The sequence below is a fragment of the Tiliqua scincoides genome, chromosome 8 (genome assembly GCF_035046505.1).
Source record: "Tiliqua scincoides isolate rTilSci1 chromosome 8, rTilSci1.hap2, whole genome shotgun sequence".
Lineage (NCBI taxonomy): Eukaryota > Metazoa > Chordata > Lepidosauria > Squamata > Scincidae > Tiliqua > Tiliqua scincoides.
In genome coordinates, this window is record NC_089828.1 from 25102656 (window position 1) to 26126908 (window position 1024253).

General features: G+C 45.3%; 4 protein-coding genes and 14 pseudogenes across 6 annotated transcripts; 10 read left to right on the forward strand and 8 right to left on the reverse strand.

Moving 5' to 3' along the window:
* Window positions 1-4225: 4225 nt before the first annotated feature.
* Window positions 4226-4340, reverse strand: LOC136659517 (5S ribosomal RNA; annotated as a pseudogene).
* A 26319-nt stretch (window positions 4341-30659) lies between these two features.
* Window positions 30660-30777, forward strand: LOC136659507 (5S ribosomal RNA; annotated as a pseudogene).
* Window positions 30778-84622: 53845 nt separating this feature from the next.
* Window positions 84623-84742, forward strand: LOC136659483 (5S ribosomal RNA; annotated as a pseudogene).
* A 3261-nt stretch (window positions 84743-88003) lies between these two features.
* Window positions 88004-88123, forward strand: LOC136659865 (5S ribosomal RNA; annotated as a pseudogene).
* A 19011-nt stretch (window positions 88124-107134) lies between these two features.
* Window positions 107135-107249, forward strand: LOC136659768 (5S ribosomal RNA; annotated as a pseudogene).
* Window positions 107250-149529: 42280 nt separating this feature from the next.
* Window positions 149530-150405, reverse strand: FOXB1 (forkhead box B1). The gene has a single exon (XM_066636219.1). The coding sequence runs from the start codon at window positions 150403-150405 to the stop codon at window positions 149530-149532; it is 876 nt and encodes a 291-aa protein (XP_066492316.1).
* A 43485-nt stretch (window positions 150406-193890) lies between these two features.
* LOC136659873 (5S ribosomal RNA) lies at window positions 193891-194006 on the forward strand (annotated as a pseudogene).
* A 96528-nt stretch (window positions 194007-290534) lies between these two features.
* Window positions 290535-290652, reverse strand: LOC136659750 (5S ribosomal RNA; annotated as a pseudogene).
* Window positions 290653-319412: 28760 nt separating this feature from the next.
* Window positions 319413-363679, reverse strand: ANXA2 (annexin A2). Its single transcript, XM_066635090.1, has 13 exons — window positions 363593-363679; window positions 354102-354162; window positions 351081-351180; window positions 340193-340287; window positions 334381-334494; window positions 330863-330953; window positions 329673-329752; window positions 328690-328749; window positions 326564-326657; window positions 325102-325197; window positions 323061-323119; window positions 321211-321333; window positions 319413-319822 (listed from the first exon to the last, which is right to left on the reverse strand). The coding sequence occupies exons 2-13, from the start codon at window positions 354147-354149 to the stop codon at window positions 319763-319765; spliced, it is 1020 nt and encodes a 339-aa protein (XP_066491187.1). The 5' UTR covers window positions 354150-354162; window positions 363593-363679; the 3' UTR covers window positions 319413-319762.
* Window positions 363680-390265: 26586 nt separating this feature from the next.
* On the reverse strand, window positions 390266-426186 carry ICE2 (interactor of little elongation complex ELL subunit 2). The gene is made up of 15 exons (XM_066636528.1): window positions 426120-426186; window positions 423163-423267; window positions 417681-417921; window positions 414881-415000; window positions 414562-414696; window positions 413209-413331; window positions 411938-412097; window positions 410146-410315; window positions 407925-408903; window positions 407515-407678; window positions 403115-403244; window positions 399930-400014; window positions 399035-399085; window positions 398168-398423; window positions 390266-392793 (listed from the first exon to the last, which is right to left on the reverse strand). The coding sequence occupies exons 1-15, from the start codon at window positions 426149-426151 to the stop codon at window positions 392578-392580; spliced, it is 2967 nt and encodes a 988-aa protein (XP_066492625.1). The 5' UTR covers window positions 426152-426186; the 3' UTR covers window positions 390266-392577.
* Window positions 426187-442576: 16390 nt separating this feature from the next.
* RORA (RAR related orphan receptor A) lies at window positions 442577-884691 on the reverse strand. Of its 3 annotated transcripts, none has more exons than XM_066635377.1 (11): window positions 884517-884691; window positions 571671-571700; window positions 471291-471376; window positions 461719-461860; window positions 460208-460603; window positions 457065-457186; window positions 454172-454304; window positions 452537-452644; window positions 446873-446983; window positions 444222-444334; window positions 442577-442749 (listed from the first exon to the last, which is right to left on the reverse strand). In XM_066635377.1, the coding sequence occupies exons 1-11, from the start codon at window positions 884689-884691 to the stop codon at window positions 442585-442587; spliced, it is 1581 nt and encodes a 526-aa protein (XP_066491474.1). In that variant the 3' UTR covers window positions 442577-442584. The 3 variants fall into 3 exon arrangements, with proteins under 3 accessions (XP_066491474.1, XP_066491472.1, XP_066491471.1); XM_066635375.1 differs by having other exon boundaries at window positions 884514-884691; XM_066635374.1 differs by having other exon boundaries at window positions 884490-884691.
* Window positions 509948-510067, reverse strand: LOC136659633 (5S ribosomal RNA; annotated as a pseudogene).
* On the forward strand, window positions 563351-563470 carry LOC136659762 (5S ribosomal RNA; annotated as a pseudogene).
* On the forward strand, window positions 640029-640148 carry LOC136659656 (5S ribosomal RNA; annotated as a pseudogene).
* Window positions 652799-652918, forward strand: LOC136659583 (5S ribosomal RNA; annotated as a pseudogene).
* On the forward strand, window positions 804116-804232 carry LOC136659841 (5S ribosomal RNA; annotated as a pseudogene).
* A 45680-nt stretch (window positions 884692-930371) lies between the features above and the next one.
* Window positions 930372-930488, reverse strand: LOC136659663 (5S ribosomal RNA; annotated as a pseudogene).
* A 22137-nt stretch (window positions 930489-952625) lies between these two features.
* On the forward strand, window positions 952626-952745 carry LOC136659564 (5S ribosomal RNA; annotated as a pseudogene).
* The last annotated feature ends 71508 nt before the right edge of the window (window positions 952746-1024253 follow it).

A 1024253-nucleotide genomic window follows, 5' to 3' on the forward strand; every position in this document is an offset into this window, starting at 1 on the left:
TATTCATAAAGGTTCCTCCTGCCTGATGCTTCCCTTAGGCGAACTGTTGAAGTACCTGATTCCCAATTCTCAAACACAAAAGCGACGAGAGCATGAAAGCTGCGCTGACTAATAAAGTTTGCATATCCCTAAGAACAAGAGCACACAATGAAGAAGAAAAGGAATGGCAAGATTAAACAAAAGCAGTCAGCTTGGATGGGAAATAATAAAAATTTCAAGAGGCAAGAACTTAGTGGGTTTCTCTCTCTCTCTCTCTCTCTCTCTCTCTCTCTCTCTCTCTCTCTCTCTCTCTCTCTCTCTGGCACAAGTTCATTTGCATTCCAGGGTGTCTGAAAGCAACATCTGTCCATTTTTATCTCTTGACGTCAACATCAAAGGTGATTAAACTTCCAGGCACTTAAATTCAGTTTTTGGAAACAGGTGTGGGTGAAAGAAGGGGTCCCATGTGTCTCCAGAAGACCTTCAATTCACCACGTGACGGGAACAGAGAGAGAAAAGAACACACTGGCCCAGGGAGAGGTAGGATACAGGTCACTTCTTGGTTCCATATTTATTTTTCCAAGTGTACACAATGTGCTAGGATATTGGTTCAGCACATAGCAAGATACTGTTGATGGTGTACAGTTGCTGCATGCAGTGCTTGGGTTGGTTGAACATAGGCACTTGCCTTATAGTGAGTTACAGCCCAATCCTGAGCTGCCCGGAGCTGCGGGACCTGGTGGCTCCACAAAGGGCTCCCGCCAGATCTAGAACCTCCCGCACTACCGCGTTCATCCCCTTCCCCTGAGTAAGGGAAGCAGTCCTGCAATGGGACTACTCACTTTAGCGACTGTTTGGTTGCTGCTAAAGTGAAGGCGCTCGTGTAGGGCATGCCACCCTGCCCGAGTGCCCTGGATCCTGTGGAGCTCAGCTCCGTGGATCCGCCTCTCCCCTGCCTCCAACACACCTCCCCCACGCCCCCAGCCACGCCTCCCCCCTCCTGGGACGCCTCCCCCACGCCCCCGATTACGACCCCATTTCCTGTTCCGCAGCCCGGCGGTCACAGATACCACCAAGCCACGGAACACGGGTGCCCGCCACGTGCTGGCTCAGTGCTGGCCGGAGCTGAGCCAGCTTCAGTGGGAGCCTGGCGGCAAGCCTTGCGGCACGTTTGCAACTGTGGTCCGCGCCACAGGATTGGGCTCTTAGAGCACTGGTCCTTCCTTCCAACTTAATTTATACTGTCAGCACCAATGGGTAGGAGTTCTTCAGAGCAGAGGCATAATAAGGGTGGAGCCTGAGGGGCACATGCCCCAGGCGCTACGACTGCTTTGTGCTGCTTATGGTTCTCCTGGAGGAGGGAGCACTCGCTGTAGCAGCTTCATGCCTTCAAAGGGGAGCCTCCATGGTAGAAGGAAGGGGGTGTGAAGCTTCCAGCACCTCCTCCTCCAGGGAGAACCTAGAAGTGTTGTCACAATATCATGCGATTTTGTGACATCACTGCACCGGGCGCCAGGGCTTCTAGGTAGGCCTCTGCTTCAGGGTTTCTTTTCCAGTCCTTCCTGGAGATACCAAAGCTTGGATCTGGAACTTCTGCAAGCAGTGCAGGGTGTTAACCATTGAACTATGGTCTTTCCCCACATCTAGTGGTAGCCTGGATATCTCCTCCACACTTGCTCTTCTGCTCTGTCCCATCTAGGGACTAAGAAGAGCAGCAGCATAGGAGGTGGTTGGTCTTTGGTGCAGTAAAGTGCAGAGCAGGGCCGGCTCATCATGAGGCCAACTGAAGCAGTTGCCTCAGGCTTCATATTGGTAGAGGGGTGCCTATCTCTGTCCACCTACTTGCCTCCACTCATCTTCCTTTCACTCCCTGGAAGGCACTGGGATGTTTGGGGCCAACTCTGCATTCAGTTGAGAAAAAGCACCACAGTGCAGCCCGCAAATGAAAATAATGACGTTTTGGGTGTGTGCATGAGGGGGTGAGTTAGGAGGGGTTGTGATCCAAAATGCTGCTTCTTCTCATTGACTTGGTCAAAGCGTTTGCAGGCTCCTCGTCATTCCTCTAAAGAAGGAGCTGTGCTGAAAGACTGGCTGGAACACTGCTTGATCAACCTTCGTGGAGTGATGTGCTGTTGCGAGTAATGGCTTCCATTCATTACCAGCCCAGTTGATTTTCATTTAGACTTGGCTCTAACAATTAGCTTGAGCAGGTGTGAAGGTGATGGAGGGGCTGGGACGCACAGAGGTCAGCCACAGCTCCCTGTGATAAATTAACCGTTATGATCCGCCACAGAAGTGGCTCTTTATAGCTTGTCAGCAGCCAGCAAAGGAACAACATGCCTCACACTGAACCCCAGTCAGAGCCAGGGTACAACCCAATGTATCGTTTTGTTTGGTCTGGAACATAAAAGACAACACTGTCTCTTGAGAGGCCTCACCTGGGCATCGATGCAGTTTAAAAAAAAAAATGGAGGAAGGAGGCGTTTAGAAGTTAATCTGGGGTTGATCTGAGGTGTCTTCTCTTCAGGCATGGAATGGCTCATGAAGGTCATGAGCATGTACATATATCTCATAGGAGTGAGTATCATTTTTTGGCCAGTACAGCGGACCCTTGTTATCCATAGGGGATTCATTCCCGGACCCCCCGCAGATACCAAACTTTGCAGATGCCTGAGTTCCGGGTGGGGTCAAGGTCTCAGGACAGCAATCACTAACTTTGATGCTGTGCCAGGCCTTATGGAGGTTGTGCTGGCACATGGCCCACTCTTTGGGCCTCTCCCCTTCTTCTGAAGGCTTCCTGGATGCAACCAAAAGCCACATTTGAGGGTACTGGGCCGTGAGTCCCCCACACCTCAGAGCACATTTCCAGATGTGACTGGAAATGGCAGGCATGAATCGGAAGTGGCTTCCCGTGATGTCCTGGAGGCCTTCTGAGGCACGGGGAGGCATCTGCAGAGGTTGGAATCCACAGATGCAGAGCCTGTGAATAAGGAGGTTCCACTGCACAGTTTTCCCAAGTACCATATTTCTTTACACAGCGTGTGGTTGGTCTGTGGAACTCCTTGCCACAGGATGTGGTGACGGCATCTGGCCTGGACGCCTTTAAAAAGGGATTGGACAAGTTTCTGGAGGAAAAATCCATTACGGGTTACAAGCCATGATGTGTATGTGCAACCTCCTGATTTTAGAAATGGGTTATGTCAGAATGCCAGATGCAGGGGAGGGCACCAGGATGCAGATCTCTTGTTATCTGGTGTGCTCCCTGGGGCATTTGGTGGGCCGCTGTGAGATACAGGAAGCCGGACTAGATGGGCCTATGGCCTGATCCAGTGGGGCTGTTCTTATGTTCTTATGTTCAACTTTTGTGAGTGCCACCGCTGACACCACAGCAGCTGTGCAGAGGTGTGAGTAGCTTGCTGCACAGTTGGGGTTTCACTCTGCATCCCCATCATGCCTCTTTTGAAAGCATGTCACACAGCCACGTTTTGTGCACAGGTACTCCACTGCTCCAGCCATTGCCATTTCCAGTGAAGTTGGACCAGGTGGGGCAGTGCCATGTGGGTCACCACGGCAGTGGAATCCAACTACCACCTGCCACGGTGTGGAGTGCCATTAGTGCCACTGGTTGAAAGGCACCGCACTAGAGGAACATACAGAGTTTATAAAGGATGGCATAGAGGACATGGATAGAGAGGCAGTCTTCTTCTCGTCACAACACTAGAACTTGTGGTCATCCAATGACACATCTGGCTGTAGATTCAGGACAGAGAAAAGAAGATAATACATATAATACAATATGATAGAAAATAATATAATTATATAATAATTATTATAATAATAATACAATGTTATATAATGATGTATAATCATCTAGTTCAACATTAATTTTTGGAATCCAGTGCCCCAGGATGTGATGGTGGCCACTAGCACAGGTGGTTTCAAAAGGGTCATTAAAAATACCTGTTTACACAAATGTAAGTCCCAGTATGTTCAGTGGAGCTTCCTCCCAGGTACTTGTGTGTAGGATTGCAGACTTAGAGCCAATCCTACTCCACTCCCCCCCCCCTATATTATTTGTAACTGTGCTGAAAAGAAGCATGCTGTACCCATTGGTGGGGCGCATGGATCAGGAGGCTTTGGAGAGGGAAGGAGATTTAAATCCTTTACCCCTCTGTAAACTTCCAGCTCGTCAATGGGTCTCCTCAGACTTGGCTGGCAACCTTTAGTCTGGAAAGACTCTGGTAGAAGCCTACAGCACCCGGTATTCCCAGGCGGTCTCCCATCCAAGTACTAACCAGGCCTGACCCTGCTTAGCTTCCGAGATCAGACGAGATTGGGCATGTACAAGGTAAACACTAGGCTGCCTCAGACTTGCACCAGTTCTTTAGCTGGCACAAGTTCAAGGAGAGAAAGGGGGTAGGGAGGCTGCTGACAGAGGGGGTAGAATCCACAGGACCCAGTCTGCTCCACCCCTTCCTGCAGCCTTCCCACCCACTGTTTCTCCCCCTTCCTCACCCAAGCTCTTGCTCCATTTTGTACACTCCCCACCCCTCCCGCAGTTGCCTTACTTACTCCGGTGGCCACGGCACAGTCTGATGACGGATGCCATCTCTTGTGGCAGTGCTTTCAAAATGGCTGCTGACAGAGCACTCCCCAGGCTGTCAGTGACCATTTTGCAACAGCGGCACTCTGTTCCACTGTTCCGAACTCTCCGACTGGCAGCCAATCCTGTATAAGATTGGGATGCAGTTGAGATCCTGGTAACTGTGCCACCTGGGGCCAGGACCACAAAGTGCCACCTCCCATGCCATCCCACTCCCACCAGGCACATCAGGGGGTCTTCTGAGGCCTCTGGAAGGTCTAAGAATGTCACTTCCAATTTTCAGCAAAAACCAGAAGTGACCTTAGGTCTTCTTGAGGCCTCAGAAGGCCTTCTGGGGGCTGGGGATGCCATGGGTAGTCTCCCTGGCTCTCAAAAAGCATCAGAAAGGCCTGTTAAAAAAAAGGTGATGTGGGAGGGGGTCATGGTGGCAGTGTCTGGGGTGGCTCCCTGGGACATTTGCCCCCCATGACGCCCCCCAGGTATGCCAGTATTGGGCTGTCAGTCTAGAATTCATGATAGTCATATGCTACTTACAAGTTCCAAGGCACCACAGTCATTCTCTCTCTCTCTCTCTCTCTCTCTCTCACACACACACACACACACACACACACACACACACACCCCATTACCAGAATACTGATTTCATAACAGGAAAAAAAGAGCCTGAACATTTAGACTGTCATTGTTTTTTATCGCGGGGAGAAGCTTGGATGCCCTCCATAGCGAGTCTTTTGTTTTGCCTAGCTGGTATAGATTACTAAAAGCAAAGTATCTCTCAGTAGTCTTTTGATCTGTCAAATGAAAGGCCTGGTCACATGAGAATGCATTTAATACACTGGGGCTTAATTACTACGAATATGTTGGCAAACAAACTACACAATGTGTTGACACTCTGTGTGCCTGTATGTGTATTTATATATACACATTGGAGTACACACTGGAGTGTTGTGTTTGGACAGTGAATAAGGGGGAAAATGCAACAAAACAGCTATTAGAGATTCAAGCATGGGGGAAAAAACACATTCGGTTGCGAGTTAATTTTAATTAGTCCTCCATAGTTGCTGGAGGTATGACATGTTAGACTTCCCAGGGACAATGTTCTAATCCTGTTTAAAATGTTATTTTAATTAAAGTGACTCAGGACCTCCTTTGAGTAAACTCTACATGCTTTAGGGTGGAGGAGTGAGTAGCAGGCTCACAGCAAGTATAACATCAGCATCTTCTCCTTGCGTGAAGTTCCCCAATCATTAAAGTCAGTGCAGTAGGCCTTAATTAGGTACCCCACCTATGGGAAGTCCACTTTGCAGTTACATGGTACAGGACCTTTTCAGTGTTGTCATGGAGATGATGGTACTCTGCCATACTTTGTGTACACCTGGATAAGCCTCCAAGCCTCCTCTTTCAACCCCAAATAAGGCTCCTCCCATCTATTCATCAATCTTCCAATCATCCTTCCCCCCCCCTTTCCTCCCACTGTACTTAGTACCAGAGTCTATACTTAGACTATACTCTGGCATGGGAAATGTTAAACAGAGTGCTGCATATCCCACAGACTACGTGTCTGAGGCACCATGAGGGAAAGACAACCTCCTTTCTTCTTTCCCTTTACTACTTCTGGAGTACCACAGGGAGTGGGTATGTGGGATGAGAACAGAGAGAAAGCCAGCAAGAAGGGAGACACACATGCTAGAGGGCAGGAAATTCCACATTTGGGGGGCTGCCACTGAGAAGGCCCTTTTGCTCCTCACCAACTACCAAACCTCAAGGGGACGTTGGACACTCAAGAGTGCTGCCCTTCCTGATCTTAATGGATGGGTAGATGGATAGCCCAATCCTATCTAGGCTACTGGCGCCATGGTATAGCGGTGCTGAAACATCTGCCGCTGTATCCCACAGGGCCAAGGAGGAAGCTGGAGGTCTCCTTGGGGTAAGGGAATATTGGTTCCCTTACTGCGTGTTGGGAATGGGCAGCCCCTATGGCGCTAGTCGGATCTGCACCAGCTGTATTGTACAGCTTTGGGGTTCGGGAAGCGGGATAAGATATTGTGTATGTCTCTGGTGTCACCCCCCTCCTGGGCCTGACCTGTCCCCAGGATGCCCTCTCCCCACCCAGAGACACCGCCTCCCTGCTGCTGTTCTGCCCTCCCCACACCTCCCCGCTGCCCAGTGGTGCCCTTACCCACAGTCAGTGGACAATGCTCCTGACCTCCAGTGGTCACAATGTGCTTTATGGCACATTTGAGACTGCACACATTCCCATTCCACCAGTGGTAGCTGGCATCGGATTGGCCCTAATTTTCACTGCGCATTTGGTGAATGGGAGTCCCATATTTCCGAGGCTGGAAATGAGTCTTGGTGACATCTCTATTAAAGATTGACCTTTCTGGCCTGTGTAGGCAGCAGAAGAGCAGTGTTAGCAGATACGAGAATATATCACATTGGAGAATATGAAGTATATGAATCTTTGCTAATATAGCTAGTATAATGACCCCTCTTAAGTACCAGCATAGCCTTCCCCCCCCCCAGACTAACTTCCTCTATTTTCCTAACCTTGATCTAGTTTCATTGGGTTTGATCTATCTTTGAAGTATGTATGGGGAAAGATCTGTCAGTGGAGAGCACCTATTGGCTAGTAGTGCCCACTGATGCCATGGAAGCATTTCTTTCTTTCATCAATCCCCAAACATGTTTTGCAACAGCATTTAAATTTTTTCCATTTTCAAAACAATTTTTTTTTTTGGGGGGGGGGGGAGAATGAATATATATGTCAGTATACATAAGACACTTTAAATGAATGTTTAAAAAGAAGAGCGGCTAGTCTAAAATATTGGAGGCAGGGGGAGAAAAATGGCTGAACTAACTTTTCAGATTTTTTTTGGTATATGTATTTATCCTGCAAACTGTGAAGTTGTGAACAGATTGGATTCATACTTCGGATCAAAACCTGTTGAGACTTCTCCTTTTATAGGCATTGGCTTGCACCATTTCATCTTCCATTGTGCTCATCCTTCCTTCTGAACTTCTGCTAAAGGATACTTCGGTTACGTCCTACTGTAGTGGTACCCAGACTGTGAGCTGTGAACACGCCAAGGAGACATGGAAACCAACCAGGGGAGCTGCTGAATCCTCAAAAAACCTGCTGCCCTAATGGGATTATTACACAATGTATAGGACTGTGGCCCTAATAGGGAGCCATGGCCAATGGCCCAGTAGGTCAAGGGAGCTGCCAGTCGAAAAAGTTTGGGAACCACTGTCCTAAAATGTGGACTGGAAGTACTTTTTAAAAAAACAGTTTGGCATTTCTGAGTATAAATTTTTCTTTAATTGGGGCAAACAATATAATTTAGAGAGAAGAGAGAAACTGGTTTGGACACACAGCCAAAGTGAGCTTGTTTTGGATATGCATGTTGGCTGTATATGCATGTTGGCATGTTGTTTTGGATATGCATGTTGGATATGCATGTTGGTTTTGGATATGCATGTTGGATATGCATGTTGGCTGTTTTGGATATGCATGTTGGGACATGTCTTGGCACATGTCCCAAAATATAGTAGGTTTACTTTGACGGCAGATTCTGAATTCATGGCCAACTGTGTTTTACCTGAGTTGAGAAAAGGTAACTACAAAAAAGATGGTGTTTTAAGCAAGGCATAAGGCTATGTTTGTTCTTGAAAGTGGAATTCTGATCAGATCATTTTTTGAAGGAATCATTCAGGCTCAGTCAAGACAATTAAAACTGCCTCTTAATGGATTATTATCAGAGGCAAGCATTTGTGGAAAATATTACTTGCCTATATAAGATCTAGACTGCAAGGTGCTAACAGAACAATCCTACCTGTGTTTACTCCAAAGAATGTCCCATTGTGTTCAGTGGGCGTTATTCCCAGGCGAGTGTATGCAGGATTTCAGCCTTCAAAAAGTGCAAGGAAAGTGAGAAAACAAATACAGGTAAAACACAATTCGAAAAAGCAATTGGGAACCTAACGCAAAAAATAAATTTAATTAATTAAATAAATAAATAAAAAGCAGGAATGTACCAATTCAACATGAAAGCACAGGAACATAAGAAGAGCCCTATTGGATGATGCCAAGGGCCCATCTAGTTCAGCTTCCTGTATCTCACAATGGCCCACCAGATGTCTTGTTGACATTCCCCTGTACCTGGCTGGCAATCCGAGATACGCTACCTCTGAAACCTGGAGGTCGCATACAACCATCATGACTTGTGATGGATCTTCCTTCCATAAATCTGTCCAATTCCCTTTTAAAGGCACCTAGCCCAGTTGCTATCACAACATCCAGTGGTAAGGAGATCCACAGATTAACTACGCACTGGGTAATGAAAGATTTCCTTCTGTCTATTCTGACACTCCCGACAGTCAATTTTAGTAGACATCCCATGGTTCTGGTCTTGGATGAGAGCTTGCCAGATCCCTGATACAACCCCTGCCTTTTTGAACCCCTACTCAGGCAACAGATATAAAAAATACGAATCCCCTCGTGATCACCATTCATGCTTGGCAGGCTGTGTTTACCTTGATGGGTCATGCATGGTCCAGACTGGATGTATGTAAATAGTCTCTGGTTTTGGAAGGGCACAAGGCCGCAGAGGCTCCCTTGTATCCTTTTAATGTGTGAGTGACTTGACCAGGGTTTCCAGCTTCCTCCAAAATGACACTGTTTTTCCAAGTTTTAATGTTTTCCTCAGGTGGATGAGTGACAAAAGTTAAGTGTGGAACATTTTAGCTGTTGCTAGATCCCTTTATCCAGGGGACTCTCCCAGTACCAGCCTCCCTCCCCATTTTTCATGTTAGCCATCTTGTGATGTCACCTTGTGACATCATCAACCCCCCTCCCACTTCACTAATCTGAGTTTTTTGGATGCGTCTGACTTTGCAACCCTAGGGTTGACTTTTTTCCCCCTTGGCTGATTTATTTGGTATTTTTGCCGTTTCAGACCTTTTTCTTCTCCACCTCCCACCCCAAATCCCTGCTGAATTCCTGCTCAGTGGCTGCCAGGGTTATTTAAAGTGACTTTTTCATTTTTCTCACTTAGGCCAGAATCTATGGCTGGAGATATAATTGTATGAGCGAATGTTTCCGTGTGAGGGAGCAGTTTATGGTTCCGGTATGAAAGTTGAACGTTTCAACTTGGCTAACACAACCACTGAATAAACACATATTGATATTATAGAACAAAATAATATATTAACGCATTGCTCATTTGTGCTCTGATAGTCACCCCCGCTACTATTAGTCACGCGGCGAGTGACAAACACAATTACACTCAAGTGCTAATAGAGTGGAAGGGCAAATCGGCCCGACCTCAGCATCCCAGGTCGATTTAAATGTTTGATGTCTCATTGAATTAGTATCACAGTGTGAAAGACAAAGCTCAAGTTAATGCAAATGAGGCTGGACATGCAATACTGCTGATTGGGCTGACATAATTAGAATAATATTCTCCACACAGCTAATAACAAGCCGAAGAAATAAATAACCAAGAGATAACTTAATGGCTGCGTGAGCAAATGCTCCTCGGAATATGCTAAGGTTAGCGTTTTTCTGTTTACTCACCGAGTGGCAGTGAGGGTCTCCCCAGTCTCTTCTCTCCCTACCTGCCCCACTTCCTTATAATGGGATCATTACATGATCTATACATTGGACTAGACAACTATATATTGATTTCCACTGATCTCACTGATTGATTTCCTTAATAGTCTAGGGATCCAATCCTATCCAAATTCCCAGCATTGATGCAGCCACAGTACAGTCGCAAGGTAAGGGAATTAATGTTCCTCTACCTTGAGGAGACCTCTGTGACTGCCCCCCCCAATCACAGATTGTAGTACTTGCCCTGTTGGTATGGCTGCATCAGCACTAAAAAGTTGGATATGATTGGGCCCTAATTCCCCTCCCCTCTTTACTAAATCTAGGGGCACAATCATTATTTCCTAGCATAATGCCAGCTTCAATATGAGAGGTTGTAAAGGGAGAGACTGCAAGAATCCCAGGTAGGGGTGCCTGTATCAGTGGAGGCTGGACCACCTAGTGTTGGGGTTGGAAGGCAAATGTTGTCTCCACTGCAAAAATGCAACACTTTTCTCACTGATGTAACCACACAGAAATCCATAGAAAACGTTCATTTTTATAGGAAAAAAGTGAAACGTTGTACCTTGGAACATCTCTGGGATATTGGGGGGGGGGGAAGGGGTTGGGGTTGACTCAATGCCCCTTGTGTCTCCTTCCTTTTAGAATCAAGCCCGCTCTGATCTTCAGAGCCTTGCTTTGTGGCTTGGTCACGCCAAGCGTGTGACGGAATGTTGGGAACTGGCTTACACACTCGACTATTTATGTAGCACTTTTTGAATACAAAGATGTCTCCCAGAGTAGTGCAAGCACAAGATAGATCCCCGCTGAGAGGCACTTAAAATCTAAATTTAGATGTGAGAGGACAGGGATGAAGGTAATTAGGGGAAGGAGAGGCTGAAGCAAGAGAAACGAGATATGCATACAAGGAAGTGCAGTTTCTCAGTCCTATCCCTACCCAATCCTATCCCTGCCAGGCTATATCATGCAGCTCTGCTGATGGAGCATGTGCTGTGTGCTATGGGGTGGGCAACAAGGTGGTCCAGGAGAAGTAAGTAAAACTTTTTTCTTACCTCCTAGTAGGCCACCTGGCTTCCAATGAGTCTCCATGGACTTACTCCAGCTATTCTGCTGGACCCAATCCAATGGGCCTTCAGCACTAGCATGGAACTCCGGTGTCGGCACTAGGTGTTGTGAATGTGCTGTAAGGCACATTTATGGCACAGGGAAGGAAGGAGTGCCGGCACTGCCCCTCAGTGTTGCATAGACGGCCAGCCAGTGGTCTTCCAGCACTGGCTGGCAGTGAGTATTTTTGGGGTGAGATGGAGATGGGGAGTGGATGGAGGGAGAACAGAGGGAGGGGAAGATCAGGCCTGGGAGCGGCAGGCTCTGCTGCCATATCCTATCCTCCCTCTGAGCCCAGGCAGCCCAACACAGGTCTCCTCAGCTCTGCCCACTCATGGACACAGAGCCAAGGAGACCCATTGCTACCAGCAGCTGTCTACCCTGAGTAAGGCAGCAAACACCTGAGGAGACCTCCAGCAATATCCTGGCACGCCCAGCATCAGGTGGTTGCCATTTTGGCAGTGCTGGAGCCGAGAGCACTGGGAACCATAGGACTGGGCTGCCCAGGGGCAGTTCAGGGCAGGACAAAGGGGATAGGATTTTGATGTGAGCAGCCCCCATCAAGATCTTCCCCCTCCTGCCCCCTCCCTGCGCTGCCTGGCCTGCTCCACATCCTGATCCACCCACGATCCTCCCTGAAATCACTCTGAAACCAGGAACATATGGAAAGAGAGGTTAGTGGGATTGTGCCCAGCATCCTGTGCCCATCTGTGCATTAGTCCAAAGCTGGAAATGGCAGTGTGCCCCAAGGATCTGTCCTGGGACCAGTGCTTTTCAACCTCTTCATAAATGACCTGGGGACAGGGGTGAGCAGCAAGGTGGCAAAGTTTGCAGACGACACCAAACTTTTCCGAGTGGTGAAGACCAGAAGTGATTGTGAGGAGCTCCAGAAGGATCTCTCAAGACTGGCAGAATGGGCAGCAAAATGGCAGATGCGTTTCAATGTAAGTAAGTGTAAAGTCATGCACATTGGGACAAAAAAATCAAAACTTTACATATAGGCTGATGGGTTCTGAGCTGTCTGTGACAGATCAGGAGAGAGATCTTGGGCTGGTGGTGGACCGGTCAATGAAAGTGTCAACCCAATGTGCGGCAGCAGTGAAGAAGGCCAATTCTATGCTTGGGATCATTAGGAAAGGTATTGAGAACAAAACGGCTAATATTATAATGCCGTTGTACAAATCGATGGTAAGGCCACACCTGGAGTATTGTGTCCAATTCTGGTCGCCGCATCTCAAAAAAGACATAGTGGAAATGGAAAAGGTGCAAAAGAGAGCGACTAAGATGATTACGGGGCTGGGGCACCTTCCTTATGAGGAAAGGCTACGGCATTTGGGCCTCTTCAGCCTAGAAAAGAGACGCTTGAGGGGGGACATGATTGAGACATACAAAATTATGCAGGGGATGGACAGAGTGGATAGGGAGATGCTCTTTACCAGTGCTTTTTTTGTAAAAAAATAGGTGCAGGAACTCACAACTTTTTATTTATTTATTTATTTTTAAACCATTTTTAATACATGCGCGCGCGCGCACACACACACACACACACGTCCATCCCGTGTGAGCTCCCTGGTAGCAAAAGCACTCCTGCCACAGCTGGAGTGAATCACCCCATTTTTTTTTAGGTGGGGAGGTGCTCCATTGGGCTATAGGAAATTCTCTCCATTGGGCTATAGGAAAGCCTATACAGTAGTTAAAGTGTTCAGAACAAATGTATAAGGTCTTCAGCCCAGCTGGTGGCCATCAGTGCCTCAAGTGTTAGTTCCAAACACTTTGAACCTAAGACCTCTGGTGGCTCAGTGGTTAAATTATAGATCTGTGGGGCCGGAAGCCTGGGGTTCAAATCCCACTAAGGAATAATTTTTTTTTTTTTTAAGGTGGGAAGGTGCTCCATGGCTGCAAAATATAAAGGTTGGTTGCTAGTTGCCAAAAGCGGGGCCAGTTGAGGCTGCAAAACTCCTCAAAGTTCAGTCCCAGGCAGGCTCTTTTTTTAACTTTTTTTTTTTTAAGTCCCAGGTAGGACTTAACCCACAGCCTCCAGCAGGGGGCTCACTCCAGGAGCTTAACTGTGGGTTAAGTCCTAACTGGAACTTAAAAAAAAAAAAAGGTCAAAAAAGAGCCTGCCTGGGACTGAACTTTGAGGAGTTTTGCAGCCTCAACTGGCCCCGCTTTTGGCAACTAGCAACCAACCTTTATATTTTGCAGCCATGGAGCACCTTCCCACCTTAAAAAAAAAAAAAATTATTCCTTAGTGGGATTTGAACCCCAAGCCTCTGGCTCCACAGACCTATAATTTAACCACTGAGCCACCAGAGGTCTTAGGCTCAAAGTGTTTGGAACTAATACTTGAGGCACTGATAGCCACCAGCTGGGCTGAAGACCTTATATATTAGTTCTGAACACTTTGACAACAGGCTTTCCTATAGCCTAACGGAGAAAGTGCTGGGCTGTGGAGCACAAGGTTGGAGGTTCGAATTCCTCCCTAGCCAGCAGTGCAGAGCGGGGTGGTGCAGGCAGGGGAAAAAAGGTGGGGGCAAGGAGGAGGGAAAAAAAGGGGGCGGGGTGGTTCAGGCAGGGGGGGGAAAAAGGTGGGGGCAGAGAGGAGGGAAAAAAAGGTGCCGGAACGGTGCGTTCCATTACAAAAAAAGCCCTGCTCTTTACACTCTCACATAACACCAGAACCAGGGGACATCCACTAAAATTGAGTGTTGGGAGAGTTAGAACAGACAAAAGAAAATATTTCTTTACTCAGCGTGTGGTTGGTCTGTGGAACTCCTTGCCACAGGATGTGGTGACGGCGTCTGGCCTGGATGCCTTTAAAAGGGGATTGGACAAGTTTCTGGCGGAAAAATCCATTACGGGTTACAAGCCATGATGTGTATGTGCAACCTCCTGATTTTAGAAATGGGCTATGTCAGAATGCCAGGTGCAAGGAAGGGCACCAGGATGAGGTCTCTTGTTATCTGGTGCGCTCCCTGAGGCATTTGGTGGGCCGCTGTGAAATACAGGAAGCTGGACTAGATGGGCCTATGGCCTGATCCAGTGGGGCTGTTCTTATGTTCTTATGTTCTTATACATACACCCAAGTGATATCCCAAAGTGTTGCTTCTATGGTTGCAGACTGCCTGCTTCTGTTTAGTTCCTAAAAATAATAATAATAATAGCAAAAAGTCAGCCATTTTCTGCAAATCACATTATTTCACTTCATTAAGGGTTAAGCATTTGATTTCAGTTTATTGCTGGTTTACACCAAGTTAACAGTGCTGAGGCAGCAGATGCTACTAGATCAATGGCTGTGATACACCAGGATCGCTGCTCTGCTCTCAACTTTACAGCAATTTATGCTGTGGTTCAAAGATTGGGAGTTGGAAAAAGATGGAGGAACAAACTCTTCCCTGTCCTTCGGTGAGGAGCACTAAAGGGATTCACCTATGGGGAGGGGCAATTTTAAATTTCATAAATTTCGTGTCCCAAGTTTCATCTTAAAAACTGAACAAGTTTCTAGCCCATATGGTTACAAAAAAAAACCTGGAAAACCCTTGGGAAAATTTCTTCTTTGGATGTAGACATAGGAGAGGAAATCTTTGAATGACCCTGGCTTAGGAAATGTTTACTCAGCACAGCTTTCAGTTAACCTCTTCTAGTTCCCACAGTTCCCAGAGCCAATCCTTAAAACAATGTTCCTAAACATACTCGAGTATTGTTCTTTGGTCCCGTGTGTCACTATCTGACAAGAAGTCCTGGTTTCGAAGAAAAACTCAGCCTGTACAAACAGAATGTGGAAGATAAGTGCATTGCTCGTGTATCCCCCAATAAGACATGATACAAAGTTTGAATTAAAACTGGGCCACATTTATTGAACTCACTGTCAGTTGACAGGCTGTATAAACCCTGCACTGGGTCCTTTCTACAGACACTCCTCCCAATTTTAATGCAGGCACCCACCCTGGAGGTTATGGCACACTATTCCTCCTTTGAGCATTATTTCCTGCTCAAACTATAGATTAGCTACTGCAAAGGGGAAGCCAAAAAAGTTGAATGGCACCACCTCTCCCAAGTTGGATAGCCTTTGAGACTGACTTTGCAATCCAAGCCTGGGGTACACCAGCCAGCGTCCCAGAGCTGGCCACTTCTTGAAATTGGACCCACATCACTTTTGCTTACCTCAGAGTACATACCAAATCCTTATTCCTACGCCCTGTCCTGCATTATACCTGCTACTTGTGACTGACCAGACTAGTAACACTATACCCTTTAAAGTGTTTGGAGGAAGCAAAAGCTCCTCGCCAAAAGCTAATCAGGAAGGGAACAAACATTGCATTGTTACAGAATGCAGTGAAACAAACCACACTGAAATATCTGTATTCTATCCAAAGATAACCTGAAAACTCAACTGCCTTATGTAACAAAAAGTGGACTTCTTTAACTTAAAACTGACCAAAAAGACTGATTATTCTGAGAGCCAGTGAGGAGTTATCATGACACAGCAGGGAACCAATAAGTTGTTAGTTTGAGTCAGCTCTCATTTCCATGCATCAGAGCTAATTCTTGAACTCTTACTCAGTTGTGTGGGTGTCTTCTAACACTCCTTCTCCTTCTTGGACTTGAAAAGAAAGAGAGGGATGGAGTGGAAGTGTAGAGGACAGGAGAGAAGTGGCACAGGGCAGAAGCATCATGAGGGCTTGTGTCACCCAATGCAATAGGCCATTGCGTCACCCCCGTGATGGACCACCTCCCAAAACAGACTTTACAGAGTACATACAATAGCACACATACAGCCTAAATGCAGTGGTGCCACTAGGGTTGGTGCAACACCCATTCACTTTATTTATTTTATTTTAATATATAACAGTACAAGTCACCCAACAAGAAACCAACAAAAGCCAGTGGCCAACTTGAACAGGAGGAACTGTCAAACCACCAGATATGGGAGGGGAAACATTTGATGCACCACTTCAAGTTCTGGAAGCTTTTTGACCAGTTGTGGCTGAGGTTTTGTTCGAAATCCAGGCTGTTATGAAATAGTTCAGTCAAACTATTTTGCAACCCAACACTTCAAACAAAACACTTGGGGTATTAACGGGACTGAATAGTAATAACAGCAAAGTCTCCGATCCTGAAAATGATTGTGATTCAGTTCTTGACTATTTCCATCATTTTTGCAGGATGTGTTTTGACAACGCGAAAACAAGAGGAATTCTTCTTTCTCAACCCCAGAAATAATGACTGGTAGTTGACTTGGCATGGATTCCATCTAAGGGTCTGATAATTTATTATGTTTCACATTTGCAAAAGGGGCATTTTGCAAAACCACAGAAAAATACACTCTCTTTTCTAATCTGCAGTGCTACTTGTTAATTTTGCTAACTGCCAAGCCTGTTTCCCATCCCTGCCTGCTTTGTTTAAAGTCGGTTGTTGACAACTCTTGAACGTGTCAAGAACCCAGCGCTAATAATTGCTTAAGGAGCCCCCAACTTCTACAAATGAAACACGTCGTTGGACTCCTTCCAGCTCAAAAACCCCATGCCGGAATCCAGCTTGCAAGGGCGGGGGGGGGGAGGGATAACACTCAGAAATGAAAAGGGGGTGAGTGGCTTGAAAAAGAAGATGGGGGCACACACACACACACACCAAAAAAAAAAAAAAAAAAAACCTGAGCATTTCCTTCTGATGAATTTTTGATTTTCCTTCTTAACAAAGAAATGTCTGAGATTCAAAGCAATAGCTTTAAGTGATATTATAAAATAGAATACGGAGTGCATGGTTCAGAATGACTCTTTGCTTTGAATAGGAAGCTGAAAAAAATGGTCTGTGCCTTTTTTGATTAGATACAGGAGGGATTCTTTTTTTTTTCTTTTTTGTTCTTGATCTAAGAATCGGAGAGAAAAACATGCGACTTGTATTTGAATATGGCATGAGCTCACACGCTGTAATGTGCTGGAGATAAAGCAGTACCCGTGTTGCCTCCAGGCAGCACCTGTTTCTCTGTGGGTCAATGCCATTCTTTCTTAGATCGCTGCGGCTCCACTCGTATGGCTGCGGCTTTATTAGGCCTAATTAGGCAGGCTGTCACTTTTATTGGTGATGGGAGAGGGAGATAAGTAGATTACTTGTGTCATCCATCTCTATCCTGATGTGTCTTTTAAAAAAAAAGTCAAAAGCACTTGCTGTGGGCCACAAAAATGCATTCTGAGAGAGAGAGAGAGAGGGGCGGGGAGAGGGGGGAAAGGGTAGGATGAAAAAAAGCAACCCGAAGTGTCTAAACCCCAAGAAAAGACTTACCTTTGGCCCGACTCGTGTGTAATTTCCAACCCCACGGAGAGAAGAGTTGCAGCGCAGAACATCAAATCCTTTTTGTTCAGAGGGGAGAAGGTTGTCCCTAATAGGCCTGCAATGTCCAGGAGACATCAATCAGAAGCCATAATAGCTCGAGCTATAAATATGAAGAGTGCCCATTCGCAGGTGGGGGTGGTAGTGAGGCTCTTTCGGGATGCAAGTTCTGTTGACATCACTTTAGTGGCGAGCCAAGATGCCAGCTTTAGATAAACAGAGAGTGGTCAATTAAATGGCATCTGTACCACCAGAGTTCAGATCCAGGTTGATCCTGATTCCTACTGTCTGGATGCATTAAAAAAAAATAAATACACGCAGTAATGAAGGTTGGCTCAAAATAATCACCAATGCTTTAATGGTAGACCCCAATAAACATAGATTATTCCAAGTCTTAAATATTATTCGACGTCTGAAATAATTCCTTCCACGTCTTAACCTGCTACCCGCATGGGATGCTGGGTATGTGGCTGCTGCTGCTACCAAAAATCATATGTGCTGAGCCAAGGAATGCACACATGACACTCCTTAACACAGAGTCAAATCTGGGAGGAAACTGGCTTGCTGCAGTAGCTCTTTGGCATGTAGATCCACTTGCCATGAAGGAGTGTATAGGAGCTGAGGGACTACAGCTGCTGCAGAAGTATGTTTTCGTGCAAACAAGACACTTTCCATTCTTGTGTGAGCCTAAATACAATGATACTATTTTTCTGCAATGATTTTCTATATTTAAAAGATTTTAGAGAGACTTAGGAGTGCATTTAGTTTCCCATATTACTATATCTAGCTGCCAACGCTGCATGGGGAGTAGACCTGGGCTCTGTATTGGGAAGCCCAGTAGATGTGGGCTCCAAAGATGTTTCCAGCTGTTGCCACCCTCCCCCTGCCCTCTTTTGCTTCCTCCCCACCCCTGTCCTGCCCACCCTTGTCACCACTCTCCCCCACTCTATTTCATCCCCTCCCCTTTCGGGAAGGGGCCCAAAAGGAACTTTGGGAACCCAGATGAAATTCATCTTGGAGGTCCTAACTGCTCTGCCCCAGACTGCAGGTTCACCTGAGGACACTATGGGCTCCAGTGCCCTGCTCAAGCCCTGAAAGAGCCACTAGGAGCTCCTGAGAGCAGCCACAGGAAGTTTGTCAATTCGGCAATGATGTCATTGCCCAGTGATTGGAAATGAGGATAGGCTACCAGCCCAGCAGCTGACATTGTGGCTGATACCTGCTGGGCAGGGCTAAACCAGACACAGCAGCCCTTTAAGAGGGCTATGAAGGGGAGGAGAAAGGCCGGGAGAAGGAGATAGCACAGAGGGGGCAGAAGGAGAGAGAAGGGAAGCTGGCAGCAACAGTCAGAATGAATGACTGTTCTGAGTCCTGGAAGGGAAGGAGCCTAGGAGGAAGGGTAGACTGGAGAAGGACCGGAAGAGATTAGAAGCCCTCTGTTCTGAGAGTCGAAAACCCTTCTTCAGGCAGGGAAAATGTAGCTCCCAGCAGGAAGAGGAGCCCATATTGCTCAGAAGACTTCCTACCCTCTGAGAGATGGCAGAGGTGGAGGGCTTTTCTGCAGAGGCAAGCAAGGCAGCCAGGCCAGAAGGCCCTTTTGGCTGGACATACCTTCATGTTCCAGCCCCTCCTTGCTTTGGCTTTGTGTGAAGGGATTGTGAGGAGCTCCAGAATGATCACTCCAAACTGGGAGAACAAAATTAAAGGACAGATGTGTTTCAATGTAAGTAGGTGTAAAGTGATGCACATTGGGGCAAAAAAATCAAAACTTGACATATAGGCTAATGGGTTCTGAGTTGTCTGTGACAGATCAGGAGAGACACCTTGGGGTGCTGATGGACAGCTCGATGAAAGTGTTGATCCAATGTGCAGCGGTGGTGAAGAAGGCTAATTCCATGCTTGGGATCATTAGAAAAGGTATTGAGAATAAAATGAATAATATTATAATGCCTTTGTACAAATCGATGGTAAGGCCACACCTGGAGTATTGCATCCAGTTCTGGTTGCCACATCTCAAAAAAGGATACAGTGGAAATGGAAAAGGTGCAGAAGAGAACAACTAAAATGATTACTGGGATGGGGCACCTCCCTTCTGAAAGAAAAGCTACAGCATTTGGGGCTCTTTAGTCATGTTCTGAGGGGAGATGTACAAAATTTTGCAAGGGATGGATAGAGTGGATGAAGGGAGCGTCTTTTCCTTCTCACACAACACCAGAACTGGGAGACAACCATTAAAATTGAGTGTTGGGGGAGAATCGGAACAGACAAAAGAAAATATATCTTCACCCAGCGTGTAATTAGTCTGTGGAACTCTTTACTACTCATGGATGGTGCAACCTTGCACCTGCAGAAAAACACAGACATTAGAGTTACCAACCTTCCAGGACTGACTGGAGCCTCCAGGAACTAGCCTTGATCTCCAGAAGGTGACTGAAAGCAATTCTGTAGATTTTAACAGGGCCTCCAGGAGTTTCCAACATGAAACACTGTGCTTAGGGAAGATATTACCCACGAGTACAGTGGGACCTCATTATCTCTGGGGGTTTGGTTCCAGCCCCTCCATAAGGAATTCCGCAGATGCTGGCATCCGCTCCCAAAGCTTGCACGATTACTTACCTGGAGCCTCTACGGGCCTCTTCCAGGTTGCTCCAGACTGGCGACCCACTCTATTGACCTCTGTGGGCCTCAGAATGGCCCTTTGGAAGCTACTTCCGGACAAATCAAAACTTCCAGCAGCTTCTACAGACCATTTGGAGGCCTGCAGAGGCCAACGGCATGAGTCACAGGACTGGCATGACCCAGGAGAGGCCTCCGGGGTCTCCAGATAAGTAATTGCAAAGAGCCTCTGGCGGTACCCATGTGGACCCCCTGTATCGTTGGATGGTTAAACCCACGTATATGGGACCCGCAGATGTGGAGAGTCCACCCTAACACACACACACACAGATGTGAATCATAAACGATTAGAGTTAGAAGCAACCTTGGAGATCATCTAGCTCAGCCCTCTGTTCAGTGTGTGGATGTGCACAAGAGCAAAAGGGGAATTAACAAAGATAAGGTATATCATAAATACACCATGCTAACACTGAGCAGAGAAGACAGGAACACACTTGCAACACTCCTATTTTCATAACAGATATCAATGCCTGAGTGGTGCTGGTCCCTTATTATTACACATTGCAGACAGCTCTTATCTTGCTGGCTACATTCATTTCCCAGGTAACAGCTTGCCCTCCAGTGAAGGGGGTGCTTGTTCATTTGGCCAAAGATAGGCTGGGAAAAATGTAATTGTTCTGCAATGTGTTACCAGTGGTTCATTGCCATTGCCAGTGCAAAAGTGTGAAATGGCTGTATACTGCAGAGTACCTTATGTACATGTGTGTGAATGCATTTATATATGTGCAACTATGTATTCACCCTCCCTCCACGTTTTCACTTCTACAGACCCTGGAGGGGGGCTGAACTTTGAATAATGCCATTTTTGGCACCTCCTGGACCATACAAAAGGCCAACTGAGGCAGATGCCACAGGCAGTGAATTGGCAGGGGTGTTCACCTCTAACCACCTGCCTTCCCCGCTCCTCCTTTTCCCCCTGCATGGATTCAAAAAGGAAGAGGAAAATTAAAAAAAAGAAGAAGAAGTGGAAGAGGAAGTGTGAACAAGAGAAGAATGGTGGGCTAGAGTGTCTCCCCTCTCCTTTACTGCTCACCTATCCTCCGCACTTCCTCTTCCACTCTCTTCTCCTTTTCTTTTTCAAATCCAAGGAGCAGGAGGAAGAGGAGGAATAGCCATGGTAGGTAATGGGAGGCAGGATTTGACATGCTGCCTCAGGCACCAGGATGTCTTGAGCAACCATGGATAATATTAAAATCAAAGGCATCTCCCAAAGGCAAAACTGGGGCCAGTGTTTTACTAGGGACAAGTACTAAAAAACAAGAGTTGTCCTGGGTGAATGGGGGCAGTTGGTGTCCCAACATTGTTCTGCATTTGTGCTTTCTATATCCAATTTGTGAGCATCATTACTGCAGTAGATTAGAACTCTCAGAAAACAGGGGATGTAAGGAATTGAACTCCCAGGAAGCCACATTACAAAGAACTTCTCTGCTCTCTCTTTGGAGAGACACTAGCCTGTGCATTATCCAGCTGCCTGTTGTCGTCAACAATAAGTGTCATTCCACCAACATTGAGTCAGAGAGTGTTTGCGCCACAATACTTTGCAACGAATTGCTGAGCACATGTGAACATCCCCTTCATCCTCAGCTTTTTTTGGGGGGGGGGGGATCACATTCTACTGCAAGGTAATGTTACCGGTTTGTTAAGCACATTTAAAAGAGACATTCCCTATCTTGATGGCCATTTAGTAGCGTTGGCTATCAACAGTCTGTGCTCCCCAGCCTGTAGGGCCTGCTTGCGAGGCGTATTAAATATTTAAAAGCTGTTCATTACGCGGTGGAGCTGTGACAACAGAACATCTGCATATTTAAGAAAGCGCAACTTTAAAAATTCTTTTCTTTTTCTTTTTAAAAGGAAGCTGCTGCAGTAAATGTGACAGTCTGATGTTTGTCTGGCTAAAGATGCATAAAAGAGAGACTTTTTTTGTAAGTTTTGCTTTTTTGCGGTCTTGGTGACGTGGAAATGGGCAAAGCCAATGGAACATTTGTCTTGTGCAGAGTGTTAATTTCAACAACATGCTTTCATGCCTTTAAAGGTCTCTAAATCTAACAACATGCAATGTATCCAAATTTGCAAAGAACATTTTCCTTTGCAGAGGCCTGGATTCTGTGAAGTAGTTATAAAAAGAGTGCCTCTGAGCACGTGTAGTTCTTTGCTCCCTACTGGTTAACTACAGTGACAGTTGAGAGCTACCACTTACATGAGATTTCATACTCATCCCTTGGTAACCCTACCGCCACCCTCCTTCCTTCTCTTCCTTGTATCTGTTGCTAGACTGTGAACTCCTTGGGGCAGGGACCTGTCTGCTCATCTACTGCAAAGCACCACATATAGTGATGGTGTAATAACAATCCATAATCACTACAGTGAAGGACAGACACTCATATTTAAATTGTGCTCAGCTACAATGAGGTGACCTTGGGCCAGTCGCTATGTCTCAGTGTCACTTATTGCACAGAATTGGTGGGAAGACAAAGGCAGGAGGAATACACTGAGCTGTTTGCAGGAAGGATTGGATAAAAATGTAACTGTCAATCAAAATTCTAGCCAGCTCTCACACCTTTTTAGGCACAATGTGTGCCTTCCCAATAGGCTTGTACTCCAGTGCTTTTTTATTATTAGAAACTTGGAGTAAAAACTCCAGGCAAGCCTCCTAAGCCGATCCAATCATTGCAACTCTTTTCAAGCAAGCTCCCTGGCTATGCAACAGGATGATCTCTCTAGGCCTGTGCGTAGCTTAAGAGCTAGAAGCATGGTGATATCTCCCATAGCATGGGAATATTATACAGTACCTTGAAGAAATTGGGGACTACATGAAACAATGCTGTACAGCAGTGTTTTCTCAATGTTTGTCTTCTACCATACCACTTCACATGGCCCACCTACTCAAAGTATCACCGGAAGTAACTGGAGATGACATCATCACCAGTTACTTCTGGGTTGGGAGGCCAGATGCGATGTAACAAGCATACCAGTAAGAGGCTTAGTGTGGACAGGAGGGCTTTTTTGAGTGTGGAAAAACATGCTTTGGAGCTCTTCCCACCAAGCCAAGCCTCCTACTGTTATTGCCTGTGTCGCGTTCTTGGTCTCGCTGCTGGATGGCAGGTGTCCAGGGGTCTCGCAAGTACCACCAGACGTCACCTCAAGTACCATTGGTGGTACCTGTACCACTGGTTGAGAAACACTGCTGAACAAGACATTTAAGGATAAAGTAGGAAATTGACACTGGTTGGCCCTGTGCTTCCCAGAATGCCCTGCTCCTGTTGTTTACAATAGTTATCAATCAGCAAAATAGGAAGCAGCATTGTGGAGCAGGGGAATAACCTTTGAGGGCTGGTGGCTACTTAAGGCACTGCTTTAGATGCAAACTAATAAGGCTGAATCATGGAAGGACCATGTCTGGAAAAAGCTGCTAGTGCTCCCACATTTGTGGGTGCTTAAGAACTCTCATCATGCTGTGGTTCAAACAGTCCATAGCAATTCCCTTGTTTCTGCTTGTGCAAGAGATGGCACAATTTCTTGCACAAGAAAAAAAAGATGTTGAGGTTTAATTTCAGTTTTCCACATGGTATCTTCCTATAAGTGTAAAAGAGCCTTTCTGGAAGTGGAAGGGCTCTTTTTGATCAAACCCACTCACACCCCATCTGCCTGGATAGGGCTCACGTGTGTTCTGCCTATGTAAAGGTAGGCTAGGATTGAGCATTAAATAAACACAGAGATATCACAAAAACACTGTTGTCCTGATTCAGTTCTAATCACATGTCATTACCTGACCAGTTGTGCCAGAATGTGGTTGGAGAAACACCTTCTCATACGCATCCAGTTAGCAGCAGTGTGGTACAAAAAGTTGGTACCTGGATATATGCCTGAATGAGTATTTGATACACATGGAATATAAATGTCCGTGCATGGATCTCCTTATCCAGATCAGGGTCCATAAGTCTCAGTTGTACTGTCCTCAACAAAAAAAAAAACCGAACCTGGTCAGGTCAGTTGGAATTATGGAATATTCTGACTGCAACTGCTGCTGAGACTCTCTATGCAGAGTAGATGGGCCCAAATGAGAGGCTGGCCTGGGAGATGGTTGGAGGCTTGCAGAAGAAGAAAGAGGTAGAAAGCACCTCTTCTCTCATACAAACACAATTCAGGACCATTTGGTGAAAATGAATGGCAGTTGATCCAACGAAAACAAAAGACTTCTTCACACAAGTGGTGGTTCACTTGTAGAACTGACAGCCAAAAGGTATGCTCAATAGCTCCAATGACTTTTAAGAAGTAGGTAGATTCCTGGGGGACAGATCTACAAACAGCTATGATAGCTAAATGGACTCCCCCCCCCCCCCATTAAGAGATGATCAACCCAACCATATTCAATTTTCCAGTGCCAGTGCAGATATGCCATTGGGAGCGTGCACTGCATCCTGTAGTGGGGACGCAGTCACAGAGGCCTCCTCAAGGTAAGGGAACACTTGTAACTTTGGGGTTTCATTGTGATTGCACCAGTGCTGGCAAGTTGAATAGGATTGGGCCCTATATGTCGTGTAACTGCTGAGGGGTAACAGTAGGGAGGGCTGTTGAATTCATGCCCTGCTTGTGAGCCTCTTGGAAGCCTCCGATTAGTCACTGCAGGAGACAGGATGCTGGACGCCTTTAAAAGGGAATTTGACAAGTTTCTGGAGGAAAAATCCATTATGGGTTACAAGCCATGATGTGTATGTGCAACCTCCTGATTTTAGAAATGGGCTATGTCAGAATGCCAGGTGCAAGGGAGGGCACCAGGATGCAGGTCTCTTGTTATCTGGTGTGCTCCTTGGGGCATTTGGTGGGCCACTGTGAGATACAGGAAGCTGGACTAGATGGGTCTATGGCCTGATTCAGTGGGGCTGTTCTTATGTTCTTATGGATCAGATAGAGCTTTGGCCTGATCCTGCAGGGCTCTGCTTAGATTTGGATGATAGCTAAATAAAACCTCCATATACAGAGGCAGTATACCTTACCAGCAGGACAGAGTGCTGTTACTTTCCTGGCCTGCTTGTAGACTTCCTAAAATCACCCGCATTATGGTATATACACAATGTTGCATATGTGCCCAAACCTTTGGTCTGTTCCAGAAGGTTTCTTATGTAATATGTATCATTTCCCAGATAGTCTGTGGTGGTGGAGCAGATCTCCATTTTTATTTAAAATGCCTCTGTGCTGCCTTACATTAAATCAAATAAAAACTAAAACAGGAAAAAGGCAACTTGAAGTCAAACCCCTGTAGTATCACATAACTTTGGTAAAAACGAGATACGATTCATCAGAATGAAACCAAAAATGCCATTTCTCCAGCAAGACAGAGGACCAACACAAACTATGGAGGACAGGCTCGGAGAGGGCTTTTTTGTTTTGTTTTTCTGAGTGAAGCGTCAAAGAAAGGAATGCTAAACCAACTGGGGCCTGGACCAGGAGGAGAGCCTTGCTGTCTTAAGCAGCTGCTTTTCTCCCTCCTGCTTTCCCGCTTCTGAACTCGGTTCTCTCTTCTTTGAACAGAGCTTCTTCACGGTTTCTCTTCCAGCTGCCTGACAGCTTGAGCGGGTACCTTTTCAGCTCTGTTGCACGTCCCGCTGCCCCCCTAGCAAATGTTTTTCTCCTTTCCCCAGAATTCCACCTCAGCTGCATCACTCTGTTCTTTCCCGCTGTGCTCCTAGCTTTGCTGCCTGCCCTCCTTCTTTCCCAGAGAACTTCTTCTGTCATCTCTCCTTGTCATCTCCCCGGCTTTCTCCATCAGCCTAGGAGCTCCTCAGAGCCATGCAGTTCCCCAAGTTTTTCCTTGTGTCCCAGAGTCTTTCATTTCTTCATCTGACTTGCATATTCCCATTTCTGAGTCTCGGAGCTCCCTTGCTCTGCATGTCTGTGTCTTCTGGCCATGTAGCATTGCTTCCTCCACTCTCAGGAGCTTTCCGAGAATTCAGAAACTTTGCTTGCATCAGATGAAGGGGAGGATGAAACTGTGGTCCTGACAGCAGCAACATGAGCCCAGTACTTCATGTGGGTACCGGAGGCAACTCTTGCATGGTGGAGTGATGGATAGTAGCCCCACTCATTCACCACAGGCTCCAAAATACATGTGAGCCAAGGCCTCCCTGCCAGTGATTATATGTCATGAACTCAGACCCTGAGGACCTGGAGGATGAGGAAGCCTGGGGGCAGGAATGAGGCCCAAAGACTTCCACAGTAAACTTCCACTTGCCAGAGATGTTTACTAGGAGCCAGCATTGCTAGCATTTGTGTTGCCCAAGGAAGTAGTTCTTTCCTCCTCCTAGGAGCCCGCTGAGGACACCCCACCACTACCATTCGGCAGCTAGGGACAGCAACAGGCTTCCCAGTCTCACCAGACATGGCCCTTTAAGTCACAACAACTTTCTTCAGAAGGAGGAGCTAAAAAACAAAGTCCCAAACTATAAAGACTGTCAAGGTGGATCTAGACAACTGCTGCAGGGATGTTTAACTGTCCCTTTAATCCTTAATTTCTTGCATTGTATTGGAAATTAGAGCCAGTCTTCCAAAGGCAGAATGGTGAATGAAGATCCTGGAGGTAGTCCACAGAGGCAAGTTTTCTGACATAGTTGGAAGGGGAAAAGAATAATTGTGGACTCCCCCCCCCCCCCAGAAATTGACTCCTTGTATTTATTTAATGGAACCTAAATGATAATAATGGAAGAATAGACCAATTAGTTGTTTTATAAACTTACAATGCGAGTGAATGAGAAAGAAGGACTGGCAGGTGTGTCTCTGGCTCCAGGGAGAGAGAATCTTGACAATATTTCCAAGATGTGTTCATGAGGCTTAAACTGTTCAGGCAGCACATCGCACACTCTTTCATTTTGGCTTTTTTCGCCCTCCAGTTAGGAAATTTGCTTCCCCTATTGACAGCTTATTTAAAGGCCAACCATACATTCCTCAATGCTACCAAGGGGCTGGGTATTTCATGCCTCCGTCTTGATGATGAGATGATCGGTGGGATGAGAGAGAGAGAGAGAGAGAGAGAGAGAGAGAGAGAGAGAGAGAGAGAGCATCTCTACAAAAAACTAGATTTTGTGTGGTGTACATCAACATCAATAAAAAAAGAAAAGCCTTTTAAAACAGAAAGACCTACATCGGTACAAACTGCAACTATTTCAAGTCTCCTTGAACTCAGGAGTTTTTTTATCATCTGTGACTGAAGTAAAGTTTAGAGAAGATATATATATATTTCTTCCTGGTCCTGCTTTCTAAATTATCACAACTCCAAGTGTTGTTCTTTTCCACAATTTTTTTTCCCCTTGGTAGCAGATATCCCCTGAGAGGTCTTGCCACCCCCCAACCTTCTTCTACCCACCTCATACCCATATGAAAAGAGTTCTTTGGTGGAAAAACAGGGGAAAAAACAATTTGGAGTTTGTGTTTTTGGTGTCCAAGACTGACAAACGGGTTTTAGGCCTAGGCTGAGCCTTCAATTATTAATGAAAAATATTGTTTTACCGGCGGCGAATCCAACACCGAATACCTCTTGCGAGCCTCTGGCAACCAACAGTTTCACTGTTGTCTGCAAAGCTCAGAAGAAAAATCTACTTTTTTTCCCCCTTTCGTCTCAGTTTTCTCCTCTCTCTCTCTCTCTCTCTCTCTCTCTCTCTCTCTCTCTCTCTCTCTCTCTCTCTCTCTCTCTCTCTTGCAAAAAACTAAAAAAAAATTAAATTAAAAAACACTTCAGCGAGAGGAGTTTGCAGGGCAGCTCCAAATGGCATCTCGCGCAAGGTGCTGGCAATTTATAAAAAATGAACACAACATGCTGTCGCGTTTGCCTCTCTTTTCCAGGGATTAAAGTATCCTTTCTTGACTATTGCAGCAATTTAGACATGGGTTAATTAAACATTTACATACATGTGCTCAACAATATATCGTATGGTACGATAATATGCACTTTAATCAGAATCTGTGGGTGTTGTGTGTTTGCTTGTTCCATGTTAATTGGCTTCATGCTGGCTCCTAGCTTAGGTATTTGGCTAGATGGAAACAGAAGAGATGTGGTGTTTTAAATATTTTAATTAGGACCAGAAGTTCCCGGCTCGCTCATTTCTCATTGGGTTGTTTTTCATGCATGAATAAATTAGCTAGCATGGAGGCACTTTGCAGAAAATAGTTACCCTCCAGCCATAAAATGAGTCCTGTTCATTAATACTTTAATGAAATTAGCTGTGAGCAAAATATTACTCCTTTTAACTGTGTTCTAATTTCTTAATTTTAATTAGGCACATAATTGTAGTGTGCAGAAATGATCTTAAATGTGCACTAAGAAAAGTTCCATCACTGTGGGCCTTCTCAGCGTGGAAATTTGGAACACACTCATGGGATGTGATGCTTCTTCACCTGCCGGTTTCTCGTCCTTGGTCCTTGCTTGTTTTCATCAGGTGAAAGGAGAGAGGCTGGCCGCTGTTATCAGTGCTCTCTGGTAACACCCTGGCTGAATGTCTGCAATGCTTAGTGCATGGGCTGCCCCTGAAGACTATACAGAAACTCCCTTAGTTCAAAATATGGGCAGCCAGGTTCCTAACTGTCATGTGCAGTGAATTGTTGCCAGTCATAAAACGTCTGAATGGGCTCCTTGGTCTTGGTCCAATTTTGGGCCCAGTGCAAATAGCTGATTTTAATCCTTAAAGCTCTACAGTCAAGTTTACATTAACCACCAGTGTTCCAGCATGACTCTGCCTAGTATCAGCAATATAGCACTGGTCCACGGCACATAAGAAACAAAAAATTGCCAATAGCAGACACTTTGGGAAGCGCCTCAATATGTAGCATAACAGAGTTTTGTTAGGAGCTTTGTTAGAACAAAGACAGAACTGCAGCCATTGTCACATGGGCAGAAAACGTGACAGGAGGTCAAACAGAAGGTAGATCGGTTGTAGGGGAAAGAAGCAACAAGCAAGCTCTAACCAAGTAACAAGATAGGTCACAGCTTTCCCTGTGGGTGGAAGCCAATGTTTACACTTTTTCAGATTATATGCAGGGTGGCTCTGGTCACATGCTATGGCTCTTACAACGCTTCAGAGGTGAGGTAGGTGATGACCCACAAAAGGGCCCTATTGGTTGTGGCACCCCACTTTGTGGCACTTGCTTCCAGGGGGTCTTTCCTGCTGCTGATTCTGATGACTTTTCAGCACCATACAAAGTCCTTTTTATTTGCCTGGGCTGCTTATCTCTGGGTGATGGCTATACGAGTAGCTATATTCTCTAGCTATACTATATAATCATTAAGGTTATGTATATACCACCCTTTGTGAAAAAGTAGTTCACAAATAGGTTTACATAGCAAAATAAATCACTAGTAGTCCAATCCCATGCATGTCTACTCAGAACTAAGTCCCATTAGAGTCAATGGGGCTTATTCCCAGGAAAGTGTGGATAGGATTGGGCTGTAAATGGTTCCCTGTCCCCAAAGGGCTCACAATCTAGAAAAAAGATACAGAAGAGTTACCAGCAACAGCCACTGGAAAAGATGCCATGCTGGGCTGAAGACGGACAATTGCTCTCCTCCTGCTAAATATAAGAGGATACCACTTAAAAGATGCCTTTCTGCCCAATTAGCAGAGGACAATAACTTCCTGTGCTGCTTCTCCTGTCTTTACATGAATTGAATTAGGGCCCCCAATTGTATTCACAAAATATGTTGGCAGACCATGAGGACTGCCAGCATATCCTGTGGTGTGGCACCGCATCCACCTCTCCAATGGTCTGTGGAGTGCGGCAGCTGGTGCACAGGCTGGGAGATGGTACACCACCACCAGCACCCCACAGGATGTGGGGCAGATCAGGGCAGATCAGGACGAAGGGCAGGCGGGAGCAGGACAGGGTGGATCTCAGTGACAGAGATGTCTGCTAGATTGCATGCTCCTGTTTCCGGTCCAACATTCGCCTTTGGCCCGAATAGATCGACACCAACAAAATAGCTGGCATAGATCTGGGTGTCAGCAGGGGTTAGGATTGGGTTCCTAATTCTATTGATATATGTGTTTTTTTAAAAATTTGTGTTAATTGGTCTGGGAGGAAACCTCCTGTAGAAGGGGGATATAAATAAATATATAAATAAAAGGAATGTTTTATGCTGAGTTGGGTTGGTTCTAAATGTTCTCCGTGTGGGTGGGTGGGTGGGTATGTGTGTGTGTGTGTGTGTGTGTGTGTGTGTGAGAGAGAGAGAGAGAGAGAGAGAGAGAGAGATTCTTTATAGGAGATGATAAGTAGTCTGGTGGTGCCTGGAAGATTAATGAATTGCAGCAAAAACTTACTTCATGGAATGTAGGCTCATACTGAAATAAATTAGTTAAGTCTTGAAGGCACCAGGCATAGCAACTATTACCCTGCACATGCCCGATCTTGTCTGATCTCGGAAGCTAAGCAGGGTCAGGCCTGGTTAGTACTTGGATGGGAGACCGCCTGGGAATACCAGGTGCTGTAGGCTGATAACATAGTCTTTCGAGACTGAAGGTTGCCAACCAATAGTGGTTAAAAAATGGAGCCGCAAATCAGGACTTCCAATCGGGTTTAACTCTCACCTCTCCTATGAACTCACTAGGTAATCTTAGCCAAGACCCTCTCTCTCAGTCTTCACTAGCTGCAATATGGGAATAATAATTTCTTACCTTATAGGGTTGGTATGAGGACAACATCAAGATAAAAAAAAATAAGCACTTTGCACACTCAGAAAGTGCTATACAAATGTTAGGTATTACTGTATATAGTTTTGAATGTTGGTGCAGTAGACTTATGATTATGACTCATACCTTATAGTTATATATCCATATACAATGCAGGACAAATTAAGCATGATTACTGGAGGTGTTTGAAAATGGTGTTATTTACTTTATTCAGAAGGAAGCCCTTTGTGTTCAGTAAGAGGTTGTAATATAAAGTGCAGTGGGCCCACTGTATTCTCGGATATGGGAACTACAGATTTCACTACCAATGGATCCTGAACCTGTGGGATTGGCACTACATGAACCTTCCAAAGATGACAAGTCACCTCAGAAGACCTTCTAAGGTCTTCAGGATGGCTTTGAAGATCACTTCCAGTTTTGGGGGAAAACTGGAAGGGTGCAATCTAAGCACCATTGGGCCAGACTTGTGCCAGTCTGGGACTGTCACAAATGTGCTCTAAGACACTGACTTGGGAAGGTCAGCGCAAGGATGTGTGCTGGCCTCCCCATGCTGACGTGGGCCCTGGACCTGGTATGTTTGCGCCAGCCTTTCCAGGCCAGCGGAAGGGGTCTGGGAGGATGTGTGGAGAGGGCGGGAGGAAGGTGTTTTGGGGCAGGGGGAGGTTGGCAGGTAATCCCATGGGTGTGGGGAGCAGATGGGTAGTCCCAGATGGGGTAGGGGAGCAGGAGATGGAGCCAGGATCCAGCACTTATGCAATCCCCATTCCCAGGCAGCCCAGGGCAGCTCCAGGGGTTTGGGCAGCTCCAAATTTGTGCCGATTTAGGTAGCACAGATCCAAGTAGACCCATTGAGGCTGCTGCAGCATGACACAGGGTAATGGTAAGTATTTTCCTTGCCTCTGGCTGAGCCACAGCCAGCCCCAAACTTGCACTGGATGCAGCACAGGCCTGCTTGTTCCAGCACAAGTTAGGATTGTGCTGGAAGTGACATTTAAAGGCCTTAAAAGGCCTTTGGAGGGCTGGGAAGGCCTTCCCCGAAAACTGGAAGTGACCTTCTAAGGTCGCTTGAAGGGAGGGGAGGCTGGGTATACATTCTATAAACAAACAATCCTATTTTACTCACTGGAAACAAACCCATAGTGATGACATGTTCTCAAAATACAGCAAAATACTGATAATAAATTCTGAACTATATAACTGAAATATCCCATTTCCTATTTCCTGATTTGAATAATAGCAAAGCTATGGTAATAATTCACCTCTGGATGATACATTGTTTTCATAATTTATTTACTAATTCTTTTTTATTTAATTCACTAAACTTCTACTTTGTTTTATCTCCCCGAAAGGCATTCAAAGCGGCCGAATCAATAAAATGAATCAAACAGAATTGTCTGTTATCCAATCCAAAAGTAAAGGTCCTCAAGTAAATTTATTTATTTTTTCACATGTTTCATCTTTCAGGTCTAAGTCCAACTCCTGAACTACAACGCCATCCTGATTGGGAATGGTTGGCAACCTTCAGTCTCGAAAGACTATGGTATAAGCCTACAGCACCCAGTATTCCCATGAGGTCTCCCATCCAAGTACCAACCAGGCCTGATCCTGCTTAGCTCCCAAGATCAGTCAAGATCAGGCATGTGCAGGGTAATAGGCTGCAAGGTTATGCCAACTCTTCTGGAGCACAGATTTTCCCTGCCACCCCCTTGTGGCTGAGCATTACATTAGTCATAACATTAGCTATAGTTAGCTAGCTACCTCAGAATGCCAGATGCACCAGGATGCAGGTCCCTTGTTGTCTGCTGTGCTCCCTGGGGCATCTGGTGGGCCACTGTGAGGTACAGGAAGCTGGACTAGATGGGCCTTTGGTCTAATCCAATGGGGCTTTTCTTATGTTCTTATATTCTTATGGTTTCTCCACTCTGTTTTTGATAAATCCTTTTCAGCAGTGTTAGATGACATCTCCATTTGTTGACAAGTGGTTTGTTTTTTTTCTAGGACTCCATATGGAAAAATGTTTCTCTTTTCATTTATCTCACCTTCTATTAGTTTTCCTTTCAATTAACTTCACTTGGCCTCCATGACCATTGTATAGTCAAAGCTGGTCAACTACATAGCACTGTAACTGCATCTGTTCTTTGTGAGATTCCTAGTTCGGTGAGATAGCGACTAATCAGGGACACATTGATTGCAATCACATCACATACCCAACGCTGATGAACTCTCATAGAGTTGTGATGTCATCCTCTTCAATATGTGATCCTTGATCATCTGCACTCAGCCATATGATTAGTTCAGGAAGACGGGGGTGGGGGGAGAAAACTAGCAGCGGCCAAGGGCTTCAGTGGCACTGAAAAGGATCAAAATGAGATGAATCTTTGCACAATCCTACACATGGTTACTCAGAAGTAAGTCCCACTTATTTCAGTGGAATGTACTCCCACGTAAGTGTGCACAGCACTGCGACCCTAAACATTCCCCCCCCCCCAGGAAATATCCTGCTCTATTTGCTGAGTTCTGATTCCCTTCTAGATACTTCTATTTCAGTGGTTCTCAAACTTACTGTGGTCACGGCACCCTTCTTTCACGGTGGCCTCATCTTCCCAGCTCTCCCAGGCACTGACATCTTGGATCGTGCAAGATATCATGTGATTCTTATGAGAATCGCACGAGATCGAGCTCAATCCAAGACGGTAGCACCCAGGACAGCCAAGAAGAAAAGACCACTTGGGACACCCCGCAGTGCCCATTTGAGTTTGATGTGGCACACAGTTTGGGGACCCCTGCTCTGTATGGCTGTTGGGTTGCTTAGGTTTGGTGGGTCAGTAAATTTCTAAGCCTATTCAATTCTCCCACCTTGTAAGGGAAAAACAAAGATACTGTATGTAATTTCAGAACAAAAGAAAGAAGACTCACTTGCTTATTTCTATGTGTTCCAAAATTAGAATGCAGAATATTTAAACCGCTCGTTTGTGGTTTTCTTCCTTGTAGATTTGTTAGATTTCATACCAAACAGGTCTTTAAGAGTTTGTTCCCCTCTTTCATTCATCTCAGTGAAACAATGGCTCTCTGGTCTCTATTTAACACAGACAAACACTTGGGCAAGAGAAAATCAGCACCATTAAACACTTGCTGAAATGAGCTGCCTAATTGAGATGCTTCCCCCCCCTTTTGTATCACCAAGGCTTGCCATAACTGGCACCTGCTCTAAATAATATTGATATTTCTGAGCTAAATAATATATAATGGCTAATTGTAATACTTCATTATACACACAATTAAGTGAGCGGAGGGTTAGTTTACAATTAATACTAATATTGGTTGATATGTAATTTGAATGTAATTTGCTGCTGTTAGCAGATTGCCACCGGAAACAAGAAAGCTGAGGGATTTCCCATCTCCCTTGGCAATCTTGTTTTTCAAGATAAACAATTTTAAATAAATAGTGTGTTACGCTCAGATAATTAATGCAGATAATTAATACAGTCATTAGATTAAGCACCCTGTTTCACTTTTGACCACTTCATTGTCACAGTCTGGGTTTTTTTAATGTACACACACACACACACACACACACACACACACACTCAGAGAGACAGACAGACAGAGAATTGTAGATGCAAGAGTGAAATATATTCCATTTAGTAAAATGAACCGATTGTAGATCTTTTGTTTGAACGATGTAAAGGCAACTCCCAATAGTTAAGCAGCAGAGATTTTTTTTAATTAAAAAAAACAAAACATTTTCATAATCCATTCTGTCAACATCAGGCCTGCAAATCTTGCCCCAGTGTTGCTTCACCTGTGTGACTGGGTGGATAATCGAAATCCATTGGTCTTTCCAAGACGATCCATTAACAGAGCTTGCTGGATGTTTCTTTTCATTGGTTTGGAATATTTAGAACTCACTTCTCAACAACAGAAATTCTCAAAGTGGTCTGCATAGGAAAGGGAATGAGAAAATGTCCCCTAACAGCTCACAGTCGTAAGAAACACAAGGGAAATACCAGCAAGCAGCCATGAAGAGAGACACTGGTTGGCAACCTTCAGTCTCGAAAGACTATGGTATAAGCCTACAGCACCCGGTATTCCCAGGCGGTCTCCCATCCAAGTACTAACCAGGCCTGACCCTGCTTAGCTTCCGACACTATGCTGGGATGAACAGAGCTAGGTGATTCCCCCCCCCCTTCCAAAAATATAAGAGAACCATTACTGTCTTTGGCTAAATAACAGAGACAGCCTTGGCAAGTCATGATTTCTTTTATATTCAGCAGTGGGAGTACAGTTGTCCAACCCATATGCCGTGGCATCTTTTCCAGTGACTCTTTTACATGGTCGCCCTGAGTGCATCCATCCCAGCATTAGAAACTCGGGAGTGTGCTGTGTATGGAGTAGCAAAGAAATCAAGCAAACCATACACTGCTATGATGCTTTCTTTGTTACTATTTAAATGTTTTTTTTGAAAATATATGGCGACTTTGTGAGTGCCACTCGGAAAGTATCTGTGTGCAACCAGTGGCACGAGTGCCATGGGTGGGTCACCCCTGATCTAGCCTAACCCTTCATCAAGTTATGATATATAAGAAGAGTAGAAAGCCTTGTCTAAGTGTTAAAGTGGTACACAAAGTCATGACGTATGTACATAAGCGCAGTGCTTTTTTTGTAAATAAAAAGGTGCAGGAACTCACAACTTGTTAATCTTTTATTTATTTATTTATTTATTTATTTATTTATTTATTTATTTATTTATAAACCATTTTTTATTGGAGAAATAAAATATTTTTTATGTGCTTCCCCCCTAAAGATGAACTTACTTCTGAGTAGACATGCATAGGATTGGGCTGTCAATCTCCACATCCCCTTCCTCCTAGCTATTTTTTCTACACATGGGGAAAAATACTGTACAGGTGCACTTGCAGAGTGTAGTATGTCGTGTGGCACTACTTTGAGGAGAGGAAGCAGTGAATGGATTCCAAAAAATGGCTTACATGAGTTCCATGTAGTAAAATTACTCTAAGCAACTGTGGGAGTAAGAACAAAAAAGGAATTCTTACACAAGAGGGGTCCTTAGGTGCACATAGAAACAGCTACGTTTGCAAACAAACAATTAAATATGGTTTAATTCAGGTATCAGAATACTCTGTGTCTTTGGGAAGGCACTTGGCATGCAATTGCATGTTCTCTGCTGCCCTGAGCAGCTGCTGTGCATTGCTGGAGAGGAGCTGCAAATGCTGGCTGGTGGAGGGCATGCTTGTGGGGGAAGGATGAGGAGGATCTCTGGCAAGGCTGGACAGCACATTGTACACACGGAGAATCCCTTTTCACCTGCCCTTAGCATGTGAAAACGGGTGCAGATATATATCTCTGCCAGGATTAAGAGCCCAATCCTAGGTATGTCTACTCTGAAATAAGTCTTGTTCTAGTCAATGGAGCTTACTCCCAGGAAAGTGCCTAGGATTGCAGCCTAAGAGCCCAATCCTATGCATGTCTACTCCACTTTAGTGAATGGGGCTTACTGTGGATAGAATGGCAGCATCAGGGCCCAATCCTGTGTCTACTCAGAAGTCAGTCCCATTAGAGGCAGTGGGGCTTCCTCCCAGGAAATTGTGGACAGGACTGCAGCCTCAGAGCCCCTCCTGTGCCTGTCTACTCAGAAGTCAGTCCCACTAGAGGCAGTGGGGCTTCCTCCCAGGAAAGTGTAGAAAGGACTGCAGCCACAGAGCCCCTCCTCTGCCTGTCTACTCAGGCTGCAAGGCTATGACACTTTTCCAGGAGTAAGCCCCATTGAACACAGTGGAACTTATTTCTGAGTAGACATGCTTGGGCTCTCAAGGCTGCAAGGCTATGCACCCTTTCCCAGGAGCAAGCCCCATTGAGCACAATGAGACATACTTCTGAGTAGACACGCCTAGGCTCGTGCTGCAGATTGGCATGGGGGCTGCACCAGCAAGCTTCCTTCCCCTCCTCCTCCGCCAAGCCAGTACCTGGGTGTTCCGTGGGTGCCGCAGCCCTTCTCCCTGGCTGGCTGTCCATCCTCCTCGGCGTCGGCGCGTGTCCCCCGCGCCCTCCACCGGCTTGGAAGCTGAGCAGGGAAGCAGAGCACAGGGGGAGGGGAGGGGAGGCGGGCTGGGCTCAGGCGAGAGCTTGGGGATGGGCGCAGGAGGGGGTCGTTGTGCGGTCAGGCAGGGGCCAGGCGCCCGACCACCCTGTACCCCCCAGCACCCACCCAGCGATTGCCTCTGTTTTGCTCCCCCCCTCCTGGAATGCCTCCAAAGGGGAGGGGCCCCTGCAAAAAGGTGCCGGAACTCCGTCCCCCCACGTTCCATTAGAAAAAAAGCCCTGCATAAGCGTAGCATTGTTGTATTCTAGTGTAGCCAGGAGAGAAGTCGAGTTCTGCAAAAAGGGTCGACTTGTGGATGGGGCAGAAGCAGGCAGTGCACAAAGGCCACAGATGTCTACTTCCTTCTCTCAGCAAGTGCTTCCCTTTCAATGGTTCTTGCAAATTGTTGACCACTTCCTGTCCACCACCAGACATAACATTAATTTTAAGTGGCATTCTGGATTTTCTAATGCTATTTCTAACTGTTGCAACCCAACCATTTGAGAGATAAGAATCTTTTAACCCTTCCTTAGAGTCCCCCCCCCCCCGCTTCAGTTGTGGCTATGAAGCAAGTCTAGCTTAAGACCTCCCAGAGCCTGAGGTCATCTCTTATCTGGTGGTGAACCCATTTTCTACTCCTTCTCCTTACTGGAACCAAAAAAAGAAGACAAGAGAAGAAGGAACATGATGAGAGGAGAACCCACATTTCCTCTTCTCTTCTCTTTTGCTGCTCCTGGTTGAATTCAGGGAGTAGGAACAGAAGAAGTTGGTGCAGAGGAAATACCCTCACCAATCCACAGCCTAGCATCTTGGTGAGCCTCATGGACAGGCTAGCCCTGCAACGAGGTGTCAGAATTCTGGAAACTTTGTCCACAGGGTTGGGAGCTCCAACAAACTGGTTGACCTACTGAGGCCTTACTCCCACTGTGTTTCCATCCCTCCTCTCTTTCTTCCTTGAGTTGAATAAGTACAATCCAATTTGCAAGAGTAAACCAAGCAGGAGCCCAGTTTTCTCTTAGACCTCAGTCTCTCCAAACAACATCCCTAATATAACTATCTAGTTAGAGGCTGTTTTTATAGACCGGGATGCCCTTTCCATTGAACAAGGCTCCAATGAGTAAGTTGTATTGAATTGTAACACTGGCGCAGAGGAAAAACCAACACTGCGTTGATCACTTCATTCTGATTGTGCCCTTCTTCAACTAGTAGAGCATCCAATTGCACCATAATTATGCGATCATTTAGATTAATCAGTATTCCGCAGCATCCGATGATTACAAAATTGCTAATTGAAGGCAACATTCAGTTAAAACATTTACTCCTACATCACAGCTGTAGCACAGCCAAGCATCTAAGTATCCACTTGAATTCTAGAGCTTGTGGCCCAACCCAGGCCACTGTGGTGCCCAAGGTACACCTTGGCATCCAGTAGCATCCCAATTTTGGTACATGAGCTGAAATATACATGCCACTCTTCAGAAAGGGCAGTTTTCCTACATGACTATCTGTATATTGGAAGCAGCCTGTGGTTCCCAAACTGTAAGCTGGCTCTCCAGGGTACTGTGAAAACCAGTCAGGGGAGCCACAGAATCCTCACAAAAACCCCACCGACCTATACAATGTATAGGATTGTAGGATGTATAGGATGGGGAGCCATGGTCAATGGCCAGGTAGGTCAAGGGAGCCCACCAGTCAAAAACCTGGTGATTTCAGAACCACTTCTGTAGTAGAGAAAGAAAAACATAAAAGGAACTTCCGACACTGAAGAGAGATTGTCCTCGGCTAGACTTGAAATGAGCTGCATGAAAACTCTGCCCCAAAATCTTCTCTGAATATTGATGTCATTAATGTTCTCTACCTGACTAAATATTTGTGAAGGCATCTCTGACTAACTATTTTCTGGTTATTTTTGGGGCTTTCCCTTCTTTTACTTCAACATCAGCCATTTGCTGTGCATGAGACAGAGGGAGAAAGTTATCCACTTGGCTTTTTCTGACAGCAGTTCACTCTGGGATGCTTCCAAAATTGTCCTCAGCTGAATTTCCTTTGGAATTTTGGAATTCCCGAGGACCCGGTCTTAGTAGAAGTGATGCATTCAGGATTTGCCATTGTTCCGTTTTTGAAATTTTGGTACAGCCGTATTTGTGTCCAAAGGATGATAGAGTTCTGACATCATTGGCTTTGTTTAAAACACAGATGAAGCAAGATGGGAGGAGGGTGCAAATGGCGCCGGATGAGGAAGGATGGCTTCATCAAGGGTAGCACTGCAACCAACACTCACAAATAGTCAACATTTGTTGAATGTTCTGGTCACACCATTCATGTTTCTGATGCAAAATCGAGCATTTGAATTCATGTACTGAACACAAAACTTGATTGCAGGATATGAAACAGCAAGTTTTTTAGGTCTGGGGGCATCAGATATGACATCCTGCCAAATATTGTTCCATGGAATGCCAATAGGTAAGATTGTCAAAGGTCAAGTATTGAGATCAAGTATCATGGGATGATGGTGATGATGATGGTACTAGAATAATTTTGTGCTGCACAAAAATTAGAAGTAACAGAGGCCCTTCCCTATCTTATAATGTAAAAGTAAAGACAAGACACATTAGGTAAGAAAGAAGATCAGGACGATGCTGAGATTGTGGGCATTTATACCTAAATCCAGATCAAGAGGGTGTATTATCCTGCCCAGGGCCCCTAAAATAGGAGGCAGCTTTGGATAGGTGTCTAGTATTCATACCCATGCAACGGCAATCCCAGAGCTTCATACTGCCAGTATATTGTAGGTCCTGGTGTTGCGGACCAATGTGTCTGAAGAGGGCTCCATGGCCCAACTATGTATATAATTCCAGGAAACTCACCAAGTTAGCATATTGCCTTAAACCAGTGGTTCTCAAACTCTCTGGGAGAGTTTGAGAGCCAGTAAGTCCTTGCAGGGGCGGGGGTAGAAGGCAGCAGGGGTGGGGGGAAGGAAGCGGTGCGATCCCCAGAATCGTGCTGCTCAGGGGGCTTCAGGGGCTTGGGTGCAGTTACCCAAGCCTCCTGCAGCCTCCCTGGGGTGTGGGGAAACCTGACGCGACTTCTGGCAGGGCTCCCCACAGCAGGGAAAGTGGATGCAGAGCAATTGCGCCTCGCCCCTGCTACAGCGGAAGTGGAGTGCAATCGCTTCGCATCCACTTTCCCTGCCATGGGGACCCCTGACAGAAGTCGTGCCAGGCTCCCCGCACCCCAGGGAGGCTGCAGGAGGCTTGGGGAAGTGCACCCAAGCCCCTGCAGCCCCCTGAGCGGCGCAATCCGGGGGATCGCGCCACTGCCTTCCCCCCACCTCTAGGCTGCCCCCGCCCCTTAAGGGGGCAGAGATCAGGGCCCTCAGGCTGGGGCATCGTGACACCCCAGTTTGAATAGCACTGCCTTAAACAATGAGCTTCTCTGTTCAAGGCCTGGAGTCCTTAAAGCTTTGCTCCATGTATCTTTTCTTCTTTTTAATACAATCTACATGAAGTTCCAGCTTGACTGTGTCAATGGAGTTGCATTGTCTGACCCCTGCATACAGACTGGGATGCATTTCCAGGCTATGAGGTTCCTAAAGGTCTGGCATTGGATACTGGCATTGCGGAGGACATCTGTGCCTGTAGCCTTGGGTGGCCCACTCATGTGGCCAAATGAGATGGTTGCCACAGTTGGCTGATTAGTAGGGGTGCAAACTTCTGCACATCCATCTCCACCAGTCATCCTCGTCCTCCTACTCTCCAGATTCAAGAAGGAAGAGAAGAATAGAACAGAAGAAGAAGTGTGAAGGAGAAGAAAGCAGTGGGATAGAGAGGCACAGAACCACCACTCTCCTCTCTTCCACATGTCTTCTTCCTCTGTATCCCACCACTTCTTTTTCAAATCAAGTCAGCAGGAGGAAATGATGACAGACATATTGCCAGGTAAGGGGGGGGGGGGTCAGCACTCATGCTGCAGGCACCTGGCCCTGCAGGCACCAGGAAGTATTCAGGTAAGAATGTGTTGGGAGGGGGGATGAAGCAGAGTAATAATCAACAGAGGACCCCCCCCCTCCCAGTGGTAAAAGGAGATTCCAGCCACTCAGGCTAGCTGCTATTAATCAGGCACACACATAAAAGAGTGTAGGCTTGGCTACGGTTTCAAAAGAAAATGCTTTACTTTTAGATCATAGTAGATTACATGCTACTTCCCGTTAGGAAGAGAGGCTCTGTTAAATCTGGAGAACAGGGAACTCTAAGTGTTCCCTTTGTGTGCAAATATGAGGGAGGGGCCTGCGAGCTGAGAGTCTTTTGAAATCTTGAGAGGAAGCGAGAACATGTGGGTAAAGGGCAGGAAGGAAACTGCATTAAAGGGCACAACATCTGCAAGAACTACAGAGAGGGCAGGTCGATGATCTCAGGTGACCAGACAGTACACTGTCCTCCAGAGTCCTGCAGGTAGGGTTGCACCTCAATTTCCAACAGTATGGTAGACTGAGAGTCCAATCCTATGCATGTTTACTGAGAAGGCAGTCCTATTATAGTCAATAGGTCTTGGTCCTAGGTTCAATGTGAAAAGGATTTCAGCCTGAGTCTTTTGGGATCCAGCCAGGTCATAGGAGGACCCATGAAGTGCATTTGTCATCTAGAACCTGGAACCAGCTTTGGGTTCCTGGTTCAAGCCCCAGAGGCCCCCCCCCCCAACAAAGCTGCTGAAAAGGGTCCTATATTTCCATACCTGTCTGCTCATTCACAAACGAAGCTCGAGTTCAACTCTGCATGAACACGTTTTAGGTTAAAAATGTCCTCCACCAACATTGCTTGTGCTCAGAGTCGGCTGATTCTCCTAATAAGAATCAATTACCTGTTCCTGTATTTCCCCCCTTCTTCCTTTTTACTGTCTAGTTGCATGGAACAAGTCCCGAGGGAGGGATGAGATTATGTTTTTAAACCATTAATTTCTTCTGATTAGCATACTGCTTTCCTCCTGCTAATTGCTAAAACCCAATGGGAGCTCACTAACATGAGGTACAGCCAGGGAGAAACAGCAAAACCAGAAGTCAGCAAAGGTGGAGATTTTAACATGTCTCACCGGTTTAATAGTCAGAAGAAAATGTAAAAGGACTCTTTCTAGTGGATGATTCAGATCCTACAGTATCATGTTCATTCATGTCCTCTTGATTTTTTTTTTTAAGATAGCTTTTCACTATATGAAAAACCAGGAGTTTTGGTACTCTATGATCATGAATATCCCAACTCCCTAGATTAATTATTATTTGCTATTATTTGTATAGCACCATTTTATATAGAGTGAAAAGCTGGAGTCCGGCCCCAAGGAGCTTACAATCTGGATCAGTGGTTTCCAAACTTTTTAGCACATGGACCCACATTTTTAAACTACACTCTCTCGGGACCCACCTAGGTTTACCAGACTTTAAAAAAGGAGATCTAGAAAGAAATATTTTAATTAATGTATAAGTAGTAATAACCAGAAAAAAATATATCTCCTTATATTTACACATGCTTCCATGCTGCAGGAGCTGAGCTCTTTGCAGGGTAATCACCAGCTACAGTATCTGATTTTTAATAGCCTCAGGGCCTGAGTCAATTAGTTATCTGATCTTTCCATCACCCACCAAAATCAGGTTGCAACCCACCAACGGGTCCCGTCCCACAATTTGGGAACTACTGATCTAGATATTGATGCAAGGGAGACAGAAGCAGAGGGGAATGGGATACAAGGAGAAATAAACGGGAGAAATAAATGTGATTCTTTGAGATTCATATATATAAACTTATATATATATTCATATATATAAACTTCATATATATAGTTGCAGTATGGAACAGGGACCCTACACAAGAGCCTATTCTTATTCTGTGGATGAAAAAAAGAAAAAAAAAAGAATAACTGGGGTACTCATCTGGAGAAAAAAAAAAGTATTAGTCCATTTCAGTTGAAGTCAATGAATTACCATATTTTTCGCTCCATAAGACGCACTTTTCCCCCCCCAAAAAGTGGGGGGGGGGAAAGTGTGTGCGTCTTATGGAGCGAATACTGCAAAAAAGAGTGCACGTTGGGGACCTTAATGAAGGGGGGATCTTCATGCCAGTTTATGATCCCATTCACCCTAATAAAGGGAGGGATCTTCATGCCAGTTTACGATCCCATTCACCCTAAGAAGGGGGGGATGGTTCAAATGTTATTCTGTTATAGTTTATTAAATATTTTATTACACTATTTGGTTCAGAATATATATTTTTTTCCCGTTTTCCTCCTCTAAAAAATAGATGCGTCTTATGGTCAGGTGCGTCTTATGGAGCGAAAAATACGGTAATTGATAGGCAACCCACCAATCCTATGACCGAATCCTAAGTGCATCATGCCAGCTGGCAAGCTTCCATCTTCAATAGCTTCAATAACAAACTTTGCAGCTGTTGCAAATTCCACAACTCCAGAATGTGTGTCCTGGGTCCATGTGATTCATGATGCCTGTTGGTGCAGATAAGGTTACACAGCGAGGGCAAAGGGAGTTGGGGAGGGGTGGGGCTCTGCACAGGCAGAATGAGGAGATGGGATGGGAAGGAGAGTGGATTGGGCACAGGAAGGATGCAGGTTCAGTGGTGGCAGCAGTACCCATTGAATCCTAATCCCTTTCCCAGGCCTGATCTGCCTTCACCTGTCAACACGGACGTGCACCAGCGATTTCTCTGGCGCAGGTCTGGGTTGCCCCATGGCAGCTATGCAGACTTACCTTGGGAGAAGGGAAAAAATGTTCTCTTCCCCCAAGGAGGCTTCAGCATGCCAAAATTCTTCCATGGGATACAGTGGAGGCCATGTTGGTGCGGTTCATCGCTGCGTAGAACTGCGGTGGATTAAGCTGCTAGCCATGTTCATCCAGAAGTGAATAGGGGAAGTGCCCTGTTCAGGTTGTCAGCCTGGAGCATCCAGAAGTCAATATCAACCTCCAGGGAACTACTGACAGTAATCTCGAAGACTTTATCAGGGCCTCCAGGAATGGCTTCAGTCAGAGTTGGCAGTATGCCCTGATAATATTGATTACATTGACACACACACGCACACACACCAATAGAGCTTGCATTTCTGCAAACATAGAAGTGTTCCTAGCTGCCACTGATGACCCTTCTATCCCCATTCTGAGGTGCGCAAAGGTGTGTCAATGAAATACAACCAGTGAGCAACTGAAACCAATGCTGCAATATCCTTAAAACCTCCCTTTATATCCTCTCCTCCCCCCCCCCATGCCCTCATTAACTCTCTTGGCTGCTTTGTGATCTCTCATCAATTAATCCATGTCTTTCTGCTAATATGTCACCTAGATTAGAATTTAATAATCCTGTTATGCTTACAGAAGGGCGGAATATGGACTATACCTGCCTTGAAGGTAGTGTTCATGCTCACCACAGTAAGGGCTGCCCAGTAGTGTGTGTGTGTGGGGGGGGGGTGGCGGCGTGGTAAGTCCAGCAGGTGCCACAACGCATCATGTAAGTGGCCCCTCCCACTTGCCGTCAAAGCCATTGGGGCAACAACTGCAACTGAGGATAGGGAAAGAGAGAGGAAGAGAAGAGAGCCAGGATAAGGAGGCGGAAGCTGATGCCAAGAGCTGAGGAGGAGAGGATTGCAGCTGACAAAGGAGAAAGCTGGGCTAAGCTGGCCCTTTCCCCTTTTTGGTAGGAGTGATTCAAGAGAAGCCTCACTGGGAAGCATTTCCAGAAAACACGTCCCTTTTCAGGGGCCCAGGAAGAGTTCCTTGAGGGAGCCATCCCAGTAAGCCCAGAGCTTCCCACTGGGAAGCTGGCTAATCACCCCAGGACCACCCTGAAAAGAAAGACAAGACAAGCCCAATCATTCAGGCAAAACCCTTTCCTTCTCAAGGTTGCGTGCCTCCTCCCTAGAGCTGGGGAGAGACTATAATGTGTGTAGGCATGCCACAATCAGTGGGGTGCCAAGCTCATGTGGTACCTGGGGTCCATACATTTTTGGCACCCCCATGACAAAATGATTTTCAGTAACAGTCAGGACATGAAATAAACGGGATAATAATAATGGCCAAAGAAGTTTGCATATACCTGTACAATCATACCAATAAACTACTGGTACTCAAACTTCTTGAGAGTAAATTTCCAGAGATGAGTCTTTGTGGGGGAGGGAGAAAGGTAGCAACACGATTCGCAGGATCTTGCCTCTGTGGGGGAAGGGGGGGCTATTTTTAAACTTGCCCTACTGGCTTCTGGGGTCCGAGGGGGGTGCGGGAGGGGGGGCGCAAAATAAATTTGCAAGCTAAATAAAGCTATGCTTTCACATTCATCCATTTTTGACTTCCACTCATGCGCTGGTCCCCAACCAGATGAAAATGCAAGGTACTGCCAGAGGTGTAATTAGGGCAGAACCTGAGGGCACCTGCCCTGGGCGCTACACCAAGGGGGGGAACGCATGACTTCCTTTTAGACTGCGCCCTAGTTATGGAGGAGGCACAAGTGGCTTTGCACTCACCGTTCTTTCTCCTTCAAAGGGGAGCCCCCAGAGGAGAAGGAATGGGGGGTGTGAAGCCACCATTGCCCCCTCCTCCAGGGATGATGATGATGATGATAATAATAATAATAATAATAATAATAATAATAATAATAATAATAATAATAATACAGGTATTTATATACCGCCTTTCATGGTCTTCAGATTTCTCCTCAGACTTTATTTCAAGGCAGTTTACACAGGCAGGCTATACTAAATCCCTATAGGGATTTGTACAATTGAAGAAGGTTCTGTCTTTCAAGAACTACAACATTTCTGATGGATCTTTTTATGATCTGGTATTGCATTCTGGCCTCCACGCAAGCTGACAATCCTTCATATCTCACTGGAAGGGCGGCCAAAGAGCAGATGGAAAAACTCGGCTCGGCTTGTCAGTTGCTTCAAGGTCTCGCCGTTCACGGTGCCGGTGGCCTCGAACTGGCGACCTTCGGATATTATATTCAGGTAAACGGAGGCTCTACCCTCTAGACCAGACCTCCTGCCCAGAAGTGATGTCACAATAACACATGGTGTCATGATGTCACTGGCCCGGGCACCAGGGCAGTGTGTTATGCTTCTGGGTATTGCTGTACTAAGCCAGATGGACCAAGACAGCGCATGGCAGCTTCTGTTTTACACAAATGGTTCCCTGTATGAAAAATAAAATGCATGCAGTGATGAAGACGCTTGAGTGGGGCTCTACCATCTCCGAAGGAAACATGTCTGCCAGCCTTGAAACTTCTTGCCTGCTCTGTTCTTGGTATGTAAGACTTGCGGGACAGTGATTTGCAACTGCCAGCCTATCTGTGCCCTGCAAATACTTTTTTCCCTGCCTGGACAGGATGAGGCACCAGAGACTCCATTTTTCAATTAAAAACTCCAGCAGCAGATGCGACTAAGGTAATATTTAGCAATGACACCGACAAAATTCTTCCCAGGTATGCAAGTGTGTGTGTGTCTGTGGTTAATCATAATTAAAGGAGGCTGACAGTTCCTTGGCAACACACAATGAACTCCCTTCCCTGAACATGTTAAAATCAACTGGGAATACTGTTGATGTCATTATCAAATCCTGCCATCCCTTATGCTAATGCTGTCCACTTGGAACAGAGAAGGCTTTGGAAACTTTCAAATTGCCAGTTGCTTTTCCAATTTGCTACGTCATGGTCGATTTTGTGCATTTGAATTTGTCGCTGATCATGATCGACAGGCCCCTGGACAACCCAATCACTAAAAAAAATGTCTAACTAAAAATGCATTACAGTACTCACAGCATTGTCCTTTCCAGAAATCCTCAACTGGGATCAACTTATCATTGGTAGTCCTGGGGTTTCTGCTGCCCCAGGGCCACCCCCCATAAATGCCACCCCCTCCCAACCAGAAGTAATTGCTGTGATGTGATGATGTCACCACAATTACAGCCCTGTCTCAGTATCCACAGAGCATCCTACATTCCCTCGGTGACTTCGAGGGGCCACTTACATGGTGTGTTGTGGCACCTGCAGTCATGGTGTGTTGTGGCACCTTACTGTTTTGCCCCCTTCTAGCTACGCTACTGAGGCACACCGCTTGCATGTAGCCCTCGGTTCAGGCTACAGAGAGCTGCTTTCCAGCCACAGTCTTTCACTGTGGTCTAAATTACAAGAGCTTTCTCCCTTCTCCACTAGTCTCCTCAATCTCCCCTTCTTTCCACTGCCCCAGAACCCCAAAACCTTCATTTCCTTTTCCTGGGTTTCTCTGGGAAACCTCCCTCCCTGTGTCTATTATCTCCCCTCATTCCTCCCTTCTCACTCTGTCCTCGTTTTCTCTTCTCCTTCTAACATCCTTCCCCTTAGGATTCAGTAGAGAGTGAATTTTAGCCACGGAAGTCCCCTGCCTAGTTTAAAACTGTGAATGAGATCGGTTAGCTAGCAGCAGCATCGCTAGGGGCTCATGAGGGGGTGTGGGCCACACCGGATGATGTGTGGTGGGGGGGTTGACACCACTACTTCACAAAATGTTTAAAATTTGGTACATCACCATGCACACTACCCAGGGCATTATCCTGCCCACTGCATGGGAGGAGATCCATCTTAGGAGTGACGCGCTGGCCTCCCTCACCAGGTGATGCAAACCCTAGTGACTCCACTGCTGAGCTATGCTATTGGTCACTAGTACACAGGATCCCTGCACGTGATTGGTTCTTGTCCATGTGCATGCATGTTACCTCTCTCTCTCTCTCTCTCTCTCTCTCTCTCTCTCTCTGTGTGTGTGTGTGTGTGTGTGTGTGTGTGTGTGTGTGTTAAAGACATTACTGGTTGCACAGCTCTGAACTGGTCATACTCTGAACTGAACTCCTAAACAAACTGGGAGTCATTGACATTTGAGTCAAATAGCAATTCTCTTTGAGAATCAGCTCTTTAAAAAATAAAAAAAAAAAATCAGATGAGACCCCTCTGAGCATTGTACAGATTCTTTGCTTTTCATTCTACACCTGGAAAAATATTTGGTTTGTATTACAAGGGTCATCGAACCTGAGCATGCCCGCCAAGCTTTTGAAACAAATCTCTCCTTTTTTCCTGTGTCTGCTATGAGAAACCTAGTGACCTATTTTGTACTTGTACATGTACCTATTTTGTATGCACTGCCGTCTGGGCACAGAGGCACTTTTTCAAGTGCTGCTCCCCTGATATGGTGCAGGGGGAGCGTAACTGGTTTATTCACCTCCACACCGAGTCATTTCTAGTGGCTGTCAGCTGGTATTTCTTCTGCATCTTTTAAAACTGGGAGTCCTTTAGGGGCAGAAAGCCATTTCATTATTTGATTTTCCCTGCAAACCACTTTGTGAGCATTTTGCTGAAAATCGGTGTGCAAATATTCTTAATAATAATATTTTAAAATGTGATTGCAAAGCGTAAACACACACACTGCAGTTGTCCTTTGGTAAGGCAGCTACCCAAGAATGAACAGGAGCCCGCTGATTAGATCAATTGCTTCCACAATTCCCCATGAGCCAGCCTTACAAACCCTCACTGACTGATTGATTTAACAGTAGCTAATTAAGGACTTAAGTGTCTAATTAACAAGAAATAGATAAAAGGGCTCCTCTGTTGACTCTGGAAGTGTATCATTAATCGACCGTTAACTCTTGCGCCACAGAGGGGTTAAAAAAACAGAGAGTAGTCCTTCACTGTGCACAGCGATTCAAAGAATTGTGTGTGTGTGTGAGGGGGGAAGGTCATAGTACCTGCAATTCCAAAAAACAGCTAAGAAATTCGGGAGAGCTTTGCTACTCTACACACAGTTTAATGGAACTATTTGGAAATTATGTGCTTTGATTTCAATTTCTAACCCACCAGGCAGACAAATCCTCTCTTGTTGTTGCTTCCCCCCCAAACGGTATGCTGAGGTGTCCGAACATGGAAATTCCACATGGTGACCAGGATTTAATAGACCTCTGTGAATTTGGCAGATTCCCAAGTGAGAACATGGAATTAGGGTGCAATCCTTTGCCCGCTTTCCTGGGAGTAAACCCCATTGAGAGCCAGGGTGGTGTAGTGGTTTGGGAGGTGGACTCAGACCTGGAATACCCAGGTTCACATCCCCCCTCAGCCATGAAGCTTCCTGGGTGACCTTGGGCCAGTCACTTTCTCTCAGCCTCACCTACCTCACAGGGTTGTTGTGAGGACAAAAAGAGGGGAGCAGCTGTGTACACCACCCTGAGCTCTTTGGAGGAAGGGTGGTATAAAAATGTAATAAATTGAACGCAGAAGGGCTTACACCTGAGTAAACATGCCCAGAATTGTACTGTTAGCCTCTGAGAAAATTGTTCAGATATCCTCTGAACACACCACACACACACAGCTTTTTGCTGGATAACCACCTTTGCATTTGACATGATATTTAGTTTCAATATTCAAGATTTGATGCTGATGTGTGACAGTCTTTGGTAGTTTCAGTGCAATGAGTTACAGCCTCATCCTCCATAACTCCCATAACAGCAATGCGGCGGCACCAACACAAGTGCCTGCTGCATCCCACGGGGGAGTTTTGGGCATGGTGAGGCCTCGTCAGGGTAAGAGAACATTTGCCTCTTCCCCCCGGGAAAGACCCTGATGACCTGCTTGATCTACTTGGACCTATGCCAGCAATATCACTGAAGGCGATCCGTGATGGTGGATCTAGGATGGGAAGGGGGTTCAGTTCTGGTATGCACCACTGCCCCCAAAACCACCTCCTTTCCAGTTCCTCCTTTTTGTTCCATGGCGGCCCCATTCTGGATGCCCTGGCTAATGACCACTAAAATTGAGTGCTGGGCAGGTTAGGACAGACAAAAGAAAATATTTCTTTACTCAGCGTGTGGTTGGTCTGTGGAACTCCTTGCCACAGGATGTGGTGCTGGCGTCTAGCCTGGACGCCTTTAAAAGGGGATTGGACAAGTTTCTGGAGGAAAAATTCATTACGGGGTACAAGCCATGATGTGTATATGCAACCTCCTGATTTTAGAAATGGGCTATGTCAGATGCAAGGGAGGGCACCAGGATGAGGTCTCTTGTTATCTGGTGTGCTCCCTGGGGCATTTGGTGGGCCGCTGTGAGATACAGGAAGCTGGACTAGATGGGCCTATGGCCTGATCCAGTGAGGCTGTTCTTATGTTCTTATGTTCTTATATTCACTGCACACCTGATAACCACCAAATAATATTAGTGGTGACTGAAAAATCTTTGGATGCCAAATACTGCTGGTACAGGTGCGCGCCACTTAACGATGGGGATACATTCTCCGATCCCCGCGGTTATGCGATTCGGTAATTAAGCGAATAGTGTCTTTGATGTGTAAGCAGACACTCCCTGCCAGAGACTCACTGGTTGCACAGGCTACTGGTTGCACAGGCTACTGGAGATAGACTGCCTCTTCTTTGCATTAGGAGCCTCTCTGTTGTGTAAACAGACACTCTGCTGCAGGCAATGGGAGATGCAATTGCCTCATTAAGAGCATCTTTACTGTGCTTTGACCACGTCACACATGTGGTCTGTCGTTATGCGGTCGGTTGTTAAGCGGCTCATGCCTGTATTCACCCAGCCATATATTTGACAGCAGTATTTGCCAAAAAGAATTTTGAATGGGTGGAGAGGGAGAATTCCTTTCACAGCCCAATCCTATTTGGGATTCCTCAGAGGATTCCTAGCCCACTCCTCTCACAGCCCAATCCACTTTGTCGTGCATAGCCATTTATGACAGTGGAACAAGGTTCCGCTGTCATAAAATGGCTGCTGACAGAGCCTGCAATGCTCTGTTTGTAGCCATTTTGGGAGCACTGTCACAAGAGGTGGGAGGGCTCCCCATTTGTTGGTGAACCTCCCTGGATTCCCTGGAGTGGGTAAGGCAGCAGCAAGAATGGAGAGGGGGCACAACTGGGTGGGGAGGGAGGAGGAATGGGGTGCACAAAATGCAAGAGGTGGTGAATCTGTTGGTGAGGTGCCCACCAGATTCTATACACATTTTTTTTCTCCTCTCCCCCCCCCCCCGCATTTCTCTCCTTGGACTTGCACCAGCTACAGAGCTGGCACGGGTTCAAGAAGACCCATTGCAGAGCAGAAGGCTTATGGAAGGGGAAGGGGATTTAAATCTCCTTTCCTTATGAAGCCTCCCAATCCACCCTCAGTAGAGTACACCCATTTTTGGCATGACCGCATCCACAGGGGAGGAAGAATAGGATTGGGCCATCAGTGGTTTGCCTCTAGACAGTATGCTTGTGAGCAGGTATTGATCATTTGATTTACTTGAATTTCACATTGATTGATCTAAGAACATAACACTTCTCAACTAAAAAAGAAAAACAATCAAAGCAGCTCTCACAGCAAAAGGAATAAGGAAGTGGTTCTTTGTCCCAAAGGGACTCACGGTCTCAAAAAGGACACAAGTGAGACAACGGCAACAGCAGCTAAGAGGGGTGCTACACCAGTATGAAATTTATGAGATCCTGCCATAATGTTTATATTCTATCCAGGCTGTTGGGAAACTGCAAACTACTCAATGAAAAGCAGTGATTGAGGAGAGAGAGAGAGAGAGAGAGAGAGAGAGAGAGAGAGAGAGAGAGAGAGAGAGATGCTGTAGCCCACCACTCTTCTCTCCTCCACCCATCCTGTCCTGATCCACTCCCCCTTCTTTTCCTAATCCATGGAGTGAGAGGAACAGAGGCTGGAGTACCATTGGGCTCCAGCAATTTGTTCCTTTGCCTCCAACACTTGGAAGGTCTTGGGTGGGACCAAGAGAATGTTAAACAGATCATGTTAAAGATAAATGCAGTGCATACCCTTCTCTTTTAACTTCTTTTTATTCCTTTTCTGACTGATCTGGCAATAAGGGGACTGCTGGTCTCCTTGAGTGTGGCCACTGTCTTATTCTTACAACTGATAGCTTAACTCTGTTCCAATACCAGGCTTGGGTCCATATCTGGATGGGTTCATGCTCTTGGTGGCCACAATTCTTATGGCATCTTTAGTGATAGAATTCAAGGTGAGAGTGGGTAGGTCCAACTTACCAGGTTATTTTAAAGGGTTGGCCCAGCCTACCTAGTTATTCTTATCTTGGGTTCTCAGTGTTTCTTCATACATATATTACATTCAAAGAAAACCACAGAAATATTTAGAAAATTGAATTCATTTTAACTCACTCAGGGTGCAATGCAAACTGTGCCCTATGCAGGCCCAAGTCCCTTGGGCTGGCCTAGGAGGGTTGCAAATGTGCCGTAAAGCACGTTTGGGCCTCCTCAAGGGGAAGCCAGGCTGGCACTGCAAGAAGTGCAGGCCTGCGGAGGCTGACATAAGCCTCGGTTCCGGTTTCCCCTCAGCCGCTTGTGTCAGCCCACCTGCGCCACCACCTGCGCCACCACAAGCGGAAAAGGTAGGCGTTGAGGAGGGCAGGGAGGAGGAGGGAGGGAGGCATTCCTGGGCAGGGGGAGGGCAGGCGATGAATGACCCTGGGGGCAGGCAGGCGGGAAGCGGTAGGTGGGGCTGGGATCTGGCAGTTATGCTGGATTCCAACCCCTGTTCCCAGGGAGAACAGAGTGGCTTCAAGCCGCTCTGCTCTCCTCAGACTTGTGTCACCTCCAGAGGAGACTCATTGTGGTCAGCAGCCCTTACCCAGGGGTAAGGGGAAAAGTTTCCCATTACTACTGGCTGAGCCGCTTCTGACCAAAATCCTGTGCTGGATACAGCGCAGCACTGTAGTATCTTATGTCCTCTTTGATGGTCTGCAAGGAGGACACTGTAGTATCTTATGCCCTTTAAGCACACCTGTACCTACAAATGTCTTTCCACTTCAGGAGGCCAATATTAAATATCTTTGAATTATGTACAGGAATTCTCAAGCAGTTTTGCATGAGAATTTTCATGCACATATGCTGGGGTCTGTATGTACTACACACTCCTTAGCTCCAGATGGATCATAGGCAGGGCTAGCTTTAGAAGCTATGGGGCTCCATTGGGCCTCAGGTTCACAGCCAAGGTCTGTAGAATCTTCGAGATATAAACAAAATTTATTATAGACTTTGATAGAACACAATCCTAACCAACCTTCCAGCACAGAGGTAAGGGCAATGCTAGTCCGAGGTAAGGGAACAAACATTGCCTTTCCTTGAGGAGGCCTCCATGACTACCCCCCAACTGCAGGATGCAGCACATGCCCCACTGGTACAGCTATGCCAGTGCTTGAAAGTTGGTTAGGATTGCACCCCAAATGGATCTAAGCTCCCTTCAGTATAAAATTGCTTAAAAGACTTGAGTAGATTACCCTAGCTCAGTGCCCCCTTAGGCATGGAGCCCAATTGGCTTAAAGCTGTCCCTGATCACAGGGCTTAACTCCTTCTTAAGTTAGAATTCTGCCTCTGGGCATCTCAGCAGATACCTGCTCTGATCTCAGATTCTGCCACTGCAACATAGTTTTTGATGAGGGGTCCCTCTCCCACTTCACACATATTCTATACTTTACTGGGAGCTCACCAGTGGCCCATGTGAGTCCCCACATCCCTAACCCAATCCCTTTCCAGAAACTCATCTTCACAGTCTCCCATGCTACATTTCACTTTGGTGTGCCTTGTGCGGGCCTGGAGCCGAATCAGACAGCGCCAATCTGAATATTCCCTGCATGCTAAGCAGACCGTTGTAAGCTTCTCTCTTCCTCCCACCTCAGGCTAGATTGTTATGGATGCTGTTTATGATCCTGCTATGACAACTGTGAAGGACACGGCAAAGAATTTATCACAGGATTACTCATCCACCATCAGAATACCTAATAAGATTCTAAATGACCCAAGATGATAATAAGATCTAGCTTGTAGCAATAAGGTATTAATAAACTGGTTTTTTTCCAATAAGGGAGAGGCCTAGCATCATTACCCTGACATATTTGTTTTCCTTTTAGCTGGCAAAGGAGATCTGGCATTTTAGAGAGCAAATTTATTTTAAAAAGTATGATGTATGAAAAATACACCAGACATGAAGTGGAACCCATAGTTTAAAGCCAAGGTGGAGAGCATTATGTTTGCCTAGGCTGGGAGTGCGTTCGACTTTTCAACTATACATTCTAATTGTTCCATGCTAGTTGTCTTTTTCTCCCCTCCCCCCTTCTTAAAAAAATATTATATTGAGAATAATACATGGCCCACTGAAGAGCGCAAGGCCATCATTCAAATGAAGAGGTTTTGTCAAAATCCGGATCTCGGTGGCATGGAGCTTGAGTGATTAATGACTGACAAGGGGACCCTGAAGTCATGTGAAGGCTGGAGTTTCAGTTGTGTGGTTCCAAGGAACACAGCTGAAGAGTCAAGGGGGGAAAAATGTAAGCCTCAGAAATGGCTAACCTTAGTTCGAATCTGTATAACTTGCAGCATATCAAGATGAACAAAGTCATCCTCCAGGTATGACTTTTCAATCTGTACCTCCCCCCGCCCCATTTCTCCTGGAGTTTCAGTAAGCTTCTGTGGCTTGCCCCTCAGGTTGGTAAGTGCATGGCTAGCCAAAATATATTGGGGGGAGGGGGAGGAATTTGCCTTGTAGCACCATCCCAACCTGTGCTGGTACAGCCAGGCCTTAGTGGCCTTTTCTGTATCCAGTACAGGTTGGGAGGCTACTGGAGGTTACCTGACTCCCCCTTACCCCATGTAAAAATATCCCCTTAACCCATCTCAAACCCCAGCCTGCCCTATGGGGCTACTCAGATCTGCACCAGCTATTTAGCTGGTGCAAACCTGAGCTGCCCGTGTAAGGCTGGCTGGACCGGGGCTAGGGGTTAGGATACAGCGTGTGCTGCTGGCACCTATCCCGCCCCCTCCTGGGCCTGATCCTCTCCCTGTTCCACCCTCCACCACCCAGAAATCCCCTCCCCACCCCTCCTCCTGCCACCCTCTCCCACCCCCTGCACTGCCCAGCTCAAACCTAACTTGCTCAGCTGGCGCAGGGACAATATCTAGTAGTGGCAGGTTGGCACACATCCTTGTGCTGGTGCTGGTCTGCTCCCAAGTTGGTGCGGACATGCTTTATGGCACGTTTAAGAACATAAGATCATAAGAACAGCCCCACTGGATCAGGCCATAGGCCCATCTAGTCCAGCTTCCTGTATCTCACAGTGGCCCACCAAATGCCCCAGGGAGCACACCAGATAACAAGAGACCTCATCCTGGTGCCCTCCCTTGCATCTGGCATTCTGACATAGCCCATTTCTAAAATCAGGAGGTTGCGCATACACATCATGGCTTGTACCCCCCTAATGGATTTTTCCTCCAGAAAACTTGTCCAATCCCCTTTTAAAGGCATCCAGGCCAGATGCCGTCACCACATCCTGTGGCAAGGAGTTCCACAGACCAATCACACGCTGAGTAAAGAAACAAGTTTCTGAGTAAAGTTTGCGACAAGCGGGAGCTGGTGGGGCCTGCACTGGCACAAGTCAAGGTTTGAATTGGTCCCAAAAAGTTCAGCAAGCCTATCCATATTTCCACAGTAATGGTGACTCAGTAGCAAAGGAATGAGAAATCCATTGTAATTTGCATTTTAAAACTCAGAAGTTCAGTGACACCCCTATGCACTTCTGTGGGCACATCCAGGGCCACCCCAAGACCTCCTGATGCCTGCCAGCATGCCAAATGCTGCTCCACTTACCAGCCTTACCCGACGATACGCCAGCCTCTACTCTTCCCACTCTCCAATGCACTCAGCACTCTCCTCCCCTCCACATTTCCTCTTCTGTCCCCCTCTTTCTACTCTAACCCAGGGAGTGAAGGAAAAGGAGTAGTGGAGGCAAGTAGGCAGACAGAGATGGGCACCTCCCCACCCATCTGTGCCTGAGGTGACAGCTTCAGCGGGCCTCATGGATGGCTGTGGGCACATCAGAGGTTAAGGGTCGTCAAGGTTGAATCACTGTCATGTACTCTTCACGGGACCAGCTTTGTAAAGTGTTTGGGAACTTCAACTGATGGAAAACTTGGAAACCAGCATTTTGATTGGAGTTGGCTCTGTGAAGCACTTGATTCTGTGATTGTATATACATCATTTCTGGTCTGTTTCCAGGGCCTAAGCACTGGTCATTGTCTTTGCAGATTTGGGATTAGATTGCCAGGTGAATGTATCTAAAAATGTGAGGTTTGTAAAGTGCAACCAGCCAGTGGCATAACTATTGATCGTGTAGCCCGGTGCCAAGCTCAAAATGTTGCCCCGGAAGTGATGTCACAACTGGAAGTGACGTCATGCCCAGGCTTTTTAAAAAGTGAAAACTGGAACCCGCCTGCTCCCCCCAGAAGCTCACCACCCACTTGCTCTGCTGCCTCTCCCCTGTCAGTTGCATAGCTAGGGCATCTATCTGCTGCCTGGGGTCCAAGAAGATTTTGTAGCTCGCCCTCCATGACAAAATCAAATTTAATTAATTAAGTAAATAAATAAAAGGTTATTTGCTCCATGCTGTATCATAATAACATATCATTGGCACTCAGAACAGTCTCATAGGTCAGTTTTGAGTTAAGCAAATCCACTTTTTGTTCCATAAGGCAGTTGTGTTTTCATTTTCTGGTTAATTGGCCATAACTTTTAATAGAATACAAATATTCCAATGCAGTTTGTTTCATTGCATTCTGCATTAAATTACATTTCCAATGATATATAACATGATGGTATTATTCATACATACCAAGATTTTCACAATTCTGGTCACTAGTGTCAAGCTCAGCTTGTTGCCCCCTGAAGCTTGATGCTCAGTGCAACTGCTACCACCTGCACCCCCTTAGCTACGCCACTGCAACCAGATCCTCCTTTTTGATCTGGCCTTTCCACTCACGTCTTCCAGGGAGGCCCTGCTCTGTGTCATGAATTATAGGAGACATTCTGAGCTATAAAAGACCCTTTGACAAATGAAGATCCTTGACCTGGAACATCTCAGAAAGTAGGTCCTCAAAGCACAAAGCATGGCTGGCCTATCCATGAGGCTGACTGAAGCAGTTACCTTAGGCCAGGGTGGTCCAACTTTGGGCAGCCAGGGTGAGGGGTTTCGCATGACCCTTGTGTGACTGATGGCAGTGATGACCAGAAATAGTTGGCCGTGATGTGATAACATCACCCCAAATTGCTTCTGTGTTCTGAGCTGCCGATATCATTCGGCAGGCTCAGGACACAAGCGGAGGAGGCAGAGGAGTGTATGGCGGTACTTTTCTATCTCCTTGCTGCACTGTTCCAACTTCTCCTTCTCCAAAGGAGAAGCTGGAACAGCATGGCAGGGAGACTGAAAAGACGCTGAAGCAGGAAGAGGTTTGGGCAGACTTTCAGGGGCCACCAAAAATGGCCTCACAGGTCGTGTGTTGGACCACCATGCCTTAGGCACTACCATAGGCAGTTACCTTTGGCATTGACTGGCATTTCCTCCGCTATCTGCTCACAAGCCTTCACTATTCCTTCTCCTAGTCCCTGGGTTGCATTTAGCATGGTAACTGTAAAATATGCTTGAGCTCTATAGCAGCCTCTTACCGCAGCCACTGAGAGATTATGCTCTGTGAGTCCAGGGGCACACTCTAGGCTGCAGTACTGGGCTAACATTGTCAACTGACCTCAGCTAGTATCTGATCAGTTGACTTCACAGGCCAATGATGATGAACCAGGCCCTATACATCCCCACCTCTAGAATAGCTCCCCGAGTCTGAGTCACTTGTCATTTGAGTAGCTAGGCCAGTGGTTCTCAAACTTTTTAGCACTGGGACCTACTTTTCAGAACGACAATCAGTCGGGACTCACCGGAAGTGATGTCATTGGCCTGGAAGTGATGTCAGGGCCAAAAGTGACATAATCAAGCAAGAAAATGTTTAACACCCCCATACAACAAATTCAAATCAATTAAAAGTTTACAACAAGTTTAAAAATATATTTAAAATAAAGAAAAACCCTACTAACCATTCCAAGCAGTGGCTGATCTGTTTAAATAACATTCTCCAAACATCCCAAAGGCTTCAATTCTATTTACACTTACCTGGGAGTAAACCCCATTGACTATCATTATTGAAAGGATTTACACAGTAGCCTGTTAAAAGTACAAAGCTGTAACATTTCCCCAAATGCAGTCACATACCATGGTAGCATCATAAGAACATAAGAACAGCCCCACTGGATCAGGCCATAGGCCCATCTAGTGCAGCTTCCTGTATCTCACAGCGGCCCACCAAATGCCCCAGGGAGCACACCTGATAACAAGAGACCTCATCCTGGTGCCCTCCCTTGCATCTGGCATTCTGACATAGCCCATTTCTAAAATCAGGAGGTTGTACATACACATCATGGCGTGTAACCCTTAATGGATAGGCATCAAGTCTATTAAAAATAAAATACATATTGAAATGAATGGGGACCCACCTGAAACTGGCTTGTGACTCACCTAGTGGGTCCCGACTCACAGTTCGAGGAACATTGAACTAGGCAAAAACTAGTATCCAATCAGATTATGACAGTGCCAGGCCCTTGTGCAGGCCAAAGATGCTCAGTGCTTGACATACAGAACCCCTGGTTCGAATCCCACCTTGCTTGTCAGTGTCCAAAGAAGCAATGTTATTTTTTTTTTTTCCTGATTGTGCTTAAGCTCAACTGTCCTTTGAGGTCTTCTCAGTAATGTCTTGGACACAAACTACATCTCAGGCATATTGAGGGCAGACAGTAGGCACAAATCTGACAAAAAGCTAATGAGCTCTCCTGTGATTATCAGTGAGTACTATGACTCATTAAATCTCATATCCTGGAAAAGTCCACACAGGGAGAAGAAATTATCCCGCATAAAGGCCTAAAAACCTAATTCAGCCAGATTTATAGACATCCATTAAGCTGCTATATAATAATCGGTACAAACAGGGAAAAACCTTCTAATTAGATCTTTTAAAATGGTTACTCTCTCTCTCTCTCTCTCTCTCTCTCTCTCTCTCTCTCTCTCTCTCTCTGGGTAGGTTGATCTATCACTCTTATTGGCATCCTGGGTGTCAGAAGTACTTTTCTGTATGGATGTAGACCCTGAACAGGTGGAAGGGAAATAGGTTTGTGCTGTCCCCAGCCCCAACCTTCACACGTTACTGGGGTCTGTGTGTATATAGGTACAGAGTTTTGTGGTAAAATCTTACTGAATTCCTGCCTCACACCCCCCCAAGTTTATTTTATTTATTTTTCACATTTTTATGCCGCCCTTCCTCCAAGGAGCTTAGGGCAGTGGACACAGTTCCTTCCCTCCTTTTGTCCTCACAACAACCCTATGAGGTTGGTGAGACTGAGAGAGAGAGAGAGACTCGCCCATGGTCACTCAGGGAGCTTCATGACTAAGCAGGGATTTGAACGTGGATCTTCCAGGGCTCAATCCAATTCCCACTTCCCACTACACCATCCTGGCTCACAGGTTGCCAGTGTAAACTCTGCTGCAGGGACCGTTGAAGTACCCTTGTGGATACTGTGAGACAGGTCCTGACACTATCTCATAGAAATACTGTACTGATGTGCTGGGTTGCTCCATTTGCTGTAGTTCCATGTCCCTAACAGCAGCTAGTTGAAGGATGTCCCAAGAGTTTCTGACACTTGAGGTGGTGTGCCAAATACAACCCCCCCCCCATTCCAAGCACTGCACTAACTACTGCCTCAACCACTCCTTCTCTGGCTCAATGGATTTAAAAAAGAAGATAGGAATGAAGAAGAAGTCAAAGACATTCTATCCTACTACCACTCTCCTCTCCTCCATCCATCCTCTCCTGCTCTGTTCCCAGGGCCAGCTTTAAGCTAATTGGACCAATTGCTCCCAGTTGCCCCCCCCCCACCTAAAGGGGCCCTGTGCTAGGATAATCTACTCGAATTGTATCAAATACACACAACACATTGCGATGAGCTCCTAACACCACATTGCAGGTTTTATAGAGAACATCAACTATTTTAATTTTCTCCTGAATTTTTATAATAATAATAATAATAATAATAATAATAATAATAATAATAATAATAATAATAATAATAATAATAATAATAATACAGGTATTTATATACCGCCTTTCTTGGTCGTCAGATTTCTCCTCAGACTTTAATTCAAGGCGGTTTACATAGGCAAGCTGTTTAAATCCCCGTAGGGATTTTTACAATTAAAGAAAGGCTCTATCTTTCAAGAACCACACAACATTTCAGATGGAACTTTTGCGGTCTGTATCACTTTCTGGCCTCCTCCCACACAGGCTGACAAGCAGCTCCTTCCGAAGAGCAGGTGGAATAACTCGGCTCAGCTTGTCAGCTGCTTCAAGGTCTCGCCATTCATGGTGCCGGTGGCCTTGAACTGGCAACCTTCCAATGTTATTTTCAGGCAGTTGGAGGCTCAACCCTCTAGACCAGACCTCCTGCCCTCCTAAAAAAGTAAGTGGTGTTGGTTTATACTGTTCATATTTTGGAACTTGCTGTGAACCTGGAACCCCACAAAAAATGTTTCCAGTTGGGCCCCACAGCACAGATGGCTGGCCCTATCAGTTCCAATCTTCCTTTCAGAATGCAGGGAGTGGGAAAAGGAGAAGTAGTAGGACGTAGGCAAATAGGGGTCAAAGCCCCCCAATCCACCATCCAAGGTGACCTCATGGGTGAAGTAGCCCTGAATAAAAATCCAAAAGAGAGCTGTAACATTAAAAGTGCTGATTGTCTCTCTTACAACTTAGAGGCATTCTTCTCATTCTTACGCTTGAAAGTGCAAACAGGTTTTACTTTTTTTGCACTGTACCATGATCAACATTTGCTAGGGAGTCACATAAATTGCTCAAGGGATCCCACCCAGTCTGCAGACCAACCTTGCTCTAAGAGAAGAGAAAGAAACCTACTTTTTGTCTGTCTGTCCTTTTTTCTTTCACCCTATGGTGCCTTTGGAGGGGGGGGTTGCCTTCTGGCAAAGGGCTAATGCAATTAACAAGGTCCAATTTTTCAAATCAAAAGAGAGCTAGAACTCTGCTCTGGGGCTCCATTTCCTCTCCCAGCCTCTTAACGAGGAGGGACAGGCAATTATTATTATTTATTTCGCTAATTAGCAGCCTGATCATTCATGGCGAATCTCTTTGGTCTTAGAAATATGTTCCTTGTACCCTTTGTTTAACATCAAGCTTCCTTTTATCAAACAGACCTGATCTTCCATGTTCTTTCTTAGGAGAATGGGAGAGGCAGATATATTTATTAAAAAAAGGGGGAAGACATGACAATTTTGAAAGCCACAAAGATAAGGCAGCAAGGGGCAAGTGTTCATAAAAACATCACCTTTCTGAAAACATAATGCTTTATGATAACCATAAAACATTTTAGTGCAAAATGAATTGCTGTCCTATTCAGATCCTTAAATGTAGTACAGGGGGTGTCAACGGAAGACATACAGCTATTTTTTTCCCAGCCTGAGATATATTTTATCATAATTTGTAGGGTAGGTGACATCCTTGTACACATGATTGCCTTTTCTTGCTTAGTTAACTCACCAAGGTCAGAGTTCTTTGGCCTTTTATGGATGTGGGACTATTAGGAAATAAGTACAACTGAATTCTGTCAGAGGGTAACTTTGTTTTCATAAACCTGGAACTACATACCTGTGCATCTGTGTAGCATATACCTGCATAGGTATATAGGATTTGGTGAGGAAACACTATTTTTCTCTCCCTTCAGCTCAGACTTTTCAATACTCTTGCTTCTATGTTACTCATTTAATTTGTTTTATTTTTCACATTTTTATACCGCATCCTTCCTCCAAGAAGCTAATGGGGGTATACAGATAGTGATCTGTTGTTATTAATAGTTACTTATACAGAAGCTTCAGTGTGCAAGTTTCTTTACAGGAAAAAAGTTGACAGATCCCATCTGGAAAGAGCACACAATTTAAAAGAGACAATGTTGAAAACAAGAGAAGGAGGGAGGGATGAATATTACGGATGTGGTTGCATGATTGAGGGCACAATCCTACCCAACTTTCCTGCACTGGCATAGCTGTGCCAGTGGGGCATTTGCTGCATCCTGCAGTTAGGGGGCAGTCATGGAGGCCTCCTCAAGGTAGGGCAATGCTTGTTCTCTTACCTCGAAGTTGCATTGCTCTTATATCGGTGCTGGAAAATCGGTTAGGATTGCAGCCTGAAATTTGGTAACAGTTGGGAATGGGTTAAGCCATTAAACCCATTTGGCTTAAAAGGTTAAGCCAAAGGCACAGAAAAAGGTGAGTTTGAGGAAAGATTCTTACCCAGTGAGCTTCTTACCCAGTGAGCTTCATGAACCAAGGGGCCAATCCTGTCCAATGTTCCAAAGCTGATGCAGCCACAACCACAGCCTCAAGGTAAGGGAACAAATGTTCCTTTACATTCAGAAATGTAATTTCTGTCCCTGTCCTACAGGATGCAATGCATACTTCACTGAGACAGCTGCATCAGCATTGGAAAGTTGGATAGGATTGGACTACGAGCGGGAGGTTGGTACCCAGACCAACTTGGTCTGAAAACATGCAATTAAATATTTAGCTGCTACCAAAAACAGCCACTGCATCTTTAGTTCTCTCTCTTCCTACTACACAATATATAGTAGAACTGACTTTATGTTGTGGCATCACAATATCCTACATCCCCTCCGCCCCCCTTCCCAATATTGGCAGCCAATGATGTGGAAACAAGGGTAGGGAGAAACAGGACATCATGACATCACTTGCAGATCAGTGGGCGGGTTGGAGGCAAGAAAATGATTGAGTGGTGGGAGGTGGGAAGCACATGGATACATAAATTGCTTCGCAAAATTTGTCACTGGCACAGATTAAGACAGAGATTAAACTCAAGAGATTCATCTCAAAGTCGAATTAAACCAGTTGAGTTTATCTCTGGTTAAAGTCAGGTTCAAGTTCAAAGTGGAGAAGAACTCGGGGTGTTGAAATGCTCACCTTCTGTTGTGGCAAGCCCAGCCTTGTATGGTGCGCCAAGGAATTATGAGGTTTACTGCCCAATCTCAACTGGTGCAGTCAGGATGCACAGCCTGCACTGCATCCTGTTTAGGAGGTCTCCTTGGGGTAAGGGGATATATTTCCCCTTACTCCAAGCAAAAGCCCCAACCATTCCTATGGGGCTTCTTGGATCTGCGCCAGCTATGTAGCCGGTGCAGATCCAGGAAGCCCGTGCAGGGCTGCTGGGTCCAGGAGCGGGGCTTAATATCCCACACCATTCCTGGGCCTGATCCTCCCCCTGTTTCACTCTCCCAACCCAAAGAGGCCCCAACTCCAAACTGCCCTCCCATCACCCTTTCCCACCCCCTCTGTAGCGCAGTGCACACTCACCTGTGCAGGTGCAGGGTCAAGATCTGGTCCAGTTGAACCAGTGCCTTACAGCAAATTTGTGACACTCAGAGCTGGTGCAGGGAGGCCTGCGCCTGCCCAACATAACTTCAGGATTGTACTGTTAGTGACATCTCAGGGTATATTTATATAACAGACTTGGGGCACAAACCTAACCCCTTATGTCAGTGCTTTCCAGCACTGGCATAGCAGTGGTGCCAATGGGACGTGTGCTGCATCCTGCAGTTGGGTGTCACTCACAGAGGCCTCCTCAAAGTCAGGGAATATTCGTTCCCTTACCTCAGAGCTGCATTGCCCTTATGTCAGTGCTGGAAAGCACTGACATAAGGAGTTAGGATTGCGCCTTTGGTTATATATTTAGAGAAAACTGAGCTGTGAAACTGATGTAAGGGCATCACCTGATTTAAGAATGATTACCTAGATTAAGATATAGGGCAGACCTTGTTCTAGCACATTGTCCTAGCTGCTAGCACATTCAATATGTGAGATGAAATGGAATTTATAGGCACTCTTGCTGCTTATGAATGAAGGCAGGTTGGCACATTCAGGGCACAATCCTAACCCCTTATGTCAGTGCTTTCCAGCACTGGCATAAGGGCAATGCAGCTCTGAGGCAAGGGAACAAACATTCCCTTACTTTGAGGAGGCCTCCGTGAGTGACACCCAGCTGCAGGATGCAGCACATGTCCCATTGGCACTGCTATGCCAGTGCTGGAAATCACTGACATAAGGGGTTAGGACTGCGCCCTAAGTTACAGATTTACAGAAATGATACATGATTTAGCATATTTTATTACTACAGTGACAATTATGCAATAATGCTTGACATTTATATAGCACGTTCTGAGTTTGCAGACAATACCTCCTGTAATACTTTGATATTGTTCTCATAACTGCCCTGGAAAGGTGAATATTACAGCAGGTGAGGTCAAGACGGAGTGGCTTGCCTCAGGCACTTAAAGCCCAATCATATGGGCTTGAGCACTGGCAGTATGAGCATATCTCGTAAAGCATGTTTGCAGCACTCGGTGAGGAAGGAGCTGGGCCTCAGTGCCAGGAGGAGGCTGGTGGAGAGCTGCCAATGGTACGTAGCACCGTTGGGTGGTGGTGTGGCTTTTTGGGGTGGCGGGGAAGTGTTCTGGGGTAGGGAAGAGCTGGGGAGGGAGGAACCAGGGAGGGACCAGCCTGGGACGGGGTGGGAACAGCAGAGGCCTCTTCTGCTGGATCCTATGCCCTGTGTTGGGTTGCCAAGCTGCCCAGAAGCCAGAGTGAAGATGCAGTACATTTGGAGTACAGTGTGACTATCAAAGGAGCCAAAGTCAACATGAGATGGACCCAGAAAGTTGCATCACAGGTCACTGTGGGTTATATAGATCAGGGGTGCCCAAACCCCGGCCCTGAGGCCACTTGCGGCCCTCGAGGACTCCCAATGCGGCCCTCAGAGAGCCCCCAGTCTCCAATGAACCTCTGGCCCTCCAGAAATTTGTTGGAGCCCACACTGGCCCAATGCAATTGCTCTCAACATGAGGGCAACTGTTTTATCTCTCCTGTGAGCTGTGGGATGAGGACTCCCTCCACCGCTTGCTGTTTCACATCTGTGATGCAGTAGTGGCAGCAAAGGAAAGGCCAGCCTTTGTTTGTTCATGAACTTTTATAGGCCTTGAGCTATTGGAAGACCTTCATCCATTCATATAAGTTCATCTTTAACATATTCATTTATGTAAACTTATGTAAATTTATTCAAATTTTAAATGTAAATTAATTCTTTTTTTTCCCTGGCCTCCGACACAGTGTCAGAGGGATGATGTGGCCCTCCTGCCAAAAACTTTGGACACCCCTGATATAGACCAATAAGCGTAGAGTGGCACTATATAGAAGAGAGCCAGGGTGGTGTAATGGTTTGGGAGGTGCACTTAGATCCAGGTTCAAAGATCCAGGTACAAATCCCACCTCAAATCCCACCTCAGCCACGAAGCTTCCTGGGTGACCTTGGGCCAGTCACTTTCCCTCAGCCTCACCTACTTCACACAGTTGTTGTGAGGACAAAAGGAGGGGAGCAGCTGTGTACACTGCCCTGAGCTCTTTGGAGGAAGGGCCGTATAAAAATGTGAAAAATAAATAAATAGAACCACATTAGGAAACACAATTACGCTGACTGTGGCTTTTGTTTCTATGTATTTCATTCCGTCCCTGTTTTACGTGGTTGCCCATTTCTTCCTGGCTGTTCATTCTAAACATTTATAGAGAGAAACAAGAAGTACATTAAGCATCTCTGTGTGTTTGACTTTTTGATTTGGCAGCTGCATCCATTTCAATCTATAAATGATAATAGTTAGTGGCAAAACTGCTTTTGCTTTTAACTTCATTGCGCTTTTTCGTGTGGAGGGTCTATAATTTAAAAATAACGGGTGCAAGAGGATGAATATATGACTCCCATTAATCCCAAATGCTGCTTATTTTCAGCATTTTTTAATCATTGAACTGTTACCCGATATATTCAACTGGAGTGGAAAAGTCATTCAAATTTCACACCATTTGTGACTATCCATTTATCTGCAGCCTTCCATCCAAGCTCCCAAACTTCAAAAGAATATTTATTTCAGCAGTTTCTCCCCCCCCCCTTAATTGACAGAAAGCTCTATGGTGCTCTTGTGCCGTCCCTGTTCATTTTCAGTGAGCCTTGATCAGGAAGCCTCCCCAATGGATCGTACCCCAAGTCAGCATTGCAGAAGAGGGATGGTATTGTAAACTATGGTACTGAATGATTAAAGCGCAAAGGTTGCCTTCGGTGGCATTGTGTTTACATGGTAGTTCATCTCCCATTTCTTACGTCAGGCCATAGGGAGGTGGATGAAACTCTGAAACCTGGTATTGGAGGTAATTTGGGGCTGGATGAGGTTCAACTCCTGAGGTTTAATCCAGACAAAATGAACATTCTGTTACATTGGAGTTCTTCTGATCTGCGAATGTCCAGGGATGCCAATGACCATGCATTTGACTAGGAACCAGGACGCAAATACCCTAGTACCAGCTACCCCACTCTGCCACTCTGTGTTTTAAAAAAGCAAAGAAGAGGGAAAACGGGAGAGCCCACAGCAACACTAGAGCAACCTGGCTCACATCGACCACCTTAAAGACGCTGAGACCAGTTCCCCTAAGTCTTGCTGGCAGCAGCTGACCTGTCCTATTTCCCCCTCCCCTCAAAGCAAACTAGACTTGTACAAAAGCAAACACAGTTGTTCGTGGTGGACCATACCCCAGAAGATTAATGTACTTGCAGTGGAGAAACCGATAAGCTAAAAAAAAAAAATCCTTGCGATTTACAGCATAATGTCAGTTGATATGAAAATAAACACTGAATTCTCTCCCTTCCTGTAAATCTTGGCTCCAATGGAATAGCTACTGCGGGTGACATTTTTCACATTTTAATTGGGCTTTTGCTGATTTTCTCAGAATTTCTGCTGATCGAAGCACATTGGCTTATTTATTTATTTTTCTCCTCCTTTGCAACAAAGCTCCCTGTTCCACTCACGTTTAATGTGCTGTAATGAATTTTAAATATTCTTCTGGTCAGGCTGTAGAGTACGTGAATCAAGCCTCTTTCCCCCACCCCACTCCATTTTGTATCACTTTAAATAATGACTTCTCACCCCTTCCTCCCCGTCAAGTGCTTAACATTTAACAAGATATTCTTTCGAAACTCATTTATGAAAATCTTTGTTCTTAATACATTCAGCTTAGGGATGAGCTGGGTGGAAGGCAGACCCCAGTCTGGGAATGTGGATTGTCACTGAACAGTTGTAAAGTGGCAGGAGAGGATGTAAGGGAAGTGAAAAAGTGGCAGGTGGGGAATTAACCCTTCCCTGTCTAGTTACTTTGTGACTCCCACTCTTGCAGCCCAATCCTAATTAAATTCTCCCCTCCCCGATGATGCAGTGGTGCTGGCACCAGCTATACTGCATCCCTTTGCATGCTGGGGGTCTCCTTGGGGTAAGGGGACATTTATCCATTTGCCCCGGTGTAAGCTCCAGGGGGTACAATGGGTCAACTCATACCTGCACCAGCTATATATCTGGTGCAAGTTCACATTGAACCATGTAGGTGGATCAGACCCGGAAAGGGGGAAGAATACGACATGCAATTGTGCTGCCGATCCTACCCCCTCCCTGGCCCGATCTGCCCAGCACCGCCCCCTTTGCTGCCCTCCCCCTGTCCCTTTCCACCCCCACCCTCCCCCCACCCTACCTGCTCCAGAAGGCATCGTTCTGGTCCACGGGTGCTAGCAGGAAGGCTCTGAACTTTCCACCAGAACTCCTAAAAGGCACGCCTTTGCAAAGTGCTTCATGGCACTTTTGTGATGGTGTGTGCTCCACCGTCATGAGTAACAGAGAGGATTGGGCCACTGGTCTCTTCTTTGCCAAGCAGTGTTCCAAGCATCACATAGGAAAAGAGTTGGAGGGGTGGTGGAAGAAAGGAAGCAAGGCAGGGGGAAAGGTCGCCAAACAGCTACCTCCCCTTGCCACGTCTTCAGTTCATATTATTCCCTCCCCTGCCACTTTGCAGCGCTTTGGCTGTGACCTGGGCTCCCAAATGGCCTTGTCAGCCCTTAGGTGATGCTCACCTCTATATCTATCCCTGTCCCATATTTGGGAAAGGGCTGTAGCTCAATGGTAAAGCACCTACTTGCATGCAGGAAGTCTCAGGTTCAGTCCTTGGTATTTCCAGGTAGGGCTGGGAAATACTCGGCAGAAAGCCGAGCGCAGTGGTTCTCACACCTTTAGCACTGGGACCTACTATTTAGAGTGAGAATCTATCAGGACCCACCAGAAGTGATGTCATGACTGGAAGTGGCATCATCAAGCAGGAAAATTTTGAACAATCCTAGGCTGCAATCCTACCCACACTTACACAGGAGTAAGTCCCATTTACTATCATTGTTTATACATAGTAGCTTGTTAAAAGTATGGGCCTGAAACATTTCCCCAAATGCAGTCACATACTATGGTAGCATCAAGTCTAATATATGAAAAATAAAATATTGAAATGAATGGGGACCCACATGAAATTGGCTCACGAATCACCTAGTGGGTTCCACAGTTTGAGAAACACTGGCCTAGAGAGTTACTGCCAGTCAGTACTGCCAATCAGCGCAGGCAGAACTTAGATGAACTTTGTACTGCCTGCACTCTATATTCTGATTCAATATAAAGCAGCTACCTAAGTTCTTTCCTACCTACACAGACTATATAGGTGGGTGTCACTATAGCAGGTTATGGCTGCCTTGCTTTTTGCTTATGATAAATACCTTAATGATGAGTTTATTACTGTCGCTTACAAATTGCAAAGGTTTTTTAAAAAGTTGTTTACACTTGAGTGGCTTTTGTTTAATTGGCTTCTTTATGTTATTTATCTATATACACACATATATAAATCATATAGTTTTCTTGGATATTAATGGTGCACTTTATGCTATTATAGTGTTTTTTTTTTATAATCCTTGCCAGTTTTGCTGGTCCATAAATCCACAGTGCCAATGCAAAAACAACAACAACAATTGAAGTACACAGTAGAAAAGTTCTGCTTAAGGAAGAGGGGAAATGAAAGTCATTGATCAATATTTTGCTATGATTTAATCTTGATTCCCTAAGGCTGCAACCTTAAGCTTGTTTACCTGGAAGTAAGTCCCATAGAACAGGACTAAGGAATAGAACAAAAATGTTGGATGCTGCCCTCCTTTTTAACATAATTCTCAGAATGGCTCATAACAAGAATATCAAGAAAATACAATATAAAACTTAGCAGAATAGTAAAAGCTAAACAGAGGAACTCAGTTGGACTTACATCTGTTACTTAGTTTTGCATGCAGAAGGTCCCAGGTTCAACCCCTGGCCAAGCAGAGCGAAGGACAAAATCCTGACTGAACCTCTGGAGATCAGAGTTGATAATACTAAGCTAGATGTGTTGATGGTCTGACTAAAGCATCTTCTGTGTTTCTGTCTCTGAGTGATTAGACACAGTGGAAGTTGCGTCCCAGTAAATATGAATACGGTTGCATTGTATGGTGAGGGCATGATCCCAGCACTTGGAAGACCCAGTATATTTAGGAAAGGGCAATGGCCATCATGAGTTCACATAGGATGCTACCAGCACTGTGGTCAGGAACAATTATCAGCACTGGCCAAATCTGTATACACTTAGGGCCCAATCCGAATGGGCCATAGCACTGGTGCTCTGTTCAGGGTGTTGTAAATGTGCTATAAGGCATGTTTATAGCACCCTTGGAGGAAGGAGTATTAGTGCTGCACCCAGCACTGGAAGGATGCCACTTGGAGGAAGGTAAGAGCTCTGGGTAGCTATGTGGGTTTTTGGAGTGGGGGGAGGGATTCCGGGACAGGGGTAGAGCAGGGCAGGGGGAGAAATCAGCCCAGGAAAGGGGTGGCACCCGCAGAGCCCTGTTGTACTAGATTCTATCTCCATATTCAACTGGAAAGCCTCACACGGAGGTTCTCTTGTCTGTGCTGGCAAAATAGCCAGCACACGCTTGAGAAGCCCCATTGTGGGGCCTGGGTTTTCTTCAGGGATGAACATCCCCTTCCCCCAAGGAGACTGCCAGTGGTTTCCTGATGCCCTCAGGATACAGTGGTTGCCATTTTGGTGCCACTGTTCCTCTGAGCACCAAGGAGCTTGGGTCTGGGCTGTCCCCTGGAAATAAGTTCCATTGAACTCAATGGAAGATACTTCTGAATAGAAAGGCATAGGTTTGTGTTGGTTGAAGTCTTTGCAGTAGGAATGCTGGTGAGACTATGCCTAGAAAAATGCATGATATCACTGTTGACCTTTATGTTTATGAGAAGATGGAAGGTTTTGTCTGCCTGCTGCTGTGACATGCCTGAGTTTTATTCTGAGTCTCAGCTGAAAGATATTCTGATTTTTTTTTAACTTGTCTTCGGGACATACTGAAATTTGATCTTTATGGTTGCAGTTGAGTGTTGCTCCACTGTTCCCCTGGAAGGATACCAATCAAAAATCCTTCCTGCAGGGATTATGTAAGAAAAAACTACCTTTGGATGAAAAAAAAAATAATAAGCTCTCCAGGTTTCTCTGTTCTGTGAGCCTGCTGTATATTTGCCACTCATTTAATCACCCCGCAAAATATATGTCTGTGTGATTTGTGGGAGAAATTGAGTTTCATACCAAACATTTTCCAGACTGAGCTCTGTGGGTCTGCTGGGGTTTGGTAGCTTTAGGAAACCTATGAATATTCATTCCTTTTTTTTTCCCTGAGTGCAAAGTAAAATAACCAGTAATTAGTATAATATTTAATACTCCTGTTCAAAATAAATAAATCTTTTGTGTTTAAAAAAAAATCTAATTATTGTAATGTAACAACTTCAGCATGTATCACTAAAATTGAATGTGCTGTTTTGAAAATGCTTTTAAGCCCTCATTTACATGTTTCCAGTTCAGTTAATTATGGCCGTTCTATGCATAAAGCAGAACTCTCGATTGCGCTTGCATATATTATTCATTTTGCCACCTATCCTCTAAATGGAGCAGAATCAAATACTTTAATTTTGCATTATTATTGGACTAGTGAGTAATTAGTACTAGACTGTTAGCTAGTTTTATTGCGTGGCTATTACTAAAAAGTATTGCACATATTTTTCCCTTAGATCCAGGGGTGTGGTACTTCTCACCAAGGAATTCTGTTGGTCTTATAGACATTTAGTTTCCCCTGAAGCTCCTCAGATGTCTCACCTGAGGAGGAACCTCCTAAATCACTTCCAATTCAATGTTTGGTGAAATTCAGAGACAATTTAGGGTTTATGTCCTCTCTCTCTCTCTCTCTCTCTCTCTCTCTCTCTCTCTCTCTCTCTCTCTCTCACACACACACACACACACACACACACACACACACACAGCGCCATAGGAAATGAGAAGGCAGAGGAGGAGTGGTAGTGGCTGGTGGACCTCTCCTGTCAATTCTCCATCTGAAGCAATGACTGGACAACCCAATCCTAACCTGCACTGGAACAGCCATACTGAGAGGCTTATACTGTATCCAGTGCATGTTAGATGGTAGTTTAGGGGATATTTTCCCCTTACCCCATGTAGCACTCCAGCCACCCCTATGGGGATACTCGGATCTGCTCCAGTGAAATTGCTGGTGCAAATCTGAACAGCCCATGTAAGGCCAATCAGGCCAGGGATGGGAGTTAGGATACAGACTGTGCAGCCGGCGCCAGTCCCACTCCCCTCCTAGGCCTGATCCACCTCCCAGACTGCCCTCCTCCTGCCCAGAAAGGACCCCTCTCCACCCCAGAATGTCCTCCTACCACCCTCTCCCACCCCCTGCATGTCTGCCTGGGATGTTACAAACTTACACCCTCCAGTTGCACATCCAGTGTCTGTGGGCCAACACAGGCCTGAGTGCCAACCCAGCCAAATCTAGAGGAGGTGTGAATGTGCTTTGCAGTGTGTTTGCAACACTCTTGGGCTGGCTCAGGGGGCCTGCATCAGCCTAGCGCAGCATTAGGATTGTGCTCTCAATCTGCCTCGTGGATGGGCCAGCTTCACCCATAGAGTGCATTGCAGTAGTCTAACCTTGAGGTTACCAAGGAATGGATTACAGAGATACAACTCAGTAGACCAAAACAGCAGATAGTGAATTTATGAAGGGAGGGATCAGAATTGTGCCCACCTTGTGACTTCCTGGCATTGATAGAATTTTTCTGTGCAGCCATGCAGGAATAACAATTCAAGATGCCATCCTGATGTCTTGTGTGAACAAGCCCCTATTTTGGTTGATCAAACAGGGCTATTGTTACTGATTATGCTTTCGCTGCTCTTTGTTGCTTTATTCTGCTCTGCTGATATTGAATGTGGGTTTTTTTTTCCCCTTTTCCTTTTTTTTCTATTAGAGAAACATACTTCTACATCAGGACAAATACTTTAATAATTAATAATATTCTCCGGGGGAGGAACTTGTCTTGTTTGTTTTTTGAATCTTTCTGCATGCTTACAATGCCACATAAATAATTATCAATAGCAATAACATAATTTGTGACTTCCCAATAAATTAGTATATACAAAGCGACGCCAGACAGGAACCAGTGATTGGAAGACTCAGAGCAGACCATGTTATAACATCTGCTCTTCCAAATAAGAAAGGCAAGATAATCACATCAATGGCCTGTCTTGAGTACAGTCATTCACTAACTGCTGTAAAAAAGAGTGCCAGGATGGTGTAGTGGTTTGGGAGTTAGCCTTACACCTGGAAGATCCAGGTTCAAATCCCCCCTCAGCCATGAAGCTTCTTCGTTGAACTTGGGCCAGCCACTAACACTACCTCACAAGGTTGTTGTGAGGACTAAAGGGAGGGAGGAGCTTCTGAGCTCCTTGGAGGAAGGGTGGTATAAAAATGTGGTATAAAAATGTGAAAAAAATAATACAAGATTAAAAATAATTAAAAGGGGGGCTGTAGCCTCTCTGAATGAGGAAGTTCCCAGATTCAATCCCTGGCGTCTTTAGGTGGGATGTGATTGGACCTCTGTCTGAAACCCCACAGCATTTCTGTTGGGCAATATGAGGCAGAAAATACTGAGCTAGATGGATTGATAGTTTAATGCAGCATAAGGCAGCTTCATATCTTCATCCAGAGCATCAAGAGTTCTGCGGTAAAGCTCCTGCTTCGTATGCAGAAGGTCCCAGGATCAATCCCTAATGGCACATCAAGGCAGGACTGGGAAAGAACCCTGCTTTGACCCTGGAAAGCCCCTACAAGTTAGTGTGGACCTTGGCAACTTCATATTACTCATACAGATACCCAGTTGGAAATCGACAATATTGGGCTCATCTGATTCAGTGAATGGCACTTTCATTTACTCATATACAATCAAGGTCAGGCTCTCCATAAGGTTGACTAGAGGTGATTGCATTAGGTAGTGGATGGGCAGGGTACCCATGCTCTGTTATGTCCACCACATGGGTGCCTGTGAGGTAGGCTGCAGTTGCAGGACCTTGGACAGCTCCAGGTGATCAATTTGCTGCATCAAGAACCCAAGAAGGAAACAAGTCTTAAATACCTCCAGGCCTAGATTACCCCTCCCAAGTTCCACTTCCCAGCATGGAAAGCAGAGAGTAATCCAAAAACTGCTCCAGGTGGCTTTGGCACCTAGAGCGGTTTTACTGGAAGTCATCTGAAAATGGCTCTGGACGGCATTTTGAGCCTTGAAGAGGCTTCTGCAGCCTGTCTCAGAACAGCTCTGGACATGTTTGGACCAAAGATGGGCTCCAAAAACTGCAGGTTTCATTATTTCATGACTGGGATGAGGTTCCGGTCACGTCCGGGAGGTCTGCAGGGGGGTGATCAGGGGGTTTAGCATTCATGGTGGGGCAAATCTGCAGATGCCGAATCCACAGAAAAAGAGGTTTTACTGGAAGCCTTCCGAAAACAGTCCTGGGCACCATTCTGAGCCTTGGACCACCACACTCAGCCCCTCCGAGACTCAGAAAGTCACCGGGTGTGTTTTTTTGGACAACTTCTGATAAAACTGGAAGTCATCCAAAAACTGCTTCAGCTGTCCCAGAGTGGTTTTACTAGAAGTCATCATTCCAAATTTCATTATCTTCAGTTTTTGGTATCTGCAGAGGGTCCGGAAACAGAACCCCCACAGATAAAGTGGGTCCACCTGCATGGCTCCACAAAATCCCATCAGCTCCTTCACCTTTCTACTTATTCGCAGAAAAGGAAGGAAAAAGCACGATGCAGCACCCTTTAATCTTGTGGTGCTGCCCCACTGCAATGAAGGTGGAAGGAAAGCCTCCCCCCCACTCCTGCTGGAGTAAATAAAGGGTGTGTTTGGGAAGTGGTAGGCTGGTGGGGAGAGCTGGTGAGGTGGGGTTGAGATTCCTCGAGCTGTAACTCAGAAGCTATATTTGGGAATGTATCTCTCCTTTATGGGGTGGGTATGGGGCGGAATGTAAAACTCATTCTGAAATGAATTCAGAAAATTCATTTCTGAACCTGAACCTTGTCAATTAAGGTGGTACCTCTTACTGAGGCCTTTGAAAGGGCAGCCCTCTTGCATGGAGCCTTGTAGTCCCCCAATGCTTCTTTTCTCCTTCCATTACTGCCGCAGATAGACATGCTATGGGTGCATGAGGTTCAGAGCATGGGAGGGGCTGCTGTTTCAAAGGGGTCCGGCTCACCATGTGCTGGCTCCAGAGTTTGTATTTCTGGGGTCTCTGGCTGGAGTGTCTCAGGTTATTGGTCTCCTTGCTGGTGGGCTCAGACCCAGATTGCAGTCTGGTGTCAAGGTCTGTGACTGGGTTCGGGATTGGTCCTTCTGACCTAACTATTGCCTTTCCTCGGGGTCAGACTCTGAGCTCAGGTAGGAGTCATGACAACCCACTTTTTCCTGCCTCCACCATTCCTCCTCCTTTTGCTCCCTAGCTTCACAAAAGAAGAGGGGAATGAAGCAGAAGAGGAGGTGTGAAGGAGAAGAGAATGTTGGGCTAGAGCATATGTGCCACTCTAGCCTACCACCCACCTCTCCTGAACAGTTTCTCTTCTGCTCTGTTCCTTTCTGAATCCAGGGAGCAGTAGGCCGAGTGTTGGATGTGCCACTGGCAAAGTGGGGTGGCATTTGATTCACTGTTTCTAATACTTAGGCTGACCCTGTATAAGCTCAACAATTTGAGATAGTTTACATTTATACATTGGTATCTGAAAAAGTATACTCCAATGGGCAGTGGCGTAGCTAGAGGGGGTGTAAAGACTAAGTTTTGCAGGGAGCCTCACCCCAGCATGCAGGAGGCTCTGCCCCCTCCCCTTTGAAGCCATTCCAGACAGGGGGAGCAAAACAGAGGCATAAGCCTGTTTTGCTCCCCGCCCACCCCCTCCCCGCCTGCAATGGCTCTAAAGGGGAAGGAGCAGGGCACCTTGTATGTTGCAGGGAAGCTCCCTGCAAAACTTAGTGCTCTAGCTACACCACTGAAAAGGAAAACTTTATAAGCAGTAAATAATAATAAAACCCATTACCTGCTTCCCCCCCCCCTTTTGGCTTCTTTTTCTGCTTTAATGCCCCCATACCTTTTACACTGTCACTCTGTTCCTTGAAAAATAATGGAGGTACATAATAAAGTATGGAATAGACACCTCTGGGAATCCATTTGCTTTTGGGCTTGATCTCAGACTTCCTCTCTCAAAACTTCTGCTGCATACCCTCCAGGTGAAGCAGTGGCAGCAACGTCGCGGTAATGCTGATCTGTGGATGGTAATACATCGTGGATCAGTGTCAATGGTCACATGGAAAGTGTGTCAAAATTTGCACATCAGTGGTGCCCATGACTTCAGAAATCAAACTTCTAGGTGTAGATTAAAAAAAAAAAAATCACAAATCCATTTAAACAAACTCAGCAATACCTGGGATTGCTGGAGGCACTTGCTATCTGTTGGCATTTTGATCCTCAAATGCTTTCTGTGTTGGGGGGAGGGGGCTGAGAGAGCTTCAGGAAGAATGAGCTTCTGGCACAATTACAAGCAATGGCAGCAGCTTTGGAGAAGTCTCAGATTAGTGAGGCTAATGAAATTAAGTCCTTCTGCACTCCATCTTAAGACTCTTTTAAACTTTGGGCTTTTCGACCATGTGCAGCTTTTGTCTCCTGTCCCTTTTCTCTTTTGCTCAAGCCTGATAAAGACAGGGTTGGTCCAAGCCTTCTGGGGTCTGAGGCCACACACCAAGTGGCATCCCCTTGCCTCCTGATGCAACCGCTGCTGCCACTGTTTCCGCTCTTGCTACCCAGATTCCGAAAGGAAAAAGGAAACTGTCTTTGGCATTCCAGCCCAGAGCCAGTCCACAAGTGCCAAACCTGGAGGGCTTCCCTGGCCCTCCTAATGCTCTTTTAAAGGCATAAAAACATCACTTCTGGTTTTACAAAAAAAAAAAAAAAAAAAACACCCAAAAGTTTTGTTTGGCCTAAACAGCCATTCTGAGCCCTGCAAAGGCTGCGGGCAGATGTGTGTGGCCTCTGCAGGACTCAGAAAACCCTCAGGAAGTGAGGGGGGCTCTACTTGCCCCTCACCTCCAGAGGGTGCAGGGGCCCCAGGTGCAGCCCTGCATCTGCAGATAAGTGGATCTGCAGAAATGGGATCTGGTGATATCCCCCCCCCCCCAATAATGATCCCCTGCCTCTTTAAGCCTCCTCACTGCAAAGTTTCTGGCTAGAAACCTGCTTGCATAGCATTACTTCCTCACAGTGTAGGGAGCCTGTTGTGCATTTTTTACCTCAGCAACCACTACTCCAATCTCCATCCTCACTTCAGACCTATTTGCATATCAAGCAAGCTGCATACTTCAGAGTTTAAAAAGCCTGGAAGCAAAGGATCACACTGGGCCAGGCCTCTGCTCCTTCCACTCTCCAATGTTCTTGCTCAACACTCTCCTCTCCTCCACATTTTTCTCTGACCCCCTCTCCCTTTTCCAATACAGGGAGTGGAAAGGAGAGAAGAGGTGAATAGGCTGTAAGAAATTAGCAGGGCCACCCCCCCCCCCCCAATACCAATCTGTGGCATGAAGTTACTGCTTTAGTTGGCCTCGTGGATGGGCTGGCCCTGAGATCACAAATAACTTTGAGCCTACAGAGGTGCTCAGCAATGAACATAGTCACTTCTGTGAACAGAACTAAGGCAGGCATCCTATGCCCACTTTCCTGGGAGTAAGCCCCATTGATTACAGTGGGAGTTACTTGTAGTAAACATGCATAGGATTGCACTGTCAGCAATAGTACAGCACTTTGGAAATCCGGGACAAAGATGAAGTTTGGCATGCATTCCCGCAAATTAGTGGGCATCTCATAAATTAAAAAGGGGGTTAAGGCAAGGATTGTTTTGAATTGTGCTCGCATTCATTTGTGTGCTTGCCATAGATCGGGATGGGGCAAAAACCCCAGGCGCCGGCCGCTGGGACCCCGCGGAAGCCTCTCTGAGGCTCCCAACGGGGGCGGAATTTGTTCTTCCGATTTGCCAGCGGGGAACCTCACAGAGGTTTCCCTGGCATGGGAGGAGGTCGTGCGAGGCTCTGTGAGCCTCTGGTGAGTGGGGGGGCGTATTTCTGCCCAGGGGGCAGCAATAGCCCGCGGGGGGTGCCTTCATGGAGCTTTGCCCCAGGTGCGGGGCTGCAGAGGTCCACGGCTGCTCACATTGCAAAGATTTAGGGCCCAATCCACTGGGAAGCAGTATTTTTGCACAGTTTCCATTCATTTCTGATGGACTTGCTCCAGAAAATGGCCTGCTGGATTGTCCCCTTAATGTGTTTAGTGCTTAAGATTACCACCCCTGAATTCTACTGCTATTAGCAAACCTAGAATGGATTGTCGCCATGCTTCTCTGCCTTTTGGCAAACCTCACTGGGTACTGGGGAGGTACTGCAAGGCTGAGCAAGAAGACCTAATTTGGATCAGATCTATGATAAAGGAAGCTAGTCTTCTGCCCTGTGATGCAATTCTGTTCCTTATTTGGCCCTTCCCATGTGGGCTATTTTCATTTTAAAACACCTAGGACAGAAGGCTCAAATGATGTTTTCCAAGTAACATGCTGTTGAGTGACTATTGTTACAAGCTGTAAATGGGCTTATGTATCAGGCCAGCATGTCAAAGGTCCAAAGCCTTCTGCATTTTTTTAAAGGGGTGTGGATGATCTTCCCTCTGTTATCATGAGATACCCAAAATAACAAATGGCCTTAAAATAAACTGTTGGGTTTTTTTTTTGTTTGCTTCGTTGTTTTGCTATTTTAGCTAAATGCATCCAAGAGCAGGTCTTTCAATTTTGTGGTGAATATTGTCCCCCCTCCCCCCAAATCTCTTTATCTGTCTCCTCCGCCAAGGTACCAAATGGCACCTTAAATATAAACAAAACAAAATGAACCTTAAGGGACAAGATGGGACATTTCTTGATTGTGTCTAGCTCAGTGGTTCTCAAACGTTTTAGCACTGGGACCCTCTTTTTGGATTGACAATCTGTTGGGACCCACCAGAAGTGATGTCATTAACCTGGAAGTGATGTCATACCTGGAAGTGACATCATCAAGCAGGAAAATTTTTAACACCCCCATATGACTAAATCTAAGTATGCAAGTGAGTAAATTATAAGTTTAAGATGTTTAAAAATGTATTTAAAATTAAAGGAAAACCTTCCTAACCCTCCCAAGCACTTGCTGATCTCCCCAAACATCCCAAAGGCTGCAGTCCTATCCACGCTTCCCCAGCAATAAGCCCCCACCGACTATCATTGTTAAAAGCATACACATAGTAGCCTGTTAAAAGTACAGATCTGTCACATTTTCCCAAATGCAGTCACATACCATGGGAGCATCAGGTCTAATAGATTAAAAATAACTCATTGAAATGAATGGGGAACCACCTGAAATTGTCTCATGGCCCACCTGGTGGGTCCCTGTTTTCACTGTTTGAAAAACACTAGTCTAGATAATTTTCCAGGAGGACCAGATTGAGAAACTGCATGTTTCAATGTGAGTGCAATGCAAAGGAATTTTCCTTTCTCAGAGATACGTGCTGTGATTCCATACACTGCTTTATTTACCAGAGATGGTCTCTGGTTTCCAGTATTTAATTTTAACCAAATGAACAAAGCCCTCCTGGCTTTTAAATCAATGGAAGACAAGCAGGGTAAATGAGAGCTTTTGTACTTTAGCAGCTAGGTAACTGAGCTATGAATCAGGATTGCCTTGATTTTATCCTGCCTCTGCTACAGCATCACTTGGTGGCCTTAGGGAAGTCACTCTTTTTCAAGCCCAGCTGCAACACTTGGATCATAATACAGAATTGCATAAGGCTTGCATCAAATTAATTCAAGTGCACAAAGTACTTCACTTTTAAGTGCTATACAAATGCCAAATATTATTTATTTTTTCACATTCCTTTACTGCCCTTTCTCCAAGGAGCTCCAAGGAGTCTCCAAGGAGCTCAGGGTGGTTTACATGGTTCCTTCCCTCCTTTTGTCCTCACAACAGCCCTGTGAAGTAGGTGAGACTGAGAGAGAGAGAGACTGGCCCAAGGTCACCCAGGAAGCTTGACGGCTAAGCGGAGATTTGAACCTGGATCTTCCATGTCTCAGTTGATTTCCCACTTCCCACTACACCATCCTGGCTCTCAGATTATTATCATTCTCAGTGAAAGAATTTGTGAGTGTTCCTGTTTTTGACTCTTGCTGGAGGTTGTGTGACCCCGATTGTGCATCATGGTACTGAACCCTCCCATGGAGATTAAGGACATTGTTTTATGAATGTGATGGCGGGAAGAACTCTGTTTACCCAAACAGAGGCTGAAATTGTACAAAGTGGATTTTCAGGGTGCTGGCTTCATAAATTGCGAGCTGGTGCAAAACTAACAGACACACTGAAGGAGTTGTATTTAGAAAAGACCCTCCCTAAGGGTCGCTCTCAGCGGAAAGGTCTTCCTGACACTCTGCTGAACTATTAGCGCCTGCTTTTTGCTGACTCAAGGCCAGCAAGAGGTTCAGCTCCTGTCAACAGACCCAGGTTTCAATGCTACAAATGAGCTAGACTTTTTTAAAACTCAAAATATCATGCTTTTTTGTTGTTGTTGTTTAATTGAGAGAAGTGGGGAGAGTACCAGGGCGGGGGGGGGGGGCTTGGGCACATTCCTAATTGTTTCAACCAGGTCCCACAAGACATATATTTCAATTATTTGTTTGTTTACCCGGCCTGTAATTAAGAGTTGAAAAGGAGAGCTTGGAATGCCAAATAAGACAATTAAAATATTTCAGGGAAGCATTTGAGAGAGTGAGGGTGATGGGGGTCTGAATTAACACTTTGATGACACAACTCATCCCCTCCCTTTCTAATCTCCATTCTCTTTCATTATTTGGAAAAGAATGAAGCAGCATATAATTTTTCTCCCTTTCATTTTACAAGCAAAATAAAGCCCAGTTCATCCCCCCCCCCCCCGCAGGACTGAATTGTCCTAATCTTCCACTTGTACATTTGAATGTTGACTCCCCTCCAGAGATCCATCCTCCTTTGCCTCACAATGACCCAGGTGCACGCAACTTTGTCTGCCACTGGCTTGTTCTCGAAGGGGGGTCGTAAATCACTTTAAGCGTCTCCCCTCCCTCCCTCTTGCCCCCATCTCTTCCATCTTCTCCCGCCCCTCCTCTCCCCTGCCTCTTTTCCTTTCCCTTTGAAGAGGCCACATCATGTTAGCCTGTGATTTGTGGCTTCTTGAAGTCCAACCTCTCTTATGCTTGGGTAGCCAACAGGCGGGATGTTGGGAAGCAATGATGCATTAGCTTGTTAATGGCCATTCTGCGGATGCTGGTATTATAGCTGTTGGTGGTACTAAGATCCCAGCTGTTTCCAAGGGGGAAAGGCCTTCTTTCACTTTATCCAAGGAAAAACCTACTTAAGTGTCCTCCCTTTCTCAGGGGAGCAGAACTACCAAGTTCCTTTAGAGACAGAGGAGGGGAAAGGCTCACTAACACCCTTTGAAGACAAATGCTTGACATTTAAAAGAGCCAGTCCATGGGCTTCTGTATATTTTGCTTTGGCTCTGAATTGGTCAGAGGAATTATTTTAATAACATTGTCTCCCAAGTCTTATCTTCAGCCATTTTTAAAAACAGTCCCAGCATCTGGTTATCTCTCTCTTTTTTTCTTTTTTTCTTTTTTTAAGAAAGTTATTCAGGATGTTTCTAGCAACCTATTAGCCAATAGAACCACTCCAATAATTGGCTTGTGAATTACGATGACTTGGGAAGGAATATTTCTGAATTGTTTTTTGAATGGAGAATAAGAAAAAAAAGTGTATTCATTCATTCATTTAATCATTCATTCGTATATTTATTTGCATTGAACAAACACTGAAAAAAACAAAAAACCTGGAATGTTTCACATGAACACTAATCATGAAGAGCTGAGGCTTTGGTGAGGGCAAAACACAATGGCTAAAATCAAAGCATGTTATGTAAAAAAATGGCAATGAAATTTCCTTTCTAGCCATCTGCCTGTATTCCAGTTCTGATTTAAAAATCACATTCTGTGATACTTGCTAATTTCTTTCCATTTTCACAGTTTGTTTCAGTGCATTATGTTAAAATTATATATATATATATGTCTTAAAATAGAGCTCCTGTGACTTAAGCCTAATTGGAAGCAATATCTTTTGACCTGGAAGCTTGCCCTAAAAATCCCAAGAGTGGAAATTCACTGTGGTTACTTGCTGAAGTGGAGGAAATGCACTCTGCACATCCTCAGGAGCCCTCTGTTCTTCGTGATTACTTTTTCCAGTCAGGAATGCACAAAGCTTTTGGGCTGAGTCATACTTCAAAAGATGCTCCTGGATCAGACAAAAGTCCCATCTAAGCCAACATCCTTCCAACAGAGGGCACCCAGATGCCTCTGGAAAGCCGTAAAAAGGCTTTGTCCCTGGTAAACATTGTAAACTGGTACTCAGAGATATACAACTTCTAAATAAATATTTTTAACATATGAGTAAATTCAGACCACTTATCGTCTAGACTTGTCATTGTGGCAGCCCCAACAAATATGAAATCTCACATACAGGCAACTGTCAAACACCAAACTTTTGCGTGTAAGTTATAAAGGATACTGAAAACTATTGCATGTCAACAAACTACTATAAAATACTAAATAGTGTTGCATGATGCTTACAAAATCAACTTTAAAATGCTGTCAAACACCAAAGACTGACAAAATCTCAGACCATCAAATATTCTGAGAATATTCAGGAAACAGCATGAGAAAGTCTGGGAAATGCTTGACATCTGAATTCGGAGAAGAGGATTGGACTATTGGGAAGCAAATAAGTGTTAGCTCTTGATAAAGGCACTGTCTTGCCTGCAGTGTACACATTTCTTATATCCCAAAATTTCCTCTGGTCAAACAAATCTGACAGGTGTTTGATGCTTCTTTTTCACTATTGCATCAATGGCACATGGGCAAGATCAAAAATTAAATAGGATAAGGGTTAAATTTGATTTTCAAATCAAATTTTAAAACTGTGTGGATGATGGGCGGAGCCAGGGGAGGCAACTAGGTGGAGTCAAGAAGGACAAGTGCTTGACACCAGAGTGAGGGTTGAAGGAAAGCTTTCTCAACCATGACTGGCTCTGAAGGCAAGGGGAAGGGGCCACTTTACACCAGAGATGCGGGTCTGCAACACTTAAGTGTTTTACACCCCCCCTCCAAGAACACCAGGGGACGGGTCTTGAGATCAAGCCTGATAGAGCAGGATACTGGATCAACAGATTTTTTTTTTTTTAATTGTCAATTTTTATCAACCAAATTGTAAATAGTTTCCAGGCAATTAAACCATTTTTAGCTAACGGTCTGCCTTAAACGGATCAATTGATGGTTAATTAAGTGCTTGGGTTGCAATCCTCTACACACTTACTTGGAATAAGTTCCATTGAACAATATCTGTGGTTGGTAACCCTAATGTCATATTGCTTGCATTTGACTAAGGGAAGCAACCTAATTAGAACTATTAGACCATTGATCCACCTAACTTAGTACTGTCAACAGTTCTTCAGATAAGAGTCTTTTCTTTGTCCTACCTGATGAAACCAGGAACTGAACCTGGAACTTTCTGGATGCAAAGCATCTGCTGTACCACAGAGATGCCATTGGGCTATTACCCAAGTCTTCCTGGGAACTGAATCTGGAACCATCTGGATGGATAACTTACACTGCGCTATGGTCCCACGCAATTATTACCTTGTTAGGCTACAGTGAACAAGAGCTCTACTCCTTTGCTCTACAACATGTGTGCTTGGCAACCTCTCCTTTCCCAAACACCCTTGAGAACAGATACCCTAGGACAGGAGCTGCTTTGTGAAATGGAAGCCGAATAAAATTCAATTATATTTATATCATCGGCTTGGTCCCCCTGGAAAATGACAAACAATAAATTATCTGATCCTCTAGTTTTTATGTGGCTTTGCAATTTTCAGACCTGCTCACTTATTCACTCATTCGTTTTATGAGTGTTAACAGCCCTAGTGATTTTTTTTTTCCCTGAGGCGGATGGATGGTGTTCTGGGGGTGGCCTGGGAGTTAGCGATGTGCAGTTTGAGGTTGAGATGATGGTGATGAGGAAATTAACAAGGGGAGGAGAAAAAAAAGAATGTGTGTAGGAATAGAACTGGTATAGGAATGTGTTTGATCTGAGGCAGTAGCGTACCTTTTAGTAGTGTGTATCTGTGCTGTTTCTAGTTGCCTATTTTGTACAGCAATGATATACAACTGACAGCCTAATTCTAAACTGTGCTGGTATAGCAGGTCATCGTGACCTATGGACACCAGTACAGTACATCCAGTACAGCTTAGAAGCACCTGGAGATCTCCTTGGGGTAAGGGGATTTCTTTCCCCTTATGCCAAGTAAAACCCCAGTCATCCCTATGGGGCTTCTTGGATTCACACCAGCTATTACTGGTGTAATACCAGTCAGGCTGGGGGGGGGGGGGTTGGAATACAGCAGAAGTCTGCTCTACAGTTCCTGCTCCCCTTCCAGGCCCAATCTGCCCCATTTTGCCCTTCCCCACCCCAAATGCCCCCTCCCCATGTCCAAAAACGCACTCCTATCACCCTCTCTCACCTGTGCAGCAGCTCAGGCCAACCTTAGGATTGCACTGTGATGAACCAACCCTATCAGGGTATTATGATGGCAGATCTCATTATCTGATACAGTAAATCCTGCAGTAATGGTGTAAAGTCACTCTGTAGTAGTGAGGGCTGGGCACACCAGCACAGATGGCCAGATGCCATGCACAGACACCACTGGCCCAAAGAACCCCTGCTGTCCTCTGCTGAAGCAGGTAGGTCAATTGCAGGGGGCAGGTCAGAGGAAGATCAGGTGAAGTGGTTGGAGTGGCCTGGGCCAGGAGTGGGTCAGGGAGGGTGGGGGTGGATCTCAGTTGCAGCAGTGTATGCTGAGATACTATCCTTTCTTTCCAGTCTGGACCCATCACCTCCTTGGACTTATTCCAGCTAAATAGCTGACACAGGTCTGAGGATCCACTGGAAGCCAGGTTGCCTATAGGGAGGTCAGTAATGAAGGTTTGTACTTACCTCTCCTGCACCATCTGCCACTCTGCCGGTGGCACTGCATGCTGTGGACTGCTGGGGGTAGGATTGTGCCTTGATTCTCTTTCACAGGGCCGTAGCAACTGTTACCCTGCACATGCCCAATCTCGTCTGATCTTGGAAGCTAAGCAGGGTCAGGCCTGGTTAGTACTTGGATGGGAGACCGCCTGGGAATACCGGGTGCTGTAGGCTTATACCATAGTCTTTCGAGACTGAAGGTTGCCAACCAGCACTTCTATCTACCCCCACAACTTCTCTTCTAGACTCAGGCTTGGGCGAACTGCAAGGAAAGGGAATTTCAGAGCTGAAGGACAGTAGTGAAGACTGCCATTCAACACAATATTGCGGCCTGCTTGTATGGTAGGTGGAAGATTCTGTGTTCAAGGCTCTCACTGGTCAAGGTGTATTGCCTTAACTGCACAAATTGAGGACGACATGGAAAACAATGGACTGCAATAATCTGACAATTAAGGGCCCAATCTGATCCAATTTTCCTGTGTTGGTACAGCCCATTGGGGCATGCACTTCATCCTGTGGTGGGGAGACAGTCTCAGAGGCCTCTTCCGGGTATGGAAACATGTGTTCCCTTACCTCTGGGCAGCATTGTGGCTGCACTGGCACTGGAAAGTTGGATAGGATTGGGCCCTAAATCATTTGAAGTCTCCCTAAAAAAGTGAGTATACAAAGGATGGCAATCCTGGAAACAAAAGCTAGTCTGGATATAGACAAATATAGTCTTGCCTGTTTAAAGCCCTTGGGATTGGGCAGGCCAAAACATCCGAAATGGAACAGGTGTTGGTCAGTTGGACTCTTAGAGCGCAATCCTACCCTGCGCTGGAACAGGCAAGCCAAAGGGCTTGCACTGTATCCAGCGCAGGATAGGGGCCCAAAGCGGCTCAGTCAGAGGCAAGGGGAAACTTTTCCCCTTACCTCCAGGTAAGGTGCCCCTGCACCTATGGGTCTCCTTGGACTTGTGCCACCTTCTGAGGTGGGAGGGATTGCGCCACCAGCATAAGTGGTGGATCCCAGCCCCACCTCCCGCTCCCCACCCACCTGCCCCCAGGACTGCCCACCGCCTGCCCACCTGCCCACCCCCTACCCATGAACACCTCCCTCCTGCCCCCTCCCCACCCACCCCAGAGCTTTGTGTTGACCCAGCCGGGGCTAATGCAAGGCTTGCCACAGAAGCCGCCACGGAGGCTGGATTCAGCTTCTGTGTGCTGGCGCAGCTTATTCCCAAGGAGGTGCAAATGTGCTTTACGGCATGTTTACCACCCTCCTGGGCTGCCTCAAGGGAGGGCAGGATCGTGCCCTTAATAAGGCAGATCTGTTTTGTAGATCTATTTTAACACCCCAAAAATGGTCTGTGTGTGTGTCTGTGTATTAGGGGTGTGTGTATATGATCAGTTTAAGGATACCATCTCTCAAATGTAAATAGCTTTAATGAATACTGTTCTTGAACAAGAGGGTAAATCAACAAGGCTGCATAACAAGGCCGCTGTCACTTGTGTAGACCTTGCTACCTGTTGTGTCATCAAGAGGCCTGGCTGGAAAGAACAGTGTTTCCCAAATTAGTACTTAACACTTGACTGCTGGGTAGCAAAGTGCTACTGGGGTGATGAGCAGAACCTCATTTTGGCCAGTGGAAAAGATGAAAGCCCTTCTCTTGCTTAAAGTAGTCTCTCCCCACCACACCACCCTCAAAGTCACAGCAGCAATTTCCTCTCCAATTGTATGTCATTTACAGCCTGGGTAGAAGACCCAGCATTGCTGCTGACAGCCATTTGTGATGCAAAAAAAAAAAAAAAAAAAATTATGGTCAGCAGTTTTATTGTTGTTTGCTAACATTCCCAGCTGCCTTTGTTTTCTTGTTTTCCTAGGGGCAAAACAGGGTTTGGAGCACTTGTGGTACACCTGTGTTCCTTCTTTATTGGTCACATTATAAAGCAAGGGATTTGGAAGATTCATTCTGGACAGGTACATCTTCAAACTCAGCTGTAATCTTAATGAGCAGTGGCAGGAATAAGAGACCCACCTTGTGCTTAGACCAAACTTTATTCACTTGTTTAATTAACACATGTCATATATGCTGTCACTCTCCACTGTTCGAGGAGGCTTAGGTCACAAACCTATCCAATCCTGCCTAGGAGTAAACCCCATTGACTATAATGGAACTTACTTCTGAGTAGGCATGCATAGGATTGGGCTCTTACAAAACTAAAAAAAAAGCAGACGTAACCATGAGGAATACAACCAAACAATACTAAGAATAGTATAAATAGTACAATTTACATGTTTTTTTTACAATTTACAATTTTTACAAATTTCCATGTTGGCATCCTTCAGTCTCGGAAGACTATGGTATTGCGCTCTGAATGGTGGTTCTGGAACAGTGTCCTCTCCAGTGCACGAAGCCTGGGTAAAGTAGGTATGGAGGATAGGCTGTTACCCATGCAGCAAATCCCCCCTCTCCACGTCGCTGAAATGGTCCAATGGAAAGGCAGAAGCCAATACGGTTGGTTCCAGCAGCGTCGCAGGAGTTGCCAGAGCGTGACCGTGTACAGCTGCGAACTGCCTCAGGGACTCCGGCTCCGGATTTTGCCTCGAGGTTGGCTCCTGAAGCCTTTTCCATAACTGGATGTAGCCACAAGGCAGTGGAGGTTTAGGAACAGAGTTTTCCTTCTCTCAGATGAGCTGCCTTTCCAGGCTAACGAGTTTCATCTACCCGGTGGCTGTTTAGTCACCTCTTACGACAAGTACAGGCAAACTGAGGGCCTATTCTTATCCCCCAGCCCCCAGGGGTTTTACAAATTTACAATTTACATATTTTGGAGAGAAACTATGGAGAGAAAAAGTGATCTCTGGTCTGTAAGGAACAACAATGTGAACATTTGGACACCAACCCTAAGTCACAATGCAGTGCAAAGCCTGCTATTCTGGTGAAGTGAAACTCCTGGGGTATATTTTTGAACTGATGATCACCTATTTTATTTTTTTTCTAATATAGTTTTAACCACACCAGAGCTGACTTTAAGCCAGCTGGACCAATTGCTCCCAATCGGGTCCTGCGCCTTGGGTCCTACTCTAGTCTTGTATGCAATTTTATATGAAAATGTGCTTAGATCAGTGGTTCCCAAACCGTGGGTCAGGACCCACTGGTGGGTCATGAACTGATTTTTCATGAACTGATTTTTCGGTGGGTCACCGAAGGATGATGGAGAGATCAGATAACTAATTCAAAAATCAGATAGCTGCTAACTGCCCAGCAAGGAGCTGAGCTCCTGCAGTTTGCAAGCATGTGTAAATATAGGGAGATAAATGTTTGAGGGTCTTTTTTCTGGTTATTATTACTTGTACATACTACTCTGAAAGCGCCCGATCTCGTCTGATCTCGGAAGCTAAGCAGAGTCAGGCCTGGTTAGTACTTGGATGGGAGACCGCCTGCTGTAGGCTTTTGACAGCAACTGTTACCCTGCACATGCCCAATCTTGTCTGATCTTGAAAGCTAAGCAGGGTCAGGCCTGGTTAGTACTTGGATGGGAGACCGCCTGGGAATACTGGGTGCTGTAGGCTTATACCATAGTCTTTTGAGACTGAAGGTTGCCAACCAAGTAAGTAAGGGCTCAATCCTAACCAACTTTCCAATGCTGGTGCAGCCACAACACAGCCCTGAGGAAAAGGAACAAACATTCCCTTACCTGGATGAGGCCTCTGTGACTGCCCCTCTACTGCAGGATGTAGCGCATGCCCTGTTGGCATGGCTACACCAGGGCTGGAAAATTGGATAGGATTTGGTCCTAAGTAAGTAAGTAAATAAATAAATAAATAAAGTTCTATATCTCCTTTTTAAGAAAAGTCTAGGTAGGTTCCAATAGGGTACTATTTTAAAAAGTGGGTCCCAGTGCTAAAACGTTTGGGAACCACTGATTTCAATCCACTTGGTCCATTAACTCACATACACTTTCTAATGCACATTTTGATTACTTTCCATTCTACCATAAAGAGAGAGATCTAATGAATTTTATTTATATCTCTTAAGATTCTACAGGTCTTGGCTGTGAACCTGCGGTCCCGCAAAAAAATGTTTCCATTTGGGCCCTGACACTGGCGTCACTAGGGGGGTGCAGGGGGTGCAGACCGCACTGGGTGACATGCGGGGGGGTGAAGCACCCTGGGGAGGACGCACTAACTTCGCGGCGTTAGGAGCTACCGCATCATGCCATACACCGTTGGATGCGGAATGGCCAGCGGAGTGCAGTGCAAAAAACAGAATTGAAATAGTTTATTTCCTTCAAAGGTTATGGCCAAAAAAGGAAGGAAAAAATGCATGGAGCCCTATGGAAAGTGAAAGTGAGCCGTATTGCGCGTTTACTCACGAGGAGACGTACTTGCTATAGTCCATTGGAAAAGGCAAGCTGAGAGGAATCCAACAACACCAGAATGATCCCGATCCAATGAATGCAGTCCCCAAAAAACACCCAAGAAGCTCCCCCTCCCATCTGCGAGTCTGAGCCCAAAACGAAGCCACGTGGTTGCGTTTACTTGCAAGTAGGCGGACTTGCCTTAGTCAAGGCAGGCTAAGAGGCTCCAAGGACGTCAGAATGTTCCTGATCCAATGAATGCAGCCCCCAAAAACACAGAGAAGGAGGTCCCCCCTCCCAGCTGCAAGTCTATGGAAAGTGAAGCAGCCTACTGCCTCGCGAGTAGGCAGACGTGCCTTGGCTGGTGGTCAGGCCAGGCAAAGGGGAATGTGAGGACACTGGAATGGTCCCAATCCATGGATCTGGAGTGCAACAAATGCTCAGAAGGCAGCCTCTCCCCCCCCCCCCCCACTAAAAAGGACAAAAAAGTGGCTTGAACTGGTAAGGGGAAATTTTCTTTTTTGCACTTGCAAAGCCAGGAGGGTCTTCATCTTGATATGCTTGAAACAGAAGAACTTTAAACTGGGCACTGGGGAGGGCTGAAAATCTCACTGATTGTTTTTGGGGGTTTGTTATTGCAGGCAGACTCCAGAGTAAGCTCCATTGACCACTATAGGACTTACTTCAGAGTAGACATGCATAGGATTGGGCTCACAGGCTGCAATCCTACCAACACTTTCCTGAGAGTAAGCCCCATTGACCACAATAGGACTTACTTCAGAGTAGATTCACTTGATGGAACAGGACTGGCTCCCCCTTATGTAATTATTTTATTTTAATTTAATTATTTATAATTTTTTATTTTAATTTGCTTGATGATATCACTTCTGGCCATGACATCACTTCCAATGGATCCTGGACAGATTGTCATTCTAAAAAGTGGGTTCCAATGCTAAAAGTTTGAGAACTGCTGCAATAAGGTGTTAGTAAGTGGACACGGGTGTGTGTGTGAGAGACTCTACAAGTTTTCAAAATCACTAAAATCAGAGTTTGGAGGAATAAGACCATCATGTTATACATCAATCAATGCGTAATTTCATGCAGAATGCAGTGAAACAAACCACTTTGAAATATCTGTGTTCTAACAAAAGGTACAGCCAAAAAACCGGTGGGGGCAGGGTAATTGTGCATCACCACGCCCACCTGGCGTGCATACATGGGGTGTTACATGGGGTGATGTGCAGGCCTCCCGCACCGGGTGACTTGAATCCTATTGACGCCACTGGCCCTGAAGCTCCTAAGGGCTGGTCCCGATCACACCTATTCAGTGTTTTAGTTCCTGGAAGACTCCCTACTTAAGAGAAAATTGGTGCAGCAGGTAAAGCAGAGCCTGTGCACAATGTATAATACTATAGCAGGTAGAGGCAGGGATTGCTGGTATTCGAACTGGAGCATTTCAAGAACGTAATGCAAACTCAGACTAACATCTATATAGGCAATTTCCCGGCTGCTTGCATTTGCAGCTGTGCTCATGGGCTCCTTCCATCTTTCCAGGCCTATGCAAACATTAGCTAATTAATCCGAGGGAGATGGAGGATTGGTTAACCACAAAGGTGGGGAGGGGGAATGAGTTTGAGAAACTGCTACTTGTCAGCTGTTACTGATCTAATGCTTCTGTCTCAGTGGCTAATCAGGCAGATTGGCAGCAGTGAAAACCCTCTGTCACCCTGAGCCAACTGATTGCACTCCTCTCCTTTGGCTCTAGTTGCTTGGCGGTAGCCAGAATCTGACAGTCAGGCCCATTTTGCAAGCTGGAAGAAAAGAAGCTGTAAATCTTTTGGCTAGGCTGTTACTCCTGATGCAAGAATAGGAACCAATAAATTCTAAGAAGGGCCCAATCAATCATCTCCCTTGACTCTGCACCAGAGGTAGAGGACTGGCCTGATATATTTTATGCCCAAACAGCTTCACAGAGGTTGCAATCCTATACACATGTATCTGGGAGGAAGCCCCATTGAACACTATGCGACTTCTGAACACGTGGATTGTTCTGTAAGAGATGTGCTTCTGGATCCTAGCAATGTCATTTTACTATTAATTAAACTGGAGAAACTTGATTCTGTATCATCTGAGGATAGGACTTTTTTCTTTCCCCCTAAGGAGTAACATACCATTCAGCTACAAGTTAATACCACCAAAGGTTAATTTGATTTGATTTATATTGCCCTAAAGTGTTCCGGTGAAGATTTTGCTGTGATAGTTCACATTGCTTTCCCCACCCGTCCTCATTTATCTGGGCTTGGGACAGTGCAGCATGGAGAGCTTTCACCTATAAAGTCAACAGGAGGGATGGAGGTGGGCGCCCTCCATCAATCTGCCTCGGTAGGTATCATGAATGGACCAGTCCAGCTCCAGAGCACAGACATCTGTCTTGGAAAGAAGACACACCGAGTTGTCTTGCGCTGAGCCGTTGGCCCATCCAACCAGCTATTGTCGACTCAGGCTGAGAAAGGTCCTTCCCAGCTCTGCAACCTGAGATCTTTTCAGTGGAGGTGTCAGGATTTGAACCTGGGACCTTGTTTTTGTGCCTATTTGATCTTCCCCTTATTTGATACCTGGGGGCTGGGGATAAGAATAGGCCCTCAGTTTGGTTGCACTGGTCATAAGAGGTGACTAAACAGCCACCGGGTAGATGGGACTTGATAGGCTGGGAAGGCAGCTCCTCTGAGAGAAGGAAAACTCTGATCCCAAACCTCCACTGCCTTGTGGCTACATCCAGTTATGGAAAAGGCTTCAGGAGTCAACCTTGAGGCAAAATCCAGAGCCGGAGTCCCTGAGGCAGTTCATGGCTGAACACAGTCATGTTCTGGCAACTCCTGCGACACCGCTGGAACCAACCGTATTGGCTTCTTCCTTTCCTTTGGACCATTCCAGCGACATGGAGAGGGGGGGATTTGCTGCATGGGTAACATTCTATCCTCTATATCTACTTTACCGAGACTTCGCACACTGGAGAGGACACTCTGTTCCAGAACCACTATTCAGAGCACGATACCATAGTCTTCCACGACTGAAGGATGCCAATATGATCTTCCCCAGCAAATGTCAACTTTTCCAAGAAGTTGCTAACAATTGAGAATTGAGCAATTAGATGAGGTTTGCCGCTGTGTGTGGTTCTGGTCTCACATATTTAGTGCTGAGAGCAAACCAATTCCAGTCTGTACAGCCCAGTTCTGATGCTGGGACAGTATGATGGAATGTTGAGATTGGCAGATATACTGTAAAAATAAATACGTGTGTGTTTGTAAATGTTTAATCTATTTAATTGGTTAGATCAATTCATTTTCCAAACTCTTTAGCAATTTACAAGGTGTTTCTGACTAATCACACTCATGATATAAGCACTTACATAAAATCATGTCTGCTGCCACACGTGCAACATCATCTAAAGACAAAGACGGCATCTGGCTTCGGTTTCATGCTTCAGACATGGTGGTTTGTACCCACAAGGCCCATGAGAGGAGGTGCAGGGAGTAAATTGTACCCAGGCCTGGGATCAAAAAGAGGGTCCAGGAACCAAAGAAGGGGGCCCAAAAATTTCCTGGGATCTTGCATTTTTTTCTCCCACCAGGTTCCATGAGTGAGGGGTTCAGGGGGTACATCATACTTGGACCCAAAGTCAAAAAGGGGGCCCAGGAGACAAAAGAGGGGAGCCAGAAATTCCCTAGGATCTCAGAAGATGTTTTCATATATTGCGTGAAGACTAGCAGTCATACTTTGTGTAAGTCTACGTAGTTTTATATAGCGTAATTCGTAGAAAATATTATCCAATGATCCTATGAAAATATAATCCAATGGAGAAGGGAGGGGCCCAAAAGAAACTTTTTACCCCAAAAGAAGCCCAAAAGAAACTTTGTATCCCTAGATGAAATTCCTCTCAGAGGCCCTGCGTACTCAGTATGCCCAAGTGTACAAATTTCAAACACCCAACTTATCAATGAAAACTCCTCCAATTCATCAGATTTCTTTAATCAGGTGATGGCTCAAATATACATCTTTTGAGATGGTCTCAGTGGGGCTTGGGTGGCTGGGCGAGCGTGCTGTCATTCCATCCTCGAGGTGAACTTTTGCAGTTCAAGGAGAGCAGCAGCTGCATCATTAAAGCTTCCCTTTATCTGTTGATCTGGCCTGTTGAGCTTGCTGCCACCTTGGTTGATAATGGATGCTTTGAAGTTGCCTGCAAGTGTGAGTTTACTCTTTGGTAAAAGGCGAGATTCCAAAAGAGGCCATAAATTTTCTGGCTCGACAAAAGCTTCTGGGGAAACTGTAATGTGTTGAAAACCTTTCGGCATGTGATTAGCCTTCTAACACTCTTCTGGCCTGGCAGAGAATTTGACAAAAGTTACACGGGGCAGGTTTCTGACTGACAGCGGCAAACAGACTGAGGGGCTTCAAGGTGCTTTGTCTGAGCTGCGTATGCTTCTTGATGCTCTAAAATAAAACAGAATATCTGCACCAAGGCATACAATCCTACTTTGCCTATTGACCAGGGCAGTCCCTAGTTTCTGGAAGTGACAGGACCATTACATCCTGAACAACTGTGTCCCAAATCAAATGTCCTGGTATTGGACATTTGCACCCATTCCTTTTGTGTCCTGAATATATTGTATCCCAATATATGTACATATATTAAGATTCAATGTGCTTTTTAATTTTTAAAATGCAAAAGTAAGGTTAGGGATAGGACTGGGATAAGAGGATTAGACTATATAATAGGGGGGTTTGTTGTCCAGTTAGAGATTGTTTGTTGGTCAGTTATAGTGGGATGCAATTGATCAGGATTAAAAAAAAAAAAAAAGAAGACACAAATGTCCAGGGAAGCCAATGACCAGAATGCTTTTGACCAGTACACAATTGTCCAGGATGTGAATACCCTAGTACCGTTTCTGGAACCTGACCTTGCTAAATCACAATCCCTATTCTGGTCGGATTTTTCTCTTTGGGGGAGATGTTGGGGATTTTTGTGGGGAAGGAGGATTTAAAGACATGTTGTTGGATTAAATTGCTAGAGGTGTCTTTTGGCTTGAGAAATCAAATCAAATGTTACAGGGGTCATCATGTGCATCTTGTTTCTAGCACACATTCATGCCAATCAGGGTCAAAACCAGTTTTCATCAGGCACTGGAGCACTGTCTTCCCAGACTCTCTGCCACCCCAAATGACTTCCCCCCAGTTTTCTCTCCCTCATCTTGTCCCTCATATCTGTCCTACATGTAGCTTGTTTTACATCCCCCAGTCTCCTTGCCCACCTACCCACTCTCAAAGGTACTGGCAATAGGGCTGCCATCTGGGAGCATAACACCCCCGTTGGCCAGGGGGGATGAGGGGAAGGAGGAAGTGCTCACATGACTCTCACAAGTACACGGCTTCCTTCCCTTCATTCATGCTAGTTATCCTCAAGTCAGCTCTCCATGGTTCAATATGACTCTCACCAGTATTTGAAATTCCTGGTTGGTAGGTTGGGCAGTGTCTGGTGCCTTAGTACTCATGTGCATTCATTGGCATCAGGGGTGATACCACTGGATAGGTCCACACAGGTCATGTGCTGAAAGCCCTCTACCCCATCTTTCTCTCATCCCTACCGGTGATGGAGGATGTCTAGTTGTAGACCATGGCATATGCCCTGGTTGAATCACCTGCTGGCACTGGCTTGATGCTGATACGTGTGCAGGAATGCTAAGGTACCATGTATTGCACCCCAGCACTCATTGGGGTGGCTCCTACTGAACCACTGATAGCAGGACGTAGGACAGAGATGGTTCCCAACATCCCATTAACTTAATGAACAAACGGTTACTTGGCTCTGAAGCAGAGCAGGACAAGCTATTGGAGAGCAAATGAATGTAGCAAATTACATGATGGAATAGAACCCTTCAGCAATGTGTAAGACTGTGTGTGTGTGTGTGTGTGTGTGTGTGTGTGTGTGAGAGAGAGAGAGAGAGAGAGAGAGAGACAGAGAGAGAGAGAGAGAGAGAGAGAGAGGTAGCAAATCCTTGGTACGCAATTGGGATGTGGGCAACTTGATTGCTGTAATTGATACATTTCATTTACACATCATCATAATTTTTAAGAATTGTCTTTATAAAACAGTCCTGCAAAACAAGATCAATGGTCTCCATGTCCCGATCAAAGGTGTCCCAGCATTAGACATTTGCATCAGGTGGGGCCTCAGTATCCCTGGGGGATCCGTTCTCAGACCCCCCCACAGATACTGAAAATTGTGGATAAGCAAATTTGTGGTTTCAACCCTTTAAACTCTCTACAGGTGATGGGAACTGTGCTCGGACCGCCTCTGAAGGGCTTTCTGAAGCTCGCAGAGGCCATGTGCATCTGCCTGCACCCTCTGTAGGCTTCAGAATGGCCATTACAAGCAAAGATAGATAATCTGCGGATATGGAGGCTGCACCTGTATGCATAGTTACATTCGCTGTACTTTTTATTTTTAAAAACACAAAGGTAGGGTTAGGATGAGGGTTATTGTTGCCCAGTTATAGTTTGTTATCCAATTGTAGTGGGATTAAAAAAAAAAACAACCCAGATGCAATGCCCAGAGATGCCAATGACTGGGACACATTTGACCAGGACACAATCACCCAGAACACCAGTGCCCACAGACTGTACTTTATTTACTTATTTCCTTACTTCAATAGTTTTGTATCCCAATTTTCATATAAATCAACCAAAATCAACCCTTTGGTGTAATGTCCAACTGGGAAAAATTAGTTCAACTGACTTAAAACCAGCCCTGGCTGTTGGGGTGTACGGATCATGTCTTAAGAAAACCAATCTTGGCTAAGCACCACTGAGATCAATGCAATGAGACAATTTAGTCATGGATCCAGGGAGTGGGAAGAGCAGCAGCAGAGGTTGCCAGGGCACCACTATGCAAGGGGGGGTGGCATTTACCTGCCCCTTCAGGCACCAAGGCTCCACCTAACTTTCTTAGGATACATCTCTGTTGAGCTGTTTCCACCCTACTGCAGACACAACAGTTCCAGGTGATACCTGTAGCATAGCCAGGGAGGACAGTGCCCAGGGTCAGGTGACCTGATGACATGACTGCATTATTGTGTTACCTCCCCATGCCTGTGCTGTTATCCCCCCCCCCCTCCACGTATGTTCTGCCCTGGCTCTGGAAAAGGCTCCATTTGGAGCCATATGGGCAGGCAGACGAGATGATGTTGTGGCCTTTGCCATGTGCCTTCAGTAAATGTTGCCATCACCTCCCAGTGGAGATGGTGGAAAACCGTGACCCTGCTGTGGGAGTGACAATGTACCTCCGACTCCCAGCTTAGCTATGCCACTGAGAGATACTATCCTTCCTTAGTGCTAGAACAGGGGTGCCCAAACCCTGGCCCTGGGGCCACTTGCAGCCCTTGAGGCCTCTCAATGCGGCCCTCAGGGAGTCCCCAGTCTCCGATGAGCCTCTGGCCCTCCAGAGCCTTGCTGGAGCCCGCACAGGTCCAATGCAACTGCTTTCAGCATGAGGGCAACTATTTTACCTCTTGAGTGAGCTGTGGGATGAGGATTCCCTCCACTGCTTGCTGTTTCACATCTGTGATGCAGTAGCAGCAGCAAAGGAAAGGCCAGCCTTGCTTTGTGCAAGGCCTTTTATAGGCCTTGAGTTATTGCAAGACCTTCATTCATTCATATAAGTTCATCTTTAATATATTCATTTATGTAAACATATGTAAATTTATTCAAATTTAAAATGTAGATTAATTCTTTTTTCCCCCGGCCCCCAACACAGTGTCAGAGAGACGATGTGGCCCTCCCACCAAAAACTTTGGACACCCCTGTGCTAGAACATAGAAACAGAAACCTGGGATGCACCTAAACAAGATCCTAGAAAACTAAACAGATGTTGAGAGAAAAGCACTCAACATCTGCCCATGACCTGAGGAATTCTACAGACATGTCATCAAATGTGTCACCAGCACTCTCACCTGATGTCGTTTTGCTTTTAAGTTTACTGCGCAGTAATGAGAGGTTGCATGTTGGGGAGGGGGGCATTCACAGCTCCCTGTTTGATCTCATTGCTCCAGGTCTTGAGCAGGTAACACTGAGGTCAGCTCCTGCGTTATTGGTGTCTGTTCATACTTTCTTTGCAAATTAAGTTACCTGGGACATGCCATCCTGTTTTCTTCCATGATAAATGTTAACACTAATGAAATGATGGTGCTGGTGTGAAACAAGAAAGGCAGACAATGCTGGACCCTAAGTTTGGCTTTCCACAAGCGTCCGTCTTTGAACTTTCTTTGCCTTTGAAGACTTTATTAGGTTCAAATTGTTAAAAGAACAAAAAAAAGAATGCAGAAATTAACCCCTATAACATATGAACTCCAGAGAGAGTTTTCATGGTTGGGGGGGGGGGGGGAGAGAGAGACACTGCCAAAGGCCACACTGACTTCCCCAAAGAATTTATGATGGATTTGCAAATATTTGTGGCTGAACTAGACGTCTTAGATTTTTGGAATTCTTCAAGGTCAACGGGACCTCGGTTTCCATAGTTTAGCCACAACGACACAAGCCTACTGTTGAAGCTGAAGACCATCCATTCCCGTACATAAATAAGCCAGCAGGACTTTCCATTCAGCCTTGGGTAGGCACACAGGGAAAGCCAAAAGTAATCAGAAGCCAAAATTGAAAGATTTGTTGCTACGTTAAGACAAAATCATCTTCTGTTAAGTCACATCATTCGTTGATCTCTAGCTTAGTATTTTTGACACTTGCAATCCAAGATTTCAGAAACGATTTTTTTTTCCTCTGCCCTATGTGGATATGCTGAGGATTGAAATTGGAACTGTCTTCATACAAATAACAGTCAGTTCTCGTTATCCACTGGTGGGTACAGCGGACAACCTAGTGGATACTGAATTACCAGATACTGAACCATTGAGCTTATGGGGGAAATGGGGTTGCCCTGCAGCGCCTAAGCCCAGCCCTGCTTAGGCTGCTACCTTACACAGGTGTTGTGAAGATGCAGGGGGAATTGGGACAGGGGATGGGCAGTGATAGGGACAGATCAGGTCCCAGAGGGGAGGTGGGATTGGTGGTCGGACTCCAGTCTCATACTTCAGTTATTTATTAAGGGCACAATGTGGGATAGCGTATATCCTTTGCACTGGCCTGAGAGGGTTGCAAACATACTGTAAAGCACTTCTGCGCCTCCATGCGAGTAAGCTGTGCCAGCGCACAAAGGCGCACTGGTCGACAGATCCAACCTCCGCAGTGGGAGCAGAGGGAGAGGATGTGTTGGCTGAGCTTGGCTGACGCAGGGGTCTGGGAGAGCATGGGGAGGAAGTGGGAGGGAGGCGTTCTGGGGTGGGGAGAAGGCAGGTGGTGGGCGTTCCCAGGGACGGGTAGATGGGGAGCAGGAGGGAGGGCCAGGACCCAGCAGTTATGCTGGATCCTAGCCCCGTTCCCCGGGAAACGCAGAGCAGCTCCAGGCTGCTCCGTTCTGCTCGGCTCTGTGCCGTCTCCCCAGGGTAAGGGGAAAGTTTCCCCTTGCCCCTGGCTGAGCCACAGACAGCCCCAAACTTGTGCTGGATACAGCACAGGCCCACTGGCCTGTCTGTTCCAGTTTCAAGTAAGGATTGCGCTATTATTTATTTATTGGGGTCACGGCACAAAAAGGTTGAAGGCCACTGATGTACACCACCATGAGCTGCTTGGAGGAAGGGTGGTATAAAAATGTGGAAGAATAAATTAAAAAAATAAATCTGGTGTTTAGCAGTGCAGGAGTTTAGGTGAATCGACCCAACAGCTCCTGAACAGCTGAGCCTCCTGAACAGCTCATGGATGGGGACAACATTTTTAAAAATGTTGATTACATTCACCTCCCACCTTTCCTCCAGGGAATTCAACGCAGCATGTTAGACGGCTCTAAGGTAAGGTCTCCCTTGCTGCTACTGACTGCCTGAGATTTGCTTAGCTTTAGCACAATTGGCGTCTCACATGCGCCAATATGATCTGAGACTCGCATGCACTTGGCCACGACTGTCGGGGCGAACGGCAGCATTTCAGTTAGCTTATACCACTTCCTGTCCAGCTCGCAATACGCATGCAGGAGCCAGCTTCTGTATGCATGCAGCCCCTCGACAGATCAGGGCGCCTGGTTTCAAAGAAGATCATCTGTTAAAGTGTTCAGCGCTCAACATGATGGATTCTCGTCAAGGTGTATGAAAATAAAATTACTTATTGCGTGTCAGATCAAAACAGCATAGAAGCATATTTTAAGATCTTGGCAGTTTGGACTCCCTTTGCCAGTGGGTGTTTATAGCTTGCGTTGTCTTCGCCTTGTTTCCTTCTTTGTCCTGTTTAGCCAGGTGAAACTCGTTCCTAAAGCGCGCTCCATGGGCGATTCCGTCGAAGCTGACCTTTGCAGAACTAGAGGATATTTTATTTACCTTGTTTCTTGCATTTACTGTTAAATGTTAATGAAGGTAAGGGATTCCAAGGCATGCAAATAAAACATTTTAATTGACTTAAATGCAACCATAACTGCAAATTGGCTGCTTTAGAGGGATGCATTTAAATGCAGTTCTCTCCGAAGCTCCTGACTGGAGCTCTTTCTGTTTTATCTTTCTGTCTGTAAACAGGAAAGTGTGTCTTGGGTTTTTTTTGGTGCCCACACTGAACCAACTTTGGTTCAACTGAAGAAAAAAAAATGTTGGGATGGGGCAGGAAAAGTTGGGTTGATGGCAGGAAAAGGTTGGGGTGTGTGAAGAGCCAGGATGGTGTAGTGCAGGGGCCCCCAAAACTCGACCTATGGGCCAGATCAAAAGTTCAGGAAAAGCTTTCTGGGTGTGGCACTTTCTGTTCTGTACCACAGCCTTCTTTCTTCTAGCCCAGGGGTGCCCAAACCCCGGCCCTGAGCCACTTGCGGCCCTCGAGGATTCCCAATCTGGCCCACTGAAAGCCCCCAGTCTCCAATGAGCTCTGGCCCTCCAGAGACTTGCTGGAGCCCACTCTGGCCCGACGCAACTGCTCTCAGCGTGATGGCCAACTGTTTGACCTCTCATGTAAGCTGTGGGACAAGGGCTTCCTCCACTGCTTGTTGTTTCACATCTGTGATGCAGCAGTGGCAGCAAAGGAAAGGCCGGCCTTGCTTTGTGCAAGGCCTTTTATAGGCCATGAGCTACTGCGAGACATTCATGCATTCATATAAGTTCCATCTAATGTATTCATTTATGTAAATTTATTCAAATTTGAAATGTAAATTAACTTTTTTCCCAGCCCCCGACACAGTGTCACAGAGATGATGTGGCCCTCCTGACAAAAAGTTTGGACACCCTTGTTCTAGCCCAGTCTTCTCACAGCCTTGCACTGGGCAGCTGCTTCCCTAGAAAATCAGGGCACAGAACCTTCTGGGGTAACAGGCAGCAGAAATAGCTGCCCAGCATGAGGTTGTGGGAATATCAGGTGAGAAGAAAGGAGTCTGTGGCATGGAACGGAAAGCTTTTCCCGGAACTCAGCAGGCCACAGTTTGGAAACCACTGGTGTAGTGATTTGGGAGTTGGATGTAGACCTGGAAGATCCAGGTTCAAATCCCCGCTGAGCCATGAAGCTTCCTGGGAGACTGAGGGCCAGTCACGATCTCTCAGCATTATCTAACTCACAGGGTTGTTGTGAGGACAGAAGGAGAGGAATTATTTACACCACCCTGAGCTCCTTAGAGGAAGGGTGGTACTGTATAGAAACATGAAAAATGTATAAGAGAATAAGGGCACAATCCTAACCAGGTCTACTCAGAAGTAAGTCCTATTTTGTGCAATGGGATTTACTCTCAGGAAAGTGTGGTTAGGATTGCAGCCTAAGTAAACTTAAGATGCAGTCTCCCTTAACTGACTTAGGGCGCAATCCTAACCCACTTTCCAGCACCGACATAAGGGCAATGCAGCTCCAAGATAAGGAAGCAAACATTCCCTTACTTTGAGGAGGCCTCCATGAGTACCACCCAACTGCAGGATGCAGCACACGTCCCATTGGCACAGCTATGCCAGTGCTGGAAAGTTGGTGAGGATTCGGGCCTTGGAGTGATAGTGAAGAGGCAGCCAGCAAGGGTCCAGAGCTGACACCAAACGTGGTGTGACACCAGGCCCAAGATCTCCTGACACCAGACGTGATGTGAAAACGCCTCTCCTCCCTCAGGTGATCTGCCAGCTCATCTGCCAGTCTCCCTCCTCCTGTTACTGTCCCCTGGATTTGAAAAGAAAGAAGGGAACAGAGCAAACGTGGACGTGTGAAGGAGAAGAACATGGTGGGCCAGAGCACCCCTGAAACTCTGTCACACCACTCTCTTCCACGTTTCCCTCTTCCTCTTTGAATCCAAGAAGTGGAGTTTTCGCCTGAAGCTGCTGCCTGAGATAATGGTTTCAGTCAGCCCTGTAAAGAGCAAAAGGGACATTAAACATAGTGAAGAACTATTTCAGTTGTCCTATTCCAAGAAAATCCCCCTCCCCAACTAAACCAGGCTCTTTTGGTAACAGTCCTTGCTAGGGAGCTAGCAAGGCAGCAGCAACAGCATGTTGTGCCCCTTAAGAAGGGGGTTGCTGTATTCTATCAAGGAGGTATCCATTACTTATTCACTGCATTTGTGTTACACCTGTCTTCCAGGAAACCTGAAGTGGTACTCATGAGGTTCCCAAGCAGCCTTCCATCCAGGAACTAACCATGTCCATACCTGCTTGGTTTCAACAAGGTGGTCATGCCATGAACCTTTAGAGTCTAGACTAGGGGTGTCCAAACCCCGACCTGTGGACCAGATGTGGCCCACAGAGAGCCTCTATCTGGCCTGCAGCCAGCCTCTGATTCCCTGAGAGCCTCTGGCCCAGTTGACCGAACACAACCAGAGTTGTGCTTGTGGGGTGGAGGAATTGGGGGTCCATTGAAGTGTTTGCTTTATTTCTTGGGCTATGTTGGTGCTTGGAAAAAATTTAAGCCCATTCATTCATTCATTCATTCATTCATTCATTCATTCATTCATTCATTCATCTAAGTTCCATCTCTAATGTATTTAAATTTTATATTTGATTTTTTTTCCCCAGCCCTCAACTCTGTGCCAGATATTTGATGTGGCCCTTCGGCTGAAAAGTTTAGAGACCCATGCTCTAGACCAGGGGTGCTCACACTTTTTTGGCTCGAGAGCTACTTTGAAACCCAGCAAGGCCCGGAGATCTACCAGAGTTTTTTTTACAATGTTCGCGCCATCATAACATATAACATTTATGTGTACAATGTATGTTGGTGTACCTTGAGCCCCACTGAGTATAACAGGACTTACTCCTGAGTAGACATGCCTAGGATTAGGCTGTGAGGCTGCAATCCTAGCCACACTTACCTGGAAGTAAGCCCCATTGAGTACAATGGGCCTTACTCCCGGCGTTTCCTCCCAGAGGCACCTGAAGGGGGGGTCGGCACTCCGCGATCTACTCATTTTGCCTCGCAATCTACCGGTAGATCGCTATCCACCTATTGAGCACCCCTGCTCTAGACCATGCATTGTCCTCTGTGAAGTTGTCTAAACCTCCACCCAAGATGTCTTAAAAGGGAAGTTTGGCAAATGAATGGAAACTAGTTCTATCAATGGCTATTAGCCTTTGAACACCAATGTTCAAGAGCAGTATACCTTTAAGTACCAGTTGCTGGAAGGCAACAGTAGGACGTAGCTGTTGCCTTCATGCTTTCAGGGAGGAGGGGGAAGCAGGATTGAGGTCAGAACTGTAGTGGATGCCATAGCCCTTGATTCATATCCCCTGTGGAGCAACTATGTGCCATGGAGGGAGAAGCATACAGTCACAGTGAGGGTACCTGTATACTGTACGTTCCCCTCTGCAGCTTCTAGCAGCTCCAGCAGGGGGTGCAATTTGTATCAGGGAACTAGTGCAACAGGAAACGGTCAGGTCGCCATGCCGGGGTCCCTCTCTCCCCATAGCTACTTTTAACAACCACCAGAAAAAGACATTGAGAGATGCATTCACACATCTCCAGTGTCACATCTAGTTTGACCCCGAGTGTGTTATTCAGATTTCTGAGAATCTCAGCTCTACTTTTTAAAACGCCCAAGTTTCTAGCCCTTATGACACTTGCACTCTCAGCAAGCCAAAAAATTTTTTTAAAAAAAACAAACCCTAACCCACTGCAGAGCAAGAGGATGGGTGTGGGTGTTTTTGCAATGATTTCTGCTCATCCATCAAACCGTGTTCATTCAGCAGATTGATGAGACTGTGTTTGGAAGTATGGGCATCTCCAAAGGCAGAAGGCTGTCTGGGTCAGATTTCCAGTGGTTGGGGAAGGGGCACTGCCCAGCTCCTTGCCTCATATCCAGAAAATGTGGAATTAATCACATCACAAGGAAACCAGTGCAGAATAAATTATACAGATGAGCTCAATTTGCATAATACAGGCAATCAAGCCAGTGGTCTTTCTTTCTTTCTTTCTTTCTTTCTTTCTTTCTTTCTTTCTTTCTTTCTTTCTTTCTTTCTTTGGATGTAGTTTGCCTGGCTTGAGTGTGCAGATTTAAAAAAAAAATTGCACAAGTTCCATAGAGCTCTATCAGTTTCCCTTTTGGAACTTATTCCACCTCACCCCCCTACTACACTCACTCTCTCTCTCTCTCTCTCTCTCTCTCTCTCTCTCTCTCTCTCTCACACACACACACACACACACACAGAGGCTCCCTCTGCTTCTCCATTCTGTAGTCAAATATGCCTCTCTCTTTCTCTCTCCTTCTATCAACTTGGCAGCACAATAGGTATTCCGAGGAACTAATATGAAAGATCTTCCCACTAAGCCTCTATAAATGGACTCCTAAGCCCCCCAAAGCCCCTATTGATATAAGCAGGTCAGTCCTCTGATAACAGTTCTGAAGCCATACATCTCATGCTTGACCTACTGGAATATTCGCCCCCCTCCCCCTCCCCAAAAAAGGGTTGGAAAAAATTACAATCTGTTTAATCTGATTCTTGGGGTTTAATTTTCTCCCTTCCTATTCCTGTTGCGGATTCCCTTGTCTCTCTCCCTCATGCATCTACACACACACACACACACACACACACACACACATCAAGACAGGAAAACCACTGGAGGCAGGTTTCTTGCAATGATGCCTGTTCATCCATCAGCGTGTGCCAAGTGCCAACTCAGCAAGTTGATGAAAACAACAGAGAAGTGGGTCTGGGGAGGGGGATTGAAGGGGTTTTTAAAGGAAGACCTCCCTCCTTCCCCCTTCTCTCTCAGTTGCCTGCTCTCTAGCAGGTGGAAATCCTCCAGGTTACATCTGCCTTGATATTTTTGATGCTCAGAATCCTGGAAGGAAAATTAAAAAAAAAAAAAACTCCGACATGCTCTTAATTATTGTGGTTTTGGTGTGGTGTGACCCACCTACCAGCTTCAGGGAGTTTGTTGGCATTTTATCAATGGATGCAAGGCTTCAATGAGAGCTCCTAGCCCTCTAGCTCAGGCAGCCCCTTTGCCAGGTTCTCATTATCCCAAACAAAAAACAACACAAGAACAAAAAATTTCTTCCTTCCAGCCCTCTCCATCTTCTGGCCTAACCAGATGGCAAATAAGAATAACAACAAAAAAAAGCACCAAGGACAAAGGAAAAAAAAAAGGCAAAAATCTGCTTGTTTTTGCTTAAAAAAATGTTGATAAAATAAGCTGCTATTCGGAAACGGTGTAGCCAAGACTGCACATATGCTCATCTTTGGGGCTTGCAACTTTTGGTGAGGAATAGGAGGTATAGCTGCTAATGTGGTACATATGGATTTGTGCATCTATACATCTTTTTCTGCCTATGACATGTCCATGGTATTAACTGAGTGAAGTGAGATTTTGGCTTTAAAGCACTTGCCCTGCATTCTTGGTTTTTGGGTAGCCATATTTGTTTGCAACTTGTTAGTCTCTTCCTCAAATTGCGATGCTGGCGTGAAATACGGCACTCCTAAGGATGCTTCTGATGTTCGTCTTGTCCGCTAACATTCTTACGATGTGGATTAAATAACCTTGGGCACAAGCTTAACCAGGTCTACTCAGTTCTGTTTTGTTCAGTGGGGCTTACTCTCAGGAAAGTGTGGATAGGATTGAAACCCTTGTTTCCAAAGTGAAACTGAGCCATTTGGAGATCCCTGTAGTTTTCAATTTCTGAATATTGTAAAGAACACTACGTGTGCATAGCTGGACATAGCTCCTAGTTCCTTCTTGTCTTTCCTCTTCCAAGACAGTACTAATTCACATGTGTGCACTGATAAAACATGAAATGTACACACACACACACACACACACACACACACACGCAAAGTATATGATCATACCTATACATCAATTGTTTTGTGTGGTGATTTTTTACTGATGCCTATGTACATTTGTATGCATTGATAAAACACCACAAAAAAGCAAGCTTGGGTGTGATTGTAGATTCTTTTTCTTTCAGATTTTAGCCTCCCCCCACCTGTCGGTTTCCTCTACTTGCAAGCCACCTTCCTTAACTGAGGGAAGTATTCATGACAGGCTTGCCTGCCGAACTACTGAGGTTCAAATTATTACTCACTTCCTGATAGCAACATAGGATTGTACCTTCTACCTTCTCTGGATAGGCCTGGAGGGCTTCCCCGGGCCTCCTAATGCCTTATAAGGCATTAAAAAGTCACTTCTGGTTTCATCAGAAGTAGTGTTTTTCTTTTCTTTTTTTACTGTTGGCTCAATATGAGCCTGGCAGAGGCCATGGACAGATGTCCATCACCTCCGCTGGGCTTAGAAGACCCTCTGGAGGTTGGGGGTGCATTCTCTTGTATCCACTGTTTCAGTTAACCATGGGGGGGGTGTTCTGGAACACCTGCGGATACCAGGGCACGCCTGTATTCGTACAATTCAAATATGGGAAAGTGAAACTTATACATATAGACCAGAACTACTAGATCCCAGCAGTGGGTCACCCAGTTCAGTTCACAGAATTCCTAGGCCCCAATAGAAAGCTCCACACCTTCTTGTTCAGTGTGTGTCTAGGGCTGTGTTTTTTGGGGTGTTTTTTTTTTTTTTTTAAGACAGGAGAATTGGCAGAAGTGACTTCCCAGCATGCTGCTAGCATGCTTCCAGCACGCTTAATTTAAAAATGACGAAATGGTATCCTCTCATTGCAATTAGTTGTACAGACATCGCCATGTTGTAACCATACTCTGCACACACTATGGATGCCGCCATGTTTCTGACAGGTTCCTGTTTTAATTTTCTATTAAAACCAATGGGTTCCTCCATTTGTTTCAATAGAAAATAGGCAGAAGTGAGGTTGGAATGGTGACAGCCATCTTTTCTAGCTCCGAGCTCTGTCTGAGAAATGCTAGTGTGCCTGGCATGCTAGAATCTAAAAAAAGAATGTGACCCTGAGCGCACTGGAAGCACGCCAAAAAAAAAAAAGCTCTCTAGTGCTTCTAGTGCTAAAAGTTAAGAAAAGAATGTAGCCTGGAACACATGACCTTGGATCAAGTCTACATGTGTTTTGCAATGCCACCCATTAAATCCATTTCTGTTCAGTCCGCAGGTGTACACATTTGATCCCTTTTGGGCAGAAATGGCTTAACAATGAAACTTGGAGAATAAATTTAAGTCTGGAGCACAAAAAGAGAGAGAGAGAAAGAAAAAGGCCCTGTCAGAGAGTCCAACAGGCTACCTATCCCAGGCACTCTCCCGACTCAGTTTTCTCCTTTCTCATTATCAACCCACTGCCTAATAACATCTTGCTCTCAGCCCTGCCCCTTCCTTGTCACACCCCATCTGTTGTCCTGCTGCATCCCCCACCTTTGCCCATGCGATAGGAAGGGTGAGGCTTGTCTGGCCACTTTCCTGCTCCTCCTCCATCCCACTCACAGGTGGGACTGGCCGGGGCATTCTTGCTAGGGAGAGCAGGAGCAGCTCCTAGCCATGGCGCATTGGCCTCCCGGCTAGGCCTTTCAGCCACGCCACTCACCCCCCAATTCAGACTGGCCTGTAGGAGCCCTTGAGCCCCCAGTAAGTCCAACACCAGATAATTGATAATATTAAGGAAGGGAGCCCAATCAGGTGTCTTGCCCTGGGCCGAATGTCAACTTTCAGCAGCTCTGCAGAGAAGAGTTGGATAAATAACGAATTGAACATTCAGTCTGAACCAACAGGATTCTGCTTAGGTTCTTATGGATCACCTTGCACATGCCTGATCTCGTCTGATCTCGGAAGCTAAGCAGGGTCAGGCCTGGTTAGTACTTGGATGGGAGACCGCCTGGGAATTCTGGGTGCTGTAGGCTTATACCATAGTCTTTCGAGACTGAAGGTTGCCAACCAACCAGCTGAGAGCTGATAGTAAGGAGGGCAAACAAGCATAAACAGATGGCTATAGAAGAAAATATTTTATCTTTCCTATGACTTTGAAAAAAAAAATTTTTAAATAACTCTGGGTATAATCCTATACACCACTGGTTCTCACATATTTAGCATTGAGACCCACTTTTTAGGATGATAATCTGTCAGGACCCACCGGACGTGATGTCATGACCGGAAGTGAAGTCATCAAGCAGGAAACACTTTTAACAATCCTAGCCTGCAATCCTACCCACACTTACCCAGGAGTAAGTCCCATTGACTATCATTGTTAAAAGCATATATATAGTAGCCTGTTAAAAGTACAAGTCTGTAACATTTCCCCAAATGCAGTCACATACCATGGGAGCATCAAGTCTAATATATTAAAAAATAAAATATTAAAATGAATGGGGACCCACCTGAAATTGGCTCGTGACCCACCTAGAGGGTCCCCAAGCCACAGTTTGAGAAACACTGCCATACACACACTTTCCTGGCAGTGTCCCGTTGAACACAAGGCAACTTATTTTTAAGTAGACATGCATAGGATTGTGCTGTCTGCTGCCCACCCTGAGATAGGGTGGGTTTTGATCGCCAAATAAAGGTTTGCAGAATCAAATAAATAACTACCGAAGAAGTGGGGAAAAGGGCAGGGCAAAGGAGTCTGCACCTTGCCTGGAGCTCCCAATACGCTTGTCAGAAGGTAAGCAGTAGCCTCTTTTGCAGAACCTCCTTGTCTGCTTGATTTACACCAGGTACTGAGCGAGTGCTGCAGACGGCGGGGCCTGCCCAGCCTTACACCCATGTGTGCATGAAATTAGAATGTCAACATTTGATTCATGCTGCCAGCCAGTGACTGTGAAACAAATTATGTCAGTGGGTGGCAATTGCAATATTAGTCTAAGCAGATAACATTTAGCTAAAAGGAGGGGCTTGGACTGCAGTACTTCTTCCTACCATTTTAATATGTCAACATCATTAGACCCAGGAGGCTGGGGAAGTTTTTGTCAAAATGGATGGAATACTGAGACACCGAAAGAACTTCTGTGACAAAAGGCAAAGTACTTTCTCACCTAGCTATAGAGTGCCGGGAAAATGCAGGTTCCTTCTACGTATTTAACCAGTGTTTCCTCACACAAAGATCAGTCATTTAAATCCTTCTGTGCTCTCCAAATGCAACACTAAAAGTTTTTTTTTGTTTGTTTGTTTTTTGCCAGATCAAACATCAACAAAATAAAAGCTTCTGGAACATCATTTCCCTTTTAATAAACCTCACTTACTATCTTATTTGAAGTTTTTTGTTGTTGTTCCTTTTCATTTTCTTTGGGAAACAGAAGTAGAATTTGCTAATCAATCCTTTATAAAGAAAGTGTATGAAACGTTTGGCTGAGCAAGGAAACTTTCGGGGGGGGGGGGAACGAAATGCCCTGATTTGGGCGTCCCTTCCATTCAAGAGCTCCAAATTTGGCTTGGGAAGCATCGGGAAAGTTGGAGAGAAAGGAGCTCACCCAAGTTTCTTTGCAAAGTTACTTTTGGCATGTTCGAGCCAAAGTCCGTTCACGCCCTGGTGAAGTTTTACTTTCCAAAATCTGGTTCTTTTTGCAACTTGGTTATTATTATTATTATTATCTTGTATAGCACAGCTTTGGCTGGACTTGGCGTTAATTACTAGTTGGGCTCCGCCCAGGGGCCTAGGATGTCATAATTTATTTATAATGTGTGCTGAACCAAGCAAGGTAGCTTTTTGAATTTGACCGATAGTAATTTTTGTCAATGTTCAGATGTATACAGTTGAAGAATTTTTGGGACTTACCCAGTGTACCAGTCACCACTGGGATAACCATTGCTGAACACCATAATCTTTGGATTTCAATTTTTAAATCCTGATATTTACTAATTTTTTCATGCTCTTTTTCATCAGTTCTGCTACTACACTACCCTCATCATCGTCGTCGTCGTTGTCATCTTCATCATCATCATCATCATCAATTCAGAACAATCTCAGAACATGTGGCAGGGTGATCATAATTCTTTCGTGAGCAAATCCAATTCCTTTCCCACACACCCCTGCCCCAGATTTCCCTGCAACAAGGTAACTAATTTGAACAGCTCCTCAAGTTCAAATGAAATGGTTCCATTTCTGCCATTTCAACCCCATTCTACCTCCTCCACCCACTTGTGGCTCTGTTCTTGTACAAACCCCTCTGTGGCAAAAGTTCATGCGTGGAAGAGGAAATCATTTGGGGTTGCCGTGTTTGTTTGCTTAAGACGTTTGGCCAGGAGATGGCAAGAAATATGGTTAGTGTGAAAAAGGGAGGCATTGTGAACAATCCAGCTACACAACAATTGATCTGCACAACAGTTTTAGAGTTTAACCTCCCTCAAAAGCTCAATTTGATTTTCAGGAAATTGAAGTAGCATTGAGCCAAAAGTATCTGCTAATATGAGATCTACTTGGTTTCTCTGCCAAGAATCTCTATAATCTGAGTTCTGGTACATCTCCTCCTGCCTCCACTCCCTGCTCCTGTACAGATCTATACATTTTTTTTTCAGCAGCATTGTTGGTCCACAATCTCAATTCCGTATCCACTAAAAACAACAGAAGGTTTGCCACTGGGTCTAATCACTATTCTCTCTTTGGAATGCCCATTGAAATTAATGAGTCAAATTAATCCTTGGCGTAACTCCATTGATTCCCCCCCCCACGCACCCACCCACCCTCCGACACATGCATTCGGTCCAGTGGAACCTATTCACTCTGACAGAATAGGACTGGGTTTCAATGAGAGCCTTGATATAAAATTCAAGTCATTTAATTCTTCATGCTTTGGAAAGGCTGATTCAAAGTGACTTCAGGGGAAACACAGTGTAATGAGACGTTTACACGGTGTGTGACCTTGTCCCCATTTTGCAACTCAAATACGCTTTCCGTCAGCCTACTGATGCAGCCATGCCCTGGCTAAAAGCCCATGTGGTGTTGTCTTTTTTTTTTTTTTAAACACATCCTTGAAAGCTGTGCAGCAACAGCACCTTGCTTACTTGAGTAGCCTCATTGAAAAATCTGTGGGGATATTTGCATTAAAAACCCTGCTCTCCAAATTTTGGCTCTCCAAATTTGGGACTTGGTCCAAAATCGGCTGCATTCATAAGAGATGTGCCGTTGAAACTTTCCCCATCAGTTCACAACCGCCACAATGCATCCTTGAAGTGTACAATCATTGTGTAGCAACAACAAAAATAATGACAGGTTGCAACATTTTCACTGGATTTTTCGAGTAGTGGTTTATTGACCCCCCTCCCCCACCAAGAATCTGCTTGGTTTAAAAAATTGCGGGTTCAGAAAGAGACTTCAGAATTTCAAAATCTAGCAACGCATCCTCATTTGCATGAAAAAATGCCATTGTTTATCACATGTCAGTGGGAAGGTAATCTTTTACAATAAGATCACAAAGCAAGAAATGAAAGCAGACAGAATTTGGGTCGTGATTTTGCTTCCAGACAACTTTATCAATGGCCAAAGCATTTCCTGTTGAAATGCATTTTTTAAAAAAATAACTTTGCATCCCTCCAATATTCGAATGAGTTCTCTATTTTCAAAAAGCTAAGTATATCTTGTTTTTATCCCCCTTTCCCAAAGGTAATTAACCAATACATTGCCAACACAGACAAAAGTCCAAAAAGTGCGAAGACAGCAGGATGGAAAAACACAGCCTATTGTCTTCACGAAGCAATGAAGTAACTTCTCCATTCTGATGGGGACCATGGAATCAAGGCTGCATTATCATCTGTGGTTAACTGTCAAAGGCATTTTAATGCTTTATCAAGGAGAGTTAAGTTAAGAAAGGGAGAGGGGGATAAAAAAAGAAAGAAAAACCACAACAGCCAGATCTTCTTAATCTATCTACCTTCTAGAGTACATAAAGCTGAAACTGGTGCATTGGAACATTGGGAGTTAACTGTATCCTTTCAGCCACATGCAAATTCCTGGAGATCAGAGAGCTGAGTAAACAATATTTTGATGTAAACAGATTATCAACATGAGAGGAATGACCGTCTAGTCACCCATGGGGGTTTATCCACCTAACACTTCCACCCCGTAAAGACAATTGTGTGCAATCAATGCATATAGGGTCTTTCACTGGGTTGCTAAGGAACTCCGAGTGTCAACAGAAAAATGCACCGCGACATACAGAGAGCTTTGCCGAATGGATGAGGGGAAAGGACACAATGCACACTGGTTCGATTTTAAACTTAATTCAGTTGGTTATGAAGATAGCGACAGGCACGGGGGTAGGCCAAGGTAGGGGAAAGACCATTGGCGGTCATAAAGTCACCGTTGTTGGAGAATGTGGAGACTCTTATTTGTGCAACAAGTTAAACTGATATCAGATAAGAAATCTCATGCAGAAATCTCATCCACGAAATCTCATGCAGAAGATCAGCTTGTTCCAATTCCGGAGACTCTCTTTAGGAAAGACCTGAATATTCAATCAGAGGAAGGTGCAATGGTCATGTTGCCATCAAGTTGCTGGAGTGTGGCTGCCATACCCAGGAGCTGCTGGATCCAAGAAGTTGCTGCAGTGGCTGGAGAAGCTGCTGGCAAGAGACTGGAGGAAGGAGAAACTCTGCAGGTTGAATAGGCAAGCTACCCTGGTGGTGGGGTCCAGCAGTGCTTTCTGTAGGATTGGGGCTGTTTTGAGTGAAGAGGGAAACTAATGAGCTTAAAGTGGGCATAAGTTCTCTAGACCAAATTTGGAAAGGGAATTTGGCAAAACAGTTCTCTGGGTGAAGCTTGGACCAGGGATCTGGCAAAATATCCTGGGACGTTAACAAAGCTATCCAGGAACGCAGGCATCAAATCTGGGGAAACTGTCATACATTTAACTAATCCACAATCATAAATTGACTCAATAGTCCATTCAATAGAGCAATACAACAGGAATACTTAGGCCTTCTAGCTGTTTTAGCTGTAGCTTTGAATATATGAGTAAAATAAAGGACATAACACATCTCTAGTATGACAACAGAATGTATCAAGATATCAAGTATCAAGATAAGACATTCACTGAAACACAGTGAAGTGAAATAGGACTGACACAAGCCAACTCAGCACCTGAGGCAGTGATAGGGTTCCAAACAGTGCCTCCTCCTTACTTGGTGGTGCATCCTGCTTCATTTCGCCACCTCCTCCTCCACAGATTCAAAAGGGAAGAAAGGAATGGAGTGAAAGGGAAAGTGTGGAGGGAAGGAGAGTGGTGGGCTAGAGTGTCAACCATGCTCTAGCCCAGTAGTTCCCAACCTTTAGGAGTCCGCGGACCACTGAGGCAAAAATTTGACTCGTTGTGGACCACATGTGGCTATGGAGAGTCTGGTCTCCGCCCTCTCTGGTGGTCCCTCTTTGGTGGTCTCCCAAGCGCTCCCGTCAGAGAGGACGGTGAATGGCCTGCCCACAGCCACAGCTGACACATCAATGGTTGTGGCTGTGGGCACTCCATTCTCTGCCTTCTTTGGTGGTCCATAGGAGACTGCTTGCACACCAAGACACTGGAAATGATCAAAGGTGATTTCCGAGACCTTGTGGACCACTTCTCAGGACCACAGCCTTGTGTTTCTCGTGGACCACCTGTGGACCACAGGCTAGGAACCAGTGCTGTAGACCATCATTCTCCCCCACTATGATCCCCACTTCCTTTTATATTTCAGGGAGGGTGAGATGTGGTGGAAGCTAGGCTCCTAAAACAACCACCTTACTCAGTGTCATGGACAGGCTGGATCTGAAGCAAAACGAGTTAAACAGACAGTTCAAAAATAGGCAAAGTAGGTGGGGAAAGTGTAATATAGGGTGCCCTCCATTTAGGGCAACACAGTGCCCTCCTTTTCTGGAGCTAGGTCTCCCAAGTTGGAATTTCCAGGCAAGCATTTTCTTCTATTCCATTGTGGCCACTTGAACTATCATTAGACAGACTTTAGCAGACATTAGAGCACATTCCTTCACTACTAGACTTCCCCCTACTCCCTACATCCAGAGCCAACAGGAAATTTTCCAGCAACAAGATGGACCTATGAAACTGTGTCAGGCCATTGACGCATCTAGCCCAGTATTATCCTTTCTATCAGCTGCACCTCTCCAAGGCCTCAAGTCCAGAAGACTGTTACCAGGCCATGTTGTCTTAAGTCCTTCTAACCAGAGATGCTGGGGACCTTCTGCTTGCAAAACATATGGGATTGGACAAGTTTCTGGAGGAAAAATCCATTACGGGGTACAAGCCGTGATGTGTATGCGCAACCTCCTGATTTTAGAAATGGGCTATGTCAGAATGCTAGATGCAAGGGAGGGCACCAGGATGAGGTCTCTTGTTATCTGGTGTGCTCCCTGAGGCATTTGGTGGGCCACTGTGAGATACAGGAAGCTGGACTAGATGGGCCTATGGCCTGATCCAGTGGGGCTGTTCTTATGTTCTTATATGCATGAGCCTTTCTCACATCTTGACGTGTCAATGTATGAGTGATATGTGGACATTTTCCCAGGCCTTTCAATCCCTATTTGCAGGGGTGACACTAGGGTTTGCATCACCTGGTACAAGAGGCCAGTGCGTCACCCCCATGATGGACCTCCTCCCATGCAGTGGGCAGAGCAATGCCCCCAGTGGTGGGTGTGGTAATGCACCATTGCCCCGCCCACTGGTTTTTTGTCTATAACTTTTGATAGCGTAGAGATATTTCAACGTGGTCCATTTCATTGCATTCTGCATGAAATTACACATCGAATGATATATAACATGATGGTACTATTCAAAAGTACCAAGATTTAAAAAAAAATTGATTAGTAGTGGTGTCACACACACGCCTGTGAGAATTACCCGGTGTGGCCCACACACCCCTAGCGACACCACTGCCCATATGTTAGTTCCTATTTTGCAGTCTTGTTCTAATTTCATTATCCTCATCCCATGGATGAACCCAAACGATAAATGCTGGTTATCGTGAACAGTTTCCCAACCTGTACCAACTGCCTGCACTGATTTTGCAACTCCCTTCTATTCAAGATTTACTCTGTGACTTCTACTTTCTCTGCTGGTTCTCATGGCCCCTTTAGCAAGGCTTAATTCAGCCACCGATAAATGAGGCATAAATTCATCCTTCTGATTCATTCTCAGTATCAGTGGCACTGCCAGGGGTGTGTGGGGAGTGCGGGCCTCACGGGGTGACACTGCTACTGGTAAAAATTGCTAAAATAATGGTTTTCATGTTATATATCATTTGATGCATAATTTCATGCAGAATGCAATGAGAAACTGTGTTGAAATGTTTCTATTCTATAAAAAGTTATAGCCCCAAAACCCAGAGCGGGCAGTGCAATGATGCATTGATAATGATGCCCTCCACCCAGGGTGTTGTCACGCCCACTGCATAGAAGGAAGTCCATCATGGGGTGATAGCACTGCTAATTATTCCAGAGAAGATGGCCAACTGGGGAAGGATGCTGCAGCAAAAACAACAAAGCATCTTGTAGTGTCCAGATGAACTTTTTTGTTGTTATTTTTCAGCTTATGCCAAAATAAGCACATTACTCCTAACATGCTTCATTGCTTTATTCCAGTGTTTCTCAAAATGTGGGTCGGGACCCACTAGCTTGTGGGTCACAAGCCAATTTCAGGTGGGTCCCAATTCATTTCAATATTTTATTTTTAATACATTAGACTTGATGCTACCATGGTATGGGACTGCATTGGGGGCAATGTTACAGGTCTGTACTTTTAACAAGCTACTATGAATATTCTTTTAACAATGATAGTAAATGGGACTTAATCCTGGGTAGAACTGCAGCTTAGGATTGTTATTAATTTTCCTGCTTGCTGCCACTTCTGGTGATGACATCACTTCTGGTGGGTCCTGACAGATTCTCATTCTAAAATGTGGGTCCCAGTGCTAAATGTGTGAGAACCACTGCTTCATTCCCGGTACTGATACGTTTTGCTAATCCACATACTTTGCACAGAGGAGTTTCTACCATGGAGCTCCCCAACACTGTGAATGTTAAGCTTCATAACTTAAAGGAAGCAGTCTTATGAGTCAAATCCTTAGTCCGCTGAAGTTCACTATTGTCCAATAATAACACACTTAGGATTTTTGGAGTCTTCAAAGCACTTCACATGTCATAGTTTGGTGCTGCCTAAGAATTACTATCCCCATACCACAGAAAGGGAAGACGGAGGCTAAGAGGGAATGGTTTACCTTTCAACTAGAAATGTCAAGGACTGCACCTTAAGTATTCCTCATGCAAATCGTGTGCTGTGCTATTGAGCTATGGCTCCTCACCTGTCATTCAAATGGCAAAGAATTTGCAGAGCTACCAGAATGAAGCTAGGCACCCACTATGGCTGGCTGTTTCTATTAAACCATCTATCAGATTAAATCATTCTATTAGGACGCAATTCTAACCCACTTTTCAGCACCGGCATAAGGGCAATGCAGCTCAGAGATAAGGGAACAAACATTCCCTTACTTTGAGGAGGACTCTGTGAGTGCCACCCAACTGCAGGATGAACCACACGGCTCATTGGCACAGCTATGCCAGTGCTGGAATGTGGGTTAGGATTTGGGCCTTAAATCATCTCCTCCCTTAACACATCTCCCAGGTAATATTTGATATGTGCAAACCTACTACGAAAAGATCAGGTGCAGTGGTCCATGGAAATCCCACCACTGATGGAGAAGGTAATTTCTAGGATCACTACACAGGACCTTTACATGTGCACCTGTTCCCCATTGCCTGCTATGGAGACATTATGGTGCCAGAATCATTCCTCCTTCTCATTTTCTACTCCTTCAAATGACTTCCTCTTATGATTGGGGAGTGCTGCCCCTTATGATTGTAACTGTCTCCTAGTGGACCTAGGACCTAGCTTCCTCACTCACTTCCTTCAAATCCCTTCTCAAATCCCATCCACATCAAGCAGGGTTGGCCTTAGGAGTTGCAGGGCCCAATTCTGGATGGTCCTTACTGGCCCCCCATTTGTTTTGTGAAGCCCCTCACTACATGGCCCCCCAGTTACCATGACAAGTTGAGCGGCAGCCCAGGCCAGGTGCAGAACCCAAAAGTGGTTCAGCGGTGATGCATTGAAGCTGTTGCATAACCACCAACTGCTTCCGGAACGGGCCAATTGGAAACTGGGGCAGGCCAAAGGGCCCAGAGAGCACCACCTGCATTCATGCTGGCCCACACAAGTGTGGGGCCCGATTTGACCAAATTGGTCAAATTGGCCTAAAGACATCAAGCCTTTGGCACTATGCTTTATCTTGCATTCCTTACTATAAATTTAATTTGGATTTCCATGTGGTTTCTTGCCCGGTTTCCCAGTTCTGGGCACTGTGGCAGGGTGACCCCCTCCTCCTTTTGCAGCTGGGCTTGAGACCATCCTTGGTGGAGTTAACAGTAGTTAACATTTGCCTTAACCAAATGGTGCTTCTGGATATCTCCGTCAAGACCAAAATTTGCCTCTTCCGAACACGGATCTTGCCACTTCTCCTAAATGGATCGGAAACATGAATTCTGCTCAGATCAGACCTGAACAAGCTCAAGGTCTTCCAAATGCAATGCTTGAGACAGATCCTGGGTGTCTCTCTTCATGATCGCCATCATAATGAGACAATTCAGATAAGATGCGATTGTCAAACATCAGTCGAAGAGTAAATCCAAAAACACAGGCTGCAATGGTTTGGCCACGTCTGCAGAACGAACACCAATTGGTTGCTATAGACAGGGCCTCTGAGAGGAATTGTATCAGGGGGTACAAAGTTTCTTTTGGGCCCCTTTGCAAAGGGGGGGGTGAAACAGAGCAGGGGAGGGTGGTGACGGGTGATCAGAATAGGGACAGGGAGGGGCAAAGCAGGGTGAGGGGAGGGTAGAGACAGTTGAAAAAGTTTTTGGAGCCCAGGTCTACCCACCTCTATGGCATTGGTAGTGTCCCCAGCATCCCGTACGGGCAACAAATCTGAGTAGACAGGAAAATTTCAGATTCCAAGAAATTTCTGGGTCCCCTCCGTTGGCTCCTGGGTCCCCCCCCCTTTGACCCTGGGCCTGGGTACAAATTACCCCCTTTACCACCCTTTCCTAGGCCCTGGCTACAGAAGCTTATCTGGTGAGAGAGAGGCCTCTCTACTGGAGGGTTCAACGGGTAGCACCAAAGAATACGTGGATCAAACATATGGAGGAAGACCTAAGAAATCAGTGTTTGACCATCAATGAGGCAAGAAATATCTCCAGCAATCGCAAAGAGTGAAAGTGTGTCATGAATGACACATGGATCCCAGCGGCACATACAGGAGCATATTGGCTGAGAGGGCCAGCTAAGGACTAAAGAAGAAGATTATAACTTTAGTCTGACATATAAGCGAAACAATCACTTATCCTTGAATGGTTCTAATCTGGCTGCACTGCATTGCCATAAACTGGCAGTAGTTGTGTGGAGAGGAGGCAAAGGACCACTTCACATGCCCAGAGAAACTTATATAATGCATAATTAATTTATGGAGTTTGCAGCCATAAGAACATAAGAAGAGCCTTGCTGGATCAGGCCATAGGCCCAGCTAGTCCATCTTTCCGTGTCTCACAGCGGCCCATCAAATGCCTCAGGGAGCACACAAGACAACAAGAGACATGCATCCTGGTGCCCTCCCTTGCATCTGGCATTCTGAAGTAGCCTACTTCTTACATTACACTGCACATTACACATCATGGCTTGTAACCCATGATGGACCTTTCCTCCAGAAATTTGTCCAATCCCCTTTTAAAGGCATCTAGGCCGGATGCCATCACCACATCCTGTGGCAAGGAGTTCCACAGACTAACTACATGCTGAGTTAATAAATATTTTCTTTTGTCTGTCCGAACTCTCCCAGCACTCGATTTTAGCACATAAAGCACAAGATGTGATGCTGGCCACAAGCTTGGGTGCCTTCAAACCAGGGTTATGTATTTATTTTTCACATAACGCCTTTCCTCCAGGGTACTCAGGACAGTGCACATAGCATCTCCCCTCCTTTTGTCCTCCCAGCACCCCTGTGAAGTAGGCAAGGCTGAAAGATAATGACTGGCCCAAAGTCACCCAGGAAGATCTTCCAAGCCTAAGTCCAGCTTCCGAACCACTACAGCATCATATTCATGGATGAGGAGTAGTCTATTAGGACCATGTATGGACCCTCCATGATAAGAGCCAAGGTGTCTTTGGATGCCAGTTGTTGGGGAGAAACAGCAGGGAGGGCTCTTTGACTTCATGTCCTGCCAGAGTGCATTCTAGAAGCATCTAGTGACCACTAAGACACCGACAGCTGGGCTAAAGAGATCTTTGGTCTGTTCCATCAGGGCTCTCCTGATGGGTCTTAAGTTGCATCTAGGGTTTCGGCCACTGACACAACCAACTGCAGTGTCATTTTTCGCAACCCAACTTCATGAAGCTGCCTGTTAGCACCACATATTGACTTGAAACACATCCTCTGCCCTTTGCACAAAATGCCCGGCTTGCTGGAGGACGCTTCTCTCCAAATAGAGCATTCAAACTTTGAGACGGTAAACAAAAAAGAGTCAAGTGATAGATTAAATTAGAGCCGAGGCTGCTTCCCAGCCATTTGTCTTCTCTTTGTCCTCAATCTTGATTTGCCCCGTAGGTTAGTCTTATCATAAAGACAGTATGAATGACTCTCTCTGTGCCTTTCCTCATTAATGCGGCAGAAAATTGATGAGTAGAACTGTTGAACTGTGAGGGTTTTTGGCAAGAATTATAGTCCCTATTTATTTTGGAGGGACCCGTGTGGCTTTCTAAGTAAATACGATGTACAAATTCTCCCCCAAAATAAACATCACAAGTAATTGCCTGATATATGAAGTTGACATTTTGGTTTTGTGAGTTCTTCCGATATGTAAAAATCTAATTTTCTCCCTAGGATGATGTTATTGCAAAAAGTGCAAGTAAATTAGAACCCGTGGTTTACTCAGAAAGTGAGTAATAGACTCAGTTATAATAGATCAATATTTATTCTGTGGTTTCTCAAATGAGCCCCAAATCTAGATTTCTGAATGCTGAGTGTGTGTTTAAAAAAAGAAAGAAAAAAAAAGTGTTTATTTGATTAGGGCTGGAATGAGTAAAATAACATCACAATTTTTTTTTCACTCATTAATTATTTTTTGCAAGAATGTCCCCATAAGCATTAGTGAAACTGGCAGTTCAATCTTATGCATTTCTACTCAGAAGTAAGTCTCAATGAATTCAATGGAACTTACTCCCCAGCACTCAAGTGTAGGATTGTACCCTGGATCTTTAAGAGAATGCAGTAATATGCTATGGGCTTTTCAGTGAGTTTTTTTTTCCATAACTTCAAAATCTCTTTCCTGGATAGTGATGCCGAATTCTGAGCTAAACTGTAAGAAAATTTGTAGTTTGACCCTGCATGTTCCTTCATTTTTAAAAGTTAATTAGCTACTGTATGGAGCTCAGGAGTGTGTGGGAAAGGGACTTTATACCACAGTGCCAATAAAAAATTACACCCCAGACTTCTTTCAGCACTGCTCATAGCAGATAAGGGGTCACAGTTTTTGTCAGGACTATGACAATGTGGAAAAGGGTTAAATATAACCTAATCTTAGTCCCCGTTCTCACAATTTCTGTTGTATATTTAACAGTGACCCACCTCCTTCCACTCCTTGGATTAGAGAAAGAACATAAAGTTAGCAGCAACTGTTACCTTGCACATGCCTGATCTTGTCTGATCTCAGAAGCTAAGCAGGTTCAGGTGTGGTTAGTACTTGGATGGGAGACCGCTTGGGAATACCAGGTGCTGTAGGCTTATACCATAGTCTTTCGAGACTGAAGGTTGCCAACCAACCTAGGACAAGAAGAAATGATGAGCTAGAGCAATGGCTCTCACACATTTAGCACCGGGACCCACTTTTTAGAATGAGAATCTGTCAGGACCCACCGGAAGTGATGTCATGACCAATAAGTGACGTCATCAAGCAGGAACATTTTTCACAATCCTAGGCTGCAATCCTACCCACACTTTCCCAGGATTAAGTCCCATTGACTATCAATGTTAAAGAATATACATAGTAACTTGTTAAAAGTACAAGTCTGTAACATTTCCCTAAATGCAGTCACATACCATGGAAGCATCAAGTCTAATATGTTAAAAATAAAATATTGAAATGAATGGGGACCCACCTGAAATTGGCTCATGACCCACCTACTGGGTCCTGACCCACAGTTTGAGAAACACTGAGCTAGAGCTTGAGAAATACTCTGGCTCACCACTCTCCTCTCCTCCACACTTCCTCTTCCTTTTCATCCTACTCTTCCTTTTCCAGTCTGAGGAACAGGAGGAGCAGAGGCTTGTGCATCAGCCACCAGGTAAGGGAAGATACCTCAGGGATGAGGAGGTGTTAGACCAGTCCTGACAAAATATGGTAAGAATTTGCTTTTTGGGCATTACACTTCCATCATCTAACAGCCCAATCATGTCTACTCAGAAGTAAGTCTCATTAAAGTCAATGGGGCTTAGTCCCAGGAAAGTGTGGATAGGATTGGGCTGTAAAGCAGTGGTTCCCAAAGTGTGAGCCGTGGCTCCCTGGGGAGCTGTGGAAGCCAGCCAGGGGAGCCATGGGATCCTCATGAGAAACCTTCTGTCCTATACAATGTATAGCAGTGATTCTCATACATATAGCACCAGGATCCACTTTTTAGAATGAGAATCTGTCAGGACCCACTGGAAGCGATAAGAACTACCTTATGTAACAAAAATGGATTTCTTTAACTCAAAACTGACCAATGAGACTGTTTGTTCTGAGAGCCAATGAGGTGCTATTATGACACAGCAGGGAACCAATAAGGAGTTAGTATGAGTCAGCTCTCATTTCCATTTCCTGTACTGTTATATATTAAAATAAATAAAGTTAATGGGGGTTACATCAATCCTAGTGCCACTGCATTTAGGCTGTGTGTATGATGTTGTCATTTATTCTGTATGATCTGGTACAGGAGCGGAGCCATCACACCAGGTGACCTAAACCCTAGTGACACCTCCGAGGGCAGGGGGTGTAACTGGGCAGTTTGGGGAGAGGGGAAGAGGCAGAGAGTGGGCCAGAGGGTACTGATCTTGGTGGTAAATGTGGATGCCAGCTCCTATCCTCCCAAATTTGGCCTGAGTTGCCCCTTTACTCTACTTGAACTTATGCCAGCTACAGATCTGACATAAATCCAAGAAGACCTTTGGCCATCAGGGGGACTACTTGGAGATAAGAGAACTAAGGCCCAAATCCTAACCAACTTTCCACTCTGGCATAGGATGACATGTGCTGCATCCTGCAGTTGGGTGTCACTCACGGAGGCCTCCTCAAAGTAAGGGAATGTTTGTTCCCTTACCTTGCAGCTGCATTGCCCTTATGTCAGTCCTGGAAAGCACCCTAAATTTTTCTGTGCCACAGGTTTGAATAAGAGTATTACAATTCTGGAAAAATCCCGAGCATGGGATTTATCATGAGGGCTAGTGCCATGACTCTAGTAGCATAGTAGCAAGTTTCTGCTAATGTAGTGAGTTCTGCAACTTAAAATAAATGCTTGTCTATTGAAACATTGAAATGTTGTCATCTGGCTTCTTAAAAAAAATCCTTCTCTGTCGTTTAAATCAATCTCTCATTTTCTTACTGTGAACTGCATATCCCAGATTACAAATGGAGTTTTTTTTTATACCACCCCCATGCTTATTTATGTCTATATTTTGAAAGAAAAAAAGTGACTATATTTGGGCAAGGATCCCTTTTAAGAAGAAAAATCAAAGGATTTAATTAACTATAACTGAAGTTCACCCTTTAACCTTAGCTCTTGAGCAAACCAAAATAAACATCTGACCATTCAATCTCTCACTTAAGGTTAACTTGAGTTTATTACTCAGACTCCTGCCCTCCTGTATTAGGCAAAACATAAATTACGCATACTAATTACCATAGATGGGGCACCACTTTAATGAATTCTTTTAATTAAACTGCAACACAGTGGTTTTGCACAGGGTGGTCTATATTTCATCCTTAAGCTCTGTTAACCTTCATCTTTGTCTGGAGAGATCACACGTTCAACTTGTTTTAATTCTTTTAAGTAAGATACACACTCGGACACGCACAGAAAAAGCCAATGGCATTACTGAGGCTCAGGGATGTGGGGAAAATAGGCTTGTGCTCAGGAATTATTCTCAGAAATTCAATGTTTTATAGTAAAAGTGAGAATTCTGCCAGGAAAAGAAAGCCTAGTACACTTGCAGTAGGTAAAGTGGTGTGTGTGTGGGTGTCAAGACAGAATACAGAATTAAAGAAATCATTACTATTATTACTATTACTATTATTATTAATGGCACCACCAAAAGGCAGGTTCTTGCCTAAAGAGTTTCACAATCTAGATCAGTGGCTCCCAAACATTTTAGCATCAGGACTTACTTCTTAAATGACACTCCTATCGGGACACACCTAGGTTTACGAAACTTTTAAAAAAGATTCAAAGCGAAATAATTTTTATTTATTTACTTACAAGTAGCAATATTTTATTTGTTCATTTATTTACATAAAAAAATAAATTTGATCTATTTTTCATCAAGAAGCAGCCCTAATGAACTTTCATGAATGCTCTCCTTCCATTCCCCAGAAATTTTTTTTTAAAAAACACACATACACACATTTATCTCCCTATTTTTTACATCTGCTTGCAAACTGCAGGAGCTGAGCTCTTTGCAGGGCAATTTGCAGCTATCCTGTAAACTCCAGGAGCTGAGCTGTTTGCAAGGTAATTAGCAGGTATCTGATTTTTGAAAAACCTCAGGGCTTGAGGCCATTAGTTATCTGATCTTGCCCTGACCAGTGTTTACATTGGAGGCTCTGCCCAGCCTTTCGCTATCCACTAAAAATCAAGTTACAGCCCACCAGTGGGTCCTGCCCCACAGTTTGGGAACCACTGATCTAGATTCTAATGGAAGGAAGACAACAGAAGAAGGGAAGGGGGGGTGGAGGCAGAAGTACACAGGAGAAGCATACACAATTATTTCAGTGGGATGTACCTAACTGTAGGAAATGGGTTCATAGAAACTTGCCTTGTTACTGAGTCAGACCTTCAGGGCGCAATCCTAACCCCTTATGTCAGTGCTTTCCAGCACTGACATAAGGGCAATGCAGCTCTGAGGTAAGGGAACAAGCATTCCCTTACTTTGAGGAGGACTCCATGAGTGACACCCAACTGCAGGATGCAGCACACTTCCCATTGGCACAGCTATGCCAGTATTGGAAAGCACTGACATAAGAGGTTAGGATTGCACCTTCAGTCTCTCTAGCCCTGTATGCAAACCAGCAGCAGCTCTCCAAGGTTTCAGACAAGAATCTTTTTCTGCCCTACTTGGAAATACCAGGGATTAAGCATGGGACCTTTTGCCTGCAAAGCATGTGTCCATCAACCAAGTTATGACCCCTCCTTGATTATGGTAAACATACCGCACTTCTTCAACCATTCCTCATTGACCTTGGTTTTCAGATTCCTCACCATCTTTGTTGCCCTGTTCTGAACCTATCTCAGCTTATCAATGTCCTTAAAATGTGGACATTGTGCCCAGAATTGGCTGCAGAATTCGGAGTGAGATCTGACGGTGCAGAATTAAGTGAAACTTTTGCTTCTTGTGATCTATGCCAATAAAGGTTTCATATGTACATTCATACTTCTGGTGATCTGGACTCAATATTGGACTCAATATGGAGTCAGTATGCCAATTTTTTGCAGCCACATCACACTGCTGGCTCATGTGCTGCTTTATGGTCCACGAACTTATGGCAGCCCAAACCTAACTCCCTGTGCGGTGATGCAGTGGTGCCAATGCAACACCCACAGTATCCTGCAGGCCCAGGAGGCATCTGTGGGATCAAGGAATATTTGTTCCCTTGCCCTTGGGTGAGTTCATGCAGGATGCCAGGTCTACTCAGTCTGCTACACCAGCTCCATAGCTGGTGCAAGTCTGTGCGTACCTGGGTCAGGGCCAGGAAGGGTGTTTGGATTTGGCAGATGCTGCTACCGCCAAGTCCACTCCTTCCTGGTCCTGACCCACCCTCCAGGTCCCTGTTGCCACCCGTTCCACCCACCCCCTCCTGCCCCCTTACTCACACCAGTGCATGTGGCACCCTGGTGCCAGTAGGCACCCAGAGGCCATTGATGCATGGCACTTGCAGCTTTTGTACTTGTGCCTTCTACAACACCCGGAAAGCATTGCACACCACTTGTTCCAGTGGCATATGGTGCCAGTAGGATTGCTCCATAGAGCTACAGAGCAGTACTATGCAGATCTACTCAGAAGTAATTCCCACTAAACTCACTGGGGCTCACTCCTAGGAAAGTATTGATAGGATTGCAGACCTAGTCTTCTAGATCCTTCTTTCGAATGCTGCTACCGCCAAGCCAGGTCAACCCCCCCCCCCCGCCCCGGCCGTACCTGTGCCTCTGATTCTTTGTACCTATATAGTAGAACAGCCATTTTCAACCACTATGCCATTTGGGAATTTGGGCAAAGATAATTTGTTAGAAGGGCTACTGGGGGATGTGAGCCACTACTCTAAGTGTGGTGCGCCTTGTCAATTGTCAAAAAACTGATGGTGTGCCTTGGCAATTTTAGTGTCTTGTCAGTAGGTCGCGAGATGAAAAAGGTTGAAAATCACTGCAGTAGAACTTTACACTTGTCTTCACTGAACTTCACCATGTTTCAATGGGCCCAATGCCTTGGTTCAGCGACTTCCAAACTGTGGGACCCATCAATAGGTTGTGATCTAATTTTTGGTGGTTTTCGAAACAAACAGGGCAGATTAGGTTATGTGCATCAAGAGTTACACAAGTTGCTACTTGGGAGAGGGGGCACTGCTGCCCAATCACCATTCTCGCCACACCACTTGGCATTTACAGGCAGTAGCCTCTCTCTAGGCCCTCTAAAAAGTTTGGCAACCACTGACTTAGGGTGCAATCCTAACCCATTTTCCAGCACTGGCATAGCTGTGCCAGCGGGGCATGGGCTGCGTCCTCCAGTTGGCGGGTGGTCATGGAAGCCCCCTCAAGGTAAGGCAATGTTTGTTCCCTTACCTTGGAGTTGCATTGCCCTTATGTCAGTGCTGGAAAGTGGGTTAGGATTGCAGCCTTAGTCTGTTGAGACATTTTGGAATCCTGATTCTGTCTTTCAGAGTTTATCTAACCGACTCACCCACCCACCCTGAAAGAGAGAGAATTCCTATTCAGGTAGGAAGGAAATGATTTTCTCTTTCATTTTCAGTGTAATTACCTGGAAGATTTTGCAAAGCACTTTTTCACTCACTTTGGGAACAACCAGAAGGGGAGGGGAATGCAGACTGGAGACAGAGAGAAGGGGAAAAAATTGGATGATTTGAAATTGAGACAAACGTAAGGCTGTCATGTTCAACATGAAGATTCCAACCAAACCCCTTTTTTTTTCCGGGGGGCCGGAAAAAAAGAGTTAATTTACATTTCAAATTTGAATAAAGTTACATAAATGAATACATTAAAGATGGAACTTACATAAATGAATGAAGGTCTGGCAATAGCTCATGGCCTATAAAAGGCCTTGCATAAAGCAAGGCCTGCCTTTCCTTTGCTGCCACTGCTGCATCACAGATGTGAAACAACAAGCAGTGGAGGGAGTCCATGTCCCACAGCTCACACAAGAGGTCAAACAGATGGCCATCACGCTGAAAGCAGTTGCATTGGGGCTGCACGGGCTCCAGCAAGTCTCCAGAGGACCAGAGCTCATTGGAGACTGGGGGCTCCCAGTGGGCCAGATTGGGAATCCTTGAGGGCCGCAAGTGGCTCCGGGGCCAGGATTTGAGTACACCTGCTCTAAACTAAACCCTACAGAGTCCTATGGAAATTACTCACAAGAAGATGTGCACACAGCCACTGTTTGTTCTGGAACCACCCTCCTTGTCCTTTTTCAGAAGCCATCTAAACTAGTAGCCGTGGCACCAAGACTATGAAAGCGCACCAAATCTGTGCAGCATGACTGCTTGCTATAAAGGAAATGTACATGTGCTGTTCTGTGTGTCTCCAAAATGAAGGCATCATTATTTTTTTCCCACTATAAAAGATCTGATCAGCTGACGTGAAATAATTGTCAGTCTGTCATTTGTAGCAAACACTAACCTTGCTTCTCCTTGGAAACTTATGAGCGCCTTCTTAGCTGCAAATGGTAAGCTTAAACTTGCGATCTCTTGCTGCACACTCTGCCTTCTTTGCCTGGCGGTGAGCTATTTTCCAATGTCCATGTTGATTCTCGGTCGCTTTGATCCCTTGGATGATACCAGCTGGTTCCACAGTGCCATTGCCTGACAGCTCCAGGGCCTCCCTGACACACACTGCCTAGAGGCTATACTCTTCTGCAACATATGCTTTGATACAACACCATCTGGTTGCAATAGTTCCCCCACCCAGCTGCATAACAGCCTGCTTTTGGGGGCAACTACAAGCTTGTCGAGAACTCTTTGTCCTGCACAGGTCAGGGCTTCCTACCTAAGCAAAGCAACATTAACAGGTGTCAAGTGTAAAGCAATGCGTGGGGGCATTGAGCAGTATTAACCATAGCAGAGGAGGGATTTCCTGCCAAATCGAGAAGCACTTAATACCGTTTGCAATGGAGCTTAGCCTTGTGGCATGTCTCCGCATGAGGCTGGCTGAACACCTTGCAACTGGGCTCAGTGCCACTTTCACAGAAGGTTGTCTGTGCAGGCAGCCAAGAATGACTGCAGAGTGCATCAAAGGAATTTGCAAGGGTTTCCTGTTATAGCATCACATCGTTCCTTGCTAACAGTCATGCTGGAAGCAAGCTCCCGGTCCTATGCTCCCCCACCTGGAATCGATACTGGGGTGAGTTAAGAATGATTGTGAGCAGGGGTGTGAAAATCCAGGTACCCAGTTGTCCCAAGGGCCTAAAAAATTGGCCCTGGTGCTTATCTTATTGAAGAAGTGGGCTTTTTCATCTCTTATGTTTTTAATACTGGATCTTGTTCTATTTTTTACACTTGTACACAATCTGCTGTGAGTCACCTTGGACACCTTGGCAGGATTCCCTTTATCTTCTGTGTTGTTTCCTGTCTTCCTCCTTAACTGGTTAAAAACAGAAAACCAGCTCTCCGGTTATTCCATAGAGGCCCAGAACTGTCATGACAGGGGCATAATTTAATTACAGGTGTGTGCCACTTAATGACGGGGATACATTCCCTTATCCCCGTAGTTATGTGATTAGGTCATTAAGTGAACATTCAGCCCATTCTATTGCCTTTCTTGTGTAAGCAGACACTCCCTGCCACACACTAGCTGCAGAGGCTACTGGAGGTAGTTGGCCTCTTCTTTGCATTAAGAGCCTCTCTGTGGTGTAAACAGACACTCTGCTGCAGGCTATGGGTGATAGAATTGCCTCATTAAGAGCATCTTTATTGTGCTTTGACCACCGGCATATATGCGGTCCGTTGTTAAGCAAATGGTTGTTAAGCAGCACATGCCTGTATTAGTAACCTCTTTTCTTCCCCAAAGTTTTGTTCTGGCCCCAATATTTTCATAACTTTAAGATTTTAAAAAATATTAATCCAAGTTGTCATTCCACTCCTTTATTTCCATCATTTATACTTATTGTAGATCTTACTAGGAAAAAGTTACTGTTTATCAATTACATATGTAGGCACATACATACTCGTACATACATACATACATACATACATACATACATATGTACAGGGTCAGCCCAAGGCTTCCTGGCAGCTGAGCTTGCATGCCAAATGCCGCCCTCTGTAGTGGTTATCTACAGAAGCGCTAGCCTTAGCTTTAGCCTTAGTATGTTGGCAATGAAACAAAGCACACTTTGCACATGCGCAAGAGCAAACTCGGCGCGGCCTTAGTGACATGCTAGGTCTGAAGCTCTGTAGCTAGCCTTGAAGATGTTGTAGAGAATCAGATCTAGGAATGTGGTTGTGGTTAGTCTCAGCTTCCTCTTGGAAAAGTCCTGATTACACAGACTATGGACTCATGGCTTAGTATTGTAAACAAGATGAGAGAATGGAAAACCCCAGCCTGTTGTGTAATGTTTGGAGAAGGAATAAAAGGCAGAAAAGGCTGAATCTCAGAAGCGCAGCGCTTCTTCTGCATCTGGCCTTCCTTCTGCCATCTCGCTTCTATCCATGTCTGTTGTATTTATTGCTCTAACGCTTTGTTGCCTCGAGATCTAACTTTCAAACCCTCAGAGTGCTTCTGCTTTAGCAAACTTTCCATCAGGCCACAAGAGATAGTCTTGTGTGTCTCCCACCAAGCACCAAGGCCCCCAAAAGCCTTTGGTGCTCCCCAGAGCAGCATCATGCGCTGCTACAGCCCTCCTTACCCAATGATGTGCCAACCTCTGCTTCTCCCACTGCCCAGTATTTTAGCTCGGCAATCTCTCCTCCCCTCCACATTTTCTCCTCCTCTCTAACCCCTCTTCCTTTTCCAATCCAGGGAGTGGAGGGAGAAGGAGCAGTAGTGGAGACAAGAAGTTGGACAGAGAAGAGCACCTGCTTCCAATCTACAATACAACAGCTTAAGTTGGCCTCATCAATGGGCCACCCGTGCACGTATGCTTCTGCTATGTGGGGACCTGGCCACAGGGGAGGACAGAAGGATCCAGCATTTTCTGAAGGGCTACTAGGTAGCACTGTGTTAATCACCCAGATGGTGCCCTTCTGCCCCAAAGATATTAGGCATCAGGAGCATGGAAATGGCATATGACATAGGTATGTCTGCCAAAGCATTATGAGAAGAAAAAGAGAAAAACACAGGAAAACATTATCTTTCCCAAAACAGGGATAAAGATTTGAAGGCAGATATTCAGGAAAGCAAGGTACAAATAGATTTCAGACCTGCAGCCTGATTTTATCCATTTTTTCCCCCAGAAGGAAATGCCATCTCCCAGTAAGTTCCATGGAGATTTGTTTCCCCCGCTGCAACATTAGGGTGCAATCCCATGCATGGCCGTTCAAGATCAAGTCCCTGTTCAACTCAGGGGGACTTCCTTCTGAATGCACATGCATAGTCCCATGCATGTTGGATTCACTTTAGCTATATATTTGGTGCCCTGGAGGTAGATAAACCAACACAGTAGAGAACTGATAGCTTCTCCATCTGTATTAACGCACACAATGATGGTTGGAAGTTAAAAGTTTGATGTATGGGTTTGATTTTGATTGCCAGACCCACCACTGAAAAAAAAAAGTATTAAACTTTCCAGATGACTAACCAAACAATAAATAGATGAGAGACTTTTCTGCATAATAATGAGGGTAATGCCCTTTGCCATCTTCAGTTGGACTACACTGTGATTGCCCAGATGTGTAAAAGAGAGAAAGATGCCAGTGAAGCTGGGGCAAATGCCCTTCAGTTGTTTTGTCTTATTTTTTTTAATGGTTTGGTACAGGAGTAATCAATGAGACAAGCCAATCTATAGCAATGAGGCAAGGCACCTGAGTAGAAAGGGAAAGCGGTTTTTGTTGCTAGATGATACACACGTAACCTTCTTTTCTCCTAAAAATCAATTATCGATGTTGAAGCAGGCTCAAGATATAGTTTTACTCCCCAAATTACTGACCCGCAATTAAGGGGGTCTTTCCAGCACTGGCATAGCGGTGTCAATGGGACATGTGGTGCATCCTGCAGTTGGGTGTCACTCACGGAGGGCTCCTCAAAGTAAGGGAATGTTTGTTCCTTTACTTCAAAGCTGCATTGCCCTTGTGTTAGTGCTGGAAAGCACTGACATAAGGGGTTAGGATTGCGCCCTAAGTCAACTGCTTGGTAAGCTAGAAGATAGCCTTGCTAGTTAGGCAAAGAGGCACCTGTTAAAATGATGGAGAGAGGGTGGCAGGTGTTCCCGGGGGCAGGTGGGCAGGGAACAGTTATGCCAGATCCAAGCTCCATTCCCAGGCCACCCAGGGCAGTTCCAAGCTACTTGGATTTGCACCACCACTTTAGGTGGTGCAGATCTGAGTAACCCCATTGGGGCTGCTGTGGCTCTCCCCAGGATAAGGGGAAAAGCCTCCCCTTGCCTCAGGCTGACGCACGAGCAACCCGAAACTTGTGCTGGATAGAGCGCAGGCCTGCCAGCCTGCCTGTTCCGGTGCAAGTTAGAATTGGGCTGCCTATCTCATAAACCTAGGTGGGTCCCAATAAGAGTATCATTTTAAAAAGTGGGTCCTGATGCTAAAGAGTTTGGGAACTACTGCTCTAAGCCTTTAGGTGCTTTGCTTTGAAGGGTCCCATGTACACATAAGAGTCCCAAAGCTTTGCCCTCTCCCCTGTGTGGCAGGGGGAGAAAGACAGGGAAGCAGCTTTTCTCCTTCCTCCATCTCCCTGTTGCTTCCATCTGCAGCCTGCTTGCCTCCGTCATCATTGTTCTCTTCGGTAGCAGTAAAAGTTTTGGCAGGCAAGTGGGCTAGCCAGTGGGCAACCAAGAGCGAAGGCGAAGAACTGCCCAGCTACGTAACAGCTGCAAAGTTGGATAGGATTGGGTCTTGAGTCATACAAGTGGAGGAAGAAAGCTCTTAAGGATTGGGTCTTAAGTCATGCAAGCTAGGGGAAGAAAACCACCAAGTACCTTAAAGTCCTCCTTTGCCCCACATATGACCTTCAAAGCAAGATGGATTCTCCTGCCTTCCTCAATGTTGATATTGTATAACTGGTCAATTACTTATGTTTCCAGGATTATAATATAGGTAATGGATAATAAAAGCTTGGTCGAGTCATCAAAGTAAGTGTTTGTTAAATAGATGGCCAGTGTGACATGTTCTGTTACCGGAATCTGGTTCATTCATAAAATGACTTATCTGTTCAAAGTGACTGTCAGCTTTTCTTTGTTCCAGGATAATTAAATCAGCTGCTACCTTTAATTATTTACTTTCTCCAATTTACATAGTGGACCTGTTGATAATCTATTGTACACAGAGACCTCCATCCTGACCTCTGGTTTAAAAAAAAAAACATGCAAAGAAATAAATCTAAGTTGACTTGGCAAAAATAAATAAATAATAATAATTTTTAAAAGCCAGTACCTTAATGAAGCTTATTGAAGCTAATGCAAATTCAGATAGGCTGACGAAGTTGAGAATGATACTTTCAATGGGACCTAGGAGAAAATCTAGTCTGCACTAAGACTAAATATCCATTATGTTATGTATGCAAGTTATGCAGGATTGAAATCCTGCATAACCAATTGGCCCAGTCTTATGGCTGGCCAACTGGGTGCTGGATTGAAATCCTACCATCCAATTGGCCCTCTAGTTTAGTGTTTCAGCAGCACCAATCATGGGGAATCTGGGCGGAGCTAAGGGGTATAAAACCAGGGGAGTTTGCCTTGTGTTTTCATTGCCAGGTTCTGTTCTGAAGATTAAATAAATGCCTTGAGCTGTTACCCCTATGCCTTCCTTTATTCGCATGGACCCACTAACATGTTATGTAAAGGACTGTGCAAAAGTGCTAAATGAAATCCAGCAGCCACAGAGTTTAACAGCCCCTCTTCCCACTACAGTCCGACTCTCCAGTCTCCTTGGGGGTTCCATTTCTGAACCTCTGTGAATACCGAAATCTGCAGATAATGAAATCTGCTGTTAGGCCTCACAGGACTGATGCATGTGACCAGAAGACACGTCCAGTCATATCTGGAGGTGTTCTGACCTCTAGTTGTGTCTGAGACATCCTCTGAAGCTCTCCAATGCAGCCCGGAGATCCGCATTGAGTCAAATCCACCGATCGCAAACCCAGGAATGACAAGGGTTGACCTGTATTTTTTAAATTCCTGGTGTGCAGCAAAAATAAGGGGTTGATCAAACCCTTTTGTTTCTCTTACTTGGAAGATTTGCTCTGTGGGTAGAAAGAATGTAACAGGGCCTTAGACACTGACAGCCGGTCCCTGAGGACTGACAGAAAGTATCCTTCCCAATGAATGTGTGGAAATGTTGGCCTTCACCAGTGGCGGGGGGGGGGCGGCTTTATTGCTTATTCAAAAGTTTGTGGGTTTGCTCTCTTCTACTCACAGGGCAGGGAGAAAGATGAGGTGAGAGTAAAGAGGAAAATTAGATGTTCATTTCATTTCCTCATACTTAGGCTTATACTCAGATGAAAGTATAAGTATTTCTTATAGGGTAAGTGCTTCTTTGCCCAGTTTATAAATGCTATACTAAAGCAATTTAACTGCAGGCACCATTTTCTTATTTAAATTTGTGAGAAGTATCACATGTTTTCCCAGAACTCATCATTTAAGAGGGAAGGCATCAAAGATAAGTACATAAAATGATAAAAACCATGCTGTCTTCTGACTTATTTTTCTTGATGATGTAGAAGGCTATAGCTGTACTGACAGTGATGCCCAAATAAAGAGCCACCCCCATTTAAAAACACATGCGCCTTTGACAGGCAGCAAATATAGCTAATATATAGTTGATGTCAATAAATATTCATGGCATTCAAGGCTCTTGAAACTCATTCCAAATATGTTTTATTTGTGACTGTTGTTTATCATTCTCTCTTATTTAATTTTATTTTTCCTTGATCCAACCCAAAGACGCTTTCCCCCTCCCTTCTTCCTTTGTGAAAAATCTACTAAGTTCTGCAAAGCATAGTGAAATCTCTTGAAAGTTATTGTCAAACTGTGAGATCAGCATGGCCCACAGTATAATTTACATATGTCTCTACATTGTTATCCAGCCAAAATAGGAGCTCAACCACCAAGAAGCCATCTTATGTGAGCTCCATTGAAATGAACGTACTTGAATACTTGAGAACCCTACATATCCATCCGGGTTCATCAGTAATTCCTTTCCCCCAGGGAATCCTGGGAACTATAATGGAAAGTTTGCAAATTGCTCCTATGGTGATGAATTTTTAAAGATTTCCTCCAAAAGAGATGCTGATAATTAAGGAATAGAAAAGATTAAATGCTGGGAATTTATGGAATCTTATCAATTTACATTGCTTCAAATGCAGAGGATTTGACCATGCATCTGATGAAGTCGACCGTAGACCACAAAGGTTTATGCTGAACTAAATTTGTTTCTAAAGGTCCACCTCCTTGTTGGTTTTGCTGCTGGAAACTAACATGGTGGCCAGTCTAGAAATTGTTTCCAAGACTTAGGACCTAGTAACCAGTAACCCAGTAACCAGCATCAGGACCCAGCTAAAAAGAAAGTTTCCCTTTACCAGCTGCTCAAGCCTCTGTGGCTATAATGATGATGGAGCAGCAGTGCTCCCCCCCCCCCCAGTAGCAAGTTGTTTAACCCTTGATGCACATAGCCGAATCTACTTTGTCAATTTCACAACTCACCAAAAAATGGATCATGATCCAGTTTGGGAAGTGCGGGGGGGGGGGGATGACACGACCTTAAGGTAGAGGATCTAGTGATCCACTGTTATAGGTTGCCTTGTGGCAGCATGAACCTAGCATCACCATTGTGCACTTCAGAGCCACCAGCAGAAATGGCCATAGGCTCCATGTGCACACAAGAACTGTCCAGATGCTCTGCTGGTGTAGGTAAGTCGGTTGTGGGGGGGGGGGGGCTTTTGGGCAGTTTGGGGGGATCATGATGTGGAGGCCTACACCCTGAAACTCCTCAGACTTATTCCAACCAAATAGCTGATGTAGGTCCAAGGAGACCCATTGGCAACCAGGCAGCCTACCAGGAGTTATGGACAAAATGTTTTAACTTCTCTCTCATGGACCATCTGGATAGGATTGGACTGCTGATGATAGAAGGGGTGTGTGTGTGTATACATGCCTATGTATTTCAATATTGCACAAACAAGCATTCAATGAGAGTGAATAACTGGGTTGCTATGATTTGAAATGGATTTTGTCCCCTTCTCGTCTGTTTTATTAAGGAATTGAAATGAAGTGCTGAGTCTATAAGAATCTATTAGAATGTATTGCAATTTGGATGAGATTGATGACTGCCACTGTAATACTTTTCATCTTTTTAATTATATTTCTGTAATAGAAAAATAACATTATTTTCAAAGATGAGAGGAGAAATAAAAAGACTCATCCCCAGTGTGTGACAGCATTTCAGCAGATCTCATGCCTGGTGATTTAGCAAAATGCTGGCAACCTTAATGCCCTTTTTGATGGCCTTCTGGAGATGAAAGCCAAACATGATTTGTGAATGGAAACCAAAACAAGCAGTGATGTTAGGCTGCATGTGCAGTCAGTTCTCTTCATACCTGAATTAGCTACCTGTGACTTTGTGAATCTGCAAGGGGGTGAATTGCCTCCTATCTCGTATTTCCCATGATACGGTTCTTGGGTATCCACAAATCTTAATGTGCTTGCAGCAGAGACATACAAAATGATGCCCTTGACCAATGTGAAGCCCTTTGACCAATATGGAGCCACATTTTAAAGGGCTCTGCGCTGGTCATGGGCACCATTTTGAAGTCCCTGCTTCAAAGGTCTTCCCTGGATTCCGGAGTGCTACAGAGATCTTCCAGAGGCAGCAGGAACTTTCAAAATGGTGCCCATGACCAATGCAGACTTTGAAGTGGCTGGGGGAACCCCCCGCACCTCACCCCATTGACCCCATAGGATCAATGTTTCATTATGTGCGAATTCATTACCTACTAGGGTTTCCAGGAACCTAACCCTAGTGGACAGTGAGAACTGACTGTATACCATAATTCCACAGAAGTGTTTAAAAAAAGAGAGAGGCTGAAAGTGGAATAGGGTATAGAAAATGGTTTTCTGAAAACCTATACTTTGGGTTTCATTTTGTTTTTAAATCAAAGTTCTAACCCTGATCATTGAGAAGGCATGCCTGAAATTGTGTGAAAGATATTTGCAGGAATCTCAGAAGCCAGAGGGGTAAAAGGTGTGCCATCATTTTGGAATGAGAGGAAAAATAAACTGAGGCTGAAATCCTAACCTCACTTTCCTGGGAGTAAGTCCCATTGAATACAATAGGACTTACTTCTGAGTAGACCTGATTAGGATTGTGCCCTGTGTCAGGTCCATGTGGTCCACTTTTTTAAATTTGGGTTAGTAGGTACTGTGGTGGATTACAATAGGGGAGACTTAAGTTAAAATCCTTGCTCTGGCAGTTTGGATCAGTCACTTTTTCTCAGCCTAACTGACCTCACAGGGCTATTGTGGGAATAAAATGGGGCACTATGTAAGACATCCTGAGCCCCTTAGGAGAAAGGTAAAATAAAAATGTAATTAATAATTGGGGGTAACTGGCTGTTTTGGGTGCCCTCACCAGCAGAAAAACGGGACAGAAATCCATCAAACTAATTTTGTATTTAACTTTGTATATTGTGATCCATCATGAACATCTTTAATAGACCGGCAAGAGAGAAGTGCTTTGAATCATAAAGAAATAAAATCCCAGTTCAATACTGAACTAAAAATGGAACTGCCACTATTATATCTCGGGCAGGTGGCCAGAGAAACGTTTGATATACAGTATTTGGAAGGATGCAAAACAATTTTGATGTAGCCAAAGAGATGACTTTTAAGTCAAGCCTAAGGCTTTCTACAGTGTAGCACACCAGAATTGGCCCTTTGGGATCAAGCAGCCCAACCCAGGGCTGCAGCAGCACCAAAATGGCTGCCGTAGCATCCTATGGATGTTGGGCAGCCATGGGCAGTCCCTAACATCTCCTTGGGGGAAAGTGGACTAATGTCCCCTTCCTCTGAGTAAGGGAAGTGACCTCACAATGGAGATACCTGACTCTGCGCCAGCTAAATATCCGGTGCAGAGTAAAGAAGACCCATGTCAGGTCAGGAGGCCCAGCTTGGGACTTTGGATCCAGTGGAGCTGAGCTCTGCATGATCCACTCCCTCCTGCTCCATTCCTCCCCCAGCCTGCCTTCCCTCTCCCTCCCCACCACAACTGACCTTTCCACTACCCAGTGCTCACATGGAGCGGAGCTCACATGGAGCTCTCTGTGAGCACCAGGTAACGTCCGGCTGGCCTCTGACTGGTGCAAGTACAGTGTGGGCTTGCACTGAGCCTGCTCCGGCCCTGGGCTGATGCTGACTGTCACAGGTGTGCCTTATGTCACATTTGAGACAGTGTGTGCCAGTGCTGGGCCAGCACGCGTTGTTTAGGATTGGGCCTTGAGTGTTCAGGCTGGCTGGTACTGCAGCCTAGATGGCGCTCTTGACACAGACAGTTTAGTAGTCTATTAGTGGTACATGGATCAGAGTAATGGTGGCCCAGGGGATACAATGCGGAAGCCTGACCATTGAGAGCCCTGGTCTGAGAACATACCTGACCCATTGTGGTCTTACAGTGAAATAAATGGGAATGAGAAACGACCCCAGATCTCTGATCAATCCATTCTTGTTCATATCCATTTCCAGTGAGGAGAAATAGAATTAAAAGACGTAGCCTGTGTGCAAATGTGATTGTGTTTTAATTCTCATTATTATTATTGTGAAACCCTCCCACAAAAAACACACACACACATCTAAATCAATATTGACAAATAAACCCAGCCTGCTCGGTGTTTTGCATGCCTTGTCTATGGCAATTTCTGAAGTAGGGCATAGAGTCTTCCTGTGGTGGAATATTTTTTTTTCTTGGCTGTAATATCTCTCCAAGGAGCTGCTCTAATTAATGCAAAGTAGTCTACTTACTACTTAATAAAATAACAACCCACAGAAAGGCACCGAATTAAATGCCTTTATTTAGCGAAGCCTCTAGAGGTAGGTGTGTGTTAACCTTGCAAACACTCAAGGGTCTTTTTGGGCAGCAAGAAATGGGGATAGTGGTACCTTCTGAGATAAAAGGAAACTAACACCTGGGATGAGGATCAAGATGAATTTTTCAGAAACAAGGGCTGGAACCTGAATAATGGTTTGGCGAACTCTATTGTAACATGAGGGCTTAAATGTCTCTTGCTCTCTTAAATAATCCTTCCTCACTTGCTCTGATGCTTTCTCTTCCTTGCATTGGTCTTGCTCCTATGCTTCCTTCAAATTAAGGGGTAGATGCATCATTGCATGTATCCCACGCTGCTCTCAGACCATGGCCAGTAGCTAAATTATTATTTTTGTTGTTCATATAGAGGATTTGAACCTGAGTCTTCCAAGTCTAAGTCGGCCAGCAGAACCACTACACCATCCTAGCTCCCATTCAATTTAGATCTGATTGAAGAAAAGACATGGGAGGAAAGATGCTTAACCTTCCCCCCTCATCAGTTTTCCCCATCAAAATTGCCCATTCACAAGCTGTTTGCCTTTCTTGAGGGTCAAAAAGACCTGGTCCACCTTTTCTTCAGGAGCAAAGCAGCATCTTTACTTGGAAGTAATTTGGGCATCCTCAATTGGACTTACTCTTGCATAAGCATACTGTATAAAGGATTGCAAGTCTTAATAGATTAGTCTATGTTAATAGATTATAGGGATCCTATGTCTATGTACCTGGGACTATGCACTACAGATCATGATAGGACTCATTTAATTGATTAATTGGCTGGAACAGTGGTTTCCAAACTGTGAGTCAGGATCCACTGGTGGGTCATGACCTGATTTTTGGTGGGTCATCAAAGGGTGATAGATCAGATAACTAATTGCCTCAAGAACTGAGGCTATTGAAAAATCAGATACTCTAGCTGTTAATTACCCTGCAAAGAGCTCAGCTCCTGCAGTTTGCAAGATAGCTGCTAATAGCCCTGCAAGGAGCTGGCTCCTGCAGTTTGCAAGCATGGTGAATATAGAGAGATAAAGTTTGAGGAGCTTTTTTTTGGGTTGTTATAAATAAATACAATATTATTTCTTTCTAGATCTCCTTTTTTTTAAAGTCTGGAAAACCTAGGTGGGTCCCGCTAGAGTTTTGTTTTAAATAGTGGGTCCTGATGCTAAAAAGTTTGGGAACCACTGGGCTAGAATAATATATGTACAACTATAAATTGACTACAAATGTCTGTGAGAAACTGGGAAACATGTGAAGACAGCAGAGGGCAAATGCTGTCTTAAAGAGGCATTCCCTGTTTTTTCTCACATGGAAGGAACTGCCTCTTCTACACTGAAGAATGCTACCATACTTTGCCTACAAAACAAAGAGAAAAAGCTTCATTTGTCACAACTGCTGTTTTGATTCATATGCAAACGTATGCAAATTTAAACAATGTAGCATCCATCAGCTAAGAAACTCAACTGCTGTCCTAAACACACTTACCTGGCAGTAAACTTCATTGAACAAACTGGGACTTACTTCTGAGTAAGCATGCATGGACTTGTGCTGTAAAGTTCAGTTTTATTTTTTGGGAACAATTAAGCAGTTGAACAACAGCCTTGCTTCCGAGTAAACATGCATAAGATCTAGGTTGCACAATACGTAATTGGAAACTCATTGGAGCAACAGATTTTATTTTATTTTATTGCATGAAGAAAATTTCTTGGAAATCTTGAGGAGTTTATATTCTGATTACCAGGCAGGTGCAAGAAGATGACTCCATCATGTTTTGACCAGATAACAGAGGACTCAGGAGTCCAACCTCCGTCTGCTAAAAACTCCTTCTGAAATTAAAACTGGAAGTAATCTTATGCATTAAAAAAGAGAGGGGGTCTAGAAATTGTCTGGTGGTGGTTGTGGTTGTGGTTGTGGTTGTGGTTGTTAATAATAATAATAATAATAATAATAATAATAATAATAATAATAATAATAATAATAATAATAATAATAATAATAATAATGGAGTATGGTCAACCAATACATGTCAGGAACCAAAAACTCAGATTTTGTTTTTCCTCCTTTTATATGCAGCCTTCTGGATTAAAAAAAAGCCAAAACCTTTCAAAATGAATGTGATGTACCAACTTGCTGGCATCTGGTGCTGAGGACTGAGAATAGGCCACACTGCTGCGGTGCCTTGATCCACAAAGCAGTTTGGGCCCAGTTTACCTGTCCAAGGCAGCCTTCAGTTCCTTATTTCCAAAACAGCCCTGCTGGCATCTGGGAGGTGCCCTATCTTTGGACAAATGGAGCAGGTGAACATGCAGATGCAAGTCCACTCAGAAGTCAGTTCCATGGAGTTCGATAGGGCCTACTTCCTCGTAGGTGTGCATGGAATTACCCCAAGTCCAGGGTCTAAGAGAGGGGGGTAAAGCGGGTAATTTGTACTTGGGCCCAGGGTCAGAAAGGGGGCCCAGGAGCCAAAGGAGGGGGTCCAGAAATTTCCTGGCATCTTCCATTTTCCAACCTCAGCCACACTCACTGCCCATGTGGGGTGCTGACAACACTGGGCAGGCAGATAGACCTGAGCTATGCATTGGAAGATTGGTAGACCTTGGCTCCAAAGACTATTCTGGCTGTTGCCACACACACACACACACACACACACACACACACACACACAAGGACTCTTGTGGCACCTTCAGGATGAACAGATTTATTTGTGGAAGCCCCTCTGGTGGACTTGAGAGTTCCTTCTCCCCTCTCCTTTCTTTCTTTGTCCTCTTTCCTTATTTTATTTTTAACTTTCAAGTCTCTCCCCCCACCCACCCACCCAGTCCTCCAACCCAAAGCCCTGTCGGTGTGATAAATCTCCCCCCCCCTTTTTTTACTCCCAAACAGGATGTCAATACAACTTTCACTGTAGTGCAAACAGCTCCCCGCCCCCCTTCCCACTTCACCCACTTCTCAAAAAAAGGAAAGGAAAAGAGAGAAAAGGGGAAGGGGGAGAGAAAATGCATTGAAATTCCAAAGGAGTTTCAGGGATGGTTTCCTAGTCCCCGAGTCAGAAATGTGTTTGTGAAAATTCAGTCTTTTTGTCTCAGGGAGGAGGAGGAAGGAGGGGTGGATAGAGAGTGGGGGGGGGAGAGGGACCTAAATCTACATCGGTGGCCTGGTCTAGCTTGGCCATTCTCTGGGTTTTTCTATTCAAGCCAATGAAGTGCCCTGGGACCCGGGTTTTGATCTAGTCAATTGGAGAAAGTGACAGAATTCTAATATATTTGTTTAGTGCTTTTCAATGGGGGCCTTTCACACTTGTGCAAATGAAGCCTCGAGCTGAGCAGGAGAGAAAGCCCAAAGGGGAGAAATAAAGGGGGGAGGAGGAAAAACACCTCTCCCCCCCCCCAAAAAAAAGTTTGCTGCCTTTCTGCTTCCCCATCCTTGTCTGATCTCTCTCCAGCCACCATCTCAGGAATAAATCTCACACCAGGACCTATTTCATAACTTCCTGAGCTCTGGTTTGAAGCGATCTTGGAGAGGAGACGGTATTTATTTATTCTCTTCATCTCCCCCCCCCAACTCTCCCTTTCTTTTTTTCTTTTTTTTGGGGGGGGGGGAGAGAGTAGGGGGAAATAAAGAAACAGCTGTGAAGTTTTTGTCAGTTTCTAGAGTGGGACTCGGAGCCCATTGTCAGCCCACGGCAGGCGGTCCAAAGCCTTCTTTGAACAGGCTGTAATTGAAACATATTAATTAGATAATTTGTTGTTAGTTTAATAGAAACAAATACAGCCCCTTCAAGGCTTCTCAGGCTGCCATCTTTTCTTTCCCCCTCCATCCCTTCCTCCCCCAATCGTGGTTTTGGGCTTTAAAGATATATTTATATTGAGAGAGAGAGAGAGAGAATCCTTCATTTGAAATTGACTGATTCTGCCTTTGAAATGAACCATTTCTTTTTTTTTTTTAATGGACCGATTCTGCTTTTGAAATTGACCAAGTGTTTACAAAAAGTACCTCCCCGCTCCCTTGAAGAGTCTGTGCTTTGCAAAAAAAAAAAAAAAAAAAAATACCAGGGAAGCTCGATTTCTTCCTGGGTGACCATGGGCCAGTCAATTTCTCTGTCTCACCTACCTCGCAGGGTTGTTGTGAGGACAAAAGGAGGGGAGCAGTCGTGTACACCGCCCTGAGCTCTTTGGAGTAAGGGCGGTATAAAAATGTGAAAAATAAAATAAAATACTATTATTATTATTATTATTATTATTATTATTAGAAATTATTAATTATTTATTATTAATTATTATTAATTATTATTAATAATTATTAGAAATTATTATTATTATTATTATTATTATTATTAGAAATTATTAATTATTTATTATTAATTATTAGAAATTATTATTAATAATTATTAGAAATTATTATTATTATTATTATTATTAATAATAATAATAATAATAATAATAATAATAATAATAATAATAATAATAATAATAATAGACATGGATAGGATTGGGCTATAAACCAGCCTAGCTTGAAAAGGAAAGATGAGTGTGAAGATTTGCTCCATCAGAAACTCACTGGATTGCATAAGGAAGGAAGTTGTATTGGCAGATTCCTGGCTTGTGTGTGTGTGTGTGTGTGTTTGGGCGAGTTGATACTTTTGCACTGGGTAGTGCTGGCTCTGTAGGCTTTCAAAGGAAAAAAAAAAAAGACTGCCATTCTAAATGTGCTGGCCCAGCAAGAAACCCCCCCCCCCCCACACACACACACACACACTCAGTGGCACTTACTTCTGAGTAAACAAGGTGTGGCGCGCTCTGAATCTGAGGCTGAAAGCACTGAAAGTGGGGGGTGGGTGGGAACAGACACCGCACAAGCAGCCCTACGGCAAGGGGCCAAACCCAGCGCGGAGCTCCCTGCGCCAGAGATATTGACCCGAAGGGGAGCTGCGCAAGAGCTCCGCTCGGTTCAGTGGAACGCCCGTATCCGTCCTCCTTGCTTCTCTAACAGCCCATTGGAAAGATCTTGACTCCGAGGTAAGTTGCAGGGTGTTCAGTGGTACTTCTTACCCCCCCCCCCTCGGTCAGTGTCATTCATGGAATTGGCGGAAGCGGGCACACCCATCGCGTTAACACGCGTTCTGTGTGAACGCCTGCTGCGTGTTCCCACCCGATCTGATCGCTCTACTCCTGGCAGGCTGCCCGCGAAACGAGCCTTCAGAAGTAGACACGGACCACGGTCTAGGTGTGCTTACTCGGTAGTCGTTAGAGTAAGCTGTCGTTACGGCTGTCTTTAGAGCCAATCCTCACAATCATCCGGAGCCTCCTGCCCTAAGTCTCCCAACGGAACCGCCCCACCCCAAAGGGAAGCAGGCTGGATCTTATCCAGACACGTCCTCTTGACAACCTGTTTGAGCCTCCTTGGAAGAGACCCGCGTTCTGCGGGGGTGCCTCTGGTTCAACCCAACCGCAACAGAGGGAGCTCTGTTACCGGGGAACTATAGGCCAGTCAGCCTAACATCTCTACCGGGTAAGATGGTGGAATTGCCTCATCAAAGATAGGATCTCAAACCACATAGATGAACAGGCCTTGCTGAGGGAGAGTCAGCATGGCTTCTGTAAGGGTAAGTCTTGCCTCACAAACCTTATAGAATTCTTTGAAAAGGTCAACAGGCATGTGGATGCGGGAGAACCAGTGGACATTATATATCTGGACTTTCAGAAGGCGTTGGACACGGTCCCTCACCAAAGGCTACTGAAAAAAAACTCCACAGTCAGGGAATTAGAGGGCAGGTCCTCTCGTGGATTGAGAACTGGTTGGAGGCCAGGAAGCAGAGAGTGGGTGTCAATGGGCAATTTTCACAATGGAGAGAGGTGAAAAGCGGTGTGCCCCAAGGATCTGTCCTGAGACCGGTGCTCTTCAACCTCTTCATAAATCATCTGGAGACAGGGTTGAGCAGTGAGGTGGCTAAGTTTGCAGACGACACCAAACTTTTCCGAGTGGTGAAGACCAGAAGTGATTGTGAAGAGCTCCAGAAGGATCTCTCCAAACTGGCAGAATGGGCAGCAAAATGGCAGATGCGCTCCAATGTCGGTAAGTGTAAAGTCATGCACATTGGGGCAAAAAATCAAAACTTCACATGTAGGCTGATGGATTCTGAGCTGTCTGTGACCGATCAGGAGAGAGCTCTTGGGGTGGTGGTGGACAGGTCGATGAAAGTGTCGACCCAATGTGTGGTGGCAGTAAAGAAGGCCAATTCTATGCTTGGGATCATTAGAAAAGGTATTGAGAACAAAACGGCTAATATTATTATGCCGTTGTACAAATCGATGGTAAGGCCACACCTGGAGTATTGTGTCCAGTTCTGGTCACCACATCTCAAAAAGGACATAGTGGAAATGGAAAAGGTGCAAAAGAGAGCGACTAAGATGATTACTGGGCTGGGGCCTAGAAAAGAGACGCCTGAGGGTGAACATGATTGAGACATACAAAATTATGCATGGGAAGCATAAAGTGGATAGAGAGGTGCTCTTTACACTCTCACATAACACCAGAACCAGGGGACATCCACTAAAATTGAGTGTTGGGAGAGTTAGGACAGACAAAAGAAAATATTTCTTTACTCAACTTGTGGTTGGTCTGTGGAACTCCTTGCCACAGGATGTGGTGACAGCATCTGGCCTGGACGCCTTTAAAAGGGGATTGGACAAGTTTCTGGAGGAAAAATCCATTATGGGTTACAAGCCATGATGTGTATGTGCAACCTTCTGATTTTAGAAATGGGCTATGTCAGATGCAAGGGAGGGCACCAGGATGCAGGTCTCTTGTTATCTGGTGTGCTCCCTGGGGCATTTGGTGGGGCCGCTGTGAGATACAGGAAGCTGGACTAAATGGGCCTATGGCCTGATCCAGTGGGGCTGTTCTTATGTTCTTATGAGCTCAAGCAGACAAAGCGGGGCACTGAGCAAACCCAGGATGGATCCTCCTGGATGGATCCTTCCTGAGATCAGGGAACTGGAAATGGTTTCAAGTCCACAGCCCGGTCCTGCGTGCACCTAAGTTCTGCAAGGCGAGCTTTGACCCCCGCCCTCCTTTGCATGAGCTACAAGAGGAGCCTGGGGAGTGTTGTAAGCGATTGATCAACGACCCCGACCCCAATCTTCACCAACAGTGGGAAGGAATTCTCACTGGGATCCCTGATGGCAACCCGAGGCTCCCTTACTCGAGAGTAAGGGCCATTGAGCACATCGGGGCTTGCAGCCCAAGCCTAAACATGCCTACTCTGAAGTAAGTTCCATTATAGGTAATGGGACTTACTCCCTAGTTGATCATGTCTAGGCTCGGTATAGGCCTTACTCTCGAGTAAGTGGGCATGGGGTTGCAATCCAGAATCCATCACGGATTCCAGTGAGAATTCTTTCCCAATAGATATGTTGGTGAAGATTGGGGGGTCGAGGTTGGGGGGGGGGGTCGAGAAAGAATGGAGCCCGTTACTCCACCAAGTGGAGATGAAACCCAAAGGATCGTCCTATATCCTACACACCCGCCTCCCTTGAAGACCACCTGTTTCAGAGAGTTGGGACGTCACTTGAACTGCACTGCAGGAGACACGCGGGCCCGATCCTGAACACGCTTCCTCAGACATAAGACCCACACCGGAGCTCAAAGACATTCGCTCCCAGAGAAGCCCAGTTGCCTCCGATTGGAACCGGAAAACCCAAACCCTAAGCACGTTTCCTCCGAAGCAAGTCCCATTCAGCAAGTAGCGCTTACTCTCCAGGAAACATGCGGGAGGTGGCAGCCTCAATCGGCTTGAAAATCCTAGAAGGGCATCGGCTTAAGTGGTTTGTGGAGCAGGAGGATCTAATCAGCTCCCACCTTCCAGCTGACATCAGAATTAATCTTTGTGGATTGGCATCCCAATCCTAGACATGTCTACTCAGAAGTAGGTCTCATTAAAATCAATGGGGCTTACTCCCAGGAAAGTGTGGCTAGGATTGGGCTGTAAGACTGCAACCCTATCCACAATTACCTGGGAGTAAGCCCCATTGACTACAATGGCACTTACTTCTGAGTAGACATGCAAAGGATTGGGCTCTAAATAACATAAAAGGGGGCAGGGAGGGAGAGAGAGAGCATCCTAACCAAATCTGGGTCGTGGCCTGTTTGGGAAAAAGTTTGTGGTGGGGCTCTGGTTCCCCCCCCCCCCGTTTGCCCATTGATCCGATGATGAGTCCTTCTGAATACTTTTCTCGGCTGATCATGGCGATATAATCGTGGGTTGGACTTGATGAATGGGGTCAGTTGTCCCCTTCCTGACAGGCCTCCGCAGCCCGGGTGCATTTTAATCAAGCCAATGATTCATGCCTTTTCCACCTTGTTCCTCCTGGGGGGTGGGAGATCCCGGGCTCCGGGAGGCCAAAACAAACACACAAACAAACCCAACTTTCGCTTCTCTCCCCTTCCCCTCCCAGGCAAGCACCTTGCGGATCTGGGGAAGGAAAGAACGGGACAGTTGCTCAGCCTGGATGCCTCCAGAGGAGGGAGGAAGAGAAAAATAAAAGAAGGAGAGGAAAAAAATTGGAAAACACAGAATTCAAGGACCGCTTCCTCGCGCTCCACAAAGCGCTTACTCCGGAGCTCCGACACATCCGAGATTCCGAGGACTGCGCCGGAGTGACTCCGAATTAAACGACTGGGAGGCGATCTCCTTCCAAGGACCAGATCCCGTCCTCCAGAGCGGGTAACAGCCCTGCCAACTCTGGCGACAGAAACTAGGAATGAAGAAGTCCAGGTCGAGAAGCGTGGCTGTCTCAAGAAAGATGGAGTCTGGGAGTTTTTTTGTTTCTTTTTTTTTTTTTTTTCTGTTCTTCCTCTTCCAAATGGAAATTAAAGCCATTTCTGGCCAACGTTGCGTATACACAACATGAATCGAATGTGTACACCTGTGGGCTGGGCAGAAATGGGTCCAACCATGGCTTTCTGACCCTTAAACTCACTTCGAACCTCTCAATCCGACGCACACTTACCTGAAAGTAAATCCCATTGAACCCAGAGGGTTTATTTAGGAGTAAAAAAGGTGATTGAGAGAAGGCATTTTTTTTTTCCTTTCAGTTTCTTCTCTCCCCCCCCACCCCCACGTATAAAAAAGCATATACAATTCACAGTCTTGGAAATATATTTGCCCAGGGAGGTCCCCTCAGTGCAGACGATACGATGAGAACACGCGTCAGAGGATTGCTTTGATGGGGTGGGTACGCATACCCGATTCAGGGTGGTTAGAGCTGGAAGGGGGTCCAAAAAAGGTGGCATCCTGCCCCCCTCCCGGGATGAGATGGCGAAGCTCCCATTGGTTTGAATGGAGCCCCCCAAAAAGTCGTTTTAACTAATGACCACTGAAAGGAGTGCATCCGAATCTAATCCGGATTACTTTACACACGCCGTTGGTCTGAGAGGGAGAGACAGGGAGGTATCTCCACAGCTGGAATCCTATACACACTTTCCTCAGAGTAAGCCCCATTCGGTCCCATGGAATTTACTTCTGAGTAGACGTACATAGGATTGCACTGTAAGCGTGTTAACTTCAGAAGTCACTCACAAGGCATCCGAATCTCTCGGAGTTCTGCACTCCGTTTGTAAGTCGCGGCTTCACCGGGCAAGAACCGCAGCCAAGTCTTGGCAAATTCTCTTAACCTGTTGCTTTCAGGTTCCTTCCCACTCGCGCCTTGACACGAGTGTGTGTGTGAGCGTGTGAACGGACATTCGGAACAAGTGTCAACACGCATATGACATTTCCTATTCCTAGAGATTTCTTTTCAAGAGCGGAGATTCATAGCTTTAGTTCAGACTTAAGACGTGGCCAGCGTCAGGAAGACACCTATGTCTGTGTGGTTAAGCTTAGACTAAATTTAAGCTGGGGCCTTTCACCTATGGGGAACGCACTTATTCAAGCAGCCTTTTGAAACCGTCTATACAAGAAACAATATAGGAAGGATGCGAAAGCACTTCTGGACAGTTCACTCACGTGTCAGCTGCTCAAAAAGACCACGGAGAAGTATCGTTCCAGCGTTACATATTTTAATGAGAAAATATTATTTGGACGGCTAGTTTCATAATTTAACGTAGACACTTTTAAAAAAAATAAAATACAACCCAAACCTTGGTTGGAAAACACGCATGCTATGGGAGGGGGGGAACAAGAACATTAATATTTAAAATATCATGCTCATTCTGTACAGGAATTTAGGAGGAAAAACAAAAGAGTTAGGGCCCCGATCCTGCAAGAAGTTCCTCCTGAGCAAGCCGGTGAAGCGAATGAAGGCTTGCGCAAAACCTGGCGCATTTTCCTCTTGGTTTCCGCGGGGCTTGCGCAGGAGAATTGCCTGCCAAGCCGGCCCCCCCCCCTCGGTTTCTTTTCGCATGAACGCTTCAAATATCTCGGTGTTTTTTTCTTTTTCTTTTTAATTATTATTATTTTCCTTTAACTTAAGCAGTTCACAAACAGGCGGAGTCCAGCAAACGACCTACAGCTAGGAAAGGGGTACATTGAACAAAAGTGCATCTCACACGGTGGGTCATCGTCATTCCTATTCACAAACATTTACAGGTGTGTCTCCCACCACCAACCCCCACCTCCTCTCTAAAGTCCCAGTCGAAAACAAGAAGGGCCTCTCTGAGCTTGGTGTGCAGGTCTCTCCTCCAAGCCCCACCACCCACTCCCAGACTGAAAACTTCAGCCCCTGTTTAGCGGGGGGGGCAGCACCGGTTTCTTTAATTAAAAGATAAATCAATGAAACTGTCAACATCCTCAAGAACCATCAGAGCATTCTCTCTCTCTCGCTCTCTCTGATTTTGAGCCCATGCCTACTCAAAAGTAAGTCTCATTATGATCAATGGGGTTTACTCCCAGGTAAGTGGGGGGTAGGACTGCAGCCTTCAAAGAGTTACTAAAGGTGATCGGGAGTGGCGAGGGGGGACCACTTTGTACCCCACGGTCCAGTGTCATGTTTACATCGCTTTGCAAACGGGATGGGACCGGATGGCAAACCTAGGCTGCAATCCTAACCACACTTTCCTGAGTGTAAGCCCCATTGATCATAATGGGACTTACTTCTGAGTAGACCTGGTTAGGATCGCGCCCTTAAGCATTTTTTTTTTAATTAAGTGAAAAGCCTCGTTTATTTCAGCGCAAGAGCTCCGCGGCCCAGGTAGGTTTACTTGGGAGTAAACCGCCTTCCGCCGCATGTCCTCACAAGTCCAGAGGCATGCAGCCCGGATCCGTTCAAATCCTCGGCATTTTTACTCCAGAGTAAGTCCCGTTGGTTTCCACTGGGGCTTAGTCCTTCTAAAGCGTGCGCAGAATCGGGGCCGGCGTCTCCCCACTGAAATAAATCCGCGGGGTTTTTTAAAAAAGCTTTGGATCAGTGGTGCCCCTCTCCCCACCGCCCATTCACACGTTCCCCGTGCATTTTACACACACCCCCCAACAGAAGACTGAAAACTCAAATCCTAAGCATGTCTACTCAGAAGTAAGTTCCACTGTGTTCATGGGGCTTACACCTTGGAAAGTGTGCATGGGATTGCAGCCCAAATCATAAAGTGGAAAGGGGGCATTTAAAATTTTTTTAAAAGGACCCTGGACAAAAAACAAAAACAAAACACAACTTTTTTTTTTCCCCAAGGGGACTTCCCTTCCCAAGCAGAGGAGTTGGACAGTTGGGGCTATCTTGTTCTCTGTGGAGGATCCAGGAGACCAGAGAGTCCACATTTCAATGTGGGGGGAGAAAGCGACCCTTTTTAGTGCATGCATGGCGTGTTTCCTGCCATCCTGCTAAACAGGAGCGGAGTGGGGGGGACGGGACACACCAATTCAAAGAAACCTTTTGGAAGAAGTCTGCCAACTTCCAACCGCTGGAAAGTAGAACTATCTCTTGGGGGGGCGGGGAGAGAGAGAGCGATCTATGAGCCCAATCCTATGCATTTCTACTCAGAAGTCAACCTCACTGTTCTCAACGGGGCTTACTCCCAGGTCAGTGTGGCTAGGATTGCAGCAGCCTCTAGTAGCCCCTCAGAAATGAGTGGGGGGCTTCTCACTGAATTTAAAGAGACCGATCCTGGCCCGGACTGGGGAGGAGGAGAGTCGCGGGCTCGACTCCGATGCAGAGGATGGAAGGCAGGGCTGGTTGAGTCCCTCCAGCGAAAGTGGCAAGAGGCGTGGAAAATACCTTTGGAGCGGCTCCGGGAGCCTTCGCGGGGGGGGAGGGAGAGCAGGAGGGCGCGCTGTCCAGTCAGTCCGAGCATCCTCCGGCGTCCCTTAGCCCGGCCAAGTCCGTTCACACGACCAGCAGGAGAACACGGGAGATCTTGCGAAGGGGTTGGGTGCGGGCGGGAGGAACGGGACGGTCTGCTTGGGTGGGTTGGGGGCGGCCGGACTGCGGGACGCGCGTTCCTCCCCGGAGGTCGTGTGAACGCGCGCCGGGTCAGTGGACGGCGACGACGGCGTGCAGGGCCGAGGCCGGGCTGGTGAGGGTCTCGCTGGGGGTGGCGGGGCTGCTTTGGCTGGCGGCCGTCTGCGAGGAGGGCGGGCTGAGCGAGGGCGGCGAGTGCGAGAGGAGCGCGGGGAGGGCGGCGGCCGGGGTGGGCTTGATGGGCACGGGGATGGCCGGCAGGGGCTGCCCGCCGGCGGCGGCGTGGCAGAGGGGCTTGAGGGGCACGGCGTAGGCGCCGTAGTCGGCGGGGGCGGCGGCGTCGAGGACCCCCCCGGGGTAGACGTGGGGCCAGGCGGCGGGCAGCGGGTAGGCGGCGGGCACGGGCTGCATGGCGGAGAAGGGCACCTTGTACTCGCGGGCGATGATGTTCTCGATGGCGAAGGGGTGCTTGAAGCCCGAGGGCGGCGGCACGGCCAGCGGGTAGGGCGGCGGCAGCGGCGGCAGCGGGGCGGCGGCCAGGGCGCCCAGGCGCAGCTTGGCCTGCTGCTGCAGGTACTCCGAGGGCTTGCTGGGCGCCAGCGGGTCCGCGCGCAGCACCTTGAAGCGCTTGCGGCGCCGCAGGAAGCTGCCGTTCTCGAACATGTCCCCGCAGCTGGGGTGCAGCGCCCAGAAGCTGCCCTTGCCCGGCTGGTCGGGCCGGCGCGGGATCTTGATGAAGCAGTCGTTGAAGGACAGGTTGTGGCGCAGCGAGTTCTGCCAGCGCTGCGTGTTCTCCCGGTAGTAGGGGAAGCGCTCCATGATGAACTTGTAGATCTCGCTCAGCGGCAGCATCTTCTCCGGCGCGCTCTGGATGGCCATGGCCGTCAGCGAGATGTACGAGTAGGGCGGCTTCTGGTCGCTGTACGTGTTGCGGCCCGGCCGGGGCATGCTGGCGGCGGGGCAGGTCTGGGGGAGGCAAGAGAGCCGGAGTCAGACCCGCGCACGGCACCGGAAGGAGAGCAGCGGGGGAAGGCACCAGACCCCCGCCCCCCCGTGCCCAACCCGCCTCGCCAAAGTGGGCTTCACACGTGCAAGGGTCCCATCAACAAAGCTGGCTCCGCTGGACGGATCTGGAGTGGCAAAAGAGCAGGATGGGGGGGGGAGGGTGTTTTGTGAGTTTGTGTGTGTTTTGCATGCCTGTGTGTATTGTGTGTAGTTTTTGTGTGTGTGTTTTGAGCGAATTTTGTGTGTGTTTGTGTAGGTTTTGAGAGTTTATGTGTGTGTTTTGCATGGGTGTGTGTATTTTGGGTGGGTTTTGTGTGTGTGTGTTTTGAGTGTGTTTTGTGAGTTTGTGTGTGTGTTTACGTGTATGTGCTTTGTGCGTGCTTTGTGTGTATTTTGTGCGTGTGTTTTGAGCGTGTTTTGTGAATTTGTGTGTGTGTGTGTTTTGCGGGTGTGTATTTTGTGTGCATTTGTGTGTGTTTTGTGAGAGAGAGAGAGAGAGAGAGAGAGAGAGAGAGAGAGAGAGAGAGAGAGTGTCCCTGCGTTTCCCCATTCCCCATCCACAATTTGCGAGCTTCGGCATTACAGGGCAGCCTCACGAAACCTTCCATGCAGCCCCCTCCCTCCCTTCTGGCTCCTCCAGAATCCACATTGACAGACCACTCCGGAGAAGTAGCCGCAGACTTCGAAATCTCCATCCCCTCCAGTACTGACTGATTGTACAAGAGTAACACAACAACCACAAAAACAACATTCCTGGGGAACTTTTTCCCCCTACAAAACAAAACGTGTCTCCCCCCCCCCCCAAAAAAAACCTGTGCGATCGTTCCAAACGGGGCGTTCTCAGTCACTTGCTCGCCAGTAGACCACGCGGCATTCAAAGGGACTCGCTCCCTCGTACCTTCGGGCAGCCTCGAAAGTGACCAGGGTCCCTCCCCCAGTTACACAGACGATGATGATTTTCTCCGAGTAGACCAAACTTCCTCCCTCCCCATGATCCAGCACGGATCTGGAGCACTGCACTGCACCCTTCCAAGAAATTTAGGACCCCCCTTCCTGCCCACCACGGGCGCCCCCCTTCCCCAGTGCGGTCCAATATAACGGGAGCCAAACACATCGCTGGGGGGTGGGGGGGTTAAGATCCTTCCCCAGATTTCCTTCTCCACCCCACTAAAGAGCCCCCAAGGTGCAGCGAGCCTGCCCCCGGCGCCCCTCCTCACCTTAAAGTCGCCTCAAAGGGAGCCTCCGCATGGGGGAGGCACTCCTAGGAGCCCGGCCGCCCTCCTTCTTCTCCCCCAGCCTGCCAGCTTGATGGGGAGAGAGAGATCAGCCACCCGGGCCGGCGCTGGGTCTCCAGCCCGGTTCACGGCTGCGCCAGGAGGAGCCTCGCCTCGCTTCTCTGGTCTCAGCGGCGGCGGCGGCAGCCCGGGCTAAGCAGCGGCCGCTTCCACGTCCTGCCTCCCGACCATCTGATACTTTCCTGCGGTGACATGAGCAGAAAAGACCCCCGTCGAGGCGCTTCATTAATGTTCCACTTCTTGGCTATCATATGACAATCGCCTTGGGAGGGGGGAGGAGGGGGAGGGGCGGGGCGGGGGGATGAAGGGGGGAGGGAGGCACCAGAGGGCCGGCAGAGAGGCATAATCTGCTTCCATTGACACCTATATACCCGGACACCTTGGACCAATCGGAATCAGTTGCAGCTGACTCCGGGGCGCAGCAGCCGCAAAGGCAACCCAGCGAGTGGCAGAGAGAGAGGGAGCGAGCGAGCGAGCGACCTCCTTGGTTGTGTGCACGCGGAGGTATGCGCGCTGAGGCTCCGGCGGGGTGCTTAGCCTGCAATTCACACTTACAAATGGAGCAACTGAGAAGTGGGAGGGGGAGGGAGGGAGGGGGGTGTTGTTTGACGTGGAAATTGCTGGCCTGGCCTATTCCGTTTGTTCTGCATTGTTCTCTGGTTTTGTATTGTTGGCTAACTGAAGACAGCCCCCCCATCCCACGCCCCCCCCCACTCCTGGCCAGGGCTCCCTCCTTCTCCCCCCTCCCAAGCTGCTTTGCCAAATCCCAGCCAAAGCTTGCCTTGTGTGTGCTTCTAAGGGATTCAAACCCCCCCCCCCCATTTTTATGTCACATAAAGAAAGGGAATACCGTTGTAACTGGGGGGGGCGGAGGGGGGTGAGATTTCTCTGTTTGGGTTTCAAAAGTCGCTTCCCAGTCCTTTCTGCGCTGGAGATCACGTCGGGTTGAGGAGATGCGTGTGCAATGATGCTTGTAAAAGGTGGATCTGGGGCGAGATCCAGCCACGCCTTGGGAAGTCCCACGGGGGGGCACATGGAGGCGTGCCCCACTGTAAACTGGGCGGCTTAAGAGTGGCTGGATCGCCTCCGTGTTGCCTTTCAGTGTTGGATTCTGAATTTGGGAACTTTCTGACTGAAGGACTCCAAACTTTTCTGTTAGGGATAAATCACTCCTCCTCTTCCTCTTCTTCTTCTTCCTCCTCCTCTCTCAGGCCTTAACAAATTGTCTTCTAACTGGGAGCATGGGGAGGGGGGAGGGGATGCTGGGTGGGAGCAAGAGACCACCTGATCCATTCGTTGTTGTAGTTTTTTTTAAATAACTGGGGTCAACTAAAAAGTTAAGGGACATACCAACGTGGTTGGGACACGATCCAGTCAAATAAAAGCACGCCTAAGTTCGACCGATTGCCTGTAAGAGTTCAGTCTGCTCTGAACCCTTTACACTGAAATCAAAAAATGGAGCGGGGGGAACGGCTGGATCATGTCCACCTCTTCTTTTTTAAAACTATTTTTTTACCTAACTTAGGCGACTGAAGAATAATTTTGTTCCATCGAAGCTACACGGATCTCTTTGGGGTTTGACGAACTGTAACGTCTGAATGGGTCCGATCGTTCACTCTTGGGACCATTTCCCTGGCATTTCGAGCTCCCTCTATCTATAAGTACACGTAGGGAAGAAACAGCGGCTGCGGGGGGGGAGGGGAGGAGGAGGAGAAGGAAGGAAGGGTTAGGGTGTGCTTGGAACTGACAGCTTCCGTGTATGGAGGAGACACTGGCAAGAACCCCGGTGTAAGTCTATGTGCGCCACGATCTTAATGTTAGTAGCCTACGTGGAAACCAGAGCCGTCGGTTTGAATGAAATCGCCCCCCGAACGGGATCACATTGGAGGTTAAGAGCCCAATCCTATGGATGTCTGCTCAGAAGTAAGCCCCATTATAGAAAGGATAGGATAGGATTGTAGCCTCAGTCTCTCTGACTTCTATGGGACTATAGGCACAATCCTAGGCATTTCTACTCAGAAGTAAGTCCTATTGTGTTTGATGGGGCTTACTCTCAGGAAATTGGGGGTAGGATTGCAGTCACAGGCCTTTTCCCACGTTACGTTTTACGATGTTTTTGGTCTCCACCTAAAGTAATGTGTATATGTGGGCAGAGAGGTAAACCCACGTGTTTCATACAGCAACGCTGGGCAGATATCCGGGATGGTAGGCGGTGTGTATACACTCCGTGACCAGCCATTTGCTACTGGGTCATGTGTGAAGGGACAACATATGAGCTCACACCTCCCAGTGCTTCGGTTTATCTATGGCTCTCCAAAGCCTGTCTAATGATAGTTGCCAAGGTTCTAGTCCTCACTGAGAAATAGAAAGGGATGGTGGCGACCTATGCCCTTGCTCTCGGGTGTGAATCATTTACACATCGATTACACAGTACACTTCGCGCCGCGATGGGTGCTGCTGACCTGGCAAGGCGGAGCAAGGAGAAGGCAGCAAAGCGATCTTGGCCAAGAATCCAGGGAGAAAATCCTCACGGTTTACTCGCGGTAGTGGAAGAAAAGAGCCAACTCCAGGAGACGAACTGAGAAGGAGGAATATGGCAGGGTCCAGCGGAGAACCTCACTCACAGTGTGGGGCTGGGCAAATTGGCCCACCTGGGTGGGGTGGTCGAGGTGATGGTCCTGGGTCACGACAGGTGCGCCCATCCCTTGAATGCCCCCTCATTTCCCAAGTTCTCTAAGGGCCTTATGATGATTCCCCAGAACAGCAATATGGTACAACACAGAATTCCTTTATACACACACACAGAGAGAGAGAGAGAGAGAGAGAGAGAGAGAGAGAGAGAGAGAGAGAGAGAGAGAGAGAGAGAGAGGGTACAATGCATAATGCCTTTACACACGGGGGGAGGTAGGTTAGATTTGAAAGGGTTCACACACCCCAGAAGCCCCACTTAAAATAATTCTGGAACTAGGTAGGGGATTATTCTTCTAAGAAAAATTAGCGCCCTCCTCCCAAAGGCAGTCTAGAAATAAAAAGGAACTCCTGTCTCGTGATTTACAATGGGTGGATTGTTTCCGTTATCCGTACAACGACCCTATAAGGTAGGCTAGCGGAGTCGTGGGTTTAAATACGTAAGGACTGCAAACAGCGCAAGGAACAGAAATAATTCTGGGAAAGGAAATACTACAGGCTGCAATTCTATCCGCACTTACCCGGGAGCAAGCCTCATTTACTTACTTACCTCATTTACTTACTTACCTCATTTACTTACCATGAGACTTACTTCTGAGTAGGCCCACGTAGGATTGGGATCTAAGTTTCTACAGTATTCATACGAGAGGGAAAGAGGGGCAAATGTTTTCTTTCCAAGTGACAACCCAGCCATCAGGATTTTGATTCTTACTCGACGAGGGTAACAGACATTTCGCAAATACCGAACACTTGTTGGGGTGGGGGGAGCGATAGGGGGGAAGCATTCACTGCGCTAGCTGAAGGAGATAATTCTTCGCCCAACTCACACCGCTCCTGTGGAACTCCTTGCCACATGAGCCGCGGTCAGGACGGCAACAGGCTTCATCAGCGCAGCGTCTGACTGCATCCTAGGTACGCTTGCGAAGTAGGAAGCTCCAATGCACACAGTGAGACTTACTCCCGAGTAAACACGCACCAAACCGCGTCGCAAATCTGCGGGGGGGTTGGTTGGTTGGTTGGTAAGTGTGGTTGGGATGGCGTCGATAGCCCACGCCCAGTAAACACGCTGTCGGGTTGGTGAGTGATCAAGAGATCCGAATTCGAGTCTTCCGTTCTGGGAAGGAAGAGCTGAATCGGAATCAATCCGAATTAGGAGAAGCGATCTTGAAATCGAGGTTCGCTTTCAACGCTCTACAATGAACTTTCGCGGGCAGCTCCATGGAAGTGTGAAGCCACACTGTGCCCAGGCTTACTCTCGAGTAGACACGCCCAGGGGGCCGGGGGGGGCGCCCTCCCTCTGCCAAAGCAGTGGGGTCCACACGAGGGATAAAGTGTGATGGACTCCCCCTTCCCTCCCTCCCCCCATTTCATCCACACCCACCCACCCCATTCAACGCCGCTTCCTTGCTGGTCAATAACGCACCAAAACGAAACTTAAACACGACGAATTTAGGAGATTAAACAATGTCATTAATATTGAAATGACGGCGGAGCCCCAGCGCGGCCGCTTGAGATGCAAACGCACGTTCCTCCATATTAACAGAAGCACTTGAAGGCACGAAGAAGGTCACCTTAATTCAGCAAAAACGAGGCGGGGGGGGGAGGGGCCTGCTGAGCTTCTCTCCGCGCACCTTCTCTGTCAGGCTTGAGCTAAGGCGGCAAGCCTATCCGCACTTACCTGGGAGTCAGCCCCACTGACTCTAATGGGACTGACTTCTGAGCAGACACGCCTGGGATTGAATTCTGAGGCTGCAGCGCTATCCATACTTACCTGGGAGTAAGCCCCATTGATTCTAATGGGACTGACTTCTGAGCAGACATGCCTAGGATTGGGCTCTGAAGCCGCAATGCAATCCACACTTAGCTGGGAGCAAGCCCCATTGACTCTAACGGGACTGACTTCTGAGCAGACGTGCCTAAATTGGGCTCTGAGGCTGCAATCCTAGCCACACTTACCTGGGAGTCAGTCCCACTGACTCTAATGGGACTGACTTCTGAGCAGACACGCCTGGGATTGAATTCTGAGGCTGCAGCGCTATCCATACTTACCTGGGAGTAAGCCCCATTGATTCTAATGGGACTGACTTCTGAGCAGACATGCCTAGGATTGGGCTCTGAAGCCGCAATGCAATCCACACTTACCTGGGAGCAAGCCCCATTGACTATAATGGGACTGACTTCTGAGCAGACGTGCCTAAATTGGGCTCTGAGGCTGCAATCCTAGCCACACTTACCTGGGAGTCAGCCGCACTGACTCTAATGGGACTGACTTCTGAGCAGACACGCCTGGGATTGAATTCTGAGGCTGCAGCGCTATCCATACTTACCTGGGAGTAAGCCCCATTGATTCTAATGGGACTGACTTCTGAGCAGACATGCCTAAATTGGGGCTCTGAGGCTGCAATCCTAGCCACACTTACCTGGGAGTAAGCCTCACTGACTATAACGGGACTTTCTTCTGAGTAGACGTGCCTAAGCTTGGGATTGTGTGTGTGTGTGCATTGAAATTGTGCGTCTTTCCTCCTCCTCCTACCTGGGTGGGACTACTCAGGCAAGTCGTTGAATGCCCGCTTCTCGGAAGGGAGTCTTCCATCTGACAATCCAGTCGTGCCCCAAGACCGGTGGAGGCACCCGGGTAAACCCTCTGGGAAAAGGTCTTTGGAAAGGATTCGCTGGATTGGAGGAAACGGTTCCAAAAGACCCAACCAGGCGCGCGTTCAGGTTACAGACCAGCAACCCAGGCCTGCGGGAGAAGCGTTCACACGTGTCATTACAAACACACACACACACACACACACACACACACACACACGAGAGAGAGAGAGAGAGAGAGAGAGAGAGAGAGAGAGAGAGAGGCGATTAGACGTGATGGATAGGCCGCCCAGTGCGCTTGCTGTTAGTCTTTCCATGAACCTCCCTGGATCGAGGCAGTCTACCCCGAATGGCAGATGTTGGGGATACAAGCAAAGCGGGGATCAGCACCGCTTTCTTCTCTTGCTTAGCAGCCCTCAGAGGTCTAGGAGATCATGCAGGGCTAGAAATGCTGCTTTGGTCTGATCCAGTCGTTGGTGGCCGCGGAGGAGACCAGACCAGTGGAGAGAGAAAAAATCCAGTGGTAGGTACAAGCGAAAGGGGTTTGTTTGTTTGTTTTGTTTCACAGTTTACAACCCCCCTCCCCAAAATGTGCGCTTCCGCCCTCTTGTCTTGTAGAGAGTTTTGTGACTTGGGGGGAGGGCAGATGGACGAGACTCTCCTGGTGGAGGAAGGGGATCATCTGCCCCCCCCCATCCCAGTGTCATGAAAGTTCAACCGCCTGAATAGGGGGAGATTTGGAATGGGTGTGTGCGTGCGTGTGTGTGAGTGCTCTCCTTACAGCCACAACTTGCAATCCTCTTTTTTGGGGTGGGGGGGAGGGTGAGCTGTACGTCCTTTGGACATCCACCTCGCGGTGTCACCAAAGGTTCGGTGGTTCTATGCACATTTATTGAGCAGTCATCCCGAGCGAATCCAGGAGGGCTTACTTCCGAGTAAGCACCTCTAGGATTGGACTGCGCGCTTCCTCCTTAAGAAACTACTCCCACTTTTGCATTCAGGGGGGCGTTTAGTAGCGATTATTCCCATTTTAAGAAGAAGAAGAAAAGATCGCGATCCACAAACCCTTTAAGTAGGCTGCTGCACCATCCCTTTCTTGTATGTCTATCATCCTTATATTGTGAAATTGTGATTTTTTTAAAGCATCGCGATCCATAATATTGTTCTACAGAAACCCGATCCTCACCGTGTATATTCAGAAACAAAGCTTATGCACGCTTTACTAGAGAGTAAGTCCCGCTGAAGTAGGGAGGACTTAACTCTCGAGTAAACACGCATGGACTGGGGTCCCTTGCAAGAAAGGGCTTTCCATTGAAAATCAGTGCATCTCTCGTTCCTCCAATAGTGCGAGTTTACTCAGGAGTAAGACCCACCGACTCTAAGCGGGAGTCATTCCCCAAGTAAGGGTGCACTGGGAGCAATCCTTGGTACAACGCCTTGCAGATCAACTCGGGGTGGAACTTACTGATTAGTAAAGCACGCAGAAAGCGGGGCTTAATGGTTTTGTGAATGGGGTAACTGGATGGAACTCGCCCCCTCCAACAAAGTCATTTCTTGAACTGTTCAGGGGGCTCCTTTCTTAAATCCATTCTTTTCAAAGAGAGTTTAAAAAAAAATAAATTTATACACGCTTCAGAATGTACTCCCCCCCCAAAAAAAGCCTGAGTGTGTTGAACCTCTCTCTCTCTCTCTCTCTCTCTCTCTCTCTCTCTCTCTCTCTCTCTCTCTCTGTGTGTGTGTGTGTGAGTGTGTGTGTGGATCACTGGCCAAATTGGGAATCCATATCCTTTATGTAGGAATTCAAAACAAATAGAGGATTGGCGGGGGAGGGGGGGAGAGACCCCCTTCTTCAAATAAAGGAGCTCAGGGGAAGAGTTGGGAAAATTGTATAAAAACCCACATAAGTCAATTATGTCCAATGGAAAGCCATTGGGTGCGAGAGGCATTCAAGCTTCTCGGCGGAGGCCGCCTCTGGACCACCTTTCTTCGTGGAGGGGTCCGCTCTAAGCCCTCTTTCCCACAAGCCAGACCACACACGTTCCCCAGATTTGGTAATAATTTATGCTAATTTTCCCTCCATAAATCCACAATTCGCTTCAGTGGCGGGGGGGGGGGTGGAGGTTGAGGAGAAGGAGGAGAGTGCAAGCCACAAGAAGAGGCAAGGAAAAAAAGGGGGGGGCGGCGGCTGAGGACAAAGTGACAGCAGCAGCCACACAATATTGATTTTGGGGGTGCTTGCTTGCGAGCAGGTGAGTTGGCTGCCTGGGACTTTTGTCAGGCACTGAAATGGAGGGGGAAGAGGAAGCATCCTCACTGTCTTCGCTCACACCAGTTTGTTAATATTTACAAAACAGTGGGAAGAGGGCTGGAAGGAGGGGGGCGGCGGAAGAGATGGGGGGTGGGATGTACCAGCTTCTTAGGGTCTCCTAGGCGTCCAGTGACAATACCCAGCTCTCTCTCTCTCTCTCTCAGTTGTTTCCCTTTGGGAAGGGCTGGGGAGGGGGTAGAAGAGAGGCCTGATGAACCGCAGGGCTCCCAGATCCAGCCTCGACGTGACTTTCCTGGCCATCGTGGTTTGGTTTCGACTGGTGCTGGGTTGAATCGGTCGGATCGTTGCTGATACAGGGGGCCGTGGCCAGCCTATGACGGCTGGCGTGCATTGTGGGGTTTGCCAGAGAGATCTGGCCGCCTCTGGGAACCGTGGGGGACTTTAAAGGCACTGAGAAGGGGGGGGGGGGTCGGGGTCTGCTTTGTCCCATCAGGCATTCTTTCACCAAATCTGCCACTCTGGTGGCGTGAAACGACTTAGTCTCTCCCCCGTCCCTTCGCTCCCCCCTCCCCCCTCTCTGTTTATTCAGCCCTGCAACAGACTGTCAGCGGTCAATTAAAAAACTCTTGGGGGGGGGGGAATCGATCGATATTTACAATCACAAAAGAAGAGGAAGAAGCCAACCGGGTGGCTGAAATATCCCCCACTTTACTTGGGAGTCCTCAGTGTCAGGGAACTCCAGGGCTCTGCTGACTTCCTAGCTGGGACCTCGCTGCACGTGTGCACGTGGGACCACAGTCCAGCAGTCCAGGTCTCCTTTGGCGGTGGTTTACTTGGAAGGAACCCCCCCCCCCCCCATTGAGATGAGCATGGAGCTTCCTTCTTGGTGGAAGTGAGCAGAGGATCGCAGCTCGTTTTGAGGCTCCGGTTAAAATTTCTTTCGGGGGTCTTCACGTTGGATTGTTCCAGTGGGAACAGGCAAACAGGTGTCTCTCTCTCTCTCTCTCTCTCACACACACACACACACACACACACACAGAGTGAGATCTAGAGACTAGAGTGAGATCTAGAGTGGCAGCCTTGCTGAGCTCCACCGAGTGAAGCTCCACTGAGCTCCACTGAGTGAAGTCGGACTTACTTCCGAGTAACCATACGTAGGATCGGGCTGTGTGTTCTTCACTCTAGACACGTGTGTGCGTTCCTCTCTCTCTCTCTCTCTCTCTCTCTCTCTCTCTCTCTCTCTCTCTCTCTCTGATGTCTCTCTGAGAGAGATAGAGATGAGAGAGAGAGAGAGAGGAACGCACACACGTGTCTAGAGTGAAGAACACACAGCCCGATCCTACGTATGGTTACTCGGAAGTAAGTCCGACTTCACTCAGTGGAGCTCAGCAAGGCTGCCACTCTAGATCCAAGAAGCCCCACTGAATTCTGTAGGATTCACATCCTAGTAAGGAACTCCCCGCACGTGAAGCCCAGCGAGCAGCTCCTTTACGTGCTGAGTTGGAAGTAAAAAGGAGGACCTGAATCGAGTTCAGTGCGTGGAGGATGGCGATCAAAAATTCTTAGTCAATTACGTTCCGCGGCGCTGCGATTTAGAAGGGAGTCCCATTCAGATCCACGAGGCTTCCTTCCTAGTAGGTGTGTCTTACTCTGAACTTCAGTGGCCGCCAAAACTCTTCTCAGCAGCATCACCACGGAAATAATACATGAAAATAAAAGACACCCTGCATTACACAAATGCCTTCACTGCTACCTCTCAGTGTCTGTAACGGATCGTGCGAACTCTACTACTTACACGAGCGGGTCTTCTCAAACTAGGAGTACAATTTGCCTTCAGTCAGAGGTAGGGGTGCAAACCGTGTCCCTAATCAGACGTGCAAATAGTCCCGAGTCTAACCCGGGAGTTAGTCCCATGAATTCCACGAGGTTAAGTACGACCAGGATTACAGCTGTGGGCTGCGAGCCTGTATAAACACTTACCTGGGAGTCAGTCCCACTGAATTCAACGAACCTTACCTTGAGCGGACATACATGAGACTGTGCTGTTAGCTCTGAATGTAGGTAGTCGAAGGTAGAAAAGAAGTGAGCGAATGGTTGGGAGGACCCGCTTCCAGAACACGGATCGGCGGGTCTTCGAAGTTGTTTGGGGCTGATAGAATGTGGGGAAAGGAGCTTTCTTTTGTATTCCGATCTGCCCAGGAATACAGAACTACTCCGAACTTAAGACGACGTGACATGAAACAGCTTGGTAAAGAGACACGAACCTGTGAAGCCCACCAAAGGATGGGCTCGATAATCACGTGAATTCGGTGCACTTGGTGTAGTTGCACGTGTGAACGGACTGGTTGTTCCATTCGTGGGGATGACCCCCTCTCGCGGGGCAGACAAAGTCACATTCGACGCCACACTTATCAAGGGTTACACTTGTGTGGACCAACTCCCCCCTCCCCCCCAGACTGATCAGACCAACACAGATTTAGGAGCGGGAGCCCACTGGTAAATCAATAGGTACCAGCCGTGCATAGAACGGCTGGGTTGGATTATCCAGAGCAAGACGGCCGATGGAGAGCAGAGGGCACTCACACCCTAACTGTGTGAGATTTACTTCTGAGTAAACGTTCATAGGGTCGCTTTGTAAATAGGGTCAGATCCTACATATCTACGCCATATAAGCTAGCAATAAGGTCTACCTTGGCTTTGGGGGTCTGGTTTGCTTAGGCACTGGCGATTTAAAACCAGAAGGGAACTGTTAAATTACAAGAATCAATGAACATACAACCTTAATACACAAACTTGGCACCTTGACAATTTTATTGTGACATAATGGGGGGGGGCATCCAGTTACTTTGTACCTAGGACTCTCTGATGCCAAGCCTTGTCTAGCAAGGGAGACCAACATTTTTTTTTTTAAGGGGTCCTCTATTCAGGGCCCTTGGGTCCCGACCCACGGCCCACTGACCGAACTCAACTGGAGCTCACGGAGCTGCTTTCCAAAATTCACCTGCCATGCTTAAGTCGGGGAGGGGGGAAGAGAAGGTAAATGCTGTTGTTGATTTTGCCTGAATTATTGGGGGGGGGGGTGTGATTGGATGGGAAGAGGATTGTGTCGCCCCATCTTATCCAAGCTGACTTGGGTGTAAATCTCCTGTGGCGCGATCCGTGGAGTGTAATCCGAAGCTTGCCTGTTTGGAACCCTTGTCTTCGAGTGGGGTTTACTCTCAGGGTAGTTTGCCTAGAATTGCAGCCTACCTGTGTGCTGCGAAGTCAACCCCGCGGTAGTTCAAATGGGCCGTCCACTCCCCTATACGTGTGCATTAGGGAAGGCAGCTTTACTCTCAAGAAAGCGTTTCAGACTTTCAGGGGTCAGAAAAGTGTTGGGAAGCACGTCGGAGTCGCAATCCAAGCCCTGTCTGGATCAGGACCGCCCTGCTGGTGGTGCCGGCATCGCCTGGAGAACTTGGTCCTCCGCAACCAAGATGCTCCGCCGTCGCCAAAGAGACCTTAGAACGGAGGAGAGCTGAACGTTCTATGCCGTAGCCAGGCGCCCTCTATCCATCTCTCTGGTGCAGTGCCGGCTTCGGTGCCCTTCCATCTGCATCGCAAGACACGACCAATGATTACCGGCGGGGTCTGGAGCTGCGAACTCAGAGCCCAAGCCTATGCATGTCTACTCAGAAGTAAGCCCATTATAGTCAATGGGGCTTACTCCCAAGGAAGTGTGGGACATATGCATATGTCTCAATTATATATGTCTCAATTCTCATATATATATATGAGAATTCTCTCTCTCTCTCTCTCTCTCTCTCTCTCTCTCTATATATATATATATATAGTCTGCAATTCTATCCTCTCTCTCTCTCTAGTCTGCAATTCTATCCACTCTCGCTCTCTCTCTCTAGTCTGCAATTCTATCTACTCTCTCTCTCTCTTTATATATATAAATAAATAAAGAGAGAGAGATAAATAAAGAGAGAGAGAGAGAATTTATATTTATCTATATAAATAGAGAGAGAGAGAGAGAGAGAGAGAGAGAGAGAGAGAGAGAGAGAGAGAGAGAGAGAGGACAGAATTGCAGACGCAGAGCCCAAGCCTATGCATGTCTACTCAGAAGTAAGCCCATTATAGTCAATGGGGCTTACTCCCAAGAAAACAAACAAAACAAAAAGTCATCCCCTTCGCATCTTTGTTTTCCACGGTTGCAAATGCACCCCATCCTAGGCATGTTTACTCAGGAGTAAATCCCCCCAACTTCAATGCGATCTACTCCCAATTAAGAGCGCCGAGGATGGTGGATTTCCAGGGGTATTTGTCTATGGTTTATTCGGGAATACGGCTAATGATCCGTGGCAAATTATTGTGGGAGGGGGGAACTTAAAAAAAATTAAATCAATGTAGCCTTTGCAACCCACCCCCTCACCTCTCTCCCCTCTTTGTAGGAAATATTGCAAATGCCACCTTAGCCCTGAGGGGGATTAACTCGCCTTTTCTCCCAGCTCCGAACTCTGGTGTTAAGGCAGCAGTAGCTCGACTGTATAATGTGTGCAGTGTTTGGTCATTTGTACAAGCCGAACAAAGGTTGAGACTAAGCCAAATTGCATTGCACTTGTGAACCGAGTCCCCAATCTGAAGTATCTTTTACAGCGGGGGGAAGGAGAACAATTTCGTGTATGTCTAAAAAGGGTCCAACAAAGCCACTTTGCAGAGCATCTGAAAGTGAAGTAGTGAGGCGTGACATTCCCAGGGTGAGGAGGGACAAAGGCAGGGTCAGGGGGAAGAAAAAAGAGAATCAAACAGTCACTTTCACATGTCTGCCCTCAACTGCTGCACCTCTCCATAATAGGAAACAAATGTTGTAAAAAGGAGGATTGTGCCCATTCATTCAAAATAGCAAATGATAGCTAAACAGCATTGTCCAAACCGAAGCAACTTCTGTGAGGTACCACCCAGAAAAAGGTTTTGTGTGGTGGTTAATGGATGGGTGGAGAAAACTCCCCCTCCCCCTTCTCTGGCCTTAATAAAATAAAATAAATCACATGTGCATCAACTTCTGTTGTCTTAGACTTCCACAACACCCCCTCCTCAAATATTTTGATTTTAATTTATCCTACATAATTTACAGTCAAAGCCTGAACTATATAGCTCACCCTGATTGGCCAGCTCTTGGTGCAGTTTGATTCCATGCATGCTTCCTCCTAAGTAAGTCCAACAGGAGTGGCTGCCAAATAAATAAATCTGCATAGGATTGCAACCATGAAGTCTGATCCGGTGCACGTTTACTCAGAAGGAAGCCCCACTGACGCCAATGGTGCTTACTCACAGGTAAGTGCAAATGCTATTGCAGGACTAAACTGGTTTCCTAGCTTATCCACAAGTCTGTAGCGGGCTGTTCCATCAGGGATAGATTAGATCAGACCAATTTTTGATTCAACACTTGGTTTTTGCAGCACATTCAACCAATTAAAATATTCTGAAATTCGGATTAAATATTTCGATTATGGTGGCAACTTTGGAGACGAACATGGAGACGAAATGAGGTTCCCCTCCATCTGTGATTTTCAAGCATTCAAGCTGGTGATTTTCAAGCATTCGGAACTCAGAAAGTAGATGGAGAGGGGGAACTTACTGAATTGAAAAGCTTTGTTTCAAAGAGTTCAACAAAGCACCGGACTCTTTTTTCCCCAGCACCCATTAGGACCAAAAAAAGGAATTGCTTTAATTTATTTGCTTTTGTTGATAAAAAAAATCATATGCCTTCTAATAGACCCAGTATGGAACTTGAGGCAGCTTGCAAAAAAATTGAAGCCTTAAGACCTGTCTTAGAAAATGCATTGATGAGAAAATCTGCTATAACAAGTGTAATTAAGGGTCAGTGGTCCAGGTTTTTATTGTTGGGGGCTTACAACCTTTTCTTTTCCTCCTCACCCTCCCCCCCACCCCACCGACAAAGGAAACATTTGAAAGACCAAACAAGTGATCCCTAACCCCCCCTAACAAGTTCACACCTTGGGCAGTGCCCTCCATCAAATTCAATCCTTAAATTTCCGGCACTTTAAACACATGCACAAAAAGTCAATTTTGCATCTCTATAACCAGGCCTTGAATCCAGAACCCTTCAGAAGGTTTCCCACCTGTGTCTCTGGCTTTTCACATGCCAATCTCTTGCGAGTCAGACACAAGAGGCACCATCTAGAGGGGAAGATGTCCAGTGAAGGCTGCATCATTGGGCCCATGGTGTCATCAATTACTCAGCACAAAGTGAACCCACTTGCTCTTTCCAGTGTTTTGACCAGTTAGGAAAACTAGGCCCTGGGATGAGCGAAAATGTGTGGCACTTTTTTTTTTCATTTTATTACAATTTATTTAACTTTACATGTAGCTTTACCTTCAATGTGCGCTTACATCCTTCTTGCCGCAACACTGCTAGCCAAGAGCCTGCCAGGATTCCCCTAGTCCAGAGGTTCCCAAACCATAAGCTGTGGGAGCTCCAGAATCCCCAAAACCTCAGCCATTCTGTACAATGTATAGAATTGTAGCCCTAACGGGGAGCCATGACGAATGGCCCAGTAGGTCAAGGGAACCCCCAGTCAAAAACTTTTGGGAACCACTGCCATAGTCCAATATCGTCCCACTACAACAACAGCCAGCTAGATGTTTTGGGAAGCTTGGGCAATGGCTGTCTTAGTTTCCATTATCTGATATTCAGAGGTATACTGCCTCTGTGTATACCTGAGGTTCTGTGTCTGATCACTGTCAACGTAACCTCTACTTCATTTAAAACAAAACAAAAATTTAAACCAGTGGCCCAACATCATCCCATTGTTTGGACAGGGATGGGCAGTCCAATCTTTACTAATTCCCCACACAGCAATGCAGTGGTGACAGCATGGTACCTACTAAGGGGGAGTTCTGGCCTCTGACGGTCTCACTTGGGGCAATGGAACATTTGTCCCTTTGCCCCTGGGTAAGCCCATGCCAGGCCACCAGGTCTACTTGAACTACACAAGCTTCATAGCTGGTACAAATCTGCATGGACCCAAGTCAGGGGATCAAGGCTAGGAAGGGGGTTTGAATTTGGTGGACACAGCTGCTGCAGAACCTGCCCCCCCTTCCCAGTCCCAATCCATTGTCAGTCACTTATTATTAGAGTATTTTTCATACTGTTTTTCAATAAAAATGTTCACAAAGTTGTTTATAAAGACAAATATTAAAAATGGATCCTAGGAATCAGATCTAGGACTGCCCCAAGTACTTGTACTGTCTGCAAGTACATCTTAAGATCCTTTGTAATGGTTCAGAGCTCCTCATGTTGGAGTTTGGAGCAACTCCGTCTGCTGTCCAGAGGTGGCAGGATACTGTCCCGAAAGGGTTAAGCCATGGCCCAGTGACCCAACTCTTTACCTGTCTCCTTTTTGGTGACCTATGTGGGGTGTGTGGCCCAGACCCTATAACCTTCCCTTCTGCTCCATGCACGCCCTCTCTTGCTCTCTTGCCTCTCTTCCACACTGACCACTGACCTGACAAGGTCGCACCAGCAGGGCTCTGCTGGCGCTGCCATCTTGACCACATGGCACGCAGGGCAAGGCAGCTTTAGGGCCTTGCTGTCTCAAGTTTAGTGAACCTCTGATCATAATCAGATGCTGTAAATATGCTTCTATGGAACCGTGAGTAAATGACTTTCTTTTCCAGCTTCAACCAGCCATTGTCGTTTGTCTTTATTGATTAGCAGTCAGCCAGGTATGGGTGCTTCCCTAGGTTGCTACCCAGCAAGGGGGGGGGGGGTCTGCTGCTGAAGCTACTCTGCTTCCCCCCAAAGAGGAAACCAATTTTTAAGATTCCTCCAACACCTCGTGGGTGCAATTTTCTGTGTAGCTCCATGCTACCATAGAGTTATAACCCAGAATCCTCTGTTTCATGGCAAGGCTATGAAGAGGCATTTTTCTAGCATTCTTGAGCTTGTGAATCATGGATTAAATGGGGTAGTGAACTCACTTGGGGAGTTGTGGCAACTTTTCAAGACTGCCCAAGAGAGGGCTTGGATCCAATCCAATCAGGGTATTATTATGCCTTATCAAAACTGAATTCTTGACATAGTCCTCACAGCCCTTTCTTGTTGTCTTTCTCTACAGCTCCTAAGACAGACCTTGCTTAGGCTGCTACCTCACAGGGTGTTTGTGAAGACACAAGAGGTAGGGGGAAACAGGATGGGTGGCCTTCCCAGGGAATTGGCATTCAGTTCTTTCTTTCTTTCTTTCTTTCTTTCTTTCTTTCTTTCTTTCTTTCTTTCTTTCTTTCTTTCGGGAGATTGTGGCATGAAAAAGGTTCAAGACCACTATTCCAAGTCAAACCAGTGATCCATCTCATCCAGTACATGGTCTCATGGTCTTTCCTAGTCCTGCTACATTCCTCTGTCATTGAAGACCCTGGGGCCTATGCTATGGGGACTATTACAAGAAAAAAAATTCCTTATAACTGGGATATCCCTTCTCCCTATACTGAACACTATCTCCTGATCTCGTCTGATCTGGGAAGCTAAGCAGGGTCAGGCCTGGTTAGTACTTGGATGGGAGACCGCCTGGGAATACCTGGTGCTGTAGGCTTATGCCATAGTCTTTCGAGACTGAAGGTTGCCAACCATGAGATATGTTTGCTCTTGGACAGCACATCTTTGAATTATGCCCCACAACTTCTCACCCTTAGCACCTGAAGCTTAGATCACTTTAGCAATGTGAGCAGAGCTGGCTGAGACATGGGGGATGGAAGGATACAATGCAACAATTGAAAACAGAGGTATCTCAAGACCTAAAACTTGTTTAATACTAATCCCCAATACCCTTTCCCAAAATGTCTTTGTCTGGGCCAAGTCTGGGGGGGGGAAGGCAGGGGGTAGCAAATGAGGCCATTGATCAATGTCTCACACATGGAAGTGAAGATTCATCAACATTGACAAGCAGTATCCTCTCACTGAAAAGAGAAGGAGAGACAGATGGGTTCAGATGAACATTCAGTCATTACATGGGTCTCAGGCAGGACCTTCTTCAGCCTCGGTGGCCAGAAGGCGGTGTGCGTGGTGCCAACAAATGTAACCCAACAAATAGTTGTTGCCTGAGGTGGAAAGTCCGACTACACCTCTTCACCCACCCACATGGAACACCAGCCCCTGAGAAGATCTCTTGAACAAGCCCTCCTGCTCAGAATCAACAGGGGCTGCAATGACTGATCCTGCTCTTGCCCAGCATCTCTCCATTTCTCCTGGACAGAATGTCCTGATGGTGGACCGTGCTCCATGGCTCAGATTATTCTGCTACCATTAACAGCACCCAGCAGTGACCACCCAAGGTGACCCACCCCCCACGCTGCAGCCACATCTGGAGTGCTCTCCCACCTCCCTGATTTTTCTGTTGCTTTGGCCCTATGGATGACACCTTACTCTGATCTCAGCTGAGTGAGTTGCTGGGTACACAGCTTGTGTATTTCATATTATCATCCCAGTTATCTAGAGGCAATGTAGATTTTCTAAAGACCTAATGAATAAACAAGCACGGGGAGCTGGCGGTGTAATTTACATTGTTAATGCTTATATGTGTATAATAAATATGCATTTGTGTGTCTTCAAATAAACTCTCATTTCTAACTGGTGGTTATGTGTTTTTTTTGTTTTTTTTTACAAGCTATCTTTCAAAGGAAGCCCACCTTCTCAGTTAGTTGTTACAGAGATGACGGGCAGTTTCAGCCCCATAAAACAAAGAACCAGCCCCAGTCCCTGAGGATGAAGTCCCCTGAACAGCCTTGCTAGAGTCCATCCTTCTCAAAGGTCACTCCCTTTAGCTACAGATGGACAACTCCAAATTCATGACATGATCAAGATTACGCTCAGAGGGCTTAAGGAAGGGGCAAAATGGTAGCTATTTTCCCTCTTTCTCATTGGGTGCAGGAATTTTTCCCACCCAAGTTAGTGTTTATGGACATGATGCATAACTGGGCCATTTGTAAGTAATAGTATGCATGGGATAGCAGCTTGACATTGTAGATTTCACCTTCTTTTGCAGTGAAGTGCAGCATTCAGGAAGGTACAGAAGAGTGGAATAAAAACTTCGACTGCAAAAAAACCTTTGCAGGCTTCGACTCAGTAGCTATCAGGTTCAGTTTCCATCACATCCCTCCAGGAATTCCACAAATGGGGCATGAAGGCAACATGCCTCCCCCTGCTGCTGTTAGCCCCCAATCATTGACGTTTCAAAGATATATTGGATATAGAGGTTCAGTTCAGCTACCATGACACACCTGCCCTCCATGAATGTGTCCAATTCCCTTTGAATGCCATCCAAGCTAGTGACTATCACACCAGCTTGTGTTGAGTTGAATTTACTGTTCAGATGGTGATTTTTAAGCTCCAACCAGCCCCATGTGTTAATTAGCATGTATGTCCATGTGCACAAATGTCCAAGTCTCTCTCCCTTTCCTTCCTCCAGTTTCTCCCAAAAAATCAACCTAATTTCGGGGGGGGGGAGTTGTTTTGTCCAGAAAGGGGCATTGATAAACATGGTCCATGCATTCAACAACAACAACAACAACAACAACAACAACAGTATTTATATACCGATTTTCAACAAAAAGTTCACAAAGCGGTTTACAGAGAAATCAAATATCTAATGGCTCCCTGTCCCCAAAGGGCTCACAATCTAAAAAGATGCAACACCAGCAGACAGCCACTAGAAAAGACACTGCTGGGGTGAGGTGGGCCAGTTACTCTCCCCCTGCTGAATAAAAGAGGAGCACCCACTTGAAAAAGTGCCTCTTAACCAGTTAGCAGGGGTGATTCACACATCAATTCATGCATGGAGTCAATTTGGGTTATGAAATATCACCCAAACCAACCCCTTTCTTTCCACCATTTACTTCTACATAGCCCTCTGTCATGTCACTGTCCCCAGCTGCTTGACTGCTTTCTTTTCAAACAATAACCCCCCAATGCTGTTAGGCTTTCCTCTTGGAAAGAAAGCGATCCACCCTCTTCATCAGTCTCCTTGCTCTTCTCTACACTTTTACAGCTCTGTAATATTTATTATTTTTCACATTTTCATATCACACTTTCCACCCAGGAGCTCAAGGTGGTGTACATAGTGAATCCCTGGCTTTAATCCTCACAACAATGCTGTGAGTTAGGTGGGACTGAGAAATAGAGACTGGCCCAAGGTCATCCAGGAAGCTTTGTGACTGAGCTGGGATTTGAACCTGTATCTTCCAAGTCTAACTCCCAAACCTCTACGCCATCCTGACTCCAATACCTTTTAAGATGGGTCAACAGAAAGGAAGGGATAAAGGGAGACGTTTCATACTTCACCAAGTAGATTGTAGTCATTACTAAACACAAGCGACATTTGGTTGTGTACGTCTTATATATCCTTACCCCTGGATAATCCCCAAAATAACTCCACAGTTTCAAACACCACAAGCTGTTTGGGGATCCTGCTGTTACCCATGAATCAAGACTGGTGGTCTGGAGGCACAATCTTAAGTTCTGTAACTGCTAGAGAGAACCTGTGAAAAGCAGAGCAAGATGTGGACGACACGGGGAAACAGGTAAGGAGATATTGTTGAAATGGGATCTTAATTCTGTTAACTCTGGGACATAAGCATCAAGAAACCACAACTTTTCTATACATAAAGCAAACCACTATTTCATTTAAAGTGCATAGAAGATGCATTGATTTAGAAGATATAAGACTTGGGGTCCAATCCTATCCAACTTGCCAGGGCCGATGCAGCCCCAAGATAAGAGAACAAACATTCCCTTATCTTGAAGAGGCCTCTGTCACTGCCCCCCCCCCCACTGCAGAATGCAGTACATGCCCCATTGATATGGCTGCACTAGCACTGAAAAGTTGGATATGATTGAAACCTTAGGTTTTGTATAGTGTTTTTTGTGTGTGCAAAATACTTTACATGTATTATGCTGATATAATCCTTACAACAACCCTGCAAGGTAAACCCTTCATCCAAGGAGCTCAGGGTGGTCGTCCCCAACTTTTGTCCTCACAACAACCCTGTGAGGTAAGCAAGGCTGAGAAATAAGCCCAAGGTTACCCAGGAACCTTTGTGGCTGAGCAAGGATTTAAACCTGGTTCTTCCAGGCCTAAGTCCAACTCCCAAACAACTTCACCAGCTTGGCACTCAGGATTATTTTCCCCATTTTGCAACTGGTGAAGACTGAAGCTGAGAGGCTTAGTCATCACCTATTGAGTTCATGGCAGAGGTTCAAACCAGAGAAATCCTAATTCACAGCCATTTGCCACATGCAGATGGTTCCTACTGACAACAGCTCTCACAAAGTATCGATAACGTTCTCAGTCATTTCTACAAGCAGATTATATTGTTCCAAAATTCTCAGTAGTTAAAAAAAATCACAAAATTCACAAAAATACTCTTCAAGAGCTCCAAATAACAAGGTCAACAGTGTGAACCTATGCATGTTTACTCAGAAGGAAGTTCCATTCTATTCTATGGGACTTCCTGCTAGGTAAGTGTGCATAGGATTGCAGCCTTACAGTAAGATGGCAATCCATTTTACATTTAAGATGAATTATAGTAAGATGGCAACAAAGGACACGGTTTTATGTGTTTATTTAAAACACCTTAAAAGTTCCACCTGGTTCCACCTTAAAGGTTTCACAGTCTACCATAACAAGATCATGGGAAAGGGATTATCCTCCTACCGATTTAAAGAATGATAGTAGTTTTTGAAGATTTTGCAAGAGGTATAGTATTTTGGAGCTGAGTTAGGCTGGTGAGTAAGTGGGTACTGGCAGCTTGATAGCAGCTTGGTGAAGCAACACACTGGAGGCGCACAGACTGGTGAGCCTTAAACAAAACAAAATATTGCATGGGGGGTATTCTACTGGCAGAATTCCAGAAAATGAGTGCCACAACAGAGAAGGCCTTGCCAGGTACTCTTGTAAATAAGGGAACACAGGGCAAGTCTGCACCCATAGAGCTTAAAGGAGGTACTACCCATGGTGTGGAGTGTTCTGGGATTTCCAGCCAGGGATTCAAGCAACTCATAGCAAGCCTTGCTCTCCCTGCCATTGTGGAAGCAGCTCACTGGAAGAGGGAGGCCTTGGCTTGCTATCTGTTGTAAATTGCAGCAACTGCAGCTGGTGACTGGCATCATCAGTTGGCATAAAGAACCAATGAGAGCTCAACGGAGACCTTCTGCAACCTGATGTGGCTCACACTGACTGATCACAACCACTTATCTATTACACAGGCCTACAAAACTGAGGGTCAGAAAAGTTTTTCCCCAAACTTTATGGTGGTTTGATATGAATTTGGGGTGCCGATTCCAAAAATGGCATCCGTTTTGCCCTATCATGTCTAGTTTTGGAGATATAGCATAGCCTCATTAGTGAATGGTTCAAGCCGCTTCCTCATGAGGAAGCCATGGTGTAGGCTTCCTCATGAGGAAGCGGCTTGAAGCATTCACTAAAGAGGCTATGCCGTGTCTCCAAAACTAGACGTGACAGGGCAAAACGGGTGCCATCTTTGGAATCGGCACCCCAAATATACCCAGGAATTGGGGTAACATTTAAGGAAGCAAAATGTGTGTTGGCTTGTGTTATGGTTTCAAGGAATATTGCAATTTAATTTCTTTTTCTATGAAAGCTGCTCTGTGAATTTCTTGATTAGCAGGCAGTATAAATACTCCTTAGTGTTTATCTACATTCAAGGGTGTATATATGCCTTGATTTCCATGGGAGCGCAGGAAAAATACAAACTGAGTTATTAGTAGTACAATCCAATATAAATTTCTGCACAGAAATGCAGCGGCGCTGGCACCGGCTGTGCTGCATCCCACAGGTGATTTTTGGCTGCTGGAGGTCTCCTCAACATAAGGGGACATTTGCTGGGTAAGCCCCAAAGCCACAACAGGTCAACTCACTGGCGCAAGTCTGCGCTAATCTGTTCAGGTGAATCAGTCCCAGGAAGGGCACTTGGATATGGCACTCCCAATACTGTTGATCCCACACCCTCTTGGACCCAATCCCTTTCAATAACATTTTCAATAAATATTATTATCCCCATATTGCAGATGTGAAGACTGAGAGGCTGGCCTATGGCCACCTAGTAAGTTTATGGCAGAGGTGCCCAAACCCCGGCCCTGGGGCCACTTGCGGCCCTCAAGGCCTCTCAATGTGGCCCTCAGGGAGCTCCCAGACTCCAGTGAGCCTCTGGCCCTCCAGTGATTTGTTGGAGCCCACACTGGCCCAATGCAACTGCTCTCAGTGTAAGGGCAACTGTTTGACCTCTCGCGTGAGGTGTGGGATGAGGGCTCTCTCCAATGCTTGCTGTTTCACATCTGTGATGCAGTAGTGGCAGCAAAGGAAAGGCCAGCCTTGCTTTGTGCAAGGCCTTTTATAGGCCTTGAGCAATTGCAAGACCTTCATTCATTCATATAAGTTCATCTTTAATATATCATTTATGTAAACGTATGTAAATTTATTCAAATTTGAAATGTAAATTAATTCTTTTTTCCCCCCCCGGCCCCCAACACAGTGTCAGAGAGACAATGTGGCCCTCCTGCCAAAAACTTTGGACACCCCTGGTTTATGGCAAAGGTGAGATCTGAGTCAAGACAAGTCCTGATTGGCAGTTCAGTATCTTACCCAGTTCTCTACCCTTAGCCCTTAGGTTTCCCATTTCTAAATTGTTTGGGGCTCACTTGACTGAAGAAAAAGAAACAGCTACATTCTATACACACATTACTACTACTGTGAAGAGTAAAAACTGTCTCCTGCCAATGGCATAGCTAGAGGGGGTGCAAAGTGCTAAGTTTTGCAGGCACGAACATGCTGTGAAAGCAGCTCCCCTTCCTTTCGGAGCCATTCCAGGCAGTGGGAGCAAAACAGAGGTGAACTTAGTGCTTTGCACCCCCTTTACCCATACTACTACCTCCTGCTTGATCTCTCTCTCTCTCTCTCTCTCTCTCTCTCTCTCTCTCTCTCTCTCTCTCTCTCTCTCCTGACAAAGCGATTTTCCCCAGTTTTTTCTGTAGAGGGCATCACTGACCAGAATTCCTCCCATCTCACACAGACAAATAGAGTGATGCATGTGGTTGAAGAATCCAGCCTGATAAAAAAAAAGCAGAGGACAGCCACAGTAACCCATTCTGGAGGCTTCTGTAAATATAATTAAATTAATTAATTAACAGTATTTATATACCGCTTTTCAACTAAAAGTTCACAAAGCGGTTTACAGAGAAAAATCAAATAACTAAATGGCTCCCTGTCCCAAAAGGGCTCACAATCTAAAAAGATGCAAAAGAATACCAGCAGACAGCCACTAGAACAGACAGTGCTGGGGTGAGGTGGGCCAGTTACTCTCCCCCTGCTAAAAAAAAAGGAGCACCCACTTGAAAAAGTGCCTCTTAAGTTGAGATGCTCTTTTGGTATGTGTAGAAATGACACCAGCCAGGGACACTTTTTTTCTCTCCCCATTTCCCCCTTGTGTGTGAGAGAGAAATACAAGTGTTGCCTCCCCAGTTTCTAAACAAACCCAGCTCCTTTGCCTGCTATTGCTGGATGGCAAACATCTCACAGCCTCAACATACTGGTTCTGGCATATATTATTTTAATTAAGTCGATGGCGATTTCCCTTTCCTCAGAGATCCATTCCATGGTGCAATTAGGGACGTATTGGCACTAGCACATATGAATATTCAGGAGAGTGTCAATTAATTAGCAGACAGTGGAATCTCATTACAGTGTTCAAAACCCTTTTAGTGCTAAGCGGAATTAAAGGGGCATTTGGCAATGCGCGGGATTAGGGAATATTTTACTGCGCACTCATTTAACTTCATTATCGGTGCACTTATGCTACCCTCTGATTTTTATTAATTAAATTGCTCATTAATTTGTCCAGAAAGAAGAGATAAAAGTTTTATGACATCGCAAGCACTCGTGTTGGGATCGTCTTCAAAAGTGTACTTCTACCCTACTTGGTTGCCCCACAGGAAAGTAATTTACCATGGTTAGAAAGGGACAGAGCTTATGGTACTTCGCATCAATCTACTGGTGAAGCACTCTCATTCATAAACACTTCTCCTACTGCCTAGCCACTACATAAGAAGTCCACTTTCCAGGAATATGTTGTAAGTGAATGCCTTAGTAATACAATATATTTTTATTCTATCTCCTTCTATAAGTAGCCCAGGAAAAAGTGCCTTGTTATCAATATATCAACCCTGTTGGGGATGTTCCGCTTGGAGATGTTACTGATCTCACCCAATGAATGGGTGAAGTCACCCAATGAATTTCATAGCAGAGGAGGGATTTGAACTCAGGGCTTGCCAGTCATAGGCCAACACTCTAGCTTAGTGCCCATAAAGGTTTGTCCTCAGCTGCAGCACTATTTGAAGTACCATCAGAAATAACTGGCAATGACATCATCGCCAGTTATTTCTGGGTTGTGAGGCCAGATGTGACACTACAAACACCAGTAAGAGGCTCAGGGTGGGCAGGAGGGCTTTCTTTGGAGCTCTGTCTGCTGAGCCAAGACTTCTCCCACTGTTTGTGTCCCTTTCCTGGTCTTGCTGCCAGCAGTAGGGATATAGGGGACCTGTGAGTACCATCAGAAACCACCTCAAGTACTGTACTACTGGTTGAGAAACTGCTCTAGTTGCCACTTGGAGATGTTTGGTCTGTAGGTTTCAAGAATCTCCTTTTTTTTCTTTTTTTGTGCCTCAGCCTTGGGAGCTACCAGTGTAAAATGGTGGCTTGGGCAGAGTACATAGCACAATGGGCAGTTTGGAAAGATGGAGTTAGTCCCCAAACAGCAACTGTATAACAATTTACATTTTGCTTCATTTTTTAATCTAAATATACATACAATGCCCTCTGCTTGATATTCTACCCATGCTTCAAACAAGGCTGGGCTGTATTTGGATCTGGGTTCCCAGGGGATGGGGAGGATGGACACACACACCCCAAGTCAGGAGGGACCTTAGATTACCATCAGAGCTACTGATGTCTCTGGAGTGACCCCTAGGCTTCATCATACTAATTCTCCCTTGATGCACAGCAAAGTATGAAAATTACCTCCCTCCTTGCTATCTCTCCTCCAGATTTCATAAACTCCTAATTCATCTGCTGCCTCCTCTGACCCTTGGCTACTGATTTTGTAGCCCCTTGCTTTGCCTACCTCATTCTAGAATCTTCTGCCCATCTCATACCCACCAACATGCCTTGGTGTTATTAAGGCAGTCCAGCCAATCTGTTGATACTGACAAGCAAAAGATCCAAGAAGAAAATCACATCAAGTGAGTCAATAATAATAATAATAATAATAATAATAATAATAATAATAATAATAATAATAATAATAATAATAATAATAATAAAGTGTTACACTATTCCTCTTCTGGAATCTCTTCATCCTCTAATTAGGCAACACTTACAGTACAAGCTTGTGCATGTCTACTCAGAGGTAAGTCCTATTGTGTTCAGTGGGGCTATTCCCAGGAAAGTGCATATAGGATCACAGCCTTCCAGCCCAATCCTATCTACACTTTCCTTGGAGTAAGACCTATTGACTCTAATGGAACTTACTTGCTTAGTAGACACGCATAGGATTGGACTGTTAAACATTAGTAATCCCCCCCCCTCCCAGATCATTGTATTAAGAAGACCTTTAGAAAGAAAGAGAAAATGTCCGTAGGATATTGTGCTTGGGAAAAAACAAACAAAAAAATCCCACAGAAATGTTTAATATTAAATATTCATAGGATTAAAATTTCAATAGGTATGGTAGACTATAGATATAGAGGAACGCAATGGTGCAATAAGCCCACAATGGAACAGAAGCTACTTAGAAACTTCCCTTCGAGGAAGGAGCTGAATGATGTAGGAACAGTCACCAAAAGTCACCTCAACTTCAACATCCAGCCCAGAATTGCTCCCCCCAAAAGGTTAGAAAGACAAATATTAAATCCACCTTCACAAAGGGAGCTGCTAAATATGCATTTAAAATTAATATGCATGTAAAATTAATTAGTTGCATTTGGTGACATCAAAATAAGTTCCAGGGGAGGGGGGGGAGTAAGAGCGAGTGAAAGGGAACCTTCTGGGCATTTGCAACCATATGCTGGAATTAGAGTTAATTGACTAATTACATAAATTAGGCATTAATTTTACAACGTATCAAGTATAAAAGATATCTCAATTAATTGTGCATAAATTACAAGGTTAAAGGGGGCAGCCTTGACAACAGGAAAATGACACTCCGGGTGTTCCTTTGGGTGGTTGGGCCAGGACTAAGTGGTGGACTTACTAAGCTGGGATGCCAGTTGGTTTGTTGTGTCATTTGATGGAGAGAACCAACAGGAGCATAAAGCTGGCAAAAGATATGTTGGAAGCCCAGATTTTGTTGCTGTCTCCAGGCAATCATTAATGCAAGAATAAAGTGTGTGTGTGTGGGGGGGGGGGAGCCCTTCATTTCATTAAAATCAATTATACATCTAAAGACTGATTAGTTTTTGTCAGAGAAGATAAAAGGCAGCCAAACTGGTTTCCTCTGTTTGTTGATCCAAAAGTGAGGCATATCCCTGGTGCTGGGTGATAGTTCATGGGATTGTGTGCTGAATCATTTTTAGGATTCCAGGGATGGGCTTTTGGCAGCCAGTCACATGGGGAAATGAAAGGGTGAATCCTGGCAGGATCGGGACCTGAGTTGGACTAGTTCACCGGAACAGAGTCATAGAAGGGTCAATCCAGAGGCAGAGGCCAGGATCCGACCCTGGAAGTCCAAAATAAATTACCTGAGACTAGGATACAGGTAAACTGCAGCTCAGCTGAGATATGGGGAAACTCTTTTATTATTAAGATATTACAGAACTCTTATCCTCAAGCATTAAATCTGATAGAAGAAAAAAAAAAATACAGTGGGACTGTAGCTAGAATGGGCTTGGAGCAAATAGCATTCTCATAGGGGATGATCCAAGGATGGCAGTTGCTCAATCATTGTTAATTATTTAAATTTATTTTTTTTTACAGTTCCATTCTTGGGCCACTCTTCAACATAAACATTCTCACAATGGGTGTGCGCCTCAACTGCCATAGGTAAAAACTGGATGTGCCATGAAATTCTCATCCAGTTAATTAGAAGGCTGGGTGTGGGCACATTCACATGACTCCAAGTATGCGTCCACCAGGAACTGCAACACAACACGAGTACCGACCACCACTTTAGCCAATGAAAAGGTGTGTCAGTATTAACTTTTCTGCTTTGTGAACTGTGGTGCAGCAGCATGTTGGGCACAAGATGGAGCTCCAGCAGTTTCCAGGTGTGGCACTCTGGATCTTGTACCTCAGTTTGCAAATGATCTTGAGCTAGCAAGAGTGGGTTGCAAGGATGCCAGGGAGATTTTTGGTGACCACTACTGAGCTGTGCATGGTTATTTAAGTAGACTTGCAGCCACCTAGTGGTGAATGCTGTAATTGTTCTACAGAATTCAATGACAGGCTTTTGGGAGCTCAAGATCCTAACACAGGGGGGTGTCACACTCATTTCATGTACTGGGCTGAATAGCATTCCCGGTGCCTGCTGAGGGCTGGAAGTGACATCATCAAGCAGGAAGTGACATCATTAAGCAGATGATGGCCAGCAATAAGCATTTGGTTCTCACATAGAGACTCATTAGCTGCAAATAACAGAAGAGAAAATGTGAAGATCTTGTTCATAATTTCAAAATATAAGAGAGTCCAATTATCATGTTGGGAGAGCCCAATTATTAAGAGGGCTGGATAAATTGCTTTTGGGGGCTGCATCCAGCCCATGGGCCTTATGTTTCCCAGGCAACGGTATCAAGTAAGTGGAGAACAGACCCACAAAATGTTCAAGACAAGTTGTCAGTTATAAAAGCAGGAATTAACAAGGGGACTATGTCCCAAACCTGCTTGCAGAACATGAGAAGTTCAGATGACTCAAGCAAGTACTGTACAATGTCTGGGGATAAAAGCCTCAAAGTACTGAACGGAGGGCCTTCCAGCCAATTTCATCATTATACAGTGTCATACAAAATGCATTTGCAGCAGTGTACAGAACAAAAAATCCAGTTGGGTGGAATCCTACACAGATTTTACAATGTCTATACCCCAGGCTGTCCTGTTCCAGGCAGGATACTGAGCTAATCCTGAAGGTAAGTGGTATTGAGTAGGAGTCACCCAAACAGATTAGCTGCCAATACAGATTTTAGGTGGTCAAGGAAGCTCTGCAGGACCTAGGACAGCTCCAAGAGAAGAGTGGTACTGTGGTTGCCTTCACTATGTTCAGTTCTCAAACCATCATCTAAACACCTGCATTTTTTTTCTTTGCAGAGAGAGAGAGAGAGAAAGAGAGAGAGAGAGAGCAGCTCTCAAACCGAGCCACAATACCAGTCATTCATGTCCCAGATGTCCTGGAGTGTGATTCTCAAGTAGAGAGTGCTCTAAAGATGTTCTCAAGTGGGACCCTGCAGAGTCTAACCCATCTTGAGATCCAGTCTTAAGGAAGAACATTCTGCTGGATCTTCTAAAAGCATAGATGCCTGACTCTGCCACTGTGGCTGGAGGTTCTGGTTATCTATGCCAGTGGGACTCTTGTGCAATTGGAGTTCCTACAGGTGTGGGGAACCTGTGTACACACAGCTTACATACACAGGCCTTCCTAGTTGATATTCCACTCAATCTATGTGTGCCACTGAGCAGAGCACAACCTTACCTCCTCCTCTATAATTTTAGTATACGCACCCGAACGCTTTTACACTACATGTGTTTGTATGAAGGGTTTTAGTTCCAAAGATTGTCTCCACGCTTGCAAACTCCTATCCCTTTCACTCTAGGAATGAGAGAATGTGCTCCATTCCATTCTTTTACTGTTTCTCTAGTTCTCTTGGCAACTGGGTTCCAGTTTAAATGAAACTTCTAAAATTAATTCTGAAACGGAAGCATGCAGTGTGCCACAGGTTTGAGTTCCTTCTATTTTCATATTTTTCCCAATTTTGTGTTCTTGGTGCACATGGTTGGTTGGTTGGTTGGCAACCTTCAGTCTCGAAAGACTATGGTATAAGCCTACAGCACCTGGTATTCCCCGGCGGTCTCCTACCCAAGTACTAACCAGGCCTGAACCTGCTTAGCTTCTAAGATCAGACGAGATCAGGTGTGCATTGATAAATCACCTCAAGACTCTTTTTGTGTGGTGTTTTCCTGATACACACATGAATTCATGCGTATTGGCAGAATACTACACAAAAAGAATCTCAATGCAAAGCACATGTACAATCTCATTAAGTGGGGTTTTTGGGGGGGAGGTTTTAGTACCCATCTAGTCCAGATTTTAGTTTTAGTTTAGTTTAGAGAGGTTTTAGGCCCATCTAACCCAGTTCCCTATATCTCAGAAAAATGTGCCTCAGAAAAACACATACGCATTGGTAACATAGAGTGTGAAAAATGAGGGGAATTAATTTTAAACTGCAGCATTTTGGAATCATCAAGTTACCCCTATGGGGAAGAACCTTCTATTTCCGTGAACCTAGAAACAAGGCTCAGGCAACCTACCTCTTGGCATAAGCTATTTTGCCTCTGGATGGGCTTGAAAATGTCTGAGACCCTACCACATGCACATCCTTTGACAAAATGATCATTTTGATGGAGGATTTTTTTTTTTATTTATTTACAGTTGCCAGATGCTGGCGGTACTTGAGGGAGACATTGACAAGTGGATAATTGTCAGCGGAACTAAAACAGACACTGTGTTTACAGTGGAGCATGATTAATTGAGAGCAAATAAAAGAGAAGCCACCACTGTTGGTAAATTCTCTCAGCATCTCCCGTTCAAGACACACACAGACACACACCCACAGAGGCAACATGCATTCTATAAAGGGATGAACAGAATAAATCTTTGCCCTCAGGAGCGAGGCCATGCAATGGATGGAACACAGGAGGCGTGTCACACCAGCACTGAGCAATTGACATGCAAGCATACAGTAAGTGTGAGTCTGAGCAGGATTGGGAATACCTGAGACTGGGTGGATCCACAGGAGAGACAATCCAGGGGCAGAGTCAATTGTTAGCTGACATGGCTGCCTATCCATGAGGCTGACTGAGGAAATAGTTCCAGGTGATGAATTGGTGAAGTAGAGGTCCACCTTTGTTAGCCTCCACTAGTTCTCAGTCTTTCTCCTCCTGTTCCCCAGATGTGAAAGAGAACAGGGTGGAAAGAGAGGAGGAATTGTGGGCTGGAGCACCTCCAGCACTCTGATGTACTACTTTCGGGTCCTGCACACTTCCTCTTCCACTCCATTCTCTTCTTCCTTTTAGAATCCAGGAAGTAGGAGGAGGAGCAGAGGTGGCAGGTGATGTAACACCTCAGGTGATATAACACCACATCTGTGGTACCTCAGATGGTGGGAGGTCTTGTTTCGTGAAAATCTTCTTTTCCCTTCCAAGTTGTGATTTTGTATATATATTATGGACTAAGATATCATACAGGCCAAGCAAACAAGCCCAATTTCCAAAAACCTGGTAGAAGTCACAAGTTTGCAAAGCTCACGGTGATTACATCCCCTCCTCCAGTCAAGGAATGTCTCCTGATTATACAAAACAAGCATGCACCTCCGGAGGAAGAAGTCTATTGTTCTTTTGTTGTAGCTTTAACACTCTTAAGCACCTTATGCAAATTGCCTCCCTCCCCCAGAAGGTCAGCCTGGCTGGTAAGCTGACTTCCGGTTCATCATGTCTTTCTTACACACTCCGCGTGTACCATTGTGTGTACTGAGCATGCGCATCTAGACCAGCACTAGGACACATCCGGGTCATTCTAGGTCAGCCACAACCCTTTAAGAGAGAGGTTCCGAGCACATGCTCTCTCTCTGGCTGCCCTCCCAAGGGAGCGGTCCTACACGGGACTCTCCCCTTCCCTACTGCTCCCCGGTACAGGTAATTATCCTGCGTTTCTGAAATTCCTTCCCTTCTTCCCCATCTATTCCTCCCTTCTTCCCCCATCTTTAGTTAGCAAACTGGGTTTAGCAGATTAAGGAACCCCTAAAATCCTTCCCTACAACCTATCCATTTCTGAATTCCTTTTTGGATGCACCAAATACATAGCACATGCAACCACCATAAAAACTAGGTACATTTTTCAAGTACTAGAACCAAGAAATGTGTATTATGTTTACCTTTGTGTGTTTTGTAATAAAAATAGAATCTTTGATTGAACGTTATCTTTCTCCCAGTCTCATCTTTAAGCTAAACAAGGGATTTCTTTGCTTTACACTGTCTTGCTATCCAGCCTGCGGTCCTAAAGTTTCCAAAAGGCTAATATACTAATTCCCCTAAACAAAACAGCCCTTTTTGGTAACAGTCTCAGGCTGGCATTCTTGGTCCAATGTGGGTTCATTCAAAGGAGAAGGAGATACTTAGGGCGCAATCCTAACCAGCACCGACACAATGCAGCTCTGAGATAAGGGAACAAGCATTCCTTTACTTTGAGGAGGCTTCCATGAGTGCCACCCAACTGCAGGATGCAACACATGCCCCATTGGCACAGCTATGTCAGCGCTGGAAAGTTGGTTAGGATTTGGGCCTTAGTTGCACAACTGGACATGAGAACACTCAGAGAGACAGGTTGATAGTATGAGCCATTCAAGTGGTTGGTAGGGGCAGCAATATTGCCTGAGGCAATAATGAACCCCAGAGAAATACCTGTCAGCCATCCAGGGCCATTGGAGCACTGATTTGCTAAACTGAAGACGTTGTTTAAAAAAAATGTGTTTTTAAATCTCAGAGTTCGTATCCTTGCCTTTGTATGTTTGTATGCCCAAACTTTTCCAATCTTACAGCACGCTGTACTTCAGGCAGCAATAAACCTTGGGCCGAAATGTCAGAAGAAATCAAGGTGTCAGGAGTTCAGCTCATTTGCAAGCTGAGATTATTTTTGAAAAACTGAAGCTTCTGGACAGCATCCTTAATCTTGTTGCCAGCAACGTAAGTAGGAGATGCCCATATGAAAAATTCCCCTGATTTAAGGGTAATGATTTAAGGGGAATTATATTTCCCTTTTGGAAACTTCAAGATCGCAGGCTAGATAACAAGACAGCATAATGCAAAGAAATTCCTTTTTAGCTTGAAAAGAGACAACTTTCATTACAAGATTATAGTTTTATTACAAACGCACAAAGGTAAACATAATGCACATTTCTTGGTTCTAGTTCTTGAATATATATTGTACCTAGCTTTCATGGTGGTTGCATGTGAGCAGTATTTGGTGCATCTGAGGAAATCAGGAAAAGGGAAAGATTTTAGGGAAGGATTTTAGGGGTCCCTGATCTGCCAACCCAGTTGCTGACTAAACATGGGTAGAGAAGGGGAGAAAAAAGGGGGGGAAGCAGGAAAAAGGTTCCAGATGCAAGATATAGTTACCTGTCCTGAGGAGCAGTTGGATGGGAGGGGGGAAGAGTCCTATTGAGGACCTCTGCCTTGGAGGGCAGCCAGAGGGAGAGGGAGCACATGGCAGCCTTTCTCTTTTAAGGGTTTTTGCTGACCTGAATGACCCGGATGTGGCCTCCTGGATGCGCATGCTCACTACACACAGTGGGACATGTGGAACATGCAAGAAAAGGATGATAGGTCAGTCATGACTGGCCTCCTGGAGGGGGGGGGTAGCTTGCTTTCTGTTGCCACTTCAGGGAATTTGGAGTCAGGATGTAGCTTATCAGCAAATTCAATGGGTCTAATGGCTTGCTAGCTAGGAGAATAGACAACAATAGGAGACACTTAAGTACAGTGATTGAGCTTCCAGACTCCTTGACTGGGGGATGGGGATGTGGTTACCATGAGCTTGACTTGACTTGATTGTCCTGTGTGTTGAGGTTTAATGGGTTTGCATAACAGTGACTGGATTAGGAGACACTTTGCATAGAAACAATGATTTAGGCTTTGTTGCCGGGAGTCTTCCTCCCATGCTGTGTGCATGGAGAGGTAGAGGTTGTGTAAACTTGTGACTTTACCAGGTTTTTTGGAAATTGGGCCTGCTTGCTTGGCCTGTATGATATTTTAGTCCATAATAACATAACCAGATATAAAAATCACAACTTAAAAGAAAAAAGGGGATTTTCACGTAACACAGCTTCCCAAGCATTTTAGAACCCGAGCCCACTTTTAAAACAATACTCTATTGGGACCCACCTAACTTTACAAGACTAAAAAAAAAAAAGTTTCACTTTTACTATGGTGGGAGAGCCATCTTTTGGAGGGTTTGTTGAGCTCCTTTGGAATGGAACCATTCTGGTGGCCTGGTATTCCTCTTCTTATTCCTCTTCTTCTATAAGACCTAAAGCATATTCACTCTGGCTCTTATATAAGAGTTTCAGCTACTTATGAGTAAACATGCACATGTGGCTCAGTTTTCCATAGGGCAATACTGTATCCTTGTCAGCTGGGGAACTACCTTCACAAACGTTTGTTGGGGCCTGTGTTCATTGGGCCTTGGATCAGGACCATCTTAGTGGTGTCGCATTCCCCTCAGCCTGCCCTTTGAAGTGGATTGAGGCACAGTCTCCTGCTCATGAATAACACACAAGTGTTGCTCTGTTTCAGTTTCCATAGGGCTCAATACATTTTCCTTGTCAGCTATCAGCTTGTCAGTTTCAGTTTCAAAATCCGGTCACAACACATAGTTCAGGAACCACTGGCATAGAAGATAGCTTAACTTGGCTGCTCAGCTTTCTCTGAATGAATGAAGTATCTTCTCTCGTTTTATTTTCTTTATGGCTCAATCAATACAGACATGGGATGAGTTAGGAGGAGGAGCCAGTCATTATTATTATTATTATTATTATTATTATTATTATTATTATTAACAGTATTTATATACCGCTTTTCAACTAAAAGTTCACAAAGCGGTTTACAGAGAAAAATCAAATAACTAAATGGAGTTAGGAGGAGGAGCCAGTCATCCCATCCCTTCTTTTGGGGATGTTCCAAAATAGGCACGTATGCACTAGAATAGTTCAGCCATTCTTATCTTGAGAAGTTCTGCACTTAATTCCCAATCTTCACTTCTTCACTTTTCCTATTACATTCATTCTGAGCATATTTTTGCTTGATTTCCATTTGCCATTGCCACTTTCTCCACAGTATATTTTAGCTTATGTGCAGAAGTTGTTCTTGACAGTGTTCTGCCACAGGGCCTGCAGGATCATCTCCTGAGGCCACTGAACTTCAAAGGAACATGCTGGAGATCTGCAGCAGTGAAAAGAGACAGAGTGTGGGGCAGTCAAAAGCCCGGCAGATGCCTACTGGCAGAGAAAGGAGTGGGGACAGAGGGGAAGAACTCCTTTCAAGATATGGGCTCCATCTTTCCATGGAGAACAGAAGGGTGGAAGCTCCAGGGCAAAAGCATCATTCAAAAGGTCCTTCCTGCATGTTTTTCAAATCTATCCCACAGCTTGGTTGAGGCTGCTTGGGTTCGAAACAACCTGAATGGGTGATGTGAAGGTTTCTATTGTAGCTGCATCTTTTTATACCTGTTTTCTACTGGCTTGGCTCTCATCCCTTAGAGCAGTCATTTTCAGTGTTTCTTTTCTCATGGCACACTGAACTCTGTGATCTGGTCTCTGCCTCTTGTGATGTCACTTCTGGCTTCCAGGAGACTCTTCCAGGTTTTGCGGTTCGGTTTCTAGGGCAACTGTCTGTAGTAACAAATTGTTTCCCTTCCTCTACCAGTTGCCCGAAAAACAGAGCTGCAGAACCCTGAAGAGATTTTCAGCAAATTTTCAACTGCTGTTCTCCAAATTCCCGTGGCATATCTGTGGACCTTTGGCGGCATACCTAACTCTCGTGGCGCACTGGTTGAAAATTGCTGCTGTAGAGAACCTGCAACGTGTAGTTTGGTTAAGCTGCTAGCTTTTTATAACAACATTTATATATGATGTTCCTTGGACAGCGCATCAGGGTTGGCCCCAGGTCTCTTAGTACCTGAGTTGGTACATGAAAATCCATGTCCTCCTGATCAGTGCGTACCACCATGCTTCTCCTCCCTAGATTTGAAAAGAGAGCAGAGTAGAGCAGAACTGCATGCAATTTATGCAATTAAAAAGAAAGAGCAGTACATGACTCTCCCATGTTGAATGAGGAGCAAATGGGCATTATTCATACCTATACCCATAGCCTCCAGTAGGTCACAGATCTCAGGTGACAGAAGAGATGCACTTAACCTGTATGTCACCTGTAGTCTCATACTAAAGATTACTTTGCAAGCCCCATTGCTCCACCATTGCATGTTGTTGAAGGATTCCACTTACTGAATGCTGAATTTGCTTATTTGCTTGCTTGATTTTTATCCTGCCTTCCTCCTGAAGGGCATCCAAGGTGGCTTACAACAAATTATTAAAAATATCTGCAACTTAAAATCCAACTATAAAAGAAAAAAATATAAGAAGTAGGAAAATATGTAAAATATTTAAAAAAATATTAAGACCAACCAGTGGTTTACTGTCCTGCAATGGCCTGCAGGGGACTTGCCAATGGCTGATGGCATTCTAGAGTTAATCTGTCCTTGGCTGTGGTCCAGTTTAAATAATTGCCTGTTTGCAAATTTGCGCAGTTTCCTCAATATGTTTTTATTTGTGTTTTCTAAACACATGGCAAAATGTTACACCAGGAAGTGTTAATCAATATACTCAAGGGACTTCTCCCCCCCCCCCCGGAGAGTTTTCTGGGTGTTGTGTGTTGTCTCCCCTCATATCACATTGACTCTGTTGAAAACACACCTCCGTTTTCTGCTGAAAACAGTTACTCTGAAGGCATTGAACTTTCATTTCTTTTCCCACTGCATTAGATGTTTCACAGTTTGTTTTTTTTTCAGCATGATGTTGTTGAACACCGAGTTCCTCCAGCACTCCTCATCAATTAAAATATAAACCAGATTGTACCGTTTGCCGTTCCCACTGGGACTGAAATAAGAAGCAACACATTTGAAAATGTAATCCTAAAAAAACACTGTGTGCTTTGCCAGATGAGGATTTAAATAATGGAAACTATCCCAAGAAAAGAGAGAGAGAGAGAGAGAGAGAGAGAGAGAGAGAGAGACTGGTCCTATATCTCCTGGTGCCTAAGGAGGCATACCGCCCCCTCCCATTATTTGATGGTGTGTCACCCTTTGCCACTTCTGAATCCTCCCACTCCCTGGATTCAGAAAAGATGAGGAAGTACAGAAGAGGAAGTGCAGAGAAGTGGTGGGCTACAGCATCTCTGGTGCTCTAGCCCAGAGGTGCCCAAACCCCGGCCCAGGAGCCATTTGTAGCCCTCAGGGACCCCCAATCTGCCCCATGGGGAACCCCCTATCTCCAATGATCCTCTGGCCCTCCAGAGACTTGCTGGAACCCATGCTGGCCCGATGTGACTACTCTCAGTTGACTGTTTGACCTCTCGCACTAGCCGTGGGCCGAGGGCTCCCTCCACTGCTTGCTGTTTCATGTCTGTGAAGTAGCAGCAGAGGCAAAGGAAAGGCTGGCCTTGCTTTGCACGAGGTCTTTTATAGGCCTTGAGATATTATGAGACCTTCATTCATTCATATAAGTTCCATCTCTAATATATTCATTTATGTAAAGAGGAAGCTGAACGCTTTCCACATGCACTGCCTCCGACGCATCCTCGGTATCACCTGGCAGGACAAAGTTCCAAACAACACAGTCCTGGAATGAGCTGGAATCCCCAGCGTGTATACACTGCTGAAACAGAGACGCCTTCGTTGGCTTGGTCATGTCGTGAGAATGGATGATGGCCGAATCCCAAAGGATCTCCAATGTGGAGAACTTGTGCAGGGAAAGCACCCTACAGGTAGACCACAGCTGCGAAACAAGGACATCTGCAAGAGGGATCTGAAGGCCTTAGGAGTGGACCTCAACAAGTGGGAAACCCTGGCCCCTGAGCGTTCTGCTTGGAGGCAGGCTGTGCAGTATGGCCTCTTCCAGTTTGAAGAGACACTTGGCCAACAGACCGAGGCAAGGAGGCAAAGAAGGAAGGCCCATAGCCAGGGAGACAGACCAGGGACAGACTACACTTGCTCCCAGTGTGGAAGGGATTGTCACTCCAGAATCGGCCTTTTGAGCCACACTAGACGCTGTTCCAGAACCACCATTCAGAGCGCGATACCATAGGCTTCCAAGACTGAAGGTTGCCAACAATTCAAATTTTAAATGTAAATTAATTCTTTTTCCCCCGGCCCCCAACACAGTGTCAAAGAGATAATGTGGCCCTCTTGCCAAAACATTTGGACACTCCTGCTCTAGCCTACCACTCTGCTCTCCACCACTCTTCTCTTCTGTTCCGTTCTCCTTGTCCTTTTCAATTAGCACATCTCAGAAACCCTGAGTGCCAACTGAGATGAGATGCTGTCTAGCACCTTGTAAGGCTAAACAACATCAGTCTGTGTGACTTCTCCTGAATGCCTCCTTAAAACTATTGCACATTGCAGGTTTTGGGTGCTATTACATCAGGCTCAGCCAACAAACTTCTCCTCACTTGTTTTCTCTTAATGTCCAGCCTGTTGAAGAGTTCTAGAGAACTTGAAAGCTTGCTTCAGATCATGTGTCTTTCTCATTGGTCCTAACCAAGGTCTTATTAGAATGTGGCTTCTTGATTTCATTTGATTCCCAACACCTCTCACAAAGACAAAAATACAGACTAGTCAGGAGTAGTGACCCATGAAGGGATGTTCCTGTAAACAGCTGGAATGTATGAACAAGTTTTTAAAAACTTTAAAAAAAAACCAGGTTGATTGTACGTATCACTCAATCTTCAGTAATGCATGGAGGAGAGGGGGAAGAACCTTAATCCTCTGTTTTGACAAATTTCCTTTCCAAACTTGGTCTAAAGAATGTATGCCCCTTTAAGCTAATTAGTTTCCCTCTTCACTCAAAATAGCCAAAATTCTGCAGAAAGCACTGCTGGGTACTGCTCCACCACCAGGGTGGCTCACCTGTTCAAACTGCAGAGGTCCTCCTTCCTTTCCTCTCCCACCAGCAGCTTCTCTAGGCACAGCAGTGCCCCCTCAGCTATTGAGTGAGGCAACCACACAGTAGTCTCCAGCAGTCTCTGTTCCAGCAGTTTCCGAAGTCTCTGTTTGGTCCATCAGTCACTCAGTTCATCAGTCAGTTAGCCCATCCATCCATCCTCTTTCCTCCAAGCTCCTTCCTCTTGGTCTCTCAGTCTCCTTCCTTCTACACTGACCAACTCTCCCTGCTCCAGGTGCAGATTATATTCCTGAGGACTTTGTTGCCTCTGGTGGCTGAAGCGGTGCAGCATACCCACTGTTCAAAGCCTGGGTTTTAACCCCATGCTTGCCTGCCAAAGCAAGGGGCCACTATTGACACCATACCCTATCTCCTCGAGGGATCTTGTGCATTTCCATTACATCCTCTGCATGAGAACTGCATGTCTATTTTGTGAAATGTTGGAGGATATACCTGCTTCTCTTTCTGTCTTCTAGGGTGGTTTGGCAGACATCACAGCTATTTACTCCCCCCTTATCCTTAGCTTATTCTTCTTTATGTTGCTTCTTTTCTTAAAGGTGACCTTTGCTCTCTTGATGCCTTTAGGGCCCTGCAGATTTGTTAAGCATTTGTGTGACACTATATGATTTTACTCTGCTAATTGGTCTTCCTGTCCTTTTTGGTTTTGTTTTAAGAGAGCAAACTCATCTGTCTTTTTCTTCTGTCCTGAATAAAAAGGATGCCCCTTTGATGAATTGCTGCAGAGAAATTGATGGAAGGAGGACATTGTTGGTGTCTGGAAACCCAAGGCAAGAAAGTTTGCAAGAAACAGACATAAGGCATTGTATTTTCCTCCTCTGCATGATTCGGGATTCATGATGGATAGATATAAGAATGTAAGAAGAACTTTGCTGAATCAGACCATAGAGTAGATCTATCTGGTCCTGTATCCTGCTTTCTATAGTGGCGGTTCAGATGTTTCCAAGAAACCTACAAGTAGGGCATGAAGACAACAGCCCTCCATGATTGTTCTTCAGGAAGTAGTATTCAGTTTCCTTCAAACATGGAAGCTCAATCTAGCCATCATGTCTAACAGTAATAGCCTTTGATGGATCTCTCCTCATCCATGATTTTGCCTAATCCCTCTCAAAGCTATGTAAGGGTCACAATTTTTTAACTTAATAGTTGCTACCTTGGGGAGGGGGATTTTCACAGCAGGGGCGATTTAACCCTTTCCCTTTCAGGTCCTGATAAAACACACACACACACACACACACACACACACACACACACACACACACACACACCCCAAAGCTATCATTTGCCAAGGAAGGAAGCTCCTACTGGCACCCATGGAAGCAACCCTCCAGAAGCAGATCTGGAGCCCAATCCTATGCATGTCTACTCAGAAGTAAGTCCCATTATAGTCAGTGGTGCTTACTCCTTTGTATGGATAGGATTGCAGCCTTGGAGTGGAATTTTCATCATGGCTCGAGATCCCGTCCCAGTGCATGATGGTCCTGATCCTGTTCCTTGTCTTTTTTTTCCTCCCACTCCCTGGATCTGAAAAGGAAAAGGGAAGTACAGCAAAAGACAAAGTGTGGAGGAGAGGTGAGAGTATCTCTAACTAGTTCTAGCCCACCACTCTCCTCTTCTCCTGAGTGACACTACTCCTGGCCAAGACACAGAGAAATGAGTGGTAGCAGTGACCTGGCTTTCCCTTTGGGGGTATCCTTGAGGTGCCTTACAGCGCAATCTCATGCATGTCTATTCAGAAGTAAGTCCTATTGAGTTCAATGGGCCATACTTCTAAGTGTATTGCAGTGTTTCTCAAACTGTGGGTTGGGACCCACTGGATGAGTCATGAGCCAATTTCAGGTGGGTCCCATTCATTTCTATATTTTATTAGACTTGATGCTACCATGCTATGTGACTGCATTTGGGGAAATGTAACAGACCTGTACATTTAACAAGCTATTATGTATATTCTTTTAACAATGATAGTCAACGGGACTTACTCCTGAATAAGTGTGGGTAGGATTGCGGCCTAGGATTGATATTTTCCTGCTTGATGATGTCACTTCTGGTCATGACATCACTTCCAGTGGGTCTTGACAGATTCTCATTCTAAAAAGTGGGTCCCGATGCTAAATGTGTGAGAACCCCTGGTGTATAGAATTGCAGCCTTAAAGTTGGCAGGCTTTTAATTTCTTCAAGCAATTTGGTTTTCAGTGCTGAGCCCATTTTGTGCAAGGCATTTTATCAGGCTGAGAACAGTTCTGTTAGTGTTTCATAGAAACATATAGTAGGAAAAGAGACTCTGGAAGCATAAATGTCAACAAAAGGATTCACTGGAGAACTGGGCAAGGCTATTCCATTCCACAAAGTAACACCCAATTTTGACAACAGCTGAAAAAACACCTCCGGTTTTAAATTTTTCACCAGCGTTCAAAAATAAAACTAAAATATTCTGTTTCCAAGAAAAACCATGTAGCAGAGAAAATTTGAAAAAAAAAACATGAATCCCCTTCATGAAACAGAATTCCTTTGTTGATACACAACGCTTCCAGCGAAAATGGGGAATGTTTCCCTACAAAGGACACCTGACATCATTAGCGACTTAAAATATCGATAGTGCTGCACTCTTTTTTCATCTACGAGGATAACCTTGCGTGTCCTTAAAGAGTAAAAAGAGAAAACTTTAAACCCCCAGGATGAGAGCGAGAGAGAGGGAACACTTCAGAGGTTTGAAAGGATGTGGCAGCCTTTTATTAAAATATTTTGAATGACTGTTAATATATTTACATAATTTAATGGGTGGTGTAGAAAGTCCTAGGAGATGTGGTAGTCTCGCTAAAGCTAGAAAGCATGTCTGGGAATGTGTTCCAAGCACTTGTGTGTGTGCCTGTTCACTTCTGATTCCTGAACTGTGTCACCACCACAGGCTGGTGAGGGACTGTCAGGAAACTGAGAGGGATTCTATTTCACATGGAGAACCAGTGCTCTTTCACCTGAGGAGACTTCTCTCCAGGAGTCCATCTTGCAGAGAACTGCAGAAAGGAAAAGGCTCTGGGTGCAAAGTTGAGAGCTTCTGTGACATCAAAGATTGATTGGCCAATCATCTCCCTCTGCTCTCCCCTGTCTTTCTAAGTGTTGTGATCCACATGGAGACACCATAGCCCACCATGTGGTGAAGAAGCAAGACAGACAATCTGTGCACATGATCATCTCTTGCACCCTCACGTACTTCCAGGAAGGAGGTCTGGTCTGGAGGGTTGAGCCTCCATTTGCCTGAAGATAACGTCTGAAGGTCGCCAGTTCGAGGCCACCGGCACCGTGCGACCTTGAAGCAGCTGACAAGCTGAGCCGAGCTATTCCATCTGCTCTGAGCGTGGGAGGATGGAGGCCAGAATGTGTGACCAGATCAATGAAAGAAACATCTGAATGTTGTGGTTTCTTGAAAGATAGAAACTTTCTTTCAAATTGTAAAAATCCCTACGGGGATTTAAAAATTGCCTGCCTATGTAAACTGCCTTGAATAAAGTCTAAGGAGAAATCTGAGGACCAAGAAAGGCGGTATAGAAATACCTGTATTATTATTATTATTATTATTATTATTATTATTATTATTATTATTATTATTATTATTATTGTGTCACATGCTACATCAGGATCAGGGTGACCAGATACAATGGAGGACAGAGTGCTTATACCCCTAACCATTATATAGAAGAGGGAATTTTGGCAGGTGCAGCTCAACATGGAAGGGTTTAAAAAGTTATACCTGCCAAAATTCACTCTTCTGTACATTGTATTGGCAACCTTCAGTCTCGAAAGACTATGGTATCGCGCTCTGAAAGGTGGTTCTGGAACAGCGTCTAGTGTGGCTGAAAAGGCCAATCCGGGAGTGACAATCCCTTCCACACCGGGAGCAAGTGCAGTCTGTCCCTGGTCTGTCTCCCTGGCTATGGGCCTTCCTTCTTTGCCTCTTAGCCTCAGACTGTTGGGCAAGTGTCTCTTCAAACTGGGAAAGGCCATGCTGCACAGCCTGCCTCCAAGCGGGCCGCTCAGAGGCCAGGGTTTCCCACTTGTTGAGGTCCATCCCTAAGGCCTTCAGATCCCTCTTGCAGATGTCCTTGTATCGCAGCTGTGGTCTACCTGTAGGGCGCTTTCCTTCTGTACAATGGTTAAAGATATAGGAACTATGTCCTCCATTGTATCTGGTCACCCTGATCAGGATGGAGAAAGTTCTACAAGACCTACCAGGCACATTGGTGGGAAGGCTGGCACCTTTCCACCTGCATCGTCAGCTCTCACAATACCTGCAGGAGCAGATAAGTCAGTGGGAGGGGTGGGAGTGGGTGTGGGGGAGGGCAGAACAAGGGTGGGGATGTGGCCAAACAAGGGGTGGGGAGGCTGTGGAATGTAGTGGATCCAGAGGTGGTGGTGCACACCAGATCCTATCCTCCTTTCCTGCAGCTTCCTCACCCCCTTTTTCTCCTCCAACTTTTGCTAGCAAAATCGCCAGCACAGGTCTGAGGAGACCCATTGCGGGTTGGGAGGCTTACAGAACTACCCTGCACATGCCCAATCTCGTCTGATCTTGGAAGCTAAGCAGGGTCAGACCTGGTTAGTACTTGGATGGGAGACCGCCTGGGAATACTGGGTGCTGTGGGCTTATACCATAGTCTTTCGAGACTGAAGGTTGCCAACCAGAACTATAAGGGAATTTAAATCCCTTCTCAAATCTGAAGCCTGATCCCCCTTCATTAGACACCCCTTTCTGGCACAGTTACATCAGTGTGGGGGAGAGGACAGGATTGGGGTCTAAGTTGTTTATGTAACAGAATCATAATGCATGCAAGAAAGATTGGTGATCAAGCTATCTTCCCCAATTGCCCCATGTGAGTTTTCCCCTCAGAGAAAACTTGACCATTCCCTCACTTAAACATGTGAGTTTTCCCTCAGGGAAGTAAATTGTTGAATATCTTACTTAGGATAGTAATCATTCTGATTGAGTTTAAGGTTCTCTGGCTTACTCCAAACCAGTGGCATCACAAGTATTTGCATCACTCGGTATGGGAGGCCAGCACGTCACTCCATGATGGACCTCCTTGTATGCAGTGGGCCGGGCAACACCCCAGATGGTGGGAGTGAATGGCGGGCATGATGATTTACTATTGCCCTGCTCTCGCTGGGTTTTTGGCTATAGCTTTTGATACAATAGAGATATTTCAACCCGGTTTGCTTCATTGCATTCTGCATGAAATTACCCATTGATTGATATATAACATGATGGTATTATTTGAAAATACCAAATTTTAAAAAATTTGGGCCAGTAGTGGTGTCTCACACACACACCCTGTACTCATCACCTGTTGTAGCCCGCAACCCCTAGCAACACCACTGCTCCAGACTTACTTACAGTTTACTAGAGTGACTTGCTCAACAGTTCTAAAATTGTTTAAAAAATTAGACTGTGAGTCTTCAGAACAGGGACCTGTCTTTTCACTCAAAACCACCACCACCACCACCACCACAGCTTTCTGGTCATAATAAACCTTCCAAAATTTAATATAAGTTTTGAAGAAATTTTCAGTTTGTATTCAGCCCACCCAACAATCAGTCTGTTAATTTACATGCAAAGGATTACACCGGTATGAGAGTCTCTTTTGTCATGTGTGCTCCCTGGTGCATTTGGTGGGCCGCTGTGAAATACAGGAAGCTGAACTAGATGGGCCTATGGCCTGATCCAGCAGGGCTGTTCTTCTGTTCTTATGTTGTACGCTGCCCTCACTTCCCCTCACTCTCAGTTGCTCTCCTTTGCCCTCCATGATGTGATCGTGCAGCTAGCTCTAATTGCCTACGCAGTACTATTTTAAACATTTTTAAAATACAAATGGCAATGACCCCAGACTAAGAAACTAGACCAGAGGAGTTTCCATATGTTTGTGAATTACAGGTGATGCATTCCAAAGCTTTGCTTGTTTTCAGATACACGAACACCTGCATTTCCCTAATCACATCTGTCGACTCCCCTTACATCTCCATTTTCCTCCTCTGTCAGCAGTTGGCTACCAGATGAGTGGGAGATGAATTGCAGTCACCTTCCTCCCTAGTTGTTTTATGATGCCGGTTAGATGGAATAGCTCCAGCAGCTACACTCGATAAGCTAAAGGCCTCTGCTGTCTGCAGTTCATTGAACCCATATGGGTAAGAACAGCTGGAAAGATGGGTTTCCGACTTGAGGCCAATGTTTGTGTTGCCAACCGCGACTCTGGTGAACTGACCCTTAGATAATTCATTGCAGTTGCGGAAATGCTGCTCACTCCATTCTGTTTTGTGATGGATGGTGTTACTTAAAACTGATCGTCTTGTAAAACAATGGTGACTTTTCACGGCTGACGGATGTGAGCAAGCACGGTAGACAATAAATATTACCACGTTCCAAAGGAAGAGTCACCGTTTTGCAACGGAATTGGCAAGACATTCACACACACACACACACAGAACTGGGACAGGTGAAGACTTGGATTCCAAATCAGGTCCATCTATATGTGAATTTAGACTTCCCACATGGTGATATTGTTCATTCACACCCCACCTTTCATTCCATGGAGCTCATGGTAGTATGCATAGGGGTTCCCAGGTGGTCTTCTTTCCAGACCCTGACCAGACCTAGACCTGCTTAGCTCCAGTAAGGTGGCTGCATCATGTATTCTGAGATAATGGCCTGGGGCAACCCCTGTATTATTCAACTGGAAAAGGCCTAGAATAGAGCCCACAGGGTGGATGTGGCCCGCAGAAGTTCTTTATCCAACCTCCAGGCTCTCCCAGCACCACCATCAGTTGGTCTCAGCTGGTGAGCCATGCTGAAGTGCCACTGCTGAAAGGACAGCCCACATGATGATGATGATGATGATGATGATGATGATGATGATAGTAGTAGTAGTAGTAGTAGTAGTAGTAGTAGTAGTACAGGTATTTATATACTGCCTTTCTTGGTCATCAGATTTCTCCTCAGACTTTAATTCAAGGCAGTTTACATAGGCAGGCTGTTCTAAATCCCCGTAGGGATTTTTACAATTGAAGAAAGGTTCTATTTTTCAAGAACCACACAACATTTCAGATGAATCTTTTGTGGTCTGTTATCACCTTCTGGCCTCCAGATTCCTCCCATGCAGGCTGACAAGCAGCTCCTTAATCTCTCTAAGAGCAGGTGGAATAACTCAGCTTGGCAGCTGCTTCAAGGTCTCGCCATTCATGGTGCCGGTGGCCTCGAACTGGCGACCTTCAGATGTTATCTTCAGGCAAACGGAGGCTCTACTCTCTAGACCAGACCTCCTGCCTGATAATTGGGTTCTCCTGTATCTTGAAAATATTATCAAGCTTTGTGTATTTTGTGCCTGCGACACTGACCACTTCCTGGTGTGTAGCAGAGTGAAACTGCGAACAAAGTGACTGCATCACACGAAAAAGGAAGGAAGACCTCGCATTGACACCAGCAAGACCTGGGATCAGAGAAAAGTGGAGGAATTTGCACAAGTGCTTGAGGAATCTCTTCCGGGCCCAGCTGATGCAGATGCATCCAACAGATGGGAACATTTCAAGAATACAGTTTACAACACCGCCTTGTCCATATTCGGCAAGAAGACCAAACAAGACAGCAGACTGGTTTGAAGCCCACTCTGAGGAATTACAACCAGTCATTGAGGAAAAGAGGAGAGTTCAAGCAGCATACAAGGCCTGTCCCAGTGAGCGCAAGCTGCAGGTCCTCTGAGCTGCTCACAGCAAAGTCCAGCAGACTGCCAGGAGATGTGCTAACTACTACTGGTTCCAGCTCTGTTCCCAGATACAGATAGCAGCTGACACGGGCAACATCAAGGGGATGTATGATGGTATCAAGCAGGCTCTAGGTCCAACACAGAAGAAAATTGCCCCTCTGAAGTCTGCTGCAGGCAAGGTCATCCAGGATCAGGCGCAGCAGATGGAACGCTGGGTGCAGCACTACTCTGAGCTATATTTCAGAGAAAATGTAGTCATCGAAGAAGCGCTGAACAACTGTATTGGAATCGTGGAAGATCAGGCGAGGAGGTAGATGTGGTGTCAGCAGTGGCCCCTCTAAGGGTAACGCCTGGGCATTCAGCAGAGTGTGCTGCACAGCTGCAGCCACTTGATGGCAATAGGACCCTCAGAGATATAAGGAGCACCTGAGGCAGGAAGGTTGTGTGGGTTGTAGAAGGAGTGCAGGTTGGAGGTAGGAGAGAAGACTCTCTGACTTGGCTTATTGACTTTGGAATCTGACCTTGGACTGTGACTTGGCTTATTGACTTTGGACTTTGACTTGGATACTCTGACTGATTTGACTGGCTTACCTGGAATCTGACCTCAGACTGTGACTAGTCATATTGGCTATGGACTCTGATTTGGCAACTCTCATTGATCGGACTGACTTACTTGGAATCTTTGGACTGGGACCTGACTCTGACATTTGCTTGCTGCACTGGTGAGTAAAACAAGGAAAACTAATCAGCCTTAAGCAGGCATGAGGCCCAGTGGGGAGGAGCTGTGGCAAGACAACAACATTGAGTGCCTGCCTGTGTTGGAGGAGCTTGACAGTGCACCAACTCTAGAAGAACTTCACGTGGCCCTGGACTCCCTTGCCTTTGGCAAGTCACCTGGGAAAGACACATCCCTGCTGAAGTCCTAAAGTGCTGCAGAGAGATCATCATCACTGAGCTGCATGAAATCCTCTGTCTCTGCTGGAGAGAAGGTGGAGTACCTCAGGACATGAGGGATGCAAACATCATCACGCTGTACAAGAACAAAGGTGACAGGGGTGACTGCAACAACTACCGTGGCATCTCTCTCCTTAGCATTGCAGGAAAGCTGTTTGCCCAAGTTGCACTAAAGAGGCTCCAGCTACTTGCAGAGAGCATCTATCCAGAATCGCAGTGCGGATTCTGAGCCAACACGTACACCACTGATGTGGTATTCTCCCTTAGACAGCTGCAGGAGAAATGCAGGGAACAATGACAGCCACTCTTTATAGCCTTCATAGATCTCACAAAGGCTTTCGACCTGGTCAGCAAGGATGGCCTCTTCAAGATTCTCCCCAAGATCGGATGTCCACCCAGGCTCCTCAGCATCATCGGGTCTTTCCACAAGGACATGAAGGGCACTGTAGTCTTTAATGGCTCCACATCAGACCCCTTTGACATCCAAAGCGGAGTGAAGCAGGGCTGTGTTCTCACGCCAACCTTGTTTGGGATTTTCTTTGCTGTCCTGTTGAAGCAGGCCTTTGGAACTACAACAGAAGGCCTCTATCTCCGGACCAGATCAGACAGAAAGCTCTTCAACCTCTCCAGACTGAGAGCAAAGTCCAAAGTCCAGCTGAAATGTCTGCGTGACTTCCTCTTTGCCGACGATGCAGCTGTCACTACCCACTCTGCCAAAGATCTCCAGCAGCTCATGGATCGTTTTAGCAAGGCCTGCCAAGATTTTGGACTGACAATCAGCCTGAAGAAAACACAGGTCATGGTTCAGGATGTGGACTCACCTCCCTGCATTGCAATCTCTGTGGATGAACTGGAGGTTGTCCATGACTTTGTGCACCTTGGCTCAACGATCTCCGACACTCTTTCTCTCGATACCGAGCTAAACAAGCGCATCGGTGAAGCAGCTACCACGTCTTCCAGACTCACAAAGAGAGTCTAGTCCAACAAGAAGCTGACGGAACATACCAAGATCCAGGTCTACAGAGCTTGCATCCTGAGTACACTTCTGTACTGCGAGTCATGGACTCTTCACTCACAACAGGAGAGGAAACTGAACGCTTTCCACATGCGCTGCTTCCGATGCATTCTCGGCATCACCTGGCAGGACAAAGTTCCAAACAACACAGTCCTGGAATGAGCTGGAATCCCTAGCATGTATGCACTGCTGAGATGCCTGCGTTGGCTCGGTCATGTCGTGAGAATGGATGATGGCCGGATCCCAAAGGATCTCCTCTATGGAGAACTCGTGCAAGAAAAGCGCCCTACAGGTAGACCGCAGCTGCGATACAAGGATATCTGCAAGAGGGATCTGAAGGCCTTAGGAGTGGACCTCAACAAGTGGGAAACCCTGGTCTCTGAGCGACCCACTTGGAGGCAGGCTGTGCAACATGGCCTCTTCCAGTTTGACAAGACACTTGGACAACAGTCTGTGGCAAAGAGGCAAAGAAGGAAGGCCCATAGCCAGGGAGACAGACCAGGGACAGACTGCACTTGCTCCCAGTGTGGAAGGGATTGTCACTCCCGAATCGGCCTTTTCAGCCACACTAGACACTGTTCCAGAACCACCATTCAGAGCGCGATACCATAGTCTTTCGAGACTGAAGTTTGCCAACTACTGTGTATTTTCTCTTCTGGCATTTGCAGCTAATGAATTTTTAAGTGAGGAAAAAAGTGCTTATTTCTCATCATGACCTGCTTAATGACACCACTTCATGCTTAATGACACTACCACAGCAGGCATCATGAATGCTCTCTGGCCCACTGTATGACATGAGTTTGACATCCCAGGCCTAGAACAACCCAACTGCTGCAACAAGAGGAGCAGTAGCTTGTGTTGGAGTTCATGCAACTCCACCTGCTGTCCAGAGGGGGCAGGATACTGTCCAGAAGGGGTCAAGCTATGGCCCAGTGACTCTGACCTTTCTTCCTGTTCTCTCTGTGATCCTTGTGGGGTGTGGCCCTAACCCTTTATCCTTCCCTTCTCCTCTGAGCACTTCCTCTTGTCCTCTGACCACCAACCTGTTAAGATGGCACACACCAGGGCTCTGATGCCCAGGCCATCTTGAGCACAAGGCATGCAGGGCGAGACAGCTCTAGGGCCTTGCTAGCTGAACCTCTGATTCTAATCAGATGCTGTAACTATACACTCAATAGAACTGTAAGTAAATAACTTCTTTTTTGCAACTTTAACAAGCCATTGCCTCTTTGTCTTTTTTCATTGAATAGGAGTCAGCCGGGTGAGGGAGGTTCCCTTGGCAAGGGGAGGTCTGCTGCTTAAGCTACTCTGCTTCCCCCCCAAAGAGGAAACTGTTTTTAATTTCCTCCAACAGCTTGGGGGGTAGAGCACATGCTTTGCATGCAGAAAGATTGAAGTGTTGGGAGCATTTAGTTTAGACAACGAAGGGAGGATACGATAAAGAGGTTTGCAACATTATGCATGGTGCAGAAAAAGAAGAACGGGGAAATGTGGCTAGCATTCAGAAAGTTTTAGTGCTTTACCTCCTCTCATGATGAAGTGTGGTGATGGCTCAAGCTCCTCTAGGACAAGTCCTGTCCCCCTCTCCACTGCCTCACGAAGATTTAGCTTGAGCTGCCGGACGCCCATTTAAACAACGGGTCATGTTTCATTGATCTGCCTGTCATACACTACCTGCAAGACGTGGCTGCCGTAGGCACGTACATTCCCTCACCTATGGGCAGAATGGCACCATATAAAATATGAGAACAAATTTAGCAGAGGGAGAGCAAGACTTTACCTCAGTATGACATCCTTTCCAGGGGCTGCTGCTGGTCTTCTGCATCTTTTTTTTTTTTTTTTTTTTTAAGATTGTGAACCCTTTTGGGACAAGGAACCATTTACTGATTTATTTTGCTACTGCTTTGTGAACTACCTTGGTTGACAAGGGGTATAAAAAATAATAACAGTAACATTATTTATGGCCCATCGCACCCCAGCAGTGTCTGTTCTGGTGGCTGTCTGCTGGTGTTCTTTTGCATCTTTTTAGATTGTGAGCCCTTTTGGGACAGGGTGCCATTTAGTTATTTGATTTTTCTCTGTAAACCGCTTTGTGAACTTTTAGTTGAAAAGTGGTATATAAATACTGTTAATAATAATAATTTAATAATTTATTCTGCCTTTTAGTGATTTAGAGAAGGGGAGGTTCTAAGGGCTGTGTGGAGCTGTCATTTCTATATTTGAACTGAATTGTTTGTTCTGGTCCTTTAAAAAGAACACAAAACATAAGAACATAAGAACATGTTCTTATGCACAATCATACATAGTGTTTACCAAAAAAATGGGTAAGGTGAAATACTTCCTTGAAATGGATCATTCCATTTCATGACAAATTACAAGTAAATCCATTTTTCAATTCACCTTTTGGAGTATGAACCAAATCTTGATTTCTTCTAATATGTCAATTTGATTAAGAATTCTACATTCCAAATACTATTTATAGTGGAGGAATTGGAGATTTTCAGTAGGGCACCAGGGCCAGCCCGTTCATGAGGCTAGCAGGGGTGTTCATCTCTTCCCACACATTCACCTCCATTGCTCCTCTTCTTCCTATTCTATGGATTGAACAAATTGGAGAGGTATGGAACAGAAAATGTGGGAGAGGCGAGTGGTAAGCTAGAGCACCTCTGACACTCTAGCCCACATCTCTCCTCTCCTCTGCACTTCCTCTCCCTCTACACCTCCCTTTTCTTGTTTAATTCAGGAAGCAGAAGAAACAGGTTGATACATCATCAAGATATGGGGGAGGGAACATTTGGCTCAGATGTCTGAAGGTCTTGGACCGACTCTGTATAGAAAATGTTTCTGAAGTTGCTAATAAAAAAACAATTCTACACCATCATCTGAGATAGCATTTTAATTTTTTTTATTTTCCAAGACAACTATTTTTGGATCAGGTGGTATTTTGTGACCCATCATTTGTTCAATTATTCTTAAACTCTGGCAGCAGCAGACCTCCCCAGCCCTGCACCCGGGGCAAACGTCCATGATGGTGCCCCCCGTGGGCTGTTGCCACCCCCCTTGCTCGAAAAGCCGCCCCCCCTCACTCAACTGAGGCTCACGGAGCCTCATGCAACCTCCGGCTGTGTCGGGAAAACCTCTGTGAGGTTCCCTGATGCTTTAAACTGTGCTTCCAGAAAACTAGAAGTACAGTTTCCACCCCCGTTGGGAGCCTCGGAGAGGCTTCCGTGGGTTCCTAGCTGCTTACACCTGTGGCTTTTGCCCCATGTCATGTATGGGAGGTTCGCTGCTGAACTCTAGTTTCATTTTTAGTGCCCCTGGGAACTGGAACCCATTAATTCACCAGTGTAAGTGTGCTGGAGAGTGGTGATGTCATCATTTACATTGATTTGTATTGGGGGGGGCAAAATGGATCAGACTGGCATGGCTCTATTCATCTTTTGTTTTGCTCTTTCAGTTATCCAAGCAATAGAAAGCTTTTTTTATTTTTTACTATGTGGAATCCCAGTGCATTAATACCTCTTTTAACACTAGGGATCCACTCCTGGAAAGCTGTCTGAAATAGAGCTGTCTCTATAGAGACGTCACTGGAAGAAATGGGAGCTGACTAGCCCCAAACTACCCAGAATGTGTTGCTCCCGTTGGCTACAGTGGCTGTCAATCAAGTCAGGATGAAGAAAGCTATAGCTAATCAGCACTAAAGCAGTCAACATTATGGGAAGAATTACTGTACTGTCCAGTCATTGTCCACCAGGCTGGCTATTGGCTGTCCTCAACAAGGAGAGCAATAAAGCAGTGATATACTTTGTTGGCTTTTGGCTTGATCTTCCAGTTCCCACTTAATGGCTGAGCCCTGACAATTCCACAATCTGAGTGTTCAAAGAGCATTCCAGCATTGTTTATCTGAGATGGTGTGCATAGCAAAGGGAACATGTAGAGAACTGAGACTGAGCCTTCTTGTCTTATTCATGCCCTATGCATAGAGGTGTTTGAAAACAGTGTTATTTACCCTACTAAGAAGTCAGCCCATTGTGTTCAGTAAGAGGCTGTGATCCTATCTTACTCATCGGAAACGAACACCCCTATGTAAGCACATTCAACAGAGTGCAATTTAACACACACAAACTATATGCACATAGACATGTCCATCAGAGGAGTCGTCAGAGGTTAGCCATATGGCCATGGGCCCATACCAACCAGAAGGTCTAGAAGGTCCACCCTTAGCCATCTGATACTGGTTGCCGTGATGGTATAAGTCAACTGAGTCATTTGCATCACTGCTGCACCTGCCACACTAATCTACAATTAGGGGTGTTCCCCAAGAGAACTTATGCAGGGCCTCTAGAGCAGTGTTTCTCAAAATGTGGGTTGGGACCCACTAGGTGGGTAGCGAGCTCATTTCAGGTGGGTCCCCATTCATTTCAATATTTTATTTTTAATATATTAGACTTGATGCTACCATGGTATGTGACTGCATTTGGAGAAATGTTAAAGACCTGTACTTTTAACATGTATATTCTTTTAACATGTATATTCTACTATGTATATTCTTTTAACAATGATAGTCAATGGGACTTACTTCTGGGTAAGTGTGAGTAGGATTGTAGCCTAAGATTGTAAAAATTTTTCCTGCTTGATGATGTCACTTCTGCTCATGACATCACTTCCGGTGGGTCCTGACAGATTCTCATTCTAAAAAGTGGGACCCAGTGCTAAATGTGTGAGAACCACTGCTCTAGAGGATGCTTCCATACACCGGTGAGGAGGGCGGGAGGAACCATTGCCTGTCACTCCTGCTGCTAGTAAGCTAGAGCAATGATTTGCAACCTTTTTCATCTCACAGCATACTGACAAGGTGCTAAAACTACCACGGCATGCCATTGGTTTTTTGACAATTGACAAGGCATGCTGCACTGTTAGCAAAGGGGGCTCACATCCTCCAATAGTCCTATTAATAAATGACATTCCCCCCAAACTTCCACAGCACACCTGCAGGCCATTTGCAGCACACCAATGTGCCATGGCACAGTAGTTGAAAATGGTTGCGTTAGAGGGTGTGGGAGCTCAACACTCCAGGGGGATCCCAGTATGGGACTTTGCCTTAAGGCCTCCAGCAAACTGGTAGTGTCACTGTTGTCTCTGCTACTGGGGATCTTGTTTCAGCAGGGTCCCAATCACACACACAATCTCTGGATATGTGTACAGCCTGTTCATAAGTTCTGTTGAACCAGTGTGGGTTGGTGGACACAATCCTGCCTCCACTACACTGCACATACTCAAGTCAGGGCCTTGTTGGTAGTGGCACCCTGATTTTGGTACTAACCTCCCCCACAAAGGCTCACCTAGTGAGTTTGATATCTTGTTGGCCACAAGCACATATGCTTTTATTTGCCTTGGAGTTTTAGATCTTCTATGTTATAAGGCCAACGTTTTACACATTACAGTGTACCTATTTTACACTGAAGCTGCTGTTGATGTGATGAACATGTATTCATTTTTGCACTCATTCTATTGTTGTGATTTAATTATTGTCAACCACTCCAGAAACCTTTATGACTGAAGGGCAAGGTCGTCAATCTTTGGAATAATTTAATAAATAAAATCCCCGTGCCCCTTGATCAGGGCTACAGTGTTACGAGAGAAACAAAACCCTCATACAATAGGAGCAGGAAATGTTGAACCTGGGCTGCTTAAATCAAAGGCCTCCTTTCACTCGGCCAATTATGTGAAATTACTTTATGCAAATTCATCCAATCTGAGTGTAGAATTTGGAGGTCTCTGGGGTGCATAATTGGGGTTTTTACATATACCAAATACACACACACCAATTAAGCTCCATAAGGCACTGAAAAGCTGAGAATAATCCCAGCCAGTAAGGGACATGGGGAAGGGTATTGATTTTGTGTCACACAAAGGTAGGTAGAAAGGTCTAAGCATTAAATAATGTTCCCAGGGCACTTTTTCTCCATGGCCAGCTGAAGCGGAAGAGCACGATATATTTAATGATCCTTACAAAACAGCCTCTTCGGGGTCAATCATATGTACTTAACCTTTAGTCTTTCCATGTTGTCTGCTTGTCCAGCTGGTTTATGGAGTATATGTTAACATGATTGGGGATTTAAGGCAGTGATAACTTGATCTCTCAGACATTTTGCAGCTGCTGTAGTGCAGAAATGTTGGCGAAATCCGAGTGGCAGCCTGCCTGAGTTCCTTCAGCTCCGGCACTTGCAAGTCATGTCTATTAGAGCCAAACCAAAACTTGACAGAGCCTTTTTGCTAACGTTTTTGGTGCAGGTGAAAAAGATCCCTCCCCCTTTTTGAAAGCTTCTTTGTTGTTGGTTGTTGGTTTGCATTCCATGTTAAAACGTGTACTTGCTCATTTATTTTGACCTCACTTGTCCTTAGGGAGTTGCCCTCACTGATGCCACTGTCAACTCAAATTGAATTGTCTGTGTATCCTGGTGACCAGGGTTGGCCTTAGGGCGGCTTCATGAATTTGGCCAAATGGAGGCTCACACCTGGAGGGTGCTCACCCTGGGGTGGCAAGCAGAGTGCCCGCAGCCAGCATCTTACTCTGTAGCTGACATTCCAGCATGGAATCTTCTGTGCCAAGGTGTCACAAGGAGAGCACAGCAAGTGAAACATGGCCTCTGGACGGCCCACCCACCTGCCCGCTTGCCTGCCCACCCCTGGGTCTCATTGGTTTGAAATCAGCCTTCCCAGAAGGAGTTGGCAGTGATGCTGCTGCTGCGTGTCCTGCCACTTCTGCTCAACAGAGTGAGTAGGGACCCCCTGTAAAAACATTTTGCATTGAGCCTGCAGTTCCAAAGTTGGCCCCTGTCTGCGACATTATCCCATTCTCAGCAGCATCTCTGCTACGGGATGAGCTTACCCTTGTGATTCATCCAGGAAGAAGGAAGCAGCAGCCAGGGCCAGAAGAAAAATGGCACTGGTGAACCAGCAGTGAAGGAGGAACAATGAAAACAAACAGGATTTTCGGAAAAGTGAGCATGCACATATTTTACCAGCCTAATCCTAATGGACCTTCCAGCACTGATGCAGCTGCCATGCAGCTGAGATCAGGGAACAAACATTCCCTTACCTTGAGGAGGTCTTTGTGACTGATCCCCCCCCCACACACACACACATGGCAGGATGCAGGGTACACTCTCTTGCCACAGCTGCATCAGTGCTGAAAGGTTAGAGCCCAGTCCTGTGGTTGGTGGCATGGCTCCGTGCCGCCAGCCACAGTTGCAAACGTGCCTTAAGGCACGTTTGCGGGGCTCACCACCAGGCTCCTGTTGGTGCTACCCCAGTGTAGGCCGGTGCTGGGCTAGCGTCAGGCGGTGGCCCAGGTTCTGTGGCTCGGCGGTCTCCCGGACCACCAGGTTGCAGAACAGGAGGCGGGGGTGTGGACGAGGGTGTGGACGAGGCATTCTGGGGAGGGGGGGCCGGCGGGGGCAAGCGGGTGGCATGCCGAGGGGTGGGCGGGAGGTGTGCCAGGGGGCAAGTGAGAGGCGGATCCGCAGAGCTGAGCTCCACAGGATCCAGGGCACTCGTGCAGGGCTGTGCGCCCTACATGAGTGCCTTTACTAAAGTGAGTAGCCCCATTGCGGGGCTTGTCCCCTTCTCCTGTGGCAGTGTGGGAGGCACAGAATTCGGCGGCAGCCCTTTTCGGTGCCACCAAGCCTGGGTGCTCTGGGCAGCTCGGGATTGGGCTGCCCGTTAAGATTGTTCGGTAAACAGTTCTATCTCACAGGCAGCCCAATCCTAACCTGCCCTGGAGCAGGCAGGCTGGTGAACCAGCACCATATCTAAGGGAGGATTGGGGCTGAAAGTGGCTTAGCTTAGGGCAAAGGGAATCACTCAGGAGGTGGCGCAGATCCGAGCAGCCCAGAGTTGCCCCGGCTGCCTGGGAACGGGGTTAGGATCCAGCATAAGTGCCAGATCCTGGACCTTCCCTTGCTCACCTCCCACCCACCCTTGGGCCCACCCTTCCCCTGCCCTGGAATGCCTTCCTCCCACCCTTCCCAATGCCCTCCCCAGACTCCCGTGCCAGCCAAACTCAGCCTGTTGCCCTGGCTGAGCGGGGCTTGCGCCAGCCTGTAGACACCAGCGCACATCTTTGCATCAGCGCCCATCCTCTCCTGGTGGCTTGAAAGTGCCTTATGGCACTGTCATGACACCAGTGGGTTGGTGCAAGGAATTTGTACCAGCCCATGCCCATATTAGGACTGCGCTCTGAAATTCCTGATTTCTATCCCATAAAGTAAGAAATGGGAAGATATCCATATCCCTAATATTTATTCATTATTCAAAGCTGTTCTGAGACTTTGGGGGGGGGAGGGTGTAATCAAGAAATAGTCATTCCTTGCTGGTTAGGTTTTTAAGAACATAGAACATAAAAACAAAAGATACTAAGAACAAAAAAACTGCCCATGCTGGATCAGCCCAAGGGTTGATTGACTTCAGCACTATGTCTTCAATAGTTGCCAATAAGCTGCCACTGGAGAAGCAAACAGTTGGACCAAGCAAGACTAGCCCATGTGTGAGGACTTGGCAGAGCCCCTCCCCTATCCACTGCCACGCCTCTTCCTTTTCCTGCTCCCTCCATTCAAAAAGAAAGAGAGAAATGGAGCAGAAAGAGGAAATGTGGAGGAGAATAAGAGCCAGATTCTGAACTCTCAGTTCCAGCCCTCTGCTGGTGCTAAGTGTCGCAAACGTGCCAGAAGGCACACCTGCAACACTCAGCACCAGGTCAGCAGTGTCAGTCAGAGGCCCGCTGCATGCGATCCGGAGTAAGGGGTGAGCTCCAGGTCGCGGAGAGGTGAGTTGGGGGAGGGCAGGAGGCAATCCGGGATGGGCAGAGGGCAGGGGGAAGGTGGGTGGGGGAAGGAGGTGGTGGGACCAGCATAGAGCTCTGACATATCCAGAACCCCACGTCGGGCCTTCCACCCCAACACAGGGCCTCTCAACTCTGCACAGGCTATATAACTGGCACAGATTCGAATAGCCCCATTGCAGGGCCTACTCCCTTACTTGGGGGAAGGGGACAAATATTCTCTTCCCCCCGACGAGTCACGGAAGCTGCCTGGCACACTCAGGATGCAGTGATCACTGTTTTGATGCTGCTGCTCCTCTGGGTGCCAGGCAGCTCAGGATTGGCCTGTAAGACTGGTGGACTAGAGCATCACTCCATTCCCTTCTTCTTTTTCAAACAGTGGGAGGAAGAGCAGGGGAGGAAGACTACTGCCTGATAAGAAAGGGCAGAGTATAAGGCACTGTCCCAAGTGCAGAGATGCCTTGGGCCGTCCCAAGAGCAAGAAGGAAATAGCCATCCCATGTTGCTTGCCTCTTCCATCTAGAAATCAGAACTACACTGACCAGGGAGGTTGTATTTGGCTATTATGGTAAATAGCCATTGATAGATCTGTCCTTTGTGAATGTTTAACGGTCTACTAATATTTCTTAGAACAAAGAAAATTGCAACGTTATGAGACAGCAACAAAATTCCCATCAAAATGCTTCTTTTGGGCAGTGAGAAATTGAGACCAGCAAGTGAGAATAAGGGGCATCTATGTGAAACATTTTCTTTCCATTTTATTGTAGGGTTGTTGTTTTTTTTTGGGGGGGGGGGCATTTAAACCTGCATCTTAGGTGGATATTTTTGCTCCTTTTCCTGATATTTTTAATTTGCTTTGCTGTTATGTATCTGTTGCCCTCAAGATTTCTCTGCCATAGATCTTACCATGTAAGCTTGCATGGAACAGCCAAGCAGAGCATGATGAAAAATGTTCCTCACAGGTGAAACCATGTGAAAAAGGAAAAGACATAATGTTACATACAAGGCAGTAGGTGCCTGATCTTGCAGGTCTGGTCACTTGTGTGTCATCACTGAGAGCACAACAGGGTCTTAACTCTGAATGAAGCCAAGTATAAAGTGAGTTAATCTGGGACCAATATGAATTTGGGCTAAATCAACATGAAGTGAGCCCATTCTGAAACAAGCTGCAGGGGGGTTCATCCATTATTTTATAGTGCATACTGCATCATGCATCATGAAGAACTGGATGCTTAAGCTGCCTAGAAAGGAAACCAACTGGAATCCATGTGCTTTGAGCTCCTAAGAAATGTGGGCTATAAGTAGTGGCATATCTAGAGTGTGGCAAATGGGAACATCTGCCCTGGGCACCACTTGAAAGGGGAATGCTGTGCATGGACTTACCCATATTTTACTGATGGTGCATTTCCGCACCAGTTTCAGGGGACCTCCAAAAAGAGGTACATTCCTGCAGAAAAATATTCAGGGTTTTCCATGTATCTGAAATAGAGATGCTGCAAATGCACAACGCTAATAGGAAAGGGAAGCGTTTTTTGAAGTACTGTCCAGTATGCTGATGTATAGTTCCTTGTCTAAATCAGTAAGAAACTGCTCTCACCCAAGGAAAAAAAAAACAGATGGTTTCACTGGGCATACAAATTCACTTGGTGGGATAAGGCTGGCGAATCTCCCCTTCTCTGTTTGAACAGAGGCACAATTTCAGTGCTTGCCATTGTTGCCATTTTCCTTAGATACACCACTGGCTATAAGAGCATTGAACAATAAAGCCATATCCCAGTTTGAACTACCTGTAATTCTCTCAACCAGGAAGCAGGAAATGTCAGAGCAAGCCATGAAGTAGCTACTAAACAGGGTTGAGCTTGACCAAGAAGTTTCTCAGACTGAGGGACCAAGTCAGTCTGCAGCTTTATGAAATGAAGTAAAATCTATTGACCCCTGCAATCCCCTGAGCCCTCCTGAGCACGTAGCTGCAATACTACCCTTGGACCATTTGTGGTGGCGGCACTGAAGGGAAGCAGATGAAAGATGAGCAGCTCTTTCATCAGGCATGTTACAGTGGTAACAGCATTTATACAATGCTTTATATTAAAAAAAAAATCAGCAGCTTTATAAAATGAAGTAGAATCTACTGGCTGTTGGTTGAGAGTGCATCCCTTGAGCCTTCTTGTCAGAATTCCCTGTTTGAAACTCCTGGTGTTTTACAGGCCTTTTACTTAGAATCTGCATCTCACTTGTAGGTCTTCTGGGTCAAGCCTGGTTGTAGGTCTCTGAGGAGGTATTATCAATTATCTGATGGAAAGACTGTGTCTATTCTCTTGATTTGGAGTTGCATCTGTTTAAAGGACATCCCAGTCAGCTACCTCCAGTAAATTACTCGTCTCCATAATTAAAAGTATAAATGTTTGAAATAGAATACATCCTATTAGTATGATTTTTTTTAACAAATTTTTTTTAATTTATTCACATTCGATATGGTCTGTAAATGCCACCATTATGTGCTTTCTGCCAGCCTTTGATTAGCTATGGATTAATAAAACTTTTATACCTTCTTTGTCAGCCTCATTTTGAACTCCTGTTTTTGCATATGGCTTCTATTAAATAAATGAATTAGTGTCTAGAAATGTGTCATGCATATTACCTAGCAGCAGGAAGTGTAATACACTGGTCAGCTCCCTGGGAGCACGATAAATCTGAATAGGCTCGCTAACCTGAACACGCGGACCCATTAAGAGCTTGATGATTTAGTAGAGCAGGATTTGTGCTTAACAATGGAATTTTAGTTAATTCAAAACAATGTAAATCATCTCCAATTACAGTATTTGAATATTCACAGGAGCTGCACAAGGACCACAGACTGTTGCCAGGCAGAGAGGGGGGGGGGAGGTGAGGTGGAAACTGCATATATGTGGACTGAAGTTTAGCATTCAGAAAGGGAGCGGTAGCCCCAGTTTTCAAAGTCAAGCCAGTGGCTCTCAAACTTTCTGCTCTTAAACCAGGGTGGCCACCAATCAAGCTCTGGTGCCTCACTTCCTGTCCCAGCAGCACTCTGTCCCACTGTAAACCTAGCATAAGGAACACAAAGGCACAATTTAAGCTGCACTACCAGTCTATCTCAGTACTGTCGGGTGACCTGAAGGACATAAGAATCATATGAAAATAAGAAGAACCCCACTGGATCAGGCCAAAAACTTATCTAGTCCAGCTTTCTGTATCTCACAGGGGCCCACCAGATGCCTCAGGAAGCACACAAGACAACAAGATACCTACATCCTATTGTCACTCTCTTGCATCTGGCATTCAGAGATAGCCTGTTTCTAGAACCAGAAGGTTGCATGTACCCATCATGGTTTATAACCTGGGATGGACTTTTCCTTCAGAAATCTGTCCAATCCCCTTTTAAAGGCATCTAGGTCAGGCACCATCACTGCATCCTGTGGCAAGGAGTTCCACAGACTAATTTCATGCTGGGTAAAGAAATACTTCCTTTTGTCTGTTCTTACTCTCTCAACACTCAATTTTAGTGGATGCCCTCTGGTTCTAGTGCTGTGTGAGAGGGAAAAGAACATTCCTTTATCCACTCTGTCCATCCCCTGCAGAATTTTTGTACATTTCAATCATATCCCCCTTCAGAGGCCTTTTTCTAGACTGAAGGGCCGCACTGTATATCTGACATGGTGTCGAGGAATGGAAACTAAATATTAAATAAATGGAGAACCAATGTGCTAAGAGTTTGATTGAATACAATAAGTGGGTACGGGTGGAAGGAGGAGAGGGACAGAGGGCAAAATTGACTTGCACAGGAGGAAGGGGGAATGGATTTTGAAAAAGCATCAAGCAACCTACGATGCAAATCACACACTTTTTTAGTCTTAGTTTCTGCTCCATTAAAGAAAAATTTATATTGCATTTATATTGAAGGTCTCCCAGCATCAGTATATTTCCCATTCAGCCACTAGAGGTGCTGAATGTAATGCAATGTAATGGAATAATTTATTTCCATTGCATTGCATTGCATTCAACTGCGCTAGTGACTGACAGCCCAATCCTATGCATGTCTACTAAGAAGTAAGCCCCATTAGAGTCAATGGGGCTTACTCCCAGGAAAGTGTGGATAGGATAATAATAATAATAATAATAATAATAATAATAATAATAATAATAATAATAATAATAATAATAATAATAATAATAATAATAATAATAATAAAACTTTATTTTTATCCCGCCCTTCTCCCCAAAGGGACCCAGTTATTTGGAGTTATTTTTTCACCCTGACAGACTGGGGAACTCAAAGTCGGATTAAATCGGAGGGCCAGGATGTGACCTGCAGGCTGGGATTTGGAAACCTCTGGGCTAGAGTATCTCCAAAGCTTTGGTTAACCACTCTCCTCTCCTCTGATACTTCCTCTTCTACTCCATCTCCCTCTTCCTTGCCCAATCTAGAGGGTGAGATAAGCAAATGCTAGTTTATCACCAGTTCAAGGGAGACAGCATTTGGCTTGCTGCCTCAGGTATGAGGAAATCTTGGGCCAGGTCTGCAATGATCTGAGGCTCAAGACAAACTCTAAGATCATGTATGGGTAGTATCAGAGGCCATCAAGGTTGGGCAAAAGAAAAAGAAAGACAAGGCTAATTCTGAAAAGTTGCAAAAGGATCTCTCCAGGCTGGGTGAACGGGCAACCAAATGGTAAGTGCAGCATGAAAAATATCCACTTCACATAAACACTGATGCTGAGCTGTAGGTGCCTTGGGATCATGGTGCATAGCTCATTGAAAGCATCAACCAGTGTGCAGTAGCAAAGAGGCAAATTTTCTGCAGGGGCTCATTAGGAAAGGGATCAAGAATAAGACTGCAAATGTCTTTATATAAATCAATGGTATGGCTACATTTGGAATGCTGTGTCTGGTTCTGGTGGGCACCCCTCAACAAGGGTATTGTAGCACTGGAAAAGGTCAACCAAAATCATCAAAGTTGAGGAAAAGACTACAACACACTTGGGGGAAAAAAGCAATTAAAGGGAGACACAACTGAGACTTATAAAATTATACATGATGTTAAGAAAGTGGATCTAGAGATGCTTTTCTCCCTCTTTCGCAATTCTAAAATAAGGGGTTGGCCAATGAAGCCAATTAATAGGAGATTTTGGACAAATAAAATGGTTCAGAAGGAAATTTACTTATGTTCTTATGAGAGCCCATATATCCCAGGACCCATCTGGCTCACCACCTGGTGCCCCTCCTCCTGATTCCTACACAATTATAAGGCTCAGTGGGTGATCTTGGACTTGTCAGTCTCTTTTGGTCCAATCTATCTCTAACCCTGAGAGGTAGATTGGGCCAAAAGAGACCAAAAGATTAGACTCTAATCGAATTCTAATGGGCAGGAAGAGACGATGCATGCCACCTTGAGCTCTGTGGAGAACAGAAATGTAAATAAATAACATGTAAAAATTATGTCTTTCCTAGGCCGTGATATTGTGCTAGCAAAATATTCTGATGACAAGCTTTCAAGCAAGCATGTTTTCCCCTCAGTTCAGTCCCAGCATGAAGTGGAGGCAAAATAACTACAGTTTAATGCATATTTACAAGGCATCTCGCTCTCCTGTGCCATGTAATGAGTGCCCATTGGGTAGTTTGCAACCGTGTTAGGAGCACCAGTGTCAAAAGAGAAAAAAAAATCAAATGAATCTAGCATGATAAAAAAGATTGTAATCTATTCTACTGGGTCCTGTTTTTTCTAGGGCTCATTGCTTAGATTGCTTCCCCTCCAGAAAATGATATTCATGCAATAGCCCTCAAGGGGATGGGGGAAGAAGAGAGAGAGAGAGTCTTGAGGAGGTGGGATTGCTTCTGTCGCACAATCTGGTCTAAATGTGGTAAGATTGGAGGAACTGTTTGGGAATGTGTGGCTCTCTCATCTTGTAGCAAAAAAAACCTGGGGTTCCTCGTGGAGCGGTCGACTCAATGCCATTGTCAGGTTGGCTCATTAGTGCCATTGCTAATCAGAAGCACCAAGCACATCTTTAATGAGAAGGCTCTAATTTGTCTTTCGTGCAAATTAGAACCTGATGTGATTTTGTGTAAGAGACACAGAAACACATAGAAATATATTAGTGCGGTAATATGTTGCTTGCAGCAGCAGCAAAAAAATAAAATCCAACCATGTTGAAGGACTTTTTTTTGTTAGTTGTCTATTTTTTTAAAAATTGATTCAACCCTGCCATTCCCAACTGAAGTTATTCCAAAACAGCCTACAAGTCACAATATATTCATTCATTCATTTACAAATTTATATCCCGCTTTATCTCCCAAGTGGGCATTCAAAGTGGCTTACAGCAGACAATACAAACACCCAGGAAAGATTTTCCAGTTTTGTTCAATCAAAGAAGCCATTTCCGGTTGCACGACTTAAATGGAGTGTTCCGCAGTTGAATTCTACTCTTAATTAAGGTTCATTTAAACACCTTTCAGCATTGCTCTTTAAAAAGCATTTGGAGAATTAATTGTTTTGCACAGGAAAAGCAAGACTTGTATACATATGCCTTGTGGTTTTGCATGGGGAATGGTTCGATTAGGCCTCAAGAAAGCTCCAAGAGGGACCCAGACAGTGATGCCAGTGTCATTAAGGAATATTCAGCAAAAGCCAGCAGAGCATAAATCTGTGTCTCGGAGACTTAAAACTGCTGGATACCACGACAAAAACTGCATGTGTGTTGGTTTTATTATTAACTCTAGCTTTGAATTAGAATTCCCTATATTACAGCTTGGAGCGAAAGTCTGTTTACAAAACAGTATTTACACTTGACTAATTTTGCAGATCAAACTAATTAAATCAATTAAACTGGTGATTAACCAAATGAAGGCTGATTGCAAAAATTAGTGGGTTTATTTTGGAGGACTGGAAGTAAGCTAATTACTGCAGTGATTACTTGAACCTGGAGTACTCTAAATGTGGTATAAATTGAAACCTCATCGTGAATTAGACTGGGAATTCATTACAGTTTAAAGCACTGTTAATACTATTCAGACTGAGGCTCCTATGGGAAAACCCTGCACGGTATTTTGTATACTGATAAACAATCACTTAGGCAGTGTCCTTGTGCAACAGCACTCAGCAGTTTCACGCCTCTCTCTTCCTGCAGTGCGAGGAACATTTCTGAATCTTAGCCAGTGACTCTTGCCAGCCATCAATTTCTCCTTTAAAAATACTGCAACCTGGGAAATGTAGTCCAGTTGACAGCATGTCAATCATAAGGAAGTCTTAATTTTTCTTTTTAATTTAAAATGGATGTTGATTCTTCAGTACTGTGACATGCTTATCAACAGTGAAAAAAACTCACAGTAATAACAGCAACAGTAATATTAACTTTCCTCATCCTACCTCCCCTTCAAAAGTCTAAATGTCTCTCCCACATATATTATTATTTTAATAATAATTATTATTATATTGAAATTCAACAAAGTTCACAAAGCATAGAAAAAAACCTATAAAATGGTTCTCTGTCTCAAACAGGCTCACAAACTTTAAAGAGAGAGAGAGAGAGAGAGAGAGAGAGAGAGAGAGAGAGAGAGAGAGAGAGAGAGAGAGTTTCAAAGTCACTGGGGAAAAAAAGTTATACTGGGACGAAGAGAAGCAATTGCTCTCGTCTACTCAGTATGATAGACCACTGCTTAAAAGGTGCCTCTTTTACAGTGCAATCCTATGCATGTCTACTCAGAAGTAAGTCCCATTGTGTTCAATGGGATTTACTCCTGGGAAAATGTGTATAGGATTGCAGCCTTAGTGCCTAACCCTAAAGCTTCTCAGCACGGGAACTGGGTGACGCAAACGTGCCATAAGGCATGTCTATGGCTCCTGTAGAGGAGGGGCCACCGGCGCTGGGCTAGCGCCAGTCAGTACTGAGCCTCAGCGCCACCAGGAGGGCCAGCCAGTGCTCCAGCAGCACCAACTGGCAGTAAGTAGTTTAGGGGCCAGGGGAGGAGGGGGGTGAGTTGAACGGAGTGGGGGTAGGGCACGATAGGGGAGGAACTGGGGTGGGAAGGGAGTGAAACTGGTGGAGCTCTGCTGTGCTGGATCCTGGTCTCTGTATCAGGCCAAAAGGCCCAACACAGAGTCTCTCAAGTCTGTGCCAGCAAAATAGTCGACATAGACTTGAGAAGCCCCAGCGGAAGGGGACAAAAGACCCCTTCCCCCGAGGAGACTTCTGACAGTTTCTTGCCCCCCCCCCCTTGGATACAGTGGTAGCCTCTTTGGTGCCATTGCTCCAGCTGGTGCCAGGAAGCTCAGGATTGAACTGTTACTCAATTAGCAGAGGTAATTTCAGCAATCAAAAATTTTTTTCCCCAAAGCCAGCATTCAAAACGCAAGAAAAAGTTTATCTGGCACAGCGCTGCAATAATAATTGAAATTTTTTTTTAGAAGCAACAGCAAAAAAAAACTCTGAAGTTATTGGAAACCCAACAGATGAATCCAACCACAAATTTTCATACACACAGACTGAACCTGAATGACATGCAAATAAGATGCAAGACAATGAGTATTCTTGTAAAATGGTCAGTGGTCGATAAACAGGAAATACGTTTTGGATGCTTACACAACATGTGACTTATCAAAAAGTCTAAGATGATTTCATATCGTCCACTGAGCATTACCAGAGTAAACATCCTACCTCTTTACAGACATTGTTTAGTCACTCAGTCTAAACAGGTTAAAAATGGAACTAATATTTTGGTTCTTGAAGAAGATGGCATTGTTAGCTCTGAGCAGCAGAAGGGCAACCTGATCCTATATTCGGCACCGCTGCTATGTGCAGCAGCGCCAAAATGGCTACTGCTGCATCCAGCAGCACGACCAGGGCCACCAGAGTTCTCCTCGGGGAAGGGGACTTTAATCCCCTTCGCCCAGGGAAAGTTGCAAACCCCACAATACGGCTTCTCAAGTCTGCACCAGCTATTTTGCAGACAGGCTTTGCAGGGCTCCACTATCCATTACTCTCCCCACTCTTTCCATCAGCCGATACATTCCCAACTACAGAGTGCATCAAACGGAACAAAAGCACAACCTACAAGGAGCTGGGTGGAGTTATGAAGGCTCAAGCCAGGATCTCAGCACCCTGGCTGTGTTCAAGACTGCCCCATGTGGTGAGTCAACCATGACAAGATCTCAGGTATGAGAGTCACTCCACCGCCAAGGTTGGTTATTGTTCCTGTACACCAAGAAAGACTATGAAGATTTCCAATTCAGGTTGAGACTTTACCCGGATGATAAGGCAAAGTCTTTATCTGATCTGACTGTCGGTTTTATCTCTGGTATTGACTATTGACCTCTTGGTTTGTCTTCTGCTTCCTGGTTCCCAAAAACCTATGTGTCAGGTCTGCCAGTATTGCTACAATCTGATCTAAGTCATTGTACATAAACAGCACTTGGGGAACTGATTGATAAAACATCCACACTGAAAATTTTTTTGGAAAATATGTAAAGAAATAACCACAGGGCAAAGAGTGCCAGTAACATTTTTTTGGTTTCAAATGTTTGAAGCTTAATCCCCAACCCAAGTAACCCAAAGCAATTCATTTTAAGCTGATTTACTCCCAAGGTCTCACTGAGGCCAAGCTTATGTAAATTAAGACTTCCTTCCTCCACCTGGTTGTAGATTGGACTGAAAATTAGTGAAAGACAACGGGAGTACAAACAAATAAATCCATCAAGGCAAAACGGTATTCTTGATCTGGAAGGGGAAATTGCAATATTATTCAAAAAGTGCTAATTTGGTCTGGTTGTCCCGTGAGAAATGGTAAATTATGAGGTCATAGGGACCTCATTGCAAAGTATTTGCCAAACTTAATTGGTGTAATAAATAAAATATGCATGCAAATGAGACTGGCTTCTGAATTAGAGGAATCCATTATCTCATGTAGCTAAGTTGATTTGATAGCAGCTTCGCTGTAGTTTAAAAATACGCACAGTTTGGTTCATCTGTGCTTTCAAGTGAAGCCCGCAGTGTAAACCTCAAGGTTTATGCCACAGCATTGCTTAACAGGAGTATTTATTTACTTTATATGTTTGTCAGCCACTTTCCAGCTAATAGCGACTGAATAATACAAAGTACACATATTGCTCTGATGTCAATTAATAGGAGTAAATAACACCCAGTATTTGCATCAAGCTTATAAAAGAATGTGCAACGCACCTCACAATATATTTGCTTGTTGTAATCCTTACTACGACCACCCTGTAAGGTAAGTAAACATTATCGCAATATTACAGCTGAGACTGCAAGCAAGTGTTTTTCCTAAGACTACTGTCTACTGCCTAAGGCTAGACCAGGGGTGCCCAAACCCTGGCCCAGGGGCCACTTGCAGCCCTTGGGGACACCCAATCTGGCCTGAGCGAGCCCCCAGTTTCTCAAAGAGCCTCTAGTCCTCCAGAGACTTGCTGGAGCCCGCACTGGACCAACGCAACTGCTCTCAGCATGAGGGTGACTGTTTGACCTCTCGCGTGAGCTGTAGGATGAGGGCTCCCTCCACTGCTTGCTGTTTCACATCTGTGAAGCAGCAGTGGCAGCAAAGGAAAGGCCGGCCTTGCTTTGTGCAAGGTCTTTTAGAGACCTTGAGCTACTGCAAGACCTTCATTCATTCATATACGTTTCTTCTCTAATATATTCATTTACATAAATTTATTCAAATTTGAAATGTAAATTAATTCTTTTTTTCTGGTCCCCGACACAGTGTCAGAGAGATGATGTGGCCCTCCTGCCAAAAAGTTTGGACACCCCTGGGCTAGATATTTAGCTAGTCTATGACAGAAGTGAGATTGGACCCAGGGAAGGCTAGATTTGCAGTGGGCAGCCCAATCCAAACCTTTGGCTGGCACAGTGGCTGCTGTGGCCAGCCCAGAATGTCACAAACATGCCAAAAAGGAATGTTTGTCATTACTCTAGTGTCAGCAGCACCAGCACAAAGACGTGCCAGCTGGTACTGGCACCAGATCCAGTCCCTGTGCCATAGGTAAGAGCGTGCCAGTCATCATGGGGGCAGCAGAGGGTGGCAAGAGGGAGTTTTGGAGGCAGGGAGGGTTTGTATTTGCATTGGGTAGGGTGGAATGGGAGGTGAATCAGGACAAAGAAGGGGGTGGTATCAACAGCAGTAGCGCACACCATATTCTAACTCCCACTACTGGACCAGGCAGCCCTACATGGGTTTGTTGGATATGCACTGGCTAAATAACTGGCACAGATCCAAGTAGCCCCATAGGACTGGCTGAGGCTTGACATGGGGAAAGGGTGAAAACATTCCCTTACCCCAAGTTGACCTCCATCCTGCTCCTAACCTGCACTGAATACAGCACAGGCCACATGGCCTGGCTATACCAATGCAGGTTAGGATTGTGCTGTCAGTCTTTTAACACTGTACCACACAGGTCCCGTTTAACACTGCTACTCTGCACCAGAGTAGAATGGAATGTGTCCATTAAATAGTCAAGACCTTAACCCTGCAGTTCTCAAGCTCTCAGGGAGTTTGAGGACCACAGTAAGTGCCAGCGTGGGAGCGGGGAAGGTAGCGCGGCGGGGGAAAGGCAGCGATGCAATCCCCAGGATCTTGTCGCTAAGATTTACATACCAGTCCCTGTTGCAGCCTCCTGGAGGTGCAGGAAGCCCTGTGCGACCATTCGCAGTGCTCCCCAAAGTTTAGAAAGTTAAAGCGGAGCAATCGCGTCCCGCCTCCGCAAAACTGGAAGTGGAGCGCGATCGCTCCACTTTCATTTTTGAAGGCTGGGGAGCCCTGCGGAGGGTTGCACAAGGCTCTGCACACCTCTGGGATGCTGCTGTAGAGGCTGGTAAGTAAATGCCAATCCTTGCAGTCCTGGGGATCACATCGCTGCCTTCCCCCCCCCCCGGCCCCAGTCCCTTAAGGAGAAAGAGTCTAGAGGCCTCAGGCTTGGGCGTCGCAATGCCCTCGTTTGAGAAGCCCTGCTTTAACTTCTTGACTCCCTTAAATTAATTGATTCTTAAAAAATAATTGTGCCCCACCTTTCCCCTCCTGCAAGGGAGGGGCTCAAGGCAGCTCAATTCACATTTATTTATTTGTAGATTCTTACCCCATCTTTTGATCAAAATGATTTGGGGGGGGGGGGTTTACAATAACAATCAAATAAAGAACAGAATAAAATAAAATAAAAAATTTTCACTTGTGTCTCTTTTGTATGGGAGCATAAGTAGCTGTCAGCCTCTGGAGGAGAGAGAACAGGTCAATGGCTGGGTGATTCTTTTCTACTATTTTAATTACTATTTAGTAGAAATTTAAAGTGTGTGTGTGTGTGTGTGTGTGTGTGTGTGTGTGTGTGTGTACTCCCTGTCCTATTCTCCCTGTCCAGGTTATAAACTGGCATGACACTGACTAAGGCAAGGGGAGTACTGAAGTTGTCCAGCTACAACTACTAGGCAGCTGGTAATGGTAATGGGACAGAAGCAGGCTCTACAGGACCCTGGACAGCACTCACTTTAAATCCACCCCAAGGCCTTGTTCTTATGTAGCAGGAATTTAAACAGTCCTGGAATGTATCCAAAACGCTGGCTTCTCTGGTTGGCCTCCAGGGGTGCCTTTTGGCGACTCATCCTATATCTTAGGGTCTGCAAACTGGGTAAGAGGAGGGTCTCAGAGACCTCCTGGATGCAACTGGAAGTGCCTTTGAATTATATATAGGAGGTCTTCTGTGGCACAGGGAGGTTGGCCTCCCCACCCTTCAGAAGCCTCTTAGAGGCTTCTCAAAGATTGTTTGCTGGCAAAGCCTTCCCCCACCCATGGATTTCACTATCTGTGGAATTTTGTATCTGTGAGAGGATCTGAAAGGGATCCCCTGTGCCTACCTAGGACCACTATACTTCTATATTGCAAGTGGGAGCTACTTTCCTAAGCCCACCTACTGAATTCAAGGGAGAGTTAAGAACTGAACTAAGGAAGCCCAGATTGACAGCTTATAATTTTAGAGCCCAATCCTATACTTACTGACTGTCATCAGTGAAGATTGTCTGCTGCCACTGTCAGCCATAAAGCAGTCAGTGCCATCTGTAAAAGGGGGTCTGACAGCGCACTACTCATCACTGTACCTTCCTGCTTGTGTTGTCAGCTCTCCTGCTGCTCGCTGGAGCAGGTAAGTCAGTGGAAGAGGCAGGAAGGGGTGAGAGAGGGAGGGGCAGAGATGGGCAGATCCAGTTTTAGCTAGTGCAGGCTCAAGAAGACCTCACCCCCATACCAAGGGGGTACAAAGGTACAAATGTTCCCTTACCCAGAGTAGACCTCCACAACTGCTCCGCCTCCCACAGGATGCAGCAGTAGCATTAGGGGGAAAGGATAGGATCGATCCATTCACCACTACACTACACCAACTCTCCAAGACAGAGGCTGTAAGACCCACCAAACAAGATAACAAAGTGAAGCTTCCATATAGAGAAGCACAATACCCTAGTTCAGGGGTGTCCAAAGTTTTTGGCAGGAGGGCCACATCATCTCTCTGACACTGTGTCGGGGGAAAAAGAATTAATTCACATTTAAAATTAGAATAAATTTACATAAGTTTACATAAATGAATATATTAACTTATATGAATGAATGAAGGTCTTGAAATAGCTCAAGGCCTATAAAAGGCCTTGCACAAAGCAAGGCTGGCCTTTCCTTCGCTGCTGTTACTGCATCACAGATATGAAACAGCAAGCAGTGGAGGGAGTCCTCATCCCACAGCTCACTCAAGAGGTAAAATAGTCGCCCTCATGCTGAAACTTCACGTGGCCCTGGACTCCCTTGCCTTTGGCAAGGCACCTGGAAAAGACAGCATCCCTGCTGAAGTCCTAAAATGCTGCAAAGAGATCATCGTCACTGAGCTGCATGAAATCCTCTGCCTCTGCTGGAGAGAAGGTGGAGTACCTCAAGACATGAGGGATGCAAACATCATCACGCTGTACAAGAACAAAGGTGACAGGGGTGACTGCAACAACTACCGCGGCATCTCTCTCCTTAGCGTTGTAGGAAAGCTGTTTGCCCGAGTTGTACTAAAGAGGCTCCAGGTACTTGCAGAGAGCGTCTATCCAGAATCGCAGTATGGATTCCGAGCCAACAGGTCCACCACTGATATGGTATTCTCCCTTAGACAACTGCAGGAGAAATGCAGGGAACAACGACAGCCACTCTTTATAGCCTTCATAGATCTCACAAAGGCTTTCGACCTGGTCAGCAGAGACGGCCTCTTCAAGATTCTCCCCAAGATTGGATGTCCACCCAGGCTCCTCAGCATCATCAGATCTTTTCACAAGGACATGAAGGGCACTGTTGTCTTCGATGGCTCCACATCAGACCCCTTTGACATCCGAAGCGGAGTGAAGCAGGGCTGTGTTCTTGCACCAACCTTGTTTGGGATTTTCTTCGCTGTCCTGCTGAAGCAGGCCTTTGGAACTGCAACAGAAGGCATCTATCTCCGGACCAGATCAGACGGAAAGCTCTTCAACCTCTCCAGACTGAGAGCAAAATCCAAAGTCCAGTTGAAATGTCTGCATGACTTCCTCTTTGCCGACGATGCAGCTGTCACTACCCACTCTGCCAAAGATCTCCAGCAGCTCATGGATCGTTTTAGCAAGGCCTGCCAAGATTTTGGACTGACAATCAGCCTGAAGAAAACACAGGTCATGGTTCAGGATGTGGACTCACCTCCCTGCATTACAATCTCTGAGCATGAACTGGAGGTTGTCCATGACTTTGTGTACCTTGGCTCAACGATCTCCGACACTCTTTCTCTCGATACCGAGCTAAACAAGCGCATCGGTAAAGCAGCTACCATGTTTTCCAGACTCACAAAGAGAGTCTGGTCCAACAAGAAGCTGACGGAACATACCAAGATCCAGGTCTACAGAGCTTGCGTCCTGAGTACACTTCTGTACTGCAGCGAGTCATGGACTCTTCGCTCACAACAGGAGAGGAAACTGAGCGCTTTCCACATGCGCTGCCTCCGACGCATCCTCGGCATCACCTGGCAGGACAAAGTTCCAAACAACACAATCCTGGAACGTGCTGGAATCCCTAGCATGTATTCACTGCTGAAACAGAGACGCCTGCGTTGGCTTGGTCATGTCGTGAGAATGGATGATGGCCGGATCCCAAAGGATCTCCTCTATGGAGAACTCGTGCAAGGAAAGCGCCCTACAGGTAGACCACAGCTGCGATACAAGGACATCTGCAAGAGGGATCTGAAGGCCTTAGGGATGGACCTCAACAAGTGGGAAACCCTGGCCTCTGAGCGGCCCGCTTGGAGGCAGGCTGTGCAGCATGGCCTTTCCCAGTTTGAAGAGACACTTTGCCAACAGTCTGAGGCTAAGAGGCAAAGAAGGAAGGCCCATAGCCAGGGAGACAGACCAGGGACAGACTGCACTTGCTCCCGGTGTGGAAGGGATTGTCACTCCCGGATTGGCCTTTTCAGCCACACTAGACGCTGTGCCAGAACCACCTTTCAGAGCGCGATACCATAGTCTTTCGAGACTGAAGGTTGCCAATACATGCTGAAAGCAGTTGAATCGGACTTGTGCGGGCTCCAGCAAGGCTCCGGAGGGCCAGAGGCTCATTGGAGACTGGGGACTCCCTGAGGGCCACATTGAGAGGCCTTGAGGGCCGCAAATGGCCCCAGGGCCAGGGTTTGGGCACCCCTGCCCTAGATGGTGGGGAAGGGCACTGCTTTCAAGCCTTGCTAGGAACCATCCAGAGGCAACTGCCTGGCTATTGCTGGACAGAATTCTCTGCTACATGGGCTTGTGGTTTGACTTAGCAACAAAGACTTGGAAATCAAGTCCAAAAATGTGTCATCAAAAGCACCATGTATTCTTTAGCAGAAAATGCAACAATGAAGAGACCTTTGATGAAGAGTCTTTTGTAATGAATATCAATGAAAAGGAACAGAAAGGAACACAGTAAAGGTTCTTAGAGGCTCTTTCTTAGGACTTATAAAAACACTGCCTGATCATCAAACCCAAATCAAGTGTTAGAACTGCTCCTCTTCCCTTTTTATTCTTTCTCCCTTAAAAAAAAAACAACTTTGATTGAATGAATACAAATGCTGAGCTATTGTCACTTGGGACAACACTTGATGTATCCCATTTTGGAGCCTCTAATTATTCCATTTGTAGACATGAATGCCATTTAGATGTCAGTTAATTCAGCATAGTAACTCAATTAGATTTGTACTGACTTGGATTTATGAAACATCAGTGGATTCTTGGGGTGACCAATGGGACTACCGGTTATTTATCCCTAGCCTACCCGACACTGCCTCTCAGGAGCTCAATTAAACATGCCAGCAACGAGAATGTTTTGTAACACCACGGTATGCTTTGCAATTAGGCAAAGACGGTTGAAAAGCAGATCACATGTGTCGCCAAAGATGCTTCTTCTCCACAATCTCAGGTCGCACTAGAACTGTGTTTGGGGAATTTTCAAGCACAGACGGATTACAAGATCAGGTCATAGTATATAGGGCTGATTGCAAAAGTCCAGCATTAAAAATTACAAATACGTTTTCCTCTTCCCCTTGACGAACAGGGATACCAACAACCAGGGGGAGGGAAAAAACTAGCCTCGCTGAATGTTTGCTTCCTTTGTCCTTTCTTCCTAGCCAGTTGCCCAAACATAAGCAGGCTAAGCTGGGAACTGTTTCCCACCAAGTTGCTGTTGTAATTGTTTTGCTGAAAACAATTTGTAATTTGTTCTAGCTGAAAACACAGATTTTTTTTTTTTTTTTTGCTGTACCTTAAAATCATAAGAGCCCTGCTGGATCAGACCAGGGATCCATCTAGGTTGACAACCAGTGTCCCAGAGTGATGGACACACACAAGTCTGTATTGATCCATGTTGGTGAATCAAGCCCAGGAAGGGGGATAAGGTATGAATTGTGCGGGTGCCACTGATCCCACCCTTTTCCCAGGCCCAATCCGCCCACCCCCTGCCCCATCACCACTCTCTGCTTCCATGTTACACTCCCTCTCTGCCCTCCCTTGCTCTCCCCACCCCTGCACCAGACTTATCTGTTCCAGGAAGCCCTCCATGAGCTGACCTTCCTGCTAGCATTGCTGGAAGCTGCGCTGTCGCAACACGATTAATGGTACTTTTGCAACAGTGCACTCCAGTGGAACACATGCTCTGCTGGCACAAGTGGGGGATAGGATTGGGCCACAAATGTCCAGGAACGTGCTTAATCCCCCTTTGAAGCCATCACCATACCTTGCGGCAATGTGTGCCATAAGTTAGTCATGCACTGTGCGAAGGACTCGCCTAGAGGCCTTTAAGAGGGGATTGGACAAATTTCTGGAGGAAAAGTTCATCACGGGTTACAAGTCATGATAGGTACGTGCAACCTTCTGGTTTTAGAAGTGGGTTATCTCAGAAGGCCAGATGCAGGGGAGGGCACCAGGGCGCAGGTTGTATCTGTTCCCCTGAAGCACTTGGTGAGCCGCTGTGAGACACAAGAAGCTGGACTAGATGGGCCTTTGGCCTGATCCAGTGGGGCTCTTCTTATGTTGCTTTGGTCTGCCCTGAATCTACTAGCAATCAGTGTTATTGGATGAAACTGAAGGCTAACATTCTGAGGGCTAATATTGTATTACTAATATTATGAATTCTTTCTCCACTTTCTGCAGACCATGCATAATTTTTAAACCTCTGTCATGTCCTACTTACATTTTCTTAAACTAAAAAGCACCAAGCACTTTCACCTTTCCTTGTACTTCAACCCCCTGGTCATTTGAGTTTTTTCATTTTTCACCATTTCCAAACTCTACGATATAGTAGTACAGGTTACTATAGTATAGGTTGACTCGCACTGTATACGCAGGTCTGTCCCAAGACGTCCTGGAGTCAGAGGTGGTATGTCAAATGCTGCCTTCTCATACCTGCTATTGTACAAATCTCTGCTGTTCCCACACCCTAGACTGGAAATGGAAGAAGGGGGCAAAATGTAAGAGAAGATAGTCGTAGGTTAGAGTGTCTCTGACATTCAATCATCCTAGGTCTCTTGCTGTTTGATGTTGTTTTCTTTGAGCAGAGCTGGTGTAATCTGCTCAACTTCGACATACATCAAAGTATATTGTCAGGGTGCTCTCCTCCCCGCCAGACCCAGACTTACCTTGCGAGGGGGCCAAGGAGACACAAGGGGAAGGCAGCTTGGCCAGGCAAGAGGGAGAGCCGCCCGGCGCAGGCAAATCTGCCCGACAATCTCCCACACCCCCAGCTCGTGGAGAGAGACCTGCTGACAGGGCACCTCTCGCTGACTGGAGCACCTGACTGAAGCACCTGGGAGAAGGGGGGAGGCCAGAAGGACCTGACCCAGTCAGGTTCAGGGAGGAGGGAGAGTCAAGGGAGGTAACACCAGGAAAGAGAGGCACTGGGCAGGGTTCCTTTTATGCCTTCCCCAGTAAGGAAGGGGCAGGGCTGGAGAAGGAACCAGCCTATATAATTGAGAGGAGGCCCATGATGAGGGCAGAAAGCCAGGACTGGAGAGGCAGAAGGCTGTGTCTCCAACAGCTCCTGCCCAGGACTGAGTCTAAAGGGCTATGCCAGGGAGGAGGACTAGGATGACCTAACCCCCTCCCCCTGAGCCAACCTGAGGCCTCCTGCAGGGCCCCAAACAGGGACCATCCCCAAGCAGAAGCTACCTTCTCCCCCAGCCCACCAGACATCCCCACATATATCTTCAGACTTCTAGGCGTTATTATTATTATTGGTAATGGTAGTATGCCATCCATGTACACAGCACTTTATAAAGACTGAGAGTTCAGGACTCTGCCCCAAAGAGTTCACAATCTAGATACCGACACAAGACAGACAGCAGAAGAAGAAGCAGACATTGGAGGCAGTGGCATATCTAGAGTATGGCATGCCAGGGCATGAGCCCTAGGCACCATTTTGAAGGCAGGTACCAGTTACTCCTGTAAGTGTGTGCGCTCCAGTTGCCTCTTGAGTTGCTTCCTGAAGTGACTGCAGCATTCTGGTAGTCACAGCAGCAGCTGGGGCAATTTTCACAGTGGTGCCCAGGGCAAAATCAGATGTGACATCATGTGACATGAAAGTGATGTCATGTGATGTCATTACATTATGTGATGTCACTCTGTTCCTGCCTGGGGCACCACAGCCCCCAGATATGCCAGGCAGGGGAAAATCAGGGAAGAACATGCATCTGTTGGCTTAGTTACAATCATTGTTGGCATCCTTCAGTCTCGGAAGGCTATGGTGTCCCGCTCTGAATGGTGGTTCTGGAACAGAGTGTCCTCTCCAGTGCATGAAGCCTGGGAAGGCAGCTCATCTGAGAGAAGGAAAACTCTGATCCCAAACCTCCACTGCCTTGTGGCTACATCCAGTTATGGAAAAGGCTTCAGGAGTCATCCCTGAGGCAGTTCATGGCTGAACACAGTCACATTCTGGCAACTCCTGCGACGCCGCTGGAACCAACCATATTGGCCTCTGCCTTTCCATTGGACCATTTCAGCGACGTGGAGAGGGGGGATTTGCTGCATGGGTAACAGCCTATCCTCCATACCGACTTTACCCAGGCTTCACGCACTGGAGAGGACTAGTTACATTAAGGTATTGTGAAAGCTTACATGGCAAAGGTGGGTTTTGAGAAGAAAATAAGAGAGGAGGCTTTGTGATAGATGATGTTGTTGGAGTTCCAACCAGTTCCAAGCATGAGACAGCAAGGGAGACAGGAAGGAAGAACGGGCAGAATTGTGTGAGGGAGCAGGAGATCTTTGGATGGCTGCGAATGGTGAAGCTGGAGGAGCAAGGGCAAGGACAAGAGTGTAACGCTATGCCGTGATATCATGTGTGACGGTCTCACTGTCTGTCTCCCTCTATGGAACTCTCCATGTGGGTTGTTCCTACTTTCGTGGGACCATATTCTCGTGGTCTCAGGTAATTGTTGCTCCAATGAGGTGTTTCATGCCTGGAATTATTTTCCTGATGGAAGAAATCAAGAGCAGAACTGGAAACAGATGGCTCCTAATGACATCTTAATTCTGGGGAGAACCCAAGTAGTATTTCATTATAGAGTAGTCATTTTTTTTCCCCCGCCTTTCCAAATTGCCTTCAGGTGTTAGTTTAAGAGAGCCGAGAAAAAAGCAACAGCTAAAAAGATTTTTAAGATTTCGTAACAAGGATGAGAGTGGTGCAAATCAGATCCCGTAATCATGCCCTACGAAACTGTCAGTTCATAGTACGCTGACAAGCGTTAGCTCACGGGTACGGCTGCCCCGTGGATGGCAGCAAACCCTTGTTTCACTTTGATGAATCAACTAGTTTGAATTAGTAGGAAAAATGTAACAAAATGTTTGCCCTACTTGTGAATTTCCCAGTGCCCCTGCAGGAAGAATGGTCTGCGCATTCTGTCTTTTAAATAATTTGACCATCCTTTGGATGCTCGGCAAATGGGGGAAATCTCTGATTTGATACGCCCCTAAATTGGAACAAATTTGTCCTGTGCCTGAGATTTATTGGAGATCTTTAAAAAAACAAAACTATTTTTTTTTCCCTTTGCTGAACTTTTTCACAGTTCATCTTAATTCACACACACCCTGTGAGCTTTATTTTGGATGCCATCTCTCAGACAGAGACATTTATTGGCTGCTACGCGTATCAAGTATTGGCACGGAGTTTAGGCTTTGAGCACTTAGAAAAATTAACAGCAGCAGCTTTTTCTCCTTAAAGGAAGAGGCTCACAGGGCCTGCTAGATACGATAAGGAAACTTTTGGTGCTTTTAGACAGTCTCGTTGGAGCTGAGTTGTCTGTGAATGCTAACAGGGAGATACTATCTCTTGTTAATGATGTTCCCTGCCTTATGTAAAAGACAAATACTGGACCGTATGCAAACATCTTAAAATTCTCCCTGTACATGTTTGAAGAAAAGCTCTTATATGTTTCTTTTAAAACACACAAATTAATATTGCTTACTTTCCAGCAGGAGGACGCGGGGGTCTTCCTAGATCTCCCTCGAATGGAACACAGCTTAAAGAACAGTGCGTGATTTTCATTGTACGATGATAAATGCGCCACTATTAAACAACCTTTTTACAGAGTTGATGTAATTATCTGTAAATAGTAATGGGTACCCAAAAAGGTCAAGTTTTGCTGCCATTAGAGGCTTATGGATATAAAGTGAATTTATGTTTCCATAAAACAGGTCCCCGACTAACTAGATTAATTCTACCCCAACTAAACCAACTGTAGTAATATTTAGACACAATAAAACGAGACCAATTAAAACAATTTTATTTCCCCCCCCCCCCACACACACACACACACACACTTTCGTGTGTCATATTGATTAATGGCACACTAAAATTAACCAAAGACCTTAAAACCCGGCGTGGTTGTTGCAAAGGCGTCCATCGCATGGCGTTATTACCAACAAGACGAGCCGTTAAGGGAGACAGGCCTGCGATGGTATGAATATTTAATTAATAATTAGTCATGTAATTTCTCCTCGGGAATTATTATCCCTCAAACTGGTTTGTGAATTTAATTATTAGGAGCCTTTTTGTTTCCATGTCCCCCTCATTACTGTCAGGATTGATGTAACATAAACTTCATTAAAAATTAAAGCAAGAGTCTTAATTACAAGGCTACCCTGACTGAAGTCAGAATTAGCCAAGTCAGTGATGTGCAAATGAGTGCATTATTTAAGAAAGATGCTGGAAGTGCTTATGCTAATGTGGCGGGTTCACAGTAACAGACCTTTTCACTTGCCGTTGCATATTCATTAAATGCACTATGCAAATTTAATGTAGCAGCCTTAGTAATGCGTTGTTAATTTATTCAGATTTATTGAGTACGTCTTTGGAAAAAAAAGTGCAAATTTAATTACTCTATCTGCTAGGAAGATATTAGGCGTGCTAGGAGAGGTTTCGGATGTGTTGATCTGGATTACTGCACTTTGATGGAGGAGGTGGTTGCAAAGGGTGCCATTTTGATAACTGGGCTTGAAAGCATGTTTGATTTACTTACGGAATGATCTAAGAAATCACTGAAATTGCACATGCTACTTCCCGATAGGAAGGGGTGTGGGGGGGGGGAAGGAGGAGGGAAACCTCCATCCTGTTAACTTAAGAACTCGAGCGGTGCTGAGTCCACAGTCTAATGGATGTAATGACCCTACTGAGACTAGTAAAGGTTATCGATGGAGATTTGTTGGTTTCAAACTGTCTTGGTGGGAAGTCTCATGGGTTGTTCTCAGCTCCTTCTCGGTGGTGTGATGGATGCTTCAGTTTAACACAAGGGGAAGCTGGTCTCTTTGCAACAAAACTCGTGGCATCAACCAGTTACTTTTAAATCAGTGGGAACGTTTCTGAAGGTTCTGTAGCCCCCACCTGCCACCCCGGAGCAACCAATGTGTTTCCAAGATGATGGAAATCACCTTGAACTGCAACAAGTTTCCTTAGGGAAACCTGTGTCCTTAATCAAGGCCCTAGTTAGCGTAAAAAAACTCGATGAGTTGGTTGGATGAACATCAACAGGCCTAAAAGAACAAAGAAAAATAGAAAAGAGATTTCATCATGAAAATAATAAAAGTGTGTTTAAAGGCGCAATCCTAACTGTGCCCATGGCTTGTGCAAGTCCCTTTCGCTGGCCTGGGAGAGCCTCAAACATGTTGTAAAGCATGTTTGCGCCTCCTTTGGAGAAAGCCGCATAGGCACATGGAGGTGTGCTGGCCCGTGGAGGCCAGATTCAGCCTCCACGGCAGCAAAGAAAATTAAATCGGTGCCAGCCAAGCTCGGCTGGTGTGGAGGTCTGAGGGGAGCATGGGGGGGAGGGTGTGAGGAGGAGACAGGGAGGCGGCGTTTTAGGGTGGGGGAGGGCGGGTGAGCCCATGAGTGAGCAGGTGGGGAGCGGGAGGTGGGGTCAGGGAGCTTGAAGATACTTATGGTATATACTTATTTCTTTGCATCTATGTACCTGCTGTCCAGGTTTTGTGAGATTTGCTGGAGCCAATCAGAACAAGAGTTAGAACACACTCTTTAACCAGTGTGCCTCAAATGGTCCGTAGGTGTGCCGTGGGAATTTTGAGGGAGGGTCATTTATTATTAGGGCCACTGGGGGATGTGAGCCCCCTACCGACAGCACAAAGCGCCTTGTCAATTGTCAAAAACCTGATGGTGTACCTGGACAATTTTAGCGCCTTTGTCAGTGTGCCATGAGATGAAAAAGATTGAAAATCACTGGAATAAAACAAAAAATGTTCTGAGCAATTTGATGCTGGATGAGACCCTTCTCTAAAAGAAAGAAAGAGAGAGTTAAACTAGGATTTGTAGTTTAGGATGCTGAGATTAATGCTTCCCTATGTGACATGGTCATTGAAGAACTACCAGCCCCAGGCTCCTTCTGAATAGACAGGAGTGTGGGGCAGCTGGTGGATGGGAAAGCACCGTAATAAAGTGCTAGTAATTTGTGCTAGTAATTTGTACCAGACCAAAATGTCATGCCTGGGCCCTGCGCATACAGCGTGTTACGTGGTTTGGAATCTTGACAGTTGCAAACCCACTCGCAAGATGTCTAATTTTTTTCAATGCTCTTCGGTCAAAAGAACAGCAAATGGACAAAGGCTCCAATTCCTCCTTCATCTTGAGGATGGCGCCATTAATGGATACAAAGTGCACGCCGGGAAGGGCCGCATGATTGGACATTTGCATTTGTTTAATTAAAGAATGAGCTCGGAGCTCTGTTTAATTAAGGACAAACTCATTTTGGAAGAGATCTCATGCTGGGAATTACGACTCTTTTGTGATTCAGCTCTGAGTAACAATATAAGAGGAATCATTCCGTGTCCTCTCAATCTTTAATGGGCAATGATGCACATCACAGAACTAACAAATGATGTCCAAATCTGCAAATGAAGGAATTTTGGCATGATCTCAAAAATGAAGTCTCAGAGGTGGCGCTCAGAGTGGGGGGAGGAAGAGGGAAGGCCAATGCAGAGCATGTGTTTACAGGTTCTGTGCCAGAGATGATAAAGTCTTCTGCTTCCAACATCCAGGTGACAGCACCATGTGTTGTCATGGGTTCTCTCCCACTGGTGGCCGAAGCGCATGAGTCACCATCCTGATCTCTGTTGCTATTAGCAGGAAATATTCCGGGTGTTGTACAGTGGCTTAGCCTTGATGGTCCTCTGCTCCAGGTATGGTCATTGTCTCAAATGTACTTTTGCCCTAATGGGGGAAAGAAGAAGCGGCCGCAGAATTTCCCATCAGAAAAAAATTAAGAGCAGTCATGGAGGAAGTGATTGGACTGAGCCCATGGTGCTGGGGGCGGAGTTTATTTATGCATTTTTTTAACCCATTCCCCTGCACCATTCTCCAACTAAAACAACATCCCTGAAAGCTGGTATTTGCCCCACCAAGGAGAGATACATGAGTACAGCAGCTTTGAGGAGGATATAATTTTCATAGAAAAATTGATACAGGAAATGTAAAATCTGTTTACCTCTAGAACCTCAGTCTACACCCAATCCACACACACACACAGCTGCTATTAAATTTTATAAGCACAGCAGGAGGTCCTGATTTCTGGTCACAGATCTCCCCAGCTGTCACATCAGGACTGGTCTGTTCACAAGATGGAGTGGAGCAATTGCAATGGGCACCCAATTTTGTCTACCCATCTCCATCACATCCTCATCCCTCGTTGAGATTTGAGAAAGGAAGATGGAAATACAAAGGAAGAATAAGTGTGGAGAGGAAGAGAGTGATGAGTTAGAGCAGGGGTGCCAAACTCATTTCCTGCAGTGGGCCAAATAGCATTCATAGTACTTGCTGAAGGCCAGAAGTGATGTCGTTTCACAGGAAATGATATCATTAAGCAGACGATGACCAGAAATAAACAGCTTTTTTTCTCACCTAGAAACTCATTAGCTGCAAATAATAGAAGAGCAAATATCCAAGTCTTGATATTTTCAAGGTACTGGAGAGCCCAGCTGTACATGGGCCACCCTTTCAGCAGCACCGCTGCTGCCAAGGTGTCTCTTTGCAGTTCAGCACTGAGAGGCGCTCTGCAAAGTGACACCTCAACAGAAACAGTGCTGCTGAAAGGGCAGCCCACCCAGGCGCTCTCCCAGCACACGTCCTTTCAGCAGTGCCACTTCTGCTGAGGTCTCACTTGGCAACTACATCGCAACTGGGCAGCTGAGAGCAGCTGATGGTGGCACTCAGAGAGCCCAAATATTATGTGGGACAGATAAAGAGCTTCTGCAGGCCATATTTGGCCCACGAGCCTTATCTTCGACACCCCTGAGTTAGAGTGTCAGAGACTCTCTCCTCTCCTCCGCACTTCCTCTTTCATTCCATGTCCTTTTTCCTTTTCAAATCCATGGAGTGGCAAAGTAAGTGGAGGCAGGTGCTCCCCACCAATCCACCAACCAACTTAGCCAACCTCATGATTGGGCCAGTCCCGCAACCTGTGCCAAGGAGTGCGTGATTGCAAGCGACCTTCTTGTGGTGACTTTTTTCGTAGCTACTAAGTTCTTTGGTCACGGGATTTGGTCCAGTAGAGCGTGTTGAGGATCCGAGGTTAACAACTTGGAAAGGAAGAAGGGAGAAGGCTTCTGAACTGCCAGAGAATTTTTCCTGCCGGGACTCCTGGCAGCAAGGCATTAAAAAAATCTAATGCAGCTCCATACTCCATCCTTTGTTGAGACTTAAATGGCTGTCTATTGGGCCTGATATGTAATCGACTGGGGCTTTAGGACCAGTTTCTCTGAGAAGCCGGCAGTGTTCAAGGAGGGCCCTTGACACCATTCCAACTTAATGCTAGACACATCTGCAGCTACTTGGGACAAAATTGACATTGTCTAGAGAGCAAAGCAATCACCTCATGTAGCATTACAGAGCATTTACACTTGAGCCGTGTTACCAGACAGTAAATCTTGACCTTTAGAAGTTCAGAGATTAGATTCCTTTGCGGCAAGCGCTGGAGACATTGTTGGGAATTGGTTGCTATTCAAAGCAGCTTTAAGGGGTTGCCTTTGGGTTTAATTCCGCGCATCAATCATTTTTTGGAAGGTTCTTTTAAAGCAGAGAGAGTTTGAAAGAAAAATCGGGGATTACTTTTACATTTTATTGTTCACAGCCAGCAAGGGATGGAAGAAGGCGGGGGGGGGGAGGTAGCTTTAAATACAGGGGTATATTTTTTAGTGGTCATTCTTCTGCTAGCTGCTATGTGCCATAGAAGTCTTAGTGCTATAGGAGAACAGAAGGAAAGTTCTCAGAAGGAGCTTGCAGGTTGGGGAGATGTGGCTTAAACCCGGCTTGCCCAAATAGGGTCATCAGTTTGCCAAAAATGATCCAGGTTCTCCAGCCTTTTGTTTTCTTCTCAGGTGGACAGGTGGGAAAGGCTAATTAATGTCAGTCCATGTTGGGGTCACTGCTAGGCTCCACCCCAGTGGCAAAGCTATGGGGCACAGGGGGCCATTGCCTTGGGTACCGTGCCTTGGGGGGGGTGTCAAAGGGATATGTTTTGGTGGCCTTCAGAGGCTCAGGAAGGATGCATGGATTCCCCAAGCCTCAGAAGGTCTCAGAAGATCTCCTGGAAGCCTTAGAAAGGCACTTTGGGTTTTCAGCCTCAGTACCAGACTTTTCCCCATTTTAAATGTTGACAGTCTTGTGACATCACCAAGCCCCACCTCAGCAATCTTCAATTTTTGGATGCATCCAGCCTGGCAAATCTAGCTCCAGCTGGAGGTCTGCTTTGGGCTGACTAATGGGGCAAGGCTATAGCCAGAGGGGGCTTGCATTCCTCAGGGATAATTCTGGGGAGGGGGCCTCCATGAGTTTTCATTTTGATTGAAAGAAGCATCTTGCCCTTTTACTTGCAGAAGATCAAGAAACACCTGTGGAAAAGATCCAATCCAGCAGTTCATTAAGAAGTAAATACAGTTTAGGCATTTTTTTTTAAATTGCAGCCCAATCCTATCTAGGGCTCACTCCACCAGACAAGCATTCTGCCAGTGTTAGGCACTTACCACAAGTCACAAAGTGCAAGTGCACAGGCCTGCTGCCACCAGAAGTGGTGAGTGGTAGGCACTGAGTGGCAATGGGCTCTGGATGCCCACCCATAAGGTAGGATCGCTCAAGGGGTGGGAAGGAGGAGGTAGGCAGAATGGGGTAGCAATGGGGACAGAAAGGAGGGTGGAATGGAACCAGGAAATGGGTGCCCACCAAATACAAGCCCCTCTTCCAGGCTCAATCCATTTTCACAGGTCCATGTGGACTCATGAGATATCGCATTTATGTTCTGGCTCTTAATAAATATCCCTCCATAGAGGGATATTTATTGTTTCATCAGAACATTTTGGGCTTCATGGGTCCATGACAGAGTCTTGCCATTTGGTTCACCTCTGGCTTGCCATTCTGGCAACCAAGCTGGGAGTGAGGCTCTCAGCCGGTTGAGTTTGATTCCTAGCGCAGGAGGGAATAGTGGGGGTTTAGGAAAAGGTCCCCATTTAACAGAGAATGCAAAAGTCTCAGCCTATGGAAAGAGAGCTGCAATGGAGTACAAAACCAACATTTTCTCAGCTATTTAGTCGTTTCTAAACTACATCCAAACTGCTCCAAACTATATTTATTTTTATGTAAGTCCTGGTGATTTCAGTGGAATGGATTTCTATAAGAAAATCAGCCCTGTCAATTTGGGCCAAAGGTCCATTTAGTCTAGCACCCTGCTTTCCAAAATTATCAACCGGATGACTCAGGGAAGCCCGCAAGCAGAGAGAGTGAAGGTAAGAGCTCTCCCCTGCTTCCCAGAAACTGGTATTCAGAGGCAAACTGGTTCCATTCAGCCATCAGAGTTAATAGCTCTTAATTGGTTTCTCCGGCTCCTGCCTTATGACAAAGCTGGGTGTCACGTGGGAATAAGCACTATCTTATTACGTAAACAGTGACAGTTGGACTGTATTTATTTTAAATTTATTTATCTAGCACATTCTCAACCAAAAACATTCCCAAAGCTGTTTGCTTAGCAAAAGGGATGAGAAGACGGTTTCCTGTCCCAGGGGTGGCCCGCAAATTGGTGTAGATGCCCGATGGTCCAGAGTACTCATGCTGAATGGAGGCATGGAATGAACGAAATAGTATGTCTTAACTTTAATTTTTTTTTTCCAAACAAATATTTGATTAACATTTATTTCTCTGCTTGTTTGTTTTCAAGCTGTGTGCCTGTCCTTCAGCAAACACGCTCATTGCCTGTAAAGATAAATAAAATGATAAAACAATAATCAATGCCAAGAAGAAGATTAACAGTCCAATCCTATTGGCCTGGCTTTCTTCAGAATGCACCTTGTAAAAGGTACTTCGGCAGCACACAGAGTAGAAGCGTGCCCTGCTATCCATGGGGGTTCCATTCCTAACCCCTCACAGATCCCTGAAACTGTGGATACCAGTGAAGTCCCCTCCCCCCACCATCCAGAGACTCTTCTGAGCCCTGCAGAGGCCACGTGCATCTTACCTGTGGACTCAGAATGGCTGTTTAGGCCAAAAAAAGACTTCTGGTTTTTTCATAAAACTGGAAGACTTTTTATGCCTTTAAAAGGCATTATGAGGGCCTCTGGAGGGTGCGGGGGAATGCAGGGCTCCCACAAGCAGAACCACAGATATGGGATCCATGGATATGGGGGCCGAAGGAGTGCCAGCAGGAAGGTTGAAACCTTCCCACACATGTCAACAGATCCAAGAGGACCTGCTGTGGCAGGTAATGTGTCTGGGAAGGCAGGACGGGTGGGAGAAGAATGGAACAAAGGCAGGAAATGATGGAATAAGATGGCAATGGGGGCAGGTTGCAGGGTGAATTGGGTCTAGGCGCAGGTTTGTTGGCGACGGCAGCTACCAGAATCTAGCCCCCTTCCAGACCCAATCTTATGGTGCAGGTCCACACAGACTTGCACCAGCAATTCACTAATACAAGTCCATGTAGACCCCTCTGCACTGAGGAGGCTAGCAAGCAAGCAAGATTGATTATGACATAAGATTGGGTAGGCAAAAAATTTGGTGCCAGACTGGAAAGGTCTTCTTCCTGGTTGCCCCTAGCCTGAATCTCTCAAGGGGGCATGCAGAGGAGAGCCTCAGAAGATGATGTTATCATTGGACAGACTGAATGAGAAGCTGCTGCTATTGAGAAGAACTGTGGTGGATCTCTTTAACAGCCCAATGTAATGCAATGCCCTGCATAGTGATGCAGCAGCACAAATGTAGCTTCTGCTCTATTCTGCAGGGGCGTTTTGGCACGTTGTGGCTTCCTTTGGGTTCTCTTGACCCAGCAGCTGCCATGGGTCAACTTTGACCTGCGCCATCTTTAAAACGATTCATGCAGGCGGAGCAGGCCTAGGAAGAGGGTTATAGCATTTGGCATGCACTGCTGCCAATGAACCTACCCCCTTTCCAGACACAGTCCACCCTCCTCCTTGCCCCGGTCACTGACCAATTCCACCTAACCCTCCCTTGTTCTTCCCTACCCCCATCCTCCACCACCCCACCCCACCTCTCCTGACTGACTACCTCAGTTGGCAGATCTTTGGCAGGGTGCTCTGATGTTTTTTGTGATTTTGATTGTATTCTATTTTGGTGTTTTTTTTTCATTTTGGGGGTCAGTGGTGATGTTGCTGCCAGACAAAAAGTAGGATACAATTTTTAAAAACAAATTAAAATAAGGGCACATGTTACTCAGTTGGGTTTTGGAGGTGGTCATTGGTTTAAACATTTACCCCCTGTCTTGCCAAATTCCTGTTCTAAACTTGGCCTACATAACTTCTGCCCACTTTAAAGCTAATTAGTTCCCCCAGTTCCACCATAGCTAGCCCTAGCAGTATGCAAAAAACTGCCACTGTACCCCAGCACCAGTACAAATGGTAATTTACCTGTGGGACTATAAAGTCCCTCCTCCCAGTTCCTAAGGCAGAAGCAATTCCAGGTAATGCAGCACCCCCTCAGTTCTCCACCACCCAGCAGTCTCTGTTCAGTTAGCTTCCCAGGCAGTCAGTCAGCTAGTCCATGAGTTGGTCCACTGGTTTGTTGTATGTCCACCAGTCTGTTGGTCAGGTTGCCAGTTAGTCAATTCAAAGGTTCATTAAACAGTTAGCCAGTCCGTTAACAGGCCCGTGAGTCAATCTGTGAGTCAGTAGGTTAGAAAGTCAGTCCAATAAGCTAGCAAGTCTCCTCTCCATTCTCTCTCCAACTACAACCCACAAACACTCACTGCTCCAGGTGCTGCTTTTATCCCTGTAATGACCAGGCTGCCTCTAGTGGCTGCAACTGTGTAGCACAGCCATTGCTGAAAGCCCAGGCTTTAACCCCATGTCTCCCAGATTCACCAGAGCAAAGGGCCACTGCAGACACCACATCCCATCTCCTCACAATATCTTCTGCGATTCCAATACACCCCTCCCCTTTTCTTGAGTGGATCTTGAATTTGACTTCAATCAAATCTGATGTGAAAGTTAGTGTCGGCTGGACACAGACATGCACTGTGAAGCTGCCCCCATTACGATGAATGAACCATGTGTTGGAGAGCACCCAGCCTCCAAAAAGGAACATTAAAAGGAATTCATAGGCAGGGTCCTTTTGATGTGTTGCACATTAATTTGCATTGTATAAAAAGCTTGCTTATAATTAAACCATTTTAGTTAATATTGTGATTGGAAATGTCAGCTGGAATACTTGATCTGCCTAATTAGAGAAAGGACGGTGTTGATTTTGGATTTCAGTTGTATTTTATTTTATTTATTTTTTTTGTTTCTGCCAAGCGATTTTTGGAATCATCCATTTTATGCAGAGTTTGAAAACTGACTTGAGTCTTGAACAGCAGATTTGCATCTCAAGTATGCAAAAGCGGCTGGCAATTCTGCACCTTTCTATCACTCGACTAATCTCTTTGCTTTTCCCTCTCCACCACATGTACTTAGTGTTCTTTTGTGGAGAACATTGTTTTCCAGATTATGCTAATGCATCTTTAATCATACCTCCACCTCTCTCTCGCCCACATTGGGCTCTCCAGGTCCACTTGGAATGGGCTCTCTAGTTTTACCTCTCTTGCAACGAGAGTTGGGATCAAACTGGTTAACACCATTGTCACTATATATAACTGGGGGTGCGGGAGAAGGGGGACGTTTCTTTGCATGCCATGTTGGTGGGGAAAGTGACAGAAAGTGACATGTTTAGTGACAGAAGAACTGAATTGTGTTTGTGTGCACCCAGTCACAATGATGACAAAGAACAACATTTTGTGGGCCTTAAAATCAGGGGCATTTTTGTTTTATAGGCCTATTCCCTAATAGAATTCCAGATTACATAAGAAGCCGTCTTATACGAAATCAGACTATGAGTCATTTAGGTTGTTGCCATCTACATAGACTTGTGCTGGCTCTCCAGAGTCTCTCTTGCAATTCTGTGCAAGATTGGGCTGCTGTGCTGAAGTGTTTGTGACAGTGGAACAGAGTTGCAAAATAGCTGTAGACGGCATGTGGAGTGTTCTGTTGGCGACCATTTGGGGAGTGCTCCCACAATTGAGGCAACAGTACTTCCTGTCTGTTGCCAGACCCTGTTGTGACCACCGGAGCAGGTAAGGCAGCCATATCCCAGGGTCTAATGACACCTGGAGCAGCGTAACACATTAGTGTCTCTCCCCTGTGTCACCCGTGCACCTAAATGCTACACTCCCGTGCCAGAATGGCGAGGGTGGGCAGCTGGGTCAACTTTGCAGCACTCACTGCTTTAAGCGACAAGCACTGTGCACCCACCCTTGCAGAAAGCCCAGGAACGCTGCAGAGGGTGGCATGCCACCCGAGTCACTGCCAATGTCTGACGGTCTATGCCCAGCACCCCCTCAACTAGTGCCCGGGGCAGAAGTCCCCTCTTGCCACTCTCTAGATACACCACTAGGCAACAGCAGGGAAAGGAAGGGGCAAACTGGGTGGGGGGAGGAACATGTGGCAGGGGGGCTGCAGGAGGGGGTGGATCCAGTGGCAACGGTACATGCCGGATCCTACACTGGTATTTCAGTGAAACGAAACATAAGAATCGCCATTGATACATCTTTCCCCTTTTCAGTGGAATTCTCCTTACAGAACTAGCCCTTTGCATAATACATTTGCAAAAAGGTGGGATTGATACCAAGGAGAAACATGACTCAGAAATAGAGCGGATACATCTTTGGGCCATGGGTGTGCTCCAAAAAAAAAAAAAAAAATCTCAGAGTTTAATTGCCAGGTAAATTTAGTGGATCCAAAGCTTCTCTGCTGTTGGCACAGCTAATAAGATGTTATGAATTACCACCCAGGCTCTCTGCCAATTTAACTGTAATAAAGCAACAAGGAAATACATTCTGATTGTCGGCAAGGTTTGCGGAGACTTTTATGAGCTTTTTTTTTTTTTCTTCTTTTCCAAAATGGGTCAAGAAACTCATTTAGGACTTATCTGGAAATGTATCTAATTCTAACAATTTTTTTTTTAACAATATGAAAACTCTCATCACTCTGTAGATTGAAGTTGAACCGCTGGGCATTTTAACAAGGTTCTCAGGTCCATTTGGATGCGATTGAAGGAAGCAATTTGTACTTCAGCTTTTTGTGGAGAGAAGCAAATCTGTACAAGCAAATTTGTGTGTAATATCAAGTTGGGGAGTGCAGTAAGTGCCATATTAGCTGTGATGCAGGAGTTTCATGAGCAGAACGTCCCATTGTGCATTTAAACAAAATGTTTTTTATATATATATTTTATTTATTTATTTATTGCAGATACAGGAAAGGAAATAGGTTATACTTAGGGGAGGTACAACACAGGTTACACATAAGGGTACTGGCCCTAGATTCCACCATACATCATTCAGTTAACAAAAAAAACACAATAATCATCAGTACAAAGGCTATCATATTTATCAATATAAAAAACTGCATTTAGCGAAACACTCAATATTGTTTAACTCAAATTATCTATCCAATTGTAAAAAAACTTCCAATATTTTCTTACGCTATCTAAATCTCTCTTTCATTCTTTCTGCTAGAACTTCCATTTCTGCTACTTCATAAATTTTATCTATTAATTTTTCTCTAGTTGGCACATCTGTAGATTTCCATTTTTGCGCAAACAATATTCTTGCCGCTGTAACAATATGTACAATAAGGTGTTTCTTACATTGGACTTTAATTTCTGATATCACATTTAGGAGGAATATTTCTGGTTTGAATGGTAATACACAATGTAATATCTCTTGCAACAATTTATGTATCATTTTCCAGTATTTCTTTGCTTTTTTGCATGTCCACCACATAAAAAGTTCCTTCTACCTCATTACATTTCCAACACTTATTTGATAACCCAGAGTACATTTTTGCTAATTTCTCTGGTGTTAAATACCATCTATAGAACATTTTATATAAATTCTTTAAAAGACACTGCTTTAGTTATCTTAATATTTGTATTCCAAATTTGATTCCAGTCATCCATCGAAATATTATATCCAAAATTTGTTGCCCAATGCAGCATTGCATCTTTAATTATCTTATCTTCCATTCTCATCTCCAGGAGAAAACTGTACGTTTTTCTTATACATGTCCCCTCATCAATCAAAAATATTTTATCAAAACTTCATATAGACCTATTTTTTTGGTCTTCTCTTAATCTTGTTCTTATTTGCATTTCATTCCACCAGTCCAGCTTTATTCCTTTCTCTTCTAACTCAGACTTACTTAGGATCTCTCCTTTATTATTCAGCAATTCGCTATATGCTTTATTTTGATCTTTTTTAATCCAGTTCAGATTGGTTGCCATTTCAAGCGGTTTTATCCATCTAGGTAAACAAAATGTTAACAGCATCTTTGAGGGGCCCCAGTTTGGATTTGTTTTTTCCCCTCTGTGCCATTAATATAGGTGACACCATAATACAGGTTATCCGCAGATTCGGGACCCACAGATTTCAGTATCTGCGGGTCCCTGAACCCACAAGTCAGCCTTCCCTGGCCCTCAGAAGGCCCTTTAAGAGCTTAAAATGTCACTTCTGGTTTCCACTTCTGGAAACCTTCTAAAAGTGACCTTCTAAGGCCTCCCCGGCCCTCAAAATATCGACCAGAGGCAAGGGAAGCATAGCTCCCCTTGTACCTGAAGGATTACAGGATCCCCAAAACCTGCAGATTTCATTATTCGTGGGTTTCCTTATCCGCGGGAGGTCCTGGAACAGAATCTCTGCGGATAATGAGAGTGGCCCTGTAGTAGTAATAATAATAATAATTTTATTCCGGTAAAAAGATTGCACAAACGGGCTACAATCAAAGGTATAACAAGATAGCAACAATGATACACTGGAGCATCTGTAAAAAAAAAAATACAAACTGCCTGCAGCCAAAAACTGGTGGAACTTCCTTATGAGGAAAGGCTACGGCGTTTGGGCCTCTTCAGCCTAGAAAAGAGACGCTTGAGGGGGGACATGATTGAGACATACAAAATTATGCAGGGGATGGACAGAGTGGATAGGGAGATGCTCTTTACACTCTCACATAATACCAGAACCAGGGGACATCCACTAAAATTGAGTGTTGGGCGGGTTAGGACAGACAAAAGAAAATATTTCTTTACTCAGCGCGTGGTCGGTCTGTGGAACTCCTTGCCACAGGATGTGGTGCTGGCGTCTAGCCTAGACGCCTTTAAAAGGGGATTGGACGAGTTTCTGGAGGAAAAATCCATTATGGGGTACAAGCCATGATGTGTATGCACAACCTCCTGATTTTAGGAATGGGTTAAATCAGAATGCCAGATGTAGGGGAGAGCACCAGGATGAGGTCTCTTGTTATCTGGCGTGCTCCCTGGGGCATTTGGTGGGCCGCTGTGAAATACAGGAAGCTGGACTAGATGGGCCTATGGCCTGATCCAGTGGGGCTGTTCTTATGTTCTTATGTTCTTATGTTCTTAACCACAAAATTGAAATGTCATTGAAAATGAAGGTGCTAGAAGGGTCCTTGAATGCACTGGGGCATCCCTCATGCCACATAATTTCCCAGTGTGTTCTTAAAATTAAACAGTGTCCAGCAGGAACCGGACTCCAACAGTGCTATCAACACCACTCTCATGGGAAAAAAGCTTTTCCAAGTTACAAAGAAAGAAGTTACTCAAGTCACAAAAGCCACTGTAATAAACCCATCCCGTGAAATGAGATCAATCCCCCCCATTCTTGCCACTATTTTCAGAGGTAGCAGAAGTGTGAATGGGCTTCAAATCAGTGAATCATCATTATTATCATATATCTCAAGATGCGTGTGATTCTTTCTGCTGTTTCAACATCCCCGCTGTCTATTTTAGACTGTAGGCTCCTTGAGAGCAAAGATCTGGTCTGTGTTGTCTAGATAATTCTGTAAAATGTCATGTACACCAATTGTAGAAGAAGAAGAAAAAGATGATGATGATCCTGGGATATTCTTTTGGGGAGGATACTCAGTGAAATTAGAAACTTTGAGGGCTGTATTTTAAAACTCAAGGATAAGCCAAGCCAGAGACCACGACTATTCCGAAGCTGATGCTCAAAACATTGACACAGGCACGCTCGTTATATTAATAGACACCCTGACTTCTCCAGATGATCTCCATGCAGTTGTTCACATCTGCCCAGCCAGCTGTTGGGTACTTTAGCTGACAACTTCCTTCATGATGTATTGGGAGCAATGACTGTACAATTTGCCGAGCTGACAGAATAAGACCCAATCAGCATATGTAACTGGTACGCAAAGAAACATTAATATGAAAAATGAGATATTTCCAGTTAAACTTGAATTTTTAATTGCTTAATCTTTCCAAGAAACCCAGGGGCACCTCTGGACAGAGCAGACATTGGAAAGGAAAGGGCTGCTGCTCAAATTTCATGATCTAACCGCGTGGGCTCATTCTCACAGCGGATTCCATGTTTTTGTCCCACAGAGCTGTGGCAAGGGATGCTGAATCGCTGACATGCTGGATGCCCCTCAGAACCAAGTTCCACTTTCAATTTCAAAAACCTTTATTAGGCATTAACAAACAAACAAACCAAATGGAAAAGACAGACCCACATGGAAGAGGCAATGTAAGCAGACTCAGTCTCTAAGAAGTAGAATCGTTAGGGTAAATGGCAGAATTAGTTCTGCATCTTATTAAAATATCAAGCAAAAAATTTGCCATTTGGCTTATGACTAAGGGCCCAATCCGATCCAACTTTCCAGCTATGGTGTAGCCAGAGTGCAGCCCTGTGGTAAGGGAACATATACCTCCATACCTTGAGAAAGCCCCAGTGACTGCCCCTCCACCCCAGAATGCAGCACACACCCCACTGGCACAACTGCACCAGCACTGGAAAATTGAATAGGATTGGGCCCTAAAGCACCAGTAGAGGCAAGAAGCAAGTGTAGGATATTAACATACCTCACCCAGGACAGGCCATCCAGAAGAGGGTTTAAAAACATACTTCAAGTATCCGTATAGCAAGGGCAATGTAATATGTACAATATGGACTAAGGATTCCATTTCTCCAAGATTACAGTCGCAATTGGTAGTCATCAGAGGGTATCGGCAAAATCTGGCATCTAGTTCACAAGATGGAAACACATTGCAGCAGGCAAGTGCAAAAGCTCAATGGGCCTGTGGATCAATGAACAAATGCAGATATCTGGGACGACAGCCAAAAACCAATGGTAACTGCAGCTGAAGGGGGAGAACAAAGTTCCCTCGCTGGTAGTCATTGATGGCACTTGATGACTACCAGAACATCAAAGACAGGAGAGACCATAGTTCAGCAGTAAGACACCTGCTTTGCACCCATAAGTTGTCCCCAGCACAGTGTCTTTTCTTTTCTAGATTATGAGCCCTTTTGGGGAAGGGAGCTATTTAGTTATTTGATTTTCTCTGTAAACAGTTTTGTGAAAAAAAGTTTGTTCAAAAGTGGTATATAAATATTCTTATGTAGTAGTAATAGTAGTAGTAGTAGTAAATAAGTTCAAACAGCAATCAAAAGGATCTGGACTAGCAGGGTAAAGACTTTTGCCGAAGCCAGTGTTTTTCAACCTTGGGGTCAGGACCCCACTGGGTTGTGAAACCTCCGTTGTGGGCTCACAGCAACTTACAGGGACGAAAAAGGATGAAATCTAGAGCACCACCAGCTAAAAGGGGAGGCTTCTGTGTACTCCTTCAGGTACCCCTGGTGTACCCCAGTCCTGTTTAGGTTCTTAGGAACTGTGCTAAAATGCTAGTGCCAGGCTTCATGGTAGCCTTCACTAGTGCCAGGCTTCATGGTAACTTTTTCTGTTCTCTGTAATGAGAATATATGGCTACAGTGAACAATGCTGGGAGGGAGTAACGGGGTGGGAAGTGGGAGGCGATGGGGGAGGGATGGGCAGATAGAATCCCAGGAGGGGGGCAGGATCAATGGTGGGTCCCCAGTCTCATACTTTGTTTATTTATTGGGATCTTGGCACGAAAAAGATTGAAGACCACTGGGTAAGCCATCTAGAGCCATTGCAACCCAGATGAGGTTAGATGGACTATTGGTCTGATTTGGATGAAGCACCTCCACCAGGACCAGCCTTAAGAGCTACAGGGCCCAATTAGAAACATTTTTTGCAGGGCCCCAGGTTCACAGCCAAGGTCTGTAGAATCTTACACATAGAGATTAAAATTTATTATAGACTTTATATCTCTATAGTAAAATGGAAAACAATGCTTAACCCCTGCTAATTGGGTAAGAGGCACTTTTTCAAGTAGGTGCTCCTTTTTTTAGCAGGGGGAGAGTAACTGGCCCACCTCACCCCAGCATTGTCTGTTCTAGTGGCTGTCTGCTGGTATTCATTTGCATCTTTTTAGATTGTGAGCCCTTTTGGGACAGGGAGCCATTTAGTTATTGGATTGTTCTCTGTAAACCGCTTTGTGAACTTTTAGTTGAAAAGTTCAACTAAAACTTTAATGTTTTAGTTGATGTTAATGAAAATGTGCACTTGAAAAACACATGTGAGTTAATGGACTAGATGGATCTAAGCACATTTTAATATAAAATTGCATATAATATTAGATTACTGTGGTGCAGAGGGCCCTTAGTTGCAGGGTCCAGTTGGGAGCAATTGATCCAATTGGCTTAAAGCCAACCCTAACCTCTGAATAAGCTTTTGAGTAGAACTACAGAGCATATGTTCTGCATGGAGACAGCCCCAAGTTCTGTGCTCAGCATCTTCCATGAACTCAAGTAGCAGGGTTATGAAAGACTACCTCTGCATCAGACCCTGGAGAGTCTACACCAGTCAGAGTACTGGGCTGCAGGGACCAAACATCGATTGATTCGTTCAGCATCATATGTTCAACACCAATGGCATAGCCAAGGGTGTTGAAAAGGAGGGTCAATTGCCCCAGGTACCACACCTTGAGGGAGTGTCATGGGGGTGCCTTTCAGAGGCCTTCAGGAGTCCTTCTGAGGTGAGGGGTGTTAAAAATTTATGGGCCCCAGGTGCTGGATGCCCCAGCTACACCATTGTTCTTACCTTCGTCTTTGTCTGATAAGATTTTCAAACGCAACACGAGAATGGTAGCACTTGGGAGCAGAGTGGCAAGGTGGAATGACAAAAGAAGTATGTTCATACCACATGTCTCTGCTTGCTATATTAGTTGTGTTGGACCACCATTCTTGTTCTAGGTTAACATGTGATTCTCCATAGGAGTGCGTTGCAGAGTTGCCCCCGGGGTCTTGAAAAGGGAATTGTACAAGTGGCTGAAATGGTTATACCTTGTGAAGGATATCATTGTACCACCACTTTTGTTGCTTTAGTTAAATCCCATGAGTGAGGAAAAGGCAGGAAACAGGAGAGAAGATGCTCTAGTGATCACTACAAATAAGGAGAATTATGCTCGGCATCATAATATCCTGTGCCAAAAGATGGAAGCGCCTAGAACCAATGAGAGCCGAGCTATACCAAAGTAGTAATTGCCTCTTTAAGAACATAAAACTCGCTCCACTGCTTGGAGCTCCGCACAGTCTCTTTCAAATCATTATCTGCTAATGACCAGCAGATTCCAAAGAGAGGGAAGCATCTTCCCAATTATTTAAGTACCCGGAGCAGTCTCTGTGTGGTGCTTGCTTAAAAAACAAAAAAAGAAGACACAGTCTGCTATATGAGGATTATTGTTTTATGTTCTTGTGTTTTTATGTAATTTTACATTTAGGAAACTAAAGATAAATTAGAGGGGTGGAAATGGTCTTTTCTTGCCCATTTCCAAGGGTTGTTGTGTTTAACTAGCAGTACATCGCATAGATGTGGCTGGCTTGTCCCATTTTTAATTGCACATATAAACCAGCTCAGTGTATAAAAGGTGAATGCATTTTTCCTGTCTCCAGAGCAATCCTACACATTTCACTTCATATGCATCTGATGTCTAATTGCTGTTCATTGTGCAGAGCAGGTGACCACAGAGGGGAAGAGGAAGGTGTCTCCCCACGGAAACCGTCACAGGACTGCATGATATGTGGCAATTATGTCACCACTTGGACTGGATCACCCGCTGTCAGGGGCCAGAAGACTCCAGAGAGCAACAAAGGGGGGCTGCTTTCCTTTGGAAGGAAGAGCCAGGATTATGACATCAGCTGCGGGAACCAGAGAAGACTCATGTGCATGCATACGTACATACATTTACTTAACGCATTGGACTATGGGGTGGATTTTGATTGGAAACCTCTTTGGAAACTTATGTCATCTGAACATCTGAAAGCAAGGTATAATCTAATAAACTACAGTACATCTGCTTAGGGTGTAAGGAGAAGGGTGAGCAAGGCAGAGACATCCTATCCAATCAGATTGGTTTCCCAGATTGGTAAGGTGTGTGCAGTGGCATAGCTAGTTGGGGGGGGTGCTACACCCCAGGTTCCACACTGAAGCTTCACATGAGGCGGTACATGTGACGCTTAGCTGAGATGGCAGTGGCCACCTCTTAGTGTTTTGATCCTGAGCGGGGATCACTTAGAAATACTAAGAGGCAGCAGTGAGAGGAAGAGATGAGGAAGGAGGAGGAAGGGTTGGGGCCAGATTGCCCCACTACCCCTTCTGCCTCCTTCCTTGCCTCCCCTTCTTAAGCTGCTGCCCCTGAATGTTTCGATTGGTATCAAAACACAAGGTAGCAGTACAAGGAAGGTGGTGGTTCTTCTTTGAAGGGCAGCATTTTTGCTCAATGTTGGAGCAAAGCAAAATCGCTGCTGCTTAGCGCCTCACAACCAGGAAGTAATCTGTGGTTACATCATCACATCCCTGCCAATTACTTCCACGTCTGCATGCTCAGGGGAGGGGCTGACACAACAATCACTGCCCTGGGCCATAGAAGACATCACTATGTAGCTGGTTGCCCACCTGCCTCTGCTCCTCCTTCTACTCCAGAACTTGAAAAGGAAGAGAGGAATGGAGCAGAAGAAAAAGTACAGCAGAGAGGAGAGTGGTGGCCTAGAGCACTGTGTTCTGCCAAATCCCAAGCCACTGGGCCTCGTGCCCGCTTAAGGCTGATTAGTTTCCCTTGTGAAACTCACCAGTGCAGCAAGCAAAAGCCAGAGTCCAGTTCCAGTCCACAGATTCCAAGTAAACCAGTCCAATCAATGAGAGTTGCCAAATCAGAGTCCAGAGCCAATAAGCCAAGTTACAGTCCGAGGTCAGGTTCCAGGTAAATCAGTCAAATCAGTCAGGGTATCCAAGTCAAAGTCCAAAGTCAATACACCAAGTCACAGTCCAAGGTCAGATTCCAAATTCAATAAGCCAAGTCAGTCTAGTCTCCTCTCCTACCTCCAACCTGCACTCCTACAACCCACACCACCAGTTCCTCCAGGTGCTGTTTATATGCTCCCAGGTTCACTTTAGCCTCTAGTGGCTGCAGCTGTGCAGCACCCCTCCAGCTACCATCTGGGCTTTAACCCTGAATTTACTTAGAGCAAGGGGCACTGTGGACACCACACCCTATCTCCTCGGTAGTATCTTCCGCAATTCCAATACACAGTTAAAAAACAGCCCAAGGTTAGGGCCAAATTAGGCATCACCTTAGCCATGCCTTTTGTCCCAACATGTTTGCTTGTTGTGATGGGGGAGTAATCTGCTTTTTAGGCTACAGCCCTCCACTCCTACTGTGGTCCCTTTATAGATCATGCGTCATTGATGGGCAGTGTTGTTGCTCAGCTCCTTCCGAGGGCAGCCCCCCACATAATGCATTACAGTAGCCCAGCCTGGAGGATACTAAAGCTTAAATGACCACAGCCCAGGTCTGTAGCTGTCAGCTGTACCACGATCCATGCTAAAGCCTGGCTCCTTGAGCCGAAGAAAGGGAAAGGAAGAGACAAGCCACCTCTGTTTGTGAAGCCTCAGCGAGAATAAAAGTGGCCGACTTTGCACCTGAAGGAGCATCACTAATCACCCCCTCCCCCCTCCAAATGAATAATTAGCTGGAATAATTACCAGCCTTAAGATGAATTCACACCCTGTTGTGCCTGCGCTGATACCAAGGGTAACAGGTGTTGAGAGTGCCTGGGAGGGACAAAGATTAAAGATTATTTCATTATCTTGCTTCCTGGAGGCAGGAAATTCTCAGGTTTCTATCTTGTCATGCACAGAGAGGCCTAACACAGGCCCTTCCACCTCCTTGCAAAGCAGATCCTTTGACAGAGAGGGAAGATTATTTAATCTAGGGGAATGGGGTGTCCTTGAAAATGCAAGAAACTCCTCCTTTCCCATGTGAATGTGAGATCTTTGTATCAATCCATGAAAAATTATACTTCGGGGTTCTGTGGCGGGGAACCACATGGGGGGGGAGAGATGGGAGCAACAAGTCTGTCTTTGAATGAGGTTTCAGTTTAATTAGGAAGGAGATATTTGAACAGTTAGAGACCTGCGTGTGGGATCCTGAACCTGCTTTAGACGCCTTGTTTCAATATTTGCTAAGGCATATTCTAAAGGATGTTAATAGGAATCTAATCACTGGCTGACTTGTGGCTTTAGCTGAAAGCCGTGGTGGTTTAGGGCCCAATCCTATCCAATTTTCCAGCACCAGTACAGTCACAATGCAGCCCCTAGGTAAGGGAACAAATGTTCCCATACCTTAGGGAGGCCTCTGTGACTACTCCCCCATCACAAGATGCAGTGCACAGCTGCACCGGCATTGGAAAATTGGATAGGATTGGGCCCTTAGTCACTCAGGGATTTAGCAGACGTGTGTCTCCAGTTCAGAGCTCACCTTGACCAGGAACTTATTAGGTGGCCATGGGTGGACCACTACTGTCAGCCTCAATCATCTGTCTGCCGTATGGGGTTAATCTCACTGAGGGATCAAACCTTTCCTCCCCCCCTTCCATCATGCCGTTCTGTATACAGCAGAGAGGGTGGATCAGGAGGCTTCAGAGGGGAAAGGGGAATCATTTCCCCTTACCCCTCCTTCAGCCTCCTGCTCAACAAATGGGTCTCCTCAGGCCTACATATGGAGCATCTGAATGGAGGAGATAGGATCCAGTGTGTATCACTGCTGCTGGACACACCTGTCCAGTCTCCTCCTTGTCTTCTACGATATCCTTCCTTCTCTCCCTCCTGGCACCTTGGCAGAACTGGCACTGCTGAAAGGGCAGAGCTTGTAGGGGCCATAGCCAGCCCACTGGCCTTCTGTTTGATTATGGATTATAGAGGTGACAACAGCTGGGGCTGTGTGAATTGAAGACAAAGAACATGAAAAAGTAACCAAGCACAAAGATCTTCAGATTGAGGTAGAACTTTCTCAGGGGTAAGGAAAACCTCCTTGAATGTAAATGGGGAGAGCAGCTGTAGTGTTTTTCCATGGACAATGATGGGGCAGTTCTGCTTCACTTTCCACCCCCACACATCCCTGCTCCAAAGAGGAGAGGGCCACTCGCACACCTGCAGTGAGGCTCCGTGCAACACGTAGTGCTTTCCAAGCTGAGGTGAGGCTCCCTACAAAACTTAGTGCTTTGCACATCTTCTAGCTATTATACTGGTGGGCCCCATTGTTACTTGGGGGGAGGAAGCCTCACTGAATGAGTGGCACAACTTCTGAGTAGGGATGCAAAGAAGTGCCTTCCAGTTGCATCCAGGAGGTGTTCTGAGTTGCAGGGTGACTGCATGCTGCCTCCCTATGTCTCAGAAGGCCTCTAGGCATGACCAGAAGTCTCCAGTGCAAATCAGAAGTATGTGCTGGCCACATCCAGGTCCTGTGAGGCCCTCCAGCAGCAAGCTTGGCACCTGCAGATACCGAAATCTGCAGGTGCCAAGCCCATGGATAAGGAGGGCCCACTGTATTCAGGCACCATGAGTTAATGGTGTACTGTCTCCTTAAGGGCAACCCAGCCTCCAGATTCTGCCCAACCCCTCATCCTTTGACTTACTGGCAGCCCTGCTGCAGGCCCATATTAAGAGTCCTACCAAGGAGCTTTATAGAACACTGTTTAAGAAACCTATTGCATTATCAGCACCAATGTGGAGCCGAATGCAGTGAAGATTCAATAGACAGGCAGGAGGTCTGGTCTAGAGACTAGAGCCTCCGTTTGCCTGAAGATAACATCCACAGGTCGCCAGTTCAAGGCCACCGGCACCGTGCGACCTTGAAGCAGCTGACAAGCTGAGCCGAGTTATTCCATCTGCTCTGAGCGTGGGAGGATGGAGGCCAGAATGTGCAACCAGATCAAGAATAAAACATCTGAATGTTGTGGTTCTTGAAAGATAGAACCTTCTTTCAATTGTAAAAATCCCTATAGGGATTTAGTATAGCCTGCCTATGTAAACCGCCTTGAAATAAAGTCTTGAATAAAGACCAAGAAAGGCGGTATATAAATACCTGTATTATTATTATTATTATTATTATTATTATTATTATTATTATTATTATTATTATTATTATTATTATACAAAACATAGAAAGCTGTCTTAAAATCCACAGCATCATTGAATTTCTAGCGTGAACTCAACTCCCCCAACTCCACCTTCTGACTGCTGGGGATCTGAGCTGGAGAGGATGCCCTCCAGGTCAGTTTCTAAGTATAGCTGCCCACAATCCTGACCCCGCCATGGCACTTTCTTATGTTCAACTTATTGCTTGTCATGTTTTTCGACAAGAAAGTTTTCAAACCACTTTATGTAGCGAAAGGAACAAGAAGGTGGTCCTCTCCCCAAAGGGGCTCATCATGTAAAAAGACGCAAGGGAGACACCTGTGAAAATCCACTGGGAGACACTCTTGTCTTGGAATAGACAAGGACAATTGCTTTCCCCCTGCTTAACGTAGGAGATTCAACTTTTAAAGGCTGCAGGTGTCGCTTAGACCTCTGTTTACCCTGTATGTTTATCATTCCCCCCACGGTGAATGAATGAATCCATAAAACAAAATCCCAGTTACCTACTTGTAAATAAGAGCTATTCCTGAATATTTAGAAACACCCAAATAGGAAAAGACAAATAGATTCCTCTTCAAAGTACAAATCTGGGAGCTACAACCCTGTGCGGTAATTAAAGATTGTTCAGAAACTCTAGCAAAGGCCTGATTCCAATTTAATTGGGGATTTAGGCAGGGGCTCAGATTGGCTCAAGCTTCATCCAAACCAGTGAGCTCGTTCCTAATCGTGCTCCCCAACGATTTCATGTAGCGTTACTTTTGGTCTGCTTTTGAAGATGCTTTCTTCCCAATGATCATTTCAAAAAAAAAAAAAAAAAAAGGGAGGGGGAAAATCTACATAATTAATATGGATCATAAATATTCAGCCTCAGTTCATCATTAAGTATGGATATGCAACACATTTGCTGGAAAATAGAGTTTGGGGACTGGAACTAGAAGAGTAATAAGACTCTAAAAGCCGCAGTTCCCTAAAAAGCTCGGGGAACAGCAGCAAACGACAATCAGGAAAATTAGAGAGACGAATATCATCATTAGCCAGAACTGTGCGAGTTCAGACCTGCACAACAATGCCCCCCCCCCACCCACACACAAACAAACTCAGCTCAGCCCCCAGCCACATATTGCCTGGCCTGCCAGCTGCTTAACCCACAGACCTCACTCTGCTTCTACAAAAGAAAGTGATTTTTCAGGCAACTGGTTGTTATTTGGGGCTTGGTGTGTCAGGGGTTGTGCAGGCTGAAAACCTAGCTTGATTGATTGATCAGGAAGGGGCCATGAAATGGAAGGGTCCTCTCAGAGGTGGCAGGGCTGGCAACCAATTAACAATCTGGTTTTTACCAACTCCTTGATCAATATGTGCAAGTCGGTTTACGTAACTACAATACGTCTTTTAGAATATTTATGAATATCCACATGGGTGCCACTACAAAAAAGGTCCTTTCTCTGGTAGCAACTTGCCCAAACTCAGAAAGAAGGGGGACTTGCAGCTCAACCCTGAAGCCAGCACTGAGCCTCAGCACCAGATCCAGGCATTGTGTATGTGCCGTAAAGTATGTTCATGGCACCCGGCAAGGAATAAGTGCCGGCACTAGGCCAACACCAGTCAGCGCTGAGCCTCAGTGCCATGAAGAGGATGCTGTCGCACCACCACTGGTGGTGAGACCACCGGATGGCGGCATGGCTTTTTGGGGTGGGGGAGGGCAGAGGAAGGTGTGGGAAGGGTGAAACTGGGTGGAGGGAGAGGAGAGTCAGGCCTGCGAGGGGGGGTGGAGACAGCAGCACTGTCCGCCGCTGCATCCTGAACCTTTCCATGAACTGGGCATCCCAACACGGACCTCCTTGTCTCTGCACCCATTAAGACACGGGTGCAGAGCCAAGGAGACAGATTGCCACTGAGTGCTATCTGCCCAGAGGAAAGAAGCAAGTGCTCTCTTCACCTGAGTAGACCCCAGCAGTAGCCAAGACGCCCACAGGTTCCTGCAGTTGCCATTTTGGTGCTGTTGGAGCCCTGGGTGCCACCAGCTTAAAGATTGGGCCCTTGGAGAATAAAGTTCCTAAGACAGGGGTATGCTCATATTGAGTTTGGCTTTGATATCATAGTGAGCTTGTAAGGAAAATTCTTCCTCTGTGTGTGTGTGTGTGTTTTGTTTTTGTTTTTTTCCCCTGCACAGTACAAATTTGGTATCCAGTTGTAATCTGGTTGGCATCAGTAGCATGGCCGCAACGTACTCTCTGTTATGGTAATAAATAAGAGGGGCTTTGACTCATCCCAGTCAAACCAAGGGAAAAGGCATTTCAAATGTTGCTCTGTTCGTTTTCTCCCAGAGAGTGACAAGGAAGTAGGATTATGTAAGGGTAATGTACTGTACATTTGTCCATCAATTATACATAAAAGAGAAAATGCAAGGATTTTGACTTCTTACAGTTGCCTGTGTAAAGAATTATTAATGGATTGCTTAGGATTCATTTGTTTCTCAGTACACTGCTGACATGATCTGGCACATATTTCCAGGAGGGAAAATTGATGGGAGCTGTCGGGGGTGAGAGCTCTGTGAGAGGTCTGGTTCCAGTTGCCTGAGCTTGTTTTGTTTGTTACCAAGGTGGCCTGTTGACAGAGACGGGGACAATCCTAACCTGCGCTGGAACACAGACAGGCTGGCTGGCCTGCACTGTATCCAGCGCAGGGTTGGAGGTGGACCTGGCGCAACTCAGAGTAAGGTGCCTTATGTCCCCTTACTCCGAGTAATGCTTCAGCTACTTCAAAAGGGCTACTCGGATCTGTGCCAGCTAAATGTAAGGCCTGGTGTAAGGCCAGGCTGCACAGAAGGGGGGTTAGGATCTGGCCTAAGTGCTGGAGGATAGTCCTCCTCCTCTCCTGGGCCTGGCCACTGACCCACCTGTCACCCTCCCTCCCCTTGTTCTGGAACACCCCCGAAATGCCCTCCCCCCCACCCTCCCCAAACCTCAGTGTCAGTGGCTCACCAGCAACGTGAACTTACCGCTGCTGGCACTGAATCCAACATGGAGAGGCCGCATGCGTCCTTGCACCCCCAACTCCTGCAGTGGCACGAACATGTTTTACGACACATTGGCAGAGTTTGCCATTTTTAAAAGACTGACCGCACTTTCCAATTTTGCTTCAAGTTGTGAATGTGGCATTTCAAGGTCAAACTTCACCTGTTTTTGCCTCATATGTAACATTCAAAAATAGTTGGACTCGTGATTTTTTTCTCAGGCATCAAATATGAAATCTCATTTTTGGCTGCCAACTGCCAAGGTACTACATTCACTTGCATGTCAGATATGAAATCCCTTTGCGAGTCAAAACAATATATGATCAACTATTATACTCAATGTCATATGCCGTTAACTAATACAGTGGTGCCTCGCAAGACGAATGCCTCGCACACCGAAAAACTCGCAAGACGAAAGCGTTTTTGCGATTTTTTTCTGGTGACTCGCAAGACGAATTTTCTATGGCCATGCTTCGCAAGACGAATGTTTCTATGGCCGTGCTTCGCAAGACAAATTTTTAAAATTAAAAAGTTGAAGTTTTGTGCTTGAAATTTTTGAAATCCTCTGTACAGTATGTATGCCTTTAAAGAGCACTTAATAAACACTTTGTAAACCAAATTTGACTTTGTTCTGACTTTTTTTGCCCATAGGAACACATTAATTAAATTTCAATGCATTCCTATGGGAAACCGCACTTCACAAGACGAAATTTTCGCAATATGAAACGACTTGCGGAACGAATTAATTTCGTCTTGCGAGGCACCACTGTATTCAGAGAAATTCAGCAAATATCCAGGTGAAAAGGGCTTTGTCCAGGGCCAGGACCCGTGAGAGAGGGGTGTAAAAGGGGTGAATTGTGCCCAGGCGCCCAAGTATGGGTCCTGAAAATTTCCTGGGATCACACAGTTTTGGGATCTCACCAGGGCCCATGAGAGGGGAGTGTAGGGGGTACATCATACCCAGGACCAGAGTTAAAAATAGGGCCCAGGAGCCAAAGAAAGAGAACCAGAAATTTCCTGGGATATCGGAAAATGTTTGCCTATATTGTGTGAAGTCTAGAATTCGCATTTGTGTAAGACTGCATAGCTTTATATATTGTAATTGGTAGAAATTATGATCCAGTGATCACATGGAAATTATGACCCAATGGAGAAGGAAGGGGCCTAAAAGAAACTTTGTTCCCTCTGATAAAATTTAAGAGGCCCTGCCCAGGACCAAGTACAACAAAATGAGCCTCTCTGAGAAGAGGATTCCATAACCAAGTTGCCACCACAGGATGTTGCCATCTGCCTCAATTCAAACAGTAGGGGCACCTGGATGAGGGCATGTACAGATTTAAGGACTTGTGATCCAGGTTGAACCTTTGCAGGCCCAGGTTCAAGGCACAAAAATCCAGAAAGGCTGCTGTACTACCACAACCAGAATCCGTATTCATTAAATGGAGTTGGTTTTTAAAATACATTGTTGTGACCATCACCAAATCAAATTTCTCATTTCCTCATTAGATAATTAGACGTTCCAGTGAGATATTTATAGGACTCGGTTGGAATAGTTGTTTTCAAATGAAATTTCAAGTGTCAATAGATGCAAAACTAATATTTACTTTTTCCCCCTTTGATGGTTACCCACCCCCCATCTCTCCCTGCTGAATGTCTGCATTGAAAATCCTGGGCGCCTCGGGGTGTTTGTTCTTCTTAGAAATAGCTTAAATACTCACTAACATGCTACCTTAATTCCTTCTGTGTTTGTGTTGCTGAAATGAACGAACAGATGAGAGTAATTCACTTGTTCCGGAGCACTCCAGTCAGAGCCGCACTGAGGTCCATGGGTGTGTGTTGGGGTGGCTCTAGAGCAGAGGTAGCCAACCAGTGACTTGGTGAACTGAACCCTGGCAAGCCTAGCAAATGTGGATCAAGAGATGGCAATAGTTTCGGTCACAGTTTTGCCCCACCTAGAAAAGGAATGCAGGGAGATTAGCCATGAACCCTTCCTTACATGGCCATAAAGGTCAGGTGATATTCTATTATGTTCCATTCATTCATTTCTAATACTTCTTGAAGTGGGGAGGGGGAATTCCTCACTTAAAGTTGTCAATAGGTTCTTGGAAACTACAACTTTAAGCAAAATGATGTATAATGAAACCAATTTTACCGTAGGTTAATTTATATATATATATATTTGTTTATATTTGTAAACAAAATATATTTACATTATATATATATATATATATGGTCTAAAGAGCCAGCAGACGAAGAGAGACAGACAATTCACTACTTCAGATGAAACAGAGCCACAGGACCAAGAAAAGTCTCTTGGAAGCTGAAAGTGACATCACAAGAAGCAAAGATTATAAATATATATATATATATATATATATATATATATATATATATATATATATATATATATATATATATATATATAAATATAACAAAAGTTATAAATTAACAAAAGTCTGGTCACAAAAAACATCATCAAACTTCTAAATAAAGACCCAAAACATGTATAATATTGAACATTGAAATAAATGTGTTTTTTGTGTTTTCGTAGGCTAATTGACAACCTTAAGCAAAATGATGTATAATGAAACCAATTTTACCGTAGGCTAATGTGTGTTTTCCAGGCCGAAAAAACCCACACAAGATAATGTGCAAACTTCACACTCACAACAGCCCTGGCTGGGAACCATTTTTTTTGTCTCATGAACTGTGGTGAAAGCATCCCAAGCACAAGTCAACAGGAAGGAAAAAATTTTGAAAAAGAATTTCACTTGGCACCAAGAAGACAACAGTGTAGATGCCAATTGAGGCTCCCTGGGGAGGCATTACACAAACACATAGCTGAAAAGCTGCTGGGTCAGATTCAACCCTGGTCCAAATCTCCACTGAGCCTGAGGTGGTGCGCCACCTTGCCACCTGCTTTTCTTTGTGCACCCTCTGCCTTCTTCATGCACCCCTTAACTTCCTCCTCTTGCTCTGTCACTGCCTGGTCTACTCTAGTCCTTCCCACTCTACTGCACAGATTTCCTCTATCACTCATGCCCCAGGCTCTCTACTTGCCCAGCTATTCTAAATGGAAAGTAAGCAGGAAGAAGATAGTGACGACAGCAACTGTGGCTTCAGTTTGGGGCTGGGCCACACTGACATGGTCTGGCCAAGAGAAAGCAGATCACCCAGGTGAGCATCTAGACAGGACAAATGTCTGGGTTAGAGAGTAGGTGTCTGGCCTCTAGAACCTCAGTGTGCTTTTGTGTCTTGCTGTGGGCTTACAAAAGCAACTGGTTGAGCATTGTGTGAGTCAAGATGGACCCCTTACTCTGATCGAGAAAGCCTAATCATGCATTTCTGTGCTGTTGCGAAATTTCTCTATTTTACTCTCTTTTTTCTGAAAGCTACATTTAAGCTGCAAGAACAGTGCGACACTATCTGTGATTCATGTATTTGTTTTTTGAAAAGCATACAGAGCACTTTTCTATAGGTAAATATCAGGATGGCATTTTTCATCTCGATCACCAGTGAAAGATTTGTGGTGCTGGCAAGAGGCTCTGACAAGGTGAGTAAGTTAGGTGTGTTGACAGCTCCTCAATGAAAAAAGCATTTTTTTCCCATTAATAGTCCTGTGTGGATGATAATAACTTTACTTAATGTCACTTCTTTGTTAATATATGGGTGTTTCTTTGGAAGAAATTTTATTAGCTTCTTTGCTCCTGAAAGAGCAACAACCAAGATGAGATTGCTCACATATTCTGGAGAATATGCAATGGATGGAATTTGAGATAAACCAAGACCACAACTCCTGTGGAAATGCAAAGGATCTGCAAGAGGGGTGCACAGGATCTACTAACAACTGGATGATTTGCAGTAGATTAACAAAGCTTTTGGACTCACAACTGTTTAACAGCAGCAGCACTGAAAAGATTTTAGGAAGGCGATCCTGGATTTGTAGCAACTCACATGTAAATTTGTCCTTGTACATGCAGGGCATCCTAGTTTATGGCTCATGGCCTGTAGTAAATAATTGGTACCACCCCATAAGCCATCATTCTGTACACTGGCGTCGCTAGGGGGGTGCGGGGGGGTGCGGGCCGTGCTGGGGGGGACGACACACACACCCTGGGGGGAGGACTTGCTAACTTTGTGGTTTTAGGAGCTACCCTATCATGCCATACACCATTGAATGTGGAATGTCCAGCGGAGTGCGATGCAAAAAAACAGAATTGAAATAGCTCCTTTTGTTCAAAAGTTATGGCCAAAAAACCAGAAAGAAAAAATGAATGGATCCCTATGGAAAGTGAAAGTGAGCCATATCGCGCGTTTACGCCTGAGTAGGCGAACTTGCCTTAGTGCATCGGAAAGGGCAGGCGGAGAGGAATCCAATGACACCATAACAGTCCCGATCCAATGAATGCAACCCCCAAAAACACAAAAAGGAGAAGGAGGTCCCTGCCTCTCTCCCAGCTGCGTCTATTGAACCGGAAACGAAGCCACGTGGCTGCGTCTACTCGCGAGTAGGCGTACTTGCCATAGTCCATGAGAAAGGGCAGGCTGAGAGGACTCCAAGGACATCAGAATGGTCCTGATCCAATGAATGCAGCCCCCAAAAACACAAAAGGGAGAAGGAGGTCCCTGCCTCCCTCCCAGCTGCAGTCTATTGAGCCCGATGGAAAGCGAAGCAGCCTCACAGTCGTGTTTCCTCGCAAGTAGGCAGATGTGCCTTGCCTGCTGATCAGGCCAGGCAAAGGGGAATGTGAGGATACCAGAAGGGTCCAGATCAGATGGGCTGGAAATCTCACTGATTCTTTTTTTTTTTTTGGGGGGGGGGGAGTTATTGTAGGCAGGCCACAGAGTAAGCTCCATTGACCACTGTGGAACTTACTTCTGAGTAGACATGTATAGGCTTGGGCTCACAGGCTGCAATTCTATCCACACTTTCCTGAGAGTAAGCCCCATTGACCACTATGGAATTTACTTCAGAGTAGATTCACTTGAAACAGGACTGGCTCCCCTTATTTATTTTAATTTAATTATTTATAATTATTTATTTTAATTTGCTTGATGATGTCACTTCTGGCCATGACATCACTTCCAATGGATCCTGGACAGATTGTCATTCTAAAAAGTGGGTCCCAGTGCTAAAAGTTTGAGAACTGCTGCAATAAGGTGTTAGTAAGTTGATATAGGTGTGTGTTTGAGACTCTACAAGTTTTCAAAATCACTAAAATCAGAGTTTGGAAGACTAATACCATCATGTTATATATCAATCAATGCGTAATTTCATGCAGAATGCAATGAAACAAACCACATTGAAATATCTGTGTTCTAACAAAAGGTACAGCCAAAAAACCAGTGGGGCGGGGTGATGGTACATCACCTGGGGCGTTGCCCTGCCCACTGCGTGGGGTGACACGCAGGCCTCCCGCACCGGGTGACACAAATCCTAGTGACGCCACTGATTCTGTATCTGGTTCACTGCATTGCGGCCCCTATTTCACCTCCACAGCTTTGGTTGTTTGGTCTTGGGTTCAAGTGGTCTCACAAACTGAAGTCTGCCCATGTTTAGGAAGGGAAACCCCCAAATGCTCAGGGGTAGCAGCCAAGGAGGTCTAGTGCTTCGTGCTTTGGTGGGGGCTTCCTGGAATCGTCTGGTTGGCCACTGAGGGAAACAAAATTCGCTGGATTCTTGGTCTGATCTAGCAGCACTCTACTTAAGTCCCTGTAAGTCTCTAAATATCCCTCACCCTTATCACCTGGGAAAACCCATGCAAGAGAAAGTGCAGGAGATCATCTCCTTGCCATTGTCCAGGGAGATGATCTCACAAGCCAATTTCAGGTGGGTTCCCATTCATTTCAATGTGTATTTTATTTTTAGTATATTAGACTTGAAGCTGTCACAGAATGGGACTGCATTTGAAAAAATGTTAAAGATCTGTATTTTTAATAGGCTTCTGTGTATATGCTTTTAACAACGATAATCAGTGGGGCTTACTCCTGGGTACATGTAGATAGGATTGTATCTACACAATCCTTTGGGATGTTTGAGGATTTTTTTTTTAAACAGATCAGCAACAGCTTGGGAGGGTTAGGAAGGTTCCTTGCTTAACTAATTGATTTGATTTTCCTGTATGGGGAGCATTAAAAATTTTCCTGCTTGATGAGCATCTCTTTCTGCCATGATGTCACTTCCAGCTTAATGACATCACTTCCAGTGGGCCCCAACAGATTGCCATTGCCAATCAGATTGTTTTGCCATTGCTAAAGTGGGTCCCCGGTGTGAAAAAGTTTGAGAACCACTGCTCTACAGTATTTATCATCATGGAATACATTCTTGATTGTTGTGCCACCCTGAGTATATTTTAACAGCCCAGCAGTATTATCCCCCACCAGCCAACACACTGCAGCACTTCTGTTGGGGTGGTGGTGGTGTTAGTAACTTTTTACTTATCTCTCTATAGACTGCATGTCTTCCAGTAGGTTTCCTCAGACCGGCACCAGCTCTTTTGCTGATGTTGTCCAAGGAGACTTCTGGAGTAAGTCTTGGCCAGGGAGGAGGAATAGGATCTCAGTGTGCATGGCTGAGATTCTCCCCCAAACAGCTCCCATACCTCCCAAACCAGCCTACTCTTGCCGTGATCCACCCATAATCCTCCCTGATTCTCCCTCTCTCATCAACTTACTGGCAACAACACAGAATGGAGGAGGTTCCTTGAGCCACTTTCACACATATGTAGCCTCCACCACTTTGTGCTGGCAGCCACAGTCTGCCAAATGGTGGAGTGACTGCTGCACCACCAAGGGGGCAGTCACTTCCAGTGGCAGATCACAAGATCCATCACCATAAACCCAGCACAGAATTGGGTCGTTCAATAGAATGGCAGGATACAATTTTTTTTTTATGACATGAATGATAAATATTAAAGATCAGGAAAATTAATGCATAATTATTGATTACGAGTTAACTAAAGTGTTAATGCATGATTAATGAGATTAATTACTTAATTAAATACGAACATGAAAAGGCCAGATGGGTCATCTCATCCACTGGGCCCTGACTCAACATATGTCTGTGTTCAGCAGCACAGGCATGCTAAATAGAAAAAAAGACTTTTCTGATTAGCAGGAAACCTGCTATTTCTGATTAATTATTGATACATCAAATGGGATCCCCCTCCCCCAAATACTTAACATTTTATGGACACAGGAGGAAAAAAAATAATAATTTTGTAGTTGATTGGTTGGAGCACCATTTCAAACAGTGGCGAAATGCAAAGGAACCCTCCTTTATTTCAAATATAATTAGCCATTTAAATGTCTTGGATCAATTTATTAACACTTTATTCATCGGGGTGTAACTTTTATGAGGCTTTATTGCGATCAGAAATTATATTCTACACAAATACAATAGAGATTTAAATGTTCTGGAGAATGTGCTGATGCTCTCGGTGGGCTTTATGGTATAGCATTGTAATGAACCTTGACCGGCCAAAGATTTGATAAGTGTAAAATATGACTGCTTGCTGCTAATTTTGTTCCTCTTTAATGACTGATAATCCGTGTCGATTTAGTGCAATGGGCACAATCCCATACTGTTTTCTCTGCCATAAATGTGATTGTAACAGGACCTATTAAGTGTGTCTGCATAATAAAATTAGTCAGGGCAGCTCTTGTAGATTGTTTCCAGCTCTTTGCATTTCCATTAGGATATTGAAACTTGTTAGACTGTAAAGATTTTGGTGGCTGGTTCAGAGAAGCCGCTTTGTTGCCAAAGGAAAAAGTAATGATGTCGCACTAGGACATTTGTTCCTACGGTTCTGGAAAATTAATCTTATATACATTGAGAGAGAGAGAGAGAGAGAGAGAGAGAGAGAGAGAGAGAGAGAGAGATTTGGGAGTGAGGAGGGGACATCTCATCACATCTTATATGATGTGTATGTGCAACCTCCTGATTTTAGAAATGGGCTATGTCAGATGCAAGGGAGGGCACCAGGATGCAGGTCTCTTGTTATCTGGTGTGCTCCTTGGGGCATTTGGTGGGCCGCTGTGAGATATAGGAAGCTGGACTAGATGGGCCTATGGCTGATCCAGTGGGGCTGTTCTTATGTTCTTATGACTGTGACAACCAGCTTGCCTCACTCAGTTTTGCAAGAACAGAAAGCATGAACACTAACAACCCAATGCTAACTAAATTATCCCGCTAAATAGCTGGTGCAAATCTGTGTTAATCCGTGTCAGCTGATCGGGCCCAGGAAGGGAGATAGGACACGGCACATTCTGGAGCTGCGGATCCACCCACCCCCACGCCTGTCGCCACCCTCCCCCGCCCCATTATGCCTCCTCCCTGCCCTCCCCCACCCTTCACCCGCCCCTGTGCTGCCTGGTGGTAACTTACAGTCTGACATGTGCTCCTTCCAGAGCTGACACCAGCAGGACAGTGCAGGCCTTCCTGCCAGCGCTACTAACCAATGTGCTGTTACAACGTGCTTTACGGCACTTTTGCAACAGCCTGTGCCAGTGGAGCACACGCTCTGCTGGCGCAGAAGGGGAACAGGATCGGACAATAAGACACTAAGCAGAGATGTCAAACTCATTTCATACAGAGGGCCAGTGAGTATTCATGGTGCCTGCTGAGGACCAGAAGTGACATCATTAAGCGGACAGCCAGAAATAGGCATAGAAATTCATGAACTGCAGAAAAGAGAAGATGAGCAAGCCTTGTTCATATTTTCAAAATATGAGAGCTCAATTACCAAACTGGAAGAGCCCAGTTGCAACAGGGGACAGATAAATTGCTTCTAGGGTCCACATTTGGTTCATAGGTCTTATGTTTGACACCCCTGTACTAGTGAACGCAGCTTCAATTAAGCAAGCATCGATACATTCCTGGCTGCCACAGGACCCTGGTGCAAGGATCCCTAAAGACCATTGGGATATGTGTGTGCCAAATTTCAGTATTCTGTCTGTTCTTGAAAGGTGTTAGGATGGACCACATTAGTGGTCCATCCTAGGTATGTTCCACCACCATTTCATAACAAATGCCCTAGATCAGTAGTTCTCACACTTTTAGCACCAGTACCCACTTTTTAGAATGCGAACTTGTCAGGACCCACCAGAAGTGATGTCATGACCGGATGTGACACCATCAAGCAGGAAAAATTTTTATAATCCTAGACTGTAATCCTACCCACACTTACCCAGGAGTAAGTCCCACTGACTATCATTGTTAAAAGCATACTTATAGTATTCAAAGTACCTATTCAAAGTACAGCTCTGTAACATTTCCCCCCAAATGCAGTCCATGCCATGGTAGAATCAAGTCTAATATATTAAAAATAAAATATTGAAATGAATGGGAACCCACCTGAAAATCATATCCCAGTATTGCTCTGTGTGAATGAAAAAAACTCTCCTTGCAAATAGAAAGCTAGCAAGGTATTTGCTGGGTTAAAAATGTTTTCTTGACATGCGAGTTTTTTTAATGGGAATGGGTTCACATTCAAATTGGCTTTCCCCTCCTGATGTGGTATAGTCCTGTCTACCATCTCAGTGGCATTGCTAGAGGGGTACGGGGGATGAAAGGCCACATTGGGTGACACGAAAAGGGAGAGTGATACCACTACTTGCCAAAAAATTTTAAATCTTGGTATTTTCGGATCATCATGTTATATATCAATTGATGTGTAATTTCATGCAGAATGCAATGAAATCAACTGCGATGAAATAGCTCTTTCTATCAAAAGTTATAGCCAAAACCCCAGCAGGGCAGGGCGATGGTACATCACCATGCCCACTGTCCGGGATGTTGTCCCGCCCACTGCATGGGAGGAAGTCCACCGTGGGTGTGATGCACTGACCTCCTACACCAGGTGATGCAAGCCCTAGTGATGCCACTGCTCAGGATTCTACCATCTTATTCTAACTCTAGTTTCCGCTGGTTCTGCATCTAAGGCCCCACATCTAGTGTTCCTCTAGAACAGCCATTTTCAACCACTGTGCCGTGGCACATTGGTGCGCTTTGAGTGGTCCACAGGTGTGCCACATGAATTTGGGGAAGATCATTTATCGGTAGGGCCAATGGGAGATGTGAGCCCCCCACTGGCAGCATGGTGTGCCTTGTCAATTGTCAAAAACCTGATGGTGTGCCTTGACCATTTTAGTGCCTTGTCAATGTGCCACGAGACGAAAAAGGTTGGAAATCTCTGTTCTAGAAACAGCGTATTTAAATCAAAATGAGGAATGAGCCTAAGGATTTACAGATGAAGTGTGTTGTTTGCTTCCTGGATAATCAGACCAAGAATCCACTCTTCCTCCCCAGCATTCCCCACACACACCCCTAAAATAAAACCACAGCACCAAATCAGACCAATAAAAGATCACATTTGCTTTCATTTAAGGATTTCCACAGCCCCCTTGCAAAATGGAGATCAGCTTAGTAGAAGTTGTTGAGCTTCTGAAACTTCCAATTGATGCTGAAGGGGATGTTTAAATGTAATATCCCAGCTTCTCAATTATTCATGGCAGTAGCTATATTTGAACGATGCTGGTGAGTCTCTGCCTGTTTCCCCCATCTCTGTGCAATTCCCCATTAATGATGTGTTCACATGTGTATTGCGGGAGGGATGACTCTTACGCGAAGCAGCATCTAAGAGGAAGCTGCAACAGAGAATGTGACTTCTTGACCGCATTTTGGCGGCTGTCAAATGGCTTCTGTCCCATTGCCTGAGCTTCCCTTTCCCAGCAGAGATGTTGCAAGCTTTGCTACCAAGGTGGAAACTTTTGCACTCCCCTGCTCGAACTTTTGAGACCAGCCTCAAGGCAAGCACAGTTGGGGCCCACGGAAGGCCAAACCTTTGCAAGCTAATCAACCACCCACAAAGTGGGTTCGTTATTCATTTGGCTCTTTGAGAACCTTGGTGAAGCCAAGGTTCAAACATCTGTGGTCGTATCTGAGCCTTAGTGAGCAATTAAGGACTCACAGCTTTGTGTGGACATTCACTTGGCACAGATATAGAAGCTTGACTCGGGGCCTAATCCTATTCAAATTGCCAGCACTGATGCAACCATACCCACATGGTATGTGCTGCATCCTGTGGGGGGGGGCAGTCATGGAAACCTCCTCAAGGTAATGTGTGTTCCCTTACCTTGGGGCAAATTTGATCCCTTTGCATTGGTGCTGGAAAGTTGGAAAGGATTTGGCCCTCAATTTCAAGTTAACATTGGGATACTCAAGCATCCCTATTCCCTGGCTGCAACATCACCATCACTAGACCCATAGTCTAGCCGTTCCCAAACTGTTGGGACCCATGAACCTCCCCACACACACACACACACACACTGCAAACAGGTAAGAGGGCCAGGGCAGACGGGCTTTTCCCAGCACATGGAAGCTGTGTGCTGGAAAACCTCCCAATGCACTGAGCGTCCAACTGCTTTTTGAAGCACCATGGCCTCCCTTCTGGGCCACCACCATCCCATAACACCCCAGGACGTCACAATGGACAGTTTAGAAAATACTGTCATAGTTCAAGCCTTATCCTTGCTACATGATTCACAGGCTGTCTGTTTTGCTCGTGGTTCAAGAGACACAGTGTTTAGTCCAGTTAGGAAAATACAATTCAGAGGACACAATTACAAACTGAGATAGGTCTCCATTCGTCTATTCCTATTTGCTTCTGATTGATCCAATTAATTCAGGAGCCAAGAGAGTCGACTTTTTACCTTCCTACTTTGATTTTCTGATTCTGCACTCCTTCTGGTCCTACTTCAGTAGCATTACATAAAAAGAATATAACGTAAGTTGAATAATAAGTGCGTTAAGTTCAAAAGACATTGAACTTTTGAAGGAGGTCTGGTCTAGAGGGTAGAACCTCCATTTGCCTGAAGATAACATCCGAAGGTCACCAGTTTGAGGCCACCGGCACCGTGAATGGCGAGACCTTGAAGCAGCTGACAAGCCAAGCCAAGTTATTCCACCTGCTCTTTGGCCACCCTTCAAGTGAGATATGAAGGAGCTGCTCGTCAGCCTGCGTGGGAGGAAACTGGAGGCCAGAATGTGATACCAGATCATAAACAATCCTTCTGAAATGTTGTGGTTCTTGAAAGACAGAACCTTCTTCAATTGTAAAAATCCCTACGGGGGTTTAGAACAGCCTGCCTATGTAAACCGCCTTGAATTAAAGTCTGAGGAGAAATCTGACAACAAAGAAAGGCGGTATATAAATACCTGTATTATTATTATTATTATTATTATTACATTCCTTGTCATTCCATTCCATTATAATTGAGCCAACCCAACACGTTTTGTTTTATTTTGTTTTCCTAAATTAACTAGCTAATATGCACATGATGCACTTATCTGGCTATTCCTGTCGCATAGGTCTAACATAGAATGTTGACCCCCTACTAACTGGACAAAGAGAGTGGAAGCTCTTCATACTTAGCAGGGTGAGAGCATTGCCTCTATTCACCCCAACATACAGTCCCTCCAGGAGGCCATTGCTGATCTCTCCCTTGTGTCTCTTTGAATTGTGAGCCCTTTTCATTCATTTCCAGCCCAGTCTTATCTGCTGTACTATGATTGGGCCAGCCATTTTCAACCACTGCGCTGTGGCACACTAGTGTGCTGCGAGTGGTCCACAGGTGTGCCACAGGAATTTGGGGGAAGATCATTTGATAGTAGGGCCAATGGGGATGTGTGCCCCCCACTGGCAGCATGGTGTGCCTTGTCAATTGTCAAAAACCTGATGGTGTGCCTTGACCATTTTAGTGCCTTGTCGGTGTACCACGAGATGAAAAAAGTTGAAAATCGCTGAGTTAGGCTATCACAAGAAGTCATAGCACACCACTAGAGGCCATGTTGAAGCTACCACTGCCTGTAACTGCAGTTTGCAGTCCTCTGACACAGCCAGTGACCTGCTCCAGAGCAGGTAAGCTGGCATGGGCAGCAGATCATGGCCAGGGAGGGGTTGGAACTCGGTATTTTGGCGGAGGAATTGGGTGTAGGGAGGGGATGGGAAGGGGTTATCTGGCAGTAATGGCTCACACCAGATCTTATCCCTACTTTTCAAAACATCCCCACCCTTCTGCCCTCCTTGGACATACACCACTAAAATACAGTCAGTTATACAGTCATTATCTGCTAGGGTTAGATTCCTGGGAAACCTAGTGGCTACCAGATTAGCAGACTGAACCTATGGGAAAAGTGGGGTTAGGTTCCAGGAGACCCTCTTCACCATACACTCTATGAACTTTATGAACTTTAATTTTAACCTCAAGTCTATGAAGCTGGGTGATAGGGAGAGCTCATCAACATCTCCAACATCTGATGCTTCCTCCTTTGTGCTGGATATTCCTCAACACATTGAAGATTGTGGTGGTGGCAATTTCTCTGTGCTGGCTGTCCCTCTACTCATTGAAGATTGCTGGCCCAACAATGAGCCCTCAGAGTTCAGCATGGAGTGGAGGTTGTGTCCTCCTCCTCCACCTGTCTCTTGGCCCTTCCCTTGGCTTGTCCCAGCCCCAGAGCAGCCCTTCCAGAGACCTTTCATCATTGCCAGGACTGTGACCTGATCATTGCCAGGACTGTGAAAGTTCAGTTGGAGTCCCCACAATGGTGCCTAAGATGGTGGGGCAAGACTAGAAGTGGGCACAAATGCATCCACTTAGTCTCCAAGGGCCAATATCAATGCCCATTTGATGTAGCTCCCACAGAGTATTCACAGATAAGGAGAACAGAGTCACAGATAATGAGAGGTAGGTGGCAATATGCAGACAAGCAAATTTGCATATAAAGAGAACTGACCATAGGTAGCCGAGGAGACATATTTTTACCTATTGCAGTAGTTCTCAAACTTTTAGCATTGGGACCCACTTTTTAGAATGAGAATCTGTTAGGACCCACCAGAAGAGATGTCATGACAGAAATGACATCAAGCAGGAAAATGTTTAACAATCCTAGGCTGCAATCCTACCCACACGTACATAGGAGTAAGTCCCATTTACTATCATTGGTAAAAGCATATACATAGTAGCCTGTTAAAAGTACAGAGCTATAACATTTTCCTAGATGCAGTCACATACCATGGTAGCAGCAACTCTAATATATGAAAAATAAAATATTGAAAAGAATGGAGACCCACCTGAAATTGACTCGTGACCCACCTAGTGGGTCCTGACCCACAGTTTGAGAAAAACTGACCCATCAGGTGACCCCCCCACCACAGGATGCAGCACAAGCCTTCTGGCACAGCTGCATCAACACTGGTGGAAGGGGAAGTGGGATAGAATTGGGGCCTTTACCCTGTAAATCCGTTTTTATTCTAAATCTAAATCCAGGACGTCCCTAATATGAAATCGGCTTCTTCCGAGTAAACACAAGATGATTACCAAGCAGCCCAAACCGCCACAACAGGGTTCAGAAGTGAAGCAAAGAAAAAAGGCAGACGTGCTGATGTCGAAGACAGAACCTGACAGATGTGCAAAGCAGCAGATCAGAGTGGGATATAAAAGAGTTAAAAGTGGCTGAGAGGCATGATGTGTCACCATCTGATGTGCGCTGAAGCCCGGCAGAAGGGAATAGATACACTGCAATGTGCTCGTGGCTGTAGGCATATCAGAAGATTATAAAAATGCCACGCTGTGATATGTTGCCCTCTTGCCAGAAAGGGTGCCATTAAGATGCTTATTTATAGCTCCATCCAACCAGTGGTGCCGCTCAGAAATGCTACCTGTCTTCTCGTTGGATAAATTAGTTGTGGGTATCCTAGGAGTGCAGCCACCTCTGGCTGCGGAAGGTGGGGAGAGATGAAAGCTACCTAACTGACCTTGTAACATTTTATGTCAAGTGCGAGACACCTTCTTCTTCTCTTCACAGGAAGTGTCAGAAAGACAGGAGGAGATGGAAGAAAAGGCTGATGATTGAATGGTTTGGGGCTAAAACAAGTTTTTAAAAGGAGACACTAACGAAGGCCAAAAATATACATATATATTTCATGCATGTCAATAGTGAGAAGATATAAAAGATCCAGTTTAAAGTTGAGCATGTGGCACTGGAGGGGTTTTAATCTTCCGTCTCCTGCCCTGTCACTCCGCAATGTTTGAACTGCCAGCATCAAGAGTGCGCGGAGAAATGCGCCACCCCCCCTTGCACGTCTGCGCCTCAAAATATTTTTAATAGAAATTGTTTTTTGCCCTAATATTTTTGTGTGAGATACGGAGCTGTGAACTTTAAATTAGCAATAACAGAAATTGACAAGTGCGCCATTACCAGTAAACCACCAAGCCCTGCAGGCTTAATTATGGAGTAAGTAGGGAGATAGACGTTAAAAAAAGAAAAAAAGCCAAAGATTCCCAGTTTTGAAATTTTACCTCGTAGTATAAATAAAAGATTATATCTTCCACTGGTAGCCTACAGATCAAAAGGATGATATTTTATTTTTGAAAAAAGGCAACACTAACTTTCACAATTATTTATCTTTTGCCAGCTCTGGATTACATATGCAGTAAGGGAGATATATGTATTATCCATGTTTGAATTTGCTACATAGGAAGGATGGTGTTTTGTTTTTTGTTTTTTGGTGAAAATACCTGCTCAGCCATGAAGTGGTGACTTTGGGCCAATCATGCTCTCAGCTTCACCTACCTCACAAGGTTGTTGTGAGGATAAAAGGAGGAGAGGAACTATGTACACCACCCTGAGCTCCTTGGAAGAAAGGCAGTATAAAAAGGTGAAAAAAAATTAAGCAGTGGTGGACTTGCTTCTCCCCACTCCTGGGCAAAGGTCCACGAAGCTGCCCCTCATGAGATGCCGTGTCCCGTGTGCAAAGCCGCCCCCCATTCTACCTTCAAAGTGTGATGGAGCTTTGTGTGACTGTAGGACACCATGGTCTTTACACTTCTGGAAAACCAGAACTGCAGTTTCTGACCATGTCTGGAGCCTCAGGGAGGCTTCCTGCGCAGTCCAAGAGGCATACGGACCCAGTGCCTGGGGCATTTGCCCCGTTTGCCCAGCGCTAGGTCAGCTGCTGAAATAAAGGTGTGCTCTGGTTGCCTCTTTTAAAAAAAAAAATGCTTGCAGAGGAAGGCCAAAAGAACCAGCAGTTAGGAAGCCACCAGAGGGATCCAAAGAGCTCCAAAAATATAGAGGAAAATAACAATTGGAGCTGTGTGGGAAAAGATAGAAGACATTTTCAGCCCAATCTGGTCCATTTTCAGCCCAATCTGAGGTAGCATGCAGAGCATTCTGCAGCCAGACATCTCCATTGCAGGTTTCTTCTATTCTTGTTGGGGCACTAGTCAAGTGTCTCTTGGCCCAGGGTTGACGCAGGAGAGCATACAATCCAGGCACAGTTTTAAAGCAGCTTTTTCTTCCTTCCTCCTCCCCCTGAAAAGTCACATGGAGGATAGAATTTTCCAAAGGTGACTATAGCTTATGCTGATGTCCTACTGGTACCCAATGGCCATGGCATGAGCATTAGTATAGTCTGCTGTCCAATTTTAAATAAGCCTGCTTGGACAAACAAAGGAACCTGGCCTCAGGGGTACCTTTGCCAATTTGAGCCCTAGGATGGCTACATCTTGGTGCTTGTACCAGGAGTGGCGGCAGCCATTAACACTCTTACAGGATTCTCCAGCTGTCCACCATCTCGCCCAACTGCATCCCTTAGTCCCCTCTCACCCAAGAATCTGGTAAATAGGTAGACCCAATCAGGAGATCAGAGGGCGTGGGAGGTGCTTGAAACAGGGAGGATGGTGAGTCTCAAATTCTACACATTGAAGGAGTGGGCAAGACCTTCCTGGACCAGCCAGGATGCTTACCACGCACACGCCCACACATGTGCCTGCCAGTGAGATGTGGGGTGGTCATTGGCTGGGGCGGCACTTGCTGTGGTGCCACAAGGCATTCTGGGGTACTACCCAGAAGCTGCAAGCTGCATCTGCCTCTGTTTTGCTCCCACAGCCCGGAATGGCTCCAAAGGAGAGGGGGAGAACCACTTGCATGGCACATTCAGGCACCTGCAAAACTTAGTGCTTTTAGTGCTTAGTGCTTTGCACCCCCTCTAGCTACACCACTAGCCTTAACGTCTATTAATTGTTGTTTTGTTAAATTACTATATTATAAATGCATGTGTGTTTTTTCCCTCTATTCTCTATTTTTTTCTCTATTCTATATTCATATGTTCCCTCTTACATAGTATTCAGGTTTCATGTGTACGCATATCTTCTCCCAGATTTTCAGGCAATCTCCCCTCCATAATCATGGTGTAAACTTAGTGCCTATTATTGCAATCCTATAAGGATACACACACACACACAGAGAGAGAGAGAGAGAGAGAGAATGCCTGCCATTTGTCAGAAGAGTAAAATCTGCACGCAGTGAATTCAGCACCTATTTGATACGTTATTATCTTTCACCATTCTGGTGCCTGACTCAATTAACAGAAACAGGGCTAATTGGAACACAAGTGTGTTTCTTTGTTAATGCATTTGACAGATAGCCCTGGGGAACGCTTGTGCAGTTCATTATACACTTTAGTAATCTTTCCATTTTCTGCCCCAAAATAGAGCCATTGAAACTCCTGTTCTGAGCTCCCATGACTTTTCTACTACATAAATGCAAAAGTGTAGCTATTAATTCTCCCCTACAATCCAGAAAACATAACACAAGTGGACTCCTATGGGTTATGATCAAAAGGTCTATTTAATTCAGCATTTGGGTTTTCAGAATGGCCAAACAGATGGGAAGACCACAAACCCAGCAAGAAGGCATGACGCTTTACCCCACTGTTGCTCCCCCAGCAAATGGTACTGAAGGTATACTGCCCCTGGAATTAGAGGTTCCATGTCCTATCACGAATAATAGCACATTAATAAGTAAAATTTTGAAAGGTTAGAAATCAGAAGACCAAACTCAATCTTTACAGTAAGTCTTCATCAGCTTCTAAAAATACAGATTGTACCTCATTATCCACTGGGGTTCCATTCTGGAACCTCTTATGGATTTAAAAAAAAAATCAGTTGATACCAAATCAGTGAAAAAATAGTTTTAAAGACCCACTTCCAGGTTTCTTACTCCACTACTGTCACCCCAGAATGCATTTGTATAGGCACTATACCACATTCAGCCACTAGATCGTGTGAATAATGGAATCTAATGGAATGAAATTATAATTATTTAACAGCATGAAGGTAGGAAATTGGATTTTGGTACTTTTTTCCCTTGTTAAAAGGCATTTAAAGGTGGACCTCAGTATCAGTGGTAAGTCAAACCAGTGGATTCCAAACCACCTATACCCCCAATAAACATTTTTATCCTACTTTTCTTGTATGATGGAACCAAAGCAGCATCCAATCCATGAACTGGCCAGACCCGAGCTGCAGCCAAACCATGCCAAGGGACCACTGAATCATACACGAATACAATTGAATTCATATCACTGAATACAACGTGACCACTGAAGTTTCCAAGTTATAACAACACTTTGCACTTTATGGCTTGATTTTCAGGTGCAGTGAACTGGAGCAGTGTGATGGGTTGAGAAACTGAAATATGCATGTTTCAGGACTTCTCCGATATTAACTTACTTGGTGGTCTTAAGCAAACTGCTCCTTCTCAGCCTCAGTCTTCTCCATCTGCAATATGGGGATAATAATGCTTCCTAAGTTTACAAGGTTACTGTATAGATTTCATCAAGATCATACCTATGAAGGGCTTTGCTCGTTTAGAACGCGTTAAAGACAGTCACCCAAACCTGTGCCTCTCTCACACTCCACTGTGTCACCTGCACTGGTTTCTTGCATGTTTCAAGGTGTTCGTGATGACCTATAATGTCTTTTATGGCTCTGGACCTAGATGCTTGCAGGAATGTCAGTCCAATCCTATCAGTACCTAACGTTGCCAGAACAAGATTCTGGAAGCACTGGGTGTTTGCCCACTGTTGCAAAAGACACAGCATTCAGAGACACAACAGGCAGATAAGTATATTCCATCTGAGAGTGCCTGAAGGATCCAATCATACCTGATGTAGAGATGCAACAGGATTACCCAGACCCAACTGAGGATGATTAGAAGGACAGACTAGTAAATCAGGCAGAGATTGGCAAGCATCCCCCCCCCTCCCCCTGCAGACAGGTGTTGCAAGTTCACATCATGTCAGTACCTTATTTCTCATGGCACTGAGCTATGTCCTGGCACAGAACTGGGTCTGATTGAAATAAGGGTTCCACCTGTCTACCTGACTGCATCCAGGGAATGATGATACCTGTGATCTGTCAAAAGGCCAAGTATTTCTATTAGCTGTGAAATGTCCACACACTTATGAACACGTTGGGTTGGTCCCTAATTGGCAGTCAATCTTAAAGAATGTCTTTCATTAAAGGATATAATTTGAAGAATGGGGTAATTGACTCACATTTGATTAAGGCAGATTCTATTGGATTAACATGATTAATAGATAAAATTATAATCAAACAGAAAGCAGTACAAAGGGTGACTTAAGTCATGGATGACATTAAGATCCTAAATTTAAAGCAAGATGGATACGACAGGGACGGCCATTATATGGGAGATGGTATGCCTTTAGATTTGGGCTGGAGATGCATTTCAAAGGATAATCCTAAAACATAACCCACTAAAGGTTCGATCTTGTGCCAGCAAAACATTTGATTAAAAACATCTCTATCCTTTTTTTAACTTCAAGAATTTACAATGTGACTTCCAAGAGTAAATCACAATGATCATCATAATCTTAAAAAACAAAAAGGTACGCTCAGTGGTTCTCAAACTTTTTAACACCGGGACCCACTTTTTAAAATGATAATCTGTTGGGAAGTGATGTCATTAACCTGGAAGTGATTCATAGCCAGAAGTGACATCATCAAGCAAGAACATTTTTAAAACCCAGATCTGACAAAATCAAATCAAATTAAGTAAGTAAATTAAAAGTTTACAATAAGTATAAGTTTTTAAATTATTAAAAATAAAGAAGAACCCTCCTAACCTGCCCAAGCAGTTATTCATCTGTTTAAAAAAAAAATCCCCAAGCATCCCAAAGGCTGCAATCCTATCCACACTTACCTGGGAGTAAGCCCCATTGAGTATGATTGTTAAAAGCTTATACTTAGTAGCCTGTTAAAAGTACAGATCTGTAACATTTTCCCAAATGCAGTCACATACCATGGTAGCATCAAGTTGAATATATTAAAAATAAAATATGGATCGAAATGAATGGGGACCCACCTGAAGTTGACTCGCAGCCCATCTAGTGGGTCCTGACTCACAGTTTGAGAAAAACTGAGTATGTTATTACAAAGCAAAGAACTATGGATAAAAACAGCAGGTAATATAGCATGCACTACAATACTATGCAAGCTTACCCAAAAGTCAGTTCCCTTATATTTAACCCATTTCTGCCCAGCCCACAAGTGTACACATTTGATCCCTGTTGCATAGATGAAACATTGGGCAGAAATGACTTAATGGAATTTATTCAAAGGAAAGTCTGCATAGGATTGCAGCTGAAACAATTACAAATATCAAATTCATTGTTTGCTAAAAGTAAACAATATATATTTTTTACTTTTATAAAAAGGTATATAAAAATGTCTTGACCTCATTGCCTGAAACTTAGTAGGGTAGGCTCCAACAGGATCTCCCCGGCAAGAGACTTCCATGGCAAAGTCACAATTACAGGGAAAAGGCCCTGTCTCTGGTCACCATCTGCCTCTGAAGGTTGATGCACACAGTGAACAGATTCTAACAAAGACCTCAGAAAAGAGTTAAGTTTATTTTGAAGCAAGTGCGCCATTCGATCAGGGTTTCTCAAACTGGGGTGTCATGACACCCCAGTCAAGGGCCCTGGACTCTGCCCCCTTAAGGGACAGTGGCAAGGGGGAGGTAGGGGAGATCCTGGGGATTGCATGCTAAGGGGGCCGCACGGTCTGGCATGTACTCACCAGTTCCTGCAGCAGCCTCCTGAGGGTCCGGGAAGCCCTGCAAGACCCTCCGCAGGGCTCCCCAGCCTTCCAAAAGTGAAAGGACAGCAATTGCGCTCCACTTCCGGTTTTGAGGAGGTGGAGTGCGATCGCTGCGCTTTCACTTTTAGAAGGCTAAGGAGCCCTGCAGATGATAGCGCAGGGCTCTCCGCACCCCCCGGGAGGCTGCTGCAGGGACTGGTGAGTACATACCAGCTCCTGCGGCCCCCTTAGCCTCCCCCCCCCCCGCTCCCGCAAGAACTTACTGCGGTTCAAACTCTCCTAGAGAGTTTGAGAAACCCTGCATGAGATAATGGTGTGTTCAAATACATCTTCTGGCTGTGCCAACATAACTCGACAATTGATGTTTTATACACAGGAAAACCCATCTCAGGCATCGTCTGTATCACTAGCCAAAACTATTAGGCAGAAGAGGATAAATGCCAAGGGTAGAAACTGGTGATGGTAGCTGTGAGGAAAGGAGTGGAAATTGAAATTACTCACCCACTAACAGCAATTTGGCCATCACTCATCTAAGTTGGCGAAGAATTTAGGGGTTGTAATGCTTGTCTTTCATTGGAAGCAAGCATTTATGAGCCCACCACATTTGATTTCTGAAGTGTGCTCTGACAATGATTGGCAACCATGTTACCAAAAGGGCTGTTTTGTTTAGGGGAATTATTACACTGCCCTTATTGGAACCTTAGGATTGTAGGCTGGATAACAAGACGGCGTAATGCAGAGAAATTCCCTTTTGCTTAAAGAGGAGACTGAGAGAAAGATAACTTTAAATAAAAGATTATAGTTTTATTACAAAAGCACAAAGGTAAACATAATGCACACGGAGAAATGTTGTTTCTTGGTTCTAATACTTGAATCCAATGTACCTAGCCTTCAGGGTGGTTGCATGTGAAGAGTATTTGGTGCATCCGAGGAAATTAGAAAAAGGAAAGGTTGTAGGGAAGGATTTTAGGGGTCCCTGATCTGCCAACCCCAGCTGCTAACTAAAGAAGGGGAAAGAAGTGGAGAAAAAGGGGGGGAAGAAGGGAAAGAGTTCCAGGCGCAAGATAGTTACCTGTCCTGTAGAGCAGTTGGGGGGGGGCTGTGAAGAGGACCCTCTGACACAACACAGATGTGTTGGTCCTTGGAGAGAGAGAGAGCATGTGAGAGGAAGCCCTCACTTAAAAGGGGTTGGGAGACTGTGCTGAGCTGGATGGTAGCTTGATTACTACCACACAGCAGGGTGCTTGGAGTATATAAAACATTGAAAGAGGATCAGGATGTCAGTTATCAGCAAAATTCAATGGGGGTCTATGGCTGGGTTCCTAGATGGGGGAACTTAAACAATACAATGAATCAGCAACACAAGAAGGCAGTTCAAGTTTGCATACAGTACTTAGACTGTGATTGGGTTAAAACAACACAATGAATACAGTAATGTAGGAGACACTTAAACAGTTGTTTAAGACACCAGACTTCCTCCCATAATGTGTGACCATGGGGGGGGGGTGTAACCATGAGCTTGTGGCTTGACCAGAGTTCTGGAAATGTGACCTGTGTGCTGGGAGAACAGTTTAGCCTGCATGATATTTTAGTCCATAGTAACATAACCAGATATCACAACTAAAAGGCAAAAGGGGATTTTCACATAACAACCACACTGGGGAAGATGTGGGTTTTGGGGAGAACACTAGTCTCCCTGTAGAGACTAGTCTCTGTGGAGTCCTTGCTCTCTATGTATCTTCTTTCTTTTCCCTAAACCTTTGGCTACTTGGGATTTCATTATGCAAGGGCTAGTGTCTTTCAGCTCTGTTGTTGGCATCCTTCAGTCTCGGAAGACTATGGTATCGCGCTCTGAATAGCATTTCCAGAACAGTGTCCTCTCCAGTGCGCAAAACCTGGGTAAGGTAGATATGGATAGACTGTTACCCATGCAGCAAATCCCCCCTCTCCACGTCGCTGAAATGGTCCAATGGAAAGGCAGAAGCCAGTACGGTTGGTTCCAGCGGCATCGCAGGAGTTGCCAGAACGTGACTGTGTTCAGCTACGAACTGCCTCAGGGACTCCGGCTCCGGATTTTGCCTCGAGGTTGACTCCTGAAGCCTTTTCCATAACTGGATGTAGCCACAAGGCAGTGGAGGTTTGGGATCGGAGTTTTCCTTCTCTCAGATGAGCTGCCTTCCCAGGTTAACAGGTCCCATCTACCTGGAAAAAATCACCCAAGAACGTCACAGAAGCCTACACAGTTGTTTAATGCACACAATTAATGACTCTCCAGTGGCATGGCAGCGCAGCATGGGACGCAGGCCCTACCCATTGCATATGAAGGGTTCAGGGTCTTCTTGAACATACCAGTGGAATTACCCAATGAGCAGCCCAATCCAACCTAAGTTCCCCCAAGCCAATGCAGCGGTGCGAGCAGAAGCTACACTGCATCCCATCAAGGAATTTAGCAAGCAAGCAGTCTTCTCAGGGTAAGGGAACAAGCCCCAGCTGCCACTATGGGTCAATTTGGACCTGCACCAACAATATCACAAGTCCAAGTTGACTTGACATCGCAAGCCCACTGATCCTACCCCCTCCTGGGCCCAATCCACCCACCCACCCCGTTGCTGCCCCCTGCCCAGTTACACCCCTTCCTGCCCTCCCCTGCCCTGATTCACTTCCTGTGCCACTCACTGTTACGTGAAAAGCCCCTTTTTCCTTAGTTGTGATTTTATATCTGGTTATGTTAGTAAAACATCATGCAGGGCACCCTTCTCCCAGCACACTTTTCCAAAAACTCTGGTCAAGCTACAAGCTCATGGATTACACAACCTCCACTTCCATGTGGTCACTGCATTCCTTGTATTGTTTAACCCAATCACTGTTTATGCAAAAGTATCTCCTAATCCAATCACTGTTATGCAATCACATTAAACCTCAACACACAGGTCACAATCAAGTCAAGTCACCTCCACTTCCCTGTGGTTATATGCATCTTAAATCCACCTCCCTGATCATACATTATAGGAAGAAGTCTGGCATAGTATCTCCTATTCATTGTATTGTCTTAACTCAATCACTGCTTAAGTACCGTATGCAAAATTGAACTGTCTTCCCGGATTGCCTGAGTTCCCCCACCTAGGAAGCCAGCCATTGCTGATAACTGACTTCCTGATCCTTTCATTGTTTTACATATTCCAAGTACCCCACTGTGTGTAGTAAGCAAGCACATCCAGGTCAACTCTAGGTCGCATCCAGGTCAGCTCCAGTTCAGCAAAAACCCTTTTTAAGAGAGAGGCTGGCACATGCTCGCTCTCTCTGACTCTCCCCCCCCCAAGGCAGAAGGTCCTCCTTCCAGAACTCTTCCCCCCCCTCCCATCCAACTGCTCTGCAAGAAAGGTAACTATCTGCGTCTGGAAGCTTTTCCCTTCTCCGCCCCCTTTTTTCTCCCCTTCTCTCCCCATCTTTAGTCAGCAACTGGGTTTGGCAGATCAGGGAACCCCTAAACTCCTTCCCTACAACCTATCCTTTTCTAATTTCCTGCACCAAATACTTTTCACATGCAACCACCATAAAGCTAGGTACACTAGATGCAAGTACTAGGACCAAGACACATCATTTTTCCATGTGTATTATGTTTACCTGTGTGCTTTTGTAATAAAAATCTAATCTTTTATTACAAGTTATCTTTCTCTCAGTCTCCTCCTTAAGCTAAAAGGGAATTTCTCTGCATTACGCTGTTTTGTTATCCAGCCTATGGTCCTGAAGTTTCCAATAAGGGCAGTGAAATTATTCCCCTATATAAAACAGCCCTTTTGGTAACATCACTTGCGCCAGTGTGTGTACCTCCGGCTGCTGGTGTCAATGAGAAGGCCCTGCCGGTGCTGCTTGAGTGCCATCACAAAGTGCTTTACAGCATTATTGGGGGGTGGGATTGGGTCAAAACTCTCAGGATGGGGTAAGCAGCATTTTTTTTCATGCCCGCCTAATCAAAACACCACACAGAGAACCCCCAAGTGCTTTAAGTGCCTGATTATTCCTTCTATCTGTTGCTGGATGAACGTATTCCAGTCACTCCATCAGACGTCATTCCGTCAGCTGGGTTTGTGCAACTGGAGGGAGGAAAAATCCATTATGGGGTACAAGCCATGATGTTTATGCACAACCTCCTGATTTTAGAAATGGGTTATGTCAGAATGCCAGACGCAAGGGAGGGCACCAGGATGAGGTCTCTTGTTATCTGGTGTGCTCCCTGGGGCATTTGGTGGGCCGCTGTGAGATACAGGAAGCTGGACTAGATGGGCCTATGGCCTGATCCAGTGGGGCTGTTCTTATGTTCTTAACTACAATTCCCAGAATGCCTTGCAGGTCTTCTTGTTATCTGGTGTGCTCCCTGGGGCATTTGGTGGGGCCGCTGTGAGATACAGGAAGCTGGACTAGATGGGCTTATGGCCTGATCCAGTGGGGCTGTTCTTATGTTCTTATGTTCTTAACTAAATAGCTATACACCAGATTTTTCTTTCTTTCTTTCTTTCTTTCTTTCTTTCTTTCTTTCTTCCCCCTCGCAGTCAGATGGGCAGCCTCACAAAACTGTTGCTTTGTCTTGGTCTCTAATTGAGACACTACCATGGTTGGGAAAGCTCGGGAGTATAACGGGTTGTCAGCTCAGGCCACAGAGTGGACCAATTTAATGCTTGCTGCGGGGGGCTCAGATTTCAGCAGCCTTTGATCACGTCTTTTTAGGTCAGTAACATTTAGAGGTGGAGGGGAGGGGAAAGTGTATAATTAAGAGGAAAAACCGCACACAGTTGGTGTCTAATTTGGAAAACAGAGATGAGATTGTCACACAGCAGCTCAGCTCTTCAAATGAAAAGGTCTTAAGATTCGGGGACAGCTAGATTAATATTGATCTCATGTTACCGTTTGCACTGCTGAATGTGCAAACATCAGCCGTCTTTCTCAGCCCCCTGGATGTCATGTCCCTAGTCTAACAGCAGTTCAGATGCTGAGCCCAAGATCATGAAGCCACTACATTCCAGGGGAAGGGGTAGCTCAGTCCAAAAGAGGGGCAGGTTAAGTATTTGATAGTCAGAGGTTCTGTGTGAAAATGTGAATTTCCTCCAAGCCCTATCTCTGCTTTGCTCAAAAACCCAGCAGCCCAGGTTTGTAGTCTGTTGAGCCTTGCCCCCTTGAAAAGGTGGAGGCCCTGGGAGGGCTGAAACTTCTGCCATACCAGCTGTGGACAGAAAAGTCTTCAGAGTACAGGTTTACTGGGCTTCTCAATGAAGAGCCCAGGTCTACCCATCCAGTAGACCTGGTCTCCTGGTTAACCAAGTGTCCATCTTTTGTTCTCTATAAATCAAGGTCTACCTGGTGGGTAGATCTGGGCTCCACCTCAGGAAGTACACCTGAGCTCTGGAGACTTTTCCGGTCACAGTTGGTGCAGAAGGAGGTCCATGGGGGTGACACCATGAGTTACTGCACAGGCCGTAACCCAATCCTAACCCACACTGGAATGGGGAGGTTGGCTGGTTGGCTGGCCTGCTCCATATCCAGAGCAAGATTGGGGTCGATTGCAGCTCAGCCCAGAGCAACGGGAATTCCATCCCCTTACCCCAGGTAAAGTCACAGCAGCAAAATTATCCATTCAAAGCCCTGGAAACTAAAATCATCTTCACCCAGTGCTGAAAAAAAACAATAAGGTCAGTGCTAGTTGAGTGTCCCTGTGGGCAGCATTCCACAACAGGGTGACACCACCAAGAAGGACCTGTCTCTGGTCACCACCCACCATACCTCTGAAGGCAACACAATCTGGAGGAGGGCCTCTGACAAAATTCAGATTCTTCTGAGAGCAGCCTGCCCTTCAGAGATCTCTTATACAAGAGAGAAACATGTGCTGATCTTAACAAGCCTCCCCATCGTCTCACTCTAAGCGTTTTCTGGCCTTTATGTCTTCAGAGTGGTTATCTTGAGAATGAATTATTAATAAAACCGGGAAGCCTGTCACTCCAGCAAAACTTCTCCATGCCCAGTGTTTGCCAAGGACAAGTAGGCATTTCATGGCTAATTAAAGTTTCCTCTCGTCGAAATGCTGGTGCTGCAGGCAAGCCCCACAGTTGGAGATGGCATCTGATAGATGAGATGACAGGCCTTTGGCGGACCAAATAACAGCACTGCAGACTTCTCTGAGAATGTATTCCCTGGTGTGCCCCAATCTCATTTTACAAAATATCTCCCTTTCAACAACAGCAGAAATAAGCCCGGTAATTGATGCGTGAGTATTGTGCAATTATCGAGTCAGTTACCATTGACTTCCACACAGAGAATATGATCCCTAGCTGAACGGTTCTCTCCTCACGGTTCAAATTCTTTCGGGTTGTAGCTTGCATCCACCAAGCTTTTGTGTATCCAATACAAGCCTGTCCACGCACTTATGACTTAGCTGAAGTCCTGCTACTCATCAAATATTACCCTGCACATGCCCAGTCTCGTCTGATTTTGGAAGCTAAGCAGGGTCAGGCCTGGTTAGTACTTGGATGGGAGACTGCCTGGGAATACTGGGTGCTGTAGGCTTATACCGTAGTCTTTCGAGACTGAAGGTTGCCAACCAACCATTTTTTTGCTCCTCGTCTCACCACAATCAGAGATGCTGCTGGTTTGGTATGCAGCCAGGATAGAGTCTTTTCAGTGGGGGCACCCAGGCCACAGGAACTCCCAGCCTCAAAAGATCTGGCTGGCTGGATCCCTCCCTTCCTACCTTTAATTGTCAATAGAAGACAATATTCCTTCAATACAGTTTTCAGTAGGTTTCCTTGGAGAACGTATCATCTCTTCTTGATTTATTTATTGCTGCCGTGGTATGGGTTTTTTTCTGTTCTTATGATGTGTTGGTTTGATTGATTGTAGTTTCATAATGGCTGCTAGCTGGCTCCCCTTGGGGAATGGAAAGACAGGTACAAATATTTTAATTTTTAAAAATAGTGTTAATAAAATTTTAATAAATGCAAAATAAAGTGATACTACCTGATGATACTGCTAACAAGAAAAAGAGGCTAATGTGATTTTAGGCTCACTTAGCATCAATATTCCCTCTAAGGCAGCATTTCTCAAACTGTGGGTCAGGACCCACTAGGTGGGTCCTGTGTTCCAGCAGTGCAAGGCCCCTTGCAGTGGCACGAAAGCTGGGCTGCCATTGCGCTTTGGGGTTGCAAATGGGCAGAGGCGCAGTGCACATGCTAACAGTTCCTAGATGCTCTCCACCACTTTTGGTAAGTGAGCGTTGTGGTGTGTCGTGGGGGGCTGGTGGAGGACTGGGAGGGTTTTGGGGTGGAGGGGGCAGAGGGTGGTTTGGGCAAGGTGGGTGGTGGATCCCGAGTTAAGGGAGCAGGAGGGCAGAGAAGGTTTAGGGGAGGGAGGGGCTGGATCCCAGCAGCAGTGCACACCAGGATCCTATCACCTCTTTTTGAGCCTGCTCTGCCCCTTTTCTCTCCTCTGATGGGCACCAGTTATATAACTGGAAGTCTTCAAGTAGAGACTGGAGATTGGGGGTGCTCCAGTTCTGGATTCCCTGCATAAAGCAAGGAGTTTGACTAACTGGCCCCCTCCGATGCTTCTATCTGAATGTGGATGACTTCTGCACTCCATCACTGTCACTGGGACATACATTTCCCTTCCCATTTTCAGAGCAGTCTTGACCACTGAGCTGCACTGGGCCATGCCAGGTGAGGTAGGAGACAGTCGCATAAAGGATATCATACACTGAACCTGTTTCAGTAAATATTTCTTATTGCTCCTGGAAATTCGAAAGCAACAAGCAGGAGAGAGGAGCTCTATCTCTTTAAATGTGAGTCTTCCAAAACAATTATAATTTGTAATACTTTTCCTATCTAATGTTCCTTAGGAAAGACATGCATATTGCCTTAAGCTAGGAGCTCAACTTGGCTTTTAAATGCAAATATTTTAACAAGTATAACACACAGAAGCATGAACTATCAATTATTCCTAGTAGGCATATGTAAAACATCTTGTTTATCACCAAAAAAAAAAACCCTTCCCAAATTAAGCCAAAAAAAATTAAGATTGAATTGAGAATTTAAATGTTGCTTTCGCTTTCTCTTCTTACTATATTCTAATGATCCTTTAGTAGTTTTTCTGTCCCAGTGATTCTAATTCAGTTTTCCAATGTGAAATGTTCCATGGGCTGTGAACTGGAATGTGGGCAGTGGCATCACTAGGATTCGCGTCACTCCATGCGGGAGGCCTGTGCATTAACCCATGCAGCGGGCGGGGCAGCACCCCAGGTGGTGGGTGTGGTAATGTACCAACGCCCTGCCCCCACTGGTTTTTTGGCTGTACCTTTTGACAGAACAAAGATATGTCAATGTGGTTTGCTTCATTGCCTTCTGCATGAAAATACGCATTGATTGATATATAACATGATGGCATTATTCCTCCAAACTCTGAAGACTTGTAGAGTCTCTCTCACACACACAAACACCCCGTGTCAACTTATTAACAGTATTGCAACAGTTCTCAAACTTTTAGCACCTGGACCCACTTTTTAGAGTGACAATCTTTCCAGGATCCATTGGAAGTGATGTCATGGCCAGAAGTGACATCATCAAGCAAGTTAAAATAAATAATTATAAATAATTAAATTAAAAGAAAAGAAATAATTAAATAAGGGGGAGCCAGTCCTGTTCCACCAAGTGAATTTTGTCTGTAGCCTGCCTACACTAACACCCCCCAAAAAGAATCAGAGAGATTTTCAGCCCTCCCCAGTGCCCAGATTAAAGTTCTTCTATTTCAAGCATATCAAGATAAAGACCCACCTGGTTTTACAAGTGCAAAATAGAAAGCTTTCCCCTTAACAGTTGAAGCCTCTTTTTTTTGTCCTTTTTAATGGCGGGGAGGCTGCTTTCTGGAGCATTTGTTGCACTCCAGTTCCATTGGATCAGGACCATTCTTGTGTCCTCACATTCCCCTTTGCCTGGCCTGATCACAAGCCAAGGCATGACTGCCTACTCCCGAGTAAACATGATCGTGTGGCTTAGTTTCGCTTTCCATAGGGCTCAATCCACTCGCAGCTGGGAGGGAGGGACCTCCTTCTCAGGTGTTTCTTGGGGGCTGCATTCATTGGATAGGGACCATTCTGGTGTTGTTGGATTCCTCTCAGCCTGCCCTTTCCGACGCACTTAAGGCAAGTTTGCCTACTCACGAGTAAATGCGCGATACAGCTTGGTTTGACTTTTCATAGGGCTCCATGCATTTTTTGTTCTCCAGTTTTTTGGCCATAACATTTGATGGAAAGGAGCTATTTCACTCTGTTTTTTTGCATTGCATTCCACTGGAAATTCTGCATCCAACAGTGCATATATGCATGATGGGGTTGCTCCTAAAACTGCGATTTTAGCGCATCATCCCCCAGTGAGCATCACCCCCCTTGCGTGTCACCTGGTGCAGCCCACCACCCCCTGCACCCCCTAGTGACGCCACTGTGTGGGGGTCTTGTTTTGGGACTGCCCCCTTGAGAATCTTGCCAGGGTACGTACCAAAGAGGCATGAGATATGTAGGATCTGCAGCACAAATTCAAGATCTCATACCCTGGGCACATTTTGGCTTTCTAAAAATGTTTGTTTTCATTATTATTTTTAAATCCCACACCCAAGCTTCTAGTCCTTATGGTTATGGGGGGGGGGGGAACCACCAAAGCATCTGGGCAGTAGTTACAAGATCTCAGAAGTCCATGCTAAGGCAAGAAGCACCAAGGCCAGCCTAAAACCCCTCGGTGTCATAAGTGGCATGAGAAATACTGCCACACCTTATCCTGCAGCACAACTGTTTCCCCTCCCATTACTACTAGTACTACTCGTCCTGCTCTTTAGAGTCAAAGTGTGCAATCCTAACCCCTGACCATAAGCTCTGACATAAGGGCAATGCAGCTCCAAGGTAAGGGAACAAACATTCCCTGACTTTGAGGAGGCCTCTGTGAGTGACACCCAACTGCAGGATGCAGCACATGTCCCATTGGTACCACTATGCCAGTGCTGGAAAGCACTAACATAAGGGGTTAGGATTGCGCCCAAAAAGGAAGAAAACAGGGTGAAAGAGGAAGTGTGGAGGAGAGGAGAGTGGTGGGCTAGAGCATCACAGACAGTCTCTCTTCCCCCACTGTTTTCTTGGTAGCATGCAAAGGAGTGGCACAGAAAAACAGAGGTGGGCAGAAGCTCACTTCAGCTGACCTCATAGGTGTCCCTGCCCCACTAGTAGCCAAGAAATATGACTTTGATATCCAGCATCATTCTCATATAGCAACTCCCAGCTTAACGTCTACTGGCTTAATTTAGGATGCCCCCTGAGATGTGCCTACACAGAGTATCTAGAGTACATAGAGTATCAGAGAGGAATCATTTTTAATGATTCAGAGAGAGAGAGAGAGAGAGAGAGAGAGAGAGAGAGAGAGAGAGAGATGATGGTAGGATAAGTGTGCAGCAGACCCTAGAAAGTGAAAGAAGACTCTGTCAAACCACGTGCAAGACTGTAGAAAAGCAATTCGGCCAAAGTTCTGAACACATCCTTGCTCTTTCTTAGACCAGTGTTTCCCTCAGGTGGGTCATGACCTGATTTTTGGAGGGTCCGCATAAGGGTGATGAAAACATCAGATAAGTAATTGCCTCAAGTCCTGAAGCTATTCTAAATTCAGATAGCTGCTAATCGTCCTGCAAGGAGCTCAGTTTCTGCAGTTTTGCAAGCATGTGTAAATACAGGGAGATATTGTTTGAAGGTCTTTATTCTGGTTATTATTACTAGAAAATAAATATTATTTCTTTCTAGCTCTCCTTTTTTACAGTCTGGTGAATCTAGGTGGGTTCTGATAGAGTGTTGTTTTAAAAAGTGGGCCCTGGTGTTCAATAGTTTGGGAACCACTATAACCCCTGCTCACATCCTCTCTCTCTCTCTCTCTCTCTCTCTCTCTCTCTCTCTCTCTCTCTCTCTCTCTCTCTTTCTCTTGTCTGATCTCAGAAGCTAAGCAGGGTCAGGCCTGGTTAGTACTTGGATGGGAGACCGCATGGGAATACCGGGTGCTGTAGGCTTATACCATAGTCTTTCGAGACTGAAGGTTGCCAACCAAAAAAGTCCCTCTCTCTCTCTCTCTCTCTCTCTCTCTCTGCATGCATGCATGCATGCATGCCTCTCTTAGATCTAAGATGTTGCTCTGTGGTGGCTCCAATCCTTGCCAGAGGGTAGATCCCAGATGATGCTGAGGGACTCCTGCACAATACCACAACCATCAGCTTGTGGTGTCCTACAGTAGTGGTTCCCAAACGTTTTAGCACCAGGACCGACTTTTTAAAACAACACTCTATCTATCAGGACCCACCTAGGTTCACCAAACTGCAAAAAAGGAGATCTAGAAAAATTTTCATTCATTCATTCATTTATAAGCAACAATAACCAGAAAAAGACCCACAAACTTTCTCTTTCTCTTACATGCTTGCAAACTGCAGAAACTCAGAGCCCAATCCTGAGCTCAACATGCCAGCTCAACGCCACACACACGGTCACAAACATGCATGGTCGCAAACATGCATAAACATGCGGACCACCAAGCAGTAGAGTGGTAGGTGGCAGCATGGGGGAGGCAGGGAGGACGAGTTCTGGGGAGGGGGGAAGTGGAGGGAGGGCGGGGAGGGAGCAGGGTGAGAGGGAGGTGGGTGGAGCTTTGCCTGACATGGAGGCTCTTGATTCTACGGCGACCTTCGGGTCACCGTAGAATTGAGTAGCCCCACTGCACGGCTATTCACTTTACCTGGGCGAAGGGGATGAAAGTCCCCTTCTCCTGAGTGCCGGCGGTGGCTGTCTGGAGCATGCTGGATGCAGCAGCAGCCATTTTCGGTGCAGCTGCAGCCCCTCATGCTGGGCAGTTCAGGATTGGGCTGCCCACTCCTTGCAGAGCAGTCAGAAGCTAACTTGCAAACTGCAGGAGCTGAGCTCTTTCCAGGGTAATTAGCAGCTACAGCATGTGATTTTGGAATAGCCTCAGGGCTTGAGGCAATTAGTTATCTGATTGTTCCTTCACCCTTTGGTGACCAGCCAAAAATCAGGTCACGACCCACCCACTAGTGGGCCCTGACCCACAGTTTGGGAACCACTATCCTACAGTGTTCTGTTTTGTCCCTCATGTTGTTTAACACCTACATGAAGTGAGTGGAGGGGGACATCATCCAAGGGCTTGGCATGGGGTGTCACATCAGTGTGAAATATATATCTCTGAAATAATTCACATTTGGCACTGACAAGCAAAAGCACCTGCATTCTGAAACTATTTCTCTCTTTTTGAAATCAAAAAGTAACTCAGAAACAGGACAAGTGCAACATAAAGGGGCCGCATGCACTTACGCAGCCCTTTACCTTGCAAGCCATTTGAAATGGATGAAGAGGCTCCGAGGTTTTCAACAGTGTCACTGTTGCTCCTAACTGGGTGGCTTTACCGTAACGGCGACAATTCTGTCTGTTAAACAATTGTTAAATGAAGTCGCAGTATTTTTAAGAGGTCTAATTTCCACATCATTTGTTTTATTTCTTGTTCCATCCGTTCATGGCGGTTCTTGTATGTTTAATTTTCCTACTAAATGTGAGCTGCGTGAGATGCACGCACTGGACTCTCATCTCACTTCTCCAGCAGGACAACTCTTACATCTCAGGTCATTTTGAACCAAAGTGTCTTGCTCTCTGTAAGGTGTGAGTTCACAGTTGTAATATCAGAACCAGCCCTTAGCTGTCAAAGCTGAATTTCTCTTCAATGAAGATGAGAAATGTATTCATATTTTAAGAGACCTCCTCGTTCTTCTGAGATGTTTTTCATCTCCGCTTTGCCACAACACGTCTTCTTGTCTGTAGAAACTTATTCCATCTCAACCGTTTTCCAGTTAGTTTTTGCATTTATTTATTTTATTTATTCATCACATTTTTATACTGCCCTTCCTGCAAAGAGCTCAGAGTGGTGTACCCAGCTGCTCCCCTCCTTTTTCCCTCACAACAACCCTGTGAGGTTGGTGAAGCTGAGGGAAAGTGACTGGCCCAAGGTCACCCAGGAAGCTTTGTGGCTGAGGGGGGATTTGAACCTGGATCTTCCAGGTCTGAGTCCACCTCCCAAACTGCTACACCACCCTTGCAAACCCTCATCAAGTCTCTGACCAGCTAATTGTAACATACAGGTCACGTGACCCAGGGCCAGCCCATGCATGAGGAAAACTGAGTTGGTCACGTTAAGCAACGGATTGGCAAAGGGTTCCCGCTGTTAGTCTCTGGCTGCCCACTCCTAATGCCACTTCTCTTCCTGGTCCCTGGCTTTGAAAACAAAAGGAAGATGAGGACGAGTGGTGGAGATGTCTGACATCCAACAAGGTAAGAGGGTGGCACTCTGTGTATGACCTTGGGTACCAGGCAGCCTTGGGTCAGCCCTGATCTGGCCTCCATTGGCAACTAACCATTGTTCTCCCTCAATCAGATGACAATAAAGCACATCCCATGCAGTGCTGGTGCCGGGTTGTGAGAGGCCCCGGGGCAAAATCTTGCACTGGGGTACCCTCCCTGATCCCTTATGCTACCACTACATTCCCAACAGGCCATCACACTGTAGTGTGACCAATAGAAAGCACACCAAACAGGTCAACAGTGACAGAAATGGGCTTGATTATCAGTGGGACTCATTTTGCCTACAGCAACAAGCAAAATTCCCAATGGTTTTTTTTCCAGAGTACACCCCATGGTTGCCATTCACTCCTATGGGAAAAGATAAAACATTGCATTTGAGGATATTGCTGCAGTCAGGGCCAACCTGTCTATCCATCAGATCAGGGGTGTCCAAAGTTTTTGGCAGGAGGGCCACATTGTCTCTCTGACACTATGTCGGGGCCGGGGGAAAAAAGAATTAATTTACATTTAAAATTTGAATAAATTTACATAAGTTTACCTAAATGAATATATTAAAGATGAACTTATATGAATGAATGAAGGTCTTGCAATAGCTCAAGGCCTATAAAAGGCCTTGCACAAAGCGAGGCTGGCCTTTCCTTTGCTGTTGCTACTGCATCACAAACGTGAAACAACAAGCAGTGGAGGAAGCCCTCATCCCACAGCTCACACGAGAGTTCAAACAGTCGCCCTCATGCTGAGAGCAGTTGTGTGCTGCCAGAGTGGGCTTCAACAAGTCTCCTGTGGGCCAGAGGCTCATTGGAGACTAGGGGCTCCCTGAGGGCCGCATTGAGAGGCCTCGAGGGCCGCAAGTGGCCCCAGGGCCGGGGTTTGGGCACCCCTGCATCAGATAGAGGCATTTGCCTCAGGTGGTAGATCTGCAGACAGCACAGGTGCCAGTGCACTCTGTGTCTGTCTCCTCCAATGCTGTTGCTGCCTCCCCCACCCCATGCTTACGAGGGGAACAGAGAGGAAGAGGAAATGGAACAGAGAAAAGCGGCAACCATCTCTAGAGGTTTTGATGCGAATTCCTGAGAGTTGCCTTAAGGGTGTTGGAAAAGTTTAAAAAACATTAAATGCATCAGCAAGAGTTTAGGGTGTTTGCCCAAGGGGTTAACCACCAAAGAGAAACTAGGTTACTACAATGCAACAGGCTCCGTGGGCAACCAGGGGGTTACTACAGCTGTGTGCTAGAGCCTAGACCTCCATCAGCTGGCTGGTTGGCTGGTTGGCAACCTTCAGTCTCGAAAGACTATGGTATAAGCCTACAGCACCCAGTATTCCCAGGCGGTCTCCCATCCAAGTACTAACCAGGCCTGACCCTGCTTAGCTTCCAAGATCAGATGAGATTAGGCATGTGCAAGGTAACAGGATCTCAGCAAATGCCTAATTTAAAAAGGATCATGGCTGCCATCAGGGAATCTGAAGCCTATTCTCGCTCCTGCCCTCGCCACAGCATCAAACAATAAAATGCTTCAGTCCCCCAGTATTATGATGGAATTATTGTTTTGCAAACAGAGCAAATTAAAACCAACACTTTTTTTTTTAATCAGAGGAAAGTCATTAGCGCCAATCAGCACCTTCCTTTGGTTTTTTCCTTACCTGACCTTGAGCATTCCTCTGATGGTTTTTTGCGCTTTCCTTGGACAGTTTCGCCGTCTATCCGCATCGATTAAACCTTGATCTCATTTATTATCTGAGGAAATGGTCTCAAGGTCACAGGGCTGGAAATTTAATTATGGTGGCAGTATATTAAGTGGCACATTTAAAGATGCTGAATCGTAGTAATTAATTTTTTGGATGGTGGTCTCCGGGGAACGGGGTTTTTCCACACTGGGTGTTTAGACATCCATCACAGCCATTGAGCGTGGCAGCTGTCTTTTAGTTTTAAACTGCATCATTATTCATCTTTTATGACTGTCTTTAAAAACACTAGACAACTCGAGCCCCTTTTTATTGTAATATATGTCTCCTGTTTGCATGGAGCTATACTTCACCTTTGCTATAAAATGCTAACAGAGGTTGCTCATAGTTACCTGGGCCGGCCTCAAAATCGAGACCACAATTACCCTTCGCTGACATCTAGTGTCAAGGCAAGAGAGATTGCTTGTGGAGCCAAATCCAGTGGCATGAAGGGGGGAAAAAAACAACACCCACCATCCCCTACTTCCCCAGCAGTTCAGTCCATCTTAGAACCAAGAACCAGCTATAATAATTAGTGAACACGAGGGATTAGTTTAGCAGTCACTGTTGACTTTGTCGCCGCACGAAGTTATTGAAAGAGATGCAGCTCTGCCAAGGTCTTAAAAAGCTTGTAATGTTTAATGAAGGGATGGCCATTAAATTCGCTGGTTCAAATATTAGGCGAGATAGGGCTGGGAGGTGTTTAATAAAGAGGTAGGAAAATAAGAACTAAATTACAGATATTCATTAAAAAAGCTGGCAACAGCCCAGCCAACCCTTGGAAATCAGCCATCAGTCTTCTTCTAACAGAGTGCATGTAAGCCTTTACGATAGCCAAACTTTTGGAAAGTTTTGTAGCCCTTCTGAAGAACTTTTTACAGACTTGCATTTGAGAAAAAAGTGTTAAAATAACTGTACACTGAGGGGAAAATTGCCCAGGAAGAATTAACTAAATGGCTGCCTCCTGTTTGCTTGCCATGAAATGTGGTCAATGTTTACATATTTGGTTAAGGGCTAGTTCACAGAGGGTTGAAACTACCAGTGCAACAGGAGCAATTTTCTGGATTGTGGGAAAGGTTCTACTCTACTGAATGCTTGAGGAATAGCACATGATAACCTTTTCAAAGCCCTCAATTAGGGCCAAGATAGCTAAAGGATCATCTCCCCCACCCATATGAATCTAATCACTTCTTGCATGTCTTCTCTACTTTCCTAGGTTCGGTCACAGTGATGCATGGGGAAGGTTTCTCCATGGTGGTCTTCAAGCTGGGGAATGCTATTTTTATAAGCATCACTAACTCATCCTAGGCTAGAGCAAAATCTCTTTCCTCTTACTTCATGTTTCTAGCATTGTTGAACTACATTTCTCAGCAACCAGTATTACTCTGTCATTTTCAGTTACTGCTACACTTACAAATATCACATTTGCTCCAGGAGATCCGATTTACTCCCAGCCTGCCTGTCTTTCAACAGACCCTGAAGACCTGGCTCCTTCAGCATTTAATTAGTCATGCTGCAGTTATATTTGATGTTGTATAATTTTGGATGTTTTCTGCTTTTAATTAATTCCTCTTTATTTTTGTTGTCACTTTTAATTTTAATTTTTGGTAAATTTTTATTCTTTGTTTCTACATTTGATTTACAGTCTTGCTTTGCTTTGCCTTGAGCTTTCTTAAAACTGGAAAAGTGGGATTAAAAATAAATCTTGAATGAATGAATGAATGAATGAATGAGAGGTAAGCATAGTGTGTTAACGGTGTCCAACATTTCATGGATAAACATAGGGACACCCTGGTAATACTCTAGGGCAGGAGTCTCCAAACCCATTGAAGTGTGTACTTCATTTCTAGGATTGTGTTGGTGCTTGGAGAAATCCTGGACATTTGAGCTCATTCATTCATTCATTCATTCATTCATTCATTCATTCAAGTTCCATCTCTAATGTATTTATTTAAATTTTATATTTAATTTGTTTTTCCGGCCCTCACACTGCGCCAGTTATTTGATGCCGCCCTTTGGCCGAAAAGTTTAGAGACCCCTGTCCTAGGGTATAATCTAATACACATACCCCTAGGAGTAAGCCCCATCGAACATACTGGAATGTACATCTGAGTAGACCTGAACAGTATTGCTCTGCTAATCTCATATCATAGATTGGGCTGTCAAACATAAGGCCCATGGGCTGAATGTGTCAATTTATCTGATCAACATTATAATTGGACTCTCCCAGCTTGATAATTGGGCTCTCTTATATTTTGAAACTATGAACAAGATTTGCATATTTTCCTCTTCTGTCATTTCTAGCTCATGAATTTCTATGTGAAAACATAGTGCTTATTTCTGGTCATAATCTGTTTAATGATGTCACTTCCTGTTTAGTGATGTCACTTCTGACCCTCTGCAGGCACCATGAATGCTAACTTTGTCCCTCTGTATGAAATGCTTGACATCCCATAGATGTGGGATACAAAGTTGTTATGGCTATGAATACCAGTTCAATGATGTGTTATTATTTTTTGAAAAGTCCATATATGTAAAAGCAAAACCTTTAAGTTTATTTTAGCCAACTGATTGAGTTTCAATTTTTTTGTTGCTGTGTTAAATTATGCATTTTTATAACCCCATAGCGCAAAAATGAAAACAAACGGGGAGATGTGGTAAATATATGGGTTCACATATGGCACACCAGTTACTAGAGAAAATTGGAAAATGTGACATTTTAATTTGGGGGTATGAAGATTATCTTATACCAGCTAACAATTTTCTTGTGCAAACTGGGCAAGGGTGCTTGCAAAGTATTGAAGTAATATTTCAAAAACAATTCATGACCCACCAAATATTGGCTTGTGACCTGCTGGTGGGTCACAATCCACAGTTTGGGAAACACTGCAGTAGAGTGAAGAGACTAGAGAGTCATGTCAAATCTCTGGTAGAGTAAATATGCACAGGGTATCGTATCATGGCGACATAGAAATCAGACCATTGGTCCATCTAGCTCAGTATTGAAAACATCAGTGGTTTTCAAACTGGGACGTCGCAACACCCCAGCCTGAGAGTCCTGGCCTCTGCCCCTTAAGGGGAAGGGGAAGGCAGCAATGTGATCCCCTGGGGAGATCCCCACTGTGGGGGAGGAGGGGCTTTTTTAAACACCTCTTTAACAACTTTGTATGCCCACGAAAACCAGTTCAATGATGTGTTATTATTTTTTGAAAAGTCTATATATGTAAAAGCAAAACCTTTAAGTTTATTTTAGCCAACTGATTGAGTTTCAATTTTTTTTTTGTTGTGTTAAATTATGCATTTTTATAACCCCATAGCGCAAAAATGAAAACAAACGGGGAGGTGTGGTAAATATATGCACAAGCACTAAGCTTGGCCTTAGTATGTTGGCAACAACGACAATAGTCGTGCCTGCGGAGAGCAAACTCTGCTAGCCTTGAGTCTGAAGCCCAGTGCCTGAACAACAGGATCATATCTTAGGAATGTGCTTTGTGGTTAAGCTAGAGCCCCGGGCTAGTTGTAACTAGCTGCTTATCAAGTATTACTTCATGTGTTTTGAGATTCAATAAATAAAGCTTGGTAGAGGCGGAGCAAGGAACTCAGATCTGTTCCAGCTTCAAGCCTTGCGAATGCATCTCCAGATTCAAACCTGTCTGCCGTTTCTTATTCATTTGCTCTGATTCCATGCTCCATCAGCCCCTGTTCATAGTCTCAGCTTCTCAGTGCACTCTGCACTCCCACCAGGCAACAAGTTCCAAGCCTTGTGTGCTTCCCAAGCAGTGTAGAACTGCTACAGAGAGTCAAGCAAATGCCTACACACACATACTATATATGTAAAAGCTTTTGCAACCTTGGGAACACAGGACCCCGATTATTATTAACAGCTTATTAATTGTTATTAATACACAAAATGTTATTTATTTCCAGATCTCTTTTTGTTTAGTGGGTCGCAAAAGATTGCCATTTTTAAAAGTGGGTCTCTGGGGAAAAAAGTTTAGAAAGCACTGCCCTAATGCAATGAACCCTAAGAACATGTGCATGCAATAACAGCATAAACTTCCCCTATCTACCCTGCCACAACTCCCCTCACATTCTTCTGTTCTCCCCCTTGTGTTTTCTTCTAGACTGTGAACTCCTCGGGGCAGAGACCTGACCTAACACCTCTTTCAAAGTTCCATGTGCATTGACAGTGCAAGACTAACACAAATATGAAGAGCAGCTCATCCTTCACAAATTTAAAAGCCAAAAAGGAATTTGTTCTTCTAGTTCGAGTTTTATTACGTATACTAAGAGCCCAGTCCTATACAATGTGCGCTGCCTCACCGCCGGTGCACACTGTTGCAAACGTGCCATAAGGCATGTCTGCGATTGTTACTTGTAGCCAAGCACTGGAGCTGGCTCAACACTAGCCCGTGCTGGGCCACTGCCAGTTGGAAGCCGGTGGTCGGCCCGGCAGTTGAGAGGTTAGTGGGGGTGTGGGGGGAGGCATTCCGGGGCTGGGGGAGGGTGGGGAGAAGGCATGGCAAGGGAGGGAGCAGGGCGCGAGGGGGGTGGAACTGGCAGAGCTCAGTTCTACCAGATCCAGAGCCCCATGTCGGGCTGTACTTCCTGGCTTCCCGTCCACTCCTGGATCCAGCACAGATAGATACATTCTACAGTGGAATTTTGATTTATTTTTATTGCTTGCTGCTCTTTTATACTAATTTTGCCCATCTATTATTATTAATTATTAACAGTATTTATATACCGCTTTTCAACTAAAAGTTCACAAAGCGGTTTACAGAGAAAAATCAAATAATATTATTACATATTTCAGTCTGTTCTGCATTTGAGTTAATTTTTGTAAATCATTGAGGTTTTTTTTTAAAGAGGTATAGAAATTCGTTACATTAATCAATACATAAAAGTAAATTCCTTCTTGCACGCACAGAAGGCTTAGAGCACAGACTTTCCTAGATCCTTGTTCCATCATTGTATTAGGATGAAGGAGCCTAAAATTCCTTTAAATTGTTTTGTGTTTTTTTAAAGCTACTGCTTAATGAGCAGGAATAATTTTCATGCAGAATTATTTTTTTTTTCACTTCAAAAATGGTTTCCAGGACTCTTCTGTCGCCTGTACACATGACTGATACTCTCATCACCAACCAGCCTGAACTACGCTCAACTTTTCTAAATGAGATTTTATTGGAACTGATTAGAGTTAGATAAATGGGCAGCTTCACTAATGTATTATCCCGTTTTCAATTACAGTGTATGTATAATCCTACACATTTCTTTTTGGATAGTATGACATTTATGTGACAGATCTTGGATGAGATTGGCTCTCTGTTTACATAATGATTTGGCGTTGTTATTAGGTGAGGCCAGTGGTTTCCAGCAGTTACAGTACAATTTCATTGCAGAATGGAAAGCCTCCTTTTAATTCAGTCTGCTCAATTTTAGGTAAAGTAGTTTCAACAGGAATACCTGAGGGCTGTCGACTTTATTCTGATTTTGAATCAGACTTGTTTCTCCATTTTTTTAATCCTTTTTCTCAGGTCAATAGGCAGCAAATGTTAACCTCAGGCCACTTTTGAACTGTCGCTTGGGCCCTGCCCCCTTCCCATTGGTTTGTCCCTGGTGCCAGATTTTTTCCCCCAATTGTCAGCAGTCTTGTGACATCACCTGGCCCCATTGTGCGACATCACCAGGCTCCACCTTATGACATCATTAGGCCCTAACTCAGGTTTTTGGGTGCATCCAGCCTGGTAATCCACACATGATCTTGCATGATTATCCCTTTCTTGCAGCTTTAATCCTATACAAGTGTGCACTGCTTAACAACCTTCTGCTTAACAACGGACCACATATACGACGATGGTCAAAGCACAACAAAGAAGCTCTTAATGAGGCAGTCAGGTCTCCCATAGCCTGCAGCAGAGTGACTGTTTACACAGCAAAGAGGCTCTTAATGCAAAGAAGCAATTGGTCACCAGTAACCTGTGCAGCCAGCAAGTGTCTGGCAGGAAGTGTCTGTCTATACAACAAAGACACTAGATTGGGCTGAATATTCACTTAACAACCTAATCACATATCGGAGAAGGTATCCCCAGTTTAGGTGATGCACACTGTAGCTTCAGATTAACCAATCCAAATAACCATCATACTCATGGTCTCAGTGTTTTGAGGGGATATTATTGCCCACATTAGCTTGCCTTTTATGGCCGCTTTGCTGCATTTACAACAGTGGAAGGCAACTTCTGTTGTTGTACCCGGCCCACAGGATTGGGCCATGAGGTACTCTTCTTTCATGATAATTTTTCAGTATCTGTCACTATTCTATTTCCTCCCCTCCCCCTCCAAGAAATGTGCCTAACTGAAGCAGTTGCCCCCGGAATGCTGAGGTGTTCACAAGGCTTCCCGTGCCCCCCAGACCCCGTCGCTGGCTTCAGATAAACTGGGAACCCCCCCTTTCACCAGCAGCAGTGGGAAAATCACTTGTGTTGCAGCAATCCCCCCACCCCTGAAAGTACTTAGGTGGTTCCTTCCTCCTAAGGAGGACTTTGGAAACCACTGGCCTAGACTGTCAACATTCCAGGGGCACCTGCTTCAGCTAGGTGAGTGTTGATTCTTCACAGAAAGGGATCCAAGGTATACTGAAAGAAACTTTATCCACATTAATGAGGTGACTAACCCAGAGCTTTTGAACAAGGCAGCATAAAAGGGTCTGAAGAAGATGTCAGTCATAGGGTTGTCAGGTCAGATGCAGGCCTACACCTAAGATTTCTGAAGCAGGGTCTAATGGGATGCCACGAGGTGGGGTCAGCTGATGTCACAAGACCTTGGAAAAGTGGAAGAAAATCTGGTATCACGTGTACACTTCACTGGTGGTAAAATAGTAGAGCTCAGTGGTAAAGGGGGGAGCCCATTGGTGACTCCCAAATAGCCTGAGTTAACCTTTGCCATCTGTCTGTTTCAGAAAAAAGAAAACAGCTTGAGAAACAGGAGTCATTTGGGGCAGATTGGCAATGGAGGCCATCCAATAACTTCCTAGAGTACAATTCACTGTTCTGAATGCATGCTGCCTTCATTTCCTCCCAAGCAAACTGGCCTTCCGAATTTGCTGCAGGTTTGGCTCATTCCCTGTTAACGTTCCTATCTCTCCTCTGAGGCAAATTCCTTGAGTTTCTTCTAAATCCGCTTTCTGTCAGATGCAGGTTGCAAAACAGTCACAGAGCACTTCAGACGTTGGTCTTTGATCCCGCTCCTTGTAAAAATGAGTGCAATGGTAAGCAATTCAGACATCGCCCTGCAATAATTTGCGGTGCTGAATTAATAGTCATTAATGGAAAGTCAACCATAGCCTGGCCTTTTACTGGGAAAATATTTCTCCAGCATCGACAAGTATAGTAATGACTCTGGCTCAGGACCAAATTGACAGGTCTGAAATGAAGCGGGCAGTAATCTCTTGGAATGGCAAAGGGATGATGGGGCCAAGTGAGACAATATGAAACTGACAGTGTCAGATCCACCTTACTGTCAAGGCTTGAAAGAACAGAAGTACATAAGAAGAGACCTGAATGGTCTGCAAATAGTGCTGTGGGAATTTGGGGGTGGGCCATTTGTAAGTAGAGCTATTGGGGTGTGTGAGCCCCCCCACCAGCATAGCGGTGTGCCTTGTTAGTTGTCAAAAAACAGATGGGTGTGCCTTGACAATTTTAGTGCCTTGTCAGTGTGCCATGAGTTGAAAAAGATTGAAAATCACTGATCTAGGAGGTCTACAAGTGGAATATTGAAAGCCAACAGCACTCTCCTGTAGGAAACAGGATGCTATGCTAAAAGAGCAATTGATCTTTTTATGGTCTTATGATCACTTGTGAGTTGGTTTTGGGATATGTGGCAAAATACCCTTCTGACTCATAGGCCTGGAGAATATACCATATACCTAGAGAATAACATAGTGTTGGAGAAGTTGGCCATTCTTTATTGTGGTGCCCTCTTGTGGCAGATGAGGAGAGGTTACCGGTGAGCCAGAGGGTAAGTGGGGGAGGGTGTACCCTTCCCTGTTCCTCTTGAAGTCCTCCTAAAGACTATGTAAAAATATTGCCACCTTAGGAAATTTGGGACGCTGGTGCAGCCTTCAATGTTCTTCAACGCCGTGAGCATCTTCCTCTTTCAAAGCCCAGAATGGGCATTGAAAGAGTCCACCAAACTGGGCAGGTGTACTCCCTTTGGTTGCGAGTGCAGCTTTCTCCCACCAAACTTTCTTTTAACCTATATTTGACTCCCGACAAGTACTTTCCCGAGGATCAGCCATTAAGAAATCTCCTTCAAATTGGAATTCTTCCGCTCGGGTACAACCGGCAGAATTTATTTAACCTTCAGGCAAGTGCTCAACCAAGTTGAAATTATTGATAGCCCATCAGTAATAATCAAGATGGAGAGGTTAAATGAAGAGGTGTCCCCCCCCCCTTCTCCCACCCTCACACCCCCCAGCCTTTACAAGAGAACCATTGAGCTGGTAACCGGACTTGAAATGCCGTCTCAGCTTTGATAGCTCGGTCAAGGAGGAAAATAAAACTGTTACGTTATGGCCGCTCTCCAATCAGTCACAGGGGTAATGATGTTTGGCTTTAGTCAGGTTACATGTCAGCAAATATACATCTCGCCGACAGCCTCTAAGAGAGCCTTAAGATTCCGCTTATTGTTTTATATAGATAGGGGTCGGCTGCTGATAGATGGTGGTCATAGGCCACTGAAATAAATTTTCCAATGCTCAGCAGGTAAAGTTAATCTCAATACAGGAGAGCAGGCGGGCAGTTTTGATAGACTATGCATTCCATTGGCAGTGATGGGACATTCCTTCTCTCCCCTGCTTTCGCCACCCTGTTATATTCAGTGCAAATCGCTTGAGGGTGGACAATTTTTCCCCTCCACTGATCTGAAATAGATCACCACCTGCAGAGGATGGGTTTCTGCACACCTTATTGGAGAGAGCAGCAGTCAACAAGGCATTCGGATTTTGGGTCTGCAAATGCTGCTGCGGTCAGCAACCTGATTGCCTTCTGTGGCTCAGCTCCCGCTGAGGAAAAATCAAAACAGAACGCCAGGGCTTCCAACTACCCTCAGCCTTGACTGGGCCTTTGTCACCAAGCCAAAATTGCAGTCATCTGCTGGGGAACCCACCCATTCATGGCGTGTGCAGAGGTGCAACTCTGCCATGACATCACTTCCAGGTTACCCCTGGAAGAGAGGGTGCTGGTGGCTTAGTGTCCCCCTCCCCCCTCCTTCTTCTGTGGAGGCTCCCCTTTGAAGCAGAAGGGATGCAAAGTTACCAGCACCTCCTCCATAACTAGGGCAAAGCTTGAGGGGCGGTCATGTGCCCCCCCACCCTTGGCGTAGCACCCAGGGCAGATATCTCTCAGGCTCCACCCTAATTATGGCTCTGTCTGTCTCTCTGCTTGGCTGAAGTTCTCTAAGCTCTCTCTGTTGCAGCTGAGCAGTGGCCAAGTACACCCTCCTTGCCTGCTCAAGGAACTTGACCACTAGGTTATTGGGACACTCCAGAGGTCCTCACCTCTGTCTAGCTGATGATCAGCCCAGGTGCCCTGGAATGCAGCCACCAGGTGCAAACCCCTGCCTCCTCTGAAGAAGGAGGGGCTCAGCCAAGGTGCTCCAAAGTCTACAATGGGAAGGTTACTGCTTGGCCAAGGTGCCCCCACCCCATTCCTGGTCAAGACCAGTCCTGCTTGGGGGGGCAGGGTGGGAGGGAGAGAGGGGGGCTCCTCTCCCAGGAAGAGGAGAGTCACCCAGGTGGAGGGGGGTCAGGAAGGGGAAATGGGACTAGGTGGGCACGCAGCAGCACCCTGGTGGTGGGAGGCAAAGGAGCGTCTCCCCCTCCTGCTTGCCTGCGATAAGGGGCTGAACCTAGGGGCTGGGCAGAGTTAGGTGGGGCACCCCTCTGCCCCCCCTGCTGTAGTCACAAGCGCAGCCCACCTGAAGGGGGCACTGCGAAGAGCCTGGGCAGGTGAAGCACTGGTGGGGCACCTGGCGGAAGGCAGAGCTGGAGCCGAGCAGCAGAAGGAGGAAGGCAGGGAGAGAGGAGGGGCCAACCCCGAGCAGACCCTGCAGGCAGCAGTGCACTCAGGCAGGGACAAGACCCTGGTCCCTGTTGGCGCAGCCACCACCCCCTCCCCCCCCGTGCAGCTCACCCTTGCATCTCCCCAGCAATGTAGGCACCATGCACAGCTCCTCCAGGGAGGGGGTTTGGGCTGGAATGCTGTTTGGCCACTGGCATGACTCGGTCACCCATCCCTCCCTTCCCCATCCATCCATCCATCCATCAATCCCTCCCTCCCTCAGCCATCCAGCCATCCATCCCTCTCCCCATCTACTCATCCCTCCATCTATATCTCTATCCCCATCCATCCATCCATCCACCCACCCACAGCCCCATCAGGGAGTGAAAAGAGGAGGAGCAGTGGAGGCAAGTAGGCAGAGATGAGCATTTGCCACCAACTTGCTGCCTGAGGCAGCTGTTTCAGTTGGTCTCATGGATGGGCCAGCCCTGACCCAGGGAGGGAGCAGGCTACAGCCAGCCTTCTATCATTTTGAATCACGTTTATATTGTGATGCATGAAAACAAGTATCTTTGCAGTCTCAGCATTAAGAAATCCACAGTCAAATTGTAGAGTAAATAACTGATCAATAACAGCCACTGCAGCAAAATCAATGCCAGGTATAACAAAATCATTTCCCCCTTCTGCATGTTTGCTGGCAGACAGGGCCTTCTCTGCTTTGGTATCCAACATTACTGGCACCAGGTCGCCTTGGGCACCTACTTTATGGGGTCTTGTGGACATGGATGCACAAAACACTCTTGCACATGGAAATGCGTCCCCTTGTGGTTTTCTTCATATACCTGGATGCACCATGCCTGTGGGTTCAACTGAATTGAAGGCTGTTTGCACAACGACCAGTTTTTGTCCTTGTGTCCCAAGGCATATCGGACACCTTTGCTTTGGTTTTTCTGGGCTGGATTTAGCTCTTTAAAACCAAGCAGGCCAGAGATGTGGCAGGCCCAAGTCCTCGGAGTCTTTTGTAGCACTCTGATGCCCTGCTGGGGATCATGTTCATAATTGTTTTCAGTTTATCAACACCATGCCCGAAGGAGCCATTTGTTTTTCCATACGGGTGCCATTGTGGCCAAAGTCTGTGAACACCTCAGATTTCCTGCTAATTGGGTAAGAGGCACTTTTTCAAGTAGGTGCTCCTCTTTTTAGCAGGGGGAGAGTAACTGGCCCACCTCACCCCAGCACTGTCTGTTCTAGTGGCTGTCTGCTGGTATTCCTTTGCATCTTTTTAGATTGTGAGCCCTTTTGGGACAGGAAGCGATTTAGTTATGTGATTTTTCTCTGTAAACTCCTTTGTGAACTTTTAGTTGAAAAGCAGTATATAAATACTGTTGATTGATTGATTTCAAAAGAGGCCCAGAGATTTCCTGGGATGTTACATTTTCTGATCTCACCCAGACTCCTGACCCATGTAGGATGCTGGGGGCAATACTGTGGGCATGATAGTGCCTGCTGCCACAAGCTGCCACAATACTGTATACACCTGGCCGAGGAATGCATACACAACACTCCTTAACACAGTGTCAAATCTGAGAGGAAATGTCTACTACAATAGCCCTTTGCTTGTGGATCCTCTTATCAGAAGGAGTATATAGGAGCTCAGGGACACAGCTGCGGGACCACAGCTGCGGCAGAAGCAAGTTTTGGTATGAACAGGACACTTTCCATTCTAGTGTGAGTCTAAATACAATGATGCTAATTTTTTTTTTTTTTTTTGGCAATGGTTTTCTGTATTTAAAAGATTTTAGAGAGACTTAAGAGTGTGTTTGGTATTCCATATTACTGTATCAAGCTGCTGATGCCACATGGGCAGATAGCCCTGGGCTCTGCATCAGGAAGTCCAGCAGGCTTGGATTCCAAAGACTATTCTAGCTGTTGCTACCTTCTCCCCTGTTTTGTCTCCCCCCCCCACCTTTGGGAAGGGGCCCAAAAGAAACTTTGTCCGCCCTGATTAAATTAGAGGTCCTGTTGGCATGTGGAGCACTATGTTAGGCCCTGTCAACCCCCATCTCCAGTGACGATGGTGACACAGACAGCACTGAAGATGAACTAAGGTTGTGTAGGATCATAGGGAGGAGAAGGTGGTCTTTTAAAAATCCTGGCCCCAACCAACTATGCTCACTGGCTGCGTGAGAATGTTTCTGGACACATGGCGATGACACCATACATCATTGCCAGACTGGGAACGCCAATCTCTGAGCTGCACAGGGCTTTGAAATGCGCAGTTGCACAGCTTAAAGAGAACAGTGGTGGCCAATGCTGTGTAGCCTACTGAACCTAAAATAATCAATTCAGACACTATATAACTTTACAAATTCATTAAACAGTGCATTATACAGCTCCCTGCTGGGGAGCTTAATATAAGCCTGCCCTAGGTTTTTCCTAGGTTCTCAAATGTTTAGCACCAGGACCCACTTTTTAGAATGTGAATCTGTCAGAACCCACCAGAAGTGATGTCAAAAGTGACCAAAAGTGACATCACCAAGCAGGAAAATTTTTAACAATCCTAGCCTGTAATCCTACTCGCACTTACCCAGGAGTACGTCCCATTAACTATCATTGTTCAAAGCATATACATAGTAGCCTATTAAAAGTACAGATCAGTATCATTTCCCCAAATGCAATCACATACCATGGTAGCATCAAGTCTAATATAGCAAAAATAAAATATTGAAACAAATGGGGACCCACCTGAAATTGGCTCACAACCTACCTAGTGGGTCCCAACCCACAGTTCGAGAATCATTGCCCCAAGGGAAAAGAGGGAAGGGAGTATGGAGTCTGGATTGTTCCTAAGAAGACAATGCACCATTAATTCACCATGGCTGAATACCATGAGAGTTCCAGATTCTATGGTTTTCTCGCATTAATGCGTGATCACAGCCCACATGTGGCCCTGGGTGTGCCTTTTGGAGCCTTCCTGACAGCTGGGTGCAAAATCTTCCTGGAATGTTCAAAAGCTTTCATTGTCGCCAGCAAAAGGAGAAAGTCCCGTGAGCAAAAAGGATGCAGAGCATAACAAAAAGTGGTGTTCTGTTTTCACAAGGGTTTTCTGCAAATTGGCTTCTATGAGCATTTCGTCGAGAACAGTAATAAGCCCAGCTTTTAGGATCTGTCTATATTTTCTTTCCTAAATGGAGGCCAGAAATCAGTGAACCGACGTAGCCAAAGTTGTGTTGTGCAATTGCTCCTAAAATCCCACTTGCATCGCCTGGCATCAGCGGTCTCATTAAGTTTTCCACAATTACCCAAGAAATGAATACTAGAGTGACAATAGATCTTACCTATTAAACACCCCGGGGACTTAGCTGGTGGGCTTCACTTGATAGGAAGATGCATCAATTATCAGGACCTGACTAAAGGCTTCCTCAAGCAGAACTCCCGTCCCCCTGAAATGTCTTTGCAAAATGGGAAACCAGCTCTAGTACTTCATGAAGAGTAATTACTTGCCCTTCAGTGTGTTGTGCTTCTCTTTTATGACACAGAAAGATCGGGGCATATTTTACAAACTCTGTTAGCTTTGGGCTGGTTTGAAACTGACAAACAAATTTGGTTATTCGATAAATCAGGGTGCTGATATCTGACAGGCATTCCATTGTTATCTAAGGCAAAAATGGACAACTGGCAACTCGAGGTTCAAAATAGCCACCCCACAAAATAATGCTCCCCCCCCCCAGCACTATGTTTTATTCAAGATATGGAAAAATGGTTTTCCTATAGTTTGGTTTCATAGGGAAAACCTGTTTTGGATTTTGTATGCAACATATAAATACGCACTTCAGAACTCCCTAGAATAACAAGCTCATATCTTACATGCTGATCAGATTGTAGCCCAAATGGGACCACCACCACCACCACCACCCCCAAAAAAAGATTAAAGTTTTTGGATATTTGTAACTAAATATCCCCAAGGAGGCAAAAAGCCCACTCACCCACCCCATTTTTGGTTCTAAGAGTCAAATAAGAGTGGGTGTATTCCTAGTGACATCGCTAAGTATTGAAACGTCCTGGACATGGGATGAGCAGGGAGAAGAAAAATACTTTCAATTTCAGCTTTAGTTCCGGCATTATTTTGAATAGGACTTTATGGCTGTTTTGAGACCAAGGTGAGAAGAACTGGAAACAGACACACAGAGGGATTTGAAACTGGGAAGTTTTATTGAGAAACTGACCTTCTTCCCATCTGAATCTCTCACTGGATTTTGAGTTTGGAATGACTTGGTCTTGGTCTACTGTGGAACCAGTACTTGAGGGATAGTGATGCTGGAGAACCTCATTGGGCTCCAGTCTAGATTTGGGCTTCAGGGACTCCCACTTCAAAGAAGAAGAGGAAACTTCAAGATCCTTTAATTCTTTTCTGGCTCAGATTATAATCCAAAAACAAACTTTCTGGTTTAGCAATACACTAACCAGACTGCTTGCTGCAAATTAATTACAATAGTCTTGCTCCAATCCTATTGGAGCAGGGGCAGCAGATCTAGCAGATCTCTTGATCTGCTGCCATACGTCCTGGTGCAGTGCTGCAAAAGGCATGCTGCTATCATGCGCTACGGGGCCACTGGTGCAAATGGCTGGAAGCCCCTTGCACATGCCAGCAGCTCACCCAGGCTGCACCAGAACAGGTAAAGCAGTGGCAGGGAAAGTTCATGGAGAATTTGGTCAAGGCAGGGAGCTGGGCAGGCGGGGGGCTCAGCGACAGTCACACAAGCAAACATCCTATCCCTCTTTTACTGGCCTAGCGTATCCCCTGACACTCTTCAGACTTATGCCAGCTAAATAGATTGTTGCAAAAATATAGACATGTGAGAACCTGGTACATTTTGGGATGAATCCCCTCTGTACACTGTGTTTGCCAATCACACAGAAGAAGGAAAAGATGGAAATGATCTGGAGGACGAGAAAGTTGCCACGAACTGTGTACATTTCAGAATTAATGGTAGAAAGTCTCCTAATTAAACCGTTGTTCAGGAGGAGTGAAATTCAGGGCAGAGTGAAACAGAAAAGAAGTGGAATGGGGGAAAGGCTGTCGTCCCTATGGATCATACGAAGGCACCATTTGCATGAACCAATGCTTTCGTATTCCATATGGGAACTATACCAACAGCTGTTGTGATGGCACTACTGCGTTTTAATGGGTCATCATGCATGCACAAATTTCAGCTGGTGTGCACATGGGCACCTCTGACAGGGAGGCACTATTCATGCCAGTGGGCCTTTCAGACAGTCCCAGGTGAGCCACAAGCTTGCCAGTGGGCCTTTCAGACAGTCCCAGGTGAGCCACAAGCTTGCTGGGTTTCCCCCGTGCGTATACTTACAGGATGTCATTTGCACCATTCCTGCCAGCTGCATGACCCAGCCTTCACTCCAACTGAAGAGAGTCTCTGGGACTCGCCCTACTTTCTTGATGACCAGGTATAGGAGGTTTGAAGGCATTTTTTTGTTAATTGGGATTAATTGTGATATTTTGCCCAAGCAGGTTTTGCAAAGTAGCTAACCATCTTCCCTATTTGTCTTTCATCGGAAAAGGTATTCATCAATGTCAGTAAAATCTCCCGCAGTGGATCCCACTGAAACCTTGAGAAACATTTAAATCCCATTAACAACTCCCCTACTGTAGGGGAAGTAGACTTAATTGGGGAGTCAACATGCATTTTAAACCTCCTGTTGGAGAGAGAGAAAAAAATCTTAGGACCCAAGTATGATTAACAGAAATCTCTCTCTACAGCACTACAAGGGATAATTAAGTTGTAAATGTAGGCTTTGTTTGCCAAATGAGAAACAATATTTTTTACTGTAGGCCTTTTCCCTCTCAACATTGTCTGTCTAGATAAATATAATTAGGTAATGGATGATGGCTTGTTAGCATTTTATTTCATGTGTTTGCAAGGGCATTAAGAGGAATCACAAAAGTGCACAACAAATATTGTAGGTGTCTCGATTTTCAGCTGCGAAGAACGTGACTTTTCCTGATCAGAATGCAGTCTAACAAATGAATTCTTCCCCCAGTTCAAAGCAAGAACTGAAATTCCTCTGGTTCAGCAGATTTACATACACTAATTGCTAATTCCCATCATTATTAATCACTGTAGTACTTCCAGCATTCATGGTGGCTGACATGCACATAAACCTGGCCACTGAACAGCAGGCCTGTGAAGTAAGCAGATCACAATTGCTCCCATTTTAGAGATGGAACAACTAAGGGCAGATATAGGCAAATACCATATAAAGAACACCTCTGCCCTTGTAATTTGGGAAATGTTGAATCAATCATACACATTCTTTTTTATTGTCCACGGCACGCTAGATACCGCCACACTTACATGACTCCACTTCTTGGCAAAATGAATGGGCTTTTGGATGAGGCAAAACTCATTAAGTGTCTCCTAAATGACTGCTCACCAGATGTGCTAGAGAATTTCTAAATTTTTACTTTTGGTGATTTCTAAGCCTTCTTAATGTAATTTGTCAAAAATGTTGATATTTTATGTTGAACTGTAAATGTTTTATTAGTAATTTAGTATCTTAACTCTGTTTTTGATAAATGGGATTAGGACTAATTATGTTTGCTTTTATGATTTCTCTATCTATGCCTAATAAAGGTTCATTCATTCATTCATTAATTCATTCATTCAACTAAGGGCGAGAATTAGTGATCAGCCAGGGTGGTTCAGAGAATCCCTGATTTGGAACAAGCTGTAAACCCAATGTAGGTAATTGATGTCCTGTGTCAGGATGGTCAAACTGGCATTCTCCTACCCACGATCACTCCACAACCAAACCAGATAGGATGCAGTAATGATGCTGGTGGAATGCAATGGCCAAAACAGGAAGCTCCTGTCCATTTAAAAAAGATGGGGCTAGGAAGGAGAAGGGAGCTAACTGAGAAATATAATAATAATGCCAAGGAAATGGACATAACTGATCTTGTTGACATGGCTCGTAAGACAGCAAGCGATGGAGCACAGTGTGTTCCTGGATTTGGGTTGGGTCTGCTCAAACTCTTCCACCTCCTCCTAGAGCCCATGGCATGGCAGCCCCTGGCAAGAACCACTATGCCCTCGCCAGGATACGCTGTACTCCTCCGCACTCATACGCTACAATGAACTACTTTCTGAATGCCACATGGTTGAGTTGGACCATACCATGGAAAAAGTGACACTGGCTTGTATTGGACCGAGAGAGAGAGAGCCTCCTTGAGACTCTGGAACAAACTCCAGCACTGGGCTTCCCTCCTACACCCTGATGGTCCATTGGGTGCCACTAATGTTACTGACAGTATTGGCACCAGGTTGCTGGAAGCCCTCAGACACAAACCTGCACTGGGCCCTCCATGGCACCCCCTCACCTACCTCCTGTTGGTACAATGGGCACTACCAGAGCCACTAGCACTGAGTTCAGAAGTCAGCTCAGCCGGGTGGGTCCTCTGAAGAGAATAGTTCCTCACCAATGTTCCTGCTAACCTGTACAGCCTAATGGCCCCACAGCTCTCAACCAAACTCCATGCAGCCTGGAACTCATTTGAACCAGAAGTTGGCAATGACATAATGATGCCATTGCCAAATGCAAGGAGGATGCTGTTGCCCCCTGCGTATCCGTAGAGGACCCCACACAGCAGCGTTGATTTTTAGGGAAAACCTTGGTCCTTATCCTTTGCCTGACCTGGCCAACTCCTGACACCATGTCTTACTGGATCACTTTCTGCGGTTTCTTGGGTTTTCTACTTTTGACTCCTGCAGAATGAGTCAAATTGTCTGATAATCTGATATCTGATGATATCTGATAAATTGGCTTGATAATCAAGTTAGTTCAACTATTTATTTCCAAACTTGACAGCAACAGAAATTATACATTAAAAAAAAAAATTATCATTTGAGACTCCTGTAATGTGTTTGCGTTGCAGCAAAATATAACAAATATAATATTAGCATCGTTGTCACCTCTCTCTCTCTCTCTCTCTCTCTCTCTCTCACACACACACACACACACACACACACACAGAATTAGGGCAGGAGGTCTGGTCTAGAGGGTTGAGCCTCCATTTGCCTGAAGATAACATCCGAAGGTTGCCAGTTTGAGGCCACCGGCACCGTGCGACCTTGAAGCAGCTGACAAGCTGAGCCGAGTTATTCCACCTGCTCTGAGCGTGGGAGGATGGAGGCCAGAATGTGTGACCAGATCAAGAAAGAAACACCTGAATGTTGTGGTTTCTTGAAAGATAGAAACCTTCTTTCAAATTGTAAAAATCCCTACGGGGATTTAATTTGCCTGCCTATGTAAACCACCTTGAATAAAGTCTAAGGAGAAATCTGAGGACCAAGAAAGGCGGTATAGAAATACCTGTATTATTATTATTATCTATAATATTAATTATTATCTATAATAATAATTAAAGAGCCTGTCAGATTCAAGAAAAATTCATCTGTTGTCTAAATATTGTGTATTTGGGGGAAAAATACACAATATATTTGGGAGAAAATTGTGTATTTTGGGAGAAAATGAATGTGAAGGCAATGAATCAATGTTTAATTGGAAATATTATTTCATTGGTATGGAAACTGGAGTCAGACTGAAACAGAATACTGAGCTTCAGAAACTTGAATATGTTCCATGTTCAATATTTTTAATAGGAACTGTAAATAATAGATCATTTTGGATTACAATCAGTGATCACTTCCAAATTCTAATGGTATTTCATTTTAGTTATAGCCTGTCTTACAGCCGTAGGCAGTAAAAGAAACTATTCTAACAGCATACACATATCATTTTTAAGACCTAGAATAAAGTTCTGGAACAAGTCCATTCATTTAATTTATGGATGCCTGATGGGCCATTCTATGAATATTGTAGATGATCCTCCTCCCATCAATTTATTCTGATTGTGTGTCTTATTTTTCAGCATCTCGTGGGTTTGGAGCTACATTCAGAGGTTCTCATTTACTTTGTGTCTTGCTCATGCTGTACAGTCCTGTCTTACCATCGTTGAAATATAGAGCTAGAAGTGGGCTAGTTAGCTTGACTTCAAGCCCAAGAGTAGACAAGAAACTTGGGTAGGTAGGTAGCAGGCAGTACAATAAGGCAGATGTCAGGTAGGCTGACTCTAGGCAAGTAGGTCAAAAACCAATTGTCTAGTAGTGGCACAGAGGGAACTCTTGATAAGAATATAAGACCATGAGAACAGCACTGCAGGATCAGATCATAGTCCATCTTCCCACAATGAACAATCAAATGCCTCAAAGAAGCCCACAATCAGGACATGAAGACAGCCACCTACCACTGTTATTTAATATTCAGAGACCTACTGCCTTTGATGACCATAACAGTTCCATTTAGCTACCCCTGCATTCTTTTGTGGTCAAGTAGTTGACAGATGACAGCAGAAACTGACCAGAAGGACATGAATATAATATCATAGTCCTCTCCCACGAAATACCCAGCAGGTGGTATTCAGAGGTAAGTTACCTCTGAAATGGAAGTCACATGAAGTTATTCTTCCATTAGCCATTCATGGTGTCTTTTTCGTATTCCCTGGATCTCCTAACCTTTTATATCATTGACTACCATATTAAGGGGGAGGGAGAAAAAAGTTCTCTCTGCCAAGGGGGCTACGGAATGCTGGCCGCACCCCCAGGTACAAAGGTGTAAGTAATTGGGATGTCATCACCACCAGTTACTTCCAGATTCCGAGCCAGGTGGCAGGAGAAGCAAGCCAGAGGAGAAGGCGGTGGGTGAGGTGAAGCTTTTCAATCTCCAAGCCACACTGTTCCAGCTTCCCCTTCTCCAAAGAAGAAGCCGGAACAGCACAGCAGGGAGATGGAAAAGCCACTGAAGCAGGGGGGGAGGAGGATGTGGGTGCAGCAGGGGCTCTCGAGGGCTGCCAAAAGAGGTCTCATGGGATACATGCGAGCCACATGATGGACCACCCTGCTCTACTTTCTCTACACCACGCATAATTTTATGAACCCCTAGCAGGGCTGGCCCAAGACCTCATGATGCCTGAAGCGGCATGCCGGTGGTGCCCCCCCCCTTACTAAATAATGTGCCAGCCTCTGCTCTTCCCACTCTCCAAAGCCCCAGCTCAGCTCTCTCCTCCCACCCGTATTTGCTCTTCCTCTCTGTCTCCCTCTTCCTTTTCCAATCCAGAAATGGGAAGGAGAAAGAGGAGCAATGGAGGCAAGTAGGTGGACAGAGATGGGCACCCTTTACTAGTCAGCTGCCTGAGGTGACTGCTTCAGTTGGCCTCATGGATGGGCCGGCCTTGATGTTGATCATGTCCTGTTTTTTGTTCTAAAAAACCAAGCATCTGTTCTGGCTTTAGCTTCTCCTTCTAAGGAGAGTGTCTCAACACACCATTCTTGTGAGTTTCCCTTGTATTGCACTGTTACAAACTCCACAATATTCACTAGAAGCATGTCAAGAAGAAGCATGTCAACCAGCTCCAGAAACTTTATATCAGACAGTAGCACTGAACTGGCCTTCTGGTGTGCTCTGACTTCCTTTCCTTCTTATGTCCCACAGTAGAAAGTCAGTGTCCACTTCAAGCTCTCTGGCTCCTGACACCAAAGAGGTGTCAGAGGTGTTCATTTCCAGCACACCTAAAGGACCAGCTGACTTCATCCAGATGATCGTCAAACAGCACAAGCTTATGTATGTCTATTCAGAAGTAAGCCCCATTGGGTCTAATGAGACATTCCCAAGAAAGGGTGAATAGGATTGCAGCCTAGTACAAGAGAAAACAAGAATATGGCACACCAAGCCAGACTCATGCTTTGTTCCTCAAGTTGAAGCCTGCAGAATTGGTGGTTGAGGCTGGGAGAAGGAAGGAGCAGTGGCATCACTAGGGCTGGTGTCAGTTAGAGTGGGGTAACTCCTGGTGGACCCCTATGGGTGTCACCCTAGTGTCACTTCCTCTTATACAAGCTGCAGCTGGAAAAGTCTCTGGAGCCCAGGCCTACTGGGCTTCCCAAGGCTTCCCGAGAGTGAAAGATGGAGGCCAGTCTACTGGGCAGGTAGACCAAGGGTCTAACCTTGGGAAGCTCAGTAGACCTGGATTTTAGAGACTTTTCTAGCCACAGTCAGGTCTGCCTGAGTGTGGGTAGACCTGGGCTCTAGAGAGGGGGTGAGCTTTTGGTGTCCCCCTCAATGGTTTCACTAGTGTGGCTTGCACCCACCTAGTGACGCCACTGAGAAGGAGAGTGGTAACAGATTTCCAGGAATCAAGAGTCAGAGTGGAAAACACACTGCCCATTCAAAGGGGATTTCAGATCATTTCACAAGAGTAGAGGCTCAAGTCTGATAAGAATCCTCCTTGTCCTTATACTTTACCCAGCTCAGGTTTGAAACACAATGTTTGAAATGCTACCCAGGTTTGAAACACAATGGCAAATTATTTTCACTTAATGACTTATCAGGACTAAAATAATGATGATGATGATGATGATGATGAAGATGATGATGTAGACCCAGTTCTTGTCAATGTTACATTCCACATTTACTGTGATAAACATTGAAAATGTTCCTGCTCCCACCCACTCTCTTCTCCTCTGCATTTCCTCTTCCTCTCTACTCCCCTCCTCCTTTTCAAATCTATGGATTGAGAAGCAGCTGTGGAAGCAAGTGGCAGATGGAGAAGGGTTCCCTCCCTGGGTGACCAGACACAATAGAGGACAAAGTGCCTATACCTTTAATCATTGCACAGAAGAGGAAATTTTGAGAGGTGCAGCTCAATAAGGAAAGGTTTGAAAAACTGCAACTACCAAAGTTCTCTCTTCTATACAATGCTTAAAGGTATAGGCACTCTGTCCTCCATTGTGTCGGGTCACCCTGTCTCCTTCCCTCCTATGAGCTGCCTGAGGCCACAGGCTCAATTGACCTCATGGGTGGGCTGGACCTGTAACGGAAGCTTGGATTCAAACACCCCTACTCGGATGCAAGCCCCAGTTTATGCTTGCTTTGAATGAACAAATTCAGGGCTGAGGTGCTAGCATTTTTCACTGCGTAAAGATGGAGGCTAGTTAGAGGAACAAAAGTATTTATGGCTTAAACAATAACAGATGCTCAAGTATTCTGCAGCGCATAATAGAGTTCTAATGTATTTCTCCTGTCGGCATAGTGTATCTGCGTGATAATTTTATGTGACAGTGTAATTAAATTGGAAAACAATTCCCATTTCCTATGTCTTTTATCTATTTATCATCATTTATTTCTTTACTTTCCCCCTCTGCCATAAATATTATTGTAAGAAGAGTTAAATAAGTTAAACCAATGCAATTACTTTTACAGATTGAAATTAACTTCATATATCAATTTGTACCAGTTTCCCTGCTATTTGCCCGGCATTGGTTGCAGTATATTTACGGTGTCAGTGCGGTTTCCATGTTTGCATTCGTTTTTTGACTAATGATCTGTGTGTTAAAAGCTGACATTTTAACAGTATTTTCAAACAATTTCATTCATTATCAAATAACCATTTATTACACTGTGGCAATTTCAAACCATTTACTGGACCCCTCGGCACACTGCTAAACAATGATTAATCAACCTGTGTGCACATTTTAATGCTTATCACAGCAAATAGGAGAAAGTAACATTAAATAGTGACTTGTCCTGGATCTAAATTATAATTTCTCTCTCTCTCTCTCTCTCTCTCTCTCTTTTTAATCCTGATGAGTCATTCAGTGAAAACTATTTTGCATTTGGTTTTTCAAACCCAGGCTGGGGGAAAACATTAGGCTAAAGAGGCCCTATCAGATTCCAGCCTTTGCTCAGATGTATTGATCTCAAATCCCTTTTGAATGAACAGTAGATCTGCTTCTTAAAATGCAACCAGCCTCAGGAAGGGGCTGTGACCCAGTAGTGGAGAACATGCTTTGCTTGATCTCATGAAAGTCCCCAGCACTTCCAGGTATGGCAGAGAAAAATTCTTGTCTGAAATGCTGGTTAGCTGGCAGCCAGTCTGTTGACAATACTAAGCCAGACAGACCAATTATCTGATTCAGTATGGCACCTTCCTAAGTCCCGAACATCTAAAATGTTTCCAGGTGCAATGCATTTTTACATACACTCTTACTGTACTGATTTACCAGGCACAATCCCTACTTTCGAATCCCTTTTCCTGTTAAATCACTATTTATACTTTATTTTTCTAAAATAAAATTCTACATAAATTGGTTTATGGTTAAAAACATAAGCGTATACTGCTGGTATAGTGTAGTGCTTGAATGAACAGTGCAGTCCTAAGCATGTTGACTCAGAAGTAAGACTCGTTGAGTTCAATGGGACTTTCTCATAGGTAAGTGTACACAGGATTGCAGGATGAGCTGGGAGTCAGGACTCCTCTGGTCCAAATCTCACCACTGCTGGGAACTCACTGGGTGGTCTTAGACACACCACTCCCTCTCAACCTGTCTTTCCCATCTGCAATATGGGAATCTAAAGTACTTGTTCGCCTTGCAGGTTTGTTGTAAGGACAACACCAAACTAATACACATGAAATGCTTGGCTCACTCAAAAAAAAAAAAAAAACACTGTATAAAGTATCGTGATTAAAACATACGTAAGAAACAAGACTGAAAACAGCAGCCTCATAACCATTATATCAGCTAAAATCAAGTCAAAAGCCAGTATTAATCATTATACTAAACTCAGTTAAAAGTTTGTTCCATTAAAGTGGTGCCACTACCAAAAAGGCCCATTTCTAGGCATTGCCAAAAAAAATCTGCATAAATGGCCAGCCAGAGAGGAACGCCTGGGATGATAATCTCAAGGCCTGGGTACATTCACATGTACCAGATACAAATTAGCATTCAGTGCTTTTGGTACAAAACAAGTGCCTAGTGCTGAATTTTGCAGCGCTGTATTTTGCCTTTTGCAAAAAGGGGAAGGGGGTACCTTGTGAATTTTTTGCATTACTAAAGTTGTCATTCTCATTCCAAGAAGACAGGTCCTTGCCTGGAGGAGCCTACAGTATAGACTGTGACACTAGGGAGACCACAGAGGAAAGGAAAGGAAGTGAAGGCAGAGTATAAACCAAGGCTCCTGGGCTGGCCTGGAGAGACTTTAACCCACCATCTCCCTGCTTCCACACTTCCTCTCCCATTCCATTCCCCTCTTCTGAAGGCCGACCCAAGTCCTCCTGACACCGGATGCGGTATGCTAAATGCTGCCCCTCCCTTTCCTGATGTGGCAGCCTCTGCTTCTCCTATGGTTTTGCTTAGCACTGCCCTGCCCTCCACATTTCCCCTTCCCCTTTATCTTTCCAGATACAGGAGGTGGAAGGAGAAGGGGGACAAGCGCGGGCAAGTAGGCACCCCTCACCAATCTGCTGCCTAAGGCATCTACTTAAGATGGCCTCCTGGATGGACCAACCCTGCCTCTTTTCAAATCCAGGGAATGAGAAAAGTGGCAGTGGTGGCTGGTGTAGTGCCAGACAAGGCAGGCATATCATCTCAGGCACAGGGAGATCCTGGGCTGACCCAGCCACCCCTAAGACTGGAGAACTCAACAATTCATTTATTGAAAGAAACTAGATGGGCCTTTGGTCAGATCCAGCAGATTTCTCATATACTCCAACTACTAAGGAGAATGAGATCTTCCTAGCCTACCCGTTTCAACCACAATCCAGTTCTTTCCGAATCTTCTCCACCCTGAGAGGCAACAGCCACAGGTTCTCTACAGGTTTGACATCCTCATTAAAAGGTTCCTTCTCCATGCAGTCCTCCTCCCCACCCCAAAATGCACACCCTGAAGATGAATTCGTGCAATGAATTTTGTCCTTTCAGTCCTACTGCTGGGGCCTTAACAGATACATCACTAGGAAAAAGTTGTCCCCCTCTCTGTGCTGCCAGAAACAAACAAACAAAGCTCTCAACTGGCAGAGTGGAAATGGATTTTCTTTTTGTGCCAGGGTTAATGAGGAATTACTGATTGGTGCCTGGGAATTGGTGAGGAGGGGGCAAGAGACCTGCTGAACCAAAGGTGAAAGACTCCACCGCCAATGTCTCATCCCCCAAGTGAGCCTGGCAAATGGCAGTCCTTTCCCAATTAGCCATGTGTTAGGCCTGCAAAGGAGGCCGGCGTTGCTACATATTGCTAATTACATTAACTTAGCATGCAAAAGAAGCACAGGGGAAAGCCGGGAAGAGCGCAATGGTGGACCAATTAGGAGTCCCCCTGTAATGTTTAGCAAAGCAACTCTCTGATGAATACCCAGAGTGCACGGCCCCATTTTAGATTAATGTAAACATCCAGATGAAAACCCTCACCACCAGCCTATGTGCTGTGGCAATGCTATCCTCACAAGGTGCAATCGCAACAGGTGACCTTCTACCATATTGTTGCCAAAGTAAAACATGTGTATTGGGGTGTGGTGAGATTTTTTCTGTTAACAGATGTTTTTCTGTTGCCATTCTTTACATGTCAGTCACATGGATTGATTCCCTGATGGGGCTATACCACTTCAGACTGAGTCTTGCATGATGGAATGCTCGCTCATATAGGGAAGAAAATTCTTGCATTGGAGAACTAGCCCGGCCAGGAGAAACCTTAGCCTTGACATGCTAGTTGTCTATGTGCTGATATTCCCCCTCCCCCAGGAAAATTCAATCCCCCCACAGTCTGACGTGGCATCGCCCAGGCACACACAGAATACCATATTGGGAACCAGGCCATAAAATCCAGAAAGTACATAAACCATTTGCAGCTACGTAGAACCATAGATTTGGAAGAGCTTTCAAGGCCATCTAGTCCAACTCCAAAAGGTAGCCGTCATGCCTCTTCTCATTTCTTACATTTGTGTGTGCGCTTTGGGGAAGGGAACACTTTGTCTCTCTCAGAAGGCTACTATTTGTACAGCACTGCTAGTGTACCTGAGAACTTTGCAAAATAACTGCAAGTAAACAAGACCTCTGCCCTCAAAGAACTTGCAATCTAAATAGGTGTTAATGCTGCAAATCAGCCTAGGTTTTTCCACAGCCCTGTCCAGTGGACATCTACCTAGAAGTAAGTCCCACTGAGCCCAGTGGACCTTACTCCCAGCTGTGCATAGAACTGCAACCTTGAGACATGCGTCAGGTTTGAAGAATGCAAGCTTTTTTGCACTTACTAGGGAATACATGCCCATGCAGCCATAGGTAGGCCTTTCTTCCCAGTAAATATACTTAGGATCATGTAATATGGTTCCTTGCAACACCGGTCTGCCTTTAAGACAGAACAGTTTCCCAGGCTGAAATCACTCAAGCCATACAGCTTTCTTTGAGCTCCCTCTTGTGGGATGCTGCTGTTACTGCATCTGCCTTGCCAATATCATTGGTACGAACAAAATCGGGGCTTTTTGCCATCACACTTTTCCCTACTTTTGTTTTTAAAGTCAGTATAGCAGCCTGCAGCAGCAACTGTTACCGTACAGATGCCTGATCTTGTCTGATCTTGGAAGCTAAGCAGGGTCAGGCCTGGTTAGTACTTGGATGGGAGACCGCCTGGGAATACCGGGTGCTGTAGGCTTATACCATAGTCTTTCGAGACTGAAGGTTGCCAACCATAGCAGCCTGGAAACTGCTGCCAGGAATGCATCTTCTTTTATAGATCAAATTAATAACTGGTCATATTGGCCCCCAAAGGAGGCTAGTCTCTCCCAATTCCCAAAAAAGCTTAAGATATGCACCATGCCAGATTCAGACAATAAAACAGCAAAACAATGACCAGCCAAAAAATGTCCATGTAAAAACAAGCATAGGGGTCCTCTGAAATAAGAACCCAGCTGCACCTACTCTAACATTTCACCTCCCACAGTGGTCAATTAGATGCCTCCATCCGATGCCTTGCTTCCCAGAGCCCTCCTCTGTAGTTCCTTCCCAATGTTATGCAAAAGATACACTGCCTCTGAACAGAGGTTCCATTTCACTGTCATGGGCAACATCAGAATTGTCCTACAGGTAATGCAAGAATTATCTAAGCTGCAGACAAAAGTCCATGGAGTGCAGCATCCCACTTCCTACAGGGGATAGCCAGGTGCTTCCAAGAAATCCATCAGCAGGACAGGACAACTGGTTTTCCCATCCCACTGTTGCCCCCTCCCCATCACATGACATTCAGTGGTATAGCAGAGATAAACTCTGAAGGCAAGATCACTTTCTCCATCTTCCCAACAGCCATGAGTGAGCCAGTCTGGCGAATTCTTCCATAACAGTTCCATAGAGTAGGCACCACAACCAAAGAGACTCTGCTCCTCATAATTGTCAATCTTTCCTCTGACAGCCACGATCCTTGGAGCAGAGCTTCCTCTGGCAATCTGCACACATGGAGACGTGAAACAGCCTTGAACCAACTCATTCAGGGCTTATTAAAACATTCTGAACTGGGCTTGGAAATGAACTGGCAAGCCAATAAAACCCTTTTAAACTGGAACAGCAGACTTTCTGTATTAGTAGAATCTGTATTCCGTTTTTTCTTTTTATTCTTGAAAGTTAAATTTGTCATCCCTGAATGTAATGCACAATTATATTCCTTAACAGTGGTGTACTACTTTCCAAATCACATCTTGTGCATTATCTTGTTATAGTCCTTACAAAAACCTATAAGGCATTTATTATCATCCCATAATGCGGAGGGGGAAAACAGAGAGAAGGGCTTTCCTAAAGTGCTATTTGACCCAAGTCCTGATTCACAGCTCGGTCTCTTAGCCTCTACACTACTCTGCTCTATTGCAAAGAGTTATGGCTTACAAAACAAAATGTAACTCTATAATGGCTTGCAGCATTGCCAACAGAGCTGACACCATGTTGCTATGGGCCATGTGATAAGCCCATGCATGTGGCCTCCCATGGCAACCCCCACCTGTCCCAAAGATGCATGAGGCCAGTGGTCTCCGAAATGATGTGCCACAGGACCTGAAGGCACTGTAGTGAACTCACAGAGGCATTCTTCTGGACTCTCCCAGGCATTGCCATCTGGGATTGTGCAAATTCTCACATGATTCAAGTCGGCGGTGCACCCAGGAAAGCCATGAAGAGGCCACTGCAAAAGGGCACCATGACCATGGTAGGTTTGAGAACTCCTACTGCCACCAGCACTGAAATTTCAAGGATTAACCTGGGTCAGGTGTGCCCTATCATGGGTGTGAGCTCTTGACCAGTATCCCTGGTGCCAGTCTGATTGAAAAAGTGGGTATAAATCTAGTTACTTTTTTGGATGAGAAACCCTTGAGTCCCATAGAAATATGGGACATACAAGCACATAAAGGAAGGGAGGGGGGAAGTGTGAGCTAGAGATGAACTCAGTAAATGGATAGCTGTTATGCAAAGGAAACAGATGCTGCCTTCATGATCCCAATGAACACACAAGAACACCATCTTTAAGTAAAAATTTCATTTTATTTGTCCTTGTCAACAGGAACATAACACACCGAGGCAGACTCTTGGACGACAGGCACAAGCTTGCCCCGCTCTCTTTGGAATGTTAAACTTCTTTGGCCTGATTACTTCTGCTGAGATTAGCTATTTGGGTACAAGCCAAGCAGTGCAGCACCAAGGTAGAAAACTACACAAAAGCAACCACTGGTATCAGTCTTGCAAATGCAGGATACAGAAGTTAAGAGTTAGCAAGGCTATTGTGTCAGTGGGTCTAGTTCTGCAAAGGAAGGGAAAAAGCAAGGAAGACAAGCATGTTTCTGGGCAGGGAAGGTATGTGCCCCATCAGAGCTTTCAGTCTTCTCCTCCACAAAGGTTAAGGAGTGCCCTCTGGTAATCTCCCTTTGTGTCTTGCTGCAAAGTAAAAAAAAAAAAAGAGGGGCACAAATTAAAACCTTAACTCTCTTCCACATTTGGGTGCATAAGGGACTACCACAGATACAAAACATATGGGGAATCTCTCTCCCAAATCTCTCTCTCCCACACATGCGCACACACAGTCATGTCTCAGCATCCACAAGGGTTCCATTCCCAGAATCCCCATGGATGCTGAAACCCACAGATGAACAAATCTGCAGGTCAGGGCACCCAAACCTCTGAACGCAACCAGAGTTGTGCTCTGGTTGTATCCAGAGGGTGTTCTGAGCCTGGGGGACTGGGTAGCCTCCCCGGGCCTCAGAAAGCCCCCTGTATGCAACTGGAGTACAGTTCTGGTCACATTCAGAGGGGTACAGTTCAGATATCAATGTGGGTCGGGGAACCTGTGTTGAGTCAGATCCATGGATAAGGTCTGATGTGTATACTATATATGCACACACATATATACAATATGGGGAAAATATTCACCCCAACCCATTTCATGCTCCGTGAATTTTCCATGCAGCAAAAAAGAGTCAACTATTCATTTTTCTCTGAAACTGCCCCCCACCCCATTTCATTTTCTAGTACAAGGATACAAATGCATTAATGTCAAGTAATGGTTAATGAGGAAATGACACACTGCGCATGCAAGGGGTCCAAATGACCCCAACAGCATTAAGCACTATCCCTTGCAACACAACAATGATTGTTACCACATTCTTAACTGAAAGGTTCAACATCACAAGAGAACTGCCATCTTAGGGCCCAATCCTATCCAATTTTCTAGTGCTGGCGCTGCTGTGCCAATGGGGTATGCACTGCTTCCTGTGTTGGCGAATCGGTCACAGAGGCTTCCTCAAGGTATGGGAACATTTGTTCGCTTACCTCGGAGCTGCACTGCTGCTGGAAAGTTAGATAGGATTGGACCATTAGGCTCCCCCCCCCCATTTAAGATAATGCTGGTTACACAACTAATTTGTCCCACTGTGATTAAGGCTAATTCAGCGCAACAATTTTCCCAGGATCACTGCATTTCAAAAAAAAATTTGGTAACAGCAAAATCTGGACGACATGCTGTTAAACAATGGCACGTCAAGGATAAACCCCATTCATTTCAATGGGCTTATGAGGGACCTCCGCTCTGAAATATGCCAAAAGGCAACAAAACCACAGACATTTTCAAAACTCAGTAGCTCATGTGAACATACAAAGCTGCTTCATATTGAGTTGGTATTAGTCTGGTGTTGCCTGCTCTGGCTCACTGCAGATCTCTAGGGATGTTTCCCAACTCCAATTCCTACAGCTTCTTAACTGGAGATGCCACAGATTGCAGCTGGGAAGCCTGTATTCTATCCCTGAGCAAGAGCTCCCCCAACACTCACCTGGATGAAGTAATAGAGGGACTTTCCGTATTTCCTCTTGAATTCACTCTTAATTTTCAGCATGTCAACCTCACAGCGAGAAACCATAATCCTGGTCAAGATCTTGTCTTTGGTTCCTTTGCCCTGGAAAAAAAAAAAATGTTTTTCTATATTAAATTTACTTGCAATGTTTGAAAATTCAAGAAGTTTCCAACTAACAGATAACTACAGAACTACAAAAGTACAGCAGGAAAATTATCTTGGGGCATCTTGAACCTGGAAGAACGATACTTATGCCATAAGAAGGTATAACAATTAAAACACGTAAGCCACTATTTATACAAAACTTCATACCCATGTGTGTGATGGGTTGGCAACCTTCAGTCTTGAAAGACTATGGTATCGTGCTCTGAAAGGTGGTTCTGGAACAGTGTCTAGTGTGGCTGAAAAGGCCAATTCGGGAATGACAATCCCTTCCACACCGGGAGCAAGTGCAGTCTGTCCCTGGTCTGTCTCCCTGGCTATGGGCCTTCCTTCTTTGCCTCTTTGCCTCAGTCTGTTGGCCAAGTGTCTCTTCAAACTGGGAAAGGCCATGCTGCACAGCCTGCCTCCAAGCGGGCCGCTCAGAGGCCAGGGCTTCCCATCTGTTGAGGTCCACCCCTAAGGCCTTCAGATCCCTCTTGCAGATGTCCTTGTATTGCAGCTGTGGTCTACCTGTAAGGCGCTTTCCTTGCACGAGTTCTCCATAGAGGAGATCCTTTGGGATCCGGCCATCATCCATTCTCACGACATGACCAAGCCAATGCAGGCGTCTGTTTCAGCAGTGCATACATGCTAATTCATACCCATGTACAGATTTAAAAAAACAGGCTATATTCTAAATTTACTTAGTCATGGTTAAGAAGTGCAGGGGTTTATTGCCAGGTAGGGTTGTTGATTTCAGTGGGGCTATTCAGTCACCTGAAAAAGGAACCTTTCAGCAACTTTCAAACAACACTGCAAGGGGGGAACCTAGACAAACCTTTTGGAAAAGAATTCCAGTGCAATCAGGGGCTACTACAACGAAAGCCCTGCTCCTTGGAGAGACTTCCTGACCCTCACCCATGAAATGAAGAATGGAGCAGGACTTCTGCAGAAGATCAGAAGCACCAGTAGGAATAAAGGAGTCAACCATGACTGTGGATAGGGCTTCCCATCTGAGAGACTATCTCTGGGCCTGATTTCATTACATGACAACACAAAACAAGGATAAAAAGAGACAGAGCGTGAACCAAAAACATTGTCCACTTCTGCTCTAATGTCTGGAAGGATGTCGATTGATTAGAGAATATGGACTTGTTCTGCCACCTGCTGTTAATTAAATTTAATTTATTGGCAAACTTTTAAATAAATTTGCATATTGCCAATACTTTAGAACCAAGCTGCCGCCGTAAATATTATCACCTTTTTGGTTTCAGCAGTACATTTTAATTGGTTTGTCGGCTTCTCCACCAGAACTACTGAATGAGCTCCGCAGGAATTCTTTTCTCAAGCCATGATGTCCTTTAACACCTACTTTGAAGAATGTCAGCCAGGGACGATTATTAGGGGTTGTACAGCCAGCTTTGGAAAACCTCCCTTTTAATGAGGGCTAATGACTAATTCAACTGGAGCTCGAGTAGAAGAAGGGAAGCGAAGAAGGAGATTTAGTGCCAAGAAAGAGACGAAGTCTTCTAGGATCCTCCTGCCTTAATTCCATAGCAGAAAATGGAAGGTGCACAAGAGCACCGTATGGGAGAGCTCTTGGAAAGCTCCCCATCATTTCAATGGGAAGGTGTGCAGGAGAACTTCCCAAAGAACTCTGGCCCTGGCTCTGCTTTCAGATACTCTACCTTCATCGAGTCGTACAGTCGGTCAGCAAAGTAAAGCTGCTTGTTCTGAATGCACTGAACTGTAGAGGAAGAAAAATTAAAGCCAGGGTAAGGAAAAAGGGCAGGCAAAATTAAAAAAAAATTGTGTTTTTGCTTCTCCAGACATCCTTATTATAGAGGAAATGGTCCTTTTTATGAATTATTATAAAGGTTGCAGCACCCCAGGCGCACTGGCACACTCACAGGAGCACTGCGCTTCCTCTTTGTCCTGCTTGCCAGACCAAGATCAGGCAGGATTTCACATGATCTTGAGCCAGGAAGAGGCCCCATGGTGTCCCATGGGTGTGAAGGGTGCCATGGTGAATTTGGGAACCACTGACTTACTGAAATACTCACTGCAGTTTCACAATATTCGGCAGAAATTTTTTCCCTGTTATTTGCACAGTTATCAATTTATTCATGCTGCATCCTGGATATTTTTTTTAATAAAGAAACATTCAAGAGCACTAGATGCCTGGGCGCAGGACAGCAATACCTCCAATGGCACAGAACAGGGGTGCCCAAACCCCGGCCCTGGGGCTACTTGCGGCCCTCGAGGCCTCTCAATGCAGCCCTCAGGGAGCCCCCAGTCTCCAATGAGCCTCTGGCCCTCCAGAGATTTGTTGGAGCCCACACTGGCCCGACACAACTGCTCTCAGCGTGAGTGTGACTGTTTGACCTTTCACATGAGCTGTGGGATGAGAGCTCCTTCCACTGCTTGCTGTTTCATGTCTGTGATGCAGTAGCGGCAGCAAAGGCCAGCCTTGCTTTGTGCAAGGCCTTTCATAGGCCTTGAGCTATTGCAAGAACTTCATGCATTCATATAAGTTCATCTTTAATATATTCATTTATGTAAACTTATGTAAATTTATTCAAATTTTAAATGTAAGTTAATTCCTTTTCTCCCCTGGCCCCCGACACAGTGTCAGAGAGACGATGTGGCCCTTCTGCCAAAAACGTTGGACACCCCTGGCACAGAAGATTTGTTACCTGAAAATCAAGCACTGTGTGAAACAGTACAATGTGAGTGATTGTCACAATGAGGCAGGAAACCAATGCTAATTGGTCCAGCACTAGAGAATTCACTGTTCCCAACAGATGCATTAGCTGTCCCTCTCGCCCAGAAACTGATGCTGATTGGTCCAGCACTACAGAGAATTCATTGTTCCCACCAGCTGCAATAGCTGTCCCTCTCGCCCAGACAAAAAATGCTACAACAAATCAGTACTGAATGAAGCAGCATTATGGGATGTATTACTGTATATAGCGGAAACCAATGTTCAATAAATGATAGAAAGTTGAAGCTCAGATTTGGAATTCTAGTACCCGTTTTTTGAACTCGCAGTTTGTCTTGGTAGAATTTGGGGCACAGTTCCCTGCAAACCAATCAGGGCTTTGGCAATGAGATTAGTAGTGGCAGACAGGTTTCTCTAAAAGACAGCTCAGACCATCAGTTCCCATGGATGCCACCAATGTAGGCTAAAGAAGACATTGCCATCAACGTCAGGCGCATGTACACCTGACTGTCACTGCCATCGGTCCCACACTCCTGCCTGCCTTCCCTGGTACTGCACTGCTGCTTGCTCCATAGGCTAGAGAAGCAATACCTCCTCCAAAATACAGGGGGCTGTATGTGCCCTCTAGGCAGCACCAGACTGACATTTTCATCTCTATTATTTTGGACAACTCATGGCACACTTGTTCAAAAAAACCCACTATCACAAACCAAACCTTTCTTCCACTAAAACAGTATCTCTGCTCCCACTGACGTTCGGCCATTACTTTGGAGCACCAATATCGACCCTAAAGCAGTACTCTAGTTTCAGTGGAAAAAATTCTGTCCAGACTGCTTTTAGTCCAACTCCTGACTAATGTATGTGTGGTATAAGAAAGGTGAGGCTCAGAGAACCATCTGTGGGGCATTCTAGATGCCCTGTGAAGAATGTTGGCAATACCCTCCCCAAGATGTTTATTCTTAGCTCTGGATAGTCAAATATCTGTACATCTCTGTATATTGACTTACCAAGATTAAGGAAGGCATTTTCAAGGTCTCCTTTGACTTCCTTCTTAATGCTCTCCAGCATGTCATAAGGGCTGTAGCTCTTGTACCTCTCAAACACTATCAAGGTTTAAAAAAAAAAAATGGAGACAGAGGGTCAGAATCGCAGCTTCATTCAGGTCAAGAGGTACAAGATGATGTAAATATAGTGAATGCTGCCACACTGTGTGACCAATGAAGCAAGAGGCCTGCGGCTCTTTTGCACCTCTGTTTTCTGTGGGGGTCATTGTTGGAAGATACTCTTGAATGGGCCCAGAGGAACTATTCCATCATTCTGGCTTTATATAAGCCTCTCTTGCCTGTTCTGCTGCTTGCCCGATACAGTTTCCTTATAGTTTCAAACATTATTCCATTGTACTGTTCTATACCTTTACGTCTCATCTTCACTTTGTACTTAATCAGTCACGCCTTCAGTGTCTTGCTTCTTTATATTCATCTTCTCTCTATATAAGATAATCTTTGCTGTAAAGCATACTAGCCTTATTCAACTCAAAATTTTCCTCTCTGTCCTATGCTTGAGTCCCTTTTCCTGATGGCTTCCTACATTGGAATGTCCATCCACCCGACATCCAACTCTCTCCTCTGATTCTACTTTCAGGAGTTTCTTTGACACACATCTGTCCACTCTGGATCATATCAATGAATCCTCTTTCCCTTTTAATTCATTTTCCCTTCCTCCCTATCCTGTCACATCTTCTTAGATTGTATGCCTGGAGTCTTTATTTTTAATATCTGCACAGTATTTAGACATTTGAGATGCTTCCTAAGTTATTCTTCTCCAACAACAACTTGAGTTGTTATACAGCTATATACAACTTACACAAGCAAGTTGCCCTCAACAATGTTCACCTGGTTCATAACCCAATTTGCAACCAGAGACATGGGTCTGGTAACATGATTCCTTCTCAGCCAACAGCTGCCCAGGGCCCTCTGGGCAGAAGGGTTACTGGATGAGAAAGGTCAAAGTGATTGGTCCATGTCTGTCTGGTTGCTTCATTCACATGTACTCTGCAGTACATCTGAGAGAAGGAACAACTCTGATCCCAAACCTCCACTGCCTTGTGGCTACATCCAGTTATGGAAAAGGCTTCAGGAGTCAACCTCGAGGCAAAATCCGGAGCCAGAGTCCCTGAGGCAGTTCATGGCTGAACACAGTCACATTCTGGCAACTCCTGCGACGCCGCTGGAACCAACCTTATTGGCTTCTGCCTTTCCATTGGACCATTTCAGCGACGTGGAGAGGGGGGATTTGCTGCATGGGTAACAGCCTATCCTCCATATCTACTTTACCCAGGCTTCACACACTGGAGAGGACACTCTGTTCCAGAACCACTATTCAGAGCACGATACCATAGTCTTCCGAGACTGAAGGATGCCAACAAACTCTGCAGTGGTCTGGGATTACATCAGAGGGTTTCAGTATTACCTTTCTGAAGATGGGGCACGCTCCTTTCAGTCATGATGTTTATCCATTTAGGAACATCTGTCCCTTTCCTCTTCACACCAGCATCATACAGATCCTGTAATTGGAATGAGAAAGGTTTATCATCATTTATCTGGCTGTAGCAATAGCGCAAGTGTTTCAAACCTCATCATACCTTTCTGGCCAAGCTCTCCACCTTTTGTACATAGTTGGCACTTTACTGTATTGAATTGTGTGACTGTTATTATGCTAAAATGAACAGGACATCATCATGGACTCAGAAATAATTAACATTTAGGAACACATGAGACATGCAGTTAATGTGTGACAGTCTGTGTGTGTCATGAATCAGCTGACACGTCCAGGAGAGGAAAGATTTACCTGAAAGGTGCCACTTCTATGGGTGAGAGAGATTACGTCCTTGGCCATGTCTTATGAAAAAAAAAAAAAGATTCCCAGCGCATCAAAAGTTAGCATATCAACAGGAAATGCTACATTTCCTGAGATGCTAGATTTTTACATGCAGGGAATTTGTTTTTGTAAGGCAAGTTCAGATGTGAAACCCTTCACCCACAGCCTAAAATTGCAACTCTTCAGCACTTATTCTGCTGAATGTACAAACGGACTCTAGGGTTTGACTTTCATTAGATGTCAAATGGATGATTATGACCACTCAACAAGCAATTGTGGGGGCTCACTTTCTAGCCTTATGGTAACTTACCCTCTTTTTGAGGCCAAAGTAGTGGATTTTTTTTTAGAAAAAAGACCATTAAGGTGAGGGAGGTGATATGGTAGAAGTTAATAAAATTTTGACTGACAATATGGAAAGAGGAGAATTTTTTTGCCTTCTTGCCATGATAGAATTTGGCGTCACCCAATTCTAGCAGAAATTGACTGGCAGAAGATTTTGCGCAGGCAAAAGAAGCCTTTATTCACAAAACCATGACTTGCATATGGATTTTGCTGCCAAAAGATGTTGCAGTGGCAGTGATCCCTCTGAGGTGCACAAACACCTCCTTGCTGAGCTCTGTGGAGCTCAGAAACCCAGAAGTTCAGAATTGCAATAAGTCACAATGCCATAGAGCTGCTGAAGGGGTCCACGCACAGGCATGGACCCCTTAGAGAGGGAATGCTGGTGGTGGCCACTGGCATGCAGACTGGAAGGGGGTTAGACAAATCTCAAGAGGCCTAGCAACTGCAATTAGCCATGATGGTTGCATGCAACCTCCATGTTCAGAGGAAGTATACCATCAAATGCCAGTTGAAGAGCAACACAGAGGAAAGAACCTGTTCAGGTGCTTCTTGAAAACACTGAACTGACCACTGTTGGAAACAGGATGCTGGAGTAGGTGGGCTTTGGCCTTATCCAGCAAGGTTCTTTTGTTCTTATGGCTCTGTCAGAGTGAAAGGGTGCCCAGCTCAGCTGAGCACCACCATCTTGGATCTTGCAGACTCAAAGATTGCAGCGCCCAAATCTCACAAGATTCAAGATGGTGGTACCCAGAGGCCACCAGGTACTTCCTGCAGCACCTAGACCAGGGGTGCCCAAACCCTGGCCCGGGAGCCACTTGTGGCCCTCAGGGACTCATGATCTGGCCCGTGGGGAGCCCCCAGTCTCCAATGAGCATCTGGCCCTCCGGTGACTTGCTGGAGCCCATGCTGGCCTGATGCAACTGCTCTCAGTGTGAAGATGACGGTTTGACCTCTTGCATGAGCTGTGGGACAAGTGTTCCCTCCACTGCTTGCTGCTTCACGTCTGTGATGCAGCAGTGGCAGTGAAGGAAAGGCTAGCCTTGCTTTGTGCAAGGACTTTTATAGGCCTTGAGCTATTGCAATACCTTCAGTCATTCATAAGTTCCATCTCTAATATATTCATTTTTGTAAATTTATTCAAATTTGCAATGTAAATTAATTTGGCCCCTGACACAGTGTCAGAGAGATGACGTGGCCCTCCTGCCAAGAAGTTTGGGCACCCCTGACCTAGACACACATTTCAGGAACCTCTGGTTTAAATAATAGTCACATGATGGCCAACATTTTATCTATCTAGAGAAAGAGTGCATTTCAAGGGGCACGCCCAATGATTCCAAAATGGCCACAAGTCAATCATCACTCTTAGCGTCACCTACCCTGGCATCTTGGTCAATCAGTTCATAATCAACCACTGAAGCATCCTCGTTTCTCCTGCCCTGTTAAAAAAACAAATGCAACATAAAACATCCGTTTCAGACACCATAGACCTTTTACTATACACGGATCTCTGGGCTGAGTTATAGTTTATTCCCATTTTACAGACTGAGTGACAGCCAAAGAAACAGGACTCCTCCTCAGTAGCTTAGCACCACTCTTGCCTCATGAGATCTGAGCAACTGCCAGAAGGAAAAGGTCACCTCTGTCAAAAGACTCAGTGAGCTTCCTCAGAGTCACTACTGCCCAGATAGCAGTGGCCACAGACTGACATCAGGTGGCAACCAGGGGAAGCCCAAGGATGAGGGCAGGATATTCTTAATGTGGAAATCGCATCAATTCTGTTTCCAATACTAGACTTGAATGAAACTTGCTTGAAGGATCCTTTGGTTAGAAAAGACAGGATATGTGTTTTCAAACAAACAGACATGGCTTTTTGCGATTTGTTCCTTTTGTTTGCATACAGAGCTGTTTAAACTTACACATTTGCTCACAGATATATGTTGTCATGGCTCCTCTTTGTGTAACTTAAATATCCCACTGTGTAATGTTTATAAATGGTAATTAGGTGGCAGTATAGTGCCATGCACATAGACAGAGCTTTCCGACATAGAACCAGGAGATCTCCCTTGAAAACAACCTCTCATTAAAAAGGAGAAACCACATCAGTTCTAAATAAAGCAGCAAGTAGGAAAAATAAATTGTTAAAAACTCCCAAAACAATTGCAAAATCCAAAACGACACTCGGGCACCATGGTGACTGAAGCAGATTCTTAAGACTGGCCTAGAAGAAAATTTCTAACAGTGTCTACACTGTAATCAAGTCTCTCCCTCTTAACTATGATGACTTCAGACAAGTTGGCTATCAAATAGAGGAACTTGGGAATAAGCTGAGGAAGATATAGCCTGATTTCAAGCTTCTTACCTTGGCCAGAGCAACCATCAGCTTGCGGAAATCGCCAGATGTGTCTGAGATAATGTCTTTTTCCAATTCAGTCTTATACACTGAAAAAATGTACAGGTGAGTTAGAACAATTGTCCAGTTTTTGACTCTTTAAACTTGTTGCCAGAAGTATTGAAACTATTCTTCATTTTCAGCTCGAGCAGTATAGCTCAAACAAAGCTGTCTGAAGTGGAAGCCTGACTTAATGACAATTGTGTGCATCAGAGTTCCAGCAGAATTTGGCTCCAGGAGAATGTTTGCCTTTGTGCAAAACAAAAATCAAGTTTCTAGCCCTTATGACTAGAACACAAAACAAAGCAGAACCATTAAAAAAAAAAAGCCAATGTGATTAATTTCTGCTAAAGGTCTGGAAAACTGGAAGAGGTTTTCTTCTTTTCCTTCTCAATCAAAAGGGCAGACCTTTTACTATGTAAATCTCTAAGCCATTTTGTGTAACCCCATCTCCCCAAGCCCTTCTTAATCCTAGGCAAAGTGGGAGATTCCCATTCCTCCCCACTGATGAAAGAAAAGCCTATGGACTGTCATCCATTCTGGTTGGCAAGAGCCCATTTGACACAACAGAAAGAAACCCCTTAGTGCCCCTTGTTATATTTAAGGACATGCCCTTGAAAGTCGTAGGTCCCGTATGCAATCCTCAGCACCCCTAGTTCGCAAGCTCTTAGATAAAAGAATTGGGAATGCACCCTTTCACTTGCAGAGCTGTTACCAGTCAAAGCAAACAGCAATGGGTTAGACCAGGGGTGCTCACACTTTTTTGGCTCGAGAGCTACTTTGAAACCCAGCAAGGCCTGGAGATCTACCAGAGTTTTTTTTACAATGTTCACGCCATCATAACATATAACATTTATGTGTACAATGTATGTTGGTGTACCTTGAGCCCCACTAAGTATAACAGGACTTACTCCTGAGTAGACATGCCTAGGATTAGGCTGTGAGGCTGCAATCCTAGCCACACTTACCTGGGAGTAAGCCCCATTGAGTACAATGGGCCTTACTCCCAGCGTTTCCTCCCAGAGGCACCTGAAGGGGGGGGTTCGGCACTCCGCGATCTACTCATTTTGCTTCGCGATCTACCGGTAGATCGCGATCCACCTATTGAGCACCCCTGGGCTAGACTCTTCCTGAAAGCATCATACATGCCCTTAACTTACTTTCTCTGTAAGCTCTGTTAATTAAGGCAAGCTCCTGGTTTGTCCGTGAGCAGATGATCTCAATGAGACTGTCTTCATCAGTTCCCAGACCCTAAAACACAAGTGAATTGATTTAATGCTATAAGCTCATTTGTTACTACCAAGTTTTAATCCTGTCATTTTTTTAAAAAAGTCTTTGCACAGTTTCGCATAGAAGGGAAAGAAAAAGACTTGCTAGTCTGGGGAGGCTTGGGGGCATTGCTTTACTATCTAACTGCCTCCTTTTATTGCTATTTTCCTCCTATGCTGCCTTTTTTCCTCCAATTGTGTTTGGAGGTATTCTGCTCTAATGTCGTTTAGATGTTGTTGTTCATATAATTATGATGCTTGACATGCTAAATATGATGCTTTATTGATATCGTGTCAATGGGGCCAACCTAGCCATGAAGCTGACAGAGATGTCACAGTGGCTAAGATAGTGATTTTCAACCTCTCACTGACAAGTCACTACAATTATCAAAGCACACCCTCCGTTTTTTCGACAATTGATATGGCACACCACACTGCAGGTGGGGGTGCTCACATCTCCCAATGGCCCTACTAGTAAATTTATTTATTTTTCACATTTTTATACCGCCCTTCCTCCAAAGGGCTCAGGGCGGTTTACACAGCTGCTCCTCCCCTCTTTCCTGTCCTCACAACAACCCTGTGAGGTAGGTGAGGCTGAGAGAAAGTGACTGGCCCAAGGTCACCCAGGAAGCTTTGTGGCTGAGGGGGGATTTGAACCTGGATCATCCAGGTCTAAGTCCACCTCCCAAACCACTACACCACCCTGGCTCTCATGACCCTCCCACAAACTCCCACGGTACACCTGCAGGTAATTCATGGCACACCGATGTGCCACAGCACACCAGTTGAAAATCATTAAGTTTAGGCAGCAGAAGAGGAAGTGTGGAAGAGAGTTGTGGGCTAGAATACTTATTTTGAAACGAGGGAGGGGCGGAAGAGAAAAAGCAGCAGTGGTAGCCAGTGTGGTGCTGAGTAATAACATCTCGGGTGCCAGGACACCCTAGACTGGCCCTTTATTATTATTATTATTATTATTATTATTATTATTATTATTAACAGTATTTATATATCACTTTTCAACTAAAAGTTCACAAAAGTTTTTGTTAATAATCTTAAATATCGATGGGGGAAAGACATTGAGATCTCTGCAAAAGGTGCTTAGAGCTAAGCTCTGGTACTGACAATAGGTTCTGGAGCAAAGCCTTAGGGAGACCCAGTCCTGGAATAATCCCAAACTGACACTCCGCTTTTAGAGAATTCTTTGGAAAGGAGCTGAAGCTAAACTTAAATATTTTTCCTCCGCAACGAGTGCAATGCACACACTGCATTCTGAAGGTGTTTTTACAAAGGTAGAAATCAATACTGTGCAGCTCATTAAAAAGAGGCAAAGTTACCTCCCTTATTATCCCTGCTAATCCTGAAGAACAAAAAACACATTTTGCATGACAGACTAATATTCAGATTTCATACATTTTGAACAAGCCTGATGAGTTCAAGGGACATATATTATAAAATATGTATTTCAAAGTCTGGTTCTATGATCAAAGTCAAGATTTAATCAGCAGGTTCCTCAATCTCTTTTCTTCCTGGCACAGTGAACATATAAAACTGAATACAGAAGTACAGCTTTGAACTAAAGTTGAATTAACTGGGTGTAAAATCAATTATGAAGCTGTTAATACAATAAGAAAATTACAAATCCACATGAAAAGGTGTCAGGTGTTAATTAAACTCTTTGGGAACTCAGATGACCCTCCCTGGAACAGTTGAATCGAAAAGGATCCCAGCTGAAGGCTGGAAACTGGTTGTATGATCTGGTTAATTTCAGTTCCATTTTAGCTCCAGCCAGTATCATTTATATGGTAGTTTGAGCTGGCAAGGATGCTATGATGGTGGTATGGGACATTTATCATTAAGACTTATTTGATCTGCCTCATTAAAAAAAAAAAAGGAAAAATCCAATTCTTGACTTCTGAATTCAGTAAGTAGGGATCTGCATTAAAATGGTACAGTCTAGCACCACCTCCTAAGAGTAATCCCAGCCAGCCTGGAAGACCTTTGGGGGGGGGGGAATTGTAGGGAACTAGAAACTTCAGGAAAATGGAAAGAAAAAGGGATAGTTTCCCCCCCACCCCAACTCCTGAAGTCCTCCCGAGGTGTCCTGTAAAAAGGCAAATGTGCTAAAGACCTTAGAAGAGGGGCTGGTTGCCAGCCCCACCCTGAAAACATTATTGCTATAGTGTGTGTGTAGGTTTTGGAAGAGTGAAAAGTGTGCCCTCTCTTTTCCTCCCTCCTGAAATCTCCTATGGAACAAGACATCATCATCAAGCTTTGTTCTAAGGGACTTTTAGGGAAGAAATGTGTCAGCCACCACCACTCAGTCCAAGGAACAGCATGCTGCTAGCAAGCTCCCCCCCATATCTTGCTCCTCACAAAACCACCAACTCTCACTCCAAATCACCCACACTTCATCATCTGCAGTGAAATCGTGGGAGAAGGGCATGATAGGGTAGGGGGTAGTTTTAGCACAGTCCAAAATTTAACATGTGACAAAAGGTGCACCATCTGGACTCCCCTGCCCCCAGATTCGTACAAATCATTCAATTTAAAGAAGAGACAGGAAGATTGCATGTACTGGGCTTACGGCCCTTGTATGGGGCACACCACTCCCATGCTGTATTTATTATGTGCATGGTGCAGAGACAAGTGTACACTCTGCTCCATGCCAAAAAGATGACCAGCCCAGAAAGTTAGGCCAGCAACGTTTGAGTAATGCTTGGAGAGAGGATTACCGCACTGTTACAGGAAGGGCTCAAGGCTTGCAAAATCTTCCCTTTCAACTACAGAATCGTAACATTTCAGGACTGAAGGGTTAAAAGCCAACACAGTTTTAAAAGCAAAAGCTTCAATAAGCTAAATTTTGACGACAGTACTCATCTAGGACAGCAGAGAGCAGCATTGGATCATACAAGAAGAATGAACTACACCCCGCCCTGCATATTACAGTGAAGATTTCAGAAGAAGTTTAGGAATACACAGAGCCACACATGGCCTCTTCCATGTGGCTAAACAAGAAACTGTGAATTGATAATCTGAAGCACAGTGGGTTGCAAAGTGGAAAACAGTCAATCTTTAAATGATTTGATAATGGTCTCTGCCTCTCTCCTAGAATGGTTTTTGCAAAATACTTCCAGCTCACCGCTCTCCTCTGCTGCATACTTCCTTTTCAGCTCAATTCCTCTCTTGTTTTCTGCATCCAGGCAATGAGAAGGGGTGAGGCTGCACTGGAGACAGGCAGGGGAGAGTACTCCCACCAAAATAACATGAAGCAACCGCCATAGTCAGCCTCACAAATAAAGTGACCTTGGCTGGACCTCACTTTACAAAAGAAGGCAATCAGAAAGCCTTCCTATTTATGCAACAGAACTCAACACAGAAGTCCCAGCTTTTGGGGTCCCCATTTCATTTACCTTCATGGACGCTTTCAATTCAGAAGCGTCATACTGAGATGGTGTCTTCATCAGGCCCAGGATAACATTCTCCAGGTGCCCAGACAGAGCAGACTTCAGAGCTGCAGGGAGTTCCTAAACAGGAAGGGGGGGGGAGAGAAAGAGGGAGACATCACATTTGATCTCATCTTTGATCTCCAGAAAGGTGTACCTTCAATTAGCTCGGCCTTCCATTCTGTTGGTTTTGTGCAAGAGATGGGGGGAAAGTCAGACCATTGATTCATCTAGCTCAGGGGTGTCACACTCGTTTCATACTGAGGGCCAAATAGCATTCATGATACCTGCTGAGGGCCAGAAGTGATGTCGTTAAGCAGGAAGTGATGTCATTAAACAGTTCATAACCAAAAATAAGCACTTTCTCTCGCTTAGGAACTCATTAGCTGCAAATGACAGAAAATACACAAAACTTGATAATCTTTCAAGCTATGGGAGAGCCCAATTTTCAAGTGGGCTGCCCTTATAGCAGCATTGCTCAGCAACTGAGAGCATGAGGGCTGGATAAAAAGCTTCCGCAGGCCATATCCGACCCCCAGCCCTTATGTTTGACACCCCTGACGTAGCTCATCTCCAGGTTCCCAGGGCCTTTCCTCCCATCACCTGCTACCTGATCTTTTTTACTTTTTTAAACTGGATATCACAAATATTATACCCAAGAACTTTGGCACGTTAAGGCACATCCTCCCTTACTGAGCTGTTATAAAGCCCTCACCTTTCATTCTGCAATCCAACATACATTTGCAATTAAATAAAATAATTGGATCCCTCTATGTACTCCAAATCTGCCATTCTTTTTTAGTACTACTACACATCTATACACCGCTGTTTGTGCAACATTTCACAGCACTTCACAAATTAAAACCAACCATTTTTGCATAACCACCTGGTGGAAGAGACGAAGTGCTTTCATTCTTTGATTCCATGCACAATTGATTCCATGCACATAAAGTTACAAAGGAATAGGCCAGTGTTATTCAAACTGTGAGGCGCGGCTCCTTAGGGAGGCGCCAGGAACTCAAAGTGGAGGCGAGGGATGTCCTCTCGAAGCGACACAGTCACACCCCTGGGCAGAACACGAGCCCATCTTCTGCACTTTTTTTTAAAGCAGGAGAAATGGGAGTTGCTCAGCTGCTCCCTCCAAGAGTGACTGCGAGAGTGGCTGCAGCCGCCCCACCCTCTTCTCCCTCCACTCCGAGGCTGGCGCCTTCTGTGTTAGCTGCATGTTGTTTCCAAAGCTCTTCGACTCCAACCCCCATCTGGCAAGTACCAAGCATGCTAATTTTGCGGTCCTTGTCCTTGCTGACCTTCAGAAAGAAACCCTCCTCGATCCTTGTCTGGTTGGTTCCTAGTTCCCAGCCTAGGATAGCTTCTCATCTCTCTTTTCAACCCCTTCCCTCTTCCACTCCCCCCTTTCAATCTCCAAACCTTCCTGCTTTCCTCCCCCTCCCCAAATAAAATGCTTCCTATTTTACCAGCACCAGGGGTTTTAAAGTTCCATGCAGTTGGCAAGAAGGGGGGGGGGGGGAAGAGAGAGAGAGAAGCACACTTTACTTGGCCAGGAGCAGAAAAAGGGTACTGTTTTTAAAGTGATTTATTAATCTTGTTGTTTGACTGAAGAAGAGAGGCTGTATTTTTAAAGTGATGAATCTTGCTATTTGAAGGGAATATTTATCAGCCATTGATGAAGGGATTGCCAGCCCCATCCTATCCACACTTTCCTGGGAGTAAGCCCCATTGACTCTAATGGGACTTACTTCTTAGTAGGCATGCATAGGATTGGGCTGTGCATCTCCAAGTATAGGAGACAAATCAGCTTCCTAACCAAACCCTTATCAGCTCTGATATATTTCCATGGTCTATTTTTGTTCCCCCCCCCCACTACTGGAAAAATTAAAATTAATAAAGGGTTCAATCCTATCCAAGGAGAATGGGAGAAATGACTAGTTGGATTGGGGTCCACAGGGGTGTGTGTGTAATGTTCGTCAGACTGGTTGTTCACAAAGTTCATGTGATAAAACAATTCTATTGGTATGCTTACAAAGTTTAAAAAAAATGAATCCTCCTGGACCAGACAAAATCTACCTACTCCAGCATCCTGTCTCCAACAGTGATTGGCAGCTGATTATTTATAAAGCATGTATATTGCTGTGTATTAATAATATATTTTTAAGATCTGCATTTAATGATATGATTAATATAATTAATATTAATATAGTTAATATTTCTGGCCACTTCCTCTTTAATGATGTCACTTCCAACCCTCAGGAACATGATGGAGAGTCATGGCCAACAGCCACCGGGGGGGGGGGGTTCAAGAGAGCCAGTGGCCAGAAACGTTTGAGTACCACCAGAATAGGCAATAATGTTACCATCAAATTTTTTGAGAAAGACACTTAAATCTTTCCAGAGGGATGTCGGGGGGGGGGGGAGGCTTAGTGGGGCAAAGGCATGATGGAGGTTTATAAAATTATGCACAGTATGGGCAGAGAAATGGGTCTCCTTTTCTCATAAGATCTTAGGGGGTCACCCTACAGGATTGATAGGCTGCAAATTTCTGGGCAGACAAAAAATACGTCTTCATCTGTGCAACTGAACTGAAAAAGGAATCCAGTCCCACAAGATGTGATAATGGCCACTAGCTTAGAGGGCTAGGTAGAACTTCCATGTACAAGAGCACTCTACTTTTAAATGGCAGATGCTGGAAATGGGAGGACTGTTGCTTTCAAGGTTTGCCTGTGAGCTTCCCAGAGGAATTTGAATGGCCACTGCTCAGACAGGATACTGGACACAGATCTTTGGTTCTATTCGGCATGCTCTTATGTGCAACAGAAACTTAATGTTGTTACCAACACAGTTGTGTTCATTCTTCCATTTACTGGCCTCTGCTAAGTGGCTTCATTTATGGAGAAGCCACTTGCAAACACAGTATGCGTCAACTCAGTTCAAGCTGTATCAAAACTATGTTGGATTTTAAAGAGTTTTTCCATAGATCCAATCCAACCAAGACTCAGAACTTCTAGCTTTATCCTCAAACAACGTGCTTTTACTTTCAGCATGCATCCAAGAAAATCAACTGGAAATCATTTTCTGTGGGGAACAGATCCAGGGAAGTCATTTTATGCATCCATTTCCTGCTCCTCTACTACTGACTCATGCTTTTCCACAGTGGAATTGGATAGCCGATTGTCACACTTTCCACTGTCCTTGCAGTTTGTTGGCATCTAAAATAACCTATCTTAACTGGAGGGTTTATTCTGACCAGGGGGAAGGGATGAAAGAAAATAACAGCACAGGAGCTGAAGAAAGCATCACAAATCTTGTAATGCAGAAAATACAGGAGGCAATGTTTTATATTATAACAGATTGTGTAGATATTTTGAAATCCAGAAGACCCACAGGGAACTCTCTCTGATGAATTAAGATGGGGCACAGTCCACTGCAAAGTTCTCCCTGCTCAAGCCTCACTGAATGAACAAGGGATGCACACAGCCTGCCCACAAATTCCAGGTGTCCAAGGTTGCACACAAAAGCTGCAGTGCCCCCCAAACTTGGGAGTGTATCAGCCACCACCGCTTCTCCTCCCACCCCCTGGATCTGAACCTTCAGTTACTGGGAGATCTTTACAACTCTTATGAGGGTACATTTCCTCATTCCTGATCAGCAAGACTCTTCCTTCTGCTCCACTCACATAGACAGCTATACATATTTTTATGAGCTTCTTTTCATCCATCTGTGGGCATCCTGGATCATCCTGACAGGCAAATGTCTGGCAATAATTTAACTGGAAGATCAGAGTTTTATTCAGTCCCGGCTCAATTCACTGCTGAACTGATGGGCAGACCTTTCTGGATTCAAATTCAGCGGCTGCTCGTGTGGTTGCCGTGGCACGTTGGTTTGACTCTGTCGAGCCGTTGCTCTGGCGGCTACACTGGTTGCCGGTTCTGTTCCGGGCCCAATTCAAGGTGTTAGTTTTGACTTTTAAAGCCCTTTACGGCTCGGGTCCGGGGTATTTGTGGGACCACCTCCTTCCCTACAATCCTGCCCGTGCTCTTAGATCATCTGGGGGGGCCCTTTTGACTGTGCTGCCACTAAGAGATGTGAGAGGGATGGCGGCCAGGAAGAGGGCCTTCTCAGTGGTGGCCCCCGAACTGTGGAATACCCTCCCCTTAGAACTGAGAACTGCTCCCTCGTTGCTAACGTTTCGGCGTGGACTGAAGACCTTTTTATTTCAAAAAGCTTTTAATTGTTGACAGGCTGGCTGGCGTTCTTGCTTTTTATATAAAAATCCATGGGGTTTGTTTTGTTTTTAGCTTTTTAATCATTGTAAATTGTTTTTAACTGTTTTTCATGTTGTATTTTTAAATTGTTTGTTAGCCGCCTTGTGTGCCCGTTGGGCAAAAAGGCGGGGTACAAATTAATAAAAAAAAAATATAATAATAATAATAATAATAATAATAATAATAATAATAATAATAAACGCACATCCTTCCATTTCTTCAACACTGCAACCTCCTCTGCTGTCTCTATTCTTCCAGTTCCAAGAAAAGCCTAAGAGGTTTTGAGGGCAATAGAGCTGATGCAGTACAGGGGCCAAAAATAAGGCCCAAGATAGAAAATTCCTTTTTCAAATCTTACAAGGGGGCTTTCAGGCACGTTTTTTATTACCTCAGCCGTACTCCCACAATCTACAACATGGGAATAATATTGACCCACCATACAGGACTGTTGTATCACCAATATAAACTACAATCCTAAACACACTTTCCTGGGAGTAAGCCTCCTTGAACACAATGGGACTTCTGATAAACTTGAATGAGATTGTGCTGATAATGTATGTGAAGCTCTGAACCCTGAGAAAAAGGAACTACAATCACATAAGAATTATAGAACATTGAGAGTTGGAAATGACCATGGAGGTCATCTAGTCAAACCCCCTACTCAGTGCAGGCAACTGCTACAACATCCCTGACAAGTGACCATCCAGCCTCTGCTGAAATACCTCCAGTGACTGAGAGCGAACTACTGCATAAGGCAGACCATTTGAGTATCAGATTGTTCTTACAGTTAGGACATTCTTGTTATGTTTAGCCTAATCATAATTTAGGTAGCCAGTCCTGGTGAATAAAGGATTGGAAGAGAGAGAGCTGGAAAGGGTGAAGAAATGGGGGACTGAAATGATCAAGGGGCTTAAGCAGCTCCCCAAAGTGAAAAGGCTGACACATGTAGGCCTTTTTAAGCTTAGGGGGAAAATATAACTAAGGAAGAAGGAATAATAGTGGTTTATGAACATATGAATGCTGGAGAGAAAATGGACAGAAGTTTTTTTGGCCCTCTCCCATAACAAGAACAAGTTGGAATCCCCCAATTAAAATGCATAGGCATTCCTGTCATAAAGTAAACCCAAAAGATAAATTCATAGAGGCAGATGGGTCTACCCACTTCTCAGCCATGATAAGAAAGTCTTATCATGCCTCCAGGAAGTCTACAAACAAGGCAGGAAGGCAATAGCCCTCCACTGTTTGTCCTCACCACCTGATATAGTGCTTCTGTACATGGAGATTCCATTTAGCACAATAGCACAGGGACTCTGTGAGCCCAGGCAGGTGGCTCTGCCATGCCCTGTGGCAATCTGGGTGGGTTGTTTCACCTCCAGAGCCAAGCTCCATGTAGTTGTCGATGGAAGTTTGGCAGTGTCATTGCTGAATGTCTGGTCCCTTTGTCCAAAAAAGTTGCTGACTCCCTGCTGTAGAGAACAGCTCTGGAGCTTCCCCAGTACCTTTTTGGTTCTCCTCTGGTAAGCAAAAGCAATGTCCTGCCTCTGTTCACTGTTGCGGTTTGTCAGGATGTTGACAATGGTCACCTCATCCACACCTACAAAGAGAGGGGGGAGGACAATAGATTAGCAACAAGTTGACCACTGCATTCATGAAACCAGCACCAGCTTTTGAAACATGCATCAAACGTTCAGCTGGGTTTTCAGAAACGACACCTTAAAATCCATGGACAGCCCAAGACCTCCTGGCACCAGAGATGGCACATCAAATATCACTCCTTCAAATGTCACCCTCTTGCATGGCAGCACATCAACTGTTGCCTCTGCCACTGACTCCCTAGTCCCAAAAAGGAATAGAGGGGCAGCGCAGGAGAGGATACGTAAGGGAGAGAAGAGAGGTGGGCTAGAGCGTCTCCAAAGCCTCCCTTTTCAAATCAAGAAGTAGGAGAAGGCAGAGAGGCAGGTGGGTAGAGGCAGGTGGGAAGCTCCTCCCCACCAATCCACCAATCCACTGCCAGAGGCAACCACCTCAATCAGCCTCATGGATGAGACTGCCCTGCTAAAATCTCAAAGTGTCAGAAAAAAAATAACACCAATAATATTCAAGTAGGGGACGCACATCTATGATCCCTGGTACATCACCTGGTAATCTTGCTAGAATGCATTGTCTTTATTTCAAAAGATTTCAGAGCTTCTATTTGTATTTCTGCCCCAGCTACAAAACAACCTCAAAAACAGCCCACAAAAGCAGCATAAAAATAAGAACTACTCAATAATTTAACACAGCACAGTGACACAGCACCAGCAGCAACAGTCAATAAAAGAAATCAATAGAACAGCAGTCAGTAAAACAAACTGATCAGCGGGCATAAAATTTAGTTAAAAGCCTTAAGGAATAAAAGTTCTTTCATCTGGCAGGGAAAAGATGGGGTAGCACCATGGAGGAGGTACTTTTTCTGGTCTCCACCCACCTAATCCTCTTCAGCAGGAGGACCTGGAGGGCAGTCTTCAACAGAGATCTGAGAAACTGGCCCAGATTCTATGGAATTATTATATTCCTTTAATATTATTATATGCCCTTACTGCAGGGAGGAGAAGGGGAGACTGACAGCTCTCCTAAAGCCCATGGCTGAGCTGAGATTTCAGCCTCGCTCCCAAGAAGTCACTTTCTACAAAGTTTGATTCATCTAGAACAGCATCGCCTAGGATGACTGGCAGTAGATCTCTGAGGTATCAGACAGGTATCTTTCCCGGCCCTGCCTGGAGATGCTAGCACTTAAACCCAGAATCTTCTGCATGCAAATTAGGTGTTCTCCTGCTTTAGTTATGGTCCTATTCCCCCCCCCCCCCGTACTCTTAGCTACTATACCCGATTTGCTACAAGGGGGAATGTCACTTGGTGATAAAGCTCATGCTTTGCATGCAGAAGGCTCCAGGTTCAATCCCTGGTATCTCCAGGTTAAAGGATCTCAGCCAGGAGGGCTGGGGAAGACCTTTGTTCAAGACTTCAGAGAGCTCTTCTGTGGCAATGCTGAATGAATCAGATTCTTGCTGAGAGAGACTTTAGACTTTGATGAACAGCTGCCACTCAGACAATTCTGGCAGAAGTTGACTAAGCAGTTGATAGTTGCATATTGTGACACCTGGACCATAAACTCAGTGGCACCTCCCTTCTGTATCTAAAGTGGTATAGTGGCTTAGAGCTGGAAGAAACTGGTGCAAATCCCTTCTCAGCCATGAAGCTTCTTGGGTGACCTTGGGTCAGTCACTATCAGATCAGAGACCTTTATTGGCATCACAACTATCTCTCAGCCTATCTCACAGGATTGCTGTGAGGACAAGAGGAGGGGAGGAACAATGTACACCATCCTGAGCTCCTTGGAGGAAGGGTGGTACAAAAATGTGAAAAATAAATTAGACAGCCATCTAATTGAGATCTTGACCCTCCTGCATCAACTCTGACACTGAATCCCAATCTGAGTTCCCAAGTTACAGCCAGAGATGTTTGAGCTGGAGGTGGAGAAGGTATTACTGACATTTTCATCCCTTGTATTCCTTCCCCCTTAAATGAAGGATCTCAGAGCCATACAAGGGTTTTTTTGTACTAGCCTCACAACAGTCATATGAGTTAAGCTGGGCTGAAAGAGAATGAATGGCCCATGACTGCCCGGTAAGCTTCTCAGAGGGCAGCATCCCAAATTCACCATCAAGGACAGCCACCACTTGGGCCCAATGTACAACCCCCTTCCAATGCAGGTATAAATTCTATTAAGCATCTGTGCTCCTTACAGGTCAGTGAACAATGCCAGACTAGTAAGTCACCTGCTTGACAAAAAGTCTCGCTTGCAGGTATCATTATATGTGTATTTTCTCTGAATTATTTACCCACGCGTTGGCTCGGTCATGTCGTGAGAATGGATGATGGGCGGATCCGAAAGGATCTCCTATATGGAGGACTCGTGCAAGGAAAGCGCCCTACAGGTAGACCACAGCTGCGATATATCTGCAAAAGGGATCTGAAGGCCTTAGGAGTGGACCTCAACAGGTGGGAAACCCTGGCCTCTGAGTGGCCCGCTTGGAGGCAGGCTGTGTAGCATGGCCTCTTCCGGTTTGAAGAGACACTTGGCCAACAGACTGAGGCAAAAAGGCAAAGAAGGAAGGCCCATAGCCAGGGAGACAGACCAGGGACAGACTGCACTTGCTCCCAGTGTGGAAGGGATTGCTCCCGAATCGGCCTTTTCAGCCACACTAGATGCTGTTCCAGAACCACCTTTCAGAGCGCGATACCATAGTCTTTCGAGACTGAAGGTTGCCAACATGAACATGAATTTACCCACAAATACAGCCTGCCAAGACATACAAGCCAAGGCAGGAAGGGGGTGTATGGCCCAGAAGAAAAGAATCCCAATTTCACTAGCCAGCCATGCAAACTACAAAAGACAATTAATGGGCATCAGTCTGGGCCAAAGCTCTTAGGGGTAGTTTCCCTTACATCAGCTTTTTTCTTTAGCATCAGTCAATTTAATTTCTTAAACTACTTTAAAAAATAAACTAAAAACAATTCACTGGGACTCTCTGAGCAAAGCCAGCAAAAATCTTCTCAGGCAGTTTGAAGAATAGTGCCACATTCTTGCCTCAACACATTTTTCCCAAGAGAGAGATGTCAAACTTGTTTCACCTGTAGCTTCTGAGAACAGAAGCTTTCCCAAAACTAGTTAAAAAAAAAGTTGGCTCAAGTAACTTTTTTTTAAAGTTAATGCATACAAAAGCACATCCAACCAGATGACAGATCAATTAGCATACACCCAGCAAGTAGGCCCATTCATTTCAATGGAGCTGTACGGGGGGGGGGGCATGGAGCCAACTGAGGTGATCACCTCTGGAGGCAGACTGGTAGCAAGGGCACCCATGTTCATTGTTCCTCCACCACCATGGGCTTGAAAAGGAAGAAAGGAACAGAACAAGAAAGAAAGCGTAGAAGAGAAAGTGTGGTGGGTTATCTTCTGCTTCACACTTCCATTCCCATAAGAACAGCCCCACTGGATCAGGCCATAGGCCCATCTAGTCCAGCTTCCTGTATCTCACAGTAGCCCATGAAATGCCCCAGGGAGCATACCAGATAACAAAAGACCTGCATCCTGATGCCCTCCCTTGCATCTGGCATAAAAGCGACTTTTTCCCCCATCTTTCCTTCCAGGACCCAGGAAGCAAAAGGTGCGTCAGTGGCTGGTTCATTTCTGGATAAGAGGATGGGTACAGAATTTGGGACAGCATCTCAACAGCTGGGACGTCATGGGCCAGCCCTACAGGACTACTTTGGTCCTGATGCCACTTGTAAAGAAGGTAAGGGCATGGGAATGCTAGTTGGGGTTGAGTGACTCAGGCACCCAAAGTCCCTTGGGGAAGCCCTTACTCATTTGCGGGTATTTCCCAGTGTTGATTTCAGCTGCAGGACTTACAGAGACTCGGCATTGTGACACAGAGGTTAGTCAATGCATGTGGCCACATGATCCAGAAATATTTTCTGCAGTCTCAGAAATATTTCAGGCAAATGACAGAATGAGTCAAAAACAAATGACCTAGTCTTTGGGCTGTGCGACAGGGATCAGCAGTGTGGGTAGAGCAGGGGTGCCCAAGTCCTGGCCCTGGGGCCACTTGCAGCCCTCGAGGACACCCAATGCGGCCCTCAGGGAGCCCCCAGTCTCCAATGAGCCTCTGGCCCTCCAGAGACTTGCGGGAGCCCACACTGGCCTGATGCAACTGCTTTCAGTGTGAGGGCGACTGTTTGACCTCTTGCATGAGCTGTGGGATGAGGGCTTCCTCCACTGCTTGTTGTTTCACATCTGTGATGCAGCAGCAGCAGCAAAGGAAAGGCTGGCCTTGCTTTGTGCAAGGCCTTTTATAGGCCTTGAGCTATTGCAAGAACATCATTCATTCATATAAGTTCATCTTTAATATATTTTTATGCATAATATTTCTTATTATGAAATAAAGATTTTCAACTTTACATTTACTTAATGCAAATAGATGTAAATTTATTCAAATTTTAAATGTAAATTAATTCTTTTCTTCCCCGGCCCCCGACACAGAGTCAGAGAGATGATGTGGCCCTCCTGCCAAAAACTTTGGACACCCCTGGTTGTGAGCCTGGATTTGAATCCCAGTACGGCCGTGAAGCTTGCCCAACAACCTCAGGCTAGCTACACAATCTTGCAGCATAACCTAAACCAGAACATTCCTGTGCCACCTCTGTACACTGATCTTGCCTTCACCAAAGACACATACATATACATTTTATTTCTTCTCTGTAATTGTTGGAATGCACTGTCAGAAGGAACAGTGCTAGACATTAGCTTAAAGTCACAGTAGATGCTTTAAAAACAAGGTATTAGAGCAAACTTGCTTGCTTTTACTCAGTCAATGGATACTGGATTGGGCTCTCTTGGAATCAGGACCACAGCATGAGAAAAAAGGGGAAGGTTGACTCTCTGCCCTTGCCATGGTCTCAGTGCAGATTTCCCATAGAAGAAAGCTCCCAATAGAATCAATTCACCTTTCCCATGCCATCCTTCAGGGAAAACAGCTAAAGGGGCATGGTTCCAGATCAGGACCACAGCAGAGGGTTAACCATCCTCAAGCTATAAGCCTGATCCAGCCATTTAGTGATTTTTTTAAAGTATTCTGGCCCTAATCATGTGCTTAAAGCAGCCTCTACTTTGATCCATAGCTGGCTTTAACACATTTCTGCCTGGCCCAGAGGTGTACACATTTGGTCCCTGTTGCATATATGCACAGTTGGGCAGAAATGCCTTAAAGCAGTGTTTCTCAAACTGTGGGTCGGGACGCACTAGGTGGGTCGCGAGCCCATTTCAGGTGGGTCCCCATTCATTTCAATATTTTATTTTAATATATTAGACTTGATGCTACTATGGTATGCAACTGCATTTGGGGAATGTTACAGACCTGTACTTTTAACAAGCTTCTATGTATATTCTTTTAACAATGACAGTAAATGGGACTTGCTCCTGGGTAAGTGTGGGAAAGATTGCAGCCTAGGATTGTTCAAAATTTTCCTGCTTGATGATGTCACTTCCAATCATGACATCACTTCCGGTGGGTCCTGACAGATTCTGACAGATAAAAGCGGGTCCCGGTGCTAAATGTGTGAGAACCACTGCCTTAAAGGAACAGCCAAATTCACAGAGAGGGAATAGTTCTATCAGTAGCTATTAACCCTTTTTCCTGGTACAGTTCTCCTCCTGGAAATTAAACCCCCCCCCCCCATGTTCAGGTTTGCTCCCAAAATGCTTAACTCCCTCCCAACTTAGCCCCAACCAAATCTGAAATGCACACAACCCCTGCCAGCTGCCTTCTGGTAAAAAGGGACATCAGCAGACATAAGCACATTTCTCAATTGACTCATTCTAGCTAATGTACAGTTTGGCCTACAGCCCAAATACATTGAACTGAAATAACTGCAAAGCCTTCCCATTTATGCCTCCTTCCATTTCCTTTGTTGCCTCCCTTGTGCCTAAGCCAATTTTAGATTGTAAGGCCTTTGGGACAGAGAGCTGTCCTCTTCTACTTTGTTAAAGTACCACGCATGCCGATCTAAGTCATATCATAAATCACAGCATGTGGGAACAATCACATGCAAATGCATCCATTGGTAGACATGAGGTGGTGTCCCATTTCAATCCTTTTATAACAAAATTCAAGATTAGTGACAAGGAGAGTAACAAAAAATACTCTTATCCAACCAGGATGGGGAACTGGTTAAGCAACAGCTATCAGGTGAAAGAGAGGGATGCTGGGAAGGGGATTGGAAAAGCCATGCAGAAGCCAAATCCTCAGGTAGAAATGCCAAGTTTCTCTGTCCCCAAGATAAAAGGCACAGGTCTGTTTGTTGCTCTGAAAGTGCATGCAAAAAAAGCCCTATCTGCACAGAACAAGAAGATACCAGAAGCAGGATGCTGACTCAGAGCTGCCAAAACATAGGTGGGGCAGTGAGCTGTTCATTAGAGAAACACTCTGTGTGCCTGCAAACCTTACAAAAAGGAACATGATTAAAGGCACTATGGTATTTCCATTCTCAAGTTGCAAAGCTCCAATCATTTCTGGGAACACTATTCTCTCCAGGCAGCAAATATCCCTTACATTTTGTTTAATGTTAGCTTTCTAGGTCCACTGAGTTTGATTACCACAAGGGTGACTGGGCTTTTGGAGGCAAAGGGAGAAATGCTTTCAGACAGAAGGCAACCGGAGTGCATCTTCCAAAGGGGGAGGTTACTATAGCTCTGCCCTGTAGTAACCTCCTGGAAGCTTAGTCAATTGGACATGGTAAACTCCACCTGAGCTGCAAAAGTTAAAATGATATTATGGCCAAACCACTGTGAAGTGCAAGAACCTCTTCTTTTGTTAACATAGTGGGCAAAGCTGAATGCCTTATGACAGCCATTTTCAACCACTGTGCCACAAGTGGTTCAGAGATGTGACACAGGAATTTGGGGGAAGGTCATTTATTAGTAGGGCCAATGGGAGATGTGAGCCTCCCCCCCCCTTACTGGCGCATGGTGTGCCTTGTCAATTTTCAAAAACCTAGTGGTGTGCCTTGACCATTTTAGTGCCTTGTCAGTGGGTCATGAGACGGAAAAGGTTGAAAATCACTGCCTTATGAGCTCAGAAAAGGTATCCTCACTCACACTTTGATAACCGATTACCTTTGCAATTGCACAATGGTGGTGTTTTACATTAAAAAGGTGGCACATGGATTATACAGTATTTCAGTACGACATCTCGCATGAAAAAGCACCCACACGCACTGCACCTGTGTACACTCCGCAACAATATCTGAATTCTAAAACCAAAATCACAATAATTATGCAGATTTAGTGGGACAGAAGGAAATAGAGAGAAAAATACATGGGGAGGCATGTGCATGCATTGCTGGGGTCAGGATAACTTTTTCTTCCATAACCATGAGAACTAGGAGCGTGCACGTGACCAAAATTGAGGGTGCTACTATAATAATCTCTGCACTCAGATGTATGAGAGACATAAAGCCTCAGTAAAAGATTTACTGCATCGACTTTTTTTTTGTAAGTTTCAGGGAGTGACTTCCTGAGCATGCCAGGCAGGCATTAAGTACATCAAAAGCTGAACCCCTCCAGGCTTTTTTGTTCCCAGTTACAAGAAACACCACTGACATGCACAGACATGTGCTAGTTTCTCACTACCCTCCACAAAGTATCCAACCAAATCCACACTGCGTCAAGAAGCAAAACACCAAGGTCACATTTGCGCTTCCAGCATTTCTTAAATCCTGATTTCTCACAGGCTCTCCTTTTGGTCAAGCAAGGGAAGAACTATCTGTTCTACACAACTAACAGGGCAACCCTATGCACGGTTTTCTGGGAGTAAGCCCCAGTGAACACAATGGGAGTGACTTCTGAGTAAAACATGTATAGGATTATGTTGTAAACCCAGCAATCTAGATCAAGCCACACATAGGGCTGCAATGCAACAGGCTAAGCTCTGGGCTGCGACACCAAATTTACACTGCTGCTTGTGCGTGCGAGGAAGGAGGAAATCACAAAAATCTTTTGAAGAAAAAAGTTGGAACTCTGAACTAAGACTTGCCCAATGAATAACTGAGGACCCAATCCTATCCAACTTTCCAGTACCGGTGTAGCCACGATGCAGTACCAAGGTAAGGAAACAAATGTTCTCTTACCTTGAAGAGGCCTCTGTGATTGCCTCCCCACCACAGGATGCAGCACACGCCCCATTGGCACAGCACCCCATTGGAAAATTGGATAGGATTTGGCCCTGAAGCTACTATCAGTTTGTGTCTGAATCTTTAGGCCAACCATCTACTGTGCCCAGTGTCTGCAAGGGTAATATACAGTACACTGGTTTACAATTGGATACAACTCTACACCTGTGTATTTTGTTTTAAGGACTAGGGTAGACATTACAAGGAACCATTCGTTTCCAATCCTGAGCTTCCCTCATATTGTTAACAAAGGAGAATCAATGATTAAGGTAGTATAAACCTCCCTACTCACTCTATTGCCCCTGCAAGACATCTTCCTCAATGTGATGAGTTGGGGGGACGGATGAGCAGCATCAAGACAAACTGTTTGCAGGGATTAGCTCTGGCAGATGGAAGGAAAGCTAGGCACACTGCTGCAGCCACCTTTCCTCCCACCCCAAACTTCACATTCTCAGCAAGCACAGAGTTTGGATCACGTTTGTCGAGATAACGTCTTGTTCAGCTCCAAGGCACATCTAGGAATGTAGCACCAAGTTCTCCTCTACCAAGCCACGGACTGGAACAGGAAAGTGGTTGGTTGGTCAATCACTTATTTCTTAAGATTTCCTTCTGCTGCAGCAAAAACAGCTTGCCAAGACTACAGCGTGGAAGCAAGGGTTCCTCAAGGTTAAATCTCTTAATATTTGCAAGGGGTGGCCTTATAAGCCATAGAAAATTAGTATTGGGCAGAGAGGGTCAGGTCTCCGTTGTATCAGAGCTTCCACCCTAGAGAAATCCAAGAGATGAAAGGCTAACGTCAGCATTAAATCACATGCTGGAGCTCTCTTCAGAGTCTATCTTTGATCTCAATACCAGAAGGCTTTTCTTGGCCTTAATGTTCAGTGGGCAGCCATCGATCACAGACCTTCTCTCAGCCTAATCTACATCCCTGGATTGCTGCAAGACAAAAGTGAGGAGAACTCCATGTATACCAGCCTGAGCTCCAGGCAGGAACAGAATACAATTGTGATGGAAAACCAGATTGGTGTACTACAGTAATTACAGAAAGAGTGGGAGAAGAAACTCTGTCAGTGCAGCTGTCTGGTGCAGTGTGATGTAGTGGTCAGAGTGCCGAAAGACTGGGGGGGGCATCTAGGTTCCGATGCTGCTTGACTACAAAGATCGAGACGTTTTAATCAAGAAGTTCAGTTGAGACTGACACTTTTACTCAGCCTGACCTTCTTCATACATACAAAAGAAACAACATTTAGAGACTGGGGGACAACCCTTTGCTGTCTCAAGTAGCTTGAAGAAAGTGCTGGATAAAAATGAGATCAATAGGCAGTTTAATTCTATAGAAGATCCAGATTCCTTTTGCAAAGAGCAATTTGTTCATTCTAGTTGTCAGTAAGTGATAAAGGCTTTTTTTTTTTTAATGGCAGCAATTACATTGTAGTGCACCCGCTTCCAGTGTTGGCAGTGGACTGCAGACGGACAAAGAGCAAGTGAGGGATTTACTGGGGAAAGGGTTGTTTAGTGAGAACACTTTCAGTTCAAGCAAGTTCAGAGTCAAGCCAGATGTTCCACTAATGTGCAGCTGCTGTTTTTGATGGCAGCTGTGAGTCTAGCCCCATCTCCTCCTCTGTGCAACTTATCCACACTTTCCAGGCTGGCCCATCCAAAAGATCAGCAGAGGCAGCAGATTAGCATGAGTGGCCCAACTCCACCCAACCCACTGCTCCTCCTCCTGGATTGGAAAAGGAAGGGGGAAGAGAGCAGAAGAGGAAGTGCCTCCAACACAGTAGACCACCACTCTCTTCTTGCCTAAAAGTGGTGGGTTACAGTACTGGAGACACTTCTGTTCTCTTCCCTCCTTCCTTTTCCAATCCAGGGACTGGGAGGCAAGGCTGCAGCATACCAGGTAAGAGGAAGTAGCACTCAGGTGCCAGGAGGTCTTTGCAAGCAACAGCCAAGAATCCAAGAGTATGAGGCAAGGAGATGCAAAATGCAGAGGAGGCAGGGAATAGTGACTGATGGGGGGCCATGACAAATTAAATTCCACTAGATGTTATGGGGTGGGGTAGATAAACTATACATGCAGCAGTCATAATCAACAACAGCCATGCACTTGGCATGGCATCTAGTTCAGTCCTTAGGTCACAGTCAGATTCTACCACTGTTCAATGACAGATAGAAATCAATGCATTTGAGGATACTGTTGCTTTGGGGAACATGTTAACTGCAGTCTTGGACCTGAAGTCAGTCAACTTCTGTATTCTTGAGGGTCAGTTGATTTTCCAGGCAATGACCTAGGAGCCAGAGGTGTTATTTCACTATAAACTGACCTCCGTGCAGGCAGACCAAGATCCAAAGTGAATGCTGCATCATGTCACACTAAGAGTATCACAATTGCAGAGCAAGTTTTCTCAGGAACCGTTCTAGATATACAACCACCATTACTTTGCCTGGGGTTTTCAGCCTCTTAATGCCTGCTTGCAAAAGGAGATGGGCGTTCAACCAACTCGAGAAATACAGCTGCTGTTGGATCAGACTAAATGCTGATTTGGCTCAGTGTCCCTTTTCCTATTATGGCCAGCCCAAGGTCAAGAGTAGTTGCCGGCTTTTCGCCCATCCTACCTTTGGTTTTGATGGCTGTTTCGAGGGCTGCAGCATCTCTGTCTGCATCAAAGTTTGGATATGCCTTGACTGTGGCGTAGGCACTCAGAGGGAGAGAATGCTAAAGGGAGAATAAAGAGCCACATTAAACTCTCACATTTATAAGGAGTTCATCATCATTTGACAGGTACACATTACTCTTGCATGAGAAAAGTCACTGCAATTTCCATAAGTATATTCTCTTTAACCAAGAGTACAGATTATTACCTTTATCCCCTTCATGACCACCCTGAACAGGTGCTACAGAATTCTGCCCATGACACCCTGAACAGATACTCGGGAGATAGATGACCAGCATCCCAACTCCTGCATATCCGTTGCAGTTTCTCTTAGCAGACCATATAATCTCAAACAGCCCAGCCTGCAACCATCATACCTGCTGCCCATATCAACCTGATCACCAAGGTCAAATTATTGGTTGGCAACCTTCAGTCTGGAAAGACTATGGTATAAGCCTACAGCACCCGGTATTCCCAGGCAGTCTCCCATCCAAGTACTAACCAGGCCTGACCCTGCTTAGCTTCCAAGATCAGGCATGTGCAGGGTAACAGTTGCTGTCACGGAAAGGGTATCAAGGTCAAATGGTGAACTTGCATCTATCTGTTGTGAGGTCAGCCCCCCAAGTACAACTGTTCCTATTAATGCACCCCCAAGATCTCACTATGCAAATATTCCAAAATCTGGGAGGGGGGGGAGAATCCAAAATCCAAATACTTCTGGTTCAAAGCATCTCAGATAAGGGATACTTAACCTATCCAGTTCAGAAGTGGGGAGGGGGGTGATGACACGATGCTGGGGTAACAGGATGGCATCACCACATCACCCCGCTCCTAACACCAGGTGGCCCTGCTATACGACTGGCATAAGGTCCAAACTATCAGAAACAGAACAGGCTAGGTGAGGCAAGCTCACCAAAATGAAAGGAGCCATCAGTGGAACCATCAGAACTTTCTTTGAAGGTAGGAGCCTCCAGATGGAGGAGGGCATAAACTCACTGAACAAAACACACAGCCGCACCACAGACACTTACACACTCCCATCTCAGTCAAGGCAGAACCTAGCCGACTGCCACCTCAGACACAGTATGCAGCTTTCCAGAAGAATCTGCTCATTTTCACTGCCAAAGCCAACAGTAAGTGGAAAAGGGTAAATGTCCCTACAGAGAAGCAAGTGGGCCAATGAGGTTCCCAAAACAATGTGCATGCTTTTGTTGTCAAATGCAAAATGCATTGGGTGGGTTTCATTTGAACCAGGCAGGCCAAGGTTTCTTGGAAAGAGGTTTCCCACACATCTGATAACTTGGGAGGGGGAGTGGAATTTCCACTCTCTGAATCAGAACTAGAGGCGTTTTTAAAACTCCAGCACCCAAAATAATCTGTTTCATCAATAGTGGATGCAGAGGAAAGGAGTTCTGAATTGGGACCATGGCGTGAGTGAAGTCCCCCTCCCCAAGATCATGGTCCTAATCTGAACTGGGTCCCCCCCACAGCAACTATTGACAAAGAAAATTAAGTCTGTCAAAACCAATTATGTATAGCTTGGCCATAAGGGCAAGAACTACAGCCTGTTCTCATTATTCGCTAGGGTTAGGTTTCCGGAAACCCCAGCTAATTCACAGATAACAAAGCATCGATCCTATGGGATCAATGGGGTTAGGTGCCAGGGGTACCCTAGGGAGGAAGGAGTACTTCTCTGCCATCAGAATAAATCTGCAGAGACCCTCAGAAAGCCAGCAGAGTGCAGCAGGAAATACCAAAATATCTCTGAATGCTGCAGACACCTTCCAGAGGCTACAGAGACCTTCAGAATGGTGCCCATGACCAGCGTGGACCCCTTTAAAATGGCTGGTACCAGTCATTTTAAAGGGATCAGTGCTGGTCGTAGGTGCCATTCTGAAGGTCCCTGCAGCTTCTGGAAGGTCTCTGCATAGTGGATAATGAGAAGTAGGCAGCAATTCTGCCCCTCGCAGATTGGCTTTATTGAGGGCGGGTACAGTCACACAGTTTATATGTGAATTCACTGTCTGAATTCGCCTATCATTAATGGGAGTCACTGTTCGGAGGATATCTGAACATGTGAAGCTGCTTTACAGCAGGTCAGACTATTGCTCCATCCAGTTCAGTATTATCAACACTGATGGTCTGGACAGCTGTTGCCAGTCAGGCAGTTTCTTTTAGCTATTCTTATTAAAAATATTGAATTAAAAGTATTCTTATTAAGAATATTTAATATTCTTAATTAAAAATTAAAAATATTCTTTTACAATATTTTAATAATTCTTATTTAAAATATATGCAGAGGATACATTCCTCCCCCCCCCGCCCCGGATACTGCAAACCACAGATAAGAGGGATCCCTATCTCAACAGTTACCCGTGCCCAACTGTGTGCATTACCTTTGATTACACAGGCCAACACACATTTTGCTTCCTTAAATGTTACACCAATTCCTGGGTATATTTGGGGTGCCAGTTCCAAAAATGGCATCTGTTTTTCCCTATCATATCTAGTTTGGAGACAAGGCATAGCCTCTTTAGTGAATGGTTCAAGCGGCTTCCTCATGAGGAAGCTGCTTGAACCATTCACTAATGAGGCTATACTATATCTCCAAAACTAAACACGATAGGGCAAAACGGATGCCATTTTTGGAATCGGCACCCCAAATTCATATCAAGTCAAGTCGCAAAGTGACTCTGGCACATCCCTGCTTTCTAACTGAAAGCTATGGCTCCTCTTCCAACTGAAAGAAGGCAAGCCCAGAGGGATAACAAGCAGAGACACAGAAGGCAGCCTTCTGTAGGTGGATATTTGCTATCAGGGCAACTGGACTTCAGCATCTCCAGGAAGGTAACGTGGTGATCTAGGATGCTGCAGTTTGGGGTAAATCCACAGGAGAGTTAATGGGGGAATGGCATTCTGAGGAAGCCTATCTGTGTAAGGTATAATTCAATCAGGAGGGAGGCGACAGCCAAACAATACTTACATCTCCCTCAAGGGTGAGCTTGGACAAGATGTCGTGTACCGTAGACATCTTGGAAGGGAAGCTGAAACAAACAAGACAGAGCCATGTTAAATGTGGATCATCATTATAGCAATGCAAACTGGCATACACAAGCATACATACAACTAGGACCCAGCAGATAGGGATTGAAATCCTCCTTCATTTGGCCCAGGTGTGACCATCTCTCAGCCTAACCTACCTCACAGGGGTGGCTGTATCTAGATCTCCTCAGCCCTTTAAATCCCCACACTGCTTTGAGGGTGTCTTCTTCCTCCAGGAAAGATTTTTCAAAAATGCAACAGTTGTGCCCTTTCACCAATGACAGACCTCATTTTCTGTCCCTGGTGAAACCCTGTTCCCCATTGGAAAGATTTTAGAGCTGCATTTTGAGAAAGCATTTTCCTTGTGTAGGCCCATTGGCACTCAACTGCCCTCATTTCCCTTCTATAGACACCTACAAGCATTTAACACTTTGGAATTGCAGCAATACTAATACTATATAAAATTCTTAATAGTATGTTTTATCGTTGTATATCGCTTTGAGCATGGGAAAAGCGGCATAAAAATCTTCAATAAAGCAGAACCAGAACCCACTTGAGATTGAACGCTCTTAAAACAAAGAAACAAATGTGGTCAACTGCAACACTCCCTTGCAGAAGGATCTGCAGATTGCCAACAGGAAAGAGCTGCTTTGCTAGAATGCCATCTTTACCATAAACCAACCCCTGAATTTACCCACAGCTCCTTTTGTGCCCCCCCCCCCAAAGGAAGATCTACCTGGACTATGCCGTTGTTTCTGCATTTCTGAACTGGCACTGCACATTCTAGCAATTTTTTGTTGTTGCATGCACAACTTTTGGTTTTCTAAATCCATCCAATTAAAAATACAGTGACCCATTCTTGAACATGTCTATCCCCCTGTGTTCCTGCACGAGTCACTGGTCTGGGGGTGACCCTTCACTAGAAGGAAGCAAGTCCCAAGCAGAAATTCATGCAGAGACACAATAGGCAGCCTCTTCCCAAGAGAGAGCGATTTTGCTCATTTCCAACATTAGGAGTGACTGAATGTTGGGTGTGATTCGATCAGAGACAGGACACTCCAACAGGGACTGGTTAAGAGGAGATGAAGACTTAGGACAGTCACATGACAGACTTCTCAGTGAGTGGATACATTAGCCTCACAAGTGCCCTTAAATCGGCGTTACTACTTCAGGGACAATAGCAATTCTCTAACAGCACTGTTTCAGGATTCCCATTGCCATAAGACTGTAGGTCTGCTGTAAAATTGAATCAAACAGCAACTGCTCTAGTCAACTGTGCCAAGAACATTATTATTTCAGGCCACAAATGAGTATGATCGATAATGCTTGTGGACTAGTAACTTGATGATGTTTTACAGAAGCACCAAGGCCCTAAAAGCCTTGCAATGTAAATGCTGCTGCTGAAATAGCAAAGCACCTTGGTCAGCAAAAAGGCATAATGCTATCTGCCAACTTCAGCTTGATTTTCTCCCCCCTCCAAGCAACAAGGTTTTTCCATAGTATCGGGGCATTTGCCAGAAAAAACAACACTGTTGTACTGGGAGGGTCTGAAGCATTTGGAACAAGAGACAGTTTTTAGGAAGGGTGTAGCTTGGAGAAATTCAGGCCACACCGTTGCATTCCTGAAGATCAGGAATGAGAACGGAACTCCCAGATTCCTGAGGTTAGAAAAATATTTCAGCTGCCAACCAACAGGCAGCTCTTCTGCAACTAGGCTCACTTAACCATATACCACTGGCAAGGGCAGAGGGGAAGAATGTTAAAGAGCAGGCAGCATGTTCCAGGCAGAGCAGAGGGTGTGATCCTAACAAAAGTGCAAAGAGCCAATAATAGGACATAACAGGGCTACCTCTCGCTCTTCCTCAACCGCTGCTCAAATGACAACCCCAGAGTCATGAAAGGGAAAAGATGTGAAAAACCACTGCAGAGCTGGGGGATTCCAAAAGGTCATCCTGCTCAACCCCTGCCATTCAATCTTCCTCCAACCAAGGATTGACCAAGGAGAGCTAGACTACAATGTCCTTCCTCAGGTACCCTGATACATGGATTCAAGACTTCCAGCTCAGGGTGTGTGGGTGTTTCAAACTTCCTGACAATGGAAAACCATTATGCACAGCACTGATGAAATCTGCACCATCGAGCAAACAGTCGATTTGGGGAGGGATTTCATCCAGAAGTGGTACAGGGGAAAGGGTTACATCTCCCTATAACTGCTTGAATTTTTTTTTAACTTTTTTAATGCAGGAGGTAGGAGATCGTGGACGGCCAACTAGAGCAGCCCTCAAGAGATTAGCGCCATTCCTGAAGGCCAAGCTAGATGGAAAAACAGGAGATGATTGTTGGGTGGTGACAGAAGTCAGAGGGAACTGTCCAACATTGAAAACCCACCCCTGTGTACAGCTCCCTGCTCCTCCCAAAAAACAGGAGAAACAGTTATGCAAAAAAGTACGCTTCATTAATGAGCCGAATTTCTGCAGGCCACAGAATTCAATTTTTCTTCTTACAGAATGTGTATGACTATTCCAGATTTTTATTTTTAGAGTAAAACCACAGAAGGAGCCCTACTGGATCAGACCAATAGCCCTCTTGCTTCCCAGCAACTGGGATTTAGAGGTAGACTGCCTCCGAAAATGAAGGTTCCATTTACTTATAGCCAATATCCAGCAATGAACGTCTCTCCCATATATTTGTCTAAACTCTTTTTAATGCTATCCAAAATATAAGAACTTTGACTGCAATGCGCCAGTAACCTTGGTACACTAGTGTTTGCTCACTGGTAAGAGTTTATCAAGCACAGAGAGTTATACTCACACACAATAAGTCAGTGGGTTGTTGGTTTTTTTGACACAACAAAAATCAGGAAATTCTGCTGCACTCTAATTGCGGCCCAGAGCTACAAGAGTGAGTGAGTGAGTGAGTGTGTGTGTGTGTGTGTGATAAAAATAGATTGATTTTTATGCACACACCAGTCACCAACGGATTTTTGAAAAGGCTCTACTACTAGAAAACCACATTCAAACCAGGCTCATTAGGGTGGGGAGGGGTTGGGGCGGAAATCTGAACCAAGTCCAGCTATTCAACTCACACATTGTATTGCCACATAATACTGTAATATGTCGAGACCAATCAGAGCCCAGTGACTAGTAGCAGCAGGGAGGGGAGAGAAAGGATGTGCGCTAAGATCTCTGCAGAGCTATCTTTGCTGAAGAGCAATCTTTGACCAGAGAAGTCACATATCTTAAACTATGTGGCCACAATTATGCTTACTTGGCTGTAAATGGAGGATCTAGCAACTGATCTAGAAACAGCTGAGGAACTGTTAGGGTTAAAGCAGGACCAGAGTTCTAGTCCTCATGGGGACTTCTGCATTTCCCATGCAGCAACAACAACAACAAAAATTCCTAGTTCTGCATGGAAGCCAGAGTTAACAGGCATATCAAAAACATATGCAAAAATTATTCCAAAATTCCTAGTTTATTCCAGGAGCAAAAATCTTTGCTTTTTTAAAGCACAGATCCTGTTCATTTCAACAAGGCTTGCACAGAACTTCTGGGTAAATAGAACTCCACTGACAATCTCCTAAACTGAGATGCACAACAGATTCAGTACATTGGACACCCACAGACCACCCCCATACCACCTCCTGATAACCCTAAAATCAGTTGGCTGGGGGAGAAAGAATAGATGGACCAATGAGGCACACAGCTCAAAACAGCACCACTGACAAGCTGGCCAGAAAGGATAGTCAGTTGTCAACCCATTTAAGTAATCCAATTTCAAGAACCAAATTGTCCATCTGAGATCTTGAACTGTCTCCATTTGGCCAGGATGGACACAGCCCAGAGTCTCTTGTGAAGGAACAGGGGGGTATGGAGAGTTCAGTGTACCACACATTGGTCATGCCTCTATCCTCCCACCTCAATTTGCTTACCTAATACATTCTATCCCACCTTCAACACAGATATGCTTCCAGGGCCACTCACAGACTTACACCATCAAAAAGTTGAAGCCTGTTGTGTAATGCCCATATTTTGCACACCCAAGACTCCAGGAACAGTAACTAGCACCTTCAGTTAAAGCATCTAGGATAGCAGGGTGGATCAGGAAAGAGCCAATGAGAGCTGCTGGGGAGGGGGAGTGGTCAGAGTATACTAGCTCTTCTTTAAATTCCTATCCTGGTTTCCCGACCACTCCCAGATCCTGCAGAGTTTCACATTCTTTACCTTCCAAACTGTTCTTGCCTCCCTCTTATCTTACTGCGTATGTGCTGATGTTGCAAAGTGGCCAAGAAACAAGAGTTGCCAGAAATTCCCTGATTTGAGACTCACCCTCCCCTCTGAATTCTTGCTTGCCTTCAGAAACCTGTCCCCTCTGAGCCTCAGTCTTCCCCATCTGCAATATGGGGATAATAATACTACTCATTTTCCTTACCCTGCAAGGACATCTTCAGTACACATGAAGCACTCTGCACACCCAAAAGCACTATCTCCTGCTACTTTTCATCTCTCTAGGGCAAGGGTCTCCAAACCCCGGCCCGGGGGTCAGATGCGGCCCGCAGCAAGCTTCTTTCCGGCCCGCAGCCAACCTCTTGTCCCCTGAAAGCCTCTGGCCCACTCAACTGAACATGACCAGAACTGTGCTCTGATTGTGTCTGGAGGGTGCTCTGAGGGCCAGAGAGGTTGAATGAATGAGCCCATTCATTCATTTATTCACTCATCTAAGTTCCATCTCTAATTTATTTATTCAAATTTTATTTTTAAATTGTTTTTCTGGCCCTCCACACCATGCCAGATATTTGATGCAGCCCTCTGGCCAAAAAGTTTGGAGACCCCTGCTCTAGGGCCTTTGCTCTGGTTTCACTGCCCAAAGGTGTCCTATTCCCTCAGACAAATCTGCCTTTTCTCCTTGCTGCCTAAAACTGCCTTCCAGAGGGTCTTTACAATGCCGTCTCTTAAACTTCTCCTCAAGTCCCACTTTTTAAGGAAAGTCCCTTTGGCCCTATTCCCCCTGCTGTAACAAAGCCTACATGCAAGTAAGTACGATCCATATTTCTCCCTTAACAGAGAATGGAGAGGGAGCTGAAAACAGATGGAAGAGAAGAGGCATTTATCTCACACTTCCTAATGATGGGATTTGGACTGCAGTCCCCTTGGGGCAGAGACCTGTACTGAATAAAATTCCATGCATATTAATAGGGATATATAAATGTAGCATCATACAGGTAATCACACAATGGTGTATAGAAAGCCACTGTTGTCTTTGGGCACCTGTCTAGCCACCTTTCCCGAGTTAAAAGCCAGCCTAAGGGAAAACTGCTTTCTCTAAGAAGGCTGGGAAACAAAATTATCAGAAGGAAGATCTACCCAGAGAGCTGCATAGCTCCTGGCAACTACTCACTAGGTGTGGCTCTGCTGTACTAGCCTGTACAGACAGGAGTGACCCCCTTTGAGGAGGACAAAAAAAGGTGTTCCTTGGTTTGAGAAGTCTTCAGAATGAGAGAATGGAAATCCTGAGCCCACTTGCACCACCTCCCAGAGTCAGGCAGGGTGTGGCCACAGAGAAGGACGTGGCCTGCATGGTAAAAAGAGGGCCCAAGAACAGGCAGCCCCAAGGGAGACACCTCGGGCGGACCGCACCTTCCAAGGAACTGCACCTCCCTCCTCTCAACCAGAGTTGTTTAAAAAAGATACTCCTTTTTAGAAGCAGTCACAGGAAAAGGCAGTCAACAGAACCCACAAAATGCAGAAAACAAATGAGATCATACCAGGCTGAGCAGCAGAAGTTCATTAACTCCAAAGGAAAAAAAAACACACACACACACACAGAATTGGAAAATGCTGCTTGAAAAATGGGTTTCTAGCTAAAATCAACAGCACAGCAGAAGAGGAATCCGGATCAGCCAACATCTCTATGCCAACAGAGCCTGCTCACATGGTGGCCCCCTTCTTTCATGGCAATTGACACTAGTTGGGCCAATAGCAATAAGCAACTGTACACAGTCAACACAAGCCAAGCGATTCTTTCTAAAGGGGACACATTCCATGGAATCAAAGGAAACGTATATCAGGGTTAGGAATGGAGTTCTTGAGCCAAAATGGCACATAGACTTGGTGGGAAATACCTATAGCAACAGTATTTGCAAAATTTATGGAGGGGGAGAAGAATCAGTGGTCCCACCACTCTTCATTCCTGTTTCAAAGAGCCCTCTAGAACAGCCATTCTCAACAGGAGCCATACTCTGGGTACCCTTGCACATTTGAAGGGGGCCATAGGCTGAAAACCAAAAATGACTATATGTTTATCTGTTTGTATCATATCTTTGTGTGATGGGGGGGCCTATAACCCAAGAAGAGCTCCCAAGAGGAGCCAAAAAAAAGGCAGAGAATGGCTGCTCTAGAAAACCAGCAGAGAACTGGAAATGCTGGGACACACCCACACATTCTGCAGTGTAGCCACGGTTTGTTGGTTTTACGAAAGGAGACTGCATCAGCGCCTTGCAGCTCCTAATGAGTACTAAACACATTTACTGCAGCTCATGCTTTGGTAGGTTATATCCACAGCCAGTTAGTTGCAAGACTTCTAAGGAAGGGGGGGGAGCAACCAAGACTTTCTTTTCACATGCAATTATGCTGCATGCCTGCCCTTTAATTTATGTAGGAAGAATTCTCGTAGCTCAAGGCAAAAGGAACACAAAATGTGTAAAAATAAAACTCAATCCGATCTTTACAAATTTCTCGTGGTATGCACAAACATGCGCTTTACTGGGATAAAATGTCAGCTGCCAGGCAAGGTCTGCTCTTGCTGTAACATACCAGCTACAATCAAAACATTGTTGAGCTGAAGTTTGCCAGCATAAAAAAACTGTTTGCAACCCATACCTTTCAGGACACGCTTGCGCCTTAAGGAATAGGCAGGAACTGCACATGGGTGAACAGGACCTACTTCCAGGGACTTGCATTCCTAGTTTTGTAGCACTCTCCTCCAACAGACGGAGAAAGCAGCAACAAATTATGCTGCTAGCAGGACAAAAGTCTGAACCAACTAAGAAAACAAACCTACTGTAGGCTAGTAACTTTGATCTTTTTACTAGCACAGCCTTGGCGCATAGCTGTTGGAGACCCAGCAACAGTGAAGGAGGACCCACCCAGCCACCATATAAAGATTTCACAACAACCCTGTAAGGTAGATTGGACTGAGAGAGATTTGCCTAATTCACCCTAAGTTTGTGGCTGAGGAAGGCACAGATTCTGAATCTTCTTGCCCTGCCCCAGTTAGAGTTTGCTGGTCCAGCCACATCACCACCCTGGCTATTTGTTCACTCAGCAAGGAAGTCCCTTGGTTTCTCCACAGATATCCACAACTATTCCCCAACATAACATGTTACAATCCTCCATAATAATTTTTTCTCCCAAACTTAAGCCCACACAATGGGTGTGGCTTTCTCATTGGGCCTTTACAGACAACTTGCAGGAACATGCAAGCCTCAGAAAGAAGAAGAAGAAGAAAAAAGAAACACAGAATGACATAATAGGAGAGATGTTCAACTGAGAGGCCACACCCAAGATCTGCTCTGCAGCTATGGCCAAGGTCTGATATCTCCTGTGCAATCAAGTGCCAGCAAGGAAAGGGGGAAAATTAACAGGCTATTAATCATCAAGATGACTTATCTGCTTCTTTTCAATTCTTGGTACAGCTGGATTGAGCGCTCCCCACGCCCCTTTCCAACCCCCATCTCTTAAATCAGACCTCTGGAAATTTACTTGCAACCACCCACCAAATACTGTACACAGCAGTGATCTCTTGCACAAATCCCCACCCTATCAATGGGGCTTGTGCAGGAGACCTTCCCTCTGCATCGTGCACCCAAAGGATGCCATCTTTTTCAGCAAAGTTCTCAGAATGCACTGTTGGATCCCCCTTGGATCCATGGGGGAGAGAATGCTCAGAAAATAAAGGGAGCAATAAGAAGATGAAGGCAGGTTAATTAACTATTGCATGTCTCCTCCCATGCATTTCTACAGATGGCAATAGACCCTGCAGCAGATCACCCCAAGACAATTAGAATCAAAAGCAGTTCTCTCTTTATTAGAGCTACAATTCCACCAGGGAAGTAGTTAGAGGGGAGCTAGAGTGGGCACTGCCCACCCTGAGTCAGCAATTTGTCCACCCTCGCATTTATGGTTCTTTGATGTTCCTTCATACTTATCCTTTAATTTTGCACACCAGCATAATTACCCACCCTAAAAAAATAGTTGCCCACCCACCTCTGGAATGCCGAATGTGGGCCTGAATTCCACAGTCGCAGAACTAAGCAGGTTTTTAATTTATACAGAACTCTTCACCCAAAAGTGCCATCTTCTTCAGCTTTCCTGAAGTGTTTGTGTCACCCAAACACTTGCACACCGACACCAACTTCTTACCTAAAGTCAAGTTGCAGGTATTTTGCAAACTGGATTTCCCAGCTTTCCAGAGATGCCCCTTTATGAGCTAAAGTTTAAGGAGGGAACAGGCAGGGTGGTCAAGTCTGGAAAGAGATCAAGTTGTGCTGGGTGGACAATCTGCAGGGTGTGTCCAGACTCCCAGCACCCAGGAAAAGCAAAGAACAACTCCTGGGTAAGGGCTGTAAATTTGGAAACATGAATTACATTTGCTATCTTCTGACATATATAACTGTAGTTAAAGTTGATGCTATGCTACCAGGTAGGAAGCCCAATAGGTCCACTTTTTCCAGAACTGAGACCCAGAGAACCTCTTCCTTACAACCTTTAGTGGTCCCCCCCCCCAAAAAAAAATGGCTGAAACGTTTGCCCAGACTTCTTTGCAACATTGCAGGAGATGCTGGGCAGGTCTCCAGCAGCACTGCTTGCACCCTGAAGACAGTTTCACTCCAAGAGTGGGTTGCAAGGCTACTTGGCACTTCTGCCAAGGAGAAGAGAGTGGAGGTGGGCAGCCACACAACCTGACCCTGCACACTTCTGTCCCCAGACGCAAGATCCCCCTCCCCTGTGATCTGAGGGACTCGTTCCCAGGTGCAAGAGGGCAGCATGCAAAAAAGACAGCATGACCCAGATGCATATCTGCTTACTCATGAGTAAGTCCATTAAGTTCAATGGGCCTTTCACACCAGTGTGTCTAGGAGTGCAGCCTTTGATCTTTTTTCCCAATGCCAACTTCCTGGAGCACCTTGATGAACCCCCCCCCAACCAAGACACCCCCACCCCAAACAAAGAAGGCTACGATTCTATGTGCATTTACACTAGAGTAAGCCCTACTGGCACAATGGGGCTTACTTTCTGAAGAAGAAAAAAAAGTGCTCAGGTTCTTTGGAGCCTTCGGAGCAAACCCCCCGCAACTTTAATTCGGAGTCAAACCGGACTGAGAGTGGCCAAAGCGAAGTCACTCCGCGACGCGCGCGCTCCCGCGGGGACGTACCTTGCAGGCGAGGCTGTCGGCTACAGAAGGCGAGTCCGGCGGAGCGAGAGCGAGAGGCGGCCGGGGTGGGGTTTTTGTACCAGCCACATCCACACTCGCCTCCTCCAGTCTCCGCCCGCGTGACGAAGCCACCGCAGCCCTGCGCCGGCCGAGCCGAGCCGGCTGCAGGCGCGATCCCTCCGTCTGACTCATCCCTGGCTTGGGGCGCCAGCTGCGGCTGCCGCCTTCCCGCATTCACCAAAGCCCAGGCTGCCATCCTGCCCACCCTTGCCCGGGAGTCAGACCCCTTGACTCTAATGGGGCTTACTTCTGAGTAGACATGCTGGGAAGCTGAGGCTGCCATCCTATCCAAACTTACCTGAGAGTAAATCCCATTGACTGTAAAGTGGCTTACTTCTGAGCAGACATGGCAAGGCTTGGGCTCTGAGGCTGCCATCCTATCCACACTTACCTGGGAGGAAGCCCCATTCACTATAATGGGTTTACTTCCGAGTAGACTTGACAAGGCTTGGGCTCTGAGGCTGCCATCCTATCCACACTTACCTGGGAGGAAGCCCCATTCACTATAATGGGTTTACTTCCGAGTAGACTTGACAAGGCTTGGGCTCTGAGGCTGCCATCCTATCCACACTTACCTGGGAGGAAGCCCCATTCACTATAATGGGACTGACTTCTGAGTAGACATGCCTAGGCTTGGGCTCTGAGGCTGCCATCCTGTCCATCCTTTCCTGGGAGTAAGCCCCATTGACTATAATGGGACTGACTTCTGAACAGACAGACAGACATAGGATTGGGTTCTTAACTGGGAGTAATCTCCATTGATTAAAATGGGACTTACTTCTGAGTCAACTTGCGTAGGATTGGGCTCTTACTGAGCGATCCTGAGAGATGGAAATTGGACTAACTTCTGAGTAAACATGCCTAAAATCATACTGTACTGTTAGCAGGGCCAGTGGTCCCAGGCTATTTTGCACCTTGGGCAAGGCTAACTAGTTGCACCCCCAATGAAATTATTATTTGTTCCATAAGACTTTATAATTTATATTCCATACCATTGCTGTGGTATTTATCTTAAAATAAAAAATATTTTAGTTGCATTTTTATACATGGGTTAAAAAAATTAAGCTGTATAAAACTGCAGCTGCCTAGTTGGCCTATGAATAGCACTCTTACCTAACGTGGACTAGACAGGAGCTCCAGAAGTTGGGGTAAGAGGGTGATCTTTCACCTGCCTTGCAGCCCCAATCCAGTGTACATTTTACTCAGAAGTAACTGCAGTAAGGCTTACTTCCAAGGAAGTGAGCTTATAGTACTATCCTGAGCATGTTTACTCAGAATACAACCCACTAAATGCAGTGGGACTGACCAACATTCCCATTGCAACAAATGTTGACAGGGAAGTAGATCCCACTATGTTCAATGAGGTTTACTCCCTAGTAAGTAGTTTTAGCACTGTTGCCTAGGTAGATAAGATGGTTCGCAAGCCTGTTGCCACCACAATGCACTTACTTGAGAGTAAGCCCATTGAACTCAACTGTTTACTGTCCTTATTTCTTAGAGCAGGGTTGGCCAGCCTTTGAACTTTAAGGCTCCTGGACCTTTAACAATTGTGTAGAAGAGGGAATTTCAGCATGTACAATTTGTCATCTCACAGGTGGTAGGTTGGTTGGTACCCTGAGCCAGTTTGCCATATCCGTCCTTGTGGGTGGGCCCCCTGCAGAAAACTATAGAAGGAAGAAGGTGAAGGCAGTGATCATTGCTCTGTAATGTAGATAGGTCCTGGGTTGGAGAAGCAAAAGACCAGCCACAAATTCCTCATGAATAAATAACTGGCAACCTGTACCCCTGTGTAGCCTTCCTCTCCTGCCTCTGCTCCTAGTTCACTGTGCAATGTCAGCAAAACATTATTCTTTTTACTGGAGCCTTCCAAAAAAAAAAAAAAAAAAGTTTGCAGAACAATTTAAGGGATTACATTTAAAAAAAACAGAGTTTGCAAAATCATTTTTTTTAAAGCTGTTAAGCAAAGAACAGGAAGGGGTTGAGCCAAGTGATGAGTAAGTAGCCAACTGGCACAGTCAATTTACTGTCTGATCTCTAGTCTGTCTAATGTGCAGCCCAATCCTAATCCCCACCAGCCTGTGTGATATAGCAGAGCACATTCTGTGTGCAGTGGTGGAGGGGAGATCAGACAGCCTGGGAGAGGCAAGTAAAAATATAGGGCACCTGACCATCAGTGGGTCTTCTCAAATGAATGCCAGCTCTTTTGTTGGCATAAGTCCAAGGAGGGTCAGGAGCCAGGTTCTGGCTGAGGGTATAAAATTTGGCATGTGCTACATCTGAGATTTTCCCCTGAATCATCTGCTGCCCTGTTCCTCCCCAAGTTACCCCCTACCTGCCCCCATTGCACCCAGGATTAGCTGGCAAGCGCATAGAGCTATTTGCCATTTGCACCAGCAGCTCCAGAGTGAATGATGGCAATGCAACTTTTGTACCACTGAAACAGGACTTATGGCATCAGATTGCTAGATCTGCCATAGGCCCTACATAAGATTGGGCCAACGGTGTTATCTATGCCAGCTAGCTTGCCAAGTTTTGGGGATGGGAGGGATCCTTCCTAGCATGATCTAGAGGTTGAATCTGGGGCCTCTGACATGCAAGGTGAATGTTCTACTGCAGAGCTCAAGTCCAGCCCAATCTCCCTCTCCCTGCAGAGCAGACAGCATTTGGATATGATTTGGATTGGGAGAATAGTGGGAGGGAAAGGGTCAAGCATGCTCCCCTCCCCATAGTTTGGCCCTCTGTTGACATGGTTAGCAGTACACCAAAACACTGTAATATCTGGAGAGGCCCTGGGACCTATTTGGCAAATATCTTACAGAACAATCCTATGCATGTCTACTCAGAAATAAGTCTCATTGTATTCCATAGGGCTTACTCCCATGAAAGTGTGCAGAGGATTGCAGCCTCCCTCTTTTTGTCCTCTCTTCCCTCTTGTCTTTATAGAAAATACAGTTTTTGTTGAGAAACCCTTCCATGAGTCACAAATCAGATGCCAACAATCTTGCAACAGCAGAACTGCGGGATGACCCGGCTGCACACTGAAGCCAGTTTTTTTAAACGACCACATTGAGCAGAACCACAGATCTTGTTAGCTGCTCCACCTAGCAGACTAATCCCATGGCTTTTTGCAGTTCAATTCCCAGGCACACAGACGCATGCATTCCAGTACTGGACATACACCATATAAACTTTTTGATTGCTTTTCATAATCCCTTTCAAAAGAGCCTCTCTCTTCCCTGGAAGAGGGGGAAAATGACTTTAGAGTTCATTTTCATAGGGAAGCATGCTTTGGGGGTGTAAATGCACCAACACAAAGTCTGGGCCTCAGCACATTTTGACCAGGTGTCAGAGCTCAATACTTCTGTTATTTGCTTTGCATGTGTAAATTCCCAGGTTCACCCCCTGGCCTCTCCAGGTACAGCTGGGAAACACCCCTCCTTTGAAACCCTGGAGAGTTGCTACCAGACAGTGGAGATGATTGTTATTAAGAATGTCCCTATGCTTCTTTTTAATAAACAAGCTCATACAGCTAGCTAGATAAATAAATGTTTTCCAGTCCGCCAAAAGCCCACAGTCTGAATAGTGAGCAAACATATGGTTCAGGAGTTGGACTTAGACCTGGAAGATCCAGGTTCAAATCCCTACTCAGTCACTAAACTTCCTAGGCCACTCTGAGCCAGTCATGATCTCTCAGTTTTAAATACTTTACAGTAGTGGTTCTCAAACTTTTAGCATTGGGACCCACTTTTTAGATTGAGAATCTGTCAGGACCCACCAGAAGTGATGTCAGTACCGGAAGTGACATCATCAATCAGGAAGAATTTTAACAATCCTAGGCTGCAATCCTTCCCACATTTACTTACAGGAATAAGTTCCATTTACTCTCATAGTGAAAAGCATATACATAGTAGCCTATTAAAAGTACAGATCTGTAACATTTCTCCAAATGCAGTCACATACCATGGGAGCATCAAGTCTAATATTAAAAATAAAATATTGAAATGTATGGGAACCCACCTGAAATTGGCTTGCAACCCAACTATTGGGTTTGAAGTTTGAAAAACACTGCTTTGCTGACTGTGGGCCCTTATAGGGTTGTTGTGAGGACAAATGGAGGGAACCTCCTTGGAGGAAAGGAGGTATAAAAATGTGAAGTAATAAAAATAAATTCAGGAACACTGTTGCTGAAATCAGAGATTGCGCATAGGCTTTAGACCTGCACTCCATGTGTTTGTCCAACCCCCATTTCAAGCCCACCAAGTTGATGGCTGTCACCACGTCTTGAGGCAGTGAATTCCACAGATTCATGGTACTCAGTGTGAAGAAATTAGATGGACCATTGGCCTGACTCAGTATAAGGAAGCTTCATTGGTATGTTTACATGTATTTCCTCCAGTGCTTCAAGAGATGAGAACAGGGTCAGCTGTGTTCTTGTAAGACCTCTGTTCTCATAAGGTTTGCTGCCAGAACTCCCTGCACACACTCATGCACCAATGAATGTTGCTGAAGGCAGGCTGAGAAATTTGCCTAGGGACACATTAATGTTTAGAGCTTCTCAAGGGATTACCTGATGTAGACACTATGTCGCTCATATTAACAGTAAGGCTACTTAACATTTTCAAATTTACATGGGAGTAGCTATGATTACTCACTTGTATTAGGGAGTAACACCTCAACTCCTATTCAGTTGATTAAGACATAAATTATGCATGGGATGGATAGAAGAAAGTTCCCTCTAGCACAATACAGAACCTGGGGTCATCCAATCAAAATGATTGACAGGAGAGTCAGAAAAGTCAGAAGGAAATATTTTGTTACCCAGCACATTATTAATCTGTGGAACTCCTTGCCACAGTATGTGGTGATGGCACCTGGCCTAGATGTCTTTAAAAGGGGATTGGACAGATTTATGGAGGGAAGATTCATCACAGGTTATAAGTCATGATAATAATTGTATGCAACCAGGTGGTTTAGAGGTAGTCTACTTCTGAGTGTCAGGTACAAGCAAGATGCAACAAGATGAAGGTATCTTGTTGTCCATGTGATCCCAGAGACATCAGGTGGGCCACTGTGAAACAGAGAAAAGTGGACTAGAGGGCCCTTGGCCTGATCCAGCAAGGCTCTTATGTTGTTACTGAGCAGAGTAGAACTGCCTTCTGAGTAAGCATGCATAGGCTAGCACCCCAATATATCCTTTATATTTATTTGGGATTTTTTAAAATTTATGTTTTAGTTTTTATTCATTTGTTTTAAAACTTTTGCAACCCACTCTGAGAATTTGGGATGAAATGAGCTAGACCTTTAAACAAAATATAGTATAATGAGTTTCAATGTAGAAAGAAATGGCAGGAGAACTTGAATGAGGAATTTAAGTGGTTTGGTTTTGTTATACAGTGGTTCAGTGGTTCCCAAACCTTGTAGTATCTGGACCCACCTTAAAAAAAAAAAAAAAAAAGCTTTACCAACCACACAAGTCTCAGGGGCTATATAGGTTATTTGGCCATAGTGCCCCCCCCAGTAGCAGATTGTTTAACCTTTATGCAAATAGTCTAATTGTCTAGTCTAGTAATTGTCAGTTTTGTGACCCACCCAAAATTGGGTTGGGACCCACTGGTGGGTTATGGACCCACAGTTTGGGAACCACTGCAGTAGTTCTTATGGGGCGTGCATGGGGTTGTCAAGACGAACTCCTACAGTTTAAAATTTATTTCTACACCACCATTAATGGCTTAGGACTGTGGTTTTCAAACTCCCAGGGAGTTTGAAAGCTGCAGTAAGTTCTTGCAGGGGTGGGGGTTGGAGGCAGCAGGGGCAGGGGGAAGTCAGCAGCGCAATCCCCAGGATCGCACTGCTCAGGGGGGATGCAGGGGCTTGGGTACACTTACCAGGGTACAGTACGTCTGCAGGGTTCCCCAATGCCAGTGTAACGGAAGCAGAGCACGATTGCTCCACTTTCACTTCTGAAGCTTCGGGGAGCCCTGTGGACAGCCGCGCAGGGCTTCCCTCACCTGGGAGGCTGCAGGAGGCTCTGGTAAGTGTACCCAAGCCCTTGCAGCCCCCCCTGAGCGGCGCAATCCTGGAGATTGTGCCGCTGCCTCCTTCCTGCCTCCTGACTGCCCCCGCCCCTTAAGGAGAAACAGGCCAGGACCCACAGGCTGGGGCGTCATGATGCCCCAGTCTGAAAAGCCCTGGCTTAGGAGAAGGAGCAGAGATCTGACAAATACTACCTCTACCACACTAACAATTATTATTGTTGCTACCATGCTAACAATTATTAAAAGGTATTTCCTGAAGGCACAACCCCCTACAAGGAAAAAAAAAACAGGAAATAATATACCAGGGCCTGGAAATATACCACACTGGAAAATATGAACTGTTCTGGGTAGAGAGAAACCATTGGAAGGTATAATTAACTGTGTTTAGGTTCAGCTCATTGCCTGAAAAATGGCTCCTACACAGAAACAGGAGTTGCGTAAGATTTCTGAAATATTTCTAGTATCACGACTCTTGGCTTAGAATGGTTATGCAACCACAGTACTTTTGTATACTGAAACATACCCGAAGGGGAGAGAAGGAAAGATGCCATTACAAATTCTCCATTCGACTCATTGACGCCACGCTTCTCGAAGTCGGAGGAGGTTCATTCAGTTGAAGCTGACCATAGCTTGTTACCAGCTGATGCTGACCGTAGCTTGTTACCAGCTTAGCGTTAATGAATTCAGGACCAGTACTTGGAATTGGACCATGCACGTAAAGTTGGGATGTTTTTACTGGTATTTTCCCAATTGCCTTCCCAGGAAAAGATAGTGCTATATCCCAAGCACTCAACTGACCAGTCTTGTCACGTTTTGGAGGAAAAATATTTGTACAATTACAGTACCTGGCACTTGAAATGTCTGAAATGGTGGCCTCAAACAACAGATTGGCAGGGGCCCAATCTGATCCCCTCCCAACCCATCTACTTTCATTGCTTGCCTTCTGCCACTCCCTAGATTCCGAAAGGAAGAGTAGAAACAATGGCCCTTAAATGATAAATCCCCTTCTGCTCTGTTCTCTTCATTCCTTTCAAATCTAGGGAGGAAAAGGAAACTTGGAGGTGAACAGGTGGAAGGAGGCAGGTGTCCACCCCTCCTAACTAATCCACCTCTGAGGCGACAGCCTGTTGTCCTCATAGATGGGCCAGCCTTGATTATTGGGTCATCTGTAAGGAGAATGGGAGTGAATCTCCTGTGTGAATCTCCTGATGTACACACTGTCAATTAAGAAAGTGTGCCACTGAAGCTCTTCTCTTGCCACTGATGGCAGTTGTCCATGTAATTGAGGTTTGAGTGGCAGATTCATTGTTCAGGGCAGGTGTGAGGTCAGGGGTTGACTAGGTCAGAGCATAGGCACAGGGCCCACATCCATCAGAAAACCACCTGCCCACCACCTAATTTCTCAATATTGGTGGCAGGGTGTGGGTGTGAAGTGTAGGGGGGGGGAGCTGTGCAAGACTTTACCCCAGCCCCCCTCCCCCCAAAGTTCATACTAGCATGATTCAAGGACCAATCACTAGTTTGATCAACCACAATCAATCTAGGACCACCAAAAAAAGATGTCCAAGCAAACATCTTGTTACATCAGAATGTAAATTTTTTTCAGATGAAAGCACATCCTGCAAGTTGTTTCAGGTACACCTACATTGTTCTCATTGCGTACAATTAATGGCTTCCAGAATCCAGATCTGCCAGCATTAAAGTGGAGACCGACCTCCCTCCATCCCACCTATTTTTTTCTAATGGTCCCTGCCTTTCACTAAACAGCAACTGTTGCCCTGCACGTGCCTAATCTTGGAAGCTAAGCAGGGTCAGGCCTGGTTAGTACTTGGATAGGAGACCGCCTGGGAATACCGGGTACTGTAGGCTTATACCATAGTCTTTCAAGACTGAAGGTTGCCAACCCACAATATTACGTGACAATTCACTATGCTTTCCTTCAGGTTTTCCATTTTCGTTTTCCTGTGTCTCTTAAGAGCATGACTCCTGAATTTATATAGCTCTATGCCCCGGGGATGCCATGCTTCCACCTCTGTCTCACGCACCTGCAGCATTGCCACTTATGCTTGGTTCTAACCTGAATAAATTTTCTTCCTAGAGCCAACCTAGTGAAAGCCTGTTCTAAGATGGTCCATGTCATCTGCAGTTTTCATATGTACTATTGAATATGATTTTCAAACATTTAACAAAGCTTTCCCTGACTGAGCAGCAATCAAGTATCATTTTTCATTGATTACCAAATCCATTAATTGACTAAGGGGGGCAACCCTATACACACTTACCTGGGAATAAGGATACGCAAAGGGACTTACTTCTGAGTAGACATGCATAAGATTGTGCTGCAAATGTCGCAGCTGTCATAGTTATGCATGCTTCTTTTTGAAAGTGCAGGGCTGTTCCCATGGATTTCCCCTTTATGTGCCATTCAGATTCACCTCCCCTTAGCTTTGTCTTCATTAAGGGATCCGGTGTTCCCAGAGCACTCATCACTGGGCATAATAAAACATGCTAATAAATTCTGCCCTCACAACAGTAACAAATTACAAAAATAATAGTAATCTGCACCACAATAAACACTCTTTCAGGCGATCAATAAATGCTGCATTGCTAAAAATCACTCTTCCGGATCAAAGAAGGTAACCAATGCAGACTGCCAAATTTGGATACAACCACATGTGCCATAATTTGGGGGATGTGGCCTGAAATAGCCTGGCCAAAGCAAATCAGCAAAAGGTGGCATGAATAATCCTGCTTGCTATATGTTTAAAAAGAATTTTCTATTCATTTCTTACATGTTGCACTTGACTAGACAATCTTCCCTGCTTTCTTGTCTAACCTTGCTGGATCTATAACCTGGGGACTATAAACTGACACATGAGCTAATATATAGTGTTTTTCAAACTGTGGGTTGGGACCACTAGGTGGGTTGCAACCTAATTTCAGGCAAGCCCCCATTAATTTCAATGTGCATTTTATTTTTAATATATTAGAATTGATGCTACCATGGTAGCATTTGGGAAAATGTTAAAGATATGTACTTTTAACAGGGTACTATGTACATGCTTTTAACAAATTATAGTCAATGGGGCTTACTCCTTGGATAAGTGTGGATAGGACTGCAGCTTTTGGAATGTTTGGGGAATTTTTTTTAAACAGATCAGCAACTGCTTGGGAGGGTTAGGAGAGTTCTTTATTTTCAATAATTTTTTTAACTTATTGTAAACTTTTAATTTACAGGAGCCCAAATCTAACCAACTTTCCAGCTCTGACATAGCTGTGCCAATGGGGTGTGTGCTGCATCCTGCAGTTGAGAGGCAATCATGGAGGCCTCCTCAAGGAAAGGGAATGTTTGTTCCCTTGCCTCAGAGCTGCATTGCCCTTACCTCGGTGCTGCAAAGTTGGTTAGGATTGTGCCCTCGCTTACTTAATGGATTTTATTTTGTTGTATATGGGGTGTTAAAGATTTTCCTGCTCGATTGAGTGATTAAGGGCGCAATCCTATCCTGCGCTGGAACAGGCAAGCCAGGAGGCTTGCGCTGTGTCCAGCGCAGGATAGGGGCCAAAAGTGGCTCAGCCAGAGGCAAGGGGAATCTTTTCCCTTTACTTCTGGGAAAGGTACCCTTTCCCCTATGGATCTCAAGATGTGGCGCAAGCCTGGGGAGAGAGGAGCAGCTTCAAGTCGGATCTCCCCAGGAACAGGGGTCAGGATCTGGCATAACTGCTGGATCCCAGCCCTGCCTCCTGCTCCCTGCCCGCCCCCGAGGGCCACACACTGCCTGCCCTCCCCCTGCCCAGGAACACCTCCCTCCTGCCTCCTCCCCGCTTCCACCCCCACCTCAGAGCCTTGTATCAGTCCAGCCGGGCTGACACAAGCCTCGGGCATGGAGGCTTGTTCCAGCCTCTGCAGGCCAGTGCAGTTCTGCATGCCAGCCTAGCTGACTCCCAAGGAGGTGCAAACGTGCCTTACGGGATGTTTGCAACCCTCCTGGGACAGCGCAAGGTCAGAATTGTGCCCTAAGTAACTTCTGGCCGAGGCATCACTTCCAGGTTCCAACATATTGTCATTTTAAAAAGTGGGTCCCGGTACTAAAAGGTGTGAGAACAACTGAGCTATTACATAAGTTGAGCTAATAGATCAGGAATGGAAGCCTGTGGTGGCTTTTGAGTTTTGCTCCTAATGTAACAATTATTCAGCAGCAACAGTCACTCATTTGTTAAGAAGTGGTAAAACATTTGAATTGGACTCTAGGCATTTCTGTGTTTCCCCTCCTCCTAAAGTAGTTTGCAACCAAGTACCTAAACAGGAAATTGTGAGCGGTTAGAAAACTCACGTTCCGTTTCACTAGAATTCTTGCAAGGCATGGTTCTTTAGATTCTTCCTATAGTGCTTAAAGCCTCCAGTCTCTGCTCACATGTGAGTAAGACCCATTAACCTCTGTGTGAGGTTAATCTTAGGATAAGGCTGTGTGAGGTGCAGCTTAGGATAAGGCTGTGAAAGTGGGTTGCCAACTTTTTAACAATGCCTGCTCCTATGCTTGCAACAGAAGCTGAATCTGCAGGTATTTCCAAGGGATATCCATGCTGTAAAAACCTCACTTGCTAATTCTGCAGATCCAGCTGTTCTTAAGGCACAGAGGTAGACCAGGCTGATTTCCTCCCATCAGTTGGCAATCTTAGCTGTAGGCTATGGCAGCCTTGATTCTGCCCTGAACTGGGGATTACCACCAAATCAGGTTGCCAGGTCATGTGTATCTGTACACCTGAGGTGGCTGAAGTGAGGTTTGCCAACCCTTGAAAAAAAGAAGGGGAATCTGGCTCAGAGTAGAGTCCAATGACAGTCCAAAAGTGGCCCAGATTTAGTCTTTGCTGTCTGTCCACTAGAGAGAAAAGAAAAGCAAGTTCATTTTTCACAAACTCGCAATCCTACCACGGAACAATTGTTAAAAACACAACTCCCATCATTACAACAAATTTGCTGTGTCATGGCAATTTATATCATTTTTTCTCAAAACACAAAATAATATAAAAAGGGGTGTGTGTGTGTGTGTGTGAGAGAGAGAGAGAGAGAGAGAGAGAGTTTGGACAACTTCCATACATGTGCCAACGAGCAACAATGGAAATGATTCAAAAATATGGACCCCAAGACAGACTATGCATTAATGTACAGTAACTTGCAAAATATAAACTTGTGTGATACGATACCATCTGTGTTAGAGTTGCCTAGGAACAACCACAAAAGAAAAACACACCTGCCAGTCACTCTGTACCAACTGCATGAATGAAACATGTGTCAGCAAAGACAATGAAAGCGTCTCAGAGTATGTTTACCCAGAATCCGGACTGCTAGCCATGCTTGTTTCCTGACACATTTGAGTAAGAAAAGAAGAGAACCAGAATATTTTCTGTCAATCACTAAATCAACAGGCTTCAACCTTTCTAGATCCAGGACCCACTTGAAACCCCAACATAGGATCCGCCTTTAATTTCTTACATATTTTTCTCTCTCTTTCTCTTTCTCTTTCTTTCTCTCTGGAGTGACTAGAGGAGGGCCAGTCCAAAACCTCTTGATGCCTGAGCAGGGGCACTAAATACCACTTCTCCTTAGCTAGTAGTGCACCAGCTGCCACTGCTCGTAAAACTCCCTAGATTCAAAGAGGGGAATGGAGCAGAAGTGTGCAGGAGAGGGGAGGAGAGTTGTGTGCTAGTGTCTTTCCTTCACACTTCATATTTTGCTCCATTTCCTTCTTTATCTTCTAATGATTGGAGCAGTGAGGTGGCTACGTTTGCAGATGACACCAAACTTTTCCGAGTGGTGAAGACCAGAAGTGATTGTGAGGAGCTCCAGAAGGGTCCCTCCAGACTGGCAGAATGGGCAGTAAAATGGCAGATGCGCTTCAGTGTCAGTAAGTGTGAAGTCATGCACATTGGGACAAAAAATCAAAACTTCACATATAGGCTGATGAGTTCTGAGCTGTGACAGATCAGGAGATAGATCTTGGGATTTTGGTGGACAGGTTGATGAAAGTGTCGACCCAATGTGCGGCAGCAGTGAAGAGGCCAATGTTATGCTAGGGATCATTAGAAAAGGTATTGAGAACAAAACGGCTAATATTATAATGCTGTTGTACAAATCGATGGTAAGGCCACACCTGGAATATTGTGTCCAGTTCTGTTCGCCACATCTCAAAAAAGACATAGTGGAAATGGAAAAGGTGCAAAAGAGAGCGACTAAGATGATTGCTGTGCTGGGGCACATTCCTTATGAGGAAAGGCTACGGCGTTTGGGCCTCTTCAGCCTAGAAAAGAGACACCTGGGGGGGACATGATTGAGACATACAAAATTATGCAGGGGATGGACAGAGTGGATAGGGAGATGCTCTTTACACTCTCACATAACACCGGAACCAGGGGACATCCACTAAAATTGAGTGTTGGGAGAGTTAGAACAGACAAAAGAAAATATTTCTTTACTCAGCATGTGGTTGGTCTGTGGAACTCCTTGCCACAGGATGTAGTGATGGCATCTGGCCTGGAAGCCTTAAAAGGGGATTGGACAAGTTTCTGGAGGAAAAATCCATTACGGGTTACAAGCCATGATGTGTATGTGCAACCTCCTGATTTTAGAAATGGGCTATGTCAGAACGCCAGATGCAAGGGAGGGCACCAGGATGAGGTCTCTTGTTATCTTGTGTGCTCCCTGGGGCATTTGATGGGCCACTGTGAGATACAGGAAGCTGGTCTAGATGGGCCTATGGCCTGAACCAGTGGGGCTGTTCTTATATTCTTATGAGGAACAGGAGATGTAGGAGGGTGGATACAGGTGTCCCCCACCAATCTACTGTCTGAGGTTAACACCTCAGTCAGCCATGGATCAGAAGATGGAAAAGAGGCACAGGCTTGTCAAAGAAACAGTACCCCAAAATCTTTCTCCTTTACTAGGGGCATGGACCTGAAAAGAGAGACTCTCTCTGATAAACAGGGACAATTGGATGTATTCTGCCAAGGTACTTGAAATAAATATTCATATTAATATATACGTACAGTATACGTATTCATACTTTTAACCTAAAGTGCCCAGGATGGGCTTACAATCAGGGCCAGCCCATCCATAAGGCCAACTGAGGCAGTAGCCTCCCTTATGTTTGTTTCCTTACCTTGAGGCTGCATTGCAACTGCACCAGCAGTGGAAAGTTGAAAAGGATTGGGCCCTTAGAGGGGTGTCAGGTGGGGGAGGGAAACGTGTATGCCTCTGGAGTTGTAGTTTCCTTTACAGAACAACAGTAACCACAGCTCTTCCTGTTCCATTGTTCTAACCTCCAACCTCCTCCCCCCACCAGCCCAGAGATCGTCTTGCAACATAGTGATTCACTGTACAGATGGTCTGGAATGCTGGAAGCAAACAGCCGATCTGTGCCAAAAGGTGAGTGTACACCTTTGCAAAACCCCTGACGATCTGCATTCATGAAATGCCCAAGGAATGCATGACAGTACAAAACTAAATAGCTTAGAACAATGGCACCTTTCAATGAAATGCTTCATTCCAAAGAATGGGTAACAGCCCATTCTGCAGTGAGTCCTAGTTATTTATTTTTCATATTTTTATACCATCCTCCCTCCAATGAGCACAGATGGTGTACATAGTTCCTCCTTTTGTCCTCACAACGCCCCTGTAAGGTAGATGAGGCTGAGAGATAGTGACTGGCCAAAGGTCACCCAGGAAGCTTCATGACTGAGTGGGGGTTTGAACTTGGATCTTCCAGATCTAAGTCCAACTCCCAAACCACTACACACCAGTGGTTCACAAACTCTCCAGGAGTTTGGAAACCAGGGTAAGTGCCGGCTGGGGAGAGGCAAAAGCAGCAACGTGGTAGCCGTGATAGTACCACTACTGGGGTTAAAAGCATTTTTCAAAAATTTGCTATTAGCAGTGCCGGCCTTCCGGGGTGTGCAGGGAGCCCATACACCCCTCTGCTGGGCTCCCTGCACCTCAGAACAACTAAAAATAGCGATCGTGACCCACTTCCGGTTTGCAATCATGAAACCAGAAGTGGGTTGCAAGTAGTTCTGAGGCACTGGGAGTCCAGCAAAGAGGCCCACAGGCTCCCTGCATCCCCCAGAAGGCCGTGCAGAGAATAGCAAGTTAAAAAAAAAAACAAACTTTTATCCATGGCAGTAGCGCAATTGTGACTATCATGTCACTGCCTTTGCCATCACACCACCCCTTAAGGGGGCAGAGACAGGGCTTTCCTGACTAGGGCATCATAACAGCCCAGTTTGGGAACCCCTGTCTTAGACCAAAGCAAATAAGGAGATACAGGGCGCAATCCTAACCCACTTTCCAGCACTGACCTAAGGGCAATGCAGCTCTGAGGTAAGGGAACAAACATTCCCTTACTTTGAGGAGGCCTCCGTGAGTGACACCCAACTGCAGGATGCAGCACACGTCCCTTTGGCACCACTATGTCAGCACTGGAAAGTTGGTGAGGATTTAGGTCTGACAGTGCAATCCTATGCATGCCTAGGGAGAAGTAAGCCCCGCTGAGTTTAACTGGACATACTCTCAGGTAAGTGTGCATGTTAAAAGAACATCCCGGACAGGAAGCATCACAGTCACAGGTCTCTTGTTATCTGGTGTGCTCCCTGGGGCATTTGGTGGGCCGCTGTGAGATACAGGAAGCTGGACTAGATGGGCCCATGGCCTGATCCAGTGGGGCTGTTCTTATGTTCTTAGTAGCCCTCTCATAAGGGCATATTAAATCTTCAAACTGACTGTACTCCTTTTCAAATTTACAAGGCAGAGATGTAGCACACTGGTTCAGAGCCCAGGGCAGTAACATCATGTGACATCAAGACATCATTTCCAGGTTCTCCCCAGAAGAGAGGGCACTCAGTGTGGCGTCTTTGCAACCCTCCCCAATGTTCCTTCTACTGTGGAGGCCCCCCTTGAAGAGCACTTCCTCTGTAACTAGAGCAGATTCTGAAAGGCATGCACCCTCCCCCTTGACATAGAGCCCAGGACAGGTGCCCCTCAGGTTTTGTCCTAGTTACACCTCTGTACATAGGAATTTCTTTCAGAAGTGAGAGGGCTTTCTTCCGTAAGTCACCACAGATGTACTGTATTTAAACGAACCATGTACCTGCTTCTTCATGGGGCTGTTGAGATTAGAAGCAAGACGTCAGCAGTCTCTCCTGGAGACTGTTGGTGGCTGCCACGTCTAGAGTCTTTTCCTTGCCCAGCAGGAGAGGTGTGTCTCTGCAGAGTCAGGGACAGCACCAAGGCCTCAGAACCACCTGCAGTGATGGAGTTAACACACCTGGTCACCGCCTCACCCATATCAGCTAAAGAGTTGATTTCCCCATGGAGGGTGGCCATACGCACTTCAGGCTCTTTCAGCTGCTGCCCTTGTCATGGGCTTAAGCTGGTGTTTTAGAATCTGAGGGAGCTCCTCCTTTTCCACCACCCCTGCATCTGGACCACTCATCTGGACCTTCCTCTGGAGGGGCTTGTTGGTTGCCTCCTTGTCAGGGCTGGTGCCTTCCTGCCCCACCACCCACCAAAGCAAGGCCAGGACCATTCCCGCAGCCACTCTGAGCAGCACCTCCAGAAAATGTAAAGGCCAAGCCAAACAGCCCAGTACACAGGTGCCGAGACCTCGAGGCTTGTAGAGCCAGTGGCTAACATTGGCCTTGCAGGTGTGGGCCCCACCAGGCTGGGAGGCAGCACAGGCCTGACACACCTGGGAATTCCTGGCTTGGGCAGGGGCCCAGACATGTTGTGGCCATTTCTCCCTGCACCGGTAAGTCCCGAACAGGACACAGTAATTAGCATCTCTCTTCCTCTTACAAAACAACAGAAAGCCATCATTTTAGATAAATTTAGAACCTAGCGAGGAAACGCACAGTGTGGCAGACTAGCTTGTTGCTCCTGAATGTTGCAGCACGAGATTTGCAGAGATTGCTCTTGTAATGTTGCAACAACTCTGCAGCGTATCCGTACTTTGTCCTGGTGCAAAGTCTCATAGACTCGGTCCTGACAACACTGGCCCAAAGACGTTTTGCTGCTTTAGGGCCCAATCCTATCCAACTTTCCAGCATCGGTGCAGTCACAGTGCAGCCCCATAGCAAGGTAACAAAGGTTCCCAAACTTTGAGAAGGCCTTTGTGTCAGCTTCCCCACCACAGGATGCAGTGCATGCCCCATTGGTACGGCTATACCGGCACAGGAAAATTGGATAGGATTGGGTCCTCAGTTGGCTGCATCTCACAAGCCCAGAGTTAGTTTTTTGTTTTGTGTGTGTGTGAACAAAAAGTACACCATTAGGTAGTTTAAAATGAGTGCCATTAAAATGAGTAGCAAAATGAGTGCCAGCTATTCCATCTGCTCTGAGCGTGGGAGGATGGAGGCCAGAATGTGCGACCAGATCAAGAAAGAAACATCTGAATGTTGTGGTTTCTTGAAAGATAGAAACCTTGTTTCAAATTGTAAAAATCCCTACGGGGATTTAAACTGCCTGCGTATGTAAACTGCCTTGAATAAAGTCTAAGGAGAAATCTGAGGACCAAGAAAGGCGGTATAGAAATACCTGTATTATTATTATTATTATTTCCTTGGTGCCCCAATCAGCAATGCTCATTTCTGAGTATCCTGATAGTACATTCACACGACCCTATTGGTGTACTACAAACCAGGTGGTTTGAGAGAGAGCTGCTTCCTGCACAGGCAGGCATCATTCCAGTTTTGACAGCAGATGGGGTGGAGAACTAACTTAGTGGGAAAATACTGACTTTTGGCTAGATGGAAAGTCAAAGGACAGCTGTGGGGTGGCTCATTCAGAGATGCTCATCATTGCTTGACTGTTGCAGTTCCTAAGAGATTTGCATGTGCAGATCTACAGGGCCAGTCTAAGCTCCTTCTAGTGCTTGGGGCTGTGTGACAAATGCTGCCCTCCCTTACTTGCTGCTGTGCCAGCCTCTGCCCCTCCCACTCCCTGGACTGAAAAAGAAGAAGGGGACAGAGAGGAATAGGAAGTGCGGAGGAGAATGCGGAGCACCTGATGCTCTAGCCCAGGGGTGTCCAAACATTTTGGCAGGAGGGCCACATCATCTCTCTGACACTGTGTCGGGGGCCAGGAAAAAAATAATTAATTTACATTTAAAATTTGAATAAATTTACATAAATGAATATTTTAGAGATGAAACATACAAATGAATGAAGGTCTTGCAGTAGCTCAAGGCCTATAAAAGGCCTTGCACAAAGCAAGGCCAGCCTTTCCTTCACTGCCGCTGCTGCATCACAGACGTGAAACAGCAAGTAGTGAAGGGAGCCCTCCTCCCACAGCTCAGGTGAGAAGTTGAACAATCATCCTCATGCTGAGAGTAGTTGCATCGGGCCAGCATGGGCTCCAGCAAGTCTCTGGAGGGCCAGAGGCTCGTTGGAGACTGGGGGCTCCCCGCGGGCCGGATTGGGAGCCTCCAAGGGCTGCAAGTGGCCCCCGGGCCAGGGTTTGGGCACCCCTGCTCTAGCCCACCACTTTTCTCCATGCATGCCATTTCGCTCCATCTTCCTTTTGCAATCCAAGGGGTACAGGAGCAGCAGCAGTGAAAGTGGGTGGGTAGACAGTGGTAGTTTCCCCCTTCCATCAGTCTGCTGCCTGAGTTGAGCACAGTGCCTGAATTAAGCAAAAGATAAAACAAGCTACAGCCAGGCCTCACAAACTGCAGGGGCAGTGGCATTGCTGGGGGTGCAGGTGAGACACACACAGGGGAAGTGACACCACTACTGGTCAACATTTTTAAAATCTTGGTATTTTTTTCAAATAATACCATCATGTTATATAGCATTCGGTGCGTAATTTCATTCTGCATGCAATGAAACAACTGCGTGGCAATATCTCTATTCTATCAAAAGTTGTAGCCCAAACTCCAACGGGGCGGGGCGATGGTGCATCACCCTGCCCACCGCTCAGGGCACTGCCATGCTCACTGCATGGGAGGAGGTCCATCAAGGGGGTGATTTTGACCCTCCGCATCAGGTGATGCAAACCCGAGTGACCCCCCCCACTGTGCAGGGGCCTTAAAAAATTTCAGAATTGTTTTGGCAACCTGAACACACACACACACACACACACACACACACACACACACACACACACACACACACACTTTTTGAAATTTTTTAACAAGGGGTCACCACTCTTTCTATAGTTTAGGGCCTCGCCATGTCTCAATCCAGCACTGGACAAGCCCCTTTCTATCTTGGTTGAGGACTATAGCTTGTTTTCACACCTAAACTCACCCAGATTATGAATGCTGTTTTTAAAACAGAGACCATCTCTGGAAACTTTGAGGTGTGTATTGTTTTTGCAGAACAAGGTCACCCAGGGCTGCCAGAACTAGCTTTCCCAGCTTGCCTGCCAAGAAAAATATGTCCGGAGGTGGGTTGGAGGAAGGCGAGATGAGTAGCTGCTAACCCATCCTGGGCTCCCTGGCCAATCAGTGGGAATCTTCTCTTGATTAAGATCTGCTTGTAGCCTAGCAAAGTGTAAGGTACCTCTTCCCAGGTGAGCACCCCACATGCTCCTCACTGTTGCTGGAGAGGTCCTCTAACAGGTTAAAGGACAGAGGGAAATGTTTAGGGAGCCATTTTGATGCCCTCTGTTGTTTTTCTTTGGCAGGGACCCTCTACCATTGCTAGTGATCTTTCCTTCCTTGCCCAACTGCCACCTGTTTCAGAGAAGGGCCATTAATATAGTGGTAAATATACATCCTTGGTATGCAGAAAATCCCAGGATCGGTCTGGGTCATCCCCAGCTACCAAGACTGGGAAGACCACCAGCTTCCTAAGGTCCTGGAGATATGCTACTATGCATGCCAGCAGCCAGATGCAGACTGACCAAGCTCAGACAATTATCAGGGCTTTGGAAGGATTTGCTTCAGGCTGCTAGCTGTAAGAACAGGAATCAGAGATAAGGGCATGATCCATATCAGCAAAGGTTCCAGAGGAAACAGATTGCAAAGAAAGCAGAAATGGGTGTAAGCCAAAGACTGAGTTCCCAAGAAGATGATAGTCCAGGATCCTGGTTTGCTACCTAGAAGGTTGAACAAACATGGAGATCAGGGGTGAGCAGAGCCTAGGTGAGCAGGAATTCATTCGTGGCACCAGCTGATAGCTACCCAAGGTGTCAATCATAAGACCTGTGGGCTGTTTGTGGCCTACGGAAGCTCTTTATCCAGCCCCTGTGATAGTTGGGTTCTTCCACCACCACGATCACCTGCTGAGCTGTGAGCATTGAAAGGGTGGCCCACATGATATCATGGGCTCTCCCAAATCTTGAAAATATGATCAAGTTTTTCATATTTTCTCTTCTGTCATTTGTAGCTAATGAGTTCCTAAACGATAAAAAAGTGCTTATTTCCTGTCATCACCTGCTTAATGATGTCTCTTCTTGCTTAATGACATCACTTCCAGCCCTCAGAAGGTTCCTGAATGCTATTCAGCCCACTGTATGAAGTAAGTTTGACACAGAAATGCTGTTGCTGCCGTCACTGCTGACTTGCCACTTCCTTTAAGGCAGAAAATGGTGGCTGCCATGGGTGGTTGCAACCCTCAGATTGGGAACCACTGCATTAGAATGAGGTGGTTGCTTCAGGTGGCAGGTACCCACTGTCTGCTTCCATCCACCCACCTGCTTTCCCCTTCCTCTGTCGTTCCTCTTCCTCCTTGAATTCCAAAAGAAACAGAGCAGAAGAGGGTGTGTTAAAGAGAGACAGGATTGGCTACAGCCACTGCATTCCTCTCTTCCACTCCCCTCTTTCAAATCCAGGGAGCAGGAGAAGGGTGAGAAGGATTGTCTGAGGCTGGTGCACTGCCAGTCAAGAAGAGCTAGCATTTGTTGCGCCCCTTCAGGTACTAGACAATCTCAGGATGGCCCTTTTTCTGATCAGAGACATGCCTCCCCTTAAACATTTACTGTACTTGCAAGGACTCAGTTGTCAAGTTTGAGCTGTGCAGACATTCTGCAGGTGAGACTCTGCAGGTACCAGCATGTTCCTCAGCAAGGGTGGCATCATTGATCCAAGCAAGATTGCAAACAAACATTGATGTAGGCAGCTGGATTCATGTACAGACAAGATCGCACCTCCTGGAACAGTGTCTTGAAGCTGATTTCCAGCCAATCTCTTTGCTCCTGGAGGGTGCATCTTTAATTGGGATTTCTCCTTCGGGTGGTTTTAAATGTCATCAGAGAAAACCCATTAGGAATATTGATTCACAAGAAGTAATGCTTTTAGTCAAGAGCACTGGCACTTATGTGGTCATGGTGAGTACAGAAGGCTACGTTCCATCGTCCCAGAATGACAAAAACAAAACACAATGAACCTAAAGGACAAATTGGATCTGCAAAAACCCTAGTGCGGGAGGGAGATAAGTCAATGTGCTTTCTTCTAAAAAAGTTTATGGCACTGTGGAGTGTTCAAAGTGCAGTGCATGGTTTTTCTCCACCATGTTTAGAAGGTAGGCCAGCTGAGAGATTGCAAAAAAAAAAAAAAAAAAAAAAAAATCTAGCAGTCCAAAATATCCCATCCTCCAAGTCCATGATGAGAATCCAACATAGCCATCACACAAGGAGGTTGCATATGTAACTGATGCTGGCATGCTTGATTTCTTTCCTGAGAGAGAGAGAGAGAGAGAGAGAGAGAGAGATTCTGATCTGTAAGTGGTGGGTATGTTAATTCAATTGTTCTCAAACATTTTAGCACCAAGACCCACTTTTTAAAATGACACTATCAGGACTCACCTAGGTTTGCCAGACTTTAAAAAAAGAAGATCTAGAAAGAAATAAGACCCTGAAACATTTATCTCCCTATATTTACACAAGCTTGCAAGCTGCAGGAGCTGAGTTCGTTGTAGGATAATTAGCAGCTACAGTATCTGATTTTTGAACACCCACAGGGCTTGAGGCAATTAGTTATCTGATCTTTCCACCATCCTTTGGCGACTCACCAAAAATCAGGTTGTGACCCACCGGTGGGAACCACCGTGTTAGTTATTTCATCATGTGGCAGCCTTTGTGAAAATCATGCCGCCCCCCAGCAACAAAAGGAAAGCTGCTTCCTTTCCAGGTGAAATAGTTGCAGGTGGATTCCAGGCTGGGACTGTGGCAGGAGTCCTTTGTGTCAAGGTGCTCTCCAGATTTAGGGAAGAAAAATCAAGCATGCCAGGGCCAATCATATTACAGAGCAGTGTTTCTCAAACTGTGGGTCGGGACCCACTAGGTGGGTCGCGAGCCATTTTCAGGTGGGTCCCCATTCATTTCAATATTTTATTTTTAATATATTAGACTTGATACTACCACAGTGTGTGACTACATCTGGGGATATGTCACAGCTCTGTACTTTTAACCGGCTACTATGCATATGCTTTTACCGATGACAGTAAATAGGACTTACTCTTGGGTAAGTGCGGGTAGGATTGTTAAAAATTTTCCTGCTTGATGATGTCACTTCCAATGGGTCCTGACAGATTCTCATTCTAAAAAGTGGGTCCCGGTGCTAAATCTGTGAGAACTACTGTTATAGAGGATACAAGCCAAACTACATTAAACCCAATGACAAAAAAAATAAATCAAAGAAAGAATTTCTATACAGAACAACTGAACGGAAAACGAAATAGTTCCACAGCAACATGACAGTTCCAGTCATGTTCCAGTCATGACATCACTTCCGGTGGGTCCTAACAGATTCTCATTCTAAAAAGTGGGTCCTGGTGCTAAATCTGTGAGAACCACTGTTATAGAAGGTACAAGCCAAACTACATTAAACCCAATGACCAAAAAAAACCAGAACTGAACGGAAAATGAAATAGTTCCACAGCAAGTGGCATGCTGGAAATCGCTACTTGAGCCAGTTTAGAATATACTATTTGGTTAATGGCACACTGGTCCTCTTTTGGTATGTGAATCCATAAGAGATGGGTTCTTTCATGACACTCTGCAGCAGCTGCCTTCCATGGAACACGGACACAGCTTTTCCTGCAAAGCTCTGGCTTTATCATAGCCCAAGCCTCATAGCTGTCAGGGCTGAGGTCTGTAGATACTGCCGCATCCAAGTCTGGTAGGCAAAAGGATGGTAATTGTCAGGTAGGTGAAGAAAAGAAAGCAAACAACCAAGCCAGTGAACAGTCACTCTGTTAACTACAGGCAGTCCAATGGCAGCTTGGTCTGTGCTTCAGAGACAAACTACTCAGATGCCAGGCCAGGGTTTGAGGCTTTAGAGCCAGATGAAACACCATTGGCCCCCTCATGTCCTTAGGCAACCCCTGAATTGGAGAACTGCAGGGCCTTTTTCTGCCATTGCATCGGTGGCGCCCAAATGCAGGGGGGGAGTAGGTTCCTGGCTCCATCTTCTGGTGCATTGCTACTGTGGATCAAGGACAAAGCACAGAGGATTGGGTGCCAGAGTTCCTACCTGAAGGCCTTCCAGTCACCTTACCACTCTCTTACGGTTCCCCACCCACTCTATGCAGGTATCCAAGAGGTTCTCTTTGCTTTCCTTGAGGAAGCTCATCTAAAATTTCTCATTCAATCAGTTTGCCCAGATTGCCTTCTCTTTTCTGCAAGGCCAAGTGCACATTCAAGAATACATACCTCCCTCTGCTGCCTGCATGACTTTACACTTATCTGCAAAGTCTGATTCTGTTCTGTCTCCCAGAATAGCTCCCACACACTGGAGATACAAGCAGATAGAAATGGCAGTTAGGACCATCAATTCATCATAGCTGTAGACATTTTTTCCTCTCTCTCTCGCCTCTTCCTCATGACTCGAAATTGGGATCTTTCTGATTCAACTGATGGCCTAAAGGTTGTAACAGGCTATGAAAGTAGCTCCTTCACAGAATCCATGAGATAGACAGCATTCACTGCCACACAATGAATGATGCTTACAAAGCTCAAAAAAGACGAGGATGTATCCTCCTTGAATTTGTTTAGCAAGGAGCCATAAGTCATTGTAATCTCCATGTACCAGGCTGCAAAGTAACAAGTCTGAATGAACGAACAACAAACCAAAGAAAATACCTCTTCCATGCTTTATAACAAACAAAAGAAAATATTACTTTATATGCCTAATAAAGGTTTGTTGTATGTGAAAATATTACTTTACCCAGCATGTAATTAGTCTGTGGAACTCCTTGCCACAGGATATGGTGGTGGCATCTGGCCTCGATGCCTTTAAAAAGGGGATAGGACAGATTTCTAGAAGAAAAGTCAATCAGAGTTACAAGCCATGAAGGGTATGCGCAACCTTCTGGTTTAGAAGTAGGCTACATCAGAAGGCCAGATGTAAGGGAGGGCACCAAGATGCAGGCACCTTGTTGTCTTGTGTGCTCCCTGAGGCATTTGGTGGGCCACTGTGAGATACAGGAAGCTGGACTAGATGGGCCTCTGGCCTGATCCAGCAGGGCTCTTCTTACATTCTTATGCTATCCCTGTAAATAATCTCCACCCTGTTCCCCATTTCTGATCACCTCTGAGTACTTGGAGAGTCTTTACAAGCAGCTGAGGACCAACAGTTGATTCCATGTCTCACTCATGCCTAGCATATAGACTACAAGTAGCAACACAAAGGCCTCTTTATTGCTGCAGTAATATATGTTGCAATCAATTATAAAGATTCAATAGGGCCAGGGCAGCCGACTTGATTTAGTGCCTTACTTGGCATTTTCTGAGCCAACACTCAGTCCACGCTAGCAGAAGCAGGAAGCTGGACAAAAAGGAACAATGCCCAGTTGTTTGAAAGACAATCTGAACACGACATTCTGCTCCTGCAAAAGAGCTGGATTTGTGCCCACTAACTTACAGAGGAGGACGGTACGTTTCACACAGAGTCCTTCACACTGAGTCCAGACCAAAACCACTCACTCTGATAGATACAGAGAGCTAAAAGGATAATGCTTCAAGAATTATAGTCTACTCTAAGAAAGTTATTGGCTCAGGGAGTTTGCTGGATAGCTGACAGCTGAGAGGAACAGAATTTTTTTTTTTTCAGACCAAAAGAGGATAATGCCTTTATGGGGAACCAACCCAAAAAGTAATAAAGTAGCAAGCGAAAGAGCAAAATAACCATGTTTGTTACCAAAAAGGTAACAAAAACAGCAAGCTTTTGAGTTCTACAGAGTTCTTCATCCTGCATATGATAAGCAAAAAGATGGGGGAAATAAGTCATGTTGTACAGCTCCAACAGTCTGCAGCTTGTAAAATCTAGAGTTCAAGGATTTTCCCCCAGAGGTGTCACTAGAGTTTGAGCCACCCAGTGCAAGAGCTCATTGCATGATACCAGACCATACAAAATAATTTGCAGTATCATACACACAACTAAAATGCTGTGGCATCACTAGGATTGGTGCAACCCCCATTAACTTTTATATACAACAGTACGGGTCACCCAACAAATCAGTAACCAACAAAACAAAAAAACAAACAAACCAGTGGTCAATTTGAAGCCACTCACATAACTGAATAAGAGTTCTAATATTAGCGCCGATGCATGGAAATGAGAGCTGACTCATATGAACACTTTACTGGTTCCCTGCTGCATCATAACACCTCACTGGCTCTTAGAACAGTCAGTCTTATCAGTAGTGCTCCTAAGGGGGCAAGGGGGCGCAAATGCCCCAGGGTGCAACACCTCCAGGGGTGATGCCACCTTCCTTGCCTTCCCCTGGAAGACAGGGGGCAGTGGCACTTGGTGGGGGGGGGGCAGCTCAGGAGACAGGATCATCTCATTAGTCAGTTTTGAGTTAAGAAAACCTTGTTACATGCTGTAAGGCAGTTGCGTTTCCACCCCCCACCCCCCGGTTATTTGGCTATAACTTTTGATGGCATACAGGTATTTCTATGCAATTTGTTTCATTGCATTCTGCAGTAAATTACCCATTGAATGATATATAACATGATGGTAATATTCAAAAATATCAAATTTGGCCAGTAGTGCTGTCACTCCCCCAAGCGTGTCACCTGGTGTGGTCAGCACACTCTAGTGACATCACTGAATTTTCCTGCAGATTTCAATCAGGCTTTGAAGGGTGTGAGGTGGTTTCAAGACACAGACACACACATGGCTCTTTTGTCAAAGAAAACCAAGAACAGTTGAACCCTCTGTAATCCAGAAAGATAAACTCAGTTAACTCAGTCCCGTCTGAAAGGAAATTGAAATGTCAAAATGCAACCTTGTGCCTAGTTTATTTAGAAATTCCTACTGCACCCTTCAGTTACCAGTCACAATTAAAAGCAGCAGCTCAAATTTAAAACAATCAAGGTAATTAAAAAACAAAAACAAAACCACTTCCCCCAACTATGATGGATTAACTCCACTCCAGGCACTGAAGGGAAGGGGTCTAGGTGAAAGGGTGAGATTTTCTGAGAAGCAGGTATGACTGAGTGAAGCAGGACCCGTCTGCAGGGCCAGTCCAACATACTTCCCATGGCACAGGCCAAAGGCACACAAAGGAATCACCTTGATGAAGCTATGAGGTCTGGTGTGGCCAGTGCTTAGACTGAGATAGTTGAGAAACCCATATACCTTACCTTGATTTCCAGCATGGAAAACAGGCTATAATTACATTTGTAAGGAGCTTAAGCAAAGTGTCTAAAAGCTGAAGGAAGTCCAAAAGATGCCCCAATGCCTCCTCCAAAATAATTTCCCAATACCAGTTACCAGAATGATGGCAGCAACCCTAAGTCTGTTGCAAGATGTGTGATGCCAGTCTTTGTCTGGTGCATCACTTCTAATACTGATTATCAAACTTTGTTTGAGGGAAACAGGATGGTGTGGGGCTGAAAATATCTCAGTGAGATCCAGGATGGAAGAGATCCATGAAAAGCAGCTTGCTCACCTCTAATGACCTTTCCTCCATAACTTGCAGCCACAGGAGAGTGGTGTGGGTATTCCCCAAGGTGCACATAGATTTATGAGACATGAGAGTGAGGCTATCTATCCTAGCCAGCAGCTTGCAGGAACCAATGTGCACCTGAGGACCAATCGCCAAGTGCAGAGGTTTCCATAGCAAATAACTTGATATGGTAAATCTCCCCCAAAGTCTGAAAATACAACTGCAAAGATTTGAACCCATGTCCACGTCCAATGCTCCACCTGATTTTACATCCATGAACACATCCATAGTTTCCTTCATAAGTTGGTTTACAGATACCACATGTAAGGACGTCAGCAAGTTGAGGGCTCTGACCTAGGTCCTACAAGTCAACAGACCTTTAATTAGTGAGAGCAGATCCTTGGAACATCTCAAGATATTGTGATTCACATCTTGAACCTAGAGTAAATTCTTGACCCATGGCATGGATGTAATTAAAAGGAGGAAAGTATCCCGGCACATGCTACCATTTTTCATGATGATGAAAGTGCAAAAGGCTCTTAAAAAAAAGAGTTAAATCAAACCATCAACTATACAAAAAATGTACAAGTAGAGGGCATTTTGACATATCACATGCAAGCTCATCAGGAATGACCAAGGACAATCAGATGCAGAGCAAACATTTATTTATGTAAACCACTCCTCAAAATGGCATAACAATATAGTAAAAAACTCTGTAACTCATAAATAAAATACCCTTAAACCCACAAAACAAATCCTTGGAGAACATAAAACAAAATACAACAATTTAAAAGTCCATATTCTCAAGGTATGGATTTAAAATTCTGGAAAACCCTAATGGAAAAGGTATATCTAATTGCCTTAAGATTTAAGTTAAGCAGGTTTGATAAATCTCTTTTGGGAAAGGGAGAAATGGGAACCATATCAAAATTCTGTGGCAGCCAACCTGCCTACATCTGTAGGCAAGAAAGACAAAGCTCCATCCAATGTGAACAGAACCACCTCAACAATGCTCAGCTAACCTGCAGATGCTCATCCACCTACATGGTCTCCAATTAGGGGGTTTCACAAACTAATTATGCCTTCAGAAATAAAAGGTGAGCTTTAGACATGTTGAGAAAATCCATCAGTTGTGAAGGGGAGGCTTTTCCTTTGAGACAGCTGAAAACTATGCTTCTCAGATTCCCCACCCTCTTATCGGGCACATGACTCACCTCTAAAACATTTTTTCTGTGGGAGGCCAGACTGGATTTATGGCTTTGAAACTGAATCTAATATTTAGCAGCAGTGCTGAGCAAACTTTGCTCCATGTCATTAGAGAACTAAGGCACTTCAGAGGAAGAGAGGAGGGTGTCTGCTATGGTAACAGGATGTAAACAGACGAGTAAAGAATGAATAGGTGTAAGTCTTAGAAATGTTCTGTTTCACAAAATGGTATCTCCATGTACAGATTTGTGTTGTTACTAGCACTATGCAACGTTGCAACGTTTCCAAATTTCCCCCTCCCGACAGGATTTGTGCAGAGCCAAGCATAAATAAATGATTTCTATAAAAATATACAGTTTAGGATCTGTGCATAGGCAAGATAGGCCCAAGACATTCTGGTGCTCAAAACAGAGAAGTGATACCACCTATTCATTTCCAAAACAAAGGGCGCAATCCCTTGTGGAATTCCCCTGGTCAACCCTCACTGACATAAATAGCAGCAGTGCAACAGCACTATGGTAGAGGTGTTTGCTTCCACTGAGTAAGATAGGTTTACAGCCTCTCTTACTGAACACAATGAACATACTTATGAGTAAAGTGAATAACACCCTTTTCAAACACTTCTAACTATGGGTCTCTTACACAGCTCCCATTCATGTCAATGATGCTTGCCCAGGGGACTGACTGTGTCCAGTGAGTTGCATGTGGCTCCCATTCTGTCACCTTTAACAGCTGCAAATTCTGTCACAAATGACTCATGATAGGACTACTGGTTCATGTGGCAATGCACTGGCATGGCGAAAGGTAGTCATGCTGATTGAGAGTCAAACATTTATTAGTTTCAGGATATTAACACACAATGTTATTCACAGTATGCAACATGCCAAAGTCCTCCCAAAACAAACAAAATGTGCGCCAAAGGAACAGTGTCTGGTATGTGCAAATGGGGCATTTTAAATGAAACATGTGGCTTATTTTTTTTAATCCACCTGTAAATGACTTTTGCATGAGCAGCCCATGTCACTTTTTGACAAAATATCTTTTTAAAACAAAGCAGTGGATTGTGATAATTGGCGACTGCAACTTACAATTTTTTAAACTTCCGGGGAAGAAGGCATTAAACTCCTTGTCCCACATATATTTTCTGCTTGAAACTGCATCTCTTGAGGCTGCTACTGGTTCGGATGGGGGTGGGGTTGGAAGAGGGAAGGCAGGCACAATATAAATATCTTTATTACCAGTTATGTTAATGGCAGCTTACATGTGTATGATTTCAACCAAGACTCTCCCAGCACTGTTTTATCAGTCCACTTCTACATCACACCTCATCACACCCTTTTTTGTTTTTTTTTCCATTATATAGTTGGGAGAGCTGTGAGCGGATCTTTATTTGTTTTGCTCCAAAGAGAAGTACCGCTTAATTGCAAATTGTTATTTTAAGAGCAATACCCATTGCTGGTTTGCTTTTCACCCAGCAAAGCAAACACCACTGATAGCAAACAAAAATACCCATTTGAATTTAGAAAGTTTGCCCATTTTCATTCACTACAACTTGGCTCAGTAGCAACAGACTACTACAAACAGTGGCTTGGGATGTTCGCTTGGGGGGAAAAATAGTCTTATCTGACTAATCTCTTAACTACCAAAAGAGTTAAAAGGTTACAGAATATTGCAACATTCCTCCATGCAATCCAGCAAGTCTGTCCAGACATCACAGTCTCTCTCTCAAGGCATCTCATTCTTCATTCGTTAATATAGGGCTTTTTTTCCCTTTCCCAATTCCATATTTTCTCCACATGACTAAGCCATTTCATCCCGGCTCTTGTTTGCTTCGTTCCAGAATTTCCAGTTTGGTCCCCTATTCGCCTGTCTGTAGATCTTCTTCATCACTGACTTGTTCTGAGCAGCCCCGTGTCTCTTTCGAAAAGGATTAGCTGGCGGGAGACTGTTTTCTGTTTCCATGGAAACTTGCTCTCTGTGGTTGGGTGTGTCTGTGTTTGCTTTTGTCCCACTCAGCTAGGGGTAAAGAAGAAAAGGAAAGGAAGAGGAAACTTCTTCAACTTTGGATTACATATTCACAACTTAAGTTTGAAATGGATTCTCCCAATATTGGTCAGGCTGAATCAAAATGAAACACAGTGAAACTCCTCCCTTCATTCCCCCTCAAAACAGTTAAGGTTGGAGCAAATTATATTATAGGAAATACTGAAGAAGAATGGGCTCCCAGAGCTGATGAAACTTGTATACTTATTAAATGACGACCCAGTAGATGTGTTGCAGGGCACTGCTAATTTCCTTTTGTCAGTTGTAGAAAAGTATGGAAAGAGATTGGTGTAATGTTTATTTGTATGGTTTGTTTGCATTTTAACATTTGTGTGACCTTTATTTTATTTTATTTTTAATTCTTTATTTCTTTTTATTTTACATCTCATTTTACTTTAATGACTCATTAGTTGGAACATGAATTTTAATGCCAATAAAAGTCTATAGGAAATACCGCTATGACTACCCCTCTCCCCCAAAATACAAGCAACACTTAGACTTTCAGTATTAGTCCTTACGCTTTATTTGTGGAAATTTCATTTGTTTGCTAGTTGACTTTTGCCTACTTCAGGTTACTTTGGAAAGAAACATGGCTATAATTCTCATAAACCACTTTCATATTTTTAAGGACCTTGGAAACAGAGTTTTAGAAGGCTGTTCCATACCTGAAGTGAAAGGTTGCTATGCATTTTCTACCTTCATTGCTTCAGAAACAAAAACAAGGTGGATTTTCACACTCATCAAGCAACAGAGGTAGATCCTAAGAGCATATCTGTGTCACCTACAGCACCTGACCTTCAACAACAGCACAGGAGACAACATAACAAAGACATAACACAACAAATCTATAGATTTATACTGTCTCTCTTGTTGCCTGACTCCCTGACTCCCTGTTCATTGTCACTAACAAACAGGCACTTCCAAGAGCCAAACTAGATGCAACTTTTAATTACATTATTGGTCCTAGCAGGTTTACTCATTTTTTTCTTCTGTAAACAGCATGTGCAGAAAGCCCAGATCAGAATAGGACTGTGATGGGGGTACAAGGGGACTTTATATCTACTACCAGCCCTCTTGATCCAGATTGCTCCCCCCCCCATGTGCTACTTGTTTTGGAAAGATTTTCAATTGGAGCTTTTCCTCAAGGGCAGTGGTTCACAACATTTTTTCACTTGTGTACCCCTTGGCAGCCTATTTCCATAAATTGTACCCCTCATATTAGCTAAATGTTTATAATTAATATAGCTGCTGTTATTTCAGATTTATATGTTTTCAACTACTGATCCATATCTGATAATACATAAATTGATGACCAGAAACTAGCAGTTGCTGGGAATTTCACAGCCAACTCGCTGCCTTCCTACCTGCCTTGCCAACTCTGCAAGGCATTCTAATACAGACCTGCCTTTTTCTGCCATTATTCAATTCTTTTTCAAGTACCCTTAAAGGTCCTGGCAAGTACCCCAGGGATACATGTACTCCAGGTTGGGAATCAGTGCTCTAGAGAGCAACAGGTGACAAACCCCGACCCACAGGCTGGATCAGGCGCCCAATGCAATGCTTCCCCTGGTGAACGGAGCTTACTGTTCCACCTGGGGCCTCTCCATTCCACCACAGATCGCCCCCTACCCTCATAGTGGCCAGTTGTGCACGCCCAGAAATTCAGGTGCAAAGCCTGCTGTGGCAATAGACCCTGGAAGCGGCTGACCACAGCAAAGGTCGGAGGCAATCTGCAGAAGAATTGGAGAGGTTCCTGGGTGGAATGGTAAGCTCTGTCTGTGCCAGGGATACTTTTACTGGCGCACAGTGCTCTCCATTTTGGAGACTGCTGTTTCTAGAGCAAGCAGCACATATAGGAGATCTGGATCATGGTAGCATGGGGGTAAGGGCTCTGTGCTATTTACACAGAAGAAAAAATCAACCAAGCAGACCGGATACAGTAGTGACGATGGGACAGCAGCACACAAATCAATTTCTGCAGGTTCAAGCCAGTCTGGATGTTTTAACTACACAACTAAATGATCTCAGTGAGCAACTGAAAGCTGTTAAAGACCAAGCAGATGAGAATACACAAAAGATTAGAAAATTAGAAGAAAAGACAACAAAAACTCAATCTAGAATACTGGAGATAGAACAGAACCAATATGATGGAAAGGAAACTTTAATGGAAATTCAGATGGAGAGTGTAGCTCGAGCAGTGAGAATACAAAATGTACCCGAACAGAAAGGGGAAGATATACGATGTCTGATTGGTGATTTAATATCAGAGTGGATCGACATGCCAACAGAGGAGATACTCATGGATCTGGATTCAGCTAGAGTGAGCACTTTTTATCTAAGAAAACATGAACTACCAAGAGAAATCCATGTGAAATTCATCAGAACCTTTTACAGAGATAAAATATTGAAGATCTCACAGGAAAAGGAATGGATGGTGGAGGGTAGCAAAGTGAAAATTCTGAGACATGTCCCATGGAGAGTGAGAAAGAAGAGAAAAGAATATGAACAGCTAGTAAAATTCTTAAGAGGAAAGCAAATACCATATAGACGGCTTCTTCCGGAAGGTATTTTTTTCAATTCCAGTCACAGAGATATAATATAAATTCAACAATGAAAGCAGAAAATTTTTTTAGTACAGTGATGAAAGATGAGACGAGAAATGAAGAAACTGAGGAAGAGGAACTGAGAAGAAAAGAACTAGGAAGTGTAGAAATGGAGCTGGAAGAAAAGAAATCAGATGATTCAGAGATAACTGAGGAATCATTAAAGGAAGAAACTAGAGGGGCAAGGAGACATTCACCGATAGCAACAAGAAGATGACAAAAAGAGAAGGTGAATAGTAAAAAGAAACATGATGGTTAAGGGAGGATGGAGTATTTACTCTGTCAACATAAATGGCTTAAATTCACCTCAAAAATGAAAGAAAGTCTTCTTTCAATTGTAAAAGTTAAATATGGATAGGTCATAATATTATATTAGAACAATGGGAATAGATTTGGAAATAAAAAATTTACTAGAGCAACAAATTTTAAATAAAATGTATATAAAATGTTTTATAGATGGTACATGACACCAGTAAAACTTATAAAAATGAATCAGAATATATCAAAAAATTGTTGGAAGTGTAAATGTGAAGAGACGTTTTATCATATGTGGTAGACATGTAAAAAAATGCAAGTATATTGGAAAATGGTAAGAAATCCAATACAAGAGATTGTTGGATTTACGATATCGCTGAAACCAGAGTTATTTTTGCTTAATATTACCTTAGATATTATAGATAAAGAAAATGATGTGTATTTAGTTATTATGATATTAACTGCTGCAAGGATTTTATATGTTAGATACTGGAAAGATATTAAAATTCCAATGAAAGATGAATTAATAGAGAAAATAATGTATGTGGCGGAAATGGATAGGCTTACAGAGATTTTGGATCAATAGCGCAAACCGACACAGATAGAGCAATGGAGACTATGTTATGCTTGGTTGAAAATGCAATGTATGAGATAGGGCATTTAGATGAATATATTGTATACATGATATATTATACAGGATATGATATGATAGATAAATGATATTAAGAGCCTAAACTAGAAGAGGAACAAGACTAGAAGATATGTATTGATTGATTAGATATATTGATATATGAATGCTTGCACCCTCCAACCGTGTGTTTGTTTTCTTCTTCTTCTTTGTGTTGTGTATTGAGTTTGTGTTTGTTATGTGTTTGTTTATATTTGTTGTTTGTTTTTATTTTGGAAAATAATAAAAAAAATTTTTAAAAAAGAAACAGAATGCCAGACTACCTGGACCTTTGGTCTCACCCAGCAAAGCAATTCTTATACTTGTGAGTCAGAGTAGTACTACAGTGCCACAACAATAACATCATGGGTAGCAGTGCTGCATTGGTTCACTTATTCTATTAGATAGAACAAGATAGAACTAAGTAAACTGCCAAGATAGGACATCTTAGCAGGTCGCTTAGACCCAAGGCTTAATTCAATACAGTTTACTGTCTGCAAATAAAACTCACATAAATAAATTCTGCAATTAAAATTCACATCCAACAGCTACAAGAAACTGTTGCTTACAGGCAGGACGCGAGCAATATAGAGGGAGGCTTAGGTTGGAGGCTCAGCCTCGGAGATCTCCAACAAAATTATTTTAAAGGCCAAAGCAGGGAAAGATTTTTGTCTGACATTCTGATGAGCTGCTGCTGGGTCAGACAGCAACTGTACTGAGCTAAATGAAGCAACAGCCTTACCTGGTGTATGAGGAATGCTGCAGGGTTTGCCCATTCATTAGGCCACCTGCCTCAGTCACCTCAAACAGTTAGGTTGGGAGGGGCATCTTCCTCTGCTGCTCTTTGGATTCAAAAAAGGAAGAGGGCAACACAGCAGAAGAAGACATGGAGGAGAGTAAAGTGGTAGGCAATCTAATCCACTACACTCCTACTGGGTCCCCTCTTTTTTTTTTAATTCCAAGGAACAGCAGAAGCAGGCGGGCAGTACACTGCCAACCAAGGGGGGTAGCATGCGGCACATCACTTTGGGCGTCAGGAGGTCGGCCCTGGCTCCTTATATCCTAGAACACATTCATACATTTTTCATTGCTGAAATGACAGCTGAAAGCAGTTATGAATGTATGCATCCTCTGTAGTTGTTTCATTGCTTCCAGGGACATAAGACAAACCACACTCGTAAAAATTATATGTTTATGCCTGGGACATCTAAATAACATTTTCCTACATTAGGAGCAACCACAGTTCTAGACAAGAAAGAACATGAGACTTGCTTCAAACGAAACCACATAAGATTCTCAGTGTTTTGTTTTTTTAATTGGCCCTAGACAACACTGAAACATTCCCATTTGTACCATATGTATTTATAATGGACTGCTGTTTGTGCTGGATGAAAGCAAGACAAAACAAGTGCTCAAGTATCTTGCTCTCATGATGCAGTCTCATGACTGTCTTGGATACACAGGCCAACACACATTTTGCTTCCTTAAACGTTACACCGATTCCTGGGTATATTTGGGGTGCTGATTCCAAAAATGGCATCCGTTTTGCCCTATCACATCTAGTTTTGGAGACACTGCATAACCTCTTTAGTGAATGGTTCAAGCAGCTTCCTCATGAGGAAACCCACACCGTGGCTGCCTCATAAGGAAGCTGCTTGAACCATTCACTAAAGAGGCTATATTATATCTCCCAAACTTGACATGATGGGGCAAAATGGATGCCATTTTTTTGAATCAGCACCCCAAATTCATATCAAGCCACTATAAAGTTTGGGAAAAACTTTTCTGACCCTCAATTTTGTAGGCCTGTGATTGATCTCACCTTTTGGTTCCTCATGGTGTTCTTGTTCTTTGGTGGAAAAGTGCATGGGACCCGTCCTTCAGCAAAGTGGTAAGGTAAAGGGAGGTTGGGATCCAATGGCACCCATGGAACAGAGAGCGTAGAAGGCACACCAGGCAAGTCAGAGTGAGCTTCGTGCAAGTTGTATGCTCTGGTCACTCTTCCATCAGTGCTCTTATAGATCATAATGGATGAGTCTCCCGCTGCATGAGCCAGGAGATAAGAGCCCTCCTGCAAACTAGAAAAACAAAAATGAAACCAACAAAAGTAAACCAAGAGAACAAAAATTACAAAGAAAGATCAAAGCTTGGTGTGAGGACTGCAACTGTAAAAACAAACTAACAGCACAGGTGGAAAGGAAAGAGCACCTGCCCGTATGGTCATGTACAGTCATGCGTCTATTGTGTTATATGTACAGATAATGTGTAGTAAGATCCCAGGAAAGCAGATGTGGCAACAGCTGGGGGGGAGAAGGCAGCAAAAAACTCCCTCCCATCAGTGCCACTCCACTAGCTGTGAACTTGGCTCTTTTCAATTTCAAGCCTACTTCTCCATCTGGGCCAATGACTTCAATTTCAGTTCCCCTCTGTGCTAATTATGGTGGCTTGAACAGTGTCATGATTCCTGACATTGGTTCCCTGCTATTGACACTGTCATATCCTTCCCATATTCTTCCCTCATAGGTCCCCAAAACCTCCCAGTCTGTTGGCCTAGCTTATCCAACCCAAAATTCTATGCCTGGAAGAAACATCTTTTGGGGAGCGTACACATGATACAAGTACGGAATCAATCAATGTATCATTTTAGAATGCGTTGTTTTAAACCAATAATGACAACAGAAATACATACCAAGCCACTTTCTTCAAGATGTGTTGCAGAATATTCAATGAATTTGCAGGTCTGTGTATAGACAATTCACAGAAGATGAATATTTAGAAGCAAAACATTATTCAGGGGAAGCACTGAAGGTAACAGGACAAAAATAATTCATCACTTAAAAAACAGGCCCCTCCTTCCCCCCCCCCATCATATACAGTGGTTAAAGAATTGTGATGTAATTCATACATCTTTCTTCACATACTGTCCAGGGCTGGATTTATGAGAGGTTATACCTGACCAGATTCTGCCACAGTTCTCTACTACTTTAAGATCACCCGCATGCTGTTCCATGCATCCACCACATCACCAAGTTAGTGTGAAACGTGGGGTCTGGCAAGGAATTCAGCATCACGATATTCCCACATCTAATTTAGAACAAAAAAAACCCAACAAGTTTCTAAACTTCTAAAGTTTCAAGAGAATTTTGGAAAAGTGTGGCTTGCATCAGTTGATCCTAGAAAACACAAGACAGAGGGAACTCTGGACTTCAGTGATCAGCGTGAACTGATCTAGTGTCTGCCTGACAGACACAAGGAGCAGCCTCCTCAGTGTCTCAGGATGCTGAATGAGTCATCCAAATTGTCCAGGTATTATTATAATTCATTAACTTTCCATCTCAACAATCAATCAAAACTACACAATATACAACAAAAGCAGCAACATTGTAAATGTATGTTGAGAGAGAATACCCCACAACCTGGGGGGATGTGGTCATGTTTTTTAAAAAAATGAACTGTGAACATTGCATTAACCAACATCAAATGTTTAAACGTAAAAGGAGGGGCTGACTTGTTCAGACATGCTCTTTCTGAAGTTGCCATGAACCGATACCTTGTCAAGAGATTATAAGACAGACCTCACTCACTTAAATGTGCCAAATCTTCTTTTCAGATCTTCTGCAGACAACTTTTCAAGCAGAAAGAGTTTAGTAGTAAGAGCGTCAATATGACCTGGAGGGGGAAGAAAGGGGAGAAAACCCCAAACAGTTTCACTACATGGCAAAAGAAGGAACTCTACAATGAAAATAGAAGAAATTCTAAAGTTTACGTATAGATGTCATAATTCAGGTTTAAGGAATGTCACGACACCATCAGAACTCCAATAAATAAAATGTAAAGTAAAAGGTAAAGAGATCATGGATGAAGAGAACCTCTTCCTGATGCTGGGGCTTGGATGATCATTTGAAACTTTGGGATGCTGTTAGAATTGGTTGAGGTGCAGATAACGTTCATGGCTTAAAAGGCTTTTTGGCGGCTCATGCTGGTGTGCCAGCTGGTGTGCCCCTCTTGGATAATCATGACATATTTATCCAGACTGTAATATCTAGTTAGGCTACTACAATGCAGTGTACTTGGAGCTGCCTTTGAAGACTGGATGCTTCAGCTGGTTCAAAATATGGCAGACCAGGTTACTGGACTCATCAAAACACATTTCAACTGTCTTGAAACAATATTCACTGGCATCCAATTTGTTTCCAGGCAGAATTTAGAGTGCTATTTTTGATTACTAAAATTCTAAGTGATTTGAGGGCAGGGTACTCGAAGGAACCCTCTGCTCCTATATCAGCAGTTGACATATTCTTTAGGTTTGGCTTTGATTGCCTTGAGGTTAGGTGAATGGGTCTGGGAACAGAGTTTTTCCTGGAGTGACCTTATATTTGGAATTCCTTCCCCCAAGACATTCAAATGGCACCAACTTCACTGTCTTAGAAGACAAGCGAAAACACTTCTGTTCTCCCAGGCTTTTGATGTATGATTTGTTTTCTACTCCATTTGATGAAAGGCCATTTCTTCCCATTGCTGTTTCACTACTTTTTAGTTTGTTTTAACTCTAATACTGTTTTTTTTTTTATGATTCATGCATAGTTTTAATTGTTTATATTATTGTAGATCACCCTGAATAAATAAAATAAAAATAAAACAATTGTAGGTTCTCTTCTGAATAGGGACCATCAGTGTTACCCTGGCAGTTACATAATTTAAGTCTTCGCTATTTCAGTAGGATTGTTGAGCATACTGTTACATCTCTTCCATTAAAGTCAATGGGGCTTTAAAGTGCTTAACTTTGGTTGTCTGTCAAGTTCAGTGTTCCATTTCCAACAGTGGACAATCATATATAATGTATTAGCACTTGGCCACGTGGGGGATGGAAATTGTTTTAAATATACCTTCAGTGCAGCAATCTTACAATTTCAAATGCTTGCTCTTATCACAGGCCTTGAACCATAGCCACTTGTTTCTTTAAGGCACTTGACTATGTACATAGAGATGAAGATTGTTAAACTCATTCTTGTTTGAAAAATCTGTGCATCACTCAGCACCAACTAATCCGTCTTTAGACCTGCACAGTGCTTTGTTTGAAATTCAGTTCAGCCTTTAGATGTGGAACACCTTCCAACCCCTGCTGCAATGTGCTTTGCCAATAACTTGCCCTGAAGTTAGGTAAACTTTTGATAAACGTTTCACTCAACATAATGCTATCAGGACTCCAAGCAAATGCCAAATTTTGCGGCAGTAAGAAATCAGTCAGTCAGTTACACATACATCTTGGCAAGTTGCTAAAGTGATCAGAGGCGATTCAGGCAGTATGTTAAGGGCTGTATGGGGAAGAAGAGTGCTTTCAAAGTCTGATCCCTCTGAACCAAAAATTCTAGCCGCCCTGGGTCCCTTTAGGGAGAAGGGAGGGATATAAATAAAGTTGTTTATTATTATTATTATTATTATTATTATTATTATTATTATTATTATTAATCAGCCTGAGTGTGGAGAGAGGGCATGTTTGATCAGCATCTTTTCTCCAGCTGTGATTACCTTTAGGTGGACAAACCTGAGAAAACCATAACCAAGCCAGGGTGGTGAGTGTTTTGGGAGGTGGACTTAGACCTGGAAGATCCAGGTTCAAATCCCCCCTCAGCCATGAAGCTTCCTGGGTGATCTTGGGCCAGTCGCTTTCTCTCAGTTTCACCTACCACAGGGTTGTTGTGAGGACAAAAGGAGGGGATCAGCTGTGTACACCGCCCTGACCTCTTTGGAAGAAGGGTGGTATAAAAATGTGAAAAATAAATAACTAAACTCTGGACTTATTAAATCCATCCTTTGACTCAGGGGGTCATCAAGATGGCCGGGAAAGTGATAAAGCAAAACAATAACTTAAGATCATAACCACCCCTTCATCTTTGTAATAATAATTCAGTGAAGCTCAGATATACGTACAATCAGATCAATAAAGTACCACACTTTTGGGATGGAGACCAGAGGAGTATTATTTCCACTTTCTTTTTTCTTAAGCCAACAATGTAGTATTGTGTTCTGGAAATGGTTCCCAATTTCCAAGACAGATGATTTGATAGTAGTCATTGCTCTGCTCTGGATGGCATCAACACTACCAACACAAGGGTAATGGACAGATGGCAACAAAGAGCTCCATTTAAGAATGGGGAAAGGGTGCTTATTAACAAGGACTGCATCTCTCGCTCCCTGCAACATTCCAGAAAGCTCAAGCTAGCTTGTGAACAATTGTGAAAGGATTAATAATCTGCCACATTCAGTTGCTCCCTCTCTCCAGATTCAGAATTTGCAAAACGTCACTTAAATCCTCAAGGTATATTTTTGCTAAGATTAGGAAGTCAGAATAAAGGGTGCTATTTTTTCCTCTTTTTCAGCTTGCAAACTGTGAAATGAGTTAAAGCCTCTGATTTAAAATCAAAAGAAAAGCCTGCTGGAAACTGACCAAAAATCTGTTTTTGACAGTAGTTAGCCATTCACCTCTGATCATTCATGAACAGAATATGAAGGTGGTGGCGCAAGCAGGACTCAGAACTGTACTGCCTCACACCATGGAGGTTTCTTTAAGCTATCATGGTGTAAAGATGTATCCTTCCTTAATTGCCCTAAACATTTTATTCTGCTTTAGACTGCATAAAAAAAATTGTAGAATGGAAATCTGAAGACAGAAAATTGTATGGCACTCACATGCACATGTAAAAAATACGCTCCTATGAAACAAATCCAATTATAGTTATGCACAGTATTTAAAGAGAACCCAACCTACCAATCACGAAAGACGAGTTGGAATTCAATAAGCTTTCCATCCACAGCCGACATATTTCACCTTCAGTTAATGCTTCTGCTCCATAGAAAGCTTGATATTCTAGTTTTGGTAGCACGTACACTGGAAATTGCTTCAAAAACAGATGAGTAAAGTTGAATAGCCAGGTTTTTGTCTGGTTAAAAAATACCTTTAGTTTGCACATTTCATAACTTCCCCCAATATAAATCTGACTGCCTAGAGCTGCCAAACTGGGGCTGGCCTCATCTCAGACCAGGCTTGGAGTCCCTGAGTCAATCCCAAAACCATTTTGAGATGCAAAGTAGCAAAGGGAGTATCTTTGGAGGGTTTATGTGCCATCACTCTGACATCACAGGAAGAATTATAGATTATTTCCAATTCACTTGATCTCTAGTACAAATACTAAACTTTGAAGTTCTAACATGACCTAGCTGAAATGATCACATATCCTGTACTTCCATCTGTCCTGGTCCTTGTCATGCTTCAACTAAGTGTTAGGACAAGGTACTGTGGGCCAGTCTAGTTGAAGAATGGGCAATGGAGAATGGGCTGGAGTACCAGGTGAGACAGCCAGAGTAAAAAGGTGTAATAAGACCCAGACTCTGGCCAAGTATCAAAGGAGAGAGTTAAGCAGAGGTCCAAAGAGGCAGGGCAAGACAAAACAGGAAAGCAAAGGAATCTATATCACTACTCTGACAAGTTGCTCAGACTGCTGGACTACCTTTAGAGGACCCATGGGTTAGGCAACACTGCTCAGTCCAGCACTGCATCCTAAAGGGTGCTCCTGCTCCATGAAAGTGTACTTGGCTTTGTTTGGTGAAGGGCCAGGGCACAGGTGGCAAGGCACTAGAGACAGGATCACTGAGAGCCCAATCCATAGCTCTGTGCCGTGGCGGACTGTTGCAAACGTGCCATAAAGCACGTTTGCTACCTCACCGCCGGGCTCCCGCCTGTGCTAGCCCAGCGCTGGCCGGTGCTGGGCTAGCACGGGGCGGTCGCCCAGTCTCTGCGGCTCGGCAGTCTCCCAGACTTCCAAGCCGGAGCATGGTAAGCAGGGGCGGGGGCCGGGAGGAGGCATTCCAGGGAGGGGGTAGTCTGGCAGGGGGCAGAGAGAGGACAGGGGGAGGCATGACGTGGAGGCATGACACGGGGAGGGGGGCGGGCTGGAGGCATGCCGGGGGAGGGAGGGAGGCAGGTCTGCGGAGCTCCACTCTGCAGGGTCCAAGGTGCTCGTGGAGGGCTTGGTGCCCATTGCAGGGCTGCTCACCTTACCCGGGGGAAGGAGACATCCCCTTCTCCAGAGGTGCCACCTGCAGTAGCCCAGGGTGCGCATGATCCGGCGGCAGCCGTCCTCGGTGCTGCTGAGGCTGGGTGCCCTGGACAACTCAGGATTGGGTTGCCCGATATTTACCTGAGTCCCCCTGCCCTCACATCTTACAATCCTAAATGTAGCAAAGAACTACTTGCTATTCTGCTTGATAAAATGTTTCACGTAACTCAGAAGCTTGCATGCTCTAACATCAACAAGGCCCAATACAGGTTTATCTTTTAGTATTATCTGAAAACTCCACTGCAATGACTGTGCCACTGTCAAACTAGTGCTGCTTTGAGGTCAAAACTCCCCTTTCATGCGTCCAAATACAAAATTATCCTGTCAGTAAAAGGGCTAAATCATTCAATGTTTTCATATATGCATATTTGTGGCGTCTTTTTTGGGATCAAAGAAGGCAAATTTAACCAGTTCTGCTCACATGGAAAGGTTTTTTTTTATGGTTAGCTTGAGGTAGATAATGATTAAGCATACTAATTATATTATCTGATTTTTTTTTATTGGACTAAAAGGTGTACTTCTATGTTAGGTATGCATGATGTCCTCTAAAAATTTAGAACTGCAATGCTGCCACCTTTAGGAATTTTGAAAGAAAGGGAGACATGTATTTTAACTCTGAGATGATGAATCATAGGTGAAATTTCTACACACAACTTTTAAAAACAGCATTAATATTACAAATCTTTAGCAATGAAAATTTTTTCACCAACGTAAACAAAGAATTTGTGAAGGGCTATAAGTGGTTGTTAACTTTAACCAGGAGTGACTGAATAGGGTTCACGTGATGGAAAGCAAAGTAACTAACATGAAAAGTTGGAAAATATTGGAGATTTTCCATCCAGAGAGCTTTTTTTTTTTTTACTTTCTACACCAACTTTGTCTCATGCAAAATTTTTGTACTGTTAAACTATTGCTAATTTGTAATGAAAAAAGGATCTGTTAACCCTTAACTATACTTAGAAAACTTGAAATTGTGGGTAAAGTAGGGCTGCTCTGTGGTAAAGGGCAAGCTCTGCATGCAGGAGATCCCAGGCTCAGTCTTCAGCATCTTCAGCTAAACATATTTCAGGTAGTAGGTATGAAAGGATCAGGGTCCGAAACCTTGAAACATTATTTCTAGTCAATACTGATGACACTAGGATAGAGAAGATGTCACAGTGACAGTGTGGGCTCTGTGCCCCACTCTAAGTCTTCCCATGGGGAAAGTGCTACGTCAAAAGGCGTTGGGAAAGACATAAGTTTGCTTCACTAATATGTGGAGAGCAAGACAGAATTGCAAGGTGATGCTCGATAAGGTATTTACTGCATACTCCAAAAAGAGGATTGTGCTTATGGTCAAACAGGTCAGAAATTATTCAGTTACAAGTGGAAGGAACTTTGAAGTACAAATCTTTATCAGCAGATTTGGGATGTGTAGTTTTGACTAACCGCTGGTTCTGAACCCGTAGCACAGGATCAACCTGACCTCCCAGACAGGATAGGAAGTGTGTTCCTGTTGCATCTGGGGGGCCTTGAGACTTACAGAGGCAGTGCACAGCCTCCACAGGTCTCAGAATGGCTCAAGACATGTCCAGAACAAGGTTCCAGTCTCATTCAGAGGTTCTGTTGGTCGGCAACTTCTGGGTTTAATTATCCGCATGTTTTGCTAACCGCTTGGTCGGGTGTGGTCCAGGTTCCCTGTGGGTACTTTATATATAACTGAAGCTGCAACCATCTCCACTTAGTTCTGAACAACTGCGCATATAGATCTTGAATCTTTTCCTTCTTACTTTTGTATTCCAAATACAGGCTTTATAAACAACTGGCAAAAAGTGCCATCACATGTTATTATTACAATGATATTTATATACTGCTTTTCAATAACAACAAAAGTTCAAAGTGGTTAATACTGTGAAAGAAATGGGGAAAAAATGATTCTGACTCCAAAGGGTTCACAATCTAAAAAGATACAAGGGTGATACCAGCAAAAAGCACCCAAATAGGTGTTCAGCTAGGAGATGGTTGCTCTCCCCAGTTAAATATAAGAGTTCCATCTTTACTCAATTGTGAGTAAATACTACAGTTTCACCTAAATAACTGTTGGGTGTAGTTTGAAGCATGTTGATCTACTAACAATTATATCTACCTTTGTACTCGGTTGTTAATTATTGGGGATTTAAGCATAAAATTACACCATGCCAACTGGTCTGCAGTACAATAATCTTAAAGCTCTTCACAGGTAGGGATATATTTTCAGGTGTTTTTCTCTTCAATCACAGTCAAGTTATTATGTAATTTCTGAGATGAAAACCATGTTGTTTTCATCAGAGGAGAATCAGCAGATCCTAATTATCCTGGGAGTTTCCCCATCTATTTGTTTAGCTGCATAGCAACAACAGAAACTACAATCAATCACTGCATTAATACGATCAAACACCACTGGAGGCATTCCACTGCAACAGTTTTACTTGTACTTGTAAGCAGGGCCATGCTCCAATGGCAGTGAGTAGCAAGTGCACTGTAGCTGCAAACGTTTCAGCCTTGTTTACAACGCACTGGTAACCATCTCACAAGAAATGCAACACAAGCTTCCACATTCAAGCATGTGCTTCTTTATCTTTTCCACCATAAAACTATAATTTTTATGAATGGAATCTTGGAGCCAATTCATCATTACGTAGAACGGAAATGAGGAAGTTTGGGTCATTGTGTTGCTACTGTCCCCTTCTTTTGCTGCAGCGTGTGGTCTGGGACTTGTGCCTTCTGCAAGCACTCCTGCACAGTACATAGGTCAGCAATGGGCAACCCCAGGTGAAATCAGGCCCCTCAAGCGGAAAAGACTGACCTCTCAGTCGCAACTCAGGAAAGCCAGAGGAAGCAGATACTATAGTAATTGGATGTTTTGGGGACAATGACTGAAGCTAAAGAACCATCATTTCATACAGTCCTCTCAAAATGGCCCTTTGGCAAAACTAGTGACTGACCATGGGATGTAGCGTGACCTGGTTGGAAGACCAAACCAAGACCATTCATACAAGGAAAGACAAGAGCCTCAGTGAACAGAAAGGCTTACCTTCTTGATTTTAACTTTCTTGGAACGTGGCCATGGTTGAACTTTCTGTATAGTAGAGCGTACCAGTAGCAGCATGTCATCCAGGCTGAACAATTTGTAGGTAAGATTGCCCTGCTGAGGAGCTTCATATTGTGAACGATCTTCTTTTCCATCCCAAAGCAGCCCTTTTGAAAGAGACAGCAAAAGACTATGGCAGTTGCACACCTCACATTCACTAGGTGACATTATTTCAAAGCACCTTTACTCTCTGCTGAAATTTAAAATCATCATCCAAATAATTGGATTAAACCCATGCAAAGAAGCTGTTGGAGAACAGCCAGGATATCCCAGGTGCATAAAAGTGAAATATAGATGGCATTTTGTCATACGCATCAATTTCCATCTCGCAGCACAGCCAACAAAATACACACCTTTTTGAAATCCCTGACAGAGTGATGACCAAATAAACTTGGGTAAGCTACTGGTATCTGCAGTGGTACTCTGTCTGTCTTCCTGTGTGGAAGATTCTGAGGATTTCAAGGGTGGACATGCCTGGGGTAGTGTAGGATTCAAACTTCTTTCATGGTTTGCCTGTGGCTGCCCTTGACTCTGTGGAGGTGGGGACTTAAGGAGCTCAGTTTGCATTTGCAAGATCTGCCCAACAGGATCAAATTCTTTAGACAATCTCTGACTTCGCTTTTTGGAAGCATTCACCTTCTTGTCTGAATTCTCTGAAGGATCAGTCACTTTTCCTGGCAGGACTTGCACAGAGCAAGGAGACTCTGGAGTGTCAGCTACAGGTCCTTGGTGAAGAGCAACTGCAGTTGATTCAAAGTTATCAATAGCTTTATTTTCTGTGTCGATTACCAAAGGTTCTTCATCAGTGTCACTGTAGCAGGACACAAGGCTTACCTTGTCTTTGACTACATCAGCTTGTTCCTGAAAGGTATCGTTTTTATCTGTAGAACATAATAAGGCATTATTGTCTAGGATTTCTTCTTTGACAACACAAGTACTTTTGCATTTTGGGTCAGCTTCCATCAACTTAAGACCTCCAAGTGAGGAATTTTCTTCACAATCCAAACCCAGGACACCACCACTCAACAAAGGAGTCTTATTCAAATTCTGCCCACAAATAAATGCTGTATCCCTCTGTTCACTGACTGTACTCCTTTCTTCTCCACCAGTGTTCACATGTGACAAGGTCTGTTTGCCCACATCTGAGGGCTTTGATAGTCTCTTAGGTACATTTGCATGTTTTGCAGGAGTGCTTTCCAATTTTGAAGCTTTCAGACATTTAGATGATGAGCCAAAGGTTTCCAGTTCTGTGACATCAGTGTCAAAGTCTAGATCGAGAGGGTCAGATACTTGCACATGTCTACTGGGGCAAGGTTCTGATGCTGCTTCCAACTAAAGGAAAGAAACAAAAGCAGTGATGCAGTGAGTCACCCGTAATATGGAACAGAATGTCCTGCTCAACAAATGCTATCTGTGGACTTGGAGATAAATAATTTTACTGATTTCCTCACATTTAGATATCTCAGTTCAAGGGAAATGTAAAGAAGGTTTACATTGGAAAATGTTGCCAAATAGTTTGAGTCAGCCAACATTAATAATAAAAAAGAGGATATTGTAGAGTGTTCAGAAGTTAGCTATGCATTTGCTTTAATTTTGCCATATATCAGGACACAAACAAAAGCACCGATTTTTTGATAGAGTACGGGGTAGTGGATGGAGCATCATACTTGATTTGGTGAGAAATGGGTTCAAAGTTGCCTTGAGACATGAAGCTCATTGAGAGACTTTTGACAAAGAACACACTGAGCCTAATCCCACAAGATTGCTGCATGGATAAGATTGGATAAATTTAGTACACTCTCCTGAATTCTTTGGAGAAACTATAAGATACCAATGTCATAAATACATCATGCCCCACTCACCCAACCTTAAAGTATAAATTATCAACTGAGAAAACCCACATTTATCACGGAAATAAGCAGACCTGCCTGTGTTTACATTTTGTACAGTATCTAGCAATTTCAGGAGTGGTAGTAGTAGTAGCAACAGTAGTATTCAGCATATTATGTTCTTTCATTACATTATGCTGTTTTAGTCCCTAAGATCAGAGATATTTTAAAGCATTTTTCTGTAAATAAGGGAGTCTGAAAAAGAAGGAACAGATGTTTGGCTAAGGAAGGGTAACTAGGAATAATGAGAGGTGCCACATAGCTATGCCGGACAAAGAGGTTTCACTCCCTGAATCCTACAGCTTTTGTAGACATTTTATCTGCAAGTTAAAGATCAGCAAAGATCCAATTACCCCACCTTACCTCATGCAAGAAAAGACAGCTTTATTTTTCACAGTTGTCAAAGAATGCTCTATTTTGGTGGCTACTTGCATTGACAAATAATGAGAAGCGCCTGCTAACCATCTCTATACCTGTCTGCATGCTACACCAAGAAGTCTACCTGCACGTTTTCCAAATATAACTCCAAAATAGAAACATTTTCCCTCCTGATGCAGAAGTTAAGGGAAACTACATTCTGCCCAGAGTAAGGCCATTCTAGTTGCCTTGTAAGATTCTATAATTTGCAGGAATTGCAAGTTCTTCCTAAAACTCAAGAAATGTTAGACATAGAAATAGAACTTACAGGATCTTCAGGTAGCTTATCCAATACGGCTGCGCATGCCAAAATACTAGATTGTTTGGTCATGTGAAAATCTGCCAGAAATTCATGAAAAACTTGGTTTTTTTCTCTCACTGTCATCTCTTTCTTTGGTAGAGGGGGGTCAATATACACCACTTTGACTGGTTTCCCACCTTTAAAGAAAAAAAGCACATTTTAAAGTTTTCAGTAGAAAATGGAAATGCATTTTTTAAACAGAGGACTTCATATAAGTCTCCTATCCTCCTTTGATTAAATTAAAACCAATCTGAAATTGTGAAAACTTCAGCAGAGAATTAAAAGGGAAAAAACATTCCAAAAAACTCAAGTTGAACTCACTTTTCATGTGGCTTTTCACCATTATTACTTAATACATCTCATACCTTTCCTTTCAGTTTTAAAACAAACCTTTTTTTCTCCCCAAAGGGATCTACAATGTCAGTTCCTGATTTTTTCTACCAGCCTTACTGCCAAAAGCTATGCACAAAAACAGAAACTGGGAAGAACATGCAGCAGAAGAAAAAATGGCTCCAGTCAATATTAATTGTGCTATGTCTCCAGACACTGTTACTATAGTAAGTAACGAGAGGAACGCAATTTAGATTTTGAAAAAAAAAAGAACTTTCCTGTCTGGTTTTTTTTTGAGAAAAGAGAACTATAATGGCCACTTTCGCTTTTCTTTTTTTTGAAGTGCTATTTAACAAACAGCAATTATACAGATAATAAAATATGAACATGAGTCTTTACTGACAAATTATTTTTCTACTACAAAAAGAAAAGTTAACATATTTTTCCTGTTCCTTCTCTAAATAGTTCAAACAATTAAAGGGTGGTTCACAGATTTCATCCAGCCATTTGTTTTTTTCCTGCACAATGCCTCCAAGGTTCAGGATAACACAGAAAAACGTCACTGTTTTCAGGTTTTCAAGTACAGTGGATGACTTTATAAGACTGAATAAGAGTTAAGAAAGCATGCACTTAAACAAATAATTTTATAAAGGAGAATTTTCTTCCATAAGAAATAACGTAAATAAGGGTGGTAAATAATGATGCCTCTTTAAGGACTTGGAAAATGGAGAGGAGGAAAACATGTAGTTCCAGCAATGGCAAAATCTAAGTACCACGGATGTCCCTTCAAAGCTTAGAAGAGAAAAAGGAACCAATATTTTCAGAGGGCTGTGAAAATAAAGTTCCTCTAATATGCAGAAAAACATGAAAGTTATACGGATGTGTCCATGTATATGTGGGGGTTCCGTTCAGGTACCGCCTGCTATTAAGTGAAACCATGGATATGTGCAAACACATCCCTCCCACCCTCTGGAGCTGAGGGGAGCTCTGCTCCCCTTGCCTCCGGAGGTCCTCTGAGCCCAGCAGAGGCTGCGGACATTTGTCTGCGGCCTCTGCTGGGCTAAGACTGAACCCGACAGTGGAAAAAAACCACTTCCAGTTTCTCCATGAGAAACCAGAAGTGAATTTTTTCAGTGTAGGGTTCAGAGGACCTCTGAAGGTGAAGGAAGCAGAGCTCCCCTCTCCTCCAGAGGGGGCACGCAGGCAGGGGGGCTGGACCCAACGCACAGATAAGTGGATTCATGGATATGGGATCTGTCAATGTAGCCACCCATACTATATGCAGTATAACTATGGATAAATACCACCCTCATAGCTCCTAATATGTTTCTGATGCAGTTTACCCTCACTGCTGAACAAATTCCCCAGTATTAAAACAGTTGTGAAGATAAATTCCATCAAGTAAACAAAAACAATCAAAAAGCCGTACCTGTAACAGAGATAATTTTCACAGAAATGGGAAGTTCCCACTGGTCCTTATAGTCCAAACCATGATTGTTCAACAATGCATATAATGATTCACTTGTTAGCACTATGTGAGGACAATATTTAATTACAAGTTTTTCAGCATTTGGATCTGTACTAACATCCTTTAAAAAAAATAAAAATGGAGAGAGTAATATGCAAGTTAGAATTTAACATGTTCTATCTCACTGTTGGGTATGTACTTTATGACTCCAAAGATATTTGATGGGAGGAATTCAAAACTGTCATAGCAGGAATCAAATAAATCAATCCTAATTGTTATTAGTAGTTCAGAAATTATGTTCTCTAGTCCAATCCTGAGCTGCCTGGCGCCCAAAGGAGCAGCAGCGCCAAAATGGCTGCTGCTGCATCCCTATGACTGCTGGGCAGACGTTGGTGGCTCCTTGGGAGAAGGGGACATTCGTTCCCTTCCCCCAGTTAATGGAGGAGGCCCTGCAATGGGGCCACTTGACTCTGCACTGGCTATTTAACAGGCGCAGAGTAAAGCAGTCCTGGCTTGGGTGGGAGGCCTGATGTGGGGCTCTGGACGGAGGCCCAGTGTGGGTTCCCACTCCCCTCCTCCCTCCCCCCGCCCCACCTCCCCCCCAACTTACTGGAACACCTCCTCCCCCCCCCAACTTACTGCTGTGCTGCTCACCAGAAGCTCCAGGCTCCTTCACCCGGTGCTGGCTCAGTGCAAGCTCACGCTGAGCTGGTGCCGGCCCGGCAGTGAGCCTTATGGCACATTTGCAACACTCAGTGCCGGTGTTGGGTTGGCACTGGCCTGACTGGATTGGGCCCTTAGACACCCTTACATGGAAGCAAAAAACTCTGCTTAAAGCTGAAAACAGTATACTTATAGGATCTGATGACCATGCATCTATTGGATTCTTAAAATGCAGTCTGTAATGTTTCATTGATCCATAAGAGCACAATGAAAATTTGAGGAATATGCAAAAGACCTTCTCAAAAATAAAACAATGACAAACACTATATTAAATCTGGTGTCTTTCTGCATTCTTCCTTGTATCCAGTTGCATTTCATTAGCCATTGCAAAAGCCATTCTTTTGTACTGACCAGACATACATTTTAGAATAAAATAAATAGATGAATCATTGGATACAATCTACTGTACTAAGAAATGCTGGTGTAAAAACTCCAATGAAATGATCAATGAAATGATCATGTGATCACAGTTCTTGCTGACTAACATCATCTGCCAACTAGAAACTTACATTGTGCAGCATGGAAGCTTTCTGTTCTGGAGTTGTGAAATTCGATTCATTTTTGCGATTAATAGGTAACTGTATCTGCGCAGGCATTTTTGGAAAAAATTGCTTAATGAGGCTCACTTTTCCCTGGCGATTTGAGCAGAAGGGGAGAAGGTGGGAGAGACAGAGAAACACACACAAAGATTTAAAATTTTAGCATGGCTTCCATGTGAACAAGAAACTTAACTGTACATGTATTTAAGACTATACACTCAATCCCCCTGATTAACACCAGTATCTGAGGTCAGTGCCAACACAATCTGGGCTACACACTGTGCTATATCAGCCCTCTTCAGACAAAACACCAAGCTGCTGGTTCCCAAAGTGTGCATCATGATGCCCAAGAGTGTCACAAGGCACTTGCGGGGCACTGAGGGCTGCCTGCTGCCCTAGACCATGGCACGAGCCTCCAAGCAATGGCAGGAGGCTCAGCACAGCGGTCGGAGACACAGCATGCAAAAACTACATACCATGAAAAGCCCTCCCCCCTGCCCTGCCCCTCTTACTGCTGTTTGGAGGCTTGCGACAACCTCCAAGCCTAGAAGTGAGTGGCCAGTGATGTCATTGCATAACATGTTTTGTGTCACTTCCATTCACTTCTGGGTTCCAAGGGTGTCATAGCAGCAGTAAATTTGGGAACTGACAGTGCAGAACCATAGTTTAGCACTACATGGCCTAAAGCAGCAATGAGTTCACTCCTCTTTCGTCTTACTTGCATGAAAAAAAGCTTTAAGAACAAACAGTAGCACCACATTAAATATGAACTAAGGGAATGTACTGCATTAACTCACTCAACTATGGTTCGATACCCTGGTTTGTTCTAACCACGTCTTGTTAATTAACTAAAGTTATGACAATACTGAGGTTTGCTTTAAGAGTAACAGCAATTATCTTCTCACACACAAGATAGGAGAGGGGAGAGTATGTGAGCCAATAGTTCCCTTATGCTCATTCATGCAGTGCAGCTAAACCATGCTTTTGTATTACACCTGAATTGGGCCAGTATGCCTGTAAACTGGCCCTCCATCCCTCTGGGTTTCACATGTGTGCATCACAGAATTCAGGTCATTTTAGTTGCACTGCTTTATTCCTTTATTTGATTCAGCATTGCCCGTTCTGTTGGATTTCATGGCTGCATGAGTACTGTAGTCTGAAAACGGAAACTGCAATTGCTATTGTACCAAAAATCAACAATCCCATTTGGTGCATCATAAATTACAAAATAAACTAGGAATGATCACAATCATGGAATAACAGCAAAGAAGGTCAATTCTGAATTCTTTGTTTTGCCTATTTAGTCTACCAAGTCTGCCTTACCAAAGCAAGAAGGTTTTTTTCGAGCTTCAGTGTCAGTTCTGTGCTGAACTTTCCTCCCATGATGCTAGTAACTTCATGCAGGGTATAACATTCAGGATACTTCTTCACAACACCAATACAAGAGCTTAAAAATTGCTGGGGGAACAAAAACCAGTTATTAAAACAAGATATTCTGTAGCAGAACAGACATTATACAATTCTCATCTTTGGACTGGGCAGTGGCGTATTTTCCTACTGATTTGAATGTCAAACTATACGATTTTAAAACTACAGTTGTTAAACTGAAAAAAAGCAGCAAAGCAATCTTTTAGTATATTACCTTGGTGTAAAGTAATGCCTCTGCAGAGATGGAATCATAATCTTTAGTGCAACTCTTAGCAGCATTTTGGGCAAATTTCAAGAACTCTGCAACTTCTTTGCTCACAAATTCTCTCATTTGCTGAAGACAAACAAAATGTAATAAATAGTAAGACAGTCATATTTGCACAATTATTGTGGAAAGTGTTAGCCTCATTTTGAAAACGGCATTTTTCTGCTTATAGTAACTATTATCCATACCCCGAACACAGCAAACACATTACAGTACCTTTATTTTAATGGGGAGAGATGGTGACTCAATCAGAGATGCAAAGAAAGCCATAGCTCAGTGGAAAAGCCCAGGATTTGAATGCAGATGGTCCCAAATTCAATCCCCAGCATGTATAAGGCAGACTGATGACTCCCTTGCATGATTCCCCAGGGAATCACCGAGCCACTGTGAATCACTCCAATTTTATCATTATCACCATCCTATGGTTACGCTGAGAGGGAATGGTTGGCCCAAGATCACCCAGTGAGAACTTCATGGGTAAGTGGAAGATTTAAAACTGCTCATAATTAAGCACTCTAACTATTACATTATGCTGGTTTACTTCTAACGCAAGTCAAAGAGGGAACATATTTTGCATGCAGAAGGTACAGGTTCAGTTTCTAGCATCACCAGCCAAAAGGATTTCAAGGATCCAGTCTGGAAAAGACTATACCTTGTGATACTGGACAATGTTCTCTCCACTTTTTCCCTGGGATGCACAGACCCTTACGGTGGCTATGCCAGTGGAATGCTTGGCAATGAAATCACCATCGTCACCAAATGAGAAGCAGTGTGGTGCTTCAGATTCTAATCCTGCTTAGGCTGATCCTGGAGAGCTGTTACTTTCATAACAGGCTATAATAGGCTAGATAATATAGAACAGGGGTTCCCAAACCCTGGCCCCCGGACCAGCGAGCATCTGGCCCTCCAAGGGCTTCTGGCCTTGCTGTCGGGGCCCTGTAATGTAAGCTGTGTTCCCCTCACCTCCATAAGGTATTCTGAGGCTGGGGAGGCTGTGCGCCTCTGCAATTTCTCTGAAAACTGGAAGTGATGTTTAAGGCCTTTAAAGCCTTTGGAGGGTTCTAGAGGGCTTCCCCGGCCCTCTAAGACCTTTAAAGGTCTTAAAATGTCACTTCTGGTTTTCAGAGAAACCATAAGTGAATTTCTGAGGTCTCCCAGAGGCCTCAGAATGCATTCTGAGGACTGGAGAGGCTGCACACAGCCTCCAGAGGCAAGGGAAACAAAGCTCCCCTTGTCTCCAGAGGATTATAGGGCCCCAACAGCAAGATCGGGAGCCCTTGGCCAGAGACTAACTGGGGGTCAGAGGATTACAGGGTTCCACAGTGAGGCTGGGAACCCTTGGAGGGCATGGGGCTAGCCAGAGTCAGAGGCTGCAGAAGGCAGAGCTAAATTCCCCTTGCCTCTGAAGAGTCAATGAGCAGAGCCTGCAAGAATTAGCTGCAGGAGGAGAGGCTGCACAAGAGGGCTGCAAGTAAGGAGATCTTTGCTTCTCCCCTTCCGTATTTTCAAAGTGCTTTTGCCCGATGTTTCAAGAGATCTTCCTTCCCCTCCTCTTATTTTCAAAGTCCTTTGGGCTGGTTTTTCAAGGGATCTTCCCTTCCTCTCCCTGCTCCCCTCATTCTCTCTTGTTTGCGCCGCTCCTCTTTGATGAATTGTACTCCAAGAGACTTATTTCTTTCCATTTAAGTAAGCTGCTTGGGGGGTGCGGGTGGGGAATGGAGATCCATTTAAGTGCGTTTTTTATTTCTGTTGGAGCTTGAAGAAATCCTTGAACCTTGAGAGCATTTATTCATTAATCTAAGTTCCATCTCTAATGCATTTATTTATTTACATTTATTTAAATTTTTCTGGCCCATGACACCATGCCAGGCAGATGTTGTGGCCCTCCAGCCAAAAAGTTTGGAGACTCTTTATCTAGAATAAGACAGCTTCTCATGTTCCTCAAATGCCTGCATTTCCATCAGTTCTGTGTGTTTTTAACTGCTGCTTTTAAAGGTACTTTTTTATATTTCTTCTCTGTATTTTTATATTGGTATATCTTTGCAATGTTGCCATTTTGGTAATTTTTACCGTTGTTAGCTGCCTCATGTGGAGAGGAAGCCACGTAAATAAATAAAAATAAAAGTCAGCCACAACACTGCTACTCGTGCAAAGATGCCTGGAAAAAGAGTCTAATCCTATTGGCTCTGAGCGCTGGTGCTGAGCTCCAGTGCTGGCACTGGGTTTTGCAAACAAGCCATAAGGGACAGCCGTGACATAGAGAGAGGAGAGAGCACTGGCTCCGGCCCAACACCAGTTGGCACTGGACCCAGCACCAGACAGACACCATCCAGAGCATGGTAAGAGCTCCAGGCAGCATTAAGGGCCTTAGGGGAGGGAGTGAAGTGTTCCAGGGTGGGGGAGGGCAGGAGGAGTGACCAGTCCAGAAGGGGTATGAGACCAGTCGAGCCCTGCTTTGTTGAAACCTATCCTTTGTGTAGGGCTGCAAAGCCCAACACAGAGTTTCTCAGTCTGCACCGGCAAAAAAACTGCTGCAGACTTGAAAAGCCCCATTGCGGGACCTGAGGCTTTCCTCAGGGCCTTTTCCTTTCCCCTGAGGAGACCTCCAGCTGCACCACTGGATATAGTGGTTGCCATTTTGGTGCTGCTGAACCCAGCTGCACCACTGGGGATAGGATTGGGCAGTAAATAATTCACCTTTCTAGCAATATTGTGTCAATATTGCAAGGAATACAAACAAAATACTTACCAGATATTGTGAATAATCATTTTGCTCTGACAAATCAGTCTGACTTGAATGAACATTTAAATATGTGGACAACAGAAACAAGTATCTTCTTTGTTCTTTCTCTGTCAAACTAGAAAAATAAGGATAGGGCACTCGGGGCTCCTGGAACACTGCTGAAGCTTCTACTGGTTCTTTTTTGGCCTGTCCACCAGCTTGATTTTCTTGTTCAGTGTTTGATGCCTGTGCATTGTCTTCTTTGCGACTGAAGCAAATAGAAGCAAACAACATACAAATATTTCTTTTCCATGGTTGAAAGGTATGACTGAAAGTTTAGATTTCCACTGAATAGGTAGCATAATCCATTAAGCTACTGTGAAATTGTAACAGTTTTTATTATTTAAACAAAAAAATACCATAGTCTAGCCAAGGCTTTCCACTAAAAGAAATTTTGCCAAGGACAAAAATAATGACATTTGACACATGACTTTGAAGAAACACAACCAAGTCAATAATGTGGCCCATTTCCTATTTGGGCACAGAAACCAGTAAATCATAAACACATTCCTTGCCTCTGAAATTCCCTTCCAAAGCATAATAAATAACTCACCTCTCTGTGTGAGGAGATGATGGCCAGGATCTACAGAGCCTCTTAAACTCAGTCATGGGCTTTTGTGAGCCCTGGAGAATTTTTCACTAATTTTCTTTAGGGAACTACTGCAATACTTCCTCCACTATATTACATCTTAAACTGCAATCCTTAAGCTTATATTTGAGGGTCCAATCCTATCCAACCTTTTAGCGCTGACACGTCCGTGCCAACCGAGTGTGAGTTGCATCCTGTGATGTGGGGGCAGTCACAGAAGCCTCATGAAAGTAAGGGAATGTTTGTTCCCTTATCTTAGAGCTGCACTGTGGCTGCATCAGTGCTGGAAAGTTGGATAGGATTAGGCCCTGAGTCCCACTGAGCTCAATGGGACGTGCATTTGAGCAGACATTTATTTAATGAATTTATATACTACTTTTCATTAAAGCAGCTTACAAATAAAATAAAACTTGCAATAAAAATACAGCAGGCATGATAAGATCAACAGCTAAAAACAGATACCTAAAAATATAATTTAGAGAGAAATAAATTCTTTTTAAAATCAGCAAGTGAAGGAGACAACTGTGGGGCTCCTGTCAAGAAAACTCTCCCCTTGTATAGGCAAAAATATTTATGCGTTTAGGGATTCTGATCCCACCTTTCAGCTGCCAACAAAAATACATGATTTACAAATCATACAGAAAAGAACAGAACAAACAAGTGATAAAAACAATTAAGAACCAACCATAATAAATTAAAATATGCATAGGATTGCACTGTCAGGTTGCTTCTAAAACTCCCTCAGATTTTTAATCGGCTTGTCATGTGGCATGAGGGGCTGCTCTTAGGGAAAAACAAATCTAAAGTTCCCTTGGGCTCATGGAACTAGTATTACTGTTCTTTGTATCTTGGCCAGTATATTTTCTTAAAATGATATCCCACGCAACACAGAGGTCCTCAAATAGTGTTAGCAATTATATGGACTGTTGCAACGACTCAAATGCTTACTCCAATATAGGATGGTTTGGTTAGCTCTTAATTATTCAGCATAAGCATGCTTAGTAAAAAGCACATTTTAGATTAACAAAACTGAATGTTAACTGCTGATCTGGTGAAAAAGAAAGACTTGATTTACACACCAGTAAAATGTCTCAACAGTATCATGTCTACAGCTCTTAATAATACTACACAGCTGTCTCTCAGAATATGAGAACATGTCCATCCTCGTGGCACAAACTGGCAAATTTAATTAAGCTGCTACACCAACAAGATGCTGACTCAGAAGTGCCTGATGTAGGAATGTCAAGCGATTCTAGCAGCTTAAATTAGCTAATATAGTATTTGACGTGGAGTGGGACGGCAGCCCATCAGGATGACTTCACGGTGTGCTGCTGTCAAAGCCTTCAGCAGAACACAAGCCAAAACCATCCAAGAGCCCCCTTTCACCTGCATCACCTGCTTCTTCTTGATTTAAACTGACCACTTCAGCAAAAACCTCCCCATCACGCAGATCACAGCTTCTATGGAGCTCGAAGGGACACAGTATTTCAGGTGCTCATTCACAAATTCTTGGAATATTGTCTTTAAAGATACCACTGTTACCTCTCCACATATCAATCGCAGGAGTACGGATGGACCCTAGTTCCAATGATCATTGGGTATATTATCAGTAATTATCTGCTTTTTCAATCCATATTTCTATAGCCATATACCATACTCTGATCTAGCTCTGCCCCAAGTTGTTGCATCCATGAACACAGTCTACCAGAGGTGCAGCTAACAAATACTTTGCCTCACCTTTGTGCTCTGAACCTCTCTATCCTTTTCTCTCTCAAAGCTAATGCCTTCTAACCATTAGAAATACAATGTTTCCTCTTTCCCTCTCCAACTTCCAAAGATTTGGGACCTCTTCCAATAATGCTTCTATCAAAAGAATCCCTTTTAATTCAGGTTCACTTGGATTACTTAGCACAGCCATTTTCAACCACTGTGCCGTGAATGGGCCCCGGGTGCGCTATGGAAATTTAGGAAAGGGTCATTTATTAGTAGGGCCACTGGGGGTGTGAGCCCCCCCACTGGCAGCACAGTGTGCCTTGTCAATGGTCCCAAAACCGATGGTGTGCCTTGCCAGTGCCCTGCCAGTAAGCCGTGAGATGAAAAAAGTTGAAGATCACTGCCTTAGCAGAACACAGTGTGTAATAATGGGTCTAAAGCAAAAGCAGGTTTGGACAAAACCAACAGGATTGCAAAAGACTAGCTATATTCAAAGATATTACGTTTCCCGTCTAGATCACTATGCAGGTATGACAATATCCAATTTTAGAGACATCCACTAAAATTGAGTGTTGGGCGAGTTAGGACAGACAAAAGAAAATATTTCTTTACTCAGCTTGTGGTCGGTCTGTGGAACTCCTTGCCACAGGATGTGGTGCTGGCGTCTAGCCTAGACGCCTTTAAAAGGGGATTGGACGAGTTTCTGGAGGAAAAATCCATTATGGGGTACAAGCCATGATGTGTATGCGCAACCTCCTGATTTTAGAAATGGGTTAAGTCAGAATGCCAGATGTAGGGGAGGGCACCAGGATGGGTCTCTTGTTATCTGGTGTGCTCCCTGGGGCATTTGGTGGGCCGCTGTGAGATACAGGAAGCTGGACTAGATGGGCCTATGGCCTGATCCAGTGGGGCTGTTCTTATGTAATATAAATGAGTCAAACTGTGAATCAATTAACATATGTGTCAAAGGATTTGGATAGCCTGATACTGCACTAGATCATGTTTCTGATGAAGGAATTGTAATTCCCAAGCTGGTGGGTCGTGACCCACCAGGGGAACTGGAAGGGGGCCATTTCCCTTTAAGGGGAGTGGCCCAGGAGTGGGTGCCCTGATGGTATCACAGCAATTGTGGCGTCGCAGGCACTTAGGGTCATTTCAATGTACCCAGGAGGGGAGTTGTGAAGCTTCTTGGAGGGTCCTGGAGACTCGCAGCCTCCTCTGCAGGCCTCCCTGCTGCTGTACTGTGCCCCCATCAGCAATCGGGCGCACTTCCGATTTGTGATTGAAGCTCCCATCACAAACGATAAGTGAGCTCCGATTGCCAATAGGAGCTCAGTATAGCAGCGGGGAGGTCAGGGACTGCAAGCCTCCAGGAGGTTTCACAACCCTCCCCATCAGGTAAACTGAAACGATCCTAGGTCCCCGCAGCTCAACAATAGCTGCAATGCCATCAGGGCACATCCTCCCTGCCCCTGTCAAAACTTAGAGCGGTCCCAACTCCCTTGCAGGAGTTTGGGAACCACTGATCTAGTGGGCAAGAGGGAGCTCAGTGGTGGAGTATGTTTTGCATGCTGAAGGTCCCAGATTCAGCCTTGGTATATCCTGTTAAAGAACATTTCACAGAGCAGGACTAAAAAATGATGAAACCTTGGAGAGCTGCTGCCACAGACGGTACAGACAGTGAGATCAATGGTCTCACTTGGTACAAAGCAGCTTCATATGAGAAGTGGCACATAAAAAGGCTTTTGTGAAGATAACAGACTCAGATTGCTTTAACCTGCTAACGAACAATGGTTTTTAAATTGCAATATGGGAGATTTCTGCTAAATATTAAGTAGAGCTTCCTGAAGGTACAAACTGTTTGGCAGAGGAACAATCTACCTTGAAAGGTGTTTGATTTCCCATCATTGGAGATCTTTAAGCAGCGGCTGGATGACCATCTATTGGGGATATTGTACTTATGGACAGTATGCAGTGAAAGGGGGTTGGACCATCTTGAGTCTTTCCTACTCTATGATTAAAAACTGAGTTTTTCCATAAATAATTCTGCATTTAAGGATAAAATATGATTGTTTCACATGGACATGCAACAGGGAAAAGAGTGACTCAAAACTAAACATTAACAATAAGCAGGTGTGTGATAAATCACAAGAAGATGACCTGTTCGCCACGCTTTTTAAACTCACTAAATGGAGAGAATTTAAAAGCAACTGTTGCTGTGAACCACTCTAAGATTGCAATCCTATACATGCAATCCTAATCTGGGAGTAGTCCCAATTAACAAAAGAGATGGTCAGTTGAGTGGTCAAATAAAGCATTAACTTTAGTAGAACAACAAAAGAGATACTTTCTTCACCAACAAGTTACATATTTCACTAATTTTTTTTGTAACTTACATAACTGCTACCATGAATCAATGCAACTTTCTAAACAATACCTTTCTGAACATTTCTAGATTCCAATCCTTCACAGCAGGAATACAGAGCAGGTAGACAGATTACATGATGGGGGCTGGGGGTTACTGCCTGGTTCCTGCAATAAGCAAGAATTAGGTCCTATGCAGAGACCTTTGCCTCTGTTGCTAATGTTCAGGAAATACCTGCAGTTCTAACAAGTGGCCAGTAGGAGAAGTTTTGCTATGCTGCTAGATGGGTTCCAGACAGCTAGATGCAATACACAGTGAGGAGCTCTCACTCCTGCTCCTGTTAATGAATGGCATCATCTTGAAAAAAAAGAGAGGAAGCTTCCACCCACTCATTGGCATTCTTGGGTTCAGAACATGTTTGACTATCGTCAGATAGATAATCAACCTGACCAGTGTATCAACCTTAATTCATCGAGATTCACTCTCAAACAAACATGCACAAGATCACACTCTCTCAGAACATGTGTGAATCACTGCTGAGGTCAGGTTGCAAGGGCTCTGGAGGAAAGCCCTCCACTGGATCTCCCATGATACAACTCAACTCTGCTTTGGACACAGACACTCTAATGAGTGTTCAGGGATTAAACTAGCTAGGTTGGCCCTTTCATGGGTACAGGCCCTAGGCTGGTACCAAACTCCAGGTGCCTCCCTCGTATGAATTTCAGATACGTTTGCTTGTTTCCCTTCTTTCCAAACCAACATTAGAAAATGCATAACAATACCTTTTGGATAGCAACAGTAACTCAGAGAGGGTTGGAGTCAGTGAATATTTTTCATAAATTTCTCGTGAGAAATACACCTGATGGCCATTTAGGGGTGGAATATCCCTGTTTTTGAAAAAGAAAAAACAGAAAATAAAATACACTTATTTTAGCAAGTTTATATCCATCTTTTCAACTGTAAGTTAGCTCAAGTTGGCTCACAACCAAGGTTAACCGTTGATAGATAGAATACATATTAATTTATCATTAACAACAATAAAAGAAGAATCTGATATTGACGGGGAAGGCTGATAAGATGGATGCTGCCTTGGGCACTAGACAGGTGCCTCACAAAGGTTAGTAAATAGATTAAACACAATAACAATAATTAACAAAAAGTTCATCAATAGTCAAGCTTACATCTCATACATTATTAGTGTACAGAATATTCAGAAACACTTTGGATTCAGCACTGTAATCCACAGCAACAGAACTGAAAGAATACAAGGTATTTTAGTACTACTGAATGACTATAATTCATACATCATGTTAAACTTTATTTCTGTATTACAATCAAATGCTGTGAGAAATTTTTGGTCCTGGTAAAAACTTTCCAGTCTAGTATAACAAACTGGGATTCCTGGTTTGTAATAACAATAACACTACTTATCCATGAGACACTACATGAGGCACTCTGCACTACATATCCATGAAACAACTTTTCTTGCTTTAAAGCATACTTGCTGTAATTTGCTGCAAATTCTCTATTTCTTCACCTCAAACACATTAAAAAGCAAAGTATAGGACAGGCTGCAACTGTACACACTTTCCTGGAAGTAAACCTTAATGAACACAATAGGATTTATTTCTGAGTAGACATGAATAAGATTACACTGTTACAAAAGTTGGCAGCAAATACAAGCACATGCTGGTCACAGTAATCAGGAATGCAACCTTCAGTGCCTTAATTGGTTAATCAAGTTTTATTAAATGGACTAAAAATTAGCCCTGATTAACTGGGCAACACATTTTTTTAAAGAGTTAATTCCATATAAAATCTTATAACTACTGCAGATTGTAAGTACCATCTCAGAAGGATCATTCCCCATGCAGGCCTCACAGGAAGAAGCAACTTCCAGAGGGGCATTCCAGTTACTGAGCAGTCCCATGAAAAATGTATTCAGAAGTGTAGACAGTGAAGATTACAGGTCATGCCTCTTTATCCACTGGGGTTCTGTTCTGGAACCCTCAGTGGATACCAAATCAGTGGAAAAATGGCTTAAAGAAGCACTTCCAGGTTTTTTGCTCTATACCAGGGGTGCCCAAACCCCAGCCCAGGGGCCACTTGCAGCCCTCGAGGTCTCTCAATGCGGCCCTCAGGGAGCCCCCAGTCTCCAATGAGCCTCTGGCCCTCCGGAGATTTGTTGAAACCCACACTGGCCCAACGCAACTTCTCTCAGCGTGAGGACGATTGTTTGGCCTCTCGTGTGAGCTGTGGGATGAGAGCTCCCTCCACTGCTTGCTCTTTCACATCTGTGATGCAGCAGCGGCAGCAAAGGAAAGGCCAGCCTTGCTTTGTGCAAGGCCTTTTACAGGCATTGAGCTATTGCAAGACCTTCATTCATTCATATAAGTTCATCTTTAATATATTCATTTGTGTAAACTTACGTAAATTTATTCAAATTTTAAATGTAAATTAATTCTTTTTTCCCCCTGCCCCTGACACAGTGTCAGAGAGCTGATGTGGCCCTCCTGCCAAAAACTTTGGACACCCCTGCTCTATACTGATGCATTTTGGGGCATTGATGGAGTTGCAAGAAACTGACTAGTGGGTCTTTAAAGTTATTTTTAACCCCGAGAACCTTGCAAACACTGCAGTTTTAACTGCACAAGAATAGGAAATGGGATTTTGGATCTTTCTTTGCTTGTTATAAGGCATTTAAAGGTGAATGCCAATATCACTGTTGTGTCAAATCAGTGGATAACAAGGCAGGTACTCCCACTGGTATGCATGGGATCTATGCCTCAGGGGCCAATCCTATCCAATTTTCCTGCACCAGTGCAGCTGCAATGAAGCCCCAAGGTAAGGAAACAATGTTCCCATACCTTAAGGAGGCCACAGTGACTGCTGCCCCACCACAAGATGCAGTGCATGCCCCATTGGCACAGCTGCACCAACACAGGAAAATTGGATAGGATTGGGCCCTTAGCCTGCTCCAGCAAAAACAAAAGCATTTTGTAACACTTTAAAGATCAACAAATTTATTTCTACAGATTAGCTCACTGCATCAGATGCATGAACAGAATGGGGGGTGGGGTGGGGGGAGAAGCCCTCTGCTCAGACAGTGCTTGCTGAACCAAGTGCATACTTTTTAAGCTTTTTAGAAATTTGTTCCAAAACTATTTTAGTCATGCAAGTGTATGTAATGTGATTAATCAGCTACAATTTCTTTAATGAGGCAGAAGTCATCATCATCATAATACTGATTCTAATAGGTCAGTACTTCAGTGCTCAAAATACAGTATGAACAAGCCATAGTTGACATTATGAAGAGAGTCAGAACCCTATGACTGTCTATGCAGAAGTAAGTCCCATTATAATCAATAGGACTTAATTCCAGGTAAATGTGGATAGGATTGCAGCCTCAGAGCCCACTCCTATGCAGGTCTACTCAGAAGTCAGAGTCAGGGGGGCTTACTCCCAGGTAAGTGCGGGCAGGACTGCAGTTCAAGCGACCAGGGTTGGAGGATGCTCCGCTGGGGACTTGTCTCCATCCCCTCCAACGAGAGAGCCTAAAGCCTGTCCAGAATTTACAGGGAGCCCTCAATGACTCCAGAAAACACTCTGCACACGCTCAGAGGCACTCTCGTCTCGTCCTTCTCACTGCTTGACAGGCTGCGAGAGGAAGCCGTCCCAGCACCTCTGAGCTACAGCAGCAGCCCCTGCTGAAGGTGGGCGACGAAGCCAGCTCACTCACCAGGTGAGGAGCTTCCCGCCTGCCGCCATCATGGGTCTCCTTGCTCCCCCCGCGGAGGCCGCCACAACCTCCCACTCAAGCCTCCTCTAGCGTCACAGACACCGCCCTAATCTTGGCGAGTTAGCCATTCACGGCGGAGCAGCGCTCGTGCGTGAACGTCACGTGGAAGCAATAGGACCAATGAGAGTGAAGGAGGCGGAGAAGCCGGGGAAGGCGAGAAAGAGGGCGGGACGCCATCTTGCGTGAGGGCACGCGCGTGCACAGTAGCCTCTCATGAGGCGCTTTCCTCAAAGGAGCCAGCCTCCCGCTCCCTCCCACTCACCTGGCTTGCTGAGTAGACGGGCATAGGGCTGGGCTCTGAGGCTGCAGTCCTGTTCACTCTTACCTGGGAGGAAGCCCCATTGACTAATGGGGCTTACTTCTGAGTAGACACGCCTAAGCTTGGGCTCTGAGGCTGCCATCCTGTCCACACTTACCTGAGAGTAAGCCCCATTGACTATAATGGGGCTTACTTCTGAGTAGACATGCCTAGGCTTGGGCTCTGACGCTGCCATCCTGTCCACACTTACCTGGGAGTAAGCCCCATTGACTATAATGGGGCTTACTTTTGAGTAGACATGCCTAGGCTTGGGCTCTGAGGCTGCAATCCTATCCACACTTACCTGGGAGTCAGTCGCATTGACATGCGCCACCAATATCCAGGCTGCACTCTTTATACCACTCAGCTGAATTGCTTTTTGCACCAACTTATTTGACCTTATTGACCTTTCTCCTTTGGTGAGAGATTGCTGACGTAATAATGGGATCAGCAGATGGTTTGGTAGCACTTGCCACGCGTGCCTGCGTTCATATTGTCCAAGTGGTTCAACAATGCCCTTGGGTGAAATGGCAGCCTATCTTTTCAATTGCACAGCAAGCTCAGCTGATCGCATTGACAAAAGTGAATGACAGGCTCCGGATCATGAGAATGTACAGTTGCCCAACATACATACAGATGTGTATCTGGTGTTTGGTTTATGGAAAGTTGGCTCCATGACCCAGGCCAGACTTCTGCTGCTTTTTCCCACGGAAGCATCCTTTGGTCAAAGGAACAATTGTGGTTGTTGGTATAAGGCCTGCCTCCTCAATGCCTTGGAGAAGACCCTTTTGAAAATTCCATGAGTGACCACTTTTTACCCTACCATCTTATTCAGATCAGATGCAGTAGGAAACAGCTATATCTACTGCGGATGGGAAATTATTGAAGAACCATTTTTCATGCTCTGGAATGAGGTCATCTCACCAAGAACTCTTTAGCTGACTGTGGCCAAAAACTCAATAAACAGTCCAGCCAAAGACCCTAAGTGTAATCATTCTCTTTCTGCCTAACATGGTGTGTCAGAGTTACTTGCTTTTGCTGTGTTGAACACTCCCTTTCAGCCAGGGGTTCCTGTGCCATGAGGCACCCAGTTCAGTGTCCCTTTAGTTGCCCTTCAAAAACTATCTCCTAGGAGAGTGCTCTTAACTCTCTTGCCATGCTTCCCTTTTATAAACTGGCCAGACTACTGCCCAGCGCCCATTGCATTTACCTCTCAAAACCTTTATTGTTGTTCTGCCTCCTTAGGACTTTTTGTTCCTAATAGGGAACTTGTGGCTTCTTAGCTAACAGCCCATGGCTCCAGTATCAATACAGTACATGCCACAATAAAGCTACCAAGCAAAAACAGATAGGAAACCTTGAGACCATTGGCTCTGCTATACTATTTCATGGATCTCATGTGCAATCAAACTGGTAACATGTTTAATGGTGAGAGAGAGAGAGAGAGAGTCTAGGACTCTATTTTTCCACCAGTTAATCTCCAGGCCACCTAATCTATGGTTCCCATTAACTGATACTACAGCTACTCAAAGCTGTTGGATATTCAGTATTATAAAAGGAGGAGAGGCAACCTTCAAACTCCAGTAGCATGTACACTGGGAGTAATCCTACAAATTTATTCTTCTGCTATGAATAAAGGAAGTGTTTCGTCTTTGTTTGCAGCTACTATTTCAGGCTACAATTGATCCTGGTTCTAGCTGTGGTTTTGTAACTGAGCTGGACTCTATTCTCAACCTTCCAGCAGAAGCTTGGTATCTTGCAACTCCCTTCTCTAACACCTTCTAGGTTTGCACTCCATCCTATCCCCCTTCCATTTTGTGTATTTACATTCTCCTATTCCAGGAAGCTATACTTTTTCCAGATCCTAGCAACAGCATTTATTCTCGATTTCCCCATCTTCTTGCTAAACACTTACCCCTGAACAATAACTTGTTTATCTCTTGTGTCCTTATTGAATGCCAGTTCACTGAGGTGTGCCACAAGTTGGTTGCACAATGGTTCCTTCTGCATGTATCTGATTCCTCTATGTGTGCATTTTATTATGTGTGTCCCAAAGCATGTCTGGTAACAGTATGATTTGGGATGGCCCAAAGCATATTTTGGAATGCAGAGTTGTGTCACCTTCAGTTCCTTATTTAGGCTGGTCATGCACTTCCATGTCAAATAAAGAACTGTGAACAAGGAACCAATTTCAGTCTTGTGGTTATTTATACCTGTTGTAAAATGTTGTGCGGGTTGATGCTATATAAATAATGCTTCCTAAGCTGTACCAAAGTTGGGTCACATGCATGCTGAACAGAGAGCAAATAAGAAGGGGAAAATGGGGTCCAACTCCTGGTTCCTACCCACCTTCCCTCTTGTATGGTGAAGGCAGAAGTCTTAAGAAATTTTCTTTTCTCCTCTCTGGAGAGAGCTTTCCAGAAGCTTCAGGGTATAAAATAGCAGCACCAACCTAGAGTTGGCTCTTTATTGGGGCTAAAAGTGAATGAACATGAACCCTCTGCATCATCTTTCTGCCAAAGCAAAGCTGCCAAATTCAAGTTTCGAGATAGGAACCTATGTACTGTGGGTTGATTATGTAACAACCTACATACATGAGCATAGAGGAGCACCATTTTCAGGGTACATTTTGTCCTACTGTAAGGCAGTATGGTGGCTGCTCCCACTCGAGGTGAGCAAGTTGACGAGGTCATGCAGGACCACAGATTCTACAGACTCCAGCTGGCAAGAATGCATTCCCTTGACATGCTCAAGGACACCTATAGAGGCATACTTTGGATTACATTTGAAGAGGTTTATTTTTAGATACTGTAAAATTGTGTGCTCCCAGAGGAGCTCACCTGTGTAAGTTATAATCAAGTGTATCCCCCAGTTGGAAAGAGACAGGTTGGACCAGGGACATGCAGAGTCTCACCATGTAGCCACCGCTGATGGGGGATGGGGATAATTATGTTGTGTATCAGCACCAGGAGCAAATGAATAATCTGATGCAGCAAAATTATTGAGTGACAATGGAGACAGATGGAAAGGGAGATAGGTTAGAACAGTGAATCCCTGCAGAGTCAGAATAGGTAGCCTCTTCTGTACGTCATGCACAAAAAGCCTTTAATTAACCTGTTTCTTGCTGCACACTAGCAGTTTTTTCAGAGCACACTAGTTTGGGAATTACCAATCTAGTTGTTTCAGTCTTCGGTACGGCATGTGTCTCAATAGTTGTGTTAGTTCAGTAAAATTCACCGAACTGCTAATGTGAAAAATGAATGAAACAAAAATTCCCATTAGAAGCTGAAGTTTTATTACAGGAGAACAGTACATAAAGCACATCTAAAATTGATGTGTTCAATGCACTTAATAAAGGTAATGTAATATTAAAGGTACAGGTTCTAAATACAATATAACAACATTCATATTAGAATGAAAATCAGAGTATTTAAAAGACAACATTAAATCTCTTATTTTTACAGTTGTATTTACAAAATGAGTCAAAATACTTTATTCAGGATCAGAATAAAATAATAAACCAAGTCTAAGCTGACAAGTGTAATTGTGAGTTCTAAAGAAGATTTGATAGAAGTGAAAAAGTCAGGTGATCATGGGGCAAAGATCATTAGCGAAGTTTTATTACAATATTACTTTTAATATTCTTCTCAATGGCTTATGCTTTATCATAGCTAGAAAATGAATTTGTACATACTGTACACATAAGACACCACATTTTTGCATGTACAGTACAGATTCATGTCAATTTGTAGTTATTTACAGAAGACTGAGTGTGTTACTCAGTGAGGTTGGTGATGTTTATGTGCTTAATCCTCAAACCAATACATATTTATAATCAGCATTTATTCTTATTCTTCAGACATTTAATTACACGAGAAACATTACTCACACAAACTTGCATAATTTATAAAACAATGAAGCCCAAACAATTAGGGAAAACATTACCGGTATAAAGTCTGTGATACACGTTAGTAGACAAATTAAGAGTTTCTCTGTCTAAAAGATGATTTGAATCAATAAGGGAATGAAAAATAATCATGGACTTGCATTTTCAAAGGAAGTCATATCTTTTAAAGAAATTTTCCAACTAATTATCCTGAAAGTGATTGTACTTAAACTTTCTACTCATTAAAACGTAGCCAGGGTGCAGATACAATTTGTATTTTATTTTCAGAATAATGTTCATTTTCTAAATCAAGGTACAGAAGCAGTGCATGGAGCCAGGACTCGTGGCTTTAATATTCGCTATCCTCTATTATCAAAAAGTGCGGTCAACAAACAGCTTCTTAAATTCCTCAAAAATCTTTGCTAAAGATCTTATAACTTCAGTAATCGTACAGAAAAGAGTTGTAGTAAATATTTTAAAGGTCAATGATCCCTCATTTTTGATATTTGATATCCATTAAGTTTTTGAAAGAAATGCTATTGGGGGTGAAGAATAGGGCTTGAGATCCTAGCTAAATCAGTCCGACTAGTGCGTATTAAAAGTTTTACAATATTGTCTTTGTGAAATAAATTTAGATTCTAAATTCTGTTCAGAATTAGGCTGTGTAATTTGTGGTGCCACTGGGAACCACACAAGCATATTCCAGTTCATGCTTTGGTTATAATTTTCTGTATACAAATTTCCAGTCAAGAGAGGGAGAGGTTAATATTCTTGAGTACAAGAGGAACAGGTTAGGGAACACCCGTGAACAAGAGCAATAGCAAGTTGATCAGCACCTCTAAAATGGTAGTTCAATGCCCACTGTATGTACTGATGACAAACAGTCCATCTAAAGCTAAATAGGATTTTTGTGTGATTCAGTTGTTTGAAAAACTTAAGTCTTAGGACCTGGTCCAAAAGTTCTTTCTGGTATGTACTTGGAGCTGCCCTATTTTGTTCTATTGGAGTGGTCTGCATGCTCTTTGTGAGTACTTTTTATGGCTGGCAGAGAATTCTCAAAACTTACAGGAGAGAATGGGACAGCATCAGAGCCCCTGGATCACGTTTTCAGGCCATGGTAAGATGGGAAACATTTGCATGAGCAAAATTCCCAAAAGCAAGTGATGGTATATGTGTAAGGTTGAAGCTGACACAACAGCTGTGACAATCTAGAGAGCATGCTACAATGTGCTCTTCTAATTACTTTATTGGCACAGTTTAGGACAGTATATAACATGAGTTGGGAATAAAGACATCTTATACTTACTGGAAGAAAGGACTGATCTCCGAAACACAACACTGAAAAGTCTGGGGTTGATTTCATAATTGCATTTGTTCTTCCTAAATGTTTAGTTTGGTTAGGAAAGCACCAGCTGACTTTGATCATTACCAACAGTAGCATAGCACCTAGCTCTTTTTCTTCATATTCCCTGGGAATGTTGAAGCTACTCAGAATTGGGTCATAGGACTGGTTTAAACAGTTGTGAGTCACCATGCAATTCTCTGTGAGAGTGTATGGTGCTGTCACCATGTATACATGGATGGCAGTAATTGTAGAAACTACCATGTCCATGTGGGAGCTGCCATAATTTGCATGGCTGTGTATATCAGCCCTACATATATGCATCCGTTCATATAATCATTGTCTCCACAGAGATTACGTGGGGTCCATCAACTAACTGAACAAAGACATAAAGATACTGGAAGCCACACTCCCAGTTGCTAGTGTTTTGGACTGTGGCAGTGTAAATTGTAATTCCTACGTACGACCTCTAATTCCCTGAATCAGGTCATGTCCATCTTTTTCATGTGGATCCTGATGAGGACACTGCTTTTCTCCTCCCATGAGTGAAATATTACTGTACATCTTGCCCAATGTAGCTATCACCTACTGGGTTGTATCCTCTGAAAGTGAGGATTCCTCTGCCCGGTTGACATTAATGGGACTTAAGTTAAACACCACTAACTAGTCTCGTTGATTTCAATAGTGTTTTGTCAAGGCTTTGCCAAGGCTACCTTTTTCGGGATACAATTCAGTGACTCCAGGAATACTGAACTGCACCGTTAGAGAATTGTGAACATCTGATTGGAAAACTAGCATTTGTTTTAGTACCTTACACATCACAGAAAATGGCAATTTGGCACAAAATGGAAATGATGGGTTTCTTTGGGAGTACGTGGAAGTGAAGCACCAAAAGAACACAAAAGTGGCACTGCAGAACTGGGCTGAGGATTGAAGAAGAGATCTTGGATATCAAATATCTTTTCTGAGGTGTTAATTTTCTCCAGATTAAATATGCTAGTGACAACTTTATAGAATGATACTATATATTCAAAGAGAAAATCATGAACCCAGTCTAGTACTCTGATACAGGTACTCGGTTGGGCATGTGTGTAAATGTGTATAAGATATATACACATGCACACATAAATATTCAGTGAAATAGTACAAGACCCAAACATGGTATTGTCTAGGAGTAAAAAGGAAAAGGGGATTTGTTCATAAAATTAACTTACCTAGCACCACACATCAGAAAAACACAAAAATAGCACACTCTAGTTCTAAACAGCTATTTCTAAAATAGAGTATATAGTAAAACAGATAATATACAGCATAATGTTGTATTTGATAAACAGATAAATATTTGCACCGCATAGGCTTTTTAAATAGTATATTTTTATCTATAGAGAATGAAAGCAAAATAGTTATAACCATACAGAAGGTAAGCAGAACAACATTGAAGAATATGACTCAGAAGCTGAGACAAAGAGAATGACATAAGAATTAGAGCAAGAGAAAACGTGTACAGGCCATTACAAGTCCTTAAATTACGTACTAATAAAATAAGGAGTTGGTTGATCAAGTTTAAGAAAGCAGTAAACAAGAGATTTGCATTTACATGCAGATGTGTAAAATTTGTATTTCTTTTAAATCTATGCACAAAAAAAGTCATTGTTTTTATTGCTTGACATTCAGTTATGGCTAGAGTATTTTTTAAACCTTTATTTTGTACTTTGGAAACAAGTATATTGTTAAAGGTGCCATAAAATGGACAGCACTGAAAACGGTTTGCAAATAAACCACCTAACACTGCAGTTCTTCTTACATTTTTAAAAGCCTTGTCTGGGGTTTGTCATATGTTAAATATATTTAAAGTGGGAAAATACATCATAGCTTGAAGCCTCCCATTGGCTCAAACATCCATACAAAAACACATCTCCGAAAAAAGGAGCAGGCAGACAATACAATTACATAAAAAGAAGCAGCCAGTTAATGTCCTAATAGTTAAAAGAGTTAACCACTGTGTTGTTGTTTTTTTTACAAATTTATTGAGTCAAAATAGAAAATTTTGGAGATAGGAAAATATATATACAGTACCTCTGTGGTTTGTGAAATAAAATTCACTGTATTGCTTATGAATTTTCTGCATTAAGATAGAAGGAAACAAACAAATTGCAAGGTCCTGTACATTTACGCATCTTCAGTAAAATTTCCTAGGGAGTATGGGAGATGATCAAGTAATCAAAGTAAACACACACACCAAAATAAGAAAGTAACTTAAAAAATGTGGTGACACAAACTCAATTTTTATCTTTTTGGTGATTTGAATTATATTCCTAAAAGGTAATGGGATGAACATCCAAGGTAATAGAATAGGACAGCAGGAAAAATAAAAAATCTGAACTGCAAATGATTTTTAGCTTGCAGGTTGACAATGTTTCATGCATCTCACTGCACAGGAGCTAAACATTAAATATTTGGATTAAGTTGATTTATTGCTCTGAAGAGTTAATATTATGCCCTGCTAGTGATAAATGTGAACATCTGATTGATGCATTTATATACATAAAGGAACAGTAGATTATATCTTACTTTATTCTTAGAGCTCTTTGTATCCAAATGAAAAACTATAAATTAAAAGCTAATTTCAACATGATCCATTTGAAAGATGACATCCCCACATTCTGCATCACATTGGTGAATTAGCATATAACAAAGGGAAATTTGTAGGATGCTCCCCAAATCTTGATTTCGAACATCACCCATCAACTGCTAATTAAACTGGTTGATTGTAAATTGATTGGTCTGGTTGCCCAAATACTGACTTCGTCAGAAATATTCAACTGAGGCAGTGTAAAAGCCACAAGTTTTAAAACTGTTCATATCCTTAGCTACATATTAAGATTTAAAAAACAAATTTTCATCAAAGGATACACTTATTCAGCCTGGAAAATCTCTTGCCTAATAACTCTCTACTTTCCTCCCCAACAGTTTGAAATCGAACCTCAAAATAGTTGGACATATAAACTTACTGGTAGAAGTTGAAATATTGTCATAGTTGGCTTGCTAAAAACACAATTTTGTGGAAAACTCAAAAACTGATAGTATTTGAAGTACAGTAACGCAAAATGAACGCAACATCAGTTATGATGCTTATAAGTTTTAGAGAATTGAGCAGATGTCTGGAACACCCTCTGCACTCACACAAGGCTGATTTGGGCATCGTTCTGGAATTTAATTCCCATGCAAAGAGGTGGCAGGAAATTGCGTCCACTATTTTTTCCACACATTTTAGATGTCCTTTGTTGGAGCTCATGATCAAGTTGCTGAAGTCTCCATCTTCCCAGAGCTGCAGCAACAATGTTTTGCCCTCCACTTTGACAATCATTCTAACACCAAGAGGATCATGTGGGGTTCATAAAGATGTGTCCTCAAATCACTTTGGGGACACAATCTGCATGAATGACACTCACAAGTCCCATGTATATATTTGGATCAGCAGGTAACAGCATGGTGTACAATTTTTGTGTTGGAAATGGATCATAAATACATTATATAATGCGTATGCATAACATGACTTTATAAATAGATATAAAAATAAAATTAGATATGCTTTCTAGAATTGCTAGTTTAGCATTATAGGATTATTCTAGATTTAGAGGTTTAACCCCTGGATGTTTGGATTAAATTATGCAGACAGGCCCATTTTCTGGAAAATCCTCAATTACTGTTCCCATAATGCTCTCATTTTGTAGACTTGTGACGAATGAACAAATCAAACAATAAAAACTTTCTCAACAAACTAACCTTTTTGCAATTTTTTGTCTCAAAAGAGAACCAGAATGTAAACATAACATGCAATGAATGTTTAATGCATGTATTTACTGTGGTTATTTCTGTAAATACAAGTAAATGCCTTGTAGTATTTTCGTAGTTAGGAAGAAAACACATAAAAAGGAGTAGTAGTAGTAGTAGTAGAAGATATGATTGCATTATTTTAAAAAAGAGGATGAGGAAACCATACAGCCACATAAGTGAGAGGATGAAATAAATTTCTCTTTGGCCTGACCTATAGAATGGATCTTAAATTTTTGCCTCATTTCCATTGTCTTTACTGCACATCCTGTATTTGATAAATGTGGAAAGAGGCACAAACATACCCACATCTAAGACAGCTTTACTTCCACACTCCTATTGGGGCTTTTAGAAAAATTGTAAAATACTTCCCAAGGTTTTGGCACAGAGATGGCACTTTTCTGGTTGCTACATATTTGTGTTACTTTTGGAAATATGTCAGGGTTATGTGCTGCTTTTAAAAATCAATTTTTGGTTTTAGTTTGTCAAAGCCAACAGACAACAGTAGGTGAGGTTCAATAATTTGTTCTGGGCAGCATTCTGAGTTGCATGACCTCTCATTGTAAAGGCAAAGTAATAATACTTTAATACAAGTTATGTTGTAAACTTACTTCTACAATGGTTAATCACAAAGGATGAATTTTGTGTTGGGAAATAGTGGTACTGAATTTCATGTAAAAATATGTAGAGACATCATGAAACAAAACTTATATTGGCCCCAAATGAAAATTTCCAGAAGTAACTCTTCATTACAGAAAATTAGAAAACTTAGTGGAAATTGGTTTTTGAAAATCTATTAGTACATTGCCAGTTTGTCCACTGCTAAACACTGCCCCAGAAGCCTGGTCAACTGCTTATCTGAAATAAAATTACAATGTTTCATGAGTGAAAGTGAACTAAGTTCTCTAATACGTTACATGCTTTGGAAGCTTAATTGTATTTTGTGCCAATCCTAAACAGGGTTGAGCAGTAGAGGGTCTGGAAACCCAAACAACTTAGATTCAATTGGGAAAAGTGTCTCTGCCCAGCTCACTTGTGCAATGGAGGGATAGGACTAAACTTTGAAAAAGCCATTTGCCCCAGAAGTACTGGCCACCCTGTTAAAGAGTTTTAGAAGATCCCTGAGCACATTAGTTTCAGACTTTTTAACCCCAACGTCTAAATGATAGGGCGTCTATTATTGATAACAAGATGGATTGTCATTCACAGTTAAGTCAATCATAAGGTGCTTATCTACCCTTTTTCTTCCCCAATTCGCACAAAGAACTGTCAGAAAGTAAGTTTTGTTGTGAATGGCAGGGCATCAATGATTACATGTTCAATGTATTTTGGCAGTGGCGTTAGGATTATTATCTGGCTGCCCCTTGACAACATCAAGTGATTCAATCGACATTCCTTAGCAAAAAAAAAAGGAAGGCAAAAAAAAAAAACAACCCTGTACAACAAATATGTATTTTTCCCTGAGGGATCAAGGTTAAAACCCGCAAGTGCTCTATGTACATATTGCACTATAGAGGAATGAAGTATATGTGCAAAAAAGCAACAGTGACTGAAGCTTACTAATCTTTTTAAAAAAATTATGTCATGTTCTAGCACGTTATGGAATGTCGGTAACACAAATAGCTTTCCTGTCGTCTAAAACTTTCAAATAACAAAAACACAACCCACATCTCTACTATGGCACATTCAATGAAATAAAAAGTTTTTCAAAGACAAGTAGACAAATTCCATCAACAAAAATAATACAAAGTTGGTTCGTTTGTTTTTTCTTTTTGTTTTTTAGAAAAATTACATTGCTTTCTTTGTTTCACATTACAAAATCATTTTGTTTGTTAGTCTTTACACAAATCACATTTTATTGCAGGAATATTTCAAGTGCCATCAAATATTTATAGAAGGGTTAAAAAAATAGAAGTCTCTCTAAGTGGTCCAGACAAGGCTTTATATAGAATTTTTTTTCCACCTTCTATTTTTGACTTAAATATCTTCAACACATTTTCTTCCATGGACACTTAATGGCCTAGAAGCTATCATACAAACACCATACATACAAGGGTACACTCATTCAGACCTTGGTATCCACATGATGATATAAAAGCTCCATAAAGAACAAACTTAACAGTATCTCACATCATGTTGTTTCATAGCTTAAAAATAACCTGCAAATGCTAGACACACAAAGTACATCACTGTGGTCCAAGACTACACATCTTCTTTTAGAAGCTTGAAAGACACAATCTGTGCCTTATGTCCAGCAAAACGGGAGGGATGATGAAAGCCCAAGAGAATTTTAATTAAGAGCCTTCCAGAGTTATTCTAACATCCGTAGCTATTTTATAAATTGTATAGTAAAGTTGTGCAAGGACAGACATTAGGAAGTACCACATTTTATACATTTGAATTCAGACTAGAGCCTGCAAAGTTTCTAGCTGAATACCAGCCTTCTTCAGATTTTAGACCTTAATCTCAGTTTTTTTGTTGGATCATTTTTGACACTTTGCCAATGCTAAAAACTGAATGGTACTAGTGTGAGTTCTTCTGCATGGCCTCTCAAAAAACAAAATGGTCATTAGCAGCAATTTTACAACGCATTTCCCACTATTTTACCATTGCCAAAAGATATTTGCTGGCAAGAGAGTATTAAATGAGATGAAGAAAAGATATATGTGCTATTTGATGCACCAATGGCTGTTTCTGACAAAGTTATAAGCGATAGCAGCCTTCAATATTTTTGCTTATTTAAGAGAATGGTTTGCTTAACTTTTAGACATAAAGTGCTTGACGTTCAAGACAGGACTAAACCCGGTTTCTCCTTTTAGGGATATACTGGGAACGTGGCATTCCCTGTAAGTATGGACAAATTCAATATCAGTATAATTTCTATGAACCCATAACCACAACTTGTTTACCAAGAGAAACAGAGGCCATGATTGAGAGTCGTATTAAAATATAACACATACCTATCCTATTTACTGCAATAAATAAATACTATTAATCTTTCTCTCAAATAAATTCTATACTTTTTGTCTCTATTAAATGGCAAATCTTACACAGGTGTTTGCTGGTAGACACTGAAGTTGAGCTGAGCTGAATTTTAACTATGTTAGCACTTGAGGCTGGTCACAATTGGGAAAACTCTTGTTAAACAACTTTGTTTTAAGAGCAAAAAAAATCCAGAGAAAAGAATGGAACATTTACTATCATATGCTCCAGAACAGTAAAATTTGTGAGGATGGAGAAAGGTGGTAAATCAGTAATTGTATATTTAGTAGGATTCATTTTTGCTTAAAATAACTCTGGTTGGATTTTAGCTTGTAAGTTGCTCATACTGGGGTGGGAGAAAGACTGAAGTTGGGGGAGTGACCGGACTACCTTGGAAGCCTTTCAGATTTCCTTTCACTGGGTGTAAATAAACCCAGAAAGTTCAGAGGTTTCTAAGAAGAAATGTGTTCAGTGTGTTTGCAGGGGCTTTCTCATTGTACATACTAAAGCCCGTTTCTTTCCACAAGCAGTTCTAAGTTCCTATATTTACCAGCTATTGTTTCTGGGTCCACTGTTGTGGTGTTTAGTTGGTGCATCTTTGCAGAGGATCTGGTGTCACCAGAAATGAATGAAGAAAATAAAGTGTCGTTTCTATTTCCCATTTCTTCTCATCCCCCACCCCACTGGATTTCTTCATACTAGTATGTGCCCCCTCCTGAGTGCTGTGATTGCACAAATACAGAGTTCAGCAGCAGCTTTGTGTGTGGTGCCAACGCATTGGCATAGGTCCTTTGGCTACTATAAATTAGGCCAGAATAGGTCACACATACTGGGGATTTTTTTGTTTGCACTCTAGATTGTGAGAGGCCTGAGTTTCTTTATCATTTATCTAAATAGTGCTGAACTCTTCCTGCTACCTTTTTTTCCAGCCATGACTTTCTGTCCTATCTTGACTGAACTGGATTTATAAATGACATAAGTGAGGAAGAATTGTATCTTCTATGTGGCCAGCATTCATTTATAACTGGGACATGTGGCTGCTCTCCCCAGACAGAATATTTCCACCTAAGGAACAATCCCACCTGTAGCTCGCTAATATTAATTTCATATCACCTTAAATGGATGGATTACTACAGTGTATATGAGATCATTATACTCTAGCGAGCAAAAACCCCCAACTTTGCCTTCTCCAAGATAACGTATTTACCATAAATTTAATGATTAATTTCAATAGCTGGTTAAAAAAAATGTTTTTCTGAAGTTTTATTTTGTGACATGAGCCTGATAAAGTTATGTCTAGACAGGTTGATAGCTTGCCTTTTGATGAAAAAGACATTTAGACAAGAAGGAACATCCATCCATATGTATGTCTTTCATTTAAATTATCAGGATAGTGAAGGCTGTTGTATTATAAAATCCACTCTGAAATTCTAATTTGAATAACTTGGGTGTAGTTTAAAGAGCTTCTTTCCATTACTGGTTATCCTGACATGAACCTTTTAATCATTTCAGTCTTTGATGGAAATGCATCAAAGAGGTAGCTGGGAGTCAGTGTTGAAAGTAAGATTTTGGATAATTAGGTGTTCCTAACTTGCCAACAAACACTGAGAATGAATAGCACGGTTGCCATTTCTCACTTGCAATGGCAAATAAGAACCATTACAAGATTTGTTGAGTCAGCCTCTGGCTTGGTGTGGAGGCATTTTAAAAAGGGTGATTTAGCGCATATTTACTCACAAGGCCCTCTATGTCCAGTGAGGTTTACTCCTAGGTATATAGTAATCATAACAACAACTGTAAGTAAGCAATTCAGTATCTCAGATGGTATAAAAACAATCCCTAAGAAAATGTATAAAATTGAAATTATGATTGACGTGTTGGAGATTATATGGATTTGTTTACAAGAGATACTGTAATTATGCTGCAGTAGGAATAACTCCATTCCCAGGGTAGCATAAAATCCTCAAGAGTCTAAATAGTTATAAAGAGAGAGAGGGAGAGAAGTATTGTACTTTGCCAATAAACACGAATGTTTATCTGTGATTCTTTTTTCTATCTTGGGACAAATTTCAATGATTTCTCAAAAGTGTGTGATTCGTCCATTCCAAAAACATCTCACAAATGACAAGCTGCACATGCTGAAATTCTCTCTCCTACACAATTGTTAAAGGTCCATGAGCCCTAAAGTTGAAAACAAGCTAAAACTGGGTTGGATGGACTCATAATCTTGCTGGTGGTGGAATTGTTACTGATGTGGCAATCTGCACAGGAAACTTTCAGCATGGAAAGCCATTCTTGGTAGAGCTGCATTATTTCTTGGGAGGCAGGGAAAGAACGGGATGTTGAAAGAGAAAATTGAGCAAACTACAAGTAATTCCCCAAGTTCATTTTAAAGATTACATTCTTCACCTGAAAAGGATCTTGTACTTCATCATTCACTATTTACATAACAGATTGACTTAGCCTCTTGCACATCAACCTCGGTACAGGTAGCTCAAGTGCCTCATTCAGCTAGGATTTTTACAGGGACTTCCACTTCAAGTTGTTTTGATTCAAATGAACTGGAAATTGGTTTAAATAGCACTGACTGGAATAGGTAGCAGTGTGTAAGCCCACTCTTGACTATATAAAACAAACAGAAAGGCCACAATCCAGCAAAAGAGTTACTTGAGCTTAAATACTGAAGAGATTTAGGCACTCATAACTGCATAGGATTGAAGCTCTTGGCCACACCTCATCAGGAAATACTACCATGGTCTTGTGTAGTTCCCACTCAATTTGAAGGAGATTCCACTTGAGATTGTATTCCATCTGTCTCTATACAAGACTAATGACGTAAAAACATACATACGCACACACTCTCTCACTTTAAATGTAAACAAGAATAGGACCAATATTTGCAAAACACAGGTATCTAAATTTGGTTGTCTGAATCTATATTTACTCACCTAAGTAAGTGGGCTGATTTGAAAGCTAATGCTAAAAACCACCCACTTTAAGTGCTTAAACACAGATTTCTTAATCCCTATATCAGCAATCAGGCTTAAGAAGAACAGGGTTTTTTTTTTCTCTGTTGTTGCTTATATAATAAAAATTGTCTTTTTAAAAAACACAAGCTAAAACTAACAATTTAGTTTCGAAGCTCGTCTTCCTCCCTCGCTCTCTTCCTGCCCCGTTACACAAAATCACTGAAGGTGTTTCATGATATGACCAGCCTCTCTTTAAAAGTAAGTGTGGAAAACAGCAGCATAAACACCCGGCAGTGTCCCAAGACCATCCAAACCTCCCTCTGTTAAACTCAAATTTCTGGTGCACATGCATCACGACAATGAACACACTAGCATATAATTTAAAAGGAAAAAAAAAAGGTGCAAAATGAAAGTGCCTTATTAATTCAACAATAAAAGCTATACCAGTAACTACATTTCATATTAATTAAAACAATATATAAACAATATCTCTTTTGCTATATATAGACTTCATGCCCATTTACCCTGTAATAGATTATAATGCTATTGTCGCTATTGCTATGGACCCTTTTCATGCCGTTCCGCCCAGTGGCAGTCAACGGTAGGGTGAATAGAGATCGTCCTTCATGGAACAATGAGCACGTTGTGCAAAACTGATGCTGAAGCCTCTGCAATGCACACCAGTCGGCTGGTTTTCTAGCTGGAGACGCCATTCTTATCAACAAAACATTGTTCTATTGGAAAGTCTGGGCAGTGAGTTACAAGAAAAAGGAAACCGCCTGATTTTTTGTACCCTCCTTCTGTGTAAATAGAGGTCAAAGACTGTGAAGTCGAGACAGAAAAAGGGTCCGTACCAGTAGGCATAATGGAAATCATATATGCGTGAGAAAAACAAGTTCAACTTTTTGTTTCATTTTTCCCATCCTTTTTGCCTTTTGACCCCCGATTGCCAGAAGATGTGCAGTGTGTTGGCTCCCTAGGTCTATGCAGGGCCATATAAAGTGTCTTGGTTTCTTTTATCTTTTCTTTTCTTTTTCCTTTTCTCTTTCAATGTTTGTACATCAAACATTCTAGAAGTGCTCAGGTGAATACGTTTACCCATCCATTTGCATCGCTGGCTCAAATTCGGAAGTGAACAGCTCCTTATACAGGGGAGGAAAATGAAGTCGCACAATGTCTGGGTATATTGCTCTAAACGCTGTAAGCTTTTCCGTGTGTCGCCCACACAGCGCTCTTAAAGTCGACACTTTGCATATTAGCTGGAAAAGAAAAAAGGGGTAGAGAAGGGCAGGGTGGGGTGGAGAAAGGTAAATTAGATATGCATGTGTGACATTTCCGATCTTTAATTTTGTTCTCAAAACACTCTAAGGGCACAATCCTAACCCACTTTCCAGCACCGTCATAAGGGCAATGAAACTCCAAGATAAAGGAACAAACAATGCCAAACCTTGAGGAGGCCTCCGTGACTGTCCCCGGATGTAGTACATGCTCCACTGACACAGCTATGCCAGTGCTGGAAATCTGGTTAGGACTGCGCTCTAGGTTTCCTTGTGACGTAGCAAGGAATGGTCGAGAATTTGTTTTTCCGCTCTAGCATTTATCAGCAGCTGACTGCACTTTTGAAAATTTAAAAAGGCCATGAAGCTAATAAGGCAAGTGCTTATTACCTTAAAACAAAACTCTGACATCAATGTTGTGTATGGCATGGATAGATGTGTTTTGGAACCCAAAAGTTTTGCTAGACACAGTTTAAGCATACCACAGTGTCGCAGAATATACAGTTTATAGATGGCTAAATTCTATGAGAAACTGAATGCATTTTATATAATTGTAACACTTATTAATGTTGTCTTTCCTAAAATGTCCAGAAACTTAGTATCAGACTTGAAGCAGATTCAATTTCTAAAATGGATCACCTCAGAGTCACTTCTCCATAGATGCCATACAAAGTATTGTGACAGCCATGTCCTTATCCTGCAGTATTTTGTAGGGAGGGCAATGTATTCTGTACATGCTCAAAAGCACTCCCTTTCTACTCTGTTCCACAGCAGAACTTCTGTATTGCAAACAAGTCCCCAAAATGAACTTAGATAAATTCTAGCTCAAAATAATCCTTGGGCATTCACACAGTACTTTACGCAGAAGAAACATGTCAGGTGGAAGAAGAGACTGAAGTAAACACGCATGTATTTTTGTGGAAACAGACTATTGGGTCTTAAAAAAAATGCGGTTTCTTATTTATTTCTTCATTAACTCACTGTTAATGTTTTGAGATTTTCCAGATCAGGTTCCAAAGGAACAATATTGCATAGCAAAATATGCCCTAAATCAGTGGTTCCCAAAGTCCTACTTGAACATTGGGACAGTGGTAAATGTTGCAGAGGTGGGATGGGGAAGGGGGCCCCGATGGCCCCACAGTGATTGCAACCCTAAACACACTTACCTGGGAGTTAGGCCCATTGGGAGTGGGGCTTACTTCTGAGTACACATGAAGACCTGTAAGCTGCTAGCAGCCCAATCCTAAACAACTTTCCAGTGCTGATACAGTCACAGTGCAACCTAGTAGTAAGGGAACAAATGTTCCCTTACTTTGAGGAGACAGAATTCAGCACACAGTTGCATCAGTGCATGAAAACTGGTTAAAATTGGGCTGTAATTCTGTTAAACTCATGCTGCCAAGGAGACTTTAATATAGTATTCACTGTATAATGGCAGACTCCATCACCTTTACCTTCGTTAAGATTCCATCTTCTCTGTGATTTTTTTGCAAGACATGTTGAAGTGCTAACTGAATCTTCTGTTGGAGTTTTTCTATTTTTACCTTTTCCTGAAGCCACGATCGATCTAAAATGAAAAGAGTATAACATTGGCATTGAGTGCCCACTTTTGAATATGCATTTCTTTATCTTGTAGCTAATCTCTTTTTTGCCAGATCTGAAGTTCTTATGAGTTTGGGGTGACTTTATTGTTCATGACAGAAGTTTTACATGCCATGAAATACAATTAAAATGTTTGCAGTTCTACAGAACCTTCCATGAGGAGACTCTTTTTTTTTTTTTTGTTAATGCAAGACTACATAAAATGTGCTTCTTTCAAAAGCCAGATGTGCATGCTGTCTGCAGTATTGCAAATATTACATTTCCTATTGATTTCAGGATGACATTTGTACAAAATTAAAGAGGGATTCAATCCTATCAGAGCATTATCTTCCTTACAGTGGGTTTCCCCCAACAAGGTAAAGTAACATGAAAGTCTACCATTAAAGCTTTTGGCTGAAATCATGTGCAATGTTAAAATACTTTTTTCATCCAGTAATTAACATAGTGTATTTCAAAGACACTCCATTCAGGTAACTTCTAACACACGGATCCTATTAATTATTCCACTGAACCTAGTACGGGGTGACATAGTGGTTTCTATTTTACACTTGAATGGACATATCTGCTTAAGTTGGTAATAAAAAACAGATAAGTTCATGTATTTATGCTCCTCCTTTTCACCCAACATTGGGTGCTTGGGTGGCTTACAATATTAAAATAACATAAAATAAAGAAAATAAAATACAATTATATATTGTCATAAAACCATCATAAAAGACCATGGTGAGCAGAACACACAAATACAACAGTATAAATAATAATAAAATTATAACTTAGAAACAAATGAAGGAACCCACATCAAGACTCAAACAGAACCAAAAAAACCATCACAAAAACTAGGTAAGGAAGGCCAACTGAAAAAAGAAATGTGATGAGCCTTGCTGAAAAGCCGATAAGGAGGGCACAGGACTTATAAATCACAGAAGCATCTGCATCAGAGGCCTCCGAACCAATATATATGATTTGTCTAGATTTAATTTCAGTTTATTAACCCACATCTAATTCCTAATCACCTCTAGACAGTGCTCTAATAGAGCTTTGTGTCAACCATATATTGACAACACCCAACTCATCAGAGGATGATTAACCTCTCCCAGAATTTTCATCTTGATATCAAATATAGGGGACAGAATAGAACTTTGTAGCACTTCACAAGTCAAAGACCAGGGTGCCAAGTTGATGCCCCTAATAACACTCGAAACCTGTCAGCCAGGTAGGACTTGGAATCACTGCAAAGTGGTATCTCCAAGTCCCAATCCAGTTGAAAGCTACTATAGTCAAAGATGTTGAAAGCCCCTGAATGGTCCAGCAGGGATGAACTCCTGTCCAATCCCAAATGCAGGTCATCCAACTGGGCAACCAATGCTGTCTCTGCCTCAAAGTCTGGCTTAAAAGGTATCCAGAACCATTTGAAGCTGAGGTCCTCCCCCCCATTTTATCATCTTGCCCAGAAACAGGAGGTTCAAGATTACAGTGGGATCAGGGACAGCCTGCTCAGGAGCTGGTGAACCACAGCCAGCTGTAATGCTTCTGGCATCAGCCCATCAAAGATTAATTAATTACGGTTCCTGCCCTCTTGGCCAACCACCCTAGGCAGATCTAATAAGCCATGCTAGGTAAGCATCAAGTGGACATTCTCATGCTCCAAAGGATTCTGTCCACATGCTCAGGCCATACAGAACCAACTGATGCCACAAGAACACTGACTGACACCAGCAGTGTGGAGTCCAAATTGTAACAGATCCGCAAAGTGTTTATCAAAGAAGTCACACATGTGTGCTCATCACTCCCTTATCACCAATGTAAGTAATGAATTGCACTGTTGAAACAGCCACCACAGATCAAACACCCAACAGATTTCGCTGTTGCCCGCCATTGTATTGAACATGGTACATTTCAGTGGAGGCATTTTGCCCATTCAACTACTAATTGTTGAGTGATGCACATGCAAATGTGCATCTGCCCCTAAAATTGTGTTTTCAGATGCTGCTCTATTAGTTGCACATCCCATCTTAAGCACTTTCACTTTTTTTTTTAAAGCATAGTGAATGTAAGGTTCTGCAATTTGCTATTAAGGAAATGTGATAAGAGCAATGCTTCTGTCTTTCAGAGAGATGCTTTCCCAGGTGTTTGGTGGGGGGGCGTGGGGGGTGAGATTTATTGATTTACAGGTTGCACAAATGGTACAGAGAGAACGTTGGTGGTTTTTGCAACATTGATGTCATTTTCAATATCACCAGAATTATACTAATCAACGTGCGTAGTGGTTTCAGTACTGAAACACAACTGATCACTGAACCGAGTCGATTACATCTCTCCATCCTGCTTCTTCCAATAGCTGTTTACATATTGGTTTTGAAGACAAAGAAGAGCAGCTTGGTGCTTGAACCACAACATGCAGGTGACATTTTACACTTATGGAATATCACTGGCTAGTGATTAAGAAAAATCTATAGAAGTTAATGAAACATTTTCATGAAGGGCTTGAGCTAATTTTCCTTACCTGCAGACAGTAAGACAAATGCAGAAAATAATGCTATCTCATCTTCGGTAAGGTGCATAGAACATAAACTCTTTCCAAATTCAAAAACAAAACTAATGAAATCTTCACAACCTGCCAAAAACAAAACCACCACAAAGAAAGTCTTTCAAAAATCTGGAATAAATAGTATTACATTTCCAAACAGACAGGCAGTTATTAAGATGGATAATGCATTCCCAGAGTTCTTTTTGCATTTGGGTAAAATGTTAGGGTCAATCTTTGCATTAGCATTCAGGCTGGTTTCCAACACCAATCTATCGATTTCTAATGTCACCACCCCAGTGCTGATAGGATAGTAGTCAAAACAGGACATTATAATGGGAGTTTCTGGGGACTCTGACCAGGCATGCATAGTACTGCAGTACAGTAATGCAGTATGGTAATGCAATGCTTCAATTTGGCTGAAAGAGGTAACAGACAAAAATATCTGAATGAAGGAGTTGGCTCATTCTTATCCTTAATATTTAGAGGTGGGTGAAAATGGTTTTATTTTTCATGAACTTCACTGTTTTCCAAAGTTAAAAGTGTAGAAAGCAGTGTTAAGTGTTGCTATTCAAAATTTATATTATAAATCACAATCATTCTAGAAGTGCACTAGGTAGGTGATATAAGCGGCATAGTGTCAGAAGATGCAGCCACTGTCATTACCCATTGCAACCCCACTGCATTAAATAGTAAGTAAAAACCAAATAAAAGGTGTTTTTTGGCAGATTTTTTTAAACAAGTGCAGAAAGCAGTTTTATGTGTTTTTATTTCATTATCACCGTTTGCTCCCACCTCCATTGAAGTTTCATTAAAACACGGTTCCTAGTGAGCAGTTCTATGCAAATCAAAAGTCTGCATAATTTCATACCAACAGAGGTTAGCCTAGTTATTACTTTGTACATCTCAAAACCCTGGTGACAAGAAGAGCTTCACATGATCTTTTGCATCCTCCACAACTACTGTAGATACTCGCCTATAAGGTGAAAATTTTCTTCCCAGAAATGCAGCCTGAATCATTGCCCCGCCTTATCTCTGGGGCATGCAAGCAGCGAGGGTGGGGGGAGGCAAGTGAGCCAGCCAATCACTATTGTGGGAGGGAGGAGGGGGGAGGGAGCGAGCGTGGGAGAAAGAAAGTGATCTCTTAGGAGAGGAAGTGTTGTGCAGGCTGGGGCTGTGGCTTCGCATTTGCAGCTGCCTGCCGGTGCGCTCCTTCAGGCTGTTGCCCAGCTGGGCAGGACAGAGCAGGGGCATCTGCCACTGCAGCCATCAGCAGCCCCTCTTCGCTCAGCACCAGCACCAGAGGCATCTCTGGAGCGGCACCCAAGACAGAGCAGGATGCAGGAGACAATGAGCTGTGTGGGAGGGGGGTGTCTGAGCGAGGGAGTAGCAGTCGTCCATCTCCTCTTTCCTTCTTGTTCCCCCTTCCTACTGTATATAAACTTCAAGCACTCCCTTGGAAAGGCCAACTTGCTAACCCCCTTCCCATCACCCCAAGGATGAAGCTGGACAGGGTTGGGGAAGGGGGGAGAGTGATCCTTATAAAAAAATAGGAGAGACAGAGAGGCAGCCTGCAGAAGGCTGTACCTTTGTTTCTCAAGCCATTGAAAGAGTTAAGTCCATCTCCTCTTCTTGTTTTTGCCCCCTCCCCCCTTACTCTCTGTTGCAAAGCTGAGGCTTGCTAACCCTCTCCCCATAATCATTCACCACTGATGAAGTTGTACTGGGGGGGGAAGAGGAAGTGTTAACTTTTATAAAAGGAAAAGTTTGTGTGTGTGTGTGTGTGTGTGTGTGTGTGTGTAGAGAGAGAGAGAGAGAGATCGCACTTAAAACAGTTAAGGCTACAATCACTTTCATGGGAGTAAGCCCCATTGACTATTTAGGGATTTGCTTCTGAGTAGGCATGCCTAGGATTGAGCTCCCAGTCTATTCCCTCTTGTTTTCTTCTCCACCTCCCCCCCTTACAGCATACAGTCACACTTCAATCTCTCCCTTGCAGAGCTTTTTGCAAACCTCCTTGCTAACCTCATTTCCCCCTGACCTCACCAATGAAGTTGGACTGGAGGGGAAAAGTCCCTGCATTTGTGTATGTGGGGGTGGGGGGAGCATCTGGGAAAGAGAGAGAGAGAGAGAAAAGCAATCTCCCTGTGTGTGTGTTCTTTTCACTGGAAGAGTCCTGGAGACCTTGCAAAGATGAAAAACACAGGAAAAGCAGAGAGTAGAATTATTCTGCAGCAACAGGTATTTTAGCCAGAGATCTCAGCTGTATGCTGGCAGGAGCTCTGAAGCACTTGCAACTGCTGCTTATGAGGAGAGCATGCTTGCTTCTGCAGTATTCCCAGGCAATCAGGCATTTATGCAGCAAAGTTTAGCTGCCTGAGATCCCATTGCAATGTTCTGTGCCCATGCAGCAGCCATTGAAACCCTCCTGGGGGAGAAGTAAGGGATTAATTGCCATCTCTGAGTCCCCACTTGGGGTTGTGCGTGAATAATCTTATTGGCTTGCTCTATTGTACTTCACACCTTGGCAATTTACTAGTTGTGTTTTTGCAGCCTTGCTAGTTGTCTGTTGTTTATTATAATATGGATATCTTAAATTAAATTCTTGTATATGTGTTCCTAGAGCTTTTGATGCTACATTAACCACCGGGTGGTGGTGGTGGTGAATAATCTTATGCTTGAGAAATTATCTCCGAGTATTTTCTTGATCCTTACTAGTAATATATTAAATTTTGAAAGGGTCAGGAGAAAGAATAATTCCTTTAGGTGGAATAGGTTCTTTGATGGCTGCTAATTCTTGCCTTATTTCCAGTGGTCTTCCTTCACCTCAACCTCTTTCGACAGTCAAAAGTGGAAATAAATTGTGAGGTCAGAGCATGCTGAATTTCAAGAGATTGACGGTGTATTAATGCTTCTTAATAATATATTTGATTTAATTGTAGAATATTATTTAATTTTTATTTCATTGTACGGGATGTGCCAAAAATTTATGGGCCCAGGGTACCAAATGACCTTCGCATGCCACTGAGTCAGACACCCCCCAAGTTTAACCCCTGACTTATCCGAGGGTCATAGAAAATTCCATGATTTATGGCTCAAAACCTGCCCTCGACTTATCTGTGAGGTTGACTTGCGGTTTGACCTTCGCATGCCGCTGAGTCAGACACCCCCAAGTTTAACCCCCGACTTATCCGAGGGTCACAGAAAATTCCATGATTTATGGCTCAAAACCTGCCCCCCCGACTTATCTGTGAGGTTGACTTGCGGCTGGGTGTCTGCAGTGCTTTCAGTTGCTGCTGACACAAAGACCTACTTTCAACAAGTTAAGCAAAGCTTGTGAAATGTTGGTCCACCAACCCAATGATAAATTTCTAGTGCTTGTTTAGAAACCCCTCCCCTAATTGCAGTAGAAACAAATAAAGCAAGGAATGCTTTTGGCTTCCTTTGTGACATTCTACACTTTTGAACATGCCCCAGGGTTGGAGAATCTCAGTGTTGACTGGTTAACAAGTCCAGACCAGCTCTCATGCTACACAATCAATATGCATGCTACCTCTAGATTATTTCAATTCATTTCAGGTGTGCGTCACTTAGCAATGTTCTGACTAATATGTTCTGGCTGTGTATACGATGGTCCCTTAAGGTAAGAATGCAAGGTTCTTACATGCTAGTCTATTTCATTGAATTACATGCTATAGACGCTATAGGCACTAGATCAGGGGTGTCAAACATAAGGCCCGGGGGCCAGATGCGGGCCACAGAATCTTTTAATCTGGCTCTCAGGATCTCAGCTGCTGAACAGTGCTAAGGAGTTACTGCTGAAAGGGCAGCCAACATGAAAATGGGGCTCTTCCATATCTTGAATTATGGTCAAGATTTGCGCATTTTCTCTGCAACCTCCTGATTTTAGACATAGGCTATGTCAGAATGCCAGATGCAAGGGAGGCACCAGGATGCAGGTCTCTTGTTATCTTGTGTGCTCCCTGGGGCATTTGATGGGCCACTTTGAGAAACAGGAAGCTGGACTAGATGGGCCTATGGCCTGATCCAGTGGGGCCATTCTTATGAGTTCCTAAGTGAGAAAAAGTGCTTATTTTTGTTATGACCTCTTTAATGACATCACTTCCTGCCTAATGTCATCACTTCTGGCCCTCAGCAGGCATGATGAATGCTATTTAGCCCTATGCATGAAATGAGTTTGACACTTCTGCATTAGATAATGATGGATGTCCACCTAATGATGGATTCACTTTACAGTGGGGATAGGAGAAGTGCCCCCATAGTTAAGCTATGGATACATGTGTATGAATCTTTGAATACCTTCCAGCCTGTACACAAAACAGAAATGTATAGATTGCAAAAATAATAAAGGCTCTCTTTTGGAATATTTTAAAAGATGAACTGGAATTGAACATGGAATCAATGTTAACACCACAGAAAACTAATTATAGGAACCCTAAGGTCATAATCCAAGCTTATAATAATGTTAGCTCTTGTGAGGACATAATACAGGTGGGGCCTCCATATGCAAGGATCTGACTCAACCTGAGTCCTCTAGAGGCAACTAGAGATGTGTTCTGGTTGCCTCTGGAGGGCTTTCTGAAGCCCACGGAGGCTGCTCACATCCGTCGATGGCCTCTGCGGGCTTCAGAACAACTGTTTCAGCCAAAAAAATGTAACTCCGGTTTCCTAAGGGAAACAGGAAGTGACTTTTTTGCCCTTATAAGGTATTATAAGGAGGGCTTCCCCAGGCCTCAGAATGCCTTATAAGGGCAAAAAACGTCACTTCTGGTTTCCCTCAGGAAGCTGGAAGCGTTTTTTGGCCGAAATGGCCGTTCTGAAGCCTGCAGAGGCAGTGGGCAGATACACATGGCTTCTGCAGACTTAAAAGGGATAAAACCACAGATTTCCTTATCCACAGTTTTTGGTATTCATGGGGTGGTTCCAAGAATGGATCCCCCACGAATACCAAGACCCCCACCTGTAGTTCATATAATAAACATGTCAGAAACGTTTCTCCAGTTTTCATTTTCCAGTTTGGATTCAGAAGTCTGGATGACACGTTGACTAGAATATGTATTGCATTTCTCAGTTTCAACTCCTAGTTTTACGGAGTAATCATGATTGAGACTCATATAATATGGTTAAAATAAGCTGAAGCCACGTTTAGTTTGGGCATTTTGAAAGTACCAGAGATGCAAATGATAAAAATGATGAAAGAAGTGCTCTTTTTCAGTGCGAGTGACATCGGCAGCAGAAGCTTTTCAAAGGACCTGAGCCGACAAGGTCAGACTCAATAGAAAGCAGATTGAGAAATCTGCCTAGGGGCATAAACACCAGTCTGATCTGCCTCCAGTATACTGCAGTGAAGAAATTTAAAGTTGCCTCTGCCATAAAGTCTAAACGGGGCATATAAAATGATGAGCTCCTGTACTTTAAAATTTACCATTCCGCCAATGGAAAAATCTTGGAAAATACATTATTTCAACACATGAAGATATATAGCTCATTTAATTCAAATTTCAATCAACGAATTAGCCCACATTGCTGTATGAGTTTGTCTATTGAGTGATTAAGCACACAGTCCATTTGTTTTAAACAGTTATTTTTAAAAATCTGTCTTCTAATTAAATGATTCCTTACCTAATGACTTGAATACATCGGGGCTAGCATATTTGCCATCAAAGTACACTGTGTTATTCTGGGAGTCAAAGGCACGGCACATTCTGATGAACACAACTTCTAAAGAGCCTAAATATAAGCAAGGACAAGACAAATTTTATTATTTGAGCAGGATTTTGTATTTGCAGTTCAAAAAACAATTTTTTCTTATCCTCTCTCATTCTTAAGTAGTGAAACCTATCATCTGTTTACAGCGGACACAGTTTAAAATGTTTACGGCTCCATTAGCTATATAAGAAAATTTTGAGGGTGGGGTATAGAATGCAAATTCACTGTATGCTTTCGAAGAATGTAAAGGAAATGCTATCTTTTCTGATTTTTAAATGGACAAGGAATTTTTTTTTACTTCAGCTGGCTGGAATACAGTAATCAAGAAACAGCTACTAGACCATATGGGAGGTTTCAAGAGCTTTAAATAAACTCTTATTGTGAGAAGTTGTGTGAAAAACCATTTAAATTTTCCTCACTGTCTATCCAAAACTCCTTATAGCACAAGTTCTTAACCTTTCTTGGGGGCTAGACCCTTTGGGAGTCTGATGAGAGAAATCTAATTATGGCCTCCTCTTCCTTAAAATGCACATAAACATACACAATTTTTTTTTTGTACCCCAGGTTAAGAACCCCTAGTTTATGACATCATTATGCAGCCTGGTCTGATGAGTAAAACAGCAGATATAAGAAGTCAAGATAAATTAACATTCTTAGCATCCCCAACGCTGATCATCAGGAGGCCTCAAACCCAGCTTTCCCAGAAGTCAGTGAGATATTTTTGATTGAACTTGGAGCCTCATGCAAAATAATGTCTTCTTTACAGCACATCTAAATGTTAATTGTGCAACTCAAGAGCACTGGGCTGTGGTTTTCACCAACAAAGCAGCATTGCAAAAATAACTTCTGAAATTTCACTAGCATTAACAGCCTAATACTATCTTTTCCCCTCCTCCCCTGGTGAAGGTGCACAAAAATGTATCCAGTGGGGGGGGGGGGATCAAGAGGGCTTTGGAGGGGAAAGGGGATTTAAATCCCCTTACACCTCCATAAGCTCCCTACTGTGCAATGGGTCTCCTCAAACCTGGTAACTGAACCCAATAGGATTGGGCTTTACATTTATCACAGTGATTCTGGGATTAACGTGAATGACGATGAAAATGTAAATTGATGTGACTTCCGTTTAAGTAATGAATTATTTCTCTAGATTCTTTAACATCAATAAATATCAACCCATAATTACTGAGGAACTGATTTTATGTCAATTCTACCATATGCTGGCAGTATGATTATATAATGAACAAGATATTAAACAGGTTTAACAATAGCATTGTGAAAATAATCTAACAAACATAATTTATGCTTTTACTTGAAGGTTTTTATTTTTTTATTTTTTGCCACTTCAACATTAAACATTCTGCTTTCAGCAGATAATTTGAACTCACAAATATAGCAAGGCATATATATGTCGATTCATTAGAATGAGCTGAACACACATAGTCAAAATGCAGTCTAAGGTTTCACAGAATGAAATTCAAGGCATTATCTGCAGCTAAAGCTACCAACCAAAACTGTTTAACAAGAAAATATCTCAAGATGTTTACGTACCTGCTTTTAAAAGCACAATCTGATCATTCTGACACAGTTCCATAAAACCATCAATGCGCTTGGCAAACTCCACTACATACTGTATCGCTTCTGTTATTTTCACCGCACATAATTGCCACATTACCTCCCTCTGCTGTTAAAGAGAAAAAGGATAGGCTGCTATTCTGGGCTTATGAAAATTGTTAATAAAGAAAGAAATGTTAAAAAACCAAGAAACCAGAACAAGCTTCTTGCCCATTAATTCACACAACTAACTGACAGGGACAGTGGACAACGAGGGGCAGACATGTTTAGTAAATGCACTTCAGCATCTAGGGCAGCCATTTTCAACCACTGTGCCATGGCACACTGGTGTGCCGCAGATGGTCTGCAGGTGTGCCGTGGGAATTTGGGGGAAGATCATTTGTTAGTAGGGCCACTGAGGGATGGGAGCCTCTGTGGCCAGTGGGGTGTGCCTTGTCAATTGTCAAAAAACTGATGGTGTGCCTTGACCATTCGAGTGCCTTGCCAGCGTGCCATGAGATGAAAAAGGTTGAAAATTGCTGATCTAGGGGCTTGTTCCTATATTCTATTTCAGTTTGCAGTTGGGTATCCTGGGGGTGGCAATTACACATATTGCGAGGGATTACAGGCAGGGTTTTATGGGTATTGCCAGGATTTTAACAATAAAGTATACTACAACATCAAAGGTGAGTCCTATAGAGAAATAAAATAACAATGGCGAGATCAACTCTGAATAAAACATGCAAGCAAGCCCTAGGAAATGGCATTTTAATCGTACTACCGAGTTTGAGTGCCTGGGTAGCAATTTCATTTCAGTGAAAATGCTCACTATATAAGAAAGATGGAATAAAGAAACAAAAATCTAACATCTCAAGCTGCTCAGATAAGCAAGTTATACTGGAAATCTTTAATATACTGTAGGTTCTCGCTGTACGATGGGCTCACAATGCAATGGGTAGTCCAATCGTACCCTCTGTGCCAATGCAGCCATGCCAATGAGGCACATGCTGCATCCTGTAGGAGTGTTTTGGGCCTTAGAGGCCTCCTCAAGGCAAAGGACAGATGCTTCCTCTCCCCAGGACAAACCACCACTGCCCCAATGTGTCAACCCATACCTGTGCCAACTACTTTGCTAGCACAAGTCCAGGTGGACCTCGGTCGGTGGATCGAGGCTGGGAAAGGGAACAGGAAATCTGTGGCATTGCTGCCATCAATACTACCTGCCTCTCCATCCCAGTCTCCTCCTCATTCCTCCTCCTGCCCTCCCTGGGGCTTACTGGCAGGCCGCTCGCGCATTGCCCAAGCAGCCTGTTGCTTGCGCAGTGGCCACTCCACAGTGGCCACTCCACAGAAAAATCAAGGACAGGCCCTGCCCTTAGGCTTACAACAATAGCCAAAAATGCCCCAAGACCCTCTGTTTAGGACACTTTTTCATGGACAAACATCTTCAAATCCGTAGGATAAGCAATCAGCACAGCCCTGCACAGAGCTTCCCGAGGCTTGGAACGTTTGCTAAAAGCGAGTGCAAAGCACCTCTGGCAAATGGAGGTGCTTTGTGCCCGCTTTTAGTGAAAGTTCCAAGCCTCAAGGAGCGCTGTGCAGGGCTGTCCGCACCTCCTGAAGCCTGCTGCAGCCCTGCCTAAGTGCAAAACACCCCCCTTTGCCCCCCCAGCGATGTAATCCTGGGGATCATGTCACTGCCTTCCTCTCCTTCCCCCGCCCCTTAAAGGGACAGGGGAAGTGTTACACAAACTGGTCGCGACCCACCAGTTTGAGAACCACTGGTTTAAATGATGAGAGATTTCAGTTAAATGTTGGAAAGAACTTATTAAGGTAAGAACTGCTCAGCAGTGGAACAGTCCACCTGGCAGGTGTAGATTCCATTGTTGGGCATCTTTAAGCTGGGGCTGGATAGCCATTTATCAGGGATGTCATAGTTGTAGACTGCTTGCATTGGCAGGTGATAGTACTCAAGGACCTTGAAGATCCTTTCCAACTACAATTGTATCAGATCCTTATTGATTTAATACATTCATATGTTGGCCATCAGTTCAAACAAAGCTTCTGGGTCTCACCATAATTGTGGCCATGATGCCAGCATGCAATGCAAGTTATTATTATTTGAAGATATACACGGTTACAGAATTGGAGAATGGGCTTTTGAGTTATAGTAATCAATAAGAGGCAAATGGAAGAGGAAATGGAGGCAAACCAAATACTGGATCTCTCACATACAGAAGGCTGGTTAGTAGCAGTAAATGGCAGCTAGGCTTTTCTTCCCAGCAGTGACTGGTCTTGGACTGAACAAAAGAAGATTAACTAATGAGAATGATTCAAGCTCTCTGATTCAACTCAAATGAACACCTGGACAGAGATGGGAGACGACAAGGTGACTTAATTTTTTCCTCTTGGGCAGTGGAAAGAACCTATAGCAGCATTTTAGCTAGTGTGCAAATCTGTTCGGAAGTAGGCAGAGAGGCATATTCTTTATCTCTTTGAGAAGAGACGGGGCAGAATGGAGATACTGGAGACAGCAAGCCAATCCCCAGGGCCCCTTGAGCCCAAGGCTGCCAGCTAAGGATATGACTTGATGCTGATTGTAGGAGCATGCTAATTAATTCCATTCAAATGCTCAAATTGGTATATATGTAAGTAAAGCAAATACTGTATTGCAAAGACACAATAAAGACTCTAGTGATCTCTCTTCCTAAGGAAGTCCAAGCCTGAGCATGAACATGTAATAATACTTATACACCCCACTTACTGGTGGGGGGGGGGGAGGAAAGATTATTCTCAGATTGCACAAAATGTGATCTGGATTGTGAAGTCCTCCAAGGAGGACATTTTACAAAAACACAATGCGTTTTTGGCATGTTATTCAAGACAGTACCTTGCTCTGGTAGTTCTCAATTTCTTCTTGCAGAAAAGTCTGCCATGTTATCTGCTGTAGCTCTTCCCTCAAGTACTGGCAGGTCTCCATGTGTGATTTAGAAATGTTCTGTGCAAGATGTTCTAAAACAGTGAGCAAGAAGTGGCATGCATTAAAAAAAAAGGTTCCCCACAGCAACTCCACTTCATGTTCTGTCGAGCCAGTCATTAAAACTATAAGTGTTTCGGACAGTACATTTATAAAATACCAAAGAGGGACTCTAATATCAATTTCTGTTTCCAAGAATTATTATTATTTTCTTTTGGGTGGGGGGCACTGATAGTCATACTCTGGACAAGTCACTTATCTGAAACTGGACAGGCTTCAGACACATCAGCATCATTCCTCCTAGGGCCAGGAGAGCCCAATCCTAGGCCTCAAGGCCCCCTAGGGCCTCAGAGCCCAATCCTATCCAGTTTTGCAAAGCCAGTACAGCCATACCTATGGGGTGTGCACTGCATCCTGTGGTAGGGAGACAGTCACATAGGCCTAATCAAGCTATTTGTTCCTTTACTTGGGGGCTGCATTGTGACTGCACCAGTGCTGCAAAATTGGATAGGATTGGGCCCTCAGGCTGCAGATTAAAAGGGGGTGCACCCACTTCCATTGATTCACTAATCTCACTGCTCCTCCTTCCGAGGAAGGACAGTAGTGGGGTACAGGATTATTGTACCACATACAATATGCAGCAGCAAATAACCCCTTGAATTATTTTTTTAAAAAACCACCCTTTATAAGAAATATGAATGTCACGTAAAGCAGAAAGAGGCAGAAGGTCACACAGGACCTACCAGTTGCTATTGTGGTAATTTAGCTTCACACCTGAACCTTGTGCCTCCAATGACCTGACTCAGTGTTTTGAATCTTTTTCTTGGTCCTGGGAACCTGGGTTAAAATCCCAACCCAGCCTTGCTTGAGCAGAGTGGAAAAAGCAACCAAATATATCAACATTCTCGAATCACCATTTTGCAACTGGCGTTACCTTCCCAAGCTGCCATTTTCTACTGGTAGTTCCCAAGACTTTGGCAAAAAAAAGGGGGGGAAGCTTCTGGAAGCAAACCTACTCTCCCATAGTGTAAAACAACCGATCATCAAACACAAGGACTTGTACTAAGAATCATTTCACACCCTTTTCACTACTATTACCTTGCGATAAAGACCCACACTGAACTCCTTTGTATCAATGGACTCAGCATGCACCATACTGTCCTAATACTGAAAATGCAGCGAGTTCAATTTTGAGTCTCAGCTACAAGCAGCCATACTATAAAATGAGGGAAGGAGGTCATGCAAACCATTAAGGACAGTCTGAGCTATTGAGGCATGATCCACTGGAAAGTTTCCACCCAAGGCCAGCTGATGTTAGCAGGGTGCATATAAGAGCACAGAAGTGGATTGTGGTTTGATCTCTGCTACCAAGGTTTTCTAGTCATTGGACATCATCAACTCCCTTGGCCAGTTGGCCCTCTTCATGGAAATATTACTTCTTAATTAAATCAGCATGCTCTGTGCTCCTGCTCAGCTAGACACTGCTGCTATGTGCTAATAAATGACTTAAGGAATACTGGGTGCATCTGTTCACCTATGGGGAAAAAAAATCATTATATTCCAGAGAAAGAATTCATGCAACATTGCCTGATTTAGTGTAGCCCTGAAGATTAAGAAAAACCAAAACCAGAGCCATGGCTAACACTGGGGAGGGAGGAGGACAACTCCATTAAGCCTGCCCCCCATAGTACTACAAAAAAAAAAATCCTCATTTAATAGTGTCTCTAAGGGTAAGTATGTACCACTATGAAATAGCCACTTATTCCTCCCCAGTTTATCTCTATGCTCACTTCCCTCTCCTTCCTCTGTCTCCTTTGTTCTCTTTAGACTTGAAAGCCCATTTAAGAAGAGAACAATCTCTTTCCTATGTTATGGAATCCACTGTGAGAACTTTTTATTTAAATGCAGCATATAAACAAAGATCAGGAGAGAGATCTTGGGGTGGTGGTGGACAGGTTGATGAAAGTGTCAACCCAATGTGTGGTGGCAGTAAAGAAGGCCAATTCTATGCTTGGGATCATTAGAAAAGGTATTGAGAACAAAACAGCTAATATTATAATGCTGTTGTACAAATCGATGGTAAGGTCACACCTGGAGTATTGTGTCCAGTTCTGGTTGCCACATCTCAAAAAGGACATAGTGGAAATGGAAAAGGTGCAAAAGAGAGCGACTAAGATGATTACGGGGCTGGGGCACCTTCCTTATGAGGAAAGGCTACAGCATTTGGGCCTCTTCAGCCAAGAAAAGAGGCACCTGAGGGGGGACATGATTGAGACATACAAAATTATGCAGGGGAAGGATAAAGTGGATAGAGAGATGCTATTTACACTCTCACATAACACCAGTACCAGGGGACTTCCACTAAAATTGAGTGTTGGGAGGGTTAGGACAGACAAAAGAAAATATCTCTTTACTCAGTGTGTGGTCGGTCTGTGGAACTCCTTGCTACAGGATGTGGTGACGGCATCTGGCCTGGATGCCTTTAAAAGGGGATTAGACAAGTTTCCGGAGGAAAAATCCATTATGGGTTACAAGCCATGATGTGTATGTGCAACCTCCTGATTTTAGAAATGGGCTATGTCAGAATGCCAATGCAAGGGAGGGCACCAGGATGCAGGTCTCTTGTTATCTCTTGTGCTTCCTGGGGCATTTGGTGGGCTGCTGTGAGATACAGGACTAGATGGGCCTATGGTCTCATCCAGTGGGGCTGTTTTTATGTTCTAACCCACACAGAGAAGACTGGGGTAGTTCTAAAGAGTTGAAATTGTAGGAGTTCTACAATTGAAAGAGTTCTAAAGAGTGGCTTGCAGTGAGGTGGATTTTTTGGCATCCAGTCCCAAGGGAAGATGATTGACTGGATTGGCGCCATCAGCTCTAGCTAGAGGTGACAGTGTATGTCCAGAGAAAGAGCAGCCTACGTAGTTACAGCCATATCCCAAAACTCAAAAGGTCACATGTGGTTTCAGTGATCAAAAGCCAAAACGTGTTGCTCTTAATCCAAAGGATAACTATGACAGCAACTGCATGGGACTTTTGTTTTGTGCTTTCATTATTACCTAATTCTGCCATGGACACAGTAGGAGAAGTCTCTCCATTTGTAAAAGAGCAATAAGGAAAGAAGCCCGATGCTGGTGTGTAGTCGCATATTGGTTCTGGTTTGATTCCATTAATATCAAGCCCCGACTGGTCTGGAGAAGGCTGTATGTCTAAGTAGAAGCTGCTAACTGCAGAGTCTGCTTTGCTACCTTCAGGGGTATGCCCATCAATGTAATTACTGAGGTCATCGTGCAGTTCTGTTAGCCCATTGGTAGTGATATTGTATGTTGGCGTCAATGGTTCTGCCTCGCCAGGCTGCTGTTGGTGATCCCGCTGTTGTTGCTGCATCCGGTGTTTCTGCACTTCCGCATACAAGCTGTCCCTCTGCTTTTTTGACATTCGACCAAACTTTACAGCTGAAATATATTCATAAGCAATATATTTTATCACTACCCATCACCATCATCACCAGTGTCTACCAATTTAGAATACCAAGTGCTACATTCTCTGGCAGCAGCAGCAATAAAATGCTGTGCTAGAAGGGCACATTGTAATTGTATCTAATGTATGTATTAAGTAGTATACGACATCACCGCAGGAACTTTTGCTCCATCCAGCAGAAAGTCAAGATGGGCATCATTCCGTTGGGTTAGCTTTAGCACAATTCCTAAATGGCTTGTCCGTGCATGAGTGTGAGTTTGAGGAGATGGTAGTTATGGAACCAGTCATCAAATGGGCGATTTTGATAAAGAAAAAAGAACGAGAATTAAAATCCAATCACATGAAATAGAGTGTAATATGTAATTGCACAGTTCTCAGTGGTGAATTTGGGTTTCTAAGATGCAAGATTCTGGATTTCTCACGGCAAAGAGAACCTGCAGCTTTGAACCTGCGGAGCAGTCACCTAAGAAAGAGAGATTTCAATCCTTGCTGCTGCAACTGCAACATCAGTTAGCAGCAAGATTTAGAACAACAGTAATGGGGGAGAAAGAACATAGAAAAATGAAAATAGGTTGAAAGAAGAATAGAGTGTATCCATTCTGTTGCCACAAGGTTCCTGAGTTAAGACATATTAAGAAAAATGCATCAGGCCATATGAGACTAGCAAGAAAAGCAGACATTTACTGTGGCAATTCATAAAATGCAATATTTGGGCAACTGTGTGTGTATGTGCATGTGTAAGTGGTAAAAAAAACCCAGAAATCAGATACTGGGTTAATCCAAAGTAAATTCAGTGACTTAGGGTGCAACCCTATCCAACTTTCCAACACTGATGCAGCTGTGCCAATGGGGCTTGTACCGCATCATGTGGTGGAAGAGCAGTCATTGAGGCCTCCTCAAGGTAAGGGAATATTTGTTCCCTTACCTGGGGGCTGCATTGCAGCTAAATCACACTGGAAAGCTGGCTAGGATTGGGCCCTTAAGAGGCACTATATAGTTTAATACTAATATTCTAAGAACTGAATAAGCAAGCAAATAGCTAAGGAGGGTCACACACACAAGACAGCTGACCTGAACTAGTAAAGCTCACCATCTCGAGACATCCCAACTGCAAGGCATTTCTGTAATCGACAGTGTTGGCAACGATTTCTACTAGTTCGATCAATTAAACAGTTCTTCTGACGAGGACAGGAATAGGTGGCGTTGCTTTGTTGGCTCCTCCTGAAAAAACCCTGCAGCGTAATTACAAAAGGCAAGAGGAAGACTTATCAGTGGCTGGATCTAAAGTTTGCAAGTTATTCTGGATTTCACAGCAAATGCAAGAGAATGAGTGCCACCCATTTTTAGAAATTTTGCCCTTAGGGGGAGAAAAACACTGTCATCAAGACCATTTATTAATATTATTACACAAATCATTAGTTAGGAATAAAGCTGTTTTGGTATGTTTAACCAATCTTCCCGAGAGGCCTGCAGAAGCAATCTGCTTTACATCTGCACTCGGCTAAGTGTCTGCAAGTATTTAGCTGGAGTAGCTTTTGCGAGTTGAAAGTGGTTCGAGAGACGGAACGCTTTTCATTGTGTACACAGAGGTGCCCTTTCTTACATCTGATCATAGAGTTTCCAGGCTTTTGAAATGATACAAAAAACCTGGTTTCCTGAAGCAAAACTGAGATGGGGGAATGTGCCAAGAGCTGAAATGTATTTTTCAAACTGCCTGAAACTCCCTGGAAAAAAACAAAACAAAACATCATAGACTGAAGCTAGTCCATGGCCCGATCCTATGCATGTATACTCAGAAGTAAGTCCCATTAAAGTCAATGTGACTTACTTGCAGGAAAGTGTGGATAAGATTGCAGCCTCAGATGGCCCAGCCCAAGGCATGCTCACAGCCTATAAAAATCTGCTCAGGCCCAAATCCTAATCAATTTACCAGCACTGGCATAGCTGTCCCAATGGGGCGTGTGCTGCATCCTGCAGTTGGGGGGCACTCATGGAGGCCTCCTCAAAGTAAAGGAATGCTTGTTCTCCTACCTCGGAGCTGCATTGCCCTTACGTTGGTGCTGGAAAGTGGGTTAGGACTGGGCCAGTCTACTTTCTTTGGCACAAAGAGGAGATGAGTGTGACATGTTTTGTCTCAGTGAAAGTACAGAACACTGTACAAATACTGATAGAACCTTCACAACTTTATCAGTGGGCATTGAGATTTACCATACAGTAAAACAGAAATGAACAATATTGTCCAAATCTAGAAGATGACCTTTATATGATGACTAGATGACTAGGTTATCTAGTCATCATACAATATAGATAATATAGATAAAGATAACTAGGTTATGTAGTCCCACTCTTTTATGAAGCAAGAGAGGGAACTGCATAATCACAGAGACCAGAGTATATGCTTTTGTATACAATTACAAAAAGTCCCAGATCCAGTCTCTGCCATTTCCAATTCCAAAACACTGACCTCACAGATAAACAAATACCCTCTGGATTACGGTGGCTGTACACCAGGTGATTTAGAGACAGTTGTCTTTTGGAAAGAACAGTCCGCAGAGATCTAACTGACAACCAAGTGACTAAGAGGACAATTCTTACTGTTATGGGACAGCCGTCATTGTCCTGGGACGACAAAAGAGCTAATATTCTTTAATGGTCCATTAATGTTTCCTTAATGGAAGATTTCTCTGGAAGGTAGCAAGCCATCACAACTTGTAAGGTGACATGTCCTCCTCATGGAAAGACCCCGTAAATGAGTGAAGAGAAAGACTGCAGCTTGTAGCTTATGAGACAGCCTGAATGAAGAAACTATAAGGGGTATGGCCAGAAGGGCTGATGGGTGGTGGAAGTGCTCTCTGAGAATCTGATATTGAGCGCACATGCTGCGTGCCTCCACTGTTGCTCAACTTTCACATATTTGTAATTAAGGCAAATATTACGAAGACACCACAAACCTGAAGAGATCCCTTCTGCAAAGGAAGCCAAACCTGGAAAGCACAGCCCCTGGAATCTCTCACTGCTCAGGGAAGTGAGTAATGCACAACAATCTACAGTATTACTTTTTCTGCTTTCGACACAAATACCAGAGTGCAAAATACAGAAACTTAAAGTACACACATTTAAACAGCTATACATTCCCTTCAATATACACAGGAGCAGTAAGTCCCTATTGGTGCCCCGATTGCTGCTACCATGTATATTGTGAGATGACATTCACAACTCATATGCTGCTGTGTTCACTTTTTACTCTGACCGACTGGCGAAAATTCCTTTCCAAATGCAAAAGGAGCCACCAGCCAACCCTTAACCAAGCTAAATCCATTCACTCAGCATATTTTCCCCTAGAGAAACATTATCGGTTGCAAGTCACCACCATTCAGCTTCCTGTTTGGCTCAGTCCATTGCAGTCCCCAATTTATAATTTAAGGACTTTATCCCACCACTTGTTCAAGTCAAGCCGTGCTTAAACATTAATTACATGTCCAGCAAAGGATATTAAAAATACCATAAGTATTCTTTTTTTAAAAACCAAACATCTTCACAATATTAATAATGGAATGCAAACAGAACAACAGCCAGCTATCTGTCAATATTATTCAGCCTCTCAAATAAAAGACCATCACCCACTGCCCTACAATGTCCGTCATTAATTCATTGGAGGAAGAAAAAAAGAGACTTTGAGTAATGTGTGTTTAGGGACAGAATTTTTCCCCCCACATTAAACTGCATTTATACACAATAAACAAAATTTTTAAAAAAGTATGAGCAAGCTTGAAATACGCTTTGGTCAAAAGAGATGTGATCCTAATCATGTAATCCCTTCCACCTTTTCATTTTTCACAAAGGAAATAATAATAAAGTAGAGCCGGGGGGGGGGGGAGAATGGGGCAAGCCTGCAACTGAGTAGAGAGGGCTTTTGTACATTGTCTCTGTCATGGCTCTGATCCTGATTCCCTGCTATTATTTTTACAGAAAGCAAGAATTCAATGAAAGCCAATGGCTGCATTTTATAAATTAAAAAGCGGTGGTGCAGGTTACAACTGCAGTGGGGGGGGGGGTACTAAAGTCTCCCATCTCCCTGCCACCAATTCACCTTTTTTCTGACCCTTGCACTATTTCATTTACAGAAAGGAACACAGAAGTGGTACTTGCGTGTTCAGGGTCATGTCTAACTTGACCCTATAGTATCACACAAGGAAATGACCTGGATGTGTAGTAATTGCAGTGAGCATAGTTTAACAGGCCGAGAGCCCAGTCCTAAACAGTGCACACTGGCTCACCACCGGTGCGAGCTGTTGCAAACAGCATGTTGTAAAGCATGTTTGCAAGCCCTCGGCACCGGCCCAGCACCAGAGCTGGGCCACTGGGCTAGCGCTGGTGGAAAGCCGGTGCTCTGCTGCACGGCAGTCACCCAAACCTCCAGGTGGCAGAGAGGGCAGGGAGAAGGCATACCGGGAGAAGGAGCGGAGTGGGAGCTGGGTGGGACCGATGGAGCTCAGCTCCACCAGATTTTGAGCTCTGTGTCAGGCCTTGAGGTTCTTGATTCTGTGCCAGACTAAGGGCTACCGCAGAATCAAGTATCACCACTGCAGGGCTACTTTCCTTGCCCGGGGGAAGCTGCCAGTGGCTGCCCAGTGCACTTAGGATACCACGGCAGCCATTTTCGGTGCCACATCAACCCTGCACATCGGGCAGCTTAGGATTGGGCTACCCACCTCTTTATTTCAGCAGTTACCTGTTGAAGAGCGTGCCCAGAGACATATGTGACTCAGTACTATTTTGCAGATGGTATGCATGAGAGAGGGAACTCAGGATATACAGCCACAGGATTTCTGTCCTCAAAAACCTTCCTAACTTGGAATGTCCACCTTGACTCACTACCACTGTTATTTTGCTAAAGGATTTCAGTTACTATTCCTGGTAGTAAATGGCCTTTCTCCTGGTCTTCTACAACCCACCAGCAACTTCAGTTGTGCTGATTTCCTAACTCACTTGCCTGCCTCCTTTTAACGCTCTCAATGCCCACAGCTGACTGACTAGCACTGCCAAGAACAGAATTGCACTTGACTAGACCAGGGGTGTCCAAAGTTTTTGGCAGGAGGGCCACAAGGTCTCTCTGACACTGTGTCGGGGGCCGGGGGGGGGAGAACTAATTTACATTTAAAATTAGAATAAATTTACATAAGTTTACAAAAATGAATATATTAAAGATGGAACTTATATGAATGAATGAAGGTCTTGCAGTAGCTCAAGGCCTATAAAAGGCCATGTTCAAAGCAAGGCTGGCCTTTCCTTTGCTGCTGCTACTGCATCACAGACGTGAAACAACAAGCAGTGGAGGGAACCCTCATCCACAGCTCACATGAGATGTCAAACAGTTGCCCTCGCACTGAGAGCAGTTGTGTCGGGCCAGTGTGGGCTCCGACAAATCTCCAGAGGGCCAGAAGCTCATTGGAGACTGGGGGCTCCCTAAGGGCCGCATTGAGAGGCCTCGAGGGCCACAAGTGGCCCCAGGGCCGGGGTTTGAGCACCCCTGGACTAGACCAACCAACTAGTCCATGATGGTTTACTGGTATTTTGGCTGAGGGATATATTCAGCAGTTTCAACATTGATTACATTTGCACAAAAAGGGGGGGGGAGGGGATATACTTTGTTGTGCTCTGCAAAATCTTCTTTAAATACAGTACATGGGAGTGCCTAAAAAAATACACACAGAATACCCCCAAAATAAAATCTGGTGAGAGGTATTTTTCATCCACTTGAATAAATAATTTCTTAGAAAAGTTCTATTTAAGTCATAAACAGGAGTCTTCACTAAGTCTCCTAATAGTTTTGGTGAGTGGAACTGAATAAATTAACTTTACATTCTTCAAAAGAAAAAAAAAGTAAGATGCCTCTTGTGGGTGGCAGAGTTGATGCTTTCTCAGCTAGGCAGAGACAAACCACGGAGCTCATATTTGGTCTTTTGACAATTTTCCTTTAATGAATTGATTCCTACAGTTCATTAACATGCCCACTTCCACTTCTGTATACACATATGTCTTAATTAGCTGCTCATTGGCTGTTTAATTACAAGAAAACAGCTGACAGCTGCCTTGTTGCATCCTAATGGCAGATACTCTGAAAGGGATGCACACCAGCCCGTGACAAAGACTTATTCATAATCCCATGATTTATGGCTAACACTTACATGTTTCCACGTATCATTACGTTTCACAATATTCTAGTAATTGCCAATTAGGAATCAGAGTTATTTTTCACCTCTTCATTGTTTTGCATTTTTCGACCGCAAAACTCTCTGAAATTATTTTTAGCACAATCAAAAAAATACATTTTTTTAAATTTAATTTTTAAAAGTATGCATTCCAATTGTAGAAATGTGAATTCCTGAACACAGAAAATTGGGATAATGTAACCAGAAATTCTAAACGATTTACCTGCATGTGTAAACAACCCCTTGGTCAGAAGCAGCAACATGACAAAAGTGTTACAGTACCATAGAGCTGAGATTGTGTTTATATTTTTTATTATCGGAATCCTCATGATCTATCAGAAATGAGGCCTTAGTGCAGTGCGATTCAAACTGGGGCGTTGCGACGCCCCAGCCTGAGGGCCCTGGTCACTGCCCCCTTAAGGGGCGGGGGCAGCCTAGAGGCGGGAGAAGGCAGTGGCACGATCCCCAGGATCGTGCTGCTCAGGGGGCTGCAGGGGCTTGGGTGCACTTCCCCAAGCCTCCTGCAGCCTCCCTGGGGTGTGGGGAGCCCGGCACGATGTCTGGCAGGGCTCCCCGCAGCAGGGAAAGTCGATGTGGAGCAATTGCGCCCCGCCCCCGCTAAAGTGGGAGTGCGATTGCTCCGCATCCACTTTCCCTGCTGTGGGGAGCCCTGCCAGACGTCACGCCGGGCTCCCCGCACCCTGGGGAGGCTGCAGGAGGCTTGGGTAAGTGCACCTAAGCCCCTGCAGCCCCCTGAGCAGCGCAATCCTGGGGATCGCACCACTGCCTTCCCCCCGCCCCTGCTGCCTCCTCCCCCTGCCCCTGCAAGGACTTACTGGCTCTCAAACTCTCCCAGAGAGTTTGAGAACCACTGCCTTAGTGAATCATTTATTCCACTCCATCCTGAAAAGTCTTACCCAGAGATAACTGAGGTTCCCCAGCCAGCATTCCTTGCAAGAATCAAAGCAACTGAGGCTTGAGGTGAACTACCTTTTGCCCACCCTTTCTGTAGATAGCAGCAAAATTCATGCAATGAATTAGACCAGAATGTTACCTGTGAAATCTCATGTTCCAGACTAGAGACCTCCAAACCCCAGCCCCTGCTGCACCAGCATTAACGATTCTGGGCGCAGTGGTGGCAAAGCCTCACCATTCCATGCTGCAGTCTCCTATCTTTGCAGTTGAGAGTTGTACGAAGTGGTCCTTTTCCCACACATTACCCCAGAAGGCTCTGATTTCCAGGGTGAAACAACAGCCCAGCATGATTCTCTGCAAGGACTGGCTGTGTAGATATGAGGCTGTGGCGTGGAACGGTAAGGCTTTGCCACTGCCACGCTCAGGATGATTATGTTGGTGCACTGGGGGGCACAGTTTGGAGGCCTGTGTTCCAGGCCCCTTTATGTCACAGGGCAATGAAATCACACCTACCCTCAATGATAGAAGTGAGTCAATCATTCACATGACACTTGGATCACTTGGCTGGATTGTCATGTGCAGTTTCCACCTCAGGAATCCATGTCAAGATAAGCACGATTATTCTGTGGATTTTTTTTTAAAAGCGTGGTGTTTTGATCAATACCACTTTTTCTCCATAGTGGTTCGTTTGATAGAGATTGAATATTCTGGGACATCCTGCCCTGTACTTGTCTATGGCAGTGGTTCTCACACTTTTAGCACCGGGACCCACTTTTTAAATACGAATCTGTCAGGACCCACCGGAAGTGATATCATGACCAGAAGTGACATCATCAAGCAGGAAAATTTTTAACCATCCTAGGCTGCAATCCTACCTACACATACCCAGGAGTAAGCCCCATTGCCTATCATTGTTAAAAGCATATACAGAGTAGCCTGTTAAAAGTTCAAATCTGTAACATTTCCCCCAATGCAGTCACATGCCATGGTAGCATAAAGTCTAATATATGAAAAATAAAAAATTGAAATGAATGGGGACCCACCTGAAATTGGTTCATGACCCACCTAGTGGGTCCCGACCCACAGTTTGAGAAACACTGGTCTATGGTTTTCAGTCGAAGTTCTGATAACTGATTGCTTTTACCTCACACTGTGTTTAACAGCGTGAAAATATAATTAGTAAAAAGGGCAAATGCAACAGAAGATGTCCAACTTCCTTTAGAAACATCTGCACAATGGGATACAGATTTTATAAAGGAAGAAAGAAACTCACCTTTCTGAGACACATCACCCTTAACCACAAAAATGCCACGTGTCAATGCCAAAGAGTTAGAATGGAAGAAACTGTGGCTAGAATCTGTCTCTGCTAAGATATCTGCAGATACATCCGTGGCAACTGTGATGTTACAACAAAGTCTACCTGCTTCATTGAAGATTTAGTGATCACGTCACCAGGCCCACCTACTCAACTTCATTTGGTTCTATCTTTGAATTTAAAGCCTCAAATTGTGAGAATAACACTTTTAATGGCATGGCTCCTGCTGTTTCCACAGACCAACTACTTGGCATGTTCACAAGCCAGGCAAGCAATGGGCCTCCCAAGGGAAACGTGGCAGAAGAGAATTCTATTGCCAGAAAATATCTAGTGTTTTGATTCTCCTTGGACAAGGCAATGAAGTACGTCTGTGAGGCACCTACTGCTGTTTGCATTTCTGTCTGGGCATAACTTGTGGTAGACTTGTGCCTGGTAGGTTGAGGATCAAGAGCCCATAGACCTTAATGCTTTAACAAGCACTGGGCCATATGAAGCATTAACTCTGGGTACAGTTGACCAGCCAGGGATGGGAGACAATAATACAGTTATGATTACTGGGTACTCCCACACAGACCACAGCACAGGCAGATTGACACAAGTAGTGAACCTCTGCAGAAGCAGAAAATCCACTAGTCATCTCCAGTACTAATAAAACAGCCTACAGAACAAGAGTGAAGTGCATCAAAGCAACAAGGATCTTGCACAATGATGTCCAGGTCAAAGGTGTATCAGAATAACTCAACTGAAATTACGTCATGTAAATATATACATCCTAAGTTCCCCCCTCCCAAGTACAGGATGAAGTGGAAAATACACCTCAACAATAAGTACTGCTAGTAGGAAAGGGTTCATAATTTCAGTCTCCAAAAAGTAACATTAGCCATTGTGCCATTCTCCCTAACAGACCAATTTACAAGGCAGCAAAAGTGTAATGCGGCAATATTATAAGGAGCAGCAAATGCCTTTTAAACAGTCAATTCCAGGTGAATCAATTCCAGTTCTCAATACGTTTTGAGCCAAGTTTGTCAAAGAAGGATCGTACACATGAAAGAACTTTCTCTAATGACTTCTATTAGAAGAGCAATTAACTTGAGTCACATTGGGAACTGGAATGGCATCAATAAATCTTTCTGTTCCCAAAGGAATTATGGCCTCTTATGGAATGCAGCAACAAGAAAGGTGAGAGCCGAGCAGAATTTGGGAATGGGATGGACTAGTCTGTAGTGGCTATGATGATTGATACTGACACCTTCGGCTTCTTTTTTTTTTTTCAAAAAAGCCCCCTAGATTCCATTTTAATACTCTGCAAAGTTTTCAAACTAGCCTGATCAAGCTAGGCTACAAAGGTTTAATGCCCTTTGATTCAACCTGTTTGTCACACAGGAAGAAAATTGTGGATTGTCCATCACCCTGTCCTCTTGCTTCCAGGTTGAAATATTAATTTAGTGCAGAAGCTTAGCGCCAGATAGTGCAAAAAACAGCGTATACCAATTGCATATTTCAGGAGGAAGTTCTATGCATACACAAATTTACAAATCACCTTGGAGAGGAGACATTCTCACAGACCAGATGGAGTAGGATGGCTCATGAGTAAGTTTGCACACTTGCATTTTTCTTGTTTAACGCCTATGAAATTTGGGATATTTATCAAACCTATATTTGAAAAAAGTCTTTATTGTCTGCAGAAGCAGAAAATCCACTAGTCATCTCCAGTACTGATAAGCATCTGCTAGACATCTCTAGGATTTGCTAGACAGATCCTATCACTGACAGTAGAAATGAACAGTATTTACACTGCCTATCATTGACTGTATTTACACTTCCATTGCATGCCCAGTGACTCAAGTCTAGTCTGCTGGACCAGGATGTTCAGAGGCAGGGATTGAAGTTCGCATACCCTCATTTCTGCCTGTGAACAGCAGGAAACTGTACCATTTTAAAGATTATGAGCCCCCTGGGAACAGAACTAACATGTTACAATATTTTTTAAAGTCACCTTGAATGGGCTCAGACAACAAATGTTAGTTTAGGTAAACATGATTGAAGGGAAATGCACAACACAGTGTCTTTAAATTTGTCAGATAACACTAATCAATGTTACTATTAATTAGAAGACTTACAAGATACTGAAGCCAAATCTCATCCTTCACAAAAACACGTATCCAAGTGAGCTAATAAACACATTTCCTCCCCATATATAGATATTTTTAAAAAGCTTACTTTGCAGCCCTCACAGGTAATGACACCATAATGGATTCCTGATGATTTGTCTCCACAGATCTTGCATGGAATAATTTCAATTTGAGCTGCAACAGAAGCACACAACCAGTTAATTATATTTTCTTTTAAACACCTTATAAAAAGCATTCCCTGATCAGCATTTGTACAGTGAAAACTAATAACCTGCTCAACATTCTACCACATTAGCTATTCATTGCTGAACTGTGAGGGTCTCCCAAGGGCCTTGTACTAATTTATGGTTGCTTGTTATATAATAGCTTTCAGGTTATTAAAATGGGTCATCTGAGAAGGTGCTTAAAAACCCACAACTTTGTCAGATTTAACATTTTAAAGCCAAGAGGCACTGGACCCAAGAGTTCCCAATTTCACCAAAAAAATAATGAAGGAGGTTCATACCACAGTACTGGATAAGAAAGAGAAGACTGCAACCTGCATGACCAGTCTGTATAACCATTTGGTTAGCTGTGGGGTTACTGGATGCATGTGATGAAGAACTTATATATTTGCTTCCTTACGCATCTTGCTTTGCATGAAGGACATCAATAGTATTGATTTAATTTAGTAATTAGATTAAATTAAATTTAATTGATTTAATTAAGTAATGTAGTAGTGATTTAATTTAATAGTATTGATTTAATAGTATTTATTTAATTGAAAAATTAAAAATCAATAAGTCACCGGGCTCTGATGGCATCCACCCAAGAGTTATGAAGGAATTGAAGAATGAAGTTGCTGATCTCTTGACTAAAATACGCAACTAGTTCCTCAAAATGGCCACGGTGCCAGAAGATTGGAGGATAGCAAACGTCACACCGATCTTTAAAAAGGGAAAGAGGGGGAACCCGGGAAACTATAGGCCAATCAGCCTAATATCTACACCGGGTAAGATGGTGGAATGCCTCATCAAAGATAGAATCTCAAAACACATACAAGAACAAGCCTTGCTGAGAGAGAATCAGCATGGCTTCTGTAAGGTTAAGTCTTGCCTCACGAACCTTTTAGAATTCTTTGAAAAGGTCAACAGGCATGTGGATGTGGGAGAACCTGTGGACATTATATATCTGGACTTTCAGAAGGCGTTCGACATGGTCCCTCACCAAAGGTTACTGAAAAAACTCCACAGTCAGAGAATTAGAGGGCAGGTCCTCTCCTGGATTGAGACCTGGTTGAAGACCAGGAAACAGAGAGTGGGTGTCAATGGGCAATTTTCACAATGGAGAGAGGTGAAAAGCTGTGTGCCCCAAGGATCTGTCCTGGGACCGGTGCTTTTCAACCTCTTCATAAGTGACCTGGAGACAGGGTTGAGCAGTGAAGTGGCTAAGTTTGCAGACGACACCAAACTTTTCCGAGTGGTGAAGACCAGAAGTGATTGTGAGGAGCTCCAGAAGGGTTTCTCCAGACTGGCAGAATGGGCAGCAAAATGGCAGATGTGTTTCAATGTAAGTAAGTGTAAAGTCATGCACATTGGGACAAAAAAATCAGGCTAATGGGTTCTGAGCTGTCTGTGACAGATCAGGAGAGAGATCTTGGGGTGGTGGTGGACAGTTCGATGAAAGTGTCAATCCAATGTGCAGCAGCAGTAAAGAAGGCCAATTCTATGCTTGGGATCATTAGAAAAGGTATTGAGAACAAAACAGCTAATATTATAATGCCGTTGTACAAATCGATGGTAAGGCCACACCTGGAGTACTGCGTCCAGTTCTGGTCGCCACATCTCAAAAAGGATGTAGTGAAAATGGAAAAGGTGCTAAAGAGAGCAACTAAGATGATCACTGGGCTGGGGCACCTTCCTTATGAGGAAAGGCTATGGCGTTTGGGCTTCTTCAGTCTAGAAAGGAGACGCCTGAGGGGGGACATGATTGAGACATACAAAATTATGCATGGGAAGGATAAAATTGAGTGTTGGGAGAGTTAGGACAGACAAAAGAAAATATTTCTTTACTTGGCGTGTGGTTGGTCTGTGGAACTCCTTGCCACAGGATGTGGTGACGGCATCTGACCTGGTTGCCTTTAAAAGGGAATTGGACAAGTTTCTGGAGGAAAAATCCATTATGGGTTACAAGCCATAATGTGTATGTGCAACCTCCTGATTTTAGAAATGGGCTATGTCAGAATGCCAGATGCAAGGGAGGGCACCAGGATGCAGGTCTCTTGTTATCTGGTGTGCTCCCTGGGGCATTTGGTGGGCCGCTGTAAGATACAGGAAGCTGAACTAGATGGGCCTATGGTCTGATCCAGTGGAACTGTTCTTATGTTCTTATAGCAGTTTCACTGGGGAGTTCAGTGCTCAAATCATCATACACAAAACATCATTTTATGAATTTATATCCCATCCTAAAGGCCTGGCAACCCTATCTTAGCCAGCTGCAATTTGTGTGAAAATTGCTAGGATGAAGAAGAAGGTGAAATATAGTTAAAAAGGTGAAACGACATGTGTGAGGCAAAGACATTGTCCAAGGACTTCATCCCAAATACAGCTTCACTGTAGATTAAATGTTCTAGTCACTGTATATGCGGAATTGGGTAGTACATGTGGTGCCCTCCACCCAGCAGCAAGACTGTGACGGGAGCTTCCAATGGCGGTAGGAGGTTCAGCCTGGTGGGCAAGAGCTCTAGTGCACGGTTTTCACGTGCTTTAAAAAAAAAACCTGCCCACCCTGAGCCTCTTACCACTGTTGGAAGCTCCTATCACAGGGTTCAATCCTATACAGTGCATGCCAACTCACTGTTGGCTCACACTGTCACAAACATGCTATAAGGCACATTTGCAGGGCTTAGTGCTGGCCCAGCACCAGAGCTAGCCCAGCATGAGGCTGGTGGTGGGCTGCTCGGCAGTTGCCCAGACTGGGCAGCAGAGAGGTGAGTGGGGGGGGGGAGGAGATGTTCCAGGATGGGGTGGGGCAGGGAGGAAGGCTGGCAAAGGGTGGGGAGGAGGCGTGGCGGGAGGAGGGAGTGGGACTGGTAGAGCTCTGCTCCACTGGAAGATTCTGCTCTGCTCCCCTGGATCCTCCACTGGGACTGCGTGGACTTACACGGGACTCTCCAATTCTGCAGCAGCTCCAGAGCTGCCATAGAATTGAGTAGCCCCATTGCAGGGCTGCTTCCATTACCTGGGGAAAGTCCCCTTCCCCTGAGGAGCAGTCAGTGACTGCCTGGTTGCGTGCTGGATACCGTGGCAGCCATTTTGGCACTGCGGTAACCCCATAGCACCGCTCAGGATTGGGTGGTCAGTCTCCAGTCGCAAAAGTAACTGGCAATGATGTCATAATCAATTACTTCTGGTGGTACTTTCAAGGAGAGCATCAGAGCAAGTGATACTTCGGGGGAGCTGCATTGAGAATTCCTGTTACTAAAGGACAGTAATGCATAGGCATTGTTTACCATGCTGCAGAAAGAGCTATATAAATGTTAAATATTTTTTAAAAGCCAAGTTGTAAGAATGCAGTAAAGTCAGCACTAAAATGGAAAAGACTGGGAACATAATAGTAGCTAGTCTCTTCTAACAATTGCTGAAAACACACACTTTGAACTGGCGCACAGATTTAAGCTAGCACGCGCAAAGCTTTTCCAACCCTTGGTTAGCACAGAATTCAATTATTATCCCCCGCCCCAACCGTTCAATCCAGCAGATCGAAATCACAAACTTAAAACCTGCTTAGAATGACAGCATCCCATTCATTACAAATAACTAGTGGGATAAACATCCAGATCAATTACCAAGTGTTTGCCTTTGCAAGCCATCTAATTAAAACAGAACACCGTCAAAAGTTCTTGCACCTCTTGTTTGCCTTCTAAAGGGCAAGCGCATTTTTCTTGCCTGATGAATGCCTTTGCAAAGGATGCAACTTTTTCCTGATTTTTTTTTTTTTCTGGGGAGGGGGAAATCAGGGTGTTTTCCCACCGATTACTTTTGTTTCTGACATGCAAATCAGCAGTTGCTCAAAACTGGTATATGCAAACAAGGCAGGATGAGAAACCCACTGTCTGTTGTGAACAAGGCACAGCACCGATAACGTACATAAATTCCCAGCTTTGTTTCACTATTATTGAGGCAGTGTTAATACGCACAGTCCACCCACCCAAGCTCCTCCAGAAATGAACAGAGGTTGTACAGCCACACCGCTTAGTCAATTGCACCTAAAGTTAATTGGTTTGTTCTTATCCACACAGTAACATTTTCCAGATTACACCAAACACAATAATTTGTTGAAGGGAAGAAAAGAATATCTTGTCTTAGACAATTACCCTGAACTGCAGTTCCAGTCTGCCAAGACAGTGTTTGGACTCATTTTGGTTCACACATTCAGACATTATTAAAATTAACATTAACAATTCATTAACAAGACACACACTAACATTTTTACAGTCGCTTAGAAACCCATGCAAGGTTTAAAAATAGGACTGGTTACAACAAACAACAAAATATTCTCAGCCTTATAGGTAGAGAGTTAAACAGCTGAGGGATCCTAATTCCGAAACGCACAAAACTACAAACACAGTTGACCAGGACTGCATGGATTCTATTGAACTTTTTTTGCACACACCGCACACATTTTGCAGGGGTGTCTGCAAGTTATTAATGATGCTAAAGTACTAAATCCATAAACCTTCAGGACTAGAGGCGCTTGTGGTTGCAACAAAGCCTGCTGTGTGCCCAACCGCAACAGACACTTGGGGAGTAATCTTAGATTTTGGGGCTCGCTGCTTACTCTGCTGTGACCCACTGACCCTCAGCAACTCACTACTTTTTCTCCAGTGAACAGAGAAAGAAGGAAATCCAGGCCTTTTGCTCTGTTCTTAGTCTGGCTCTACTGCAGTAGAATTCTGCTCTGAGTTGAATGGAAAACAGTTTTCAAAGGGGCAGCAGTGCTAGCCTGTTGCAGGATAAGCAACAAACTTGCAGCGCCCTGAAAACGTACCACTTCATTTCAGCATAAGGTTTGTGGACTGGAGTCCACAAAAAGGAGCTAGGGAGGGGGTAGCAAAACAGCCCCAAAGACTTATTTCCTTTTTCTTCTCTGGTTGATGAAAAAGAGTATGTCGTACTAGGAGGGTCAAAGAACAGCAGTGGCACCTGTTTTTCCTTTGTTGGGCAAGGAAATCACGTGGAAGACTCTCCACGTATGGGAACTTGCTACAGATGTTGGAACCAACAGCTGCCAACAGGTAGATGGAGGCTTCAATGCACAGAAAGCAGCTTTATACCATGGGAGATTATGGGTTCATTTGACTCGTTACTGTTGACAGTAGCTGGCAATAGTTCTCCAGAGTTTCCGGTGGCTTTTCTCCTGCCTCCTATCTTGGTGATGGTACTAGGGAATGAATCAGGAACCTTTTGCTTGCAGAGCATGTGCTCTGCCCCAGACCCTCCCTTAAAGGTGAATCCATAGAGATGGTGCCTCATCTTAAGAAAACTACATGAGCAAGTCCTTTGCAAAAGCAGCCAGCACCACCCCACTCATTTGGGTTAGTGGTTAAACTGCGGTGGGTGAGTGGGTGGCTAGGAATCCACACAAGTACTGAAAAGGCACAGGTGCAGAACCTTAGCTTATGGACGTGAAAAGGAACTTGGAAGCATGTAGGCAAGGGCTGGTAAAATTTCTTCAAGTATCAGAGGAGTGGTTGAATAAGATTCCTGGGGGGTGAAATTTTAGTGAACTGCATAGTTCCTTGCTTCTCCCCATGGCCAGCCAAATACACAGAAATAGATAAAAATCACTCATAATTCATACAGGCTACAGAATTCAGTTTCTTTACTCCATAATTTTGGTTACATTTTCTTAGGACTGTCGTTTTAATTTCTCTCTCACCCCTGTGCATAAAGAGACCATAGATGCCCATGAACAGGTGCTTTGTTGCTTTGCTCAATACACCAACAAGGGAACAGGAGAGAGCATCTCACAAAATGTTGCAAGATCTTGGCTCCAATCCTGGAAAGCACTTAATCACATACTTTAAGCCTGAACCTAGTGCTATTTACAACTTGTGCTAATCATATGGTGAAATGGAAACACTAGGCAGACTGTTATGTAACACCCACCGGCCGTACAAGAAAGCTATGGTGGAACGTGGAACCATGGCACAATCTACATGCAGACCAGAGGTTCTCAAACTGGGGTGTTGCGATGCCCCAATCAGAGAGCCCTGGCCTCTGCCCCCTTAAGGGGCGGGGAGGGGGGGAAGGCAGCAAGCCGATCTTCTGGATCACTCTGCTTGGAGGGGCACAGGGGCTTGTTGCTACTTACCAGAGGCTGCAGCAGTCTCCCAGGGGCGCAGGGAGCCCCTGCACAAGCCGGTGCAGGGCTCCCCAACATGCAGAAACCCTCAAAATTTCAATCACGACCACTTCTGGTTTTGCAAACCCCCGCGAGGCTGCTGCAGGCTCTGGTAAGTGGCAGCAAGCCCCTGGGTCCCTCCTCCAAAGTGGCACAATCCAGCGAGTCGCGTCGCAGCCTTCTCCACACCCTCGCCCCCGCACACACTTACTTGAACCGCTGCCCTAAAGGTATCAGGCAGTGCAGTCAATAATTCTCAAGTGATATCATACTAGCTCATAGAGAACCTACAGGCTGCGCTGTGCACTCTTTGCTAGCTGTAAGCTCTCCTTCTTCACCTCACAGTAGATCAGTGGTTCCTAAACTGCGCCCCACAATGCCTGAGGTCACTGCAGCTCACAGAGGTGCTGCAGAAAGTCTCTGGCAACCTCTTCTTCCTGGCTGGCCTGGATGCCACCATTTTGGATCGCATGAGATCTCACAAAATCCAAGATGATGGGACCAGGAAAAACCAGGAAAAAGAAGCTGCTGCAAAAGAAGGGCACTGCGATCACGGAAAGTTTGGGAACTGCTGTCCTAGACCCAGCCATATCTGGACATGAGATGCAGACACCACCTTCCTCCATCATCTCCCCACTTACCTATGGGAGAGGTAGGTACGCCAACACGTATGCCAACAACAGGAAGCTATATGAAATATCCTATCCACACAATTAATGGGTGAGCCCTGGCTTCGGCTGTATTGCTAATGTCTGAAATTGCCCCCAATAGGTTTGCTCATGAGTCATGAACATCAGGCCTGGAATGTGACATGAGATGCAGCCCTCTGAGGAAACGGTAATGGCAAGACAAACACAGAAGAGAAGAACCAGGGAACAATGTCACAGTTCCTCAGAAAATTGTAACCCAAGAAATAAAAGCTCTCCCACTCCTACCCCCAAAATGTTGTATTCAAAATGCCGTATTCATAAGGCTCAAAGCGACGCTTGTTAAAATTCAAGAAAAGGTCAGCAATAGTTTATATTGCTGTTTATAAAGACGTTTAATCTCTAATAAAAGCAGAAAAAAATGCCACACTTAACAAAGACAATCATGTGTGTCAAAAGTACGGCTGCTGCTCCTTAAGTCTATTGATTAAACATGGAGTCATACATAGTCAATGACACTCATACATATGCAGGAGCCAAAACAAGAGTACCACATATAATGTGGTATTTGAAGCAACGTGCAGGCAACATGAATTAAACAAGGAATTACTTGACTACATATTCTAATCCCGGTGCATTTTCGGGTCCATTACCTAAATAATTTGATCTCCTATGCACCCTAAAGTAATTCATGATAATGAAGTATTACTCACCTTAAATCATCTGAAGTACAACAACATTCTGATGTGACACATTCCTAAGCATCAGATCTTCAAAGTGTGTGTGTGCGCACACAAAGAGACACCTGTGCAATTTCCTGGTGTCATGGGGCAGCCTGCCCCAAGGAAGGCAGGAGACTCATTGAAGCAGGAATACTGGCCAGAGGAAGCTGGATGGCCCCACAACCACCTGGAGGGAGTGCCAGGTGGGGAGAAGCAGACAGGTTGCTGCAGGATGTGGCATGGTTCAAGGCCGAGAGCTCACCCAGGGACGCCTGGACTGGCCAGGTGAGCTCCGTGAAGGAAGCCGGTGAAGGGAGTGGTGCCTCAAGGCAGCCGCTCACCATACTGCCTGGCCAGTCCGCCGGCTGGTCCAAGATTCCATGAGATCTTAGGCCAGCCGTGAGACCGGAAGGGGTGGAACCAGCTGGCCAGGCGGGAGGGCTCATTAGGAACCTTGCAGCCATGGGGAGAGGTCACACCTCTCCAGGCAGCTGCAGCATTGGGGAGGCAGCCACGCAGAGCATCAGCTCCATCCTTCACCTGCCTGGTCCAACATGAAAGTAGTCTTTGGGACCCCAACCCAGGGTCTTGAGAACTGGGCATGGGGGATCCTGGGACCAGAACCAACCAGGGCTCCTAGCAGCCCCAGGCCAACTCCACACGGCAGAGGGCCGGCACTCTTTGGGGCCAACACTCGTGGCCTGAAGATGGCCCAGGGGAGCCCAGGATGGGACAGAACTATTCAGTGAGACACCTCCAAGGGGGTGGTCCCAGTTCCATCGCCATCCAGGGCCCCTGGATCTACCCTTTCCTATATCAGCCAGGGCTTCTTGAAGAGAGAATGTCAGGGGGCAGGGCTCGCCCGTGATTGCACTGATGACACTGCTCACTTTGAGGGGTCCTGTGGCACAACAGGATCCAATGAATGTTAAAAACATCACAAGATTAAACCAGCTCTGCAAACTGCCCATTTCTGCCTCCTGTGCCTCTGTCCACCGGATCCTTCCCTCTGCTGCCTGGGTAAGCCCCCTTTCGCCACACAACCCTTCAGGGGAGGATCCTCCACCCCCGATAGACCAGGGTAAACATTTTCCTGCTCCAACCAAATTTTATAGGCATTTCTAGGGCTGCAACATTTAAGGCCCAATTCTATGCCCAAAATATGTTAGCGCAACACCATGTATGGCAGTGTAATGACAGCCGCACTGGTACAGAATCCCTCCACCAATAGCCACACCGCAGCCCAGACACCAGCACTAACCTGCCAACAGAGGCCAAAATGGACCCAGGACCACCATATATCTTAACACGGTGTCAAGGGCCAGATGTGGCCCACGGGCCAGGGTTCGGAGACTCTTCATATAGACCCTATTTTAATCCCTCACCCCCGATTTCTATTCCCACTCCTTAAGCCTCTGAAGCAGAGTGACACAGGAAAGCGAATTATGAAGAAATAGCAAGGAATGATCCAAAATGGAATCTGGAGTAACATGATCAAATGGAAGAAGGACCTGGAAAGGAAAATGTTGCCTTCTTCACCTTGGGCCCTTGCTTGTCAGCTGACTGTTGATGCTGGACTTTGGTTTCTAAAATATGCCGTTTCTTTGTCAAAGAACACAGATTTGAAAAGTCACATTCCAATCCATAATGGGACAAAACTTTGATTTGCACTCTCTCACTCTCTGTCTCCCCACCCTCCACAAATCACACTCATTCTCAGTGAAAGGACTAGAGAATGTGTCTTTCGCAGATAAGAAGTATCTCCAGTTGAGACCCCAACCTGAACTTCCTCTGTGAAATGTGATGATGTAAGAGGGCAAAAATAGCTCGCTTATCCTCTCAACCCACATGCTTTATGCTGAATGTGGCTGTGAATCAGGTATCATCACCGCATTATTAAAAACGGCTTAAGCCATTACTGCCCAACATTGCATACGCGCAACAGGGACCAAACGTGTACACCTGTGGGCTGGGCAAAAATGGGTTAATCCAATTCCATCCTGTTGCACAATGCAGTGGATTGCAAAGCAGCCATGAGGCAATTATGCTTGGTTCAAGACTGAGAAATGAAGCCACCATGTCAAGAATATCCTCCAATTTTAATCCAGAAAGGGGGGTGGGTGGGAAACCTGTATGCAAGATCAAAATAAATACATAAATACACTTGCCAGAATGCCATTGGACAACACATCTGCTTAGTCTGGCAAGAGTCCCTGTAAGTATCTGGAGCCTAGATACTGGGGGCTGGGGGCTTCCTGATGTCACATTGAGCCTAGGTGATGCTTCTTTGCTCAGCCTATTCAAGACTGAGAAAGGGAGGTCCCGCAATGGCCCTCCCTGCAGCCGGAGTTGGGGGAATAGAAGCAGTGGATTTTGGAAGGGTTCAACGTGCCTGGGTAATTCAGTGTGATGTCACAGACATGAGCCCTTCCTTCTAGGGTGGGTCAACAAAAATTTATGTGTCCTTTGTTCCAGATATATATAAAAAAAGTTTGGGAAATACTGATTCCAAAGCACCCCCCTGTCCCAACTTGGAATATTTACTAGCAGGAGTTTAAAAGCTCCTTTCTGTTTGTAATTAGCAACGTGCGTTTTGGTCCCCTGATTCTCTACGAACACCAACTCATGCGAACCTTCAACATTACCAGCAGCTGATTCTAATCCTTCTGGAACTAACTCAAATATCTTCTTTAGAGGATCAGTTAGGAATGTACCATTTCAATTATAATGTGAACATCAAATTTAAAAAGTTTCAAAGATTCCCACTGAACGAAAAGGGAAGGCGAAGTTTAACAAATGCTACCCATGACCATTAGATGTCACTGCAGTCAACAGAGTTGAGCTTTGGGCTAAGAAAAAAAATTCTTACTCATACCATCTGGTATTACAGCTTCAAGAGGTGCTTGGTCCTTAACTGTAATAGTTAGAGCAGTTTTTGCCAGTCCTCTGTTTTGCATCACTCTCCTGACATTCAAGAAGGGCACTCTGAATTTTTCAATGGGCTAGCTCAGCCATTTTCAATGTGCCACGGCACATTGGTGTACTGTGAATGGTCTGCAGGTGTGCCACGGGAGTTTGGAGGAAGGTCATATACGAGTACGAGTACTAGGCCCTCGTACTAGTAGGGCCATTGGGGAATGTGAGGTCCCCACCCTTACCAATGTCAAAAAACCGATGGTGTGCCTTGACCATTTTAGCTCCTTCTCAGTGTGCCTTGAGATGAAAAAGACTGAAAATCACTGGGCTAGCTTCTGTCAATACTGGGGGAACAATGACTGGGGGAAGCAGAGGACTCCCAGTCTTTTGGAGTTCCTTCATAGAGAAGTAGTGGGCCAAGAGACAGGAAACAACCCTTTAGATCTTTGACATCGCACACACACAAGAGTAAGGCCAATTCACAGGACTGGTTCAAGGCATTTTGTTGCTTGCAATGGGTGCATCAGAAACTCAGAAAATTGTCCTTAGAGGAAAAGTGGGCAGGAATCTACTGGCCATACTCTCTCTCAGCCTGACCCCTGGGAAGGGCAAGGACATGACCAATGCCTAAATTCATTAGAGCTTTAGATGCTTTCAAGAATTGTTCTGCACAGGCACAGATCCCATTTGTGAAAATGCACAAGGGACATTAAGGAGATCCTTACGGCTCCAAAGCAATCAACTTGTGTAGCTTAGGACTGTGGTCCAAGCAGCCAAGCAAATGACCAGAACACACAAGCTACGCAAGATCCTGGTTGGGGGCAGGATGAACCTTGCACCTTTGATAGACACCCTGACAAAGCAAGTCCAATGAGCATGGATTTATGTGGAGTTTATTGCTGGCAATGGTCTAAAGCCAAGGAACTTAACCAAAAGCAGGGTAAAAGGTTTCAGGGTACAGTGGATAGAGAGATTACCGAACTGGAAGCACTCAGTCAAACAGCAAGAAATGTAAACGAAAACTATGGAGACGGACTAATGTCCAGGCACCAAACCAGGCCTGTGTTGAAAGCTTTCACAGCCAGGACAGGTGTGCAGCTGTGCTGGGTTCTAGGAAAAAAAAAATATGGGTATTCATTCTGCAGCCCAGAGTTGCCCACCAGAAGGGATACCCATGCACAGTTAAGGAGGCTTCTGGTTTGAGTCCTGGTGAGTTGTAACACTCGTGCAGGCAAGTTTCACCTAGTTTCACCAAGTGCCCAAACTACCCAGGAGCACAACTGGTCTTGGAACATGTGTCCGGGGGGGGGGGGGAAGGTGTCAGGAGGGATTTATCATGCAATCCACCACCCAGTGGGAGGTGTGGTCTAATGCTAGGAGATTCTACTCCATGCTGGATAAAATCACCTTTGCTTCAGCCCACTTTCAGCTCCGCAGTTGCTAGACCTGACAGCATATCAGGTCTCTTTTGCTCCACACAGCTTGCTAAAGCATTCCAGTGAGTCAGCCTTCAGGTTCTTAAAGCCGTGACTTCAAAAAAATTCTTCTAGCAAGCAAGAATTTCATCTTACATTTAAAGGGGAAAAAATGCCTTTAGGCATTGGAGAATTCCTGAAAATATGAACCTTAATATGAATGCAATTAAAACAAAACCAGAAATAATTATTTTTCAACTTGATCTCCCATCCCGTTTCGATGCCTGGAGCTGGCAAAGTCATAAAGCCTCGACTAAGTGAAAGCATTTCGTCATTTTTCAACCTCTGCTACTGTCATATGTAAAAAGTAGCTTCTTCCAATGCTACTTTTTAGACAGCAAGGTATCTGTGAAAAACGATCCCCTCCAAATTCTGAAATAACTGCAGTTTCTCTCATCTGAAGTTAAGCCTCTGCCATTAAAATTGCTAGCATTTCCAACTGAATGGAAGCCAAGATAACAACTGGATCAACTCTCAGGAGAAGCACAAAAGACTGAAGAAGTCAAAAGTCATTCTGAACTAGTAACACATGATCAACCTCTCAAAGAAACAAAGAAGGGGAAAATTCTTCGTTTTACAACAGTGGTTACAAATTTGGCATTTGAGCCAGTTGACATTGTGCTATAGCTGTGGATCTCAAACACTTAGCACCGGGACCCGCTTTTTAGAATGAGAATCTGTCAGGACCCACCAGAAGTGTGGCAATGACCAAAAGTGACATCATCAAGCAAGAAAATCTTTAACAATGCTAGGCTGCAATTCTACCCACACTTACCCAGGAATAAGTCCCATTTACTATCACTGTTAAAAGAATATACATAGCAGCCTGTTAAAAGTACAGATCTGTAACATGTCCCCAAAAGCAGTCACATACAATGGTAGCATCAAGTCTAATATATTAACAATAAAAATATTGAAATGAATGGGGATCTACCTGAGATTGGCTCGTGACCCACCTAGTGGGTCCCAACCCACAGTTTGAGAAACACTGTGCTAGAGGACTGATAGGGCACCATTCAAAACCAACTTTTGGTACCATGAAAAATAGCTTCTGGAGTTGTGGTAAAAGACACTATGGGTCCAACCCTAGCCAACTTTCCAGCTCCGGTGCAGCTGCAGTGAAGCCCGAGGTAAGGGAACAGACTTTCCCATACCTTGAGGAGCCGTATGCGACTACCTCTTCACCACAGGATGCAGTGAATGCCCCAATGGCGCAGCTGCATTGAACCTGGAAAATTGGATAGGATCGAGCCCTAAACTATCATAAAACCCTAACCTTGTACAAAGATACTTTTTGTAAACTGGTCAATTCAAGGAAAAAAAAAAAGCAGCCCTGGTCTGTTGCCATTAACAGCAGTTTATTACAATAAGGGACTGAAAACTTATTAGGGAACGTAACACTGTGGGAAGAATGTGATCTAACTGAGAAAGTGGCAAAGGATGGTATAATGGAAAACATACAGAGTTGCGTTGGACATCGTGGGTCAGCACAGGACATCGTTGCGTCAGTGTTTTCAACTGCTATTCCATAAGCACATTACTCAGGAAACACAGCCTCTCCAAAAGACTATGCTAACGCTGAGTCCTTGGTTTTCACACAGTACTCAAAAGACATTAAGGTTGAAATCCTATGCGCACTCTCCCAAGAGTAAGCCCCATTGAGACCATGGGACTTACTTCTGAGTAGACATGCACAGGATTGTGCTCTGAATGACTTAACAGTTTGTTATGAATTTCAAAGACGCAAAAATGTCTTTCAGAAGAGATGAGGAAAACTGCATACAAGGAAATTTGAGTCTAGATGTGGTCAAATTTTCCGGAAGTAACCCTTGGCATGAATCTTACAGGGAGCCTGTTGAAACTTTTATTCTAATTGCACTTAAATATATTTGACTGAGCCTGTGCCAAGAGAATAGCCAATGACATATGGAGAGGTGGGAATAGCCGTGCAGGCCTTTTTCATGCTGAACGTGTTCCAAGACTGTATCCTTTTACAGTTTAATTTTAGACCATATGAAGGAGATGGCTGGCTACACTGTTTCTTTAGATCAGGGGTGCCCAAACCCCCGCCCAGGGGCCACCTGCGATCCTCTGGGACTCCCAAACTGGCCCACGGGGAGCCCACAGTCTCCAATGAGCCTCTGGCCCTCTGGAGTACTGCTGGAGCCCACGCTGGTCTGACATAACTGCTCTCAGTGTGAGGGCAACTGTTCAACCTCTCGTGTGAGCTGTGGAATGAGGGCTCCCTCCACTGCTTGCTGTTTCATGTCTCTGATGCAGCAGTGGTAGCAATGGAAAGACTGACCTTGCTCTGTGCAAGACCTTTTATAGGCCTTGAACTATTGCAAGATCTTCATTCAGTCACATGTTCCATCTCTAATATAGCCATTTATGTAAATTTATGTAAATGTATTCAAATTTGAAATGTAAATTAATTCTGCATTTTGCTCTTTGACACCCAGCTCTATCTCTCCTTTCCTCCAGACTCCAGGGTGGCGATTGAGGGCCTGGAGCGCTGCCTGGAGGCAGTGAGGATCTGGATGGGGGCTAACAAGCTGAAATTAAATCTGGATAAGACAGAGGCTCTCCTGGTTTGGAAATCCTCGATGCAGGTGCTAGACTATCGGCTTGCGCTGAATGGAGTTGCACTCCCCCTGAAGGAGCAGGTCCGCAGCTTGGGGGTCCACCTGGACTCGCAGCTGCTCTTGGATTCCCAGGTGGCGGCTGTGGCTAGGGGGGCCTTCGCTCAGCTTCGGCTGGTGCGCCAGCTGCGGCCGTACTTGGATCGTGCAGACCTGGCCACTGTGATCCATGCCACGGTGACATTGAGGTTAGATTATTGTAACACGCTCTATGTGGGGCTGCCCTTGAAGACAGTTCGGAAACTGCAACTAGTGCAGAATGGGGCAGCCCGTGTAGTTACTGGAGGTAGGCGGTTTGACTCTGTCAGTCCGCTTCTCCAGCGGCTGCATTGGCTGCCCATTCGTTTCCGGGCCCAATTCAAGGTGCTGGTTTTGACCTTTAAAGCCCTATACTGCTCTGGGCCAGGGTTAGAGATCACCTACTTCCATACAATCTGGCTCGTCCTCTCAGGTCATCAGAGAAGGCCTTTTTACAAGTGCCACCACTTAGGGAGGTACGTGGGGCGGCAGCAAGAAATAGGGCCTTCTCAGTAGTGGCACCAATGCTATGGAATTCCCTTCCCCTTGACTTAAGAATGGCTCCCTCTCTTGAGACTTTTCGGCGAGGCCTGAAGACCCTTCTGTTTAAATAAGCCTTTTAAGTTCTAGGCTTTTTTAACATCTTTTCAACATCTTTTAATATTTTTTACAAGCCTGATCCTTTTATGATTTGCTACTCTATGCTCTTTTCACCTGACTGCTTTTTATCTGACTACTGTTTTTATGATATGTGTTAATATGCTTTTATCTGTTTTAAATTATGTTTTTAATCTGTTTTAACCTGTTGTAAGTTGCCTTGAGTCCCTTTGGGGAGAAAGGCGGGGTAAAAATAAAGTTATTACTATTATTAATAATTCTTTTTTTTTCCCGACCCCCGACACAGTGTCAGAGATGATGTGGCCCACCTTCCAAAAAGTTTGGACACCCCTGCTTTAGACCAACAAACTCCAAACCATGGCCCGTGGGCCAGATTTTGCAATAGGAAAAAGCGGTCCCTGCGCAGCACTTTCCATTCCAGACTGCAGCCTCTCAACTTTCCAGCCAATCTGCTCAGAAACATGTGCTTTTAAGTAGGGAAGCTTCTGTACTTTTTAAGTAGGGAAGCTACGTAAAAAGTAGTCACGTACCCACATTGATCCATTTAGCTCAATATTGTCTATGCTTATGGCAGCAGCTCTCAAAGGCTTTAGTTGGAGATTTTTCCCAAACCTACCTGGAGATGCCAGGAATTGGGCACTTCATCATGTAAAGCAGGTGTCTGACCATTCAGTTATAGCTCTTCTGCTTTGTAAAACCTACTGTATTACCAGAAAACCTCAAAATGGTTCTACATCTTTTGATATCTGCCTGGAAGGCTATTAGCTAAAAGTGGAAGAAAGTACATTAACTCACCTTGCTATTTAGAATTTGGAATATGGCATACTTAATTAAAATCAATAAAAGTATAACTCTAACTTGTCAGAAATTAGGAAAGTAAACAAGTAATTGCTTTATTCAAAAGTGTTTTTGTTTTGGAACAACAGATAATGCATATTGTTAGTATTCTTAAGATTTTTTTAACCCATTCTGCCCAGCCCACAGGCGTACACATTTGATCCCTATTGTGTATATGCAACTTTGGGCAGAAATGGCTTAAGCAATCATTGCAGGAGGTAAAATAGAGAGTGCATGTGTGCATTATATCGCATACACCCATGTGAAGTGCATATTTCAAAAAGTAATGGCTTTTTCTGATAAAAGAAAAATTAGAACTAGTTGATAGCCACAGATGAAAAAGTAAAACTTTTCAGGTGAAATATACAACTATATTGCTGAAATTTTCAGAAATGCAATTCCTGCAGCCAAGTAAAGTAAAGTAAAGTTAACTTTAACATATTAAACACTAACTAAATCTGTTTAATGCCCGTCTCCAAAATGACAGTGGCCTTGTAATCTGCTTTAGATAAAGAAGTGCCAAGATTAGCAATTACATAAGCCCATCGCCAAGCACAGAAACAATAATCAGATCAACATTAAAAAAAAAATTGTATGCAAAGGCTATTACAATCAGCTGACTCTTCAAAATCCAATTTAATGTTGCTAAACCCCCCTTTTCACAGAACCCATTTGAGATTGGGCAAACAAGAGGTTTGCAAACAGAAGGGTTTTGTTTCCTTAACCATTTTGCCTTTAGCCAATTTTATTTTAACATTATATGGAGAAGGGGGGGGAGAAAAGTAGAATATTTATTGCTGAAGGCATAATACATACAAAATCCTCCCATGTAGAAGCAGTAACAAAAAAATTAACCTAACAAGTAACTTTCCCAACTAATGTAAATGTTCACTGAAAGGCTTAGAAAGAAAAGAAACTAGTTTTATAATCCCCTAAAGGAAGAAAGAAGCCTTTATAACAGGAATGGAGGGGAAAAGTGTTGCACCAAACATGGTTTTTGGTGCTGTAATATGCAACATGCTTTCACTGGGTCAGTATCTATGGCACTGTAGCTTGCTAAATCACCATGGGGTTTGATCCATAGTTTATGGAAGAGTTCCCAAAAGTTTTGGCACCACAACCTGCTGTGTCCTCTGTGGTGGGTCACAACATTCCTAGTGATGCTCGAGAGAATCCAAGACAGCCTCCGGGGGAGCTCCTCTGGGTTGCGCTGGGCTGTGGACCCATTCTATCTGCCTTTGCTGACCTCAGAATGGCCCGCAGAAGCCTCCAGAACCAGTTTTTGGAAGCAAACCAGAAGTGGCTTCTGGAGACTTCCATGGGTCATTCTGAGGCCTGTGAAGGCTAACAGAATGGGTTCGCAACCTGGCACAACCCGGAAGAGCCCTCTGGAGGCTCAGAGTAAGCTGTTCAGCTTCCGGAATGGCTCCTATTTGGAGCCATTCAAAAGTAAGGGCAGGTTGGAGGGCACAACCCACCAGCAGGTTGCAACCCACAATTTGGAAAGTCCTGGCTTATGGCATCCTGTGATGCCATGAAATTCCCCTTGATTGCAGCAATGGATGGTGTGCTTCCACCATGGATGATTAACATGCTTTCCCTGGCCTGGACTAGTACAGCGAGTTATGAGCCAGAACCTGGCTTCTGTCACATTTGCATCACTCATAAGGAAAAAGAAACTACTTTCGAAGTGAAAGCAAAAAGGATTGCCAACCATTCATAATTTGCATGGATACTTCATATTTTGTGATCTCTACAAAAAAAATAGAAACTGTACAGAGAAAGTGAACACTCATTTTTTTTCCTATGGTGAAGGATGTTTTCTCATCAGCTGCAAAATATTAGTGGATAACAGTAAGAATTCACATTCATTTTGATGCATTCACCACTAACCAAGACTGAATTAATCAGCATGCTCTCTACTGACAATCTACAGTGGTGACACTGTGGTTCCAGAGGTTAGGCGAAGTCACAAGCTACCTGTTGAAGGACAGGGGCCTAACCAAGCCTTTACAACCACAAAGACAGCTCCAGTGAGACTCTTTCACTAAATATATCTAAGGCAATACTGATGTCACACATCAATACTGCTCATATTTTCCCTCTTATGTAAAATTGTGTGTGAAAATGGAAATCAACACAAATTTAGGCATTCACACATCCCCAGAGTGTTTATGCATTTGATGTACTTTCTATATCAGTGGCAAGAATGTGTTTTCATAATCTTTTCCAAAGTCATACTCATGGTGGGTGGGGTGCATCCATTCGGTAACTACAGGCTTCCGGGCACAGTTGAAACTGGTTTTGCCCCATCAAATTCCTAACTGCTTGAGTCCCACGTATCAAGCCAATTGTCTTTCTTTCCAGCACATTCTGCTTTGGTATCTAAGATTGTTAGAAGGCAGCCCTTCAGGATTTCACCTGCGACTGCACTATAAGGATTAAAAAAAAAAAAATTCAGAGCCTTAGCATCTTATGGAGGAAGTATAAGACATGCTGATTTTTTTTTTAAATATGCCTTGAGCAGCCTGAGTTGAACCTGTGCCTTCCCTTTGAAAGGGGAAGGAAAGATAATTTTCATCTCTTTGAGATTTGCATTTTCTGTTTGCCATTTTCAAGCGTCGAACTTGCCCTGAGCATATCAAATACAGCAGAACAGGAAACAATCCCCTGTTTAACTGATTTAATTGAAGTGGGTCTACAGCTTTTCCCGGAGAACTAGGGAAATTGGTCTCTGTTACCTCCCAGCTGCGGCTCTGTACATAGGTTATAACAGCAATTTTTATTTTATTTTATTTTTTTTAAAAAAACCTTGGAGTCTCTATGCCAACAACACTTTATCAGTACATGCCCATTCCTAGAGGTGATTTATAATGCAGCTGAAAAGCAGCATTTTTCTAGAAAGAGAACAGAAATATCCTTTGTCCTTTGCTGAGCTCAGCCCACGTAACCCACTGCCTGAGAAGATTTGTACAATGCACACCAAGCCCTTCAGGGAAGAACACAAGGCCGATACCAAAGGTCTTGCAATAGCCTGCTTTTAGAAAGCAACCAGGATACCTGGAAGTGAACTGCGAAACTGAGCCAAGGATGTTTTATGCAAAGCAACTAACCGAGCTGCAAGCGACACTCTTTGCGCCGATGTCTCAATTTGGCAAGCTGTGACTGATGCACTCTCTGGACTTTCTGCATTGTTGTTTACTGCTTGCCAAATACTAACATAGGCATGGCTTTGAGTGAATGTGAGGCTGAACCCACACCAATTCGTAAACAATTGACAATTTCCTCTTAAAGCAGTGGTTCTCAAAGTAATAGCACCGGGGCCCACTTTTTAGAATGAGAATCTGTCAGGACCCCCCTGAAGTGATGTCATGACTGGAAGTGACATCATCAAGCAGGAAAATCTTTAACAATCCTAGGCTGCAATCCTACCCACACTTATCCAGGAGTAAGTCCCATTTACTATCATTGTTAAAAAATATACATAGTAGCTTGTTAAAAGTACAGGTCTGTCACATTTCCCCAAACACAGTCACATACCATGGTAGCATCAAGTCTAATATATTAAAAATAAAATATTGAAATGAATGCACCCACCTGAAATTGGTTTGTGACCCACCTGGTGGGCCCCAACCCCCAGTTTGAGAAACACTGTCTTAAAATAACTTTTTGTGTTAATCTCAAACTAAGGTGGGATTTATTTAGTTTATTTCCTATCCTACCCCTTCCCAAGAGATCAAATAGAGAACAGCAATTTAATCAATCAATCAATCAATCACTCAATCACTACTTTACCCACAGCCCAAAGAGGAAAGGTTTAGCACTTTTCCAAAAAGAATTTAGGTTCAAATTTTGATGGACCTCCATGGAAAGGAGTTCCATAAATGCAGGGCAATCAGGAAGAATTCTTCATGACATGCTTGCTTGGTCTTAATTCAGTTTGTCTGAACGTGGATGCTTGTTAAGATGGCACCCTTATGGCACCCTTAGTTGATCTTAATGGCCTTGATGGCAAAAACAGCTTCTAGAACATATAGGATTTTTATCATCTTGATCCCAGCTCCACACCCCCTCCAGCAACTGCAAGCTAGACCTTGGCAGAGTCTCATCAGAAAAGCTATTCTGGAAACCCAGCACACCATAGTGCACTACTACCTTCTTTACAACAGGACAACAAGGCCCTTACCTTCAGGGCTTTTCTGGGCTGGCTAGCATTATACCTGACAGCACAGCAGCATTTTTGCAAACAAGTCAGATGTCTTTTTGAAGTTGAGAGGAAGTGAACCACCCTGTACAAATATAGCAGATTTCAAAGAAGATTAAGGAAAATGCACCACTGAAAGCCTATCTTAACCCTGCCTCCACTTGCATCAGTAATACAAAAAATCTTAGCATTTTAAAATTGGTACAATCACGTTATTGGGAAGGGGGCATAAAATCCAAGAGCTTGGATAAGTCGTAAAAGCTGGAAAAGTCAATTTTCTTAGCTGAAGAGCCATATTCCATCACTTGGACCTCTCTAGTGGTGAAGAAAGCAAAGGCATCTGCTCCCATACCTTCAGGCTCCTTCATGATCTCAACCCAGGGAAAGCAATCCTTTACATTCTGCTTTTTCAGCAATTCCCAGCATTCCAACTCAGCAAACTCAAACATCTAATTCCTTCAACCATTTTGGCTCCCCCCCCCCCCGATACTTCCCAATCAACATTTCCCCTCAGGCAAGTATAACCCTTGGCACAAACCTCTCCAACAACCTGGGCCCTTGGCTTTCTCCACTTCCCCATCTCCTTCTCATGGTTCCCCCTCACCTGACACTTCTCCGAACTTCTGAAGAGTTGTTTTAGCATTTCTGCATTACTTTTCCTTTACAATTAGTTACAAAGATCAACAGCCTAATCCCACAAGCAGAGGCGCCCACTGTGGGCCACAAAGACTCAACTTGGACTTCTGGAGAGATGCATAGTACAAACACTACCTTTGGAAAAATACCCCCCCCCCCGGGGTAACAATGGCACATTTATTGAGAAAACTAATGGTAGCCCGGAAAGGTCTGATACTACTAAAAGGTGGCTTCCCTCACTCCTGCCACATCTACCATTACATTTCTGCAACTAAGGAAAAACAAAACATTAGAAGCCATCGTTTTACTCCATGGAGCACGGAGATGTCTGACAGAGAGGGACCAGGATACTAGATGGATTGCCTTCCTTCACATACATCCACCCATGCTCGAAGATCTTCTGAGGTCCTCTTGCTCATCCCTGGCTCTCAGAGGGGATGCACTGAAGGGTCTTCTCAGCAATGTGCCCCCATCCTACTGGTACTCGCTCCTGCTGGAGACCTGCTGTGCTGTCTCCCTCTTTTCTTTCAAGTGTCAGCTGTAAAGCCACTGGTTTTGTAAAGATCTTCTTGCTTATCTCCGATTAAGGTTAATTGCTGTGTTTCTGCTGTTCTAGGGTCACTGAGCCTTTCTTTTTTGTATCGTTAGGTGTATTTTATTGTTTTCTGTTTGGATTGCATTTTTAATTATATTGTCAGCCACCTCTGATCTTTCAAGAAAGACGTGGAATGCTATTTTTTTAAAAATAATTGAATAAAATAAGGAACCCATCCACTGACACACCAGTACGGGTGACATTCAATACTGATTCCCTCTTATGTTTTCATTTATCGCACAAATAGTAGGATTGCAGGATGCTAAGGGCCAGTTTACACAGTTGGGAGAATGTTAGAAGCAAGCATCTGCTATTTCCTTTCTTGTTTGGCCCTCTTTCTACATGTGCCTATTCCACTCACATGTGCTTGTCAGGATTGATGAGAAGTGCATATTTTGTGTATGTGGGTATACATGTCAGAACGGAAAAAGAAGGAATCCTGCCTGCATTGTTTAACCTGCTCATAGAGCTCCACACCTACCTGAACATTATTCCAAATGTGTCTTTAAATCACCAGACCCCTTTTCTGATGTCATACATCCTCTCTCTGCTATCCCAGAATTCAGAACAGGAAAGAGTATGTGCTGGGTATATGAATACGTGTATAGGCATACACACACACACACACACACACACACACACACACACACACACACACACCCTTACTCCAGGGCCTGGTAAGAACACAGCATTTTGGTAATACAAATGAAGAATCTCATTTTGGAGTTCTCTGAAGAAACAGAACCAGTGCTTCTCCATTGCCTAACTTGACATGTGCAGGGTATATTTCTGTAGGTACCTACAAAAAGGTATACAGCAGGAGGAGAACTCATCACACACACCTCTAGAGAAAATTCTCAAGGACTTCATTAACACATTGGCATAGGGCCAGTGCCTTGTGGTTCCTATCAGTTCATCATGAAATGACCAAGTAGCTGTAAATGTAGCCAGGCAGCAACAACCTAGCCATCAGAAAGCTTCTAAAAGCCCCTCAGGTCAATGAGACAGTATTGTGAGTCATCAGACCGAGAACTTCACTCTAAGGGTGCAATCCAAAGGTGACCTTGGGCTGACGCAAGCCCCTTGCCATAAAGCACTTTCACACCAACGTAAGGGAAGATAGGGGAGCCTTGCCTCAGGCTGACCCACAAGTAGCACAGGCCTGCCGGCCTTCTTGTTCCAGCACAAGTTAGGACTGGGCTGCAAGTCTCTTAACCTGGCATGAGGATCCACCCATCCCAGAATCAAGATCTACAGGCCCTTTTGGAACAAAATGTACTAAAGGAAAAAAAACAGTATAGAGATACTTTCACCATGAATGCTGACAAATTTGTTCTTTACCCGTGGCATTAACTTCTCACACCCTGAACCTCCCTATATGAGAAATGCTTAGTATCTACTTCTGATTTGTCCCAGTCTTTCAACCAGCTCCAGCTGAAGTTATATGAACCTATGATCCTCCTAGAGATTATTTGTCTTTTACATCTCAGTTGTTAGAACTTCAGGAACCAAACGACAAACCAGGTCTTTCGCTTTCCAAAATATTCCATCACATTTTCACGTCTAGAAGGCATTTGGGAGAAATCGCCACCACCCAATGTGGGTGGGAAATTCACAGTGTGTGCACTTGTCCTCAGCGTTGCACAACTTCACTGCCAGTTTGTCGGGCCATTTTCCTGCTGATCCTGGGACCCAGGTGTGGACTGGAAAAGCCCCATGCTTCTCTGTCATTTATGTGGTTGTGACTGCTGCCTTTGCCACCCACGCAACACTGGAAGGGCCTGGTGGCTTGCCAAGAAGAAGCTGCTGGTGTCCCACACTAAACTATGGGAAGAAGCATTATCCATGCTGTCATGGTAGAAGCATGATTGTGTTTCCAACATGGCCCCTTCTAGAGCAATCTCTTTTCATACTTTAGAGAGATGCTCTTTGAAAATGGTTTTAGACCTGACAGGGTCCCACGGTATTGTTATATCCATCATATTTTGCTTTTTTTTTAAAAAAAAAATCTTCAAAATTTCCTGAAAAACTTACACAAGTACGTTAGTATAAAATTACTGGTGCATCTTCATTCTTTTGAAATTTCAGTAAACAGACTGCTGTTCTTCTTCTGTGACAACGAAGACCTGAACAAAAGAGCCCCATGGAAATCTAGTGATAGTCAAGCTGGCCTTCAATGGTCACAAAGAGGTAGATTCAAAGGTGTGTAATAGATGTGAAACTCTCTCTCCCATGGTGGCAGTACCATCTCAAGCTGCATCAGGGAAGCTGGAGCATTAAAGGGTACACCCACAGGAAAAAATCAAACCCCAAAAGATTTGCTAAGACATATTGTCAAAGTACTCTGATTTACACATGGCAAGGGAAGAGGGTGACTCCTTCCTACAATTTGAAACTATTCAATGTATTTCAGAGATCCAAAGACAGATAAAAATCCTAGCTGCTCTTTTCATCAGCTGGAGCGGAAAAAAACAAAACAAAAAACAACTCATTGGAAATCTGTAACAATACTTACAGTCAGTCCAGGCAGTGACAATTGTTTTGTGGAGTTTGATAAAAACCTATATATTGCAACTTTGATAACTAAATGCTAAGGTCAACTACCAGCTACTTTATGTGAAACCATTCATACTGTAAATATTCAAACTGGGCATATCACAATTGTACTGCTCAAATTACAGACGCGTTTTCCTTAAAAAAAAAAACTGTGACGCTTCTGACTAAAACATCAAACCTCTCCCTAAAAGAAGAAAACCAAATCAAATGACCACACTTGACAATTCCTTAAGACAAGACATAGTTCACAAGTTTGATTACTTAACAGAAATAATGAGTAAAGAAGGCAAGAGAACATCCAGATCTTTCGTCACAGGATGACATAACAGCATTTCATGAAAACCTCCTTTTGTATAAGGTTGGACTTTTTTTTAGAAAAAATTGTGACACAAAGTTTTTAATCATATTTCCATGCCACTCTTTGACTGACAAACAAAGCCATTATCAACATTTCAAGAACAACAGAGATTTACTGCCTAATCCTATCTCCCATCGTTGGCACCAATGATGATGTGCTGATGGAGTGTGCGCTGCATTCAGGGTGGGGGAGGGCGACTGGACAGCCAACAGCAGGTAAATAAACTTATTTTTTACTTACCCATCTCCATAGGTTGCCCAATTACCTATGGGTCTGCTTGGACCTATGCCAGCCATTTTGCTGGTGTAAGTCTGAAGAGAGAAAGTGGGTGGGGAGGGTGCCAAAAGAGGGGACAGGATCCTGGTGAATGCTGGTGTCGCTGGGATCCTTCTCCCCACCCCAGAACACCTCCTGCCCCCACCCATGGCATGCCTTCATCTACCAACTAACAAGTGACAGCGGAAGCTTCTGGAGCCACTGCTGCACGCATCACACCACTGTGGCAGCGGCCCAGAAGCATGTGATGGTGGCCCAACTTTCATGCTGCTATAAAGGACCTTATGTTTATAGGGCAGGAGACAGCGATTCAAATATCCCAAACCTCAACTGTTTAGGGCTTTAAGGACAATAACTAGCACCTTGAAAAAGAACCCAGAAGCAATTTAGGAATTCAATATTATTTTTCATTTCAAGGAATGCCACTGTAGAGACATTATCACTAAGCCAGTGGTACAAATTTACTAGCCCACAAAAAACAATTACTAATATGTTTGCCCGGTATCCAGATAAACCTGTAAATCTATGGCACCTTCATGAACTAAAAACAAAAAACAAAACTGTCCCAGTTTTGCCAAGAGGCAAGTCTTACTCACCAAAGACAGACAAGTGAGGAACTATTTGCTGTGTTCATACTTAAACCTGCTGTACTTTTATCAAGGACAGTGTAACTAGACTATCCACTTTTCCAGTGAAAAAACAAATTTTGTAGTCTTCCATTATTACTCAATACTAAGGGACTCTCATTCTACATAGAGGTGTGAGTGCGAGTCATTATAATGACTTTCAGCAGGGCTATAAGTGAAAAGTGCAATGTATAAAAGACCTTCCCATCACGTACATGGAGAGCAGCTCCCATTCACTTCAAGGAGGCCTGAACCCATTAGATCATGCCCTATAGCTACAGCATCTTGAAGAGGCACTGCCACCAAAATCACAGTGGCGCAGGAAGGATTTGTGCTTCACAGCTTCCAAAAGGAAAAAAAAAAAAAAAACCCAAGATAAAATTTCGGTATAAATTGCAGCTCACAATAACATTTTTAAACGTGTAATTATTTATACTCTGCAGATTTAGGAAGCCTATAATTACTCCTTATGCTCTTGCCAATGTCTAGCCTATTTCATAATTGCCAACACCAGCTCAGTTGAAAGGAATTAGCCACAGTGTTAAAATCTGTTTCGTATTAGCTTCTGTTCAAACAAAAGTTCGCATCCCCAGGATGGGAGAGGCAGAGTCTCCCACCATGTTAAAATCCTAAGAAAGTCACACGACTAGAAATACTGTAGTCATTCCACAGTCTGCAGTCAATTTTCTCAATATCGCATAACATGAAGCGTCTTGCTTTAACAGGGCAATTTCAACACAGTTCAGGATGGCCCAGGATAATACCAGGCACCCAGGATATTACAGGCACCCAATAACCAGTAATTGGTTATTACTGATAACCAATCAGGTTATCAGAAGCAGAAAGAAAGTAACAAGTTTGATAAAACAGAGCACACAAATGAATTGTGGATGGGTCCACTAATGTTCGTCCACCACAACAGCTAAATGTAACCTCCACGTTCAAGACACTCAAAGAACCAAGGCTGAGGACAAGCAACAAAGAAGACATGTGGCTTTCGTGCCCTAATTGTGAATGTCCAGGGTAATTCCTAAAACAGAATGATGTACAAGCTGGGCCTCTGATCTCAGCCAACAGGATATTTCACCAACATGAAAGCATCACTGAACATTTGCCGACTGTAAGCCTGTTTACTTTAAACTCCAAAGTCCAGTCCAAACAGGTACATCTTACAATACTTCCCAAAAAGTCCTCCGTTTTAGACTTTGGCATGTTTGTAGCAGAAAGTTGTTCCAGAGGGTTGCCATCAAACACTTCCCTTTATGGTGTCGTTGTAGGAACCCAATGAAGCTGTTAATACCATTTACAAGGCAATCTTAGGTAAGCCTACTCAGAAGTCAGTCCCAACTGAGATTACTTGAATTGGCTCCTAAGTTAGAGCGTACAGATTGCAGCCTCGGAGGGTATTTTTGCTGAATCTCAGAGATCATAACAAAGCACATTTTATTTGTTTTTAAAAGTTTTATTTACTGCCTTTCTCCTGCACAGAACAGTATTTATATAGCCTTTCAAGTGATCAAAGCACTTCTTCATATGTATTTCCTTGATATAAACCTTATAACAACCCTGTAAGGGAAATGAGTATCATTATCTTCATATCACAGCCAAGAATGAGAAGACGTGGCTTGCCTAAGCCAGCAACCTACTGAGGTCATGGCGGAGGTGAGATTTGAACTGGAGGAAGCCCTGATTTGCAGCTCAGGGTTTAGAATCAAAATAACACTAACAATTCCAAAAGCAAATAGCAACCAAAGAAAAAGCCTATTTAAGCAGCAGACCATATACCAGTGATAGGCAACCTAACCTAGCGAGTGGGCTGCTTTATCTCAGTAGTGTATTGAAAATCAGCTATATTTGAATATATGCACTAACCATGACCCCATGAACCCGGTGTCCCTGAGCATGGGGAACAGGAAACAAAATGTCTCTACATAAACAGCCCTGATAGGCTGCAGGATAACTAGAGCTGTTACCCAAGTAAAGACATCTTAGTTGGTTGATCAAATGAATTCTGAATAAGACAAAAGTTTGGAAAAAAAATAACACTACAATTGCTTTATTTTTAGACAGTGCGTACATCTGTCACAACAGATGCCATCCTAGCAGAAGCATTTTCTACAGTGTGCTGTTGAAGATGGGACACTTCTCAAGAGAATGCCTACTGCCTGCAGTCTTTGTAGATACAGGGGGGGTTCCCTGTATCCGTGGATCCCATATTAGCGGATTCACTTATCTGTGGATTGGGTCCATGGGGTGCCCCATGTGCGCACCCCCTCCAGAGGCGAGGGAAGCTTTGCTCTCCTTGCCTCCAGAAGGTAGGGGTAGGCATTCACCCATATCTGTGGTTTCATGAAAACGCGGGGGAAACCCCACGGATAAGGCGCACACCTGTACTTATATTCTTATATACTTATGTACTTATATAGAGGGGATATAAGATCATCCCCTCTAGATCAGTTGTCCTGCTTGCCCTTGAACAAGCTGTTATGCTCACTCTGAAGGTAATGTGGGGAATCAAATCCTAATCACTGATACAGAAGCAGGAATTGGTTAAGAACATAAGAAGAGCCCCGCTGGATCAGGCCAAAGGCCCATCTAGTCCAGCTTCCTGTATCTCACAGTGGCCCACCAAATGCTTCAGGGAGCACACAAGACAACAGACACAACCTGCATCCTGGTACCCTCCCCTGCATCTGGCAATCAACAAACATGCAGCCCAAGTCATGCGTGTATTGTAAGAGAATAAGAAGTTAAACACTGGCCTCAGCTATGGTTGAAAAATAGGTTGCCTCCATCTGTGTGCCGAACAGGTAGAGTGGGGGTATAAGCAGAGATCACCTATAGAAGGGCAGGTGGTCCTCAGGGCAAGAAGGTCTGGGAAGCAGCTGGCAAAGTGCAGTCTTGCAGAAGATCTAGGAACTGGTCTGGAGAGACTTGTTGTACCAGCAGTGTCAGGCTCCCAACTAAGAGCTGAAATAACATCAGGCCCCACCCGTCCCTACCTTGGCCTGAGGATGACTGTAAGAAGGCCGTGATTCTCCCAAGAATAGCAGGGAATGTCAGTCTTTTTAAAGAGGCAAGCCTCAAGTTACTCAGCAGGCACAGCTCTGCCTCTGAATCATCCCACAACTGGCAGTGACATTCTGGGAAGCTCAGGGTTGCCCTGAGGGGCTAGCATGGGGCAGGACTTCTTAGCAGCTCTTGAGCTCCTGTAAAACTGCAGCTTGGTTCCCTAGACCTCATGGTCCAGACTTTCCCTTGGCGTCAGTGATTCTTGAGATGTTACAAGTATGCCTACCCTTGCAAACTTAAGGATCAGTGGCTGCCCTTCATTGTTCAAGGTGGACCCTCACTCTAAATAAGCTTTGCTTGCCCTTAATGCTTATGGCATTGTTCCTAAGATAAAGAAGGCTGATTTGAAAATGAAATAAAATGACCTTAAAGGAGCATCTGCTCCAAAAGGTGATGGAAGGTTTGTAAAATAAAGGGTAAGAATAAAGGATAAAAATATGGTCTACATGCTGTAAACATTGCTTCTGTTTAAGCCACTAAAACGAACCAGGTTGGAGGAAAGCTAGGAGGTTTGAGAAGCTACCACTGTTTGTCCTGGATTGCCCTGGTTTTTTTATATAAGAAGAGAAATTGACTCCAAGCAATTACAGGATGCCACTGTTGTAATTGTGGGTGGACACCCATAAACGTTTAATCTGCTCTTGCCCAGCTCAAGAGATGTGACAAGCTCAACCTCTGAACTATGAAAATAAATCAGTGCATCATAGCTATGCCATCCATAGATTTGACTGGGATGCATGACAAAGGGAACAATGGCTACAGAGCAATGTCACTTTCATGTGATATATATACGAGAAAGGATATATATATATATATATATATGAGAAAGGTGGTAGCATTTCATCAACAAAGTTTCTGACTATACCCAATTCAGGCCCAAATCCTAATCAACTTTCCAGTGCTGATATAGCTATGACAATGGAGCATGTGCTGCATCCCACAGTTGGGTGGCACTCACGGAGGCCTCCTCAAAGAAAGGGAATGTTTGTTCCCTTACTTTGGAGCTGCACTGCCCTTATGTCAGTGCTGGAAAGTGGGTTAGGATTGCGCCCTCAGTCAGAAATCTCTGTGGAGGATTAGCGCAAGCACAACTCTTCTTGTTTTCATGTGACGGTACAAAATTAATCTAGGCCATAGGCAGACACAGACCTCCCCAGGGAGGGTGGAAAAGTGTTCAGAGAGACTTGAGTACCAATGGTCTGCTCCCAGAATGCACTGAGCAGCAACACCTGTGCTGAACTTCAGTGTTGAACAACTATCTATTATTAAGATGCCAGGGCATGAAAGCCCTAGGAATAAACTTCTGCTCCTCAGCTTCAGTGGTGTTTCAAAAGATGGTTTGAATACTGCAAAAATGTTATAGGTAGACCCAAAGTGGCTAAAGACCCTGGCTAAAGTGTGCAGGTAAGATGAGCACTCCAAGTCATCGAAGTGGACCAACAGATGGAACTGACAATATAGGCCACTTTGCTACTGCACATTCATTGGACTTCATCCAAAGGGTAGCTTTCATCAAGAGTCAGTACTGTACACATAACTCAAAGGAAGCAGCAACAACTTTACTCCCTTCGGTGAAAAACGTAAGTGTTGCTTGCTGGAACAAACCAAGGAAGCTACTAGTTCAGTACCCTTAATCTCAATAGTGGCCAGGCTCTGGGAAGCACCTGGGAAACATAACCAATGAAAGTTAGATTGCCATGCCTTTAACAGCAGCCTGGTGTGCAGAGGCATTACAGCCCAAACCTGAGCAGCCCAGGGTGCAGAGCTGCAGTAGCTCCGAAAATGGCTGCTGCTGCATCCAGCACACCCCAGGCAGCTGTCGTCACTTTCGCCCTCCCAGGTAAAGCGAGTAGCCCTACAATGGTTTGCAAAACCCACAATGGGGCTACTCGATTCTACGCCGACCCAAGGATGTTGGATGGACAGCATGACACAGAGGCTCAGGATCCCACCTCCTTCCTGCCCCACTCCATCCCCAGCACGCCTCCTCCCTGCACTCTCTTCGCCTCCCCCCATGCCCCCATCTACGTCTCCGCTGCCCGGCGGTCTGCGCAACCACCGAGCAGCAGAGCCCAGGTGCACCACTGGTGCTAGGAGCCCCGGTGCTCCACCTGGTAGCTAGGTGCTACCAACAGTGCACATCTGTGGTAGGCTGGCACACACTCTTTAGGACTGGGCCCTTAGTAAGCAATCCTGCTTCTCTCTGCCCTATGAAACACTTCGCCTGCTGATTTCTGCACTTCTCACTGCAGTTAAGGGTGCAAGAACACTCCAGAGTTCTTTTTCCTAGTCAGTTGGCAACCCTAGATGGAGGCAGCCCTTTTCTAGCCCCAGTGCAAATCGTGTCAACTAACAAAAAACAGTCCTGCCTCCATCTTTGCCACTGGGTGTGCCCAACATGGACCCGAGAGGCTTCTGAACTCAACCCTCATAATGGAAAGCAGAAGACTGGGCAGAATGACCTGTTTCTGGGCTAATGTATCCAAGTGTTATTTACACAGCACCAGTAAGAATTTGTATTTACGAAGATATTATTCCATTTTTTTAACCTATATCACTGCAGTTGACATGACAACGTCCTGGAAAGCATCACCTACTGTATAAACACAACATCAGTCAGAATAGATAATACCAATATAATGATGGCATTCCAGAGCCACACAAAGCAGAAAAAGAAAACAAGCCCCCCCAAAGTGCAAAGATATTGACATGTTATTCAACGTCTCTGCACGGCTGCAGCTTCCCACAACACCCTGTTTCGTTCGGCTAGTAACATGTTTCACATAAATACGGCTTTCTCCAGCAATGACAGTCACCGAATGCCAGAGGGACAATACCGCATTGGCAAAGAGCCACTGTGAGAGAATGAACTTGCCTGCCCCGTATCAAGTATCCTAGTCGGAACATAATCCTTTCTCTGTTCTGCGAGTATCTGAGCATGGAGGGCAAATGAGGACACGTCTTACAAGAGGCCAGCAGAGATCGTGGGGCTGAAATGTTGATACGCAGCTTTTCTCAAAGCTTGGGGTGGAAAAAAAACCCTCTGCCTCGTTCCTTTGCAGTTGGGAAGAAAAGGTGATTGGGTAGCGCAAACCCATGCTGCTGTTCAATGGCAGACAGAAGCCCACAGCTCTGTGCCTTCCAAAGAGTTCATGGTGCTACTTAAAAGGCAGGTACGGGAGATATCATTTATGTCTCCAGCAACAATTGGGGAAATTTGACAAAAGCAATGTATTATTTGAATATTCCATATAGTACTTTTTAAAAAGCCGGTTCTATTTGAAAGAGAAAGTACAACACAATGTGGAAGAGGAAAATGATAAGCAAAAAAAAAATAAATTGCACATTTGAAGAATTTAAAAAGCCTTCATAGACGAAGCGAAAACCAGGAAGAGAGAACTAAGGAAAGCAAGATCTTGACCCAAGATGCTGTATTGCAGTAAAGGGCTCATCACCTACTATTTGAAGATGCACCCAAAGGATCCAAAAATAGCAGATACACACCTTTGCTTTCCATCCTGGAAACACAAATTTGGGATTTTTTCCCCCCATAGATTCTGCAACCAGCTACCCAGGAACTTGAAACTGCGACCAATTAAGCAGTTGAGGATTGACATTTCACTTCATGCTTTGTTTCGCTTTGAGTCGTTTGCACAATCAGTACAGAGTTTGTTTAATGAGAGATTTGTCATGGACTACTGGAAGAGGCTGGAAACAGAACCGTTCTGGGGAAAGGCAAGAATTCACCAAAAGAAATAGGGGCTTGTGCTAAGTAAAGAGACCCCCCCACACACACACAAAAATTATTGCAAGTTTTATCCAGACAGATAAAGCTTGTACTGCCTATTTACAAGCTGACTGCCTCACCCCTGATGCTCATAATCATTAAACACTAAACATAGCATTGAATCAACACATTAAACCGGTTAAATAACAGCATCACCCTCTTACTGCAATTGGGACGGGAGGTTCAGAGACTGCTCTGGGTCACTTACATGTTTTGGAGGGTGCACAAAAATTGCCCACGTATTGCAAAGAGTTCTACCCCACTCCAACCTCATTACTGGAAATACATCCTTGAGAGCATACTAAACATTCCACTGCAGCAACCAGGGTTTGCAATTGATGTCATTTAATTCACTCACCTGAACGTATTTGTCTGACGTATCCTAACTATTGAAAAGTAGATAAAGAAAAGAGAGTGGGGGGAAAAAAAGAGGAGCAGCATCCAAACAGGAGCAAAAGAGAAGGGGAATCACAATTTGCTATTGAGCGCAAGTAGTAACTAGTGCTACCAATCAACTCGCGCCTTTACAGTTAGTTGCAGACCCTTTTCTTCAGAGGTAACTATAAACAAAATTTGTATATACAGTTATTCTAAAGCAAGAACAGTATCCCTCCCAGAATCACATGAGGTCTGATGCCTAAGAACTCTTATAGCTGAATCCTATTTTACTCAAAATGTTTACTCAAAAGGAAGTCACACTATGTTCAGTGGGGATTACTCCCAGAAAAATTTGTATAGGATTGCAGGAAGTGTCAATGTGAGTGTATCAGTTTCAGTCATACAAATCAATTGATCAAATCAATTTGGATAGGGGTAAAAGTAGTTCTGAAACAGGAAGCCTATTTTCATTCTTTTCAGAGGCTGGGTACATCTTTTGCAGCAGTGATTTATTTTAGAAGAGACTGTCCTTCCTGTGATAGAGATGGGGGGGGCTGTTCTTTTAAGACACCTTGCCATCGTCAGTTTAGTATTAAATGCATTTTAAATCTGCCACTTCTTTAATTGGGGGCACTTTTTAATGAAAAGCTTTAAAAATCAAATTAATCTAACTGATTAAACATGGTGGCCCTAGGGAACATAAAATATGATGCTCTGTCAAAAGCTCTGGGCCTTGAACTAGAAACTTTCTGGGCTGAGGTCAGCACCCAACCTAGTGAGCTACCAAGAACTGTGTGTGTTCCTTTTCCAGGCAAAAAAGAGGATAAACTAGAGGCATGCAACATTGATCCCTGCGATTGGCCATCAGTTGAAAGTCTCTGGATTGACACTGATCTAAGGACAGCAAGACTGGCCTTCTGTTTTTACTCCAAAGAGCAACATTGTCTAGTTGCTGCACTCCAGTTGTTTCTGACTCCAGCTTCTAAACTCAAGCTCCTGCCCTCATAGATCCTGAGCAGGATGCTCTACAGCAGGGGTGCCCAAACCCCGGCCCTGGGGCCACTTGCGGCCCCCGAGGCCTCTCAATGCGGCCCTCAGGGAGCCCCCAGTCTCCAATGAGCTTCTAGCCCTCTGGAGCTTCGTTGGAGCCCACACTGGCCTGACGCAACTGCTCTCAGCTTGAGGGCGACTGTTTGACCTCTCACGTTAGCTGTGGGATGAGGGCTCCCTCCACTGCTTGTTGTTTCACGTCTGTGATGCAGTAGCAGCAGCAAAGGAAAGGCCAGCCTTGTTTTGTGCAAGGCCTTTTATGGGCCTTGAGCTATTGTAAGACCTTCATTCATTCATATAAGTTCATCTTTAATATATTCATTTATGTAAACTTATGTAAATTTATTCAAATTTTAAATGTAAATTAATTCTTTTCCCCCCTGGCCCCCGACACAGTGTCAGAGAGACAATGTGGCCCTCCTGCTGAAAACTTTGGCCACCCCTGCTCTACAGGCCCAGATCTGGGTACAGATGTCCATGGCCCCACCCTAGTCCAGGTACATGACTAGGGACCCATTCCTATCTCACTTTCTAGTGCTGATGTAGCCTCAATGGAACCTTGAGGTAAGGAACAAACATTCCCTTACCTTGTGGAAGCCTCTGGGATCATCCCCTGCCACCACAGGATGCAACACATGCCCACTGGCATGGCTGCTTCAGCACTGGAAAGCTGAATTGGACTGGGCACTAAATGTACCTGCCCACCTGACTTTACTCAAGTCAAAATTAGTAAAAGCCCTATCTAGGAGCATAACCATTGCACCTCATGGAACCAGACTCTGCAGCAAAGGCCTGAATTTGTGAGACACATCAGGCACGCATTCAGCTGCAACCCACCATCTGGCTTCATATGCTCTTGTATAGTTCTTGTTTGTGAGACTCACACAGAATCTATCTATCCATCTATTCCCAGTGGATTGTGCCATGTGTCTGTCTCCCATTTGGGCACCCAAAACCCACCACCCAAAGCAGTCACCTCATCTTTCCTCATGGAAGGGTTGCCTCTGCCAGGCAAAGACAGGTCCTAGTTTTCCCAGTTATGGCCAATACCAAGAACCACCACTACAGCTCCATTTCCAAGCGTATGTTCACCTGCATCTTCAGAAATATTCCAGCAGGCAAATACTGCTTCGCATCGAAAGTCTGACTGCCTCACTTCAAAATAATGCCTCACATTAAATGTCTTCCTGATGCAAGGAAACCAGTTTGCAACATGCAATTATGTAACATGCACTCAGGAGGAGGAGGAGGAGAAAGAAACAGAGACTGCAAAGGAATTTCACATGGTTACCTGGGAAATAATCTGATTTATCAGGTATGCTCTCTTGAGCTGTATATATATTTCACTTGCAGAATGATGGCCACTTCCTATTAAGTTTAATTTTCCTAGGCACCAGATCTATGAAAGTGTATTTTGGAAAAGGATAACATTCTCAATAACATGGGTAGACGACGACAGTTAAAAGACATTCCAGACTCTTCAGTAAAAGCTCTTCTGCATGAAAAGATAAGTGACGGCAGAACTGGGCCTTGGCCTTAATATGTTGCTTGGTACTCGCTGCAAGCAAGAGAACTGAGTGAGTACAGGTCAATGAGAAGTAGACAGCGGCAGGGCAGAGTCCAAATTCTGCACTAAGACACCCCATATTTTGCACGAAGAAAAACGGAATTCTGCAAGCAATATACATCATGCAAATTATCTTACTCTGTGTAATTTCTGCTGCCATGGGGGGGCACGGCAAAATGTCACTCAATCTCCACCTTCAATCACTTTATTTCTGGCTATTAGGCATTGCCCACAAACATTCAAGCAACTGCACTAGTTAGACCTCACATGGAATGGCGCATACAGTTTTGGGGCACCACATTTTAAGAGCACTGGAAAACTGGAGAGGATTCTGGTCACATATGAGAAAGAAGTCCTGACGGTAAGACTATCCAGCACTGAGACAGACCGCCTTGTGTGGAAATGGACTGTCCCATGACAGAGGTTTTCAAGCAGAGGTTGGATGGCCACGTTTTCAGGGAAACTGTAGCAGTTGCCTGCATCGAACAGGGAGTTGGACTAGATGACTTTTCCAATGTCCTTTCCAACTTTCCATCATTCTCCCTCTTTGCGATCTGATGGACAAGAAAGTGGCAAGAGAGAAAGAGCGAGCCAAGGTTCTGAGAAAACTGCATTCTGCAGCTGTTGGGTGGTTTTTCTTAACTCCAACAGAAACACGAAATACATACAGCCTTGGCTAGAGGTAGCGGACGAAGAGTGCATAAAGACTGAGCCATTGAGGAGGAAATTCAGAAAGCAGGCAAGAAAATGAGACATACTGATGCATACTCTTCTGAACCTCAACAGATCTTTGTGCTTTAGGTACAACTAAGGGAATCAGTTTTGGCGAGCAAGAAGTCTCCATGAAAGAATTGACTGCCTTGCTGATCTTCAATACATGGAAATGACCCCTTCAGTAAGCCACATAACTGACATCTCTTGACCCAAGTAAAACATACAATACCTGAACCTCTTTTATCTCAGGACAGAATGAGATTCTACATTTTTATAGTCTTTGGAATTCAACCATGGTGTGATGCCCACAGCTGGTCTTGGATGTCAAATAGCTGGGTTCACATCCCACACTGCAAGTCACCCTCTCCGAGGCTCACTTCCTCATCTCTAAAATGGGAACAATCAGGGATCTGCCTTTGTGGGTTGTTGTAAGGGCAGAACATAATATAAGACTGAAACAAATCTTGTCACAGAAGAAAGTACTACCTCAGGTAAGCAATTATTCATAATAGCAGCCAGCCCTACACCTACTCGTGGTCAGGTTGTCACTGGGTTCCTTTCTCCCCTGACCCTGTGCCTCAGAACAGGTAGCTTGACACACCGAAATTAAGCCATTGAAGCTTTTCTCATCATTTAACTCCATGTCAGAAAAAGCTTCAAGCACTTAATTTCAGAGTCAGGTGGCAGTAAAAGGCAAGGCACGTAAAGGTAAAAAGCGGCTGCTGTACTTCTGTAAATCTTCTTTTGATTTAAAGAAAAATGTACATTGAAGCTTTCAGCCTCATGCCTGCCAATTCTGATCATTATCAAATTATTTGAACAAAGCTGAATTTTGATTAACCTTCTGCCAGAAACTATTTTTGTTCTTATTTCTAAAGAAGCGCTTTTGCTTCCAACAACAAATTCAATATTTTGGACCAGAATATTTCAGACATTTTAAGGAGCTTATCCGTTACAATAAGAAATAAGAAAAGAACAATAAGAAAATCACTCTTTTAAGATGTGGCCGCCATTCACACTCCTTTTCCCCTCCTTAAAGAATCTGTGGACCACATTTCTCCTGCAATTAAGAGTTCCAAGCCAGGACAAACATTTGAAGATCCCTTTTTGTACCCCAGTATAAGCGTTTTGATGGCTTCCTGCACAGAAAATGCTAGAGCAGGTTGCAAAGGGCAGAAAAGCATCTGGAAACGGTATGCGCTCTACATGCCGGACGTGGATATTGGTGCATTTTTCCTCAAAGTAAAAGCTGCTGTCCTTCAGGGAGGAAAAACTGGCACTGATTGCAGAGGTGGTTTTGCTAAGCTTCAAGGAGTGGGGCTGGGATATCTTTTAGGAGGCAGAACGAGACATTCTGGGATTTCACAATGAACAAGTGTAGTCTCCTGGCTAAAGGATCGAGCTGCTAATCAGGACTTTCCCAATATGAATCTCACCTCTGCCGTGAACTATCACAAGGTTGCTGGTCCCTCACAGTCTCAGCTGCAAATGGGATAACTTCCTTTACATCAACATCACTTTTAACCAGGGGCACAACCTAGTGGGAAGCTCTGCTGTGCACGCCCCCATGAAGTGAATTGGGGCTCTGCAAGACATGATCACCCATGGCAGCCTGAATCAAAGGCCAAGAGCAAAATGGACCGAGTTACGTAAAGGGGACACTACAGGTTTGCATCCATGCCTTTAGATGCTGGGCACAAACATTGACAACTACAAGAGCATCTCCATTTCCCTGTAGAACATTCAAAACACTTCACACAACCCAGGCCTTCATAGCTTGCGATGCAGCAAGCTAGTCACAGCCGAGTATTGTGGCTTGCTAAATCCTCCTATCCTCCTTCCCTCCTCACAGCTTTGCAGACACAGAACTACAGAAAAACCAGGCAGGTTTCTCCAGTTTCCAGCGGCCTGCTAGACTTTACTGGCAAGCTCTTTTCAGCATGCCACAAATATGGAAGGGGCAGCTGGCTCTTAGGTGAGCCTTCCCAATTGTTAAGATATTCTCCCTTCTGAGGTGCTGTTCTGATCACAGAGCAGGGCCTTTTCAGTTGTGACCCCTCATGTTTAGAATTCCAGATCTCTGTCCATTCATCAGGGAGGGCTGGCTTGTCCATGAGGCTGAGCAGTCACAAGTGGTAGACTGCTGAGGGATGCACCTCCACTGCTACACCTCCTCCCACACCCAAATTTGAAGCATAAGAAAGAAACCTAACAGAAAAGGAGTGTCTCTAGAGAAGCAGCAGAGGTGATAAGGAGGGGTAGCATTTGATGCACTGCCTCTGGCATCAAGAAGTCTTTGGCCAGCCCTGTCATCAAGAATCCTCTGTTAAGTTAGTTTAGGCAGCAGTTAAGGTGGGAGGCTGTTTTTCTCTAGCTTTTACCAGTGTTTGATTGTATTGCTGCTGCCAACCAAGTCCATTTCATTATTTATGATTTTTATGCCATTCTAAATGTATCTTTTATTGTGTGCTTAATGTTTTCTTAAAAAAAATTGTTAGCTGCCTCAAGAAAGCTTCGACTGAGAGGCAAGGCAAAAAAAAATCATAATAAACAAATGTACACTCTCCCAATAATCTGTACAATAACTCTACAATGTATATCAGGATTATCGTACCCACAATGAGAATGGTTGGTTGGCAACCTTCAGTCTCAAAAGACTATGGTATAAGCCTACAGCACCCGGTATTCCCAAACGGTCTCCCATCCAAGTACTAACCAGGCCTGAACCTGCTTAGCTTCTGAGATCATACAAGATCAGGCATGTGCAGGGTAACAGTTGCTGCAGTCCACAATGAGAATGGCAGTTCTTACTAGAGTACAGATTGCTCAAGGCCACCTAGGAAGCTCACAGCCCAAGCACGATTTACTCCCAACTCCCATGGTCAATGAGGAACACTAGCTCTCAGGTGCAGAGAAGTGGACTGGAAACAATTTAAGATATCACATTAAAAAAGAAAGCAAATATTACAGGCATCGCCAGCCAAGAACTGCAGTACTACAGTTTCCATTCATTTCAACTGAACCGGTGCAGGAGCAGTTTCCGAGCCACTCCGTAATGAATGGAAGATACGGAGCAGCAATGCTTGGCAAGCACCCACCCTAAGGAAAAGGATTGGTTACATCAATCTTAAAATTAAAACAAAATTGTTCTGCTTGGTGATGACGTCTCCAATAAGAACAGGTTTCCCCAGAAAAATGCCTCGGGTCTTGGCCCGCGTGCTGGAACGGAATTTGGTGACTATGGGAAGCTTTAACATTTTAGAAGGCTAATCGAGTGAATTCAATTTGTATGCTAAGCAGAAGGGACTTTGGAAAGAGGATTTTAAAGCATTCAGTGCTATTCTTTCCAAGAGTTTGTCTTTCCAAGATTTAAATAATTGGAGCTGCCAGATTCCCGAAACTTATTACCAAAGAGAGAAGGGAGTAAACAAACTTGCTAAAACTTTTATTTTCCCCCCATCAAAGTATCTTAAGACGATGATACTTGACCCAAATTCTGGAGCATTCGAGCAAGCATTACACAAATGAGAGCTCTGAAATTGTGGCATTGTTCTCGTATATTTGGAACGAGTGCTACACCAAACATTTGTTAATTTAAATTGTGGCTAAATCAAATATATATGATTTATATGTCATATAAATCCTTATATGTCATATAAATCTCACCCTTATTGTCTTATTTGTTCTTACTGCTATTTGACTGCCATGATTTCATTTACCAATATCAATGATATCGTGACAAATTATTTAACGCAACATCATCAACAAAATCATATGAGTCATCACAGTCAGTTTAAACATCAGTGAAGGCAAATGAAGCACAGGGCAGTGAGAGCAACAATGGTTTACTTTAAAACAGGGGTGTCCAAAGTTTTTGGCAGAAGGGCCACATTGTCTCTCTGACACTGTGTCGGGGGCCGGGGAAAAACAGAATTAATTTTCATTTAAAATTTGAATAAATTTACATAAGTTTACATAAATGAATATATTAAAGATGAACTTATATGAATGAATGAAGGTCTTACAATAGCTCAAGGCCCATAAAAGGCCTTGCACAAAGCAAGGCTGGCCTTTCCTTTGCTGCTGCTACTGCATCACAGACGTGAAACAACAAGCAGTGGAGGGAACCCTCATCCCACAGCTAATGTGAGAGGTCAAACAGTCACCCTCACACTGAGAGCAGTTGCGTCAGGCCAGTGTGGGCTCCAACGAAGCTCCAGAGGGCCAGAGGCTCATTGGAGACTGGGGGCTCCCTGAGGGCCGCATTGAGAGGCCTCGGGGGCCGCAAGTGGCCCCAGGGCCGGGGTTTGGGCACCCCTGCTTTAAAATGATACTGAGAGGCAGATGCTGCCCAGAAGCATGAAGGAGGCAGAAATAAGGCAAATATATTTGCGGCAAATGCTTCAAAAACAGCTGAAAAGAGAGGATAGACAGGGCTGGCCCAAGACCCCACTGGTGCCTCAGGCAACATGCCATCCCCAGGATCAGAAAAGAAATACAGGGACATGGCAAAAGAGGAAGTGTGGAAAGAAGTGGTGGCGCTGGTGCTGTAGAGTGCTGGTGCTGCAGCCCAGGGCTGTCAAACTCATTTCATGCAGCAGGTCAAATAGCAATCATGGTACCTGCCAAGTGACGTCATTAAGCAGATGATGGCCATAAAGAAGCACTTTGTTCTCACATAGGAACTCATTAGTTGCAAACGACAGAAGAGAAAATATGCAAATCTTGATCATATCTTCAAGATATGAGAAAGTCCAATTAACACACTGGCCGTATCGATTTCTGACGCAGCTTTAGTTCGCCGCTCAGCAGCTGAGAGGTGGCCTACAAAGTGACACCTTGGCAGAAGTAGCGCTGCTGAAAGGGTGGCCTGAAAGATAATTGGGCTTTCCCAGCACCTTGACAGCGTCCCCCTCATTCACCCCTCTTGGTCTGCCCTTTCTTCCGCAGCATTCCTTGCCTCCTTCCATCTCTCCCTCCCAGAGGTTCAGCAGAAGCGGCGCTGCTGAAAGGACAAGTGCTTGGAGAGCCCAAGTATCACATGGGCCAGATCAAGAGCTTGTGAAAACAAATACAGCACTAAGTAACTTGTTTGAAGGCAGCCATAGTTACAAACCCTCTTTCTGAAAATCTGCGAACAAAGACCAAGAAAAAGAAGGAATCCACAGCCTTGCTGTATTCATTACTATCAATGCCACAAGGGAAGAACAAATCAGGATAGATTTGTGTAGAGGAAAAATTTTCCGCAAACCTACTGTGAGCTTAAGGGAACCCTTTGAAGCAAGAGATCTGGGGACACAACATGATTGGTCAATCAAACATTTTCTGCCTACCCAGAAATAAAGCCTTCAGAGGTGTCCTTCTGTGGGTCGGATCCCTTCAAACACTCTACGTGGATTGCAATGTGTGAGGGCCGTCTCACAACTAGTGAGACTAGTACGTCATCTGCACAGAAGGCACACTTTGCACAATGTGGTTGTCCACCCTTTGGTCTACTTATGCAACTGCCACCAGCCATACGCAGATGCAAATGGAACTTGATTTTGGAAGGTGCAAACGTACAATCAGCTCCCACACACCACCCCAAGCCCAGAGAGCTCAATTCTCTTTTGCTATACTTCGCAGGCAGGTGGTGGCTTAACAGCCCCACCCATGGATAAAGCAATCTACCTGCGTCACAGATGCTAGGTGACTCAAGACAGTAACATGAAGAGTTCCAGAAGCTACTGTAGCATCATGGCTAAAAGGTTGGTCTGTGGACCTAGAGATCCAAGTTCAAATCTACAATAAAATTACTAGGGGTGCAATCCTAACTTGCGCTGGAACAGGCAAGCCAGGCTTGCGCTGTATCCAGTGCAGCATTGTGGCCAGAAGCGGCTCAGCCAGAGGTAAGGGGAAACTTTTCCCCTTACCCCTGGGTAAGGGTTGCTGGCACCTATGGGTCTCCTTGGACTTGCTCCACCTCGTGAGGTGGCATATGACTGAGGAGAGCAGAGCTGCTTGAAGCCACTACGTTGTTCCCGGGAAGGGGGGTTGGGATCTCGCATAATTGCCGGATCCCAGCCCCACCTCTCGTTCCACACCTGTCCCCAGGGCTGCCCATGGTCCTCCCTCCCCCCACCCAGGAACAACTCCCTCCTCCTCCCTGCCCCCCACGCCTACCTTTCATCCTTGAGTCGGCTCGGAAGCTGGCGCGGAGGCTTCCGTCAGCCTCCGCAGGCCGGCGCTTCTCGGAGCGTTGACCTGGCTTCCTCCCAAGGAGGCGCAAATGTGCTTAATGGCAGGTTTGCAATCCTCGAAGGCTGGCCCAGGGGACTTGGGATGGCATAGGGCGCAGTTTGGATTGCGCCCTAGATGTCTTTAGGCAATGCTCCCCTTTTGGCCTTAGCTCCCACCCTGCCCCTATCTGAAAAGCTTGTCCTTAGCTCAAGGGCATAAACAGAACATAGCCAAGGTTAGTACTGGGCAGAACAGATCCGCACAACTTGGGACGAACCAAGCTCAATGCAGCCCACCCAGCTAAGTGCTAATCTGGTTTAACTTCCCTGGAACTAAAAAAAAAGTGGAGTGAGTGGAGTGGAGGGGGGGGGCATTTCAAGCACCTGGCAGGCCACATTCAGCTTGGTGCATCACAAGCTATGCAGACCTTGCCTTAAAATATGGTTTCTTCAGGCACAGGTTATTCACTCTTGCAAATCCAAAGACAGACACTGGCTTATTAATTTAACCACCAGCACAGGAAATCTGTACTTCTTGTTAAAAATATACTATGCATCAGAAGACTTGAGTCAGCAAAAAACACAGATGCCTAAGTTTCCATACTGCAAAAAAAGAAAAAAAGAAAAAAAAAAGGCAGTCTGTGTGGGCTTTTGCGGCATAGCAGCCAGACATATTTGGGGCCGACTCTTGCCTAATATTAGATGGAACAGTAACTAAGAATGCGTGCAAAGAGCTTCTTTGGAAAGAGAGACTTTGGTCTTTTTTTCCTCAGTTTTATTTTCATGCCACATGGACATTTAGCAGTCCATGGACATTGAGCAGCTCGATTTCTACAGGCTGGCTCCACCCCACAGTGTGTTTTAGATCTCAAACCTATAGAAAGCTATGCTGCCCACCTATTGCTGTCAAATGTATAGACTTATGGCTGGTCTAATCACTAGATGCATAGGGATGACAGACTAGGGCTGTATTTTGCAGAGGCTAGCACCAGGTGAAGAATGAGCAGAAATCTGGACTCTCTCAGGTATCATGAGGCTCCAACCAGAACCTCTGCAGGTCAGGCTGGGATTCCCTGTTGAAGGAGCAACCAGAGGTTGAACAGCAACAAAATTCAAGCCAGGATACTAAATATAACATAATCCTTCTGGTCCAAATCAGTTTGTCCCAAGGCACCAATCCCATGCCACTGAAGAGCTCCACAGTCTGCTATGTACCCTCAATCTAGGCAACCTGCTGAGCAAAACTATTAGGTTCTTCTTCCATACTTGCAAACTAACTGCCCATTAGGAACCGGCCATCTCTCCAGTCATGGTGACTGGACTTTGGTGGCTATCAGCACGGCACTGCACCATAGCATTCCACTAGTGGGCATTTTCATGGGGCTTTCTAAAACATTATTATTATTATTATTAACAGTATTTATATACCGCTTTTCAACTAAAAGTTCACAAAGCGGTTTACAGAGAAAAATCAAATAACTAAATGGCTCCCTGTCCCAAAAGGGTTCACAATCTAAAAAGATGCAAATGAATACCAGCAGACTGCCACTAGAACAGACAGTGCTGGGGTGAGGTGGGCCAGTTACTCTCCCCCTGCTAAAAAAAGGAGCACCCACTTGAAAAAGTGCCTCTTACCCAATTAGCAGGGGTTAAAACATTAGGATAAGTTCAGTACATCCAGTCCTCCAGTTGACAGCTATTTATACTTAAAGGAGCAGTGGCTGTGCTTAGTATAAAAAGGTATCCACTTTCTTGCACCTCGGACCGGGAATGCCTGAAGCTCCCATTCAGATGTGCACCAAATGGAGGGGATAAGAACGTAAAGAACACTGCTGAAACCACCAAGTCTACAGGTCTATTCAGTCAGCATCCTGCGATGGTCAACCAAATGTCTCCAGAAGTCCACAAGCAGGCAGTATTCCATGCTCCACTGGCACTTCCGAGCAAGCTGTATAACTACCTGGCATAACTACCTCTGAACATGGAAGTTCTATTTAATCATCATGGCCCTCTTTTAAAGTCATCTAAACCATATCCATCACCACATCTGGTTGTGCTCTTCTTCCACATCTGGTGGGAGCGGATTCCATAGAATTAATCCATTTCTGCCCAGCCCACAGGTGTACATGTTTGATCCTTGTTGCATATATGCAACATTGGGCAGAAATGACTTAATTAGCTGTTGTTTGAGCAACTTTCTCTTGTCTGCCTTAAATCTAAGGCCTAAAACTTTAAAACTAAATCTTAGTTTCATTGGATGGCTTCAGTCCTAGGATCACAGATCTCAGTCAGAGATGTGCTAATACACGAGAGCTGCAAATAAAGACACCATATATGTTCTAAAGCAAGAAATACTGGAGCTCAAGCCCTGGCAATCAAACCATCTGACCTGAAAGCCACTGCCCCTCTTTTTCTAGATGGGCCGGTTATGAATATTTGAGAGGAAAAAAAATACTCTGTGATTCTAGGAGCTTTCTTGAATAATATTTTCAAGTATTTCAAGTCCTGAACTCAAATTGCGTGAGCCCAGGTTAAACATAAGCCAACATAGGATGGAGAAACAATGACAGCCAGACCTCTAGTTCCAGGACAGGGAGGTGACACTTCATTTCACCAAGGGCACAAAAACTGACAAAGGTCAGCCCTCAACCTATTAAATTCCCTTGATCTATTTGGATACTCAGGTTGTGTTGCCAGCTTCTCCAAATATTCACATGACGCCTCAGGGATTATTTCAGAATCCCTTTTCTTACTCATCCTTCCTTTTGTTATAATGGAGTAAAAGTTGCCCCAAAGTGGCTCATTTTTCACTTTGCAGAAAGATCTCTGTTCTCATCCACAGGGGCTTGGCTGCATCTCTCTGCAGCTTTTGGTTCCACATCAGTCCTTTGATGTGCTGGTCTGCTACAAAGTACACTATGATCTCTCTAATGCTGAACTTTTCAGCTGGATTGCAGCTAGTGCAATGACAATGCAGGTTGCCAGTCATCTTCCTCCATGATTTTCTGTTTTCGGTACAGCAAGTTCTTTGCTAGCTGGGATTTTTCATTGTCACTGTTCCTTCACAACCTCACTAACGCCAACTCTCTGAAGTAGCCCCCCTCCTGATAAGTCAATGTTCCGCACTCTGGACAAGCGATCACACATTTGGGGGGGCAGGGGGAGGAAGCGCCAAATTGCACTTGGTACCCTCTCTCCAAGGGCGGGCTTACACAATCAACACACTCATGTGGTGAAGATTTTCCTGGACTGAACCACTTGAAGTTGCAGGTGGGAGGTTGCATATCTAAACGCTTCCCCAGAAGGAGGGAGACTCCTTGCATACAGAAAACCAGCATGTCAGGGAAAACGGTTGGTGTAGTCATCACCCTAGCATGCTAGTTTTCTATGTACAGGGAGGGTTGCTTTCTCTCTCCCTGCACCCTCACTTGGGAGTGTTCAAAACACAACTTGCCACCCCATCTTCAACAGGCACTGTCCACGAAAAGCTATGGGCTTACTGGATTTATATACCACTTTTTAAAAATATAAAATGGGTTGCACATACAAAAGATGACAGATAAGTCTATAAAGAAAAGAAAATCCAGAATCAACAAGAACAGCAACAGAACCCCAACCCTAAAACTAGAGCCAAACACACAGCCCATGGAAGGCTATTCCACAGCGTTGGAGCGACAACTGACAAAGACCTGCATCGTACAGAGGTTCATCCAGTCTTGTCTCAGCTGATGAGAAACTGTGAGGAGGGTTGCCTGATCCCCCTGATTATATAAACTGACCCCAGACACGCACTTCCAACAGTAAAATACGGCTGCAATCACTAGATTTCAAGGCAATGACAAGTTTCCAGGCAAAGCTCGGACTAATTTCCAGGCAAGGCCCATGACATTTCCATGCCATTTGGCGGGCAATTTGGATGCTTACGCAATGTCTGTCCCTGGTGAAAAGTCTAGCTGTGGGTGAGCTTCTTGAAGCTGAATCCCAACAGGACTAAAATAAAAAAGGTTGGTATAAAAATGGTATCCTGGGAGAGAGAGCAGAAAAGGGATACAGTGTCGATCCTCATCATCCATACCCAACTTTTTAACACTAGCAAAGTCTGAAGCTTCATCACTGTGAAATTCTTTAAGATGGACGTTTTCATTTTTCTCAGCATAAAAGGTTTCCTTTCCAATCAGATTTTCCAAACACTGGCTATTAATATCTCACACAAATAACCGTTTCCAGTGCAAATCTAAATGGCCAAATTTTGGGGGGGGGCAAGGAAGAGTGTGTGCGCATGTGTTTTACATTTAGAAACCCAGACTGAGCTTATTGATTTATGATATAACAGAAGGCAATTGTTATATAATGATATGGAGAAACCATATTTTGAGCAATACTCATTGAGTAACAAACGCCACAAGTACACTTCATCAACTGAGATAAGGCTTGACAAGCCCTACAGGTGCAATGCAGAATAAAACTGCCCAACCTATTGTTTGTTCTTTTTGAGCCGGAGAATTTGAATTTACATTTGACTAAAATATGCTAGGATAAGAAATGAGAAACCTGCTCTGCTGAGATGGCATTCTGGAACTTGTTGATGACTACATCTTTGCCCACCGGGCTATGAAGATCTTGAGTTGTCATTCCATAGAAGTCACACAATCTCCGAAGTGCTCAGGGATATGAAAAAGAGATCCATCTTCAGAAAACTCAGTCAACACAACTTCAGCTCTGAGCACCCGTCAATCCAATTGGGAAACAGTAATCTGACTTCCAATTGGTTACCCTGAATACATGCACACACAGAGTGGGCTGATTAGTTAGAAATGCCTCTTCACCAGGAAGATTTCCCTACTCTTCATTTTATCTTCTCTGGATTCTTCTACTGGGATTCCTAATTTTTCAAAGCATATGTCATGTATATTTTTCAAACCCAGTGTCCTGAAGGACTCCATGACAACATGGAGAGAGACTCTGTGTGTGTGTAAAAATATGAATGTCCAGGGCTACCCTGACCAATACAAATAAGTTTTTATGCATTGACCCTATGCAGACGTGACCGTGGTTAAAGGTTACATCTGAATAGCTAAATCAAGGTTACGCATTGACCGCAAACCAGAATATAAAACTATGGTTTGAGGTGGGTTTGCAAACCAGGGTTTACTTTAATCATTATTGAGCATCTACACCGAGCAAACCATGGATAAAACAGTTTCTCCACCTTGTTAACCTCTCTGCTGCAAAGGGGACAAGCAGGTCTCACTAGGGTATCCCTATTCTTCAAGGTAGTTGCAAATGTTTTTAACATTACAAGCTTGGCTGAAAACAACAGCAAGTCTGGGGACATCCTGAAGGGACAGTTTCCTGGTCAGAGAACCAGACATCCAACCATTAACTTGCTAGTTTACCAGTGGTGAACGTCTCCAGGCTTAATAGCTGGGCAAGTTTAACAAGGTACATTTGGGATCTTAATCAAGCATGATACAACAAACCATGGTTAATATTAATCAGAATCTAGAGATGTCTAGGCCAGGTTATTGGCAGAAAGGAGGCGTGAACTCAAGTCTGTCTTCACATTTTGGCTTGGACTCACAGAACGGTTTAAGAATAGGCAATCCTTCATCAGAATGATCGACTCACAACCTGAAAAGAGCTACAAGAAGATAGCAGAGGTCTCTGAGACAGCTGCAGAATCATTTGAACAGGGGTGTTCCTTGGTTATAAATCTTGAAGAAAAAAGGCACATTGTGAAGGGAGAACAAGCAGCTCACTTGATCTTTTTGAGTTATCAGTTGTAATGGCCAGTTACAGTTTAGGAGATAAATACTCAAAAGGTGAATGTTTTTAAAGTTATGTGCTCCCTGCCTGATGGTGTAGAGCAATGGAGGAAATGAAGAGAATATCTTAAATCATCCTCGTTGTCAGATATAATATTTTTAACTATTTCTAGGAGTTCCTCGGACACATGCAAACAGATGCAGCAAAAAACAATGTCAGCTTATCTCCTGGGTATGTCAATGAAGCAGCATACAGAATCCAATGATTTTCTAAAACCACTACATTTATGTTATACAATCAGATATCGAACATATACATATGTTATATTATCAAGAAAGCCAGGATGGTTTGGGAGGTAGACCTGGAAGATCCATGTTCAAGTCACCATTCAGCCACGAAGCTTCCTGGGTGACCCTGAACCAGTCACTTTCAGCTTCACCTACTTCACAAGGTTGCTGTGAGGACAAAAGAACCATGTACACCACCCCTGGAGCTCCTTGGAGGAAAGGTGGTGTGAACAATGAATAAAATAATAAAATAATAAGATGCCTATTCAGACAAAGGGGGAGGTGGGGTGGAAAAAAAAGATTGGAGAGTTGTAGTTTCTGTAAGAACACCTTTTAGAGAGGTGCTGTTTGTGTGGAGGCCTAAGGAAGAATGAACAACCAGGTTAAAGCTGGGTTCTAGTTTCTCCTTACTTATTCAACATAAAGACAACAGGACTGGACACACCTCTACACTCTCCAACAACAAACACTTGCAAAGTTTACTAAGACTGCCATTATTCTGGTCACCACCAACAGCCTTCCCCTCCACCTAACCCTCTAGCACAAGCAAGGGATGTGTTGGGAAAGAAGTTGGTTCTTCTCTTAAATGCACTGGGATATAGAGGAACATAAGAAATACCAGGAATCTCTCCTGCTACTCTGAATGTACTCCTACTGTTTCTTACTCAAAAACAATCATGGAAATGTCACCTCTGTGGTACCAAGAGTTCCACCTGCCACAGGCTGGAATAACACAACATTGGCAAGTTAGCCAGTAAGTTATGGATGTGTATTTTAATTTGCGATTGTGTTTCAACATTCATTGTCATGAGCTACCTTGGATGCCCACTTTATTTGGGAGGAAAGCAGGATCAAAAATGTTTTAAAATAAGTTTAAAAGGTCTGGTCTCTAGACCAGGAAACTGTCCCTTCCAGATGTCCTCAGTCTTGCTGTTGTTATCAGCTGAACTTGTGGTGCACTTAAAAACATATGAAGCTGTCTTATACAGAGCCAGAACTTCAGATCTATCTAGACCATTATTACCGTCATCTTTTTGATCAGAGATGCCAGAGATTTAACCTGGTACCGCCCAAATGCAAAGCATGTGCTCCATCAGCAAGCTATGATCTCCCCGTCCCTGTTTCTTATAAATGCCCTGATAACATTTATACAAGGGCATTCTTCATGGGATCATTTGTTAACATAGGTCCACAATCACAACAGGTGGTCAACTGACTAGCATCTCAACCCAGCTTCCAGCAGCCACACACAGCAACAGCCATTCCCTGTCGGTTCAACACCCTCCAGCAGGACTATCTAATGGGGCAGGCATTCCATTTGCCCAGCCCCAAGTAGCAGCAAAAGTACTGCATTTCGAAAGGCATAGAACAGAAGAATGCCAAGGAGAATTATTTGCATCTTCCCTTTCATGAGGTCATCTGCTTCCCAAACATTGCAAGAGCAGCCCAGGTGCTGCGATTATCTAACATGCCTCTGAACTGCAGGTATTTCAAGAAAGGCGTGTTCATTAAAGCACCATGAAAAACAACATCACACACACCCAAGCCAAGAGCCTGATCCTGCCGTGTTATACATGTGGACTTCTTATTGACGTCAGTAAGGCTTCTGTGGGTGGAGTGCTGACACCAATGTACTTTCAGGATTCTTTTTTTCCCCTCAATGTTACACCAACACAAGCTAAAACAGGCTTGAAATCTTTAACTCACTACATTTCCGAGTCACAAAGACACCAAGTGCAGCGGCACACTCAGAGAGAGCACTCTCTCTTTTTCTATCCACTCTTCATAGGTGCATATCAATTTCAACAAGGACAGAGGTGGCTCAATAGCTGAACCAGACAGGAGGAACATTTGCTACGAAGGTGTGCCAGTAGGGTGGGAGTCCGATAGATATAATCCATGGGGCATAGATTATTCGGAAGTTCTCTGACACAGGTGAAGCATTAGTGAAGATTATGGCAAAGAACATCCCACTGATCCATGTTCCACATTAGAGCGTATTTGCGGCATGCATGTGTCATTTGCTTTTCCACTGCAGGCAACAAAATGGCTTGGCCCAGTCCTGCCAGAAGACTCTCAAAAAAGGTTGACTTCTGGAAAGTTGAACCCCAAGAATGTCAGCCTCAAGTGAGGACCATATTCTGTGCCCACAGATCAGTGCTGGAACAGATACTTTGCACATAGAAGGTCTTAGGTTCATCTCCTGCAAACTGCAACACAGCTCTGACGTTACAGCTGGAAAAGGGACCGCAGCCTCAGACCTTAGAGAGCCAATGCCAGTCAGCAAAGATAATATTTATCAAAATGGCTCAAAGACCTGATCAATGCAGCTTCTTATGTTCATACCACACTACGCAAGAACTCAATAGTGGGATTGAACTCATACCACACTACGAAAGAATTCAATAGTGGGATTGAACTGACATGGTCAACATGAATGTGGACTGGGAGGTGGGAGGGGAATCAAACCTTAAAAGTACTTTATTTAGGTGGCATCATGGACATATTTCAGAGTAAGCCCCGCTTAACTCAGTGGGACTTGCTTCTGAGTAGACATGCATAAGATTAGGCTGTCAGTTTCTCTGAATTTATTTATTTATTTGATATGTAATCCGCCTTTCTCCCCAAAGGGCACCCAAGGTGGCTAACAACATTGAAAAATCATAAAATACATTAAAACAACAATAAAATAGAAAAAAAACAACCAGCAGCAATAAAATCAGCTGTAAAAACCATTAAAAGCAGCCATCAGGCATCAAAGGCTTGCTGGAATGAAAACGTCTTCAGGCCTCGCTGGAAGGTTAACAATGAAGGAGCTGCTCTCAACTCAAAGGGGAGGGAATTCTACAATACAGGCGCCACCACCGAGAAGGCCCTATTTCTGGCTGCCATCCCCCTAACCTCTCTTGATGACGGCACAACCAACAGGGCCCCCTTTGATGACCGAAGAGAGCAGGCCGGAATATACGGTAGAAGGCGGTCATGGAACTCACTTCTTAATTCAATGGAGCTTACTTCTTACATGCATAGGACTGCACTGTTACAGTGCAGACTTAAGCAACTTTACTCAGAGGTAAGTCCCACCAAGTCTGATGGATCTGTCTCTACAATAAGCATACCTAGAATGATTTACTCTTGGGTAAGTGTTTATAGAACTGCAGCCTAAGACTTGTAAGGAAAAAAGGTCCTGTACAAACAGACGGAGGCTCTTTCTACTACTCTTTCTACAGTAGTGATGAAAGTGAGTCACATAATAACAACAACAACAACAGTATTTATACACTGCTTTTCAACAAAAAGTTCCCAAAGCGGTTTACAGGAAAAAAAAATCAAATAACTAATGGCTCATACATACTTATAGGATGTGTGGCAAGTCACTATTGCACATTTTGCTTCAGCCCCCCCCCCGCAACAAAGCTGCACTATGGATATAACAATGATTAGCACCTTGCAAGTAAGTTTGTCAATTAAATTGCTTAGCCATAAACTGTAGCAATCCTGAAATAACAACCCCACATTCAATCTGGATAGGAGCGTAATATAGAGATTTGTTTGGCCTGTAGGCTTTTGCATAAACAGTGATTGTGTAAACAAGAGATTAGGTTGTCAAGAGTCTACTGTTTCTGATAATTAAAAGAATTCACCACAAGCAGAAAAAGAGGAAAAAAATCAGCAGCAAAAATTCTCTTTTTATTATTCATTTGATCGTGCACGCACAGACAACACACCTCAACAGCGCTAGTAAGAAACTGTTCTAAGCATCTGCATCTTAGCTCTTTCGGAATAATCCTGAAAGGATCACTACAGGCTGTTGTAAAGAATATTTATATTATATACAGAAGAACATGGGATACTGCCTGATAAAGAATCAGATCTTTGGTCCATCAAGCTCAGTCAATACTGATTAGAAGAAGCTCTCTAGGGTTTCAGCTAAGAATTTTTCTCTGCCCTACCTTCAAATACCAGAGATTGAACCTGGGACTTTCTGCAGGCAAAGCAACAGCTCTAATTAGCTTTCAGTACTTTCAGATAATTACATAAGCATTTTGTATGATTGGTGCTGTCATTAAACAACAGTAAGAACTACCACTACCATCATGCAGGAACTTTGGGAGGTTACTTATAAAGAGTCACAGCTCTGAACAATATTTTTCATGGGTTTTAGACAGCTGGGGAGAGAAAAAAAAATAGTGCCTAGTTGAAAAACAGTCTGACAACCTCAAATATGCCACCTGGAGCTCCATTGTGGAAAAAAAGTGGGATACAACTTGAAGAAAAATAGTCACCAATTTTTAAAATTCCAAGTTACCTGTCTCCCAAGGGTTTGATGAAGAACTTTTTCTCAAGACATGTCTCTGAAGGTGACTGTGACTACCAGGGCTTCAGGTTTGGTATCTCAACAGGCCCCATCCAATGCACAGAGAAGATCTGTTCTTCCTTTAAACAACTTTTTGTAAAATGGGACTGCCTATCCTTTCTGAAGTGAGAAAAAATATATTTGAAAGGAGGATTCTGGCTTGCAGAGAGCCGTTGGCTATGGAACCAATTAGGGTGGAAGGCGGAATTAACATACCTCTGCCTCCCCTAATTTAAAAAAAAAAGGAATTTGGAAATGTGTGCATTCCACTTTTGTTTTGCTTCATCTTTGGAGCAGTTATAAATAAGTACATTCCATCAAAAACACTATTATAGCACTATGAGTAAAATATGCTAACCACCCAGACATATTCCCGCATCTCCCCAATGCACCTCTGTTTAGATTTTTAAAAACTACTTTCCCTGTCATTCCTGGTCCAATTCCTCTCCCAACAAAACATAGAAGATCTATTCTTTGCTGGCAGCCAGAGGTCAGTGCAAGACAAGTGTGCAGGCAAGAGGTATGGGATTTATTTATAAGGAGAGGGCAAAAAAACACAACAAACCATGATTTTTACAAGTCTATTTGTCAGGGGGACTCAGTGACACACAAAAAAAGGACAGATCAGGGCACCACCTGATACTCAAAAGTCGGGAAAGGTTGAGAATTGTTATTAACACAAATCTCTCCTCTGGCAGTTGAAACAAAACAAAATACCAAATCATAAAACCATCATGAGTCAAAACAAGGACCATGTTGTAACACCACCATTCACAGTCATTACAAGAGATTAGGCTCCCCTATTGTGACATCACAGATAGCAAGATGTTGACCTGAAGAGGGATACAACAAGCCCAGCCCATAGCACGATGTCAAAACCCATGTAGTGTATGCCCATTCCCCCAAGAAATATTTTTCTGGAACTTTAACTTCCACTCGATTGGTATGGTCTGCCTTCCCCCTCCAGCAAATTGTAGTTGCTCCATTTAAACCCACAACTCCCTTGAATGTTCTTTTCCAGCAGCGTTGGCTTCAGACGAAAAACCCCAATGGTACCCCTTTCCATTCATCAACACAGGATACAATCCACTGCAAAGTATTGCTGAACAAGTCCCACTTAAATGAATGAGATATGCATGAAAGCAAGGTAGCCCCATTTATGTAAATTAAAAAAAATGTTTCTTTAAATGGGGCTTGCACAGGAGTGCTTTCCAGCAGATTGTGCCGCAGGGATGAGGCCTCCTACTCTGCCACCTCATCCTGGCGCACAGTAAGGTCAACTTTGCATGCCATGTGGCTCAGACTGAAGGCTCACACATCTGCGACCGCAGTGTCTCTATGCCTCCAGTCAGTACTTGAGCACATCGCTGGCAAAGCTAAAGCTATAATGCTAAACACGCTTACTAAAAAGTAATTTCCAGCTGAACTTACTTCCAAGTAAGCCTACTTGGGGTCAGGTTGCTGGTTAGGAAGCACTTGACAGTCATTAAAAACCAGAAAAGTTAAACCTAGACAGCTTTAATTCTGCACAGGAAATGGCAATAAAAATACCAAGAGACTTCTAAAACTATTTGGCCTTATTGACTACAGTTACATAAGAGTTTATAAAGATGACTAATACCAGAAAAAGAGAGATTGCCACCAGTTTACTTTCATTTTTGCAATTTCATGATGCATTTACTCTGGGATAAAAACTGATTATATACTGGATGATGAGACAAGTGGGATTCAAAACAGGCAAAACACAGACTGGCTTTGGATGTCATCCTTTCCAAAATCTAGATTCCAGCTCCTAACAAGGAGATCATCACTTCCGTTTAAGTCGCTGGGCTTCTCCCTTGCAACGAGTCAAAGCAGACAAACAAAACTAGAGTCATTTGAGATGTTCATTTAGTGCTTTGTGCCATCAGTTGTCAAGCAAGCAACACACCCACCACACACAAAAGTCATTATTACCAAACACACCGCCAACCACCCTCTTATTTCTATGAGCCTCAATCGCACAGAGAAATCCAGACTTTGTATTTTAACAAAAACACAACATCGTGAAAACTGTGCATTTACTAATCAGGAAAAAATCTTTCGCAAGCATCCATCATCTAAACTTTATACTATATTATTACAGATGTTTAAATAGAATGTACTATGACATTGCAAAACCACTGTTATTGATGCAGACAGAATGGCTAATTGAAACCATACCCCCCTGAAGTTTCATATTTCCCTCTTACACACACAAAAACGCAAACCTTCTATTGGCTTTCTTGAACTCAAGACTATTAAGGACACATACTGACCGGGGTTTGAAGACATCTGATTTTTCACTATCCAATCAAGGTCATTCTCATTCTTCCTTGCACTCCTCTTTAAAAATTGATCCATTTTGGAAATGGTTCAATTTTTCCCCCCTTTACCAGCTCTTTGCAGTAGAAAAACCAAAATCTCGGCCAGCGTGGAAGAATTACATTTTTAAAGACTGGACGTGCAGGGTAAGGACAGATCTATGTGCCTTGCGCAACTTCAGCCTGCGTTATCCTGAGCTTCTGCAACATATAAAGGTAGCTGGAAGCCACTTCTTTTCATCAGATTTTTGCGGGGAAAGAACAGATCACCGCCCTTCATGTCACTGAATAGCAGAGAAAGCCTGCAGAGCTGCAAAAGATGACCTTTGACAGGTGGCTTCACTAGATTGAAATCACAATGAAACATAACAAGAATTGTACAGTATCTTGCATGCTGGAAAAACAAGCAGCACAGATTATCTCGACGACACTTCTTAGACACAAGGATTATACTTTATTGTTACTACGCAGCATACAATTCCATATTCCGAGGGAACTTTTTTTGTGCCCGGATGCCCTCTTATCCAGTGAAGCTTTTGGTTGCATCAGCATTGCCCAAACTCACAGCTGCCATGGAAGATTCTCTCCTGGCCCACATTCAGCTCCAAATCTTCTTCCCCCATCAGGGTATATGATGCCTTTGGCAGGCTTTTTGCCAGTTTAGACCCAGTTCAGCTTCCAGTATCATTACCCACATGATAAAGAGACCTGCATAGCTCAAATACTTGCTACCTTTTGCTACATTAGGGACCTCCATTAAAAAAGCCAATTTTGGATCCCATCATAATTTGCAGATCTGATGCAACCCATCAAACAAGCAAAAGTTTGAGCTGAAGAAACTGGGGGTGAGAGGGATGGGCAGTTTCTCCCATGAACATCTCACCCCTTCAACACACACACACACACACACACACACACACACACACACACACAAAAGACATTCCCCATTTCACTTCTATTTAATATCAGCTTGACAATCCTTTTTCCTGAATCTCCAAATTTCTACTCAGTTTAAATTTTTTTTTTTAAATAATTCCACCTATTTTTGCAGATGGCCAGTCCTTCACACAGAAGCAACGTGAGAGAAAAGGCTTCTGAAAGAAACCAAAACAAAACGCAGTATCACAAAAGACACGTATCACAATTGGTTTCTCTGGTAATGTAGAATCTGCCAACAATCCCCCCCCCTCCAAATAAAACAAAATAAACTCAGAAAGGAGAAAATTCCATGTTTGCAAACTCTGACATGTCCTGCTCTGGGCACTGCAAGTTCAGACCACAACACAGAAAGGGTACCAGAGCGGAGCAGATTTCACCATCAAAGGGAAAGGGACACCCTCTGGGAACAGGGCACCTACCAAGGGTCTAGTTTAGTGGGCAAGATGACCTGTTCCACTAATTTAGCAGGTTTTAGGCTACAATCCTATTCACACTTCCCTGAAAGTAAGCCCCCACTGACTATAATGGGACTTACTTCTGAGTAGACATGCATAGGATTGGGCTCTGTACCACCTGTGTGTGCCCAAAAAGCAAATGGGTAAAGAAGATGGGACTTCCTACTTTTAATGCATGTTTGAGAGGAATTGGGGATGCAGTTTCTAATCTCTGCAGCTTCCACAGATGCAAAATACCTCACCATTGTACAACATCGGATTATTTCATTCCAGCTAATGACCCCCATGTTGTCCGGTACTCAGAAACATGGATTAGAAACTTCATAGATCTGCAACAAGAGAAGGTAAGATTCCTCCCCTTTGCACAGAAGTCACCTGCCTGGAAGTGACTGGTCTGATCCTGCTGCAAAGCATTTACTTCCTGGCAAGTAGGCTTTTAAGTCCCATTATAGTCAATGGGCCTTACTCCCAAGTAAGTGTGGCTAGAATTGCAACTTCCATCCCCGTACCAAGGCCTGCCATCTGACCCCACTACTCAGGAGTAAGTGCTGCTGAACTCCATCTATCCCAAGAAGGAGGGAACGGAACCCAGCTGTCAATGATTTCGCCTTTGGGTTGGGGGAGAGAAGGGGGGGCCGATCCGGATTAGGGGACTCGAGTAGAACCTGGGACAGAGTTCCCTGCGATGACGGATCTTCTGGCCAGCTGGACGGAGCCAGTGAGTGGATCAGACTGACGGCCCAATACTACCCATGTCTACTCAGAAGTACATCTCATTATAGACAGTGGGACCTACTCCCCGTAAGTGTGGCTAGGACCGCAGCCCGAGAGCCCAATCCTATGCATGTCTGCTCAGAAGCAAGTCCCATTACAGTCAATGGAGTTTACTCTCAGGTAAACCCTGAATAGGATTGCAGCCTGAGAGCCCACTCCCATGCATGTCTACAGTCTACTCAGAAGTAAGTCTCTTATAGTTAGTGGGGCTGACTCCCAGGGAAGTGTGAGTAGGACTGCAGCCTCAGAGTCCAAACCGAGGCATGTCTACTCAGAAGTAAGTCTCATTACAGTCAGCGGGGCTGACTCCCAGGTAAGTGCAGATAGGATTGCAGCCTGAGAGCCCAAGCCAATGCATGTCTACTCAGAAGCAAGTCCCATTACAGTCCATGAACTTTACTCCCCGGTAAGCGTGGCCAGGTTGCAGCCTGGGGCAGGGCAGGGGAGGCGCAGCAGGCGCCGGGCTTGGCACTCACCTTTCATCGCGGCGATCACCAAACACATCATTTGTCGGGGCGAAGCGGAGGCCGGCGAGGAGGGAGGCGCACCGGCGGCGAGCGGAGCGGGAGCGGGAGCGGGCTGGTGCTGCTGCTGCTGCGCCCTGGTCCTGCGTGCGCCGCCTGGCTAGCTGGGCAGCCTTCTCCGTCTCTTCCTCCTCCTCCTCCTCCTCAGCAGGCGCCTGCGAAGCAGCCCCGATCGTCCCTCGCGGCAGAGGCAGCCGCCTCCTCCTCCCCCTCCTCGGAGCCCCGGCCCAGCTGAGGCTCCATGTGACCAGCGGCAGCCCGCCGGCCCGGCCCCCTCCGCTCTCCGCCTCCCTGGCACGCCTGCCCTGCCCTGCCCGGCCCGGCCGGCCGGAGAGAGGGACTAGCGGGGCAGCCACTCAGCCAGTCCGCCACCTGCACCGCCCTCCTCCTCCTGCCAGGCAAACAAACAAACAGGCGGGGTGGGGCTGGCAGGGCTGTCTGCGCTCCCCTGGCAGCAAGTCCCTCCCTGGAGGGAGCCTGGACAGCCACCGCAGGGCAGCCGCACTTGCAGCTCAAGCCTAGGCATGTCTACTCAGAAGTAAGTCCCTTTAGAATCAATGGGGCTTACTCCCAGGAAAGTGTGGATAGAATGGCAGAGCTCAAGCCTAGGCACGTCTACTCAGAAGTAAGTCCCACTGGAGTCAATGGGGCTTACTCCCAGGAAAGTGTGGCTAGGATGGCAGAGCTCAAGCCTAAGCATGTCTACTCAGAAGTAAGTCCCATTGGAGTCAATGGGGCTTACTCCCAGGAAAGGGTGGATAGGTTGGCAGAGCTCAAGCCTAGGCATGTCTACTCAGAAGTAAGTTCCATTGGAGTCAATGGGGCTTACTCCTAGGAAAGTGTGGATAGGTTGGTACTCTTAGGGCCCAATCCTGTCCAGTTTTCCAGCACTGATGCACCACAGCACAACCCAGACAGAAGGGAAGAAATGTTCTCTTGTCCCTCCTACTCTGTGACACCCCTCCCCACTGCAGGATGCAATGTATGCCCTGTTGGCATGGCTGCAGCAGTGCTAAAAGGGCTGGATAGAATTGGGCCCTTACTGGGGAAAGAAATGGCCTGGGACCTGTCGCCTGGCCTTCTTGCCTCTGCCCATGTTACAATCAGATCTCTATGCACAGCTGACTCCAGGTGCATCCATACATTTTGCCTCCAACTAAGGACACGTAGGAGTGCTGCCTTTCACGGTGTGCCTCCTTTGGCCCAATTCCCATGTGAGTACTTCCTCAGCCAGCAGATTTTAAGACTCTTAAAGATTTTAAGATTTTATCTTAAAAATCTTAAGATTTTAAGACAAGAAGAGTTTGTTACAGGGCATGACTGTACTTGGGTTGGTTACATCTGCCTGGGCCAAGACGCTCATGTCAATCAGCCACCACTGAAAGGCCATGCCAGGCCCTCAAAATACAACTCTTTTCCCTGGTTGGGTCAGGGCTGGCTCATCTATAGGACTGACTGAAACTGTTGCCTTAGACAGTGAGATACCTGCCTTCACCCAGCTACCTGCACCTGCCACTCCTCAGCTGCTGGATTTAAAAAGGATGTGGGGAATGGAGTAAAAGAGGCACTGTGGTGGTATGATCACCACTCTCCTTTTCTCTTCCTCTTTTTTTCCCCCCTCTGTGGTCAGTACTCTGGGTGTAAGAAGTGTATTTTGCTTCACAAGTTGACACCCCCCCCCCCGCTCTACACACACACACGCAAACTTCATAAGGAAGTGGAGATCATCTAGCAATGAAGACATCCCAGTTTAGGCACAGTATCACCAAGAAATACAGACACAGTATATATTGTGGCACTTTAAAGACTGAGGGCAAAATCCTATCCAACTTTGCCATAACACAGTTCCGAGATAAGGGAACAAACATTCCCTTACCCTGAGAAGCCCTCCATGATTGGCCCCCCACTGGAGGATGCACCCCATTGGTGCAGCTGCATCAGCCCTGGAAAGCTGAACAGTTCTGGGCCCTTAAAAGTGCAAGCCGATGCTGAAAAGGAATTCCCACAAAGTTCAGTGGGAACTTACTCCTTGGTAAGTGTGCACGAGATCGGAGTCTATACACACTTGGATGGGAGTCGTACTGAATTCAGTGGGGTGTGTTTCTGAGTAGGCATACCTGGAATTATGCTGTAAGATTTTTGAGAAAGCTGTTACCTCTGTACTACCTCCCTTTTTGGGGACTTTGTATGCAACATCAAAATGCAGCATAGAGGCTCTCCCGCTGGATGGAACTCTTCCCTGCAAAAGAGTTGGCGCTCCTTCAGACACAGCTCAGACACTGTTTATGCACAGCTCTTGCTTCAGAAGACATATTTAAACCTCTCATCACTCTCATCTTCAGGCACAAGAGAAGAAAAATGTGGATTTTGCTGAGAGAGGCGGCGTATTAGGTAATAAGATGTGATGAATTTTTTCCCCCACGACTTTTCATTTTTGCTTCATTATGTAAGCATTTGCCAAAACTAAAATGCAGTTTCTGGGATTGGAACATCTGCAGTTCATTCACTCTAAATACAATAATGATTGCTTTTGTTTCCCACAAGGCCCAGCAAAAAAGCAACAAAACACCATGAGTATTTCTCTCTTGCTTTTGAAGTTTGAAAGAGGAAGCCGTGCCTCCTGACGAGGATGCCCTCCTTCTTGTCCCCAAATGGAGGAACTGTGCTTGCATGGGTGCGATGGAAGGGCATTTCAGTCTGCACATGTTCAGAGGCACTCTTCTCCAGAACTTGCTGGTTCAGACAGGGGTGGTTTCAGTTTGTGTGGTGGGTCCAACAGTGACACCCCCACCCTGACACACATAATCCACAGATAGACATGGACAACATGATGTAGACAAGCCAACAAACATGTAATTTGCTTAGGCAACACATGACAGACAAGGTGCAGATAGTGATACCCTCATCTGAATAGAGGACTCAATTCAGATTCAATCTCTCACCCTTCTTTTCCTTTCTCCATTGCTCTCCATTCTCAACCATACCACATCTGTGCTCTGTCCAATCTCCATGCAAAGGGTCCATGTGTGTCACTCCACTCTCATGTTGGGTAGGAAAGCATCCCACCCTCGATCTGGAGGGAGGGTCTCAGACCTTTCTCCCAGCTGATGCCAGACACAGCTGGAGGAGTCTGATGCCCCAGACAGAAGTCTGAGCACTTTTTGCAAACACTTTGGGGTTGATTGGTTGCATCTAAGAACCAAACTAGATAAGATCACAAAGATCCATGATCAGATTCAGGCCCAATGGGATTCAGGCTCCATAAGCCCAGATTCAGGGCCTATGGAGGCATAACAAATACTGCTGCCCCATTCCTTTACCCAATGGCATGCTAGCCTCACTCACTCTTCCTCTTCCTGCTCTGTAGATTTGAAGAGGAAGTGTGGAGGACAGGAGTGGCAGGTTAGAGCATATCCAACTTTTTCATACGTATTCATAGGAAAAGAAGCTAGAAACATGCTTCCTTTTAAAATTAAACTTGAAATAGGTAGTGGATAGGGAAGAACCCCAAGGAGGAAACTCACACCAGCCCCCTAAAACTGTGGCCCTCCGATTAGCAGACCAGGAAGGAAGGTATCCAGAACATCTAGCATTAACCTTGATGTGACTTATGTCTTTTGTAAGGTTGGTTCCACTTTCCTTTACCTTGATCACAGTAAATGACTTTGATTCTCTGTAACTGGCTTGAAGTGTTTTGTGGTTAAGAGGTGAGAGTCTTGAGGTGGGCCGATCAAATCTGGAGGATCCCTGTCTCTGCAGTGGTGGTGTTCCCATTCTAATTCCTAAGAGACAAATCTAAATCAAAAGCTATTAATATCTGCCTTGGAGAGTGCGGGGAGGGAAAAAAAAGCATATTAGCAAGACCTTTGCATTCTGCTTAACCTTGCCCTGGTAATGGGAAGCGAGGAGCTTTGCATGATGAAACCACAGCACACCAAAATGATCTACTGTAATGTCTTTTATGTGAGTTGGTGACACTGTAAAGCACATAAAGAATTGATAATTAAAAACACATTACAAAGAGGCAGACAGGCGAAAGGGATCGCTCCATGAAGACAAAAGGCCTACATCTGAAGAGATACTGTTATAGATACCACCATTTCTACAGCATTAAGTAATGATAATTGCATATTTCCTTCAGAGACACTACAGCATACACACAGACCCGCACCACCACAATGTAATGTCAAACAGCTCATTTTTTTGGTCTGCATTGATTCCTCTTAAGTATTATAATATGCTATTTTCTGTGTGTCTTGAGACCAGGGCTGGCCCATCTGTGAGGCAGTCTGAGCTGGTTGCCTTAGGTGATGGATTGGAGTGAGACACCCCCAATCCACCACTTCTCCTCCTCATTCACCCTAGATTTGAAAAGGAAAAGCAGAAGTGTGGAGGAAAGAAAAAATGGCAGGAGATAGGGTTGAAGACAGTCTAGCCCAGGGTTTCTCAAACAGTGTGTCGAGACCCACTAGGTGGAACGCGAGCCCATTTTAGGTGGGTCACGTAGCACCGAGCTCAGCCACCATTGTTACAAAGTTGAAAATACAGGTTACAGAGCTGCTGGGTAGGGCAGGCTTCTGATGGAAGAGAGGCATGGTTCTTTGCCCTGAATAGGTGGCAAGATAGGATGCTGGAAAGGGGGGAGGGCTGTGTGAGTGGAGACGGATTCAAGTCTGCTTCTGCTTTGACTTCCAAGCTGGAATGTTTGAATTCCAAGCTACATAAAATAAAAGCAGGAGCACTCCGTGTAATGGGACCTTTGGCTGATTGTGGCTTAGGTTTAGACTGAGCATAAGTTGATGATGTCACTTCTGGCCATGACATCACTTTTAGGTTAATAACATCATTTCTGGGAGGGGGGGAAGTCCCTGGTGCTAAATAGTTTGAGAACCACTGCTCTAGCCCACTACTCTCCTCCACAATACCTCTTCTGCTCCCTTCCTTTTTGAATTCAGAACATGAGAGGAGGAGAAGCAGTGGATGATTTAATTTGGCATACCACCTCAAGCCCTGAGATATGTTAGCTAGACCTGCTTCCTAAAACTTTATTTTCACTGGTAACTGTGCAGGTTCATGAACTGACAGCACAATCCTACGCCGGTGGGGTGACCATGCTGTAATACACGTGCCATAAAGCATGTTGTGGCAGTGCAGAGGTCTGTCCCACCAGCAAAATGGCCTGCACTGGCCTCCTGACACCAGCACCTGCTGGAACAGGTGGACACTACGCTGGGAGAGGGCAGAGAGAGTGCAGACCAGGCCCAGGAGGGGGCGGGATGGTAGCCTATCCCCCCTTGTGAGCTGAAAGCCCAACATGGGGTGGTCCAGATTCATGTCAGCTACAGAGCTGGTGTTGATCCCAGTAGTCCCATAAAGCCTGCTGGCCCTTTACCTGGAGTAAGGGGATGATGGTGGAAGCTGCACTGGCCCTGTTGCACTGCAGTGCAGGAATGTGTTTAGGATTTTGTTTAGAAATATATTTAGCATTGAGCTGTAAGACTGCAATCCTTTATTTACATGGTAGTAAGTATATGACTTCCTTCGGAGTACACATGTATAGGATTGTGCTGTAACAAGATCAGTTACAGTGCAATCTTATGCGTGTTTCCTCAGAAGTAATTTCCACCATGTTCAATGGTGTGTGCTCCCATAGGACAGCAGCCTTAGTAGACAAAGGCTTCAATCGTAACCACACTTTCCTGAGAGTAAGCCCCATTGAACAAAATAGGACTTACTTCTGAGTAGACCTGGTTAGGATCGTGCCCATAATGCTGTACTGAAGAGGAAGGCCTAATGCAGTCTTGGATTTGCACCTGTTTTGAAAATTATCCACCTGACCTATGACCTGGAAGAAGGCACGTTTCGATGTTCTCTTGCCCCATCTTTGAAATGGGAATGCACCCCCACACAGGGTGAAGCTGGTGAGATGAAGTTGCTGTGGGTGTGAACTGTACATTGGGAAATCTTGGTGCAAATATCACCTTTGCCATGCATACCCGGGATGGAATGAAGCAAGCCACTCTCTGGCAGTCTGATACTTGCATCTGTAAAATGGGATTAATAACAGAAACCTACACTTAGAAAAACACCCGGCCTGCTGATGTTAAGCACTTAATATTGCAATCCTATACATGCTTACCTCACAGTAACAGAATGAAAAGAATGAGGCTTACTTTTGAGGAAACATGTAGGATTGTGCTGTTAAGTCCCATTTATTTCAATGGGTGAGTTAAAGCCAAATGAGACACAATTTAATCCTATTATTGTTCCTAGCACACCTTTGTTGTTGCCTTTTCATATAAGTAGAATATAAGCAGTAGCCAAATCTAAACTGAGATCATGTCTCTCCCTTGGCCCCAGTCAGGACTGGCCTTCCTGCACATGCCATTTGCCTATAAACTCCCACCTCATTATACTGACTCCACTTGGAGCTTATTCTCCACGGCAGATAGTATGCATGGGAATGTTTGATATGGATTAAAATCTTAGTGGTGCAAGGAAATGGTGCTTTAAGCCTATCACCCCTGCCAAAGTCCCAATAGATCAGGGCCCTCACATGTTTTGTTTGCTCCGGGATGGGCTAGAGACTAGTATTGGCTCCAATAGGAGTTTTCTGTTTTTCCTTCAGGGCAAACAGCATCCACAGGACCCCTAATCAGACTTGGGTCCTGTACATGACCAATTTACCAAGAGAGCGCACTAGGGCAGTGTTTCTCAACCAGTGGCACCTATACCACCAGTGGAACTTGAGGTGGTGTCTGGTGGTACTTGCGGAACACCTGCTGTGTCCAGCAACAAGTCCAAGAACGTGACACAACAAACAGCAGTAGGAGGCTCAACTCAGCAGGCAGAGCTCCAAGGCATGCTTTTCTGTGCTTGAGAAAGCCTTCTCATCCACCCTGAGCCTCTTACTTGTGATTGTCAAGTCGCATCTGGCCTCCAAGATGACTGGTCACATCATCACCAGTTACTTCCAATGGTAGTTCGAATAGGTGGACCATGTGAAGTGGTACGGTGGAGGAAAATGTTAAGAAACATTGCACTAGGGTCATCGCCCGGATGTAAGTCATGTCCAGTTCAGCCCTTGAACGCATGCGTAAATCTGAAGTTCTTAACTTTGGCTGGATTGTACCCTATGCAAACATTAACCCTGATTTATAATAAAAACTGATGGACTGCGGTTAGTGGTCTGGGACCACCAGATGCTGCAGCCTCATATCAGAATAGGATATAAATGGAATAAATAAACATGAATGAAAGGAAAACATGACGATACCAAAATTCAAGTGACTATACATAATTATCCCTTGGACAGTTATGAATGGATCCCCCATTTTCCTTTCTTGTCTTCTGTTCTCACCACTCCTGCAAAAACAGGGTGACTGTCAAAGACCCTGCATGTCACCCTTTGGGGTATGATTTGTTTGGTGGGTCATACATTTCACCCTGTAAACTGGATTATATTATCATCTCTCAGAGACTTCAGAGATAAAGACTGCTGATGAGGTATACGTTTGTGTTGCTCAAGGTTGGAGGGCAGACAAGATGATGTTTAAGAACTCCAATGCAACGAGCTTAGGATTGACTTTTCCATATGTAATGTTTTGGCATCAGTGCCCCCTGAAAGGTAAATGTGCTGAGACAACGAGCTTGCAAGACAGCCGGGAAAGAACGATGGCTTAATGTATTGTAATGCAGGGTTAGATTCCCCGTTAGCATCTCGTTATGACACCACAAGTCAAGTCAGACCGATGGTTTGAATGATGTCACAGTCAATTGCATCTCATCTAGTTGTCAGACACTTAATTTAAGGTACCCAGCCTTATATTATTACTGATAGGTATTTGTTTCCAGTCTCGCTGAAGAGAAACAGCTAATCGGGAGTGACATCTGATGTAGCAGACTGTTTGCAACAGTACTGTCTTCAACCCTCGCAAACATACATGCCACTTGATATACTGAAAGATGCCTTTGCCACCAGCATTTTAAGTACACAATATGGTGCCTGCTCTTGACCATTAGATACTTACAACAGGAACAAAATCCTGCGTCTCTCCACCCCAATGTCCAAATGGTTCAGGCAGGCTAATTCCCTCTCTACCTCCTACACCAGCCATCTTCCAACATTCCGAATCTGTGCATAAGAAGACATGGGGGACTTTAGTCATCACACTCTACTAGCTATGCCCTGATCAATCAAATATGTGATTCCTCCCATCCCACATTCTTGCACATTTAGCATTTGTCTGTAGTGACAAATAGTGAACATGGGAAGAGTTTTGCCCTGTGATCACCATCCTAGAATGTTTAAGACAAATGCTGAATGGGCAGAGGGTGAGGCTATGTTCACCTGTCATCACCAGGGCTGGGCTAGCATGGCACAATCCCAGGGCCCTCCACACATTCTTGTACTGTGTATAGATTTGGAATGTCTGAAGAAGGCTCCCAGATTCTGCCACTGTCTTTTTCTGACTGCCACCTCAGCATTCTGTCGTTTCGGGGGTGGTGGTGGTAGTTCTACTGAGCTTTCTCGATCTGCATCAGGCTTGTTTTGGAGTTTATAAAACCTGTACGTTTCTTTTAATTTATGTGCTTCTGCATACATGGAGAGTCCTTCAAGTATGATGAAACCACTACCATCTCTGCTAATATGTTGTGATGAATGCCCTGTTTTTCCCCATGTTTTTGGCCTATTTTTTTCTGTATTTTTGGACACTCACAGCCAGTTTCACCTGAGCCCCGAAGCTTAGGAGGGTGCAAGTTTCCCCAGTGCACAAACCCAGGGAAGAGGTTTCACATGTGGGGTACCACTATTAGGAGGTTATGGTCCTCAGATACCATCTACCAAATCTTAGTAGGTGGGGACAGCCAAAGAAGGCAGCCCGAGAATCTTAAGAAATGGGAAGGCCTGTGCAGGTTTAGATGGTCTTTGAGATACCCTGATCCTAAATTGCTCTTGGTTGAGGAGGCCTTCATGACTGTCACTCAACTGCAGAATGCAGCACATGCCCCATTGTCACAGCTATGTCAGCGCTGGAAAGTTGGTCAGGATTTGGGCCATTATCCCTGATGTTGTGATGCTACATGCTTCCCCACTCCTGTCAACAGTAGCTAATTTGCTTCTATTCTGGGGTGGGCACAGTGGTGGCACCAGAGTCTCCAGGGCAAACCTCTACGCTGGGCCTCCTGCAAGCTTACCAGTGACAAGCAATGACAGTATCTAAAATTTAAAAAAAACCATTGGTTTTTTGACAATTGACAAGGCACACTGCAGTGCTGGTGGGGGCTTCACATCCCACAGTGGCTCTTCTAATAAATGACCCTCTCCTGTATTCCAATGGCACACCTGTGGACCATTCATGGCACACGAATGTGCTGCAGCACACTGGCTGAAAACTGCCAATGTAACTCACGTAAGTAAAAATATTCAACAGAAGCAGTCTAAAGATGTGCTAAAAATAGTGCTTGGCTGTGCTGATCCACTAGAAAACAAAATCCGAAAGCAAAAGTGTAATACGATCTGTGAGAACCAACTCTCATGTTGCAATGTGCTGTCACCGAACCCCTGCGCAGATATTCTGAAGTACACAGCCTTTTGTGGAATGGATCAACAGGCTCCGCTTTCAGGATCCTGGGAAAACAAATCCAGAAATCACTTCTGCCTCCATGGGAACATGGACGACTTTCTGTTCAGTCAAGCAAAATAATCAATGTTTTGTGCGTGTTATGAAATCCTCTTTTTATAACTTATTGACGTTTCCGTCCCTTGAGCTAGACGTCAATAATGGATTTGCTGCTCACTTCCCAAGTTGCAGCTTACAGGGTGGCATCTGCTAAAGTTGACATTGTCTGACCAGAAGAAGATCCCTGGCTCCCATTGAGACGATGTTTTTTTACAGGGCTACCTGGAAGGATATTCACACAAGGGTGGGAAAAAAAAGAAAGAGTACAAAAATCTGGTGTATTTCCAGACCCACTTTTAACACCAGGTCGGGCTTTTCAGAATCATTAAAGTTTCATCCAGCAAAAATGTATTTCCAACATTAGATTTTTCACTTTGTTTCCACTTGAATCAATAGATTTGGAGCCCAGTCCTATTCTTTCCCCCCACCCTGCTGATACAGCGATGCCAAAATGGCTACTGTTGCATCCTGTGGGGTGGGGAATTGCAGAGGTCTCCTCTGTGTAAGGTAGTGGTTCTCAAACCTTTTAGCACCGGGACCCACTTTTTAGAATGACGATCTGTCGAGACCCACCAGAACTAGTGTCGTTAACCTAGAAGTGATGTCGTGACTGGAAGTGACATCATCAATTTAGGCTTCAAACCTAAGCCACGATCAGCCAAAGGTCCCATGACACCGCATGCTTGTGCTATTCTTTTACATAGCTTGGAGTTAACATTCCAGCATGGAAGTCAAAGCAGAACACAGACTTGGAGCCTACTCCAACCATACAAACCTTCCCCCTTTCTAGCATCCCATCTTCCCACCTATTCAAGGCAAAGCACTATTGCCTCTCTCCCACTGGGATACCACCCTGCCCAGCAGCTCTGTGCCCTGTATTTTCAGATCTGTATGGCGGCTGAGGTAGGTGTAACATGACCCGCCTGAACTTGGCTCATGACCCATTTAGTGGGGCCTGACCCACAGTTTGAGAAATGCTGGTGTAAGAGAACAATTGTACCCTTACCTGAGGGTAAGCCTCTATGGCATGCGTGGAGGGGGCGGTGACACCACAGACCTGTGCTATCTACATAATAGGATCAGTCCAGGAAGGGGGTTACAAATTTGCTCTTGCTTGGTTAGAGCATCTCCAAGATGATCTGCGCTATATGTAAACTCATAGGAAAATTCATTTGGCTGGTGCCTGGACCAGAATAATTGTGGTTGTGGTGTAGGCTTGATGTTGGGGACTGACCTGCCCCTGTTATCTGTTCCTAGCCTGTGCTGATGCAGCACCAGTGAAACAGGCACAGGCTGATAAAGAATGGCAGTCCTTTGAGCAGATAAACGCTGAGGGGTTGACCCACAGAGATCATCGGCTTCAGGTGCCAACCCATAGGAAAATTCGATTGGCTGGTGCTGGAGCAGGGCCCTCTGAGAATGAGGTACAAGAACTACGGAAACGCTTGCCAAGGGAGGTCTGCCAAACTGTCAAGTTAGGAATTTATTATATTTTAAAAGTCAGACTGATACTTTACAAAACTCCATTTGGTGGTTTCTGATTTGATTGCTGTTGTTTTATTGCTCAGTGGTTGAGAGGGAGAGAGAAAGAGAGAGATTTAGCTACCACCTCTGTTGCTCGGTTGTGACTTGATATTTGTCAAGATGCTTTTAAAGTGTTGTTTGAAATGGGATGAATTATTTGGAAGCTGCTCTGAGTGCCTTGGGCAGGAAAGCCATTCATAAATGTTTCAAAGAGTAAAATGAAAGACATACTCGTTCCTTTAGCACCTGCCCTGATCATGAGTAGATAAATATTTCCTGGGACATCAATCCCCCCCCAAATGTGGACATGACTCCCAGGGAACTCTGAGACATTCTAGGTAATGACAAATAAATGCAATTTAAAGGGCACCATACATTACCACATGACCCACTCGGTGCCCCTTCAGTCTTGGGCTCTGCCATAGAACTCTCATCTGAAATGAATGTGTATCAAAGCTCCTCTTCCCCTGTTATACTCTGCAGCATGACAGCCACTTTAGCATAAGGTTGCCAGCTCAGATGTGTCCAAAAACCTGAGATCTTTGATGATGATGTCCTGTGAGTGAAAGACATCCTGCTGATGCCATTCGACAGGTTCACCAACCCTTGAAAAAATGAGAGAATGACTCTGGCACCAGGGTGGGGTCCATCAGTGAAGGAGTAGAGCCAGGGGGTGGCCTCAAAATGGCCTGAGATAAACTTTTGCCACCCACTCACCCAAGAAAACAAGAAACTTCTGGAGAAAGACATTTTGGGCTAACTGGCAGCAGGGTGAAACGTCACCTGGGAATGCAGTCTGTACGCCTCTAACATGCAATTCAGGTCTTCATGTGAAGGAGGCCTGAATCAAATCTTGTTTGATTAGTTTTTCCTTTTTTAAAAAAAGTGTGCTTGGAAACACATTAACATCCCCACCCCACCCCCGTCTTCCAAGATCCCTTCAAGTGTGTGTCAGGCCGACACTTCATTCCTGATTAGTTCAGTTCCGCTTAAGATCACTTTTGACAGGGCTACTCAAAGCCTTGTTAGAGAATAGAGAAACATTATGACATCCTTCCTCCACATCACCTTCAGTGCCATGGAATATAAGGGTCAATTCTAAAAGGAAGAAGGCTTGCGGAAAGCCTCTCTGATACAACCAAGGGGGTACTACAAAAATGGTTTTACTCTGCAGCGGACAGCCAGAGGGCCAAGAAACTGCAGCCAGAGGTAAGGCAATATTATAGCAAAGCAATAATATGAAGAGCCAAATGACCCCGATTCTCCAGTTTGTTGCCTAGTCCTGCCTCTGCATCTCAAGGCTGGTATCAGGTTTTGATCCTCCATTTTTTAAGGTTGGCAATTTTGTGACATCACCCAGCCCCGTCTTGTGACATCACCAAGCCCCCACCTCAGAAATCACTACGTTTTGGCTATATCCAACCTGACATCCCTAGTAGTAACTAGCATTCAAAGGAATAAGGTGTGGCAAAAATCACAATTCAGATTTTAGAGGCACAGGGACCGTGGGGGCCTGCGGGTGGGCAGGGGAGCCAAAGCCCCAAGCACCACATTTGTGGACCCTATGGGGGTGGCAGCCCTACAGCACCGCCCCACCTATGCACCATCCTTGCTGCCTCCATCTGCCCTCCAGAGCCATTTTGGGGGGCAGTTGAAGCCCAGAGTGACCTTCCCCTGGCGCTCCAAAAGCCACCTGAGGTTTCTGGAGCACACTTAACAGTACTTCTGGTTTTCTGCTGGAAAACCGGATGTATTTTTAATGGCACTCCAGAAGCCTCAGATGGCTTTTGGAGCTCCAGAAGGCCCGTGAGACTCCATGTGACCGGGTAAGTATGGGTGGAGGGGCGGCGTGTTGCAGGGGGCTGGCATGTTGCAGGCCTGGTCCTAGGCGCCACACCGACCAGATCCATAACTGCACAGGGACACCTCCATGAGAGGACCATCCTAAGGTTTATGTCACCTCAGCCACAGTGGGGGATCTTTGAGCCCCTTTCAGCTCATATCCACCTTTCCCTCCCATAATTTATTTAGTTACAAGATTTGTATCCCACTTTGCATGCAATTACAAAGCAGCTTGCAACAATTAGGAATGAACAATTAAATTAACACACAAATACCCACAGTATACAAGGATGAAGGGCATTCAAAAACGTTTTCAATCAGAAAAGTATTTGGACTGTGCCTTAAGGCTGTCAGAGAAGGAGCCAGTCTAGTAGCCCTTGGGAGAATATTCCACAGGTGGGGCATCATGACAGAGAAGGCCCTGTGGTTGAGGTCCATCAAAACGTAACGTTTTGTGGGGAAAAGAGGGCAGCTGCCAGCAAAATGACAGCTCACTCTAATCTTCCCCAGAGGAGAAGCTCTCCGGGAGTGCTGGGGCTCCAAGCAGCTACTCAAGTGTTCTACATGCGGAAAAAGTTCCCCGCACATAAAAAATAGCCTGTATGGGAAAAAGGTTCTAGTCTAGCCTCCTTTCTGATGCTAGCTTTCTAGGTGGAATAATATCATATTCTTGGGAGTCGAATCGAACATGCTTTCCCCCATGCCTGCAAGCTGACATGTTCATCACGGGTTTGACTGCACCACACATTGTTTGTTCTGAGATCCTCTACAAATGTATGCTTCTGATGACTCTCAGCCATTAGGTCTGACTCTTGACTTTGACTCCTTTACTAATGCAAAAGGAGCTGCCAGTGAATCATTTCTTTTTAAAAGGAAGCTGAGGTTGATTCAGGAAAGTGCAGAGCCTGTGGTGTGAAAACGGCCAGGCAAATTTCCTGCCTTTTCACCCATAAATTGCCACCCATATGACTAAAGATGTCAAGAAAGATGGACTTATTCAAACGTGAATGTTTGCTTGCTTGCTTGTTCATTTATCCCATGAAAGGTAGCATTAGGTGCCCTTCTATACTGAACTCCCCAAATGTCTAGCAAAACCCAGTCAAGCAGCAACTAAATCATAACTTTAATCATAATAGTAAACAATAATAAATGTAACAGACCATTAAAAGGCAAGATAGCAGCATAGGAGAATCAAGACAGCCATCCTGTGCTCCACTGACTGCCATGCAGGCACATCACATTTAAATGTCTAAAACAATCACACTAAATAAAAATCACGTTTTAAACATGAAACAAGACCTGGATCTGAAAGAATTTGAAAGAGAATAAGCTTTCATTCATGCTCAGGTCTCCCAACCAGGTGAAAATGCAAGGTATTGCTGTAGAGCAGTGGTTCTTGCGTTCTAAGAACCGAGCTCCTAAGACCACTAAGTTCTTGCGTGGGCGGGAGGGGGGAGGTAGCAGGGGCGGGGGAAGGCAGCGGCATGATCCCCAGGATTGCGCCGCTCAGGGGGGCTGCAGGGGCTTGGGTACACGTACCCAAGCCCCTGCAGCCTGCCAGGGGTCTAGTCTACCCAAGCCCCTGCAGCCTCCCGGGGGTCTAGTCTACTTCTGGCGAGGCGCGATCACTCCGCATCTACTTTCACTGCTGCAGGGAGCCCTGCCGCAGGTCGCACCGGGCTCCCTGCACCCCCGGGAGGCTGCAGGGGCTTGGGTACGTGTACCCAAGCTCCTGCAGCCCCCCTGAGCGGCGTGATCCTGATGATCACGCTGCTGCCTCCTCCCTGCCTCCAGGCTGCCCCGCCCCTTAAGGGGGCAGGGGCCAGGGCCCACAGGCTGGGGCGTCGTGACACCCCAGTTTAAAAAGCCCTGCTGTAGAGGGAAAATGGAGACTGAGGGAAAGAGTAGTAGCATGTGGGGAGACATGCTGCTACCCTGGGAAGCTGGGAGCTCTGAAGCTCCCCTTTCCTCTGACCTCCAGAAGTGCCACCAAACCCCTTCACAGTTCCCCAGATTCTCTACCCTTTTCCAAATGTAGGCCTGCCTCACCAGAGTTAAAAACTTGTTTTCTTGTAATAGGCTACAGGAGATAGATTGCCTATTCTTTGCATTAAGAGCCTCTTTGATGTATAAACAGACACTCCGCTGCAGGCTGTGGGAATCCTGACTGCCTTGTTAAAAGCCTCTTTGTTGTGTTTTGACCACTGTCGTATATGCAGTCCATCATTAAGAGGAAGGTTGTTAAGTGATGCACACTTGTACTTTGAAACAAAAAATGGAAGCCAAGGTTCTGAGGAAACAACATCCTGAACCTGATTCCACCGTTTCACAGTCACCCTGGTACAGAATTCACACAATTTCCTCCATAGTACGACCAAGTTCTTTGTTTGCTTTTGCTGCAGCCTACAAATATAGGTTCTTGATGTTCACAAACAGTTGAGTAGTCAAAAAGGAAAAAGAAACCATAAAGGGCATTTGCAGACAAAGTTCACAATGTCGAATAGTGCCTGGGAACTTGGACATCTTATGCAACAAAATGAGACAGTTGACAGAGCCTACCTGAAGGGTGTGTCTCCACCCACCAAAGTCACTGTCCAATTAAGTGGGTGGGGCGATGTGAGTAAGATTGATGTATATCATCAAGGCCATAAATAAATCTGCCGCAGCCAGGTCAAGATGGGTGCTCAGCTCCACCAAAGGCTAAACACTGCCTTCAGACAAAATGATGTGTTTGCAAAGCATGAAATGATAAGCTGTGGCAAAGTTCACATGAACATGGCTTCCCCAGTTCCTGTTGGCATTTCTTCTGTGAACCTAGATGTACATCTAACAGTCCTTTTTGCTCTCCCATACTGAACTGGTCCAGCAGCAACTGTTCCGGTTGGCAAAATGAAAATAATCCAGGTATTCTCTTTATCAGAGCAGAAATCTCATGCTGGTGTAAAATGCAAATGTGCCAGAGGGTTACCTGGCCCTGCAGGTAACATCCTGCCCTGTAATAGGAAGTTCCTTTATACAGAGTAAAAATCTTGGTCCCTCGGGCTCAGATTCATCAAACCTGGCTCTCCAGAGTTTCAGAAAGACATTTTTCTCTGCCCTATTTGGTGATGCGGGAGATTGAACTCAGGCCATTCTTCATGCTAAACCAGTGCAACCACTGAGCTAGCTTGCTAAGAACAGCATGCTAAGAACAGATTAACAAATACAGTACAAACTGCAGCAAATTCATACCCAGCTAACTCTAAGCAAGGTGATCAATAAGAGGGGAGGGATAAGTTAGTGCTCCCCTGACTGGTAATTCTCTGAGTATTGCCCACCTGAACCCGCGGTAACTTGAAGGAAAGGTACTTTTTTTTTTTTTAACACATTCAAGAGTGTTTTTCTTTATGATAAAAAATCAAACGTATATTTAAACATATATAGGCAGTCCACTGTATCCACAATCCAGTATCTGCAGAGTCAATTATCCGCTGATTCGTGGGACCCCCACCGCCCTGTGCTTGCTACAGTACTGTTATTTTTCACCCATAGCGATGGCAGCCCAAGTGTTTTTGCTTAAGCCATTTCTGCCCAATGTTGCATATATGCAACAGGGATCAAAATTGCACACCTGTGGGCCGGGCAAAAATGGGTTAAACTGAAGAACAAGATGTGCAGGCTCCTGCCTGCCCACTACAGGGAGACTAATGAACATTAACAAGAAGCAGACTCCAGCTTCCTGTTAACATCCCATTAGTCTCCCTGTATGAGCTTTTGTGCACACCTGCGGAACACATGTTCTACCACCACTGCTGGTGATAAGGATTGGGCCAAATGTTTAGAATGGGAGCATTTAAAACAACATGCCTTGCTTTACCTTTCAGAAATTCAACGAATGTGGCCCCCAAAGATGCACTTTTTCTCTTCTCTTCCCGCCCCACATATTTTTTTTCTAGTGCTACCAGTCTGTCACCAGTGCCGATCGCAGCCCAATTTTTCCCCCAGAGATCCAAAACTGCATTTGTTTTGTAAAACTCATACACAAAAAAGGGGGGGGGATTGCTAGTTTTCTCCCCTCCGCCCCTAATCCAAAAGGACCATTATTTTCTACAATCAGAAAATATTATTTTCAAAACTGCAGCAATACAAAAAAATGTTTGCAATGGCACTGGAGAGAGGCATCAGAGCAATTTGCAATGCCCAGGACTCCATGGAAACTCAATGTATATCCCCTAAATTACATTTTGAAACATTCATTTTCTCTAGTCATTGGTCATCAGTTGGCCGCCTGTGGTTTGGCAAGGCCATTGTACCACTTAAAAAAAATAAAATCTGCTTGGTCATTAAAGTTCACTGTGCTATACACATCCCTGTATTGTATGTCCTGTTTAAAGGGAGTGGAATTGCATGGAACATGTTGTGCCTGACTAGGAACGATGCCCTTTCTCTGATGTTCTATCGGAACTATTTCTGCAATAAAAGTCATGGATCTCCACCATGTTCAATGGTGCGTCATCAGTACTCCTTAAATCAATGTAGGCTTCAATCCTATGCACACTTTCCTGGGAGTAAGACCCACTGAACATGGTGGAGTTTACTTTTGAGTAGACATGCATAGGATTGCACTGTCAGGCTGCAATCCTGTAATACTTTCCTGGGAGTAAGCCCCATTGAACATGGTGGAGTTTACTTTTGAGTAGACATGCATAGGATTGCATAGGATTCTTTATCATAGAATCTGAGCAGAAGTTCTTAAACTTTGGTGTAGTAGGGTTCGTGTGTTTGCATGTTCTTTGTAGATTGCCACTTTATGGCTATCACTTTACAGCAGCACTCATAAGATCCCTTCTCCATCTGCTTCCCACTCTTGGTGGGAAGATTCTCACCAAGAATCTTGGTAGCCGATTCTCTCCTCTTGGTTCTATTCATAATTTATTGCAGTGTCACCTTTCCAATACAGCTGTGTGCACCACTGAAGAGGCAAAGCTTTAAAACTTATCCTGAAAAGTGGCTTGCCTCTCCAGTAGGGAGCTGGAATGTCAAAGATGCCTTCCTGTCTTTAGCATTCACAAGTGCAGCAGAGATCACTGGTGCCCCCCAGATTGCTGAGTAAGAATAATTTAATTTGAGTAAACAGCTCTGCACCCTGACAAAAAGACCAGGCCATCTCGCCACCTGCTCTCACAAAGGATCTACCCTTGTTATCCAGCCCAAAATACGCCACAAGCACAGAGCAGGTACCATGCAGCCGTTGCTTGCGAAGCTCATCTGCATAGGGAGCTCTAGCAAGTGACCCAAGCTGCATTCTGTAAGGGAGGCAACAATTGGGCCCTGCATAAGTTGCGCAGGAAAAGATAATGCAGAATAATTTGATGACTGTTACCCTGCATGGTGCCATTGTGTACCGCTATCAGCACTGAAACAACAACCTTCAAATTATCTCACCGGTTCAAAAACCACTTCCTTTATCCTTTGATTTTGCAGAGGCTGTCAGTGAGAGCCATCAAACAGCAGCTACTTCGGTGCACCTTAGCAAGCTCCATTCCCCATACCGACTGGGGAGAAGTCATGCCCCAGAGTTCAGTTTGAAATGAATGTCACTCACACCGATGTGGCCCCTTCTCCGAAAATGCAGCACTGGATTAAAAAAGGGGTGTTTTTTTTTGTTTGTTTGTTTCCTTTTCTTTCCTTCATTCTTTTTTTTTTTTAAGCGCCTGAAATGAGTTTGCCAAACAATGATGGGAAAAAGAGACAAGGGTGCTCTCAATAATGCTGTCGTCAGCTTGTGGTCCCAGAGAGGGTGAAGCGAAGCAGGAAGCAATGCAGCATATTTCAGAAGCAAAATAAAAACACAACACCCACCCACCCACCCCCATTGACACATTGCATTTCTGAATAATGTGGTTTCCTTCTGGGGTTCAGGAAGCAGTGGCTGCCAATACTATACATGAGAGTGTCTATATCTATGATATGATATGGCATGATAGAAGATGTGCGATACCGAACCCACTTTCCCATTGCCTGCAGTTGGTTGCAGAGTAATTTAAAAATCAGCATCCCAAAAGACTAACAGGACCAAGAGGCAAGACAGCTCACAGTCTGAATCAAATAGCCACCCATAAAGCATCAAGTAGTCATTAAAAACCCAAAGGAAGATACTTCAACAGCAGTCTGAATGTACAGATACATCACCAGGAGCACTCAAAAGCACATGGATACAGAAGACATGGATACAGCACATGGATACAGAAGAACCGGTTGGGGGGTTCACATCCTCTAATAAAGTAACCTTCCCCAAACTCCCATGGCACACCTGTGGACCATTTGCGGCACACTTAGTGGCACGGCACACTGGTTGAAAATTGCTGTTCTCGCCCATCACTCTCCTCTAGCTGATGTCTACACAGAGATTGAAGAGGGCCACCCTGGTATCTTGTAGTGAGTCACTCTTGATCCAATAAGGCCCCAGCTGCATCACTGAGGTACTGCTGGTACCTCAGTGTGCCAATGAAATGCCACTAAGCCCCCTCTTAACTGGTGATGCACCCACCACCACTCCTCCCATTCCCTGAATTCGAAAGGGGAGAGGGGAATAGAAGAAGTGTGGAGGACAGTAAAGTGGTGGGCTAGGACCATCGCCCCAGGCAGTCACTGGCCAAAGTCTCTGCCAGTCTTCCCCACTACTTCTTGCCCCTGGATTCAAAAAGGAAGAGGGGAGCATCAGAGATGCTCAAGTTCACCACACATGGGCTAGCTCTTTATAGGTTATACCATCTCCCACATTCTCACTCCATGGAGATCCCTGCTTTGGCCTAGAAAACATTCACAGGGATCTGGTAGCAGCAAGGAAACTCTGTCGAAAAATCCCAGAGAAGGATTTTGGAAGTCAGGGCTTGCAAGACCCTATGTATAAGGCAAGGATCTCATGCCCAGTGGCATCACTAGGGTTTGCTTCACCTGTTGCAGGAGGCCAGCGCATCACTCCTATGATGGACTTCCTCCCATGGAATGGCCGGGGTGATGCACCATTGCCCGCCCCACTGGTTTTTTTGGCTCTAACTTTTGATAGAACAGAGATATTCCTATGCAGTTTGTTTCATTGCATTCTGCATAAAATTAGGCATCAACTGATATATAACATGATAGTATTTTTCAAAAATATCAAAATTAAATTTTGGTGAGTACGGGTGTCACCCACCCATGCGCTTCACCCGGTGTGGCCTGAACCCCCCTTGTGATGCCATTGCTCATGCCCACTGGAATGAACACAAATAAGGCCCATTTAGATGCTTGGGAGGACATGAATGTGTCCCCTCCTACCCATATCAAGATCTGCCATTGGTTTCCAACACTCTAGCCCAGCAATTTTCAGCATTTTTCATCTCATGGCACGCTGATAAGGTGCTATCAGGGCCCACTATCAGTTTCAGGGCACGCCATCAGTTTTTTTTTGACAGTTTACAAGGCACACTGCACTGCCGGTGGGGGGTTCACATCCTCTAATAAAGTAACCTTCCCCAAACTCCCATGGCACACCTGTGGACCATTTGCAGCACACTTACGTGGCACAGCACACTGGTTGAAAATTGCTGTTCTCGCCCATCACTCTCCTCTCCTCCACACTTCCTCTTCCTTTTAGAAGAGGCTGAGGAGGAGCAGCAACAGCCAAGGAATGTGTGTGCTCACCAAACAGCAACTGTCTCAGTCAGCCTCATGGACAGACCAGCTCTCTTCCAGGTATAATGGCCCAGGGCTCCAGGCTGGTCCTGACAGCCAAAGACTAGTGGCATTTTTCATTTTGTACACGGCTTGTTGATACGATCCCCCATGACACCAGTGTGCTACAACTGTCATACGACATGGTAAAACAGATAAATAGTCAATATATAGTGAATAATGTTTTTTTTTTTTTTTAATTGAAAAAAATGCAAGCCAAGGACTCCAGCTTTTTTCTTGGTTACATTTCATGCGGGCAGCATGAGTCGCTCTGTACATGTTTACCGAATACATAGTGCCGAGTTTACATAAGTCAGTGCGTCTATTTTGGGGAGGGCAACGTAGCAGAAGGGTGTGCCGAGTGCCTGAGTCAAATTCTTGCATATTAGGTTTCCCTCCTGGAGTAAGTGTTCCCAGGTGTCAGATTTCACTCACAGTACTGTTTGTCTGGGGCTTCCCGGCATGTAATTGATGGAAAATCTTATGTCTGCACTTCACTCGGGTTCCTGAAAGGTATTCACATTTTTTTTTATATGGTGAGCTGGGCACGCCAGCAGACGTCGCCTGGTACTGCCACGGTGAAGGAAGTCAGTGATTTTCCAGAGAGACTGTCCATTCCTGTGGCTGGCTGTTTGGGCCCACAAGGCTAAGTCACAGGACCAGCGATGAGGAACACACTGACCAATTTGGTCACATTCAGTTGGGTTGTGCTCTGGTGTCAGTGTGAGGCATGCCCATTCTTGAACCTCCCCCAAACTGAGCCAATCCCAGATTTTTGGGAACCAGAGGCAGGTGCCAAGTGTTGCTCACCCCTCCCCTCTAGCTCAGTGGCATGAGAGTACCTGCCTTACCTGCCTAAAGCTGTGGCCTTGCTCACATTTGAAAACCAGAAGAGGGAGACAACAGGAGAAAGTTCTCTTCTCTTTTTATCTTTATTTTTCACATTTTTATACCACCCTTCCTTCAAGGAGCTCAGGGTGGCATACATTGATCCTTCCCTCCTTTTATCCTCACAACAACCCTGTAAAGTAGGTGCAGCTGAGAGAGAGAGAGAGAGAGAGAGAGAGAGAGAGAGAGAGAGAGAGAGAGAGAGACTGGCCCAAGGTCACCCAGGAAGCTTAATGGATAAGTGGGGATTTGAATCTGGATCTTCCAGATCTAACACCATAACTACGGCAGTATCCTGGCCCTCTCTCAAATGCAAGGGAGACAGCAACTGGTGGGCAGATGTGATTCTATATCGTTAACCCAGGTGACCGCAGATGCATGAACAGCTCTCATGCTGAGCAAGAAACAGGTAAGGAGAATGGATGCTCTCGTGATGGATGCCCTATCTGATAACCCAGAGGTGACCACATTCAATTACCTTACTATGAGGCTGGCCCTGTCTCAAAAATTCTGATACCTGAAATTCAGGGAAGGTCTACAACTATGTGCCCACCTCTCTCTTCTTCCTTCCACTTCCACTTCTGCATTGTTCCCCTCTTCTTCAAATTCAGTGAGTGGGAGAAACTAGAGTGGTATGGGGCTGCCTGACTCCCCCACCCTGGTATAATGACACCACCAGGATGTTAGACTAGGTGGACCTTTATTCTGACCCAACAGAATCTTATACTCTCAGAGACATGCACTTCTTTTGATGCTAACCTTCCCCTCCCACTCATCAACAAAGCACTTAGGATATTGTGAGTATCCTCTTTCCTCTTTTGGAACCCTTTCCTCTTTTGGAACAAAATGGCAGTCCTTGCTATGTCTAGTTTGAGCCTTAGGTTGCATACTAGGTTACATGTCAATGTCAGCCTAGGGTGGCCCACAGTCCCTAACACAGACTCACTACAGAAATTCAGCAGCGTTTAAAGCACAGATTGAACTCAACCCACATGATGCAAAAACCCTAAATACTAAGAAGAAATAATGGGGCTGGGATCCCAGGGAGCACGGAAGGAAAAAACAACAACACACATCTCTGCTCCCTTGTGGGAAAATATTAAATTATTGTTTTAAGCATCTACATGGGAGTGCCAAATTGGGGAACTCCAGCAAGGTCACTTGTGTAAACAAACATCAATTAAATTACAAATCTGGGAGATAAATCTGTTCCAGGTCCTTTTGGGAATGACTCTTCTAGATATAGATCAAATAGCAGAGGATGGTGGAGGCAGTGGGGGAGCGAACTGGCAATTTCCAATTCAAGGCTGTAACGCTCCTGGTGTAAAGCTATACAGTCTGTGCAAAATTAACTCCACATGAGCCAATCATGCATTGTTGGGGAGGGGAAGGAAGAGAAAATTTAAGAGGCATTGTAAATGTTCCAGATTCAACTGACCTTCTTCAGTTCGGCAGATTCTCAAGCGTGTTTTAATTCTGATGTGTGTTGCTCTCAGTCCTTGGAAATTAATGAATCCAGAACTGCAGGTCTAAGTTGAGAACCAAATGCAAAGTTTCTTGGGAGTAAGAAGAAACTTTGTGGCATAAGTTTGTGGCATAAGGCCTTGTACACCCCCCTCATCCCATGGGGGCAGCTGCAGGAATGACCAGCTAGCACACACTCAGGCAGAAGGTGTCTCACTGGGTCACTTCTTTTAATGGAAATAAGATCCTTGTCCATCTGGGTGACAACTAAGCACACAGGTGATGTCACCTTATCTTGCATGTCCAAATACTATGGTGGGTTCTGTGGCCTTGACTCCTTTCAGGCAGAGGATTGGTGTTTCTCCATCCCCTTCAAAGTTCAGTTGGCTAGGCGGAGTGCAAGTACCCATGGATCTTCCTCCTCTGTTTGTGGAGCCCTTGGGGAGTAGATCCTCATGAAGGGCAGCCTTCTAGGCTTTCCCCTTGGCCCTGCCTGTACTTGTTGAAGCCATACTTCTTCACACTCTACCAAGAGGAGGCTGCTCTCCTCCTGTCTTCCGCTCATCCTTCTGGTTCTCCTCCACTGTGCCTTCTCTCTTTGTCCCTTTGACTCTATGCCTCCGGGTTGCTTCATTCCCCTTTCCATCTAATTTCCCCTTTTCCCCATTACTCTAGCTCAGTGGTTCTCAAACTTTTCATTGCCATGACTCACTTCATCGGTTGCAGCAGCTGTGTCACACCCCAGAATGCTTAGTATGCTAGCACCACCCGGAAACCTTAAGGAATTCTGGGGTGTGATGTACCCCCCACATGCCTTGTGGCTTCCAGGTCGTAGACTTTCAAATGCTTCCCATTGAAAGGCAAGAGAAGAATGGAGGTCGTGAAGCCAAAGGACAGGGAGAGATGACATAAGGTTCCCAGCATTCCTTGTGTGGGTGGCTTCATAGCATCATAAGTGAACATGTGCACTGGAAATTATGAGGTACCTTTGAGGGTGTCGGAGATTGTGAGAGAGCAGAGGCTGTTCATTATAAGCAAATGAACATTTGCTTGTACCTTTGACATACCTTTCAGAGATTGTGAGAGAGCAAAGGTCGTTCATTACAAGCAAACGAGGGCTCTGAAATTATGAGGTGACTTTGAGGGTGTCACTGGCTGTGAGAGAACAGGAGGCATGGAGAAGCCTTATCATCAGGTGACCCTCCTGGTTATACAACATGCCCATGCCACAGCAATTGTGGAAGGCCTGTGGAGGCCGTCCCTTTTTTTGTCCTCACAACAACCCTGTGAGGTAGGTGAGGCTGAGAGTGACTGGCCCAAAGTCACCAAGGAACCTTCACAGCTGAGCAGTGATTTGAACCTGGATCTTCTAGGTCTAAGTTCAACACCAGAACCATCCTGGTTCTCATCCTGGCTTTGGGAACAGAGAACATTGTTGTTGTTTTCTTTGATTTCTGCTATATTAACTGCTTGGTGAACTTTTCGATGGTGCTGAAAGGTTTTATATAAATATGCTAAATAAATAAATCTACAGACCACTTTAAGGTAACTTTTCTGATTTGGGAATTAATCCTTCCCCAAATTCTTCCACTGAAGTTTAAACAAAAATTATAGATAATTCTGGTTCCTGTTCACATTTTTAGTTCTCCCTTGTCTCCAACTTTTCTTTCAGTATCTGTCTGTACATGTGTGTTTGTATGTGTCCTTGTTTACATTGCTCCTTTCCCACCACTGTGGTTAACAGTTTGAAGAACAAACCCCTGCAGGTGAGCAGCTCAGTTCCCATTGAAGTCTTCCAAGACAGAGGAAATACAGGCAATCTAGAGCTACTTCTCTTCCAAGCCCTGCAGGCAAAAGGTTTTCCTCTTCATGCAGATTGGCTCTTTTCTCAATTACTCTAGTGAATAATCACAGGAGAGCAAAACTCATAAGGAAGCTGGGCTCCTGAGCGATGCCATCACATATGAAGTTTCAATTGCCACATGGGGCTTCAGAGCCTCTGCAGTTTCATGGCTGAGTTTCTGTCTCAAGGATATATAGCACAGAGGCAGATCTTATTCTGGGGGAACCAGATTACCATCGCTTGTTGTAACTTCTCAGCTTTACCAAGCATCTGATCCTTAGGATAGCAAGCCCAAAGAGGGCTATGTTTCTTTGAATAGTTGAACTGAGTTCACTCTATAAAAACCTCTACATTCTGGCACACTCTCAAAATGGATAGCCATGCCTCACTCATATAGATCCCACGGCATGCATCTTGAGTACATAGACACACATTTTCTACCCCTACACACTTCCCTACACATAGACACTGTAGGCAAGTTTGTAGCTATCCTACATACATGAATGTGCACCCACACACACAGAAAGAGCCAGTCATAGTGCTAAGCACTTTGCTCATCATCAGAAAGAACACCCCATAGTTCATCTCTACTAGCTGTTACTGCTTACTCATGTTTTGCTAGTCCTGGGGCTACTACTGAGAAGATGACCTCAAGTTCTCTTCCACAAAAGAAACTCCATGAGTCTCAACATTCAGCAACATTGCTGTTGGGAAAAAGGAGGATCCAATATGTAGCTTTCACTTGAACATCCATAGCTGGATGCCCAGAATATTTTAATTTCATTTTGGTGCCAGGCTCTTGAAAACTTTACCATGCGACTAGGACTACCATCCAATTAATGACATGGAATTTTTTAATTAAAGACATCCACTGTACAAGTTTTAGGCAATCTGTTGATTCAATCTGCATCCAGTATTATAAAAACTGTCCAAAGAAGCCCTTCCTTTGTTTTTAGGTAATGTACATGTATGTCAGAGAAGGCATCACCTAAAAGAGGCATTCCTTCCTTGGCACCAGCAATTTTGGGATGAGGATGATGATGATTTCCAAACAACATGAAACACAGATGTTAACCGGGGTTGAACAATTGATACAAGTCTCAGCCTGAAACCTAAGTATCAACTAGGTATAGATGCAGTATGTACGATAATTCCTAAAAGTGCAGTTTTTTTTGCAGATCTGATGGTGTTATTTCAGTAAGCTGCAGTTGTTTTAAATAATTTGCAAAACTTTTCAAGATTGTTCTAAGTGCCTTGATGACAACAGGGACCACTTTGGAATGTTTTGTCCATAGTCGTGTGATTTCAATGGCCAGATCTTGGTATTTTGTCATTTTTTCTATGTTTTTTTCATCGACTATGGCATCTCCAGAAATTGCAATATCAATTAATTAGACAATTCAGTTTTCTATTACTATTATATCCAGTGTATTATGTTCAAGGTGTCAGCCCATTTGACTGTTAAAGTCCCTCAAGATCTGTTCATTCTCCAACACCTGATGTTCCCAAACATTTTTCAATGCTGGCAAATTATACTTTTTTACATAATGACCAGTGGACTAATTTTGCAACCATTGTGTCTGACTTTGAAACCTTTCTGCACAATTTTACTACATTCACATATCAGATGAGACACAGTCTCATCCTTTTCTTGGCAGAGTCTTCACTAAGGGTTTTCACCTACTTTCCAGATTTTAACCTTCATAACATTTGTTTGCAGTGCCTGTTCTTGTGCGACAAAAATCAGGCCTTGAGTTTCTTTCTTGATGGTACCTAGTTTCAGCCATGCCTACCAGTAAGCCATGATCACTTTTTCCATCAGTATTTTCCAGGTGTTGTCCATGCAATGATTTATTTTTCCAGCTATTCAACCTTTTTTCAAATTGCTTCTTTTTATGTTCAGCTTTAGTTACTGTAATTTTAAAAACACTGACTTGATATTAATTAATATTAATTTTTATTGTTATTGCTATTATTGTCAGCTGCCTGATTAATCAGGGACAGTTTTTATCACCGTTCATTAATCAATTTAGTGCTGCAGTTCTAACTGTGATGGGTGCAAATGAGTGTGGACCTAGGTTTCACTGAAATGAAACTGCACTGTGGGGATAGATGAACGTTTCCCACTTCCCCCACCCAAAACACACACACACACACACACACACACACACACACACACAGAGAGAGAGAGAGAGAGAGAGAGAGAGAGAGAGAGCAAAATACTGTCCTGATCTTTAGTAAGCAAGGATTAATATTGCATCTTTAATCTCTGCTTCTGTAATTTAAAGGTTAATTTAAAGGACTGGAACCAGATCTGCTGTCTACAAAGGGACATAAATTACAGTTGCCAAAAGGACCACAGGAGAAACTGTCTTAGGCTGCAGTCCTAACCACACTTTCCTAAGCCCCATTGAACAAAATAGGACTTATTTCTGAGTAGACCTGGTTAGCATTGTGCCCTTAGGCTCTCTTACTGGTCTTTTAAAACCCCCACCACTGACAGCTTTTTAAAACTATTTTTTTAGGTGGAAAAAGGGGAAAAAACGATTGGCTACTCAGTGGATTGAAACCAAGCAGTGGCCCTTTCCCAGGACCTGCCCCTGGCCACAGGGCTGCTGCTGGTGGCAGCCCAGGCCACCAATGGAGAGTGGGCATTGGCTGGACTGGAAGGAGCACTGGTGATGGCCACAGGAAGGTAAGTGCAGGTCTGGCCAGCGGGGAAGCTGCCCTGCCTGGGCTGGGTGTTGTTCTGGGGGGGGTGTAGTGGTGATGGCACTCGCAGGTCATGCAGGAGGAACTCTGGTGCTGGCCACAGGGAGATGGGTGTGGGTCTGGCCGGTGGGGAAGCCACCCTGCCTAGCCTGTATGTTGTTGGGGAGGGGGTGGAGTGGCAGCAGTAGCAGCAGTGGTTCTCTCCGGTCAGGTGGAGCAGCAGCATGGAATTGCTGTGAGGGCAGGGGTTGGTGGCGGCACCCCAAAGCATGCCACCCTGGGACAAAGGAACCCCCTTGACCCCCTCAGGCATGCTAGTGTGTGGAACAATCCTACCTGATGTGCTACTTTTCTATGTGTCTAGGAAATATTTTCATATGGAAAACCCCCTACCTGCAACTTGAGGTGGCACAGCCCAGAAACAGGTTGACCACCTCAGGGAGATCTAAGTCCACTTAAGGCAACCACCCAAGTCAGCTTCACCTTTCATGAGAACGAATCTTGTAAGAACATCATGCTAGTCTTCTCTTCCTCCTTCAGCTCCTGGCTTCCTTCAGCCATGGTTCTTCTTCACCTAAGCAAACAGCCCCATCAGCTTGCCCTACTTCTAACCCTTGTGCAACATTCATTAAGCAGTTCTAGGAAAAGCAACTGAGGAGTAATTATTTCTGGCAGAAGACTGACGGTCAGTATCTTGAAGGTGACTATCAACACCATCTTTCCCTTTTCCCACAACCCTAGAAGATAGGTTCCTGCCATCTCTTTGCTTCTGTATGTCAAGGACATGTGGGGGAGGGGTGATGATTAAACTTTCAGGATCATGTATAAAAGCTGGTTTTACCAGAGGGACAGAGTTTTACTTTTTAATTAAAAAATTAAAAAAAGAAAAGAGGAGGCCTATGGTGAACTTTCACATTTCAAGTAAAGTCTAGAGCAGTGTTTCTCAAACTGTGGGTTGGGACCCACTAGGTGGGTCACGAGCCAATTTCAGGGGTCCCCATTCGTTTCAATGTGTTATTTTATTTTTAATATATTAGTCTTGATGCCATCAGGTAATGTGACTGCAATTGTGGAAATGTTACAGATCTCTACATTTAAAAGGCTACTGTGTATATGCTTTTAATAATGAGAATGGGACTTACTCCCAGGTAAGTGTGGATAGGATTGCAGCCTTTGGGATGTTTGGGGCATTTTTAAAAAACAGATCAGCAACTGATTGGGAGGGTTAGGAGGGTTCTTCTTTACATTAAATAATTTTTAAAACTTATACTTATTGTAAACTTTTAGTTTACTTACTTAATTTAGAGCACAATGCTAACCAGGTCTACTCAGAAGTAAGTCCTATTTTGTTTAATGGGGCTTACTGTCAGGAAAGTATGGTTAGGATTGCAGCCTTAATTAAGTTAATTTTGTAGTTGATATCAGCACTTATAGCCATGACATTACTTCTGGTGGAACCTGACAGATTGTCATTCTAACAAGTGGGTCCGGTCCTAAAACATTTGAGAACCACAGGTCTAGAGGGTGCCAAAGCCTTAATCTTAATGCCTCTTACAAAAACATTAGCCAGACAGAAGAAAAGAGTGGATATTGCCCACAAAACCCCCTTAAAACTCCTGCAGATCTCCCCACATGCACCAGCTTCTCCCCTTCTCCTGTTCACTGTGTCCTTTGGGCTATAAGCACTTATCTCCATGGACTGAGATGCAAAAATATTGGGGGAAAGGAAATGCAACTTGCAAAAGTTTTGCAAGCAGAAAAAAAGAAAAGAAAAATGTGATCTGCAGCAAAGGCCATGCATACAACTCTGAAAAAAGACATGGCAACCTATAAAGGAACACTAGTGTTTATTCATATATTTACCATGGTTTTTAGATTGCTTTTGGATGATCTAAAGAGAAGGCTACTTTGCATTACCAAAGAGCATTTTTGCAGCCTCAGGCTATACTCCTCCTTGCCGCAAACATCTGGCTTCTTGGGGTTGGTGGTCAGAAGAGATGAAAGGCTGCAGGGACATTCAGGGTATATGGCGTCATCAATACTGCCATTTTATCTACGTGACAGCGCAATCTTAGTGTTCCAGCAGCAATAGATGTGTCGTGGCCATCGTAATCAGCACTCCAGAAGCACATGGAGCCACACATTTCTGGACCAACACAAGGCCAGAAGGGCCCCATGCATCACAGCAAAAAAGGAGCCCAGCCTGTTGGATGGGAGGCATGTTGGAGGTGGAAGGGGGTGGCACCTGGTGTGGACAACTTGCACTGGATTCTACCCCATCTGTTAGCAGCCAACACTAATGTTTGCTCTAAAGGCACAGAAGCCTCCTGAGCATGATTCACAGATACTCCTCTCACATTTTGAGTTGAGAGATTGTGCTAAAACGCTCAAAGAGCAACCAGAAGTGAACTAAGGCGGCAATCCTATGCACATTTCCCTGAGAGTAAACCCAATTGAAGACAATGGGGGTTTACTTCTGAGTAGACAAGCATAGGCTTTTGCTCTAAGAAGAGAAGTTGCACTGCCCCAATTTATCGAGGAAGAAGACAAATCTGAAAGAAGCGATTATGCAAAGCACTGCGCTGGGGTGGATGGGCGGGACCAAGGGAAGATCTGAATGACCACGAGTTTCGGTTCCAACAGTGGGAGGAGAAGAAATCTGCAGTTAAGCTACTAGTAGGTACAGAGTGAGTGGGTGGTGGAAAGTGACTAGAAAGAAAGTTGAGAGAGAATGAAAGAGATTTCAAGCTGATATGTGATTTTTTTCCTTTCCATTTCGTAGTGCAAATATTGCAGATTTCATTAGCAATGAGGATGTTTGCAAAATCAAGACACAATGCTCACCTTCTGGGCACCTTTAGGGGGTCAGGCCCAGCAGAAAGCATCTTCCTATTGATCTCTAATAGCCATGCTGTTGGTCACACATTTCGGGTGTTACAAACCTCCAAATGCAATCTGGAATTTAAAACACAGTGGGAGTTGGAAGAGGCTTGAATCAGGACCCCCAGCAGATATGCTCCTCCTCTTGCGCCACTAATGCTCTGCTCCTTCCCCAGCCTGGCAGACTCTCCTAGTTCAAAGGTGCCATTAGAGCTGCTGTACAGCCTGCCTGTGCATTGTTGTCAGCTGACAAGGGGCCAGTTCCGATTCACCAAATAACTTGTCTCCAGCATGAGAACTGATGGCTGTATTAGCCTCTGCCTGCATCCTTGACGCTATTGTTGAAAGTCTGCCTGGACACACTATCTGGTCCACTTGAGCTGATAGACAAGTTACTCTGGATTCCGGAACCCAATGGCCTAGTGCTTGAACCCCAACCCCTTACTGTGGCCTGAAAGCTCCACCTAAACAGTTTCATGGAACTATGGAAACCAGCCTGCAATTGGCAATGCTAAGAAGAGAAAGGTAAAAAAAAATGCCCCAATCTTCTATATTATATAGAAAATAATATGTTTCTCAAACTGTGGGTCAGGACCCACTAGGTGGGTCAGAAGCCAATTTCAGGAAGATGTCCATTTATTTCAATGTGTATTTTATTTTTAATATATTAAAATTGATGCTACCAAATATGACTGCATTTGAGGAAATGTTACAGATCTGTACTTTTAACATGCTACTATGTATATGCTTTCAACAATGATAGTCAATGGGGCTTACTCCTGGGTAAGTGAGGATAGGATTGCACCCTCTGAGATGTTTGGGGAATTTTTTAAAAATAGATCAGCAACTGCTTGGAAGGTTTAGGAGGGTTCTTCTTTATTTTAAATGCATTTTAAAACTTATGCTTCTTGTAAACTTTTAATTCACCTACTTACTTACTGAATTTGATTTGATTTGATCATAAGGGGGTGCTAAAAATTGTCCTGTTTGATGATGTCATTTCTGGCCATGACGTCACTTCCAGGTTAACAACATCACTTCTGGTGGATTCCGACATATTGTCATTCTAAAAAGTGGGTCATGGTGCTAAGAAGTTTGAGAGCCATTGTTCTATAACATTATGAGAACATTGAGAATGTCCAGGTTTAAACTCTGGCATCTCCAGGTATGGTGAGAAGTAATCATTTGAAATGCTGGAGAGATGCAGTGTAGCGAGCTAGTTAAACTAGCTCAGTAGAAGGCAACTACCCAGGTCAAGTGTGAGTTTCTCATGGGATGTCAAGCAGATAGACCTTTTGTCATCTGACAGTCCAAAAAGGCTGCTCAACAGACCTGCAGCCAAAATTCTCCCCAATGTCTCCTGCAAAATGCTTGTCTCAGATGGAATCTAATAGAACAAATTCGAAAAAAAAAAGTAGGGGGAATAGATAAGCAAATATACTGTCCCACTGCACAAAATTCATTGTCACATCTGGGGCCAATGATTATGGGATGCAATGAATATGATTTAGAGGCAGCATCCAGAAGCCTCGACTACCACTTTCTGGGGCTTTAAAGCACCCATTTGAGTCACCTAAATCTGAAAATGATAAATTTACTCCTTTGCTTTGTGCAACAATAAATATCCAGTGACACCCCAAGGGCTGGGATTTTTATGGGCCATTAAACTTGTCAGCTGGTGGACGGCTGTCATTAACTACGGCTTTCACAGCCTGGCGAGGAGTATTAAGACAGATGTTTGCGAACAGCAGCTTCCTGAATGTGAACTACAGTGCCGCTGGATGGGGATGTTAGGTGGAAAGCAGCAAGGCCTTGCCATAATAGATACTTCTCATGCCTGATCTCGTCTGATCTCAGAAGCTAAGCAGGGTCAAGCCTGGTTAGTACTTGGATGGGAGACCGCCTGGGAATACCGGGTGCTGTAGGCTTATACCATAGTCTTTCGAGACTGAAGGTTGCCAACCATCATGTGGTATTTTGGAGAGTACCCCAAAGATGTCTGAAACAGACCACTGAATGCATCTGTGTGAATGCCACAAATACATGTTGGCAAGCACATATATCTTACAGAACATGTACAAGGGTGCTGTGATAGGCTGCAGTCAATTCTCCAGTTTTTGGTGGAGCTGATCTCAGCTACCCATTCCATAATTTTGTCTCAGATCAAATCAACTCTCTTGTCTACCCAGTGGTGCCACTGGGCTTGGTGTCACCCAGTGTGCCAATGGTGTCACCCCCTTCCAGTCTCCCTCTGTTGCTATTTTCTAGCTATATAATCGGCTAGGAATAGTGTCAGGAGCCAACCAGGTCTGGCACTTCCCAGTGACCGATGCTCTTCAGAGGCCTACTTGGTCATGCAAGCCCCTATACTATCAGCACTGTGGGACAGTGGTAGGATCCAATATGCCAGGTGTGGCCAAACTTATGTTAAGAGACACATATGATAAACTTCAGATGTATGAGAGCCACAAAAGAGATGTTTGAGAGCCACAATATTTAATGAGAATTTACATTCTTAAGTATATTTACTCACCGTGAACATTAAGCTTATGTTTTAATCCAGTAGACTCTTAGTTTATACCGGGCAAATAATTACCGTATTTTTCGCTCCATAAGACGCATTTTTCCCCCCCAAAAAGTGGGGGGGAAGTGTGTGCGTCTTATGGAGCGAATACTGGGGGCAAGGTCCGCACCGGGGGCAAGGTCCTCATTTGCACAGGCGCCACAGGGGGAGGGCAGGCGGAGAACAAAGGGGGCAAGGTCCGCACCGGGGCAAGGTCCTCATTTGCGCAGGCACCACAGGGGGAGGGCAGGCTTAATTTAAAAGTAAGTCTTCCTCCTCTAAAAACTAGGTGCGTCTTATGGAACAAAAAATACGGTATAAACTTTGCAAATTTCTGCAAAAAGTGATGCAAAGAGGAGCTCAGCCATCTTATCTCCAAGAGCTGCACATTATATGTCAACGATCTGCATGTTTGGTTTGGCCACTACTTGAATATGCTATCAGGGGCTAGATGGGGTTGGTTGTGCCATAGGATACCCAGTGAAGGACTTTACCCCAGGAAATCCAGCAACCTGGTGCCAGCACTGTGGTCTGTTGCTTTAAGGATTGTTGAGCTCATTTGTCTTATTTTTCATTCATTTTTTTCCTCCATATTGTGTTTCATTTGATAGCTGCTTTTACATTTATTGAGTAGAGTACTTCTGCAGACAAGCAACAAATCTGACTCATCAATAAATACAGAAGAACACAAAGTTTATATATATATATATATATATATATATATATATATATATATATATATATATGTTCACCCCCTCCCCCACCGGTGAACCTGGGCTTATCTGACTCCTTTGAGCGTCAACAGATCTTGTAACAACCTTAAGAAGTGTTTGTTCTTCCTAAGGAACAGGGAGCTTGAGCTGGCTTTTAATGTAGCAAGCAGAGAGAGCAACTGAGAGGCCAAAGAATGAAAGATGTTGAGAGCTGAGACAGGAAATCTATTTCCCCTATCAGTCAGAATCCTCTGGCAGCCCTTCCACGTACGTCTCCGTTTAATAATGTTAACGAAAAAGAGATAAAGGATCGGTTTCCGCAACGAGCTGTGAATAAAAGACTCCGGTAGTTGGAACCAAGAAGACTCTATCTTAAAGGGAATCTGAGCACTTACTCACGTAGCAGCTGGCTGCAGTCTTTGTGGATGCAGCGATCCACCTGCAGCCTGCAAACAAAGCACTAAGGGCAATTTCCACTTTACTGTGGTGAGTGGTCGGAACCCTTGGCTTCACCAATGGCTGAGATGCCTGCCTATTTCACTGCAGGGCCATGCACATGTTGATGTGATGGCCCAGAATGGGTGGTGGGATGGTGGAAATGGATAGCAGCAACTGTTACCCTGCACATGCCCAATCTCGTCTGATCTCAGAAGCTAAGCAGGGTCAGGCCTGGTTAGTACTTGGATGGGAGACCGCTTGGGAATACCGGGTGCTGTAGGCTTATACCATAGTCTTTTGAGACTGAAGGTTGCCAACCATGTGATGGGTGGATTGGACCCAGAAGATGGTGGGATTGGTGGCATGTGCACGCTGTATCCTATACCCCTTCCTGAGCCTGATTTGCCTGTACAGATCAAGTCAGACTTAGTGATAACCCTGGCGCAGGTCCAAGTTGATCCATTGCAGCTGCTAGAGCTTACCCCAAAGCAAGGGAACAAATGTTCCCTTACCTCAAAGGCACTTCTAGCAGCTGAAATTCCCCTGCAGGATGCAGTGTGGCCTGCTCTGGTGCTGCGGCACCACCATCTGAGAATTGAGTTAGTATTGGGCTGTTTGTCCCATTCTCAAAAAACTAACTCAACGAAACTGTTTAGCAAGTGATTCAAGATGGACACAGGAAAGTATGTCTTCATACGGTGCAGAATTAACTTATGGAACTCATTGCCACAAGAGGTGGTGATGGCCACTGGCTTAGAGAGCTCAAAAAGAGGAGACAAATTCAGTGAGGCAATGCCTACCGATGGTGACGATGATGAACTTCAGAGGTTACAACACTGCATTCTAGTTGCTGCAGGAGCGAATAATGGATGAGAGCTACTGTCTTCACACCAGGCTTGTGACTGTCCCACTGACCTCCAGTTGGCCACTATCGGAATAAGGATGCTGGACTAAATGGACTTTTGGTCTAGCAGGACTCTTATGTTCTGTATACCGATATCCAGGAAAAATCTGTCAATAGGCATAACCAGAATCTCTCTCTAGGTGGTTCATCACTAAACAAATAAAACTTCCTTTTCCACAGAAGCAAGGATCTGTGTGTGAAGACAAGCTAAGATTTTAAGTGTGCCAGAAATGGTTGGAACACACATCCACCACCCCCAAAACACATTTCGTTATGGGCATTGAATGTATGTTCAAACCACATCCATCCTGATGTCGTGACAAAAGCATTTAAGCCACCAGATACGAAAATCAGCCGCTACCTCTCCTAACTGCAGTTAAAGCTGGGACCCAGATTTTTTTAATTGGGAGTCGCTAGAATATGCAGTTGGTGTTGCTGCTGCTGCCAGAGCTCCCTGCTGGAATTATCTTGCCCCAAAGCATCTGTGTGACTCTGAGTCATTATCTCTGTCAGTCACCTTCCATCCACTTGCTGTAACCACAGTTACGGCTGTACTGAACTATATCCTCATCGTATAATCATTTGCTACATCCCCAAAACTGGCAGTGGCAAATGTTGTAACTGGCGGCATGATACAGAGCTGTGCAGGGCTGTCTCAAGACTGCCCAGTGCCTGAGGTGGCACCAAATGCTGCCCCCCCTTACCCAGCTGCACACCAGTTGCTGCCACTGCTATCACTGCTCCTCCCTTATTGTGGCTTTGAAACAGAAGGAGGGAACAGAATGGAGGAAACGGAGGAGAGAAGAGTGGTGGGTTAGAGGGGGAGGAGGAGCAGAGGTGGGCAGGTGGAAGTAGGTAGCAAATGTCCCCGTACCCCAAGGAGGCCTCAACATGCCAAAACTCCCCCATGGTATACAGTGGACACCAGGGATGGGAACTTGGCACTGTGGCGAGACTCGAGTCGAGTCCTGAGTCTCTGCCCTCCACAATAGCTCATACATGAATGGATAACATTTGCCGACTCCCTTCCCCCCAAAATTCCTGAGTCATTTTGACTCAAATCAGTATCCTTAGGGTCAGGCACACATGGGTCAGGTACTAGGGCATGGACTACAAGGGACTGGGAAGCATCCAAGCTCAGCAAGGTGGGAGGAAGTGGGATGGACAGTGGGAGGGAATAGAAGTGGCAAGTGGGAGAAAGGTTGCATGGCCGCAGCTATAAAACTTTTAACATAAGAGTACAACCCAAGAGTACAACCCTTGCAGCTCTACTCAGAAGTAGTCCCATTGCCTGTCATTCAATGAGGCAGCTTCTTCCTCCCAGGTAACAACAGCTGGAGCCATGAGGAACTGGCTTCCCTGCCTCCTTTTCCCCCTCCAGCTAATCCTAAGGCAATAGGTCTTTGAGGCCCTCCCTCATCCAGAGGGAAAAAAGACCACCCATCCTTCATCCAATGATCATCAGTTCCTTCAGAGATGGACAAGGGAGGCTGCTCCTGCCTGCATCTCCCCACCTCCTGCTCAATGCAAAACATGAACCCTTCCCTGCCTCCTGGCTGGAACTTTTCTGCTGCTGCTCGCTGGGTTTGAATTATGGCCCCATCAGGTGCTTTACGTGCAAAAAAAGAAAAGTAAGCAAGCATACCCAAACAGACTTGAGTCTGCACATGTGGGGACTCATTTCTGAGTCAGTGGCCTCAGACTCGAGTCAGTACCAGAGTCACTGACACACCTGTTTTTGCTGACTCGTGTACCCCCATCCCTGGTGGACACCACCAGGCACTGCTGCACTGCCGTGAAGGGAGTTATGGCGAATTGGTTGAGTGCTTAAAAAACACAGCACAACAACATACGAAGTACAAAAGCAGACAACGGTTCTTCTTCACCTGTTCCTGGAAGGATTTGGCTTAGATATATGTGTGAATGCCTGTGCATGTACTACCTCTATGGATCAGCAGTCAACCAGTGAGATCTGAACTTTTGGCAAACTGTGCCAAAAAGCATAGGGTGTTGGGATGTTTCTGAGCAGTTACGAAAGTTCTGGAGTCATATCAATGTGACCACATCCCATCTGGGCATGTGAAAGAATCTTTGCAGATGCGATCCATTTAACTAGGCCTGGAAAACATTTGTAGATGACTGGAATCCACATTATGAAGCTCTTCATGTATGACTGAAGACGTGGAACATAATTTGTTGCTGCGTTCTCTCCTTCAGAGATAGCTAAGTTGTTGTAATTTGTAATATGATCTGTTTTGTGTTCTGTTTTTTCTTTCTGTTGTTTACTTTGTGTTTAGGCTGGGGAAGGGGTGGAGTTGGGTAGGGCCTTGGAGCCCCATAAAGTAGAAGAGGCCCATGATGACAAGCAGAGACCTGCATAGGGGGCAGGCAGCTGTGGTACTAACAGCAACCCACCAGTGACCCATATGTTTGCCACATGCCAGGGAGGAGGGCAAGGGTGCCACAACCCCCTCCCCCTGAGCCAGTCTGGGGCCTCCCCCACTGCCACACCTGGGCAGGACCCCAGAGGAAGGCTACGGGGCCCCAAGTGAACCCCTGATGTTGATCCCACTCCGGAGAGGCACTCCTGCCGATGCCCGGGGCAGGGTACCACTATTCACACACTAATGAAACATGAGGTGCATTCCAGCAGGATGTATTCCTGCGCAAGCCCCACTGAAATGACCAAGAGCGGTGCAAGAGCACTACAGTGGAAGACACCAGCTGGCTAGTGCCAGTATATTCACCAACCGCAGTCCGGCTCATGTGCAGCTCCTGTACTTCAGTGGGGCTTGTGCAGGAGAACTTCCTGCTGGATCGTGCTCCCATACCTGTCACATCCAAACTGGACCAAGACAGCCTTACCGTCTCAGGTGGTTCCACCCACTGAGGCAAAATAAGGCAGTCACCTCAGGTAGTGGATGCTGGTTACCCGTAAAGGATGAACTGAGGATATGCATGTTCTGAGGGGAAGAAAGAAAGAGAGAACCCAGGCCAGGACAGCATGTACCATTTTCAGCTCCTGAGGGGACGAGGCGCTGGCTGAAGACAACTCTGCTTCATTGTATTTGATTGTCGCAGATTTAATATTTTTAAACCGTAAGTCACCTTGAATGCCAAGGCGAGAAGGCAGTACGTGCACGTAGCAAATAAATAAAGCTTGCTTTGTATGTCAGGCAAAAAGACACACACACAAAATCTGATTGACGACCGGTTGATGACCAGCTAAGGTGCCGAAAGCAGACATGTTTCACAGTAATGGCTGCTGGAGGAATTGACACTCTTCCAAGCAGCTGGTGAGGAACAGGTGTTCTCCCCCTCCCACAAATGGAGGGGGAGAAAAAACAACACCAGAAATATCAATTGTAACAGAGTAGTTTAGAAAAAAGTTCGAACGGGGAAGAAGGAGGAGAAGAAGAAGAAAAGGGGGGCCTATAGTTGGTCGTCTCGAGGATTGTTTTACCAGGGCAAACAGTGCTTCAAGGACAAGCAGGAAAACTTGCTGCTATTTGAGGCAACTTCATTATAAAATCATTTTTAATAAGCCATCTTAACAAAGAGAGAGAGAGAAAGCACTCTTCCAGAGAAGCCCCCAAGGGACCTTGAGGCTGCCCGGTTAAGTTATTAAGCAGAAACACACGAGGGACCAAACAGCTATTTCATTGGCCTCGGGGGACAGGATTCAGTTTTTTCTCCTGTTCTCCAGAGGCATTGGCGCTAACAGCACATACCGTTAACTATCATTTTGGGAAAGTTCTGACTTTTGGAGAAAGTGGTTGGGTTGGTGTTTTTCTTTTTTTCCTTTTTTTAACTCCCTCCACTTCACACTGCAAAGGCAAAACAGGAGAACCTCTTAGTAGAGTTAGGAGCAAGCTGGTAATAGAGCTCGTACCCAACTCTGAAATGCTTGTATTGGTTAGACCTCCATATCTGCGGGGAATCTGTTCCCAAGACCCCCAATGGGTACCGAACCCATGGCTACCAAGATCCACAGGTGGTCCCACAGAGAACCTCTGGACGCAACCGGATCCATTCCCAAGACTGCCAATGAGTACCAAACCCATGAATACCAAGATCCATGGGTGGTCCCACAGAGAACCTTTGGACCTTCCCAGTGACTAATGCTGAGCTAGGTGGGCAAAAATCTCATACCACAATGAACTGGTTAATGCTTAAAGGCCGCAATCCTAACCAATTTTCCAGCACTGACACAAGGGCAGTGCAACTCTGAGATAAGGGAACAAACATTGTGTTACCTTGAGGAAGCCTCCATGACTGCCCCCCAACTGCAGGATGCAGTACATGTCCCACTGGCACAGTTATGCCAGTGCTGGAAAGTTGGTTAGGATTGCGCCCAAAATGTCTCAGGATTCTTTGTAAGATAAGGCCCTGTAAACAAGAAAGGACACTGCAATCTCCGAAATGAGCATATTCCTTCAAGCTCCCAGTGAAGCAGAACTAAAATGCGTGTTCTTATTTATTGAAACATTTTATATCACCTTTCTCCTATACATGGCACTGAAGATCACTTACAAGAAGGCATGGGGGCAAAGTCAAAAACCTGCACAAAGTTAAAATACCAAGCAGCAGAAACCAATGCACACAGTGTTAAGTTGCACACAGAACATCACAAATGAAAGCAAGCCCCAGCAATTCCATGTGATAACAGGTCCCAAAGTTAAAAGAAATCTGAATAGAATTTAAACTGAAGACCAAGGACCCAGGAAAACAGTAAATCCTTGCCTGGCACCTCAGAGAAAAAGAAGGTGCCTGGCCAGATCTCTCCCAGAGGAAGTTCCCCAGACAGGGTGCTAGCACAGACTAGACCCTGTCTGCAGTGGCCACTTGCCTAACCTCCTCAGGTAAGATGAAACCTTCTGAGAACCACTTCAGCTGCTAGGCAAGTTCATATGGCAACAAATGGACACCATATGAACTTGCCCAGCAGCTGAAATGGTTCCCCAGCCTGGCTCTGTGGTCTTTCCTCATCTGCAGTAATTAGTGAGACTCAATATTTGCCCTCCTGCAAACAGAGGAAGAGAACAGAGATAATGTCAGGAGAAGCGGAGGGTGAGGAAGGAACATGTGTGATAAACCATAGCTACCTTGTCTTCAGCAGAGACTTGAAAGAAGAATACTAGTTCTCTTGGTTGCAACCCAACAATCACAAAGCCAGGGTTCTGGCAGACATTCAAAGCAACTACTAGCCACATCCCTGTCAAACGTCTTTGATTAAGATATAATTTAGTCCAACAAACGTTGAAAAAATGAGAGTGTTGGGGTCTGGGGTCTACTAGGTAGGCCTTCTGATAGATGTGAGCCCCTGAGCCAGTGCCTGAAGCCGGCCCTACTCTAGAATTTGTCATCACATCACATTACAAACTTCTCTGGAATCATGAGGACTAGAAGATTATGCAACCCAACACCCATTTTGGTGCCTGAAAAGTTAGACCTATTCTTGGATATATTTGGGGCGCTGAATCAAAAAATGGCATCAGTTTTGCCCTATCAGCTCTAGTTTTGGAGATATACCTTAGATGCTGATTCAACCAGTTGTCTGCACATCAGCATCTACGGCCAAACTGATGCCAATTTTGGAATCAGCGCCCTTAATATATCCAAGATCTAACTTCTGAAGCACCATTTTTGCTGTTGTTGGGCAGTATTATTTAAGATAGAACCCAATCCTATCCAACTTTCCAGGGCTGATGGTTGGGATACGGGAAAAAAAGTTTCCTTACCTTGAAGAGAACTCCATGACTGCCCCTCCACTCAGCAGCGGACCTGCCATTCACTGGGCAAATGACCCAAGCGCGGAGCCTCACATACCTCTAGGACAGTGTGGGAAGCTGTCTGAGGCTCCTGACATGGTTGGAAACTATGCTTCCAGTTTGCCAGAAGCACAGTTGAAGACTGCGGGTAAGCCCCAGATGGCTTCCCTGGTCGGTCCTGGAGCTGCGCAAGGCTCTGTTTCGCTCCATAAGAACATAAGAACAGCCCCACTGGATCAGGCCATAGGCCCATCTAGTCCAGCTTCCTGTATCTCACAGCGGCCCACCAAATGCCCCAGGGAGCACACCAGATAACAAGAAGACCTGCAAGGCATTCTGGGAATTGTAGTTAAGAACATAAGAACAGCCCCACTGGATCAGGCCAAAGGCCCATCTAGTCCAGCTTCCTGTATCTCACAGCGGCCCACCAAATGCCCCAGGGAGCACACCAGATAACAAGGGACCTGCAAGGCTTCCTGGGAATTGTAGTTAAGAACATAAGAACAGCCCCACTGGATCAGGCCATAGGCCCATCTAGTCCAGCTTCCATTATCTCACAGCGGCCCACCAAATGCCCCAGGGAGCACCCCAGATAACAAGAGACCTCATCCTGGTGCCCTCCCTTGCATCTGGCATTCTGACATGGCATCCAGGTGAGTGGGGGGTGGCGGCTTTGTGTGTGGCAGGGTGTCATCGTGGACCTTTGCCCCAGGGTGCCTTGAGAGGAGTTCTGCCACTGCCTCCACTGCAGGGTGCAGCACAAGCTCCACTGGCACGGCTTCATCAGCACTGGAAAGTTGGACAGGATTGGGCCCATAGGCAGCCACTATGTCAGATGGAAGGCTATCTGTAAATGTCGTCTTATTTCCAATCAACACTTCTTACCATCACAAACATAAGGCAGTCCACTGTAAGAAGGCCATTAGGCTGGGGAAGAGATGCAACACAGCAAACGTTAACTATGGGATTATTCAATGACACCAGGCTCATCCAGAAAACGGCGATTATTCTCTCTCATTGCAGAATGCATCCATCAAGCATGAATTTTAAGTTGGATCTTTCCATTCCTGACCAGCTGCAGGGACTCCTGAAACACTCTGTCTACCTTTCACATTCGTATACACATCAGTGCCAGCTGATCAAGACAAAACTCTGCTCTGAACTGGAACTATTCTTTCTTTTGACAATCATAAATCCTCGCAAATAGAGCTGTCTCCTCATAACCATCGCAGCTCCTGCACATCACTGGTCTCCTATTAATCCTAAGTCCCATTTCACAGAGCTGACCCAAAACGTCCTGGCACCTAAGGCAACAAGCTAAATACCATCCCCTTCACTGGGTGATTTGTCACCTGCCACCTCCATTATTCCACCTTCTGTATATTAGATCGGAAAAGGAAATAGAGGAAGAGAGTGGAAGAGGAAGTGTGTAGGAGTCATTCTAGCCCTCCACTGTCCTTTTCTCCACACTTCCTCTTCCATGTCAGCCCCTTCCTCCTTTTCGAATCCAGGGAGCAGGAGGAACAGGAGTGGTGGAGGCAGGAGAGTGGATGGAGGTGGGAGCCCCAGCCAATCTGCTGCCTGAAGATAACACCTCAGTATGCCTCAGACCTGCCTCAGTATGCCTCAGTATGCCTCAGTATGTTCAGCCCTGCCTGCTTATTGACCTACAGTGGCTGTGTCATCCTCAAAGCTTTTCCACCTCTCGCCTTATTGACTTGGAGGACACAGCTAAAGCAACCATCACAACAGTCACCATCATGTTCACAAGAAAAAGAGGCCAAATCCAAAAGGAAAGCATTACTTACATGTGTGGGTCTTCTTCGTTACAGAAATACCTAAGGGGGGAAGAGAGAATAATCATTGTTAGCAAATGTGCTGGGATAATTCAGCTCATCATTTGAAAATCTTAGTCCAGTAGCACCTTTGAGACTAATTAAGGCATCCATAGGTTACACAGTCTACTTCTCCGGGTGCCAAAAGTGGAAATGCTGGCAGCAAACAAATGGAGAACATTTTGAGATTGTGGTTGTGTCCTGTCCTTTCTCCAAGGGGCAGAGAAGGTGTACAAATTTCGGCTGACCCAAGATCCCCCAATGAGTTTCATGATGGAATGTGGTCTACATCCACACTCTATAGCCATAAAGTCCTTCCTTGATAAACACAGCAAGGGTATGTTCACCAATACAGGTCTGCCCACATTCTGTGCAAATTTGGAACCCGCAGATTTCCTTATCCGTGAGTCCCCCCAAACTCGTGGGCGGGCAGACCTGGACCCTCTGGAGGCCAGGGAGCACAGTTTGCCTCACATCTAGAGGCTTCAAGTGGCCCCAAAATCTGCGGATTTGAGCATCCGCAGATTTCCTTATCCATGGGGATTCCAAGAATGGAACCCCGTGAACTAGGCGGACTGCCTGTATTCAGGGTTTTGATGCAACTTCCTAGAATCAGTTCAGCCAATTGTAAATTGTTCCATGCAAAAGACCCTCTGAGGCAAATGGAGAAATGAAGCATGGAGGAAGCCACACCTGATAGATGCAGTCACTTCCCTGGGGCAATCCATGTGAGCCTAGCAGACTGTTGTTCAGCTGCTGTGCTCTTGTGACAAACCAAAGGATATGATCACTGTATTCATGGAGGCATGGGGTCAGACTTGACTGTCTATGTAACTGCATTGATTTTTGGAGTCCCTTGGCTGTTCAGCATACAACAATTTGCTGATGTCTAACTGCTAGGAAATGAAAGTCAGGGCCGGCCTTGGCACAATTTGGCTGAACTGGGCCCCGCCCTTCAAAGGGGCCTCATGCTGCCATCACCGCCACCCTCGTGTGGAATCTCCCATGTCGAGGCACGGTGAGCAGAGTGCTGTGTTGGCCCTCCTGTTCACCCTTGCTTCTGTACAGCCCAAAGTGGACTTTCCAGAAGCAGTTGGCGGTGTCATTATGTCACCGCCAACTATTTCTGGGTGCCATGCTTCGTGCGTGGTACCACCAGTGCTCACCTGGCCATGGTTGCATGGTGACTGGGGAGGTCACAGGGAGGGTGGGGGACCCTGGGCTCTGCCATTCCTGGAGCTGGCCCTGACAGCAGTGGAAGCATTCATGTCCTGCATGGCTTCCTAGATGCATCTGGTCAGCCCCTACTGGGCAGCAAGATGCTAGAATAGATGAGCCCATTTTGGTCTGAGCCAAGAGAGCTCTATTTTTTTTATAGAGAAACCTATGAATGGTTACGGAGCCTTAGAGAAAATACACTATTGAATACCACATGTTGGGGACACAAGATGTATGAGCTGTGGCCTTCATGCCCTGCTTGTGGGATTCCTATGTCCAGAAAGCAACCCAAGAAAAAGTCTTGGTGGATTTCAGAAGGAAAATATGAATGCCTCTGCATGCATTACAAACTCTACACTTCCAGCATTTCATTCCAACCAGTGCAAATAATTCTGCTCAGACAGACTGGATTCTGGTTCTTTTGCTACAGATATTAAGTCCGAGTTGCCTTTTCATGGCAGGTAGCAGCTCAGGCTTATTAAAATCCAATAAACAGCATTTTGAGAATGAGTACTTCTGGCAGATATTCTTGGTTGGAAGTACAATCAACACAACCTGTTCAGGGTATCATTTGTTTTTTGCATTTTTATTGAAGTAATATGGATGTGTTGAAGCCACGCATGTGGTAACATGTTGCTACCCTGGTGCTAATGACACAGGAGTGTGTGTGTGTGTGTCCTTCCTTGAATTTTCAGCTTTCATTAAAAATAAAAAAAAGACTTTTCTGCTTCTTTACTAGTGGAAATAGAAAAAATGGTATGTAGGCAGCAGTGGCATCTCTAGGAGGGTGTAGGGAGTGTGGGACGCACCGGGTGACGAGCACATGGGGGTGACACCACTACATGGCAAAAAATTTTTAAATCTTGGTGTTTTTGAGTAATGCGTATATATCAATCGATGTGCAATTTCATGCACAATACGAGTTGAAATATCTCTATTCTATCAAAAGTTATAGCCAAGAAACCAGCAGGGGTGGGGCGATGGTACATCACCATGCCTACTGCCTAGTGCACTACCCCGCCCACTGCATGGGAGGAGGTCCATCATGGGGTTGACCTGCTGGCCTCCTGTACCAAATCCTAGTGATGCCACTGGTAGGCAGTATCATTCCCTCTGACAGCAGAATTGGATGATCCCATGCCAATCGGTTGGGAGGCAAAACAAGTCCAGCCCAAAAGAAGGGGTTTCTACATAATCAGGGAGGGGGCTCTCAATCTATGCCAAAAGGCAGGGCGGCATGCAATCTCAAACAGTTGGGTATCTGCTGAAAATCCACACACATATGAGGATCAAGTAGGCCTACTCCCTAGCTCCCCTCCCCGTACCTGTCTGCTGCTGCAGATTCACTGATAGGGAGGGCAGTAGAACCTACTGCTGCCATCATCCATCACTGGGATGGTTGCCAGTGCTACTTTTTGCCCAAGGGCCTCTAGTAGCTTGGTGCTGACATGTAGATGTAAGAACATAAGAACACAAGAACAGCCCCACTGGATCAGGCCACAGGCCCATCTAGACCAGCTTCCTGTATCTCATAGCGGCCCACCAAATGCACCAGGGAGCACACCAGATAACAACAGACCTCATCCTGGTGCCCTCCCTTGCATCTGGCATTCTGACATAGCCCATTTCTAAAATCAGGAGGTTGCACATACACATCATGGCTTGTAACCCGTAATGGATTTTTCCTCCAGAAATTTGTCCAATCCCCTTTTAAAGGTGTCCAGGCCACATCCTGTGGCAAGGAGTTCCACAGACCAACCACACGCTGATGTAAATGACAAACTAATGTAAATTAGTTTGTAAATTAAGAGATTGTTTTTTTAAATGCAAATAGTAGAATGCTCAGTGGTTCCGCAGATCTATGAAATGTTAAGATAAAAAAAAATATAGCAAACACTCCAGAGTTCAAATAGCAGCCCAATCAAGGGGTGATGGTCCCCTGATAATATTGCCTCCTTTGGCATGGTGTCATCCAGGGTGGCAGCCTTCAGTTGTCCTTCAGGAGTTACTGAGTGCTTTTGTAGCAGTCTATGGTGGGGCTAGCAGGGGAATTTGGCTCTTCCTCCTCTGATGAGGTCTCCTTGGTTTCAGCATCCTGTTTTATTCCTTTTGTCGACCTGATCTCTGCAATCTGTTTCATTTCAAAAGAGTGAGTAGCGATGACTCTCCCAACCAAAGAATTCGGACACTTAATTTCCATTGTATGGAGAAATATGGTGACACCTCCATCAACACAGTACATCCATCCCTCTGAAGCCAAGGAGAAACCATATGAAGGCATTAGGAGCTGATTGGCTGTGCCTTACCTAGAATGCACTGTTCCCATTGGCTACAGTGGCTGTCAATCAATCATCAGAAGCAAAACTCACTTTGTTAAAGGGATTTTCTTCCAATTAAGTGTCCCAATCATAGGATTGCAGCTTTAGCCTTCCAGTATTCTTGCTTAGCATCCTATATGCATGTGTACAGAAAACCCCCAAGCAGTAATCCAGCCCTTTGTCTCTAAGCAGCTATAATTCTTCTGTGCAAAAGGCATATGTGTTGCATGAGCAAAAGTGTTGAATTAGGCTCCTGGAGTGTATAATGGCTCTGTTGTCTTATTTGTTACAGCAACCAATTAGTATGCTTAAGACAGGTCTGTCTTTCAAAATGGGAAACTTGATTGAAATCAGTTCACACTCTGTGTGTGTGTGTGTGTGTGTGTGTGTGAGTAAGAAAAAGTGTTGTAATCAGGAGTAATTAATTGCCATGGTAATGTAATCACCACCATCTGAAGTACCCGCTTGCCATTATTTCTTATTAAGGAGTCCTGAAAGAAGAAATGTCATCTCAGTGGCTTCAACAAGCCGGGCTTTAAAGTCAAACTAAAGGAAATGTCACAAAAATATAACAGTCCTGATTATCAGTGCTTCAATATTATGCTTATTGCACAGTCAATCGCCTGGGCACTTGCATCTGACATGAAAGTCCAGCCTGAGAATTGGGGACATTGATTAGCTTCCTTGGAGCTTTGAATCATCTGCTGCAGCCAACTCTTTATGCACAAAAGGAAGAAAGCAACTTCTTTTTTGAACAGAAAGTCACCCAATCCGCTCCCCTTCTCAATATACATATGGTGGTATTTACAATAGCAGCAGTAACAGTAGCAACAAACAAGAAAATCCACTCACCGAAAGAGCCACAACTTCCTTTTAAAAAATCATTTCCTGACCTTTATGAACCAGCTTCAAACAGTATGCTAACCATGCAATTTGAATCCTCATTTTTAATGAAAAAATTAAATGGCTATTTTATGCAAAAAAAAAAAAAAAAAAAAAGCTAAAACAAGCAGTGGGGGAAGGGGCAGTTTTCAGTGGGAAAATGGTACAGGGCAGAAGAGCTAACCCTATGCTGGGATCCCGGTCTTTTCAGGTTGCTTTTCATTAAAGAAGAGAGCTTTCCAGTCTTAAAGCACACCTCTGATTTATGCAATTATTTTAATGCGGAGTTGAGCTCTTTAGTGGCTTTCCAAACCAAGGATTACAAGCATTCAGAAAGGATAGGTCTCTCAACAGCTAGTACCCTCAGGGAGGCTAAATGGAACCTCCAGGCAGAGGGGCAGTATACCTTAGAACAGGGGTCTCCAAACTTTTTGGCCAGAAGGCCTCATCGAATATCTGGCGCGGTGTGGAGGGTTGGAAAAAAAAATTTAAATAAATAAGAGATGGAACTTAGATGAGTGAATAAATGAATGAATGGGCTCATTCAGTCAACCTCTTTGGCCCTCAGAACAACCTCCAGGCACAATCAGAGCACAGTTCTAGTCATGTTCAGTTGAGTGGGCCAGAGGCTTTCAGGGGACAAGAGGTTGGCTGCTGGCTGGAAAGAGGCTTGCTGTGGGTCGCATCTGGCCCCCGGGCCGGGGTTTGGAGTCCCCTGCCTTAGAACACCAGTTGCTGTGGCCAAGCAACAAGAGGTGCAAGGCTAGTTGTTCTTGAAGATACTGTGCTGGATGAGATGCACCTTTAACTTGAACCTGCAAGTCAGTCCTCATGTTCTCAAAATTAAAAAGTATATAAATACATACATCCCTCTGAGTTTGCTGGGTGTTAAAGTTGGATGAGGTGCTGTGCTAAGGGTGAACCTTTCTCCAAACACACAAACCATTCATTAAAAAATTAAAAATTAACTCTTTCTCTCTCTGTCTTTTGCCTGTGTTAAAAGTCAGAAAGAGTCTGCCTCTCTCCCAGACCCCACTGTGCTTCCTGCCGGTGCGCCACGTCTGTTTCACTACAGTGCTTTCAGGAGCCAGCAATTAAGATGGCAGAGTACACAGAACACTTCAACACTTGCCGAAAGACTAGCAATGTCTCATAATAGACTGGAGTGTACTCAGAGAAGAACACAGTCTCTTTGAATGTTCAACAATGGTTTAATACAACATCCAAAGGGATCGAGAGCTGGAATAGATCACATGGTCCTATTGGTTTTTGGGTTCCTTACTCATCCCAGCAGAAATAAATAACAATACGTAGAAAGAATGGTGAGAAAGATGAGAGCGACGTCACTCGTAGGGGGTCAGCTCCCACCCCATGGGGGAGTGGCTCTCTGTAGAAGAGAGGGGAAATCTGGATGTCTTCAGATTTTGCTTCCAATGAGCAATAAATAGGGGTGGGGGGAAATGGTATTTTTCCCCCCCACGGATTTCGTTGTTTTCCAAAAGTTAGAAGTGCAGAAAGCGGTGTTATGTGTTTTATTCAAAATTTACATTACAATTATAAATTATAATCACTTTAAAGCGTACTACGTAGGTGATATAGGTGGTATAGTGTCAGCAGATGCAGCCATAATCATTACCCATGCATACCCCCCCATTAAATAAATAAAAGCCAAATAAAATGTTTTTGGGGGGGGGGCAGATTTTGGATTTTTTTTTTTTTAACAAAAAAGAGAAGTGCAGAAAGCAGTGTTGTGTATTTTTATTTTGTTATCACCATTTTCTCCCACCTCTAGCAATAAGTTTTGGACTTATTTTGGACAATAAGATTTTGGACTGACGATCAGCCTGAAGAAAACACAGGTTATGGTTCAGAATGTGGACTCACCTCCCTGCATTACAATCTCTGCACATGAACTGGAGGTTGTCCATGACTTTGTGTACCTTGGCTCAATGATCTCTGACACTCTTTCTCTTGATACCGAACTAAACAAACGCATCGGTAAAGCAGCTACCACGTTTTCCAGACTCACAAAGAGAGTCTGGTCCAACAAGAAGCTGACGGTACATATCAAGATCCAGGTCTACAGAGCTTGCGTCCTGAGTACACTTCTGTACTGCAGCGAGTCATGGACTCTTCGCTCACAACAGGAGAGGAAACTGAACGCTTTCCACATGCGCTGCCTCCGACGCATTCTCGGCATCACCTGGCAGGACAAAGTTCCTAACAACACAGTCCTGGAATGTGCTGGAATCCCTAGCATGCATGCACTGCTGAAACAGAGACGCCTGCGTTGGCTTGGTCATGTCGTGAGAATGGATGATGGCCGGATCCCAAAGGATTTCCTCTATGGAGAACTCGTGCAAGGAAAGCGCCCTACAGGTAGACCACAACTGCGATACAAGGACATCTGCAAGAGGGATCTGAAGGCCTTAGGAGTGGACCTCAACAAGTGGGAAACCCTGGCCTCTGAGTGGCCCGCTTGGAGGCAGGCTGTGCAGCATGGCCTTTCCCAGTTTGAAGAGACACTTGGCCAACAGTCTGAGGCTAAGAGGCAAAGAAGGAAGGCCCATAGCCAGGGGGACAGACCAGGGACAGACTGCACTTGCTCCCAGTGTGGAAGGGATTGTCACTCCCGAATCGGCCTTTTCAGCCACACTAGACGATGTTCCAGAACCACCTTTCAGAGTGCGATACCAGAGTCTCTCGAGACTGAAGGTTGCCAACAACAACAGCAATAAGGCAAAGCTTCAAGCTAGGGAGAAAGTCTATTCAGTAAAAAAGGATTTTATGTTGGATACATTCCCATGCCGGAAATTTCTGGTGCTGTCATAAGACTGCCAACCCTCGAAAAACGAAAATGTGCATCTAGCCCCAGCATTTAAAGGATGTGGCTCAGCAGGAGCTCCCACTCACTCTGAGATTTTGGCATATTTTTGGACACTTCTAACCCCCCAGAGGCTTCTGTGCTGGCTCACCATCCTAAAAGCTGCTGTGACATCATCCTGTAAGGGGCCTTTGTCTTCCCAAATGTCATTCCCAATGGGTGGATTTGTATTGCTCTTTCTCTAGGCCTGGATTTCACCCAGGGACAACAGTGTAGTTCCTAGCAAAACCTCCTGCTGGGATTGGCATATTCACACAGGTGCATCCTTTGCTTGATTCTTCTGCATTTGATGACTGGCCCCTGAATGAATAGATGACTGAATGAATAGATGACTGGCCCCTGAATGAATGAACTGGCTCAAGTGAAAAGCACTTGCATTTGAAGTGCTGCAAGGCCAAACTGTGCTTGATCTTGGATGGCCCCCTCGTGCATGCAAGGCTGCCAGTGATGGAGCATGCATGTGTGAATCAGTTGCAAAAACTAATCTAGAGCCAATGAAGGGATGGATATGTATACATGAACCAACCATTAGTTCCCAGGCATAGAGAAAGAGTAACACAGAAATAGACATGGCGATTGGTATTTGGGAATGACATTTCAAGCAAAGGCTCCTGGTGTTTGTGATGGGCATCGATTTATACAAGCCCTTCTGGGAGAAGAACTATACTGTAATGTGAGAAGGAGCCCTTGGCTGGCCTGAACCAAAAAATGATGCTATGAAGCTGTGTCCTTGCTTAGGACAAAAAGACTGTTAATGATCATCAGTCCATATTACTGAAAGTGCTCCAAGTCATTTTGGTACTTTGCAGGGGAAAAAATTGTTAATGGACACTAATGCTTATAGTTCACTCCAAAGGGGAATAAATTATGCAGGGGTTGAAAGGATGAAGGACAACCCAGATTTCAGGCATCAAAACATTAGAAAAGGGAATGCTCCCAAAGAATCCTTAAGGTAAAACTTTGTTAAAACAAATTTTTTTGTATCTTTTTCTGTTCCTTAAACCTTTCTTCAATGCCAGGTGATGAAATAGTCACTGTCCTACCTTTTGACAGGAAGCCTTCTCATTCACAGGACGGTACTCCAAGTGTGAGACCAATCTGCTTATGGAGTCGTGCACACTTGCCAGAAAATAATTTTGAACCATTCCAACCTTGTGATTTGACATAGTGTCAGCACATCCACATCTTCCTTCCCATATGAAACTGACAGCAGGGTCAAGACTTCCTGATATCTCAAGTGGGCATCAAATGCTACTCTCTCTTACTCTCCATGAAGAGTGGAAGGGAGAGGAAGAGGAACTGTGAAAAAAAATGATGTTGGAGATACGCTAGCCCAGGGGTTCATAAAGTGTGCATTGTAACACCTTAGGGTCTTGCAGCACTTCCACAGAGATGCCATGGGATGTGCCCAGTGGCCCCTGCTACCTGTTCTCCTGGCCACCATCATCTTGGATCTCATGAGATTTTGTGAGATCCAAGACGGCAGTGCCCGTCTTGGATCTCACAAAATCTCATGAGGTTTGGGTGCCACCATCTTGGATGTCACAAAAATCCAAGATGGCAGTGCCAAGCTGAGCCAGGAAGAAGAACCTGTAGGGGCGTTGTGACCCAAGAAAGTTTGGGAACCACTACTCTAGCCTATTACTCTTGTCCATACTTTTGAATCCAGAGGGTGGAGGAGAGGAATAGAGATCAGCAAGCTAATAATGCCTTTCCACCCAATCTGTCATGTCAAGTGACCATCTTTGTTGGCTCATGGATGGGCTAGCTCTGATTGGGGTGACCTGTACTGGAGACTGGGGTTTCTACCCATAGGTTAAAGAGCCTAGGCCCCTAATCCTGTTGACTGGATTATTGCAAAAATTCAACTTTTGAGTGACCTGATACTTGGGGGAACAGAACTTCTCTCTGGGTGTCAAAATGCTATTCCTAGAATCAGAAAGAAGGTTTTAGTGCACTGATTGCCATTCCTCTAGGTGGGCCCAACGCACACTAGGGGAGGCAGATGGGTGGGGTTGTAAAGTGCTCCTAGTGCCAAGGAATGCATCCTAGAACACACCCAAAATCCAGCAATCAGAACCAGCCCAGCCCCAGTTTCCTATTTCTCCTGATTATTACAGGAGCACTCCTGATTATTACAGGAAACAGGAAACACTCTTTCTTGAAAAAGAAAAAGAACAGAAATTGATCCAGAGAGGAACTTCACAGGAAATGAAGAAGGTGGCATGGATCTAACTTTCCTTTTTAACAAAGTCTAATTCTTCAATGAGCTGAGCAAACCACAAAGAGAGACTTTTAAAACTATGCCATTTACAGGGCCAACCCAAGAACTCCTGGGGATGCTGGCAAAGCATCAAACACAGTTCCCACTAGCACACCTGAATTTGAAAAGTGGAAAATGGACAGAAAGACGACTGGTGAAGACGAGAGGAAAATGGTGGGCTGCAGCAACCCCAATGTTCTAAGCTCAGTGTTTCTCAAAGTGTGCTCCTAGGACACTGGAGGCTCCCTGAGACACCTTCAGGGGCTCCACAAGCACACCATCAGTGGCTACCATCTGCCTCCTGCCTGGTTTGCTCATCCAACCCTCCTGCCTCTCCTCTTCTCATTCCCCTTCTGTTCAGGGTCTTCACTGGTATTCAGTATTGAGTTCAGCGCTGCCCCAATTTGCACGTGTGCCAGCACTCTGGGGCTGAGACTCTGTTTAGGAGTTAATGGCTCCGGAGACCAAGAAGTTTGAGAATTTCTAGCTAACCACTCCCCCCTCCTCTACACTTCCTCTCCATCTCCATTCAAAACCAGTGAATAGGAAGTGGAAGAAGAGTGGAGGAGGGCAAGTTACACTGGTGGTAGGTGCCCCTTGCCAGTTGGCGGCCTCAGGTGACTGTCTCACTTGGCTTTATGGGTGGGCCTGCTGTGGCCAATTGGAGGTCCAAGGTAGTCTCAAATATGAAACCTAGATCCTTGGCTCCAAGCTTGTGCTTTAGTTCTTACAGAATCAGGAGACTCCTTCTTCCAATACCTTTTGTCTTGACTCTTCATCTTCCTGCAAGTCATCATTCTATGTAAGCTATGGCAGTGACAGTAAAATATTGCCAGGCGTAGGGGACACCCTCTGTACAAGCTGTGGACGTTTTCTTCCCGGTGACATTCAGAGAACAGAGGCTCCTTCAGCGCAAGGCTCTCCCTAATGGGGACAATTCATTTAGCCTGTACCAGATACATACGGAGCTACTTGGCTGTAAAATGTGCAGCTTTCTGAGGGGAATCAATCCACAGAGCCAGCCTTGCCTGCAACGTGATTCATTGTCACATTCTTTCTGTTCTGGATGACTTTAGACAAAAATAAGCAATTTTTCTTTCTTTCTTTTTTTTAAAGAGCCATGCTTCATTGGTTTTCGTGAGTGTAGTTCAGCGCATACAGACGGTCCACATCTGCACCTGTTGTGTGTGGTGAAATTCTCCTTACTGATTGGCAAGATGACACAGACAACCAAGCCAGGGCTGGCCCAAGACCTCCCCACTCCTGAGATGGCACACCAAATGCTGCCCCCAGCCTGATGAGGCACACCAGCAGCTGCTTCTCCTATCCTACCTGGATTCCAAAAAGTAGAGAGGAGCAGGGTGTAAGTGGAAATGACAAGGAGAGGAGTGTCAGAGACATTCTAGCCCACTGTCCTCTTCTCCTCCACACTTCCCCTTCCCCTTCATTCTCCACTTCCTTTTTCAGCTCAGGGACAAGGAGGAACAAGAGCAGTGGAAGTGGGGATCCTCCACCAATCCACCACCTGCCTCAGGGCCTGATCCTGAACTCGGCGCACCAGCTCACTGCCAGTGCACACTGTTGCAAATGTGCCATAAGGCACATTTGCGAATCTTACCACAGGCCCAGCGCTGGAGATAGCCCAGTGCGAGCTCACGCTGGGCCCGTGGTCCAGCATGCCATGTGAAGTGGCAGGTGGCGAAGAGGTAAGACAGGGCATGGAGGGAGGTAGGGAGAAGGCGTTCTGGGGTAAGTGGGGGAGAAGGCGTGGCAGGGTTAGGGAGCAGGGTGGGAGAGGGGTGGGATGAGCGGAGCGGGATCCAGAGACCTGTATCAGGCTGTGTGGCCCTACACAGGATTCTTTGGTTCTGCGCTGGGTAAAGAGCTACCACAGAATTGAGTAGCCCCATTGCAGGGCAATTCCCTTACTCAGGGGAAAGACAAAAGTCCTCTTCTCCCGAGGAGCTTCTGGCTGCCGTCCAGCATACTCAGGATCCTGTGGTAGACATTTTAGCACCGCGGGAGCCCCACAGTCCGAGCAGCTCAGGATTGGGCTACCTGTCAGCCTTGTAGCTGGACTAATCCTGAAACAAGTAACTCTGGGATGAGAAAACCCCTCTTGGTGGTCATCCATTTGGGCTCAATTCACATTCTTAAATATGCTTTAGACATAATTATCACAATCTTAAAAATATGTATCTCCAATGTGTGAAATAGTAAGAAATACAAGGGACCATCTCATGAGAAGCCCCATTGGTTAGAACGGGCAAAAAAAGTGGTTGGCAACCTTCAGTCTCAAAAGACTATGGTAGAAGCCTACAGCACCCGGTATTCCCAGGTGGTCTCCCATCCAAGTACTAACCAGGCCTGATCCTGCTTAGCTTCTGAGATCAGATGAGATGAGGTACCTTTTTAGGTGGTGTCCTCTTTTATCTAGCAGGGTGACAGCAACTGTCCCTCTTCACCAAGCATGGCATCTTTCTCAGTGGCTGTTGCTGGCATTTCTTTTAGATCTTGCATCTCTTTTTTTTTTTCCAGCCTGATGAGCCCTTTGGGAACATGGAACCATTTATTGATTTATTTTGCTATGTAAACCCCTTTGTGAATGACTCTTGTTGTAAAGCAGTCTACAAATATTCTTAATATTTATATACTGGGCGTGTGATTCAGCAGTTGTATCTCAACTGGGAAAAGGTTTCTGGGGTTTCATATTCCATCCCAACCCTAAACGGAGATTCCAGGGATTGAAATTGGGACCTTCTGCAGGTAAATGTGTTGCACCACTGAGCAATAGCCCCTTAAACTGAGGTATTCTCAAGGTGCAAAACCAGGGACAACACAAGGCAGTGATTTTCTAGTGACAGGAAAGCATCATAAAAGTAGACAGGGTAGACAGGGACATCAAGTGCATATGTGAGCCCAATCCAGCTGTTAAAAGCTTCTTCCTCATGTACACACCCAGGCAGGTCACCTGGACAGAAGTGATCCAACTATGCAATTTCTTAACATTTCCCCCCCCCCCCGGGGGACCTGCAGCAAGAGAAATATACTCTGACACATTAAATTAGGAAACCAACCAATTTTGAGGAGTCCAGCCAATTCCACCGATCTGACAAGGAAATTAGCACTGTACTCATTAAGCACAAGGGAGTGCCTTGGAAGGATTAAGGGCTTTAACCTTGACCACAGAGAGAGAGAGAGAGATCTCGATTTCCCCTTGAAATGTTCTATTGGCAGAAGCATACTGAGATGCCATGCCCTTTGCAATGCAGAGCTCCTGGATCCATGGCAGGGTTGTGAACCTCAAGGCCCGCTGATGGCATCGTAGGTGGATGGCTTGGTTTTAGGCTTTATTTGCTCCCTCCACACTGTGTAGGAAGTGGCACAGACGGAGGCTCAAAAGCTACAGATCACCAGGGCAAGTCCTATCGCATTTCATAGAGATACCCAAGCATAGCAGGAGTGCCTTGGAAGGAAAGCGACACCCTCTGGCCCACTCCCTTGTCGTTTTCACAAAGATACCCTCAGGAGATAAAAGGAGACTTAGAGATGGCAGAGAAATTAAATGAGTTCTTTGCATCTGTCTTCACGACAGAAGACCTCGGGCAGATACCGCTGCCCGAACGGCCCCTCCTGACCGAGGAGTTAAGTCAGATAGAGGTTAAAAGAGAAGATGTTTCAGACCTCATTGATAAATTAAAGATCAATAAGTCACCAGGCCCTGATGGCATCCACCCAAGGGTTATTAAGGAATTGAAGAATGAAGTTGCAGATCTCTTGACTAAGGTATGCAACTTGTCCCTCAAAACGGCCATGGTGCCAGAAGATTGGAGGATAGCAAATGTCACACCTATTTTTAAAAAGGGAAAGAGGGGGGACCCGGGAAACTATAGGCCGGTCAGCCTAACATCCATACCGGGTAAGATGGTGGAATGCCTCATCAAAGATAGGATCTCAAAACACATAGACGAACAGGCCTTGCTGAGGGAGAGTCAGCATGGCTTCTGTAAGGGTAAGTCTTGCCTCACGAACCTTATAGAATTCTTTGAAAAGGTCAACAGGCATGTGGATGCGGGAGAACCCGTGGACATTATATATCTGGACTTTCAGAAGGCGTTTGACACGGTCCCTCACCAAAGGCTACTGAAAAAACTCCACAGTCAGGGAATTAGAGGACAGGTCCTCTCGTGGATTGAGAACTGGTTGGAGGCCAGGAAGCAGAGAGTGGGTGTCAATGGGCAATTTTCACAATGGAGAGAGGTGAAAAGCGGTGTGCCCCAAGGATCTGTCCTGGGACCGGTGCTTTTCAACCTCTTCATAAATGACCTGGAGACAGGGTTGAGCAGTGAAGTGGCTAAGTTTGCAGACGACACCAAACTTTTCCGAGTGGTAAAGACCAGAAGTGATTGTGAGGAGCTCCAGAAGGATCTCTCCAGACTGGCAGAATGGGCAGCAAAATGGCAGATGTGCTTCAATGTCAGTAAGTGTAAAGTCATGCACATTGGGGCAAAAAATCAAAACTTTAGATATAGGCTGATGGGATCTGAGCTGTCTGTGACAGATCAGGAGAGAGATCTTGGGGTGGTGGTGGACAGGTCGATGAAAGTGTCGACCCAATGTGCGGCGGCAGTGAAGAAGGCCAATTCTATGCTTGGGATCATTAGGAAGGGTATTGAGAACAAAATGGCTAGTATTATAATGTCGTTGTACAAATCGATGGTAAGGCCACACCTGGAGTATTGTGTCCAGTTCTGGTCACCGCATCTCAAAAAAGACATAGTGGAAATGGAAAAGGTGCAAAAGAGAGCGACTAAGATGATTACGGGGCTGGGGCACCTTCCTTATGAGGAAAGGCTACGGCGTTTGGGCCTCTTCAGCCTAGAAAAGAGACGCTTGAGGGGGGACATGATTGAGACATACAAAATTATGCAGGGGATGGACAGAGTGGATAGGGAGATGCTCTTTACACTCTCACATAATACCAGAACCAGGGGACATCCACTAAAATTGAGTGTTGGGCGGGTTAGGACAGACAAAAGAAAATATTTCTTTACTCAGCGCGTGGTCGGTCTGTGGAACTCCTTGCCACAGGATGTGGTGCTGCGTCTAGCCTAGACGCCTTTAAAAGGGGATTGGACGAGTTTCTGGAGGAAAAATCCATTATGGGGTACAAGCCATGATGAGTATGCGCAACCTCCTGATTTTAGGAATGGGTTAAGTCAGAATGCCAGATGTAGGGGAGGGCACCAGGATGAGGTCTCTTGTTATCTGGTGTGCTCCCTGGGGCATTTGGTGGGCCGCTGTGAGATACAGGAAGCTGGACTAGATGGGCCTATGGCCTGATCCAGTGGGGCTGTTCTTATGTTCTTATGCTTGTTGTGCCAGCAAACTTTTAACCTACCCACTTTGTTTCTTGCGATAATCTTAAGTGTTGCTTCTATTCTTTTTGTGTTTATTTATTTATTTTATTTTTCACATTTTTATACCGCCCTTCCTCCAAGGAGCTCAGGGCAGCTGATCCCCTCCTTTTGTCCTCACAACAACCCTGTGAGGTAGGTGAGGCTAAGAGAAAGTGACTGGCCCAAGGTCACCCAGGAAGCTTCATGGCTGAGGGGGGGATTTGAACCTGGATCTTCCAGGTCTAAGTTCACCTCCCAAACCACTACACCACCCTGGCTCTCTGCTCTGTGTTGCATCCTACAAAAACCCCAATGACTTCCTCCCCCATTTTCACTACAATGTTCAGGGATGCAAAAAAATAGGGGTGTGGCAGTGCATTTGGATCAGTCCTAAGTGGGATGGCAGATGCTTTGTGTGCAGAAGGTCCCAGGTTCAATTCTGGTACCTCCAGGTAGGACTGGGAAAGACTCCTAATCCTGAGAGCTGTTGCTAGCCATTACTGACAATACTGAGCTAGACGGACCAATGGTCTGACTCAATATCTGGCAGCTGCCTATGTTCTTATCAATAGAACTAAACAAATAAAAAATGAATGACTCCTGCCATTCCATCTTCTGCAAACCTTCCACAGTAGCGGAGACACCCTTGTATACGTGCCAACAAGTCCAAGATCTATTGCTGTTTGTTAAATCAGGGGATTTAAGCCATGTCGTGGACTTTGTTCCCTCTTGGAGCACTGAACAAACCTTTTTTTTTGTCCACTCAAAAAGTTAAGATCTGTAAGCAAGGGACAGGCTTGGAACATCATGTCCTTGGGAGAATCAAAAGCTTTCCGGTGTAGTCTTAGAATCACCCAGCTCCAAAGAGAAGCATACTGGAATTTTGCTGAATTGCACCGAAGTCTCAAAGATCAACTGCAAATGAGTAATTAGCAAGCCCTGAACCAAACTAGCAATAAAGAAAAATGAATAATTTGAAATTATACTCTGCTCTTACCTACCACAGTTTACATTCATGATGATGTATAATTACAAATTAAAGTTATATAATCATCATATAATTACACGCTGCCATTGAAATACTCCCTCATGAGTGCAAAAGCAGAATTATTTTTCTTTATTTTAAAGGGGCAGGGGTCACAGCTAAATCACACTAAGGTCGCAATTCTAAGTGTCCCTTGCACCTGCTGAAGAGTGTTGCGAAAGTGACATAAAGTGCCTACGCGGGCTCCGGGGACAGATGAGTTTACATTGGCTGAGCTCAGCCAGCGCAGGGATTTGGGGGGGGGGGGTTGTGGGAAGTGTGGGTAGGAGGCAGGAGGGAGTCGTTTCAGGGCAGGGGTGGGTGGGTGGTGGGCGTTCCCAGGGCAGGCAGGTGGGGGGAGGTAGGTGGGACCAGGATTCGGCACTTACACTGGATCCTAGCCCCATTCCCAGGCAGCCTGGGGCAGTCCTGGGCTGCTCAGATTTACGCCACATTTTTCGGTAGCACAGATCCAAGTAGCCCCATTGGAGCTGCTGCAGCTCTCCCCAGGGTAAGGGGAAAAGTTTCCACTTGCCTCGGGCCGAGCCTCAGACAGCCTGAAACTTGCCCTGGATAAATGCAGTCCTGCTGGCGTACATGTTTCAGCACAAGTTCAGATTGCAACGCCTAAAAATACAAGCATATGGGTAACACGAGCCATGGATCAGGACCTCCACCTTGTATCTACAACAAAAGGCAACTCTACTCATGGCTTGAAGGCACTCACCTAAAGATATAATACAACGGTTGAATCATAAGAAGGTAAGAAATAATCACTGAAGACAGGACGGCATATGTAGACAACATGAATTCCAAAAAGTGTTTGGAAGCAACTATTGGTATGAAACACAGAGGCAAGAGGTCTAACTAGAATCCATTGTTGGGAGCAGATAATGCCGATTCCAAGCTTCTGAGTTGTTTCACCGCCCCATGAATGTGAGGTTCCTCGCCAAGGGAGGACTGGATGTGATCCAGAGTGTGGGTGGGACTTAGAGGCATTTAGGCAGCCCCTGCCCGGTTCTTCTCCCTCTTGCATGCTCATATCACATGGACATACTGACACCCGCCTGTCCACCTGCCCTTTGAACTGGGTTTAGCTGGTCACCATTTGGGGCCAGGTAGGAATTTTACTGTTGACCTGATTGGTGGGTCGTTTTTTTAACGTACCCCTGACTGTGGATGAGGTTAGGTCCTTACTCTTTGTCTTGATTCACCTATTGGTCACTTTAATTTTGCAGGTAATATGGGTTCAAAGGCATGAACGTGGCCATTGGTGTGCACCTTGAGGTCAGCAAATGCAGGGCTATACCCTTTAAACGAACAGGACAAATGCCCCGGGCACAGAGCCTTGTGAGAGTCTAGGACCATGCGGTCAGAAACTGTGCTTCTTGTTTGTCGGAAGCACAGTTTAAAAGGTCGGGGAAGCTTCAGGAGGCTTCCCGGACTTCCCTGGAGTCACGCAAGGAAGTCCTGGAGTCACATGGGAGGTCCCCCCTCACACCCAGCCTTCCCATTGAATGTTCAAAATTGCAATTACTTATTCTTAAAGCATTTGTGTGGGCTGATTCAGGTGACACGCCTGAGCTGGCTCTGTTCACACATATTTGGGACGTAAGCACACCCCCCCCGGTGCACTATTTTCTTTCTCATAATCACAAGGGGGCAGTTCCTTGGATTTCCATGATTTACTCCTCACACATGATATAACTACTTCTACCCCTACTCCTATTGTATTTAAATGGGACAAACTGTACCCCTTTGCAAATATAAGAAATAGAACAGTGCGTCAATGTGGGAGCAGGATATGTACACTCACATTCCAGGTGACAGGGCTGGCTTGGACGTATCATCCAAACCAGCCCAATGAACTGCTCTAAGAACAAGAAGTAATGAATCGTAATTAGTGACTTGGGACATAATCCATTGGGACACCTTCTTACACAAGCTTCACTGGAAGCAAGTGCGCAAGTTCTTGCAAGTTTCTCTACAGATTGCACAGAGGAACGGAGCGTAACTATACATGGTGCAGTTTAATTATTCCATTCTATTAGAGTACATTTAAATAAAAGAAAAATCTTTACAAGCACTTCATCAACTTTGTATACTCCAAAATTATTTCATCTGCTAAGTGATTGTCAGTTTGCTTCCTGTTCTACAAAGTGTTCCAAATGGTTTTCTACAAGCTCTTTCCATGGCAATAACTTTAACTATAGATTATCTTTTTTTAAAAAATGAAGTTTTAACTTCTCATTGCCATTTTTTTCTCCAGGGAAGAGCTTATTGCTTTTCTAATCTGTGAATGGATTGCAGAGAGCAAGAGAAATATGGGATTTGCATCGGAATATATATATATATATATATATATATATATATATATATATATATATATATATATATGCAAAAATATATTTGTCTTTTGCACAAACAGCATTTTCCTTCAGAATCTCTGGAGCAGAATTCCCTGGGCAGCTCCATTTAAAAATCACTGAATTTATTCGAGGAAAAGGAAAATGGAGGGGCCCCCGAGGAAACTCGAGACTCCAGCAAAATGAAGTTAATAAATGTTTACCACAGAAGTTTAAGCAAATTTAAATGACAAGAATTGGAGAAGTTGGCAATTAGAACTTAGCTTGTGTGTCAATTGTAAAGAAATGGGGTATCCTACTGATGAGGGTTTTATACACAACAATGTCAAAACTAAGCAGTGCAATGACAAATGGGTTCTGATAACTCAGCAGGCTTTATGCCCGGATTTCTGGCCAGATGCAACAGATTGGCGCAAAGACTGGGGCACAGGGAGGGGCTTTGCAGAGGCTCCCAGCGGAAAAATAAGTGCTGCCTGCACCAGGAAAGCCTTTGCCGGCACACAGTAGTCTCCAGTTTGGAGACCATGTCTGTGTTCAGAGGCAGTCTGCCAGTGAATACTGATGCTGGGGAATAACAGTGGAAGACAGCCATCACCATCACCAATAACTATGGAAGATAGCATCGCCCTGTTTGTGGGCTTTATGTGCCTGGTTGACTACTGTGGGAATCCGGAAGTTGGACTAGATGGTCCCACCGTGGTGTGATCCAGCAGAGACCTTTCAAAGCACGCTACCTGTGGTGGTCTGTTTTTAGCAAAAGCATCCAATGGTCCTGTGACCCCCTTCAAGACCAACACATTTATTTCAGCACAAACTTTTGTGAACTATACTTCACTTCGTCCAGTGCATGAAGACATGCACTGGAGGGAAGGGCTCTTTCCCCCAAACCTTATGCTGAAATAAATGTGCCATTCCTGAAGGCGCTACAAGAGTGACAGGACCACTGCGTCTTGGACAACTGTCTCCTGGTCAAACATGTCCCAGTATTGGACATTTGTGGCCATTAATTTTGCATCCAGGACATTTGTGTTCCAATATATGTATATTTATATTAGATGTACTTTTTAATTTTTTAAATGCAAAGGTAGGATTGGGGATTGGATAAGAGGCTTAGGATATAGAACATGGGGCTTGTTATCCAGTTAGTTTGTTTGTGGCCCAGTTATAATGGGATACAAATGACCAGGACAAAAAAAAACAAATAATGTTCAGGGACGCCAATGACCAGGATGCATTTGATTAGGATACAATCATCCAGGATGCAAATACCCTAGTACCCGATACAAGACATTTTTTGTTCTGAGTTTTGGTGTAGCAGCAACTGGAATCCAGGCCCACTAATTGCAATAACTCCGACATTGCCACATATTCTTTCCAATATCCCTCATTGTTCCGGCTTCCCTTTACTATAGCTTTCCCATCTCTACAATGCTTCATGACACTGGTTTGCTGCCCTGGCAGGAGACCAAGCCACCAGTATCCTTCGCAGGCAAGAAAATCACCACCACCACCCTTCCCAGTTATGTAATCAGGTAACAGTTACAAAGTCTGGCTATTTGTGCAATAGGTATCCACCCCACACCAGGTGTTCCCAGATAATTATACCACCTGTGCGGTAGACAAATGACTTGCTTGGGCTCTCATGCCTTCACGTTTTGAACATCGTGGTTAATTTGGCCCCGATGCCAATGTCAGGGAAGGAAGGAATATGACTGGAACATTTGTTCTCAGTTGAGAAAACAGCCAGGCTGTTATTCAAACTCTTTCACATATCAAATAAGAGGATCCATTTGCTTCATATAACAAAGAATCATTGGATGCTCAAATCAATCTAGTTGATTGAAAGATTTATCAGTGTGTCAGTTCACTGTTTTCTTCCTGGCTGGTCAGGTTCAACTCAGTCAGCAAGGAGCTGTCCCAATCTTGAGGCTCATACGTATCCCTCCCTTGATCTCTTATTGAGTAATCACGCGATACTTGATGATGCCCAGTTGAATGTGTGGATGGCTCCATTGAGAATTATGACTGTGTAAACTGACATAATGTGTTCATGTATCTCAATGTTCTATCTAGGGAAGTTCAACAGTCATGGCTCGATGGGCCTTTGAAGCTTGATATGGAGGAAAGTGCATGTTAAGCTTCTCAAGATGGGAGGGGGGAACACAGTGGCTTGTATTCACCAATTAATTCACTCGCCCACCCACTCCATCCTGTGGGGTTTAAGCACATGCAGAGCTGACATTTGGGGAGATTCAAGTGATGGAAGGGGACAGGACACCCTACTAATTTGCCCTAATTCAGCATTAGGATTTCATACAGGATGGAGCACTTTTTTGAAAGTGCAACACATTCAACATTAAAAAAAAAAAATCAGCTTTCCCCCTTCAAATCCATGTCATGCCTGTGTGCACATCAAAGATTTAATTGATTGATTGGTTGATTCACTCATTTGATTGATCTACCAAGGTTTCTTTCAATTTGAAGACAGCCCTAACGAATACTGGTGATTAGTATTAACAGTATTTATATACCGCTTTTCAACTAAAAGTTCACAAAGCGGTTTACAGAGGAAAATCAAATAACTAAATAGCTCCCTGTCCCAAAAGGGCTTACAATCTAAAAGATGCAAATGAATACCAGCAGGCAGCCACTAGAACAGACAGTGCTGGGGTGAGGTGGGCCAATTACTCTCCCCCTGCTAAAAAAAGGAGCACCCACTTGAAAAAGTGCATCTTACCCAATTAGCAGGGGTAAACCCAATTAGCAGGGGTGATTATAGTTCTCCTTGTCATGTTACAGGCACAGAGCGATTAAGGTGCATGTATGATGTGGTAAAAAATGACCTCAGGTCAGTTTCAGAGATCAGACACCAGATGCAGGGATACTGCAAGTCCCTTGCACGATTCACTTCCAAGCTGTCAGTAGGTAAGGCTTGCAGTGCAAGCCCAGCCCAAGTCAGGGCAGGGGTGTGATAACCCAAAGCTGATTTGCACATAGTTACATCTTAGCCTGCTGATCTTAATTTAAAACTTTGGTCCTTGGTTGAAGAGCCCACAGAAGACGGAGTGAAACACAGTCGCAAATGTACAGAGAAAAGCGTCTCTTTTCAACGCGTTGAATAACGGTGGCTATTCATTCGGGCAAAATCGCAAAGGAATTGAATCAATATTTACTGGGCTAAAGGACCAGGAGATTGTTAAATGTTGACCAGTCAGTGAAAGAGACTCTCTAATTAAGGCAGGGAATGCTGCAGGAGGTCACTTGTCCTCTCAAAGGCCAGCGCTGGAAGTCAAACCAAAACGCTGGGAGTCAGAGAGCAGAGCCTACTAGGCTCCCTTCACTCCTCCAGCCAGCGGCTTGAAAGCTGCAGAAAGGGATTAAGGTGGGTGGGAAGCCCGCCAAGTCAAAAGCTGTTTCAGTGAACTGCATCAAAGGAAGCAGGGAGGGGGCTGGGGAAACCCTTGTGGCTTAACCTTGTGGGGTTGGGGATTCTTCTGCCATACTGCAAGCAGTTACAAAGACATAAACTCTGGGAAAAAAAGAATGCCCTTCCTGTCTTGATGGCAACTGCATGCCCTCAAGGTCTCCATGATCATTTTTTTTGACAAAAAGAGCAAGAATTAATGTCCAAACTGAAGTACTCACATTCCATTAAGCACACGCCGTTCTTAAACGCATCGCCATTTACAGAGCTGCCGTTGGGGAACTAGATCACAGCAAAAATAAAGAAATAATAGAGGGAGGAAGGAGCTTCATTTGGCTGCCACTGTTCCACACCAAAACCAGCCCTCTTAATTTTTTTTAATATGGCTCTTGCGCTTGCAGGGGTACAGAGTCTTCGGAGGGGGGGGTTTCAATCTACACCTGCAGCAGGAAGTGGTGTGGACTGTACCAGTTCAGGCTGCAGAAGCGTGTGTGTGTGTGTGGGGGGTACCCCAATGTTTTAAATAAGAACAAACACCAACATCCATGCAAGCAAAATGAGAGCACAGCAAGGAAGAAGGATCCATAATGAGGTGGAACACAATGAATGACATTCCTTGGGCCTATGTGTGAGATGCGCACAGCACATGAGCACACGCTTCAGCTTAAAACAAAATAAAGGCAGGGTGACCATATCCTCCAACATGCCAGAGGTAGAGAAGCACCTGTACTTCCTATTCGCACCCAGCCTAGGTTCCCAGACCCTGTTAACTCTATTCCTTTATTCTGCAATATTCACTCCTCTGCTGATGTCAAGGTTAAGTTTACCTTTAGTGTTGACGTGATGCTGGAGCACAGTTGAAAATGAGCCTCATGCAGCAGGCTGCATACTACATGGCTTCCCACTGTGTGTGTATGGGCATGCACATGAGAGACAAGGTGCAGCTGACTTCCCTACCTGCTCATAAATTTAACTGAGACGCTATGGGGAGAGAGCTGAACCTTGAAGAAGGACACCACTAGCACCTCATACAAATAAACAATGAAGAAGGGCATCTCCCACAGGGACAATAAACCAGAACAGGTCACAAAAATAGGGACTGTCCCTGGTAAACAGGGACAGGTGGAATACACGTGTGACTCTTTAACCTGAGCAGATAACATCAATATACAGTACTGTAGTCATTTCGACGTTGATAAAAGCCAACACACTGGATGGTTTGCAATCCTCTGCCCACTTACATGGGAGTAAGTCCCACATAACTCAGTGGGACTCACTTCTAAGTATATATGCACAGGATTGCATTATGAATCTTCGACCTATTTAAAAATAGGCCTTTAACCTTTGCCCACATCTGGCCTGAGTCAAAGACAGACAGATGGAATGCATCCCAAAACCAGAATTTTGAGTGGGATCTGGTAACGCCAGAGCAAATCTGGTACCAGGGTTAAGGGGTGGGACACTAGTATTAAAGGGGCACGCCTTAATGATAAAAACAGGTGGGACCATCAGTAAAGGCAATGTAGTAAGAGGGTGGGGTCCAGGGCTGGACCCCAAATAGCCTGAGACTTCATTTTTTGGTGTGCATCTGTCTAAGAAAAAAAGGAAACAACTGGAGTAACAGGGTCACCTTTGGCAAACTGGAGTCTCAACCCAAATCTCTGGTGAAACCAGATGAACCATCACAAAGTCTGGCCTTGGCAAACCCCAGTTAGATGGGCTGACTGTTGGCCAAATCAGGTTAGTATCCTCCCGACACCGAGGAAGCAACAAACTTTAAAAAAAAAAAAAACACTCAAGTGGAAATAACCTCATGACAGCCCCTGGCGGCCACTGCTTCGTTGTTTTCTTCTTTGTTCTACTACCGATGCAGAATTCTTGTTTCAGGTTTCTCCACTTTTGTTGTCGGGCTGCAGGTGTTCCTTTTATTTATTTATTTTAGTGAGGAGGAAAAAAATGCTGAAGGCAATCCTTCATGTTGGAACAAACGCCAGAATATATGGCCTTGCAACAAGGAAGCCGCACACCCAATACCCACACGGCTGCAGATTTTGCAGACGCAGCTGCTGCAAGCGCCAAAGCACTTGCCAAGGTATTCCAGGAACCGTGCGATGCCCAGGCTGTAAAAAAGGGACACAAAAATTATCCAACACATGCTACATTCTTCAGAGTCTCACAGCTGGGATATTCTGGGTGGGTGGGTGGAGATGCTACTCGAAAAGCATAATGCCACTATACAATGGAAACAAGATCACTGCTGGCCATTCATGGCCTGTCTATGGTGTGGTTGCCTTTTGCAAGCTCCCCCATGTCCAGCGTTGAAATTTTAAGCAGGGCATATACGACACAGCAGTGTGGTTGCTGGCCTCCAGGCTCACTGGTTTCCTGGAGCCCTCTTCCATGAAGCTCCCTGCAAAAGACATCCAATCCAAGACCCACCAAATCTCATGGTAAGGAATTCCATCAGCGAAGTCAGTGTGGTATGAAGATGCATCTTCTTTTGACTGTACTGTCATGGAGTTCTCTGGTATGAGAGAAGAAGGAAAAGTTTCTCTCTATTTGCTTTATCCACCTTGTGTATATTCTGTAAACATCTAGCTTGTCTTCAGAAGTGGCATCAGAAGTTGGCCAGGTCAGTATTGGCTGAAGGCCATGCCCATCAGAAGGCCCACCTGAACCCAATGCACCACTAGGAAGCAGGTAGGTGTTCCCCTCAGTGCAGGTCTTCGTCCCAGCAACCTGGAACAAGAACTGGCTGTTGCCGGGCATAGGCAAATGATTAAAGAAGGTTCTAGAAACCCTCCTTGCGGCCTATGCATAACAGCTGCATGTATGAATCCACCCAAATGAATGGCTAGAGTATCCAAAGAGATTTCCAGCACACTCCGAAGCATCCCCCCTCGAATGGATGGAACACACGCTCAGAACTGGCACATCCAGCTTGCCTGGACTGACTTTGGGAGGCAAGAAACCAAGTGACCTTTCAGTTAAGCATTCAAATGCTAATTAACCTGAGGGGAAGCTCAATGATATTCAGTGTTATTGGCACTCGTGCACCATCTCAAAAGAGAGGATTAACGGGAGAAACATACACATGCTCCTTTTATCCAATGGAGTGGACAGAGACACGGGCGAGGGAGGACAGCTCGACAAGGCAACAAAATGATACAAGGCCATTCTTAGATTGCATTACCTGGTTGTAAGAATGGGACTAAATCAAGACACAATCCATTCTCGCTAGGAGTGAGCTCCAAGAGACTGAATGCTGATCTGGTTCCCAGAGGGATTGCTGAAGCAGGTTTTCCCCCATTAAACAACAGTCATTTTGCCAACATTTTCCCTTGTACAGAATGCTGATGATTCCTCTTGATTTGTCCTTGTAAGAATGGCCTTGTTGGGTCAGGCTACGGCCCAGAGTATATCGCTCACATGCACAATTGGACATTCATTCCCATGTTTTGGTTGCATTAAAGCAGGGATGTCCAAACCCTGGTCTGGGGGCCATTTGCAGCGCTCAGAGACCCCCAATCTGGCCCACTAGGAACCCCCAGTCTCCAATGAGCCTCTTGCCCGCTGGAGACTTGCTGGAGACCGCACTGGCCCAACACAACTGCTCCCAGCACGACAGCTGACTGTTCGACTTCTGGCACGAACTGCGGGCCGAGGGCTTCCTCTGTGGCTTGCTGTTTCACTTTTGTGAAGTATTAAAGGAAAGGCTGGCCTTGCTTTGCACAAGTCCTTTCATAGGCCTTGAGCTATCGTTAGACCTTCATTCATTCATTCATTCAAGTTTCATCTGTAATATATTCATTTATGTAAATTTATGTAAATTTTTAAATGTAAATTAATTCTTTTTTTCCCAGCCCCCAACACAGTGTCAGAGAGATGATGTGGCTCTCCTGCCAAAAAGTTTGGACACCCTTGCATTAAAGAAATGCCCAGAGCGATGACCAACCCTTCCATTCAAACCAGACAAAATACACGGCTGACCCAAAACCTCTCGCCACATGCCACTCCCCTCTTATTCCACGGTTCCTCTGTCTCGCTGAATTTGAAGAGAAGGAAACAGAGAGGAAGAGGAAGTGCACTAGTTGTGTTACAGTGTCCGACACCGGCTGGAAACTAGTGAAGAACGAAGACAGCATGTTGAAGCTGAAAATTAATGGTGTTGAAACTGCCATTGGTTTGAGAAAGCCTGGCTGTGAACCGGTGCAAGCAATGGCCACAAAAAAAATTGAAAGTCACACTCTGGGGAAGTGCATGCGGAACCCCTTGGAAGCACACTTTTTGCCGCAAAAATATTTTAAGGGCAACAATTTGGTGCAGCTCTAATTCAGTCGGTGGAGAAGGAAATTTGTAGTGTTTAGGACGTGACTTTCACCGTCATTGGAAACTGGCTGTTATCTGGTAAACCAGAGGTTAATAGCCCATTTTACGGAGAAGAAATCCCACCTGTTATAGAAACATGTCATTTCTCTTGCTTTACAAAATTTGGAACCCTGAAGTCATGGCATGGATAATCAAAAAAAAGCACAGGAGGAAATTAAAAAAGGTACTAATGCAATCAAAAAAAGGGCATTCAGGAGAACCTATAATCCTCCATAGAAAGAATACTAATTATGTGTCCACATCCTCTTATAATTAACCCCAATCTAAAACAGATTTTTAAAGCAGTAATAACTTCCATACACAAACTCATTTGTACTTCTGAATCCGCGCCGCCTTTCCCGCTCGTGGGGCTTCCTTTCACAATTTCAGATAATTCTTCCCGGCTTATGAAACAAGTCCAAATATTTGGTCTGTGCTAATTGCCAAATCACAGAGGTTGAGATGAGCAAACCGATACTTATTCAGCAAGGGATGTGAAGTCTTTCCTCTTCTTTTGACAGATCAGATAATTTGGAAACATGATTAATCTTGAGTGAATGGGGGAGCCGTATAACACAAGCTGGCGCTTGCAATTTAATGGGCATTGTTTAAATAATTCTTGCCCGCCGTTTCTTGTTTCTGCGTTCAAAAGCACTGAATATGATCCCAAGCACAGAATATGATCCCAAGCAAGCCCACTGGATTCTTAAGATAGACAGATCTTACTCAGATTTAATCAACATTATTGGAGGACAAGGCATGGACTACGGAACAAGCCTTCCCAATAATAAAAAAAATGTGCCTGCCAAATAAAGAGATTAGATCCAATGGGAATATAATCTTATCTCTCTCCATGGTGACAGCTGCATTGGAATGACTAGACATCTTGAAAGGAACAAGAGATGTCATATGGAAGCGTGAATGTTATTTGGCACAGCCGTGGCGAGTTGAGAGGTAACGGAAATGAGAATATGGATAAGGAACAGATCCCTGAAGAAAGACCGATAAGAGATCAGAGCTGAAGTGACAGTTCTCTATCTTAATGGGATGTACCAGAAATAGTCGACAACATTCACATTTCCATTGTTTTGTGCTTGCCAACTCTGACAGGAAAGTCTCTGTACAGAAGAAGAAGGGAGCAAACCAACAGGCCTCAGCCTCTGATCCAAGGAGCTTCATTCAGGTTCAGGTCTCTGCTAGCCATGGAATCCATTCTTTATTTTCTGAGCAAATGCTCAGAAAACCAAAACACCATGTCTTTCTGAGTTGCAACAAGAACGTATGCAAAAGCAAATGGGCAAAAAAAAAAAAAAATCCTTCTATCGCATCCATTACCCCCATTCTCTTTGAACAACTACAAAATAACTTTACACTTAAGAAGGAGCCAGTAAGAGAGAGGGTCAGAGAAGGCCCATCCATAAGGATGACCAAGGCAATGGCTTGACAGCAGATGCTCATCTCCCTGCCTCCACCGCTTCTCCTTCACAAAAGACTGAACAGAAAAGGCAGTGTGGAGGAGTAGAGTGGGGGCCTAGAGCATCCTTTCCGAATCCGTGCAGCAGGAGGAGGAAGAGGATAGGCAGAGGTTGCAGCTGCTGTGTCTGCCGCATATGGGGAGGGCAGCATTTGACGTGGGTTTTATTGACAAAGCCATGATGGTGCCCTAGAGAAGGGGTTCCCAAATTTTCTAACACTAGGACCTACTTTTTAAAATCAGGACCCACCTAGCTTTACAAGACCAAAAAAGAAGTTTCACTTTATCAGCCACTCAAGATTCTGTTTTTATCATTTTTACTATGGTGACAGGGGGAGAACTGTCTTCTGGAGGATTTGTTGAGCTCCACATACACAGGATCATTCTGGTGACCTTCCATTCCCCTTCGCCTGACCTTTGATAAGAGCCAAGGCAGGTTTGCCTACTCATGAGCAAATGTGCATGTGCAGCTCAGTTTCACTTTCCAAAGGGTTCAATACATTTTCCTTGTCAGTTAACCGCTTGTCAATTTCAGCTTCAGGACCCAAAAACAATCAGGTTGTGACCCACTGGTGGGCCCTGACCCACAGTTTGGGAAACACTGCCCTAAAGACAGAAGAAGCATCACCAGCCTTTTCTGAACTGGAAATCTTGTATATTTTTCATATTTTACCACCCTGCCACCAAGGAGCTCAGGGTGGTGCACATGGTTCCTTCCATCCCTTGGTCCCCTCTACAACCCTGTGAGGTAGGCGAGGTTGAGAGACAGTGACTGGCCCAGGGTCACCCAGGAAGCTTCAGGACTGAGCAGGAATTTGAACCTGGACCTTCCAGGTCCAACTCCCGAACTACTACACCATCCCAGCTCTCCAAGTCCAGAGCATGCTCATAAGCATCATTTCTAGTTTAAGCTGAGCTGCCTTACACCCTGCTTCTGGTTATCACTTCCCCTTCCTCAAAGGTGAGGGTTGCTCAGTTTGTAAATGAACTTTACCAGTACTGCACTTTTCCCATTGCTATATATACAGGGTGATCCAAAAGTAGGTGAACAGTAGGTGGAATAAATGTTATCATTTACCGTCTACCTACTTTTGGGTCACCCTGTATATATGCACCTGTTTCTCCCTCTGGTGGCAACACGCACAATATACAGGGCTCATTTGCCTGTTTCTTAGGCCAACTGGCAGTACTTCTGGTTTGCTGCTCCATGGCACCTACATCCCATCTACTTCCACCCCTCTGCCTGCTTGATGGTGGAGCAGTGCTTTGCATGTAGACAGTCTCCTTGGAGTTCACTTCAAGGACAGCTAATGCAATACAGTGGTGAAAAGGCCAGGCTATGCATTAGGATGTTGCTGGTTTGAATCGTGCCTCTCACTTAACCTCAGTCTTCCCCATCTACAATATAGGGACAATAGGAGGTACTTAATATACATGGTTGCGGTTAGGATAGAAAAACATGTGAAGAGGTCTGAACACTTTAACGGGCTAGGTGGACCAATGACCTGACACGGTATACAACAACTTCCATTTGTCTGAATGGTACACATAGAGAGCTCTGAATTAAACCCACCACAAATTGTACTCTGTACTTTGGTCTAAGATGAATGAAGCATCAACCCCAATTGCATGTGGTGTCTTCAGAGATGAGGCTACCTCAATCCCATCCAAAGCACTGGAAGGGAGAGCAACTGAAGGTGTCAGAGGGGGAAGAGGTCCACGTGTGCACAAGTGCTGGCCCCTCCTCAGATCTGCCATCTGCCCTCCATATCTCCTGCAGGTGTTTTTCACCAGCTCAGCTCACTTGGGTTCTTGGTTAGTGGGAGAGAATGCAGCACTTGCCCACTTCCGACTTTTGCAGTGCAATTCTGTGCATGCCTACTTAGAAGTAAGTCCCATGGTATTCAATGGAGTTTGTGACCAGAAAACTGTGGCTAGGATTGCCAACTAAATCACAAGCCACTACTTGCTTTTAAAGGAATCGAGGCCGAACCTGGTTTCAAGACACAGCTCTGCCACCAAATTCTGTGCAAGGTGTCACTGTACGTGTGCATCCCTGGCTGGAGCTCCTCAGCAGTAGTGCTGTGGCATAGCAAGGGAGGGGTGCCCTGTGTGTCAGTCCATGGTGGGTGCCACAAGAGCCCCCCCCCCAAGTTGGCAGCAGCGGTGAAGCTGCAGACACGATACTTGTGGCCTGCTCCAATGCTTGCAGTCTATGGTGGCGAGTGCAATCTGGCTGCTGTCACTCCTCTTCCTAGAAGGAAGGGGCAGGACCAGCAAAATCATACTCTCTCCACCACATCTAATTGTTTCATAATTTTAGAGGCAGTGGCAGCTGCAACCTCACTGATACCCCCCTCTTTTGAAAGGAATGGGGGCAACAGCTGGGAGACTGCACCTGCTACCACCACCACCTCCAAGTGTTCTTTCAGCTTTGGCACTGTCAGAAACTTCTTGGACAGGCTGCTTTTGCGCTGCACTCTGAGAGCGGGGTCCAGCAAAAAATTCACCCAGAAGTAATTTGTGGTGATGTGATGACGGCATCATATCCATCACCACCAATTACTTACTGCACACTGGGGAGGGGTCATGCCATGACTCACCATCATGGGCAGCAGAAGACCCAGCTACGCCACTGAGCTAGTGTCTTACCATCAGCTTCACCAGAGCTCTGTTTCCACTGCAAGCTTGGCAGACTCCGTTTTGGCCTTGGAGGCTGCCGCCTAGGCCGCAGAACCAGCCAGCGTGAGCACCCAGTCAGCTGGCCCAGGAAGCCAATCCTTGCCCACCACTATAAAGCTTAAACCTCTCTGCCCACGCAGTCTGCGTCTGGACTGAAGACACTGCCTACGTGCCTCCCCCTTTCAATGACCTCAGATCTTGACTCCTGCCCAGTTTGGACCATAGAGCCAACTTTGACAAGGGGGCCTGTAGATCAGTGGCAGAGCACCTGCTTTGCACACAGAAGGTCCCACAAGACACTGGCATCTCTAGGTAGGCCAAATCCTGAAGAACAGCTATCCATCAGAGTAGGCAAGTCTGGATGAGGTTGACCAACAATCTGAGTCAATAGCAACCAATTGCATTTGTTCATCTATCTATGTACAGGTGCCAGGACCTCGCTGAGGCCTGATAATGTGCTGGGTGGTTCTCTTGACATCAACCCCATTCAAAGTCCCATTTCCCCTGTAAGAAAACCTCCAGTTTAGCAGTCACTTCTTCCTTCCTCAGCCCCTTTCAAAGGTCTTGCGGTCTGTTTTCCAAGCAGAGGAGCCTGACCACTTTCAGGCCGCTTCTGGTGCCCCCAATTTGTTTAAACAGTGCTCTCCAAGCTCTTTGGAATGCCATTCAGGCTTCTAATCATGCACTGCATCAACCACTTAGCCTGAAGTGATCGCAGAGTATTCCCACCGACTCCAGGGGCAGTAGCACTGATTGAGTGGTTCGAGGCTGGTAAACTTTGTCTCAGTCACAGTGCGCGCTTGGATGGAAAATGCACAGCCAGCCAATTTAAAGTGGTGGCATCGGAACGTGAATCTTTGCACCTCTCCCTGCCAGTGGCAGCTACGGCACCCCTTGAAAACTGGGCACCGTGCAGTGGAGATCAAGCATATTCTCTGAGTAATTGCTGTTTCAGGTACCTGTTTCCTCTTATCCCATTCAAAAGAAAAAAAAGAGGAGGGGGCAACCCACTGATGACTGCAAGAGTGATCTCCTTGTATGAAACCATTGCCCTTGTCAGGTTCTCTGCCGGCTGTTATCTTCGGCAGTAGCCGCACAAGCTGTGCCGAAGCCGAGCGCTGGATGCCCTCATTAACAGCCTGTCATTTTCAATGTCTGCCTCTTGTCATGACAAGAACAAACAATTAGGAACAACTAAGGCAGGCTAAGATTTGAAACCACATTTTCTCTAGAGCAAAGACAGGAGGGCCAACTCCAGAATGCTCAGCTTTGAGCCATCAGAACTGTGGCAACTTTAAACACCTCTTGCTGCTGCAACCTCAATCCAGGACCTGCATGACTACTAGTTCTATTTTTCAAAAAGAACACAGGTGAATAGGTGAACTTGCCTAATTTGCCTAAGCCACTATTTTTTTAAAGGGTCACCAGGGGACAGGTTCAGCTAGAAATGATTATTTTACTATATTACTACAAATTGTGCTCAGAAAAAGGGGACAGCTCTGATACTCGGCTTTCTCAAAATGCCATCTTTTTCGTGTGTGGAAGCATGCAGAGCACTCACATCCTGCCATCCACATGTTCACTGAATGTGCAGAGTGGATGTGAGATTGTGCCTGCTGCCCTGTCTATAGCCTCACTGGTAACCTCATGCATGCTCATTACAAGGCAAGACAAAACAAGGATTCTTCATGCTTAAGAGCCTCAGACCCCAATCCGATCCAACTTTCCAGTGCCAATGCAGCCATAATGCAGCTCCAAGGTAAGGGGACAAATGCTCCTTAATTTAAAGAGGTCTCCATGACTGCTCCCCCACCACAGGACTCAGTACATGCCCCCTTGGCAAGGCTGCATTGGTGCTAGAAATTTGGATTGGACTGGGCCTTTTTAGTCTTTGATAACAGGGTAAGTATTCATTTAAAGTGTGCAAGAAAATTACAATAGGGGCATGTGGATTTCATGAAGGGCCCCCCCCCCCCACACACACACACCTGTCCCCACCATCAGTCATGTACTGGCCAGGAACACCTCAGCATTTGCAGAACCTTTATTTAATCACACCAAGTACGATGCGTGCAGGGCTGGCCCAAGACCTTCTGCTGCCTTACTTGGTGATGTGTCAGCCTCTGTCACTCTCTGGATTGCGTTCAGAAGAGAGAGGCAGAGAGGAAGAGGAAGTGTGGATGTCTGATGCTCTGCCCACCAATCTCCTCTCCTATACACTTCCTTTTCTGATCCAGAGAACAGGAAGAGGAGTGGAAATGAGGAAGTGGGCAGAGATGAGCACCCCCTACTAATCTGCTGCCTGAGGGAATCACCTCAGTCGGCCTCATGGATGGGCCAGCCCTGGTCACATGACATCAGAATGTTAGAATGCTTTCTACCATGAACACTGCAGCAGAATTAAAGAACACTAACATGCACCATTTTCTACAGCCTTTTTAAATTGGGTGTTATTGACATCGGTGTCAGTGCTAACTGTGCATCTTCTCTACCTTTACTAGCTGGCAAAAACCCTGGTTAGCCACCTGCCTTTCCACAGAAAACTCTGCACTTCCACAGGCCTGTATAAGTGGGCAGTCTGCATCCCTTCTAGGGTTTGGCGATTCTTCAATTTCTCGCCCGAGCTGCTGACCAACCCGAAGCCCCTTTCTCCTTGCCGCTCTCCAAATTGTTTTTCATGCATTCCCACTTTAATCTGATTTGCTTCTTATCCTCCCGTAATTGTTTCATTTTCAGCAGGACACTCGAGCGAGCGGGGTTGACTTTCAGGCGCTGACTGCTGCTCGGAGCTGGGTCTTGAAAGGAAAAAAAAAAAGAGAGCCTCGTGGTTCAAAGCCGCCAGGTGTGCCTTCGTTCGCCTATTCCTTTAGAACAAATCAGGAGAGAGCTAAAAATGAAGGAGCAGAAAAGAATTTCGGGCCCTGGGACTGCAAAACCAACAAAAACTTATGTAAATTTGAGCTGAGTGAACAATTCCGAGACGGCAACTTATCTAACAAGATTTCACCCCTTTCCCCGCCACGCACAGACCGACTGCTCCATTTTGTGTGTGTATCTTTTTCCCCAAATGACAGCTTTTGCGGGGACGCATTTTGCAACCTGCAGCGCTCATAGATTTTGTGCATCTAAAGTAATGAGGCAGCTTTGGGCTCGGCCAGGCAGCCGTTGCCTCCTCCAGTCCTGCTTTGCCAGTGAAGGGATGATGGAGAGAGTGGAAATTCTTTGAGGGAAAGGCAGCTGCTGGGCCCCTCTCATCTACAGAACTTCCACTAACTCCTATTGGGAGTGTGGCCTTGGGAGTTTGGGGGGGAGGTGTCGGTCAGGGGCTCTGTCACTAGTCCTCGGTAAAAACAGGCTCTCATAGTTCAGGGAATTGTGGGAAACGACACCTTGTCCAGTCTGTGGGAGATCACAGACAAATCTGTAGGGTGTATGCTTTAAGGGGCTGGTTCCGATTGTGATCCTGGTGCCAACACCAGGTGCCAGGACCGCAAAATGCTACCCTTCCAAAAAAAAAGTCACTTCTGGTTTTCTCCAAAAACTGAAAATGATGTTTTTAGGGCTTCTGAGGTCCAGAGAGTCCAAGCGCAACCTCCCCTCTCCCCCAGCAGGCCTTCTGAGGCCTCTGAAAGGTGTAAAAATGTCACTTTCAGCTTTCACCGAAAACCAGAAGTGATGCTTTTAGGACTTCCAGAGGCCTCAGAGGGCCTTCTGGGGACCAAAGAGGCTGCAGACAGCTTCCCTGGCCCTCTAAGTTCCTGTAAAGGTGCCTTAAGAACAAAACAAACACCAAAAAAGGTGGTGGGGGAGGGGTTACAGCGGCATCCCTGTACCAGAACATCTGCCCCCCAGGTATGCCAGTGGTTGGTTCCCCCCCCCATTCAAAAAAATGAGGAGGAGAATCAAACAAGAGAGGGTTTGAAAACATTGAGATCTGAGGGCATTCTCTCTAACATTTCATAGCTGCAAACAGGAACATGGGTTATAACTCTCCAATTCTTATTCCAGGGGCCACTGCCTGCAAGCCCTATCCCTAGGTGGCTGGCACGAAAGCCCCTAGTGTTTGAGGCAGCAAACCAAATACTCTGCCCTCTTGCACAGAGACACACCAGCTGCTGCTCCTCTGCTCCCTGGATTCAAAAAAGTAAGAGAGGAATGGGGTGGAAGAGGAAGTGGAGGGCTACAGCATCAGAGACTGTCTAGGCCACCACTCTTCTCTCCTCCACACTTCCTATTCTGCTCCAACTCCTCTTCCTTTTCAAATTTCAGGAATTGAAGGGAGCAGAGGTGGGCGAGTGGATGGACACTTTGTGCACAGACTGGCTCCCCAAATTGGTCCTATCCAAGATCCATCTTCTTCCCACCAGATTTAATATACTTCATGGATTCCACAAGAAGAAACATCAAGCAGCCACCTTTGGCTTTCCCCTTCCCCTCGGAAATTGCTCTCCTGCCCAACTTGTCTGCTGCTGAGCACTGCATTCTGGTATTCAACACACGAAGAGTTCCCCAAAGGGCCTATTCCTCACAAAGGCACGAGGCATTTCTGCACTCAGGAGCGATCACTACGATTGCGCCTTCCAAACATACTGTGGGAATCGGCCCATGCTGTAGCACTAAATGCCCGATTCCCTGAGGAGACTTCAAACCTGCACGTCACACAGGCTATCAACGTAGAGAAGATCGCACCTTAGAAATGCAGTCTAATAAAGCACAGCGGCTCCAGGGACGTGTAAAAGCGAGCACTGATATCGTACATGAACTTCGACTGTCCATTTGAAATGCACAGAGAAGGGGGAAAAAAAGGCAGAGATAGAAAACCAGCTGCTCACTCAAGGGATGCAATTTGTCGGGATAAACCATTCAGGGCCCTGTGATGTGAACCGGAGCCTGGGAATTCATTAAAGGCCCTGGAATACAATGTGCTTAAAGCTTTGTCAGAAAGTGCCATCGCCGTTGTGAGATGGGGCTTTTTTTATTGAACAGGGTAAATAAGAGTCCCCGCTTTGTTCGACTATACAGTGGGAAAAATGGTTTCTTGTAATTGTAAGAAAAGTCAAGCCTACTGAAGGAAGAGACTTTCCAGATGCAGGTATGGAGGCAATAAACACCAGTGGGTCCATGGCTGACCTGGGAACTTTTGACAGGATGGTGTGTGTGTTCACAGTGCACTAAAGATCTAGTCCAGAGGTGATAAACGTGTTTCATATAGCAGGCCGAATAGTATTCGTGGTGCCTGCTGAGGGCCAAAAGTGATGTCATTACACAGGAAGTGATGCCATCAAGCAGATGATGGTCAGAAAAAAGCACTTTGTCACAATAGAAGCTCATTAGCTGAAGAGAAAACATGCAAATCTTGATCATATTTTCAAGATATGGGAGAGCCCAGTTAGCATGCAGGCCACCCTTTCAACAGTGCCGCTTCTGCCCAGGTGTCACTTTGCAGCTCAGCACCTGAGAGGTAGTCCACAAAGTGACACCTCGGTACGAGTGGTGCTGCTGAAAGGGCAGCTCTGGAAGAGCCCAGTTATCACATGGGCCAGATATGCAGCCCATTGACCCGATGTTTGATACCTCTTGTCTAGTTGGCTTATGGCCTTGCAATTTCCTTCATTTTCCTAAGAGATTTGTCTTCAGAAAACATCCATGGCATTGCTTTTTTTTTCCTCTTTGAAGGGCCACAGAAGGAAGTCTCACTGGTAGATTATATGCACTGCACATAGACTGTCCCAGATTCAGTCCTTGGCATCTACAGCTAAAAGGTCAAATAGCAGGTGAGATCTCCAGCCACGATTCTGGAGGCCTGCTTTCAGTACATAAAAAGAGCCCCACTGGATCAAGCCAAAGCACAATTTGGTTCACCTTCCTGTATCTCACAGTGGTCCACCAGATGCCTTCAGAAGCACACAAGACAACAAGAGACCTGCATCCTGGTACTATCCCTTGCATCTGGCATTCTGAAGTAGCCTATTTCTAAAGCCAGGAAGTTGCACATACTCATCTATCGTATTCATGGTCAGGGCCCACCCCTCCTCCCCAGGGGGCAGGGCTTCCTCCCATGTGTCAAGGGCCCTCTCAAACTTACTATGCCAAGGAAGAAGATGTTGAGTCCAGAAGAGAGGCTGAGATAAGTGGTTTAATGTGGTCAAGGATTTTACATTCATGAGGGGGGCCTTGTTACATCACAACAACTCCCCCTGCACACAGTCTTTAGGTTGTACAATGGTGATGTCACAGCAGAGGGGTGATGCCTTGTCCCAGAGTTGCATGCTTGCCACCTCACACTTTGGGGGCCTCAATGGTTGGCCTGGTACTGATGGCAGCCTCTTGGCCCAGGTGGGGTGCCAGGAAGTCCAACAACTTAATGAGGCTCTTGCACCCTCCAAGAGTGCCAGGAATCTTCCCCTCCTGGAGCTAGGGGCAAGGAACCCTGGTTGAGGCTTCTCTGACCCCTTCAGGGCTGGCTAAGGGCAGCAGGACAGGCTGGGGCAACTTTCACCTCCCTGAACCACCTTCCCTAAGCAGGAACCCAAGGATGAGCCACCTCTTCCTACGCCTGCCGGGCTCCTTATGAAGCCAGCATCTGGCTCAGCCAGCCCCACCCTTTCTGCAATATCTCAGGCCCTGCTTCTTGGGAGATCTCCTGCCCGGGTTCTGATCCAGGCCATACTTGCTCCACTCCCCTGCTCCTGAGGAACCCCTTAGTCCCGAGGAGGCCCGCATTGCTGGGGCAGGGCTGGGCCTGGGTGACACTATCACAGCTTGTAACCTCTGATGGACTTTTCATCTAGAAAACTGTCCAATCCCCCCTTTAAAGTCATCTAGGCCAGATGCCATCACCACATCCTGTAGTCACAGGCTAGATGGACTTGTGGTCTGGCTGAATATCCAGCAATCTCATACGTACATTGGGACTGTTGATCTAATAAAGGTAATTATTTCCCTAAAACAGGGGGGGGGGGTGTTCCATCAAAAATACACCCTTTATGATCTTTGTTAATCCAGAAGCAAGAAAGAGCCTATTTAACACATAGACCCTCAAATGCTCCTTCAGCAGATCCATCCCCACAGACAGAAAAGAGTGGTTAGAAAGCCTGTATCCTTTGTCCATCTGGTAAGTGTCACATGCTTCCTGCTTTGACATCAGGTTACTGGGGGACATGGCACAAAGTTCTGTGTTAGGTTCCCATGGCACCCCTGTCTACTCCAATGGCACAATGCTTCTGCTACCACAGACATAGGTAAACAGAGAGAGGGAGTCAACTTGGCCAGGTGGGTCTTAGCTGACCTAGTAGGTCACTGATGCCAACCATGGCAGCTCTACTACATTTCCTTGTCTCAAAAGAGCACTGTGGTATCTTGCTACTATTTCTAACTTTATGATATCTTTGAAAACTTGCTTCATTTAGTTTCCACATTTATATACTGCCCTTACTGCAAGGTACTCAAGGCAGCACACATAGCTTCTCCCCCTCATTTTACCTTCACTACAACCCTGTGAGGTAGTTTAGACTAAGAGATGGTGACTGGCTTAAAGTCACCCATTAAGCTTCATGGCTGAGCAGGGATTTGAACCCAAGTCTTTCTGGTCCAAGTTCAACACTGTAACCACCAAGCTGGCTCTCCTTTACTCTCTTGCTTTATTCACAAACATATAAATGTGGCAGCAAATTCATCAGGCCAAGGCCAGTCCATCTGTGAGGCTAAATAGGATGGTCTCCCATGTTAGCAGACTGGAAGGAATAACTCTTCTTCCTCTGCCTCCACTGCTCCTCCCCCTCTCCTCTGATTTGAAAAGGAAGAGGGGAATGGGGTGGAAGAGGAAGTATGGAGGAGAGGAGAGTGGTGGCCTAGAGTGACACTCTTCCTCTCCATACTTCCACTCTATTCCTCTCTTCCAATGGCAGAGACTGTGGTTAGTGCACTATTAAACTATCTGGTGTGCTGCCACGGACTTGGGCCAACACTGCACAAGACACCCAATCAACTAACTGTGTTGACCCCCCAGAATGTGACCCTGCAGCCAGACATGCTTGCCCACAATTCCGCAGTCACCTTTCGTTCTTATTACTGTACTGGGAACATTCATGAAGGGAGCCCTGTGTCTTTCAGTGGGATGTGGACAGGCAGCTTCTGTTACCACTGAAATCACTGTGGCTGGCAGAAGGCAACCACCCTTCCTTCTGCCCAATAGCCATTAAAAGCAGAGGAGCCCCTGCTGGGTTAGGAATTGGCCAAGCCTAATTGGAGAAACCTAGACAGGGAACATACAGCAATCTTCCAGCCAGGCTTTGCTCTTCTACCAGCTGCGGATCAACCATGTCTCCTGCAGTGAAATGGGAGAAAAAGGATATCTGTTTCAACCATTCACCACTTTCTGCTGTGATAACAGCCAACGCTAAAATCTTGCCCTGTCTCTCAGGGCAAGGCAGTTTCATCTCGATTAGCCACTAGTTTAAGAGGTATAAAGAATAAAAGAGTAATTTGCCACATCCCACTTAATAGCCATTTTGGAATAATATAAAACAGCCATTCCAATTAGCAAGGGAAGCAGCAGATGTGAGCTCTCTCTCTCTCTCTCTCTCTCTCTCACACACACACACACACACACAGAGCCACACTCCCTCTTTTAAAGATACAGGGAGCAAATTTAACGTTGCTTTGATCCCAACCACAGCTCCCCCCTCCCAAACTATCTTGGGAACTGTAGTTTGAAAGGCTAACAATTTCCTAGTAGAGAAGGTGCTTCAGCATCAACAAAAGATTTCGGCCCCCCCCCCACATCAAGTGGCAGCCATAGGACCCCTGGATCAGAGCTGAGGTGGGGACAAAGAGTTTAAGTCCCACTCTTGGCACAGCAGTCCTGATCTAGATTCCTCCTGCAGCTGCTAATTCTGAACAAAAAGTTCAGCTCATCAGTGCCAAGGATGGGCTCAGCATCACTGGCAGTTTGGCCCCCTAGATGGCTTTAGAAAGGATTGAGACAAATTCATGGAGGTGGAAGTCATCTATTAATGTCTATTCAACATGCTTTATGGAGCCTCCATGTTCAAGGTCAGTCTATCCCTGAACACCAACTAATCAGGAGCAACAGCAAGAGAAGGCTGTTCCCTTCATGCAACTGAGTGTGAAATTTCTGGAGACACTTGAGCACAGAGGCAAGCAGGAGGTTGGACGAGCTGGACTTTGGTCTGATCCAGCAGGACATTAATTAGCAGGGGAATACTTTTTTCTTTATGTCCTGCTTGTGGGCTTCTCAGCAGCAGCTGACTGGCCGCTACGTAAAGCCAGATGTGAAAATAAATTAATCTTTGGTCTGATCCAGCAGGGCTCTCCTTATGCCAGTATGTGACCATTTTCAGATCCTTGCTTTATGGGCAGGTCTCTAGGAGCAGAACAAGAGGTGGCTGCTGTAGCTCTAAAACAACATTAGGATGTTGCGTGGCCCATGCACGTGTCCTCACCTCTTTCAAAGGTGCCCTAAAAAGTGGACCTAAGACACACACACATACCATATTGTAGTTGGCTCAAATGAATCCTTTCTGCAGAAGTTAACTGCAGTTGACTTGGAAAGTTTCAGCCACATTTAAATCCCTCAAGAGGGTTTGCTCTATTGCCTTCGGAGTAGCTCAAAACCACTAATTTCCTGTGTGCCATCAACATTCAAAGCCAAAGAATGAACAGTATGAGAACAATGTCTAACTTCTCTGCAGAGTCGCATCACAAGCATCTTTTGGGTGAGTGGGAGGAGGGGTGGAGAGACCATCAAACCTCAGGCGCAAAGACTGAAATAACATGTCCCAAAGGTTATCTAGACTTCTTTTCCTTCCTGCAGATAAAAGCAGTCCTTGCCCCAATCCAGCATGGGAGATCCATGTGTTGAAGCAGGGGTCTTCATGTGCAGCAATCTTCATGTGCCTGTGCTCATCTGTATCCTTTTGAACATTCTTTTGAACAAAGCGCCATCAATGTACAATTGAAATCCTATTTTGATGCAGTTGTAGTTGTGCATCCCCCTGTGGCTCTGCTGGGTTGCAAAGAATGATAGCTGAATCATGTAGGCAATAGAGGTCAACCTTGGTGTCAGGAGGCTCTTGAACTGAAGCTGAGAACCCACAGATCTGGGTGGTGAACTGCTCTGAGTATAGGTCAGACAGACATTCACAGAGTATCAGAGCCCAGTCCTGTCCCCACTGCTCCATTCTTTAGCATGCATCCATGCCAAAAAGGCGTGCACGTGCTATTGTGGAGGGGGTGACCTGAAGGCAAACAGGAGGTAAGTAAAAAAAAATATATTTTTTTTAGTTACCTCCATGTAAGCCCTCAGGTTGCCTATGGGTCTCTTCAGACATATGTGATGCATTTTGGTGGTATATGTCCAAGGAGAGAAAAGGTGCAGGGAGGTTTTAAAATGGGAGGATAAGAGCCAGAGTGCACCACTGCTGCCAATTCCACCCCCATCCTCCCTCTCCTTGCCCCCCATTTCCTCCCCCTCAATGCCCCATTCCTCCCCACCACCACCACAACCTGCCCCTGCCACTGACTTACTGGCATCAGGGGATCTGAGAAGGCTGTTGCCATGATGCCAGCACTATTCCCCCTTTCTGGCAGTGTCTGGGTAACATGTGTGTCATGTTTGGCAAAACCATAACTCAGGCTGTTCTGCTGGATCTTGAGTGACTATCTTGCCTGATACCTATTCTTGATCCCTGATTGTTGCCATAGATCTCCCCCTGCCCTTAATTACACATCTGCCTGTGGCTTCTTTCACCTGCTCTATTACTCAACCTCTGCCACATTTGGACCACTTCTGGCCCACTTGGGAACGAGAGCCAGCTCCCCCGCAGATCCCGGGTCCCGACCCTGAAGCAAGGCTGTCCCGTGCATGAGTTGGCAATCACCTTGTCACTTCCATTGCTAGTCTTTCCCACTTCCTGGATCTGAGAAGGAAGTTGAAGTGTAGAGGAAACTGATGGGCTAGACAGTGATTTTCAACCACTGGGCTGTGACACATGGGTGCGCCATGAATGGTTGGCAGGTGTGCCACAGGAGTTTGGGGGAGGGTCATATATTGTTAGGGCAATTGGGGGGATGTGAGCCCCTGGTTGGCAGTGTGGTGTGCCTTGTCAATTGTCAAAAAACGGATGGTGTGCCTTGACAATTTTAGTGCCTTCTCAGCGTGCTGTGAGATGAAAAAGTTTGAAAATCACTGGGCCAAAGCAACTGTTTTCAAACTTTTTCATCTTTTGGAACACTGACAAGGCACCAAAATTGCCAAGGCACTCCATCTGTTTTTTAACAATTGACAAGGCACACCAGGCTGCCGGCAGGGGGCTCACATCCCCCAATGGAGCTACTAATAAATGACCCTCCCCAAACCCTGCAGCACACTTGCAGACCATTCACAGCATGCCAATGTGCCTGGGAAAAAATTGCTAGGCTAGAGAGTCAGTGACTCTCTAATCTACCACTCCCCTACCCTCCACACGTCCTTTCCTGCCCCATTCTCCTTTTTTAGAGTCCAGTGAGCAAGGGAAGGAGCAGTCGGTGTACTGGCAGGTAAGGAGAGGTGATATTTGATGCGCCAATCAAGGTGCTGAGAGATTTTGGGCCAGTCCTGTCCTGAAACCTCACAATAACACAAGCATATAATGGGTTTTCTTTTTTTTCCTGGAAATGCTGGAGTATGTAAAGTATCAGACTGCATGTAAGAAAAGTCCCTTTCCAGCCTCTCTCAAAGAGGGCTGCACGCTCAGGAGGAAGATAGAAGGATCAGCAATGCTGCAGTAGAGATAAGGGTTGGATTGGAAGAGAAATAATAGTAGCTACCATAGGAAAAGCTCTTTGAAGGAAGTTTCCATTACACTGCACGGAATTCTAGAGAACAATTTCATTGCTGTATTTCGCATTGTGACTATATATAGTAGCAACCGCTCAGAGTCAGGAGCTTTTGAGCTCACTGTGGACTTATGCTGTTAGTGCTGCTGGACAGGCAGACCAGGAAAGTTTGGAGTAAATGAGAGCGAAGAACTTACGTAACAGTTGACTGCAGGTTTGCTCAGGAGACAAGAACGCCGGGTGCAGTCGGAGGATGACTGACGCTCAATCTTGGACAGGCCCAATCAGACCTTCAATTAGCTGTTCCCTTGTAATCACTTTCAGGCTACTCTGGCAGACGGGTTTTGCAGAATTGCCACGAGTGCAAACCGCAAAGTATTTGGTGTCTCCAGAATGGCTGACCGAACAAGACCCAGCTGCACACCTTTCTTCCTGTGGGAAGGGCATGTGGCAAGGGTGGGATCTTCCATGATGTTCAGTCATACATTAGAAAGCAAAGTTGAGCTGTGTGAGCGTGTACTGAGCACACACACAGATTGTCATTCTGTCATCACCAAGCAACTGCAGTCTGTCCCCAGACACATGGGCAGCCCAAACCTAAACTGCATTCAAAGCAGCTTAAGAGGTGGTTAAAGGTCACATCAGGGTAAGGGGATATATTTCCCCTTACCCTGAGTAAGGCCCCAGCCAGCCCAATGGGGCTTATCGGATCTGTGTCAGCTATAAAGCTTGTGCAAATCCGGGAAGTTCGTACAGGGCTGCCCAGGGCAGGGACAGGGGCTAGGATACGGCGTGTGCCGCCTCCCAATCCGTTCTGCCCTCCTCCACTCAAAAATGCTCCTCCCTGCCTTCATTCCATGCTCCCGCCACCCTCTCCCAGCCCACACGCCACCCAGCGCACACTTTTCCCTGGCCAGTGCAGGGGTCAGATCTGGTTCTGCCGAGCTGGTGTGGGCCTCTGCACTGGCTCAGCCAGCTCCCAAGTAGATGCAAGTAGTACACCCAGTAGCACAGCATGTTTGCCACACTCTGAGCCCGCGCAGGGACAGCTGCATGGGCTCATAGAGTGATTTAGATTGCACTGTTAGATTGCACTTCCTGCCAGAGTAGAAAAGAAGGGATCTCATTCAGGCTGGAGGACTGGAAACATTTGTTTCAAAAATTAGATGCTGACCCCAATGTCCTGGGAGAGGGGCGCATTCATGTACCTCTTACACCTCTCTTTGCAACATTCTGAGCCAAACTATTTTTGAAGCTGAACATTTACAGCACGTTTCTGGAGCAGCCAGCACTACAAATAAATAAATAAATAAATAAATAAATAAATAAATAAATAAATAAATTTTATCCTGCACTCAGGAAACCCACATTCTGCACTAAGGAATCAAAATCTCTGCAACTGGTATGATTCATAGAAACAGAGCACATTTGCAAAATTAACCATTGTGCACATTTGCTTTGCATTTCTGTTGCTAGTTTGCAACACTTGATCTAGTTTTAGTAGTCAAGGGCAAGGTCAGTGCCCTCTAGTTGTTTGTGATAAAGTCTGAATGCGCCCCCAGGGAGATGGCTGTCTCCAAAAGATCAGGAATCCTATGGGGGGGGGGGGGTGAAGGGTTCCTAAACATGTAAGGAGAGTCCTTGGCGCATACTTCTGTGTGACTATATCATGGCTGCAGGGAGGTGCCACATCTTGTGGCGTAGCTAATGAACGTGTAGCCCAGTGTGGAGCTCAAAATGACGCCCCGGAATTGATGTCACAACCGGAAGTGACATCACACCTGGGCTTTTTAAAAAGTGCAAATTGGGGAGAAACCTGCCTCCTCCATATAATCACCTTATTGGTTCCATGCTGTATCATAATAACACCTCATTGACTCTCAGAACAATTAGTCTCATAGGTCGGTTTGGAGTTAAAGAAATCCACTTTTTGTTCCTCAAGGCAGTTGTGTTTTGTTTTCTGGTTAACTGGCCATAACTTTTGATAGAATACAGATAATTCAACACAGTTTGTTTCATTCTGCATAATACCTTCTGCATTAAATTGCCTTTCCAATGATATATAACATGATGGTATTATTCGTACATACCAAGTTTTTCACAATTTTGGCCACTAGTGTCAAGCTCAGCTTGTTGCCCCCCTAAAGCTTGTTGCCCGGTATGACTGCTACCCCCTGCACCCCTTAGCTACACCACTGGCCACATGTATGATTTTGCTTCCCTCCTCCACAGGTTCATATATTTTAGAGATCCCTAAAGTTTGTATCATTACTCCAGATGGACTAGACACTTGCTTTATTAAAAAAAAAACAAAAAAAACAAAACAAAAATAAAAAAACCCTGACATTCTTAGAAAGCTGAATGCTAAAGTCAATACCATATTCTGTGCTTTTTTTCTGCAGTCCAATAGAATGCTAGACAACCTTGTACATGGTGATATTCTGTATCTCCATTAAAATCTGATGCTGGCAATCTGAAACTTGCCCATCCCAATTCATTTCCACTGCTGACTGAATAAGAGCTTCTCTGCAAGTGGAAGGCAGAAAGGGGTTTGGAAACAGGCAGGGAAAAGAATATCTTAATGAGAATCTGATAATATCAGGAATACCTCTGGGATCTCCAAAGGAAACAGCAAAACAAAGACCTCTGTGCGTTTATTCATTCACACCTTTGTGTTTGTTTACCTGCTCCCCTGGGGACTGTACAGGCTGAAACACTGCGGAATTAGAGCCTTTGATGTATAACTTGGATAGGATTTTTCAGATAAGGAGAGACGATAGAAAGCAGCATTGTGAAAAGTGCTGGATTCCATTCTCATTGGTTCCTTTTAGGATTGCAAAGCATCCCCCAGATGGCCAGATAAGGATCAAAACAGAAGAGCAGAGAGACAGAGATGAGACCAGGTGTGCTCTGGGTGTGGCCCATAAGACTTGGTACTTTCTGCCAGGATTGCGCCCAAGGCAATCCCTCACTTGAAGACCTGGAAAGGCGTCGGCTGGCATTGCCATTGAGCCCTGGAAGCTGTTGGTTCAAGAGGCAGACCCAGCTCAAGCTGCCTGAAGCAGCACCCAAATTTCCCATCGTCCTTTGAAAAATGCTGCCAAGCACATCACGTTGTGGCAGTGGAGCTGGAGGAAGAGGCGGGTGGCTGTCTCTCTAGTCCTGTTCTCACTCGCTCTCCGATAAAGGGAGAAGTGAATTGCAGCACAGGAATTGGCTGCGCAGTTGGCAGACTGGGAAGGTGGTGGCAGTAGAGTCGCTGGGAGGGCAAAACGGTAAGTACTGCAGGTGGCACAACATGCCGTGCAAGTGGCCCTGCCCGCGCACCATCAAAGCCATTCCGGGCAACGATAGCAACATGCAGATGCTTGCCGAAACATGTAGCGTCTCCTACACAGTGCTGTTGCTGCCCGGAATGGCTCAAACCAAGAGTGGGAGGGGACGCTTACATGGTGCATTGTGATGCCTGCAGTGCTTACTATTTTGCCCCCCTCTAGATATGCTGCTGAGTGATGGGCAGCTGTGGGGTGTGGGACACTTCTACCAATTTGCCACCCTCTTCGGCCTGCTGCCTGAAGCAGTCACTCCACCCTGACCTAACTGGTGGGCTGGCTCTGCCAAGGGCTCACAGCATGAAGGGCTACCCAAATCATGAGCCCGTCACAGCCCAGAAGAGAACCCCTTGAAAGGTGGGTGGGTGGTGGTGGAATATAGGTGCAAGAAAGCAGGGAGCCTGATGGGCAAGGTTTAAACTATTAGATTCTTGTCAGGCCTAACTGGAAAGTCTTTCTAGTCAAGCTGGGTCAGGGAGCATGTCTGTTAGTGATGCTGGAAGAGGAATGGCTTACCACGAGGAGCGTTGGCATGCAAACCTAGGTGGAGTCCTGGCTGATCCTTACATCTCCTGTACCAATCTGGACGAGGATCCTAAGGTCACTTAATCATAACCATAATTACAGCTTTCTGAGCATGCCAAGTACATCACATACATTTTGTTGATGCAGTTCTTGCAACAACCCTGTAATGTAAGTGCGATTATCCCCATATTATAGCTGGGGAGTTGTTACTGAGAGGTTTGCTTAATACCACCTGGTGAATGGAGAGGAGAGATAAAATTTGCACTAGTGAAGTCCAGATTGGCAGCCCAGTCTCTTGCACCAGCTCCCTTAAGGGATATTAATCTCAGCTGTAGACGAAGCACAGGGCTGGCGAGGGGGGCTTGTGCCTCCGACAGTCACACAATCTTTCATTTGGGTGGTTGAAGGGGCCTACATGTACATAGATGTGCACAGAGTTTCTTTCCCACAGTGGGGAATGCTGGGTCAGTCAGGGTTCCTGATTGCCTGGAAGAACCTCACTGTGTGATCTTATGCATGCCGATTCAGAAGTAAGCCCTACTGAGTCCCAGGTAAGTGTGTATAGGATTGCCGCTGTCAGTGTTGGCCCTGTTAATGCTAATACTGAACTTGGTGGGGGCAGGGCAAGCAGGCATCCTCCCATCATGTTCAGTGTGTGTCTGTGTGTGTGTGTGTGTGTGTGACTGAGAGAGAGAGAGAGAGAGAGAGAGAGAATGCCTGCAGAGCTCTTTATTCAAAAGCAGGCCCAGCTTTTGGAGCTGTGGAATTGGAATTGGAAGCATTTTTTGTAGGGCCCCAGATTCTAAGCCAAGGTCTGCAGAATCTTAGAGACATAAGTAAAATGTATTATAGGCTTTATATCTCTGGTAGAACGGAAAGCGATCAAAATGTGCACTTAAAAAGTGCATGTGAGGTAATGGACCAAATGAATCCAAGCATATTTTCATATAAAATGGCAAACAAGACAAGAGTAGATTATCCAAGTGCAGTGGCCCCTTAGGTGTTGTCCCTGATTGGGAGCAATTGGTCCCATCGGCTTAAAACCAGTCCTGTTCAGAAGCAAGGGCTCATTTGCATCTCAGTTCTCTCTCTTCTCTCCATAATTCCGAAGCCAGAAGCCTTCTCCTGTGATGCCTGACCTCACATCCTGAAACGGCTGCTCGACTCCTTACAGATGCAAGACAAACCTATTTCCTACCTGGAAAAGTTCCCGACAGTTTTGCCTAATCCTCCCCCTTCTACCTTTATTTCCCATGATATTCCACATCTGACATATTCCTCCAACTCTATCATCCACAGCTCCCCCTTCCTCTTGCCATCCCTTATGCTTGAAATTCCCTCTCTGAACACCTGTGCGGTGCCACCCTTCTTCCCCCGCCTCCATGCAAATTGCACCATTTTGTTCATTTATTAATAACAGTGATAACTGTTCCCCATGGATTCAGGGCCCACAAAAGGCAGTGAATCTAGAAACACACAGCCAAGATAAAATAATTAGTAGCAAATGTCCAACAACCGGAGCACAGAGAGGATTAATCAATTCAGCAGACTTATTTCTTATGGAAAAATAAGTAAAAACTGTCAGAGAAAGCCTGCCCAAACAGGAAAGCCTTCAACAAGTGCAAAGACACAGGCAGAGGGGATGCCAGGCACAGCTCACCGAAAAGAATTCCACAGAATGGGAGACACCACTGAGAAGGCCCTGCCATGCATCTCACTAACCAAACCTCAGAAAATGGTGGGACCCACAAGAGAGTTTCCGTCAAAGATCTTATTGCATGGGCAGATTCATATGGAGGAAAGTGGTCCTTCATTTCTAAGAAGCAGAAAATATATTGGCTTACAGTCACCGCTGGTTATGCATTGACTCTCCATTCCCTTCTCTCCCCTCATGTCAACATTTCAATGGCTATCTTCTTGGGACAAGGACGATCTGTCATCCTTGCTAATGTTCCTTAGACCAGGCTTAAAGACTATGGTCCACCTGGAACAGAGGCCTACAATGTTTGTGCCCAAGGGTGACTCTGCTTGCCCTCTGGTGCTACGATCGGAGAAGGTGATTGGTTTACATAACGGCACCAAATTAATTTGCAATTGAGCAGAGGGGGAAATGTTTGCAATGTTAACTCTCCGCAGCCTCTTCTCCTCCCTCCTGCCCCTCAGTTTATTCAAGTGACATCAAGGGATTAAGGCAAAGTGGGTCAGTAGATCACTACTGGGAAAACAACCAAGGCATCAGCCTTGACTTTGTAAACGGGGAGAGAAAAGGCAGCAAATAAAGAGCAGAAGAGTGTGTACCAGGTTCTATTAAAAGAGCCATCGGGATGAATCAGCTTCTTCAACCTGTATTTCCATATAAAAGCCAAGAGGGGATAGCAGGACAAAACACGCCATACAAACCATTCCCCCCTCCATCCACTCCCATTCAATAGAACCAGCTTCATTCTTCCTGCTGTGTTGCTTGCAAAGCCATCTGAGGACTCGAAGCAAAGACAAAAGAAAAGGCTTGTTTTTCCCTCCATGATTATTTGTCTCTGGTTCATTCAGAATGGCAAAAAAAAAAAAAGGTTGATTCAAGGGCTGGTCATACAAAGATTTGGTAGCAGGTAACGAAACAAGAGAAAGACTTTTTTGTCCAGTGTGTGACTTAGCTTGTGGAACTCATTACCACAACATGTGGTGATAGCCACAGCTTAGTGGCCAGGGTCTTCCAGCTTCCAGAGCTTGAGGTGAATAGGGACAGACAATTCGTCACTATATAGATAGACAGATGCCCTAGAAACAAAGCAAAAGAACCAGGAAGGGATTTTCAGCTACAGTGGGTCTTTTTTATCCATGGGTTCTGAACCCACAGCAGGTTCTGAATCCACAGTGCAGGAAGACCCACATGATTGGAAACACCTTCTGGTTGTGTCCTGGAGGCTTTCAAAGGCCCACAAAAGCTGCGTTTAGTGGCCTCAAAACACCTCTGGACATGACTGGAAGGCACTTCTGGCCATGTCCAGAGGTCAGTGAGGGCCCGGACCAGTGGATTCGCTTATCCACAGGTTTTGGCATCTACAAGGGTTCCAGGAACAGAACCTCCACAGATGTCAAGGGCCAACCTGTATTTTCAACCTCTGTGTTCCAATCTCACGCAGCACACCTGCAGACCTTTCACAACCCACCAACGTGCCATAGGTTGAAAATCGCTGCCATAACACTAGAGGAAAGCAAGACGGCAGCTGCAGCTCCTAGTCTAGCCTATGCTTCTGAAGCTGGACTAAGTGTGCGTTGCTCAGTCCACGAAACAGTTAACAGGGCAGATCACGCAAGGCAAGCACCACGGTTGGGGCTTGGACATTTACACAAAACACCATGTTCAACGCTCTGTCCAAAAGAGTGGGTGGGAGCTCCACTCCCTCCCGCTTTCCCCTTAGGTTTGCTTTCCCTGTCTCACTTTCACATTCCTTTGATGAAAGGTCTGTGTACACAGAGGTGGTACGCTATAATTACCTGCCTGCCTCACCTGTTCCCACACTTGCAATTACCTGCACCACTCCGGCAATTTGTTGGCTTTAACAAGAGCTTTCAAACAAATGATGCGGCGCGCATGATTATGATGGCATTGATGTAATATGCAATCATCAAATTACTCCATTTGTTACTGGATTGCTGCGATGTTAACTGAAGCTACCTTGAAAGGCCACATTGAGTGCAAGGGGAGCAAATGCCTTTGTTTCAACACTGGGTCTGCCTCCATCATTCGAAAAGTAGGGGAAGGGGTCCAGTTTTTAGAGCCAAAGAGGTGCACAGGTGAGAGAAATGGAATTTGGACTGACAGCCATTCTTCCTGCAGGTCCAGAACCTGACTCCCTGGAACCAGACCTGCAGCCAAGACCTTCCAAAAACAGCCTCAACTATACAGTACCCCAAGAGACAAAAAAACAAGTTCTGTATACACATGTATGCACCAACTCAATGCTACCATCACTCAAGATTGGCAAGGCAGGCTGACTTGCCAGTTCCTTCCAAAAATCAGCTTCCCTGCTAGATAATTAGCAACCATGGGATGCCTACTTCATCCTCTTCTTTTTCCTTCCTCCGCTTCTTCATTCTCTCTCATGTTGGGACCCCCTGAAAACTTTTAATATTCTTCTTTTATTCCTTCTTAAAAAAAAAAATCCGGTTCATAAATTTCACAAGTTTTTTGCCTGATCTGCATAAACTCCAACTTTCCTTAGGGGGCTCGTTGTGTTTTATGTTTTCCAAACTGCGGCATTTGGTTCCCTAAAGTTGAAGCCAAGATTATGCTGCTGCCTTTTCATCCTTGTACTCATTAACGCGATCGCTAAGACCTCCTTGACTCAAAGCGGCTCCGAGGTCAGCGCTGGTTCGAGCTGTGCAGCAATTAATAAAGTGCTAAAAGACTGGGGGGGGGGGAAGCCCCAATCAATCATGGCTGCTTTTCCCACAAGTACATAATGAGCAACATCTCTTTTCTAAATAGCATTAAATATTGGTCTTTTAGGTCAAAGATTATATTTATTATGCTCTTTTAACTCCAGTGAAAAAGGTAAAAACAAAAACAGAAAACCACAATCTGATCCAAAGAGGGGAAGTGGCCTTATCCTGAGTAAGACCATTCGCTCAGGATTGTGGCCACTGTCTGGAAGCAGTTCTCCAGGGTTTCGGACAGAGGTCTTCCCCTGCGCTACTTATGAGATAGCAGGAATTGACCTCTAGTTGCAAAACATCTGATCTGCCACTGACCTATTGCCTCTCCCTCTTGATGTCCAAGTTCCGATTAGATGCAGAGGCTGCGACAGCATCCACAAGATGCTGGGTGGGTCTCAAACAAGATTCAGCTCTAGTAATCTTGCAGGCAATAAGATGTGCCACCAGTGCCCTAGCTAGAATAGTAGTGTCCTCATGTGTTAAGGACAATGTCTAAGGCTGCAATCCTATCCACACTTTCCTGGGAGTAAGCTCCATTGACTATAATGGGACTTATGTCCGAGTAGACAAGCATAGGCTTGGGCTCTAAGTTACAGTATGAGCCTGTCTGAGCAGTCTGTCAGCTGATACCAAAGAGCCAATTGCTGTCCACCAAGTCCTATAAATTCCCAGCCTCAATTAAATGCCTGTTCTCATATAAACCTCCACATAAGCACAATTTGCCAATTGGAGCCCCATGGATTTCGGAGGCTAAAGAAGTGATGGCATTAATAAGCCATTTCTGCCCAACATTGTATATAATCAACAGGGACCAAATGCGTACATCTGTGGGCTGGGCAAAAATGGGTTAAAGCAGAACATTTTCCGGTCATGACTCCCTTTCCTCCATGACACCCTCTGCCAAAGAAAGATCACATACTACCTCTTTTCTGGTCAGTAAGGGAATGGTAAAAACAATTTTTAAACACTTTCCTGAACTCTAAATCTGTTGATGCTGTTAGCCTGACACCTTACATGCTGCTTCTTCCAGGTTTTTGGTTGGTGTTTTAACCTTACAATTTAATGTGATGCATTCCTAAGAGTGTAACGGCACTTTGTGTTTTGTGTAAGCTGCTTGGGGGGTCCTGTTGGATTAAAAGGCACCTGAAAGAGTCAACTGATGAACGTATTAGACCCATTTTACAGGTGTCAAACTGACTCTAGAAGACAGTGATTTGCCCAACCCAGTAAATTAATGGCCAAGGACTGATACCTTTGAAGTCAAAGTCCAGCATTCAGTTCAATATGCTGTCATGGTGTTTGTTCTCTAGGGCAGTGGTACTCAAATGTTTAGCATTGGGACCCACTTGTTAAAATGGGAATCTGTCAGGACCCACTGGATGTGATGTCATGATTGGAAGTGACATCATCAAACAGGAAAATTTGTAACAATCCTAGGCTGGAATCCTATCCACACTTACCCAGTAGTGACTAGAATTGTTAAAAGCATTACATAGTAGCCTGTTAAAAGTACACAACTGTAACATTTCCTCAAATGCAATCACATACCAGTCTAATATACGAAGTCAAAATAAAATGAATGGGGACCCAACTGAAATTGGTTCACGACCCAGTGTGAGAAGCACTGCTCTAGGGCATTTGTTTCACTGCTGTTAGTTTGCCTTCAGTCCTGGATTCCTCAATACTCTGCACTGAAATGTGGTATACATGGTTAATCACATGGCTCCTCGGTCAGTGGCAGACCTCCTCTCGAGGCGCCCTGGAGCAAAGCTCCATGAAGCTGCCCCGCACGTGTAGCCTCCCCCCCCCCAACTCACCTGGAGCAACATGGAGCCTTGCTCGACTCCAGGACCAATGGAAGAAGCCGTCTGAGGCTTCCCCGCAGTCTTAAACTGTGCTTCTGGAAAACCGGAAGCAGAGTCTCCGACTGCATCGGGAGCCTCATTAAGGCTTCCCACGTGGTCCTGGAGGCGCACGAGTTGCGCGCCTGGGGCATTTGCCGCATTCAGTTAATGGGAGGTCCGCTGCTGCCCTCTGTTTCTCCCTGTATCGCCATCCCACCAGACCTTTGCTCTTCCTGCCGTGTATGCCAAATTGCTAACCAAGACGGAACGAAAGAGTCTCTCATTACATTACCAGTGAGGGGAAGCATCTCTGAACTAATTTAGCTTTGTCTCACTGGGGAAGAGGCTTTAACGCCACCATGAAGTTCACTTTTCCTTCCTTGCCTCTAGCAATTTCCTTAAACTTTCCTTCTGTGTAAAAAGAAAACTTTCTCTTCTCTTCCTTTTTAACATTAATAGGGCAGAGAAGAGAAAATTTCCAACAGAAATTAAAGAATGCGGAGAGTAGCTGCTACAGACGTGACCTGTGAACAGGTGGGGGTGAAAACCGAGGACGGCTGATTCACACATGCAGGTATATACAAACAGGCTCACTTTGTACCAATAAGTCCCACATACTGTCATTGAACAGGCTGGCATCAACTTACGGCAAGGTTGCTTATCTTATGGGCAATTTTAAGTAGCATGTTCAAGGGCTAGTAAACCAAGCGACTTCGGGCCTGATCTTATCCTCTCTCCCACCCCACCCCCCACCTACGCAGCCTGCTCCAGTGGTCATGGTGGAAACCAGTGATGGCTGGGGAGTGCTGCTGCTTTTGCAACTCCACTCCCAAAACAGTTGTTGATAGTGCGCTCTGTGTACAATTGCGACAGTACAAATGTGTTCTGCTGTCACAGTGCATTCTGAATAGGACTGGATTGTTCGTGATATTAGCACTGAAGAGTAAAACTGTACCAAGAAGCACTCAGCACGTAGTTACGCAATTCTTTAAATCTTAGCTTTAAATAGTATAATCTGTCAACAGAGGAGAACGTAATCACTTTTTAAATTCGTTTGAAGAACGGGTATCTCAGCTAGTTGCAATATAAACTTGACCGGTTGCAGTCACAACATGACCTTCGCACTCGATTTGAGGAGACCTGAGTCATGCAAAACCCCATTTTTTGACCACATGGATCAATTAGAGTCATGAATGTCACTGACTTGTGTCACCTTGATTTGTGACTCAGGGCCAGTGACTCTAAAAAAGAGTCAGGACTCGAAATGACTTGAGTCCTGACTGTCTTTTCTGTGTGTTTGTGTTCTGGCTTACTTTTTTTCACTGCTTCTGAGTTGCGTTGAAAGCCTCATGCGTAGAGGCATTCTAAAACGGTTTTAATTTTTCATGGATGGTGGTGTTATCGTAAAAAAAGGCTGAAAGCGGTGTTATAGCGATGTTACGTGTTTTTATTCCAAATTAATATTTTAATCAATTTTAAAGTATTTTTATCGAGTGTAATCACTGTTGTAAAGGTGGTATATATGTTTTTTATGCCTGTGGCTGCATAAAACACATTACAAACACACACACACACACACACACAAAGATCACAACTACATGTTCTAGTACTTGAATTAAACTTACAGATCCATTTAAGATTTGCGTGCTACTTGTATGAACAACTACAGTGAACTTAATGCTGCCAAATACAAACAAATTAAGACATTGCCAAATTAAAATATGGAGAAGAGAGCAACTTGGACTAACAGAACTGAACATAGCATTGAATTGCTATGGAAACTGATTTTAAAGTGAGAAAAAAAAAACACACCAACATAGCAAGGAACCATTATGCATTTGCTTACTCATGAGTAAACATGAATGCGTAGCTCAGTTTCGCTTTCCAAAGGGTTCAATACATTTATCAGTGGGGGGGGGGAACTTCCTTCTCAAGTGTTTTTGGGGCCTGTGTTCATCAGTTCAGGACAATTCTGGTGGCATTGCATTCGTCTCAGACTGCCCCTTCCAATGGACCAAGGCATGGTTGCCTACTGACATGCACTGTAGCTCAGCTTCACTTTCCATAGAGCTCCATACATTTTCCTTGGCAGCTTCTGAGCATGCTCAGAAGACTCTACAGCCAGTTAAAAGCAGCAGAGCTCAGAGGGTGTTCGGGGCTTAGAAACACAGTCAGAAGTACTTGAGATGATCCATAGATTCTCCATAGATTCTCCATAGATTCAGTCACTTTAATAGGTACATGGTGGTCTTATTTTGTTAACTGAGCAGCATACCACATTTTGTCATTTTATAAGCCCAATTTAGTGTTATGGCGGTGTTATTTTGCAAATACCATTGTAGACTGCCCCAACTCATGTGTGTTGTGGATCAGACATTCTGAAAGATGGAGGTAGACATGGTGGGAGGGAAGGTTCCAGGAGGAGGGACTGGGGGGGTTGAGGGGAGGAGGAAGGCTTAAGGATTGTTTTTTTTAAAGCCAAACTATGAAGTTTTGCTCAAGGAAGCCCTTGACTTACACCTTGACTCATTTCTCAAAATTACTCATAACTCGACTCGAAATTACTCCAAATTTTGCTCATACAGTGTCGTGACAGGCTTGCACTATGACTCATGAGTCAAGTCATGGGATCGCTGACTTGGGACTCAACTTACAACTCGAACTCCATGCCTTGAACACATCCCTGACTATTACTATATTACTCCGTTGTGCATCTAGCTCAGCCGTTTTCAACCACTGGTGTGCCGCGAGTGGTTCACAGGTGTGCCACAGGAATTTGGGGGAAGGTCATTTATTAGTAGGGCCAATGAGGGATGTGACAAGTGCAGTGTGCCTTGTCAATTGTCAAAAACCTGATGGTGTGCCTTGACAATTTTAGTGCCTTGTCAGTGTGCTGTGAGATGAAAAAAGACTGAAAATCACTGATCTAGCTCTTTATACTTTATTGACTCCCAACTTCTGAGCTGATGTCAGGCTTCTTAACAGACACTAAACAGGTGTCTGATCTCCAAGGCTGGCCTGCTCTTGAGGTTGCAGGCACAAAACAATGCAGCACACAAACAGGCATGAATGTGCATGGGAATAGGAAGAAAGAACTCTCTGGAATAAGAATTTGGAACCGAGGAAAGCAGAGAAGCCTTTCCAGCTCTGCAAAAGGGTACAGAAGTCTCTGGACTTTTCTCGCTCCAGATTTTGGGTTTGGTGGCAACAAGTATGAAATTCCTGTTAACTGAAATCAGCTTCATGCACTGATAAGGTCAGAGGCATTCAGATTTCTCCCTGTAAAAACAGAAACCTAATTAGAGATAGTACTTCACTGGCCAACAGAGATCAAAGCCAGGCTAACAAGATCTACCATCTATTCTATTCTATTTATTATGTTCTGTTCTATCAATTTGGGAGGAAGTTTGGCTGGTGTACATTTTATCCAGTGTTGTTTGCAGAGTATTGAAAGCAGAGGATCCTGGAACGCTCTTTTAAACATCATTTATGACAAGTCAGGGTACCAATTATCTTTCGATCCTCTTGTAATTTTGTTCTGCTCTTTGAACATCTAGGTATAGAAAGTGGATACGGAATTAATAGGAAATCTGTTGACAACAGACAGGCTGGAATTTGGGATGAAATGAACATTCCTCAAGCCTGTTAACAGCTGGGGACCGGATGCAGCAATTGCAACTAAATTGGTTAAAATAACAAATTTAATGAGAGTTAGGAAAGAAAAGCCGTGTTATAATGATTTCCAGGTAAAATGGCTTTCATTCAATATAATGTTGGCATCTGAATTCTAAGCAGGATGATCGGAAAGATCATGACTGGTCATGTGTCTTTGCTTTTGAAGTTGTTCTCTGTGTATTGTATTCAAATTCGGATTTGTGTGGAGACCTATTTTTGCCACAAGGTGCATTTTAAAAAAATCTACAAAAAAGAGTTTTAACAGGTGCAACAATTTGTCTAGATTTAGTCATCCACTGGGTCAATTCAAGTCCTCACAGCACCTGAGGTGGTATGCCAAACAGCATTTACTTCCTTATCTGGCAGTCCACCAGTAGCTGCCTTTGTTGCTCCTTCTCTTCCTCCTACTTCCTGGATTCCAAAAGGAAGACAACGGAGTGGAAAAGGAAGTGTGGAGGAGGAAAAGAGAGTGGTGGGTTAGGGCAAGGATGTCAAACTCGTTTCACACAGAGGGCCAAAGTTAGCATTTATGGTGCCTGTTGAGGGGTGGAAGTGACATCATTAACCCATTTTTACCCAGTCCACAGGTGTACACATTTGGTCCCTGTTGCATATATGCAACATTGGGCAGAAATGGCTTAGAGAAAATCAGAATCTGTAGTTTCCCTGGGCTTGCAGGAAAAACCAAACAAACAAAAACCCTGATGACATCTGAAGGTACAGAAGGCTGAAATGTCTGCAATGAAACATTCCAGTCCAGATTTTTCCTTATGTGCATTTAAGGGCTCCTTCAGAATATCCATGTGGGGGGGGGGGTGACCCTAATATTTAAATGGAAGACGCTGTAACCATGCAGAAGGTGCACACCAGAGAGCTGCCTCCACCTGTGCATCTCCCATCTTCCTATCAAATATTACTATGTTCAGGCAAAAGCACAGAGTAACCTTAGCATCTAGTGCAGGGGTGCCCAAACCCCGGCCCTGGGGCCACTTGCAGCCCTTGAGGCCTCTCAATGCGGCCCTCAGGGAGCCCCCAGTCTCCAATGAGCCTATAGCCCTCTAGAACTTCGTTGGAGCCCACACTGGCCCGGCGCAACTGCTCTCAGAGTGAGGACGACTATTTGACCTCTCGTGTTAGCTGTGGGATGAGGGTCCCCTCCACTGCTTGCTGTTTCACGTACGTGATGCAGTAGCGGCAGCAAAGGAAAGGCCAGGCTTGCTTTGTGCAAGGCCTTTTATAGGCCTTGAGCTATTGCAAGACCTTCATTCATTCATATAAGTTCATCTTTAATATATTCATTTATGTAAACTTATGTAAATTTATTCAAATTTTAAATGTAAATTAATTCTTTTTTCCCCCAGCCCCCGACACAGTGTCAGAGAGACAATGTGGCCCTCCTTGAACACCCCTGATCTAGTGTACAATGTAGGAAGCATCTGTAGCGCAGAGGCTGATGGGATCATTCTAATAGGAGATTCCTATGCAGCTTCAGGGCTGAGTGCCTTTCCTAAGAGTAAGCCCACTTGGTTCAAAAGGAAAACAAGAAGTAGTCTCTATTTTTCACCAGCCCTCTTTTCCTATTTGCATTCAAATTCCCATCAAAGCCATAGTAAAATAGATACACACATAATTGCAAAATGAAGAGAGAGAGAGAGAGAGAGAGAGAGAGAGAGAGAGAGAGAGAGAGAGAGAGAGAGAGAGAGAGAGAGAGTATATTTAACCTTCAAAGCGCATAATCTCAGCAGCAGCGCAATTCTCTGAATAGGGTTTCAGTGTGCAAAGAGGAGAGGGCCTCGTGAGCCATTAAGCAATGCGTTATAACACTTGTGTCTCCATATCACAAAGGCAGGGATTAACGTACACACATCTTTGCAGGGAGCTTTGATGCTTTCAAATGCTCCCACCTCATAGGAAGAAAAAAAAGTATATATATCAATCGGTGAGCATCGCCTACATCTATCACAGCAGTCTACCTATCTGGGCATTTCAGTCGGACAGCAGGAGGTCCTTTAGAAACGATCGCAAGACATTTCAGTGGAACTAAGCAGGCAATGTTTCAATATCCAGTTTTTTTAAAAAAATGTAACACATTGCATTCATTTGATCAGGCCAAAGCCAACTAATTTTGGAACAAGTTATTAGATGAAATGCCATGGGAAAGTAAATAATGAGACACACACATACCCACCCCTCCCGAAGTTCAGAGACTGGCCGTTTTATGCAGTGACAGCCCTGGCATTTAAAGGACTGGAATGCCATTGAGCATGTATGTGTGTGTGTGTATTTTTCTAACAATGTGCTGCAGTTAGGAAAACTGATTGCCTATATAGGGTAGCATCCATTATATCCATTAGAACCAAAGTAGCCTGAAACGATTTTCAATTTGAACTGAAGCATAGCTATAAAGAGCAGTGAATTGCCCTTATTAATGTCATCAGAGGGCCTAATTCGGTAAAAGTTAGCTATGATTACGGACAGGTCCATCCCTCTGTTTTTCAAGGAAATGGGTCAATGGAGCAAAGTCTGAATGGCGAAGAGCTTGTGTCCCATAGATTGTTTGGGGAGAGTGGTTTTGACTTTGCTCCATCAACCCGCTTCCTTGAAAAAGAACCACCTTGGATTCTGCTTGGCAGAATTCTTAGTATTCATCTCTCACTCATTCCCAGTTATGCTGTAAGAAAAGGGACTGACCCCAAACCATCCAGTAAGTTTTGCTTATCAATAGGGATTCAAACCCAGTTCTTCCCAGTCCAACGCTCTAATCCAGCCATTTTCATGCTCTGGTAGTGGTGGTGGTGGGGTTCACATCCCCCAATGGCTCTACTAATAAATTACCCTCCCCCAAACTCCTGTGACACACCCATGGCACACCAATGTGCCATGGCCACACTGCTTGAAATCGCTGCTCCAGGGACTGAACCAGGAACTTTTAGCCTGGAGGACGGAGTTCCACCACTGCGTAACAGCTTCATCCCCAAAGCTGTGCAGAACTTTGTACACACAACTGCACCACATGTTTTTGTTTGAATGTTTCAAAAAATTTTAAAAAAATCCTATTGCTCTTAAGCTGTTCATAATTGCCATTTAGAATAAAAACAATTCCAGGCAGGTGTGTGTCTGGGCGAGTCTGCACACAGGCACGGGGGGGAGGGGGGAAGCAGCCGCTAAAAATAAAGCCTGAGCTTCGGCTTGAGAGCTAAGAGGATTCCAGGCCCCGTAGTAAAAAGAGCACTCCGACCCAATCAAAATACGAAAACAGAAACTGCTGCTGCATCAGCAGCTTGGCTGCAGATAAAAACTCAAACCAGATTACAGCATGCACTCGGAATACAAAATACGGTTAGAAATAATGCTTCAGCTGTGAGATCTTCAGGCGGTGGAAATAATAGGGCATAATTTAGTAGAAGAGGAACGAGGGAGTCAGCAGACACAGGGCGGGGGGCAGGGGGGAATAAAAGGAAGGAGGGAAGCAGGAGGGAAGACGGGAGGCTGGAGGGGGTAAACAGTCACCCCTGAGAGCAGCGGAAGCCTGGAAGGGATGAATGAATGAAAAGAACGGGCGTAAGCAAGAATGGAAAGGACAGGAGCTGAATTTGCAAAAGGAACAAGGGAAGGGCCCAAGACAGATGCTCAGAAAAGACAAAGAAGGCCCAGCTCAGGCTGGTGGCATTCAGGAGAGGCGACCTGCCATGGCCCTCCCTCAGCCACCATGGTGTGGAGCAGAGTTTCAAAGCTTCTACATTAAGCAAAACCTTTCCATTTCTGCCTGCGGGCAAAAGCCACAATGAAGGCTCCATGGGTGTCTGCATAGCTACTTCACATGGGGAGTCACCAGTGTTGCAAGGCGGAGCTGTGGGCTAAGAAGTGTTCCCAGGTCAGGGAGTGAATCGACCCACCCAGGATGGTCTCTGTCTGTCCTCAAAAGGAAGGGCTCCAAGGCTGGGCAAACACAGGCAACTTTACTGGCTCTTGGCGCTCCGCCTTGGCTTGACCTCCCAGGTTCTGCTAGATGGCTGCCTACAGCTCAGCTCTGCTGAGGGACGCCGGGGCACCTTCTACGGGTACTCCAGTGCTCTGCAGGGGATACACAGCCTTGTTCTAGGGCACATCCTCAATAGCACAGGAGGCCACCAAGTCCTCTTGGGTCTCACTGTTGTCTATATATTGCAAGTGAAGGCAGTAGTGGGCAAATTATCTTTCAGGGAAGCTTCTCTACCATTACCAAACTTCAGATTGAGGAACTCCTGATAAGCTTCCAAGAAGTTCAAAGTTTTCTCTGGAACACAACTTGAAGACGGAAGTGTTCCCTGGAACACTAAGAGGATGGGTGGCATTTGACTGTAAAAAGGGATACAAAAGAAGCATACAAAGGGAGCACTCTGCACATACAGCCTGCAGCCCTCCCAGCATGTAGGGCCCTCCACTCCACCACTTCAGCAGCTAAGAGTGTTTTGCAGTGCGGCTAGAAAGCCCTACCTCCTTCCTAAAAGTGAGTTGTTTTGGTTTAGTTCGTTTTTTCTTTCCTCTTCTAGAATTACAGCTTGGCTGCTGAGCCCCTCTGAAAGGGGAAAGGGATTGGATGTTATCAAAATCTGATGCCGGTGTTGGTTCCTTTCAGGTACCTTGGACCTGAAGGATCCTACCCAGCAATCTTGTGCACACAACAGGGTGTAGAAAACACCAATAGCTTCCCCCCCCCCTTTATTCAACTGCACTGCTGGACATGTGTACACTTCAATCAAAAGGCTTAGAAGTATCCTAGTGATACCAACAGTTTAACACCGGCAAACAAAAACACCCCAGTGCGCTGCCTTTGCTCTCGTCCATCCATGAGTATTGAGCCCAGGCAAACAACACACACACACCCCCAACCATAAATTGACTGGGGCTTAATCCAGCAGTCAATACAACACTCAGTTGTGTAGATTCTATCGACTTAAGAGCTCAGGTTTTGCCTCCAGCAAGCAACGTCTCACTCAGACATACGCCCCACACCGCACAGTTGTATTGACAGATATCGCAGGTGTTGTTCCTCTAGTAAGAAACAATTATCGAGAAACAGATTTTGTGGGAATGAGTGTAATTCAGAGATCAATGGAGCAAATGTGTGCAGACTGAGCTTTTCAAGGATTTTTGAGCTGAGCTGCAGCTTGATCAACTTGGCCTTGTTAATTTAGGATTACGTTCCTAGATATGTGTGTGTGTGTGTGTGTGTGTGTGTGTGTGTGTGTGCAGAGAGAGAGAGAGAGAGAGAGAGAGAGAGAGAGAGAGAGAGAGAGAGAGAGAGAAGTGGGGATGAATATACTGTTGTTTTGTTTCCAGTTCAGAATGAAAGTTGCACAGAACTGGTTGGCCCAATTTTTATTATTTCATTAGAGTGATTGTCAGACAATGACAAGCACATTTCAGGGCTTTAATGCCTCATAAGTTTTCTTTTATGGTGTGTCTATTAATATGTGATGTGCCTATTAAATGCAAATTTTGGATGCTTTATTGGATGTATGTCATTTTCAGCCTGTGTATTTTAAAATTGTCATCGTCTAGTGATACAGTCTGAAGACTCACTCAATAAACTCATATTGCAATTCTAATCATGTTTTGGGGAAGGACCATAGAGCACCTACTTTGCCCAGATTCAGTCCCTGGCAGTGTTTCCTGGTAAGGCTGTTGAAGGCCTGGAAAGCCAGTCAGTGCAGACAATGCTGAGCTAGATGGATGGACCATGGTCTGAGAGCCTAAGGGCACAATCCTAACCAGGTCTACTCAGAAGGAAGTCCTATTTTGTTCAATGGGGCTTACTTTCAGGAAAGTGTGGTGAGGATTGTAGCCTAAGGAATTGATAAAAACCATGTGGCAATACAGAGGTGTAAGCAACATCTTCCTGAGGACCTACAAGGGCAACTGATAATCAGCTTTTTGCATTACACTTCCCCTGGCAACACTTATTTGTGTGGGCAAATTAAGACCTGGGCAGGTCTAAGGGAACAGAGCAGATAACCAGCAGCTGGGCCACATAAAGGAGAATGTAATGGAGAAGAAATGGAACTCAGGTACTTCCGCACCTAGGACAGCTCCCAGAATAATCAGGAGTTGTTCTAGCATTTACAGACCGCTTAGTCCAGATTTCTCACCTTCCCAACCAGTCCCAGTCCCAGGTGAGGCTACAGGTGATTTAAAGAGCTTCTTGAAAGGCTGTTAGTCATGATAGCTGAGTGGAAACTCCAGGTTCAAAGTTAGTTTACCTTGTTGTGGGAGGGGGAGCAAAAAAAGAGGGGATGGTTATTGCCTTTATGTCCTGCTTGTGAATTCCTGGAAGCATGTGGTTGACTGCTATAGGAAGCAGGATGCTGGATCAAATGGACTCACCTTGGTCTAACATAGCAGGTTATGAGGGGTCATCACTGGAGAAGTCTGGGGGCTGGGTCACAACACTGATCGTTGCCAAATTGTGAGGCCCTGGGAGCACCCATCACTAGAAGCTGTCTGTTCCAACTCTAGGTCAAGCAGTCCAACAATTATCTTGCTTTGAACAGCTACTGGGACTGACAACAGGACAAATTAGCAAGGATGGCAATTAAATCATGTTAAGTATGTTTTAATGCTTTAGACATGAACTTCTGCCCCTCTGCAGTTGTGGCAGGCACACAAAATCATCTCTGTGTTTTGCGTCTCTTGGGACTTTGCACAGCCAGAAGCAGCTGGGAAAAAGGAAGGGGTTTCTCAAGCTGGTCTGCCAAGCAACATGCAGAATCAGCATCTGCTGTGGCATGGCTAATGCTCTAGGAACACACTCCAGCATAGTTCCCAAAAGTCAATTTTTTCCCTGTTGTTGAAGGTGGGGGGCTTGGAAGCTTCAAGAGGCAGCCCGGTGGGCCCTGGGGTACTTGTGGGCCCTCGGCCAGTCCCTGACTTGCCGATCTCTGAAGCTGGCTCTGCTCTGGTCCTGCTGGTTGCTACACACAGCCCACTAGTTAAAGAAGCTCATTATATGAGACATACTGCCCGTTATTCTTGTTCTGCACCAGAATTTAAAAAATGCAATGAAGCTAGACCTCCAGTGGGCATGTCATCTTACCTATCTCTCTCTTATCTAGAAGATAAGTGGTGGTGATCTCATGATTAAGCATCATGTTTCCACTGACAGTATGAGGATAGTAGCCATAATTCACAGGGCCAAACTAGAAACAATGGTAAATCCATCATTGTCTAGCCAGTGTCTCCTTTTCACTAGAAGCCGTACTGGAGCCCTATCTGGATGGGGCCATGGCGTTAAGGAATTCAATGCCTTGAAGTGATGACTTAATTTGGAAGATGCTGTTGCATAAATGGGTTGCATAAGCATGGTGGTGGTGGGGGGGGGATTTGGCAAGAAAACAATACAAAAGTAAAGGGTTGACATGCCAACCCCCCCCCCCATGCAATGGTTTGATCAGGGCCTCTAAATGATCATGAGACCTTTTAACATGACTTTTACTGAAATGATGTTGTAAATCAGGGATGACAAAGATAAGGCCCAGGGGCTGGATGTGGCCTGTAGAAGCTTTTTATCTGGTCCTCGGGCTCTGGTCTGCTGACCAGTACTGAGGTGTCACTGCTGAAAGGGCAGCCCACGTGATCCTTTGGCTCTCCCATATCTTGAAATATGATCAAGATTTGCATATTTTCTCTCTGTAATTTGCAGTTAATGCATTCCGAAGTGGGAGAAAAGTGCTTATTTCTGGTTATGATCCATTTAGTGACATCACTTCCTGCCTAATGACATCACTTCTGGCCCTCAGCAGGTGTCGTGAATACTTCTCAGCCCGCTGGGTGAGTCTGACACCCCTGAATGTAAATGGTGAAGCGGTGGTGCAAACGGTGGTGGTGTCAGAAGCTCACTGCCACAGTCAGCAACATGCAAGACTGCAGGTAAGCCAGCACAGGGGGAGGGTAGAGGGAGAGATGCGGCGGGGAGGGGGAGGAATGGGGAGAGTTTCTGCGGGGACTGGTGGGAGGCAGAACTGGGGAAGGGGAGAGTGGATATCAGTGGCACCAGCGTACACTAATTTCCTATCCCCATTCATGTCCTCTTCCCTCTCCCCTATTCTCCTCATTTCTCTGCCACCAAAGTGGCTGGTTCAGATCTGAAGAGACCCACTGGAGAAACAGAGGCTCGCCCAGGATAAGGGAACAAAAATTCCCTTACGTTGAAGCGGCTTCTGGGACCCCCCCCCCCACATGCACAGGATGCAGCGTGCACTCTGTTCGTGTAGTTGATTGGCAACTCTTTTTTGTTGTTGTTAGTATTGGGCTGTTAGTTACTTGGAATTTCAAATGGTGGTGCTATTGGCTTCAAGTGGTTTGATCGTTTCATTATCGTGCAAGCTGCCTTGATGGTCTCTTTCATGGGATAAGAAGGCAGCAAGCACATGCTTTAAAGAACATTAAATAATCATAATGGGCCCTGGGTCATAAACAGGCTATGAAAATGTATCTTCCAAAGGCAGGCTTCTATCTGTCACCGTTTCAGCGCTGCCTGTACAAATGTGTTCTGCTCCAAGCAGTTGGAACGACGGAATCAAGCAAGTTCTGCCACTTTCATTGCCTTATAGGAAAAAGGCGGCTGATAATCCGCGGACTGTCATCTTATTTCCTTGTTAGAGGAGCACCTGTTGCTCTCAGACAATGACTTGTACTGTGCCATAACCCTGTTAACACAGAGAGGCCGAGACGGAGCTGTTCATTTCCCCTGATCAGGCGCTGGTCGTAGCTCGGCGTGCTTACCGATGCTTTGCACGGCGTGAACTCGACAGCTGACAGCTGAGTGCGTTAAACGGAAATGCTCTCTAACGCTAACCTGCGCACTCATCCCATAACAGTGTTGCTTTGAGCAGTCAGAAGGACCAACAAACATGAGAATTCATACTCTGCCCCAGTTCAGAAGGCTGCACTGAGTTACCTAGGAAGCCTACACAGAGGGCAAAAGGGAGTGCCCTTGCCCAGTTCCTGTTTCTTTCAATGGGGTATATGTACAGGAGAATGGTGCCCCAGGGTCAGATAAGTCTGCCTTCCACCATTAACACGGTCCAAATCTAACGGTCCAAATCACAGTCCCAAATCTAACACCTGGGATGACAGCCTTACCGTTCCTCCCAGTAGGGTACCCCCTGCAGTTTCCAATTCCGACTGGCTTTGACTGGTCTGCCCACTTTTTCAAAAGGGGATATTTTCCCCCTTACTCCAAGTAACACCCTAGCCTGCCCTATGGGCCTACTTGGATCTGCGTCTGCTAAATAGCAGGTACAAGTCTCAAGCAGCTCCGTGTAGGTCATTCAGGCTCAGAAAGGAGGACAGGATACGGTGGAAGCTTCTCCACTGATCCCACCCCTATCTTGGGCCAGATCCACCTCCCGTTCTGCCCTTCCTCTGCCCAGAAATGCCCCATCCCCACCTTTGTTCCACCCTCCTGCTGCCCTTCCACCACCTGGCACTGCGCTTGCCTCCTCCAGCTGCTATTCTTCTGGATGCAGTGTTGGTGCTGCCCTTGCTCAGTGCCGCAAATGTAGTAGTAGTAACTTTATTGTCATTGTGCTACAGCACAACAAAATTTATGCACCTTTAAGATACAAGCATAAATATATACAACAATTCCAACAATCACACTCTACACACTCACCCACGCATTCTATACAACAAGCATCATAATATAAAAACAGTGTAACAGACCATAATGTCCTGGAGCATGGTAACAACTATATTGCCTTATGCAATGTAATTATGGCTGTGGGATAAAAACTGTTCAGGAATTGTGTGGTGCTGCTCTAATAGTTCTATATCGTCTACCCGAAGGCAACAGTTCAAAGAACTTATGAGCCAGATGGAAGGGGTCTCTCAGAATACTATGTGACTTCTGCAGACAGTGAGATGTATAGATGTCCTCCAAAGCTGGTAGATGAAGGTAGATGATGTGCTGCGCGATCTTAATAATTCTCTGCAGAGCATTTTTGTCCCCTGCAGAGCAATTTCCGTACCACACCAAGATATCATAGGTCAGGACACTCTCAATGGTGCAACGATCGTAAGACACAAGCAGCTGCTGTGACAAATTTAACCTCCCAAGCTTCCTCAGAAAATATAACCGCTTTTGTGCCTTTTTTATCAACATGCTGGTGTTAATAGTCCATGAGAGGTCCTCTGTGATGTAAATACCTAGGAATTTGAAACTACCAACCCTCTCCACCTCTTCACCATTTATGTATAATAGTGTGTGTACATCCCTCTTTTTCCGGAAGTCAATTATAAGTTCTTTAGTTTTTTTGATGTTAAGTGAGAGACTATTTTCTTTGCACCACAATAACAACTCCTCTACCTCCTTCCTATAAGCAGACTCATCATTCCTCCTCATCACTGTAGTAAAGTCTGCAAATTTTATAATTACATTGGTGTTATGTGATGGGCTAAAATCATGTGTATATAGGGAATAGAGGAAGGGGTTCAGCACACAGCCTTGGGGAGCTCCTGTATTTAATATCAGAGTGGAAGAATGATAAGAGCCCATCCTAACTGACTGTGGCCTATTTGTCAAAAAGTTCAAATGTGCATTACGTGGCATATTTGTGACACAGCACTGGGACTACTGCGCTAGTGGAAAGCCGGGTTTGGATTGCGCTCTCACTGTGACCATTTCCGTACATAGGAAATGTTTCTGGGGCAGAAGGGAGGAACAGTCATCTGTCTGGTCTGGTCTAGAGGGTAGAGCCTCCATTTGCCTGAAGATAACATCCACAAGGTTGTCAGTTTGAGGCCACCAGCACCGCGCGACCTTGAAGCAGCTGACAAGCTGAGCCGAGCTATTCCACCTGCTCTGAGCGTGGGAGGATGGAGGCCAGAATGTGCGACCAGATCAATGAAAGAAACATCTGAATGTTGTGGTTCTTGAAAGATAGAACCTTCTTTCAATTGTAAAAATCCCTATGGGGATTTAAATAGCCTGCCTACGTAATTGAATAAAGTCTTGAATAAAGACCAAGAAAGGCAGTATATAAATACCTGTATTATTATTATTATTATTATTATTATTATTATTATTATTATTATTATTATTATTATTATTCCTCTTAGCCACAGCTCCCAGCTGCAAAATAATAATAATAATAATAATAATAATAATAATAATAATAATAATAATAATAATAATAATACTTCTCTGCAAGGGATAATAATACTTCCTTCTCTGCAAGGTCATTGTTAGGATTGCAATAAGGTACTTAATGTGAGGCGCTTTGAACACTTGGAAATGGAATAGAAATGATGATGATGACCATCATCATTTGAGCAACTTGGTACAGTCCAGGAAAGGTTTTAAACATTTGATTCCGTGGGTTGCATACACTGACTCTTGGACATGCACATTGAGGGGGTGGTCCAAAGCTCTGGTTTCAAAGCCTTATGGAAGCTTTGGAAACATCCTAAAAAAACCTCCTAACAGGATACATTCAGCTAGACACACAACCCCTTATTTCAGGTCTCCTGGGCTTATGGTTCGATGAGTTCTCCCCACTCTGAATTCATAAATCAAAGTGGAGCAATCTTTTTTCTTTTTTCAAAATTAGAGGCTATGTTCTAAGAAGCTCCCTGGTGGTGAGCTCTGTGAAGGAACTTTATGTGATAATAAAAGACCATAAATTATATAGGGCTGGTCTCCCTGTTTCCTGATTAAACAATAGCAGTATAACAGCACCCAAGACTTCTATACAACCTCTGCCATATCCCGTCTGGGTTAGGAGGTGAGGGCCTCTTCCAGACTGCATCTCAAATACAGATTGATCTGTTGAAGCTCTTCAAGTTGGAAACCAGAAAACCTCTCTAGTGAAACCATGATATTAAGCCACTGGATAAGAGCTAGAAAGAGTTCACTGTAAGTCCACATTCACCACAGAGAACATCCATCTTTGAAATTCACAAATTTACTGCACGCACAAATTAGTGAATATTTGATACTCAACTAGGGTTGAAGAAGTTCTCTAGCAAATTTTTTTTTCCCCAGCAAACTTTTTTTTCAGCTGAAAAGGTAGGCTATGAAAGAACAAGGGGTTCACACACGTTCACAAAAATCGCCTGCTTTCTTGCCACTTGTTTCATAGTCCTTGGTTGTGGTGAAGATTGTGCTGCTCTATCCAGTTGGGTCCAATTTTTTTTTTTTTAAACAGAAAGATTGCCAAAATAAAGGCATTAACTATTGTCCTCACTTGGACCGGCAGCTGTAGGATAAATTGTGGTATTGCCACAGTGAGGGCAATGCTTCCTGCCCCCATACTGGCATTCTCTGGGTAAAAAGTAAAAATAAAAAATAATAAAAAAGATAGAAAGATAGGGTACAGCAACTGACAACAAAAGATAGGGTACAGCAACTGTTACCCTGCACATGCCTGATCTTGTCTGATCTTGGAAGCTAAGCAGGGTCAGGCCTGGTTAGTACTTGGATGGGAGACCGCCTGGGAATACCGGGTGCTGTAGGCTTGTACCATAGTCTTTCGAGACTGAAGGTTGCCAACCAAAAAGATAGAAGTACAATCACTGCTTCTGCTGCTCTCTCCCCAAACATCTCCCCTGGTAAATTGTCCTTTTATGTTCAGGGGGCCTCCGTATCTGCAGATCCTGTATCCTTGGTTCAATTATCCACAGAAGTGGGGGCCCTCCTTCCTCCCTGCACACCCTCTGGAGGCAAGGGGAGTTGTGGTCCCCTCGCCTCTAGAGGTTCTTCTGAGCCCCGCAGGGGCTGCATGCGTCCACCTGCAGCCTCTGCAAGGGCTCAGAATGGCTCTTCAGACCAAAAAAAAAGTCACTTCCAGTTTTGCTGAAAAACTGGAAGTGATGTTTTTATTCCTTGAAAAGGCATTATGAGGGCCGGGGAAGCCATAAGCACCTACTGTATCCACAGTTTCAGCTATCTGTGGGGGGTTCTGGAATGCCGGTATTTACGAATTAAAATATTTCTATCCCACCATTCAGTTCGAAAAGGGGCCCCCTCCTCGACCCTAAGCATTGATGAAATAAACAAGCTGTTTGACCATGCTGAGAAACAGGATGCCTGACTAGATGGAACTTTGGTCTGATCCAGCAGGGCTGTTCTGAGGTTTACAGAGGAAGCTTTGTTAAAACAGCCTCTTGAAATTAAATGTTCTGCTACATTCAGGGCTATTGATCACCCATCAAGACCCAAACGCTGAACTCCAGCCAGCAATGCTTACTGGCAAGACGACACTGTCAACTATGTGTTAATGCTGATGAATGCACTTCCCCAGTGCACTGGGAGCACTTGGCTCGCCTTGAACCTTCCCCTGCGCACCCAAGGCATGCAATCATCAGCACTCCCTGCTTCTTCTGTCATGTCCGATTGCTTAACTAGTGCCTCATTCTCGAAATGTTTGCTTTGGGCCTGCCGTAGCCGATTTAACATGATGCCGCTGTCCATTCAGAAACAACCCTCCCCCCACCCCCAACTCCAAGGATCGGCCAGCCCTCCATGATCAGTGCCCCCTTCTATGTTTTAATAACATTTTGCTCTGCTAGTCTAATTAACTCCGTCACTGTATCTGCAGTCAGATAAAATGCTCATTTCACACCACGTTAATTTTTATCAGCTGAACATTAAGCAGCACAAAGCTATCTATGCTTGGTTTAATTTACATACTGACAAAGCTACAAAGCATTATGGAGGTGACTGCAAAGCAAATAAGTAGAAATGGCACCAAATATGGCCAAGGAAGGAAGGAAGGGAAGGCAGAAAAACACAAGGGGAAGAAGCAAAACAAGGAACGATGAGATAAGATATTGTCGACTCTTGCGTCTCATTGATGTCACCTGTTGGGACACCTGCAGAAGTCTGTTTGGCTGGAAAGATGGCAGAGTCCAAAAAAACAAAATCAAAGAGCACATACACTATGAGAAAGAATTCCTCTGTCCTATCACCTTCAGCTCTCTTAAAGCTATTTCCTTTCTCCAACTTCATGGGTTGATCTAACACCACTAAGCTCAATAATCTCCTCCCAGTCATTCCGGAAGGCTTTGGGTGCCAGTTCCCTACTTGATCGGATGATTCGCACTAAAGCACTCCAAGGAGACGGTGACTTTAGATCATGACGCTCAGCCCCACCACAAAGTTTTTCTTCCTTATTCCTAAATGGTGAGCCTCTTGGGGCACAAGAAGTGTTGTCTATTGTAAAGCACCATGAAACATTGTGGGCACTACCCATCTTACTTATCAATCATATCAAAGAATCTTATCAAACAACCATCTTATTTCTCTGTGATTTTTCCCCCCCCACCATCGTGAAACTTGGGATGGTACAGAAGAGTGGTCTTTAACATTTTTTGTGCCATGACCCCAATAAATAAATGAAGTATAAGACTGGGAACCCACCACTGAACCTGCCCCCTCCTGGGACCCAATTGGCCAACTCCCTGCCCTGCCCGCTCCGTTTACCCCTACCTCTTGTATCTTCACAACTACCCTGTGAAATAGCAGCCTGAGCAGGACCTTAGGAACTGCTGGGCAAAACAGTGAGAAGCAGCTGTACAGGATTATATCAGGAACTCAAGTTTTGATAAGGCAGTACCATTACTGGGTTGGATCCAAGCCCTCTCTTGCACAAGCTTTGAAAGGTTGCCAGGACAGCCCAAATGAGCCCCACTGGGATTGCAACCCAGAGGTCAAAGAAAACTGGTACAGAGGAATCTCTGGTCGAAGCACTATCAGACCCAGACCTGCTTCACTTCTATCAACATGGTTGATACATCATGTGTCTCCAAACCATGCCCTGGTTAGGCAGAAGACAGATACTGTGACAAAAGCTCCCTTCATAGGGAGCTGCATTTCTTGCAGCCTATTTCGGCTATTTCAGCCTATTTCGGCTGCAAGAAATAGGGCCTTCTCAGTAGTGGCACCAATGCTATGGAACTCCCTTCCCCCTGACTTAAGAATGGCTCCCTCTCTTTTCGGCGAGGCCTGAAGACCCTTCTGTTTAAACAGGCCTTCTGAGTTCTCGGCCTTTTAACATCTTTTTAACATCTTTTAATATTTTTTACAGGCCTGATTCTTTTATCTCACCCCAGCAGTGTCTGTTCTGGTGGCTGTCTGCTGGTATTCTTTTGCATCTTTTTAGATTGTGAGCCCTTTTGGGACAGGGAGCCATTTAGTTATTTGATTTTTCTCTGTAAACCGCTTTGTGAACTTTTAGTTGAAAAGCGGTATATAAATACTGTTAATAATAATAATAATTATGACTTGCTGCTGCTCTATGCTCTTTTTACCTATTTTTTACTCTGACTGCTGTTTTTTATGATGTGTTAATATGTTTTTATTTGTTTTTAAATTATGTTTTTATATGTTGTAAGCCGCCTTGAGTCCCTTTGGGGAGAAAGGCGGGATAAAAATAAAGTTGTTGTTGTTGTTGTTGTTGTTGTTGTTGTTGTTGTGGAGAAAGGCGGGATAAAAATAAAGTTGTTGTTGTTGTTGTTGTTGTTGTTGTTGTTGTTGTTATTATTATTATTATTATTATTATTATTATTATTATAACTGTATTTTGTTGACAGGTTTTGTCCATATGAAGATCCTCTAAGAAGACTCTTCTCTGCATCCCACAGACAGCTGAATTGTGTTTGGTTAGGATGTGGTACAAGGACTTCTCAGTCGCCACACCCAGGCTTCAGAGCCATCTCCGAGGGTGGTCCATCAAGTTTCCTCTCTATTGGCCTGCGATCTTCACACCATCTTTCCTTTTAAGCAGGTCTTTGCCTTGAAAGGACATTAGTCTCTTTGGCTCTCGGTTATTTTAAAATTGATTTTTTTACTGAGTCTGTCTGAGACTCCTGTCTCCAGGAATTGCAATTGTCTTGCAATTGTTTTTATTTTTATTGTATAGTTTTAATTGCTTTTTTTGTGGGATGTCACCACGATTTGTTTTAATTAATTCATTGTCCTATTGTGAGAGGGAGAGGAAAAAAAAATCAGAATACCATCCAAACGAAATCAAGCTCTTTTAAAAGTTTGTTTAATTTTAGCGTAGACTTGCAATAAGGACATGCTTTGGGTAGACACTTCCTGATTTTGATTGATGGCTGGGAAAATATGGTCGCAGAGGAAAGACATTTCAGTTCCCTGCAACAGCTGAGTTACAACCATGCCTTTATTGTGCAATTCAGTCACTGGCTTGGAAGACCCCGAGTTTTCCTTTCGGTGTCTCTGTGTTTTGGTGTCTCTGTGCTCTTTTCAAAATGACATTCCTTCCAGTTCCCCAGCCATTCCTAACACTCGACTCTGCCCTTTCGAGTCAGTGTGAATGTTTTCCTCTCCGAAGTGCAAGAGGTCACTGGCACAAGCAACTCTCTTGTAAGTAAGAAAGCTTGAAAGGCTTCAAGGGGAACAACTGAATGGTTAAATATGCTGTGTTTGACTCCTGCACTATTAAATCCAAAGTGGATTTCACAATCTTTTAGAGGATCTGTTCCCAGAGGGGGAAAAGATGGGGGGGGGATTTAGCCCTAGAGAGCAAATGCATGGCTTACTCCTGGTGCCTCTTGCTGTTAAAATGATCAGTGACATTTGGAAAGTCCTCCCTCCGCTTTGCCTCCACCACTGGTTCTCTCCCTCCCTTGTATACACGATCCAAACTCACTGAAGTCTACACCGTAACAGGCTGATCATGGAATCACCACCACCACCACCCCCGGGATGCTACCACCTTCCCTGGGTCCTGAGCTGTCCACTATAGGAGGAGATTTGGGTTTGGTTTGCTTTTGACCAAGCAGGTCTGCATTCGTAACTTCCTACCCAATCATTACAGCCTTCACCTTGAGAAGCAAGTGTGTGTGTGTGGGGGGGGGGGGGAGAACATAAACACGATGTTACCGAAGTCTCCGCCAAAGTGTTTCTAAGTGATGGTGGGAGTTCATTACTGGGGTTGAGCAGCCACTGAGCATAACTCGATTTGGAAACAAATCAATTGAAAATGTCATCTTAATTATTTATGAGGACTGACATCGGTGACGAGTTGACTCCAAATGCAGCCGCTCGTTGCCCATCGGTGCCTTCCTAATGAATGCGGCGGGGAAAGACCAGATGCAATTAGCGGCTTCCTCGATGGTTGAATTCTCTGTGCCACCCTCAAGTGCCCCAAGCATCTCTGGCAGACCTGTGCAGCCCCATCTCAAGGCCCTTTCTCAGGACCCCCTCTGCACATATAAGCAGTGAGGTACTTTAAAAGCAAAACCGATGGCACAATCTTAACTTTACCATGTTTGCAGCATGTTTGCAGAACCAGTTGAGTAGGCTGCACTGGCGGGAAAGGCTGTGCCACCGTACTGGTGCTGAATCCAGGAGCAGCACCAGACAGAGCAGATAAGCTCCTGCCAAGTGGTTATCAGGGGGTGGGGGAGGGCAGGGGGAGGTTCAGGCCCTGGAGGGGGTGGGATCACTCGTGCTGGCCTACACTGAATCCTATGTCTCCTCCTGGGCCTGAAAACCTGACACAGGGCTTCTCCGACTTGCACCAGCTATTTTGGTGGCGCACGTCTGAGTCCCACCATTGCACAGTCTGGGTCTCTACTGATCTTCCCTTACATCAAGGAGAGCCCTACTCTGCTCAATCCCAGCACTGCAAACAGCACTGGTTAGGACTGGGCTGCCCGCCACTGTTGAGCATGTTTTCAGGATAGCCACAGCAAATCTCAAGGGCCCATTTCTGAAGCTCAAAGGCATTAGAATCTACAGTACCAACCTGACCCTTTGCAACAAACATCGTTGGCAACCTTCAGTCTCGAAAGACTATGGTATCGCGCTCTGAAAGGTGGTTCTGGAACAGCGTCTAGTGTGGCTGAAAAGGCCGATTCGGGAGTGAAAATCCCTTCCACACTGGGAGCAGGTGCAGTCTGTCCCTGGTCTGTCTCCCTTGCTATGGGCCTCCCTTCTTTTCCTCTTTGCCTCAGACTGTGGTGGAGAGAGGTGGGCTAGAGTGTCTCAATGCTCTAGCCCATCATTCTCTTCTTCTTCACTCTTCCTCTTCCAATCTGTTCCCCTTCTGCTTTTATCAAGGGAGAAGGAGTGGTGGAAGCTGCCAGATAGAGGTGGGTACTCCCCTCACCAATCCTCTTCCTGAGGCGCTCACTTCAGGCAAATAAATGGGCAGACTTATCCTTTATACACCCTTAGGTGAATGTTTCAAACTGTGCTACTTCATTCTCTCCCACCACCCCCTCCCTCACAAAGTTGCCACCTAAGCAACTGCTACTCTTAGCCAGCCTAGACAAAACTCACTAAGTTTTATATCTCAGCAATTGGTTGGTTGGCAACCTTCATCTCTCAGCAAATTTCTTTACCAAAGATTGGCAGGCAATTTTCCCCCTGCTTTTTCCCCAGGTCTTGGGTTTTGCTGGGTTTTCACCTGGCTTCTGTCTTTTGATGGCCAAGATAGAGCATTTACTGCGAGTCTCTGAGAATGAAACATCGCGGGCTGCAAGAGAGCGACTATCGGCCTTGACAGGTGGGATGCTGCTCCTCTTCTCCTAGATGACTTTTTGACAGCCCTGGAAAGCTCTCCCTGTGTCCGATCTCAGCAATATGACAAGGGCTCCATTTTCAGGAGGAGACAGTATGTGCCAGTTAGCCTGATTGTATTGTATTGATTTATTTTGGTCTACACAAGCTTGAGTTCCTTAACTGGCTGAGTGAAAAAGGCTTTGGGGAAGATGGGCAAGAATGGTTCTTCAAGTTTTCACCATGGGTTGATGCTGTTTAGTCACATCCCATATATTTGGGGTGTGGGATTTGTTTGTCTGTCCCATTTGTTCTTGTACAAGCAGCTACAACCAAAACGCATGTTTATTTTTAAAATGTATACACCACTTTTTAGAGGCCCTCAAAGCAAATCCAAACCCTCGTTTCCCACCACAACTGGGAGGACTGATACATGAAAACAATAAATTAACAAACAGCCACACAAAGATGCCACCAGAGTTGACAACTAGCCACCTCACCAAGGAAATGGCTCATACACCACATTAAAGGCTTGTCTGCAAAATTCCTGAATTCTCCAAACATGGGAGTGCTAAAACCACTGCGCTTAACCACCTGTGGCAAGACTGGCCAAAGCCTTTCCAGCAACCAAGCCTACGCACCAATTTCTGCCCCCTTACTTGGTGACACACTAGCCACTATCACGCCTCCTCTTCCCACTCCCTGGATCTGAAAAGGAATAGGGGACAGGAACAGAATAGGAAGAACAGAGGAGAGAAAAATAATAGACTAGACGGTTGGAGGTGTCTAGTGCCCTCTTCTCCACAATTCCTTTTCCAGTTCATTTCTCACTTCCTCTTTAAATTCAGGAAGAGGGAGGAGAAACAGTGGAACCTGACACAGGTTTGTGCTCCTCTTGCCTGTCACTGCCTCAGTCACCTTTATGGAAGGTCCAGCTTTGACCTAAGGGCACAACAGAGCAGGATAGTCTCCTGATCATTTCCCACTGAAAGGAATGGGAGTTGTCCAAGTATCTGGATTGTGTCCTTTCGTTTCTTGTCCCTTAAAGTCAGCCAGAATAAAGAAAAGATGCTCACAGTTAAACTTTCTATTTCAGGAGTGTTGGTTACTATTTCTATACTGCTTTTTGAAAACCCAGAATAGCTCATGACAGAGATGACCACGAACAAACTAAGGACAATCTAAAATTTAAGCAAACCTGCCACCCCTGAGCAGCTCAGTCCTTTATCACTGCAGGCACCATCAACACTTAAAGACCTCTGCCCGATGACTGAGAAGATTATATTTCAGAGCAGCGCTTATTGGATTTTGCACTAATCCATTCAGTGGCATAGCTAGAGGGAATTCAAAGCACTCCGAAAGGGAGGGGGAGGTGCCGCTTGCATGCTGTGCTGAAGCTCCCTGCAAAACCTCAGTACTTTGAACCCGCCCTGGCTATGCCACTGAGCCCACTCTTGCATTTCTCCAGTCAGGCCACTGGCAAACAAGGAAAAACCATGATGTTGTGAGTTCTGACACCAGGTTCACTGGTGTCCACTGGTGTTTGCTGTTCCACCTGGTGTCCAGGACCAGGTGCTGATTTCAAAATCTGAACAGCAAAATTCTTCAACATTTGGATTTTCTAAGAATGTAATTTGTGGCCTATCTGAAAAACAGATTTCAATTGCCCTTTAAAAAACCTGTAGGGGAGAGGTCTCAAGTGGACCTCAACTGGCAACATTTATTTATTTGCTGAAACCATATATAACAAGCACAGTGTGAATCACTGATGAATTATGTTTCTATTCCACCCTTCCTCCCAGGAGCACAGGGAAGCATAAGTGATTCCTCCCCTACCCATTTGATCTACACAACAACGCTATTAAGTTGAGAAAGTTAGTGATCTTCCCAAAATCAGCTGGTGAGCTTCATCATCTCTATAAAGAGATTGGAACCTAGGTTTGTTGATCCAAATCCGCCACACTAACCACTACTACCACATCATACTATCTCTATAGGTGACTATGGAGCCTAGAGAGGATGAAGTACACCAGCAACTTGCTCCCTAGTAGTCTATGTATTTAACCTGCATCTGCTCCATCCACCTGAGATTAAATTTCCAGGAACCCAAGAATGTTCTGAGTGCTGAAAAATGCTGCAAAAATAACAACTTTAGCAACTGGTGACACATTGTTTGAAAGGGCTTCTGTAAAAGACAAAATAGGGACAATCACTGAACCAGGGGTAGGGACCCAGCAAGAGTGTCCCTGGCAAACTGGAGATACTGGGAGCATTTGTCCTGGCAGCTCCACCAGCCAGCCTCCCTCTTGGATGGAAAAGGAAGCCATCATCCCTCCCAATAGCTCATTACAGATTCTTTTTGTATCACAAGTTGTTTTAAAACCGTGAAATTAGTTCTGGCAGGGTGTGCAACGAAACACCCAAGAGATGAGACTGAATGAGTTATGTAAGGTTTCCACACATCCCACATTAAATTGTTAACTCTTCATGAGCCCATGCTGGAGAAGAGACACGCAAGCACAACAGGACAGCTCCACATGTTACCATGTGTAGGGAAATCCCCATTTTCCTCCTAGTCTTAGACCTCCCTGTCACCTCTGAAGCTCCTTGGATGCCTCAGCATTCAGAAGCAGTAGCCATGTCTTGCCCTGTGTGTCTGTCTTTCTGATTTACTGGTAAACTAAAGAACTTTGCTTTGAGCCAGTGGACTGTACCATGAAATCCATTTGATTCCCCAGAGCAGGAATGGCAACAACTCAGGTGATGCCCAGCATCAATCCAGACCCACCAAGATGTCATACATGTGAGCACACACACCTTTAAGCAACAGGTCCTAGTCAAGTCTACAATCTTAGACTAGAACTGAGATGGCAAGTGGAGGGGTTTATGACAGTTCCACTGTTGTAAATTGGCTGCTGCTGATGTGCGCAGCGTGTGGCCGGTGACCATTTCCTGAGTCCTGTCGCAAGAGGTGGCAGCATTGGATGAGCTCCAGAGGAGCCCTTTGTCCCCGCTGCTGCCAGTAAGCCAGTGTGGAGGAAGTGGGGTGGATTGAACGGGGTGGGACGTGGGCAGAACAAGAAGAGTGGGACCTCCAGGTTGTGTGTCAGGGCAGGTACCAGCGGCAATTGCTCTGCTGATATACTGTTCTCCATTTCATCCCTAAGTTGGCAACCTTCAGTCACGGAAGACTATGGTATCGTGCTCTGGATGGTGGTTCTGGCACAGCATCTAGTGTGGCTGAAAAGGCCGATTCGGGAGTGACAATCCCTTCCACGCCGGGAGCAAGTGCAGTCTGTCCCTGGTCTGTCTCCCTGGCTATGGGCCTTCCTTCTTTGCCTCTTTGCCTCAGACTGTTGGCCAAGTGTCTCTTCAAACTGGGAAAGGCCATGCTGCACAGCCTGCCTCCAAGCGGGCCGCTCAGAGACCAGGGTTTCCCACTTGTTGAGGTCCACTCCTAAGGCCTTCAGATCCCTCTTGCAGATGTCCTTGTATCGCAGCTGTGGTCTACCTGTAGGACACTTTCCTTGCACGAGTTCCCCATAGAGGAGATCCTTTGGGATCCGGCCATCATCCATTCTCACGACATGACCGAGCCAATGCAGGCGTCTCTGTTTCAGCAGTGCATACATGCTAGCAGCATGCTATTGGTTCTGATAAAGGCGCTACCATAGACCAACAGATTCCTCTGTGGGCATGCTGCAAGAGCTTTTCAGAGGTTTGAAGTCACTCACGCACACCATGGGTTTGCAAAGCTTACACAGAGGTCCAGCCTAACCTAACTGCATAATCTGTTCCATGGATGTGTCTGCACTTGTTTATAATGAGCCTGCACACTCCCAATTCATTTTGAATACTCAGATAATGAGATGTATTAAGCCTTTCTGGAAAGGCGGCTGGGGGTGGAGTTGGTGGGGGGAAAAAAGTACAAAAGCTTGTGTTTAATTTTTAAAGCATGAGGTGCAAAGGCTCAGATGGGCCACCTGGAAGGATCATCACTCTGTGCTAGAACACTTTCTTTGTATCCAGAAGGTTCACTCTCTGCTTTCCATCAAAGTAGACTCAGTGCCCAGGACCTTGCCAGGGAAGATAGCACTTGGCTAGTGCTGACTCATGTCCAAGGGACTGACTCAGCAGAAAGCAGCTATAGATACCTGCTTCTCAAAAGACTCCATCCAACTGGGCTCACGTTGATTCAATAGACTGATCAGTCAAAATAGTGTCTTTTGTTAAAATGACATTTTTAACTGTTGGCTGTTCTAGAATTAAATGTCAAAGACAAGAGTAGCTCCATGAATCATTCACATTTACAGATACCTTCCCTAGTATGGCTAAAAGATATAATAATTCATTTCAGTGTCTTGAAATTGCAGCTATTGCAGCTAGGGGGAGAGGCAGTAGCTCAACGGAAGAGCATGTTCTATGCATGCCAGATCCAATTCCTAGTAACTCCAAGTAGAGCTGGGAAAGACTCCTGTTTGAAAACTTTGGACGGCTGCTGCCAGTCAGGGTAGACCAGCACTTCCCAAACTTCTACAAGGGAGTTGACAGCAGTGTAAATTGTTGCGGAGAGGAGGAAAGTTTTTGGGCTCTAACCTTTGATACACCCCACTGATAGGGCTATATCAGTGCTGGAAGAATGGCTAGGATTGGGAGTTAGATCTCCCATATTTCTCCCCATAATTCAAGTGCTGCAATCACCGTCAAATCTCTTCTAGTATCCAGATGAAGAGGCGATGATTGATGAGGGGGGTTAATACTGAGAATCCCCCTTTGCAAAGTTATTCATTTCAGCTCCTCTTCCAAATGCTAAAAGTGTTTCACTGAATTTTTAAAACTTCAGCCATACTGGGTGGAAAGAGACCTCTAAGAATCAGTGATGATTATGTCGAAATTTGGATGATTCCAAAGGTATTTCCTGTTTAAGACTGACTGTTTTGTCTCTCTGCTAACAGAATTATAGGACCTAAAATACTGTACACTTTAGAAGAGAGGAACACCGTGAAGCATTACATAACAGCCAAAAATGCATTGCAGGACTTTTTTTTTTGTCCTCCCTTTATCAAACCAAATCAACAAACAAAAAGGCAGTTTTCAAGATCTCAGCCTCTAGAGATCTCTGAAGTAAACCAGTAAGATTTCACAGGAGAAAGTTACCAAAATGCCTGGCGATACCATTTGATGTAACACTTTTTATAGCTTCAATATTTCTGAACACCACAGAAACTCCGGGGCTCTGAGGTAATGACAATACAGTCTCCAAATGTCTCAGCCCCTCCCTCACAACACAACCTGGAAAAGCGCTCAGGATATCCGCGCCAAGATGTACAAATGAAACACACACACACACCCCAAGTATTTGGACTTGCGTCTGCTTTGCACATGCTTCAAAGGCCTAATAGCATAAAGATGTTCACACAGGCTGACCTCAAATGCCTTCATTTAAAGGGCTCAGCGGAAGGTCTCGCTCTAATCTGGAAGCGATGCTTAGCGCTCCACGACAACCAGCAAATCCCACAGTGCCGTCCTCTCTTTGCACACCTAAGCAGCAGCTTGGGTCAAATGAGATCAAGCCCTCAAGGACCATCGAACAACTGACCTGTCTGATAGTTCACAAGTGGGCTGCATCTCTTTGACTTATGGGGCCAGCCTTCGCCTTGCCCTTTTCAGAGGTGAAAAAGCAGAATTGTTGCCCATCCGGAGGCAGCACCGTCACCAGGATTTTAGGCCCAAACTTCCCTCAGAGGCTCCTTTAGGTTCCTAAGAGGATACACCAAATGTTGCCCACCCTTACCTAATGTGTATTCCTTTTCCTCCTCCTGCTCCTGGATTTGAACAAGATGAGGGAAGCCAAGCAGTAGAGGAAGTGTGGAGGAGAGGAGAGGGATGGGTCAGCTGACCACTCTCCTCCATGCTTCTTCTACTATTTCCCTCTTTCTTTTTGATTTCAGGGACAGGGCAGAAAGAGGACAGCAGTCCCACCAACTTGATACCTGAGGCAAACACCTCAGGTGGCCTCACAGACTGGCTAGTCCAGTCTGCCACCACTATGCCTCCATTCCAGGCAGTATATATCAGGGGCTATTCACCGAGGCAGGATGAGAGGGAGACAAGACTGACTCATGGGGCATAATCCATTGGGACTTTCCCCTATACACGCTCATTGAAATGAACAGGAGCTACTCATGTCCTGGGCAACTGTCTTGACCTGGCCCTGTTGTCTCCACTGGTTCCCTCCTCTTTCTCCACTGCCACCCTGCAACATCAGCAACTTCATCTAATCCCCATCTAGTCCCCTGTGGTAGATCAGCTGACACATTTCAATCGCAAGGGCAGGGAAGCACCTGCAAGATGGAATCCAGCATGCACACTATTCACAGGCATTCAAAACTGTTCATCAATGGTGCGAGGAGGTAAGAGCAGGTAGGGGGGTGGCATTTCATACACTGCCTCAGGGACCAGGAGCTTTTGAGCCAACACTGTGGGTAATCTTGGGTGAGTCGCTCTTTCTCTCAGCCTTAGTTGGCTTACACATTCCCTGTAAGGAGTCTGTGCCTGTGTGCCCGTGAGGAGACCCCTTCTCTTCCCTGCATGATATCGCAATGGTGTCACGGCACAATGTGCGATGATGTCGCATGCCATCACCAACTGTTACCCTGCACACGCCCGATCTCGTCTGATCTTGGAAGCTAAGCAGGGTCAGGCCTGGTTAGTACTTGGATGGGAGATCGCCCGGGAATACCGGGTGCTGTAGGCTTATACCAGAGTCTTTCGAGATTGAAGGTTGCCAACCATCACCAAATGTCCAGGTTGCTGAGCTCCATGCTTTGCAGCGCTCGGCTCCAAACCATGCAGCCGTACAGCTTAGCAGGAACCCTGGTTATGAGGATCATATGAAAGGAGAGGAGGGAGAACTTTGCAAGCTGGCTTGACATCCTTAGAAGAAGGCCATGACGATATAGAACAATAATCATTATTAACAATATCAAGTAAATCTTAATAATTAATATTGAAATAATATTGAATATATTATTGAAATACTATTGTAATAATATTAAATGATGATGACGCAAAGCATCTCATGGATCATACATTAATAGCACATCGTCAGTACATCATCAGCATCCTTAGAGATAACTGCACCTACTGCATATATGATTGGTTGGCAACCTTCAGTCTCGAAAGACTATGGTATAAGCCTACAGCGCCTGGTATTCCCAGGCGGTCTCCCATCCAAGTACTAACCAGGCCTGACCCTGCTTAGCTTCACGAGATCAGACGAGATCAGGCATGTGCAGGGTAACAGTTGCATATATATGATATAATATAATACAGAGGAAGAGGAGAATGCCTTACTTCTCCTCTCCACAAATTGTGTTTGTGCCTGTACAGAAGGCAGTAGAAACAGCCACAATCCTACCCAGAAATTGCATTATAATTGCATTATTCTCTTGCTTTTCCACTGAATACCTTTGTTTTTATTCTCTCTCTCCCCCCCCACCCCATTTTCCCCCCTTTGGTAAACACTGGTTTTCTACATTGATTAATGGCAAGGCCATCGCAGGGGTTATCTGACATCCCAAGCAATTGCGGCTCACTGTTTTAAACACCGCCAAACTCAAGCCAAATCTGTACAGTTATATCTCTTTAATATCACTTCTCTCTGTCTGTCCCACAGGAGGCCAATAAATCTTCCTCATGAATAATACGGCAATCTGCAGCTGTGGTAATTTATCATTTTTATTAACATTGGGCCCTTGCGATATAGTTCAGATAAAGAGCATACGATGCCTCGTAAGTTCAGATGCTTATAAATGTGAGGTTTCAGATTTCATCTACATTCTGTTCGAAAAGTACAGCTTCTCTGTGCTATACGATACAGACTTCCTCCATGATGTTGGTCAAGTCTCTTAGCGACTGTCTATATCTGCTTGCCGCGGTTTCAACAGAGGGGACAAACGACAGCTATAGTTCCACAGTCTATGCTTTATAAGAACATGGATACCTTATTCAGTACTGGCTGAGAACCCACACTCCTCTGAGGGCCCATATGGCCAACTCCTGAAGCCCCTGTTATAACGGGCAGCTTGTTGTTGCCAGCAAGAATGATGGGGCAGGGGCAAAAAGAGCCAGGGTGACTCTGGTGTGGGTTTTCCCAGCTTCCCCTGCCCTCCAGCCAATTGGGTGGTTCCTCTGCATTCAGAGGGTCCAAGAGGAGCATGTGCCCATCTGCCTGCCTGCTGGCTGAAAACCAGGTAAATAAGCTCAAGATGAGAGGGGGAACGTTTGGGTGGGGAAAGTGAGTTTGACTATGAAGGGTGCACATGTATACACATGTATGCTCTTTCCCATAGCTTGCCCAAGGGCCTGGCACAACCTGGCACAATCCCAGATGTTCAGTAACCCTTAGAAGGATTTGCGCATTTTGGTAAAGGAGCACGAGTCAATGAACAGTGATAATTTTCCTAGTTTGGAAAAAAGGAGATGGAACTTTTCAACCTGGTGCTAACAGTTATATGATTCCACTCTATTTATTCACATTAAGAGCCCACCTTCCACCACTGAACTCCAGGCCCTTTACACAGGGTTCTCCAACCAAATCTAGACCTGTTGAACTTCAGGGAAGTTCATGTACTCAGACCATGTACTCTTCTCACTCTGGCCTTCTTTTCAGTGACTTGATCTCTGCCCCTTTTGGGAGGGGACAGTTCTCCAATCTGTTCCCCCCCCTCCTGTCTGCAAATGCTTGAGCCTTAGAGGTCTCAGAGGCTGTTGCTACAATTGACATCATATCCTGCGCAGATAAGAATGTGAGATCTAGCAACATGCTTCCCACACATACCCCTGTACAGGCAGGAAATATAGCTCAGCAGTAGAATAGTAGTAGCAGCAGCGGAGGTCCCAGGTTCAGTCCAGGCTAGCTCCAGGTATGGAGCTACCTCCATTCAGTGTAAATCAGTGTTCTTCAATCTGTGGATCATGACCCCATGGCGGTCACAAAGCCTCATTGAGGGGAGGGTCATGGCAACCTGTTGAAGCCTGTGCAAAAGAGGCTTCAATTATTGGCTCTAATCCAATAATGGTACTCAGAGGTGTAGCAAGAGCTGGAACCTGAGGGGTAACTCCCCCAGGTGCTACACCAAGGGGGTGTGTGCAAATTTTTCCTTCACCAGCACCTTCTCCTCTGTCACTTCTGGGATCTCTGGAGAAGGAGGAGGTACTAGCAGTGACTGCTTCATGATCTGGTTGCAGCCCCCATTCCTTCTCCTGTGGAGGCTACTACTTGGAGAAGGAATGGGGGGGGGGGAGCACTAGCCAGATTGTGAAGTGGCCGCCACCAGCACCACCTCTCTTTCTGGGCAAACCCAAAAATGGCATCACAATGTGGGTGCCAGAGCCATTAGATATGCTGGCGATTGTACTATATTATAAAAACTGAGTTACTAATATAATCATACACAGCCTCTTCTTTCTGTCTTGTCCAGAAACTCCAAAGACTGGCTGTTACCTCACAGGACTGTTGTGAAGAAACAAAAGGTGGGGAAATATGGTGGGCAGGGATGGTTGGTGACTGGGGTGTGGTGGGTGCATCAGATTCCAGGAGGAGAGTGGGATTGGCGGTGGATCTCGAGTTTCTTTCTTTCTTTCTTTCTTTCTTTCTTTCTTTCTTTCTTTCTTTCTTTCTTTCTTTGGCTCAGAAAAGGTTGAGACAATGATGCGGTCCCGGGGATCGCATCCCTATGGGGGGCAAAAGGGGGTTGCGCTTGCTTTTAGAGAACGTTCCAAGCCTAGGGGAGCTCTGCGGAGGGCTGTGCAGGGCTCCCCGTACCCCCAAAGCCTGTTGCAGCCCTACCTACGTAAGTGTAAGTGAAAAGTGATCCTGGGGATCACTTTACTGCCCTATCCCCACCCCCACAAAGACTTACTGAGGGAGTAAAGCTCCCTCAAAGTTTAAGCAACGCTGGTGTAGAAAACACTGAACTCAACAGAGCAATGTCTAACTCAGTATACAGCAGTATCACCTGCAGAGCTTAGAAAAGTACACCCCGCCAAGATCAGGGAGCATGGGTTTGAGGTCAAAGGGCAGGATAGTTGAGCCATCTGTAGCCTCAGTAGCTCTTTAAATAAAAGTAAGTACCCCCAAAGCACTTGATATTTGAGTGAGAAACTAGACTTTCCTTTGTTGGTGCCTTTTTCCTGGAGCTAGAATAGAGGAATCCTTGTAGCCAACCAGATGCACTTGGCCAAACTGTGCTGGATAAGCAGAGGGAGTGAAAGCTGACACAGAGTCCTTCCAAGTCATGACCTCAACCCAGCACATGAATCACAGCTTCAACCCTTCTCCTCCAACCAGCACGCAAGTGTCTGTCTGCCTAACCCGCAGGATGCAGCCCTACACAGACTTCCCCGGGCACAAAGTCATCAAACTTTTTCCCCAGCAGGCAAAAAAAGAAAAAAGGGAGCACCCATCACGCTGGCAATTACTTCACCGTACACAGTAACGTTGACGACAGCCCAAATACAGACGCACCATCCGAATGAGTAACAATGACTCGGGGCAAAATGGTTTACTCCACCCCACCTAGCAACACCGTCAGGAAAGTTACTGGAGGAAAGGCAAGTTCTTAGAAGCAGAAGCAAACTCACATGGCTTGCAATTAGCATCCGTTGGAGGGATGTGACAGAGGTTGACAAAATGTTCCATGACTTGGAGAAAGTGGACAGGCAGATGTTTCTTCTCCCTCTCTCATTACATAAGAACCTGGGGGTGAACCGATGAAGTGGGTTGGTTGGGGATCATAAATAAAATTATGGAGGTCACCGCCACAGATGTGTTTATGGACAGTAGCCTAAACAGCTCTAAGACAAATTCATATGTTAGACAAATTCATGGAAGAGGAGAGGCCTAGCAATGTCTAGCAGGCATGATGGCTCTATGGAACTTCCATCTTCAGAGGCAGTCTACCAATAACTGTGGAGAAACAACAACAGAAGGGGGTCATGTGGTTATCCTGGAGGCATCTAGCTGGACAATGTGGGAAGTAGGATGTGAGCTCGATGGTTCTTTGGTCTGGTCCTGCAGGGCTCTTCTTAGCCATGATATTTAGGAACAGAATCTCCATGTACAGACTCAAAACTGTTGTCTCCATCAGTGTTCTGGCCTCCTTCCCTTAAAGTAGTGACAAAAGACATTTTTGTTCATCAGCAAATGTTTGGCTCTTTAAAAATCCACTTGGGACATCCATTAGATTATCTCTCTCTCTTTCCTACCAAACTAAAAGAAAATGGGTTTTAAATGTATTTTTGATTTGATTGTAGCTTTTTTCCCACATAAAGCAGCGCTTGGCTACAGCAGATGGCTGTATAAACACAGTGATTATAACCGCAACGTACACAAAAACACACCACTGGCAGGGTAGTGTGATCCATCCTCCCATCTACTCACTGTTCCTTAGAGCAATGATGATAATTCTTCAGGAATGTATATGGGCAATTCCCTGCTATGATGCTGGGGGGAGGGAGAGTCTTGGCGCTAGTGCCTCCCTCCTTCCTTCTGATCTGCCCCTATGCCAAGATCAAAATTATAGACTCCACTGCCATCACAAGGATAAAGTTCCTCAGAAGCAACCCTCCAACTTACATGAAATGAAGAATTCCCTCAAGCTCCAAATTGGCCAGAGTAAGGCTCCGGCTGTGTTCAACCAGCAACAGACAGGCAAAGAGTTAAATTAGAAAAAGAGTTTATTAAAACACAAAAGGGGACATGGGGTGGATCGCGCAGCAGGAGACAGACTAGAATATCCAGCCTTGAAAAATGGCTTGGGCGTTGGCAGTGCCCAGGTGTTCATCTTAGCAAAAATATACACAGTTGTTAACTGGTGAACTTAACAGCAAAATAATTTTGACTGCCAAAATGAAAACACATAAGTTCTCTGCAACTGGGTGTACCAACTTCTGAAAGGGTTTTGAGTCCATACTGCACTCCTGGCTGCTTCAAATACTTGGGGAGTATAAAGTTAATTCCACTATCAAGGCTCTGCTAGAAATTACAAAGGCAAAATGGAACTCTAATATAAAACCAAGTAAGATGAACACAGGTGAGCCTGGTGTGTTTTTGTCCAGCTTTTATACCACTCTCAGCTCTGTCCTATAGAACTAGCACTGAGTTACTTACTCCAAACACATAGAAAAAGACCAGAGTCATTTATGGAGGACATAGAATTACTTGTTGACTCCCCAGTTAGTTTCAACAGCCTCATGCCAACCACAACAATAGTCAGCTATGATCTAAATGTATCATTGGGTTATGAAAAGCACGCAACTTCTTCACACTGTGAAATGTATAAGTGACGTTCCTTAACAACAGGGACAACTGATAAACTCAGACATGTTACCTATACTGGAGTGTAATTCTATCTCCAATTACCTGGGGATCCATCAGAACCACCAAATCACTGGCTTGAATTTAAAATCCTCTTACAGATATCTTTACGATAGCAATTTTCAACCGTTGTGCCGTGGCACATTGGTGTGCCATGAAAAGTCCACAGGTGTGCTGTGGGAGTTTGGAGCAGTTGGCTGAAAATCACTGAAAAACTCTTCCAGGTTCTGTGGTTCTGTTTTTTAGGGCAACTGTCTGTAATAAGGAATTATCTGCCTGCCAACAAAAGAAGGAAGAGGGACAGACCATTCGGCCAGTGGCAAAAGAGGGGCAGACAATTCATTGCTACAGACAGTTACCCTAAAAACAGAGCCACAGAATTAGTAGTATTTTAACCAGTGGCATAGCTAAGCCAGGGTAGGAGAGTAAATTGCTCGCCCCCGACCCCCTGCAGCACAGTGTTAGTTTTCCACCATCTCCGCCGGGTGGGTGACAGCTCTTACCTGAGCAACACCTGCCCTTGTTCCCTAATGGCTCCAAATGGAGCCATTTCCAGGGCCAAGGCTGCACATGTGTGGGGTAGGGGGCAACAGTGCAGGTGCGGGGCATGATGAGATGACACGGAGGGGATCATCGCGTTGCTTGGCCCCAGGCACCAGCCAGAACAGCTATGCTACTGATTTTACCAAGGAATTCTGGAAGGGCTAAAATGGAGACAGGACCCAGAATACAGAGACTGTTCCTGGCAAATGGCTTTTGCCAAGAAAGACCCTTCAGATCCACCTAGAAATTCCTCTTGAAGCAAACTTTAAGCAAACTCCTGGGGCAACTTGCGTTTAGATGATTTGGGATGGTCGTCGGTTTCTCCCCCTTGGCTCCCACGTAGTACAGAGGTACAAGCGCACGCCCCTTTCCCAGTTCCTGTCTCCCCAATTTGAATATCTACTTTGATAAGTCGTCTCCATAGAGAACCGAAGGTTGGCCGCTGTGCATCTTTAATAAACAGTTCAGTCAGCCAAATGCTGTTTTGAATATTTCTTTTCAGGGAAAAGTCAAAACTGTCAGGAATCTACATCTTCTGCTATTCAAAAGAAGAAGAAAAGAAAAGTGGCACATGAGGAAAAAACAGAACATGCACATTGCCACTGCAAAATGGATGCAGGACATTATATATTTATATACCGAGCGCATGGCTGGAGGCTCCAAGGCACACTTGGGGTGGCAGCCTCTTCTATGACATCTGCAACCTGTGGCAGGAATGCACACCTATGCATGATTATCGATGGAGGCAGAGGTGTCTGGGGCAGTGACATTATTATGTCACAACATTGTGATGTGACTTCTGGGTTCCTAGGAGGAGGCACTGGTGGCAGCAGTGACCAAGCAAGCCAGACACAGCCAAAACCACCACCCTGGTTCCTTCTCCTCTGGAGAGCCTCCAAAGGAACAGAGCTGAGGCCAGACTGTGGGGCTGCCAGAAGACAGTAGTGGCCTCGCGATCCAGCTGCTTCCTGTTCCTTCTAGTTCCTTCAATGGTGGCCCCTTCGAGTGGCTGCCCAGGATACTTGCCCATGTCTAGAGAGTTATTCTCAGATGCAAAAGTGAGGGGTGGGGGGAGGAGAGAAGGGGTTACATTGACATTGCAAACCCAATCACGATTAAGCAATGTCGATACAAGGAAGTGGATCCTGCATGGAAAGAAGCAGCTCTGTCACGAGGGAAAGAGGAAGGGATAGTCACCATGTGTGACTTTCACAGTGACAGCCACATGGGTCTTGATCCAGCAGGGCTCCAGATTGGTTGTTATGTTGTTCTTATGCATGATTCGCCAGGATGTTCTCTGACACAAGCCTCACTGAAATGACCCGGAGCTGCTCAAGAGCACTGCCAATCTTTCGTGCAACTCTGGTTCATTTCAGTGGCGCTTTCGAAGGGCAACTCCCCAGCAGCTCAGATCTCAAGTGAATTAATGGAAGAGAGGGACTGCCAGGACATTGTGCCCACAACAACATCCTGGACAATGGTGTCCCAGTCAAATGTATTGGACATGTGCATCCATTCTTGTGTCCCTGACATTTGTGTCTCTATCTATGTATATTTATATTAGATGTAATTTTTATTTTTTTTAATGCAAAGGTAGGGTTAGAGACAAAATAAGAGGTTTAGCATACATAACATGGGTTTTATTGCCCAGTTATAGTTTGTTGGTTGCCCAGTTATAGTGAGATGAAAATGACCAGGACCCCAAAAAACAAACCGACAAACAGAAAAACCAGACATGAATGTCCAGGGATGCAGTAGACCACAACACAATCACCTTGTTCCCATTGTGCCTCAGGACTCCAATACTGGAAATCTTCACTAAAATTGAAAAAGGCATTGTCCTCACATGTTCAAGCATATCTTCCCAACTATAAAGTGAGAAATGTACTCAGTTTTTCAAATGCAAGTAGGATTCAACGTAATCATCACCATCATCTCTCTGAATCGCATTTTGCTCCCAGAACAAACAAAGAGGCTGAACTCACAAGTGACATACAAAGTGATAAAACCAACAAGAAAACAAAATATTAAAAATGGGGAAGGGAACCATATTAGACAAGCACATAGCAGTCAACAAAAATACAAAATAGCAGTTGACGACAACTGCCTACAAACATTCAGGAATGAGGTGCCCGTCGTGATATATTTTTTTTCTGTGCTCTTGTGCAATTTGAAAGTTTGCTCAGGCTTGGGCAAGTGTGAGGGACACCTTCACAGGGCTCACAGCCTGTTCTTCACCCCCCTTGATGCATACCAGTGTCTCCTATAGCTGCAGAGAGGCTCACTCCCTTCTCTTTATTCAGGCCTTGCATGACACCAATTAATGACTTGAACATCGCACAGTCATCCCTGTGGCCAAGTCCTCCAAGTGAGGATCATTATATCCTGCTTAAATATACTGGAGGCTTCACACTCCATTTTTCTACCTCCAGATTCCCGCTCCCAAGGGGGATGGAGAGTCAATTCAGAACAGCTCTGTAGGACAGGGTGTCCCCACTGTCCCACACTGGTGATTTATGATGCTGCTGAAACTGGTCCTTGAAAGAAATATCATCCTGGCAGCAACAGGGACAGCAGCTTAGTTAACGAATAAATCCTCAAGGATTCTGCTCAGGATAGGATGAAGGTTTCATTAAAAACCAGGATGCAGATGGAGAAGGTTCACTTTTGAACATGGTGTCCTGGGCACACAGCCTCTACAGAAGGGGGCTGCAAAGGGCCAGATTTTATCCTGAGTGTGCCACAGTGCTGGATCCTTCTTAGGAGTGACATGAGCTCATGTCCGACCTTACTCAAACATGAAATCTTCTTCAACCGTTTTCATAAAGAGTTGAGACCACTGTTTCCTCTAAAGGGCACAGCTGCATGGCTGTGCACCTTCCACTTGAGACCTGTGCAATTTGGAAGCTTGGCAACCCGGGTGTTCAGCAATGATGTTATGGCATCATTGCCGAATGTCCATAAGTAGTGGTGTGACATTCGCAATGCCATGCAGCTGCAGAAGGGATCTGCACACAAACACAGACCACTTAGAGGGAACATAGATTAAGACTGGAGGTGTATGGAGCATTTAGAGTAATGGTCAATCTGCACAGTCTAGTACTACAGAAGCTTCATAAGAATTTCGCTACTCCGAATCAAAATTTTGTAATGTGATTATATGGTTTATCGCAGTGGTTCTCTAACGTCTTAGCCCAGGATCCACTTTTTAGAATGATAATTGTCACGACTCACTGGAACTGATGTCATTAAGGTGGTGATATCACCTATGATGTCATGGCCAGAAGTGACATCATCAAGCAGGAAATTTTTTTAACAATCCTAGGCTGCAATCTTATCCACACTTACCCAGGAGTAAACCCAGTTGACTATCATTGTTTAAAACCTACTACATTATAGCCTACTAAAAGTACAGATCTCCCCAAATGCAATCACATACCACGCTGGCATCAAGTCTAATATACTCAAAAAAAAATTGAAATGAATGGGGACCTGCCTGAAATTGGCTCGCGACCCACCTAGTGAGTCCTGACCCACAGTTTGAGAAACACTGGTTTATTGTATAACACAGGGATCTCCAAACTTTTTTGCCTCAGGGCCACATCATATATCTTAATAAGGTGTTGAGAGCCAGGTGTGGCCCACAGGCTGGGGTTTGGAGACCCTGGTATAACATCAAGAGCTCAAGAGCTTAAATGATCAGGAGCTTCCCGGGAGCTGCTTCCTTCTTGCAAATTATTAGAATTTAGGTTTCATGAAAAGAAAAAATGAGGATGCAGGTAAAGAAGATTTGCCTTTGAACATGGTGTCCTAGATGTGGACTTTTTGAAGAAGTTGACCATGAACAGGGCCAGATTAGCTGTTATCCTAAATCTGCTACACCAGCGTTCTCAAACATTTTAGCACTGGGACCCACTTTTTAGAATGATAATCTGTTGGGACCCACCAGAAGTGATATCATTAACCTGGAAGTGATGATAATGATGGGAAGTGACATCATCAAGCAGGAAAATTTTTAATGCCTCCCATATGACAAAATCAAATTAAGTACCGTAATTTAAAGTTTACAGTAAATACAGTATACATTTAAACTATTATTAAAAATAAAGAAGAACTCTCCTAACCCTCCCAAGCAGTTGCTGATCTTTTAAAAAAAATTCCCCAAATATCGCAAAGGTTGTAATTCTATCCACATCTACCCAGGAGTAAATCCCATTGACTATCATTGCTAAAAGCACCTACATAGCCTGTTAAAAGTCCAGATCTGTCACATGTCCCCAAATGAAGTCACATACCATGGCGGCATCAAGTCTAATATATGAAAAATAAAACACACATTGACATGGATGGGAACCCACCTGAAATTGACTTACAACCCACCTAGCAGGTCCCAACAAACCATTTGAGAAATACTGTGCTACACCATTAGATCTTTGTTATGATTATCAATCCAATTCTATGCAGGGCCTGTGTTGGCAGAACACATGTTCCACCAGCTTGCGCTGTCTCAAATGTGTCATAAAGCACTCTGCAAGAGTGCGGAGAGCCAGCATACTAGTGGGAAGGCCAGACCTTCCAGCGTCCACCAGCAGCTGTTGGGATGCCTACTTGATCAGGTATGTCCATTGCAGGGGCAGAGGGAGGTCAGGGAGGGGGTGAAACGGAGAGAGGATGGGGTGGTGTGTGTGGATCTGGCCCAGGAGGGGCAGGATTGCCAGTGCTGGCGTTCACCATATCCATATCCCCTTCCCAGGCCTGATCCAATTGAATGGATCAATGCAAACTTGTGCCAGTGATAATGCCTGTGCAGGTCCAAGTTGACCCATTGTGACAGCAGGAACCTCCAATCAGGCCCTCCAATGATCTTGGAAGCTAAGCAGGGTCAGGCCTGGTTAGTACTTGGATGGGAGACCGCCTGGGAATACTGGGTGCTGTAGGCTTATACCATAGTCTTTCGAGACTGAAGGTTGCCAACCAATGACTGTGTTTCTATGCCTGGCAACCCAGTCCTTAGTCCCTTTCCGTGTGCATGCACACAAATGAATACTGATGTTGGTGCCACCTGCCCAAATGCAGCAGTCTCATTCCTTGATGCAGTCTCTCTCTCCTTGTGCGTGTGTGAACAGAAAAGCATTACAGGCTTTGGTCAACTGACCAATGTTGCTGGGATTGAACACGAGCAAGCATGACCCCTGCCTGGGAGCAGGAATAAATGAACTGGCCGTAAACCAGAAAATGTGTTAGACATGAAAATGCCCCAGAACTCCTCCCGTTCAAAAATGAGCACAGAATTGGACAGTGAACATTGTGTTCAAAAAAGCATGGGATACTTTTTACAGTGCTGGATTCAAAGTGATTATGGTAATTAGAACGATATATGCATTATTAGACATTTCATACCATTTTCATACCCTCCCTACCATTTTCATGCCTGGGCCAAAATCTTGCCCAGCCTTGGTCGGCAACTAGTAGCCACAAGCCACCAACAGCCATTCACAAAATGTTAAACGTAGTTAGACAAATGCCTGAAGCTAGATCACTTGATGCTACAGAGTCCCATTCCTACTGCATCATCATTATGCTCTAACGGCACTGGAAGAAGCTTCCCCACAATTTGCTTTGTGTTGCCCTGGGTGTCGTTAGCTCTCTGCTACGATCTGTGTTACAACCTTAACAAGGACGCAGTACACTCAGCTCCTGAAAAGTCAGAGAGCGAAGTGGAACGGCGCTATGATATTCAAGCTGTTGAATCACGAGCCCTGTGCATTCACGGGGGTTTCTACTGAGCTCTGCATTTAAATGAGGAACAAAATTGGTAGATATTTTTAGCAGGCCTCTGCCACTAAAACTCATTTGACGAAAGTACCAAAGGGACTGTTAATGTGGAATATGATTTTTTTTTTTAATCCCCTCTGCAGGAAGAACGGGGCCTAATTTATCTGAAAATGACTGGTACTTTCCTGGCCGGTGGGCATAATTTTACTTGGTACCTGTTTAGAGGAACATGGGCGTCTTTTATTTTATTTTTTTTAAACTCTTCCCATTTCAAACAGCAGGGCCTGTTCTGTTACAACAGCATCCAGTCTTGACATTGATCACTGCTATTTGTTGTAGCACTGAGCCCACCCACCTTCCAACTCCAGTCTGCACTTGTTAATTGCTCATGCTGTATTTCCCCCCCCCCCATATCAATAATAATAGTAATAATAATACGAAGCAAATAGCGGTGATATGGTTGGTCCATCTTTTTTTTTTTTTTTTAAGACCGAGTTCTCTGTAGTGATAGTGAGTAACTTTATGGTGAGTGGAGGTAAGAGGAAAGTGGAGGAAAGATCCCAGATATAGAAAAGGTTTTCGCTCATTGTTAGAAGCAAGAGAGCAGTATCTGAGAAATCAGATCTCCCTTGACAGGGCATTCCATTGTGTCAGTGCCACAACAGAGAAACTCTATGTCTTAGATTGCAATTCTGTAACTGAGGGGTCCATTTAATTACATCTGATGTATCCAGAAGTGTGGAGGATCACTCTCTTCTCCTCTATACTTCCTTCTTCCACTCTGTTTCTCTCTCCCTTCTCCAGTCCAGGGACTAGGAAGGGGAGTGGTGAAGGTGGTGACTAGAGCACCTCTCGGCAAGCAATTGTGGCATTTGGTGAGCTCCCACAGGCTTTGCGAGGTCTTGGGATGGCTCTCTTGGAAAGTTTTGGGGAAGTCAAGAAGCTGTGGTATAGCTAGGGGGCTGAATGATAAATTACCCCTGGTGCCATGCCTGGGGGGTGCCAGGGAGGAGCTTTTTGGAGGCTTTCTGAGACCCAGGGAAGCTGCACACAGTCTCGCTGAGCCTTGGAAGGTCTCAGAAGGCCTGCCAGAGCCTTAGAAAGGTACTGCTAGTTTTCTTGACAGGAAGCCCTGAGTTAAAGCTCCACTCTGGATTCTGAAATCCACTCTGGGCATGCTAAGAGAAGCCTTGTGCATTAGGCCTCTCTGTGCATACTTTGAGGACTCCAGCATGGCAAGGTTCAGTGATGGCAACTCATCACACTGGAGATTCTGAAAATGTAAGGTGGCTGTGAGAGCCTCAGCATGGCCCCAGCCCCTACTATGCTCTCTCATTATATTTCCAGAAAAGGGCTAGGACTCTCCAGAATGCACCGTGTATTCCAGCATCGTGTCCGCAAATGCAACCTCCCCCATCAGAAATCAGGATTCCATGTGGGGTAGTACTCCACCTTGGAGTTAAATAAATGCTGCGCAATCTACTATTAGTTTAATTCTACATCCCCTTCAATGTCTGGATAGGCTCAGGCAGTTCTAAAGCAAAAAAAAAAAAGTATTTTAATCTTCCTGCATCTTCCATCTTCCATGCTCCTGTGCTCGGTGTCAAAGAACCAGGCAGTAGGCAGTATCTGATGGATCAGACCAATGGTCCATCTAATCTAGCATTCTCTTCCTCAATCAGAGTTCTCCAGAAATCCCACAAGCAGAACATGAAAAAAAAATGGTGCACCCCAGCAAATGACAGGGGTAGACTATTTCTGAACTTGGTGGTTCCATTTAGCGAGCATAAGAGAATTTATTTATTTATTTTTCACATTTTTATACTGCCCTTCCTCCAAAGAGCTCAGGGCAGTGTACACAGCTGCTCCCCTCCTTCTGTCCTCACAACAACCCTGTGAGGTAGGTGAGGCTGAGAGAAAGTGACTGGCCCAAGGTCACCCAGGAAGCTTCATGGCTGAGGGGAGATTTGAACCCGGATCTTCCAGGACTAAGTCCACCTCCCTAACCACTACACCACCCTCGCTCTTTTCTGGATTGGAACAAAGGTCTGTCTAGGTCAGGGGTGTCGAACATAAGGCCCGCAGGATGAATGTAGCCCCCCCCAGTAGCAATTTATCTGGCCCCCGTTATAATTGGGCTCTCCTAGCTCCATAATTAGGCTCTTTCATATCTTGAAAAGATTTGCCCATTTTCTCCTTTATCATTTGCATCTAATGAGTTCCTAGGTGAGAACAAAGTGCTTATTTCTGACCATCATCTGCTTAATGAAGTCACTTTCGGCCCTCAGCAGGTGTTGTGAATGCTAATTTTGGCCCTATTTGACATCCCTGGTCTTGCCCATCATTCTCTTCCCTCAAACGGCCAATCAGATGCCCCCAGAGAGACCACAAGCAGGGCATGAAGGCTTGTGGCCTTTCCCTTGCTCTTATCCCTAGCAAATAGTATTCAGAGGTAGACTGCCCATGAACATGGTGACTTCATTTAGCTGATATAAGAACATAAAAACTATCCAACCCAGCATCCTGTTTCCCACAATGGCCGGATCTCTCTGGGACGCCCACAAGCAGGTGAAATGGTAACGCAGAAGACTTTCCGAGTTGTTCAGCAGGCAAATAGTGGCAAAGTGCTATGCTTTATAGCTGCAGTTAATACGAGATTAAACTACACAGCTGCCTGAAAAGATAAGAGCCATCTCTTATATTACACCAATTTTGTGTGGATGAGGAGGGTCACTTACATTGGGCCCTGGAAACATATATGGATGTCGTTTTAAAAAGTTCACATTTCAAGAAAGGGGGGGGGGAAATGGAATAATAGTACAGTAGAATGTACCAGCCTGAGCCCAAAATAGAAACACATCACTGGAGTGAGTGAAATCAATTTAGGGGGGGAAAAAAATTAAGGACCCCAAATAATAAGCTTTATAAATGAGTAGCCACTAAAGCAATATTGTCCCTTGTACTGCAAATATTGAATTAAGAAATTCAATTATGATTAAAATATATATAATGCAATTAATTATCCCACTCGGAGGATAACTTTTCTGGCCATCAAACCACATTAAGATGAAAGAAGCAAGGCATGGAAGCCTAGTTAGAGAGACATCCATTAAAATGCTTTCCCTATCCAAACAGTCAGGGTTTAACTTTCCTTCTGGTTGAGCCTGAAATGTTGGTCTCTAATTCAGCACAGTTGTTCATGCTCTGGCCTGATGGAAGCCAACGGGATGATTTGCTCTAATGTGCGAGTGTTCAGCATGTTAATGGACACTTAGTTGAGCCACAAGGGTTGTGTGCCAAGGGTTTTTTGGGCATGGCTCCAAGGACTAATGTTGAGCCTCTCCCCCATGGCAAGAATAAGGTGCATGAATCTCTGTCTCTGTCTCTCTCTCTCTCTCTCTCTCTCACACACACACACACACACACACACACACCATAAAGCATGATGAATTAAAAGGCTCTCCTGGCCGACAGCTTTTTCCTTAAACTGATGGTAGCTGGCTAGAACTTCACAACAGTAGTGATAAATGCAATAATGGCCACATGTTCTTTCCAAACATTTATTCTAAACACATGATACTAAGGCGGTGCTAGAAAGCTCCATAGCGCGCAGTGGCACTTAACTGGTTTTCAGCGATCACCTAAAGGTTCTGGGCTGTAGCCCAAGAGACCAGGTGAATCAAGAGCTTCAGGAAACGCTCCCAGGAAAAGAAAGCGCTCAGAATAAAGTGACGGTGCAAAGACAGCAATGTGGGGTTACTCAAACCAGGGAGCCTTTGGCCAGTAAAGTCACTATTGGCTTTCCAGATCACTGGATCCAGCTGGAATAACAAGTTGCAGTACACCTTCCAGCCATTATCAGGGTGGTGCTGTGGAGCAACAAGGCACATGCCAGCCATTTTATCCATCCATCCAATTTCCTTCCCCAGCAGTGGAAAGTTTCTCTTGCTCAGTTGCCTGAAGTGCACTTCCCCAATAGGTGATGTACCAACCCACAGGGTTTTCTGTGTGAATCCTGCAGCAAGTGATGCCCACTGGAGACTTGTAAAGGCACACTCATGTCTTTAAAAAAGGGACATGATAAGCAGTCAAAATTTCATAATTTGAAGAGTATAATCTAGGTCACAGTCAGTGGGACATATCCCCCCCCCCACTGACTTGACCTCTCCTTTAACAACCTATTACGTCTGCTCAAAATGGGTCAGGTCATCTTGTATCTCCATGGATAAAACAGTCCCTGCAGAGAGACACAGAAAGAAGCACACCGCTCTCCCCAAAAGCATCATTTTCTTTGAATGGTGGATAAATGCTCATTTTGTCAACACACAAAGGGGGCCAAGGGGCACATTTGATTGCCTCTCCGGCTGCCACACTAGGCAAGTGGGTACAATGAGGACGCTCCAGCAAACAGAACCACGGGCAATATCTTGCCAGCGTTACTGTGCTTGTTAAGTTGGATGGAGTTTTACAATGAGGGCAAAGCTTCTCTGCCAGCCATGCTCCTTGAAGTCATTGGGAAGCAAAGTAGAAAGCCCTTGACAGGATTTCATGTTACTTTTGCAAGACAGATCTTGAACCCAAGGCAGGGCGCACAGTTCCTAGGTCACACACCAGTCAGCTTTCAAACCGACAGTATGGTTGTCACCCAATTATAGGAATCTTGGGTGATTAATTCGATGATGTTTTACTGATTAATTAATCAATTATTTCCACACGTTAATTTGCACTTGAGGAAAATGATTGTTTCAAAGGGAAAAAAAAACACACTTGGTGTTTTGATGATGCGCTCATGCGTCATATGCATCTCAAGCAATTCCCATTCCACAGGAGGAATGCCTCTTCTAAGATGGTGACATAACCTTAATTATTCATCAGGACTTGTATTAAAAGTAACTGGGTTAGTTTTTAAATTCACTGTCCAATTAATACAAAGTAACTTTGCTTTTAATTTTAATGTTTGGGGGGGTGTATGTGTGTGAAAAGAAAACTATGAAAAAGAGGGACAAATAGAGCACAATCCTATGCATGTCTACTCAGAAGTAAATCTCACTGTGTTCAATGGGGCTCACTCTCAAGAATGTGTGTATAGGATTGCAGCCTTACAGCCCAATCCTACATATATCTATTCAGAAGTAACTCCCATTAAGTTCAATGGAATCTACTCCCAGGTAAGTGTGTATAGGATTGCAGCCTTAGTCAAGTAAAATGTAGTTTGGAACCATTTATTTGACCAATTCATCAACAACAGAAACAATCCTATTCACTCTTTTCTGGGAGCAAGCCCCGCCCCACCGAACATGATAATCCAATCCAAATCCATGATGGGAGGCCAGCTGGCTTGCCCTGTATGCAGATTGGGGTTGGCCGCGGCTCACCCTGGGTCTAGGGGAATGTATTCCCCTAATGCCGGATAACGCTGCATCAGCTCCAGTGGGGCTACTTGGATCTGCGTCACCTAAAGAGGTGGCGCAGATCCAAGCAACCCAGAGCTGTGCCAGGCTGCTTGAGAATGGGGTCACTATTCTGCCTAAGTGCCAGATCTTGGCCCCAGCCCCTGCTCTGCCCTGGCCCACCCATGGGCTCACTTGTCACCCACCCTCCCCCTCACCAGAATGCTTCTGACTCAGCTGGTGCAGTCTTTACCTTTGCACTGGCTCTGCAGTGCCCGGGTCAACCTCCAAAAGCCGGCACACATCCATGTGCTAACCTCCCTCCTCTTCCAGTGGCGCAAAAGTGTTAGGATTGGGCCCTTAGTTATGCAAAGGATTGTGCTGTTAATGTTGCAGCCCTACTAACAAAAGGAGCTGGTGTAGGGTGGTGTGGCCAAGAGAGTGAGCTATGAATTGAATCCTCCTTGGTTCAAACCTCACCCCTGTTGAACATCTAGGTGATCTCCCGCAAGCTGCTACTTCCCGGCTGCCACATGGGGATAAATAGCACAATCCTATGCATGTCAACTCCAAAGTTAGTTCCATTGTCTTCAGTGTAGCCTACTCCTAAGAAGGCATGCATAAAATGGCAGCCTTACCTACTGTGCAGGGTGGCTGTAAGGGTAACATGAAGACAGTATACAGTAGCCCCCATATCCGCAGACTCGATTTCCAAGGTTTAAGTTTTCTACGGTTCATGAAGTTCCCCACACCATCATGCAAATGATTTAACTGTCTGTTTGCAATCCTCCTGTCATTGTCTCCTCTCTCTTTGTCTCTTGTGCTGTCCACTTCCTGTTAGCATCATATTGTGCGCAGCCATCCAACCTACCTCCTGTTAGCGCTTGCCCTGAAAGATGAGTCATGGAGTCTGACACAGGAAGTGGGTTGGAGGACTGCAATGCTAACAGGAAGTGGACAGCACAGGATACAAAGAGACAAAGAAGACAATGACAGGAGTGCTACAGAGGCAGACAAGTTGTTTGCACAGTGGGGAGAATTTGTGAATCGCTTCTTGTTAAGTGTCGCATCCCAGAATGCCTTGCAGTGCCACGGTAAGTATAAGGTTTGCTGTTATTCATGGTTTTGAGCATCCTTGGTGGCAGCGGGAATGTATTCCCTACAGGTACCAGGGAGGGGGAGGATGGACGGTTGTGAACTACCATATGAGAAGCATTTTGCACTATACAAACACGAAGTATTTTAAAAGCTCATTGTTAAGATCAGCCACAAAAAAGGTCTTTTCTACCCCTGGTAATATGACCGGCTGCCTAGTACTTGTATCATTAATGTTCTTGGTATCCCTTTTGACTCAGGGATGTAATTAAAAGTGAGGAATTGGCCTTTTCTAAAATGCAGGGAGGTAGCCTTCCCAAATGGGTCATAGAGACAAGATCTATCAAAGGCTATTAGTCATGATAGCTAAATGAAACCTCTGTGTGGAATGACTATATGCCTCAGAATATCAGATGCTGTGACCAAAAAAAAAAAAAAAAAAAAAAACCTGCAGAAGATCGTCTTAGGATAACATCCTGGAAAATTGCACCTAATAGACTCAAGTAAGTGAGCCATTTTGTTTTTCTCAAAATACCTAAGAACAGCAATTGGTCTTCCTCCGCAGCTGTTCTGCAAGCACAGCAATCTTTAACTGAAACTACCAAAGGCTGCTTAGGGCCAGCAGAGTTCAGAGACGAAGCAGATTCACACTGTACAACTTTCCAATTAAAAACAACTATGGGTGCGAATAAAAAGGGCAAAAATTGTAGCACCTGGGACTAAATGAGATTGTGCCCTTTTTGGACTGATGGTCCACCGTACCCACAACTTTGACTATTATCTTCAGTTTTCAGAAGGTCGGGGGGGGGGGTGATCACTTCATAGCACAGCTTGCTCTTAAACTCTGGCTTCACTGCAGTTTGAGACTTTCCGAGGAGTTAAGGAACTTGAGATGGAAGAGCAAGTTTTTAAAAACACGGAGCAAGCCTGACCTTTTCAGCTCTGACTTTGTTGACCTTGCCATGAACAGAGAGAACTTCTCAAATTCTACAGAGGGAGGACAAGATCTTCAAACTTAATTGGAAAACGTTATGACTAGGAACATGGCTTCCAACACAGGCTACAGGCCTTTGCTATAGACCGTGACTTTTGGTGAAAGGATACAGTCCAAACTCATTGGGTCTCATGTTTTCAGATATGCATCACCAAAGAAAGCACCCTGGGTGCCATATTTTCAGTCAGGCTTGAACACTGTACTTTGGAGAGGGCCAAAATGGTCCCTGGGGAGGGCGGGGAATCCTGGTTTCACTATTGTTGATGCTGTTGCTCACCTCGCTGCTGCTTCAGCAGTTTTCCCCTTCTGATCTTTCTCCTAGAGCAGGGGTGCCCAAACCTCGGCCCGGGGGCCACTTGCAGCCCTCAAGGCCTCTCAATGCGGCCCTCAGGGAGTCCCCAGTCTCCAATGAGCCTCTGGCCCACTGGAGATTTGTTGAAGCCCGCACCGGTCCAATGCAACTTCTCTCAGTGTGAGGGCGACTGTTTTGACCTCTCATGTGAGCTGTGGGATGAGAGCTCCCTCCACTGCTTGCTCTTTCACATCTGTGATGCAGCAGTGGCAGTGAAGGAAAGGCTGGCCTTGCTTTATGCAAGGCCTTTTATAGGCCTTGATCTATTGCAAGACCTTCATTCATTCATATAAGTTCATCTTTAATATATTCATTTATGTAAACTTATGTAAATTTATTCAAATTTTAAATGTAAATTAATTCTCTTTACCCCTGGCCCCTGACACAGTGTCAGAGAGATGATGTGGCCCTCCTGCCAAAACCTTTGGACACCCTGTCCTAGAGTGATCCCAGACAATCAGGGTTCCCAAACAATCAGGGTTAACACAGTGAGTGTGCTGACCTCACTTAAGGCAAATGTTAAACTGAGTGAGAATGAGGACAGTACTTCCTGGGCTAGTTGCAAGAGTGATTGTAACCAACCATGTTAGAATCGACTCATTTCTAAGCCAGCAAATGAAGATGCACTTCAAGTTGGCAAGAGAGGAATGATGGATTGTGCTGCAGAAGCAGCCTCTGCTGGTTCTTCCTGCCTCTCGGTGCCTGTTTGTTTTTTTTTACCGGAAAGGAGGCAGAGAAAAGCAGAGAGGGGCCTCCTTTTGCAGTACTATCCACAGTGCAATCTTACCCTGCAGGCTCCCTTTCCTTCCCTCTGGGCAAACACTTCCACTTTCTTGAACGGCAGCTGATACCCACAGACAACTTGATTGGCCATCTGCGTTGATTTGCAAGGTGTGGGCTGAGGAATGCTGCGAGGCTGATCCAAAGTCCTGGGATGACTTGCCAAGGCTAAACCTTGCCAAGGCAGGATAGCCTGAATTCACCTTGAAATTTCGCCGCCCGGCAAAATCCACGGGCAAACCAGACCTGTGCAAACATGCTGGTGATGGGGTTGTGACCTCCCTGAGAAAGTTGAATTGCTTTACAGAAACTTGTTTGGCTTCTCTTGAAAATTCTCAGTTGTTTCTTTTTGGGAGGAACCCTGATATTCCCTACAAAATTTCAGGTTTTGGACATTTTTTGCAGCCACCTTAATTTTGTTCGAGTCAAAAAGACTGGGCCTCCCACACGCAAGCACAGCAGGCTTGAACAAAGGCCTGCAGTCCTTCAGAATCTCGGCCTGCATAATGTGTTTACAAAATCACGTTTAGATGGACATAATCGTCCTGAGACGTAAGCAGAAATCATTTTCTCCTACTTATGTCTCTGTTTATGCCACCTGAAGCGCACGCTTTCCAGCACTTTGAAAGGGCAGGGGAAACAAACAGCACTTTTCCATTCTGCAGTAATGTTTACGGGTCGCCTTGTGTTGACTCCTTCGAAGCGACTCAGCACGTCATTGACTCCCAACCGAAACAGCGGGATTGAGGAGGCCTGGAGGCAGATGGAACTGTGCAAAGAGACCACATTCGCAGTCTGTTTCTGAATACAGTTTGGGGGGGGGGAATTGAAAACAGGTGCCAGTGCGCAACTAGCCATTTATGGGCAATGAAATGTGATGTGATGACAACCGTAGTAAAACGATCCTTTTGTCCTGAAAAATATTACAAAAATATGGAGACAGCAACTACTAGAAGCAAAGAAGGAACCAAAGTGGTTTCAGAAAGAACAACTAGAAGGCATTTGATGGGTTTAAGGGATCTCGCAAGTCTAGGAGCATGTAGTGCTGCTTTATAGTGAGTCAAGTCACATGTGTGTTTAGTTCAGTATTCGCTACACTGACTGGTAGTGGCTCTTTCCTGTCACTAGATCCTTCTCTAGTGAAAAATGCTGGGGCCTTCATGGGTGCTACCACAAAGCTAAAGTCCAGCAATTTGCAACCTTTTTCATCTCATAGCACACTGACATGGCGCTAAAACTGTCAAGGCACACTATCGGTTTTTGGACAATTGACAAGGCACATTGCACTGCCAGTAGGTGGAGGCTCACATTCACCAATGGCCCTACTAATAAGTGCCTTTCCCCCAAGCTCCCTTGGCACACCTGCAGACCATTCAAGGCACATCAATGTGCCACAGCGCAATGGTTGAAAATCGCTGTTATAGTGCCTTTCCCTTTCTTAATCTTGTCTCCTCCATACCTCCATCTCTCAAGCATCTAATTCACAATCCTCCTTTTGCTTCATTTTTTAATTTTCTTTTTAAAAAGACGTCCGGGGCATTCCTCACAAGCTGATCAGTGGCATTCTGGCTTGTTGCTAGCCCATTAGCTGACCCCACGTGATGCCTGCTGGGGTGATTTTCAGTCGGCAGAGAAGCAAGCACTCTCAGCTAGCAAGCAGCGTCTCAGGTGCGCAAGTGGCGGTGGGATGGTTTTGGAGGGAGGAGGCTCCCAGGCTTGTTGTCATGAGCAGGTTCAATTAAAGTCAATGTCAGTTAACAAGGGACTTTGGGGAATGTATCCCAGTCATTAATCGACACATACGTGTATGGGCTTTGGAATCTAAAAGTCAATAGTAACATCCCCAGAACTGTACCAATAAAACTTTGGAAAGTTACGCAGCAGGTATCAAAATAAATGTGAAACAAATGCATTTCAATCTGAAAGAGAAATTTGGATGAGAATTTCTGGACCAACCTGAGAAAATGTTTAGGCTGGCACTCTCCTAACACAGGAAAAGGCTTACGATACACATTCAGAAAAATAACACTCCACTGGAGAATAAGAATCAGACTCACATACAGATGTCTTTTTGACAAAGGGGGTATGTCGGTAATCACACTGCAAACCTGGGACCAATCTGCGGCTTTAAATTGCAACGTGGCAAGCCGCTTTTGGAAACAGAAAACTGCATTAAGGTTTTCATTCTTCTATCAGCCTTTAGCATAAGATTTCAGTACTTTTGTCAGCTTGGACCCCAAAACAACTTCTTTCTTTCTTTCTTTCTTTCTTTCTTTCTTTCTTTCTTTCTTTCTTTCTTTCTTTCTTTCTTTTCCTGTGGGGAAAATATCTTTAAGATGATAAAGAAGCTGAGAAAATTACTGCCTGAGCTCTTGAAAGTGACTGTTGAAGCAAAACAATTATTCTATTATAAATTAATAATGCAATTCATTTGTAATCTATTATTGAGTGCTTGAAGAATAGTTTATGCTCAAATGGACTGAAATTCTCTCCCCAGAACCCATTTATTGCGGAAGATAAATTTAAGGGTAGTGTCACATTTTGAAAAATGTTATTTTATTGGCAGTAATTTTTCATGGTACCTGTGGGGACAAGATGACAGCTCAACACTGCAATTGTCCTTCATGTTGATATCCTTTTTTAAAGTTGAAATTGCCCTGGGAATATACTGAATGTGATTTATTTTTTCCCCAGCCCACTGGAAGATTTCAAGGGGGAGGAGGCTGTGAAATGGGATGTTCAGCAAGTAGAAAAGAAATGGGAAATGAGTCCGGCATATGGAGGCATGCAATGGAAAAGAAGGGGGAGATAATACTCAATGAATCAAGATCATGACTTGGTTGGACATTTGATGGTGCTTTCTGTACTTTCTAAACATGTCATGGAAGCATCTTGGCTTGGGGATGGTGTTTCTTTTTTTATAATTTGGTGAGTTTTATAATCTTGCACCAGCACAGAGAAGTCACAGAATTCAACACAACAGAGCAGCCAATGGCATGAAGAGACACCTCTAGAAAAGAGACGCTTGAGGGGGGACATGATTGAGACATACAAAATTATGCAGGGGGATGGACAGAGTGGATAGGGAGATGCTCTTTACACTCTCACATAACACCAGAACCAGGGGACATACTCTAAAGTTGAGTGTTGGGAGAGTTAGAACAGACAAAAGAAAATATTTCTTTACACAGTGTGTGGTCAGTCTGTGGAACTCCTTGCCACAAGATGTGGTGATGACGTCTAGCCTGGACGCCTTTAAAAGGGGATAGGACACGTTTCTGGAGGAAAAATCCATTATGGGGTACAAGCCATGATGTGTATGTGCAACCTCCTGATTTTAGAAATGGGTTATGTCAGAAGGCCAGATGCAAGGGAGGGCACCAGGATGAGGTCTCTTGTTATCTGGTGTGCTCCCTGGGGCATTTGGTGGGCCGCTGTGAGATACAGGAAGCTGGACTAGATGGGCCTATGGCCTGATCCAGTGAGGCTGGTCTTATGTTCTTATGCTCTTATGACACACAAATTGAGTGGTTAGGGGACAATGAAGGATGAACTGGACTGTCGAGCAGATGGCTTAGCAACATAGATTGCTGAAGTGAGAAGCCCTTACCAAGTATTCAGCAATGGTTTGGGTTGAGGCAAAGAATGCTATCAGGGAAATGCCTCTTTTAATAGAAATCAATGGCTGGCAGCACAGGTAACTTAGCAATGTCCTTGGATGAGGCTTTTTCAGAGGGAAGCTTCCCTGGAAGACTGAGAGATGTCACTGGTCAAGGACATTGATATGGTCAATATAAGATCATTGGAGTTTTGTAAAAACGCCTGCCTATGAAAAACAATAGAAACGGCTCGTGCCCCTTTCCCCAGCTTGTGTGGTCAGTGAAAAAAGATCACAGGAAGGAGAAACAGGCAGGCAGCACTCAGGGCTGGCTTTAGGGCAATTTGACCAATTGGACCAAGCACCTGGAGGGACCTTGTGCTGGGATGGCGAGTCCAGTGCTTGCAGCCAGCACCTCACTCTGTAGCTGGTGCTCCAACATGGAATATTCCATGTCAGGGTGTCATGAGGAGACCATGGCAAGCAGAGTGCAACCATCCAGCACTGATGCAGCTGTGCCAACAGGCCACGGGGCTGCATCCTGTAGTGAAGGTGCAGTCTCTGAGGTCTATTCAAGTTAAGATAATGTTTTGTTCCCTTGCCTTGGTGCTGTACTGCAGCTGCGTCAACACTGGAGAAATGGGTAGGACTGATCCCTGAGTTGCACATCAGAGCCCTCCAAAACGCATACTTAAAATGGAAGTAAAAGACAAAGTGGAAATGGAAAAGGTGCAAAAGAGAGCGACTAAGATGATTACGGGGCTGGGGCACCTTCCTTATGAGGAAAGGCTATGGCGTTTGGGCCTCTTCAGCCTAGAAAAGAGACACCTGAGGGGGGACATGATTGAGACATACAAAATTATGCAGGGGATGGACAGAGTGGATAGGGAGATGCTCTTTACACTCTCACATAACACCAGAACCAGGGAACATCCACTAAAATTGAGTGTTGGGAGAGTTAGAACAGACAAGAGAAAATATTTCTTTACACAGCGTATGGTTGGTCTGTGGAACTCCTTGCCACAGGATGTGGTGACGGCAACTGGCCTAGACGCCTTTAAAAAGGGATTGGACAAGTTTCTGGAGGAAAAATCCATTACGGGGTACAAGCCATGATGTGTATGCGCAACCTCCTGATTTTAGAAATGGGCTATGTCAGAAGGCCAGATGCAAGGGAGGACACCAGGATGAGGTCTCTTGTTATCTGGTGTGCTCCCTGGGGCATTTGGTGGGATGCTGTGAGATACAGGAAGCTGGACTAGATGGGTCTATGGCCTGATCCAGTGGGGCTGTTCTTATGTTCTTATGAAGATAAAACATGATAACATTTAATGTTATCTTCAGAACCATCAATAAAAGCTGGGTGAACCTTATTGTCCCTATTAAGAACATAAGAACAGCCCCACTGGATCAGGCCATAGGCCCATCTAGTCCAGCTTCCTGTATCTCACAGCAGCCCACCAAATGCCCCAAGGAGCACACCAGATAACAAGAGACCTGCATCCTGGTGCCCTCCCTTGTATCTATTCAAGCTGCATCTCTGTCACCCTTCTCCAGTCAGGTGATCCCCTGTCCTCCTGAAGCTGCCACCAAGCCAAAGCCCAGTCCTCGGGATGAGCTGGAACAGCCAGCCCCTGCCTTCAAGTGCAACAGTGAGAAGTTTCTGCCTCGCTGCTATATTTGGTCACCTTCAAAATGAGATCAAACGAGACCAAGGTAATTAAGCGATGAGACAAGGGAAATGATAAGCACATCTCTGCTCACTGCAACCTTGGAAGTTCTTATACAATGCAGGGCAAGCCATTTCCTGTTGCATTAACTTTGTGAAATCAAGACTTTCTCTACTACTCAGTGAACTCCAGAGCAGGAGTACTGGTTGAGGAAGCAAAGGCAGCAGATCTAGAATCCAGCTCTTTTAATTTAGCTTTATGGGCAAAAAGAGAATAGATTCCAACATTCCATCTGATTCCAACATTTGAACATGCATCTCTCCACCCCTCTCTGCCTTCTCACACTACTGGGAGTCGGCTAGATAATAATGGATTAGATTATCACAAAATGTAATGGAACCGTCTCTACACGGGAGGTCTAGCTTCCCAAGTCATGCTTGGTCACGCTTCCTTCTTGGAGAACCTGAGGTTAATTTGATCAGATTCATAAGAATATAAGGAGCATTCTGATGGATCAGACCAGCCATTTGCAACCTATTTCATCTCACAGCACACTGACAAGGCGCTAAAATTATCAACGCCCACAATCAGTTTCTGGTTTCTGGTTTCAAGGCAGCATGCCTTGCTGCACTATTAGGGCGGGGGGGGGGCTCACATCCTCCATGGCCTAATGACTCTTCCTTAAACTACCCATGGCAGAGCTGTGGATCATTCATGGCACACCAATGTGGCTGAAATGGCTGAAAATCACTGGCACAGTGGTTGAAAATCACTGGATTGGACCAAAAGTCAATGTAAGTTTTGGAATCCTCTAACCACATGTTACCAGGATGCCCGGAAGCAGGTCATGAAGGAAACAGTGCTCCCCAAGATAGTGAATTACAGTCAGAAATAAGCTGCCCCTGATCACGGGGGCTCCATTTAGCAAGCATACGTACAAGCTTCTGTTGAGTAGCGTATGTAACAAGCGTCTGTTAGCAAGCATAACAGAAGCCCTTTCAGATCAGGCCTTCTAGACCAATATCCTGCCTTTCACAGTGGGCAGCCAGATATTCCAACAAGCCCACAAGCAGGGCTCAAAGTCAACAGCACTTCTCTGCTATAGTTCCCCAGCAATTGGCATTCAGTGACATATTACCTAAGAAATATGGAGGGTCCATTTAATCATCATGGCTAATAGCTCTCCTCCTCCATTATTTTGTCTACTGCCCTCTTTAAAGCCATTTAAGCTCACGGCCATCATCTCATTTTGTGCCAGTGAGCTCCATAAGCTCATTGTGCATTCGGTGAAGAAGACCTTCCTTTGGCCTGTCCAGGATCTTCTGCCCAATTATTTGGAGCGGAAGGTTTTGAGTTCTAGCATAACGAATGAAGAAGGAAAAGGCATCTCTCTCTACTCTCTGGGGCCATCCAATCAATTCCCTGGTTTTTCAGTCTGCAATCCTAGGCATACTTGCTAGGGAGTGCTTTGAACATGTTGGGGCTCAACTCTTGAGTAAACACACGGAGGATTGCACTGTACATCTATATTCCCACTGATGGGTTTGTGTCGCTACATAGGTCCAATTTTGTGTGGCAAGGCAGCTCTTTGGTATTTCTGGGCACACAGTAATGATGTCAAACAAAATTTCTGGACTTCTAGGAATGCTGAGCTCCTAGTTGCACAGAACTCAGCTTGGAGGACCTTGTGCTGCTCAGCTGCACAGTTTAAAGCAGGGGTGTCCAAAGTTTTTGGCAGGAGGGCCACATCATCTCTCTGACACTGTGTCGGGGGCCGGGGGAAAAAAGAATTAATTTACATTTCAAATTTGAATAAATTTACATAAGATTACATAAATGAATATATTAAAGATTAACTTATATGAATGAAGGTCTTGCAATAGCACAAGACCTATAAAAGGCCTTGCACAAAGCAAGGGTGGCTTTTCCTTTGCTGCCACTACTGCATCACAGTCATGAAACAGCAAGCAGTGGAGAGAGCCCTCATCCCACAGCTCATGCGAGAGGTCAAACAGTCGCCCTCACACTGAGAACAGTTGCGTCAGGCCAGTGTGGGCTCCAACAAATCTCCCGAGGGCCAGAGGCTCATTGGAGACTGGGGGCTCCCTGCGGGCCGCATTGAGAGTCCTGAAAGGCCACAAGTGGCCCCAGGGCTGGGGTTTGGGCACCCCTGGTTTAAAGGGAACAGTGCTGCACACCACATTGTAATGTGAATGCGAATGCAACGTGGGCCAAAATAATAATCTGTGTTAAAAATGCTTCCTTTCCCTTTCTGCTTCATGAATAATCTAATGATAATAATTCATAGAGGCATAATTAGGGTAGACCCTGGGGGCACATACCCTATGCCAAGGGATGTGTGTGAAAAGTTGCCAACACCTCCTCCAGGGAGAAGCCTTGCACCTCTTATGGTTCTCCCATAGGAAGAGGTGCTCACTGCAGCGGCTTTGCGCCCCTGTTCTTTCTCCTGCGGAGGCTCTGCAGGAGAAGGAACGGGGACTCAGCATCTCCTCCTCCAGGGAGAAGACAAAAGTGACGTCACGTGTCATTGTAATGATGTCACCAGGGCTTCTAGTTACACCTCTGATATGAGTTGTGCAGGAGAGGCTCAGAGGCGCTTGTGCATGAAATCTTTTAAGGTAGAAGACTGTGGGAAGGTTGGCCATTCTGTCTTGCCTCCCCTGCTATTGAATTCAGCGCTGCCTCCCTTTTAAAAAAAAGTTTAAAGAAAAAAGTAATCCTTGAGACAACATTGTTCAAGGCCACTCAAGTGTGGAAATGTATGACGGCAGAGCGCAGCTCTCAAGTGCAACATGTTCTCACTACATGCCCCACATTGAACCGCTGCCCCAGCAAGCCACAGCTATTATTCACTTCACAATGCAAGTCCCGAGCACCAGAAGGCTTGATCTACAAGATATATTAACTGCGCTACCAAGACTGCCTGCACTTGGAGACAGTGGGCATTCCATTGACACACAGCCCCATTTATCATGCAAAACCTACAAAGTTGGGCTGCTCTCTTCCCCCCCCCCCACACCTCCAGCAGCACTGCCTCCTTTTCACCAAGATACTTTCTTTTCAAAAGTGAAGGAATACAAAACTTTGGCTCAGCCACGCCGTGATAATTGCACCAAGAAACAGCTTACTTTAATGATGATACCTTCCCTCCGAGTAGCCAATTAAGGTGCTTACCCAAAGCTGTCATCTTCCATACATCCAATGTAATTAATGGCTTATGGACTAACTCAATGCCACAGAAAGGAATTACTGGTAAAGGGAGAATCTATCCTTTAAACACAGGCAACATTTTAAGGGTTGCTTCTCCCTTGATCCCAAGCAACCTTACAACTGCAATGCGAATCAATTTGTCTGCCCCTTTAGAGATTAAAAAGGGACTGAGTAACTACTTAATAGTAGCTGTAAGAGACACATATTATAATTAGCCTGATCATATTTCCTTATCTATTAAAAAAAACTACTCCGTGCAAGACAATCACATTTATTGATTCTTAAAATGTGATGACTGCATTTAGGAGGCAACTATAAAAATGGAGTAGCACTTATACAGGCTCTGTCGAAAAACTGCAGTAGAGATGCTTCATGTTTGGGGGTGGCCTGCCTAAGAGGCCTCAGGGAGTGAACTGGGAGTGGGAACTCACCACCCAGATTCATCTGACCCTGCAGCTCTTCCTCCTATCACTCCCTGAATTTGAAAAGGAAGGTGGAGATGGAGTGGAAGAGAAGTGGAGGAGAGGAGAGCGATAGGCTAGAGCAGAGGTGTCCAAAGTTTTTGGTTAGAGGGCCATATCATCTCTCTGACACTGTGTCGGGGGCCAGGGGGAAAAAAGAATTAATTTGCATATAAAATTTGAATAAATTTGCATAAGTTTACATAAATGAATATATTAAAGATGAACTTATATGAAGGTTTTGCAATAGCTCAAGGCCTATAAAAGGCCTTGCACAAAGCAAGGCTGGCCTTTTCTTTGCTGCCGCTACTGCATCACAGACGTGAAACAGCAAGCAGTGGAGGGAGCCCTCATCCCACAGCTCACGTGAGAGGTCAAACAGTCGCCCTCACACTGAGAGCAGTTGCGTCGGGCTAGTGCGGGCTCCAACAAATCTCTGGAGGGCCAGAGGCTCATTGGAGACTGGGGGCTCCCTGAGGGCCACATTGAGAAGCCTCGAGGGCCGCATGAGGCCCCAGGGCCGGAGTTTGGGCACCCCTGGGCTAGAGTGTCAGACATGCTCAATCCTCTAGCCCACCACTCTCCTCTACTTTGCAGTTCCTCTCTGTTCCCCTCTTCCTTTTCAAAACCAGGGTGCAGGAAAGTGAAAAGGAGAAGCGGAGGTGTGTGGGTACAAGTGAGCAGTGGGAGCCTCCATCAATCAACTGCCTAATTAGTCTTCAGCCTCTCATTGTGTCTTCAGGTAGGTGGCAAGGATAGGCTGTCCCCCTGCTTTCATCTCTTCAGTTACCAACTTCTAGCTACCCTAGTTTGGGTCAGTCATCTACTCACTTCCAGGCCCTCCCATGGCCATGGATGCCAGCTCTGGTGCCTTCATCAGACATCACTTCTGGATTCTGGTAGCCGTGGCTAATATGAATGCGGGCTTTTCACCAGCAGAGATCCCAGATGGAGGCAGCTGCATCCTCTGGATCTTGGTCTAAACCACCCAGGCTGATTCCATTGCATGATCAGGAGGAGTATCCTAAGCATATGCGTTGTGGCTAACAGTTACACTTATTGTGGTACTGTTGGCATCCTTCAGTCTCAGAAGACCACGGTATCGCGCGAAGCCTGGGTAAAGTAGATATGGAGGATAGACTGTTTTCCATGCAGCAAATCCCCCCTCTCCACGTTGCTCAAATGGTCCAATGGAAAGGCAGAAGCCAATATGGTTGGTTCCAGCGGCGTCGCAGGAGTTGCCAGAATATGACTGTGTTCAGCCATGAACTGCCTCAGGGACTCCGGTTCCGGATTTTGCCTCGAGGTTGGCTCCTGAAGCCTTTTCCATAACTGGATGTAGCCACAAGGCAGTGGAGGTTTGGGATAAGAGTTTTCCTTCTCTCAGATGAGCTGTCTTCCCAGGCTGATGAGTCTCATCTACCCGGTGGCTGTTTAGCTGTACTTGTGGTACTGATAGCCAGTAAAATACTACACCAGAGAGCAGTCTTATGAATTCATTATGGATGCATTTATAGATGCACAAGATAAGCACATCCCAGAATCTACTAGCTGATATGGATACCAGAGAATCTCAGCTTTGTTCAGTGCTCACCCCTCCCTGTTGTAGATATGGGTTGGGAAACGATGCAAACTGTTCCTGCATTTAACAGAGAGAGCTTCAATGCCCTCTAAGCAATGGATCCCTTTCTTATATGATTTGAGCCATCTTTCTCTCAAGACAGCCTTCATGCAGAGACGATCAGTTATTTGAATGCTGTTAAAGTTTGTCAGCAGCCCTCTTCTGCTGGTCAGATGAATATGTAGACAGGGGCAAAGAAGGGTGCACTTGCTTATAAGCAATAATAATAAGCGTCAGATCCCCTGGGCTCAGTGGCGTCACTAGGGTTTGCATCACCAGGTGCGGGAGGTCAGCACGTCATCCCTGTGACGGACCTCTTCCCGTGCAATGGGTGGTGCAATGCTCCAGGAAATGGGAATGGTGATATATCATCATCCCATCCTGCTGGTTGTTTTAGCTATAACTTTTGATAGAATAGAGATATTTCAACATGGTTTGTTTTATTGCATTCAGCATGAAATTACACATCAATTGGTATTTGACATGATGGTAGTATTCAAAAATACCAAGATTTTAAAAATTTTGGTGAGTAGTGGTGTCACATCCCCCGCTGTGTGCATCATCTGGTGCAGCCCTCCCCCCAGTGATGCCAATGCCTGGGCTAATGCACCCTGGGCACTGCATATTCAGCATTTCTGTGCATGTAACAGGTGGACACCCAGGCAGTATAGCTAGCTGGTGGCTTTGTATAGGGAGCATGGCTAGCTGGCACACTCATGTTCATTACACATTACACATTCATTACACACAAAAGTGCTTTGCGTGAAGGCTGATAAACTTAACCCGATGTTCGTTACAACGAACGCCTTAATAATAAAGCAAGCACACAATGAAACTGACAGCACAATCCTATACATATTTACTCAGAAGGAAGACTCATTATGTCCAATGGGGCTTACTTCCAGGAAAATATGTATAGGATTGAAGACTGAAAACACTCCATGGGTTGTATCCAAAAATTGTTAGTTATGAATTCCATGGAGTTGAGCAGGGCTTACTTCTGAACAGACATGCATAGGATTACACTGGGGGGGGGGGGAATCACATTGAAGCTAATAGGACTTCAGTACATCAGGGCTAAAGCTCTAAACCTAAGCATACTGTATTTTCCTGGGAGTATGTCCCATTAAACACAGTGGGACTTACTTCCAAGGAGACATGCCTAGGATTGCACTGTTGTCTCATTGATTTCAATGGTGATTAGGCAGGATTCACTTCAACCAAATGGTCTAATCTGCCTTTGGAACAATTGCCGTAAAAGACATGTATGAAGTTTTGGAGACTATACAATATGTAAGAAGAACCTGGTGTCTGCTGGTCAAAGGATTGTTCTCCTCATTTGGCCAGCTCTATTGCTAAGCCTGGATGATTCTGTTCTTTGCTAGAGGCTAAGTGGGAACCAGGAAACGGGAATTCTCTTCTAGATTATGTGGCTCAAGGCGGTTGTTGTCCAGACAAGTGTCTGAGGCTGCAACTATGTCATCTGAAATCTTGTCATATTCCCTAATCATTTCTGATGTTCTTTAATTTTTTTTTTAAAATACACATCGGTGATGCAAAGTCTCAAGAGGCTCACACTGATTCGCGTCAGAAGGTTGGGCCGTAGGGAGGGGGTGGTGGTATGCAATTGCTTGCAGCCTGAGTAGGTTAGAAATATTGTAACATCTCTGCTAGATTCATTGGCTTCCCAAACTATTTAAAGCAGCGGTGGCACTTACCACTGCTGCGCAACGGAAATGCGGTCCCAGTTTGGACCACATCTTACCATTCCACCACGTGTAGTCCTCCTCGATCATTGGACAGGGATGCTCTGGGCAGTCACGTCTGCTGCCCAGTGTCCCAGAAGGCAGTACGATAGGACGTCCGGGCAAACGAGACTGCCCAGAGGGTCCCTGTCCCCTGATCAAGGAGGATTACATGTGGTGACCTAGAGGAACAGTAAGGGCCGCTCACCAGGCAGATGGGTTCATCCAAACCCAGGATCCAGCCCCCGGCCGGGGTTTAGGCGGCGCTGAGTTAAAGGAATGGATAATGATCCACTTCCCTCCCTTCCTGTTGTCTCCTAAAACAAATCACAGACACTGCTTTTTGTTTAAAGGGAGAGACAAACAGACATGAATGTATTTATTGTTTGGTGCAGGGTAGTGGCTAAGGGTGCAATTCTACATACACATATCAGAGAGTAAGTCCCATTGAACTCAGTGGAACTTCTGAATTTATATATATTTGATTGTGTTATAAGAATCTTACCTTCAATTCAAATCTCACTGAGCTCGCCTATGAACTCATGAACCCCCTCCCCATCACTGGTGAAATATACAAATAATATTGCTGGCTGTTAGTTCCGGATTGTCATAAGAATTACTCAGGCAATCCATGTATATGAGGCATTGTGAAAAGGCCTATTTTTTGAGTGCTTTTCAGGCTGCACAATATAATATGGTTCAGCAACATAGAGTACAGAAAGTTTAGCAGGAGCAGCAAAGGGTCAGTCTATTCCTGGTTGCTCCTCCAGGCTTAGTAGGGATCAGGGCCATTTTAATCGGTGACTCTTCACTGTTTAAAAACTTGTAGTCAACTCAGAAGATATGCCCAATTAATCAGGCAACACAGTATGTTTAATTTAAATACACCGTGCCATCCTATGTATGTCTACTAAGAAGTCCACCCCATTAAGTTCAGTGGGACTTAATGTCCCAATCTTATCCACTTCTTGCATCAGCAGAGTACTTGGTCATGTTGTAAAGCATGCTGTGACAGCAGTTTTCAGGCCTGCTGGCCATCCCTCCAGACCATCTAAGCCATCCCATGCACACTGGCAAGTGGAGAATGCCCACTGGAGCAGGGAAGTGCTGCACTGTGCAATGCAGGGTCAGGGGTGTAATGTGGCAGGAGGAGGGTGGATCAGGCCCAGAAGGTGGGCAGAATTGATCAGCAGCACCAGTGCACACTATATCCTATCTCCCTTCTAGAACCCAATCCACTGACACAGATCAACACAGAGTTGTACCAGCTATAGAGCTGGTGCACTTCTGAGTTGACCCACTGCACAGACTGGGGCTTACCCTGCGGCAAGGGGACAAATTTCCACCTGCTAAACTCCCCGTGGGATGCATCATAGCTTGTACCAGCGCCACTGCATGGCAAGGAGAAGTTTAGGTAGGATTGGGCTGTTTCTCTATGCAAGCGTATATAGCAGTGTTTCTCAAACTGTGGGTCAGGACCCACTAGGTGGGTCGCGAGCCAATTTCAGGTGCGTCCCCATTCATTTCAATATTTTATTTTTTATTAAATTAGACTTGATGCTACCATGGTATGTGACTACATTTGGGGAATCTTACTGACTTGTACTTTTAACAAGCTTCTATGTATATTCTTTTAACAATGATAGTAAATGGGATTTACTCCTGGGTAAGTGTGGGTAGGATTGCAGCTTAAGATTGTTACAAATTTTCCTGCTTGATGATGTCACTTCCAGTCATGACATCACTTCCAGTGGGTCCTGACAGATTCTCATTCTAAAAAGTGGGTCCCAGTGCTAAATGTGTGAGAACCACTGGTATATAGGATTGCAGTCACAGAAACTAAAATGGATAGGTACTATCTTAGCATTCCCCCTTCATTCTCACGCTGGGGGAGGGGGATGTCTCTTCAACAAGGAAGCCTGCTGAAACAAAAACATGCACCAACTAAAAGCATCTTTTTGGCGTCGGAATTAATTGTTGTAGTCATAAGCCCGTTTATGCAGATTTAGCTGATGAATCAATTGAGATTGGGGTGACAGTCTTATTTCAAAGTAAGTCCAAAGTAACTGGCAAGGAGATATCAGGATTTAATGTTTTCACAGATTAGTTTTGTGCACCTACAGCACAATCCTATGCACATCTATTCAGAAAGAAGTCTCCCTGAATTCAATGGGACTGACTTACTCCCAGGTACGTTGAAAAGGACTGTAGCCCTAGTGAGGACATCATTGATTTGCCTGGATCTGGTGCAATCCGATAAAAGACCTGAACGCGTATTTGCAACTAGTGACAAGAGGGATTTGTGAGGGCGAGACATATGGACAAAAAAGCAACATCACAATGCCAAGATGCAAAGGCAAAAATGTTCTGAAGTGACTTTGTTTTTCCAAAACAGGCGTGCTCCAAATGCCATTTGATACATAATTGATGGCTCACTAACATATTCATGAGCAGAATTGCTTTTGCTACTCTTTTTATGTGCAGGGAAAAACAAATCTGGAAAATAATCCAGGATACCAAAAGTAAAAAAAAAGGGTGTGTGGGGGGGGGGGCTGTTTAAGAAAGCAAAATTCTCATTTAAAAAGCTTTGAAGTTTCCTTTTAGGAAAGCTGAAATGCAGCCAAATGTAGAAGGGAAAAGGTTAGATTTTTCAGCATGAAGGCCTTTTTTTTAAAAAAAAAAAAGGTGCTAAGCTGATAAAACAAAGCAGCGATAGTGGAGGACAAAGCAATACTTAATAAGGGTGCTATTACTGTGTGCTTGCTTCCACAGAATTCAGACTGTAAACTCTTTGTGGGCAGAGGCCTTTTAATTGTGTTTAGGAAACTGCAAAAAGCTTCATGCACAGTGATGGTGCAGTATAAGTAAATAAATATGACGATGAAGAACAACAACTCACTGCAGAATTAAAAGTGCCATCAAAGCCTTCTGAACTTAATTGGGTTTTTGCTTTGAACACTGCTGGTAGGCTAGCACCATTCATTCATTCATTCATTCATTCATTCATATACCATTATCAGTGCACATGGCACTTAACAAAGTACAAGACGACAAATCCTGCCCCAAAGATCTAAAATGAGACATCAGAAGATGAGAAGGGAGATGGAGGTAGTGATAAACTGGGGAAGAATGTATATTTACAGCCCAGTCCTATGGGCAGCTTGCCTCTGCCAGAACTAGTGTTTTGGTGGTAGAACACACTTTCTGGCTGTCCCAAAAGGCACTCCACAAGCATGCAGCGCTATGTGCTTTTGTACCACTGCCAGAGAAGTCACGTGTATGGCAGTGGAATGACAGAGGCCTACCAATGGTGAGTCAGCAAGGTGGGTATAATGGAGGGCAGGGGTGGGCATAACAGGGCGGAAAAGGAGAGGGTCAGGGGCATATCGGAGGCAGGCAGGACCAAAACCGAGCGCAGGCAACTTGCGCCAGATGCTAGCCCCTCTGGTGCCAGCCGACTCACCCCTTTTTCTCCTTGGACTTGTGCCAGCCAAAGAGCTGGTACAGGTCTGAGGAGGCCCATTGTGGTCTAGGGGCTTACCAAGGGGTAAGGGAAGTCTAGCAGTGGAAGCAGTGCCTGGCATGTCACCAGGTAAGGGGGGCAGCACTGGGCATAGAAAGGAAGGAACCGGGCACCCAAAGGACTTAAAAATGCACTTTCTCTCTCTCTCTCAGAAGAGCCAGCTGAAGACACACAGTCCCTTTTTGGAATTCCAGAGTCCCTTCCCATTTCATTTTGGGGAACGTTCTGCTTTCTGTACCTAATACAACAATGGTATGCACCAGGGTTGGGAACTCAAGTGAGGACTCGAGTCCAAGTTGTGGAAACATGCGTGTTTCATTGACTCGTGAACACTCGAGTCACCCATGTCAATGATTCCAGAGTTCACTCGAGTGTGAGGCCCTCATTTCTTTTTTTACTCATGAAAATGGATGTTTCCTCTTGGTAAATGGGAAGAAAAGCAAGGATATTGTTGCTTGCATGGCAGCTTTCCCGGAGAGCTGGCATCCAGGATAAAACATTGGATTTAAAAAGAAATTTTAAAAATCATGGAAGGAATGAAATACAAATGGTCCATGCTATCTACAAAACACGCCTTTATTACTGGCCTCTTTGGGAAATGTCTTTATGCCTTGAAAGCACACTGTAAATAGCAGACAGGCTCACTTTCCAAACGCTCCCGTCAGAGAATCTGCTGAGAGGACCACATGACAAACGAAATGAAATCCAGACTTCAGATGCCCAGAGGCGAGAGGGAAAAAAAAGAGGGAGTGAGAGAGAAGTCCTAGATGGAAGATCCAGGGGTGGGTGGAGGCAAGCAGGAAGGGGTTCCAGGATTTTTGCAGTGGGTTATTTGGACTAGATTCTCCTGCTACACTTGAACATACATGAAGTTCATTAACAAACATGCATTAAAAAGACGCTGAGGGGGAAAGACACTCGGTAATTGCTCTTTTTCAGCAAATCAGAAGTTACTCTGAGGGGGAAAAAAAGAAAGAGAAAGTCTTCCATAAAGACTCTGTCAAAACAAGTCGCTTAAGGATTAGCAAGAGCTAAATCCCCTGTCAGAGATCTATTTTTTTTTTCCTCAACAGCAGTAAATGGATTTTAGTGTAGGAAAAATCTTAGAAAAATGCACTTTCTCCCTTTCAGAAGAGCCAACTGAAGAAACACAGCACTTTTTTGGAAATCCAGAGGCCCTTCCCTTTCCGTTTTGGGGGATGTTCTGCTTTCTGCACCTCACACCACCATGGTATGCGTGTCCTGAAAACAACAGGGGCTGTGGGACGGTGACTCGATGGAAATCATGCAGCCAAGAGTAAACACTGCAGTCTAGGCTAATAAAAATGGGCTATAGAGGGGTATGCAAGAGAAAAGCACTTGTCCATACAGGAGTCTCACATGGCCCAGCAACCCTGACAATGGGGAGAAGTTCTGCCTTGGGCACTGGGCGCCCAGGGTCTCCACACTAAAGTGGTTTACATGTGGGTCATATATAAAAAGGCCATATGTATAGGTCTGGAGCATATTAGGTAAATACTGTCTACAAGGAAGTCTTCATGTGGAATAGAAGATGGACCCTGCTGGATCAGACCAAAGTGGATCCATTTATCCAGAATCCTGCCTCCCACAAGGCTCAACCAGAAGCTTCTGGGAAGCTCACAAGCAGGACATGAAGGCAATAGGACTTCCCTGTTGTTGCTTTCTGGCAAATGGTATTCAGAGGTAGGGTGCCCTTGACTATGGAGGTTCCATTTAGCTAGCATGAGAAAATAAGGAAAGCCCTGCTGGCTGATACCAAAATTCCATCTAGAGCAACATTCTTCCTCTCATAGGGACCTACCAGATGCTCTGGGAAAGTCAAAGGCAGGCCCTTTCCTGCTCCCCAGCAACTGGTTTTACAAGGTAGACTGCTTCTAAACATGGAGGTTCCACAAAGTCAGAATGACTAGGAGCCAATAGTAGGCCTGTTTCTAATCCATGAATTTGTATACTTTCCCCCTTATATACAGCCTAATCCTATACTGCCCGGTGCCCTCTTTTGCTACACTGCCTCCTAAGAATGCCATCCTCAGGTGAAACTCTTACCTTAGCCTGGGTAAGGACGCAGGGCCCGCAATGGGTCTGTGCAGGCAATTTTCCCAGCGTAGACTGGAGGAGCTCCATGTCAGGCTTTTCAGCCCTACACGGAACATTGTATCTGGCAGAGCAGGGGTCCGTTGGTACCACCCGTCTCCCAGCCCGATTCATGATCAACGATAATTGCAATACAAGAATTGCTATTTTATGATGGTCAGGTGAGGAGGCAGCTAAATGAAAGATCAAGTGGGTTAACAGCTAAAGATATTTCCTCAATAAAACCAGTGGGTAGTAGATGCTTTGACAATTGTAGTTAGGACTGCTGGCTACTCTGACATCCAACCAGGATGGGGGCTGAAACCAGTGATCTGCCTCAGTGTGATTAGAAAATAACAGCTGGCAGTTCAAATTTAGCCAATGAAGGAGACCAAAGTCTGGATTTTGCAGTTCCTTCAGAAGGAGACTCAAGGAGACTCCAAGGGCATAATGTTTGCTTATGTGGGACTGATGCCACTTCAAAAAATAAGCAAGGTCTGCCTGAGTGACTGCCCGCTACCCATGTTCAACATTTACATTTGGAAATGAAAATACTAAAACATGCCATATGCCTCTAGTACTGTTTCCTCCCAAGGGGATCGACCCCATAAAAGGCTTCCTCCAGCTTGGGGAGGAGACATAAAACAACTTCTTTATGGATAAAGACCAAACAATGCTTGGTCTGGCCAACAGCCTAGGCGGCTTCTCTCTGGTTCAGAGGGTTTATGTCAATGTACATGTTTTAAATAGAGTCAAGACCCTGGCAGATGTCAAAGCCTTTACAATCTTGAGTTCCAAGGGTTCGTATTTAATATGCTGTCAATGAGGAGCCATTAAGCTTATTGTCTTTAAATCATTTGGACAAGCCTTTCCATCCGGACCTGTCACTTGAATTTACATCACAGAGACAATGCTGTGGCTGTCTGTTTTCATACACTGAAGGAAGCTATTTTCCAAAACAAAAAGCCTTTGGAACATGAAATAAAGTGTCATCTTCCCCCAAAGCGCAGTGACAGAGTGGATGAAAATACCACCACATTAATCTGTATGGATGATTCAAGTGATCAAAACTTTTATTTAAATTAAATAACCAAATATGGTGTTAGCCATGAATTAGTGCCCATCCTTAAGGTTCAGAGCAAGTCAGGTTTCCTTAAATCAAGTATCTACACCTTGACCCTGTGGGACATGCACAACTATCTTCTTTTGCACATGAGGTTGGAGGCTGAGAAATTGGCCCTAATGGCCCTATCCTAAGAGGGCCATACTCTGCCAGAACAAGTGTACTGGCAGCCTAAGGTCCTTTACAGTTCATGCAAAATGTGACATGCTGAACAGTGTGGCCCGGTCATCACCAGGAGCAGTAAGTGGCAGGTCAGCACAGCAATGGACAGAAAAAGAGGCCCGGTGGTGATAACAAACTATTTCTTTACCTAGCATGTAATTCGTCTGCCACAGGATGTGGTGATGGCATCTGGCCTAGATGTCTTTAAAAGGGAATTGGACAGATTTCAGGAGGAAAAGTCCATCGCAGGTTACAAGCCATGATGAGTATGTGCAACTCCCTGATTTTAAGAAAGTGGAATACCTTGAAGAGGAGCTTGAAGAGCAGCTCTCCACCATACCAAAGAAAGGTGTTAAAAAGACATTGACCACAGTGTAGCATTTTTCTGCTTCTCAGCCTATGGAGAGTTTCCCACGTGTCGAAGAAAGGCAGTACAAATAACCAGCAGTTTCCTCAACAGGAAAGCCAAAACAGCTGATTATTTTTCACCTCTTGCTCCATATTCAAATGCAGAACTCTTTGGAGTTCATTGTAGAGGTGCCTGTGACTCAACTTGAAACTCCAGGACAGGGATATTGGAATACAAATCTATGTTCCCCTCTATTAGGAAGCCCCTATCACCACCACCCCACACCTCCAAGGGGTTTCGGAACACCATGGAAATATGACTCATGATCTCAAAAGTGTACCCCAACATCTTTTTGATGCCATAGAGCAGTGGTTCTCAAACCTTTTAGAATGACAGTCTGTTGGGACTCACCAGAAATGATGTCATTAAGCTGAAAGTGACATCATCAAGCAGGAAAATTTTTAACATCTCCCCATATGACAAACTAAAATCAATTAAGTAAATTAAAAGTTTACAGTAAGTTTAAAAAATTATTTAAAATAAAGAAGAACCCTCCTAACGCTCCTAGGCAGTTGCTGAATTCCCCAAACATCCCAAAGACTGCAATCCTGTCCACAATTACCTGGGAGTAAGTCCCATTGACTATCATTGCTAAAAGTTTATACATAGTAGCTTGTTAAAAGTATAGATCTGTAACATTTCTCCAAATTCAGTCACATACCATGGTAGCATCAGGTCTAATATATTTAAAATGTAGTACATATTGAAATGAATGGCGAACCACCTGAAACTGGCTCATGACCCACCTAGTGGGTCCCGACTCACAGTTTGAGAAACACTGCCATAGAGAATGCTGAAATGTGGGGTGACACCTAGTTTCCCAACTGCCTTCACTGCTCCTCCACCTCCTGCTTCCTGGATTTGAACAGGAAGAGGGGAATAAATAGAAAGTGGGGAGGAGAAGAGAATGGTGGCCTAGACTGTATCAGACACTTTAGCTAACTGCTTTCCTCCCCCCTTTCTCTTCTGCTCTGTTCCACTCTTCCTTTTTGAATTCAGGTAAGCAGAGGGGAAAAAAATCACAGAGATGACAGCTGGCATGTCTATGGGTAGACTAGTATTTGGTGCATTACCTCAGGTGGTCTTGGGCTGACCCTGCTTAAAATAAAGCCACTTTGTCCCTCCACAGGCCCTTATAACTAGTAATTTCTCATTTTATACTGTCCTGGGATCCGCCTTGAGACACTGTGATAGGGCAGGCACCCAGCTAGCTACATCAAGGGAAAGGATGCAGCAACCAGCCATGCCTTTTGTAGAGGCAGAAAGAGAATGGCAAGAGCAGGGAGGGTGCCAGGTTTATGCTCTCCATATTATGGTTAGCTTATCAAGAGTGCCTCCCTTCCCCCCCCTTCCTGTACTGTCAGCAAAAGAAAGGATTTCAGTCAGCACTTGTCAAAGCTTTTGCAAATCTGCTCAAGCTCAGTAGGGTAGATCAGCCCTGGTTAGTTTTATTTATTCATGCATTCTGCTTTATCCTGCCACTGCACTGCTACCTGATTGTAGAAAGTAAACATACAAATTATCACTCAGATGGAACACCCTTGTCAGGATCTCACAGGCTGGGAGAGAGATAGGATTATTAGCCTGCACTCTTCTCCTAATTTCTCTCTCTCCCCCCCCCCCACTTTGAATTATAAAGCGTTGCCTGCAACATGTCAGGGTACGAGTTGATAAATATTTTAGGAAGACAGCATAAATACCGATGCAAATGTGCAAGTGATCTCATGACTTTTACAGGAGACCTTCCCGGGGTCTTTGCACCTTTTTCTTGTGTTTCTATCAAAGCAAATTGCACAGATCTTTGCACTGGAATCTCTCAAGGGGTATTTTGATAGGAATTTGGTTTCGACGGAAATAGGCAGGGGACGCCATTTTCATGCTGCTGCATCACACTGTCGATATGCGACAGAAGATTTGGTTTCCAAGCTGTGGGAGTTCTCTATGTCGCGCGGCTAACATAATGGCTGCAGATATACCAGTGTTGCATAAAAGCATGGATGGCACATGAGCATGGATATGGGTCTGGGAACTCTGAGTGGGCTTGGGTTCCTAGACCAGGGCAGGCCCAAGACGTTTGGTGCCTGAGATGATGCGCCCAATGTTGCTCTTCTTAGATTGAAAATGTAAGATTCCAGGAAATTTTTTGGCTCCTTCCTTTGGCCCCTGGGTCCCCTTTTTGATCCTGGGCCTGGGTACAACTTATCCCTGCACCCCCCGTCATGGACGCTGCTTCTTTCCACTGCCTGGATTCAAGAAGGAAGTGGGGACCAGTGAGAAGAGGAAGTGTGGAAGAAAGGAGAGGGGCGGGATAGCGTTTCTCCTCCACACTTCCGCTCCATTTTCCTCTTTGTTTTTGAACCCAGGGAGCAGAAGGGGGAGTAGGCAGACCACCTCAGTCAGCCTCATGACCGGTTGGCCCGGTCAACTACAAACTGCATGGCTGTTTGAACACCTGAGTGCACCCATCAATCGCATCTGCAGTGTTACGTCCTAGGACCTAGACCAGGGGTGCTCAATAGGTGGATCGCGACCTACCGGTAGATCGCGAGGCAAAATGAGTAGATCGCGGAGTGCCGACCCCCCCTTCAGGTGCCTCTGGGAGGAAACGCCGGGAGTAAGGCCCATTGTACTCAATGGGACTTACTCCCAGGTAAGTGTGGCTAGGATTGCAGCCTCACAGCCTAATCCTAGGCATGTCTACTCAGGAGTAAGTCCTGTTATACTCAGTGGGGCTCAAGGTACACCAACATACATTGTACACATAAATGTTATATGTTACGATGGCGCGAACATTGTAAAAAAAACTCTGGTAGATCTCCGGGCCTTGCTGAGTTTCAAAGTAGCTCTCGAGCCAAAAAAGTGTGAGCACCCCTGACCTAGACAATTCCTTTCCATGATCTAATGACTACAACAAAACAACGTTTCAACTTCTAGGACATCTTCTTAGTTTTCAGATGGTCCTGAATTTCCTGCAAGCCAATTCCAAACGTTTAACTCACTCCATGGGAATCTCCATGACTGCCCCCCCCCCCAACTGCAGGATGCAACACGTGCCCCACTGGCACAGCTATTCCAGTGCTGGGAAAGTTGGTTAGGATTGTGCCCTGGTATAGGTTGACATAAGGAAGTTAATAGTGAGAGAGTCCCTGAGCCAAGGCTGATATTGGATATGCAGTATACAGATGTACTTTGAACAAGAGTGGCCAGAATACTGGACCTGGTAATACCACAGGTTCAGGGTAGCATCTTTGCAGGGCCAGTTTCCACCTGCATCGGCCATCCCACCCACACTGTCCCGGCCACTCTCTCCCTTCTTTCAGCTCCCTGCCTAAATTTTAAAAAAGCAGAGAGGGTTACAAAGAGAATCTGGGAGCTGTTTTAGCCCTCTAATCTCATCTCATCCCCCATTTCCATCCTCTCTTCCTCACCCTTTCTGTCTTTTGAAAGGCAGGGACTAAGGCCATTCTATCCACACTGAACTCGGAGTAAGCCCCAGTGACTACAGTGGGATTTACATCCGAGTAGATATGAATAGGATTGGTCTCAAGGGTGGAAGAGAAGAAGAAGGAGAAAGGGAACAGTGAGGACATATGCTTGGAGGGAGTACTGGAGGAGGTGAATGATGAGAGTAAAAATCTGCATGGTGAGCTTTGTGTGCCATGGGGCAGAGGGTGGCAGGTGGGTTTGGACCCCAAAAGCATGTGATCTTGGGCTAGGTCTGAAATTGAATGAACCTTCCTCCCTACCCTCAAAGCAGAGATGTTCTCAATGGCACATCAGACAACCGCCATTTAATTTAGGGGGGGGAACCATCACTCTTCCCCTTTTAAATATTTTAAGTCACTGTGTATAAAATGTTGGCAAATCATTGCAACAAAAGCAGATCCCTAGAGATACACGAGACTGGAATAGTAACATCCCACTGGAACACGATCTGTAATCCTTTCAGACAAGTCTTCTCATACATCACGAAGCCAGCCCAAGACTGGACCAACGGGAGGTGGAGGGGACGAAGGCACTCTTGTGAGATAATCTTGTGATTTACAAAAATCAGGAAAAATGGGTCAAGGTTGTCTTTGAATGGTGAGCAAACACCCAAAGCTGCCTTCACACAGAGCCAGACCACTGGCCCATCTAACCTAGCATTATCTTCCAGCAGCTGTCCAGGGTCTCAGGCAGAAACAGCCCTTTCCCATCACCTACCCTGTGTCTGACTGTCTGTAATGTTAAAGAGAAGGGATGATGCTGTCCCACTAGCAATCAAAATCTGGCTCCTGCAATGTTGGAGCCAGATGGGATGAATGAAAGCAAAAGAAGAGCATGCTGGTTCATAGCCAGCAAAAAACAGGAAGAACAGATACTTGTGCAGCACAATCCTATCTTAGGCTGGAACAGGCAGGCCAGGAGGCCTGTGCTGTAATCAGTGCAAGATTGGTGCCAAAAGTGGCTCAGCTGGAGGTAAGGGGAAACTCTTAACCTTACCCCTGGGTAAGCCACTGTAGCCCTAATGGGTCATCACCTTAAGAGGTGGCGTAAGTCCTAGGAGAGCAGAGTGGCTTGCAGCCGCTCCACACTGCTCAGGGAACAGGGTTGGTATTTGGCCCTGCTTCCAGCTCCCTGCCTGCCTGTCTCCTGGACTGCCCTCTCCCACCCTCCCCCCACCCTGGAACGTCTCCCGCTCACCTCCTCCCCGCCATCCCCAGACCCTTGCATCAGCCAAGCTTGGCCCACGCAACCCTCTCAGTCAGAGTTGGCATGGAGGCAGAATTCAGCCTCCATGGGCCGCCGCATGTCCCTGCACCAGCCCAGCCGACTCTTGAGGAGGCGCAAACGTGCTTTAAGGCATGCATCAGCCCGAGGCGCACTCTGGATTGCACCCTTAGTTGCTCAAACCAGTGAGTGAGCTTAACCCAGAAGACTTTCTGGGGTCACGGAGTATCACCTGCGATACTCTGGCCTCCCATATTGGAGTTGAGTTTCATCAGTTTTTGTGTCCAAGGTAGTGGTTCTTACTTTTAAAGCCCTACATGGTTTGGACCCTCAGAAGAACCCTCAGGACCGTTCTTCAACCATGTGAGCTGCCTACCCATTGAGATCTTCCAGGGAGGCCTTGAACTGTGTGCCGTCACTGAATGAGGTTCAGGTGGCATGCACCAGGAACAGGGCTTTCTCAATTGTGACCCCCCCAAAAAACTGTGAAACTCCCTGCTAAAGGTGATGCAGAAGTTCCTTCTCGTCTAAACTTTAAGAGGTAATTACAAACATACTGTATTCTATCAAGGTGCTTGAGCTCTGGTTCATTGTTTGATGTTTATTTGCTACTGTTGAAATACGCTTCTGAGTTTGGATTTGTTTGGGGTTGGGGGGGTTTAGTTTATACTGTTTATATTTGTTAGCCACCATGAGTACACATTAGTGAAAAGTAGAATATGAATAGGAATGGTCTTTCTTTGTTCTGTGAATGAGAACCTCTTTTGGACAGAACTGGGCAGTAGTGCACAGATTGAATTCCCATCTAAGCTCCCTCAAGTCCCCGGTTTAAGATTTCATTGTCATTTGGTCACTGGTCATCTTCTTATCCTCGTGCACCAGTTTGATACAACTTTTCACAAAGAGGCAGCAAGCCTTCAAGGAATGCTCAGATTAGGCACAGATGTTGGAACATGTGTAAGCAGCCAGCCAGATTTTCAAGAGAGCAATTTAAGAAAGAGACAATCTCACCTGAACTTGTAAATCAAACTCTTCTGCAAAACATGCAGGCAGAAATGATTTAATCAGGCTGAAATTGATTTGCTTGGAAGTCTCCTGATTATGCAGCTGGTACCCAGAGAGACCTTTGAAAGCTGAAAGGCCAAAAATTGCAACCATCTGATCGAGTGTGTATCACTGATTTTCTTGGAACTAAACCTACATGGTCAACTTTGACTTGTAAATCTGGGTTACATAAGAACATAAGAACAGCCCCACTGGACCAGGCCATAGGCCCATCTAGTCCAGCTTCCTGTATCTCACAGCGGCCCACCAAATGCCCCAGGGAGCACACCAGATAACAAGAGACCTCATCCTGGTGTCCTTCCTTGCATCTGGCATTCTGACCCATTTCTAAAACCAGGAGGTTGCGCATACGCATCATGGCTTGTACCCCGTAATGGATTTTTCCTCCAGAAACTTGTCCAATCCCCTTTTAAAGGCGTCTAGGGTAGACGCCAGCACCACATCCTGTGGCAAGGAGTTCCACAGACCAACCACACGCTGAGTAAAGAAATATTTTTTTTGTCTGTCCTAACCCGCCCAACACTCAATTTTAGTGGATGTCCCCTGGTTCTGGTATTATGTGAGAGTGTAAAGAGCTATCCACTCTGTCCATCCCCTGCATAATTTTGTATGTCTCAATCATGTCCCCCCTCAGGCGTCTCTTTTCTAGGCTGAAGAGGCCCAAACGCCGTAGCCTTTCCTCATAAGGAAGGTGCCCCAGCCCCGTAATCATCTTAGTCGCTCTCTTTTGCATCTTTTCCATTTCCACTATGTCTTTTTTGAGATGCGGCGACCAGAACTGGACACAATACTCCAGGTGTGGCCTTACCATCGATTTGTACAATGGCATTATAATACTAGCTGTTTTGTTCTCCTTACCCTTCCTAATGATCCCAAGCATAGAATTGGCCTTCTTCACCTCCGCCGCACATTGGGTCGACACTTTCATCGACCTGTCCACCACCACCCCAAGATCTCTCTCCTGATCTGTCACAGACAGCTCAGAACCCATCAGCCTATATCTAAAGTTTTGATTTTTTGCCCCAATGTGCATGACTTTACACTTACTGACATTGAAGCGCATCTACCATTTTGCTGCCCATTCTGCCAGTCTGGAGATCTGTAGTTAGATCTGTAGTTAGATCTGGAGATCTGGGTTAGATCTGTAGCAGACCAAATTGCACAGTTCAAACTGGGGTCTGGGACTAGAAAAGCTGGAACTGCAGTCGAGAGGCACCCTTGAAATATGGAGCTTTGTCTGCTAGGCACACCATGGAAATTGACACTTGTGGGCACAGGAGGAAAGACAACAGAGCCTGACTCTCTATAACAGGGGTGTCCAAAGTTTTTGGCAGGAGGGCCACATCATCTCTCTGACACTGTCGGGGGCCGGGGGGAAAAAAGAATTAATTTACATTTGAAATTTGAATAAATGTACATAAGTTTACATAAATTAATATACTAAAGGTGGAACTTATGTGAATGATTGAAGGTCTTGCAATAGCTCAAGGCCTATAAAAGGCCTTGCACAAAGCAAGGCTGGCCTTCCCTTTGCTGCTGCTGCAGCATCACACATGTGAAACAGCAAGCAGTGGAGGGAGCCCTCATCCCACAGCTAACGCGATAGGTCAAACAGTCGCCCTCACGCTGAGAGCAGTTGTGTCGGGCCATTGTGGGCTCCAGCAAGTTTCTGGAGGGTCAGAGGTTCATTGGAGACTGGGATCTCCCTGAGGGCTGCATTGGGAGTCCTCGAGGGCCGCAAGTGGCCCCAGGGCCGGGGTTTGGGCACCCCTGCTCTATAAGGTAAAACTGACAGCTGCACCCAGTGGCGTCTCTGGGGGTGATATCACCCAGTGCGGAGCTCAGTCATCCATAAGTTTGGTCGTGATGTGATTACATCACTTCCAGGTTGCTGGCTTTTCGCTGCTGGAAGGAGGAGAAGCCAGCTTTGGTGCGCTGGGTGCAGGTGCATATTAGCTTTGGCTGTGGCAAGCGCTGCTGGCTCTCTTGCCTGCTTCTGTTTAGTGACAACTGAGCCTCCTGCCACACAGGCTTTGGCATGACTGAGGCTGATGCAGTCAGGGCAGGAGCACAGTGGCACCCTCTTAGAACCCTCTTATGGCTGGTGCCTGGGACGGACTTCCCTCCATCCCCCATTGCTATTCCACTGGTTGCACCACTGGTTTGAATCCAGCCCTGGAGACTTATACAAGCTGCCATGGTGGGGCAAGGCAAGAAGGCACATGGACCCTTCTTCCAGAGCCTCTGATTTGAGATCCTCAGCACCCACCCGTAATAATTTTTGATTGGTGTGCCATGAAAGGTCTCCAGGTCTGCTGCAGGAGTTTGGGCCACAGAGGTTGAAAATCACTGAAAAAACTCTTCTGGGTTCTGTGGCTCTGTTTTTAAGGCAACCATCTGTAGTCGCGAACTGTCTGCCCCTCGTCCTCCACCAGCAGATCTGGTGGAGAATGAGGCGCATTTCGTTGCTACAGACAGTTACCCTCGAAACAGAGCCACAGAACCTGGAAGAACCTCCCAGAACTGACATCACAAGAGGTGAAGACCATAGAGAAGACCATAGAGGTGAGTTTGCTGTGAAAATGTTGAAAATCACGGCCCTACAGGGAAATTCAAATAGGTGAATGTCTCACGGAGAAACAAAAACTCAGCCTGACTTGGAGGGGAAAGAATAGCACCCCAGAAATTAGCAGCATTCACCCTGAACCATACAGAAACATCTGAAACTGGAACCAAGCCATGCCAAAGGAACAAGCTCCACCACTGCAGCACTGAGCAAAGGATTACTGACATTGCAAAAGCTGCTCTAAAGAGGCAAATGTAGGGGCATGTTGTTAAGACAACCCACCCTGAAGACAAGCTGGGCTTTTAAGTAAATTGCTTATGTATAATTTAAACTTTGACCTTGTAGAGAGGTTTAAATCAAAAGCCACTGGGCTGGGCACGAGGCCCCGGGTGATTTCTACACTCTCATTCACCATAATGCAAGAGAGCGTGTTCATTCGCAGAACATTCTGAAATATTCAGATCATCAGGAAGATTCCCCGGGGACCGCTACAGTAAATCAAGCGCCAGGTATATTTTTTGCGCAGTTTCCTCACTGTGTTGCTACGCAAGGAATCAAATTTTTTAAAAAATAATGAGCCAGTGGTTTAAAAGGCGTCATTGCTTCGGTTCTCACTGGGTTATAAAAATCCACTGCATGTTAAGAAATAAAGACATTTCCATTCCAGTTTGGAGGAGAGGGAGAAGCACAACTCATTGACTGGTATTCCGTGGTATACTGCCCTTGAGCATGGAGTCCTATATCGTCACTGTAACCAGCATTCCACAATTGTTGTATGGCTTCGCTCACCAATTCATAACTGCGGTTACCTACATGGCAGCCCCCCTAGGCATTTCTGAAGCAGGACAGGAAAGTTGCAGGTGTTTCATTGGCCATGCTTGGTCAAAGCGTCTAGGGCAGGGGTTCTCAAAACTCCCCCCGCCGCGACCCACCTGTTCTGTGGTGGAGGGTGCCACAACCCACTTCCTTCTCAAGTGCCAGTTGTCCAAAGGCCTCAGAAGGCCTCCACAGGCCTCTGGAACCAAATGAAAGTCACTTTCATGAACCCAGAAGTAAACTGGAAGTGACTTTCTGGCTGCTTCAGGAGGACTGCAGAGTGTAGCCTCCAATTGCATCCAATTTGGAGCCAACTGGACACAAAGGCAGGTGGGGGGGGGGACCAACATAGGACACACTGGACATCAGGTCACAACCCACCAAGTGGGTCCTGACCCACAATAGACTAGGCAAAACCTAGTCTAGTGAGTTTTGGCCAAGCATAATCATAGGGACTCTCTCCTGCACTTTCCTCTTATGCTATGGAACAAGAACCCAGGCTTCCTGAGCTCTCCAAGGCATTGGTATAGTTAGGGCATTCAACACTGGGGTGGATGTCACCACCTCCTCTAGATGAGAAAATTTTTATCCCCTTTCCTCTATACGAGGCACCTCTCCTCATGCAGCCTTCTGTCGCCCACCTCACCTCTCCCCCCCCATTTACTTTTCTTGCCCTCAAGTTCCCCTTGAAGGGAAAGAGGATGTTTGTCATCACCCCGCCCCCTTTCCAGCTCCTTGGTTTCTTTATCCTTCTCCTCTGGTAGTCTTTTCTCAACTTTTTCCTCTCTCCTAAAGTTTACTCAGGCCTCTCTCCCAGTGTCTAGATTTCTGCACAGAAGGGGCACCAGTAACGGGTTTTGTCAGGCTCTAAGAGCAGCAAAGAGGGAGGTGCAGTATGAAGAGGAAAGGCAGGGTGCTGAGCTGGGTGATCTGAATGTGCTAGTTTTCTCCAAGCAGTGCAAAGAAAGGGGCGTGAACTAATGTTTCATGCGCTTAAAGGAGCACATTTCTTTTTTATTCCCACCTCCTTGCTCTGTGCCCTGCACAGGCAGGCAAGATAGAGTTGAACAGGTAACACTGTGAACTTAATGTGAGAGTTTGACAGCTATGCTAGCACCCTATGAACACCCTCTTCTGGCTGTACCCAGGGCTGGTCACCCACCCCCTACCTCCCTCTTGCTACACTACTTGTACAGGACACCTCCGTGGAGGGCAGCTCACTCACCTCTCTTGGCACCAGCCCACTTGGTGTACTGAGGGTGGTGACTGACATGGCGGATTCCTGATCATGATCAACAGGCCTATCCTCCAAATCCAGCACTCCTCAAAATGCCAAATTTTGAATTCAGCAAAGGCCAAAAATGTTGGCTCCATTGATGGTCTGGTGGTGCTGGGGGTTATAATGCACAGATCAATGTGCTGCTGCCTTGTGAAACGAGCTATGACCACTGCACATCAGGCATTCTCTGACCAGCAAAGGGTTCCTTGTCTCCAGAGTGACTCCACCCAGCCAGCTGATTCTTGACTCTTCCTATCCTATTTAAGTTGGAACTTTGTGCAGAAAACAGCAATATTCACAGCTGCCTACAATCCACCTTCTGAAACCCTTCTCCATCTGAAACTGGTACAATCCACCTCTGAAAATGGCTCTGTCACTGTTGTCCCATCAGCCACTCTCTCATATTTGCATGTGTCTCGAGACCCATGCACCAGAACATGGACAGCTCAGCGGCATCCTAAGGAAAGTCTCTGCAAAGCAACAGTTAACTGTGGGTAGCTGGTCACCAAAGAATTGCATGTTCACTTGCATGGATAAAAAGCAGTTGCACTGGATGGGAAAGTCCTTTGGATCGGGTATTCTACTGAGGACTGGATTGTGCTGCCAGCTCTCTTTGCCTGCTTGAAAGAATTTACCACCCATCCATCAGTAAAATGCCAGTTTCTTAAATGACACAGAACCAAAAGTTCTCTCAGCGCAGCAGAACAGGAACACAGTCAAGCAGATATAAACAGCGCTCCAAGAAGCTTTTTACACTGCCACCTGGTGGGCAAAGGGGCACAACTTGCAAATTTTTCTTGTTCATGCACACATGCATGCACAAACACACAGGACATAACCAAGGAAAACACAACCCTTTCCTAGTCTGCATTATGGAATTAAAAATACTTCCCCCTGCAATTCTGCACAAGGAGGTCTATGAATCTCTAACAGATCTTAAGGTTTTTGGGGGGACGCCAAGACAATTAAGCTGGTATAAAAGCAGTCCAGTGTGGACAGACCCTCCGTCACCCATACGCCATTCACATTTTCCCTACTGCACTGGTTTTAATTTCTCTGTTCATGTTTTTCTCAGAATGTGCTTATTTATTTCTTTAGCACCCTCAACGCAAATAGGATTCTGCAAGGTAAAAAAAAAGGCAAGGGTCTCTTTCCCAAGGAACGTCCAGCCTAAAACATGACAGAGCAGAGGAAACAGAAAAGGGGGTAGGAAAGAAAAGAGTGAAACATGAACAGGGGGTGCACAGAGGAAGAATACTTGATCATTACACCTGCACCTACTTAGACTTACACAGCCCAATCCTAATGGGCTGTGCCGCTGACAGAACTAGCATTCTGCCACATGACAGTCATAAAATGCGCTCTGGAACTCTGGAGTGCCAGCGTGAAGGCCACAGCCATCCCACGTGCATCACCCCAGTCCTGGCCACTGGCTGAAGCAAGTAAGCCATAGCGAGAAGGGGAGACAGTGGAACAGGGGTAGGAGGGGCTGAAACTGGGTGGATGGGCAGGGGGAGGAATAAGAGGAGGAGGCTGCAGATGGATCTGGTGGTGATGGTGTGGGCTGGATTCTATCTTCCCTGCCTCCTTTCTTTCCTTGGACTTGTGCCAGGTAAAGAGCTGGGGGAGGTCCCTGGAGACTCACTGCAGGGCAGGAAGCTTATGGAGGGGGAAGGGAATTTAAATCCACTTTCCCTTCCAAATCCTCCCACTCTGCCCCTCAGGTGGACACATGCCTCAATGGTGTGGCTGCACCAGCAGGGGAGGAGGAAGGATCGGTTTGGACCATTAGTTATGGTAAGGGATGAGTCCTGAATCCGTGGATATAGAGGGACCACTGTATTTAGTATGAATTCTAAATTCAGAGGATCCCAAACTATGTGTAATGACAGTCTAGGGCAGGAGTCTCTAAACTTTTCAGCCAAAGGGGCGCATCAAATATCTGGCAGCGTCGAGGGCTGGGAAAAAAATTAAATATAAAATTTAAATAAATACATTAGAGATTAAATTTGAATGAATGAATGAATGAATGAATGAATGAATGAATGAATGGGCTTGAATTTTTCTAAGCACCAACACAGCCCAAGAAAAAAAGCATACACTTAAATGGACCCCCATTTCCCCACCCCACCAGCATAACTCTGGTTGTGTTTGGTCAACTGGGTCAGAGGCTCTCAGGGAATCAAAAGCTGGCTGCGGGCCAGATAGAGGCTCTCCATGGGCCGCATCTGGCCCCTGGGCTGGGGTCTGGAGACCCCCTGCTCTAGGGCATCGTGACAAATCTCCAGGGGCATTGTGGGCTGCAGGCCAGCTGAGTTGTTGGGCAGCACAAGTGAGGCAGATTGTGGAGCAGAGGCTCAACTTCATTAGGTGAGGGCTGCATGCGAAGCATTTTGGGTGATGATGATTTTAATGATGATTTTCAAGATTTTTCCCCAGGCTTGACCTGGAAATAAGTGTCGATGACATCACTGCGTTGCTCATCATTGCATCATTGGCATTTACTTCTGAGTTCTGTGATGGGCATCGTTGGAGAAAGGGCATTGCATCACAGGTAAGTTTGAGAACCACTAACTAAATTCAACACGTTGTTGTTGTTATTATTCACAGTCTTTGTTGGTTTAGTTATAGTCTGCGATTCAGGATCTAGCCAAGATCCTGGGAATCACAAAGATATTGCCGTAGGATTTTCGATGTTCCAAGTAACATTTTCTGGGACTGAGCAGGTGTCATTTGCTCAAGCCCAAGGACGTTGAGATGTTTCTTCAGACTTCTAGGCACTCCTCCAAGGGCTCCAATGACAATTGGCACAATATTGACCTTCTTCTCCTAGAGGCACCCAAGTTCTATTGGCAGGTCTTGGTATCTTGTCATCTTCTTATGTTCTTTGTCCTCCATTCTACGGTCATTGAAATATCAATGAACCGAATTGGATTTTTCTCTTTGTTAACTACTGTTATATCAGGCACATTATGTTGTAAATGTTCACCAGTCTGCAATCTGAAGTCCCAAAGGATCTTTGCTTGGTTGTTTTCTGTGGTCTTATCAGATTAGGATCTCAGGAATTTTGGTGTGATGTTTATGATCCCAGCAATTGTATTGTTGTTGTTGTTGTTGTTGTTGTTGTAGGAGGAGGAGGAGGAGGAGGAGGAAGAAGAAGAGGAATGTCTCCATAGTGTAAAAAGAACCCAGCAGTGTTGAATAACATAATACAACTCTGACTAAACCAGAAAATCTAACTACAAATAAATACATTCAGCAGAATTTAGACAGCGACATTGGGAGCAAATGCCAACAACTCTGAAAAGTCAATGCTATCTCAACATTAGCATTAAAAAGTGCCGGAAGGTATTACAACTGAGCTTGCATTGCCTTTAGGTTGATCCAGAAATGGCACAAGCCACCAGACGTGAACAGGAAGGGCTCGTGCAGCATGATATGATGGGTGTGTGCATGAGAAAGATGGAGAGAGAGAGAGCAAACACCATCCAACCACACCGGCCTCTGTTCTTCACCCCTTCCTCACAAAGTCTGTCCTTCAGCTGCAGGTCTGCCCTTCCAAATGGCTAGAGAAGACATTGGGGAAAAGAAAGGCGCAATAAGAATTTATTTCCACCTTTGCTTCAGACCTCATGTGCCATTTTACAGCGTCTCAATATTACAGGGGGAAAAAATGGTTGCAGGGAACAGCTGCAATTGTACGAATTCTTCACAGCTTCCCTAAATAGTACTCCTTAAAGGCTGTGAGTTCCTGAGAACTCTCAACATTTCCTGATGCACTTATATGTCTTCTTCTCCAGGAAAAACAACACATGCCACTTTGAGAAAGTGTGATATGTATCCCTTCCAAAGCAGATTTGGGGGTGGGATAGCATGGAGGTCAATGTCCACATGCAGCAGATCAATAACTACCAAGAGACTGTTAATGTTTGGGTTTTTTTTTTTTTTTGAAAGAGCTTCACAAATGTCATCTCATCTCATACCCAAAATGAGGACAGCCCAGCCATACAAAAATCAAATGCATGTCCCAGACCAATAAAAACAAATATGTTACCTACAATGGAGGAGAATTTGGAGGTCCCCCCTGAGAAGGAAACCCTCAGGGCAGCTTCTAAGGGCAGCTGTAAGTTCTTCTGTTCTCCATCCCCAGGTAGGGATGCTGTAAGAGGGGTGTGCTTCACTGGTGTCTGGGTCCTTCATGGCCCCAGGGAAATGGGCACAGAAAGAGGGGTGTTGCTGGTGAAGCAACTAGGACCCCAGACCAGGCCAGAGTTCAGCAGTAGAGAGGGGATTGCTTCACCCTTCTTTCTCCTCTGTAATGAAACTTGCAGGTAGGTATGCACAGGATCGCAACACTATGCATGCATGTCTACTCAGTTCTGAGTTCAGTGGGACTTAATCAGATGTATATATCACACATCCTATACATGCAAGATCCCCAATCCATAAAAAGGACACCATCAAAGCAAGGCAAACTAAGCCTACTAGTTAAATGCATGGAAATTGGTCCAACTTGGATAAATGACTGCCAGTGCAAACCTATACCTGTCTACTCAGAAGTAAGCCCCATGGAGCTCAATGGAACTTTCTTCCAGGTAAGTGTGTCTAAGATTGCAGCCTGCATCTGCAAAACGTCAGGTTTCTGGGTGAAAAACTTAAACACACACACACACACACACACACACACACACACACCCCAATTATTAAATCTTCCATAAATTTATTTGGATTTCAATCAACCCGAAGTAGCAGGTATACAAATCTGTTATGCTGATTTGGAGGGGGAATGAATAGCCTGCCACATGAACCCACCCTTGCACAAAAATCTGGTGGGCTGGGCAGACAATGAGAGAGGTGTTTGTACCTCCTGTAACAAATGCCCCCACCCAGTAGCATAACCAGAGGGAGGGCTGTGCAGGAAGTACTGCAGGTGCCTCAACATGCCGTGTAAGTGCCCCCCCCCCACTCACCATCAAAGCCATTCTGGGCAGCAATTGCAACATGTAGGCGCTCACAGTTTGTTTGGCTGAGCACCTGCGCATTGCCATCACTGTCTGGAATGTCTCAGAATGAGTACGAGGGGCCGCTTACCTGGCAAGATGTGGTGCCCACGGTACTTACTGTGAGCCCCCCCCCCCCCCCAGCTGTGCTGCTGTCCTCTCCTCCTGGGTTAAAATGAAACAGAATTACCCCTTTATTCTGAAAATACTCATAGCCTGGAAGCAAGGTCTGGGCTTAACTCTGAGGATTTGGGACTGGTCTCTTGAATGGGGGGGGGGTAACCTGGAATGGGCCTGAAAATGCTTTCATTAGCATTTTGCCTGCAGTCCATCCTCACTAAGCTTGAGCTGATGTAGACCGATTACGTGACAGGCCTAAAGCGGTGCTCTGCAGGCTGTCAGGTACCAAAAGTCGAGATGAACAAACCAAACTCCCAGTGGGCATCTCAAGGAATAATGGGAATTGTTTCCAGACTGGGTCCAGGAAGATTTGCACATCCCTATGGGAGGAAAAAAAGCGCATTTAGAAAAGTGAAGGATCAGCACCAAGGAGACAGCTTCGCAAAAGGAAAGGCATTAATAGGGGAACTGAGGATGAAAATGACACAGTGACTTTTTTTCAGAATGCGCAATTGTGCCGTTTGGGCGGTCGGGGTGGCAAAAGGGGGAAACGGACTTGGCTGCCCTCGCTCTGGCCTTCTCAGCCTTTCTGGATTGTCCATTCTTCCATATAACAAAGTAGGCAGCTCCACCCTACCCACAGATACGCATCATCTTTCTTTCTTTCTTTCTTTCTTTCTTTCTTTCTTTCTTTCTTTCTTTCTTTCTTTCTTTCTTTCTTTCTCGTTTCTCCTCCTCGCCTTGTGTGCGCATGCTGGAGACCATTACGAGAAGCATTGTACGGCCGGCCCCCGCCACTCTGAGTCTCCTTTTTTTCGGTTCAATTAATGAGCCATAAATAACTCAATGAAGGTGTCAACAAAGAGAGTAATTTATCATACCTTGTCAGGAGGGCGCTTCTTGTGAGGAGAATTCACCGCCTAGCACAACTTGTTAAGATTTATTCCTTGCTTGGTGTCTTCCCCTCCCCCCCACTCCGCTCTGTTCCCCCCTCCCCTCCAAGTTTGCCCAAAATTTATCTTGCACCGAATCCTCACAGGTGCACCACTTTGACAAATAAGCCGCAAAGTCTGGTATTCATCACAAGCGGGCCTTTGTAGGGAAGGAGGCAGCAAGAAATAAATTTGTTCTTTGGAAGAAGATACTAGTGATTCAGTGTGCTCAGGGGTACGGAGGAAAGGAAGACAGGCCCATTATTTTCAACCGCCCTGCACTGGGAAGGAGGCAAACATGAGGTAATGGACTTGGATGTGACTTTGCTCTCCTGGACTTCATTACTCACTGCACAGTTAAACAACCGTTGAGGCAATTGTCGTTGCTGGGAGGGGGGCATATCCATGCCCACTGCTCTATACCTGTCCTTTAGTTGACTGTAACAAAGGAGAACACGATGATGGGACGTGGAGTGCCGCTCACCCTCCATCTCCATTATAGGGAGAAGCAATGCTGAGTACAAAGGCTTTTCAGCAGGATTGATGATCCTTATCCTGACTGCTTTCAGCTGAATCACAGTTGTAATGGGCAGGCAGAAGCACACAAACTTTCATTGCATGCCATCAGTGAAGATGCAATTATCTCGGCGTTCAGCAAATGTCTACCCAAGAATCCAGTTTCTCACAGAATGACCTATGGCTGGACTTGGCTTCTGGAGTCATAAGATGTTCTGGAGCCTCACTGGATCAGGTCAAAGGCCCATCTAGTCCAGCTTCCTGTATCTCATGGTGGCCCACCAGTTGCTTCAGGGAGTACACAAGACAATAAGATATCTGCATCCTGTTGCCATTCCCTTGCATCTGGCATGTCAGAGAAAACCTACTTCGACAACCAGGAGGTGATGTATACCCATCATGGCTTGGCTTGCAAACTGTGATGGATTTTTCCTCCATATATGTGTCCAATCCCCTTTTAAAGGCCTCCACCAGGTCAGGTGCCATCACCATATACTGTGACAAGGAGTTCCACAGATTAATTACACACTGGGTAAAGAAATCTTTTCTTTAGTTCTAACTCTCAATTTTAGTGAATGTCCCCTGGGTTCAGTGAGTGTCTTATGATGTCACAGGAGGTTTGTTCCTGTGATGGCCAGGAACTGGGTCAGGAGTTTACAAGTTTATGCAAGTGGTGCAGGCCACACCAGGTGTCACCCTCAGGAGGATGTGACGCCACATCACCCAAGCCTCCGTTCAGTGATTTCCAGCCCTCTGGGCCCAGCTGCCTTGTGCTCTGGCTGTGCTCTTTCACCGAAATGGGCCAAAGATTGCCAAATGGAGGTGGTTTGGCAGCAGACTTATATTAAAAGCAATGCAATAGCTGGAAGGTCAGGGAAGATGTGATTATGTCATTACATCATCCCTAAACATCCGGCATGCCAAGCTCATGCAGGTAAACTCAGCACTGGGTGACATGCACCCTGGGGATGCTTTCGCATGGCTCTTCAGACCACACTAGGGTCCAGGGCTCCCAGCTATGACTCAACCCCTTCCTGCTGCGCCCACTACCTGCAAATAATTATTTTAAAGCAGCCCAGAGAAAAAGAAGCAAAGCACGTAGGAAAAACAAGTCACAGGCACTTTCTACTGCTTAGCTCTTTCAAGTGACGTTTTCGTCCCCTTCCCTCTGAAGTGGAAGGGAGTTGCATTTTAAAATGCGCAAGCGACAGCCGCCTTGTTAAAGAAACACCTCATTACCATAACCTCAGTAGTGCGCTAAACAAATTTAACTGTGGTAGGTCACAGTGCCTCAGTCTGGCAGCGATCCAGCCAAAGATTTTCTTTCGCTTTTGTTTTAAGAGGCAGCATTGATCTGTCAGAATGAGCCTCCCCGCCTGCGTAGCGCCTTCAACTAGCACCACATGCAACAGTGACTCCCAAGGACACACACCCTCCATCATCTACAAAGTGGAAACCCAGCACAATCGTTTGTAGAGGGCAAGGAAGAGGAGGAGGAAGAGAGATGGTGTCAGGCCAGGACATGGCCAATTCAAGGCATTTTGCCGTATGTTTTGGTTCCTGAAGCAGAAAATCCAAATAGCATTCTGCCCAAAACACACTAGTCACCAAGGAGACAAATCCACTGGGAAGTTCTCTTGTATAAGCCTTATAGGTCAATCCTACCCCCTGCCACATTACGGAATGCAGCCAAACCAAGGAGGTTTGTGTTGCAGGCTATGGTTGGGGGGGGGGGTGAATCAGGAGGCCTGCAAGAGGTAAAGATACTTCTTCCTTACCTCTCTGTAGGCCTCCTGATAGCCGATGGGTCTCCTTGGACCTACGACAGATATATAGCTGGCATGTAAGTCCAAGGAGAGGAAAGGGGTGGGAAGAAGAGGGGATAGGATCTTGGTGCAAGTCCCAGCTGTGGCCAATCAAAAGGCTTCCCAAGGCCACCCAACTGCACAGACCAAGGCTGCACATTTGTACCTGCACAACACAACTCCACGTTGCTCTTTAGGTTAGGTGTCAGCTTCGGGTCATGCAGTTTCCAGTTTCAGATCTGTAGATGTCCAGAACCATTTGTTCCTGAAGCAGCACAGAGTTCAAGCCATCACTGTTGGCCACAAGAACTGCTTTTTTTCTCCGATATGCCTTTCCTTGACTGATGGTGTTAATGGCCCTAACCCTACACCTCACCCCTGTGCTTAAAAACAGATTATTTCTGCACTGAACGGTGGGTCGGTTCATGAGCACGGTGCACTCTGCAGGCAGATTGGCGCTCACCAAATGCCGGCAACAGCCGATGCTGGCTGCTCGCTCGTTTCCATCATCTCCACTTTGAGCTCATTGCATTCAGACTGATCGCTCCAACTTTTAACACAGCAGGGACAAATGCATTTACTTGTAAAACAAAGCAAGGCCTGTTCAGAGGTGGAGACAATAATCAATTCAGTTGCCACAGAGCCAGTAAGTGTTCATTTACCATGATGTGACCTGCAGCAATAATATATTATGTCTTGTGCCAGCAGGAACCCAGCCAGCAGCAGTACATGAGGACTTGGTCGGCAATCACTCACAACCGTCCTTCACAACCTTTTGTTCACTGCTCATTAAGGTGAATTATAACAGCGGGATGGAACATTTTTCTGGAGCGCATCCCTTCCCTGAATGCGATAACACGTCCCACAGAACTCCAAGATAACCGTGACCCTTGCATGCAGAAAGGCGTTTCTTTATGGGATCGCTTGGACTCTTAGCTTGAGTTGTGGCCTTTTCAGACTGATCAAAGGCTCTGTTCTAAAGCTAGACCACGAAGAAATAAATGATGTTGACGACGGGAGGTTTGCATAGCTGCTGTAGGTTCCACCCCCCCATCTACACACAATCACTTCAACGTGTAAAACAACATATCAAGCCAGCACACGTGGACTTGTACGTGCACAAGAACCTTTCCACCTGTTTGGGAAGCATGTCTTGTTGGTCGTTAAGGTATGTAGAGTCACTGTTGCTTTACTTACACACATACACACAATTCTCCATCACATTGATTCTCAACCTTTTTCATCCCTGGCAACGGTGACATGGGGAGTGCAGGGGGGGTAGCAACTGCACCCAGCTACAAGCTTTAGGGGGGCAACAAGCTGAGCTTGACACTATTATTATTATTATTATTATTATTATTATTATTATTATTATTATTATTATTATTATTGACTTTATTTTTACCCCGCCTTTCTCCCCGGAGGGACTCAAGGAGGCTTACAAACAAGGTTAAAACAAATTAAAAAACATAATTTAAAAAGATAAAAACATAACAACATATAATAAAAACAGTAGTCAGATAAAAAACTAATCAGGCAAAAGAGCATAGCGCAGCAAATTATAGAAGGATCAGGCCTGTAACCAGATGTTAAAAAAGATATTAAAAGATGTTAAAAAGATGCTAAAAAGGCCAGGAACTCAGACGGCTTGTCTAAACAGAAGGGTCTTCAGGCCTCGCCTAAAAGTTTCAAGAGAGTGACCACTAGTGACCAAGATTGTGAAAATCTTGGTATGTATGAATAATACCATCATGTTATATATCATTGGAAAGGTAATTTAATGCAGAATGCAATGAAACAAACTGCATTGGAATACCTCTATTCTATCAGAAGTTATGGCCAATTAACCAGAAAATGAAAACACAACTGCCTTATGGAACAAAAAGTGGATTTCTTTAACGCAAAACTGACCCAGGAGACTGATTGTTCTGAAAGCCAATGAGATGTTTTTATGATACAGTATGGAACCAATAAGGTGTTAATATAAGTCAGCTCTCATTTCCATGTATCATAATAAAGTCAACCCTTCTAACTGGATAAAGCACTTTTGCAAGTGGTGCTCCTCTTATATTTAGCAGGGAGAGAATAACAGTCCCTCTTCTCCCTAGCACAGTGTCTCTAGCTAATAAGGGGCACACTTTTTATTTATTTACTTACTTAAATTTGATTTTGTCATGGATGGGGGGGAGGCTACAAAATCTTCTTTGACCCCAGGTAGCAGATAGCTGCCTTAGCTATGCCACTGGCTGGGGGGAGGTGGAAGAGCAAGTGGGTGGTGAGCTGCTGGGGGGAGAAGGCAGGTTTTCCCCCAATTTTCACTTTTTAAAAAACCTGGGTGTGACGCCACTTCTGGTTGTGACATCACTTCCAGGGTATCATTTTGAGCTCTGCACCAGGTGACATGATCATTAGCTACTGCCCAGCACACTGACAAGGAGCTAAAATTGTCAAGGTACACCATCAGTTTCTTGACAATTGATAAGACACACTGTGCTGGTGGTAGGAGGCTCATATCCCCCAATGGCTCTACCAATAAATGACCCTTCTTCAAATTCCAGTGGCACACCAATGTGCTGCAGCACACTGGTTGCAAACTGCTGCTCCATGAGACAGCAATGGATAAGCAGGGATGACTCATCTTGGAGGCACACTGAGATGGTTACGTTAGGAAGCTAATTGGTGGAGGTACCTGCTTCTGTCCACCATCCTCCTCCATTGCTCCATCTTCTCCAGCTCACTGGAAATGAAATGGAAGATGGGAGCGGAGGATAGGAGGATAGTAAGTGCGGCGGGCTAGAGAGTTGGAGACGCCTCTCCTCTCTTTCTCTGCTTCCTCTTCCATTCCATTCTGGGTTTTTTTCCCTTCAGATTCAAGGAAGAATACTGAAAGAGCACTGGATTACTGGCAGTTTATAATGAAAAAGAAAAGATAGCTAGCGAGAGGGGACTTAAGGGTTTAGTTTGTTTTTAAGGTTTCACCCTGTGAGGCTGGCTTTGTTCCTTGCCTAAGTCCACTGTTCCTTAAACATATTAATAAAACACCTCTTTGAATAGAGTAGCTCATCTCATATTGAATGGCCCTCTCCCAGAAGATTTACCATTCTGTGTTGTGGACAGATATGGCTGTACCCAACCATGCCATGATAATCTGGTGAACAAGGAGAAGGCAACAGAAATATATTGAGCAGGCAAGCACCATCAGATGTATGGGGGAGAGACTCACTTACCTTTATCCCTTGGAAACAGAGGAACACTCTCTTACAACAGATTCATTTCATTGTACAAACTGGGCTTACAGGGGTGTCATCCCCACATACGTTGCTTATGCACACATGGCCATGCCACCCTCCACTCCACAAAGAATCCTCAATCTGGCTGGTGCGTGAGCTGGCCCAAAGCACACTTGCTGCCTCCACAGGGCCGTTCATACCAAGCTATTGCTTGCTTACAAATGTTGTCTCTGCTGTATTAGCTAAGGGACTCATTTGTTCACTTCCTTGTTCTATCTCTGTCACACAATACAACCAGCTTGGCAAATCTCATCTCTCTGCGAAGGATGCTGAAACCGTAAGTTAGCAGGAACTGAAACCACGGAAGAGAACATCTTCATACATTCCCCAGCCCATGCAAATCTAAAGCAGACATGACGTTCTTCGGGGATATACAGAATCCATTTCTTTGTTTCCCAGCCAGGAAAGTCCCAGCCACTAAAGAGACTGATACGATTCACTTCTTTCTAGCAAGACACATTCCGCAGTCGATTGTGCAGATAATAACTCATTCGGCTGGGGCCGCGTGCGAGTCAGGAGAAAAAATCTCTCTCTGCTGCTTCAGTTGGAGGTCAAGCCATTAATACGTGGAAGCAACACAACACCTCTCCAATGTTCTAAAGCTCTCAGAAGACCCACAGCTCTAGGCAACCTGTTCCGAGCCAGCAGGAGGCAGCATTTTGCAACTAGGAAATGAAAAAAGGAGCCTGTGACACTCTGGACATCCAACTTTGCCTGCACTGAGAATTGCAACTGGAGCAGGGCTGGGGAAATACCACTTCAGCAGGGGCGCAAAATGGGCACCAAGGCTTATGTGATTGATTGGCAATGTGCCAAAGTAAAGCTAAAATCAGAGTACTATGTATAAATGTAATAACATAAAACAGTCGCCCCTCTATATCCACAGGGAATCAATTCCTGGACACACCTGAAGATACCAATTTCCGTGGATGCTAAAAGCCCTTAAAGGACCGCCCGGACATGACCAGAAGCATCTTCCAGTTGTGTCCAGGAGGTGTTCAGAAGCGCAAGGCGGTTACGCGCTGCCTCCCTAGAACTCAGAAGAACTCCTGGAGAAGTGCCTCTGAAAGACTCTTCTGGTCTTTTGGGGGGCCTCCAGGAGGCTTTCTTAGGCCCAGACTTCCCTACACCTCAGAACATCTTCTGGATATGACCGGAAGATGCTTCTGGTTTTGTCTGGAATGTCCTTGAGGCAGGATCAGAACCTGTGTTGGGTCAAATCCACAGGTGCAAACACAGATGACAAGAGACAACTGTACTAAATAACATTATGTATTGATGCTTCCTGTCCAGGACCGTGTGCACATCCTACAACTTGGCACAGTTCTCATATTCCAAAAGGGAGGGTCTTCTGTATGTGAAGTTGACACAGTAATGGCTGCTCAGCTTCCGCAAACTAATCACAGTAATGGAAGGCAGTCTTAGGGATGTGTGGAGAGGCACCCTGAGAAATTTCATTCACCTTAGCAAATCTCATTTTGGCCCCTTGAAAGTCTTCAGACAAGAGCAAACATTTCCATCCTGAACCTCACTTCAGAGGCAGTACTGCTAGATGGAATTCCTCATAACAGTTCTGTTCTTGAATCAGGAAACTCAGGTCTGGTGTTGGCTTTTCTGCCAGCCAAAGCAAAAGGAATAAGTTGTCCCTCTCACCTACACACACAGTTGGTCTCCCACCTTCACCAGCAACAGTAGGCAAAGGTATCTGCAAGATGTTCTTATGCACCCACATTGCCAAAACTTGCCATCCCAAAATGTGATGCCTTATGGGCCAAACATATACATGATGAGGGGAACCCATTATCTGATCTCCCAATGGGATTTAAGACACAAATGTAGCTTAAGGGTGCAAGCTGAATCAAGGTCAGATTAAACCTCCCCTCTACTACTACAGCTACTACTACATACACACACACACTTGATGTAAATTGACACACAAACCAGGAAACATTTAGGGGAAGACATCTACAATATGGGTATTTTGTCTTTTTCTCCATCCGCATCTAATGCCAAGTTTCAGGAGGAAACAAATAAAATTGGGGAGACTGCATAAGAGGAAAGAGCTAAAATCCTCCCACTGTGCTGCAATCCCAATTCAATTCCCACCCCTGGTTCTGCAGTCTCCTGGTTCTGCAGTTGCTTTAATACTTAAAAAACAGTTGGAATATATGAGCATGGATTTTCCTCAGCACGTCTAGTTTGGCCTTGAGGTAGGGCTGTTCTTCAAGGCAGGAACACATCAACACAAAAGGTTGATGAATCCAGGCCAACAGGGGCAGATAAAGATATCCTAAAATAAAGTCGATTTTAATTCACTTTACAAATTCACAAGATAATTTTTGATTAGGGTTATGGACTAATATAGTTCATTTTCCTGTTGTATGTATATTTAAAAAAAATCAGAAGAAATGTCTTATGGATGCACAGTCCAATCTTATGCTACTTAGAAGTAAATTGTGTTCAGTAGGACTTAGTTCCAGATAAGTATGTATAGATACAAAAATGGTTTTATTTTGCTTTGCCTCCCCCCCACCAGTTGTCACAGAATCCCCAATTAAGTCAATTGTACTTGTATTCCAGTGAACCAGGAACCTGCAGACAACCTCACCTTAAAGCCTCAGAGGAACACAGCAAGAAGGTAGAGGAAAAGACTGACAGTGCTTTTTTTTTTTTTTCAAAAGACAATTTAATATTGAAATCAATGATACGGACAAACCCAACAATGTAGGAATTACGGGCACCATGCCGGATAGTTCAGAAAGAAAATTACTATGTTTCTTTCCCCCCTTCTAAAAAGAAAATTATTTCACCTGCATATTTGGCATTAAAGAAAGAAAGCGTTCTTCTGGTTGGTTATTTCCAGAATTCAAACACTGCTTAAATAACAATGATTATTCCTACCACTACCAAGTCAAGCTGTGCCTCAGAAAATTGTAGGAAAGGATTGAAAAAACTGGGAGATTCAGAATACAGGCTGCCCAAGGCCTGGTGCTCTTAAAAACCTCCGGAAAACTGAGGATGAAGATCTCAGGGAAGAGTGCCTTATTCTCATGTCCACGTTAATTGATCTGCACGTGATTATTTAACTAAATTCTGACCAACATCCAGCTGATAAATGTGTGAACATCTCAGATAAACATCCCTCCTTTTGTGCCCCTTTCCCTTTCTGAACAGTCTTGTTTGCCAGATAATTTCTGGATTTCTTCCTGGTTACTATGTTAACACCTAGCGTAGTTTAAGAGCTTTTGAGATAGAAGAAATAAATATGAAGATACTTTTTGTTATTAGGTTATATTGTTATCTGGAGGCCTCAGTGGAATCTTTTATTTCTCTATTCATAGTCCAATTTTCAGCTGAGATTGGCTCCCAAAGTGCCGCAGCTGCTAGATGTCCTAGAGGCTCAGCCCCAGCATCTCCAGTTAAAAAAGATTCCAGGTAGCAGACACCGGAAAGGCCTCTAGCTGAGACGCTGGTGAGTTGGTGCCGGTCAGAGGAGACAGGCTGGACTATGAGACAATGATCTGTTTCTGTGTAAAGCTCAGGTGGTCAACGAGGCCCTCAGAAGTGGTCTGGGAGGTCTCAGGAAAAACAGGTAAACTTTGATCACTTCCAGCATCTTGACAAGAGAGTACTCCCCCACACACTACCCAGAGATGGCAGAGAGCAAACCATTTGCAGCCAGCATTGAAGTGTTGGCCGCAGCTGTGGGCGGTCCATTCTTCGTCCTCTCTGGTAGTCTATGGGGGAGCGCTTGCTCAGGAGCTTTCCCCCACAGACTGTCAGAGACGGCAAAGAACGGACTGCCCACAGCTGGCAACGAAAGCAGTAACTTACAAATCTGCTGCATAAAGAATAAATCTCGAATAAATCTTCTCAAATTATTACAAATGTCATTGTATTCTTTTGTGCAGTATGTAGGGGGGGGGGTTACAAATGATCCACGATGACTCCAATTTTTGGCTCAGTGGGCTTCCTAAAGGTTAAAGCAACTTGCTATGCCCACTTGTAGATGCAGTCACCCCTGGATTGTATGAGGATAGGGGGGCTGGGAGGAGGGCCACTATACCACTTTCACGACCTAGCCCAGGCAGGAACAAATCTACTCTGCCAACCTTGTACCCGAAGACTGTGTGAATCTCTACATGATGAAAAGAGATTCTGCCAGTACGCAGCAAGCACAGAACAGCTCTTCCACACATGCAACCTCCTTGTTGCACTTGAAAGAGCAGAGCTGGTTCAGTCCAACAGCCTTACAGCGGATTCTGTGTTACAAATATATCAGGTGATCTGTGCAGCTTGTTAGCTTAAAGGTCCATCCAGGTGCTGAGGACTTGGTGTCCTTTCTCCCACTGTTCTCTTCAGAGGGAAAGCCAGTCCATGCAGGAACGGTAAAGGAACAGAAGGTCATCCCATATTCTGAGCATCTGACCTTGGTTGAAACGTTTGCATTTCACAGTGTTCCATCTCCCCCAACACCATCAAAGGAGGGGATTTTTTAAAAATATATCTTCTCTTGAAGCCCTTACCTTAAAGCAACTCTGGCATATACCAAAGGGAAAACTGCTCCTTCCTCTCTCCATAGTGGAGTGGCATTTAGGGGCATCCTGGCTTCATGCCCATGTAGAGAGGGAGCAAGAAAGGTTTAAATAGCAAAGATGGGAGTTCCTGGGGGGCACACACACACACACACACACACACACATGCATGCATGTAATTATTTGTAGGGTAGACACCGGCATTGCAAGGTGGGGAACAAGCTCTGCCTTGGTGCCATATGTGGATGGATGCCAGCAAGAGGTACCTAGTGCTGAGACCTTTTCATGGCTGTCAAGGTGCTTCAGAAGGCCCTTGACTTTTTTTGCTGAAAGACACAGGAAGTGAATTGTGCTCAGTGTCCGTAAGACAACACTGAGCAACACCAAAGGATTCCTTTCAAGCCCCAAGCCTGCAATGCAGAGACTGGTCATATTATTATATATCCCCAGCAGTGGAAATGCCACAAAGCAACCCCTGATCCCCCACCATGCCTGAACACCCTGCACCAGAAGAACACCAGGAACAGGACCCAATAGGACTTCATAGCCAAAAGACATCACTCTACGTTTTCTCTCCAACTCACCAGACTCCTCTGGAGCTGGATCTGATGCCTTTCCCCCAGACAAGGGGGAAAGACAAGGGCCCTTTAGAGCACAGAAGGTTTCCCAGGGGAAAGGGAGTGTAAAACACTCTAACTAGCTGCAATATGGGTTGTCAGTGAGCTTCACACCTCTGCTGAAACAGTATCTGAGCTTGCTCTAAGATAGGAATCCGATGTCCCTGCCTCCCCTTGGAGCTATCTGAGGTGCTGATTTTGCCTGTGCCCTTGCATTCTCCAGGAGCTGCTTGAGGTCTGCATCCCCTGCGTCAATGTTCTGAACCCCCCTCCTCTGGATAAAAACTGGGTGGGCCAACATCTGAAGCAGGACAGATAATTGCTTCCACAATTCCCTGCAGCTGCCAGTTTCAATACTCCTAAAACCCAACTTTTTATGACTCAGAAATTAAGTTCTTTTTTAAACAGTGGACAGGTAGATGTGGGGGAAGGATTTATAAATTGAGTCCTGGGAGCACCTGCAAAAATAGTGGCACAGCAGCACACAGGGCAAAAGGAATATTTACTCTCATACAGAACGTAATGCTTAAGATCTCATTCGGCACAGGGAAGGGAAGAGGGGAGAAGCGATGACTTGCACTCTTGGGAAATGTCCTTGAGACTTTGCAGAGGCCAAAATGAAGTGGAAAGAAAGGAAGCATAATTCAGATGGTTTGCTTTGACTCTCGGCAACAAACCCAAAGCACGTGGGATCTGGGCAGAAAATGAGGACGTCAACAATGCAGCTAATTTGAAAGACGAAGTAACAAGATACCAATTACGTAACAACAGGTAACCCCAATGCTTGTTCTTTTTCATGCAGTTTTTTCTAGTTGAAGGCTACTAATTACAGCTTTTCCTGCCCCACCTGTGCATTACAAAATAAAATAAAATAAAATAAATTCATTGTTCTTACTCTTCCTTCTCCATTTAACATTTGGATCTTTCTCAACCGTTCTCTTTCAGTATAGGTGGCACCATTTAATAGCTGGCAACCCACTACTTGCTCTATTTCAACCCCATCTGTGCCATACTCCAGTGTTTTCTTCATCAGTCAGAAAAATAAAACCAAGATTGCGTGATTTCATCCCATCTAGTCCCTCATGCCACCCCCAAAGCCACTCTAAAATCCTAGAGGATAAGAGGAAAGGAATAACCAATGTACTAACACATGGATTTTTGCTGTCAGAATCGAACCCATTTAACCACAATAATACAAGGAATTCACCACAAAGCTTTGGGTACATGTCTGCTCCTTTTTTATGGCATTCATTTTTTTTTTTTTGTGACTTAAAATATACACAATGGATTTCTTGCCACCTATTTCCCATCTGCTGGCTCCCGATTCAGGATCTGACACTATTTGGTGTCTGACCGCGGACTTCCTGGGAAGCTGGAAAGAACCCATAGCAAAGCCAGCAGCTGGGAAGCTCACAAGCCTGAAGACAAGTCAAGCAGGCAATTGTCTGGGCTTGTCTCAGCCACCACAACTGAGCACCAGGGACCATGTGGGAAAATGAGGAGGAGACAGGAAGGGGAGGGGGAAGCTGGCAGGGATACTACAAAGAGCCTGCATGCCTTTGATGTAGCAGACTTGGGGGGACTAGTGGTAAGGGTCCCCCTGCCAACTTGCTAGCTACCAGCCCCAACCTCCTTATGAAGCACCTGGAATCCCCTGGGTGAAGGAGGAGACAGGGCTCAACCCCCTTCCTACCCAAGTTCTGAGGTGGCATTGAGGGCTCTGTCTGCCACTCAGCAGCTTACCACCCCCAAAATTGCCCATTCCCGAAGGAAGCACACTCCCTCAGCAGCCTGGACCTCTCACTGTGGTACTTTGACGCTGCACTACCTCTTGTGAATGACTAGGTGGCAGTAGCCTGCCCCTTGCCTTTGGATTTGAAACAACCAGCAATGTTGTGACTCTTTGAACGGTGGCAATGGACAAAACACAGTCATGCCCACGTCTTTGCTTCTTGGTCAAACATTCCACACACTTCTGTTCCATTCTAACTTTTGAAAATTCAAAAAGTGTGCAATCCATGAACAAGACAGACTGAACCAAACGTTAGACATCATTCTCTCTTCCAAAAGAACTGTGGGACTGGTTGTTCTGTGAACTGGGATGCTATCTCACAACATTCTCACCAAACTAAAGTTCCCAGGATTATTTCTGGGGAAGCCATGACAGTTACAGTAGTATAAAATTGATATTAATTTACAGTATCGATAATCCTCTGTAAAACTCCCTGTTCCTACTATTTAACCCATGATTAAATTTATCCAAAATTTTAAAAAACCTACCAGCCGTAAAGTATATATTAAGATTAGAGTTAGGAAAAACTAGGGTTAGGAAAAGATTAAGAAGGAAAAACAACAAAAGAATCTTGTGAAGTTGCTGGAAACATATCCAGTTTTCATTCTTCAATGGGAAAATTGTTTAGTCCTCATGGTTACAGGCAGGGAAAAAAGTGAAAACACCATTGATGTAGACCAGGGGTGTCCAAACTTTTTGGCAGGAGGGCCACATCATCTCTCTGACACTGTGTTGGGGGGCCAGGGGAAAAAAAAGAATTAATTTACATTTAAAATTTGAATAAATTTACATAAGTTTACATAAGTGAATATATTAAAGATGAACTTATATGAATGAATGAAGGTCTTGCAATAGCTCAAGGCCTATAAAAGACTGGCCTTTCCTTTGTTGCTGCTGCTGCATCACATGCATGAAACAGCAAGCACTGGAGGAAGCACTCATCCCATAGCTCACGAGAGAGCTCAAACAGTTGCCCTCATGCTGAGAGCAGTTGTGTTGGGCCAGTGTGGGCTCCAACAAATCTCCGGAGGGCCAGAGGCTCATTGGAGAATGGGGGCTCCCTGAGGGCTGCATTGAGAGGCCTCGAGGGCCGCATGTGGCCCCAGGGCCGGGGTTTGGGCACCCCTGATGTAGACTGTCCACAATGTATCCCGAAGGGACAGCAAGTGGGGAAAATAGCAAATTATATCAGGCAACCACAATAACAAATGCAAATTAAATACTTGGTCCAGTTTGCATAACAGTTGAAGCTTTTAAAAATTGCATTGAAAATCAAGGCCTTGCAAGGGAAACAGAATGGCATTCTCTCTCTCTCTCTAAACTAAACTAAAAAATTAGTTGTTTAAAAAAAAGAAAAGGGGAAAAGAAAAGTGAATTGTGACAGTTATGTTCTCAACATTAACTTTTGCTTACAACTGAGGCTGTTCCTCGGAACCTCAGGGCCATGGATGAGACAATGGGGAGGTCTTCAGTAACGTTTTGAAAGACAAGATCCTTCCAAATGAACAAAAGGAGGGTTTCCTTAATAGCCTGGATTCTGCAGGCAGTTCCCAAGATCAGTCACCATTTTGGAGAAAGAGGTGGATCTAATATGTGTACTACATCCTATAACATTCCACAAGTCATCACAGGTCAGGCGCCTGCTCCCTGAATGATAGGTACCAATTCTCCCAGCCCTCAAGAATTCTTAGACTGTAAAGAACAGACAAGGTTCTGGAGGGATTGAACAAAAGTGTTTGACTTACACAGAGGCACCTCGCCCCTTAAATCCCAATTAACTAGCGCAAAAACCATTCACGCAGTCTTAGCCACACGCTTTTCACATAACAATGTCAGAGGAACTGACCTATTGACAAGGTAAATTTTTACTCAATACTGTCGGACAATTTGATGCACTTTTCCAAGGACTATAAAAAAAAAATACGGAAAAGTGCAGAGTATCAAAATATTTTACAGGATATGGCAAAGGACTCACCAAACCCAGTATTTTCCATGCAGAAGTTCAAAGAATACTGTCAGACCTATAATATTTATTTTATTGAGAGGTGAATCTAAAAAATAACGGAATTGAAGAAATGAGGTTAGCCCACTTTTCAGCCATGTTTTTTTCTTGCACACATCAGTTTTGCAGACAGGTGCCCTATGCCCACTGCATTTCTATAAAAAAGTTTGGCAAAAGCAAGTCCTTCATTGGATTGTGGTTTCTGGTTTCAGCCTGACAAAAACCACAGCAGTGACTGCCCCACAACAGCCTGGTTTTATCTCCACAAACTCTGCAGTGGGTTCCATCCCAAATGGTGGGACTATGGGCACAATTCTAAGCAGGCCTACTCAGAAGTAAGTCCTATTGTGTTCAATGGGACTTACTCCCAGGAAAGTGAGTGTAGGATTGCAGCCTATGTTAGTTGGCAAAGGCCAGCCCAATCGTATGATGCTGTTAGGATGCTCTGAACGGCATCATATGATTTATGATTTATGATCTAACAGCTCCCTGTTAGAACTCACTAACAGGGTGTTCTTAATGGAGCTATCTTAGGGCCAAATTCTATCCAATTTTCCAGTGCCAGTGCTGCTGTGCCAATGGGGCATGTGCTGCATCCTGTAGTGGGGAGGCACTCACAGAGGCCTCCTGAAGGAAAGGGAACATTTGTTTCCTTACCTTGGGACTGCATTGCGGCTACAACTGGTTGGCAACCTTCAGTCTCGAAAGACTCTGGTATAAGCCTACAGCACCCAGTATTCCCAGGCAGTCTCCCATCCAAGTACTAACCAGGCCTGACCCTGCTTAGCTTCTGAGATCAGATGAGATCAGATGAGATCAGATGCCTGCATCTGCAGGGTAACAGTGGTGTTGGATAGGATTGGGCCCTTATTTCCTCCAGGCCCCAATTCTTTCATTTTCTAAAGAAAAAATAAACCCCCACTTTATTTTTTCCCCCTCTTTTAGCAAACCCACAGTAAACTGCTTTCGAATCCCTCCATAAAATCCACCTTTTTCTATGAAACCTTTGGCATCACACTGTAGTCCCCATTCCCTGCTATCACTAACACATTTTTTTAACCGGCTCATAGGGGTACAACATTTGGTCCCTGTTGTGTATATGCAACGCATAAGCAGAAATGGATTAAAATGAAAGAGTCCTTTGAGTTATCCCTGCCTCTGTACTTTTTTACCCAGAGGATAGTTAATCTGTGGAACTCTTTGCCACTGGATGGAATAATGGCTTCTAGATGCCTTTAAAGGCCTAGATGCCTTTAAAAGAGAATCGGACAGATTTCTGGAAGAAAGGTCCATCACAGGTTACAAGCCATGATGGGTATACGCAAACTCCTGGTTTTAGAAGTAGGCCGAATCTGAATGCCAGATGCTCAGGAGTGGCAACAGGAAACAGGTATCTTGTTGTCTTGTGTACACTCTGAGGCATCTGTTTGGCCACTGTGCAATACAGGCAGCTGGACTGCTTAGTCCTTTGGGCTGATCCAGTGAGGCTCTTACATCCCCTTCCCTCCTTCTGTTGTCTCCCTTGTGTCAATGTCAAGATTGTAATTCCCAGGAGGCAGGAACCTTTTTCTCCCCCCCCCAATATGTAAAGTCCTATATACATTGATGGCGCTATCACCCTCATCATCAACTGCTATCCTCAGGGCATTTGGGGCTGACATGGGTGGACAGACATTCAGAATAGAAAAGTATCTTAACATATACACATTCATACACACAGAATCCTAACATCTGCATTTCCATCAACCGTGCTGACAAAGAAGTCTTTATAGGCTGACTTTGAACCAATCAAAAAATGGTTCAGTTCATCAGTAAGTAGAATATAATTGGGATGCAGAAGAGGTAAAGTTTAAATGGTCTTTCCAAAAGACACTCCGGCAATCAGCCCAAAGCCATCAGAAATTCCCACTCTGCTATGTTTGCAATTGTGATTCAGACCGCAGACAAATGGGATTAGGAAGAGTGATGTATGTTCCTTGGCCCCTGAATAGGACAAGAAAAAGAAGACACACACCCATTTCATCAGAAGATATTCATTTTCACTCTCTCTCTCTCTTTCACACACACACACAAATGGGGGGAGAGAGAGAGAGAGAGAGAGAGAGAGAGAGAGAGAGAGTCAAAGCAGTTCTCAGGTTTGAAGCTTGATGGTGGTTGGAGCCTAGGACACAAAGCGACTATTAAGCCAATTGAAGGAGAAAAACGGCAGATTGATCTGATAAACACATTACTCTGAAAGTTATTTCAAGGCCACTCCTGTTGACACGTTCTCTATACATTCTCATTTTCACTTAATTCAGTCTGAAGGAAAATTCTGCATTGCCTGCTTGCCAAAAAAAAGACACCTAAACAACAGCTCAATCCTATGTGGATCAACTCAGAATTAGGTCCCATGGTCTTCAATGGGAAGAGTGGGAAGGAGATCATAACATGGCCTGCTAAGGCAGTGGGAAATTATTGTGTTTACAGTCCAGAACAAGACACATTTCATGCCCATCTACCACCATTTATCAGGCCAGACCAAGAGCCACTGTTAGTGGATAATCAGAACTTACCATGTAGTCCTAGCTTGTGCTGGAACAGGCAGGCCAGGGGGCCTGTTCTGTATCCAGCACAAGTTTGGGGATGAAACTTTCCCCCTTACCTCGAGAAGAGCTGCAGCAGCCCCAATGAATCTACTCAGATCTGCATCACCTGACAAGGTGGCACAGATCCAAGGAGAATGGAGCAGCCTAGAGCTGCTCTGCACTGCCTGGGAATGGGGGCTAGGATCCAGCATAACCACTGGGTCCTAGCCCCACCTTCCACTCCCTGTCTGCCTGCCGCCTGTGCCCCAAAACACCTCCTTCCCACCTCCTCCCTGTCCTCCACCTGCCCCCCCAAACCCCTGCACTGGCCGAGTTCAGCCAGCGTGGACTTACTGCTCCTTGTCGCCGTGGAGGCTGGATTTGGTCTCCGCAGGTCGGCGCACCTCCATGCACCTATGTGGCTTACTCCCACGGAGGCGCAAACATGCTTTACAACAGGTTTGTGACCCTCCCAGGTTGGCGCAAGGGACTTGCACCAGCCCAAGGAGCACTTAGGATTGTGCTCTGAGTTACTTAACCCCATCCCATCCACCCATGGTTCTCCCTTCCTAAAAGCTGCAATTCCAATCATTCTGGATCAGTTTGTTACTACAGCCACTGGCCAGATATCTGAGGAAACCGACAAGCAGAGCATGAATGTGATGGCTTTCCGCAGTTATCTGTCCCTAGCATCTGGTGGTCAGAGTACTGTATAATATATTTGTACACAAAGCTCTCTTTTGGCTCTTGATGACCTTATGGGGCCAGTGGTGTCTTCAGAGATGTTAAGTGCCTATAACTCAATCCTCATGTTGTTTAGGACATGTGGGTTGGGACCCACTGGTGGGTCATGACCTGATTGTTGGTGGGTCCCCAAAGGGTGATGGAAAGATCGGATAAAGCCCTGAGGCTATCAAAAATCAGACACCATAGCTGGTAATTACCCTGTAAAGAGCTCAGCTCCTGCAGTTTGCAAGCATGTGTAAATATAGATAAAAGTTTGAGGGTCTTTTTTTCTGGTTATTACTACTTATAAATGAATGAATGAAATACTTTTTCTTCCTAGATCTCCTTTTTTTAAAGGCTGGTAAACCTAGGTGTGTCCTGAAAGAGTGTCGTTTTAAAAAGTGGGCCCTGGTGCTAACTAGTTTGGGAACCCCTGGTCTAGGAAGTTTGCAATCTGTGTTTGATAGACAAGTCAGGGCTTCGAGGAGGAGAGAGGGTGGTTTTTGTGTTCAGCCTGTTTTACCCACAGTGCCGACAGCAGTCACACATTCAAATCACGGGCTGTGATATTTGATTGTCTCTTGTTGCTCTCTGGAACCCGAACCAGCAATTTCAAGGTTAGAGACTGGGACTGAGCCTACTCAGGTACCAAGCTGCTCAAGCCTCAAAGCCCTCCAGAGGAACTAAAGGGAACTGCAGCACACCGCAACACCTCCTGCAATTGGCCGGCAGTACAAAGGCTCTGGTTGCCCAATCCCCCATTTTCTGTTTTTGCATTCCGGTAGCGTAGCTAGAGGGGGTGGAGCACTCAGCCTGGCAAGGAGCGGCCCCTCCCTTCGGAGTCATTCCCGGCGGGGGGGGGCAAAACGGAGCCATACATGATGTAGCATCATTCTGAGGGGGGCGTCTGGGAAAAACATGGCAGCCAATGGCCACTGGAAGGAGCACTGCTGCTTTTGCAGCAGAACCAGTCATAGTAATGGAATATGAAACAGGCAAGTCTGTTCCACCCATCCTGTCACTCCCAAGCCCCCCACCCAAAAAAAAAAATCAAGCTGAAAACGCTGTGTGTAGTGGTCTGTCCATTGGGCATCATCAGCAACATAAAGCTTTGTTAAGCTAAGCAAAGTTATTCACTGACAAAGTTTTTAGTTCACCCCCTTTATCAAGGGTGGCATCACTTTTTAAACATTTGTTTTTGATGCCCCTCTGCCAGTGGTGGAGGTTTCAACAGCACTTCAGGATGCTGATACTGTTTCCAGTGCCGCCCCCCCCCTTTTTGCCAAGCTTCTGCCAGCTGTGATGCCTTGAGCAGTGCTGATAACTTCTCTGCCAGTTGCCTTTTTGGAGAATGTGGAAGTTCACTTCCTTCTTTCAGCCTGCCGCCCACCCAACCTCATCACCTTGTGCTCCCATTCTCTTCTTGCTCAAGGCAGCAGAAACTCACCTCATCCTGCTGCTCCACTACCACTAAATGTACACAGTGCTGGAGAAAGAAGCAACAGGGACATGCAGAAATCCTATTCTGATCACTCCCCTTTGCAAGAGACAGATCAAAACAGGATCACTCCACCTCTTCTGCCTCCTCCTTCACCCACCTACCACCCTCCTTATCTTCTTTGCCTTTGACCAAGCAGGCAGAAGTGATAACAGCAGGGGCAGCATGAACTGATGCTACCTTGAGTCCACCACTGCCAAATCTGCACTATGCAAAAAATGTTCTTTACCACGTTCCTTGGGCAGTTTCTTCAATGGTGGAAGTGCAGAACTTCCAGTTTTATTTAAAGGGCCTATGCATATGAAAGAGATCCTTTTTTTGAATGCTCCCGAAACAAAACTGCATTTGAAGAAACTGTCCTGCATTTGAAGAAACTGTGCAAGGAACTGGTAAAAACTTTCACTTTTTGCGGGCAGAAAGTGGATCAACACAGCTCGCACCCGCCCCAGGCTGGAGGGAAGCCGTCATGATAGTAGTGGCAAACTCAGGGTGAAGGGCACCCCAAATTCATTGCCTTCTTGACCCCACAAACTGTGTCACATAACCTAATGGAAGGGCCACCCAAGGGAAAGATAAAGGAGCAGGGAGTTCTGAGATCACCAACTTCTCCTTGCCTGCCTGGACACTTCTCTTTTAAGAGGCTGGTCAAGCATGTTCAGAATGCAGACTGTTTTATAGCAGTTACCGGGTGCACAAAGAAGACTAGGCAAAGGAACAAACAAAAATAGGGGCATAAAAACTATGGCAACACTTCAAGCTGGGTTGGGCCTTCTACAACCAGGCTTTTCCCCACCGCCAAAGAAGCTTATACAACGCTCTGGATTGAGCACAAGCAGTAAAGGATTAAAAAAAAAATAACCACATAAAGCAAAATACACAAAAATTCCCCATTACTTAATAGCTGGTCTTAATGGGAAAGAATGTTGACGAGCCACCAACAATTCCTGCCACAGTAAGCCTTTTCTTCACAGCTCATAATTCTTTTCATTTACAACCAGTTTTACAAGCAAAGGATCGCTCAAGAAATTGAATCACTTCATTAAGCCGACCATCAAAGGCAAGAAAGATCAGACATGTTGGAAAGGAAGATGTCGAAAGACAACTGGTATGCCTTTGGTGAAATTCCCTGGAGGGCGAAGGTCCAATTCACACATGACATGTTTTCCTACAAGGAGAGGACCTACATGGTGGGGTGGGGGAATAAAACCATGTCAACAAATGTGTAGTATGGTTATCTGGCTTTATTCTGGGGCTACAGCTCCTAACCTTGTGCTAGCATTACCTGATTCAAGTCAATCTGACAAGAACAATCTGCTCTGGGACTGAATAACTGCAGCTATAATAAGGATCATGAAAGCGTAGCGTGAACCAACCCTCATTCACAAAAGTAGCCATTGGCTAAAACCTGGAGACAGCTGGACATGTGAAAACTCACAGAAGTATCTCTGGCTAAAGTCGCAATTCTATACACACCTGGGGGTAAGTCACATTGAAGTCAGTGGGTCTTACTTCTAAGTAGACATGTATAGGCTTGTACTGTAAGAAAGAGCAGATAATATTTAGAGTCTTTTGGACTAAATGGTCCGCTTGCGTGGACTTCTTGAAAGAAGGCACAGTATGAAGATCCATTTCCATAAGAAAGAGTGAATCCTTCTTGCAAACATTTTTGTTATATACTTTGCTGTGGGGATCCTAGATACATTTTGATGTTTAACTGGACTTCAAATTGTGCCTTCTTTCTAGGGTGCTACAGGACTGTTTTCTGCTTTTCCAGAAAGCTGTGTGGTTCCACAGCTTGTGTTGTACCCAGAATATTGTACCAAGAAGAGCCTTATTGAACCAGGTCAAATGCCTATCTAGTCTAGTATCCTGTTTACTAGTGTGGCTGGCCAGATATCCCTTCCAACAAGCATTTGGAGGAATACTGGAGGTATTATGGAGGAATACTGGAGGTATTTTTCACTGGCATGAAAGAAGGGTTGAAAAGTGGCCATCATGATTAGTAGCTACTGCTAGTCTTTGTCCTCCATGAATATGCAATAGGGGTTACAAGTCATGGTAGGTATGTGCAAGGTAGAGGTAGGCTGCCTCTGATTACCAGATGCAGGGGACAGCACTAGGACGCCGGTTGTGTCTGTTGTCTTGTGTGCTTCCTCAGGCATTTGGTGGGCCACTGTGAGATAGGAAGCTGGACTAAATGGGTCCTTGGCCTGATCCAATGGGGCTCTTCTTATGTTCTTATCTCGAATCCCATTTTAAAGCCACCTAAACCAGTGGCCATCACCACATTCTAGGCACTGCCCATTCAAAACTACCACAAATGGAGAACGGACCTAACAATGAGGGGAAAGTACCATAAAACTTTTTAAGCTGCTCTTCTTTATAGCTCAGTCTCTTGTTTATCCCCAGCCTGTCTTCAGTGTTTACAATGCTGCTCCTATGAAGGAATGCTCTGTTATCAACCTCTCTTTCTGTGACAGTGTTCTCTTGTGATAGTTAAAAGTTCAGACTTGATTCTATATCTGAGGGATGCCTCAGTAACTAAATGATATGGGTGCCATCTATCTTGAATGGCAAACAACCGCAAGCTTCTGAATCAATGTTCAAGCACCACCTGGGACTGGTTGTTTCGCAAAACGTGTGGCTGAGCAACACTATACAGCATAAAATGTCTGGAAAACATTTACCTAATGTATGCTGGAAAAGCAGGGCTGGCTCAGCCATTAGGCCAACTGAGGTGGCCGCCTCAGGTGGTGAAAAGGGTGGTGGACACCTGCCTCTGCCAGTCTGCCTCCATCCCATTACCTCTTCCTTTTCTTCCCACTGCCTGGATTCAAAAAGGGAGACTTGAAAGGAACAGGCTGTGCATCACGGGGTAAGGAGGGCATTTGGTGTGCTTTCCCTGTTGGTAGCAGGTCTTTGGCAGGTCCTGGAGTAAAGGGTCTTGAGTGTTGTGAATGTTGGCTGCCCTGATATTCTGAAGTATGTTTTTCACACTGGCATGAAAGAAATGTTGAAAATTAACATAGCTTCTAAGGGCTGAAACATGACTTTGGCACACTTAAAAGCCAGCAGAAATAAAACAGAGCTTCTACGCAAGATTTAATATAGTGCTGTATCCAGCAGTGTTTTTCCCCATGGCCCAGATCCTTTTCCAACAGCACTATTTCACCGTAAAATAAATTTAAAATGTTCAAGAAAACAAGTAATTAAAGCCTTCCCTCAGGGTCCAGAAGCCAACTAATTCAAGGGCAATTAATCACTGATGCTCCAACCATGCTGAACAGGAAGCAATAAACAAGGGAGAGCATGTAAACAGGAAGCTTTTAATTAAAGGCAGAGTAGCCCTTAACATCCTAAATAACATGACATTCCAAGTGCATTTTTACTACGGAAATGCCAAAAAATCAGACCTGAAAAAGCAACACAGAAAACCGTAAGACGCAACAGTGTCATTTGGATTTTTCATACAAACCTGAGCGCACAATTGTTAAGCGGTTCCAAAGGAAAATGTGCTGTAAAGAACATTTGCACCGACTCGCAAGTTGACTGGGCTGGCACAGAGGCATGCACCAGCCTGGGAGGGCCAGATCCAAATCCTGAGCCAGCCCGAAGAGGTAGGTTTGCGCCAGATAGCACAGGGAGTGAGATAGGTTGGTGGGAGATGTGGGGATGGGGAGGAGCGTTTTTGGACAAGAGAGGGTGGAATGGGAGTCAGATCGGGCCCTGGAGGTGGCAGGATCGGCTGTGGCAGTGCAGCCCAAATTCAAACCCTTCTCCCTGACCCTAACAGCATTACACGGGCTGCTCGGATTGGCAACAGCTAAATATTTGGCACAGATCCAAGTAGCCCCAAAGGGTAGTCTGGGGTTCGACATGGGGTAAGGGGGAAAATATCCCCTTACCCCATGGTGACCTCCCACCCGCACCTAACCTGCACTGGATACAGCACAGGCAGCTGTGACCTGCCTGTTCCAGTATGGGTTAGGATTGGGCTGTAAGGCAAATAGGCAAATCCCTAGTGCCCAGGGATGCAGTGGCACCAAAATGGCAACTGCTGCATTCAGTGAGGTCAGGGAAGCACCGTCAGGTCTCCTCGGGGTAAGAGAACTTAGGGTCCCTTACTCTGTGCAAGACCCAGGCAGCACCAATAGGTCTCCTCGGATCTGTGCCCGCTACTGAGCAGCCACAGATTTAAGGAGACCTGTGTTGGGTTTCCTGGCCTGGGAGGGGGGGTTAGGATATGGGAGCAGGGCCTGCCACCATCTCCGCCCCCTCCTGGGTCAGCTCCTCCCTTCCCCCTGCCCACTTCTGCCCCCTTTCCACCCTTCCCCTGCCCTGGAATGCCCTGCTGCCTGCCAGTGGCAAAATGTAACACCAGGAGTCCTCACCACAAGCTCTTTGGCACCGTGATCCCATGCCGACTGCTGCTCAGCCAGGTGCTGGAGGTGCACCTGTAATTCGGGCACAAAAGTGCCTTACGGCACTTTTTGCAACTGTTGAGCCAGTGGTGCCAGCGGAACACTGGAACCAGGCCCCACTGGAGTGAGCCCTGTGTCACCAGAACCTCAAATTGACTCTGTATTTAATATCCTGATTCCCAAACCATAAGAGAGTTATTTTTTCTACAAAGGAAACTGCAAGCCTGAGTTCATGAGGCCGTTCCTCACCTGGACCTGCTCCATTTGATGAGATTTTGCTAGCATGATATTTTCTTTTGCAGACACCCCTGCTTCAGTGCGGCCGTGCAAAAATTATCCAAGCTGCAGTGCAGGTTCGGAACAACTGTGCTGAGTTGTCTCTGGTTCAGTGTCATCTATAAGGCTGAAACAAGACATTTTTGGTGCCTGAGGCAGAGAAACTAAATGCTACTCCACCACCGCAGCTAGACACTGATATTTATTCATATGGAGCACACTCCACCTACAAATTCTTTTGCGCAACTCAGCTGAAATGAAGGGGAGACTTGCATGAACACAGCAACAGAAGGGGGGTGCCACCTGGATTAACACAAACACAATCCAGAATGTTCTTCAGTGCAAGCCTCATTGGAATGAAACAGGGTCTGAACTACTGTGATCTTCCATGACTTTTCCTCAATTCCTTTTCCACATGAGAATATCCTGATGGACTTTGGCCCAAGACATGTTCTCTGACTTGACTGCTGCATCTCAACCCATGGTAGGGCAGCTTCTGGTCATCACTATCACTTGTGCCAATAAGCTAATGCAGACCATATAGGAATGTGGGCAGAGATCTCGGGTCATGGTAAGTACAGGCACCAGCATCGCTAGGGGGGTGCGGGCTGCACCAGGTGACGCGCCGGGGGGTGACACACCCTGGGGGAGGACGTGCTAACTTCGCGGCATTAGGAGCTACCCCATCATGCCATACACTGTTGGATGCGGAATTCCAAGCAGAGTGCAATGTAAAAAACAGAATTCAAATAGCTCCTTTTGTTCAAAGGTTATGGCCAAAAAACCGGAAAGAAAAATGCATGGAGCCCTATGGAAAGTGAAAGCGAGTCGTATCATGTGTTTACTTGCGAGTAGGCGTACTTGCCATAGTCTGCCGGAAAGGGCAGGCTGAGAGGAATCCAATGACACCAAAATGGTCCCGGTCCAATGAATACAGTCCCCCAAAAACATCCGAGAAGTTCCCCCTTCCCAGCTGTGAGTCTGAGCCCGAAACAAAGCCATGTGGTCGTGTTTACTTGCAAGTAGACGAACTTGTCTTAGTCAAGGCAGGCTGAGAGGCAGGCTGAGAGGACTCCAAAGAGGTCACAATGGTCGTGATCCAATGAATGCAGCCTTCAAAAACACGGAGAAGGTGGTCCCTCCTCCCAGCTGCGAGTCTATGGAGCGCTCTGGAAAGTGAAGCAGCCTGCTGGTGGTCAGGCCAGGCAAAGCTGAATGTGAGGACACCAGAATGGTCCCAATGGACCTGGAGTGCAACAAATGTCCAGAGGCAGCCTCCCCCCCCCCCCACTAAAAAGGACAAAAAAGTGGCTTGAACTGGTAAGGGGAATGTTTTCTATTTTGCACTTGCAAAGCCAGGTGGGTCTTTATCTTGATATGCTTGAAATAGAAGAACTTCAAACTGGGCACTGGGGAGGGTTAGAAATCTCACTGATTCTTTTTGGGGGGTTGTTATTGTAGGCAGACTACAGAGTAAGCCCCTTTGACCACTATGGGACTTACTTCAGAGTAGACATGCATAGGCTTGGGCTCACAGGCTGCAGTCCTACCCACACTTTCCTGAGAGTAAGCCCCATTGACCACAATAGGACTTACTTCAGAGTAGATTCACGTGATGGAACAGAACTGGCTCCCCCTTATGTAATTATTTTATTTTAATATAATTATTTATTTTAATTTGCTTGATGATGTCACTTCTGGCCATGACATCACTTCCAATGGGTCCTGGACAGACTGTCATTCTAAAAAGTGGGTCCCACTGCTAAAAGTTTGAGAACTGCTGTAATAAGGTGTTAGTAAGTTGACATGGGGTGTGTGTGTGTGAGACTCTACAAGTTTTCAAAATCACTAAAATCAGAGTTTGGAAGAATAAAACCATCATGTTATCAATCAATCAATGCATAATTTCATGCAGAATGCAATGAAACAAACCACATTGAAATATCTGTGTTCTAACAAAAGGTACAGCCAAAAAACCGGTGGGGGTGGAGCAATGGTACATCACCACGCCCACCTGGGGCACTGCCCCGCCCACTACATGGGGTGACGTGCAGGCCTCCCGCACCGGGTGACTCGAATCCTAGTGACGCCACTGAGTACAGGTGTTCCCCTTTATCTGCAGGGGTTTGATTCCAGAACCCCCTGCGGACAGCTCCTGCAAGGCCCCCCGAAAGCCCCCCTCCAGGGCTTCCCCAGGTCTCCCAATGCCTCAGAAGGCATTAAAAATGTCACTTCCGGTTTCTCTGTGAAGCATTTTTTTTTTAATTCTCAGAGCTCATTCAGAGCTCCGTAGAGGCCAAGGATGGACATTCCTGGCCTCTGCTGAGCTCAGAATCCCTTCCATAGGTTATATGTGTGGGGGTGCACACACTGCGGGGGGCGGACCCGATCTGCAGATAAGTGAATCCGTGGATAAGGGATCGGTGGATATGGCCCCTCCGTAGTTCAAAGAAAACATTAACCCAGAGCACAATCCTGTGAGTGTTTACTCAAAAGTAACTTCCATTGTGCTCTATGTGCTTACACCTAGGAAAGCCTGCATAGGATTGCAACCCTGGTCTGCAGCAGCTGTGTAAAGGTCAAATCTCTAGTTAGGAATACTTAGGAAAGGGATCAAGAATAAGAATGTTAATATTATAATGTCTTTATTGTATGGTGTGGCCACATATGGAATATGTTCTAGTAACTGCATCTAAAAATAATATTGTAGAGGGTACCCAAAATGATCAGGGGCTGAAGCACCCTCCTTGTGAGGAAAGGCAACAAAAATTGGGGCTTTTTAGTTTAGAAAAAAAAAAAAGATTGGGGGTATGATTGAGGCTTGTACTTGCGGTACAGAGAGAGGATGACGAGAAGCTTTTCTTACTCTCTGCAATGCTAGAACCAGGAACATCGAATGTAACTGACTGCAGGAAACTTAAGACATACAAAAGGAGACATTCCTTAAAACAGCACATAATTAGTCTGTGGAATTCACTGCCACAAGATACGGTGATGGCGACTAGATGGTTTCCAAAGGGATTGGACAAATTCATGGAAAACAAGCCTAGTGTCAGCTAATGGTCCCAATGGTGTTGTGATAGTATGAATTATAGTTGCAGGGAACAGGGACAGAAGAGGGTTATTTGTTTGCACGACCTGTTTGAGGGCTTCCTGGGACATCTAGTTGATCATTATGGGAAACAACATGCTGAACTGGACAGCATATCCTTTGACCTGATCCAACAAGGGCTTGTGTTCCAATATAATGTCCCTGGAAACAAAACACCGACCCACAATCTTGCATGTACATGCATGTAATTTTTATATACGAGATACCCTGATAACACCTTACTAACCAGATGAAAAACAAGCTCTCAGACCTCCCACCACACCAGAAACTTTGCAGATTTGCTGGATGAGAAGAGATAGCAAGGATGAATTAAAGGTCCTTGGAGGAGGGGGGAAATTAAGAGGGAAAGAATAGTAAAATGAGTGGGACTAATGATCCTGAGTACTTGCTAGTTTGGTGCTTTCTTCTCCTTCTTCACAGCAGCCACAGCTGAGAGAATGCAGCTGGCTTCCTGACAAATGCAGGAAAGCAAGCCAATTTGGGCTGGTTGTTAGCAGTCGGAGCACAGCGTCTCAGATAAATGAGCGCCTGCCTCAGGTACGGCAGAAGATCTTCCTGAACTGCTCCTGAGAGATTCACCAGCATCTCAGCTGCCCTCAGCCTTCAAAAGCAGTAACAGAGTTCTCTTCGATCTCCCATCCCCAACTTCAAGGAAAGGTGACCTTGGAGCAAGCTAATTCTTTACTCTTCTTTCCTTCTGCCTACTCTTATTCCTCCCCTGTTCCAGATACTATACGTGTTTCTGTATGTGAGTGTGCGAGCTGAAGTTAATTTCAGGAGTCCTCCCCCCAAGGAACTCAGAATTTTCAAGAGAAGCCAAACAAGTTTCTATAAGACAACTGAAATTTCTCCAGGGGTTTCTGCACATTCTCTCTCAGTGACTTGGGGGTGGGGGAAGCACCAAACTAGATCATCCAAACCGGTTTGCAAACTAGCTTCTCAAACCATAGTTTCAGATCCTGGCTTGGTGGCCACTTGCAATGTATGGTTTGTCAGATGGTATTTGGTTCAGATATCCCAAACAACCATGGTTTGGCATTATAAATGAACCATCTCATCCATCTATTCTGAGGTAGCCAGAAATGTCTTCAGACTTCTCCATTTTTGGTGTTCCTACCTGACTCACAACCTGACACAACTGGACAACTTCTAATACCATCTGTTAGCGGTGGGGAGCTGAGGTTTCATGTCTTACCCGTTTCATCATAAATATTCAGGGTGGTGAGATGCATTATTAGCTTCCTATACATTTTACTGGAGGTGCCAGTGGAGTTTTGAAATGCATTTGAGGTTTCCCTTGCAGAAGTAACATCTGAGTAATTCCAGGATAAACCAAAAGGATTTCAATTAAACTACGGGATTTTTTTCTGAGGGGTAAGGCAAACGTGGGCATACAAATTAGGCAGTGATCCTATCTTCACTTACCTGGGAGTAAGCCCCATTTACTATAATGGGGCTTACTTATGCATAGACATGCATAGGATTGGGCTCTTAGTAAGAGTCAGTCCATTCTTCTGTCTAGCTTAGTATCTTTTACTCTGCAGTTTTCCAAGATCAGAATTGAATTGGGGACTTTCTCCATGGAAAGCTTGTGTCCTACCACTGAACTAAGGACCTTCTCCATTAATACATTAGTCATGTACTAATAAAGTAAATTGCCACATATGCATGGCAGGGAATCAGGCACTTTCTGTCCTCATTTCCAGCTTCCCTTCTTATTTCATCTGTTTGGCTCTTGTTGTTCCCACAGCAACCCCTGGGCAGGAGCAGTCCCATGTTGGACATGGCTGTGAGCAGGTTACCCTCTCCTGCTTTCATCTGTGACTTTAGCCTTTTCAGAGGGGGCCAAAGCAAGACTCCAGCTAGTGGAGTGATGTGTGACTGAGGTTTAATCAGCTTTAGAACAGTTTTGGATGATTTGGAGAATCCCCAAAGGCCTGCAAATTCTTCCAAACTAACATTGAGATTACACTGGGAGGGGGAAATCTCTCTTTGGAATATAAAACAATGTTTTCTTCTCTAAAGATCATTGTGGAAAAGCTGTGATAGCTATTTGCAAATATTGAAAATTCACCAGAGTTCCAACTGTCAACCGTAATTAGATCCTGAAGGAATTTGTTATGATTAAAAAAATTTAAATTCACTTTTTAGATGCAAAATTGGACCTCAAAATTAAAGCAGTTTAGACTTATTGTTCATTATCATTTTTTATTTGGCAGATATCAAATATGAAATCCGTCTGTTACCAAATGCTGTCTAATACTAAATGCCACTGCATGTCAGCTATCAAACTTCAGAATATGGCAGCCAGATTGTTGACAGGGGCTCACTGATGTAAGCATATCGCACCTATACTCAAAGAGCTTCATTGGCTCCTAGTTTGTTTCTAGCAGTAGTGCTGGTTTGGACTCTTCAAGCCCTGAACAGTCTAGGACAGGGGTGTCCAAAGTTTTTGGCAGGAGGGCCACATCAGCTCTCTGACACTGTGTCTGGGGCCGAGGAAAAAAAGAATTAATTTACAATTAAAATTTGAATAAATTTACGTAAGTTTACATAAATGAATATATTAAAGATGAACTTATATGAATGAATGAAGGTCTTGCAATAGCTCAATGCCTGTAAAAGGCCTTGCACAAAGCAAGGCTGGCTTTTCCTTTGCTGCCGCTGCTGCATCACAGATGTGAAAGAGCAAGCAGTGGAGGGAGCTCTCATCCCACAGCTCACACGAGAGGTCAAACAGTTGCCCTCATGCTGAGAGAAGTTGCGTTGGGCCAGTGTGGGCTTCAACAAATCTCTGGAGGGCCAGAGGCTCATTGGAGACTGGGGGCTCCCTGAGGGCCGCATTGAGAGACCTCGAGGGCCGCAAGTGGCCCCCGGGCTGGGGTTTGGGTACCCCTGGTCTAGGATAAGGGTCCGGGAAGGACCTATGTAAGCCTGCCTGGCAGTTGAGACAGCCATAGCAGGCCCCATTCTGGCTTCCATTTCATGCATACATGGTAACAGACACAGAAAGGATCTTTATATGGAACTGTCTTCCACAGGACAGTTATCTTTTAGGCATCTGTCCTGTTTACTCCAGCATTTGATAATGTTGGTGGGCTTTCAACATTTTGTTATAACGTTTGTTTCAGGACCAGCACACCCATGAGGCTGGCAGAGATAGGCATCAGATTGGCAGGGGGGACCTGCGGCCTCTGCCACGCTTCCTCCTCCTCCTCCTCCTCTTGCTCCCTGAATTTGAAAAGGAAGAGGAGAACGGAGTGAAAGAAAAAGTGAGGAAGAGTGGAGATGGGTGGGCTAGAGTGCTCCTAACACTCTAGCTCACTGCTCTCTTCCACACTGTTGCCCTCTTCCTTTTCAAATCCAGGGAGTGGTAGTGGGGGCGGCTGGTGCACTGCTGCATACCAGAGGGATGGAATTCCATGCAGCACCTCTGGTCCTAGGAGGTTTTGGACCAGTCCCGTTTCCTTTGCTTAACTATGCTCGTCAACCCAGCTTGATCCATAAATGATTTACAGGCTGATGATTTGGTTAACTGCTGCTTTCTTATCTATTATTTTTGCATTGTGGCAGATTTTTATTCTGCTTGGCACTCTCTTTTTGGCTGGTTTTCTATTCTTACTGATTTAATTGAGCCTCCTGGAATGCCTTTTGGCAGAAAATCTTTTAAAGTGAAGCCAAAAAACAAAAACCCATTACATGTGAACTATCAAATACCGCACAATATCAACTATCAGTTACCCAGTATCGACATCAGTGGTTCTCACACATTTAGCACCGGGACCCACTTTTTAGAATGAGAATCTGTCAGGACCTACCAGAAGTGATGTCATGACCAGAAGTGACATCAACAAACTGGAAAATTTTTCACAATCCTAGGCTGCAATCCTACCCACACTTATCCAGGAGTAAGTCCCATTTACTATCAGTGTTAAAAGCATATACATAGTAGCTTGTTAAAAGTATAGGTCTGTAACATTTCGCCAAATGCAGTCACATACCATGGGAGCATCAAGTCTAATATATTAAAAATAAAATATTGATAAGAATGGACTCACGACCCACCTAGTGGGTCCCACCCAATCAGTTTGAGAAACACTGATCTACATGAAGCATCATATCGAATATATGGTTTCTTTATTTGATAAACGTTTGGCAAACATTTTAGAATAGTCCGAGACTATCTGGTGAACACTCCGCTTCTGAATTTGGGGGGCTAAGTCCATTCCCACTGCACGTTGCGGTAAAGTGTTGGCCCAGAGAGCGGAATTTGAGTTGCAGATTCTGCACTTGGTATGCTGAGGGAAACCTAAAATGGTCCAGCAAGCCAAGTCTCTTGGCTTGGTCCTACTGAGGTGCAGATGGAAACTCATTTGGTAGCGGTGAGAGACGAAAAACCATAGCCATGCGGCATTTAGAGTCACTAGTAGGCTTGAAAAGAAACTTCCTGCAAAGTGATTTAACATTTCAAGTGGTTTACCAGATGGAATCATAAGCTCTTCTGGGGCTTGCATTGAACGATTTGAGCCTCTTAACAGATGGAAAACTATAAAATATATTTCACATCCCTTGGATTTGTGCAAGATTGGGGGGAAAAAATGTTTCTTGGATAAAATATTAGATTCATGAAGCTACTTAAAGCCTGAAAGAGAACTTGTTTAGCAGAGCCAGACACTTTCTTTCCAGTTTACCTATTCTTTTCTTGAACATTAGATGAGCCCATGGAATTAAAGGCCTTTCCATGCTATCAATGAATTTTTCATGCACTAAATGCACAGTAGTTCCATGCTGGTCACAGGAGACTTTGGTACTGTTACAAGTTTATTTTGAAAAATCCAGTTGGGGACTCTACTGGTTTGTTTCTTTTTCTTCAATCCCAGTCTCACATTTCTGCTCAAGGAAGAGCATTTTTACATGTCCTCACCTGGGGTGAACAATTTCCATATTCTCCATATTCCTTAGCCTTCAAGGCCTTATAAAGGCTGCTTTTATAAATTAATGTCTTTTACTATGCGTTTTATTGCTGACTGTATTTTATCTTGTTTTTAATTGTTTATTTTTAATGTTGATTTGTATTTTATTCTGTATTTTAATGTTTAGCCGCCTTTGGGTGCCCTTCGGGGAGAAAGGCCAAATATAAATCTAATAAATAAATAAATAAATTCTTATGAGTGACACTTATCTCGGGATAGGGTACCAAGGGCTAGAAGTATATTTTGCTGCCTACTCTGAGGTGGTCAATCTCTGTAAAAAAAAAAAAAAACAACTCAGGAAAGCTAAACTCTAAGGCAGGGGTGTCCAAACATTTTGGCAGGAGGGCCACATCATCTCTCTGACACTGTGTCAGGGGCCGAGAAAGAAAGAATTAATTTACAATTTAAAATTTGAATAAATTTACATAAAGAAATATATTAGAGAGGGAACTTATACGAATGAATGAAGGTCTTGGAATAGCTCAAGGCTTATAAAAGGCCTTGCACAAAGCAAGGCCAGCCTTCCCTTCACTACCACTGCTGCATCACAGACATGAAACAGCAAGTAGCAGAGGGAGCCCTCATCCCATAGCTCAGATGAGAGGTTGAACAGTTGTCCTCATACTGACAGCAGTTGCATTGGGCCAGTGCAGGCTCCAGAAAGTCTCTGGAGTGCCAGAGGTTTCATTGGAGACTGGGGAGGTCCCCAAGGGCCTGATTGGGAGCCTCCGAGGGCTGCAAGTGGCCCCCAGGTCAGGGTTTGGGCACCCCTGCTCTAAGGCATTCCAGACAAAACCTTAGAAAAGGTGTTAACATTGCCAGTGTTGGCTCAATAGGGACCCAATCCTAATGGGCCATAGCACTGGCACTGAGCTCCTGTGCCAGTTTACGGCACCCTCAGAGGAAGGAGGGCTGGTAAGAGTTCCAGGAGGCAGTGTAGGCTTCCAGGGCAGAAGGAAGGCATTCCCAGGTGGGAGGAGGGTGGGTTGGGGGGGAGGAACCAGTCCAGGAGGGGGTGGAACCAGTAGAGCCCTTCTCTGCCAGATCCTATCCTCCATGTCAGGCTAAAAAGACCAACATGGAGGTTCTCAAGTCTGTACCGGCAAAATAACAGATGTAGATGTGAAAAGCCCCACTGTGGGGCCTGGGGCTTTCTTTGAGGGAAGGGGACGCAAATTCCCTTCCCCCCAAGGAGACCTCTCTCTGATACTGTGTCGGGGGCTGGGACAAAAAAAATTAATTTACATTTCAAATTTGAATAAATTTGCATAAATGAATATATTAGAGATTGCACTTATATGAATGAAGGTCTTGCAATAGCTCAAGGCCTATAAAAGGCCTTGCACAAATCGAGGCTGGCCTTTCCTTTGCTGTTGCTACTGCATCACAAATGTGAAACAGCAAGTAGTGGTGGGCGCTCTCGTCCCACAGCTCAGTTGAGAGATCGTTGGCTGAGAGTTGAGAGCAGTTGCATCAGGTCAGCGCGGGTTCCAGCAAATCTCTGGAGGGCCAATTGGAGACTGGGGGCTCCCTGAGGTCCGCATTGGGAGTCCTCGAGGGCCGCAAGTGGCCAGAGGCCGGGGTTTGGGCACCCCTGTTCTAGACGCTTCATAATTTTATCTTTAATTATATGCTTTCCACCAATTTACCAGACACACATGTTAAGCTGATCAGCCTGTAACTTCCCAGGTTCCCCCCAAATCCTTATTTAAATATTGGTGTTACGTTGGCTACTTTCCAGTGCTCTGACACAAAGGCCAATTTAAAGGGCAGTTTACCTAGTTTTGGAAAAAGAACCACAGTTTCACATCTGAGTTCCAATGAAGTCTTGAATGGATGCCATCCGGACCCAGTGATTTGTTAATATTAAATTTCTCAGTATTCCCTAGAAGTTGTCTCTACTTTTTAATGAACTCAGGCCGCAATCCTAACCCACTTTCAGCGCTGACATAAGGGCAATGAAGCTCCCAGGTAAGGGAACGAACATTGCCTTACCTTGAGGAGGCCTCCATGACTGCCCCCCAACTGCAGGATGCAGCACATGCCCCACTGGCACAGCTATGGCAGTGCTGGAAAGCTGATTAGGACTGCGCCCTCAGTTCAAATTTTTGCAGTGAACACAGAGGCAAAAAATTCATTCAGCTTCTCTGCAACCTCTTTATCCTCTTGATGCTTTTCTTATATTGCCAATTATCCAATGGTCCAACTGCCTCCCTGGCACATTTCTTGCTTTTGATGTACAATTGTTTGCCACGCTGAAGTGCAATTGTTTGTCTTGCTCTTTATAGCCATACACTTCTCAGGTTCTTTACTCAGAACCAGGGGACATTCAGAACCAGGGGACATCCACTAAAATTGTGTGTTGGGTGAGTTAGAACAGACAAAAGAAAATATTTCTTTACTCAGCGTGTGGTTGGTCTGTGCAACTCTTTGCCACAGGATGTGGTGATGGTGACTGGCCTGGACGCCTTTAAAAGGGGATTGGACAAGTTTCTGGAGGAAAAATCCATTACGGGGTACAAGCCATGATGTGTATGCGCAACATCCTGATTTCAGAAATGGGTTATGTCAGAATGCTAGATGCAAGGGAGGGCATCAGAATGAGGTCTCTTGTTATCTGGTGTGCTCCCTGGGGTATTTGGTGGGCCGCTGTGAGATACAGGAAGCTGGACTAGATGGGCCTATGGCCTGATCCAGTGGGGCTGTTCTTATGTTCTTATGTACTCACAACCCCTATTGTCAGCAGCAAAGTAGTGTTAGAAGTAGCTTCAGGCAAAGCGGTAGTGAACTGGTGCTCTCCGTGGTAGCGCTCTGAACAGTTCCCATTCATTTCAATGAGGCTGGTGCAGGAGGACTCCCTACTGAATTGTGCCACATTTTTTGGGACACAGAACCTTGTAATAGTTGGCTCCTTTTCGACACAGCCACTGAGACATGGAGTCTCCAAATGAAATGATTCCAAAATAAGACAACGGAAATCCGAGCCGGAAACCAAATTGCCCTGCCACAGACCAGCAGTAGAGAGACAAATTAGGAAGGGGAGCTGAACCCAGCATGGTCCCTTGTGTTTTGTTTAACAATAAGTGCATTATATTATTAACTTAATTCAACGGAAAGCTGCAGGAGGGATCCTGCCAATTTAATTTTGAATACCACAGAGACCTCCAGAGGTGCTAAAAACAGAAGGAATTAAGAGAGCTGCTATCCTAGGGATTTCTTCGTCGTGCCCATACAACCCCTATCTTGAATTTACAAATTGTGGAGTTTCAGGTAACGGCAAATATGATCCATATAATCTTAGGAGCTTGCGTCCTGAGTATAATCTTAGAGCTTGCGTCCTGAGTACACTTCTGTACTGCAGTGAGTCATGCACTCTTCACTCACAACAGGAGAGAAAACTGAACGCTTTCCACATGCACTGCCTCCGACGCATCCTCGGCATCACCTGGCAGGACAAAGTTTCAAACAACACAGTCCTGGAATGAGCTGGAATCCCTAGCATGTATGCACTGCTGAAACAGAGATGCCTGCGTTGGCTCGGTCATGTCGTGAGAATGGATGATGGCCGGATCCCAAAGGATCTCCTCTATGGAGAACTCGCGCAAGGAAAGCGCCCTACAGGTAGACCACAGCTGCGATACAAGGACATCTGCAAGAGGGATCTGAAGGCCTTAGGAGTGGACCTCAACAAGTGGGAAACCCTGGACTCTGAGTGGCCCGCTTGGAGGCAGGCTGTGCAGCATGGCCTTTCCCAGTTTGAAGAGACACTTGGCCAATAGTCTGAGGCTAAGAGGCAAAGAAGGAAGGCCCATAGCCAGGGAGCCAGACCAGGGACAGACTGCACTTGCTCCCAGTGTGGAAGGGATTGTCACTCCCGGATTGGCCTTTTCAGCCACACTAGACGCTGTGCCAGAACCACCATTCAGAGTGCGATATCATCGTCTTTAGAGACTGAAGGTTGCCAACAACAAAAATCTTAGGAGGAAATAGGCACCTACAAATCTAAATAGTATTTGCTATTTGAACAACCCATTCCTCAGTGCTCTTGTGGAAGTCTGCCTTCGTGGATGCTAGCAATGAAGACAAACAGGCCAAAAGAAAAAGGAAAGAAATAAAAAGAGCAGCAGGACATGCCCTGTCAAGCGGATGGTTGAGTAAGCTACCTCAAGCACTTCAAAGCCTGTTAGGAAAAGAACGTAAGAAATGCTCTCCTAGATCAGGCCAAAGTCCATCGAATCCAATGTCCTGTTTCACACAGTGCCCAACAGATGCCTATGGGAAGTTGCGTTAAACTTCTCTGATTTCCCACCCACCCACCCCCAATTTTCTGCTGATTTCCCACCCACCATTTCTCTGATTTCCCACTCCCTCATTTCCTCCTAGTTTTGGACCTTTCTAAGCCCTCCCCCAAGGTTTCAGGCTCCTAAAAGCAACTGGGCCATCTTCCAGCAGTAGCCTTGTGTTTTATTTGAATCCAGCACCATAACAGAAGAGGCACATGGCATTCCAGACAAGTCCCTAAACTTGGAGCTCCCCCAGACAAAAAGGGGGCTGGCTCACCCCACTGCTGAGATTGGCACGTGCCCACTGATGGGACAACCAAGCCCACCTGGCTAGGCATTCGGGTGGGAATGGAATGCCTCTGGTGACTCTCACTCCTCCAATAAGCTGAACCTCTGACATCAGCAACCATAGCTTTTTAAAAGAGATGCTCTTAGTTGTTGCTATGGTCCATCATTGAAAACACCTGGTGTTTTGTGAAAAGTACATCCATTCATGTTGCTGCATTATGAACAGTCTGGATTCCTGGGAGACAGTGAGTAGAAAGTGTAGGACAAAGCGCTTAGGAATTTGCATCAGGGATTGATGTTTTGCTTTATTGTAGTCTCTGTGACCCTTCATGGAGTCAACAGTCAACAGTCACCATTCTTCCTTGTTTTTGTTCATTTCTTGAATGCAGTTTGAAGTGGGTCTGTGTGCATTTCCCCCCCCATTCATTGATGTATTCCTTCGCCCTATTAATGCCCCCCCACCTTAACGTTTTGCAATACTTACCTTGGTAGACCACATTTTCCCAGACCACTCAGCTCTTGCGACTATTTGGTTTTCTTTTGGATTATTTTTTTTTGGACCAGGGACCTTATTTTCTAACCAAGAAGTTTTCCCAAAGTGGCCTCTTCTTGCCTGGCTTTTTCTCTCCGTCCTGGGTGGTGAAAATGGAAGTTGTCATTTTTCCCAGTAATTCCCAGTTTGACCAGTAAAGGGAGTGCAAAAGACAAATGGCTGCAAATAACTACAGGTGTCCACTGGTATCTGTGGATTTGATGTCCACAGATCTGGTTCCCCATAACACCCACCCACATCACCATCTTGTTTTAACTCGTGCAAAGCAAAATTGGTGTCTTGCTTTTACAGGATGCTATAAGCAGAAAGCTTACAGACAGACAAGTAGGCATGCAGCCTGCACGTTAGAGAGGATGACTCAAAGAATGTTGACAAGAAGCAGGAAGCAGATTCCGGCCCATGGAGAACACAGGACAAGGGATAAGAGTCTCAGAAGTCTCCAACATTAAGGAGAGAGGATGTGATTGTTCAGTCTGTCACACCGCAGTGCAAAATTTCAACCTTCTTGTGACATTTTATTCCATTATTTAAATTACTTGTTATACTGGTTTTCATCTTATTGACAGTGCATCTTGACAAGGAAAAAGATTAATTTGCCTTGTAAAATGGAGGACAGAAATAAAAAGCAAACTCAGAGTAAAGAAGAAATCTGAAAGAGCCATTTCCATCCCTCACACACTGGTGTGTTGCTCTCCTTCCCTTTCCAGTCTGCCCTTACAGCAGTGGTTCCCAAACTGTGAGCCATAGGTCCCTGGAGAGTCACAGAAACCATTCAGGGAGCAGTAGAAGCCCCACAAAAACCCTATACATTGTATAGGATTGTAGCCCTAATGGGGAGCAGTGGTCAGTGGTCTCGAAGGTCAAGGGAGCCACAAGTCAAAAAAAAAAGTTTGGGAACCACTGCCTTAAAGTCCTGATGTACAAAAGTGTAGCCTTGATGTAACATGAGCTTATTGTCTTACCTTTTGGAAGATGGTGGTCTAAATATGAACATCTAGGCACATTTCTTACTATGCCTTGTTCTGAGGCTGTTGCTTCTCACCTACGGACTTCTGAAAAAAGTTTCAAAGTAGCATCTGAGCAATCCTGCTGTTTATATCACTGCTCCCAATCCAGGAGACGTACTGGAGTTCTGCTTCCCCTTGACTACACACCTGGAGGTGCTTGCAGGACATAACAGGGGCTGTTCAATTTTTTCATGGTCTGCTTGAAGGAAGATCTTGCTGGTTGGTGTGGGATGCTGGAGAAGACAAACATTTGGTCTGACCCAGTGAGCCTCATCTTATGTTCTTAGGGCAGCAAGAGCGCATGACACTGGAGGAAGGGGATAGAAGATTGCACTTGCAATCCTGGTGCCGGAGCCATCTGGGGCCAGGATCACAGAATGCCCCCCCCCCCAAAATGCTCCCTACTGATTGCCACCATTGCATCTGGGGGGCCTCCTGAGGGCTGGAGGAGACCATGCGTGGCCTCCTTCGGCCCTCAGATGTCCTTCTGAGGCCTCCGGCAGGCCTAAAACATCACTTCCAGTTACCATTCTGGATACAGACCTACATCTTGTCTACCAACCATAATGGTCACCAGTCACTAATGTCCAGGAACAGGTGCCAGGGTATTGCCCCATCATAACTTTCTAAAACAGTCAATGGTGTACGAGAGAGAGAGAGAGAGAGAGAGAGAGAGAGAGAGAGAGAGAGAGAGAGAGAGAGAGAGCCAAATCATGCTGGCATAGTTAGGAGAGAAAAAACATGAAAGTGATTTCGAATTGTCAATTAAAACCAGCACAATTTTAAGAGGGATTGCAATCTCTCAGTTGTTTTCATCACATCTATTTATTATGAGTGCGTGCCTGAGTAGCCTTTTTTTTTTGAAGCTGAAAGATTCTCGTTAGTAAAACATGAATTTTTTATGCTCTATTTTCCGCATTCTTCTCTCATGTCTCAGATTCTCAGCATTTAAGAGGGAGCGGCGGATCCATAAGCTACCCTCCAGCTCGTTAAATCACCACATAATAGGATATAAGCAGCACATTAATTACCGTCATCAAGAGAATTAGTGTGTCTATCTGTAAATATTAAAGCAGCCGCTCTACCTCGAAAGAGTGCTCTCCAAGACAGAGGCACTTCAGGGGTCGTGAATTTTAAAAACAGTGCCTCGAGGAGCAGAGAAAACACAAAGCCGCTTCCGATTTCATTAGCAATAACGAGTTCGTGTAACTCGGAGAAGACACTTAAATGCAGATGAGGCAATTGGGCCGTGCACTGTCCCGGTGGTGCATGTCGTTATTTCGGTGCAACTTCTACAGAAATAATGCCTGGCAGGTTGTATCCAAAGGTCCATTGTACAGGAAGGTCACTCATGAGAAGGCATTTATGTGCTTTCCCATGTCTGGGCAATGATGTCACACTGACCCACATTATGCATGACCAAACTTTCACATCTCGGCAGTCTTTGAAATGCCACGCTTGCAGTCCCAGCCTGGGCATGTTTACTCAGTATTTAATGGGGCCAACTCCCAGACAAGCGTACATAAGAATGCAGATTCTCTCTCTCTCCACTCACTGCTTTCCTCATGGCTCTTAGATTCCAGAATCTGGAACTGGTCCAACTCAGGTTTTCTTCAGACTGGGGCACCTACATTATGAGGAATGTCCATAGTGTTTGGGGCACTTCAGTCTAGAGAAAAGGCGCGGGGGGGGGGGGAACATGACTGAGATGTACAAAATTATTCAGGGGATGGATAGAGTGGATAGAGAGATGCTCTTTTCCCTCTCACACATTACCAGAACCAGGGGACATCCACTAAAATCGAGTGTCGGGAGAGTTACGACAGACAAAAGAAAATATTTTTTAACCAGCTTGTAATTAGTCTGTGGAACTCCTTGCCACAGGATGAGGTGATGGTGTCTGGCCTAGATGCCTTTAAAAGGGGACTGGACATGATTCTGGAAGAAAAGTCCATCACGTTACAAGCCATGGGGGGTATGTTCAACCTCCTGATTTTAGAAGTAGACTAGCTCAGAAGGCCAGATGCAAGGGAGGACACCTAGATGCAGGTCTCTTGTTATCTTATGTGCTCCCTGAGGCATCTGGTGGCCCACTGTGCGCTACAGGAAGCTGGACTGGGTGGGCCTTTGGCCTGACCCAGCAAGGCTCTTCTTATGTTCTTACGACTGACGTCTCCTTCCAGAAAAAACAGGTCTGCTCTAGCAGCAATAAAAGATCCAATAAAAGATAGGCCACATAATAAATACTTGTCATTCAATAAATCATACTTTGACTATGAATATTTCTCTGGCTTTTCCTGGATCCCTGAAGAATCTTACACTGTTGTTTAGTGCTGCTGGGGCAGAGCCTTCAAGGCAGAGATAGCAACAGTGGATTGGCCTCCCGGGACATGGGTCTAGGGTCCCAGAAAAGCTTACAACAGGATAGTCCCATCTCATTGGTTAGCAGAGATGAGAGGAAAGAAAATTTGTCCAAGAAAATGCTTCCTTCTTCCCCTTGCCGGCCAATGGGGTTGGACTTTAAAACATCTATGAAAAGTTAAGGTACATTTCTTTGTGGAAGAGTTGGTCTATATCAGAAATGTGCCAGATTCTGGGGTTCACCTGGACAAATTCCCTATGAGTTTCCCACCCCCCCAGCTCTCTTTCTTTCCCTACCTTCCTCCCTTCCCCTACCCAATTTTCCCACTTCTTAACATGACAGTAGCAGAACTGCTGGTGGGTGCACAACATACCCATTGGTCAGTGGGGATGAATGTGGAAAAATTAAGCAAGCTGTTGGGAGCGAGAGAGGAAAAGCCAGTGTGAAACTGCGGGGTGGGGGTTCTGGGGGAATGGTTCCCTTGGCTCTGGCATAACTATGCTGCCAAGAGATGAGCCTGCTTGTTCTTCATTCACTAAGCCAACACTGGGGACTAGCCACCTATGAGGAATTTCTTATAAGGCCTCTTTAGATTTTTTAAATTTATTTTTCACATTTTTATATTGCCCTTCCTCCAAAGAGTTCAGGGGTGGCGTACATGGTTCCTTCCCTCCTCTTGGCCTCACAACAACCCTGTGAGGTAGGTGAGGCTGAGAGATAGTGAATGACCCAAGGTGACCCAGAAGGCTTCCTAGCTCAGCAGGGATTTGATCCTACACCATCCTGGCTCTCCAAAGTACAGGTTCTACACACTGATTTGAACTCGGATCTCTGCAATGTTCATATATTCAATCAATGTACACAAGTTGGGAAAGGAAGCAATGCTCAAGCAGATGCACTGCCCAGCACACATTCTGTCATACAGTAAGTGCCTCTCTGAGCAGTGAGCAAGGCAGCCTTTGCAGGTGCTTGCCACCTTCCACTCTACGCATGTTCAACCTCACCTGAACATCTGAAGCAAGCCTATGAGCATTCCATCTACACCATAATATGTACCTGAAAGTTCAATCAAGTTTAACAGCCAGCAAGAAGCATAACTGGAATAAAAACAGGTCATCTTTTGTGCTACATGCCACTTTGAACATCATTGCATTTTTTTTTGTCCAAAAAGTGTTAGGTGCAATTGCTCTCATAATAACCTCCTGCAGGATTTCTCAAATTGTGAGTCGGGACCCACTAGGTGGGTCACAAGCCAGTTTCAGGTGGGTTGTATAGCACCTAGCTCAGCTGCCACTGAAAATACAGAGCTGGAAATATCATTGGGCTCTCACCTGGCTCTGTCCCTTAGCTTCCATTTCTAGCCTCTGCTTGTAACAGATCAAATCCTAGTCTCTGTTTCACTCAGAGACTGCCCATTCATTCTCTGCCCAGAAACTGCCATGCTGTTATTATTTTTTTGTTCTCCCCACACTGAGTACAAAAAAAAAAGGGAGGTGACAGGGTACTGCTGGTACCAGGTTACCGGAGCCCCCGGGGTGAACCTCTGCACTGTGCCCCCATGGCACCCCTGCCTGCCCTCTGATGATACACTGGCAGTCCACTGGCAGTGGGCCCACTGACTGGTGTGGATCTTCAGTACATGTCCAATCGGGCCAACTTGATATCAACCCTAAGAACAGGTGATCTTACACTTTCAAGCCTCCCTCCACCTTAAGCAGATATCACCAGACCGAACTCCAAATGAAGATGGAACATCTTCATTCAGGATCATCACCTCTAACAGTCAATTCAATTCCCAGCCTGGCATTGCTTGAAGGCAAAGCCCAAGCATTAAGCTCCATTACACATCAAATCCCAATTTCACAACAATACTACAATGAACCAAAGCATGAAACAGCCCTGTATATACCTCAACAGCGGATTGTGCCCCATGGGTCAAATTTGTCTGTCTTCCAAATCACTGCTTCAACACACTTCGAGAAAGGTGCAATCACCTCTGATATTCCAGCACTTCTTCTTTGCTTATTATCCCCACCACATCAGTGTAACAGGGGAAAAAAAATAAGTTGCTGTGGTGTGATCTTTTACTAAGCTAAATAGCTGAGTTCAGGCTGTTTCCTGGCCATGGTTAATGAGGTACTGAAAAGATTTTGACACCACCCCAGCCATAACATTGAGAAAAAATGTTGATCCCTCCAGCAAAAAAAAACCCCACAAGGACAGTCCTACTGGGTGAAGTATGGATGCTTCTGCACTGGTGCTCTTTAAACTGTTCCTGCTCCTTTGGACTGAAGGAGCTGACCAGAATTGCAAAAAAACTGCTTTTGTCCTTTTAAGTAATTAGGAAATAGGATTCGAAGTGTGGGACTGGAGGGTCTAATTTTTTTTCCAGCTTTGAAGTAGGTAAACACAGTCAGCAGCCGCAGATCTTTACGATGACACTGCTTTGATTTTACCAACAATAAAACCCATTTTTATTTGCACACGTGTTACAAATAAGGGGACAAGCTGAGTCAACTTTCCTTCCCACTCGAGAATATATAAAACCCACATCTGAATGTCATGAGTAATCATTCATACCTAGATTGGACTAAAAAGCCTTTCCTATCTGGAAGAAAAAAGAGTAAAAACCTTTTCATCTGCCTGCCTTCAGTTCTCTATAAACACTCACATCCACTTTAGATTGCACACTTTGACAATCTAAAAACTTGATCCCAGTAATCCTCACAACTGATCTTTGCTGCGCTACACCATCACCCAGATGACTGTAGTCCAGCCAGGTCTGGGGGACCTGCGGAACAAAGAGGGCTTTATATCAATTCCCAACCTGGCTGAGATTGGCACTATACAGTCAGCCCCTGGTTCCTGGAACTCCCATGGATGTTGAAACCTAAGGATAACTGAATCCTTGGGTCTGGACCATTACCTGTCATCTGGACACAACCAGAAGCACCTTCCATTCTAGAAAGCATTCTTTGTGATCGCATGAATTGATCCGTTATTGATTGCACAAGGGCCTGGTCATTTTCCTGCAGACTTGCCTCACCAAACACATTGTCCCTATTCCTTAGAGGGCTGCCTTCCTGTTCTGCCACCTTGAATGCCCCTTCCCAAAACAGAAGTGCAAAGCATCCTACTGGGTTCTCACTCTTGAGAGTTCATGAAGGAACACAGCAGGTAAAGATATACAGCATGTGGATCATTGTAAAGCCTGCACCCTTGCAAACACACACAGACACACACACATTTCCCCTCGTGTGCACATAAATGTGCTAGCCTAGCATTCTTTCAGGTGCGGCGCTAATGCTCTTAGCCTAGTATTTGAATTGCCAGCCCCAGAGGATAAAACTTTCAAATTAGACACATTCCTGCTGGATTTTGGGTTCACTGTGTATGCACCAAGGAAACAGAGCCTAAAAATAAGACTAGCCACAGAGAAGGGCATTTTCCAGGCACATTAAAGTGGAGTATGAATTATGACCAGGCTCCCGGTAATAGACAACTGATTACATGCAAAACGGAGCTTTTGTAAACAACATCGTCCTTTGCAAGTCACCACAATCATGACCAGCCATTTAATTTGACTCCCTAGCAACACATCTATCTCAGTTGAAACTGTTCACTTCAGCTTCTCCACCAAAGGATGGGGAAGTAAATCTGGATTTCATTGCATTCCAAATAACAAAATGTAGACGGCAAGCCCTGTCACGAAAAAGCCACCTTGGATCATAAGAACATAAGAACAGCCCCACTGGATCAGGCCCATCTAGTCCAGCTTCCTGTATCTCACAGCGGCCCACCAAATGCCCCAGGGAGCACACCAGGTAACAAGAGACCTCACCCTGGTGCCCTCCCTTACATCTGGCATTCTGACATAGCCCATTTCTAAAATCAGGAGGTTGCGCATACACATCATGGCTTGTACCCCGTAATGGATTTTTCCTCCAGAAACTTGTCCAATCCCCTTTAAAAGGCATCCAGGCCAGATGCCGTCACCACATCAGGTGGTGGATCATCAGGATCATCAGGAGAGCCTTACGGTATTCATGTAAATATTTTCACAAGGGAAATGTACCACTGGAAAAAAAAAAAGCCGATGCAGCTCTTTCCTCTACAAAAAAAATGTGTCCTCCAGGAATATTTTCGCTTTCATTGCCACAGTGCTGCAAGATGACGGAAAGCAGAAAGAGAAACGCAGTTCTTCCCCAGCAAGACCCCTTGTGGTCTGCAAAGGGGTTATCTTGGAAGCTCAGAGGTGGGCATCACATTGTGTTTCCAATCAGTTGTGATTAATCCCCAAGGAGCACTTCTGCCTCTGACCACCTCACTGATTCTACCCTGTTCTCACCACCAATTAAACAAGCCTGTGAAACAGCGAGGCAGAGCTGCCAACAGGCATAAACACCTTTCAAGGGGACGATTAATTGATGCATGTAGATAACACTAATTATTACGAGATTTACAAATGACCACAGCAAATACTCTTTAAATACTCTTTAAATACACAGACAGGATGCAGCTGAATCTTCAACAGAAGAGTTAAGGCCCAACACTGGGCCTTAAAACCTTGCGGAGAACTTTGCCCGGCACTACGAACAGTGGCGTCACTTGGAAGGAGCAAGGAGTGCGGGCTGCCCCCGGTGTCACCAACTGAGAGGGTAACTGAGGGGACCCATGGGAAAAGCCCACTGCACCACCCAGGCTTAGCGGTGTTCTGCCTGTTCTGCGTGGCTTCATCATGCTCAGACCGCTGAGGAAAGATGTCACTATGCCACAGCAGCCATCAGAGGCTTTCCTCAGTGGTCTTCAGTCGCTTTGTGCTTCTGCAGAGGCCAAGCAGATACGGAAGTAATTGGCAGTGATGTGATATGTAATCACACTGGATGGGGTGACACCGTGAGTGACTCTCCCAGGTGACAGTCAAAGGTAGCTTGGCAACGCTCTCCCATCACCCTCTGGAGCTACCCTTAGCAGTAGCCCTCTGCCGCCTGCCCTTAACGTACAATACAACGGCAACACAATTACCATTCCAAGTGTGAAGTGGTTCCAAGCCAGATTCTCCCCCATTCAAATTCCACGTGAACAGCAACATAATTTGGGAGTCTGATAGGGAAGCCAATGCACAGTTTTTTTCTTTCTAACGAACCCACAAGGACATAGCAGAAAGTGGGGCGGGGGAGAACTGAGAACACATTGTCCACAGGTAAAAAAAAAAAATAAGCAATCAATGTTAAAGGGAAGGTGCTGGATGGTTGATGTTTTCTTGATCTTGATGCAGAAGAGCGCATGTGTCACTTCTTGGTGCATTAACTCTCTTGCTTCAATTAAAGCCAAGCATTTCTGCATCCCTCTCAAGCACCATAAATATATCTTCCAGATGTGCTGGGTCTGTTTTTCTTTTTCTTCCCTTTTGGAACAGTGAAAATGCAATACCAATACACAGAGGGGAAGAACTTGCTAGCTGATTGCTTGAGAAGGGTCTCATTATAAACAAGTTTCTTCTCTGCATCAGGGGAAATATATACTTTTTTTTTTTTAAAAAAAGGACAGTGTTCCAAGTAAGATATACCTTGACACAATAAACACCTTTGACAGCTGGGACAAATGCCTCAAGTTAATGGAGTGGATATGGAAACAAACTGCTTTGGTTCTCAGCTTGCATCCTTTGGAGGTGCTTTCCTGCAAGGAGTTACATAATCCGGTGTATCAACATTTTTCTGGGCCATTAGCCATCCAAACAGCACATGCCACTGATGTTCTAAATCTATGATGGCCAGCTGGTGGCCTGGGGACCAGATGCAGCCCACAAAGCAGTTTTACGGGGCCCTTGAAAAATCTATCAAATTCTAATCAAGTTGAGATCAATATTTTTTTTCTTATTGTTTCACTTGTAAGGAATTTTTTTTTTCATGTGTGTGCAAGGGGACACTATATTTTATCAAACTCTCTTTGGGTTTTGACTGCATTGCACCAACTATATCTGAATGGAAAGAAACATCTTAGGCAGTAGTTCCCAACCTGCATGCCGCGGTGCTCAAAGGCACCATGGTAAACTTACGGGGGTGCCACAGGATGTCCCCAGAAGTCTCATCTTGCTGGCTGTCCCAGGCACAACCATCTTGAATCATGCAAGATTGTGTGATTCAAGGTAACTGCACTCAAGAGAGTGGGGCAATGGTGTAGCCATGAGAGAGCACCTTGATTGCAGGACAGCATGACTGCAGTTAGTTTGGGAATAGCTAATCTTAGGGATGGAGTGGTATCTCTATGGAGGAGCACATGATTTGTCAGTAGAAGGTCATGTTTGGCCAGATCCTATCCCTCTCCCTTTTCACCACCTACACTCCTTGCTTCTGCACTAGCAGAGATCCACCAACGAGATCAATAGAGAAAGCAGAGGGTTTCCCCAGGGTAAAAGATCAGAAGAGAACCTAGGGAAATTTCTGCAACTGCCCCTTCAACCCTAGAGTATGGCACACGTTCCACTGAAGCACCTGCATTTGTGTGTGTGTGTGGGGGGGGGGGGGTTTATTTGTATCCTTGATCATATATTTCAAACAAACTCAATTTACTTTGTACATTGTGAATTATTATTGTATTATTTTCAGTTGATTGTCAGCTGCCTTGGTGACCTTTAGATTGAAAGGCAGGGTATATATATTCTAAATAAAGAAAATATTGAAGAACAGTCCTCCTTATATAGGATTTAGGTTATCTGGTTGAATTAATTGAAAGGGTGACTAAAGCAATCTTCGAGATGGCACCCAGAGAAGATTTTTATACCCTTAGGCAGAAAACCAAAAGGCACATGGGCCTGCAATTGTCAAATGACAACATCACTGGTGTTGCTGTTCAAATGAGGAAGTGGGAAAAAAGTCTTATTTATCAGATCCCTGGGACACAGAACATGACCCAAAGTCCTTTATGAAGGTACTGGGAACACTGAGGTGTGCTCTTGTGAACCCATGCCCTTGATTTGACTATGCCGGGCTGTTAAGCATAAGGCCTATGGGCCGAGTGCGATCCTCAAAAGCATTTTTTCTGCCCCCTATTATAATTGGGATCTCTCAACCTGATAATAAGACTCTCTTATATCTTGAAAATATGAACAAGACTTGCAAATCTTCTCTTCTGTTGTTTGCAGTTCATGAGTTTCTGTGTGAGAACAAAGTGCTTATTTCTGGCCATCATCTGCTTACTTTCAGCTTAATGATGTCACTTCCAGCTTCAGCAGGCACCATGAATGCTAACTCCGTATGAAAGAAATTTGACATCCCTGTACTATGCCTTTGGCCTTCCACCAAAGGACAGTGATGCCACCCTCCTCAGCACAGCCTGTAAGGATCATCAGAACTTTGAAGCCAGCGCTGGCGAAAATGTCCTAGCTGCATAGGATATCTAAAAGCCTATACTTCTAAACAAGAGTCACCAAGATATCCCTGTGGCTACATTTACCATTCTTTGTTGGAAAGCCAAAAACAGATACAAGAAGCTACATATATTCTGCACCAGCTGACTTTGTGTTGTCCAGTTGTTCTTGCTGTGACTTAGTGGAGTCCCGTGGGGTTCAGGAAAGTGCAGTTAAATCTAACTTAGCGGGAGAAATGCCAGCAAGCTGTCTCTGCCTCCAAACTCCTCATACATCAGTTCAGATCCAGTCATTTGCCTAAGGTGTCTTTGTAAACCGAGTTAAGCTTAGAAGTCAAAATAAGTTAGAAGCCTCAGGGAATGTTTTAAAAAAATCCCTCTTAGCTTGCAAGTCTGGGAAGGGCATAAATCTCTGTTGAAAGCTGTTACAGGATGATGGGAATAATGGGTTTCTTGTATGCCTAGGAAAGGTCAAATGTGGATTAAAAAATATAGGCAGGTGCTAAACCTGTGAAAATTCTGCTGCAACAGAAACACTATTCTGCAACAAGAAGAGCTGAATTCTGTGAGCTCAGATGTTATGCAAATACAGGAAATTGCTTAATTTCCTAACATCATTGCTCTGTTTGGGAGATAGGTAAGAGAGAAACAGAGAGTCAAAGCATCACTCTGATCAACTGGCACCCATAAATTCTGGGCCAGCTTTATGCCAATTGGGCCAATTGCTCCCATTTGGGCCACACGCCCAAAGGGGACCCAGCAAATTAAAATAAAGGGGACTCAGTGCTAGGGTAATCTATTCTAGTTGTGTCAAACACATACAACACCACACTGCAATGGGTAATTTGAATTTTTTTTTCCTAAAGAAAAAATAAAAACAATATTTTTACTAAAACAAGTGGTTTTGTAACTATTTACTTTTCAAAGGTAATCTACACATCTTATTTGTTTACTTGTTGGCTTGCATGTATGCAATTTTATATTAAATGTACTTGGATCCATTTGGTCCATTAACTCACATGCACTCTTAAAGTTCACATTTTGATTGCTTTCCATTTTGCAGTAGAGATCTAAAGCCTATAATGCACTGGCGTCGCTAGGGGGTGTGGGGGTTGTGGGTCGCACGGGGTGACGCACCGGGGGTGACGCACCCTGGGGGAGGACACGCTAACATCGCGGGATTAGGAGCCACCACATCGTGCCATACACCGTTGGATGCGGAATGGCCAGCGGAGTGCAATGCAAAAAACCGAATTGAAATAGCTCCTTTCATTCAAAAGTTATGGCCAAAAAACTGGAAGGAAAAATGCATGGAGCCCTATGGAAAGAGAAAGTGAGCCGTATCGCGCGTTTACTCGCGAGTAGGCATACTTGCCATAGTCTGTCGGAAAGGGCAGGCTGAGAGGAATCCAAAGACACCACAATGGTCCCCATCCAATGAATGCAGCCAAAAAAACACCCGAGAAGCTTCCCCCTCCCAGTTTGCAAGTCTGAGCCGGTAACGAAGCCACATGGTCACGTTTACTCGCAAGTAGGCGGATTTGCCTTAGTCAAGGCAGGCTGAGAGGACTCCAAAGAGGTCACAATGGTTTTGATCCAATTAATGCAGCTCCCAAAGACACGGAGAAGGAGGTTCTCCCTCCCAGCTGCGAGTCTATGGAGCCCTATGGAAAGTGAAGCAGCCTCATGTCGCGTTTACTCGCAAGTTTGCAGAAGTGCCTTGGCTGGTGGTCAGGCCAGGCAAAGCTGAATGTGAGGACACCAGAATGGTCCAGATTCGATGGAGCTGGAGTGCAACAAATGTCCAGAGGCAGCCCCCGCCCCCACTAAAAAGGACAAACAAAGATGCTTGAGCTGGTAAGGGGAATGTTTTCTATTTTGCACTTGCAAAGTCAGGTGGGTCTTTATCTTGATGTGCCTGAAATAGAAGAACTTTAAACTGGGCACTGGGGGGGGGGGGCTGGAAAACTCACTGATTCTTTTTGGGGGGTTGTTATTGCAGGCAGACTACAGAGTAAGCTCCATTGACCACGATGGGACTTACTTCAGAGTAGACATGCATAGGCTTAGGCTCACAGGCTGCAATCCTACGCACACTTTCCTGAAAGTAAGCCCCATTGACCACTATGGGACTTACTTCAGAGTAGACATGCTTAGGATTGGGCTCACAGGCTGCAATCCTACCCACACTTTCCTGAGAGTAACCCTATTGACCACAATAGGACTTACTTCAGAGCAGATTCTCTTGGTGGAACAGGACTGGCTCCCCCTTATTTATTCTATTTTAATTTAATTATTTATAATTATTTATTTTAATTTGCTTGATGATGTCAAGCAAATTCTGGCCATGACATCACTTCTAATGTGTTCTGAACAGATTGTCATTTGAAAAAGTGGGTCCCAGTGCTAAAAGTTTGAGAACTGCTGCAATAAGGTGTTAGTAAGTTGACACAAGTTCCCCTGGGGGCTGGGAGATAAGAATAGGCCCTCAGTTTGGCTGTACTTGTCGTAAGAGGCAACCAAACAGCCACCGGGTAGATGGGACTCATTAGCCTGGCAAGGCAGCTATCTGAGAGAAGGAAAACTCTGATCCCAAACCTCCACTGCCTTGTGGTTACATCCAGTTATGGAAAAGGCTTCAGGAGTCAACCTCGAGGCAAAATCCAGAGCCGGAGTCCCTGAGGCAGTTCATGGCTGAACACAGTCACGTTCTGGCAACTCCTACGACGCTGCTGGAACCAACCGTATTGGCCTCTGCCTTTCCATTGGACCATTTCAGCGACGTGGAGAGGGGGGATTTGCTGCATGGGAAACAGTTTATCCTCCATATCTACTTTACCCAGGCTTTGCGCACTGGAGAGGACACTCTGTTCCAGAACCACCATTCAGAGCGCAATACCATAGTCTTCCGGGACTGAAGGATGCCAAAATAAGTTGACACTGGGTGTGTGTGTATGAGACTCTACAAGTTTTCAAAATCACTAAAATCAGAGTTTGGAGGAATAAGACCATCATGTTATACATCAATCAATGCGTAATTTCATGCAGAATGCAATGAAACAAACCACATTGAAATATCTGTGTTATAACAAAAGGTACAGCCAAAAAACTGGTGGGGGCAGGGCAATGGTACATCACCACGCCCACCTGGGGCATTGCCCCACCCACTACATGGGGTGACGCACAGGTCTCTCGCTCTGGGTGACTCGAATCTTAGTGATGCCACTGCTATAATGAATTATATCTTGGGCAGCCCAATCTTATCTTCCTGATGCTGTGGGTTACAGAAGTGTCGAAATGGCTGCCACTGTATCCTGCGAGGACTGGGAAGCTGCCAGAGGTCTCCTCGGGAAAAGGGGTCATTCATCCTCTTTTCCTGAGTAAAGCCCCAGCCCCCACAATGGGGTTTCTCAAGTCTGAACCAGCTAAATTGCTGACACAGACTTGAGAAGCCCCACGTTCATCTTTCAAGCCCAACACAGAAGTATGTGAGTAGATACACCATCACAACTCCACAGAGCATGTCGGGGACTCAATCCAAAGGAAGGGGTTTAGTGGCAGCCACAGATCATGGCTGGCTAGTATGTCTAGTCAACATTTGTGTACCCTTGTTGATGAGGGAAAACCTTATTCATCTTTCTCTTTGGTTTCTAAAATTACAGTAGACCACCCTTGAATAGATGATACTTTGAAACCGGCATAATCCTTTTTTTAACAAATTGCTTCAAAGATATGTCAATAAGATTTCCTGAATTTCATCTCAATAGATTCCTTTCATTTTTTTTCTCCCTAAATTTTTTAAAATGACTATAATGTATTCAGTCATGCTAGGAAGCAATTTCCTTTCCATTAGTGCTGTAGCAACAAGCAAAAGTGGGGAAAACATTAAAGATAAAGCATACATTTGATGGTCCAACATGCTTTAACGAGCTTAAATAGCATCTTCATGATATCACTTTACCTGACAACCCACTTAAGGGCTGGATTCAAGAATGTTCCTGCCTCATCTGTTGAGGCAGGCTAGAATATGGCCACCTTCCCTGTTCACCCAGTACATCAAGTCTGACACCACTATCCCTGTACATCCATGCACAGCCTATGTATGTAAAATCCAATGTACATAGTTCAAAAACATGTACCGGTAGTCAATTACCAGATTCCCTTCCTTAATTGGGCAAACAAGCACTTATTCAAGTTTGTGAGTCCTTATGGGAATAGGAAACCATTTATTTATAGGATTTTCTCTGTAAATTGATTGGTGACCTTTTGAAAAGCAGTATATAAACATTAGTAACAATAATAGTCACAACAACTTTTTTCCTTGGAGAATCAACCATGCAATGGTGGTCTACATTTATCTATTGATTTACCACGTATTTGTACTGCCATGCCTCCAAGGAGCTCAGAGTGGTCTACTATACCACTGTACTGAACCACTGGTATACATGGTTCCTTCCCTTCTTTTGTCCTCACGACAACCCTGTGAGGTAGTTGAGGCTGAGAGAAAGTGACTGGCCCAAGATCACCCAGGGAGTTCCATGGCTGAGCTGGGATTTGACCATATGTAAGTTGAATTTGAATTCCCATCTCCACCCGGACCAGAAGGTGAGGTAAGCAATGTGGGTATGTTGTGGGGAGGTACATTCTAACTCTGTTCCACATGGTGGGCTAGACTGAAGGGAAAATATTGTCCAATCTGAAAGCCGAGATGATCCACAACTACACTGCTTTCTCCCTGTAGATATGCTTAGGTATGGTTGAAAGGTGACCAGAGAAAAGTAAATCCCTAAATGTAAGTGCTCTGGATTCCAGAGACATTTGGATCAGAATCGACACTACGGAGGTGACATGGTAAGTACGGTACACTACACAATGTGTCATGTAAACGCCCCACCTTCTAGTGTAGGAGCCATTCAGGGCAGCAATGGTATGTTACTATCACTGCCCTGAATGGGCATTGAGGGGAAGGGGCCACTAACATGGCGCATTGCGGAACGTGCCGTACGTACCACACACACACACACCCCAGCTTGACTTCTGATTTGGATCAAGTTTGAACCCAACCCTTTTGCAAGCCCGGCTTAACTCTGAAGTGATGGCAAACTTGAATAAGACACCATTACATTTGAAACCAGACTACTTGGAGACATTGCTTGATGTCAAAACGTTCTCCTCTGGCCAGACCTTTCTCCAGAAAAAGTTTGCTGGGATGTGACTGACATAATGACTGATTGGCTGATAGCGGCTGCTGACAGTGATTGATTGAGTGCAAAATTATCTCCTCTCATTACTCCTGAAATTGAATTCAGATTGGTTCTATCATGCTGTTGCTATGGAGACGGCAACCTGTGGTAGCAGGTGGTTGCAGTGGGAATGGCGCACCAGGCCATTTCCTGTGTGGATCAGGAAACATTATTGAAAACGGAGACAATATCCCCCCCAAAAGGTCATCCCCAACTTGCTGAGGTGTCCAGAAGTTTGCAAAATGGTTTTATTTGAGGATTGCTAACTAACTAAAAAAAAAATGGTTCCCTGGTTAATTTTTAACCAATTAATTGGTTACGTTGAAATATATTTGCAGATAACTACCCATATGTGTGCCACCGAAGGAAATACCTGTATAAATAGTGTTCCCAGAGGGGGGGCACAGAGCTAAGTTATGCAGATGCCTCAACATGCCGTGTAAGAGGCCTCTCCCCCTCACCTTCAGAGCCATTCCAATGGGGAGAGCAATGTGGAGGAGAGGAGGCCTCCCAAGTCAAATGAGAAGCTCCACTGGATCCAGAGCCCTGTGTTGGCCACACAGCCCGACAAGTGACTCCTTGATTCTGCAGTGGCTAAAGAGCCGCCGCAGAATCAAGTAGCCGCAGAATCAAGTAGTCCCATTGGGGGCTACTTCCCTTACCCAGGGGAAGGGGACAAAAGTCCCCTTCCCCTGAGGAGTCACTGGCAGCTGCCTGGCATGCTCAGGATCTTTCGGTAGCCATTTTGGCACTGTGGGAGACCTGCGCACGAGGCAGTTTAGGATTGGGCTGTTAGAGTGCTTCATTCTAGAGAAGTGGGGTGCCAGTGTGCTGTAGTGCAAAAGGCGCAAGAGCTTCGGCTGAAAGATCTGAGCAACCGATCACATTTGCTGATCACTGATCAGTTGCTCAGACTGAGGAGTGAACCCCGCAGCTGTGGATTTATAGGGCTTGGTGGATGGTGACCGGCCCTTGGGGTCAGCTGAGGAGGCTCAGGCCCACTCACCTCAGGAGGGAAAGGTCCATAGCTTGGTGGAAGGGCACCTCTTTTCTACACAATAGGGCCCAGGTTCAGTTCCTGAGATCTCAATTTCAAAAAAGAATCAGGTGGCAAATCTGTGAGAAGGCCTCTTTCAGCCTAAGATCTTGGGGAGCCACTGTTAATCCCAGCAGAGATGAAGCCGTGGCTTAATTCGGTATGAGGCAAATTCATACATTCCTATGAAAGTCATTTAGCTGAAAATGTGGTTGCCAAATGAAATCCAGCAGTGGAAATCTCTAGATCCTAGAGAAGGAAGCTGAACTGAAGGCAGCCCAAGAGGCTTTTTCCTTAAGGACATGTTTATGTTCTCAAATATCTCTCTCCCTCTCTCTTTCTCCCTCTCTCTTTCTCCCTCTCTCTCTATCACAAACACACACTGTAAATTCTTCAACCACTAATGCTCTGCTGTGCAGGACGCTTAAAGGGGCACTTTGGACTCAAAGAATCCCCAAAGTGAAGATCCTTCCACTCCAAAGGGCACCAAGGGACACATTGTATATGAAAGGCTGATTGGCCAGATCCTCACTGATGTGTAACTGCAGAAAAGGGTGTGTGCAGACCAGTGGAATACCCAGACTGGCTCCCTTGAACTGCATGAGAGCACCAGAAGCTTCTGTGGGTGTGAGAACAAGAAATGGCAGAGCTTCTCCTCCTCCAGCTCATGTTGAACTGGCTCAGAAAGTAAGCCACATCATTTCCAAAAAGCATAAGAAACGGCTCCTCTGCTTTCTGATTCAATCTGATGTTCAGGACTTGATGGGGTGCCCCAGAGGTAGAAGAGTAGAACGCTCTCAGGTGCCTTTACAACTCTCATTCACTTCAGCCAGGTTTGTGCTGGAGAATGTCCTAGTAGCGAATTGCAAATTCATCTTCGCAATTGCGGCCGCAACTGTGGCTATGACTCTGCAGGTATGACTGCATTGGCTCACTTGTCCCTTACTTGTCCCTTACATATCCCTTGCCTCTCCTTGCCTTTTCCTGTTGCCTTCTTCACTGTCAACACTTGCAGTGGCAGGCTCCTTGAGGGCAGGGACCTACCTGTCTTGCTTTTGAAATACAGATAAATTGATAGCGCCATAACTACAACAACCCAAGTTAACCCATTTCTAACCAGCCCATAGGTGTACACATTTGATCCCTGTTGCATATATGCAATATTGGGCAGAAATGCTTTGCAGCCCAATCCTATCCAGTATAATCCTATACTAAAGTATAATCCTATATGTTCCTGGGAGTAATCCCTATTGACTCTAATTGGACTTCTGAGTAGACATGGTTAGGATTGGGCTGTTGATGTATCTGGCAGTTGCTGTTGGGATTTTCTGCCTCAAGCACCCAAAAGTCTTGTGCCAACCCTTGGCAGTGGCACAATTAAGGTTTGTATCACCCATTGTGGGAGGCCAGCGTGTCACCCCCATGATGGCCCTCAGGAGGCGGGGCAACACCCTGGGCAGTGGGCTTGGTGATGCACCACCACCCTGCCCCACTAGTTTTATAGCTATAACTTTTGATAGAATAGAGATATTTCAATATAGTTTGTTTCATTGCATTCTGCACGAATTCATGCATCGAATGATACATGATGTATTATTCAAAAATACCAAGATTTAAAATTTTTTGGCCAGTATTGGTGTCACACCCCCATGTGCGTCACCCTGTGCGACCTGCACCCCATGCACCCTTCTAGTGATGCCACTGACCCTTAGCATTATTAGAAGATGTTCATTTTCTGGGAAGAGCTGATGTGGGATTCTCTTTGCAGAGCTCAGTGCAAGGAGACACAGACCACCCAGTGCAATTAACAGGTTTCCACAATTTGCCTGTATGCTATTCATAACAGTATGTAGAATGCTACTATTTGTTTCACTTGGGTTTTTTTTGGGGGGGGGGCAAGAGAGGCTGGTTGCTTGCTGCAAAAATAATACGCCCTTTACCTTTTTATTTTTAGGAGGGTGGCAGAATTTTGGATTATAATCAAGCGGTTCCAGCCAGCATCATTTAATAAAGGATGGTACGCCAGGAAGGCTATGCCACCTAGTGATATTTGCTATGTACTGTTCTCAGCCCAAAACAACAACAAAAAAGAGAATAAGGAGAAAGAGACTCTGCTGAATGCTTGGTACATCTGACACAAGCCCTTTGCATTTGCAAAGATCTTCAGCCCTGGAGCTACGGCTGGGTTTCCCATTAATAGCAGGAGGCATGCAAGCTCTCGCCTCTGGGGAAAAGGATTTTGCTTCCTTTGGGAGAAGAGAAAGAGGCTATTTATTTATTTATTTGGAGGCAGCAGAGCAGCAGAGCTTGGAGGGGGGAGAGAGAAATAGAAAAAGGAAATAAAAAAAGACTGAAACTCAAGGAAATTGTCAAGGAAAGGCGCTTCTCAGTCATGCTTCTGATGGCAAAGACAGGCTTGCAAAAGACACAGTTGCGCTGGGGCATGGGGTGCCTGTATGAACACCACGGTAGGGGGGGCGCAGTAGGGAGAGCCTTTGAGCACCAAAAGAAATCAAAGGGAGGGCGAAAGCAGATCAACACAGCGATGCACAATGGCAGGAACAAGCGAGAACAAGGTGGGATTTGAGCCAACAAAGAGAGTGGGTGGGGGGGAGAAAAAGAGCGAGAGATGCACTCCTCTGCTTCAGAAGATGGAGATTTCACCATGAAGTATTTACAATCCTGGGTTTTATTTTTTTCCTTTACATCCTGCAGAGCTGTGCCTCTCACACAATGGGGGGTTATTTTTCTGTGCTCAGCATAAATAAAAATAAGACTCCCATCCAGGCCTGCGATGGTATTGTGCTCAGAGGCTGCCCATCAATTTTAGAGGGCTTTCCCCCCCCCTTGTTTAAACTCTGCTTCTCACTACATTGATATAGCTTGGGTATACACACAACTCATCCCACTGTATAAGCCACAAGCCCTGAGACTGGCCTTCTCCCACTGCACTGGGACAAGACCTGTAATGGACTTTTGCTCCAGGTTGAATATTCTGCCATTCCCACTACTGTTAGGTCTGTTTCGTGCAGTCTCACTACCGCAATTATTTACACAGTACTGTCAACATACATGATGGAATAAAACAAGCAAGGGGGGAAAAAAACTCAGACACATTCCCATCCCAAGGAGTCTGCATTTCAACAACAGGGACAGCAACAAAGGAAGGGACCAGGAGATGCTGGTCTGATGCACAAACCAGGACAAGTGACTGATGCACAAATCTTGCCTCTCAGAACTGCTTCCACCAGCAGCCATTCCACCTGATTGCCACAGAGGGAGAGGTAAGATGGTGAAGCCCCCTCCATTAGCCTGGCTAGAACCACTATTTGGCTCCTCTTCCCAGGGCTGTCTCCACCACTACATCACAGGGACAGCCAAGTCAGAATGCCCCCCTCTATTAGCTCAGCTGGGACGGGAACAGGGGAGGGTAGAAGGGGAATGAGGCAGGGGTAGAGAGATCAGACTCAGGAAGGGGGTGGGTTTGGCGGCAGTGACCCCCTTCCTGGGCCTGATCTGCCTACATGGATCAGATTGAATTTGCACCAGCTAATGAGTTGATGCAGGTCTGATTTGACCCATAGCGGCTGCTGGGGCTTACTCAAGGGCAAAGGAACACATGTTCTCTTACCCTGAGGAGGCCTGCAGAGGCCAAAACACCCCCACAGAATAGAGCAGTAGCCACATTAGCACTGCTGCATTGCCATGTGGGAAGTCAGTTAAGATTGGGCCATAATCCACCTGAAGTGGTTTTGCTATATGCCGTTTGGAGCAACACACACACACACACACACACACACACACACACACACACCTAGTGACATTGCTTGGCTCAGTGGAAACCTTGAGCCAAAAGCCTCTCTAACTGACACACAATAAACTTGCAAGGATTCCTCCCTGAAAGACACTTTGTTACTGCCTGAAAGAGTCGGTCTCTTGGGTGGCCTTGCGAAGGAAGTTGGTTGGTTATTCCAAAGAGGACGTCTCTGCACACAACTGTTTGCACAGGCTGGGCACAAGATCAAGAGGACTTCATTTTCTCCTTGTCGGAAGCAACAAGAGCATTTGGCTGCTGGCCTGTTGAGCGCTTTCCCTGCGGAATCTGTAAATGCTCCAAGATCAAGATGTTGGATAGTGCCCATCACTTCATTACAGGAGTTCCAGTGTAACTCTTAAAGAATTATTTGCAAGGTAACCAGATGCATCTACGTCAATATAATTGGCTTCCTTACAATCAGTAACAGGCAAAGCTCAGCTGTTCAGCTGCCACACCACTGGAGAATTACAGTGGCTGCTTTCGTTTTAATCTATCTTTTGGAAGTACTTTGGTTGAAAAATGTGACATACACAAGATCACGTGGGTTTCGTTCCAATGCAATCAAATTTTGCATGTGGTTCTGTGGTTCAGAACCCTGTGGTTCTGCATCTGTCAATAACACAGTTAAAATGTCTACTCCACTCAGAATCATGTTGGAATGTGCTAGGCAATCCTACTGATTTACCAGTCTTTCTTGTGAATCCGAAAGTGAAATCGCATGCAGTTTTAACTAATCCATATTAGGACGTCTTGAATCTGTGTGTCGTCGTCCCCCCAAGTTGATGGTCATGATTTAAAGAAAAATGTTTTAAGGCTACCCAAAACACTTTGGGGCTGAAAGGTCACCCATTACGGGCTTGAGAGCAAGGGGCAGGGACAGCCCATCTATGCGACTGACAGGATGGTCACCTCAGGCAGTGAGTAGGCGCAAGGGAGATTTACTGTCCACATTTGCCACTTCTCCTCCTTCACCTGTTCCCTGGATCTGAGAGGGGGGGGGAACAGAGCAGAAGAGGAGGCGAAGAGGAGAAGAGAGTGGTGGGATAGAGTGTCTTTCACCTCTCTAGCCCCCTGCTCTTCACTTCTGCTCCATTCTGCTCTTCCTTTCAAATTCAGGGAATAAAAAAGAGCTGAAAAGGAGGTAGATGGTGTGCCACCACATAACGGAGCAGCATTTGGTGAACTGTCTCAAGTGCCTAGAGGTACTTAGCACCTGTGAACTGCCACTTCACAGATGGGTTCTTTTTGCGCAATTCAATGCAACTTATTGTGCATGATTTCTGGAGCCAAATGAATTTTGCATAGCTTATCTTCCTTGCCGTTGTCATGTTCCTCCTCCTTCACCACTGGACTCTTTTTCTCTTTGTGGTTATCACATTCCCATACCTATTGACTTATAACACACTTCTATCTATGCTTACTCAGAAGCAGGTTCCAGAGACTTCAAAAGGACTTGCTTTTTAGTCAGTATATATAGGATTTTCAGCTTTACTCACCTTGCGAATGCCATCTGGCAGGAGAAGCTCTAAAAAGGGTTATCTCCTGGTTTTAGGCCTGCTCCACAAACCCTCAAATTGTCTTACCCAGATATATTTCAGCACTCAGCACAAAACTATCTGAAAGAGTGCAACGAAGTGGATGCAATTGTGGAAATTCAACATTTATTAATTAAAATAAATGGGGAGGGGAAAAATCCTTGAGCATGTTATTTTAAGAGGGGGAAATGTGCGAGTATGGAAAAACGTGTGAAGATTATTTTAGGCCAGCAAGGGACTAAAATGTGAAAGGAAACTAAATTAAAAGTGACAAGTGCGTCACACAGCCTAATAGTAGCATCTATGCAAGGCGTAGCTTTTTAGGGATTAAAAAAAACCTTGAAGGATGTGATTTGGCCATTGTGGAGTGACAATTCTGCTATAGATAACAGGGAGCTGTCCAGGGTCCCAAGCCTTTTGCTGTGCGCCAAACTTGGTTGCAGAGACCTGATTTGGAAGATGCCTGCCAATAGGATTTTGGGAAGTACTGTGTGTCCACTGGGACATAAAGTTACAGCAGGTGCAAAAGAGTCTCACATCAGCTATAGTGGGGGAGGTTGTAGCACAGTGGTAGAGCCCATGATTTGCATGAAGAAGGTCTCAGGATCAATATTTCATAGTATCTCCCGATAGGATAGGGAAAGACTCCTATCTGAAGTCCCGTGGAGTGGTTTCCAGTCAGTCCAAGTAACACTGGGCTGGACATACAAGTAGTCCGACTGGATGAGAAGCTCACATGGGTAGCTAAGGAATTGGAGTATTATGTAACTTGGCCAGCAGCTGGAAACGGCACATACTTTGATCAGTTGACTTGCAAAAGTGTCGCATATATAAAGCTTCTAGCAGTGGAAGCTGCACTGGGCCAAGGACTCCAGATTCTAGTGAAGGTGTTCCACAGGGGTTACTACTTCATTACAGGGATCCCAAGGGATCTCCCTTGAGGGAAAGAACAACTTGTGAGGGGGGGGGGTGTTTGGAGACAAGATTGTTACCTCATTGATCAGGGTAGTCTGAGAGCCATGCCGGATTTAGAGGTTGTTGTACCAGATGGGGACAAAAAAAAGTGGAAAAAAGATTTCCTCTCAATGTGAATTTTTCAGCTTCCCCCCCCCCCCAAAATGCAACATACAGAGATATACATTAGAAACAGGGAAAACGATATCTCTTTTGTAGTTAGGGCAATGTACAATCTTCTCCCAAAGAATTACCGCACAATCCTAACTTGCGCTGAAACAGGCAGGCCAGTGGGCCTGCGCTGTATCCAGTGCAAAGTTTGGGCACTCAGTGGCTCAGCATGGGCAAGGGGAATTGCTTCCCTTTACCCTGGGGAAAGCCACTGCAGCCCCAATGGAGCTACTCAGATCTGTACCACCTACGGAGGTGGCACAAATCCGAGCAGTCGGGGCAGGCCTAGGTTGCCTGGGAACGGGGTTAGGAACCACTGGATCCTGATCCTGCCTCCTGCTCCCCGCTTGCCCATCCTGGGAACATCTGCTCCCTCGCCCTCTCCCCGCCCCAGAATCCCTCCCTCCTCACCCTCCCCCCACCCCGGAATCCCTCCTTCCCACCCCAGAATCCTCCACGCCCTGCCAGACCCCTGCGTTGGCCAAACTCGGCCAGTATAAACTCATCTTCCCCGGGGCCCGTGACAGCTTGGGAAGGCTGGTGCAAGTCCCTTGCGCAGGCCTAACTGCCTCCAGAGTGACATGAAAGTGCTTTACGGCACTTTCGCGATACTCCTGGGCTGGTGCAAGGGACTCACATTAGCCTAACTGCAGGTTAGGATTGTGCCCTTGGACACTTATCCCAAAGAGAGAGAGACACCCAAAGAGACACTTCTCTCTGTAGATTGTAATGTGTATTGATCAAACAATATCAATTAATTACTGTAAAAATCTCTCTCTCTCTCTCACACACACACACACACACACACACACACACACACACATGGTCAAGCAGAGTGCTTCATAGGATGTGGGCCCTGTTTTGTGGCCATGAAGTGAGCTAATGGGATGGTTCATAAAGGGAATGTCTCTATACAGGGGTAGGTCATAAATCTGAGCAAGTGCATTTTAGCCATGTTTGCACTCAGGCAGGTCATGACTGAAGAGACTGTTTGACTTTGCAATTCTGCCTGGAATCTGGATGTTAGCATCAATCTTCTTTTAGCAAAATTGGAAAAAAAATTTAAAAAGCAGACAGTTGCTAGACCTCAGAGTCATGGTTCTACTTCTGACATGCCTCCATAGCATTGTACTAACATGTCTCCATAGCATGTCTCCATAGCCAACACTTCCAGCATACCGGAATTGCAATTTCCCGTCCTCCACACACCTAATCCAGTAAACCAGACTCCTTCTGCCACCATACTGCTTGCTGAATCCACATCAGAGGTGGCAATATAGGGAAGCAAGTGCCAAGGAGGCAGGAGTCAAGCCAGGGAGCAGACAGGAAGCTAAGAAAATCACCATACAGAAGGCATAAGGAAGAATGCCATACATAAGGAAGAATGAGCAGTCTGAGGGCAGCTCCGTCAGTTCCCAAGCAACAAGTTGATCTGACTAAGGAGCCAGGTCAGAATTGGGAGCTTTACAGATTCAGGTAGAATCCTGTCGGCTCCTTAAGCTCTGCTAAGTTGGCTGTTATGATACTATCGTCTGATGAACTGGTGGCTTCAATCATTCCCTTCTTTGGCAACCTGGTGTGGTGGCAGAGACTTACAGTACCTGGCCCTGGGCCTAGAGCAGCGCGTCAAACATAAAGCCCATGGGCTGGATGCAGCCTTCAGAAGCTCTTTATCCAGCCCCTATGATAAATTGGGCTCTCTGAGTATTGCCCTTTCTGCAGCACCACTTTCGCTAAGGCTCAGAGAGGAAGAGACAGAAGGAGGCCTCAGAAGGCAGTGAACACTATGGGAGAAGGAGCAGGCCAAGACGGCTGAGAGAAGGAGGCACTGCCAAGGTGCTGGGAGAGCCCAATTATCATATGGGGCCACCCTTCTGCCAAGATTTCATTTTGCAGGTAACCTCTCAGCTGCTGAGTGGCAAAGTGATGCTGCTGCACTGCTGACAGGGCATCCCGTGTGATAATTGAGGCATATTTTGAACATATGATCAAGATTTGCAAATTTTCTCTTCTATCATTTGCAGGTTTTATATTAGAATAAAGTGCTTATTTCTGGCCATCATCAATGACATCACTTCATGATGTCATTTCCGGCCCTCAGTAGAGACCATGAAAGCTGTTTGGCCCGCTATATGAAATGAATCACCTCTGCTCTAGAGTCACTGGTTTGGGACCCTAAATTCCCTTACAGTTCCAAGTTCTGCAAACACTCAAGTATTGGGGGCATACAAACAGAGAAAGCTTAAGCAGCAGCAACACATTTGCTTAAGAGCCTTGGATCTGCATAATTTATATTGAGCAAAGAACTTCCTTGGCGACAGTATGGCAAGGTGGGGAATGTCTTGAGGTAGGAACAGGCCTAAGGGGTGGGACTCTACGACACACAGAACTCTTCCTCCCTGTGCATAAGCGCAGGGTTAGGTCTGCCTCAGCTCCCTGATCTATGCTTATAAGCAACAAGGCAAAGCGAGAGGCAACCAGTCCTCCTTCCCGACTAATCATTTCCCCAGCAATGTTCTAGAAAAAGGCACCAACTTTAATGGCATAAAACTCAACATGATTTGAAATTAACCTTTTAGTGAGTCTTTCACATGCAATGTGAAATAACAGCGCTGGTTGTGATGTGACAGTTTTGTAGGTGGAAACATCAAAGGCAGCCCCGCTGCAGACTGATCTACCTTTGAACACCCAAGGGTATCTGAGACTGCCAAGTCTCCATAGACTAGACAGGGAGAGAGAAAGATCTAAGATCTTGCACTATTTGAAACGAAGTCATTCTAACTAGGCTTTAATTCAGTCTCCCTTTACACTTCATTTTTGCTTCTCCTTTTTTTTTTTTAAAGAATACAAGATTCGAAAGGGAAATGTAGGATGAAAGAAGAAGGATATTATTTCTGACTGTCAAGCCATAATAATGCATAAATACATGAAAATTTAACGGGTATGGTTCCTTTCATCCCCACCACTTTGTCCAACTGCAAAACCTTGGAGAGGCACTGAGAATTATGCAACACTATGTTCACCTGTGAAAAAAGTGTCTCAAAGCTGTTTTACGGTGTAGTCATTGGGAGTCTTTACAAACCCTGAGCTCTGTCCATGGCTGAACTTATTTGCTTCCATGGGGAACAGTGCTGCAGTTGGAGACCACCAGGGATTTGAACTCCTGCCACTCACTCCCAAGTCAGACATATGGCCAGTCTATCAAAAACTTGAACTTGACTTGAGACCAAGAGCAGTGACTTGAGACACAACTTGGGACTAGAAGCCATTTTCGAGTCCGAGTTCCTATACGTGTGTGTGTTCTTGGGCAATATGGAAGTGAGCATGATCACCCAGGCAAGTACCCACCCACCTTTCCCGGGTGATTGTGCTGCAGCTGGTGGCTAAAGGCTGCTTGCAGCACTTTGATCGCTGCTGGATGGCGGGAAGCTGGACAGCAGAGAGCAGGCACCCAGAAGTGCCTGCCTTCAGAGGGGGTATTTACAACTCTCCCCCCCCCACACACACACCCCACCACCACCTCCCTTTTTCTGTAAAAATGAACTCAGAGAAGAATCAAGGCTCAATACTGAACTTGAGAATTCGAATAAGGACTAGAGACTTGACTTGAGACTTGAAGGTTGAGACTTGACTTGAGACTTGAGGTTAGGGACTTGAATACAGCACTGGAGACCATATTGCAGTGGAGGCCAATCAGTCCTAATTGACATTGCGGAGAAGGAGGGAGAGTCACCACCACATGGGGAGAGTAATGATCTTCTCCTCTTCCTGTAGACATTTCCAGGTTGAAATGAAGAGAACAGTGGGTGCTTTTTCTCCTTCCCCCCAAAAAATATGGTTCTAGAGGAGAAGGTGGCAATGTCACCTCACCCCATCCCAAGCACATTATGTGAGATGAGAGGAGGAGGCTTTTTGAACTGTACCTACAGGGTTTGAAAGGGGCATTTTTACTATGAAGGGAGAGAAGAATTATTTGGAAAATGGTCAACACCCACCCCTTGTACTCACCAAGGTGGTGGCATCAAAGATAGCTGGAGAAGGGAGAAGTAGAAGAGGGTGACTTGAGAAAAGTCACCTTTCACTGTCCATCAAACCTAACAGGTCTTTAGTTAGCTGCTAGTAACATGATCTGCTTTCAACACAGCTATAGTCATCAAATATCTGCCCCACAATCCACATTCACCAGATCAAGGCTAAGAACTCTACTACATCAAATCAGATGGCTACGAAACCTCTTGTGCCTTACCATCCATGCTTATTTTGTAGCACTCTGCTATTTCCTTGGCTGCTAAGAGGCCGTAATTTCATCATTTGCTAATCACTGTAATCGGTGCTTTACCCCACTTTGACGCTGAGCAGAGCACATGCACGGGAATTGTAGAAGGGTGTGAAAATCTGGCTCTAAGTAGTCACCGCCCCAAAAATTAATCTCAGGCCAAGACACCACAGAAACATGATTCCAAGAGCCGATGAGACGAAAAGAAATTGGAGTTAATTCATCACCTGGAAAATTATAAAAAATATGCCACATTATTCTAATTCTGATGCTAATACTGAAAAGGGAACTTCGGGATAGTTCAGAAAATATTTTGTCTCTCAAACTAGCCTTAGGCTGCAATCCTAACCACACCTTCCTGAGAGAAAGCCCCATTGAACCAAATAGGACTTACTTCTGACTAGACCTGGTTAGGATTGTGCCCTTATGTGATAAGAGAAGGGCCCTCAAGTCACATGCACATTTACAGGAAGCGGGTGAGAGGGCTGAAAATAATGCCATGCTACAGCCTTCCAAGTCACTTTCTGTAAGAGATTCCTGCTTCCTGTTAGCATGTGCAGATAGCAAAGAGCCAGTGAGACACAGGAGACAGAAGCAGAAAGCTGCAATCACAGGCAGATAAGTCATTTGCACAATGGGAGGGGGGATTTTTGAACTGCAGATAAGTGAATCCAAGGATCCACGGATATGGGGGAACAACACCTGTGTTGGAATGAGAATAATGTGGCCTACTTTCAGCATCAATGTTGGGTAGCGCACAGATTACAGAGATTAGCAAATGATTATTGGCCACTCTTTCCATTTCTTGGAGAGTTCCACACTATTTTCCTTAACTAGGAGGGGATGCCCCAACCACCTCTCTACACATGCTCCTAAACCCAGTAGGCTTAGGATTGTGAGTAGAAGAATGATTTAGACCAGGAGTGTCCAAACCCCGACCGGGGGCCATTTGCAGCCCTCAGGGACCCCCAATCCTGCCCACGGGGAGCCCCCAGTCTCCAATGAGCCTCTAGCCCACCAGAGACTTGCTGGAGCCAGAGCTGGTCTGATGTAACTGCACTCAGCTTGAGGGCCAACTGCTTGACCTCTCGCGCAAGCTGCAGATCGACGACTCCCTCCACTGCCTGCTGTTTCACGTCTGTGAAGCAGCAGTGGCAACAAAGGAAAGGCTGGCCTTGCTTTGCACAAGGCCTTTTACAGGCTTTGAGCTATCATGAGACCTTCACTCATTCATATAAGTTCCATTTCTAATATATTCATTATGTAAATTTATTCAAATTTTAAATGTAAATTAATTCTTTTTTCCCAGCCCCTGACACACTATTAGAGAGATGATGTGGCCCTCCTGTCAAAAAGTTTGGACGCCCTAATTTAGACATACTACCTCCCCCACACAATTAAGAAAAATGCCCCCAGATTCTCTAGGAAGTGAGAGGAGGGACTAGACATGCATGCAGCATGAGCAAACATGTATTTTATCATGTGAGGTCAATTTGAGGGATCAAGTACAATCCAAACTAGTCCAGAGTGTAACAGAGGGTTACTGTAGTAGTCAAAATGGCCCGCGAGGTGCATTTAGGTACCTCCCATTCAAGCTGCACTCACAGCAAATGTCCCCATAGCTCCACCCTAGTTATGCCACTGTTTTCAGTGAGCATGCAAGGCTTTAACTCTACAAGTAATGAAATCTGGAAATGTTACCCGCAACAGATCTTTTAGTCATACCTTTTCAGCTCCTCTGTTTTCCCAAGGGCATTGCTCAAGCGGTCTGCAGTCTGTGCTCACGGCTCAGAGCCTTCTCTGTTCCTCCACAATGGAAGATATTGGGTAAATGCCATGAAAGTGAAGTTTAGCTGATTAAAGTGGACGGCTGGAAAGTTTCCTGAAATAAATGTGTTTTTAAGTGCATGCTGGGAATAGAAGCAAAGTCCAGGTGGAGGGGAGAACTATGCCAAGGTGGTGGCATGGAGGATAACCAGTTTGTGCAGGGGGGGAGGGAAGAGAAGGGAGAAGGTGCAACCTCTGGGGTGGGATGGACAGAGGGGGCAAGCTGAAACAGCTGGAACTGCTGAGCTGTGTCAACACTCGCCTATTTCACAGATTGACTAGTAAAGTGTCATCTGAAACCAATTACTGCCTCAACACCCCACGGACCCAGTTCATAACATTGATTAATCCGCATTGTGAAAATGTCCCCAAGCAAAACTGGAACAGCTGTCAAACCTTGATGCTCAAAAGAAGCATGTGACAAGCATGATTTTAGACTGTTTTGCTTCGCCAACGGTGGGCGTTAACACTTTGCGGAGGGTTAAAAAAAAATGCCAACCACAGTGAAACTTTCTATGGCTCCCCCATTGCTTTTTTCAATGCAGGAACCAAAATCAGACCAAGACATAGGATAAAGCCAAAGAGGGTTTCCAAGGGAGGCTCTGCAATATCGTTCTCTCTCCACTTGAGTCATCTTGCAAGACTGGTGCAAGTAGGAGCAGAAATTCACTCTTTAAGGGTGCAATCAGTGTTTTCCAGCACTGACATAAGGGCAATGCAGCTCTAAGATAAGGGAACAAATTCCCTTACTTTGAGGAGGCCTCCATGAGTGCCACCCAACTGCAGGATGCAGCACTTGTCCCATTGGCTATGCCAATTCTGGAAAGCACTGACATAAGGGGTTAGGATTGCACCCTAAACCAAATTAAACTTATACAGTGGGAATGGCTCGATCCCCATTTATCATCACATTTGCCTTGCTCCACTGTTAGTGTGCTTTTAATGGTCTCCCTATTCAATCAGATGTTTTACATGGAAAATAAATAACAGCTGAAATGGTTTGAAAATAACAGTTTAAAAGCAGGCTGTAAATTTAACACACAATTTATTTGTAACATAGCCTGTTACCCCTTTAAAACTCCAATCCTATTTATGCACAATGACATGGGAACAAATCCCACTGAACACAGTGGGACGTACTCCTGAGTAAACACAGATGGAGTTTGGACTCAGTGATTTTCAACCTTTTTCATCTCATGGCACACTGAAAAGGCACCAAAATTGTCAAGGCTCACCATCAGTTTTTTGACCATTGACAAGGCACACCACACTGCTGGTGAGGGGTTCAAACCCCCCCCCCAAAGGTCCTACTAATAAATGACCCTTCTCCAAATTCCCTTGGCACACCTGCAGACCATTCGCGGCACACCAATGTGCTATGACACAGTGGTTGAAAATGGCTGCTCTAGAGGCCGCAATCCCAGTCACACTTTGGAGAAAGCCCCATTGGATCACAATGAGGATTCATTCCAGGTCAACATACATTGACTTAGCTGAAGCTCTCGTAGAGAGAATGTTGAATACAAAGGCAGTTTTGGAGCGGAGACATAGCCAGTAGACATAGTCTTGCTTCCTTCATGTGCATTCTGTGTATGCAGAGGTAGAGAACATGAGCTTACATTTTACCTGGGAGGAGGAAGAAAACAAAATGAAAGCAACACAGGGGATTGGGAGACTTGAAGACCTCACGACCATCAAATTAACTGCAGCAGGCAATGCTAGTAGGTAAATAAGGAGAGAGATTCTATGTCCTTCTCTGTCACTCCCCCCCCCCCACAACTACTAACTCCTTGAACTAGCAAGAGTGATACCAGAAGGGTGAAGAAGAAGTCAATGCAAGCAAAATAGTTCAGTTACATCATACGGTTCCAGGAAAGCGACAAGTTCCTATTACCAGCAAAACACTGTAAACTGATGTAACTTACTTAGCATGCAGCTATCGGACACGACACAGCTCATAGTTTTACGTACAGGCATATGTGATGCAAAACACAGTAATCTCTGCTTTTATTGACACCTCTCTCTCTCTCTCTCTCTCTCTCTCTCTCTCTCTTTCTCACTCACAGAAAATCAAGGGGTACAGCCAAAGAAACCTCCAGGGCATCGAGGCCAACATACTCCTGGAAGGCACAAAAAAGCTGGCAAGAAAAGTACTTTGGGGGAAGAAAGGGAAGCATTTGTGCTGCTGCAGCAAGTGAAGGGATCTTTCTTAGAATGCAGACACAGAGGCAGGCTGCGTGCTCCCATACAACCCTGCTTGGGCTTTGAGGCCAACTGGGATGAGGAGGGGCTGCTTTATATTCCTGCCACTTTCTGAGGTGCCTTCTCTATCAAGACTGTGGAACTCCCTGCCTCTAGATATCCATCCAGCTCCTACTTACAGTTTTTTTTACCACCCCCTTAGGACATCTCTGTCTGGGCAGGCATTTAAACTGATTTGTCGATTATCTGACTGTTGTTTTCACTGTGTTATCTGCTTTTTCTGTCCCGTTCTGATTGTGTGATGCTTTATTGAATTCTTCCTGACCAGCTTTCAAATTAGTTTCTTAACCTGGTTGTTAGCAGTGATAGCCACTTTCATAGGTAAGACGCCAGGAATACCAATACAGTTATCAATAAACAAATTTATATTTTCCAATCACAGAATATAACTAGACACAAAAAGTGCGGAAAATGAGTACTGTGCAGTTTAAGAGAAGATAAAAATAAAGCTCCAGCTTTCTTGCTTGATCCTCGACCTGGGGGACAGATCTGGGGTTCAGATGGATCCGCCCGCCTTCATTCTGTCTCCGCATGGCAGCTCTGCTGGGTCAATCTGGCCTCCAGGACATTCTGGACAGCTGCGTCTGTCTGGACATCCTGTTGAGCAGCCTTCTGAATGCCGGGCAACAGGTCGCGACTGCCCAGAGCATCCTGGAGGCCAGATCTACACAGCAGAGGAGCCGCACGGAGGCAGAATGAAAAGCTGCGGTTTGAACTGGGACTGCACTTTCTACAGACAGTAGTTGTGACTTTGGGCACTGCTGCTCAATGGCAAGAGACAGAATTCAACTAGCCAAGGGGGGTATGCTGGTCATTGACCTTCTCAGGAGCTCTTTTGACCCTATAGCACAGGTGTGTCAAACTCGTTTCATACAGAGGGCCGAAGTTAGCATTCAGGGCTCCAGCTGAGGGCCGGAAGTGATGTCATTAAGCAGAAAGTGACATCATTAAGCAGCTAATGGCCAGAAATCAGACCCTGTTCTCATATAGAAACTCATTAACTGCAAATGACAGAAAAGAAAGTATGCAAATCTTGATCATATTTCAAGATTTGGGAAAGCCCAATTTTCATGTGGACTGCCATTTCAGTTGTAACACCTCAGCAGCTGAGAGCCTGAGGGCCGGATAAAAAGCTTCCGGGGGCCGCATTCGGCCCTGGGCCTTATGTTTGACAACCCTGCTATAGCATGTAGTATTTAGCATACAGGTTAATCCAGGCCAACTCCAGTCATCAACTCTGCCGGCGGTTTCACATCAACAAACCTGTGCTCAAAGCAACTGCATAACTCTGGGTGATGGAGGTATGAAAGTTTTGCAAACATGACACAGGGAGTAGCTATAAAAAGCAGCCTTGCCCAGTCCCTTAAGCAGACCGTCAAGGCCATAGTCCTTCTGTTATTTGTCTCCAGGTTTATTTTTACCTCTTCCTTCTTAACCAATCTCAGGAGGCACTGTGTATTTTTCAGGCTGCTGGTGCAGAAAATACTGGTGGCCAAGGACCGCCACAGAAGGGATTCCAAAAGGCACCCCATTGTACCACTTCAACACTTCAATAGATAATATTGATTGTTCTTTTACAGCATATTAAAGGAGAGGTCCATGAAGCCAGTTGTCACCTCTAAGCAGATCGTACGCCCAGGCCCCAGCATTAAGGGGTGGATTAATTTGGTCAATTCACTTACACTGAGGTCACTATCTGCATTCACATCATTGCGAAAACAGAAGGCAGATTCTGTGCTTTACAATGAGCTCGGCCTTGCACTTAGAAGCCTGGCACATGCACACCCAGCAAGATAACATGGGTACCTACCTTGTTTGCAATGGGGAGAGAGTCCCCTGGGAAGCCTGAAGGAGGCAGACTGGACACTCCCAGGTCTACCACTTGCAAGTTTCAAAGGGACAAGGGAGCAGTGAGGGAGGCAGCAGGCAGCTCTACCATTTGTACCACATTTCTTGCAAAACCAGCAGAAGTTGGATCAGGAGTGCCCAATTTTTCCATTGCAGGCTTTACAAGAGCTGCAGAACAAGCAAGGTGATCAATATTGTGGGTGAGGGACACTTGCTACTCCTCAATCTGCCACTTGAGACAATCACTTCAGGGTGCCTGATGGGCAGGCCAGCCCATCTGAAAACTATAGTGAAAGAGAATGGCATAAAGCCACAAAGTAAAGCAAAGGATCACACAGGTCCTCTACCAAATATTGGAAAGAGCCTCCTCACTGTAGCACTGGGAAAGGTCAGTGGCACTGGGACCAGGCTGGCCTCCCTTGGGAGGGCATTCCACAGCTGTGGCACCCTATCTGAGAAGGCAGCATTCTGTCTACCCACCCCCTACTGGGGGAGGCAGAAAAAGGCCTAGGATGATGTATGGAAAGAAGCATTTCAGTTGAGATGATCCTGCTGGTCTCCCAGTTCCGGATCATTTAGGCCTCAATGGAGCACCCAGAATTAGGCCCAGAAACAAACTGATAATCAACCACCGATAATTAGACCCAGTGCCGGAGTAATATGCTCTATCGAGATCAATATTCTGGCAACTCTTCAACCAATTAAAGCCCCCAGCGCTTCTCAGGGGCAGCCCCAAGTAAAGCACATTACAGCAGTCTAGTCTGGATTTCCTTCAGGCCTGAAAAATGGTGGGCAAGACTTCACCTATGCACGAGCCATTGCATATCTGCTCCAAACCCAACCTTTTCTCAGTTTTCCCTCTCTCTCTCTCCCGACATCGTTTGCTTTCTGTCATTCGTTTTAACAATCTGTTTAGTGGATTTTTTTACTCCCTCCTGGCTGGCTGAATTATTCCCAAGTGCCTTTGCAGCCTCCACTGCTATTCCCATTGATTGCACTAACTTAACAATAGTGTCATCTCCCCAGCTGCTAATCATTTTTTTTTTTTAAACAGGAAGTTTGCAAGACTGAGGAGGAAAAGTGCTTCCAAAAATACATAGACTTGGTAAGCTATTCCCTTCTCTGCTTTCCACCCTGCCTTTGTGATCTTCCATTTGCTAAAAAAGATAGATCTGAATGTGCTTCGGAATTTGCCTTCTACTGAGTCAGATCTACTCAGTACTGCTGGCAATGAGTGGAGGCAGCTTTCCAGGGTTTCAGACAAGGGGGTCTTTCCCAGTTCCACCTGGAGATGTCAGGATTGAACTTGGGATATTCTGCATTCATTCCATCACTGAGCAACCTTCCTGTCTGCTGATGTACGGACTGATTGCGTGTAGATGCCGAAGCCTGCCAATCTTGCAACTCTCATTCATGCCCATGCAACCTGTGTAGGAGAATTAAACAGTACAGGCGGTGGTATACGAAGAGGGTGGTTGGGGGGGTAGCCCCAGGTGCCAGGCTGCAGAGGGGTGTCTTGAGTGGTTGCCCCAAAATGTTTAAACTTTACAAGAAGAAAACTTATTTCTTTCCAACTTATTTTAGTTACACAGTTATATATAAGTATACAAATATAAATACACAGTTCTCTTTATATGCAAATTTACTATCTGTGAATGCATTTATCTGCGAAGGGCAGCATTGCCACCATCTCTCATTATCTGTGACTCTGTTCTCATTAACTGCTAATACTGTGCTGGAGCCGCATCAAACAGGCATTGATATTGGCCTGTGGAGAATTGTCAGACACGTTTGAGTCCACTTCCAGACTTGCCCCACCATTTTGGGCACCATTTCAGGGACTCCAGCTGAATTTTCAAAACACTGGCAATGATGAGAGGCTGATGATGACAGGTCTCTGGAAGGCTACCCGAGGGGCTGCTCTGGGGCTATGGCAAGCCAAGAGAAAAAGTCAAGAGACAGGTGGAAGAGGAAGACAGGTGAAGTAACCCTCTTTGCTGATCTCTGAGGCCTCACTGTTGAGCCAGAAACCTTCAACAAGTCGAGGGATAGCCAGCACAGAGAAATTGCCATCACCATTGCCACAACATTTAAGACATCAACTGCTTCCCAGTATGAAGGAGGAAGCATCAGATGTTTGAGATGTTGGATGAGACTTGTGGTTGCTATCACTAGCACCACAAGACTTCAAGTTAAAATTCAGGTTTATGAAGTCCATAGACTATATGGTGAAGAGGGTTCTCTGAAACCTAACCCTATTTTTCTCATAGGCTCAATGATTCAGTGTCTACTAATTTGGTATCCGCTGGGTTTTTCAGGAACCTAACCCTAGCAGATAGTGAGAACAGTCGATACCAGGGGTCTCCAAACCCCAGACCAGGGGCCTGATTTGGCTCACGGCAAGCCTCTATCCAGCCTGCAGTTAGCCTCTGGTCCCCTTTGAGCCTCTGACCCACTTGACTGAACATGGAGATTCCACAGCCGGAGCGTGATATGAGGGTCTAAAAACATCACTTCTGGTTTTCCCTAAAAACCAGAAGTAACTTTCTGTGCCCTCTAAAGGTTTTTCTGAGGATCATGGAGGCCTCCCCAGCCCTCAGAACATGCTCCATCACAGGTACATTTCCTATGATGTACTGGTTCTGAGGTATTTACTCCTGTAGGTAAGCCGATTGGGGGGGTGGGGGAATGGGGCTCCATTTGAGGGTTTGCTTTATTTTGTGGTGTGTTTTGGTGCTTGGAGAAATCCTGGAAATTTGTGCCCATTCATTCATTTATTCATTCATCTAAGTTCCATCTCTAATGTATTTATTTAAATTTTATATTTAAAATTTATCTTTTTCCGGCCCTTGACACCATGACGGATATTTGATGTGGCCCTCTGGCCAAAAAGTCCGGAGACATCTAGTCTATACAAAGTTACAAAGTTAGTATATGGGTATAACCTAATTATCCACAGTTTTTTCACCCACAGTTTTAATTCAAGGCGAAGAGAAGGGCCCTTAAAATTAAAGAAAAACGTCCTTAACAGTAGCCTCATTTACCATTGTAACAGCAGCAGACAGTCTTCAATCAATTTCTCTCTCTCTCCAGGTGCTTAGAACAGCTTCACTCCAAGGCAAGCAACTACTCCCTTCCCCCTGAGCACATAAAAGAATGCAGAGTGGAAGTGATTATCACCTCCTGTTTGCATTCTTTCTCTGCGTTGGACTCCGGGTGAAAGGAGGGGTCACTGTCTTGGAGTGAAGCCTTTCTAAGTGCCTGAAGAGAGACTGATTGATTGATTGTCTGCTTCTGTCCTGCATTACAAAGGATAGCAAGGCTGTTTTTAAATCACTGAGCAAAGGGAAACTGTTTTTAATTTTAATGCTATTTTTGGCATCCATGTGGGTTTTGGGAACCCTTGTGGATACCGAGACTCAACCTGTATATATTATATATATATATGCAAAGTTCAATAGAAGAAAATGTTCACTGTCTGTGCTTCTTCTCTGGCATTATTATTATTCATTTCATGTCATAACTATTATTGAACATAATTTTGTTGGGGAGAGGGTGCCAAAAATTTATGGGCCTCAGGTTCCAAATGACCTTGGTACACCACTGAGTACAGGACTCATTCTCAGAGTCAGCCCCAAGCATCTCCAGTTAAAAGGCTCCCATATGGCAAGATTGGGAAGAGCTGCTGCCAATGACTTGGAGGAGCTCCATAGACAGAGAAGAGGGTGCTGGCCTAGATGAGCAAATGATCAAATTGAGTACAAGGTACTTTCATACACCCACTACAATAGCACAAATCATTGATGTCTACTGGGCTAACCTAAACCCAGAGCCAGCATAGGCAGCTGAAGAAGACCGTGAAAGAAGGTCCCAGTAAGGAAACATGTTTTTGTGCAGCTCATTGTGCAGCTGCTCGTGACCTAAGCATTACCCTTCAGCACTGCGAGAGATTGTGGAGAGTACCCCTTGTCACTCCAGATTTGGGTGGAGACCCCTTAGTGAAAGATGTTGCCAGCATTTTAACAGGGGAACATGAGATATCAAACTCCCTACTCCAATTTCCGCAAGCAGACAAGCACAGCACTAAAATATGGATCTTTGAGAGCACATCACCAGCTCACGTCGTTTCTTGCTCATTTTTTGAGTCTTTGCAAGCAGTTAGCATTCACAAAGGTTCAACCTTTCATGGGCACATTGGAGCCTTTGCAAGTCGATGGTTCCCAAAGGCTCACGCCTTTATAGGTTCTCTCTTGGAACGTGTGCAAACCTGATTCTGTTTCAAGTCACCTGCTCGTCCGAGCTGATCTCTTTTGGATGTGTGCCTATCGGAACGGCACATTTTTATCAGCCATCAGGATTCAGAAGGCAGCAAACATTTTCAGTGAGAAATGATAGCCCGGAATTAGGACTTGAAAAGACAACAGTGGAAGCAAGATTCTTATAATGAGGAAGGAACAGAGAGAGGGAGATCAGCGAGGAGGGCCCGATATCAATAAAAGCAAGAAGCCTAGCGAGGCCAAGAGGTCTCCTCCAGCATGGGAAACGTCTTCTATAAATACTCCCCTCTTTGATTCCGTCCTTCTTCTTCAGCTTTCTAACTCCTAATTGCCAAGGGTGACTTGCCAGCATTTTGGTACAGCTAAAATTAATAACCCATTGCTTGTTGCAAAGTTCATTTACAACAAAGAACGCAATACCCAATTAATAACCAATGACTTCTCCATTGTAGGCAGCATCTCCATTGTCCTCTGCCGTTTATTTAAAAAAAAATTAATTAATTTTCTAGGGAGTCGAAACAAATTCTCGGGACAGCTCCAGCCAATGGAACGCATTGTCTGAAATGTGAATGGCTACCGTTTAATAAATCATCATTGGAGGTTGCTATGGCAATGATAAATGTATAGCCTCCCCTGGTGCTTTAACTACACATAGCCGCTCCTGTAAAGGTTGGTGTTAGCGTTCATTCTCCATGGCAGAGATGGCCAACTGATAGGCTGTGTGCCAGATTTGGCCCCCAAAGCTATTTTGTCATCATCAATATTATTAATTTCATATCTTCTTCCCATTCCTCCTCTAAATACTGCAGGGTTTGGTTATGTGGTGGTTATATCATTTCATTCTCACAACAAATCAGAATGACCTGGAATGTGCTGAGAGGCAGAGACTTGCACATGATCACCAAGCAAGCACTGGGGACTGGGTCCAGGTCAGGCCAACACCTCCTGCCTTCTGAGGTGGCATGATGAATGCTACCCGCCTGACCCAATGGAACACCAGCCACCACTCCCACCTCCCACTTTCTGGATTTGCAAAGTAGTGGAAGAGGGCATGTGGAGGAGAGACGAATGGTGAGCTAGAGTGTCAAGAAGCTCTAGCCCACCACTCTCCTCTCCTTCACATTTCCCTTTCTGCTTCCTTTGCAAATGTAAGAAGTTGGAGGTAGAGGAGGGGGGCAGCAGCAAGAGAGTGGAGGTGGCCACTTCCTCCTAATTTGCTATTTGAGTTAACTACCTGAGCATCTCCATTCAAAGTCCAAAATGTTTAGCTACTCTAGCACTCCAACCAAACTTTAGTGTTTGGTTAAACAGCTCATACCCAGTGACAATCATAAATAGCAATGTTCCTGGACACTGAGCATTAGCTAGTTCAGAACACAAATGTGTCCAGTTAATAATGCACCCAACCCTTTTCTGGCTCAGGCCATAATCCTGGTTTCTCATTCCTTCTCTCCTTGGGAAAAAGAGCCCTGGGAACCATAGCTTCCAGGGCACATGATCTCCATACTTAGAATGCACTCCAGGAAAATGACACTTCCAGAAGCCATGGTATTTGGGATGCTGCTGTCACTACTACTGGAAGAGAGAGAAGAACAGAGCCCTTGATGAATAGCCTCCAGTAAAATTCTGCTGCCACTTCCAGGCCAGATGTGTGAAGGGAAGGGGACAGCAGAGAAAGGTACATGGGCTCAAAGGGGGATTTAAGAGTTGGAATCCCTGTGTCATTGGCAGTGAAATGGGAACTCAATTTTCGAATGGGCTGGGCAAAAAAATAACACTATTTCTTGATGAGGGAGGACTTGCTTGGTTTGGTGAGCCCAGTTTGAAAGAAGACCAAAAGGAATTCACTGTCACTACCCACCACCAAGAGAAACATGCTTTCAAGTAATAAGAAATAAAGAAGTTTTACACCTTAGTGTTACATATCCCATTTTGATTTTGCATGCAACCTCTGGCTGGATCTATCCTGCATGCGCCATTGCTAGGCAACCTGAAAAAGTGACTCTGACAGTAGGGCTTGAATACCTCACTCCCTAAGCTATCAGAGCTCTAAGAAGTAGGCTTTGGTCTGGTCTTTGTTGTGGTACAGTGCCATCCTGATAATGATCAGAGAGAGTACTACAGCCCAGCCAGACTAGATGATCAAGGGAGCCAACAGAAGGCTGACAGGCCCTATATAACTTCAGGACTGACTCCTCAGTCTGAGCTACATGTCTGAGCTATAGGGGACATCCATTAAAATAGAGTGTCAGGAAAGTTAGAACAGATAAAAGAAAGTATTTCTTTCCTCAGCGTGTTATTAGCATGTGGAACTCCTTGCCAAGGGATAGTGTATGGCCTAGAGGCCTTTAAACATGATAGTTTCTGGCCCAGATGCCTTTAGAAGGGGATTGGACAGATTTTTGGAAGCAAAGTCCATCACAAGTTACAAGCCATGATGGGGATGTGCAACCATCTGGTTTTAGAAGTAGGCTGTCTCTGAACGCCAGTGGCAAGGAAGTGGCAACAAGACGCAGGTCTCTTGTTGCCTTGAGTGTTCCCTAAGGCATCTGGTGAGCCACTGTGAGATATAGGAAGCTGGACTAGGTGGTTCTTTGGCCTGATCCAGTGGGGTTCCTCTTATGTTGCTACAAGAAAGCAGTACAGACTTCTGTGCCTTGCTCTGTCAACTGCACCATGTCAACCATGCAGTCCAGGTCTTGCCTCCTCTTTATTCTCATTTCCTGTTCTGGACCCTGACTTCTGTCTGCCTTGGACTACGTACTGACTACTGGCCCTTCAATCTGAACAAATGCACATGTAAACCTACAGTGCCTGGACAGCCACTTCTCAGGCTGCAGATGTATGATAATTTTTATTACCTATTTTATTAAGAAAAAGCTCTCTGAAATAAGAAAATTAGTCTGAGAGGAAGAAGAATCCAGCTCTTGGCTTGCCGCAGTAGTTCCCTACTTGCAGGGGGGTTTTCAAAACATGGGCAGCCCAATTCAGTCTGGGGGTTACGGCGACGGTGCTTGCAATCCGCAGCTGCAAATTTCAGTCTGGCGTCACAAAAGGCATGCTGCTATTTTGTGCTGTGGACCACCAGTGCAAACAGCCAGAGGTCCAACAAATGCACCCACAGCTCAGCCAGGTCAGGTTGGAGCAGGTAAGGTGGTGGTGGAGGAGATGGGTCATGGGCGGTTTGGGGAAGATGAGGATGAGTAGCAAGGTAGGCAGGGGGAATTTGAGGGCAGGAGAGGCTCTTACCCTCTTTTTCTGGCCCAACATACCCCCTGAGGTTCCTCAGACTGAACAACTGGTGTAGGTCCAAGGAAATTCATTGGTGGCCAGGTGGCTTACAGGGAGGTTAAATTTTTTTTTTAACTGAACTTCTCCTGGGCCATCCTGATGTTCCCCTCTCCCCACCAAATGATGCAGCACAAATTCTTCTGGTGCCACTGCATCATGGGAGATAGCATTGGGGCATAAGATATCATTGGGCAGGAGGTCTGGTCTAGAGGGTAGAGCCTCCATCTACCTGAAGATAACATCCACAAGGTCGCCAGTTCGAGGCCACCGGCACCGTGCGACCTTGGAGCAGCTGACAAGCCGAAGCCGAGCAATTCCATCTGCTCTGAGCGTGGGAGGATGGAGGCCAGAATGTCAAACCAGATCGGAGTGTAACACCTTGAATGTAGTGGTTCTTGAAAGAAAGAACCTTCTTTGAAATTGTAAAAATCCCTATTTAATAAGGGATTTAAATAAAAGCCTGCCTATGTAAACCGCCTTGAGAAAAGTCTTGAAAAAAAGACCAATAATAACCTGTTATTATTATTGTTATTATAAGATAAGCAATCGCTCACCTGGACTCTGACATGGTACTGACTGTTCTCCCACCCAAAGCTGAGGCTGGTGGCTAAGCCACCAGGCACAGGGACTGGAAGAAGAGCAAAATAAAAGGATTTGATAGAGACTTTGACTTTCCCCTTCCCAGCGTGGGCTGAGGACTGCACAACCCTGGCGCCGCCGTGTACAAGTAAAGGTGAAATCTCTCCACGGGCCACAGATGAAGAAAACTGCTGAGTTACAGCAATAAGAGAGGCCAGCGAAAGGCCGAGGCAAGAGATAAACAGAACCGACAGCAGCGGTAACAGCTGAACAGCAAGGAAGGAGGGGTCACTTCAGCATTTCAGGAAAAGGCCAAGGGCAATGTTAGCAATCCTTCCCCCACCCATCTCTTTATACATTTTGCATTCCATGGATAATGAATGAATGAATGCTAAAATGGTCTGGTATGGATCTGTTGATTTAAATCTGTCATGACCTGAAGACACTCTCCTTTCTTACCCTACTCACATCCCATTCTTACAGTGATCTCTCTGATGGCAACCTTGAACCAGGATCATTTGCCTGGGGGCTCTTCATAATCACCAAATCCACCAAGCAGTGGTTGAAGAGATGTTCTCCACACACGTCTCACAAGAGGAAGAGTGACCACACTTCCATCCCTGGTGCAACAGCACAGGCTTTCAGAGTGAAGAGTCTGAATCAACCCACCAACTACCCAAGGTTGTTTGTTCCCCTAAAAGTCTGTGTTTTTATCTATTTAATGCATTTAAATCCCATCATTCGAACATCACTGAATGTTCCCTGGATCTCCCTCACTGGAGATCTTCAAGCACAGGCTTGATAAGCACAGGCAGGAGGTCTGGTCTAGAGGGTAGAGACTCTGCTTGCCTGAAGATAACATCTGAAGGTCGCCAGTTCGAGGCCACCGCACCGTGAATGGCGAGACCTTGAAGCAGCTGACAAGCCAAGCTGAGTTATTCCACCTGCTCTTTGGCTGCCCTTCAAGTGAGATATGAAGGAGCTGCTTGTCAGCCTGCATGGGAGGAAACTGGAGGCCAGAATGTGATACCAGATCATAAAAGATTCATCTGAAATGTTGTGGTTCTTGAAAGACAGAACCTTCCTCAATTGTAAAAATCCCTACAGGGATTTAGTATAGCCTGCCTATGTAAACCGCCTTGAATTAAAGTCTGAGGAGAAATCTGACGACCAAGAAAGGAGGTATATAAATACCTGTAATAATAATAATAATAATAATAATAATAATAATAATAATAATAATTATTATTATTATTATTATTATTATTATTATTATTATTATTAACACTTGCTGGAGATGGTCTAGGAGGATTTCCTGCTCCAGGCAGGGGGTTGGACCTTTTACGTACCAATTCTGTGATGCTATGAACATTAGATGGCATATCAAGGAGGTCTCACATCTTAACCCAGGCGAAGCTGCTACATCATGTGTCCTCCAGCCCTTACCCTGATGAGACAAGCACAAGCCAAGTCCAATTGACCAAAAGCACAACACATACATGGCTCCCCAGGCTGCAGAAGGCCTACTGGAGGTCCCCGCCTGCTTCAGGATCCACCATCAGGGGTGCAGGTTGGCACTCCCTCAACGTGTGATACCTGGGACAATGTACCCCCTACCCCCCTTAGTTACTCCACTGCTTCTGGCAGTCTTCCTGACCTGCTTGGGGATATTAGATCCCAACTAGGATTTGCTAGGTCCACCTCTTGCTGACCCTGGGAGCAATATTGAGTCCTGGTTTGACCAACGTTCTGAATCCAGATCCCTAATTCTAGCCCAACACTCACTAAACCCCATGTCAATGAAGGGGTGTGTGTGCATGCGACCATCTGCACAAGGACAATCTGTCTATTGTAAGGGTCTTGAGAAGCAGCAAAGTCTTACCCCAAAGATTCTTTCACCAATAAGATCCTCTCCTTTGCATAATTTCAGGCAGTTAGCAATTGCGTGGTGTGAAGACCTTCAGAGAGGGGCAAAAGAGCCCCGTCACAGCACAAGATAACATTAGAGTGCATTATTGCATTTTTTTTTGTTTAAACGGACCCTTTCCCCTTTCTCTCCATCCCCACCACTTCAAGCTCCCTGATGATCTGTTGCAGAGAAAGCAAGAGTACCCAAGATAGAATGCTTCACGAAGCCTGGAAATGATGGATTTCATTAGGGAAGCACTAGCCTGCCCATTCCTAGCTGCTGGGTGTGTGGTTTTAAGTTTGGACAGTCTGGATTTTTTTTTTTTTTAAGAGGAGGCAGTTACAAAACTGTATCAGGTGTAGTACGGCATATGCACAGTCGTGTCTCTTTTGGATGATTCACTCGGATCCTGCTGTGTGGCCCAAAAATAGTCACTTGCCAGTTGAACGCTGCAAGTCTGAGCTCCAGATGGAAATAAAAAATCCTAATAGGTTTAGGGCAAACTTCCAGCATCACTGCCACCACAAACAGCGGTCTGCTGGAGCATTCCACATGCAATTAGAGAGCTCCGTCGTTAAAGAATTGTAAAGCACTTTGCACATAAACACGCTGATGGGGGGCATCTCTCTCAAGACACATGTCTAAGAGGCATGTCCCCAGACACCTTGCAGTGTAGTAGAGGATGCTGGGAAGCAACTCTTACAGGTGCAGACATATGAAAAGGCAAGAGGTATATTGCACCCCTCATGTCCTTCAGGGACAGGTGAGATCTCCACAGATCGCATCAGATTGACTTGGTATGAAACTGAGCTATTTGGGAAATAGCTTGGCTTTTGCCCAAGCCAACCCAGATTCAGCTACTTCAACCCCCCAGCAACCTGTGAAACTGGCCTCACAGTTTATAAGACTCCAGGACTAAGTCTGGCCCACCAATGAGGCCAACTGAAGTGGCTGCCTCAGGTAGCATGTTGACAGAGAGTCCTCACCTCCACCCACCTGCATCCAGAGCTCCGCATTCTCCAGCTCCCTGGCTTGGAAAGGGAAGAGGGGTAGGAAGCAGAAGAGGAAGTGTGGAGGAGAGGAGAATGGTGATGCTTCCCATACCACAGGTATGACTAGGAAGTTCACAAGAGCAGATGCAGGGCTGCGGGGGCCAGTTCAGCATTTCCAGGGAACTCTTTGCTGTTTGGGAAGAGACTCTGACTTGTAGCCCTGATGGTTCACCCCACAGGGCAGCTATGCACGGAGCCATGGCTAGGTTCCTGATTCTAGTCCTAGCAACTTCTTAACACTTTGGCAGCATACATTCGCACTATGAACATAAGAGAAGACCAGCTGGATCAGGCCAGCTGCACAGGGCAGCAATTTGGCAGCATGGACGGCACCCTTGGAAGGCAAAGAAGCTCCCGGTATTCCTCCCCTGCCCCGCCCGCCGTAAGCCATCATCGGAGCAACCCTGAGAACTTCAAACAGGCACCGGATGCCATCGATCCTCCCAAAGCAGTAGGAGCAGCCGAGAGCGGCAAGGAAAGGCTTAATTAATAAGCTAAGGAGCTGCTTGGAACCGTCGCGGCCCCAGCAACAGCGATCCTTGCCGTTCCTTCCAGATTGCCTGGAAAAATCTGTGCTATATCTTCCCCCTTGCCTTCCCTTTCATCTCCGCAAACTGTCAGCGCTGTTGTACCAACAACATACTGCTACGGTGGCACACAGTGAATAGCTCTTGGATGGCAAACAAGAAGCACTAAGTGAGCCTTGCCAATTATCCTCACGATGTTTTGCTCACAAACTGACTTATTTCCTTCAATCGGCATTGCTGGAGTGTCGACACACTTCTTAAAAAATAATCCTGCGCCCCTCTCAAAGCAAATTGTGACTGTTAATTGCAACCAGGGATTGTAAATCTGGTGTTTTTATTCCCCCCCCCCCAAAAAAGAAGTAATTGTGTGGCTCCCCCACAATAGCTTTTGAGTGCTACTGTATCACTTTGCTCTCCCCCCCCCCAATTCCCTCGCAGGCAACTTCTCTTCTAATGGAATTTTTCATCTGCAAAACACATTTGCTGGAAGCGGAAGGCAAAAGAGCTGCTGTTGGGAAAGTAGCAAAGAAAAGCTCCTCCTGACTTGGGCTGGAGACATACAATGGTGGTTCTACTGCTCCAGAGAGTTGAAAGTGGGATGAGGAGTTGTCACTGCCTCTTCTCACCCATCCCCATCAGTTTCCATTTGCAGGTTCACTAGTGCCTTAAAACCTGAAGGGATAGAGATTGAGGTAACTATGGGGCACAGAAAATGTGCTGTGCCCCTTGGGAAACTATACCGCTTTCAGTTCTCCTAACAAGTATTGTCTAACCTGGCTCACATCTACAGCAGCTCAAGAAATCAAAGGGTTACTGGACTGCCCCCACTTCAGACTAAAGGCAGGGACCACAGGACTGAATCCATCACTGCGAAAAATAACCAATGGGCATACAAAATGAGGACAAGTGTACCCCTGTATGCGTGGGGGTATCTGTTCCAGGGATCCGCCATGGACATGGAAACCACAGGTACAGGGAAACCCCCATAGTTCCCCAAGAACCACCCCCCCCCGCACCCATTAACACTATTTCAATGCTTACCAAGTGAAACTGTTTTTGTTTTACACGCAGTGGTTCTCAAACTTTTAGCACCAGGACCCACTTTTTAGACTGAGAATCTGTCAGTACCCACCGGAAGTGATGCCATGACCAGAAGTGACATCATCAAGCAGGAAAACTTTATAAACAATCCTAGGCTGCAATCTTAACCACACTTATCCAGGAGTAAGTCCCATTTACTATCAGTGTTAAAAGCATATACATAGTAGCCTGTTAAAAGAATAGATCTGTAACATTTCCCCAAATGCAGACACATCCCCTGGTAGCATCAAGTCTAATAGATTAAAAAATAAAATTTTGAAATCAGTGGGGACCCACCTGAAATTGATTCACGAACCACCTAAGAAACACTGTTTTACAGAATCACTATGGGGTGGGGAGCTCCCCAGATCTGTAGATAATTGAAACCACGGATACCAGATCTGTGGATACAGAGGCCCGCCTGTGTATCAGAAAGCCTTCTTCCTGACACCTGATTTTCACTGTACCTGGAAATGTTTTCTATGGCGGTGCATTCAATCACAAGATTTTCTGCCTCCAGCCTGAACTAATGCAGTCATAAGAACTGGCTTCAACCCTCAATGACTGCCCAACCTGGCCAATCTCTCAGGCCACCATGACTGAAATAGATAGAAATTACATTCGCCATTGGAAACTCTTTCTAGTCATTGTTTTCTGCTCCCAGATGCTGCCTATTCCTTTCGATATTTATGTGCTTCTCAACTGAAAAGCTCACATAAGATGGCTCATCCATGAGGCCAACTGAAGCAATTGCCTCAGGCAGGAGGTTGGCAGGGGGGGGGAATCCACTTCCACCCACCAGCTCACCTGGACTGATCCTCCTCCTCCCACTCCCTGGATTGGAAAAGGAAGAGGGAGACAAAAGTGTGGAGGAGAAGAGAGTGGTGGCCTAGAGTGCCGCAGGAGTGGAAGCTTGGCACATCACCAGTTAAGGGGGGGGTAGCATTTCGCATGCTGCCTCCGGTGCCAGGAGGTCTTGAGCCAGCCCTGCAAAGGACTCTCAATCGCCCAACACAAAACATTGGTTGTGCTTCTGTGTCTTGCCAGGAATGGGATGATTCCTATGGAATTCTTGATTTCGTGTGCACACTCATCCATTTGGCAGTGCCACAGAGAAATAACTTTGAGAACGGATTTCAAGACCACTGGCGAAGGAGTTCAGTGTGTGTGTGCTACAGACATGGCTCCCTCCAGCAGTCGGTTTGGTGAATCCAACCAGGTCTGTCCACATCATCTTGGAAGACTGCTGCTGCACTAACGGTTCACGACTGAAGTTCAGAAACCCCACTTGTTTAGCTGCTTGCAAGCCTTCCTGGACCAAAAGGAGAAGATACTCTCCTTTCTGAATGACCGGCAACAGCTTGGCAGCTGGGTAGAAAAAACAGCAACGTGCGACAGCAATGCACACTTGCAGAGGAAAAGGACAAGCTCTCACCTTGTCCATCAGCAGGGATGCAGAAAAGTGACAAGCTGCATCCATGTTGACAGAAGAACCCCCACCACAGATGCATATTGCCCTGGATGACATTGCTGATTCTGACACCAGCTCAGGCTTGGAGTGGATGGATTCTATGGATGGTGGTTCACAGGAAGGCTCTCAGCCTGTGCTGCTGTTGGTGATGGAGAAGTGGCAGATGCACCTGCACCAGGAGCAGAGCACAAGCTGGATGTGGAGGAGGTGGAGTGGGAGGAAATGAAAGAGGAGATCATTCCTGGAATGCCACCTTCACCTGAACCAGGCAACTCAGCTAAAGGTCCAGCAAAGGCACCTGGCCCCAAAAGATTAAGGTTGCAATCCTAGACACACTTTCCTGGGAGTAAGCCCCCTTGAACATAGTGGGGCTTACTTCTGAGTAGACACGAATAGGCTTGTGCTGCAGGCTTTACCCGCATTATGTCAACAACAGCACCAATGGATACATCGATGTCCAGCTCCAACACACCACATCAGTCTTCTGCCAAATGTCCAGCACAGCACAGAAGTGCCCCCTGCTGCATCACTCACACTGCAAAGACCACATCAGAGATGGTGGTGAATGTCTCTTTCCTGGTTTGGCAGCATTTCTTGCACAACCCTGACAAAATAACTGCAGTCCGCATTATCACAGAACCGTGGTCCCGTTGGGGGAAAGCAGGAGGCTGCATAAACGTGGAGACAACTTCCGTGCATCGCCTGTCCAACATTGCTCTCATTCCTGCCCCAATTTGGAATCCCCTCCCCAAATAAATGGACCTGTGCCGTAGCAAGCGAGGATAAGGGCGGTACACTCCGGGCACTATGCTCAAGTGTCACACGTGACGGGGTGCAACGTGAGGCCCAGCCAAGATGGCTTCCCAATTGGCCACCTCCACCTCTTAGTGTTTCGGTGGCTTCCCGATTGAGAAGATGATGAAGCTAAGAGATGGCAGCAGTGTGACCTGGCTGCTGCTCCTTCCTCCTCCTTTGGAGGCTCTCCTTGAGCCCCCAAAGGAAGAAGAAGGGGGATGGCCAGGTTGAGAAGCCACCACCTCCTCTTCTCCCAGGAGAACCCAGAAGTGACTTCATGATGTCACCATCTCGAGTTCTGAGGCCCCTAGCTATGCCGCTGCAAGTAGCATAACACATACTTTTGCTTTGGCAAAAGCTATTTTGCTATTAACTCTTGTGCATTTCATTCTGCACAAGAGTGAAATGGCAACAGTATCTCAATGTCTCCTTTCCAGGCCAGTCCAAATGTTGCCCAGTGCAAGCACTTTCTATTTCAGGAGGTCAATGTGGTGTCTTGAAAGGACCAAGAGAGCGTATAGGTCATTACATCCTTATTATGACTGGTTTGTGGAAGTGTCACTCAAGTTTTGGGAGCATCACACCATGGCTCCATGACTCAATCCATCTATTCGTAGCATGTAAAATCAGCCCATCGTAAGAGGTCACCAACATGTTGTCCCCTCCCGCACTACAGTTCTCAACAGGCTCTGCAAAAACAGATGCGCACAAAATGGTTCCAGGGTCAGGATTTCCCTTGTTTTGATTTGTTTCAATTTGAAACCCTGCAAGTGCATTTGTTGAAGCTTCCCGACATCGATCGGATGAACAGAGAATCACTTTGAAGTAAGACTCACTGCCAAATCTTAACCAACTCTCCAGTGCCGATGCTGCCCCAAGGTAAGAGAACAAATGTTCCTTTAACTTAAGGAGGACTCCGAGACCACCTCCCCATCACAGAATGCAGTGCATGTCCCAATGATGAGGCCAAATCAGCATCGGATAGTTAGGATTGGGCTGGCAGCCAGTTCACCCACCTCTAGCGGTACCCCCTCAGCCTTTTCCTTCAACCTTAATTTATTCCTAATTCTATGGCCATCAACCATACCATTCCTCACTTTCTCCATTTCTCCCTGCTGAGTTTATAGACCCATTTTCATAAATTCTTTCAGGATACTTAAGTCTCCCCAACCAACCCTCCTCGTTGGCATAAAACAGCGTCACTGTTTTCTCCCCTTAAAGGCTACCCTTCTTACAGCTGTAACCATTTTTTATTCCTTAATCCGGAAGATCATTAATTCGTTGAACTACTTTAATGAAGAAAAAGAAGACGGGAGAAGCAGAAGTCTGGGGCGGAACTTCAAGAGTTACACTGTTAAAAAACAGCCCTTGGTGATGTTTCATTTCAGCGTTAATCTTTAATAGCAAACTCTCCTTCCATCTAGCGAGAACAATGCACTGATGACTGTTTTGCTCCAGTGTCAATTCTCAGTCGTTTTTGCTGTGTTTTCTCGGCAACGTCACAAGCGGCGATTCCTTCCACAGGCAAAGTGTGTTGAGAGACAACACTAAGTGGCAAATTACAATTCCCAACACATTTGTACAAATCCCAGTTCCAAACATCTCACTACCAGCTTCCAAGAAAGCAGCAGAGAGCTTATGAAAAGCTCCGCCGGAGGCATCTGCAATTCCACATCATTTACATGCAGGAGGCAATGACATTTCTTTGCTTGGCTTTTCCAAAGTGCCTTTAACAACCAACTTTGCTTGCTCTCTTGCTGAGAATTAGCTACCACTCCCTGTTGCCTGGTGATCCTGCCCAAGAAAATCTTTCGCTGCTCTAACAAAAGATATAACCTATTCTCTATGCTTTTTCATTTTATTAATTTTTGCAGGGCAAAACAAGGCTCAACTCCTCTGTGTTACAAAGAAAAACACTTCCTAGGACGTATCATTTAGTCTTTTTTCCCCTTAATTTATCTAGGTTCCAATCCTATTCACATTTTCCTGGGAGTAAGCACCATAGAACACAGTGGGATTTACTTCTGAGTATCTTGGGACAGGGAATCATTAGCTGTTTGTTTGATTTTCTCTGTCAACCGCTTTGTGAACTTTCCGTTGAAAAGTGGTATATAAATACTGTTAATAATAACAATATACATACACATATAGGTTTGTGCTGTTACTGTGCGTGGCATTTTACAATGGAAGTGGACAGGTCCCTGCCCCAAAGAACTTACAATCAAAGACAGACACAAGGAAGACAATGGAGGAAGAGAAGGGGAATGGTGACTGGTAATATGGGGAAGAATATGCAATTATTCTATATGTATGTGTGTGATATCAATAAGATTTGAAACCGACTTATCCAAGATGGATCATTGAATTTCTTCCTCTCCCCTTCACTTTCTCTTTCCAGGATGTCACTTCAAGGATTAATGGGGCAGCATGAATAACATTTCCGTGGTCATGATTTGAAACGTTGGCAGGGTCTCATTCACTGAATAATGAAATGAGGGTTTGGAGAGATTTATTCCAAGAGGTTATCAAAAGAGCTGCAATGGCCTTGTGCTGTCATCGCAGATAGCTTGGAGTCTGACATCTCACTTTTACTGAAGTGAATGGGGATAAAAAGGGAAAACGAGAGAGAGAGAGAGAGATAGAGAGAGAGAGAGAGAGAGAGAGAGAGAGAGAGAGAGAGAGAGCATCTTCCATAAAATTTGCATCTAGCAGTAAAAATGGATCCAATAATACTAATCGCCAATGAACACAACGGGGAAGAAGCAGGTGCAACTGACTGACACAAGATGTGGGAGTGGCCAGTAACCTAACTGGCCTTTCAAGGAGGATTGGACAAATTGGTGATAGAGAATCATTAATATATTTCTTTAGGTAATTTAATGTCCTGCTTATCCGTCCAAAAAGATCCTCAGAGCAGCTTACCAGAACTTTTAAAAATCACCATCAACATTACAATAAGGAAAAAAATATAAAGACAAGCAATACAACCATGTTGTGAACATCTTTTTCTGTTTAAAAGTAGTATATAAATATGTGTAACTATTACTACACAATACACATGTCCTTGGGAGAGCCATAAGAACATAAGAAGAGCCTCTGTGGATGAGGTCAAAGGCCCATCTAGTCCAGTTTCCTGTATCTCACAGAGGCCCCACCAGCATACAAGCCATCAAGATGCCTGCATCCTTGTGTCCTCCCTTGCATCTGACATTCTGAGCCCTTCTGACCATGGTTTGGTGACAGGGTGCGGGATTATTTGGAGGAATGACCTTGCACAGGGATTCAGAGGCTCTTGTCTCCAGCAATCATTAGGACATTAAACTCCCTGCCTCCCTTGGGCAGGGTCCCAACAGCCACAAATTCTGGATTGGCTATCAAGGCCAGACAAAGCATGTGGACCCCCAAGTGCCACTTTTCAAAAATTACTGAATAAAAACCTACTACGTGGTGAATGTGTCATCCCCCCCCCCGCCCGCTCCATTTTTGGCTAGGAACTCACTCAACTTGACCAAGAGAAAGTAGCAAATCCATTGAGGCACAGTCATCAGGACTAATAAGGGAGGCAATGAAATGCATCAATTAACGTCCCCGCAGATTTGCTGAACATTTCTGTCTTTCGCAAAAATATACGCATGCATGTCGGGAGCTTGTTAGAGCAATGAAAAATGAAGGAAAATCAGGTAAGCACAGCTGTTTTCAGTTGATTTAGGACCTGAATCAGTGCAGCCTCTTCCTTGCAGATATCTTTTCCCCTGATTCAGGATGTTCCAATTCGTACACAAAGCTCCCATGGCTGACCCTTGAAGGAAAAATCCTTATGAGCAGCTGGCCTGGCACTTCCCCATTGTCAGAGACTCAGTATGAGTCCTGACCAGGTGAGCTTACAGGTGATGTCCAGATAGAGCACATATTTGGCATGTAGTAGATCCCCAGTTCAATTCCTGGCAGCATCTCCAGGTATGGTAGAGAAGACCCCTACCTGAACGCTTGGAGAGCTCCTGCCAGCCTGTGTTGCCAATACCAACTAGATTGGGGGTGTCAAATGTAAGGCCCGTGGGCCAGATGCAGCTCATGGAAGCTTTTTATCTGACCCTCGGGCTCTTCCGACACCATCACCAGTTGCTGTCAGCTGCTGAGCTGTGCGGAGATATCACTGCTGAAAGGGTGGCCCGAGCAATAATTGGGCTCTCTCATATCTTGAAAACATGATCAAGATTTTTGTATTTTCTTTTCTGCCATTTGCAGCTATTGAGTTCCTGATGGAGAAAAAAAAAATGCTTATTTCTGGTCATCACCTGCTTAATGACATCACTTCCTGCGTAATGACATCACTTCCGGCCCTAAGCAGTCTCATGAATGCTCTTCGGCCCACTGTGTGTAATGAGTTTGACACCCCCGAACTAGACAGACTCAAAAGCTCTCCTGAAAAGTCAGGTTTTCATTGCCTGCCAAAAGGCAAGTAGTAATCAGGGCAGACAGAAATCACTTGGGAAGGTAATTTCTTGAGTACAGTGCCACAACTGAATAGTCTTATCTCTCATGCCGACCTGCCTCCCTTCTGAAGTCATGAAAACACACATTGCCTCAGATGTTAACCACAGAAATACTGATATCATCAAGTCGACAGGACCCAGTTGGTAACTTGGCTGCTGTATTTTGGACCAGTTGAAGTTTCCGGACCATCTTCCAAAATGGCCCCACGTATAGTGCTGCAGTAATCCCACTTGGATTGGCTCTCCTGCACCCTGGAGTCAGGATGCTCTGTGCTATATCCTGCATCTGCATCCTGGCTGAAATTTCCTCCTACTCCCACTATCTAAAGGGAACAGGCAATTGATGCCTGACCTGCCCAGTTTCCAGTTTGAACCCTTTGAAGCCCAATATCCACATCTGATGCATGTGGTCTGCTTCTGTGGGACTGTAACCTGCACCTTCAGCTTGAGGGCATTTCGGCTGACAGTTAATTGAACTGTGCATTGCCTTTCGAAGTCCGGCTTAGCCTCCAAATGCCTCTCTCCCTTCCCTTTGGGTAAGAGAAAACCCGCTGCAGGCCTGGGTTAAGAGCCCTGCCAGGAAGCTGTACAGAACCCTGTAAATAAACCAAAGCCTGTGGTGAGCCTGAATAGAGTAAAGGTCCAACAGACAAAATAGTACGAATGGCCTACTTTAGCCTTTGGGGTTTCATGTGGTTTTCATTCTGATGTTACATGGCTGCAGCTGAGTTCTGCATTTTGTCTGAAATATGTTGAAAAAAAAACCCATAAGCTTTGGGACAGAGGCGTCTACAAATTGCAAGAGGGTAAATAAATCACTACTAAACCGGTGAAAAACAGAAGCCAAGTGGTCGCAGCAATTAACAGGGCAGCACTTAACAAAGAATCAAAGCACTGCCTGATGGTAATTAGTTTGGCAAAGGCCAATTAATTTCACCAGTTGATACAAGGAGCTCAAAAGGAGGCAAGTGTGTTGGGGGGAAGCAGTGCGGGAAGGGGATGGCAGGCAGGGAGGAAAATGAAGTGATCTTATGTGGCTCATTCTTCCCTGATCTGTGGGGAGGGAAGGCAAACACTTAGGCGTGTCAGGAGGTTTGGGGTGGGGAGGGGAGACAGAGGTAGCTAAGAGAGCAGCTTATCAAAGAGGGGTGGAAGTTCTGTCTTCCAAGAACACTTCATTCCAGGTGGAGCCAGTAATTTACCCCATTCAAAATTTACACCATTTACACCTGATCTCTTTCAGGCTGCATTCACATCCCCCCCCCCCCCCATAGCAGACAGTACTCCTTCACTCTCACCAGTGGTGGGTCATCATTCGCTTCTCTCATCAGCTGGGATGACTTATCTCATCAGCATTTTCGGCAGCTCTCAGACACTTCCAGTCGTTTTGAACTGCATTTCCAACTGTTCTTCAAGCTTCATAGGCTGAAGCTCTACCACTATCTCCTGCTCCTACTGCTTCTAGAGCGCTACCCAGAGTGCTTATTGGATCCGGGAGTGTCATCTCCTTAGGAGCCTTCTTAGGATAGGGGTAAGTTTGTGCCTGGGATAAGTTGGGGGGAGAGGTGGAACAGGGGTGTTTCAAGCGGGGAAGGGAGGGAGGGAGGGAGGGAGGTGGTGGGTGGGCCCGTGGGAGAACCAGACCCAGGAGGGGAGTCGAACTTAGACTGGAGCCTCACTCTCCTCCCAAGCAACTCAGCATTTCACCAGGCTGCTTGGATTTGCATCAGTGCCCACTGAGGTGGCTGCTACACAACAAGGGGTCAGGGAAAATAAACCCCCTTACTCTTAGTTGTGCTGGCTCCACCTCCTGTCCTGTGCTGGATACAGCACAGGCCAGGAGACCTGCCTGTTACAGCACAGGATAGGATTGGGCTGCCAATTAAATTGTCAAGGTGGATTAATAGAAATAAGAAGTAATGATATGCCTAAACATTTCATGTAGTTTTAAGTTTTCTTCAAGTTTCAAGATCACAAGAACTGTTGCCAGCCAGTTATCTTCTATCATTTGACCACCACCACCACCCCCCACTGCACACTTGAAGGGCATATTTTCAAATGGTGTAAATGATCTTTAGCAGTGCAATCTAATGCACACTTTCCTGGAAATAAGTCCTTCTGAATATAGTGGGACTTATGTCTGAGTAAATATCCATAGGCGCGTACTGCTAATGGCCCAGTTTTCCAGGGAACGGCAAGCAAACAGGAAAGTTGGCTTAAAGATATTGGTGTTCTACAAAAACTGCAATATCTGTGAATTCAACATCCCTGAATGCAGATGGATGGAAAGGATACAAGGATCTGGTCAGGGATGCCCAATGCAATTGTCCTACTTCCTGTTAGTCACCCTCTAGCATGCAGGCTAGTTGCCATTTAAGAAAGCTAAGCAAGAAGCACTCGTGCTTCAAAGGTCTACTACAGTAAACAAAGGTGCTTGTAATGGGCGCAGGGGACACTATATATAGTGTTCCCCCATATCTGCGGTTTCCTTATCTGCGGGAAGGGAGCCTGGAACAGAACCTCCACTCATACGGTGGCCCACCTGTATTCTACAAGGAGCAACTTGTTTTGTACAGAAGAACATACAACCTTGTCAATAACCTCCCTGCAGTCTGATGTGGTATGGTCCAGAAAGAGATCGATTTCATGGTGCTGCGATAGCTGGACTTCACTTTGCCTTCCTCTCTTCACTCTGCAATTCCTAGCGGATTGTATTTCCTATTATTCAAAAACTAACCAACAGATGAGACCTGCCACCATGGCTGCCTTTTGCTGAACTTCTCCAACCTTGCTAATTAGTTTCCCCTAAACAGAATAAATCATTGTCCAAACATAAAGAGACCTTCAGTATCACTCAGTTTTCCCGGCCCTGACGCCAGAAAGTTTTCTGTTCTCCAAGTCGACAGTCCTGCAGTCCTTGGCTGGCTGCGTTTCATTCATAAAACAAGAGTTTACTGTGGTGAGACCCCAGCTGATCTCTCGCCCTTCTGCTTGTCAATTCACGTTAGTCTAGCACCTCTCCAGAAAGAAAGAAAAAAGTACCCTTTGTCTCATCTCTGAACAGCTGGGGGCGGAGAGCCAACTGCTAAAGCATTTTCTGTTTTGTAGCCATTCTGTCAGGAGAGCCTGGATGATGTGGGTTTTCCAGGCCCATTTATTAAAAACCATTAAACAAAACGACTTAAAACCCTGGGGTCTTGACATAAGGAATCCATTTTCTCAAAGTGTCTGGTACTGGCTGTGGTTTATAAGGCAGGTACCATAATCAGGGCAACATCAAGAGTCAGGTTGGCAGTAGGGCCTTCCCTTGAACTTCCCAGTTCTGACAGTGGGAGCACAAACTGGCCAAGAGATTCGTGCTGCTGAAGCACCCGGCACCCTCAATCCCAAAATGGGAACATTCCCCAGAGGTCTCTGTGTCGTCCCTTTGGTGAGTAGGGAGGAGCCATCACCTCCCCCCCCTTCTCCCCGCTGCTCGTAAACTTGGAGGGGGAGGGGGAATAGGAAGGCCAGATGAGCTGGGAAGGCTAAGGCAGAGCTGAGAGACTTTGCTGCTACTGAGCCTGGTTACACATCTACAAATGCGAATGTCTCCTAGATGTCCCTATGCAATCATGAAGTCTCCAGGGGACGCCCTCCTTAGCCAGTTGTGAAGGTGGGAGGAAGTGGCTGCTTATTGGGGAGGGACCACCAATGTGCCATGGGGGCCCAAGTTTGGGACTTCGTCCCAGGGCCTCCAGTGACTTGGTGCTGACACTGTTGGAGGATCCTTCTCCTTGAAAGGAAAAGAATACATCTGCAGTGTATTGTTTGCAAGTAATGACAGTCTCATAGAAGTGGGTAGAGCTATGTCCTGTCCATGGAATCTAAGGACCATGTTTGTATGATGTAAGGGAACTTTTTGTAGAAGGGTCCAAACTTGAAGCAAGCTGAAGCAGCTGACCCAGGAAACAGATTTTGCTCCTCATTAAAGATACCAGAGCTGGACAGATGGCTGAAGGGTACAATCCACTGGGAAGTTCTTCCAAACTCTGGTGGAGCTCTTGTTCATGTCAATAGGTTTTACTGCTACCAGTACTGGTAGAGCAGCAACTGTTACCCTGCACATACCTGATCTCATCTGATCTGGGAAGCTAAGCAGGGTCAGGCCTGGTCAGTACTTGGATGGGAGACCGCCTGGGAATACCAGGTGCTGTAGGCTTATACCATAGTCTTTCGAGACTGAAGGTTGCCAACCAGTACTGGTAGGTTCAAGGATTGGCCCTGCTGGGTGGGTCCTCTGATTGGTGTGGGCCCTCAGCCCCTGGCAACCTGACCAGCCCCAGACCCCATCCTCCACGAAAACAGCTGTCCATCCATGAGATTGTTCCCTGACATTGCCTTCAATCAACCTTCTGACCAGCCAGAGAAACATTTCCTCCACCAGCAAGGAATGAAGGACATGCATTTCCCCATTTGAGAGGAGAAAGACAATGCCAGGTTGGAGAAACAAATCTCTTCCCATCACTGAGTTTTGTCTCTCAGGCCTTCCTTCCAAGCTGCCCTTGCTTGCTCTGATTCAATTAGTGGATCTATTTCCATATTGTTTTCTACTTGTGGTAATGGCTGTGGAGATGTATCTAAATTGTGGTTGATGAGCTTTACAGTGTAAACAGCTGCAAGTACTTATGGCCATCTGATACCAAAGGGGGTGGTTCATCTCTCTTTTAAGTTGGGAGTAAAAATATAATGAGGAAAAATTACTTTGAAGGATAAAATGTGAGGCATCCTACCAATCATGATCAAAATACCATAAGGGAATTTGAAAAGACTGGAGACTCTCAGCCATAGATGTTCCTGATCACAGTGAGTCAACGCATGAAGGTCAGGCCCCCTGCCTCCCACTTCCTTGCATTTCCTCCTCGCCTTTCCAGAGAACACCTACATGCCAATGAACACAGGGAGCCCCACATCTCCACTACACATTGTAAAGGGCAGTGGGCTTCTTGAAAGGATTCCACTGCTCCCCTGGCTGGATTCCGTGGCTCCCCAGGGAGCTACGGTTCACAGTTTGGGAACCACAGTTCGGGAATCCATTACGGGTTACAAGCCATGATGTGTATGTACAACCTCCTGATTTTAGAAATGGGCTATGTCAGAATGCCAGATGCCAAGGGAGGGCACCAGAATGAGGTCTCTTGTTATCTGGTGTGCTTCCTGGGGCATTGGGTGGGCCGCTGTGAGATACAGGAAGCTGGACTAGATGGGCCCATGGCCTGATCCAGTGGGGCTGTTCTTATGTTCACTGCCTTACAGGGACTTGTTTGACTTTCCTTAAATTCTTGAATGCTTTGCACCATGGGAGGAATCTTGAAATTTGCTTCAACTTTCATTTTGCTTGAAGTTCCGTACCAATCCTAAGTACAGAGAAAATTTTATTCATTTTCATACAAACTTGTTGGGCTGCCCTGGAACCATTTCAGATGTTTCTCCATGGGAAGGACCCTGTGAAATATCAGTGCCATCCCTCGTTCACTAGTCCTCTCACTGGTGAAGCTCCACCATTTGATGAGTACTCAAATTACAAAGGCTGATGACCTCCCATGTCACGGAAAGGCGCAGTTCCATGCAATGACAATCAATGCTTCTGAAAAGCTCTGCGGTGCAATTGTTCTACAAATAACTGGTCTTGCTCAGTGTCTTTACAAGTGTGTTAATTGATAGGTAGTTAAGTTGCACCCTCTAGGCAGCATAAAGGCTGTATTGTAAATCAGTGTGCTTTCAAGCTTGGTTCAAACAGTATACACTTTTGTTTAGGAAATATTCAACGTGTGAATGCCTAGCTTGATATAAATTCATTAAACTAAGGGCGCAATCCTAACCAACTTTCCAGCACTGACATAGGGGTGCCAATGGGGCATGCACTGCAGTCTGCAGTGGGAAAGCAGTCAAGGGGGCCTTCTCAAGGTGAGGGCATGTTTGTTACCGTACCTTGGGCTGCATTGTGGCTAGGTCAGTGCTGGAAAGTTGGTTAGGATTGCGCCCTGACTTTTTATTCTGGGTCATTTAAATCATAATTTTAAAAAGCTCACCCTGCTGCATCTTCCCTGTTTTCAAAAAGGAAGACGGCAACAGAGAAGAAGAGACAGTGTGGAGACGGATGGTGGGCTTGTGAATGTCTCCAACATTATAACACACCACTCTCCCCTCCTCCACACTTCTGCGCTATTCCCCCTTTCAAAACCAGTGAGAGGGAGAAGCAGCAGAAGCACTGGTTATCCTGCTCCGAGGTAAAGGGGTGACAACATATGGTTTGACAACTCAGGTGCTGAAAGGTCTTATGCTGTCTTTGGAAATCCTAAACTTGTTGCTTCCATTCGGGCAATGCAACTTTTAGCATCCTTGAATTTGGACATCCTTAACAGGTGTTGTGTAAAGGGAAAGGAAGGCAATCAGGCCGTTGCAAAGATTCCGTACTCCTCTATGATCATTCAATGTTATGAATTAAAAGAGGATAAACGGATGATAAAAAATGAATATGAGAATTCATAAGTTCTTGTTAATGTTGAACAGCTTTCCAGCTGGGCAGAAAATCAGAACACACATCTGGTGCTCGCAGAAGCCAGAGTAGAAATAATGGGAACCTCTTTTTATTTTATGTCCTGCTCCAAGAATGTTCCTTGCACATTAAAACTGCGGGGGGGGGGGGGGAGACTTCCTTAGGACAAAACAGCAACTGTTCTTTTGGGGAAATGAGAAAAACAATGAAAGGAACAACAAAGAAAATGGAAGCAGATTGCTGAGCGTTATACCTCATATGGAAACAAAAAAATTGAACAAAACTGCAAGCCACCCAGAATGAAATAGATTAGAGGGCATCAGGTCTGAACAAAGACCTCCCCTTGCCTCAGGCAATACACTACAAGCTCCATCCATTGCCCAATAGAGCATCACTTACTGTCTCCATTGCTGCTGGTCCTCTTGCATCTTGAATTTGAAAAGAGGGGTGTGAAACAAAAAGGGGAAGTGTGGAGGAGAAGAGAGCAATGGGCTAGAGCATCGGTTCTCAAACTCTCAGGAAGTTGTTGTTGCAAGGGTGTGGAGAAGGTAGCACTGTGATCCCCAGGGACACACTGCTGTCAGGGACAAGAGAGGGGTTTCCACTTACCTACAGTCAGGCTGGTGGGTTGTGACCCACCAGTTTGAGAACCCCTGGGCTAGACTGTCAGAGAACGTAGTTATAAAGCAGGGGTGCCCAAACCCCGGCCCTGGGGCCACTTGCGGCCCTTGAGGTCTCTTAATGTGGCCCTCAGGGAGCCCCCAGTCTCCAATGAGCCTCTGGCCCCCCGGAGATTTGTTGGAGCCCACACTAGCTCGATGCAACTGCTCTCAGAGTGAGGGCGACTGTTTGACCTCTCGCATGAGCTGTGGGATGAAGGCTCCCTCCACTGCATGTTGTTTCACGTCTGTGATGCAGTAGCAGCAGCAAAGGAAAGGCCAGGCTTGCTTTGTGCAAGGCCTTTTATAGGCCTTGAGCTATTGCAAGACCTTCATTCATTCATATAAGTTCATCTTTAATATATTGTAAACTTATGTAAATTTATTCAAATTTTAAATGTAAATTAATTCTTTTTTCCCCGGCCCCCGACACAGTGTCAGAGAGACGATGTGGCCCTCCTGCCAAAAACTTTGGACACCCCTGTTATAAAGCACCATCTGAAGAAGACTGAAAAAGTATCCCCACCTAACTTAACCATACATTTTAGAAATGTGTTAATTAATTATCAGTTATAATACAAAATTAATTCATTAAAAGGGGTATGGATGTAACCAACCTAATGGGGTTGGGATCCGGCATAACAGCTGGGTCCCAGCCCTACCTCCCGCTCCCTGCCTGCCTCTGGGACGGTCCTCTGCCTGCTCACCCCAGAATACCTCTGCTGGCCCTGAGTGTCGTAAACGTGCCATAAGGCATGTCTGCAGCCCTCAGCACCGGCCCAGTGCTGGAGCTGTGCCGGTGGAGCACTGGTGCTCCGCCGCTCAGCAGTCGTGCAGACCACCAGGCGGTGGTGAAGTAAGTGGGGATGTGGGGGGAGGCAGAGAGGAAGTGTTCTGGGGCAAAGCGAGGCAGGGAGGGTGGGGAGAAGGTGGGGAGGAGGTGTGCCAGGGAGGGAGCAGGCTGGGAGGGAGGGAGGATCAGTGGAGCTCTGTTCCACCACATCCAGAGCCTCTGTGTTGGGCTGAGGGTTCAACAATGAGTGTCTGGATTCTACGGCAGGCTGCCACAGCAACCGTTTCGTTGCTGCACAAGTCCCGGCGCAATGGACAACTCAGGATTGGGCTGCCCGCCTGGTTCACTTACACACTTTACACACGTAATCCTATGTAAATCTAATTTAATTCATAGGACTGTGCTATAAGTCTGCAATCCTATACACACCGACCTGGCCATAAGTCTCATTGAAATATATGGGACTTACTTCTCAGCAGACATGCATAGGATTGCACTGTATTTGGCAGCCCCCCAAGAAGCACAGAATGAGTTATCTATTTGGGGTAAAACAACAACAACAGAACATGTGGGTAGGAAGGCAGAGTGAATTCATCTTCCTGAGCCCTACCAAAATGCACACCCTCTGGTATTAGTAAAAAACAAATGTACATGCATCATATGTGTCGCTCCTGTGTCTTAATACGTAACATGAGAAGTGAACATGATTTATATAGCTATATCCATTGCAGCTCAATTCCATAATTTCCCTGCCACAATTTACTTAATCCTGCCCTCAATTTGCTGCAGGAAACCCTTGTGATTTTTACAGCTTCCAGGACCGCGGGATCCTACAAATCCAGCGGTCAGCCAACGTAAATAGGGACAGCAATCTGCAATTAGCAAGAATCAAAGCCGATAGAGTTACATTTGGGGGGAATATCCAAAGATCTTTATCTTTGAACAAAACTTATTAGGACTCCTTCTGCCATATGAGCAGTCTTAATGAAGTTGGATTTCAGCTAAGTCAGTAGTTATTTTACCCGCTGATACCTTTGAAGAATCCGTTTGAAGCTTTAATGTCTTGTAATTAAACAGAATCTTTAATACATTTCAATATAAAATGGGATGTAACAAGTTGAAACTTTCAGTTCCAAAACAGTCTTGGATAATCGAGGCAAAGTTGCATGTGTCTTAATTACCACCTTCTTTAATGTGGTTCAAACTCTTCGTGACAATCACATTACCTCCCCAAACACTTCAGACCCTGCAAAGAATGGCTCCCAACCATTTAAATGTATTCAGGCTGCAATCCCATACACGCTTACCTGGTGGAAGTAAGTCCCATTGAAACCAATGGGGCTTACTTCCATAAAGGATTGCACTTTTAGTAGCTTAAATCAGTCAGGGCCCAATCCTATCTAATTTTCCAGTGCTAGTGCAGTTGTGCCAGTGGGGTGTATGCTGCATCTTGTGGTAGAAGTGCAGTCACTGGGGCCTCCTCAAGGTATGGGAACATGTGTTCCCTTACCATGGGACTGCATTGTGGCTACACCGGAGCTGGAAAGTTGGATAGGATTGGGCTCACAGTCGATTATCTTTAACTTTAGTTGTGCTGAGTAATAATTTCCTAGGAGCCCTAACCACCTTTTCTTTCTGGAGGACACCAGATGTGGAGGGGGGCGGCTTCCTTAATTCAGGGTCAGCAGGCAAACTCAAAGGAAATTCACATAGCAATTAATTACTATGTTAATTCTTATAGACGTGCTATGGTCAGGTCGTTTAAAAAACAGAATGGTGAACCGACATTTTCTTCTTAATCAATAAGCAGCATCATGTGATCATAGCCACTCGTAGTCCATTCCTACACTATTAAACACCTTAACAGTACCCAGCACAGGTTAGTAGGTGGCTGCAGTTCTCTTCGGGGTAAGGGGGTATATTTCCCATTACCCTGAGTCATGCCCCAGCCACCCTTACAGGGCTTCTCGATCTGCACCATCTATTTAGCTGGTGAAAATCCAGGAAGTCCCATATAAGGCTGCCTGGCCTGAGAAGAATATGACAAAGGTGGTCTCTGCTGATTCTGCCCCTTCCAGGGTCCGATTCACCACCTTCTCACCCATGCCCTTGCGCTACCCAGCACAATCTTACCTGTGCTGGCCAGCACTGCTCCTGGATGCAGCGCCGGCAGGCCGCAGCAGCTCGTTGGAGTGGTGCTGCTGGCTTGCAAGTCATTGCAGACATGCCTTACAGCACATTTATGACACTCTGAGCCAGCACAGGGATCGCTGCGCTGGCTCCGGCCAGAGTTAGGATTGCCCCACTGAAAAGCCAAAGGCCCATCTAGTCCAGCTTCCTGTATCTCACAGTGACCCACCAAATGCTTCAGGGAGCACACAAGGCAACAAAAGCCTGCATCCTGGTGCCCTGGTGCATCCTGAGTAGATGAATGGTGGGCTAGAACATCAGAGACGTTCTAGTGTTCCGCTCATCTCTCCTCTGCCCTACTATTCCTTTCCAAATCCATTTGGCACAGCACAACACTGTACAAGGGGATGGCAGCATTTGGTGTGCCAGAGGTCTTAGGTCTGCTTTATCATAGCCTCAGCTATTTTCTTACCCAATTAACAGTAATATTATCAATCTACTGATTTCAGCCAACTAGCAGCTCAACTGCAAATGCTTTTCCAAAAGACAAAGTAGCCCTTTTTTTGCCTAAGGCAGTAAAGGGTGGGACAAAAGTAACACCCACACCAACCATTCCAGTTCTTCTGAATGATATCTTTTAATGGCCCCTAGTTAACAGTCATGAAATCCAGATGCAATAGGGGAAGTAGGTACACAAAATAAACCTCAAAGAGGCCATTCTGACATGTGACTCTAAAATGTGTACAGAACATTATTTATGCTGTTATGGAAGAACGAGGGGCCCTCTACACAGCCGTATTTGAAAACCAGTGACTGAAGGAATGGACACTACTATTCTCCGCACATGTTTGATATGACCACTAAGTTGAGACAATGAGATCCAAGATGGCAGCACCTACATTATAAGAAACTACCTTAAGAATATCAGACAAGTCCTGCAGGATAAGTTCAAAGGTTCATGTCGCCATTCATCCTGCATCCCACAGTGGCCAACCAGTGGAACTCCACAAGCAGGATGTGAAGGCAAGAGCCTTACCCCTCAGTGCTGCCTCCCAGCAACTACTATTCAGAGACATACTACTCCTGAACAAGGAGGTTCCATGTAGCCATCGTGACTCCTAGCTAATGATAGACCCATCCTCCACCAATGTGCCTGATTCACTTTTAATCCCTCTAAATCAGTTGGCCATCATGCCAGCCTATGTCAGTGGATTAACTTCTTATAATTTAATTAATCATGCATTGTGTGAAGCCTCTGACTTTCCCTGCCAATCAACAGAGTCGGATGCCCTCAAGTTCTGGTATTATGGGAAAAGAAGACAACGTCTGTCTTGAAACCAAGTCAGAGACCATCTGTCCACGTAGCTCATTATTGTCTCGAGTCTGATTGGCACTGGCTCTCCAGGGTCCCAGGGAGGGGGTCCTTCCCAGCCCAGCTACTGAGATTCTTTGAACTGGAGAGGCCATGCAGAGCGTGTGCTCTGTGACTCTGGGCCCACTTTGAAGACGAGAGCTGCTGGCCAGGTAAGCCAAGAGTTCAGAGAGAGAGGAAGAGAGAGAACATTCCTTCCAGCCCCCAAACATCAGCAAAATACTCTGGATGCATCCAGGCCATCCTCAGGCAGCAACATTCTGTCTTCCCGGCTTCTGATATGTAGCTGAACTTGATGAAAGGCTAAGGAAAAGTGAGAGTGGAAAAAAAAGAAATGCAAGCCCCAGCACATAAACATCTCTGGATTGAGGCATGTCAATTCCCCTCCTTTGCCTTATTATTTTCCACTGCTGTAGCCTATGGGGAAAATATTTTAGGCAAATTAAGACAGTTCTACATGAAATGCAGGCTCCTCCTGCAGGAGAAGAAAAAAAAAATCTGTTTTTCCCCTCCAGAATTTATGGCTTGACACTTCAAAGGCTTATTTTTTTCACACTTCACAGACATTCTTCTATAAATATAGTTGGATACATGCATATATAGAGACTGCAAGATTATGGTGGGTACGCAGACACTCAGAGTGTAACTGATAAGCTAACACCATGTTTCCATTGCCACCGAATCCTACGCGTGCTTACTTGGGAGTACATGCATGCCCCATTGAATCCAGTGGGATTCTGAGTCAACAAGAACAGGATCCGGCTGTAAAATGGTGATCAGGAGTTAACTGCAGGGTCAGCCCAACACCTGCAGGTAACCTGAGGCAGGGCACCAAATGCCACTCGCCTTCCCCAGCGATGTGCCAGCTGCTGCTATCATTCCTTTTCCAGTCCCTGGCTGCAAAAAAGGAAGATGAGAACAGAGAGGAACAGGAAGTGTGGAGGGGAGGGGAGGGGAGGGGAAAGATAGGCCATCATTCTCCTCCGCACTCTCCTTCCTCTTCTATTTCATTCCCCTCTTTGTTTTCATATCCAGAAAGTGGGAGGTGAAGGAGATCAGCAGACAGAGGCAGGCTGGCCCTGATGGCAGTGAGCTGGCATCTGCCTTGCCAGCAAGTGATTCTAAGTGCAGCATTTTGGCTGCAGTGCATGATGGAAAGACCCTTCCCAGCAGTGCCTGGGTATTCTGCTCAGGAGTAGCAGAGAAGGCAAAGGAATAATAAGGCTGGTCTTACACAGAAGCAGGGACAGGCTGCAAAAGAGACAAGGAGAAAGGGCCGGTGGGGAACTCAGCAGGCTTGGAGAGCGCTATGAGACTTGCAGAAGGTTTGCTGGGAGATACAGGTGTAAGAACTTTGGGTGGAGACCCCAGCAGGGAATGGCTGATGCAATTCTGACAGTGGAACTCCAAAGGGGAGTCAATGGGGAGGGTTGTCAGGGAGCCATAATAAAGAACGAGAGGGTACAGGCAGACTTTCCAAGCCCAGGAGATCCCAGATTTGCAGCAGCTAAATCTTGGCAAACAAATCTTCCTGTAAGCACATATGAATCCTTCTGCCTCCATTTGAAAAAAAAAGTAATGGAAGCTCTCTCTAAATTAGACAAAGAGAGATATATCAATCCAGAGAAGCACACTATCAAACACAGAGAAGGCCATCTATTTAGATCGAAAGCCCATTCTATGCAGCAGCTTGTTGGCTCAGGCTTCAGGTCCTGGTTAGCCACATATTGGTCTGTGTCCAACCCTGAGCCTTATCATTAGGGGAAGTCTTGGATTCATGCTTTGTGGCAGAACTGTGGCTAAGTGATTAAAGACCCAGCTTGCAGAATAGACTATGCACTGATGCCAGTTAGCCTCTTGTTGCAAGAGAGGCCCAGAGTCTATGCCTTGAAATTCTTTGCACGCTCATGACCTCCATGTATAGCTTTGAATATCATTTGCTCAGGACAAACAGCAGGGGGAACTGTTGTTTTCATGCTCTGCTTGTGAGCTACCCTGAGGCAGCCGACTGCCAAACCACTGTCATGCTGGCCTGATCCAGCAAAGCTGTTTTCATGATCTTATCCCAAAAGATCAAGTGGGTCCAGTGATTCTTTTGCCCTACTCCATTCCACTGAGACTCCAGTGCAGGAGACATTCCCATGGCATGCAAATTCTCCATCTTGGCCACAAAAGGTTGCAGGATGACCCTGAAAAAAAGCTGATTGCTTGCAACTGACATGTAAACAGAGTTGATCTATATCTGGTGCATGACCTGCCTTGATGTTTTTCTTTTGTGCCACATTCTTGCCTGTATGGCTCCAGTTATTCATTCCGGCTGGTTGCAGAGACTGGCAGAGTTGTGCAGTTGTTTGCTGGAGTCCAGACATACTCTCGGGCTTACTGACTGAGAGCCAGCATGGCCACTGTGGTTCCCTCTTGTAACTCAGAGACAGGACACAACTGCACACTCTCCAGTTCTAACATAGGAGGCTCTGAGGGTGTTCTCTCAGTTTATCTGCTGCCCATACACATATACATGCCATAAGACACAATGAGACACTGACCGAGAGCCAGCATGGCTGTTGTAACTCAGAGACAGGACACAACTGCATACTCCCCAGTTCTGATCTCGGAGACTGAGGGTGTTCTCTCAGTTTATCTGCTGCCCATATGCAAATACATGCCATAATAGTCACTAATTCAAAAGGCTTTCAAAGGAGATTATTCAAATTCAAGGAAGACAGTTCTGCTGTAGGCTGTGAGCCATGATGGCTATTTGGAGCCTCCATGTGCAGAGGCAAGTTACCTCTGAATGCCCAACACTGGAGACAAATAATAAAGAAGGGACGTTGCCTTCACGCCTGCCTTGTGGGCTTCCCATTGGGGGATCCAGTCGTCTCCTGTGGAGATGGACCCACTTTTTGTCCTGATCCGGCAGGGTTCAAAGGTCTTGTATTCTCATGCCCTCGCCACTCCCCAGCAGCAATGCTTTCACAGTTCAAGCCCTCCTCGACCAGGTTGCACTGATATTAGTATTTTAAATCAGCACGCTAGCAAACACCCCAATCTGTGCTGGAGAATTCTGCAGAATGAATAATACATGAAAGAAGGTACTCCTGAAAATTGTGACATGCAGCTTGTCAAGGAAACATGGGTGATTTTTTGTTTCTGCCTCCCCCCCAGACACTTCCCCCCACTCCACGGTGCAAAACTTTTGTGGCTCTCAAAACACTAAACAGGGCCAGCCCCTCTCCCCCTTCCCCACTCACACACAGTACAGTCTCCTTACGAAACTCCTATCTGTTTGTTTATTTTTAAATCACATCAGAGGAGAGTGAGTTCACTGATGCCTTTCATCTTAAGAAGCCAAGAGATGCATCAGAAAGTTATAAACACTCTTTCAAATTTTTTTTTTTTTTAAGAAAGTCACATTTTCAAACTTCATCACAGAGATGTATTTATGGGATCAAGGAGTGGGTGTATTACCGGCTTCCTGAACCAACATCGCTACAAACCCACATTGCTGATCGTACCACCGAGTTGAGCGCAGCCAACAGACAAAAGCATTGCCTATATTAAGATCTTAGATTCTTTTTATGATCATTTTATGAGCTGAGATTCTTTGTCATATTCCCCATCACAGGACGCTGACATGAGTACTTCCTCTGATGAAGATGACAAGATCCCAGAGTCCTTATGCAAAATGATCAGGGACAGGATTTTTTTCTTGATTAGGGGAAGAAAAAAAAAAGATTGCTTGAAGGAGGTGGATACAATAGAGATTTACAAAATTATTCATGGTGTTGGCAAAGCAGGAAGAGAAAAGTTCTTCTCCCTCCCTCATAATATTAGAACTTAGCTTCATCTAATGAAAGTAACTGGCCACAGATTTGGGACAGGCAAGAGAAAGCAGGCCTTTACACAAAGTTGAATTGATTTTGAAAGCGGCTGCCATATGATCCGGTGACAGCCATGGGCATTCAATGACATGAAAAGGGGATTGTACAATTCATGAAGGAGTAGCTTACAATGACTATAGCCATGATGGCTACATGGAATTTCCAGGATCAGGGGCAGTATATCCCCTAATTGTCCATTACAGGTGAAAAACTGCAATGGAAGGCTCATGCCTTCATGCTCTGATTGTGGATCTCTTGAAAGCTTCTGCTTGGTCACTCTGTAGTGCAGGATGCTAGATTAGATGGACCACTGGTAAGATCCAGCAGGGCTCTTACTAGCTGATGACAGCTGGGCACTTCCTTAATGCCAGACAGAAGATGCAGACATATGTGCAACAATCCCCAAGAGATACGGAAGCCCTCACTGCTCCAAGGAACACAATTCTTATAGAGTGACTGAGAAGGACACTCAATGTGTACAGATCTACAGATCTGTACCCAAGTTCCCCAGATTCCTCCTCGTTTTTTTTTAAGATCTGGTGACACCTTTGCCACTTATTACATTCCCATCATGCACTGGTTAGGTAGCACAGTCACATCCGCAGTGACTATTCATTGATGTAGTTACAATAACCAGAAAACATTTATGACATACAATTAGGAGTTAAATTTTTAGATGCTCACCTATGCAATCACCTGTTTGGTATCTTTGAACACATGGGATTATTCCACTCTTAAGTGTTTTTGAGTTTAGGTACCCCTTGCAAGCATCCGCAGTGCAAGGCAAAAAATGTTGCCTAGTAGTGCTTTTGCACAAGGGAGGAGGACAAGGACAAGTGAGGTTTGATTTCACTGTACCAAAGACTTCGTGCTTTTGACATAATAGGACAACTTTAGGCTCATGACACACTGGCAATGTGCTAAAATTGACAGGGCATACTATCAGTTTTTGGACAATCAGCAAGGCACACTTGCTGACCATTCATGGCACACCGATGTGCCATGGCACAGTGGTTGCAAATTGCTGCAGCAGCATATGAGGCATCAAGAGCATGAAGGCAGAAAATGTGAGCATGAAGGCAGAAAAAGAAAACCAACTGAAACATCCTTTGGGCTTTTGCACCTGGAAGCACAGCATTTGCACTCCTTATAGGAGCTGAACTATAGGCAGACATCACCTAGAACAGGGGTGTCCGAAGTTTTTGGCAGGAGGGCCACATCATCTCTCTGACACTGTGTCAGGGGCCGGGGGAAAAAGAATTAATTTACATTTAAAATTTGAATAAATATACATAAGCTTACATAAATGAATATATTAAAGATGAACTTATATGAATGAATGAAGGTCTTGCAATAGCTCAAGGCCTATAAAAGACCTTGCACAAAGTAAGGCTGGCCTTTCCTTTGCTGCTGCTACTGCATCACAGACATGAAACAGTAAGCAGTGAAGGAAGCCCTCATCCCACAGCTCATGCAAGAGGTCAAACAGTTGCCCTCACGCTGAGAGCAGTTGCATCGGGCCAGTGCGGGCTCCAACAAATCTCTGGAGGACCAGAGGCTCATTGGAGACTGGGGGCTCCCTGAGGGCTGCATTGAGAGGCCTCAAGGGCAGCAAGTGGCCCCAGGGCCAGGGTTTGGGCACCCCTGACCTAGAAACTAAGAGCTTGGTCAGTCAGCGCTGTCATGGCTACCATTGCCCAGGCAAGATCCCAACATGAACAGGAAGTTCTGCTCTCAATAAGCAGCCAGTCAATGACCAGCCTTGGTGAGCTGAGTCATTCCAGAATTCAGGAATCCTTTATTGCCTATGGAGATGCTCTAACCTGTTGGTACAGTGGCTCACCACATGGTATAACTATGAATAAGCTATGAATTTCCTGACCTATCCCAGGCAGCTCTGTCCTGACACTCTTGTATACAAAAAACTGGAGGCCCCATCTCTCTCTCTCTCTCTCTCTCTCTCTCTCTCTCTCTCTCTCTTCCTTGTCCTTGGGCTGATGACTGTAGCCACAATGGGACCACTCGCAGATGGTAGTTTGGATATACTCATTGAACTGCAGTGGTTCAAAATTTAAAAAGGACCACAAAAGTCCCCAGATGCTTATGTTCCTGGGGAAAATGAGGGTGAAAAGAGAGTTTCAATATTCTTAGAGAGGCATCACTGTGCACTGAGGCTCCCTGCCAAACAGGGAAAACACTTTTGGTTCCACTGTTTCAATTTTATGCAATAATTTGGACTGGAGTTTTGAGGATCTTTGTGTGAAATGGAGAGTGGGGAGAAAGACTGGAGAGAGGAATGCTGAAGACTCCTACCCAATTTGCACAGCCTTACAGGCCCTGAATTAGGGCATTGCTATTCTCAAGTGAGCCCCACTGAGTCCAATGGGACTTACTCCCATACTGTACGTAATGTCACATTTTATTGTAGGACCTCCACATATATCATCTCCAAGCTCAATTACTCACTCCTTCTTGCAACCACAGGACAGTCCAGTTAACGCTGCCTCCTGAGATCCATTTTTTCTCTTTGCCCTCGTGTCAGAGAACAGAGATGGGACCAGACTTTCTGGCAACACTGACACTTCTGGGAGCTCCCTTTGTTGCACTGGAAAACCCCACTGTTATCCTTGGAAGAAGGATGGAGAAAACAGGATAACGCTTCATCAAGCCTGCCCATTCCAAGAGGCATAGACGAGAGCAGAGGTTTTCAGACTGGCCGTAGCCTCTTTGCCCTTAAGAGGCGGGGCAGTCAGGAGGCAGGGAGGAGTCAGCAGCGCGATCCCCAGGAACCTGCAGCTCAAGGGGCTGCAGGGGCTTGGCTGCACTTACCACAGCCTCCTGCAGCCTCCCAGGGGTGCAGGGAGCCCTGTGCGACTGTCTGCAGAGCTCCCCGAGGCTTCCAAAGTGAAAGCGGGACAATCGCGCCCTGCCTCAGCAAAACCGGAAGCGGAGATAGATCTCTCCACTTCCACTTCTGACGGGGCTGCAGGGACTGGGGTGCACCCTCCAGTCCCTGCAGCAGCATCTTGGGGGTGCGGAGAGCCCTGCGCAAGCCTCTGCAGGGCTCTCCGGGTCAGCAGCAGTAAAAGTGAGTGACTCCCGGTTTCAAACTCTGGGAGAGTTTGAAAACTGCAGGACTAGAGGATGCATCCATCACGGTGGTTTAAGTTTTCAAGGCACACTAACAACTTTCATGGCATAGCATCTTGATGTAGTCCATGCACCAAGAATCACTTGTCCAGCAAAACAATAAGCTTCAACATCAGGGGTGGCTAAACCGCAGCTTGCAAGCCACGTGTGGCCCTCAGATACATGATGTGCGGTTCTCAGAAATACATTGGCAGAGCTCCTCTTTTGCATTACAATTAATATAAAAGATAAATAAGACATTTCAAGCTTTATAATTATTTGCTGGTTATAAACTCAGAGTCCACTGGATTAAAACACAAGTTTAATGTTTATAGTGAGTACAGGTAGGACCTTGGTATCCACTGACTGACTTATCACCGTTTCCAAGTTCCACCTTTAAATGCCTTGTAACAAGGAAAAAAAGCGCCAAAATCCAATTTCCTGTCTTCATGCTGTTAAATAATTATAATTTCATTCCATTAGTAATGCCATCTAGTGACTAGGCATTCTGGGGCGACAACAGAGGAGCAAAAAACCTGGAAGTGGGTCTTTAAAGCTATTTTTCCACTGATTTGGTATCCAGACTGGGGGTTCCAAAACAGAATCTCAGGGGATAACAAGGCACAACATGTAAATATATTTCAGAATACAAATGCTTCTTAAATATTGTGGCTCTCAAACGTCTCTCTTTAAGATCTCAAACATCTGAAGTTTATCACTGGCCGCCCCAGCTCTACATGCTCAAACCTCTATTTCCTACAGTTTTCAAACATTTGCAGAAAATAAAGCCCGGAACAATTACACAGATACAAGGACTACATTTGCATACATCCGATTAGCTAAACCCATTCTGAATATTGCCACTTGGCCATGTTTTCTTGGAGTACAATTTGTGCCCCAAGGAGGACCCACACGGCACCAGCGGCCCCGATCAAGACGTGCAGAAGGTGACAATGGAGAAAGACTCGATTTTCCCTGTCCCAAGTAATCTAGTTATGGGATGCCTTTGGTTTTTGAAAAAGAGAAAATTGCAATTGGAGAATCAAAGAACACCACTGGGGATAAAGCAAGGGCTTGGTGGAAGTGCATCTACCATCTTTAGCAGTGTCAAATTAGATATAACTGCTGCTGTGTGTTCGGAATACATTATCCCCTTCTGTGAAACCCAGCAGCCGATGTTCTTTCATTGTTATGAAGCTTTCATATCGTCTTCCCTAGGCCATTGCTCAGGGTTGAGGTTGCTGCAGCCCCACTCTCTCCCCACTCCTTGCCTGTAGCGCATCCATCCAAATTAGACATCACATCTGTCATCCCGTTCCTCCTTTAGTGGAACGTGGCGCTCTTCCATCTTCTTTCAACTCCATCAGACACCTCTGTTCATCCTGTTATGATTGATCTAACGCTGACAAATTAATAAACACGACACATTTGAGTGTTGTGTTGCTTGAACGTTGGCAATCTTGGGGGGGGTTGCATAGACTTACATTTAAGCCAGACTTCTTTTTTTTTAACGTAAAGTTTTCTTAGAGGAAGGCAAGGCAACATGGAGAGGCAACCTCAGTAGATCTGTCGACAGACTTGAGCCCTGGTACAATTCACTAAGTAGCTATGGTTTCAACAAGCCCCAGTGAAATGAACAGGAGCTGCACAACAGAAACATACCCGTCATATAGATTAAGAGCATAAAAAGAACCCAGCAGAAACAGATCAAAGGTCCATCTAGTCCAGCCCCGTTTCCCAGAGTGGCAAGCAAAGGCCTCTGCAAGGCCTCAAGCGGGAGAGAAGAGCATTCTTCTCTGTTACCATTGCTCCCCTGTGAATGGCATTCAGAAGCATAGAGCCGCTGAACCTGGAGGGCGTGACCATCACAATTAGTGGCCATTTATAGTCTGTCCTTCATGAGTTTGTTCCATCCAGTAGTGTTGCCAAGGGTGGGGGTTAGAGGTACGCTGCCCAAGCAACCCTGCCAAGAGGAGCTCCATGCTGTGTTTGGTGGTGGATGGGCACTCCTGCCTGCCCTTTCCTCCAAATGACTGGAAATCATGTCCCCTTGGAAGCAACTGGTGATGGCACAATGATACACTGACATCACCAAATCCTCACCAAATAATTTCTGGGTGCCAGGTATTGAGCCAGGTACTGGTGGGTCCAGGCCCACTGCTGTTTACAACACCCACTGCTCGGCATGGTAAGGGCTGTATTGCGTGGCGAGAGGAGAACACTATGGCCATGCCACTGGTCCAATCCCCTTGCAAAGCCATCTAAGCTAGTAGCCAACACCACATATTATGGCAGCATATTCCATACTGGGTGGAGAATGTTCTTTTATCAGTCTGACATCTCTAGCCAATCAGATCAGGAGACTCAAGGGCATCACCCAAGCCTGCAGGGGTGCTCACACTTTTTTGGCTCGAGAGCTACTTTGAAACCCAGCAAGGCCCGGAGATCTACCAGAGTTTTTTTTTTTTTACAATGTTTGCGCCATCATAACATATAACATTTATGTGTACAATATATGTTGGTGTACCTTGAGCCCCACTGAGTATAACAGGACTTACTCCTGAGTAGACATGCCTAGGATTCGGCTGTGAGGCTGCAATCCTAGCCACACTTACCTGGGAGTAAGCCCCATTGAGTACAATGGGGCTTACTCCCGGTGTTTCCTCCCAGAGGCACCTGAAGGGGGGGGTCAGCACTCTGCGATCTACTCATTTTGCCTCGCGATCTACTGGTAGATCGCGATCCACCTATTGAGCACCCCTGACCCAAGGCATCTACCTATGGCCTCGAGAAGAGTTGTGCTAGCAAAACAATCCATTGATGGATCATACCATCCGCTGCGATTTTTTTTTTTTTTTTTTGTAGGAGGAAGACATGGGATCCAGCATTAAAAAAAACTGTTGATCATTGTATTAGATCTGGCCGGAAAGAGAAACTGTAGGGTAGGGAGAGAATTCGGAGTCAAGCTACAAGTGCAAGAACACATCAGTGCTGGCAGTTTACTGTGTCATCCAGACCTTTCAAATACGTCTAATTGTGTTTCTTTCTCTCCAGCCCATCTGTTAGCCTTCCATATAAAGATTGTATATAAACAGCCGTGCTCATTTATGACAGTTCAGGAATGTCCTTGCTTTTGTGTGAACACAACACACACACACACACACACACACACACACACACACACACACACACACACACACACACACCCTACCACCACCACTACCAGTTCAATTGCTCTTATGTTAAACTCTAAGGGAGAACATAAAAGCCCAGCCTCTCATGGGAAGAAAGGACGGAACAACATTCCATACCGTACTTTCATCTTTAATTTAGGAAAATGGATGCTGCTCGGCAACAGTTAAATGCTGAACTTCTTCTGCTTTTTGGCACATTTTCATAATTGATTTGCTAGATAATGGACTCGGCTTCCTTATTTAATAAACACGTTAATGATTTCAGACAATGACTCCTAACTGCCTACAAATGTTGTCTTCGGGAGGCGTGTGACCAACAACCCCAAATATAACAATTACAATGGAAATACATACCAAAAGGCACAGCCTTCAGATCGCATTACACGAGATATTGAGTTAATATGTCACCCTGTCACCAGTCACTCGCTACCTGCTGCTGAACATTTTAGTCAGACTCTGATGCATTTCAGCTGGGCCTAGGCAGCAGCCGGCAGACGCCCATGTGGGCTGAAGGGGGAGAGCCAGAGACAGAACTAAGCGTTTCTTCGCAGGAGGGGCCTGGGGAACAGACAGCCACAAGAAGGGGATGAGGGGGAATTCAGGCTGAAGGAATGAGATGAGAGGAGACATCTCGGCCACAAAGTCTTCTTTGAGGCTGTGGGGAAAGAACCCGTCTTCTTCTATTTCTTCTTGCGTGGGCTTGGAGAAGGCCCAATAGACAGAAAACATCACTTCCAATCTCATACGCCAGGCACACAGCGTAGCCATCTTTGTTTGTTTCCAGAAAGGCAGAGGCGGCTGCCAACGGTGGGGCCGTAAATTTGCCATCACGCATCCCGACGGGCTGCAGGATTTTAGCTTCAGTGAGCAGCTAAGGAGTGGAAGGAAAGGGACGCTGCAGCACCATCACCCCAGGGAAGGCATTTTCAGGTTCACCGGGGCTGATAAGTGCTCTCCTTTCTCTGACCTACTATTACAAGCCACCGCACTTATAGCCAGTGCATTTGGGTGCAACTGAAAATGAATGGAAAGGAGATTTAAAAAAAAAACACACACACAATGCTGTCACCACCAATTCCAAGTTAGCCTAATAGCCGATATCATGGTTGCAGGACAAAAATCAACCACCACACTCAGCAGAAGATTCCAGCAGAAGGTGTGGCGGGGTTTGGACACGGCTAAAAATGTATAATACAGAGAACAGTCAATTTCCTTGTGGAAAATTGGTCAATGCGCGTAAAAACCCAGACGGAGTAAAAATGATCAGGTAGAAGCCCTGTTGGAAAGACTGTGGAGAGACCCGTGAGAGGGCTCCTTCCACACCCTCCCCCCTCAAATTGCAGCAATTGAGGCTAAATTGTAGCAATAGCAATATCCTGCAAAACAGGACCAAACCAAAGCACAAAAAAAAAAAAAAAGCCAAAACAGTCAGCATCCTTTTCACTATACTTAAAAAAAATTATTACAGGTATTTTAAGAAATAGCTATCCAGCACCTGAGCATTGATGATGCAATTCAGGGAAGGGGAAAGGGAGAATCGATAATAACTGGGCCCCCTGCCATCGTTCAGCGCGGACGTGGATTGCGTGGGGAAAACAGCTCCAATAATGCGTTTTGCGGGTCCAGGCAAAGAGCCGGAGTGCAAAGTCTCCACATAGCAACCGAGGGCAGGTGCAGGCGCTCCCTGCAAACCAATGTTTGCAACTCAGTTGCCCGCCTCTTGCTTCCATTCTCCGTCCTTATCCCATTCCCACCAACCCCAAGCAGTCTGACTCAATGCCCCTTTGTTCCATACAAGGCTGCGGAGCTTTCCAGCCCATTGAGGCAAGGAGTGCTGAATTAAGCAGGGGAGCTGTCCAAGAGCACAAGGAGCTGGGCAGAAAGAGATCCACAGGTAATCGAATCTGCGGGAAGGACCTCTCAGGACAGGAGGTGTCTTCCGGTCACAGCCGGGAGGTGTTCTGAGGCCAGGGGAAAGCAAGCATAGCCTCCCCATGCCTCAGGATGCCTCTCAGGCACTAGAAGACCCTTCCAGTTCTGTCCAGGAGGTCCTTTCGGCCCTTCAGACACAGAGTCAGTACCCACACTGAGTAAAATCCACAGAATAAAGAAAGCCAACTGTACAGCGAGCCTTCCTGATTCATTTCTTCCAGAAATAAGTTGGTTCTTGTCTCTTCTTTCCTAAAAGGGTTTGTAAATCTCATACCCTCAAGTTGCTGGCCATGTATTGTGTTTTCTGTAATGACTTTCCACTCAGACTTGTCACCATCTCTGCTCCCAGTTTTAATGGTGGCCAGAGCTGTGGTGTCTTTCCAGTCACAAGACACCACATCACAAGTCACAAGACACCACAGGGGACATCACAGTCCCCTGATTCGGCAGCTTCCTGGGCAGACATCTGCAGGAGCAGTAGACCCAGGATGTTCCTCAAAATATGTTGACTCCTCAGCATGTCTCAGCATTTGCTGGGGCCAGAAATTGAGTCCTCTTCTGAAGAGGTTCTGGGTATAAGATAGTCCTAACATTTCACTTCCTTACCCTTTCCAACGACAATGCCTCCCTCTCCAACCTTAAGGGTTCATCCGTGGAACCAAAACATGGGATAAAAATGTTTCTAACTAAATACATGCAGGCCCAATTCAAGCCATTGGTTATGAACTTTGAAGTTCAGCCTGGGGCAGGCTGGGACCAGGATACTTCAAGGGCCATCTCTCCCCACATGTATCTGCCTTCCCACCCCATTCAACATCTGAGATCTTGCTCCAATTTCCCCCTTTCTCTGAAGCTCATGGGAGGGGGTACGTGATAGGACCTTTACAGCAGAGGCCCCTAGGCTGTGAAATTCTCTCCCCCTTTGAGACACATCTGCCTCCTCCCTCCCTTCTCAGTCCCAGGCTTTCACCACCTAGCCAAAATGTATTTGTTTAGGCAAGCATATCAGTTTACATCCTCCCACAGACTGTTTGAAGTTTTCTGTATTCTCGGTATTCTCAGTTGTTTTCAATCAGACGTGTTTGGTTTTTACATACAGAGAGGCCCCTGTATCCACGGGTCCTGTATCCGCAGATTCAGTTATCCACTGATTGGGTCCATGGTCCCCCCTCTGAAGGCGAGGGGAGCTCTGCATTAAAAACGTCACTTCCGGTTTTTTCGTGAAACCAGAAGTTTTGTTATTTCTACTGCCAAGCTCAGTCTGAGCCGCACAGAGGTCCGCGGGCTCTGCTGAGCTCAGGGGACCCTCTGGAGGGGAGGGGAGCTGGGCTCCTCTTTCTTTCAGAGGGTCCAGGAGGTGGGGACAGGCTTTCAATCATATTTGCAGTTTTGATTATCTGTGGGAGGGTTCTGGAACAGAACCCCCACGGATGAAAGGGCACACCTGTATGTGTAAATCATTCAGATTCTATTATTTCATAATTTATTATTGGCTAATTGCAATCTTACTCATAATTACCTGGGAATAATCCTCAATGAACCCAGAAGAACAGACTTCTAAATAAAACCTGAATAGGATTGCTCTGTTTGTTTTATTTCTTGATTATTATTATTACTGAACGTAGTACTTTCTTGAAGATATCACCTTGATGGCCTCGTCAGGACTGGGTAAAGAGTCCCAGTTTGAAAAATGCAAAAGTGCAAAGTCTGGCTTGCACAACCCCAGTATTATTGCCTGTTCCAGCCCTGAGAAAAGAAGCAGGATGTTATTAGAAGGAACCTCCACAAAATGCATCAGAGGGACGTCGGCTTAATTAAGAATCCAGACGCAAGAGTGCATGCATTCAAAAAGCACACCATGTGCATATCCTCATTACCTTGGTATTCCCTATACAAGCTATACCAAGAGCAGGGAATAGGATGGTAATGCTAATAATTAGCAGAGATTATGAAGGCTTTAACGTCAACTACTCTCAAAAGCTCTCACCACTTTGAAAGATCATTGCTGGGAGTTATACGTGCATTCAGGTTAAGAGTTCAACAGGGGAATAATGCCTACCTTATCTAGATAATTCTAACGTTACCCAGAAGGGTTGGCTAAACTGTAAAAGAATCCATTTCTTTTCTAATTTTATCCAGCTAATGTGGCCATTATCCAGCCCAACGTGGATTTGGTTTCAGCTAGATTGGCGTCAGGGGGATAAGAGAGGTTTGAACTACAGCTTTCTGTTTCTGCAAGAGAGGCCTAACTCAAGGATACATCATGGCATGTGGCCCAAGACCACTAGATTTGTGTCTAGGCCACAATCCCAAGGGGGTGGAGAAAAGCCACAAAGCGATGCGAGTTCAGTATTTGAAGAATCTCAGGTTTCATTAAAAATGCAGGGGGGGGGGGAGCTAAAAGATATGCTTGAGAAGGTGTAGGCCAGGGATATCAAACGTGCTTCATGCAGAAGGCCAAATTGCATTCATGATGCCTACTAAGGGCCAGAAGAGATGCATTAAGCAGGTGATAAGAAATAAGCACTTATTTCTCACTTAGGAACATTAGCTGCAAATGACAGAAGAGAAAATACCAAAATCTTGATCATATTTTCAAGATATGGGATAGCCCAATTAAAGTTCGGACCGCCCTTTCGGCAGTGATACCTCAGCACAGCTCAGTAGCTGAGAACAGCTGAGGATGGTGCTGGGAGAGCCCCAACTGTCACGGGAGCTGGATAAAGAGCTTCCATGGGCTGCATCAAGCCCGTGGGCCTTACTGATATCCCTAGTGTAGGCTATGAAATGACCTTTTAGGAGCCAGAGAAGTTGAAGGTAGGGTTTCAGTAGTATGTTCATATTTACCACCCCTTGGCTTACCTTTGCACCAACTGCCCAAACTCAATGCAATAGCCCAAGATCAGATCACATGAACCCTGCTCAAGCAAGCAACTACCTAGCCAGATGTGGCTTGTTCTCCATCAACCTTTTCTCACCTCCGCCCTCCCACCAAGGTTCTGAAATGTAGGAAACCAGGCAGCTTCATACATGTTCAGCAAAGATACGTTTGGAATTGCAGGGCCGGAGCAAAGTTGTGAATAAAAGGACAGGAAAGGGGAAGTGTGGAGGATAAGAGAGTGGAAGGCTAGCTAGACCATCTGCAGTGCTCTAGCCCACCATTCTCTTCTTCTTTCCTCTCTTCCTTTCAAAGGCCTTGAAAGTCCTTTGAAAGAGGAGGAAGTGTGGGCGAGTGGGTGGGTGGAGAGGGGGTAACCCCTGTCAATCTGCCACCCAAGGCTAACGCATCAGTTCGCTTCAGGGATAGTCCAGCAGGAATGCTGTTGTCAGCAACAACTGTCCATCTCCCAGTCAGTCTAGTTTGGGCCTAAGCACTAACGAAGCTGTCCAGGCAAGGAGCCTGCAACTTAATTGCAAGGCCTCAAAAAGTTCAATGCCACTTCCAGAGGCAACCCAAACCCTCCTGATGCCTGAGGCAGTATGCCAAATGCTGTCCATCCCCCCCACTCCCATTCAGCCTCTGCACCTCCCACTTTCCAATGTTCTAGCTCAGCACTCTCTGCCCCTTCCTTCTCTAATTCAGAGAGTTGAAGGAGGAGAAACAGAGGTGGCAAGTAGGCAGGCAGAGATGGGTGTCCCAATGGGTGCCTGAAGTGACTGCTTCAGTTGACTGCTTCAGATGGACTGTCCTCCGCTCCTTCTGATTTGCCTCCCGATGCCTCATGCTCACCTACTGAGAAACAGCTTACTGATCATCTTGATGGCCGTTCCCAATCATGCCTGTTTTTCCAGCCAAATATAAAATGACGTACTAAAGTTGAAGTGTTTTCAAATGGAGTGTTTCAAATCAAACCAGAAACGAATGCCCAGCAAGACGCAACAGAAAGCTGTAGTCAAGAACATTCATAATTAACGAATCCCAAGCTTTGGTTTGGCTACTTAATGCAGTCAAGAAAAGATGTGGGTCAACAGCAGTCAAAATTCCTGAAATAAACCTCCTTAAAAACCCCATACAATAGATGGGGGGAACATGTACAGCTATTCATTCTGGAGGGATACCTTGAAAGAAGTTCAGGGTATCACAAAAGGAACAATCGGGTAGGAATTTCTGACACTAACGCCCCATTGAAATGAATGGGAGCTCTGCAAGACTGTTGGGTATCGCCAATTGATTCTCTTTGTCAGGGGAAACTCATCAGGACTGTGCCCACAATGTTCAGGCCACAGCATGTGTGTCTGCCTAAGGCTCCGCGAGAGAGAGAAAGAGTACTGTACTCTGAACAACATTTATCTCTTGTGAACAGCATTCATCTCTTTCCAACTATTGGCAACAAGACTGAATATTGCAAGGGTATTGTTGAATTGCTGGATTCAACCAATGGTCCATCTAGTCCAGGAATGTCAAACATAAGGCCTGTGGGCCGGATAGGATTCCCAGAAGCTCTTTATTCAGCCCTCAGATTCTCCCAGCACCACCATCAGCTACTCTCAGCTGCTGAGCTGTGCTGAGGTGTCACTTCTGAAAGGGCAGCCCACATGATAATTGGGGTCCCCCATATCTTGAAAATATGTTGAAGATTTGCGTATTTCTCTTCTGTCATTTGCAGCTAATGAGTTCCTAAGTGAGAAAGAAGTGTGTATTTCTGGTCATCACCTGCTTAATGACATCACTTCCTCCTTAATGACATCACCAAGAAACCACAGCAGGCATCATGAATGCTGTTCAGCCTGCAGTATGAAACAAAGTTCGATACCCCTGATCTAGTCCATCTTCCTCTTTCCCACACTGGTCAAGAAAGGAAGTCCACATTCAAAACATATAGGTAGATATGTTTGTTCTCAGTGAGTAAGACAGGATTACGGCCTAAGTCTTACTGAACACAATAGGTTGACTTCTGCGTAAAATAACTAACACCATTTTCAAACACCTCTACATAAAGGTAACAGCCCTATCTTGCTGTTGCTGTCCAGAAACCGGTATTCAGTGGCATGCAATCTCTGAACAGGGAGATATAGCCACCCTGGCTTGTAGCCACTGAAAGACCTAACCCTCCATGAATTTGTCTAATCCTATTTTAAAGCCTTCTAAATCAGTGGCCATTGTGATATCCTGCAGCCATGAGTTCCAGAAATTAACAAAAAAGTGGGTGAAGAACTTCTTTGCCTTTACACCATGGTGAAAAACAATAGGCTCAAATCACAGAGATGTGGTTAGGCAGAGTCTGGGAAATATATATATAGTGCAAGACAGCCAATCACGGTGTGCCAGGGAAGACTATAACAACCCAGGCTGTAATCCTAGGCACACTTTCCTGTGGGTAAGCCCCACAGAACACAAGGGGACTTACTTCTGAGAAGACGTACACTGCCCAAACACATTTCAAGCTATACAGAGTATGTTTCTTGACTAAGTACAGATCTCTTGACTAAGTACAGATCTCTTGACTAAGGTATGCAACTTGTCCCTCAAAACGGCCACGGTGCCAGAAGATTGGAGGATAGCAAATGTCACGCCTATCTTTAAAAAGGGAAAGAGGGGGGACCCGGGAAACTATAGGCCGGTCAGCCTAACATCCATACCGGGTAAGATGGTGGAATGCCTCATCAAAGATAGGATCTCAAAACACACAGACGAACAGGCCTTGCTGAGGGAGAGTCAGCATGGCTTCTGTAAGGGTAAGTCTTGCCTCACGAACCTTATAGAATTCTTTGAAAAGGTCAACAGGCATGTGGATGCGGGAGAACCCGTGGACATTATATATCTGGACTTTCAGAAGGCGTTTGACACGGTCCCTCACCAAAGGCTACTGAAAAAACTCCACAGTCAGGGAATTAGAGGACAGGTCCTCTCATGGATTGAGAACTGGTTGGAGGCCAGGAAGCAGAGAGTGGGTGTCAATGGGCAATTTTCACAATGGAGAGAGGTGAAAAGCGGTGTGCCCCAAGGATCTGTCCTGGGACCGGTGCTTTTCAACTTCTTCATAAATGACCTGGAGACAGGGTTGAGCAGTGAAGTGGCTAAGTTTGCAGACGACACCAAACTTTTCCGAGTGGTGAAGACCAGAAATGATTGTGAGGAGCTCCAGAAGGATCTCTCCAGACTGGCAGAATGGGCAGCAAAATGGCAGATGCGCTTCAATGTCAGTAAGTGTAAAGTCATGCACATTGGGGCAAAAAATCAAAACTTCACATATAGGCTGATGGGTTCTGAGCTGTCTGTGACAGAACAGGAGAGAGATCTTGGGGTGGTGGTGGACAGGTCGATGAAAGTGTCGACCCAATGTGCGGCGGCAGTGAAGAAGGCCAATTCTATGCTTGGGATCATTAGGAAGGGTATTGAGAACAAAACGGCTAATATTATAATGCCGTTGTACAAATCTATGGTAAGGCCACACCTGGAGTATTGTTTCCAGTTCTGGTCGCCGCATCTCAAAAAAGACATAGTGGAAATGGAAAAGGTGCAAAAGAGAGCGACTAAGATGATTACAGGGCTGGGGCACTTTCCTTATGAGGAAAGGCTACGGCGTTTGGGCCTCTTCAGCCTAGAAAAGAGACGCCTGAGGGGGGGCATTATTGAGACATACAAAATTATGCAGGGGATGGACAGAGTGGATAGGGAGATGCTCTTTACACTCTCACATAATACCAGAACCAGGGGACATCCACTAAAATTGAGTGTTGGACGGGTTAGGACAGACAAAAGAAAATATTTCTTTACTCAGCGTGTGGTCGGTCTGTGGAACTCCATGCCACAGGATGTGGTGCTGGCGTCTAGCCTAGACGCCTTTAAAAGGGGATTGGACAAGTTTCTGGAGGAAAAATCCATTATGGGGTACAAGCCATGATGTTTACGCGCAACCTCCTGATTATAGAAATGGGTTATGTCAGAATGCCAGATGCAAGGGAGGGCACCAGGATGAGGTCTCTTGTTATCTGGTGTGCTCCCTGGGGCATTTGGTGGGCCGCTGTGAGATACAGGAAGCTGGACTAGATGGGCCTATGGCCTGATCCAGTGGGGCTGTTCTTATATTCTTATGTTCTTATGTACGTTTCAAGACAGACAGGTCTAGAACAATACAGTTTTCTACAAAGGGGAATATTTTAACTGCTAAGGAAAAAAAAAACCTCGCCAACCACGTATGCCCCCTGGAGAAATGATGAAGGATAATGCCCAAGTAAGAGCTTTGTTCTCCCTTTTTTCTTTTTGCCCTTGTGTAAAGGAGAGAGAGAGGGAGAGGGAGAGAGACTCACCATCTACAAGTCAATGTCATTATTTTATCCTCTCATCGAGATTGCAAAATTTATTATTCCAGAGGGCGATCAACTGTCGATCTGCTGTTTTCAATCTGTTAATTAACAACTAACAGGCAACGCAGCGGGACCTACTTCTGAGTAAACATGCATAAGATGATCATGCTGCACAGATCTGGGCAGATTTCGAAAACATGTTTAAGCAGTCCATATTTCTGAATAACGTCCGTTGCACTTTAGCTTGTATTACAGAAGGCCCTTGGTACCTACAGGGGATTTGTTCCAGGACACCCCCCCTCCCCGATAACGAATTCCTCAGATAATCAAATCCGTAGCTGGAGGGGCTAACGGGATCTCCCAGACATGACTGGAAATGCCATCTGGTTGTGTCCAGGAGGTGTTCTGAGGCATGGGGAGACCACATGAGACCTCCCCTGCACCTCAGAACACCTCTGGATGCAACCAGAAGTCACCAAAATGAACAGGACGTGGCTTCTGAGGCCCTCCAGGGGCAGGTTAGGCATCAAATGATACTTAAACCCATGGATGCTGAGCCCGCAAGGGGTTTATTTAGCAAGGGGAGAGCAACTGCTCCTTCTCATACCAGCACAGCATCCTTCCCAGTGTCCGCTACAGGTTTATCCTTTGTCTTTCCTTTTAGATTGCGAGCCCCTTTGGGAGAGGAAATCATTACTTATACGGAACTGAGCCGGGTCCAGCGCCTGTGCGCTAGATAGGGCTCAGTCGTCCCGCCCCCTAATGCCAGCCAGCCAATCAGCTGGCAGCAAAGCCCTGCTGCCGGCTGATAGGGGGGCTAGCCTGGCAATCATTGCTAGCGTGCCAATACAGGCACGCTAGCTGCCTTTTTACTATGTAAACCACTTTGAGAACATTTTGCAGCAAAGTGGTGTATCAATATTCTAAATAACCACAGTAAATATATGCTTCTAATAAATTAAAACATTGTTTTGATGGCAATGTTAACATCATCCCACAGCATCCTACCCACGGTAGCAGTGGAGTAGCTAGAGGGGGTGCAAAGCGCTAAGTTTTGCAGGAACCCTCACTGCAGCGTGCAAGTGGTGCCTACCCTTTGGAGCCGTTCCTCTGTTTTGCTCTCCTGGCCCAGAATGGCTCCGAAAGGGAGGGGCCGCTTGCATGCTGCACTGAGGCGCCCTGCAAAACTCAATGCTTTGCACCCCCTCTAGCTACACCACTGCATGGTAGGATCCTATGCATGGTGATCAGATCCAATGGAGGACAGAGTGCCTATACCTTTAACCATTATATAGAAGAGGAAATTTTGGCAGGCATAGCCTTTTAAATCCTTCCATGTTGAGCTACCCCTGCCAAAATTCTCTCTTCTATACAATGGTTAAATGTATAGGCACTCTGTCCTCCATTGGATCTGGTCACCTTGATCCTATATAATGCATATAAAAGGGGAAACTTATAAGTGGAACAAAAGAAGAAAAAAAAGAATAAAGAAAGTATAATTTACACAGACAGAACAGCTAGAAAAAGAAAATAAGAATCTGGAGAGCAAATGATTCTGGATAGATTGGCAGCATTTAAAAAAGCTGAAATTGAGGAGAACTATTGCATTGGAATTCTTAAAATTGTGCCAGGTGAGATTATTTTAAAAATGCAAATAAACTGGAGAAATTATTATCTGGCCCGGTGTCTGCGGAACAAAATAGAAAGCTGATAGCAGCAATTAAATCTAAAGAATGGGCTGGGATATGTGTTGCAAGCCAATGAAGAACTTTGGAGCCCCTCCTCTCCCAGCCTCACACTCTCTGACTGTTTTTGTAGGGCCTGGTTTATTGCCTCTATGACGAAGTTATGTTGCATTTAAAGAGCAATGAGAAGTGAAACAGCAGACAACTCTGTAAAACAAATGGAGTTTGTTTACTGCATAATGGCATGGGAAATATCAAGATGGGAAACAGCCTCTTGTGGAATTTTTACTTTTATAAAGCACTGAGACATAACAAAAGACAAAAGAGTATTTTTTTTCTTTAAAAAAAAAAGGAGTCATAAAGCTATGTCAGTATATTCTAGTGGTTCCCAAACTGTGGGCCCAGGACCCACCAGTGATCCAATTTTTGGTGGTTCACATAATGGACAGGGCAGATTAGGCTATGTGCAGCAAGGGTTAAATAAGCTGCCACTGCCCAACCACCACTATAGCCACACCGCTTGGCATTTATAAATCAGGCAGCAGCCTCTAAAAGTTTGGGAACCACTATAGGATTTCATTTTATGAATATTACAATTATTGCTTGTGGATGAAAAGAAAGAAAAGGAAAGCCCATATGGCAGAATCTTGCATCCTCAGCCATCAGCTTTCTCTAGCCCTGATCTTTGCTGTCAGACTACCTAGATTTGGTCGCAGAACTATTCCATTCAAATATGACTCACACGGGTAGCAATTGCTGAACGGCACGATTAGATCTGCTCCTTCCTCTACATCCCCGTTGATGTTTCCGATCTACACAACGGCCTCTGCTTCATCTTTGTGCCCACACTATCCATTTCATATAAGGCCCGAAAGCTGCTTGCAGGTAGGAGACAGGATTCCCATGGGTAGCACTTGTTAAAAATGGGCACAAGTTCATGAGGAAGCTCTCTTCTGCGCACTTTACTGAATGAATGGGAGCCATCCTTCGCACAGCTCTCATTCATTTCAGCAGAGCCAGTGCAGGAGAAATGCCCTAGGGATGACACCTTAGGTTCATAGGATGGGAAACACTGGTAACACTACTGTGCGATTAAGACAACACGTGACAGGACTGTATCTCAGAGAACCTTTGCAACTCGCTTGACCATGGGAAAAATACTTGCTTTTGCCTGCACAACCATAAACAACCCATAACAACCCACGCTTTTTTCCTTCCATAAATTGAAGCGCTCCAGTTGCACAGAGTCAAACAGCGTGTTTACTCCCTGTGTTCAATTATACATGCATCGCAGTGTTCAATTATACATGTAGGAAGCGCTCGTGTAAGTGACAAGAATCAGCTACATTCTCTCCTTGGAAAAGAGTTCAGTGTATCCACTTCCACCTCTTCTACTTCACAGAGATCCATCAGAAATTAACAATGAATTAACCCCAGACATTAACACAATCCACTCCTTGCTACAGGCTCGTGGAAGCCAAAGCTAACCCATTTTACTGTCTCGCTGGATTTCAAATGGTAAATTTCGTCCTATCCTCAAAGCCTTACTGTTGAATTCAAAGAGCCTTCCGAGTGTTTAACTTGGGCAGGATCTTGCCCCGATTTCACAGGGATGTCAAAGGTTTCAGTAGGATTTACTTTTAAGGATGCATAAATATATGTCTGGCTGCCACTGATTCCAATCTGAGGATTGCTGAAATGAGTGAAGAGAAAGTCCCCTTCATGGATGTGCCTGATCCCATGTTGCTCCTGGCTGCCACGAGGGATGGAGCAGGCTTATGGCCCAATCCTATGTGCCTCTAGCACCAGTGCTGAACTCCAGCACTGGTGCTGGGTGTTGCAAAAGTGCCGCAAGAGAGGGATGCGCTAGTACCAGCCCAGCAGCAGTATGCGCTGGGCCAAGTGCCAGACGGACACCGTCTGGAGCAAGGGAAGAGCTTGGTGTGGTAGTAAGGACTTCTGGGGGCAGGAGGAAGTGTTCCAGGATGGGGGGCATGGAGAGGGTGGGGCAGGAGGAAGAATCTGCCCGTGAGGGAGGTGGGACTGATAAAATAGCCAGTGCAGATTTGAGAAGCCCCATTGCAGGGTTTGGGGCTTTCCTCAGGGAAAGGGGATGAAAGTCCCTTTCCCCAAGGAGACCTCTGGCGGCAGCACTGGATACAGTGGTAGCCATTTTGGAGCTGCTACACCTAGCAGCAGTGTCGAGTATAAGATTGATCTGCCCAGCTGCAATCCTATAAACCAGTGGTTCTCACACATTTAGCACCAGGACCCACTTTTTAGAATGAGAATCTGTCAGGACCCACCAAAAGTGATGTCATGACCAGAAGTGACATCAACAAGCAGGAAAATTTTTAACAATCCTAGGCTGCAATCCTACTCACACTTACCCAGGGGTAAATCCCATTTACTATCATTGTTAAAAGAATATACGTAGTAGCTTGTTAAAAGTACAGGTCTGTAACATTTCCCCAAATGCAGTCACATGCCATGGCATCATCAAGCCTAATATAGTAAAACTAAAATATTGAAATGGATGGGGACCCACCTGAAATTGGCTCTTGACCCACCTAGTTGGTCCAGACCCACAGTTTGAGAAACAGCTATAAACACTTACTTGGGAGTGAGTGCCACTGAACTCAATGGGACTCACTTCTGAGTAGATACGCATAGGATTGCTTTGCTCCTCTGGATCCCCAATCAGGTTAGGCTTTTCTTGGTTGCGGTACCTCAGTTATGGGATTCACACCCTTGAAAGACTTGACTAGTGCCTACTTTGTTGCCTTTTGGATACCAGGAGACGCCCTTCTCTTTCCCCCAAGGTTTTAACTTGATTATTTCCTTGCTGCTGGTTAGATCTGCTGTTTATTCACCTAATGTTGTACTGCTGCATTTTAAGGTTATTAAGCCAAATTGATTCATTCATTGAATTTAGCGAACAGCCCTGGAAACATTTATATCAAGGGGTGACATGCCAAATTAAAATACATGGGCCGCAGTGGCCATAATGGAGCCTCCAAGTTCAGGGGCAGTGTATATCAGTGAATACCAGTTGTTGGTAATAACAGCAGGAAAGGGTTCTCACTTTCATGCCCTCTTTCATGGACTTCCTGCTGATATGTGGTTGGCTGCTGGATTAGATAGATGCTGGAAAAGATGGGTTTCTGTTCTGATCTATGAGGGCTCTGGTTATGTTCTTAATAACAAACATGTATGTAAGCCACAGGAAGTCTCTGTGTGTGTGGCACTCTGAAGGCAAGGGTAGAGGAGGCCACAAATATGCATCTAGAAAGGGGAATATTTTCCTCAGGGAGGGACAAAGAGGGTGTCTCTGCATTTAAAAAAAAAAGTGCCTAACAGGAACTAGCACCCAAAGTTGAAAAATCACCAGCATTCCAAACATCAGCACTGGGGTGGATACGCTCTAAATATGCATCTGAGTTCTTTCCTGTTCATGGGGTTGAAGGCATGCAAATGAACACGGACAAACCTGACCTCCAGCTCCCTCACCGATGGACACCAAAAGTGGAGATGCAATCAATGTGCGATAGATGCATAAAATACATTTATAGTTTGCATAAAATCACAATGAAGTTGGTAAGGCGATCGCAATGGCAAAACGGGAGCTGCATTGATTAAGACAAGACATTGAGTATCAGTAAAATCATAGATATGTTTACTCGGAAACCAGTTTCACTGTATCCAATGGAGCTTTCCCACATATGTTACATAGGACATGCCTAATCTTACATATACGCCTTATCTTGAGTTGGATCATTGCTTTTATCTATCTCTAGCAGTGTCTGAGAACAAGTCTGGAGAAACAGGGTTCAAGGTACATAAGAACATAAGAAGAGCCCCACTGCATCAGGCAAAAAGCCCATCTAGTCCAGCTCCCTGTATCTCACAGTGGCCCACCAGATGCCTCAGGGAGCACACAAAACAAAAAGAGACCTGCATCCTGGTGCCCTCCCTTGCATCTGGCATTCTGAGGTAGCCTACTTCTAAAGCAGGAGATTGCACATACCCATCATGGCTTGTAACCTGTGATGGACTTTTCCTCCAGAAATGTGTCCAATCCCCTTTTAAAGGCAACTATTCCAGAAGCCACACCACATCCTATGGCAAGCAGTTCCACCGACTAATTACACACTGGGTAAAGAAATATTTTCTTTTGTCTGTCCTAACTCTCCCAACACTCAGTTTTAGTGGATGACCTAAGAAGCTCTAAGAAGCTTATATGGAGTCAGACCACTGGTCATCTAGCTGGTCCATTATCAACACTGCCTGGCAGTAGGTACCCAGGGTTTCAAGCAGGGGTTGTCTTTCCCAGTCCGATGTAGATAGAGCAGGGATTGAAGCCAAGAACAATGGTGGGCTTTCAAGATACAGTACACTGGTTTGCCATCATTTGTTCTAAAGAGATATAGAGATGAATGGGAAGCAGTGGGGTTCATGAGATAAGTGCCCCCCCATCTCTGCCCCAAAGCTGATCACCTCTAGAAGTATCCCGAGCCCACAGTAAGCTCACAGCCTGGTGGGGAATCTCAGGATGGTACAGATGTTTACCAGTGCCTCCATATGGAGGCTGAACACGCAGACCTACAATCTGGGAAACATAATTGTTGGCAAACTGGCAGTGCTAGCAGGGACTGAACCTGCAGCCTTCTGCATGAAAGGTATGGTTTCTACCATATAGCGGCGGTTCCTAATGTACACATCTGCACTCTACAATGGTGCAGTCTAGCCAGGCAGCCATAATGTAAGGCTTCAACTCATCTGTTTCAGCTCAAACATCTGTGGGTGAAACACAATATGTGCCTTGGAGCCTGGATTCTCCCACCGACAGGCATTTCTCTGAACAACAACAAAAATATAGTTGTTAACCGACGTCTGGACTTCATGGCTGTCATTTCCAGAAGCCCACAACAACAGTTTTCCCCGCCAAGGTAAAATAATCAGAAAAGACTGAACAACACACACATTTATTTATTTACCTCTTGGCACATTAAACTTTTAATGTTGGATAAATAATGTTACACAATACTCCAGAGACGCAAGAACAGTAAGGCTGTAGATAAACAGTCCCACAGGAATTTCCTCTCCTCCTGGGAGTAGGTAGGGTGTATGTCCATGTGTCTCTATGCGGATGCACACAAAATTGTTGATTAATTTATTAAGCTCTCTTGCTAATACTTTTCCAGGACTGGCATGCAGACAGAAAAGTGACACCATGCATTTTTAATCAAAACTAACTTTAATCAAAACTAACATGCAATTAACTGATACTTGAACATCTCCAGGTGGATCACACACACTGAAAGAGCCCTCTCTTCATCTACACGTGCTTCAACATGTAGCATGCAGCTGGTGTCACCTTCTTGAGCGACACATTCTCCTAGCACAATGTGCTAGAAAATGTTCTAGTCTTATTGGAAATCTTTTGCAGCTTCATTTGAAGTTTGTCAAAAGTTTTGCCTGAGGAGGAGCCTCCAAATTTACTCTGAATTCAGACTTGGGCAAGAGCAGCGACAACTTCAGCAGCCAGCTGTTCTGAAGCTTTTCTACTCTGGCACACACAACTGCAAAGCAGAGCCTGCGGCCTCCTCCACCCCCACTCTTCCTCCCATTCCCTAGATTCAAAAAGGCAGAGGAACAGAACAGGAAACATGGGAGAGGACAGAAAGATGGGCTACAGCAGCATTTCCCAAACTGTGGGTCGCAACTCGATGTGCAAGGGGTCACAACCCAATGCTCCCTTCCACATCATAAAGCCTTTCTGCACTGGTTTCCAAACTGTGAGCGTGCATGGAAACCAGCCAGGGGAGCCATGGAATCCTCACGAAAAATGCGCCACCCTATGCCAATGTATAGAACTGTAGCCATAAAGGGGAGCCGTGGCCAGTGGCCCAGTAGGTCAGAAGAGCCACCAGTTGAAAAAGTGTAGGGACCACTGCTTTACTGAAAAGCAGGCCTCTGGGAGCTGCTTCTGGGTGGCGCCAGGCCATGACCCACTCCATTGGCCTTCGCAGACCTCAGAATGCCTTAAGAAAGTGACTTGCAGTTTGTATCCACAACGTCCATTTTGGTTTGCTTTTGTGGGCATTATGGGGCCCACGGAGGCCAATCAAGTAGGTCACAGGCTCAGCATGACCTGGAAGTGGCCTCTGGAGGCTCCTGGTAAGGCTTTGAGGTACAGCAGAGAGCATTGGGTTGTAATCCACCACGAAGGATAAGGTGGGTCGCGACGCTAGAACGTTTAAGCAACTGGCAGGCTAGAGTGTCAGAGACTACACTTCTGCACTTCACTTCTGCTCCATTCACCTCTCCCTTTTCAAAATTATTTATAAACTAATAGCACACCCCGTGGACAACTTGTGCACACCATGGACCCATTTCCATCAAGGCTCATGCACTGTGGAAATGTAAGTGGCTGCAATGTCCCGCATGTGTGCTCCCTTCCTCCATGCATGTCCTTCCCTTCAGTCACCCATGCAGCCAAGTTGACCGAGACCTGCAGAAAATATCAGCCGTACTCGTGTTAAAACTCTCCAATGATCAGTGTCTGAAGTCAAGGATTTAAGAAGATTCACAAGCAAACAACGAGACCCCTCTGAAGAAAACTAGCTGAAATGGGCTATTTCGAGCAATCTTGTCTACAAGGAAAGGGCACAGGACTTCAAGGCTTCAGGGGCTACAGCAGCTCTCTAGCTATTAAGGATTAGCTCAAGATGTTCAAGGGGGGCAGATTATCCGACATCTGCTTCCTGCAGGGTCTCGTACCTTTCTTTCTGAAGCATGCTAGGCCGACAACTGTCAGACACAGTAGGCTGGATTAGATCCAGGATAGTAATTCTTTTGTCTCCACGCTTTTGGCATTCAGTGAAAGATCACGTTCCGCCTCTCTGCCAGCTCTAGCAATTGTACGTGAGTTGCTGGGCAGCACACCAGACCAAATGTGGTCCTCCTCAAATGGGACAGGAAGGAAGCCGCCACCTCAGCCCTGGGGCACTAGCAGCAGAATAGGCAGCAGACAGAGCAGCAAAGGGGCAGGTGGGGTAGAAAAGTTCCTCCCCCTCTCACCTGTCCTTGTTCCATGCTGCTCTGGGGAGGGGGATCCAGAGAAGGATGTTCCTGAGCATGCAGTTCCTCCCCCCCCAGACACCGATAGGGGTTACTTAGGATGCCCTCTGCAGAAGTATCCCTCAAGCAACCCCATTAAGGAACTGTTGTGCAATTCTTGGGTAATCCCCAATATCCAATTTGACAATCTAAAACAGCGATTTTCATCCTCTCTCATCTCACAGCACACTGACAAGGCGCTAAAATTGTCAAGGCTCACCACACTGCTGGTGGTGGCTTACATCCTCCAATGGCCCTACTAATAAATAACCCTCCCAAAACTCCTGCAGCACACCACTAGCGTATTTAGTTACAAAAACCTAGAGATGCCATGTGACCCTAGATGTTCAAAGCAGATGTTCAGCACTGCTAGATCACAGCTCTCTATGGGAGTGAGATCAGGAGGCCTTAGCACAGGCCCAGCAAGGCCTCACTTGCGATACCATCTCCAAACGGTTTTCTCCATCCGAAGCGGGAGACCAAACACATCACTATTCACAATGTGAATTCAAAAAAATCAGTCAAGATAATCTGAACCACCACCATTACAGAGCAGCAATCAAATTCACCCAACCTCACCCAAGGCCACGAGGCCAGCAGAACAGGGTAGTCTGGTGATCAGCCAGAATGCTAGGTGAGCCTTTCTGGAGAGCGAGGCCCAAATCCCAACCAACGTTCCAGCACTGACATAGCTGCACCAATGGGGCATGCGTTGTGTCCTGCAGTTAGGTGGCAGTCACGGAGGCCTCCCCAAGGTAAGGGAACGTTCCCTTACCTTGGGGAGGCCTCCGTGACTGCCACCTAACTGCAGGACACAACGCATGCCCCATTGGTGCAGCTATGTCAGTGCTGGAACGTTGGTTCCATGTTTATTCCCTTACCTCGGAGCTGCACTGCCCTTACCTCGGTGCTGGAAAATTGATTAGGATTGCATCCTGAGTTACACAGCCTGGGCACAACTACAGAAAGAGACCAGTTCTGATCACTGTCCCGCTGTACCTTGGCAGGCAAGGAGATCCAAAGCAGGGCCTGTCTAGATGACCCCATACCATTTTTTTTAATACACACACAGAGAAAGAGAGAGCGCAATGCAGTTGCTTAGGTACTCAGGATCTTGTACTCAGCATCTCTCCAAGCCATTTCTGTCTTTAGACTTCAAAACGACCCTTGAATTGGGCACCAGCGTTGATCAAATAGAACTGGAATGATACGCTTCACATACCAGTTACCAGTGAATTCACATGCCTACCAGTTTTCAAACATTCTGCAAGAGTTACTCCACACAGGACATACTGCAGCAGTCAAGCCTGCCTCAACCCAGAGATCCTTTCAACCAGAGACGTTGAGGATAGAACCTGGAGCCTCCTGCATGCAAAGCACGTTCTCCACCCACTGAGCTAGAGCCGCTCCCCTGATAGTTTTCATTAAGTTGCAGCCAGTAATTTGGAAACCAATTACCATGCTAGTAATAATACTGATCAAACAGAAAGCATTTCTGAAACAGGAGGGGGAAAAGAATTAAAGTACATTATACACACAATTCCACAAATGATAACACGGGATTGGTGACAAAGAGATTGGCGGTCACCGCACAGTCATCCAACAGCTTCTTATTTAAGAGGAAGAAAAGAATCACACTTTTCCATCCTGTCTGTCTTGCTTTTGTTAAGCAAGGATTGAAAGACCACACGCCAGGAGCAAACAGGGAGATCAGGTCAAGTGTCTATTGACTAGACAATGTACTCTCTTAAATTTCCAGGGACAGACATATTCATGGGTGGGGATGGGGAGGTAAGTATGCCATTTCTACATACAGTAGTACCTGTTGCTGGCTAACCATGGTCAAGGGCAAATTGGCAGGAGGCATCCACCGTCCACTACCTGCTTCTGCCTCTTCAGCTGCTCCATCTCCCTGAATCTCCTATCTGGATTCCACAATCAAGGGCTGGCTTACTGCAATACAGTTGATGCGAGCCTGTATTTGAAAGTGTTTGGAAACCTCAAACAGTGGAAAGTGCAGCCAGCTACAGGAAACACGCAACTCCATTGTTACACCAGCATCACTGGTTTCTGGTGTTTCCAAGCCTAGTTCAAACTGCAGGTCATTTCCTTTGAAATCCAAACAGCTTGGGGCATGGATGCTTAGACTGCCTCCTGCTGCATGATCTTACGTGCCTGTTCAAATCATCAATGAGGCCCTGCTCTATGTCCCAGCAGAAGTGCACTGGACACAAAGGACAGGGTCTTCTGCATTACAGCACCCAGGTTATAGAACTCTTTGCCACAGGAGATCCACCTGCTCCCCTCCTTGATGGCATTTAGATTCCCAGGTAAAGATTGTCTTGAGTCAGATGCTCTAGGGCAGGGGTGCTCACACTTTTTTGGCTCGAGAGCTACTTTGAAACCCAGCAAGGCCCGGAGATCTACCAGAGTTTTTTTTACAATGTTCGCGCCATCGTAACATATAACATTTATGTGTACAATGTATCTTGGTGTACCTTGAGCCCCACTGAGTATAACAGGACTTACTCCTGAGTAGACATGCCTAGGATTAGGCTGTGAGGCTGCAATCCTAGCCACACTTACCTGGGAGTAAGCCCCATTGAGTACAATGGGCCTTACTCCCGGTGTTTCCTCCCAGAGGCACCTGAAGGGGGGGTCGGCACTCCGCGATCTACTCATTTTGCCTCGCGATCTACCGGTAGATCGTGATCCACCTATTGAGCACCCCTGCTCTAGGAGGACTTCCTGCTACAGACAGGGGGTTGGACTAGATGACCATGGAGGACCCTTTCATCTCTATGATTCTATGATAATTCTTATTTGTAATTACATGACTTTTAAAAAGGTTTGTCTGTAAAGAGCCAACTCCTCCTGTATGAAACTATCCACCCACTGTTATCTTGTGAGGCTATCTTGTAATTTCCACCATTTAATTGAGACAAGGCAGGGGATGGGCACATAAGAGGGCCTTTTCTGTGAGCCTGCGGAACTCCATGCCATAGGATGATCGGTTGGCTCTCTCATCAGCAGCGTCCCATTGTCAAATGAAAACATTTTTAACCTAGCAAGCTTTTAAAGGTTCTGTGCAGTCTGCTGGCTGAATGAGCAGTGAACTCATTGTTTTTTGTCTGTTGCATTTAGTCATTTGTTTTGGGCAGGAGGTCTGGTCTAGAGGGTAGAGCCTCTGTTTGCCTGAAGATAACATCCGAAAGTCGCCAGTTCGAGGCCACCGGCACCGTGAACGGCGAGACCTTGAAGCAGCTGACAAGCCCAGCCGAGTTAGGCTGAGTTATCCCACCTGCTCTTTGGCCGCTGTCAGACTGTGTGGGAGGAAAATGGAGGCCAGAATGTGATACCAGATCATAGAAGATCCATCTGAAATGTTGTGGTTCTTGAAAGAGAGAACCTTCTTCAATTGTAAAAATCCCTATTGGGATTTAGTATAGCCTGCCTATGTAAACCGCCTTGAATTAAAGTCTGAGGAGAAATCTGACGACCAAGAAAGGTGGTATATAAATACCTGTATTATTATTATTATTATTATTATTATTAATTCAGTTGATGCTTTTTATTGAGATTTTATTGAGGTTTTTCCAACCTCAGGATTGGAGGGGAAAGGTAGTGTACAATTTTTTTCATGCAAATAAATATTTAAAATAAATATATTTATTTACTCTTTTTAAACTTTTTTTTTAAATTGATGCTGTTGTTAGCTGCCTTAGCCATCCCAGCAATGGAGCAAGAAAGTGGGCTTGCTCCACTTTGAAATAATATCTGAAATAATATCTAAGATGAAACTATAGTAAAAGCATCTTAACAAGGAAACATACCCCTTAAGTCTCCCCTCCCCGCCCAATTCTTCACAATCGTCCCCATAATGAGTAGACGTAATACTGTATTACACAGAAAAAATATTTTATGAAGCAGTGACAACTAGGACTGGAGGGGAAGCCTCACAGGACATGATGAGGAAGAGGGGAGGAAAGAGGCAATTGTGAGGCTCCTCAGTGCTTGTTTGGGGGTTTATTGCTATGTCTCCACCAGTTTAAGGAACTAAGGCATAGGCTTCCACAACACTAAGCCTGCCAGAAAAGACAAATTCTTCTAGATAGGTGGGAGACCAGTGCTGGACTAACAGCCTATGAGAGAGCAAATATGTAAGATAAGCATAAAGAGTGGGTGTGTCAAACAAACTTGATTTTATTATTAAGCGCCATCAGTATATATCAGGGGTGCCCAAACACCGGTCCTGGGGCCACATGCAGCCCTCGAGGCCTCTCAATGCGACCTTCAGGGAGCCTCTAATCTCCAATGAGCCTCTGGCCCTCCAGAGATTTGTTGGAGCCCACACTGGCCTGATGCAACCGCTCTCAGCATGAGGGCGACTGTTTGACCTCTCATGTGAGCTGTTGGATGAGGGCTCCCTCCACTGCTTGCTGTTTCACGTCTGTGATGCTGCAGCAGCAGCAAAGGAAAGGCCAGCCTTGCTTTGTGCAAGGCCTTTTATAGGCCTTGAGCTATTGCAAGACCTTCATTCATTCATGTAAGTTCAACTTTAATATATTCACTTAGGTAAACTTATGTACATTTATTCAAATTTTAAATGTACCGTATTTTTCGCTCTATAAGACGCACTTTTTCCCCCCCAAAAAGTGGGGGAAAAAGTGTGTGCGTCTTATGGAGCGAATACTGAAAAAAAAAAAAAACTCCGCCCCTGGCCCCGCCCCCTCTGCTCGGCTCCGCTTCCCAGGAAAGCGTGGGTGGGGTGGCAGTCTTGCTGAGCAAGCCTGCGTGTCTACTCAGAAGTAAGTCTTAGAGTCACTGGGGCTCACTCCCAGGAAAGCGTGGGTGGGATGGCAGGCAGGGGTGCTCATTATGTCGATCCTCGAGCTACCAGTCCATCTCCAGGCGAAATAAGTCAATCACGGGCTTCTCTCCTGTCCACGCATCCCTAGGAGTGAGCCCCTGGCAGGCTTGTGAGCCCAGGGAGCGAGCCTAGGGAGTGAGTCCAGGGAGCCCAGGGACTGAGACGGGCTCCTCCCTGGGAGAGGAGGCGCTGGCAGGCTTTTCTCCCGTCCACTCATCCCTGGGAGTGAGCCCCATTGGCTCTACTGGGGCTGACTTACCTTTCCCCTGCTTTTGCACTGGTATGTATGGAGATCTGCTGGCCCCCCTCCACTTCCATCTGTTGGTTCTGTGTGCAAGGGGTTTTGCAATGGTCTTGCTGTGATGTCTATACAGAGATCTTACCTGCCCCACGCTTTTCCCCTGCTTTTGCACTGGTATGTATGGAGATCTGCACACCCCCCCCCCTTCCATCTGTTGGTTCTGTGTGCAAGGGGTTTTGCAATGGTCTTGCTGTGATGTCTATACAGAGATCTTGCCTGCCCCACACTTTCCCCCTGCTTTTGCACTGGTATGTATGGAGATCTGCACACCCCCCCTTCCATCTGTTGGTTCTGTGTGCAAGGGGTTTTGCAATGGTCTTGCTGTGATGCCTATACAGAGATCTTACCTGCCCCACACTTTTCCCCTGCTTTTGCACTGCTATGTATGGAGATCTGCTGGCCCCCCTCCACTTCCATCTGTTGGTTCTGTGTGCAAGGGGTTTTGCAATGGTCTTGCTGTGATGCCTATACAGAGATCTTACCTGCCCCACACTTTTCCCCTGCTTTTGCACTGCTATGTATGGAGATCTGCTGGCCCCCCTCCACTTCCATCTGTTGGTTCTGTGTGCAAGGGGTTTTGCAATGGCCTTGCTGTGATGCCTATACAGAGATCTTACCTGCCCCACACTTTTCCCCTGCTTTTGCACTGCTATGTATGGAGATCTGCTGGCCCCCCTCCACTTCCATCTGTTGGTTCTGTGTGCAAGGGGTTTTGCAATGGTCTTGCTGTGATGTCTATACAGAGATCTTACCTGCCCCACACTTTTCCCCTGCTTTTGCACTGCTATGTATGGAGATCTGCACCCCCCCCCCACTTCCATCTGTTGGTTCTGTGTGCAAGGGGTTTTGCAATGGCCTTGCTGTGATGCCTATACAGAGATCTTACCTGCCCCACACTTTTCCCCTGCTTTTGCACTGCTATGTATGGAGATCTGCTGGCCCCCCCCCCCCACTTCCATCTGTTGGTTCTGTGTGCAAGGGGTTTTGCAATGGTCTTGCTGTGATGCCTATACAGAGATCTTACCTGCCCCACGCTTTTCCCCTGCTTTTGCACTGGTATGTATGGAGATCTGCACCCCCCCCCCTCACTTCCATCTGTTGGTTCTGTGTGCAAGGGGTTTTGCAATGGTCTTGCTGTGATGCCTATACAGAGATCTTGCCTGCCCCACACTTTTCCCCTGCTTTTGCACTGCTATGTATGGAGATCTGCTGGCCCCCCCCCCACTTCCATCTGTTGGTTCTGTGTGCAAGGGGTTTTGCAATGGTCTTGCTGTGATGTCTATACAGAGATCTTACCTGCCCCACGCTTTTCCCCTGCTTTTGCACTGGTATGTATGGAGATCTGCACACCCCCCCCCTTCCATCTGTTGGTTCTGTGTGCAAGGGGTTCTGCACTGGTCTTGCTGTGATGCTTATACAGAGATCTTACCTGCCCCACGCTTTTCCCCTGCTTTTGCACTGCTGTGTATGGAGATCTGCACACCCCCCCCCACTTCCTTCTGTTGGTTCTGTGTGCAAGGGGTTCTGCACTGGTCTTGCTGTGATGCCTATACAGAGATCTTACCTGCCCCACACTTTTCCCCTGCTTTTGCACTGGCGTGTATGGAGATCTGCACCCCCCCCCTTCCATCTGTTGGTTCTGTGTGCAAGGGGTTTTGCACTGGTCTTGCTGTGATGCCTATACAAAGATCTTACCTCCCCCACACCTTTCCCCTGTTTTTGCACTGGTCTGTATAGAGATCTGCTCCCCCCCCCTTATATTGGAATCCAGGAAGATCTGGTGAGGAGGTAGATGTGGTGTCAGCAGTGGCCCCTTTAAGGGTAAGGCCTGGGCATCCAGCAGAGAGTGCTGCACAGCTGCAGCCACTGGAAGGCAATAGGGCCCTCAGGGATATAAGGAGTACCAGAGGCAGAAAGAGTTTGTGGGTTTTGAAGGAGTGCAGGTTGGAGGTAGGGGAGGAGACTGACTGGGTTTATTGAATTTGGAATCTGACTGTGGATTGTGACTGGACTTGGATACCCTGATGGATTTAACTGACCTACCTGGAACCTGACCTTGGACTGTAATTTGGCTTATTGGCTCTGGACTCTGATTTGGTAACTCTGAATGATGGGACTGATTTACTTGGCATCTGTGGACTGGAACTGGACTCATTTTTGCTTGCTGCACTGGTGAATTGCACAAGGGGGACTGATCAGCCTTAAGCGGGCACGAGGCCCAGTGGATTGGAATTTGGCAGAACATCATTGTAGCAGAAAGATAATGTGATCCCCTATTTGTGTGCACCTACTTTTGTGAGCTTCATAAATTCTGACTCTAGCGATGATGAGTTCTTGGGGTTTCCAGAAAACTAGAGTGCTCAAACCTTTAAGTCTCTCCATTTGTTAATGACAGTGATAATGGTTCTTAATGCCACTGTTGACTGCTGTTCACTTTACATGGTTCAAATGTTATTCTGTTATAGTTTATTAAATATTTTATTACACTATTTGGTTCAGAATATTTTTTTCCTTGTTTTTCTCCTCTAAAAACTAGGTGCGTCTTATGGTCAGGTGCGTCTTATGGAGCGAAAAATACGGTAAATTAATTCTTTTTTTTCCCCCGGCCCCCGACACAGTGTCAGAGAGATGATGTGGCCCTCCTGCCAAAAACTTTGGACACCCCATGATACCAAACATGGATATACCCCATGATACCAAACAGCCACGAAAGGCAGCTTTCCAAGTGACACCATCTCTTGCTTCTTAAGTTGTTAGTGTGGAAAAAAAAATAGACCTTTTTGATCCAAAGGTCAGAAAATGAACAACAACATCTGTTCAGCTGAAGCCACCATGCTACAGCTGCAGAGCCAGTGACTCCAGACTCCAAATTCCTCAATTTCCTATCAGCCAGCTGGTATGAAGTCAGCTGCAGAGAATGCAACATAAGCGCTTTTCAGCAACAGGTCACCTTTATACCTGTGGGTGCCCACAGTGTGGAGGCAAAGGCAGGGTGTGTGTTTGGAAATGTATTTACATAGTTGCAACATCACAAGTTCAAATTAATCACACACACCCCTCTCTCTATATATAAACACCTGTGTTTATATATATAATTTACAACCCTATACTAACCTGCCCTGAAGCAGGCAGGCTAGCAGGCCTGCCCCACATCCAAAGCAGGGTTGGGGCTAGTTGCGGCTCAGCCTGAGGCAAGGGGCTTTGCTTCCCCTTACACCAGGCAATGCCGCAGCAGCCCCAATGGGTCTACTCAGATAAACACCACCTAAAGAGGTGGCACAGATCCAAGCAGCCCAGAGCTGCCCCAGGCTGTCCAGGAATGGGGATAGGATTCAGCTCATAAATCCCCAGCTAACCGTAGGCCTGCCTGCTGCCCGCCCTTCCCCCACCCTCCCCAGACCCCCGTGCCGGCCTAGCTCAGCCGGCAGAGGTTTATACCTTGCCCTGGCTGAGCGAGTCCCACATTGGCCTCCTTCCTCCTAGAGTGGCACAAAAGTGCTTCACGGCACTTTTGTGACAACAGCCAGCACGACGGATTTGCATAGGCCAAGGGGGTGCTCTAGATTCCACCCTTAGTATTATTGATAGTATCCATTAATCAAGTGCATATAGGACTGCAGTTGGGCAGCCCAATTCTAAGCTGACCGGCGTGTGGGGCTGCAGATGCACTGAAAATGGCTGCCACTGCATTCAGAACGTTTGTCCCCTTCCCCCGGGTAAAGTGAGTAGCCCTGCAATTGGGCTACTCAATTCTACAATGACCCGAGGGTCAGCATAGATTTCAGAACCTCCGTGTTAGGCAGACAGCCAGACACGGAGACTCAAGACGCGGTGGAGCAAAGCTTCACCGGTCCCGACTCCCTCCCCCCTGGCACGCCTCCTCTCCCCACCTTCCCCCGCCTGGAACACCTCCTCCCTGCCTCCCCCCATGTCCCCACCTACCTCTCCACTGCCTGGCAGTCCACGCAACTGGAGGGTGGTGGAGTTCCGGTGCTCCACCAGTGCTAGCCCTGCGCCGGTCAGTGCTGGGTTAGCACCGGCGCTAGGGCCCACAAACGTCCCTTACAGCACTTTTGCGATAATGCATGCCAATGGTGAGCCAGTGGCACTGGTTAGGATTGGGCCCTAAGTTGGCTGGAGTTTGCACATGTAGATTAGATGACATACTTAATATGTTTTATTAATATGTTTTATTTAATGTTTTATAAATTTAATTATTAATGGGCTTTTTAAATATGCTTTATTTTATTTAACATATTACATATTTTAAAAACCTTTGGCTTAAGAGAATTAAGGTGCTTACCATTTTCATTTCTGCTATGAAAAAGCAACTCCACTTTGCCTTGGTTTTTCAGCTCCACAACGGACTAGTTAGGGAGGCATCAAGGCAAGCATTCATCCGGTGCAGCTTCCCCAATTATTTGCTAGAAATGCACCTGATGAATTTCTGCCTGCTGCATCTCCACAAAATGCCACCTACTGTTTTGTAAGGCTCCAACTCTTTTCGGATATCACTACTTATGGAACCATCTTTGGTAGAGCTTGAGAGGATGCAAGATGTTGCCAACTCCATCATGTCCCAAAGCAAGAGCAGTCACAGCCCAACATTTCATTTTGCACATAACTCCAGTCTGATTGTCACAGAGGTGAAGGATCCTAAACACTAGTGCTTTTTCTCCCATGGTTTGACTTGGAAAGGACACCCTGGATGACATTCTCCAAGGAGGAACCTCCTTCTCCTCATTCCACTAAAATACACACACATCGTGCATGACAGCACAACAAATTCTCCTTGAGTGCAGTGGGGAACAGCTCCCAGATTTCTGATGTCTACAAGGAGGCATGGCCCACAGGTCTTTCAGTCACAGTACTGAAAGTATACAAACACTTCATTTCATGCAAGACTTTTGTGTCCGGAGATGCTTCTTTGCAGCCATGTAAACCACAGGAGGTTTGACTGTAGTGTAATCTTAGCTGTTTACTGACAGCAACTGAAATGTTCTGACAAGTGACACAAGCACACACCCCATCCCTGCTATTTTGTGAACATGCTGGCTTATTTAAAAAAAACACAACTATGCTTTAAAAAAAGCTTTAGTGAAGGCTGTGCCCTTCTCTGCTGCAGTCTCAACTGGCATGGAGCCCAGACCGGAATACCAACATGTCAAGCCTCAAATCCCTGTCTGCACCACCAGGGTGACTGGTTGAAGGAGGGTGATACAGGTAGTTCAAAAAGGAACATTACTTACTGAAGCCCAAGTTCATCCTGATGCCAGGAACCGTGAACCCTGAGAATCAATCATGTGCCACTGTCTATATCAGGGGTGGTCAAACTTGCCCAATGTAAGAGCCACATACGACAAACTTCAGGTGTTTGAGATCTTTGAAAGGGATGTTTGAGAGCCACAATATTTAAGAAGCATTTATATTGTTAAATACATTTACTCACCATGAACATTAAACTTAGGTATTAACCCATTTTTGCCTGGTCCGCAGATGTATACATTTGTTTCCTGTTGCGTATATGCAACATTGGGCAGAAACAGTGGCAAACCTCCCCAGCCCTGTGCTTTGGGGCAAAGGTCCGTGATGGCGCCCCCACCATCCCCCAAGGGGAAATCCGTCCCCCCGTTCACCTGAGGCTCACGGAGCCTCATTCAACCTGAGCCTGCATCAGGGAAGCTTCCTAATGTTATAAACTATACTTCCAGTTTTCCATTTAAGCATAGTTTCCAACCCCGTCGGGAGCCTCAGAGAGGCATTTGCCCTATCAAACATAATGGGAGGTCTACCACTGGGCAAAAATGGTTAACAGCCCAATCCTGAGCTGCTTGGAGCGCCCAGGCTCGGCGGCACTGAAAAGGGCTGCAGCTGAATCCTGCGGCCTCCCACGCTACTGCGGGACACTCCTCAGGAGAAGGGGACGTTCGTCCCCTTTCCCCGAGTAAGGTAAGCAGCCTCGCAATGGGGCTACTCACTTTACTGCTGACCAAAAGGTTGGCGGTAGAGTAAAGGCACTTGTGTAGGGTGCGTAGCCCTGCACAAGTGCCTGGATCCTCCTCCCGCCTGCCCCCCAGCCTCTCGGCATGTCTCCCGCCAGCCTCCCCCCTCCCCGGAATGGCTTCCCCACGCCCCCATCCACACCCTCGCCTCCTGTTCCGCAGCCCGGAGACCGCTGAGCCGCGGAACTTGGGCCACTACCTGGCGCTAGCCCAGCACCGGCCAGGGTGGGGCTAGCACCAGCGGGAGTCTGGTGGTGAGCCCCGCAAATGTGCCTTACGACTGCAAATGTACCTTTGCGACTGTGGCCGGTGGCTCTTAATCCAGTGGACTCTGGGTTTATATGCAGCAAGTAATTATGAATTTTAAAAATGTCTTATTTACCTTTTATATTAATTGTGATTGAGAAAAGGAGCTTAGCCAACATATTTCCGAGAGCAGCACATCATATGTCAAAGAGCTGCATGTGGCTCACGAGCGGCGGTTTGGCCACCCCTGGCTCATACGAAGCTCCTCAGTCAGATTCACCAGGCTATCCTCTGTGCTGCCAGTCTTACCTGATTGGTTGTTTTCTACCTGCCCATCCCAGCTACCTGCCAGCCCTTAGACGTGAGAACCTGGGTTGCTGAAATCCTGTGGAAGTGCACGCACTGAGCCACGTTCTTTTCAAAACTGGAAGAGAATAGCACCACTAATATTCTGATATTCTTCCCAACTCTTGGAGAAAAATCTGTCCCCTACAATAGATTAAATCCAGATGGAATATATTGCACTACTGCCCCTGCAGTCACTGGAAGGAGATTCCTGCAATGGCAAAATTCTGCTTGCGGCAGAGGCTTATTGAAAGTGCACAAAACAAGGGCATTCCTGAAATAAGAGCAATTGCCTGCCTCAGGTTTGCACTGCAGCTATTAGAGAACTCCAAGCAGGATCTTGCCAATCATTTCTCCAACTCAGTAAAAGACTAGATAGCAGACTCTCACTGTTAGCCTTTGGCCTGATACACTGGACACCTTGATTCTTGTCTAGCCTCTTCGTTGCTTATTTGCTACAAGAGGCAGTGAGACTTTGCAATATTAAGCTGGACTTTTTTGGGGGGGGGGGGAATAAAAGAGCACCCAGAAACCAACTGGGATAAGGTGGGAAGGGGCAGTGCCTGGCCAGGTTGACATGATGTCACCCTTACATTGACAGAGCAGGCTCTTAATAGATTTTAAACAGAAGCATAACACTAATAATGTCACCTTCTGTAAGCAAGACTCTCTACGTTCGACACTGAGATTACTCAGACCGAGTATCAGCCGAATGTAATATAATCCAGCCTGATAGAAACCTCCAATTTCATAGTTTTAAAAATCTTGCTTCTAAGATATGGTCTTATGAGAGAGCCAAGGCTCCTGATAGTATGATCCCCCCAAAAAAGGAGTGAGATTTAATAGCAGATTTAATGGCTGCCCAAACTAGTGAGCCTCTCAGTGGAAGAGCCCCGTTTACCATCTATTACGAATAGTTTGGGAACATGTAGAGAATTTTGGTGAGGGACAAGCTTTTGGTGAAGTTCAAAGAGCAGCACATTCAACTTTTCAGGATGTGTTTTTGGGGCAGGAAGTTTCCTTCCTCAACTATATAGATTTTAGTGAGAGAGAGAGAGAGAGAGAGAGAGAGAGAGAGAGGTTCAAGGATGCCCAGTATATTATCAGTGACTGAGCAGGAATTTGAACCCAGTTCCTTCTGGTGAGGTAGTAGGATTCTGGACAATTCTATTCATAGTGCAAACAGGGAATTCTATTTTTGAAGTCCCCCCCAATACTAAGAACTTCCTACATGTAGTAAACCAGCAAATCAGGGAGACGTTTTAGCCAAAACTTTTCTCCAACAGGGGTTTTTTTTTAAGTAAGAAATTTTTTTGTTTTTTGCATAAGAACACATTCTGAAATGTGACCCTATATCTGCAGTCCACAACACAACAGTTCAGAATATTATTCTAGTGCCTCACCTTACCACCTCTACTCTGTGAAATGGGTAGATTGGGTCTTAAGTTCCACCTGTTTCTGGAAACAGGTATCAACTTCACATTACAATAACTGGTAATATTTTGTTCTTCACTGCTGAAATTTGGGTATTAACTTGCTGATAGTGATGCTTCCTGTGAGGGTCAGATAATGCTTGGAGCTGTCCTGGGCAGAATCTCCATGACTGACGCTTTCCGTATTTTGTAACTGATCAGAATGTGCTGCTGATTGTGTCATGTGTACGAAATGAAAGATCAACAGTTGTGTTGCTTGTTTGCTTTTACAAAAGACATCTCTTTAAAAAGACTATTGCCATTTGGGGGTGCAAGCCAGAAAATCCAAACAGTGCCTCCACGCTGCTATTCTAATAAATTAATCAAATTGCTACCCTTAATAGTACCCTCTCTCCCGCCCCGCCCAAAATACCTTTCACTTGAAGCAGGATGCCTCAACTACCTATGTCTAGGGCCAAATTTGGCTCCCATATTTGCACAGGCGGTTTCTACAAAGAGCATCTTTGTATGACCATAAGTTGGCAGTAGCCCTGTGTGCTCTTGCCAGGTGTACTGTGATCCACCACGTGTATGGATCATCCATACTTCAGCAGTACTGAAAGATAGGACCATAATACAAATGGCAGCCCTGCTAGATCAAACAAATATCCAGTTAGTGAAGTGTTTTGCTTTTCCAACAGAGCTCAAACAGGTGCCTCCAGACAACTCATAAGCAGGATATGAAGGCAACCACACTCCCTTATTAATTACCCCCAATATCTTATGTTGTTATATCTTATCAATGGATGCCGTTCCTCAACTTGAACTTTCCATATATGAAGCTATCAGCCAGTGATAGATCTAAGCAAGCAGGTGGCTATCAAGTACATCTTATATCACCTTTCAGTCTAGCCTGAACATATTAACAAATTGCTGGGGAGGGGGGCAGGCAATCAGAGCAACCACCCCCTGTTTTTAATATATTAAACTACTCAGCACCTGCACTGAAGTAACTGCTGGGAGCAGAAGCTGGACTTTTAGAATCTTTGCCGTCGTTAAGTAAAGCTATCCATTTCTCTCGCACCCCAGAAGATGGTGCAATCATAGCACCCTCTCAGGAACATATTAATCTGATGGAAACTTTTAAAGCAAACATCAACCAGACTACCCTCTTGAGTCCAGATGTAAATAATTTCCCACTGAGGAAGGAAGGACCCTGTGGGTTTAGGCAGCGAACGAGCCTTCTGTGATCTGAGCAGACTATTTTTAATTAAGTCGGCTTTATCAAGTCAGTGGGCACGAATACACTTAGGACTGAGATATTTAAAAAAGGCTCAGATCTTGTTAAAATATTTCCACAACTATGCCAGCCATTCTGTAGGCAGTTCACAATCAAGCCAAGATTTTACATCCACCCATATATGAGTTTCTCCCATGATTCACATCCAAGGAGATGCTCTATCTCCTTGAGACGATGCTCTAGAGTGGCTCCCATTCATTTCAATGGCGCTCACAAGGGATATTTCCTGATGGGCTATTATTGTTGCTCCCCTGGCCTTCCTCTCAACTCAGAGGGCAGTTCCATGCCTTGGGGATGGAGGAATGACATTTTACAGAGCAGGAGTGGTCAAACCAGAGGTTGCGGGTCACATGTGGCTCTTTGACATACAATGTGTGGTTCATTTAAGTATGATGGCTGAGCTCCTTTTTGCATTACAATTAATATAAAAAGTAATTAAAAATTTTCAAGCTTTATAATTATTTACCAGGTATAAACTGAGAACATTGGATTAAATCATCATTTAATGTTCATAGTAAACATAGTTAAGAATGTAAATGATTCTTAAACATTGCGGCTCTCAAACATCTACAGTCTATCATATGTGGCTCTTACATTAAGCAAAATTGGCCAAACCTATTATAGAGTTGCCAAAAAAGAGAAAGATATGTTTCACTCATTTAATCAAAGAAAAATGAAGTTCCAGGCAAGACAGCAAGCACAAAGTAGCTTGTTTTCATCTCAGTCTCATGCATACTCGCACTACCCAACAGTGCTTTCACTCTGAGCCGATCATCTAGGTCACATTAGGTGATGCTTGATGCAACGACACATTTTAGGGTGAGTGGGGGCATCGCCGGGCCTAGCTGGGAAGGGGGTTTGAGGGGAAAAACAATCTAAATACTGGCCACAATCCAGTACACAGTTAAGCAGTGTCCTCAACAGGATTTATACATGGGAGACGGTGTACTGGATTGCAGCCAATTGCTTCTTGGAAAGCGTGTGCTACATCTTACTGACAGACTCTCTTCTTCCCTTGTGCTTTCTCGAGCACAAATACAGCAAAATCAAAGAAAATATGCTGGGTTGCGGTCACTGGCTTCTCTGTGGGGCCTGACGAGATAAGCCGTATAGTACTATTTAACGTATGGCCATCAAGCGAAGAGGGACATTTTCCCGCTAGGCTTTGGTTTAGCCAAGATGTTTCTTCAATGTGCATGGAGGGCTAGGAAGTACCTTAAACCAACAATGATGGTTGATGGTGACAAGCTATAGCGCACCTGACTTGATTGGGTGGAGGCAAGGAGAAAAAAAAAATTGTTTGGGCAGGGTCTGTCTTGGTTGCTTTGGTTGAGATCAGCAGGAGCAGCTGTCTCCCAGATGCATTCTCCTGCCTTCCTGCCAGCCTGTGCCCATCTCTGAAGCTGCTCCTCCTGCTGTTCCCTGAACTTGAAAAGGAAGAGGGGGACAAAGGCGGGAAACCATGGAGGGAAGGAAAACAGTGGAGAATCATCTCCATAGCCTTACAAGCAACATTCCACCTCTAACTTCTGGTTGATTTGGCAAAGGAAAGGTCAGGATGCTAATAGCCTGGTCCAAGGATCTGGTCTGAAGGACCTGGAATGGTCCCAGGGTTCAAAAGCACCTGATACAGCAACCACACGATTGTCCAGTGTAAAAGTCTGAACAGAAAAAAAGCAACTACAGGTCCAGCCTATTAAAACAAGGATTTGACTCAACACAAATGGCTCCTGCAAATGAGAAGGAATGTGCTGATCCCTGGAGAAGGGGAAAAATGCAGCCTTTTAAAATCAGTTTAAAAAACTGAACAGTCTTTTAACAATAGCCTCCTTAATGAGAGAGAGAGAGAGAGAGAGAGAGAGAGAGAGAGGGCAGCTGGCTGACAATCCATCAATCCTTCTCTCTCCAGCGGGCCCCTCCCTTCCCCCTAAGTAAAAGAAAGGGGATCACTTTGCATTGGCGATTGATGGATTGTCTTCTTAATGACCCTTATCTTATATCAGGAAGGTCTTCAAGGCTGTTTTTAAATCACCAGCAAAGAAACTTTGTTTTTTAAATTGATTTGCTATAGTGCGTTTTTTTTGCCATCCACATGAGTGCTTGGAAGGAACCCACAGGTATAATGAGGCTCAACCTGTACAGAAAACCAACCTGCAAACATCTTGCTAATTCAGCTCTACCAAAGTCTTCATATATGGAAACTTAAATGCAAGCACACTCTGGGAAGGAGCCAAGCTGCCTCCTTGGACATACTCTCACCAGAGTTCAGAGAGTTGAGGCATGACTTACTAATGAAAAGACACACGATACATTTATCTGACATCAATCCAGGAAGGACCACGTCTTTTAATGCTTTTCCGATATCATGCAAAGAACTTCTTTAGAAACACCACCCACCCATCTCAGTGTGATTCCACTTATGTGCAAACACACACATACAGGTTGTTGCTTTCTCATGCCACAGAACTGTGATACCCAAATCTTACACTGAAAGCGAGGCAGCGCAATCCAACCCCCCCCAGTCAGCACAAGTCTCCTATGCCAGCTCCAGAGCGTCATGAACGTGCCATAAAGCATGTTCACAACTACTCAGAAGGAAGCTGAGTCAGTGCACAGACATGTGCTGGTTCAGCAGCACCAGAGTTGTGCCAGTGGATGTTGAGTTTGTGCTGGCCTGAGCAGGCCAGTATTGGGGGCTGGAGAGGGTGGCAGGAATGGAGGTGTTCCAGGGCATGGGGAGGGTGGTCCAGAAGGTGGATTAGGCCCGGGAAGGGGGTGGGTCTCTTGTCCTGGGTGACCTAGGTTGGATCCTAACCCCCACCCCCGTCCAATCAGCATCACATGGGCTGCTCTGATCTGCGCCCACAAAATCGTTGGCACAGATTTGAGGAGGCCCATAGAGCTGGCTGGCACACAACACAGGGTAAGGGGACATGTCCCCTTACACCGAGTTGCACCCAAGCTTGCTCCTACCCTGTGCTGGATACAGCACAGGTCAGTTGGTCTGCCTGTTCCTGCACAGGTTAGGATTGTACCTTAGATGACTTTGGGAATTTGTAGGGGCAAAAAGTCACTGCATTCCTGGAAACGGACTTAACAACAAAGTTTACATAGCAGAGGGAGTGTGCACAGATTTCAGTTATGTATAGGACAAGTGAATCCAAAATAATGAGAAAAGCCACCTCTAATAAATGGTTTAAGAATTTCAATTCTTGCCTTCTCATTCAAGTATTTTTGGCCTACTACACCATTCCTGCTAGAACAATGGATTTTTATGTTGAAATGATAGAGCCTGTTTATATATAGACAACATTCTCCCCCCACCCCACCCTTTGTGTACCTAACAACTGTGCAAGGTAGGTTAGGCGAGAAAGCATAACTGGCCCCAAATGACCCACCAAGGTCCATTACTGAGTGCAGACTTGAATTCAAGGACTCTCTGCTCCTAATCTACTACTCAAATCACTACACCACGCTGCTGCCTTTCACCACAGACCTATTCAGATCTGACGGCTCCAGCTGCAGAACCCAAGGAGTTGGTAAAAGGGTGACAGGAAAGCAATATATAACATTTAAATGGACACATGTTTCTAGCCTGCCCCCATACTCTGCACACAGGAAAGGTTTGGCTTTTGCAGGGTTGCATTATCACGGTGTTCAGATTAGTGCAATGTGAAACGCAGCAACCGCTGTTATGTAACTAAACCCTGAGTATACTGTTGTCATTCTGGGTAAATTTAACTCTGCAGGTTTAGGACAGGCAGTCTCTTGCCAAGGAAGTGTCTGTGCAAAGTGTTCAGAGCATTAAAGGCACCTTGCTCCTGTTTTTCATCCCTTCACCAATAGTAAAAGGCCTAGATTCAGTCCCCCTATCCCCAGTCCCCAGTCAAAAATCCCCCACGGCACCCCGACTGCGCCGGCGCCGCTGCATCATCGCGCTGGGGTTTACATTGGATTGGGCTGTGATGTGATAAGTACTAGTGACTGGACACCCCACCACCATCTGCTCAGGTGGGAGTGAAGTTTGACAGGACTTCTTTTTGCAGCTGGCTGGCAAGAAGCAGTCTTGTGGGTTGGGATTGCCTTTGGTGGGAGACCGATGTTGCTTTGAAGATTAGCCTTGTCTGTCTAAGTGCTTGCCAGCTTGCAGTGTATAGTAAGCAAACACAGCACAAAATCGCCTTCTGTCTCCTCTGCTTTCTGGTGGACCTGCTTCTAACTAGCTGAACTGAACAGCCTCTCTTGATTTCAACTCATTTAAGGATCATAGTTTAAAGCAGCAAGCACACTGTTATCTGCCTCCACTCTGCTCTCTTTCCGACCGATGCCTTATCCAATTGAGTATAAAAAGCTGTCAGTCTAATGTAACAGAGCTCAAGGTAAACTCACTTTGAATCAACCATCTGCCAGAGCCTCTCACAGGGAAGTCAACACTTAAGGATGAATTAAATTTCTTTCTCAGGACCTCTAATTAGATCATCGTTGAATTAAAATGTACTGACTTCTTCCCAAAAAGAAGAAGAAAGTATTAGATCTTTCTCTCTCCCTCTGTGTGTGTGTGTGTTTTCCCCTGAATTAAAACCAGAAATGCACTTCACCCTTACAGTTGCAAAAATTTACTATCAGAGCGTACAAGAGTCAGAGATCATCACGTGGCTATCTATTCGAGTTGCTGCTCCAGGTGTGTCTCCAGAGAAGCAACTCCTGCAGAAATGCAACAGAAGCCTCCTCTGAAGGTAAGCAGTTGGATGGCATCATCTGCAATGGGTGAGACTGAATGTTTGGATGCAGTAGGGTTAGCCTCCTTCCAAAGGTAAACACTTGGGAAGATGGAAGTCCAGGGAGTAAATTAGGCAGAGATAAAGGCAGGCAGCCTTCTCTGTGAAAGGATACTCTGGGCTCATGCAAACCTTTACTTATTTCTTACAGCTTGCTGGAAGATCACCCTCAACACACAGCTTAGAAATCACACAGTTCAACCTGATGAATGAAATGGTGGGGCAGCTACCCAGGCTATTTTGCTGCCCGGCTACCAACTCTTGTTATATGTTGGGTGGGGAGGGTCCTCGTTAAGGGCACTTCCTCCTTCTGAGTAAGAGGAAAGGGACTAAAAGAGGTGAAAGGAATCCTCACACCTCATAGCCTGTGTAGCCCCAAGAGCTGGAAATGAATGAGATCAGAGCAAAGGTCCACCTAGTCCAGCAATGGTCTCCAGGAAGCCCACAAGTAACAGAGATGAAGGCAATGACCTTCTTGTGATGTTTGCACATGTGTAACTGATATTCAACAGCAGGTGGCTTCTGTTCATGGAGGTTCCACATGCCCCTTTTGACTAGCACCCACCAATGGAGCTCTCCTTCTCTTCCTCTGCCACAGATTTGCCCAAGCCCTTGCTAAAGCCACAGTCCATGCCCACATGTCATGACTGAAAGTGACATCATCAAGCAGGAAATTTTTAACGATCCTAGGCTACAAACCTATCCATGCTTACCTATGAGTAAGTTCCATTTTACTATGATTGGTGAAAGCATATACATAGTAGCCTGTTCTGTCAGGCTACAGTACATATCTGTCACATACAATGGTAGCATCAAGTCTAATGGATTAAAAATAAAATATTGAAATGAATGGGGCCCCACATGAAATTGGCTCATGACCCACGTAATGGGTCCCAACCCACAGTTTGAGAAACACTGCCATATATCAATGATGCAGAGAAAAAGCTTTCTCTTGCCTGTCTTAAATCTCCTGCCAACCAATTTGAGCAGATGATCCCAAGTTCTAGTACTAAGAGAAAGTGAGGAAAAATACTTTATCAAATACTTTGCTCAATTTTCCCACCCTATACATAATCTATACAAATCTCTATCAAGCCCCTCCCGTTTTAAAAAAGAAAATTTTTTTAAAAATTGTAGGAGGGGGATTGTATTCCCCTAGAGGACTTTCTTGCTCACCTTGGAGCCTTTGCAAACCTGTGGACCAGTCCTGGATGCAATGCACATCACAAAAGTCAAAGGAGTGCACTCCACAATCTTCAGGGGCATTCTTGGCTCCCTCTTTATTATTACTGCAGACACACACCAGGCAATGGAAAGAATCAGAACACTATTCTCTTGAAAGTTTTTTTGCTTCCAATTCCAGCAGCATCCATTCTGACTACAGGGTCGGGGCTGGAGAGGTAATTTACTAATTATCACAGATGTCTATGGCTCCACAGTGCTTCTTGGCAGGCTGGCGGACTTGGCTATCAGTACTAGTTAAAGTATTAGAGCTACTTAGCTTCGCCTACCCTGGTGGAAGGATACACCGTGAGCAATAAAGCCATCACTGGGCCTCCAAAGCAATTGTTTCTGATACTAAAAGAAAGAGGAAGCGGGAGGGCCTAGAAGTCCAGGTGAACCAGAGGAGGGAGAAAGGAGCTTGGAGTACCTTAAGAGGCAGATGCAGCCAGGTGCATTTCTGTTTGCAATGTGGAGTTTTGCAACCCTTAGAAATATTTGAGCTGAGTGCTTTCTGTTTCAGACTTTTTAACACACCTGCAGAAAGAGGCACATGAAGAATTATAGACCATATAGGCAGTTGCCTTCTATAGAGTCAGGACATTGTTCCCATCTAGGAGGTCTGGGCAGGAGGTCTGGTCTAGAGGGTTGAGCCTCCATTTGCCTGAAGATAACATCCGAAGGTCGCCAGTCCGAGGCCACCGGCACTGTGCGACCGTGCAGGACCTGGTTAGAGATGTAAATGTTACTGAGCCATTGGGGAACAGTGATCATGCTGCGATCCGTTTTGACGTGCACGTTGGGGGAAGAATACCAGGCAAATCTCTAACAAAAACCCTTGACTTCCGACGGGCAGATTTCCCTCAAATGAGGAGGCTGGTTAGAAGGAGGTTGAAAGGGAGGGTAAAAAGAGTCCAATCTCTCCAGAGTGCATGGAGGCTGCTTAAAACAACAAGTAATAGAGGCCCAGCAGAGGTGTATACCGCAAAGAAAGAAGGGTTCCACTAAATCCAGGAGGGTGCCCGCATGCCTAACCAGCCAAGTTAGAGAGGCTGTGAAGGGCAAGAAAGCTTCCTTCCATAAATGGAAGTCTTGCCCTAATGAGGAGAATAAAAAGGAACATAAACTGTGGCAAAAGAAATGTAAGAAGGTGACACTGGAGGCCAAGCGAGACTATGAGGAATGCATGGCCAGCAACATTAAGGGGAATAATAAAAGCTTCTTCAAACATGTTAGAAGCAGGAAACCCGCCAGAGAAGCGGTTGGCCCTCTGGATGGTGAGGGAGGGAAAGGGGAGATAAAAGGAGACTTAGAGATGGCAGACAAATTAAATGAGTTCTTTGCATCTGTCTTCACGGCAGAAGACCTCGGGCAGATACCGCTGCCCAAATGGACCCTCCTAACCAAGGAGTTAAGTCAGATAGAGGTTAAAAGAGAAGATGTTTCAGACCTCATTGATAAATTAAAGATCAATAAGTCACCGGGCCCTGATGGCATCCACCCAAGAGTTATTAAGGAATTGAAGAATGAAGTTGCAGATCTCTTGACTAAGGTATGCAACTTGTCCCTCAAAACGGCCACGGTGCCAGAAGATTGGAGGATAGCAAATGTCACGCCTATTTTTAAAAAGGGAAAGAGGGGGGACCCGGGCAACTATAGGCCGGTCAGCCTAACATCCATACCGGGTAAGATGGTGGAATGCCTCATCAAAGATAGGATCTCAAAACACATAGACGAACAGGCCTTGCTGAGGGAGAGTCAGCATGGCTTCTGTAAGGGTAAGTCTTGCCTCACAAACCTTTTAGAATTCTTTGAAAAGGTCAACAGGCATGTGGATGTGGGAGAACCCGTGGACATTATCTATCTGGACTTTCAGAAGGCGTTTGACACAGTCCCTCACCAAAGGCTATTGAAAAAACTCCACAGTCAGGGAATTAGAGGACAGGTCCTCTCATGGATTGAGAACTGGTTGGAGGCCAGGAAGCAGAGAGTGGTTGTCAATGGGCAATTTTCACAATGGAGAGAGGTGAAAAGCGGCGTGCCCCAAGGATCTGTCCTGGGACCGGTGCTTTTCAACCTCTTCATAAATGACCTGGAGACAGGATTGAGCAGTGAGGTGGCTAAGTTTGCAGACGACACCAAACTTTTCCGAGTGGTGAAGACCAAAAGTGATTGTGAGGAGCTCCAGAAAGATCTCTCCAGACTGGCAGAATGGGCAGCAAAATGGCAGATGCGCTTCAATGTCAGTAAGTGTAAAGTCATGCACATTGGGGCAAAAAATCAAAACTTCCTATATAGGCTGATGGTTCTGAGCTGTCTGTGACAGATCAGGAGAGAGATCTTGGGGTGGTGGTGGACAGGTCGATGAAAGTGTCGACCCAATGTGCGGCGGCAGTGAAGAAGGCCAATTCTATGCTTGGGATCATAAGGAAGGGTATTGAGAACAAAACGGCTAATATTATAATGCCGTTGTACAAATCTATGGTAAGGCCACACCTGGAGTATTGTGTCCAGTTCTGGTCGCCACATCTCAAAAAAGACATAGTGGAAATGGAAAAGGTGCAAAAGAGAGTGACTAAGATGATTACGGGGCTGGGGCACTTTCCTTATGAGGAAAGGCTACGGCGTTTGGGCCTCTTCAGCCTAGAAAAGAGATGCCTGAGGGGGGACATGATTGAGACATACAAAATTATGCAGGGGATGGACAGAGTGGATAGGGAGATGCTCTTTACACTCTCACATAATACCAGAACCAGGGGACATCCACTAAAATTGAGTGTTGGGCGGGTTAGGACAGACAAAAGGAAATATTTCTTTACTCAGCGTGTGGTCGGTCTGTGGAACTCCTTGCCACAGGATGTGGTGCTGGCGTCTAGCCTAGATGCCTTTAAAAGGGGATTGGACAAGTTTCTGGAGGAAAAATCCATTACGGGGTACAAGCCATGATGTGTATGCGCAACCTCCTGATTTTAGAAATGGGCTATGTCAGAATGCCAGATGCAAGGGAGGGCACCAGGATGAGGTCTCTTGTTATCTGGTGTGCTCCCTGGGGCATTTGGTGGGCCGCTGTGAGATGCAGGAAGCTGGACTAGATGGGCCTATGTCCTGATCCAGTGGGGCTGTTCTTATGTTCTTATGAAGCAGCTGACAAGCTGAGCCGAGCTATTCCATCTGCTCTGAGCGTGGGAGGATGGAGACCAGAATGTGCGACCAAATCAAGAAAGAAACGTCTGAATGTTTGTGGTTTCTTGAAAGATAGAAACCTTCTTTCAAATTGTAAAAATTCCTACGGGGATTTAAATTGCCTACCTATGTAAACCGCCTTGAATAGAGTCTAAGGAGAAATCTGAGGACCAAGAAAGGCGGTATAGAAATACCTGTATTATTATTATTATTATTATTATTATTATGTAAGTCAGCATCACTCTGACCACCAGCGGTTCTCTAGAATTTCAGTTGTTAAGGTGACACCACAGCTCCGGATCTCCCTCTTAGAGATCCACTGGATGGCCACCCTGCTGGCTGTTAAATAAGTGACAACGACTCTGCTGTTTCGTCAAACTTGTAATGGATAACTTTATTGCTGATCTCTCCCATAATGCTTGTACCATGCATGTGTGACCTAGCCTTCTGGCATCTTTCGAGATTGCAGGCACCAGATGGGAACTGCCTACTGCCTCAGCCAACAAAAGAATTAGGATACTGGATAGCAACCAGGATGCCTCCACCTAGCTAACAGCCCAAACCTCTCCCTGGAAACTCTGCCAGGTGCATCAGTGCCAAAACGGCTACCGCTGCATCCAGCGGCACCTCCAAGGCCACTGGAGGTCCCCTGGGGAAAGACTTGAGCCCCACAATGGGGCTTCTGAAGTCTGCACTAGCTATTTTGCCAATGCAGATTTGAGAGCCTCCGTGTCATGCTTTGTAGCTCAACACAGAGGATAAGATACAGTGGAGCAGAGCTATGGCAGTCCCACCCACCTCCCGTCTGGTTCCTCCTCTGCCCCACCCTCCCTCCACCACCCCAAAAATACTCAGCGCTGCCAGCCCTCCACAAGGTGCTGAGGCCCAGTGCCAGCGGCCCCTCCTCTCGGTGAGGCATGGACATGCCTTATGGCACATTTGCAACACCCAGTGCCGGCACTGGACCCCAGCGCTGATGGAAGGGTCAAATAGGATTGGGTCCTAAGTCCCAGGAGTTCTGTGGGTTCCTCTGCATTGGCCAGTCACCCAAACAGGAGGCCATGGGGGGGGGGATCAGTTCTATATATGCATTTTTATTAAACATTACAGTGGTGGCTTGATACTGTTAAATGTTGTTGCTGGTTATATTTGTTGCTCTTTGCTTCATCCTTATTTCCAACTGTTCTTAATTAATGCTGTTAGCCACCTTGAAGCTCCACTGCAGAGCCCAAAGGCAAGATGTAAATATTTTTGAGTAAATAAATTAATGTCTGACAGCAATACGCACAAAGGAGAATTCCAACAACAAATTTAGAATGGAAATGCATTGCTCTTCTAAGTAAAGTCCTGAACATTCAAGGGGGAAATCTATTCGTTAGCCCCAGAAGAATGGAACTAGAGATGCATTTCTCTAGGGCAGTGATTTTCAACCACTGTGCCACAGCTTACTGGTGTGCTGCGCAAGGTGAGTAGGTGTGCCGCGGGGGTTTGAAGCACAGTGGCTGAAAAATTCTTCAGGTGTGCCGCAAGTGGCCTGCAGGTGTGCTGTGGGAGTTTGGGGGAGAGTCATTTATTAATAGGGCCATTGGGGGATGTTATCCTCCCACCCACTTACTTCAGAGTAGACATGCATAGAATTGGGCTCACAGGCTGCAATCCTACCCACACTTTCCTGAGAATAAGCCCCATTGACCACTATGGGACTTACTTCAGAGTAGACATGCATAGGATTGGGCTCACAGGCTGCAATCCTACCCACACTTCCCTGAGAGTAAGCCCCATTGACCACTATGGGACTTACTTCAGAGTAGATTCACTTGGTGGAACAGGACTGGCTCCTCATTTAATTATTTCTTTTCTTTTAATTTAATTATTTATAATTATTTATTTTAATTTGCTTGATGATGTCACTTCTGGCCATGACATCACTTCCATTGGGTCCTGGACAGATTGTCATTCTAAAAAGTGGGTCCCAGTGCTAAAAGTTCGAGAACTGCTGCCATAAGGTGTTAGTAAGTTGACACGGGGTGTGTGTGAGTGTGAGACTCTACAAGTTTTCAAAATCACTGAAATCAAAATTTGGAGGAATAATACCATCATGTTATGTGTCAATCAATGCATAATTTCATGCAGAATGCACTGAAACAAACCACACTGAAATATCTGTGTTCTTACAAAAGGTACAGCCAAAAAAACGAGTGGGGGTGGGGCAATGGCACATCATCATGCCCACCACCTGGGGTGTTGCCCCGCCCACTGCATATGGTAACGTGCAGGCCTCCCGCACCAGGTGACGTGAATCCTAGTGACACCACTGCCCCCACCAACAGCATAGTGTGCCTTGACAATTGTCAAAAAACTGATGGTGGGCCTTGACAATTTCAGTACCTTGTAAGCGCCATGAGACAAAAAAAAATTGAAAATCACTGCTCTAGGGGAAAGATTGGTTGGCCAGGTCAGCCACTGGCTGAGGACCCATGCCCATCAGAGGGCCCATCCTCAAGTATTGGTGATAGTGGTAGTGTTATCGGAAACCCAGTGAAGGGCCAAAAGGGTCCCCACAGTCTGGTGCTGGTGCTGTCCAGGGGAAATCCACAACCTTAACTGCCCGCACTGCATCTTCATAAAACTGAACCCCAGTCTGCACCCCTGTCAGCTGTGCTCCAAAACATATTGTTTTGAGCTGAGATTGTTGTGCCAATAAGCATTAGATTCTGCTTCTTTAAAATTCAGAAAGGATCGCACAGGCTGCCAGCCCATAATCATAGCTTACTTTTTAACAATCGGCTAAACTTACTTGTCAAATTCGTGTGCAGGAATTTTTTCCAGCAAGGCTGCAGCTTAATTTTTTTTTTTTATCTAGCCAGAAGGAAGCTCATTAGAATAGTAGCAAGCTAAGCTAAAATTTGTTACGCTATCAAGAAGTTGAGCTCGTGCTGAAAAACAGCCTTTTGCTCATAAATGGAGACCAAGATATTTAAAGAATAAAATGAGTGAGGTGTACAGGCAAAGGGCAGAGGGCTAGCAGGAGGGAATTGATGCCACTAGGGGGAGACACAGCAGTCAAGGGCACCAGTAATCTGGAAACTGATAAGCACAGAGGAATCCATTGTTTCCAAGATTAGCTTTCAGCAAAAAGAAACAGAAAAAAGTATAATTAGCTTATTATATTTTAGAGAATATATTCAGAGTTGCATCTACATATAACGTCGTTCTGCAAGAGTACTGAAAAAGTACAGAATGTGGCACTGCATGATGAATTAGCCTTCCAAGTTCCTAGCCCTTATAGCTGGGATTGAAACTGGAATGGGTGGGACTTGAGAGCCAGGGTGTGGAGGCAATCCAGGTATGGAGAGGGAAGCAGGCCAAGAAACTGAGGAAGACTTCCTGGGCTTGGGAAGTGGAGCTGGAAAGAGGTCACGGAGGTGCTTTGTGGCATGTGGGGTTGAGGTCTGAGGAGCAGTCTGGGAGTCAAGAGAAGAGTTAGTAGATGTTCCCTGGTCCAACAGGCTTTTGGAGCAAATGTGCACAGGACGACGCTGCAGGTGCCAACACCAGCTCTTGGGCGCCTTCAACTTGGTTTGGGCTTGCCAGGCCTTACCCTGCATGCCGCCCAGTCCAGCATTCACCAGGCTCCCAGCCCCCGAGGAAGCCAAGTCAGCAGGCCTGGCTGTACCACAGCCCAAACACAGTGGGCAGGGCCAGCCATCTGCTCAATCGGCATAGGGGGAGGCAGTGAGAGGGGTGAGTGTAGGTGGATCGGGTCACAGGAAGGGACAGAATCAACTGTAGGTCCCCAGTCTCATAGTTTGATCGATTGATTTTTTGTTTGTTGGGGTCATGGCACAAAAAAGGTTGAAGACCACTGGCACAGAGGAAGTTCTATAGGCAGGGACTAAGTGCAAAGTGGATCTAGGCAAAGAGTCCACAAGCTATTTGGGTCCAAAAATTTCCATCACTTTCTAAAGATAAGATAGACTCCAATCCAGCCTCCAAAAGATCAAGTCCATCCACAACTGTGAAACCTTTCAAGGAGCAGGACGTTCAACTTCAAAATACATTCTCATTCCTCTTGCAAGTCAACAGCTACAGCATTTGATCTGTCAAGTCAGAGTGACAATATAGAGACATGAAAATATCAAGGCAGGGGAGACCATCCAATACTGCCTAAGAGGCCAATGTTTCTCCTACAGAGTGCTCTCAATGGGCAACCCTACTTTGGAGTTAGTCCCAGTGAATGTTGCAGCACTTACTCCCAAGTGGGCACGTGCTGGAACTGGAATGCATGTCTCTCAAAACGAAGGCTTAACCAAGTGGCTCTTCGGAAAAGACTCTTGGAAAAGGGAAGTGCACTTTTTCCTCTCTGGGGATAATTTATCATTACCCACAGATTGCCAACGGGAGAGCTGAAGTCTCCATAAGCCGGAGTCTTTAAATCACAGGATATGTCGCTCTTAAAATATGCTATAGCTGCTGGGCCCCAGGCAGTGGAGCAGCAGAACCCAGCACTGCTAAAACAGTCTTATTAGAAAAAACGATTGGCAACTGGAGGGCAATTAGCACAGGGATGACGGCCGTCTGGCCCGTTAGTTGAGCTCCACTGCAATCTCCCAGCTGGGGTAATCTTAATGATGCTTCTTCAGAGATCTTCCACATAAAAGATCCCTCCAACCAAGAGGACAAGGCAGGGCAGGCTGCCTGAACATCACTCTGAGCCCATCCCATTCACTTTCCCCAAAGCAGACTTTTCACCCAAGATCTGGAAGTAACCTCATGGATATAATTAGGGAATCAACCTCTCACACGCCTGGCACAACACATAGAGAAAAAGAGAGAACCCAACTGCAGCAGTCTTCTTACAAATAAACAAACCAAAAGAACAGTGGCTGCCATTCCTCGTGCAAGTGTAGCACACACTCCAACCACAATTACTTTAATTCAGAAGAGCAAGATTAGAGGCTACAAAGAACTGAGCTACAACAACTATTCGGGCTGCTGCTAACTCATATGGCGCCTTTGTGCAAATTAGAAAAGACACCTCTTTCTCCTTGCCAGAAGTGACAATCCATCAACATTCCTCCTCCTTCTGATGTGAATGGTGCCTTCTTAGATGTTGCACCTTTGTGCAGTGCACAACCTACACAACAGTGCGCGGTGGTGCCAACAACTTCCCAAAGGATATGGCTTGCGACTGTTGTGCCTTAGGCCCAATAGGATAGTTCAAGTTGGCCTTCTTTAAATGTGTTAACTTTAAATGTGTTAACTTGATGCCTAATAGCCAACAGTGTTCCCAATTGAGCAAGAGCTGGGTGCCCTCTCAGCCAAAGAAAGGAATAATGCTAAATAAGAGAAGCCAATAAACCACAGTGAGCATCAGGCAAATTAAAAAAAACATGCATATGCTTATTTTGCATAATATATTCTTTGTGACTGTTGGCAAGTGGGTTTTTATTTTTGACAAAGCCTAAAAGAACAGAAGGGAAGGGCATGGAAGCTGGAGACACAGACTGTAAAGGCCGGAGAGGGGACCCAAATGGCCACTAGATGCCCACTGAGATTGTCTTTGGCTTTCGTTATTTCACCATGCAAAGCCCAGACGCTCCCCAGACTGTTTTCAACAGCCGTAAGGAAATTTGATTCAACAATAAAAACAGATCCCCAGAACTCCATCAGCCATGCCATATAACAGATTGAGTGCAACACATTCAACGACAGACATAACCAATTGCCGAGAACTGTTAAAATAAACCTCAGGAAACAGGCGCCTTCTTGTTTGAAATATCCATGAATCACACTCTGGAGACAATACCCAAATCTGAATTTATGGCAGCCCCCATATCATTTTATGGTCTCCCTGCTTCTTCTTGTCTCCAATCACACATTTTCCTTAGATGGAAATGCCAAAAGCAGTGGAACCTGCTTCCATGGTATCCGACATTCTTCTCCTGCATAATCACAAAAATCACAGGAGTCTTGCCAATCCCAGGTGCTCATCCTTGTCATAGTGACTTATGCATGTCAGGAGGGCCTCCCAAATGAAGGTCAGAGAGACTCAAATCAAGGAACATCACAGTTGTGGCTAGGACTCTGCTGCACGTCTCCATGCAGTCTTGGAGCCCTCTTCACACAAAGAAGGAAAATAGGGACATGAAACATCAGATCCTCTAATTCAGGGGTCTCCAAACATTTTGGCCAGAGGGCCAAATCAAATGTCTGGCACGGTTTTGAGGGTTGAAAAAAATTTAAATATAAAATTTATATAAATAAATTAGAGATGGAACTTAGATGTGTGAATAAATGAATGAATGGGCTAATTCATTCAACCTCTCTGGCCCTTAGAACACCCTCCAGATGCAACCAGAGCATAGTTCAGAGCACGTTTGGCAAAGTGGGCCAGGGAGTTTCAGGGGACAAGAGGCTGGCTGCGGGCCGGATAGAGGCTCGCCGCGGGCCGCATCTGGCCCCCGGGCCGGGGATTGAAGACCCCTGCTCTAATTGGCAAACAGAATGAAACCTCTGGATTGGCCAGGCCTGGTAAAACTACTGCGAGCCTTCCCCTTCAACAGATCACGCGGTGGTGATACAAGAGAAGCATATCGGGGGGCACAAGAGGGGCAGAATGATTTTTTTGTCCCATATGTTAGAGGTTCAATCCTTAGCATCTCCATGTAGGACTGGGAAACACCTTAATCTGAGACTCTAGAGCAGCGTTTTTTAATCACTGGGCCACAGTACATTGGTGCACCGCAAATGGTCCGCAGGTTTGACATGGGAATTTGTGGTCCCATCTAGCCAAAATCTGCCCTTCGCTGCCAGACCCCAGTGTCTTCATTTGCATCGATTACCAGCACGAGCTACTTCCTTTTGCCAAAATTATAAATGTTATTTCTCTTCTGCGTAAGACATTCTGTGACCTTTTGTAGAGAAAGAACATACACAAGTCTTGACCCATGTGGCTTCTTGGCCCAAATAAAACTCTAGGTGGCTCAGCAACGCCAAGCTTTCCAACCAAACAGGGAGAGGTGGAGCTATTTAATATATACCAACCAAAATCAGGAAATTCATGAGTGCCAGTCAAGCAGAACAATCAAAAATTCCAAAGAGGAAATATTATGACCTTTTGTAAACAGTTATTTATATTGGGAGAGTGGGACCGAGTTTTTTTAGCATGGATTGTCAAAAAATAAAAGGAGAGATTCTTTCATTTGTTACCTGGTTAGGCTCGTCTGTTCCAGATCATGGTGAAAAGTAATTTTTTTTTAACTTGCTGGCTTTGGGAATATAGACAGGTTATCTCCTTTAAGAAAAAACTAACACTGTGGGGAGCCAGAATCAAACAAAGAGAACAAAGTTGAAAGGTTCGAACTGACAAAAAGTTGCAGGCTGGATAAAAATACTGTCGAATTAATTCTACAAAGTTTGTCACTGCTGTGTAAAAACTTTGAAAAGTATTTTCCAACACTCGATGCATCTTCCTCGGACTAGGTGAGGGATCCATTCGGGTTCAGTGCATGCAAGTCAGAAGAATGAACTGTTGCAGAAGAAGACAGGTTGACGGAAATACAGGACTGAAAGCAAAACGCTAATCAACACAATGATTAAAATTTTAGTGACTGAACTTTAAACACAATCTTAATACTTGTTTTTTAAATGACAAAATTGCCTTTAAAAACTGATGGTATGTTTTGACAATTTTAGCGCCTTGTTGTCAACGGGGCCCAGGACATGTCAGCAGACCAAGGAGCGCCCACTAAGGACAGTGGGTCAGCATAGGCAGAACTGTGGGACGAAAGGAGGAATGTGGGGAGGCGGGAGAGAGTGGCACCTGCTGTGGGTGACTTGCAAAGGACGCTATTTCCTTCTTCACCTTCCAATAGGCCCCGTTCCTCTTCTCAGACTTGCGCCAGCTAAAGAGCTGGCGCAGTTCTGAGAAGACCTACTGGTGAGCAGGATGCTTCGGGAAGGTAACGGGAACTATTTTCCTTTACCTCTCCCCCAAGCCTCCTGATCCCCTCCCTCCAATCTAGCCTGCTGTTCAGCCCATGTTGGTGCAGCTGTATGCTATAGTGTGGGAAAGGATAGGACTGAGCTGTAAGTCAAGAAGAATAGTTGAAACGCCACACACGCAAGAGAGCTAAATAACCAAATATGGGATTCTGTTTGTGATCCACTCCACACTCTGCTTCCGATTCAAGGTAACACCAATATCTATTCATCTAATGGAAGTGATAATAGACCCCATTTATGACAATGGTGATAGAGGTGTCCTCCAAAGTAAAAAGCCAGCCCAAACCAGCCCAGCTTGATATAACTGATATGCTTAAGACATGACTTTCCAGAGGGAAGGAGAGGAAGCTGGAGCATCACAAGTGACCATCTTTAATTCTTTTGTTAATCCTCATCATTGCACATCAGTGGGGTGATGGGTGTCAGCCATCCAACATAAGCCTTATAGACCTGACATTCATAGGAGATATCTATGCTACAGAGAGAACTACGTTATTAGTCATTCCATTTTCCCAGAGCATTCTGGGAAAAGTTACTCTATAGGAAGGAAGATTATGAATCTCTAACAGAACTCTTAGCACCTGCACCAAACTGTAATTCCTAGGGTTACTTGAAAGGATGTCATTTCAGTTCAACTGGAATAAAACAGATATACTGGTGTCTGGGCTTCTCTGGAGTACTGGGGCACCCTTAAAGTCTAGCAAAAGCTGCTGTGTCCATTTCATCAGAAAACATTCAATAAGTGTACTTTAGACCACAGATGCTTACGCATCAATAAATCTCTTAACCATCAGTCCCATCAAAACCTCTCTCTGGAGATCTTATGCCCACTTTAGGCTAACTAACCTCCTTCTTCCCTCCAAAATAGCCCTAGTCCAGCAGAAAGCACCACTGGACCCCACCAGGGTAGCTTGCCTATTCAAACTGCAGAGGTCCTCCTTCCACCCTGGTCCAGTCAGCAGCTTCTCCAGCCACAGCAGCAAAACCTTAGCTATCAGTAGCTCTTGGGCAAGGCAGCCACACCCCTGTCTCTGTCCTCCTGTCCTCTCCAACCTTTCTCCTTCTACTCTCACACCCTCTGGCAATGATTCTTTCATCTTTATCCTCAAGGTCCTCATTAGCCCTACTAGGTTGCAGCTGTTGGCCGCATTCATTGCCAGCCAGAGTTTTAACCCTATAAACAGGTCAACACAGGGGCTACTGCTGACTCCATACTCTATCTCTTTGAGGAAATCTTCCACAATTCCACTACACCATCAAGGTGTAACAAGAAAGTGTATCGTCTTTATGACCGTACTGAGGAGCTGAAGGTAAATCCCCATTTATGCTTTACAGATGATTGTAAAACAGTAATGATCCACAGGGCAGGCAAGTCCTGGTGCGGTTGTCTTCCTCCTTCTCCATAACCAAAATGGTAGACTGTGCTGCCAACACAATGACAAGGCCAAACAGAGAAAGACCACCCTCAAAAGCTTCCTTGCAGTTACAAACATCTCCAAAGCTATGCAGTAGCACATAGGCAGTGGTCCAGGACAACTGGGGCAAAGTTCCAACCAAGTTCTATCAACAACAGGTAGGCTAAGAGTTAAAACATAATACTAGTTTATTATAAACAAAAGAGTGGGGAGGATAATCTAAGGAGGAAGAAAAAGAATCAACAGGCTTATAAAATGGCTTGTGCATTAAAAATTTCCAGTTTCAGGTCTCAGCAAAAAATACAAGCAGGCAATTACAAGTCACCCTTAAAGCAAAATAAAATCCTTACACATCTAATCTCACCAATCCCCAGCCATACTTACATCCAGGCCTCAGCTTTGAACTTTATTACATCTCTTACCCAGAGAGGCAAGTGGACTTGACCACAGACCAACTTTTAAGGAGCCAAGTTCAGAACAGTTGCAAGCATCTTTGGGCATGACCTTAAGAAAGCGAGGTTTGATGAGCTCATAGCCCTGCTCAAACAGATGTTTTACACCTACCTGGACATGCCAGCCCCCCTCCCCCATGCTTAACCAGGTGGGCTTGGATATCCAATCAGTTAGTACAAGTTAGAGGCTGTTGTTCTTCTTGGGCCCAGATGGTGGAGATGTGTACAAAATGAACCATTGGCCTGGCCAGGAGGTCCTTCTGTTCTGGTGATGATATTAAAATACCTCAGACAAGCCTCTTCCATGGTTAACCTGTCATTCCCTTAAGGAAAACAGATGAGGAGAAAGAAGGGAGCAAGGGGTCTGCAATCATCACACTGATGGAAGGAGATAATGGAGCGAACTGTTTGTTGGATCAGATATCAATGTATCGTCTGAGAGCATGTTACCGCAGTCATCTTATTGATGCTAAGCGGGTCTGGTCTGTAGATAGATGGGATACTGATTGGGGAACTATCTGTATACTGTATTGTGTTCTACCATAGAAAAAGGTAGAATTATTGACTATTAATATAATATGGTGCTCATTCATCTATCTACATGGACCACAAAGACTCTCCATTTACCAGGTCACTGATCTAGCCTAACTGGCTCACTGACAAAGCACATATTCCACCAGTGGGCCAGACCTCTGCGCATTGCAAAAGAGCCATAAAGCTCTTTACAACAGTGCAGAGACTAGGTGTGGTAGCGTGAAAGCATTGGCCTTCTCACACACGCTGGAACAGCCGAGGATGCTCACCGGACCAGGCGAGTCTTCCGCCAGGCCACACAGGGGTGGAAGAAGGGTGAGGAATGGTTGGCATGCAGACTTGGGTCACACACATCCATGTAAACCTGTGGGTCTTTCCCTGGTTCAAGGGGACAAATGTTCCCTTACCACAAGGAGCCTCCACCCGACAAAATTCCCCCTCAGGATGCAGCGCACCCCAACCTGGCCCCACTGCATAGGAATTTGTGTTGGATTGGCCTGTAAAAAATCATACAGGATGTAAAAGAATTGTTTCCTTAATCTTCATCTCTTCTAATTGTGCAAAATGAAAGACACAATACAAGGAATAAACTGACAACACCAAAACCTTTAACCAAACTGGATTTGATAAGGGAGGTCATCTTAATCAAACGTGGCTTCTCCCTCCTCCAGTCAGTCATTGCATTTTGCCCGTTTTTCTGCTGCTGCTGAATTTTCCCAGAGCACAATCATGCTGCTATAATACCAGCCCTGTTGCCGTTTCGTGCAGCACGTCAATTTCTTAGAACTTGCCACTGTCCTAGCGGGCTGATTTAGAACAGTATTGAAAATTATTAGATCAAATTACACAATGAAAGACACCGTGACGGGTTACTGCTGCCAGAGCACTAATGCGTGTCTGCTGTTCAGTGAGAGTTTTACTTCTGACCCTCAACCGCTGAAAAATCACATCATGTTGATGTGACTTGTGGGACACAGTGGTGAAATAAGAAGGGCTAAAAACAGTCAACAGGTTTTCCACCTGGGTCAAACTCACACACACACACTCAAACCCCATTGCCTTGATGCACTGAATACCATTTGTTCATGAGAAGGAGTGCGAGCTTGCACACTAGACCCACACAAACCATTTGTCCCCGTATATCAATGAATAGCAGCCGAATGTGTGAAAAGAACAAAAGAATAGCCCTGCTAGATCAAGTCCAGCTTCCTGTATCTCACAGTGGCCTCAGGGAGCACACAAGACAACAAGAGACCTGCATGCTGGTGCCTTTCCTTGCATCTGGCATTCTGCCATAGCCCATTTCTAAAATCAGGAGGTTGCACATACACATCACGGCTTGTAAAGGACTGCAGTGTGAAGTATAGCATACAAGGTGATATCTAGGGATGTTAGAGGTTTGGCCCAGAACCTCCTGGTGCCTGAGGCCGAATGTCAAATGCCAGTCCCTTATCGGATGGCAAGCCAGTCTTCTCTACTACTGACACTCTAGCCCACCACTCTTCTCTATACTTCCTTTTCACCTCTTCCTTTGTGACTCCAGGAAACAGGAGGAGAAATGGTGGAGGCAGATGAGCAAAGGGGGTGTCCCCCACCAATTCACCACATGGAATGACCCACCTCAGTCAACCTTATGGACAGGCTGGCCCTGGAGCCAGCTCCACCTTAACCCACCCACCCCCATTAATTGGCTTTAAGAGTTCCAGTTTAACACTCATATACCCTCAAGAGTGATATTTTAGTGAGCTTCTTGGGGTAGAGAACCATTTTTTCATTCATTCTGCTATGTAAATCACTTTGTGAACAATTTGCAGAAAAGCACTACACAAACATTCTTATTCACTTTTTCACATAAACACTCAAAAAGTCCACACTCAGTTTTTGCAGCCACTTCCCTGTCCAAGCCAGTTCCTCCCACTGACCAAGTCACAAAAATCTTCAACCTGGAGTAGTGGGAAGAGGGTCACGGGGACAGAGGCTTGGACTCACAAAGTCTCTCCTTAACTGTAGATCAGTTGCCCCCAAGTCAGATCCAAGTCAGATCCAACATGCTGGAAAAGCCACCCAGTCACAGTGTGGTGCTTTTTGTTCTGTACTGTAGCCTTTTATTTTCCTAGCCAGTCTGCTCAGAAACACACACCGGGCAGCCGCTTCTGCCCAGAAGTTGGGGCGTAGAACCTGCTGGTGCAACAGGTAGTGGAAGTGGCTGCCTGGTGCGAGTTTCTGACCAGATTGGCTCGAAAGATAGGAGGTTGTGGTGGGGAATGGAAAGCGCCGTGCTCAGATGGCTTTTCCAGTATGCAGTGGTTTGGAGCCCGCAGCTGTAGATGGTATACAGAACGTCCTTTCCAGCTGTGGGATCAGGTAGTTAGGAAGTTCCAAATCTCACAATCTCCTAGGACGAAATGTTGTTCTGCATGCCCCTTATAACCAAATAGTTGTAGACAGTCTGAGCGGCCCGCATGGAGGCAGGCTGTGCAGCATGGCCTTTCCCAGTTTGAAGAGACACTTGGCCAACAGTCTGATGCTAAGAAGGAAGGCCCATAGCCAGGGAGACAGACCAGGGACAGACTGCACTTGCTCCCGGTGTGGAAGGGATTGTCACTCCCGAATTGGCCTTTTCAGCCACACTAGACGCTGTTCCAGAACCACCTTTCAGAGCGCGATACCATAGTCTTTCGAGACTGAAGGCTGCCAACTTCTGTAGTCAGATGACGGGAGCCACGAGGGAAGGGGATAATGGTGGTGGTGAGATGGGGACACCATTTCAAATCAAGTTTAGCTTCAACAGGGCTGGATTCAACTCTATATGGTGCCAGACACTAGAAGCAGGGGGAGTTTACTTCACAAACCCTAGTGACAGCAGGTGATATGGAAGTTCTCAGCATCCTTGTTTCCACATTCCCCCTCATGTATTCAGTGAGGCCACTTTTCGCAAACATTTTCACCATAGGCAAACAATAATCTCTCTTGCACACATGTGCACCTTCAGGGCAGGTTACCCATGAAGGGTGACTTTGGCTATGTTTCGCCATGGCATCCTTTCATTCCCTCTTTGATCCCTGATTGGTTGGGATGATCACGATGCCGCTATTCCCAGTATTAAAATAAAAATCACCCAAGCAACGGATCAGACTGCAGCAGTTAAAAAGCAGAGGGTTTCCTAGAAAAATATTCTTCCTCCTCCAACAAGCACCCATACAAAATAGGTGATCATTCAGCCCAGAAATCATCTGAATTGCCTGGATTGATCTTAACTGTTCTGATTCAGATTGCACAATGCCTCTGTATTATACTTTCTCTGCAGTCTTGACTGTGAATAAGAAGTTAGTGCCCCCCCCCCATAGCCATTGATCTCAGGCTTCTCACATTACCACAGCAGCACTGGAAGGGGTAATGCCATTGTAGACCTCACACCACGTGAAACTCAGCAGAACAACACAATCCTATGCATGCTTATTCAGAATTAAGTGCCATTGTATTCAACGGGGCTTCCGATCAGGTAAGTCTGCCTAGGCCTACAAAGCTTGGAGACATACGTTCCACCTTCTTCTGGTATCTCTCAACCAGCTCTAACCTAATTTCCACTCTGCATTTTTTTTCACCAGGCACCTTGTTAAGAACACCTAGTGCAGTTGTGAAGCATGGAACACATTTATGATTTTTAAAAAGAGAGAATCAAGCCATGAGCTTGCAGCTATTAATTCTGCAGCACAAACTACCCCAACTTTCACCTGCAAGAGTCACTAGACTTGGACATAACTGGTGCGTTAAGCATATCATCCCAGAACCTAAAGACTTAAGGTAGAGCCCCTTAATTCTATTCTCCCCACCACCACCAATGTAGAGGCACCAAAATGGCTACCGGGGGGGGGAGAGCAGGTGTGGAGGTCTCCTCTGGGTACAGGAAAAATTATTCACGTATTGAGGGGTATGCCTCCACGGTACAGGGGGTTGGACCTGCATTAGCAAAATAGTTTGCACATCCACATGGGCCCAAAGTGTAGGATTAGGTCTGGGATGGGGTTTAGGATTCGGCAGCCACCTCCACCACTGAATCTGCCCCTTTCCTGGACCTGATCTGCCCTCCCACCTCCATCACCACCTCGTTTCACCCTCCCCTGCCCTGTTCTACCCTCCCACCATACATCTACAGACTTCTTGTTCACAGGGAAAAGTATACATGTAGGCAAGTTCAGGTCATACAACAGAATAGACATATGGCAAAGGACAGAGCCTTCCCCCCCCCCCACCACCAAGCATTCACTGAACACACAAAGCCTGTCCTGAACATCTGAAAAAGCTTGTGACTCACACCCGTCCAATTAGCAAACTGAAGTCTCTTGGTTGACATATCACATCTACCTCTTATAATTTGCTGTCATTACCACCATCATCATTCCTCGTTTATTTATACAGCAAAAGCAATACACAAGACACTTTATACAGAGTGGAAGGATAGGCCTCTGCCCCTAAGCGACTTACAATCTTGATATCGGACCAAAAGAGAGAACAGAGGAAGGGAACAGGAACAGAGGCAAGAGTTAACAGGGGAAGTACAGCAAGTTTCCAAGATACGTACCAGTTCCATTATGGAGGTTTGTCCAGAACTCGGAATGTATGTAGATTGAAACAGACAGCATTTGCCAGCCCAGCGCTTTGGCACCTGCACAAAAGTACCACAGTGGACAGAGTCCCACCTGAGTGAAAGTACCAACATGGCCATCCATAAGTTGGACATCTGGCACTCGGGGAAGCAGTGTATTTGCGAGAATTTCATTTATACACGGCTTTCAATGGAAGGTATTTTTTCATTAAATAGAGTGTGTGGGAAGGCATGACTGTATCTGAATGGTTGTGAAGCAAATAGGTAAAGCCCATTATCCCCCCTCCGAAGCCATTTTACCCCCTTCCACCAATCCCCAGCATGCTATTTCCTTAAATAAAACCAAACACAAAAGAGGAATTTACGCATTTATGGTTACATCTAGTTTAACCTTTGATTGCAGTAGGGTGTGGGGACTCAGGGGTTGTGCCAAAGGCTTAACCCACACCCAAAAAAAGGTTACTTTCAAAGAAGGAAGGAGGAGACATCAAGCAGGAAGTAAAGATATCACAGAGTTCCAGATGCAAGAGGTAGAGGGGACATAGGTGTTTGGGGCACTAGGAGATCTTACATCAGGGGTGTCAAACATTAGGTCCGTGGGCCAAATGCAGACCCCGGAAGCAATTTATACGGCCTGAGGGTGAATGTAGACCCCAGAAGCAATTCATCCAGCCTCCATTATAATTGGGCTCTCCCAACGTGACACTTGGGATCTCTCATATCTTGAAAATATGAGCAAGATTTGCACATTTTCTCTTATGGCATTTACAGCTAATGAGTTTCTAAGTGACAACGAAGTGCTTATTTCTGACCACCATCTGCTTTAATGTCACTTCCAGCCCTCAGCAGGCACAATGAATTCTAACTTTGGCCCTCTGTATGAAGCAAGTTTGACACCCCTGTCTTACAGGGTTGAGGCAGGAGGAGTTGAAGGAGCCCATTTCATCCAGAATTCAACAGATGGTTGCTACTTTATGATTAGCAAAGAGTTTCATGTTTCCCAGTCAAATTTTATGCTACCTGATTGCTTTTCCCTGGTGTGACACTTTTACACTGTTTTGAAACTGCTTGATGATGATGACAATGATGATGGTGATTTATATGTTACTATCAATGGCTGTGAGACTTTGCAAAAAGTGGAAGGAACTTTCCCTGCCCCGAAAGGCTTACAATCTTGATACTGACACAAAGGAAGCAATGGAGGAAGAGGAGGGAAATGGATGCAGAGGGAGAATATGCAGTGGTGTCCCAGAAAGAAAAATTTTATAAGGTGTTACACACATTAACAGAATTTCTGAGGCCAGTCAAAACTCCAACATGCTTATACCAGTAGAAATGTGCTCTGCCACAGTACTGAAAGAGGAAAGAGCACATTGCTGTGTGTGTGTGGTAGGTGTGCCTGGGCTTTCAATAAGTTCTGAGATCATAATATCAAAGGAAATCCTGGGCATCGCAGAAGTGCTACATTCCCACAGATGCTCTGAAATACTTCTGTGCCTGATCTCGTCTGATCTCAGAAGCTAAGCAGGGTCGGGCCTGGTTAGTACTTCGATGGGAGACTGCCTGGGAATACCGGGTGCTGTAGGCTTATACCATAGTCTTTCCAGACTGAAGGTTGCCAACCAACAGAAGTGAAAGAGGAGCATGGGAGAGAGACTTCACTGTACACATTAACGACACATACTGGCGCCTACATTGTCTCCCTTTTCAAGAGCTCTGCAAGGGAAAAACAGCATTTCAGCATATACAGGGCCAGCCCATCCATGAAACTGAGGAGAATGCCGGACAGCCCAGTCCTAACCAGCAGCCCACACCGTATCCTGTGCTGGTTAGAAGCAGGCTGAAGATCTACTCGGGGTAAGGGGGGATTCATCCCCTTATTCCATGTACAGCCCCAGCCTGCCCAGCAGGGCTTCTCAGCTGGAGAACTACTACATACTAGCTAAATGGCAGCACAAGTTCAAGAAGCCCGTGTTGGGGAAAAATGTTCAGTTAGGGGGCTTAGGATATGGCATGAGCTTGTTTTTCCAATCCCACACCCTCCCAGGACTGATCTGCCCCCGTTCCACCCTCTCCCTGCCCAGAAACACCTTCTCCTCACCTCCATTCCACCCTTCCCTCCCACCTCTGCACCACATGGAGCAGTGCTCACCTGCTCTGGTGGCCCCAGTTCCAAATTGGGCACTAGCGGGATAGCACAGGCCTTCCTGCCAGCGCCACTTACTCCCAAGTCATCACAAACGTGCTTTATGGCATGTTTGTGTCACTCTAATCCAGCGCAGGGGCAGCTATGCCAGCAGAGTGCAAGGTTAGGATCACGCTCTCAGGCAGCAGACTGGGTGGGAAACACCCACCTTCCTTTGCCTGCCCATCTTCACTGCTCATCCTCCTTCTGCTCTATGGATAGGAAAAAGAAGAAGGGGCTGAGCCGTAGAGGAAGTGTGGAGGAGAGGAGACTGCCTAGCAGGAGGAAGAGCAATGGAGGTGGTAGAGGAAGAGGAAGGTAGTGTTCATAGTGCTGTCTCAAGCACCAGGAGGTCTTGAGCCAGCTCTGAACACATATGCCTGAAGACTCCAACTCTTTTAAACAAACAAAAAAACTGCACACACAATTAGTATCCTTTTTAGGCTCTTCTAATAAGAACTATTTGTAGTTTTATCCATCACTGTGATGAAATAACTGACTATGCACTGCATAAATTTTGGGTTATTGCAAATTGCTGTTTATTTTTTTTCCTGCATGTTCAGGAAACCTTCACTGACCTGGAACTGAACCTACTCCCTTCCAACTACCATTAGGGTTTCCAACTAAAGATTTAAAAAAACAAAAAAAAACTAGCCTGGCCTGCACTTGTGCCTTTCACAGCAGCTGTGTCTGCAGAAATCAGCAGGTGGAAGCTTTTCACAGCAAGGAGATGAGGTATGCTGCCTGCTAACCAACTTGCAGTTAAAGGCACAGGAGCCCTAGCCACAAAAAAGGTGGCAGCCAGAACTAAGAAGTCAACTAATCTGTAAGTGCAGATGCAATAAGACCTGAAAGAAAGAAAGAAAGAAAGAAAGAAAGAAAGAAAGAAAGAAAGAAAGAAAGAAAGAAAGAAAGAAAGAGCGTTGGGCAGAAAATAAATCCCTAGTGTCCCTCCATCAAAGTCCCAATATCAGCAATATACACAGAATGCAAGGCAAGGGGGGGTTGTTTCTCTGCAAAGTACTGTAGTGGCTTTCATTCACAGGAGTCAATTAATTTCCAGGGCTGCCTCTGATGTCATGCTAAGAGGAATGCCAGCTCCACGTTTCTTGCCATTTTACGCTCTGGGAGCAGATGTTATTTTCTGCCGACTCCATTAAATTATCTGAAAACCCAAATATTCCCCATTTACAAGCCATTCCCATGCACACCCCCTTGATCCAGGGCCACAGCTCTTGTAGGCTACTGTAATTTGCAAAGATGGTTGGCTCCCTTTTCCAGGAGCCTGGGCAAATGCTGTCCTTCATGGATGCCCCGATCAGTGCCCCTTTGGTGAGCTCTTTTATTCCCCCTCCACTTCCATTCAGACTGTTACATAACAGTGCTTGCGTGCTGAGACACAAGAAAGCCTGAGTGTGTTTTCACTTTTCTTCCCCTTATTTAATCTTCTTCGCAATGGGGGGGGGGGGTTAGAGGAAAGAGAGAAAGAAGCACAGCACACATTTGGGTCAGCAGGTTAGCAGTATCAAAAGCCTAAACCATTTAAGATCACCAAATGGCTCGCCCCAATCATGACAACAACAAATAATCCACCACCTCCAACAACCCTTTTATTTATGTGATGATAATAATAGACACACAGGCTGACTCCGGTTACATAATTTTTTTGCAAGACTCACACAGTTCAAGAGGAAGGGGGGAAAATCCCCTTTAAACAGCAGGAGTATTTTCTGAACCATACCAGCTCTCTCCTTCTGCCCTCTCCAGAAGGAGAGGGAAAATAACATGACATAAATTAATCTGAAATAGAGAGGGTTAAGAAAGGATGGAGCAGGCAAAGCGAGGAGGAGGCAAAAGGGGACGTTGTATAACAGCAAAGTCTTGCAGCTTTGCAAACACTCTCCCAAACTGGAGAAAATGTGTTTGAGAGCCAGTGTTTCTGATTATCGGTGTTACATAACCAGCTCTCGCATTCCTCTTGGTGGAATCCACAATCTCAAGGTCCCTCACAGCTCCCAAAGGGCCTTTTATTTTGTTGCACATTTTTTAAAAAAAATACATATATAAATCATACACGCCAACGTAAGACACTTCATGCCATCTGCCTAATGCTGCATAATATCACTCGGAAAGGTAGCCCCCCCAGCTTTCCTGCAGCACCCCCCTCCCCAAACCAGCTGATTTCAACAGTGCCTGTCATTTTTTTACTGTACAGGGGGGTGCTTGAAAGTAGGAATGGGAGGTGTGGCCAAAATTGGGAGGAACCAAAGGAAAAAAAAAATACTGTAACACACAAACTGACACATGCTCAGCCATATTTCTAGCACCAACAAAACACAGCACAGTCTGAAAGGCATCAGCCTTACTCTTCGCCACCAATCAGCTGCCACTACCTCTTGATTCCCCCTACCACCACCACCACCAAGAGACCCTGGCAAAGGAGAGTCCCCAGTGTAAATCAGAGGGTTGCAGACTTGTCACTTTATCAGAACCATGTTATGGGTCTGATAGATTCACACACACATCCTGAACCAAATCAGTTCTGAATGGTGCCAAGGAGCCAAGCCTCCATCCAGCACAAAGCATTAAAAACCAACAACAGCAATCACTTTCCCCCAAAGCATAATTTCTGGGACACCCCACAGTGTTAACCCTTCACGTCCCAAGTGGCACAGAGGAAGAGAGCTCCTCCCCCCAGCAGCCAGAGATCCGCTTGGCCAAAGTACAGGGTGCATCCCAAGCCAAGGTTGCTTTCATTGATGGGAAAGCGGCCGCCCGCAGCAGGCTGAACTTCACTTGACCTGCACGTGTTCCAGACGCCCTGACCTGCGCTCGCCTCCAGACCGTGAGAAAGCGACAAGCGGGACATTCAAAGAGGGATTCCCAGTTCTTGCCAAAAGAGAGAGATCAAGCCAATGATACCAGATCAGAAAGGTCCTAATTTTATTATTATTTGGGGGGGGGGGCAAGAAGGTAACATTGATCTTTATTAATTATTATTATTACTATACAGATATTATTAATCATTAATCATTAATTATTAATTTTTAGATTTTTGCAGTCAGGTATATTATTATTAATTATATTAATGATGAAGAAGAAGAAGATGATGATCATCATCAGTGGTACCTTCTCACACACACACCCCCAATAATTGAAAGATATAGACAAAAAAAGCAATCAAGGCTCAACTTGGTGTGCACGCTTTCACTCCACTTCAGAAAGAATCCGGCGTAAGAAACCAGCAAGCCAAAGTAGACAAGTCAACACAGCTTCACAACTCACAACACAGTGTATTTTTTTTTCACCCCATAAGAAAAGAACACATCGATCAGTTAAAAAAAGAAGAGAGTGGAAGAGGAGAGAGAGAGAGAGAGAGACCACACATTTTGCTTTCTGCAAAGTACAAAGTTTCCTCTCTCCTCCTGGCTTCCTTTCTCATGGCGTTTTTTACACGCGTTCAGGAGCAGGTTGGCAAGGACGAAAAAAACCCAACAGCAGGAACCCTCCTGCCCAAGAGACACGTGCTCGCAGACACGTATTGGTTGCATCCATGCCATGTTTACTCAGCAATAGAGCATGGCATGAAAAGGTAACGTGTGAACAGGCCCTGGAGTCTTCTTCCAAAGGTGCAAAGCGTGTGTGCGTTTCTCCTTTGCAACAAAGCGATTAAAAGTTTGCAGGGTGGTCTGAGCGTGGAACATCCCCCCCCCCCCATAATGAAATACAGTATTAAAATTGAGATTGGGGGGGTGGGGCTGCAAATCTTGCAAGGTGCTGCTTCTCTACAGTCCTCTGCGTGTCTACTCAGAAGTAAGTCCCATTATAGTCAGTGGAGCTTACTCCCAGGTAAACGTGCATGGGGTTGCAGCCTCTGCGCGCTCTCTCTCTGCCCCCCTGCCCACTCCTCCCCCCTACCTCCTCCTCCTCTGCCGCTGCCGCTGCTGCTGCTGCTGCTGGAATAGCTCTGCCTGCGGTTGGAAGCGGGCGCGTCGCCTTTCCGGGCAGGCTCCAGGTTGGCCGGGGGATCCCTGGCAGCGCCGGCGGCCGCTTCCGAGCCGCTGCCGCCCGGCTCGGCGGCTGCCGCTGGCTCGGGGGCTGCTGCGGGCGCGGACTCCATGTTCTGCCTCCGCGATCTCCTCCGCGCTGAGCCTGCTCGCTCCCGCTCGCTCCCCGCCTGCTCTGCGCCCCCCTCCCGCCCGGCCGGCCCTCCCCCTGCCCGGCTCGGAGATGGCGAGCGCGGGCTGCTGCTGTGCCAGGGCGACTCTATGGTTGGCTCAGCCTGGGCTGGGCTGGGCTGGGCTGGGGGGGCCGCGCGAATAAGGGGAGGGGGAGCCCGAGCGCAGCCAGATGGGAAGCGAGCGAGCGCGCTCGGCTCGGCGGCCACAAGCAGCGCTAGCGAGGCTTTCGCCGGCCGGGCGCTCCCCGCGCCCCCCCCCGGCACGGTTCCAGCCGCGGCGCTACCCCGGTGGGCAGGGGGCGGCTCGGGCCGAGGGTCCACCCGGGACTCGCTCTGTGGTCCCTCTCTGCGCCTTCTCCAAGGGATGCCCTCGCCCACGGAGCAGAAGCACTACACGGGGCTTGCGGAACTCACCGCCACAAGGATGCGGACTCCTAAGAACCTAAGAAGTCATCTTCACATGCCAGAGCCGGTGGGATTTGTGCCTTCTCCAAGGGATGCCCTCGCCCACCAACCAGCAGCACTGCATGGGGCTTGTGGAACTCACCGCCACAAGGATGTAAGAACCTAAGAAGTCACAAAGGATGAGGGATTGTAAGAACCTAAGAAGAAATTGTCGCATACCAGAGCAAAGGACTGTTGTCCCTCTCTGCGCCTTCCCCAAGGGATGCCCTCACCCACCAACCAGCAGCACTGCATGAGGCTTGCAGAACTCACCGCCACAAGGATGCAGGATCATAAGCGCCTAAAAAGAAGTAATCTTCACGTGCCAGAGCCAAGGATGGTGGGAATCTTAGTCTGTTGTCCCTCTTGGGAGAAGGTCGTTTATTAATAGGGCCAATGGGAGATGTGAGCCCCCACTGGCAGCATGGTGTGCCTTGTCAATTGTCAAAAACCTGGTGGCGTGCCTTGACTATTTTAGTGCCTTGTCAGTGTGCCGTGAGATGAAAAAGGTTGAAAATCACTGTTCTAATACAAACCTGCCTTTTTCCGCCATTATTCAATTCTGATCTGGTCCAGCTTCCTGTATCTCACAGTGGCCCACCAGGTGCCTCTGGGAGCACACGAGAGACCTGCATCCTGTTGCCCTCCCTTGCATCTGGCATTTTGAGGTAGCCTACTTATGAAACCAGGAAGTTGCATATACTCTTCATGGCTTGTAACCTGTGACGGTCTTCTCCTCCAGAAATCTGTCAAGTCCGCTTTGGAAGGTATCTAGGTGCCATCACCACATCCTCTGGGAAGGAGTTCCACAGATTAATTAAACACTGGGTAAAGAATTCTATGCCAGCCTGTCTACATACAGCAATTGCATTAAGAACATAAGAAGAGCCCCGCTGGATCAGGTCATAGGCCCATCTAGTCCAGCTCCCTGTATCTCACAGTGGCCCACCATATACCTCAGGGAGCTCGCAAGACAACAAGAGACCTGCATCCTGGTGCCCTTCTTTACATTTAGACAGGAGCCTAAAATCAGGAGGTTGCACATACCCATCATGGCTTGTAACCTGTGATGGACTTTTCCTCCAGAAATCTGTTCAATCCCCTTTTAAAGGCATCTAAGCCAGATGCCATCACCATACATCCTGTGGCAAGGAGTTCCACAGACTAATTACATGCTGGGTAAAGAAATATTTTCTTTTGTCTACCCTAACTCTCCCGACACTCAATTTTAGTAGATGTCCCCTGGTTCTGGTGTTGTGCGAGAGGGAAAAGAACATCCACTCTGTCCATCCCCTGCATAATTTGAGGCTTTGCTGATTGGTTGTAGTTTTAACTGGGTCTGTTGTCCAATGGCTCCCAAACCAGCTTGTAAAACACAGAGAGAGAGAGAGAGAGAGAGAGAGAGAGAGAGAGAGAGAGAGAGAGAGAGAGAAATTCAGTTTCAGTAAAGGCAGTTGTGAATTGCTGGCTTTAGATGTACAGAATGTACTAAATTTTTTTCATTCTTCCAAGGAGCTCAGTGATGCCATGCATGGTTCTAGGTCCCCCTCCCCTTTTATCATCACAATAGTTGTATAAGACAGTGGTTCCTAAACTGGGGGTCTGGGACCCACCAGTGGGTCGTGACCCAGTTTTTGTTAGATTATGAAACTGACTGGGCACATTAGGTTATGTGCACCAAAGGTTAAAGTTAAACAGTTAAAACATCCTGCTACTTGGGGGGGGGGGGGTTTGATGGGGAGCACTGCTGCCCAAACACCATTTTAGCCACACCCATTGACATTTATAAATCAGGCTGCAGCCTCTAGTCTAGGGCAGTGGTTCCCAACATTTTTTTCATTTGCGTACCCCTTGGCAGCCCATTTCTATAAACTGTACCCTCTGTATTAGCCCTGCAAGGCATTTTAATACAGACCTGCCTTTTTCCACCAATTCTTTTTTAAGTACCACCAAATGTCCTGGCAAGTACTCCTGTAGGTACACATACCCCAGGTTGGGAATCCCTGTTCCAGGGCCTCTAAAAAGTTTGGGAGCCACTGTAAGGTATAGTAGACCAAGAGGTAGCAGCTGGCTAGGGCTCCCGAGTGAGCATCATGGCTAAGTGGAGATTTGGACACAGCTCATCCAGCCCGGTCCGGAGCTTTCACAGTCTAGAAAGCTCTGAAACATGGGTCAGTGCAGAAAGAACTACAGCGCAATCCTAACCTGTGCTGTATACAGCACAAGGTTGGGGCTGACTGCATCTCAGCCCAAGGCAAGGGTAAACTTTTCCCTTACCCTGGGTAAAGCGGCAGCAGCCCCAATGGGTCTCCTTAGATCTGTGCCACCTGATGAGGTGGTGCAAATCTGAGCAGAATGGAACAGCCTGGAGCTGCGTCGCACTGCCTGGGAATGGGGCTAGGATCCAGCATAACTGCTGGGTCCTGGCCCTGCCTCCCACTCCCCACCTCCCCGTTCACCCGCCTGCCCCTGGGAATGCTTCCTCCCTGCCCTCCCCACACTCCCCCAGACTCCTGCACCAGCCAAGTGAACTCACCTGCTGTGCCACCACAGAGGCTGGATCTTGCCTCCATGGGCTAGCATACCTCCATACACTGACACAGCTTACTCCCACAACATGCAGACATGCTTTATGGCACGTTTAAGTCCCAGGCTAGCGCAGGGACTTGCACTGGCCCAGGGTGCAGTTAGGATTGTGTCCCTAGTCACTTAAGAATGATTTGTGCACAGAGAAACTTTAAAAATTCCAGAAATGGTGGCGGTGGGTGGGCGGGTGAGAACTCTGCTTTTGATCCTTTAAAAAGAAAAGACTTGGGGAAATTGAAATAGATACAATATGCTTAAAGGATCATCCCAACTGTAAAATGCCTGAGGTGGGGGCGTCCACCTCCATTTGTCTGCCTACTTCCACGATGCCTCATCCTTCCCACTCCCCACTCCCTGGCATGTTCTCTGGGAAACACTGGGAGAGATTACCCTCACCCACTGAAAAGAACCTGCCACTAAAGGGACAGTGACCTTTCCATTGTGACAGTCTGTGATTGTAATTATTTTACATTGTGAGCCCACTGGGACAGGGAATCATCTTGGGGGGACCTTTTGACTGTGCCGACACTAAGAGATGTGAGAGGGGCGGTGGCCAGGAAGAGGGCCTTCTCGGTGGTGGCCCCCGAACTGTGGAATACCCTCCCCTTAGAACTGAGAACTGCTCCCTCGTTGCTAACGTTTCAGCGTGAACTGAAGACCTTTTTATTTCAAAAAGCTTTTAATTGTTGACAGGCTGGCTGGCGTTCTTGCTTTTTATATGAAAATCCATGGGGTTTGTTTGTTTTTAGATTTTCTAATTATTGTAAATTGTTTTTAATGATTGTTTTTAATGTTGTATTTTTTAAAGTGTTTGTAAGCCGCCTTGTGTGCCCGTTGGGCAAAAAGGCAGGGTATTAATAATAATAATAATAATAATAATAATAATAATAATAATAATAATAATAATAATCCTTCTGTCTTTTGCAATGCTCACCTCTTGGCTAACCTTTTTGCAAAGCACTATACAGGGTGCATTTGTACCCTTTATACCCTTTCCTGCTTGCAAAGCAGTTGATAAACATTTCTGTAATGATCACAACCCCATCTCTCACTCTTGTAATGTTTGACTGAATGATGCTGACAAGGGGGCTGCAACCTTTAATCGATCAACCTAGTTGGGCACCGGTCGAGGGCCCGAGGCTATTAAAGGGCTTACGCAACCAGGTCGACCTGTGGACCTGCAGTACTGATGGCAGGGAGCTGTTGTGTGTGTGTGGGGGGGGGGGGTAATATGGGTTCCCTGGGCAGGGCATTGCCCTGATGTCCCCAACAACCTGACTAATTCATCAATCAGATGAATAGGCATGCCCCCTTATCCATGGGGGTTCTGTTCTGGAACCCCCTGCAGATAGCTGAAACAGGGATACAGGGAATGCCCATGCTGCGGTTGAAGGGGACCGCCCCGCCTCTGGAGGCGAGGGGTGCTCTGCTTCCCTCACCTACGGAGGGGCCTCTGAGCTCAACAGAGGCCATCCATCCTTGGCCTCTGCCAAGTTCAGCAAACCGCTTTATAAGGCATTAAAAAGTAACTTCCGGTTTCTCCATGAAACCAGAAGTTGCTTTTTGTGTGTGTTGGAGCTCAGTTCGAGCTCGCTAGAGGCTGGGGACGGACATCCTCAACCTCTGCTGAGCTCTGGTCCTCTCCAGAGGCAAGGGGAGCAGTGCATGCAAGGGGGGGTGCACACACTGGGGGGGCCTGGACCCACTCTGCGGATAAGTGGATATGGGAGGCCCCCTAAATATTTTTTAAAAAAACCTTTGTAATCAACTTCCTTATGAGGAAAGGCTACGGCATTTGGGCCTCTTCAGCCTAGAAAAGAGATGCCTGAGGGGGGACATGATTGAGGCATACAAAATTATGCATGGGAAGAATAAAGTGGATAGAGAGATGCTCTTTACACTCTCACATAACACCAGAACCAGGGGACATCCACTAAAATTGAGAGTTGGGAGGGTTAGGACAGACAAAAGAAAATATTTCTTTACTCAACTTGTGGTTGGTCTGTGGAACGCCTTGCTGCAGGATGTGGTGACGGTATCTGGCCTGGATGCCTTTAAAAGGGGATTGGACAAGTTTCTGGAGGAAAAATCCATCACGGGTTACAAGCCATGATGTGTATGTGCCGCCTCCTGATTTTAGAAATGGGCTATGTCAGATGCAAGGGAGGGCACCAGGATGCAGGTCTCTTGATATCAGGTGTGCTCCCTGGGGCATTTGGTGGGCCGTGAGATACAGGAAGCTGGACTAGATGGGCCTATGGCCTGACCCAGTGGGGCTGTTTTTGTGTTCTTATGTAACTAAAAAGGCATCCCTAACTGGGCAAGTCATTTAAAAAATGCTAATTGTTTTGAGTGCAAGTATTCTGCCAATGGCAGACCATCTCAGAAGAGGCATAAACCTTGCATTCACATAGTATATGCAAGCACCACTTAAGTACAACAAAGACTAACTGCCTTTGCCCTGTAAACTGGACAAAGAGGCTCTTTTAAAGTCCTCTGATACAACTGTGTTCACCCCAGCATAGTGTCTTTTCTATTTCATAGTGGCTGTTTGTTGGCATTGCTTCGGTGTGAGCCCTTTATGGACAGGGAACCATTTATTTATTCATGTCATTGGTATGATGTCCATGTGTCATCGTGCATGTGACATCTGCATGTCATCAGTGTGCTGTCAAAGGGCCCAATCCTATCCAACTTTCCAGCTCCAGTGCAGCCGCAATGCAGCCCCGAGGTAAGGGAACAAATGTTCCCATACCTTGAGGAGGCCTATGTGATTGTCCCTCCACCACAGGATGCAGCACGCGCCCCATTGATATAGCTACACCGGCCCTGGAAAATTGGATAGGATTGGGCTCAAAGGTGCCTATCACTGCATCCAATCAGCTACAATTATGTCAAGCTACAATTCCATGCACTCTATCTGAGAGGCTTACAGCACTATTCTAAGCATGCCTACTCAGCAGCAAGCCCAGCTAACAGCCCAGTCCTATACACCAGATATGCCTGTGTATCTCTACATACACCTGTGCAACAAAAGCCCCGCTGGCATAGACCTCTGCCCTTGTGGCATCTTTGTACTGTGTTCTATGCTGGTGTGGAGTGTAGCTGGAGAATCTCCCCAAGGTTCAGGATGGTGCCTGTTGCTGTGTAATTCATTCCTAGTGGCTGACAGGGGGGTGCCCCCCTCAATGTTAGCCTTTGGCCCTGCACTTACCCCCATCACCTTGGTGGCTCTTCTGTGAAAGCCAGTGTTGGGGCTGATTGGATGCAGTGATAGGCACCTTCAACAGCACACTGATGACATGCAGTTATCACATGCATGATAACACATGGACATCACACCGATGACATGCCAATGACATTGTTAATGATGATGATGGTGGTGATGATGAATATTAGTATTGCTAATATATTGGTTGTTTCTCATTTCTGCTTGATAGACATGCATTTATTGTGCTTTGCGTGCTTCTTTTCTGGGATCAATTTCCTGCTACAGACAGGGGGTTGGACTAGATGACCTTTAAGGTCCCTTCTATGATTAATATGATTTATTTTTTATGAAGCTTCTCCTGTGCTTCTTTCTTATGTTACTTGTTAATGGATACACACTTTGGGTGTCTTCTTTTTCTTCACTTTTGGCCTTATCCGATCTTTCTTTGCAGTTCCCCTTTCTCCGCGTAACCGACCTTCACTCTCTCCAGTCACCCTCAGCCCATTGTTCAAAGTTCCCATCTTGGCCTTTGCTGTGATAGATAACACAGTTGCCATTTTTTTCTTCTCTAGATTATTTTAGAAAAGCTCTCTTTTCCCTCACAGTTGACCCTTCTGTACACACATCTTTTTCTCTCTGCTTCGGCCTGTTATTAACTCCCAGTGTCTTTCCTTGAAATGAACATGAAGTTTCTTTCCTTTTATAACTTCTCTGGTCTTACCCTCCCCTCTTTTTTTTTGGTTGTGAAATCAACTTTGCCTCTGCTTTGCTGGACAAGTAATACATTTTTCCCAAGTTTATTTATGGCATAATTTATCCAGTGTTTCCCTTGACTTCCCTTCACTATACAATATGAATGTTGTGCATTGCTATTTGTATTTTGCCTCTTTATACCTGAGCATATTATTTTATCAGTTGGCAAAGAGGGAAAAATAAAAAGAAAGTTGAACATGCCAGAGCCTTGGGGGGGGGGGGTGTCTACACATCAGGAATAGAGCCGTCCCACAGTTCCACACTTGCACACACACCAAAGAACAGTCCCACTGGATCAGGCCAAAGGCTCATCTAGTCCAGCCTCCTGTATCTCACAGTGGCCCACCAGATCACACAAGAGACCTGCATCCTGGTGCCCTCCCTTGCATCTGGCATGCTGAGGTAGCCTATCCAAAACCAGGAAGCTGCACATACCCATCATGGCTTGTAACTTGTGATGGACTTTTCCTCCAGAAATTTGTCCAAACCTCTTTAAAGGCATCTAGGCCAGATGCCATTACCACATCCTGTGGCAAGGAGTTCCACAGACTAATTACCCACTAGGTAATGAATTATTTTCTTTTGTCTGCCCTAACTCTCCCGACACTCAGTTTCAGGGGATGTTCCCAGGTGCTGGTGCTGTGAGAGAGGGAAAAGAACATCTCTCTATCCACTCTGTACATCTCATGCATAATTTTAAACATCTCAATCATGTCTGCCCACCCTGGCACCTCTTTTCTGAGTTGAAGAGCCCTAAACACTATAGCCGTTAATCGTAAGGGAGGTGCCAGAGGTACCCATCCTTAGCATTAGTTTGGGTTGGGAGATAGGTCTCAATTTGTGGTTTACAGGCCACAACAACAGAGTTATAGGGTGTGGATAGTGCCATGCAACTGGGATTTCTTTAGTGGGAGTGTGTCTGGGGCTACAATCCTATCCACACTTTCCTGGGAGTAGGTCCCATTGACTATAATGGAACTTACGTCTGAGTAGACATACATAGGGTTGGGCTCTAGGACAGCCTCATTCACAACCTGAAGGCCACAGCACACCTATGGCCTACTTTATCATTGCTAAGGGCCTTGTGGCCCCTCTCTTGACCTAATTCAGGGTCCAGATTCAACTTTCAGACAACTGGGAAATTAATCTGCCTATTTTTCCCGGATTATTTTCAAAGTATACTCAACAAGGTCCACTCGCCACTTATTAAATGTATTTATTAAAAATTGTTTTTAATCCTTCCTTTCCATCACAAAAAACCAGACACCACCACCCCCACAAAAGCAGTGAACAATTAAATACTAGAACATAACAAAATATCACACAGTGAAAAGCTAATTAAAAAATAGCAACTGACAAATATAAAACCACATAACAAGGCAGCAGAAAAAGAGAAGGAAGCAACTCTCAAAGGTATTATGAAACAAGATGTATTTTACCACTGGCATAGCTAAGGGGGTGCAAGGGGTAGCAATTGCTTCGCCTGCTGTTTTAAACAATACTTCCTGATGAAACCGAAGTATTATTAAAATAGCAGGAGAAGGCTTCTCCACTGGCGCCGAACGCCACGCGGAGCCTCGCCTGCCCATAGAATGGCTCGAATGGGAAGACAGGGTGGCATGGCAGGCAGAGGTGGCAGTGGCAGGGGCACAGCAAGCCCACAGCAAGCACAGCCCCCGGGGCATCCCCCCCACCCCATCCCAGGTCTACCACTGTAGCCACCTTATATGCTGATTCAAGGAATCGCAAGGAATCACAAGGAATCTGCTTGAATCAGCATATATTCATGCTATGACGTACCCCTAAAAGTAGGGCCAACCGGTAAAACCAATGCCTTTTGGATTCAGTCCCCCCCCCCAAATATTCTAAATTTGTTCTAACATCCTTCGCAACTAAAAAGTTTATGTTTGTTTGTTTGTAGGCCTATGTAATGAGGACAATTGTGGACAAGTGTTCTGCCTTTTTTAGAGGCACATGCCCAGAGACAATCAAACACAACTTCCTTTCACCTTATTTCTGTACAACTTTGGCACTTATTTATTTATTTATACAGGTATTTATATACCGCCTTTCTTTGGTCATCAGATTTCTCTTCAGACTTTAATCCAAGGCGGTTTACATAGGCAGGCTGTTCTAAACCCCGGTAGAGATTTTTACAATTGAATAGTTCTAGTCTTTCATCGAACTCCTCCTTCCAGCTGGATTCCTTCCCGGTCTGGCCTCTCTCTGGCCCTTTGCCTCCCACACTCCACTTGACGGCAACTCCTCTCTGCCACTGAGGGTCAGCTCATCAGTATATCAGCGTGTCGTCAGTTATTGGGTACTTCCGGTTGTTTCGAACTGGCAGCCTCAGATCTTCAGGCATACAAGGCGGCAGCTTTACCAACTGGGTCAAAGGGAGAATGTCAGTCCACCATATTCCCAAAACTCTGTCCAGAAGTCTAGAAGCACCCACAGACTTACAATAATAGGAAGAACTGCTGCTAGTGATCTATGATGCTGCCGGAGCTCTCAAAATTAATCAAACCCTATCCTGGAGCAAACCAGTTTGCCAACAAAACTTTGTCAAGGGATGTTTTGCAATCCTGCCATGAAAGCAGTTTCATATTTATATCCTCCCCAATCTCTAAAAAATTAAATTAAATTCATGCACACTCTATGAAAGATCAGTGATCAAAGCAGCACGAACACTTCAGCAATACACAAAAAAGTCAGAAATGGAAAGTCATGATAGTTTATTCCACTCTTCCAAACAGTCAAAAATGAAAAATTCCAATGAGACTTTCAGCTCAAGATCTCAAATGCATTTTTGTTGTTGTTTTTTTTACTCCTCCCCCCCAAATCATAGTCATAATTCAGCTTTAATTTAACATATCTGGAAAAACAGCGACAACAGCACAACTGTATCTTGAGCTGTTCAACTGCCATAGGCTCTTGTTACATGTTGAATTATGCAAGTAAAAAAAGTAAAAATAGCACAACTTTTTTTTCCCCAAAGTCTTCATTACTCTGATTCAAAGAAAGTAAGACAGAGTATACGTCAAAGTAAGTAGTTTATTAAAGGGGTGAAGTCCCTCCTCTTCCCTTTCTCCAGCCTGTTCCATAAGCTCAGTTTGATGCTGTTTTTAAAAAAGGAACCTGCTTTCCAAAATAGCTTTACAATATTAATTAACCAAAGCTTAACATTATAGGTTTTGCCCTAAAACATTATAGGTTTTGCCCAACCCTTTTGCTGTAATGTATTTTGCCCTAATGTATTTTGACTCCCAAAGGGTCAGAACATGCATGAGACCGTGTCATTTGCTGCACAATTCTATGCCGGTTAACTCAGAAGTATATCAATTGAACTTCCTCTAAGGTGTATAGCAGTGGTTCCCAAACTTACCTGGGTCACAACACCCCCACAACCTCCTCATTTGGGCACTGCCACCTTGGATCTTGCAAAATCTCATGAGATCCAAGATGACAGCACTCGAATCTCACGAGATTTTGTGCGATCCAAGATGTTGGCACCCAGGAGAATAGGAAATAGGGGCTACTGGGACATCCGACAGCACCCCCGTGTGTGTGCCATGATGTTCCAAGGTGTCACAATGCCCACTTTGGAAACCCTTGGTATAGGAATGCAACCTTAGATCAGACCATGCATGAGTCTTACAGGGACAGTCTCAAGTAGTGGATTGGCAGAGACACCTGCCTCCCATGGCTTACCTGCTCATTATTATTATTATTATTATTATTATTATTATTATTATTATTATTATTATTCTCCTCCTAATAGTTGTAGCTTGAGCAGTTACTTGAGTTTCTTGTGCAGGTAAGACTATCCTGTTTGGGGATGCATATCAGGGCTCTTAACAGGATCTTTAGCAGGCAGGGCTCCAATGGGAAAGTTTCCCTTAAAACTACAGTTCCCAGATATGCTAGTTGAATTTCTGCCTGCCAGGCAGCTGTTAAAACCATGAAAATTCCGCTGGAAAAAAGTGGTGACAATCCTAGCTTTGACGTTTGCATAATTATTTTTGAAAACTTTTTTTTACAGAATCAAACTGATTCTGCTTGGGGAGAAGCCAACAACAATTGCTTTGAATCACCAGTAAAGACAATGTAGGGGGTGGAGATGGAGCATCTTCTAACCTTAAAGGAAAGTGGAAACTCCTGCTCACATTAATCTGGGTTCACTGTGTTCACTGGGTTCACTGTGGGTTCACTGGAGCCACGTGGTGCTTTGGCTCTATCTTTGGAATATACACTCACACACACAGAGCAGAACCTTGTGGCACTATAAATATCAGGAGATTAGTTGTGGGCTGTGGCAGACACTTTTAGGAACTTCACTGGATGCATGAGTGTTATCCTCCATGCATCTAGCCTAGTGAACTCTGACCCCATACATACGCCACAATGCATTTGTTAGCCTTTAAGGTGCCTAAAGACTCTTTTGGACTGTTTGCGGATCAAACCAACACAACTACCCGCTCTGGAAATTATCTACCAGAATGGAGAGTGCTTGTTTTGCCATGAAAGCTGTGACATTAAAATACGAACCAGAAGAACAAAAGTCTAGAACCAACAATACATGAGGATGTTCCATCTGTTTATCAAGTATGGTGGCTACCAAGAAACACTTCTCAACTTTACAGTGCTCTGGTTTAAATCGAAACAAGTACTGTATTTTCCAAGGGACCCCAGGGCCTACGCAGTATGCGATGACCAGTCACTGGCTAGAGAAAAGAGTTTTGGGGATGAGGAGTGGGTGGGATGGGAGAAGAAGATAGGTAAACCAAGAATTCTTCTTGACTTGGATTTGAATCCAAATCTGAGAAACATTCAAGCCTTGCTTCATCTTTTGAAGCAATCATGATGAACCAGCAAAGCTCATACATGGGTCTCAACCTGGCAAGTTTCACCAGCAGCGCTAGTTACTTTTCCACCTCAGGCACCAAATTGTATTAGAGCAGTCCTGCTCAGGCTATGATCCAAGAACTCCTCATGGAGTATGTCAGGGGTCCCCTTCCCTGGTGGCACAGCATCAACGCCTCCCCATCTCCTCCCGCCCTCTCTCCTCTCCTCCACACTTCCGCCTCCACCCTATATCTCTGTTCCTTTCCAGTCCATGGTGCAAGAGGGAGGAGAAGGATACTTGTTCTCCCCTCACCAATCAGTCACCTGACAAGACCATCTCAGTTGACCTCATGGTCCGGATGGCCCTGTCAACATAAATTATTTCAGAAGTCTGTGAAGATTAAATGAGCCTCTTGAAAGAAGAGTGGATGTTCTTTAAGGGTGAGATAATTGTGCTCTACACTGTCCCAAAGAACCATCTGAGAAGAATAATTTTAACTGATTTATTAAAAACTGAAGGACCACCTGCTCTCATATCAAACTGCCTGTGCTCTGCAATCTGTTCAGATAAGGAACCCTCAGGGGTTAGATGGGAGACAGGCAACTGCAGGCAGGGCCTCCTCAGTGGTGGTGCCCCAATTCTGGAACTCTCAATCCAGTTCTGGAACTCTCAGTCTCAATCCAAACCCATTTGCCACCTACTTTGTTAATTTTTCAGAACCGGGTGAAGAATATTTTATTCTTCTGAGCTTTGGTTAATATTGTTTTTGTCATTCTGTTATCATTCATTGTCCTTAATGGCTACTGATTGTTGTACAACTGGATCTTTTCATTGCTGCGTCTTGATTTTTTTCTTCTTATTTTAATTATTGTTATTTAAGTATCATTATTTTAATTGTTTATTAATCTCTTTGAGAGGAGAAAAAGGGATAGAAATCCTTTAAATAAATCAATAATAAACCAATTAACTAATAATCAATCTTTGTTATGAGTTAGTTCATAAGTCTATTTTTTTTTTTTTTTTTTTTTTTTGTCCTGAGAAGAAAATGGGATGGAAATGTTTCAAATAACTAGTCAGCACCCTGGAATTTTAAAAGTCCCAAGTCATTAGCATCCACTTGGCAAACAATGAAGTTGGACAAGTTTGAATCAGGGTTGCAACTCTCATGTCAAAAACATAAATTTAGTTCTCATGTGCTTTTCCTCCAGATTGATCTGTTGGTTACCACACAAGCAAGCAAACGTGAGGATTTATGTAGCTCAGGCTTAATTCATAAATTGAATTATGAAAAAAGTGCAGGAAGGGGCTTTAAAAATGAAGGTCACCAGTCGAAAAACACCTCAAGAACAATTTGTTGAGACCACTCTATTTAAAGGCTGAGAAACAGGGCACATTTTAACACCTTGTGCCCATGCACCCAGCAACAGCTTGGCATGCAGTGTCACACTCTGGATCCCATGGCAAACCATAAAGGGAGAAGCCATCCTATGTATACTGTGCTAAGAAGCTCCACAATTATGTGCCCAAGTTTTTGCAAAGTTTTCAACGTAGATTTTCGTGGGGAAACACTATGCGAACAAGAACAAAGGCATGAAAAAAGTGGGCGTGAAAACAGTCCCATTTGTGAGTTGTCACTAATTGTTGATAACATGCATGATCTTGTGTTTCACCTGATGCCACTACCTAAAGGACCCCATATGGTGCACAGGCACATGTGCACTTGCAGAGGTGACTATGGGCACTCCTTGTCCACTAATACTGCTGTCTCATCCTCTGCCACCCCTTCTGCTTTCTCCCTCTGTCTGTGTTGCTTCCCAGTGTGCAAAAAGTATGGAGTCAGGTATGGGCAGTCCTTTGTCCTACACTTTCTCTTCCTCTGCCTTCCTCTCCTGGCAAGGCAGGTACTAAAACGGGTAACAGAGAAGGTGGTGGTGACTTCAGGGAGGAAGGCACCACTGCATGGTACATTCCTGGTGCTGCCCCCTATTGGCCTGGTGCTGCCCCCTTGGTTTGTACCCTATTCCCACTTGCACTAGAAGATTGGGAACCCCTGAACTATACTCTGCATTTTGCTGTTCCCCATCGTTGGCTTGGGAGATGCTTAGGAGAATGAATTTGGGATACATCCTCAAACAGCTGCAATTTCTCCAAGAGTGAAGTCCTCTACTCTTATACCATCTGTACTGCTGCTTCAGTGAGCGGTAACAAAGTTGGTAATGTGGACCATGTGCTATGCCAGCAGTATGTGAGGTTGGGCATTTGCTGGGGCACAGAGATTGTTGAGGATCCACTACAAATCCTCGAAACCATCTTCTTTGCAAGTTCAGAGACATGGCTGTGATTTTTCATCCACACTAGGAGGACCTACTGACAGGCCTGCTCAAGGACCCACCAAAGCCTGAAGTGCTGAGAATGGTACAAAAGAGAAGCGCTTTACTGCTGGAACAAACCATTGCTTCTTTGAGAACATCTAGTGCACCTCTACAGAAAAAATTATTTCCTTGTCCCCTCCTTGCAGAAGCTCAAGAAAAATGTTGCCATGAACAGCCTTTAAGCAGTACAGGGAAAGCTTATGTTGATATTTGGGACTAGGTGTAAACTTTGGGGAAAGTATTGATTTATTTGACTTCAGCTGCTAAGGGGTGAGGAACACACAGTGAAGCTGCTGCCAGATTCTTGTGACTGATGTAGCTTTGGGGACTGGTGTTAATGAGTCAGGCTGGAGCTGGGGATGCTGTTTTGCAAGTGTTCTGTGATTGAAACACTCAGAGGGACAAAGTGAAGTACTGAGCCGGGCTCTAAGCTTACTGATGTACTCCAGCCCCTTTCATGTCTCCACTTAGAAGACCCCTCCAGCTGAGGACTTTCAAGGGTAATTTGGAATTTCACATACCACTTCAAGAAGTTCTAACGAAGTGCAGAACTATCATCTCCAAGAGATGCGGCTTGACGGATGTTTTTATAATTAGCATATTGCTTTCGATTGGATTCGACTTTATGGCATCCACTTCAAATGAGCACTGGATTTAATTGCTCTCTTGGAGCTCAGAAGTTAGCCCCCTTTCCCCAGTGTTGTGATTTTCAGTATGGGGGGGCCTTGAAAAAAATTGTAAAGTTTATAATATTAGTTATTATTATTAATAATAGCCTGCCTTTCTATTAGGCATTCAAGATGACTAACAATCATGTATCTAAAGGTAAACAGTGTCCAATAAAAAGGATAAGAATGCAGCAAAACAGCTAGCACCAAAGTGTAAAGCACATCAAACCAGGCAACAGTGATGACAGTTTTCAAACCTGATTAAAACACACATCTAGGGCAGCCCATTGGAATAGAGGAGCCTCCACTATCCTTCTAAATGCAAGCAGTGACTGGATCAAGTGTACCTCTTTTAGAAAGCTGTTTCAAAACTTGGGAGCCACAGCTGAAAAAGTGTTCTTCTGATACCTCGTCTCACATCTGAAAGATGCCTCACGTAAACTAGAGTTCCCAAGCAGCCTTCTATGGGAGGAGGTAATTCTTGAAACAGTCTAGTCCCAGACCATTCATTCCTTCAATTTTCACTTTTTTAAACCACTCTTCCTCCAAAGAGCTCAGGGTGGTGTACATAGTTTCTCTCCTCCTTTTGTCCTCCCTATGGAGGACAACCCTATGAGGTAGGTGAGAGAGAGAGAGAGAGAGACTGGCCCAAGAAGTCACCCAGGAAGCGTCATGACTGAGAGGGGATTTGTACCTGAATCTTCCATGTCTAAGTTCAACTCCTGAACCACTTCACCATCCTGGCTCTCAGTTTAGAGATCTAAAGGTCAGAATCAGTATCCTGAAATGAACCTGGAAGCAAACTGGGCAAGCATCTTGCACTAGTTGAAGCTTCCTTTTTGGTTTCAAGAGCATACAAGGACACCAAGGGATGGCCTTGGCAAGGTCAGGCACTGGCCAAGAGTTCATGCTCATCAGAGCAGTCTGGCAGACCAACAGGATGTGTGAATGGCAATTCTACCACAACCAATCATACAGAGATAACCATTTGAATCAACCTGTATGCCAGATTCTGACACCTTTTTTTTCTTACCTGAAATGACAGAGGAAAGGTCCCTAGGTTTGTGCGCACTCCCACCCTTGCTCTCCCTACTCCTCTGTCCCCACGAAGAAAGTATCACATGAATCAGTACAGAACTGGGTGCATTATTCTGTTCAACGGGTTTCCATGACTGCTCTGTCTGGGTTCCTCTTCCAACCCAAGTATAGAAGATGGATTTTGAGTACAGATGAGTCCAGGATTATATCAAACCATGTTTTACTTTCTAACTGAGAAGAGCAGAGAAAGAAGGCAAGGTCAAGAACGGACATGAGTATAAGGCTCAGTCTTCTGTCATACCAAGAATGAGTAGATTTTTTTTTCTTATCTGAACAGAGCTGTAGCAGTGATGTTGCTAGGGGGCAGCTGGGGCAGACTGCCCTGGGTGCCATGCTCCAGGGTGGGGTGGAGAATGAATGGCATGACACCCAAGTCTCTGCTGAATGGAGCTCCATGCCACCTTTGGTAGCGAAAAACTCTCCCATCCACTCTTGTTTTCGATTGGCCGCAAATTTCAGGCCCTCTGAAAGCAATTGGTGGTGGTGCAATGACACTGCAATGTCATCATGCCACTGCCAGACTATTTCTGGGTGCTGCGCTTCATGCTAGGCACCAGCAGGACCAGGGCCACCCCTGCCAGCAGTTACTGCTGCTCAGCACTGTGAGTGAAGGGGTATCGCACACCAGGGGGTATCAAACAACAGGGGGTGACACCCTCTCCAAGGGGGAATGTGCCAACAACACCGCTGAGCTGTAGTCTGGGAAGAGGAAGTTTGATCAGGAAAGCAACAGGGAATCAGTATAGAAGTTTAAGGCCAATTTTTTTTTAGTGCAAAGCAATCCCTTGTGGATGACAAAATTAGCTACTTTGCTCCCTTGAGAATATCTTTGCTCCCCTTACCCTGTTACTATTATCGAGCTAAAAAGGTCATTCCAATGTATGAAATTGGAAAACGGTTCTGCTTTCCTTCTGCGAGTGCCTTGGATTTGACTCTAATCATTTGACCCTTTTTATCCTTCTCAATTTTTGCATCTGGGCTGCATTCGATATTGCTTCTGATGACACCTCACTCTAGGTGCCTGCCTGAGAGCTGTTAAAACCCTCAGGTGTTGGTTGCCACAGCCCTCCCCCCACCCCCAAAAAAGTGTCAGTTTGGAAAATATAGGCTTTCACTAGTTGGTGTCGAGATTTTCCAGGCTGGTCCAATGATTTTGAAAATGAACTTTAAAAACAACAGCAAAACTCAGCATTGCTTTTCAAAATGAATATCTTACAGCCCAATCCTATACATATCTTCTCAGTAGGAAGCCCCATGGTGTCCAATAGGTCTTAGTCCCAGGATCGCACACTTTCCTGCAGTGATGTGTGGTGAGGTCCAAGGCTGGGGAGGCAGACATGGAAGTTGTTGTTGGCAACCTTCAGTCTCGAAAGACTATGGTATCGTGCTCTGAATGGTGGTTCTGGCACAGCATCTAGTGTGGCTGTAAAGGCCGATTCAGGAGTGACAATTCCTTCCACAATGGGAACAAGTATAGTGTGTCCCTGGTCTGTCTCCCTGGCTATGGGCCTTCCTTCTTTGCCTCTTTGCCTCAGTCTGTTGGGCCAGTGTCTCTTCAAACTGGGAAAGGCCATGCTGCACAGCCTGCCTCCAAGCAGAATGCTCAGAGGTCAAGGTTTCCCATCTGTTGAGGTCCATTCCTAAGGCCTTCAGATCCCTCTTGCAGATATCCTTGTAGCGCAGCTGTGGTCTACCTGTAGGGCACTTTCCCTGCACAAGTTCTCCATAGAGGAGATCCTTTGGGATCTGACCATCGCCCATTCTCACGACATGGCCAAGCCAATGCAGGCGTCTCTGTTTCAGCAGTGTATACACGCTGGGGATTCCAGCTCATTCCAGGACTGTGTTGTTTGGAACTTTGTCCTGCCAGGTGATACCCAGGATGCATCAGAGGCAGCGCATGTGGAAAGCATTCAGCTTCTTCTCCTGTTGTCAGCGAAGTGATCATGCAACCAGAAATGGGTGGAGTGCATGCACCATCACAGGGCAGGCTGAACTGTCACTGTGTGAGAGGCTATTTTCATTGGAGGCATGTGAAGCCCAGAGGCTATTTTTACTGGAGCAGATCAGGAGCTCCCCTGCCTCCCCAGATCACACACCCCTGCTTTCCTGGGAGTAAGCCCCATTGGACACAATGGGACTTACATCTGAGTAGACATGCATAGGATTGGGCTGTTAGGTTGTTTTCTTACAGCCCAATCCTATGCGTGTCTACTCAGAAGTAAGTCCCATTAGAGTCAATGGGGTTTACTCCCAGGAAAGTGTGGATAGGATTGGGCTGTTAGAGGTATTGTATTTCTACAAAGGTGTTGTATTTCTGCTGGGACTTTGCCTGGGTCATGAGAATATTTCCTGGCTTGCCCTCTGTGTCTTTACTCCCAACTCTGACACCTGGCTCCAGGGTCTCCTAGAAGTGGGTGCAGGGAGTACATTGTACCTGGGCCCAGGGTCAAAAAGGGGACCCAAATGCCAAAGGAGGGGAGTTGGAAATTTCCTGAGATCGCAGCTGCCCTTGCGGAGTATGAAAGATGGAGGCCAGGCCAATTGGAAAACCAGGTCTACCAGGTGGGTAGACCTGGGCTCCACATTAGGAAGTCTAGTAGCCCTGGGTTTCAGAGACTTTTCCAGCTGTTTCTATTCTCCCCCCCCCCGTTTTGCCCCCTGCTGACCCCTTTTGGGAAGGGGCCCAAAAGCAACTTTGTACCCCCTGATAAAATTCCTCTCTGAAACCCTGCCTGGTTCCCAACTCTGGGCTCCCATTCAAGGGCTGCTTATAGTTCAGCTCTGACATCCTGGGACCACTCCACTATAATGAATAGGAACTGCACAGAACTGCTATGGAAGTGTGTGATCCTACCCTTCACTTGGGCTGGTGCAAGTCTCTTGTGCCAGCCCAAAAGTGCCACTTTCCAGGGAGATAGGCTGGCATACGGGTGTGCGCTGGCCTCCCTACGTCAACACAGGCCTCAAAGGACAGGTGAGTTGCATCGGCCAAGCTTGGCCAACACAGGAGTTGGGGGGGTGTGTGGGGAGGGCAGGGAGGAGGCAGGAGGGAGACATTTTGGGGCAGGTGGAGGGCAGGTGGCAAGGAGTGGGAGGTGGGGTCAGAATCCAGTGGTTACACCAGATCCTGATCCTGTTCCCGGGTGACCTAGGGCAGTCTCGGGCTGCTCAGATTTGCGCCACCTCATCAGGTGGCACAGGTCCAATCAGACCCAATTGGGGCTGCTGCAGCATGACATGGGATAAGGGGAAAGGCTTCCCAAACCTGGATTGACCTGCCTTCTTCCAGTGCAAGTTAGGATTGCGCCCGAAGAGAATTAAGAACTGACATGTCAGTTCTGTGACCAGAGAGTTGTTAACAAAGGTAATTCAAATGCCATTTGCAATGTGGGGCCAACAAACCGATCTCCTTCAAGGGCGTGGTTGGTGTCATTCATCTGAACTCTTTTGCCGCAATTGCCTTAGACCTCCAAAAGCCTCTCTGGGGAATGCTAAAAGAGGAATTGACTTTTTTTCCCCACAGGCTCAATTTATATGTTTGCCATCCGCTCTCATGCATTTTGGAGAAACTTTAAAGAGAGAGAAGATCAATGGAAGATTTTAGAAAGACAGAAGTTCACCTCATCTGAAGGTGAAGTGGAAGCTGGGCTGGAATCCAAAAATATTTAATAAAATCAGCAAACGCCACTAGAGCTCATTAGAATGTCTACAGTGAAGAGAACCATAGAAACATAGGACACGGGGGTGGCGCAAAGCACTGACAATTTATTAGATTGTTGTCCCATCTTCCTTCTGACCCAAACGTTCAGGGCGCTACCTTTAAATAATAAAAAAGGCTATAAATCTTTTAAATAAATAACACGATCCCATGCAAGCCCACCGATCCTTTCAAGTCCACCAGTGCCACTTTCCTCCTCCTCTATGTGTATTTTTCAAAAGGCAGAGAAGGATGGGAGGTAAGAAGAGAAGATTAGTAGTAGCAGCAGTGGGGTCAACTATGGTTGGCAACCTTCAGACAAAGTAGCTGGGGGGAACCATAGGGCACCCCCTTGTACCCATCCACAGAACATAAGAACAGCCCCACCAGATCAGGCCACAGGCCCATCTAGTCCAGCTTCCTGTATCTCACAGCAGCCCACCAAATGCCCCAGGGAGCACACCAGATAACAAGAGACCTGCAAGGCCTCCTGGGAATTGTAGTTTAAGAACATAAGAACAGCCCCACTGGATCAGGCCATAGGCCCATCTAGTCCAGCTTCCTGTATCTCACAGCGGCCCACCAAATGCCCCAGGGAGCACACCAGATAACAAGAGACCTCATCCTGGTGCCCTCCCTTGCATCTGGCATTCTGACATAACCCATTTCACAGCCTAGGTGGCTGCCTCACCTTACCTCATTTGAAGGCTAACCAAGATCTGCAGGGAACTTTCCTTCGGACACCAGATCCAGCATATTCAAAAGCTGCTGGGCAAATGACCTTCATCTGAGGCCATTCTCCAAAGGTTCCAGGAGCCAGGTAACATGTGCTAACCTCCTGCAACAGCAGGCCTCTTCCTTGTTTTCTGTTGCAATGTAAAACTTGTATATTGCCAGTCTGCCTAATAAAGCTTTCAGGCTGGGTTACAGCAAATAAAATATCTTTGCAAGTAAAATAGCAATCAAAAACTTAACAGACCAATTAATGCTGCATCAGAAAATGAACAATTTATTCAACAATATCTCAAGCAGCAGCCATGAAAATCCACAGCACAACATCCAGCTCAGTCAAAGTTCTGGCAGAATCAAATTTTTTTTCCCAGAGCGCTCAACCTATTTGCAGTTAATCTGTCATTTGACTTTTAACCACTTAAGCAATTAAGAAACATGCTCAATTGACAATAATTTGCATATTACCAATAAAGATGCTATTTTGAGATCCTTTTTTTTTTTCTTTTTCACATTTTTGAACCACCCCTCCTCCATGCTTGGGGTGGTGTACATAGTTCCTTCCCTCTTTCTATTCTCACAATGACCCTGTGAGGTAGATGAGGCTGGGAGATAGTGACTGGGCCAAGGTAAGGTCACCCAGGAAGTTTCATGGCTGAGCAGGGATTTGAACCAAGATCTTCCAGGTCTAAGTCCAACTCTAGAACAACTACACCATCCTGGAGATTCAATTCCTTCACTGCAATTTTATCCCACCTGTTCACCAAGAAACTCAGAGCCACATTCATTGCATATCACTCCTAATTTTTATCCTCACTGCTACCCTGTGAGGTATGTTATACTGAAAGGATGGAATTGATCCAGTGAACATCATGATTGAGGGGAGGAACCCCAGTCCCCTTGGCACAATGGGAGCTGTTCTCCCTAGTCAATCAGCAACTGCAGGTCCTGATTAGGACCATGGTGGGGAAAGGATTAAAGTTTCTCCCACTGCTGTGGTCCTGCTCCAGACCACCGTACTACACCTGTAGTACGTGCTGTTTAACAAAGTTAAAGAAAGCAGGCAGCTATATAGCACATGCTTAAACATCTTATTTGGCTTGTCTAATACCGTGTCCATTACAGTCCACTGCAGATGGATTGTGGCCAAAGCTCCTGAGTCACACACATGCCATTGTACCTCCAAACAACCTGCTGCCATAAGCTCCCCACTGGGGTCACGTGTAGTTGATCCAGCCCCACAGTGGTCAAAGAATGTCAAAAACCAATGACTCCCACATGGAGTTCCAGATCCCACTCCTATACCACAGAAACTACTGGAAACCTCCATGTTGGCTGCATCCACCACTCAATGCCTGTTGCAGCACTAATTCTCTCTCCCCTACAGTACCAAATATGGGCAGTGACATCACTCAGAGCAAAGGAGGAAAGATAGACCAGGATTCCCCAAGACTTTCTGTGCTATTGCTACTGACGAACCCTAGAAGCATCCTTGTTGCCTAGAAAGTGTGCTTCTCCCAAACTTGAACCCTAACCGACCAGACAAAGACAAGGTCAGGATGCTGAGAGCAATAGTCACTTAGCTAGCAGAGATGCATAAAAACTTGAAGCTCAACAAGAGCTTCAAATGTTAATCCAGAAAACAAAAAGGAGAAATGCCTAAGAACTGAAAGTCTGGGGATTGCTGATCCAGCTTTGGAAGAAGAGGAAGGTGTGGAACAGCAGGAGGAAAAACAGAAGCATTGCAGTCACACTAGTTGTCTTTGGAAAAGAAGACATGCGCACCTGGCACATTTGGTTGGAAACGCTGAGCAAACACGAGCGTTGTGGCCTCTGCCCTCCTCTCCCTGTCCCATCACCCCCAAGGCTGTTTAACTTTCTCTGTCTCATCTGCTCTCTTCACCTCCATCTCCCAGCCTGCTCAGCAAACCTTCTGTCAGGTTCCCCATTCGATTAGCACATGCACCGCTTTCATGTGGCAGGTGGTTTCTTCTGAACTTCTCTAAGCAACCTCCTTCCCTTTTGGAGCTTTCTGTTGTCCTGACAATCCCTTTTTCTCCCACTGCTCTTCAGTGTTATCCCTGTGCATGATGCAGCGCATTGCAATGTATCAAAAGCGCTTTGCAAAACTGACAACTTGCTCTGAAACGCTCTTCAGAGTGGCTTTTCTGTGTTGGGTCGCTCTGTTATTTTGACAAACCTCCAAGGGGCACCAGGTTTCTTCAGGAAAGAGGGCTGTCTCTTCCAGGCCTGCACAATGTGTGACCAGGTTGCTGCAAGACTTCCTGGTACCAGAGGCAGTGGTGTCACTGGTGGGGGGGGGACTGGGGCAGAGTACCCTGGATACCATGCCCTGGGGCAGCGCGGGGATTGACAGGTGCACTGCCCAAGTCCCTACCAAGTAGACCTCTGTGCCATGTTTGGTGACGGAAGGGTCCTCCTGCCTGCCCTTGTGTCCAAATGGCCACAAATCACAGTCCTCCAGAAGCAATTTCAGTGGTGCGATGATGTGCCAATGTCATTGTGTCACCACTGAACTACTAGCAGCCATGCTTTGTGCCTGCATGCCAGGCACTGGTGGGCCCAAGCCCGCCACTGCCAGCAGCACCTGCTGTTCAGCACAGTGAGTCCAAGGGTGTCATGCAGTGGGGGGTTGTTGCGTATTGGGGTGGCTTGCCCCTGGGGGGAGAACACACCGACAGTGCCACAGGCCAGAGATGATGTTCCAAATGTTGTGTTTGCTCCCTTACCTGGTGATGAGACAGTCACTGCTTCTTCTGCTCCTCATCCTCCAGCCACTCCCTGGATTTCAAAAAGAAAAAGGAGAACTGAAGAAGCGTGAAGGAGAGGAGAGTGGTAGGCTAGAGTGTAGTCTCTCCTCTTCTCCACACTTCCTTTTCTGCTCCACTCCCCTCTTTCTTTTTGAATCCAGGGAGCTAGAAAAGAAAGAGGGGCAGTGGAGGTCAGATGAGTGAATGGAAGTGGGCATCCCCTGTCCCACCGGAGACAACTGCCTCAGTCAGCCTCTTCAGCAGACCAGTCCTAGGTAAACAAAGAGTATTTCACCAGCTATGTGTCTTGGGCTGCTGGGTGCTGGACATTCCCTCTGCTTCTGCAGCCAGTCAGGGTGAAATAGCGCACAACCACCACAAACATTTGCTTTGTATACAAATATTCACCCCATTCATCACAGTATTGTGAATCCAAACTGTGGCGTGTGTGTGTGGGGGGGGGTCCACGTTGCACATCTCCATTCCCTTATTGGACCTGGCCAGCAAGAAAAGAGGGTGAGGGGTGTCCCAGGGCTGGCTGAAGTACCTGAGGCAGCATACTGGGCACCCCTTACCTGGTGAGGTGCCACCCTCTGCACCTTCTCCTCCTAGGGCAGGAGGTCTGGTCTAGAGCCTCCATTAGCCCGAAGATAACATCAGAAGGTCGCCAGTTCGAGGACACCGGCAGCTCCCTGAACAGCTGAGAATGGCGAGACCTTGAAGTAGCTGACAAGCCCAGCTGAGTGATTCCACCTGCTCTTGGTGTGAGCCAGAAGCGTCTTGGCTGCCCTCCAAGTGAGAGATGGAGCTGCTTGACAGCCTGCGTGGGAGAACTGGAGGCCAGGAGTGAGACCAAACCAGGAAGATCCATTCTGAAATATTGTTGGTTGTTGTTGGTTCTTCTCTATGGTTGTAAAAGTCCCTTTGAGGGATTTAGAAATGCCTGCCTATGTAAACCGCCTTGAATAAAGACAGAGGAGTAATCTGATGCCCAGAAAGGTGGTATATAAATACCTAGTTGTTGTTATTATTATTATTATTATTATTATTATTATTATTATTATTATTATTATTATTATTATTATTATTATTATTATTATTATTATTATTATTATTATTATTAGTTTGGAAAAAGAAGAGGGACGCAAAGCAGAAGTGGAACTGTGAGGGAAAGGAGAGCCATAGAATGTAGGGCATTTAATACTGTTGCTCAACCCATCCTCTCCTCTGTACTTCCTCTTCCAAGCAAGGAAGCAGGAAGTGAAGAAAGAGCAGTGGAGGAGGGTGGGCAGGGGGCACCCCACATTTGCTGCCTGAGGCAACTACCTAAGTTAGCCTTATGAATGTGCTGGCCCTGGTATCCCAACAACCAGAAGCCTGCATGTGGGACTTTCCCTCCACGTCACACTACCTGGCGGAGGTCACTCCCTTTCACCTTCTTGGTGCCAAAGCTTCCTTGAGAGGGTATGGGGTTGGATCACCATGGTCCTCCTTACCTCTTTAAGGCAACTTCATAGAGCCTTCACTCCACAAGCATAGCCTGAAACTCTCTACTACTCTTCATTCTCCTCATCAGCACATTACTGACTGGTTTTCCTATTCCCACTTGCACCCCATTTCCTGTGATCGTCATGAGGAGGATTACCCACTGGTACCTGCCGTGGTTCCCACAATGCCCCTGCAGTGGTCTGTGCATGGTCCCAGCACTGATGTTCTCAGTGGGGGAGGGGCACCACATTTCACCAGCAGGATGCCAGCCATTGGAGACCCAAACACAGGCACTCTCTCACATAATTTCAGGGAAGAGTTGCTTAATGTCCACGGGGCCCAGATCCAATAACTTCCTGGGGGCCCAGATCCAATCAGTTAAGCCATGATAGAAGGTGGAGGAGAGCTTGGAGAAAGTGCAGAACGCATTATTAAGAAAAAGGATGTGTCCTCACATGGTCACTGTCTGTCCCTTCCTCTCTCCTGGCCAGACCATCTGGCCAGCTATTCCATTTTGCAGTGTTTACTAGAATAACAATGTGGGACTGGTCCCTTAATATCAGAACCCACCCCTTTGTCATATTTCAGTAAGCAAAACACAAGAGAGTTTCCCTTCTTGTCTACCCCTAGTAGACCAAACCTTACGTATTGGGGGAAGGCTGAAAAACCCAAAGTTCTGGGCAGATTTGGTTTCAATCCAATCAAACAAGCCACTTGCCGAAGGTTAATTGATATACCAAGGAATCATTTGCACCTTGTCTTCAAGGTTATTGACCACTTGCCAAACCCAGAGGATGTGAAAGGAATAAAAAATCATCTCCGTCAATAACAGACTGTTCTCGGCAGATGACAAAGTAAATCAAACATGCCGGAATGAAATGTTGCTGCTTTTACAAAAGACGGCACTGGGAAAATATGATCCAAGTTCAATCAGATAGTGCATAATCCGAGACACAGTGCAGGCAAGTAAGCAAGTCTGTGGCTTTACAGCTATTATAATGGTGGATGGAGCCATATGCAAGTTGAACAAGCTGACCCTATTATGTGGAGAAAATGGATGGAAGAGAGATGCTTTCCTCCTCTCTCTTCCTTAATACTAGAACTCAGGGTCACCAATAAGATTGATTGGCAGTAGATTTAGGACAGACAACAAAAGAGGACTTATTTACACAGCACATAATTTATGAAATCCACTGCTAAGAGGTGCGGATGACCACTAACTTAGATGTCTTTTCACAGTCCAGGATCACCCAAGTGGCATCAACGCAAACGATTCACCATTTACATATCAACCCCATTGCACATTGACAGTTCCGTGTGCAATGAGCAAGGGCTCATGACCATTTCTCCTGCACTCCTCAATGAGTCAGTGATAGAACACATGCTTTCCATCTTTGGTCTTTCCAGTTAAAAGGTGTTCTAGAAACATGACTGAGAAAGGCGTTTCTCTGCCTGAGAGACCTGGCGAGCTACCCCCAGCCAAGGGTGACAATATGGGGCAAGAAAGACCAGAGGTCTAACTCACTGTAACCAGGACCAGCCCACCAATGAAGCCTGCTAAGGCAGTTGCCTCCCACTGTTCCTCTTCCAAGTTGGAAGTGTGTTGGGGAGGAGAGTAGAGAGCTAGAGTGTTGCCAATGTCTTCAATGTTCTCACCCCCTATACACAAACACTCTCATCCCCTCTTCCTCTTCTGCTCTGTACCTTTCTTCTTTTTCTAATCCAGGGAGCAGGAAGAATAGAGGCTGGTTTACCTTCTGTAAGGTGGGCAAAATTTGGCATTCCACCTCAGATACCGGGAAGTCTCAGGCACAAGCTTTCTGCAATGCAGTTTTATATTTTCATGGCAGCCTCAGGTCAGGGTTGTTGGTCTAGACGCCAGAGTAGTGTTTTTGAACCACAGTGGTGTGCCACAAATGGTCCACAGGTGTGCCTTGAAAGTTTGGGGGAGGGTCATTTTTTGTACAATTGAAGGTTTCTATATAACTGCACTGACAGCTGAGGACTTGCATCCCCCAATAGCCCTACAAGGCTATTGGGGGATGTGAGTCCCCAGCCATCAGTGCAGTTGTACAAAAACTTACAGTTGTCCAAAAACTGATTGTGTGCCTTGAAAATTGTAGCACCTTGATTGTGTGCGTAAGCTGGAGAGCTAGCTTACGACCCACCCACTCCTCTTTTACAGCTCTACTCAGAACTCCCTTTGAGAGTCTCATTGCAAAGACAGTGGCTTTCTCTTCCTCCCAGGTGACTATGGAGGAGGGGACTAGTGAGTGTGGTGCACATTCATTCATTCTTTGATTGCAGCCTAGCCTGCAGCACACAGGCTGAGCCAGGCACAGGACAGAGAGGCACACACACACACAGACAGTCTGGGAGTGGGCGGGCAGGCAGGTGGACTGACTGAACCGCCTCCCCCCAGCTTCCCTGTCTCCTCCAGCCCCTCCTGCTTGCAAAATCCACTTGTCTCTATGACAAAAAACAACCCCGCCTCTCCACCGCCCTCTCCTGGAGACACCTCCTCCGTCCAATGGATGTTCTGGGGGACAAGAAGAAGCACCTCCCTCCCTCATGTTCTGTACACATGCAGGACCCTCAGGTGGAGTGCCCAGCCAACTAAAATTGATACTTTTGCAAAAGTTGGTACAAGTACTACAACCAGAGGCCCTGCAAGTTTTAAGCCCAAACAAAAAAATGTAAACCATTTTGCTCCACTACCACCCCAGCCCTTGCCTTTGAACATAACGTACCCTGCTGCTGCTGCTCTCATATGCAAAGCCCGGCTTCTGGATCAAAACACGAGGCTCCTTGGGCAAGATGGAGGTGGTGCAACCCCTAGCCTTTTGTGGGCAATTCGAGTTGCCGAAACCCATGGTGATTCCTGAATAAGCAGCCCTGAACTCCAGTGTTTCCCTGAGTCTTTGACACGGGTGACTCGAGTTTGCATGAGTCAGCGAAAAAATTCTCATTTTTACGACTCGAAGTCACTTGAGTCAAGTCAATCCCTTGCCAAGTCACAAAGCATGCATTCATGTTCATACTGTAGAGCAAATTAATTAAGACGTTAGAAGACAATTCTTGTCAGCCAAGGGAGCTGCAAAAACTATGGGATATTTTATGGGATAAACTTCCAACTGCAGCCTGCTTCCCACTTGATAGCTCTTATCTGTTCAATTTAATAGACTATGCTCCTGAGTCGCATGGGGTAGCATGGAAAGACCTATCGCCCCAGCGCTGCCTGATCTTTACTTGGCTCCAGAAGAGCATTGTGTGTTTCCGTATCGGGCTGCAATGGGCCAGCTTCCTCTTTGCAAAATGATCCATAATCCCTGTGCTAGGGCCTTCTGTTGTAGGCCCTCTAACTTTCTGAGTCATTTCCAGTACATGCTTCAAGGAAATGAAACAGGGAAAAATGATGAAAGAGCCTCAGTTGATAAAATGCCCCATTAGTGATCGTTACTACATAACTGCAGGTTGTGTATAGCGGCATGGGGAGGCAAACTATCTCCCCTTTAGCCCATTTTTATCTCCACCCTTCAAATGAACAGCGATTAATAATGGCCTCCAGACCATTGTATGCAAACCTCTGGAATTCAGAGAAGATTATATATGAATAACCTATTATAACAATAGGCAGGAAGCCTGCGTGGGGAATGGGGGGTGGCTCTGAGGCAGAATGGGCCCTGCTTCGGCTTTCAGCCCTAAGCACCTTCAATTATTTTGCAATGATTTTTATTTAACTCTTTAGCACTGCCAATTGGTAGCAGGAAACCAGCCATAATTTAGTGCTCCTGGCAAGACCAAGAGAGAGAGAGGATGAAATTTTTAAAAAAAAAAAATGGAGAACTTTTCAAATGGATAACAAAAAGGCAGAGAGAGCTTGAACGGGCCACAGATTCTGAGTACTGGATTTAGGTTGAGGCTTTGTTAAGCTCTATTTGACATCCTGTCTCCTGCAGTGGCCAGCCAGTTATGTCTGAGAACCCCACAAGCCAGGATGGTGTAATGGCAATGGAATCTGTGAACGCTCCCTCAATAATGGTGTAGATCTTGGCACATCACAAAAATGGACACAGTCAAAAGCAGCATACAAAAATAAAATGGGTTTTGTTCTATACCAGGGGTGTCAAACTCATTTCATACAGCGGGCCAAATAGCATTAATGATGCCTGCTGAGGGCCAGAAGTGATGTCATTAGGCAGGAAGTGATGTCATTAAAAAAGGTCAAAGCCAGAAATAAGCACTCTTTTCTCCTGTAGGAATTCATTAGCTGCAGATGACAGAAGAGAAAATACACAAATCTTGATCATATTTCAAAATATGGGAGAGCCCAATTATCATGTGGGCCACCCTTTCAGCAGTCACACCTCAGCAGTGCTCAGCAGCTGAGAGCCCAGCGCCAGATAAAAAGCTTCTGCGGGCTGCATCTGGCCCCCGGGCCTTATGTTTGACACCCCTGTTCTATATGTTTACCTAACGGTTGGAATCAATAAATATTAGAATATCCTATTACTTGATTAAGGTATTATCTTGGAAAACCTGTCATAATAAAAAAGTTACAGGATCATAATTGTGCTACGTCAAATGAAGAGAAACCTTTCTTCTAGTTTTTGTACAGATAATAGCCAAATAGGTTGTGCTGGTGTTGTTTCGTTAATATGCAGCGACAGCTAGAAGAGACTTCCTTAAGTGAGCACTGATAGCTTCTGATACCTGGTACAGATTTACTGCTGAGCATGTTATTTATCCAGAAATGTGCATACCTCTTTTGGGTTCAAAAGTTTCCATAATAGCCAATTATTGTGCTCAAAAGTGAGCATAATAGCCAACTAAATAAATAAAATTTTAAAATACAATCCAAAAGAATAGCACCACTATAAAAATCAACCTAACCACAAACACACAGACAACAAGTGAACAGCAGCTCAATCGTTTACCCTAAGGCAGTGTTTCTCAAACTGTAGGGCGGGACCCACAAGGTGGGTCATGAACTAATTTCAGGTGGGTCCCCATTCGCTTCAATATTTTATTTTTAATATATTAGACTTGATGCTACCATGGTGTATGACTGTATTTGGGGAAGTGTGACAGATCTGTACTTTTAACAGAATACTATGTATATGAATTTAACAATGATAGTAAATGGAACTTACTCCTGGATAAGTGTGAGTAGAGTTGAAGCCTAGGATTGTTAAAAAATTTCCGGCTTGATGATGTCACTTTTGGTCATGACATCACTTCACAGATTCTCATTCTAAAACACAGGTCCCATTGCTAAAAATTTGAGAACCACTGCCCTAAGGGATGACAACAAACCAGCTTCCCAGGCAAGAGAGTTCCATAGTTTAGGTGCAGCTACCATCAAGGCCCTGTCCTTCCCTATTTAGGTGGCAACTAGCAGAAACCATTTAATTGTTGGAATATAGTAAGCAAAGAAGAAAGAAGTCTAATTTTTATTTTTTTTAATTTTGCAGCTGGATGACAAGAGGCTACCTTGGAATATGTCAAGGGCATGCTGTTTGCTTTTGGGGGATGCTTTTTTAGGGCAATGTGTGTCTGGGTGTCTGCCTGTTCTCTCCTCCGTTCAATTTGCATACCCATGAATAAATAAATAGACCAAAAGGGTGAAAATAAAATCTGCAATACACTTTCTCCTCTCCAGGAAGCCAATTCTCTAGAAGGCTGCCTCCTCAGACTTCCTACTACAAAATACGTAATACTGTCTATGGAAGGGTAAGTTTAGCACAGCCATTTTTACATTGTAATTTGAAGTCTCAAATCCAGTAATGTCTGATGATCAGCTTGCCTAGAGGGTCGGTACCATGTTTCTGAAAAAATAATCAGTTTACTATCTTATCTGTGCAGTCATTATCTTTTCAGAGACCAACTTCCTGCCACTGACTTTGCAGTGAGCATCAACTATCTAAGACTTTGGAAAACCGAATAATGCAAAATGTGGATTACACTGATAAAGCAACCATTCTGGGCATGATGAGATTGCCTGCATTGTGTAGCCAGCACAGCAGGTCGAGAAATCCTTGATGAGAATTAGGGTTAGGGTCAGGAAAAGCAGATTAAATGGGGAAAGGAAAGATTAAATGCATTTCAGAGCAGGATAATACATTTTTAAAATGACAGTCCTTTGCAAGGCAATGTTAAGGGATGCTTCCGACTGAGCGAAGAGGCATGTCTGAGCTGAGAACAGGCAAGATGCAACAAGGGAGGGAGTCATAATGCCCTGGATCGTGACATGTGCAGGTGTTTCTGTAAGATCTACTACTACTATTACTACTACTGTAGTAGCAGTAGTGCTACTGCTGCTGGTACTAGTTCCAACAGTACTAGTAATCTAGTACAATCAGTGTACAGCAGCTCCACCTTATCGGCAGGCTTGGCACCTGTGAATTTTAGTATCTGCGGATGCCAAACCCGCAGCTGGAGGGCCTCAGGATGCCTCCTGGACACAACCAAAAAGTACTTTTGGTCCATGCTAGCAACGTCTGGCCACATCCAGAGGCTTTCCGACCACTGATTTGTCCACAGAATTCAGTGTTCTAGGGTGTGTGTGTGTGTGTGTGTGTGTTTTGGAATGGATCCCCTGCACATACAGAGGGCTCCACTCTTCATGGCACCACTTTGTTTAATAACCCGGCCGAGGTGAAGGAGTAAGATGGCTGCATTTTCTGATCCTTACAGCATGGCATTTTGGTCCCCCACTTTCTCTCCTTGCTCCTTCCACCATGTGGGCCCTTTAAACAAAGCAGAAAATGCAGAACACGCGGCAATCCCAGCATACTCTATATTTCCTGCTTTCATGCAAGATCCCATGCAGAGTAAGAGGTATGTAAGGGATGTGGGGGGGGGTTTTTGGGGGGGCAGGAGGGGGAGGCAGTAGTTGTGAGAAGGTATTGGACAAGATCACAGTGCTTCAAGGAACAGAATGAGTGATTTTGCTCCTTTCTCCACGGGGGCTCCTTACAGAAAGTGGGAAATGCAGAGAGCACTGGGAGCAATCCCAGCACTCTCTATGCATTTCTTGCTATGATTAAAGGGAGTTAAGGAGGTTGGCTCCATTGACAGCAGGCTGCAGAGAAGTGGTAGGTGTCCATTTAACTCTCTCTCTCTCTCTCTCTCTCTCTCTCACACACACACACACACACACACACACACACACACACACACACCCCACTAAAATTTTCAAGGCACATCATCAGGTTTTTTTTTTTTACAATTGACAAGGCACACCACACTGACAGCAGGGGCTCGCATCCCCTAGCGGCCCTACTAACAAATGATCCTGCCCCAAACTCCCACGGCACACCTGCAGACCATCCACGGCACACCAGTGTGCCATGGAACAGTGGCTGAAAATGGCTGCTATCATAAATAAAGTAAAATACCAAAATGGCCATTACAACTGTGTACTCCGATTGCAAGGTGGCAAGGTTGGGGTGCCGTCTGTGGCTAGCTCACTGTGCCCACTGAGGATAACAATTCCTGCCTCTGACAAAGTGGGCTTGAGCTTACAGAAGTTTCTTCCGCAATAAAACCGTTCACTGTTTCAATGCCAGGGGGCAATTTGCTGTGTTCTGCTCTGACAGATGAACACCATGGCGACTGTCCATTTCAGTCGATTCCATTTCAATGGTGTAAGGCATATGGGCAGTGAAGGATTACACTCAGTTTGGGCTGGAAAAAACACACTGTTATTTTGCTGATGGAATTAAAAATTCAAAGGGATTTCCCCAAATCCACGTAATGTTCTTCAAGTGCTTTGGCTTGCATTAGGATCGCTGCATGACCATGGATGCCTGCCGGTTCACAGCTTGCCCTTTGCTGGCCGGTGCCAGCTGCAAGGCATTACTCCACCCAAAGCCAGGATTAGGGCAGGCTTCGGCTCCAGCTAAGTGTCTTTCTCCATCTGCTTCTTCCATCCTGGCTCCTGCAAGCTGCTCCCGCCGCATTTGTAAGCCATATTGCAGTGACCACTGTGTCATTTGCTCTCTATCACATATTCAAACAAAGGCAAACCCCAAGACCACAGGTCTTTCAGGGCAGACAGGATGTGGGTAACATTTTTCTCAGGATCTCTGCTTTCAATTAACAAAACATCAGGGCTCTGACATGAAGGAAAACATTGACCACAGTGTGTGCATCAAATACAGCTTTTTCAAAAATGTAACCAAATATGGTTCAAAGTTGACCATACATAACTCGCCAAAGAACAGCTCAGTACCAAGAGCCCTTTTTAAAAAATTGGCCTAGCCTGTTCCTTGCCTCAGCTAAGCTATTAGCAAGGCCTGCAGTTGTCCAAGGATTTTGGTGAGTGGTCTTCAACCCAGTGGCAGCACTAGGGTTTGCATCACTGGTGCAGGAAATCAGCATGTCACCCCCATGATGGACCTCGTCCCATGCAGTGGGCAGGTCAACACCCCAGGCAACGGGCATGGTGATGAAGCTGTCACCTCAGCCCACTGGTTTCTTTGGGTATAACTTTTGATAGAATAGAGATATTTCAATGTGATTTGTTTCATTGCATTCTGCATGAAATTACACATCGAATGATACATAACATGATAGTTGGTGGTTGTTGGCAACCTTCAGTCTCTAAAGACGATGGTATCGCGCTCTGAATGGTGGTTCTGGAACAGCGTCTAGTGTGGATGAAAAGGCCGATTCGGGAGTGACAATCCCTACCACACTGGGAGCAAGTGCAGTCTGTCCCTGGTCTGTCTCCCTGGTTATGGGCCTTCTTTCTTTGCCTCTTTGCCTCAGCCTGTTGGCCAAGTATCTCTTCAAACTGAGAAAGGCCATGCTGCACAGCCTGCCTCTAAGCGGGCTGCTCAGAGGCCAGGGTTTCCCACCTGTTGAGGTCCACTCCTAAGGCCTTCAGATCCCTCTTGCAGATGTCCTTGTATCGCAGCTGTGGTCTACCTGTAGGGCGCTTTCCCTGCACAAGTTCTCCATAGAGGAGATCCTTTGGGATCCGGCCATCATCCATTCTCACGACATGACGGAGCCAATGCAGGCATCTCTGTTTCAGCAGTGCATACATGCTAGACATAACATGATGGTATTATTCAAAAAAATTTTGGTCAGTAGTGATGTCACCCCCTGTGCGCGTCACCTGGTGCAACCTGCACCCTCCACACCCTCCTAGTGACACCACTGCTTCAATCTTTTTTGTGCTGTCACCCCAATAAACAAAGAACATATGAAACTGTGGACCCAGAGGCACCCTCCCCCCCCGTCCTGGGACCCAATTCACTCCTACGGTGCCCAGTCCCGCCCCTACCTGCCCCATTCCTCCTTATCTTTTGTGTCTTTACAACAATGCTGTGACGTAGCAGCTTGAGCAGGGCCAGCCTTAGGAGCTGGAGGCCAAGACAGCGAGAAGAGGCTGAGCAAGATCATATCAAGAACCAGTTTTAATAAGACAGTACCGTTACCGGATTGGATTCAAGCCCTCTCTTGCGCAGGCTTTGAAAGGTTGTCGCGACCCCCAAAATTAGGCTTTGCAACCACACTGGGGTCCCAACCCACAGGTTGAAGAACACTGCTTTAGGTAACAATCACTACAGGATTTCTCATTGTTTGCTCTTTACCACATCCTGCCACTGCTTGCTTGGAGCACTTATCTGCAAGACGTATGCGTTCCTGGTCAGTGGACCTGAATCCTGGTTGAACATTCTTGTTGTGCATCATGCTCCCATTTCAGAGCACAACCTGCAGTCTAAACGAATACAGATTGGAATCTATGCTACTGAACTCACCGTACGTGCAACTGGCTTTTTCCCCATGGGCCTGATGATAGTAGTATTTGCAAATCTGCTGCCCATCCAGGATACTTATCCAAAACAACCAATGGGGTTGGTTTGTTTTGGAAGCCGAAAATCACACAAAATTGTGACATCCCTGAAAAAGAGGAGAATGGAGAAGAACAGGAAGCGTGAAGGAGAGGACACAGAGTGAAGGAGAGGTGGGCTTGAGCATTCCACCTTTCCTCTTCCTCAGATCCAGGAAGCTGGAGGAGGAACAAAGGCAGCTGTGGCTGGGGCGCTGCCATCAGGTAAGAGGGGGCAGCATTTGGCAAGGCAAGGCCTGACATAGTGGTGTGGGCGGTGAGCCACCACTCAGATGTTGGGCATTCTTGGGCTGGCTTTATCTGCACCACAGCCTGAAGCAGCCCAGTAGAACGGCCTCCACAAGCTGGCCAGGATTTGACCTGTTCGAGAACCCGCTGGTCCTGACCCAGCCTCTGAAGTCAGTTTATCACTATTTTTGGATCTCAGTGAAGCTTAATATGCATGCCAGACGGGGTCTCCCTCCTTTCTACTTTCCAAAGAAACAATCTGACCAATGACAGGGACCTTCTAGAATGCAACATGGAGCAGCAACCACTGGGCGCTTGTTTCAAACAACCTTGTGCTCCTCATCAAACCAGAGCCATAAAACCTGAAAGTTCATGACACGGACAAAAAAACATCATTGCCACCGTTCCATGGGCCCACAGGCCTACTTGCATCGTCCGTGAATCTTTCCACCTCCTTTGACCGTTTGTACACCTCTTTGTTCTGGGAAACTGTGAGCCTGAGAAGAGACAGAACACTGAATTTTCCTCCCCGAACAGCACATGCAGAGCAGCAGAACTCGTGCTCATATTTAATTCATGTTCCAAGCCTTCATGGCGTAGTTTCAGTGCAACTGTGTGGCGTTTCCAGTCTGTTGCATCACGGTTCAAGAGGTCATTGCCGTGAAAAAACAGCTGCAACCGCGCTGAAAGAGCTTCCTTCAGGATACGGTTGACATTCGTTAAGCACAGTCTGTTCATTTGTGGCACACAAGAGACTCCCCTTTGTCTGGATGCACAAAGGTTGGTCCCAGATGTTTTGGTAACTGAGCTGGAAAACACAACCGGTGCTTTTTGTTTGTTTTGTTTTGGACAGTCGAGGGTGGTCCACTCATAAGGCTGACTTAGATAGTTGTCTCAGTGGCAGATTGGTAGAGGGGGTGTGTCTCCCTTCCTTCATCCACCCACCCATATTCACAGCTTCGCCACCCCCTCCTGCTCCCTGGATTTGCAAAAAGAAGAAGGGAATGGCATATAAAGGAAAATGTGGAGGAGAAGAGAGTGGTGAGCTAGAGCATCTCTGACATTCTAGTCTACTACTCTCCTCCCCCTTCTGTTCTGTTCTCATGTTCCTTTTCAAATCCAGGGAATGGGAAGAGGTAGGGGAATGGCAATGGCTATCATGCCACCAGGTAACAGGGAGGGAGACATTTGGTGCACAGTTTCAGATGCTAGGAGGTCTTGGGCTGGGTCCATGAAGAGTTGTTGGGTAGAGCCCACCACCACAACTTCAATCTTGCTAGCCCTTGCTCCAGCAGTAACCTTCGCAACCAACCCTATCACTTTGCCTCCAGGAACTTTTTTGAAAGGTACCTAAAGAAAGATAGAGCATGTCGGAGAGTTATAGAAGGGTGTTTGTAACACCATTATCCTATCCAAAGTGGTAATGAAAATGAGTTTGCTTGGATTTCCATGCAGTGTCTTGCCCAGTTTTCCTGATTTCCCAGTTCTGGTCATTGAGGTAGGGTGACCACCTAACTCCTTTTGCAGCCAGGCTTGGGACCACCATTGGTGATATTATAGACGCATGAATCCCGGTGGCACCTACAACAGCATATTGGTTGAGTGGGCCACCTGCTCCCCAAGTACCAGCTAGGGATTAAAGAAGATGAAGTAACAAAACTATTTAACTGAAAAATATTTGTGCTTAGCAATACACAGCAATACAAGAAAGAGACCAGGGTGCCAGCAGTCACCCAAAGAAGCAGGAGCTTGTTATAGTACTACTAAATATTTATTTACTTGTTTATTATCTAATTAAAGACATTTATACACCCCTTCCCCCCCCCATGGGATGCCCAAGGTGGCTAACAACAAAATCATGGATAGCAATATCCATATCATAATAAACAAATAACAGCACTGCAAACATGGTGCCCTTAAGCCCCAACTCAACCAGCTGACCTAGAAGGACACCATAGTAGGATATCCGTGATTGATGGTGTTGAAAGCTGCTGAGAGGTCCAGCAGAACCAACAGGGACACACTCCCCCTTTCTAGTCTCTTGCTCTGTCCTGAAGCCAAATTGAAAAAGATCCAGATAATTCATTTCATTCAAGATCCTCTGATTCAAAGCACATCACATGAACTACCTTAATTATCTCCTTCCCATAACTCTGTAAGGTAATCACAAAATGATTTCCCAAACCAGGAAAACTCTCCTGATTTGCAGGTTAGTCTTTTAGCCTCTACATTATACCAGCACTCATGACACAGCGAGTGGGATGATGTCACAGTTCTTCATAGCCAATCATATTTTTCTACATGACAATATAGGTATTGTCAATACCTATATGAGCTGATGTCCATTGGGTGATGTCTAAGCATTATTCTGGTTGGGCAGCAAGAAGAAATTCTGGACGGTAAGTGTGGTCAGGGCAGAGGAACAGACTGCCAAGAGAGATGATGGAAATCATCAAGCAGAGGCACAACATCCACCTGCTGAAGATGCTCTAGGGGGACTTTCTGCTCCAGGCAGAGGGGTGGACAAGATGACCGGGTGGGTCACTTCCAAATCTATGATTCTTTGAATATCACTAAGGGCAACTGAGAGGAAGAGGATAGCAGGGCTAGGTACATGAAGAGGTGAACATTTCCCAAGGAACACTGAAAAAAATCACCAAAAACTGACATTGCAGAAAGTGTGTGTCATCAACGGAGTCATTTTGGCTGAGCTCTACAAAAAAAAAACAAAAAAAAACAAATCAGTTAGATTTGTGGCCAAGTCCCATTCCGTTACCTCAATGGCACTTAGTCATGACCAGCTTTTGCTGGCTCATACCTGATGTGCATATACTGTACTTTTTACTAAATAGCTGCTCTCATTTCCTTGGGGCAAACGAGACTTTTCTTGTTCTCCCTCTACTGGATGGCAATATCAGGCCCTGGTTGTCACTTGATCAGTAGCATCTGTCTCTTTGGCAGGCTTTCCAAGCATTTGCCTTTGGTGTGCTGGAGTTGCCTCGGGGTCTACCGCGCAACTGTTTCGCTAATAGGTTTGCATCCTCTGTCTGGATCCCCATTTTCTACTGGCTGGCCTGAACTCCAGAACAGTCGTGCATTTGCAACCACAAGGCATCAACCTGCAAAACCCCTTACTTTGAATTATGCAGAAATTTGCTGTCCAGAACAGTCAGGGAAGGAAGCAAGGGGTCTGTTTGACCCCTCATTATGTTCTAGCCCAGCATTTCTCAAAATGTGGATCGGGACGCACTAAGTGGCTCATGAGCCAATTTCAGGTGGGTTGCATAGCACCTAGTTAATCAGCCGTTGAAAATACAGAGCTGAAAATACACTGCTGGGCAGGGCAGACTTCTGCTGCAAGAGAGACATGGTGCTTTGCCCTGAACAGGTGGGAAGATGGGACGCTGGAAAGGGGGGCAGGCTGTGGGGTCAGAGAAGGATCCAAGTCTGCATTCTGCTTTGACTTTAGAACTGGAATGTTTGAATTCTGAGCCATGGAAAATTGCAGCACAAGCATGTTGAATGGAACCTTTGATTGATTGCAATGGAGGTTTGAAGCCTAAATTGATGATGTCACTTCCAGCCGTGACATCACTTCCAGGTTAAAGATATCAATTCTGGCAGGTCTTAATAGGTTGTCATTTGAAAAAAGTGGGTCTCAGTGCTAAAAGCCTTGCAATCCACTGTCTAGTCCACCATTCTCCTCTCCACCACACTTCCCTTTTCTGTCCCCGACCAGAAGCATTGAGTCAAGCAGGCTTGTCCTAAATATTCTGGGTTGCAGATAGTGGTGGAAGATATCTACCACCACATACTTGGTAATGGTCTGCACTGGTTTGGGGGTTCATTAACTAGTTTTTGTTTATCGTCGCATCATCTTTGGTATCATCAGTAATGGCTTTAATGGCAGCATCTTTTCATTATTGTTGTATTCTCTACCACTGCTGGTTCCACCTATGGCCAAAGAAGTGATGAAAGGGAAAGGGTAAAACAACCAAGGATGGCTGCCCCCAACCAGTAGGAAGCCCTCTATCAGATTGCAAAGAATTCAACATATTTCTCCAGAGCAGGGGTGTCCAAAGTTTTTGGCAGGAGGGCCACATTGTTTCTCTGACACTGTGTTGGGGGCTGGGGGAAAAAAGAATTAATTTACATTTAAAATGTGAATAAATTTGCATAAGTTTACCTAAATGAATATATTAAAGATGAACTTATATGAATGAATGAAGGTCTTGCAATAGCTCAAGGCCTATAAAAGACTCTGCACAAAGCAAGGTCAGCCTTCCCTTTGCTGCCGCTACTGCATCACAGATGTGAAACAGCAAGCAATGGAGGGTGCCCTCATCCCACAGCTCACGTGAGAGGTCAAACAGTTGCCCTCATGCTGAAAGCAGTTGCGTCGGGCCAGTGAGGGCTCCAGCAAGTCTCTGGAGAGCCAGAGGCTCATTGGAGACTGGGGGGTCCCTGAGGGCCACATTGGGAGTCCTGGAGGGCCGCAAGTGGCCCCAGAGCCGGGGTTTGGGCACCCCCGCTCCAGAGTCTCCAAAACATGCATGCCCCCTGACTTTCTCCTGCACTCTCTAATTAGTTAAAAATTCTTCAGTTTGACTCACAACTAGATAGGGTAGATTATGTACCATACATTGAGTTCCTGACACAGAGTGACCTTACTGCAACCATGCCAGTCCAACCAAATTGTAAAATGAGCCCAAGTATTTAAAACACATGGAGATCTCCAGGACATCATCCATTCCCCTGATTGCATTAGGAAGTGGCAGCTTCCTCGTTTCAGTTGCTTTAGTGATTCTAAAAGAAAATCAATGTACATCGACAAAACACACATTCTTTTTTTTTTTCCAGGGGTGAAGACAGTGGCACAAAATGTGATGTGGCACATTTATCACCTTCCTGTATTGATGGGTGAGGAATCAGATGACCTTCCCTTGATAGCATTTGTCAGGCAATAAAGAGTAGGGTAGGGAAAGTGTCAGAATTTCTTGAGTTTTTTATGGGTCCATGCTTGGTAGTTATGATAGGGAAGATGATTGTGTTCTTTTCCCATCCTCTGTTAATAAATCTCAGGCTGAACTCTCAGACAACAGTGACATCCAGTTTGCCAACCAGCAAAGAGAGATGGTGGGCATGATCCAGAGAAAGTTAAGCAGTTCCAAAGGCCAATCAGGGCCAAACCAGGTTAGAAATTGGTGACTTGGCATGACACCTGCTTCCAATTCTCTCACTCCAAGGCAGCCAAGGGACTGGTCGCAGGCTATTCTGAGCACTTCATGTTCCATGGCAACTGCATGTGCGGGAGGGGGAGGGGGAGGTTGGACTCATGGAAACCCAATCCTATCCCTTCCTCCCCACACTGGTGCAGCAGCACCAAAAATAGGTGCGCTGTATCTAGTGGGGGGTGGGGGCAGAAGATCAGGATGCTTCAGCAGGGAAAGGGAATTTAAATTCCCTTACCCCTATGAAAACCTCTTGATTTGCAATGGGTCTCCTTAGACCTGTGCTAGCAATTTCACTACCACAAGGCAGAGGAGTAAGAGGGGGCAAGGAGGATTCTACTGAAGGAGAAAAGATCCAAGCAGATCTTCCCCCCTCCTGAAACCTCCCTGCCCACATCAAACCCCCTCTCTGCCCCCACCACTGTCTTGCCTGCTCCAGCAGGTGTGAGCAGCTCCTGCAATGGTCCTGGAATACAGCAGCCCTTCAAAAATGGTCACGGACAGAGCAATGTGTGCCTTCTGCTCTCACTAAGGGTTCCACTTGCCAATCCAGTCCTCAACAGGATTGGGCTGTATATGAGTTTCATAGCCAGTGGGAATTGGTCAGATTTCCCCCAAGGCATTGGAGATTGGAGGGGGTCATCTGAAATCCTGAATTCATAGACATGGAACCACATTTGCTATTTGGTTCATTTGGTGCCCATTCACCCAGTTTGGAGAGGTCCTTTTGGGGCTCTGCACAATCTGTTTTGGTTTTGACCACTCTGAATGGTTTCATCTGCAAATTTGGCCACCTTGTTGTTTACGTCTAACTCCAGATCCTTAATGAACCACTTAAAAAGCACTTGTCTAAAGACGGATCCTTGGGAATAAATGACAGATATATGTGATGGCAGGGGGCTCTAACAGATTGTTAGAGCATCTACAAGTGGTCTAATTGGAAGAAAACAGGTTTCCAAGGGTAACTTATGCAGGAAAAGTTACAGGGCACATACACCAGTTCTCGGACTCTTATATAGCCGTATATCCATGATAATCAACCACAGAGTTTTGAACCACTTCTCTCCATCTCCACTTCAGTGTGACAATTATGTAGAAAACCATAGCTGATGAATGGGAGAAAGAAAGTCCTTCCCAAACAAATCATGGCACCTCTAGTCACCCTCATTTCTAGTAGCCTACTGTAATTTTTTTTTGTGTGACAATGATTGGCCTTGGAATCCAAAACGAAAATGGCTGGTACAATTCTGAAGCACACAGCAACTCATAAGCAAAGCAAATTATAACACAAATGGCCTGATGTCATCATGCAGTGAAGCAAATGAAGTGGAACAATGGTTAGAGGCATGTTGCACTTCACATAATCCTGCTTTGTGTCAGTTCTCTGGGACTGTGTGCAGATATATCTTGAAAATATTTAGCTAATCTTTACAGCTTCAACATGTCCTTGTGTAGCTTTCAATGGAAGTGCCCTTCATCTCCATCTCAGGGGTTGCAATACTTATCGTTTACATAGCAAAGCATGTCATGCAGTGGCTCTGTTTTCCTTGCAACAGCTCAGTAAGTTCGGCCGCTATTATTATATTATAGTGCTAGTGGAAGTGCTGGGACTGAAAAGGAACAGCTTGCCTAAGACCACCTAGTTAGTTCATGGCACAAGTTAAACTTGAACCAGGGACTTCCTAATTCACTGCTCAGCTGCTTCAATAGCTTTTCATATTAGCCTCTGCCCATTGACTATTACCAGGGCCAGCATCAGGGGTCAGCCAATTTGGGCACTGGCTGGGGGCTTAGAGCCAGCAAAGGTTCCATGGTTGACTCCAACAGCCAGGTGAAAAAAAGATCATAGAATCATAGCATTGGTAGAGACCCACAAGGTCATCTAGTCCAACCCCTGCTAGTAGGTACCTGTCAAGCCACTAGATGTGCTCTAAGCTGCTACCAATTTCACCAATATAAGCCTCCCCCAAACCCTTGTGGAAACTTACTATAGCAGTGATGGCAGCTCATATCCCACTTCAACAGCCGCCATCTTTCTTTACCTATAACGTCATGCACCCACTGTTGAGTCAGTGATAGTGATGGGAGTGTAGCGTTATAAGTTAACTCAGGTGCCAATTACATACAGTTTAACTTTGGCATTAACTCAGTTCTCCAACCCCAAAGTTCTAGAACTCGTAAAATCGGTTCTTGATTGTGGTCTCCATTCACGGACAATGAATGAATCCATACAATTTCCTTTCCACAGCTAGTCACAGCAGCCCTCCACTAAATATGAATAAGGTATCCTATAAGAAATCTCCCATATAATTTCCATCAGCTTATGGAACCACAGCTCAGTAATTTTAATTGGGTAGCACCATGCCTTACTATTGCAGCTCGGCACACGTGGGTGGTGTTGATGATAATAGATCACACTCACTCTTATAATAAGTGCTCCCAGCTTTGCAGTACCTGTGAAGTGTAGTTCACACCAAGAAATACCTTGTTACATTTGCTGACATATCCTTGCTAAGCGTTGAATGCCTAAACTTTATTTTTCAGAGACAAGCAGCTGATAACCTTGGTAAGAGTTACATAAAGAGGAATGTAGAGCAGACACCATGAAAGTGTTGACTTCCATCGCTCTTAAGGGTGGCAAAATTGTGGCTTTTTTGTAAGCCACCTGTGGTTCCAAGGAAGGTAAAAAAAAGTTAAGAAAAAGCTTATCATAAACCAGTGTGATTGGGCCTCACCTAAACATTGCCCATTTCCTGGTTCGCTCTCTGTTCCAGAATGTGGCACAGGCCTAATTTAAATGGTCATCCCAAAATTATAATACAGGTACAGTGTACCAAGTAGAAGGGAAAAAAGACAGTGACAATTAGTCACAACCCTCTACATAAGAACATAAGAACAGTCCCACTGGATCAGGCCATAGGCTCATCTAGTCCAGCTTCCTGTATCCCACAGCGGCCCCACCAAATGCCCCAGGGAGCACAAATGATAACAAGAAACCTGCATCCTGGTGCCCTCCCTTGCATTGGCATTCTGACATAGCCCATTTCTAAAATCAGGAGGTGGCACATACACATCACGTCTTGTAACCTGTAATGGATTTTTCCTCCAGAAACTTGTCCAATCCCCTTTTAAAGGCATCCAGGCCAGACGCCATCACCACATCCTGCGGCAAGGAGTTCCACAGACCAACCACACGCTGAGTCAATAAATATTTTTTGTCTGTCCTAACTCTCCCAACACTCAATTTTAGTGGATGTCCCCTGGTTCTGGTGTTATGTGAAAGTGTAAAGAGCATCTCCCTATCCACTCTGTCCATCCCCTGCATAATTTTGTATGTCTCAATCATGTTCCCCCTCAGGTGCCTCTTTTCTAGGCTGAAGAGGCCCAAACGCCATAGCCTTTCCTCATAAGGAAGGTGCCCTAGCCCAGCAATCATCTTAGTTGCTCTCTTTTGCACCTTTTCCATTTCCACTATACCCTTTTTGAGATGTGGCGACGAGAACTGGAAACAATACTCCAGGTGTGACCTTACCATAGTTTATAATATTATCTGTTTTGTTCTCAATACCTTTTCTAATGATCCCAAGCATAGAATTGGCTTTCTTTACCGCTGCCGCACATTGGATCAACACTTTCATCGACCTGTCCACCACCACCCCAAGATCTCTCTTCTGATCTGTCACAGACAGCTCAGAACCCATTAGCCTAGATTTGAAGTTTTGATTTTTTGCCCCAATGTGCATATGTGAAGTTTTGATTTTTTGCCCCAATGTGCATGACTTCACACTTACTTACATTGAAACGCATCTGCCATTTTGCTGCCCATTCTGCCAGTTTGGAGAGATCCTTCTAGAGCTCCTCACAATCACTTCTAGTCTTCACCACTCTGAAAAGTTTGGGGTCGTCTGCAAACTTAGCCACCTCACTGCTCACCCCTGTCTCCAGGACATCTATGAACAGGTTGAAAAGCACCAGTCCCAGATCCTTGGGGCACACCGCTTTTCACCTCTCTCCATTGTGAAAATTGCCCATTTGACACCCACTCTCTGTTTCCTGGTCTTCAACCAGGTCTCAGTCCAGGAGAGGACCTGTCCTCTAATTCCCTTACTGTGGAATTTTTTCAGTAGCCTTTGGTGAGGGACTGTGTTGAACGCCTTCTGAAAGTCCAGATATATAATGTCCACGGGTTCTTCCGCATCCGCATGCCAGTTGACCTTTTCAAGAATTCTAAAAGGTTTGTGAGGCAAGACTTACCCTTACAGAAGCCATGCTGATTCTCCCTCAGCAAGGCTTGTTCATCTATGTGTTTTGAGATTCTATCTTTGATGAGGTATTCCACCAACTTATCCAGTATAGATGTTAGGCTGACTGGCCTATAGTTTCCCAGGTCCCCCCTCTTTCCCTTTTTAAAGATCAGCATGCCTTACCTGGCACTTTGTTCTCGAGGCACTTGGTGTCCCAGAGGCCACGCACGCTTCTGCCGAGAGGCGCGCTCTGTGTTGTCATGCTCCACAGTTCCTCCCCCTTCTTTTCTCATGTTCAGTACTTGGCTGTGAAGGGCTCTAGAGTGCCAGAATATGGGGAGAAAGTTTCCTCGGGTTCAGTGATTGCTGAGGCAGAGGGAAAACAGGATGGGATGTGGTTAGCTAGACTGCTTCACTCCACTCGCTATTGGGGTATCTTGGACCTGAAAGAGGGCTCTGATCATACATTCTTGTGCATCACTTGATTACCCTTGAGAACTCTCAGCTGAACGTATGAGTGTTAATCAACAGAATACAAAAAAGTCCTTGTTTTTTTGTGAATGATGCAAGTTCTATATATTAGTGCCAAAGAAGACATACAGGGTCACTTTTGGGGCCGTAGGTCACTCAAGTCTTAAGCAAAGAAAGCTGATCAGCTCGTGGCATGGAATGGGCAGGATCATCTTTTAGACAGTAATTCCAGTAGTTACCAATTGCCAATAACTACCCCAGTAGTTATCGGATAGGTGTTAAACTGGAAGGAACCAATCCCTTTTAAACAGTTTTACTTTCATGTTATTGTTGATTTGATGTTGTTAATCACCTGGCTTCTCCATTGAGAGAAAAAAAACAGGCATACATTGAATGAATGAATGAATGAATGAATAGAATGGTGAAGCTTCACGGCATTTCCAAGTGTTAGTAGAGGATCAGATATTTAATTCTCTTCTATTGGGAGGGGGAAATGGCAGCAGTTTTCTGTATCAGTCCACTAGAAAAAAAAAATAGCGAGTTAGCATTGTTAGGACAAACTCAAAACTTGCTTGCTTTTCTGCTATTTCAGCTGGCCCTAATTAAGGCATTACCCTAGGTTAATTTTGGATTTCTCCCTGCAGAAAAACAGCATAGTAGGGTGAAGTCTAGGTTAAGACCTTGGGTTTTTTATATGAAGAAGCCAGAGGCTGCAGGTGGCAGAAGCACTGAAGGGCAATGGGAGGGGGCTCTGGGCGGTCAGCTGTGGACCTTGATCGTGTTCACTACTGGCACTAGTGGCATCACTAGCATTTGCATCACCCAGTGCAGGAGGCCAGAGCATCATCCCTGTGATGTACCTCCTCCCATGCAAAAAATGGTTGGCAACCTTCAGTCTCGAAAGACTCTGGTATAAGCCTACAGCACCCGGTATTCCCAGGCGGTCTCCCATCCAAGTACTAACCAGGCCTGACCCTGCTTAGCTTCCGAGATCAGACAAGATCAGGCATGTGCAGGGTAACAGATGCTGCCACCCTCCCATGCAGTGGACGGGGCAATGCCCCAAGCAGTGGGTATAGTGGTGCACCATTGCCCCACCCCCACTTTTTTTTTTTGCGCTATAATGATATTATTATTATTGTGCAAAAATACCAAGATTAAAAAAATTTTTGACCAGTAGTGGTGTCGCCCCCCCAAGCATGCCACCCGGTGTGGCCCACACCCCTAGCAACCCCACTGGTTGGCATTGAAGCTGCTCACAAACTATTACTCTTTGTGCTGTTAAAGAGTTGCTGTTATAGAAGACTGAGAAGCGAGCTGGAAATTGTTGGTTCCAATCACACCTCAAAAAGGAAGCCTTATGCAAGACAGTCTTGCTCATCTGTAAAATATAGCACCGCCAGTTGTAGTGGTAGATTACTGAAATAATTTATCAGACCAATACTAACTGGGCTTTATGACAGTGGAACAGCAATTCTGCTGTTACAAATGGCCCTAGGGCACTGCACACAGCCTGCCACTGGAGGCCATTCTGGAACCACTGCTGACAACAGTGATGGTGTCAGAGGCACACTGCTGTAGCCAGCTACCAGTGAAAGTGCAGGTAAGCTGGAACAGAGGGCAGGTGGTGGGAGAAATGTGGCAGAAAGAGGGAGGAATAGAGAGGGCCTGAGTGGAGAAGGGGGTGAATGGGGGTGAATCCACCAGCTAAGCTGGTGCTACTGCATTGGCGGGGGGGGGGGATTTAATTAGGATTGGGCTGCAAGTCCACTACTTTGAGCACACTATATATAAGCTTATTATTCATAAGGCGCTTGTACCAATATAGAGCATACCTGCCAACTTAAAGAGTATCCTTGCTGACTCTATGTTTATGCTAAAAGTAGGTAAAATCAACAGCTGCAAATTTAAAGCAGCCAGGAGGAAACAAAATATATTGGTGAGACAAGAACTAAACATCAATGTGACAGTTGGAAGCAAGTTTTTAGGCCTGCATTAAATTGCGCCTGTTACATGCAATCATGGTATTTCCAGAGCAGAGTGGCTCGAAAATGCCACAGCCTTCTGAATGCTCACGCCTACACTGTGTTCCGTAATTCGCCACACAAACAATTGCTACTTTAACGACACTCGCAGCAGGGATAATGGGGGCAAAGCAAGAGTTACAGGCTGGAGAGAAGGAGGGCTCTCGGATGGTTCCATCACCTATTATCATGACACCAGGGGAAACTAATTCATAGCAATGATAAGTGATCACCAAGAGAGGGGTGGTTTCTTTAAGTCCTCAAGGTTGGAACAAGTTTGTGACTCTGGACATGCATTTTTCTAGGGAAGAGTTTGAAGTTGCCAATAAGAAAGTCCAATGAAATAAGCAGGGCCGCATCATCTAATCCAGTGGTTCTCAAATTTTTAGCACCAGAACCCACTTTTTAGAATGACCGGACCCACCGGAAGTGATGTCATTAACCTGGAAGTGATGTCATGGCTGGAAGTGACATCAATTTATGCTTATGACCTAAGCCGTCATCAGTCAAAGATTCCATTACACAATGCGCTTGTACTCTTATTTTGCATATTTTGCATTCAAACATTCCAGCCCAGAAGCAGAATGCAGACTTGAATCCTTCCCCAACCTCACAATTCTCCCCCTTTGCAGTATCCCTTCTTCCCGCCTATTCAAAGCAAAGCACCATGCCTCTCTTCCATCAGGAGCCTGCTCTGCCCAACAACTCGGTACCCTATATTTTCAGCTCTATATTTTCAATGGCAGCTGAGCTAGGTGCAATGCGACCCACCTGGAATTGGCTCACGACCCACCTAGTGGGTCCCGACCCACAGTTTGAGAAATGCTGATTTAATCTATTCATTTGATTGACTAAGATTGTACACTGATTAATAAGGCAGCAACTAAAAAAACACACACATGAACACTTTTCAACAAAAGGATTAGAAAAACTGCAGATGGCCAGCAAGCATCTTAGAAGAGGCATTCTCTCTCCCCCCCCCCCAATCAATCAACTACTGCTTCTTTCCTGGAACCTATCCAAGGGTCTGAAGGACCTCTCACTGATCATTCTTGTTTCCTGTTCTGGAGTTGAACAAGGCCCATTATCTCAATCTGCCTAGTATCACAGAGTTGGAAGACCATCGATCCCAACTCTTGCCAATGCAGGCAGCCCAGAATTACAATATGCCTGATAGATTCAGCCTCTGTTTAAAGACCTTCAATGATGGAGAGTCTACCACCTTTTGAGGCAGGCTATTCCATTGTCAAGCAGTTCTTACACTCAGGAAGTTCTTCCTAACTATTTAATTGAAACCACATACCTGCTAATACAATACCTGCTGAACTTGCAGCAAACTTACTAGTCTGTAGGTTCAAGAAGACTCTACTGGAAAGTCAAAGGGAGAATGAACCTGTCAGGGTGTTAAGCTGATTGTTGGATGCCTGTCTCCAGGTTCCCACACCTTCTGAGCTGTGGTGGGTGTCTCCAAGGGCAGAGCCTTTTTCAGTGGTGGTAGAACTATCTCCCCCCAAGTACCAATGGATGTTACTTATTTTAACAGCTTTCAGGCACCAGGTGAAAACATTTGTTTGCCCAGACATTTGACAGCTTCAGAGTTGTTTAGCTGACCGTTTTAACTGTGCTATTCTCAGGCTACTAGTGTTTATTCAAATTCATTTAATTTGAAGATTTTACTGGTAACATACTGTGTTTATGCTACAAGTAAACCACACCAGACACCATGATGAATGGCAGAGAGTAAATATTTTAAATGAACATGAGATGAGTTGGGACCAGCAAGGGATTGATGTGATCCTTTGGTGAATTGTAAATGTCAGTCATGCAACTTCACTGACAAACCAAAAAAAAATCCTATTAAAAAAAACCTGCCAGCTGGAAATATTGTATAACTACATAAGTAGGTATAGTATTTTATTGGCCCAGTCAGTTGCTGCACCACTGGCACACAGATTCTGGCATGATGTCTTTCTTATCCTAAGCCTGTACTGGAAATACAAAACTGGTTCAGCCCTTCCTAGTAACATCTCCAGCATCCACAAAAACATCAACATAGCCTGCTATTCATCAAGTGGTGTCCTGATGTCAGTGCATCATCTCTGTGATGTCATCAATGTGATATCCATGTGGTATCACCATGTTGTTGGCATGTTATCTGAGAGACATTTTTGTGTCATTGGTGTGACGTCCAAGAAGTCAAACATGACATTCCACCAGTCCCAATACAGGTGGCCAAAGAAGCACCACAAGAGTGAACTGAGCAAGGGGTGGTGTCAGGTGCAGGGTCAATGAGTGACCGATGCTGGCACGATACTCCCTTGCCAGCTATCAGAATGATCCTGTAACTACGCAAGTTACAGGAGGGTAGATTGTGTTTTTATAAGACACTTCTTAATAGTCAGAGCAGTATGACAATAGAACCAGTAGGTGATGCAGGCTGTTCTAGGTTAATCCCCCTTCCAGCTCTTTAGGGAGTTCACCCATGTGGGGAGATGAATCTGGTCCCTTCAGGAGCTGTGGCTTCCAGGAGATTCCCATCAGTGCCAGGAAGCTCCGTGGAGACCTCATCTTTTTTCCTCCTTCTCTCTGAAAGAGTTGGTGTCAATAGGATCTGGACAAGAGTCTGTCTCAATGAAATGCAATTTGTTAATAAAACTATTTAAACAAAACACCAATATACATGTCGGTATTGTGTTCTGGACGAGGGGTTAAAAAGTCATGAACTGAAATGATGGTCAATGGTGCACATTCAGTGCTCTTCATGTGAGGCAGAAATTTAAAAAAAAAAAAAGCAGTGGAGGATTCCTAGCTATCAGACCTGCTTTGGAAACAAGTCCTGGTCATTTGGAACTCCAGAATGCAGGGAGATGTTCAAGTAGTTTCAGAAGCACAGCTAGGAAACGGGGTTGTCTTATACACACTGATGCATACACGTATGTCCTGTCACTGGGAATGCAACCAGAGACTGCAGAATGGATAAGGAATGCAGGGAGGTGAAAAAAGGAAGAGATGTAGATAATTGGAATGGTGCTAAATGGAATGGTTCAATTTACTAGTGTAACATTGCACAAGGAGAAAGTAATTAGACCTATGAGAGTACGGGAGACAAAGCAATCGGCTGCAGTAATCTCCAGCAATATAATTACATGCTAGTTGACATGGTGATTTTGGGGAGGCCTAGCCAAAAAGCAACCCACCGTGTCGCAGGTACGTGTGTGTTAATGCTGAAGATGCTGCAGATTCCATTTGTCTTCAGATAGTGTTTCTGCCTTCCTCTTTCAGCTCAGGCCCATTCATTTCTGCAGTATAGTGTTCCCCAAACTTCTGAAAACTGAGAAGTACTTCCGAGGGCCCAATCCTGTTCAGTGTGTACCGGCTCACCGCCGGGGCGCAATGTCACAAACATGCCGTGAGGCACATTTGTAGGTAGCGCCGATGGAGCACCAGTGCTAGCGCCAGTAAAGCACTGGAGCTCCGCCACTCAGCAGTTGTGTGGACAATGAGCAGTGGAGAGGTAGGTGGGGGCGTGGGGGGACGTGGGGAAGAGGTGTTCTAGCGCAGGGACAGGGTGGTAAGAGTGTGGGGAGGAGGCATGCCAGGGGAGGGAGCAGGGTGGGAGGGAGGTAGGACCTGTGGAGTTTTGCTCCACTGGATCCTGAGCCTCTATGTTGAGGTGTCCACCCACCACAGCGGCTCTTAATTCTATGCCGACCTTTGGGTCGTCATAGGATTGAGTAGTCCAATTGTGGGGCTACTTGCTTTACCAGGGGGAAGGCGACAAAAGTCTCCTTCTCCCAGGGAGATGGCGGTGGCTGCCTGGAGCATGCTGGATGTAGTGGCAGCCATTTTCAGCACCGCTGCAGTCCCATGCACCTGGCAGATCAGGTTTGGACTGTGAATCATTTATTCATTTGAAACAAAATTTATATTCCACCTTGCCCATGCCAAAGCAGATGCCCAAGGCAGCTTACAAAGCTCCACAATAAGTGTAGACTGCATCACTACAATTAGGGGGGAAAGAACCTCAAAACAAAGGTATTAGAACATTAATTTTAACAGTTAAACACTGAAACGTTAAAAAAACACACATTAAAAACAAAGCCAAAACCAACATACATTGTTGAGCCATTGGGGGGGGGGGGGACAAATCCATCCAGGGAAGCAGTCACGCTACACCACTATTCCAGAGGTGCAGGTAGCGAACAGTCACCTATTAATCAAATGCCAGGTGAAACAGGTATGTTTTGAGCCCTCACTGAAAAGCCATGAGGGGGTTGGTCTTAATTCTCCTGGAAGGGAATTCCGTTACTGTGGCGTCACTACATAGAAGGCTCACCCCCAAGCCACCACACCTCTAACTTGGGATAGAGGCGGCATTTGACCTAAGAAGGTGAGCTGGAATGTATGGGAGAAAGCTGATAGCCTAGACCCAAATAGTGAAGGAACTTAAAGGTCAGTACTAGCATCTTGAATTGGGACCAGAAACAAACAGGCAGCCAGTGTAAATGCTGAAAATGTGGTCCAACAGTATCAAAACATTAAGCCCCTGTGACCACCTCAGCAGTCGCATCCTGCACTAATTGCAGCTTGTGAATTGTCCTCGAGGGTAGTCCCATCTACAGCACATTACAGTAGTCCAGTCTTGAAGTCACCAAGGCATGGACCACCGTAGCCAAGTCTGATCAGCTCAAGTACAGTTGCAGTTGGAGCACCAGCTCTGTTTCTTTTTCTTTTACTCCCTGCTCTATGTTGCTCTGATTGCCTTAGAGCAGGGGTGTCCAAACTTTTTGGCAGGAGGGCCACATCATCTCTCGGACACTGTGCCGGGGGGGGGGGGGAAGAATTAATTTACATTTCAAATTTGAATAAATTTATAAAAATGAATATGCATGAATATGGAACTTACATGAATGAATGAATGGTCTTGCAATAGCTCAAGGCCTATGAAAGGCCTTTGGGCACCCCTGCCTTAGAGGAAGGATGCAATAAAAATGTAAAAAAGTTAACAGTGGCGAGATATCGTTAATCCTGAAAGAAGGACAACACACAAATGGAATTGGTAGGCATCCATATACAGTAGCAGATGGACTTTCCACAAGAAAGTCATTTGGAAAACAGAATTCCTCTGACAGATTTGGTACATCAACATCTTCACCACAGGAGCCCTGCTCTAGCCAAGGTTGGATGCTCAATGTACTTATCAATGCACTTAATTCAAATGTCTAAATGGCCAATATTTAGCATGCCTAAAACAAATCTCTAGGAAAAGGATTGATTCCTGATGCAGCTTTTCCAAAGCTCCCTGTTCCAAAGCCAAACATTCCTGCCTTGTCTAGGCCACCCTGCCATCTGCCATTTTCCTCTCAAGTCCTCAGCACCATCTGTCAGATACAGACCTTTAGGGATTCCTCCATCACAAGTTCTTGCTTATTTCCGTTTCCCACTCATAATAGAGTGTCCATCAGAATGACTTTTTCCACCAATTGTGGCTCTATCACAGTGATCCCTATTAAAAACTGCCTTCTGCCAAGTCAGAACTTTGATCCATCTTGCCTAGCCTACCATTGTCATCACTGGCTGGTAATGGCTATCCAGGGTTTCAGATAATGGTCATCCTTGTCCTACACCTGTAGATGCCAGGGTTTGAACTTAGACTTTCCTCATGCAAAGCAAGCATTCTCCCAATGAATTTCTGGCACTTCTCCAAAGTCATGCCACACTCCATTGCAAATTGATGGGTATCAGCACCGAGTGATGGGCAGCAACCAGAGTGGTGCTAGTAACCAGCATTCAACAGATGAGCCAAGAGACTCTCAAGACTAGCCAGAGCCAGGAGACAATTGTTGGTCAGGCAAGATCCAAGCCAAAGAGTAAGTCATCAGTAGATAAGACCAGCCCGGCTGAAGACATTCTAGACTACACCACGTGAGAGAACTGTGCACTGAACCCGGGGTTTCCCGTTAGGATCCTTGGAGTCCCTAACAATGGGAAAATATAAACCATGAATATGTCATGGCCAAGAACTAACTTACATACATGTACACACACTCTCTCACTCTCTCTCAGAGGAGGGACTCCAATGAAACTGAGCATGGGGAGGTGTAGGAACCAACTCAGGAGAGTACATCTGTAGTAACCACCCTGCCAATGATTCCTACAGGGGAGGAGAAGTCTCAGTCGTACCAATGCTGTCATACTTTGAATCAGAGACAGTTCTTCCTCCATCCTCCAAACATTTTGCTTGCTGGTTTGCCTTGCGCGGATAGTGAACTATCTGTGGTTATCTGTGGTCTATCGTGGACTTCTGCCATGCTTGGTCTCTAGGTCTTGTGGACTCTTGCCTGGAACAGGATCAAACGTGATCAGAGATTGGCAGAAATATTTTGTTCCTGATGTAGAAAATTAACAGCGCTTTTGCCGTTGGTCTTTTGCAGTGGTTCTCAAACTTTTTTGACTGGCAGCTCCTTTGACCTACTGGGCCATTGGCCATGGCTCTCCATTAGTGCTACAACCCTATACATTGTATAGGGCAGCAGGTTTTTGGTGAGGATTCCCTGGCTTCCCTGGCTGGTTTCCACAGCTCCCCAGGGAGCCACGGTTCACCGTTTAGGACCCACTGGACAAATCAAATGGGGAAAAGCCATCAGGAAGTTCTCTTGATCCAGCCTCATAAAAATATAATGGGACTGAGCCCAACTGTGGGAGCACCATATGCTATCAAATGCTAAATGTCATTCCATGTTATGGATCCAATTGTCTCAACTATCCAATGTCAATTGGCCAAATAGAACATTAGAGCCAAATAATAAATGTATCCACATCAAAGCTCATGTCAAGTGCAGATATCAAAAGCACAGTGGCATGATTGAGCAGGGACCTGAACCTGACACTCATCCTACACTCTGCTATTTTCTATTAGTTCCAAGCCTACCAGCCGCCACATAGTCTCTCCTCTTTTCCTCCCACTCCTCCGAATCCCCTTGGTGGAAGCAACTTTACATGGAACTATTCAGCTCCAGACATTTCTCAGTCATCAATCTACAGAAGAGCAAGCGAGACTAGGAGTAATTCACTACTCAGTGTGAATGGGAAATGAAGTGATTCTATGAAAGTCAAATAAAACAAGATCAAGGGAAAATATGGTTTTGGGATTGCATCAGTATTTGTCAAGTGTTTTTATGATTCCTCTCTGACAACCTTTCACTTAATGCCATTTTATCTGCACTGGAGTTCCAGGAGCTGTTGAGTAGAGATAGTATTTTATGGCAATACATCAGATGTGAAGGAACTCAGTAAGCAGGGATTGTGACCCCTCTCTGTCAGATCAGGCCCTGCAACCGTCATTCATGCAACAGCAGCCATTCATTTGGTTGACTGCATTGCACTCTGTGCTGGGTTGTCCTTGAAAACCATTTGTAGGCTGCAGCTAGTGTAGAATGCAAAGCTGCATCCTTTCCACTGCCAGCTAAAGCCTTTGCTTTTGCATGCATTCGCTGGACTTTGCCAAGATCTTTAACTGCTAGATAACCTCTGTTGGCTTATAGCAATAGATGGAAAACCCTGCATAAGGCACCCTTGAACTCTCTTCCCCTGTGTGAACGGAGCTTACCATTCCATGGGGCAGCATCATATCTGTGGTTCCAGTCTCCCCTAAACTTTGCGCCAGGCAGCCACTTTCACTGCCCATTACCCCAGTAGGTTGTGCGCCCGAATTCCCATGCAGATGCAGCTGCCCAGCATGCAGTTTAAGGGAGATCGGATCCATAGATAAGATGCTACTGGCAGAACGGTAAGCTCCATTTGCACTGAAGAAGGGTTCTCCATAGCACAGCGGTCCCAAGTTTGGAGACCGCTAGTTTATAGGGAATCATATCTGTGGCAGCCTCAAGTTGCACAGACCTGGTTCCATGTACTTAGTGCTCCCAGCTATATGGGACATCTCAGAGTGTAACATATATGCACCATGGAATGACTCGGGTAAAAGATATCTTATTCCTCTAAATACCCCCCCCCCACACACACACACATCTCTGCACAAGAAGTGCACACATCTCTGGGTAAGAATTTGTACATAGCATGGTTAAACTGTGACACATAAGCCTCTTGTACAACTGGAGAATTCAAGACAGTGAACATTCAGGAGACACCCATAGGTGGGGAGCTTTCTCCCACTTTCTAATTCAACTGTACTGGAGTACCCATGCAGAGGCATTATCTGACTCTGGGTGATGGCAGTGGGATTCATATAAGGACACATAGCTGAGGAGGAAGACATGTGGTAGGTTACAGGTGGGAGCAGGTGAAAATAATGGTAGTAGTATAAGGGACCCACCTTCTGTCAAAATACCGGAACCATGTGACCGGATGCGGAAACCCCTCCCCCGCTCCACCCGCCCTGGAAGCACGTGACTGGATGCGGAAATACGTCAGCGGAAACCACATCCTGGAAGGGTTGGAGGGTGGGCATGTGACCCCTCTAGGAACTTCTCACGAGGTCCCTGACCACGTGGTGGAGGTTTCAGAATGGCAGGACCAGTGGGGAGGGTGGCGCCCAACGGGCGCCATTTTCTGTGCCGCCCCCTGGAAATGGGGTGCCATGTGACCCCTGTAGGAACTAGAAAAGAGACGCTTGAGGGGGGACATGATTGAGACATACAAAATTATGCAGGGGATGGACAGAGTGGATAGAGAGATGTTCTTTACACTCTCACATAATACCAGAACCAGGGGACATCCACTAAAATTGAGTGTTGGGCGGGTTAGGACAGACAAAAGAAAATATTTCTTTACTCAGCGCGTGGTCAGTCTGTGGAACTCCTTGCCACAGGATGTGGTGCTGGCGTCTACCCTAGACGCCTTTAAAAGGGGATTGGACAAGTTTCTGGAGGAAAAATCCATTATGGGGTACAAGCCATGATGTGTATGCGCAACCTCCTGATTTCAGAAATGGGTTATGTCAGAATGCCAGATGCAAGGGAGGGCACCAGGATGCAGGTCTCTTGTTATCTGGTGTGCTCCCTGGGGCATTTGGTGGGCCGCTGTGAGATACAGGAAGCTGGACAAGATGGGCCTATGGCCTGATCCAGTGGGGCTATTCTTATGTTCAAACTCCAGTGTCTCCAGCAGTCTCCAAAGTCCATTCACCAATTTCTCCAGTCTGTCCTCAAGCTATCCCTCCTTCTGCTACCCACACCCCCCTTCCTGCCTCAGGTGCCCCTTATTTCCCTGAGGGTCCTATTGCCTTCAAGTGGTTGCAGCTGTGCAGCACACTCTGCTGGATGTTCAGGCCTTACCCTTAAAGGGGCCACTGCTGACACCACATCTACCTCCTCGCCAGATCTTCCTCGATTCCAATACACTCTCTTATATTTAGCTGCAGGACAGCAACTGTCCCAGTTCAGAATCTTTTCTAGTGGCTCTTTGCTGGCATTTCACCTTTTTAGACTGTAAATTCCTTTGGTACAAAGAGCAATTCTCTCTCCCCCTCCTTTACTCTTTTGGATAGCTTTTTTATTGAAAAGCAGTATATATAAATTTTTATTATTTTGATCTTCAATTGTTAGTCTTATAGCCAAATCCTAAGGGTGCATTATACATCACTGCCAGAACATTGTGGCCAATGTTGTGGCCATTGTGGCCATTGAGGACATCTGTCAATGCAGGTACAGCCACACAGGGTGTCAGAGGGAAGCATGGAAGGGGTGGAATGAGGAGGGGTGGGCAGAATGGGGAGGAAATAAAGATAGAGAGGAGGGTGGATCTGTCATGGGAAGGGACAGGTTCAGCAGTGGAAATGCTTACCGATTCCTAACCCCCTTCCTGGGCCAGATCTGCCTTCACCTATCAACATAAACTTGCAACAGTGATTTCGCTCATCAGGTCCAAGTTGATCCATGGAGGTAGCAGGGGCTTATCCCATGGGAAAGGCACAAATGTTCCTGGTAAACAAAACATATCCAGTAAATGGGAATGCTAAATGTGAATTATAGTTTATCAAGGATGCTATTAAATCACCTGAGCTTCATTTCAAATTGGAAACCTTCGGCAGGGAGAACGATGGGAAGATAAGAAGTGGAACGGATTGGGGGGGGGGGACAAAAAAAGAGCTGAACTCTCTATATTTATAGTTTTAATTCCTGGGATAATTAGTGCTTCCCTAGATAATTAGTACATTCCTTCCCTTGGTTGCTTGAAATGAACAAAACCAGGTGTTTGTGCTGTTGACATCTTGTGCATTCTGTTTTTACCAGAGTGTTTTAAGGTCAGGTTACCTTACCTAGAGGCACATGCAGAATTTGCATTAGGTTGTGAAAAGTGCTAGAAATAATCTCCTGAATACAGTAATCTTGGACAATACCTGACAAAAACATCATTGGGTCAAAGGCATTAGTTCTCAATGGTCTTCAAGCTTTGTCCCCTTAACATTAAAAGAACACAACACAATGACTATTAGGTTCAAGCAAAGTCTTCTACGTACTTTAAGTCTTAGGGTGTGATCTAACATTTTACCTGGTCCATCAGCCCAGGGCCCATGAGAAGGGGGGGTGCAGGGAGTTATTTTGTTCTCAGGATAAAAAAAAAAAAAGAGGGTCCAGGAGCCAAAACAGGGGGCCTGCAAATTTCCTGGTATCTCAGATGCCCTCATGGAGAGCAAAAGATGGAGGCTGGGCTGACCAGGATGCCAGTCTACCAAGGGGGTAGACCTGGGCTCCACATTACAAAGCCCAGTAGACCTGGACTCTGGAGACTTTTCCAGCCATCACCACCCTCCCCCTCCCCTATTTCATCTTTCCCTTACCCCTTTAGGAAGGGGCCCAAAGGATATGTTGTACCCCGTGATAAAATTCCTCTCAGAGGCTCTGCATCAGACTATGTAACAAGCCCCCATCATCAGAAATGTCTTGTGGCCATGCTGGATAGCATAGATTTGAGGGGAGAAAGAATGTGATGAAGATAGAATGTCATGTGCCCCCCCCCCCCGGTGAGAAGCAAGGTAGACATGGACTCCAGGGAGGTAGCATCAGGAATCATGTACATTGAAAGGAAGCTCATGAATTTTTATGGTCAAGGATGACTCACTTTTGAGCCCTGGTAATGACTTAAAATATTCACATTCATTGAGCAATCACTGGCATCACCTGATAGAAAGCATCAAATGATGGGAAAAAATTTATTGTGCCTTAGATCCCTGGTTAGCTTCTACCAGTCAGAGAAGACATCTTTGAGCTAGATAGACTTATGGACTATCTCAAGGCAGCTTCATATATTTACTTCAGTGCTCTGAAGAATCTATGCACCAACACTCAAACACTACCATCCTACATAACTGCTTGCATGAGGCACCACCTAGAGCAGGGTTGTCAATTTGATTCATACATCGGGCCAAATAGCCTTCGTTATGACTTATGAGGGCCTGAAGTGATGTCATCAAGCAGGAAGTGATGTCATTAATTGGGTCATGACCAGAAATAAGCACATTTTTCTCATTTAGGAACTCACTAGCTGCAAATGACAGAAGAGAAACTACGCAAATTTTAATCATATTTTCAAGACATGGGCTGCCCTTTCAGCAGTGACAGAATAGCTGCTGATGGTAGTGAAGGGAGAGCCTGAGGGCCAGATAAAGAGCTTCCATGGACCACATCTGGCCTGCGGGTCTTATGTTTGACACTCCTGACCTAGGGACTAGTGGGAATGCAAGGTTTAAAGCCAAAGTATGATCCCCTTTAAAACTTTACACTCTCTACTGGGAGCATTCAGCAGGGCCCACTGTTGCAATATAAAACCTCAGCTGTGTTCTGAAGCTTGCTAGAGAAAGTTGTCTGCTGTCCTTTGGAGCTGAACAAAATCTAGAGTTTCCTTGTGTCACTTTGCCTGAGCAACTTCTTAGTTGGTTTGCTGCCTTTTTGCCCATACTAGCTCTACTTCAGTGAAAATTCCCAGTATCCATAGAGCTCAACCATACTAAATATGGCCCAGTAACAGAAATCTCATGTGGCCACCATTGAACCATCTACATCTGCACAAGCCTAACATTTGGTTCATGCTAACAACCCACAAATCCATAGACTCTCCTTCATGGTGGCAACCTTCAGTCTCGAAAGACTATGGTATTGCACTCTGAATGGTGGTTCTGGAACAGCGTCTAGTGTGGCTGAAAAGGCCGATTCGGGAGTGACAATCCCTACCACACTGGGAGCAAGTGCAGTCTGTCCCTGGTGTGTCTCCCTGACTATGGGCCTTCCTTCTTTGCCTCTTTGCCTCAGCCTGTTGGCCAAGTGTCTCTTCAAACTGGGAAAGGCCATGCTGCACAGCCTGCTTCCAAGCGGGCCGCTCAGAGGCCAGGGTTTCCCACTTGTTGAGGTCCACTCCTAAGGCCTTCAGATCCCTCTTGCAGATGTCCTTGTATCGCAGCTGTGGTCTACCTGTAGGGCGCTTTCCTTGCACGAGTTCTCCATAGAGGAGATCCTTTGGGATCCGGCCATCATCCATTCTCACGACATGACCGAGCCAACGCAGGCGTCTCTGTTTCAGCAGTGCATACATGCTAGGGATTCCAGCACATTCCAGAACTGTGTTGTTAGGAACTTTGTCCTGCCGGGTCATGCCGAGAATGCGCCGGAGGCAGCGCATGTGGAAAGCGTTCAGTTTCCTCTCCTGTTGTGAGCGAAGAGTCCATGACTTGCTGCAGTACAGAAGTGTACTCAGGACGCAAGTTCTGTAATGTTGGAAAAAAAAACGCTAAGAGAAGACCCCAAACTGCAAGGTGTACATGTCTTCATCTGATGGTTGCCTCTGGTTGCATTCATGGCTAACATTTTTTCCTGGGGTTCTGAGATTCCTGGAAGGTAAGATGGAGGAGGGATCATTGAATGTGATTGAGACCTGGGGTATCCTCTTCAGGGTGCCCCCCCTGCCCAGAGCTTCTACCAAGGTGGGTTAAGTTGCATGATGAGGCTTCCCTGGCTCCTACTCGGGTGCAAAAGTCCTAGTAATTTCTCCCATTCTCCCTATCCTCCACCCAGTTCAGGTTTCAGGGTGTGGGAACATCATTTTCTAGAGTAACTGTTCATCAGATAACAAATATTCATGAATGAATTCAATAGCCTGTACTACCTCTAAAAGAAGGGCACTCTACTTAATAAAAGGCAATAGTCAAGATGAACAGCTAGGGAAACTGTAGGTGCCTGAGAAAAGATGGATTGTCATGAATTTATGATATGATCATTCACATTCCTTTGAGTCATAACCATGAATCTGCATTTGAAGAAGAAGATGCTTACTGTCCAGGGCATGAAATAATGTCAAGTTAGAGCACTCAGTACACACAAATTAAAAGCTATAACCCGACACAACTGATTTAAGAACCCGGGGGCCTAAACTTTGCTGTCACAAAAAGACGGTACATCATCTTCACATGTGCAATTTATAACTGTACTATAAAACATTGTCATTTCTCAGTGTGTTGGATGCTGTTGTGCTGCATGGAAAGATGAAGGGAAGTCTTAATGTTTTCTGCTTTGCAGTCATTTCAAGCCAAGATTCAACCCAAAGTGGTTTTATCCCCAAATCTAGGGCTGTGGTTCCATCCTATATAGCTGTGCTGTGGGTTTGAATATTTAAAGGTGTGGATCTTTCCCATTTGACCAGCGGCACCACCACTTCCACTGGGATGTTGCCTGAGTGGGTTTCAGCATGTGGTACCTTATAGCCTATGTCAATGGGACCTCCTGGGAAAGACCCTATAGCCCCCCCCGCCCAAAGTTTTTGGGACAAGGAGTTGGCTCCCTTTAGTCAAGACTATGAAACAACCACTGTGATCATCCCATTCTTGGTGTCCAGTATATTTCAGATCACACCTTTGCCAAAAGACCCCCACAATCACTTTCTGAACTGCAAGAACAAAGACAGCCACAAACTCAGAGAGAAGCTATCAACTCCTTCTCACTGGCAAAGAAGCACCTTTAAAGTGGTGACTCTCTTGTATTTTTGCAGGGAGATAACTGTCCCTAGTCATCCCAGCATAGCACCTTTCCCAGGAGCTATTTGGTGCTATCTTCTTTGTTTTTTGTTGTTAAGATTGTGAGCCCATTCTGGACAGGGAACCAACGTTTTCCACCTATTTTGCTATGTCAACCACTTTGTGAACTTTCATTGAGAAGTGGTATATCAGTTTAATTACTAATCATAATCATTCAAAGAGACAGCACTCACTTGCCAACAAGAGACTGCCCCTGATATGGCTTCAGTGCTTCCAAAATCAGGGCCTCACTGATATTACAGGAAGGGTGAGGCTGCAAGGCTCCCCAAGAGTCCCCGATTGCTGCCTGGCTGATGCTGGTGCCTAATTAATTTGCCTGTTTCAGTAATCATCTTGAAGTTCAACCTCCTTGCCAGCTGGACAGCGCCCCCTGTCTTCACCTGAAAATCTGTGATTTCAGGCCCACCAGCTCCTGTGTTGGGAAGGGAGAAGTTGTAGTGCAGTGCAAGAGCATCTCCTTTGCATGCAGAAGGCACCAGATCCAATCCTTCCCTCTCCACATAGAGCAGAAAGTATTTCCTGACTGAAGTTCTAGAGTGCCACTGCCAGTTAGTGTTGACCATACTGAGATAGCTGGACCTATGCTCTGACTCAGTATAAAGCAGCTGCCTATGTTCCTAAGGATGGGACCATGGGAAAGACTTACAGCAGTTGTTCCCAAACTTTGTCATGGTGCCTAAAGGCACCATGGTGAACACACAGGGTGAACCATGGCATTCCCTGGTGGCCTCTTCATCCCAACACTCCTGGGTGCCACCATCTTGGACCATGCAAGATCTTCATTTTCCATCACCAGCAGCCATCTTTCTGGCTCTCCTGGGTAGCACTATTTTGGATTGCACAAATGGGCAGATGGTGCCCAGGAGAGTCAGGAAGAAGAGGCCACCACAAAAGAAGGGTGCTGTGACCACAGTAGGTGTGGGAACTTACATGATCAACTCTGTTCACCTGGTCATGATATTCATGCATTTCACTGTAGACGTTGCATACAGTCAATCCATCAAGCAGGGAATTCTATGCAACTCAGCAGGAGTGTGAAGAGAGCCTATCGAACTTTTAACTCAGATTGGCCTTTCTAGGCCAGTACATGGATTGAATCCATACAGGACGAATCTCATGTTTCCCATTCATCAAGAATCTTGCTCAGCCCTATCACTTGAAAACATAGGAGACTGTCAAAGGCAAAAGCTTTGGAAGCCCACTTAAAACTCAGAGATCCTACTGAGTCTTCTTAAACATGCCCCATCCCTCAAAGTTTGAGCCATCTAGTATAGAAAAATTCAGAGACAGACCCACTCATGCGAATTAGTCTACAACAGATTCTTAATGCATAACACTAACATTATATTAAGGACAAGAACCAACTCTGAAGAAAAAAAAAATTGTCAGCAACTAGATTTGACTCAATATTCTGATACCTTCTTGAATCTCTGCATATTTGAAACAGAAGAACTAACAGATGCTAAAGGGAAGCCAGATGCTTTAATTGTGGATGAATTCAGGCATGATTTTATTTTCTCTGACAGGAAATCTATAGCTTGAGTGGGAAGTTACTGAGTGGAATTCTCTGTTCTCTACTTCGGGCTGAAGAAACACATTCCCCATAGAAGCTGTCAAAATCTGAACTAAGACATTTTGATAACAATTCAATAGGAGTCTCCAAGCTATTCCGTTTCTCAGGCATAATTGGTGGTTGAAGACACGTTATTAAGATTCACAGTCTATCTGGAATGGACTGAGTTACTTGTAATTCTCAATGGCAAAAGGGAACATTTATAAATCTCTCTTTCACTCTTTCTCTGGAAATATGATCACAGGTTGAGCAATATAAATGGGTGGACCAGCCCACAGCGCTCGTATCAGGAGTTGGCATTCCTGCAGATACCAAAACTATCCGACTCTGGACTGGGTTCCTCACAGTGGCACTGAGGAGACTTAGCAAAATGACAGGTAGTTGCAGGAGATCAGGACCCTGGTCAGTTCCCTGGCGAGCAGGTATCAGAAACTGGAAGAAAGGCAACTCAGAGCAGATGTTGTTCCAGCAACTGCTTGGAACTTTAATCCTGTTGTAGTCCCAGGCGTTGACTCCAGTTCCACCCGCACTGAAGAAAGCTGTTGCAACTTAAAGGGGCCATGCCTTCTTCCTCATGCATGGTCTCTGGCAAGATTGGAGAGCCTCCCGCTGCCCCTGCCCATAGGGTTGGGTAGTTTCCAAATGAATTATTGAATTATTTAAATCAGAGTCCTCTGTGTATACCTGTCTCACACACCGACTTTGCCACATCTGTTTTCATAACTAAAAGAGCTATTGATGTTATTCTTTCACTTAGGGCCCAATCCTATCCAACTTTCCAGCGACAATGCAGCTGTGCCAACACGGCATATGCTGCATCCTGCAGTGGGAAGGGCAGTCATGGAGGCCTCCTCAAAATAAGGATATGCTGGTTCCTTTGCCTTGGGACTGCACTGCAGCTGCATAGGTGCTAGAAACTTGGAAAGGATTCAACCCTCAGACTGCTATAGGACTTTCTATGTATCTGGCATTGTAATGCTATCTGCAGTGCTCAAAAAAAGCTCAACTCCCTCAACTATGTTCAGCCGTGACAACAAACTTGATGCAGGAACCACAGAAGTAGTGACTGGGACCTAGCCTAGTTGAGCAACCATCGGTATGAATGGTCATGCTTGGAACCCTTCAGGCACTGAAGGGAATAGAGGTGAACATCACCCCCTGAGATTGGCAGGATGTATGAAGCCTTTGGATCAACACTCTGTTTACATGGGCAATGCTTATCACTCCATACCTACTTCCTGTGTCACAACACACACACACCCTGAAATTCTGAACAGCAGAGGTGCCTCTGATTATTTTGCTCTGCAACCATGAGGCTTTGTGGCTTAAATTAAATTTGTGGCAACCTGCTTTGTGGCTTAAATTAAAATTTGTCATTCTCACAATGTTCATCTCTATGCTAAGCATGTTTTCTGCTTATACCGTAAAGTCAGGAGTGCTGTGGGGTTGGGGGGGGAGGACACAGTATCACAGCTTGTGAACAGCTGGAGTAAGGGGAAGATACCACAAGAGACTTCATGTAGAAAATCCAAATGGTGTCCTCCCCAGTACCACCACGGTGATAAAAATATAATCCTAATATATAGTATTTGTATAATGCTTTCTTAATGCACCTCTACTCCCTTCAGTGTCTGAAGGGCTCCAAGCATGAGCATCCATACCTATTCATACCTATACCTATAGTCATACCTATGGAACTAGGCTAGGTCCCAGTCACTACCTCTCACATGTATTACCTGGTTGTAGTCCTTAGAATAAGTAAGAACTATTACACCCATAGTACTGATAAAGACTGAGGCTGAGAGAGAGGGTGACTTGTCCAATGTCACCTAGAAAATCTGTGACAGAGCTGAGATTCAAATCAGGGAAGTACTTAATCACAGCTCTGCCCTTCAGCCACTATGCTATGCCAATTCTTTTTTAATAAGACATTTGACAATTCATTAGGAGGACAGGAGGTTCTTTCCTTAGGGCAGGAGGTCTGGGCTAGAGGGTAGAGCCTGTGTTTGCCTGAAGATAACATCCGTAGGTCACCAGTTCAAGGCCACCAGCACCGTGAATGGTGAGACCTTGAAGCAGCTGACAAGCCAAGCCAAGTTATTCCACCTGCTCTTTGGTGTGAGCGAAGAAGCGTCATGGCTGCCCTCCATGTGAGAGATGAAGGAGCTGCTTGCCAGCTTGCATGGGAGAAAACTGGAGGCCAGAATGTGATACCAGATCAGAAAGATCCATCTGAAATGTTGTGTGGTTCTTGAAAGATAGTACCTTTCTTCAATTGTAAAAATCCCTATGGGGATTTAGAACAGCCTGCCTTTGTAAACCACCTTGAATAAAGTCTGAGGAGAAATCTGACGACCAAGAAAGGTGGTATATAAATACCTGTATTACTTATTAATTATTATTATTATTATTATTATTATTATTATTATTACCTTGAATAGCCTCTCCAAACCTCCCACTTGGAATAGGCCACATTGCCCTGTGATGACAGGGACAACCTTGGGAGGAAATGAGTCTACACACTGTGATCCTTGTAAGTACCTTATTTGTCTTCAGAGTCAAGAAGACACGCTCAGCAACAGTCGTAACTTCTACACATTGCCATCAAATCCAAAAGGACCCTATTCTGCGGTCTACGGAAGTGCCACAAGCTGTAAATCCTCTGTCCCTGTCTGTCTGGGACGTGCAAAGAAAAATGGAGTATCACTTTGAAACTGAGTTCTTGCAAAACAAAATACTGGTTTTGATTTGTTTCTGAACGAGAAACACCACCACATACATATAAACACACACACACTCCAAAAATCAAGCCACAAATGAAAACCATGTGGAGAATTTCTCCACTGCTGCGTACAAGGCTGAGCAGGAGAAAAGGCTATGGATGCTTTCAGAGCTACAGGAGTAGGTGAAAGGACAAATTAAAGACACATTTTCCCATGGGGTCATTGTGGTGCTGCTCAGAAAGCAAATTGAGAGAGTGATGTTTGGGGCAAGATCAGAGAGCGTATCAAACAAGTGCTGCTATTACCTAGAGGCCGACGCAAGCCCACGATGCAACATTCGACAGATGAAAGCGAGTACCCATGTAACGTTAAGCAAGCTGGCAGTTCCTGTTCTGGTGCAGAATGAACAAGCACCTGCCAGGCCAGACCGGATTCAATGCGAGTCCAGCAACCAGATCCTCTCTCTGAAAATGGTTGTGTTGGTGCAATGGGTAGGTGTACCTGCATGCGCATGCGAATCTTGGCATTTGCATGTGTGCACATGTGAAAATAATAAAATGGGCAAAGAAGCTGCAAGACCAGTTTTATATGCAAGTTCTCCCCATTCTCCAAATCAATATGGCTCTGTGGGCTGCTGGTCCTGTGCCAGCCACTGATCCTGAAGCAGCCCAATGTGACCCTGAACCACTCACTGTGATGTGCAATAGTGATGTCAACATCAGGCGGGAGAGGAGCAGGGCAGGAGCTGACCAAGTTCCAAAACAAGGGGTTGGGCAGGTTATGCCTGCCCGTAAAGAAGAAAGGAGGAGGAGACAAAGAAACAAGACAAGGAGAGAGCCAAGCAGACACGGGAAAGGAGGATCCAGTGGAAGCCAGTAGGGAGAAGGAGATGGAGTAGATGACTGGGAACAGAAGACAGTACCAAAGGGAGGAGGAGGAAGGGAAAAAGGAGCGAAAAACCCACCAGGGCCAGGACACCACCCTGCTTTCCATTGAAGGGATCAAACCTCCCTGTATGTTTATAATGCGCTTGCCATTAAAGCCGATCTTGAAGCACTACTGTCCAAGTCTAGTCCACTTACTGCTTTCTGACTTACAGTCATGGCCCACCAAAACCTCTTTGAAACCAAGCTGCCCCCCTGAGGCAAGGAGGAAGAGTCTCCTATGGTCAAAAGCCCCTTACGTGTGGAACTTTCTTCCTTAAATATTTGGCTGGCTTCAGAACCGGCAAGTCCATCAGGTCAACTGAGAACGTTGCCTCAGGCAGCAGATTGATGGGGGTGCAGTGCTCCTCCTGCTTCCACTACTGCTTTATAAAAATCACAAGGAAGAGCACTTTTACCCACTTCTGTGGTTTTAAGCCTGTGTTCTGCTCCGATTCCTAGAGCGTCAGCGGACTTATTCAGCTCATGAATTTATTTCAGGCTCATTGGGCTGTGCCAAATACTTATGCTGGTTTGGCAAAGAGAAGCCACCCTTGGAGCCAACTTCCCCTTCCACAGATGTATATCCTTGGCTGGAGCATCAAAAGAGAACAAGCAACAATGCTTTTATTCTTTGGTTTTGGTTTTGTTCCGCCTTGGAGCTTGCCCAGTTGACAACCACCACCGCTCTACTGAACGGGATGTACACAAAGACCATCACCTGATGCGCATGCACCACAGTACATCAGATGGTGTGCCCCTTTGACGCTTGCCACCACAGAGTGGGTTGAAAGGTGCAGAGCTGCCCACCCCCCGCCCAGGAATAGCAGCTGAGCAAGCCCAAATTCATCACTGGCAACCAGAGTTCAATATTTTGGCCACTAAGCTGCTCAGGCTGCAGAGGATGAGAGATTCCAGTTTGGCCAAGAGAACAAGCCATTGGGACAGCCTTGGCTTCTGCTGTATACAGAGCATGCCATGATTCAAGGCACAGAAACAGAAAGCAAGAAGACACAAAGAACATGATAACAAACTGTTATTCCTTTAAAGCAACAACCGATCAGGATACAGCTTTTAAGCCTTCTCATTGGGATGGAGCCAAGTGTTTCAATTCTTAGCTCAGCCATCCACTTCACTCTCTTCCTGAAAGGATGCAGTTTGGTTGACATAAGAGCATGTACAGCGCAAGAGAGGAAGGCTCCCATCCTTTTGCAACCTCTTTCCCTCTAGAAAGATGCAAAGTAGGATTGCTACCAGTCTCTCTGCCAAGAAAGGTTATCTTCAAAACACACCTAGCCTCCCCCAAGATGGTGAAGCATCTTAGAGAAGCTCTCTGCCCAGTTGGACAGAAAAACACTCCATCCCCAGCCATATTGCATGAGTAAGGGAAGAGATTAATATTTGATGCCCATAATTTTGCATAAAATGCTGTCGCAGCTGGTTAAATTATCTGCAGTATCTTTCGCTCATTCACGGCTCTCCCTTCTGACAACTAAAAAGGCTGCATGGGGGAAAAAATTGGACACGGCCGAAAGTTATGAAATGATCAACTCTAGCCTGTTCATGCACAGACACTGCACACCACCTACTCAATGTCCTAAACTTGTTCCAAAGACTTTGGGGTCTGATTGAAGATTAGCATGCAACATCCTCTTTGCTGCCCCATAGTTTTTCTCACTTCCAAAAAGCTACAGCAAGCGGGTTCCTTGAAAACATGCTTTCAGTTTGTTTCTGGTTATGTTCTCTCTTTCCCAATGTGTATATACAATAAGTTCTCATTATGCACCAGGGTTAGGTTCCTGGAAACCCTAATGGATAGTAAATTTGAAGATAACAAACCATTGATCCCATGGGATCAATGGGGTTAGGTACAAGAAGTACCCAGGGTATCAGCAACTGTTACCCTGCACATGCCCAATCTCGTCTGATCTTGGAAGCTAAGCAGGGTCAGGCCTGGTTAGTACTTGGATGGGAGACCGCCTGGGAATACTGGGTGCTGTAGGCTTATACCACAGTCTTTCGAGACGGAAGGTTGCCAACCAGGGAGGGAGGGGTACCTTCCCTGCCATCAGAAGAATCTAGCAGAGACCATCGGGAATCCAGCAGAGTATAGCAGGAAGTGCCAAAATACAGTGGTGCCTCGCATAACGAAATTAATCCATTCCGCGAATCCTTTCGTTATGCGAAATTTTCGTTGCGCGAATCACATTTTCCTATAGGAATGCATTGAAATCTAATTAATGCGTTCCTATGGGCAAAAAAGGTCAAAACAAAGTCAAATTTGGTTTACAAAGTGTTTATTATGTGCTCTTTAAAGGCATACATACTGTACAGAGGATTTCTAAAATTTGAAGCATACACGAAATTTTTAATTTTTAAAAAATTCATTATGCGAAGCACGGACCTAAAAAGTTTTCGTTATGCGAAGCAAGGCCAGAAATTTTCGTTATGCGAGTTACCAAACTCAATCGAAAAACTCTTTCATTATGCGAGTTTTTCGCTGCGCGGGGCATTCGTTATGTGAGGCACCACTGTATCTCTGAACACTGCAGAGACTTTCTGGAGGCTGCAGGGACCTTCCGAATGGCACCCACAACCAGCACAGACCCCTTTAAAATGACCAGCGGAAGCTTCTGCTGGCCATTTTAAAGGGGTCAGCTCTGGTCACAGGTACCATTCTGAAGGTCACTGCAGCCTCTGGAAGGTCTCTGCATAGCAGATAATGAGAACAGAGGCACAGATAATAAGAGAAAGTAGCAATTCTGCCGCTCGCAGATTAGTGAATTCACAGATAGTGAATTCACATATAAAGAGAACCGACTAACCCATTACAGCACATTTGCAATTTCTTCTGCCCTTTCAAAGCAAATGAGCAAGGTCAAGCTAGTATTGAAACATTGGATTGTGTCTTGACTATGTGTACCAAAATTTATTTCAATAGCTCAACGCTCAAGGTAGGTGTCCTGTAAGTAAATAATGGCATGCCAAGAAGTGCGTTGAAGCAAATTGGAGATTCAAAGAGTCAGAACAAGCCCTGCTCAGCACTACCTGCACATTGACCTTGAAACATAGAATTGTGCTCTGAACATGTGTACCAAGTGTCATTCCACTCAGTGGCGTAGCTAGAAGGGGGGGTCAAAATGCTACTTTTTGAAGGAGCCCAAATGCATCGTGTGAGTGGCCCCCTCCTCTTCAGAGTCATTCTGGATGGCAAGAGCAAACCAGAGAAGACACCTTCAGCCATCCAGAATGGCTCTGAAGAGGAAGGGGGGGCTGCTTGCATGCAGTCAGGCACCTCCCTCTAGCTATGCCACCGATTCCACTATTTCAGCATTCACCACTATTTGCATCAGACCGCTCCGCCAACCCCAATGAAACTAAGGCTGCAATCCTAACCACACTTTTCTGAGAGTAAACCCCATTGGACAAAATAGGACTTACTTCTAAGTAGACCTGGTTAGGATTGTGCCCTAAGCAAGATGCTATATGAACAAGTTAGACCAGTGATTTTCAACCTTTTTCGTCTCATGGCACACTGGCAAGGTACTCAAATTGTCGAGGCACACCATCAGTTTTTGGACAATTGACAAGGCACACTTTGCTGTTGGTGGGGGGCTCGTATCCCCAATGGTCCTATAAATAAATAACCCTCCAGCAAACACCCGCAGCACACCTTGGGATCATTTGCGGCGCACCAGTGTGCCACGGCACAGTGGTTGAAAATGGCCAAGTTAGACCGAAGTGCCGACTACATTTAATCAATACGAATGTAAAAGATCATGAGTTTTAAAGTGTAACAATATAGTTCTCTGAGATAACAGCCCCCCCATCCAACAAACGTATAATATTGAACCCCCACACCTGTAGTTAAGTCCAGACAAATCGGTGTATGCCTCAAATAGTAAAAGCAGAAATTTTGGAGCTTTTCATATCATTACACTCCCCCCCCCACCCCCCACCCCCACACACACTTGTACAGGCATTGTGAATTTGAATTGTCACTTATATTGGAATATTCAGCTGCTTATATTGGAATATTCAGCTGCTTTCGGAATAACATTGTCTTGTTTGTAAAAAAAGAATATTCATTATACTCAAAGCTGTAACAGAGATTGTGCGTAGCCTCTCTCAAACATGACTTGCTCTAGGAGAATGTGCTCTCCTTCTAGGAACAGCAAATCATGAATAATATCATTGTCATGTGATACGTCTCCTAAATTTGCTTTGGGCTAATTCGCTTCTCTGAAAGGAGATCACAGTAGGCTGCTGAGGTTTGTAAGTTTGATGCCATCTACATAGAAGTGACAGAGGAACGGGCAAAGGGGGGGCTGGAGAGGGAGAGACAGTAACCACCCCCTGGTTCATCTTTCTTTACTAGAAATTTGATAGAACGTAGTTCCTGCATGAATTAAGATGTCTCTCAGAGATTCAGCCAGAGCCCATAAAACAGTCTGAAGTAGTGATGATGAGCTCTCTCTCCCTCCTCTCGGCTCAATTCAGACAGAATTGACTCCGTATTTGCAAGTCTTCTTTGTGAGCATTTGGGAAAAACTGCTTGTCCGTTTCTGGAGAGCTCTCCTGCCTTGTAATGTTGATACCTGCTCAGTGATGGTGTCTGTTGAGTGTCCTGCAAGCTGTGCCCCCTTGTATTCCCCCCCCCCCGGAAACAGTAGCTCATGTCACAATTCATGCTCTTAGCATCAGCATGGAATCTGGGAGGGGAGCAGTCAGTCTGGTGGCAGTTAATACAATTATGTTCCTCTGTTCCGTATGTATACAAGTCTTGGTCTGTCTTTTCACAAAGTTAAGATACACACAGCGGCCCACCACATGCCCCAGGGAGCACACCTGATAACAAGAGACCTGCATCCTGGTGCTCTCCCTTGCATCTGGCATTCTGACATGGCCCGTTTCTAAAATCAGGAGGTTGCACATACACATCATGGCTTGCAACCCGTAATGGATTTTTCCTCCAGAAACTTGTCCAATCCCCTTTTAAAGGCGTCCAGGCCAGACGCCATCACCACATCCTGTGGCAAGGAGTTCCACAGACCAATCACACGCTGAGTAAAGAAACATTTTCTTTTGTCTGTTCCAACTCTCCCAACACTCAATTTTAGTGGATGTCCCCTGGTTCTGGTGTTATGTGAGAGTGTAAAGAGCATCTCTCTATCCCCTTTATCTTTCCCATGCATAATTTTGTATGTCTCAATCATGTCCCCCCTCAAGCGTCTCTTTTCTAGGAGGAAGAGGCCCAAACGCTGTAGCCTTTCCTCATAAGGAAGGTGCCCCAGCCCAGTAATCATCTTAGTTGCTCTCTTTTGCACCTTTCCCATTTCCACTATGTCTTTTTTGAGATGCGGCGACCAGAACTGGACACAATACAGCAGGTGTAGCCTTACCATTGATTTGTACAATGGCATTATAATATTAGCCATTTTGTTCTCAATACCTTTTCTAATGATCCCAAGCATAGAATTGGCCTTCTTCACTGCTGCAGCACATTGGGTCGACACTTTCATCGAGCTGTCCACCACCACCCCAAGATGGCCTGATCCAGTGGGGCTGTTCTTATGTTCTTATGATGTGTGCTCCTTCTGAATCAAACTGTACTGAGTTTAAATTCACTGTCTAGTAGTTCATGCCTGGTTAGCTGGCAGGCACCTCGTAGGCCCCCATTTTTATCAGGTCAGTATCAGGGAGCAGTGGAGAGACAAATGGGATGCAGGGGGAGGGGCAAGAGAGGGGTTTGTGGGTATCAGGAAAAACCGTTTGTCTCAGCAGTGTCTGAACACTGCTCTCTCTCTCCAACGGGTAGATGAGCCGCATCAGCCTGGAAAGGCAGCTCATCTTAGAGAAGGAAAACTCTGATCCCAAACCTCCACTGCCTTGTGGCTACATCCAGTTATGGAAAAGGCTTCAGGAGTCAACCTCGAGGCAAAATCCGGAGCCGGAGTCCCTGAGGCAGTTCGTGGCTGAACACAGTCACACTCTGGCAACTCCTGCGACGCTGCTGGAACCAACTGTATTGGCTTCTGCCTTTCCATTAGACCATTCCAGCAATGTGGAGAGGAGGGATTTGCTGCATGGGTAACAGCCTATCCTCCATACCTTCTTTACCCAGGCTTCGCGCACTGGAGAGGACACTCCAACTTCGCCATACGGCGTCGGCACAACACGGGAAGCAGCAGTTACTGGTTACGAAGATACACACCCAGAGATTAGCCCCAGACCTCCGAATGAATAGTCAACTCAACCAATTCAGTCAAGATTCTAAATATCAAGGAGAATCCACCTCTTCTACTTGATTCCTCTTGGAGGCTTAGTGCATCAGTGAAGAGTAATTGCACTGAATTTACTATAATGTATGGTGAGAGAGACTAGTTCTGCCACTACAACTATATGAAGTACTACTCTACAGCTCACTCCTTACCTACAGCCATTGTTCCAGGCTCCAATGAATCCTAGCTCCACCCAGAACTTCACACCTTGACTTGATCTTACAGTTTCTCTCTTCTATCCAAGCGTTCTAGTCTGTCCATCTTCCTTCCTGTATTTTGTGACTACCTCCCCTTGACTCCTTTGCGTGATCTACATATACTACATTCTATTCCCCCTTCTCTGCACATTTTCGTTGCCCTCCTTTTCTAGGAAGTTATGCTTCTTCCTAATCTACCTAGCAATGAATGGCCCATTCCTACTGTGGCACTGCACTGATGCTAGCTATTGCAAGTGTGAGTGGGCATCACCAGTAGGAAGGCCTTTGCCATCCCACCAGCGCTGAATCCAGCCTGACAGACAAGTGCTGTGCTGGGCAGTGGAGGGCAGAATGGAGGCAGATGGGATGTTTCAGGGTGGGATCAGTTCAGACCCAGGAGGAAGCAGGGTTGGCAAAGGAGGCCTCTATCATATCTTAACAACCTCTCCCAGTCTGAAAGCCCTACACAGGGCTTCTTGGTCTTGTGCTAATGATTTTGCTGGCCCTGATTCAAGTAGCCCCATTGCGCAGGGCATGACACATGAGACATTCGGCATGCTCAGTTTCATCACAGGATATAGTGTGGGCCGTGAGGCCCTGCTGCACCAGTGCTGAAAGGGATTGGGTCATAAGTTAGCAAATAACTTTGATTCCCGATTTCCTGTTTCATTTAATTGTACATTTTCCCCCCATAACAAACCATGTTATTTTGTACCGGTATCCTCATCTGTTTTGCTGTTGTTAAACACCATGGAGGTGTGCCACAAACCAAGTGGACATAAGTCCGTACAAGTGTGTTTCATTCCCCTGTATCATAGAGCACACCCAGTAACAAATGCATGAAACATCACACATTAAAACGCCATATAAATGACAACCAATAAAAATAATTATTGTACACAAATGCAGGATGATTAGGTTCTTGTTGTTTTTAGAAAACACCCTGGAACGATATTAGTGTTTTCAAACCCTTGAATGAAAAACCATGGCTTTCACAGTATAAACAGAACAATTCTGAATTTACAATAATCAGCTATGCAGCCTACAGTCAGCAGATGACTGTGGGCTACTTATATGGTAACAGTAAAGCCAGATGTACTCCTAATTGGGGGGGGGGAGAGAATTAAAAAGCATCTACAGAATTGTGCCTTCAAAAGTCAATTCAAGTATGCTAAACACATGCCTGACTCTGGGATGTTTGTGTTTTAAATATCACCAGACTTCATTCACAACAAAAGTTCTCCTCTGTGAAAATACTGGGTAGCCCAGTCCTAACCTGCACTGGAACAGGCAGGCCAGCTAACCTGCACTGTATTCAGCACAGGGTTGGGACTGGCTGCAGCTCAGTCCGGGCCACCTAACTCACTGGTGCAGATCCAACCAGCCCAGTACTCCGCCAGGTTGCCAGGGAGTGGAGTTAGGATCCAGTCTAAGTGTTGGATCCTGGCCCCACCCCTGCCTAGACTTGGGCCACCCATGGGTCCAACCACTGCTTGCACTATTCCCACCCTGGAATGCCCCCGTTCTGTCCCCCCCCCTCCTCAGACCCCTGTGCCAACCTAACTTGGCCAACACAAACTCACTGCTGTCCTGGCGCCAGATTCAACCTCTGTCCATATGCCGGCCACCCATTTCCTGAGGTGGCACAGAAGTGACTTGCAGCACCTTCTGCGACATCTCCATGTCAGTTCACGATTGTGCCCTACTCCATTTTTCAAGGATCTGTAAGTGGATGGTCATCATTGATGGTCATCATCATCATTTTCGGCCAGACCGGGAAGGAATCCAGCTGGAAGGAGGAGTTCTATGAAAGACTAGAACTCTTCAATTGTAAAAATCCCTGCAGGGGTTTAGAACAGCCTGCCTATGTAAACCACCTTGGATTAAAGTCTGAGGAGAAATCTGATGACCAAAGAAAGGTGGTATATAAATACCTGTATAAATATAAATAAATAAATTGATGGAAAGGGGAGAGGGAGAGGTAACGAAGTAATTAGCAAAAGGTTCTTTTCTATGGTAAAAGGATATCCCACCACCCAGGCTAGCTGCTATCAATAAAACACACACAGAGGAGCTGAGACTTAAGATTTTGTAAAAAAAATACTATTTTACTCACAGTTCATAGTTGTATATGTACATCTTCTTATTAGGAACAGAGGGTCTAATACTTTAGGAACAGGATACCCTAAAAGCTAATTCTAATGTGTGCAAGTTTGGTGAGGAAAGCCACAAGCAAGGAGTTCCAGATGGGCACATCCTTCTCCTAAGACATCTGGGGAGAAAGAGAAGGTGTGAGAAGGATGGTGGAAGGAAACAGAATTAAGGACCGTACCTCCTGCAAAAACCACAGAGAGGGAACAGATAAGTGCTCTTAGGTGACTGGACAGTACATTGCCCTCCAGAGTCCTGCAGCCAGCATTGAACTCAAATTCCAGCAACCACCGTATCTTATGGACTTCCACAAGTTCACTAGGTGCTCCAAGAGGGGTATTTTGTTTTTTTAGTCCTTGCAGGAGTCAGATTAGGCTAATAAGAGAGCTGTAAAACAGTGGCCTCAGAAGAAAGGGCAGGGGGAACTTGGCAAAGCCCCAGACTTTGGGCAGATGTTCAGGCACTGATCCCCCCCTTTATCATCAGCCACAATGAGTCTTTCAGGGGTGAATGTATCCTACTGTCCTTTCCCTTTGTCTCCAGTAGGATCATCCTAGCAAACTTTGGGAAAATAGCTTGGTATCTCTCTCTCACTCCTTACTTCCCAAAGGCCATTTTTAAAACGCTCAGCAAATCTATCCAGGAGCATCGCTGTAGGATGTTCAGTCATTCTAAGAATATTTGCTCTTGCTGTCAGGAAAGCATATCTAATCCCTGAAATATTTACATCTATTAATCCAATCTGGAATATAAACGAGCAGCATTATTAAGCAGCATTTTATGCTTGTGCTGTCAAACAAAATTGCTACATCTGTTTAAGTTGCAATTTTAAACCACTTTGGGCACTTCCGACTCTCACCGCTTCCTCCAAAATTTATCTTGTAAAGCTTGCTGGCAGGAACTGTTGACATTTTTATCATTGTACACTGCCTAGGTTGCATAGGCGCTTAATAAAGAATGATAACAAATAACTCAATGGTAAAACTCACATTCTTTACTGTTTAACTAAAAGATTTTATCCAGCCTCTCGCTTCCAAAATGAAACCCAAGCTGGAATTAATAGCAACATATGACCCTCACAGCAAACTATGGAAAACCATCAATGCAAAAGCCACAGGAAAAACACAGCAGCAAATTCACCAGCAATCAAATAACCTGACCCACTAGGCAGAGCCGGCCCATCTATGAGGCCTACTGAGGCTGTTGCCTCAGGCAACAGATGGACGGAGGGTGCCCACCCTCTACTCGTTCACTGCTACTTCCTGGATTGGAAAAGGAAGAGTGGGATGGTCTAGGAGAGGAGGTGTGAAGGAGAGTACTCAGAGAGGCTGTAGTCCACCACCCTTCTCCATATTTCCTCTTCCACTCTATTCCCCTCTTCCTTTTCCAATCCAGTGAGTGAGAGGCTGGCACATCACCAGGTAAGAGCATCATTTGGCACACCACCTCAGGCTACAGGCAGTCTGGAGCCAATCTCAAAAGGTCAGGAAGAAGCCTTTCAACAGTGGATGAGGAATCCCTCCTAAAAGGTTGAAGCTATACAATGACAGGGTCAGTCAGGCTTCCCTGAGGAACGCCTTCCACAACAAGCTTGTCATGACCAAGAAGTTTCTGCCTCTCATGCTCACCCACCAAACATCAGGACATGCAGCAGGATCTCTGGTGTTGACCTGAGCATGCAAGCGTATGGAAGGCGGTGGTCTTCAAGATAACTTGTCCCAAGATACTATTTAGAACTTTAAAGAGATAGAGTCAGCAATTTGAATGGACTCTAGAAATGATCAGGCAACTGATTCAGATGAATTTCAATGACATAATTATGGTTATTGCTCAGTGGTAAGAATAGTGTTGCTCTGTACATGCTAAGAGGCGCATGCTGGACTTAGCCTTGACAATATCTGCTTGGCTACTGGCTATGCCAACGATTTTCAATCAGTGTGCCACAACACATTAGTGTGCCATGAATGTTCCACAGGTGTGCCATGGTTTTGCCAAATTCCTGTTCTAGCCTTGACCTGGAGACCTTACGCCCACTTCCAGCTAATTAGCCAATCCCCTGGCTCAAGCACAGCTAGCTCTAGCAGCACACGCACCGACTGCTGAACCCCAGCACCAGCAGGAAGGAGACTAGTAGGTGGCTTGCCTGTAAGTCTGTAGGGTCCCTCCTCCCAGTTCTCCAAGCAGAAGTCCATTCAGGTACAGCAAAACCAACTCAGCTCTCCACCACTCAGCAGTCTCTGTTTGATTAGTCTGTTAGTCAGTGCACCAGTTTGTTGTTTGTCTGACAATCCATTAATCAAGTTGCCAGTTAATCAGTCCAAAAGTCTAGTAGCCAGAGAGTCAGTCCAATAAGCAGAGTCATGAGTCAGTTCATGAGTTAACAGACCAGTTAGCCTAAAAGATCACTCTAGCCAGCAAGTCTCCTCTGTCTCCAACTCTCAACCCACAAACTCTCCCTGCATCAGGTGCTGCTTATATCTCTGAAGACCTCATTGCCTCTAGTACCTACAGCTGTGCAGCACACCCTCTGCTGAAAGCCCAGGCCTTTACCCCGTATTTCCCAGAGCAAATGGCCACTGCTGACAACACATCCTATCTCCTTGCAATATCTTCCACGATTCCAATATGGCCATAGAAGTTCGGGGGAGAGAAATTTCTTTGTGGGGCCATTGAAGGATGTGAGGCCTTGACAATTTTAGCACCTTGTCAATGTGTCGTGAGATGAAAAAGGTTGAAAATCGCTAGGCTATGCTATGTTCAACTGAGAAAATTTCACAACAAGGAGGTGGTGGGTGATCCGCATTCTCCCCACTGACCAGCAGTAGTTCTCAGCATTTCAGGCAGGAGTCTTTCCAAGTTGTCATCCCCCCCCCCAACGGGAAGTGCCAGGGATTGAACCTGGGCACTGGCATACTTGGGGGAGGGGTCCAGGGATTAATGCCCTGGGGTACCACCAGTAGGGGTGGCTGCTGTGACACCCTCTGCCACCACCTGTTTTTTTAAAAAAAAAACAACTTAAGTCTCCTTTAAAGGGCCTTAGAGGGCTTTTGGAATGCAGTGGAGGCTGCATTTAGCCTCGCTGGCCCCCAGTAGGCCTTCTGAGGCCTCCCAGGCTGAAAACAGGAAGTGACATTTTTTAGGTTTTCCAGAGGCCTTGGAAGGCCTATTGGGGCAGTGTAGCATCTCTGGCTCTTAGAAGTCCAACAACCGGAAGTGACATTTTTTGTCCTTGGGGGGTGGGGGTAGCATTTTGCAGCCCCTAGCCCCAAAGGGCCAGGATCTCAGTTGAACCTGGGACCTTCAAAGTACAAAACAGGCACTCTACCACTTCTGTTAGGAATAAGAAGTAAGGAGTTAAGTCAAAGTGTTCATAGTGAACATGGTTTTGTTGGATTTGAAAGAAGAAAACAAAGTACAGGTTGAGCGTGTTTATCTGTGGATTTTATATCCACAGATCTGGTTCGATGCAGGTCCCCTGGACTTGCATTGAGCCAAAATTGGCCCAACTTGAACCCTGTGAAGGCAACTAACTGGAGCTGCGCTACCCAGAATAGCCCTTGGAGGCAAAAAAAAGTCACTTCTGGTTTCCCTTGGGAAAGCAGAAGTCACTTTTTTGGTCCATAAGGACTATTCTGAAGCCTCAGAGACCAAGGGCATGTATGTGTGTGGCCTCTGCAGGCTTCAGAAAGCAAAGCTCTGGTCGCCTTCAGAGAGTTTAAAGGCGCTGAAACCACAGATTTGGTTATCTGCGTTTTTCGGTATCTGTGGGGGATCTGAGAACGGATCCTTCACGGATACCGAGGTGCCACCTGTAACATCAGGTGCTCATTCAGGAAAGCAATTCCAGCCCTCAAGGCCTGCAGAGGAGGAAGGGTGGAGTCATCTAAAAGAACAGGACACTCTGGGGCAGCTGAGAGCATTGGGGCAGAAGTGGAGAAGTGAAGGTCATAGTCAGACTTGTTAGAACAGGAAATAATGACAAGAAATATGTTGAAACCGCCATTCCTCCGCTCAACAAAGCTCTATTGTTTGTCAAGGAGAGTGCGGTGGCAAGTTGCCTTTTCAGGTGATGCCAGCTTAATCAATCATCTTGAAACACCGGCAGGCACAGAGTGGGGATGTGCGGCGCTTCGGCGCATCCAACCTGCTGCCGGTACTTTCCAAGGGGCCCTAATTCATCATTCCCTTAACCACAGAACCGGGGGCATTCATTGTGCTCATCTTCCAAAGCCCTGCATGTGCTCATCTCTGCAAGTCTTCTGGATGGAGGCGGTGCACATCACCCGCTCCCACCACACCCCCAGCTTTCAAAGCAAGGAGCAGGCAAAATGTACGCTGGAGCAAGCAGCACACCACCAGCCGCCTTGCCTCTTAAGAGCCGACCACCGGCAACCAAGGAATTGTACATTTTTCATGTAATGTTTCATTTCTGAACACGGCAGAATTCATAAAAAATAAATTAATCCAACGTTTGGGGCCATCAGCTATATAGCACGTGGCAGAGAAAGGCTCTCAAGCTCCATTCCCTGCTCTTTTTTCAGTTATCTAGAAAGGTGATCAAATGGTGATCTTCTAAACGATAATCACCTGTGTTTTTTGCGACACCTGAGAAATGAGCAAAAGGCATGAAAGGAGGTTTATAACAGTGAAAAGAGGAGCTGGACAAGACTAGTGCCTTCCCCCCCCCCCCACCTTGACTATTTGACCATTAGAAAACCTACCCGGAAAGAACCTCATCTATGAGGCATTCCTTCAGGCAGAGGCTAGATGGATTTCGTCTTCCTTCACCCAGTAGTGTAGCTAGAGGGAAGCCAAAATGGTACTGCAGGCACTACAATGCACCATCTAAGTGGCCCCTCCCATTCAGAGTCATTCCAGGCAACAATGAACAGCCACTCACCAAACCAAAGGCATCTGCTGCACATTGGTTTTGCTGCCTAGAAAGGTGAGTCTTCTCAACTGTCTTCTCAACTTCTCAACTTCTCAACTGTCTTCTCAAAACACCTTATAGGGTTGTTTTGATGGTGAATGGGGAAAAGAATCATGCATGCCACACTGAGCTCCTTGAAGGAAGAGCAGGGTTTGAATGTCATACAGACATCTTGTGGCAGTGAGTTCCATAGAGTAATTATACATCGGGCAATAAGAACATCTCCCCAAGAGTACATTTTTCTCTGCCAGATTTCACCTGTTCCTTCCCTGTCTTTGGAGCATGATTTGGGGCTGCCCCATGCCAGCATTGGTACTGTGGCTTCACTACAAGCCATAGTTTGTGAACTTCAGGTATGGTGATACACAGAGGCACCAGGTAACCCACACTGAACATTAGTACCGTGTTTCTCCACAGCATTGTCACATGGGACACATTATAATGCCTACTAAGCTAAATCCAGCTAACTTTAGCCCAGCACAATTTATCAGGCTGTGTTTAGAAGATAAACAAAAGCCTCATTAGGGCTGTCGCACAAAAATGTCCTCATGTATATTTAATCAGCCTTTTTTTTTCTAAATTCGCTTTCCAACAATGTTCTCATTAACCACGTCTGAAAAAACTTCATGCGTAGAGCTTTGGGAATGTGGGTTAGAGTGCAAATTTCTGGAGAGCCAGGCCCTTTCTATTATTTTTGTTTGCTTCTGACACACTAGAAAGTGTTGTGTGCACTGATAGCATTGCTCACATATTGATAGCAGTAAATTATCAAAATTATTTTATTGCTTATGCATTTGGGATTTTAGATCCTTGAGACTCTGCGAGGAGTCTCAAGAAGGCTCACAATTCAGGAGTTGTGGCAGGAGAGGAGGAGGTGTGGTCTGGAGGTTGAACTGTTACCTTCCACATCAGCTCTGGTCTCACCTTGAATGGGAGACAGGAAGCTGCTGGCCAGAGACGAAGGAATGTGGACTGGCAAGAAATGGATCATACCTGAAGAGCCCACCTAAAGTGTGTTTTGCAGCTGCCTGTGGAAGCTTGGAAAGCGCAAGAGCTGTGCAACGAGGGTGACAATTGTATCATGCAGGGAAACATATAGAGAAATGGAGGATTGTATGAGTTTCTCTCATAGAATAACATTTGTAAAAACCCAGGGGGTGAGACTCTTGGCAAAGGGCAAAACAATGTAACTAAAGTCCCATATGGAGAGGCTGGGTGGTATAGTGGTTGGGGTAGGAATAAAAAGACCCAGATTCAAAACCCTGCTCAGCCAACAATGCCACTGGATGACCTGGAAGCATTCACAATCACCCAGACTGACAGGGTTGTCATGAAGATAAAATGGAGGAGATGAATTTTCTATGCTGTCCTAAGCTCTGTGGAATAAAGGCTGGATAAAAAGGTAGTTAACTGTGTCACAAAACTATAAAGGGTAGCGGAGAAAAGCTTTTGGCACCACTTCTAGCACAGGTTTGCTTTGGGCCAAGTCTGACACCCACTGTGCCTCCATAGTATGTATATGCAGTGCTCTTGCCTAGCTCCATTTCACTAGGGCTTTCATAGGATAACTTCTGAGTCTATGGGCTCTGTGGCTCAACTCTGTCTACCTCCCGTTTTTAACCATGTCCATCGTCTTCCTCCTGAAATGCGTCTCCCACTTTGCTTCACAATAGGGCCATCTATGGGCTCATGCACACAGGTGCCACTCGCATGTCTATTTCATCAGAGCAAGTGCTCTCCACAAGAAAATGAAAAATTTTTTTTTTAGATTGGCCGAAGTATTAGCAGTGTCAGGCAATTACCATCTTGGCTCTTGTGCCACCCGGGGCCCCGGACCGCAAAATGCTTCCCCCAATCCCAGCCTAAAAAGGTCACTACCAGTTTTTGGAGAAAATCGAAAGTGACCGTTTTAGGCCTTCTGGAGGCCTCAGAAGGCCTTGTAAAGGGGCCTTACAGTAGAAAAAAAAAGTGGCAGAGTGGGTCATGGTGGCCCCCCAAGGCATTTGCCCTCCTGACCATCCCAGTACACCAGTGGTTTCAGGGGCTCCCTGAACCATCTCTGCTTCATGCTAACCAGAGCTTTCCTGATGTTATCCGTGAACCAACCCTAACAACCTTATTTTTATTCCTCAAAATAAGCTCTACTAAGTTCAGTTGCTTTTCTTCTCAGGTAGGGTGCACAGGCTTGCAGCCTTAATTGGTTTCTCAGCTTTCTTGCAGCACAACTCAGCTATATAGTGTTGAGCTGAACATGATAAAAAGCTCTAACTCACTGCACCTGTTAATTCAGCCCTCTCTCTTTCTACTTGAAGGTTTGCCCACCTTTCTGGGATGGGATTTGCATACTGGTCAAGATAGTAATTGAAGAAGTCACAGCAGCAGCGCCATCTATTGGTCGCTCATAATCCAGAACATGCAGTGAAATTTTTCTAGCTGTTGATTAGGGAGAACTGCTAGTTTTCCAACATGATAAGAAGGGTGAGTGCTAGAGAAACTGGGGGAGAAATCCCTCTGACATCCAGCACTCCAGATTATCTCCGGTTACAAACAGTTGAAAAATCACACTGACTGTCTAAAAGACAAAGAATACCATTCGCTAGGGGTAACTGTGAACTCAATTCTTTGGATGTCATAGTTTAGGGGTGGCTTTTCCATAAGGTAACAATCTCAGGATGCAGATGTCAGTAATCATTCAGGATAGCAGATAAACAAGCTGGAATTTAACATGCGCTGACCCTATGGATAGAGTCCGAGGCAGAACTGCAGAGAACCGGGGGCTGTACCTTGACCACACTGTGAACAGGACATGAAAAGGCAACAGTGAATCCAGGGCAAGCACTGGTAGAGGGTGAAAATTCACTGGGTGTTTGGCAGGGCCTGCCATCTTATGAAGTAAAATATAGAATGCTAAATGAATGACCTGGGACCAGCCTGGTTGAAGAGCTGCTCTCCCAGATGGACTTACTTCTGCTCCATATTAACTCCTGCTAACTGAGCTAAGAGGTACTTTTGAAAGTGCTGGCTCTCTAATATTTAAGCAGAGGGGGGGAGCAACTATCCCTATTCACCCAAGTACAGGTAGATCCTTTTTAATCTGTGAATTCAGAACCCACAGATTTGACTCTGCATGGGTTCTGACCTCCTGGATGTGACCAGAAAAACTGCCAGTCACATCTGGGAGGCTTTCTGAGGTCCAGGCAGGCTGCAGAATATCTCCTGGAAGTGTTGGAAAAGCAAAAACTGGTTGTGCCTTTCTATCACCTCTGGATGCGACTAGTAGGCACTTCTGGACACATCCAGAGGTCCTCTGATGGCCCACCCTTGGATTTCATTATCCACAGGTTTGGGTATCTGTGGGGGGAGGCCTGGGATGTGGGGAGGGGGTCTGGAATGAATTGCCCACAGATACCAAGGACCTACTGTTTACATTGCATTTACATAAATGTTTATGTTTCTCAATAGACTCAAAGTGGTCTACATAGGCAGGCTGAACATAAACTCATTTTTTTCCCATGAAGTTTTCACATACATTATTCCATTATTGCATGAAAAAAAGTTTTCATAGAAACCTTCAAGTTTCCTTACATAGTGCAGTCATCATTCTGGCTGCAGATTCTCCAAGCCCCTCTCAGGCAGCCTCAACCATGCTTCAGACCGGCTTCTCAAAGATCCATCTTTTGGCCAATGGATTCCACACAGGTATGCTAGTGGCCTCCGGTTTCCCATCCAGGCAGCCAAGTCTGCTTAGCTTTTTCAGGTAAGGTGGCAGTTCACACCCCCAGACCACACATCCTGCTTTGCATCTTGCCCAGTGGCTCTTTGCTAGCTAAGGCTACAATATCCTTTTGCTAGTCTTAGTGCTGCTCCATTGTTTTCTGCCGCATGTTATAGTGCTGCTTCTGGTGGTTTTATAGTTCACTGTTTTTATGTTTCTTGTTATGTAGTTTCATGAGGATTGAATATGTGAGTATTTTGTTAGCCACCTTGGATGCCCACTGTGTGGGGAAAAGGGGGTTAAATAAATGTCTTTTTTGGTGTGTTTTTAGATTGTGAGCCTCTTTGGGACATAAATGAAATATTTTCAATTCTTTTACTATGTAAACTGCTTTAGGAACTTTTTATTGAAAAGTGATGTACAATATAAATATTTTTAACAATTATAAAGATAATTTAATAATAATTGCTTTTTCAGTTGCGATATCCTTAGCACCCATCCTGAAGAGGTTAACTTGGTGCATGCACTGTTCACCTTTAGACAGCTGATGAGAACCTATTTGTTTTCCTCTGCCTTCCCCATTTGAGTCTTTGTTGCTGTTTTTAACCCTGATACAGCTTTGGTCTCGCTGTTTTATTATAGGCTGTTTTGCTCATTCTACAGAGGGTTTTATGGATTTTATAGTCCGACATAAACCACCTTGGAGAACTGATTATTAAACAAACACACACATAAAAATAAATGTTTGGCAATTCTTGTGGCAGAATGAGAAATTGACATCTGGGAACTTTATTATGATTGCTTTGGATGCAGTTTAAAAAAAAAAGAGCTAGAGTCATGAATTGAGTATTTTGATTGCTGATGAAAACCTTTAAGAAACAGCTATATCCCATATGCTATTTAATCTCATATTTGCAGAGAGATTTTGATGTATGACGGGGAATTAGATCAGTCTCTGTTTATAAAAAAATGGTTAAAAGGATAATTTGGTGGACAACAAATGTGAGAGCCTAGTTTTCAACTGGGAGGTGCCAGAGGGTGGCAGGATAACACAGGCTTGCAAATAACCACGCACCTACTTGCCCATAGCATGGTAAGAATTACCTCCAGGTGAACACATTCACATCTTAGTGTGAATGACTTATTTGCAAGGCTGATGTAACCAGTTTTGATCCTAGTGTGCCCACTGCAGACCAGGGCTGGCCTATACATAAAGCAGGTGCAGCAAATTGGCAGGGGTGCCCACTTCTGTCCATTCCCAACTGCTTCTTGTTTTTCTCCTCCCTCCTGCGCCACAGATTCAAAATGGAATAGGGAAACAGAGCAGAAGAGGAAGTGTGGAGGAGAGGGGAATTATGAGTTTAATCAAATAAGGACAATAGAAGAAGAGGTGTTTTTTTTAACCCATTTTTGCCCATCCCACAGTGTACACATTTGGTCCCTGTTGTGTATATGCAATGTTGGGCAGAAATGGCTTAATTAATGCCTGTTTTCAGTGTTTCAAATAAATTTAATTGTGTTTGCTTAATCTGGGTTTTTTTTTAATGCATTGGCTTGTATTTGACTTTTTTTTTTTTTAACTTTGTGGAGCAATTTTTTTTGGCATTTTGCTGTAAGTGCTACATACTGATATTTTAAGCCAGACTGACTCCTCCAGCATAATGGTCTTCCAGAGGGACCTGTAAAATATGTGGAAAATGTTTAATAAAATATAGAGCCTCAGAAAAGGTGCGCAGCAGACAAGCTTGAGGAGGGGGATCTGTTGCTAACCTCTACCATTTAGAAGACCTGAACAATGGGTTAGTAATTACAGCAGGAATTGGGCCAATCTGCTAGATGTTTGAGGCGATCACTGAGACATAATGAAATAATTTTACAACCTTTTACCTGCATGATTTAACAAAATTACTCACTCTCTCTCTCTCTCTCTCTCTCTCTCTCACACACACACACACACACACACACACACGCTAGAACTGCATCAAACCACCTTAACAGACTGTTTCATTCCTGCCATGGCCTTGGTGTCTTTCTTTTTTGCCAGGGCAATTTAGGTTACTGGGTACCTCAACAAGTCACACTGTTTATCTGCGAATGGAGATCACATCTGTGCCGGCTGGCAGTTAGGCAGGGCCATCTGTCATTTGGGGCTAGCCTAACGGGATTTGGCAATGAGAGATGAGCTTCAGTAACCAGGTAGGAATCTTGGAAGGCAGATCATGGCCTCCAGGCATCCTCTAATGGGAGAAGCTGCACCTGTCAGACTTTGTCCTGCTAGGCAGCTATTGAAAGCACAGGTTCCCCCTTTGGGCCAGGAGTTTGGAGAGACAGAGAGAGAGTACACGCATGGTTGTACACCAGTATTGCATTCAATGGACAATTGTGTTTTACACGCACATTAAATTAGGGCTCAAAGCTTTCTCCAGTTTAACTGGTGAATTAATCAGCATTTGTTGATTATGTGACAGCTAATTTTAACTGTTGGGTCTCTGAGTTAAGCACACTCTTACCTATTTTTTAAATAACCAGTTTGGGTCAAATATAGTGCAATCAGTCGGCAGTTGGCATCCTTCAGTCTCGGAAGACTATGGTGTCACGCTCTGAATGGTGGTTCTGGAACAGAGTGTCCTCTCCAGTGTGCGAAGCCTGGGTAAAGTAGGTATGGAGGATAGGCTGTTACCCATGCAGCAAATCCCCCCTCTCCACGTCGCTGAAATGGTCCAATGGAAAGGCAGAAGCCAATACGGTTGGTTCCAGCGGCATCGCAGGAGTTGCCAGAATGTGAATGTGTTCAGCCATGAACTGCCTCAGGGACTCTGGCTCCGGATTTTGCCTTGAGGTTGACTCCTGAAGCCTTTTCCATAACTGGATGTAGCCACAAGGCAGTGGAGGTTTGGGATCAGAGTTTTCCTTCTCTCAGATGAGCTGCCTTCCCAGGCTGACGAGTCCCATCTACCCGGTGCAATAAGTAATAAGTGCAATAAGTAATGAGAAAGAAGTTATTAATGGTAGACTTTTCTTCTGACAAGAAGGTGTAGGATGGTGAATGAAGAAGCAAAACCACCACCACCCCAGCTCCCCATATTTCATGTCTGCTACCTGTTCCACATAGACAGCGCTTCTCCCAGTGGTGGCAGAAGTGAAGCTCTCCCGCTGGCTGACGGGCACCACTTTCTGCCTCACGCAGTTCCCACACTACATGATGATGTGGCAATTCTGAAGGGAAATTCTGAGGAGAGCAAGATCCCCCACCTACAAAGAAAAGCCCTGCTGGGAGGGTTAAGGCTCCTGCTTTCCACCCAGTTGCCAAAATGATCCCCCAATATGCCACCTGAGAATGACATGGAGAAAGCGAGGAGGTGTGATTTCAGGTAAGCTTTCGCTGTAAGAATTTTTGAGGTAATATAGGTGAAATGGTTTTCAACACTAAGGCCCTGAAGTGTCAGATTTTGACCTGACCACAAGTCAGGTCACAGTGAGGGTGACCACACTCCAGTGTGGCATCCACTTGCAGCAGAGAAGGTGAGGTCTCTGTTCTGTGCTCCAGGAAGCAGAAGCAGGTAAGGCAAGGCTGCAGGACCTTGGAGAGCTCCAAGTAAACCACTTGCTCCAACCAGGCCAGAGGTGGAAGGAGACTTTAAATAACTCCAGGCCTAGGACACCCCCCCCCCAAAAAAAAAACAGGTTCTGCCTCTCTGCTTGCAAGGCAGAGGACTAAAGGATCCTTCTGGCCTGGAGTCTTGCACTCCCATGTTGAGCTTATTGCCAGCCCTGAAGTACAAGCTCAAGGGAGTATGAGATTCTAGGCATGGAAGACACTCAGAGGAGCCGAGGCAGAACAGGAAAGGCTGAGAGCCTAAGCAACTGGGAAATGGGCAGAAAAAGTGGCATTTCTAAACAGCCTCCATAGCTATACAGACAAAGGCCAAATCTGGACAGGCCCAATTCAAAAACATTTATAGCTAGGCCTGGTAAAGGGGAACCAATGGGCTGTCTGAATGGGTGATGTGGGAACCCAGGACAATGATGCAACTATTTCCACTTTCTTTCTGCAGGCTCCTGGGGTTCCTCACATATAGTGTTCAAGCCCAAATAATTCCCAAGAGCTAGCCAAGCTTTAAAAAAACACCCTCCCAAATAAAGGACAAATATTTAGAACTTTGTGGCCTAGTTGAAACTCCGTTTATCTGTGAGTAACCCAATCAGCACCCAAGACTGCTAGTTCCCCAATAGAGCAACATGTCAGCAAAATATACTCTTGTTCTGCCTTTGAACATGGTCAGGAGGAGGGGGAAATAAAAGATGGAAACAAATCGTGACGAACCATGAGGCTTTCTTTCCCCTTTCAGAACTGCAAATATTCCTTCTCCCCAAAGCTGCATTGTTCACGGAATTTAATGCTCTAAAACTCCGTCCAGTTTGAGCCAAAGTAAATCCTGAAAAGGCTCAGGGTGGCATTTTTTAAAAAAAAAAATAAGAAGAAAAAGACCTGCCTCCACAAATCCGTGGAATGTTGCGTTTCTTCGTCTTGCTTTTTAAGTGCTTGCATGACTAATAAGGTGTGACACGGCTAAGATTTGCAAGCATTCTTTTCCATAACAGAAGTTCTTCCTGCTGGAGAGAAAAAAAATGTCTAAATTTAGATACCTGGAGAAAACAAGAGCCTTCCAAACAACCCAAGGCTTACAGATTAAAATTGGTTGTGACATGTTCGTGCGCCAACATATATAAGTCCACCTAACCCCTTGTTCTCTGCATCATTTGCAAAGTCAGAGGCTGCCTGGCAAAAATCACCTTGCAAGATTTTACTCTGTTTTTTCCCTGTTACTTTTCTGGTCTGCCACTGCAGTCCCAAGACTCCCCAGCACCTGAAGTGACAGACCAAATGCTGCCCCCCCTTACCTAGCAGTACGCCAAGCTGCTGTTCTTTCTCCTCCAATGTGCCTCCCTGGTTTTAAAAAAAAAAAAAAAAGGAGGAAGGGAACGAAGCAGAAGTGTGGAGGAGAGTGGTGGAATACCACTTTAAAAATGCTCTGGCCTAATCTCCTCTCCTCTGCAGTTCACTTTCTGCTCTGCTCTTCTCTTTTTCACAACTCCTGGTGCCAATCAGCCACTTGGCAGTTTCATTCTGTACTAATTGAACTTTCTTAACAGTCTTCAAGGGCAGCCCCATGTATCACATGTTACGGTGATCCAGACAATCACCAAGTCTTATCAAGCCATACACAAGTGCAGCTGGTGCACCAACCAAAGCTGGGCAAAGGCCAAAAGCATGCCTGGTCACAACTGTCACTTGTCCATCCAGGAGCAGCACTGGGTCTAAAAGCATCCCCAAGCTTCAAACCTGTTTCTTCAAGGGGACAGCTGCCCTTTCTGGAACAGGCAGAGACTTCACTATCAGTTTGCAGATCTCCTGACTAATAGCACTTCAGTTTTGTTTGGATTTAATTTCAGCTTGTTAGCCTTCATTCAACCAATCACTGCCACCGTACAATGGTACAGGACTGCCAAAGCTAAACAGAGGTAGATCTGGGTGTCAGCATACGGATTACACTCCACTCCAAACCTTTGGATGGGCTCTCAAATCCAAAGTTAAAAAGAATGGGGGATGGAACAGAACCCTGAGGAAGACCATAAGCCAAAGTCCTATCACCCTCTGGTTTGATATTTGGAATTCTGGTATTTCTGGCTACTTTTCTAACACTTGGAGAAGCCTCAGTTCTGATATAAGACCTATTATAGTATTTGTCAATAATAAGGAGGACAATAGATCAATGGCAGGGAGGCACAAAGGCTTTAAATCCATAGGCACCATAATGTAGGAAAACAGAAAAAAAAGATTTATTGCTAGGAAATCAGAGTCACCCAGCATTCAAACAAAAAAAGGAAGGAAGATATTTCAATACCTGATTGGAAAGCAAACTTTCTTTTTCCTGGAATATTGTGAAAGGGACAAGGCTCATACTTGCATCTTTATATGAGTCTAGGAGACAAAAGTCCATTTTCCAAATTAGATCCCAAGTTCTGTGGGCAAGCAACGTGTTGCCATTTTGCCCCACCCCCAATAATTGTATATTCACCTAGAGAACAAAGAAGGTGGACTTCTTATTCCCAACACCTACTAATAACAAGTTCTTAGAGTTTCCTAGCGGCTACAAGGTACTTTTTTTTCTGTACTCACTACTTTGAACCACAAGTTCAAAATACATCCTTTATTTCAATGTGGAGAAAGGACACCTATTTGAGCTTTAGCTGATTTATGTTGGGAGAAAACAGAACACCAATACAAAGCATTAAAAGTTAGCCCAGTAGCCCACAACCCTTCTCAACAGCAAAGCATAAGGAAGGAGGAAGGAGGCTAAAATGTCATGTGTTTTAACTGTTCTTGTAATGCCAGTTCACCTTTCAGTGTCACTTCTCCATCTCTCTTGTTTGCCATCAGAACCATGCCCTTGATGCTGCCACATTAATGGGTCTCAGCTCTATCTTCAGCAGCAGTTTTTGGCTTGTTCTCAGCTGCAGCCTCTCTTCTAGAGACGCACATAACCTATTCAGTGGGATTGGTGCAAACAAGAGTAGACCTCAAAGGTATCAAACTGGGATGTAGCCTCAGGCAAGACATACTGCCATCCTGGCTCTAGCTGTGTGAGAAGCCCAAAACCAAGATTAACTCATCTGCCACTTGATGGAACTAAACAGGCACCATCAGGACACAATACCAGACCCCTCTTGCTTTATAATTATGTCTCACCACAAGAATTCACAATGTGACATGCTGTTGTTCTGAAAATGGGTATGCTATGAAATTCCAAATCAGGATACTTTTAGGATACGTACACACAGGAGCTGTGGGACCCAATGCAACCCCACCCCCCAAGCCCTCCTACTCATCAGGATAAACGGCAGTGGTAAGGCACATGGCAGTGACATCATTGCCAACTGCTTGGGTGGGGGAAATTTCAGGCCAATCTGACATAGGGTAGGAGGAAGGGCCATCCAGCAGAGAATGCAGCTCCACTCACCGCATTCTCTTTGCAATGCCTTAGCATGGAAGATTTCATGCTGGAGCGTCAGCTATAGAGCAAGGTTCTGGCTGTGGGTGCTCTGCTTGCCACCCCAGTCTGGGGTCCTTCCAAGCACAGGGCCCAATTTGGTAAAATTGCCCTAAGGCCAGTCCTGTATCCACGTCATGTGTAGCTTAGGATGGATTTGCATAAGACCAGAATACATTTATACAACAGATGGTTTAACTGTCATTCCCTCTTCCCAAAGAACCTTGGGAATTGATTGAGAGGGCTAAGAATTCGTAACAGAAGTCTCAAAAACAACATCATCAGACATGGGCATCCTAAACCAAAAGAGAAGCACAGAAGAAACAAACATTCACACACATTTGTGTTTTTTTAAAGCATTTTTTCTACAATTAAAAATGGAACTCCTTTGTCTCTCTCTTTATTCCAATCAATAGTTGCTTGCCCATTATGGCTACATGGAACATTCATGTTCACTTTGCCAGAAAGCAACACAGTAAGGGGGGTTATCGCCCTGCTCATAGCACCAGCATGGTTGGGCACTGTGAGAAGTGTTAGGTTGGACTAGATAGTCCAGTCATAGAACCACTACGTTGGAAGGGACCTACAAGATCCTTGAGTGCCACTCCTTGCCAATGCATGCTGTCCACAACTACAACATCCCTGATAGATGGCTAGCCTCTAATTAAAGGTAATTCAACAATACTGTTCTTATGTCCTTTGACAGAATACTGAGATCTTGTTTAATTCATTTCAATGGCGCTTGTGCAGGAGAAGTTCCTGAAGGACGATGTCAACAGTTTTGCCCATTTTATACAATATTTAATGATACCCATTATTCAGTGCCCAGTGAAAGCACTGACAGAGCTGGCCTGAGACTTTTTGGCACATCCCAAATGCTGTTGTCTTTACCTGGTGGTGTTCCAGCCATGTCCACCATTGCTCCTCTATCTGCTTCCTGAATTTTAAAAAAGGAAGAGGGGAAGAGAAAGGAAGCATGGAAGAGAGAAGAGTCACGGACTAGAACATCCTCTGCACTTCCTTTTCTGCTCTATTCCCCTCTTTTTCAAATCCAGAAAGGAGGAGGAATGGGGCACCCCCTGTCGGTCTGCTATCCAAAGTGACCGTATCAGTCAGCCTCCTGGACTAGCCAGTCCAGAACACCGCACCTTGTGTTGCATAGCTGGGCCTCTCCTATTCCAGATGAGAACCTAGCCCATCCTTCCATCGCTTCAGCAGATCTACAATGCAAATCATGTCAAGCCAAAGAGGGAGAGAGGGAGTGTTATGAAAAGCATCTGGAGGGACTATTTTACAAATTGCAGTATGTTCTCCCTTAGGGGACTATTTCATCATTTCATTTGATTATCCATGATGTTTTAACTACCATGTTTAAAGGTTTCTTGCCAGGAAGAAATTTTGAACAGAGCAGCGACATACCTACATCCCAAAGGATGGGGGGGGGGAGTGTTATACTTAGGTAAGCCAAACATGCAATACAGAATTAAAATGGAAGAGGGAAAGATAAATCAGGCTATACAAAGATGAAAGACGGGGGGTGTGGTGTGTGTAAGGGAAAGTAAAGTCGGGGAAGAAATCTGTCACCTTTGCAGAGAAGTCCTGAAATTAATCGAAATAAGCAGCAAAGAGACGACAAGTACTGTGGCACTAGAAATACTGGATGGTTGATTATTGTGGTCTTTGCTTCACACAGGCAGCCGTGTTTTTTTTCCAACTACATGCAGTGAATTTAGAAAGGAAGATGCACATTATTTTATTTATTTTCTACATTTTTACACCACCCTTCCTCCAAGGAGTTCAGAGTGGTGTACATGGTTCCTGCCCTCCTTTTGGTCTCACAACAACCCTGTGAAGTAGGTTAGGGTGAAAGTGAGTGACTGCCCCAAGGTCACCCAGGAGGCTTTATGGTCAAAGAAGGATTTAAACCTGGGCCTTCCAGGTTTAAGTCCAACTCCCTAACCACTACACCATCCTGGTTCTACTTCTATTCTGCAAGCATAGATATGTTCCAGGGTACCCCCCTGCCCAGATTCCGGTTCCTCCTCTAATATGATTATTGTTATGAAAGGAGAACTCACATCCCCACGCTTTCCAGTCCCATGCATGGCATATTCCATTTTCAGATACTCCTGGCTGTCACTGGAAATCCTTTATCCCCAAATCTGAGGTTACTTCAATGCATGCATTGAAGGAACTTCTACATTCCTTCATCCTGTTGCCTATTTGGCTTAGCTCATTCCCCATTGGCTGCTCTACTGAGGAAAATGGGCAACTGGTTTGCTGCCTTCTCTTCCAGTTAAAGGCAAAACGGTTGCATCCATGGTGATTGGGTGAAAAACTTTTCCGTGATGCTCCCGTTGAAGCAAACTGGAGGGGATAGGAAGGCTGGATAGAAATGGCCTGCCAGTGAACACTTGTAGTGGCTGTCGGAGATGCCTTTACAGGTACAGTGAGGCTTCTATACATTTGATGCTAAGAAGCTAGCTTGTGAATCAGCTGTTAGAACAGCAACCAGGAAGCTTACAATTTGCTCATGAAGATTCCAAAGGTGAAGCTTAGAGTATCTACAGTTCCTGGTTCCCTGAATCCATACTGAATCCATGGAGGTTCCATGGGGAAAGAAACTCCTATACATATAAAACTATGGAAGTTTTAACATCTTCCCAATCAAGACATTTGGATAGACAGATGCATATCAGTTCTGTGTCAGTCCTTCCTCGTTGTCGCCTCCCCCCCGTGTTATTTTTACTTCCCCCTCAGATTCATTTCAACTGAACTTCTGAGTCTTCTGTTATTTTGACATTTTCTGGTTATAGCATATTTAGTTGCACTGGGGAAAAAACATTAAATTATTAGCTTGTGTACAACACACTGAGCTTAAATGCAATCCAGCCTGTCAAAAGAAATGTCTTAATTAGCTAGACAAGCGCCTTTTTTCTCGACACAGCTTGTCAGGCAAAATATCCTACTCGGAGGGGGTTTAAGTGAATTCACTTGTAGGAATTTAATAAGACCTCATTCCGCTTCCTGTGAAGGAGAAGGAACAGGAATCTGTGTTTGGTGGGGTTTGGGGCTCCTCGGGGACCTGCTTCAGAAAGCGACATCACAGTTTAATCAGGAAGCGGGGGGGGGAACCCTGAGAACCCCACAGCAAGATAGGGTACTATCCACTCTGAAGCTTTAATTAGCTCAATTGAAACAAAAAGAAAGAGAGAGATGGAGGGGACTCATTAAATATGTCATTGGAAAAAATGCAAATGGAAAGAATTAGTAGATTAGATTTTGTTAGTCAGAGATGGCCAGTGTCAAAATTCAGGGCCAACCATTGCAAAATGATGCATTTTTGGAGGAAATTATCCCAATTATGCAACATTGGGTATTGAAGCAGTGATTACAATTCCAGAAAGATCTTGGAGACATTGTTACGAGCTCCTTGAAAATGTCAGTTCAATCTGCCGCAGCTACTAAAAAGGCAAAAGAGAATGTTCAGGCTTATTAAGAAAAGGAATCTGTACCGTAATACCAACCCTCTATTCCCCCCCCCCCAAGAGCATATGCCAACAAGGCATTAAGTAAGCTCCAAAACACACTGGGTTTCTGTGCTGCTTGAAAGCTCAGAATTCACAGATTTGGGGGGGGGGGGGAATCCCACGGATTGAAACAGACACCCACATTCAATCAACAGACAGCTTCTTCCCTTCCTCCCAAACATTACCTAAACAAGTTACTGAGACTTCACAATGGGTGGAATTTTGGGGGAATAACTGCAGGAGGGCAAGTCCCTTCTTTCATTTTGGCTCGAGATTCATGAGCATCCCCAGCATTTGACCCGAAATTGAGCTTTGGTGCATGGTCCAAGCAAAAGTCATGATGGTCAAAACTGCTTCAGTTTACTTCATCAAATTATCCATATGCCTTGAAAACAGCCCACCCTCCCTAAAAATCATTTGTTGGCATTCCAGTTGGAATCCAAAGTCAGTGAAGTGCCAACGGCTTAGGATTCCACCATCCATCCACACAGTGGCGGTGTTGGAATTTGGATGCAACACTACCTACAGGACTCTGGAGGCCAGTGGACTGGTCAGTCACCTTAGACCATCTACCTGCCCCTCTATGGTCTCTGCAGGAGGTGCTGTCCTTAATACTATTTCCTTCCTGCCCTTTTTTCACACCATTCTCTTCCTTCCAGATCACTGAAGAAGGATGTGCTCTCCCAGGACTCCATGCCTGCCAGGCTACTCTCTCCAGACTTTCACACCAAAGAAAGAGCTCTAGAGTTCTCTGTTCCAAAGTAGTACTTTTCCTTCTGCTCTGTTCCCTTCTGCCTTTGTGAGTGGGAGGGATGGAAGCAGCCAATTGCTGCTGGGCAAGGGGTTAGTATTTGGTGCACTGGTCTCAGGCACTGGGACATCTAACTGGGTTCTAACTAGGCTCCTCTAGTCTTGGATTTATGGAGCTGACACGTGAAAATGTCCTGAGCAAGGCTATCCTTTGCCTAAGCTGAATGATGCTTAGCAACTGGCTTAAAACTTTGGGAAAGAATGGCTGAGCTTTGACTGCCCTTTCATATTCTTTGGGTACAATTAAAGACCAAAAAAAAATATGCAATGGAAAAGATTTTTGCCTGCTGAGAAGTATCCAGTATGGACAGAATAGAGTTTGATGACTCACATCCTAAATGTGCCAGTATCTTGGCACTCCCTGTATCTTGCAAAGGTGAGGTGAAGGCGCCATTTCAGAAAGTGCTAGACATCAAATGATCTGAGTTTGGGCTCTGAATTTTTGGGGCTAAATATAATAGGCGGTGAGAATGCTTTGTCGGGTTATGTCCAAAATACCTTTGGCTTTCAGCAGTTCAAAGCGGCTTCAGACATGACCTCAAATACCGCTGTCAAAATGCACAAGCAACTTCTGCCTCTGATGGATGTCTTTCAGTGGACTTCTAAGAGGAGTTACACCAGGGACAACTGGCAAAAATTCCTCTCCCAGTGTCACAGGAAGTGGTGCCAACAATCAGGTACCTGCAGTGTACAGATCAATACCAACACGCCCAACATCTTTATTGCATCATAAAGATGTGCTTATTTGTCCACAGTGGGCTTGCAGCTGATTTGTAATCTCTCCAGATCATCCATAAGTTCATAAATGTCGAATGCAGTGTTTCTCAAATTGTGGGTCAGGACCCTCTTGGTGGGTTGCAAGCCAATTTCAGGTGGGTCCCCATTCATTTCAATATTTTATTTTTAATCTATTAGACTTGATGCTACCAAGGTATGTGATTGCATTTGGGGAAATGTTGCAGACCTGTACTTTTAACAAGCTACTGTGTATATTCTTTTAACAGTGATAGTCTATGGGACTTACTCCTGAGTAAGTGTGGGTAGGATTTCAGCCTCCTTTAATCTGAATTTAATTTAAGATTATTAAAAATTTTCCTGCTTTGATGATGTCATTTCTGGTCATGACATCACTTCCAGTAGGCCCTGAGAGATTCTCATTCTAAAAAGTGGGTCCCAGTGCTAAATGTGTGAGAACCACTGGTCTAATGTGTCCCTTATTGAGGGAGGTACAATTATAAGTTTCCGAGAAATACAGGGCCATTGGCAAAAGTGGCAGCTTGAGATCCTCTTTCCCCTCCACACATCTAGTTCAACAAAACTTTTCACCTGACTCTATTAGACATGCATTTTTCTGTCCTTCCTCCACACCACTGCCTAACACTGGTGGCAACCACAAAATGCTCAGTTCCATTAATGCCAGGACATGGGCTAAGATTTAACATTGGAATGTGGACTCTCACTTGGGTTGCCATTTGGGGCAGCTGTCCTCCATTTCTGGCTGTCTTCTTCTAACATTTAATGCCCAAATCCTAACCCACTTTTCAGCGCTGGCATAGTAGTGCCAATGGGACTTGAGCTGCATCCTGCAGTTGGGGGGCACTCACTGAGGCCTCCTCAAAGAAAGGGAATGTTTGTTTCCTTATGTCAATGCTGGAAAGTGGGTTAGGGTTGGGCCCTAAGATGTTCCAACTCCACATAATTTCACTTGCCTTTCATTGTACCTTCACAATTACCTGGGGGGGAGGGGTAAATGTGTTATTTCTTAACATGTTCTGTACAATAAGTCTGTATGAGGCTGTACAGAGTTACAGGGACAACAGGCTCTGCTCCCAAGAAGGTCACAATCTCTTTGAGGGAAACAACAATGGGAGAGAGAAACTGACATGGGTAAAGTGGGCAAATGTAGTTGAACATCCCTAAAGTTTGGTTACTGTTGAGAAGGGCAATACAAAAGCTAAGGACCACATAAGAGAGGTGGAACTTAAGGATGAAATCTGGAAAGTGAAATAGTGGACACAAAGAGCTGCGTTGGAGAGCAGGCATACATATTTAAAACAAATCTGCTTCAAAAGTCTCATTCTCTTCTTAGGAACAGCTAAGATTTAAAGGTGTTTTCATTCATGGCCAAAGTGATTCCTGCTTCAGTCAGATTTGCCAAGCAGTGCACCATTCATTACCTCCATTGCCATTCTTCCTCTCGCTCTCTGGATTCAAAAAGGAGGGGAAGAAATGGAATCAGAAGTGGGGAGAAGAATGGTGGGCTAGAGTGTCAGAGATGCTCACTTCCTTTCAAATCCAGGGAGTGGCAGGAGGATAAGCAGAGGAGGTGGGCGGGGATAAGTGAACAGTGGGTTCCTACTGCCTATCTACTCCCTAAGGTGACCACCTCAGTCACCCTCATGGACTGATGGGCTCTGCAGCCTTAGAAGATCTAAACACATCAGAATGCTCATTGGCATCTCAATTCCTCTTCTGCTTAAAAAGAAAAGAAAAGAAAATCATCAGGCACAAAATAAACACATTTATATTGAGCTTTCTAAAGCAGGGGTAGCCTGGCCTGGGGACCACTTGTGGCCCTCGCTGACTCCCAATCCGGCCTGTGGAGAGCTCTCAGTCTCCAATGAGCCTCTGACCCTCTGGAGATTTGCAGGAGCCATGGGATGAGGGCTCTCTCCATTGCTTGCTGTTTCACATCTGTAATGCAGCATCGGCAGGGAAGGAAAGGTCAGCCTTGCTTTGTGCAAGACCTTCATTCATTCATATAAGTTCCATCTCTAATATATTCATTTATGTAAATTTATTCAAATTTGAAATGTAAATTAATTATTTCTTTTCCTGGTCCCCGACACAGAGAGATGATGTGGCCCTCCTGCCAAAAAGTTTGGACACCCCTGTTCTAGGGTATACAAAAAGTGCTTCACCTACATTATCTCTGTCTTTACAAGAACAACCCTGTAAGTCTGCCAGTATTATCTTCCTATTGAGGATGGGGCAGAGGGGGCTACAACTATAGTGGCTTGCTTCAGGTCAGCTTGTGAACTCATGGCAGAAAGGAGATCTGAACCACAATATCCCTGTGTGTAGTTCAGTCTCTCCGCCACTCAGCTACATCAATTCTCAGTCAATAGTGCCAGAGGGGCACCCAGGTCAAAAAGAGAATGCTCAAGCATTAGTTCCTCAGCGGAGATCGTGCTGCAAGTGAAGCCTAACTGAGAGAGAATTCCAGCCATTGCCTCCTGCTTTTGCTCCATCAACTCCGTGGCTGGTTCCCTGCTTCTGCTGCCAAAGGTATCAAGTTGTCTGCAGAGCTCCATTTCACTCCCATGATAAAAGGGAGTGATTTTAGGCTACATTGATCCTGAACATTTGCCTCCTGGAAACACTGTTCCACTCAATTGTCTGTGGCCTCCATTCAACAAAGAGCTCAAGTAATCCCATCTCTCTCCAGCAAAGTGTTAACAGACATGGTTAGTGTGCAATTGGGCTTCAAGTGTCACCTGATGCCAACAGATTGAGCAGTACGGAGTGACCTAACAGAGAGAAGCAGAGTTTTGCATGGTCAATGTGTCCCAACTAATAACCCAAAATGGCAAGTCAGGCGTCATTCCCTAGAAGGGACGTGCTGGGGGGGGGGGGCTCACTTTGCTTCTTGCAAGGGCAAAGTCTCTTAGGGGACCTGGATCTTTGCAGTTACATTTCCTAACACTTGAGGTATATGCCATCATCATGATATACACACCATTCAGTCATCACCAGTTTCCCAACTTTCAGCAGGGAGGGCCCCAAACTCAAAGGTGGAGTTCTTGCTGTGCAGGCTGAAGATTTCAAGTTCAATCTTTGGCATCTCAAGTAGCAAGAAAGGATGTCAAACCTAAGACCCATGGGCAGGATGTGGTCCCTGGAAGTTATTTACCTGGCCCTCAGGCTCTCCCAGCACCACCATCAGCTGTTCTCAGTTGCAGAGCTATGCTAAATACTGCTAAAAGTGCAACCTACATGATAATTGAGCACTCTCATATCTTGAAAATACAATCAAGGTTTGCGTGTTTTCTCTTCTGTCGTTTGCAGCTGATGAGTTCCTAAATGAGAAAAAAGTGCTTGTTTCTGCTCATGACCTGCTTAATGACTTCACTTCCTGCTTAATGACCACTACTGGCCCTCAACAGGCATCAGGAATGCTATTCGCCATCTATATTAAATGAGTGACACCCCTGGACTACATGATCCAAGAGTCTAACTCGGCGTAAGACAGCATCAAGTCTGGTGAGCATCCCATTGGTGATACCATATACACCTGGGAGCTTCTCCACCATTATTGATTGAGAGCCAATGTAGCAGAGCAGTAAACAGACTGAGGGCTCAGTCCTATCCAACTTTCCAGTACCAATGGAGTTACGTTAATGGGGCATACACTGCATCCTGCGGGGGAGGGGTTTCCTATAGGTAAGTTTGTTCCTTTTCCTCGGGGCTGCATTGGCACTGAAAAGTTGGATAGGATTAGGCCTTGAGCTACACACTGGGGTATCTGTGACTCAAATTTCACCCCTGCCATGAATTCACTAAGCAGCCTTAAGGCAAGCCACTCAGTCTCAACTCTGCAGGTGCACCCCATCTGCAATATGGAGATAACACTGACTGGCCTTACAGGGTCGTTGTAAGGATCAAGATGATGTACGCTGAGCACTTTGCACACTCAAAAGGTCAACAAAACCACTATGTTTTTCATGAATGTGTGAAGGCTGCTTATGAGGAAGCAGGAGAATGGCCTGCTTTCCGCTGTGCTGCCATTGGCTGGAGGCTGATATTGAATAGGTCCTCAGTTTGGCTGTACTTGTCATAAGAGGCAACTAAGCAGCCACCGGGTAGATGGGACTCATTAGCCTGGGAAGGCAGCTCATCTGAGAGAAGAAAAACTCTGATCCCAAACCTCCACTGCCTTGTGGCTACATCCAGTTATTGAAAAGGCGTCAGGAGTCAACCTCGAGGAAAAATCCGGAGCCGGAGTCCCTGAGGCGGTTCATGGGTGAACACAGTCACATTCTGGCAACTCCTGCGACGCCGCTGGAACCAACCGTATTGGCCTCTGCCTTTCCGTTGAACCATTTCAGCAACGTGGAGAGGGAGGATTTGCTGCATGGGAAATAGTCTATCCTCCATATCTACTTTACCCAGGCTTCACACACTGGAGAGGACACTCTGTTCCAGAACCACCATTCAGAGCGCGATACCATAGTCCTTCGAGACTGAAGGATACCAACAGTCAGATATTGCAACGTCCTAACCAGCAGGTATCAGGAACCATTAGGAGCTATAGAATTGCCTTGCCCCAGCTATTATTAGGCTGCTGACTCATGGATTCATGCCCATTCCTGTGTGACTTCTAGACCACCCAGCTGCCTCTCCACAGCCAGCCCTGACACTGAACCCAAAATGCAAGCTGACATCTCAGCAACTGGGTTTGTGTGTCAAAACAACTGCAGAAAAACTGCTTAGTTATTGACACCGCCCTGAGAGCCTCATCCACGTCCAGAAGGGTGTTAGGTTTGCAAAAAAAATGGAAACAAAATTGACAAAGTGACTAAGCAAGAAGAAGCTGGGAAAACACCTAGAAATAGCTCCACTGTGGTAACACTTTGCTGCAAGGGCTGGAGCAGAGGTGGTCCTAACATGAAGCAAGGTAAGATTTTGAGCAAGGCAGAGCATAGCTGGCTTTGGACGCTGCCTGGCCCAACTAGAAACTTTTGTTTTGTTTTCACAGGGCCCCAGGTTCACAGCCAAGGACTGCAGAATCTTAGAGACATAAATAAAATTCATTATAGACTTTATTTCTCTATGATTGAAGGGAAAGCAATAAAACAGTGCATGTGAGTCAATGGACCAAATGAATCGAAGCACATTCTAAACATAAAATTGCATACATCTAAGCATGCACACAGACAGAGTATTTGACAAGACTAGGTTATTGTAGCGTCAAGGCCCCTTAGGTGTGGGGACCAAGGGGGGACCAAGTGGCTTAAAGCCGGCCCTGAGGCAGAGGAGAAGAGGGGCAGAACAGAGCCATGGAGCCCCAGCCATCATGAAGTGCCCCTGCACACACCTAATTTAAAGGCTTGTGCATGAGATATTCCCAGGATTGGCCCAAGGGGTCCCCCCTGGTATTGAAAACTGCACACCAAATGCCACCACTCTTATCAGCAGTTAACTCAGACATTTTTCCTTCTTTTTCCACTCCTGGATTCGAAAAGGAAGTGTGAGGGAGAGCTGGCTTAGAACATAAGAGACACTCTAGCCTACCACATCTTGCCCTTCCTACTTCTCTTCTGCTCCATTCCCCTCATCCTTTAAACCTAGGGAGCAGGACGAAGAACAACAAAGGCAGGCAGAGGTAGTCAAACTTGTAGATGGACTGGAATTGGATATTCCCATGGAACTGAGTGCCCAGTGTTAGCTGACACACGAAGGAGGTTTTGTCTGCATTTCCACTCCAGGCTGCACACATCTTGAACTAGCTCTGGTCAGAAAGATTCCTCCTAGCAAATTTCACCAGCTTTGACTTCTCCAACTTTGTCTCATTATGTGGGAGGCAGACAGCACCCGTGAGTAATAATACGAGCAATGAAAAACCTGAGCCCACAATTCCAGGAGGAGGTGTGCAAAGCATGCACCTGCATGGCATGAAAAAGAACTGCCACTTCTAGTACATTATTCATCGGCCATGAACTGCCAAAACCACGGAAATAGTTTTCTCAGAAATCCAGGGTTGGAAAGAAGACTTTTCTTTTCTTATCCAGTGCAGCTTTCCCTTTTTTCCCCCCAAAGAAAATAAGAGCAATAAACGAACCCCACTAGCAACAGGAACGGCTTGAGGTTGTTTGGGGTGAGGCACGACAGATCTCAAGTCAAAGTTATGGATTCTGTTCACATATTATGACAACATCCACTCTTTGAGCAGATGAGGTAGTCAGAGAGACAAGGGCAGAACAGGAGGATACCGAAGGTGTCTGGAAGCCGAAACCAAACATGTGGTCGGAATATCTGAGCACTGATCCTTTCCGCTACACATAACTAATCAAATCCACATGAATCTGTCAAGTGAATGCTTCCTGATGGTTCCCACTGCTTTTCTTTCCCTCCTGCCCCAAAACACACACACAGCCTGATCCGCTTTTTAAAAAGACAGAGCACCAGATGCATGAACAAGCAAGCATTCACCAAAGCCAGTTCAAGCACATTATTTGGGGCATGGCATTTCGACCAGTAATGGTGTTGCAAATGTGATTTGAAAGGAAAACTCCAACTCATTGCAAAATTATAACAGAGATCTTGAGAACTCAAGAGACCTCAGTGGAACAGACTAAAGATTCATTTAATGGAGTATCCTGTTACCAAAAGCAGCTGGCCAGCTAACTCCAGGAAATGCATAACCCAGTGGTGTTTGTCCCCTGTTCTTTGTTTCCAGCATCTGACAGATGGAGATAGCCTCTGCTTTTCCTACCACTCTACCTGGCCACCCTCTTCTCCTCCACACTTCTTCTTTTGCTCCATTCTCCTCTTTCTTTTTGAAGCCAGAGAGCAGAAGGAAAAGCAGACAGAGACAGGTGGTGAGAGCTGTCCTTCAATTCATCACATGAAGCTACCACCACAGTCCACCCCATGGTTCCTTCCATTTAGCTATCATAGTGTTGTATAGCCACAGTCCCGTCCCAGTTCCTTTCTCATAAGTTCATCCCTCAAAGGTCCTGGTAGAAAGGGAGAGGGGTGTAGGAAGATGAGTAAGGACACAGGCAGCCCAAGACCTCCTTATGCCTAAGGCAGCATGCCAAATGCTGCTTCCCTTACCCAATGATGTGCCAGCTTCTGCTCCTCCCATTCTCCAATGTTCTACCTCAGCACTGTCCTCCCCTCTACTCCACATTTCCTCTTCCACTCTGCCTCCTCTTCCTTCTCCAGTCCAGGGAGTGGCAGGAGGAGCAGTGGAGGCAAGGTGGCAAACAAGGGTGCCCCATACCAATCTGGTGCCTGAGGCAGCTGCTTCAGTTGACCTCATGATTGGGCCAGCCCTGAGAAAGGAGAAGGTTGAATGGAAGGAAGACCAATGAGGCAAAAGCTGTTAATACTGCCTGTCAGTAAAACATGCACATGCACCACTTGCTAGTGCTTAAGCTGCATCTTTCTTACCAAGAACAAGATACAAAAACAAGACACCAAACAAAGCTAAAGGCTAAATGGGATCCTCAGACCATAGGAGAAAGATGACACCAGCCTGGCTTATTTACACAATCAGCAATACCTAAAAATGTCTTTAGGTATAGATATTAGGATTGCAACCCTCCAGGATTAGTCTGGCATCTCCTGGAATCAGCATCAACCTCTGGGTGACAACTGAACATTTTAATAGGGCATCCCTGACTAAAATGAAATTATACTGTGTTAGGAAAAACAAATCTTCAGGAATAGCTTCAGTCAGCCACCAACCCAAACAGAAAATAGAAAGACCCACCAGAGGGTCCACTCAGCCACCTTCTGAGAGCAGTGCCCACTTTCCTAAGAAGCAGTGGCACCATGAACCTGTTGGTTGAGAGACTCACACAGCCACAGCCACCTTCTGCCATTGACTTGTGGGCTTCTCAAAAGACCTCACAATGAGGAGGTGGAGCTGCTGTTGCTGGTTGTTTAAACTAGAATTTCAATCACTTGTGGGGAGTTCAAACAACCTGCTGTGTGATGAGAGAACTAATCCCAGGCATGCTAAGAAGGAATTCCATGCGTGTGCACTCATGGAAAAGAGGGGGCCAACCAGATGAGTATCATTCAAACCAGCCCAAGGTTTTGGGGATCTTGGTGCCTGTCGTATACTTCATCTCACACTCCCAGGGTTTTGGGTGCTCAGAGTTGTTGGTTCTGAACCTTAGAGCCCTCAAAGATCCCTGTTCGGTAATACTGCCACCACCCTGTAAGAGCCAGTGCCTCAGTCCAGGGACACCGAGACCCTCTAGGCCGAACTATGTCCCTTGTAGGCACTGAGCACTTTCTTTACTTAAAGTCTCAGTCCTCAAGTTACTGGTCCACAATGAGGATTTTTGGTAGCTTGCTGAACGGCTAGGCAGGATTCTGAATCTTTGTCCCCAACAGACAATGAACCAACATGGTAAAAGGATTTTTACTTTATTAAGTACATAGGGTTACAAAAAGTTACAATAGGCAGCAAATGCTAGAGGCATAAAAACTTCCAGGAAACATATCAGCATAAAATAATAAAGCTAACTGGCTAACTATTATTCTCTAACTCTCACCTGGGTCAGCTTCTTTTGTAAATCCTCAGGTCAGTTACCTAAAAGGCCACATGGTCCTGGCGGGGCAGGATGTGCACCCACCACCTATCTCACCAAGAGACAAAGTTGAAAAGACCCTGTCCTACGGAACTGGGACTGGATGCTCGCCCTCTCAGCTCTTCCCTCCCCCCTGGAGATCTACAGCTGCATTCCATCCTTGATGGGCTTCTTTCTGGCTGCCTAGGTGCTACATTATCACCTTCCATTGAGTTGTAAATTCTTAGCAGCTAGGACTGCAAGCCACTTCTATGTTACTGTTTTAGCTTGGTTCTGGCTTTACATGTTACTAGGCCTAAACTGTACATATTCATGACAGAGAGAACTAATCCCAGGCATGCTAAGAAGAAATTCCATGCGTGTGCACTCATGGAAAAGAGGGGGCCAATCAGATGAGTATCATTCAAACCAGCCCAAGGTTTTGGGGATCTTTGTGCCCCTCATTGTTAGAACGTTTGCTCTTTTCTCCTGTTGCCAGATGGATGCCAAAGTCTGTTGGTTGCTCTTGCTTGTGATTAGGGTATTGCTACAGGAACTAAGGAATTTGTGCCTTGTAGCTCTTGAAGGAGGGCCTACACATAGGGAGGCACACCACTTTCAAACACCACATCAAGAGTTTTGTCTGCAGTTGTCTGGTCTCTGGATTCCTGGGTCAGGAACTCCCTGTTCAGAATGTTACTTCCAGATCACAACTAGGCAGAGCTGTGGAAACCAGAGTTGTGGAAACCAGAGGCATAACTAGGGCAGAGCCTGAGGAGCGCCTACTCTGGATGCTACACCCAGAGGGGAGCAATGACTACCCCTAACTATGGAGGAGGAGTTCAGGAAGAGCCTCTACAGGAGACGGAATGGGGAGCACGAAGTGACTGCAAGCGAGAGCCCCTCCTCTGGGGAGAACCTGCAAGTGACATCACTTGACACTATGTCCGTGCTCTCTCTGTCCCAGGCATCGGGGCAGTGCTTTACGCCTTGCTGGAAACCTGTATAGATAAGAAAATGTGCGTATATACACAGTCAAGCTATTTATGTCCATTTTTCCATCATGGTAACAGACTTGCAGCCCAGGCGGGGCACTCATAGTTCTTCAGGTCCGAGTGAAGCCTACCAATCCCTCCTGCCTTAATATTGCCATGATGTTGCAGTCATCATTGGGTAGCATGCGCTTCTGAACCAGCCCTTAGATGCCCGGTGTAATTGAAGACCATATTTCACATGATCCAACTGTTTGGATAACCTTGGATGTGTTTCCAGTTTAAGCTCACAGTTAGAAAAGTTAGGAAGAAAATTAATTGCTTGACTTTACACGCCCTGTGTAAAGGGATGCGCTGTGATTGAACCACAGAGATGTATGCACTTGAACACCAGTTTTTCTTTGGGGGGGAGCAAACACAGGGGATTGTTTTCTTCCCATTGTTAGAGTAAGTTTGTGTCTGTTTACATTTCCTGCACGGCAGGAGTCTACTTAAATATTTAAATCTCCCAAATCCCCATCTTCATTTATATCAGTGACAATTAATGAAAAGAAAATTACATTCCTATTAGATCTCAAAGCATGTGATGGGGTGGGGGGGGGGAAGAAGGACAGAAACAGACAATTCTGCTCACAGGTTGATTCCTCTCTCGCCCTCCCAGAATGCAATTCTCTTGGCCTCTTTGTAACCCCTGACAAAAACAGTTTAGGAATGGAAATGCTGACACAGCATTAGCGACCACAAGGCCCTCTCTAATGACGCCTTTTGATAGCACCTCAAATGACTGGGTTCTGCAGACGGCGTTATAATGAGAGGCACTGGATAGGCAGGGCTGCGGGTGGTATCGTTTCCAATCTAACATCGCAACTGGGTGCAGGGAACGGTGTGTGTAAGCATACAAATGGACAGGTTTTTGCAATGCTATATCTTTGTCTGCAAGGTTATGAAGAGAGGATGGGACAACGAGCCAAGCCCAGAATCGCCAATGAAGAGGAAGCTGCTTGCTAGATCCTGAGTGTTATTATAAGACAAAACATACATTGGGGAGAGTTCACCCCACCACCTCCAAGATGAATTGGATGTGAGAGAAGGACCTAGACTGGTGAAGTGGCTGGACTGTCGGAGGTGGATCAAGTAGACTTTGGGCCAATCTCAGAGAGTGGTTGGGAGGATAATATGTGGAGGAACCATGTGTGCTGCCTCGTCTCCTTGGAGAAAGAGTGGAATAAAAGGCAAAAAGCATAATGTGTAACACCAGAATCAGGCGGCATTAGGACCCAGAAGAAATGATTTTGACCACTAGAGCAGTGGTTCCCAATCTTTAGGAGCCCGTGGACCACTGAGGCAAAAATTGTCATGGACCACATGCAGCTGCGGGTGATCTGGTCCCCACCCTCTCTGATGGTCTGTCTCCCAAGTGCTGCCCTACAGTCTATCAGAGAGGACAATGGACCACCAGAGCCACAGCTGACACTTAAGTGGTTGTGGCTGCAGGTGGTCTCACCCTCTTTAGTGGTCCGTGGGAAACTGTTTGCTCGGCAAGACACTGGAAGTGATCAAAGACCTTTTTTTTCCCCCTGGGACCTTGCAGACCACTTCAGGGTCTTACGGACCACCTGTGGGACCCAGTGGACTAGACTATCTTTCAACATCGAGACCCACCTAAAAAAAAGGTTTCAGTTTACCAGTTGCTCAAGCCTCTGTGGCTATAATGGTGATTGGGCAGCAGTGTTTCTCACCCCCCCCCCCCCGTAGCATGTTTAACCCTTGATGCAGATAGTCTAATCTACTATCAGTTTCACAAACCACCAAAAAATGTGTCATGAGCCACTGATGGGCCCCAGACCCGCAGTTTGGGAACTGGCTACCCTAGTTCATCTATCACATTCCTCTAAACACTGCCTGGCAGTGTCTCTCCAGGTTTTCAGACTGGGGTCTTTCACAGTCCTACCCGGAGGTGCCAGGGACTGGGACCTTCTGCAGGAAAATCTTATGCTCTGACACTGAGCTGTAGCCCTTCTCCTGGATAGCATTTCAACTGCAATATTTAGTTTTTTCACAAGGGCTGGTCTGGTTGAAAGATGGTTGGGAAATTTAATAAATACGGTTTTCCCTTGTGCAGAGCCGCAATGCCGCCCTCCTCTTCAAATAAATAAAGGAAAATCTATACTCCTACAAATTGCATTACAATTGCAGCAGCCTCACAAATGAACTGTGGCATTTAAGTTAATCATGCATCACATAACTCTACATTCCCCAGGGAAAACTATGTTTATAAATTAAGATGCATTTTTAAGGCGGAAGGCTGGCATTTGTGCCTTCAGTTACAATACTCCATCACATAACTATCTAACACAGTATCATAACTGAAGGCAAATTACCAAAGACTTACACTGTCACTGGAATCATTTAGGATGCGTATAAACACATATACACTCCTTTTCACTTGTATACACATGAAAAAAAAATGAATGGGGGCTCCAGCTTGCACAATATGAAGCAGGGATGGAGACTTGAGACTCACAAACTCAACTCGCAAAAACACCTGTTTTTCGTGGCTCATGGGGACTTGAGTCACACATGTCACTGACATGGGCACTGACTCAGGACTCAGGGCTTTTTACCTAAAAGGAGTCATGACTTGAATTTGACTCGAGTTCAAAAGTGTGTGTGTGTGTGTGTGTGTGTGTGTGTGTGTGTGTGTGTGTGTGTGCTTACTTTTTTTCATTGCTTACGTGTCACCCCAAAAGACCTTGTGGATGATCTGGAAGCCATCTTGCAGACTAATGGCAACAGTAGACATGGTGGGAGGAGGGTAGGTGGTTCCAGGAGGTGGGGCTGGCTGGTATTTATTTCAGATTTCCCAGTTTACTAAGTTCAAACAAATTTTGCGTGTTGTATTTGCTGCAGGAAAGCTCATGAACAATAACAGGTAATGGCACCAGGTTGCTGGGAGCCAAAGTGTCAAGCTAGGACCCCATGGTACCCCATTCACCTCTGGATGGCACATTGGGTACAGCCAATGCCAGCACTACTAAGGGTTCAAGATGCGACTTGGCCAGGTGACTCACGGCCAGTGCCTGACTGATGTTCAAACTGCCAATAACTCTCTCCTACTGTTGCTTCCCAACAACTATTATTTGGTAGCCAGCTGCTTCCAAATACTGGATTAGCCATTCCTTAAGGGTGCTCAAACAATTGATGAATGGCTAAGCCAGTATTCAAAGGCTGTAGGCTACCAAATACCAGTTGTTGGGAAGCAACAGCAGGGTGCTCCAAACCTTGATCTTTTTGGTTCCCTTTTTTGGTACCATTTCCTATTCTACAATTTCCTTTCTGAGATGGAGTGACCAGGAATGTGTACAGGATTTATATATGAAGGTGTGGTAACCAAGAGGGGGAAAAAAGCATATTGCCCAAAGCAGAATTAAGCTGTTATAAAGTAGCAACCAGGGATGGGCTGTGACTCAGATGACTTGGACTTGAGTTGCGAAAAACATTTTTTGTGACTCGTATGGACTCGAGTCACATGTGTCAAAAATGCAGGCACTGACTCAGGGGTTTTATCCTAAAAATGAAAAGGCTCAAACAGGCTTGAGTCAAGACTGGCTTTTGTGTGTGCTTGCAATTCTGGGTTGTGTGTATGCCTACCTGCTTATTTTTTTTCTCCTGCCACTTCCACTACTCAACTTGTTTCTCAAAAAGACAGTCTTGAGTCAAAATGACTTGAAAAATGGCTCTGGATGAATTGCAAGGACAGCTGTTGTGACTCATTTGCTACAGCAGTCAAGGTGGGCGGAAACACAAGATTCATGGAAGTGGCTCTGGCACATTCCAGGTACCAACACCAATAAACTTATAAAGAAGTCAAATGGCAAACTACTGAGCTGATCTTTGGGTACTTGCAGGTGGGATATTTTGTTTGAGATTATCACACTTGGTCCACTCACAGGGCATTCACTTTATTTTGTCATCCATTCATCATCTACCTGTAACCTTCACACTAATGGGTGCAGAAAATCCAGTGTTTTTGAGACAGCAGGACAGAGTGCTACAACCATAGGTGTGGACGCGTTAGCACTTCATCTCTAAGAGGCAAATGCCCAAATACAACAGGCCAAAATAGAATCCAGAAGGCTGAGTCTACCATGTCCCAGGAACACGCTATGTAATATTTACTGCTGTTTAGAAGCAATGTCACAATTCTGCATGGGACTGCAAACAGAAAAGCAACTACTGGCTGGCGTTCCAAGGAGGCCATCTGGAAGCACTTGGTGAGGTCATAAGTCTCCCCAGTAAGAAAGATCTTAATTATTGTTTTAAGTGGCCAACTTTGTTTGTGTGCTGCTTGTCTGTTAAACACACCCAAACTGGCCTGCATCAAAATAAAACACAATCCAGAATAAAGCTGCAAAACACAACAACAAAAGAAAGAGGATAATATTTTCTGTCTCCTGCACTCAGAGGATTACTCAAGTCCTGTTCTTGCAAAAGACGCGTCATTTGGTCCACACAAGACAACTGCTGGCCAACTGTGGAAGGTGACTCAGTCACGTCCCCGCACCTCTTTTGGTTTTGGTTTTGCAACATACAAACAAGGCAACTTAATGAATTCCCCAATCCACAAACGGCTATTGTACATGCCCGTACACCTGCTGCAACTCACTCCGTATCACATCGTGGTCGTGAAAAATAGTTTGCTATTTTGGAACCCCCCGGCAACCAGAGTGAATCACAAAAGGCCCAACTCTCATTTATCTTGTGTCGGAACAGAAGCCAAACGGGTGCCATTTTGCCCGGCAGCTGAAGGAGGGGAGGAAGGGGGAGGAGACAAGACTTGGTGCAGGCAAAAATAAGCAAAGGAGCACACAAAAGATTTTCGCTAATATTCTGAAAAGCTTGACTGAGTATTGCAATCTGCATGTTCCATGAGTATATCTGCAGATTTACTCAGAAGTCGGTTTCATCATGTTCAGTGGGGTTTACTCCCAGGTAAATAGGCATAGAAGTGCAGTTTAAGCAACACTGAATGCAATGGATCTTCTTTCTGAGCAAACATGCAGAAGATTTCACTGTTAGTGACATACATATTATCTCATATACATAGTTTCAAAAGTCTTCAAGTAAAACCTGGAAGTTAGATCAGCTCCATTTAGGAGGTGGTAGGGCTGGGAGGACAGTGTCGTGCATACGACTGGCAGAGGCAAGATTCAGACTTAATTAAACCATTCCTGAATCCACGCCAATACGTCATATGTCCTTGTTTACCACCAGACTAATGGCGTAGCTCTTCCTGATTGTGCCAAGTTCTTCTTATATATTTATTTTTAACAATTTCACACCAGCCCTCTAAGGAACTCAGGATGGTATACATGGTTCCTCCCCTCCTTTAGTCCTTACAACAACCCTGTGAGGTAGGTGAGGCTGAGTGATAGTGATTGGTTGACCCAAGGTCACTCAAGAATCTTCTTGGCTGAGCAGGGATTTGAACCTGGATCTTCCAGGTCTAAGTCCAGCTCCTGGGCTTTGTTGGCCCAGCTCAGCTTCAGGGCTTTCAGCAATCTGAAAAGCAGCGCTAGAGGCCAGCTTCTAGAAAGCTGTGAGCCTCTATTCATCTAGGAACAGCATCTTAGAGCTTTTTCACGTGGGGCTGATTTTGAGAGGCAGAAGTCACCATGTTCTCCGACCAGAATCTCTCTGACCCCAGATACACTGAAAGGTCACTTTGTTGGTCCAGATTTCATTGCTAGGCACACTTAATGCAGATTCACCACCTACCAAAATTAAATGAAAAAAAGGATTCTCCAAAACAGCAGAGGAAGAGCAATAAAAAAAAGGGGTGAAAGAGTGTCATAAATTATGATTCACGAATTTAAAAAAACCTACAATAATGATGCCAGAGACATAATGGTCTGAAAAACATAATAGTAAATCCCAGCCAGAATCCTGCAAGCATAGCTTTCATATATTCTCGACTAACTGAATTGCTTTTTCCGCTGTTGTCCTCCATGAAATCAAGGTGAGGGTGGCATATTTCTATTTACGACAGATGAGCAAACTGCAACTTGCCCTGTAGCTGTCTCAAGTCTCATCAGGCTGAATGAGAGCAAGGCGCTTTTGCACAAACTGGGATGTGATCATGTGAGCCACACAAGTCTCAACTGCATGTGCTTTTTGGGGGGCGGGGGGGGCTTCCCTTTCTGCTTAGGGCCCTCTCTACTGTGAGCAGAGTCAGCGCCGGCCCATCCATGAGGCCAACTGAAGTGCTTGCCTCAGGAAGTAAATTGGCAGCTGGGCACTTCTGTTCATCCACTTGCTTCCGCTGACCCGCCTCCTCCTCCTCTCACACCCTGGATTGGAAAAGGAAGTGGGGGAAGAGCAGATATGTGTTCAGAAGTGGAGGAGAGAAGAGCGGTGGGTGTCAGAGGAACAGAAGCTGGTGCTTTACCAATTAAGGGAGGCAGCATTTGGCATGCTGTCTCAGGCACCAGGAGGTCTTGGGCCAGCTCTGAGCAGGATCTATGTTGCATGTTTATGCAGTGTGAGATCAAATCCAGCACTTGAACTTTTTTTAAAAAGTGTGTGTGTGTGTTCAATACACAATAACATATTACAGTAATTCTCTGTATTTTATTTTGTGGATTTTTAGGCTACCTCTCAGTCAAAAGACAACTGCAGAAGCTGGCAATAATAAAAACAATTTAAATAAAACATAAAAATAATACTTATATAGGACTTTCTGAGTGTCCAATCACATATATTGTCTCTTACAGCAGCCAGGAAAGGCTGAGAGAGTGGTTTGTATAAGGCCACATAGTGAGTATGTGCCAGTGGTGGGATTTGAACTGGGGATATGCCACTTCACAGCTCAGCCTCTTAGCCACAAAGGTAGCCAGTGAAGATCTTTAGGTAGCTCAATCGTAAAGGGCTTTTCAGTGGGGGGAGGGAGGAAATCTGGTGATCTGCTGCCACAAGTCCTGGTAGCTCCACAAACACCATGCTGTCATCATGGGCTACAGATCCACTGGTGCAAATGACTGGAGGTTCTGTGCACACACCAACAGCTCCTGGTTCAACCCACTAGAGAAGGTATGGTTGCTGAGGGGGCTTTTTGGGGATGTTCAGAGGAGGATCAGATCAGGGAGTCATCCAAACCAGTAGCAGAAGGGGGAGAATCTCAGTGGCATCAGTACATGCCAAGATGTTATCCCCCTTCCTGGCCCAGTCCTATCCTCAGGAGTCTCCTCAGACTTACACCAGCAAAATTCTGGCATAGGTCCTCGGAGACTCACTGGAGGTGGCCTACTGAGAGGTAAGTAAAAAAGTTTTTTACTTACATCTCCAGGATCATCTTAAACTTCCCACCCCACCACCACCACCCCCATTGTGGGCTGGTGGGGGGTAGAATTGAACCATAACACTGGCCGGACATGCTCCAAGCAGCCTGTCCCAGTCCCTAATTTGGCTGGTGACTTCTGAAGCAGATGACATTCCCAAGTGGTATTCAAGGGTGGTTCCATTGCAGTAGTTCAGTGTAGCTGCTACCAGGGCAGGGTAACTGTGGCAAGACTCCAAAGATAAAGTTGGAGACCTGCTCATATCAGATCAGATCCCACAGGAGACTAGTCAGATATTCCAGTGACTGGTGGACATGATTTAGCAGACATGTGTTTTGCCAAATTCTCAATCCAAGCTTTGCCTAGAGAATCTATGCCCGCTTTAAGGTAATTAGCTCCCCTGTGTCCCCCAACAATGGTCCTAGTTCTGCACTGCAGGACCCCACCACCAGGGTAGCTTGCCTGTTCAGCCTGCAGAGGTCCTCCTTCCTCCCCTCTCCTGCCAGCAGCTTCTCCAGCCACCATAGCAACAACTTGGTCCTCAGCAGGTCTTGGGAGTGGCAGCCACACACCAAACTCCAGTGTCTCCAGCAGTCTCTGTTCCAGCAATCCTCACAAGTCCATTCGCCCATCTGTCCATTGGTCAGTCAGCAGGTCCAGTAGTCCATCAGCCAGTCCATTAGTTCCTCAGTCCATTAATCCATCAGTTTAGTTCTCTCCTCCTCCAAGCACCTTCCTTTTGTCAATCTCTCCAAGCTCCTTCCTTCTACACCCACCAAACTCTCCCTTCTTCAGGTGCTGCTTTTATCCCTTAATTACCTGGTTGCCTTTAGTGGCTGCAGCTGTGCAGCATGTTAGTTAGAGCCCTGGGGTTAACCTATGCTTGCCTGCCAGAGCAAGGGACCACTGTTGACACCACACCTTCCCTCCTTGAGGGATCTTGCATATTTCCATTACAACATGGAATATCTTTCTCCTATTTGTTGCTTGAACCCTTTAAAATAAACTAAAATCATACCACAGAACAATATACAGTTTTTAGCCAATGTTAAACAAGTCCAGAAATGTCCTAGACAGTCTGCTACATTTATCCTCCAGAAATGTTAATACCAAGCATCTGCGTGACCCTCTTCTTTTGCCAGACAAACATCTGCTCAGATGCCTTCTTTTCAAGCTGGTGGGCTGATGCTGGACGACATTCTGAAGTTGTGTGTTCTTTTTCCAGGCTACTGGCAAACAGCTTGCATGAGGAAGTGCTCCACTGAAGGTTACCTTGAGCATCTCTATAGAATTTTTGATGGAGCACAAACGCCCAAGACATTCAAGGAGCTCAGTTCTCATTCACTGAGATTTTGCATGCCAAGGAGCAACAACAGATAGGGCAACTCTTTGATGTTCCAGCCTGGCACTCTCCTCTCCCCCTCGCTTCCCCTTCCACTCCATTCCCCTCTTCATTTCCAAATCCAGGGGACAGGGGAAGAAGAAGGAAGAGCAAAGGAAGCAGGCAGATGCAGATGGTTGCTCCCACCCATCTGTCGCCATCAGTCTCATGGACAGGCTGTCTGTGCTAGATAATCATATACATACTTCTTTCCAATACAGCAGATCCATAAGAACCATTTCACAACCCCACTGTAACGAATGACCATTGCGGGCATCCCACAGGATTCAACAACATGCATGTTGCTGCATTCAGGACCAACTGAATTTTCCAGCCAGTCTTTAAGGGCAACCCTAAACAGAGTGCATTACAGTAGTCCAGTCGAGACATCACCAAAGTATCACAGTGGGAAGGTTGTTTACAGAAGGGGGAGAACTAGCATACCTCCCATCATTGATAAAAGACACTCTAGTCAATATCCATCATTTTGTGGGCAAGGAGCAACATCAGGCCTAGGAGCACACCTGAGATGTGAATCTTACCCCTAGGGAGGCACGTGAACCCATTCAAGACAGTCATCTATATAGGATACATGCCAAGACAGGCATGTATCCCTCAGATCTGGGTTGGTCACCTTCCACCACCATCTGTTTTAATCAAGCAAGCAAAAAATCACAGATCCCTGCCCTGAGGAGCTTACAATCTGGATATCTTTTGACCCAACATACTTTGCTCATCACATTTTTTTTCCCATGAGCAAGCCCAATGGCTTCAACAGCTGCAGAGCAGAAAGGAAAAAAAATCAAACCAGAAACCCCTATTATTTTCCCCACCACACACACACAAAATGTGTGCGTGGCAGAGAGAAGAATAAATGAGAACACGTCGTATATCAAAGAACTGGGTCAGCTACCTTCAGGTGGCACATTGGAATGTTGGGTGCATCAGCATTTTGCGCTAAAAATGCACCTGTCCAAGCCCAAAAAAAAAAAAAAATCACAAATATTTTTGGTAGGCTCCAAAAGGTATCCATGTTGGTGGCCCTCAACTTTATTCTGTGGTTGCAGGGCCTGCCTGATCCCTTTTGAGGCCAGAGGTGAAATGTTTGAATGACACTTTCCCCGTTATTAACATGAGCAAAATCCACTGGAAATTCTCCTGTGGGAGCTTCACTGAAATGTTCTGTTGTCAGGTCTTAGCATGAGGTCAAGCTCCAAGCTTTCAGGTTCTGGGACCCAATGGGAGCTGCTTGTCAGTCCAAATGGACCAGAAATGATTTGTCCCAAATGCTCAGGTGTTGAGCTCCAGAGCTGCCCAGAAGGATCAACTGCACATGCCAAGCAAGGAATAAGAACCAATGAGACAGAGGCATGTGCTCACCACATCTGCACACAAGAGATGATTTGCCCAGATGGAGAAGGAACCTTTGAATCTAGGGTTTCACTTGGGTATCATTTATTTAGAATATGTATACATGCTTTTCAAATAAAATATAATCAATGTGATTTATTGCCAAATCCTAACGAGAGTCTCTTCTGGTGGAATGGGTGTTCCTCTGGTGCACGCTGTTGCAAAAGTGCCATAAAGCACTTTGTAGCAGTGCAAGGCCCAGGTACACCAATGGGAAAGTCAGAGCCTTCCCATTGGCATCAGCAGAGCAACAGAGGCCCACTGGAGCAGGTAAGTCCAGTGCAGGGATTAGGAAAGGTCAGAACAGGGTGGGGACAGGGCGGGGAATGGGCATATCAGGCTTGGGAGGGGGTGAGATCTATGGCACTGGCTATATCCAAAACCCATTCCTGGACTAATCTGCTTGCATGGATCCATGCAGACTTGTACCAGCAAACATCACTGGCACAAGTCCAAGTTGACCTGTCCCGACTGCTGGGGTTTACCCAGGGGCTTGGGGACAAATGTCCCCTTACCCTGGGGAAACCCTCCAGCAGCCAAAAATCCACCACAGGATGCAGCGTAACCCACACTGGTGCTGCTGCATCACCACATGGGGATTTAGGTTGGACTGGGTTATTAGTAAAGGAATGAGAAGACAGTTTCTGGTCTCAAAGGGGCTCACCATCTAAAAAAAGACACAAGGGAGAACACTGGGGAAATACATGTAATTGATGTGCATTTACTAAGGCTTAGTTACACCATCCCAATGGTCCTTGCCTGGCCTTGCTTTCTCAGTCTCTCCCCCTGCTGCCACAAAACAGGAACGACTGCAGGAAGGCACAACTTGGATGATAGCGTATACAGTTTGCAGGGCCTGGTGGTTTGGCCCTTGGAATCAGGTGACTTAAGCAAGCCAGTGCTGCAGCCTCAAATCACAGAACCCACTGGGTTCGTTGCAGAACCCGAGCACTGGTGGCACCAGAGGCGAAGCACCAGAGCCGTACTGTGGGTTTGAGACTCTTGGTGCCACACAGCTATGCAGTGTCAATGTCTTTCCAAGGAAGAGACTTGCTCAGATCCATCTGTTTCGCCCTTTGCCACCCCTGATGGCACCCAAGACTTGCTGCACCATATTAAAAGCGCTGGTGTTAAGCATCACCTTTCTTTACCACACACAGCCACCCACGAAAGCCTCTTCGTAGGAGATTCCCGTTTAGCGCTCACTTTATAAAGGACACGAGCGCACCATTTCCCCCACTCGCTGTTCTCTCTCCTCTTCTGCCCCCTCTGCCTTTTAAATAGTCATCTCATGCAAACGCAAATTTGTATCTCCATATCTGGAACTCCTGCCTGGCGTCAAGATTGAAAACCTAATTTTCTTTCCTTCTACTTGAATTGAATTGTTGTTATTATCCACTTTTCCAGATGTGAAGATCTGTCAGGGACTGTCAGGTCCCGTGCATCTAAATTTGTACAGCAGCAGCAGGCCTGCCTGGCAGGTCTGAAATCCTGCTGTGCAACTAAAAGGGGAAGAAAAATGTAATTTCTCTCTCTCTCTCTCTCCCTGACAATCAATGCCCCATTGTTATGACTGTGTTCTTGTCTTTGCAATGTACCCCTATTATTTCTTAATAACGTGTGAAATGCATCTAATAGCCCAAGGGGCCTCCGGTCCCACACCTACATCACAAACCTCTTTCTAGAGAATAGACATTAGTTGACATTATAGAGCTGAATTTTTTTAGTACAGTAACCTGAATTATCCAGAGTGAATTATTTCTTCAATAAAATATCCCTGCTCAGTAACAGGCCGGAGGTGGGGGGGGGGAACCCTACAATTATATAGTATGTAATGTTGCAAGGAAATAGTGTTCTATTTTCAAGAAAACAAACAACATCTCAGAGTTACACTTTTGGAGTTATACTCAGAGTTGCCACCGGGACCAGCCAAAACTTCTCAGTACTTGGGAGGTCTAACAGTACTACAGTAGAGCAACCACCCTGTAAGGTAGGTCCAAGTGGTAGGAGAGAGGTCATAGCTTGGGGTAGAAAAAATGCTTCGTACACAGATTCAATCCCTAGCATGTTCAGGTAGGACAGAGAAAGATTCCCCATCTGACCACCACTACCAGGCAACATAGACAGTAGTGAGATGAACGCAGGGAACCCAGTGAGATGATGAACCCAGTATGTGCTTCATAGTCCTATGAGTACAGGTGACTCCCTCACACACGCTGGAAACTCCACAGCTAATTTCAAATGTATTGCTACAAGCAAGAGAAAAATTCCCTGCAAATAAAAGAGAAAAATGCCAAAAAGTGTTAACTGTTGACCTAGAGTAACTTTGACTGTTGTCCAAAGGGTGTTTTATTGAAGTCATCAGCAAACAGTAGCCCCAAACATTTAGCTGCCCCCAGTGGCTACAGGTGCAGTCAAAGTGGTGTGGCCCAGCATCATCTACGTGTAGAGGTGTTTGAGAATGGTGTTATTTATTTTACTCAGGTCACAATCCTAACTCCTTATGCCAGTGCTTTCCAGCAGTGAATTAAGGGCAATGCAGCTCTAAGGTAAGGGAACAAACATTCCCTGACTTTGAGGAGGCCTCTGTGAGTGACACCCAACTGCAGGATGCAGCACACGTCCCATTGGCACCGCTATGCCAGTGCTGGAAAGCACTGACATAAGGGGTTAGGATTGCACCCTCAGAAACAAGCCCAGTAAGTCTTAGGCTGTAATTCTATCTTACTCACCTGAAACACACACCTCTACCTACTTGATGTTGTGGAGCTGCCCTCTTGGTTCATACACCTCTTCTCCAGAACCTCTAACAAGATTGGCGAATGAACCAATGGTTGGCACAGCTTGTACAGTCCAGCCACGGCTGGGTTTTGAACTCAAGGCCACGGTCACAAAGTTACACTGAATGGCAGACTCTGGCCATGTCAACATTTTCGCAAGCCTGCGCTCTGTATTATTTAGCCATAATAATTCAGAGTGTTGCTTCAGGGCTTCCATGTTGCTTTCGGCAAAATGCTGTATTATAAATTATACCACAGAAAGCTGAATTTGACCTACCAGTTGATGCATAATAAACTGACTTAATTTGGAATATTAACTACATATTGTGGCCTAAAGGAGTTTTTTTTACTCCCTTTCTCTAAATGTAGCACTGAATTATACAAGAATCTTGCTTTTTCTCTTGGGTAAAACCAACATATAAATAAATTCCCAGTTTTCTGACTACACATACAGCAGGGAGAATATATTAAATTCTAGATACATTCATATTGTGAAACAAAATGACTACAATGCTGGATAAGTTTTAATAAAATACAATGCAACTTTCCTTTTAAAAACAGAATGAATAAGCAGGAATAATTATACTGAAGGAGGCATTTGAACGATTAAAAGCTTCTAGCAATTAATATTTGTAATTGATCATGTTTGGTATTGTCATGCACTGGTATATAAGCAGAAAAATAGGCTTCTGCACAAGGAGGCAGCACTACATTTTGACAGACAGAATAGAGGAAAGAGTCAAAAATAGCAGAAAGAATATACAGAGAGAGAGAGATAGTTATTCATACTGTATTCAGTTTGCTTTGCATGGATTGTAGCTTAAGACTCCAAAATTTACGGTTGTGTTCCAGGCATACATGGGGCAGCCATCAAATGCCACCCCTGCCCTGGCACGCCTGGTGTGCCCAGCTGCTTCTGCACATCGTCCCACTCCCCAGAAAAGGAAGAAGAGAACAGAGCAGAAGGGGAAGCATGGAGGAAAGGAGAGTGGTGGGCCAGAGGGTCAGATGCTCTAGTTTAGCACTCTCCTCTCCTCTACACTTTCTCTTCTGCTAAGTAGCATAGCTGGGGGGGACGGTGCAGCAAGTACTACAGGGGCTGCAATGCGCTGTGTAATTGGCTCCTCCCATTCACCATTGGAGCCATTCCAAGCAGTGACAGCAATGCACAGTCACTGGCTAGGATGGCCCCAACAGCAAGTGGGAGGGGCTGCTTACATGATGCATTGCGACGCTTGCAGTACTTACCTCACTGCCCCCCCCCACCTCTGGCTACACTACTGCTTCTACTCCATTCTCCTATTCCTTTTCACATCCAGGGAGCAGAAGAGGAGCAGTAGTGGAGGTGAACATGCAGGCAGGCAGAAGTAGGTGCTCCCATCAATCCATCATCTAAGACAGCTACTACAGTCAGCCTCATGGATAGGGTGAGCTTTGGATATACAGGCAAACCATTCCTCTTGTGGCTTCCCTCTTCTACTCATCTTCACTGAGCATGCTCAGATGCTATCCCAAAGTGTGAAAGTGTGGCTGGCTTCTGAGAGTGGGGCAGTGTCCCAAAACCATACCAGGGTCAGGGGTCAAACTACATGTTACATTAAACCCATAATCTGACCCTGTGTTTTTTTGTTCTGTTTTTTTAACATTAAATAGCAATCATGGGAGGCCTCCATCAAGATTGAGACTATGGCGAAGGGGATGCTTAACTCTGCATCATCATTCAGCCTACTTAGATCCTCCTCATTCTCTGGCTAAAACACTTGAAGTGACTCCATTCCAGCACAGAGAAAAGAACATCAAGAGCAAGCATTTTCTGAACAAATACTTTCACAATAAACAGAGCTGCACTCCAGATTTCAAACAGAAACAGTACTTAGCTGGTTTGATCCACTGTTCTGTTTTGAGGCGGGCAGGGATTTTACCCCAGTTAACCACATGGCTCCTGTGTAACTACATATCCATAGCCTACACATTGAGAAGGCAAGGATTTCTTAGTAGATCATGAACATAGGAAGTTGCCCTTTACTGAGTCAGACCGTTGGTACACCCAGCTTAGTATTTTCCTCATTGACTGGCAAGGCAAGCACCACCTCCTGCAAGACTCATCTTTTTCCAAGTGCCACCAGACACAGCAGCTGTACATAGTAGTGCATGGCTTGCCCCACAGTTGGATCTTTAAGAACATAACAGCCCCACAGGATCAGGCCATAGGCCCATCTAGTCCAGCTTCCTGTATCTCACAGTGGCCCACCAAATGCCCCAGTGAGTACACCTGATAGCAAGAGACCTGCATCCTGGTGCCCTCCCTTGCATCTGACGTAACCCATTTCTAAAATCAGGAGTTTGCACATACACATCATGGCTTGTAACCCGTAATGAATTTTTCCTCCAGAAACGTGTCCAATCCCCTTTTAAAGGCATCCAGGCCAGATGCCATCACCACATCCTGCGGCAAGGAGTTCCACAGACCAACCACATGCTGAGTAAAGAAATATTTTCTTTTGTCTGTCCTAACCCTCCCAACACTCAATTTTAGTGGATGTCCCCTGGTTCTGGTGTTGTGTGAGTGTAAAGAGCATCTCTCTATCCACTTTATCTTTCCCATGCATAATTTTGTATGTCTCAATCATGTCTCCCCTCAGGCGTCTCTTTTCTAGGCTGAAAAGGCCCAAACGCCATAGCCTTTCCTCATAAGGAAGGTGCCCCAGCCCAGCAATCATCTTAGTTGCCATCTTTTGCACCTTTTCCATTTCCACTATGTCCTTTTTGAGATGCGGCGACCAGAACTGGACACAATACTCCAGGTGTGGCCTTACCATAGATTTGTACAACGGCATTATAACATTAGCTGTTTTGTTCTCAATACCTTTCCTAATGATCCCAAGCATAGAATTGGCCTTTTTTACTGCCACCGCACATTGGGTCGACACTTTCATCGACTTGTCCACCACCACCCCAAGACCTCTCTCCTGATCTGTCACAGACAGCTCAGAACCCATTAGCCTAGATGTGAAGTTTTGATTTTTTGCCCCAATGTGCATATGTGAAGTTTTGGTTTTTTGCCGCAATGTGCATGACTTTACATTTACTTACATTGAAACACATCTGCCATTTTGCTGCCCATTCTGCCAGTTTGGAGAGATCCTTCTGGAGCTCCTCACAATCATTTCTGGTCTTTACCACTCGGAAAAGTTTGGTGTCGTCTGCAAACTTAGCCACTTCACTGCTCAACCCTGTCTCCAGGTCATTTATGAAGAGGTTGAAAAGCACCGGTCCCAGGACAGATCCTTGGGGCACACCGCTTTTCACCTCTCTCCATTGTGAAAATTGCCCATTGACACCCACTCTGTGTTTCCTGGTCTTCAACCAGGTCTCAACCCAGGAGAGGACCTGTCCTCTAATTCCCTAACTGTGGATTTTTTTCAGCAGCCTTTGGTGAGGGACCATGTCGAACACCTTCTGAAAATCCAGATATATAATGTCCACTGGTTCTACTGCATCCACATGCCTGTTGACCTTTTCAAAGAATTCTAAAAGGTTTGTGAGGCAAGACTTACCCTTACAGAAGCCATGCTGATTCTCCTTCAGCAAGGCTTGTTCGTCTATGTGTTTTGAGATTCTATCTTTGATGCATTCCACCATCTTACCCGGTATAGATGTTAGGCTGACTGGCCTATAGTTTCCCGGGTTCCCCCTCTTTCCCTTTTTAAAGATTGGCATGACATTTGCTATCCTCCAACCCTCTGGCACCGTGGCCATTTTGAGGCACAAGTTGCATATGTTAGTCAAGAGATCAGCAATTTCAATCTTCAATTCCTTAATAACTCTTGGGTGGATGCCATCAGGGCCAAGTGACTTACTGATCTTTAATTTATCAATGAGGTCTGAAACATCTTCTCTTTTAACCTCTATCTGACTTAATTCCTTGGTCAGGAGGGGCCGTTTGGGCAGCGGTATCTGCCCGAGGTCTTCTGCCGTGAAGACAGATGCAAAGAACTCATTCAATTTCTCTGCCATCTCTAAGTCTCCTTTTATTTCCCCTTTTCCTCCCTCACCATCCACAGGGCCAATTGCTTCTCTGGTGGGTTTCCTGCTTCTAACATATTGGAAGCTTTTATTATTCCCCTTAATGTTGCTGGCCATGCATTCCTCATAGTCTCTCTTGGCCTCCCGTATCACCCTCTTACATTTCTTTTGGCACAGTTTACGTTCCTTTTTATTCTCCTCATTATGGCAAGACTTCCATTTACGGAAGGAAACTTCCCTGCCCTTAATGGCCTCCCTCACTTGGCTGGTTAGCCATGTGGGCACCCTCCTGGACTTAGTTGAGCCCTTCTTCCTTTGCGGTATACACTTCCACTGGGCCTCTATTACTGTTGTTTTAAGCAGCCTCCATGCACTCTGGAGAGATTGGACTCTTTCTACCTTCCCTTTCAACCTCTTTCTAACCAGCCTCTTCATTTGAGGGAAGTCCGCTCATCGGAAGTCAAGGGTTTTTGTGAGAGATTTGCCCGGTATTCTCCCCCCGACGTGCATGTCGAAACGTATCGCAGCATGATTGCTGTTCCCCAATGGCTCCGTAACATTGACATCTCCGACCAGGTCCTGAGTACTGCACAATATTAAATCCAGAGTCACCTGTCCTCTGGTGGGCTCCATGACTAGCTGCTCTAAGGCACAGTCATTTAGCAAGTCAAGGAGTCTGGTCTCCTTTGCTCTATACCCTCCTCTCCCACAGCAGGCCTCTTTTGAAGTGCCAGGCTGCTGCACAGCCATAACTTGCTCAGTGCCAGTGGTGCAGAATCAGACCAGGAGACGTAGTGCCATGTTACCAACATGACAATGGGTCATACTGGGCCTTCCTGTGAGGTATCACTAGAGATCCTAGCACCACTGGTTGAAAGACACTGGCAGCAACCTTTCAAGGTTTCAGCTGTACCAGGAGTTGCTAGGGATTACCTAGGACCTTCTGAATGTAAAGCAAATCAGTGGCAATCCCAGCCCTGTGTGCCAGCACCAGAGCTAGCCCCGAGTAAGACCTTTGGGCTGAATTGGCCATGCCATTGGCTGTCTCTGACCAGGAAGGCAATAGAGGACTTCCTGTTTGGGCTGGCTCTTTGCCCATGCAACAACCTAATTTTTTTTTCCTTTGTATGTCTCCTGACTTGACTTCGTGGCTCCAACTACCAGCTTTGTATCCGATTCCTGGCTTCGTTCCTAACTCTTCAATCTTGGTTGCCTCCTAGCCTTGATTGACTCTCCTATCCTTGCTACTTATGAGACTATGGACAAGTAGTTACCATGCCATTCTAAGCAGTTTACTCAGAACCAATCCCAGTGAAGTCAATGGATCTGAAGGTTAAACTGTGTATGTGCCAGTGGGGCACCTCCCCAGCCCCACGCAATGGCACCCTCCCATGGGATGTCACGTCCCCCATGCACAAATCCACCCCCCCACACTTACCTGTTGCTCACAGAGCCTTGCACAACTCCAGGACATGTTGGAGAAGCCTCTCTGAGATTCCCCAATACTTTAAATTGTGCTTCCAGAAAACCAGAAGCACTGTTTCTGTCCCTGTCAGGAGCCTCAGAAAGGCTTCCGGGAGGTCCTAAAGGCTCACGAGGTTCCATGCCCAGGGCATTTGTCCCATGGAATGAATGGGGGGTCTGCCACTGGTACGTGCTGTATGTATGTATAACAGAAATTATATGCTGCCTTTTCCCTCCATAAAAATATAGACATTCAAGGCAGTTTCCAGTGAACAATTTGTCCCATCAAGTTCATTCTCTAGGGTGCTGTTTCTCAAACTGTGGGTTGGGACCCACTAGGTGAGTCACAGGCTAATTTCAGGTGGGTCCCCATTCAGTTCAATATTTTATTTTTAGTATATTAGACTTGATGCCAACATGGTCTGTAATTGCATTTGGGGAGGTCTGTACTTTTAACAGGCCACAATGTATATGCTTCTAACAAAGATAGTCAGTGGGGTTTACTCCTGGGTAAGTGCAGCTAGGATTGTTAAAAAAGTTTCCTGCTAGATGATGTTCACCTCTGCTCATGACATCACTTCCAGGTTAATGACATCACTTCCGGTGAGTTCCAACAGATTATCATTCTAAAAAGTGGGTCCTGAGATAAAAAGTTTGAGAACCACTGCTCCAGGGGGCTTATGTCCACTGTACATTAATTAAACCCCCTTATTCCCCCCAAAATAGACCTAGTTCTGCTGAAAGTACCACTGGACCCCACTACCAAGGTAGCTTGCCTGTTCAGACGGTAAGGGTCCTCCTTCCTCTCCCTGCTCCCATCAGTAGCTCCTCCAGCCACAGCAGCAACTTCGCTCTTGGCAGGGGAGGGCAGCTGCACACCAGTTTCTAGCAGTCTCCATTCAGTTAATCAGCCAACCCTCTTTCCCAATCACCGTCTTCTGTTTCCCACACCCTCTGGCACTATTCTCTCACCTTTATCCTCAAGGCCCTCATTATCCCTACTAGGTTGCAGCTGTGGGCAGTGGCGTCGCTAGGGGGTGCGGGCTGCACCGGGTGACATGGACGGGGGGTGACGTGCACTGGGGGGGTGACATGCTAAAATTGCAGTGGTTAGGAGTAATACCATCATGTTATATATCGTTGGATGTGGAATTTCCAGCTGAATGCAATGCAGAAAACCAGAGTGAAATATCTCCTTTCTATCAAAAGTTATGGCCAAAAAAACCAGAGAACAAAAAAAGCATGGATCCCTATGGAAAGTGAAAGTGAGCCGTATTGCGCGTTTACTCGCAAGTAAGCAAAAGTGTCTTAGTCCGTCGGAAAGGGCAGGCTGAGAGGAATGCAAGGACACCAGAATAGTCCTGATCCAATGAATGCAGCCCCCAAAAGCACTTGAGAAGGAAGTCCCTCCCTCCAAGAAGATGAATGTATTGAGCCCTATGGGAAGCAAAACTAAGCCTCACAGTCATGTTTACTCACAAGTAAGCAAACATGCCTTAGCTGGTGGTCAGGTCAGGCAAAGGGGAATGGGATGCCACCAGAATGGTCCTGATCTGATGGAACCGGAGCTCAACAAATGCTCCAGAAGTCAACCTCTCCCCCTAAAAAGGATCAAAACAGAGGCTTCAGCTGATAAGGTGAACTTTTTTGAGTCTTGCAAAGCCAGGTGGATCCAGGCGACAGAGGAAATTCACTTGGTGGAACAGGGCTGGCTTCTGCTTATTTAATTATTTGTTTTACTTTAATTATTTATACTTATTTTAATTTGCCTGATGATGTCACTTCCACCATGACATCACTTCTGGTGGATTTTGGACAGATTCTCATTCTAAAAAGGGGTTCCCAGGGCTAAACGTTTGAGAACTGCTGCAATAAGGTGTTAGTAAGTTGACACCTGGGGGGGGGGTGACACCACTAGTGATCAAAATCACTAAAATCACAGTTTGGAGGAATAATACCATCATGTTATATATCAATCAATGCGTAATTTCATGCAGAATGTGTTCTATCTTTGTTCTATCAAAAGGTACAGCCAAAAAACCAGTGGGGGCGGAGTGATGGTACATCACCACGCCCACTGCATGGGGGGTGACGCACTGGCATCCGGCACTGGGTGACGCGAACCCTAGTGATGCCACTGGCTGTAAGCCACACTCATTGCAAGCCAAGGTTACATTGTCTGCCTAGACAACCCTATATTTTCTGCACAAAGGGCCACTGCTGACACCATACCCTATCTCTTGGGGTTGGGGGGGGGAATCTTCCACAAGTCCAATACGCAGTAAAAGCAATAAAATACCATTCAAACATCTAGAAGCAAAAACAAACAACAACTATAAATCTATGCAGAAACAGCAGAGGAACCAAACTAGGCCAACTCAAACGCTTGGGAAAAGAGGAACAATTTTGCATTGTTATGATAAAATTGAGGCAGTGTAGATGTTATCCGGAAGGGTATTCCACAGGCCAAGCACCACTGCAGAAAGAGCTTACTCACATTAATGTTAACCCCAACTCCAGGAAGGAGCAAGAGCACTCAGTAGTCTCTTTAGATGGCCTCAGGATGGGCTGGGAAGAAGCTGTCCTTCAAGTAGTAAATTTCTGAGCCACATCTATCTTGGTGTGGTAGGGCTGCTCCATCCATGAGGCCAATTGAGTCACTTGCCTCAGGTAACAGATTGGCAGGAGGTGCTCACTTCTGTCTGCCCACCCGCCTCTACTCCTCCACCTATGGCCTAACTTGGAAAAGGAAGATGGGATGATGTATGAAGGCTAGCAATCCTCATCACTCGTTCCCATTCCTTTAACTTCTGCAAGTTTTTACAGAAGCCTGAGCTTCCAGCTGATGCAACAATATTGTCATGGTACTATAAACCAGGGGAGCCCAAACCCTGCCCTGGGGCCACTTGCGGCCCTCGAGGCCTCTCAATGCGGTCCTCAGGGAGCCCCCAGTCTCCAATGAGCCTCTGGTCCTCTGGAGCTTCATTGGAACCCACACTGGCCCAACGCAACTGCTCTCAGCATGAAGGCAACTGTTTGACCTCTCGTGTTAGCTGTGGGATGAGGGCTCCCTCCACTGCTTGCTGTTTCACATCTGTGATGCAGTAGCAGCAGCAAAGGAAAGGCCAGGCTTGCTTTGTGCAAGGCCTTTTATAGGCCTTGAGCTATTGCAAGACCTTCATTCATTCATATAAGTTCATCTTTAATATATTCATTTATGTAAACTTTTGTTAATTTATTCAAATTTTAAATGTAAATTAATTCCCCCCCCCGGCCCCCGACACAGTGTCAGAGAGACAATGCGGCCCTCCTGCCAAAAACTTTGGACACCCCTGCTATAAACCATGACACTCATGGACTCAGTGGACAATAGAGGATGGCAGGCCACCTTTGACAGGTTGCAGAGGGAGATCTCATTTGGGACAACAATGCAAAATATCTGTTGACTGTTTCCTTACATAGGAATCTGACTCAAAGTGGCTGAAAAGATGCAATGCCCACACCTCATGCATTTCAAGCTACCAGCATAGACTGGTAGAAAATTTTTTGCAGCAATCGTTTAAAAACAGGGACTAGTATTCAGGATAGTCTACAATATGCCATGCCTTCAAGGTTAAATCATATAAGCAGTACAATTTATAAAAATATTGACAACGTATCACCATTAAATGAAAATTATGAAATGTTCAAGACCTCACCAGGGACTTGCTTCTGTTTATTGTTTTATTGGTATTGGTTTTATTGTTATATATATATATATATATACATATATCAGAGTTTTTCTGTATTATTTCAAGTCCTTTTGTTTGTCTTGAAGCAGAAGCACAAGATGAAAAAAATGCTTTTTAATGATTAAATAATGAAAATAAATAAAATATCAAGGAATGACTCACATGTGTGAAAGAGCCTTCACAGATCAGCCATCACAGACAGAATTAATTAGCACAGACAATGGCTTCCAAGGACCTTATTTTCCAGTGGAGGCAGTTCACACATTCAGCTGCTAGTCACTTTGTAATCAAGTTATAAGGAATGGTTTTAATGCATGTGTGAATCAGCCTGCAGGGTTTTCCTTTGCCTATAGCTAGAGAAGGTGAATTGGTTACTCATAAAACGAGATCTGGAGAGCCCTCTCCACTCCTCCAACAGCTCTGCTCCTGAAAGCTCTCCAATTGCTCAGGCTACCTCCTCACCAAATTTGGATGAAGGATGATCTTCAGCCATCTGGTCCCTATTTAAATTTTTAACCACCTCTCACTTGGAATATTTTCCCGTCTTTCTTTATACTCATTTTGTTTTAACAAATTGGCCATAAGCTAAACGGCACCATCTGTGACTCCCAGTAAATACAACTGTTGTTAATGAAATTACCCAGCTCCATCATTTTGATTTAAGCATCTTGCCTGCTTCGCCGGCGACCTTTTCGCTGCTTGCCGTCAGATCACAGGTTTCACAAATTTAGAGATACAGTCATGTAGGTCAGGAAAAGGGAAATCGGTCTCGGTGCCAGGCTTGCTCAGCAGGCTGGCAAAGAACTCTGCTTCCAGCAGGCTACGCTAAGAAATCATGATGGTGTTTGTGCCCAGCCATGGGGCTTTGGGGCCAAGTGCATCTTGTATCAGACTCCAGGGCAGAACCCCTGCCTTGTCACCAATTGGTCACTGTGACTCCTGTTCTCACCCGCAATTAGTTGGGCTGAGAATACAAATTCGTTGAGAAAACCATTCCCATCCTTTTGGTTTGTGGCTAGAAACAGAAGAGGCCTTTCTCTGTGGCCCACTAGTAACAGAAATCAGGAATGTCTCAACAAGAGAGAGGGCCTTCTCGGTTGTGGCACCTGTCCTATGGAATGTTCTCCTGAGAGATATCAGCCTGGCTCCCCCCCCCCTCTGCTGGTTTCTAGAGACTGGCAGGGAGGGGCCATAGCTCTGTGGTGGAGCACATGCTTTGCAAACAGAAAGCTTCCAGTTCAATCTCTGGCATCTGCAGGCAGGAACAGAGAAAAATTCTTGTCTGAAAATCTAGAATGCTGCTGCTAGTCAGTGCTGAATATATTGGGTGGACCAATGACCTGGTTCTGTATGGCAGCTTTTTCCTATTTATATTGAGATACAATAGACTGACTCTTTCTTTAAAACATGCCAAGTGGAATACCATAAAACAATTTTTTAAAAATCAGACTAACAAAGCAAAACAAAAAGGCAACTGCTGATTTAACCCATTTCTGCCCAGCGCACAGGTGTACACTTTTGATCCCTGTTGCGTATATGCAGAAATGGCTTAAAAAGCACTACAAACGATTATCTGGAAAAGGAGAGTAAAAAGACCCTTTTGTTCAGAAACATCAAGGGCAACAATGTAGGATTCAGGTGGGTCTCTCCAAGGAGAGATTTTCAAAGGTGGGATGCAACAATTGTCCATCACCACCAGCCTCACCTTTGAAGGCACAGGTCAATTCACAGATAGGAAATTGTGGGAACAGGCATTTCTTCAGGTTGTCAGTTCCCAAGCTGGAATAAAGGTTAGGGACATGATCTTCTACAGTACTCTCCCCTCTAAGCCCCAGTAATGTGAGTGCAAAACAGCATTACCTGGTTATTACTGTATTAGATCATTCTCCATAGCACAGTAGTAGAGCACCTGTTTTGCATGCAGAAGATCCCAGGCTCAATCCCTAGCTTCTCCATGCTACTCTCTGTCCCTCTGCTCTTTCCAATTGGCTTTGAAGAAGGGGCACACTGTAACAGTGCATGCCAGTTGGCTGACACTGGACAGGAAAAGAAGAAGAACCATGGCCACTCTCTTGCCCACTGCTTTTGACTGCTGGGCTCTTAAAGGTGGGTCCCATATTGCAACTTTAGGGTTTGAGGCAGGTCCCAGCTCTTGACAAGCAGAAGATTGTTGTTGTGGGCTAGCTAGTTTGGGACACAGCTTGGGAGCTGGGTGGCTGAAGAAGCGCCTGCTCCCATCCATTTCTACCTGTGAACTGAGGTCATCTTCAAAGACTATCCTTGGAGAACTGAGGTGAGGTAGGAAATCCAGAGCTAGAGCACCCCCAACAAATAGCTGCCCAATCTCTCCTTGAAGACCTCCAACAAGGGAGAACTCACCTACTTCCTAGGTAACTGGTCCAATTGTTCAATTGCTTGTGCTGTTTTTCCAGATGCTCAGCTAAAATCTATAACTTAAGCCCATTAGATCTAGTCCTGCCCTTATGGGCAGCAGAGAACAATTCTCTCTTGAGCTAGCATTCCATCTCTGAGTCTTCTCCATGCTATACAGATGCAGTTCTTTCAACCTTTCCTCATAGGACTTGTTTTCCAGATCCCTGATCATCTTTGTTGCCTTCCTCTGCACCTCTTCCAATTTTACTTCATCTGTATTAAAATGCAGTGCCCAGAATTGGAAATGGTACTCCAGATCTGACTGTGGCTGACATTTTCAGAACAAGAAATGAGTTGGGGGGGGGGGGGGCAAAATGTTTCTGTTTCTGTGAAAGATTCCCCCCTCCTGAAATCTTACCTTGTTTAATCTGTTCACAGCCCCGAGTGCTGTTTCATTGCCTTTTTTCGTTTGAAGCGCACACTTCTTAAGAATTATAGCAGTGTTGGGAAAATCTAGCGTGGATTGACTTGAGTCAAGTCGCCGAGTCACTGCCCCCGTGACTCGACTCGAAAAAGAGTCATAACAGGGCCACTTTCTGAGTCACCCTTTAATGACTCTAATGGACTCAAGCCCCCCCCCCCCCGTAAAACGCATGCCATGGGAAAAACGGGGCTGCTGCTGGGCTCTGTGTGTGTGTGTGAGTTCTCTCTGAACACTCCCCTGGTGTCCCTGCCCATCTGTAAACAGGGTAGGAGGGGTGGGAGGGAGTGCAAGAGAGCAGGGAGAGAAGCCACAAGAGGGAGGAGAGTCACATGCAGCAGCTGCGAGGCTAACAAGGACAACCCAATCCTTGCAGCTCTACTCAGAAGTAGTCCCACTGTAGCTGATCATTGAATGAGGCTTTCCCCCTCCCAAGTATCAAAGGAGCCAAGAAGCCACAAGGTTGGAAAGCAGAATTGGGCATAAGAGTTTTCTCCTGCCTCCCTGGGTTTCTGCAGCCAATTGTGAGGAGAGAAACTCCTTGGACTCCTCCTTCTGCTCTCCCTCAGCCAATAAAAAAATCCATATGCCCATCCTTTGTTGAAAGATCATCCATTCCTTCCTTCCTATCAGAGATGGGGGAAAAGAGCTCACTCCTGCCTCCCCCCTCCCACCCAATTCATTAACCCTTTCCTGCCTCCCAGCTAGAACCTCCTTGCTGCTTACCATCGGAATGCTGGCCCCACAACTTTTCACATGGCAAAAACAATAAGCAAGCACACCCAGCACAGGCAGACTTGAGTCAGCATGTATGGGGATGAGTGCTGAGTTGGGGGGGGGCCCTGACTCAAGTCTTTTTCAGAGTCTTCCACGCACGACTCACAAGTCACTCAAAATCATGCATTTTCACGACTCGAGTCCAAGTCGCTTGACTCAAGTTCCCAACACTGAGTAATGGTATCCCATGGCCTGGTAATGGTAATGAGTAATAGTAGCCTGATATCAGATTTGGCTTTCACTGATACTAGAATGAAGGATGATTTCAAAATCAAGAATGGGGCCAAAGCTACAGCCAATGGAGCTATGGAGAATTTCCCAATAGGTCCAGCCCCTACATGCAACGTACAGAACAGCCAGGGCTGCCTCCCCCCCCCCCAAGGGCAACAATGAACTCTGGACACTGAAAGGGCAGTCAATTTTTTTTTTCCAAAACAACCCCTCTAAAATAACTCAAAGAGGAGTGATGTCATAGCAGGAAGAATGCTTGGTGAATGCTCCTCTTCCCTCCCCCCCTTTGATTCATTCACTTTAAGCAAGCCCCTTTAGCTATCTGATTAAAGAAAAGCCTATATCTTGGATATTCAGTGAACATACCGGCTCAGCTCTTCAGTCAACAGGTTGCAGTGATGGACAAACACACACACACACACACCCTGGAACAATTGTAGCTAGTGAAAGCAAGACAAGTTGGCAAAAGGTTATATATTGCTCAAGGAGGCACAGGTGGACAGAACTGCAGGCCAGATTTTAAAAAAAGAAGTAGTGGCAAGAAGATTTATGTTTTGTGGAAAGAAAAGGGCAGAAGAAAAATAACTGATCAGACCAGGCTGCACCTAAGTGAGTGCAACAGCTGTTCATACTGGGACAAGATGGTCACGTAAGACAGCTTGGAAATAGTAACCACAGGGCCATCTGCTGACCCGGGGACTTTGCACCTTCCGGGTACAAAACAGATTCTGTCCTCAAGAACGCAAGTGGTAGAAGCTTCTGTAAGCCACATGAGCAAATGGCACCTGCGAAGAGGGATCAAGGTGAAACCAAGTGCAGGCAGAAACTTCTCCCTGTGTCCATTTGAAAGCAGTGGGCTCCTGCAAGATCCTTTGCAGACTTTCTGGGCACTGGCCATAACTCTGAACATCAGTTCACCAAACCTCCTGATCTGTGAGCTTATCAGGTCCAGGGCAGCTCTCTAGCCCAGGGTCACCAAGATCAATTCCTGGCATTGTAGCCTTTAAGGGCAGCAGAGAGAATGCAGAGGGCTTAGTAGCCCAGGCACTTTGTATTTCACCCAATTTCTGTTCTCCAAAACAGGCCTTTTGGGAGGTGTTGATTTGTCTGTGTGTGACTCACAGCAGTTAGGCTCCAGAAGTCCAATCTTCTGCCCCACCAATGCTTTGTTTCTAATGAAAGTCCAGCAGATGAAGGGTCTTAACTCAGGGTAAGTTTATCATTAGGAGATGAATGGTGGGGAAGAGAATTGAGAACAGTGGCCTAGAGTAGCCCCTCTTCCCCACTTCATCTCTCCCCTAACCTCTCTGCTTTTTCAACACACAGGCAGGGATTTGGGAGATTTAGAGCCACCAGTTCACAGAAGTCCACTGCTTCCCAGCAGTGGAAGCAACTTGGTTGCTCTCCGTAAGGTACCAACATGGACTGTGGTCTTCCTGGGACGCTGTATAGTGCTGGCCCCTCTGATCAATCCTTGCTGATTTCTCTGGAACTCAATTTCTGCCCCTTTTGAACCACACACCAACTACTGGGCAACTTAGACCAACAGTGGCCAACTTAGACCGACAGTCAACTCCCTCCTAGACCCAAAACTTGCCTGCCAGTAGCTGGATCCATGTTGAGTTCCAAAACCTGTGCAGTGTAGGCTTCGTATTCCCATTGCACAGATGGAGACAATGCCTTCCTCAGGGCCACTCACAATTCTTGACTGGGGAAAGGATTGGAGCCCAGCTTTCCCCACCATGACATGTTCCAAGTTCAACATTTTATCAACGTGGCCGAGCAGGCTTTCATTTGCTAAATTCATACTTTAGGACTCTCAGAAGCAACTTCTGGCTGTTGACAGACTCTAAGCCATCCGTAGGCTAAATGTCAGTAGGTGGACAGTCTTTAGCTGAAGGCAAAGCCAAAGGCACTTAAAAATGCTGAGAGTGTAGTCGAGAGGAAAAGTCCACAGCATTCAATGTGGGAAAGGGCTATTTTAGTTTAAAAGGCCCATGCAATGGAAGTTCACTCTTACTTCACCTGCTGCATTTTGAATTAAATTTTACTTATCCTGTGGCACTTTAAAAAACCCATTGCCCTTCATCTTATGGATTTGGCTAATATATCCCCCAACATTGTTTTCTGAGTGCCTTAAGACTTTAGAAGGGGAAATACAAGCCTTGTAAAGGTTTACTTTCCTTGGCTGCAGGCTTTCTTGACCCTGAGATATAGATATAGATATCTATAGATATATAGATAGATATAGACAACCTCACACTCACACTCACTTGTGGCATAGGACATACCTGTACTGTAAATTGTATCCCATCTGCAGTTACTCAAATCTACATATGGCAAAACAGCAGATGAGAAGGGCCAACTGTTAATGCATTGCTTGAGTTAGGGGGGCATCAGGTTTCAGCTATTGGTTAGGTAACAGAACCGGTGTGAGTCGACCAAGGGATGTCTTTTGAATTACAAATAAATTCCATTGAAGCAGGGGGGTCTAAGCAAGTTCTACCGACCACAGATGTTACACACCAGGCTGACGTTGACGCAGCATAGTTGAGCATTCTAATAAAAGGAGGAAACGCAGAAGATTTACACAGGCATGCTTATTAGAAACCAGTTTGATTTTTTTAGATTTGAAACATCTATAAGCTGCCTTTCCTGCGCTCAAGGAGGCATACAGCACAACCCAAAATTAGCATAACAAAACCAAATCACTCCACACCAGAGATGTGGATCAGTGCACCTAGAACCAGCCAGGACAGGTGTTTGACACCTAAAAGGCCACTGAAGGAAGGGGCAATGCAGACTTTGGAAGGAAGACTGTTCCATGACTCAGCACTCATGTGGCAGTCTGCAGCATCTTTTGTGGCAATAAGGGTTCACAGGTTTTGGGCTGCTTTCCCCACCCAGGTCACTGTTGGACTCTCAGAAACAGCAACGTCTATCCAAACTTTGGGGCAGGACCTTGTCTATTCAACAGTCATCTCCCAGTTTTAGCTCCACCCTGAGGAAAAAAAATGGTGGGCTGTGATTTAAAGCACAGAACAGGGGCATAGAACAGGAGGTTCTGAAGCCTTTCCCCACCCGTCGGTCCACCCCAGACATATTTTCCCCCAGCCTCTGATGAAACTGGAAGTGAAAAGGGCTGCGCGCGTGGAAGGTCAGCACACCCCTCCCCACCTGCAAGTACCATTTTGTACTACATCAAATCCTCCACTCGTTGCTTGCCGCTGTATAGTGGGTAGAACCATGCTCTGTTCTTGTTCTTTGCTTTTAGGAGTAGAGTATTGCTAAGTTTTTGTTTGCTGGATTGTATTAGCTGTTCGCTGCCTGGGAGACTCTGTAACATACAGGAAAAGAGGGATATAAATATATTAATAAATACAGTGCATGGGTTTAGCCACTGTCACATATTGCTTGGCCCATGGAAAGGGCTTAATTGAGCCGACAAAAGTATAGACAAGAGAATCCCATCACAGCAGCTGAAGACTGAGCAACATGGTTGGCAACCTTCAGTCTCGAAAGACTATGGTATAAGCCTACAGCACCCCGTATTATTATTATTATTAACAGTATTTATATACCACTTTTCAACTAAAAGTTCACAAAGCGGTTTACAGAGAAAAATCAACTAATTCCCAGGCGGTCTCCCATCCAAGTACTAACCAGGCCTGACTCTGCTTAGCTTTCAAGATCAGGCATGTGCAGGGACTGAGCAAACAAACCAAGAAATGGGGGGGGGGGGGAAGAGATGAAGATGGTTCCCAGAGCAGACTTAAGGGAAGCACCGCTGATTATTTAATACCCTAAGCAGACAGCATTGACCCTCTGCAAGCAAAGGTCACGGGAGTTAATTTGCTGGCCTTGGGTGGATGAATGCAGAGATGGGCATGTTTTGATTTGAACCCTGGGGCCTGGAGGGGACAAGGCACTTCAAAAGGGGATGTATACAGTTTGTTAATCCAGGGAGGAGAGTTTAATAGATGGCTCACAGCTCTGAAACTGCCAAGCCATCACATTTGCACAGCAATTCACTGTTTGAAGGGAAAATTTAAAAATAAGTACGCAGAGAAAGCCATCTCTCTTCTTCTGTACGGAAAAAAATTCACATAAGGAGCTTAGCTGTGTTCCTCAGCTCGGAGAGCTTACACTGGGCATCCCTCTTCCCCCTGACAGCAATATAAAGTATCAAGCCAAAGAGATTTAGTTACGATGCCAGCAGGCAGCGATACAACAGGTCTCAGAAGTCATTTCCAGCTTCTTCCCCTTTTTTTTAAACCACCTTTTTGTGCAAAGACAACATGAAAAGACAAGCTGGCACCATCAAACTCGAAAAGCAAAGATGTTATGACAGATGCAACCAACTAACAGCATGTTTGTGGTATGAATCTAAGGTGCTTTAAATGGGTCTCTCTTTTTTTCTTCAATGGAGGAGCAGGAAGGGGCTTTCACTTGACCCTGCTGTGAAAGATCGAATTGTACATTTTTTGCTTGTCTAGGCTGGTACTCAAAGTTTACTTTGATTATAATTTATGGAAGGCTGCTTACTGTTACCCTGCACATGCCCAATCTCGTCTGATCTTGGAAGCTAAGCAAGGTCAGGCCTGGTTAGTACTTGGATGGGAGACCGCGTGGGAATACTGTGTGCTGTAGGCTTATACCATAGTCTTTCGAGACTGAAGGTTACCAACCAACCAACCAACTTATGGAAAGAACCATCATCTATTTTCTCCGGTCCCCACTCCCATGCTGATAGAAATGTAAGCCCAAATGGGACCATCCATAAAGGAGATGGAGGTCTCCAAGTACTCACTGAAATCCAGAAGTTTTCAGAGGCTTGAATCTTAAAGCGAGGGACAGTCAGAAAGAGGCCAAAAAAAGTCCCAAAATGCTTGCTTTCAGGGGAGTCTAAGGGTTAAAGAGAGCCTGGATTCCTAGACAGGCATCATTTTCTGGCAGTTTGTCACTCACTTCATTTGCAACTATGGCGGGGGGGGGGGGGAGAAAAGGAAGATTTTTAAACTGAGGGAAACAGAAAGGCTGCTTAATGCAATACCAAAATGTCAACCCTGCCCCCGCAACCTAACAGTGTGATCCAGAACATGTTTACTCTAAAGGAAGTTCCATGGAGGCCAGTGGGGCTTAAAGAACAACATGCTTATCACAGCACTCTGATGTGGGATCTGCCTTGTTTTTATATAAATTAGGACTAAATTAGTCTGTTTGATTTCAATACATTTTTTTAAACATTATTTTGAATATGAGTACTTTAGTATCTGCCACCTACAATTGTCTTAGAAGAGGCATTCCCTCTTCTCTTTCTTACAGGAGGAAATAAGGTGGCGACTGCTGCAACACACATCTATTTTTAAAACAAAGAACACTTTTTTGTTCACAACCATTGTTTTAGTCTACACACACACAGAGGTGTGTTGCTTAACAACCTTCTGCTTAATGACAGACCACACATATATGACAGTTGTCAAAGCACAACAAAGAGGCTCTTAATGGAAAGAGGCAACCTATCTCCAGTAGCCTGTGCAGCCAGCTGGTGTCTGGTAGGGAGCGTCTGTTTTCAGAACAAAGGCTGAATGTTCGCTTACCAACCTAATCACACAACAGGGATCAGAGAACAAATCTCCTGTGTATGTGTATGGGGAGAGAGAGAGAGTTGAAAATCATAGTATGTATGATCAATCTAATAAAGCTAATCATTAATAAAGTAAGTTTTATCACATTGCGTGGTTGCCCAAATAATTTACAATCTGCAAAAGCTCTGGAACCTCAGCGTTATTTTTTTCCTGTGCATGGGTCTTCCACGGCTCCTTCCTACCCCACACCCATAGCTGTGACCATACTTAATACTTCCTATCATCACACACCTCAGTCTTGATCCAAACGACTACACAGCCTGGCACACGTAAGTTAAAACATACAAGGTGCTGCTACATTTAATGTCACATGAAGGTGACCCTAAGCTGCTACAGTTGTCACTGTAGACCATTCTCAGGGTCTTTTGAACTGTTTTTTGATTAGTGGTACTTCACAAAATGGTAGGTGCACAGTATGGCCCCCTTGCCATGGTAATCATGTGGCATGGCCTGCTGTCATTGAAAGTTCAAGTGGGATTTTAGTATCCAGTGATCTGGCATTCACTGATTTGACTCACCACTGGTACTGAGGTCCACCTTTAAATGCCTTGTAACAAGGAAGTAGGAAATTGGATTTTGGTGCTTTTTTTTCTCTTGTAACAAGAGAAAAAAGCACTAAAATCCAATTTCCTACCTTTGCACTGTTAGATAATTATAATTCCATTCCACTAGATTCCATTATTCATCCCATCTAGTTGCTAAATGTGGTACAGTGTCTAAACCAGGGGTCGGCAACCTTAAACACTCAAAGAGCCATTTGGGCCTATTTTCCAGAGGGAAAAAAAATCTCAGGAGCCACAAAACCCTTTTGACATCTAAAATGAAGATAACACTGCATATAGTTTTTTTTTACCTTTATGCTCTTATAGGTCCCATTTTTATAATGTAGCCCCCTCTTGTAGCTTTTAGTTTTGTCATACATTCTTGTCCTATGTTTTCAGACGCCTGGTCCTCTATAGTGTTTTGTCTGATTCCAAGGCCATTCTCTGCCTGGAGAATTATGCCCACTTTAAGCAAATTAGCTCCCCTTCTTTTCCCCAACAAATGACCCTGGTTCTGCCCTGCACTCCTGCTGGACCCCACCTCCAGGGTAGCTCGCCTGTTCAACCTGCAGAGGTCCTCTCTCCTGCCAGCAGCCTCCCATCACTATAGCAGACCCTTGATCCTCAGCAGGACTTGGGCACAGCAGCCACACACCAAACTCCAGTGTCTCCAGCAGTCCCTTAGTCACAAAGTCAGTCAGAGTATCCAGGGCAGAGTCCAAAGTCAATAAGCCAAGTCACAGTCCAAGGTCAGATTCCAGTCAAATCAGTCAGAGTATCCAAGTCAAAATCAATAAGCCCAGTCAGTCTCCTCTCCAACCTGCACTCCTTCTCCAACCCACACCCCCCTTCCTGCCTCAGGTGCTCCTTATTTCCCTGAGGGCCCTATTGCCTTCAAGTGGTTGCAGCTGTGCAGCACACTCTGCTGGATGTTCAGGCCTTACCCTTAAAGGGGCCACTGCTGACACCACATCTACCTCCTCACCTGATCTTCCAGGATTCCAATACATATGGCAGTTATGACATCTGCTTATTTTACATAGATACTAAAGAACTCCCCCCACCTTCCAGAGGCACCCTGCTGGAAGGAAAAAAGGACACAGACTCCAGAGGTGGGGAAGAGAAGAAGCCAGAGCTGGTGGGGAAAGGTGGGGGGGGCAGCCACAGGCCAGCTTCTGCCCTGCCTGTCTGCCTGTTCTCCCTCACTCAGGCTGCAACCCTCTCCACACTATCCTGGGAGTAAGTCCCATTGACTACAATGGGACTTCTGAGCAGACAAGTTGGTTGGAGCTCTCAGGTTGCAGTCCTCTCCACACTTTCCTCGGAGGAAGCCTCACTGACTACTTGTGAGTAGACCTGCATAGGAGGGGGCTGAGGCTGCAGCCCTCCACACCTTCCTGGGAGGAAGCCCCACTGACTACAGCTTACTTGTGAGTAGACCTGCACAGGAGGAGGCTGAGGCTACAGCTCTCCACACCTTCCTGGGAGGAAGCCCCACTGACTACAGCTTACTTGTGAGTAGACCTGCACAGGAGGAGGCTGAGGCTACAGCCCTCCACACCTTCCTGGGTGTAGCCCAGGGACTACATGGGGCTTACTCTTGAACAGACCTGTGCGGGCTCCCACTGACTCCAAGGCTGCCTTCCCAGGCACCCTTTCCTGGGAGTAAGCTTCATCCGCTATAATGGGGCTTACAACTGAGTAGAAACACAGGATGTCTCCTCAGCTGTGGAGGAAAAGCCTCTCCTTGCATTGAGTGGGGACCTGCTCAGGGAAAGGCAGGCTGCAAGGGCTCCAAATGGCTGAGAAGGAAGGAGGCTCAGGATTGGCAGGTCTGTCTACCAGTGAAGGGCCCTGAGCCATTCCAACTGAAAAAGCCAGGACCCTGCTGGATGCTGATTGGCTGAGCCTGCTGGAGAGTTGGGGAAGGGAAAAACAGGGACCTTAAGCCTGCAGAGCGGGCAAAATTGAAAAGGGAAACAAACTTGGGGCAGGTGGGGGCAATCCCAGGCAATCCCAGCACAGGTGCCTCCTGTTACCCCCTTTGCCACTTTCACCTGGAGTGAAACAGCCGCAGCAGATAGCTGAAAGAGCCACATGCGGCTCTAGAGCCACAGGTTGCCGACCCCTGCTCTATACCAATGCATTCTGGAGCAACAATAGAGGAACAAGAAACCTGGAAATGGGTCTTTAAGGCTATTTTTCCAACCAATTTGGTATCCACTTTTTTAAAAACTGCTAGAAGTTCCAGAATGGAGATATGACTTGTAGTGCTGTTTGGAAAAGATGTAGCTTGTAGCTGCCCTGCCATTCAAAAGAGGCATTGTTTAGAGAAGGTGCAGAGCAGCTCCCAAACCAAGGGGCAA

What these genes read in the sequence shown, in the direction of transcription:
- ANXA2 (XM_066635090.1), bottom strand. Translation starts at nt 354,149, where the DNA reads ATGTCTACGGTACACGACATCTTGTCCAAGCTCACCCTTGAGGGAGAT. An exon ending in ACCAGAGGAGAACCAAAAAG is followed by an intron (nt 334,495 to 340,192) that starts GTACTGGGGAAG and finishes CTTCCTGTTTAG; the next exon opens with GAACTCCCTGCAGCTCTGAA. An exon ending in GACTGTACGACTCGATGAAG is followed by an intron (nt 321,334 to 323,060) that starts GTAGAGTATCTG and finishes TTTTTTTTCCAG; the next exon opens with GGCAAAGGAACCAAAGACAA.
- RORA (XM_066635374.1), bottom strand. Translation starts at nt 884,691, where the DNA reads ATGGAGTCCGCGCCCGCAGCAGCCCCCGAGCCAGCGGCAGCCGCCGAG. An exon ending in ATTTGTCTTACTGTCTGCAG is followed by an intron (nt 444,335 to 446,872) that starts GTAAGGAAAATT and finishes TTTTCATTTTAG; the next exon opens with ATCGATCGTGGCTTCAGGAA. An exon ending in AAGATGGAATCTTAACGAAG is followed by an intron (nt 442,750 to 444,221) that starts GTAAAGGTGATG and finishes TTTCTTTTCCAG; the next exon opens with CTAATATGCAAAGTGTCGAC.
- ICE2 (XM_066636528.1), bottom strand. Translation starts at nt 426,151, where the DNA reads ATGATGGCGGCAGGCGGGAAGCTCCTCACCTG. An exon ending in TTACTGTTGCTATCCAAAAG is followed by an intron (nt 417,922 to 423,162) that starts GTATTGTTATGC and finishes TATTTGCTTCAG; the next exon opens with TCGCAAAGAAGACAATGCAC. An exon ending in AGAAGATTTGGCACATTTAA is followed by an intron (nt 399,086 to 399,929) that starts GTGAGTGAGGTC and finishes GTCTATACACAG; the next exon opens with ACCTGCAAATTCATTGAATA.
- FOXB1 (XM_066636219.1), bottom strand. Translation starts at nt 150,405, where the DNA reads ATGCCCCGGCCGGGCCGCAACACGTACAGCGACCAGAAGCCGCCCTAC.